At 45.2% G+C, this 1,153,433-nt stretch overlaps 8 protein-coding genes and 3 long non-coding RNA genes across 26 annotated transcripts; 5 read left to right on the top strand and 6 right to left on the bottom strand.

Moving 5' to 3' along the window:
- Positions 1-24,934: 24,934 nt before the first annotated feature.
- LOC142819202 (uncharacterized) lies at positions 24,935-34,978 on the bottom strand. The gene is made up of 3 exons (XR_012897006.2): positions 34,908-34,978; positions 33,625-33,947; positions 24,935-25,294 (listed from the first exon to the last, which is right to left on the bottom strand). It is a non-coding gene; the product is annotated as an uncharacterized LOC142819202 (long non-coding RNA).
- Positions 34,979-227,032: 192,054 nt separating this feature from the next.
- LOC142819265 (uncharacterized) lies at positions 227,033-254,471 on the top strand. Its single transcript, XR_012897091.2, has 4 exons — positions 227,033-227,103; positions 239,799-239,885; positions 247,703-247,834; positions 249,084-254,471. It is a non-coding gene; the product is annotated as an uncharacterized LOC142819265 (long non-coding RNA).
- Positions 254,472-382,538: 128,067 nt separating this feature from the next.
- Positions 382,539-431,128, top strand: LOC142819266 (uncharacterized). 2 transcript variants are annotated; one of them, XR_016347680.1, is made up of 2 exons: positions 382,539-382,821; positions 429,900-431,128. It is a non-coding gene; the product is annotated as an uncharacterized LOC142819266 (long non-coding RNA). The 2 variants fall into 2 exon arrangements; XR_012897094.2 differs by lacking the exon at positions 382,539-382,821 and adding an exon at positions 383,247-383,846.
- Positions 431,129-468,162: 37,034 nt separating this feature from the next.
- FBXO39 (F-box protein 39) lies at positions 468,163-474,665 on the bottom strand. Of its 4 annotated transcripts, none has more exons than XM_006130024.4 (4): positions 474,573-474,665; positions 471,942-473,178; positions 469,836-470,012; positions 468,163-468,348 (listed from the first exon to the last, which is right to left on the bottom strand). In XM_006130024.4, the coding sequence occupies exons 2-4, from the start codon at positions 472,953-472,955 to the stop codon at positions 468,220-468,222; spliced, it is 1,320 nt and encodes a 439-aa protein (XP_006130086.1). In that variant the 5' UTR covers positions 472,956-473,178; positions 474,573-474,665; the 3' UTR covers positions 468,163-468,219. The 4 variants fall into 4 exon arrangements, with proteins under 4 accessions (XP_006130086.1, XP_075760535.1, XP_075760534.1 ...); XM_075904420.2 differs by lacking the exon at positions 474,573-474,665 and adding an exon at positions 473,811-473,946; XM_075904419.2 differs by lacking the exon at positions 474,573-474,665 and adding an exon at positions 473,676-473,742.
- Positions 474,666-482,466: 7,801 nt separating this feature from the next.
- On the top strand, positions 482,467-498,642 carry PIMREG (PICALM interacting mitotic regulator). 4 transcript variants are annotated; one of them, XM_089772167.1, is made up of 7 exons: positions 482,467-482,760; positions 489,181-489,518; positions 492,002-492,142; positions 492,693-493,045; positions 493,914-494,009; positions 495,657-495,703; positions 498,226-498,362. In XM_089772167.1, exons 2-6 carry the CDS (start codon positions 489,231-489,233, stop codon positions 495,685-495,687), a joined length of 909 nt encoding a protein of 302 aa, XP_089628293.1. In that variant the 5' UTR covers positions 482,467-482,760; positions 489,181-489,230; the 3' UTR covers positions 495,688-495,703; positions 498,226-498,362. The 4 variants fall into 4 exon arrangements, with proteins under 4 accessions (XP_089628293.1, XP_075760999.2, XP_075760998.2 ...); XM_075904884.2 differs by lacking the exon at positions 495,657-495,703 and having other exon boundaries at positions 482,467-482,764; positions 498,226-498,642; XM_075904883.2 differs by lacking the exon at positions 495,657-495,703 and having other exon boundaries at positions 482,468-482,760; positions 498,226-498,642.
- A 3,048-nt stretch (positions 498,643-501,690) lies between these two features.
- On the bottom strand, positions 501,691-1,028,624 carry PITPNM3 (PITPNM family member 3). Of its 4 annotated transcripts, none has more exons than XM_075904888.2 (21): positions 1,027,778-1,028,623; positions 862,497-862,592; positions 800,899-801,006; positions 728,141-728,188; positions 654,405-654,481; positions 647,244-647,479; positions 597,262-597,451; positions 592,558-592,677; positions 573,321-573,502; positions 569,177-569,349; positions 561,033-561,203; positions 545,345-545,539; positions 543,053-543,201; positions 534,361-534,477; positions 532,922-533,038; positions 517,574-517,722; positions 513,731-513,880; positions 512,638-512,821; positions 510,508-510,636; positions 505,424-508,800; positions 501,691-504,982 (listed from the first exon to the last, which is right to left on the bottom strand). In XM_075904888.2, exons 1-20 carry the CDS (start codon positions 1,027,797-1,027,799, stop codon positions 508,492-508,494), a joined length of 2,922 nt encoding a protein of 973 aa, XP_075761003.1. In that variant the 5' UTR covers positions 1,027,800-1,028,623; the 3' UTR covers positions 501,691-504,982; positions 505,424-508,491. The 4 variants fall into 4 exon arrangements, with proteins under 4 accessions (XP_075761003.1, XP_075761002.1, XP_075761006.1 ...); XM_075904887.2 differs by having other exon boundaries at positions 728,141-728,191; positions 1,027,778-1,028,622; XM_075904891.2 differs by lacking the exon at positions 1,027,778-1,028,623 and adding an exon at positions 1,016,504-1,017,045 and having other exon boundaries at positions 728,141-728,191.
- On the bottom strand, positions 600,910-602,595 carry LOC149521915 (uncharacterized). The gene is made up of 2 exons (XM_089772166.1): positions 601,836-602,595; positions 600,910-601,640 (listed from the first exon to the last, which is right to left on the bottom strand). The coding sequence occupies exons 1-2, from the start codon at positions 602,383-602,385 to the stop codon at positions 601,015-601,017; spliced, it is 1,176 nt and encodes a 391-aa protein (XP_089628292.1). The 5' UTR covers positions 602,386-602,595; the 3' UTR covers positions 600,910-601,014.
- Positions 1,028,625-1,069,277: 40,653 nt separating the features above from the next.
- Positions 1,069,278-1,118,551, bottom strand: KIAA0753 (KIAA0753 ortholog). Of its 6 annotated transcripts, none has more exons than XM_075904894.2 (18): positions 1,118,423-1,118,551; positions 1,116,490-1,116,638; positions 1,115,178-1,115,775; positions 1,113,143-1,113,249; positions 1,112,811-1,112,873; positions 1,109,768-1,109,983; positions 1,108,388-1,108,574; positions 1,106,609-1,106,835; positions 1,102,963-1,103,132; positions 1,097,910-1,098,026; positions 1,089,397-1,089,486; positions 1,089,160-1,089,247; positions 1,088,654-1,088,737; positions 1,087,521-1,087,691; positions 1,086,298-1,086,379; positions 1,077,453-1,077,573; positions 1,076,105-1,076,332; positions 1,069,278-1,071,662 (listed from the first exon to the last, which is right to left on the bottom strand). In XM_075904894.2, the coding sequence occupies exons 2-18, from the start codon at positions 1,116,577-1,116,579 to the stop codon at positions 1,071,545-1,071,547; spliced, it is 2,757 nt and encodes a 918-aa protein (XP_075761009.2). In that variant the 5' UTR covers positions 1,116,580-1,116,638; positions 1,118,423-1,118,551; the 3' UTR covers positions 1,069,278-1,071,544. The 6 variants fall into 6 exon arrangements, with proteins under 6 accessions (XP_075761009.2, XP_075761012.2, XP_075761010.2 ...); XM_075904897.2 differs by having other exon boundaries at positions 1,116,490-1,116,635; positions 1,118,423-1,118,506; XM_075904895.2 differs by having other exon boundaries at positions 1,118,380-1,118,436.
- Positions 1,118,516-1,122,885, top strand: TXNDC17 (thioredoxin domain containing 17). The gene is made up of 4 exons (XM_075904901.2): positions 1,118,516-1,118,765; positions 1,119,749-1,119,830; positions 1,120,442-1,120,517; positions 1,122,593-1,122,885. The coding sequence occupies exons 1-4, from the start codon at positions 1,118,624-1,118,626 to the stop codon at positions 1,122,659-1,122,661; spliced, it is 369 nt and encodes a 122-aa protein (XP_075761016.1). The 5' UTR covers positions 1,118,516-1,118,623; the 3' UTR covers positions 1,122,662-1,122,885.
- Positions 1,122,886-1,126,759: 3,874 nt separating this feature from the next.
- On the bottom strand, positions 1,126,760-1,136,886 carry MED31 (mediator complex subunit 31). The gene is made up of 4 exons (XM_075904900.2): positions 1,136,683-1,136,886; positions 1,132,557-1,132,634; positions 1,130,126-1,130,222; positions 1,126,760-1,128,163 (listed from the first exon to the last, which is right to left on the bottom strand). The coding sequence occupies exons 1-4, from the start codon at positions 1,136,690-1,136,692 to the stop codon at positions 1,127,971-1,127,973; spliced, it is 378 nt and encodes a 125-aa protein (XP_075761015.1). The 5' UTR covers positions 1,136,693-1,136,886; the 3' UTR covers positions 1,126,760-1,127,970.
- Positions 1,136,887-1,139,681: 2,795 nt separating this feature from the next.
- LOC149521914 (uncharacterized) lies at positions 1,139,682-1,151,763 on the top strand. The gene is made up of 3 exons (XM_089772182.1): positions 1,139,682-1,140,106; positions 1,148,837-1,148,945; positions 1,149,748-1,151,763. Exons 1-3 carry the CDS (start codon positions 1,139,942-1,139,944, stop codon positions 1,150,017-1,150,019), a joined length of 546 nt encoding a protein of 181 aa, XP_089628308.1. The 5' UTR covers positions 1,139,682-1,139,941; the 3' UTR covers positions 1,150,020-1,151,763.
- The last annotated feature ends 1,670 nt before the right edge of the window (positions 1,151,764-1,153,433 follow it).

Genomic DNA, 1,153,433 nt, shown 5'->3' with positions numbered 1-1,153,433 from the left:
GGCGGTACAATTTTACATAGCGTATGAGATTCTCTCTCACTGCTTTTCAGGAGAGTTTTGCTATCATGTTAGAGAGAACCACCATCGCTTTGGTCCACTTCTGGTACTCTCAGATTCCAGAACACATCTCCTACTTTAAATACCAGCTAATCTGTCATTTTAGATAGATTTTTGCCACTTTTGGCCACGTTAAGTAGTATTATTGCAAATAGTCCAGTGACATTCAGCGGAACGGCTTGCTGAGGGTATGTCTATATTGCAGAGTTTTTCCAGGAAAACTACACTTCAAAAGAATGGAGCGGTTTTTCCGACAGCAGTAATCCTCTTTCTACAAGGAAGAAGCCTTTTCCCAAAAACACCGCCTGGGGAAGGGGGCTTCTCCCACCACAACCACCCACCCCCTTTCCCAAGGGTTCCCGTTTCTAGCACTTCACCCCTGCTTGGACTTCAGCCTGAGAGCACCATACTTGCATGACAAGGGCCCCTACGATTGAGTTCCCCACGCCAAACTGGTTCCTGACGGATCGGTAACTCTCCAGAATGGCAAGCTTCCAGGGGTATGGCGGCTCTCATCTGTATGTCCCATTGCATGAGGGCAGGGGTGAGCCAGGCACACAGCTACAGAAAGGTCTCCTTCCTCCTATGGAAATTCTGGAGCCACCACTGGTCATCCCACCAGTTGGAAATGGTATCCAGCCACCAGAAGTGGCGGTGCACAGGGTCTACACTACGGAGTTATTTTGAAATCACCCCCCTTATTTCAAAATAAGCGGAGCATCCACACTACCACGCCCATTATTTTGAAATTATGGGCTAGTTATTTTGAAATCTGTACTCCTGCTTCCCTCGGGAAATAACACTTATATTGAAATAATTACTCCCTAGTGCTTCCCAGAGCTTTAAGTCGAGATAGTGTGTCAACAATAACAAAGCCTGCCATGGATTAATTTCGAGACTTCCCCGTCATAGTGACCTGCTATTTTGAGTTTATTATTTCAGATTTATTCATTCAAATTTGGTTATTTTGAAATAATTCCCTCATGTAGACATGCCCGGGGGGTGGGTAGGAGTTGGCTTTGACTTCAAATTTCCAACCCTCATCTTTAGGTATTCCCCATTCATGTGTATTGGCATTACGGCAATTCTGTGTTGGGCCTTGATTCAGTGAGACAAGGTAGGTGAAGGAAGGTCTGTTGTTGCACCAGCTTCTGTTGGTGAGAGACAGGCTATTGAGCCATACAGAGCTCTTCTTCAGGTCTGGGAAAGGTACTCCCAGTATCATGTCAAAGTGATTGTTTAGCACAAGTAGTTAGCACAAGTTATAAGAGATCATGTACAGTAGAATAGACTTAATATCATAGGCACATTTACTATGGGTGCATAGGGGCAGTGTGTGTGAGCGCCCTGTAGCACCTTGGGCTCCTGGCTTAGTGCACAGGGTCCCTACTGCCTCCCCATGCTCTGGGAGGGGGGAGGAGGAGGTGTGCTGCTGGCTACACACCTCAGTTCTGGCTGCTGGCCCTGCAGGCTGGAAGGCTCTGCTTAGTCCTCACACACTGGGAGCTCCACTGCTGGGCTACTGGCCCCACAAACCAGGACTTTGCTCCTGGCCTCATCTGGGGGAGGGGAAGGTGGAGAACAGGGGCAAAGGAGGGATGTCAGCACCCCTCCTCTTCAAATATCCCCGTGCCACCGGTTAACACTCCTGCAGTCACAACACAAGTGGAATATCCTTGCTAGCAGCCACTTTCCCAGAGCTGGAGAAGAGCTCTGCAGGGCTTGGAAGCTTTTCTCTCTCTCACCAACAAACATTGGTCCAATGAAAGCTATTAATTCACCTGCCTCGTCTCTGATATCCTGGGCCCAAGATGGCCACAGCTACACAGGGCTCAGCAAGGAATTTAAACCTCTGCTTCACATTAGTATTCTCAAGGACGTCAGAGGACCAACTCAAGCATACGCCTGGCTTCAAGCCCTTAAGTCCTTGCTGAATCGGGAGCTCAGCTCATGCGTTATAGGGTGGGAGGGTTTTTTCAGAATTAATTAATAAATTGAGAACGAAAATCCCAACCAGAAACTCCTTCCCCCCCCCCCCTTCCTTTCCAGTCGCAAAGACAATGCATCCTCCCTCCACATCCTTATTCGCTGTGGCAAGGCAATTTCCTCTGGGGTGCTTATTCACTATTCAATTCGTGTCTTATGAACTATATAAATCTAATGTGAAAATAATTCCTTGTTTCCCTGAAGATAGCAACATAATGAGAAAATAGCACACCCTGTCCAAGAGCTAGTCTCAATAAATGTTTAAAATGATTTTTTTAGTTTCTGTGCGTGTCTCTTTTCAGGGGATGTGGTGTGTTAATTCTGTAACGGCGTAGGTGCAGTCATGCACAACGCTACCCGTCTACTTCATTTCTGTGGAAAGGACACCACAGGGAAATGGGACTTCTGTTCTGGACCCATAAAGGTTTCTTCTAGGCTGAATGGGCCCAATTCCACAGTCCCTTTCTAGTCAGGAAGGCACTTGTGCTCATGCCTGAAAAGCTAAGCAAGAGCTCAATCTGGGGACATGTAGTTAAGCAACAGCAAAAGTGCTTCTGTGATGGCCACCATTTTGGCTGACCCCAGGGACTGATCTAAAAGTACCAGTCTCTACAGCTTCAATAGAGACCCCAGGTCTTTAAGCCAAAAGCTGCAATTGACCCATATTCATAGGTAGAGAGTTGTATGGGTCCTGGGTGCCCAGGCTCTACCAATGTGAGGGCCCTGGGAACCCGGCTCCACCATTTCAGGGCTGAGATTCTCCCCTGACCCCTGTGCGTTTCTTCTGAGCACCCCTGCTGGCTGCCTGAGGTGATAAACCTGATCTGGGCATTTCTGCAGCCTGCAGCAAACAGGGTGTTGCAAGTGCTTTCCCTCTGCAACCTGGCTAGAGAGAGCAACCCTGGCAGCAGGCTGACGGCTGCATCTGCCAAAGGAGGAGGAGAGGAGACACATGGCAGTCCTCCCCCCCACCCTGCAGGTAACTCCAAGTGGAGTCCTTCCTGCCTGGGCCTTGGGTGACTTTTTGTGGTGCCCAAGTGGGTGGAAGAGAGGAAGGTGGGTGCAGGGGAGAAGGGGAAATGGGGATACTAGCTTAGAGCCTGCACCCCAGCCCTGAGCCTCACCCACACCCAAAATCCCCCAGCCCTGCCCCCAAAGCCAGAGTTCTCACCTCCTCACACACACAATTTTACAAGACAGGTGTTGGGGGGGGGGATGGGACTCGGACCCACTTTGGGCAACACCAAAAATTATACAAAGCAGCTGCCTCTGCCCATATTCTCTATGGATTGGGTAAACAAAGGAACACAACATACTTGGCAAACTGCAACTCACTGGTCAGTGTAAGGATGGACTCAGGCATGTGCCCAAGTGTTTTGTTGAATTAAGGCTTAAAGAAATCCAGATGGAAAGCAATCAATCAGACCCTGCAGGCCCCTTTAATGCAAAAATCTCTGAGAGTCAATAAAAGCTTTTCTAGGTAGATTACATGATGTAGCTTGCTGTTTGCTCAAAATCAATTGCATTGATAGTGCAAAAAAAGTGTTGGGTTTAATTTTTTTTTTTTAGCAGTACGGTTTCAGCCTTGTACTGCTGCTCACCTGCAGGAAGCAGAGGGACGCACCTTGGAGCTGGGGAGCAAAGTCACTCCACTTCCCACATCCATTGGGGAGTGCAGGTGAGCCTGACCTTCTACCAATGACAGTCCCCCAGGCTGCATTGCTGGAGGGTAGGGCTGGCCCCAGCCATTTCTGCGCCCCAGACTCCAGGCGCCTGGCACATGCACGGCCCCACTCTAAGCGTCCAGCGCATGCGTGGCCCTGCCCCCGCCCGGTCTGGCAGTCTTGCGCAACACCCCCTACAATGGGGCACCCCGGGTGGTAGCCCAGTCAGCCCGTAGCTTGGGCCGGCTCTGCTGGAGGGAGCAGTGGTGGATATAGGGCAAGGTGAATGGGCGGCCACCCTGGGTCCCGCGCTTCAAGAAGCCCCGCGCATGTGCCGTGGCACCATGGCACATGCAGTGTCAAAAGGGGGGGCCCCCACAAAATGGTGCTGCCCTGGGCCCCAGAAAATCCTCATCCACCCCTGGGAGGGAGACAGCTTGGGGTGGGGAGGGGAAAAGCAGGGGAGGGGTCTACAGTGGAGGGGACATTCTCCTAGCCCTTCCCTAGATGGCGCTAGGAGTCACATGTAGAGGGCAGTCACATGACTGGTGCTCCCCTCCCTCCCTGCTCTATCGTGTCCTTCACCACTCACCTCTGCCAGTCTGGGTTCAAGCCTCTCTCCCATTCAGTAAGGGTACGTCTACACTGCAAACTTCTTTCGGAATAAGCTTTTCTGGAAGTTATCTTCTGGAAAAGTTTAGTTCAAAAGAGAGCGTCCATACTACAGGGAAGCCTCAAAATGAGTCCAAGGCAGGCTCCCCTAATGTGGACGTGCTATCTTGACTTAGAGCTTCAGAAGGCACTGGGGAGGAGCAGCTTCAGAATGGCTCGTGAGGAGCTTTGACGACATAGCAGCAGTGGAGCGTCTACACACCCTCTTCCGAAAAAGCTTTTTCAGAAAACGGCTTATTCCTCGTGGAATGAGGCTTACTGCCATTGGAAAAAGCCGTCCATTATTTCAACTTTGTCAAATTAACATAAATACAGTGTGGACGCTGGTATTGTTTTTCCGGAATAATGGCCGTCATTCTGGAAATACGGTGCAGTGTAAATGCACCCTTAGATGTTTCCAGCAGCCATCTTGGGTGGGGTAGCCAGAGGAAACTGACAACCTGGATTGGCATTCACCCTTTCTCTTCACCCTTAAAGGATTGGCATAAGGTGGGAGTCCATTGTTTCAGTTTGATCCCCTCTCAACTTCATGGAAAAGCATATGATTTAAGATAGATTCCAGTATCAGGTGACATTGTCCCATGTCTCTGCAAGACCCTCTTTCTCCAAGCTGACCAACACACCTGAAGGAAGGCTAAGCACATTGTCTCTCTGCTGATGTGCCACTATAGCCCTGAAGTAGTCATACTAAGTGAGGGCCATTAAAGTACCATTAATAAGACAAGTTCATACTCCATATTCCTAACAAAGATGCTGCATGCATAGACATGGGCAGGGCTCAACAAATCACTGAATCTACTCACCCGTGGCGAGTAGATTTCAGCCGGTCACCCCGTTCACCGGCAGTGCACGCATGCGCAGTGTGGGTCTCACGCATGCGCAGTGCGGGATTGGCGAATAGGTTTCGCCGCCGTTTGTCAAGCCCTGGACATGGGGAAATCATATTCCTTAGAGTATAACACTTTTGCAGTCATCTTACATGTGGTATTTTGCATAGAGCATATTCCAGTTGTCATTCATATTCATGAGCATATTTCCATAAAGCATATGGAATGTTCCATCATAGTTCACACTTTTTTCCTTAGGTGGAGGCTGATGCTTACAGTTATGTTAACTGAAGGTTGAGTTCACACCTACTAATCTCAATAGAGATTTAACTCAACCGGTAACAAGGTTTCACCCAGCTCATAACAGTAACATACTCCAGTGAATCAAGCCTTGGCTGCTTCCAAGTTACACTAAAAGCCAATTCCAACCCTCCCTTTGTAGAGACGCTGTGAGAAATGGCTCCGATTATGTTATAAGTCACAACATCAATGACGAGGGCATGAAGAAAAGCAATAATAATTCAAGGATGGGTAAGTGGCAATTTGAAATATGCTCTGGTCTTTTCATTTATGGGGAGCGCTCTTGCTATTATTTCATAAATAAGCCACCACACACCCAGTTCAGATTGAGATAGATGCCGTAGCAAAATAACACTCTCTGCTATACTTTAAGAGTGTGCCACATAATGTTCTTTTGGCTGATGTTTTATGGAGCAACGGTGGCACTGACTGAACGGTTTGTAAGCATTCATTATGGAGATTCAGGGGAAGGAGGCTAAAGAGAGCTATGTGAGTGCTAAGGTTCTTTTAAACCTTTAGATCATCGTTGGCCATATTGTATCACTGCAGCGGAGTTTATAGGAAACTTTTGCTTGTAAACTTTAGCATAGTCTCAAAGGCTATCAGAAGGTATTAAATACAAATTCAAATGGGCATACGGATTTCAGTAAAAAAAAGGCTTTGCTTGAGTTTAATTTAGGCACTGTCTACATGGAATAAAGTTTTAGTATAATGTAAGATAGCAATGTAAACAGGAGAGTTATATTAGATTATGTAAATATTCTAGACAGGAGCCACCTATTACATGCAATCATTTGTAATGGGGGGAAAGCACTCCAAGATTTTGGTAAGTGCTCAAGAGCCGCAATTCTGTGCAGAGTGTGGAGTCTGGTATGGCAGGTGGGATGTAGAAGGGAGCTTGGAATAGAGGATAGGATGCAGGAGGGAATGTGGGGTCTCAGAGGGAGTTTGGATGAAGAAGGGGGTTATGATCTGGGGCAGAGGCTAGGGTGAAGGGTTTAGGAGGGGTTATGGGTGTAGGGGAGGATTTTGGCTTGGAGGGTGGGTGTAGGATGGGGTGCAGGATCTGGGAGGGAGTTGTGATCTGAGAGAAGGGATAAAGGGGGTACAGAGGGCTTGGGTGGTGATATACATAAGAACATAAGAACGGACGTACTGGGTCAGACCAAAGGTCCATCTAGCCCAGTAGCCTTTCTGCCAACAGTGGCCAGCATCAGGTGCCCCAGAGGGGATGGACTGAAGACAACGATCAAGCGATTTGTCTCGTGCCATCCTTCTCCAGCCTCTGACAAACAGACCATTTCTATCCCCTGGCTAATAGCCTTTTATGGACCCAACCTCCATGAAACCACCCAGCTTCTCTTTAAACTCTGTTATAGTCCTAGCCTTCACAGCCTCTCCTGGCAAGGAGTTCCACAGGTTGACTACCTGCTGTGTAAAGAAGAACTTTCTCCGATTAGTTTAAAATGGGGCAGGGGAATGGGATGCTGGCTTAGGGAGGAGTATGGATACAGGAAAAGATTGTGGCCTGGGGGGGCGGGGATGTGTGTAGGAGGGGTGCAGGGTCTGGGAGAGTGTGACCTGGAGGAGGCAGGGAGAGGGGATACAAAGGATTTGGGTGGTAGCCTGGGACAGGTAGTTGGGGGGGAGAGAGGAGGTGGGTGCCAGGGCAGGCTCTTGCTGGGAGGCACTTACCTAGGTGGCTCCCTGCCTGTGGGGGAGGGGCAGGGAGGAGAAGGTGGTGCTGTTCCATGTGGCTCTGCCCCAGCACAGGAAGGGATGGAGGGAGGAGGCTTCATTTGCTGACTCTGCCTTCAGCAAAATTTCTCAGCTCCTATTGGCTGGAAACTTGTAGGAAGGGTGCTAGCAAGGTGGCCGCAGGCCTGATCCAGTGTTTTGGCTAGCTAGCTGCTTCCTGCCCACCCCTGGATTGGTATAAGTGCTGGCTAACGGGAGCCCCATTTTTGGTTAGCCTTTACACCAGGGGTCTAAAACTCACAGCCCATGATCTATCCCCAGTTGGAGCAGTTTTACAATCCAGCCCAGGTGTACTGGTGGACCAGGGGAGATGGGAACAGACAACCGCCCCACCCCCCCATCACCCAAGACTCACCCTGTCCGCTGATACGGGTTGGCAGCAGCAGTGCGGGGGGAAGGGAGCGCATGCCTCACAGCTCCAAAGCAGAGCAAAGTGGAGTACACTCCATTTCCCCACAGCTCCAGCAGAGTTTGAAACCCTGCTTCCAACCAAACATGACTGTTAATAATCACCATTACTGTTTGTATTGCACTCACATCATGGAGCAGGATCCTGTTGTGTAGGGGTGTTGTACAAACACACAAGAGAAAGCCTGACTGTGTGCCGAAGCTTAGCCTTTAGAGTGTATTACAACCCTTGTGGGACACTTGAATTCTAGCGTAAGAGCAGCATCCCTCCCTGTTCCCCCCACCCATTTAGCTTATGAAGCTAGCTAAGGAGTAAAAGCTAAATAGAAAACCCCACTTATCTCAGAATAAGAGTGCCCACATGTGAGACTACGAGGACATGTGTGTTGGCATAAGGGTCAAACTTCCAGGCTGTGTCTACACTGGCATCCTTTCCGGAAAAGGGATGCTAATGTAGCACTTTGGAATAGGCAAATCCGGGGGGTATTTAAATATCCCCCGCGGTATTTGCATTAACATGGCTGCCGCTTTTTTCTGGCTTGGAGATAAGCTGGAGAAAAGCGCCAGTCTAGACGTTATTCTCTGGAAAATAAAGCCTTTTCCAGAGGATCTCTTATTCCTACTTGAAAGCCTTTTCCGGAAGAGATGCCAGTGTAGACGTAGCCTGGGAGATTTAAGGAGTATTTTGATTCCTTTGCCACTTTGTCCTTAGCCTCCTGCCTTTCTACAAAGATTGTGGTGGTCTTGAACACACGGTTTTGTACCTGCAAAACAATAGTCACCAGTAAAGACTTTTCCAAAGTTGTAGGAACTGCTTTGAGATCAGTTCCCTCCCCATCCATCCTCTTGAAGGAAATAGAAGGATCATGATAGAAGGCCCACTGCTCAGTGAGGAGGGAAAAGCAGTAACAGGAAATTTGGAAATGGCGGAGATGCTCAATGACTTCTTTGTTTCCGTCTTCACTGAGAAGTCTGGAGGTGTGCCTAATGTAGTGAATACAAGCAGAGAGAGGGTAAGTTTAGAAGATAGGATACACAAAGAACAAGTTAAAAATCACTTAGGAAAGTTAGATGTCAGCAAGTCACCAGGTCCTGATGAAATGCATCCCAGGATACTCAAAGAGCTGATAGAGGAGGTATCTGAGTCTTTAGCTTTGATCTTTGAAAAATCATGGAAGACAGGGGAGATTCCAGAAGACTGGAAAAGGGCAAATATTGTGCCCATCTATAAAAAGGGGAATAAGAACAACCCAGGAAACTACAGACCGGTCAGTTTAACGTCTGTCCCAGGGAAGATAATGGAGCAGGTAATTAAGGGAATCATATGCAAACACTTGGAAGGTAATAAAGTGATAGGGAATAGCCAGCAAGGGTTTGTGAAGAACAAGTCATGCCAAACTAATCTGATAGCTTTCTTTGATAGGATAACGAGCCTTGTGGATAAGGGAGAAGCGGTGGATTAGACTTTAGTAAGGCATTTGATACGGTCTCGCATGATATTCTTACTGATAAACTAGGCAAATATAACTTAGATAGGGCCACGATAAGGTGGGTGCATAATTGGCTGGATAACCGTAGTCAGAGAGTTGTTGTTAACGGTGCTAAATCCTGCTGGAAAGGGATAACAAGTGGAGTTCCACAAGGGTCTGTTCTGGGACCCGTACTGTTCAATATCTTCATCAATGATGTAGATATTGGGATAGAGAGTACGCTTATTAAGTTTGCAGATAATACCAAACTGGGTGGGGTTGCAACTTCTTTGGAGGATAGGGACATAATTCAAAATGACCTTAGCAAGTTAGAGAAATGGTCAGAGGTAAACAGGATGAAGTTTATTAAAGAGAAATGCAAAGTGCTCCACTTAGGAAGGAACAATCAGTTCCATACATACAAGATGGGAAGCGACTGTCTAGGAAGGAGCATGGCGGAAAGGGATCTAGGGGTCATAGTGGACCACAAGTTGAATATGAGTCGACAGTGTGATGCTGTTGCAAAAAAAGCAAATATGATTCTAGGTTGTATCAACAGGTGTGTTGTAAGCAAAACTCGTGAAGTCATTCTGCCGCTCTACTCTGCACTAGTTAGGCCTCAGCTGGAGTACTGTGTCCAGTTCTGGGCGCCACATTTCAAGAAAGATGTGGAGAAATTGGAAAGGGTACAGAGAAGAGTGACAAGAATGATTAAAGGTCTAGAGAACATGACCTATGAAGCCAGGCTTCATGAACTGGGCTTGTTTAGTTTGGAAAAAAGAAGATTAAGGGGGGACATGATAGCGGTTTTCAAATATCTAAAAGGGTGTCACAAGGAGGAAGGAGAAAATTTGTTCCTCTTGGTTTCTGAGGACAGGACAAGGAGTAATGGGCTTAAAGTGCAGCAAGGGAGGTTTAGATAGGAATTTTTTCCTAATGTCCAAACTGTCAGGGTGGTCAAATATTGGAATAAATTGCCAAGGGAGGGTGGAATCTCCCTCTCTGGAGATATTTAAGAACAGGTTAGATAGACATCTGTCAGGGATGGTGTAGACAGAGCTTGGTCCTGCCTTGAGGGCGGGGGGCTGGACTCGATGACCTCTCGAGGTCCCTTCCAGTCCTATGATTCTATGATGCATTCAAGCTGAGCCTGCTACAGACATTGCCAATAAGGAGGCCAATTATAGTGCTAGGTTTTGACCAAAAGTGGTTACAATGTGTTGGATGAATGTGAAGGTTTCACTGTGTAAAGCTGGCAGACCCTGACTGTCCGCATATGGACTTGAACCTTGAATGTCTGCAGAGCAAGTCTTAGGGGCGGGTGCCTTGGGCCGCCTTTTTCAAGGGGCCGCCGACAGAGCCAGTCTTAGGGGCGGGCCATGACCGTATTTCGGCCCAAATCCTCCCCCAATTTGCTGGACAATTTTTGTCCATTTTTTTACCCTACAGGTGAGCCGGGTGGTTGTCCAGGGCTGCCAATTGGTAAGGACCAGCCCTGAATGTCTGGACCTTAGAACAGGAGCCTCTACCTCATGAGCTAAAAGCCAGCTGGCTTTGTAAAAATACACAAATCATCGGCCTGGATTTAATGCATCCAAGGGTACTGAGGGAGTTGGCAAATGTCATTGTGGAGCCCTTGGCCATTATCTTTGAAAACTCGTGGAAATCGGGAGAGGTCCCAGATGATTAGAAAAAGCAAATGTAGTGCCCCTTTTTTTTTTTAAAGGGAAGGAGGACAATCCAGGGAACTACAGACCAGTCAGCCTAACCTCAGTCCCCAGAAAAATCATGGAGGGGATCCTCAAGGAAGCCACTTTAAAGCATTGGAAGAGGGGAAACTGATCAGGAATACTCAACATGGATTCACCAAGGGCAAGTCGTGCCTGACCAATCTGATTAGCTTCTATGATGAGGTAACAGGCTCTGGGGACATGGGAAAGTCAGTGTATGAGATATACCTTGAGTTTAGCAAAGCTTTTGATACGGTCTCCCACAATATTCTTGCCAGTTAAGGGAATATGGATTGGATAAATGGACTGTAAGATGGATAGAAAGCTGGCTAGACTGTCGGGCCCAGTGGGTAGTGATCAATAGTTCAATGTCAGGCTGGCGGTAGGTTTCTAGCCGAGTGCCTCAAGAATCTGTTCTTGGACCAGTTTTGTTCAATATCTTTATTAATGACCTGGATGAGGGGATAGATAGCACCCTCAGCAAGTTCACAGATGACACTAAGCTAGGGATAAGGGGAGGGCAGGGGAGGGAAACCCCGGTCCCGGACCCGTTTCTCAGCCTTTTGGCTGGGATGGAGTGTAGTTTATAGTAGGTCTGTCTGTCCCGGCCTCAGGGTAGGCTTCTTTCCTTCTCCTTTACTGTCGCTGTCGCCGCGGCATTGCTCCGCGTCTCCCTGATCTTCTGGGGGGCTCCCCCTGGTCTGCGGCTTTTCTCACCACGGCTTTGCTCTGTGCCTCCCTTGTCTCCTGGGGGAGGTTTTTTCAAAGGCAGCGTTAGCAAGCTGCTGCTTTTTTTCATTAAATTTTATGTTTATTTTTTTTTAAAATCAAGAAAGGGAGTGCTTGGAAGAGCGGAGGCAGAGACAGAAAGACTGTGGGCAAGCAGTCTGCGGGGCATCAGCCTTGCCAGCGAGCTGTTGACGAGCCCCATTCACACCTGCCGCTCCTGCCTGCGGGGTGGGGCGGGGCGTCAGACCTGCGAGCGGGGCTGTCAGGGAGCAGTTGACAAGCCCCGTTGAACACTAGACTAGCCGGCTCTTCAGGCGAGGCGAGGCTGGTCGGAGCGAGCGAGCGGGCCAGCCAGCAGGCGGGGTAAGTGAGGGGAAGAGTGGGCGGAGCCCGCATGCAGATGAGTCCGGGGGCTGGCGGAGGCTGCCGGGGATGGAAGAAGGAAGGCGAGAGGGCCCCCGGTGCCCCACCACCACCCGGGCCTCCCTGCTGCGAGGGAGGGGAGGCCGGAGGAGGCGCGCGGGGTGGGTGAGTCGGTCGCCCTCGGTGCAGTCGTTGTGAGTGAGGAGAGGGCAGCGGGCGGTGAGCGAGCGGGCGGGACTTAGAAAAATTCTATTCCCCCACGCTGGGGGACGTCTTGGGAGGGGGACAGTATGTCTGTGTGCTCCGTGAGGTGAGGCAAGGTAGGCCTTTTTCCAGGGGAGGGGAAGGAGTCCCTGGCTCCGGTCCTGGCCCCAGCCCCAGCACCGTTTCTCAGCCTTTTGGCTGGGATGGAGTGTAGTATATAGTAGGTCTGTCTGTCCCGGCTTTAGGGTAGGCTTCTTTCCTTCTACTTTACCGTCGCCGTTGCCACGGCATTGCTCCGCGTCGCCCTGGTCTGCTGGGGGAGGTTTTTTCAAAGGCAGCGTTGGCAAGCCGCCGCTTTTTTTCATTGTAATTTTATGGTTTTTTTAAAATCAAGAAAGGGAGTGAGTGCTCAGAAGAGCAGAGGCAGAAAGACTGCGGGCAAGCAGTCTGCGGGGCGTCGGCCTTGCCAGCGAGCTGTTGATGAGCCCCATTCACACCTGCCGCTCCTGCCTGCGGGGCAGGGCGAGGCGTCGGACCTGCGAGCCGGGCTGTCAGGGAGCAGTTGACGAGCCCCGTTGAACACTAGACTAGCCACTTCTGCAGGCGAGGCGAGTCGGAGCGAGCGAGGTAGATATGTTGGAGGGCAGGGATAGGGTCCAGAGTGACCTGGACAGATTAGAGGATTGGGCCAAAAGAAATCTGATGAGGTTCAACAAGGACAAGTGCAGAGTCCTGCACTTGGGATGGAAGAATCCAGAGCACTGTTACAGGCTGGGGACTGAATAGCTAATTAGCAGTTCAGCAGAAAAGGACCTGGGGATTACAGTGGATGAGAAGCTGGATATGAGTCAATGTGCCCTTGTAGCCAAGAAGGCCAGTGGCATATTAGGGTGCATTAGGATGAGCATTGCCAGCAGATCCAGAGAAGTGATTATTCCCCTTTATTCGGCTCTGGTGAGGCTACATCTGGAATATTGTGTCCAGTTCTGGGCCCCCCACTACAAAAAGGATGTCGACACATTGGAGAGGGTCCAGCAGAGGATGACCAAAATTATTAGGAGGCTGGAGCACATGACCTATGAGGAGAAACTGAGGGATTTGGGTTTGTTTAGTCTGCAGAAGAGAAGAGTAAGGGGGGGATTTGATAGCAGCCATCAACTTCCTCAAATTCCCGTGAGGAATAACTCCTTTTTGCGCAAGAGATCTTGAGCAAAAAGGCAAGTGTGGATGCTCCGAAAAAGCACAAGTGCTCTGATGGCCATTCTGTGACTGGCCATCAGAGCTTTCTTGCGCAAAAGCATCCATGCAGTGTGGACGCTCTCTTGCACAAGAGCACATCACTTTTGTGATGCACTTTGAGATCTGGATGCACTTGTGTGCAAGAACTCTTCCGTAAAATGCTTCTTGCGCAAAAACCCTGCAGTGTAGATAAAGCCTTAGGGGTAAATTAGAGCTAACAGCACAGAACACTGAGAGCCAGGACTGGTGGCTGTAAACAAACTTTATGGGACTACACAATACTTGGTCACACCCATGAAAAGTGGACATCTGGCTAACTAAAATCATTCTGGATGATGGATGTTTCCAGACCAGATGTTTCCAGACCAGAGATTTCTGGACTAGAGAAGTTAAACCTGTATTATCCCACATGTGTGAATTGCACCCTAAATAACCACTGAAGCATAGTCTACCACTAGTAGATTTGCTTATTTAGACTCATAGCTTTGTAGTAAGACACTTTCCAACCCAGCCAATACCTGTTTCCTCCTTTGTATGCTGCACAAATGCCAATATTTGACTTTTATTAAAACAAGCTCTGCAGCACTTGCAGTCCTGGTTGGCACCCACAGAGACAGATTCAATCAGCTCTGTAAATGATGGATGTGTCATTTCCATGCAGACACTTCTCCATTCCAGCTATATTAGGAATACACTTTTATAGCTATCATTTGCATAAATAAAACAAATAGGATTGTTATTACTGAAGGACAGTATATCAAGAAGCCATCCATTTAAGAGAATGAGACAACAGGCAGGATGGGGATCATTTATTCAGAGGTATGGGTAATTTAACAAATGATCTTAAAGCCCTCGTTTTATTTGTTGCCAGAAAGTTTGTGGAAAAAAAAAGGTACTAGAAGAAGTTTTCTGGTCTCGGATCTTAGGATATTCTGGACTAACAGGCTAATTGAAAGAATGGTTTCATATTATGGTTCATATCTTCACGGGTGTAAATTATCAAAGCTCTGTTGACCCCCTAGGAACCTACATCACTGTGAATCTGCCCCTATATTTTCAATCTTTTATAATATACAGTATTTCCCAAGCCAGAATTTCTTTTCCTACACCACTCATTCTGTGTCACTAACATTATCAATGGACATCATTCTCCTTCCTCCTTCCCTCCTCCCCCCCCCCCCAGTTTCAGAACACTTCCCACTTGCGCCTCCCAACCACTTGCGCCTCCCAACCACATTTCACATTGTTGGCTGTATATTCAGATGCCAAAGTCGAGGGATTTCTTGCATCCAGGGACATGCTCATTGGCTTTGACATGATGAGTTGCTGTGGAACTATTTGCAATCATTTCCTCATAAAATATATTGTCACTATGATTTTTTTAGTCAATTTACACCCTATGAAAAAGCAGAATTGATGCCTGGTGCCAAATAATTTCTACCTTCACTTTAATTGAAAAAAAAGCTTGTTGAGCAAATTCAGCACTGAAGGAATTACACAATTGATATGTCCACTGAAGAAGAAACCAAGATACTTAACAAGTTAGTCTGACTGTGCTGTCATTCCATATAGATACCATTGTACACTAGTATCAGAGAGGTAGCCGTGTTTGTTTTTGCAGATACAGACTATGAGGAGTCCTGTGGCACCTTAATGACAAACGAATTTATTTTGGCATAAACTTTCGTGGGCAAAGACCCACTTCTGACAGCTGACAAAGTAGGTCTCCACCCATGCTAGCGTATGCCCAAATAAATCTGCTAGTCTTTAAGGTGCCACAGGACTCCTCGTTTGTGGGAAGTGCTTTTCACAGTACAAATGCTACAAGCGAACCTACATGCTAGAGTGGAACACATTGACTCGCAAGTTAAAGCATCTATTTGGATACCTGCTTTTTTTATTAGATGAATGGCTGCCTAGTTCCTGTCAACAATAGATGGGCTAAATTCGGATGACTGCAGTTACAGACATGAAGCTAAAGAACCAAAAACATTGATCAGCTTGCCTCGTGACACAGCCATCTCAAGAAATGAGCCACACAGTTAAATGCTCAGGCCAACTTTGGGACAACCATGGGACTTCTGAGGACCCATTCATGTTTCATAAACTCACATGCACGTAGAGTCTTCAGTTTGTATCAAAAAATCACAGGATGGCCCCCAGTGAGTCTCTCACCCTGCGGGTAGAAGTCATATTCACTGCAGGTGACCGTCACTACCACCGTGTTTCATTATAATATTCTAACACGTCATTGCCTGTTGTGCTATTGACAAGCCCTGATTAGTGCCTCCCTAAAACTTCTGGGGTGAGGGGGAAAAGTATTAACAGCAGGCAGCTCTGTCTCCCTTTCTTGCCCCAGCTTAAACAAAAAGACAGGACTATGTAGCACTTTAAAGAACAAGATGCTTTATTAGGCAATGAGGCTTCGTGGGCCAGACCCTCTTCCTCAGATCAATTTGTGAAAGAAAATTGGCACGACCATATATACCAAAGTGATACAATCAAAAAAAGTGAACACATAACATTGACTAATCAGATTTTAGAATGGGGGTGGGGGGGTGGGGGGAAGGTTAATGTCTGTGAAGTAATGATATTAAGGGTGATAATTGGGGAAGCTATCTTTGTAATGGGTGAGAATTAGCATCTTTAAGGCTCATACGTAAAGCTTCCCCAATTGTCATCCCTAATATCGTTACCTCACAGACACTAACCTTCCCCCCTCACCCGCTCTCTATTCTAAAATCTGATTAGTCAATGTTATGTGTTCACTTTTTTGATTGTATCACTTTGGTATATATGGTCGTGCCAATTTTTTCACAAATTGATCTGAGGAAGAGGGTCTGGCCCACGAAGCCTCATTGCCTAATAAACCATCTTGTTCTTTAAAGTGCTGCATAGTCCTGTCTTTTGTTTCAGCTACACCAGACTAACACGGCTGCATCTCTATTACTATTTCTTGCCCCAGGACTTCCTTCCTCTCCATTTATCTTCTCCCAGCTGCTAGGATTGCTTCTCTCTCCAATTAGTTCTTTAGCATTGCCTCTTGTTAAACTGGGTCTCTATTTAGGTCCCAATGAACCCATGTTGGTGTGGATTTGAGTGACAGTACACTGCTTCCACACATGCCTATAGGCCATGTGCAGATGGTGCTCTTCCCACACCAGCCAAGTCAATTTTGGATACCGAGCTCCCATGCTGCCTCACACACTTGCAGATGTTCCCCATCAATACCCTCAAAGCTAATGCTTTATCCACCTTCAAGTTCCTCCACAATAAACTCTCCTTTGCTCTGATGCCAACAAAAAACAAAACTGGCCAGCAGCCTGACCATTGTCAAATCAAGTCAGACTGGATTGTCTCATTGTTTCCTTGTGCAGCCTTGTTTGTATCCTTCTATTGTCCTATATTTAGCTGGTAAGCTCCTTAAGGCAGGGACTGACTTCTTGTTCTGTAGATCTCTATGCCTAGCAAACTGAGGTCCTGGTTTACCATGGGGTGCTATGGAAATACAAGAAATAGTAATGATTATTCCTAGTCACTTCAATGGGGGTTGGAAATCAAAAGTCTTTACACGGCTTTGAGAATCTGAAAAATTGTAACCATGTCTATGTCTACACTGCAGCGCTATTTTGGAATATCAGAGTATCCCAAAATAGCTATCCCGTGTCTTCACAGCAAGTCTGTTATTTTGGGCTCACTTTTCTGACATCACTGTAAACCTCATTCCACGAGGAGTAAGGGACGTTTCGGAATAGCGGGTAATTTTGAAACTTGACGCTGTGTAGACAGGGCCAAGTTACAAATTAAGCTATTTCAAAATGGAGATTGAAATAAGATACACAATTTGCATAGCTCAAATTGCATATCTTATTTTGAGCTACGGTACAGTGTAGATGTAGCCTGTGATAATCTGGAGGGCTGACCAGCAGCCTAGTGACGGTAGCAGATATTCTCCAAAATTCAGGTATTAGGATTTTTGGGGAAAGTTTTTGTACCAAAGTCTGTAGACATCAGGTTACTGGGTGCTTTTGTGGGCCCTCACTTATGCATTTGTCATGCCAAAGCGGGGAACAGCCTTGACAAGGCCATCTGCCCTGGTCTGTGTGAGGTTATGTCTACACTTGCAGCCTCTTTGGAGAGAGGGATGCAAATGCAGCTGAGCAAAATTGCAAATGAAGTGCGGATTTGAATTTCCTGCGCTTCATTTGCATAATCAATGACGGCCGCTATTTCAAAATACCCTATTTCAAAGTAACAAATGCTGTGTAGACACGGTTATTTCAAGAGAAAACCCTTCTTGAGGGTTTTCTTCCTCATACAACAAGGTTTACCGATTTCGGAAAAAGGGTTCTCTCCTGAAATAACTGCGTCTACACAGCATTTGTTATTTTGAAATAGCGGCAGTCCGCAATTATGCAAATGAAGTGCGGGAAATTCAAATCCACACTTCATTTGCAATTTTGCTCAGCTGCATTTGCATCCCTCTCTCAAAAGAGGGTGCAAGTGTAGACATAGTGGCACTTTAACACTCAGGGTATTTCAAAATAACTACTCCCCAATGCTTCCTAGAGCTCCAAGTCCAGTTAGCATGTCCACAGTAATGGAGCCTGCCTCGGACTAATTTTGAGGCTTTCTTGTAGTGAGGACACACTATTTCGATTGTTGTTTTGGGAGTTATTAAATTGATTTTCATTATTTTGAAATGATTTCCTAGTGTTGACATATCCTCAGTGAACAGGTGCCTACCTGGATGCATCCCTAATTAAACACAGCAAACTTACTTGAGAGTCTTGATGAAATAATATTTTTCTATTAATTTACTTGCTTCTACAATACCAGGCAGGATGGAAGTGGAATGGAAAGCATTGCAATGTAGTAAAAAGGCTGTTCTCCCTGTATTTCTAGCTGGGACAAGAGAGAAAAATGCCAGAAATCCCATAAAATAGCATGTCTTGTAACAACTGCAGCTCAATTTTGTAGACTTGCAGTTCTGGCTACTCAGTCTGGCTGTGCTAATTCAGTGTGAAAGAAATAGCATGCTCAAGTGTTTTACAGCTAGATGTTTTGGCTGGAGTTTTTGAAAGTGTCTAAGAGTAAGATGCCAATTTTTCATTGACTTTTAATAGCATTTGAGTGCCTAACTCCAAGAGGTCCCTTTGGAAGTCCAAGCCTTTCCATATAATTGCATCTGTAAATGCCACACTATTCCAGACTTTAGAAAATGACCCTGGGCAAGAAAAATCACAATAATTCTCAGTCTCAACACTCAGTATCTCAGATGAAACAATAGTGCAGTACAATACTGGCTCCAAGGCAGGGCTCTGTACATGCAGTGGCATGCTTGCTCACCACTTTCATTTCCATTACAGCACTTTTCTGAATAGTAACTGCACCACTGAAGTGACATCAGGGGCCATGCATAGGAAGCCTGCTTCCTTTAGCATTGCTCACAGTGCACAATGACAATAACAATCCTGACCTGAGTTCCAACAGTCAAACAAAATAGGCAGGAAGAAAAGTCCCCTGAACTTAATATAAGAGGCGATTGCAGATCATATCTTCAAATGAGTCTGCAAATAGCACTAATCTGAGCAAAGGAAAACATGTGGTTACACATGTCTGGTGAGGCAAGTTGTATCTGGAAACAAACGGCCAAACTGCTCCACTGATGTGTTAATCTGAGTCATCAAAATGGTCAAGGCCCAATCTTGTAATTGCATCTGCATGGATTGATCCCTGTGCCCTAATGACAGCCGCACAATTTAAGGATCAGAGACTGAGATTTTTCTCTTTAGTTTAGCTTATCACAATGTAAGAAGATCCGAAACCTCCAAGGTTGATAGACAGAGATTTTGCAGATTTGAGTTATACAGCATGGCTCTTAGAAATTCAATGGTTTATATAGATTGGACCTCCCTGTACTGGGCCCCTTGGGACTTGACAGGTCTTGAATGAGGGAATTTACTGAACTAGGGGAGGTCCCTTGCCACCGGTTTTCTAGCCCTCCACCTCTGTGCTCACAACTCCACTATTGCCCCCTACTGCTGGCCCCTACTACCACTGTCCCCAGCCTGGCTGCTGGCCTAACTGCCTCTAATTCCTGCTCTGGCCCCAGGCCCCCTAAACCATAGGCAGCTGCAGGCTCCAGCCGTGGCCCCTGCTGCTGGCCCTCCTGCCACTCGGCTCTGATCCAGTAACCTGGACCTGATGGACCACAGATGTTGGATAGAGGATATAGGTCTATAAAATCATGACTGGTACGGAAAAAGTGAACAAGAAAAAGTTATTTACTTGTTCCCATAACATAAGAACTAGGGGTCAAATGAAATTAATAGGTAGCAGGGTTAAAAAAACAAAAGGAAGTTTTTTTTCATGCAACACAGTCAACCTGTGGAACTCCTTGCCAGAGGATGCTGTGAAGACCAGGACTTTAACGAGGTTCAAAAAATAACTAGATAAATTCATGGACTAGATCAATTCATAAATTCTTACCGGATTGGCAAGATTATTGTGGCCTTTTTTGTAACACAGTAACCAGTGACCGAGGACTGAAGCTTTATTAAAGCTGGCAAATTCTCAAACACATTAGGAGCACATAAAAGCATCCAGACAGAAAATTAATGTGATACACAACAGCCAGGTTGGCTACATCATGGTGCAAAACTGATTTTGTTCTGGGATTAACAGAGCTAAAACAAGGAGTCTCCCCAGTGCTGATATTGGGAGTGAGCATGACCTAAGGAAAATCATCAAGCCAAAGTTCAGAAGAATCAAGTTTGATTTTGAAAGACTGAAGCATTGCAAAATCATTCCAAGCAATGATCTGTGGAAATGTTGCCATACTGCTTACTATAGAGGAAGGCATAGAAACAAACAATGGCCAAAAATTCCAATGTTGTATTAAACAAGGCAACAATGGGCATCCTTGGGAAACCCAGTAAGAAGACAAAACCTTGGGTCACAAATGAAATACTGCAAAGATGTGACATTAGAAGAGAACTTGAGAGACAAGAATACCAATGAGGTTGCTGATAAGTAATGAGCAGCTGGCAGAAAGACCAGGAAAGAATTGAAGGTGGCCAAAGAGCTATGGATCAAAACCAATGCTCTGAAATTGAGGAGCGTTATCAAAAATAGCAAATGAGCCTTCCAGATTGTACAAGATCTGATGAAGGAAGGATGAATTTAGGACAATGCAATTCAAGACAAAGAAGGGAAATATTTTACAGCAGAAAGGGACATCAATAAGTGAACAAACTACTGCTCTGATTTATACAATCACCAGACAAAGGGATATCCTAAGCATGTCTACACTAGGGCTATGTCTAGACTGCAGAGCTTTTCCGGAATCTGGTATCCCAGAAAAGCTATGCCACATCCAAGGAATCCATCTGCTTTTTTGGAACAATTTCCAAAAAAGCAGACATGTTCTTTCACCATCTCTGTAAACCTCATTGTACAAGGAAGAAGGGATGCGTCGAAAGAGGAGGTTTTTCCAAAATTTGGCCCGTGTAGACAGACCAAATTTTGGGAAAGCCTCTTTTGAAAGAAAAGCGGAAAAAGATACAAATTGTGGTTTCTTTTTCCGGCTTTTCTTTGTAGTGTAGACCTAGCTTAGGACATTTTTGAAATAACTAAAATCTATTTAATAAATCCTGAAATAAAAAAATGAAACAGTGTGTCCACACTATGGGAGAGCCTCAAAATTAGTCTGAAGCAGACTCCATTAATGTGGATGCGCTACCTCGAATTAGAGCCCCAGGAAGCAGTAATTAGTTTGAACTGCTCTGGGGAGTAGTTATTTCAAAATAGCAGCACCAGAATGTCCACAACCACCATTATTTCAAAATAACCATTACTCCTTGAGAATAATGTGTGCAGATTTCAAAATAAGCAGCCCATTATTTCAAAATAACAGGCTTGGTAATGTGGATGCTCTGCTTATTGCTTTGACCTAAGGGGAGGATATTTAAAAACAAAGCCCTAGTAAAGACCAAGACTTAGATAGCTTAGAGTCAACCGAGGGAGAGGACTTTCCAAAGAAAGAAGTGGCGACAGCGATTAAATCACTTTAGAATGGAAAGGCTCCAGGTATTAACCACATGTCAGCCAAACCAAACAAATTCAAAGGAGAAATAGTAATAGATATACTCACCAAGATCTGCAACAAGATCTGGTAGTCCAGTGAGTGGCCCTCCACACAGACTGTCATTAATGATCACTTTGCTAAAGAAAAGCAATCTGCAATTGTGTCAAAATGACTGGCCCATGGGCTTAATTAGCCATCCCAGACAGTGATTTTGAAAGACTTTTGGACAGACTGAGGCCACAAGCAGAGAATGTCACCACTGAAGAACAGGCTGCTTTTTGTGCTGGAGAAAGTAGCATAGGACATATTTTCAGCCTTTGTGTTCTATGTGAGAGGTACTTACAACAGCAGCAGGACATCTGCCACATCTCTGTTGACTTTAAGAAGGCGTTTGACAGTGTATGGCACAAAGCTCTCTGGGCAACTATGAAGAAGTACAACGTTGGTTCTAAGCTTATTCTTACAATTAGACAACTTTATGCCAAGGCCAACAATGCAGTTCTCAGTGGCACAAAAGGAGCATGGTTTCACACCACTGGTGGTGTCTTTTCCGCCCCTCCGCACGATTTAACATCTACGTTGAGTGCACGATAACTGATGTTTAACCGAGAAGGTCTCACATCTTAGGTTCACTGATGACACTGACAGCCTGGAGGAAGCTAAGATGATTTTGCCAATCTTGAGAAACAATTGTTTGAAATTTCTGCAAACAAACCTCCCAAAACAAATACCCCAAAACAAAAAACCAGTAGTCCTGTGGCACGTCAGAGACTAATCCAAATATATAGAATCATGACCTTTTATGGTAAAACCCATGAAAAAAAGACACGGAAATCAGAGCACAAAATACCAAGCCGATGACAAAACAATGTAGTCTAGACATACCCTGGGAGGACAAAAACTGGAGACAGTAAAAGAGTCCAATCTGGGGGCAAACATCACAGATGAAGGAACAAAGGAAGAAGTTCTGGCAAGAATTGCACAAACAGCGGCAGTGGTGGCAAAACTAATGCCATTTTGGAGTAACAAGAACATCTCCCTGGAATCCAAACGGAAAGTGCTACATGCACTGGTTATCTCAATGTTTGTGTATGTGAGAGAGACATGGACCCTTACTGCAGAACTTGAACAGAAATACAAGTAGTAGAGATGAGATAGGAGATTTCCATAAAATCCAGGGTATGTCAACCATGTCACCAAAGAAGAGGTCTGCAACATCACCATCCAATGCACTAGGTCATATAAAGACCTCCTGACAACAGTGAAGAAGCCCAAGCTTAAGTGGTACAGCCATACAACAAGATCTGACCTATCCAAGATCATCCTCCAAGGGACAGTAGAGAGGCAGAGAAGACGTAGACAGAAGAAGAGATGGATTGACAACATAAGAGAGCGAACAGACTCAAGCACTGGCACAGTTGTCAGCAGTGGAGACAATTGGCTGACTGGGGCACCATCATTGATAAGCAATGACTAATGTGGCTATGGGAGTGATGAAGATGAAAAGTATGGTAATTCCAGCAAGGTGATGCAGGAAAATCAACATGGATTCATGCACCAGGTCAAAAACTACTGCTTTCTTTTACAGGTGAGTGAAGTCCACGGTACCACAAACCTTATAGTACCCACACCCAGCAGAAAAAAAAAAACATGTGCATTAATTACTCCATGTCAAAAGCAGAAGTGTTTCATTGGGAGCCATGCACTGAACAATTGCTCTGGTGGTATGCCCATTTCTCCATGGATCATAACCACTTCTGAATAAACTACATGGCTGCTTTCTATGCCACAACCACAGTTGCTGACCACCCTTGGAGGTGTCTTTCTGGTGGCATTTAGGCCAGCACAAGTCCCATGGACTACTTAAGTCTCCCCTAAAGCCTTGTGTGAGGGCTCAACTGAGACGTAAGTGGTCATCAGCAGATGGATGCAATTTGTCCTCTATTCTTCCCTATTTCAGGGAAAGGGAGTTCCGATTATGACTGTCATAGGAACAGATCTAGGCTCTAACAATTATCCATTGTATGCATTTGATGGGAGCAGACTCTCTGCCATTAATCGGAAATTAAACTGCAGTCACACTTGTTTTTAATGCATCTTCCTAATCTACTTTCCGCTTCTTTTTTTTCCTATTTAGCCTTGTAGATACAAACCTAATTAGAAAAGTCTCATGGGAGGCTTGGGATTGGGGAGGAACAGGAGAAGGCAATATTAAAAACCTTTTGAATATTCATTCAACAATGAAATCCTCACCCTGTCTAGTATTGTGGATGGATATTTCAAAATGAATTCGAGCATCAACATAAACATTAATTATATTGATGATGTTTTATCTATAAACAGAGCTAATTTCTAAGTCATCCCATGATTTACAAATCCATGTACATCACTGTTAAGTTATTTCCTGGTGTAGCCAAGGCAATAATTTAGGTGAGCTTTGTATGGCTTGTAGTATCTTCTAAAGATGGTTCAAGTGTCAGGTATAAGTACAATTTACTTACAGCCTTCCATCTTTAGAAGTACAGTACACTGGTGCATACAAGCCCCTAGTGGTTTCAAGGAGAATGGCAGGCACTTAGCACATCTCAGGATTTGGCCCACTAATAACATGGGGTGAAGCACAATAAGGATAAATTCTCAGCTTGGCTACTACAAATCCCTCCTCCTTTCCTGTTTCCTGACCCCTTGAATGGCTGCTGCTAGGACACGACTGTTTTCTTCCCCCTTTCTCAAAGAATTGTTTTGCCCGCTCCCTTCTTCCATCTTAAATCCCTTACTAGCTTTCCCTCTGCCTTTTCATACTTCCTCCTCACTTTTTAAAAGTATCTCACCACCCCCCTCCAGCAAACATCTCTGACTTTCTTCCCAACCCTCATCAGTAGGGCTACACTGCAGCTGGGAACTGAGAGTCCCTTCACAGAGACAATCTTGCATTTGCTCATCTCCAACTAGCACCCTAAATATAGCAGCATAGATGCTGTGACCCAGCTGGCTGCTCAGCGTAGCCACCTAAGACCAACTCCCTGGGCCACAACAGGATTGGACGTGGGTGTCTCATCCAAGTCTCTGCCAGGGCCGTCAAGGCCACGTTGCTATTTTTAGCTCGGGCATGTCTGAATCACACCTCCCAGCTGCAGTGTAGATGTCCCCTATGTCCTGCCCCAGCTACTCTGGACTGCTCCTTTGTCCCCATTATTGTTTCTTGTTTCTGCACCTTTTTCAGACTGGTCGCCCCTTTACATTTTCAATAGCTTCCTGATAGAGATGCCCACAGTACTTCCCTTCTGCCAGGGCCAGATTATCCATTAGGCACAGTTGGCATAGTGCCGAGGGCCTACAAAAAATTTAGGGGCCAAAAAAAAAAAAAAAAAAAAAAAAAAAAATCATAATTGACTTAAAAATAAGAAAACTGTTAAATCTTGATAATTTGTTTTTATTAGCATACGTATGCAAATATTGAAGATCAATTAAATGCAGGTGTATTACATCTTTGGTGAACCAACAACATGCAGGCATAACATACAGTTAAATCTTTACTTTGCAACGCTATTTGTTAGCAAAATCACAGATTACATCATCAAATGTCATTTCTCAAAAGCTCCCTTGAAAGTAGTGCAAGGGAAGAGTCACCACCTAATTACCAAGGTTCCCTCTAAGCTGGGCAGCAGTGTGGCCTTGCAGCTGCTTAATGAACTCTGCCCAGGAGCTCAGCAACTGTTTCTCAGGGAGCTGCTTTACAGAGGGTGTTGCACTTTTCCCTCAGCAGTTCCATGCTGGAGACAGAGTTTGCCTCTTCCATCTGGTAGGGAGGAGACAAAAGGAGAAGGGGGCAATAAGTGGATGCAGGGGGGAGGATTAAAGGGGAGGTTGGGGCATCCTGTGTGGGCTGGGAGAGGAGAGGATTGGTGTGATTACAACAACTGGGTTTGGCTGACGTTCCATGTGAAAAACCCAGTGCTCTCCAGCTTGCTGGGCTGGGAGGGGAGCAGACTGCATGGGGTAGGTAGGTGGGTGAAAGAGGGGGCAGGTGGGTGCTGGCATCTGTGTGGTGAGGTAAGGGGAGTTTTTGGGTGTCCTGACTCACTCCTGTCTGGTCTGCAACTGCTGGTGCAAGGGAGAGACAGAGGACTCTCTCCTGGGGTGGAGGAGGGGTGAGGAAGCAGGCTGCATGGGGGGGAGGGTGATATGCTGGGGTATGGGAGCAGGTGGCTATATGGGACATAGGAATGCTGCTGTGGAAATTTCATTGTCTTGTTAATGCATCAGAGGGAGGTTGGTCTTCCCTTTTCTTTTTGTGGCTGAAGTGAAGAGGGGTTGATATTGAACAACTGATTGGCAACATAATTACACTATCTTAAATATGCCAGGAAAATATGATGGGGGAAAGAATGTCACACCCACTGTTAGACTTGTAGAGCAAACACAAAACAGGGACTCCTCAGCAGTTCTAGACCAAAACATTTTTCACCTAGTGTAGCCAGACAGGAACTCCCCCTCCCCATTATATCCATCTTGCTTGCCCCTCTAAGGTGCCTCAGAGCACACAGGACACAGAGAGCAATATAATCAGCATAGTCTTTGATGCCTTAACAGAAGGCCCGGATATGCTGGCTCATTGTGACCCTGGACAACTGCAAACATAGATAAGAGGACCATCAAGCCAATCGTTGACCAAGAGGCTGCAGAAACTGCCCTTGACTAGTGCCGATATTGATATGATCACACAACTATCCCGGGAGAGGAATCTCCCGCTGAGTAAAAAATGTCCAGTACTCCCAATTTAGTTCTCTTACAAGTGTAAATTACGTTTGAAACTGCCTTGTAAGAACTGGCATCACAAAGATGAACCAGCACAATTTGGCACCTTAGATAAGAAAGAGAATACGTGACCCCATCGGTATAAAGATGACCCCAGCAACGCACTCACTTTGAGTATCAATCTATCGACTACCTGCTGGTCAGGTTAGGTGATTGACTCCCGAGGTCCACTCGGGGACACCCAGCCTCGTATTCGTCTTTCTGAGGAATTAAGTGACTGATCTTGGCCTGACTACGCTGGAATCGAGAGACGCAGAAGGGGGTAAAAATCGTACCTGTATGTGTCTTTGTACCTGTATGTGTCTTTGTCTTTGTGCACACATAGTCTTATAGAGCTCTATAAGACTAAGTTGTTGTTGTACCACCATTATTTTGGTGAACTTATACAACCAGTGTGTGTTTTCCTGTAACCATTTAAACCCTGTATTTGCTAGCAGTTAAGAAGTAGAGCAATAGCCACTGTAACCGTATGTTTATAAGTTTCTTTAATAAACCTGTAACTGTTTAAGCACCAGCCTGACTATTACTGTAACTCAGCTGGCACAATCAAAAGAATTTCCTGAGCTGATTTGACTGAGGAATTTCCTGGTCATCAGCGGACACCTAGTATCAGGAAGGAAAGATAAAGAGCTTGCTTTTGGCCATGTTGAGTTTGTTAATAGGAGGCACTCTGCCTGGAAATGTTAGCCTGAGCTAAAAATTAGTTTGGAGGGAGACAGATCCAGAGCAGACAGATCCAGAGCAGACAAAGAGAGTGGAAAGATTCATAGAATCTTAGGGCTGGAAGAAACCTCAGAAGATCATCAAGTCCTGCCCTCTGCCCAAAGCAGGACTAACCTGACCTAAACCATCTCAGCCAGGGCTTTGTCAAGATTTTACATTACAGATCTTAATACAGATCTGAGTTCTCTTGAATTGATGTTTTTCTATTGTAAAGCAGTTAGGTTGCTTTTGTAGATAAGGATTATGTGGATAGGCCTTGCTCAGTGCTCACCAACTGGTCGATCGCGATTGACTGGTCGATCACAGTGCCCCTAGGAGTTGATTGCCATGGCCAGCTGGCTAGGTTGCTGCGTCTCTGATTCAGCCCATCTGAACTGTTTAATATATAGATTTATATCTAGGTTGGTTTGTGCTGGTGGTGCGCATAAGAGTTCAACCCACCCAAGCATGAAAAATGTTAGCAGGAGCACTGCTTATTACTAGAGTGTTTGCACTTCACAGTTGCGTTTCAGAAACCCTGGGATACAGTACTACTAAATACTGTTTCTAGAGTATTGTGCCCAGTTCTGGGCACCGCATTTCAAGAAAGATGTGGAGAAATTGGAGAGGGTCCAGAGAAGAGCAACAAGAATGATTAAAGGTCTAGAGAACATGACCTATGAAGGAAGGCTGAAAGAATTGGGTGTGTTTAGTTTAGAAAAGAGAAGATTGAGGGGGGACATGATAGCCATTTTCAGGTATCTAAAAGGGTGTCATAAGGAGGAGGAAGAAAACTTGTTCATCTTGGTCTCTGAGGATAGAAGCAGCAGTAATGGGCTTAACCTGCAGCAGGGGAGGTTTAGGTTGGACATTAGGAAAAAGTTCCTAACTGTCAGGGTAGTTAAACACTGGAATAAGTTGCCCAGGGAGGTTGTGGAATCCCCATCTCTGGAGATATTTAAGAGTAGGTGAGATAAATGTCTATCAGGGATGGTCTAGACAGTATTTGGTCCTGCCGTGGGGGCAGGGGACTGGACTCTATGACCTCTTGAGGTCTCTTCCAGTCCTAGTATTCTATGATTCTATGGTGGAAGTGTATGGCCAGTATCAGCCAAAGTACTGTTATTTCGTAAATGACGTTGAACAATTGAGAACTTTGCACCATTATATCAGCTCTGAGGCACAACACATTAGTCTGTAGATTTTACACTCCTAGTGGCGTTAACATTGCCAGTGTATAATAGTACACAACAAAATGGCTGTTATTTTACAATGAAGTACCATGAATTTCTTACACAGTTCGCCACTTTCAAGAACAAAATTTAAAAAGGGTGATAAGTGTCTAGGGCATATCTCCCTAATATATAATCTAATTTAAGGGTCTACAATTATGAGTGTGTGTTGGGCCTATGAAGAGCTTAATCTGGGCTTGCCTGCTGCTTCTTCCTATCATTCCTAACACTGATTTATGGAACTGTAATGGGGCAGCATTCATATCACACGAACGCTCCTGTCTACTCAGCCCAAGCGACAAATCATACAGCCTTATGTGCAGTCACAAGCCCCTTCCAGGGTACATACTTTACCCACAACCCATCCTGATGCCCCCTGTAGTCTCTCAATTTAGTCCATAGCCCCATGCAATATCAGCGTGGTGCCTCAAAGACTTTTCCTGGAGACAATGTTCTAAACACCTCTCCACTCTGAGTTGTCCTTCCAGCCAGCCACCCTTGATCTCCTAACCTTCTCCCTTCCAGATCTAGGCTGCAATTGAGTTACCTCTAGTACCACAGCTCCTTATATAGTCCCTCCTGGCCCTTGACTGGCTGGTTTCTTCCTAGCCTCTTGGAGGATGTCTTTATGGCTCTTTTGGCCTTAGGGCCTAGCCCCATTACAGGAACCTACTATGGATATTATGGTCATGGTTGCTACAGTATTGTACACTGCTGCTAATATCTATATAGCACAAGATATTGATGTTCTGTTATTTGAGCTATATTTGCTCAAGGCTTTGGATTGTAAGCTGAGCAGGAAATTCATTTACTATCTATATTTGGGCAACTAATTCCTTAATCAAGTATGTAAGGAAGTGGTCTGTTTTGCTCAGCACAGCACACCACTCCCACAGCAAAAAGAGCGGAGAATGCTCAGGACCTCTTAAAAATGTCAGACAACCTTGGCATTTCATATTGGGCACCTGAGCGTGAAAATATTTCCACCTATATTGGACATCACTATAGGGCTAATCCAATGCCCACTGAAGTCAGTGTAAAGACTCCTATGAACTTCATGGCCTTTGGGCCAGGGAATAAATTAGTATATCTTGATAATTTACCTTTCATTTTAGGATGTCAGGGTTCAAGGTCTGCTTAAGTCACATGTGACTTTCACATCTCTAGTGCTATTTCATTTGTCTTGAACACAGAATAACTTCAGTCTAATACTACACAACCAGACAGTCTGCCCTGTGGGGGCTTCCAATTGGAAAAACAAAAGTATTGCTAGTCAGGATTGACTCAAGGGGCTTAGGGAAGTTTGTTCGATCCCTTCCAACATTGTCACTAGCTTATGCCAACACAATCAGTACCTCAAACTCAGGAGCATTTGGTTACAAAATGGTTAGAAAATACAAAGGTGAACACACACTGGAAGTCATTAATCCTAATCAAGGACTGTCATTTAAAATGAGAATTGCAGACAGCTGTTTGCCTATGATTCAAAATCCAAACAAACAAACTCCTGTGGGATCATAAGGAAATCACAGTCTTATTCCTTCCATTGTCCATTAGGCATATGTTTGGCTTGCACTGCGATATTAGAGGTGAACAGAACTGAAACATTTGGATCCAGTCCAGGACTTCAAGTTTCCATTAATGTTCATCTGTTGCAGCTTTGTTTTGGGCAATGATAAAGTTAACAGCCAGACACCATATTACCAGACCCAGTGACTGAAAAGGGGGCAGTTGCCCTGATCCCTTTAAATTGCTGCTGGAGTGCCACATGGTGCTGAGGGCTGGCAAGAGAGGGCTGGCTGATCTGGGTGGCACTGATGGCTGCCTAGCCCTAGCCCCACCCCTGCTGCCTTAGGCTGTGGCCCCTGCTGGGGGTGCAGAGTGGGCCCCCCCCACACACACACCCCTTACCGAGGGCAGACGGAGACCGCCAGCCCTCCTGCATTTTATAATTTGGATTCATGTTCCGTCACACCCACCAATACCAACAACATTTAGGAATGTTCTGGGTTTGGTTCAGACCAAGCTCTTCTCCCAGCGTGGCATTATAGCAGACAGCTGGCATAAAACAGTACTTCTTACAACAACTGACTATCCAGAGCCAGATTTTCAAAGTTGCAGATTGGTGTCAAGTTGGTTTTCCAAGAGTGCCAAAACAAATTAGCACATAAATCCCATTAAAAAAAAATCACCAATCCACTCAGGTGTCCATGTAAAACCCACTAAGTGCCTCTCTACACCATTAGATACCAAAGTACCTTTGTAAAGGCAACTGCAGGTATTAAACTACCTCCAGGTTTTTTCTGAAAGAAATTCAGGAGAATGATCACAGCACCAATCCAAAAATTTGAAAAAATTAATGCAGATTTGGGGTTTCCTAGAACAGTCTCAAGCACTTCCTTAACAATGGAGGGTGGCTAAATTTACACCAAGGCCCTTTTGTGTACAGAAGAGGGATGGCAGATATACACAGTAGGTAACTGGTTTCGATTCATCTAGACGAGGAAGATAAATACAGCAAAGTATCATTGCTAGCAATTTGTGTCTTTCAGCTTTCATCAACAAGCCTAATGTCTTAGAGAAGAGACTATTTAACAGTGTCAGAATAATAAGGTATTTAAAAAAATAAAACTGCCTCGAACTCTGTCCTCTGTCACAAGGGCAGACAGCTATTTATTTCCTGATGAAGAGGTTTCTTAAGCTCTTTACTTAAAAGTAGTCCTCTGTTTTCCATACCAGGCCAGGAGCCAGACCACAACTGTTTTCCATACCCAGACCACAAATGTTAGGCATGAATTGTAACATACATGTACATAAAAAAATCTGTTTATGGATTGGCTGCTGTAGGGTTTTGATCCCAAATGATCATCTTCAATTTTAATAAGATCAAAAGGAAATTTTATTACATTATAAATTAAATGAAAGGCTCTTTGCTCCTAAGACACCAAAAGCAATAGCATGAAAACTGCTTGGAGCTATGGTATTCATCCACATGTCTTCCCAATGTTATCTATGTGCAAGTATGCAGCTTCATTTCTTTTTCTAGCACAGGACACAGCTCATGAAACACAGACGTTTACCAAAGGCTATACAAACTTTCCTAAAGGCACAGGCTTTCTTTAATGTTGGAAAATGCTGAAAGCACAAAAAAAAAAAAAAAAAAAAGCTAAAAAATGATTTGAGGGCTGTACAAAATGCCTTACAGTCAGAGACTTCAAGAGCTCAATCTTTTTAACTTATTGAAAAGACGACAGAAGTGACTGGATTACTGCATAGAAGTACTCAATGAGGAAAAAAATACAGGTAATAAATAGTATTTTAATCTAGTGGAGAAAAGCATAAAAGAAACAATGAATGGCAATTAAAGCCAATAAATTCAAATTAGATATGCACAGTCCATTTTTAGCAGAGTAATTAATCGTTGGAACAAAGTACTAAGGGAAGTGATGGATTCTAGTAAAGACCCACTAAATCGAATGCTGAGGACACCCACATCAACTGTGGTACTCCTCGTAGTTGCAAGGAGTAAGGGAAGTCAACCTCCCACTGTGGGACTGCCTCAGAAAAATCGATGTAAGGTATGCAATTGTCATAGCTGGAATTGCAAATATTACATCAGTTTTTGTCTATTACATCAATTTGTGTATATTACATCAGTTTTCTCCTCCAGTGTAGACCTGGCCATAGTCTTTTCTTATCAAGACTGGAAGCCTTTCTCCAAGCTATGATTTGGTGAAACAAGTTAATGGGCTCAATACAGGGGTGAATGGTTGGAATTCTATGGTCTCTGTTAAACAAGAGGCCAGACTAAATGATCTAATGGTTCCTTCTGACCTTAGTCTGTGAACAAGTATAGGGAACTAACTCAAAAGCAGAGGCTGAAGGAAGGAAAAAAGAGCATGTAAAGTAATGTCAATGACTGTCAATATTGTCAGTCAAGATGAATTCTTAAGCATTGCAGTATCCCTGGCATGGCTATCAAATGCTAAATCACACTGGTGAAATAGAAGAATATATTTCAGAGGCTCAGATCCTGGAACCCTCCTGAATAAAGCCTCATTTCTCACGTAATCCCAGTTTACATGGGACTGATTATGCAAGGACTAGCTCATGCTACTAAGTATTACATAGCATCAGGTAAGCTTGCAAAATATGTCCCACGGTAAGCACAGAAGCTGACAGAGGTGTCATTAGGATAGTATCAGACACTGAAAACTTGATTTGATCATTGGACAAAAGAAGTAGGTGGAGCAGTCTCCATTGCCAGGTGATTGCTTAGCCTCTCCCAAAAGGCACCAAGAGATCCAATAGTTCCCAATGTAGACACTGAAACTTGTTCAAATGAAACTGAATTAAGATCATTTCAGCTTACTCTGGCCACAAAACCACCATCCACGGCACACGATACTTTTCCATAGATTCTCTTGGTGACAAAGCAGCTGCTACAGAGTTCACAGGAATGAACAGCAAAATCTTAGAATTATATAAGGAAGGGAGGAGTGTATAAAATATAAATGTATTGGAGTACACTGATTTCCTAGAAAACAAGCATTCTTTCCTGAAAGAAATCAGTTTTAAATCAACTGGACTACATTAATACAAATGCTCTTATGTGCAGCCAGGTATGTGGCTGTATTACAAATACATACAGAGCTCATCACAGAGTAGCAGGCAGTTCAAGACCAAAGGGGCCTACCCATCCCTCCCAGATGGATAGATAAACCCAGCATCATCACTGCCTTCCGATCTCTGCAGCATCCCACTTCTACAGGTTATTTACTTCCAAGAAACATTTCTTTTTATATGGCTATCCAAGCAGAGCAGCAGAGGGAGGTGAATTTTTTTTAATGGAATGCACTGCTAGCATTCACTAAAGTAGATGCAATTGCCCAGAATTTCCAGAGGGGGGGAAAAAAAATCAACACGGCAGCAGCATGAGCACTCCTTGTCAAGAGCACTAATGATTCTATCCTGTGCACACTTCTAATAGAAAGACAACTTATTAGCAAGGCTTTCAGTCCACTCTGTAATTTAAAGCTGAGAGCCTATCATAATAAAAATAACTGTCAGCCTTGAATGATACTGCATATGGCTAGTGTGCTGGTTTTCTGGCTGTTAGTCACATTTCAGTGGGATGCCAGTTTTATAAATCTGCCTCTGTTTTTTAATGCTTCATTATGGTGTGCCTTGCCTTTCACATATTTCTGGCAACAAGCTTCTGATAACTGGAATTTTTTTTTAACATGCTTTGACAACGTAGGGAAGTTCTCACTTCTCCCCTCATTCATTCATATGACTTGACTTTCATTTACACTATAGCTGTTTTACCCCATGTTGGCAGTGTAAAGCCACCTTGAAGTGGGTTAGACAGACTCACCATCCTGGACCACCCCTTTTCTGCTTCACTCTGTGTTGTGGAACTTCTGCATCTTCTCCTCTGGGCTCTGGTCTGGTGACTTGGTCCTCCATCCAGATCACACTATAGTTCACCTCTTCCAGCATGCAGAGCAAAACACCACTTAGCCACCAGCTCATTTGGGGCTTAATTTTCTACGTTTCTGAATTCTCTCCAGCTTCCTGCTCTTCTTTAGGAGCATCAGCCTCCAGGCTATTTCCTTTGGGTCTTGGCCATTTAACAAGCTCTGTCACATTAGTTCACTCCACTTGTGTTGTTTTTTGGTCTTTTCTGTCCTCTGTTCCCTTTGTCAAGAGAGGATACCAAGGACTAAACTCACTGTAAGCTTCTTCCTGCCTTTGTCTCTTCATAAAGGCTATGTCTAGACTGCAAGCCTCTTTTGAAAGAGGCTTTTTCAAAAGATACTTTCGAAAAAGCCTCTTTTGAAAGACAGCGTCTAGACTTGAAGCCGCTTTTTCAAAAGAGAGCACCCAGGCAGTCTGGATGCTCTCTTTCGAAAAACCCCTGTTTGCATTCAAGAACACCTTTTTTCGAAAGAGCACTTTCAAAAAAAGGCGTTCTTCCTCGTGAAATTAGGTTTACCGCCGTCGAAAGAAAAGCCGCGTTCTTTCGATTTAATTTCGAAAGAACACGGCTGCAGTCTAGACGCAGGGGAAGTTTTTTTTTAAAAAAAGGCTACTTTTTTCAGAAAAAAACCCTGAGACTGGACACAGCCAAAGGGAGGCTCTCCGAGCAATGAAGAAGGCCCAGCTCCTTGCCAGCTGGGTCTGCGAGGGAGCTGTACTTTAACACAGCTTCTAGGTCTAATTCATTCCTCAGGCTTCTGTTCACTCTTTGGTTGCCAGACTTCCCATCACAGGAGTGACAAAGCTCTTCCTCAACCTTGGTGGGTCCCCCAGTTTCAGGCAGATTACTTGCCTCTGAGACTCACAGCAACCCTCCATTTAGACTCTGGCTTGCTGTTTGTTGAGCAACTCTCATCACTGGACAGCATGCAACAAAAGAGGGGAAACCAAATTTCATAGTCTCTCATAGCCCCTCTGGGGTGGTGTAGGGTAAGACAAACACTTGTACCAAAGCCAGTCTTTTTCTAGTACTGAAATGGGGGAGGAACCCAGATCTGCCCTCTACTCCGGGTTCCAGCTCAGGGACCCTGTAATAGCAGCTGTCTATAATGTTTCAGGTAACAGCTATAAATCCATGGGCCACAGGAATTCAACAGCCTTCCCCAGCACCATCCTTACCACACGATCCTCCTTTTGGAACCAGCATGTGCTTGTTTCTTTCAGATTCCCCACATCTCCTTTTCTCCTCAAACTCCTCACCACACTGAGCTACCAGAAAGGGAGCCTTTTAACTGGTCTCAGCTGGTTCTTCATTGGCCCCATGTGTTCTGATTAGTCTAACTCACTAGACTGTGGAAACCTCCTAATTGGTTCCAGGGGCCTTACTTGCCCTGATTGGTTCTGGCAAGTTCCTGCTTGTTCTGGATTAGCCCTTGTTAGTTTACCCTGGAAACAGACTTACTCAATCTAGGGTTACCATCCTTCCCATTGACCACTCTCCTGTAACCCTCTGGCTTGACCATGTCACACAGGTTAGTCATATTTTTACTCTCTAATATTCTTCTACACTGCCAAAGAGATTTAAACTAACATTTTCCGGTATTGAAATCTATGGAACAGATTCTCATTTCTGAAGAAACTATTGTCCTTCTCTAGCATCACAGACAATTTCACCCAATAATTCCTGCATGAAGTCTAATAATTTGTGGCTGAACAGGTGCATCTTCTTTAGTAGGACATCCAATCTTGATTTAAAGACACATGGGCTATGTCTACTCTCCCGGCTTCTTGTGCAAGTACGGCCGTTCTTGCGCAAGAATCCGCAGAGCGTCCACACTGCCCGCCTGCTCTTGCGCAAGGAAATTTATAGTACGGCGTGGTAAGAGAGGGCTTCTTGTGGAAGAGCTACGCTCTTTTATAACCGATGTAAGCCCTCTTGCGCAGGAGCTCTTGTGCAAGAGGGCACTGTGGACGCTCGGCAGGGATTTCTTGGGCAAGAAAGCCCTATGGCTAAAATGGCCATCAGAGCTTTCTTGTGCAAGAGAGCATCCATACTGCCATGGGCGCTCTTGCACAAAAGCACAGCTCACACATGGCAGTGTGGACATTTTCTTGCACAAGACTTCTTGCACAAGAACCCTTGCGCAAGAAGCCACCAGTGTAGACATAGCCGTAGTGATGAAGAATCTGCTATGACCTTCAGCAAGCTGTTTCAGTACTTACTTCATCTCACAATTAAAAATGTCTTGCCTTTTCTTCTGTCTTCCTGACAGTCACAGCTTTAAACAATTTAATAAATCCAGAGGACAGTGCTCAGTACTTTTAAATTTGCCAGTGAATGTTCACAGCTTGCATGAACTTGCACAAACATTTTGTACTGATTTTGGACCATTTTTCCATTTTGACTACTGAATGTCTGATCACTTGGGCCCAGATGTTTAAATGGATTTAGGCGACACTGCATTCCACGGTGCTATGTCTAATGTATTTAAGAGTCTAAAACTTATTTTCCAAATGGATTTAGGCCCCCTAGGATCCTAAATCCCATTGTTAGGCTCATAGGTGTCTTTTGGAAATGTGAATATAAGCTCTTAAATTAATTGGGCATTGCAACGCTCAGCACAGCATCTCCTACCCACCCTTCTAAATCTGAGCCTTGCTTTGTCAATTGTAAGTGTCTTTAAATTTCTCGTGATTAGTTCTGCTGCTGTCACTGCATTTTTACCTCCTCATCAACTTATCCCTGGAATTATTTTGTTTGGAAATCATTTGAAATTATTTTGTTTTGAGGAATGCAGACGTCACTACCTCTATTTTCTGCATACAGCATATATTATTTTTCAGTACAGGTTGAACCTCTCTAGTCTGGCACCCTCAGGACATAACCGATTCTGAACCGGAGAATTTTGCAGACCATGGGAGGTCATTGTTTAGCGGCATTACCAACAGTTCCACTGCTTACTGAACTGTTAAGAGGACATTTAAGGGTAAGTTAGAGCTAAATAACAGCACAGAACACTGAGAGCTAGCTTTGGTGGCTTTAAACAAACTTTGTGGGACAGTGGGAAACTTGGCTATACCCATGATAACTGGATATCCGGCTAAGTAAAATCATGCCAGACCATGGATGTTGCTGGACCAGAGAGTTCTGGACTACAGAAGTTCAACCTATAGTGCATACTGAGTGCAGAAAAGGCCTGTGCTGCTCCAACACTGAGGAAATTCTTTCAAGAGCCAGGTCCATGTCCCAAAATGACCCTTCCATGCCACTGGAATGACTGTAATGAAAACTCCACATCCACTTACTTCCCTTGCATCTCACTCCAATCTTAGCCCCCTTTTTCCCATCCCAAGCTCACCATGTTTTTATGGGGTCATTCTGTATATTTACTAGTAGTGGGAGAAAGTTACTTAAGTACCTTGAAGTTGGAGATTGATATATTTAGGAGCAAGTTGATATGATGAGATTCCTGACAATAGTAGGGGACTGGACATAATGACTCAGGAGGTCCCTTCCACTCTCCTGTTCCTACACAGCCCTGTGTATGAAATTGTACTATACTGATAAGAACACCCCATCCTTCCTTCATGCCATGCAACGACTTCCTCTGAACGAAAACACCTCTGAAATAATTTCCCTCTTTAGATCATGACAGATTCCCTTGGGAAAGCAACATGCAACACTTGGTAAGAAAAGCTCCATGCAAAAAGTAGTTTGACATTTTTTGGGGGGGCGTGGGATTCTGGTTCCAAGAACAAGGCCATAATGTAGTTTCTGATCTTGCTTGTTGGCTAGTTAACCCACTTTAATAGAGAAAAATACTCATGAGTGACCTCACCTGGTTGTTGAGGAGGGCTGAGTGTGTGTGCAAGTGTACAGAACTTGGCAGTTCTGCTAGAGAAGTCAGCCATTTCTCTCTCCCTTAGCTCATCCATTTTGGGATTTTTATTCTCATTTTTTGTCCTTTTTACTCTATCAGTTTTATTAGTAGTAAATTATGTTTAATATATGTATCTAAATCAAAAGCTGTGGTTTTTAGATTTGGCTTAATCTGCGGGATATACCCAACCTATTTTAATCCTGCCTCAGGCATCGCCATGAGAGCTGACAATTGTAGTCATTTCTGGATGGCAATTAGGCAATGCTACTGTACTAGCAGACTGAGAAAATTCAGGATTCATGGGAAAAGATAAAGCATGTGGAGAAAGAGAGAGAGCAAGAGGGAAGATGGCAGTTATTTTTGTGAGAAACTTCAGAACTCTCTCTCTCTCTCTCTCTCTCTCTCTCTCTAGCTGTGATTTTTGGGAAGGGGGTTGCAATGAAAAACTCAAAGAAATAGTGAAAAAATCTTCACTGTCAAAAACAAAAAAATGGAATTTACCAAAACGTTTTGTACAACTAAATTTTGACCAAACTCAACCTTTTCTGCAAAGACTTGAGCAAATTAACCCCATAACTGGCACGTCTGTTGGATGCAATTATCTAGGGTTTTTTAGCAATATTTATTCAATTCACAATAGGAGAAATTAGACAAAAACCACTATATGCCAGTGGGGGTCTGGCTTTTCTAATATTATGCAGAAGTCGCCATCCATAGCCTGTGCCTAGCTTGAGCAAAATAATTTCTCAGGGATTTTGAAGAATAAAAAACAAAGCCTACTCATCTATTGTGTTCTTTATGTTTATCTGGTTAGTGATCTCTTAATGTAAGTATCTCACAAATGTAATGAGAAACAGGTGTGGCGTTCCCACTACATAAGCCAGACACGGTAGAAGCAGCACTAGAACATTTCGTAAGTGTGCAGGGATGATTTGAGAGATTAGCTGCATACATCTGTCATGCTTTAATTAATGAAAGGGTGATTCAGTTAATGATCTGCTTGCTAATCTGAAAATATAGCAGTGGAAAGAGAATTAGCCAGTGGAACCTGCCTTTAAATACAATGGGACATGTTTACTGTTCTCACCAATATGTGGGAAAATGTTCCTGGGTACAGAGCCAGAATGGCCTCTCAGACCCAGAGGCTGAATGAGTGAATCCAAACCAATCTTGCCCTGCCTCTGGGAAGTGGAGGGGCAGAGCAGGAAGTAGAGAAGATGGGGCCCTTAGCTCAGTCTGGACAGCACCAGGGAAGGAGGCAGTTGTGCCCTACTCATTGCTGCCGACCCGACCCTGCTGCCGAACCAAGTGCCGTCCTGGACCTGTAGATGCCTGTGGCCAAGAAGGAGCTGGACCTGCTGGGACTGCCGCTGACTGACTACCCAGAAGAGTCGGAGGAACCAGAGCTGGTGGGGCTACCAGCGACCATGTACCTGTATGAGGAACCTGACCTGGAGCTCAGGCGGGAAGTAGCCCAAGGCAGGGGGGTTGGTTGACACTTTGGTGGCTTAGCAGGTCAGTGTGTTAAAGGAAGATCCCTACTGACGGGACACCGCACCGCCATTAGGGCCCTGGCCTGGAACACAGGAGAGTCGAGTGGGCTTGTATTCTCCCACACCTTCCCACCCCACCTATGGGGGAGTAGCCTCCCTCCATAGGTCTCAAGACCACTGCTTACCAGCACTCCCCCCCCACCTCCTGCACTGCCTCCCAGTCCCATCAGACCCAGCCCTTCCCCTCCCCACCCCCCGCCAGCCTCTTCTGCCTCCCAGCCCTGTTGGACCCAATCCTCTCTCCCTCCACCCCCTGCCCTGCCTCCCAGACCACAGCTCCAACTGGCTGTGCCACTCAATCTTCCTGCTCTCACACCAGCCTCCCTACCTTCCTTCTACCCTCCCTCCAGCTCCTGCCCCCACAGTTCTGAGCATAACTCCACTCCATGGAGTGACTGCCCCCATCCCAGCAGGGGATGGATGGTTCAGGTGCTCAGGCTGCATAGGGCACCAAAAATCTTAAGGACGGCCGTGGATAGATTGACAGCCTCTTCCTCCATTTTGGCATCCATAGGCTTTCATTTATGTATTACATGTTACTAACTAGTTGTCCTCAGCTTCATCCGTGGCAATGGCATGTAAAACTAAATGGAGTTAGTGCAGTCTGCAGGAATCATTTCATCCGCAAGTCACGGAGGCTGATTGCAAATATTAAGTGATCAATTCATCTCAAGTTTCCACAGAAATGTTTCATGAGATGCCAACTAGCCCAAAGCTACAGCAGATGCTGCTCTCACTCGCACAGGATTAAATCATATGCATAACTTTTTAGCATTACTACAGGTTTACATAGAGATAGGAGCAGAATTTACCTTAAATGCACCATGCCTTGCTGGGTCTGTTAAGTTACTCTTAACGAACTGTGCTAGGGATGTGAAGGGTGACAAGAAAGGTGTCTACAGGCATGTTAGCAATAAGAGGGTGTGGAGCCCTTACTGTATGAGGGAGGTAAACTAGTGACAGATGATATGAGAAAAGCTGAAGTACTCAATGCTCTTCTTTCCTCTGTCTTCACAGACAAGGTCAGCTCCCAGACTACTGCACTAGGCAACGCAGTATGGGAAGGAGGTGGGCAGCTCTCAGTGGAAAAAGAACAGGTTAAGAACTATTTCGAAAAGCTAGACATACACAAATCCACGGGGCCAGATCTAATGCATTCAAGGGTACTGAGGGAGTTGGCAAATGTCAATGCAGAGCCTTTGGCCATTACCTCTGAAAACACGTGGAGATCGGGAAAGATGCCGGATAATTAGAAAAAGGCAAATGTTGTGCCCATCTTTTAAAAAAGGAAGAAGGACAATCCAGGAAACCACAGACCAGTCAGCCTTATCTCAGTCCCCAGAAAAATCATGGAGGGGATCCTCAAGGAATCCATTCTGAACCACTAGGAAGAGAGGAATGTGATCAGGAGTAGTCAACATGGATTCACCAAGGGCAAGTCATGGCTGACCAATCTGATTAGCTTCTATGATGAGGTAACTGGCTCTGTGGACATGGGGGAATCAGTGGATGTAATATACCTTGACTTTAACAAAGCTTTTGATAAGGTCTCCCACAATATTCTTGCTTGCAAGTTAAGGAAATATGGATTGGATAAATGGACTGTGAGGTGGATAGAAAGCTGGCTAGATTGTCAGGCCCAACAGGTAGTGATCAATGGCTCCATGTCTGGTGGGCAGTCGGTTTCAAGTGGAATGTCCCAAGGTTCGGATCTAGGGACAGTTTTATTCAACATCTTCATTAATGACCTGGGTGAGGGATGAATTGCACCCTCAGCAAATTTGCAGATGACACTAAGCTAGGGGGAAGAGATAGATATGTTGGAGGGCAGGGATAGGGTCGAGAGTGACCTAGACAAATTGGAGGATTGGGCCACAAGAAATCTGATGAGGTTCAACAAGGACAAGTACAGAGTTCTCCACTTGGGATGGAAGAATCCCAAGCATTGTTACAGGCTGGGACTGACTGGCTAGGTAGCAGTTCAGCAGAAAAGGACCTAGGGATTACAGTGGATGAGAAGCTGGATATGAGTCAACAGTGTGCCCTTGTAGCCAAGAAGGCTAATGGCATATTAGGGTGGATTAGAAGGATCATTGCCAGCAGATCTAGAGAAGTGATTATTCCCCTTTATTCTGTACTGGTGAGGCCACATCTGTAGCATTGCATCCAATTCTGCCCCCCCCCCCACAGAAAGGATGTGGACACATTGGAGAAGGTCCAGTGGAGGGCGACCAAAATGATTAGGGGGCTGAAGCACTTGACCTAAGAGGAGCGTCTGAGGGATTTGGGCTTATTTAGTCTGCAGAAGTGAAGAGGAAGGGGTGATTTAATATCAGCCTTCAACTTCTTGAAGGAATGTTCCATAGAGGATGGAGAGAGGATGTTCTCAGTAGCGATGGATGGCGGAACAAGGAGCAATGGTGTCAAGTTACAACTGGGGAGGTCTAGGTTGGATATTAGGAAAAACAATCACCCTAGGAGGGTGGTGAAGCACTGGAATGGGTTACCTAGGGAGGTGGTGGACTCTGTATCCCTAGAAGTTTTTAATCTCATCTTGACAAAGCTCTGGCTGGGATGATTTAGTTGGGGTTGGTCCTGCTTTGGGTAGGGGGCTGAACTTGACCTCCTGAGGTCTCTTCCAGCCCTATGGTTCTATGATAGATGTCAGAGAGGGGATGTAAGAATTGTACCAAAGAGCCACTAATGCTTTCATAAAGCTTTGCTAAAGAATGAACTGGCATGCAGGCTGAAACTAATACTATACTAACTGCACTGTGTTCAGTACTTCCCTAACTTAAGCAGTTTGGGTCCATAGCTTCTCAAGCAGCAACCGCTATCTACTTAGTCTGCCAGGCAGGTAGATAAGAGCTATAGATCCCCCTCAATGTTCATTTAACTGTGTTAAACTTGAAAATGCAGCCATTTTCTAGATGACCGGATTTCTAAACACAGATCGAGAAAGCCAAGTTTCCAATTAATATGCCAAAATTTTGGAAACAGTCCAGAAAAGATGTAAAATGCTTTATGCAAACAGTAGCAGAGAGACTATGCATGATAACTGCCAATATTCTGTCAACGTTGATCTTGTAATCACTCAGATTGGGCTTCAGTGATTGAAAGGCTATTGTATGATTGCCTTGTTCTACTAACTCTCTGTGCATCAGGAGATGGTTCACCTAACACACACAATGCACACTCAAAACAAAGACGACACAATTTTATAAATAAAGGGCTGGGCCCTCCATGAAGATTTGGTCCATAAACACCAGATTAGGAGCAGAAGTGAAATCAAGAATTTTTCCATCATACAGAAAATACAGTTAGCCACAGAGGTGCACAGGTTTATATGGCAATTATATGGACGACTAGATCTGTGACTTCCCTCATTAGATGGAATGGTGCATGGGCAAGAAGAGGGGGACATCCTGAAGGTTACCCATACTGTTTTTAACCTAGCTATTAAAACAGAAAGAGTTGGTATGGCCCAGTGAACTGTAGCATTAGGCAGGGAATTGAGAACTTGGCTTTTCTGTTCTAGGCTCTGCTGTATCTGGGTGTATTTGCAGTGTCCAGAATATGGCTACTTTATGGCCTCACAAAAGTCATTAAAACTCTCAGTGTCTCAGTTTCTCATGTTGTCCTGCTTTTCATAGTAATCAAACATCTTTGATTACTCCCTCGTTTGATCCGCTCCCTTGTGCTCCCTTGTTTGTTTCTCATACACTTAGGCCATATCTATACTTACTCGCTGATTGATGCTCTAGAGGTCGATCTTTTGGTATTCTATTTAGCAGGTCTAGTAAGGACCCACTAAGTCAATCACTGAGGATGCCCAGGTTGACGCTGGCACTCCTACTCCTCATATGGAGTAAGGGAAGTCAACGGGAGTATTTCTTCCATTGACCTTCTGCTGTGGGGAATGTTGCCAAAATTTGAATTAAGATACGCTGACTCCAACTATGCAATTAATGTAGCTGGAGTTGGGTCTATGAATTCAAACATATTCCCTATGTAGACCTGGCCTTAGGCTCTGACTCAGTACAGAGTTACACACATACCGGTAGTTACATGGTCAATAGGACCACTGAACATGTAAAGATAAACCTTTGTGTAAGTCATTGCTGGATCGGGCCCTTAAATGTAAGCTCTTTGGGGTAGAATCCATCTTTTCAACGTGTGTGTGTGTGCTGTGCCTAGCACATGAGATCCTGAGCCCTAACTAGGGCCTCAAAACGTAATACAATGAAAGTTGTGTCTTTAGAGTTCTTGTGCATGTGTTACAGGTCATGGAAATAAGACACAGCACCTTCACTTGTAAGTTGCATGCACTTGATGCCGATGAAAGTCAAGAACTGGGAGTATTAATTAGAGTCGGATTTAATATGGGCAGCAGCAGTTTCCCACAAGTATTTCATATCCTTTCGGTTTAAACTCTTGTAACTTTGATAGGCACTTTTCAAACTCATCACAATGTCACTGCCAGCTTCATTATTTTCCATGGATTCATCACAGCATGTTTTCTAAACTACTGGGAACTGAATTTCCTCAGGGACTTTAAGATGTGCTGATACTGCATGAAAAAAACTTTCAAAAAAACCTCTCTCTGAAAACAATTCTGCTCATATAGCAATTATCCTCTGCAGATAACATGCCTTGTTCTTTCTTTAATGAGTCTATTTGCATGAAAACCAGATCTTTGCATCCCACAAGTCCATCAGCTCTTGCTGTTTGCCTCTTCCCCAGTTTCTGAAATCATAATCCTTTGGTTTGGATCAACATAATTTCTAGGTCACTATGATGTCACAAACAGAATTATGAATTCTGTCAGGAGAATAAGCAAAGGGAGGTCATTAGCTCTTGACACACAAAGGTCCTATTTTATGAAACTCACTTAGTAATGAAGAATGGAAAATATGGAAAATATTGCTTACAGTAACTGCATGTAGTTCCATCGAAGTAAACAAACATACTAGATGGAGGTCCTTCCCCATGGTATATAAGCAACATAGTTCCTCTCAGTTTTCCAGGAAGCAGGTGTTACCTTTGTTATCATCAATGAGCGTTCAGGGAGATTAGAGATGTACAAAAGCACTTAATGTCACACAGAGATGTTACCCCACATGTCCATGTGGGCAAAGTTGGCTCTTACATGATTGTAGGAAAAGGATTGCTAGGAGACACTTTTCTTCTGACATCACTCATTTTGGTTCACGAATTAATTCCAAAAAAAATAGATGCAAGCATGATGCAAACAAATCACTCGTCCCTCTCACAGTGCTTACCTTAATGCTCTTCCCTCATGACATTCACTCCTGATTACCCACAACGAATAACAAACCTGAAAATTGTGCCTATACAATAGGACGTTATTTGATTTATGACAGTTACTGTGCACTTAATGTTAACCATAGAAAAGAAAAATGGCTGAGTCATAAGCACTTTTCCATGCTCCCCCTCATGCCAACTGCCTTCTGACTCATTTTGTGCATAGCACATTTCCAAAGAAAGGTTAAAGCAGCAGAATATTATCTGAAAGCCAGCCCTTGACATATGCCTTTGCTCTGCAGTTGAACACTTTGTTTTCAGAAGGGGAAAATCTACTTACCTGTCTCTTCATCTAAGTACTCATCTGGCTGCCATCTCCACAGTATCGGAGAGCTTCCCAAACAGTTAAATACACGAAAAACAGTAGTAATCTGACTCTGACAGTCTCTTTCAGCCCTCACATCAAAAGCTTTCTCTCATCCTTCCTCAGTGCAGTGGCTGGGCTGTATGTGAAGAACTCATTTGGGGGAAGCTAAGGTATAGAAAAGTTTTGCCTTGCATTCTGAAAGAGGTGAGATACATGGTCAATCATGGTCAATTCTTACCTTTTGCAAGAACGAGTTCCATGTTCTAAGTTTCTAAGTTGAAACATTCCCTCATCTCTCTCCTTTTACACACACACACACACACACACACACACGCTGTTCCCATCCCTCATGATCATACACCTGAGCATCTCGCACAAACACATACATACACTCTTCTCCCACAAACACACGCTCTTCCCATTCCAGCATGGGATTTTGTGTAGGGTTAATGAGCTGATTCCTGGGATACACCCCAAATTTAAATGACTTATTTTACACTTGGAACTAAAAAAACTATGTTTCCAAAAGGGCTCTCACAAGTCCCAGTAAGTCCCCTCTAGCTCCTTTGTGCTTGGTTTATTTTTAGGGTACCACCAGCTGCAGCTAATTTGTCTTATCTGACATTAGACCATGTATATCCATTCACCTTTTGTGCAGGTCAGCTGAATACTATAATTAATAAGTGAATAAATATAGTTAGGGCCAGCAGCACTTATTAATTACAGGATTTAGAACATTATACATAAGTACAAGAACAGTGTTTTGATGAAAATATGAAAAATGGAGAAAGCACTCAAGGCCAGGCTCCTCACTCCCATTAAAAGGAAACCTCCGAAGTGACCTCTAGCACTACTTCCTTCATACACAAGAAAACTCTGGCCTCAATTCTGCAAAGCACTTAAACACATGCTGATCTGTAACTACAAACGTAGTCCCATTGAAGGCACTGCAATGAGCATCTTCTCCCTTGAGTCATATTAAAATGGCTATTTTACATCAGTGAGAAAGGTCTCTCATCAAGAGGAGAACTAGTATACTCAAAATTAAGCACATGTTCTATGTTTTGGGGGTTCAGGGCCAGCTGCTCGACACCATGCAAGATGAAGGCTTACAAAGAATAAGTGAAGAATATCAGGGGAATTGACCATAGGGAAATGTAGGTGCCCAAATAGGAACCATCTTTAAAATACACTGTGGGATCTTTCATGTTCAGAACTGTTTGGAAGCTCAGGTTCACATCTCCTCTGAAAGCCCAATGACCCCTAATGAACTGACCTAGCCAAGAAAGCAGCTTCTTAAAAACAAATCTGATAAAATATAGCTACCTCTGAGGAGGCATTGCATGGGACTACTCCCTCTGGTCTAAAAATAGCGGCCATTTTAATATGCTCCCAGAGAAAGAGGTTTATGGATGATCATGACTAAACATCTCATCAGACACAGTCTACATTCACAGCAGCTCTAGTCGCTGTATCTCTGACTTCCTCCCTTACTCCTAAGGTTCCTACTGAGCACCACAGAAAGAAGTGAATGTACACCACTGCTTTCTTCACAGCCAAAAAGTGCACAGAAAAGAATGCGGTAATAAGATGCATATTTTTAACAGTGAGAATAATTCACCTCTGGAACAGATTACCAGGGGATGTGGCAAATTCATTGTTTTAAGTCCAGTGGAGAATGGATGTTTTTCTAAATAAAAGATTATCTATTTCAACCACAAATTGCTTGGATTACGTATAGAAATAACTAGATGAAATTCAAGTATCTGAATTATGCACAAGGTAAGACTAAAGGACTGTAATAATCCCTTCTGACTCTAAAATCTTCACAAATACGGACATTTATTTTCAGTGTTACTGTTTTTGTAACCCACATACCTAAGCTACATCACACTGCAGAGTTTTTTTGCAAAACCAGCCATTTTTGCACAAAAATGTGTGGCGCGTTCACACTACAAGCACATTTCTGTGCAAGAAAAAGTACAATAGATTGTCAGAAGAGAGGGCTTTTTGCGCAAGAGTTATCCCTTTTTCTATGAGGAATAAGACTTTTGGCACAAAAACTCTTGCACAAAAAACCGTGTGTGTATGGACAACAGGGAAAAAGCACAGATGCTCTAATGGCCATTCTGTGAATGGCCATCAGAGCTTTCTTGTGCAAGAGCGTCCATGGCAGTGTGGATGTTCTCTTGTGCAAAATCACATCTCTTGTGCAAAAGCACATGGCAGTGTGGACGCAATCTTGCACAAGAGCTTTTTGCAGAAGATCTCTTCTGCACAAAGTTATTGCATAAGAAACCTGCAGTGTAGACGTAGCCCTAGTGTGGTTCACTGTCGCACATAGCGGCACTTAGACCACTTAACAGCAACAGATAAGAACAAAGGAGCTCTACAGCCTAAGGCGAGAGGCAGCTGGCTTTATAGCTTAAGCTGTAGTGGCTCCTACACTAAACTCCAGAAATCCTAAATTCAAATCTGCCTGGTGGCAGTTACAAGTAGGGGAGGATCTCAACTGATCCCTGAAGCTCAGAATGTGCTTCTTCAGTGATCAATGGCTCAATGTCTGGTTGGCAGTCGATAGGGATAGGGTCCAGAGTGACCTAGACAAATGGGAGGATTGGGCCAAGAGAAATCTGATGAGGTTCAACAAGAACAAGTGCAGAGTTCTGCACTTGGGACGGAAGAATCCCAAGCACTGTTACAGGCTGGGACTGACTGGCTAGGTAGCAGTTCAGCAGAAAAGGACCTAGGGATTACAGTGGATGAGAAGCTGGATATGAGTCAACAGTGTGCCCTTGTAGCCAAAAAGGTTAATGGCATCTTAGGGTGCATTAGGAGGAGCATTGCCAGCAGATCTAGATAAGTGATTATTCCCCTTTATTTGGCACTGGTGAGGCTACATCTGAATTATTGTGTCCAGTTCTAGGCCCTTCACTATAGAAAGGATGTGGATGCGTTGGAGAGGGTCCAGTGGAGGGCAACAAAAATGATTAGGGGACTGGAGCACATGACCTATGAGTAGAGGCTGGGGGATTTGGGTTTATTTAGTCTGCAGAAGAGAAAATTGAAAGGGGATTTGATAGCAGCCTTCAACTTCCTGAAGGGAGGTTCCAAAGAGGAAGGGGAGAAGCTGTTCTCAGTAGTGACATATGGAGCAATGGTCTTACGTAACAGTAGGGGAGGTCTAAGTTGGATATTAGGAAAAACTATTTCACTGGGAGGGTGGTGAAGCACTGGAATGGGGTCCATACGGATGTGGTGGAATCTCTATCCCTAAAGATTTTTATGTCCCGGTTTGACAAAGCCCTGGCTGGGATGATTTAATTGGGGTTGGTCCTGCTTTGGGCAGAGGGTTGGACTTGATGACCTCCTGAGGTCTGTTCCAGCCCTGGGATTCTATAAATCTAACAAAAAGGATTAAAGGTCTGGAAAACATGACCTCTAAGGGAAGACTGAAAGAACTGCATTTGCTTAGTTTGGAAAAGAGAAAACTGAGAGGGGACATGATAACCACTTTCAAGTACCTAAAAGGGTGTTACAAAGACGAGGGAGAAAAATATTCTCCTTAACATTTGACGATGGGACAAGAAGCAATGGGCTTAAATTGCAGCAAGGGAGGTTTATGTCAGGATTGTTAAGCACTGGAATAAACTGCGTAGGGAGGTATGGAATTTCAATCATTGAAGGTATTTAAGAGCAGGTTACATAAACATCTGTCAGGGATGATCTGCATGGTCCTGCCGTGAGGGCAGGGGACTGGACATGATGACATCTCAGGTCCCTTCCAGTTCCAGTATTCTATTATTCTGATTATGCTGATGGGATAAGACAGCAAAAGATCATTCTGAAAGAAAAGCCAATTTAATGACAAAATTTGTTAAAATTTGACTAAGTTCAAAGTCTCTCCCCAAACTTTCTCTTTTTTTTAGCACAATGGTGTCAAGAATACAGGCTGTACAGTACATGAAAACTGGCTTTCATAATAGGTTGCAGTGTCACATCTTGCATACTAAAACCTATTCTCTAGGAATAACACAGAGGACAAAAATTGAAGACACAGATGATCTAATTTTCTAAAGTAGTGAACAACCCCAGCTCTCATTGATCTCACTGGGAGCTTCAGTCGCTCAGCTTTCTTGGAAATGAAGCTATTACTGGATAGAACATGTTAAAGCGACACTACATAGAAGCATATAAATGTAGTATTCTCTCTCCGCATGGCTGCCATGACTTTGGAAGCAGCTAATTTGCAAAGGCCAGCTACTGATCATTGCTACTCAAACAGGATTTCTACAGAATCAGTAGACTAGAAAAATGGGGAAGGGCAAATTCTGGTCTCACCTTCATATAAATTCATAATAATTCCATTGATTATTCACATCTGACCTCTACCATAATCCCACTAGTCAACTTTCATAACAGCATAAGGTAGCTTATTCCATGCATACCAAAGGTTTTGGGGATTCATTTCTCATAGGTATTTCTCTATACATTTTAGATGCATCTGTCTGTCTGTGAGTCTGTTAGTATGTGTGCGAGTCCGTTTGCTCAAGAACTCTTCCTAAATGGTAAGAACTGGGGCCACCAAATTTAGTATGCAGCTTCCTTTTATCCTAACTTAAAGCAAGGTTGTTCCAGGAAAATGGAAAGTTCTTGGAATGGGACTGTTTTCCATAACATGAAAAGGGAGAGGGCAGAGAGGATGTGATACTTACAGTAGTCACTGGGGGCAGTGGGTGTAAGAGAGAGCTTACAGTGACCTCTGGCAGTAGCCATACTACCAAGGGAGTCGTTAGCTGGGGCTGGAGCTCACTATCTTGCCTACCACCAGACCAGGTAAGCCTTATGCCTCAAACCCCTCTGCCCCAGCCCTTGGTCACAGCACCCGAGTGAGGAAGGAGAAAGCCCTGCAACATGGGGGCAAAAGGCCCCTGGCCGAGTGTGAAGCTGGGGGAAGAAAGGAACTGCAGGGAGAAAGAAGGTCCTGCCAACTGAGTGGGAGGCCCCTGCCCGCTTGGAGGTGCAGGGGGAAAGAGAATGCCCCGGCTGGTCAAAGGAGTTGGGAAGGAGAGAAGGTCCCTGTCAGCCAGTGGGGAGAGAAAAGGCCCTGCTGGCCAGGGGGAGGAGAGAAAGCCCCACAAGATGGAACCCCCTGCCCTAAGTCCCTCCCAATCCCCAATCCTCACTCTTGCACCCACACCGTACCCAGCTACCTGCCCTGAGCCCCTCCTCAACCCCAAACCGTCCTGCACCCCCATGTCTCCAGAATCCTGCTTCAGTTCCCCACATCTCCAAGGCTCTGCCCTGACTCCGGCACCTCACCTCTCCGCCATACCAGCCAGCCCCCTACTCTGAAATACCCAGGCAATACTGAGTAAGTCTTCTAGGACCTAATAAAACAAGCTCACAGTAATATAAAAGGCCACCACTTGATCAGTTTGTACCAATGGAGTACATCAAAGAGGGCTTAATGTAATACTTGGGGATTATAGAGCACTTTCTTGCTCTAAACTGATCCTTGGGACCAGAGTAGTAAGCTGAGGTTCTACACCACCGGCAGAAAAGGATCTGGCTCAACACTTTGTAAGAGTTACCGCAAGGTATCTGAGATACACCAGTCCCCTTGCCCCATACTTGGATTAGGAAATAGCTGTAGTGGCAGATGTAAACTTTTGAATGCCAGAAAAGCATAGATGGGAATGAAGCTAAACCCCATAGCATACATCACTGTTGCTTCATGCCATCTTAAGTAATGTTATAAGAAAACCTCAGAATTAAAATACACTACACCGTCTGAACTTCAGGTTTGAGTGATTTGGATTTACTCAGACTCCAAGAGCTATTCCTGGGGACCTGTTTTATAGAGCAAGCTAAACCCATTTGTTATTCAGTTTAGTAAAATGGAGCAGCAGCATACTGGCTTCACTGGCATTAGATTTCAAAATACATCAAACTGGTGGCATGCAAATAAACAGTGCTCTGGAGTCGCATTGCCAACCACTGATTCCAGAGAGAGAATTGCTCAGTTGTCCTGCTCTCCCAATGACAGTGACCAATTGGAGGGACAGAAAGGAGAGAATGTGAAAAAGTGGAAAGAAATTGTTAAGAGGATTTATCCCTTTTGTCTCTATAAGAACTTTTTTGAGTCGGGGGACAAATCAGTTGGGGGATGCACACAAGTGAAAAGCAAAATACTCCCTCACGGATGTGGCACCCTGAGAAGGAGAAAGACACTCCCCACATTCCCCTCATACACCAGTGCTTAGGAAGGGCCCAGCCTCGTAGTTTTTGTGTGTTCCAGCTCCGTGGCAGGGCAGCAGGGGGGCTGGAGTGCCAGAGCAGGCTCCCCAGTGTGCGGAGAGGGCTGAGCATCAGGAGCCAAATTCTGGAAAGCTCTGAGGTTCCCCATCTCTGGTCTATAGAATCCTAGGGTATGTCTACACTACGCCGCTAGTTCGAACTAGCGGGGTAATGTAGGCATACCGCAATTGCAAATGAAGCCCGGGATTTGAATTTCCTGGGCTTCATTTGCATAAGCGGGGCTCCGCCATTTTTAAATCCCCGCTCGTTCGAACCCCGTGCGAATTCCACGAGGAGTAACGGTAGTTTGAACTAGGAAGCCTAGTTCGAACTACCTAGTTCGTGCCGCGTGTAGCCGCGCGGCACGGGGTTCGAACGAGCGGGGATTTAAAAATGGCAGCGCCCCGCTTATGCAAATGAAGCCCGGGAAATTCAAATCCCGGGCTTCATTTGCAATTGCGGTATGCCTACATTACCCCGCTAGTTCGAACTAGCGGGGTAGTGTAGACATACCCCTAGAGATGAAAGACCAAACCTCAAAAAAACCACAAGAGCCCCAAAAGCATGTATACGTGTTGCAAAAGAATGGATCAAGTCTTAATTAACTCAACGTAGTGTCAGAATAATGATATATGATGCCATGAAAGCAAGAAAATGTTTTCCATCGCCTGCCTGTGACTTCTACCGGGGAAGATAGTTCACTCCTTGCATTTTCATGTAAGCATCCATCATTGTGAGATTTTTACACTTACCTTCTTACACTGGCAATTATGGCTTAACAGGACCCTGGTGCTGAGTCTGGGATAATCCTATTTGCTTTTCATATAACAATACACACAGAAGCCTCTTAAGAATTTGTTCTTAATTCAAGATTTCTGCTTGCCATTTATTTCTGCCACACACAATGTTTATATTGATCAGTCATTACTAGCTGTCTACCACTGGACGCATCAGATAGCTAAAAATACCTCACCTACAACAGACAATTGCTGTATCCTTTCAATAAGGAAAGTTATGGGCCAAATTCTTTGCTGGCAGAACTCCACCAAAGCCAAAAGAGTTGCACTAGCATTTGATCAGTATGAATTCTCAGTCATACTATAGGCATAAATGAGTAACGAGGGCATAAGTTAATGTTTCTGCCCATTTTAATACCCCTTTACACAGCTAGGCTACGTCTACACTGGCATGATTTTCCGGAAATGCTTTTAACGGAAAAGTTTTCCGTTAAAAGCATTTTCGGAAAAGCACGTCTAGATTGGCAGGACGCTTTTCCGCAAAAGCACTTTTTTGCGGAAAAGTGTCCGTGGCCAATCTAGACGCGCTTTTCCGCAAAAAAGCCCCGATCACCATTTTTGCAATCGGGGCTTTTTTGCAGAAAATAAATCTCTGCTGTCTACACTGTCCCTTTTGCACAAAAGTTTTTCGGAAAAAGACTTTTGCCCGAACGGGAGCAGCATAGTATTTCCGCAAAAGCACTGACAATCTTACATTTTTGTGGAAATTCAAGCGGCCAGTGTAGACAGCTGGCAAGTTTTTTCAGAAAAGCAGCTGCTTTTCCAGAAAAAGTAGCCAGTCTAGACACAGCCCTAGAGCTGTATAAAGGACCTTCATATAACTGACAGTTCAAGCTGATATCTTAGGTCCAGATGTAAATGTAACTGAACCACCAGAGGTCCAGTTGTTCCTTACATGCACCCAAGTAGTATCTTTTCTGTGATGCCGTGTAACTCACACCTACTGGGTGCGTTCACTGTCTCGTGTTGTGGCACTTACACCACATACAGAGAGGAAAGAATGCACTTCCTCTGTGGCTTTAGCTGAAAAGCAGCGGGCTTTTAGCTCAAGCTGTAGAGGCTCATGCACTAAGCTCCAGAAGTTCAAAGTTTGGTTCCACCTGTCGGTGTTACACAGGTACTTACTGGGGTGAGGTATTATTACAGGAGAGAAAAAATGGTAGAAGTCTCTGTCAAAAGGCCGGTAGAAAATAGAGCTTGTAGGCCAGGAGTGGGGAACTTTTTTTGGGTCAGGGGCCACTGACCCACAGGAAAATCAGTCATGGGCTGCCCAGAAGTGAAAAACAAAAAATTCCATCCCTCACCAGTGTGGGCTCCACAGTGCTGAGGGGAAGCTCCAAGCCTCAGGAGTCAGATCCAGGCAAGCCGATGGCAGAATCCAGCCCTTGGGCCTTTGGCTCCCCCTCCTCCAATTGTAGGCAAAGGAGCTGAGCATTTGCTTCTTTGGATTGTATATTAGACATACTCGGACAGATGGTAAACTTAAGTGCCCCAGTAAGTGTAACCAACGGGTGTAACTCTGGACTTACAACAGTGCAACTAATATTACTGTTTGGACCATTTTTGCCATGTTCAAAGGTGCCAGGTACCTTGAATTTTGTACCCAAAGTGGTTGAGCAAAGATTCCGTGTTTTTTCATTTTAGATACGTACCAAGAATGTCTTGGGATGATATATCCAGTATGGTAACTTAACTAAGCAAAATACAGATATATTTCAAAGGTCTCTTTGAAGCAGCACACTGGCCAATTTCCTTGCTGCTTGCAAATTCTGATTTGGCCTTATCTTTGCCACAAAGGAGCAAGATAGCGCATGTATGTTTCACATTTAATTTCTATCCTTTTTTAATAAAGAAAATCTGAAGAACAGCTTTGTTCAAGGGACTGTCTTCCCTGGGATATAACGAATGGGGCATCTGTGCTAAGAATCTCTATCAAACAAGATTTTGCTGGACTGCAGGGACAATAATGCAGCATATGAAGAAATTCTATGAAATCAATGGAAGTCAGGATGCAAGCCATGGTGCCACCAATTTATGTTATTTATATACGGCATATCTGCATATATACATGTATAGCATGTGAAAGCTCTATTATCAAAGATCATGGGTCTGAGGCCAACCTACTGTCTGCCCCCAGTAAGTTGATAGAACTCTTCCAATTTACACCATCTAAGCTTCTGGCCCATTATAAGTATGGGATCATAAGTTCAAATGGACTTTTACAAACCTGGAGTAAGATATGTTACCTGTCCCATAAGGCAGGGCTACTCAACACATGGCCTGTGGGCTGCATGAGGCCCATGGCCCGTTTGTTTGTGGCCCATGGGAGGGAGCCAAAACAAAAAAGTAGTCCATGTAATGGTCTTCTGTTGATATGCATTTTAGTAGTTAAATTCCTGCACTGAAGTGCGATCATATGGGTGGAAATCAGGTAAATATTGCATTTTATTAATATCAACAGAACTAACTTAAATTGGGCCTGTGTGTTGTGTAGCCTTGCCTTAATCTTTGTATTCATGCCCGTCAGTGTGAAAAGCTATTTGCATATATATTTGCATGTATATGTAACCATACTTAAGTTGCGGCCCTTGGCATGTGCTGAGAGTATCACTGTGGCCCCTGGGGCTTCCAAAGTTGAGTAGCTCTCCCATAAGGCTTGTCTGCTCTGCAGTGTAAACCCGGCTTCAGACTCAGATTTGAGCGTAGGTCCACTCCCACAAATTCAGTCTTATTAGGGAGGGTCAAGCCATGTCATTTTGTAGTGTGGCGGCTACTCAAGGCAAAAACCCAACTCAGTCTTTGCATCTGTGTTTATTACATTTCATCTTGTTGATTTCAGACTAATTCTACAATGTGTCGAGATAATTTTGGATTCTAATCCTGTTTTCCTAGGTATTTGCAACCTCTCCTAGGTTGGTATCAACTGTAAATTTCATGTGCATGAGCTCTGTTCCATATCCAAGTCATTAATAACACTCTTGACTAGTACTGAGTTCAGAACTGACCCCTGCAGCTTCTCTCCTGATATGCCTTCTTCGGTGACAGCAAACCAGGGATAGCTACTCTTTAAACACATAATTTCAACCAGCTGAGCACCCCACTTTTTGTTTCCACTGTTCAGATAATTCTTTTTTTACACTTTTTATGTCATTAAACAGCTTTTGATGGAACCTTATCGGCATCTTACAGTTTTTCTCATCTTTTCCTCAGATTTCAGTTGCATATGTAATGCCATCTCTTTGAGAAACTGCCAACTCTTGCTCTCCTCCCTTCCCCTTCAGATTTTCATTCCATGGGTCACTGCGTATCCATTCTATGAGTTTGTTAAAGTCAAAGCCCATTTTCCTTATTTTGCTGCTCTTACTCTTGCTTCCCTTAAAACTGTGAAATCTGTCATTTCATGATCACTTTCACCCAAACGGAATTCCTCTTTCAGATTCCTTCCCAATTCATTCTTGCTGGTCAGAATTAAGTCTAAAATGGCTGCCTTCTGGTTACTTCCTCCACTTTCTGAAATGAAAAGTTGTCCCTGGTACATTCCCAGAAGTTATTGGACACACTGTACCTTGCCATATTACTTTTTTAATAGATGTCTGGATAAAGGAAGTCCCCAGTCTTGTGTTTTGGATGTATCTGTTATTTGTTCTAGAAATATCTTATTCACCACCTCCTCCTGATTTGGTGTCTAGTCATGGTAAGGATCTACATCACCCTATTCCCCCCCCACCCCACACACACACCCCTTTTGTCTTCACCTTAGACTTTTAATTTGTCTGCCTCTCACCTCATTCTGATGAGATGGAGAGCAAATAAACATATTTTTACTGTATAATGCAACACTGCCTCTTTTTTCCTTGCCTGTCCTTCCTGAATAAGTTCTACCATTCTGTACAAATATTTCAGTCATGAGATTTATCCCAGCAAGTTTGTGTGATGTCAATTAAGCACTAATATAATTTATATGCTAATACTTCCAATCATTCCCATTTATTCCCCATACTCTTTGCGTTTGTTTATGGACATCTAAACTGTTGAGTAGATTCCCTCTTTTTTTACCTCTTGCTGTTCCTACAACCCTCTTGTAATTTTCCATTTTGCCCTAACATCTAGCTCTGTTAAGATTGTCTTTAGGGCTACCAATTGGCTTTTGTCACATGCCCTTTCAGAGCATTGGTAAATCAGTCCATGAAAATGTTCTTCTCCTTCTTGGGCAGGTGGACTCCATGCCTTCCCAACGGTCCTTGATTCTGAAGCAACATCCCATGGCTGAAGAAGCCAAAGCCCTCATTTTAATTCTATCTGCATAGCAGTTCTTTGCATAGTGTTCTAGCACTGCTGAAATACTACTTTATTGTTACCCAGGATACCTTTTTCTAATTGATCTCATTCTTTTATCTGTCTCCTTTGTTTGACATTGTGCCACTGATTCATATGACTTATAATCAGCACAAGGCCATTAGAGAATTCTTAAAATGATAAGCACAAGCATTTAATGTTGGACGTTATTTGAGGTAGTTAACAAGCAAACTGGTTTGGAAATGGGCTGCATTAGAATAAACAGTGAATATATCAAGACCCTGTTAAATTCCAGATTCTGTCAATCTAGTTATGTACACAAATCTAGGCAAATAATAAGGTAAATTGCATACTAGCAGACAGTATTAACACCTACTATGTATTTGGGTAAGAAAATGTTAAGAGCATCCTCAGAAGAGAAAGGCATGTGGTTTTATTTCTTGCCAACAACCTTCACTTCTAGCTAATTTGTTCGTTTAGCCATTCTAATTAATGAGAAAATATTATTTGAAAAACAATGTTTAAATATGTTAAGTTTAATTTATTCCAATTTTTAATAGCCCTGTAATTAATCTTCTCGCTGTTAATGAGTTGAATGATGGCTCTCCTGCAGTTTGATTTATATTGTCAACTTGACTCTAGAAAGTAAACTATCCAGCACTTAATTCTGCATTTATGCATTTTACATATGCATTCAAATGTAAGCCAATTCTTTGCCACCATATAGGCCAAAATTAGACATGTAAATGAATGCAACTCCATTAACTTTACCCTTGAGCCTACCCGGGCATACACCGATACTTAGAACATATTGTCTACAATGCTTCTCATGTACAAAGCAATGTTCAGTGATTAAGGGCTGGGGTTCTGGCAGTCTTTCTTAAACTGAGCTGGATTAGTATATGGCAGCAATGGGCAACCTAGGCTAGTGGCCCTCCTTCTTCTCAGTGGCCCACAAGTTTGTTGTCCCCAAGACAGTCTCCTGGAATAAGGTAGTTTTGCTAACTGCACTTGTGTACCTAGAATGTGCAAGGTGCACCAATTGAACAATATCAGCACTTTGATTGGCTGCAGAGGGAGCGCGTGGCTCTCACAGTCAATGTGGTGTGCAATCAGCATGCACCTCACTTCACGAGCCCTCACTTTACATGTGTGTTACTGTGCTAACACCGGTAGGAAAAAGGTTACACGGACTGGAGCGCTGTCATGGAAGGGTATAGACTGTTCAGGAAGAACAGGCAGGGGAGAAAAGAAGGAGGAGTTGTGCTATATGTAAGAGAGCACTACGATTGCTCTGAACTCCAGTATAAAGAGGGAGAAAAACCTGTTGAGAGTCTATGGGTTAAGTTTAAAGGAGCAAACAACAGCAGTGATGTTGTGGTTGGTGTCTGCTATAGGCCACCGAATCAGGTGGATGAGGTAGATGAGGTTTTCTTTGGACAACTGAGCGAAGCTGCCAGATCGCAGGCCCTGGTTCTTGTGGGGGACTTTAATCACCCTGACATCTGTTGGGAAACCAATACGGCAGTACACAGGCAATCCAGGAAGTTTTTGGAGAATGTTGGGGATAACTTCTTGACACAAGTGCTGAAGGATCCGACCAGGGGCCATGCGCAGCTTGACCTTCTGCTCAGAAACAGGGAGGGACTAATAGGGGAAGTAGAGGTGGGTGACAACCTGGGAAGCAGTGATCATGAGATGGTAGATTTCAGGATCCTGACCAAAGGAAGAAAAGAGAGTAGTAAAATACACACCTTGGACTTCAGAAAAGCAGATTTTGACTCCCTCCGAGATCTGATGGGCAGAATCCCCTGGGATGTTAACATGAAGGGGAAAGGAGTCCAAGACAGCTGGCAGTATTTTAAAGAAGCCTTATTGAAGGCACAGAAAGAAACCATCCCGACGCGTAGCAAGAGAGGCAAACATGGTAGGAGACCGGATTGGCTTACAGGGGAAACCCTTGGTGAACTTAAGCACAAAAAGGAAGCTTACAAAAAGTGGAAACTTGGACAAATGACCAGGGAAGAGTTTAAAGGTATAGCTTGAGAATGCAGGGGGTTATCAGGAAGGCGAAAGCGCAAATGGAATTGCGACTGGCTAAGGATGTGAAGGATAACAAGAAAGGTTTCTACAGGCATGTTAACAAGAAGGTGATCAGAGAGGGTGTGCAGCCCCTACTGGATGAAGGAGGTAACCTAGTCACAGATGATGTGGGGAAAGCTGAAGTACTCAATGCTTTCTTTGCCTCTGTATTCATGGACAAGGTCGGCTCCTGGACTTCTGCACTAAGTGACGCAAGATGGGATGAAGATGGACAGCCCGTGGTGGGTAAAGAACAGGTTAGGAACTATTTAGAAAAGCTAAACGTACATAAATCCATGGGTCTGGACTTAGTGCATCCGAGGGTACTGAGGGAGTTGGCAAATGTCATTGAGGAGCCTTTGGCTATTATCTTTGAAAAGTCATGGAGATCGGGAGAAATCCCGGAGGATTGGAAAAAGGCAAATGTAGTGCCCATCTTCAAAAAAGGGAAGAAGGATGATCCAGGGAACTATAGGCCAGTAAGTCTTACCTTGGTTCCTGGAAAAATCATGGAAGGGATCCTTAAGGAATCCATTTTGAGGCACTTGGATGAGAGGAAAGTGATTAGGAATAGTCAGCATGGATTCACAAAGGGAAAATCATGCCTGACCAATCTGATTAGCTTCTATGATGAGGTAATTGGCTCGGTGGACATGGGGAAGTCAGTGGATGTTATATACCTTGACTTTAGCAAGGCTTTTGATACGGTCTCCCACAATATTCTTGCCAGCAAGTTAAGGGAATGTGGATTGGATAAATGGACGGTAAGATGGATAGAAAGATGGCTAGAAGGCCGGGCCCAGCAGGTAGTGATCAATGGCTCGATGTCAGGATGGCGGTCGGTTTCTAGTGGAGTGCCCCAAGGTTCGGTTCTAGGACCGGTTTTGTTCAATCTCTTTATTAATGATCTGGATGAGGGGATGGATTGCACCCTCAGCAAGTTTGCGGATGACACTAAGCTGGGGGGAGAGGTAGATACGCTTAAGGGCAGAGATAGGGTCCGGAGTGACTTAGACAAATTGGAGGATTGGGACACAAGAAATCTGATGAGGTTCAACAAGGACAAGTGTAGAGTTCTGCACTTGGGACGGAAGAATCCCAAGCATAGTTACAAGCTGGGGACCAACCAGCTAAGTAGTAGTTCTGCAGAAAAGGACCTGGGGGTTACAGTGGATGAGAAGCTGGATATAAGTCAACAGTGTGCCCTTGTAGCCAAGAAGGCTAATGACATATTAGGTTGCATTAAGAGGAGCATTGCCAGCAGATCCAGAGATGTCATCATTCCCCTTTATTCGGCATTGGTGAGGCCACATCTGGAGTACTGTGTCCAGTTCTGGGCCCCCCACTACAAAAAGGATGTGGACGCATTGGAGAGGGTCCAGCGGAGGGCAACCAAAATGATTAGGGTGCTGGCGCATATGACTTATGAGGAGAGGCTGAGGGAGTTGGATCTGTTTAGTCTGGAGAAGCGAAGAGTGAGGGGGGATATGATAGCAGCCTTCAACTTCCTGAAGGGAGGTTCTAAAGAGGATGGAGAGAGGCTGTTCTCAGTAGTGACAGATGGCAGAACAAGGAGCAATGGTCTCAAGTTATGGTGGGAGAGGTCCAGGTTGGATATTAGGAAAAACTATTTCACTAAGAGGGTGGTGAAGCACTGGAAGGGTTACCTAGGGAAGTAGTGGAGTCTCCATCCCTAGAGGTGTTTAAGTCCCGGCTTGACAAAGCCCTGGCCGGGTTGATTATGATGGGATTGGTCCTGCCTAGAGCAGGGGGCTGGACTTGATGACCTTCTGATGTCTCTTCCATTTCTATGATAAGGGGATGGTTTGAGAACATGATCTTGGTAACTAATTGACCATTCATTATCAGTGGGAAATAGGTCAATGGAGTTAATATAGAGAACTTTCTGGGTGTCTGGCTGGTGAATCTTGCCCACATGCTCAGGGTTTAGCTGATCACCATATTTGGGGTCGGGAAGGAATTTTCCTCCAGGGTAGATTGGCAGAGACTCTGGAGGTTTTTCGCCTTCCTCTGTAGCATGGGGCACTGATCACAGCTGAAGGATTCTCTGCATCTTGGGGCCTTCAAAGTATTTGAAGGCTTCAATATCTGAGACATAGGTGAGAGGATTATTCTAAGAGGGGTGGGTGAGATTCTGTGGCCTGCACTGTGCAGGGGGTCAGACTAGATGATCATAATGGTCCCTTCTGACCTTAAAGTCTATGAGTCTGTGCATGGCAATGGTAAACAAAATGTCTTGTGGGCCACAGATAGACCCCTGAAAGGAGGCATGCAGTCCACAGGCCACAAGTTGTCCATGCCTGGCTCCAGTGAGGACATTGAATAGCTGAATGGCTCCTGAAGCAAGACTGGGTCCTGAGAGCCATAATTTATGTTTAATCCCTGATTTCCCCTTGCTCCATGGGTGAGAAAGCATCACTTACCAGACACAGTTTACTTCTGCACCAGCTCATGAACACGCTGGGGTGAGGGTCAGTGCCTACGGTCTGTCCACTGCCTGTGCTTACTGTCCATTCACCATCGATCCACAGAGGAGGGGAAAGACAAGGAGAGAGCTTCTGTCTAGCTCTCAGGACTGGTGACACAAATAGCGCCTGTGGGGTCCTCAGTCTGCTAGGCTTACATCTGAGCCCAGTGTAGAGCAGTCCCATTACAGGACATCAATGAAACCACTTGTGAAGTGATGTATTATTCGCTATGAGCCATGGGGTCAGAACCTGACCCTAAACAACGAATACACATGCCTCCCCTGAGATACAGGTGGATCTTATATCACACAGACTCACACAAGACACATCAATTATTAAAACAGTTTCTGTGATACAGGAGTGAGATTTTCAAAAAGCTACGGAAAGGAAACGGTGAGGTCACTGTCTCATTATTTCCACGTTCTCTGCCATCTGACTGTAGCCAACCTGTTGCCTCTTGTGTAGTACTCAAAGGCTGTGTTTAGACTGGCCAGTTTTTCTGGAAAATCAGCCACTTTTCTGGAAAAACTTGCCAGCTGTCTACACTGGTTGCTTGAATTTCCGCAAAAGCACTGACTTCCTATGGTAAGAAATCAGTGCTTTTTGCGGAAATACTATGCTGCTATTTTGCGCAAAAGGGCCAGTGTAGACAGCTCAGCTTTGTTTTCCGCAAAAAAACCCCGATTGTGAAAATGGTGATTGGGGCTTTTTTGTGGAAAAGCGCGTCTAGATTGGCACCGACCCTTTTTCGCAAAAAGTGCTTTTGCAGAAAAGCGTCCGTGCCAATCTAGACGCTCTGTTCCGAAAATGCTTTTAACAGAAAACTTTTCCGTTAAAAGCATTTCTGGAAAATCATGCCAATCTAGACGCAGCCTTTAAATTGTGAACTCATTGGAGCTGCAACTCTTTGTTCTGTGTTTGTACGGTGCCATTGATTCAGGAATGAACCCTCAGCTGCTGCCATAATGCAAACAAACAACACAAATAAGTAAACAATATGATTCTGGGTTAAAATGTTCCTGCATCTCAGTGTCATGCTTATTTCTTCATACTGCTATTGTTCCCACCAGGTCTGAATGTAACCCCATGTGCCTACCACCTATCCTCTTTTGAGATCTTTAGTACTAATATAAAGAAATATAATGTGTCTAACATAAGGAATTATTTTGCTCTCACAAAAAATATCCCTGATGTTTATGATTGGATTATATTTGGAAATAAGCAGGGAATATAATTTGCACATCTGTTGTGTAAATCTATCCACATGTTTTGCCCTTGCTCCAGAAAGAAGCAAACTGAATTGCATTACAACTGTCATGATACATTCTTATGCACAAATGGTTCTAAAACTAAGCATGGACATCAGATGGTGCGCCCCTCCTGCCAACATCTGTATGGTAATGCAACAGTTGCTTTTAGTGCTGTTTCTATGGGTGATGGAGTTGGATTGAACACTTCCAGAAATCTAGCACCTGAGAGGCAAGTCAGAGACAGAGGACCTAACTTACCCTCAATACTTAGAGTGTTCTTCAGATGTTTGTGTCAGGAAATTTGAGTCTGTGAGGATATGCCTAGACTGCAAGCTTCTTTCGAAAGAGAGTGTTCACACTCAATGGACGGTCTCTCGCATGTAAGCTGTGATTACTATGGACGGAGTGGCCACCAGGGCACCAGTGCTTTTTGCTGAAGGCCTCCTCTTTTGAAAAAAATCCCTCTTCTGCATCCACACATGCTTTTTCCTGAAAGAGCTCTTTTGGAAAAGGCGTTCTTCCTTGTAGAATGAGGTTTACCAATGTTGGAAAAACCCCTGTGTTCTTTCGATTTTCTTTTGAAAGAATGCAATAGCAGTGTAGATGTAAGTGAAGTTTTTTCAGAAAAATGGTCATTTTTCTGAAAAACCCCTGCAGTCTAGACACACTCTTAGTAATTGAGTAGACTCACTTGGTACACCAAAACCGGCAGCAGCAAGACAGAATTTTTCTTGATAACGTCAAGCAAAAGGCAAACTATAAATGAAGCATTAAGTGTATTAGGGTACGTCTACACTTGCACCCTAGTTGGAACTAGGGATGCAAATGTAGGCGACTGAAATTGCTAATGAAGCGGGGATTTAAATATCCCGTGCTTCATTAGCATGATCTCGCCGGTGTGTTACTCTGCTCAACAGCTGTTTCAAATGTGAAAGTGCATGCCGGGTCATGTTAGTTCAAACCAAACCCCTTGGTTTGAACTAATGTTACTCCTCAAAAAATGACCTGCCACCAGCCCTGAAGAGCTGAATGCCACGGCTAATTCCCTGAGAGACTGAGCAGGGGGCAGTGGGACGGATTGGCTGCCCACTGACCCCGAGGGGGAGGTACCCCTCCCCAAGCCCTACAGACTTACAGGCAGAAAACTTTTTTAAAACCCTGAAAGATCAAATATAATTAAAGACAGACATGACAAAATTACACTGGCATGTTTTTTTCCCTTATCCATAATGTTGTGACAAGAAAATGGCTACACTGCATTCCGTGCTCTTCTTTGTGACTCAGATGTTTATCTCTCCATTGCTAACATTATCACAGCTAATAACAACAAGTAGTGCTGTATGCTGATAAGCCCCAGGGGGAGAAATGTCTGTTGACTTTCTGAATTAACAACTTTTTAATCCTACTTAAAAGAAGCCATTTGGACAAACTGATGTGTAAGATTATTTGTCATGCACAACAGTGCTATGCAATGCGCTTCTACTTCTCTTTTATGTATTGTTTCCTAAAATAAGGTACCAATAATATAATATAAAAGCAAGCCTGATCCTCCACTGGTATAAATTGTGATAGGTTCATTGAAGTACGCGAAGCTACGCCAGTTTATACCAGATGAGGCCAGTTTAGCCCAGGGGTGGACAATAATTTTCACAGCGGGGGGCACTTCACAAATATTTGTACGTGATTGTGAGCTGGCTTCAGACTCCCCATAAGGGGCAAGACCTGAGGTGGAAGGGGTGGGGGGGGGGGAAGAGAGAAAGATAAAGAGAGGGAGAGTGTATGTGTATGGGAGATAATTTGTGTGTGACAGACTTTGTGGCAAAGATTGAGGCTATGTCTAGACTGCAGAGTTTTTTTGGAACAGTTTCTGAAAAAGCAGACGTGTTCTTTCTGCATCTCTGTATTCCTCATTTTATGAGGAATAAGGGATCATCCAAAAGAGGAGGTTTTCCCCCACATTTGGCTCTGTGTAGACGGACCAAATGGCAGAAAAGCCTCTTCCAGAAAAACAAGAGGAAAAAGGTGCACAAATTGCGCTTCGCAATTTGCGTATCTTTTTCTGGAAAAAAAATGCAGTGTAGACATAGCCTGAGTGTGTGTGGCACAGAGACTGTGGCAGTGTGTATGTGACAGTGTGTGTGTGGCACAGACCAGGTGTGTGTGTAGGTGATACAGAGAGTGTGTGTGGGTTGCTGCTGGCTATGTTTCTGAGAGAAGCCATGTGCTGCCTTTAAGGGAAATCTGTCCTGCTCTGTTCTCTCTCTCTCTCTCTCTTTCTCTCTCTCTTTCTCTCTCTCTCTCTCCTTTTCTCTGAGTCACATGCTTCAGATTGGAGTAGCTCAGCTGACTGTGTCTCCCTCTGTGACCCCTGCTCTGCAGAGATGGGGTACAGGAGGAAATGACTTCAGCACTTCCCTCTCCCCACACCCCATGCTGCACAGCTAGCAGGAGAATCCTGGGAGCAACTCCGCTGCAGGATAGAGCGAGGAGGGGGGAAGGGCTGCTGAACACAGGCTGTCTGCTGTAAGCACGTACCTCTGCTAATCAGCTGGGAGGGCCAAGGAGAAATGTTTGGAGGGCTGGATCTGGCCCCTGGGCCTGAGTTTGCCCACCCCTGCTCTAGAGCTCCTCATTTCAATAATGCAATACATTAATATCTCAAAAACATGATACATCTCAGTGCATACCATTGCTATTTGCATTACCAGATCACCTAAGACAACCCTTCGGGAGCAGAACCCCATTGTTCTAGACACTGTGCAAACATAGAACAAAGAGCTTGGAATCTAACATTTTCATTTTTTCCACCAAGCTCACTTTCTCTGGTGTCCTGAGAAACCACCATGTACAAAGAAACTGACTGTGCCACATAGTTCGCGCCCCTCCCCGTGTTATATAAAATACCAGTTGAGTTAAAGTAATGAAGAACAAGCCCTGCAATTCTGAGCTTTCTGGGAGAATTCAAGTCTGACACATCGAGAATGAAAGCCTGAGGGTTATTTCCAAAGTGCAAAGCAATCTACTGTATACCTGCTACATCCTAATGTATTTTTCAAAATTCCTGTGGTAAGAGGCTCTTTTTGCTGCTGTCAGCTATTAACATATGAAGATCGCTCAGGTACTTAAGTCATTTTTCTAGATGCTTGGGCTGAAGCCTTCAGAGCCCCAGCAATTTGTTATATGGTATGTCAGCCTTGTTCTACAAGAGCAGAATCAATCAGCCGGCAGTTAATAATGCACAGTGTTCTTTTTCCAGCGTGACGTGCTGCTTCTGCATCTTTGTATCGTGTCTTTATGGGCTGATTTTCCCCTATTATTGGCACACAGGAACGGCCCTAGACGAGCTGCTGGCAACTGGTACCCTAGGCGAAACGCACGATTGGCACACGATCGACGCCCCCACCTCCAAAGCCCTCAACAGCCGTTTATCTTGGCACCCTAGGCAACTGCCTAGGGCACCTGTATTGACAGGCGGCTACTGATGGCACACTGTGCTCGACGGTTAGTCTACTAAAGTCTACTGCTGCTGATGGATAAGGCTGGGAGTTTGTCACTGAGACCATGCAAGTCACAGATCCCATTAATTTCTGGGACCTCTGTGACTTCTGCAGTGGCTGGTGCAGCTGATCTGGAGGCTACCTGAACAGTTCAGGCAGCCCCTGAGCCATCCACACTGACCACTGTAGAGGCAGACTTGCCCCCACCTCTACCCCTCCAGCAGCAGCAGGAGTTTGGCTGTGGGAGGAGGCTCAGGGCTGGAGCAGGGGGTTTAGGTGCTGAAAGAGTTGAGGAATCTGGGGGTATGTCTAGACTGCATCCCTCTGTCGGCAAAGGGATGCAGATTAGGCAGGTCGACATTGCAAATGAAGCGGGGATTTAAATATCCCGTGCTTCAGTTGCATAAAAATGGCCACCGCTTTTTGCCGACGTGGCACTTTGTTGGCAAAAAGCGGCATTCTGGAGGGGGATCTGTCGAGAAAGAAAGCCTTTTTTGACAGATCCCTTAAGCCTCCTGCAAGGAGGTTTACAGGGTCAGTCGAAAAAGGCTTTCTTTCTCGACAGATCCCCCCTCTAGGCTGTCGCGTTTTGCTGACAAAGTGCCACATTGGCAAAAAGCGGTGGCCATTTTTATGCAAATGAAGCACGGGATATTTAAATCTCCTCTTCATTTGCAATGTCGACCTGCCTAATCTGCATCCCTTTGCCGACAGAGGGATGCAGTCTAGACATACCCTGGGTGACGCCTACCTTGGGGGGAGGAGGAGAGTGGCAACATCCCCAGAATTAATTTTCCCCATTTATGATGATGGACAATCATAGAAACATAGGATTGGAAGGGACCTCATAAGTCATCTCATTCAGCCCCCTGCACTGAGGCAGAACTAAGACAGGTCTACACTAAAGGGGCAGGTTGAATCAAGATATACAACTCCAGTTACATTAGTTACCTAGCAAGAGTTGACGTACCTTGATTCGAGTTTCCCTGCAATCCCATATTCCTAGCAGGAGCACAGGCCACCGATGCGAGTGCCCTTTGGGTTTGATTTAGTGGGTCTTTACTAGACCCACCACACTGAACTCCAGAAGATTGATTGCAGCAGCATCGATCTTCCCTGGAGTGAAGATATGGCCAAAGCATTATCCAGACTATGCCTGACAGGTTTGTCTAACCTGTGCTTAAAAATGTCCACTGGCAGAGATTCCACAAGGTAATTTCCACTAGGTAATTTTTTCTAGTGTTTACTACTCAGGACATTTTTCCTAACATCTAGCCTAAATCTCCCTTGATACAATTTAAGTCCATTACTTCTTGTCCTGCTCTGAGCGCATATGAAATAAATGTATCCCCTATCTCTTTATAAGAACCTTTTAGATCCTTGAAGACTGATTTGTCCCCTATTTTCTAATATTTTTGTTGCTCTTCTCTGGACTTTCACCAATATGTCCTCATCTCATGTCAGAAATCTTGTGCCCAGAACTTGACACAATAGTCTACTCCGCTTAACGATACTGAGTAGAGCAGAAGAATTACTTCTCATGTCTCAATCCTGCTAATATGGCCCAAAATGATGGTTGCTTTTTTCTTTTGGGAGAGTGTTACATTGTTGATTCATACTTAGTTTGTGATCCACTATAATCCCCAGATCCTTTTCAGCAGTGCTCTTTGCTAATCTCTGGCACTCACAAGACTAGAGACAATGAGTCTATCAGTAGCTGACAGACCACCTGAGGTTCCACCATTAATTAATTTTGCACTACCAGTTAAACCTCTCTAGACCAGCACTCTCTGGCCCGACAATATAAATGGTCCGGCATGATTTTAGTGAGCCAGATACCCACTTATCATGGGTGTGACCAAGTTTCCCATGGTCCCATAAAATTTGTTTACAGTCACCAGTCCTGGCTCTCAGTGTTCTGTGCTGTTATTTAGCTCTAATTTATCCTTAAATGTCTTCTAAGAGCAGTGGAAGTGTTGGTAATGCTGCTAGACAATGTTGACCTCCATGGTTTGGCAAATTCTCTGGTTCAGCAGTGGTCAGATCTCAAGAGTGCTGGACTAGAGAGGTTCAACCTGTATAACAAAAAAATTAATTGTATTACAAGTAAAAAAAAATACCTTGAATATAGTAGTAAAAGGTACATGACAGAACCAGTCTCGACCTTCTAAGCACTTTGTCCATCACACTTTCCTAATGATGAGTAAGGCAACTGCTTAAGAGTGAACTATTTCCTATCTTTTTTGTTCACATGTGAACAAAAAGAACTGTGAAATCATTTAGCAGGGACTAGCTATTCTATGTTTGTATAGCACCTAGTACAATGAAATCCTGGGGCTCTTACATGCTACAAGATATTCAGCAGAATTTTGAGCAAATTTGGTCTGGATTATGGTCCTGTGGAAAAAAAGAACCTTCATTTTTCAGGCTTTGCATGATAGCATTGGTGGTCATTGGAGCTGAGTTGCATTGAGTACTCCGCATTACATTCAGGTTTTTCTTTATCTGTCTTGATTTTCCCATCATTTTTCACTAGCCTGACAGTTATCACAGTTATAGCTCCATTAGCTTTCATGATAGGTACAAGTCTAGAAGCCTTACAATCAGCATAATCAACAATAAATTGTGGGATTAGTTGACTTGTACACAAAAGTATAAAAGTTGATGTAAGACAGCAAAATTTAACAATGAGATATACTTCACCATGTATTATTTATCCCTACGCCACTGGCTTGTTACATTAGCGATGCACAAAGTAGTCACTGCTCAGTAACAAAGTCAAATTAATACATACTTAATTAAAATACAGAACAAGACTTTGAGTAATTCCATTTAATCTCCCTGTTTACAAATGAGACTGTTACAAGGGGAGGTGAATTCCAGTCTGCCTGGGAGGCATGATCACTAAATCTCCTCCCACAATACTTGTCACTCTAGGCAGTCTGGATTCCATAGCTCCATATGCATGGGAAAGTAAACTCTTGCTGCTCCCAATGATTAGCACCTCAACCCTGACTTCTCAGAACCAGTGAACAACTTGACCTGTCCAGAAGTAAGAGTAGTAGTAAGAATCGGTTCATATGTAGGCTTTCACACTTTTAAAAATAATTTAAAGTAATATGTAGCTGCCATAAAAAATTCAAGGAAGTCTCTCTCTTTTGGGGCCTAATCCAAAACCAACTGAAAGACATACTGATTTCAACAGGTTTTGGTTCTGGCCCTTGCGGTAGCCTGCCAACATACATACCAGTATGTAAGAAGTTGCATGCTTTTCATGTGCCATCAATACCCCTCTGCTGTGTACATTGGGCAAACCAGACTGTCACTACACAAGAGACAAAATGGACACAAACCAGACATCCAGAATGGCAATATATAAAAACCAATGGGAGAACATTTTAACCTCTCTGGACACACAGTTAGGCTATGTCTACACAGCAGCATTATTTTGGAATAACTGATTTTATTCCAAAATAACAAAGAGCACGTCTATACTGTAAGCCATTATTTCAAAATAATCTCGAGCTGGAGGATGTCTTACTCCAAGTCCTGTAACCCTCATTTTACAAGGAGTAAGGGAAGTCAAAGGAAGAGTGTTCTTCCTTTGACTTCCTGTTGTGTAGACAGCGCCAAAAGCCGAATTAAACTATATCGACTTAAGCTACAGAACTGACGTAGCCCAAGTTGCATAGTATAATTCGACTGTAGCCCTGCTTTGTAGTCGTACCCATACAGACTTTAAAGTTGCCATTCTCAAGCAACAAAAATTCAAAACCAGGCTGTAATGGGAAACTGTTCAGCTGGGATTCATATGCAAATTTGACACCATCAGAATGAGTCTGAATAGAAACTAGGAGTTGCTTGCTCATTACAGTAAGTAATTTTCCACTTTAGATAATTTTCCACATCCTCACAGATTGAAATAGCTCTGATGTAACACTCCCCTCTCTGCATTCCTACCATATTTTGTTTTCTTTCACTAAGTGCACCTGATGAAGTGAGTTGCAACTCACAAAAGCTTATGCCATAATACAATTGGTAGTCTTTAAGGTGCCACTGAACTTCTTGTTATTTTCTGTTGAAACAGACTAACACAGCTACCTCTGAAACATGAATAAGTTGTTATATTGCCTACCATGCCATCTCTAAAGTTTCCCCCAGATAGCGTTCTCCACTCCATCTACCAAAAGGGTGCATGAATACCCTGCAAATTTGGAACAGTTCTAATCTGAAACAAGTTTACTTACCTGTCATTTTTTTATAATATATTTGGCAAATGTTCGAGTCCTTCACTGATATTGTACTTCCATTCCTAATCTTTCCCTCACCTAATTCCAAGAGATAGCAAAGAGATTTGCTACATTTCTTGCTGCCATAAAAGGAAAGCTAAAGCAAAGAAATGGTGTAGGCCTTGTTGGAATTCTTGGCTTAACTAACAATGTGAGCCAAAGGCTGGAAACTAGAGTAGGCCTGGCAAATTAGTAACACACCAGGGACTGGCTAACATCAAATAAGCACATTCCTGACCTAAAAGAATGGTACGGAAACACCGAGGCTACGGCTACACTGCCAATTTTTTGCAGAAGAGGATATGCAAATCGCGCTTGTATTTACATATCTTCTTCTGATTCTTTTTGCAGAAGAGGTTTTACCAATAAAAAGTCCTGTATAGATGGTGTTATTTGTCGAAAAAAACCCTCTTTCACAAGATCCCTTATTCCTCAAAAATCGAGGTGTATAGGATCTTGCGAAAGAGCGGAACATCAGTGCATGAGCACAGAGGGCACAGAGTTGTGTGGGGGGGACACTGACGTGCAAATGAGGCTAATGTTATAGCACAAGCCATAATATGAATGCATTGGGTGTAAAGTCACCGTCAGCCAAAGGGTTGTCGTTTTCTCTGTTGCTGGAAATATCACTGAGCATCAATGCTCTGTTTGCTATTTTTGTGAATGGACCTGCATAATCATTTCACTTCCTAATTATGTAAATCCTTCCACGTCTTCTCTTACACACAGATATCAAATAAGAGGACTTTGGACAAATCAGACAACAGATTTGGATATCAGTTGAAAACGTACCAAATCTTTTAAGACTGTTCTGGGATCTTTTCATGAAATGACACTGAGGAAAAGGGAGAGAGTGGGATTATGATAATGCAGTATTTTAACGGAATGATTCAAGGCTACTTGGAGACAGCTGTTTTGATATAATGAGAAGGGGATGATGACCTGTTCACAAGTGGGAAATATTACCAGCCAGGTCAAGCAAATTTCACTGGCTTTGCAATGACATATCAGCATTGTGTGCTGCTGCAGTTCTGCAAAGAAGCACTTTTTGAATGGCTGAGTTTGTTTACGACAGTAATGATCTGAAATGTGGTGAGAAACAAATCTGTGAATGCAAACAAGTGGGAAGATGTCCAGTTGCTAGGACTCTAGCCAAGGACTTGGTAGAGCTGGACTCAAGTCTCTGCTCGTGCACTGATGTCCTGTGTGACCCTCCCAAGTCTCAGCTACTCATCTGTAAAATGGGGATGGTAGTACTTTCCTACCACACTTGGGTGTTATGAAGATAAATGCATTAACAATTATGACTGCTATTAGGGGCCCTAGAAGAATATTAGAGAGACATTAGATGGAAATTAAATTTATTAATACAATGGTAAACAGTAGACAAATATCAAGCCTCAGATTCTGAGGTAAACTAGGATAGCTCCATTAACTAGAATGGGGTCACACCAATTTACATCATCCACAAATCTAAGGCCTCCTGATAGGTCATCATGGCAAATCCTAGCTCTTTAGATTTATCCATTGTGCTAATTAATTCATTGTCACACAATGAAACTTCTCGGTATTGTTTTTGAACATATTCCTTACCTCCAAACCACCCATTTTATTCATTATTTTGTTTCATTATCAATCAATAATCATTCAGGAATTTTTTTTCCCTCTGAACTAAGCTTCTCTGCTCTCCAGAAGACAAGCTACTGAAAGGCTCACGCTATAATGGGCAAAGGCCATTATAAATAACTAATGGGATTGTAAACACCAAGACAGGCTATCAGTCTTTCAGCAAGAGGAAAGCTGCACCTGCTTTTTTAGCAGTTGCGATTTCCCCTCCAGTTCTCATGGAAGTAGCATATAAATATAAAATACTGCAGCTATCTCCCTTTATTTGGGTAATCAATTTGGTTCTCAGGTGGTTTTCATGGTTTGCAAAAATGGAACTTTAAACAGTTCTCTCTGCTAAGCATAATCTGAAAAAAGATGCATTGTTGCAAACAGCATGGTAAGCAGGTCAGGTAATGGAGGTATTTACAAATTAGTTAAGTGAATGTGGTTTCTTCAGAAAGACACACACATTTGCATTAGAGTTTTTAACTTCTGCAAATATTTGTAGCGGTATTTTCTAAACATTCATTAAACCTGGCTAATCTTTAACTTGTGTATTGTTACATCTAACCAGCTACACAATCAATTTTTATGGAGTCTAGAAGCAGCATGAAATGTATTGAAAGAAATGTATTGGTTATGTTTTTTTAATTCTTCCTTCTTGGTAAATAGTAGTGGAAATAAAGGCAGATTTATCAGACTTACAAGCAAACACCAAAATAAAGATTCATACTTCCCCCATGTGAGTATTATAGAACAGTATTTCTCAACCTTTTTTTATAAAGTACCCCTTTAAAAAAAATTTAAGTACCACCAGTACCTACAGTTTTCATCAAGCAATTTTTTTCTACAATTGCAACATATTTGTTTAAACAACTTAATCATAGCTGGGTAGGCAATGAAATTTTTGGGTGTAAAAAGTACAAAAATAATAAAGTAAAAAAATAACAAAAATAATAATTCGGTTTTCTCCAAATTTCAGTTGTGTTGACGTACCCCCCGGACTTCTCTCGAACACCCCTAAGGGTACTCGTACCACTGATTGAGAAACACTGCTATAGAGCATTAGAGTTCTGGTAGCAAAACATTTTGAGCATCTCCATTTGTGTTTTTGGGCTTTATGATTCCGTTTGTATAGGTTAATATGACAAAGCAACCTGGCACAAAGCTCATTAATATCACTGGGATCTGTCCCATAAACGTAGGATCAAGTCCCTAGAGAAGTGTGGACAGTTGATTTCAGGGAAGGTTTAAAAAGGCACAGATAGATGCTCGACTTCTTTTGGCTTTTTGTGGAATCAGAATTTTGTGTGGAAGAGCAACTTACTATTCTTTTTGTCTTTGAAAACATCCCCACATGCTAATCTGACAAAACAGACATGAGAAATTTTACAAAGGAGGCATAAAAGCCCTGCCCTCTTGTGGTTAAGCTAAAGGGGTACGTCTACACTACAGCGCTAATTCGAACTAACTTAGTTCAAATTAGTTAATTTGAACTAAGCTAATTCGAACTAACGGATCCAGACTAAAAAACTAGTTCGAATTAGCGTTTTGCTAATTCGAACTAGCATGTCCACCTTAAGTGGATCCTGAACCGGGGTTAAGGATGGCCGGAAGCAGTGCCGGCAGGGCATCAGATGAGGACTTAGAGCGTGGAGCTGCTGTCTCAGGCTAGCCGAGGGCTGTGCTTAAAGGGACCCGACCCGCACCCCGGACAGACAGTTCTCAGGGGTGCCCCGCTTGCAAAGCAGTCCTGGCTTGGAGTGTCCTGAGTGCCCACACTGGGCACATCACAGCACTCGGCCATCAGACCGGCTGCACTTACCGCAGGCTGCCATCTGAGGAGAGGGGGCAATTGGGGGGCTGCAGGAGAGCTTCCACCCCCAGAAGCCCGCAGAGCCAGCCCAGTCCTCCCCATCGGGGGCTCGTACCCCATTCCTCCCTCACCTCCTTCCACTTACCCTTCCCTAGCCCCCCTTCCTCATGTACAAAATAAAGAAAACGTGTGGTCAAAAATAGAATCTCTCCTTATTGAACAAAACTCGGGGAGACTGGGAAAAGGAGGTGGGAGAGGGGAACAGAGAGGGTGAGAGAGGGGAGGGCAACTAAAATGATCAGAGGTTTTGAACAGGTCCCATATGAAGAGAGGCTAAAGAGACTGGGACTTTTCAGTTTAGAAAAGAGGAGACTGAGGGGGGATAGGATAGAGGTCTATAAAAGCATGAGTGGCGTAGAGAGGGTGCATAAAAAAACGTTCTTCATTAGTTCCCATAATAGAAGGACTAGTGGACACCAAAGGAAAGGAATGGGTAGCAGGCTTCAAACTAGTAACAGAAAGTTGTTCTTCACAAAGCAAAGAGTCAACCTGTGGAACTCCTTGCTGCAGGAGGCTGTGAAGGCTACAACTAGAACAGAGTTTAAACGGAAGTGAGATCAAGTCATGGATGTTGGGTCCATGGAGTGGTATTAGCCAGGGGGTAGGAGTGGTGTCCCTGCCCAAGGTTTGTGGAAGGCTGGAGAGGGATGGCACGAGACAAATGGCTTGTTCACTGTCTTCGGTCCATCCCCTCCAGGGTCCCTAGGGTTGGCCACTGTCGGCAGACAGGCTACTGGGCTAGATGGACCTTTGGTCTGACCCAGGACGGCCATTGTAAGCTCAGGGCTCAGGGTCGGGGGTCTCACTGGACCCCCTTGATTTTCATGCACACCTGCTCCTGGGTGGCCAGGCTGGCAGCTCTCCTGCCCTAGCTGGCCACTTTCATGTGCCTAGTGCAGAGATCGTGGACGAGGGCCACAATGCCTGCACTAGCCCAGGCGGGTGCCTGCCTCTTGCGGTACCGGGCAAGCTCCCGGGAGCCACCAGCCTGGTCCCGGGAAGAGGGGGAGGGCTGGGGGGGCATCGGGTGGGTGGCTCGATCCGTGCCAGGTGCAGGGTCTGCTGGCTGGGTGCTGGCAGGCTTGCACCTGACACGGGCACCGTAGCCAGCCCGTGCCCCTTTAAGGGGTCCGGGGCCGGGAGGGGGGCAGACGAGTTTCCCTGGTGTTGGCCAGAGTGGCCACCAGGGAAACCTGGGGAGGGCTAGCCTCCCACTAGTTCGAACTAGGCGTTAGTCCTCGTAAAATGAGGTTTACCTAGTTCGAAGTAAGCGCTCCGCTAGTTCGAATTGAGTTCGAACTAGCGGAGCGCTAGTGTAGCGCCTATGAAAGTTAATTCGAACTAACGTCTGTTAGTTCGAATTAACTTTGTAGTGTAGACATACCCAAGGTGAATAGACACAGGCTCTATTAGCTGAGGTGAACATTTCTCCCAGAAAAAAACCCTCATGTTAACTATTCCATATGCTACATAGCCAAAGGCCAGAGTATGTATTTTTATCATGCAGATTAATTTTGTGTGTGCGCCTTGAGGTGGTTTCCCATCTGTCCTGCCTGCTTAGGCTGTCCAGCTCTAGATCCCTCACAGCTGTTTACATTCTCCACCCCTTGGTATGCCATTGGAGAACACCTGCTAACAGGTGCCTTCCATCTGCCTTAAGTTGGTTTCTTTCAGCATATTCCTCAAAACATAGCTGTCATGGCAAATATCGTTGTTCTTTTAGCCATTTTAATTAATATGTGCAGTTGTGATCATCTCAATTTATACCAATCCCAGCTCTGTGCATGCAGTAAGGATAGATGGTTGTCAACCATCACAGTGCAGCAGCAAACAGTAAGGCAAACTCTCTTCCTCTCATCAGACTAATAGAAATATAAATTAATAAGGTATGTTTTGGGGAAACAAAGTAAAGTAATAGTGCACCATAAAGTAGTTCACGTACTGAAACTAGTAAAACAAAAATGTAATAGGTCATGAAATGTCATGGTAAAACCAACTTCATCAGATGAGTTGGGCTGTGTCTACATTGGCATGATTTTGCACAAAAGAATTCGCTTTTGTGCAAAAACTTGCTGCCTGTCTACATTGGCCGCGAGTTCTTGTGCAAGAACACTGATGTTCTAATGTATGAAGTCAGTGTTTCTTGCGCAAGAACTATGATGCTCCCACTCAGGAATAAGCCCTCTTGCGCAACTGTTCTTGCGCAAGAGGCCAGTGTAGACAGGCAACATGAATTTCTTGCGCAAGAAATCCCGATGGCTAAAATGGCCATCGGAGCTTTCTTGCGCAAGAGAGCATCTACACTGGCACAGATGCTCTTGCACAAAAGCACATCTCTTGTGCAAAGGCACATGACAGTGTAGACGCCCTCTTGCTCAAATACTTTGACGCAAGAACTCTTGCATTAAAGAGTATTTGCGCAAGATCATGCCAATGTAGACATAAACTTGGAGTTTAAATTACAGAATCCAGGGAGTATATAAAAGCAAAAGCAGTTACCTGTCAATTGTAGGATCCGTATTAATGGGCTGCATCTAGACTTGCCAGCTGTCTACACTGGCGGCTTGAATTTCCGCAAGAACACTGACTTCCTACTGTCTGAAATCAGCGCTTCTTGAGGAAATACTATGCTCCTCCCGTTCGGGCAAAAGTCCTTTTGCAAAGCTTTTTGCACAAAAGGACCAGTATAGAGAGCTCAGATTTGTTTTGCGCAAAAAAAGCCCCGATCGCGAAAATGGCCATCGGCGCTATTTTGCGGAAAAGCGTCCAGGCCAATCTAGACGCTCTTTTCCGCAAATGCTTTTAACAGAAAATTTTTCCGTTAAAAGCAATTTGTGGAAAATCATGCCAATCTAGACATAGCCGTGAAGTCAGGCTGGATGTGTCTCATGTATAGCATTTAATGTTAAAATGCTACTATCAAAGGCAGGGAAATTGCAATTAGATTTGCAGACCACTACCTTTCTTGGCTTGACTATGAACAGTTTCCTTTATCCATAAGGAAAAAATTTTTTGAACTCAATCATGAATAGAACCACCTGGGAATTTTCCAACAAAACTTTTGGTAAAAAAAAAATTTATTGATCATGTTTATATTCACAAAACAATTTGAAAAAAAAGTGGTTTTGAAAAATATAACTGAAAATTTTTTGAAATTGACCAACTCCTGTTTTAGAGAGGAAAAGGTTGGTAAAGTAATATCTTTGGGCCACCGTCTATTGTAGAGAGAGAGAGAGAGAGAGAGAGAGAGAAGCTTTCAAGCTTACACAGACCTCTTATTGAGGTCTGTGAAAAATACACAGACTGTCACAGCTAAGATATTACCTTAATAATCTTGTCTCTCTACTACCCTGGGACCGACATAGCTACAACACTGCTTACAATGTTGTGTGGCATTTTAAATGATTTCATTTTAAAAACAATGACTGGTTCCAAAATGTTAGCTATCCATACTAGAACAGGTTATATTTTCTAAGATGTCAAAATCAAAGTGAAATGTTGCAAAATTATCAAAACAGAGTTTGACTAGTCCCATCTGAAAAAAAATCAGTCATGACTGAAAAGGGGAAGTTACTCACCTGGTGTAGTAACGATCGTTCTTCGAGATGTGTCCCCGTGGGTGCTCCACTGTAGGTGTCGGGCTCGTCCCGGCGCCGCTGATCAGAGGCTTTTCGTAGCTGTAGTTGGCCGGACTGCGCATGCGTGGCAGGCTCCGCACGCCGTTTCTCCAGTCACGCGGTCCGGCCCCTTCGCCAGTTCCTGTCACCGTCCAGAATCTGTAATGAGATAAGGAGACAGACCCGGAGTGGGGAAGAGGGCGGGACGTGGAGCACCCACGGGGACACATCTCGAAGAATGATCGTTACTACACCAGGTGAGTAACTTCCCCTTCTTCTTCGAGTGGTCCCCGTGGGTGCTCCACTCTAGGTGACTACAAAGCAGTAGTCAAGGTGCGCACCAGGTCAATGACGTTGTGCAGAGGCTAGAACCGCGGACGTTACTGCTGCGTCCGGGACCCAGTGCCTCACTATAGCATAATGATGAACGAAAGAAGTGCTAGAGGACCAGGTGGCTGCCCAGCAAATGTCGCTGAGAGGGCCGCCTCGGGCAAAGGCAGTGGAGGTGGCCACCACTCTAGTGGAATGAGCAATAGGTTGAGAAACGAGAGACCTTCCTTTGAGTGAATGGCATGTGGAGATGCAATCTGTAATCAGTCTAGCTATACGTTGACTTGAAAGAGGATTGCCTTTGGAACATTGCACTATGGATACAAGCAGCTTGTCCGTACGTCTCCATGAACGGGTTCTTTCTATGTAAAAAGCGAGAGCTCGTTGCACGTCGAGTGTGTGAAGCAAGGCCTCTGATGGAGAAGAATGTGGCTTAGGATAAAAGGCATTTAAAACTATAGGCTCATTGATATGGAAAGAGGTATTGACCTTGGGGATGAACGCTGGATGCAGGCACAGTATCACTGTGTCCTTTGAAAAGGATGTGTAAGGAGGACTTGCCATTAACGCTCCTAGCTCGCTGACTCTGCGTGCCGAGGTAATCACCAATAGGAATACAACTTTCATTGTTAACATTCGCAGCGATATTGATGCCAAATGCTCAAAGGGGGGGTGCACTATTGTATGCAGGACCAAATCCAGGCTCCAGGCTGGTGGAGGAGGTCTGTGAGGTGGATGCAGGCTCATCAGACCCTTTAAAAACCTTTTTGTAGTTTGATGGGAAAAAATCGAGGAACCCTGTAGTGGCTCATGAAAGGCACTGATCGCTGCTATATGAACTTTCAGAGTAGACAAGGAGAGACCAGAGTCGTGAAGCTGTAGGACATAATCTAGGATCTGTTGCAAAGGAGAAACAAGGGGTTCCACGTTTTGAGTCTGACACCATTGAGCAAATCTCCGCCACTTCGCCAGGTAAGCTCTCCGAGTGGAATCTTTCCTACTACTCATCAAAATTGTCTTGACTCGTTGTGAGCAAAGGTGCTCATCCTGTTTGAACCAGTTATCAGCCATGCTGTGAGGTGAAGTGAGTCGAGTCTAGGATGCAGGAGAGCTCCGTTCTGCTGTGATAACAGGTCTGGACAAAGAGGGAGTGGCCATGGTGGGTATATTGACAGCCTGTACAAGAGTGGGTACCAAGGCTGTCTTGGCCATCTCGGAGCTATCAATATGACTGTTGTGCGTTCGAGCATTATTTTCTCTAGAGTCCTGGCCACCAGGACAGTCGGGGGAAATGCATAGAGAAGTGATGCACGCCAAGTGGTAAGAAGAGCGTCGCCCAGAGATCTGCTCCCCATCCCCGCTCTGGAACAGAACTGGGGACACTTGGCATTCTGAACTGTGGCAAATAGGTCCACTCTCGGCATACCCCACCTGCGAAAGATGCGATGTAGAATATCTGATCTTATCTCCCACTCGTGATCTACCAGGAAACGTCTGCTCAACGAGTCTGCAATGACATTGCTGATGCCAGGTAAGTACGATGCTGTGATGGTTACGCCGTTCTTTATGCACCAGTTCCACAACCGTATTGCTTCCACACAGAGGGAACGAGATCTGGCGCCCACCTGTCGTTTTACATAGTACATTGCTGCCACGTTGTCTGTGAATATCCTGACAGTGGTGTGTCGTATGTGTGGGAGAAAATGCTTGCATGCTAGGGAAATGGCACGTAACTCCAAGAGATTGATGTGATAAGTCTTCTCTATGGAGGACCATTTGCCCTGAACATGATCGTTGCCCATATGTGCACCCCAGCCTATGAGAGACGCATCTGTCGTTATAAGCACAAAGGGCTGAGGACGACGGAATGGGATTCCGGAAAGGATGTTTCCTGTGTATTTCCACCAACGCAGGGAGTCGCGAACGTGAGGTGGCACAGTGACCGTCCTGTGACTGCTGTGTTTTTGTGGTAAGTATACCCTTCCTAACCAGTGTTGAAGATCTCTGAAGTGAAGCCTTGCATGAGGAACCACGAATGTGATGGATGCCATGTGGCCCAGGAGGCGCAGACAAGTATGTATGGACACAGTTGGAGTGATGTCGAGTACCTTTACTAGTTCCTGTATCGCTTGGAACCTGTCTAGAGGTAAGTATGCCCTTGCCGTCATCAAATCTAGGACTGCACCAATGAACTTTATATTTTGTGTTGGAGCGGTGGTCGAATTCTGTTCGTTTATTATCAAGCCGAGAGAATCGAACGTGCTTCTGGCTAACGAGATCATCTGCATGGCCTCTTGATGCGTTGGGGCCTTTATGAGGCAATCGTCTAAATAAGGGAATATGAGGACGTGCTGGCGCCGCAGATATGCCGCCACTACCGCTAGAGTCTTTGAGAAAACTCTGGGAGCTGCTGCCAAGCCAAAGGGGAGGACCCTGTATTGGAAATGGTCGTTGTTTATCACGAAGCGCAGAAAACGTCTGTGCGCCGGGTGGATTGTAATGTGAAAATACGCGTCCTGCAAGTTGAGGGCCGCAAACCAATCGTTGTGATTTAGAGCTGGAATTATAGTGGCTAAAGTCACCATCTTGAAACACCTTTTCTGCAGATAACGGTTGAGATGGCGCAGATCGAGAATTGGTCTCCATCCTCCTGTCTTCTTTTCCATCAGAAAGTAACGGGAATAAAAACCTTTCCCTCTGAACTCTTTCAGGACTTTTTCTATGGCTCCAATGGCCAGTAGAGCCTCCTGTCGCAAAAGAGTGTCGTGAGAGGGGTCCCTGAAAAGAGACAGGGTTGGTGGATGGGTGGGGGGTATAGAAGCAAAGGGGATGGTGAAACCTAATGTTACTATTTCCAATACCCATTTGTCGGTGGTTATTTCAGCCCAACGATTGTAATAAGGCCAAAGACGATGATGGAAGATGGGTGTGGTCTTGGTAGTGATGGCGACGACGATTGGTATGACTGTGCACTCGACAGAGGAGTCAAACCTGTTGTTTGGTGTGCGGTACGTTAGTCGCCCTAGATGGCTGTGGGTCTTTGTTTAGAGCGATTGTGATCAAACGGACGAGGTTGTTGCCTTTGGAATTGAAAGTCATATCGCCTCTGATACGGGAAGTATCTCCGGCGGTGGAACGGTGGTACGTATATGCCAAGAGTATGAAGGGTCGTACGCGAGTCTTTTCCCGTGTGCAGCACCTCATCAGTTTTGTCTGCAAATAATTTCAATTTGTTGAAGGGCAGGTCTTCAACTTTCGCCTGCAAATCTCTAGGGGCCCCAGCAGCGGCCAACCATGATGCTCTACACATGGATATCGCGGTGGCTATTGATCTCGCTGCTGTGTCCGCAACATCCATGGCTATCTGCAGACTGGCCCTGGAGCAAGCATACCCCTCCTGTACCACGGCACGGAGTATGGTTTTATCCTCTTCGGAGGCTTTCTGGGCAAGCCCCGCCAACTTGGCAATGTTATCAAACCCGTTGTTGGACAGAAGTGCCGCGTAATTGGCAATGCGAAGAAGGAGGGCAGACAAAGAATAAACCTTCCTTCCGAAGATGTCTAATTTTTTGGCTTCTTTTTCCGCTGCCGCATTCTTTACCTGCGGATTCTTGGCACAATTAAGGGCTGCATCTACTACTAGGGAATTCAGCTGGGGGTGCGTAAAAAGAAACTCCAAGCCCTTGGAAGGAACGAAATACCTCTTTTCCGCCCGCTTTGACGTAGGTGGGGCGGAGGCCGGGGTGTGCCAGATCTCCGAGGCCGGTTCGAGAATAGCCTCGTCAATTGGGAGTGCTGGTCTTGACTGTTGTCTCGGGTGTAAGTTCTTCAGCAACTTGTATTGTTTGGTGTGCATGTCCGTCATCTGAACGTTCTGCATGTGTGCTACCCATTTAAAAAGGTCTTAGAATTCTCGACCGTCGTCAGGAGGTGAACTGTCTCCTTGAAACACAGCCTCGTCCGGAGAGGATAAAGAAATATCAGCTGGAGATACTGTGCGCGGAGGAACATCCTCATCTGAAATTTGACCCTCCTCAGGTTCTGACATCTGAGGGGGAGACGAAGAAGCAACTGCTGGAATGTTTGGCGATGGGACTGGCTGCCTTAATGACCCCACCGGGGATTGGTGTCTATGCCGCGAGACATGGCAATTACAGGAGTGAGGAGGAGAACAAGACCTTGTGTAGGGATGAGAAGAATAGTCTCTCTCTCCATGTAGATAGGAGCCGTCGGAAGATGGTCTCCTAGATAAATAGGCAGTACTGTATCTGCTGACATAAGACCTCGAGGGTGAACGAGTTGGTGAGCGAGACCTAGAAGTATGCATCCCAAAATATGGTATGGGGTGCCTGTAAACGTAAGTGTAATGCGGCCTCGAGTGGCGGTGCGGAGAGCGGGAGCTGCGATGATAATGAGGCCCCCTTGGAGAATGGTATCGCGGGGGCAAGGGAGACGGTGCCGGCGAAAAAATCAGTGATGGAGAAGGAGACGCTCTTCTAGGAACCGACTTCCTTTGAGCTTTTGTAGGTACGGTCGAAGGCATGGCGCAGGGCTCGCTGACGGAGGAACGCTTGGAGACCTGATCCTCATCGTCTACCAGTATTGGGGAGTGCCTCACCGATGAAGCTGGGGAGGCTAACTCTCCTACCAGTGCCGTAGGCGGAACCGAGCTGCGATGGTCTGCCGGTGCCGTGCTCGTTTTCTTTATAATTTGCGGTGCCGCTCCCGGCACCGTAGTGTGACTGCCACTCGGCGCCGTATCAGGTGCCGTGGGCGTTCGGTGCCCCGGTGCCGCCTGCTCTGTCGGTGCCGCTGGTTGAAGCGGTGCCGGCTGCGGTGCCGTATCATGCCTCCCGTGCTTCTGCGCCGGCGGTGCCGAGGTTGTAGGGTCAGGCACTCTCATAGGCTGTCGCCCTTGAATCAGCGGTGCAGATTTCTTTCCCGCCTTAACGGCGGTCGACGACACCGGCACGGAAGAGGAATGCCCCACAGACTTATGACTGTGTGATTTTTGTTTCGCGGGCTGATAACCCGTTCCGGAGGTACCCGGCTGGTCACCCTCACTGATTCTAGATATAGGGGCCGTGGTCAGGGATCGCGCCGGGGAGACTTCTTTCCCTTTCTTTTGAGCCGACCCGCTCAGCGGTGAAGACCTCCTCTTGCACTCCATAGAGGGACCTCCTTGAGGCATTTCAGAAGGCTGCAGAGCCTTATCAAATAGGATGAGCTTCAGCCTCATGTCCCTGTCCCTACGTGCCCTGGCCGTTAATTTGGAACAGTGTGCACATTTGCTCGGCACATGGGACTCCCCCAAGCAGCGTATGCATGCGTCGTTGCCGTCGGACGCCGGCATGGGGTCTTTGCACAAAGAACATTTCTTAAAACCCGGTGAACTGGGCATTTTGAATGTTTAAAACAGTAGATAAAACTAGAAATAACAGTATCCTTAACTAACTACATCAACCTTTAAAAAAATTTTTTAAACAGATAACTAACTACTTAACTAATGCTAACTATAACCTGAGGAAAACTAATGAAAATTTTTAACTTTTCTATTGAAAGGAGCTGCCTCTGAGGAGAGACTGAGATCTCCGTCAGCAACCTAAGACGGTTGAAAGGAACTGGCGAAGGGGCCGGACCGCGTGACTGGAGAAACGACGTGCGGAGCCTGCCGCGCATGCGCGGTCTGGCCGACTACAGCTACGAAAAGCCTCCGATCAGCGGCGCCGGGATGAGCCTGACACCTAGAGTGGAGCACCCACGGGGACCACTCGAAGAAGAAAAATGGTTTTTTCCCCTGCTTTTATCTAGTTTCAGGATGGGAAAACATTTCAATATATTAAAACTCTATTTTCCACCATCTCTAACTGTGAATGGCTGATATCTGAGTTCATCTTTTTATTTGTCCATTGTACACATTGGATGTGTTTAGACTACAGGGATTTTTTAAAAAGTGGCCTTTTTCAAAAAAAATCCCCGCGTCTAGACAGCTGCCGCGTTCTTTCAAAAATAAATAAAAAAACGCGGCAGTTTTTTCAACCGTGGCAAAACTCGTTTTACGAGGAAGAACACCTTTTTTCGAAAGTACTCTTTCAAAAAAAGGCGCTATGTAATGCAAACTGTGTTTTTTCAAAAGAGAGCACCAGACTGCCTGGGTGTTCTCTTTCAAAAAAGCGGCTTGCTTTTTCAAAAGTACTGGTTGTAGTCTAGATGCTCTTTTTTGAAAGAGGCTTGCAGTCTAGACATAGCCATTATTACTACTGGGGCTGAGACTAGAGAAAAACCAATGTGTTTGCAGGCTGCCAAAATGTTGTGGTTTTGATTTGTACTTTTGTAAACTTGAACGTATTTGCAGCACGCACCAGCATACATAATCAGATGGCAGATTATATCCACTATAGTCATGATTCTATCATGCAACATGTCCTCTGTCTGTTACCTGCTATCTTTGCTTATTCTCGTCTCTTTCAATGTAGGATTACTTTCATTTGGAGAGGACAGTTTTAATTTATAATTGCTAATGCACTGATTGACATCAAATCTCCTTGTTCTGAAAAGGACATTCTACAGAAAAATTTACAGAGATAAATACAACTTTATTTTTAAAAAACTACTAGGTTTTAAGCACTAAATATCAGCCAAGTTTTGAAAGAGTTCTCAGAGTGATTTTTTTTTCCTGACTTCCTCCTCACACTGATCATTTTTTCTCCTTTTAAGTGTGACAGAATACAAGCATAAGCCATGAATTCTTAGAATCATGACTGGATAGAGCATGCAACATTTTTCATGAATAACTCATCGATAACTGTGCAGTGGAATCTTTATGCAAAGGTGATTCCCCTTCCCCCGCCCGCCAACTTGTTTGAACACTTGAACCTTTTCAAATTTCAGTGCTATCTCTCAAATATTGCATATAACTTGCTGATTCAGATACAGCTGCTGACATAACCATTCCTAAGGGCCTAATAGAAGTCTGAATATACACTGCACATCAATGAGGATGCAGCATGAAGATGAGTAGGGTGGCATATTGTTTCATGAGGATGTGCAGGGTAATAGCATCGATCATTTCAAGTGTCTTTGCAATTTTTTATAGGCTAATTTACTTTTATTCGAGTATTTATTCTTAAGAGCCGGATGAAAAGCCCATAGATGGAAAGATTCTTATTTGACTTCTAATGACTTCAACAGCCTTTGGAATAGGATTTTCTATGCATATTTAGTTATGAAAGATAAGAGTGATATATCCATCAGAAGTCCAGAAAGATACCTGTCAGCTGCAGCTTCTTTACAGGACTGATCCTTTGAAGTCAATGGCTATGTCTAGATTGGCATGATTTTCCGCAAATGCTTTTAACGGAAAAGTTTTCCGTTAAACGCATTTGCAGAAAAGAGCGTCTAGATTGGCACGGACACTTTTCCGCAAAAGCACTTTTTGCAGAAAAGCGTCTGTGCCAATCTAGACGCGCTTTTCCGCAAAAAAGCCCCGATCACCATTTTCGCGATCAGGGCTTTTTTGCGCAAAACAAATCTGAGCTGTCTACACTGGCCCTTTTTTTGCAAAAGGACTTTTGCCCGAATGGGAGCAGCATAGTATTTCCACAAGAAGCACTGATTTCTTACATGAGATCGTCAGTGTTCTTGCGGAAATTCAAGCGGCCAGTGTAGACAGCTGGCAAGTTTTTCCGCAAAAGCAGCTGCTTTTGCGGAAAAACTTGCCAGTCTAGACACAGCCAATGAGAAAACAGTCATGGATTTCTGCAGTTCAAAATTAAGTTGTAGGAGAGAAGATTGCATAGCTACCATGAACCATGGGGTCATCATTACATACTTCCGAAAACACACCAGACCTATTGGTCTGCTTTTCAGAGATGTCAAGCATCCATACATAGGAGGTAGAGGTGACTGGCACTTAAGTCAACCGTAGAGAGGCAGCAAAGAGGAGTGGAGGAATAAAGAATGTTTGGGAACTCCCAGAAACAACCCAAACAATTAAGACTTATTTCCCTAACTGTTACCCTAGTTATAATTTTTTATTCCATCAACTCACTCGTCATAGTGTTTGCTACATATGTGGCTTTGGGTCACAGCTGTCAAATATTACATGGGGTGAGATGTTGCTTTGAAAGCTTCTGCAGGTGTCTCTCATCTGACAACCTCCAGAGCTATGCAGATTGTCCAACAGCCATCCTGCAACATTGTACCAGTGAGAGGCTGCTTGCAATGAAACAGCATTTCCTGGGGCTTGTCAGCTCCCAAAAATTACACTCGATCTTTCATCTCCATCAGAGGAGAATAGAAGATTGTAGCTATTCAAAACCAGCTGAATGGTATATACAGTTCCTTGATCTTTTTATAAAAAGCAAGAGAGAGTGACTGATGAGAAAAAGAAACCATTTTACAAGAAACATGGCTTTCTTTTTGCTTTTCCATATTAAGCTCCATAACAGATAGTGGGTTGGTGTGAGGAAATGGGCCCGCCCAAGTTTATTTTGCTGTTCCTGCCTGTTTTCTACATTAGCCCCTGCTCTTACATGTCCTCTTTACTTCCCGACTCTTGCAATAATGAATTGAGTATCCGCAGTGTATCATGTTGTCTGTCCAGAGTTGTCAGATAATTGAATAAGTTATCCAGGTAGATGAGAATACCAGTAACAATAGCAAGTTTCACCAAGCACGAGAAAGAGCACCACTCTTTTTGCTGGCAGCCCCAGAAACGTCTCATTCACAATGTTTACACAAAGGATAACAAATATATAGCTATATATGTTCAGAGATGCCAAGAATCCATAAATACTGCTAAAGGCAATATGAGGTAGAGGTGATTGGCCCTTAAGTCAACCATAGAGAGGCAACCAAGAGGAGTGGAGGAATAAAGAATATTTGGGAACTCCCAGAAACAACCCAAACAGTAAACCCACTTCTTCAGATGAGATGCCTCCACTCAAGATCATCTCCTCTAAAGATGAAATATATATAATCTGTTAGGCTGTGTCTAGACTGGCAAGTTTTTCTGTAAAATCATTTGATTTTGCGGAAAAACTTGCCAGCTGTCTACACTGGCCGTTTGAATTTCCGCAAGAACACTGATGATCTCATGTAAGATTGTCAGTTTTCTTGCAGAAATACTGTGCTGCTCCCGTTCGGGCAAAAGCCCTCTTGAGCAAATCATTTGCACAAGAGGGCCAGTGTAAACAGCACAGTACTGTTTTCCGCAAAAAAGCCCCGATCGCGAAAATGGCGATCGGGGCTTTTTTGCAGAAAACCGCGTCTAGATTGGCCACGGACACTTTTCTGCAAAAAGAGCTTTGCGGAAAAGCATCCTGCCAATCTAGAAGTGATTTTCCAAAAATGCTTTTAATGGAAAACTTTTCCCTTAAAAGCATTTCCGGAAAATCATGCCAGTGTAGACGTAGCCTTAGTCTCTAAAGTGTTGCGAGACTTCTCGTTGTTTTTAAAGTTACAAACTCATACGGCTACCCCTCTGAGATTTCTACAGGACGTCATTCAAGAGCACAATGATGTCATCCTCATTAGCAGAGCAGTTAAGCCCTGATGCAGCAAGGTACTGAGCAAGTGCCTGCACGTCAGCCTGGGTGCAGTTCCACTGTCATCAAGGAGACTATTCCCATGCATGATGTAAGCCATGTTCCTTGCTGAATGGAGGGCTTTGAGGGCAGAAGGCTCTGGGCTGATATTGTTCAAGGCTTTCTTTAAAGCAAGGTTCTGCTCTAAAGAGTGTCTTTGTTCATGTAACATGTTCCTACCCAATGGAGCTGCTGTGCGCAATTGGCCCCATTGGTTTCTCCCCCAGACTCCCAGCAGTTCCCACTTGCATAACAAAACTGGTAAAGCCTGACCCTTCATTCATGGAGATCAGTGGCAGCACTCCCATGGGGCTATGTCTACACTCGCAGCTTCTTGCGCAAGTACAGCCGTTTTTGCGCAAGAACCCGCAGAGCATCCACACTGCCCGCCTGCTCTTGTGCAAGGAAATTTACAGTACGGCATGGTAGGAGAGGGCTTCTTGTGCAAGAGCTACGCTCTTTTCTAACAGATGTAAGCCCTCTTGTGCAGGAGCTCTTGCACAAGAGGGCAGTGTGGATGCTCAGCAGGGATTTCTTGCGCAAGAAAGCCTTATGGCTAAAATGGCCATCAGAGCTTTCTTGCGCAAGAGAGCGTCCACACTGCCATGGGCACTCTTGTGCAAAAGCACAGCTCACACATGACAGTGTGGACATGTTCTTGCGTAAGACTTCTTGCACAAGAACCCTTGCGCAAGTTGTTCTTGTGCAAGAAACCGCCAGTGTAGACATAGCCCCATTGAACTTATGTGTCAGTATAAGAAGCCCTAACCAGGCTTGAAAAGAAATCCTCTGAGAAAGCAAGTTCTCCTGCTCAAAGTCAGGCTCAAGGGATAGCTCCCATGAATCCTGACTAAGCACCCAAACTTTTGGCTGTTGAATTAAACAGAACCAATTGAGGTCCACTCATCATGGCACCTCATCTTTGTGGTGCTTCCAACCCTCTGACATAATGCATCTGAAGGATTCACCCCCACCTCCCAAGCAAGGTCAGCACAAAGCTTAATTCCCTCCTAAATTTCAGTCCAAACCCTGATTCAACAAAGCCCTTAAGCCCCCTTCATTTTGATGGCATCACCCGGCAGTTAAGCACATGCACAGGGGATTCATTTCATGAGGTACAGTACTTAAACTTGGGCCTACATTGAAGTCTTGGCAACAATTTGTGGTTACTACTGACTTGAGCTAGATTTGAATCCCTGTATCCTACTACCACTCACTTTGGCTTAGCCCTTCTCCCTCATAGTCAATAGGACCATGTCATAAGAACATAACAACATAAGAATGGCCATACTGAGTCAGACTGAAGGTCCATCCAGCCTAGTACCCTGTCTGCCGACAGTGGCCAATGCCAGGTGTCCTAGAGGGAGTGAACAGAACAAGTAATGATCAAGCGATCTCTCTCCTGCCATCCATCTCCATCCTTTGACAAACAGAGGCTAGGGACACCATTCCTAATAGCCATTTATGGACTTAACCTCCATGAATTTATCTAGTTCTCTTTTAAACTCTGTTATAATCCTAGCCCTCACAACCTCCTCAGGCAAGGAGTTCCACAGATTGACTATGTGCTGTGTGAAAAGTGTCTACACTATGTAGAAGATTGTTGGTGCTGCAGTCAATCTTTTGAGGTTTGATTTAACGGGTCTAGTGAAGACCTGCTAATTTGAACAGAGAGGACACTCCCACTGGCACTGGTACTCCTGCTCCTCATGAGCATTTGCTCCCATAGACCTTCCACTGTGTAGACAGTGATTTAAGATATGTCAGCTCCAGCTACATAATTAATATAGCTGGAGTTGCGTGACTTAGATCGATTTTCCCCTTTAGTGTAGTCATGCCCTGGAATGACTAAGGCTTATGTACCTTACTGTGTCAAAGCCTAGTGTTTGATTTTAACAGGGATTTACATGTTGTGCTGAGGTAAGTGAATATATCATATACTGACTTTTGGCGGGGGTGGGGGGGAGGGAAGGGAGCGGGCAAAAATTTCATCCCAAATGTTCAAAATCATGAAAGAAGATTCTGTTTTTACAGAAAGTGTAGATTTTGGGTGGGTGGAAAAAATGCCTGGCTTCCACTGAAAATATTTTCAACTCTTATCTCTGCAGAGATAAGAGTCCCTAAAATATTTATATGAAGAATTTCATGCTTCACTGTGAATCCTATTGTAACACCCACAAGGAAAGTATTCCCCTCTCCCATTTCTGTATCTCCATACACACAAAATAAACTGATAATATCCAGCTAAGCAGAATAAATTTAAAGCTACTGAGCTGAAGAATTACAATTGCCCAGAGAAAAGCACAGAGTGAAACAACTTTTTTCTTTACAATGTAGAATGAGTAATGGAGCATAAATATGGGACTTATGTTACTTGGACCAGTAAAGGAGCTCAGGCACACATCTCCCCAAAGATACCGTTTGGATTTGAGGATGAATGAGTATATGTGTTAAGCCTTAGGAAACAATATAATTATCAGATGGCAAAAATAACACAATCATAATATGGACCTATCATACAGCATAAAGAAATCAAATTATTGTAAGAGATACATATTTCATATAATACATACTAAGTGCTGTCAAGACCATAGAGATGTTAAGTTCACTCCAAAAATTGAATATAGGTCACAATAGACTGAAATCACACAAGGTCTAGATTCTGCTCCCTGTACATTATTTGGGTAAGGTAATACAGGTTGAACCTCCCTAGTCCAGCACTTTCTGGTCTGGAAACATCCGTCATCTCAAATGATTTTACTTAGCTGGATGTCTACTTTTCATGGATTTGGCCAAGTTTCCCCTAGTGCCATAAAGTTTGTTTACAAGTTGTAGTTCTCAGCATTCCGTGCTGTTATTTAGCTCTAAAATTTACCCCTAAATGTCATCTAACAGCCCAATAGGCAGTGGAAGTGTTGGTAATGCTGTTAAATAATATTGACCTCCCGTGGTCCAGAAAATTCCATTTTTCGGAACTGGTCAGATCTTGAGGGTGCCGGACTAGAGAGGTACAACCTTGTAGTTTATTCTGCAAGTACATCCATGCAAATCAAGATGATGGAGTGTGGCCCTAGAACTCTAGTCTTTCTCTAGTGCACATAGAATAAAGATCTTTATTTATTATTCCATCTGTCTGCTTTTTAATGCATTTCTAATTAATGGGGATAGTCATGGCAAAAGCTGGATGGACAGAATGGAGCTATCATGTGCTACTGCTATAAAACAAGTCCAGCACAGGCAATGGTAACGCAAGCTTGATATAGTACTGCTCTGCCAATGTGTCACTGACAGGGGGCTGCCCTCTGGAGACAGGTCTCTATAGCCATTCCATACTCATTTTTTCTGAGGGCGCTGCAAATGAGTTCACTAATTAATGCCTCTTGCAGCAGTGGGTTTGCAATATTCAACTAAAAACACAATCTGATTCCACACAAGCCAATAAACCAACTATGGCGCTGAATTAGACACTCTTGACCGGACGGCTGCAAATATTCCACTAATTTTGTCCTTCAGGGACCGCTCCCTGGTCTCCTCATTTTAACCCATGGTTAATTTTTTCATTCCCCAATTTGTTTTGCTTGTTTTATTATAATGTACTAGCAGATTTAGCTGGCATTGCCCGGTAGTGCCAAAAACAGAGGGCTACTTCAAATTTCTCCATTTTATCTCTTTTCTGTAAGGTTCATTGAGAAGCAATCCTATTGCAGGTTCATCCTATTTTTCTGACTCACTGGTTCAGTCCATTTAATCATTTGCTCAGTTAGGTCAATTGTGAGGACTGTACTCGCTTTGGTGATTCTGTCTCTTTTGTTTGGTTTTATAAGAAGCAATCCCATTCCAGGCACATCCCATTTTCCTGGCACAGCCAAACCCTTGCAGTGCTTTAAGTTATGATAAGAGGAAGCTGCCTACCAAATTTGGTGGTCCTAGCTCTTACAGTTTAGGAGGAGTTCTTGATCAAAAAGACAAACAGATAAACTCTCTAAGGGTACATCTACACTGCAACTCTATTCCAAAATAACTTTGTTCACACCTACACAGCTGGCAGTTATTTCAAAATAGTGTCAAAATACTGTCAAGCTGGAGGACTTCTTACTCCCACTCCTGTAACCCTCATTGTACGAGGAAAAAGGGAAGTCAGAAAAAAAGTGCTCTATTTCGAAATAAGTGCTGTATAGACACTCCCTATTTCAAATTAAACTATTTAAAAATAAGATACTCACTTGACATAGCTCAATTTGCGTCGCTTATTTCGAGTTAAGCCCTGCAGAGAAGACACACCCTAAAATATATAGTAGATTCTTTGCTATTAAACATTTTATATTGTTCTAATGGCTCCCAGACATCCAGATCAAAGCTTTGTTGTTCTACATGCTGTATAAGCCAGGTCAAGCACAAAGAATGTCAAAAGGTACTAGGCACAGGTACCAGGTACAGGCGGTAAGCACATTTCAGAGGGGTCGTAACACAACACTTCACTGAGAAACATCTTGGTACCAACCCCCTCTCCACAAATAACAGACATACCAACCTACGTTCAGGACCGAGTCGAAGTTGACAGCGTGATAAATAGTAAGTAAACCCCCCTTCCGTGAGGTAAGGGGCAGTAACCAGGTAACAGAGATGGCAACCTGAAACATCAGGAGTGACATGTAACTTGTTTGTACCTATGTATAAAAGTGCACTCCAAATTGTGATCACTGGCTGACGGTGGGTGGGGGGCACTGGAAATCCAAGGCACCTAGTGGATGTCAGTCCATTGCCACGGCTTACACTTGGGCTGTGTCTACATTGGTGCGATCTTGCGCAAAAGCACCCGCTTTTGTGCCAAAACTTGCTGCCTGTCTACGCTGGCTGCGAGTTTCTTGCACAAGAACACTGACGTTCTAATGTATGAAATCAGTGCTTCTTGCGCAAGAACTATGATACTCCCACTCAGGAATAAGCCCTCTTGCACAACTGTTCTTGCGCAAGAGGCCAGTGTAGACAGGCAACATGAATTTCTTGTGCAAGAAAGCCCTATGGTTAAAACGGCCATCAGAGCTTTCTTGCGCCAGAGAGTGTCTACACTGGCATGGATGCTCTTGCATAAAAGCACATCTCTTGCACAAAGGCACATGCCAGTGTAGACGCTCTCTTCTGGAAGAGTTTTTGCACAAGAACTCTTCCACAAAAGAGTTCTTGTGCAAAATCATGTCAGTGTAGACGTAGCCAAGGTGTAGTGGTGCAGCGGTGAGTCTGTTTGCTGACAACTATTATTGTATGTAGTTTGGCAATAAACCTGCTTGGGTGAATTAGATCCTTATCTGATTTGTGGTCTTTGGGGGCTCTCTTGGGAGTCTGTTGTGGTAACTAATTATACATGGTTAACACACTAGATAGGGGAGCAAACGCATGCATGCACACAGCTGAAAGTTTATCATCCTAGATGGAGTAGTGTTCTTCCCTTGTTCCCCTGCCACCCCAATAAAGGATAGTGTTTCTTGCACTGACTCTTGCTTACTCCTGGATCTCCTTTAATGGTGATGGGTGCTACAGCATGGAGAAGTAAGGCAGAGAAGCAGGTGGTTCTACTAAGTTTTTAAGCATGCATCCCCTGGGGTAGGATACGGCATAATGCACATAATGCCCCTGTCTTCTCCAGCCCTGGCCCACACCTTGCCCCCTTCTTCCGTGCATATCCCCAGCTCCCTGAGAGGCAGCACAGGGCAATCAGAGGGAAGAGGTTGCTGCAGGTGCAGCTAACTCTCCTTTGCAGGTGGAAAAGGGGAAAATCAGAATCACACAAAAGGACGTCTCTGTGCACAAGTCTGGGAAGCACACTGTAGCCTCTAATGGCCAGATTTGCAATTGCTACTCATTTTCAAGAGGGAATTAGGAGTCAAAATTGCATCACACTTTGTGCCTAAATACCATTTGTGCTGTACCCTGGCTTTCCAGGTAGGGAAGCAAAACGGGGTAATACAGGTTAGACCTCTCTGGTCCAGCAACCTCAGGGCCTGACCAGTCCTGAATGAGGAAATTTACTGGCCCAGGGGAGGTCAATTCCAGCCCCTTTGCCACTGGCCCCCTAGTCCAGCTCTACTTCTAGCATGGCTGCCAGCCCCTGAAATGCCCTCCGGCCCAAGCACATCCCTCTGCCACCATATAGACTTGGCTCCTGGCCCTGGCAGGACTGTCAGACCCGCTGCCAGCCACTGGGGCTCCAAGCCCTGTTGGGGCTGCCAGCCGCCAGCCCTGCTTCTCCCTGCTCCCTTGCCACCAGTCTGGCCAGATTTTCAGTCCCAGCAGGGCTCCCTGCTGCCACACCTATACCAGGGCTCTCTGGTCCAGAAACATCCGTGGTCTGATATGGACCAGAGAGTCCCAATTTATAAAGGTCCAACCTGTAGTTCCCTTATTCTCAGGCTTATGGTGAAGATGACACTTGGCTGCTCTTCTCACGTGGTCGTAAGGGATTTTATCATTTACATGCTCCTCCTGGGCCCACAGGCAAAAGGAAAACCCATTCAGCCCGGCGTGTGAGCACATGAGAATTATAGAGCCCAATTGGTTGGGTTAGGCAAATTCCCATTAATTGTAAGAGCACTCATGTCACATGACCAGCCCTTTGGCTACAGCACATTGGAATTGCTTATTTTCCATTTCCAAGAAATTACTCACCAAAAAAATGTAATTTAAAACAGTTCCATGTTGATACACAATTTATTTAATGAGTGCTTTGTACAGCAAGTCAGCAGCACTCAGCACACTAAATTGAAGCTATTTCTGGAGATAAAATAAAAAACCCAGGAGGAGAGTTCTGGGATTATTATAACACATGGCACTTTGTTAGGCTACGATTAGACTGCAGGCTTCTTGCGCAAGAAGCTTTTATCGGAAGAGATCTTCCATAAAACTTCTTGTGCAAGAGTGCGTCCACACTGCAAAAGCGCATCGAAAAAGTGATGGGCTTTTGCGAAAGAGAGAGCCCAGACTGCATGGATGCTCTCTCGAAAGTAAGCACTAATTGGTACGCACAGAATGGCCACCAGGGCACCTGTGCTTTTTCCTCTTTCCTCTTTTTGTGCGAAAACGCCCTCTTCCCCATCCACACACACCTTTTTGCAACAGAACTCTTTTGCAAAAAGGCATTCTTCTTTGTAGAATGAGGAATACCTACGCTGGAAAAACCACTCTGTTCTTTCAATTTTTTTGCGCAAAAACGCGCTTGAGATGTGGACGCGCCGCGAGTTTTTGAGGAAAAACCGCCATTTTTTCTGCAAAAGCTCTGTAGTTTAGACATAGCTACATTGTGGTGAGACACGGTACAGATCTCAATAAACAAAAACAACAGCCAGCTCCTTACAAAGGACTGGCATCTAAAATTAAATGGAGAACTCTGAGGCCATGGCTCTGCAAAGCATTTAAGTACATGCTTAAGATTATTCCTATAGTTAAGTTCTACTAACTTCAATGAGACATAAGAATTGATTAGATGTAAGTATGAAGTTAAGGTCCCAGATCAGAACAGGCCTTAACCATTTGTGTAAGCCACTGGCCAACTCACTGACTAGTAAACAAATCTCTCCACATTGGCAGAATATCTGTCTCTTTCTTCAGGGTTGTCTTTATTCAACAAAACAGTTCAATGCCAATTCAACACAACACAAATCTTCCAAAGACTTTATAGTTCCTTCCTGAGCCTAGGACTGGCTGCCTGGCCTTTCCTACAGCCTCTGCCTATTAAGACTACTATCCTGCTCTCAGCAAATATCTCCCAGTAGGCTTTCCGTCTGACTGGGGCAGACACTAGCTGACCTTTCATTGCCCTCTGATTAAGCAGGCTCCCTCAAGAGGAAGTGTCACCTCCAAGCAGATATATGATCCTTGGTCACCTAGTTTAGCTAGTGAGGCAAAGCTCTAAAACAGGACATTGTGCCCTGATCCAGTGGCAATAAGTTCATTCCTGTTCAGGAAACCATTTAACTTCTAGGGATCACCAAATGAAATTAGTAGGTAGCAGGTTTAAAACAAGCAAAAGGAAGGTTTTCTTCATGCAGCACATAGTCAACTTGTGGAACTCCTTGCCAAAGGATCTTTTGAAGAACAGGACTTTAACAGGGTTCAAAAAAGAACTAGATACATTCATGGAAGTTAGGTCCATCAATACTTATTAGCTAGGATGGGTAGGAATGGCAGGAGCGGCCCGAGGCCGGCTGTGGCAGCTGGCACCCTAGGCGGAAGGTGTGATCGGCGCCCAAGCCTTCATGGCCATCAATGGCCGTGATGTAATCATGGGGTGCCCCGGTGCCCCATGATATCATCATCAGGCGCCTAGGCCAGCAGCGCCCTAGGCAACTGCCTAGTTTGCCTAGGTTCACAGGCCGCCCATGAGGAATGGTGTTCCTCTGTTTGTCAGAGACTGGAAATGGGTAACAGGAGAGGAATCACTTGATGATTACCTATTCTAGGGCAGCTGGCATTGACCACTGTTGGAAGACAGGATACTGGTCTCGATGAACCATTGGTCTGACCCAGTATAGCTGTTCTCGTGTTCTTATCTGTTTAGCTCTCATTAACTCCCTCAGTTTTCCCCAGAATGTTTTGACTTCAAAGTTCCCTGTAAGCTGGGTGCTTGTGCAACCACTGAGAAGAAATTCAAATGCTGCCCAATTGATTAGCAGAGCACTCACGGCTAGGTGTTATGTTTCTATTGGTGGTGCACATTCGCACATGCCTTGGTACACATAATTTATTCTGCACATGGAAGGAAAGAGGTCATACATGGATGAAAAAGATTAGATGGAACTTTGGTTGACTGTAGTGGGACTTATGCACATGATTGCATGTTTTACTGAACAAGGATGCTTTTCTGAATTGAGACCTAACTGCTTTACCAATTAGGGATGGATGAATCTGCAAGGCTATCATGATGATCGATATAAGTATATGCTTGAGTGCTTTGCTTAATCAGAAACAGCCCAAGAGATGATAATTTGTGGGGATTATTTAATCATTTGACTACTGCTAACCCCAGCTCCTAGTACTACTCCCTGCTCTTTCATTGTTTGATTTAGCAGGTATGCCCAAATGTCCCAATGGCACCAATGGAATTGAACATAACTTTGCAAAATTGTCATGAATCTTTTCCATCTTAGACACAATCTACAAGTACCCCAATCACCATCCCCGAGATAGTAAAAAACAAATGTTATTTTATCAGCCTATCAAAAAAATCCACCTTGAATAAACAGACAAATAGAATTTTGCAAGTTTGTTTTAAAGGTGAGCAAAAGGATGGGGAGGTAGGAGCAATAGCAAAGGCAGTAGGGCCACACCAAGTATTCTAGTGTTCAGAGAGAGAGGGATGATGAAGAATTCATTTCTCTGATATCATCACTGCCTTTACTCCCTCCCCTTTCCATTAAAGGAATATATACACTTAGGATAAGAACACCAGGCAGCCAAACTGGGAATGCAGCCATTACCCTATCCTCCCATTACCCATTATGATGAACTGATCATTTGTATCTAGTTATTGCAGACAGCTGAAAAGTTTGATTCATTTCTTAGGTGACAGCAGACAGAGAAATGTCATTGTGTTTGGTTATTTAATAGCATGTGCCCAACTTTTTCTATAAAGTTTATAAAGGCTCTCCAAATTTTCCCTGCATATCTGCCCATGGAGGAAAATACATAAGCTTTTCTATCAGTGTCAGAACCCTCATGAGTCCCTGCCATCTCCTCATAGGGAGGCATTCACAGTGAATGTTACTTTATGCCCCCAAGTGGTCCCACTAAAATCAACTGTATGTGATTCAATGCAAATAAGCATGTTGCAGTTTGGCCCTAAAGTATCTCCCCCTGTTATGGGGTGCACTCACCTCTCATGAGTAACCCCTAGTCAAGCATGTGCGTGCCTGCAATTTTTCCACAGGTTCCTCTCATCATAGTGCCCCCTGTTGGCCGCTGCACTTATGAGGCAGGTCTTCAGTGACTCAGCCCTCTGGCCTAGTCACACTCTGTCCATGTGAGAAATAAATCAATTCCTTCAAGTGTACAAAATCCAAAATGTCCTGGTGTCCTGCAGCCATCTTCTGGTTCAGTCATCTAAAACAGTCCAACACTCTAGACTGTTTGGAGGACCTCTCGTCTTCTCCTTTCCTGGTCAGATGTAGCAGGACACTGAGGGTACATCTACACAGCAGGGCTAAAGTCGAATTAAGCTATGCAACTTCACGCATGTCAATTGCGTAGCTTAAGTCGAAATAGCTTAATTCGGCTTTTGTCGCTGTCTACACAGCAGGAAGTCAAAGGAAGAACACTCATCCTCAGACTTCCCTTACTCCTCATGAAATGAGGGTAACCATGAGTAAGAAGTAAGAAGTCCTCCAGCTTGACATTATTTCGAAATAAAGGCTTGTAGTGTAGAGGCGCACTGTTATTTTGGAATAATGCTATTCCAAAATAACGCTGTTGTCTAGACATACCCTGAGAGGCCTTCAGCAGGGGGCATAATCCACCCTGTCACATTCTCAGTGACTCCAATAGCTTTATCTTAATGCCTCATCTGGTTGTATTCTGCAGCTGTTGGAAGAAGCATATTGTTGGTATTCTGTTCTAGAGTAATCAAGAGTATTACCTGGGCATCCACTGGCTATTATTAAATATTTTTGTTGTTATTAGGTAAATGCCTGCATTGCTATTAATGCTCATCCTCTGGCATCAGGCTTATATTGAAAAATCTAAGACCTCAGTAGTGAAGGTGAAACTGCTGCCAGCAGTTTTACCAGTTGGCTCAGAAGCAAAGGAAAACTTTGGTTACGTTCCAGGAAGATGCAGGGCCAATGGACCAGCAATGCCTCACTAGGTGCTCCACCTCTGCAACTTATTTCTACAAATTGTACAATGACTGGGTGTGGCTGTGCATAGGAATCCCCGTCCATGTGTAATCATCCAGATGTCACCCCCTCTTCCAAGTCTTACTCAGAACGTGCCTCCATGGCAGAACTGGCACAGTGGCCTTGGCGGCTTGTAGTAAGATAAGGTCCTGAAACATAACCCCACGTATCACAGGCTGGGTGTGAGTTGGGTTGCCAGATGGTTTCAACAAAAATACCGGACACGCTTGACATCACAATCTACATTATATCTTATTTAGAAAATACCGGATATTTATATTTTCTCAATTTGTTTCATGAACAGAAAGTTCAAATACTGGACTGTCCAGTTCAAAACCGAACACCTGGCAATGCTAGGTATGAGGCCTGAGGCCTACGAGCAATAGTCAAGACTTTGCTCAGATCAAACAAAGTCCAGTTGTGAGAAGGAAGGAAGTTTCGTTAATAAGATTAAGAATAAATAAGAGGCTGCCAGGTACAGATTGGAAGAACATTTCAGCAGGATGGTAACAGAACACTTTATTGAGAGACATCTCAGTACCAAGCTCCTCTCCAGCCTATTGACTCAGGTTCATGACCAGGTCTAACCTGACAGCATGATAAATGGTGATCAATGCCCCTTGTATGAGGTAAGGGGAGGTAACTAAGCAACAGGAGGTGGAAACTTGATACGCCAGGAGTGACGTGTGACTTGCTTGTACCTGTGTATAAAAGTGAACCCCAATGGCTTCATCTACACTGCAGGGTTTTTGCGCAAGAAGCTTTTTGCGGAAGAGATCTTCCACAAAAACTTCTTGCGCAAAAGTGCATCAACACCTCAAGAGCACATCTCAAAAGCGATGTTCTTTTGCGCAAGAGAGCATCCATACTGCATGGATGCTCTTGCGCAAGAAAGTTCTGATTGCTATTCACAGAATGGCCATCACAGCACCTGTGCTTTTCTCGATAGGCTCTTTTTGCACAAGAAACCCCTGTTGAGCGTCCACACACACCTTTTTGTGCAAGAACTCTTGTGCAAAAAGGAGTTATTCTTCATGGGGAGAGAAATAATTCTACTGGCAAAAGCCCTCTCTCCTGTTGATTTACTGTATTTTTTATTTTTTTTGCACAAAAACACGCTTGAGGTGTAGACACTCTGTGGCTCTTTTTGTGCAAAACCCCCGTAATGTAGACATAGACAAAGGGTTGCCTTTGTCTGACTGGGGGCAATAGTGAAACCCACATACTATTGATTGATTCTGTCCATTGTCAGGGGGTACATATGCATAGAGGCTCAGTGATGAGTCTGTCTACTGACAACTATTACTGAACTTCACTTGACAATAAACCTGGCCTGGAGCCTTCGATCCTTATCTGATTTTATGGCCTGTGGGGCTCTCTCAGAGTCTGTTGTGTTGACTAATTGCACATGGTTATCACGGTAGATGGGGAGCACATGCACACATGCAGCCCAAAATTTATCATTGACAAAGCAGAAAATCTGTCATACCACCAGTGACGCCGGACTGCTACACAGGTGTATTTGAGGAAACTGGAACAGTGGCAGACAAATTCCACTTTAGCATATCCAATGTTGTCCAATGTGGAGCACTGGCTAGAATTTGGCTTTCATTAGTATCCATTTCAAAAACAAGTTTGTAAAGTCTTTTTATGTGAAAGGGTTTTCCTTGATGGAAAGGTCTTATAGAAAGTAATAGGAATGAAACCAAGAGATTGCTATAGAAATTACTCTAAAATGTACAAAGTATGATTGGGAATGATGGCCTTTTGGTGGGTTATGTTTAATACTCTTATAGAATTCTATCTAGCAAGGATAATATCCTGTAGTAAGACCCATAAAGCCTATAGAAAAGATAATAGCCAGATCCTAAACTGATGTAAATCAATTTCATCAGCAAAGAATTTGGTCCATCACATACTAAGAGGACTTTTCCTTCAGGGATTGGTAAGTGCAGAAATAAAGAGCCATACATCTGTAAATAAACAGAAAATACAATTTCGGCTTGCAGGAGTATATAAAAAAAAGTCCTTAAAAGAGTTTCAACATGAACAAATATGCTTTTGAGTCTGATGCTGCAGCCCAATTGGGTTATAAAGCCTGGGAATAATGGAAGTAACTCCACAGCCTGAAGTATGGTGATGGCTATAATTTTACATTGCAGATTTCTTATGCTGTTTATCTCCTTAGAATGGATGCTTTAAAACAACTGGAATGGATGAAGATAAACAGGGTGATTGTTCGCCCTTGCCACAGAATCTCCATTCTAATGCTATAAATTGTGATCTCTCTAGGACTAGAAGGAGCCTGCTTTTCAAAGAATTACTCTTGAGTTTTGTAAAAGCCACACTCTGCAATATATTTAATATAATATCATTTTTATAACACATCACTGCAAGACCTTAAGCATTTAGTAATAAACCGAGAGTAACTGCTGATTTGCCATCGCTGAAGCTGTGCTCATACCAACATTTAAAGTACCATATTCAATAATGGCTTTTCCTCGCCACACATTGATTTGTGGTATCTTTTCAAAACAGCTACCTGGCTTCTTAATGTCAGTAGCATAAAAGTTGAGAACCATTTGAACATGTCTTCCCTTTTGCTTTCATTAGCTTGCCCCTGTTCTCTATAGCTATGTCTAGACTGCACAGGTTTTTTTAGAAAAAAGAAGACTTTTTTCGAAAAAACTTCATCTGTATCTAGACTGCCGTCACATTCTTACGAAATTAAATCGAAAGAACACGGCAGTTTTTTCGACAGCGGTAAACCTCATTTTACGAGGAAGAACGCCTTTTTTCGAAAGAGCTTTTTTGAAAAAAGGCGTTCTTGAACGCAAACGGGGCTGTTTCAAAAGACAGCCTCCAGATTTCCTGGGTGCTCTCTTTCAAAAAAGCGGATTGCTTTTTCAAAAATGCTGTTGCTGTCTCTTTCGAAAGAGGCTTGTAATCTAGACATACCCTATCTGAGCATTTATCTAGGCAGGCTCATGGTGCAACAGAACAGAGTTTTTTCAAAAAGCAGCTCTTTCTACTGGTGCTGGAACAATGTTTATAGTGTGGGTGCTGAGAGTTGTTGAACCAAACTAGAAAACCTGTATATAATGAAACCACTTCAAGCCAGGGATGCAGAAGCACCCACACACACACCTCTACCATCCTCATTTCACTACCGTTTCTACCTGGGACCCACACGTAGGTCTGTTTGATCTCTCAACTGGAGTACTTTGGTTTTAATGAACATTAGCCCTCACATTAGCCCTCACATTTACCTAAGGAATTTTTGCCTGTTGGCTTTGCATAGCAATGGTGCCTTTAAAAAACAAATACACTCAATCCATCAGTTGAACACTGAGCCAGCATGGAGGTAGGTTGCTGGAACAATTTGTATAGTGAGAGTGCATAAAGCCATTGAACCACATTGTAAGGCCTGTAGATGGTGTAAACCACTTCATAGGGTTATCACATTGGCCTAGGAACAGCATTATGGAAGAAGAACTGGAATGACTCATTGGTACTTAATATGGGTGATGTGCCCACTGTTTTAGTATAATGCATCAAACTCTACCTTTGATTTCTATGACCCCCATTACCAAAGTAGACGAGCACCTCACAATTGTTTCTGTATCTATCCTCACAACACCCTTGTGAGTTAGGGAAATACTGTTATCCCCATTTTACAGGTAGGGACCTGAGGCATAGTGGGACTAAATGACTTGCCTAAGGTCATGCAACTGGACTGTGGCAGAGGCTGGTCTCCCATGTTCAAGACTAGTTCCCTAGCCACTAGGCCATCCTTCCTCTCTAGACTGACAAATTTATGCCATGCAGAGGGCCAATGCTAAGTCTATGAACCACTTAAGCTCTCTAATGGGGGCTTAAGTTGGCTTTAAATGGTACATAGTCCTGTGCTGGCTCCCAACACAGGAGAGAATTTTAAACAGAAGCAGAAAGTCCTAGCAACCGCTCCAAGGGGGAATTCCTAGTTAGTCTTCCCAGCCATTCCCCCTTTGCCTGGTCAGGAAACCAAAATAAATCTTTCCCTAGCCATGGAGGAAAAGCTTCCCACTATATAGTTGATTTGTAAGAGAATGCTCATCTTGTTGCACAAAGAGGCCTTCTACTGAAGACCTGGGATCCCATCTAGTGGCCCTGATGTTCCCTATAAGCCAGGGGATTTCTGATGTCTGCTCAACAACTCAGCCTGGCAGGGCAAGAATCTCTCACTGCACCTGTAATTAGAAGGCTGTGGTATAGGAGTGGGAATGCTGCTCAGCAGAGTCACAGCACATGCCCACGAGGGAGGGGAAATCTTTACACATCATGACACTGGCATGCCAGGATAATTGGACTGGATACTTCACATTACTTTTTACAAGTCTCCTCTGTCATAAAAAGGGTGGAATGACCTGATTTCTGGATGTGTGATTAAGATGTAAGCCCTGATTTCTGCCCATGGCAGGGCATCCTGGCTAAGACTCTGTGACAAGCTCTCATTTTTCAGATCAATGCTTGTTATTAGCTTGCATGGTTAGTTTTGTTCTTCTATTCAGAAGGGACGTTTGATGTATCCTGACAGCTTTATCCATATTTAAACGTTACTGTTGGCAGATACATGGGTATAGGTTTACGCCTATTTCATCTGGCTTGTCAGATGCCGAAAACTGATTGACAAATACCTATTAATAACCTGACAGCCAGAAGAAAACATATCCTCAGCAAAAAGGAAGGCGTGCAGTACAATCTGAGGGGCCTTCCACAACACAATATTATTACCCGCCCTCTAGTTTTAGTCCAAAGTTTACAGGCATAGGTAACCTCCGAGATGCTCAACACATATGAAAATCAGCCCAGTAATTTAAAACCAAGATATTCAAAGGGATTTTTGTGCCTTACTCCCAGGGGAGCCCAACCAGCATTTCCCCAATGAACGTTAGCCATATAGTGGAAGCTTTTCAAATAAGCTTTTCTGACTGCCATTAACTTTTAAAAGTAACTTCAATTTTCTGATTTTTAGTGGTCTTTGGGAATCTAACATCCATTTTTGCCTTTGAAAATATCTATCACAAATGCTAACTTGGTGAAGCAGTAAAAGAGAGGTTAATGTTTTAACTGGAATCAAAGCATGTGTTAAAAACATTGGGTTTTAAACTGGTGTAAATGGCTCAAGCACCATTTGATTTCAATGGAACATGAAATCAGAGTTTGGCCGATGGGGTCGAATTCATCCCTGGTGTAACTCACTGAGGCTACGTCTACACTGCAGGCTTCTTGCGCAAGAAGTCTTTTGTGCAAGAGTTTTTCTTGCACAAGAGCACGTCCACACCTCAAAGTGCATTGCAAAAGTGATGTGCTGTTGCACAAGAGAGCATCCGCACTGCATGGACACTCTTGCACAAGAAAGCTCTGATGGCCATTCACAGAATGGCCAACAGAGCACCTGTACTTTTTCTTGCGCAAGAAACCCCTCTGGAGCATCCACACCTGCCTTTTTGTGCAATAGCTGTAGCGCAAAAGGGAGTTATGCCTCACAGAAGGAGGTTTACCTAAACCGGCAAAAGCCCTCTGTTCTGCCGTTTTACTGCTGATTTACTTGTGCAAAAGCGCATTTGAGGTGTGGACGTTCCGCAGGTTTTTGGGCAAAAACGTTGCAGTGTAGACGTAGCCAGAAATTGATTCAAAGACTTTATGCTCTCATATTACCCCTTTTTCCATGATGAGCTGGTTACTTACTCTTCCAAACGTTAGTGGCATGACTCACACAGACTTGTAGGAGATCCAGGTGTTCTCCTTGACCATCCTTGCACATGTTTCCTTTTTTTATTTCCCTATCCTCTGCTGCAGCTAGAATGGAGGTTTTTTAATATTTTTTTTTAAATAAATGGAGATTGCCTACCTCCTAGAACTGGAAGGGACCTTAAAAGGTCATCAAGTTCCCTACCTTCACAGCAGTATCAAGTACCATCCCTGACAAATTTTTGCCCCCAAATGGCCTCCACAAGGATTGAGTTTTCAACCCTGGGTTTAGCAGGCCAATGCTCAAACCACTAAGCTATACCTCCTCCCTTACTAGCTATACTTCATCTTGACCATGGTGTCACTGCAGCCAGCTTCTGATGCGCCTGCTGTCAAGTATCTAATAGGAATAGTGACTATGAACCAATGGTCCATTTTCTCCAGTGTGCAGTTACAAGCAGTTGCCCTGAGGCCCAGCAATTCAAAGGGGTCTGGGGCTCCGGCCGCCACTGCTACCACACTAGTAGTGTGCTCTGGGTAACTTGTAGGTCGGGGGGGCATTGCCACGGTCCAGGCAGCATTGAGAATTGGCTGCTCCAGTCCTACCCCTTCTGTCTGAGGCTTCACTTGTCCCTGGTTGCAGAGAGCCCCCCACACACACCTTGTCTCGGGGCCCACAGAAGCTGTCAGCCCCCCTGTTTACGAGGCATTTGCACTGTAATGAACTTTTTTCTATTTATTAGTATTTGAGCAAAGGCATTTGGGGACACCGCTGTAGGAAAAACCCCATAAAATACGAAGGGTTATCCTGGTTGACTCGGTCACGAGCCATTTGCAGAGTGAACAGCAGCTGAATTTTCCTTAGCTCCACATACCCTAAACCTGTCAGTTAGCTGTTGATATCAGACAATATGTCTAGGTGGTTTGCTGTCCCGATGAAGATTTTCTCCAGTAAGAATGACTTCCTCAGACCATGCAGCCTTAAAGCTATAGGGAGGGGCTATGAAGCAGTCTTGATGCACAGAGGCACTGGAACAAACCTTATACAATTTCTTAACAGAGTGTTTGATTGTTTTAACATCAGCAAAACTAACCCCAAGTGAAACAAATGTGTGCACCTTAGAGTGATGCTTACTAGACGAATTACCTTGTTCTGTTATGAGCATCTCAAGAGAGCTGACCTCTTCATGGAGGATCTATTTGTTGGGGGAGAAATACATTTTAAAAAAGAGTGTTTTTTAGGTCTAGCTGTAGTGATGATCAAATAGCAGCAGCACCAGAAGGTAAAAAACCCAGCAATAATAGTTTGAAAGGGTTTGTAAATCTACTGCCTGGTGTATTGTTCATATGTTATACACAGTAATGGTCAATAGTGACTAATAACTGAAAATCAGCTATAGCAGTACCACTAATTAAACTTCAACTCAATAAAGAATATAGCTCTAAGAGGTTACCTTACATGCGGTCTATAAAGCTGCCTCATATGTAATCTGAAACACTTCATTTTCTGGCTATAGATAAAAATACCATCATTTACCATCCGGAAAACTGGTCACAGACTATATGTAAATAAAGGAAATGAATCATACTCAAAACAGAACAGAACACCAACTTTTGCATGCAGTCAATATGGTTGTGTGCCTGAAGCCAGGATGACCAGGGAAGCCCATGAATCTATAAAGACATGGTGTGTGTTTTTTGGGGGGAGGGGGAGAATGGGATAAGTACTCTCCATTAATGGGTTCAAATATCAGTTTCATTTATAAAAATCATATGACAAATGGCCCATTGATTTCATAGCACACTATCTGCAACTCAGCATCACATAAATGTAGTCTATAATATGTCCATAGGGATATTTAACCACCTGATAGGAGAGACATCCTAAAGCATTTCAGAGATTACATTTAGAATACTTAGGTTGGAATTGTGATGATGAATTTTGACAACTGTAACTTCTGAATGGTTATCATTTGAATAAATATATTTGGATATTTTCTAACAATTCCTGTACTTTGCTTACAAGAATTGAGTTTCATATAAGCCCTACGATATCAAAAGCAGCATTCAAGAGAGGTTGTGGAATCTCCATCTCTGGAGATATTTAAGAGCAGGTTAGACAAACATCTATCAGGGATGATCTAGATGGTGCTTGATCCTACCATGAGGGCAGGAGACTGAACTTGATGACCTCTCGAGATCTTTTCCAGTTTTAGCATTTTATGATTCTGGCAGCTGTATACCTTAACCATAGATTCATAGCCAACAAATTTAAAAAAATAGACCTATTGCCACTTACTGTAGAATGTTTCTTTCCAAGTTAGACACTGGTGTTATTTAATAAGGCATAGATTCAATGCAATTTAGCTCTTTAATAGGATGCAAACATTTTGTAGAGTTGCACTGGTTTCTGAAGAATTGTGTGATATGCAGGCTAGTTTCATAAAGTCTCTCAGAGAAGTTGAGACTGAAGTTCCAGACACCTAACTTCAGGCATAGTCAAATAAAAACAAGTATAGTAAAGCTATAGTATATTATCTTTCATATAAAATCTGAGGGAAATGTAAACATGGAGGCTAACTAGATAGTGCCATCTGCTGAAACGTAGGGGAAACTCATGAAAATGTTTGTAAGCATTTGAGAGAAGATGTCAGTTTTCAGTAGGAATTCATCTGAACCTTAATTTGCACAAGTTTTCATCTCAGCTACGATTATTTCCAAAGACTGGAGCTGTGCTTAAATATTTCCTGGGCACCACCTCACTCAGTGCACTGAAAATTTAAATAAATGCCTGGGGAAAAAACCCACTCTTACTCTACACCAAACATGGCCACATGGGTGCTCTGTTTCCATGAAATGTTTCCATCTTAATCCCTCTTATGGTTTTTGCTGTGCCTACAATCTAATGGTTATTTCATAGGAAGTTTAATTCATTTTTCTTCTCTTCTTGTCACCAAACCGACTGACCATTGCACACTAATGTTCTTCGGAAAGGATGCATACAGAGGTCAGCCTGTGGACTGGTACTGATTTGTTTTTGCAAGCGATACCACTGTCATCATAATGCAATATTATATTCAGTATGTTTTCTTGCTTCTGGAAAATGGAACTATTGACAGGTTAAACAATTTGAATGAAAGGTAAAACAGGCAAAAAAAATCAGAGCAATAGCAAATGTGGATGCAGCATAAAAGTTTGCAGCTTATGCATTGAATTAATTTTTAAAGTTACATATACTCTAAAACACACATAAAAAAAAGAGAATGAGATAACAAGAGGATCCAATGCTGCTGTGATGGGCTCTCCTATATAGACAGAAAAAAAAAGAGGAAAATGTTACAAAACCTGTGAATTTTTCATTATTTAGATGGCAGTAACCCCTGTGGATCCCCAAACCCCATTCTTTATATAGAGTGTAGCACATAGTAAGATAGAGTCTGCAGCCTGAGACATATGCAGTCTAAACACATAATGGTATGTCTGCTCTACAGGATAAGGTTGAATTAAGATACGCAATTTCAGCTATGTTAATTGCATTTTGCGTAGCTGAAGCTGAAGTACCTTAACTTGACTTTTGGCGCTGTCTGCACAGCAGGAAGTCGAAGGGAGAACGCTCTCCCTTTGACTTCCCTTACTCTTTGTGGATGCAAGACTACCAGCATCGACCGGAGCAACCCTCTCAGTTTGAATTAGCTGTCTTAACTAGACCTGCTAATTTGAACCCTGGAAGATCAAATGTGGCAACTTGGATCTTCTCTGTGGTGTAGACATAACCTAAGAGAGGAAGGGTAGAAAAAAGATAATATTATTTCTATGTTAAGAATGGGAAACAGACAGAACTCTAAGCTTAGAATTTTGCAAACACTTATGCATGTGCTTAACTTTATGCCCAAGAATAGTCAAATTGTTCTCAGTGAGTCTCCTAATGTGTATAAGTATTTGCAAAACCGGGGCTCAACTGAGTCATCCAAAGTCAATGTCTGTGGCAGAGCAAGGAAGCTAGGGTACGTCTACACTACAACGTTAATTTGAATTAACTTAGTTCGAATTAGTTAATTCGAACTAAGCTAATTCGCACCAACTCGTCTAGAACTAAAAACTAGTTCGAATTAGCATTTTGCTAATTTGAACTAGCAAGTCCACATTGAGTAGACCCTGAACAGGGCTTAAGGATGGCTGGAAGCAGTGCCGGCAGGGCATCAGAGGAGGACTTAAGAGCGTGGAGATGCTGTCTCAGGCTAGCCGAGGGCTACGCTTAAAGGGTCCCGACCCCCACCCCGGACAGACAGTTCTAAGGGGTGCCCCGCTTGCAAAGCAGTCCTGGCTTGGATTGCCCGGAGTACCCACACTGGGCACATCACACCACTCGGCCATCAGCCCGGCTGCACTTGCCGCAGGCTGCCATCTGGGGAGAGGGGGCAATCGGGGGGCATCCACCCCCAGAAGCCCGCAGAGCCAGCCCAGTCCTCCCCATCGGGGGCTCGTACCCCATTCCTCCCTCACCTCCTTCCACTTACCCTTCCCTAGCCCCCCTTCTTATTGATGTACAAAATAAAGATAACGTTTCTTCCAACATTGACTCTGTCTTTATTGAACAAAACTGGGGGAGACTGGGAAAAGGAGGTGGGAGAGGGGAAGAGAAAGGCTGGGAGAGGGGAGGGCAACTAACATGATCAGAGGTTGGGAACAGGTCCCATATGAAGAGAGGCTAAAGAGACTGGGACTTTTCAGATTAGAAAAGAGGAGACGGAGGGGGGACAGGATAGAGGTCTCTAAAAGCAGGGGTTGGGTGGAGAGGGTGCATTCAGAAAAGTTCTTCATGAGTTCCCATAAAGAAGGACTAGAGGACACCAAAGGAAAGGAATGGGTAGCAGGCTTCAAACTAGTAAGAGAAAGTTGTTCTTCTTCACAAAGCAAAGAGTTAACCTGTGGAACTCCTTGTTGCAGGAGGCTGTGAAGGCTACAACTAGAACAGAGTTTAAAGGGAAGTGAGATCAAGTCATGGAGGTTGGGTCCATGGAGTAGTCTTAGCCAGGTGGTAGGAGTGGTGTCCCTGCCCAAAGTTTGTGGAAGGCTGGAGAGGGATGGCACGAGACAAATGGCTTGGTCACTGTCTTCGGTCCATCCCCTCCAGGGTCTCTAGGGTTGGCCGCTGTCAGCAGACAGGCTACTGGGCTAGATGGACCTTTGGTCTGACCCAGGACGGCCATTGTAAGTTCAGGGCTCAGGGTCGGGGATCTCAGTGGACCACCTTGATTTTCATGCACACCTGCTCCTGGGTGGCCAGGCTGGCAGCTCTCCTGCCCTAGACGGCCACTTTCCTGTGCCTAGTGCGGAGATCGTGGACGAGGTCCACGATGTCCGCACTAGCCCAGGAAGGTGCCCGCCTCTTGCGGTCCAGGGCAAGCTCCCGGGAGCCGCCAGCCTGGTCCCGGGAAGAGGGGGTGGGCTGGGGGACATCGGGTGGGTGGCTCTGTGCCGTGCCAGGTGCAGGGTCTGCTGGCTGGGTGCTGGCAGGCTTGCACCTGGCACGGGCACCGTAGCCAGCCCTTGCCCCTTTAAGGGGTCCGGGGCCGGGAGGGGGGCATAGAGTTTCCCTGGTGTTGGCCAGAGTGGCCACCAGGGAAACCTGGGGAGGGCTAGCCTCCCACTAGTTCGAATTAAGGGGCTACACACCCCTTAATTCGAACCAGTAAGTTCGAACTAGGCTTAATCCTCGTAAAATGAGGTTTTCCTAGTTCAAACTAAGCGCTCCGCTAGTTCGATTCAAATTCGAACTAGCGGAGCGCTAGTGTAGCGGCTATGAATGTTAGTTCGAACTAACGTCCGTTAGTTCGAACTAACATTGTAGTGTAGACATACCCCTAGTGACTTAGCCGCAAAGCCATCTCCAGAGGAGGCACTCTAGAAATGGATCTCAAATACTCTCACATAAGTCTTCATTAGTCTGATTTTGTAAATTCAGTTCTCTCAAAGGGACCGGTCTCTCTCAAAGACACTGACCACATTCAAGACTGGGCTGCCCATAGAAGTCAAGTGGCTAATGTTCACTTTCACCAGTGGTGAATCTGGACTATTAACGAGTCTGCTGGGGAAGTTTTCAAATATCCAGCATTGGTATTATTGCCTTTATATTCCAGATGAGTAAGGGATTTACATTTCCTCTATGTATTGCTTTAAACGTAATTGACAAGACACAGTAAAATTTTTATCATCACATTTTATATTTGCTCATTGAAGTGGGTGGATGGGTGGGTTTTGTCAACTTGTTCTTTCAATTCAGGTGATTTTTCTTGACCCCTTGCCCTAGCTTTCATCAAGCTCTATTTTCTTTTCAGCTTTTTTGCCTGCCCTGAAAATAGTAAAAAGGACCCTTTTAGCAGGTTAAAGCAGGTTTGATGCCTTCTGAAAACTTCCCTTTGACTTGATGATTTCTTCACAAATATTCTCTTGGCTACATTTAAATGGAATCTTTGTGCATTTATAATCTAAGGAACTGTGCACAGAATTACAAGTGGAAACATTCTCATGTCTTATGCTACTGGCATGCATTTAGGATGCAGAAGCATCACTCTGAGGTACTGAGGGATAAGATAGGGAAGAGCTGTTTAGAATGTAAGTGATGAAGGGCTAATTATCTGGAACATATAAAATTTCTTGGCAAATTTTTTGAAAATGGATGGGAAAATATAACTGGTCCATAGCTTTCACATTCTCCATTCACCCAAAAATAGTTTTAACATTTATTTGGATTAATAGTGCAGTTCTCTCTGGTTCTAAGTATTTGAAAAGCCTTAAAAATAAGTCCACACAAATCAAATTCAGCCTACACCGCAAAATAATATGACTCCAACCGCCCCCCCCCCCAAATTCTATCCCTTGATCTGCTTTCTCCCCACTCTTGCCCCAATACAGAATAATAATCAATTATGCGCATCTCTCTAACCACAGAAATAGTCCAGTTAGTAGTTCAGGCATGGAACTTATTGCAGGATTTGGGCAATAGGCCAAGTCTACACTAAAAAGTTAGGTCAACTCCTCTGTGTCATTTAAGGGTGGAAAATCCACACCCCTGAGAGACATTGTTGAGCCAAACTAATTCCCAGTGTAGACAGTGCTAAGATGATGGAAAGAGTTCTTCCTTCAAATTAGTTACAGACTCTCAGGGAGGAGGATTAACTACAGCAATGGGAAAACCCTCCCATAGCAGTACATAGTGTCTATATTCAAGCACTTACGGTATGTCTACACTACAAAGTTAGTTCGAACAAACGGATGTTAGTTCTAACTAACTTTCATAGGCGCTACACTAGCGCTCCATTAGTTCGAACTTAATTCGAACTAACGGAGCGCTTAGTTCGAACTAGGTAATCCTCATTCCACGAGGATTAAGCCTAGTTCGAACTAGCTAGTTCGAATTAAGGGGTGTGTAGCCCCTTAATTCGAACTAGTGCGAGGCTAGCCCTCCCCAGCTTTCCCTGGTGGTCACTCTGGCCAACACCAGGGAAACTCGTCTGCCCCCCTCCTGGCCCTGGACCCCTTAAAGGGGCACGGGCTGGCTAAGGGCTGGCACCCAGCCAGCAGACCCTGCACCTGGCACGGATCGAGCCACCCACCCGATGTCCCCCAGCCCACCCCCTCTTCCCAGGACCAGGCTGGCGGCTCCCGGGAGCTTGCCCGGGACCGCAAGAGGCGGGCACCCGCCTGGGCTAGTGCGGACATCGTGGACCTCGTCCACGATCTCCGCACTAGGCACAGGAAAGTGGCCGGCTTGGGCAGGATAGCTGCCAGCCTGGCCACCCAGGAGCAGGTGTGCAAGAGAATCAAGGGGGTCCACTGAGACCCCCGACCCTGAGCCCTGAGCTTACAATGTCCGTCCTGGGTCAGACCAAAGGTCCATCTAGCCCAGTAGCCTGTCTGCCGACAGTGGCCAACCCTAGGGACCCTGGAGGGGATGGACCGAAGACAGTGACCAAGCCATTTGTCTCGTGCCATCCCTCTCCAGCCTTCCACAAACCTTGGGCAGGGACACCACTCCTACCCCCTGGCTAATACCACTCCATGGACCCAACCTCTATGACTTGATCTCACTTCCCTTTAAACTGTATTCTAGTTCTAGCCTTCACAGCCTCCTGCAGCAAGGAGTTCCACAGGTTGACTCTTTGCTTTGTGAAGAACAACTTTTTCTTACTAGTTTGAAGCCTGCTACCCATTCCTTTCCTTTGGTGTCCTCTAGTCCTTCTTTATGGGAACTAATGAAGAACTTTTCTGAATGCACCCTCTCCACCCAACTACTGCTTTTAGAGACCTCTATCCTGTCCCCCCTCCGTCTCCTCTTTTCTAAGCTGAAAAGTCCCAGTCTCTTTAGCCTCTCTTCATATGGGACCTGTTCCCAACCTCTGATCATTTTAGTTGCCCTCACCTCTCCCAGCCTCTCTCTTCCCCTCTCCCACTTCCTTTTCCCAGTCTCCCCCAGTTTTGTTCAATAAAGACAGATTCCACTTTGGAAGACACGTTATCTTTATTTTGTACATCAATAAGAAGGGGGGCTAGGGAAGGGTAAGTGGAAGGAGGTGAGGGAGGAATGGGGCACGAGCCCCCGATGGGGAGGACTGGGCTGGCTCTGCAGGCTTCTGGGGGTGGAAGCTCTCCTGCAGCTCCCCAATTTCCCCCTCTCCCCAGATGGCAGCCTGCGGCAAGTGCAGCCGGGCTGATGGCCGAGTGGTGTGATGTGCCCAGTGTGGGCACTCAGGGCACTCCAAGCCAGGACTGCTTTGCAAGCGGGGCACCCCTGAGAACTGTCTGTCTGGGGTGGGGGTTGGGACCCTTTAAGCACAGCCCTCGGCTAGCCTGAGGCAGCAGCTCCACGCTCTAAGTCCTCCTCTGATGCCCTGCCGGCACTGCTTCCAGCCATCCTTAACCCCGGTTCAGGGTCCACTTAATGTGGACATGCTAGTTCGAATTAGCAAAACGCTAATTCGAACTAGATTTTTAGTCTGGATCCGTTAGTTCGAATTAGCTTAGTTCAAATTAACTAATTCGAACTAAGTTAGTTCGAATTAACGTTGTATTGTAGACATACCCTTACAGTGGCACTGCTAAGCACTGCAGGGTCTAGCCCAGAATTAGCTTGCATTCAAAGATTCTAGGAGGAAAGGGACTGGTGACTGTGGGCCAGAAGAAGAATGAATAAAGATAAACATGACCTGGAAAATCAAAACCCCGAGTTCTTTATCTAAACTCATTCTCTTCCCTGCAGTCGTTCAATTTCTTTCTTCTAAGTCTTCCAAAGGCCTTGCTGTACTCTCAGAACACAGCTGTTTTTATGTCCTTCATAGGCTGGTCAGCAGCATTGTCTACAACAGGGGGCGGGGGCAATAATTTGATACCAGGGACCACTTCAGAAATTTGTGAAGTGGCCCTGGGCCATGCCAGAAGTAGCAGAAACAGCAGGACCAGGACACTTCCCTGCTTCCCCACCCACAGACTATGATGGGTCTAGTGGTGGGGGAGCAAGTGAAGTCTCTGCCCCCCCCAAGAGGTTCTCCCTAGATGCCCATGCCCCTAGCTGTGGGAGGAGACTTCTCTCACTCCCCTTCTGCCCCCAGATCAATCCGGGTTTGGGGGTGGGGGCGCACAAAGTCTCCTCCCGCTCTGCCAGAAGTGTGGCACTTCTAAACTCAGGGTGCTCCTTGCAGGGTGGGGCAGCGAGGAGGAAACTTACCATGCTCAGCCCCTCCCCCAGGCCAATCAGGGCTTGAGGATGGGAGTGCACCAACTCTCCTCCCTTCCTGCTAGGTGCATGTGGCACTTTTAAGCACCATGCACTGCTGGCAGGGTGTGGGCAAGGCGGAGGAAACTTCACTATTGGCCTGGGGCGTGGGAGCGGCAGGGCCTCCGTAGGCCAGATCAACCCACTTGGAGGGCTGGATGCAGCCCGCTGAGGCCCTTTTGCTCACCCCGGTCTAGAATGCTCTACTAGGAGAGTAGATAAGACAGTGGTTCTCAACTCGTTTCAGTCCATGGACCACCAGGCCAATCAAAACATTTTCGTGGACCACCTCCAGCACGTGTCGCATGGGACGAACGACACAGCAACCGCTCAGCACAATGGCAGCAGCTACACTTAGGCTCAGAGACTCAGACGGAAGTTACTGGCAACACAACGCGATTGCGTCCTAGGTGATGCTATGGATGACATGCCGCATGCTTGTGAACATGGCGTAAAACAGCCTAACGGCGGCGCTTGCTCACACTGTGTGACTTTGGACAATGTTCCTATGGACCACCGAAAAAGTCACCATGGACCACCAGTTGAGAACCACAGAGATAAGAGATGGAAGATTGACCACACATTCACAAAACAAAAATAGGGTCGGTATTTCTTTTAGCCCAAACATTTTTTTTAAGTCTGGTGGGCTTATCAGCATCTCCATAAGATGGGGTGGAGCTCAGTCTAGGATGTATTTATTTTATTTCTGTCCTGCTGCCTCTAAGCAAGCAAACTAAGTTAACCTGCATATCTGGTGACTATACCAGCCCTCCTCAGCTATAACTCTCCTCCCCATGAAAAAGTATTGTAATTCTGTCATAGGAAACGCCCTGCTACAACTCGAGACCACAGCTATACAAAACAACCCCCCAAATCCCTAACTAGGAGTATTCATTCTGCTACACAAGATCCATGAACCTGGAAATCCCGAATGTTCCATCATCTCAGGCATCAGCACACTCATAGCAGAATTATCCAGTTATGTTAACTCTCTCCTCAGACCCTATGCTACCAGCACTCCTAGCTATCTTTGAGACACCATTGACTTCCTGAGGAAACTACAGCACATCAGTAAAATTCCTGAAAACACCATCCTGGTCACCATGGATGCAGAAGCTCATTACCCCAACATTCCACATGATGATGGATTACTGGCCGTCAGGAACACTACCCCCCATGATGCCACAGCACACATGGTAGCTGAGCTATGTGACTTTGTCCTCACTCACAACTATGTCCAATTTGGAGGCCATTTATACCTTCATGCCAACATTTTTATGGCTGACCTCAAACAACATTTCCTCAGCTCTTGTCTCCTGGCATCCTTTCTCTGCTTATGCTACATTGCTGACCCCCTTTTTCATATTGATACACAGGAAGGAGACCCTTGAAGAATTCAACAATTTCCACCCTACCATCAACCTTAGCCTGGACCAGTTCACGCAAGAAATCCACTTCCTTGACACTACAGTACAATTAAATGATGGCCCCATTAACACCACTCTATACTGGAAACGTACTAACCACCATTCTTACTTACATGCCTCTAGCTTCCATCCAGGACACATCACATGATCAATTGTTTACAGCCAGGCCCTAAGATACAGACAGATTTGCTCCAATCCCACAGACAGAGACAAATGCCTACAGGATCTTTATCTGGCATTCATAAAACTTAAATACCCACTCTGGGAAGTGAAGGAACAGATTCACAGAGCCAGATGTGAATCTGCTTCTTCAAAACAGACCCAACAAGGAAAATAACAGTACACCACTGGTCATCACTTACTGCCTCCAGCTCACACTCCTCCAGTGCATCATTGACAATCTACAATCTAACTTAGAAAATGATCACACACTCTCATAAGCAGGGCTCGACAAATAATGTAATCTACTCGCTCGTGGCGAGTAGATTACAACCTGGAAGAGCCAGCGCAGCGCAATCTGTGCATGCGCAGTGCGCAGAACTGCGCAGCTGGTGAGTGGGGCTCGCCGCTGCTTGGCGAGCCCTGCTCATAAGCCTGGGGAGACAGGCCAATCCTCACCTACAGACAACCCCCTAACCTGAAGCAAATTTTTTCCAGCAGCTACACACCTCACACCTCCATCACACTCACCCAGGAACCTACCCCGGCAATAAACCTTGTTGCCAACTCTCTCCACACATCTATACTACTGACACCATCACCGGGCCTAACCATGTAAGCCACAACATCAGAGGCTCATACAACTTCTCATCCTCTAATGTGATCTATGCCATTAAGTGTCAGCAATGCCCCTCTGGCATATATATTGGCCAAACTGGACAGTCTCCATGATAAAGGATAAATGGACACAAGTTAGATAACAGAAATGGGGACAGTCATAAACTCGTAGGTGAACATTTTAACCTGGGCACTTATTTGTGGATTTAAAAGTAGCCATTCTTCTCCAAAAGGAATTTCACAAGCCAATTTCAGAGAGAGAGGGTGGAATGGATCTTCATATGCAAATTTGATACTGTTTCCCTTGCCCTTAACAAAAACATTAACTGGATATCCCATTATAAAACCTGCTTTCCCTAACAGCTCATTGACATCAAAAGCTAAGTATGGGACACTTCCAGTCCACTCAATTACCCACATTAGCACTAGCATTACTAGGGTATGTCTACACTACAAAGTTAATTCGAACTAACAGACATTAGTTCGAATTAACTTTGATAGGCGCTACACTAGCAAACCGCTAGTTCGAACTTAATTTGAACTAGCGAAGTGCTTAATTCGAACTAGGTAAACCTCATTCTACGAGGACTAACGCCTAGTTCGAATTAATTAGTTCGAATTAAGGACTGTGTAGCCACTTAATTCGAACTAGTGGGAGGCTAGCCCTCCCCAGCTTTCCCTGGTGGCCACTCTGGGCACCAACAGGGAAATTCGTCTGCCCCCCCTCCCAGCCCCAGAGCCGTTAAAGGGGCACGGGTTGGCTACGGTGCCCGTGCCAGGTGCAAGCCTGCCAGCACCCAGCCAGCAGACCCTGCACCTACCACAGCTCGAGCCAGCCACCCGCTGCCACCCAGCCTTCCGCCTCTTCCCGGGACCAGGCTGGCGGCTCCCGGGAGCCTGCCCAGGTTCGCAAGAGGCGGGCGCCCGCCTGGTCTAGTGCGGACATCGTGGACCTCATCCACGACCTCCGCACTAGGCACAGAAAAGTGGCCGTCTAGGGCAGGATAGCTGCCAGCCTGGCCACCCAGGAGCAGGTTTGCATGAAAATCAAGGTGGTGCAGTGAGACCCCTGACCCTGAGCTTAGAATGGCCGTACTGGGTCAGACCAAAGGTCCATCTAGCCCAGTAGCCTGTCTGCCGATAGCGGCCCACACTAGGTACCCTGGAGGGGATGGACCGAAGACAATGACCAAGCCATTTGTCTCGTGCCATCCATCTCCAGCATTCCACAAACAGAGGCCAGGGTCACCATTTCTACCCCCTGGCTAATACCACTCCATGGACACAACCTCCATGACTTTATCTCACTTCCCTTTAAACTCTGTTATAGTTCTAGCATTCACAGTCTCCTGTGGCAAGGAGTTCCACAGGTTGACTATTTGCTTTGTGAAGAAGAACTTTCTGTTGTTAGTTTGAAGCCTGCTACCCATTCATTTCATTTGGTGTCCTCTAGTCCTTCTTTATGGGAACTAATGAAGAACTTTTCTTTATGCACCCTCTCCACACCACTCATGCTTTTATAAACCTCTATCATATCCCCCCTCAGTCTCCTCTTTTCTAAGCTGAGAAGTCCCAGTCTCTTTAGCCTCACCTGTTCCAAACCCCTGATCATTTTAGTTGCCCTCCCCTCTCCCACCCTCTCTCTTCCCCTCTCCCACCTCCTTTTCCCAGTCTCTCCGAGTTTTGTTCAATAAAGAGAGTTTCTATTTTTGAACACAGGTGTCCTTTATTTTGTAAATTAGGAAGGGGGGCTAGGGAGGGGTAAGTGGAAGGAGGTGAGGGAGGAATGGGGCACGAGCCCCCGATGGGGTGGACTGGGCTGGCTCTGCGGGCTCCTCGGGGTGGAAGCTCTCCTGCAGCCCCCCCAATTGACCCCCCTCTCCGGATGGCAACCTGCGGCAAGTGCAGTCGGTCTGATGGTCGAGTGGTGTGATGTGCCGAGTGTGGGCATTCAGGGCACTCCAAGCCAGGACTGCTTTGCTGTCCCTCATCGAGTTAGATAAGTGAGTGGGGAACCCCTGAGAACTGTCTGTCCGGGGTGGGGGTCGGGTCTCTTTAAGCACAGCCCTCGGCTAGCCTGAGACAGCAGCTCCACGCTCTAAGTCCTAATCTGATGCCCTGCCGGCACTGCTTCCAGCCAGCCTTAACCCCGGTTCAGGGTCCACTCAATGTGGACATGCTAGTTCAAATTAGCAAAACGCTAATTCGAACTAGTTTTTAGGTCTAGATGCACTAGTTCGAATTAGCTTAAGTTAGTTCGAATTAGCGCTGTAGTGTAGACATTGATGGATAGTTTTTCTTCCTCTTCCTACTTTTTCTGTTATAAATTCTGGGTCCCCCTTTTTTTCCCACTCAAGCTCATTTGAAGATGTGAGTTTTGCCCATATATTTATTGGTTAGTCTCCCAGGTGCTACAGGACTACTCATTGTTTTTAAAGTTACAGACTAACATGGCTACCCCTCTGAGGCTTTGTCCACACTGCACCATAGTTCGAAATAAGATATGCAATTTGAGCAATGGAAATTGTGTATCTTCTTTTGATCTTATTTTGAAATAGCTTATTTCGTATTTCGAAATAACTCGCTGTTCCATAATGTCTCTTACTCCTTGTGGAATGAGGTTTACAGGGACGTCAGAATAGCTGGTCCATTATATTTCGAAATTATGGGCTTGCTGTGAAGACACGGGATACGTATTTCAGGATACTCCAGTAACCCAAAATAGCGTTGCAGTGTAGACATAGCCTCAGACTGGAAAACTAAGATCACCTCATGCATGCAAGTATCCCAAGTGACAAGAGTCAATGGAGAAATTCCCAAAAGTAAGCAAAGGAAGATGTGTACTCATGGATTTTGGGTTCTGGAATCCTGATTCATAGCAAGGATTCCTAGACGTTACCACAACACAAATAATGTGTCTCATCCAAGAATGTCAGAGCCCTTTAACTTTAAACTTTTTAATTGATTTTAAGGGCAAGCCACATGCAAGTGAAACTACAAATTGGAAGAGGCTTGACATGTTTTCTTAAAGATCAACCAAGTTACATGTGGCTATTGGCAGGGCTTGACAAATGGTGGCGAAATCTACTCGCCAGTCCTGCACTGCGCGTGCGCAAGACCCACATTGCGCATGCGCGCGCCACCAGTGAACGGGGCGGCCGGCTGAAATCTGCTTGCCACAGGCAAGTAGAAACAGCAATTTGTCAAGCCCTGGCTATTGGTATATGATATATTTTCACTAATGGAGCACGTGCTGGGCTAATAAACATAAAAAGCTAGATTCACCAGTATATACTCATTGCATTACTCTGCTTATGCACATTAACTGCAAACCCATTTTTCACCAACCAGTTAGCCCCTAATTTTAAATCTTTTTCATATGACTATTTTCCTTTCAAGACTCACACCACCCTACCTTTTATCACCTCTCCCCCCATTTCATAGATGGGAAAACAGAGGCAGAAAAAGATTAAATGATTTTCCTAAGATCACAAGACAAGAAATTAAACCTATTCCTCCACCATATCATGTGCTCTGACCACTTGGTTGTACACTCCCCCATAGATTATGCTCCTGCCCCCTGCTATAGATAGGTAAGTGAAAGAGAATTCTAGATGAAAGTGACTAAGGCTTTGTCTGTACTTACGCAAAAAGTGATGCTCCAGAGATCAATCTTCCGGGGTTCAATTTAGAGGGTATGGTAAGGACCAACTAAATCAAATACTGATGGTGTCTCCATTGACCCAGTACTGCTCAGAGTCATGAGAAGTAAGGGAAATTGAGGGGAGCATTTCTCCCCTGGACTTCCTGCAGTGGAGGATGCCCGAGAAAATCGATTTAAGGTATGTTGATACCAGCTAAGCAATTCTTGTAGCTGGAGTTGTATATCTTACATTGAGTTTCTCATGTAGTATAGACCTGGCCTCAGTCAAACCAGGAGCTGCTGTTTCTGGCTGCTGGTCTTCAATCTGAATATTCGTTCTTGAAATTCCTCCTGCAGCCCAACCTGGGTCATCTGGCAGGCTCACAGAAGTCTTGCATGAAAATCAAGACTTGTGAACTATTTCGGCAGATGCACTCAGTCATTTTATATACAAAAAAGGAGGGAGGAAAAAGGAAAAAATGATTAAAGGAAAAAAATACAAATTGCTCAGCTGTCCTTGCACAAGGGGAACAAGTCTGAAAAATGACAATGAGAAAAATGATTCTTTCTATAAAGCCAACAGACGAAAGCAAAATCTTAAGAATTTTCCCTTCTTTGTCCTTTGTATAAATGATCTGGTAACATCTCCTGGACCACAGTACAAGGAACATTGGACTTAAAACTGGATTTAACTCCCACCAACTCAGTGGGAGCTGGATTGCTGTAATACCAACCATAAGAGTTCAAAAATCATGAGTCAGGCCTCAAAAACTTATGAGGTTGGCTTAACATTCATGAGAGTTTTAAAAAAATAGTAATGCAGTTGATCTGGTCTCTGTGACGGTGAGGTGCATTTGCACCCTGTTTTCATACTTTTCTCTGCAACTGTGTGGGCTAGCAAGTTGTATTTAAAAAATGATAGTGGAGATTCTCATCTAATCACATGCCTGCTGGAGCTGAAACTTTACTCTTATGAAACTTGTGTCCAGGTCACACCCTTGGGAAGACACATCACTTATCTCACTTCCTAGGCAACAGCAGTCCTGTGGTATAGTCTATAGCCCTCTAACTGTACCTCGTAGCAAGTACAACGCTAGCAGGGGGATATAAAACAGTCCAAATACAAAGGAAGATTGTTTCATATCTACAAGGGGCCAGCCCCCCTCCCTTACACAAAGCAGAGGAAACAGAGTTTCAGAACAAACTAAATGAATTCTTTGCTTCTGTCTTCTCAGCTGAGGATGTTAGGGAGATTCCCAAACCTGAGCCATTCCTTTTAGATGACAAATCCGAGGAATTGTCCTACATTGAAGTGTCATTAGAGGAGGTTTTGGGACAAACTGTTAAGAGTAACAAGTCATCGGGACTAGATGGCATTCACCCAAAAGTTCTGAAAGAACTCAAATGGGAAACTATTAACTGTGGTTTGTAAATCAGCTTCTGTACCTAATGACTGGAAGATAGGTAATGTGATGCTAATATTTACATTGGGCTCTAGAGTCGATCCTGGCAATTACAGACCAGCAAGTCTAATGTCAGTACCGGGAAAATTAGTTGAAACTATAGTAAAGAATAAAATTGTCAGACACGTAGATAAACATAATTTGTTGAGGAAAAGACAACAAAGATTCTGTAAAGGGACATCATGCCCCACTAATCTGAATAAAAGGGAAATCATGTCTCAGTGATAACTGGTTAAAAGACAGGAAACAAAGGGTAGGAATAAATTGCAAGTTTTCAGAATGGAGAGAGGTAAATAGTGGGGCCCCTCAAAGGTCAGTCCTAGGACCAATCCTATTCAACCTATTTATAAACGATCCAGAGAAAGGGGTAAATAGTGAGGTACTGGGACTTTCCGCCAGGTGATTCTTGCCTGATGCTCACTGTTCATGACCATCTGTCGTCCTGCTGCAAGCTGCACTACCCTGCCATTTACGTTCCAGCCCTCTCCCCCTCTCAGACCCGCGGTGGACCCAGTCCTTATTTTTCTTTTCCCTTTCCTCCTAGAATCTTTTCCTCCATGCCTGCAAACACTGCATGAGGATAAAAAGTCCCAGCGTACCAACAGATTGCCCTGCTGGGCTGGGAAGTGACCTTGGGAAGTGCTGTGGACTCTGCTGTACTCTGCTGGGACATTTGTTAGCTTGCAGAGTCTGAGTTTGTTTGCTTGTAGGCACGGAGCCTCTATACTCCCACTGACTGCGAACAGCAGCCAATGGGAGCTGAGAAGCTCCGGGCCCTGCAGTCTGCACATGCCTCAGCCCACGCTGAAGCTGGCAAGCTGCGACTGTCCTCTGGAGTCGGCTTACAAATGAGTCGGTCACTTTTTACCATTTTTTCTCTTTTTGAAACAGTTGTGTTATGTGAATACGTCACCCTGCTCCAACCATTCAAAAGCTATTAGAGGGGCGGGAAGGGTCTAGTTGGGGCGCTGGCAAAAATGGATCGGTGGATCCAACAAAATGTTATTCAATAAAAATATATGGCACCTCAAAGTTGTTATTTCTCAATACTACTATGTTTGTTTATATAACATGAACTATTACACATTTCAAATGATTATCACGTAATGGAATGTTTGAAAACATCTACCTTGTTTGGGGGAATCTGTAACATTTTAATAGATGAAAGGGTATGCTCGAAAAGGTTGGGAACCACTGAACTAGATTCATTCATGGAGGTTAGGTCCATCAGTAGCTAGTAGCCAGGATGGGTAGGAATGGCATCCCTGGCCACTGTTTGTCAGAGGTTGGACATGGATGACAGGAGAAGGATCACTTGATGATTCCCTATTCTGTTCACTCCTTTTAGGGCAGCTGGCATTGGCCATTGTCGGCAGACAGGATACTGGGCTGGATGGACCTTTGGTCTGACCCTGTATGGCCATTCTTATGTACAGCTTCCACAAGAAGTCTCAGCTCCTACCCATCACAGTTAAAGGCCAAGAGTGAAATGCCAGGGAGGGTAACACAAGAAACAAAGCAGTCATTTTTTAATGAAATAGCTCAGACTGGCCACTCTTCAGCATATAACCCAATGCCCCTACCTGGGAGCATTGATTCTGTTTGTTTCAGTGTGCCACCACAACTAAACTGGATGTCAGCCTTGATAAGAGTCTGCCCCCATGTTTGACAACCCCCATAGGTCCTATAGGTTGGGGCTGATTTTGACCCTATGCATTCTTTAACCATTTCCTTAATGGTGGTTGTAGGGTTATCTGTTCCACGAGGTGTACCGGTAGTTCGGAATAGGAATCCTAGTTCGAACTACCTAGTTCGAGCCCCGTGTAGCCCCGTGTATTCCTGAGTGGGAGCATCATAGTTCTTGTGCAAGAAGCACTGATTTCACACATTAGAATGTCAGTGTTCTTGTGCAAGAACTCCCCGCCAGTGTAGATAGGCAGCATGTTTTTGCACAAAATGTTTTAAACCCACTTCCTACTAATTTCATTTGATGACCCCTAGTTCCTGTGTTATGGGAAGGAGTAAATAACTCTTCTTTATTCACTTTTCCCAGACCAGTCATGATTTTATAGACCTCTATCATATCCCTCCTGAGTCATCTCTTCTCCAAGCTAAAAAGTCCCAGACTTATTAATTTCTTCATTTATGGCAACCATTCCATACCCCTAATCATTTTTGTTGTCCTTCTCTGAACTTTTTTCCATGCCAAGATATCATTTTTTAGATGAGGCAATGACATTTGTATGCAGTATTCAAGATGTGGGCATACCATAGATTTATATATGTCTTATTCTCAATCCCTTTCTTAATTATTCATAACATTGTTTGCTTTTTTGCCTGTTGCTGCACATTAAGTGGATGTTTTCAGAGAACTATCCACAATGATTCCAAGATCTCTCTCTTGAGTAGTAACCACTAATTTACCCCCCATCATTTTATACGTATAGTTGGAGTGATGTTTTCCTACCTGCATTACTTGGTCTACCTAAGAGATTTCCCACTCAATCAGATTTCACTCAAGCTGAACCTCAGGTAAATGAAGCTTTCATTATTAATAGCAATGAGCTTGCTTGGTTATCATCATGCTTTTGACCAGCTTGTCAAAGCAATGAGATAATATCTGGTTTTGCATGAGTGCTTCTGTTAACAGCAAACACAGGATGAAGAAGGTCTGTCTGGTGTCAGGCCTCTGATCTGAAAGACAGTGAATGCTGAGCTCTGGGCATGGTTGATTGGACCTATGAAAAACCTCACAACTTTCAAGATAAGTTAAACCACATCCAAAATGTGGGCTGCAAATATCATTCAGTTCTAAAGACTGAGCAAGTTAACATTGCTCCTTTATCAGTGAAATTTCTTGAATGTTGTGAGCTGACATTAGCTTGTTTAAGTAAATGGAAGAAAGGCCTGAGAGAAACGATAACCCATGTGGAGAAAAATGCTCCAGTGGCTGGGTTTGGGGTACATTTAGAGGAGTTCAAATGAGGCAGAAAGGTGGGAATCAAATGCTCTGAGCTTAAGGCCTGTGCTACCACCGTTACTCAAAAACAACAGGTCATAAATCTGGACTTATTCACTTATGTCTATCAAAGCATTTCTTTTAGCTGTGGTCTCTTTATAAGCATTAAAACCAGAAACAAAATCAGCAGATATCATGAGTGGGATCTGAAGAAGTGAGTTGTGCCCATGAAATGTACCATCTACACTTTTTGTTAGTCTCTATGGGTATGTCTACACTACCCCGCTAGTTCGAACTAGCGGGGTAGTGTAGACATACCCTATGATTCTGCAGGACTGCTTACAGTTTTTTAGATTTTTTCAGTTACAAACTAACAGGGCTATCCCTCTGAAACTGTTAATCACAAATGTCAGAGAGTCAGGAAATCAACAACATATCAGGAAAGGTCAGAAGGGCTTTGTGCAGTAATAAATAGCCTGATTTGCATTTATACTCAAGACTAGCAGTGTAGAGGTTTCAAAGGGGGGTGTAAATTACATTTACACTGAGTTTGCATCCCCATTACACTGCTAAAACAATGGAAAGCATCATTCTTGTAAACTACCAAGCAGACCCCAAACATCTCAGGCAAAGGAAACTATTCCAACCCACTCCACAACTCTTCCGTTAAGACTATTCCACTGTCTAATACATTTTCACTAAGATTGGAGAATCCAATCCAATCCACCAGTCTGGGCTTTGGTTCATCCCTTTCCCCCAGAGATATTACTAAAGCATTATTATCCATCATAAACATTGTTGATGTCTTTATAGCATTGCTCGTCTTTCATGCTGTGACAGGGTATCAGGACCCCGAGCGGCAGAGCCTTCTGAACCCCGTGCTGATGGAGGGTGGAAGGGGGAACGGAGGCACTCCACGTCTAGGCAGTGGCTCCCCTGTGGTGTTGCAGGGGTTGTTCACGGGCCACTGCTGGTATATGCGCAGAAGTGCCCGGCATCGGCCTGCAGCCCAGGAGGACTGCACCCGCGCGGGCATCCTGGGGCAGGGCTCCAGGTTTGAAAAGGCTGCTCCAGCAGCCTTGAAGGGAGGAGGGCGTCAGAGCCAAGGTGAGGAGAAGACCCACTGAAGGCGGGGCTCTCGGCTTAGGGAGTGTTATCGTCCGGAACAGAGACAGTTACGCTGTGTCGGATCCCGCTGTGGGGGACTGTCATTGGGATGAGCCATTATCAAGGAAGCGAGCGGAGGGTAGGAAGCGGCTTAGGATGGGGTGAAACGGACTGCGAGCAGTGTGGAGAGCCCTGTTCAAACCCGCAGGTTGGTGAGTTGCAGGCTACATCCCCACCAACCTAGCAGAGGATCAGTGTCTCTTCTCTTAGGGTCCTGGGTCGAGATCTGGAGTGGGGGAGGGCCAGGTCTCCCTACCCTCCTCAAGCTGGGGAGATAAGCCTCCGGAGTGTTTAATCGGTGTCGGGACCAAAGGCCTAGCCATGTCAGCAAGTGACTTTTTAGTGGATAGTTAAGGACACGGGTAGAGGGCCCACGGTGGAAGGAGCTTGGGGCAAACTCTTGCCCGCTCATGATGAGAGCTCGGGGCTTCTGAATGAGTGCGTATTGAGGAGTGTCCCCCCTCCTTTAGACTGGGATACATGCTAAAGCCTTTAGCCAGAGTCCTCCGTCTTCCATTGTAAACTGGAAACTGGATTGGCTACACTCATGGTCTCACTGACCATATCACTCAGTTAATCTTATAGGGCCTGTTGTCTTTAATGGCACTGCTGATGGTTTTCTTTGCCAGCCGCCTGCCAGCTCTGAGATAGCGTCCATGACTTCTTGATTGATTAATACTGATGATCGTCTTCAGGTAGAGATTTAATAGTACAAAGCAGTGTCTTTTTCTGACATAATAGGAGGTTTGAACACAGCAAAGTGCATCCCTGTATCCAAGCTGATAGTGCTGTAGGGTATGCCACTCTGTGAAATACAGCAATAGCTGTTAGCTGATCCACCTATGCATTTATTTTAAAATGCAGTAAATTACAGTGCTATAAGTAGCTTTGCATTTTTTAGATATACCAAAAATTTAGACTATACATTTTTTAGATATCCATTACCAATAGGAACTGCTGCACTTTGATGGAACAAGTTTGAGTAAAAATAGGCAGCAATATTAGCAAATGGTCCATGCAGTAAAATAGAGGTTAACCCTGGTTCAACTCACCCATAATTTAGAAGTAGATCAATGCAGACCTATTTCTAATTCAAATAAAATGCAATGGATTGGATAGTTTGCTGATGTAAAATGACATAATTCTATTAAAACTATTGATATGCCAATTTACACCAGCGGCAGATATGGCCCAGTTAATGTAAGGGTTTGCTTTGATAAATTCCTTAAGACAATCCTAATGAAAATCCACAAATGAATGTCTCTCACTAGCAATTAAATGTATCATGCATTCGCACAAAAGCACACTTTAGCATCGGTGTAAACCTTTTAGCACCCATTTATATTTGGAAATGAGAGTCCCACTCTTTGACATGATACCATGGGGCAGTTGTACAATGCTCTACGGGGGATGCTCTAATCATTCTTGTTTGAATCACATGCATGAAAAAACCTTTATTTGTTGCTGTAAATTGATAGAATGCTGCTATCGTCTCTTGTTTATAGACCATTTCTGCCAGGGGTACTCATGCTGCACCTTACAATGCAAAAAGCTGTCCCCGTGAAATAAATGGAGCTAGTTCCCAAGTAAGATGCTGCTCAATTGGAAGTTGGCTTCTATAGACAGGCCTGCCGATGGGATGGGCAAGGGGAGCAAATAGGGTTCGTGGCTCTGAGGGCTGACTGTGGGCAGGGCACCATGCAGTGGGCACTGTGTGGTGCATGCTGTGCAGCACTGAGTGCTAGGTCCTCCAGCCCTGCCCCTTCCGCTCAAGGCCCATTCCTTCCAGAAGCACAGAGCACCACCCCCCACCTTGCTCGGAGGCCTAGCAAATCTGTCTGCCCCCTGCCTACAGATTTCACTAGCCTCCATTGAGAATACATAATGTAATCAAACTCACACAGGTACATGTTTCCTTAAAGACTAAATTGCGTCTCACCATGACATGGAAGTACAGGAAGGATGGAACGTCTTTTAAACCTCTTTTACCCTGGCCCGCCCCATAAAAATATCCAATGGAACACAACAGTTGTCTCTGCATTTAAGAGAGCAGAAGGCTCTTCCTGGGGTCTCCTGGTCATGCAAAAAAAAAATCACTCCATATGGGCATAAAGAGGGCAGTGCAGAACAAAGAAGAAAACTGACACAATGTAACCTCCAGGAGAAGAAAGCCAGCTCAGGTATCCCCAATTCCAGGAGAGGTAAGTAACCACTTTTAGGCTCTCTGCATAACCATTACGATGGAGAATGCTTTGGCAGAGACACCTCTGAGAAGGGATCAGAAGAAGACCCCATCGACCGGAAGGCATGGGATGTATAGACCTTGGGATGGGGGTTCCATGACCACAAACCCCAAAAAAAGAAGACGGGTGGTAGTAGTCGGGGACTCCCTCTTAAGAGGGACAGAGTCATGCAGCTGCTGTCCAGACCTGGAATCTAGGAAGCACTGGGGACTAATTAGTATAAATTAGGTTGGGGAGTAGTTATTTTGAAATAGTGGTATCGGAGCGTCCACACTACCGCTATTTCAAAATAACTATTTCCAAATAGCGTTATTGCTCGTGGAAAACAAGAATACAGATTTCAAAATAAGCAGCCTGTTATTTCGGTTTGGTAATGTGGACACTCCGCTTATTATTTCAACCTAAGGGGGGTTATTTCAAAATAAAGCCGTAGTGTAGCCCAGAGCTTTGACAGTAACAAAAATATATATAGTATCATGAGCTTTCATGGGCACAACCCACTTTCTAGATCATCTCATGTGAAGAAGTGGGTTTTTCCCACAAGAGCTCTTGATACTCTACGTACATTTTTGTTAGTCTCTAAGGGTATGTCTACACTACAACGTTAATTCGAACTAACTTAGTTCGAATTAGTTAATTCGAACTAAGCTAATTTGAACTAACGGATCCAGACTAAAAAACTAGTTCGAATTAGCATTTTGCTAATTCAAACTAGCATGTCCACATTAAGTGGACCCTGAACCAGGCTTAAGGATGCGCCGGAAGCAGTGCCGGCAGGGCATCAGAGGAGGACTTAGAGCGTGGAGATGCTGTCTCAGGCTAGCCGAGGGCTGTGCTTAAAGGGTCCCGACCCCCACCCAGGACAGACAGTTCTCAGGGGTGCCCCGCTTGCAAAGCAGTCCTGGCTTGGAGTGCCCGGAGTACCCACACTGGGCACATCACAGCACTCGGCCATCAGACCGGCTGCACTTGCCGCAGGCTGTCATCTGGGGAGAGGGGGCAATTGGGGGGCTGCAGGAGAGCTTCCACCCCCAGAAGCCCGCAGAGCCAGCCCAGTCCTCCCCATCGGGGGCTCGTGCCCCATTCATCCCTCACCTCCTTCCACTTACCCTTCCCTAGCCCCTCTTCTTGATGTACAAAATAAAGATAACGTGTCTTCCAAAATGGAATCTGTCTTTATTGAACAAAACTGGGGGAGACTGGGAAAAGGAGGTGGGAGAGGGGAAGAGAGAGGCTGGGAGAGGAGAGGGCATCTAAAATGATCAGGGGTTGGGAACAGGTCCCATATGAAGAGAGGCTAAAGAGACTGGGACTTTTCAGCTTAGAAAAGAGGAGACGGAGGGGGGACAGGATAGAGGTCTCTAAAAGCAGGAGTGGGGTGGAGAGGGTGCATACAGAAAAGTTCTTCATTAGTTCCCATAAAGAAGGACTAGAGGACACCAAAGGAAAGGAATGGGTAGCAGGCTTCAAAGTAGTAACAGAAAGTTGTTCTTCACAAAGCAAAGACTCAACCTGTGGAACTCCTTGCTGCAGGAGACTGTGAAGGCTAGAACTAGAACAGAGTTTAAAGGGAAGTTAGATCAAGTCATGGAGGTTGGGTCCATGGAGTGCTATTAGCCAGGGGGTAGGAATGGTGTCCCTGCCCAAGGTTTGTGGAAGGCTGGAGATGGATGGCACGAGACAAATGGCTTGGTCACTGTCTTCGGTCCATCCCCTCCAGGGTCCCCAGGATTGGTCGCTGTCGGCAGACAGGCTACTGGGCTAGCTGGACCTTTGGTCTGACCCAGGACGGCCATTGTAAACTCAGGGCTCAGGGTCGGGGGTCTCAGTGGACCCCCTTGATTCTCTTGCACACCTGCTCCTGAATGGCCAGGCTGGCAGCTCTCCTGCCCTAGCCGGCCACTTTCCTGTGCCTAGTGCGGAGATCGTGGATGAGGTCCACGATGTCTGCACTAGCCCAGGCGGGTGCCCGCCTCTTGCGGTCCAGGGCAAGCTCCCGGGAGCCGCCAGCCTGGTCCCGGAAAGAGGGGGAGAGCTGGGGGGCATTGGGTGGGTGGCTCGATCCGTGCCAAGTGCAGGGTCTGCTGGCTGGGTGTTGGCAGGCTTGCACCTGGCACGGGCACCGTAGCCAGCCCGTGCCCCTTTAAGGGGTCCGGGGCTGGGAGGGGGGCAGACGAGTTTCCCTGGTGTTGGCCAGAGTGGCCACCAGAGAAAGCTGGGGAGGGCTAGCCTCCCACTAGTTCGAATTAAGGGGCTACACACCCCTTAATTCGAACTAGCTAGTTCGAACTAGGCTTAATCCTTGTAAAATGAGGTTTTCCTAGTTCGAACTAAGCGCTCCTCTAGTTCGAATTAAGTTCGAACTACCGGAGTGCTAGTGTAGCGCCTATGAAAGTTAGTTCGAACTAACATCCGTTAGTTTGAACTAACTTTGTAGTGTAGACATACCCTAAGATGCCACAGGACTACTTGTTTTGGGTTGTTTTTTTTTTAAGGTACAGACTAACATGGTTACCCCTCTGAGACTTACAGATGTAAAAAAAAGAGTCTATATTGAAACAAAATTTAAAAGGGAACGGTGTGTCCAAATCCCTTAGGTTGGCTTTGAAAATCTCAGCTTTATATTTAAAGATGGAGGTGCTGAGCTCCCGTGTTTCCCACCGACTCAAAAGGGATTTGTGGGTTCTCAGAACCTCTGAAAATCAGACCATAAGAAATGGTATTCTATTCTTTGTGCTAGGTTGTCAGCTGCCATTCCGTGCAATGTTGTTCCAGATGACACACACTGAGGATGCAGCTCAGTATGGTAACACACTGTGGATTTTGTATTATGATAACTCTGACTGAAAATCTTCACACCATAGTTTGCATTATGTACAATTTTGATTCAGCTAACCAGAAACACCATATATGACTTGTGCATTTGCCCTGCTTTCTTTAAAGTATCTTTGAAAAATACTTACCATGCTGCCTAGGCCATAGTGCAGTGTGAAAGGTTTTTAATTTCTAATACAGGTTGAACCTCTCTTGTCTGTCACTCGCTAGTCCGGCAACATCCATAGACTGGTATGATTATAGTTAGCCTGATGTCCACTTATCATGGGTGTGACCAACTTTCCCGTGGTCCCATAAAGTTTGTTTACAGCCACCAGTCCTGGCTCTCAGTGTTCTTTGTTGTTAGTTAGCTCTAATACACCCCTAAATATCTTCTAAGAGCCCAGTAAGCAGTGGAAGTATTGGTAATGCTGTTAGGGTACGTCTAGACTACAGGCTTCTGTCGACAGAAGTTTTGTCAACAGATACTGTCGACAAAACTTCTGTCGACAAAGAGCGTCTACACTACATTCAGTTCTGTTGACAAAACAAGCTGCTTTGTTGACATGGTAGTGTATACGCAAAGGACAGTTTACATGCAATAACGCCTTCTGTCGACAGAAACTCTGTTGACAGAAGGCGTTATGCCTCGTAAAATGAGGTTTACCAGCGTCGACAAAACTGCTGAGTTCTGTTGACGTTATGTCGACAGATCTCAGCAGTAGTGTGGACGCAGGTATAGTTTTGTCGACAAAAGTCCACTTTTGTCGACAAAACCCTGTAATCTAGACACACCCTTAGACAACATTGATCTCCCATGAAACAGCTAATTTTCTGGTTTGACATCAGTCTGGTCCCGAGGATGCTGGATTAAACGGATGAACCTGTACAAGCAGATGACACAGATTCTGTTTCATTTTAATCTTGAATGTTCAGACATCATGAAACATAGCAGCGTTCATTCTGGACAAGCTGTGTTTCTGAAAGTAGTAATACACCCATGAATATTTTAATACCTTAGGATTTGCAAGAAGCCCAGGCCTATTGGTAAATATCCCTTTTCAGATCTTCCATTCCACTCGTTGTTTTCCATGATGACGCCAATCCACTAGATGAACTTTATTGCTTCACAAAGCGCTGACAGATTCAATTTAAATGTGACCTTCTTCTGCATATACTGTACATTACAATGCATGCTCAGTGGCAATATTAAAGGATGAAGATGTCTTTTATGAGTCCTTTTCAGTTTTAGATTGGTTTGGCTTTGCTTTTCCTTGCACATTTCTCCTCTTTCTGCTTTAACAATTTATTCAGCAAGCTTTAGCTTACTGGCTGGAAATAGCACACAAGCACACATAGCAAAGGGCCAGATTCTGATCTGCTTAACCATCCTTATCTCACTGCACAAGTTGTCCCATTGATTTCCATGAGACTACTGAAATGCATAAAGACAGGCATTTGCTTAAGAGTTTTGCTGGATGAGGTTGTAAAGACTGTGTCTTTACTGCAAAATAAGGAGTGTTTTTACAGCAATATAGCTAACCCAGGATAAGTCTCTTAGGGCATGTCTACACTAGGAAATTATATAGAAATAATTTATTTCAAAATAGTAACTCCCGAAATAGCTATTTCAAAATAAGAATTATTCCTCCTGATAAGCAGGAGTTATTGTGAAATAATCATCCTGTTATTTTGAAATAATGGAGTTGGTAATGTGGACGCTCCTCTTGTTATTTTGAACTAAGGGGAGCTATTTTGAAATAATGCCCAAGCGTAGACCAGGGCTAAGTGTAAATCCTAAGTAGCTACAATGCAGTGTAGTTTTTAGCTAGATGTAGCCAGCCAAAGTTAACCTTGGGTGGAGTACAGCCTTATCTCAGTTAACTACTTTGAGCTAAGAATGATTTTCACCTTGTCTCTACAAGGACTGTGCACCAAGATCTCTATCTTGATGAAAAAACCCATATCTTGTGAGACACACGCACCGTCACTTGTAGTGTAGACATACACAGAGTGTCAACAGCACTGCAGTTCTGTCTGCTTAGTTCATAAATTCAGAAAAATGGACTTATATATGAACCAAACAAAGGTGCAGGAAGGAAATATAGGAGAGCAAATAAGAAATATGTCTTTGTAAACCTGGAATATTTACAAAGCTCAGAGTCATGGGCTTGATTCAGAAAGATTTTTTGGCCGGACTATAGAAGCATGAAGTTTTTCAAGCTTAAAGTATGAATCTGAGGGTATGGCTAGACTGCGGGGGGGGTTGGGAAAAAACTCCACCGAATCCAGGGAACTCATTTACTTTTCCTTTTTTTTTTTTTTTTTTTGCGGAAGAGCAAATGTGCTCTTTCAGAAGCCCTGGTAGTCCTCATTCTACGAAGAAGAAGGGGGCTTTTCAAAAGAGGGTTTTTTTCTGACATTTGGCCCAGTCTAGATAGGCCAAATGTTGGAAAAGCTTCTTCCAACAAAAGAATCGGAAAAAGAAACACAAAATGCGTAGCACATTTTGCATACCTTTTTTAGACAAAAACTTGTAGTCTAGCCATTCCCTAGGTTTTGCTAACTAGAAAAGTTTAATTATGCTTATAAGAAAAGGCATAAAATTATAAATCCAGTCAATTGCAAAAAGGGAAATGCTGGGTTTGCAAAAAGCAGATTTCATGAGGACAACAGCGTTGAGTAAAAATTGATCAGAATCAAAAGCCAAGGGATTTATTTTAAATTTAAAAGCATCTGGCTATTACAGTAGCCTAATCAAATTCATGGGCAATACGAGTGTCAAGTGTAATGAAAAGAGCCAGCATTACTTAGGAATACATGCCACATCCAGGAAACACAAAGCATTGAAAAAGTACACAGGGAAAGCATTTAAAAATGGGAAATACTTCAACAAAAATACCAAGATGCCATAATGAAAAATGATCCCAATGTATTTCTTGACACTGTACCCCAGCTAACAGGGCAAAGCTTCTTAAGTGCACATATAATATGGATAGTGCGTTTGACTAATCATATTTGCAAGTATACCCTTCTAAAGAATGACAAGAGGAAATTAAAGATAAAGGATAAGGACACAGCAGGGAAGTGGTTATTAGCTATAGTCTGGTTATTAGCTATAGTTGATGTGTGAAGACAAATAATAAAACATTTATCCAAAATGCAGACTCAGGTTCTTACCTGCCCATTCTATCCCCTTTATGCCAGGTCAGAGACTGTGGGTACCATAAAAAGTCGTAAAAGCGCTGTATCCAGTTGGGGGGAGGATTTCCCTAGTACTATGGTAGGATACATCTGCACAGCAGGGCTTAACTCGAAATAAGTTACGCAAATTGAGCTACGTCAATTGCGTAGCTTATTTCAAAATTAGGATCATCTATGTGGCTTTTATTTTGAAATAGAGCACTCTTCCTCCAACCTCCCTTACTCCTCGTACAATGAGGGTTACAGGTGTTGGAGTAAGAAGTCCTCCAGCTTGACAGCATTTCAGCACTATTTTGAAATAACTGCCTGCTGTGTAGATGCAGACTAAGGGTATGTCTACACTACAAAGTTAATTCGAACTAACAGATGTTAGTTCGAATTAACTTTGATAGGCGCTACACACACAAACCGCTAGTTCGAACTTAAATCGAACCAGCGGAGCGCTTAATTCGAACTAGGTAAACCTCATTCTACGAGGACTAACGCCTAGTTCGAATTAAGCAGTTCGAATTAAGGGCTGTGCAACCACTTAATTCGAACTAGTGGGAGGCTAGCTCTCCCCAGCTTTCCCTGGTGGCCACTCTGGGCACCACCAGGGAAACTCGTCTGCCCCCTTCCCGGCCCCGGAGCTCTTAAAGGGGCACGGTCTGGCTACGGTGCCCATGCCAGGTGCAAGCCTGCCAGCACCCAGCCAGCAAACCCTGCACCTGGCACGGCACGAACCAGCCACCCGCTGCCACCCAGCCCTCCACCTCTTCCCGGGACCAGGCTGGCGGCTACCGGGAGCCTGCCCAGGTCCGCAAGAAGCGGGCGCCCACCTGGTCTAGTGCGGGCTCCTCGGGGTGGAAGCTCTCCTGCAGCCCCCCGATTGACTCTCCCTCCCCCCCCGGATGGCAGCCTGCGGCAAGTGCAGCCGGGCTGATGGCCGAGTGCTGTGATGTGCCGAGTGTGGGCACTCAGGGCACTCCAAGCCAGGACTGCTTTGCAGGCAGGGAACCCCTGAGAACTGTCTGTCCGAGGTGGGGGTCAGGACCCTTTAAGCACAGCCCTCGGCTAGCCTGAGACAGCATCTCCACGCTCTAAGTCCTCCTCTGATGCCCTGCCGGCACTGCTTCCGGCCATCCTTAACCTCGGTTCAGGATCGACTCAATGTGGACATGCTAGTTCAAATTAGCAAAATGCTAATTCAAACTAGTTTTTAGGTCTAGATGCACTAGTTCGAATTAGCTTAGTTCGAATTAACTAATTAGAATTAAGTTAGTTCGAATTAGTGCTGTAGTGTAGACATACCCTAAGTTATTTCAAAATAACGCTCCCCAGGGCACAAAAGGTGGCTTAAAGTCACGCTGGCAGACCCCTCCTGCTGGGCTATGAATTCTGTGCTGTGCCTCTTGAGAATTTCACCCTAAAGTGTTAGAGATGGTGCATGAGGGAATGTAGCACTGGATTAACATTTTAAAAAGTTAGCATAAAAACACAGACAGTAGCTAATGCATCAGACCCCCGATGCCCTGACACACGCGAGCACTCAAGAAAGCAGTGACGGGAATCAAACTGCCTAAGTGGGTAATTTTACAAGCTCAGAGCACAACCCGAAGCCTGGAATGAAGCCAACAGAGTTAAGTCTGCTCTCCAGTCTATACAAGGAGGAAATGTTCTCGATGATTTTGAGGGATTGATGGGACCTCATAATCCTGGCAAATTCCACAGCTAACCTTTGCGCAGCTGTTAAAGAAAAAGAGGATTATTGTGTTTCCCATGGGACCTGACCTAGCACCCACTGAAGTTAATAGAAGACGGCAAGAAACGCGAATGGTCATACAATACACAACACCCTAATCACCTCTACTGAACTGACAGAGATAATCCCATGTTTGGTTTTTCTGGGACCGGTATTCTTTGTGTCCGACAGTGGCCATTTCAGATGGTGGTGAAAAGACTCTCAAAAACACTGTACTGGCACAAGATGAATCTGTGTTACTTCACAGCAATTGCAGCATGACATTTCTGCTGAATACTTCATAGGCATGCAAGAATTCAACAAATTCATAGACTCTATGCTTCTATGATTCTATGAATTTGTTGTGGCCATGATGGCCAAAAGGGATAGGACCTGTTCTATGTAGTTAGATGTTCAGAAAGTATTGACACAATTCCAAATCTGGGATTAATGTGTGCTGAGGTTATAAAGCACTATTACAAAAGTAAGACACTGGGTCATAGATACAAAAAGGGAAAGGGTAACATTTTTTTAAGCCAGAAAGATCAGCAATTGGTTACTACCTATCAGGTATCAAAATTATGATTTATGGTAAATTTAATTAGCCAGATTCTCTGCCGTTTTAAATTGTGAAAGGCATTGGAGCTACACTGTGTTAACGGACAATCCAACCCAATAGGTTACACTGCACGTTTCACCCTGTAAGATTTCAGCATTCTTCACAAATAATACTCCAAAATGCAGCCACTTTTGGGATGGAGATGAGAGCCAAGCGATTAATACATTCCCTGCATACTGCTCAAACATGGAGCATTGCAGCTGTCCTAGTGATTCTTACAAGTTCTTTGGAGGGGGTGAGAAATCAAGCCATGTATGCTCGAGGCCTATAAACAATGCTCCCTCTAATCTTTTCCATTCATATGTGAAATAAATTTTATGTACATCGAGGCATGTGAGAATGTGCACCATGAGTAAAAACAAAAGACCTAGCTGTGGCAGGTCTTTACTAATGCTAATCAGCTGGGCAGCATTTGAATCTCTTCAGAGGGGCTGCACAAACACATAGCTTACAGGTAACACTAGCTGTGTCAGTTGAAATCAGGAATGGTAATGTCTTCTGAAAACGAAATCCCATCTTCAAATGGAAGAAAAATCTCAATATGATTTTTGACTGAGCTCACCAAAACAACAACAAACTTGGACAATTTTTATCTCCGGTACAAAAATTATAGTTGTGAACTGTATTGCTTACTGGAAACCATTTTTTCCCTGTCATCTCACTGACTGAGGACTCCACCCCATCCTCCCCAAAGCACAATGTATATTTCAACATGAGTAGGCAGAGGAGGGACAGTTGTAACAGCTTATTTGCATACTTCAGAGGATGAGAAAGTGACCTTAGTTGCATTCTAGGAAAGACTTAGAAATCTGAAATTGACTGTAACAATTATCCTGTGCTCTCCTCTCAGTCCAGTGTACCATCTGATTGTATATATGTAGCATGAGACAACATCAGTGTTTGCAGTGTCTGACACCATCCACGGTCCAGCATGATTTTAGTTATCCAGTTGTCCCCTTATTGTGAATGTGGCCGAGTTTCCTATGATCCCATAAAGTTTGTTAACAGCTACCAGTCCTGGCTCTCAGTGTTCTGTGCTGTTATGTAGCTCTAATTTACCCCACATGTCTTCTAAGAGCCCAGTCAGCAGTGGACATGCTGATAAAGCATAAGCATGTTTTTTATGCTTTATCTGCTTATTTTCTTGTAGCAATACAATTAAATTGTGCAACAACACTACCACTTTGTTATGAAGAGAGCTGGGAAGCCATGGTGTATCACTACAGTCATACATTATTGAGCAGCATTGCAAGTGCTGTTCCATTTTTTTGCATCTGTGTTTCTCAGACAAGAACAAAACGAGAGGCTTTCTCTTTGCACTCACTCACTACACTATGGACCGCCTGAGGTTTGGCAAATTCTCTGGTTTGGTGTAGGTCAAGTCCCGAGGATGCTGGACTAGAGAGTTTCAACCTGGACTAAATTTCACTTCATCCCTGTCCCTAAGCAAGGTCTTAATCTAAAGCCCCAAGAAACTATGGACAGTTTTTCCATAAAGAAAAGGCTTTGGTTGAGGCCCCATATTCATAGTCATTCACTGTCGCTCAGCTTCTATCTCCTGTTTTAATACATACCTGCTACAAGGATTCAAAGTGGCGTTCAGATTTCTTTATTACAGGCTGCCCCCGACTTGCGATGCGATCAGCTCTGGTGATAGCGTCGCAAGTCGGGGGCGTCGTAACTTGAGCCTGCATTTACAACAGGTGTCGTATCCATCAAAAATGCAGGGCTGAGGATGTAAGTCGGGGGATTTTGCCCCTTCTGCACTTACGGAAAAGGTCATAAGTGCGGGGGGGGGGGGGGGGGCGGGGAAGGTCGTAAATCAGGCTGTCGTAAAGTGGGGGGGGAGGCTCCTGTACAGCTTTAACATTTTGCTGGTGCATAGGAAGGCTCTCTCAGCCTCATGGGACATTCTCATTTCCATGTGGAAGGCATTGATTTCCATTTTCCAGAGCGGGAAACCGAGGCACAAAGCAGTTCCATGCCATTTCCACACACATACAGGGTACATTTAGATTACATGCCTCTGCCAACAGAGGCATGCAAAATAGGCTACCTGACATAGTCAATGAAGCGGGGATTTAAATATCCCCAGCTTCCTTAAAATAAAAATGGCCACGCTGCACTGTGCTGGCTCAGCTGATAGTCGGCACAGCGCGCGAGTTAAGATGCGGATCGGTTGACAAGGGAAGCCTTTGTCAACCACTCCCGTATGCCTTGTGAAACGAGGTTTACAGGAGTGATAGACAAAGGCTTCCCTTGTCGACTGATCTGCGTCCTGACTCGCACACTGTGCCGATGATCAGCTGAGCCAGCCCAGCGTGGCAGCCATTTTTATTTTAATGAAGCCGGGGATATTTAAGTCCCTGCTTCATTGACTATGTCAGGTAGCCTATTTTACATGCCTCTGTTGGCAGAGGCATGTAATCTAGACATACTCAAAGAGAACATCTCAGTAGCTGGCCATAGTAACAATAATATTCAACTCTTTGTTCAGAGTTCTGGGCAAATAAGAAGTGATCCTCACAGCCCCTCTCATGCTGACAGGGGAGCCTTATTAGCCCCATTTTACAGATGGGGAAAAGAAATCAGAGATGTGAAGTGGCTGGCATGAGGCCAGCAGGAGGAACCTAGTGATCTTGACCCCATGTTCGCTGCTCAGTTTAGCAAGGCACATTCCCTTCATGCTTATTTTGTCTTACAGGACATTTTCCAAACCAGCCTCTGATTTCACATGCCTGTGTCTTGGGTGACTCACCCCGTGTCTGAGAGTCCGCAGCTCCATTTGGATAAAAAGCTACTGAAAAAAAAAGAGGTTGAGTATCAGGCAAAGCAACATGAAAGGCACCTTTTCCCCACTGTCACCCAGCGATTCCTTTATTTATCTACTTCTAATAAACCATTGTACTTCAGTGACTGATCCTCAGCTAGTGTAAATCAGAGTAGTCATGCTGCCTTAGTGATGCTACACTGACTTACACCCCCTGAGGATTTGGCCCTGAGCATTTTCTATAATAAATACTCATATTCAAACATAGAAAACTATAGAAAGATTTTCATGGCATCTTTTCCCTGTGCTCCAAGATTACAGATCTGCGAGCTCTTCCCAGGCCTGTCATCTTATCTCATGTTCTGCCTTCGTGGATATTTTGATGCACGCCGTAACATTAGGATTGCCTTCGGTGGCAATGAGATTTCTCTGAGAATACTTAGCTGCTTGCTTTTACATACTTAGTGAGGGATAAAGGAGGGCTCTCATTATAGATTCAATGTGTAAAGGGAATATTTGTAGTACAGTATTAATGCACATGATCCCGTATGGCTCACAAGATGAAGATAGTCATGACTGGGACTGCTTGCAAAAAAAAAAAACCATCATTAGCTCTCCCGGCGCAGTGCACTGACTGACAAAGGCTTTTGATTATTTCCTCTCAGAAATATGAAGAATATCCAAAAGGTCCCAGAAGATGTAACCGTGCCCCACTTTTCAAAAGCTGAATTGGCTTAAGACTCCCATAGGGTCTAAAATAGGATTGAGAAAGGCTTTTGATTTGTCTTAAAGAAGGAACTGCTAGATTCTAGCTCCACAGAAGAATCTCTCTGCTGCTTGTGTGATGTGCTTTTCGGGTGGTTTTAGCATCCTCTCTACCCTTACCCCTTCTCTGGATCAAATAACCTAGCTGAGAGAGCTCTGTTTTAAAACAGAATAAAAGCTCAGCTTAGTCAAGCAGCAACAAAGAGAATTAAAGCACCTTTTCATGTGGTGACCCACCGACCCTACTGTACTTTCTAAAGGATTCACATATTCATAATGTATGATGCTTTAAGTGCTTCCTCATCTGATTTCCCCTGATTCATTTCCTTGCTCCCAAAATAGCATGCGCCTAACTCTTTCCTCTTCCCTACAGCTCCTCATCTGTCCTCTGGCTTGCTGCTGTGTTTCTCTGTCTGAAGTTAATAGAGCACATTGTTCTCACGTCGTTTGTGCAGCAGAAATAATACTGCTGCAAAGAGAAAGCCTCTCGTTTTGTTCTTAGCTAAGGAATACAAGAAGCAATCTGTACGATATTCTGAAAAACAAAGTTGTACATGTCTAAAGTGAGGATAAAATGTTTCCTCTTTCGCTGAGTTCACGTGGCCAATGCTCACGCTTTTATTGAAAGTCTCATTGTATTTAGTGTTTTTCCTTAAAACCTCAGCTTCTTCCATAAGTGATAATGTGAAACTCACTTTACAATTAAAATAAGAAAGTTTCTACCCTCCTAGTGAGTGGGGGGAGGCAGGGCGGGGAGAGTAAAGCTTGAAAATGGGAAGCGTAAAAACGTATAACTCCAAAAGCAAATAAAAATGCCTTGGTTCGGCCGTGAGTGCAGGGGGCTGGACTTGATGAGCTCTCAAGGGCCCTTCCAGTTCTAGTATTTCATGATTCTATGACCTCCAATGATTTTGGGTGCCCGACTCATGATTTTTTAAAATTTTGCTTGGGCAATACCACTTCCATTTTGAGAAACTTTTTTGCTTGAATCGTCATGATTTTCAGAGTTTACATAGAAGTAACTAGAAAATGTACCCAGCGTTGCTCAGGTCTTTCACTCAGTTAGTTTCTCTTTTTGGAAAATAAAATGAAAAGCTATGTGCTGCATGGGAATTGTTGCTCCTGGGTGGGGCTAAGGAGGAGGGTGTCAGTATGCAGGCTACCTCAGGGAAAGAGGACTACTCCAGGCATCTCCCAACACAACAGCTTAGAGCCAGCTAGAAGAGCCTCTCCATGGCTGCTAGAGCTCCAGTGGGCACAGCCAGGGGAAGGGTGCATGTTCCCCTGCTAGGGCAGGTCTTGGTTCGTCTGCCTCTTGCGCTCCCAAGCCAGAATGAGGAATGCAGCAAACTGTGCACTTTCCCCCTCGCTCTCTAGTCAGTAATGTTCCCATACAAATGGGGGAAGGGCTTTAGCCCATCTAGACTTCCTAAAGGGCACTTGGGGGTGGGAAGGTCAGGGCTGGGGCAGCCAGACCCTTTCACCTGCCTGGTGATTCTGTCTCTTATCTGTACGGTTTGATGAGAAGCAATCCCATTCCAGACACATCCCATTGTCCTGGCCCAGCCAAACCCTGACCTTGCTTTAAGTTATAAGAAGAAGCTGCCTACCAAATTGGTGGTCCTTGCTCTTACCATTCAGGAGGAGTTCTTGAACAAACAGAGGGACAAACATGCAGACAGACAAAGTCGCTCAAATATTTAGCAGATTACTGTGGAATCAGGCAGCTTAGCAAGATTCTGGTTACATAAAAAACAACACATTTTAAGAACCACCATGGCTTGTTCTGTGTCAATATCCCATTCACAGATCTCATTATGGGGCTAAATCCTAAAGCCTTTACTCAGTCTTTGAGGTAACAGTTGGCAATACAGTGAGCAATCCTCTTTGTAAATACCCTGCCTGATTTGTTACACACTTACCAGAAGTATATTCCAATGCTACCCATAATACTGACATTGCCTTCATGGACTGTGTTTACTATGGCAATACTACCAATAGGTATTGAATCTACATTTACCAAATGGAGATGCATTTAGTTCCGACACTGCCGTCTGTCTGTTCCTATAATATGCTGCTGCACTACAATAGATTATAGTCATATCATTGATTAAGGCAAAGATTTTATCCATGAGTCTGAAAGAACTGAGTACTATTCCCCCATGATGAGTTCAACCTCCAAAGAAACTTTTATTGCTTCATAATTGCTCTCCTATTGTAGCCAAATGGAATGCAGAATATTAATTTAGAGGGTGTTTGGAGGGAAAATATGTCCATTGATCTACAATCCTGAAGAGTAATGAACTGTAATGAGTTGTGAGATGAAATTATGCCTGGGGCAGATGAATTCTCTGTAACGAATTTGTTCAGGAAGCTGTAAGAACATTGAATTTGTAGCATTGCTATTAAATAAAAAAAAGCTCTGATTTTAGAGAATTCCCCTCCTCCCCTCGGGGGGGGGGGAGAGGGCAATCAGAAATTGTTCCCATTCCCAACATGCTGGGGAAAAACAGTGTATGATGGGAAGCTGATCAATAGCTAGTTAGTCTCTGGCCTGCCCCTTGCCTCTGTTTCTATGCGGAAACATAACAAGGGGGCTCTCTAGGATGCCATTCCCAAAGCATTAGCTACTGCAGTATCCGTCTGAGGGGTCATCCAGCAGTTACTACACTCCCTTTCTGAGGGGTAATTTTCCATCCCCTGGTTCTCCCCCTTCCATGGGAAAAGGGACGGCTCCAACTGCCTCTGCAACTGCCTACTGCCTCTGCCTTTCCCCACCTGGCAGCCCTTAAGTATCACCTCCACACAGGCTTCTCTGTGACTTCCAGGTATAGGTGGAGGGACGGGTCTGAGAAGGAAGTGAAGCAGATGACCATGGCATGAGGATGCTGAGGAAACACATACACCTACCAGCACCACACAGCACAGTTGGAGAGGATAATTCACTTTATGCGGCATTGCCTTTCCCATCCATTGCTTCAGCTCCTCTCTCTCTGCCCAACCTCTTCCCCCCATTCCCTCCGCCCCCCCCCCCCGCCTACCAGGGTCATCCTTAGGATTTATGGGCCCCTCCACAGTACTATTAAACTGATACCCCTATGCCTGATGGCGGGGAGGATGATTTTTGGGAGCTGTGATTTTATAATCTTCAGCAACAAACAGTAATGAAAGATTTTTAAAGCCAATGTTTAAACAAAGGCCCTGTTGACTAACAGTATATTCAGAAACTGACGGTATATACCAAGCATTAGCAACTGCCTGTTAAATGGCTTCATTACCACTTGAATGGCTTTTCACTGGTTCTGTGTTCTGCTAATAGCTCTGGTAGGCGTTGTCACTTTTAAGTTAACCAGCTCCTCTTTGGAGGAAGCAGAGCCACAGAATAGGATAGGAAGAGGCAGGTGGATGGACATTAAGACCCACTGGTGCCCCAAATTCTCAATTGCCATATGCAGTTGCATATTCTGTGTGGCTGAAAAGGGGTCCAGTGTAGACACAGCCTGTAAGTGTAAGGATGGCCCTGATTCCCTGGACTAGCCACAAGCCACATAAGCACCTAACATAGCTCCAGTGAAGCCAGACTGGCAAGGGAGCTGGCTAGGATGCTGTCCAAAGCGTGCTGTCTTGTTTCCCTCTGCCCTTCTCATGATGTTACAAAAGGATCATCTGAGCGTAGCTCCAGCAGAACCGTCTCCCACTGTCCTTGGTGATGGTGGGTCATGCCAGGTTTTTTAACCTTTTGTTCTTCTCCCTCTCCCCCCAACCAGGACTGCATAAGCCCTGATACTTCAGAGAGCCCAGTTTTTGCTTGTCCAAGATAGACAAATCTGTCATGGACTTCCACACCCAGCTACTTGTTGGCATGGTTTGAATAATTGTCAAGGCTTTGCCCAATAGCCTGCATCCAATGAAAGGAAGCTTTTAGAAGTCAGGGTCAGCATTTTTCTTATTTGCTAGATAGAATCTACATTAATACAATTTGCAATAGTGACTTGGGCACCTGCTTAAGGAGCACATTATTGTATTAAGAAAATTCATTAGCACTACCATTTGAGGGAGTGCTGTGGTTTGCAATCCATGAGAAGATGTCCTGTTGGGCAAAACGGTATTGCCTGTTCCAACGGCTGTGAGATTACAAGATGAGTGATTATATAACTGTCTTTATTTTTATTGCAGTTGTTCGGATAGGGCTCCAATCAAGATCAGGGCCCCATTTTGCTAGATGCTTTACAAATGTGTTGCAATGGACAGCCTCTGTCCTAAAAAGTTTCCAATCTTAATTGAAAAGACAGACAAAAAGCCAGGAAAAACAAAGGACATAGAAGTGATTTGCCCAAGGACATGCAGTAGATCAGTGGCAGCACCAGGAGTAGTCTCCAAGGATGAAATTTTGGCTCTATTGAAGCCAGTGGTAAAACTTTCATTAAATTCAGAGAGGCCAGAATTTTATACCATGTCTTCTGATTCCCACCCCAGCAACCTACTCCCTGGCTCATCTGCCTTTTCCAGAGAGCCACCATTTCTATTCATTTGTTTCTGTGCAATCACTGCCATGTGATCTGCTCATAGGCCCAGTAATTTTATTCATACTGCCTAGCTCTGCCTTGCTTCAAAAGCTTGGGCTGGAAGGCAACTGCTAGGTCAAATAGTCCAGTCTAGCGCAAATGCAGAACTGCCTCCACCTCGTTCCTTAATGTAACATCTCATTTTTCTCTTGAGCACTACTTGGAGAGCAGAATTGCCTGGGTAAATTATTCTATTGCCCTGTTGACCTCACAGTGAGAGTTCTTAATATCAAACTTGGATCTTCCTTGTTTTCTGTCACACCACTATTCTTATTCTTACCCTTTTAGCTACCCTGAATAATTCCTCCCCTTATTTTTATTTGCAGCCCCCACGGGTATTTGTAGATCATCATCATCATCTCTCCTTTGAGAAGCTGCATCTATCCAGATTCATCTGTTTCTCTCATGCCCTCTAGCCTTTTTATCATTTCGGCTGCTTGTCATAGGATTCTTTCATTTTCATCCATTTTCCTTCTTTTTGATGAGCCTGGACGAGGTCATGATACTCCAGTGAAATTACTGCCTTCCTTGTCTCACAAGTGATGTCCTTCCATGTATATACCTGAGAACTGAATTTGTATTTTCTTTCTCTCATTATAGCATCATTGCTGTGTCTTGATGGAGTCGGTTGACACCTCCACCCTTCCCATGGGCTCTGCTAAGAAACGTTAATATATTTTTGAAGTTTTAGGGGTTGAGTGGCAGTATGCATGAAGCACTTATTCCTCCCCCACATAAAATAAAGGCCACATCTTCAGCTTTATAACTCAGCATAACTCCAAAATCCTGCCTCTGATCTACAAGCATATCTAATTCACATAGTGCTATTCTATAGCGTGGTGATAGACTGTCAATTTCATATGAACTTGATATCAATTTTGATGGCACCAGGATTTTACTCTTCATTTCTGGGACTCCGTTTCCTTATACGCACATTAAGAATGATCACCCTTATCTACTTTACAGAAGAATTGTGAGGTTTACATAAGGAATGTAAACTTCTGAGAGGTTCTGGAGTAGTGCAAATAATTACTTCTTATTCATTATTGTTATGAGGTATTAAACCTAACCTCTCTCTGCAAGATAGCTGATTTATTTTGACTTTGTGTGCTTTTTTCAAATGTTTTAGCACAAAGAAAAATGCATTGCTGAATCTTCCTTACAAATAGACAAGTGATTGTGATAGACAAACAACACAAAAAAAGGCAAATTTTTAGACCCTCCCTGACCTTTCTCTCAATTCCCTTACAGTGAACATTCAAGAGATTACCTAAAACTGTAGGCATATAAATCCTGACCCAAGGCCCAATGCAGGAAATTGGGGTATGTCTACACTACCCCGCTAGTTCGAACTAGCGGGGTAATGTAGGCATACCGCACTTGCAAATGAAGCCCGGGATTTGAATTTCCCGGGCTTCATTTGCATAAACTGGGCGCCGCCATTTTTAAATCCCTGCTCGTTCGAACCCCGTGCCTCGCGGCTACACGCGGCACGAACTAGGTAGTTCGGACTAGGCTTCCTAGTCCGAACTACCTAGTTTGTGCCGCGTGTAGCCGCGAGGCACGGGGTTCGAACAAGCAGGGATTTAAAAATGGCGGCGCCCAGTTTATGCAAATGAAGCCCGGGAAATTCAAATCCCGGGCTTCATTTGCAAGTGCGGTATGCCTACATTACCCTCCTAGTTCGAACTAGGAGGGTAGTGTAGACATACCCTTGGAGACTTTCCACTGACTTCAGTGGATTTTGCATATATACCATGCTGATAAATACCTTAGAGGTATCACTATAGATTAAACAGATAGATGAGATGAGAAGTCATTTACTCCAAGGATAAACCAAATTGTATTGACTCATTCACCACAAAATAGCCTCTACACAAGATGGAATAACCCTGATTGGTTTCTAATTGAGAAAGAATGCCTTATACTGATCATTATCAACTGGCATTGTGTATTAAGATATTTTAACCCTTTCTTGATACTGTAAAATATCCAGAAAGAACATTAAGCATGGGACTTAATGTTTAAATACTTTCATGAATCTTACTTCATCTATCATCAGTCTGCAATGCCCCTCTATGAAAATGGAAAATGAGATTTACTGGAAAACTAGATCCAGAATAATATCCTGGAAGTAAGACAATTATTTTCAGATGAGTCATTATTGGCGTCTCTCCAGCTGAATCTCCTGGTTAATCATTCATTACACTGGAAATATTACAGCTGAGAAGCTCAACAGAACAGTCAATAAGGCTAAAATAGATAATGAAATGGTATCACGGAGGCTCTATCAGTTCTGAAGTATGTAAACATTTGGAGCTATATAAAACATAAACCAGTTTTTCTATATTGGGACAAATCCCACGCCAGCATAAATAAGCATCACTCCATTGATTTCAGTGAAGCTACACTGATTTGCACCCAGTAGAGAGAAGGCCCAGGATCTTCATGAACACTGATACCAACCTTGGAACTGGAAAAAGAAGGGAGAATGCTATGGTTGGAGGGATCCATGGGAAAGAAAATGGATGTTCAATTACATGAAACTAAATATGCGGGCTGGAATTCAGTTCTCTTCTATTTGAAATCACTCTCATTAACATCCAAATCCAAACATGCATTTACCTCTTACATATTACCAAGGAGAGGTAAAGAATTCTGCTCAACAGGAACATTAATTTTTCCATAGCCTTCCCCAGGGGGCAAAAAACCTAATTAGCTTAGAGACAGAGCTTGAGTTTATGGAGGTGATATGATGAGACTGCCTAGAAAGACATGTTGCTGACCTGTGATTGCTAGAAGCAAATATCTCCAATGCCAGGTAATGTGACACAAAATGGGGAGACCTATGAGTTATTACCAAGAATTCTGGCTAGTGAGTCTTGCCCACATGCTCTGGGTCTGTCTGATTGCCATAATTGGCAGAGTGAAGAAATATTCCCCAGGTCACATTGGCAGAGATCTTGGATGTTTTCCACCTTCTGCAGCACGGGACACCTGCAGATTTTAACTAGCATAAATGGTGGATACTCTCACTGGAAGTGTTTAAATCATGATTTGAGGTAGGGATTTAAGCGAGTAGTTCCGTAATAGAGTCAAATACTCAACTACTTGCATTCCTTCCCCTCCCTTGCTGCCTCTGTAGCAGAGGCAGCAAGGAGTGGGAGCAGGAGCTGGCGCTCAGGGGAGCTGTCTTAAAAGGTGATTCCCCCAGCACCATCTCTGCAGTACAGACGGCCCACCCAGGGCCGGATTAAGGGGGGGGCTAGCTGGGCAGCTGCCAGGGGCTCCAACCTATGGGGGGCACCTGATTGAAGTGGTAAGGGGTGCCGCGCACCCAGCGGTGGGACCGCGCATACGCCATGCACCTAGGCATGCCACTTCCCTTACCACTTCAATCAGGCACCCCTCATAGGTTGGCACCTGGGGGCAGGGCTGCGCATGCACCATGTGCCCGGGGGCGCGGCGCCCCTTACCATGTCAATCAGGCAGCTCAGCTCCCTCTACATTTAAACTACAGAGCCACAGTGGGGGTGGGGGGGAGCGCTCAGAGACTTCCTCCCTTATTGACTAATCGTGTCCTCGATAGAAGTTCTATCGACCACATGATTAGCTATTTACTCACTTGCTAACATCCCTAATTTGAGATCTTCAGACCCCAACCTCTGGCTGAGTTACTATTACAGGTGTGGGTGGGTGGGTGAAGTTCTGTGGCCTGCAATGTGCGTGAGTCAGACCGATTTATCATGATGGTCCCTTTTGACCTTTAAGTCGAGGAGAGTGGAATCTTGGCTAGCATGCTGAGCTTTCTGTAATCCGATTGGATTTTTGTTTATTTCCCTACCCCCATTCTTTAGGTTTAGCTCCTCAAATGATTATATTAGCATCATTTTCAGATTTGAACCAGAAATAGTTCAGGGAACAGGGAATGGTACATCTTGAAAAGGCCCAAAGGAACAAAAGCATACGTATTTCACAGTCTTCACTGTATGTTCGCAGTCTCATACCACCATTAAAAAAAAAGCAGGGTTGCCAAGGGATACCGGATCATGACTTTGGCCTAATTTAGAGGCAAAGCTGTAGCCGATGGAGATTTAACAGCATTCATTTGCATGCAGTTTATGGATAGAACCAGATTTACACAAGGGTTGCGTCATTATTCTGTGCTTTGGTTACCTGTCTGCAGGCTCCTATCAGTAATAAACCTGCTGCCCCTCTTCATTTATCAAACTGGTTCAACGTGACACAGGTTTACATATCACATGTAGCATTAACCCTCTCGCTTGACACTGAAGCTGAAAAAAGGATTACTAGCTTGCTCTGATGAAGAAATCTGCCATGGCCATGCGAAAGCTTTTGCTGATCTTGGTAGTAATCAAGAGAGGTGCGGCTGTAGCTTGCTGCTATTTCAGAGGAACGATTAACAGCAGATTACTGTTGGAGCGATTAACTGTGATTTAGAGTGCAGAAGTTATGATGACTCATGGTGCCTTCTGTCTGGGGCACATGTCGAGCCACGGTTACTGTATGTTTGGGACAAAGAATTTCGAAGAGACATAGTGTGAGAGGAGGCGTTTGTGTTGGTGGAGCAGCACTCTTGTGAAAAGAATTCTCCCCCTTCATAAGTCCTTCATGCTTTGAAAGGGGAGGATCCAATAAAAGACACACATCCTGTTTTTGTGGTGTTAAAAAAAACCTTGCAAGGGCACAAAATCAGGTTCTGTCTGCTAGGGTTGGATATTTGTTAATCTTATTGACAACAATCCTAAATTCGGTCTCTTTGGGTGCAACTACACAGCACCGTTGTTTTGAAAGAACAGTGCGAGCATCTACAAAGTAATTCCATAATTTAAAAATAATTTCAGAATAACGGACGGCTTATTCCAACTTCTGTAAACCTCATTCCACAAGGAATAACACCTATTCCTAAACAGCTATTCGGAATAGAGCACATGTAGATGCGGCAGCTGGAGTTATTTAAAAATAAGGGACCTCTAGGAAATCCCACAGGTGCCCTGCTGGCCACTCCATACACACTCCTCAGGACTCTATAGTTCCTCTTCCCCTGCAGCCTTTAAAGCTGCAGCCATAGGGGAAAGGCCTTGTGGCGGGAAAGCCGGCCCTCACAGCCTCCAGCCACACTGCTGCTGCCACAACCACTCCAAGGGCCATCATGAGTGACCCAAAAGCCCTCCTCCACTCCCAGGGAGCAATCTGACAGCTCCCAGGAACCTGCCAGGTGCCGCAAGAAGTGTGTAAACAACAAGAAGTCCTGTGGCACCTTATAGACTAACAGATTTATTGGAGCATAAGCTTTCGTGGGCAAAGACCCACTTCATCAGATGCATGTAGTGGAAATTCCAGAGGCAGGTATAAATATACAGGCACATGAAAAGAAGGGAGTACCAATCAAGAGGAAGGCCAGACATAATGAGGTTAATTCAGTAAGGGAGGATGTGGCCTACTTCTAGCAGCTGATGTGGATGTGTGAACACCGAGAGAGGAGAAATTGCCTTTGTAGTTGGCTAGCCATTCACAGTCTTAGTTTAATCTTAAATTGATCATGTCAAATGGTGGATCATAGAATCTACATTGGTAGATGTGCAGGTGAAGGGGAAAAAATGCACTTTCTGGTTTGAAAAGATTTTGTTTTGAAATTTAAACCAATTACTTTAAAAATATGGTCAAAACAAAAATACTAAAATTATGAAAATGAAAAATTTTGATTGACTCAAACTTTTTTTGGCTCCAGCTGTTCAGGTTGTGAAAAAAATTTAGGGTTTCATGTTGTTCCAATTTGAGCTGGGGGGGAAAACACTGAAATCTCAATTTTTCCTAGGACAAGAAAGCCTGTTTCCTGCTCTGTTTTAATTTGTAGTACTTAGAATGATGAGGCCCTGAATTGGATTGGGTCCTCTACAGGTACTGCATATACAATAAATGGAAAGGCCTTTCCATATCATGTAAGTAAGAGCCAGGATAGCATCCTAATCCTGATTCTGCTACTCACTTGTGCTTTGATTTAGGCAAATTACCCAACCCCCTCCCAGAACAAAACATGGTATTGCACACACAATTCTCTCCTGGGGAAAGCATCAGAAGTTAGGTCAGGTCTACACTGGTGGAGAAATTTTATGCAAGATACACAACTACACCATACCTTGCACCAATTTTCTGGGGCAGCCCCACAGCGGGAGGTTGATGGGGAAAATGCTCCCATAGACTTCCCTTGTGAGGACTACCCGTGGCAATAGGGGTGACCTCAGCATTCGATTTAGTGGGACTTTACTAGACCTCCTAAATCAAGCCCCAGAAGATTGATCACCACAGCAATTGATCCATCCTCCAGCAGCTGGAGACATGGCCTTAGTCACATCACTTAATGCACTCCTGGAATGTGCTCAGATGCTACATAGGTTCTTATGTTGCCCTCACCACTAGAGAATCACTTTGTGCCTCACCTTCCAAATCTATAAGACTGGAGATGGAAACTCAGGCAAGCATTCTACCTTAAAGCATTTTGAAACACAAAGTGCTAAGTATTATGGTTATAGAATGCACATATTGAATCTCTTAGCAAACTTAACTAAAGAAAAAAGATTTCAATGTTTGTTATTTTTCAAATAAGACCTATAGACACATTAAAAACCAGTATCAGAGAGGTAGCCGTGTTAGTCTGAAGCTGCAAAAGCGGCGAGCAGTCCTGTGGCACCTTATAGACTAACCAAAGTGTTGGAGCATAAGCTTTTATGGGCAAAGACCCACTTCATCAGATGCATGTAGTGGAAATTTTCAGAGGCAGGTATAAATATGCAGGCCAGAATCAGACTAGAGATGATGAGGTGGATCCAATCAGGGAGGATGAGACCCACTTCTAGTAGCTGATCTGGAGGTGTGAATAGCAAGAGAGAAGAAGTTGCTTTTGTAGTTAGCTAGCCATTCACAATCATTGTTTAATCCTGAGCTGATGTTGTCAAACTTGCAGATGAACTGTAGCTCGGCAGTTTCTCTTTGGAGTCTGGTCTTTAAGTTTTTTCCCTGCAGGATGGCTACCTTTAGATCTGCAATTGTGTGTCCAAGAGATTGAAGTGTTCCCCTACAGGTTTTTGTATATTGCCATTCCTAATATCTGATTTATGTGCATTTATTCTTTTACATAGGGACTGTCCAGTTTGGCCGATGTATATAGCAGAGGGGCATTGTTGGCACATGATGACATATATTACGTTAGTAGATGTTCAGGAGAATGAACCAGTGATGTTTCATTCTCCTGCACATTAAAAACCAGGACATTAAACAAATCAGGAAGTATTTATCATCATGAATTTCTTCTCCAGCTCTTTGTGTGAATTACTTTTCACTGCAAAATACAGAAAGTAGGTCTCACCTCTAACCCATCTCATTTCCGGAGTGCCATCTTAGGTTTGCAACTAAGCTTGAGAAACTTTTTATTGTGCACTATATTGAAAATTCTTTAATAAAAAGTTAATGATAAATGTCTTTTCTTATGCAAATTCCAAAGATAAAAAAACCAAACCGGTGGAAAAAATAGTTTAGACTCTCTGATTTTATTCAAAGAATGTGTTTTTTTTTCATATTGCTTTCAGCATCAATAAAAAAAATCAGATGTACCTTGAACGCATTTCATGACTACAGGGAATGTTATCTAATTTAGTGATGACTGAGACAGTGTCAATAGAACTCTGAAGTAAACCAGACGAAATGGAGATTTCAGAAAGATAGAGAAAAGGATATTTTGATAAATGGTATTATTTGTGATTGAATCCTACTACGAGTTCCAGGTGGGAATGATGAAGGTCACCTCTTACTCAGGCAGGTAGCAGGGTTTCTAATATGATATTTATTTGCTGCTGAGAGACAGAGCAAAGCATTTCTAAATGTAAATTTGGTGGGCTAGATCCCCAACTGGCATGCCCTAGGCTATGTCTAGACTGCAGGCTTCTTTCAGAAGCGTCCATACTGCCAAAAGTGCATCGAAAAAGCGATCTGCTTTTTTGAAAGATAGCGTTCACACTGTATGGACGCTATCTCACATTTCAGCTGTGATTACTATGGATGGAGTGTCCACCAGGGCACCTGAGCTTTTTCCTCTTTCCTCTTCTTTCGAAAGAACTCCCTCTTCCCCGTCCACAGACGCCTTTCGGAAAAAGGCTTCTTCCTCATAGAATGAGGATTACCAATGTTGGAAAAACCCCTCTGTTCTTTCGATTTACTTTTGGAAGAACACGATTGCAGTGTGGACGTAACTGAATTTTTTTTTCAGAAAAACAGCCGTTTTTCCGAAAAAACTCAGTAGTATAGGCATACCCTAGTTTCAATGGAGCCACATCAGTTTAGACTAGCAGGGGATCTAGCCCAGTGTTTTTCAGGATAAACCCCAAGGTCCTTTTCAGTTTTTACTCAGAGAAACAGCCATGGAAGTTAATGGGGAATTTGCCCAAAGAAGGAAGGTATGTAAAGCCATGTAGCAGAGAACAGTGCTGCACTGGTGGGCAGCAAACTCCCCATTCTACTCCAAACCCTACTCAAAATAGGGTTTATGTGGTGCATAGGGCTCTGGCTAGTGCTGAATGTTACCCAGATATCAGCTCTCCAGATATCATCACAGCTTGCTCTGCTCTCTACAACTGGCCAAGCAGACAGGCCAGGTGATCTATTCCAGTATATGGCTGCATCTAGACTGGCAAGTTTTTCCACAAAAGCAGCTGCTTTTGCGGAAAAACTTGCCAGCTGTCTACACTGGCCGCTTGAATTTCCGCAAGAACACTGACGATCTCATGTAAGATTGTCAGTGTTCTTGCGGAAATGCTATGCTGCTCCCGTTTGGGCAAAAGCCCTCTTGCGCAAATGCTTTTGCGCAAGAGGGCCAGTGTAAACAATGCGGTATTGTTTTGCGCAAAAAAGCCCCGATGGCAAAAATAGCGATCAGGGCTTCGTTGCGCAAAACTGCGTCTAGATTGGCACAGACGCTTTTCCGCAAAAAGTGCTTTTGTGGAAAAGCGTCCGTACCAATCTAAACGCTCTTTTCCACAAATGCTTTTAACAGAAAAACTATTCCATTAAAAGCATTTGCGGAAAATCATGCCAGTCTAGATGTAGCCATACTATTTACGGTGCATACAGTGAAGATAAAGGGTTGCAAGAAAAGGAGACACACTGCAGGGAAAAGGGGACATATCACAGAGAAATGCAATAACAATTGCTAATCAAGGCTCTTAATTAAAGCATGCCATGTATGAAATCTAGTCCTGAACCCTGTATACTAAGGTTCCTTTATACCACTGTGGAAAGTAGTTATATTTATACCTATTATAAAGCCATTTACACCCCCGGGGTGACGTAAAGGGACCTTACTCTAAAGGAGAACCAGCCCTTGTGACTTTTCACAAAAGAGACCAAAACAGCATGAGGACAGGCACCTTTCAAGCAGCAATCTTTTCCTTCTTACCCTGCCAGCTGCAATCAGCCTTTACACAATTAAAATGCATTACTGGAAGGAGTTTTTTAGCCCAGTTGAAACATTTTGCTGCCTGTTTCTCCCTGGAAAATAGTTACAGGAGTTATTGTATCATTTGGCCAAGTGGGGGAAAAAACAACCAAAAAAACAAATGACTTAATTTATAACGAGGTAGAGGCTTTGATGCAGCAAATAGGAGGACTGTACATGTTAATATTTGATATTATTTTTTGCATTACTTTGCATCCTGCCTAGATGGAGACTTGAATACTTTGAATTCAAAACTTTCCATTAAAAATTCAGCAGAACACACAGTGTGAAATAATTTAAGACTCCAGCCCAGCTTCATGAGGGCTAATGTGTGGGGGAGGGGTGAATGACACCTGTGGGCCAGCAAATCTCTGTGTGCCCCATCCAAGGAAGAACACACAGTATTGTGGTCCCTGTCTGTCTCAGAATGTCAATCAGTAGGAGAACTCCATAGAAAGATTGATGCTGGAGACTCTGCACCGAAGGCTTTTGAGGCCAGAGGAGACCATCATGAGCTTCTAATCTGATCATCTGCACATTCAGGGCACAGAATCTCATCTACCTTCTCCTGTCAGAGACCTCTGGCTGAGTTACTGAAGAAGTCCTTAAATCACAGGCTAAAGTCACAGATAATCCACCTTTGACGACTGGCCAATACTGCAGAGGAAGGTGAAACCCTCCCAGGGTATCTGTCAATCTGGTCTGGGTACGGGGGAGGAGGGGGATCCCTTCCTCTGATCAGCCTGGATGGACTATGTCATAGTTCCCCTCCATCCCCTTGTGAAGCAGCCCTATCATGGGAGTCCTTTGTGCAGGGGTGGGGAACATACGGGCCAGATCCAGCCACCGTCTTACCTGGATATGGCCTGAGGCTCTGGTACCTTCCCTCCCTCCTGCCCTCCCACACACAGAACACCTCATTTTTCACACACACACCCCCTGCAGAGCCTGGGAGGCCCACAAAATGTACTAGCCAGTCCCGTCCCCCTGGATCTGGTATGCAAGGGGAATGTAGGGGAGCGTCTTTCTGCTTCTCAGTCGGGAGGCATGTCAGTGACTTTTTTTTTCTTTTTTGCTTCTCACTTGTGTGGCCCCCAACTGATTTTTCTGTGGGTCAGCAGCCCCAATCCAGAAAAGGTTCCCCACTCCTGGCCTAGTGCAGAATGGAAATTAGTGAGCAGCTATGGAGCGTACCTCAGAAAAGCACAAGCAGCAGGTAGCTGGAGGGATAGCTCAATGGTTTGAGCATTAGCCTGCTAAACCCAGGGTTGTGAGTTCAATTCTTGAGGGGGGACATTTAGGGATTTGTGGCAAATCTGTCAGGGATGGTACTTGATCCTGCTGTGAGGGCAGCATGCTGGATTCAAGGTCTCTTCCAGTTCTATGAGGTAGATAGGTATAGCTCCATATATAACTACCTCTCTCATGATTGCCAAGTATGGGTTCTCTTGGCCAGGCCTTGTGTGCATAGCTGAGATCTACACAGGCAGCAACAGACTATCTACCAGTAAAATGGAGCTTATCAAAGCCAACACCCTATATGAGCATCACACTGCGCACAAGCAACACCAAATATGGTAATAGAAAAACAACAAAAGCATAAAAACCCTTGTGCCCTAAGCTCAGGGAGGACTCCTGAATATTGGAAGATGGAATCCAAGTCTGGCTTAGGACTGATCACCCAAGGCCCACCTGCTGAATCAAGAAAGGGGTGCACAAAACTTGAGCATGCTCCAATTTCTTGTGTGTCCTTGCTGGATTTGTGAGTATTTAATTTACCTTACTGTATGTCAAGCGTGTTTAAAGAAACAGTTCTTGAAGTGTATATGTATGTGACTTTAGTTGTGACTTTGGTAGAGTTTCAAAAATTGTTGTGGTCCAATTGTCTTGCAACAAACATTGGGCAATTACTCATTTAAGTTATTCAGTTTAATAAATCATTCTATTTTGATAAAATCTGTTGTCTTACCATCATCCGGTATTTGGCCCTTCTTCCTCAAAGTTTAAAGGGTGCGTCTGCTCTTCCAAAATAAAATTCAGAAGAGCCGACACATTCCCTGGATGTGGCAGAGTTTTTCCTTTGATACCTCTGGTATCCTGGAAAAAAAAACTCCATAGTGTAGACATAGCCTGACAGATTCTATAGCTGTAGTCTGCTAGTAGCAAAATGTTGCTATGTATGTGTTTTCAGTTCACATTCCGATGCACAGGTGTACACATTAATCTTGCCCCAATCTAGTTCATAGCCCTCCTCACCATAGTAATGAAACATTTCACGCTAGCCCAATTTTTTAACATATGGGGAGCTCATGCACAAAGTGATCAAGTGACTTGCCTTATGTCACCAAGGAAACTAGAGCCATGAAACTGGGAATTGAGGCCAGATCTCCCGAGTCTCATACCAGTGCCTTAATCACAAGATTATCTTGATGCCGCAATTCACGAGAGAGGTGAGGAGCACTAAATGGACATGGAAAATGAATGGTCCTATTAGCTGTAGTGATTCGCAAGGACAATAATCTAGTCCAGGTTATAGACGTGACATTTTGAGATAGCTTGCCATCTTGTTCTCTGTAGTATCTGTTCTGTAATTGTATAGAGGAGGGTGTCAGTCAACCTGGCATCTTTCATGAGCCCTACATAAATGTCTGAGTGCTTGAAGAGGGAATTGTTTGTCCTGAGACCTTCATTAGAAATATATATTCTGTTTAAAAATAAATTAGATCACTGATGGAACCCTGCACAGGGTGCTCTGGGCAGCTCTGAGGGCTGCTTGGGGAAGGCTAGTCACAGGCCTGCCTCTTCCACCAAAGGCCACACCACTTCCGCCGGGCCTCCACACCAGGGGCCCAGCAATTCTGTCAGCCTCAACCAAGCAAATGTCACAATGGCTTCACTTTGCAATGCTTGTAGGGTAGACATGATAGAATGAGGGGAGGGGAAGTCACGTTCAGTGGACACAGCTCACCTGAAGGCATTGGTACACTGCTAAGTGGTTATGAAAGATGACCGATTCATGTTCTTGAAAACATTGGAATTATGCTGATTTTACATCAGCTAATGATCTTGTCTGTTTTTAATGGATGCTCCTGTTCAAGTATTTATCTCTTTGGTAATTTCAGTGCTTATATATTGTATTATAGAAATAGTTGTCTGTAACAGTGGTATCTCTATTGCTTTTTTTTTTCTAGCCAAGCAAGGGGTTTTTTTTTAATGGAAAGTGATACATAAGTATTTTCTCATCATTTCCTTTATGGACATTATGGACAATCTCTCTCAATGCAATTTTGCAGGCGAGGTCACTGAAAATTGCTTTGAATAAATATAAATTCAAGGGATGGAATCCATCAGATATCAAAAGGGTTAGGGGCAAGCTTGTTTCCCATCTTATCTACCTGTGCAGAGGATGAAATGGATGTAAAACACCAATAATCCAAGGTGCAGATTAATTGCAGTGTAGACATACCTAAAGTTTAGTCTTCAGTTCCCTTCTTTCACAAGAACACTATGAGCGACCTGCAGCTGGCGCATGCCAGCTGACTCAAGCTCATGGGTTTTAGCTGCAGTGTGGACAGTCGGTGTACGTCCACACAGCAGTGTTATTTCAGAAAAACTGATGTTATAGTCTGTGTCTACTCTATCAAGCAGTTGTTTTGACAATGTCAAAATAATGTTGAGCTGGAGGACTTCTTACTTGTACTCCTGTAACCCTCATTATACGAGGAGTAAGGGAAGTCAGAGGAAGAGTGCTCTCTCTCAGACTTCCTGCTGTGCAGTTCCAAAAGCTGAAATAAGCTATTTTGACTTGCGTTGCATCAACTGCGTAGCTTAAGTTGTGTAGTTTATTTCAGCTTTAGCCTTGGGCCCTAGCTGCAATGCTGCTCTAGAACCCTCTTACCTTGAAGGGCCCTCATGTCAGGCTCCACCCTGAGCCTAAGCATCTGTACCACAGACAAACAGACATACTGACCTTTAGCTGAAGCCCCATGAGACCTAGTAAGCTGGCATGGCATGGGCCAGTTCCAGAATTTTAATTGCAGTGTACACATAACCAGAAAGTCACAATTCTCTCCCTTGTCTGCTCCGTGGGCAGCACAATTACACACCATGCCCCACATAGGGCAGACTATAAAGTGACTAGCCTCCCTGTCATGACCATGAGGTATGGGCAGCAGCCTGGGGACTAAAGGGTTAACTGTACCTAAGCCAGGTAGCAGGCAGCCAATAGAAATGTAAGTAGGAATTTCAAACTGGGACAAACAACCTCAGCCTGGACCAGTCTACACGGGAGGTCCACTTCCTGGACACCATGGTGACACTAATTGACGGTCACATAAACACCACCCTATACCGAAAACCTACCGACCGCTATGCCTACCTTCATGCCTTCAGCTTCCATCCTGGACACACCACATGATCCATTGTCTACAGCCAAGCACTGAGGTACAACCATATTTGCTCCAACCCCTCAGACAGAGACCAATGCCTACAAGATCTTCACCAAGCATTTTTGAAACTACGATACCCACACAAGGAAGTAAGGAAACAGATTAACAGAGCCAGACGTGTACCCAGAAGCCTCCTGCTGTGGGACAAGCCCAAGAAAGAAACCAACAGAATACCACTGGCCATCACCTACAGTCCTCAGCTAAAACCTCTCCAACGCATCATCAGTGATCTACAACCCATCCTGGACAATGATCCCTCACTTTCACAGGCCTAGGGAGGGAAGCCAGTCCTCGCCCAGAGACAACCCGCCAACCTGAGGCATATTCTCACCAGCAACTACACACCGCACCATAGTAACTCTAACTCAGGAACCAATCCATGCAACAAACCTCGGTGCCAACACTGCCCACATATCTACACCAGCAACACCATCACAGGACCTAACCAGATCAGCCATACCATCACTGTCTCATCCACCTGCACATCTACCAATGTAATACACACTATCATGTGCCAACAATGCCCCTCTGCTATGTACATCGGCCAAACTGGACAGTCCCTACGTAAAAGAATTAATGTACACAAATCAGATATTAGGAATGGCAATATACAAAAACTTGTAGGAGAACACTTCAGTCTCCCTGGACACACAATAGCAGATCTAAAGGTAGCCATTTTGCAGCAAAAAAACTTAAAGACCAGACTCCAAAAAGAAACTGCTGAGCTACAGTTCATCTGCAAGTTTGACAACATCAGCTCAGGATTAAACAATGATTGTGAATGGCTAGCTAACTACAAAAGCAGCTTCTCCTCTCTTGGTATTCATACCTCCAGATCAGCTGCTAGAAGTGGACCTCGTTATCTGTAGCCTGATTCTGGCCTGCATATTTATACCTGCCTCTGGATACTTCCACTACATGCATCTGACGAAGTGGATCTTTGCCCACGAATGCTTATGCTCCAATACATCTGTTAGGGTATGTCTACACTAGTCCCCTAGTTTGAACTAGGGAGGCTAATGAGGGTGACCGAAATTGCAAATGAAGCACGGGATTTAAATATCCCGCACTTCATTAGCATGTTCCCAGGCAGTTGCTATTTTGGAAATTGACTAGCCCGGAGTAATTGCCCGCGTCTATACGCGGCAGTGAAACGGGAGTTTGAAGTAACCCCTTAACTCCAATTAGCTGTTACTCCTCCTGGAATGAGGTTTAACATATAATTCGAGTTAAGGGGTTACTTCGAACTCCCGTTTCACTGCCGCATGTAGAAGTGGGCAGTTACTCCCGGCTAGTCAATTTCCAAAATGGCGACCGCCTGGGAACATGCTAATGAAACGTGGGATATTTAAATTCCAAGCTTCATTTGCAATTTTGGTTGCCCTCATTAGCCTCCCTAGTAGACGTACCCTATGTCTATAAGGTGCTACAGGACTCCTTGAAACTGGGACAAAGGAATTTTGGGGGATTTTCCCTCCTTTGTCTCTAAGCAGTTTCTCTCCAGACACTGAGGGAGGCAGACATGTCTCTCTCTCTCCAAGAAAAGACTCTTCACTATCTGTAAGCAGGGCAAAGAGTAGGTAAATCCGTTAGGCTTTATTGTTTTATGGTTTGGGAATGGGAATCTGATGTCTGTGCATTTAAAAATGGGTTTTCCTCTCCTTTGTAACTAAGCTTTTGGCCCATGGTGGTCCCCCATAAGTATATTAATTGGCGACTTTTTCATCTAGTCATTATGTTTTTAACAGGAGTATTGTGGTGACAATAAAAGTTCTTTCTCTTTTTTTATTATTAACCTGGTATTGGTTAATTTTTTTGTGTCCTGGTTTTACTTTAGGGCTGCGATTTCCCAAGTGATCTCTTCCCTGGTTTTCTTACTATTACTTGGGTGGTGGCAGTGGACTTTTATCCCCCAAATCTAGGTTTTTAAGATTTTGGGGCTTTATACCAAAGCCTGGGTATAAGGTACAAAAGTACCCCAATACCTTATCTTCCCAGGCTGCATTCATTGTGCCAGAGTGGGGATTTAGTCTTCTGCACTCATTGTGCCAGAGTGGAGATTTAGCCTTGATATTCCCTTTTACCTGATGCCATATCTGAAGGTGCTGCATGCTATTTTCAATGGAGATGGACCTATTCACCCAGCCCCCACAGTGTGCTTCAGTGACTTTGGAGTTGGTAACTCCAGTAGGTTCTGTTAAAAAGCAAGGATGTACCATCTGCTCAGGAATATGTCAATGTGAGAACTTAGTAGGATTTATGAACATCCAACAGGTAGATGGGAGATATCTACAGCAAACAGTTATCAGTTTTGGGCTTCAATCTGCTCATCTCTCCAAAACTGTAAAGAGTCACAAGGAAAACATGCTTGGGAGAGTCCTGCAAGGTAAATTCTCACTGGAGAATTTCAGTAGTAGCAGCAAAAAAGGGCTCATCTGAGAATGCCTGACTACTTACATTTGAAGGGCAGGGATTTGGCTGGAAGACTTCCAAGGGTTTTCAAAGATGGACCGTGATAAGCTTGAAATAGTTGTGCTTCATCTTCCTTTGATATCTTTCATACTGAAGAAGGGACATGTTTTTTGAATACCAGCTGGATCCTCTTTTGACTTCCAATGCAGTGGTTAAGTATTAAGATTTGACAACATATTCAGAGGTATTTTGATTTTTTTTAAATGGCTTTTAAAAATTCATGTTAATGAAGAGAATTGTTAAATAAAACATCAGAAATTGACTTTTGAAAAGACTGAGGGTATATTATAGAAAATTTGTGCAGCTTTCTTCAGTCCATTGTTGCTGAAATATAAAAAGCAAACCTATACACAGATATATAAGCAGAAGGAAACATCCTCCTCTCCCCCCAAGAAAGATTAAAAATGACTAACACTTGTAAGAGCGCATCTGAATAACTGTCAGTGTTAATATTATCACCATGGAGAGGGTGGGCTGTGGGCCACCTGAGAGGAATCTGACTTCAAGAATATTTATGTAGAAAGTCTCCAAAAGTAGTGCATTATTAATTGGAAGAAAGAAGATTTCAAGGTGACCTAAGGGAAGTATTCAACATTTTTGAAGGTATGTAATATAAGCTCTTCATGTGGCTCAGGTACTGAAGAACTAAGGATACAATGCATTTAAGTGAAAAAGCTCACATCTGAAATGACTATTTAATAGAATGTTTTAACAAGTTTTCTTCAGTTATTCTAAAACGTTGAAAAAAAATTGCAATCCAAAGACAATCACACAGTTTTGTTCATAAAAACAGTTTGTTCTTTTACAGTCTGATGGCCAGCTCCTCAGCTTGTGTAGCTCCAAAGATGTCACTGGAATGACAACAATTTCCACCTAAGAATCTGACCCAACAGGTTCATAATGGCCATGATTCAGCAAGGTGCTTTAACAGGTACTTAAATTCACACACCTAAAGTTAGGTGTGCACTTATGTATCTTGCTGAAGTCAGAACAAAATCATGTTGTTAATTAATTTTCACTCCTTAAAAATAGCTGACGGGGGACAAAAAGAGGGAAATTAAATGCAAAGGAACAGCCTCTTCCATCTTAAAAGTGGATTATTTGAGAAACACCCTGGAGCCATCCCCTGGGGGAAAGTGTGTATAGTCAAATTTAGTCTCTGGTAATGTACAACCATGTAAAGCTTTTATTTTGCCTTCTGACTCTTAAGTGAGAGCTGGAGGGTGAAATATTTTCTGCTAGTAAAAATGAACATGAGCCTGAACTGATTGGAATTCAAGTAGAAAATTGTGCACATACAATAAATCCTTTCCCAAATTACACTGAGATGAGTTATAATCCTTTGGAAATACGAGTTTCATTTTCCTGGATCAAGTTTATAAAATGGCTTTCTCAAGTTATTTCCATGTTTTGTGGCCCAAAGTATCACTTTTAAGCAGCCTATAACTTCCTATAATATTTTAGATGCTGCTGCTAACCATTACTCACAAGTCTTTAAAGCGCACACACAGAAAATGTAAGGATCTATTCATACAGAAGTGCTCTAGATGACCTGCGTGTCTTAATTCTGCAGTTTGTACTTCATGGATTTTGGGGCGCATAAGCTGTCAGTTGGGGACAGGCCATCAGGACACTTGGCTTCTATTTCTAGCCCAGCAAGACATTGTCAAAGCAAGTTGTTTAACATTCTTGACCACCTGAGAAATTAGTGAGAATATTACCTGGCTCAGATGGATAATGTGCAGCTTAATTAATGCAGGTTTGTAAAACCCTCAGTGTACAGCTGAATTCTATTATTCCCTGATCAATTCCCTCTCACCCTCTTTACCATTTTCTCTCCATAACTAAATATTGATTTTGTTTTCTAAATGAGAAAATGGCAGAAGATTTAATGATTTCAAACGTCAGGATTTAATCAAAAGGATCTATTCGGACAGAGTGAAATTCAAATACCCTGCACAACATGGCTCTCTGTAGGGACGGTGGTGATTGAATATATTTTTTTTTTATTTGGTGCCCACCACTGCCTGAAATCCACAATGGAAGTAGCCATCAGACGAAGGATTGGGACATGCTGGTGATGTCAGAACAATGGGATGTGCCTGGAATGGGATTGTGTCTTAGAAAATCATACAGAAAAGAGACAGACTCACCAGGCAGGTGAAAAGGCCTGGCGGGGGGCATGCCCCTCCTTCCCCCTGACCAGGACTGCCACAGCCCCGAGCCTCCCATCCCACAGGCACCTTTAGGGAGGGCAGGGAGCAGTGGCTGAAGCTCCCCTCTCCCCTTGCCAGATTCATACAGAGACATTCCTGGCTGTTCCCCTTCGTAACTGTCAGAGAGCAAAGGGAAGTGCACAAACTTCATTAAGGACCCACGCAAGAGTGGGGAAATGTGCCAGTTGTCTATATATAGAGTCACTGATGTAACCCTGCATGGAGGTGCAGGGTAATTATTGCTGAGTTAGAATGTCAGGTGAATCTTCATGCCAATCAGAAGAGATAAGGGGGTTGGGGTATTTCTCACCAAAAAAGCTGGAAAGCTTGGGCAGAGGAGATACTGTAGGGACAGGGTGAACAGTAGTCAGGTGCAAACTTAGACTGAAACGCGAATCTTTCATCAACTTGCTAATAAAGCTACTACCAGGGAAAGGAGCAAATATGGATCATATATACATGACTGCGCCAGACTCCCAGCCAGTGTATGTTGGCAAAGAACCACTGAAAAGCTACACCAGCTAGAGATCTTGCCCATTTTGCATATAGGCTTCTCCCAACCTGCATTGAAGTCTGAGTGCTTACAGATGTAATTGAATGGCATATGTAAATATTGCTAAGTAACATCCCGTGTGCTATGGATAGTTCATAATCAACATCAATCGACCTAATTCTGTTGTCAAAGGGGATCACTTTTATACTGATATAGTTCTACTGAGGTCACTGTAGTTCTTCATGACTACACCTACTCTAAAAAGAGAGTAGAAATAGAACCCAGAGCTTGTGTGCATTCAAGTGGATCACATCTGGCCTCACATAAATTGCATGCAATGCCCTGGATCATGTTGCTAAGGAAGGAAGGGGTATGATTTCCAACAGCAGCGATGTTTCTGAAGCTAGCCTGAAAGTCCCGGTTCAATTTATCAGCAGGTGGCAGCCACACTCAGAAGCAATAATCTCTCACTTCACCCTTGGATGGGCATTTATAAGTAATTTCCCCTGAAACCTGCAGCATCAGGGGCATCAGGGGTATCCCTCTTATGGCTGTTGGCCTGCTTTGGTTAATACCATTACCAAAGGCTCTATCCCACTTTTCCGGGAACACCTTCAGATACCAGAAAATCAAATCAGTGTTTCACTCTGTAGCAAGCAACGTTTTAAGAGGGCTACCTTCAAAATCAGTGGAGGAAAACCTGCTGAATTAGCTGCAAGCTGAGGGAGCATGGACCAGAGACACCTCTACCAGAGCAGGCCTGCATATAGCTTAGGCGGCAATAACCATTGTGATAGGGTAAAATCACAGAAGTCCCCTTAGGGTGGGTCCCTGGTGTGCTGATCATGCCACTGATGCACATGTTCCTGCTCTCTGGGGCTCCCCACCATCCTGTCCTGCTGGACCAGACCCTCTGGTTTCCCCCAAGAAGGCACAGAGTTGGGGTTACTACCCCTCTGCAGAACCTAGACACTGAATCAGTTCAGCTCTGAGAGGACTCAGCTATAAGGGCTTGGCACCCAGGAAACAACCCCCCAAAATGGACCAAAAGCCCAAATAAATCCATCCTACCCTGTGTAAAAGTTTTACATGGAGAAATCTCATAAAGTCAGCCTTTATAAAAAAAATGCACAGTGGTTGCTTCCCCCCCTTGTAAAAATTATTTATAATGGGCTTGATAATAAACAAAAGTGTTGTTATTAAGTATAAAAGGCAGGATTTGAGTGGTTGCAAGTAAAAACAGTCAGATCAAATTAAGTTACTAAATTGAACAAAAAATTAATAAATTAAAATGACCAAAAATGCTTAGCTAATTCTAATCTACTAAGGAACTTGTTACATACAGATTTTTACCCTAAACAGCTGTTCTTACTTCAGGTAAAAGTTTCAAATCAAAGTTGATTTTTACACTTACTTGGTGTACAGCTTCTTCAAAGTTCTTTGTTGACAGATACCCTCTTAAGGTGGACCAAGCAGTTTCAAAGAACAGCTGAAGACAAAGGACTGATGGCATCCCATTGCTTAAACAGACTTTCCCCCAGGGCAAGAACCCTTTGTTCAATATCCTGCAACTCCATGGAAAAATGCCAGATTCAAGATGGATTCCAATACTGGCTGACTTGTTCACCTGTCTTTCTAGACACAACCACAATTTGGGCTTACACGAGAAACACAACCATTCACAAGTTGGTTTGAGAACTAAAGTGTCACTAAGGCATGTCTACATAGCAGTATTATTTCTAAATAACTACGCGAGCATCTTCACACCAAGCCCATTATTTCAGAATCTGTAACCCTCATGCTATGAGGAATAACACCTATTCTGAAATAGCTGCTTTGGAATAGGGTGTATGTAGACAGCGCAGCTGGAGTTATTTTGAAATAAGGGACCTCCAACCCTTCTCACAGGTATTCTGCTGGCCACTCTGTCCACTCTCAACAAAACTCTATAGTATCTCTTCCCCTGTCGGCCTTAAAGGCGCAGCCTCAGGGGAAAGAGCTTGTGGCACATGGCAGGCTCTGACAGCCTTGAGCCACAGAGCAGCAGCCTGCTCAGCTGTCCCTGCTGACATGAGCCAATCCCATGCTCTGTCCGAGCCTTCCAGGCAGCTGCCTGCTCGGCTGCAAACTGCCAGATCCTGCTGGGGGCAAAAGAGGCACGTGCACCTTCCTGGTCTGGTGAGGAGATCGTGGACCTTATTGAGGTCTGGGGCAAGGAGGAAAAACCTCTAGGATCTCTGCACCAGGCGCAAGAATGCCGACATCTATGGCTGGATGGCTGAGAGCCTGGGCACCAAGAGCCATATCCGCACCCAGGAGCGGGTGTAGATGAAGGTTAAGGAGCTCAGGTGGCATCCCCAAACCAGCCCCTACTTTAAGGAGATCCACAACATGCTAGGGGGCTGGAGACATCCACTGTCACCCTCTCGGGGGGCAGAGGCAGTGAGGAGGAGGAGCCAGATGAGGCCTGCACCAGCTCCATGCCTGCTGGCCAGGACATCATGCTCATCCTGGAGCTGATACCCACTCCCAGGATGTCACCTGGGCATCATCCAAAGCCAGGGAACACTCCTCAGATGAGGGCCTGCTGGACCATTGAAAAGTTCCTCTTGCGGTTGATGGATACAGATGCCTGGTGGTGGAGAGCCTGGATGGGGATGAGGGTGCCATCAATAGCTTCCCCTACAGTTGGGGAAGCCCCATGATGGCAAAGCCAGAGATGATGGGGTCTATGTCGCCAAAGCTGATGATTCTGTGCAGCAGGATGATGTTGACGGCCTGCACCACCTGTAGAAGGAGACAAACAAACAGAGAATCACAGGCTTGTCAGGACCCTCGGGAGGTCCACAAGCCCACCCCACCTCCCCTCCACACACCAGGAGCAACCCTCATCTTGCCCCATCTCCCATCAGGACTTTATGAAGACGGGACTGAAAAACATCCCGGGGAGGGGCCTTCCACAACCACCACCCCCTTCCCTGGGGAACCCCATTGCAGAAGTTATCCCCACTCCTGAGACAATAGAACGAGAGCACCATACCTGCATGACTCCAGCCCCAACAGTCCATCTCCCCACTCTGAACTGGTTCCCGACAGATTGGTAGCTGTCCAGCGTGGCAAGCTTTCAGGTGGCGATGGCGACCCACTTGTGGAGGGAGATGGCGGGTCTCACGTGTGTGTCCCATCACCTGAGGGCAGGGGCAAGCCACTCACACAGCTCCAGAAAGGTGTCTTTCTGCATGCGAAAATTCTGGAATCACTGCTGTTCCTCCCACCGTTCCATAATGAACCAGTCCCACCCGTCAGAACTGGTGAGCAGATGCCAGAAGCGGTGGTGAGGAAGTTCCCCGTAATGAGCCGGGGGTTGTGTTCCTGCAGAGTCAGGAAGGCAGCCCACTGAAAGAGCTGCAGGAGGTGCAGCACAACCTGTAAGAGCCATCGATTGCTCAGAGGCAGCTCTGGCTCCATGGCTAAAGAGCTGAGGCGTCTGCAAGGGCAACCACCCCAGACAGTGAAAAGGCTTTGCTGTCCTTCAGTAAGATAGGCAAAGGAGACAAGCCTGAGACACGGCTATATAGGCAAATCCCTGTAAGCAGGAGCCTCAGCTAGCCTCAGGCAGCAGCTCCAGGAAGTAACTGCTGTCCTGGGGTATGTCTAGACTACATGGTTCTATTGACGGAGCCATGTAAACCAGTTTACCTGGCATAGTCAAAGAAGCGGGGATTTAAATAATCCCTGCTTCATTAAAATAAACTTGGCCGCCGCGCTGTGCCGACAATCAGCTGATCCAGCACAGCACGGCAGTCTAGATACAGCATGGTCGACAAAGGAAGCTTTTGTCGACTGCTCCAGTACGAGGCTTCCTTTGTCAACTGTGCCGTGTCTAGACTGCTGCGTTGTGCCGGATCAGCTGATCGTTGCCACAGCACGGCAGCCATTTTTATTTTAATGAAGCGGGGATTATTTAAATCCCCGCTTCTTTGACTATGCCAGGTAAACAAGTTTACATGGCTCCATCAACGGAGCCATGTAATTTAGACATACCCCTGATGTCCTGCCTGAAGTGCTTCTGGATGGCCTTAAATGCAATTCAGTGTCCAATGAGTGTGGACACTCTATTTCAAAATAGCTCCGTGCTATTTTGATTGGCATGTGCTGTGTAGACGCTATATTTTGAAATAAGCTATTTCGGAGTATTTCTCCCAGAATAGCTTATTCCGAAATAAGCATGCAGTGTAGATGCACCCTAATAGTCTTCATTAGCACATTTAGAACTATGAACAAAGGAGACTCACACTTCATATTTTAACCTCACATAGAAGATACCTGCACAAAAGAGGATACTTTCAGCAGATTGTAACTGTAAAATTGATAAGTTACATGACCTGTTTTGCATAAAGCATCTTCAAATTATGCATATTCATAAGCCGATTTTCAAAAAGCATGGGGGGGGGGGGTGCACAACAACCAGGCAGAGAATCACTCTGAGATCAGGCAGGAAAGGGGCATTTGGCCACCTATTCTGAAGGCACAACATGCGTGCTCAGGTAGGAGATGGGCACGGACAGTGAAGCTGCTGGACACGTGCCCACAAGCAAAGGTTTAGGTACCAAGTAAGTCTAAACACCTACCAGCTTAGTCAGCAGCTGCCTGGGAGTTGTGTCAATTGTAGTGGTGCCTGAGAAATGGGACATAGGCACCTAAGTACTACGCCTCAGTTTCCCCCCAGGAGGGAAGTTATTTTATGGAGCTTGCTGGTATATTGGAGTAGTTTAGAGAGAGAGAGAGAGAAAGCAAGCAAAACTTAGATGTTCTTTGGGTCAACACTGACTCCATTAGATTGTTGATGAAATTTTTAAAGAAAAGCACTTCACTGAAACGTCAGACACCTGCTTGCTTGAAAATGCTAGATTGCTTTACCAAGGCAAAGAGGCACTTGAAGATCAAGGACGGAAATTGTAAGAGCATTGTTTTCTTTCTGAAAAGGCAGTATGCCCACTAGATGGGTGCTACAGCCTGCACTGCTGGGGTAGAGAATTCCCACATAGTTCTCTCTGCTGGAGAAGTCCTATTGTGACCAATGAGGCCATAAAGGTTACAGCTGCAGCAGCAAAGTGTTTACAGTGATGAGCTCACTACATATACAAGCTAGCGAAATTAGACAGTGAATGAACCTTGAAGTGGCATCATGCACACCTACTGAGAGTCTGGAATGGCTTGTGTATTACACTGTGATAGCGCCACATTTGCCTTATGTCCCCAAACTTCCCTGCAATTATGCACAAGTTGTTCGTGTCTGTGTGGAGAAAGGCTAGATGGACCTTTGGCCTGATCCAGTGTGGCCATTCTTATGTTCTAGCTTTTGGAACCTGATATAGTAGGCTTTGGATCAATCCTCCAAAGCCTCATTTCTCCATTCCTGCTTCCTTCAGGGATTAAAGGGACTTTCTGTAATGCAAAATCCCTGCATTTGATGTAACATTTTAAGACAACCGCACATAGCTTTATGGTCAATCACTCAATAGAAAAATAGTTGCCCCCGTCGTCCCTCATTACATGGTCAATATATTGTGTTTAGCTTTCTGGGCAAACATTTTCAATTCTAGTTCCATTCCCAAAGTTTTAAAAGTTCATATTGCCTGAGAATTCCATTTCCATTATGATGAGTTCTGTGACTCAAGCTATGTTGAAAAAGACCAGAAATGAACCTTCAGCCTCTCCCAGGAGAGGCTGCTTTTCAGGCGGTACAATTAGATGAAATGCCTTTTATGTAGCACAAGGCAAGAGACCTTTGGTGTCAGAAATCTTTGGGTTTTATTCTCCAGAAAGAACCTGTCATGTAATTTCCAGTCCCCATGGAGATACTGGAAAATAAGTGCCAGGTTTCCATTTTTTAGTTTATTCTTAAGAGGTTTGTATCACTATTCCAAGGATGCAAAGGAACATAGATAGGCACACTCTGTACGTTAGCCACAAACAACTAAGCAATTAAGATTTTTTTTGTTTTGAGATGCCTTCAGAGCCTTCACTTCATCTGTTAGAGCTGAGGTCCAAATGAAACCAAAATAAAAAACAAAGAACCTTCAGTTACAACTCTGTATCTGCCAGCATCCAAAAATAGCAGAAATTCTGGTTTTGCTTTGTATTTTTCCTTCTTTCTTAATGACTGTCAATTGCATGTTAAAAGTACCATCCACAACAACCCCTAATCTTTGCCATTTTTTATTTAAATGGATATGCTAATGTCTCCTTGCAAGTCAGGCTCACAATAGACAAATTCAGTAACTGGCATCGTCAAGATATGAAGGAAAAACAGCCTTGTTAAATAAACAATGCATAATGGCACCTAATGCACAGGCTACAAACATTTATCATTAGTAATTTCACTCTTAGCCTGGTACTGGTGCACCAAGATGCATTTTTACGTACACAATGAGAACCTAACAACAGCTGATGCAATCTTCTCAGACAGCACATTGCTGTTTTCAGGCACTGGTGAGACACATTATAAAGAAAAGGGAGAGGAAAACATAGAAACATGGTTAATTTAAATATTTTCTATTCATGCTGTATAGAAGTTGCAGAATATGGGGCATTCGAAGCCTCTCCAGTCCAGCTTAGGAGCCATAGGAAACTCAGATGTTCCACTGCTTATAATAGGAACAATTTTATATTTCCCTGTTTCAATGCTCATATTTCCTGGATTCATGCTAGTTGGCAAACAATCAATAAAATAAAAATGACATTTTTCCAAGTAAAGTTTTATGACAGGAATTCTGGATTAATCCAAACCTGAGAGAGTAAGAAAAGCCACTATCTCTAATCCTTAGAAGCAGATTGAGGGGAGCCCCATTCTCGGTTCTGCAAGTGAAACCCTACTTTTTCCAAGCTGAGCACAAACAGCTTCCTCTGACCTTTATTTGCGCCAAGCTGTAGGTACCCCTAGCCCCTGACTCAAGCTTGGTGGTTAATTCCCAGACCATTGCCTGGCTCAACAAAGCCTCCTCCTAGGTAAGCAGGTAGGGTGAGGCAGAGCTTCAGAAACACCCCTCTACGTAGCCCCAGAAGATCTGAACAGCTCAATACCCAATAATTTACACTTTTCTCCTAGTGCATTATGTTCTGATGGATGGGAGTAGGTGGAATTAGACACACGATTTTCCCTTTAAGTGACACACACAGGGTATGTCTAGACTACATCCCTCTGTCGCCAGAGGGATATAAATTGGACATACCAAAATTGAAGCGGGAATTTAAATCTCCCATGCTTCATTAGCATAAAAATGGGTGCCACTTTTTGTCACCACGGAGCTTTGGCGACGAAAAGTGGCAATCTAGCCACAGTTCTATCACTCACTAAAGCCTTTGGCTACAGATCCCTTATGCCTCGTAAATCAAGGCATACAGGATCTGTCGCCAAAGGCTTTAGTGAGCGATAGAACCGTGGCTAGACTACTGCTTTTCGTCGCCAAAGCTTCGTGGCAACAGAAAGTGGCAGCCATTTTTATGCTAATGAAACGTGGGAGATTTAAATCCCCACTTCATTAGCAATTTCGGTATGTCTAATTTACATCCCTCTGGCAACAGAGGGATGTAGTCTAGACATACCTTCAGAGAAACAGACAGCCTGTGTGAGATCCTGGGCAAGGTGGGGGGAGGGGCTGGATGCTGCACTCCCAGAAGAGGTGGGGCCAGGACCAGACCGCCCTCCCTGCTGCCCCAAGCACAGTGCGTGCCCCCCCTCCGAGCCACACGAAATGTGCAGCACGATGCTCCAGTGGCAATTTAAAGGATCAAGGGCAGCCAGAATCAGTAGCGTATCCAGCCTTCCTTTGCCCTTCCCCCCATCCGTGAGCCTGGAAGCACTATACAGAAGCTGGAATGAGCCAATCCTTCTTATGAGGGGGAAATAATTAAAAAATCTTCTTAATAGGATGCACACTGAAATGATGTAATATTGTCTCAAATGATCTTCTTGGACATCTCACTTTTGGTCATATTTCCTTTCATGTGACTACTACAAGAAGCCACAGCAAACACAGTCCCCAATAACTTTCAGTTATATTTCTCATTAAACATCTCCTCACCTTTTTGGGGCAGGAAAACTCAAATTAGCTGGTAAACCTCATTCCAGGAGGAGTAACAGCTAATTCAAGTTAAGGGGTTACTTCAAACTCCCGTTTCACTGCCGCGTGTAGATGCGGGCAGTTACTCCAGGCTAGTCAACTTCCAAAATGGCGACCGCCCAGGAATATGCTAATGAAGCATGGGATATTTAAATCCCGTGCTTCATTTGCAGTTTCGGTCACACTCATTAGCCTCCCTAGTTCGAACTAGGGGGCTAGTGTAGACATAGTAGGGGGCTAGTGTAGACCTTAGAGAATAGTGTGTAGAGAGAGACATTATACACATACATATATACGGCTTGAAAAACTATATTGTATTATATAAATGGGTTGGAAAATGTAATCCACCTTACAGCAGTTGTCTTCTCCAGAGGAAAAAGACCATTTTGGGCACCTTTGGTTGCCAATGAGGATATTTTCCTTTACCAGACTAATGAACACACCAGCCTTTCCCTCAGAAGTGATAAAGGGGAAGGGTTATCTTGTGATCAAGGCACTTCTGAATTGGGACATCTCGGTTCAATTCTCTGATCTGCCACAGAGTCCTGCGTGACTTCAGAAAATCATTCCATCTCTGTGCCTCTATTCCATTCTTGCAAATATGATGATAAAATAATTTCCCTCCCCCAGTCATGCATATTTAGATTGTCGAGTGCTTGGAGAAGAGATTGTCTCATACTGTGTGTTTGTACTGCTCCTCATTTGTACTGCACCTAATAGAGGCGTGACCATAATACAAAAAATATTAAAAATACAAACTTGTTGAATGATATGTCCTAATGTGGGAGAACAAAAGGCATTAGCCAGATTAGATTGGTATTTTTCAAGTTATTTTTGCTGTATATTTAGCGAGCCTACTGTATTTCTGGCAGTTTCCTTGCTTTCTTTCTGATACTCTAATTATGACTAGCCAATTAGCCCATCATAAAACAGGATTTTCAGGTCTCTCCTCCACGTCCTATTCCCTTTCTATCTCGGTCTTCTTTCCTGAGCCTTCAGTTTCTCGCTCCATCTCTATCTCTTTCCCCTCCTCCTACTGCCTCCCCCCCTCTCTCTCTCAGCTCTCTTCCATCTCCTGCCTCTCTCTCCATCTCTCTCTTCTCCTCCTCCTGCCTCTCACTCTCTTTCTCTTCTCCTCCCCCTCCTGCATGGGGAGCATGGAGCCGAAACGGCTGTTTGCGCCGCTTGCTCCCATGCGGCAGCCTGGCTGAGCAGCTGCCTATGAGCTCCAGCTGCCCCCTGCACTGTTTCCCTTCACCCCAGAACTGTCCTCCACCTCCACCTCCCCCTCGTTCCTCCATCCTCCCCCCGGCCAGGGTCTGTTCCCGGCCAGGAGGCAGAGCCCGGAGCCACTGTCACACCGCACGTCACTGTCCTGCCCCCCTTCACCCAGCGCCATGGCGGGAAGCGAAGGACGTGACTCAGGCAACAGCGGCACCAAAGGCAACAGTCAGCATTTCAGCGTTACAGAGTCACAGACATTGGGCTATATTCTAATTATGATGATTATTGATTGATTCGTATTACATTGTCAACACAGGGCTCTAGTCATGGCCAGGAACCTCTTTGTGCTAGATGCTGTACAAACACAGAACAAAAAGGCAGTCCCCACCCCCAAAAACTTATAATGAAGTATGGAAACATTTCCTGCCTTTTAAAAGGCCAGGTGAATATCGTGAGTTAGCAGATATACACCTTTAATTTGTATATTTACAGAAGATTATTTAAAATTATACTATCACATGTTCACACAAATCTATTGAAGCATCTACTTATGAAGGGCTTTAAAAAGTTACTGCACCATATGTCCATTTCTTATGTTGATGCCAATGCTTTCCTTTTATTTGGAGTTTCCTGAGATTTACAGTTCTCCTGCTGTCAGCCTGTCCAAGAAAACACCTCATGGAATCCCTAACAGCCTTTCCTCCAATGAGTTTTTAAAGTGATACAGCCACAAAGGATAGAAGAAACTTTTGAAAGTGAAATTCACCAGCATTCCTCCCTTCCACAAGCCCTGATCCTACACAGATGAATCTATACGATAAATTTCATTGTTTGCTAGCTGAGCCAACTTGGAGCTTCATTTGGGGCTGTCTGCAGTGGTTTTAACTCCTTGACGGGTGATTTCTTCCCATCTTATATATAGTTGGTTTTATTACATTTGATTTTTTGCCTTTAGGAAAATGAAAACGTTGCACAAACTTTAACAAATTCATCATTCTCATGCTCCTGTGAAGTAAAGGTATTATTCTCCCAAAGAAAGGGAACTGAGGCATACAGCATGTAAGCAGCTTGCCCAACATTGTCCAAACAATTTCACAGTTGGCATTAGAGAGCTGAAGTTTTTGGTTCCCAGTCTCTGTTCAGTTCATCAGCTCTTGCTGTCTCTGTAGAAACTTGCTCACATAATGCTTGTGGCAAAATGCAAATGCCTTTCTCCTCTTAAAACCCAAACCTTGCTTCCCTTACAAATGCAGAACTCAGACTTCTCGTGTGTTGGCTTGAATAAAATCTGCTTTTAAAAAAATATTCATACCGTATGCATATTTTTCTCTTTCTACTGTTTTGTTAATTCTCATTCTCCCTACTGTCCAACATGCAATATTTCTCCTTCATAAAGCCGAATGTTATACAACTTAAATCCCATTGAGAGGCATTGGGGGAAAAATTAGGATTATGATAACTTTCAAGCAAGGAATTCAGATAACTATGCATGGTATCACTGGTCCCCAAACTTTTTAATTAATTTTCCACCCTAAACCATGCCTGCAGCCAGTGTTCCCTTAAGCGGAATGCTAAGATAGCCACTCAAGAGATTTGGATGATCCTCAACTAATTAACAGAACATCCACACCCAAGCAGCATGTGTTTCTACTGGTGGTGCACAACCACACACAACTTGGTGCACACAACAAAATTTATTTTAGGGATGTAAGTAAGTAGTCGACTACCTGATAAGCCTAGGCTTATCAGATAGTCAGTCAACTACTCACATTCCCCACCCCCTCTTGCTACCTCTACATCAGAGACAGCAAAGGTGGGGGAAGTAGGAGCAATGCTGGGGGGAACTGGTTAAAAAACCAGTTCCACCCTGGACCATCTCTGTGGTGCCGCCTGCCCCCACTCCCCTTGCTGCTGAAGAGGCAGCAGCATGGGGGGGTGCAGGGGAGGCTGCTCTAGCAGCAGCCCCTGTCCGGGGGGGGGGGGAAGTTGAGACCCCCCCCACAGACAGGGGCTGCTACCAGCTGGGCAAGCAGCCCAGCTCAGTCCCTGCTCACGCTGGGTCCAGGACCAAACACTGCTGCGACTCTTCAATTTAAAATGCAGTGGGAGCTGGGAGGCAGGCTGCTTGGCTCCTACTGCGTTTTAAATTGCAGACAGCAGTGGAGTTTGGACCCAGCTCAAGCCGGGACTGAGTCGTCTGCCTTCCCCTATTGACTAATCAAGTAGTCGATAAAAAGTCTATCAGGGTATGTCTACACTACAAAGTTAATTCGAACTAATGGACGTTAGTTCAAATTAACTTTGATAGGCGCTACACTAGCGCTCCGCTAGTTCGAACTTAATTCGAACTAGCGGAGTGCTTAGTTCGAACTAGGTAAACGTCATTGTACAAGGACTAAGCCTAGTTCGAACTTACTGGTTTGAATTAAGGGGTGTGTAGCCCCTTAATTCGAACTAGTGGGAGGCTAGCCCTCCCCAGGTTTCCCTGGTGGCCACTCTGGCCAACACCAGGGAAACTCGTCTGCCCCCCTCCCGGCCCCGGAGCCCTTAAAGGGGCACGGGCTGGCTACGGTGCCCATGCCAGGTGCAAGCCTGCCAGCACCCAGCTAGCAGACCCTGCACCTGGCACGGCTCGAGCCAGCCACCCGCTGCCCCCCAGCCCTCCCCCTCTTCCCGGGACCGCAAGAGGCGGGCACCCGCCTGGGCTAGTGCGGACATCGTGGACCTCATCCACAACCTCCGCACTAGGCACAGGAAGTGGCCGTCTAGGGCAGGAGAGCTGCCAGCCTGGCCACCCAGGAGCAGGTGTGCATGAAAATCAAGGTGGTCCACTGAGACCCCCGACTCTGAGCCCTAAGCTTACAATGGCCGTCCTGGGTCAGACCAAAGGTCCATCTAGCCCAGTAGCCTGTCTGCCGACAGCGGCCAACCCTAGGGACCCTGGAGGGGATGGACCGAAGACAGTGACCAAGCCATTTGTCTTGTGCCATCCCTCTCCAGCCTTCCACAAACTTTGGGCAGGGACACCACTCCTACCCCCTGGCTAAGACCACTCCATGGACCCAACCTCCATGACTTTATCTCACTTCTCTTTAAACTCTGTTCTAGTTGTAGCCTTCACAGCCTCCTGCAGCAAGGAGTTCCACAGGTTGACTCTTTGCTTTGTGAAGAACAACTTTCTGTTACTAGTTTGAAGCCTGCTACCCATTCCTTTCCTTTGGTATCCTCTAGTCCTTCTATTATGGGAACTAATGAAGAACTTTTCTTGATGCACCCTCTCCACCCCACATGCTTTTATAGACCTCTATCCTATCCCCCCTCAGGGTATGTCTACACTACAAAGTTAGTTCGAACTAACTTAGTTCGAATTAGTTAATTCGAACTAAGCTAGTTCGAACTAACGCGTCTAGAACTAAAAACTAGTTCGAACTAGCGTTTTGCTAGTTCGAACTAGCAAGTCCACATTGAGTGGACTCTGAACAGGGCTTAAGGATGGCCGGAAGCAGTGCCGGCAGGGCATAAAAGGAGGACTTAGAGCATGGAGATGCTGTCTCAGGCTAGCCGAGGGCTGCGCTTAAAGGGTCCCGACCCCCACCCCGGACACACAGTTCTAAGGGGTGCCCCGCTTGCAAAGAAGTTCTGGCTTGGAGTGCCCTGAGTGCCCACACTGGGCACATCACACCACTCGGCCATCAGCCCAGCTGCACTTGCCGCAGGCTGCCATCTGGGGAGAGGGAGTAATTGGGGGGCTGCAGGAGAGCTTCCACCCCCAGAAGCCCGCAGAGCCAGCCCAGTCCTCCCCATCGGGGGACTCGTGCCCCATTCCTCCCTCACCTCCTTCCACTTACCCTTCCCTAGCCCCTCTTCTTGATGTACAAAATAAAGATCACGTGTCTTCCAAAATGGAATCTGTCTTTATTGAACAAAACTGGGGGAGACTGGGAAAAGGAGGTGGGAGAGGGGAAGAGAGAGGCCGGGAGAGGGGAGGGCAACTAAAATGATCAGGGGTTGGGAACAGGTCCCATATGAAGAGAGGCTAAAGAGACTGGGACTTTTCAGCATAGAAAAGAGGAGACGGAGGGGGGACAGGATAGAGGTCTCTAAAAGCATGAGTGGGGTGCAGAGGGATCATACAGAAAAGTTCTTCATTAGTTCCCATAAAGAAGGACTAGAGGACACCAAAGGAAAGGAATGGGTAGCAGGCTTCAAACTAGTAAGAGAAAGTTGTTCTTCTTCACAAAGCAAATAGTTAACCTGTGGAACTCCTTGCTGCAGGAGGCTGTGAAGGCTACAACTAGAACAGAGTTTAAAGGGAAGTGAGATCAAGTCATGGAGGTTGGGTCCATGGAGTCCTATTAGCCAGAGGGTAGGAGTGGTGTCCCTGCCCAAAGTTTGTGGAAGGCTGGAGAGGGATGGCACGAGACAAATGGCTTGGTCATTGTCTTCGGTCCATCCCCTCCAGGGTCCCTAGGGTTGGCCTCTGTCGGCAGACAGGCTACTGGGCTAGATGGACCTTTGGTCTGACCCAGTACGGCCATTGTAAGCTCAGGGCTCAGTGTCGGGGGTCTCAGTGGACCCCCTTGATTTTCATGCACACCTGGTCCTGGGTGGCCAGGCTGGCAGCTCTCCTGCCCTAGACGGCCACTTTCCTGTGCCTAGTGCGGAGATCGTGGACGAGGTCCACGATGTCCGCACTAGCCCAGGAAGGTGCCCGCCTCTTGCGGTCCAGGGCAAGCTCCCGGGAGCCGCCAGCCTGGTCCCGGCAAGAGGGGGTGGGCTGGGGGGCATCGGGTGGGTGGCTCTGTGCCGTGCCAGGTGCAGGGTCTGCTAGCTGGGTGCTGGCAGGCTTGCACCTGGCACGGGCACCGTAGCCAGCCCGTGCCCCTTTAAGGGGTCCGGGGCCGGGAGGGGGGCATAGAGTTTCCCTGGTGTTGGCCAGAGTGGCCACCAGGGAAACCTGGGGAGGGCTAGCCTCCCACTAGTTCGAACTAAAGGGCTACACAGCCCTTAGTTCGAACTAGCTAGTTCGAACTAGGCGTTAGTCCTCGTAAAATGAGGTTTTCCTAGTTCGAACTAAGTGCTCCGCTAGTTCGATTCAAATTCGAACTAGGGAGCGCTAGTGTAGCACCTATTAAAGTTAGTTCGAACTAACGTCCGTTAGTTCGAACTAACTTTGTAGTGTAGACATACCCTCAGTCTCCTCTTTTCTAAACTGAAAAGTCCCAGTCTCTTTAGCCTCTCTTCATATGGGACCTCTTCCAAACCTCTGATCATTTTAGTTGCCCTCCCCTCTCCCACCCTCTCTCTTCCCCTCTCCCACCTCCTTTTCCGAGTCTCCCCGAGTTTTGTTCAATAAAGAGAGATTCTATTTTTGACCACACATTTTCTTTATTTTGTACATCAGGAAGGGGGGCTAGGGAAGGGTAAGTGGAAGGAGGTGAGGGAAGAATGGGGTACGAGCCCCCGATGGGGAGGACTGGGCTGGCTCGGCGGGCTTCTGGGGGTGGAAGCTCTCCTGCAGCCCCCCAATTGCCCCCTCTCCCCAGATGGCAGCCTGTGGCAAGTGCAGCCGGTCTGATGGCCGAGTGCTGTGATGTGCCCAGTGTGGGTACTCCGGGCAATCTAAGCCAGGACTGCTTTGCAAGCAGGGCACCCCTGAGAACTGTCTGTCCGGGGTGGGGGTCAGGTCCCTTTAAGCGCAGCCCTCGGCTAGCCTGAGACAGCAGCTCCACGCTCTAAGTCCTCATCTGATGCCCTGCCGGCACTGCTTCCGGCCATCCTTAACCTCTGTTCAGGGTCCACTTAATGTGGACATGCTAGTTCGAATTAGCAAAATGCTAATTCGAACTAGTTTTTTAGTCTGGATGCGTTAGTTCGAATTAGCTTAGTTAGGCCTCAGCTGTAGTACTGTGTCCAGTTCTGGGCGCCACATTTCGAGAAAGATGTGGAGAAATTGGAAAGGGTACAGAGAAGAGCGACAAGAATGATTAAAGGTTTAGAGAACCTATGAAGCCAGGCTTCATGAACTGGGCTTGTTTAGTTTGGAAAAAAGAAGATTAAGGGGGGACATGATAGCGTTTTCAAATATCTAAAAGGGTGTCACAAGGAGGAAGGAGAAAATTTGTTCCTCTTGGTTTTGAGGACAGGACAAGGAGTAATGGGCTTAAAGTGCAGCAGGGGAGGTTTAGATGGACATTAGGAAAAAATTCCTAACTGTCAGGGTGGTCAAGTATTGGAATAAATTGCCAAGGGAGGTGGTGGAATCTCCCTCTCTGGAGATATTTAAGAACAGGTTAGATAGACATCTGTCAGGGATGGTGTAGACGGAGCTTGATCCTGCCTTGAGGGCGGGGGGCTGGACTCGATGACCTCTTGAGGTCCCTTCCAGTCCTATTATTCTATGATTCTATGATTCTATGAATTAGTGCTGTAGTGTAGACATACCCTTAGCTACTTGATTAGTAAAATGACCACATTTTAACATCCCTAATTTATTCCTCACATGAGAGGGAATGTTGCCTACATGACCCCTTGGAGCAGGGTCATGGGTCCAGGAAAGGGACTGTGGACAGGAATAAGGAGTCCAAGGCTGAAATCACAGTTGAGGATGGGGCTCGGAGTAGACCCCCCCCCCCGAATGGTCCTCTGTAGTCCCCTATAGGGCACACCTCCACATTTTTAGGACCTTTGCATTATATCTAAAAACTGATACAAACGTAGGGAGACACTGTGTGGGTACTCTGAGGGCATATCTACACAAGGAAACTATTTCAAAATAAATAAAATCGATTTAATAACTCCTCAAATAACAAAATCGAAACAGCGTGTCCTTGCTTTGGGGAAGCCTCAAAATTAGTCCAGATTCTGTTAACGTGGATGCACTACCTCGACTTAGAGTCCCAGCAAGCACCAGGGAGTCATTAGTTTGAATGACTCTGGGGAGTATTTATTCTGAAATAGCCACACCAGAGCATCCACACTACTGCTATTTCAAAATAACTATTTTAAAATTAGCATTATTCCTCAAGAAAAGCAGAAGTACGGATTTCGAAATAAGCAGCCCACAATTTTGAAATAACAGTCTTGATAGTGTGGATGCTCCACTTATTAATTCAACCTAAGGGAGGTTATTTCAAAATAAAGCTCTAGTGTAGACCAAGGCTGAGTGTGGGACACAGGCTTCATATAACTGCAAACTATAGATAACTGTTCTAAACCGAAGAGGGGACACTGTGGGAGTGCAGAACACGAGCTTCAGAAGAGACAACTGAAAATGTTACCTTGGTATGCACATGTCTCTGGAGAACTCTCAGTTTCCTTTAAACAAAAAAACAACAACAACAACAAAAGGATAAACTTAGAAGTTGTGCGCATTATTGATGACATTTCACCAGATCCCTGTCAGAAACGAGTAAACATCAGACATTTAAAGACTGAGTTAAGTATCTAAAAATTCAGTTGTCTACCTAAAGTTTATCAGACCAATAGCAACCTGTGGTTAGGAAATATTGTGAATCCAAATTAAATGTAGTTTTTTCCCCCCATTAGCTACATGGACCCAGCAATTATTAACACTTGTTCTGCTCTGAACAACTCAAGGGTATTGTTCATAAACTCCTGCATCCTTAATTAAGAATATTCAGCTGCTTTTAGAATGAAGTCCTGTTCATTATATCAGAGGTGATTTGATGATGCATCTCCCAACCAGTGGAAGTTTTACTTCTACTGAGTGCATGAATTAGCACCTTTGCACAGCTGTTACACAGAAGTGAACTGTCATCATCTGGATGCTAAATCTCACAAATCATTAATTAAAACCTCTTGGATACACTTTAATTGGTGATACAGGCCATTTAATGAATGTTGTGGGTGAGTATAGCAGAAGGCAGGTTTATACATTTACGTTTCCTGCTTGTTGTCAAAGTCTTTTAGGTGTTTGACCTCTACAAAGGGCACATCTGTTGATTCCAGAGAAACAGGAACAGAATTCCGTAGCGTGTGTACATGCTCTGTTAATGGATTCATACATGCATCTAACGCAAGTGTGTGAATAGTGTAAACAATGAGTGCGCAGAGCTGCCAGGCTAGGAGGAGGTGAGAGTGAGGCACCCTCTCCTGTAGTTTCAGCAGAGAACTGCCAGAGCTGTAGGGGAGGCACACCAAATGCACCCTGTGGGCAGAGGGGCACTCCGCACACCCGCCCTGAGCCCATCCCTGAGCACTTTTTCAATATTCCCACAGTTGTGTCAGCTTTGAAGACTGTACTTGATTTGGTGATTCTGTCTCTTTTCTGTTTGGTTTGATGAGAAGCAATCCCATTCCAGGCACATCCCATTATCCTGGCATGACCAAACCCTGACATTGCTTTAAGTTATGATAAGAGAAAGCTGTATACACAATTTGGTGGTCCTAGCTCTTACTGTTTAGGAAGGGTATGTCTACATTTCAGCATTATTTCAAAATATCTAATTTTGAAATAGTTAATTCGAAATAGTTTATTTCAAAGCAACGCATCTACACACAAAACGCATTTTAAAATAGCGTTTTTCTATTTTGAAATAGCGCGTCCACACTGAGTGGATTTTGAATCGCATTAAGGCTGGTTGGAACCAGTTCCGGCAGAGCATCAGGTCAGAAGTTACCTTGTGGCCAGGGCGGCCAGCAGGGCACCCTGGGAAGGGCTGGAGGCCCCGTATTTTGAAATAAGCTACACAGCGCTTATTTTGAAATAGCAATTTCGAAATTGGCACTATTCCTCGTGGATTGAGGTTTATCAATTTCGAAATAAGCCCTTCGCTATTTCGAATTAATTTTGAAATAACGGAATGGCTGTGTAAATGCTAGGAAAGTAGTGCTGCGTAGATATACCCGAAAAGTTCTTGAACAAACACACTGACAGACAAACTCTCCCAAATATGCAGAAGACAGTACATAATCTTGCATTGAGACCAGGGGTGAGTGTTTTCCATCCCTGCTAAAGCAGCTAAGTTTTTTTCCTATTATTCTCTCTCTCTCCCCTCCCCTCCTATCTAATTTACTATAGGAACTTCAAACATTATATGCCAAAAATATGCCTCAACAAACAATTGCTGCAGGGCCAAAAGTTGTTTTTGTACTTGATAAAGATTTCTAAAGAGAAGCTTGGTAGGAAAGGTGTGGGGTTTTTGTATGTTTGTTTACCTGTTTTCCAAAAAATAGAGATTTTGGATATTTTTTTCAATTCCAAATTGTGACAAAAAGTCAAAAATCTCAATTTTTTCATAGATTGATAATTGTGAAAAAGATAATTGTGAAAAAGAATGAGATCAGGTAATTGAATACTTTTTATTTCCCTTTTTAAGTATACAATTGTAATTTCAAAATAAAATATCTTTTTGAACCAATAACTGAAATGTTGCACTTGAGAATGTCAAAATATCTCATTTGGTTTTGATGCAACACCATTTTCTGATAGAAAAAAAATATTCAATTGGAACATTTCTGAGCAGCTTTTGTTTAAACTAATGGTAGAGGTTCAATAGGCAGTCTAAGGCAGCAAGTATTTCTAGCTCCTTTGAGTGGGTGGCTGAGAATTTATTTTCAAGACAAAAATACAGATTTACCTTGTCCCCCAAGCTCAGTGGGGATAGCAGAAGTGGGCACTGAAAAATTCTGCATGTTTTTAAAATGGGTCTTCTGCAACTCTGACAAGTATTTCCTCGGTTTGTTGCTTGGATTTTTCCATTATGAGTCACTGCAACTTAGATAAATGAGGTCGCTGGGTTTGAAATGCCAGGCTTCATTATCTCTTCACACTCAAGCAGTTCTACTGACTCCTGTGTCAGTAACTGGTTCCCTGATATTAATAATGAGCTTGCTGCCATATAACCAATCTATTCAGACAATATTCATGACAGAAAGGAGAAAGGAGACAAAGAACTATGTAGGTAAACAAATTATGAGGTTGCATAGCCAGTGCCCATCAAGTGCTGAAAAACAATTTACCAAGTATTTTGCAAAGGCAATTAAGAAACTTTTTTTCTGGTATATGAAGCAATACAAAACCTTAGGTAAATTTTATATGCCAAGAATAATAATAATAATAATATATTATGATGTTGATAAGGAGCCTTCTCTGAATTGCTCAAACATGGCTACTTTCTGAATAATTACCTGTTGCAATCAGCTAAACAAAGAAATTAAAGGGATCCTGTCAGGTTATGAAATAATTTGTTCCTTAAAAATATCTGCCCCTATACCTAATGGCTATGTCTAGACTGGCCCCTTCTCCGGAAGAGGCATGCAAAGCAGAATAGGGAAATCCGCGGGGAATTTAAATAAACATGTCCGCCGCCTTTTTTCCGGCTTGGGGAAAAGCCAGAAAAGAGCGTCTAGACTGGCGCGATCCTCCGGAATAAAGCCCTTTTCCGGAGGATCTCTTATTCCTACTTTCAGGTAGCCAATCACTTGGATGGCTAAAAACTGAAAGAGATTTACAAACACTGAGATACGTCAATTGCGTGGCTTATTTAGAAATAGCTTATTTCAAAATTGGAAATGTCTACACAGCACGTATTTAGAAATAGAGCACTCTTCCTCTGAATTCCCTTACTCCTCGTACAATGAGGGTTACAGGAGTTGGAGTAAGAAGTCCTCAAGCTTGACAGTATTTTGACATTATTTCAAAATAACTGCCTGCTGTGTAGATGTGGACTGAGTTATTTTGAAATAATGCTAGTTATTTCGAAGTAATGTTGCTGTGTAGACGTACCCCTGGTTGGCTTGATTTTTTGCAATTAGATTTCTTTTTGAATTGCACTCAATAAGGAAATTGAAATGAGGCGGTTTCTTATTTTTTATTCTCCCAGCAATAGTAAAAAGCTGTTGTGAAGGAGTTAATGTAAAAAACGGGAAGAGGGATTTTCAAAAGCATTTAGCATTGGATTAGCTCTGCTCTCATTGGAGTTAGTGAGAGTTTTAGCATTGACATTGATGAGAAAAGTTACGCCAATGCTGAGTGGTTTTGAAAATCCCAACCTGAAGGAAGTTACTCATGTGCTTAAGAGCTTCTCATTGCTAATTAAGCATGTTTATAACTTTCCTAACATAAGATGTCGTATTGAAGTCAATGGCACTGATCATAGCATAAGTATAAAGACTTAAATATTTGAAGTTTTAAGCTCTAAGGCTTCGTCTACACTGCCAGTTTTTTCGGCAGAAAATATGCTAATGAGAGACTCATAAATTGTGATCTCATTAGCATATTTAATGCCGTTTCTTTTTGCACAAGGGATTTTTGTGCAAAAAGAAGCAGTGTGGATGTTTGGGGTTTTTTGCGCAAAAAGTCCACACGGCTTATTTTTGCACAAAAACGCCTTGCGCAAAAAGAAACAGCAGAAAATATGCTAATGAGATTACAATTTATGCTAATGAGTCCCTCATTAGCATATTTTGTGCCAAAAAATCTGGCAATGTAGACGAAGCTTAAAAGTAAAATTTTCAGAAGTGCCTAAGTGACTGAAACCTGATTTTAATGTTTTTCAAAAGTCACTTATGCATGTAGGTGCCTAAATGACACACACTTTCAATGAGACTTAGACTCCTAAGTACTGAAGGGTTTGTTTACCTAGCCAATCACGGCATGGCAGGCTGCTGTATGGTAGATTCACACCCTGACTTGCTGCACAATAACTTACCATCTTACTTCTGAAAATGGAATTAGGATCATAAGTCAAATGGACACATTTGAAAATTTACGCCTAAGTGCTTATACTGTAAATCCACAAGAGGAATGCCAAATAACCTTTATCAGAACCACTGCAAAAGATGTTTAATGTGGGCAGAAAGCATGATTATACAGAATGTATTTGTAAAACAGCAAAACCCCACAACCCAGCTATATTTTAAACAAAATATTAAAATACTTATTCTCTACCCCTCAAATCCACAGGTTTTTTAAAGAATGGTTAATTCTAATCCAATACTGTTAGTATATACCTGTGATGGGCAACCTGAGGCCCGCAAGCGGCATGCAACCCATCAGGTTTCTATGCATGGCCCACAAGACATTTTATTTACCATTGCCCATGTGCAAGGTTGCCAAATTCTGCTTGTTTCTATACGCTGGGGCTACGTCTACACTGGCCCCTTTTCCGGAAGGAGCATGTAAATTTCATGAGTCGTAGTAGGGAAATGCGCGGGGGATTTAAATATCCCCCGCGGCATTTAAATAAAAATGTCCGCCGCTTTTTTCCGGCTTTTAAAAAAGCCGGAAAAGAGCGTCTACACTGGCCCCGATCCTCCGGAAAAAGCGCTCTTTTCCGGAGGCTCTTATTCCTACTTTGAAGTAGGAATAAGAGCCTCCGGAAAAGGGCGCTTTTTCCGGAGGATCGGAGCCAGTGTAGACGCTCTTTTCCGGCTTTTTTAAAAGCCGGAAAAAAGCGGCGGACATTTTTATTTAAATGCCGCGGGGGATATTTAAATCCCCCGCGCATTTCCCTACTACGACTCATGAAATTTACATGCCCCTTCCGGAAAAGGGGCCAGTGTAGACGAGCCCATAGGGTTTTTTTCCCTACTAGTATTAAAAATGTGACTCATATTTAAAGAAAGGGCATCTAAGGTGAGGTGGGTGCTGATTACACACAGCATTTACTGTGAAAGCCGTGCGCTCCCTCTGCAGCCAATCAAAGTGCTGCTACAGTTCAGTCGGCACACCCCACAAATTCTAGGTACACGAGCGCAGTTAGCAAACCTACCCTATCCTGGGAGACCATCTTGGTTATGAAAATCTTGTGTCCCTCTGGCACGAAGGTGAGCCACTCCCGTGGCCCACTCACTAGCCTGGGTTGCCCATCACTGGTATACACGAACCATAAATTTAGTTCATGCTCATCATAATCTGCTCACTACCTCGTGCTCTTCCCTCTGTTAGCTCTATATCTTTTCTTTCCATTGTACATAGAGCTCCACTCCTGCACTGTGGTCCAGCTCCTTAGCCCACCCCCATTGATTGTTAATGGGCAGCAGCCCACCTATACAGGTCAGAATGCTAGTTTGCAAACTGAGATTGTAAGATCTTTTGATTATGTGTGTGCAGGGAGCTGGGCAAGTGTGTGGGGGAACAGCACCCGCTGGAAGGGGCTGGAAGGGGTGTGGCCTGGCCTCTGGTGGAAAAGGCAGGGCCAAGGAAGCCAGTCCGCAGTGCCTCCTGGAGGGCGACACTGCACTCCTCCCCCACAGCCCTCAGAGCTGTGTGTGGCCTGGCACTCCGGCAGCAATTGAAAGGGGCCTGGATGCCTTTCTGGAAGATACACTTTAGCCAAATACAAGTCATGGTGCTCAATGCAGAGGTCATTAGGTGAACCGTCATGGCTGGTGATATACAGGAATTCAGATTATATGAGCTAATGCTACCTTTGGGACGTACACTCTATGAATCTATGAATAAACTCTGACTGGGGCTCCTACCTATTATTTCAATACAAATAATAAATAATGCATCCATCAAGAGTCTGGGTTTTATATAGGGATATTTCAGGTCACTTTCCTGTGGGTCAAAAAAGTTACTACAATATGATAATCCAGCACTTCCAGATGCTTAAAACAATTTTCATGACAATGTTTGTAGCAATTGTATTGAAATACAGACTGGCTGGTGGCAGGGCTTAGCAAAAATTTCAGGTTTATGATTAAATACTCCTTGAAATCCGGGTTGTGTTAAAGAGACTATATCAGAATCTAATTTCCTCTAATTTAGGGAGCTAGCTGAAACATCAATTCATCCTCTAAGGTTCAACAGAAAAATGTGGGATGAAATCCAAGGTTGGTGGCCTAATCACTAAATAAAAAACTATACTGCAGCTTGTCACTTCATGTGGAAACAGTGTTCCAGATTTTTTTTCCCCAAAAGTTAGCGCTTAAATGGTCTTTAACAAGCTGCACAGAGAATGAGTGGTAAAATAGCCATACACTGAAATTTATCTTAATAAATAATAACACATAAGGTAAAAGTAAATTTCTGAATGTATCTCAGGGTAAAAGTACACACATCTAAAGATAGCTGGAAGGTCAATTACCTATATACCTCTGTGAAGAAAGTATCCCATCATCTAAAAGGGCTCACTGCGCAGGAATATTTTTTGTGATATCCAACTAATTTTTGCTTTTGCTCAGTTTCATCTATTTCCTCTTTGTCATTTCTAATACCCCAATTGCAGTGCAATTTTCAACAGCATCACAATTTTTATAACGTTTTTTGGTCCCAGCAGCTGGAATCACAATTTTGCGGGCATGTTTCAACTTTTATTCTATACAGACTAGACTAACTCAGTTACCTCTCTGAAGCTTTTAATAGCAATCATCTATACCCCGTGGGTACAGAGAAAACCCCTGAAAGATATGAGTGCAGAAAAGATACTGGCAGAAAAGTCAGAAAGCAAGCAAAAAACTGCAGCATTTATTAGGGTTTTTTTAAACCACATGATTTCTAAGCCAAGCCATGAGGCCAGGGGCCTGACTCTCCATGTTTGAACATTTGGGATTGACAATACTGCTACTATTTCATCAGCAATAAGTGATGATGCAGAATTATAGGAAAGAGATTTTTGTTGCATGTGCACAGGTGCCAATATTCCATTCTGAGAGGCCTTCATTTGCATGGTAGTAGCATGGCTACCAACTTGCATTTCGGAGAGCTAGGTGTTAACACCAAAATAGCTCCCTCCTGAAAGCTGGCCTTCTTCCTTTGGTTCAACCCATTATGCCACATCTCCTCCATTTTGTAGACAAATGAACAACAAAATTAACTAACTTCCAACCCTGCTAAACACCAACAGACCAGATGCTACCAGCACTTAGCCTAATCAGAGTTTTGTCTATACCATAGATAGGTAGTCCCTGAGATAATGGGGTTTCCTCAGTGGTCAACTGAACTTTGATTGCACTAATTCTATCTTCCTTCACCTATTTCCAAACCTGGCTACTTGCCTCTCTCTCTAGAGCAGGGGCGGAGAACTCTTTTGGGGTCAGGGACCTCTGACCCACAGAAATATCAGTCAAGGGCTGCACACAAGTGAGAAGCAAAAAAACCCAACCACACCCTCACTGACGTGGCCTCAACTGAGAAGGAGAAAGATACTCCTCACAGTCCCCTTGCACACTGGGGGCAGGCTAGTAGATTTTGTGTGTTAAGGTGAACAGCGGGAACTGGAGCACCAGCACAGGCTCCCCAATGCTGAGGATGGAGCCTTGAGCTTTGGAGACTGGAACCAGACAAGACAGGGGCTGCATCTGGCCTCCAGGCCTTAGGTTCCCTACTCCTGCTCTAGAATCTCTTTGAAGCCTCAGAGGGTATGTCTACACTACAGCGCTAATTCGAACTAACTTAGTTTGAATTAGTTAATTTGAACTAAGCTCATTCGAATTAGCGCAGCTAGACTTAAAAACTAGTTTGAATTAGCGTTTTGCTAATTCCAACTAGCGCGTCCACACTGATTGGACGCTGGGGCGCACTTAAGGGCATCTGAAACCGGTTCTGGCAGGGCATCAGGTCAGTAGTTGCTTTGTGTGGCTGCTGTCTGAGGCTATCTGAGGCTCGTGCTTAAAGGGACCCCCCTGGACAGCCGGTTCTCAGCTTTTCCGCTTGCTTGCCTACCTCGCCGAGGGACAGCAAAGCGTTTTTCTCTGTGACCGTCTGTGTCGGTGGTTACCTTCGGGGATGCCGCCGCAGGTGGCAACATGGAGCCAGAGCTCGCCCTGCAGTTTCTGGTGCAGTTTGTGGACTTGCTGCTGCAAGCCTGCCAGCAATGGCTGGAGGCTGCCTGGCATCACCTGGTGCACGTCAGCCCCCTGCCTCTCTGCCTGGCCTCCCAGCACCAACTGGTGGGACCGCATCGTCCTGGAGAGCTGGGGAGACAGACAGTGGACCCAGAACTTCAGGATGAAGAGGGACACTTTCCTGGAGCTCTGCGAGTGGCTCGCCCCTGCTCTGTGGAGAAGGGACACTCGCATGAGGCCCGCCATCTCCCTCCAGAAGCGTGTGGCCATCGCCCTCTGGAAGCTCTCCACGCCAGACAGCTACCGATCCATCAGGAACCAGTTCGGCGTGGGGAGATCCACCGTCGGAGCAGTGCTCATGCAGGTATGGCACACGCCGGCTACTGGGCCAGGAAGGAGGGGGGTTGCAAGCAGGGGATGGGCCGCCCCAGGGAAAATAGAGGGAGTGGGGGGGAGGAGGCGAAAGTGTCCGACACCGGAGGGGTCAGTATGTCCCGGCCGTACTACACGCTGCCCGGGAGGGTTGCTTCCGGGAGGCGTGGGGCACTGCCAGGGCACGAACACTCCCAGCCACCCGGGCGACCCAGTGATTCGCGCTTTGCTGTGTCTCTCTGCAGGTGGTCAAGGCCATCAACCGGGTGCTGCTCCGCAGGGTAATCTGCCTCGCCGACCCAGACGCCATCATCCAGGGGTTCGGCGCCCTCGGCTTCCCCAACTGCAGGAGGGCCATCGATGGGATGTACATCTCCATCCGTGCCCCGGAACACCAGGCCTCCCAGTACGTCAACCGCAAGGGGTACTTCTCCGTGCTCCTGCAGGCCGTGTCTGACCACCGGGGACAGCTCATGGACATTAATGTGGGCTGGTCCAGCAAGGCACACGACGCCAGGGTGTACCGGAACTCCTCCATGTGCCAGAGGCTGCAGGCCGGGACCTTCTTCCCCGACCGCCAAATCAGGGTCGGGGACGTGGACATGCCCGTGTGCCTGGTGGGGGATGCAGCCCCTACAGCCCTGGCTCATGAAGCCCTACATGGGGCATCTCAACCCATCCCACCAGGCCTTCAATACCAGGCTGACCAGGGCCCGCATCATCATTGAGGGGGCCTTCTGATGACTGAAATCCCGATTTAGATGCCTCCTCACCTGTCTCGACCTCGCAGAGCACAATATCCCTCCTGTGGTGGCAGCATGTTGTGTGCTGCACAATTTGTGTGAAAGGAGGGGGAGGCTTTTCTGCCAGCCTGGATGGCTGAGGCTGAGCGCATGGCTGGACACTACGCTCACCCCTGCACCGCCGCTGTCCGGGAAGCCCAGCGGGGGGGCCATCCAGATCTGGGAAGCCCTGCGGGAGAGCTTCCATGTGGAGGAGGAGGATTGAACTCTCCCTGCATGCCCCATTGGGGCCTTCTTCCACCCTCCCCCCTTTCCCCTGCCTAACCCCCCTTCTTAATGTCAAATAAAGACACCTTTTTGCCAACAAAATTCTCTTTTTATTTTACATAACTGGCTGCGGTGGGGGGAGGGAGGAATGAGGGTGGGAGAGGGGAGGGGGAAACCTGGGAGGAAGGAGCTGGAAGGGGAGGAAGGGGAGGAAGGGAAGGGAAAGCTCAGGCTTGGGGGTCCGGCTGGCTCTCACGTCTTGCAGCACTGCGGGTGCAGAGACGTTGGGGGGGAATGGGTGTGGAGGGTGGGGCAGGAGGGACGGAGGGTGCAGAGGAAGTGGGAGGGGGAGCAGGGGCAGCAGGGGCAGCAGGGGCAGGAGGAGCAGGGGTGGGAGGAGGAGCGAGAGCTGGGGCAGCCGCAGGAGCCAGAGCAGGAGGAGGCAAGAACCTGTCCACCAGGGTCTGGAGTGGCCTCTGAGGGCACGGCCCTGCTCCTCCAGTACCTCCAAGCTCTGCTGGCACAGCCGAAGGTCCTCCCGGACCCAGTGGTCCTGGGTGTGGAGCTGGTGATCCAGGAACTGCAGGTGCCACTGCTGGTACTCCTCCTCATTCCTGGCACGCCTGCTGGCCCAGGTGCAGGTGGTTGTTGCAGGCGGGGTGGTGCGCCCTGCAGTCCCAGGTGCTGCAGCTGTGGTGAAACAAGAGCAGCGGTCAATTCTCCCTGGGGACAAGGTGGGTGAAACCCAGCCCCCCTCTGCAAGGCCAGGGCCCCTGCATGACACTCAGCTGCTGCTCCATGGCAGGCAAGGCCCAGGTGCACAGTCCCTGGGCTCCCTCTCCCCCCGCAACCCTCCATACACATAAGGGGAGCATGATGGTACTCACATGTGGAGGCCTCCCCGGCCTCGGACGACACAGGCGTTGTGCTCGAGGCGGGGTGCCTCGAGGGTCCTGGGTCCTGGGCAGGCTCCTGGCAGGCTCCTGGCTCTCGGCATCCTCCTGCTCCTCCTCCTCCATGTCTGGGACGGGTCCCTCTGCCCCGGGATCGATCACCACCCAGGGGGCATGGACGGCGTGAGCCCCCAGGATACGGTCCAGGGCCTCAAAGTGGGGGCAGGCCTCCAGGTCGGCCCGTGGCTGGCAGGCCCGGGAGTAGGACTGCCGCAGGTCCTTAATTTTACAGCGGGCCTGATCCCGGCTCCGCTAGTGGCCTCTGGCAGCCATGCGGCTGTACATGGCCGCATTCCTGTTGCTAGTGCGGAGATCGTGGACATTGGAGGCTTCCCCCCAAACCTCGATGAGGTCCACAATCTCCGCACTTGACCAAGCGGGCGCCCGCCTCTTGCAGCCCTGGGCAGGCTCCTGTGAGCCGCCAGCCTGGTCCCGGGAAGAGGGGGAGGGCTGGGGGACAGAGCTCATCAGGTGGCAGGTGCAGGGTCTGCTGGCTGGGTGCAGGCAGACTTGCAACTGGCACAAACACTGTAGCCAGACCGTGGCCCTTTAAGGGCTCCGAGGCCGGGAGGGGGGCAGAAGAGTTTCCCTGGTGTTGGCCAGAGTGGCCACCAGGGCAAGCTGGGAAGGGCTAGCCTCCCACTAGTTCAAATTAAGTGGCTACACAGACCTTAATTCGAACTAGTTAATTCGAACTAGGCGTTAGTGCTCGTGGAATGAGGTTTACCTAGTTTGAATTAAGCGCTCCGCTAGTTCGAATTAAGTTCGAACTAGCGGTTTGCGTGTGTAGCACCTATCAAAATTAATTTGAACTAACGTCTGTTAGTTCGAATTAACTTTGTAGTGTAGACATACCCAGAATTACTTCATCTGTATGCTTTGCAGAAATCTTCCCATTTCACAGGAATCGCATGGGCTGGTTTCCCATTCTTCCCTACGTCCTGTCGCTCTTGAAACCTGGCCCTCTTTCTCCTTTCCCACTTCTAATACTACTCTACTTTGCAACACAAAAAGCATCCTGATATATGGCAGAGTTCTATGTCTGTAATTAATTCAGCTCAGGTAGCAGGTGGCCTGGAGTCCTTGAAATAATGCAAGCTAAAAGTAATGGCTCAAATACTTCCTTTTAATTTAAATAGTTGTGTGATCTGGATACTATAACAAGATAAAACAGGCCTTTCTGCTACTATGCTCAGTATTTCACATTCCCTGCTAAACTGGCACCCCCTACACAATGACAGCCTGGATCTACTATACTGTATTTACACAATGAACCTATTATTATTACGCTTACCTCTGGCTACAGTAAGACCTTCATTTGCATTTGGTATAATGCTGTATGTCTGGAGTCTTTGTAACAAATTGAAAGTTACAAGACAAGTTTCTCTCCAACCAAGACAAATCCACTGTTAACTGGTGGGTTGTCTTGGAGATCAGATGGGTTAAGGAAAGGATGAGCAGTTTCGAATGAAGATGAGATGATGTATAGCGCTTGGCCCACAAAGGATACTTGCAGACACCACCAAAATTTTTCAGAGTAACGTGACAAATTTTACCTGTGGATTACATGTTGGAACTCCAAATAAACAATGACTAAAAAATACAATCTTGTTCTTGGATCAAAAATTAGTTTCTCTGCATTCAAATCCAAATTGAAGACCCCACATGGTCTTTTCACAGATATTAGTGATGACACCAGCAGTGGAGAAAGCAGTGGAGAATCTGGCTCCTTCTCTTTATTTATATCTATTCATTCCCAATTGTGATGTTGACTTTGATTTGACTCCCAAATGATGCCACATCTGCGATGCAATTGGGTGAATTTGGAATGTTTTCTACCAGAGCTAGATATACGTAAGGGATTATTTATTGATGGAACTTAGACAATTAGTTATAAAAGCTGATATCAGATGAATCACAGAATGACATTTGGATTGTTCCATTTACACCTGCCCTCAATGAGGGCTCTGGTTTTCCTACAGTTGTACTCTCCTAGGGTGATACTCTGGCCCCACGTACATCAATGAGAGTTATGCCATTCACAGCAATGTAGCCAAGATTTCACCCCAGGTTTTCACATCTCTCCATTTTCTGTATTAGAATAAACTTCCTAAGCCTTCCTACTCCTGCGTGTGAACATTTGGAGGCTAACTGAGCAATGCAACATAATCATACTTTACAGATACCTGCCAAATGGACAATACATCTACACTTACACCCTTGCCACAATAATTGAGGGAAGAAACAAATCGAGATGCAGATGGTATATGATCCAGTTGCAAGCCATTTAGGAATTACTACCAATTGTAAGAGTAGAGATCTAATACCTAGCGGCTACATCATTAAAACCAGGTGTCAGGGCGAGCTCTCATTTATTGTGAAAACAACATTAGTGGATACTGCTGAAAAGATGTTGGTGGCAAAGCTAATGAAAGCCCTAAGGTACCCTTAGTTCAAGTGCACACTTCTTCACTGTTTCAAGACATTTGCAGTGATTCATTGAAAGGAACAGAGATCCAGAGTGGCACTAAATATAGAAATAGCCCTGCACATTTCCCAAGCAGATACTTTACGGTATGGTGAAATTGATGTCTTTTTTTTTCTGATGCCCAAGTAGTACTTCACTGTGTCTTGATGCACACTATCTTGGGGTCCTTTTATTTTCCTTTCAATATGTTTACACCTAAATAGAATTATGCACTTCATTGACAAAAGCATTTCAGTCCATATGCTGCATAATTGATTCCGGTTATTCTGGAGCACAGAAGTTATACAAGAAGAAGCTGAACTTATTTAAAATGCATGCAAGATGGTATTTGATTTCCGGTTCTCAGCTCTGGGCCATTGAGTCATACCAACATGACTCAATCAGCTGAGGATCAACATCAGCTGAGGATCAGCACTATACATGTTGTTTCCACCAATTATTAAACCTTGTTTCCATTGGTTATTAAAAACTGGCTCTTAAGACCTGCTATCAATTACTGCATGCAATTCCAAAGGAGCTAAGGACAGATTTAAAATGGTCTCTGGACACCTAAAAATGCAAGTAGATGCTTATAAATTCCACTATAGGTATCACTGTAGGTTGAATGTTTATCTTGTGCTGCAATGGGAGATAGACTTAACCGGCCAAGGCATTTTTGAGAATTCCATTAGGGTGTGTCTAAACTACACCCCTCTACCGACAGAGGGATGTACATTAGGCACATGGCTATTGCAAATGAAGCTGGGATTTAAATATCCCATGCTTCATTTGAGTAAAAATGGCTGTTGCTTTTTGCCGAAGCAGCACTTTGCTGGTAAAAAGCAGAGTCTAGACGGGGATCGGTTGACAAGGAAAGCCTTTTCTGACTGATCCCTTATGCCTCATGCAACGAGGTTTACAGGATCGGTCAGAAAAGGCTTTCCTTGTCGACCAATCCCCGTCTAGACTGCCGCTTTTTGCTGGCAAAGTGCCGCGTCGGGAAAAAGCAGCGGCCATTTTTATTCAAATGAAGTGCGGGATATTTAAATTCCTGCTTTGTTTGCAATAGCGATGTGCCTAATCGATATCCCTCTGTTGGCAGAGGGGTGTAGTTTAGACACACCCTTAGATACTTATCTGCATCTTTAGATACCTAACTACTTCTGCAAGTCTGATCCCTGGTGATTAAATGAATCAGATCCTGTTTTTGTTTGTGTGTGTGTAGTACAGGTCACTAGAAATGTGGCACATTCAGACATTTAAGTGATATTAATTGGTACACATTTCAGCCTCCCTGTCTAGTACAGACTGCCCCTTTCAAACATGACAAGTCACTAGGAGGGAAACAGGATTTGTTAACAGAAAATTCATTCTGGTCTTCATATTGCACTTGACAATGAGATATAAGCTCTGCATTTGTAATCAATTGGTGACTGGGGGTGGGGGCAATGAGTCACTGTGACAAGGCAGGCTATCAGGGAGAACCACAAAAAGGTCTTAGTGAGAGCAGGTCATTGCTTGTTAACAAGCTTATCTTGTCCCACCCTGTGTTTTATTAGTGTCCCAAGTTCAGAGCTCTGAAAGAAGGGTGGATCAGAGTTTCCCTTTCCCTCCTACCTTCCAGCATAAGGAGGCTGGGGGATTCCATAGCATGAACAAGCCTTAGGACTGGAGGTCATCTCCTGGATATAATGCAATCAAATCCTGTGTTTGCATATGCTAACTGACAGCCAGGCAGGCAAACAGCCTTTCTTATTTTCATGCCATTTCCCATGCCCACGTGCTGCATTAGGGCATTCAATTACAGTTCTAAAAATGCTGCTTTGCAAGTTTAATGCTGCCTTTTGTGTCCATATCTATTTTGCTTCACATGCCAGTAAAATGATGCTCTTTCTCAATGTCAGTACCAGAAAAGAAGTTTGAGACCTGGCTTCGTGGAGCACTATCCCTTCCTAAACATCTGGATGCCTTGTACAAAAGGCCAACCCTCAGCAAAATAATAATGAGAATAGTGCCAGAAATAACTATTCTGCATTTGGAGTTCAGTTAACATGGTTGTTGATGATTCACACAGAATCTTGCTTCTCCATAGTTACTGTCTCTACTGCAAGCTGGAATAAAAATCGTATTTCTGGTCCTGATCCTCTTCTTGCACCAGTTTTACACTAGTGCAGGGATTATCAAACTCCCCTGGGTAAGGCGGTCGGGGGCCCAAACCCCAGCACCAAGGCCACCTTATTCATTTGCAAAATACACAGTTGTGTTGGACAACTGAAAATTTGGGACACCACTGGGTTTTAATGTCCATCCACCCGCCGCCTCCTATCCCTGTTTTGTGGCTTCACTTCCTCCAAGGAGGATCTAGTGAACTGAAAAGTGGAAAAGCCTGCCAGAGCTATTAGCAACACACGGAATCTGTGAAAGGGCCATTCAAATGGCAATGAAGCCATTGAACAGGCATTTGCCAACCCCAGGTATATGCTGTCAGTTTCTGAATTGACTCTGTTAGTCAACAGGACCTAAGTTTAAAATTTGCTTTACAATATTTCATTAATGTGTTGCTGAAGATTATAAAAAACACATTTCTAATAAATCACGGCACTTTCCCCTCCTGCTGCCATCAAACATAGGGGCCCCAGTTTATTAGTACTGTGTAGGGCCCCATTAATCCTAAGAACAGCCCTGCCCAGCACCCTGGATGCACTTTTGCTGAAGTAGGGACCTGGAACACATACAAAGGACAGATTTGATGAATAAGACTGTGCTGGTTTTTACCAAGTCATTTTGCTGACCATACCAGCAAGTTACATTTGAAAGGGGGGATTTGCATCCCTGGAAAGCAACTGACATTTTGCCTCTGTATTTAGTGGAAGCAGCAGCAAATAAATGAGATTCCCATGTAGAATCTTTTAATAGGAGCCTCAATCTGAAATAATACATGTCAGAAGCTATAGGATAATGGGGGTCTATCTTGCTGCCTTCCAAGACCTCTTTCATGCACAGCAGCAGACTCATGGCCATTCTCATAGCAGACTTTTGCCCCATTTTTCCCCCCACAGACCAACCTACAAAACATACAAGGAGATGTCTGATAAGAATCTCTCAAGACACTTATTGAAAAATACAGTAAAACTCCAATAGTCCGGCATCCAATTGTACAGCACTCCCGATAGTCTGGCATCAAAATGGCAAGAGCCTAGTGAGTAAGATTTGGCAAAAAACGAGTCACAAGGCAGCAGTAGCATCAGCTGAACCGAGCAAAAAGGGTAAAAAAGGGTTAAAAAAACTAAAACATTACAGTATACTGTATACAGTATGTACAATAAAAAGAGTTAAAACACTTTATCTACAGTATATATGTATCCAGTTTATAGTACCTCCTGATAGTCCGGCATATTTGATAATCCGGCACCATCGAGGTCCCAAAGGTTCTGGATTATTGGAAGTCTACTGTAATGTGTGTATTGAGGTTTTGCTCCTAGGATATATGCTACTGGGCCTAATATGATTTGCTTACATTCCTTTTGGAGGCAGTGCTTTTGGAAATGCATCTTGGAAGTGGGGAGAAGCCAACTCCCTTTGAACTCAGTGGAAGATGCATGGTCTGTCCCTCTCTGGATCAATGGAGTGGAGTGAATGTCCAATTACTTAGGTCCCACAAATGTCATGTGTTGAACCCTCATGCAAAGAGGCCTCCAGAAACAACATATTTCCCATCTTGAGGAAAGCATAGAGAAAGGAGAAAAATGCCAGCAAAGGCAACCAAGGAGAGGGATGAAAATACAGCAATGGCAACAAGAAAATGAAAAAAATTTCTTGGGAGGGGAAGAAACCTCCTTCTTCCTTAGCGGTGCTGTCTGTGGCTCTTCATACATGTGTGAAACGATGCTAAAACTCGTTCTCTCAGTGATGCTTGGACAAATGGCTTTCCCTTATCTCTGCTTGAGCTCTTCCATGTTTTGTTAGTAGCCATTGTCAGGTATCAGCACGAGCCATCATTATGAACCTAACCGATCTCCCCTGCAAGGACAGGAAAATCTACCCTGAAAATTAACCCCAAAAGATCAACTCCAGAACTGGGGAGCATTCCTTGACTCTGGGCTGCCCTATCCTCTACCTACTGTTTGCAGAGATAATTTTAAAAGGCTTTCTTCCCTTTGAATTTTCAAAAAAGAGTCTGCATCAAACAAAAGGACAGAGTGGTAACGTCTCTTCACAACTGGTCTGTGGTAGCAAGAGGAGTAAGAATGACATCAAACATGGAAAGGGGAACTTTCTTACTTTCTCAGAAGAGCAACTTCAGAGAGTCGAGTTGTAGCAATTTTTGTGCGCCTAAGAAAAATATAAAACATGGCAGGGGACACAAAATGAGATCAGAAAAAATTCACGCAATTCTTCTTTGTGCCACGTATCACGGTCAAGACTCTAACCTAACCTAACATGTTTCATTGTATCTTAGTCTCTGGCTGGTTCTGTTGGCTTCATTGAGACCACCCAAGGAATAATGTTCCATACTAAGTGGGTTATAGTATGACCATCTGGCGCCAAGAGTTTAGAAGGTTTTTTACCTTCCAGACTTAGGTTTTCCATCCATAGTGTTGAGCTAATGGCTTTTCATGGATGTTACATATTTCTCGCCTTCTTTCTCAATGGCCCTGCTAAAATTAACAGCCTTTTATTGTACATTTGCTTTTTTTTACCCAATAGTTAAGATCCAGCTTAAAGCTGAAGACATTACGGATGTTAACCAGTTACATGCCAGTAAGCATGAGACTTACCAGTATGCTTGCCAGTTAACTGCCCTTGCCTATTAATGCTGGCAATGGCCAGCCATATTGGGCTGGAGGAACCCTGGCCACTGAGGGGCTGGCGGGCTGGGCAGTGGAACCCCACAGTTGCTACAGGATCTTATGGCAGCAGCTGGACCCCTTAACCACAGCTGCAGCAGAGCCAGATGACAAGACCTAGGTTAAATTGGCTAACTGATTAAGTGTTACCATTTAACTGTTTAACCATATTAACCTCCCTAGATTATATAAATTGATGAGAAATGTGTTCCCCATTATTTCCAGTCTGACAAACAAGTTGTGCTTCTATAAACTTTTTCTCAACTTCGTAAGCCATTGGCAAATTCCAGGACAGAAGTCCATACACTGAAGAAAGGCAAACCTGATGGATATAAATCTGCTAAGAATTAACATGTTAATGAATTTTCTAAAGTAATTGAATTTAACATTACAATCCATGGCACTGATTGCCTTTGTGATAGGAAATGGCAATAGGACAATTAGAATTGTTTCTCCAAACCCAAATCCTTTGTTATTAATTAAGGTAAAGATTAGCTGTCAGTCACATATACTATCAGCAAGTACAGATTTAGCAGATAATGGTCTAATATACATTGCCTTGCTGCTGAATAGGGATATTGAGCCAAGATCATGATCTGAAATGCTTTAATGCAAAATACAATGGAAATCTGATTTGGACATTGTGAAAACATCATCCCAGTTATAGACTACAAAGTACCCTCCAATCCCAAGTAAAAGAGCAACAGGCACATAGGAATTTACAAACCCAGCTTGTCACATCATTTTTCAAAAATGCAAATTAATTAGGAAACAGATCATCCAACGTATACTTTTTGGTTTCCTGGCCAATGTCACAATGTTGTCAGAGTTCATATTTCTTTACAAGAAATCTGAGAAAATCGAGCAGTTATTGCAACTAAAACCACTTCCAGCTCTAGGATCACATGTCCCTATCTGTCATGGGTCGTTTCTTATTTATTGAATGCACTCACTGAGAGTGGCAGTGTATAAGAAGCAGGAGACTTATTTGGAATGCACATTCCATTACTCACAAAAGAGCTGACTGTTACATCAGAACCCCTTTTGGTAAATAATCTTTCTGGGTCAGCCATTAACATTGCACTTTGGTTAATTATATCAGTGGGAGAATATTAATAGTGATTCTCACTTCATAACTATTCATTTCAGACTGTGAGCTTTCACTCCACCAATTTATCCAGCTGCCAGCCTTGAACTTGCTATTTATCTTAGTCTGAGGGCATTATAGAAGTTTAACAAGTCAAGGGCCCAACCCTCATTATCTGTGTCTTAGTAAAGCACAGCTTGCTTAGTGCAAAGTCAATGAAATCTATTACTGTTAATGACATTGCCTACAGTTAGATACTCTTTGGGTAAAGAAAATTGAAATCAGTGATATAGAATGTCGCAGGGTCCCAAAACAGTTCCAATTTTAAAAGACAACAGACTAGGAATTAAAATCTTGCTTGTAAGTTGTTGGTTTCATTCTCTATTGGCTTATATTGAATCTAAGGGACTGTCCTTTCCCAAGACTTTAACTATATCGAATCTTGTAAGATAGGACCCACACATGACGCAAACAGAGCAGGGAAGTAAGACTAGATAGAATCATAGAATACTAGAACTGGAAGGGACCTGGAGAGGTCATCAAGTCCCAGTCCCCTGCACTGATGGTAGGACCAAGCACCATCTACAACATCCCCAAGAGATGTTTGTCTAGCCCACTCTTAAATATCTTCCCATTTTGTATGTGTGAAACTGATTCTTCCTGCGTAAGTAGAGTACTTTGCATTTGTCCTCATTGAATTTCATCTTATGTACCTCAGAGCATTTGAAATTATAATCCTGTCCTCCAAATCCCTTCCAGTTTGGTATCATCAGCAAACTTTTTATAAGTGTACTCTCCATGAGATCTTCACTGATAAAGATATTGAAAAGAAGTGGTCCCAAAACTGATCATTGCAGAACCCCATGTGTTATGCCCTTCCAGCATGTAAATGTCTAAATGGGGACTGAGGCGCAGAACCTCAAAGGTACATAAGCTCCTAACTCCCATTGGATTTCAGCAGAAGTTAGGAACCTGAATACTTTTGAAAAATGGTCTTGAATTCCTTATAAAAACTGGTCTGCTACTGCATCAAAACAACGACCACGCAAAGGATCCAAGATTCTGTTTAGTGTCTGTTTCTTTCTTGAGACTTAAAAATGATGTCCAGGCAAGGCAGTAGAGAAATGACAAGCATTTTAGGTGAGGTTTATTCAATCTTTAAAATAGTCATACATGAGACAACTATCCAGGTTTCTTGTAGGGGTGAGCTGACAAATTCTACATATGCCTCACTGATGATCCTGATACTAAAGCCTAGTAATGGTTTTAAAAGATAGCTAATTAAGAGTCATTTTATTTATTGATAGTAACAAGCTACAGAGTTTGGATCCCAGTGTAAACAGCCCTAAATGTTGGTCTTACTAAATATTCCCTATCTCAGATAACAAGTGCTCAGTCTTGTAAACACTCACTTAAATCATCCCGTTGACTTTAATGGGACCAGTCACAGGATTAAGGAATACAGTACCCATGTGAAAAATGGCTGGAGGGATTAGAGGGATACAGGTTGAATCTCTAGTTCAAAACTCTGGTCCAGAAACATCCATTGTGCAGAATGATTTCTTAGCTAGATGTCCACTTGTCATGTCTGTGGCCAAGTTTCCTGCAGTCCCATAAAGTTTACAGGCCTTAGTCCTGGTTCTCAGTGTTCTGTACTGTTATTTAGCTCTAATTTACCTCTAAATGTTCTCAAACAGCCCAGTAAGCAATGGACGTGATGGTAATGCTGCTAGACAATATTGACCTCCCATGGCCTGGAAAATTCTTTGATTCAGAACCAGTCAAGTCCCAAGAGTACCATGTCTAGATTGGCATGATTTTCCAGAAATGCTTTTAACAGGTGCTCAGAAAAATACAGTGTCTCACCCAAGGTCATACATAGACCAGTATGAGCTTGAAGCTGCAATCGTGGTTTCTCATTTCCCACTCTCCTGGTCTTTCCACTACACCACCCTGCTTCTCATATAGTACACCAGGAGAGAGTAATAGATACATATTTCATGCTTTCAAAAGAAACTTGCTTAATAGACTTAAGCTTAGAGTCCTGGCAAGGTCTGAATTATTATCCCGCAGTGGCCATCTAAACCACATAATGGTACACACTAGGTACTATGTAATGATAATACTCACATTGCAGAGCCTTCTTCTGACAATAAAAAGGACATAATGTTCAAATTAGTAGTTATGAGCCTGTTATTATTCACTCAGATCATTAGGAATTTTAATCTAAGAAGCAAAACGAGTAAGGAGATACCCCCTCTAACAGTCTTTTAGTCAGTATGTAGGATTTATTGCTCTGCATGGCATGTCTTAGGCATGAGACATATTGGAGCAAGTATTTGCTGATTGGACCATACAACAGTATAACGTGTCTCCCCTTGAAAGACCAGTTTGTAAAACAAAATGCAGCTGCAAGGAGCATTTCTTAGGCCAGGTCAACACTAGGGGGTGAAGTCAAACTGAGATACACAACTCCAGCTCCATGAATAGCATAGTTGGACTCACGGTATCTTAGTTTGAATTTCTGTAGCATCCCCACTGTGGTAGCTCGATGGGAGTCATTCTCCCATCAACTTCCCTTACTCCTCACAACCTAGTGGACTACTGGAGTTGATGGGGTATGATCAGCAGTTGATTTAGTGGATCCTTACTAGACCTGCTAAATTGAACCCTGGGAGAGTGATCTATATAGCGCAGATCTCCTGGTATGTGGAGGCAACCCTTATTCACATCTGCCTATAACTCTGCAAGGTAGTAAAGATGATTTCAAACCTACATCAAAGGACAATTTCAATAGCCTTTTTGGTATTTAAGAGAACTAATCCCAGTGGCTTCCAATAGGAGTTGTGCTGCTAAGTTTCTTAAGCTATTTGGAAACCCCAACTCCAGAGACACTGTGCTCCTGATGTAACAGCAGTGGCACTGGAACCATTTTTGGGGTGGGAGTGCTGAACTGCATCCCTCCTTTAGACCTGTTGAGATCAGGTTGCCAACTCTCCCCGACTGGAGTGACTGGACTTTGCTGCTGCAAATGTTGTCAGAGCCATACTGTCCCTTGATCACCATCCGTCCACTTGTAAACTGCCTTAAATTACTCAGCAGGACAATGAGTAAGCTCGGGATAAATCCCAGGGTTTCTGATTCCCAGACTTTTGATCAATTCCCATATTTATGGTCTGTGTCTGTACAGCACCCTAAAACGATGGAGTCCTAGTAAGTGGAGGGCTGGTAAGTGCTATAGTAATACAAATAATAACTAATACTATTAGGCCATGTCTTCAGTACACGGAAGAGCAACACTGCCATGGTCGATCTTCCAGGGTTCAATTTAGCAGGTCTAAATTGACCCACTAAATCAAATTCAGAGATAGGGTGCTCCTTTCAACGCCGGTACTCCTGCTCCTCATGAGGAGTAAGGGAAGCCAATGGGAGTATTTGCTTCCATCAGCCTTCTGCAGTATGGATCATGCAGAAATGTGATTTAAGATAAGTCAACTCCAGTTATGTAATTAACATGGCTGGAGTTGTGTGTCTTAATTTGACCTTCCGCTGTACTGTAGACCAGGCCCTAGAGTCATATTGGGGTCAATAAGTTTGCTACTTCATAAAGCTATCATCAAATTGCCAGTCCTGTTATTGCCTCCAAAGAACCATGCATAAATTTAGAATGACTGGAAAAACCACTACATCTTCTTTTGCATTTAGAACCAACAACATATTTTGTATTGTCCTACTTCAGGTCAGCCAGGAGTTTTGCAGACTAGCTTCCCTGTCAAGCCTTGATTAGAAAGAAAATGAAACAAGGAGTTAGAGCCCACTTTTGGACAGAGGAAGTACATTTTTAAATGTAAGATGTGCATTCTAAATAGAAACATTTTTCCTAACATTTAATAAATAAACAACATTTAGATATTGGCTATTTTATAGACAGGAAATAAGATCTGTGAATGTGCAATCAGGCACACCTTCATTCAGACAAAATTCATTCCAAAATAGCAATTATTTAATCAGATAAATGGGGTTCATTGGTTTAATATACTTCCTGAACTACTCACTGGGAAAAAATGAAAGAACTGTTCAAAAGATAGATTCTGAAACTCTTTCGAAAAGGTTAAGGGTAATTATTGTAACCTCTTCTTTGCTTCTGCATCAGAGAAATAAAGCTGCTTATGAAGCTACATGACCTACTGTTCCATTTGTCTTAATTTGTAGCTGCTTAGGAAATACTCTCCATGCGAAAGGTTCATTTTCTAGATTCTTCAACCCAAATCACCTTGGTGTTAAATTTGCCTTAAAAATGATTCATACTCAACTGAAACTCTCTTGCACAGCATGTTTTTTAAAATCTGTGCATTGACAGAGAAGGAGCACATCTCTAGAACAGTGTATGACATTTTAGGCATAGAATTCTCCTTAATGCTACTGAAAGTTGTACACCCAAGACGCCATGCTTTGGGCTGAATTTTTACCTTATTATGATAGGAAGGAAGCAAGCAAGCAAGGAAAGATTCTGTTAGGAGAGAAGTCAATGTTCCAAGTTAATATCTTTAACTCCTTGCTGTTTATTGCAAATTATGGGTATGCAACATGTGATTCACACACATACACATAAACCCCATTTCTCCAACTCACTCCATTCCCTGAAAAAAAGAGGAATAATCATTCTTTAGTTTTCAAGTATGGAAGAGGCTGCAGTCCAATCAGAAGCTAGCTACAAAATCCCCTCCATTTCACCCTTACGGCTGCACAGCTGATCAAGATTAATGACTTACTATATTCTTTCTAATGACTGTCTATTTCACAACTGACATTTTGTTAAACTACAGCAACTGACATATCCTCAGGGACAGTGTAATGATCAATTAAATGTGTAAGCTTTGGTTACTTATTCTAGGAAGGCTGGCAGAGGAAGATCATCAAGAAAACAAGGAACACAGACGTTAAAAACAATAATCTCAGCACTGGAGGTGTTCAAGACTGCAAAGGAACATTGAATACCAATTTAGCTCAGGGACTGAGGAATACTACAGAGGAAGATATTCTAGGTCCAGATTCTGATACTTACACCGATGCTGAGTAGTTCTATACTCAAATCAGTGGGTCTACTTGTAAAGTAAATTACTACTACGGGTACGTATAGGTATCAACACATGGCCCTTATAAAGTAGAATGTAGTTACTCATATTGTCATTGGACCAGGAATCTGGGGTTAAATCCCAATTTAGAAAATATGTCATCATTAATGGTCCATCACTCAAGGTATGTAAAATTATACAGTGAACCATGTTGTTAAAATTTCCATGATACTTAGGGGACGTCTACATTGCATGCTTATTTCAAAATATGCTACTCCGGAATAGTTATTCTGAAATAATTTATTTCAAAATAGCATGTCTATACTTCAGGGAAGCCTCAAAATTAGTCTGAGGCAGGGTTCTCTAATGTAGACATGATATCTCGATTTAGAGCCCCAGGAGGCACTGGGGAGGAATAACGTAGAATGGCCCCGGTGAGGGGATATTTCAAACCAGCAGAAATGTGGCATCTACACATGTCTTATTTTGAAATAGCTATTTCAGAATCGGCATTATTCCTCATAGAACGAAATTTACAGATTTCAGAATAAGACGTCCCTTATTTTGAAATTATTTTGAAATAAGGGAATGGCTGTGTAGATGCTCATGTTGTCATTCTGAAATAACGCTAGTTATCTCAAAATAATGGTGCAGTGTAGACACACCTTTATATAACACATGCTGACTAGTTCTATGCAATGTTCCCTCTAATTTTTCCATTTGTGTGCAGAATACATTTTGTTACATGCATCAAAAACATGTGCAGATGTTCACCACAAATAGAAACACATGCTGCCAGCCATGGCACTCTGCTAATCAGTGAGGCAGCACCTGAATCTCTCCTGGCTGGCCAAGCACTCAACTTACAGGGAACACCAGTTCTATGGTATGTAAATTGATATATGTAAGGCCACAAGGTTTAGCTACTGTTCATGTACTTAACAATGCCCACAGTAATTTCACAAGTATAAAATGTGATTAATAAACTATGGTTCCACGTAAGCCACTCACTGTGCTGATAAATTCTATGCCCTACCTTTTCTCTGTGGCTGTGTCTAGACTGCATCCCTGTTCCGTAAAAGGGATGCAAATTAGACACATCGCAATTGCAAATGAAGCGGGGATTTAAATCCCCCCCGCTTCATTTGCATAAACATGGCTGCCACTTTTTCCGGCTCGGAGCTTTGCCGGAAAAAAGCGCCAGTCTAGACGGGGATCTTTCGGAAAATAAAGCCTTTTCCGAAAGATCCCATATTCCTTATTAGGGATTAGAGGAATAAGGGATCTTTTGGAAAAGGCTTTATTTTCTGAAAGATCCCCGTCTAGACTGGCGCTTTTTTCCGGCAAAGCTCCGAGCCGGAAAAAAGCGGCAGCCATGTTTATGCAAATGAAGCGGGGGGGATTTAAATCCCCGCTTCATTTGCAGTTGCAATGTGTCTAATTTGCATCCCTTTTACGGAAAAGGGATGCAATCTAGACACAGCCTGTGTGTTTTGCACGATATTGTGTAATGGGTTTCCTGGAAGATCTTGCAATGAGCCACATTACCTTGAGCCATTGCCACAAGTAAACGCAGTTACCTACAATAACAGCATCAAGCTGCTCCAAGCAATGACATTTCTGGAAGACCAGGCTAGGTCTGAGTTCTTTGGCCATCCTCCCTTTGGTAGGTGAATAGATCATTATCCCATTAATCGACGGAAGTGGTTGACTTCATTTGCCCCGGTGCAAAAAAGAAATGAGCTGCTCATTAGGGACCTGGGTTGAAAGAGACGCACCTTATGAAATATTCCTTCATAAAGATGAGGTTTCTAATTTTGAGATGCAGAGTAACAGAACTGCTACTGTGAGATATGCAGAGGCCTGGCATCGACTGGAGCCTGCTGCTGCTGATCCTGCTGTGCCAAATGTTCTACAAGAACATGCGCCTGCTGTGAAAGCAGTTTTCTGGCAGGCACGCACGACTGAACTTCCAGGATGAGCCTGATTTTATGGTGTGTGTTTGTATCGCTAGCCACATGGTAGCTATGAGGTCTTGATTCATGGATCCCAGAATGTCATAACAATAAAGCATCCTGAGCCATCCTATTTAACTTTCCAGTCAATCATTTTTGAACAAGCCGTTTCAGTTCTGGCAACACTTCCCTAACCAAGACAATACTTTGAAATACCAGATGCAGCTTAGGAGATTCCATGTGCTGTCCTTGCCTGTAGACACCGCTCCTGCAGCTCCCATTGATCAATAATGAAGAACTGTGGCCAATGGAGGCTGTGGAGTCTGGTCCTGGGGATAGGGAGTAGTGCATGGGGCCTCTGCTGTACATGCCAGCTGCTTTCAGGAGTGGTGAGGGGTCAGGGCAGGAGCTTCCACGAGGAGTAACGGTAGTTCGGAATAGTAAGCCTAGTCCGAACTACTTAGTTCGTGCCGCATGTAGCCACGGGCACGGAGTCTGAACTAGCGGACATTTAAAAATGGCGGTGCCTGGCAATATGCAAATGAAGCCCGGGAAATTCAAATCCTGGGCTACAGTGCAACTCCGGTTGCCTACATTAACCACCCTAGTTCGAACGAGGGTGGTAGTGTAGACATACCCTAAGTTTTAAAGAGATATTTGAAAGAGAACAGTGTTTGTCCTCACTACTATTTATTTGAGAGTATTTGTCTGTGGATCTGTGCAACTATCTGTGGGTATGTCTAGACTACATGCCTCTGTCGCCAGAGACATGTAAATTAGACTACCTGACATAGTCAATAAAGCCGGAGAGTCTCGGAGGGTGGGAGGCCAGGCGCTGAGTGTTTCTAGGGTTGTCAGGTGCCAGGCATTTTCGCCTCCTGGCCGGAGAAAAAATCAGAAAATACCAGACTTCTCAGGTGTCTGGTATTCTCTGAATTTTTTTACCAGACAGGAGGTGAAAATGCCAGAGAGTTCAGGTGAATACCGGACACCTGGCAACCCTAAATACTGGACACCTGGCAACCTTAGGCAGGAAGGGGGCATCCTACCTGGGATTTCCACACGATGTAGGCGGAGGGGTGGCTGATGACTGGGTCCAGGCTGCGGGTCTGGCGGGGCAGAGTGGAGCCTCTGCTTGGAGTGTAAAGGCTCTTGGAGGAGGCAGAGGCCACCAGGGAGGAGCAGGACTCAGGAGACAGGGCCGGCCAGCAGGCTCCGGGGCCAGATGCATATGGTTCCAGTGCTGGCTGTGCAGCCACGGCATCTCCTGTGGCCCTTTAAAATCTGTGGGGTGGGGCTGGGCATTGCCGTGAGTGGCGCCGGCTGCTTAGCGATTGCTGGGGAGGGGAGGAGCAGGAGAGGAGACAGGGGAGGCCAGCAGGCTCCGGGTGCACATTGGTGCCAGCTGGCTGTGGCTTACCTGAAATGCCGCGCCTAGCAAAGTGTGGCCCCAAGCACCTGCCTGATTTGCTGATGCCTAGAACCAGCCCTGGTAGGGTATGTCTACACTAACTTGTTAATTCGAGCTAGGTAGGCAAATCAGGCAACTGGTGTTGCAAATGAAGCCTGGGATTTAAATATCCCGAGCTTTATTTGCATGTTCCCGTCTGGCCACCATTTTTAAATCCCCCTTAGTTCGAACGAACTGCCTGCGGCTACACGCGGCAGTTTAAAGTTAATCCGAACTAAGTCCTTAGTTCAGATTAACTGTTACTCCTTGTGGAATGAGTTGTAACAGTTAATCCGAACTAAGAATTTAGTTCGGATTAACATTAAACCGCCGCGTGTAGCCGCGGGCAGTTCGTTCGAACTAAGGGGGAATTTAAAAATGGCAGCCGGATGGGAACATGCAAATAAAGCCTGGGATATTTAAATCCTGGGCTTCATTTGCAACTCCAGTTGCCTGATTTGTCTACCTAGCTCGAATTAACGAGCTAGTGTAGACATACCCGTACAGATGCCCGGTGTAAAGTCTGATGAATTAAGTAGCCATTGTCTTTGATTTAGATGGAAGAAAAAAATGTTACTAAATCTATTAAAAATGTAGGTGAACTCTGTGCTGAAAACAGATGACTACTTAAGATGTACCACTAGGTCACTGAACCACAAGGAAGGAGAAAGAACAAACACAAATGACAAAATAAGATGACGTTTTATTTTATTTTATTTGTATTGCAGTAGTGCCCAAAATCTCCATTCGTGGACTAGGGCCCTGTTGTACCCGGCACTGTACAAACACATGGAACTGCTGTTGAGGGAGAAGTATCCTTCCCCCAGTAAGGTAGCTCCCTGCCCAGTAGCCCCTGAGCTCCTGGGTAGGTCTCATTAAGTAGCTACCAGGCCATGCTACTTCCGCACTTACAGGGAACTTTGGTAATCAGGTGGTGACTCTCTTCCCTTGCCCTACTTTCAAGTGAGATGATGTAATCTGTGATTTTGCTAACAACGAGTCGCAAAGTAAATATTTAATTGTATGTTGTACTTATATGCTGTTTGTTGATTAAGGATTTAATACACCTGCATTTAATTGATCTTCAACATTTGCACATGCATGCTAATAAAAATATCAAACTATTAAGTATGATTTAGTAGTTTTCTTATTTTTTAGTCAATTTTGATTTTTTTTAGGACCTAAATTTTTCATAGGCCATAGACCTAATGTGCCTAATGGATAATCTGGTCCTGATCATGCTGTTTTTATTTATGCATGAACTGTTAACTCATTAGCAGAGCTACCTAGAAGAATGACAGGCCAGGGGTTAGGGTGATAAGATAGGACTCCTGAGACCAACCTTGAAATCTTTCTTCTACTTCATACTTCTTATGTGATGTTTGGCTTCTGTTCCCCATAGATGAAGTGAGAATAATTGTACCTTCTTAATCTGGTACTCAGAAATCAAGAAGGATGTTGATAAATAAGAAAGGGTTCAAAGAGCCATGAAAATGATTGAAGGATTATAAAAACATGCCGTATAGTGATAAACTCCAATATCTCAGTCTATTTAGTTTAACAAAGAGGAGGACAAAAGGTGACTTCCTTGAAGTCTATTAGTATTTACACGTGGAACAATCATTTAATAATTGGTTCTTCAATCTAGTCAGGAAAGGTATAACATAAGCCAATGGCTGGAAGTTGAAGCTAGAAAAAAATCAGACAGGAAATAAGATAGATAGATAGATGGATAGACAGACAGACAGACAGACAGACAGATAGATAGATAAGTTTGGAATTGGGGGGAGGGTTAAATAAAAGAAAAATGTACATGCTGCATTTAAATGATTATATGTTTTCAAAAAAATACAGCATTATTTTAATGAGATTAATTTTTATTTCAAATTTCTTTAAAAAGGGATTTTTTTTCTAATTCTACAAATCTGGGGGATGAGCTTCAGCCTCCTCCCCCCCCCCCCCCCGTCATCCATCCATGGGACAACTGGGGGATGGCAGTCTCCGTTCTGGAGTAGTTACGTTTAAGGGGCCAGGGTGTACCCCCAGGCACCTACCCCGTGGTTTGTTTCTTTGCTGTCTGGTTTTATGAGAAGCAATCCCTTTCCAGGCACATCCCATTTTCCTGGCACAACCAAACCATTCCCTTGCTTTAAATTGTATATACCGAATTTGGTGGTCCTAGCTTTTACCATTTAGGAGAAGTTCTTGAACAAACAGACAGACAGACAGACAGACTCTCTAAAATATATAATAGACTAGAAGACCTACTTGGTGTTGTCTAGCTTCTTCAGGGCAGGGAGCTAGTGGTGTGAGGTGTGCAACAGTCAAAGCAGGGCCTTGGAGATGTGGGGGGCTCAGGGCAAGAATTGGGGTAGCCACTAGCTTCTCCCGGGACCAGGTAGGGGTGGGGTGGGCGTGCACTTTACTCGCTGGCTTGACCCTGGTGTGGAAGGGCACACGCCCTGCCCAACAGCTTGTTCCCGGGCAGGGAGGGGGCTGTGCACCCTGATAGATGGCTCGTCCCCAGAGAAGCCAGACTTGAGTGGCAGAGGCCCAGTGCAGAGGAGGCCAAGTAGGCTGACCCCACTAGTGCTCCACAGTCCCATTCTGGGGGATAGAAGGGAGAAGCATGTAGGAGGAGTTCTTGAACAAATGGACTCACAGAGAGATGGACAGAAAGATAGACATTTTTTAAATATATAGCTATACAATGAAAGTAATAACCATTGGAACAATTTACCAAAGGTTGTGGTGGATTCTCTATTATTGACAATTTTTTAAATCTAGCTTGGATGTTTTTTCTAAAAGATCTGCTCTACATCTGGTTTGGGGGATGTTCTATGTCCTTTCTTCTTTAAGAGGTCAGAGTTGATGGTCATGCTGGTACCTCCTGGAATCCAGGCAAAAAAACCCAACCTCTCAAGCATGTTGGGAAAATAAACCTATTACACATTATGACGTGCTCAGATACTATATTAATGGATGACAGATAAATATCTGAGATAGATTAATTCTTGTAACCAAATGTAGCTTGTACCTACATAGCTTACAAAATCAAGATGTAATTGACATATGCGGTATCGACGGGTGTCCGTAAATAGCACTATCGTTTGTTTCTATGGGTTTACATGCAAAAAGAAGAGAATTACATGTGAAGTGTCTGCAAGCTGGGGTAGCTTAAATATTTCAGTATGCAATGCCACGCCAAGCCTTTGCGATAAGGTGTTTGGTCCTAAACTTGTTATTAATAGAGAAGTCTCCAGAGGGCAGGAAGGTTCGGATAATGTGGCAGGTTAATCGACAAAGGGCAATTGATGACTTGCACCAGAGAAGCTCTCTAGGCAGCTGAAAGAAGTGCAGAGTGAGAGAAGGAAATGGGACACAGAAAAGAGATTGTTACAAAGGAGCAACTTAGCTGTAGTTTGAGCAATTCCTTTATTTCTATGTTGTTGTCTTTTACTAAGTGGGAAGTAGGATTAAAGCCAATTTAACTCCTGATAAACAATAGAGAAGAAAATGTTCTCTCTGTGAAAAAGACTTTTGTGTATGGACAACGTTGTCTGAACTTGTCTTCCAACAGATCGCACTCTTCACAGGCCTGGCTTGTTTGGTCGTATTGGGATTTGTCCACTGCATTTTAACAAGCAACTAAAATAGGTGCAGATAATTAGCCTTGAGCAAAAGCTGTTTTAAATACTTGTAAGGAATCAAAAAACAGCATAGATGCAAAAGGGGACATTTTAAGAAGATTTATAATGTAACCCTCCTGCCGGTAGCCGTTAGCAGCCAGGTTTTAGTATATAGTGAAGTCCTTTCAACAAGGTAACCAAGCTGGCTCGAACCCCCATCCAGTAAACCGGGGAAATTCCAACGTACTCACTGGGCGCCTTTAGAGGCAATTCTTCCCCTCTTGCAAACACTGAGTTGGAGATAGAAACAGTCTGTTAAATAACAGTAATCTAGTATCAACCTACACAAAGAAAACCCGTAAGCAAGGCACCATCCCCAGAGTCCACAGAGCACAGTCTTTTACTTAAAGATCTTTAGTCCAATCAGTGCAGACTCAGAGTCTATAGGTACATCATCATGATGTCTCCACTCATTCAGCATGTGGCAATGCCATCTACATGCTGCTCCTGCCAGAAGCCTTGGTGGATGCCTGCCACTGCTCCCACCGGCTGCCTGCTGGCTGCTCCCACTGGCCGCTCCCACCGGCTGCCTGCTGCTCACTGCTGCTCCCACCAGCCACCCTGCTTGCCGCCTACTGCTGTTCCCACAAGCCACTGCTCCTGCCAGCTAGACTTGTGATGTATTTTGCTCTAGGCCAAACCTAGTGATTTCAGCTTCTCAATCATTTCAGCTCTTGGCTCACAGCATAGTCCAACCAAAAGATTCCAGCACCTACTGGAATAACATTTTAAAATAATCAAGAGACTTCTTATGGAGTCTGTTTTACTTTTATCATTAGAACGGGATGGGAGGGGGCAGAGAAACAGGTTGAACCAGTCTTAAAGCTCATGCCTGGAGGGCATGTAGTCTGCCAGTTCAGAGCTCTGCCCTTCCCCCCCAATTGACTTCACAGAGTTTGGACAAGAAAGCCTTGTCCATCTGAGATTCTTTTTACATACAGAATGGGAAGCGACTGTCTAGTAAGGAGTACTGCTGAAAAGGATTTAGGAGTCATAATGGACCACAAGTTAAACAAGAGTCAACAGTGTGAGACTGTTGCATAAAAAGCAAACATGATTCTGGGATGCATTAATAGGAGAGTTGTGAGCAAGACATGAGAAGTCATTCTTCTGTGCTACTCTGCTCTGATTAGGCCTCAATTGGAGTATTGTGTTCAGTTCCAGGCACCACATTTTAAGAAAGATGTGGAAAAATTGGAGAGGGTCCAGAGAAGAGCAACAAAAATGATTAAAGATCTAGAAAATATCAGCTATGATGGAAGACTGAAAGAATTGGGATTGATTAATTTAGAAAAGACTGGGGGGAGGGACATGAATCTAAAAGGGTGTTACAAGGAGGAGGGAGAAAAATTGTTCTCTTTTGCCTCTGATAATAGGACAAGAAGCAATGGGCTTAAATTGCAGCAAGGGAGGTTTAAGTTGGATATTAGGAAAAACTTCCTGTCAGAGTGGTTAAACACTGAAATAAATTGCCTGGGAAGACTGTGGAATCTCCGTCACTGGAGATATTTAAAACAGGTTGGATAGACATCTATCAGGGATGAGCTAGACAGTGCTTGGTCCTGCCATAAGGGCAGGGGATTGGACTCGATGACCTATCAAGGTCCCTTCCAGTTCTATGGTTCTATGATTCTATAATGACAGTGTCTCTCTTTTGAACTGAATTAAACAAAATCGGTTTTTCTGCATTCCCAATAACTGCAAACACTGGTGGTCATATTTTACAATTCCTACCTTTAGGGTTTACATGGTTTGTGACACCCACAAAAGCCAAATTGGTTACAATAAGCAAAATACCATTCTAACAATTAAATATCTAGTAGGCCTAAGCAACTGAGTGAACTGTATTTATATAACCACACCCAGAATTTCTTTCCCATACTAGGATCAAATGTATTTACATAACAAAGTTGAATACCTAGCAGCTCTAAGCAACAGAGTGAACATAACCACAGCCAGGATTCCTTTCCTATTCTAGCTGGCTGTAAAGGGAGCATTGATTCAGACCCTGCTTACAATAAAAACGGGTTGGAATGGTTTAGTTATTACTTAACCATGCTTTCAGAGCAGGGGACTGGATTAGATGACTGATTGAGGTCCCTTTTATTCTTATACTTGGATGATTATTCAAAGGTGCCATCTCTTCCTGTTTTTACAACATTTCCTCAGTTGTCAGTGATTATAATCACAGAAGAAAGATCAAGAGAGTTATAGCCATACATTAGCTACAACACTAGGCTTTGTATTAATATGCCAAATGTTTTATTATTTTACTGTATGGACCAGAAACTACATGATCCAAGGTGCTCCCACATACACAACGAAAGAGCTGCCTTTATCCCAAAGACCTTGTGTACTATACATGTGATAAGACAACAATAGTTGGATACAACAAATAAATGAAGGAAAGAACAAGAAAACAACTTAAGTTGGTAAGAGGAAAAATCATGAATATTTTCTTCTAAACAGTTACTTGGCTCTCTAAAAATTCAAAATCAGAAATGTCAACATGTTAAAAAAAGATGGTAAAAACCCCAGGGGGTGAGTAGATACTTGACTGAATTTTTTTTTAGGCTATTTTTGTCAATCTTTGAAAAATTGTCAAATCTGAAATAAAAATTCAAACCACTTTTAGAAATTATCCCATTTAATGGAAGTAGCATCAGCACACCCACTAGACATTAGTTCTGACGGGTAAGCTTCATAGTGGAAGTAAGTTTTAAAGAGATATTTGAAAGAGGACAGTGTTTCTCTCCATTACTATATATTTAGAGTATTTGTCTGAGAATCTATGCACCTGTCTGTCTGTCTGTCTGTCTGTCCATCTGTGAGTCTGTTTCAGTATGTCTACACTGCCACCCTAGTTTGAACTAGGGTGGCTAATGTAGGCATTTGAACTTGCAAATGAAGCCCGGGATTTAAATAACCCGGGCTTCATTTGCATGTTCCCGGGCAGGCACCATTTTTAAATGCCCGTAGTTCGAACTACCTGCCTGTGGCTACACGCGGCACGGACTAGGTGGTTCAAATTAAAGCTCTTAATTCGAACTACCATAATTCCTCCTGCAAGGAGAATACAGAATGGCTAACCTTGCAAGAATGGCTATAAAATTACATTCAATGGAGGCAGGAGTCAAAAACCCACAGGTCAATCCAGAGTAGGAGAATCTTGGTGAAAGAATGGAATTTGGAGGATGGAGGGACATGGGTAATCATAGCGGGTGAAAGGGACAAACAAGAGGCAACATGAAAGGGAAATCTAATGAACACTTAGTTATCTATAGACTAATGCAAGAAGTATGGGTAAAAAGAGGAAAAACTAGAAATATCGGTGCTTAATCACAATTGCAACATCATTGGCATCTGATAGTAATATTGATATAGAAGGGTACAGCTTGCTCAGGAATGAGAGGCACCAAAAAGAGGGAGAAGGTGTTGCCTTGTATATCAAAGGCAATATACCTTTGCACTGAGGTCAGATAGAAGTGGGAGGCAGACCTATCGAAAGTCTCTGGGTAAAGATAAAAGGGCTAAAAAACAAGAGTGATATGGTAGAAGTCTACTACAGACCATCCTGCCAGGAAGACGAGGGGCCAAGGCATTTTTAAACAACTAATAAAATAATCCAATATATAGGACTTCATGGAAATCAGTCACTTTAGCTACCCAGACATCTGTTAGGAAAATAATACAGCAGGGCACAGATTATCCAACATGTTCTTAGAATGCATTGGAGACAACTTTTTATTACAGAAGTTGGAGAATGCGATTGGGAGGAAAGGTTGCTCTGATTTGATTCTGACAAATAGGATGAGAAGCTGGTTGAAAATTTGAAGGCAGGTGGCAGCTCAGGTGAAAGTGATCATTAAATGAATGAGGTCAAGATTCTAAGCAATGTTAAAAGGGAAAATAGAAGAACAAAGACAATGGAATCCAAAAAGGCAGACTGAGAGAATTGGTAGGTAAGGTCCCATGGGAAGCAAATCTAAGGGAGGGAAGAGTTCAAGGGATTTGGCAGATTTTTTTAGACAGACATTCCTAGGAGCACAAAAGCAAAATGTCCCAATACATAAGGAAGGCTAAGTAGTATGGTAGAACATCACCTGGGCCTCACCTGGAGGTCTTCAGCAACCTGAAACTCAAAAAAGAGCCATACAGAAAAAGAGGAAATTTGGTCAAATTACAAAAGCTGCATATTGTTTTAAAATGTATATAAGCATTAAAGAACAAAATTAGAAAGGTCATGGCATAAAACAAGATTAAACTGCTCAGGGACATAAAAGTAAAAAAAAATGTTTTACAATGCATTAGAAGCAAGAGGAAAGCTAGGGAACAGGGTAGGTCCATTACTCAGTGAAGAGGGAAAGACAAAAATAGAAAACTCAGCAATGGCTCAACAGCGTTTAATGTCTTTGTTGTTTCACTTTTCACAAAAAGTGTCAGCAATGATTAGACAGCTAACAGTGAACCTCAGCATACATGGGGCAGGATCTGAGGCTACAATAGGGATAGAATAAGTTAAGAATGACTTAAAAACTTTCAAAACTATCAGTTTAGGCTTGAATAAAGATCTTAACAGGTTAACACACTACAAAGGCAATTTTCCTGCCTTCGATATTTGCATGTCCACATCAAATGCTGTGAATAAAGCACATGCATCCTGACTTAATTAACTTCATTAGCACTTGTCCTACAATTGACAGGTAACTTCTTTTTTGTTATATGCACCCCAGATTCTGTAATTTCCACTCCAACTCATCTGATGAAGTGGGTTTTACCCATGAAAGTCCATGATCTAATGAATGAGTTCATCTCAAAGGTGCCACAGGACTTCTCATTGTTTAAATGACTTAGATATCTTCAAGTCAGTAGAGCCTGATGAAATACATCCTAGAATAATTTACTAACGTTCTGAAGAGATTTTTGAATCATTAGTGATTATCTTGGAGAACTTGTGGAGGACAAGAGAGAAAAGGGAAAATACAGTATCTATCTATAAAAAGGGGAATAGGGACAATCCAAGGAATTACAGACCAGTGAGCTTCCCTTCAATGCCCAGAAAGATAATTGAGCAAATAATTAATTTGTAAACACCTAGAAAATAATGAGATAAGTAACAGTCAATATAGATTTGTCAAGAAAAAAATCACATCAAACCTAATATCCTTCATTGTCTAACAAGCTTGGTGGATAAGGGAGAAGCAGTAAATATGATATAGCTTGACTGAAGTAAGCTTTTCATACTACAATGCATAGGTGATCTTCCAGAAAACACCATCCTAGCCACCATGGATGTAGAGGCTCTCTACACAAACATCCCACATGCAGATGGAGTACAAGCTGTCAGGAACAGTATTCCTGATGATGCCACAGCACAACTGGTGGCTGAACTCTGTGAATTTATCCTCACATACAACTATTTCAGATTTGGTGACAACATATACCTCCAGACCAGTGGCACTGCTATGGGCACCCGCATGGCCCCACAATACGCCAACATTTTTATGGCTGACCTGGAACAACGCTTCCTCAGCTCTCGTCCACTTACACCCCTTCTCTACCTACGCTACATCGATGACATCTTCATCATCTGGACCCATGGGAAGGAGACTCTGGAAGAATTTCACCATGATTTCAACAGCTTCCACCCCACCATCAACCTCAGCATGGACCAATCTACACGGGAGGTCCATTTCCTGGACACCACGATACAAATAAGTGACGGTCATATCAATACCACCCTATACAGAAAACCTACCGACCGCTATACTTACCTGCATGCCTCCAGTTTCCATCCCGGACACACCACACGATCCATTGTTTACAGCCAAGCACTGAGGTACAACCGCATATGCTCCAACCCCTCAGACAGAGACCTACACCTACAAGACCTTCAACAAGCATTCTGTAAACTGTGATACCCACACGAGGAAGTGAGGAGACAGATTGACAGAGCCAGACGTGTACCCAGAAGCCTCCTGCTACGGGACAAGCCCAAGAAAGAAACCAACAGAACACCACTGGCCATCACCTATAGTCCCCAGCTAAAACCTCTCCAATGCATCATTAGTGATCTTCAGCCCATCCTGGACAATGATCCCTCGCTCTCACAGGCCTTGGGAGGTAGGCCGGTCCTTGCCCACAGACAACCCGCCAACCTGAAGCATATTCTCACCAGCAACTACACACCGCACCATAATAACTCGAACTCAGGAACCAATCCTTGCAACAAACCTCGGTGCCAACTCTGCCCACATATATACACCAGCAACACCATCACAGGACCTAACCAGATCAGCCATACTATCACTGGTACATTCTCCTGCACATCCACCAACGTAATATATGCCATCATGTGCCAACAATGCCCCACTGCTATATACATCGGCCAAACAGGACAGTCCCTACGTAAAAGAATCAATGGACACAAATCTGATATTAGGAATGGCAACATACAAAAACCTGTAGGGGAACACTTCAATCTTCCTGGACACACAATTGCAGATCTAAAAGTAGCCATCCTGCAGCAAAAAAACTTCAGGACCAGACTTCAAAGAGAAACTGCTGAGCTACAGTTCATCTTTAAGTTTGACACAATCAACTCTGGATTAAACAAAGACTGTGAATGGCTTGCTAACTACAAAAGCAGCTTCTATTCTCTTGGAATTCACACCTCCAGATCAGCTGCTAGAAGTGGGCCTCATCCTCCTTGATTGGATCCACCTGGTCATCTCCAGCCTGATCCTGGCCTGCATATTTATTCCTGCTTCTGGAAATTTCCACTACATGCATCTGACGAAGTGGGTCTTTGCCCACGAAAGCTTATGCTCCTACACTTCAGTTAGTCTATAAGGTGCCACAGGACTCCTCGTCGCTTTTCATACTGTTTTATATGACCTCATAAGCAAACTAGAAAAATACAGTGTAGATGTACCTATTATAAGGAGGGTGCACAGATGTTTGGAAAACTATTCTCAGAGAGTAGTTATCAATAGTTCACAATCAACCTTGAAGGACATATCAATTGGGGTGCTTCAGGGATCTCTCTTGGGTCCAATTCTATTCAATATCTTCAGAAATTAATTGGATAATAACATAGGGGATGTCTACAGTTGCCTTCTAGTTTGAACTAGGGAGGCAAATGAAGCATACCAAAGTTGCAAATCAAGTGCGGGATTTAAATATCCCGCACTTGATTAGCATAATCGTGGACAGTCATTTTAATCGCCATTTTAAAATGCCAGTCGCCTTATTTAACTTGCTGCATGTAGACGCGGTAGTCCGATTTAAAACCCTTCCCTCGAATTAACTGTTACTCAATTCAGGGTGGCCCGTGAGCCTAGGCGAGCTAGGCAGCTGCCTAGGGCGCCGCTGGCCTGGGCACCCGATGATGACGTCACGGCCATTGATGGCAGTTCAGGCAGGAGCGCCGATTGCTCCACCCTGCCTAGGGCACCAGCTGCTGCAGCCGGCCTTGGGCCACTCCTGCTCCCATTGCAATGAAATGAGGAGTAACAGTTAATTTGAGGGAAGGGTTTTAAATTGGACTACACGCTGCAAGTTAAATCGGGCGACCGGCATTTTAAAAAGGCAACCGGTCACGATTATGCTAATCAAGCGCAGGATATTTAAATCCCGCGCTTGATTTGCAACTTCGGTATGCTTCATTTGCCTCCCTAGTTTGAACTAGGGGACATGTATAGACATATCTATAGAGAATACACTTGTAAATTTTGTGGATGGTACCCAGCAGGGAGTGGTTGCAAATGTGCAGGAAAAACAGAACAAAAAGTGATTTGAAATAAACTGGATGAAATCCCAATAAAGAAAAATGCAAAATACTAAACTAAATAGTCAAAGGCACAAATACAAAATGGGAAATGACTGCCTAGAAAGAAGTACTGTAGAAAAAGATTAAATGTTTATAGTGAATCACAAACTAAATATGAATCAACAATGCAATACTGTTGAAAAAATGACAAACATCGTGGAATGTATATGCAGAAGGGTCAATAGTTTTAGAGAGAGGAATTTTTAAATCGATTTAACAATATACACACATGGAGGTAGAACTGACATAACAAATCAGTTCTTAAATCCATTAATTTAAGTTGGTAAACTTCCATATATGGTCAAGGACTTAATCCATATTACATTCCTCTTCCTCATCCTTTTTGTTCAATTAAATCACGACACATGCCAAAGGAATAAAGTGGAAGAAATACCAGTGTTGTAAAACTTCACCAGCTCTCTGAATTGGAAGTCAAACAAATGACTCCTATTGAATATATGTTTTAGAAATCAAGGAAGAACTACTTCAATTGTGAAGTTTTGGATCTGTTTGCTCTGTGTTTGTACAGTGCCAGGCACAATAGGGCCCTGGTCCATGAATGGAGATTTTGGGCACTACTGCAACACAAATTAAAATAAAATAAAATAAAAAATAAAAATGTCATCTAGCTTTGTCATTTGTGTTTGTTCTTTCTCCTTCCTTGTTGTTCAGTGACCTAGTGGAACATCCTAAGTAGTCACCTGCTTTCAGCACAGAGTTCATCTACTTAATAGATTTAGTAACATTGTTTCTTCCATCTAAATCAAAGACAATGGCTAACTTAATTTATCACACTTGGCTCCAGGCATCTCTACTTTACGTTAGGAAGACATCCTCCATAGGTATATTTTTTGTTGAACAGAAGTGTACCATTCCAGGTTAGAATTTGCCATAGTCCTACACCTGGTGTAGTCGTTTAATAGTCAATGCAAAACACCAGCAGTGTGAGTTTGTAGTATTTTCTACTTATTTTGTGTAGTCATTTACTCCAGTACAAGATACATGGCAAAAAAGAATTGGAATAAGTGAGTTTACGCTATTTTTTCCCCTTATGAACTCCCCAAATATAAAACATATATAAAACTTCCCCTCTTGTTTTTCTCTCTCAATATCATTTCCATTAGGGTAAAATTGAACATCCACCGTTTTTTCTTTAAAAGCGTCTACTGAGGTCATCAGACATAAATAATAACTAATAAAAAGAGAAGCTGAATCATATATAGAAACTAACTATCCAATCATACATGGAAGCTAATTATCTAACAAGCATGAATCAAACCCTCTTGACTAGCAAGCTGACTCCAAAATCTGGGAGACTCTAAGCTGGGGCATTTCTGGGAGGAAGGAGAGCATTCCCAGCTAATCCCTTTTACCTGCCTGGTGATTCTGTCTCTTTTCTATATGATTTTAATATAAGCAATCCCATTCCAGGCACATCCCATAGTCCTGGCACAGCTAAACTCTTCCCTTGCTTTAAGTAATGATTAAAGGAAGCTGCATACCGAATTTGGTAGCCCTAGTTGCTAGGCTCTGTTTACACTGTTTGTTTTTTGAGGAAGAGGAAATGCAAATGAAGCACTCATTTGCAAATCTCATACTCTCATTTGCATATTCTCTTCCGATCCTTTTCGCAAAAGAGGTTTTTGCGCAAAAAAGCCCTGTGCAGACAGGGCCATTTTCCAGAAAAAACCTCTTTCGTGCAAGAACCCTTATTCCTCTGTTTTTTGAGGAATGTGTTTTTGCGCAAAAGGGTTTTTTTTTCCCGAAAAATGGCCCCATCTACAGAAGGCATTTTTTGTGCAAAAACCTCTTCCGCAGAAAGGATCAGAAGAGAATATGCAAATGAGAGCATAAGATTTGCAAATGAGCACTTAATTTGCATTTCCTCTTCCGCAAAAAACAAACCGTATAGATGGAGCCCCTCTGTTTAGGAGGAGTTCTTAAACAGACAGACATACAAACTCTCTCAAATACATGGTAGACTAGAAGACTTACCTGGCATTGCCCGAATTTAGCCCCGGGACGCAGGGGGGAGGGAGAGATTCACAGACCTCCCGCTGGTTCACACAATACGCACCCTGAGGCCAGGGGAGGGTGGCCCAGGCCACATCCAAGGGGCAGGGGATGATGACACAGAGGCCTTCTGCTGGTGTTTCCTGGGCCTGGACTAGGGCCAATGGGTGGAGGGAGGTGCAGCAGAAGGCTCCCACTGGTGCTTCCCAAGTCTAGCCCACAGCTGGGAGAGCATCGTGGAAGCCTCCTGCCACTGCTGCCTGGCCCCAGTAGTGCTCCAGGAGAGCCATGGCAGTTCTTCCCTGATCTGGCACTGGGGCTGAGAGCCTGGAGGGTAATGGTTTGGGGCAGAGAGGCCACTTACCTGGGTCAGTAGCCAGAAAGATGGCAAGCCCCATCACCAGCTGGTCACTCCCTTCCTGGTGCGGCTGCTCACAGTGGTCACTCTGCAGTACAGCTGCCCCCCGTGCTTGCCGCCCCCACTGATGACTGTGCAATAACCCATCCCGCCAATCTGTACCCTCCCTTCTCATGTTACGGAAAACAATCAGATTCCAGGCACATCCTGTTTCCCTGCCACAACCAAACCCTGACCTTTCTTTAAGCTAGGATGAGGAAGCTGCATACCAAATGTGGTGGTCCTTGACTCTTCTACTACTACTTCGAAGCAGATACACATCCAGTCTCACAGTCCACTCAGTTTCACCAAAATAAGACTAATAAACATTGACTTCACTGTGGATAAAACTCCGTAGTTTACAATTTTAAATCTTTATCTATATGCTGCAAATTACTTCTACGTCTCAGGACAATTCTGCTAACAAACACTAATGATCTAACCTTTGTAGCTGAATTGTTATAACTATTACAACTATGCAATAATTTTCCAACCTAAATACACCTGGAAAAATGTCTTTTTTGCTTTTGTTAAACAGTCTCGTGCACATGTACATATGCATTGTCTTGCTTATTATGTCTAATTGGGAAATGATCTGTATGGCAGGCTCCTCTCCCATCTAAATTCCCCTCAAGTAGCAAACTGTGGCTTGTTGCCTTGTGCCTTTCCCATCCTCCCTGCCACATCATCTTTTCCACAATGCCCGGCAGCAGTGCAGGTGCAAACAAACTCATCAACAGGCAGATTGTTAAATGCAGGCCACCTTCCAGGATGACGGTCTGAATCCAAGACATCTGTTCTGCTAATATCCTCACAGTCTGTCACATGACAGGGACAGTTTGTATTCCAGATAGGACTGTTTTCTTTCATTTGCCTTTCATTTTCAGGTCCCCTTCTATGCAAATCACTTATATCACTTCTACCAGTTCTGCTAACTGGGTCTATACAGCACCAAATTTCGAAATAACTCACTATTCCGAAATGCTCCTTAACTGTTGTGGAACGAGGGTTACCAGGACATTGGAATAAGTTGCCCATTATTTCTAAATCTATTTCAAAATAACGGGCTCCTTCCATAGACGCAGAATACCTATTTCGGGGTACGCTGTGTTTTTTTTTTAAAGGTGCAGGTACTCCAGGGGAAAAGTTGTTGAGCTCTGACTGGAGGTGCTGGTACTGCATCTAGAGATGCCAGTACTGCGTACCAGGCAGTACCATCGCAAAAAAAGCACTGGACGTACCCTTACTGAACTTCAGTTTTCTGACTCAGAGATGTGAAAACCACACACACACACACTCACACCCCAGTGCAGCAAGTTAAAGCACTGTAAAGCACTTGTGTACACTGGGTTACAGCACAGCACAATTAGTTAGTCCCCTCATGGAGGTTGTTTACCTAAAGCACTGGGAGAGCTCTTTCCCAGAGTGCCTGCCCTGGCCACACTGCCACGTTAACGAATTGCCAAAGGTGCACTTTAAACTTTTAAGTGCACACAAAGCCTGAGATGACAAGTTCTGCTGAATTGAGCTAACCTATTATATCAAAAGGTAAGTGTGGGACACTTTCCAGCCCTCTCAGCCTCATTAGCACTGGTCCTACAATTGATAGGTACCTTCCCCCCCCCCCTCCTTCTTTTTCTGTTGTAAATTCTGAGCTCCTGTTATTTCTATTACAGCTCATCTGAAGAAGTGGGTGTTCCCATGAAAGCACATGAAACTATATATAGTTTTATTAGTCTCTAAGGTGCCTCCAGGACTACTCATTGTCTTCAATATTACACACCAAATCCCCTCTGAGATTTGGTCACATGAGTAAGGGTATGTCTACACTACAGCGCTAATTCGAACTAACTTAGTTCGAATTAGTTAATTCGAACTAAGCTAATTCGAACTAACGCGTCTAGAACTAAAAACTAGTTCGAATTAGCATTTTGCTAATTCGAACTAGCATGTCCACATTAAGTGGACCCTGAACCGGGCTTAAGGATGGCCGGAAGCAGTGCTGGCAGGGCATCAGAGGAGGACTTAGAGCGTGGAGATGCTGTCTCAGGCTAGCCGAGGGCTGCGCTTAAAGGGACCCGACCCCCACCCCAGACAGACAGTTCTCAGGGGTGCCCCGCTTGCAAAGCAGTCCTGGCTTGGAGTGCCCGGAGTGCTCACACTGGGCACATCACAGCACTCGGCCATCAGACCGGCTGCACTTGCCGCAGGCTGCCATCTGGAGAGAGGGGGCAATTGGGGGGCTGCAGGAGAGCTTCCACCCCCAGAAGCCCGCAGAGCCAGCCCAGTCCTCCCCATTGGGGGCTCGTGCCCCATTCCTCCCTCACCTCCTTCCACTTACCCTTCCCTAGCCCCTTTTCTTGATGTACAAAATAAAGGACAATTGTGTTCAAAAATGGAATCTGTCTATATTGAACAAAACTGGGGGAGACTGGGAAAAGGAGGTGGGAGAGGGGAAGAGAGAAGCTGGGAGAGGGGAGGGCAACTACAATGATCAGGGGTTGGGAACAGGTCCCATATGAAGAGAGGCTAAAGAGACTGGGACTTTTCAGCTTAGAAAAGAGGAGATGGAGGGGGGACAGGATAGAGGTCTCTAAAAGCAGGAGTTGGGTGGAGAGGGTGCATACAGAAAAGTTCTTCATTGGTTCCCATAAAGAAGGACTAGAGGACACCAAAAGAAAGGAATGGGTAGCAGGCTTCAAACTAGTAACAGAAAGTTGTTCTTCACAAAGCAAAGAGTCAACCTGTGGAACTCCTTGCTGCAGGAGGCTGTGAAGGCTAGAACTAGAACAGAGTTTAAAGGGACGTGAGATCAAGTCATGGAGGTTGGGTCCATGGAGTGCTATTAGCCAGGGGGTAGGAGTGGTGTCCCTGCCCAAGGTTTGTGGGAGGCTGGAGAGGGATGGCATGAGACAAATGGCTTGGTCACTGTCTTCGGTCCATCCCCTCCAAGGTCCCTAGGGTTGGCCGCTGTCGGCAGACAGGCTACTGGGCTAGATGGACCTTTGGTCTGACCCAGGACAGCCATTGTAAGCTCAGGGCTCAGGGTCGGGGGTCTCAGTGGACCCCCTTGATTTTCATGCACACCTGCTCCTGGGTGGCCAGGCTGGCAGCTCTCCTGCCCTAGACGGCCACTTTTCTGTGCCTAGTGCGGAGATCGGGGACGAGGTCCACGATGTCCGCACTAGCCCAGGCGGGTGCCCGCCTCTTGCGGTCCCGGGCAAGCTCCCGGGAGCCGCCAGCCTGGTCCCAGGAAGAGGGGGCATCGGGTGGCTGGCTCGAGCCGTGCCAGGTGCAGGGTCTGCTGGCTGGGTGCTGGCAGGCTTGCACCTGGCACGGGCACCGTAGCCAGCCCGTGCCCCTTTAAGGGGTCCGGGGCTGGGAGGGGGGCAATAGAGTTTCCCTGGTGTTGGCCAGAGTGGCCACCAGGGAAACCTGGGGAGGGCTAGCCTCCCACTAGTTGGAATTAAGGGGCTAGGTAAAATGAGGATTACCTAGTTCGAACTAAGCGCTCCGCTAATTCGAATTAAGTTCGAACTAACGGAGCGCTAGTGTAGCACCTATGAAAGTTAGTTTGAACTAACGTCCGTTAGTTCGAACTAACTCTGTAGTGTAGACATACCCTAATATAGTAGAAATACTATTTGGCTTATGCCCATGCCACATATCTAAATAGTTAAATCCTGTAGAATAAAAATAAAAATCTTTCCAAAGGGTTTTTCAGCTCACCTATACAATTTTGTAAAACAGGCTGCTCTGGTTTGTTTACTTACTGTCTCCATAACCATGGAACCATGCAGCTCCCATTGGTTGCAAATGGCAAACTAGGGCCAATGGGAGCCATGAGGCTCTATGGCTGCAGAGCCGGTAAGTAAACAAACTGGAGCGGCCCATTAGCAGCTTTCTCAGAGTGAGCCCGTGGCCCACTTTGACAAGCACTGTATTAGAAAATTATAGCCCTGCTATGTTCTTCTATAGACTGGTTTAATGTCCCATCATGCTTTGCTTTTGAGAGGAAGTCAAAAAGGACCTTTCTTGAGGCTAGTGACATTGTGACTGGCTCTGCATTACCTTCATTCAGGCCCACAGTACACTGAAGGGCCCTGGGCACACGGGAATAAATTGGGGGTGCTGAAAACCACTTTAAGAGAGGCGTACACTTCCAGCCACATTGTAACTAGCATGTAACACAGGGCATGCCTTTTTCCATGATGATTGCTGCCACTTCACCTGGATTTCCATTTACTGTTTTTAGGTAGAATCATGCCAACATGCAGCCACACTCTCTCTTTACCAGATTCAAATCTAACAGGCAAACAATAGTAATCATTAGAGGTTCATCAGTGGCATTATTGCCAACACTATAGTCACCATTCAGAATGTACAGCCACATTAGAGGACATATGCTGCCCACATGAAGTGTTTTAGCAGCACTGATTAAATTGCAAACACTGTGTTACGAGGAGGCAGAAGTGTCCTGAAATATGTATGTTAAGCCATTACCTGCACTTACAAATAACTGCTAGTACTAGTGAGGGACCTTGAGAGTCATCAAATCCAGTCCCCTGCCTTCCTTCCATATCTGGATCCAAATCCATAGTTAATAGATTTGGCCCTATCTCCAGTTCAAGTGAAAACCATGAACATTCATCCAACGTGAACCAATGTTTCTATATCAATGTTTCTGGTTGTGGCGGGGCCTAGAAGCATAAGTATTTCAAATCTCATGAGAGAGCTTGGAAGATTTCCAGGGCAAGTTTTTTTCTAATGTCAAGTGGTTGAGATTATTTGGAGACAGCTCAGAGAATCATCTGGGTGTGAATCCGGTCCCCAGTAAAGTAAATGAGAGTTCTGTCATTATGTTCACTGGGGCCAAGATTTTATCTCTGGATTTTGGTGGGGTGTATCTGAACTGAACTTGTAGGCAGTTTATCCAAACATATATTCTGAGTTAACTTCCTGCACAAGTTAATATGCATTGAGTTCCAGGGAATATATTCTGCAGTTACACTACCTTAAACTAAAAATAATACCAAGCTGGTAAAATGATGACACCTTTAAACTGCCTACTTCATTTTATAAATATTTTAACATCCTGTGCTTTCCACTGAAATGTTTGAATATTATGGAATATCCATTTTAATATTCTCCTGGCTGATACTGAAACACAGACTTTTGTGGAAGTAGCAGCTCGCAGCATGATGTGACTACACAATTTTCATTTAATTGAGTATAAATGTTTAATTACATTAGGGATAGCCAGGAGAACCCCTTAGGTCTGTGAAGGCAGCCAAAGGCAATTTAGCACCTGGTTCATAATAAGGTATGAAATGGAACCAGACATCTGTGCATAATGAAATAGGCAAAACTAAGAATGTTCAATGTCCAATTCAGTCTAACTGATTATTGACTGAAGCTCAGGAAAGAGTGTAAAATGAAGTCTCTTCTTTTTGATGTCAGAAAATGGGAGATCCTTAAGTTTTGAGAATTTTCAGTTTGGGAAAGTTTCAGCTTCTTTCTTTCTTCCTTTCTTTCTTTTGAAATTCAAACTTTCTTCTGTAAAATTTATAGAAAATTTGTTGCCAAAGTCTTACAGTCTCTCAGAAAGATCAAATGTAACGGACTCATGCAGAACAAACACAAACTGCATCTGATGATAGGTTGGCTAACAAACCCTATCATCAGGGGTTGTTAATAACCACTTTCACAACACCACAAAGGACAAAGGAAGATTGCCAGCATAGAACACAGAACTGGCAATGGAATATAGAACCTGTTGTCCCTAAAATAACTGTTCTGAATCAACCAAATGGCCGATCCTGATCTTGATCGTACTCACACCAGTGTAAATCTGTTGGTTTCATTGGGGTTGCATCTGATTTACACGGAAGCAAGGTGAAAAATCTTTCACCGACTATCCATCCATCACCACTGTGCAGAAATATCCAAGGGTAGGGACTGAATGACTCATGCAACACAAGAGGCATCCTCTTCACAGCAGGGTTGAGGCATTGCCACTGTTTTCAAAGCCCTTCTTGCCCTGGGAAGACCAGCTGGTCTGGTGGAGTCAGGAATCCAGGATTCTACTGAGGTTCTGTCACTGAACAGCTATATGCATTTGCTGTATCGGCACCATGTGGATAATAATGCTCCCGACACACATGAAGCCCTCTTAAGGTGCATCTGCACAGTGGGGCTTAACTCAAAATTAGCTACTCAAATTGAGCAACATCAATTGCGTAATTGGGAGCATCAACACAGCACTTATTTCAAAACAAAGAGCACTCTTCCTCCAACTTCCCTTACTCCTCATACAATGAGGGTTACAGGAGTCGCAGTAAGAAGCCCTCCAGTTTGACATTTCAACATTATTTCAAAGTAAGTACCTGCTGTGTAGATGCAGACTAAGTTATTTTGAAATAATATTGCTATGTAGATGTACCCTCAGACTTAGAGATAAATATTAAGTATAGTTATTTATTATTATTTTCAATCTTCCTGGCTCCAACAATGATACCTTTCAGTTGCAATAAATTTGCATTAAGAGAAAGACAATCCAATAGCTTTTTTCGGGCATCATATTCCTGGTGGTGGTGGGAAGAAAGCCTAAATGAATGTGTCTGCTTCACAGCTGGAGGGATAGTACAGGTTGAACCTCTTTATTCTGGCACCTTCGGGACCTGACTGGTACCAGACCAGAGAATTTACTGAATCACAGGAGGTCAATATTGTACTCAGTGGGTCTCTTTATTTTTGTTTCACTAAAGCGAATAAATGGAACAATGCTTGCAATGCTTCTTAATAATGTATGGCTGTACTGATACTCTCTATAGAACCCTACACCTAGCCAAAGCTTATCAGCTTTCTTCACAAGAAAGTGTTAATGTTTTCATACAATTTTATTGTATCAGCACAAGGAAAAAAAGTAGATAAAGTCATAAAAACATACTTACGCTTAGCAGTATTTCCAGCACTTCCACTGCTTGTTGGGCTCTTAGAAGATATTTATGGGTAAATTAGAGCTACATAACACAGAGATCACTGAGAGCCAGGACTGGTGTCTGTAAACAAACTTTAGGGAACTGCGAAAAACTTGGCCACACTCACAATAAGCAGACAACCAGCTAGCTAAAATCACGGCAGGCCATGGATGTTGCCAGACCAGCGAGTGCCGGATTAGAGAGGTTCAACCTATAGCCATCTAAGTATTCCTGTGCTGTTAGATGTCCTAGGACTCTAGAAACTCTACCATGTCCAGCTTTTTCCATACCAATCTAAGAGCAAAAATTCATAAAAAAAAACATAGGCAATGAGCCCACCTTTTCACCTATATTCAACCCTTTCTACTGAGAACCTCTGTGGATTTCTGCAGAAATTCAAAACTCTAAATATTACAATAGGCCTTTCTGGGTGATCAGTATTGGTGAATTTTAATGGTCCATGGCTTCTTAGCGCAATTGTCACTTATTATAGACACAAACCGTGGTACTATTGGCGTCAATGGGAAAGCTCCAAATGAATTCAGGATTTGTCCCTTATTGAAGTCAAAGGGGATCATTCCTGTCTCTTTAATAGAAGGTCTTTAGTAAACCAGGAGTTAAATCCTGAATTCACTTTTGAATAGCCTCCCAAAGTTCTAATTGATAACATGCAGATAGGAAGATCCTAGCAATTATGAGACAATTCCTTCCTAGAGCCTGGCATGCTTTCTCTCAGATTACAGAAATACCTGCTGAATGAATAATTTAGATTTCTCATTTTATGTTAAATATGAACTCCACAGACAAATTAACTTTAGTGATCACGTGCTCATGTGGCCTACGTTTCTAAAGCAGCACTTATAACAGACAGCTCCACTCCATTTACCCTGCCATTTACTCTACCATTCAGCCAGCTGGAGGATTCGAGGGTCCGATACATTGCTCCAATCCAATGCAATGATGCTAATGGAACAAGGGCATTATGAATCAGCCTTCAGTCTGCATTCTTCAAGCAAATAATTGGCTTGTGCGCACAAAGTGACGACTCATTTGCAATAGCCCCACTTCTGCCAGCTGTATAAACTCACCCAGAGCATAGTTTGTCTCCCTTTCATTTTTACCAGAGTTAGTGTCTAATTGCCTATGTTAGGCAGCCATTTACCATTGTGAAGGGTAAGGACAAAGTAAGTAAGAGCTACCTCATTTGGTAGCCTTTCCTACCCATTTTGCACACGAGAAAATGACAAGGTGAAGGGCAATGTAGAGTTAGTCCACCAAGGGGGAAACAGTAGTTCCTCATGGACTGAACTGGGAAAACTGAGTTCCATTGAAAGTTCTGCCACTGATCTACTTGGTGACCTTGGGCAAGTCACTTCACTGCTCTATGCCTCAGTTTCCTCTTCTATAAAATGGGGATACGGATGCTGATCTCGCTTTGAGATCTACGGATGAAAAGTGCTAGCTATTATTTTGATTAAAGGTCAACTTCTTTAAGAGCTTCTCTCTGCCTAAGTGATGTTTGTTCACACCAGATAGCCACATTAGCATAGATGACGAAGGCAACAGCAGCAATCTTTTTGTTAGTCATAATTAGCCTAGCAGGCAAATGGCAAGAAGATTGGCTAACCTGAAAGGGCTATGCACACCAGAGTTCAATCCCCTGCCAAAGAGAATGCCTCTCCAGCTTCTGCATACATACAGCTTCATTAAGGGAAGCAGCTGGCAATAGCATTTACACAGCAAGTTTCTAAACCGGAGTTTATCGGAAAGAGTAAACATTTTTAAAGTAAAAAAAAAATTAACTAATTCCAGCCCATGCAGGTTTATAGCAGGCTTCTCTATTTATAGTGTAATAGTGTAGGGCAGTAGAGTCTAATCCTATGAAAGAGTAGGGTCAGTAGCTGCTGGACCTTGCAAAATATAGGTACATGCAGTAACACAGGTTGCTTGTTTTAGTCTAATAGAGCAAAGCAGCAATAATCCAGATGTCAGATTTGAACCTTGTTCCATTCAATGTTTTTTTTTTTTCATTTAAATACATGATGCCATATGCAGGGAAAGTATCCAGTATTGCCTGTAAGCTGTACACTTGTGTGTTCACTTAGGAGAGATTCCAATGCCATCCAGCTGATTAGCAGAAGGCCCACAACTAGGCTTTTTTCCTACATTCACAAGCGCCTCAGTGCGCATACAAATTATTCCACACGTGGATGTAAAAGTTTAGCGGGAACATTGAAGGGATCCTGATCCTGCATTGTTCGGTGAGACAGTTGATAATAAACTTGCCACATTGATATGAGTGTTTGGTCCTCAGTAAGCTGCACATTCTGTTTGTTTGCTTCCTTCCCTCCCCCTCAAAAAAGATTTCCAATCTTAGCATAACAAATAAAGAGAAGTGAAATACTGGAAGGTGCAGTCAGTTGCCAGACATTGCCCTGCCTAACTATAATAGGCTGGTTACAGTCAAAGTTCTGTTAATCATAAAAAGGTTCAGAGAAGGGCAACTAAAATGATTAGATGTTTGGAACAGGTCCCATATGAGGCAAGATTAAAGAGACTAGGACTTTTCAGCTTGGAAAACAGAAGACTAAGGAGGGATATGATAGAGGTCTATAAAATCATGAGTGTTGTAGAGAAAGTGAATAAGGAAAAGTTATTTCCTTATTCCCATAATATAAGAACTAGGGGCCACCAAATGCAATTAATGGGCAGCAGGTTTACAACAAATAAAAGGAAGTTCTTCTTCACACAGAGCACAGTCAACCTGTGGAACTCCTTGCCTGAGGAGGTTATGAAGGCTAAGACTATAACAAGGTTTAAAAGGGTATGTCTACACTACCCCGCTAGTTCGAACTAGCGGGGTAATGTATGCATACCGAACTTGCTAATGAAGCCCGGGATTTGAATTTCCCGGGCTTCATTAGCATAAAGCTGGCGCCGCCATTTTTAAAAGCCGGCTAGTGCGAACCCCGTGCCGCGCGGCTACATTTTCTGATCAATGAAAATAATGGAAGAGTTGATCTTCTTCATCCAGTCTCCAAAGATACAGAGAAAACTAAATAAGGTTAACCCATATATCTGAAACCACAAAAAAAGTCAAGTTTTGGGACAAGGCTTGGAGGGGGGGTTGTCCTTATTTCATCAGAATTGGTTTTACAACTCACTACATCTTCCAAAGGCCATGGGGAGGTGTAAATTCTCTTGTAATTAGAAATTTCTAGTTCAAAGGAGGTGTTCAAAATACAGTACCTATTTAGTGGATGTTGTTAAATATGGAGTATATAGCACAACACAAAATCTCGCATAAGCTCCCAAGGAGACTGGCATTTCTATCTATCAATCTATAAACACACACAAACAGACAAAAAACAAATTCATTGGGCACAATGAAGCATTCATGTGACTTTATCAGCACATAGAATGCTTTTCTTTCTAGTGTTCCTTTGACGTCAATGAATCCAAGTAGGTTAATCTCATGGGAAGGGTTCATTATCTTATTTACAGTATTAATTATAATCAGCACTTTCCAGATAGAGCTAGCTGCAGCTATGTAAAAACAATTTGCTGGGGTTTGAAAAGGTTGAGGGGGTGTTATATTAGCAAATCATATCTGTGCTTTGAAAAATGGATGGAATTACTAATCAGAGCGCTGTAATCCAAAATCAGTGGCAGAGGGAAAAGAGGGGGAAATTAAAAAATTAACAAGCTGTTACAACAAGACCTCCTGGGAAACTTATACATTTCAAAAATGGAACTAATGATGTTTTCCTGTCATGTGAAAATATGAGTCACAGTTTAGGCTCGTAGCAGATAAACAGATTTAGTGAATTGCAGTAACACATTTCCATTTCCCATCTCTTTCAACACTGCCAACAAGTCACATCTCTCAACCCCCTCCTTTTCGAGTAGTTGAATATGCTGTCTGTCCTCCTCTTCACTCTTACAATGAGTTAAGAGAGGGGGTTTTGTTATTGTTGTTAAGTCAGGTGGGAACCGGTTGAAATAAGTTAGGGTATGTCTATACTAGCTCATTAATTTGAGTTAGGTAGGCAAATCAGGCAACCAGAGTTGCAAATGAAGCCTGGAATTTAAATATTCCAGGCTTTATTTGCATGGTCCTGTCCAGCCGCCATTTTTAAATCCCCCTTAGTTCGAATGAACTGCCCACGGCTACACGCGGCAGTTTAAAGTTTATCCGAACTAATTCCTTAGTTCGGATTAACTGTTACTCCTCGTGGCATTACTCAAATTAACGAGCTAGTGTAGCCGCGGGCAGTTCGTTCAAACTAAGGGGGATTTAAAAATGGCGGCTGGACGGGAACATGCAAATAAAGCCCGGGATATTTAAATCCCGGGCTTCATTTGCAACTCTGGTTGCCTGATTTGCCCACCTAGCTCCAATTATTGTGCTAGTGTAGACATACCCTTACTTTTATACTGAAACGACAGTGTTCATCCATGTTTGCACCACTTTAAATCAGTATAAAAAAACAATTAAGGCCACATCTCCCAGACAAAGTTTATTGGCATTTCTATGTTGGTCAGGCATGGTGGAAAAACAACAACAAAAGCCATATCTCAACCAACCAAGTTATCGTAGCAAAAAAAAACCCCAAACACTAAAAAACTAAAACAGAATAGACACAATGATGCTGACAGTGGCATACCTAATGTTGTTCAGAGACTTTGTGTTACTATACTACCAAAAATTCATTGTTGATATCTGCTGCATCTACAGAAGTAGTCTTTGGCAGTGGAGCTATCATAGTATAGGCATAGAGGCAAAATGTTTGTAGTGTAGGCAAGGCGTAAATTAAACCAGTGCAACTTTCCCATGTAGACAAGAGCTTAGGCAATGTCTACACTGCATCCCTCTTGTTCAAAAGCGTATGCAAATGAAGCATGGATTAGCATATTGCCACACTTCATTTACATAATTAATTAGGGGGTGTTGTTGCGCAAGAGGATTTTGGGCAAAAATGAGCCGTCTAAAAAGCTCCTTTTGTGTGCAAAACACCCTCTTGTGAAAGAGCCGTTCTTCCTCATTTTCTCAGGAAGAATGGCTCTTGTGCTAGAAGGTATTTTTGTGCAAAAAGGAGCCATGTAGACGGTTCCTTTTTGCGCAAAAGCCTCTTGCACAAAAACGGCCCCTCATTAATTATGCAAATGAAGCATGACAATATGCTGATCTGCACTTCATTTGCATAGGCTTTTGTACAAGAGGGATGCTGTGTAGATGTAGCGTAGAGAAAGGGATGAGCTGCAACATCTGAGTTTGGATCTAACCATTCTCACAGTTTCAGGGAGGACACATCTTATGTTTATAGTTGGGGGTCAGCCACATATTTAAAATCTGATCAAGATATGAACTTTCCCTGAAGTTCAGTTATTAAGGCCAGGTCTACACTACTGGAGAAAGGTGACCTCTACGCAACTCCTGCTATGAGAATAGCATAGCTGGAGTCGATGTACCTTAGGCTGAATTTCTGTGGTGTTCTCACTGTGGGAGGTGGACAGACGAAACTCTCCTGTTGACTTCCCTTACTCCTCGCATCTACCAGAGTTCACAGGGTACCATCAGTGGTCAATTTAGAGGCTCCTTACTAGACTCGCTAAATCGAACCGAGGAAGATTAATCTCCAGGGCGTTGATTTTGGGATAAGTGAAAACAAGCCCTTTAATGGAAGATTTTGTCACAGGCTCCTCACTAAACACTTTTTTCCCACCACTTGATTCTGCAATGTGCTGAATAACTCCAAAGAGTGCTGAGCACTCTTCAATGTCTTTGACTTTAGTAGGCATTGTCATGATCATGAGGGATGGCTATCAGCCTGGGGATTAGGGGGTTAACTATGTCCCTATACCTAACCAGCTAGCTGGCAGCCAATAAAAATGCAGGTAGGAATTTCAAACTGGGACAAAGGAAAAACTCTTCACTATCTGTAAGTAGGGTAAAGTTTAGATAAATCTGTTTTATTGTTTTATGGTTTGGGAATGGGAATCTGATGTCTGTGCATTTAAAAATGGGTTTTCCTCTCCTTTTTAACTAAGTTTTTGGTCCATGGGGGTCCCCCAGGAGCATATTAATTGGTGACTTTTTCCATCTAGTCATTATGCTTGTAACAGGAGTATTGTGGTGATAATAAAAGTTCTCTCTCTTTTTTATTAACCTGGTATTGGTTAATTTTTTTGTGTCCTGGTTTTACTTTGGGCTGAGATTTCCCAAATGATCTTTTCCCTGGTTTTCTTACCATGACTTGGGTGGTGGCAGCAGATTTTTATCCCAAAATCTAGGTTTTTAAGATTTTTGGGGGAAGTTTTATACCAAAGCCTGGAAAGATAAGGTTTTGGGGTACTTTTGCGGGCCCCCACTTCTGCATTCATCGTGCCAGACTGGGGATTATCCACTGCCACTACCCAAGTAGGAAGAACTGGAATTGCTAACCAATAAATACAACTATGATATCATTGGTATTACAGAAACCTGGTGGGATGGGACGCATGATTGGAATGTTGGTATGGAAGGGTGCGGCTTGCTCAGGCAGGACAGACAGGGAAAAAAGGGAGGAGGGGTTGCCTTGTATATTAAAAATGTACACACTTGGACTGAAGTGGAGATGAACGTAGGAGATAGCTGTGTAGAAAGTCTCTGGGTTAAGCTAAAAGGGGTAAAAAACGAGGGTGATATCATGCTAGGAGTCTCCTACAGGCCACCTAGCCAGGTGGAAGAGGTGGATGAGGCCTTTTTTAAACAATTAACAAAACTATCCAAAGCCCAAGATTTGGTGGTGATGGGGGACTTCAACTATCCAGACATATGTTGGGAAACGAACACAGCGGGCCTATTTGAAATCATGGGAAGGTGGGCGGGCAAAGCCCGCCCACATTCTAAAAGCCCCTCCCCAACCTTATGGGAGGGACACTGAACCGCACAGGCTATCCAATAAGTTTCTGGACTGCATTGGAGACAACTTTCTGTTTCAGAAGGTTGAAAAAGCTACCAGAGGAGAAGCTGTTCTGGATTTGGTTTTAATAAATAGGAAGGAACTAGTTGAGAACTTGAAAGTGGAAGACAGTATAGGGGACAGTGATCATGAAATAATAGAGTTCATGATCTTAAGGAAAGGTAGAAGGGAGACCAGCACAATTGAGGTAATGGATTTCAGGAAGGCAGATTTTGATAAGCTCAGAGAACTTCTAGGTAAGGTCCCATGGGAAGCAAGACTGAAGGGAAAAACAACTGAGGAGAGTTGGAAGTATTTCAAAGGGACGTTGTTAAGGGCCCAAAAGCAAACAATTCCGCCGTGTAGGAAAGACAGAAAATATGGGAAAAGACCAGCTTGGCTTAACAGGGAGATCTTGCATGATCTCAAAATAAAAAAGGAGTCCTATAAAAAATGGAAACTAGGACAAATAACAAAGGATGAATATAGGCAAGCAACATGGGAATGCAGGGGCAAGATTAGAAAGGCAAAGGCACAAAATGAGATCAAACTAGCTACAGGCATAAAGAGAAACAAGAAGACCTTTTATAAATACATTAAAAGCAAGAGGAAGACCAAGGACAGGGTAGGCCCACTGCTTAGTGAGGAGGGAGAAGCAGTAACAGGAAACTTGGAAATGGCAGAGATGCTCAATGACTTCTTTGTTTCGGTCTTCACCGAGAAGTCTGGAGGTGTGCCTAACGTAGTGAATACAAGCAGAGAGAGGGTAAGTTTAGAAGACAGGATACACAAAGAATAAGTTAAAAATCACTTAGGAAAGTTAGATGTCAGCAAGTCACCAGGTCCTGATGAAATGCATCCCAGGGTACTCAAGGAGCTGATAGAGGAGGTATCTGAGCCTTTAGCTATGATCTTTGAAAAATCATGGCAGACAGGGGAGATTCCAGAAGACTGGAAAAGGGCAAATATTGTGCCCATCTATAAAAAGGGGAATAAGAACAACCCAGGAAACTACAGACCGGTCAGTTTAACGTCTGTCCCAGGGAAGATAATGGAGCAGGTAATTAAGGAAATCGTATGCAAACACTTGGAAGGTAATAAAGTGATAGGGAATAGCCAGCATGGGTTCGTGAAGAACAAGTCATGCCAAACTAATCTGATAGCTTTCTTTAATAAGATAACGAGCCTTGTGGATAAGGGAGAAGCGGTGGATGTCATATACCTAGACTTTAGTAAGGCATTTGATACGGTCTCGCATGATATTCTTATTGATAAACTAGGCAAATATAACTTAGATAGGGCCACGATAAGGTGGGTGCATAATTGGCTGGATAACCATAGTCAGAGAGTTGTTGTTAATGGTTCTAAATCCTGCTGGAAAGGGATAACAAGTGGAGTTCCTCAAGGGTCTGTTTTGGGACCCCGTACTGTTCAATATCTTCATCAATGATGTAGATATTGGGATAGAGAGTACGCTTATTAAGTTTGCAGATGATACCAAACTGGGTGGGGTTGCGACTTCTTTGGAGGATAGGGACATAATTCAAAATGACCTTAGCAAGTTAGAGAAATGGTCAGAGGTAAACAGGATGAGGTTTAATAAAGAGAAATGCAAAGTGCTCCACTTAGGAAGGAACAATCAGTTCCATACATACAAGATGGGAAGCGACTGTCTAGGAAGGAGCATGGCGGAAAGGGATCTAGGGGTCATAGTGGACCACAAGTTGAATATGAGTCAACAGTGTGATGCTGTTGCAAAAAAAGCAAATATGATTCTAGGTTGTATCAACAGGTATGTTGTAAGCAAAACTCGTGAAGTCATTCTGCCGCTCTACTCTGCACTAGTTAGGCCTCAGCTGGAGTACTGTGTCCAGTTCTGGGCGCCACATTTCAAGAAAGATGTGGAGAAATTGGAAAGGGTACAGAGAAGAGCGACAAGAATGATTAAAGGTTTAGAGAACATGACCTATGAAGCCAGGCTTCATGAACTGGGCTTGTTTAGTTTGGAAAAAAGAAGATTAAGGGGGGACATGATAGCAGTTTTCAAATATCTAAAAGGATGGAGGAAGGAGAAAGGAGGAAGGAGAAAATTTGTTCCTCTTGGTTTCTGAGGACAGGACAAGGAGTAATGGGCTTAAAGTGCAGCAGGGGAGGTTTAGATTGGACATTAGGAAAAAATTCCTAACTGTCAGGGTGGTCAAATATTGGAATAAATTGCCAAGGGAGGTGGTGGAATCTCCCTCTCTGGAGATATTTAAGAACGGGTTAGATAGACATCTGTCAGGGATGATGTGGACGGAGCTTGGTCCTGCCTTGAGGATGGGGGGGCTGGACTCGATGACCTCTCAAGGTCCCTTCCAGTCCTATTATTCTATGATTCTATGATTCTAAGTAATGGTAAGAAAACCCGACTTACAGATAGTGAAGAGTTTTTTCTTGGAAAGAGACATGTCTGTCTCCCTCAGTATCTGGAGAGAACTGCACAGGGACAAAGGAGGGAAAAACCAAAAATTCCTTAGTCCCAATTTGAAATTCCTCCCTGCATTTCTATTGGCTGCCAGCTACCTGGTTATGTATAGGGACATAGTTAATGCCCTAGTCCCCAAGCTGCTGGCCATCCCTCATGATCATGACAAACAATAGTAAATATCTCGCAAGAGTGAACCCATGGGGAGGGATTAAACATGTCCAACAAACTGAGCCAAGTCCATTGACTTCAATATAATTTAGATCAGGAATGAGGTGGGACACTTTTGGGATGTTATTTTCTTCTTTTTCAGGAGGCTTTGTCCTTCTTTCAAAAATTTCAGATTCAGGTAACAAAATAAATGGCCTTCTCTGCCTATAGCCACTTCATATGCGCTTCATAGCCACAGACAGTGGAGCAGATACCCACACAGAGCTTCCCTCCACCCCAGCCTGGTGGCGAGAAAGGGCACAGGATAGGCTCCTGTATTGCCAACAGGGAAAAAAAGCAACAAACTCTGTCCAAAATCTCCCTGCAGGAGGGGCTGAGTGCCAGTCCTGTTCAGCCCCCTCCTCCCACTCCTGCCTGGTGGATACTGGCTTGTGGAACCCTGACCCTGGGTCCTTGTTGCTCTTACCCCCAATCCTTGCTGCCCTTTACCCCCAATCCCTGCTTTCATACTGCCTGCCTCTTCCCTATAAGACCCTGCCCCCTCCTCACTCATATGTGCTCCATCCACCTTCCCCTCCAGATGGTTTGCTGTATAGATGCAAGTAAAATCCAGAACATGAATTGTGGATCGGTCAGCCTGGCGGATGAGGATCAGATGCAGATCCACATTTTTGTAGTGTCCTATAGATCATCAAAAGAGCCAACCACCACATGGGTGCTGAGCACCTTTTACAAATCTGACCTTTATTTAGATGCCTGATTGGGAGGAGAGTTTTTTTGCATACCCAGCCCTCACTGTGGTCAGGGAGTTCTTTTGAAATCTGACCCCAGGTCATGCCAAGTGTAAAGACAAACACATTTTTCCTTGACTAGTAGTGCATCCAAATAGACTTCCAAGAACAATTGCTATACATGCATCAAGTTGGATCCCTGATTGTGACCAAGATGATAGACATCACACTAGTCCTCTCTACAGGGATAAATTTCCCTATGTGTGTGTGACAATATGACTCAAAACTAAAAGGCTAAGTATGGGACAACAATGCTGGAAACAATAGACAGCACTGTAAAGAGGTCTAGGGGGGGATTTCAGAGCAGTAACAATTAATATTCTGAAGTAACCTCATTATCTCTAGCCTTATTCTGGCCTGCATATTTATACCTGCTATGGAAATTTCCACTGCATGCATCTGACAAAGTGGGTCTTTGCCCACAAAAACTTATGCTCCAATACATCTGTTAGTCTATAAAGTGCCACAGGACTCCTTGTCACTTTTGCAGATCCAGACTAACACAGCTGCCCTTCTGATAATTAATATTCTCAATATGAATCATACTTTCTTAAAGCACACATATATATATAAACAGTAGGGGAATTAATGGACCAACCTTACTAGGAAGATTCCTCCTTCCTTGCTGCAATCTAAACAAATATGTGAAATAACAAGTTTCTTTAATGAAGGAAAGATTTTGATAGGAGATGTGTTTGTAGGTGGCTTCTGCTTGTATTTTCTAATTGCAATGAAGGTTTTAGGGGTTTTTTTCTCAAAGAAAAATAGGTGATATTAAGATACACTTGGCTCTAGACAATTATTAAAAAAACAACCATAGGTCACTTTAGGTTTAAAAAAATTGGTCCAAAAGACATGTACCATAAAAAGTAATCAAAATACAGCAACCACTTCAGCTCCTAATTAGTTAATCTATACTAATATGATTGATTCATTGATACAATTAGTATCTCTGATTATTGTTGTTATTTATGGGTCTGATTCACTTCCCATTGAAATCAATGCTAGTCTTCCCATTAACTTTTCTGGCTCCCAGAGGATGTTGCCAACTTTCACAATTCTATTACCATCTTGTGATATTTGGTGGTTTTCTTAAAGCCTCGTCTCCTGGAGTTATGTGAATACATCAAAAGCTCAGAAAAAGAAATATTTTAGCACTAATTGTTATAAAGAAAAGCGTGAAAATGTGAACTCTAAAGGATCAAAACCCAGGAAGCAAATATAAAAGGGAAACATTTATTATTTTTAAAATCTCATGCTTTTTTTAAAGGAATTTCACTATTTGAGGCCCTGACCCTTGGGAATGCTCAGGGTTGACACTCTGGACTCATCCCTTTATGAATTCATTACTATAGACCCAAATAATTCATTTCATTTGCAATGGGAAAGAAGCTGGATCATGAATGGCCATGGAAGGATGGAGCGGTGTCTCTCTGGTATCACCCTTCTTTCTTTTCACTCTGGGGAAGTTACTCATTGGGGTCTCCATGTAGGCTGGGATCAAGTACTGGAGAGGGTTTGAACCCCAGGACCCATCCATCTTAGGTCCTCACTGTGGTATCACTGTGGTATCTGAGCGCTTTACAATCTTTAATGTATTGAGTCTCAGGGCTTGTCTTCACTTCACAGTGGATCAATGCTGTAGCAATTGACCCACTGGTGGTCGATTTGTCATGTGTGCTTAAATGCGATAAATTGACCTCTAAGCACTCTCTTATAGACACCAGTACTCCACCAAGATGAGAAGAGTGGCTAGAGTTGACAGGAGAGTAGCATCCGCTGACCTTATTGCATGGACGATACTGTGGTATGTTGACTTCAGCCATGTTATTCACGTAGCTGCAGTTGCATAGATTGGTTCGATGAGGGGGACTTATATTTCCTCCTGGAGGGAGGGCAGTGTAATTCTCCCCATTTTACAGTGGGGAACTGAGGCAGAGAAGTGTGTGACTTGCTTGAAGTCATGCAGGATGTCGGTGAAGAAGGAAGGATTTGAACCAGCTCTCTCAAAACCTACAATAGTGCCATAGCCATTACATCATCTCCCTCACCCATGACATGGTGAACACTAGCCAAAGTTATGCCTGATACATAAAAGCTACTTGTTTTTAAACCTTAGCTTCCAACCATGTTGCCTTTGGGATTGAGATACCAAGGAAATGGCTCAAAGATAGCTACACGTTAATGCTTATTACTGAGCTGCGGGGCTTTCCTGGTGTTCGGTGGTGTAACTCTATTACATTCTGGTCTATCATCATCTGTTAATTGTCTCTGCCGGCATCAAGCCCAGTTCTTGCATGCCAGGTTATAACCTGTGAGGTTAGAAACGGTTATAAGTCTGAGCAGGTGGTGTAACATTTCAAATCCTTAACAGCAGTAGCCAAGGGCTCCATTTTGGGAGGGCGGGGGGGTTTGTGAGTGAGAGGCATGCACAGAAGCCATGTACTTTCCATGTACTGATAGGGGAACGGAAAGAAAAGCAAGCAGCAACCCAGTACTCATAGCTTCTGCCCCTCCTGCCGTCCCAAAATGGCACCCTCAGTAACAGCATGGGCATGGTGTAAGCTGTAATCAGGAGGCCCCGTCAATTGGTTTGTAAGGTGACAGTGCTGAGCAGCGCCACAAAATGTCATGGTGTCTGACTGCATTTCAGACAGCAGAATGTTACGGTTTCAGACGGAGGTTTATCAATTGCAAATATTCCCCTTAAAAAACTGTTAGACCCTGAGAATCACATTAGGTACGTGTAGCAAGGGTGGGGAAGGCGCATGAATCTAGAACGTTACCCTGTTGCTAAGCAACCCTGTGCTGTGCAAACAACTTGCTGGTATCTTACAAACGTCATGAAAATAAACCCACAAAAACACGTATAAAGCAATAACGAAGATCTGACCTAAACCCAAAGACGCTAAATCACAGTTCATAGCTCAGCTCCGAAACGGAGCCCAAGGGACCTAAATACTGCAGGTTCTGCAAACAGTGAGTGAAATGTACAGTACAAGGGGTCACAGGCCTTGTATTTCTCTGGTTTTGGAGATGAAAGTCAAACTCTTAGCACTGTTTGAACACAGCTTCATCAGGCCTAATATCCCTCCCAGTGCCCTGAAAATGACTGATTCATAAGAAATTAGGACACAGAAGATGTCTTGTGTTGCACCTTTACAGTATTTCATAAATAGAATTTGATATAATATTACAATTCACAGGAGCACACGGGACAGCTCTGAGGAAACTATGTACTACTCAGGAGATATAGGATGATAGCTGCCAAATTCAATGTCTTAACAATTATTAATACAAGGTGGAATCAGGTTGTAACTGTCGTCATCAATGCTTGTGAGAACCCCTGTACACTTTATCCAATATAAAGTCCTGGCTTTGTGGAGTTATTGTCTATCTTCTGATTGCTTACACAGGGTCTTTTTAATGTATGGCTTTGTCATAGCTCCTTTCCCACTCTGGCACAATAAATGCAGGAGTGGGGGCCAGCAAAAGTACCCAAAAACTTTATCTACCAGGCTTTGGTATAAAACTTCCCCCCAAAATCTTAACAACCTAGATATTGGTGATAAAAAACTCCACTGCCACCACCCAAGTATTGATACGAAAGATCACTTGGGAAATCTCATCCTTAATGTACAAATCAGGACACAACCATTAACCAATACCAGGTTAATAAAAAGCAAAGAGAAAGAACTTTTATTATCACCACAATATTCCTGTTGCAAGCACAATGACTAGATGGAAAAGTAATAAAGTAATACTCATGGGCGATGTCTAGACTGCAGGCTTCTTTCGAAAGAGGTTCTTTCGAAAGCATCTTTCGAAAGAGCCTCTTTCGAAAGATCGCGTCTAGACTGCAGGCGGATCTTTCGAAAGAGAAATCCGCTTTTTCGAAAGAGAGCACCCAGCGAGTCTGGATGCTCTCTTTCGAAGACGGCCTCTTTACATTGAAGAACGCCTTCTTTTGAAAGAGGAACTTTCGAAAGAAGGCATTCTTCCTCGTGAAATGAGGTTTACCGCCATCGAAAGAAAAGCCGCGTTCTTTCGAAATAATTTCGAAAGAACGCGGCTTGAGTCTGGACGCAGGGGAAGTTTTTTCGGGAAAAGGCTACTTTTCCCGAAAAAACCCCTGAGTCTGGACACGGCCATGGAGAAACTCCACCATGGGCCTAGAACTTAGTTACAAAGGAAAGCCAAAACATTTTTTAAAAGTACACAGACATCAAATCCCATTTTCCAAACCATAAAACCTAATGGATCTATCTAAATTTTACCCTACTTACAGAAGAGTGAAGAATTGTGTCTTGGAGAGAGAGACTTGTCTGTCTTCTTCAGTAGCTGGAGGGAACTGCCCTGGACAAAGGAAAGGGAAAAACCAAAAATTCCTTTGTCCCAGTTTGAAATTCCTACCTACATTCCTATTGGCTAAATCCACTTGACTTAGGTAAGATTAACTCATTAATTCCCAGACTGCTGGCTAACCCTCATGATCATGACAGGCTTATTGACTCAGTCAAACAAAGTGGGTCCAGAGGTGTTGTATTTGCAAGTCTACCTAGAGACTTTTCAGACTGCAGGTTTGGAGCAGGTGGAATTTTGACAGGATAAACCATGAATCTGAGGTAATGAGGTTAAGCCAAGCTGCACACACTTAGCACATAATATTTCTCTTTTTAATTCCATTGCAACCATTAAGGAGTTGCATATGGGCACTAATATAATGTATTGAAAATCCTGATGGAGGGATTGGTAGTGGGATATAGAACCATTTTGCTTCTAGGTCAGTGTTTCTCAATGAGTACCCTTAGGGGTACTTGAGAGAAGTCTGGGGGGTATGTCAATACCACTGAAATTTGGAGAAAACTGAATTTTTGTTTTAAGTTTTACAGCGCTTTCTTATTTTTGTACTTTTTACACCCAAAATTTTATCACCTGCCCGGCTACGATTAAGTTGTTTAAACTGTAGGTACTGGGGGTACTTACAATTTTTTTAAAGGGGTACTTTATAAAAAAAAGAGGTTGAGAAACACTGTTCTAGATCACTAGTTCAAATGCTGACCAACACTCTAAAGAAATGGTCACCAACCAGCAGATCAGGATCTATTGGAAGATTTTGGATCCTCTGGCAGGGGATCCTGACAGGTTTGGCCAAGAGGCTATCAAGTGCTAACATTTCAGCCTCCCCTCCCCTCACTGCTGCTTCTCTCCTGCCCTTTGCCTTGGAGATGCTCCTCCCCTTCATGAGCCTCCTGCTTTCCATGTAGGGCAGGGAAGGGAGAGGAGGGTGCTGATGTCAAGGTGCCCCCTCCCACTCTGTATCCTTTCTCCACAAAGCACAGAGGGGACACAACAGGACTTGGGATGGAGGGAGTTTGCTGGCTGCATTAGGGAGTGGTGCAGGGCCAGAGCAAGGGTGAGCCTGCCTTAGCCCCACTGCACCACCACCCAGGAGACACCTGAGGTAAGCAGGGCCCAGCTGGAGCTTGCATCCTGAAACCCTACTCCAGTCATGAACCCCCTCTTGCACCTCTAGCCCTAGCCCTGAGCATCCCTGCATCCAAACACCATCCCAAAGTCTGCACCTGGAACCCCCTCCAGCACCCCAACTGCCTGCCCCAAGCTCAGCTCAGAGCCCCTCTCACACTCCAGATCCCTTAATCCAAGACCAGAGCCTGCATCCCAACCCTCTGCCCCAGCCTGATGAAAGTGAGTGAGGATGGACAAGAGAGGGAGGATGGCGTGAGCAGAGGTGGGGCTCTGGAGAAGGGGAGAGAAGGAGGTGGGTGTCAGCCAATGGTCAGGGCAGTGTGTGTGTGTGTGTTTTCGAGAAAAGGTTTAACGTCTGTGTCTTTACTGCTAGGACCGGGGTCCTGTCGCAGAGGGTAGCCAGCAGGCCAACAGACGCCCCTTTATTGGAAGAGCTTATTACACCTCAGATTTTAGCTGCTAGAATGCAAGATTCCTTCGCAGCGGGCAGCCTTAGGGAAAGACTGAAAGGTGCCCCAACGGACCTGTCACCTGGGAGTGACACAGATCCAAACGCCCAAGCTCTTCCTATACCTGTCCCTTATGACCGGCTGAAGTTCTTTTAAATTGTGCTTGGTTCTGTTACAGCAACTGAAGGAGTAAGGTTAAAAACTTAAACAGTTACAGGTTTATTAAAAAGACTTATAAAAGCATATGGTTACAATGGCTATTGCTCTCTTTCTTAACTGTTAGCAAATACAGATTTTAAAAATAGTTACAAAGAAAATAAAGATAGAAAATAGAAATAATGGTACCAAGTGACAGCTTAATCTTTAAAGAGCTCTAAGTCTATGTGTACACTTAAGACAAAGGACCACATCCAGGTACAATTTTTACCCCTTTCTGTGCCTCTCGAATCCAGCGTGTCAGGCCAGGGCCGGTCTCTCAATTCCCAGGAAAGACGAATACGAGGTGGGCGTCCCCTCTGGAACCTCGGGAGATCAAACACCTAACCCGACCAGCAGATAGATGGTAGATTGACACTCAGAGTAAATGTGCTGCTGGACCCATCTTTATACCCCTGGGGGCCCGTATCCTCTTTCTTATCTTAAGATGCCAAATTGTACTGGTGCCAGTACAAATTTTGTGGTGCCAGTTCTTACAAGCAAGTTTCAAGTTAATTTACACTTGCAAGAGAGATAACTAAATTGTGAGTACTAGACATTTTTTACTGGGCGAGAGATTCCTCCTCCCGCGGACGGCTGTGTGTTCGTATCAATATGGGTTAAGTCAAAAGCACTCTTTGGCAGCCACTTGGTCAGCAATTGGCATATCTCTGTTTACAGCCATTCATGGTCACACAGCCTGGGCCTTCTGCTCTGTGTGCCCTGTATGCTCCAGGCAAGCAAAAATGGATGTTACAGGGGGGTTCCTGTCTGGCTACAGCGGGGCAAGGATAATTATATTTGAGGTAAATCTTGGACTGCACTTAAATTCAAAAAGTGATCTCGTGCTTAAAAAGTTTGGAGAGCCCTGCTCTAAAGCAATCACCTTTTCATTGGCTTATATAAAGCTAGATTTTTTTCCAGTCTAGCTTTCGATGACAGATGACCCCATCATTCACAACATTGCTCCACAGTTGATAGCAATTCACCAGCCTGATCACAGGGTAGAACTGAAAAGAATCTAGAGTGGCTTACTTTGTAAAATATCTGGGACTTCATGGGTGGGAAGGATTTTAATAACTGTCACCTTCTCGGGTGTGTGGGAACCTTGAATTAATACACTGTGAGTCAAATGCTGGACAGGTTGTACCCAGCGGCGGATTTAGGGCAGGGCGAGTAGGGCGACTACCCCGGGCCCCGCGCTTCCCGAGGCCCCACGCATGCGCCTTGGCACCACAGCGCATGCGCTGTTTCAAAGGGGGGGCCCCCGCGAACCAGGGAACGTGATGGAGCGGTGGAGGTCAATGTAAGCCCTTCTTTTGCTGTTGACTGAGAGGCTTTGCTATGGCCACATCGGCGGGGCTGGCATTGATAGAGTGGGAACAGGGGGTGCTCGGAAGAAGAGGTAAGGCACCTTTGGAGCCCTGTAACAGGGGCCCAGGGATATAGCTCCATGGCTAGCAGTGTCGAACTGTGGCTGCGGGGCTGCGCTCCGGGCTCCCGCCACCGACTGTAGGGCTCCACCATCAATTGTGGGGCTCTACTCCTAGCTGCAAGGCTGCACTCTGCCTCCTTCCCACCTATCACATCTAAAGATACTTCCAGTCCACTCAATTTGTCTCATTGGAACTACAATTGACAGGTATCTTCCCTCCCCTCCACCCAGCTCCTTCTTTTTCTGTTACATATTGAGAGCTTCCCCTTTTTATCTCCACTCTCCTCATCTGAGGAAGTGGGTTTTGCCCAAGAAAGCTCATGATACTATACCGACATACTTTTGTTAGTTTCTAAGGTTCTACAGGCTACTCATTTTTTAGAAGTTACAGACTAACGTGGCTATCGTTCTGAGACTAACTACCAGGCAGTATGCTAAAAAGATTGCCATTCTACAGCAGAACACAAAACTTAAACAACCATGTTTTAAAATGGCTTGTCTTCTAAGCTCTAATACAGCCACTTAACAGCAGGAGCAAGTGTTCTGCTCCTCAGAAAATGTATTATAAAATATACCACTGCCTAATTTCCCTAGAAAATCAGAATTCCACTTTTTTTTTAATCTGTTAAACTAGTGAAGCACTCAATAATTTACTGAAAAGAAATGCAATTATCTTCCTTGGAGAAAATTCCCCAGTGGATCATCCAATTAATTGGAAAAATATTAACCTTTGAGGGTCAAGCTTTAGTATATCTAATCACAGAACACCTTTTTTTATTATTTTGGCTGATCACTTAAAACAATTCTTAGAGTGCCTGTATGTGTGTTTATGTACTGTTGGTAATGGAAGCTGTATGTGGAGAATAAGAGGATCACAGTAAAACAGGCATATATTTCAGAATTATTTTAAAACCTGCAATTCTTAAATCTTATCAGTTCATACAAATATATGGTGCTGACTGCCAATCATTTTAATAACATGTATTCACTGATAAAACCAGCGGGACGTGTTAAGAATTTTTTCAGTGTTCTCTAATTTAGTGTGTAATGCTGTTTCTCAGGCTTGCACAAACTTCCGTGAGAATTTTAAGGGAGACAGACCAGAACCTTTTATCTACTAGGCCAGTGGCCATAAATCTCTGCACAAAAGTTGCAAGTCCTGTGCCCTCACATGGACATACGAATCATAACTGTGGCAAAACAACAGATCTGCCCTGGACCTTGGAGGGTGGAACTTACATCCCCCAACACACACTTCTAAAACACTTACACTTCCCCAGGCAACTACATTTGGCTCTGTCGAGAAGGAAGGGAAGGTTACTCATGTGGTGCAGTAACTGGAGTTCTTCAAGATGATTGTCTCCATACATACTTTTGTTAGTTTAGATGGTGGGTGCTCCACCTTGAGGTGCGTCAGTGCCACTGTGCCTCTAGTTGGAGACTTTTTACAGCCGTGCTCCACAACCCGGATCGACTGTGCATGCGGAACGCCAGCACATAACATTTGAAATGGCTATCCCACACAGCACAGCCAACTGCTTCCTCAGTTCCTTCTCTGACGTAGATGTAGTTGGATCCGAAGCAGAGGGCAGGAGGTTGGGTGGTGGAGCACCCATGGAGACAACCATTTCAAAGAACTCCAGTTACTGCACAGGGCGAGTAACCTTCCCTTCTCCTTCGAGGTGTGTTCCTGTGGGTGCTCCACCTTGAGGTGACTACAAAGCAGTGTTCATGCTCGGGGACGGGTGCTTCAGTGAATTTGACTTGGTAACTGCCAGTATTGCTCGGCCGAAATGCATATCAGCACCCACAAACGACTGGATGGCGTAGTGATGTGTGAAGGTATGTGCTGAACCCCATGTGGCAACCTTGCAGATTTCTTCTGTTGGTACATTGCTGAGGAAGGCTGTTGATGTTGCCATAGCTCTTGTGGAGTGACCTGTATTGATGCCGGGGCCTCCTTTTGGAATATGTTGTAAGCTAGATGTATGCAGCTTGATATCCATTTAGACAGTCTTTGTTTGGATATGGGTAACCCTTTTGATCTCTCTGTAGAGGACACAAAGAGTCGCGGAGATTTGCGAAAGGATTCTGTACGTTGAAAGTAGAAGGTGACTGCCCTGCGGACATCGAGGGTGTATAGCACTCCTTCTCTGTGGTCTTTGCAAGGTTTAGGGAAGAAGACATGTAAGTACCATAAATTAGCGCATATAACCCGCGGGCTATATATGTTTTTACAAACCCCGCCCCCTCCCCCCACAGGGTATACTTGTCTGAGGGTTTGCACATTTATTTTTACTCACCTGTGGGTGAGTGCGGCTCCCCTCCTGCAGGCTGGCCAGTGCACCAGTGCTGCGCTTTCTGCTCCCTCACCCGGAGTGTGTGCCTTGCTGCGGCTGCACAGGACCTGGGGGTGAGTGTGGCTCCCCTCCCACAGGCTCACGTTTGGCAGTGGGATAAGACTTCTTGTGAAGCCCCGTAAATGTGGCTGGTTTGCCTCCTGCTCCTGCCCCCTTCTCAACAGGGCTTTAAAAAGTTTAAAATACAAGTTAAAACCACTGAAGGAATAAATGAATGGAAAAGCATTGTGGTTCAAAGGGGTATATACCAGCAATAAGGGTTGTAGCCTACGGCATTATCAGCTGCGGCTCATTAACACTTGATTACAGGTGCTTTGCATTAACATTACCCGTGGTTCATCTCCCACGGGCTATACATGTGCGTGGGATATACAAGACATTTTTTACTCAATCAGGGAAAACCGCAGGTTATACACAGGTGCGGGTAATACTCATGCGCAGGTTATATGCGCTAATTTTGATATATAGGTTCATTACAGTGGAATGAGGTAAGTATTTGGGGGAGAAATTTTGGGTGAGTACAGATGACCTCTTTGTCCTTATGAAATACTGAATGCTCCTATTTCACCCATCCTTCTTGCAGAGGTAATTGCAGCCAAAAAGGCGACCTTCATTGACAGATGTAGAAAGGAAAAAGTAGCTAATGGTTCAAAGGGCTTGTCTATGAGTGTCCTGAGGATGAGGATGAGGTTCCATGCCGGAATTGGGCCACTTTGTGGTGGAAACCCTTTATAAGGGATCTTTCGGAATGGCTTTATTTTCCAAAAGATCCGCGTCTAGACTGGCGCTTTTTTCCGGCAAAGCTCCGAGCCAGAAAAAAGCGGCAGCCATTTTTATGCTAATGAACCGGGGGAGATTTAAATTCCCGCTTCATTTGCAATTGCAATATGTCTAATTTGCATCCCTTTTACGGAAAAGGGATGCAGTCTAGACACAGCCTTAGGGTATGTCTACACTACCCCGCTAGTTCGAACTAGCGGGGTAGTGTAGACATACCCATAGTGTCTTGGCTGTTGGTTAAACAGTGTTGGTTTATATCTGTGTGCGAAAGATCTTCCGTTTTCTCTTATTCACAGGTATGTGGATGCCTAGGGTCTTTAGTGTGGCTCATGAGTCCTTCAATGTATGGAGCAAGGTGTTGGTGGATTCAGCAAAAAGCTTCATGCCCTTTAACAGTAGATCCTCAACCGTAGACTGGACCGGCCTTGGAAAGCTGGAAAGTTGGAGCCATGATGCATGCCTCATGACGACTGCTGATGCTAGGCACCTTGAGGCCGTGTCTGCTGAATCTAAAGTGGCCTGTAGGGCTGTTCTGGAGATCAATGCACCTTTGTTGATGTTTGCTTAGAATTACTCTTTTTTATTGTCAGGAAGATTTTCATTAAAATTTGCGAGTTGACAATATGTGGTATCTATATGTTGCAAGGAGGACCACATAATTTGCAATTCAGAGGACTGGCTGACAAGTAAGCCTTCCTGCCCATTAGGTCCAGACATTTGCAGTCCTTCTCATAGGGGACCGTGCACATGGCCTGCTGTTTGCCCCTCTAGTTGACTACCTCAATCACTAGGGAGTTTGGCGTGGGATGCGAGAATAGGAAGTCCACACCTTTCTGGGCCATGTAGTACTTGCAGTCAGATCTTTTGCAAGTTGGCAGAATAGTTGCCGGTATCTGCCATATTGTTTTGGCAGGATCCATAAGTATTTCATTCAGGGGAATTGCCAGCTTGGCACGTGGTGAAGCGTGCAGGATATTCGTCAGCTTGCGTTGGGTCACAAGCATAGATGACAGTGCTATTTCCAGTGTGCCTGCCACCCGTTTAAAAAGTTCCTGAAAAGATTTAAAATCATCCCCTGCATTTGGGGGTGGGGGCATGATAGTGTCATCGGATAACAAGGATGAGAGGTGTGTAGGTGGGGATAGCTGCGGCTGCTGAGGCTGTTGAACTCTGTATGCCGCCCACGGGTCCCAGTACGGCCAGTTGGCTGGTATGGGCAGTGGAAGCCTTTGTGGTTGTTGCCACTGCTGCACTTGCTGTATTGGTTTGGGTGATTAACTTCTAGGAGTGTGTGTCTGTATAGGTTCATTGTCATCAATTGTTATAGGTGGTGCCAAAGCCAGTGTTGAAGAAAACCCTAAATCTAGAGGTATTTGGGTGCCATCGGTCCCAAAGAGTGGCATCCCCAGTACCGACCCCACCGTCAACTCTGCTCTGGTGGTAAACTGAGGCAGAGGAGGTGGGGGAGCGGGATGGGTACCAGAGGCATTTGTAGTATTGGCACTGGCATTAAAGCTTGAGGCAGTGCCGGCTGCTTGCTAAGAGTGTTTGCCTGTTTAGCTGGTGCCTGTGCTATAGGCACTTGTATTGAAGTGCTTGGTGCTCTTGCTGATCGCAATCTTGTTGGTGCTGGCACCTTCGCTGGTGCCAGTGTGGAGCTCCTCTGTTTCGGCTCTGCACTCGACTTCAGGGAGGAAGATCGGACCTTCTCTTTGGGGTCCCGGCTTTTATGGGAGCCAGTCCCATTCCCAGGCTGGCTTTTCACCATGAAGTGGCCCAGTAGCCAACCATCTCCAAAGATGGAATCATAAAAGTATTAATGCTGAAAAATTGCAAATGCCCAATGAAAAGGGCAGCAACTGTTCATGCTGATATGCAAGACTGAGTCAGGTTATGAAGCAGAAATATAGCATGTGAGTGCTTGTGTCACCCTGATTGACAGGAATACAAATTGCTCACTGGCTCTTAAGTGATTATAAGGACAGTCTTGTCATTTTCTCATTCATCTGCAGAACCAAATGCAGCAAATTAGCATCTTGAGTAAGTTATTATATCTAATTGCCAAAGGAATTCCACCTTCCCCATCAAACCCCTAGTTAGGCACATGGAGAAACTGTATTAATATGGAGAACAGGACGCTCTTCAATACTCAAAAGAGATTCCGGTACATTACAACAGGTGAAACATTCAAACAATTTTTGGCTGCTTCCAATGCAGACCATTCTATCTATGGATTGCAGGTATTATCAGAACAGTGGTAATTATAATGTATACTATAGAGTATGAAGGTAATAAAAGGGGGGAGTTCATCATTATATATTGAATGTGCATGGCAATGTACAAATATATAGAAGACACTTTTCTTTGCTGCCCTGCCAACCCAAGGGTTTAAAACCCCACTCATTTGAAAGTCAGTGGGGCTCTACATGTCCACTCATGTGCATCACATTACAGGACTGGGTCTAAACTGGACAGGCAACAGAATGCTAATATAGATGGCCACGCAATGAGGATTGTACCCGAAGAAGGACTTCAGGTTCAAACACAAAGTCAAATTTTCATGGAAAAAATTACCAGAAATAGCTTTCAGTGGCTCAATCATCTCAGCAGGGCACTCTTTATCTGTATATCAGTCATAAGCAGGATAATGTCAGTAACTAATTATAAAACATAATTGGTCTTGGTTGGGTCTAATCAGCTGCAAGAGACACATGGTATTGTGCTTTTCCTTTGTACTTTTCCTTTATTGGATTACTGTTTCTCAACCTTTTCTCCATCCGAAAAAAAAATTATTGACACACCCTGCCTCAGAGAAAAGAGCAGAAGATTGGTCCTCCAGGCAAGCTAGAGTGGCTGCTTCTGCTGCAGCCAATCAGGAGCCTGCAAGCCAGTATAAAGAAGCTGCTGGGCCAGGGCATGGCAGTTCTTTGCTGGGGCTCATGCCAGACATACCCGGGGACTGACTGTGAAGACAGTGCCGAGTGTCACTAGATTGCAGACCCAGCTAAGACTGGTGGCTGAAGACTGGGTGTAGTGGATTATGGTGAACTGCAGAACACTGGATAGGGTGCTGTGAGAAATCGTTATCAAAGCCCTAAAAGAAAGGGCTGGATGGAGCAGCTTTGTGGGGAAATGGCCCAAGTTGTGAGTCAGCAGTGAAGAGTAAGGACCCTCAGGTTATGTCTACACAGCAGGGCTAAAGTCAAATCAAGCTACACCCCTTCAGCTATGTCAATTGAGTATCTTAAGTCATGTGATGGGGTATATCAACATCGCACTGGCCTGGAAGGGGTTAACCAGGCCTGTTTGTTCTGCTCTCCCCCACAGCCTTCCTGGGCATGCTCCGACTACAGGCCCAATATAAAAGGCAGGGGAGCAGCTCACTCAGGGCTGACCATGCAAAGGGAAGGAGCTCATGCTACAGCCCAGAAGTAACTGCAGCCACAACAACCACAGCCACAACAGCACGTTGGGGCGGAGGCCCACCAGCAAGGACCCCTGGGGGGAGCAACTAGCCCAGAGGACACAGGTGGTGAAGACCCCGGCCATCGGGCATGATAGGAAGTAGCCCAGGGCGAGAAGCCAGAAGAGCTGTGCAACCTCAGCTTGTTTTGGGTGGATTCCCTGTTGTGCTAGTCAGGAGTCAGAGCAAGAAGTCCTCCATCTTGACATTATTTTGAAATAGAGGCTTCTAGTGTAGATGCGCACTATGTTATTTCAGAATAATGTACCCTTAGTGGGCAACTGCTACTACGAGATGACCCAGAATGGTGGGTGGGCCTGAGTCCCCTGGCAACCCCCAGCTTCTATAAAAAGGGGGTAGGAAAGAAGCCTGGTCCCAGGTGCCCCAGAGGAAAGGGCATCTGGGATATCTCCACTCCCCGAGCCAGTCGGGACAGAGGAGCTTGTGGAAACTAGGAGGGTGGACTGGGGGAATTCCCAGGGGACCTGGCACCCCTGTGAATCTCTGTTTGTCTCCTTCTGCAGTTGGTGAGGGCCATCAACACCATCCTGCTGGACAGAGTCATCTGCCTAGGAGACATGGATGCCATCATCACCAGGTTTGCCGACATGGGCTTCCCCAACTGCAGGGGTGGGGAATATTGATGGCACCCGCATCCCCATTCAGGCCCTCAACCACCAAGTATCTCTCTACAGTAAGCAGAAGTGATAGGTTTCAATGGCTTCTACAGCTCCAGTGCACATCCCCCAATGGGGGCAGGTCCAGATTCATCTGCTCCCTCCACTCTCGAGCCAGAGTGAAGAATGCAGCAAACTGTGCACTTTCCTCTTACTCCATGATGAAGGGGAACAGCCAGCAATGTTCCCATACAAATCGGGGGGAGGGTGCTTCAGCCCCCCCCCCCCACGCACACCTTCCCTAAAGGGTGTCTGTCGGATGGGATACCCAGGGCTGCGGCAGTCACCTGTCTGGTGATTCTGTCTCTTTTTTGTATGGTTTTCTGAGAAGCAATCCCATTCCAGGCACATCCCATTGTCCTAGCACAACTAAACCTGGACTTTGCTTTATGTAATAATAAGAGGGAGTTCTATACTGAATACTCTATACTCTATACTGAATGTGGTGGTCCTAGCTTTTACTGTTTAGGAGGAGTTCTTGAACAAAAAGACAGAAAGAGACACACTCATAGACAAACTCAAATATGAAGTAGAAGAAAGCTTCTAAAAGCAAACAGCCAACGGATGGCATAAGAAGGATTACCAATGTGCAGCTTCTCCATCAGATAGAGAAGTACAGAGTATGATCAAACAATTAGCTATTCATTGAAATTATTACAGGATTCACTGTGGTGCAAATAATTTAAAACGGTGATTTAAATTATCTGGAACTAAGGTATTAAGAAGAGAACAACTAAGATACCTGTTGTTGCACCAGGAGCTCTACTGTATTCAACATAGTTATGCCCACTTACACTGAATAGACACTGTCACTTTTATAGTTACTGGCAAGTCATTTGAGGGCTGTGAATAATGACTGCAAGCGAGTCAATTAAGAACAAATGGGGGCAGCTCCTTCTATACTGTCTTGAGCCTTATATAATCATTTACTGTTCTGCAAAGTAAGTCCAAAGCAGGTATACAATGCTACCACTCTCAATCCAATTTGTACATCACAAGCTACCACACAAGACAGGCAGTGGAACAATCAGACCCATTAAATTTAACAGTGCCGTGGGAGTCTCCACTTATTGAAAAGTTAAAGGCCTGGTCCTCCACTGACATCAATGGGATTATTCACATGAATAAAATATTCAGGTACAGATTGGGCCCAGAGATTTCACTTAGGAACAGACTAACCTAAAAGGAATTAGAAGGCAGACTTAGATCTGAGGTTCCATTTCTCCCATGGAAGCTAAGGGACCCATCCTGGAAACCTGCACTCACATGAGTAGTCTTTTTGCCCACAAGCAGTTCCACTGACTTCCAAGTGTCAATTTGCATGAGTCAGGGTTGCCAGCATCAATCCCTGATTAATTACCATTCTCTTTCTTCAAAGAGAAGTTGCCATTACAGGGACTTGTTGTTAGGTTACTTGCTGCTAAATCCTCTCATGTCTTGAGCATATCTGAATCTGTATTTCAGACTTACTTTGAAAAGTGATTTCAAATGCATGTGAGGACATACTACTCTGCAGGTTGTCTATATCCCCTGGGCTATGTCTACACTCACGTCCTTTTGCGCGAATAATATGCAAATGAGGCTAAGCGTTGAATATTGCCGAGCCTCATTTGCATAACTAATGAGCTGCCATTTTGCGGAACAGGATCTTGTGCAAGACAGAGCTGTCTACACTGCCCCTTCTTGCGCAAGAAAAACCCTCTTGCGCAATGCCGTTCTTCCTCTCAAGTAATAGGTGTAACGGCATTGCGCAAGAGGGTTTTTCATGCGCAAGAAGGGGCAGTGTAGACAGCTCTGTCTTGTGCAAGAACTTCTTCCGCAAAATGGCGGCTCACTAGTTATGCAACTGAGGCTCGGCGATATTCAACACAGCCTCATTTGCATATTACTCGCGCAAGAAGACACGAGTGTAGACATGGCCCTGGTGTGCCCCCCGGCTTAACCATTGCTCCTTTGTCTTCTCAGCTAAGCGATTTCCTGTCCATTTCGGTTTGCTCATGAAGTTGCCTAGCAGCTGTTTATAGAAACTTTTAAGTGTGTGTCTTTTCTTTGCCTGCTTCCCTCCAAAAGTATCCTGTCACAATTATACTTACTGCTTCTGAGTTGGCGTTCAGTTGTCTAGGATGCTTGAACTTTGCAATTCAGCTGGACGACTGAGTTAGAAGAGATCCGGAATCAGAAACAAGCAGTCAGCTGGAGGCACTGGAGGTGAAGACAGTGGTCAGATCCTGGATTCATTCAAGGGGGTGCTGCAAGAGTGATTGAGCCCCATCACACCCATGCTTCAGGGAATATAAAGGAATAACCCATGGCAGGATTGACAAGTGTAACCAGAGACTCCAAAAAGCCCATGGCTACTATTGCATATAATACAATAGTGATAGACAAAAGCAATTCAGCTGATATTAGGAACTTGCCCACCCTTTTATTGAACCTTCACCTAATTTTCAAATTCAACTAAAAAAACTTCAAAGCCAGACTGCAAAGAGAAACTGAGCTGGAATTCATATGCAAATGTGACAAAACAGCTTTAAATAGCCACATGGAATGACTCTCATATTGCAATAGGTAATTTCCCCTTGATGTATGCTCACTTTCTCATCACTGTTGGGGCCAGCCACATCCACTCTGATTTAATTAGCACTGATGTCACACACCCTTATTTTTTCTTTTCTTTTCTTTTCTTTTCTTTTCTTTTCTTTTCAGCATCTGAACAAGTGAGTTGTCTCATGAAAGCTTATGCCCTAATAAATTTGTTAAGTCATTAAAGTGTCTCTGGACTCCTTGTTGTTTTTGCTGAAACGGACTAACAGGACTACCCCTCTGAAGCCTATGCAGCTCAGAAAGTCTATTCATAAATCTTATTGTAATGGATGGTTTGTCCTCAAATGCGTCTGAAGAGTGGATGGGTGTTTCCTGTAAAAAGCTAGACCAGGGCTACTCAATTTTGGAAGCCCCGGGGACCACAATGATATCGCAGCACAAGCTGAGAGCCGCAACTTAAGTGTGGTTGCATATATATGTAAATATATGAAAATAGCTTCTTTCACATTGATGGGCATGAATACAAAGCACTTCCCACAATGCCCTGGTGCTCCCAGCACCTCCTTCCTGGGGGCTAGAAACGAAGATACCCTGTGCCCATCTGTTCCAGCCAGCCCATCCGCTTGCGTCTTTCAATGCTCACCCTGCCTGGAGATGCCTCACCACTGTGGAGCGTGTTCCCAGTGGAGGCCATATTGAAAGGATCCCAGGTGTGGGCTGTATGTTGAGCCCCATGTAAACCCAAACCATGCCACGGGGTGTAAACAAACCGGCCACATGATGAGTACCCCTGAGCAAGACTATCATTAAGGAAGAAGGAAGCATCAGCAAGAAAGGAAATAATTCAGGGCTGGGCAAAATACAGCCTGGGGGCCAGATCTGGCCCACAGACCCCCGTGGGTACCCTCAGGCACGCAGCTGCCCTGGGTTTAAAGTGCAGTTCAGCAGCTGGTTGCTCTGGAGGGCAGGGGAGGCTGTTTAATCTCCCCGCCCCCAACCCAGTTCTCAGCTCCTATTGGCCAGATACTACTGGCCAATTGGAATTGACCCCAGCCAATCTCTCAGCTTTTATGGCTGAAAACAACCTCCAATAGGAGCTGAGAGATTGGCCTGGGGGATGGGGGCAGCAAGCTGGGAGCCACAGGGAGGGTGCAGCCTGCAGCTCTAAGTGGACTGGGGCTGCAGGGCTGCTGGCTTAGGTAAGTGCCTCCCAGCCATAGCCTGTCTCTGGCATCCTGCCCCTCCTGCATCCCAACTCCCTCCGCCAGGTCACCATCCAAACCCTCTGCATCCCCCTACCCCTGGTCACAATTCCCTCCCAGACCCTGTGTCCCCTCCGACACCCCTCCCCCAGGCCAGAATCCTCTCCTGCATCCATACCCTACCAGACCCTGCACCCCAATCCCCTGCACCAGGTCACAAACACCCTCTCAGACCTCACACCGTCTCCTGCACCCCAGTCCCTTACCCCGTGCTCCCATCTGTACCCAGCCTCCATCCTAGACCCTGCACCCCCAACACAGAAATGTGCAGCCTTTGACCACTTTAGAAAATCTTGAAGTGGCTCCCCCCACCAAAAAGTATTGCCCATCCCTGGACTAGTTGTTTCCTCAGAGAGGCTACTCATGACATTTGGGAGGGAAGGCAGCGGAAACCTTCTGGGGAAAAGGAGACCTCCAGAGAGAAAGCCCTTGGAGACAGTGCTCCACCACCAGAGCAAAGAAGAACCCTGCAAAGCCCATGGAGTAGGGACAGTACAAGTAAAAAGATTTGATTTTTAGTCTGTTGGACATGGGCAGGTTTGACTCTGAGAATTACATATGCTTAGGCTTGAAGGACTTAATATTTTGTCTTAATAAATGAGCCTAACACAAAGAGTGTCATTGAAACAAGGACTCTGAAGTCCCTTGTCAAGAGCCTGACTGGGGAAAACTGAGGCAAGATGCTGCAGTGCTGGGTTTTGCCACTAAGGGTACTAGCTGATGTAATGTCATGTGTCACTTTCAGATTTCTGAATACAAAACATCTCAGAGAAGAAGTATTTGCCTACTCTGTTAGAGAAACATGAATAAAAAAGCAAACAATGGATAGCAATTTGGGGTGATGAGGAAGGTTGATTTTGCAGTTAAGATATTAGAGTGGGATTTAGGAGATGTGGGTTCAATTCCTGGCTCTGACACAGACACACTCTGTGTCCTGTGGCAAGTCACTTATCCTGTTTGTGCTTCAATTCCCCATGTGTAAAATAGGGATCCTTTTGTCTATTTATATTGTAAGCTCCTCAGGTCAGATGTTTGTATCCTATTCTGTGTTTGTACAATACCTAGATGTTATTGTAATGATTATGACAAAAATAAGAACATTGATAACTATTAAGCCTAGTGTCAAGATTATGTAGAAATCTGACTTTGTATTTTGATATGAGGATTTGTATTCATTGAGGAGTACAAAAGGAGGAATAATAGAATGGAAGTAACAAGCTTGGCCAATGTATATACTTGAAATGTGGGCTGGTTCTAATTTAGAAATAAAATAGCTGGGAGCATGTTACATTTCTCCATTTTGGATGCCAATTCAATTGTTGTTTCATCAGTGTAACTTTGGGTAGAAGAAAGAAGGGAAATTCATCTTGGATGGCTGGAGGACAGCAATTTGCCACAAGAATAATGCAGTATCATGTTCAGATGATCAAAAGATTTTTGCACTCACAGTTTACTAGCATCAATTTCTGGGGTTGTTTTCTCCTGTTGTTATCTTTGTACAGTCTGGTATAACATTTCCAAGTGGCCTTAACTGTGTCTGGAATTTTGCAAGTATAAAAGGGAGACTTAATGAAGACTGGAGTAAAAATTTGACACTTAACAAAGTTTGATCAGTGAAGAGGTTTTCACTCTCAAGTTCCATGAAGCCATGGCATCATTAGACATGAGAAGTAATTCTCCTGCTCTACTCTGCACTTATTAGGCCTCAACTGAGTTTTGTGTCCAGTTCTGGGCACCACATTTCAGGAAATATAGAGATACACTGGAGAAGGTTCAGAGAAGAGCAACAAAAATTATTAAAGGTCTAGAAAATGTGACCTGTGAGGGACGATTGAAAGAACTGGGTTTGTTTAGTCTGGAAAAGAGAAGACTGAGAGGGGATATGACAACAGCTTTCAAGTACCTAAAAGGGTGTTAAAAAGAGGAGGGAGAAAAAATATTCTCCTTAACCTCTGAGGATATGACAAGAAGCAATGGGCTTAAATGGGAGGTTTAGGTTGGACATTAGGAAAAACTTCCTGTCAGGGTGGTTAAACACTGGAATAAATTGCCTAGAGAGGTTGTGGAATCTCCATCGCTGGAGATTTTTAAGAGCAGGTTAGACAAACATCTATCAGAGATGATCTAGATGTCACTTGGTCCTACCATGAGTGCAAGAGACTGGACTTGATGACCTCTCGAGGTTCCTTCCAGTTCTACTGTTTGTCTTAGATTCCCCAGTGCCCAAATTCAATCTTCTCTGCTTTGGGCATTAAGGGCACAGTGTGTATCCTGTAACACCAGGCATCATGTTTTCAATTACTAGTGAAGTCTGAGAGAGTCTGGCTTGAGCCCATCACGAATCTAGCAACATAAGTCAAGGAGAAGGAGGATTTGTCTAAACCTGAACAAAGCCCCAGGCTCAGTTTGGAGGTATGAAGGGATATGACGGCCATACTGTTCACTCCCATCAGATTTGCCATGACAATTATTATTCTTGTGCCCTCTTCACAATCACTGTAGGTCCAGACTTAATTGCCTGACTCGACTCAGATGATGGATTACATCCAAGAGTAGCTTTGGACATGGGGTAGTGCCAGGGTGGGAGGGAATCGATTTAATAAGCAAGGATTTACACATCCAGTGCTAGGGAATGATTCTCCCTGCAACCATTTTACTTCCATGCAGCTCCAACAATTGAAGTAAGATGAGAGGAGAAGCTTGCCTGCTGTGCTGGTAGTTAAGGGGCAGAACGTTTGTGTTGTGGCTTGGCACCTGCCTATCTGTACAAATGAGATGCTTCAGAGATGGTGCACTTGGCATCATGGCAAAAGGAAAGCATGGATGCTTTGCTACTCTGTGCAGAGAGTCGTATGTTAATATTCACAAGTAGTGATGCCAAGAACTAACAGATGCTACAATCTGTTAACTCTCAGCCTGCCAAGGATAACAAGGCCCCGATTCTTTGCTCACCCAATGCCAACTTTGTACCAATGTGTCTCTCTGACTGCAGTGGCATTGCCTCTGATTTACACCAGAGACAGTGGAAAGAAGGATCAGATCCCTAGCATTTCTCCTCCCCAAGTAGAAGACTGTGCATAACCATGTATATAATGGACTCAGAGCCACTGCATGTGAGAATCAAATACATATGAACGCTGTGGGGACTTGTCTGAGCATGAGGAGGAGAGATTTTTTCACATCCTGTGAACCAACAGATGGACTCACCCTTCTTGTTACTGGCTTTTAAAAAGAAATGGAGTCTGTTAATCATGATTAGACTGCAGAGATCAAGCTTCTTGCTTTCCAAATCAGTCCAGTGATGGCAGACCAGTTACACTCACCCATATGGAGCAATTTCTCCATTTGGAATGGCCACCTCTCTATTCTATCTTGATCAGCCCAAATCCAGAAAGCACTGAGTCACATCCCTGTTCAACAAAGGTACGTCTACTTAGGAGTTAAACAACCCTGGCTGGCTTGTGTCCATTGACTCAGGTTTGTGGGGCTTGGACTATGGAGCTGTTTAATTACAGGGTAGATGTTCGGGCTCAGGTTGGAGCCTGGGACCCTGCAAGTGCCAGAGCCTGGGTGCCACAGTGTGGTCCCAGATCCTGGACACCAAAATTTAACATGTAGCTAGAGCCTCATGACATCTCAAATACGTAAAAGTGGGTAGTATTAAAGGTAGGACCATAAATCACCGATTCAGGTCACATGAATGAGCAAACAGAAAAGTAAGACCATAGCACCTGCCTTCTCTTGAAAGCTGTCGAATTATCTAACATCAGCACAGGTACTTATGCATCCTCACAGTATCAGACCACCTCACAACCTCCCTTTGAGATGGGGGAGTGGGATTTGCCTTTTTTACGGGTTTGGGAATGGAAGCATAGAGAAGCCAAGGGTATGTCTACACCACATTGTGAGCCCAGGTCTGTGGGATCTGGGCTTGTGGCTCCAGTGCAGACTCGGAAACTTTCACACTGTATTGTAACCTGAGTTTACAGCCCTGGGAGGGTCTCAGCCATGCTAATGCATCCATACTGTGCTACACAGGCCTTCTGACTCAGCTCTGCAGCGTGATCTGTGCCCACAGTGCAAAATGAGCAGATTTGGACCAGAGTCTCAGCAGGACAGAGGCTCTGGCCCACTCCCTCGTAGGGTCCCATTTTTGAGTGCTTGCTGACCTGAGTCAGGCTGATTTTTTGGGGCATGTGTGTGGACAGAACTGGGGTTTGGGCTTAAACATGAATCAGGGTCCCAGCTTAGTGTGCCAGTGTAGACCTAAGTCCCAGATCCTCAGGTATCACCAGGTTGCTATGTACCTTTGAGGTTCCAGGCTCATGTGACGTGCCCTAAGTCTTACAGGGAGTCTAGGATAGGGCAGGGAACGGAGTCTGAGATTCCCAAGTCCAAAGAGTGCCCACTGGACCATTTTTCCTCTCTATGGGGAGGGAGTGTTGGGAACAGCTCCTCTGTGGTGTAAATAACTGTTACAGTTCTGTTTCTACATACTTCACCGTTACACTTTGGCTGTGTCTAGACTGCAGGGTTTTTTTCGAAAAAAAGTAGCCTTTTTTCGAAAAAACTTCTCCTGCGTCTAGACTACAGCTGCGTTCTTTCGAAATTAAATCGAAAGAACGCGGCTTTTCTTTCAACGGCGGTACTCCTCATTTCACGAGGAAGAACGCCTTTTTTCGAAAGTGCTCTTTCGAAAAAAGGCGTTCTTAAATGCAAACAGGGCTTTTTCGAAAGAGAGCATCCAGACTGCCTGGGTGCTCTCTTTCGAAAAAGCAGCTCACTTTTTCGAAAGAAGAGATTGCAGTCTAGATGCTCTTTTTCGAAAGAAGCTTTTTCGAAAGTATCTTTCGAAAAAGCCTCTTTCGAAAGAGGCTTGCAGTCTAGACGTAGCCTTTTAGGAGTCTGATCTTTGAGGCAACTGGTGTTTTGTGAGGCTTGGCGATAGCGCATGTTACTGAGACATATGCAGGGGAGCCAGCAGCCACACCAGGGGAAATTCCATGCTCCCGGAAGGGGTAGGGGCTCAGGTGGAAGGGCTGGGGCCAGGGCAGCCAGCCCTCAGTACCATCCAGACCGCAACGCTTCCCCCTGCCAGTCATCAGTGATGCCTGGAGCATGCAGCGTGGAATTCCAGTGGTGATTTAAAGGGCCTAGGGCTCCAGGCGCTACCACTGCCACAGTACTGCCAGCGGTGCCTGGGATCCCCAGACCCTTTTGAATAGCTGGGCCCCGGGCCACTGACACCTTTGCTCCCCCCTTCAGTGGGCCTCAACATGTGTTATGTTCTCTGTTAGGGCATGTCTACACTGGGGAGTTATTTCGAAATAACTCCCCTTATTTCAAAATAACAAGCAGAGCATCCACACGACCAAGCCTGTTATTTTGAAAGAGGGGGCTGCTTATTTTGGAATAATAACTCCTGCTTGTGAAGAGGAATCAGCTCATTTCAAAATAATTATTTTGGGAATTGTTACAGCTTATTTCGAAATAATCTGGTAGTGTAGACATAGCCTTACAGACCTTACTGTTTGTTCTTCTTCTGGTTTTTCTTAATCTGGAAGTAAAAAGGGGAGTGTGTTGTTTTTAAATGAAAGCAAGGGGTTCGGTGAGGAAGGGTAGGGAATGATGGGGCAAGGCTCCATCCCCTCCCCACATACATGCTGGCCACATACATCTGTAGCAGATTATTTACCTCATAGATGCACTCGGTTTGTGACACAGTGCAGCTACATACCAGCTTCAATATAGGGCTTAGCCTAAAGGATCAGCACAGCCCTTTTATATACATCCATTTTTCAGGATTTGCTTTGCAGAAATGGACTCTGACACTCCTGGCTCTGTGTGTGCGTGTGCGTGTGACTGAATCATTAAAAGGTTTTGATAGCATATATATGTGAAACAAACACGGACAGCTTAGCCATAAATAGAAACATGCTGCATTTTAAAGAAATCAGTGGAAAATTAGTTTTGACATGAGACGCTTGGGTCACAGTCATTCCAAAAATGGGAATTTGAAGATAAACTCTTGTAACAAGGAATTGTCTTTCAGAAGAGCCGGTTGATGATGAAAAATATTATATGAACTGATTATTTCAAGATGCAAAATCTGCCCCTATCTGGCAGTGCTCTGCATTCCTCCTCAAAAGGCTTCAAGGTTGGTTTTTTTTGTCAGAGAACATTATTTCAGCACAGAAGGTCAATATATAAAAAGCTTATGCAATTGCTTACTATGAGATGTCATAGGCTGTTGCACTATTTTCCTCTGTGTAGCAAGTGAGACAATCTGGCAGCCTGGTCTTTTTGAAGTACCCAACACATCTCGCAAAATGCACTACAGAATACCCTCAACTTCCACTGAAGTCAATGGCAGCTGTGGGCATTCTGTGTCCTGCAAAGGTGCTCAGTACATTGCAGGATCGGGCCCAAATTTTACCAAGAAAAGTGATACACGGAGCACCTAAGCCATGGTCACTGAGACAGTAAGGCTATGTCTACACTGCCAGTTTTTTCCGGCAGAAATTATGCTAATGAGGGACTCATTAGCATATGTTATGATCTCATTAGCATATGTTATGCTATTTTCCGCCATTTCTTTTTGTGCAAGTGGTTTTTGCACAAAAAGAAGCAGTGTGTGTGTGTATGTGTCTGTGTCTGTGTGTGTGTGTGTGTGTGTGTGTGTGCACACGCGCGCAACCCCATTATCCTTATGCTTGTCCTGGAGAGGCAAAAACTCCTTGCGCAAAAAGAAATGGTAGAAAATATGCTAATGAGATCGTGACTTATGCTAATGAGCCCCATCATTAGCATAATTTCTGCCAAAAAAACTGGCAGTGCAGACGAAACCTAAGAGTCCTTTTATTGGCAGCAATGGATATTGGATTCCTAATGCACACAACAAATAAAGTTTAGGAACTTTCCTTACTGTACATATCTCCTTAAAGCACCTACCTGCTCATTGGCACTAATTAATGTCCTAGAGATTAAAATCCTCTAGCATGAAGCGGTGGAGAGGTGGAAACTCTCTGAATGCATCTGTGGTGAGGAAGGGGAGCTGGTGAAATGGCCCAGGTCTCATTTGCATTTCAGTTATGACAGTTATGAGTTAAGTTGTGAGGTGGGGGCTAAAAATGCTATGGATCCTGATAGGAAACAATGGGAGATGAGAGAGACACTAAATGTGGCTGGGGTCACTCTAAGGCACCAGTCAGGCACAGGGGAGTAAGCACCTGGACATAGCTGACATGGGGTAGGGAAGAAGAGGAAAGCTAGGGAAAGGCTCCTATGTTCCACTGGGAGCACAGCTCTGGTAAGGATGAAGGATGTTAGGGGGCCTACTTGGCACAGATCCTCTAGAAGAGCTGAGCTGAGCTGAGCCAGCCAGAGTACAGCACGTGGCGAGTGCCGTGTTGAAGCAGCAGACAGACAACCTGGAGCTGAGGCGGCTGTGGGGCCCGGCTTCATAGGCACAGAGATCAGAACCTTACCAGAGGTGCACCAGGGCTGGCCTCCCTGCCCAGCAATTAAAGCTAAAATCACTTCAGCTGGGGCAGGTGGCAGAGCCCCTGGAGCAGCTCAGGCCGTGCTGACTTGTCAGAGATTCTCTGGAATCTTCCAAACCAGGGCAACAAATTGTGAGAGGAGAGCTGGGAAGGAAGGAGGTGGCTAGAATATCTCAGCCCCTCACAATGGCCAGCAGAAGACTGAGGTTGGGGCAAATGCAGGGGGGAGAGAGGGCTCAGACCTCATATTATGACTTTACAAAGTGCTGTTTTCCCAAGTTTCTTTTGTAGCTGCCCTCTGCCTTTGCCAAAAAAATGATGCCAGGACTTAGTGTATCCCAGTGCGGAAGTGTTGCCTATCAAGGGTGTTGAGGGTAATTGATATATGCATATTGTTTCCCTGCTTTCTGGGGTGGGCCTTGAACCCATGTTTAAGTCTTTAAAAAATAATCCTTACTTAAATTGAAGCTGGCCCTTTTTGCTGCCAAAGAACACCTGGCAAAAGAGTTTCAGAGCGGTACTGTCACAGCGGCTACACTACTATAAATGTGCATGTCACTTTACAATTTAAAAAACGAGCCCTTTTTTAAAATAAGAAAAGTCCTTGCCTTTCCCTGGCACATACTAGGAATGTAAAATCCCTTTTAATTGGTTAATCAGTTAAACATAATGTTTAGATAGTTAACTGACTAAAGGGAAGGCAGGCGAGGGGGGCTGCTTCAGCCCAGTTAGGTTGGAACACCCCCTCCCCAATGCAAATGAGTGGGGTCACAGGGGGAGGAACGCTTCTCGGTGACCAAATGCCCCTACGCTACCATAGGAATGTTGAGGCAGCAGACAGACAATATGGCACCGCGGCAACTGTGGGGCCAGGGTTCAGAGGCTGAGTGGGCGGACGCTTACCAGAGGTGCTCCAAGGCAGGCCTCTCAGCAATTAAAGCTGAAATCACTTCAGCTGCGGCACATGGCAGAGCCCCTGGAGCAGCTCAGGCCGTGCTGACTTGCCAGAGATTCTCTGGACTCCTGGAAGCCAGGGCAATAAATGGTGAGAGGAGACCCAGGAAGAAACAAAGTGGCTAAATTGTCTCAGCCCTTCACATTGGCCAACAGACGACTGAGGTTGGGACAAATGGGGAGAGGGGGACTCTTACCTAGTACTGTGAATCTACAAAATGCGGGTTATTCCACACTGCTTCTGTTGTTGCCCTCTGTCCCTCCTGAAAAATAAACCTGGACTTAGTATATCCCAGTGCGGAAGTGTTGCCTATCAAGGATGTTGAGGGTAATTTGATGTACGTATATTGTTTCCCTACTTTCTGGGTTGGGCCTTGAGCCCATATTTAAGTCTTTAGAAAGAATCCTTTAAAAAATTGAAGCTAATTGCCCTTTTTGCTGCCAGGAACACCTATAGAAGAGTTTCAGAGAGGTACTGTCACAGTGGCTACACCAGCATAAATGTGCATGTCACTTTAAGTAGCATATGATATTATGTAATGTATGTTTCATGAGCTGCCAGGGAAAGGCAGACCTTTCTAGTGTGTCCTGGCATGGTGCCGTTATGTCTTCTGCCCCTTACTCAGGGCAAACTAGCCCCAAAAAATAATTGTTTAAGGTGTGCCCATATTTTAATTAGATTTGGCTTTGTAACAATGTATTTGTGCAGCTAACATGACTCTTGGTTTACAAGCATCCAACAGCAATGTCCAGGTTCTGAGTCACAGACAGATGAAATTATCCTTTTCAGGACTTTTAAAGTGTCTGTTGCAGTTTAACAGTAGATGACTGTAAATATGGAAAGTTCCAGAATTTTGAAGCTAACAATAATGACAAGTATTCTGTCTTCCACAGGCTTTACATCACAATCCTATGAAAGGGAAATTTCCCAATCAGGTCTGCTTAAGATTTCTCCCATACAATTTTTGTAATTGGACATGCGTTCATTTTTATTGTATATAGTTGAGCCAGTATTGTGTTCAGCGATGCAAAAGAGGTTGGTGGCCATTGTGTATCAAATATGCTTCTATCATGGATTACAGTTACCCTAGACCAGGGGTTCCCAACCTGGGGTACGCGTACCCCCAGGCGGTACGAGAAGCTTGTCAAGGGGGTCTGGGGAATATTTGGTAAACAACTAGATTATCCTAATTGAAATATTCCAAAAGTAGTAGTGTTAGTGAAGAAAAGTTGTGGATTCTAGAGTCTAGAATTTATTTCCTTTCATATTGAATCGGGGGTACAGGAAGGTTTATTAAAAGCCAGGGGTGTATGGGGACCAAGAAAGGTTGGGAACCCCTGCCCTAGACAAACAGTTCAACCTGTGGAACTCCTTGCCAGAGGGTGTTGTGACGATCAAGATTCCAACAGCATTCAAAAAAGAACTAGATATGTCTATGGAGGATAGGTCCATCAATATCTATTAGCCTGGCTGGGCAGGTATGGTGTCCCTAACCTCTGCTTGCCAGAAGTTGGAAATGGATGATAGGGGATGGATCACTTGGTCATTTACTTTTCTGTTCATTCCATCTGGGGCACTTGACATTGGCCACCATTGGAAGACAGAATACGAGGCTCTATGGACCTCTCATCTGACCCAGTATGGCTATTCTTATATTATGTTCACCAACACTCTTCTGAGAAATGTATTAACATCTAGGGTTGATTGTGAGGTCAAATAGAGGGCATTCGTTGACCTGTGCCTGGGCTATTATGGCAACTACAAAGAAACTATAGCTCTTGTCGTTTCTGATGTGTCCAGTTCCTAATAACAGTTCAGATATATGGTTTATTTGCTTCAGGGCACCAGTTAGCAATCAGCAAGGGACTGAGGGAATCTGGGACTCTTCGTTATACCCTTTTTCTAGAAAAGGAGATCTTCCATTGATTTCTGTAGTGACGTCCTGCAATTTGTACTCTTTGGCATTTGTAACTGAGGCCAGAGGAGTCTGGTACTTTAATACTTGAAAAACATGTGTGAGGTTTGGTAAGGAGAAAGTTCTGTAGGAAAATTTAGGGCTTTATCCTTCTAGGAGCTCAATTCCTCCTCATAAGGTGCTAAGCGTCCTAAGCCGGGCCCTTTAGAATTGCCGTCAGAATGCCACATGGCACATTCTAGAGCTCTGGCATGTCCCGTCCGGCTCTGAGGGCTGGCAACGGAGGGGGGCATCTGGATGTTGCTGTACCACTTGAGAAGGTGGATTGCCTACACTGATGGAAGAATCTCTCCAACTGGCACTACTGTTGCATTTTAAGTAGAGACCAGTGTTTCTTAAACTGCGTTCCGCAGCACACTGGTGTGTGACAAGGCAGTCAGGGGTGTGCCGTGGAGAACAACAGAGTTCAAAATGGCCACCCTTAAAGGGGCAGGTGACTTTTTTTCTTAATAACTCCTCCCCCCTCTTTTTTTGGCTCAACAAAAAATCCTTGGTGTTCCTCATAAAAAAATTATTGTTTGGTGTTCCTCGGTCTTAAGAAGTTTAAAAAACACTGGTATAGACAACCCCTTTAACACTCAATTCACTTCATTTATCCATTCCTGATTTGCTAGTTGTAAGATTTGAATCACGTCTCCAGGGTGCTGGATTTGGCCAATTCCCTGGGCAGCGGAAAGCAAATCACAACTGGAACAGAACAATAGAGGAAACAAAATTGATTTTTTTGTTCATATCCTTGGATCCCAACTGCACTAATCCAATCTTTATTGACTTCACAATACTCTTCATCTATTGACATAACAACACATCTCCAAAACCAATACAGGCTGTAAGAGTTAGTCACTCATATGTTTGATTTAGAGATGACCCAAGGAGACAGTGCTTTTGGTTCTGGATATGTAAAAATGGTTCAAGTTGCAGTTTTTGCAAAGCCAAAATTAAAACCAGAAGGAAGTTCAGATCAGATTCTGTGTCATGAAAACTGCTGAAGAGAAGTCTCTGCCACTCTTACTCTTGCTGAGTAGTGCTTTTACTCTAGAAATAATTCCACATAAGTCAGTGGGACTATTGAGGAGTAAGGTGGCATGCAAAGACCCCACTCCAGCAAAGCACTTACGCAGATGCTTAACTTTAAGTGTGTGAATTGTCTCACTGACTTCAGTGGGATTATTCACATGCTTAAAATTAAGCGTGCATGTGATATGGCTTTCTGAATTGGGTGAGTACAAGAAACATTATCTGGTTTCAGGGTTCCTGCCAATTATCAACTGAGTGATCTCAATTCTCAAGTGATCCCAAAGATTTCAGTGAAGCTACTCCAAGAATAAAGCTACTCCAAGAATAAAGTATTACACATAGGGAGGATCTGGATTTTGCCCTAAATTTTGAGTTGGATTAAGTAAAACTTCCCTGATTTGATGTTTTTTCACTTGGAAGAGGTTACACTTATCCCAAGATCAACGCTTTGGAACCCAATCTTCTGGATTCCCTCGTTATGGATGGGCACTATATTTGCCCTTGTCCAGTCTTCTGAAATCTCTCCAAACTTCCATGATTTTTCAAAGATGATAGCTAAAGGCTTAGATACCTGCTCTATCAGCTACTTGAGTATTCTAGGATGCATTTCACCAGGCCTGGGTGACTTGAAGACATCTAGCTTTTCAAAGTAATTTTAACTTGTTCTTTTTTTTATTTTTATCTTCTCAACCTATTCCATTTCCACTAGCATTCACTATGTTAGGCATCCCTTCATCATCAGACTTCTTGGTGAAGACTGAAACAAAGAAGTCATTCAGCACTTTAAATTTATACATTTCTAATATATAAAGCAACACCTCCTCCCTTTCTCTCCCTCCTTCCCCCGCCTATTCTTCCTGAGTAAGCTGTACTTTTCTCTAGCAATATTCCAATCGTATGTATTATACCACCAAGTCTCTGTTTTGCCAACATTGTCATAGTTGTGTTTATTTAATAGTACTTCAAGTTCTTCCTGCTTATTACCCATACTTCTTGCATTTGTATACAGGCATCTAAGATACTGATTTGATTTTTGCCTCCCAGTTTTGCCTTGTCCCTCCTTTATCTCTATTATATCCCACACTCTCTCCCATTTCTGACCCATCTTCCAGGTCTCCATGTTTTTCCCTTACCTGTGGGCTTTGGTCACCTGCCCCATCGAACATAGTTTAAAGCCCTCCTCACTAGGTTAGCCAGTTTGCATTCAAAATACGGTCTTCATCTTCCTCAAAAGGTGAACCCCATCCTTGCTTAGCAGTGCTGGGAACAGCATCCTGTGATCAAGGAAGCCTGGTGACACCATCTTCACAGGCAGGTGTTCACCTCCAGGATGCACTTGTCTCTGCCTGGGCCCCTACCTTAGACAGGAAGGACTGATGAGAACACCACCCGTGCTGCAAACTCCTTCACCCATACCCCCAGAGCCCTGTAGTCACTCTTGATCTGCTCAAGGTCACACCTTGCAGTATCATTAGTGCCCACATGGATGAGTAGTATGGAGTAGTGATCAGAGGGCCGAATAATCCTTGATGGGAGAGTTTCCCCATCAACCTCCCACAGTGGGGATGCTTCAGAAATTTGATTTAAGGTTATGTCAACTTCATCTATGTTATTATAGTGGTTGGAGTTGTGTATCTTGGGTTGACTGACTCAGGCCAGGTCTACACTATGTGAGAATGTGAAAACATTAATCAGGTTGACAGCTTACATTGTTGAGAAATCCGAAGGTGACTTTAGCATCAGGACATTTAAGCTTTCTATTCATAACTTGATGTGAGGCCTTGATGGGTCATATGTTCTCCACACTAACTTTCTGTGCAAGGGTTGAGATGAGAGGTCAGTGAAAATAAAGGGAACTAAAATTAACTTTGGATGAGCACTACAGGGGAGACCTATGTCCTGTGGTTAGTTGTTCATGTTAATGATATCACACCAGCTTTTTGAATCTATGCTATTTATCTCCAGTGTCTGTTTGACAAATTACTATGAACAGGATGGCAGGGGGCTCTATTAGATTTCCAAGTCGTGCCACAATCTCAAATTCCATTTATATTTTTGTCTCTATGCATCTCCAATTTCCTCCCTATAGTCTATTTATTCACTTAGCAGCATTTATCATTTATACACTGAGGCTAGATTTACACACACAAGTTATGTCACTCAGGGGCATGTCTACACTGAATTGCTGCAGTGGTGCATCCTGTACCAACATCATCGTAGAGTATCGATGTTGACACTCACTACAACTATTCAAGTGGTTCTCCTGTTAGTGTAGTTAATCTACCTCCCTCAGGGCAGTAGCTATGTGACTAGTAGCTAGGGAAGAATTCTTCCATTGTCTTAGCACACACTACACCAGAGGCTACTCAACTTTGGAAGCCCCGGGGGCCACAGTGATACTCATAGCACATGCTGAGGGCCTCAGCTTAAGTGGATTCCCTGCTGAGCTGATAGTGGGAAGCAGCCACCACTGATGGGGCCCCGGGCTGGGTCCTGGTGGAAGGAGGGCAACGGTCCCCAACTCCACCCTCCTTATACTCAAAAGGGACGCTACCGCTGGGATTATTGACTTTGGCTACCAGGCCTGACTGCCCTGCAAACTGGGGGCTGTTATAGATTTGGGCCGCTGGGCCCTGTTGTTCTATGAGAAGGGGATTGTTATTGACTTGGGCCGCCAGGCCTCGGGGGCTGTTATAGACTTAGGCTGCCAGGCTCTATTGACCCATGCATAGGGGTCTGCTATTGACCCAGGCCAGAGGGCCCTAATGCCTGATGAACTGGGACTAACTATTGATTTAGGCCACCAGTCCCTGCTACTGACTTTGGCCACTAACGTGGATACTTACATGGGGTACCTGGGTTTGGTACCACTCACTGGGTGGAGCACATATTGAGGGACCTGATAGGCTCAGCACCCTGCCTCAGAGAGGGATATGCATACCACCCCGTGAAACGGGGGTACATCAACTCACCCAGATATTTGCCTAGTTGTACAACAGGCTACATAGAAAGCATTAGTATAGGCAGTACAAGCTAAAATTTCATGCAATGACTTGTTTATAGCGCTCTGAATAATGTATTCTGAAATGTCAGTACAATATTTATATTCCAGATGATTTATTTTATAATTAGATGGTAAAAATGAGAAAGTCAGCATTAGTGTGTGTGCTGTGACACTTTTGTAATTTTATGTCTGACTTTTGTAAGCAAGTAGTTTCTATGTGAGGTGAAACTTGGTGGGTACCAAAGACAACAAATCATATTCTTGAAACGGGTACAGGAGTCTGGAAAGTTTGAGAGCCAGTGCCTCCACAGTGCCTTCAGAATAGAATTTAAGGATGTGGTTTATGAGCAGATAACATGATCTCTCTAATTAACACCTACTAAAATCTAGTCAGGACCAAGTAATTATACTGTGGCATGTGCTAAACTGGTTGAGTTAAAAGTCTAGATTTTAAGTGGGCCAATTTAGCACTTAGCAAGGTACAATTGCTTTGTTTTGACTGAAGTTTTAAAAGGTGTTAATTTGATCATCTTAGAATAAAGTATGAATAAAACTAAATCCAAAGCCATTGTTACTAAGGGCCAGAACATCAACTGACATAAATCAAACTCTATTGAATTGAATGGAACAATGCTAATTTACATTAGCTGAAAATCTGGCCTTAAATTTTTGTTCCAGTGGTGGCCAGTTACACAGTAACGGGAACAACTCCTGTGCATCCACCTCCATCCTTCTCAGGGAAACAGGTTGAACTATGCCTTCCTTAAATAGGAATTCACTAAATGAACTCAAACAGGCTCCAAAACAAACCATATACTAGCTGACTAAAAATGAATCCAAGCAATTATATGTTTCATTTGTTTTTTATTAATTCCATAGCAACATAATTTGACAAGGAAAGTGCTTTGAATCATTGTTATTCAGCTGCTATCTGACCTGTTTGGAAGTGCTTTGTGGTTTGTCCAGAAGACTTAAGTCAGAAGTCTAGCATTATTTTAAGGAGTGAGGATGTTCGTTTATTTAATGTAGCTCCTGTTCTTGTATCTGAGCTCAAAACCATCTAGGGTCAAGAGAAAATTATAGTTAGAGTACCATTTGCAAGGGGGAAGCTAAGTGTTTAACTTTCTCGAAGATGTCTATGTAGACTTTCAATTAAATTCTCTTCATATTCGTGAGCACAAAGCTTAAGGTGAAAAAAAGTTTGTTTTCATATAGGGATTTTCAATATTTCAGAGTACAACTACAGTCATGTTTATAGTGTTGTTTCTTCCGTTGCCCATAATTAGTGCTTTATTGGATTCCCTGATTACTCATTGCAGAGCACTTGCAATCAATAGCAACACAGTCAGTTTCATACATCTGAACCAGACTCATCGATCCCAGTGCACAAGACTCTGTTGTCATTGGGCGCAACCAAACCAACCTTAGATCAAGGAGTGGTGAGCAACAATATGAACAATATGCTGCCAACAGGTGTAGGTAGCTAGCCAGCATATGTAATGCACTTCTAACAGAAATGACTGTGAGCAGGTGCCATCAGATCATGTAATTTGACCTTCTGTGTATCACAAACCATTAAACACCAACCACCCTCCACCCCCCAGCCTCAACAACAAGCATTAAACCATAATATTACAACTCTCACAGAGCTGCTGTAGGCCTGAAGTGGCAGGGAGTTAAGTGAGATACACTCAATGCTATGGAATCCAGTAATGTGTTTTATCCTCGCAACACCCCTTGTGGATTTGGGTACTACTGGCCCCATTTTACAGGTAGAATAGATTATGTGACATGCCACTATCCCATGAGAAATCTGTGGCTAAACCACAACTTTAATTCATGCATCAAGAAAGAGGTTTCCTTTTTTCTCCTACTAACCCCCACTTTTCAGGAGGGCCTTTCAGAACGGTCATGACTAGAAAATGATGCTTCAGAGGAGTAATGGTACAGATTTTTCATTCCCTGAGTATGTCAGTTAGGACCTGATCAAAAGCCTGTTGAAATAAATGGGAATTTTGCCAGTGATCTCATTGTGCTTTGGATCAGGCCCTTAATGGCATTGTGACTATGTTTTGGGCCATTGTGTTTATATAATTCTACATTGCAAATTGAAACTATTATTAATGACAGCTCTTTTGTGACAATATCAGCAAGGTGATGTCGATATGACATTTCTACACGGTTCTTCCACCAGTTTCAATAAGATTCCAAAAGGAAGCTGACCTTTTCCACAGCCAAATTATAAATGTCAAAATTGCATGAATCCATCTTTCAATTACTGTCACCTTGGAAGAGAAAAATGCTGGAGGCATTGCACTTAAATATTACCAATCACAGATATATTTCAAACACAGTCTCTCCTTGTGAGATGTAGTCTTCACGTTGAATTGCAATGAATTCTTCTGTGACTTTTTGCCCAAAGTGACAATGTTCCACTTTAAGTTTAATCTTTAAAAGAATAGGGGACCTCCATTGGTGGTAAAGACTTATCTGGAGTATTATATCAAGATGGCATAGCCTTCCTAGTCTAATAAATGAGAGATTATATCTATTTCGACTCTGATCCTTCAACTGGATCCATTAGACCTGGCCTCTACACCTAGGTGGAAACTCATAGAATCCTAGGTATGGAAGAGACCTCAGGAGGTCATTGAGTCCAAACTCCTGCTAAAAGTAGAACCAATCCCAACTAAATCATCACAGCCAGAGCTTTGTCAAGCTGGGACTTAAAAACCTCTAGGAACAGAGATTCCACCACCTCCCTAGATAACCAGGACTTTACCACCCGCCTAGTGAAACAGGAAAAACTTTAAAAACAACAAATAGTCTAGCAGCACCATAAAGACCAACAAAACTAGTTATAGATGGGTAGTTCTGTTAGTCTTTAAGGTGCTGCTAGACCATTCGTTGTTTTTTAAGTTTTTCCAGTCATAGACTAACTCGGCTACCTCTCTGGAACTAGTGAAATAGTGTTTTTTTCTAATATCCAACCTAGACCTTCCTCACTGCAACTTGAGACCATTGCTCCTCATTCTGTCATCTGTCACTACTGAGACCAGTCTCTCTCAATGCTCTTCGAAACCTTCCTTCCTCTCCCCTCCCCCACTTTAGGTAGTTGAAGACTGGTGTAATACCACTTCTCTCTTCTCTTCTGTAGACTAAATAAGCCTGAATCCCTCAGCCTCTCCTCGTAGGTCATGTGCTCCAGCCCCTTAATAATTTTTGTTGCCTCTGCTGGTCTCTCCAATGCATTCACATTCTTTCTGTAATGGGGAGCCCAGAATTGGAAACAATACTCCAGTTGTGGCCTCACCAGTGTCGAATAACAGTGAATAATCAATTCTCTAGATCTTCTGGCAATGCTCCTACTACTGTATCCCAATTTGTCTTTAGCCTTCTTGGCTACAAGGGCACACTGTTGAACATGGGGCCATGTATAATTCTGTGGCAAGCCCTGTGTATGAGACAGCATATACAGCTGGTCCCCGACTTACAAATGCATTGACATATGACCAACCGCACTTATGACCAGCCTCCCATTAAGCGTGTCCCCAACTTATGAACAGCGATCCATGCTTACAAACAGCACGGTTCCATTGAAATGAATGGGGTCCAGCTTACGAACACATCGGGTTACGACCAAGTGCTTGGAACATAACTCATTTCTAAGTCGGGGACCAGCTGTAAATCCCTTTACACTGAGCTGTGTTATTCTTTGCGCCCCCCTCTCCCTTCCATCCCCCGTGAAACCAGTCATACTAATTCAGAGATGAAAGAAACATGGCTTGAGGGCAATAAGAGGAAAAAAGTAATTAGAAATCTGAGTGCTAATGTAACAATGCATTATTTATCACAAATATATTGAATTAGCAACTGCATACAAATGTAAGATAATTTTTCTTTCAAAGACTCTTCCATAACAAGTATTTATAGTATTGTTTCTTCCTTTGCCCATAATTAAGAAAGGGGCTTTATTGGATTCTCAGCTTAGTTATTACAGAGCTTATGCAATCAATATAAGCATATGGTCAGAGTTAGACAGCTGAAGAAGACACAATTGACATCAGTTGACAAGCCTGCATTTTCACAGAACATAAAAACGGCCATACTGGGTCAGATTAAAGGTCTGCCCAGTATCCTGTCTTCCAACAGTGGCCTATGGTAGGTGCCCTCAGAGAGAATGAATAAAATAGGTATTCATCACGTGATCCCATCCCTGTTGTCCATTCCCAGCTTCTGACAAACAGAGGCAAGGGACACCATTCCTAATCATCCTGGCTAATAGTCATGGATGGATCTATCCTCCATGAATTTATCTTGCTCTTTTTTGAACCCTGTTAAAGTCCTCATCTTCACAACATCCTCTGGCAAGGAGTTCCACAGGTTGACTGTGTTGCATGAAGAAGTACTTCCTTTTGTTTGTTTTAAATCTGCTACCTATAGAATACAATCAAACTAGCCTTACATCAGTAGGAACTTTATCTGGGCAGTGACATGGAGCCACTAGTTCTAGCACACTATAATTTAGGCTATGTCTACACTACAAAGAAAAGTCGGAAAAAGAGACGCAAATTGTGAACCGCAATTTGCATATCTTTTTCCGCTTTTCTTCTGAAAGAGGCTTTTCTGACATTTTCCTCATGTACACAGGGACAAATGTTGGAAAAAACACTCTTTCGGAACATCCCTTCTTCCTTGTAAAACAAGGTTTACAGCGATGCTGGAAAAACGCATCTGCTTTTCTGAAAAAATGTTCAGAAAAGCAGGTGCATTCCTTGGACGTGGCAGAGCTTTTCCAGGATACCTCTGTAGCCTAAATGTACTTTTATTCATAAGCACCCCATTGCTGTGCTGCTTTAGTGTTTCACAATCATTAATAGACTTTATCCTCATAACACTCCTTACAGATGGGGAACTTGAGCACAAAAAAAAAAAATTCTGTCTGAAATAGAAATTGAACTTTTCTTGACTCCTCATCCAGTGTCCCAGCTGCTAGAACATCCTTCCCTCGTAATCAAAAAATGGCTGTCAGAAAGAGATTTCCTTTTTCCTTATGCTAAACCCTAATATTAGGGAAAATGGAGAGTTATGGAGACTAGGGAACTGAAGACATCTGAATTCACGGGGTTTTTTTTTTCTTTAAATGGGGTTTCATAAACATAAGCATGCACTGGATCAACACTACCCAGCACGCAAATTTAACTTGAGGGCACTTACTAGAACATGCTGATGGGCTAGATTCTCAGCTGGTGTACATCTATGGAGTTCCATTGCTTTTAGCATAACTAAGCCTACATATACCCAGAAAGGATCCAAACACATATTTTGTTACTGAAAAGAGTGCTCATCTTGTGCAATATGAAGTGAGTTTATGCTCTTCAGAATTATTTCTGTGTACCCCCGGAGTCAGTCATGACCGTCTGGGTTTATTTAACAGTATTCAGAGATGAGTAAGGGCTTTTACCACAAGTAGGGAAGTCACCTAACCTCTTCCTTCAGCTGCTGGCTGAATTTTAATAAAATGTTTCTGTGAGTGCCAGTGTCTCTGCTGAGTAAGTATTGCAGGTTCTGTCCATGAAATATGATTGTAATAGAGAAACAGGATGATACCTTTATTCCATGCAGAACCATTATTCCATGCAAAATGGATTAATCAAATCAAATGACTTACACTGAGCATCCTAGACATATGCAGCCTTGCCCAAGACCAATGTAAGAAAAAAGGCAACTGATGGACTTTTGTGCTTTGGATCAGGTGCATGTGCACTCTTGAAACCCTCAATTTCCTCCCAAGCTGAAGGTGGGGAGTGTCTTTGCTACAAGAAGTTCATTTTATTAAGCAGGACTCAGCCTGCAGAATAGAACTTCTTCCCCAGGAGATCTGGAATTAATTCACGCCAAGATGAGAACCAATACCGAGGTGAGCAGATGCCTGATCATATGTGAAAGTGGAACAACCATTTCCAATGGTAATTGAGTCCTGAAGTAAAACAAAGGTCTAATGCTAACCACCCCGAAAATGCACATTTCACAGATAGAAAAGTCATCATCTGCAGAAGCAAAGATAACACCCAGACCTCCTTTAACAACCTCTGTCTTAAAGAATACTTATTTCTATAGAAGGTCATACTAAGACCTTCTCTCCGTTGCCAAACAAACTGAGAAGGATGAATGAAAAGATGGTTCAAGGGATGGAAGCACATTATTTTTAATATTTAATAAACATAATCTGGCAGCGTTGGCATTGTGTTATTGAAATGTATGGGACTACGATTCCTTAAAATCTTGCATGTATTGGATAGAGCATTGCACAAACTCCACATACGTGTTTTTTATTATCAATTTGATAATTGCCTTTCATGCAATGGAGGCTAATGTTGAATACATGCTTGTTGTTTTTCTAAAGACAGGACTCTCTCTGCCTTCTAGCTGTGAGAACGTTAATACTCTCTGCCCGCACACAAATGAAGCACATTCTCAAAAGCCATATAAACTGTCACCCTCCACTCTGTCAATCAGATGGGATAAAGTACAGAATTGAGAACTCTTCCCGATCTAAACCTCTACCTTTCGATTCCGTTCCTTGCCATTGTCTAAATGAGTGAGACACTCATGTCCAGGAAATATGAAAGAGGTAAAAAAAACTTTGACTAAAAGTCATGAGATTCTAAATGTACTTCTCAAGAATACTCTATACTTCAGGATTTTAATCAGGAAGCAAAATTAGCCTGACATTTCACTGAGCTCTTCTCTCTAATCAAATCACCCAGTGGACACTTTTTTTTTTCTTATTCCCACATTGGGGCTGACAACTTTAATCTGTCTCATACTTTCTCCTGAACAAAGACAATTTCTTTTTATCCCTTGAACTTGAAAGATACTTATTTTCTAACTGCTGCTCAGCTAGAAAGTATTGCCTTTAGCTTTTCAAATGTCTTCATTTATTTATAGTTGAACCTCGAGTTCCTGCCCAAAAATGAGGCTTTGTTGTTCTATAAATGCAGAGTAAGACTCCTATTCCTGATCCAAAGAGCTTTTAAGTCTAAATAGACAAGAGATAAATGAAGTATCAATGCAGCCCAACTTTTTTATAGATAGGAAACTAAGGCACAGAATGATTTGCCCATTGCCAGGCACAAAGCCCATGGCACAGCCAGGAACAAAACTTAACCTGAGCCCCAGTCCAGCCCCTTAATCAGAAGACTATATACCTTTCTTCTGTGTTCAGTGGGGCCACTCAATTTATCACACAGTAGCAAATTAAATAGGATTTTTAAAAATATAATGAAACCATGGCCGTGTCCAGACTCAGGGGTTTTTTCGGGAAAAGTAGCCTTTTCCCGAAAAAACTTCCCCTGCGTCCAGACTCAAGCCGCGTTCTTTCGAAATTATTTTGAAAGAACGCGGCTTTTCTTTCGATGGCGGTAAACCTCATTTCACGAGGAAGAACGCCTTCTTTCGAAAGTTCCTCTTTCGAAGGAAGGCGTTCTTCAATGTAAATAGGGCTTCCTCGAAAGAGAGCATCCAGACTCGCTGGGTGCTCTCTTTCGAAAAAGCGGATTTTTCTTTCGAAAGATCCGCCTGCAGTCTAGACGCGATCTTTCGAAAGATGCTTTCGAAAGAGCATCTTTCGAAAGAAGCCTGCAGTCTAGACATAGCCCATGAGATTTGCCTGTATTGTCTCCTCTATGGCATAGTATAGAAAGAATTAAAAGAAAAGAAAAAAACACTTCAGAACTATGGAAGAGAGTCTCTGGGAAGCTTCTGGCATCTGCCACTGTCAGAAGTTGGGTTAGTTGGACCATTTTCTATCCCTCTTCTAACATTTCATAGGCTTTTTTGATAGACTGGCTTCAGTGATGAGTGCTGAACAGTTGAAAATCAGGCCTTGAGCTCTTCTGAAAATACAGCTTCCATGCAAGGAAGATGCTACCATAAATGAACTTTTCAGCTATAACTTATACCTAAATCATTTTAAAAAATACAAACCAAAAGTAATGCAAAGAGCAAGATGAAAAATCTAACCAAATTTGTTTAAAAAACCTCCCGACTGTTCCAATGTTCAGTAGTGTAAATGTTGTGATAAAAGTGCAGTTTGTGTTGAAGTGCCATATTACATGTTAAACATGAAAAACTTTAATTTTTTTAACTCACTAGCTAATGCATTCAACTTTTTGTGAGGACTTTGATGGGCTGAGAGCTGAAAGTAGCATCCATTGTTGAAGACGGCCTCATTAAGCCTCTAGGAAAGGCAAAAAACCACATAAAAATAGCAAATTCTAAGGACCAAATCCTGCCAAGATGGAAGAGAGGAGGAGGGAAAGAAAGATGCATTGGGGTCAGATATTTTAATCCCCTCCAAAGCAGTGGCTGCTTTATCATGGGAATTGTCCACCCCAGGCAAAATTAACGTAAGAATGTCCATACTGGGTCAAACCAAAGGTCCACCTAGCCCAATATCCTGGAACAGAACAAAATCCATTCCCTATCTCCCATTCCCAGCTTCTGACAGTCTAGGGACACTATTTCTACCAATCCAAGCTAATGGCCATTGGTGGCTGTATCCTCCATGACTTTAACAGGGTTCAAAAAAGAATTAGCTAAAGTCCTGGCCTTCACAACATCCTCTGGCAAGGAGTTCCATGGGTTGACTATGTGCTACGTGAAGAAGTACTTCCTTTTGTTTGTTTTAAATGTGCTAATTATTAATTCTACGGACCAGATTTAATTTGCTGCCTTCTAGTTCCTCTATTATGGGAAGGAGTGAATAACTCTTCTTTATTCACTTTTTCCACACCAGCCATTATTTTATAGACCTCTATCATATCCCCCTTAGTCATCTTTTCAAAGATGAAAAATCCAAGTGTTATTAATCTCTCCTATTATGGCAGCTGTTCCATACCCCTAATCATTTTTGTTGCCCTTTTCTGAACTTTTTCCATTGCCAAGATTTGTTTTTGAGATGAGACAACCACATCGGCATGCAGTATTCAAGATGTGGACGTAACATGGATTTATACAGAAGCAATAATATATTCTCTATCCCTTTTTTAATGATTCTAACATTCTTTTTGCTTTTTTGACTTCTGCTGCATATTGAGTGGCTGTTTTCAGAGAATTATTCACAATCACTACACAATCTCTCTTGAGTGGTAACAGATAATTTAGTCCCCATCATTTTAAACATATAGTTGGGATTATGTTTTCCAATGTGCATTACTTTGAATTCATCAGCATTAAAATTCACCTGCCATTTTGTTGCCCAGTCATCTAGTTTTGTGAGCTCTTTTGGAAGCTCCTCAGTCTGCTTGGGACTTAACTAGTTTGAGCAGTTTAGTATCATCTGCAAATTTTGCCATTTCACTAATTACCCTTTCTTATTTATGAATAAGTTGAAAAGGATTCATCCCAGTATGGACCCCTGGGAGACACCACTAGTTACCTCTCTCCAATCTATGGTTCTGTGATTCTATAATAAGGAACATAAAGGCCGGGATGCCTTTAGAGCATCCTTATTTACATTATAGTGATGGGCAGTAGTGTAAAACAGATGACTATATGTTAATTTTTATCTGTCCAGAAGTCCTTGGCTAGGTCTATCCTACAATTAAATTATATTTTATGAATTATGAGTACAATTCCTTGATCTAGAATTTTATGGATAATCTGAAGGTGATTTTGTAAATCACCAAAATGTAAGAAACATAATTTCTTCTTTCTCTTCTCATTATAGCCTCTCTCTTCTGTTTCTTTTCCTTTCCTTCTGTGGTAGCAAAGCTGAATACTAATGAGATATATTCAACTAAATGTGCTCAGTCATTTCCATGCTAATTAATTCAGGTTCCAATGCCCACATTTTGTGAAGGTTAGATAAATCCTCCATTATTTTGGTAATTTAGCCCAAATCTTCTCCCATTGCATATAGGATATTTCCACTCCTGCCAACCCTGCTTAAAGTGTCCATGCAAAGATTATTTTAATTAAAGTGCCAGGTACAAAAATAACCCATCGCCCATGGATGGGATATAGATAGGATTCTAATCCAATTTATGAAGCTTTCAAGACAATAGAACAATTAATTAAAAAAAAGTATTTTAGTTGAGATGAAAAACTGGGAAAGGTATCTAAATCTCCAGGCTGACTAAACCACAGAAGACAATCAATGTGTTTTCTTTTTAATATATTAAACATCTGAGTGGAGCAATTATTCCTTCAGTGAGATTAATCGAAGGTTAGCCTAGCTGTGCATGTGCAATTCTAGAATTAGTTTTCTGATTGTGTGTATAAAGACTTAGTTTTGTTACAAAACTATGTTTGCCTGCTGTTAATTGTTTTCATTTAAATACTTCCCATGTCACAAAGTCTCACAGAGGACTGTATCACTATCTCAAAGCAGTGCTACAAACTAGAGAGTCTATCCCGCTTCTGTTGAAGTCAATAGGGGTATATCTAAACTACATGGCTCCGTCAATGGAGCCAGAAATGCAGATCCCCATCTAGACTACTGCACTGAGCCAACAATCAGCTGATTGGCACAGTGCAGCGGCCATTTTTATTTAAATGAAGCCACGATTATTTAAATTGCGGCTTCATTTCCCTTTGCTGTCCTGACTAATCTACATGGCTCTGTCGACGGAGTCATATAGTTTAGACACACCCTAGGAGAAGGATCAGGGGCTAGTGGGTTTTTTTTGTGGGGGGGAGTGTTGGAAGGGAGAAGGTTATCCTCTGTGGTTACACAGTGCGCTATATGTTGCATATAGCATAACTCTAAAGTAGCATAATGTTAACATAGGGATTAGGGCTTTACCTGAACACCCAATGCTCCACTTATTATATCAGTTGTATTGTGTTCTAAATCTGGCTTTTTACATTTTATCAAGGGGTTAAATATGTGCTGCTGTGTTCCATACCAGTGGTGGCTGCCCTCAGTGATTGTGAAGCGATTTCTGTATGCTCAAAAATAATTTACATTTTTAAATACTCCTACACAATTTAACACTAAAAACAAGGAAATACTTTTTGTTATAAAACTGCTTTGTGGAACAGATTGCCTTAAAACACCCAATAGCATTGTTTTTATAAAGGATATTTTATATAAGAACATCAAGCAGTAAGTGTTAACAATCAAGAGTTTTTGGAAGAAATGTATATCCTCCCCTTTATGCTGGAGGCATAAACCAGCTTTGATTAAAATGGGTTAAAAAGAAGTTCACCTATGGCAGATTATTCCATAATTGGGCTGTAAAGCATTTTCCATCCTTTCCTCTATAGCATCTAGTACTGGTAACTGTTCCAGAGTAGATGGACCTTGGGTCTGATTCAGTTTGGAAGTCCAGTGCTTCTGCTCTGGGATTCTTTTTCCTTTGTGGGCCAAAGGCTACATTTATGATATTAAAAATGATAAAAAGAGAAAGATAACATTTTACTAGAAAGCTGTCACAGCCTTCTGCCTGCTTCCAGTAAATCCTCAGTTACAGTATGTCAAGGCGCCCACGCAACTTCATATTCATGCCCTACCAAATACAATGCCATTCTCTTCAAGATGTAATTGACTTTACCAACAACCACACTTTGTCTTCCTGATCTTTGGCCTTAATGCTGCGTATTTCTTATTAAGAAAAGAGCTACAAAAATATATTCATAGACTGGAAAAAAACGCCTTGCAGGGAGAAATTTAGGGTGCTGAATTGGTTCGATTATCAAAAAGAAGAGCAAGAAATTGGTTGATTAGGGAAAACATACAGTCAAGGGCTATTTAGCTTCCCAGAAACAGGAATAACAAGAACCCCCATGATTGGGCATTAAAGCTGGACAAATTCCAATTAAGAATAAGGTACTCATTTTTAACAGTAACCATTGAAACAAACTACCAAGGGAAGAGATGGAGAATCCATCTAGTGAAGTCTTCAGATGCTTTTCTGGAAGATGCGGTGTTGCACAGCGGTGATCATGAACCCGTTTTAATGGGATTGCCAGAGCCGGCATAAAACTGGCCAGGGCTGACATCCAAGCCCTGTTGCGTTGGATGGCAGGGCTCAGGTTTCAGCTTTCTGCCTTGGGCCCCAGCAAGTCATAGATGATCATAATGGTCCCTTCTGACCTTAAAGTCTATGGCTGTGTCTAGACTGGCAAGTTTTTTCGCAAAAGCAGGTGCTTTTGCGGAAAAACTTGCCAGCTGTCTACACTGGCCGCTTGAATTTCCACAAGAACACTGACTTCCTACTGTCTGAAATCAGTGTTTCTTGCAGAAATACTATGCTGCTCCTGTTCGGGCAAAAGTCCTTTTGCACAAAAGCTTTTGCGCAAAAGGACCAGTGTAGACAGCTCAGATTTGTTTTGCGCAAAAAAGCCCCGATTGCCATTTTCGCAAACGGGGCTTTTTTGCGTAAAAGCGCATCTAGATTGGCACGGACGCTTTTCCACAAAAAGTGCTTTTGCGGAAAAGTGTCCATGCCAATCTAGACGCACTTTTCCACAAATGCTTTTTAACGGAAAAACTTTTCAGGTAAAAGCATTTGCGCAAAATCATGCCAGTCTAGACATAGCCCATGAGTAAGTCTAATGCTGGCCTTGCTGAACCCTGAGCCTGCTTTGTGGCACTGATGCAGAAGAAGTTTGGTTTCATGGGGTTCCCCACGGTGTGGGCCCCAGGCAATTCCCTACTTGCCACTCCCTAACTCCAGCCCTGATGTCTCAAGGGGGTTAGGGTGCAATGAAGTTTGAGAGCTGCTGCTTTTAGTCAAGCACAGTTATCAGGGCTCAGCATGGGAGAAACCAGATGGAACTCTGAAGCCTGTATGTTATACAAGAGGTCAGATGAGATTCTCTCTTTTGGCCTTAGAATCTATGAATCATCACTAACCACCTCCTCAACAATTGTCTGATGCTAGCCGAAGTAGGTTATTTACTCAAATAAAAAATAGGTACATTTTATCTTTTCATTGTGACTCATATCCAATTACCACAGATTAGAAGTAATATTCTGAATCTGTTTATCCTGTCTCCCAAGTTCCCAACATTAAACTACGGAAATCTGGATAAAAGGAGACCTGAACCTAAGACGACGACGGGTGGTGGTGGTCGGGGACTCCCTCCTAAGTGGGATGGAGTAATCCATCTACTCTCTGGACCTGGAAACTCGAGAAGCGTGCTGCTTACCAGGAGCTTGAATGCAGGATGTGACCGGGAGTCTTCCAAAAATGATCAAACCTTTGGATTGCTACCCGTTCCTGCTTCTTCATGTAGGAACTAACAATACAGCCAAGAATGACCTTGAGCAGGTCACTGCAGATTATGTATCACTGGGAAGAAGAATCAAGGAATTTGAAGTGCAGGTGGTGTTCTCCTCCCCGTTGAAGGAAAACGTCCAGGTAGGGATTGTTAAATTGTGGAAATAAATGCATGGTTGCACAGGTGCTGTTGGAGAGGGCTTTGTTTTTTTTTACCATGGGACTCTGTTCTGGACACAAGGATTGCTAGAAAGAGATGAGATCCACTTAATGAAGAGAGGAAAGAGCATCTTTGCGGGTAGGCTTGCAAACCTAGTGAGGAGGGCTTTAAACTAGGTTTGTCGGGGGATGGTGATCTAAGCGCTGAGATAAGTGGCATATGACAGGAGGAGGAGCAATGGTCTCAAGTTATAGTGGGGCAAGTCTAGTTTGGATATTAGGAAAAACTATTTCACTAGGAGGGTGGTGAAGTGCTGGAATGAGTTACCAAGGGAGGTGGTGGAATCTCCATCCCTAGAGGTTTTTAAGTCTCGGCTTGACAAAGCCGTGGCTGGGATGGTTTGGTTGGGATTGGTCTTGCCTGGGCAAGGGGCTGGACTTGATGACCTCCTGAGGTCTCTTCCAGTGCTATGATTCTATGAACCTAAACCTGCTCCAGGTTTTGGATTTGATTTTGCAAAACCAACATTTTAACTAATGAGATTTACAAATCCAAACCCACTTCAGGGTTTACCGATCTCTAAAGAGACAGACCCAAATTAAATGGTTATCTAAATCCTCCTGAATTTCAGGGTTTCAGTAAACTGGGACTTAATTCTAACCTAGCCATAGTTTTGAATTTGAAAAACCAAGCTCAAATGGATGATGCAAAACCAACATATTTTGCCTCCTTTTTAATAGGATGGATTGTTTCTTTTCTTTTAAGTCACCAATGTCTGCTAAAGGTTACTCTAAGCATGTAATGCACAATATGTAATTTGATTCCAAGTGATCCTCCTTCAAGTATGTTTGCAACAGATGTTAAAATAAAAAAAACTTGGACATTCATTCCAGGATAGTAATGAACCTGCCGTCTGGTGCAAGTTAACTGAAGACATCAATCACTAAGAGCCGACTAGCCTTTCTGAGTCCATTACCTCTGATAAGAAGCATTGTGGAGTTGTCACATCACCTAGTTGAGCAATACAACCAATTCAAAGAAAGAAAATGTTTCTGCAAAACACTGTAACATCTTTCCAATAAAATGCTGCCCATCAATTATGAAGAGGGGGAAAAGTGGCTGATAGTTGTTGACACCCGGTGTGAGCTATAGCGTGATGATTTTTTTACTCACTTTCTCTCCTTTCACCCATATTTTCATTTAATTACAAGTAAATTACATAATTGATTGGTTTTCAAAATAGGTCAGTCCACTGTGGGAAGTAAAATGCCAACGTTTTTTAACCCAAACAGCTGTCTCAAATTAGCTTTCACATTTTTGCAGGAAAAAAATGACTTGGAAACAAAATATTCAAAATCCTGCCCTTATTAGGACCATCTTTAAGCTGTGGATTGGTGTCAATAACATGAGACATCATAGAATAACAGAGCTGGAAGAGATCTTGAGAGGCCATCAAGTCCAGTACCATGTCATCACAGCAAGACCAAGCACTGTTTAGATCATCCCTGATAGATGTCTATCCAATCTGCTCTTAAATATCTCCAGTGATGGAGATTCCACAACCCTTCTAAGCAATTTATTCTGGTGTCTAACCACCCTGAGAGTTGGGAAATTTTTCTTAATATCCAACCTAAACCTCCCTGCTGCAATTTAAGCCCATTGTTTCTTGTTCTATCATCACAGGCCATGGAGAACAATTTTTCTTATTCCTCCTTGTAACACCTTTTTAGATACTCAAAACCAGCTATCATATCCCCTCTCAGTTTTCTCTTTTCAAACTAAACAAGCCCAATTCCTTCAGTTTTTCCTCACAGGTCATGTTTTCTAAACCTTTAATCATTCTTGTTACTCTTCTCTGGACCTTCTCCAATTTCTCCACATCTTTCTTGAAATGTGGTGCCCAGAATTGGACACAATACTCCAACTGAGGCCTAATCAGTGCAGAGTAGAGAAGAAGAATGACTTCTCATGTCTTGCTCACAACACTCTTGTTAATGCATCCCAGAATCATGTTTGCTTTTTTTGCAATAGCGTCACACTCTTGACTTATATTTAGTTTGTGGTCCACCATGACCCTTTCAGCAGTACTCCTTCCCAGAAGGTCGCTTCCCATTCTGTATGTTTGAAACTGATTGTTCCTTCCTAAGTGGAATCCTTTGCATTTGTTTTTTTTATTCATCCTAATTACCTCAAACTATTTCTCCATTTTGTCCAGATCATTTTGAATTATGACCCTATCCTCTGAAGCACTTGCAACCCTTCCCAGCTTGGTATCATCTGAAGACTTAATAAGCATACTCTCTATGCCAATATCTAAATTGTTGGTGAAGACATGGAACAGAACTGGTCCCAAAACAGACTCCTATGGAACCCTACTTGTTATGCCCTTCCAGCATGACTGTGAACCATTAATACCTACTCTCTGAAAATGATTGTCCAGCCAATTATGCACCCACCTTACAGCAGCCCCATCCCTAGTTTATTGATAAGAAGGTCATGCAAAACCATATTTAAAAAGTCCACTGCTTCTCCCTTATCCACAAAAGTTGTTATCCTATCAAAGAAAGCGATCAGATTGGTTTGACATGATTTGTTCTTTACAAATCCAAATTTGTGAGCCCTTGCAAAGGTTTTGGTATCCCACAAATATCAGCATCCTTAAGAAGGTTGATTTGATATCTAGCTGTGCTTGAGGTTTAAGTGTGAGAACCTCAAATAAGACAGAGGTTCATACAACTGCACATTCTCTATCCTGCACATCTATGCCAGCAAGTGCCAGAAGTGCCCCTCTGCCTTGTATGTTAGCCAAATGTATCTTGGACAGTCTCTATGACAAAGGATTAATGGACACAAATCAGATATTCAAAATGGCAACGTGCAAAAACCTGCAGGGGAACATTGCACTGTTGGTGGTTGTTATTGATTTTAAGTGAATGTAGGCTCCAATCCAACTCCCACTGAAATCAAAGAAAAGCATCACATTGACTTCATTGGGAATTGGATCAGGATTACACAGGAAGGAACTAGCTCTCCATTTCACAGAACTGCTACAGCACAGGCAATAACAGTCAAGCTTTGCTCTGTACTGCCCCCACTTAACATGCTTCCGTATTGCCAAATAGAATGACAGTACATTTGCCATGTTCACTCCTTCCTTATTCCCTCTGCTGGAACTTCCAACCAAGGTCCCAGTTAGTGACAAATCAGTGGTAGTTTCCTTTAGGTAATGTGGTTTGTTTTCCTTTAAAAACTGAAATGAGATTCACAACTAAAACATAAAGGACACTGCACAGCCATAAAACTGAACTTTAAGTCACCATTAGCCTACAGCTGAACTCATGCCAATGACCTAGAAGTGACCAGCTCTGTATACTTTTGACACACACCATGATCAGTCTCATCATGGCTAGAAATAGTTATTTTGCCATAGACAATTTACTCAGTCAAACCCAACATACTCAATCTTCTCATTAAAGGCTTTGCCCGACTTTGTAGAAGCCATTTGGGTTTTTTCATTGATTTCAATAGGTCATGGGCTTACTCCTACTTTCTCCATTTGAAACTGGACAAAGAATCATTCTTTTTGAAAGTGGAGGAAGGTGGCGACAATGACAGATGTAATTCTCTATAATAAAACTCCAATGATTTTTGTAAAAGCAGCGAGGAGTCCTGTGGCACCTTATAGACTAACTGAAGTGTTGGAGCATAAGCTTTCGTGGGCAAAGACACACTTAATCAGATGCATGATTTTTGTGTTTGTTATAGCTATCCATACAGCCTGTTAGTAGGTATAAGATTTTTAAAAGAAAGAAAGCTGAGGGTTTGGGAGCTATGGTCTTGTCTCAAAAGTAGCAACCTTACCTGCCTTTCCACATTAGAACTAAAAAATCAAAGTGCAGTGTTAAAACAAGGACCCATTGCCAACCACAAAGTTGAATCAAATCAATATTGTTCAGGGCTACTTTTATACATAATGTCAGCTTGTTAAAAAAAAAGTGGAGGGTATGTGCTGAGCATCAGAATGACTCCATTAATCCTAGCAAAGCGACAACAACTGAGCTTTTTTATTAGTGTTTCATTCATTAGGAAGAGTCAGAACTAAGCTGATCAATATTTGTGATGTCAAACAAATTGCTGAATGCTTAGCACATTTGATTTGTATGGGGTAAAAACTGTCAGAGATTATCAGGTGAGACTCAAAAAGCTGCAGCACTTTGGTGTAGACACTACAGTGACAAGAGAGGTCTCCTGTCACTGTTAATCCACCTCTCTGAGAAGTGGCAGCTAGGTCAATGGAGGAATTATTTGGTTGACCTAGCACTGTCTACATTAGGGGTTAGGTTGACATACCTACATCTCTCAGGTGTGGATTTGCCCTCGAGACACAAATGGTGTCTATGTGTGGCCATGTCTCCACTTACTGGAGGAACAACACTCTGGTAATTGATCTTTCGGGGTTCAATTTAGCATGTCTAATAAAGACCTACTATATTGAACACTAAGGATGCCCCAGTCAACTGCAATGCTGTTGTGAGGAGTAAGGGACATTGACAGGAGAGTTTCTCCCCTCAACTTCTCACTGTGGGGCCACCCCAGAAAATCAATACAGGGTATGTTGACTCCAGCTATGCAATTCACGTAGCTGGAGTTGCATATCTTGCATCAATTTTCTCTGCCAGTGTAGACCTGGCCTCAGTTTTCAGTATACACCAGCCCATGATAACCCAAAGTTCTCTATACCCAATGGAATGTCATTTCCAAATGCCCTCTGAATCTGTCAGTAATACTTACATAGACAGAGGTGAGTATTTGCCTACCTAAATGTACATTTGGGGACATCACAGTTACCCATTTTGCACATGCAACTGAAGTTTCTGTGGGTGCATATGCATGTGATCACTCCACAAATATTGCAAGGTGCAGTTTAGTTAGCCATTTCAAAATGTGCCCCAAACTATCCTTGATCAATATACACTTATTTAAATAGTTTCTCATTCTTATGGCTTATTTCAGGGTTCATTATCTCTAGGACAGCTGCAAGTCTTGGCTTATAGACACAGATTTCCAAACAAAACATTATTAGTAAAAGTTTAATCAAATATCAGAATAGCCCAGTTCCCATTTAGGAATTCGATTAAGGGTTACATTTTAAAACTGTTCACTATCCACCTCCCATTATGAAATTCATGGGCAGGTCCTCAAAAGAGTTAATCTAAATTTGGCTACTTATTAGGGCCCTAAATAGGGGAGGAGGGAAATCTAACCCATTATAGATGTTGAGTCCTGTTGAAAATTCCAGCCATACTGTATGTTGATCACTGCTTATAAGACAATGTTTGGTCACACCTCTCTGAAAGCCAAGCACCAATGATTTATGTTTAGGGTTAGATTCTATGCTCATTGAAATCAATGGCAAAGCTTCCATTGACGTAACCTGTGTGAATACATTGAAAAATCAATGGGAACTCAAGGTGAATGGCAACTATCAAGTCTTAAATTAGGGAAGTACAGAATGGTCTAGTGGATAGAACCACTAGAGTGGATAGTGGGACTGAGGCCTGGTCTACATGTAAAAATTAAATCAACCTAGCTACATCAATCAGGCTGTGAAAAAGTGTGCACGCTGAACACCACAGTTAGGTCGATTTAATCATCCGTGTTGATGCAGCTAGGATGATGAAAGAGTTCTTCCATTAACTCAGGTACTACCTCTTGGAGAGGTGGATTGACTATATTTATGGGCGGGGGAGGATCCTTCTATCACTGTAGGAGACATTTACATTATAGCTATACTGGTGCAACTATGCTGGTATAGTGTAGACATAATCTGCAACTCAGAAGAGCTGGGTTCTATTCGTGACTCTGTCACTGCTGAATAACTTGTTCAATGTCACCCAATAGTGGCTGAGTCAGGAATAGAACCTACCTTTCATTGCCTCAGTTTTCTCATCTGTAAAATGGGATAATGAGTTTGGGGATGAAGCACTTAGTTATCTATGGGCAGAAGCACTATTATTATTATTATGATTATTATTGAGAGCATCAAGGGAACTATGACAGGGCCATGGAATATTTCGTCCATCAGTGGCAGTTAGCCAAGACAGTTAAGAATGCAACCCTATGCTCTGGGTGTCTCTAAGCCTCTGACTGCAAGATGCTGGGACTTAATGACAGGGGATGGATCATTTGAGAATTGCCCTCTTTTGTTCATACACTTTCAAACATCTGGTTTGTTGGAAGGCAGAGTATTGGTCTAGATAAACCACGGGTCTGATCCAGTAAGGCCGTTCTTATGTTATGTTTTGTGTCTTCCCAATTCGGGCTTTTAGACTGCTCCAATATACTGAAAGAAGATATTGATTGCCAAAGAAAAGTCATTGCCATGGTTAGATATTGGTTAGCCAAGATGCAAATAAACACCACAAAATTATCATACATTATGTACTTCACTGGCCTCAAGATTATAATTATAATGTCAGGTGCATTTTTAAACCTTAAAAAAGAGACAGCATGAAATAGCAACAAAATCCAGTTATGACATGGTATAAAATACAAGTATTGAAAAACTGGGTAACGTGTAATTAGACATAAAGTGTATCCAAGCATATATTCAGTGTTCATTACAATGCGGGATAACAAGTCACAAGAGATAAAAATAAGCTCCAAATATAATAAAAGTCACCATCAATTTTGCATGCCTTAGGAACTCTTAAAAATAACTAGGTAAGTTGGTTCCATTTTGCAAATAAACTTCACATTCAAAGTAGCAATTTTCCGAAAGCACCTCATGTGGTACTTGCCAAATACTTTAAGAAAACTGCTTTCCTTGATTGGAGATGAATTTTGTTCGTTTGGGTTTTTTGTTTTGCTTTTCAGAGAGGGAAAGAGGTCCCTACTTTTTTTTTTTTAACCAATCATAATATATCAGAAGAGATCAGAAATGAGAGAAAAAACTGAAACATATTTTTTGGTCACAGTGAGATAATGGGGGAGGGAATGCTTAAGATCCAATTGAATTCATAGCCTCCATTTCAGTACAAATGTAGTAGTCATTAAAAAGAAATATAGTGTGGCAGGGCTGGATTTATTGCTGGAGTTTGCTCACTGCCGTAAAGAATGTCCTCTATTAATGACAACAGCTGTTGGTTTAATAACCCTGGAAAAGATCATTAAATTCCTTCACATTTCCCAGAAACAGATGGAAGAAATGCAAAAGTGTTAAAACATATGGGGGAACATATTGAAATCCAGCAACCTCCTGCGGTGTCTAGAAATCCTATTACTATAATCTCTCATTTTACATCAGTTTACTCTTGGGTGCTTAAGGTGTGTGTTGTGAAGATTATTTAAACACTAAAAGGAGAAAGAGGAAATATGATGTTCTGTAGGTGGCATTTGCTTTGACATTTTACCATAACTAACTGTATGTTCACAGTCAATTATTTCTCCTCTCTCTATATTCCTATTAACAGATTATTTCAGCTTCACATTTTTACAGAAAGTTCTTGACATAGAAGAAAATCTGTTCATGAAACAGTGACTGATATAATTGCAAAGGAATGAATAAAATGTATTTACTATCCCACTACTAACAGAGAGTGCACAGAAGCCAATGGAAGTTCTGCCAGAGACATCAACTGGAGTCACATCAGAATGTCACCTAACTTCCTTATTTAAGTAACGGGAGTTTTCTCTTGGTAACAAATCAGACCCACATCCAAAACTAAATAAACTCAGTGAGGCTATGTCTACACTGCAGTGCTATTTTGGGATACTGGAGGTATCCTGAAATACCTATTCCGTGTCTTTTGAGTGCACCCATTATTTCAAAATATAACAGGCTCACTATTCCAATATAGCTCAAATTGTGTAGCTTATTTTGAGTTACCGGTGCAATGTAGACACACCCTGAGAGTCTTTCCATTGATATCATTGGACTGTGGATCAGGCCCTGAGAACATAAGAATGGCCATACTGGGTCAGACCAAAGGTCCATCTAGCCCAGTAGCCTGTCTGCCGACAGTGGCCAGCACCAGGTGCCCCAGAGGGGGTGGACCGAAGACAATGATCAAATGATTTGTCTCCTGCCATCCTTCTCCAGCCTCTGACAAACAGAGGCCAAGGACACCATTTCTATCCCCTGGCTAATAGCCATGTATGGACCTAACCTCTATGAAATTATCTAGCTTCTCTTTAAACTCTGTTATAGTCCTAGTCTTCACAGCCTCCTCTGGCAGAGTTTCACAGGTTGACTACACACTATGTGAAGAAGAACTTTCTTTTATTAGTTTTAAACCTGCTACCCATTAACTTCATTTGGGGTATGTCTACACTACCCCGCTATTTCGAAATAGCGGGGTAATGTAGGCATACCGCAATTGCAAATGAAGCCCGGGATTTGAATTTCCCGGGCTTCATTTGCATAAGCCGGGCGCCGCCATTTTTAAATCCCGGCTGGTTCGAACCCCGTGCCGCGCGGCTACACGCGGCACGAACTAGGTAGTTCGAACTAGGCTTCCTAGTTTGAACTACCGTTACTCCTCATTCCACGAGGAGTAACGGTAGTTCAAACTAGGAAGCCTAGTTCGAACTACCTAGTTCGTGCCGCGTGTAGCCGCGCGGCACGGGGTTCGAACCAGCCGGGATTTAAAAATGGCGGCGCCCGGCTTATGCAAATGAAGCCCGGGAAATTCAAATCCCGGGCTTCATTTGCAATTGCGGTATGCCTACATTACCCTCCTATTTTGAAATAGGAGGGTAGTGTAGACATACCCTTGGTGTCCTCTAGTTCTTCTATTATGGGAACTAATGAATAACTTTTCTTTATTCACCCTCTCCACACCACTCATGATTTTATAGACTTCTATCATATCCCCCCTTCGTCTCCTCTTTTCTAAACTGAAAAGCCTCAGTCGCTTTAACCTCTCTTCATATGGGACCCGTTCCAAACCCTTAATCATTTTAGTTGCCCTTTTCTGAATCCTTTCTAAGGCTAAAATATCTTTTTTGAGGTGAGGAGACCACATCTGTACACAGTATTCAAGATGTGGGCGTACCATATCTTTAAAACCCTTCTATATCCCCTTAAATAGCACCCCTGTTTTTCACCAGTCTGTATATTTTCAGAAGTCCCTGCTCCTGCATTTCATTTCACAGTGTACCCATCCTTATTTTCTAGGCACAGCTCTTCACCTGTGCAGATTAGAGAGCAGAGCCTCCAGCACTGTCATTTGTACTGCTGGCTCTGCTTTGTTTCAAATGTGACCCAAGAAGCTGTGAGGCAAAAAAATCCCCAGCAAGTGTAAACAATGGAATCAGATGCGGGTCCAGCCTTTTAATTCCTTTTTAGTAGCTCTACAGATAACCAAATTTTCTTCAACGAAAAGCACTACACTACTTTTTCTACTTTGTCCTTCATCAGTTAATTTATTCATGAAGATAATTTCATTGTTCATCCAGCTTTAGTTTCCAGTTTCCTTTCTCTTGTGAAAATCCTATTCTTCACTGAGCTCGTGGAGAATAGTAGGGTATCTAATTAAACTGAGTTCTAATTAAACTCACTGAGGGCTAAGCTCTGGGCTGACCTGCCTGGCATTCCTAGCACGGCATCCTTGCCATGTAGTTTCGGATGCCCAAATTATCAGAATAAGAGTATGTGCTCCGACAAGCATGACATGGACCAGGTTAGCTTCTCAGGCAAATTTCTCTTAGGCTGCATCTAGACTGGCATGATTTTACACAAAAGCGCCTGCTTTTGTGCAAAATCTTGCCGCTTGTCTACACTGGCCATGAGTATTTGCGCAAGAACACTGACTTTGTAATGTACAAAATCAGTGGTTCTTGCGCAAATACTCTGACGCTCCCACTCAGGGATAAGCCCTCTTGCGCAAGTATTCTTGTGCAAGAGGGCCAATGTAGACAGCAACGTTAATTTCTTGCGCAAGAAAGCCCAATGGCTAAAATGGCCATCAGAGCTTTTTTGCGCAAGAGAGCATCTACCGTGGCATGGGTGCTTTTGAACAAAAGCAAATCTTTTGCGCAAAGGCACATGCCAGTATAGATGCTCTCTTGCACAAATACTTTTAACGGAAAAACTTTTCCGTTGAAAGTATTTGTGCAAAATCATGCCAGTGTGGACACAGCCCTAGGGCTTGGGATTCATGTGCGTTCATAACCCAGGGGAGCTGAGAGGATTGTTGGGATCCTGGGCAACATATGTGGGGGAAGCATGTGTGGTTGTTATGAGTCTGTAGCCCCACTCCCTGAAGTTTGAACCTCTCAATTTTATACTTGAGGCCTGCTTAAAGTGCATGCCCCAGCCCAGACACAGCTCTTAACTGTAACAGAGCTTGTGCTACTCCCAGCTTTGCCTTCTGAACAGGGAGTTTGTTTATAAACAGTCGGAGGCATGGTGATTAAGGTAACAAAAGGAATTGAAGTATCCTGAGATCATGAAAACATTGCTAGGTACTCCACTTAAAAGATAGGAAACAAAGAGTAGGAATAAATAGCAGTGTGGGTCAGGGGTTCTACACTGGTGGTGCGTCTACACAGCAAAGTTATTTTGGAATAACAGCCGTTATTCCGAAATAACTATGCGAGCATCTACACAGCAATTCCATTATTTTGAAATAATTTGGAAATAATGGATGGCTTATTCCGACTTCTGTAAACCTCATTCTACAAAGAATAACGCCTATTCCGAAATCGCTATTTTGAAATAAGGCATGTGTAGATGCTCCACTTCTGCTATTTCAAAATAGCCCCTCACCAGGGCCATTCTAAGTTATTCCTCCTGGGGCTCTAAATCGAGATAGCAAGTCTACATTAGGGAAGTCTGCCTCAAACTAATTTTGAGGCTTCCCTGCAGTGTAGACGTGCTATTTTGAAATAAGCTATTTTGGAATAACTATTCCGGAATAGCTTATTCTGAAATAACTGTGCAGTGTAGACGTAGCCTGGGACTAGTGCTGTTCAACTGATTCGTTAATGATCTTGAAAAAGGGGTAAACAGTCAGGTGGCAAAATTTGGAGATAATATGAAACAGCTCAAGAGAGCTCAGTCCAAAGCTGAATGCAAAGCATTAGAAATCTCACAAAACTGGGCGACAGGGCAATGAATGGCACATAGCATTCTATGTTGATAAAAGCAAAGTAGTGCACATGGAAAAATATAATCCCAGCTGTACATACAAGATGATGGGGGGAGGGCGTCTAAATTAGCTATTAGCATACAAGAAAAATCTTGGAATCATTGCAGATTTTTCTCTGAAAACATCTGCTCATTGTGTAGTGGCAAGCTAAAAACATAACATTATTGGGAATCATTAGGAAAGGAATGGACAGAAAATATCATATTGCCTCTGTATACAGTCATGGTATGACCACATCTTGAATACTGCATGAAGACCTGGTCACCTCATCTAAAAAAAAGATATATTGGATTTGGAAAAGGTACACAGAAGGGCAACAGAAATGACTAAAGGATGGGGGATATTTTAGAGGTTTAGAAAATTACGAATGGCATTGAAAAATTGAATAAGGAAATGTTATTTACTCCTTCACTAACACAAGAAGGTCACCCAATGAAATGTATCGGCCCACATTATAACAAGATTCCAATAGGAATAAAATAAGTTCAAGAAAGATAGATCCATCAATGGCAAGTAGCCAGAATGGGCAGGGATGGTGTCCCGAGCTTCAGTTTGCCAGAAACTGAGAATGGGCAACAGGGGATGGATCACTTGATGATTCTCTGTTTTGGTCATTTCTTCTGAGGTACTTGGCATTGGCCACTGTTGGAAGACAAGATATTGGGCTAGCTGGACCTCTGTTCTGACCCAGTTTGACCAGTCTGTTTTTATATAGAACCCAGATGTATCTGCCCCCTGCTGTAACCCACTAGCTTCCACCCCTCTCCTAGAACAGAAATAAAACCCAGGAGTCCTGGCAATCTCTCTCTCTCTCCCCAGAGTTTGTAAAAAAACAAGAATTTACATCAGCAATTTAAGTCTTATCACTGTCCCTTAAGTGACTTGCTACAGGATGTCAAAATATGCTAGTTATAGAGCTGAGTGGATCTAATATTTATTTAATTTTCTTTCTTTTATATAGTGATAGCACACAACGATCCTGCTGGCTAATTGCTAAGTTATCTGCCAAAAAAAACCCTAGGCTATGTCTACCCTACAAGGTTTTTGCGCAGAAACGGGCGGAGCGTCCACACCTCAAGCATATTTTTGCACAAGTAAATAAACAGAACAGAGGGCTTTTGCTGGTAGAGTTATTCCTCTCCCCTTGAGGAATAACTCCTTTTTGCACTACAGCTCTTGCACAAAAAGGCAGGTGTGGACACTCTGGTGGGGTTTTTGTGTAAGAAACCCCTGTAGGAAAAAGCACAGGTGCTCTGATGGGCATTCTGTGAATGGCCATCAGAGCTTTCTTGCGCAAGAGCATCCATGCAGTATGGATGCTCTCTTGTGCAAAAGCACATCACTTTTGCGATGCGCTTTTGAGGTGTGGATGTGCTTTTGCACAAGAAGTTTTTGCACAAGATCTCTTGTGCTAAAGGCTTCTTGCACAAAAACCCTGCAGTGTAGACAAAGCCCTAGGGTTTAATCGCCTTAGTAGCCCCTAAAAAAAGGAGATATATGTGGGGGCGATAGACAGATTATATCCGCTTGCCCCCTGATCTGCTGCTTGGCTTCAACTGAGCATGCTCAGTCATACTGAGCATGAAGCTGTTGTCCTAAGTCTGCCTTCCCCCTTCCCCCCTCCCCCCTCGCACCCCATGCCTTCACTTGCCCCTCTCTGCTATTGTGGCATGCACAGCTGCCCTCCTACACATTCAATCTACCTACATTTGAAATGATGTCCCTGGTTGAAAACCAGGAAAGTATATTCAGGTGAAATTTCAGAATTCTTTTTCAGTCAGCCTCAGTAGTCATCAAGGGTATGTCTACACTACAGCACTAATTCGAACTAACTTAATTCGAATTAGTTAATTCGAATTAAGCTAATTTGAACTAGTGCATCTAGACCTAAAAACTAGTTCGAATTAGCATTTTGCTAATTCGAACTAGCATGTCCACATTGAGTGGACCCTGAACCGAGGAACCGAGGTTAAGGATGGCTGGAAGCAGTGCCGGCAGGGCATCAGGTTAGGACTTAGAGCGTGGAGCTGCTGTCTCAGGCTAGCCGAGGGCTGTGCTTAAAGGGACCCGACCCCCCACTCCGGACAGACAGTTCTCAGGGGTTCCCCGCTCGCTTGTCTAACTGGATGAGGGATAGCAAAGCAGTCCTGGCTTGGAGTGCCCTGAATGCCCACACTCGGCACATCACAGCACTTGGCCATCAGCCCGGCTGCACTTGCTACAGGCTGCCATCCGGGGCGGGGGGGGGGGTAAATCAGGAGGCTGCAGAAGAGCTTCCACCCCGAGGAGCCCGCAGAGCCACCCCAGTCCTCCCCATTGGGGGCTCGTACCCCATTCCTCCCTCACCTTCTTCCACTTACCCCTCCCTAGCCCCCCTTCCTGATGTAAAACATAAAGGACACGTGTGTTCAAAAATATAAACTCTCTTTATTAAACAAAACTTGGGATGGAGGGGGGGGGGGTTAACCTCTGGGGAGACTGGGAAAAGGAGGTGGGAGAGGGGAAGACAGAGGGTGGGAGAGGAGAGGGCAACTAAAATGATCAGGGGTTTGGAACAGGACCCATATGAAGAGAGGCTCAAGAGACTGGGACTTTTCAGTTTAGAAAAGAGCAGACTGAGGGAGGATATGATAGAGGTCTATAAAAGCATGAGTGATGTGCAGAGGGTGCATAAAGAAAAGTTCTTCACTAGTTCCCATAATAGAAGGACTAGAGGACACCAAATGAAATGAATGGGTAGCAGGCTTCAAACTAATAACAGAAAGTTCTTCACAAAGCAGATAGTCAACCTGTGGATCTCCTTGCTGCAGGAGGCTGTGAAGGCTAGAACTAGAACAGAGTTTAAAGAGAAGTGAGATAAAGTCATGGAGGTTGGGTCCATGGAGTGGTATTAGCCAGGGGGTAGAAATGGTGTCCCTGGCCTCTGTTTGTGGAAGGCTGGAGATGGATGGCACGAGACAAATGGCTTGGTCATTGTCTTCGGTCCATCCCCTCCAGGGTACCTAGGGTGGGCCGCTGTCGGCAGACAGGCTACTGGGCTAGATAGACCTTTGGTCTGACCCAGTACGGCCGTTCTTATGTTTTTTTGTTCTAAGCTCAGGGCTCAGGGTCGGGGGTCTCACTGGACCCCCTTGATTTTCATGCAAACCTGCTCCTGGGTGGCCAGGCTGGCAGCTATCCTGCCCTAGACGGCCACTTTCCTGTGCCTAGTTCAGAGGTCGTGGACGTTGGAGGCTTCTCCCCAAACCTGGATGAGGTCCCTGATCTCCGCACTAGACCAGGTGGGCGCCTGCCTACTGCAGCCCCGGGCAGGCTCCTGGGAGCCACCAGCCTGGTCCCCGGAAGAGGCGGAGGGCTGGGTGGCAGCGGGTGGCTGGCTCATGCCATGCCAGGTGCAGGGTCTGCTGGCTGGGTGCTGGCAGGCTTGCACCTGGCACAGGCACCGTAGCCAGCCCGTGCCCCTTTAAGGGCTCCGGGGCCGGGAGGGGGGCAGACAAGTTTCACTGGTGTTGGCCAGAGTGGCCACCAGGGAAAGCTGGGGAGGGCTAGCCTCCCACTAGTTCGAATTAAGTGGCTACACAGCCCTTAATTCGAACTACTTAATTCAAACTAGGCGTTAGTCCTCGTAGAATGAGGTTTACCTAGTTCGAATTAAGCGCTCCGCTAGTTCGAATTTAATTCGAACTAGCGGTTTGTATGTGTAGCGCCTATCAAAGTTAATTCGAACTAACGTCTGTTAGTTCGAATTAACTTTGTAGTGTAGACATACCCCAAGTTGCAGTGTGGGTGGTCTAAGTTGGATATTAGGAAAAACTATTTCACTAGGAGAGTGGTGAAGCACTGGAATGGGAGATGGTAGAATCTCTATTCCTAAATGTTTTTAAGTCCCGGTTTGACAAAGCCCTGGCTGGAATAATTTAGTTGGAGTTGGTCCTGCTTTGGGTAGGGGGCTGGACTCGATGACCTCCTGAGGTCTCTTCCAGCCCTGTTATGCTATAATTCTATGATTTATGTACGTCTACTAGGTATTTAGGAGCATGGAAGAAAGATGGACTTATGGTTAATGTACTAGGCTGAAATTGAGGAGATCTGGGCTTCATCCCTCGTGTCCTTGGGCAACAAATGTATTGTCTCTGTGCTTGAGTTCTCTGTTTTTGAAATAGGAATGATAATATTGCCCTGCTTCAAAGGGGTGTTGTGAGGATAGGAAGGCCATTAAGCCCAACGGAGCTGTTGACACCAAATGGTGGGAGGGGGGATAGAAGCAGCTAGATCCAGGCTTCAAAAATCCTTGGGAAAAAATATGCAATTTATAGCATCTTCACAGGATGAATTATTGAGGTGTGCCCAGCAATGTATGGGTTAATGCAATAGAGTACCTAAAAGTTGGCTCTCTGTAGTGCCATGCAATATATTTTAAGTGCTCACTTTTAATCTGCAAATACTTTTAGGAGGAAATATTCAAGCTTCATAACCTGCTTGGATTTCATTTTCATTTGCATCCTATAATGTTTAAACATCCCTTTTTTCATTTTGCTTTTGAAACATTAGTAAAACTTTTTGAGACTCATTTAGTGCAGCAGATGTTCATTCCTTTTGAGGAATAATGTTGCTTCCTTTTCTTCCCCCTGACATTTCACCCTCATTATCATAGGTTTCTTCAGAGAATTTAGATTCAAACCTGTTATTTGTGGCTTCAAAGACTCAGGCTGGGACTGAAAAATGCTGTTCAGATGTTTTATACAAATATATGGTAATTATGAAAAGATTAAGTTTATGCCAGGATTCTGTGGAGCATGTGTGCAGCAGCAACAGAATCATACACCTTACGCAAAGCAAAGAGTAAGCCAAAACAGTTGGCATAATTAATTAATTACTGAACTATGTCAAATCTGTCACTTTGCCTTGTTTGCTTTTTTTTTAAGTTCTCAGTTGTGTTACATTTTCTAACTGCTTCCTAGTTTGCAAACACTGGCTGTGTTTTCTGTCTTCACGTCTTTCAAATCCATCTAGTCAGCAGACATCAGACTGGGTTTTCCATTTATTCATGCTGGTTTTCCACTGTGGATATTCAGTTGGAGGTAGAATGGTCCATGATTAGGGTGCTAGTAATAATAGTTAAATTCCATAATTCCTTTAAAAATTTAGCCCTGGATCTCCCTAGCCCAGATCCACAAAGATATTTCGGCTCTATTGAAATCCAATGGAAATGAAGAGGCTAAATACCTTTGTGGATCTGGGCCCTTATGACTCAGTTTCCCCTCGGTAAAATGACGGCAAAAGCCCTGCCCTCCCTGACAGGGGTGTTGTGAGAATAAATAATGTAAACAGTGTGAGGTGCTCAGATATGCAGTAATGGAGGCCATTAGGCAGTCAGGGTATGTCTCCACTACCCTCCTAGTTCGAACTAGGAGGGTAATGTAGGCATACCGCACTTGCAAATGAAGCCCGGGATTTGAATTTCCCGGGCTTCATTTGCATAAGCGGGGAGCCGCCATTTTTAAAACCCCGGAACGAGGTGTACCGGTAGTTCGGAATAGGAATCCTAGTTCGAACTACCTAGTTCGAGCCCCGTGTAGCCGCGCTGCACGGGGTTCGAACCAGCGGGGTTTTAAAAATGGCGGCTCCCCGCATATGCAAATGAAGCCCGGGAAATTCAAATCCCGGGCTTCATTTGCAAGTGCGGTATGCCTACATTACCCTCCTAGTTCGAACTAGGAGGGTAGTGTAGACATACCCTCAGAAGGGAGCTACTCAGCATGGGCAGACTCGCACTCAAGCTAGCCAGGCCATGCTTAGGATTTATGGGACCTTAGACAAGATTATAAAACTGGAGCAGCTGGTGGGGGATGATGATTTGTTAGAGCTGTGATTTTATAATCTTCAGCAGTGCATTAATGAAATATTATTAAAATAAATGTTTCGTTAAGGCCCTGTCGACTAACACAGTAAATTCAGAAACTGACAGTATGTACCTGGCAGGGCCGGCCTTAGGCCGATTCGCCCAATTCCCCTGAATTGGGCTCCATGCCTTAAGGGGCCCCACGCCCTGAACCCGGACGTGTGGCCGGGAGCACTGCGGGAGGGGGCGTCAGCCCCGGAGGAGGATTGCAGCGGCTGCCTGCGCTGCAAGAGGTGTGAGTTTAGCGCAGGTTTTCCCTGCGCCACGGGAGGGTGTGTGTGTGTGTGTTGGCGGGGGGGGGGGGGTTGTGAGCCTTTTGGGGGGGTGAGGGGGTTTCCTAGGGCCCCCCCATTGAAACTTTTGTGTGCCTTTTTTTTTGTGTGCAACCAAAATGTGCTGTGGGGCCCCGTCGAAATTGTTTGAGCTGGGCCCCACACTTCCTAAAGCTGGACCTGGTACCTGGGGTTGGCAAATGACTGTTAAATGGCTTCATTACCACTTGAATGGGTTCAGTGTTCTGCTAATAGGTCTGGCAGGCTTTTTCACTTTTACTAGATCCTCTTGGGAGGAAGCAGAGCCACAGAGGAGGGATAGGAAGAGGCAGGTGGGTGGACATTAAGACCCAGTGGTGCCCCAAGTTTTTGGGTGCCCTACACAACTGCATATTCTGCCTATAGGTAAAGATAGGTCTGGGAGCTAGAATGCTAAAAATAGCTGCATAGACATTGTGGCTCTTGTGACAGTCCTCCCATCCTCTGGGTCAGAGCCTGGGTATAGGCCAAAGCCAGTTTCCAAACAGCTGTTTTTAGCATGCTAGTTTGAGTACCTGATAACATTCTGTCCTGGGAGGGTCTCAAGATGATGGACTTATCCTCCATTAATTTATCTATCTCTCTTTTTGAACTCTGTTATAGTCTTGTACTTCACAATATCCTCTGGCAAGGAGTTCCCCAGGTTGACTTTGCATTGTGTGAAGAAGTACTTTACTTTTAAACCTGCTACCGTTAATTTCATTTGGTATGGGAAGGAGTAAGTAACTCTTCTTTATTTACTTTTTCCACACCAATCATCATTTTATAGATCTCTATCGTATCCTCTGTTAGTCATCTATTTTCCAGGCTGAAAAGACCCAGTCTTATTAATCTTTCCTTGTATGGCAGTCATTGCATACCCCAGATCATTTTGTTTCCCTTTTCTGCATTTTTTCCAATGTCAAAATAATAACAAATACTAACAGAACCCCTTCATCTGCACATCCATAATGACAAAATTTGGTAGTAGAGGGAAACAGTGCAATTTAAATAGTAGGAAATGACATGTAAATATCTCTATCATAACAATCCATCCTCAAATTGTATCCTGAGGTTGAGTCATGGAATAGTATTCTACAGCTTCTTCTTGGCTGTTTTCCTTTGGGAGGAAACAAGCTTATGAAAAGGTCACCCGGTTTTCAAGCTGTGTGTGTCTTTCTTGGGAAAGAAACAGTGATAAAAATATAAAAGCTCTGAGAGCTTGGGAGGAATTGGTGTTTTAAAATCCCTCTTAAATCCACAGGAAAAATAATCAAACCTGCTGTAATACAATTGCAATTTATACAAATACTTAATCTCCAATTGTAATTCTATCAAAAGAGTATCTGTTTTCTGTCCGTGGCAGTTGCAAGTTCTTTGGGGTTTTTTGGGAGGGAAAAATACATGCTCAGGTGCTTAAGATGGAGGGCCCAAAATTAGACACTCCTTTTGAAAATGAAGATGTTTTATTTTTGCCAGTTTAAGAAAGCTTGTCTGTCTGTCTCAACAGAGCTCTTGGTAATACAGATGCAGGTTTTAAATAGCAAACTCTTCGAATGAACCACTTGGATGATAATGTGAAAACACAATAAATCTATCGCTACTAGATCTTCATTATAATCAAATTACTTTGCCTGCAAACAGCTAACAAATAATGCTGACTTGTATTGATGAGCGCCTAGAGCTCTCTAAAGTGAATTCTAACTTCATAATTCAATTAGCCATTAGAACTAATGTGATTATGGACTCAACTATGCTGTTATAATTTTTCTACTGTGCTTTTCCTGGGTGGTCTATTGTGTTCTTTTTTTAAAGTTTTGTAGACAATTTATGGCAGAGTGTCCCTGCAGAAACGGTGCTTCTTATTTTTATTGTGCTCTTCCATCTAATCAATACAACCCCTTTTATTGCTACTTTCCCCGGCTACGTCTACATTGGCCCCTTTTCCGAAAGGGGCATGCTAATTTGACAGGTCGTAATAGGGAAATCCGCGGGGGATTTAAATATCCCCCGCGGCATTTAAATAAAAATGTCCGCCGCTTTTTTCCGGCTTTTAGAAAAGCCGGAAAAGAGCGTCTACATTGGCCCCGATCCTCCGGAAAAAAGCCCTTTTCCGGAGATCTCTTATTCCTACTTTGGGCTTTTTTCCGGAGGATCGGGGCCAGTGTAGACGCTCTTTTCCGGCTTTTCTAAAAGCCGGAAAAAAGCGGCGGACATTTTTATTTAAATGCCGCGGGGGATATTTAAATCCCCCGCGGATTTCCCTATTGCGACCTGTCAAATTAGCATGCCCCTTTCGGAAAAGGGGCCAATGTAGACGTAGCCCCCATGAACAGTGGATGGCAACCATGCTTCCCCCTCAGAACATAATAGTTCTTTTGCACATGTGAATTCCAGCTGAACAATAAGTTGTGTGTACGGCAAGAAGTACCATATTTGTTCCTCTTTCCAAATATAGGCTGCCAGAAAGTCCTTGAGAAACGCTATGTATAGTTAAAAACAAGAAGCAGTCCTGTGACACCTTAGGGTATGTCTACACTACAGTGTTATTTCAGAATAGCTTATTTCGAAATAGCGCATCCACACTGAGTGGACTCTGAATCGCATTTAAGGCTGGCTGGAACCAGTTCCGGCAGGGCAACAGATCAGGACTTACTGTGTGGGTCTGCTGCCTGAGGCTATCTGAGGTCTGTGATTAAAGGGACCCTCCTGGACAGCCAGTTCTCAGGTTTCTCTGCTTTCCTGTCTACTTCGATGAGGTACAGCAAAGCATTTTGTCTCTGCGTGTTCTGGTTGCCCTCCCTCAGGACACCACAGCACTCTGTAACATGGAGCCAGAGCTGCCCCTGGGCACTCTGGTGCTTCTCTTGGACGCATTGCTGTGAGCCTGGCTGCACTTTCTGCAGGCTGCCATCCGGGAGGTCCGTCAGGAGGCTGTCAGTATCCAGTACGCCCTGCGGGAGAGCTTCCACCCTGAGGAGCACTAAGAGCCTCCCTGGTCTGCCCCACTGGGGGCTTGTGCCTCATTCCTCCCTCACATCGTTCTGCTTACCCCTCCCTAACTTCCCTTCCTGATGTCAAATAAAATACACGTATTTTCATGAACATAAACTCTCTTTATTTAACAAAACTGCAGGGAAGGGAATGAAACTCTGGTGAGACTGGGGAAAGGAAGTGGGAGAGGGGAGGGGGAAACCTGAGAGAAGGGAACTAGAAGGGAGAAGCGAAGGGAAGAAGGGGGAAGCTCAGGGCTCAGGGTTGGGGGGTCTCGCCGGACCAACTTGATTTTCATGCAAACCTGCTCCTGGGTTCGCATGTGGCCTTTGGTGGCCGGGCTGGCAGCTATCCTGCCATAGACAGCCACATTTCTCTGTCTAGTGCGGAGATCATGGACGTTGGGGGCATCCCCCCCAACCTGAATAAGATCCATGATCTCCACCCCGGACCAGGAAGGCGCTCGCCTTCTCCAGGCCCTGTCAGGTTCCTGGGAACTGGCAGACTGCTCCTGGGGAGTGGTGAAGGGCTGGCTGCGAGTGGCTTGCTCGTGTTTTGGGGCCACTGGGTCAGGGGCAGTGACTGCTGGCTCTGGGCTGGCAGACTTGGAGCTGGCTCAGGCACTGTGGCCAGAGTCAACCCCTTTAAGGGCTCCGGGGAGGTGGGAAGGGAGTGGAGTGTTCTTGGTTGAGGCTGGAGTGGCCACCAGGGCACCCTGGGAAGGCTGGAGGCCCCTATTTTGAAATAAGTGTCTACACAGCACTTATTTCAAAATAGCTATTTCACATTTGGCATTATTCCTCATAGAATGAGGTTTACCAAATTCAAAATAAGCACAGTTTGGCTGTGTAGATGCTAGGGAAGGGTATGTCTACACTACAAAGTTAATTCGAACTAACAGCCGTTAATTCGAATTAACTTTGATAGGCGCTACACATACAAACCGCTAGTTCGAACTTAATTCGAACTAGCGGAGCGCTTAATTCGAACTAGGTAAACCTCATTCTACGAGGACTAATGCCTAGTTCGAATTAAGCAGTTCGAATTAAGGGCTGTGTAGCCACTTAATTCGAACTACTGAGAGGCTAGCCCTCCCCAGCTTTCCCTGGTGGCCACTCTGGCCAACACCAGGGAAACTCGTCTGCCCCCCCCTCCCGGCCCCAGAGCCCTTAAAGGGGCACGGGCTGGCTACGGTGCCTGTGCCAGGTACAAACCTGCCGGCACCCAGCCAGCAGACCCTGCACCTCGCACGGCACGAACCAGCTACCCGCTGCCACCCAGCCCTCCGCCTCTTCCTGGGACCAGGCTGGCAGCTCCCGGGAGCCTGTCCGGGTCCGCAAGAGGCGGGCACCCGCCTGGTCTAGTGCGGAGATTGTGGACCTCATCCACGACCTCCGCACTAGGCACAGGAAAGTGGCCGTCAAGGGCAGGATAGCTGCCAGCCTGGCCACCCGGGAGCAGGTTTGCATGAAAATCAAGGTGGTCCACTAAGACCCCCGACCCTGAGCCCTGAGCTTAGAATGTCCGTCCTGGGTCAGACCAAAGGTCCATCTAGCCCAGTAGCCTGTCTGCCGACAGCGGCAAACCCTAGGGACCCTGGAGGGGATGGACCGAAACAATGACCAAGCCATTTGTCTCGTGCCATCCCTCTCCAGCCTTCCACAAACAGAGGCCAGGGACACCATTTCTACGCCCTAGTTAATACCACTCCATGGACCCAACCTCCATGACTTTATCTAACTTCTCTTTAAACTCTGTTATAGTTCTAGCCTTCACAGCCTCCTGCAGCGAGGAGTTCCACAGGCTGACTATTTGCTTTGTGAAGAAGAACTTTCTGTTATTAGTTTGAAGCCTGCTACCCATTCATTTCGTTTGGTGTCCTCTAGTCCTTCTATTATGGGAACTAATGAAGAACTTTTCTTGATGCACCCTCTCCACACCACTCATGCTTTTATAGACCTCTATCATATCCCCCCTCAGTCTCCTTTTTTCTAAGCTGAAAAGTCCCAGTCTCTTGAGCCTCTCTTCATATGGGACCTGTTCCAAACCCCTGATCATTTTAGTTGCCCAGTTTCCCCGAGTTTTGTTCAATAAAGAGAGTTTCTATTTTTGAACACACGTGTCCTTTATTTTGTACATCAGGAAGGGGGGCTAGGGAGGGGTAAGTGTAAGGAGATGAGGTAGGAACGGGGTACGAGCCCCTGATGGGGAGGACTGGGGTGGCTCTGTGGGCTTCTCGGGGTGGAAGCTCTCCTGAAGCCCCTTGATTGACCCCCCCCCCTCCGGATGGCAGCCTGCGGCAAGTGCAGCCGGGCTGATGGCCAAGTGCTGTGATGTGCCCAGTGTGGGCACTCAGGGCACTCCAAGCCAGGACTGCTTTGCAAGCAGGGAACCCCTGAGAACTGTCTGTCCGGGGTGGGGGTCAGGTCCCTTTAAGCACAGCCCTCGGCTAGCCTGGGACAGCAGCTCCATGCTCTAAGTCCTAACCTGATGCCCTGCCGGCACTGCTTCCGGCCATCCTTAGCCTCGGTTCAGGGTCCACTCAGTGTGGACATGCTAGTTCGAATTAGCAAAATGCTAATTCGAACTAGTTTTTAGGTCTAGATGCACTAATTTGAATTAGCTTAGTTCGAATTAACTAATTCGAATTAAGTTAGTTCGAATTAGTGCTGTAGTGTAGACATACCCGAAGTTATTTTGAAATAGGGGCTGTTATTTTGAAATAACTTTGCTGTGTAGACATACCCTTAGGGGTTCGAACTAGCGGGGTAATGTAGGCATACCGCACTTGCAAATGAAGCCCGGGATTTGAATTTCCCGGGCTTCATTTGCATAAGCGGGGAGCCGCCATTTTTAAATCCCCGCTGCTTCGAACCCCATGCAGCGCGGCTACACGGGGCTCGAACTAGGTAGTTCGGACTAGGGTGCCTATTCCGAACTACCGGTACACCTCATGTCATGCAAATGAAGCTCGGGAAATTCAAATCCCGGGCTTCATTTGCAAGTGAGGTATGCCTACATTACCCTCCTAGTTCGAACTAGGAGGGTAGTGTAGACATACACTTAGAGATTAACAAACGTATTATGTTATGAGCTTTCATGGGTAAAGCCCACTTCATCAAATGAGTTGGAGTGGGTTTTATCAACGAAAGCTCATGACATAATATATTTGTTAGTCTCTAAGCCCTGGTCTACGCACTAGGGAGTTATTTCAAAGTAACTCCCCTTATTTAAAAATAATAAGCGGAGTATCCACACTACCAAGCCTGATATTTTGAAATAACAGACTGGTTATTTCAGAATCTGTACTTCTGCTTTCCTCAGGGAATAAGCTATTATTTCAAATTTACTTATTTGAAAATAATTTCCTAGTGTAGATATGTCCTAAGGTGCCACAGGACTGCTCATTGTTTTTGAAGTTACAGACACACATGGCTACCCCTTTAAGACTATTTGTAGTTATAATTTCATAATTGGAACTTCTTGTTTTCAAATTCAAGTTAGCCATTTCAGAGCAAGGGAAGCATATTTCCAATAAGTTAAAATGCTAAAATATACACTATTGTTTTCTCCCTACATGCTTTTAGGAGTGTGCTTTTAGGACCATCACATGGGCAAGTGATAATTTCAGATCACAAAGGTGGTTCATAAAGTGCAATAGCCACAGCTGAAGAACTTTCACTAAATTCCATTAATAAAAATGCCCTACCTGCTGGCACAGTTTTGAGACAGACAGCTGCTTGGTTCTTCCTAACATCAATGCAAAGTGCCCCATGAATGATAAAGAATTACATCTAGGACAATGAAGATGGAAATGATCTGGTTCGAGTTCATAGCCACATACACATCAATGTCGCTGTTTCAAACTGAGGGTGTTTTATAAATGAAGCAAAAATATCCTAAGGCCTGATCTTGTGCCTACTGAAACAATGTCAATGTTCCCATTGACTGCCCAATTATGTACTTGTTTTGCCTTGGGCCTCTTTCTTTTCCTAATGGTGACATAACCCAAGATGTTGGAGTGATTCCTCCAGTCATTTAGGCACTTAGTATATATTTGAACAAATTGCCTAACTGTATATATGAAGCCCCCACTTTGTGACAGCCCGATTTACGACCCCTTGCACTTACAACCTTTTCCGTAAGTGTGGAAGGGGCAGAAATCCCCCAACTTACGTCCTCGGCCCCGTATTTACGACAGTGTCTGACGCCTGTCGTAAATGCAAACTCGAGTTACAACACCCCTGACTTGCGACACTATCTCTGGAACCGATCGCGTCAGGGGGCAGCCTGTAATTCATCAGCTGCACCGAACTATTTGCTGCTTTGAGTCACACCCACTGCTGACACATTTGGTACCACAATGGAAAAGCCAGACAGCTAGAAAAATGAACTGTGATTGGACTTGGCTTTCCAGATGTCCCTCCACACTGCTACTGGCTCAGAGATGCTAGAGAGTCAGATGAGCTGGTTACCTGATTTTACCCTCCATCTTGGACTCCTGAACTGTTTCACAGGGTGGAGGAGAAATCAAACAAAAGTTTCCCAACTTATGGAAATTCTATACAAGGCAGTGAAGGGAAACAATGATTTGTCTTCAGCTGGTTTTTACCTCTGCCTCCCCAATCCTAATAGGATCCTTTGAAAACATCTGAGAACAAAGGACTGGACTGAGAGAGGGAAGAGCTGCTAACCTAGGCTGGCAAGATTTGTCTGGTACATGAAAGAACCTGCCTGTAACAATATTTAGGGAGAAATGTTAATTGTAGCCAATTTCTATACTGTACTAAGGGTAGCAAGTGTGTTTTGTTTATTTACCAAAGTGACCTTTGTTCTGTTTACCACTTATAACCACTTAAAATCTACCTTTTTTTATTTAATAATTTTTTCTAGATTATAACCAAGTTTCTAAGTCTCAGAGGGGTAGCCGCGTTAGTCTGTAACTTAAACAAACAAACAAAAACAAAAAACAAGTGGTCCTGTAGCGCCTTAATCCTGGTCTGCACTAGAGCTTTATTTTGAAATATTCCCCCATGTCAAATTAATAAACAGAGCATCCACACTGCCAAGCCCATTATTTCGAAATAACGGGCTACTTATTTCAAAATCTGTACTCTTGTTTTCCTCAAGGAATAACGCTAATTTCAGAATAGTTATTTCGAAATAGTGGTAGTGTCGATGATCTGGTGCCACTATTTCGAAATAACTATTCACCAAAGTAATTCAAACTAATTACTCCCCAGTGCTTCCTGGGGCTCTAAGGAGCCTGCCTCAAACTAATTTCTAATGGGAACACACTATTTTAAGTATGTTATTTTGGGTGATATTAATTCAATTTTAGTTATTTAGAAATAGTTTCCTAGTGTAGACATGGCCTTAGTGTAGACGTAGCCTTAACCAAAAAAATTATATAGTATCAATATAGAGATTATATAGATTTCTGTTCCTCTCTGTGTCTCATCCTCCACTCATCTGAAGATGTGGGCTATGTCCACGAAAGCTCATGATACTATATCAACATTTGTGTTAGTCTCTAAGGCTATGTCTAGATTACATCCCTCTGTAAATGTGCTTCATTTGTTATGGTGCTGTTTTGAACAAGCGCCATTTCGAAAGTGAAACCACGGTCTAGACAGGATCCTGTGAAAACCGAGGTCCTGTGAAAACCAAGGTCTTTACAGGATCTTTCAAAAAAGCCTGCCATTTTCAAAAGAACTGCGACTAGACCACGGTTTCACTTTCGAAATGGTGCTTGTTCGAAAGAGCACCCTAACGTGATTATGCAAATGAAGCGCCCGTTATTTAAATCCCTGCTTCATTTGCACTTTCGAAGTGCCTCATTTACATCCCTCTGTCGACAGAGAGATGTAATCTAGACATAGCCTAAGGTGCTACAGGACCACTCATTTCTAAACAATTTTTAACCAAGTTTCAGTCATTTCTAACTGCACCGAGGGGGAGCGGTATATACCTTGCTTCACATCAAAGAAGGAGGCAAACTTCATATAACTTTGGGTTTGTACCGCTAGGAAGGGTGAGCAACTGAGTGCTGGGAGAACTCCCTTAAGCTGAGTCTTCCTAGAAGTAATTTCAGTGTCTGTTTTCTTCTGCAGCTGAGTGTTTTGCTAGAAGAGACTGCCTATGTGTGGTTTAGCAAGACCATGTAAAAGGGGGCTCAGGCTGTCAGAGACGGGGAACTCAAGTGGTGTCTAAGCACTTAATTTGGCACTCCAGGGGTCCTGACCCATCACAATATTTGTTTACATGGCTAGTTCTTTGGCATTTGGATCATCATTTTCTTCTGTGTTTGTACAACATCTTGTACAATAAAGTCCTGATCACAACAGGGGATTATAAGCACTTCTGTAACTATCCATACCACAACTTTCTTTCTCCTTTGCAGGCTTTATAAATCTACTAGAGTATGTCTACACTACCACCCTAGTTCGAACTAGGGTGGTTAATGTAGGCATTCGAACTTGCAAACGAAGCCCGGGATTTGAATTTTCCGGGCTTCATTTGCATGTTGCCGGGCGCCGCCATTTTTAAATGTCCGCTAGTTTGCACTCCGTGCCCGCGGCTACATGCGGCTACTCCTCGTGGAACAAGGTGTACGGATAGTTCGGAATAGGAAGCCTAATCCGAACTACCTAGTCCGTGCCGCGTGTAGCCGCGGGCACGGAGTCCGAACTAGCGGACATTTAAAAATGGCAGTGCCCAGCAACATGCAAATGAAGCCCGGGAAATTCAAATCCCGGGCTTCATTTGCAAGTTCGAATGCCTACATTAGCCACCCTAGTTTGAACTAGGGTGGTAGTGTAGACATACCCCTATCTATTTGAGAGAGTTTTTCAGTCTGCACATCTGTCTGTCTGTTGAAGAATACCTCCTAAATGGAAAGAGCTAGGACTACTTATTTGGCATGCAGCTTCCTCTTATCATAGCTTAAAGCAAGGTCTGGGTTTGGTTGTACCTGGAAAGTGGGTTGTGCCTGGAGCAGGCAGGCCCTATCAGAGGGAAGGCCAGGAGGGCCATTTGGCTCAGACCTCAGGAGACAGAGGGGGCCTCGATTTTTAACATTTTTCTACCAAGTCATTTCCATTTATTATACACCTTGCAGTTATAACAGAGACAGCAAAAGACGCTATATATACCTGCAAAAAATTGATTTAAATCTTGGTGGAGCTCAGGCCTTTGCCAATTTTTTGGTCACATCTGAGTTTTCATCTGGAGACTGGAGTAGCTTCTACATGATGAAACGCTGTTTAGTGTCTTTACATAGTTTAGAGGTTTTGAAAATTGTAATACATTCTGTTACTGTAAAGTGATTTTTCTTGGTCTAACCTTTAAATTAGAGGTGGTTTATCCCTGCATAGGAGATTTTCATATTTCTGTTTTTACTTCTGTGTCTTTGTATACAATAACCATATCAGGCTCAGCTGTAAGCTACCTCTTTGTCCAGTTTTAGATTCACCTTTAACTTAACCGCTAATTCGGACCCTGGAAGATCAACAGTGGCAGCTTTGATCTTCCTCTGTAGTGTAGACATACCCTCAGAGAGCAAGGGGAAGTGTAGTTTGCTGCATTCCTCACTCTGTCTGGGGAGCACAGGGGGAAGACAAACCTGGACCAGCCCCAGCTGGGGGGCATGCACCCCTCCCCCGGCTGTGCCTTCTGGAGATACAGTGCTTCTCACCTGGCCTCAAGCTGCCGCGGGAGACAGGACTACCTCAGTCCTCTCTCACTAGTCAGCCTACATACTGAACCCCTCATCCCCACCCGAGAGCAATGATTTCAGTGAAGCATGGACATTTTCATTTTATTGTCTAAAAAACAAAAATTAATTGAGTTAAGGACTGAAGCAACACTGGGTAAATCTTCTAGTGTATATCTATATCTATACACGCACACACTAAAATAGCAAAGTAATAAAATATGCTAGAATTTTCACAAGTCTAAAGGAATTAGTTGATCAAATCATATTGTAGTGGGAGTTGGGTCCTGTCCCCCCATTTCTCCTGCCAAAACCCCAGCATGAAGTCTTGATCCAACTTCCTTTGATGTAAATGCCAGAGTTTCCATGGACTTACATTGGGAATTGGACTGGACCCTATGGGTACGTCTAGACTACAGGTTTTTGTCGACAGAAGTTTTGTCGACAGATACTGTCAACTAAGCTTCTGTCGACAAAGAGCATCTAGATTACATCCAGTTCTGTCGACAAAGTAAGCCACTTTGTTGACATAACAGCGTAGACGCAAAGGACAGTGTAGATGCAATAACGCCTTCTGTCAACAGAACTCAGTGGCAGTGTAGACGCAGGTATAGTTTTGTCGACAAAAGTCCACCTGTAGTCTAGACACACCCTAACAGAAAATTGGTCATTAAATATTAAGTTTGGGCCTCATCATGACAAAAATCCAATTTTGGCTAGCACCTTGGGAAAAAAACTATCCCAGATACGCTGGGAAAGAAGCTTGACTGTGTGTCTGAACCATGGCCTGAAGCCCCCAACCAAAAGCTCTCATGCATTACATTATGCAATAATCTGCCCTGAGCCTGGGACATACATGCAAGCAGGGTTTACATCTACAGGTGGTGTAATTCAGCATATCTTCACTGACATCCTAATATTTACACTAGCTGAGGATATGACTATAGCTGAGGACACTGTAGCCCTCCAAACCATAAAATCTATCTTTAATGTACCTTATCAGGGATGGTCTAGACAGTATTGGGTCCTGCCATGAGGGCAGGGGACTGGACTCGATGACCTCTCGAGGTCCTTCCAGTCCTACTATTCTATGATTCTATGATTCTAAGAGGTAACTAATCAAGTAGTCTTAGTAACATGCATCAAGGAGGAAATTAGGGTTAGCAAACTTCTTATCTGAACTCCCACTTCTAGCAATTAGTTCTCATATGTTCTACCATGCAGAGCCAGCCAAAACTTGGCCTATGGCTGTAACCCACTCTTCATTCTTACGAGAGAGCCATTTTGCACCATTAATAGTATGGGTCAACTTATGTTATTTAAAGGATATCATTGGGTAACTTCTTCTCTTGAACAATATAGTGCTAAGATAGCATTATTTCCTGCCGCAGGCATCAGTAGGTGTCTCAGAATTTAGCCTATATATGATCACGACAAGGATTGTTAGCTAGAAGTGCAAATCCTATAGATCAGGTGAGCTGTCATTTCAGTCAGAGCCCGTGTTTGTTCTATTATATGGCATCTATAAAATCACAACGAGAGCCACGTGTGAGAGAACTGGTCCCCAAGTGATTTACAGCACTTGCTCATAGAAAAGCCAAATGCTGTGTTACATATTATAATGGAGTGACTGTTTTCTGAGCTAACATACCTCCATTATATGGGATAGAAAGAGATCAGGGCCTTGATTGCATGCAACATGGTTGTAATAATTAGCATACACAAGCTAAAAAGTCATGCACAGGGAACACTGAAGGGTGGGGCTGAAATTGTTTCTGCATTAATGAGAGTGCCACTGCCTGCCAATCAAGTTACCTCTGCTTGTGGTGGTAGAGGGTGTAAGGCCAATGAGAAGAGTATGAAGTTGAAAATGTCATAGCATGATGCAAATCACATTCAGTGTGTGTTTCTTCCTCATTTTCCAATGAGAACCCAGCACTTTTTCATCCCGCACTTTTGCTGTTAACTTCATTAAAACTTACTCAGAATAGAGAACTCCCTTTTGTGTCCAAACCTAGATTCCCTTCTCTCAGGCTGTGTCCAGACTCCATGCCTCCGTCGACGGAGGCATGTAGATTAGCCAGCTCGGAAGAGGGAAATGAAGCCGCGATTAAAATAATCGCGGCTTCATTTAAATTTAAATGGCTGCCCCGATCTGCCGATCAGCTGTTTGTCGGCAGATCGGGAGAGTCTGGACGCGATGCCCCGACAAAGAAGCCTTTCTTCATCGACACAGGTAAGCCTCGTGAAACCAGGTTTACCTGTGTCGATGAAGAAAGGCTTCTTTGTCGGGGCATCGCGTCCAGACTCTCCCGATCTGCCGACAAACAGCTGATCGGCAGATCGGGGCAGCCATTTAAATTTAAATGAAGCCGCGATTATTTTAATCGCGGCTTCATTTCCCTCTTCCGAGCTGGCTAATCTACATGCCTCCGTCGACGGAGGCATGGAGTCTGGACACAGCCTCAGAGTGGAGCACAACTGTGAGCTCCATGCCATTTGCAATGCAAAGACATGCATTCGATAGTGAGCAGGAAGTGAAAGCCTACATGTACCTTCATAAATGATTTATATAATAGTAGAGTACACTTTTGAAGTTTGAGGATGAATCCAGTCCTGAGAGATGTTGCAAGTCCCTGGGAGAGCAGGATTAGAATTCAAAATGATCTTGAGAAACTGGAGGCATAGCTTGAAATAAACAGGATGAAATTCAATAAGGGCAAATGCAAAGTATTCTACTTAGGAAGGAATAATACTTTACTCATATACCAAATGGGAAATGACCGCCTAACAGGAGTACTGCACAAAAGGATCTGAGGGTGACAGTGGGTCACAAATTAAAATCAACGATGTAATTCTGGCTTGGGAGGGGTTGCTTTACTTTTTGTTTGTTTGTTTTTGTAAAACGTTATTCTGGGATATATTAGCAGGATTGTTGTTAGCAAGATGTGAGAATTAATTCACCCACTCTCTTCAGCTGGAATGCTATGTCTAGTTCTGGACACCACACATCTGGAAAGATGTGGATAAAGGGAGAAAGTCCAGAGGAGAGCAACAAAATGATTCAAGTTCTAGAAAACATGATTTATGAGGAAAGACTAAAAAACTGAGTTTATTTAGTCTTAAGAGAAGACTGAGGCGGGGGGACGTGATACAAATATTCAAGGACACCGGAAGTTGTTATAAAAAAGAGGGTGATAAGGAGAACAATATATCCTCTGAGGACAGGACAAGAGGTAACCGGCTTAAATTGCTGCAAAGGAGATTTTAGGTTACACATTAGAGAAAACTGCTTAACTAGAAGGGCAGTGCAACAGTCTACAACTCACCACTGTGATACCTCCAGTAACTAGCTCAGTCCAGTCTCAGAGCACCCTCCCCTGGCAGTGTCTTGCCAGCTGTTACCTTTATGTCCATCCTCCACCACTCATCCAGGTCCGTGTACCTCCGAGACCCTGGCGCCCTTCTCTCAGGGTACTTCCCCACAGCAAAGCGCCACACTCTGGGGTCCTGCCCCCCAGGGAACCCCAACTTCTTATACTCACCTTACCTCAGTGACCCACTGTAAGTCATTATCTAACCCTGCCTCAGGGACTAACTGCAGTCTGAAATGGCCATTCATCATTGGCAAGGAGGTGTGGACCTGCTGCCTTCTGCCCTGGCTGCTCGTTTCCAGCCCTAGTACCTCCCTGGGCCCCTATCACTGGGCCTCAGCCTGGGGTTTATTCAGATCTGAGCTCCCCTGGCTCTCTCTGCCTTCCCCCAGAACTGCTACAGCCAAGGTATTCTGCTAGCAGGCCGCTGGGTCTACCTGGCCAGCCATCTCTTTTATGCAGCCCTGCTGGGCTCTGATTAGCAGCCACAAACCCTCCCTCAATTATTTCCCTGCCTCAGCCCTCTCTCAGGGCTGTTTTGACCCTTTTCCATCCAGTGAGGGGCAACCGCACCATCACAGGCAGTTAATCACTGGAACAAATCACATAGGGTATGTCTACACTGCAAAGTTAATTCGAACTAATGGACGTTAGTTCGAATTAACTTTGATAGGCGCTACACTAGCGCTACACTAGTTCGAACTTAATTCGAACTAGCGGAGCGCTTAGCTCGAACTAGGTAAAACTCATTCTACGAGGACTAAGCCTAGTTTGAACTTACTAGTTCGAATTAAGGGGTGTGTAGCCCCTTAATTCGAACTAGTGGGAGGCTAGCCCTCCCTAGCTTTCCCTGGTGGCCACTCTGGCCAACACCAGGGAAACTCGTCTGCCCCCCTCCCGGCCCCGGACCCCTTAAAGGGGCACGGGCTGGCTACGGTGCCCGTGCCAGGTGCAAGCCTGCCAGCACCCAGCTAGCAGACCCTGCACCTGGCACGGCTTGAGCCAGCCACCCGATGCCCCCCAGCCCTCCCTCTCTTCCCGGGACCAGGCTGGCGGCTCCCGGGAGCTTGCCCGGGACCGCAAGAGGCGGGCACCCGCCTGGTCTAGTGCGGACATCGTGGACCTCATCCCCGACCTCCGCACTAGGCACAGGAAAGTGGCCGTCTAGGGCAGGAGAGCTACCAGCCTGGCCACCCAGGAGCAGGTGTGCATGAAAATCAAGGGGGTCCACAGAGACCCCCGACCCTGAGCCCTGAGCTTACAATGGCCGTACTGAGTCAGACCAAAGGTCCATCTAGCCCAGTAGCCTGTCTGCCGACAGCGGCCAACCCTAGGGACCCTGGAGGGGATGGACCGAAGACAGTGACCAAGCCATTTGTCTCGTGCCATCCCTCTCCAGCCTTCCACAAACTTTGGGCAGGGACACCACTCCTACCCCCTGGCTAATACCACTCCATGGACCCAACCTCCATGACTTTATCTCACTTCTCTTTAAACTCTGTTCTAGTTGTAGCCTTCACAGCCTCCTGCAGCAAGGAGTTCCACAGGTTGACTCTTTGCTTTGTGAAGAACAACTTTCTGTTACTAGTTTGAAGCCTGCTATCCATTCCTTTCTTTTGGTGTCCTCTAGTCCTTCTATTATGGGAACTAATGAAGAACTTTTCTTGATGCACCCTCTCCACCCCACTCATGCTTTTATAGACCTCTATCCTATCCCCCCTCCGTCTCCTCTTTTCTAAACTGAAAAGTCCCAGTCTCTTTAGCCTCTCTTCATATGGGACCTGTTCCAAACCTCTGATCATTGTAGTTGCCCTCTCCTCTCCCACCCTCTCTCTTCCCCTCTCCCACCTCCTTTTCCCAGTCTCCCCGAGTTTTGTTCAATAAAGAGAGATTCTATTTTTGACCACACGTTTTCTTTATTTTGTACATCAGGAAGGGGGGCTAGGGAAGGGTAAGTGGAAGGAGGTGAGGGAGGAATGGGGTACGAGCCCCCGCTGGGGAGGACTGGGCTGGCTCTGCGGGCTTCTGGGGGTGGAAGCTCTCCTGCAGCCCCCCAATTGCCCCCTCTCCTCAGCCTGCGGCAAGTGCAGCCGGTCTGATGGCCGAGTGCTGTGATGTGCCCAGTGTGGGTACTCCAGGCAATCCAAGCCAGGACTGCTTTGCAAGCGGGGCGCCCCTGAGAACTGTCTGTCCGGGGTGGGGGTCGGGTCCCTTTAAGCACAGCCCTCGGCTAGCCTGAGGCAGCAGCTCCATGCTCTAAGTCCTCCTCTGATGCCCTGCCAGCACTGCTTCCGGCCATCCTTAACCACGGTTCAGGGTCCACTTAATGTGGACATGCTAGTTCGAATTAGCAAAATGCTAATTCGAACTAGTTTTTTAGTCTGGATCCGTTAGTTCGAATTAACTAATTCAAACTAAGTTAGTTCTAATTAGCGCTGTAGTGTAGACATACCCATAGTGAGGCTGTGGAACAGGTTAGGCAAACCCCAATCAGGGATGGTCTAGAATAATACTTAGTCCTGCCTCAGTGCAGGGGACAGGACTAGATGACCTACCAAGTACATTTCAGCAAGTCTTATTGCCCATGCAAAGCGAGTGGCGGTACATGCAAATAACCTACACAAGCGATAATAACTCAGTTTGTACAGTCAAGGTAACTCATAGGGTTGCTGGCCCTTCAAAGGGAGTGGGACCCACAGCTCTGACTGAACACCTGCCTCCTTGCTCAAGTCTGCTCCTTGAGCAAAGGCTCAGGTGCTCGTGAGAGCTGCAGGAGAATCCTGTTTAAATGTGACTCATGGGTTTGTGGCCTGCACAGTGCGATCCTGTGGTGTGCAGTCTAGGAAGGAGAAGGAAGCAGAGGCTTGCTTTGACTCTCAGGTGGATGGTGTGCAGACTGCACTCTGCTAGAGAACAGCTAGGCCCCTGAAGAGGCCCTGGGTCAGGGGAAAAGACATGATTGGCATGTTAACTCACATGAAATAGGTTTATTTTGAAGGTCCGTCAATGGCTATTAGGCAGGAATGGTGTCCCTTGCCTGTCCGAGGCTGGAAAGGAGTGACAGGAGAGGGATCACTTGATGTTTGCCTGTTCTGCTCATTTCATCAGGAACACCTGGCATTGGCCACTGTCAGAAGACAGGATACTGGGCTAGATGGACCTTTGGTCTGACCCAGTGTGGCCGTTCTGATGTTCTTAAATAAAATGGAAGCTCTGGAGTAAAGCGAAATCCTTTGGGCGGTGGTGAAAGTAAAACACAACTTATTATCGGTATGAGGGGGAGGACACCAGCTAAAAGGGGCTACATGACCTCCCCAAATGACTTTGCCCTGCCCCCAGCCTAGGACTCCCTACTTTGTTCCCTTTCTTTCCCCATCCCTCAATACCTGGGGGAGGAGGCAGGGGTGGTACAGCAGCCACAGGAGCTGCTGGCAGTTCTGCTCTTTTTCCCAGCTGCCCCTTCCAACAGGGAAAGGAGCAGAACTGTCTCCCCCACCCACCCTTATACATAGAGACAGGGCAGGAGGGAAGGCTGGGAGTGCTGCTCCATTCCCTGCTGGGAGGGGCATCGTGGAAAGGAACAGAACTGCCAGTACCTTCTTCGGCTGCCATACCACCTCCAGCCCCGCCCCCCAGGCACCAGCCTGTACACAGAGACGTGGCAGCCCGTAGACGGTCTAGGCAGGGAGCCTTTCCAGCTAAAAATAATTTGCAGGTGCAACATACCAGACCACGTGCCCACTTGCACCACTGTGGCTGGGGCACGCTCTTACGGCTAGAGAGAGAACTCAGGGTATGTCTACACTACCCTCCTAGTTTGAACTAGGAGGGTAATGTAGGCATACCGCACTTGCAGATGAAGCCCGGGATTTGAATTTCCCGGGCTTCATTTGCATAAGCGGGGAGCCGCCATTTTTAAAACCCCGCTGGTTCGAACCCCGTGCAGCGCGGCTACACTGGGCACGAACTAGGTAGTTCGAACTAGGCTTCCTAGTTCGAACTACCGTTACTCCTCATTCCACGAGTTCGAACCAGCGGGGTTTTAAAAATGGTGGCACCCCGCTTATGCAAATGAAGCCCGGGAAATTCAAATCCCGGGCTTCATTTGCAAGTGCGGTATGCCTACATTACCCCGCTAGTTCGAACTAGCGGGGTAGTGTAGACTTACCCTCAGTGATGTGCTCTGCACAGTGGGTTTACATGGTACATGTGAACATACTCCTTTTACACAAGCAGTAACCCATTTTGTGTGTGGAATCATGGGCTACTTTGTGAGTATTAATTTGCATGTAGACATGGATGCAGTGTCTAAATGTCTATCAGGGATGGCCTAGAAAGTACTTGGTCCTGCCATGAGGGCAGGGGACTGGACTCGATGACCTCTCGAGGTTCCTTCCAGTCCTAATATTCTATGATTCTGTGGATCTCAGGGAGGGGAGTGCCCTTAAGAGGAGTTTAGACCCTTGCTGGAGGACCATGTGTGTTACAGTAGAGATGAGCTCTCCTTTTCACCAACATTTGTCATTGGTTAAATTAGGGATATTGGTGCCCCATTTTCTGACACTTTCTAGACTATTATTCACGAGGCGCACCATGAAGTAAACCCACCGTTGTTGAAGGTTTTTGATGCAATGACCCAGCATATTAACATGAACAAATTGTACCTACAGTTACAGAAACAGGGATTTATTACCCATCAGAAAAAATGTAAGTAAGTGGATGGTAAAAACTGTCCTAGGGTATTAGTAAATCTATACTGCTTATAACAATCACAGTGCACATGTTGCTCAATTATAAATTCTGTCGAGAAATACGAACTCTACGCTGACATGAAATGAAACTTTTATCTATTTTCTCAAGTTCACTTACCCTGTGACCTTTCCTTGCTCTTCCAGGTCCCTTTAGAAGAGCCAGATAAAACCCAAATCAATAAAGCAATTTCTTTTTGTGAGCAAAAACACAGTCATTTTAATCAGGCATGACTGACTCTTCAAAGCTGTTTGTAGAACTGTTGCTTCCGTTTTTTGCCCCAATTCATCAGGGAGAATCATTGTTAGAGGAAAAAAGTCCAGTCTTGCAGAGATATGTATGCTGGGCCAAATTCATCTCCGATGTAAATCAGTGGTCTTCAGTGCAGTTACAGTAGGAATCACTTTTGTCCACTGTGTTTTTCACTCTGATTATGATCCCAGTTTTTTGCTAATTATACTTTGCAGTAATAACCTGAACAATGAATGTTCACACTTCTTGAACAGGGAACAGTTCCACTCCACTCTTCCTGCTCCAAAACATTGTATACTGTCATTTTCTCTGTAATTAGCCCCCGTTTGAAATGTCACCTTAAAAAGAATATAAGAAATACAAGATTTTTTATCATTATATTTCTTTAAACTACTCCCATTTTCAAGGTAAGACAGGCAGAAGTTTGAGGCTCACAAGGGTGGACTTATGGTGTCAATCAGTGAAGTCAATAGAGCTATATAGAATTTCATCAGGGTCCGGCCAACAAATCGCAAATGGCTTTCAAAAATTAAATACTTTGCTGCGCATATTTTCCTCTTTTCTAGTACAGGTTGAACCTAGCCCAGAACTCTCTGGTCCAAACACATCGTTGGTCCAACATAGTTTTAGTTAGCCGAGTGTCCACTTTTCAAGGTTGTGGCCATGTTTCCTGCTGTCCCATAAAGTCTGTTTACAGCCATCAGTCCTGGCTCTCCATGTTGGTAAGTGGAAGTGTTGATAATGTTGCTAGACAATATTGACCTCCTGCGGTCCAGAAAATTCTCTGTTTCGGAACCGGTCAGGTCCGAGGCTGCCGTAATAGAGAGGGTCAGCCTGTACTTTCTGCTTCTGAATGACCACATCAGATACTTGGATGCATGACTATTGCATTCCCTATTGTACCAACAAGTTTAATTTCATCTGGAAATATCCCCACAACTCAGACAAATTTCAGGTGTTCTGCTTATTAACAATGGCAATTAGTTTGTAGAATAAGCATGCCCAGAGTCATGAATCAAGATCAGGGGACCAGTTTCCTGAGTTCTGTACCAATGCAAAATATATATAGTTGATGTTATATTTGTTTGTATATTTGTGTAGAGTAAACAGTGGTGACTGGATCTAAAAGCCTGGATGGATAAAGTGCATCAAATTAGAGGCAATATTAGACTCAAAGTTGCTATACAAGATGTTACTAGAAGGACAGAGTCACCCTGTGCTAGTCTGGGTTACTCTCTTTCCATTGGTCAGAAAGCTCATCCTGAGTTTCTGAAGTCCACAGCAGTTCAAATGTCTACATGGGCGATCACTTTTAATAATATCCATGGAGGAGTAACAGGCAAGGTTCAAACTAAGGACCTCTATCTCTAATGGTACGTCCAGACTGTAGGGATTTTCCAGGATTCCGGAGGTATCCAAGGAAAGCATCCGCTTTTCTGAAAAAAATGTCGGCAAAGCGGACGCGTTTTGTCAGCATCCCTGTAAACCTCATTTTATGAGGAAGAAGGGATGTTCTGAAAGAAGGTTTTTTTCTGAAATTTGGCCTCATGTAGATGGACCAAATTTTGGAGAAGCCTATTTGGGAAGTAAATCGGAAAAAGATAACACAATTTGCGTAGAGTAAGTTGTGTTTCTTTTTCTGATTTATCTTGTAGTGTAGACATAGCCTAAAAGCAGGATCTCATGTTCCTCTGTCATTTGTATGCAAAAAAAAAAAATTTAAAAAGCACACCAGAAAGGTTCAAAAGACTTGTATATCCTGTTAAAGGTAACCAGCTCTCCAAAACAGAAACTGAGTTATAGAATTATAAATCCGTTCATAAATCATTTCTAGCTTGATCTGATTTTTCTGTAGTTTTTTTTTATTGCAAAACCCATACCTTTCTGGCACAACAAAAAGGAAGCAAGAATCTGCCTTATTTTTTAAAAATAACAATGGATCTGCAATCATTTCATAATCAAGGTGGAAGATCCAATGGCCAGATGGATGGATAAGTTTGTACTTTGCTAAAAAAAGAAGGACTGGTTTGAAGAAATGGCATTTGACATGCTAGAAGCATTGTGTAGGAGTATTTTACCTGTTCTTCCCCAATTGGAATATGATGACAAAGCTTGAGATGCAAAGACTCCAAAGACAGAAATTTGATTTATAGAAAACACGAGCCTGCATGCTTTTCCATTCCAATAACATTTTTTGTTTGGATGCTAGTTTTACAGCTAATTTGAAGATTACAGTTTGCAACTCAGCTGGGAACCAGTTGGCAGAGGAGAGGATGAAAATCATCCAGGGACAGTCTCAATGGTTCTTTTTAAAAGTGTTGCCTGGGAGCATATGTGGGCAGAATTTTCAGAAGAGACATGGATTTTCCTCCCTCACACACAATTCACCCAAGATCTGACCCATGACTAGTCCGAAAGAGTGAGAGCCTCCTTAGGTTATACGAGGTGGGGACAGATTCTACTGCCAGTAACACTAGTGTAAATTTGGAGTAACTTCAATTTCATTGCATTGACATTGATGTCTGATTTCAGCACAGCTGCTCTGAGTCTAGAGTAGTGGAATTCAGATTGGTCCAAAATTCCTTTTTAAAAAGTTTTTTTTTTTAAGCCATATAGGTTTAGGGTAAGATTTCCACAGGCATGTGGAGCAGTCAGGCAGCTAACTCCCTTAAGAATTCAACTCCCAGTGAAAGTCAAATCCCCACTTGTATATTTTTAAAATCTCACACTTCTATATTAATAATGAGCCCAGACTCAGAGCAATCCAAGAAAGATCAAATCATGGAAAAGTAAGATTTATCAGAAACTGAATTTTCCTTGGTATGTGATGCAGAATAAGATGTGTATCTCTTTAGGGAATGTCTTCTCTGAAATTGGAAGTATGATTGTCTACATGTGCATAACTCAAGTACCTGTAGCAGTAAAGCAGCAGTAGCGGCATGGACTTCAATGCAGCTAGCTGCTAGAGCAGTGGTTCCCAAACTTTTTCAGATGGGGACCCATTTTGACAATTCAGGAAGACTTGGTGACCCTAGGCAATTCAAAAATGGGGGGAGGAGGAGGGGCAGAGCCACCTGGGGAGAAACTTGGTGACCCTTTTGAAATGTAATGGCGACCCATATTTGGATGCATAGGTTGGGAACCCCTGTGCTAGAGTATGTACCCAGGATCCCAGAAGATGTTATACGGCCCATACAGAAGTCCAAGATGCTTTGACTTCATTGCTATTGTTAGCTGAGCTAATTCTCTTCTTCAGGAACACTTTGAAAATTCATTCAAAATTAGAGACTGAAGTCTTGTTAAAAGAGTGGAAGACCCAAAAATGAAGAAGGAACATAGAGGTGCCTAAAAGCCACAACTACAAGGACAATTGGTTTTTGGAAGTTTTCCATCTAATTTATAATTATACCTGAAAATGGATGAACTAACAGAGCCACAAGTCACTGTCGTGGGGTCTGAATATATAGTTTGGAGACAATGAACCATGTCCTCAGAAGGTCCCATGCCTGTTAAAGCTGCGAATGACTGTATACATGGGGTGTGTCTAGACTACATGGCTCCGTCGAGCCACTTAAATCAAAATGACCGCCGCGCTGTGCCAATCAGCTGTTTGTCGGCACAGTGTGGCAGTCTAGACGGGGATCTGCCTACCCCAGAACCCTTTGTCAGCAGATCCTGTATGCCTCGTGAAATGTACCCATGGGGAAGGGGCAGTAGTGTGTTTACAGGACAGCCTCTCAGAGCCCCTAATGCAGTGCCTGAAACTTGTTCGCTAGCCCCACGTGATAAGGAAGGATTCACTGGGTGGAATTTTATGGTAACACAAGAGGGAAAACCATATTACCATAGTGGTCCCTTTTGGCTTCATATTCTATGGCTCAGTTGGGGGTCATTACTACTGATTGTTGTTTGCACTGGTCCTGTGACATTTCCTGGAAGCCTTGTTCACTGGAGATCTTTTTCTTGCCTTGCCCCAGTCTCATTCCTGAGGGCAGACACTGATGCCATTCATTTAGGATATGACTACACTGTGTGGCTACCCCACGTCTTAACAAGCCGCCCATTATTTCAAAATATTTTTCGAAATAATGGGCACTCTATTTCAGCATCCCTGTAATCCTCGTTCCACAAGGGCTAAGGGATGTCTAAAAATAGCATGTTATTTCAAAATTTGATGCTGTGTAGACACGCCAAATTTCAAAATAAGCAATTTCGAAATAGAATTGAAATAAGATATGCAATTTGAGTAGCGCAAATTGTGCATCTTATTTCAAATTTAGGGTGCTGTGTAGATGCACCCTGAGGGTATGTCTACACTTGCACCCTAGTTCGAACTAGGGATGCAAATGTAGGTGACTGAAATTGCTAATGAAGCGGGGATTTAAATATCCCACGCTTCATTAGCATAATCTCGCCAACATGCTATTCCGATCGTCAGCTGATTCGAACCAGGAAGTGCACTCCGGGCCACGTTAGTTCTAATCAAAACCCTTGGTTCAAACTAACGTTACTCCTCAAAAAATGCAAGTGTAGATGTACCCTTAGAGAAGTAGCAAACAGGCCACCCCCTAAAGTAAGAGCAGTAGCCTAGCAGTGGGAAAAGCAAGTGCTGCTGCAGACATAACTCCTCCCAGTTCTTCATCAGGTGTTTTCCTTTTTAAAATGAAGCATTGCAAAGTTCTGGTTTCTTTTTAATTCCTCTTCCAATCCTGATTCACCTCTTTGTTCCTGGCTCCATTGCCCTACTGTGGGGCTGTGATGCTTCTTTCATACCAGCACCTGTTTTCTTTCTTTGAGGCAACAAAAAGAACAAAATGTCTGCTTTTGACAACATTTTCTATTACACAAGAAGATGGTAAGTGGCAGCTGCCTTTTATTTACTGTTTTCTTCCAATGGTTTCCTAAACTGCTCAGTCTGTCTCTTACTTTCCAACAGCTCCCCTTTCTTTTGGCCATGAGCAAGAGTGACTTACTTGAAAGATTATTCTTTGTTTGCTACAAAGGCTTCTGATGAGCATACAGGGCCAAATCCTGAGACCCATGGATCATCCATTCTTGCCTTCTGAGGGTCTCAGCTGCTCTTACCTTTCTTTGCACTCTGGGCCTGATACAATGTAAGTTAATACAAGGCTGTTTATTATTTCAATGGATATTGGGAAGAAGCAGTGCTAGGGAAGGAATAAACAGACCAGAGGCAGAGGCAGGGCCAGGTCACATGGCTTCCCCATACTGGCCCTGTGGATTGAAGAGGTATCAAGGAAAAAGCCATTCCCTCATATGTGGGCTGGGTCTCAGAGGCTGATCCCGACTATGTAACCCTGGATGCCATGGTGCCAGAGCCTTGAGACATGATAATTGATCTCCCTTGCACTTCCATCTTAGCAGCTGCCACTCTATTATGTCTACACTGCAAGCTTCTTCTGCAAGAACCTTTTTGAGGAAGAGATCCTCTGCAAAAAGTTCTTGCACAAGAAAAAGTCAACACTGCATGGGCACTCTTGTGTAAGAAAGCTTTGATTGGCATTAACAGAATGGCCATCAGAGCACCTGTGCTTTTTCTGATAGGCTGTTTTTGCGTACACCTTTTTGCTCAAGAGCTCTTGCACAAAGAGGCTTATTCCTCATAGAAAGAGGAATAACTCTTGTGCAAAAAGCCCCCTCTTCTTACAAAGTACTGTAAATTTTATTGGGCAAAAATTTGCTTGTAGTGTGGATGCCCCACTACACTAGTAGTTTTTGTGCAAAAACTCTGCAGTGAAGATGTAGCCTGTGTGTGCAATGACCACCATCTTGGAAATAGTAGCGATATCCAGAGCCAGAAGAAACATTAACCGCAATAGGTGGAGCCAAAGTTTGCTGGGTCATGTTATAATTGTCTTGTATTCTCCATGGATCAGTCACTGAGGGAGACACTCACCAGTGGCTTGTGTGATTTTTCTCACTAACAACTGTCTGAACTGATTATGGAAAAGGGCCAATGGGACCTCGTTTGATGGCATACTTGGAGGACATCTCTCCTTACCAAATCAACTTTCTAGAATCAAAGGAATGATGGGAGAGGGGAGAGGTGATTACACCCTTCCCAGTCTAGAGATGAAATGGTTGCCAAAATGGCACAATCTCATTGAATTAGGAAACATCTCAGGAAATTTCAACCACTGTCGCAACAAATAGCAGCAGATTCTTAATTGTAAGTGGTATGAAAATATTTAGCAAGATTAGTCAGGTGAGATGGTCAGGCTAGTAGATAACCTATTGAGATCACTTTCTGCCCTACATTTCTATATAGGAGATGGGCCTCTGAATTGTGGGACGGAGAAGGGAAACACTATCACTGTACAAATGAGCAAAGACAGTGAATTTCAAGTAGGAATTTTCATCTTTCCATTTCTGTGTATCCCAGTAGGAACCAGTCACTAGACTTCAGGTGTTCTAAGTGATTCATTTAACCTCCACAGTTTAATCCTAACTCTTTTACTTACTTGTTTTATTCTAGAAACTGAAGATCACTATATTTATTACACCACAGTTGCTTGTCCTCTCAACAGAAGAACTCAAATTACAGCAAACTGAAAAGCATATATTTTCCCTCTAGGTGCTAGCTGAGCGTTTTCAAATAACCTTGGTAATATATAGTGACCCCTAGCCTGTAATAGCTTTTGTACAGCCATCATCCATTAGCTTTAAGAAAAGGGTTTTAAATAGTTTTGGGGGGATTTTTAAGGACATTTTCAAAGTCATTTTTGATGAGTCTTTACTATGGGGTTGATAGACATGTGTAAAGGGTGTCTTGATCTATATACACTGTGTCATAAATCATGCATAATATAGATCTCGCAAATCCTTACCCTTCCAAATAGCCTCTGTTCATACAGGTAACCTTGTTGAGGCCAGCCACAATATTTCTATATGCATGAGTTAGTAGAATCAGGTCTCATTAATTTTCTCAAAGCAGCTGAAGATGTTTGCATAACTATCATTGGTTCTGTGAATATTCCTGCCATCAATGCCATCAATGTGTATAAATGAAGCCTTTATCCAAGATTTCAAAAGTGGGTAGTTCTTAAACTATTTGACAGGGGAAACTGAGGCACAAGAGGCTAAGGGACTTAACGAGGGTCCACAATGAGGCAAAGCTAAGAAGATAAACATTATCCAAATAAGAATGAAGTGAAGTAGGTCATTTTTGTTATATTTACCAAAACTAGAACCTAGATATAAAAGTTTATCATTATTCACGTCACAGTAAGGCCTAGAGACCTCAATGTATTAGGCACTCTATATACAAATAATAAAACCACTTTTGTTTTCAGCTAGGCCCAGTGTAAATAATTGCTGGAGAGGCGAGCAACCACAGTGCATATTTCTCTTTCATTGATAAAAGGAGCTTACCTGATAAGCTTTCCGGGTGTAAAACTTTTACACAGAGAAAGATGGATTTATTTGGGTTTGGGGGGGTTGGTTTCCAGGGTGCTGTGCCCTAGAACTACATCCTCCCAGAGCTCAAGTGGTTTAGTGTCTGCACTGCTCTACAGAGGGGTGGTTACCCCAACTCTGTGCATTGTCTGGGGGAGACCAGATGATCTGACCCAGCAGGATATGGTGGGGGGGGGGGACCAAGAGAGCAGGAAGTTGGGCATCAGTGACATAAGTACACCAGAGAACTTCTGTGACTGCACGCCATCACATATGCACCTAACTCCCATGGGCATTCAACCTACTTAGGTGCTTTTTAAAATGGCGGGAGTCCCAGACGCTTAAGGCCAAATACAAAGTGAAAACAGGGAATGATGGCAAGACAAGTTTTAACAAAGAAGGAATGATTTATTAAACTGAACAACTTAAAATGAGCAATTACCCAATATTTGCCACAAAACAAGTGAACCACAACAATTTTTAAAACTCTATCTAAGTTACAGCTAAGTCAAATATATACACATTTCAAAAACTGTTTCTTTAAACACACTGACAATAGCAAAGGTAAAAGTTATAACTGAGCAATATATTTTCCAACCTGTCTCTTTTAAACCACTTAACAAACAGTGAGGGTAAATTAAATACTTACCAACTCAGCAACAACACAACACAAAGATATACAAGGACACAAAGATATACAAGGAATCGGAGCATGAGATTCCTACACCCCTTTTTAGATTCATTCACCCCTTTTGAGATTCTTACACCCCTTTTTAGATTCATTTGGTGGGTGGGAGGCAACCTTTGGGTGATCAGTCCTAAGCCAGACTCAGTTTCTGTCTTCCAGTATTCCAGAGTCCTCCAGAGCTTAGGGCTCAGGAGTTTTTATGTTATTGCCTATTACCATATTTGGTATTGTTTGTGCTGTGGGAGTGGCATGGGTGTGGTCTGGGTGCGGTGTGATGCCCATATATGGTATTGAGTGCTGGACTCTGGCAAGCTCCATTTTATTGGCAGATAAGCCTTGTTGCTATCCATGTGACCTAGTGAGGTTGCTGAGGCAGATCTGGGCTATGGGCGGAGGCCTGGCCAAAAGAACCCATAAGGTGATCTACATGTTTTGTTAGTCTTTAAAGTGCTCTCAGAGTATTTGTTGTTTCTTTAAGTTTATCTTGTACAGACTAACTCGGCTACCCCCTGAAGCTTCACTCCAATTGATTCACATTGAAACTTAGGTGCCTACTGTGCACTGTTGAAAAATGTAGCCCAAGTGACTTGCCCAGGATCATTTAGGAAACCTTTGAAAAAGTCAGAAACTGACTTCATATCTCCCATATCTTAGTCCAGTATCTTAGGCTGCTTCTCTCAAGCAATTTTGCAAGTTATGAATTTACCTTTATATTTGTCGGTCTAGAACTAGTGACCAAAATTAGCTGTATAATTATTCTTATTTGCAATAGCTTAGTGATTTTAGTTTTCACTCATGATGGCTTCCCTTATGAGCAGAAGCAAGTGATCCATGATGTGGTTTAAACAATTTGCACTCTGCAAGACCTCATTTTTAAGTGCAAACAGTAGGTGACATGAGATGGGAGTCAGCTGAAACTTATATGTGACACACTGAACTCTGCAATTATCAGGCATAATAATCTCTCCAAAGATGATGATGTATTCTTAATTAAAGCAGGAGACAAAATGAACCATAAAATCTTGAGAGAATACAACATCAGTTGATGTGAACAAAACAACCACAGCAGCTAATGAAATTAACAGCAAAATACACAACCTGGACTTCAGAAAAGCAGACTTTGATTCCCTCAGGGAACTGATGGGCAGGATCCCCTGGGATGCTAACGTGAAGGGGAAAGGAGTGCAGGAGAGCTGGCAGTTTTTAAAAGAATCCTTATTTAATGGAGGCACAGGAGCAAAACATGCCGCTGCACAGTAAGAAAAGCAAATATGGTAGGCAACCAGCTTGGCTTAGCAATGAAATCCTTGGCAAGCTTAAACACAAAAAGGAAGCTGACAAGAAGGCCGTGTCCAGACTCAGGGGTTTTTTCGGGAAAAGTAGCCTTTTCCCGAAAAAACTTCCCCTGCGTCCAGACTCAAGCCGCGTTCTTTCGAAATTATTTCGAAAGAACGCGGCTTTTCTTTCGATGGTGGTAAACCTCGTTTCACGAGGAAGAACGCCTTCCTTCGAAAGTTCCTCTTTCGAAGGAAGGCGTTCTTCAATGTAAAGAGGCCGTCTTCGAAAGAGAGCATCCAGACTCGCTGGGTGCTCTCTTTCGAAAAAGCGGATTTCCTCTATCGAAAGATCCGCCTGCTGTCTAGACGCGATCTTTCTAAAGAGGCTCTTTCGAAAGATGCTTTCGAAAGAGCCTCTTTCGAAAGAAGCCTGCAGTCTAGACATAGCCGAAGTGAAAATTTGGACAGGTGACTAGGGAGGAGTATAAATATATTGCTCTGCTCAAGCTTACAGGGATGTAATCAGGAAGGCCACAGCTCAGTTGGAATTGCAGCTAGCAAGGGATGTGAAGCGAAATCAGAAAAGTTTCTACAGGCATGTTAGCAATAAGAAAGTGATCAGGGAAAGTGTGGGACCTTTACTGGAGAAGGAGACAATCTAGTGTCAGGTGATGTGGGAAAAGCTAAAGTACTCAATGCTTTTTTTTTGTCTCTGTTTTCAAAGACAAGGTCAGCTCCCAGATGACTGCACTAGGCAACATGGTATGGGAATGAGGTGGACAGCCCTCGGTGAAGAAAGAACAGGCTATGAACTGTTTAGAAATATTAGATATATACAAATTCTTGGGGGCAGATTTAATGCATCCAAGGGTGCTGAGGGAGTTGGCAGATTTCATTGCAGAGCCATTGGCCATTATCTTTGAAAACTCATGAAGATCAGGGGAGGTCTCAGATGATTGGAAAAAAGTAAATATAGTACCCATCTTTTTAAAAGGGAAGAAGGACAATCCAGGGAACTACAGACCGGTCAGCCTCACCTCGGTCCCCAGAAAAATCATGGAGTGGATCCTCAAGGAATCCATTTTGAAGCACTTAGAAGGAAGAGAAGAAAGTGATCAGGAATAGTCAACATGGATTCACCAAGGCCAAGTCATGCCTGACCAACCTGATTTGACTCTGTGGACATGGGGAAGTCAATGGATATGCTATATCCTGACTTTAGCAAAGCATTTGATATGTCCTCCCACAGTATTCTTGCCAGCAAGTTAAGGAAGTATGGATTGGAGAAATGGACTGTAGGGTGGATAGAAAATTGGCTAGATTGTCAGGCTCAACAGGTAGTGACCAATGGCTCAATGTCTGGTTGGAGGTCGGTTTCAAGTAAAGTGCCCCAAAGATGAGTTCTAGGGCCAGTTTTGTTCAACATCTTTATGTTGACCTGGATGAGGGAATGGATTGCACCTTCAGCAAGTTTGTGGATGACACTAAGCTATGGGGAGAGGTAGATACGTTGGAGGGTAGAGATAGGGTCCAGAATGACCTAGACAAATTGGAGGTTTGGGTCAAAAGGAGTCTGATGAGGTTCAACAAGGACAAATGCAGAGTCCTGCACTTGGGATAAAAGAATCCCAAGCACAGTTTCAGGTTTGGGACTCACTGGCTAGGCAGCAGTTTGGCAGAAAAGGACCTAGGTATTAAAATGGATGAGAAGGTGGCTACAGGCGGCCCCTGACTTGTGACATGATTGGTTACTGGGGAAGCATCGCAAGTCAGGGGCATTGTAACTCGAACCCTCATTTACGATAGGCACTGTGCACTGTGGTAAATGCAGGCCAAGGACATAAGTCGGGGGTTTTCAGCCCCTTCCACACTTACAAAAATGGTTGTAAGTACAGGGGATTGTAACTCGGGCGGTCGGGCGGGGGTTTCCTGTATGAGTCAACAGTGGGCCCTTATAGCCAAGAAGGGTAATGGCATATTAGGATGCATTAGGAGGAGCATTGCCAGCAGATCTAGAGAAATGATTATTCCCTTTATTCAGCACTGGTGAGGCCACATCTGTATCCAATTCTGGGCCCCACATTACAGAAAGGATGTGAACACATTGGAGAGGGACCAATGGAGGGCAATGAAGATGATTAGGAGTCTGAAGCACATGACCTACAAGGAGAGGCTGAGTGATTTTGACCTTGTTTAGTCTGCAGAAGAGAAGAGTGAGGGGGGATTCAATAGCAGCCTTTAACTACCAGAAGAGAGGTTCCAAAGAGGATGGAGAGAGGCTGTTCTCAGTGGTGACGGATGACAGAATGAGGAGCAGAGGTCTCAAGTTATAGTGGGAGAGGTCTAGGTTGGATATTAGGAAAAACTATTTTACCAGGAGACGGGTTGAAGCTCTGGAATGGGTTACCTAGGGAGGTGGAAGAATCTCTATCGCTAGATGTTTTTAAGTCCCAGCTTGAAAAAGCCCTGGCTGGTGTGATTTAGCTGGGGTTGGTCCTGTTTTGGGCAGGGGGTTGGACTTGGTGACCTCCTGAGGTCTCTTCCAGCCCTATGGTTCTAGTTTGCAGATTACTTATATATAACACCTATATTTTGACAGACTACTTTGTCTGTAGGCCTTTATTGCAGGGGGAAAAGATGATCTTGATCATGGGTGTAGAATCTCTTTACGCCAGCGTAGGGATGTAAACAACTAGTCAACTATCTGATAAGCAAACGCTTACTTGACACTGGTCAACCAGTTGCTCCCCCACCCCCGCTGCCTCTATCAGAAAGAGGCAGTGGGGGGAGAGGGAGAAAAAAGAGGGTGCTTCAGAGTGGCACCCCACATGGAGCCTGATGACCCCAGGCTTTGTGCAGCGCTGCCATTTTGAAATGCCATGTAGAGCCTGACGCCGGGCTCCCCGTGGTGTTTTAAAGCGGCAGCACTGCAGGGAGTCTGAAGTACATGACCTACAAGGAGAGGCCTAATTAATCAATTAACCTATTGATTAATGAAAGATGTAGGGACTCAGCTGACCCTGGGCTCCATGCAGCATTGCCACTTTGAAATGCCGCAGGAAGCACGGGGCTAGTGGGGGACTGCCAGTGGGGAAAAATGATGCCACTGCACACCTGGCTACAGAGCTCTGTGACTTTGTCCTCACCCACAATTATTTCCAATTTGGGAACAATTAAGTGAAGGCCAGATTTCCACTTTACACTGGAAACCCACACAAAAAATAACAGAACTCAACTAGTCATCACCTAGAGCCCCCATCTTAAGACCCTCCAGTGCATCATTAACAATCTACAACCTATCCTGGAAAATGATCACTCACTCTCACAGGCCTTGGGAGATAGGTCAAGCCTCGCCTACAAACATACTCAACCAGGAAACCATCCCTGCAATAAACTCTGTTGCCAACTCTGGCTATGTCTAGACTGCAGGCTTCTTTCGGAAGAAGCTTTTCTAGAAGAGATCTTCCGAAAGAGTGTCCACACTGCAAAAGCACATCGAAAAAGCAATCTGCTTTTTTGAAAGATAGCATCTGAACGGATGCTATCTCACATTTAAGCTGTGATTACTATGGATGGAGTGGCTACCAGGGCACCTGTGCTTTTTCCTCTTTCCTCTTCTTTCAAAAGAACTCCCTCTTCCCCATCCACACACGCCTTCTTCCAAAAGAGCTCTTTCAGAAAAAGGCTTCTTCCTCATAGAATGAGGATTACCAATGTCGGAAAAACCCCATCTGAAGAGGTGGGTTATGCCCATGAACACTCATGATACTGTATATTTTTTTGTTAGTCTCTAAGGTGATACAGGACCATTCATTATTTTTTAAGGTTTTTGGCCATTTAAAAGTTAGGGCGAGGAGTTAGTATTTCTGGGTTCTATCCTTTGCTTTTACCTTTGTCTAGTTGTATTGCTTTGGGGAAGCAGCTTAGAGACAAATTGTCAGGCTCAGGCAAATGTGGCCTGTTGTGTCATCATGGGTATGTCTACACTGCCACCCTAGTTCGAACTAGGGTGGCTAATGTAGGCAATCGAAGTTCCATGAGGAGTAATGGTAGTTCGAATTAGAAAGCCTAATTCGAACTACCTACTCTGTGCCGCATGTAGCTGCGGGCACGGAGTCCGCACTAACGGGGATTTAAAAATGGCGGCGTCCGGCAAGACGCAAATGAAGCCCGGGATATTTAAATCCTGGGCTTCATTTGCAACTTTGATTGCCTACATTAGCCACCCTAGTTTGAACTAGGGTGGCAGTGTAGACATACCCCTAGTGTCATACTCAGTCATCTTATGCCCATCTGGTACTGTTCCACCATATTCCCGGAAGCAGCTTCATTAGGACCACTCAGGCCTATTGATTAATTAAAGATGCAGGCATTTGGAAGGCACAAGTGTCAGAAAGCCACAGCTATCCTTTCCTGAGCTACCTTGTTACCTATGCCTGATGATTGCAGAGTTCATTGTGTCAAATACCAATTTCAGCTGACTCCCACCTCATGTCTCCTGTTTGCACTTAAAAGTGAAGTCTTGCAGAATTCAATTTGTTTAAACCACATCATGAATCACTATAGGCACCTAAGTTCCAATGCAAATCAATTGGAGTGAGGCACCTAAATCACTTTGGGTCAGATTTACAAAGGCATTTAGGAACCTAAAGATGCAGATGGGCACCTAGTGGGAGTTACAAAAGCACCTAAGCAGGTTGAATGTCCATAGAGTTAGGTGCATACTATAATGGGGTGCAGTCACAGAAGACAAAATCATGGTACAAACCAAGCCCTAATGCTTGGATAGAAGGTACTGCATGTGTAAGTACAAAGTATCAGTATGACATTATTATTGGTGCAGGACTGATTTTCAGAAGTTCTAAGCACCCAAATCTCCAACTGAAGTCAATGGGGACTGCTTGTGTTCCGCCTCGTTGGAAATCAACCCCATAGTGCTTTCCATTTATGGTCTGCTAACTTACCATTTGAGTTGCTACAGCACCAGAAACGATGCTGTGTCAACAGGGTTCAAACAGACAACTGGACCCTCTTACATCAAAACAGAGCAGGCACTGATTCCACCCTGAAGTCAAGATGAGGGACACTTTGTTATTTGCTGTCATTTCTAAATTACAAGTCCCCAAACACCAGGGCTGTGTCTACACTGGGCCACTTATTCCGGAAATTCAGCCGCTTTTCCGGAATAAGCTATGAGCTGTCTACACTGGCCCTTGAATTTCCGGAAAAGCAACGACGCTCTACTGTACAAAATCAGCTGCTATTCCGGAAAAGCTACGCTGCTCCCGCTCGGGCATAAGTCCTTATTCCGGAACACTGTTCCAGAAAAGGGCCAGTGTGGACAGCCCAGTATTCTTTTCCGGAAAAAAAGCCCCGATCGCGAAAATGACAATCGGGGCTCTTTTCCGGAAAAATGCGTCTACATTGGCCACAGATGCTTTTCCGGAAAAAGGGCTTTTCCAGAAAAGCAGCCTGCCAATATAGACGCTATTTTTCCGGAAATACTTATAACGAAAACTATTCTGTTTTAAGCATTTCCGGAAATTCATGCCAGTGTAGACAAAGCCCAGGAAAGTGAGGGTGGGATTTTTATTACAGAGCAAACAATTTATTGCAAATTATTCCCTTATTAACATTCATAAAGGACGAATTTCAATAAGAAAGGCTCTAACCTTGCCATTCATCTTAGTCACAGCTTGCACCCTATTTGTCTGATTCTTGCTTTCATTAACTTCCCAGCAGGCTGTTGTTGCACAGAAATCTAGGAAGAAGGAGATGTAAAGAACTGTGACAGGAATGCTTGTAGTGGACACTAACTCTTCCTGGCATGTTACAAAATAAGATCACATATTCTGTTCAGCAAGATGAATTGTACATGTTTCTTGCTGAATCTAGCATAAAGCAACTTACCAAAGACTGAAACGCTCATTGTCCATTTTAACACCTCACTGGCATGGGTGGCAGACGGAAACTGGTACCCGCTCAATTAAAATAATCACTGAAGTGTACCAGAAGTATGGAACCAAATGAATGCACTAAAACAAAATTAAGATTTTAGCAGGGTTAACTGTGGTCTCACTTTATCATTGTGTTTCATCTAGAGCTTCCCATGCATTTAAGAAAGGAGAAAGAGAGAACTCTTCAAATTTAAAGATGGCCACTGGTTCTTTTCCAGCCAGAAGGCTAATCCTACTGCAATGCCAGAGAAACAGTGTGAAATTAAAATTAAATCACCATGGCTACGTCTACACTGGCCCCTTTTCCGAAAGGGGCATGCTAATTTCACAGGTCATAATAGGGAAATCCGCGGGGGATTTAAATATCCCCCGCGGCATTTAAATAAAAATGTCCGCCGCTTTTTTCCGGCTTTTAGAAAAGCCGGAAAAGAACGTCTACACTGGCCCCGATCCTCCGGAAAAAAGCCCTTTTCCAGAGGATCTCTTATTCCTACTTATTCCTACTTCAAAGTAGGAATAAGAGATCCTCCGGAAAAGGGCTTTTTTCCGGAGGATCGGGGCCAGTGTAGACGCTCTTTTCCGGCTTTTCTAAAAGCCGGAAAAAAGCGGCGGACATTTTTATTTAAATGCCGCGGGGGATATTTAAATCCCCCGCGGATTTCCCTATTATGACCTGTGAAATTAGCATGCCCCTTTCGGAAAAGGGGCCAGTGTAGATGAGCCCCATATGATTATTTTATAGTTACAGCTATGAATACCCTTTTGTTTAGTCTCTGGAACACTTGGGTCTTCTTTCATGACAAAAGAGTTTTCTCTGAAAATCCTGAAGGTGTATCTCATGCTTCTATTTCTTGGCAAACACTGGGGACAATCGTGATTTAGAAGCGAGAACACAAATCTACTGGAGTGGCTGCAGTAAACAGACTACAACCTGACTAAATGACTACAACTTCTGGTCCTTGGATCCCAGTGTCGATTCCTGCTGATTCTTGCTTGCAAGGCAACGGGTGTGTGCAAGGAAAGGGATGTGGAGGGGGGGGGGTGCACGTGCGCATGCACCCCTACCGTTGGTGCACATGGAGAACAATTGATCACTGTCCTCTTTATAACAACACTAGAAAGATTTATTCAATGTTGCTCAGGTCCTTAACTCAATTAAATGTTATTTTTTTTCTTCATTTTCATTGCTCTGGGGTGGAGCTGAGATGAGGGGTTTAGTATACAAACTGCCCCAGGGAGAGAGGACTACCCCAGCTCTCTCTCACCACAGTAAATTGAAGGAAGGGTAGGTCCATGTTCATCTTCCCCCATGCGTTCTCTAGCCAGAGTGAGAAATACAGCAAACTGTGTACTTTCCCCTCACTCCCTGAGAAAGGGGAAGAGTCAGCAATGTTCTCCTATGAACTGGGGGGCGCTTCAACCCTCCATACTCTCCCTAAAGGGCATCTGCTTTCCAACCCATATCTCCTGCTGCCCCCTGTGGTCATTATACAGCAGATCCCTCCCTTTTAGTTTTCTGAGAAAAGCAATCCCATTCCAGGAACATACCATTTTCCTAGCACAACCAAACTCTGACCTTGCTTTTAAGTTATGATAAGAGGAAGCTGTATACCCAAATTGATAGTCCTAGTTCTTACCATTTAGGAGGAGTTCTTGAACAGCGAGACAGACATAAACTCTCTCAAATATATAGTAGATTTTATGTATTTGAAGACTGTTATCATGCTTACCTTTTAGTCTTCTTTTCTCCGGACTAAACATGCACATCTTTAATAATGGTACAATATAGATACTAGTTCACTTCATAGTCCTGGTTCTAATATATAAAACCGTTAGCAGATGTAGATCTAGATACTGCCAGTCCAGCTATTGTCCACAAGAATGATACAGCTACAAAGAACTAGGTTTAGGTTTTTAGGCTCTAGGTTCTAGGGGCAGAATGATCCCAACTGTGGAACTCCCTGTGAGAAGAGACCAGGTTTACCTACCCCCCTCCCCAGTCTGACATTTCAGATTCAAGCATGAGGCATTCCTCTGCAGGCAGGGGAGCCAACAGCCCATAGGCAAGGTGGGGGGGGGGTCACCTGTCTCTGCACTCCCAGAAGAGGTGGGTCTCTCAGGCATAAGGGAGTGGAGCCAGGGTCAGCCAACTCTAGGCATGACCCAGACCATGACATGCCCTCCCTCCCCCCGACAACCCTCAGCGCTGCATGGAGCAAACTGTGTGTTGCTATCGCAGCAATTTAAAGGGCCTAGGGCACTTTCCACTGCTGCAATAGCAGCAGCCTGGAACCCCAAGCCCTTTTGAATTGCTGTAACTTGGAGTAGTTGGCCCCTTTGCCCACCCCTGTCAATGAGCCTGGCTGCAGGAAAGCCGGCTGCTAGGAATGATGTCTGTAAATCACACCACTGCACAAAAGAGAACAGAGGGCCAGTTAACATAACTCCCCTTATTTCAAAAAAACAAAGCGAGAGTCCACACTTAGGGTGTGTCTACACAGCACCATAACTCAATAAAAGATACGCAATTTGAGCTACACGAATTATGTATCTTATTTCGATGCTATTTTGAAATAGCTTATTTCGTAATTTGGCACTGCCTACACAGCACCGAATTTTGAAATAAACTGCTATTCCGAAATGTCCCTTATTCCTCGTAGAATGAGGTTTACAGGGATGTTGGAATAGCGAGTCCAAAATAACAGGCTTACTGTAAAGATGTGGTATAGCTATTTCGGGATACACTGGTATCCCAAAATAGCGTTGCAGTGTAGATGTAGCCTCACAAACCTGTTATTTCAAAATAATGGGCTTGCTATTTTGAAATAATAACCCCTGCTTGTGAAGAGGAATACACTTATTTTGAAATAATCATTTTGGGAGTTATTATTTTGAAATAACTTGTTTCGAAATAACCTGGTAGTGTAGACATAGCCTAAGATACAAACACCATTTTTTTATAATTATGGTTCATATTTATAAGGCATCTATATCCAAATATCCTCCTAATATCCAAAGATAAACAGACTAAACAAGATGGGAGGGAAAATGTATGCGGTGGTAGGGAGACAGAGATTGAATCCTCTATCCCCACAGAAAAGGGATCAGGATTCCTTTTATATTGCAAAGATCTTGTCTTGTCATTTTGGTCCTCACAGATTTTCATTTAATCAAAGATGAAAATCCAGTTGTCTCAACCCTAAATTCCCATCCTCCTGTAATCTGATAAAGTCCTAATCCCCAAGACACAAGTAAAAGGTCAAAATGAAAGCAAAATATAATAGTTGCTCTTGTAGATTTATACTTGCTTTCACTAATGGCTAGTTCATTGATAGACCATAGGCAGAAGCAAAATCCAGAACTACAGCACAGAAGAGTTACTGTAGCAGCATTTGGACAGAGGTATAAAACTTGGTGTGATATTAGGAAAGGGAACAGGGAGTCTTTGTGAAATGCTTTTGTTTAACAAAGATATAAACATAATGCATGGAGCCATGGAAATCTGCAGATATCCATGGACCATGTTAGTGATTCGCATGAGCATACAGATTTTGTGTCCACACATGGCTCTAATAATGGATTAAACTAGATTCAGTGTCTATGTTCACTGACTGTGAACTGACTGGCTATGTCTACGCTGGCATGATTTTCCGGAAATGCTTTTAACGGAAAAGTTTTCCGTTAAAAGCATTTTTGGAAAAGCGCGTCTAGATTGGCAGGACGCTTTTCCGGAAAAGCACTTTTTCCGGAAATTGTCCGTGGCCAATGTAGACACGCTTTTCCGCAAAAAAGCCCCGATCGTCATTTTCGCGATCGGGGCTTTTTTGCGGAAAACACTACTGTGCTGTCTACACTGGCCCTTTTCTGGAACAGTTTTCTGGAAAAAGACTTTTGCCCGAATGGCATAGTTTTGCCCGAATGGCATAGTTTTTCCGGAAAAGCACTGATGATTTTACATTAGATCGTCAGTGCTTTTCCGGAAATTCAAGCGGCCAGTGTAGACAGCTGGCAAGTTTTTCCGGAAAAGCGGCTGATTTTCCGGAATAACTTGCCATTGTAGAGACAGCCCCGATGTTCAGTGTCTTTGACAATATTCATTCAGAGAACATTGTCTCCAAGTGTCTCGCTAGCCTACTTTCTTTTCTGTGCCTTTTGTGTCTATTACAGGTATGTGATCTTCCTCCATTACATTCAATCTGTGGAGGATTTTTGCTTGTGTGCTGAAGCAGTTTTGGAAAAATGAAAATGGGCTTTTTAAAAACAGTTTCCATTTTTTGTCTTCATTTAAGCAAACAATACCACCTGTTCATCTAACTCAGCTTTTTCAATTTGTACTGCAGCAAAATACTAAATGTAATGAATTTCAAAAAATTATTAATCATAGATGAATAGTCTTAAAAGTAAATATTAATCTTTGTTTTGGAATTTTATTTTTCTTCTCCGATAGAGGATTAGAAGCAGCCTAGATATTAATGGCCCAAATAATTTATGTTTTGCTTAAATGAAATAAACAATGCATTGGCACTTAGTGGAAACATTAGATTCTCACGGTGTGAGGAAATGTTTTAATTAGCAAATAGATACGTGATAATTAAAACATTAAATTAAATAAATATGTCTGTCAACATTGTCTTTTTCTTCTGAATTCCCAGGTGCTTTCAGTAGCACATCACCATGTTTATTTAAACTACAGGCAGTCCCCGGGTTACATGGATCCGACTTACATCGGATCCCTACTTACAAACGGGGTGAGGCAACCCCGCACTAGCTGCTTCCCCCCCAGCAGACCAGGGAGACGCAAAGCTAGCGCCCCCCCCCCCCCCCCCTCCAGCAGACCAGGGAGACGTGGAGCGGCTTTTCTCAGCAGACACCTCAGCTTGAGAATAAAGGACTGAGGGAAGTGAGGTGTGGGAGAATAAAACTGAGCTCTGGAGAAATGTTTGGCTAGAGTTTCCCCTACAATATGTACCAGTTCCGACTTACATACAAATTCAACTTAAGAACAAACCTATAGTCCCTATCTTGTACGTAACCCGGGGACTGCCTGTATATCTGACAAAGTGATTGCTACCATTTCTGTAGGTTGCAGACTACCATGCACTTATCTAAGCCTCTGTGTTCATTGGGCCAGATCTTCAGTTGGGATAAATCAGTATAAAGTTCCACTGCTTTCAATTTACATTGTCTGATGGTCTGACCACATCGCTACAATGCACTCAACAGGGAAGTTTCAGGTGGCACAGAATGATATGCCCTCTTGCTTGACAGGGTTAGTCATAGATAGTGTATCGTGCCAGTTCTCCAACAATTGCACCCTAATTCCACATGCAATTAAGGACATTTTTGTTGACTTATAAAGCTCTACACGGTTTGGGTCCTGACTGAGAGACTGTTTCCTCTTGTCTAAGCCAGCATGACAGTTCACATCAGCTGTATCATTTGTGATATCACTTAAACTCTCAGGAGTCTCTGCTTTATAGCGTTCCAGACAAGTTGAGGTCTTGGCAAACAAGGGAGACAAAGCTGGAACTCAATCTGATGGGACATCCCTTTCTGTATGTGGAGCTATAACTTTTATTGTTGTTGAATATAAATGCCCCTTGTTGTGACTCGATATATCATGATACAAGGGGCAAAGTATTCTTAGTTAAAGGCCTTCAGTAGTTCTAGAATTTGCTTCTCCCTGTAGGGAATAATTCTCATGTAACTGAGATCAGAATCTGTTCCCCATGTCTAGCAAGCTTTTGAACGAGGGTGAGCACGTCTATTTTTGTTATGCTGATGAGTGTGGAAATGAGAGAGAAAATAAGATTATCCACTATGGCTATAAGCAGAAGGACTGTGGTTTGAACCAAGATTTTCATATATAACTAGTAATTTTGGATACCTTAGTTTTTGGATGCCCACTTCTGACATCTTTATGGGATCTGAATTTTCAGGGGTTTAATGCCCAACACTTTTTGACACCGGAACTCTTTAAAGTATCTTACATTTGGCATGAAAAACTGAGGCACCCAAAATTACTAGGTATTTTAAAAATATTGAGTCAACTGATGTTTATTTGGTTATAGGGGTAAGCCTTTTTTATTTTATTCTTACATCATCTGACTATGGTTTTAGAAATATTACATATCTCTGGACAGGTTGGCTGTATTTCATAAACAAGTGTGTTGGAGGCAGACTGAGATAGCATTTTGCAGACACACAGCATGTTATTTCTGTACAAAAGCAATTATAAGCTGACTCTCAAAAGATTTTTGTTTTCCTTTAGTGAAAACCCAATTACAACATTAAGCCATAAATCTAGAAATCTTTTTTCGTTGTTTATGTATGATAATTTCCATAAACAAATGGCTGCTGTCTTACCTAAATTGATAGTGCAAGAGACCAAATTTATCAAAGTCAGCTAAACTACATTTAAGAAAATATCTTGTCTTAGGGTAAATCTAGCTCAGCGTATTCCATTAGCGCAAATGACATTTGCTGCATTGCTCTCTTGGGCAGAATTCTGTGTCAGTGAAATTCTGGCAAATGTTCGATTTGCTTGAAAATGATTATTTTATTTCACTGTAAGATGCAGAAGAAGAGTCTCTTTGCAATGGCACCTTTATATATATTCTTTATCCTTTGTTTTTCTTCGTATTCAGTCCAATGAGAACACTCAATATCTAGAATTAACAGAAAGGAAAGTTTTGAAAGGCAAAAAATGGGGAGGGAGATTTACAAAGGCAAATCGGACAATGAAGTGCCCAACTCCCATGCAAAGCCAATGGGATTTAGGCACCTGACTGTCATTTATGCCTTTGAAAATCTCCTGCTATACCGTCAGTATTCTAAAGGAGCTCTATTCCTATATGCTGAGGATAGGATTTTCAGTGACATTGGATGCTAACTTCCTTAGGCTCCTTTGAAAATTCCATTGTAAAGACATAAAGAATTCTCAGCTCAAACTTATCTAAAAGAGTAGTGCATGTGCACACAGTGTGATAGGTTGGACAGTGTCACCTGATGTTCTAACCTTGCCTTTTCTACCAGCGTGGACAGCCTTTGACCCTGTCTTGCTCTGCCATTTTCGGAAGCCTCCTCCAGCACACACACAGGTAGGGCCACACCCAACTGCAGAATGATACAGACACTAAGATCAGTTCTGGGAAGCTAACTATAAGGGACGTGTCACTGTACCCAAGTGCCCACCTCCCTAGGAGTGCAAACCCAAAATTATATGAAATTCACCTCCTCCCTCAGCGCAGAGGAAGGTATGCACAATTTCCGCCATCACAGTTAGAAATTACACAAATTGGGTTATATTTTAAACAAGAAAAATGCATGTTACTAAAAAATAAAACAAAGCACACAAACTAAGCTTGATTTACTAAAGAAACTGGTTACAAATAATAATTCCTTACCCTAGATATTGTTTTCGGTAGAGTCCTTCACAGGCCAGATATCTTTACAGCCCGAGCCCAGAAGTTCTTCCATTCCTCCTCCCTCAGGCTTTGTCTACATTATGAGATTAGGTTGGATTTATTAAGGATGATTTTTTAGCACCCAATTTTGTAAAGTTGAAGAAGCACATCCCCACTGTGCACAGGAGTTAAACGTATTGCATCCCTGGCATGGTGGCTACCATCGACTTTGAGAGCAATGTACTGTGGGTAGCTAGCCCACAGTTCCTGCTGCCTCTTTGCATTCTGGGTTAGGATCCCAGTGCCTGATGGGACAAAGGCAGTGCAGCGGGTAGTCCTGGGGAGAGTGCTAATAGCTTCCCTATCTCTTTCATCCAGATTGCCATGTAAGGTATCACTCGTCTCTGAATCACATACAATAATAGCGAGTGGCTGACTGAATGTGGCCTTATGCTGCAGTGCTTTGTACGGCAACGATACCAGACCACTTATTACTGGTTTGGCATGGGAAGGTGGCCTACCGTGGAGAACGGAATAAGGCAAGCCTCTCCAGAAACCTTGTGAGAAGGATTAAAGAGTTCCTGTATGAGAGCTTAAGGGAGCTATACAGGAAGGATTCCTGCTCTGCCTCTAGTTAACAAATTGTCCTGTGGAGCACCTGCTGTGTAGGCAGAGTGAGCATCACCTTAACCCACTGGGATCATGATTTAAAATGTGAATTCACCAGAAGTGCCCTCCCCAGTATCAGGGCCTGGCAGCAAGACATCTTGGGAGGAAGTGATTGTCTCCAGTGTTATAAAAAAGCTCCTGACTGTCAGTGCCACTCGCTTGGTGATCAGTCTCCTTTTCCTCCTCTACCTCATCCACAACATCCTCCCTGATGTTGCTGTCAGCTGTTGCCTGAAGAGTCTCTTGGGAGGAAAGCATGGACTGAATTGGGACACTAGTCATGTCCCTCCCATCCCCAGAATCCCATGCATCTGCTCGTAAAAGTGGCATGTTTGCCGCAATAACCCCCATTGTCCACTTGCCTCATTTGTCTTCTGGTACGACTGCCTGATCTCTTTATTTTGACAAATAAAGCACTGCTGGACATCCCTGCCATATTCTTTTTCCACCATAACCTGTGCAACCTTGGCATAGATATCAGTGTTTCTTTTGCTGCTTCATAGTTCCGTCTGGAGCTTGTTTCTGACCATCAGCATTCATAGTCAGGTGTGCTGCTGAGCTGAGGTCTGCTTGCCACGCTGGCCAAACCGGAAATGAAATTCAAATTTTTCTGGTCTATTCTTGTGCACTTAGAGAGCAACAGAGTTGAAAGTCCTGGGCAGAATGAACCAAGAATGTCAACTTCCATAGCATTGCCCTGAAGTGGACATGAAAGTCGAATTTACCATTACTCCTCGTGAAAAGCAGGTTTACCTAAATCAATTCTAATGGCACTTAAAGTCAGAGGAACAGGCTTGGTGGTGTGGATTTATTGTTTAGAAAATCGACCTAATGTGGCTATGTTTGATCTAAACTTGTAGTGCATACTAGGCCTCCATTCCAGTCCTTTTGTTTCCAGGTGTTTTCAAGAATCTCTTTGGGTTGGGAAGCAGAGGAGAAGCAAACTAAAGACCTTGATTGTTTTCCTCCCCTGCAATATATAGGGTTTCCATAAAAGGGGAAATCTTTTATTTGATTTTTCCTCATCCTTGTGGAAAAGTTCCGCAATCCAAGATGGTGTTTAATACGAGGTGACCAAGTCACTTGACTCTAGTATCACAGCATTCATGGCAATATACAGCATCCACTGGAAGGACAAGCCTTTTTACAGTTCATTGTCCTCACTGATGGACTATCAGCCCTTTCTGGCTTTTCCATTGTTGCACCTGAAGTGTTAGCAGTGGCTGTCACCCAAATTAGCAGGGTTTAAATACAGATACACAGTCAATATTCCTAACTTCTAATACAAAAATGACACATGCATACAAATAAGATAATCATAGTCATCAGCAACCTTAGAGGCAAAAGCCATGTGCCTCTACTGCATGAGGTAGAAGCCAACTGACTCTTAGCCAAGCCTGTAGAGCAGACTTCGCCCTCCCATCTCAGTGGTCTCAGTGCCTCAGGGATACAGTGCATAGAGCATATCTTAGTTATGCCATATTCCTATCATAAGCACATTTTCATAAAGCATATTGTATGTAATGTCACACATACATTTTAAATATCCTACATCTATGTGTCTGTCCTTCCACACTGTTTAGCTTGCCTGGATCTGGGGATCTGTCCCAGACATACTTAATTCAATCACAAATAAATCCTGCGGGGATAATGTTTGCCTTGTCTGACTCAATTTTTGGCCACTTGCTGAATAAGAATCTGGGATTTTTATCACTGTTTTCATAGTGAAGTTATGTGCTGGAATGTGTTAGCAGATGATGAGCTGGAGTAGATGAGGAAATGGGTTTTGCCTGTGTCGAGGGGTGCTGCCCCTCACTCGGGACCTCCCTCATCCTGGCCTTTTCTTTGAAAGCCCCTCCTCCCCCGGGGTAAATACAGCCTTCTGGCTCAGTCCTTGAAAGTTCCCCCTCTTGGGGTAAATACGGCCTTCTGGCCTAGTCCTTATGCCGGCGGGCCCTTCTGGACTCTGGGGCGCTGCAGAGCGGGAGGATAGGGGGACCCAGGCCCTCCGACTCCACCGGGTCCCAGCCCAGGGCCCTGTTGGCAGTCACTCGGTCCACTGCCTGCTCGGCGAGGGGTTCCTCACCTCAACCCGCTGAGCACTCGGGGCAGCCCTGGGCTGCTTCCTACCTCCCTGCCGTTCCCCTGCGGTCGTACCTCTCCACGGTCTCCGGGGCCGTGGTTGGCGCCGCGGCTGGGGCTGTGGCATTGGTTCCGGCTGCATGGAATCCTCTGGGTCAGGAGCTGGCCTTTTCGGTCCTTCCCCTTCGGCTAACAGCCCCAAGTGAGCTGGCTCAGGGCCTTTTATAGTGTGGCTCACCAGTGAGCATGCCCAGCACGGCCATGGGGGAGGGGCATTCTCCGCCAGCTGGACCCTCTCAGCCAGCTAGGCCCTGCCCGCAGGTTCATTTATAGTGTGGGGCGGGGCTCCCCCGTCACAGCCTATGAAAGCTCATGATACTATGTATTTCTGTTAGACACTAAGGTGCAACAGGACCATTCGTTTTTAAAGTTACAGACTAAAAGGGCTACCCCTCTGAGACTTCAATGAAGGGCCCATCTCTGGAGGTAAGAAGGGAGTTCATGCTGTATCCTTTCGTACCCTGGCTTCTCCTTAGACAGTGCCAGAATGGGTGTTAGCTATGGCCCCATGTTATGAGATGGGAGCTATCAAGATTAGGACATCATACCGTTGTGAGGCGTAAACTTTCTGAATCACACTTCACCATGATTGGCTGATTCACACTGGTAAATTAGAGAGCAGTGATTGTCTGTATTACAGTCTCAGCTATAAACCCACGTCGATACTAAGACCATGTTTGCCCCCAAACAATTTACAACGTAGACAAGGAAGAGGAGAGGAAGCTGAGGCCCAGAGACTTACAAAACATTACCCAACAGGACTGGCAGTGCTAGGACTAGAACTCAAGGTACGGAGCCTGAGTTACTGGACCAGTAATTCTCAATCTGTGGGTTGGGACCCCAAAGTAGATAGTATGGTCGCCAGATCTCACTTTAACTTGCTGGGGCCCATGGCTGAAAGAGAAGCTCAAACAAGGGCCTTTAGGGCTATGTCAACACTATAGAGTTTTTTCGGAAAAACAGCTGTTTTTCTGAAAAAAATTCACTTACCTCCACACTGCAATCGCGTTCTTTTGAAAAAAATGTGAAAGAACAGAGGGGGTTTTCCAACATTGATAAACCTCTTTCTATGAGGAAGAAGCCTTTTTCCAAGAGCTCTTTAGGAAAAAGGCGTATGTGGATGGGGAAGAGGGAGTACTTTTGAAAGAAGAGGAAAGAGGAAAAAGCACAGGTGCCCTGGTGGCCACTCCATCCATAATAATCACAGCTTAAATGCGAGATAGCGTCCATTCAGTATGGACGCTCTTTTTAAAAAAAGCATGTCACTTTTTCGATGCGCTTTGGCAGTGTGGACGCTCTCTTCCGGAAGAAGTTTTTTCAGATCTCTTCTAGAAAAGCTTCTTCCAAAAGAAGCCTGCCATCTAAACATGGCCTTGCTCAGGTTACGGACCCCCTGCCTGGACTTTGCCCCTCTCCCATTGTGGGTGGATAGGTTCAGGCTTCAGTCCCCCATCTTGGGATCATGTCATAATTTTTGGTGTTAGAAGGCGATCGTGGTGCAGTGACCCCATCCTGTCTCTCCTAGCTGTCTTTTGTAATCCTCTGAGCTACTCAGTCCCCAACAACTCTCTTTTTGTAATGATGACTACACATTTTCAAGCCAGTTTTCTTGACATAATTGCCTATTGGAAACATTGAAGTCTTTTCAAAAAGCATATTTTCAGCGTAATGATAAATAAAGTTTACTGGCATGTGCAAAAGGCAATTTTAGAAGGGAAAGAAGCAATTTAATTGTCAGGAGCAGAATACATTTGCATAGAGCAATGAGGGAACACCACATTTTATTATTGGCACCTAATAGCATAACAGACGATCTCCCGAGATGTATCTTTGATCTGCACTTATTAATGCCAATCTGTTCTGGTGCATTATGTGTTATTAATACAGACAAGGCTCTGTGCATGCCCATAGCTATCAGTTTCAAATTCACGACATGCTTTGGTGTTGGAGATGAGGCCCTGATGAACATTCATCAAATAGTAAGCAGGCTAGCCTCTTCCAGGCCAGTGTCCCTTCTGCACAGTAAGCCTGCCTCTTGCAAAAGGTTGGAATGATAAGTAGCTTTAAGCCATTTCCCTTTGGATACCAATAAATACTGAATTAAAGCTTTGGTGTCTCACCTATGACACTTTGGAAAGAAGCTCGTATGCCATCATTTTGTTTCTCTAATTTTCTAAAGGCCTAATTCTGAATTCACTCCCAGTCAATGGGAGTTTTGCAATTCACTTTAATGAAAACTGAATCAGGGCATTAAAAATTAATACATAAATCCTTCCCCCATCTAATAAATATAATTGGCTCACCATTCCCACTGGAAAAAAAAGAAGACTGATGTCTACCACTCAGCACAATTCATAAGAAAAAATTGGAAGGAAAAACACTGTCAAGAAACGCGGATTCTGTAAAACAAGTCGCCGAGCCCACTTAGAAATAGCCCCAAAACACACATAACTAGTGACTGTGAGCTTAAGCGTATCACCTGATCTCAGAAAGGCTGACTCTGAAATACTCACATTATAAAGCAGGCCTGGGCAAAATACCCTCCATGGGCCAGATCTGGCCTCTGGGTATATCAAGGAGCCTCAGGCAGAGTCCCCTACTTGCCCCAACCCTACACACTGCTCAGAAATGCAGCTGGGGGGCAGACTGTGAGCAGAGGGGAGGGGGAAATGATGCTTCACGGGCTGCTCTCACCCCCAGCACAATCCTATTGGCTGGTTTCTAGCTAATGGGCGTTTCCTATTTCAAGAACAGGAAGTGCGCAACGCACCAGTCACCCTCCCCCCAAGCTCTTATTCACAGAGCACATAGCCCTACCGTCTGTGCAGGGGCAGGGCAGGCTCCTGCCTGAGAAGCTGCTGAACTGCTTGGCTGGGAGTTTCACTGATAAGTCTCCTGGCCAGAGCCTGCCTCCGGCACCCCTGCTTCTCCCCGCCCTCCAGCCCACTGCCCTCCTGCTCCACATAACCCAAACCCTCTGCCCTCCTCCTAAACCTGCCCTCCAGTCCCCTGCCCCAGATCACAATCCCCTCCTGCCATAGGTCATAGCCCAATCCCCTGCATTGTAATCCCCTGCCCTAGGTCACAATTCAAACCCTGCATGCCAGTCACGTGCCCCAGGTCAAAACTGCTTCCTTCGCCCAAACTCCCTCCCAGATCATACAGGCCCTCCTGCACCCGAATCCCCTACCCCAAGCTCTCTCCTGCACCCATCCTCCACCCCAGGCCCCACACCTCCTCCATACATATAATTGAAGAGTGTGGCCTTGGACCACGTTCCAAAATCTTTGAGTGGGCTCCCATCAAAAATTATTGCCCTCCTATGTCATAAAGGCACTTTTCCAAAGCTAATACCATAAAATGCACCCATTTATTGCATTCATTAATCTGGTGGCATATCATAGAATCATAAGATTGGAAGGGACCTTGAGAGGTCATCGAGTCCAGCCCCCCGCCCTCAAGGCAGGACCAAGCTCCGTCTACACCATCCCTGACAGATGTCTATCTTACCTGTTCTTAAATATCTCCAGAGAGGGAGATTCCACCACCTCCCTTGGCAATTTATTCCAATATTTGACCACCCTGACAGTTAGGAATTTTTTCCTAATGTCCAATCTAAACCTCCCCTGCTGCACTTTAAGCCCATTACTCCTTGTCCTGTCCTCAGAAACCAAGAGGAACAAATTTTCTCCTTCCTCCTTGTGACACCCTTTTAGATATTTGAAAACTGCTATCATGTCCCCCCTTAATCTTCTTTTTTCCAAACTAAACAAGCCCAGTTCATGAAGCCTGGCTTCATAGGTCATGTTCTCTAAACCTTTAATCCCGTGGTCCCCAATGCGCCCGCCAGCTGCTCGGGGCTGGCCTGGCCCCGGGCACATGGCGCACGAGCGCTTGCAGGGGGAGCGCGCTTGGCGGAAGGAGCGCCAGGCGCGCGGCACTTGGCGGGATGGGGGGAGTGCCGGCCCCGGGCGCGTGGCACTCGGCGGGGGGGGGGAGCGCCGGGCGCACGGCACTTGGCGGGTGGGGCGAGTGCCGGCCCCAGGCGCGCGGCACTCGGCGGGAAGGGGGGAGCGCTGGGCGCGCGGCACTCGGTGGGGAGTGCCGGCCCCGGGCGCGTGGCACTCGGCGGGAGGGGGGGGGGGAGCGCTGGCCCCAGGCGCGCGGCCCTTGGAGGGGGCCCCGCCCCCGGGCGCGCGGCTATGGGGGGGCCCCGCCCCCGGGCAAGCGGCAAGGGGGGGCCCGCCCCCGGGCGCGCGGCAAGGGGGGGGTCCGCCACCGGGCAGGCGGCAAGGGGGGGGCCCGCCCCCGGGAATGCGGCAAGGGGGGGGCCCGCCCCCGGGAATGCGGCAAGGGGGGGGCCCGCCCCCGGGCGCGCTAGTGTCCCCGCCCCCTGGTGCCCGGCGGGCAAACGGCCACGCCCCCTGGCGCCCGACAACCTCAAAAGGTTGGGGACCACTGCTTTAATCATTCTTGTCGCTCTTCTCTGTACCCTTTCCAATTTCTCCACATCTTTCTTGAAATGTGGCGCCCAGAACTGGACATAGTACTCCAGCTGACGCCTAACTAGTGCAGAGTAGAGCGGCAGAATGACTTCACGAGTTTTGCTTACAACACACCTGTTGATACAACCTAGAATCATATTTGCTTTTTTTGCAACAGCATCACACTGTTGACTCATATTCAACTTGTGGTCCACTATGACCCCTAGATCCCTTTCCGTCATGCTCCTTCCTAGACAGTCGCTTCCCATCTTGTATGTATGGAACTGATTGTTCCTTCCTAAGTGGAGCACTTTGCATTTCTCTTTATTAAACTTCATCCTGTTTACCTCTGACCATTTCTCTAACTTGCTAAGGTCATTTTGAATTATGTCTCTATCCTCCAAAGAAGTTGCAACCCCACCCAGTTTGGTATCATCTGCAAACTTAATAAGCGTACTCTCTATCCCAATATCTACATCATTGATGAAGATATTGAACAGTACGGGTCCCAAAACAGACCCTTGCGGAACTCCACTTGTTATCCCTTTCCAGCAGGATTTAGCACCATTAACAACAACTCTCTGACTACGGTTATCCAGCCAATTATGCACCCACCTTATCGTGGCCCTATCTAAGTTATATTTGCCTAGTTTATCAATAAGAATATCATGCGAGACCGTATCAAATGCCTTACTAAAGTCTAGGTATATGACATCCACCGCTTCTCCCTTATCCACAAGGCTCGTTATCCTATCAAAGAAAGCTATCAGATTAGTTTGGCATGACTTGTTCTTCACAAACCCATGCTGGCTATTCCCTATCACTTTATTACCTTCCAAGTGTTTGCATATGATTTCCTTAATTACCTGCTCCATTATCTTCCCTGGGACAGACGTTAAACTGACCGGTCTGTAGTTTCCTGGGTTGTTCTTATTCCCCTTTTTATAGATGGGCACAATATTTGCCCTTTTCCAGTCTTCTGGTATCTCCCCTGTCTTCCATGATTTTTCAAAGATCATAGCTAAAGGCTCAGATACCTCCTCTATCAGCTCCTTGAGTATCCTGGGATGTATTTCATCAGGACCTGGTGACTTGTTTCCTAAGTTATTTTTAACTTGTTCTTTGTGTATCCTATCTTCTAAACTTACCCTCTCTCTGCTTGTATTCACTACGTTAGGCACACCTCCAGATTCTCGGTGAAGACCGAAACAAAGAAGTCATTGAGCATCTCCGCCATTTCCAAGTTTCCTGTTACTGCTTCTCCCTCCTCACTGAGCAGTGGGCCTACCCTGTCCTTGGCCTTCCTCTTGCTTTTAATGTATTTATAAAAGGTCTTCTTGTTTCCCTTTATGCCTGTAGCTAGTTTGATCTCATTTTGTGCCTTTGCCTTTCTAATCTTGCCCCTGCATTCCCGTGTTGCTTGCCTATATTCATCCTTTGTTATTTGTCCTAGTTTCCATTTTTATATGACTCCTTTTTTATTTTGAGATCATGCAAGATCTCCTTGTTAAGCCAAGCTGGTCTTTTGCCATATTTTCTATCTTTCCTACACAGCAGAATTGTTTGCTTTTGGGCCCTTAACAACGTCCCTTTGAAATACTTCCAACTCTCCTCAGTTGTTTTTCCCCTCAGTCTTGCTTCCCATGGGACCTTACCTACAAGTTCTCTGAGCTTATCAAAATCTGCCTTCCTGAAATCCATTACCTCAATTGTGCTGGTCTCCCTTCTACCTTTCCTTAAGATCATGAATTCTATTTTTTCATGATCACTGTCCCCCATGCTGTCTTCCACTTTCAAGTTCTCAACTAGTTTCTCCCTATTTGTTAAAATCAAATCCAGAACAGCTTCTCCTCTGGTAGCTTTTTCAACCTTCTGAAACAGAAAGGTGTCTCCAATGCAGTCCAGAAACTTATTGGATAGCCTGTGCCCCGCTGTGTTAGTTTCCCAACGTATGTCTGGATAGTTGAAGTCCCCCATCACCACCAAATCTTGGGCTTTGGATAGTTTTGTTAATTGTTTAAAAAAGGCCTCATCCACCTCTTCCACCTGGCTAGGTGGCCTGTAGTAGACTCCTAGCATGACATCACCCTCATTTTTTAGCCCTTTTAGCTTAACCCAGAGACTCTCTATACAGCTATCTCCTACATTCATCTCCACTTCAGTCCAAATGTGTACATTTTTAATATACAAGGCAACCCCTCCTCCCTTTTTTCCCTGTCTGTCCTTCCTGAGCAAGCCGTACCCTTCCATACCAACATTCCAATCATGCATCCCATCCCACCAGGTTTCTGTAATACCAATGGGTATGTCTACACTACAGTGCTAATTCGAACTAACGCATCTAGAACTAAAAACTAGTTCGAATTAGCGTTTTGCTAATTCGAACTAGCATGTCCACATTAAGTGGACCCTGAACCGAGTTTAAGGATGGCCGGAAGCAGTGCCGGCAGGGCATCAGATGAGGACTTAGAGCGTGGAGCTGCTGTCTCAGGATAGCCGAGGGCTGTGCTTAAAGGGACCCAACCCCCACCCCGGACAGACAGTTCTCAGGGGTGCCCCGCTTGCAAAGCAGTCCTGGCTTGGAGTACCCTGAGTGCCCACACTGGGCACATCACAGCACTCGGCCATCAGACCGGCTGCACTTGCCACAGGCTGCCATTGGTGGAGAGAGGGCAATTGGGGGGCTGCAGGAGAGCTTCCACCCCCAGAAGCCCGCAGAGCCAGCCCAGTCCTCCCCATCAGGGGCTCGTACCCCATTCCTCCCTCACCTCCTTCCACTTACCCTTCCCTAGCCCCCCTTCCTGATGTACAAAATAAAGAAAACGTGTGGTCAAAAATGGAATCTCTCTTTATTGAACAAAACTCGGGGAGACTGGGAAAAGGAGGTGGGAGAGGGGAAGAGAGAGGGTGGGAGAGGGGAGGGCAACTACAATGATCAGAGGTTTGGAAAAAGTTCCATATGAAGAGAGGCTAAAGAGACTGGGACTTTTCAGTTTAGAAAAGAGGAGACAGAGGGGGGATAGGATAGAGGTCTATAAAAGCATGAGTGGGGTGGAGAGGGTGCATACAGAAAAGTTCTTCATTAGTTCCCATAATAGAAGGACTAGAGGACACGAAAGGAAAGGAATGGGTAGCAGGCTTGAAACTAGTAAGAGAAAGTTGTTCTTCACAAAGCAAAGAGTCAACCTGTGGAACTCCTTGCTGCAGGAGGCTGTGAAGGCTACAACTAGAACAGAGTTTAAAGAGAAGTGAGATCAAGTGATGGTGGTTGTGTCCATAGAGTGGTATTAGCCAGGGGGTAGGAGTGGTGTCCCCGCCCAAGGTTTGTGGAAGGCTGGAGAGGGATGGCACGAGACAAATGGCTTGGTCACTGTCATCGGTCCATCCCCTCCAGGGTCCCTAGGGTTGGCCACTGTCGGCAGACAGGCTACTGGGCTAGATGGACCTTTGGTCTGACCCAGTGTGGCCATTGTAAGCTCAGGGCTCAGGGTCGGGGGTCTCAGTGGACCACCTTGATTTTCATGCACACCTGCTCCTGGGTGGCCAGGCTGGCAGCTCTCCTGCCCTAGACGGCCACTTTCCTGTGCCTAGTGCAGAGGTCGTGGACGAGGTCCGCACTAGACGAGGCGGGTGCCCGCCTCTTGCGGTCCTGGGCAAGCTCCCGGGAGCCGCCAGCCTGGTCTCGGGAAGAGGGGGAGGGCTGGGGGTCATCGGGTGGCTGGCTCGAGCCATGCCAGGTGCAGGGTCTGCTAGCTGGGTGCTGGCAGGCTTGCACCTGGCACGGGCATTGTAGCCAGCCCGTGCCCCTTTAAGGGGTCCGGGGCCGGGAGGGGGGCGTACGAGTTTCCCTGGTGTTGGCCAGAGTGGCCACCAGGAAAAGCTGGGGAGGGCTAGCCTCCCACTAGTTCGAATTAAGGGGCTACACACCTCTTAATTCAAACTAGTAAGTTCGAACTAGGCTTAGTCCTCGTAGAATGAGGTTTACCTTGTTCAAACTAAGCGCTCCGCTAGTTCGAATTAAGTTCGAATTAGCAGAGCGCTAGTGTAGTGCCTATCAAAGTTAATTCGAACTAATGTCCGTTAGTTCGAATTAACTTTGTAGTGTAGACATACCCAATGATATCATAGTTGTATTTATTTGTTAGCAATTCCAGTTCTTCCTGCTTATTACCCATACTTCTCGCATTTGTATATAGTTTGGGTATATGGTGTGGGTTACAGAGCAGGCACAGGCACATCACAGTGTGCTGCAATGAAACATCATTTGTATCTAGTTCTAGGAGAATCACTGTTATTTAGGATATTTAATACTGACACATCCACCAGCTCCAGATGTGGCCCAGGACTCTGCTATACAGTGCCTAGCACAAGTACAAAACTAAGACAGTCAGTGATCACAAGGGCTGTGTCTAGACTGGCCACTTTTTCTAGAAAAGCAGCCGCTTTTCCGGAAAAACTTGCCAGCTGCCTACACTGACCGCTTGAATTTCCGCAAAAGCACTTACGATCTCATGTAAGATTGTCAGTACTTTTGCGGAAATACTATGGTGCTCCCGTTCGGGCAAAAGTCTTTTTCCGAAAAACTTGCGCAAAAGGGCTAGTGTAGACGGTAGAGATCTGTTTTCCACAAAAAAAGCCCCGATCGTGAAAATGGCGATCGGGGCTTTTTTGCGGAAAAGCGCGTCTAGATTGGCCATGGACGCTTTTCCGCAAAAAGTGGTTTTGCGGAAAAGCATCCTGCCAATCTAGACGCACTTTTCCGAAAATGCTTTTAATGGAAAACTTTTCCGTTAAAAGCATTTCCGGAAAATCATCCCATTGTAGACGTAGCCAAGATGTTTTGCAGTCCTCCTGTTCCACTCTAAGGCTATGTCTACACTGCCGGCTTTTGCCGGCAGAGGGTATGCTAATGAAGCACTCATTAGCAACTTCTCACACTTCAACTGCATAATCTCTTCCTGAGACTTTTTGCGCAAGAGGTTTTTGCGCAAAAACTAGCAGTGGAGACAGATCCGTTTTGCGCAAAAACCTCCCTTTTGCGCAAGATCCTTATGCCTCACAAAAGAAGGTATACAGATCTTGCGCCAAAGGTTTTTTTTATGCAAAACAGCTCCATCTACACTGCTAGTTTTTTGCACAAAACAGATCCATCTACACTGCTAGTTTTTGCACAAAAACCTCTTGTGCAAAAAGCCTTCGGCAGAAATTATGCAAATGAAGCATGAGAAGTTGCTAATGAGTGCTGAGTAGACATAGCCTAAGGGACAGTTGTAGTCAGGGCAGAGTTTGTTGCAGAAAAATCCCCATAATGTCACAGCTGAAGTAATGGCAAATATCTGATCAATTGACAGATTCGAATCACTGTGTATTGCAGTAAGATGAAGACCTAAAACATAAGCCCATGCAGCATAGGCCTGGCCTTAGGCCTAGCTAACAGTAGACAAAACATGACTAACGTAAAGCAAACCTAAGCTGTGAGTAAGAGGCAGGCACCTGCTCACAGAACTTGGCACAAACAGTGCTGAGAGTACAAAACACTAATTGGTAATAGGCCCAGGTGCAGAACAGTAATTGGTACTGGGCATAAGTTGAAAACACATGGTACCTCTAGCTCATTAAAAAAGACCTTGGTACCCACTCCTCACAGATACAGACCCAGGTTCAGGAAAGGGTCTAAAATGACAGCATGATGGATAGAGATGATCAAATCAAACGTCGAGGTGCAGGGTTATGGGTGGTATCTAAGTAGTGTCAGAGGGTGGTAACCTGACAGCATCAGAGGGTGGCAACATGATACGTCAGCAGTGAGGTATGATTTGTTGTACCTGTGTATAAAGTGGTGTCTTGGGGGGACAGTCTTTGGATGACCTAGTAGGCAGTGGAAATTTTCCAGTGACAGAGTCATTCCATTGCTACGGGGTACATATGCATAGTGGTTCAGTAGAGTCTACTGACAACTATTACTGTACTTTGCTTAACAATAAACCTGGCCTGGCACCTTCGATCCTTATCTGGTTTGTGCTCTTTGGGAGCTCTCTTGGGGTCCACTGTGCAGACTAAGTGCACAAAGTCGACTCGGCACACATCATTGGGTATTCACACAAGCAGCCTTATGGTGATCATCATCAACGGAGCCAGAGACCTTGACAGTAAATCCTGACAGCCTCCGGAATAACTGCATGTATGACTCACCATTAGGGTGTTTGTTTGTTTTTAATTTTTTTCTGCCCAGCTTCATTCCACCATTTCTCTTCCTCTAGCAGCGATTATCCACAGAGTAACAGTTCCTCTTCCAACTCACACATATCCCATTATAGAGTAGAACCCTTGACAACATGCGCTCATGAATGTCCTAGACCAGCGTTTCCCAAACTATGGGCTGCGGCCCTGTACCGGGCTGTGGGAAAAAAATACCGGGCCTCAGCATGCCTGGTGGCTGCCGGCCCTTAGGCCGATTCAACCAATTCAGTTGAATTGGGCTCCGCGCCCCTGAACCCGGAAGTGCCAGCGAGTCACAGAACCAGGGCCCTGCTCCACCAATATGTGGAGCTGGGTCTCTCCCCCGACTCTGCCTGGAGCGGGCCCCAGACCCCCAGCGCATTCTCCCACCCCGCCCCCAGAGCGTCCCCCTCAGCCCCGGACCATCCCTGCCATGCGCAGCTCCTCCTCGCCACCTTGGCCTTGCACAGCGGTGTTGCATGTGGGCAGGGAGGACGCCCAGGCGTGACATGACGTCACGGCCCGGGATTTTAAAACTCTTCGGAGGCACGTTGCAGGGCCACGCTGGCTCCGGGTTCGGCCTCCGGGGCCTCAGTGCGGCCTCCGGCCCCGCAATGTGGAAGGCAGAAGGTAGGGAATGGGCTTGTGCGGCGGCGGTAGCAGGGGGCTTGGGCTTGGGGGGAGGAGAGGAGAGGAGGCGGCGGGGGGGGGGGAGGAAGGAGAAGGGGCTTGGGTAGGGGGAGGGGAAGGCACCAAGGGACAGGGTGCAGGAGAGAGACAAATGCCAGGGGGCCAAGTGCATACAATGGAAAGGGCAGGAGGGGAGGTGTCAGTGGGAGAGGGGACAGAGTGATGCTGGGAGAGGAGAGGAGAGGAGAAGGGCTTTGGGGGCTGGAGGAGGTGCTGGGAGAAGGCTTGAAAGAAGGGGTGGGCCAGGATGGAGCAAGTCATGTGTGAGGGCACAGAGGGGCAAAAGGGGAATGGGGCAGAGAGTGGTGAGGGGGTGGGTATCAGGGAAAAAGAGGGCAAAGAGGGAAGGGGCAGTGTGGGAATGGGAAGGCACCAGAAGGGTGCAGGGCTAAGGGAAGGTGCAGGTGCCAGGGGATTCTGGGGGTGAAGCAGAAGGGCAGACACCTGCAAGGGAGGGACCAGCACCAGAGGAGAGAGACAGGGCAAGTGTGTAGAACAGTGGTCCCCAACGTTTTGGGGTTGCCAGGCGCTTGGGGACGGGGTCGCTCACGCGCTGCACGTACGGGGGCGGGGCCGTTCACAGGCCACGTGACTGGGGGCAGGGCCAAGAATGCGCCGCACGCCCAAGGTCGGCACCGGCATGTGCCGCGATCCAGGGCAGGGGCTGCCCAGGTTCCCCTGGGCCAGCGCAGGCATGCGCGGCGCCCCCGGGGCCGGGGCCAAGGCCAGCGCCAGGGCCAGCAAGGGCACGCATGGCACACCCGAGGGCGGGGGTCAGGGTCGGCACCGGCACACGTGTCGCACCCGGGGCCGGCCATGCGCCCGGGGCTGGCACCTGCCGCATGCCCGGGGGCGGGGCCAGCCCAGATTGCTCCGCAGGCACATGGAAAGGGCCCAGCGGGCGCCATGGCGCCCGTGGGCACCAGGTTGGGGACCAAGGGTATAGAGGGAGGTGTTAGCAGAGAGGATGAGGAGGGGTAGCTCACATGATCAGAGTGGGGCTACTGGAGGAGTGGGTACAGGGGGGAGAGAAGGGCTGGTGGAGGGGGGCAGGTCGCAGGAGGGCTGAGGGCAGTGAGAAGGGCAGGAGTCAGGATAGCAGAGGAGGGTAAGGAGTTGGAGGGCAGCAGGCACCAGGGGAGATGATGGAGCAAGGAGAGGAGACATGGCAGCAGAGAGAAAAGGTAAAGGGTTATAAAATATTTATTAATAACTTGGTATGCTGCACACGGCCAATTTGTACCCGTGGTGCAGTTTGGGTTTATGTGGGGATCAACACGTGGCCGGCGAGTGGAAGCCAAAACAAAAAAGTAGTTAGTGTAATGATCTTCTGTTGATATGTGTTTTAGTAGTTAAATTCTTGGACAGCTCATGAAAAGAGCTGTCACATGGGTAAATATTGGGTAAATATTGCATTTTATTAATATCAGCAGAACTGACTTAAATGGGGCCTGTGTGTTGTGTAGTCTTGCCTTAATCTTTGTATTCATGTGAGAGAAGCTATTTGTTTATATTTGCTTGCATATGTAACCACACTTAAGTTGAGGCCCTCAGCATGTTCTGTAGGTATCAGTGTGGCCCCTGGGGCTTCCAAAGTTGAGTTGCCCTAGCTCATCCCTGACAGATGTCTGTCTAACCTGGTCTTAAATATCTCCAGTGATGGAGATTCCGCAATCTCACTAGGCCAGCGTTTCCCAAACTATGGGCTGCAGCCTGGTACCGGGCCGCAGGAAAAAACTATCAGGCCTCAGAGTGGTTGCCGGGGTGTTCTGCATTCCTGGAGTGCCCGCGGGGTGCGGGATCCCCCAAGCCCTCTGCCGGCCTGGGGCGAGTCTGCAGCCGGGTGTTCTGGCTCCTGGCAGAGTCTAACCAGCTTTCTGTCTGTCTTACAGTCCATTTATCCAATCCATATTCCTTAACTTGCTGGCAAGAATATTGTGGGTGACCATATCAAAAGCTTTGCTAAAGCTGGCACTGGAGGTTTTGAGAGGACCAGTAACAACTTATTTGAATATTTATCATTTGTTTAATGAATATGCAAATAGGCAAATGAACGTTACCGGTCCTCCAAAAGTTTGTGAATGGATTTACTGGTCCCCGTGTCAAAATGTTTGGGAACCCCTGTCCTAGACAAAAAATGTTGGAAGTCACAGAATCCACAATGCCAATGACAAACTAACTACCCTCTTTAGAAGACCTGATCTACCCCTAAAGCTTAGGATGAGCTAGCTATGCCACTCAGGACTGTTAAAAAAAATCACATCCCTGTGAAACATAGTTAAGCCAACCTGTACTGCAAGGTAGACAGTGCTAGATTGACAGAAGATTCTGCTGCTGCAAACTACACATCTGCTGGGTGTGGCATACGGTCCAATCTAGTGGCACCGAGACTACTTAAGAGAGAATAAAGAGCCTTAGCCAGGGCTGGCCTACAACATTTTGGCTCCTGAGGCGGGGAGCTCAAATGATGCCCCCATGTCCCCTCGCTTGGGCCAAAACTTTGAAAGGTCTCAATTTTCTGGGTCCTAATGGCATCCCTGCCCCCACAGTCTGGCACCCGAGGCGGCCACCTCAGTTGGCCTCATGGTAAGGCCAGCCCCGGCCTTAGCTAACAAGCAGCTAACTGGCTTTTAGCTCACGCACTAAGCTCCAGAGGTTCTAGGTTCGATTCTGCCTGTCAGCATTACACTGCTGTTATAGCATTTTAAGTGTAGACGAGCCCTAGGACAGTAAAGCATTCCCTGTGCACCAGACTAATAGCTGAAACAAATGTAGTCATATATAGAAAATTTCAAACACAACTACAACTCGCACCTCTCTGATCCGGGACTCTCTAGTCCGGCAACATGTATGGTGCAGCAACACCACGGATACTTCCGGACTAGAGAGCACCAGCTATAGAGATTGCCAGTGGCTGGGAACTCAGCCAGTCCAGTAGCAGGCAGACTGCAGGGCTAATTGCTTGGGCAGCAGGGAGCTCAGCCAGTGGTCGAACAGCCAAAGTGAGACTGGTGATTAGGGACAGAGAGTTCTGCCAGTGAAACCCACTGAGTGTATGTGGCAGGGCAGACCAAGCCCTGAGGCCAGAGAAGGACCATAGAGAAGTCCTCCCAATAGGCTGGAGTGGCTGTGGAGGAACCAGCCAATCATGGGCCAGGAAGGCCTACAAAAGGAGCTGCAGGACTAAAGGCAGCTCAGTAGCAGCCTGGACCTGGAAAGGAGAAGGTCAGGGGCTGGCTGAAGGAGCGGCAACACCTCTGATAGCTCAGAGTGGAGAGCTGTTGAGAGACTGACAAAGTGCAGAAACCCACACTTGCATGAGGTGAGTCCTGACCCCATTACAGTGCCTCAAAAGGGGGGCTGTAATTTTAGATTCCCATAAAAGCAAGCAGCACCACAGAGGAACAGGTGAGGGTAAAATCCTCTGTGAAGCAAATCCAGAGTTATCCGAGATCAACAGCACGTTCTCGTGGGAATACCAAAAGCACTAAGCAAACAGCCAGCCAAAATCTCTCTCTCTCTCTCTCTCTCTCTCTTTCTCACCATCACAGGCCCTTGTTAGAGCAAGCGCCTTTTTGCATTGTAGAAGAGCTCGTTTCTGGTCAGACCAGGAGGTTACCTCCCTGTTCCTGTTTTTGAAACACTCCTCCCATGCCAAGCTAATAGGCATGTTAAACACTGTGTCCCCACTGGGCCAATAGGCTGCTGCATCCTGAAAGCTCCTTCAAACTCTTTATTGCTTCCTGCTGGGAGAATAGGCTGCCTCCCTGTGATACTGTTCTCCTTCAGGATGGAAAAGGCTGTCTTCCCTGGAACACCATGGCACTAGCGTTCTGGGCTTGAGGATGTTCACATGTGGAAGCAGTCTAGAGGCTAATTTGTCAAGTGTTGCTTCCCTGCTGATCTAATAGGCTGCTTTCCTGTGGTGACCCTAAGCTGAAATGATACCTTGAGTCTTCTATATGCTGCACCCCCACTGTGCTGATTAATTCCCAAGTCTGTCTTTACGAAGTGTGCTCAAGCCATAAAGCTTTATAATTACACCCTGGTATGTTCTAAATAGCACCTCTCAGTAGTCAAACTAAAATGCAGTGAATGGCAAATAAACTATGCTGCTCAAATCATGTCAGCTCTGGTTATGGGAAGAAAGAATTTAAATTTTCACCCTCATAAAAAATGTGCTGGTACCAGGATTTTTAAACTTTTTATCTCTCTCTGATGAGAGAACTTAGTGTTTTGTGTCATGTCACCTTCTACCAAAGGAAGATACAATACTAATTAAATCCATCTGTCCTAGCTAGGTTCAGTTTGCCTCTCACTGTTTTATGTTTTTTGGCAATGTTATTGTGAAATGGCCAGGACTGACAGCTTTCGAGTGACACCCTCAGCTGGTGTAAATTGGCATTGCTTTGTTGAAGTCAAAAGAGCTACACTCTTGTACACGGAGAACTCGGCTCCAAAGGTCTCTATTTAGATGCTAGACTATTATGGCAGCTCACAGACTGCCCAGTATAATCCACACCCTGATGCAGAGGTACCGCTCCTTGGCTTGGTGTGTTGTGGCTGCCACACCTATTTAACAAGGGTGATATTTATAACTTTAGATTTCTGTGATAAGGACAGCTATCTATTGGAAACTGGACTGAAATGTCTAACTCACTTTATACTGAGCACTGACAAGCTATCACATGTCCATTATAAAACCAGCCTTCCCTACATTTAACACTTTATTTACATCACAAACCAAGTATGGGACACTTCCAGCTTACTCAGTGAGCCTCATTAGCACCGGTACTACAACTGACAGGTATCTTCTCTCTCCTTTTTCTGTTATAAATTCTGGGTTCCCATTATTTCCATTCCAACTCATCTGAAGAAGTGGGTTTTGCCCATGAAAGCTGATGACACTATATATAAACACTATGGCTACGTCTACACGGGCATGAATTTCCAAAAATGCTTTTAACGGAAAAGCTTTCCGTTAAAAGCATTTTCGGAAAAGCACATCTAGATTGTCAGGATGCTTTTCCGCAAAAGCACTTTTTGCGGAAAAGCATCTGTGTCCAATCTAGACGCGGTTTTCCTAAAAAAAGCCCCGATCGCCATTTTCACGATCGGGGCTTTTTTGCGGAAAACAGTACTATCCTGTCTACACTGGCCCTTTTGGGCAAAAGTCTTTCGGAAAAAGACTTTTGCCCGAACGGGAGCAGCATAGGTTTTCTGGAAAAGCACTGATGATTTTACATGAGATCGTCAGTGCTTTTCCGGAAATTCAAGTGGCCAGTGTAGATAGCTGGCAAGTTTTTCCGGAAAAGCTGCTGATTTTCCGGAAAAACTTGCCAGTCTAGACACAGCCTATAGGTTTTTGCTAGTCTCTAAGGGCAAGTCTACATTAGGAAATTATTTTGAAGTAACTCCTGAAATAACTATTTTGAAAATAGCAAGTCCATACTACAGGGAAGCCTCAAAACTAGTTTGAGGTAGGCTCCCTTAGGGTATGTCTACACATCAAAGTTATTTTGGAATAACAGCCGTTACTCTGAAATAACTGTGAGTGCCTACGCAGCAATAGCGTTATTTCAATAATGAGTGGCTTATTCTGAAATCTGTGAACCTCATTCTATGAAGAATAATGTGTTTTCTGAAATAGTTGTTTCAAAATGGGGCTGTGTAGACAGGGCAGCTGCAGTTATTTCGAAGTAAGAGGCCTCCAGCCCTTCCCAAGGTGCACTGCTGGCCACTCTGTCCACACTCAGCCAAACTCTGTATCCCACCCCTCTTCCCCTGGAGCCCTTAAACCTGACAGCCCAGAGCCATCTGCAACTGCCACTGCCTCGTGCTTCTCCCGTAATGAGCCAGTCTGCTACTTCCACCAAGTGCTCCACTGCTCCCAGGGAGCCGTCAGATAGCTCCTAGGAGCCTTCCAGGGGCCAGAAGAGGTGTGCGCCTTCCTGGTCTGGTGGGGAGATCATGGACCTTATTGAGGTTTGGGATGATGAGACCAACCTCCGGGATTTCCTGCGTCTGGTGCGGAGTGTGGATCTCGATGGCCGAGAGCACATCGACACATACAATGCACATGGAAATAGTGGTTTGCTATTTCAAAATAGAGCATCCACACTGGACGCTAACTCACATTTAAGGCCACCCGGAACCACTTCAGGCAGGGCATCGGGTCAGCAGTTACTTCATGCGGCTGCTGCTTGAGGCTATCTGAGGTCCCTTTAAGCAAGAGCCTCATGCTTGAGGTTATCTGAGCGCTCAGGCTTTTTGTCTTTGCCTACCTCCTCGAGGGACAGCAAAGCCTTTTCTTCTGCCTGCTGCGGTTGCCCTTGTGGACACCTCAGCTTGCCAGACTTGGAGCCAGAGCTGCCTCTGGGAAGTCTTTGGCTATTGCAGCTTGTGCTGCAACTCATGCAGCAGTTTCTGCAGGCTGTCTCCCAGGCCTTACAGGAACCAAGCCCCAACATATCATGCGTGTGTCTTACATATATACTCTGAATAGGTAGGATTCTGTTTCTTGTGAAACACCAGAATACCTTCCCCAGTAGTATGCAGAGCTGTTGTAGCCATGTTGTTCCCTGGATTTTAGAGGTTATTGGACCAATGTCAATGAGCGAGAGAGACAAGCACACAAGGCTCTTCTTCGGGTTATTCAGAAATCACTCCCTGTGTAGACCAACCCCAAGGCCTCCATCCTACATGGAACTCCATGCAGATGGTCTGCTGTGCACGTGCAAGTCTAGTGACTCTAGTCTGTCCCTTTGCTGTTTGTGGGCAAAGGATGTATTTTACATCTTTGAAGCAGTTATTTATTATTTAGGACAATGTTATTCCTGCTGGGTGTACTCTGAAAAGGCAGTCTGGACCAGTGGTTTGGGCATTGGCTAGAGAATGAGATGACCTCGGTTCTATCTCTGATGCCTTGCTTACAGCAAGACTTTTGATAATTTGGAGGGAGAGGGATTTTCCAAGCTTGAGAACTCATTTGCAAACCTTTTCCTGAAGCAGATTTAAATGGTTGAATTATAACTCCCTGAATGATTGTAGATGCATCTAGTCCAATGGCTGAACTTAGCTTGAAGGACTCTGCTAAGCACCTTGCATAGGAAATGTCCCCTTTATTTTTCAGTTCTACATATACAGTATCCAATTGAAATTGTTTCTGCCTCAGTCTTAAATAGGGTTGCCAGGTGTCCGGTATTGCTCCGGACAGTCCGGTATTTTCATCTCCTGTCAGATAAAAAAAAATCACAAAATACTGGACACCTAAAATGTCCGGTATTTTCTGACTTGTTTTTTCCTGGCCAGGAGGCAAAAACACTGTGTGCTTATCTGGTTCTGCAGGAGAGCTTTCTGGCCCGGAGCAGGAAAACAAGATGTTAGGTCCGAAAAGCCTCAAAAGCATTTCTTAAAGGGGCTACACTGTTTTTTACATTTATTTATGTATTTGTTTGTTTATGGCTCAACAACTTTGGTCTCCTTCCCTCCCGCCCCCCACAGAATTTTTTCCCAGTGGTGTGGGTTTTTGTGGGGAGGGATGGAGGAGTGTTCAGTATTTTTGGTTAAACCATCCGGCAACCCTAGTCTTAAAGAGCATGTGGCACAGAATAATATTGTTAGTTAATGATATTCTCTTCTGTTAGCAAATAAAAGCCTGTTACCCATTAGGATCTTATGCTATTTGTGCACCTCTGAAAACTCTGGGTGTAATTTCCATGGAAGAGTTCACACTGCATCATCGGTTAAGATGCAGCTCCCCTCTCAGCAGCTAGTCTGTGTGGCAGGGAGGAGCACTGTAAAGAATCTCGCCCTGGTGGATATTAGTAGGACTCTGTTCCTTTATTGGGCAGCACAGAAATTACAGCTGTCCCTACATTCCTGTGGCCTCACCCCTTCTTTTTCACAAACATTCAGGGGCCAGTTACAGTCTGGCCCTAACTAGCCAGGCTGTTCTTTTTAGCCATATTTAGAAGGAAGTAGGATTGCCAGGTCTCCAGTATTGACCCAGACAATCCGGCATTTTCTCCTCCTGTCCAGTAAAAAAATTCAGAAAATACCGGACACCTAACATGTCCAGTATTTTTTGGGTTTTTTCTCTGCCAGGAGGCGAAAATACCAGACACCTGGCAACCCTACGACACACTCAGCAACTGGGCCCAGTCCCTGGACCCCCGGATCCCCTGCTTACCTGGTTCCGCAGGGAAGCTGCCTTCTGGCTTGATCAAAAAAACAAGATGGCTGCCGGCAAAATGCCTAAAGACCTGAAGCAAGGGGAAGCAATGCCTTCCCTGGGTCTTAGTGCTCAACCTGTCTGCTCTTCCTATCCCTGTTCTGACTCTGCACGCACTTAAAGGGCTATGTTTTTAATGCTGGGTTGTTGTTTTTTTGCTCAACAACTTTGGTCGCCTCCCCCCCCCCCCCCCCCCCCCCCCGCCTCCTTACAGAATTTTTTCCCCTGGTTTTTTTGTTTGCGGGGGTGTTCGGTATTTTTGGTTAAACCATCTGGCAACCTAGAAGGAAGCAAAAGACCCAGATCTTCAAAGATATGCAAGTACTTAACATTCATTGACTTCAACTGACTTTAGTTTTAACAGGAGTAAGTGGGGCTTGACAAACTACGTAATCTCCTTTCCCATGGTGAGTAGATTACAACCCGGAAGAGCTGGGTTCGAGCGATCTGCGCATGCGCAGATCACCGGACAGTGCGGCTGGCGAGCAGGGCTCGCCGAAGACAACTAAGTCCTGAGGATCTGGGCCCTCCCATTGAAGTGTCAAGGTCAAAGTTATCTTTTCCTTCAGCAAACTATTTTATTATAAAACTGGCTGAGAACTCCCCCATAAGGCAAGTACATCAGTCTTTTAAAGCAAACCCATAAAACCGCAATGGGATGCAGTAACTAGTGCATAATGAGTGACATTATTCTTGTGTTCCAAGCATGGGATGATAGTATAGCTTGCATGGATGTTTCAAGCCTCACCTTATTCACAAAGAAATCGAAGCATGTTAATTACCTCAATACTGTTTATGCCTGGCAATAAAACGGGTCTGTTAAAGCTGAGCCATTAATCATCTGAGAAAAATCAATAAATAATTATACATATTATAGTGCTGTGCTCGTAAACAGAGTTTTCAAACCCTAGATACACTGGACTACCAATAACTAAACAGACACACACAAACACAACCAGTTATATAGTATAAACACTGCATTGGTTGGCCGTGTTTCTGTTGTCACTTTAAAAAGTGCCCAAGTGAGTTAGAAATTGATTTGTGCTCCTAACCCAGTAAGAGGGTTTTGAAAATCCCATTAAATCTATAATACATTTTTAAAAGCACACATGAAGATTTTTTTAAATATTGATCAGACACGCAACACTGATGGAAGGAACAGAGCAGGCCAATATTTTTTAAAGCATCCTTTAAATTTAGGTGCTCCTCTTAGATGCCTAATAGAGCTGGTCAAAAATATCCAATTTTATTTTTGGGAAAAAGATTGAGAGACTAACTTGTTGAAATTTTACACATATAACATTTAACTTTTCATTGAAAATTAACAATTTATTTGAAATGTTTTCATGAAATATTTTGATTTTGACAAAATGGCATTTTTCAGCAAACACAAAAAATCATTAAAATAATTGCAACTAGTTCTAGTGCGTAGCTTTGGAAACCTGAGACAGGAATGTCAGAGGTGCAAACACCATAAAATGTGGGGCTTTGTTTTTGTGTGGGAATGAGAGAAGGGAAACTGTTGACCTAAAATAGATAGAATAACTGTTCAAGAGACATTGGGTGTTAGAGGTTACTAGACCAATATTCCTTTATACTCACAAAAGACTGGGTTCATTTCATTCACTTAAAGGATGCAGATATTTCTGGGGTAAATCATTCACAGGGCACTTAAAGAACTTACCAAAAGCCACTGATTAAGTCAGTTCCTTTAGTAAGAGACAAAGGGATACCATGTATCCAATCACTAAAGCAAAGAACTGGAAGTCTAGACTCCTAAATTCCACTTGCAACTCTGCCACTGATGCACAGTGTGGTCTTTGTCAAGTCACTTAACTTTCCCAGACCCCAATTTGTTTGTTGAAAAGGCAGAATAATAATTGAATCATAATCCTGCAAGGGACCTCAAAAGTCACTTAGTTCAGTCCTCTACACTTATGGTAGGACTAAATATTATATTGACCAGCCCCAACTGATGTGCGTCTAACCTGCTCTTTAAAATCTTCCTATACAATTTATTCCAGTGTTTAACTAACCTGACAGGAAGTTTTTCCTAAAGTGACCTAAGCCATCCTTGCTGCAATTTAAGCCCATTGCTTCATGCCTTATCCAGAGAGGTGAACAAATATTCTGCCTCTTCCTTGTGACTCCTTTTTAGGTACTTGAAAGCTGTTATGTCCCCCCTCACTCTTCTCTTCTCCACAAACACAAACATCAGTAATTGCCATGGGAACACTTTCCCTTATGGATTAACAAGGCTCAAGTCACAATTTAGAAGTCTTTGTGGCAAATGAAATACCATAGTCATAGTTGTCCTTTAAATAGTAATTGCTGCTTTGTAAATGTCCAGCACTCAGCTTTTTTGTGAGTCCAGGAGAAGTCCCTGACCTTTTGTAGGAAGCCTTTAAGATTATACAAACACACTTCTGTGCCTTTATTGGACATTTCTCCATTGGTTTGCATTCAGGAAACTGGAGACAGAAAATACCCATCACATCTCTGACTTCCTCCTTTTCACGGGTGCAGAACGCAATCCACCAGTATAAGCTTTTAAGTGGACAGTAGTTTGATATAATATTGTCAGTTGAGGTTCACAGTTCTCAAAGAGCCAAATGGGTACTTGGTGAAAAATCATATGTCAACATTTGTTCTTTGAAGTATATATCCCCTTAGTATCTGAATACAGTAAAACCTGTGTCAACCTGAATGCCCTAATTCCAGAGCATGCTGGATATCTAAAAATTCACGTTATCTGAGGGTCCCATCAACCTAGGAAAAACCAATGGACGATAATAGTAAAACTCAGGTTTTTATTATTGGTAGTTTTGTAGTGCGAGGCAGTTGGTCTCACATTTCTAGTTTGAGTTAAAGATGATTAGTACTTGTTAAATAAAAAAATCAAGTCAATCATGGTGAACCAAGCCAGGCCTGTGCTCCTGAAAATGTGACCTAACCAGCATTGCCCCCAGCCACAATACTAAGTTTTCTGGTTAACAGAGTGCTGGGTAACAAATGTTTCACTGTACATGAGTTCCAATTCTGAAGAGTTCAGGATCAGGATGGATGTGATGGAGGTGATTTAAAATTCTTTGTATTCCCTGCCTTGCTACTGAGAACTTTCAGTGGGCTGCTCTACCTTGCACTGTTTCATCATGGAAGGCAAGTAGAGAATACCTGTAGTCCGAGATGCAAAGCCCCAGGCTCGTTCCCACATGCTCCCTACAACAGATGTTTGTAGCAGTGATGGCATAGAACTACTCTGGCCATGTTCTGCAGGCATGGGTGTTCTCTTTTTCAGAGACATTCCATAAAGGTCAGTTTCCACTTCTTACCGGCTGCCACTAGGGAGAGCACTGTAAATGGATGTCACTGCAACAGAGAATTGGTCCCGCTATCTTCTTTTAAGGAGTTAGACATGGCCCGTTAGAATTGCAGCAAGAGATAGCAATTTAACCCTCTGTCCCTCTTTGAAATGAGCAAGAATGGCTCTTAGCTCATCCAACAAGAGAACTTTCAAGTTCCCTGTCACATCTTAGTAACCCCAAAGTATCGTCCTCTTCTGGGAGGGAATCTAAACATGCCCATCCTAGTTACAGCAACATTTCAGAATACAGGGTCCATCTAATTCCAGGTCCATCTAATTATCTCTTATTGGAGACTGTGCTGTGCTTTCCCTTTCAGTGCTTGTCTCTTGGTTTGAATATTTTCAATGTTGCACCTTCTGTTATTTGTCTGCACATTAATTATCCTCTGCCTTTGATTACACTTTGAAGGCACAGTGTAATCAAAGAACTACTGGTTCAGTGTTTCTACTTTCTTCTAATAATGCCTGTGTGGCTACGTCTACACTGGCCCCTTTTCCGGAAGGGGCATGTTAATTTCAGAAGCCGTAATAGGGAAATCCGCGGGGGATTTAAATATCCCCCGCGGCATTTAAATAAAAATGTCCGCCGCTTTTTTCCGGCTTTTAAAAAAGCCGGAAAAAAGCGTCGGACATTTTTATTTAAATGCCGCGGGGGATATTTAAATCCCCCGCGGATTTCCCTATTATGGCTTCTGAAATTAACATGCCCCTTCCGGAAAAGGGGCCAGTGTAGACGTAGCCTGAGTGTTTTAACTGAGAATCTCAAAGCTCATTATTATTAACTAGCCAATTAGCCCATCATAAGATGGGATTTTTTTAGGTCTCTCCTCCACATCGGTCTTCTCTCCTGAGCCTCCAGTCTCTTGCTCTCCCCCCTCTCTCTTTCCTCCTACTGCCTCCTCCCCCCTCTCTTCTCCTACTGCCTCGCCCCCTCTCTCAGCTCTCGTCCACCTCCTGCCTCTTTTTCCTTCTCTCTCTTTCTCTTCTCCCCTGCCTGCCTCTCACTCTGTGTTTCTCTTCTCCTCCTCCTACTGCATCTCTTTCACTTTTTCTCGCTCTCCTTCGCCTCCTCCGTTCTCCTCTGTCTCCTCCTCCATCCTCTGTCTGCTCCGCTTTCCTCCGCACACTTGTCCAGGACCCACCCCCTGGCTGTTCCTTCTGGGCAGCACTGTTGCCTCCCGCTGTGGCGCTCGGCTGACTTCTGCGCCACTCAGCCGGGCCACCATGCAGGAACAAGCAGCTGTTTGGGCCCTGCACTCTCCATGCAGCACCCCTGTGCTGCATGGGGAGTGCGGACACCAAACAGCCGCTTGCGCTGCTTGCTCCCACGCGGCGGTCCGGTTGAGCAGCACAGAAGTCAGCTGAGCACCATGGCAGGAGGCAACAGCGCCGCCCAGAGGCAACAGCCAGCATTTCAGCATTAGTCACAGACATTGGGCTACTATATAGATGATGCCATTTTGTTCCTCATTTTATTAAGAGCAGGTTAGACAAACTCAAGTCAGGAATAGTCATTCAGTCCTGCACTGAGTGCAGGGGACTGCACTATGTGACCTCTTGAGGTCCCTACACTTCTATGATTCTATAAACTGTTGAGAAGGAGTTTTGTCTAATGGTTAGAACAATAGGATACCAATTGCTAAAACTCCTGGGTTCTAATCCATGCTCTGCCACTGATTCATCCTGTGACCTTGCATAAGACATTTAACCTTTCCATGCTTCTGTTTTTCCATATCTGTAAAATGGTTATATAATTGACACTGAATAAATTGAAGTGACCTGGTTTTTCAAAGGTGAAAAATGGGGACAACTGCAATGGGAGAGGAGGGGGCAGCAAATAAAGGTGTTCAGGGGGGAGAACTGGTACCAGGTTGTGGGATGCCACTGGCTGATCTGGGGAAATGGGCAAATTGTACATGTTAAACCAGTGCTGCTCAACTTTGGAAGCCCTGGGTGCCACAGCGATACAGCATATCCTGAGGGCCACAACTTAAGTGTGGTGGCATATGCATGCAAATATATGCAAATAGCTTACTTCACACTGACAAGCATGAATACAAAGATTAAGCTGCAGTGCCGGACCCAAACGTGGCCAGTGTAAGCCAGGCAGCACCTTTCAGATTCTGCCCACAAGGTGAGCAGCCAGTACTTCCCACAATGCCGTGGTGCTCCCACTATCTCTTCCCTCAGGGCTAGAAATGTCAACACCCTGTACCTGTCTGCTCTAGTCAGCCTGTCCGCTGGCATCTTTCAATGCTCACCCCTCCTGGGAGACGTCTCACTGTTGTGGAGTGCGTACCCAGTGGAGGCCGTGTTCAAAGGATCCTACCCACGGTCCATGTGTTGAGCCCCACGTAAACCCAAACCACACTGCGGGCTGCAAACAAATAGGCCATGGGCTGCAAGTGGCCTGTGGGCCACGTGTTGAGTAGCCCTGAGTTAAACCAATGGTGGACAAACTTTTTTGCCTGAGGGCCCCTTGAGGGTTCAGAAATTGTATGGAAGGCTGGGGGAGTCTGTCCCTAACCAAAGCCCACAATATGACACTCTGCATTACACTCCCCATGTACCTTCACCCCCATCCAATCTCCCTGCCCCTGGGAACCTCTGCCTCCTATCCATCCCTCTGTCCTCCATCCAGTCCTCTTGCTGCCTGTCCCCCCAACTGTGCCCAGGAGCATGAGAGCTGGCAGCGCTACAGTTGTACCACCCGGCCAGAGCTGCAGTCATGGTGCACCACCTAGGCATTGGAAGGAGCTGGAACTGTGGGGGAGGGGGACAGGCTGGGAGAGGACAGGGATTAGCCTCCCCAGGCATGAGCTCAGGGCCAGACACAAGGATCTGATGGGAAACTTACCAACCATCACAACGGGGCCCATCTTTCCCATCACTTATTTAGGCACATGAAAAAGTGCAATAAGGCATAAGTGGCCAACCTATTCAAAAGAGCTCAGCATGTTGGATGCATGTTTAAAAATCTGGCCCTAAATGTCCCCTGGGGTACTGCATGGTGCTGAGCAGTTGTGAAAAACTGGCCCTTGTGTGGTGACCTAAATGGGAGCCAACTCTTCTGAAAAGGAACATCAAATCTCAGTATAACTAAAAACATTCAATAATCACGAACGAGACCCTTGTCCAAGGCAGGAAACTAGCTTAAAAATCATCGGGAAGTGAGGTGGTGTTCTAAGGACTAAAAGATTTATTTGGGCATCAGCTTTGGAGGGTAAAAACCACTTTGTCAGATGCATGAAGTGGAAATGCATCCATCCAAGTGCTTTTTAAGGTGTCACCGGACTCCTCCTTGCCTTTGCAGATACAGACTAGGGGACTGTCTAGACTGGCAAGTTTTCGGCAAAAGCAGCTGCTTTTGTGGAAAAACTTGCCAGCTGTCTACACTGGCCACTTGAATTTGTGCAAGAACACTGACGATCTCATGTAAGATTGTCAGTGTTCTTGCGGAAATACTATGCTGCTCCCGTTCGGGCAAAAGCCCTCTTGCGCAAATGCTCCGATGGCGAAAATGGCGATCGAGGCTTTCTTGCCCGGAACCGCATCTAGATTGGCATGGATGCTTTTCCGCAAAAAGTGCTTTTGCGGAAAAGCGTCCGTGCCAATCTAGACGCGGTTCTGGGCAAGAAAGCCCCGATCGCCATTTTCTCCAATCTAGATGCTCTTTTCTGCAAATGCTTTTAATGGGAAAAACTTTTCCGTTAAAAGCCTTTGCGGAAAATCATGCCAGTCTAAACATAGCCGGGGTGTGTCTATACAGCAGCAGTATTTCGGAATAACGGCCATTATTCCAAAATAACAATACGAGCATCTATGCAGCAATTCTGTTATTTCAAAATAAATTTGAAATAATGGAAGGCTTATTCTGACTTCTGGAAACCTCATTCCACACAGAATAACGCCTATTCCAAAACTACTGCTATTCCGAAATAGCAGTAGTGTGGACGCTGTTATTTCAAAACAGCTCCTTCCCAGGGCCATTCAAAATTATTACTCCCCAGTGCCTCCTAGGGCTGTAACTTGAGGTAGCACATTCACGTTAGGGAAGCCTGCCTTTTGAGGCGTCCCTGTAGTGTAGATGCGCTATTTCAAAATAGGATACGTCTACACTGCACGCTTAACATGGCAACCCCATGGTAACAGATTTGGTATATTTTTATGTGCCTTCTAATTCTGGATACTGTAGGTGTCACATTTTCAAGTGTTCCTCTGCTACCATGACTAGAAACAGAGCACTTATTTTTGTGTTTTTTAAATGGGGAGTTCATATAATCGCATGACTTCAGGAGCTGGGATTTTGCAAAAAATCATGACTAAAAATGGCACGAGCTTGCATTGTTGGGCTTTAATGTCTTTTGGGGATTTTAGGGATTTTTTTTCCCAGCCCTGAGAATTCAGTGCATCCTCCATGATTCTATTCATCCTTTGGACAGGCAATCACCATCAAACACTAGTTTCTAAGCTCTTATAAAAATCATCTTTGCATTTTAACCTGTTTCAGTCTCAGGAGACAAGTCAGCCTGTCACAAGTACGCATGATCCTTTTTTAAAAGATGTTTCTAAAAGATTAATTCCATGCAGGAATTAAAAAATTAGAGAAACATTGCTCTTCAAGTAAACCTATGTAAAATAATTAGCGGCACAGCCATGGGTACACGCATGGCCCCACAGTATGCTAACATCTTTATGGCTGACTTAGAACAACGTTTCCTCAACTCCCGTCCCCTTTCACCCCTCCTCTACCTACGGTACATCGATGACATCTTTATGATCTGGACACATGGCCAAGAAACACTGGAGATATTCCACAGAGATTTCAACAACCTACACCCCACCATCAACCTCAGCCTGGACCATTCTACACGAGAGATCCACTTCCTGGACACCACCGTACAAATCAACAATGGAAAATTAGACACTACTCTCTACAGAAAACCCACTGACTCATACAGTTACCTACATGCATCCAGCTCCCATCCAGAACACACCACACGATCCATCGTCTATAGCCAAGCCCTTCGATACAACCGCATCTGCTCTAACCCCACTGACAGAGACCAGAAGCTTCAGGATCTCTACCAAGCATTTATAAATCTCAACTACCCACCCAGAGAAACAAAAAAGCAAATTGAAAGAGCCAGACGAATACCTAGAAACCATCTACTTCAAGACAGACCCAAGAAAACCAACAATAGAACACCACTTGTCATCACCTACAACCCCCAATTTAAACCTGTCCAACACATTATCAATAAACTATAGCCTATATTGGAACAGGATACCATACTCAAAGAGGCTCTGGGAGACAGACCCATAGTCTCCTATAGACAACCACCTAACCTCAAGATGATTCTTACCAACCACCACAGGACATACCACACTAATACCAACCCTGGTACCTTCCCTTGCAACAAACCCCGTTGCCAGCTTTGTCCACATATTCATTCTGCTGATACCATTATTGGACCTAACCAAGTGAGTTATAAGATCAAGAACACATATTCCTGCGCATCCAGAAATATAATCTACGCTATCATGTGCCAAAAGTGTCCGTCTGCTATGTACATTGGACAAACATCTCAGACACTTCGCCAAAGGATTAATGCCCACAAAACAGATATCAGACAAGATCACAAAGAGAAAACAGTTTCTTGCCACTTTAACCAGAAAGGACACTCTCTAAATGACTTAGCCACCTGCATTCTGCTACAAAGACCTTTTACATCTGCACTTGAAAGGGAATCCTCTGAACTGTCATTCATGTTAAAATTCGACACTTACCAACAAGGACTTAACAAGTCTTTGAACTTTCTCACCCATTACCAAGACAGTTTCCCCAATTATCACCTGTAATACCATTAACTCACAAACATCCCACTCTCCCTACCTTTAATATCAGCAATTCACAGACACTTACCTTCCTTCCTCCCCCTTCCCACCCCCCCGCATCCCCCTTCTGTTCTGCAATGTGATTTGTCCTTTTCATATTTGTTCATTTTTTTAAATTGTATCCTTTGGTATATATGGTTGTGACTACTTTCTTCCACTATTTGATCTGAGGAAGTGGGTCTGGCCCACGAAAGCTCATCATCTAATAAACCATCTTGTTAGTCTTTAAAGTGCTACATTGTCCTGCATTTTGCTTCAACTACCCCAGACTAACACGGCTACATTTCTATCACTATACTTTTCATAGTATGTGATGGTAATGATAAAGATAAAAGCTCTTGTATAAATTAGTGAATCTATCCCCCTTCAAGTGCCTTCAAATACCTCTATACAAACAATATTTCTCTGGACTAATATAATATATTGAATTGAAAAACTTAGCTTCAATATAATTGCACGGATAGACCAGTTATATTGCTCCAAACAGCCACTCTGAAGATGAGATTTTAAAGCATGGCTCATAAATATAGGAGCAGAACAAAATAGCTTTTTTTATATAATTAAGCAGTTAGCAGCTAAATTGCATTGTAATTGATTAGAAAATTGCTTTTTTAATGAGATTTAGTCACTAGGAAATGGTTTTTCTTCAATATGCCCATTGTGCATTGGGTCATTTAAAGAGCAAATTGTTTTACTGGCCTCCTATTTAGACATTCTGGATTCAACTTTCCGTAAGAGAAGAAGCACCTTACAATATGAGTCTCAGTGCTGAAGGTAAAATTCTCCTTTCCAGTGCTCAGAGGACCACAGCTACAACCACTGTGTTCATTGTTGCCATACACCAAGCTTCCGGTGAAGGCCATGGAAGATCTGCTCGTTATGGAAGAGCAGGTTATTGGACTACATTTTAATTTTGAAAGAGGATGTGCAAATTCCCCGGGAATTTGCATCTCTTCTTCTGCTTTCGAAAAAACAATTGGATGTTTCAAAAGTGAAAGTTTTTCCCGGGGGGGGGGGAACCTTTTTCAAAAAAACCACTCTTTCTATAAAAAGGAAGTTTATGTGGTTTTTCGAAAAAGGGTTTTTTCCAAAGAACCCCCATCCAGACTATTTCACTTTCGAAAGACCCGCTTTTGAAAAAGCAATTGGAAGAAGATATGCAAATTCCCACAATTTGCATATCCTTTCAAAATTAAAATGTAGTCTACAGGCAGTCCCCGGGTTACGTACAAGATAGGGACTGTAGGTTTGTTCTTAAGTTGAATCTGTATGTAAGTCGGAACTGGCGTCCAGATTCAGACACTGCTGAAACTGACCGCCAGTTCTGACTTACATACAGAATCAACTTAAGAACCCCAGGCGTCCCCAAGTCAGCTGCTGCTGAAACTGATCAGCAGCTGATTCCAGGAAGCCCGGGGCAGAGCAACTCTGCCTGGGGCTTCCTGTAGTCAGCGCTGGTCAGTTTCAGCAGAAGCTGACTTGGGGACGCCTGGGGCAGAGCAGCTGGGGTGCTACTGGACCAACCCAGCAGCACCCCATCTGCTCTGCCCCAGACGTCCTGATTCAGCCGCTGCTGAAACTGACCAGCAGCGGCTGAATCAGGACCTGGGGCAGAGCAGCTGGGGTGCTGCCGGGTTGGTCCAGTAGTGCCCACGGGCGCTGCAGGACCAATCGGCAGCGCCCCAGCTGCTCTGCCCCAGAGTCCAAAACAAAAGCCTGGTCTGCTGGGGGGGGGGAGCACACTAGCTGCGCCCCCCCCCCAGCAGACCAGGGACACGGGGAGCAGAGCTGCAGTGGCAGCGGGGTGCCGCGCCTCTGAGGCTTTGCTCTGGCAAAGCCTCAGAGGCGCGGGGAACCGCCGCTGCTGCCACTCCAGTCAGGGTGCCTGTGGTCTGCTGGGGACCGTCCCCAGCAGACCACAGGCACCCGGACTGAAGCCGCAGCCGCGGGGGGTCCCGCGCCTCTGAGGCTTTGCCAGAGCAAAGCCTCAGAGGCGCGGGGAACCGCCGCGGCTGCGGCTTCAGTCCGGGTGCCTGTGGTCTGCTGGGGACCGTCCCCAGCAGACCACAGGCACCGGGTCTCATGCGGCAGCAGCGGGGGTTCCCGCGCTTCTGAGGCTTTGCTCTGGCAAAGCCTCAGAAGCGCAGGAACCCGCCCGCTGCTGCCGCTTGGGTCCCGGTGCCTGTGGTCTGCTGGGGACGGTCCCCAGCAGACCACAGGCACCGGCACCCAAGTGGCAGCAGCAGCGGTTCCCGCGCTTCCGAGGCTTTGCTCTGGCAAAGCGTCAGAAGCGCGGGAACCCGCCCGGTGCCCCTGGTCTGCTGGAGACGGTCTCCAGCAGACCAGGGGCACCGGAGCAGCTTACGAACGGGGCTTTCTCGCCCCGACTTCCGGGGCGAGAAAGCTCCGTTCGTAAGTGCAGATCCGACGTAAGTCGGATCCGCGTAAGTCGGGGACTGCCTATATATGAAAAGCAACTTCAGATTGAAATCTGTTTAAAGTGGGAGGGGGAAGGTGGGGTTTGGTCCAAAATCCACTGAAAATTAATGGAAAGATGACTTTTGACTTTATTGGGCTTTGGTTCAGACCCTGGGTAAGGAATCAGAGTAGCCTCAAGTCACGACAGGTCAGGTTCTATTTTCCCTATATAGATATATCCCCAATATTGGGGGGGCCAAGAATATGGAAGCATAAAGCTGCAACGCTCCATCTACCCCTCTGAGTGTTCCTTATACACAAGCTGCATAAGGCAGCCATCTTCCAGGGAACAATCAGGGTCTACATTTAATAATAGTGTTACAGTGATGGGAGCAATAGCTGTAGATTTTTATTTTTATTATAAAGGGCCGACTGCTGTACAGATGCCAGTGTGTGGATAGATGGGCTTAGGAGCATTACAACTGTGTGAATATCAGATTTTTCTGTCTGTTGGCAATTCTGAAACTGGAGGGGAAAAACAGTTTGGATTAAACCAAAAATAAATGAATTAATTGAAATGTCATCATTGTAGGTTAAACAGAATGTCTTGTGTTGATCATTTTAAAAGACATTTTATTTTAATAGTTCAGGAAATGAAAAGTCTTGTTCCTTTTTTCCCGTTAAAAATATTTTTATTTTCTTTGTGGGTTTTTTATGGAGAGGGGAGATGTCTGAAATAATCAGATGAAACTGATGTGAATTTACAAAATATTTTGGCCTCAGTGAAACTGCATTTTTTTGGTCAAAATGTTTGAGCCAATTGTCAATACCATCTTTTTCCTATATAGATATACTTCCTTTATTGGGGACCATGATATGGAGGCATAGAGTCTACTCCATCTGTGGATTTTCCTTATATACATGCTACATAAAGCAGCCAACTTGTAGGGAACAATCAGTCTGTATTTTGTAATCAGTGCTACAGCGACTGAAGCATTGGTGTGGATTTTTGGGATGGCTGCAGTATGGATGTGAAAGTTTTTTCCTTTAATGAAAGATCCAGGTGAGTAAATTCTAATCCATAGTGATGAAAGAACCTGCAAAGTTTTAAAGACTCTGATTTGAAGCATAATTGAACTCCATTCGCCTGAAAGAAAGGCTGGAAATCTCATGAACAGACTGACTTGAAATATTTCTGGTTCCAACTGGGCATTTACAAATGACTTTACATATCATTGGCATTTAAAAAACAAGAAGAATCCCTAATATGATAACGATAACTGTTTTTAAAGGTAGCTATTTTAAAGGTGTTCATTGTTGGTCTATTTGCTCACACGGAAGTGAACAATAAAACTTTGTTGACTTTAATAGGATCAATTATTAGACCAATGCTGAGACTTATTGAAAATTCCACCTTGAGAGATCATGGTTTAGTGCATCAATTCTTGATGTTCCAGTAGGAAAAAGAAATGCAAAGACAGTAAGACCAACAACAGACACCTCAACTTTTGATCTAAAAAATAAGGTTCCTTTGTGTTTGGACTCTGCTTAGATCCATTCTAACTGCAGACTATAAAATAGGTTATTTCAATGTCTTCGCTCTGTGCATCCCATAATTAGTGGAGTATGACAGATCTCATACATTAGTGCTATAAATGATCTGAGGGTGGGGTTTAACATATTCCTCCATGTGAATAGAAGTGCAGGATCTAGCCCTGACATTGTAATTTACATTACTTTTCTGTAGGCAGCAGTTAACAAGTTGTTAATATTCTGCAGTCAACACATGGGCATTGTATGTTGTGAATTCTTTTAAGTAATAACCTGTTCTAAGGGGATGCAGCAAGGGAAAAATCTTGCAGGTTAAAGAATCATGGAATCTTGAAATGAATAGGATTTCAAACCACTCAATGTCTCACCCCCTTTTGTAGCCTAATATGTTAATTGTCCCATTTGCCATAAGTTAGCCCCTTCAGGGCAAGTGTGGGCAGCAGACCCCATCAGAAAAACCTCATACAGGGTAGTGTAGACATACCCTGAGAGAGTGGTGCAGCTAGGGCAGTGAATTTAACAACTGCCTGGGACAGTGTGGCTCCCCAGAAGGGAAGGACAGCTCTAACGTGGCTGGAGGGGTAAGCCATGAAGATGAAGCATACCCACTTCTATGGAGCCAAAGATGGGCTGCAGAGTGAGATGCTGGGCCACGAAAAAATGAGGAGAAATGTCAAGCTGGCAGAGTTTATGCCCAGATGCTGTCAAAAGAAGGTGCTTCAAGTGGAAGCAAACTTTCCTGTGACCGCTTTATACATAAACAAGACAATCCATTTTTACTTCCATGGTAATAGTATCTGAGCAAAGAAAAGTGGGAGAAAATATTGTTGTCCCCTCTTACAGACAAGACACTCTAGGGCTAGGCATACATCTAGTCTCTACAATGTTGCAGTAATTAGTATAGTGTAAAAAATTAGAATAGATACTTCGTAGCAATTGTTTGCACAGCTTTCATAACTATTAAAAATACAGTTCAAAAGAAATATGTATTGTCCTGTTCTGTGAAAAGCTGAGATTGAAAGTGTATTGAAACCAAATAATCCTCTGAAAATGCTATAGCATTAAGTGATTTTCAAAATAGTTTGTATTGGGAACAAAGGATTTTGATTAATCTTGATTCTCATAAATAACCTATTATGAAAAACAATGAATGTCGTGTGCAGAACTCCAATTTTTATTGTTCAGTTTCCAAAACATGTATTGATGTGACTTAGCTTTCAACATAAACACTAGTGATTGCAATTAATTGCTGCTACCATAGTAACAGACAAAATTAAAAGGGCAAACTACAAAAGCTAAAATTTTCTGAGTGGTGGATTCTAACTGTATGACAGTGCAGTGTTATAATGTAGATCTGTAAATCAGGTTTAGTTATAGTAATCAGGGTGATGTACTATAAGTTCAGAAATCTACAAATATAATAGTGTGGGCTCTTACACTTTCAAAAGTTGTCATGTCCTTCTTGCTATTTCTCTGGGATTGTGTGGGTATCTCTTTTTTTTTCTTTTTTTTTTCTTTTTTTTTCTTTTTAGCCTCAAGTGCAAATTTTTATGAGTTACTGCACTCTTTTCCAGAGGTTTGAATTCTGAGTTCAGAAACAATGAGGAGTCCTGTGGCACCTCAGGGCCTACACTAAAATTATTTCAAAATAACTTACTTTGAAATAACTCCCAAAATAACTATTTCAAAATAGCGTGTCAAAACCACAGGGAAGCCTCAAAACTAGTCCGAAGCAGGCTCCCTTAATGTGGATGCGTTACCTTGGCTTAGAGCCCCAGGAAACACTGAGGAGCAATTACTCTGAATAAGTCTTGGGAATAGTTATTTCAAAATAGCAGCAGTGGATCGTCCACACTACCTCTATTTTGAAATAACTATTTTGAAATAAGCATTATTCCTAATGGAAAGCAGGAGTTAGTTAAAAATAACCTGCCCCTTATTTCAAAATTAGACTTGGTAGTGTGGATGCTCCACTTGTTTCGAAATGAGGGGAGTTATTTTGAAACAACACCCTAGTGTGGACCAGGGCTCAGACTAACAGATTTATTAGGGCACAAGCTTTCATGGGTAAAAACTACTTCATCAGATGAATTGGAGTGGAAGTTACAGAAGCAGGGGTGTATATAAGGAAGAAGCTGCTTGTATTAATGAAGCTAATCTAGTCAGGGTGGAAGTGGGTCACTCTCAGCATTTGGTGAGGAGATCTGACTAGACAGAGAGGGGAAATGGCCTTTGTAATGCATTAACTATTTGAGATCCTTATTTAATCCTAAATTGATAGTACAGGTTGGATCTCCCTGGTCCTGCACCCTCGGGACCTGAGCTGTCTTGGACCAGAGAGTTTGCCGGACCAGGGGAGGTCAGTGCTACCTTGCTGGCTGCCCTACTCCAGGGCTCCTCTCCTGAGACTCCCTGCCCTGCTGCTGGTTCTGCTAAAGCTGGCCTGGCACGACTCCCCAGCTGCTGCCTGCCTGCTTCCCCAGGGTCTACCAAGGTTCCTGGCAGGGACCACTTGGCTGCTGCAGGTCCCAGTGCTGGAGATGGTTCCCCAGCAGGGGCTGCCCGGCCACTCCGCCCTGTTACTAGGGCTGCCCTGCTCCACTGGGGATTCTGGCCACCTGCCTCCGCCAGCCCCCCTTCAGCTGGGAGTTCCCTGGTGGAGGTTGCCCAGTCACCCCAACCCTGCTGCCACCGGGGGTTTCTCTGGGTTCCTAGCAGAAGCCACTCAGCCTCTGGAAGCTCTACCGTCTGGCCCTGTTGATGTTGGGGTTCCAGGCCAGGGCTAGGGCTCCCCAGATGCTGCCTGACCCACCTGGGACTCCCCAGCCCCTGCATTGCTCCAGCGCTCTTTGGTACAGCAACATCCCTGACCTTGCTGGACCACGGATGTTGCCGGACCAGAGAGTTCTGGATTTGAGGGTGTGACGGACCCAGGCGGGTCTGCACTTACCCCGGGGTAGGGAGCGCCCCCCCCCCAATGACGCCGGGTGGACCGGCAGGCAGCCCAGGAGACGGGGGAGACCTGAACCGGGGGGAAACCCACCCCGGGAAGGAGCGGCCTGCCCCGCGCCGGGGAAGGAGGGGCCAGGAACGGCCGCGGCAGGTGGGCGGGGAGCCCGAACGGCGCACCGCTCAAACAGAGCCGCGCAAGGCCAGCGTGGGGGTGGCACGCCCCGGCCTTGACGGCAGGGTGCGTCGGGACGCCCGGGGGGCGGAGTTGACGTTCCCGGCGTCCTTGCCCGGGCCGCTTGAAAAGCGGCCGGGCAGAACAGCAAGGGGCGGCACTCGGAGCCGCCGCCGACCCTGCTACCAGGTGGAGACCCCCCCCCCCCGTTGGAGGAGAGGAAGGCCAGCCCCCAAACCCTCACGACGGCAGCTGGACGGGACCGACGCTTCAGGCAGGGTAAGCGCCCCTGGCGGACACGCCGACGGGGCTAAGGGGAGCAGGGAGTGGAAGGAGCCCGGGGCGGGGTCCTTTTGGCGCCCGTGGACAGGTGCGTTACGGGGATAGTCCCTACCTGTCGTGGGAGGAACATCCCCGTTGTTCCCCCCCACTTAGGGCCCCGGGCTGGGACCCGGTGGAGAGGGTGGGCCTGGGTCCCCCACGTCCCACTCCCTGCAACGAACCTCTGACCTCCGCACCCCCCCCTCCCGTCAGGGGTACGAACAACTCGAGGTACAGTGGATGACGGGAACTGTGCCATAAGACCCTAAGTAACCGAAACCCCCCCCCCTCCTTTCGCCCCGGCAAGGACCTTGTCTCCGTACAGGCCGCTGGGGGCGGCCCCGTCCCCTTGCCCATAGCACCCGTTCGGATTAGGACCCCGGGGCCTCCAGAGGAGAGCGGGGTAACGAGTCCGCTGAACCCTGGGCCGGACTCCTGGCCGGGTGATCGCACTCGAACCGCAGGCCATAGCACAGGGAACTATAAACGGCGGGTCCGCTGAATCCCTCCTCCCCCACCAGGAGGGGGCGTTTGCACCCACACAAGCCGTCACAGAGGGGTTCAACCTATATTGAATTTGCAAATCTTCACACCAAATGCTGTGAATGACCCACTTCCACTCTGACTTGATTAGCAACTTCTTCCTTGTATAGATTCCTGCTTCTGTAACTTCCACTCTCATTCATCTGATGAAGTGTGTTTTACCCTCAAAAACTTATGCCCTAATAAATCTATAATCTGTAATCTCTAAAGTGCCAGAGGACCCTTAGTTGTTTTTGCAGATACAGGCTAACATGTCCACCCCTCCGAGTTCAGATAGCCCATGATGACTTTTTGGTTCAGCTTAGTTCAAAACAAAGACCCCCTTTTTGGAAAAGCGGAGTAAGGAACAGAAGAAGCCTTCAGAAGAAGGCATCAAGCGAGCTTTCATGGCTGTATGTGACAGTTGAAGACAAACCCAGGACCTTCATCTCATTCTGCAGGTACTTCTCCATCCTATTGCTGCATCCACTTCAAGTATTTTGAAATCAAGGGAATTATAGCTCAAGCAGAGGCTAGCAAGACTACAGGGCACTCACTTACCGCTAACCATCAGGGCCTTGTAAACTAGAACAAAACTAAGCTGTCGCTCTAAGCAAAAATAGATAGCGATGAGACCGCTCTTCAAGAATGTGTTTGAGGCTGGGCTTAAAGGCAACTAACTTGTAGCTTAGTCACTTTGAATATCAGGACAATCCCCTGAGATGCTGAGCATATATAACTCATGCTGCTATCAATGGAATTACCAGTGCTCTGGATCACACTGATACTCCTTCTTGTAATTGGCAAAATCATTTTGGGTCCCTTGCTACTAAAAGTCAGCTACTGCTATGAAATATAAAGCCCAGGGTTTGAATTTACCGTATACCCTGTACATGAACCAGAGCTTTAACTGACACACACACATAACTCAGCGAGGATTCAATTGTGCATTCCTAGAAAAGCCAGGGAAAGTTTGTGAGTGACCAGAAGAAATGTGATGCATGAGAATGTGATAAAATAAAATAACATCCAGGTGCACAATTTTTAGCAACAGTGAGAAGCCAATTCCTTCAAGATGCCCGAAATAGATCATATTTTAAGTATCTGTACTTAAAATCAATATTATATAAGAAATGCAAGATTTCAGTGGGAGTTCTGAATGCACTTGAAATGTAGGCTGCAGTTCTTGATGTGCACAACACCAGAGCAGATGTTCATGGGTTACAACTCATTGTGAATAATTCATTTTACGTTTGCTTCCTGATTGCAGGGAACCAAGATGATTTAGCTGTTTCAGCTGAGGTTATGATGGGAAAAGATTTGAGATGGGTTGGCTACCAAAGGTTGGGTGTGCAGTCATTTTTCATCAGCGTGTCTTTGCCAGCCTGTGAAACTCTCCAGGCTGTTGCAGTGTCCTTTGAGATGTTCACGGATTATTGCCAGAAGTAATATGTCCCATGAGATAGTGGGAAGGTTAGGAGAGGTGACTGAAGTTTTTAGTGACAGCAAAAAGAAGCTGGTTTCTACAAAATGGCCCAAATTTGGTCCTAGTTGTACTTAAATTACCCCAAAATAATTACAGGTTGAACCTATCTAGTCCAGCACCCTTGGGATGTGACTGATGCTGAACCAGAAACTTTGCCAGACCACAGGAGGTCAATATTGTCTAGAAGCTTTACCAACACTTCCACTGCTTATTGGGCTCTTTGAAGACATTTAAAAGTAAATTGGCACGAAGTAATAACACAGAACACTGAGAGCCAGCACTGGTGGCTGTAAATGACTGCAGGAAACTTGGCCACACCCATGATAAGTGGACATCTGGCTCACTAAAATCATGCCAGACCACAGATGTGCCAGACTGGAACATGACAGGTTAGAGAGGCTCAACCTGTAGTAATGAGCATTGAAGATAAAACAGGAATCTACATGATTTCTGCTTATTGATTTGTTAGGCTAAATTAATATATCGTGGGTGCAAGGAATGTTGCTTACAATTTATTCTCTGCTCAGACTTGGCTAAGGATATATTTGAAATCAGGTGTCTGGATCATCTGTTCTCGTAAAGCTTCAGGGGGCTAGCCGAGTTAGTCTGTTAGGGTATGTCTACACTGCCACCCTAGTTCGAACTAGAGTGGCTAATGTATGCATTCGAAGTTGCAAATGAAATCCCGGGCTTCATTTGCATCTTGCCGGGTGCTGCCATTTTTAAATCCCCCTTTAGTGCGGACTCCATGCCCGCGGCTACACGCGGCACGGAGAAGGTAGTTCGAATTAGGCTCTCTAATTCAAACTACCATTACTCCTCATGGGTCATCTGAAGAAGTGGGCTGTGCCCACAAGATCTCATGAAACCATCTACATGTTTTGTTAGTCTATAAAGTGCTACCAGACTATTTGTTGTTTTTGTTCTTATGAAGCAATTCAGCCCTAATAGAATCAATAGCACTCCTCCTATGTACATCACACAGGGATGCTACTCTCAGTAAGGCCACATCTTGGCTGTGATTGTTTCCCATCTTTAGCATGTGCATAGTATGTTGGTTTTAGATAAGGATTTTTTTTTAATTTTTTTCAAACAGCCCAGCTCTCATCATAATTGTATTTTGCTACCTTTATGCAAATTGGGAAGACAGTGGAGAAGAGCAAACAATTTCAGTGACCAAGGCATCATGGTCACTCAGATTTAGGTTTAATGAAGCTGTGACGTAGTGGGGGCGTCCTGTCTGCTCTATAACCCAGTGTGGTGTGGTGGTGCCTTGCTGGTTGCTGGCCTTGGGCAGTGGGTGACCTCCACTAGTGGCTACTTGTAGCACAGCCCAACAAGACAGCAGATGAGTCACTAGGCAAGGGTCTCTCAACCTGTCGGACAGGTTGCCTGCCAGGGAGAGAGACAAAGAGAAGAAGGCAGAGACCAACCCCTGTCTGGGGGAACAGGGCTGGAGGAGCGAGTCAGTTTCTGTCTGGTATCATGGAGGAAGCAGCCTAAGCAAGGGGTTGGGATTTAGGGGCCCAGTCTCCCCCATCTCAAGGGGGGCTGAGGCATCCTACGCCTGCCCCGTAACCAGATTACATCTATGCTGTGCTGTATCCTGGAGGAGCAATAAGCTCCCTCTTTTCTACTGGCTGGTGGAGTCTGTTCGTGCCATTACGGTGGTGCAGGAGTCGGGGTAACCCTGACGTGCCATTACAGAAGCATTTAGCCAATATCTGGGGTCTTGCAAGTTTCCAAGAGGAGGAGAAAATGAGCCAGGAATTGCTTTGGTTCAAGCCTGTTTATTAACAGTGAATGCACCGTGAATGAACACAGTAAAAATTAATCAGCAGCAGCCAGTTTCTTTGCTCGGTGTTCCAAGCCTGTTTGAACCACTATTGAATGCAGAAAGCTCTTTCTTTAGGCTTTTTCATAGACACATACAAAGCACTTGTGCTGCCTGGCTGGTGTTTGCTGCTGCTGTTCTGTCAGCTTCTCTGGGGTTTTTACTGCTTCTCTCCACACACCAGTACAGCTTACTAAACTAGAACCCGTGCCCCCTGCATTTCCATTCAGTCTGACTCTTCAATTGACTTCAGCTTGAATTGTGAGCACTTTAGTAATCAGATCTCTTTGTAGCACCTGTAATATTCTAGAGGGCATAGCTTTTTTTTTTTTAATGTTGTTGACCTCTGGAGAGTGGCAGGATATGGCAGGGTATATGCGCTGTGCTAAGAGGAACAATTGTAAAATGTACTTTTAAACTTCCTTTAATTAATTTAATTGGCAATTTCCCCATATCTGATACTCTAGGGAGAAAATGAGGGTCAAAGGTTGAGCTGACTTGATCTAGTAGAACTCCTGTTTTCACAGAAAGGCAAGGCACTTAGTTGTTATTGCATCTGTTTTAGTCTATCCCCAATTAATTTTGTCATGCTTTGCCAGCTATCAGAGCTTAGTCAGTGAGTCCAGAAATTGTAATGTTGTCTGCTTTAAGAAAACTGACCCATGAAACACATTGTGTTCAAGCTTAGCAACTAAATCCTTTGCCTGTGTAAATGGATGCAGCATCATTGACTTCAGGTGAGTGGTGTCTATTCATGCCAGCAGAGGATTTGCCTTTTTTATCTTCAAAGATTAAAAAAAAATTCCTAAAGCAAATTAAAGTGCTAAGGGAAGGCCATGGTTTGACAGCCAAAACAAACAAAAGGAAATATTTCTTCACACATTGTGCAGTCAACCTGTTCAACTCCTTGACAGAGGATGTTGTACGAAGGCTTCTGCTCTCCACCACTTTTCTGGATAAACTCTTCTTCCAGGGCCTGGAGCCTCAAGATTTTTTGATCCCCACCAGGTTTCCTCTTTTCCCTTTCTCATGCCTACAGAATGACTGTAAGCTTCCTCTCTGCAGCCCTTTTCTGCCATCAGCTTCCTGACATTACACTAGTCCAAGCTTGTTTCTTCTCAGCTGGACTCCATCGTCCTTCAGTGGTTGCTTAGATCATCTAACTCCCCTGAGGATTGACCTGTCTGGTTAATGAACCCTAGTCCAATGTGAACACCCCATCACAAATTCAATGAACGGGCATCAGATAAATACCATAAATTGTTAGGTACTACTGATGGAGGCCTGTTGAACCTATGACTCAGAGACAAGACACTAAGAAACTTGTTAACAATCCTGTGAGCCATCTCTTTGTTTTCATTACAAAAAAAAAAAAAAATTCAGTCAGAAGTAGATGTAGTGAAGTGTTTCTTTGATCCAAGGTCTTTTAGCTTTGCAGTGATATTGACAGAAGAGCAGAGTGTTCCACTTCCTAAAACAACTCAACAGCATTGAAAGTTATATGACAAATGATATCATCTGAAATGGAACTTCAGAGCTTCCAATTTCAGCTCCCCTCTTTTCACTAGCCCTTTGTTACACTTATAATGGGGAGGAAAATAATGCCCCTAAAGCTATTTCGCCCATGAGTGGCAGCCAATGCAGCAACGTTCACAATTACAATATTCATAAGTAAATTTTCATGATAATTAACAAAGACAATTGTCATCTTTTGTTCTGATTACCTACAGATATGTTAAAAGTAAGGTTGCATAATTAATTTCCAAATGTAAGGTTCCTTGGAAATCCATCGAGGTTATTTTAGGGAGCTTGTTCAAGGGAGTCATCACCATAATAAACATTACCTGTCACTTCTCAGCTTATGAATTCATTATTATGGGAAAGGAAAAAATACAGCTTGAGCAGAAAGTGAAAGATAAAGCCATAGAATTATTAATAAGAAAAATACAAATCGACAGGAACGTGATGTGCTTCCTTGCCAATTTAGGGGATTTGTCTCTCTAAAATTACATTTCTTTTTTTAATGTAAATTATTAGAAGCTAGTTAGGTGTTTGGAAGTTCCTGCTCATCCAGACTATAAGGGGAGAATGGGCAAAGAGGGATGCTCGTAAGATGTCCAATACTTGTCCTGCTAACTTTTCTATATGGTCAAATGGATCACAGAGTTTCTGTATCTCCTGAAAAATGTGCTGCATATTAATGTGCCTAGTCCTTTCCTGACTGAGAATTATGCAAGGTGATAAGCTCCTGGAGGTAAGGACTGCTGTCTTTTGCTCTTTAGAAAAGCAAACGGGGAGCAGTGGGGCCAAAAAATCTAAGTGAATTCAAGACTGAGCTTGGTACAGTTATAGAGGGGGTGGTAGGATGAGATTGCATGTGATAGTAGTTGCAGATCAGCTACATGCCAGCAGCACATTTCTCCAATGGCTGGGAATGGTACACTAGATGGGGGGGAGGGGTCTAAGTTATTACAGAGAATTCTTTCCCAAGTGTTTTGCCCACATGCTCAGGGTGCAACCGAGGGTGTAGCTAGACTACGGAGGGGTTTGGATTTTTTGGTCTTTTTTTCAAAAAAACTTCACCTTCTAGACTGCCATCACTTTCTCTTGAAATTAAACCAAAAGAACGTGGCAGTTTTTTCAATACTGGTAAACCTACTTTTATGAGGAAGAACGCTTTTTTTCGAAAGAGCTCTTCCGAAAAAAGGCGTTCTTGAACGCAAACAGGGCTTTTTCAGAAGAGAGCGTCCAGATTGCCTGGGTGCTCTTTCGAAAAAGCGGATCGCTTTTTTTGAAACTCCTGTGGCTGTCTAGATCTCTTTCAAAAGAGGCTTGTAGTCTAAACATACCCTGAGTGGAAGAAATTTGCCCTAGGTTAGATTGACAGAGACCTTGCAGGAGGGTTCACCTTCCTCTACAGCATGGGTCATGGGTCAGTTGCCATTTTAAACTAGTGTCGGTGGTGGACTTTCTGCAACATGAAGTCTTTAAACCAGTGAGGGGCATCCTAGGCTGGTGAGTGGGTCGCACAAAGGGCCCTTTTTCATCGTAGTGGGCTGCAAGATTCTCCTAACTGAGACGGTCTCCCGGGATAGGGTAGTTTCGCTCTCTGCACTGGCATACTCTGCACTAGTTAGGCCTCAGCTGGAGTACTGTGTCCAGTTCTGGGCGCCACATTTCGAGAAAGATGTGGAGAAATTGGAAAGGGTACAGAGAAGAGCGACAAGAATGATTAAAGGTTTAGAGAACATGACCTATGAAGCCAGGCTTCATGAACTGGGCTTGTTTAGTTTGGAAAAAAGAAGATTAAGGGGGGACATGATAGCGGTTTTCAAATATCTAAAAGGGTGTCACAAGGAGGAAGGAGAAAATTTGTTCCTCTTGGTTTCTGAGGACAGGACAAGGAGTAATGGGCTTGAAGTGCAGCAGGGGAGGTTTAGATTGGACATTAGGAAAAAATTCCTAACTGTCAGGGTGGTCAAATATTGGAATAAATTGCCAAGGGAGGTGGTGGAATCTCCCTCTCTGGAGATATTTAAGAACAGGTTAGATAGACATCTGTCAGGGATGGTGTAGACGGAGCTTGGTCCTGCCTTGAGGGCGGGGGGCTGGACTCGATGACCTCTTGAGGTCCCTTCCAGTCCTATGATTCTATACCTAGAATGTGCAAGGTGGGCTGACTGAACAGTAGCAGCGCTGTGATTGGCTGCAGCAGGAGTACACAGCTTTTACAGTCAATGTGGTGCGCAATCAGCACGCACCTCACGTCACAGGCCCTTGCTTTGTGTGTGTCACTTTGGTAATCCCAGTAGGATTACCTGCATGGAAGGTAACTAGCCAAATCTGGCATCCTTGTTCATGGGTAATGGTAAACAAAATGTCTTGCAGGCTGCATGCAGAACCAGGGCCACAGGTTTAAACTACGCACTGCTTTAAACCATGTTTTGAGGACTTTACAACTCAGCCAGAGGTCAGGGGTCTGTTACAAGAATGGGTGGGTGATGGTCTGTGACCTGAAGCGTGTAGGTCAGACTAGATGATCACAACGGTCCCTTCTGATTAGAGTCTGAGTCCATGAGCATTTAGGAAATGTGGCCCTAGCCTCTGTCAGAAGCTGGGAATAGGCAACAAGGGATGGATTACTTGGTGAGTCCCTGTTCTGGGGGCACCTGGCGTTGGCCACTGTCAGAAGACAGGATACTGAGTGAAATGGAGATTTGGTCTGACCCAGTGTGGCCATTCTTACATTACATTAGTACAAAGAGGTTCTAGTCCACAATGGGGGGGGGGGAGGGTGGTAGTTCCACAGCAATACAAACAATAAATAAGAGAATAATCAATGGACAGCATTCAGAAGTTAAAATCCGTGTCCCCCAAACCCTGCAAATACTGTCCAAAATTTGGGGCTTATGGTACACTTTTCAGAAGCACCTTAGTCCCCTTTTCAAACGGGTGACCACTGAATTTCAATAGGGTCTAAGTAACTGTTGAAAATGTGACTCAGAGGCCCATATTAAAGCTCCTAATTCGAACTACTGTTACTCATTGCAGGAGGAGTAATGGTAGTTCAAATTAGGAGCTTTAATTCGAACTACCTAGCCCATGCCACGTGTAGCCGCGGGCAGGGAGTTCAAACTATCGGGCATTTAAAAATGGCGGCGCCTGGCAACATGCAAATAAAGCCTGAGATATTTTAATCCCGGGCTTCATTTGCAAGTTCGAAGGACTACATTAGCCACCCTAGTTCGAACTAGGGTGGCTAGTGTAGACATACCCTTAGGTACTTCAGAAAATTTTATCCTGAATCTTCTTTTCACTCTGGCTGTTCTAAATCCGTGTGAAAGAGGCATTGCGACATCAGCCCTTTGGCACAACAGTGGCCTCCTTTGCTCCAATTCCCTTGTAGCTTCCTCCATAAGCCTTTATCTATAACTTGACATTTCTGTAGGCCCCTGTCCCTTCTGGTGACTATCAAACCAGCCCATGCCGAGGTTCACACACTTGGTCATGCTGCCACCACCTTTGTGGAGGTGGAGGGAAGCTGCACCTGCTAGATGGAGATGCAAGAGAGTACTGCCCTGAGGGGAAGGGAGCCCTGTAGGGTGGTTCTGCCCCCTGGAGTGGGGGAGTTGGAGTCCCCGAGAAGAGAATTGCAAAGAGAACCCACCCTGCACTCAGAAGTCGTTTGTCCTGCAGAACTGGCTGCAGTCAGTTCCCTGCTCTGGGCGGTGAGACTCAAGCCATTTGGTGCATGGGATCATGGTGCAGCCCCGCTCAGGTCTGGCCTGGCCCTCCTCCTCTTCACAATATCTTGTGACCTTGCCAGTGCTACCATTGCCATTGGGGTCCAACCCTACCATTTAGGAAACACTGAAGGGATTTCTATCATTCCAGTCACTGTTTTAGCAAGGTGTTGGGTTCCCAAATGGAGACTGCTTTCCACACCATTTCAGGAGTAAAGAGAAGAACTAGGAAATAAGGAGCATTTGGGTATCTCCCCTTGTGTGAATTCTCTGCAGTCCAAAGACGATAGGCATCAATAAAACAGAGCACCCCCATCTTTTCCTTCAGTGGTTCGCTCCAGTCACTATACTCTTTCTGAATCGGGAGCACCAGTTAACAAGCTGTGCATGTTTCCCCCCCTTTGCTGCCCAGGTCCGCTGTAGCGACTTAGCTGCAATAAGCTATGTCTAGACTGCAGGCTTTTTTCAGAAGCTTTTCTGGAAGAGATCTTCCGAAAAAATTTCTTCCAAAAGAGAGCGTCCATGCTGCCAAAGCGCCTCGATAAAGCATCTGCTTTTTTGAAAAATAGCATCCCTTCAGTCTGGATTCTCTCTCACATATAAGCTGTGATTACTATGGGCAGAAAGGTTCCCTGGTGGCCAGTGTTTTTTTTCCTCTTGTCTCTTCTTGTGAAAGAATTCCCTCTTCCTTGTCCACACACACCTTGTTCCGAAAGAGCACTTTTGGAAAAAGGCTTCTTCTCATAGAAAGAGGTTTACCAATGTCGGGAAAAACTCCTCTTTTCTTTCGAAAGAACGCGATTGCAGTGTGGATGTAATTGAAGTTTTTTCAGAAAAACTGCCATTTTTCTGAAAACTCTGTAGTGTAGACATACCCGTAATTTTTCTGAACACCAGCATTCCACTGAAACATCGGCACTGCGAAGGTGACACACCAGGGCCTCCTCTCAGCAGCTCATCCCTATTCAGCAAAGCCTTTAAGCATGGGTACAGTACAATAAAAAGCACATGCCTAAATCCCATGTACTTCGAGGGACATTCTTAAAATTAAGTCCATCCTTATTCTGCAGAGCCCTGAAGCACATGCTTAAACCTAAATATGTATTTAAATGCTTGGCTGACTTGGGCCTCATGCTCAGAGGACGCACCTGGCAGTAGATTTAGCTCTTTGGACGTGGTGTGTTAAATAGTCCTGCTGTGGTTAAGGCTGAAACAAAGATGAAATCCTTTTCTTTGCATAACATTCTAAGCAGGCACTGTAGCCTGGTGGGAGTGTAGTGTGTGAATCTTAAAATACTGAAATAGTCTGTTAACATGACACCCACAGGTGAACATGCCGGGTTGGTGATGCAGTGGAGTGACAGCTGAAAAGACAGGAATAAGCAGCTGCTTCTTAATTTCCTCTCAGCAAAGTCCAGGCTGGTGAATGCTGTCTTTCATAACCATGTGAGATTTTTATTGTGTTCTCCTGACAGTGTTGAGATTTGTCAATTGTACAGCTGTAAATTCACCCAACCAAATGTATCTCTGGGCATATTTACTTTTAAACAGAGGGGATGGAAACAGCAGCCAATATGTCTGTAAAATGGATGCCTCCAAACTCTAACTTATTCACCTGCTGCTGTGCTCTCAAAACTGTCATGGAAATACCTAGTCTCCATTTAATGGAAGTTACACTAAAAGAAGCATCAAGAACTTAAGTCCTCCTTAAGTCTTTTATTTAAGGTGATTCATAGTCCTTTTTCTTAACCCTCTGTCCAGAAAAAGGCCAGAAAGTACCGTATATTCCGGCGTACAAGACGACCTCTGAAGTTAAAAAACATCCCCCAAAAATCGGGGGTCGTCTTGTACGCCGGATACCCCGCCGCCGGAGCCCCTCCGTGGCTTTGAAAGCCTCGGGGGAAGCCGGCGGCGGGGCATCCCAGGCGCGCATGGGCTGCCCCCCCGCCGGAGCCCCTCTGCGGCTTTGAAAGCCTCGGGGGAAGCCGGCGGGGGGGGGCATCCCAGGCGCGCATGGGCTGCCCCCCCGCCGGAGCCCCTCCGCGGCTTTGAAAGCCTCGGGGGAAGCCGGCGGCGGGGCATCCCAGGCGCGCATGGGCTGCCCCCCCTCCGGAGCCCCTCCGCGCCGCCGCGGAGGGGCTCCGGAGGGGGGGCAGCCCATGCGCGCCTGGGATGCCCCGCCGCCGGCTTCCCCCAAGGCTTTCAAAGCCGCGGAGGGGCTCCGGCGGGGGGGGAGGGGGGGGGAAGCCCAGGCGCTCCCGGCGCTCCCGGCGGCTTTGCTCCCGGTGCCTCTGGTCTGCTGGGGACCATCTCCAGCAGACCAGGGACACCGGGAGCAAAGGAGGCGGAGGGGCGCGGGGGTATAAGATGAAACCCTATCTTTTAATTAAAAAGATAGGGGGTCGTCTTATATGCCCAGTCGCCCTATACGCCGGAAAATATGGTATGGTCTGAATTTTGGCCTGAAAGTATGATATTCACATTCTTGTGTTGAAAGCACTTTGCTGTTGTAAATGAGTAGTTCTGTTTTAAGTTTCCACTTTTTTAAAAGGGATATGAAGATTCAACCAGTGGGGCCGGAGCAGCTCCCCTCTCCCGACCACTTCTGCTCATCCTCGTTAAACGGTAAACAATATGTTTAACTGATCAGCCAATTAAGCGGTATTTTACATCCCTATTTTTAGCTCATTACAAAATATAAAGCAACTTTCAAAACGCAGTGTAATCCAGTGGCAAAAGCATTGTAATGGCTTTTAGAAGACTTGGATTCTATTCCTGGCTCTGCTGCTCACTTGCTGGATGACAACAGGCAATTTTACTTTGCCTCTGCACCTCGGTTTCCCCATCTGTAAAAAGGGGCTAATGCGACCGACCTCTTTTCTAAAGTACTTTGAGCTCTGTGGCTGAAAAGTGGGAGAAAAGAGCGAGGTGGTGGTGGTGATATATTGAACTGGAGGACAGAGGGGCCAGGAATTTCAAAGTGACTTGTGATTTATGGGGTGCCTCCAGGTTTTGGGGTGCTCAATCTGACACCTTAAAAAGGAGCATGATTCTCAATGCTGATTTCCTGCCCTCTGAAAACTAGACCCCTGGAAAGTGCTTTGTGGTCTGTCCATTAGATTCAACTTCTCTCTCTGGCTAGGTCTTCACTGCAAAGTAAAGTTGGAAAAAGAAACTCAATTCGCAATATACAAATTGCGTACCTTTTTCCAATTTACTTTCGAAAGAGGCTTTTCCAAAATTTGGTACGTCTACACAGTGCCAAACTTCAGAAAAAAGGTTCTCTTTTGAGCTATCCCTTATTCCTTGTACAATGACGTTTAGAGGGATGGCGAAAGAGCGTCCTCTTTTCTGAAGACATTTTCAGAAAAGCGGACACGTTCCTTGTATGCGGCATTGCTTTTCCGGGATACCTCTGGTATCCCGGAAAAGCATTGCAGTCTAGATGTCTGTCTGTCTGTCTGTCTGTCTGTCATATATATCATGTAGGGAGCTATCAGCCTTAATTCCTTCCAGTAGCACTGGCGCAATCCCTCCCCCAACACAGATTAGGTAACATTGCAAACAAAGATGGACTTTATTAATCCCATCACTAATACTTCTCTGAGCATTGCTTCCGTTGCTGTGGCTAACAGTGAAATCAACTTCCTAAAACTTAGGGTTATCCACTTCCAACAGGCAGGTTGCCCTTATAGAAACAGCCAGCACAGCAACAAGTATTAGAAAGATGGTGTGTCTCTCAGCTCTCCTCTCAGAATGATTCTCCTGGAAGTACAGTGAATAGAGGATGAAGCCTTGTTTGTAGTAATATACGCAGAAAATAATGCAAGGAAGGATGGTCTAGTCAGTGGATAGAATGTTCCACCCCAACTTGGGAGATCTGAATTCAACTCCTTGCTCTGCCACAGTCTTTCTGGTGACCTTGGCAAGTCATTTAATCTCTGTGCCTCAGCTCCCCATTTTACAAAGGGCGATAATAGCCTTTCTCCCCACTCACAGGCAAATTGCAAAAACAAATGCCCTAATGATTGTGAGATGCTGAGATTCTACAATAGTGGGTTCCATAAAAATACATAGTAGGCAGAATGAAGCCCTGTGTCTTAACTAAAAGAGAACCAAACAGCTTTAATAGTTACAGACCTTTCATTATAAAAAAGTTGATTCCTAGGCAGCCTTTCATTGAATAGGACAAAGGGACAGTAAAACTTCCCATCTAGTTGTTTTTCTTACTTGAAAATAACTAAACTGTATGTCTTCATACATATCTAGCAGCCAGGTCTTTGGAAAAGGAACACTGAGCATTTAATACATCATAACACTGTGGTCTTGGACAGGCAATTGGAAATTTTATTACAGTACACAATTGTCACTCTTTCTCCTGATTCTCCATTAGAAATGGAAAGGCCCTGCTGAAAATATGGCCCTGTTCCTGAAAATATTTGGAAAAACCTCCTGCAGCTTTTCGCAGAGCTTCAGAGGGAATGGGAAATGACTCTCTGACCAGGATACTAATGTTTTAACAGTGCTTAGGGGCCAGGGGTTTACATCTGCTGGCGATGTTGCACATTGTCTGGAGCTTGTAGCTTTAAAAGGTAAAATGATGTGTACAGAAAGGATCTCCTAGTGATCTGGAGAATATTCAGTTCTGTTCTCTCTTTCTCCAGCAAACATCTGACCAAGCATGTTGCTCCAAAGCAGGACTCTGTCCCAAAAACAGTGAAACATTTGATAAAAGAAAACAGCCCTGTGGATGATATTCAGTAGTGCACAGACCTCATGCTAACTCTAGACTTTAAAAATAGGCCTTCATCTTTATGCCTAAAGGGGGATTTAAATGGCTCATAGACCTTGAGCAGATCACTTTGCACACAGGTGAATTCCACCCTGAGTCTATGTGGCTTAAACTGTCAAGTTAAAAATCTTGTTCTCAAATCACTGACCTCATGACAGCAAGTAGTTGATCTAATCTGAGTTCTCCATAATCTTCTGATGAAAAAACCATCCAGATATCCGACTAAGGCTTCAATTCACCTTTGTTTTTATTCAAACCAAATTCTCTTGAGAATCAGTGGGAATCTTTCTCTGCGCAAGGACTGAATAATGGCTGCATAAGAAATTCAGAACTTAGCTGTTTGTTTCTATCGCTCATAGGGATGGAAGCGACTAGTAGTTGAGTAGGAACTTGACTCGTCGCTTCTCCACTCCCCACCTTGCTGACTCTAACAGAGGCAGCAAGGAGGGGAGAGCAGAAGCCGGTGTTGAGGGACAGTGTTCCCTTAAGGTTTTCCATCGATAAGCAGAGCGAGTTTTGTCTTGTGCAACAATATTGAGGCCATGTACCATTTAGGGTTAGAGTTAGGACTAGGGTTAGGTCTACACTTGCACCCTCTTTCGAGAGAGGGATGCAAATGAAGACCTTCAAAATTGCAAATGAAGCTGGGATTTAAATATCCTGCGCTTCATTTGCATATTCGCATTTTATTTTGAAATAACAGATGCTGTTAAGATGCGGTTATTTCAAGAGAAAACCCTTCTCTCGAAATAACCTTTATTCCTCATGCAATGAGGATTACCAGTGATTTAGAGAGAAGGGTTTTCTCTCAAAATAACCACGTCTGTTATTTCGAAATAGCACCATACCGTGAATATGGAAATGAAGCATGCAGTATTTAAGTCCCGGCTTCATTTGCAATTTTGAATGTCTTAATTTGCATCCCTCTCCTGAAAGAGGGTGCAAGTGTAGACACATCCTAGGGTTATGTTTAGAGTTGCGATTGAGGTTAGCGTTAGAGCTAAGGTTAGGGTTAGGGCTAAAGGTAGGGTTAGGGTTGTGGTCAGGGGTTGGGTAGGATTAGGTTTACAGCTAGGGTTAGGGTTAGGATTAAGGTTAGGGTTATGGCTAGTCCTAGGGTTAGGTTTAGGCCTTGGGCTAGGGTATGGTTAGAGTTAGCATTAGGGTTAGGGCTAAAGGTAGTGTCGAAGCAAAAATACGCTCCTCTGTGTTTAGGCAGCTAACAAACAGCTTTATTAATTAATAAAGCACAGCATGAGCCAAACGTGGTCACAGCAGAGCCAGACCCAGAAAGGCTGCTAATACAATCAATCCTAGTATCTTTATACCCTTAGCCAAACAGTCTGACGTCAGGGCATCCAATTACAGAAATCCTCAATTAAATTTGGAAAAACCAAACCTTATCAACAAGATGGCGGACAGGTGCGAGGGAGTACATCTCCTGTCCCAACCAGCCCAATTAACACATACCAATAGCCCAGTGGTGGGCAACCTTTTTTTTCAACTGAGCCAAATCTCGCCAAAACCACGATTAAAATTTATTTTGAGAGCCATATTTTTAAACCCGAAAATACATAGGATGGTACACTGTTTTTAGTTTCAATAAGTTTTTATTGAGACTATTCTGCATGCAAGTATGCCTTTTCACCACTCTTGGGTATGTCTACATAAAAAAAGTATGCTTAACTCAAGGGTAGCTAATTTAGGACAAAACAGTGAAGATACAGCAACACAGCATTTAACTCTTATTAGTATACTGTTAAAGTCTATAGGGCAGCCTCAGATGAGCTAGCACTGCTAACCCAAGTTTAAAGCTAAATTGCTGTGCCTTAGTGAGCATGAGTTAAAACCCTTTTCCTCAGCAGTGAACTGTTCTCTTCTGATTCCCCTACATCTCTAATCCTCCATCAATAGGTCTTTCTGAAAATCCTCATCCCCACTCCATCTTTCTGTGGAAGTTGTATAGGGCTCTTCATCTATACCTTATAGCCAAGTAAACTAAATTGCAAAGAAGTTCAACTACCATCTCTATGCTGCCAGCTCAGTATTTCAGATCAGTCTCCCTCTGTCCAAATTCACATCTCAAGCTTGAAATTCCTAACTATAAGGTCACAGAAAGCAAATAAAACCTTAAAATATTCAGGCTACAGTTACACATCACAAAGCAGCACAAAAGGAACAACCCCCTCCCAGCAGGTCAGTTTTAAATAAACAAAGCTTCCCCAGCAGTATCTGCAATCCAAACATGAGGAAGTGCATTAACTCACTGGAACAATTACAGAAAGGCTACAATAAAAAAAACCAAATCCTGCAACCCAATCGCCCTATTTTCATTGTTCAATTGCAAGAAGTGAGTAACCTCAAGGGTGAAGACTGCACTGGATTTTTAGAGAGCTTCCAGTTTCCAGAATCCCGGCTGTTCTTGTTAACACTTCTTAGAGGTATCTGTGTGTTGTCGGGTCTCTGGCTATCATGATAAGGGACCTTCTGCACTGAGTATCTTTGCACAGGCCCCTCCGAGTGATTACGATAAGAAAGAACTAGTATTTTACAGACTGTTTAATTCACACAGAAAGAAACTTCTTCTCTCATTTCAGACCAAGCAAAAATTCAGAATGAAGCATCGCTAAAATCCACCCAGCTAGCAGACCCTGCACCTGGCACGGCACAGAGCCACCCACCCAATGCCCCCCAGCGCACCCCCTCTTGCCGGGACCAGGCTGGCGGCTCCCGGGAGTTTGCCCTGGACCGCAAGAGGCGGGCACCTTCCTGGGCTAGTGCGGACATCGTGGACCTCGTCCACGATCTCCGCACTAGGCACAGGAAAGTGGCCATCTAGGGCAGGAGAGCTGCCAGCCTGGCCACCCAGGACCAGGTGTGCATGAAAATCAAGGGGGTCCACTGAGACCCCCGACACTGAGCCCTGAGCTTACAATGGCCGTACTGGGTCAGACCAAAGGTCCATCTAGCCCAGTAGCCTGTCTGCCAACAGCGGCCAACCCTAGGGACCCTGGAGGGGATGGACCGAAGACAGTGACCAAGCCATTTGTCTCGTGCCATCCCTCTCCAGCCTTCCACAAACCTTGGGCAGGGACACCACTCCTACCCTCTGGCTAATAGGACTCCATGGACCCAACCTCCATGACTTGATCTCACTTCCCTTTAAACTCTGTTCTAGTTGTAGCCTTCACAGCCTCCTGCAGCAAGGAGTTCCACAGGTTAACTATTTGCTTTGCCAAGAACAACAACTTTCTCTTACTAGTTTCAAGCCTGCTACCCATTCCTTTCCTTTGGTGTCCTCTAGTCCTTCTTTATGGGAACTAAGGAAGAACTTTTCTGTATGCACCCTCTCCACCCCACTCATGCTTTTAGAGACCTCTATCCTGTCCCCCCTCCGTCTCCTCTTTTCTAAGCTGAACAGTCCCAGTCTCTGTAGCCTCTCTTCATCTGGGACCTGTTCCCAACCCCTGATCATGTTAGTTGCCCTCCCCTCTCCCAGCCTTTCTCTTCCCCTCTCCCACCTCCTTTTCCCAGTCTCCCCCAGTTTTTGTTCAATAAAGACAGAGTCAATGTTGGAAGAAACGTTATCTTTATTTTGTACATCAATAAGAAGGGGGGCTAAGGAAGGGTAAGTGGAAGGAGGTGAGGGAGGAATGGGGTACGAGCCCCCGATGGGGAGGACTGGGCTGGCTCTGCAGGCTTCTGGGGGTGGAAGTTCTCCTGCAGCCCCCCAATTACTCCCTCTCCCCAGATGGCAGCCTGCGGCAAGTGCAGCTGGGCTGATGGCCGAGTGGTGTGATGTGCCCAGTGTGGGCACTCAGGGCACTCCAAGCCAGAACTTCTTTGCAAGTGGGGCACCCCTTAGAACTGTGTGTCCGGGGTGGGGGTCGGGACCCTTTAAGCACAGCCCTCGGCTAGCCTGAGACAGCATCTCCATGCTCTAAGTCCTCCTTTTATGCCCTGCCGGCACTGCTTCCGGCCATCCTTAAGCCCTGTTCAGAGTCCACTCAATGTGGACTTGCTAGTTCGAACTAGTTTTTAGTTCTAGACGCGTTAGTTCGAACTAGCTTAGTTCAAATTAACTAATTCGAACTAAGTTAGTTCGAACTAGCGCTGTAGTGTAGACGTACCCTTAGAGAAAGCTGGGGGTGCTGGGTCTTGGGGAGGGGGAAGAAGTGAGGGATTGGGGAGGGGTCTGGGCATGAGGGGGGACCTTACCTGACTTAAAAGCCAGTTCCCCCCAACCCCATCTCCCGGGTGGGCAGGGGAGGCAGAGATGCAGCGGAGGACCCGGCACAAGCCAAGACTGAGCAATCAGGCTTTCTTACTACATTTAAAGAGCAGAACCGCAGCCATCCCAGAACTGGTGTGAGCTGGGACTGCTCAGTTCTGACTCACGCTGCCGCAAGCAGTAACCCCCTGATTGACTAATCGAGTAGTCAATGGAAATTCCATCGATTACTCAATTACCTTATTAACTGCTACTTAACATTCCTAGTGCAGAATTACTCCTAAAGACTCAGTTTGCACTCTAACCCTAGCCTGTAAGCAGGACCAGAGAACACCTTACAATTAATGGGAGAGCTTGTTGTTTTAATAGTTTTCAATATCCCACATTCACAACCTTCAGTGTATTTCTCCACCCAACAGCCCTCTGAGGTAACAAAGTGCTCTTATCCAGCCCCACTTTAAAGATGAAGAATGGAGACACAGAGTATGTCTACACAGCAGGGCTATTTTAGGATACCAGAAGTATTCTGAAGTAGCTACCTCGTGTCTTTTGAACGCACCTTCTATTTTGAGATCGGTCTCAAAATAGCGCACGCGTTATTTTGGCATCCCTGTAACCCTTGTTCCATGAGGGTTAAGGGATGTCTCGAAATAGCATGTTGTTTTGAAATTTGGCACTGTAGATGCCCCAAATTTTGAAATACGCCATTTCAAAATTCAATCAAAATAAGATACGCAATTTGCAGAGCACAAATTACGTATCTTATTTTGAGTTTAGGGTGCTGTGTAGATGCACCCTGAGAGACCAAGTGACTTTCAGTGGAAAAAAAAAAATTCAGTGAAAAAATAGGGAACAGAAAGTGCCTTGTACATATCTAACCACTATACCATCCTTTCTCTTCGAGCTCAAAGAGTCCTGTTATTCAGAGGGTGAGTGGTAAGAAGAAAAACTTTTTTAAAAAACAAATTCAATAACACCTCACCCATATGGGAAACTACTTACAACGGGGAGGAATATAATATTTGTTCCAGAACCATTTTTTAAGTGTACCACTCTGAAGTTTCTTTAGACACAACTTGCGTGTGCATTTATATGAATACATAAATAATTTCCCGTTCGGTTAATTTAGGGAACTTGTTTTTTGTAACAAATAATTCCATTGCGTATTTGAGCAATGCTCAGCAGCAGTTTCAGTCTCTCCAAACTCTCAAGTGTAAATTATTTATCTCGGAGCCCCGGTAACTTCTCCTGTGACAGGATTTCTTTGGTGCCTTGTAGGCTTCTTGGTTATGACTCATTTAGTTCACTCTAACTGGCATCTTCATAATTCACTGTCCAGTGTTAGCAAAGACTACTGGACAAATCACTGCAAGGAGTATCTGGGTCTGTTAGTGGTAGGCAATTCCTTACGATAACTCTAATATTAAACAGCATAGTCTTACTCCTCATAGACTAAGACTGGCCAACTCCACTCTTGGTTATAAACTAGAATTGAGTGTCCAATTCCTGTTCTCAAATTAGCTGGTTAGGAAGAGCTGCAGGTATTGTGCCCATATTAAAAACCAGATGTACGAAGAGCTGGGGAAGAATCTACACTAACAATCTGAAATGCCAAGTTAGTTCTTTCTTAGTTTGCAGATGAAATACGATGGAGGCAAATGAGAGGGAATGTCATGTTCAATCTGCATTATCCCTGCTAGTGAGCCTTGATGATGCAGGGTAGATTACCTTGGATTCCATTGTGTCAAAGGCAAGTGTCATCTGGATGTAAGTTGTCTGGCTCTACTTTATATCAGTGTTAAAAGTGAATGAAAACAAGCCGTGAACCTCGGCCGCTGTGGCATTTTCAACTGGGTGAGTTGAACATCTAATATTGTTGTCCTGCAGCGGAGCGGGAGAAGAACAATAATATCAGCACACCAAAGAAAAGAAATGACAGTCAATGTTATTCAATCACACTGTGTTACACGGCTCCTTAAGGCCCCAATCCAGCAAACCCTTTAAGCACATGCCTAATTTTTAAGCACGTGAGTGACTGTGTTAATAGCTATGTGCTTTGACTCCTAGGGTTCTTTCAATGGTACTACTGCTGGAGCATGCCATGCCCTCTGGGAGCCAATGTATCCATCCACAATTGTGCCTCCTGACTTTGGTATAGAAGCCTTCAAAGGCTCCCAGGAGGAGGAAGGAGTGTGTCGAGGGCAATATTTTCCCATTCTGATTTCATTTTGGGATTCCCTCCCATGTTATCTCTGTTACTACCCACAGCACATTGAGTCTTTTGCAAGACTCCTAGAATCAGGGCTGGATGGAACCATTCCGGCACCCCGGGGAGACAGTTTAATTGTGCCCCAGGTTGGGGGAGGGCGCATGCGTGGCCCCACGCCAGCGCGAAGGAGAGGGCGCGTGCACGCCCCACCCAGGGCGTGGGGGAGGGCATGTGGAGCTGGCAGCAGCAGGAGCTGGCAACACGTGCTGTGTCCGGCCCGGCCCAGCTACTGCTACCGCCACTGGCGCACAGCCCAGGGCCACCCAGAGCAGGCCGAGCCTGGCTGTGCAGGGCCCCGCGGCTACGGGGGGAAGTGCGGTGCTGGCTGGCGCTGTAGGGGTTAACACAGCCCTAGTCCCGGGTGGCCGCTGGGAGCTGCTGCAGCCCACAATCCGGGAACCGGGTGCGCAGCACCTGATGGCAGCTATAAGGGGCGCTGTGCACCCCTTACAGCTGCCATCAGGCGCCCCGTATAGGTTGGCGCCCTGTGCAGCTGCCCAGCTAGCCCATGCCTTAATCCGGCCCTGCCTAGAACCCCTTCAGTTGAAAGGCCTCTCACGAGTTCTTGCCTAGTCACACAATCAGGCCTTTCCCTACCTTCCCTGACTGCTTGTCGCATCCTTGAGCATTTCTTCCAGAGGCTGGGTTTTTCTGTCACTTTAAGTCAAGACTTGATCTCTTTCCAGAAACTATGCTGTAGCTCAAAGGAAAGTTATGGGCTTGATGTAGAAATTACTGGGTAAAGTGCTTGGGCCTCTGTAATGCAGGAGGTCAGATGAACACAGAGGTTCCTTCTGGCTGTAAAAATCTATGAAGTCTAGTGATGAGTCTTTCCCTGTTCTGTCCTGTTCTCGGATGTGCAGAAATAATATACTAATATTTGTCTTTCTGCACCAGTAATTGTTGATGATAAAACACAGTATTATGCTAGTTTGTATTTACAAAAGATCAGCCTGACACTGTCAGCGCGGCTAGGGATATTTTTAAAGTTCTCATGTCCAAACAGAAAATGTCAGCTGTTTCTTTCTAACCCCTTTTGGTCCGAGGCATTATTTCTTGTGTTTAATGTGGTCTAAAATAAACAGTGCAGGCATTCATTTCTGACATGGAGCACGCTTAGCCAAGCGAGAAGACATGAAAGAAGAATGCTCTTATCATGAGAATTACAATGATGGGACTTGGTCTGTAATCCCCAGGGGTGTGATTATTTTATGATAATAAGCAAAATCCTAAAACTGACTTTTTTATGAATTTTTAAAAACCCTCTGAGGGAAAACAAGAGGGTGTGTTGACAGACAATGACAGTGACAGTTTAGGTTGCAGCGGGTTAGTATACACTGAACTATCTAATTCACCAGCCAACTAGAATATCCCCTGTACCTTCCAAATGTGAAACAATTTCATATGTCATGTGGTGGTTTCAGGCAGAATTCAATGCAGAACATGGTCTCTCTCTGCTGACTACTGTGTATTGGAACATGGAGATACAATGAGGTGGTTGCCATTTGTTTGTCTAAGGATATTGCACCTTTAATTGCATGTATAGAGAACAACTGTACCAATGGGTGCTCTCAACAATTTGTCTGTCTTTGATGGAATTCTACTCACAGTTGTAAAATCTATTTTAGGGGCTTGATCCACTGACTGGAAAATTGCCATTGACTTGTTTGCACGATAGGCCTAGGTGGACAGGGAAATCAACAGAATCTCTTACACCCTCTAGGAAGTATGGTCTAGTGGTTAGGGGAATCAGACTCTAGAGAGCCGGGTTCAATTCCCTGCTCTATTTCCTGGGTAGCCTCTTTCTCTGACTGTGTTTGCTGCCTGTAAACAGGGGAGATGACAGCCACACCAGGCCCCTGGGAAAATTAGGGGAATGACTCTGTGATCCTGGAAGGGGCAGTGGTGCCTGCAGCTCTGAAAGTATTTTAAAGGGCCTGGGGCTAGCACAGTGGTGGCCGGAGCCCTGGACCCCAGAGCAGTTGCCCCCTTTGCTCTGTGTCAGTTGGCCTGCCTGCACCGTTCTGTCATAGTGATTTTTGTAAAAATAAATACATTAAAGTTTGTGGGGTACGTTGCTGATGGCGGGGCTTTGAACATTTAGATTTCTAGAGAGAAAAATGAAAATTTTAAAAAGGAAATACCGTGAACACACAGTTTAGGACTACAGGGGACTTAATTCCACAGCCTGGGAATTTAAACAGCTGTTCTGACCCAGAACTAAGTCTCTTCCCTGGACAGATAATATATCAGTGCTTTTATCCCTAGAAATCTGTCGCAGAAGAAAAGTTTTTCCCATAGCTTTATTGACTCACTCTGCATTTGCACCCAAGCATCAATGGAGTTCTCTCTGTGTCACCCATGGAATGCATCGGACACTTCCAAACAGGATAAGGGCAGTGTGAGCTATCTTATAGCTCATACTCAACCCTTCCTTTTGGGATGGAATTTGGGTAAAAGATTCACTTCTCTGTGCCATCTGTAAAGCAGGAATGATACCTGACCATCTTTGTGCAGTATTTTGTGATCTAGGGATCAAAACTGCTATATAGGCGGTATGAGGTTTGACTCTTCATTTATTTGCTAGAACTATAGCTTGAGTAGTTTTCAAGTGGCAAGGAATAAAGCATTAGAATTAAACTATGTCAAATTCACTCCTGTGCAGGAAGCCAGCACAGCTAAGCAACCATTATGTTCCCGTTAAATCTTCAAAGTAGGGCCGGGGCTACTCAACACGCGGCCCGTGGTTCGTATGCAGCCCACACTGTGTTTGTATGCAGCCTGTGGCCCGTTTGTATGCTCCCCGTGGCACCTTGAGCCGCTTCCCGGGCCACCTGCCTGCCTCGTCACTGTGGGCTCCAGTGGCAGCGCCTCCCTGCAAGCCAAGCTGCATGGCGCCGCATTGAGCCAGGACATGTGCACAGGAGCTGCTGGCCAGCAGAGGGTCAGCAAGAGGTGGTGGCACAAGCGCAGGAGCTGCCGGGGGCATCGGGCAGTGTGGCACATGGCAGAGCTGGACAGTGGGAGATGTGGCCAGGCGGCAGCGGAGCGAGGCCAGGATGAGAGGTGTCTGCGCAGGGGCTTGGAGAGGGTTACCATACGTCCAGTTTTTCCCAGACATGTCCTTTTTTTCACATGTTAAATCGCTATCTGGACGTGTTTTTTAAAAGGCAAAAAATGTCTGGGATTTTTTGCCCTGCAAAGGGGATCAGGGAGGGGGCAGAAGCACGTGCTTTCAATGGAACATTCAGAGGCATGTCCGGACTGTTCACGGCCGCTCTGAACTTGGGTCCCAGCGTTACCCTCCACCCCACTAAATTTATGTCCCTGGCTCTTCAGGAGGGAAAGGGCATTGAGTTAGAGCAGGGAGGCTGAGGTTGCCTGGCTCTGGGGGAGGAGAGGGGCATTGGGTTGGAGTGGGAGGGCTGGAGGGTGCCTAGCTCTGGGGGAGGGGTGTGTACAGTGGGTTAGAGCAAGGAACTGGGCGTTAAAACTTCTGACTTCTTTCCTTCCCTGTATGTGGACAGTGGGTCTGTTGGTTAGATTTGTGGGTTCCAGTCTCTGTTCTGTGAAGACTGTGGGAGATGGTGCTTGGTGGGGTTGGCAGGGGGAAGGAAGGGATTCGGGGAAGCAGAATTCCTTGGTTCCTTTTCTCACCATGCCACTTCTCCCCTCAGTGCCTTTAACTTCACTTTGATTGTACTTATATTTCAGTAAATATTGTATTGGCAGTTTTTGTTTGATTTGGTAAAATTGTGAAGCCAAAACAAAAAAATAGTCAATATAATGGTCTTCTGGACTGTCATTGCTCATTAAAAGTGCTGTCATGTGGGTGGAAATCCATGTCAATATTGCATTTTATTAATATCAGCAGAACTAACTTAAATGGGGCCTGCACATTGTGTAGTCTTGCCTTAATCTTTGTATTCATGCCTGTCAGTATGAAAGAAGCTATTTGCATATATATGCAACCACACGTAAGTTGCTGCCCTCAGCGTGTGCTGTGGGTATCATTGTGGCCCCCAGGGCTTCCAAAATTGAGTAGCCCTGTTTTAGGCAGTCCTGCGATCTGAAGAATAATATTGATATATGATAAAGGGAATCATTTTTCCTTGTAAGTTTAACCATTTCTCCATTTACATAGACGTATGGGACATAGGAAAAAGTTCATTTGTAAAGTTAAGCAGTGTAAATGAGTAATCATATATAGCCTAATTCACACACACACACAGCCAGTGTATATGTACAGACAACACAGTCTATCAACAAAGCAGTTGACAGTAATATAAAGAAGATAGTATGTTATTTCTTTGTGCCTTTCAGACTGTGTGTAAGTATTTCTCTGCACTTGGTTATGGTTGATCAATCCGAGAAGGTTTATAAGTTTCTGCAAGAAGCCTACTGTGTAAAAATTATTCATTGTTCCTCAATTCAGAAATTCTGCATAGATCTATTGAATGCTAAGAAACTGACTAGCTGGAACATTACCTTTCAGTGACAGAGTGATAACCAGTGGCATTTGGGAAATTAATCCTGTCTCCTACAGAAGTAACAAGAAAATGTGTCTGATAAATAATTTGAAACCTCAGACTTGAAGTTAGCTTCCTGTCCTGAATCTAATATGTTTCGCCAAACGAATATATACTGGATCTTAGGAGCCTGTTAGGCGTACATAGCTTTGACGGTAGGTTGTGTGTGTCCAGCACCCCCATCACGTGTATTTTTTGGTGTATTGTTTCTTTGCATATGTAACACACCACCTAAATGTACTGTGTCTCATTTGACTGGCTAACTCACATAGCACATAACTGCTTACTACTGGAGTTATCACTTGGCGTGACAGAGGCCTATTGTTCTGGGAAAGTCCAGATTTCAAGGCTTGTTGATAATCCCATGTTGCAGAGGGAAGTCATTAAAAATCTTCCCTGTCATTAGGTTGAAGGGCAACATTATAAGAAGAGTTTAGCCTAGGTTGCCCATTGCTGGTTCAGCATCTTTCAGGTACTCTAGTCTTCCACTGGTGTATATAAGTAACTGGGATCACTGAAGTCTCCTGAGCTGGGAGAATCAGTCCATGAATCCCCTCAGTTACTGACATGGAGACTGTAAGCACAGGCCTGGATCATCCTTTTGTTCTGCGTTTGTACAGCACCTTTCACGGAGGGCCTGGTTTATGACTGGGGCTTCTAGGCACTGCCATAAAACTAATCATAAATAATAGTCATGTAACTGAGCGTATTAAAGTGGTACTAATTGCACAAGTAAAGAAATATGTGTGTGAGCACATGTGTATACATGGCAAGTAATGGGTGGAGGCAAAGAAAGCAGCTGACACAGGCCTAGGGCTCTTACTGCTGTAGTGGGCCCTTTAAATTGCCACCAGAGCCCTGCATGGTGCACTCCAGGTGGCTTTGAGGGCTGGCCGGGAGGGGGGGATGGATGCATAGCACAGTCCAGGCAGCTCTGAGACTGGGCTGCCCCACCTGTTCCTCCCAATGCCCTCCCCCTTCTGAGACCACAGAGATGGCCCCTTCCCACTTGACCAGGAGCCTGGAACTTCTGTTGGCCCCCCTGTGTTTGTATATGTACACTTATATCCACAGAGCTATAGATATGTGTATATTTCTATATTTTAAAACTACATTTCTTTACCTGAACTGTTCATGTATGTGTATTAATTTAAATATGAGAGCACTTCTTTTGTTTTCAGAAGGGGTACATGGAATTTCTGCATGTGCACGACTTTTAACTAGACGGTGTCACTTTGAAAGCAGTGCTGTAATATGTATTGCAGTTGCCCTTTCAATACGATTTTCACAGCTTTCCTTTTTCTTTTAATTTCAATTTAGCTCCTTCTAAATTGGCAAAATTGGGAACATGGCTTACTGTGGAAATCTGAATGTGCAAATAAAATAATTCATCTCAAGCACAAGGGCAGTCAGTTATAAAATTGTCTAGAGTGGGCTAATCAAGTGTACCAAAGAACAAAGAGCAGCGCCAGAGAAATATTTTTACATCATTAGACTTTTTCAGGCTACGCTCAGCGTGTTCATCTAACTACTTGGGCTGATTATTCACTCATGGTGACTCCATTTTTAGACAGCCAAGTATTGTGGTTTTCCTCCTTCGGCTAAAGAGGTTGCAAACACTTGAAGTTCTCAAGTTTCGAGATGTGCAATTTTCCCCCACCCTGTGATTTTTCACTTCAGTTTGTGTGTTGTGCCATGATTAGATATTACTCTAAGTGGCACCTTACTCCACAAGCTGTCCTCTTGACTGGGGACTTACTGTTCAGTGTGTCAGGGGACTGTAGTCTGACCCACTGGGATTAGCAGGACATATGGTCATTCCCAAACATGGCCCAGAAAGATACCAGCAAGAGATAACAAGGAAGCATCAAACATGTATTCCCTATGGCTACGTCTAGACTGGCATGATTTTCCGCAAATGCTTTTAACGGAAAAGTTTTCCGTTAAAAGCATTTTCGGAAAAGCGCGTCTAGATTGGCATGGACGCTTTTCCGCAAAAGCGTCGATGGCCAATCTAGACGTGCTTTTGCGCAAAAAAGCCCCGATCGCCATTTTCACGATCGGGGCTTTTTTGCGGAAAACAAATCTCAGCTGTCTACACTGGCCTTTTTGCGCAAAAGTTTTGCGCAAAAGGGGCTTTTGCCCGAACGGGAGCAGCATAGTATTTCCGCAAAAAGCACTGATTTCTTACAGTAGGAAGTCAGTGCTTTTGCGGAAATTCAAGCGGCCAGTGTAGACAGCTGGCAAGTTTTTCCAGAAAAGCGGCTGATTTTCCGGAAAAACTGGCCAGTGTAGACACAGCCCATGTGTTTGGTGAGAGGATTTTAAACTGTGTAAATCTTGCCAGAACTGCTGCCAACAGAGTGAAATTCATTCCTATGTAAAGAGCCAGCATGAACATGTCCCACTGAAAATCAGTGAAACTTGGGCTCCTAAATCACTTGAGCGTAAGCATGCAGGCTTTTCTCTAAAGCAAAGTGACATAACTCACCCCACCTTTCTTCTGGGTGGCTTTTTGAAGGCTGACTGCTGAAAACCCTGGGGGTGGAGGGGGACATGCTTCCCTACTGAGCCTCCCAGCTTGCAAACAGGATCAGAAAATCCCATAAGAATTAAAATGATAGCTTGCAATTTTCAGTATACCCCAGTTCTCATTGATGATAGGGCCCAAAGTCTGTGTAGAGGCTTAAGGCTACATTGTGCACAACTGGATGCAAAGACAATATCTGCTTGGAGGGGTTTCAGATCCAGGATACATACTGAAAAAAGAGGAGGCAGAAGACTGTGCTGGGAGAAGGAAAAGGACAGGATCCATTTTGGGAGAACATAAAAGTGAGGCTAGAAAATGCTAAAAAAAAAAATCTGCCCCTGGGGTGTCAAAGCCATGACAGCACCAGTTCTCTGCAGTCTTGAAACAGAACAAGCTTTGCTGATATGAAACACACTTGTACAGAGAATGAACTTGCATAAATGAGAGGAAAAAACAGTCAGTGTAGACTTGTTTTCTGCTGCCCTCTCCTGGACCTTTAAAGGAAAGGACACTTTCTTTGTTAGTCATTGTACTTCAATGTATAGTGATCTATAGAGTGATCTGTGACTTAATCAGGTGCCACAGACTTGATGAGCTGATGAAATGAGTTCAATGTTTAATTAGACCCTGACTCAGAAACATTTTTCAGAACAGCAGGTTAGGCATATGCTTAATTTTAAGTACTAGCATAAATGCAGTCCTGAATAGTCATTGACTTACACACATGCTGATGTGTTTCCCTGAATCAGGGCCTTCATGCTTGCTGCTATGTCAGTGAGCATCTAAGCAACTTAAGAAATAAGACACCGAGATTTAATGTATCTGAATGACTACAATGAAAAATGGGTATGATGTGCTGTCCCGTGCAGAGTCACTTGGACTGCTTACAGAAAGTAGACGTGAACTCTACAGCCTTATTGGAGAGCCAGCTGGCTTTTAACTCAAGTGGTAAAGGCTCCGATGCTAAGCTCAAGAGATCCCAGGTTCAGAGATCCCTGTTGACAATTACACTTGTCACTTTCCCAAGAGCTCCTGGACTGATAGGTTCTTGAAGCTATTGGGAAACGTGTGCACTGAAAGAGTTTATTCGAGTAGAAGTAGGAAACCTGACAGAGTGAGGGGTGTTGTGTCATTGCCAGGAATGTGTTCTCCCTGCAGAATTATATATGGGAATCAAGTTACAGTGAATGATTTGGTGTACCCTTCACTAAGCTGAGTGTGGTGGAAAATAGGATTGCAGCAATCCCTGGCTGTTTTTTCTGTATGCATCTGGGATGCTGAATTCATTAATGCGTGCGTGCACACACACACACACACACACACACACACAGAGAGAGCTTTGCTGTGCATGTAGAGCTGAGTTCTGGCAGAATCCACTGCAGTTGGCATTGAGGTGGGTGGGAGGTATCTGGGATTTCAGCTCTGCAGGAGCGTGAGTTCCAAGCGAGCAGGTATTATTTACAGAGCAGGGTAGGAAATGGCGGGTTTTCTGAGGAGACAGAGGAAGCCAGATGTGGAGGTGTGGAAAAACTGAGGATATGTCACACCCAAAAAGAGTGTGTCATTTTGTTCCAGATGACTTCACACCCTCAAATGTCATTGTCGACATCCGCTATAATGGAGATGGCCAGTTAGAACTACAAATGCCACAATATAGGCCAGATTCTTAAATTGGCATAACTGACTATAATAGAGCTACAATGCTTTACAATAGTGGAGAATCTGGCCCTATATCTTTCGATATATGGTCAGCTAGGACTTTACAACTGGCATTATGCCTCATCCCAGGCCCACTCTCAACTTCCACATGCAGGTACTTTAAACACACAGACACAGGCTACATGAGCTAAAAGGGAATCTCTGTTGGCGATAGGGATCCTGTAAAACAGAGTTCTCATTCCATCCAACAGAAGACAGCGGTACATATGCTGCACATCAACCAGTTCATTACATGATATTCAGGTTTAGAATCAGCTTCATCCAAATATAAACATTTATCTTCAGGCTGTTTCCATGGCAAATATTTCTTACTATATTTTTGACATTTCATGAAAAGTTTGAGCATTGAAAATGAATACAGTACTATACATTACTTATAGGCAGTTTCTTTTCAACACAATACTTGATATGGTTTAAGTGTTCTTGGGTTTTGGTTAATTTATATAACAAACTTCAGGACTTGGTTGAACAAATTGCTTACTAGTGCAATAAATAAATAAGTCACCTCCAAATGGTTTGCTAACACATTTAAACATTTTCTGGTAAATAAAAGACCCCCAAAATGCCATCGTTTCTTGTACACAGGGACTACGTCTACACTGGTGGCTTCTTGTGCAAGAACTGTTTTGCAGAAGAGTACTTGCACAAAAAGTCTTCCACAAGAGCTCATCTACACTGCCATGTGCTTTTGCACAAGAGCGTCCATGGCAGTGTGGATGCTGTCTTGTGCAAGAAAGCTCTGATGGCCATTTTAGCCATAGGGCTTTCTTGCGCAAGAAATTCATGTTGCCTGTCTACACTGCCCTCTTCCACAAGAGCTCTTGCGCAAGAGGGCTTATTCCTCGTGGGGAGAGGAATAACTCTTCCAGAAGAAGCCCTGTTTTCCAACTCTGTTCTTGCGCAAGAATCTGCCAGTGTAGACATAGCCAGGTATTTTAACATGAAATTGTTTACTAAGAATAAATGAAAAGTATGTTTGAAGCATGAACCACTCTGTTACCATCTATTAATGATGTCGCTGTTATTATCTGGGTTTTTTCCTCTTCAGTCTTTTCTGGAGTACTACTGTCAGGGATCCTCAGTTTCTTTTACTCTGCTTGACTCATGCCAGCATCTATCTCCATGGCTTTTAGAAGATGTACTTTTCCTTTGACATCCATCTGCACTTACCAGCAGGCTTTGCCCTGAATTTAATATGCTTTTCACATGACCTTTTTGAGGAGGACACAGAGCTGTGCGGGAACCTTTTAAAAATACATAGTATATAAACTTTCTCTATGTGGGGTGGACTGTGAGCTGAGGTGATCTGTTATAGCTCTCTTAAAGCTAATGGAGCAGTGACCACTTATGTGAACAAAGAATCTTCCCCCACACATCTAGGAACAAATGTAGTCATGAGGCCTATATGAACCTTAATGTTGACGATACAGTTGCTTGCATAGGGTGGCAAGAAAGCAATTTGGTTAGGGAAATCTATCTTCTGTAACTTGTCAGCTAGTTGCACTCATCATTTGGAACAAAAGCTAACAAATTTTTTCATCAAAATATGTCAACTCGTCAACCCTCAAACTTTTCACTGTAAAGGAGCAGTTTCAACAAATCTTTTGACTTGCAATTTTTTTTGAAAATAAAGTTTTGAAACTGTCGAAACATTTCATTTTGATATTTCTGAAACAAAAAGTTCAGTTATCAAATTCAAAATGATTTTTATTGTGAGATGTTAAGCTAATCATGGTATCATTAACCAAAACAATGGCTGAAATGGCAACAAAATGTTCTCATTGACCTGAACTAATATTTTTTTTTGTTTTGACTTTGTGAAAATGTTAATATTTTTGACTGTCCCAGTGAAGAATAGGGGGATGAGAGGGTAGAGGGAAATCTGAAATCTTGACATTTTTCCTGGGGAAAAAATTCTCACCCAGTTCTGTTCAGGATCCAGTTTTCCACCTTTATAATACTTATGTGGAGTATTACTTTACTCCTTGAGAAGTTTCAGTAATATTAACAGGGCTTTAGAGGAGTAGCCATGTTAGTCTGTAACTGGGAAAACTTAAACAACGAATTGTCTACCAGCACCTTAAAGACTAATAAAACATGTAGATGGTATCATGAGCTTTTGTGCACACAACCCACTTCAGATGGGGAGTTGTTAAAAGTCCAGTTCCAAACGTCTAGTTCCAAAAATAGCTGATGGGATGGGGGAGAAGGGAAAACGGGGAAAGAAACAGTCAATTAGAGTGTTCATGCCACATGAAGCTGATAGAGAAGGTGCAAATTGTTCTTAAGTATCCACTGTTTGTTTTTTAAGTCATTAGGATGTGGAAGGTAATGTGCTACCCAGGTAATGTCTTTGTTCATACCTATGTGATGGGTCCCAAACCTGTAAATGAACTTAAGTTTCAAGGCTTCCCTGTGTATTTGGATTGTGCTTGGGCAAGTTAAAATGTTCACCAACAGGTTTCTGTGTGTTGCCTTTTGGGATATTTGATTTGTGTCCATTAATTCTTTCCCATAGAGACTGTCCAGTTTGGCTAATATACATGGCAGAGGGGCATTGCTGGCATTTGATGGCATAGATCATATTGGTGGATGTGCCGTTAAATGAGCCTCTGATATGGTGGCTGATGTATTTGGGGCCAGTGTTGCTATCTCTTGTATAGATGTGTTGTACAGAATTGGCAGCAAGGCTGATTGCAGGGATGAGTTTCTGGATGATTATGATGGAGGTGTGCTGTATGGTTGCTGGAAAGTATTTGTTTGAGGTTAGAGGGTTGTCTGTAGCAAGGGCGACATTTTGAGCATGTAGGAGGGGCAGCAAATGTGTACTCCAAGACACAGCTAGTTTTTCATCCTGTTCCCCGGATACTAAGGGAGCGAGGGGAAAGTGCTTGCATTCCATGCATTCCTCTCACACTTGGCTGGTGAGCTCCCTTCACCGTACCTAGGGACGGTTTTGTTCAACATCTTTATTAATTAACTGGATAAAGGGATGGGATGACAAGTCTGCGGATGATGTTAAGCTAAGAGGAGAGGTAGATACGTTGAAGGGCAGGAATAGGGTCCAGAATGACCTAGACAGATTATAGGATTGGGCCAAAAGAAATTTGATGAGGTTCAACAAGGACAAGTGTAGAGTCCTGCACTTGGGATGGAAGAATCCCAAGCATTGTTACAGGCCGGGGACCGACTGGCTAGGTAGCAGTTCAGCAGAAAAGGACCTGGGGATTACAGTGGATGAGAAGCTGGATATGAATCAAAAGTGTGCCCTTGTAGCCAAGAAGGCTAATGACATATTAGGGTACATTAAGAGGAACATTTCCAGCCAATCTAGAGAGGTGGTTATTCTCCTTTATTTGGCACTGGTGAGGACACATTTGGAGTATTGTGTCCAATTCTGGAGTATTGCGCCCCCCCCCCCCCTCCCATTACAGAAAGGATGTGGATGCATTGGAGAGGGTCCAGTGGAGGGCAACCAAAATGATTAGGAGGCTGGAGCACATGACCTACGAGGATAGGCTGAGGGACTTGGGCTTATTTAGTATGCAGAAGAGAAGAGTGAGAGGGGATTTGATAGCAGCCTTTAACTTCCTGAAGGGAGGTTCCAAAGAGGATGGAGAAAGGCTGTTGTCAGTAGCAATGGATGGCAGAACAAAGAACAATGGTCTCAAGTTACAGCAGGGGTGATGTAGGTTGGATATTAGGAAAAACTATTTCACCAGGAGGATGGTGAAGTACTAGAATGGTTAACGTAGGGAGGTGGTGGAATCTCCATGCCTAGAGGTTTCTAACTCTCAGCTTGACAAAGCCCTGGCTGGGATGATTTAATTTCGGTTGATCTTGCTTTGGGCAGGAGGCTGGACTCAGTTACCTCCTGAGGTCTCTTCTACCCTATGATTCTATTATTTTGTATGCAGGGGCCATGCCAATAGGGCTGTTTGCCATGTAAGGTGCTACTCGGCGTAAATAATGGAGGCAAAATCAGGGTCTTGGAGACAGAGCAGATCTATTGGATTTTATGGAACCATGACCATTTAAATCAACTGAGAATCCGCCTTGGAGACACTGAGAAGACAAATGGCTTTCTGTCCCACCTACATCTTCCATCTTGGCCAAGATTTTGCTATCCTTATAATGAATTGCCCTTTGCTCTGTAAGAAGCCCCACTGAAATGAAAGACACTGTTGGTTGTGCTGATTAAACATGTGCTTTAAGTGCTTTGTTGAAATCAGGGATTGACCAGCTCAGCACCTTGTAAGATCGAGCTGTAGGGAGAAACCACCATTATTATGTATGTAGAGACACATGTGCAAATTGTAGGACATATAGACTGGCAAAATACGAGTAGAGCTAGTCAGAAATTTTCTGCTAGAATGATTTTAATAGAAAACTGACTTTCAGCAACATTGAAATTTCAATATTGCTGAAATTTTTTTAGTTTTTTCTATTAAATTGTTCACAGCTCCCTCATGCCTTGTCAGTCCACCAGGGTTTCTAAGGCTTCCTGACTTTTGGCTCCTTGGCAGCCTGCTTGCCCTAGGAAACCCAGCTCCCAGGCCTTCCAAATAGCCCATCTCCACCACTGATGGGTTGCTAGAGCTCTGGGCAGTTCAGAAAGCCTCAAACATTTTTTTTTTAAATTAGACAGTATGATTTCCAGGTTTTTTAATGAAATGTCAGAATTGCCCCTCCACAGCGAATTTCAATGTTTTAATTTTTGTTTTCATTCCGATTCTCAAGTTTGTTCTGCTGAAATTTTGGAATGTCCCACAGAACAAAAATTCAAGCATCCAATCAGCTTCAGCAGTTAGTGAGATTGTACTAAAGGTAGCCTGCGCTGAGAAGCAGTCAGTCATTCCTTGGGGAACTAATCATCCTTAGGTAAAAGTTCCTGTGGAGATGTTTTGTGCAACCTTTGACACCAATGCCGTAACTAGCTAATTTTGCGCCCGAGGCAAGAATATAAAATTGCCCCCCCTCATGTTTATAATATTGCACCCCTTCAGCTATGCTTCCGAGGCAAGTGCCTCACTTTCCTCACCCTTGTTACGGTCCTGTTCGACACAAAAGTCTGTCATCTTCAGTTTAACTCGTTTCTTTGTCCCTTTTCATGGAGCTGTGTAAAGTGTTCAGTGATGACTCCACTACACTATTAAAAATTAAATACATAAGGAACAGCGAAAGCAGAGGGTGGGTCACAGAGATAATCCTCTCAACAGGCATTTATTTTGATGCATAAAAAGCTCAGGCTCTCGCTAGGGAAGAGGAATAAAAGCTCAGGCTTCTGAAGAATTAAATCTGTTCACTATATGCTTCTGTTGGCCATATTATATATGTTTTAATATTGCCCACAATATTAATGCAAAAAATCTCCATGCAGGACAAGCAACTTGATATTATTCATTTCATTTTAATGCCCTGGCAAATTTATTTGCACACTTCATATATATTTTTCTGTTTATGCCGAAAAAAAGAAATGCTTAAATAATAATAATGTATTTGTCCCACATTAGTTTTTAGTGTAGTTTATTGCTCTTGCAATGAAATATTCAATATGGGATTCATTTTTATGTGTTACGAGAGGTATTTACACATATCAGGTTTCAATTGCAAGAAAACATTTGCAGCCTTTTCTGTTAAAAATCCTATTTTGCCACATTTCAAAACCTGGAGGTTTTGATAAATTAGAAAAGGGGGAGGTTATATATAATCATAGAATACTAGAACTGGAAGAGACCTCAAGAGGTCATCGAGTCCAGTCCCCTACCCTCATGGGAGGACCAAGTATGGCCTAGACCATACCTGATAGACATTTATCTAACCTACTCTTAAATATCTCCAGAGATGGAGGTTCCACAACCTCCCTGGACAATTTATTCCAGTGTTTGACCACCCTAACAGTTAGGAACTTTTTCCTAATGTCCAACCTAAACCTCCCTTGCTGCAGTTTAAGCCCATTACTTCTTGTTCTATCCTCAGAGGCCAAGATGAACAAGTTTTGACACCCTTTTAGATACAGGAAGTCCCCGGGTTACGTACAAGATAGGGACTGTAGGTTTGTTCTTAAGTTGAATTTGTATGTAAGTCGGAACTGGTACATATTGTAGGGGAAACTCTAGCCAAACATTTCTCCAGAGCTCAGTTTATTCTCTCACACCTCACTTCCCTCAGTCCTTTATTCTCAAGCTGAGGTGTCTGCTGAGAAAAGCCGCTCCGCATCTCCCTGGTCTGCTGGCGGGGGGGAGGGGGGGCGGCGCTAGCTTTGCGTCTCCCTGGTCTGCTGGGGGGAAGCAGCTAGTGCGGGGTTGCCTCACCCCATTTGTAAGTAGGGATTCGATGTAAGTCGGATCCATGTAACCCGGGGACTGCCTGTATCTGAAAACTGTTATCATGTCCCCCCCCCAATCTTCTCTTTTCTAAACTAAACAAACCCAATTTTTTCAGCCTTCCTTCATAGGTCATGTTCTCTAGACCTTTAATCATTCTCATTGCTTTTCTCTGGGCCCTCTCCAATTTCTCCACATCTTTCTTGAAATGAGGAGCCCAGAACTGGACATGATACTCCAACTGAGGCCTAGCCAGCGCAGAGTAGAACGGAAGAATGACTTCTCGTGTCTTGCTCACAATACACCTGTTAATGCATCCCAGAATCATGTTTGCTTTTTTTGCAACAGCATCACACTGTTGACTCATATTTAGCTTGTGGTCCACTATAACCCCTAGATCCTTTTCTGCCGTACTCCTTCCTAGACAGCCGCTTCCCATTCTGTATGTATGAAACTGATTGTTCCTTCCTAAGTGGAGCACTTTGCATTTGTCCTTATTAAACTTCATCCTGTTTACCTCAGACCATTTCTCCAATTTGTCCAGATCATTTTGAATTATGACCCTATCCTCCAAAGCAGTTGCAATCCCTCCCAGGTTGGTATCATCTGCAAACTTAATAAGCGTACTTTCTATGCCTATATCTAAATCATTGATGAAGATATTGAACAGAGCTGGTCCCAAAACAGACCTCTGCGGAACCCCACTTGTTATACCTTTCCAGCAGGATTGAGAACTTATATATACACTATGTATGAAAATGGTGAAAATTAACTTGACTCATTCGTGTTTTAAATATATAAAAACAAGAGGAGAAAAGGTCCTCTGAACTTATATTGTTGATAAAATATGAAAATATTGGACAAGCTCTTTTAGTTGAAACTGTCATTTTCAACATCATTTACATTAGTCTCAGAGGTTTAGTAGGTAGATGATGATTTCTCAATATTAAGTTGTTGCTGTTTCTTATTGGTCCATTTTGAACAAACTTTATTTCCTTCATCAAGTAAAATAGCTATAACTATCATTGGAGATTCCTCCTAACCATTAGATTGTGACTTGATCTCTTCTCAAGAGAATACAAACTCCTTATGTGGCCTACCCTGGGTTTTGTAGCCAGATACCGGATGAATAACCCTGTTATTTTCTGTCTCCTTCTTCATGACAGATGAGCAGGGAATAAGTTGTACCTGCATACTCATCCATTCATTAACAAGCTAGAGAAATGCAACCTAGATGGGGCTACTATAAGGTGGGTGCATAATTGGTGAGATAACTTTTCTTAGGCTATGTCTAGATTGCAGGCTTCTTTTGGAAGATGCTTTTCCGGAAGAGATCTTCCGAAAAAACTTATTCTGAAAGAGAGCATCTACACTGCCAAAGTGCATCAAAAAAATTATCTGCTTTTTCGAAAGATAGTGTCCACACCGAATGGACACTATCTTGCATTTAAGCTGTGATTACTATGGATAGAGTGGCCACCAGGGCACCTGTGCTTTTTCCTCTTATTTCTTCTTCTGAAAGAACTCCCTCTTCCCCGCCCACACATGCCATTTTGCAAAAGAACTCTTTAGGAAAAAGGCTTCTTCCTCATAGAATGAGGTTTACCAATGTAGGTAAACCTCTCTGTTCTTTTTTTTTTTTTTTTTTTTTTTTTGAAAGAACGTGATTGCAGTGTGGATTTAAGTGAATTTTTTTTTGGTAAAACGGCCTCTTTTCCGAAAAAGCTCTGCAGTTTAGACATACCCTTAGAGAATGGGTATCAATGGGTCATCGTAATGCTGGAGGATTTCCACAGCGATCAGTCCTGGATCTGGTTCTGTTCAATATCTTCATCAGTGAATTTGATAATGGTATAAAGAGCATGCTTATAAAATCTGCAGATGATACTAAGCTGGGAGGGATTGCAAGTGCTTTGGGGGATAGGATTAAAATTCAAAATGATCTAGGCAAAGTAGAGAAATTACAAGAGGTAAATAGGATGAAATTCAATTAGGGCAAATGCATAGTACTCCACTTAGGAAGGGAACAATTGCACACATACAAAATTGGAAATAACTACATAAGGAGAACTGCTGAAAGGGATCTAGGGGTTACTCATAGTAGACCTCAAGCTAAATATAAGTGAACAGTCAGTGTATCACTGTTGCAAAAACTCAAACATCATTCTGGGATGTAGTAACAGGAGTGTTTGTAGCAATACACAAGAAGTAATTCTTCCATTCTACTCCACGCTAATTAGGCCTCAACTGGAGTATTGTTCTGCATGCCACAGGTCAGGAAAGATGTGAACAAACTGGAGAAGGTCCAGAGAAGAGCAACAAAAATGATAAAAGGTCTAGAAAGCATGACCTATGGGAGAAGATTGAAAGAACTGAGCTTGTTTAGTTCAAAAAAGAGGGCTGAGAAGGGACATAACAGCTCTCAAATAGCTAAAAGATTGTTACAGGGAGGAAGGAGAAAAATTATTGTGATAGGATGTCATAACCATGAGGGTTAGCCAGCAGCCTGGTGACTAAGGGGTTAACTGTACCTAGCCAGGTAGCAGTCAGCCAATAGAAATGCAGATAGGAATTTCAAACAGACAAAGGAATTTTTCGGTTTTCCCTCCTTTCTCCCTGAGCAGTTTACTCTCCAGATACTGAGGGGGGCAGACAAAATGTGTCTCTCCAAGAAAAGACTCTTTTCTATCTGTAAGTAGAATAAAGTTTAGATAAATCTGTTTTATTGTTTTATGGTGTGGTAATGGGAATCTGATGTCTATGCATTTAAAAATGGTGTTTCCTCTCCTTTTTAACTAAGTTTTTGGCCCATGGGAGTCCCCCATGTGTATATTAATTGATGACTTTTCCATCTAGTCATTGTGCTTGTAACAGGAGTATTGTGGTGATAATAAAAGTTCTTTCTTTTTTATTAACCTGGTATTGGTTAATTTTTGTGGCCTGGTTTCACTTTAGGGCTGATATTTCCCACGTGATCTCTTCCCTAGTTTTCTCACCATTTCTTGGGTGGTGGCAGCAGATTTTTATCCCCTAAAATCTAGGTTTTTAAGATTTTGGGAGGAAGCTTTATACCACAGCCTGGAAAGATAAGGTTTTGGGGTATGTTTGCAGGCCCCCACATCTGCATTCATTGTGCCGGAGTGGGGAATCAGCCTTGACATAGGACAAGAAGCAAAGGGCTTAAATTGTTAGACCTTAAGGAAAACTTCCTAACTGTCAGTGTGATTAAGGTAATCACTAGAGATTTTTAAGAGCATGTTAGACAGTCATCAGTCAGGGATGGTTCTGATGGTACTTGGTCCTGACATGAGTGCAGGGAACTGGACTTGATGACCTCTTGAGGTTCCTTCCAGTTCTATGATTCTATGATTCAGCTACATTAGCCAAAGAAAGAGGTGGCATGATTTTCTACTTCTGTAGGTTCTGGGGGCAGGGGAGAAAATGTGACTCTCTGCTGGCTTCTAAGGCCAATGTGAGAGAATAATTGGGACATAAATGCAAGTGAGCAAATCAAAAGAAGTTCTGTAGTGGCTGTGGAAACATCAAACACATTGGATATGTCTATACTTGCACCCTAGTTCGAACTAGGGATGCCAATGTAAGCATTCGAAATAGTCAACGAAGCAGAGATTTAAATATCCCACGCTTCATTAGCATGATCTCGCCGGTGTGTTACTCCGATCAACAGCTGTTTCACAAGTGAAAGTGCATGCCGGGATGCGTTAGTTCGAACCAAACCCCCTAACGCTGCTACTCAAAAAAAAAAAAGGGGGGGGGGAGGCTTTGGTTCGAACTAACGGGTCCCAGTGCGCGCTTTCACTTTCAAAACAGCTGTTAATTGGAGTAACGCGCTGGCAAGATCATGCTAATGAAGTGCTGGATATTTAAATCCCCGCTTCATTGACTATTCCGAATGCCTACATTTGCATCCCTAGTTCGAACTAGGGCGCAAGTGTAGGCATACCCATTGCGTGTAAGCCAGGGGAGAGCAGGTAGCCTATCTCTGCCTTGTCAACCCTCTGTCAATCTTCCTAACCCCATCTGAGCATACCCTGGCATACCTTGTCTACAGAGAAGGAGATAAGAGATACTTGTGAATGCAATGGTTCCTTATCAGCTTAAGAAGTGAGAAGCACAAAGGAAGGCTCTTGAGAGAGTGTGAAGCTTTGTCAGCGTACAGCAAGTGTCACTGTCATTTGCTATGTCTACACTGCAGTTTGACTCCAGGACTGGCCTGTGTCTGCCACATGAGGGCTCATGGGGCTCCCATCTGACAAATCATGAAGCTGTTTAATTGCATTTTACACTAGTACCCTGGGAGACGAAGTCCCAGAGCAAAGAAGCCTACTTTGCAATTAAACAGCCCTGCAGCCCCAGCACTGTGAGCTCAAGTTGACTCCCAAGGGCCAACCACAGGTTTTTAACTGCAGTGTAGACTAGGGATGTGAATGGTTAACAGGATAACCAACAGACTGGCTGGGCCAGAGCAGCTCCCACCACCTACGGGCCCAGCGTAGCCCAAGCAACCCTGACCTGCATCAGGGCCTGGCCTGACCAGAGCAGCCTGTCTCACTAGAGCTTGGCTTGGAGCAGCACCTGCCCATGGTGGGCCCAACCTGGCCGGAGCAGCTCTCCTCCCCACAGTGGGGGGGGGGGGACACTCCAGCCCAGCCAGTACCCCTCCCCTGCTACCCAACCCTAATTTAAGCAGTTACCCTGTTAAACCAGTGGTCCCCCAAACGGTGCTCATGGGTGTCTTGGCGCCCGCCAGGGCATTTATGTGTGCCCGCCAAGTGACCAGAGCCAGCCCAAGCCATTCTTGCGCCCCAGCCACGGGCATGTGCGGCCCCGCCCCTGGTCGCACGGCGCATGCGCAGCCCCATTCCCGGCCACACGGCACATGAGCTGCCCCGTCCCCGGGCACCCAGCAGCCCCAAAAGGTTGGAGGCCACTGCATTAAACTGATTAAACAGGATCTTACATTCTTAATGTTGATATAGTCATTATGGCATACTCTTTAATAGGTGGATAGTTCAGGAATAATAATTAATAAAAAACAGTTAGAAATACAGAGCTCCTCTGAGCCTTAGCTTCTTTTGAGTCAATCTAGGTCATCTCTTCCTTTGGGCAAAATAACATGGGTGAAATAGAACACTTGAGAGGTCTGCGCCTTGTCTTCGTATTTTGGATTCATGTGCACCATCCTTCAAAGTTGTTCAGTCCCTCTGATGTGAACATCTGCTGGCATCTTAAGAAAGATCAGTCAACACACCTAACTGAGAAATTTTCAGGTGGATGGGATTTAATGCACCACCAATCTGTTTTCCAAAGGCACTAGAACAGAGTTTCTCAACCAATGGTGCAAGTACCCTTGGGGTACTTGAGAGAAGTACGTCAACACAACTGAAATTTGGAGAAAACTGAATTTTTGTTTAAGTTTTACAGCACTTTATTATTATTGTACTTTTTACACCCAAAAATTTCATCACCCACCCAACTACGATGAAGTTGTTTAAACAAATATGTTGCAATGGTAGAAAAAAATTGTGTCTGAAAACTGTAGGTACTGGGGCTACTTAAAATTTTTTTTAAAGGGGGAATTTTATAAAAGTTCATTAGAACATGGTGATTTGGACCATTTGTTTCATCCACTCTGATCTTCTGCTAACAGCTTATGTAAACAGTTTCTGAATATCTGATATAAAATCTTTAGTCTAGCAGGCAACCATCTAACTAGACTAGACATTGAGCTACTTGACATCAATGTTCCCTCTAATCTTTTTCATCCATGTGTGGATTTTTCCCTTCCATGTGCAGAATAATTGTATATGCACCGAAACGTGCAAATGTGCACCACCCACAAAGAAACAAAGAACTCTGTGGGCACTCTGCCAATCAACATTTGAGTCTCTCCTGAGTGGCTGCACAAGCATACAGCTTATAAGAAACATTGCTGAAATGCAAGACAATCTAAAAAAAACAGTACCCAATCACACTCAATCCCTTTCTGAAAGATGTCTCAGTTAAGACGGGGATAAATAAGAGAAACAGAAGTCTTTAGTCCCTAATATAGGCATGTCTGTGACTCACTGAAATTGAAGTTTCCTCACTGGTATCTCAGAATGACAGAAAGCTGAAATGCAAAATACCTCACCGACTATAGTTAGGTTATAAGGAAAGAAAAACTCGGCTCACTGAGGCTTGGGGAATTCTAAGAACCAGAGGAAAAAAGCAGAGGAAATTGCATAGCTTTTGAAATGACCATTTAGAGCACACTTGACTGCAAGTAAGGCTTTTAGTGCAATAAAACAGTGAAATTTTATATTAATATTGTTTTTGCCCAGATTAAAGATCAGAACATTGTCAAAAAATAACATCAGTTCTTCTCTGCTGATACTCCCTTTGTGTGATTTCCCCCAGCAGCACAGCTAGGCTTTCACTCCGAAATCCTATTCATTGTAGGTAGATTGCTGCGGCATGGGTAATTCCAGTGCTATTTAGTTATTAGGATTTCTTAACTGTTGCAGAGGTCGGCTTTTTACTATAAGGTCTGGCACCCTTGGGACCTCACCAGTCCCGAGCTAGTGAATTTGTTGGACATGAGAAGTCCCCTGCCACCGCCCCGTCCCAGACCACCTCACCTTCCTGCTACTGGCTCTACTTCAGCCCCAGCTGGTCCCCACTACCTCTATCCCTGGCCAGCCTCCCAGCCCGACTGGGCTGCCAGATGGCCCTGACTCTGCTGCTGCCAGCCGGCTCTGTCCCCAGCCAGGCTGCAGGACGCTGGCTCTGGACCCACTGCCGCTGCCCAGTTCAGGCTCTGGCTGAGCTGCCAGGCCATGGCCTTTTGCTCCACTCCAGCTCCAGCCAGGCTGCCAGACACTGGCCCCATCCCTGCTACTGCAGGATCTCCTGTAACTAGGCTTCTGGCCTGGGGCTATCAGGTCTGGAAACATTCGTAGTCCAGCACCAGAAAGTCCTGGATTTGGGAGGTGCAACCTGCATTCCAGAAAGGCTGCTTTTTCCAGGAGCTTGCGCCACTAGCTTGGTGTTTGTTTAAAGATTGAAGAAAAGAACTTTTTGGTCAAGTGACCAGGTCATGCAGATGATAATGGCTCTCAGAACAAAAACATTGGCTTGTGGTAGAAGATGAGTTCAGCACTGAGACTCTAGCAATCTGAATTTTTTAATTTTGAGCACCCTATTTTGTATCAATAACTCTTAGGCTACGTCTAGCCTGGCATGATTTTCTGCAAATGCTTTTAACGGAAAAGTTTTCTGTTAAAAGCATTTTCGGAACAGAGGGTATGTCTACACTGAAAAGTTAGTTCGAACTAACAGACGTTAGTTCGAACTAACTTTCCTAGGCGCTACATTAGCGCTCCGTTAGTTCGAACTAGGTAAACCTCATTTTACGAGGACTAACGCCTAGTTCGAACTAGCTAGTTCTAATTAAGGGCTGTGTAGACCCTTAATGCGAACTAGTGGAAGGCTAAGGCTTCCCAGGTTTCCCTGGTGGCCACTCTGGCCAACACCAGGGAAACTCTATTGCCCCCCTCCCGGCCCCGGAGCCCTTAAAGGGCCACGGGCTGGCTACTCACTTTGTGCCAGTTGCAAGGCTGCCAGCACCCGTGCCTGCACAGCCTGCACCTGCCACAGGATGAGCCAGCCATCCGAGGGCTCCCAGCTCTCCACTGCTCCCCAGGACCAGCCTGGCGGCTCCCAGGAGCCTGCCCGGGGGCGCAAAAGGCGGGCGCCCGCCTGGTCTAGTGCGGAGATCGTGGACCTCATCGAGGTTTGGGGGGAAGCCTCCAATGTCCACGATCTCCACACTAGCCACTGGAACGCGGCCGTCTACGGACGCATGGCTGCCAGCCTGGCCGCCAGGGGCCACCAGCGCAGCCGGGAGCAGGTGCGCTGCAAAATTAAGGACTTGCGGCAGTCCTACTCCCGGGCCTGCCTGCCAGGGGCCGACCCGGAGGCCTGCCCCCACTTCCACGCCCTGGACCACATCCTGGGGCCTCATGCCGTCCCTGCCCCCCGGGACGTGATTGACCCTGGGGCAGAGGGACTGCTCCTGGACACAGAGGAGGAGGAAGAGGGCTCTGAGAGCCAGGAGCCTGCCGCCAGCCTGCCCAGGACCCGGGACCTCCGAGGCACGCCACAGAGCCGCTCGCCTGCATCGTCTGAGGCCGGGGAGGCGTCCACCTGTGAGTACCCTCGTGTTCCCCTTATGTGTACGGGGGGCTGGGGCGAGAGGGAGCCCCGGGACCGTGCGCCTGGGCCTTGCCCACCACGGAGCAGCAGCTGGGGATCCTGCAGGGGCCCTGGCCTTGCAGAGGGGAGCTGGGTTTCACACACCTGAGCCCCTGGGGTAATTGACCGCTGGTCTTCTTGCACCACAGCTGCAGCACCTGGGCCTGCAGGGCGCACCACCCCACCTGCAGCAGCCGCCTGCGCCCGGGCAAGCAGGACAGCCAGGAACCAGGAGGACTACCAGAGGCGGCACCTCCAGTTCCTGGATCGACAGCTCCGTGTCCAGGACCACTGGGTCCAGGAGGACCTCAGGCTGCGCCGGAGGAGTCTGGAGGCCCTGGAGGAGCAGGGCCATGCTCTGCGAGGCCACCTTCAGAGCCTGCTGGACCGCTTCCCATTTCCTCCTCCCCCTGCTCCCCCTCTTGCTCCCCCTGCTCCTCCTGCTTCCGCTCCTGCTTCTGCTCCTGCTTCCTCCACACCCCCCGTCCCTCCTGCCCCACCCTCCACAACCATTCCCCACCAACGCCCCCGGACCCGCAGTGTGGCGAGATGGGAGAGGCAGCCGGACTCCCACCCCTGAGCTTTCCTTTCCCTTCCTCCCTTCCCTCCCCTCCCCTCCCCTTCCAGCTCCCTCGTCCCAGGTTTCCCCCTCCCTTCTCCCACCTTCATTCCTCCCTCCCCCCCACTCCAGTTCTGTGAAATAAACAGACGTTTTTGTTTGAAAAACAGGTGTCTTTATTTGACAGTAGGTAGGGAGGGGAAAGGGGAAGGAGGGGGGGGAGGGTGGAAGAAGGCCCCAGTGGGGCATGCAAGGGAGAGGTCAGTCCTCCTCCTTCTCCACCTGGAAGCTCTCCCGCAGGGCTTCCCTGATCCGGACGGCCCCCCGCTGGGCTTCCCGGACGGCGGCGGTGCGGGGCTGACCGTAGTGTCCAGCCATGCGGTCAGCCTCAGCCATCCAGGCTGGCAGGAAAGCCTCCCCCTTCCGCTCACACAAATTGTGGAGCACACAACATGCCGCCACCACGGGAGGGATGTTGTGCTCGGCCAGGTCCAGACGGGTGAGGAGGCATCGAAAGCGGGCTTTCAGTCGTCCGAAGGCCCCCTCCACCATGATGCGGGCCCTGGTCAGCCTGGCATTGAAGGCCTGGCGGGAGGGATTGAGGTGCCCCGTGTAGGGCTTCATGAGCCAGGGCTGCAGTGGGTAGGCGGCATCCCCCACCAGGCAGATGGGCATGTCCACTTCCCCGACCCTGATGTGGCGGTCGGGGAAGAAGGTCCCGTCCTGCAGCCGCTGGCACATGGAGGAGTTGCGGTACACCCGGGCGTCGTGTGCTTTGCCGGACCAGCCCACATTTATGTCCGTGAACTGTCCCCGGTGGTCACACACAGCCTGCAGGATGACGGAGAAGTACCCCTTGCGGTTCACGTAACGGGACGCCTGGTGTTCCGGGGCACGGATGGGGATGTGCGTCCCGTCGATGCCCCCCCCGCAGTTGGGGAAGCCGAGGGCACCGAATCCCCGGATGACTGCATCCGGGTCGGCGAGGCGGACCACCCTGCAGAGCAGTACCCGGTTGATGGCCTTGACCACCTGCGGAGAGAGACACAGCAAAGCGCCAATCAGTGGGGCGCCCGGGTGGCTGGGAGCGTGCGTGTCCTGGCAGTGCCCCACGCCCCACTCCCGGAAGCAACCCCCCTGGCGGCGTGTAGTACGGCCGGGACAGCCCGACCCCTCCGGTGTGGGGCGCTTTCGCCTCCTCCCGCCCCCCCCCCCTTTGTCCCTGGGGCGGCCCATCCCCTCCTCGCAGCCCCCCTTCCCCCCCGGCTCGGTGGCCGACGAGCGCCTTACCTGCATGAGCACCGCTCCGACGGTGGATCTCCCCACGCCGAACTGGTTCCCGACGGATCGGTAGCTGTCCGGCGTGGAGAGCTTCCAGAGGGTGATGGCCACCCGCTTCTGGAGGGGGATGGCGGGTCTCATGCGAGTGTCCCTTCTTTGCAGGGCAGGGGCGAGCCACTCGCAGAGCTCCAGGAAGGTGTCCCTCCTCATCCTAAAGTTCTGGGTCCACTGTCGGTCGTCCCAGCGCTCCAGGACGATGCGGTCCCACCAGTCGCTGCTGGTGTCCAGACACCAGACGCGGCGGGGCACGCCAGTGCCGGGGCGCCACCGCGGCTCCTCCACGGCCCCCAGGGCGGCCAGGCGGAGAGGCAGGGGGCTGACGTTCCCCAGGTGGTGCCAGGCAGCCTCGAGCCATTGGTGGCAGGCTTGCAGCAGCAAGTCCAGAACGTGCACCAGAAGGTGCAGGGCGAGCCGTGGCTCCATGTTGCCACCTGCGGCAGCCCCCCCCCCCCCCCCCGAAGGGAAGCACCGACACAGACGGGCACAGAGACCGACGCTTTGCTGTCCCTCGGCGAGGTTGGCAAGCAAGCAGGAAAAGCTGAGAACCGGCTATCCAGGGGGGTCCCTTTAAGCACAAGCCTCAGATAGCCTCAGACAGCAGCCACACAAAGCAACTGCTGACCTGATGCCCTGCCAGAACCGGTTTCAGCTGCCCTTAAATGCCCCCCTGCGTCCAATCAGTGTGGACGCGCTAGTTCGAATTAGCAAAACGCTAATTCGAACTAGTTTTTAGTTCTAGACGCGTTAGTTCGAATTAGCTTAGTTCGAATTAACTAATTCGAACTAAGTTAGTTCGAATTAACGTTGTAGTGTAGACATACCCAGAGTGTCTAGATTGGCACGGATGCTTTTCTGCAAAAGCACTTTTTGCGGAAAAGCTTCCGTGCCAATCTAGACGCACTTTTCCGCAAAAAAGCCCCGATCACCATTTTCGTGATCGGGGCTTTTTTGCGGAAAATAAATCTGAACTGTCTACACTGGCCCTTTTGCGCAAAAGGGACTTTTGCCTGAATGGGAGCAGAATAGTATTTCCGCAAGAAGCACTGATTTCTTACAGTAGGAAGTCAGTGCTTTTGCGGAAATTCAAGCGGCCAGTGTAGACAGCTGGCAAGTTTTTCCGGAAAAGCCGCTGATTTTCTGGAAAAACTGGCCAGTCTAGACACAGCCTTAGAGTACATCTACCCTGCAAGCTTCTTTCAGAATAAGTTTATCCGGAAGCCCCGTCCCCGGGGGGTTCGGCAGTCCCACCTTCACAGCCCTGTGGTGGGGGGAGCAGACTTCATAGGGAGTGGCTCCTGGGGTGCTTATTGTGGAGAGAGGGTCATGGCTCGGACGTCCCAAGGGCTCAGGCACCCCTTTTGATTCTCTGTTTTGTTTCTTTGTTTGTCTCCTTCTGCAGGTGGTGAGGGCCATTAACACCGTCCTGCTGCACAAGGTCATTTGCCTGAGTGCCCTGGACCCTATTGTTGCCAGATTTGCCACCCTGGGCTTCCCCAACTGCGGGGGAGCTATTGATGGCACATACATCCCCATCTGGACCCCCGACCACCAAGCAGCACAGTACAACAACTGGAAGGGATACTTCTCATAGACTCATAGACTTTAAGGTCTGAAGGGACCATTATGATCATCTAGTATGACCCCCTGCACAGTGCAGGCCACAAAATCTCACCCACCCCTCCTAGAATAATCCTCTCACCTATATCTCAGATATTGAAGCCTTCAAATACTTTGAAGACCGCAAGATGCAGAGAATCCTCCAGCTGTGATCTGTACCCCATGCTACAGAGGAAGGCGAAAAACCATCCAGGACCTCTGCCGATCTACCCTGGAGGAAAATTCCTTCCTGACCCCAAATATGGCAATCAGCTAAACCCTGAGCATGTGGGAAAGACTCATCAGCCAGACACCCAGAAAGTTCTCTATAGTAACTCCTATCATCCCTCCATTGATCTATTTCCCACTGATAATGAATGGTCAATTAGTTACCAAGATCATGTTATCTCATCAAACCACCCCCTTCATAAACCCATCTAGTTTAATCTTGAAACCAGATAGATCTTTTGCCCCCACTACTTCCCTTGGAAGGCCGTTCCAGAACCTCACTCCTCTAATGGTTAGAAACCTTCGTCTAATCTCAAGTCTAAACTTCCTACTAGCTAGCTTACGTCCATTTGTTCTTGTGTCCACATTAGTATTAAACTTAAATAATTCCTCTCCCTCCCTGGTATTCTCGATGGTCCTGTAGGCAGTGGTTGACCACCATGGCCAGTTTACGAACATCTTCGTAGGCTGGTCGGGGAAGGTGCATGGTGATGCCCATATCTTCCGCAACTCCAGCAATTGCAGTATGGACACTAGTATTGTTTTTTCGGAATAATGGCTGTTTTTCCGGAAAAACAGTGCAGTGTAGACACACCCTTATACACAGGGCTAGACAAGCCCTGGCTAGAGCCACTCGCCAGCCCCATACTGCGCATGCGCAAGACTGGCACTGCACATGCACGAAGTGCCGGTGAATGGGGCTCGCAGTGCATCTGGCTGAAATCTACTCACCATGGGCGAGTAGATTCAGCGGATTGTCGATCCCTGCTTATACAAAAGCATGCTTAAGTCCCCTTTTAGTTTCTTCATACAGCCTAAATAATGTAGTACAGCTCTTTAAACAAGGTAGGAACCCCTCTGCAAATGTAAAATGACCCTACTGTTGAGTGCCTGATGTATGCAGTTATTGCTTGCCCAAATCAGGTAATTGCACATGCAAATTAGCCTAATTATCCATCTGCATGCTGGAGTGATGGAATGACATGTACAAATTGAGTATGCAATGATGCATTTAGTTGGTTTAATAATCTGGCTTTTATCCATAATGCTCCTGAAAACATCTACCTCTGATGTTTAAAAGTCTCAGAGGAGTAGGCATATTAGACTATAACTGAAAAAACTTTAAAAAGCAACAAATAGTCTCTACAGTGCAGCAGAACTATTTGTTGCTATTTTTACATTTTTACCTCTGTTTTCATCTTGGATTTTCAGACTGTACACACTACACTGTTTTGTCATGTTGTGTGTCATATTTTGTTTTATGCTGTTAGATGCCTACCTCAGAGGCTGATGGGTACCAAGTCTCATAGCTACTCAAGATTGTGCCAAGTTGTAACAGCTCCTAAAGGTCCAAAAATTGGGCAGATCCTGTAGTTCCTCAACCATTCCCTCTTTTTCACCTCCCACGTTTCCTAAGCCGGGGATTGATAGGTATAGACTGGCACTGAGTCCCCCACTCACCAAAGGAATCCTCAGGAGTCCAGATATACTGCAGCAGACAAAATGGGCAAAAAGGAGACTCTGATACGGCCAATGGGTTGTTAAGTCCTGAGCAGCCCTTCAGGAAGGAAGTCTCTATTAGGACTAGTTGGGAAATATCCTCTGAAACTGATTTTGTGTGAAATTTGGGTTTTTAACAAAATATTTTTTTCATGACACACTTGTCAGCTTTCTGTGGAAAAAATTGGGGGGGGGGGCTAAAATTTTCAGCTAAAAACTGAAACATTTGGGTCAAAAACAATTTAATTATTGAAAATGTGAAAACTTCTATAAGAATGTAGTTCAAATTAGACCTAGTTATATAAATATTTGAGGTTTGCCTTATTTTCACTTAAATGTAAGTGTAAAAGATAAAGGCTCGTTTGTTGTTCACCCAGGCCCTCTGACTTAATTATATTAATCATTATCAGCATGATAATAGCATCTGGAGTCCATAATTGAGACTAGCATCCCATTGTGCTAAGCAACATACCAATACTTGAGTCCCTGTTCCCAAAATTGCTTACTATCTCAGGCCAGGTCTACACTCTGTGAGAAAGTCAACCTAAAATATGCAACTCCGGCTATGAGAATAGCATAATTGGAGTCAATATATCTTAAGTTGAATGCAATTATCACCTCTAATATCACTATATCATAGACATTAACCTCCCCCCTTCATCCCCCCTCTGTTCTAAAATCTGATTTGTCTATTTTATGTGTTCACTTTTTTTTGATTGTATCCCTTTGGTATATATGGTCATGCCAATTTTCTTCCACAATTTGATCTGAGGAAATGGGTCTGGCCCACAAAAGCTCATCACCTAATAAACCATCTTGTTAGTCTTTAAAGTGCTGAATAGTCCTGTCTTTTGTTTCAGCAAGATCAGACTTAACACAGCTACATCTCTATTACTATTTTATATTATTCACTGCAGGAGGTTGACAGGAGAAATTCTCCCATCAACTTCCCATATTCCTCATGACCCCATTAAGTACTAGGGTCGACAGGGGTACCATCAGCAGTTGATTTAGTGGGTTCTTACTAGACCTACTAAATCAAGCCCCAGAAGATCAATCTCCAAAGCCTTAATCTTTGGGTAAGTGTAGACCTAGCCTAAGGATACACCTACACTAGGGGAAATAAAGACCCCATGGAAGTGAGTCTCATACCTCAGGTCACCTGATTGTGGCTCATGCCATGGGACTAAAAATAGCAGCGGTAGTCATTGCTACTTGAGCTGGAGCCTGATTCTGAAACCTGACAGTGCAGAAGAGTCTTAGAAACTACACTTCAGCTGAAACAGGAACAGCTATGTTTTTATTTTTAGGCAAGTACTGCAAAACCAAGTCACTGACCCAGACCGGGGACTTGCTACTGCAGGGTGTTTTGGTTTTTTTTAAGTGTAGTCATGTCCTAAGGCAGACAGAGTGAGGGGGAAAATAAAGATGTAAACTGACTTGCTCAATCTCATGTAGCAGAACCAGGAACACAATCCGTGGTCCTCTCCCCTAGACCACACTGCTAATATACGGCAGGGCAGTATATTAGCCATGTCTAAGTTGTGCCCAGACCAGCTGGCTGGATGTTTCCACTTTGCAAACCAACACAGAGGTTTTGAAGCAATATGATACAAATCTATATGCTAGAGAAATAAGTGGTGGGTTTTTCTACAATAGAAATGTATTCGCTCTTTGGAAGGAAGAGATGCAGATGAATTCCAGAGGCTTTAAGTGGAATTGAGGTTTCGTATGTAAACCATCAGTCATATAACAGCAGTATACCAAAGGAAACATGACCAACTGAGAATTAAGTGACATTTTTATATTAATTATCTGAGTGTTTATTGGTGATCAAAATGAACAGCATCTACATTTTCTTGTTTCTCTTTTAAATAAAAGAAGCATACGGAACTGCTTAGCGGCAATATTGAGAACAGAACTTGGGTAGAAAGATTGCCAGAAGCTAATGATTTGTACATCAGCTAACAGTAATGATTCAAGCAGTTCTACACCATTACTTTCCACAGAAAAAAGGAAAGGCATCTGGAGTTACAAGCAATATGGCCTCATCTCTTTAACAAATGCAAAGCAAAACATGGGAGCAGCTGATGTTTTGATTTTTTTTTTAAATAGACCTGACTGCCCCATGTACTGTCTCTTGTTCTTGCTCTCGTGTGCGCGCATGCACTCTCTCTACGTGCATACACATGCCATCTTTGCAGTATCTTCTAAATGTGCTGCTGGTAGAATGGCATCTGATCTTACTGCTGCTTTCCACATCAACAGTTATCAGCACATTTCTTTTTAAAATAAAAAACAAATAACAATGCTCCTGAAATCCATTTTGAGGGAATGTAAGGAGAGGGTGTAGCGACATCCAATTCACTGGCCATGCTGGAAGTGTTTTGGTGGAGTCCAGCTAACACTCGACAAACAATATAACACTTTCTCTACCTAATTCAACACCACTAAATTCAGCAACCTACTTTCTATGGCCCCTGGTATCTGAGCACCTCATCCACAGCATGTTAACTTCACAACACCCTGATGAGGCAGGGCAGAGCAATTACCCCCTATTACTGATGGGAAATTGAGGCTTTGTGAGACTAAATGACTTGCCCAAGGTCTCACTAGATATCTGTGACAGGTCAGAGATATGAATCCAGTTTCCCAATTTCTAGGCTAATGCCCTAACCATTGGACCATTCTTCCCCACATGCTGAAAATCTGGAAATGAATACGTAAATGGTCCAATCATTTCCTTTCCATTGTGCAATTCTTTATCATTTATCACCCCTCCTGACTTACATTGCTTATTGGACATTGCTTCCCAGTACAAATATGCAAAGGTCAAAATAATAATTATGAAAAGGGAAGCTAGACTCATGCGAGTCTTTACAGAATGAGAAGGAAGATTCATCTCAGTGAATTTCTCAGACTAACAGCCATACCTGTTAGACATCTGGAAAAGAAAAACCAATAGGTCTATGTGAAGGAAGGGAACATACCGGCTACGTCTACACTGACCCCTTTTCCGGAAGGGGCATGTAAATTTCATGAGTCGTAGTAGGGAAATGCGCGGGGGATTTAAATATCCCCCGCGGCATTTAAATAAAAATGTCCGCCGCTTTTTTCCGGCTTTTAAAAAAGCCGGAAAAGAGCGTCTACACTGGCCCCGATCCTCCGGAAAAAGCGCCCTTTTCCGGAGGCTCTTATTCCTACTTTGAAAGGAATAAGAGCCTCCGGAAAAGGGCGCTTTTTCCGGAGGATCGGGGCCAGTGTAGACGCTCTTTTCCGGCTTTTTTAAAAGCCGGAAAAAAGCGGCGGACATTTTTATTTAAATGCCGCGGGGGATATTTAAATCCCCCGCGCATTTCCCTACTACGACTCATGAAATTTACATGCCCCTTCCGGAAAAGGGGCCAGTGTAGACGTAGCCACCATGTATACATTGAGACCATATGTACATGATCTTAACTTTACATACTGACTAGTCCAATTGACTTTAATGCTTAGAGTTAGGCAGGTGCTTTTATGCTTTGCTTTTCTAGAGTGTGGGCTGTAAAGAGTTTGTGTTAGCTCTAGAGATTTTACTATTATACCAGAACTCCCCATTTGAAGTACATGAAATATTGCTGGTTCCTGAGATTTCTCTATAGCCAGAATAAACGCTTTAATTGCCTCATTTTCTTACTTTGTCAATCTGGGAGAAAGAATCAGGGTATGTCTACACTGCCACCCTAGTTCGAACTAGGGTGGCTAATGTAGGCATTCGAACTTGCAAATGAAGCCTGGGATTTAAATATTCATTTGCATGTTCCTGGGCGGGTGCCATTTTTAAATGCCCATAGTTCAAACTACCTACCAGCGGCTACACGCAGCATGGACTAGGTAGTTCAAATTAAAGCTCCTAATTCAAACTACTGTTAAACCTCCTGCAGGAGGAATAATGGGCTTCATGTGCAAGTTCAAATGCCTGTATTAGCCACCCTAGTTCGAACTAGGGTGGCAGTGTAGTCATACCCTCACTGACAGGGCTGCTGTTTGCCAGTTCTGAATTCTAATCTTTGGGGGTACAAGATAACTTAGCATGTTATATCCAGCCTCTAGCTCCACGAGGGAACAGCCTGGAGGAGAGAGTCATGCAAATAGCTAAGAGAATTCTCCCACAAAAGACCTTGCATTTGCTCTACTTTAGTGGTCACCAACCAGTAGATCAGGATCTACCCATAGATCTTGGAGCCTCTGACAGGTGATCCTGACTGGTTTGGCTGGGAAGCTATCAAGAGTTGGCACTTCAGTTGCCCCTCCACCCACTGTCATGCTTCTCCTGCCCTCTGCCTTGGAGCTGTCCCCTTAGGAGTTTCCTGCTTGCGGTGCAGGTTGTTTGAGGGAGAAGAGGGAGGGATGCTTATGTCTCAGTGTTGCCCTTGCCGCCACTCCTGTACCTCATCTCCATACAGAGAGAAGGGGATGGAGGGAGCTTGGCAATGCAAATCTCTGTCACTCTCACACTGTGTGTTTCTGTCACTCACACACACACACTGTCCTTCACTCATCCCCATATGTGGGTCGTTGGTTTTGCTTCTACTGCTTGCAAAGTATGTTAGTTTTGGTTTTTGACTGGTCTGTGCATTTCATTGTTTTCGTTTCTCATACACTTAAATTTAATTATTTGCACAGTGAGTTTTAATGCCTCACATTTCATGTCTGGAGTCATTATCCCTGTGGTAATTGCTGCTCCTGGAAGTGGCTGGCCTGTCCCTGCAGCCCCTGAGAGAGGCAGAGCAGGGGGTCTCCACATGCCGTCCTTGCCTGCAGACACCTCTCCTGAAGCTCCAACTGATCAGAAATGGGCAACCATGTCCAGTAGAATCTGTGGGATCAGTGCCTGTGGATGAGGGGCAGCACATGGCACCATGGAGCCATTGCTGTGCATGCCAGCTGCCTTCAGGAGTAGTGCAGGGCCAGGGCAGGAGTAAGCCTGCCTTAACCCTGCTGCTCCACCACCTGGAAGCCATCTCAGTTAAATGGTGCCCAGCCAGAGCCTGCATCCTGAACCATTTTCCCAGCCCTGAACCTCCTCCTGCACCCAAACTCCTCCTCAGAGCTTGCACCCTGAAACCCCTCCTGGACCCCAATCCCCCATCCTGGGCCAAGCCTGGAGCCCCTCCCACACTCCAAACTCCTTTGCTCGGGACCAGAGCCTGCACCCCAACCCCTTACCTCAGCCTGGTGCAAGTGAGTGAGGGTGGGGGAGGGAGGTGGATGGAGTGAGCAGGGTGAGGCCTTTAAGAAGGGGAGGAGCAGGGGCGTGGCCTTAAAAAAGGGGCAATTACCCTGGGGCCCTGCGATTCAAAAGGGCCCAGGCTATTGCAAAAGTGGTGGCAGACAGAGCCTTGGGCTTGCACTGCAGAGCCCGAGGTGACACTGGGGGGTGGCTGCCCCAGCCTGCCCCTTCTGCCTAAAGCCCTACCTCTTCTGAAAATGCAGTTCTGCCCCTGCCCTCCCTCTTGCCCAGGTGCCCAACAAGTCTGTCCCCTCCCATCCCGTGCTTAGATCTTGGTATTGTCATAGACTATCCTGACCAAAGCGTATGAATGTGTGGATTAACTATGAAGTTCGGCAGAGGTACAGCTTTTTCAGTGATCTTTAAAACTACAGGCAGGAGGAGATGAGTTATAATTACATGAATCTATTGTTAAACCACCTGGGACTGAGCGTGTAATTCTAGAAATTCCTCTCCTGGAGGACAAGTCCACTGGTGGGGTGAGATTCTGAAGGAGGTTTGTGTGGAAATGGGATTATAAAAACAGCAGTCAGTTTTTACAATTTGCATCAATTCAATTAAGTCCAGTGGCACGTCATGGTGGAAAAAATATTACAAGCTACTGAGATATTAAAAACCAGAGGCTGTAGCTAGCACAAGCTACTTATTTCATCATTGGCCAGCTGTAGGATTGTGCTATAAAATCAGGAGTGGACCATGGTGGAGCACAGGTGCTGAAACATTTTGTAGAGAGGCAGATGCTCAGAATCATTGGACCAAATCATAAATTCTGTATATGATAGGAAACCACTTCAAGTCAGGGGTGCAGCAGCATTCTCCTCGCCCACTAATTCGAGCATCCATGCGGTAGGGATGGAAGGACCCCATTTTATCATTTCAGGGGATGATTGATTAGAGTTAATGACAAGTTCCCACTGGCAGCAGAATGGGATATTACATATGTCCCATGACTGCAAAGACCAATATTTCATGACTGCACAAGTGCTAAATAATCCAGTTTTCTAGCTCCATGGCAGGAAGGGGCAGAATCTACAGCAACATGCATTTTTTTTTAATCCACACACTTCTATCAATGTTCCCTCTAAATTTTTCCATTTATGTACAGATTTTTTCCATCCATGTGCAGAATAAATGTTTATGTGCACCAAGCATGTGCAAATGTGCACCACCAGTAGAAATAAAACCTTTACTGTGGGTGCTCTGCTAATCAGCGGCATGTCACATGAATCTCTCCCTGGTGGCTGCAGAAGAGCACAGCTTACAGAGATCACTGTGTTCTAGACACCTGATATCTGAAATCACCAAAGTGTTCAACAAAACAACAAATGGCATTTAAACATTGTTAGAGGCAGAGTAAGGTCTCATGCCTTGGAAATGACCAAAGACCATACAGGACAGGAGTTATGTTATGCTGTAATAAACAAAAGTCACACACTGTGACCTAATGATCCCTGGATACTTCTATGTTTCCCTGCAAAGGGGGACATAAAAGAAAAGTGAATGAACCTGGTGATAGCACAATGATATGCTAGGAGCCCTGTGTTGAAATTCCACTACCAAACTGGAGGAAAGGTTGAGATGATTTCCCTGGTTCTGAGTTCACCCCATCGTTATCTGCCATAAATGCCTCATTCTTGAGCCTCTTAAGATTTTTTTTAAGAAAGCAAATTGCCTATTTAATGGAATAAATTACACAAAACAGCAAGAAATTTTCCCAAGGAAGTATCCCTCTGGTGCACAAGTTGAAGCCCTGTGCCAGACTATCGATATATTAAATATCATTGCCAGGCACTAGAAATAAACCTTTCTAGTGAAATGGGATCTATATAAACTTATTGTCCTAGTGACTTTCTTTCCTTCCCTAGTTGTGTTGCCTAGTTTTATTTCAATAGGTAAGCAGGGCACATAGTCTGACTACATGGAAGATTTATCACCTGCTTGGGAAAAACACTTCTGTGGGATTCCTCTGTGAAAATATTGGCAGTGTGTCTCTGTAGCAGCAAGGTGTGTGATGACTTTAGCATGGAAATTGATAGCTGCCATTGAAACTTTGGGTTGTGTTTGGAACAGCCAGACTTCAGGAATAATAAGGTGGATGAAATAGAAGTATGCGAGTTGACTTCAGGAATAATAAGTTGGATGAAATAGAAGTATGCGAGTTAGCTTGCAACACATCTCTCCTAACACCAAACATATTATAACAGGCAATCCGGCTCACTTCTCTCGTGGGGAGATGAAGCCTTGAAATGCAGAGGAGCTGTCATAGACAGGTCATGCTGTGGGAATCTATTGCCCTGTTTGCTTCAGAATGCTGATCTATGGAAATACCCTCTGGCCACATTTAGGGACTGGGGCATGAATAACATCAAGGAACCACATGGCTGCATTCAGACCATGTCTATACTTACTGCACCGAAGAATGATCTTCTGGGGTTCGATGTAGTGGGTCTCATTAAGACCCACTAAATCAAACATTGAGGGCTCCTCCAGCTGGTGCCAATGCTCCTGGAAGTCACAAAGGAGTAAGAGAAACCAATAGGAGCATTTGCCCCTGTTGGTCTCCCTTTGTGAAGATGGTGCCAAGCTCGGCTTAAGATATGCTGACTCCAGTTATGTATTGTATGTAGCTGGAGTTCTGTACTGTACCCCTAACTTCCTGGTCCAGTGTAGACCTAGCCTAACTGGTTCTGCAGAAGCAGCTGTTCTGTAACTTAGGCAGCAGTTAAGGAGGGGAAAATCCAGACCTTCCCCTCTTGCCACCAATAACTCCCATGTGGGTCTCCACTCCAGCGTCACATCTGCTTGACGTGGCCTTTTGCAGAGAACACCAATGTGGTTCTTATGTTAAATAATAATAATAGAGGGGGAGATGATTACTGTCAGCTGGGGTTCCCATATAGTCACAGACCTCATTTTAGCATGAAAGAAATCGAGCCCCTGCTCATAGACTAACTTCCCATTTCGCTGGGCTGATTTTTGCAAAACAAAGACTTGACAAACATTATACAAAATATTCACAGGGGTAGCCGAGTTAGTCTGTAACAGGAAAAACTTAAAAAACAACAAATAGTCTAGTTACCTAGTAGCACCTTAAAGACTAACCAAACATGTAGATGGTATCATGAGCTTTCATGGGTGCAACCCAAATAGAGACAGCAATGTCTTTCAGTTAAGACTTCTCACCCTTGAATCTCAGAATGCGTGGACACAGAAGCGGATTGAGACTAATAGCTCTCAGGTGCTAAATATTTGTTATGCATATGTGCATTGTGGGGAAAAACAAACCAGCCCATGCATTCAATTTGCAGACCTCAACCATTATTTTGTATTCTATCACACACAATCATTACTTTTGTAGTATGTCCCTTAAATGAATGGGAAAGCTACTCATGACAGACCAGCATTCTGTGCTTTTAAAAAAGCAGTGTGGCATATGGAAAGGGGAAATGAATGCCGTTCAGATGCATTCACTGATTGCCTCTTGAGGGCAGGGAGTGTTGTCATCCTATGTGTGTGAATAGCACCTAGCACTAGAATCCCAATAACAATCATTGCCAAGGAAGCTTCCCCTCAGATTGGCTGTAGATACAGCACAAATCTCTGGTACAGTCTCTGACCTTTCCACTTGTGGCATGCATGTGAATTGCTGTGCTACTGAAGTCGGTGGGGCTTATCTGGGTGCAGCAATCCACCTGCACAATCTTTTTTGCAAAATCTGGACCATGATATCAGTCTCTCAGGGCTGTAGTGAGACTTCGTATTTGTAAAGTGCTCTGCGATCCTCAAATGGAAAATCCTAGAGGGAAAGCAAAGATCAGTAACTCCAGCTCTTCTGATGACATCACCCCAGAATCCCAGCTGCCTGTCTTATTCTGCCAGATGCAAGCGCCATTCCCCAGCCTTCCAGTTCAAACATGTTTCCAATAAAGATCTCCAGGGGGCTTGCCAATTCTTTTGCCATCATCAGTCACCTTTTGGTGGTCATAGCACTTCATGGTGCGGCAATGTCACCTTTTCGCCAAGCCAAGGAAAGTGTTCTTAAATTATGTTTTTAAATCGGCTGCTGGTATCAATGACAAGCATATTTATTAAACAGCTCACCTACCACAGCTCTGCCAGGGATCTTCATGAAACAGCTCTCATTATATCTGTAGAGGAATGTGTCAGCAATGTTTCAAAAGCTAAATGGCATGATGTAAGTGTATGCAAGTGTAAATATCAGTAGCTTTTTTAACATGTTCTGCTGTCTTGGAGGAAACAAGATTATTCTTGCCAGCATGAATGACTCTTCACAACCAAGAAAACCCTTAACAGCCAAGAAATTTGTAGAGTTACTCCACAGAACTAGACTAAGTCAACAATAGGCCCATGGACCAAACTGACTTGTGATAGGAACTGTGGGTAAAAATGCCTTTTTGAATTCAGGAAATGTCTCTAAAATCATCTGTAACCATTCAGAGGTATATATTTTTAATCATGAAACTTCTCTTTATCCTTTTGTTTCTTTCTCTTTTATGTAGTTCATTTAGAATCCATTTTGTTTACAAGGTTGTTAATTAAGTTCTTCATTGTGGGGAAAAAAACAGGCTGTGTAGGAGACATTTTAATTGACATAGGATCATAGATTACCAGTGCCTTAGTCTCATGGTTGCAACAGCTGTAGTCATCTGGGACTAGTCAAATGTTTGTGTGTTCTGAGCCATAAAAACACTCACAGCAAAATTCCCTCTTCATCCATCTACAATATTTTTAAAATCAAATTTTGCAGAGGGGCTCATCCTTATGCTAAGTTTTATCCTGATATGACTTTAAAACAGGCATCCTCTAAAACCAAACAGCTGACCATTAATCAGAAGGACACACCACATTATAGGCCGTGCCAGGTGCTCCATGTGGATTTTAGGGCTGGAGTGGGGAGGCTAGTACCACGATTCGGGCTGGCCGCCCTTGATATCACGCCCTTCAGCCTGACCCCACTCCTTCAGGGGATGCAGAGGTGCCCCCCTACCAACTTGCCCCAAAACCCACAGTGGCTGTCAGCCTTTCTGATCCTTTCTGTTTATTTTACTTACGCAATGATTTTCCACTTTAGGAAATTACCACTAGTCCTGTTTTTAAGACTGGGACAATACCACAGTAATAGAAGCACCCATTACAAAGCAGAACAAGTGGCAACTTAATTTGATCATTTTCAGAATCTCTTGGCTTTTCCTTCTCAGGTGAATCACCAATCACTCAAACTTTTCATGCAGCATGTGGTGATTTTATTGGTTCTTAGCTCCATCTAGAGACTGAAAGAGATTTCTACACCCACCACCATGTGGATTTCTAATTGGAAGACTTCCCCAGAACATAGGTTGCAACCCACAGTAGAAGGAAGAAGGAGGGTATGGCTGCTGACCTTAATATTCTTTCCATCTCATTAGTCCCTATCAATCCATCTGTAGGGTAAGCACTCCTGGTCCCCTTCCCTGCCAATTGTATGCATGCATTAGTCTGCTGTTGTATACAATATTCTATATACAGAAGAGTTGTTTTGACTGATTAGTTGATGCTGGCCTTCACTTGATAAAATAGAATTTTTGTTTCCCTTTGGTTATAAATGGCAGAATATTTAACTTCACATGGAGAAACAACTTTTAAAAAACAACTAGTAGTCCTGTGGCGTCTTAGAAACTAACAAATATATATAGTATCATGAGCTTTCGTGGGCAAAAGCCACTTCAGATGAGATGATCTTGAAGTGTCCCTGAGACTTTTATTCCCCAGGGTGTAGTAGCAGGAAAGAGGCTGTTACCACTGTGTTAATTGTGAGGGTCCAAAGTTAGGTCTTTATTATCATGTATATTTGTGATTTGATCCAAAATAACATTGAGTGCAGAGAGCATCTGATGCTGTAGAAGTCGGATGCAGATTTCAAACTCTCTGAGCATATTTTGGATTTGTGGCTTTCATTTGGTCCGCTGAAATGACAGGAGATATTTCCAACAGTTGAAGTCATGTCTCAGATTCCAAATATCAGATAAGTTTGGTTTTTTTAGAAGGAGGATTTTGCCTGAGGATTGTTTTCTGGTATTTCTACTTGCCATAAAAATATTGCTGGTCTGTAGGCATGTGACGGGGCGAAGCAGCCCCATACTGAACTCACAGCCAAGGTAACCTGGCTGCAGAGGCCCTACCCCCGCAGCCTTTCCGGGCATGCCCAGACTGCAGCACAGCTATAAAAGCCCAGGGAGAGGCTCAGTTTGGTCTGACTGCCAGAGAGGAAGGACCTAGGAAGGGAGCTCCTGATCCACATCAGCCAGAGGCCCCAGGAGCAGCCAGTGAAGACGCCGAGGCCAGTTGGAATGTCTCCATGGCTGTCTACAGAGGAGGAGTTGCCCCTGAGAATGTGGAGGACCCCACGAGTATGTGGGAAGAGACCCCATCAGACCAGGTAGGAAGTGGCCCAGGGAGGGTGCAGAAGCAGCCTCTCCCACCCTGGGAACCTCACCAAGTTGGATTCCCCTGCCGTGGAAGTGGTGGGCCATCCTGCCACTCACAGGACCCTGGGCCGGAACCCGGTGGAGTGGGGTGGGCCTGGGTCCCTCTACCAGGGGTGCAGCCCCACCCCACCCCTTGACCTGCCTTAAAGGGCCATCCAGTGGCTGTGCATAGAGACTCAGGCCAGTGGGCCCCGTGTTAAAGAGGCAGTCACAGACTTTGCATAAAGACTCTGGCCAGTGGCCAACCAGCCCTGCCTTAAAGGGCCAACCCGGTGACTTTGTGTAGACACTCAGGATGGTGGTCCCTGTGTTGAAGTGACTTGATATAGAGACTCGAGGTCCTACCCCTGCCCTCCATAGGAGGCAGGAGAGGCATCCCCGTGACAAGGTATCTGCATGCTGTGTATCATTTAACTATCTGGCTACATCTACACTGCATCGTTATTTCGGGATACTGGAGTATCCCAAAATAGCTATCCCGCATCTTCACAGCAAGCCCATTAATTTGGGCTTGTTATTCCAACATCCCTGTAAACCTCATTCTATGAGGAGTAAGGGATGTTTCGGAATAGCGCTTTATTTCGAAATCTGGCACTGTGTAGATGAAATAAGCTATTTTGAAATTGCGTATCTTATTTCTGGTTACAGTGCAATGTACATATATTTGAGCCCTAATGCATTCACTAGAGCCCTAATGTATTCACTAGAAAGAGAATAAAAATATTATACTTTGTGTGTATTCTAACATGTGGCCCATAATTATAGTTTTTTAGGGGGGATTAATTTTTGATTGTTTAAAAGAAATTATCTAGCATAGTGAGTAGAATGAAAAACATCAGTAAACTACTGATGACAGATGTACATGCCCCATTAGAATAAACAAATGAGAAAATGATATAACTGTCCCCAAAATCACACAATCTGACAAATAACCATTTATAACTGCCCATGGAGATTGCTTATTATTCTCTTATCTCCACGAGAAAAAATACAATTTAAAGCTCATTAGCATTGTTTTCCAAGGAAAGCAGGAAATCTAAACTGTTCTTAGGGGTTTTTTTAACTGTTACAAAAACTAAATAACATATATATCCTAATCTTCAGATGTGCATATCCAGAATATATGCTAGATCCTTTGAGTACTTGGCTCTATCTTGCCACCTAGGTAAACTTGTCTATATGGGTATGTCTACACTACAAAGTTAGTTCGAACTAACAGACGTTAGTTCGAACTAACTTTCATAGGCGCTTCACTAGCGCTTCGCTAGTTCAAACTTAATTCGAACTAGCGGAGAGCTTAGTTCGAACTAGGAAAACCTCATTTTACGAGGATTAAGCCTAGTTCGAACTAGCTAGTTCGAATTAAGGGGTGTGTAGCCCCTTAATTCGAACTAGTGGGAGGCTAGCCCTCCCCAGGTTTCCCTGGTGGCCACTCTGGCCAACACCAGGGAAACTCGTCTGCCCCCCTCCCGGCCCCGGACCCCTTAAAGGGGCATGGGCTGGCTACGGTGCCCGTGCCAGGTGCAAGCCTGCCAGCACCCAGCCAGCAGACCCTGCACCTGGCACGGCTCGAGCCACCCACCCGATGCCCCCCAGCCCTTCCCCTCTTCCCGGGACTAGGCTGGCGGCTCCCGGGAGCTTGCCCGGGACCGCAAGAGGCGGGCACCCGCCTGGGCTAGTGCGGACATCGTGGACCTCGTCCACGATCTCCGCACTAGGCACAGGAAAGTAGCCATCTAGGGCAGGAGAGCTGCCAGCCTGGCCACCCAGGAGCAGGTGTGCATGAAAATCAAGGGGGTCCACTGAGACCCCTGACCCTGAGCCCTGAGCTTACAATGGCCGTCCTGGGTCAGACCAAAGGTCCATCTAGCCCAGTAGCCTGTCTGTCAACAGTGGCCAACCCTAGGGACCTTGGAGGGGATGGACCAAAGACAGTGACCAAGCCATTTGTCTCGTGCCATCCCTCTCCAGCTTTCCACAAACCTTGGGCAGGGACACCACTCCTACCCCCTGGCTAATAGCACTCCATGGACCCAACCTCCATGACTTGATCTCACGTCCCTTTAAACTCTGTTCTAGTTCTAGCCTTCACAGCCTCCTGCAGCAAGGAGTTCCACAGGTTGACTCTTTGCTTTGTGAAAAACAACTTTCTGTTACTAGTTTGAAGCCTGCTACCCATTCCTTTCCTTTGGTGTCCTCTAGTCCTTCTTTATGGGAACTCATGAAGAACTTTTCAGTATGCACCCTCTCCACCTCACTCCTGCTTTTAGAGACCTCTATCCTGTCCCCCCTCCGTCTCCTCTTTTCTAAGCAGAAAAGTCCCAGTCTCTTTAGCCTCTCTTCATATGGGACCTGTTCCCAACCCCTGATCATTGTAGTTGTCCTCCCCTCTCCCACCCTCTCTCTTCCCCTCTCCCACCTCCTTTTCCCAGTCTCCCCCAGTTTTGTTCAATAAAGACAGATTCCATTTTTGAACACAATTGTCCTTTATTTTGTACATCAAGAAAAGGGGCTAGGGAAGGGTAAGTGGAAGGAGGTGAGGGAGGAATGGGGCACGAGCCCCCGATGGGGAGGACTGGGCTGGCTCTGCGGGCTTCTGGGGGTGGAAGCTCTCCTGCAGCCCCCCAATTGCCCCGTCTCCCCAGATGGCAGCTTGCGGCAAGTGCAGCCGGGCTGATGGCCGAGTGCTGTGATGTGCCCAGTGTGGGCACTCCGGGCACTCCAAGCCAGGACTGGTTTGCAAGCGGGGCACCCCTGAGAACTGTCTGTCCAGGGTTGGGTTTGGGTCCCCCCTTTAAGTGCAGCCCTCGGCTAGCCTGAGGCAGCAGCTCCACGCTCTAAGTCCTCCTCTGATGCCCTGCTGGCACTGCTTCCGGCCATCCTTAAGCCCGGTTCAGGGTCCACTTAATGTGGACATGCTAGTTCGAATTAGCAAAACGCTAATTAAAACTAGTTTTTGGTTCTAGACGCATTAGTTCGAATTAGCTTAGTTCGAATTAACGTTGTAGTGTAGACGTACCCTATGAGAGATGGTCTTTTACACCAAAAATCGCAATAATATTCAGGTTACCCCCATCCAAAAAGACTAGTCACAAACTTCAGTCAAATGTATCTAAGATCGCTCACCAAAGACAATGTTTCTAGCCAATCCTACATTAAACTAACTAAAGGTTATTAGCTAAACAAAAAAAATGTTATTTGCAAAGTCTATTGTATGTTATATGAAATGGTATTTACAAAGACCTCCATGGGGGAGGTTTAGGTTAGATATTAGGAAAAACTATTTCACTGGGAGGGTGGGGAAGCACTGGAATGGGTTACCTAGGGAGGTGGTGGAATCTCCATCCTAGAGGTTTTTAAATCCTGGCTTGACAAAGCCCTGGCTGGGATGATTTAATTGAAGTTGGTCCTGCTTTGGGCAGGGGTTTGGACTAATGGCCTCCTGAAGTCTCTTTCAACCTTAGGAGTCTATGAACGTGCATACACAAATGCGCTAGAGTCTTAAGTTTCAAAGGTATATAATAACATAACATAAGAACAGCCATACTAGTCAGACTAAAGGCCCATCCACACCCGTATCCTGTCTTCTGACAATGGTCAGTGCCACAAGCTCTAGAGGGAATGAACAGAACAGGGTAATCATCAAGTGATCCAATCCTTTGTTGCCCATTTTCAGCTTCTGACAAACAGAGGCTAGGAACACTATTCCTTCCCATGCTGGCTAATAACCATTGATGAACCTAATCTCCTTGAATTTATCTAGCTCATTTTTGAACCCTGTTATAGTCTTGGACTTCACAACATCCTCTGGCAAGGAGTTCCCCAGGTTGACTGTGTTGTCTAAAGAAATACTTCCTTTTGTTTGTTTTAAACCTGCTACTATTGATTTCATTTGGTGTTCCTCTAGCTCTTGTGTGATTGGAAGGAAGATAATAGAAACTACTATAATATGTAAGGGCTATATATTCTTTAGCAGTAACCAAAGCTACGGTACATGGGAATCCCTTGCATATGCTTAAAATACTGCCCTCTCCAAGTTCTAAGCACCATAGTGATACAGTTCCCCCTGGTCAGGTATTTTTATTCCCTCCTCCTAGAGTTCAAACTGATGAAGCAAGTGTCAGCTCCTCTCTCCTCTTTAGGGATGTAGGGAGAGCAATCAACAAAATCTTTGTCCTTTGATGTTTACAACCGCTCATTTGGTTTCAATGGGTTTCCTGTGGGCACCACCCACACTTTTCATTATTACTAATGCCTTCCTATTTGGTGAATTACACAGTTACAAAAGCTTCAGGCAAAACAGTGCCTCCAATACCCAACTCCGCCAGGCATCCCAGAAGGATATCATGGTCAATGGTATCAAAAACCGCTGAGAGGTCTAAGAGAATCAACAGGGATGCACTCCCCCTGTCTATCGCCTGGTGTAAATCGTCTACCAGGGCGACCAAGGCTGTTTCAGTTCCAAAACCAGGCCTAAAGCCAGACTGAAATGGATCTAAGAAGTCTGTTTCTTCCAAGAAAGCTTGGAGTTGCAACACCACAGCCCACACAAGTACCTTGCCCAAGAAGGGAATATTAGCAATTGGGAGATGGTTATTTAAGTCAAGTGGGTCCAGGGAAGTCTTCTTGAGTAACTGTTTTATCACTGCCTCTTTCAAGGCAGCAGGAACCACACCTGATCTAAAAGACGCGTTGATAATCCCCTGGACCCAGCCAGTCATCCTTTCCCAGCTAGATTTTTATAAGCCATGAAGGGCAGGGGTCAAGTGAGCACATGGTCGGTCGCACTCCTCCAAGCACTTTGTCCACATTCTCAGTCTGCAATAGCTGAAATTGATCCACAGAAAAAAGACTGGATGGTGCACTCAACACATTCTGTGCTCCACTTACAGAGCAACCAGAATCCAAATCCAAATGGATGCGGGAGATCTTATTTGCAAAATGCTTTGCAAACGGATCACAGCAGGGGGCCAAAGGCTCCTCTGTTTTGTCATGAGTGCCAGACCACAACAGGCCCCGCACTACTCGAAACAATTCCACTGGACGGCATTGTGCGGACGCGATACGGGTAGAAAAGTAGCTTTTCTTCACTGTCAGCACCACCACAGAGTAAGCTCACAGTTCAGCTCTAACCTGCAGTCGATTGGATTCAGCTCTAGTTCTCCTCCAGAAGCGGTCTAGCCATCGCACAGACTTTTTGCTGCCATCAGCTCCCCAGAAAACCAGGGCACAGACTTGGCTCAACTGGTCGGAAGAGGGCACTTAGGAGCAATCATATCAACTGCCCGGGCTACCTCGATGTTCCATGTATCGACTAGGGCATCTACAGGACCATTTGCCATAATGGCTGAACAATTCCTCAGGAAACCCCCCTGATCCATCAGCCTCCAAGGGCGGATCATCTTAATTGGTCCTCCACCTCTGTGGAGGGGAAGGTCAGCAGATAGTCTAAATTTGACCAGGTAGTGATCAGTCCATAACAAAGGGAGTGTAGCCACATCCCTTACCCAAGAAGTCTATCACCTTAGTCCAAAAAAACAAATCGACCATATGACCTGCAACATGTGTTGGGTCAGTTATTTCTTGGGATAGTTCTAGGGTGGTCAGGGTATCCATAAAATCTCGGGCTGGACCAGACAGAACAGCCTCGGTGTGGATATTAAAGTCCCCCAGGACCAAAAGCCTCAGTGTCCTCAATGCCATGTCCGAGACCACGTCGGCCAGCTTGAGCAGAGCATCTGATGTATAGCAAGGTGGGCGGTACACAAGCAGCATACCCAACCTATCCTGGCCACCCAACATCAAATACAGACACTCGAATCTGACACTTTGTTGGACCAAAATCCTAGCCAGGGAGATAGTATCTTGATAGACAATTGCCACCCCCCCTCCCCGACCATGAAGCCGTGGCTGATGCTGTACTGAGAACCCAGCCGGGCACAATTGTATTCCTCCTTTTAGTAAATGAGGGTATAAAATTATGACATGGTTCCAAGTCTGAATTGAGGAGTTAAAAGCTATTCAGGGAGTGTCTGGTTTCATTAAAATCTTATTATTTAACAATTATATCAAGATCGTGTATGCAATCAGTTTCAATATCTCTCCCAGAAAATCCGTAAACTCAAGAGTATGTCTACACTGTATTCCTCTTTTGAGAGAGGAATGCAAATGCAGACAAACGAAATTGCAAATGTAGCGCGGAATTGAATTTCTCACGCTTCATTTGAATAATCGCGGCCAGCCACTTTTTCAAAATACCCTATTTCAAGATTAAAAAAAGCTATTTAGATACGGTTATTTCAAGGAAAAAACCCTTCTTTCAAAGCAACCCTTAAACCTCATAAGGAGTAAGGGTTATTTCAAAAGAAGGGTGTTTTCTCGAAATAACCGCATCTAAACAGCATTGTTTGTCTCTAAATAGGGTATTTTGAAAAAGCTTCATTTGCCATTTTAGTTGTCTGCATTTGCATTCCTTTCTCGAAAGAGGAATGCAGTGTAGACATACCCAGAGTCTTTCTCCTGACTACTTTCTATTAAAAAAACCAACAAATTTTCTTGTAGCACTTTATAGACTAACAAAACATACTGGATGTGTCTACACTGGCATGAATTTCCGGAAATGCTTAAAATGGAATACTATTCCGTTTTCAGTTTTTCCGGAAAAGGAGCGTCTACATTGGCAGGCTGCTTTTCCGGAAAAGCCCTTTTTCCGGAAAAGCATCTGTGGCCAATGTAGCATCCTAGCCAGTGAGATAGTATCTTGATAGACAATTGCCACCTCCCCTCCCCGACCATGAAGCCGTGGCTGATGCTGTACTGAGAACCCAGCTTTTCCGGAAAAGAGCCCCGATCACCATTTTCGCGATCGGGGCTTTTTTCTGGAAAAGACTACTGGGCTGTCTACACTGGCCCTTTTCCGGAACAGTGTTCCGGAATAAGGACTTATGCCCGAGCGGGAGCAGAATAGTTTTTCCGGAATAGCGGCTGATTTTGTACAGTAGAGCATCGTTGCTTTTCTGGAAATTCAAGGGCCAGTGTAGACAGCTCGCAGCTTATTCCGGAAAAGCGGCTGATTTTCCAGAATAAGTGGCCCAGTGTAGACACAGCCGTAGATGGTATCATGAGCTTTTGTGGTCACAACCTACTTCTTCAGATGACTGGAGTTATGAGTTTAGGATGTGCACACCCAAAATAAATAGGAGAGGGGAAGAGGAGGGGAAGGGGGAAAAGGAAGGGGGGTGGGAGTCAGAGCAGAGGGAATCAGTAAGTATCTGAAGATTGGGTAGTTAAAATGAAGCAGATAAGAATCAAAGTTAATAGATAGTATCCTTCTGAGCTGTTTCCACCTTCAATGGCTGTTAAGTTGGTAGTGTCCCAACCAACTTTCATCACGATTGAGTCCATTAGCATGTGAATTGAATTTGTGGATGAACTGTAATTCCCATGCTTCCCTGTGGATCTGGCTTGTAGAACTGGTTTGTGACAAGACAGCTACCTGGAGATCTTTTAAAGAGTGATGCAGAAGATTGAAGTGTTCTCCAATAGGTTTCTGAATGTTGCCTTTATGTATATCTGATTTGTGTTCATTGATTCTTTCCCACAGGGACTGTCCAGTTTGTCCAATATATATAGCAGTGGGGCACTGCTGGCATTTGATGGCATAGACCAAATTACTGGATGTTCAGTCAAATGACCTTTTGATTTGGTGGCTTATGTTGTTGGCTGCAGTGATGAATCTGCCAGTTTAGATATGTGGGCAGAGTTGGCTTCCACAAGGTGGCACTGTGTCAAAAGGTCCCAAAATTTGTTCTCTTTAAAAAAAATATTATTGCCAGCTACAGTCTGAAGCAATGGAGAGTAAGGTGTAAAGCTGTTACACGAGGAGAAGGGCTCATGCATCTGACTTTACTTCATAGTTGGCCCTAGATTTGTTTGTTTCAATCCATTTTATATTCTAAATAACTGTGTCTCTTCAACAACCTGATCCTACTCTTGAGAAAGCAGCACAATAAGGGTGCATCTACACAGCACCCTTAGCTCAAAAAATTGCATCACTTATTTCAAGGTAATTTTGAAATAAAGCGCTATTCCAAAATGTCCTTTAACCCTCATGCTCTTAAGCCGTGGAAGAGCTATTGGGATACTGGAAGTATCCCAAAATAGCTCTGCAGTGTAGACATAGCCTTATTGAGTGGTAGTTCATGGAACCATCGTTCTCCTAGTTTTGAGCTCTCCTGGCTAAAGGGAATATATTTATACAGCACACAGAGCAATGAGAACTCTGATCCTTGACTTGGACCTCTAGGCATTAGTATAATACAAATCATTACTTGTTGTACAAGGCAGCATTATCAATAATAGGCAGCTCACAGATAGCTAACGGTCTGTGTTCTAAATCCTGTTATACATAAGTTGACCCCCCCCCCCCCCCAGGCCTGGCCTTAGGGCAGGCATGTCCAAAGTCCGGCCCGCGGGCCAATTGCGGCCCGTGTTCCGGTTTAATACGGCCCCACAGGTAATTTGGCAATATCTATCTTTTATGGCCCCCAACGAATCCATATGTATTGAGATAAATACATTGTAAAATCTCAGTTAATGTCAGTTGGTCTAAATCAGTTATAAATATATTTGGACACAACATGTATACTTGGTGTTATGTTCCTGTTCATATTTTTTGAACTTAAAAGTTGACAGACAACCTTTATTACCAATAATATGTAATGTACTTTACAATGTTCCTGACATATATTTCAGCTTCCTGGACTTTTTTTTCATCTGGCCTTCAGATATGAAAGGCAGAGTGATTTAACACCTGTTTAGATTTGTCATCCATGTGACGAAATGAAAAGTATGCCGTTTGCAATAAACTTTGCATAAAATAGTTAATTTGCATTTAATTTTAATGGTTCAAAGAATGTCAGGCAAAATGGTCAGCCCTCACGCATGTTCACTTCATCAAATCTGGCCCTCTTTGAAAAAAGTTTGGACACCCCTGCTTTAGGGCAAGGTGAGCAAGGCAGTTAACTTGGGCCCCATGCCTTCAAGGCCCCACACTGCTCAGCACTCACCCGTCCAGCTGCTCGCTCACTGCCCTGGCTGGGAGCCGCCCAGAACAGCCAACCAGAGACTAACTTTGCCATCCTCCTCACTCCCCCTCCTGCCGGTACTTGGGCGAGGCACTGGGCTCTGACCCCCGCCCCCATAAAGGGGAGGAGACAGCCACCAACCCATCCTGTGACTGTTCGCAACAGACCCCCCGACTCACACCCAGAGCCTGCCCTGTGGAGGGGATGCCCTGGCCAGGCAGAAGAGATTCCCAGTCTGGGATCATCTCTGCCTAGGGGGATGCCCTGGTCAGAGTGAAGGGAAGAGAAACCCTGCTCCACTGAGAGATTTCCCCCCTTGTCCCCATATCCTGTAATGCGATGGGGGGGGAGGGTCTTCCATGTAAGTGACAGAAACAGGAGAGAGGGACCCCTGGGTCTTACACATGGGGTAAACTTACAACAGCTCACTGAAACACGGAGTTGACGCAATCATCTTCAACCATATTGAAAATGGTCCCACGTCACAGAAAATCATATGTTATCCTGGGAACGAATACATTCACCTTCACTAAGAGTCTAGGAAGCCTAGTCCGAACTACCTAGTTCATGCCGTGTGTAGCCACGCGGCACAAGGTTCGAACGAGCCGGGATTTAAAAATGGCGGCGCCCGGCTTATGCAAATGAAGCCCGGGAAATTCAAATCCCGGGCTTCATTTGCAAGTGCGGTATGCCTACATTACCCTCCTAGTTCGAACTAGCGGGGTAGTGTAGACATACCCTTACTCTGTTAGATGGCAGCAGGACTGACCCAATGTTTTAATAGATGCCCGGGTGTGTCAAATAAACACCGAGTCTCTAATACAAGCCGGGGGGCAGGGAGGAGTTCAGACAGTTTGTACTAATAGATGCTGGGGGCTTCTATTGGAAGTTTTACAGTAGCGTATAATGACATCATAGCGAACAGTAAAAGCATGACACTGAAATAGACACCAATTGACATTTTTCTTACATCTAGGCTGTGTCTAGACTGGCAAGTTTTTCCACAAAATCAGATGATTTTCCGCAAAATCAGACCGTCTACACTGGCCGTTTGAATTTCTGCAGGAACACTGACGATCTCATGTAAGATCGTCAGTGTTCTTGTGGAAATACTGTGCTGCTCCCATTCGGGCAAAAGCCCTCTTGCGCAAATGATTTGCGCAAGAGGGCCAGTGTAAACAGCACAGTACTGTTTTCTGCTAAAAAGCCCTGATCGCGAAAATGGCAATCGGGGCTTTTTTGCGGAAAACTGCATCTAGATTGTCCACAGACGCTTTTCCACAAAAAGTACTTTTGTGGAAAAGTGTCCTGCCAATCTAGACGCGATTTTTCCGAAAATGCTTTTAACGGAAAACTTTTCCGTTAAAAGCATTTTCGAAAAATCATGCCAGTGTAGACGTAGCCCTAGAGGCATTGTGGAATACATGCAGCAAGCGACTTGTGCTGCCCAGACTGGATTCTGTCACCCCTCAACTGGATTTGACTTAAACTAGAGCATCCACTGTCTGGTTCCCACTGTCAGTATGCCACCCAGTACACATCCCACTGCCATCTTTTGGTGGGACCACCATTAGAGCAGTATTGCAGTGGCTTAGTGCACCAGTTAATTCAGTCATGGGTCATGCTGATGAAATTGCCAATAAGGACAGAAGTGCAAATCTGACCGCCTCGCCATTCTCCCCCAACACATTCCAAAAAGGCCATCAAATAGCAGACAGACAGGAATGGCTTCCATTCTTTACCTATGATTCCTCTTCATGTCCCCCATGCACACGTGTAGGCAGGGGTGGGGAGCAGCCATCCCTTTATGTCCCTAACTTGTCCTTCATTTATTCTCTCCCCACCAGCTGGCTAATGCATGCTCACCTGTATGAGCAACAGGTCCTTATCATGCCTATCCTACTAACCACACAAAATCCCAGGCTGGGGTAAACCTGGCTAGAAGTTTCTCTTCCTCTCCACCATTACCACCAGTAATAGTGCAATAGGGGCCGTACACATTCTGCTTCTATGTCCACTGCCTGTGGCTCCGAGAAGACTTCCCAGAAACAGAGAACGATGTGGTTTTCCAGTGGCAGAAGAGGGCAGGGATTTTGGTGCTCCACTGTCTATTTTACAGAGTCTTTGTTCCCCACGGTGCTGCTACAAGGTTGTGAACCAGTGGCCCAGAGATGAGGCTCTTTATCCAGTTTTGAGACACATTCTTGACAATGGAAACAGAAGAGCTAGTTTGGAAACGAAACTATTTGGTGCAGAGATGCCATGATATTAGTTGGCATCCTTTATGGCAGGGGTGGGGAACCTATGGCCCGGGGGCTGGATCCAGTCCTCAACTTACCTGGATCCGGCCCTTGAGGATCAATCCTGCACCCCCTCTTGCTCAGACCCCACACTCCCACTCCACTCTTGCATCCTACCTCCCTTCCCCAGCCCACTCCTGCACTGTACCACCCTCCCACCCACACCAACGCCTAACCCATTTCTGCTTCCTTCCTCACAGCCAGACCCCAACTCCAAGCCCACTTCCCATTCGACCCCTCCGACACACTGAATCCCTTGTTTTTGCCCCTCCCCCCTCCAGAACCTCACGCAAGCAATGTGGGTTTTGAGGGTATGTTTTTGGTTCCCACTTTTCTGACTGATTTTTCTGTGGGTCAATGGCCCCCAACCCAAAAAAGGTTTCCTACCCCTGCTTTATGGTGAGACAATGTGAGAGTTGCACTGAGAGAACTGTTAGCCTGTTTTGCAGCTTTTGCCTGGCAGACTTTTCATCAACTTCAAAGTTACATGGACCCCTTCAAAATTAAACACACTTGGGAGTACCTATTTCCTCATTTTTTCTTCTACTTAAATACAGGCATGTGAAACCGCCTGCTTCCATTGCTATGTGCAAACATTAATAAATAAAAAGCAGGGATTGCTCACCTTTCAACAGTTCCTGTTAGAATTCGCATAACTCTCACTGGTGATTAGTCATTACTATGCCTGGGGAAATGAACAGCTTTGGATCTGCTCAGAAGTTTCCCTGGTTAGCAACCCTGACACTTGCAGGGGGTGTTCTTAATGTGTGATGCAAACAGACAGCAAAGCATTTTCCATTTCCTCAGGAAAGATGTTCAGTAAATTCATGGCGAAATATAGAGACAGCTGGTAGATTCTGCCACTGGCGGAGAACAACTATTTGGGTCTGATCTTCGTCAGATTACGAGGCAAAAATTATATGTAAACAATAAGAAGATTCTTAGGGGTTTTTAAATACTGGAGATGTTTTGAAAGATCCAGATCAGATGATGTCAGGGCTGTTCCCCACTCTGGCATTCCGAGTGCAGAAGGGGAGGACCTGCAAAAGAGCTTAAAAACCTTGCCTCCACTGGCACTGGTTACAAAAACTTCCCCCCAAGAATCATAATCCACAGACTTTGGGGAATCGTTGCCACCATCAAGTGCTTTTTATCCCTAGAAACCAGGGGTGAACACTCGAAATTACCCCAGTGGTACCCCCAAGCTCTTTTGTCCCAAAAGAGCTTGAAAAGAGGAAAAACAAGCTGCAGTCTCTGGGGTCAGAGGCCTGCAGACACACAGGCTACCTCCAGACTGTATCCCTCTGTCAGCAGAGGGATGCAAATAAAGCACTTCGAAAGTGCAAATGAGCCCGGGATTTAAATATCCCAGGCTTCATTTGCATCCTCACGTTCCGGCGCTGTGCCGATCACGCGCCATTTGTGAAGTGAAGTGCTGTGTAGCTGCAGTTCTGCCGACAGCGGGGAGCTTTTTCGACAGATCCCGAGGAGTCAAAAATGAGGAAATGAGGAGTACAGGATCTGTCGTAAAAGCTCCCCGCTGTCGGCAGTACCCCGGCTACATAGCACTTCACTTCACTTACAAAATGGCGCGTGATCGGCACAGCACCAGAACGTGAGTATGCAAATGAAGCCCAGGATATTTAAATCCCGGGCTCATTTGCACTTTCAAAGTGCTTTATTTGCATCCCTCTGCTGACAAAGGGATGCAGTCTGGAGGTAGCCACACAGACATACCTTCTAGGACACAAGAATCAAACACATTAAAAATTTATTTTTATTACAAAACAAAAGAGAAGCTTGATAAAGTATAGTTGGTTGCTAGATGTTACAGAGCTCTAAGGAAAACAAATTTAAAAAACAGAGAAAAGTCTCTGGGAGCAATGCAAGGTAGTAAATGGGGAAGGAAGGCAAACCACAAGATAAAGAAAATTACCCTGAATGCGACTGGATCACTTTCCCCTTTTACTTACTTCTACTTTTCTCTTTTTCTCCTCCCATGCAGGAGAGGTGTGGGGTCTGGGTGTGCGTATGTGGGAGGGGTCAGGAGATTGGGATGCTGACTGGCACAGTTCCTGTTTTGCAGAAGGAACAGATGGTTCCATAGTGCCCTGCACTTGCAGGCACCACCCACTCGCTGTTCCCATTGGCCACGATTCCTGGCCAATGGAAGGGCTGGGAGCAAAGCCTACAGGCAAGTACAGGGACAGAGCAACACATGCAACTCCAGTCATGTGGGGGGGGGAATGGAAGCACGTGGAGCCGCCTCCTCCCCACTGCCAGGCAGACCCAGCCCACAATGCAGCATGCAGGGGCTTTAGTGGCTTCCCCCAGAGCACCAGGCTAAGGGAGCTTCCTCCTACAGCCCAAAGCTCTCATCTTAGCCCCACTCTGGAGCCCACACTCCCGCCAAATTATGCTGGGTTGCGGGCATCAACCATTTTGTTCGACTAGGTCATGAGAAAAAAAAGTTTGAAAACCTCTGGTTGCTTTGCCTAGACCAGGGTTTCCCAACCTCTGGGTCAGGACCCAAAGGTGGGTCATCATTACATTTCAAAAGGGTCACCAGGTGTCACCCCAGATGGCTCTTAAGGAGCCATTCACACATTTTTTGAATTGCCCTGGATCACCAAGTCTTCCTGAATTGTCAAAATGGGTCCCCATCTGGAAAAGGTTGGGAACTGCTGGCCTAGACTAACAAAATAACATTCAATTCTAGCCTTTGATTTATATAAGTATCTTCTTAGGTTGTTTGGGGCTTTTTGTGTGACATTACCTCAGACTGAATTTATAAGGTGAATCATGTCAAGCCAAGTACACTTTTTAACGAAATTCTGGTGGGAAATGGAACATTATGGCTACGTCTAGATTGCATCCCTTTTCCGTAAAAGGGATGCAAATTAGACGTATCGCAATTGCTAATGAAGCGGTGATTTAAATCTCCCTGCTTCATTAGCATAAAAATGGCTGCCACTTTTTTTCGGCACGGAGCTTTGCCGGAAAAAAGCGCCAGTCTAGACGCGGATCTTTCGGAAAATAAAGCCTTTTCCGAAAGATCCCTTATCCCTCTTAAAATAAGGCTTTAATTGTAATACATCTAATTTGCATCCCTTTTACGAAAAAGGGATGCAATCTAGACGTAGCCTATTGGTGTTGGGGAAAGTCTAGGAAAAAATCAAACAGGATTTAGAGCAGGTCAACATTTTTCTTAAAAAAATGGAAAATGCCGTCAGAAAATTTTCAGTTCTCCCCTTTTCCCCCAGTGGACACTTAGGATTAGGTGGTGGAACTAGAGAGGCGGGGGAGGGGTGGTGCTGCTGCACCCCCTGACTTGAAGTGGTGTCCTTTATACACAGGGTTTACAGTCTGGGTCAATAATGCTGCCTTGTACAAGCAATGATTTATATTATACTCATTCTTAGAGCAGGGGTGGGGAACCTCAGGCCCGGGGGCCGCATGTAACCCCTGGCTTGTCTGGATCTGGGCCTGTGGAGCTCAGGGACCCCCCCCCCCCCGCCCTCAGCCCACCCTGGTGCTCCAGCTCCCCCACCCCGCTACCCCTCCTGGGTTAGTGGAGCACACAACACCTAGTACCCTCCCCCCCTCACCCCCAGTCTCTTGTACGCAAGGGCAATGTGGGGAAAGTCTTTCTCCTCAGTCAGGGGCCATGTCAGTGAGGGGGTTTTTCTTTTTGTTGTTTTTGTTTTGCTTTTCACTTTGTGTGCAGCCCCCCACTAATTTTTCTGTGGGTCAGCAGCCCCTGACCCAAAAAAGGTTCCCCAGCCCTAGGCCCAAGTCAAGGATCAGGGTTCTCATCTGTGTGCTGTATAAATACATCCCGCCACTATAAAAATTGTTCCTGCACCCCTGGCCTTCTGAAGCAATTGGGATTAGCAAGGCAGGATGCTGGCTGAGAATGGACCTTGGTTTTCTCTGGTATGGCAGAATTGGGTGGAAGTTATTCAACACCTGCCTGCTCCCGCATAAAATATCCATGGTGACAGTGCAGTCACTTATAATCTTCGCCATGAGCAGGTGCATTTGAAGACCACTATGGTCCAGAATGTCATTACCAAGGTTAATATAGTGCATCGTTAACATTATCTGAACAATTAAGAAAATGCCATTAGATGCAGGTACTGAGCCACTACGCCATTAATGCAAACATGTCTACTGCTGTCCAAAACTTCCCCTGTGCTGTTGTGAATGCAGCATCATTGTGCCCTGGTGGATGTAGCCATAAGAGCGGAAAGAGCAGGGGATGTCTGGGCTAAGCAGAACTAAAGTGCTTGTGCATGAGTCATTTGTGCCTCTTCACTCGAAGGAACAAGATACTTCTGTTTAAATTCATATCTGTGGCATTCAGAAGAAACACAGAGAAGCAGGTTATTTAGCAAATGTATGAAGGCGACTGGAATAGTTCCAGTGAGCACTTGAAGAACAGAGACTCTGCGTGTGTGGGAGATGGCAAGAATCTTGTAGGAGCTACCAGAATACAAATATTTGAGTATGGGGGGTTGTTCTATCTTTATTCCTTTCATGAGAAGTCCATGCCATGTCTGGAGTGGGTGGCAAAGTTCCCTCTAATCTTTTCCATCTATGTGTGCATTTTTTCCATCTACGTGCAGAGTAAAATTTTCTGCGCACCAAGGTGTGTGTCTGTGCACCACCAGTAGAAACAACAACAACAAAACTGCTGTGGATGCTCTGCTAATCAGTTGGGCAGCATTTGAATCTCTCCTGAATGGCTGCATTTAAGCACACAGCTTACAGAGAACACTGGTGGTGAGTCAAAGGTGCTGGAGCTAACCTCGCCAATAATCAGGTGATTATACTCAAGTGTCAGCTATGCAAGGCTCTCTCAAGCTATGGGGTAGAGCTGTTCAAAACTTTGAATGGGAACAGCTGGGGGACATGCAAGCACCCCTTGATATCCTATTTCCCTTGACTGTCTTTCCCTTGTAGCATGTGCTACTTGGGAGGAGGACTCACAGACACTTTGGCTTCAGGCTGGATCAATCTCTCTTTACAGGTAGAACCTCTCTGGTCCAGCAGCATGTATAGTCCATCATGATTGTAGTTAGCCAGATGTCCGCTTATCATGGGTATGGCCAAGTTTCCCGCAGTCCCATATGTCTACACTACAAAGTTAATTTGAACTAACAGCCATTAGTTCGAATTAACTTTCATAGGCGCTACACATACAAACCACTAGTTCGAACTTAATTTGAACTAGCGGAGCGCTTAATTTGCACTAAACCTCATTCTACGAGGACTAACGCCTAGTTCGAATTAAGGGCTGTGTAGCCACTTAATTCGAACTAGTGGGAGGCTAGCCCACCCCAGCTTGCCCTGGTGGCAACTCTAGGCCAAACCAGGGAAACTCTTCTGCCCCTCTCACAGCCCCGGAGCCCTTAAAGGGGCACGGGCTGGCTACGGTGCTTGTGCCAGGTGAAAGCCTGCCAGCACCTAGCCAGCAGACCCTGAACCTGGCATGGCATGAGCCAGCCACCCGCTGCCACCCAGCCCTCCTCCTCTGGCCGGGACCAGGCTGGCAGCTCCCAGGAGCCTGCCTGAGGCCGCAAGAGGCGGGCGCCCACCTGGTCTAGTGCAGAGATCGTGGACCTCATCCAGGTTTGCGGGGAGGCCTCCAACATCCACAACCTCCACAGTAGGCACAGGAATGTGGCCGTCTAGGGCAGGATAGCTGCCAGCCTGGCCACCAAAGGTCACACGCGAACCCAGGAGCAGGTTTGCATGAAAATCAAGGTGGTCCAGTGAGGCCCCCGACCCTGAGCCCTGAGTTTAGAACATAAGAACGGCCGTACTGGGTCAGACCAAAGGTCCATCGAGCCCAGTAGCCTGTCTGCCGACAGCAGCCAACACCAGCTACCCTGGAGGGGATGGACCAAAGACAATGACCAAGCCATTTGTCTCATGCCATCCATCTCCAGCCTTCCACAAACAGAGGCCAGGGACACCGTTCCTACCTCCTGGATAAGCACTCCATGGACCCAACCTCCATGACTTTATCTAACTTCCCTTTAAACTCTGTTACAGTTCTAGCCTTCACAGCCTCCTGTGGCAAGGAGTTCCACAGGTTGATGATTTCCTTTGTGAAGAAGAACTTTCTTTTATTAGTTTGAAGCCTGCTACCCATTCATTTCATTTGGTGTCCTCTAGTCCTTCTATTATGGGAACTAATGAAGAACTTTTCTTGATGCACCCTCTCCACACCACTCATGGTTTTATAGACCTCAATCATATCCCCCCTCAGTCTCCTCTTTTCTAAGCTGAAAAGTCCCAGTCTTTTTAGCCTCTCTTCATATGGGACCTGTTCCAAACCCCTAATCATTTTAGTTGCCCTTTTCTGAACCCTTTCCAAGGCCAAAACATCTCTTTTGAGGTGAGGAGACCACATCTGTACACAGTACTGAAGATATGGTGTACCATAGTTTGATACTTCTCCTCCTCCTTCTCCTGACTTCCCCCTTCCAGTTCCCTCCTCCCAGGTTTCCCCCTCCCCTCTCCCACCCTTTCTCTTCCCCTCTCCCACCTCCTTTTCCCAGTCTCCCCAGAGGTTAATCCCCCCCCCCCAGTTTTGTTAAATAAAAAGAGTTTCTATTTTTGAACACACATGTCCTTTATTTTGTACATCAGGAAGGGGGGCTAGGGAGGGGTAAATGGAAGGAGGTGAGGGAGGAATGGGGTACGAGCCCCCGATCGGGAGGACTGGGGTGGCTCTGCGGGCTCCTCAGGGTGGAAGCTCTCCTGCAGGGTCTCCTGGATCCTGACAGCCCCCCAATTGACCCCCCCTCCCGGATGGCAGCCTGCAGCAAGTGCAGCCGGGCTGATGGCCGAGTGCTGTGATGTGCCGAGTGCGAGCACTCAGGGCACTCCAAGACAGGACTGCTTTGCTGTCCCTCATCGAGGTAGACAAGCAAGCGGGGAACCCTGAGAACTGTCTGTCCGGGGTGGGGGTTGGGTCCCTTTAAGCACAGCCCTCGGCTAGCCTGAGGCAGCAGCTCCACACTCAAGTCCTAACCTGATGCCCTGCCGGCACTGGTTCCGGCCAGCCTTAACTTTGGTTCAGGGTCCACTCAATGTGGACATGCTAGTTCGAATTAGCAAAACGCTAATTCGAATTAGTTTTTAAGTCTAGATGCACTAGTTCGAATTAACTAATTTGAATTAAGTTAGTTCAAATTAGTGCTGTAGTGTAGACATACCCATAAAGTTTATTTACAGCGACCCGTCCAGGCTGTCAGTATTCTGTGTCCTCTTATTTAGCAATAATTATGTGCTGTTTTTAGCAATAATTTATCCCTGGATGTCTTCTAAGACATTGCAACCTGTCATGACTAAGGCTGCTCTAGCTTTACCTAGTTCTGTATTCTAGCATTTAGTTCGTGGTTGATCACACAAACATTGCATTTTGTATTTTATTTGTATGCAGCTTATTTGAATTGATGGTAAAGGCTTGAGAGAAATAAGTTATCCTATAAATACTGTAGTATGTATGCTGCATGGATGCCTGCCACACTGCATAGAAACAACACAAGAAAATGTTCTGTAGGACCGAACCCTGTACCAGCAGGGAGATTGGAAGATTTAACTGGTCTCCTCCATCTTTTGTTCGTATATTCCATGTACCAGGTTAACCCAGATTCCTCTCCGTGATGGAATTGCGATGCCAGCTAAACCCACATGATGGCAGCACAGGATAGATGTACTGAAGAGATAAGGTAGGGCGGAAGTAATACATTTGAATTTCTTTAATCTAGCAATTTTGGGAAATAGGCTACGCTGGATTATGGAATTTTCCAGACTATGGGTGTTTGCCATAATGAAAGGTAAACGAAGTCTACTGCTAAAGCTTTGGTAGATACAAACCATTACAGAGCACTGTACGTGTATGACATATCACAAGATGAATCCTTACAAAGTGGTTTGCACCCACGAAAACACATGATACTCTCTACGTGTTTTGTTAGTCTTTAAGGTGCTGCTAGACTATGCGTTGTTTTTTCAGTTACAGACTAACTCGGCTACCCCTCTGAACCTTTTGTATTTAAACTGTCATTGGGAGAAGGAGTGTGGGGTCTGGGAGGGAGGAAGGGGGCAGGAGAGGGATGAGGATGGGGATATGGGGTCCAGGCATGAAGGGGATGGGATGGGATGGGGTGGGGCATTTACCTGGTGCCTTGCTCCCAGGGCACATGTGGTTCCATGCTCCCCTCCCCCCTGCTGTTCCCCAGGTACCCCCTGCCACTCATAGCAGGGGAAAAGTCTCCAGAGAAGTACTTCACTGCATGGCCATTCCCTCAGCTGAGGGTGGGGGGAGAGAAAGCAGCAGCGTGCAGAGCCATTTTCTTCTCCCCCTGCCAGGCAGAGCCCATGGACCAAATCCAGCCTGCGGTTTGCCTGGATCCAGCTTGCAAGGTTCAGGGCTCTGCCCTCAGAGCAGGGAGCCAGTGCTGGTGCTCCAGCCACATAGGGGTCCAAAGTGCGGGTGTTCATGGCTCACAAACACCTGGGCTGTGTCTAGGCTGATCACTTTTTCCGGAAAAGCAGCTGCTTTTCTGGAAACTTGCCAGCTGTCTACACTGGCTGCTTGAATTTCCGCAAAAGCACTGACGATCTCATGTAAGATTGTCAGTGCTTTTGCGGAAATACTATGCTGCTCCCGTTCGGGCAAAAGTCTTTTTCCGAAAAGCTTTTGCGCAAAAGGGCCAGTGTAGAGAGCAGAGATTTGTTTTCCGCAAAAAGCTCCGATCGCGAAAATGGCAATCGGGGCTTTTTGCGGAAAAGCGCGTCTAGATTGGCAGGACGCTTTTCCGCAAAATCTAGACGCGCTTTTCCTAAAATGTTTTTAACGGAAAACTTTTCCGTTAAAAACATTTCCAGAAAATCATGCCAGTGTAGACATAGCCCTGGATAAAGGCTATTCAAGTGTATTGTTTATGGGACCAATTTCTACTGGTGAAAGAGACAAGCTTGTCTCTTCTGCTAATAGAAGTTGGTTCCATGGGAGACATTGCCTCACCCGCCTTGTCACTCTAAAATCCTGATGCCAACACAGCTACAACAGCATCGCAAACATAACTATATTGAAATGAATCCTGCCAACTTTAACTCGGCTGAAGAAACCTCCCTTCGTCATGCTGGTTTCTTCAAAGCAGACTAAGGTTAAAATAGTTATTTTATGAGAGAACTCTTTTATTTCTAGCCAAAAGATTGAATCTTTTGAATTCATTTTTCCCCCTCTACAGTAAAGATAAACTAATTATCTGTCCTGATCTTAGAGAGAGCATGTGACAAGCAGGGCCAGATTGTGCTCTCTGACATACACTTGAACGAAACGGAAATTTAACCAGGCAGCTACAGATTTTCAAAGTTATGCCTCACAGCAGAAATAAGCTTATTAGTGTGTATTAATTAAAACTGACTTAACGGGCTCAACAGCAGTGTCTGTTGCAGGTCTCTCTGTAAGCTTTCCATTTAACAATAGAGACATGATTATTTTTTATTCCAGCAAGCCAAACGTGTCTATTGTTGCATGCCAATCCACATCACTGTTTTTTATTGTGACAGATTTATATGGGCTAGTACAGATGCTACCATACAATTGGTTATTTGTACACTTGGTAATAACCGTCATCCGTTGGGGAAATCTGGGCATTGTCCCCGATTTTGGTGAGAACTCCCATAGATACTCAATCATAAGCCTGTTCCTTCATAAGCCTCCCTAGTTTAAAAAAATTTGTAAAAATCACAGTGACCCATTCATAAGCCAACTCTATAGCGGTGGTTTGCAAACTTCCAGTCCAAGCTTGTCAGCGTAAGTCACTGGCACATTGGGAAGTTTTATTTACACCCTGGGAGTGTGTGAAGAAATTCGGGGGAGAGCGGGGGGTGAGGTGACCCAGGTCTCCCTCTCCATCAATCGCCCCCCTCCCCAAGTTTTGCTGCTATTTTAGTTTTTCAGCCCCGGTTCCTCAAAAATCAAAAGAGGTGTGATGCCAAAAAGTTTGAGAACCACTGATCTATCGGCACAGAGCCTCTCAGCTCCCATTGTCTGCTGTTTGCTGTTCCCAGACAATGGGAGCTGCAGGAAGTAGTGTAGGTACCAGGACGTGCTGCTGCCACTTCCCACCACTCCCGTTGACCTGGAACAGCAAACAGCAGCCACAGGGAGCTAAGGGGCTCTGTGCCTGCAGATACTCCAGGTACATAAAAACGTCCCAGCATGACAGTGGTTTGCCCTGCGGGGCTGGGAACTAAAGTTTGCTGATCACCTCTCAAGTTAGAAAAATGGTAAAATGCTGTGACCTATTTATAAGGCAACCCCCACTCTTTACTGTGTCATTCTTTTGCTAAAATATTAGGCTTATGATCAAGTATATAAGATAACTTGTTCTTGAGCTCAGTATTAATTCCACTTTCTGAACAGAGTACTATAGAGCAGAGTTTCCCAAACTGTGATCCGTGGCCCAGTACCGGTTCTTAGGAAAAAAATACCGGGCCTCAGAACAATTTTTGAGAGAGCCTGCCTCGCTGCCCGCATCCCCTAAGATAAACACTGTGCTGAACTCCCAGTGTCAACGGAGGTAGCGCAGGCTTCCCTTGGGGTCAGAGGGCAGTTCTGCAGCTGTGTGCCAGGTCCTGGAAGTGCACGGGCTGCTCTTCCCCCAGCCCCAACAGCCGGCGCAATACCTAAAATGCCGGTCCATCGCACGCTGGGAACTTTGTTCCCTTGCTGCCTTCCTGCACTCGGGGGAGAGGGTGGGAATCCGGGACTCTGCTGGCTCCAGCTGCTCGGGCGGCACGTGCAGCTGTGGGGAACAGAGGAGCAAGGCGCGCGCTGCCCAAGTGGTTGGAGCTGGCGTAGTCCGGGACTCTCCCTCCCCCTGCACAGGAAGGCATCAGGCATACAATGGACCAGCGTGTTAGGTACCGCACCGCTGTTTGGGGGACGGGGGAGCAGCCCACGCACTTCCTGGGCCTTGGCAGCTACAGGATCCCCAGGTATCAGTCCCTGTCCCCTCCCCTGCCCCCAGCCCCACAAGTACCCTGCCCCAGCACCCACAAGCACCCTGTCCCCTGCCCCAGCACAAACTGGCACCCTTCCTCAGAACTCTGTCCCAGCACCCACAAGCACAGTTGGGGCCACATTAGTGAGGTTTGAGGAGTCTGGAGGGATTGTGTTTTTGTATCTCACTTGTGTGGCCCCGACTGACTTTTCTGTTGGCACTGGGGGCTTTGGGAGAACCAGAAACAATTTATTTGCATATTCATCATTTGCTTAATGAATATGCAAATATGCAAATAAATGTTACTGGTCCTCCAAAAGCTCATGAATGGATTTACTGGTCCCCAGTATCAAAAAGTTTGGGAACCCCTGCTATAGAGTAATAACTATTTTCCTGACCTTACATGCTAGTGCAAGTTTTGTAATTCCCTTTAACACACACAGCCTCTTTCATTGTTATTTCGCACAACAATGCTTCAGACCAGATTTATTCATAAGGAGCTATTGGTCCCAGTGATTATACTGTATAGTAAATTCAAGTCCTATGAAGATTAGCAGGACCAATCGGCAGCCTAAGAAATGTCATTGCCACAAAAAATCAAAATGGCCAGTAAAAGAAGAGCTGTTAATCATCCTCCAGCCAAAGAAATAATACATCTCTCCCCATAATGGGAGAGCTCTTTTCCTGCATTGGCTCTGTACTAAGGATGATTATGTCCATGAGAAACAAAAATATTGAATGGAAGTTGCAGTGTTAAATATTATTTTCCTTATATTTAGATCAGTGGTTCCCAAACTTTTTGGCATCACGCCCCCCCCTTTTTTGATTTTTGAAAAACCCTCGTGCCCCCCTTCCAATTAGCAGTAAAATTTGTTGAGCAAAAAAAAAAAGGAACTGAACAGGGTAGCAAAACTTGATGGGCAGGGAGGCTGGGTTGCCTCGCACCTCCCCCTCCCCTGGAATTTCTTCACTCCTCCTAGTTTGAGAATCCATGATTTAGATTGTCAGTTGTCTGAGGCTGGTTCGGTCTTTTTGCTCGTGTTTGTACAGCACCAAGTATAATGAGGTCTGGTCCATAACTGTGTCTCTTAGACATGGATTCTATACAAATGCTAAATAAACCTTTACACCAGGTTTAGCTTCCCCTGGCCAGTTTACTGGTGTTCTCTAGGATACATAGGCTGAATCTTCATTCATTTACCTCAGCACTTCAACCAGACTTTCTGCTTTTTTGTACATCTTTGGGCAGGATGTTTTGAGCCTTGGATTTATCCATTAAATTTAATTTGACAGGATTAAAGGCAGGGAAAGCTTCCCATCATGAGTTTAGCGGGACTCAGGAGTGGCCTGGAGGGAGAGACAAGCTTTAGAGGTGAAATAGTACAGTCACTGGCGGTAAGGACAGAAACTAAAGACCAGACAGGCAGCAATGGTGCCAGTCAGAGCCAGCCCCGGCTGTGATCTTTGTGAGGAGGACATGTAGCACTTGAAACCCGAATAGAGAATAAGAGATCCTTCGGAAAAGAGCGGATTTGCTTCTTCCAAAGTGCTACATTTGCATCCCTATTACGGAATAGGGGCCAATGTAGACACAGCCTTGGAGTTTTCAGCTTAGAAAAGAGGAGACTAAGGAGGGATATGATAGAAGTCTATAAAATCATGAGTGGTGTGGAAAAAAAGAATAAGGAAAAGTCATTTACTTATTCCCACAATATAAGAACTAGAAGTCACCAAATGAAAATTAATGGGCAGCAAGTTTAAAACAAACAAAAGGAAGTTTTTCTTCACTCAGCACACAGTCAAACTGTGGAACTCCTTGCCAGAGGATGTGGTGAAGACTAGGAATTTCACACACCTCAAAAAAGAGTTAGCTAGACTGATGGAGGGTAGCTCCATCAATGGCTATTAGCCAGGAATGGTAGGAATGGTGTTGTTAGCCTTTGTTTGTCTAGAAATGGATGACAGGAGAGGGATCACGTGAAGATTACGTGTTGTGTTCCCTCCCTCTGGGACATCTGGTATTGGACACTGTCAGCAGACAGGATGCTGGGCTAGATGGACCTTTACTCTGAGCCACTGTGGTTGTTCTTATGGTCTTATGTTCAGGAACACTGCTCATAACATTCAACTCCCCCAGAGACTTCCTCCTCCAAAGGTTGAATTTGGGCATTTCCAGATGGGACTGATTTTATTTTTTTGTCTCACAGATCACATAACTCTCACATCATTGGGTAGGCAATGACAAAATAATTAAGTTCTGAGTTAATCAGGTCTCGGTATCTCCTGAAAATATCTCGCAGCATTCGATCTTCTTCATTGGTTTCGTAGCGATTTGTGTAAATCCTCACCTGTGTGGAGGAAGCGAAATCATAGTGGTGAGAAGTGCATTACCTGGCCAAAATTAAGCTCCAATGGCCATGTGGCTACTGAGATTCCTAGATAAGCCTAATATCTACATAAGAACATAAGACCATTAGAATGGCCATACTGGGTCAGACCAAAGGTCCATCTAGCCCAGTAGCCTGTCTGCCGACAGTGGGCAGCACCAGGTGCCCCAGAGAGGGTGGACCGAAGATAATGATCAATCGATTTGTCTCATGTCATCCATCTCCAGCCTCTGACAAACAGAGGCCAGGGACACCATTTACATCCCCTGACTAATAGCCTTTTATGGACCTAACCTCCATGAAATTATCTAGCTCAGGCATGTCCAAAGTCCGGCCCGTGGGCCAATTGCGGCCCGTGTTCCGATTTAATACGGCCCCCACTTCCTCCCCCCCTCCTGGCTCCCCGGCGCTCTTTTGAACTGGCACGCCCAGCGCACCGCTTCTGGCCGCGCCGCTGCCGCCGCCCATGGCCTCCACGGTCCTAGAGCCTGCCCCGTAGGGCACGTCTGCAGCCCCGCTCCCCCGCTTGGCTGCGGGTTCGCCCTGCCCCCGGGCCGCTGTGAGGCCGGCGTGCCCTGCGCTCTCCGCCCTCCTCTGACCCTGCGGGCCCTCCGCCTTGGGGCTTAGAGTGTGGGGACAGCCCTCACGCATGTTCACTTCTTCAAATCTGGCCCTCTTTGAAAAAAGTTTGGACATCCCTGATCTAGCTTCTCTTTAAACTCTTTTATAGTTCTAGCCTTCACAGCCTCCTTTGGCAAGGAGTTCCACAGGTTGATTACATGCTGTGTGAAGAACTTTCTTTTATTAGTTTTAAACATCTAATATAAGAGGTCAAATCCTGAAGACCTCACTTTGTTTTTGCTTAGGCAAGACTCCCAGGCCTGCCACTGAAAGTTGTGCCTCATGAGTCTGAGAGAAAACAGACTCTCACTAACCCATTTTTGGGGTGTGTCAATAGTAGAACATACTGGTGGAAGGAAAGACTCAGGACTTCTCCAGAATCCATAAATTCCTGGGACCTGCACCTATCTGGAGGGATCTAGAAAAAGCACAAACCAGCTTTGCTCATCCTAGGACCTTGCTGGTTCTCAGGTAGCGTGGTTCATTTAGACCAGTCTGAACCCTGTTTTCCTTGGCTGCAGTTTGTCGCAGGAGTGTGCTTTGCATGGGGTTCCCCAGCCATTGTAAAAGAGGTAAGGTCAGGGCTGTGTTATTCTGGAGTAGATTTCATGGACCTGGTCGGGTCCAGGGAAATACATTCCTGAATGGTCCTACATCTTGGAAATACATATTTGGTTCTGGCACTTCCTCACAATCCTTTCCTCTTAGGTGTGGCCAGGACCCTTAAACCCACATTCAGAGGAGGGGACTGCATTACCCTATTCGTAAATCGATGCTTCTACTTGGGGTTCTTTGGATGGGATGCAACTTTTGAGACGGGATGTTACCTTCATGGTCCGCAAGGTACATTTCCCTTCTGCTTGATTTTGCAGCAGCCTCTCCACAAATGCAACACTGAGGAAGGCCCAAACTTTGAGGAAGAACAGCTTCTTGCATGATAACACGAGCTGCAACAGCTCCTCATCCAGTGACTCATGACTGTTGTTGAATTCGAGCGTTAATTTCTAGGAAAGACAAATAGTAAATTTCTATCTCAGTGGGTCAGGCATGCTGTTATGGCGTTGCCAAGGGATTCAATCAGCAAGTCTCTCTTTCAGCTGCTGATTAGGTTGATTTACAGGCAGGTCACCTTTTGTATTTTAGATCTTATGTAACTTAGAATTCTAGCATAACAGCACCCAAAAGTATCCAATCAGAATTGAGCTCCATTGTGCTAATCATTGTATGTTATGTATGTGGCAGCTTGAGGCCTGCAAGACATTTTGTTTACCATTGCTCATGCACATGGTTGCCAGGTTCTGCTAGTTTCCATCTGTCATTTTTTTCGTACCAGCATTATGCATGTGATACACATGTAAAGCCAGGGCATGTAAAGTGAAGTGTGTGCTGATTGCACATAACATTCACTGTGAGAGCCGTGCGCTCCCTCTGCATCCAATCACAGCACTGCTACAGTCCAATCAGCACATCCTACAAATTCTAAGTACCCAACCGCAGTTAGCAAAAGGACTCTATCTTAGGAGACCATCTTGTGGCTCATTGAGATGAAGGACTCACTAGCCTAGAACGCCCATTGCTGATATTGGAAGTTCTTTGTGGAAGGCCTTATAGGCTATGTCTACACTACAGAGTTTTTGTGGGAAAAACAGCTATTTTTCTGCAAAAAACTCATGAAGTGTCCACAACTCAAGTGCATTTTTGCGCAAGAGAATCAAAAGAACAGAGGGTTTTTTGTGATATTCCTCTTTCTACAAGGAAGAAGCCTTTTTGCGAAAGAGTTCTTTTGCAAAAAGATGTGTGTGGATGGGGAAGAGGGAGGGTTTGCGCAAAAAGAAGAAAAAGCACAGGTGCCCTGGTGGTCATTCTGTGCATACTAATCAGTGCTTACTTTCGAGAGAGTGTCTGCAGTCTGGATGCTCTGTTTCGCAAAAGCCCATTGCTTTTTTGATGCGCTTTTGCAGTGTGGACATGCTCTTGAACAAAAAGTTTTTGCAGAAAATCTCTTCCAATAAAAGCTTCTTATGCAAGAAGCTTTCAGTCTAGACATAGCCACAGTGACACAAGATGCATTAACTAATGCTCAGAGTCCCTGTCATAGATCAGTCTATGAGGTTCTTATATGTATTTCCAGAGACCAAGTCTGAAGAGTTTATTTTGATCCCCCAACACATTTGTGAAAGGGAATAATTATAATTCAAAGGAGCCAATGTAGATTAAAGGAACACTATGCTGTAACAGTGATTGAGGTACTAGAGAAAGTTAACAGAAATCACCAATCACAGATGCAAATGACCTTTTCAGTTGTTAGCCGCAAAATATGTCTGGCAAGGGACATACTATGTATCATTTTTTCTTTTCCTATACATTGTTTTACATATTAAGCCTAGTATAGTAAACGCAACACTACAAAGTAATAATTTACACCAATGCATATACTTATGTCTGGGAAGATCTCAAAGCACCTTACCATCTTGTGTACCAATTGTTTGAAAGGAACACTGTATCTTCAGTCCTCCACTAACACACATCCACATCTGTGGTACAAGGTTGCAACTGTTGAAGGAGGCGCAGCAGTTTATGGAGAGGAAGTAATCTTTTTGTGGAGGGGACCATCATTTCTTTGTGTGTGTACAGCACATGGTTGAGTGGGCCCAGTTGGGATCCCTAGGTACTAGCTCTGTAAAGCTAATACTTAAGAAGAAGTAGAAATAATGTGTCCAACTGAAGCTGATGGAGGAATTTAGATAGGCAAAATGTAATTAGCTAATTTGGACTTTAGTTGGGAAGCTAGTACCCATATCTCTTGTGGAAAAAATTGCTCTAGTGACCTTATGGGTCAGGATTTCACTTTTACACCAACCGTTTGGTACCACGCTCATGGAGCCATGGTGAGATTAGTGACAAAACAGTAACATGTTGCTGACTCACCATACCTGCAGAATGTGATTGTAAGCTGGTAAGAGATTGGTGAGGGTCGGCCTCATCGACCAATCCGGGTCACTGAAATAGCAGCTCCGTAGACTGATGCTCCTGAGCGGGATCTCCGCTAAGAGTATTCTGGCTAGACTGTCGTGCTTCATGACTCTTTCAAAGAAGAAGTTCACTTTCAGGTTGGGTGCCCTCTTGGCTAGGTTGGCCCAGGACATCCCCCAAATCACCTGCCCGTGCGGGTCATGGATGTGGCACTTGATGTTTATTGTCCAGAGAGAATGGGCGTTGTGCTCACACAGGATGTCCAGCAATTCATCGGAGATGCAGTTGTAATTAAGAGTCAGGGTGACCAGGTTGCGGAACATGGACATAGTCTGGAGGAACAAGGGGCTGCTGTAGATGGAAAGATGGTGGCTGAAGAAGTCTTCTATGTTGATTTCAGAGGCAAAACTTCTGGTTTTCAAATAGCTCAAAGAGTTCAAAAGCTCACAGCCTTCTTCCAGCGTCACTCTGGCTCCTTTCAAGCTGAGATGAACAAGGTGTGTCCCCATTCTTTTGAGAAAAAGAATTAAGTTCTTGATAAACTGATTCCTAATTATGTTTCTCCAGACCAAGCGGTCCAATTCCAGGTGCTGAATAGACAGAGACACCAGACGGCTGTTACATTTACCCAAGCGTGAGAGAAGCCCCCTCATGGTCACTTGAAATTTTCGGGTCAAGACAGCATTGTAAGGATTCAGGAACTTGATCTCTAGCTGTTCCAAGTACTTGCCGAATCTCTTGACGTACCATAGCGCAGATTCAAACTCGGATGTGTTTGACCTGGACGGCCGCCCACTGAAGGTGATGGTTCTGGTTCTCCAGAGAGAGCCTGAGTACATGGCTTGATTCCATCTCTTACAGACGAGGGCAGCCCGAGATCTGTCCCTGTCATCTAGCCACCAGAACACATGGCTCAGGCAAACGCTGGGCAAATAGGCCCAGCAACTCTGCTCGGGTTTGCTGTCATCCTCCATCTAGGAGACAAACAGTTCCTATTGGATGCAAAACCAAAGCTTAGCTGACCAGATCAGGAAGGCTGTGGCTAGTTTGTTTAATGTTACCGGACAGATCAAAAACTTCCAAGTGAATTGCAAAACTCCTGCCTCTTTACATTCAAAAGCAACCATCCATCCTTTGCTTCTTTAACATCCAAATGCTGGTGACCACATGAGCTCTTGGGTCTAACCTGTGATCTAACTGAATTCAAAAGAGAAAAGCAATGAGAAGAGTACAGTCACACCAATTGCAAAGGGTACAACTTGAATTCCTTGGCCTCAATAAAACTTAAATGTTAAACGGTATATTAAGAACATAAGAATGTCCATACTGCATCAGACCAAAGATCCATCCAGCCCAGTATCCTGTCTTCCAACAGTGGCCAATACCAGGTGTCCCAGAGGAAATGAACAGAACAAGTAATCATCAAACGATCCATACTCTGTCACCCATTCCCAACTTCTGACAAACAGTGGCTAGGGACACCATTCCTGCCCACCCTGGCTAATAGTCATTGATGGACCTGTCCTCCATTAATTTATCTATCCCTTTTTTGAACTCTGTTAAAGTCCTGGCCTTTACAATATCCTCTGGCAAGGAGTTCCGCAGGTTGACTGTGTTGTGTTTGTTTTAAACCTGCTACCTATTAATTTATTTTGGCAATGCCTAGTCCTTCTGTTATGGGAACAAGTAAATACCTTTTCCTTATTTACTTTCTCCACACTGGTCCGTGATATTATAGACCTCGATCATATCTCCCCTTATGCTTCTCCTTTCTAAGATGAAAGGTCCCAGTTTTATTAATCCCTCCACATACGGCAGTTGTTCCCTACCCCAATCATGTTTGTTGCCCTTTCTGGAACTTTTTCCATTGCCAAGATATCATTTTTGAGATGAGGTGATCACATCTGCATGATATAGAGATTTCCATGTCAATCAGAGTTCCCTCAAAGCGGTGCGCATATGCGACCATGCAGGAGAGGTTCAAAGAGTTGATTTCCTTTGCACTGCAAAGATTAACAGCACTCACTGTCTGAATCAGCGGAAGGGAACCTCTGGGCACTGGCCCAATGTGCTTTATCCCAGTTAGCCACTGGCGGGCTGCCAGACAGTTTGTTTACCTGTGTGTCTGCAGGCGTGGCCACTCACAGCTCTGAGTAGCCTTGGTTTGCCATTCCCAGACCATGGGGACTACAGAAAGCAGTGCAGGCCGGGCCATTCCTTACTGCAGCTCCCTTTGGCCGGGAATGGTGAACCACGGCCAGTGAGAGCTGCAACCGGCCATGCCTGCAGTTATTTGGGTAAACAAACCATCTGGCAGCCCACCCGCCACTAAGCCTGATGAACTGCATGTGGCCAGTGCGAGGAGGTTCCCACCCCGACCTAAAAGAACTGTCAGACTCTGCTGCTCTTAGCTCTTCTGAGTGAACATCCCAACCCATTTCAGCTGACCCTCTAAAAACTGCTGAAGATTTTCAAAATCTTTTTGGACCTGGGCTAGCTCCAGGCGTGGTTGTGGGAGGCAGGAGGATTGGGTGGGGAGTGATGAAAGAAAGAAACAAGAAACACTTGGGATGCAAGAAGAGGTAAGTTACCTGTTCTGTTTAGGAGGCATCCAGACCCCAGCCTTGCTCCCTGCAGGGTTCAATGATCACCCTCCTTGTTCCCCCACCCTAGGGAGGACAGCCATTGTCAGGGAGCAAGAGGTAGCCTTTGTGATGTCATGGGCACTGGCTGGGATGCATTGCAAGTGGGAGCAGTGCAGCCAGCTGGGCAGTGTTGCACACTGGGAAGGCAAATGGGAGGGATAAATTTGTTCCTTGGGGGTTCAGTGTGAAAAGAGAATCTAAGGCCTGGCTGCAGGACATAAAAGGCAGAAAGTAGGACTTCCTGCACAGCTTTGGACCTGGGAACTGCAAACCTCATGTGTGATGATTTGGAGAATCTATGTACAACTTACTTCAGTTCGGGGGTGAGACCTTGGGAAGGAAAGGGCTCTCCCTCACTCAGCCCTCATTGCCACCTGGACCATGCCCCAAAGGGCTCCAATGCAATTTTAAAGGCCAGAGCTCCTGCTATTGCTGTAGCAACAGCAGCAGCCCGGAGGCTCAGGCCCTTTTAAATCATCAGGCCTAACAGAAACTACACTTTACCACCTTCCGCGTCAGTGGCCTTGGGCATCTGTCTATAAATAGGCTGGTCATTAAAGATGATCAGCCCTTGATTAGCTCTTCCCTGGGAAGAATAAAGAATATTTTATCTATGTGCTAGATGAAATGTTTTCCATCTTCTCTGCAGAAGGGGTTTGAAGGAATGGAATTTCCTTTGAATCAGGACAATTAAAAACCCAGAGGGACTCAAGGAGGCTTAGGGAAAGAGAGAGGCATGCTTTTGTGGAAGGAGGGTGCTTTTTGATTGAGTGACCCCTCTGAATGAGAACGAAGCTGGCTGCCAGGGAGATAGGGAGAAATAGTCTGTGAATCAGAGGGAAACCCCTCAACTCAGCGGTAGTGTAGACGCTGGTATAATTTGGTCGACAAAAGTCCACTTTTGTCGACAAAACTCAGTAGTCTAGACACACCCTTAGAGACTATCGAATATATAAGATCATGAACTTTTGTGGATAAAACCCACTTTTTCAGATGAGTTGGAGTGGAAATTACAGAATCCAGGATATCTATCTATGTATCTATTTGCAAAAGCAGTTACCTGTCAATTGTAGGACCTGTGTTAATGAAGCTAATTAAGTAAGCTGGATGTGTCCCGTTCATAGTTTTTGATTTGAAAATGCTAGTGTCAAAGGCAGGATAAATTGCCTTTGTAGTGCCGTAACCAGTTAATATCTTGATTCAAGCCCAGGTTCACAGTCAGATTTCTAAATGAATTCTAGTTCAGCATTCTCCCTCTGTAATTGAGTGGTATAATTCCTTTGTAGAAGTATGGACATTCAATAATGGATTTAAAAGTAGTGAGGTAGGTTAAAATGTTCCTCTACAGCAGGGGTCACCAGCCAGTCGATCGGGATCTACTGGTAGATCTTGGAGCCTCTGAGAGGTGATCTTGACTGGTTTGGCCAAGAAGCTATTAAGTGCTGGCACTTCAGCTGCCCCTCCCCTGCACTGCCTCACCACTCCTTACCTTTGCCTTGGAGCTGCCTCCCCCACCCCAGGAGCCTCCTGCTTTCTGTGCAGGGCAGGGAAGGGAGGAGAGAGGCGCTGATGTCAAGGTGTCCCCTCTCCCACCCTGTGTCCTATCACCACAGAGCAGAGAGGGGGCATATTGGGACTTGGGATGGAGAGTGCTGGCTGCTTTGGGGAGTGATGCAGGGCCAGGACAGGGAGCCTGCCCCAGCCTCACTGCACTACCACCCAGCAGCCACCTAAGGTAAGCAGGGCCCAGTCAGAGCCCACATCCTGAAACCCTGCCCCAGTCATGAACTCCTTCCTGCACCCCAGGCTCCTGCCCCAAGCACCCCTGCACCCAAACAGCCACCCAGAGCCTGCACCTAGAACCCCTCCTACATCCCAACTGTCGGCCCCAAGGTCAGCTCAGAGCCTCTCTCACGCTCCAAATCCCTTCATCCAAGACCAGAGCCAGCACCCCCACTCATTGCCCCTGCCTGGTGAAAAGGAGGGAGGATGGGGGAGGGAGGGAGAATGGAGAGAGCAGGGGCAGGGTCTCGGAGAAGGGGTAGAAAGGAGGCGGGGCAAAGGTATTTGGGTTTGAGGTAGCTCTTGGATTGCGCTTAAATTAAAAAAGTGATCTCCTGCTTAAAAAGGTTGGAGACCCCTGCTCGACAGGTATCTCTGTTTGTTACCATTCCTGACGTCTGACTTGGGTCAATTTCTCTTTTGTCAGCTTGGCCAATATATATGGCATAGGGGCATTGCTGGCACTTGATGGCACACATCACAGTAGTGGATGTGCAGGTGTATGAGTCCCTGATGGTAAGGCTTATTTGGTTAGGTCTTGTGATGGTGTTGCTTGGCCAGAGTTGGCAATAAGGTTTGTTGCAAGGGTAGGTTCCTAGGTGACTGTATCTAAGGTGTGGTGTGTGGCTACTGGTAAGTATTTGCTTCAGGCTGGGAAGCTTTCTGTAGGTCAGACTGGCCTGTCTCAAATAGAAATAGAGCTGTCGCACTCAAAGGCTGATTGGAGCAACGCAGAGGCAGGTTCCCTGCCTCTTTCCTGTAGAGAAAATTCCCTCTAGGAGAAAAAATCAGTGTGCAGAAATCTGAAGCCAAGGAACACAAAGGGACAGAGAGAAGTTTGAAACACTGCATGTGGGGGTTTTTCTGTAAGGGATTGGATATTAAAGGAAACATTTAAGCAGCTTTCTGGACAGAAATGAATTACACTACAGGATAGTCTCCTGATAGGAAGCAGCGGACGCTCCATCGCTTTGGACTTTTTAAAAATCAGAGCACAGAAAACACTAGACCAGTGGTCTCCAATCTTTTTAAGCACGAGATCACTTTTTTGAATTTAAGTGCATCCAGGAGCTACCTTAAACCCAAATACCCTTGTTCCGTCTCCTTTGTGCTCCTTCTCCAAGGCCCTGCCCCTGCTCACTCAATCCTCTCTCCCTCCCCCATCCTTCCTCCTTTTCATCAGGCAGGGGCAGAGGATTGTGGTGCAGGCTCTGGTCTTGGGTTAAGGGATATGGAGTATGAGGAGCTCTGAGCTGAGCTGGGGGAGGAGCTTGGGGTGTAGGAGGGGGTTAATGACTGGGGCAGGGGTTCAGAACGCAGGCTCCAGTTGGACACTGCTTACCACAGGTGATGCAGTGGGTCTAAGGCAGGCTCACATCACCCCTGCTCTGGCCCTGCACCACTCCCAAAAGCAGCCAGCAAACTCCCTCCCCCTTCCATTCTGTGGAGATAGAATACAGGGTGGGAAAGGGGGCACCCTGACATCAGTGCCCTCTTCTCGTCCTTTCCTGCCCTGCACAGCAAACAGGGGTGGAGGGATGGGGGTGGGGAGGACAGCTCCAAGACAAAGGGCAGGAGGTATGCAGCAGTAGGGGGAGGGGCAGCTGAAGTGCCCATTGATAGCTTCCTGGCCAAACCAGTCAGGATCACCTGTCAGAGGCTCCAAGATCTACCAGAAGAACCTGATAAACTGGTTGGTGACCACTGCCCTAGGACATTTCTTCACAGCCTATTCCCTGCATGGGCAAGGGGCTTTTCCATCCCAAACATTTGTGGCTCAAGTCATTGCATGAGCCAGGTGCGAGACAGAGGGTGTTGCTGTGCTGTGCAGCATCACCAGATGTCAGCACTGAGTTTAGCAAAGAGAGCAGCGGTGCAAAATGTAGTTTGGAGTTGAGGGGTGAAGAGCTAGCTTCCCACCGCAATTCACCTTCCTTTCCAAAAGGAGGATACAATTAGAAACATATCTAGTGGGAAAATGGCTTAAGAATGAGTCTTTTGGACATGAATTATTTTCCTCTGCAGTGATGTAAATAGACTGATTCTATGCATGTGTTTGCTGTGCATTAAGCCCTGGTATTATAGCACATACTGTACTGTGTATGTATTAGGCTACATCTAGATTAAACAGTTTTTCCAGGATACTGGAGGTATCCCGGAAAAACTGTTCCTCATTCAGGGGACATGTTTACTCTTCTACTTTTTTAGTGGAAGAGCAAAGATGCTCTTTCGGAAGCTTCTGTATTCCTTGTTCCATGAGGAAGAAGGGGGCTTCCTAAAGAGGGTTGTTTTCTGACATTTGGCCCAGTCTAGACAGGATAAATGTCGGAATAGCCTCTTCCGACAAAAGCATCAGGAAAAGCGGCACTGTAGACCTAGCTTCAGAGGGGAAGCTGTGTTAGTCTGTACCCGCAAAAACAACGAGGAGTCCTGTGGCACCTTAGAGACTCACAGATTTATTTGGACATTTTGATTCCAAACTTCATCAGCAGTGGAAGATGATGTTAAAATGGGATCATTCCCCCCCTCCCCCCTTTTCAGTTCATTACAATGTAAAATAGACATGTGGATTAAAACTCATTCTGAACAACAAATCCAGCTGTTCTCATGCAAACAAAGCTCTTATGAAGCCAGTGGGAACTCTGTCTGAGGAGAGAGAGTACTGGCCCAGGGTACAAGCAGTAACAACTGTGGCTGGGATTTTCAAAGGGCAGCCTAAGGATGCCCATTGAATTTCAGTGTGATCCATGTGCCTAACTCACTCCGGGAGCAAATACTTGAGGAGGTCCAGAGGTGCTGCTTGTGGTTAAACTGAGATCACTGTATTCCTCAAAGTGCATATAAACCTACCACTGGGTTATGTCACTGTCAACCACTAAACCACATTTGTGGTTTTGGATTGCTAAGAAGTTACAGCATCCTCACACTTTGTTGCGAATATGTAATTTTAATTTGTGGCTTACTGTTCCCACTGCAAGATTTAAGTGTCACTCTTTGTCCCCTGCCTTGCTCCATTTCAAAAGCCCACACAGTGGAGATAAATAACACAAAATGTTCCCCACATCCCTTGTATCTCAAGCACAGGTCAGATGCGACTCTTGTCTGCAGCACTACTGGTCTCTGCATAGAGGATGTTTGGGGAAGATGAAGATGGTTGTGGTCTTACGTGTTTGTAGGATGAAAAATTCTGAGGCAGGCTATGATATTTTGTTAAGAACATCTATTCTAAATTGGAGTTTGGGACTAGCACACACACACACAGTACTTAATGACTACCCCCCCCCCCACACACACACCTAGCCCAGGGTGGAAGACAGGACATGACACATTCAATGCTGCTAGGCACAACTGTGCCATTGTCAAGTACTCCTAGGCTACGTCTAGACTGGCATGATTTTCTGCAAATGCTTGTAACGGAAGTTTTTCTGTTGCAGTTTTGTGCAAGAAAGCCCTGATTGCCATTTTCGCCATTGGGGCTTTTTTGCGCAAAACAGTTTTTAGCTGTCTACACTGGCCCGCTTGCATGAAAACATTTCTGGAAAAGGGCTTTTGCCCGAACAGGAACGTCAAAGCATTTGCGCAAGAAGCACTGATTTCGGACAGTAGAACGTCAGTGCTTTTGCGCAAAATCAAGCGGCCAGTGTAGACACCTGGCAAGTTTTTGCACAAAAGCAGCCGCTTTTGCGGAAGAACTTGCCAGTCTAGACGCACCCCTAATGTCTCTGCTTTAATCCCCACTTAACTGATAATTGATGTCTGCTTTGTTTAAATACTTGTTTTACTGGAAACACTATGTACCTTTATATTATTGCTCTTATCTTGCCTTACTATTAGCATCTATCCAGGGGGTCCGGGATCTTTTCCCCTCCCCCATCACTTTCATCTGCCTATTGAGCATCCTGTATAACTAGTTGTAACCTATTGTTTGGTAGTTTAGTGTTCACTGAGCTCAAGCAAGTGACATGACACTCCACCCAACGCTGTGTGTAATAAACTTCTGCTTCCTTCACATATGATGTCCAGTTTCTACAAACACCTTTCAGCCTGATAAATCCCAGTTGTGCATTGCAAGCTGCAAACAGAGAAGATCACCTCCTCCAGCCCTCCAGCATAGCTTCCTCCAGGGGTGGGGAGGACAGAGCAGTTATTCAACAGTGCACAGCAATGCTGCATAATAGACAGTACAGGGTGCCTGGGGAGGGGGGAAGCAGGCAAAGAGTTAATTCAGTGTTCAAATCTTCTGCAGATATAAAAAGGTGACTAATTAGGAGGCCTGGCAAGATGGCAATGCAAAATCCCATTTAAAATGTTAACTGGTTAAACTAGATGTTTAACTGGTTAACTGGCCTACAGTGGCATGCCTCTCTGCAGGAGAAGCACTCACCCATGGCGCAGTGTGGTGGGCCTGCCCAGGGTGCAGCAGCCCCCACATCCACAGCACACTGAGGACAGAGCCAGGCCAGGAGCCAATTAACCAGCTAAGCATGCCAGTAAGACCAGTGTGTCCCACTTTTATTTGGCCACGGAACCCTTTTAAACTTGAAAGAATTTTGCAGAACCCCTAATAACGGTCTTATATATGGAGCTGAAAAAGTAGACCACAAATAAGTAAGGTTAATAATAAACAAATGCTAAACAAGGCCATGAGATCAACATTTAGTTTAATTGCACATAGATGAATCTAGCATAGTCAATTTATATTTGTCACGGTTACATTTTTAAATACACGAAATCATGCGACTATTTTGAAGTAAAGTATTTGTGAGAACACTGCATGGCATTCCCATGCAAGCAACTGGTTTGACAGCTGAAGCTTTGACTTTGTCTGACGCAGCGCTAGCATGTTCGTGTTCCGTCACCCACGTGATCCATGCTCCCTGAGAGTGAGTATGGGGATTTATGGTGGTATATAACAGGTGATTGCACCACTGATTGACTGCACGTAGTGACATCGTTGTCCCCACTCCGTGGCTAAGCTGGCATTGCACAGGGACACTTATCGTGGCAAACACAAATGAAAATTGTTTTCAATAAAATTCAAAAATGTATAAATATTAATTTATTTTTTAAAAATCATAAACTGTTACTGTGTCTACACTGGCAAGTTATTCCGGAAAATCAGCTGCTTTTCCAGAAAAACTTGCCAGCTGTCTACACTGGCCGCTTGAATTTCCGGAAAAGCACTGACAATCTAATGTAAAATAATCAGTGCTTTTCCGGAAAAACTATGCTGCTCCCATTCGGGCAAAAGTCTTTTTCCGGAAAACTGTTCCAGAAAAGGGCCAGTGTAGACAGCACAGTAATGTTTTCCGCAAAAATGCCCCGATCGCAAAAATGACGATCGGGGCTTTTTTGCGGAAAAGCGCGTCTAGATTGGCCATGGACGCTTTTCTGCAAAAAGTGCTTTTCCGGAAAAGCATCTTGCCAATCTAGACACACTTTTCCGAAAATGCTTTTAACGGAAAGCTTTTCCGTTAAAAGCATTTCCGGAAAATCATGTAAGAACACTGCGGGTTCTTGCGCCAGAAATATGCAAATGAGGCTAAGTGTGGAATATTGCGGAGCCTCATTTGAATATCTGAGCCGCCATTTTGCGGCAGAGGCTCTTGTGCCAGAAAGAGCGTCTACACTGCCCCTTCTTGCACAAGAAAAACCCTCTTGCGCAATGCAGCTATGCTGATTATTTTCAGGAATAACGCAAAAATGGTGGCTCATTAGATATGCAAATGAGGTTCCTTGATATTCCACGCTTAGCTTCATTTGCATATTAATGGCACAAGAATTCGCCAGTGTAGACATAGCCTTATTGTCATGGACTTTTCTCACGGAACCCTTATTTTCACTTTGCAGAACGCTGGGTTCCGCGGAACACCCTTTGGGAAACGCTGCGCTAGTGCTATTTGGGGGGGAAAAAAAAAAACCAGGCTGTGACTCCCCATTCAGTTGGCTCGGGCAATGTGCCAAGGGCTGCAGTTACAGCCTACCGGGGCGGAAGGGGCAGTCCTCCTTTCACAGGGTTCCCTGTGTCTTTTTACGGGCTTGGCCTGTTTCAAACAGGGAGGGGAGGGGAATATCCAATGCAAGGCGGGATCCCTGCACAAACAACCCCGTCGGGCTTGCAAATGCAAACCCACCGGGCAGGGAGGGTGGGGCGGCTACATCAGACGCCTGGAGCCCTGCTGCGCGCTCGTCCCGCCTGCCCTGCAGCCTCTCGCAGGGGCTGTGCGCCTTCTCCCCCCGCCCAAGGGCTGGGCCAGGCCGGGAGCGGGCCAATCCGCGAGGAGGGGGCAACCGCGCGCAGTTTAAATCCGAAGGCGACTGCAGACGCTGGCCAGGCGGGTCCCGGCCGGAGGTGGGTGAGTCCGGTGCGGGAGGGAAACTTGCTGCGGGAGCCGTGGAAGCCAGCGCGGCTACAGTGTTGCAAGCTCGGGGCCCGGTGGGAACAAAGGCAGGGGACGAGCAGCTCGGTCCCAGGGCGTGGGAATGGCCCCGGGGCTCCAGCCAGGGCACCGGGTTCTGCACCATGCGCTCTGCCCCCCCCCCCTTGCTCCAGTCCCCTCCCAGCCCCGGCTCTTGCAGCCTCCGGCACGTTCAGGAGCAGCGCAGCCACTTTGCTCGGCCCTGGGGACAGAGGGGCGAGGCCTGGGCTGGGTTACAGAGCCGTTTGGGGGGGGGGGAGAGGTCTGTGAGCCCTGCCTATGTTGGAAATCACTTCAGACTGGGGCGGCACCCCTGGTCCTAGCACCTAGGCTGGGGTCTGTTCCTGCACCTGGGTGATTTCCCTGCTTCGTGCCTCAGTTTCCTTCCCGATTTATAAAATGGGGGAGAACAATGTAGCCCTATTTGTCATTTATAGATGTCTAGGGCAGTGTTTCCCAATTTTATTTGGCCGTGGAACCCTTTTAAACTTGAAAGAATTTTGCGGAACCCCTAACAACAAACAGTCTAATATATGGAGCTGAAAAATAAGTAAGGGTAATAATAACCAAATAAGTAAGGGTAATAATAACCAAATGCTCAACAAGGTCCTGAGACCAACATTTAGTTTAATTGCACATATTTTTAAAAAATAACAAATATTAATTTTATCATAATGGAATTTTCTCACTGAACCCTTATTTTTACTTTGTGGATCCATGTGGTTCCTCGGAACACCAATTGGGAAACACTGGTCTAGGGGCTACCTCAAAACTAGGAAGTGAGGGTGAAATCTGTGAGCTCCCTCCCCATTACTTTGCCTTGTCCATATTTGATCTTCACTTATGAGCTCAGAGAGTGTGTGTGTGTGTGTTTGTGTTTGTGTATAATGTTAAAATGCATTTATTTAGGTACGTTTTCAGCAGTTACACATTTAAGTGGTTACACATTTACATGCTGGGGGGGGGGAGGCTGCTCTTAAGGAGCCAGTGTGTGTGGGGTGCCAGCTTTTAAGCATCTGAGGCAGAGGCAGCAATGGGGAGAGAGGTGGGCAGGTGACTGCCCCGGAGCTGGTGTTTGTGGGGAGCCCGCTTAAAAGCTGGATCCTGCCTGCTCTCCCCTTATGCTGCTGCCTCTGTATCAGAGGCAGCAGCATGGGGAGGGTGCCTGCATGTAATAGTGAAGGTTAACTGATGAGCCTTGTACACACTTACACGTTCACATCCCTAATATATACATAAAAATAAATGGCCTAGAACAAATTGTGAGGGAGTTTATGGAGGTACATGTGAACCTCAAGATTACAAACGCCTTGGCAGAGGTGGTTGTTTATAACTGAACAAAAGTTTGTGTTCTTTCAAAAGTTTGCAATGGAACATGGATTTAATACAGCTTTAAAACTATACTCTATGGCAGAAAAATGCTGCTTTAAACCATAGTAATTTAAAAGAAACAAGCACCAAAACAATTTTCTTTATCTTGTCAAATCTTTTATTAAACGTACCTTAACAAAAAAATTACTAAAATTAACATAGTACTGTGTTTGCTGCTTTTTTTTTTCATTTGTTTTGGGTTATTTTGGTTGCTGCTGCTTAATTCCATACTTCCAGTTCCAAATGAGGTGTATGGTTGTCAGTTTACAATACTGGTATTCTCTGATATTCTGCTGTAAATGGTGTAAAGCAACATAGGTTAACCAGAGGTAGATTATGCCAGACTAACCTGATTTCCTTCTTTGAGGAAAATAACCGATTCCTTTAAAAGTGCAGTAGATGTCATAAACTTGGACTTCAGTAAGTGATTTACATAGAACCACATGAGAAGTACCAAATTAAACTAGGTGGTATTAGCATAAACATTGTAAGGTGGTTAAGGAACTGGCTAAATTGGAGAAAGCTATAGATCATGGTGAAAGATGAATTCTTCTTAGCCATAGCATTGCCCAAGGATGGGCTTGGGGCCAGGGTTTCAGGCAGCCACAGGAAGGAATTATCTCCTTTTCCCTTCATCCCCCCACTAGGGATGTGAATAGTCGAGTACTCACTTCCCCCCACCCCTTACTGACTGGCTACGTCTACACTGGCCCCTTTTCCGGAAGGGGCATGTAAATTTCACTAGTCGTCGTAGGGAAATCCGCGGGGGATTTAAATATCCCCCGCGGCATTTAAATAAAAATGTCCGCCGCTTTTCCGGCTTTTAAAAAAGCCGGAAAAGAGCGTCTAGACTGGCCCCGATCCTCCGGAAAAAGTGCCCTTTTCCGGAGGATCGGGGCCAGTCTAGACGCTCTTTTCCGGCTTTTTTAAAAGCCGGAAAAAAGCGGCGGACATTTTTATTTGAATGCCGCGGGGGATATTTAAATCCCCCGCGGATTTCCCTACGACGACTGCTGAAATTTACATGCCCCTTCCGGAAGAGGGGCCAGTGTAGACGTAGCCACTCTGTATCAGTGGCAGCAATGGGAGGAGAAAAAGGAGCATGTGCTTAGCGTAGCCAGTTTAAAGGGGGGTAAGCTGGCTCTCTGCTCCTGGAAGGGGTGGAGTCTCAGGTAGAATGTGCCTGGCCAGTTAGCCAGTCTTCTCTGCCATATGGAGCAGGGTGCTCTGGTGGCAGCTGCAGCCCTGTGCCCTTTAAATTGCCAAGAGCCCCATGTCCCTTTGAATCACCAGGCCCCAGGAAAACTGCTCCCTTCTCACCACCTCCTGGTTAGCAGGCCTGTCTTTAACTATGTGATAGTAGGCTTTGGAGGTGTGTGGTGGATCTTTTTTTCTTCCACACTAACTAATATAAACAGTAAACAACTGAAATTATGGAGGAACTGAACATGTAAGAACACAGAGAACGTAGCTATGTGTTTTTTTTTTTTTTTTTTTTTTTTTATTGCCTACATCCAGTGGTGTTATATAGGGTAGGAGAACCCCAGTAAAAAGAAACCTGAGATGGATGTTTGCCCTGCTTATATTCACTGTGCTTCCTAAAGGCTGTTCATTTTAAGCTGCTCATAGAACAGGAGCAGAAGGACTGAGGCACAGGGCCACAGCTGTATTAAGCAGCGTTGGGTACAGAAGTGTATATCCTGCAGGAGAAGAGGTCTTGAACTTAACAGAAGTACATAAAGCTACTGTCAGGGAAAATCAAAGTTAGGTTTTTATCAAGTGACTTGAAACTGTGTATTATTGTCTCTGCTACTCAGAAACTGCACATTTTAGAAGCTGAAGACACTTTATTAGTAGCAAGCTATAATTATAGCTGAACTTGCTACTTTATCAAGTGACTGTGCCAAGAATGTAGTGTGCACTATCCAGTGGGACAATGACTCTTCTGTCCCTCTAGAGAATCCAACAGGAGAGGCCCTTTGAACTGCACTTCACTCATCTTCGCACTCCACTGTGTGAATGCACACGATAAATTGGTTTCTCACCACTTCTCCACGCAGATTTAAAGGCTTGCTAAAGCGAGGTCTCTAAGGCATGGGTTATCAGCAGGTTCCCGGGGAGCTGATTGACATGGTGCCTGTGCAGTCTCATTCCCATGTGCAAAATGGTGTTTAAAGAAGCTAAAAATATATAGTGTTTTTTTTCTACTTTTTAGGGATGTTAAAATATGGCTAATTGTATAAACTTGTAACCGCTGAGTTTTTTAGTGGTTATACACATCTGCAGCTGGCTCCCTGGAAGCAGGTTGGGAGCCTTTGTGTAACCATGAACATTAACCGATAAGCCCAGGCTTATCGGTTAACCTTTTACATGGTTATATATTCACATCCCTACTACTGTCACCGTTGCACATAATCTAGTGCTGCGACTAATAATGATGTGTTAGCTGGAGGGGGCCCAGGAGGTTGTGTTTGGGTAGCAAGGTATCTACAAGAAACTTTAGGATGTGCAGCACATTTAAAAAAAAAAAAAAAAAGGAAAATCTCTTGAATTGAGATCTCATTATACTTTCACCTCACACTGCATTTATTAATATGTGATAAGGTGTTGAGGAAGCTAGTTGAGTCTTATCTCTGATCACATTTGGATGCCATCACCTGGATTTTTTCAAACAGCATGCTTATGAATTGACCCAGCTGGGTAACTCGCCCCTGGTGGCTTACTTATTAGCAAGAGTAAGTAACTTCAAGATTACTGGGGGCTGTGCCCCCTGCTTGCTACACTCACCGACCCCCTCCGGCTGCCTGGGAGGGCCAGGCTGAGGTGTGGCTGCTCTGGGCTGCCCCAGAGCTGCTCCCAGGCCAGTCCCATCTACCCCCTCCCCCCTTCCAGCCACCCGCGGGATTGGGCTGGGTTGAGGCTCTTCCCTGTGCCCCTGAGGCCGCCCCAGCTTTTACTCTGCCCCTTCTCCTCCCCCACTGCAGCCCTGGCTCCCATCCCTTCAAGGAAGGGTCAGAGGTCACGCCTAGCTCTCCCTGGCTGCCAGGGCGGAGTGGGGCTGCGTCTGAGCCTCACTATGCCCCTCACTCTCCCCTCAGCCACTGGGGAAGCAGGTGGAGGGAGGCCTCAGCATGGCAGCCAAACGCTGGGGCGGGGAAGAGAATCAGGCGGGACGCAGAGTGATGTGATGACGTCACTCTCTTGTCCCGCAGGAAACGTGTTTATTTTTATTTATTTATATTTATATATAATGAGAGATTTCCCAAATAATTTTGAGCGTGCCTGATAGCAATCAGGAATGCATTGTTTAACTATAACCTGGAGCAGACCTCTTGGCTACATCTAGACTGGCATGATTTTCCGCAAATGCTTTTAACAGAAAAGTTTTCCGTTAAAAGCATTTGCGGAAAAGAGTGTCTAGATTGGCACGGATGCTTTTCCGCAAAAAGTGCTTTTGCGGAAAAGCGTCCGTGCCAATCTAGACGTGCTTTTCTGCAAAAAGCCCCGATCGCCATTTTTGCTATCGGGGCTTTTTTGCCGAAAACAAATCTGAGCTGTCTACATTGGCCCTTTTGCGCAAAAGGACTTTTGCCCGAATGGGAGCAGCATAGTATTTCCGCAAGAAGCACTGATTTCAGACAGTAGGAAGTCAGTGTTCTTGTGGAAATTCAAGGGGCCAGTGTAGACAGCTGGCAAGTTTTTCCGCAAAAGCAATTGCTTTTGCAGAAAAACTTGCCGGTCTAGACACAGCCCTTGTGTGTGAGACTTCAGTGGCCAGCCCAAAAGGGAGCTTATGGTAGTTGTGCTAAACGTTACAAAACATTGTACTCCTCTAATCGAGGACAGCTTTGGTCTGATGATTCACTGGGCCTGATGTCCGAAGCAAGCAATGGGAAATAGACAGGCCCACCAACAAGGAGGAAGATGCAGAAGAGGGCAATTGCCCCAGAGGCCAGCGAATCAAAGGCACTGGGCTTTTAAAATTGCCACAGGATCATTGCACTGCACACTCTGTGCGAGGCTCTGAGGGCTGGAGAGAAGGGCTTGTCGTGCTCCAGACAGAGCAAAGGGCTAGCAGCCTAGTCCCACTTACTCCAGGAGTATGAAGCCAGGGCCCCCCAATCTTGCCCAGGAGCCCACAGAAGCTGTTAGCTCACTTGCAGTGGGCTAATGGGAGTGGGGGAGGAATAATGTAAAATCAAAGTGATGTGAAAGACTGGAAACTTTACTGAATAGAAATTGAAGCCCAAAATATTGTTTGACTAGTAATTAATCACTTCTGTTGGCTGTCATAATAGGGATGTTAAAATGTGTGTGATTTGCTAACCATTTAACGGCTGAAAATTTCACCTGTTACTGGTGGCAGCCAGCTCCCTGGAAGCCAGTGCCTGCCAGGAGCTGACTTTTAAGCTCGCTCCCGGCATGCACCAGCTGTATCAGAAGCAGCAGCGTGGAGTGGCAGGCAGCTCCCTGAGAGCTGACTTAAAAGGCAGCTCCCAGTGAATTCTGTCTCCCGTCTGCTCCCTGGGAGCTGGCTGCTGTCCCGATACAGAGGCAGCAGCATGAAGTGGCAGTTGGCTTCCCGGGAGCTGGGTTGGGAACTGTGTGTAACAGTTTAGGTAACTGACAAGCTCATGTTTATTGGCTGCCTGTTTAAATGGTTACACTCTGCATCCCTTGTCATTGTATCCAGTTTCCTTCTTTAGTTGCCATCTTGCGCAGAATACTTTGGGGAAGGAGAGGAGGTGTTTCTGATTGCAGCTTTTTTCCCCCTCAAAAACACACGAGAGCTTACTGAAACAGACACCATCTCCTTTTAAGTCAACATAAGATGCTCTGCCTGGGCCTTGCTGGTTTCATATTTTGGAGAGGATTTGGGAAATGAGGGCAGGTCCTTTCAAACATAGCCTGTTGAATGAGCTGTTTGGTGTGTTTCTCCTTTATTATCTGGATTGATTCATTTGGTGCATCATTTCTCACAGTTTTGTCTGATCCTCTGACAAGTGAGAATACTCCCAAGAAGTGAAGCGTGATGGCATCTGTGTTCCATAGTGTCGGAGCTACAATTGGCTGGAGGAATCACCAGCCCCTGGCTGACTTTGAGAATGAGAGCCCAGTGCCTGACAAGTTTAGAAAGAAGCCTTCGTCAAGCGCTCTCAATACCCTACGCATGTCTCTGAGGAAACGAATGCCCTTAAAGCAAGTCGAGATGAACTTTGGGGAGCATCCAACTTGGGAAAGTCTGGAAGCAAAAGAGAAGCACCAAACCTTCCGGGCTATCACAAGAAGTGCAAAAAATGCCTTTGGAACAGTGTCCCAGGTACTGCGGGTGACAATTCAGTTCATTACTTGGTATCCTGTCTTGTTTCAGAACTAACAATACCTAGCTGTGCTTTATTGCTGGACATAATATCTGAATTTTATAAATAGGAAACAATGTACCATGTCTCACTGGCTGGCTGCCAGAGCACAAAGCGAAAGTGGTGCATAAAAAAAATATGCGGGTCTTGATTTTTGCTCAAAACAACAATCCCCACCCACTCCAGGCTGCATTATGTGGAACACCCCCTGTCTCCCTGATGTCGCTCTCCCTCCAACTGCAGGGAGCCAGCTGCAGAGCTTGCACTGAAGCCTCCCTAGGAGTGGGACCAGCAGCAACTATTTGAAATCCCTAGGGGGCAGGCGTGAGCCCGCCCACTTCTAAAAGCCCGTCCCCCAGCCTTGCGGGAGGGACTTCTGGACCTAGCGCTCCACTGATTCCTGGAGACAAATAACAAAAAGCAGGGTCAAGGGTTGCGGCCGCCTTTGCCGACCCCCCCCCCCCCCCCTTCCTTGTGGGATCTGCAGTATCAAGCTGCAGAGCCCTCAGCGCATGTAACCGCTATGAAAATTTCAGAAGTTGCATTTTTACATATTGGCTACGTCTACATTGCGCTTTCTTGCGCAAGTACATATGCAAATGAGGTGTGGCACTGAATATTGCTGCGCCTCATTTGCAAACTTAATGAGCCGTCATTTTTGCGCAAGAGCTGTTCTGCCTGAAAATAAGTGGCAGAACAGCTCTTGCGCAAGAGGGGGGTTTGCGCAAGAAGGAGCAGTGTAGACTGCTCCTTGTGCAAAAGCCCCTTGCATAAAAATGGCAGCTCACTTGCATATGTTCTTGTGCACGAAAGTGCAATGTAGACATAGCCCTCTAGTCTTGATTATCTGAATGGATTTGCTGGGCTATCAGTGACCATGTTTTATGGAAACTTTGTAAGTGAGTGACTTTAGTTGTAGTGTATTTGGAGGCGAAATCGGTACAATATCGGCCACTTACTTATGGTCTGGATTTGGACTGGCTGTGTTCACAAAGGCAGCCAGTCCACAAAGATCAGGGCAGTTAAAGATGTACAGCCATAGTTAGACTGTACCTGGAGACGAGGTCTAACTTTTAAAGCTTGCTCTAAAACCAATGAAACAATTGCTGACCCAAGCCCTAGTGTCGACTCCATTTAAGTCCCACCCCTGAACTTGTGTCAGTGCCACTGTCACCTTGGCCTTGGGGCTCAGCCTGGTGGGGTGGCTTTATGCTCCAGCTGTCTTCTGCTTGTTGGGTCCACGTGGCAGTGGCTGCCTGCCCCTCTCCTTCCGGCCAACGCTGCCTTGCTGCACTCTGTGTACTGCAGAGTGAAGGGGCCTGCAACTGGCTAGGGATGTTAACTGGTACTCAAGGAGAAGTTCCTCTCCAGTGGCCCGCTGGCTGGGAACTGGCAGCCCCACAAGAGGCTGGAAGCAGCTGGGCTGTCTGCAATAGGGAGGGGTGCATGTGGAGATTCTGCAGCCCCTGCCCACAACAGGCAGTGGGCCACCTCTGTTTAATCAGTTAACTGGCTAAACTTAACATTTAACTGGGTAACTAATTAAAATGGGACTTGACATCCTTACAACTCATCAGCACCTGGCTCCTTAGTGCACACAGCACCACGAGGCAGCAGCGGCCCATGGAAATGGAGTGTTCAGTTACCATCCTCCCAGCCATACCGGCAGACATGGCTCTGAGAGTAGTAGCCTGTTTCCTGACTGGATTCAGATACGAGCAGTCGGGTCCCTTTACCTTTTAGATAAGGTGGCAGGGTTCTAGGGTCAAGTGGGGAGGAAAAATATCAGAGTAGCATCCCTGAAGATCCTGCTGCAATTTGGTCCTTCCTCTGCCAAGGTTCTTCACACTCATAAGCTCTAGATAGAGAAGACTTCTCCAGCATCTCTCTTGCAGCTCCTAGTCTTTACACCCACTTAAATTCACCGAAGCAAAGAGAAGCAGTGAAAATTCTAGGACTAGCTTTAGAAGTAGCAAAACACCAGTCCCCCCACATGTTAAACAGATGGCATGACTGTGGTATTCTCCCTACCTCTGAATTGTTTCAATAACAGTGTGTGCATAGAGGGAAGAACGTGGAATAAGTGCTTCCTCCAATAAGCTTATTTCTACAGTCGAAATGCCAAGCCATGGCAGTAGGGCTTTTTGCCTGTGTAAAGGCTGCCAAATCAGGTCTGAGCATTTGTCTCTCAGGGGACCAACAAGTAGTCAGACCATTGGGGAGTTTGGTTGAATATTTCATGCTGCTTATGCTAGGCTGCACAAGCTATTTTAGGAAATGCTGCTAGCGAGGAGCACAACCCGCTTACTGCTGTGACTCATAGCTTGAAAGTAGATTTGAAGCCCAGGAGACAGCCCTGTAGGTTGAGGTATGTTAGCCAGGCAGCAAAGGGAAGCTTGTTTGTGCTGCTCTTCCCGTCTAAATGAAGGCTTTCCTTTTAAAGGCATCTGTAACAGATTCTGAAGCCACCAGCTTGATCTTGCACCACGTGAAATCAGCGACAGCTTTGTCAAGGGCTTGTGTGGGTGTAGGATCGTTCCCAAAGACTAACTGGCCAAATGAGACATGCTGCTCTATTTTAGTTGTAAGTAGATACCTGCAAATCAGTGGATCGCAGTTTTATATCTGCAGGTATCCCACATCTGTGGACATAGATAGCTGCAGCTCACTTTTTGTAGATGTGAATGTGGATATAAATGTTGTATCTAGAACCCTGCACACTTGCAGCGATCTGTTTTATATCCACGTGTATCTGTATCCACAGGTGTCAGTGTGGATATCCGCGGCTCACTTGCAGATAATGATGCGCAGGGCTTGACAAATAATGTAATCTACTTGCCCATGGCGAGTAAATTACAACCTGGAAGAGCTGGGGCAGAATGCAGAGCCATGCGAAACCGCATGGCTGGCGAGTGGGGTTCGCCGCCGCTTGGCGAGCCCTGATAATGCGGATACATGTTTTGTGTCACACAGTGCTCTAGTTATAAGAAGCTGTGGCAGCAATGACAGCCATGCATCTGCTGTAGTCTAAGCCTGGCTCTAAGAGCTGCAAGGGGCGATGTTGATGTGCTGGGATTTTGTTCAACTGAGGTATCATACAGCAGTTGTTAATCCAAGCTATGTCTGCCTTGCAGAAATTACAGAAGTCCTGTCAAAGTCACACACAATGTCTAGTCACCTCTCCAGCGAAAGCCCCTGCAAGGAGAAGTGTCATCCCTAGCTCTGCAAAGAGAAGCACTTCACCTCGAACTCCTCATCGGAAGACTAGGTTGGCCACGGTGACCACTCCACCGTCTGGTCCCAGATGTACCCCCCGGTCCAGCAAGAGAGCCTCCCTTTCATCCAGATCTGCAAAGAGCTTGGTGGAGAAAGAACGGAGGAGTTTCGCTCACTGGCTTGGAAAAGATGCTGTCCCTCTCCGGAGATCAAGGAGAGCAGCAGCTCTAAAGAGCCCATATTCATCACCTCTGCCTGCCAGCAGAAAGAGGCAAGTTGCAATCACTTGTATTTCTGATGACTGTGTTGTTATTGTAGCCAGATCCTGGTCACATGTGAGGCAGCAGCTAAGCACTGCTCATCTTTTCCACCAAAACAGCGTGCTGCTATAATCGCTTGGAAGTATAGTTAAAACATGCCCCTACTTACCGAGGGTGTGGCATGAAATTTGGCTGTGGGAACTTAATTTTGCTTAATGACAGAACACCGAGCACTCCTACACCTTCCCCCTTCCCTTCTAGTGGGAGGGTGATACTAGGTTTACATCTTCTAATTATGCTGGATCCAGACTTGCTTGAGTGAAAGACATTTTAACTCTCTAAAGTCTGCATTGATGTTTGTTTGATAAATCAATTCATCTTATTCAGTAATTCTGAGAAACATCAGAGCAGATTTGCACTGTGGTATCTAGGGTCCTCATCCATGATCGGCACTTCTTTTGTGTTAGGTGCTGTACAAACAGCAAAATGGCCCCTGCCCTGGAGAGCTGACAAAAGGGTGTGGGGAGAAAACTAACTTCATGAACCATAGAGATTGGCTTCCCTAGGTCATAGGTGAAGACTGTCAGAATAAGGAGTTAAGCACATGCCTCCTGGATCCCAGTGCAGTGTCTGAACTATGAACATCACCCTTTCTAGATGAGATGCAATGGAGTTAAGGCGTGATTAAGGCTGCACACTAGGAGGGGGAGATGTACTGAGCTTTGGATTTGATCGAACCCTGTGGCTAGAGGCTTAAAATTCTATGGGACAGAGCATTAGTGTACATATGGTAGAGAGACTTCTGCTGCGTGAGGAGGTGTACTAGATCACTTATGCAACGTTTCAACCCTCTAACTTCATGCTTCCTTCTCCCATCAGAGAGTTTGACTGTGAGTTAGAATCCGTCTCTATGGGAATTCGCCAGCTGAGCCGTCTTTCTCAGGTGTTCGATGATGTCATTGTGAGAGAGGAGAGGTAAGCAAGATTGAGATCAGGGAAGAGGTTTATCTCCCCTCTCTAAAGCTGCCTGTGCAGCAGAGGATGGTCTCTCCAAAGACTTGCCCTTCCCATCCTGAATCAATGCTACTGCTCAGATAGAAATTAAAAGATCCCTCCAACTCCTAATGAAGATGTGCAAAAGTAATAGAAATTCTTTAACTGTAGCAAAGCCTTTCTGCTTTAAGCCTCTGTAGTTAGGAGTCTGCAGAGCGGCTCTCAACGCTACGGAAGCCTGTAACCCAAATTTCTCCTTAAATACGTGCTGTAAAATCAAAATCCTCCCCACCATACTCAGCCCGTGATACCGTCTCCTGCAAGCTAACCCCTTGCAGTAGTTCTAGCTGGGTTAATAGTCCAGAACGTGGCCAAGAGAGGCTTCCTAGAATCTCATCACAGATGCTTGACTTACATTTCAATAAGATTCGTTGTTAACTGAAAGCTTGGTTCAGAGCAAGGTAACACCTACGATAAGTTTGGCTTGTGCATTTGATAACAGTGTTTTATAGGCCATTTTCATAGTCTTCCTTTCCTAGTTGAGTCTTCTGCCCACATTTGTAGGAAAGGAAAACCCTATTAAAAAATAAAATAACTGTAGAAGTGGCAGGGTGACTTGGAGGCTGGTGTATTCACTGATGCTGTTCCTAACTCTGACATTAACTAGATTTCAAGTTGAAATCTAGATTTCTGACGGTCAAACTTGTTTCACAAGATCATCAAAATTGTAACAAGATAAGAAAATTACTATGTAATATTGCCCAAACCCAGTAAAAAAATCTTGGTGGTAGAGCCTTTCTGTTGCAAGAGAATCACTGCACGAAATTTAGTTTAAGTTTAGAAGTTCTGCAGTGGGGTGAGTTTTTTGTTTTAGTTATCTCTTCTCGAATGAGCATCTTTGAAGTGCATTGTAATAAGTGTTTTCAAATGGAAAAAGTTTTGGTGCCCCAGTAATCTCCTACACCTTCTTAATTTAAACCTAATTCTTGCTACTTAATTCTACTTGGATCTGGTTACAAATTAGGCAATAGTAGGAACTCTCTCTGGACATGGTCCTGCCTTGCAAATAATAATGTCTGGATGTAGCTTAGCACATCATCATCTAGATCAGGGGCTCTCAACCCGTTTTCTTTCAGCAGACTCCCCTAATAGGCAATAAATTCCATATCCCACCTCTGCCTTAGCTCTTTTTCTGCTTATAAAAGCCAGACCTGGGATCAGGGGTTAGCATGCAGGAAAATTGCCCACTGCCCCATGCCACAGGGGGCCCTGCAAAGCTAAGTTGCTCAGGCTTTGGCTTCAGCCTGCATGGTGAGGCTCTGGTTTTCTACCCTAGACAACAGCAGATCTAATGTCAGCCATGCTCCCCAAAACCTGCTTGTGGCCCCCAATGGGGCTCTGGAGACCTGGTTGAGAACCACTGTTCTAGGTAACTTGCCCCAGAAAAAGGTTGGTGGAAATCCTGCAGAATTCCAACTATTTCTAATTACCTCAAGCCTATTTTTTTCACATGGGTCACTGGGCACAAGCTGTCAGCATCCTAATAGACAAGAGCCATGTGTCATTGAAATGCTCATAACTACTTAAAGTTCACTAAAGCCTCATTCCTAATATTCTTCCATCTGTTAGTGATATGACAGTTTCTCTCATTCGTAACTGAAGATAGTACCAGTCAGGTAAAGTTGTTGTTCTTAAGCTTGCATTGAATATGCTTCACCTGCATGTGGCTGAAATGGAGAGAAACTGCTATTTGGGGAAAACGAGTACGTAGAAAACTTTGAGTATCTTTTCTTTCTTTAAAAAAAGAATACTAATGTACAAAACCACCACAGACTGTTTTCTGAATCACTAGTGCTGCGTGTGCTCGTCTTGACTATAGGCTGCATTGACAGGCAGGGATTGATCTAGCGGGGCTTGATTTATCATATCTAGTACAGATGCAATAAATCAACTGCTGGGTACTCTCCCATCTGACAACAGTATTCCAGCAAAATAAGACGAGTAAGTGGAGCTGATGGGAGAACGTCAGTTCTTGACTTACCTAAATATGTCGACTTTAGCTACTTCATTCGCATAGCTGAAGTTGTGTAATGGCCTGGGGGAGTGTAGACATGGCCTTTTCTGCAGTTGTAATACAGTGCCGCCATCCAAACCCAGCTTCAACTGGTGGATTATAAGTCACTTTTGCCCCTGGTGGGTTTGCATTGAAACAATCATTTGACTTTTCTGCAAATAGCTGTTTTTCCTCATTCCAGACCAGAAAACTTCTGGTACTAATGTTTTGTCACTTGAGTTCTTACTGGTTACTCACTAACAATGTAAAGCATGTCAGAAGAGTGTTACTCCAACTTGCCTGATTGTGTGTTACTATTCTTAATGTCTTACTGTTAAGACAATGCTGCCTTGAGTAGGAGTTGACACATTTCTCAGTGATGCTTAAATATGACAATTGGATAGAATTTGGCTCTGGAACAAGCAAGGTTCTTCACTGTAAATTTCTGAACATTATGTCTTCAGCATCACTTCTCCAAGCCTTCCCATTAGCAGCTGCACTGTGACATCTCTAAATGCCCATAGCATTGTGTTGGAAGCTTTGTCCTAGGGATGTAAAATTTGGTTAACTGGTTTAACGGGGGAGGAGGGCAGGGCTGGAGCATGGTAAAGAGTGGGAGAACTGCAACCAATTCACCCAGTAAAGTTACTTTAATTGGTAATGCATGCTACTTACACACTAGCAATTCACTTTTACTGCATACAGTACTTAGATCCACCCCTTCATTCTAACACTTGCTGGTTTGAAGATCTTCTCTATTCTGTAGGAAAAGCACATCACTTTTATAACTTACTAAGTATGGTACCCTCTAATGCAGGGCTGGGCAAAATATGGCCTGGGGGCTGGATCTCGCCCCCCCCAAGCCACCAGATACATCCTGCAGACCCGCCCGCCGGGACCCTCAGGAACGCAGCTCCCTTGGTTTAAAACACAGTTCCTGTGGCTCTCTACTCTGCAGGGAGGGGGAGGCTTCATGCAATCTTCCTGCCCCAGCCCAACCCTCAGATCCTACTGGCCAAAAATAATCGGCCAATAAGAACTGACCTCAGCCAATCTCTCAGCTCCGATTGGCTGGAAACAGCCAACCAATCGGAGCTAAGAGATTGGCCTGAGTGACTGGGGTAGCGCAACCCTCTTCCCTCCACCCGGATTTCAGAGTCCCATGCATGCATATTTTCAAGCATGCTGGGGCTGAGACCAGCTTGCCTTGGGGATGCTGAAGCCTGCTGGTCAGGAGACACTTAGGTTAACTTTTCCCATGCTGGGCCTGCCTCTGGAACCCTAGACCCTCCTGCACCCCAACTCTCTCCCCTAGATCACATCCAAATCCTCTGCACCCCCTGCCCCAGTGACAACTCCCTCCCTTGCCTTGTACCCCCTCTTACACCACTCCCCAAAGCCAGAACCCTCCCCTGCAGCCATACTCCCTCCCTGATCCTACACCCCAATCTCCTGACCTAGGTCACAACCCCCTTTCTTCCATCCAAACACACTCTCAGACCCCACACTGTCTCCTACACCCCAGTCCCTTACTCTATGCATCCTTCTGCACCCAACCTAAACCCTGCACCCCCGCCACAGAAAAGTACACCCCTTGACCACTTACCAAAACTCTTAAGTGCTGCGCCTCCCCCAACCAAAAATTAGTGCCCACCCCTGGTCTAATGGTATCTCTACATCTGCTTTCTGGTTGCCACTAGGTCATGAGCTGGAGTCTGACAGTTTTCCTCCTAATAGGCCTTGTGCAGGTAAACTTAAATAGACAATGGCTATTGGGGGAGGACGGGCGGGTTAAAATGTTTTTCCTCGCCCTTCACAAAACTGCTGATGTAAAAGCTACATTAGATGTAGACAGTCTCTTGTTCATATTTAAGCAAAATTAAACTACCCCCTACTAATGTTGTTATCTAATGTATCATGTTGTTTAATCTGTTTGATGGCACACATGATGGCAGTATAAAAAATTTCTTCAATCGGGTTTTATGGCCTTCATAAAATCTCCTCCGTATACCAGGCATGCAGTTTGCTGACTTCTGTCTTGTTCTCTTCTGCCAACATTCCAACAGCTTGTGAATACTGGATGACCGGTTACTTAACCTTGCCCATTACTCTGTTGTATTCATTGCATTCCTTTATTCTTCACAGAGAACACGCGATATCAAATTATCAGCATCTAATGGCGCAAAACTTGCGATCTGTGCATTGGTCTCGGAAACTCTCCCAACCCTCTTTCAGGCGGCATGTGAAAAGGCTCCAGCGTGCAGTTGGCACTTGGACTGAGATGGCCTTAGCTAGTATTAACAATGTGTGAGCAAATGAAGGATTAACCATATATGGGAATTCTAGGGGGCGTATTTTGTTTGTTTGGATGTAAGTGATTGTGCTTTGCATAAGCTGTTAAACCATTTTTAGAATACTACCTTTCACTTTAGTTCAGGTCTCTTCCTTCTATAGATTTCTCCTTCCAAGGGTGCAGGAATTGTATTAAAAAGTATATCACATGACAACCCCCAGCAATGGTAAAATAAATTGAACTCCCTTAACTAACATTTTCAAATGAGACCAGCATTGTCTAGTGTATTCATTTTTTGGAGTGGGGCCAAATCGTGCTGAATGATTTTAAGGAAAGACTTTCCTGAATGTGCCTATATAGATAAGCTTTGGGTTATTGAAGTCACAGGGTTTAACTAAAAAGTCTCACGGGGTAGCCATGCTAGTCTGTAACTTTAAAAACAGCAAGGAGTCCTGTGGCACCTGAGGTCTGGTCTACACTAAACGGGAGGGTTGACTTAATTAACGTAGCTGGAATTGCATATCTTATGTAGCTGGAGTCTATGTATCTTAAATCACCGTTCATACAGTGCGGGGGGTTGCTCCTGTCAGCTTCCCTTACTGCTTGTGAGGAGCAGGAATACCAGTGCCTACAGGTGCACCCTCAGTTTGAATTAGAGGGTCTCCACAGATCCACTAAATCGAACCCTGGACGATTGACTCTGGCAGCGTCGATCTTTTGCATAGTGTAGTCATGGCCTTAGACACTAACAAAAATATATCTCAAATCATGAGCTTTGGGGAGTAAAACCCACATCATCAGTTGAGCTGGAGTGACAGAGTTGGCAACAGGGTTGGTTGCCTGGATAGAATCCTAATCTGAAGTGTGTTGGGTGGGCAGGCCTCTGCTGCGAAGTATTTGCTTCAGGTTGAGGTGGATGTCTGTGGGTGAGGATTGGCTTGTTGCCCGAGGCCTGTTGTTTCTACTCCAACTCAGCTGATGAAGTGGGTTTTACCCATGAAAGCTCATGATTTGAGATATATTTTTGTTAGTCTCTAAAAACCCTGGTTTACACTAGGCTTCTAGCTTGAAATAACCCCCCCTTCAGTCGAATTTCTAAGCAGAGCATCCATACTGCTAAGCCCATTATTTCAAAATAAGGGGCCACTTATTTCAAAATCCTGTACTCCTCCTTTTCAAAATAGCAGTAGTGTGGACGTTCCAGTGCTGCTAATGTCAAAGTAACTACTCCCCAGAGTAATTCAGGCTAATTACTCCCCAGTGCTTCCTCAGGCTCTAAGTCAAGGTAGTGCATTCACATTAACCAAGCCTGCCTTGGAGTAATTTTGAGGCTTCCCCATTGTGGGGACATGCTATTGATTTTGTAAAATTGGGAGTCAAGTTGAATTTGGTTATTTCAAAATAGTTTCCTAATGTAGATATAGCCTAAGGTGCCACAGACTACTCGGGGGTTGACTAATATCTAGTCCATCTTAACCTGCTAACAGCCGGGGCTTCATTTCTCTTTCATGCTACTGCTCCAAGACCTTTCAACAGCTGAGGAAAATATTGCTCTTGGAACCTGTACACACAACTGAAGACACTAACAGTCAATGTACTGAAGTTGGAATTGATGCTTGTTGCTTAACATTGTTCTTTGTGTAATGGCACTAGTATTAGTGTTTCTAATAGCTTTTGAGGCAACAGTTTTATACCAAATGTCAGACTCTGTAATACAGGCAATTTTAGTTCAATGAAGTATGGAAAACCGGACTCCTTCAGACTTCTATCATTCATCACCAAGGCCAAGCCAAAGCAATGTTGGGCAATAGGCAACCCATGGGCCAGATCCAGTGTGCTAGAATTAGCTCCTTGCAGGACGCTGCTGCTGTATTTATCTGTGCCTCCCCAGGTACGGGTGTTTGCAGCTCCTGTTGGCTGCAGATCACTGTTCCTGGCCAATGGGACACCACTTCCCGCAGCTCCTGGCCCTCACTGTTTCCCACAGCTCCCATTGGCCACAGATTGCTGTTCCCGACCAATGGGAGCTACGATCACCCATACCTGCAGAGGCGTAGGTAAATATAGTGAACTGCCACCACCGTATTGCCCATCCCTGCTCTAAAGAGAACAGGTAAACAAAAGGGTGTTTGCCTTTTAAAGAAATCTGAGCTTTAAATCTACAAAACACTGACATATAAAATGTTTAAACTTAAACCTGTTTGTGGCCGCTTAATGGTAAACTCAGACTACAATATTGCCCAGTTTCATTTTCACTAAAATACTCTAGAGTTCTCTAAATCTTGTGCACAATTACTTAGAAATGTCTGAATGCTGTTCCTGTCTACATGTATAGCAAGATTAACTTTTTATCTTTTGCCTGCTGACAAGCCAGACTGTTTAAAAGATTAAACAAACTTAACAATGGGCTGGAACCCCTTCCAGTTTGAATTTAAAAAGTAGAGATGGCTTATTCTTTTAAAGACTCTCAGCCAGTGGAGAGCTTTTTATTGGAAGTTTTACTTGTATGAGCTGATCCTTCATAAAAAGAAATCAATAACAATTCTGGTTTGTTTTTATTTTCAGATTCTCAGCTACTACTTTTTCTTAAAAAAAAAAAAAAAAAAAACCCTCAATTCCCATTCACTGCTTAAGTGGTCCAATTGTTTATTCCTGTCACTTCCTACTCAGTGCACACAAAGCATTTGTAGATTGCTTCAAATACCAGACTTGGCCCTTATTAGTTTTGACCAGTTAAAATCAAGGGGACTGTCTGGATGTGTAGTTAAAGGACAGGATTTGACTCTGTATTCCAAAATGTGGGTTCTTCACCCATCACACTAGGGAAAAATAGGAATCAACAAATGAAATTAATAGGCATGTTTAAGACAAAGTATTTCTTCACACAACACATTGTCAGCTTGTGGAACTCCTTGCCAGAGGATGCTGTGAAGGCCAGGATTTTAACAGGGTTCAACTAGGAGCTAGATAAATTCATGTAGAATAGATTCCTCAATGGCTATTAGCCTCTAATTGTCGGGGCTGGTGATAGGCCACTTGATGGCAACCTGTTCAGGATATTATGCTAGATAGCCCTTTGGTTTGACTCAGTCTGGCCTTTGTTATGTTCATCTCCTTTTTCTTGAAGGCAACCAAGCAATGTGGGCTAACAGATGAGGCTCCATTTCCCTATTTTGACTATTGCAAGGTAGATACCAAATGGCACCATCACTTTTGACAGCTGTATGTCTTTGGTATTGTACCCATTTTCAGCAGGTGTATAATGCTTGGGAGCTTTACCTTGGTTTGCGAAAGAAATACCCACAACACTGTCCATGTAAAGGCAGAGAAGGTATTTATTTGACTAGCTTTTTATAAGACTCTTAAAAACCAGCTCACATCAAAATCTAGACCAGTTGTAAAAATCTTACTCCTTAGTTCATAGTTTAAGAAATTCATTATTGTACATGTTTTAAATTTTTACAAGGCAGCCATAAGAAATATAAACATTTGTCACCATAGATAGAACCTTTCCACTGACACACTGATTAAAAGTATACACTTAGGAAAACCGTAGGCTCAAAGACAATGTACAATTTCAAGTCTCCTCACAGGGATTCAGTTATAAGTAGACATTTTGTCTTCCCATGTAAATAGAAAAATAAGAAAGGGTTGGGGTTCTGCCACACAACTGCCATTTCTGACCCTTCTAGACAGAAGTATCGTCCAATACTTGCCATTTTTCCTAATTCTTCTTAATCTCTACAGCTTTAGCTTGTTGGTGTTCCACTCTACACAGAAACCTGCCTGTGTTCAGCCTGCCTCCCCTTACCCTGCAAAGCACTGGATTGATGGTAAATCTGCTCTGAGACTTTAACTCAAATTTTTCCACCTCTTCCCAGAAGCAGTTTTATACTGTCCAGTTGAAAATCACAGGCAGATAGAGCCCCCACCCCCTTTTTCATGGATCTGAGACAGAAGGAGGGACTGTCAGCTCTGTATCATGCAGCGCTACACAGCCTGGGACATAAGTAAGGTTGTCATATTCAGCTCAGTCTGTATCATGCCTATGCTCCAAGGGATCAATCTCCTGTGTAGGATTACCATATCTGAACTTTCAAAAAAGAGGACACTCCTATATGTAGATATCAACTCATGATGTATTAATGTTGTTCGTGTTATATTTTATTTATACATATAAATGCTCAGGAGTGTCTTTTTTTTTTTCTTTTGAAAGTTCAGATATGGTAACCCTACTCCTGTGGAGCAGCTTTGCTTTCTGGGCAAGTAGGGTCAGACATATCAGAAAGCAGTTCAGAAACTCACAACTTTGTATTAAGGAGACTCAAGCCTGTATCAGTTCCAGGCACGGTGAAAAGGGGCCACACTTCTAATTTCTCCACTCCCCCAGAGGAAATAGCCAGATGGAAATTCTATGACTCCACAGTCAGTTTTCAGTCCCTGAAATCAGAAAAAGCTGGCAGATAAGCTGATCCTACATAATATAAGCACATGAGCACAAAGGTGGTTTTATCGTAACAAAATAATTTATTCTCTTCGGATTTGGATAGAGGAAAACCTGGGGGTTTTTTTTAGTGTTGTACTCCAATAGAGTGTTGGTTTTTTACCATTTTACTTTCAGACTTTTAAAAATTATTTTTGTGCTCAGATCTTTTTTTTGAAAGAAAAGATTCTAAACACTGGCCACATGTAAGCAGGCTGTTTCAGAAACAAAGGGAGTATAAATTTCTCACACTTTTCCTACTTGAGGCCCTATTAATAAGAGAAGAGTGCTCTTGGCTCTTTGCATACAATCTGCTTTTAAAAGCATGTGACTTGACTTGTTTCAATAGGCCCGTGGGCATTTGCACTGTGCAGAAAACTTTTGCAAAGTGGAAGCAGGACATCCTGTTTGTTAGTTACACTTCCATTTTAATGGGTCTATCTTGGCTCATACTGCTTAATGAAATCTAACTTTTTGACAAATAAAGCTTTCTTAGCGGATGGCTTGCTCTGTCTCCTCCTCACTCCTGAAATACGCCTTAGCTACTTTGAAAATAGTAGCAAATAAGAGGAGGCAGCCCTATATTTTCACTAATACCATCTTCTAGAGTCTGAATGCTCTCTACTGTGTGTTTAAAAAAAAGAAAAGAAAAGGGCTGCTAGGTGTATTGACTAGAACGTGATTAATGTTTTGCTTCCCATCGAACAATATCAAAATGGCAGCTGACTGTCCGGAACCCCAATAAGCGAGGAGGGACAATGGATGTTGTGTCGTTCTCACATCTAACAAAATAGTATGCTGGCTAGATATAAAACATGCCACAGGATAAACAAGAATACTTTGGTCAAGCAAGAAGATTTTGTTCCAACAGCACTAGTGTAGGCAAATGTGTACTTGAACATTTCTTAGCGACATACTCATCAAATTTGGATTACCATTGCGATGCATGTCTGTGGAATATTCTGCAGTCTTTACAATGCTACTTTTTTCAAACTTACCTAACAGGACAACAAACAGCAATTGTAAAAAAGGCATATTAATTACAAATTTGCTGTGAAAGCTTTACCAAAACTTCACATTGGGTGCTTATTAAATCAGTAAATTTACACACACGCTTACACAACAAACACTACAGCTACAAAGGTGTCTTTTCATAATAGCTCAGATAACAGTCCACCACTGCTAGTTAATCACACTCTTTTTTTACAGTAATAAACTGGGTCCATAAACATGGCAGAGAAATAAGTGTTCCTAGTTGTAGCCTGCCTTACTTTTTCATTAAATTTTGCCTGCTATGACTCTGTTACAGTATATTTCCAATTATTCCCTTGGGCTACCTGGGCAGAAGACTGTGCTTTTCCATATCAAGCAGTCAGGAGGCACTAAGGTTCAGAAATTATTTATGTGCCCAACCTGGGTTCTGTGAGCACTTGCAACTTCCTTTTGATGTCTTAATTCACAACCATGCTAGTTTTGAGTGTGTAAGGACATCTGGTAGTAACTTGATACAAACAGAAAATGATACTCAATCTGATAATGAATTAGCTTTTGAAGACACACTGCTAATCCCCTTAGTGAAAGTTTAAGAAAAACTGAATGAAGACGTAAATTGATTTTGAAATTGAACTTTACTCAAAGGGCTCTGAATTAGGAAAGTCTGCACCTATGAATGTAAACAACCTGGCAAGAAGCAAACATTTTAGGAGATGACAGGGTTTGACAATTTAACATGATTGGGCCTAAATCAGCTTCTAAAAAAGAGCTACCTGTAGTTAGTATAAATTAGGTGTGAGTTTTAATATGCTCTAATCTACAGCTAGGTTCCAATTACATAAAACATTGTCACTCAGCCCCACTGACATGATGACTCTATTTTAGTGACTAATACATTTAGAGCAACAAAACAAAAACCCAAATGCTTTCATCATCTGAAATACCCAGGTTCCAGTGGGTATGAAACATTAACTGCTAACATAACTATGTTGGGAGAGTATTTACAAGCGTGCTTAATTGGAGGACCAGTGAGTAGAAGAGAAAAACATTCAATCCCTGAGCAATAAGCAAGATTGGAATAATACTAAGGCCATATGAGTTCCAGTATCTCATGAAACCAAGTAGGGGTATGTCTACGCTACCCCGCTAGTTCAAACTAGCGGGGTAATGTATGCATACCGCACTTGCAAATGAAGCCCGGGATTTGAATTTCCCGGGCTTCATTTGCATAAGCGGGGAGCCGCCATTTTTAAAACCCCGCTGGTTCGAACCCCGTGCAGCGCGGCTACACGGGGCACGAACTAGGTAGTTCGAACTAGGCTTCCTAGTTCGAACTACCGTTACTCCTCATTTCACGAGGAGTAACGGTAGTTCGAACTAGGAAGCCTAGTTCGAACTGCCTAGTTCGTGCCCCGTGTAGCCGCGCTGCACGGGGTTCGAACCAGCGGGGTTTTAAAAATGGCGGCTCCCCGCTTATGCAAATGAAGCCCGGGAAATTCAAATCCAGGGCTTCATTTGCAAGTGCGGTATGCCTACATTACCCCGCTAGTTTGAACTAGCGGGGTAGTGTAGACATACCCTAGGAGAGTTGTTTAGTCTCAGTTGAATGCTAATACTGGCTGTAGTAACAGTTAAAATACTGACATTCTATTCATGTACACAGACTAGCACTTATTTCACTGCTTAAATAATTATATTGTTATGAGAAGCCAGCACAAAGGCTGCATGTCAAGAGACCCAGGTATTAATGAAAAATTCCAGTTAAAAACCAAAGAGCTTTCAGGCTCAGTTCTGTTAATGATGGACACGTGATTTCAGCTAGCTCTTATGCTGGAAAGAAAAAAAGAAAGAAATATAAGAGGAGAATTGAATAAATATATAGGAAAGGAATATATATATATAAGAGGAGCATTAGATAAATATTAGGACAATTGGTTTTGGAGCCTTGTGGCTGGTAGAGGTAGACATTAGCTAAAGCAACAATAGCTTTGAATTGTACGCCAGGCACAATAATTACCAGCAGTGTACATGCTGTAACATAGCGCTGCTTTAAAAATGTAATTTCAAGCTAAACAATCAAGGTCATCGAGAGCTGCCCATCAGATTATAGGGAGGGCCAGAGACAACTCTGAAAAGTGTATGCTCCCTGGCCCTTTAAATGTGGAGCAAGTTGAAAAATATTGTTTCCCAGCGGTTCTGCAGTGAAGGGAGCCTAAAATAATTGGCCAGTCACCACAGCCCCCAAGCAAATCAAACTGCTCCAGGGACGATAAAGCAGTGAATCTGCTGAATATATAAAACCATTAGTGGTCAGATGTAAATCAAGGTAACAAGCTTGTGACTGTATGTTCTGAGGGCATTATTGTGTTGGTACCTATTAGTCAGAAGAGATGCATCAATAGGGACCGAGTGTGGAATAAGTACCAACCACTCATCTTTATTACTTGCTTTTCCTTTCCCCTAGAGCAGCAGCAGAAAGCCGAATTCATCACTGGGCTAAGCAGCCATGGCTCCTAAAGTCTGTGGAGCCATGCATGCTTTTCATACGAGTAGTTAGTGTGGCACAGAGAGCTAGTTTCTGTCCTGCTTTACAGGCTGTAGTTGCAGAGCGTGGAAGAGGAGGACACACAGTAGACTATCTGATAAGAATAGCACACAGGGCAAGGACAGAACTCTTAATAACCATTTAAAGTGCAGTGTGTTAGAGGACTTGTGACATTCTTCAGGAAAAAAAGTTATTTGAAATCCTAACAACTATTTTGTTCTTGGGGCTCTTACAATTAGCTTTTATAGCCACGTGACCTGGCACCACAGAGCAAAGGACATAAATAGAACAGTTACCTTTTTAAAGTGCCTATTCCTAACCAATATGAGCTTACAAAACACTGTGTCTTAATTTCAACCTCAAAACTCCAGTTTAATAGAAGAGAAAGTATTTCACACTAAAATTAGTATCTGATCTTTTAGGAAATGTGAAGCTACATTTTTTTTCATGTGGACTGATTACAAGTGTAATACGAAAAGCGCAGGTAACTTTGGCATTCCTCCCACAGAATAAGATACAGAAATATATCTACGATACTCCACCAGGAGAGCTAATTTGCTGCTTTCTTGTAGCTCTCTGGAAATGTGGGGTCTACAACGAATACAGCATTAAGATTTGCCTCGTAGTATTTCCCCATAGCATTCTTTGTACTTGCTATATCTCAGTAACCAACAGGCATAGTCAAACCTGCTTTCAAAATGAAAAGACTTGAAAAATGGGTAACTCATTAAACCTCTCCTAGGCTCACAAACCAGTTTTTAATCTTTAAGGACGTGGTTTCCTTGCGCACTTACAACTTTGATGCAGACTGGAAAACATGCTTACGTTAGGGCCCAATCCTGAAAAGTTTTAGTAGTTCCTCTCAGTTCAGTGGGAATTATCACTGCGTAAGAATTTGCAGGATCTGGTTCTCTGCTTCTATCCTAAAATGACTACAGTAGTTACCTCTTAAATACGAACATTTAGGATGATTCCTCCAGTAGACCTTTTTAACTGAGCTGAGAAAATCTAAATAGCATTTTTGATAATCAGAAAATAAGCTTTTAACTGGCACCTACAATTTCAGAGCATTTCATTTCTATGAAGCTTAAATGTGAGTATTTTAAATACAGTAAGATTGTTTTCACAGAAACTGCACCTGCACTTTCATAGCATATAGGTTTTTTAAAAACAGCTGTGATAAGGGAAAAATTACCAATATAAAATCTTATGATTTTATCAGTCATTTTCATCCATTGTAAAACTCTGGAGAAGTTATCAAAGAGAGGTTTCTTTAGCTTACCAATGTAGGATCCATGTCTTACATAGAATAGACTAAACCCCTCTTGTTGCTTGAAGCAATTGAAATATTTGTAGTGTCACCAAATGCCACAAAAAGCATGGGATCTTTGTATATAGCAACACTATCTGTGCTTCAGACTTAAAAAAAACAAACCATGAAGCATTTATGATTTGGTTCACAAGTAGATTTCTCCAGTGGGTATTTTAAGTCTCACTACCTCACTTACAAGCTATTGATTAGAACTTGAATGGGTGCACATTCATCAAAACCATAAGCCAAAGGAAATTTTCTTGGGCTTAAGGCATCCAAAGAGTTTGTCTTTCACAGACCATGCCACCTGCACTTCCCTGCTTTGTATAACACTTTCTCAGGAATACTGCAACAACTGTTACAGCCATTACTGTTTTAAAATATAAGCCTTCCCTTTAACTCATTTTACCCACTTATGGCATTTTTAAATGTACTCCTAATTAGCTGACGTCGCCCCCTTAAGCATCTTCCATTGAGTAAAATCAACCAGTTACTGTTTTTCTCTTATTGCACATTTTATACTGTCTTGTAAAAAAATTCTGAGACATATTTTGCAATTTTGATGTTAAGCACTTGCGATAGTTTTAGATCTGGATTTTAAGTTTCATAACAGGTATGTTAAGAGGAACAAAGGTTCCTACTTGGATAAGAAGCAGATTCCAGAGCAAGGAAACCTCTGGTTATGTGTTCTCCCCCCTACCTATGTTGAAGCTGCCTGATACACTTTTCAAGGCATGCCTACAGGTTGATTGGCTGGCACCCAAGACTTACACCTCATATGCTTCCTAAGGTACAGACTCAAACTTATGGACCCCACCTCGAACCCAGCTGATAGGGGGCAGATGCCTGTCATGATCTTTATCTGATTCAGGCTGGCTCTGAGCACGCTCTGGTTTGGGGTTCGATGACGGCGGGTCAGGCTGTTGCACAGACATAGTCCTACGCAGGTGAGTCCTTTTCCGCAGAAACTCCGGCTGGGAATGCAGCCCAAAGCTTCCTTTCCTCAAGATCATCCGGGAGTTGTTCTTCTTGGGCCTTGAATGGAGACTGAACTCCAGCGCAGCTAAGTGCGCCGCATAACCTTCACTGAGGAACTGGGGGGGGAGAGAGGGGGAGAGAAATACTGGGCATTACTAACCATTCATGATCCGTGTGAGTGGGCCTCACATCACTGAGCAAACGGCCTGGTTAGAATGGTCCGAGAGAGCCCCAGTCAGCACTGCTCTTGGGTGCTGCTGAAGCACTGCTCTCATGTCAGCTAATGTCTAGACTGGCATGATTTTCCGGAAATGCTTTTAACGGAAAAGTTTTCCGTTAAAAGCATTTTTGGAAAAGAGCGTCTAGATTGGCAGGACACTTTTGCGCAAAAGCACTTTTTGTGGAAAAGCGTCTGTGCCAATCTAGATGCGCTTTTCTGCAAAAAAGCCCCGATCGCCATTTTCGTGATCGGGGCTTTTTTGCGGAAAACAAGTCTGGGCTGTCTACACTGGCCCTTTTGTGCAAAAGTTTTGCGCAGAAGGACTTTTGCCCGAACGGGAGCAGCATAGTATTTCCGCAAAAACACTGACAATCTTACATGAGATCGTCAGTGTTCTTGCGGAAATTCAAGCGGCCAGTGTAGACAGCTGGCAAGTTTTTCCGGAAAAGCAGGTGATTTTCCGGAAAAACTGGCCAGTCTAGACACAGCCAAAATATATGGACTAGGTACAGCAAGGGGTTCCTTCGCAGCAGCTGCCTTTCTGGAGTGATGCTTCCCACTTCACTGTAACTAGTTAGGTCAAAGGCATGAGAGGCCATACTCCCTGAGATGGAGGGTACAAAATGGCCTTTCTAGCACTCGCACTTATCTCCTCATGCTTGGCTGCAGTACTGTAACGAGAATGTGAGCGGGTCCCGCTCGGGGGGGGGGGGGGGGGGACAGGAGTTGAGCAGCAGAGTTGTATGACAATCAATTAGTGGAAAATAACAGCCCGTGTAGTGAAAATACACTCCTGCTTTAAAAAAAAAAAAAAGAACACGAATGACTAATTTTAGACCGTTATACCTGGAAAATGCTAATAGTTAGGATGTTATAACTATGTCTTTTAGGCTATGGCTACACTGCTGGTTTTTTGTGGAAGAGGATATGCAAATTGCTCTCATTTGCATATCTACATCCGTTTCTTTTGGCAGAAGAGGTTTTGCTGCTTAATAGCCCTGTGCAGACGGGGCCAAATGTCGGGAAAAAACCCCTTTTTCGCAAGATCCTGTAAACCTCCATTTTTGAGGAATAAGGGATCTTGCGAAAAAGGGTTTTTTTTCCCGACAAATGGCCCCGTCTACACGGGGCTTTTTAGTGACAAAAACCTCTTCCACAAAAAGAATCGGAAGAAGATATGCAAATGAGAGCGCCATTTGCATATCTTCTTCCTCAAAAAAAAAAAAAAAAAAAGGTAGTGTAGCCGTAGCTTTAATTTGGTATTTTCATTTGATCATTCAACCATATGTACAGGTGTTACACAGACATAGTCCTGCGCAGGTGAGTCCTTTTCTGCAGAAACTCTGGCTGGGAATGCAGCCGAAAGCTTCCTTTCCTCAAGATCATCCAGGAGTTGTTCTTCTTGGGCCTTGAATGGAGACTGAACTCCAGCGCGGCTAAGTGCGCCTCACTAAAAAATTTTTCATAACGTTTGCCCCATTCGCCTTCACTCCTGCATGAAAATGCCCCCTCTAGGACCTAAGCTGCTCTGGACATACACAACGGGTGAGGAGAATTCTTGTGCATGTCCCAAAAGACATTGACTTTAGCAAGAGTTACATACCTGACACTGAGCTTGGTATTTCTTTGTGGGACGTCCCACTATGTAGATCTGGGAAGGAGACAGCCCCAAAACATTGTACACGGAAATATCCTTCATTGAGCCATAGGCAGCGCAAATTTTGATGTAGCACTGAAAGAACCAAGGCAAATATGGTTTTAATTGCAGGTGCTCGAAAGGGCTGGTCTACGTATCTTACAGCAGGGATTTTCTTTGTGATAAAGTCTCAAGGGGGTAGCTGCATTAGTCTGTCTTTTTAAAAACAACGAGTAGTCCAGGGACACCTTAGGGCAGGGGTCGGCAACCTTTTCAAACCAAAGAGCCAACCTACATCAAAATTCAGAACAAGTGGTCAACAAAGAGCCGTATAAGAATGCCCATTTTCATGACTGAAAATATACAACTTAATATGATTGATGATTAACATGATGATTAATAATAGCATAAATGAAGCATTGTACTCACAGACTTTATTTAATGAGACTTCTGCTGTTGCATCTTTTCACGCATTTCAGTTTCATGCACACATTCAGGCTGTCTTCTGTCAATCTTATGACAGGGGGTTGGGAATGTGGGGGGTGCAGGAAAGTGGGTTGGAGTGTATGGGGGCTCAGGGCAGGGGGTTTGGGTGTATGATGGGCTCAGAGCACAGGACTGGGGTATTTGTGGGTGCTAGAGTATTATGGCAGGGGGCTGGAGATGTGGGGGGTGCAGGCATCTGGGTTGGGCTGTATGAGGGGCTCAGGGCAGGGGACTCAGGTATATGATGGGCTCAGGGTTGGTGTGTGTGAGGGGGTGCAGGAGTGGTATGACGCTGTGGCCATATGGGGGCTGTGCCCCAATTGGGGGCTTGTTGGCCAGGCTTCATTTTTAAATAAAATAAAATATTATGTCCAACATAAAAGTTCTCAACATTGTCTTTATTTATGGCAGAAGTGGGGAACCTTTTTTGGGCCAGGGGGCACTGAGTTTGGTTGAAGGAGGCAGCTGTGATCTGAGGCACGGGATTGGGGTGCAGGAGTTTGGGCTGTGACCTAGGATAGGAGGGGGCAGTGACCTAGGGCAGAGGATTGGAGTGTGGGGGAGGAGGGAGAGGTTTGGGCTGTGACTTCAGGCAGGGGCTGGGGTGCAGGGGTTTGGCTTGTGAAGGGCAGGAGGGGATTGTAATCTGGGGCAGGAGATTGGGGTGCAGGGTCTCGGTAGGGGTACGGGCCCAGGAGGGGGGGCAGACGGTTTTGTTATGTGGGGTGGGAGCAGAGGGCTGGGGGGGAAGGCGAGGCAGGGGTGTCAGAGGCTCCAGAGACTCCAGAGCCACAGCTGAGTACATGTCTCAGGTGCCTGCCCTGCCCTGCCCTGCACAGGCTGCAGAGCCATGTGCTCTGTGAATAAGAGCCAGCGGTGGTGAGGGGCGGAAAGTGATGCTTTGCACACTGCCTGTTCAAGAAACAAGCAGCTTCCATTGGCCAGAATTCGGCCAATGGGATTGCGCTGGGGGCGGGAGCAGCCATGAGGCACCACTTCCCCGTCCCCTCCCAGCTCGCTGTTTGTGAAAAACAAATGGCCCAGCAGCCACTTTTCTGAGTGGAGTGTGGGGGTGGGGCAAGCAGGGCAGTCTGCCTGGGGGCTCCCTGCTGTGTCTGTGGGCAGGATTGTTTTGCCCAGGCCTGCTGTAGCACCAGCGCGGGCTCCCTTCTATGGGGGGAGCAAGCAGGGACTGGACTCGAGCTTCAAAAGACCCATATCTAGCTCCCTAGTGAGCCACAGGTGGCCAGCCCCTGCCTTAGGGCATGTTTACCCCAGGGAGTTATTTTGAAATAATAAGGGAGTGTCCACACTACTGAGCCTGTTATTTCAAAATGATAACTCCTGCGTGTGAAGAGGAATAAGCTTATTTCGAAATAGTTATTTTGGGAGTTCCTGTTTTGAAATAACTTACCCTCAAAAGGCAGAGGAGCCTTCTTTGCATCTGTGAATGCTGGGAATGAAACCAAGACACAGCACAATGCCCAGTACTGGATAATTGTGTTTTCCTCCCAAGGGGGAGAGACCCTCCGCTCTGACAATGCTAACAGAAATCTGACTTTCCAGCAACTGATCATTCCATTTCAAGATGTACACCGTAGCCTCTATTACCTCTTGCATTAGATTCCGGAGGAAAATCGTCTTTTGTCGTAGAGGGTCATGAACAAGACCATCCGAGAAGAAAATCATTCCTTGGGGAAAGTTGTGCTGAGATAACCATGAGACAACTCTCTGCTTTTGCATATCAGGACGGCCAGTGATATAGATGATCAGATATCCCAGATCCTGCCAGTGTCTGCCAGAAGCAAAAGCAGCAAGGGTGTGAGAAGGGAGAAGTCACTATCCTCTTTAATCTTAACATCTTTGAGGAACATGCAGACAATGTAAGAAAAGCCAGGCGTAATCGTTCAACAAGTAAAAGGCTTGCTGGGATGGGTTTCTGATTTTACTAGCTAACATCCTGTTGCATTCACGCAATAATTGAAATAACACTAAGTGAATAATAAGAATTGAAATAATAAGCCTTGAGAGAAATTGGGAAGAGCCATAAGCAGTCTGATCCCCAATATTTTATACAACGGTATTTGTATATTTCAAAATGTTTTTATCTTAAATGTTCTGCACACTGTGGATTCTGCCCCACTGTCCTAGAAATGGATGAGAATTTTGTCTTTGACTCCAATAAGAGCAGAATCACACCCTAGGAAGCGGGGAGACTCATGACAGGGGCACTGAGTTTAAAATGACAGACGCCACCTCTTTTCCCAGCACAGTTTTAAAACTTATTCTCGCAGTGCTTTACATCCAGAAGGGACAGCATGATTCCAGATTAAAATTCAGTATAGCACTAAATCCTGCTATAATTTACCACCCTGTTTGATAATCAGAGTAATAAATGGAAAAATTATCCATTGACTCCGCTTTTAGACCATGTTTCCCAGAGGCAGCCTTTTAACTTTGATACAATTTATCATGCAAATCATGAAGTTAAACATCTAAGTGCTATATAATGTGGAAATTTCCATGCAGATCAGATATAACTGGATGTCTGAATGGTACAAAAATGCATCTGCAAAGAACTCTGGGCCTTAAAATCCATAAAAATTGTGAACGCTCCATAATTTCTTGCTTCCCGTTATAGCCCCTTTGTTAAAAAGGGATGAGGCAGGGACTCAAAAACCACAAATGTGTACATGTCCCTCACCTGACAACGTCAACCGCCCCAGCTCGGACTTTGGGGTCACTCCCCATGATAGAGACACTTGCTGCAAAGGACCCATCAATGCTGAACACCACACACTCCATTCCCCGGGGTAACACAGTCAGGTAACTCATTGCACTGCTTTGATCGCCCCTAGAGGAGAGAAACAAAGCAAAGGATCAAAACTGAAATGCAGAAATGAAAACCAGAAATGACGTCTGTCTGGAACAAGGCATTTAGGGCTCCACAAATCTAATGGGACTTAACAATTGTGTTTCCAGTTGGCTCCACAAAGTAAAGATGTTGGAACCCTTTACGAAGCTAATTTTCCAAGTGCACTGGGCTAAACCTGGGCGAGCTGTATACATCCAATTAAAACATTACAAGACAAAAAACAAAAAAACACCAACCCTGACAATCCAGTGACCTCCTGTAGGCTTTGTCCTTTTTTGCAACTTAGAAATAGAAATTAGGTTTTTTAAAGCAGACTAAAAATACTGCGCATTCCCAATTATATGGAGAAAAGCAATGCACACCAGTTTTCCCTGTAAACTGGGTGCTTGTGTGGCCATTCAGGAGAAATTCAAATGTTGCTGATTAGTGGAGTGCCCACACCTAGGTTTTTGTTTCTACTAGTGGTGCAATTTTACACATGCTTCAGTGCACATACAAATTTATTCCACACATAGATGAAAAATATTAGAGGGAATATTGGTGCATAATAAGATTTCATGCATGCCTCAGCGTACATAGAAATTGTATCGAGCACATGGATGAAAAAATCAGGGATGTTAAGTAGCGGTTAAGAAGCTAATTGAGTAGTCGATGGAATTTCCGGCTTGTGCTGGGTCCCCCACTGCCTCCCCCCACGGAAATGGTGCTGGGGGGGACTGGCTTTTAAACTGGCTCCCCCCAGCATCATCTCCTGCTTCCCCCTTGCTGCCTCTGATACAATGGGGGGGGAGAGCGAGTAGTCAAGTAATGACTTGACTAGTCGACTAGTCATTTATATCCCTAGAAAAAATGAGAGGGAACTTGGCTTACAATGCATGTCTGCAAAAAATCAACCTTACAGTGCAACAGAAATGGACAGGAGTTGACCACCCCTCTGTCCCTGTTTATTGTGCGGATAATGCTGCTCCCCTCCCCCAAAGAGTTGAATAAATTCACAACAGAGGAGGGATTCAAACACTAGGTGCCTATGCCCCTGCATGGCTTTTCTCATGCAGAACTTTGGCAGCTGCAAGCTTCTACTCGCAGCATATTCTTTGATTGGTGTTCAGAGCTTAGCTCACCCTTCGCTTCTCCTGCCATTTGAATCATGTTGCTCTGCAGATCTGACCCAAGCTCTGCTCTCTTGGTAACAGTGGATATATAGCTGGTGTTACAGGCAACATCTTACAGGATGGATTTCTGCTTGGAAATGCTCCTGCATCACATGTCAGGCCCAGCCATGATAATTTAAGGGTAAGGAGGGGAAAAAACTACTTCCATTCTTGGATGAAGCATATTAAACCTGCAATCTAAGGCCCAGGGTGGCAGCTAGCTTGGCTCAAAACTGCAGACTTCCCTGAATGGACCTTAATTGGTTTTTAAGAAGCCCTATCTTCTCAAATTGATTGCCTGCTCCTGTACAGTGGAATTATTACTGATTAGGAAAATATATGACATTGCAGAACTGATATTCCATTTGATTAGCTGCGAGGATGCCTTTTGTTCATTTTTTTTTCTTTTAGAGGAGATATTTAGTGGAATCTGCAAGTTATTTCCCAAGTGGGCATGAAGTTTAGTAGTGGAGGATTAAACTAAAACTTTATGTCAAAGCATTTTGCGGTTTTCTTCGTAGACATAAAAAAGCGTGAGAAGCACAGCTGCCCCCATCCATGCACTTAGGCAGATTAATTTTTATTTCATACATTTTTCCCCTTTATGCTTGACTCAGCAGAGGGCTTTTCATGAAACTCTTGAGAGCGAGGAGAGAGTCAATTGATTTCACTTCACTGAATTGTTGCTTTAAGGCTGAGTTTTTTCAATTTAAAATAAGCATGGCACTGAGTACAGAATGAAAGTGATGCCTTCAGCTGGCCTGACATCAACAGATGAACTGAGCTACAGATGCAGAACAAGGCAATACGTTCGCTGCTCGTTTCCACTGGACAAACTGGTCGCTTCCAGTGTTCCCTGTAAGCTGGGCACTTGGGCGGCCACTCAGGAGAGATTCAAATGCCACCCAGCTGATTTAGCAGTGTGCCCCCAGCTGTTTTTTTGTTTGTACTGGTGGTGCACATTCACACATGCCTCAATGTGCATAAAAATTGTTCTGCACACGGATGGAAAAGATTGGACACTGGTCACCAAGGTCAGGATTGCCGATCATCCCTTCACCACCCCCCGTCCTCACCCACATGCAGGCTCTGTATTATCCAACTACACATTTAATAGAGCCTGCAAATGGACCAGAAAACTACAAGCTGTCAAACCTGATCCCCTGCATTTACAAGACTAAACAGTCATTTATGGATTCCCACTGGCTATTTTTAATTGTATTACTGATTTATCTATATATTGCAGCCAAGATCAGGGCCCCATTGGGCTGGGTGTTGTACAAAGACAGTAAGAGACACTCACTGCCTCAAAACACTTAAAATAAAAACAGGCAAAGCATGCACAAGATTGGGGAGGGAAGTACTGGGAAACTGGGGCACAAAAAGAGATGAAGTGACTTGCCCAAGGTTGCACAGGAAGTCTGTAGCAGAACTACACCCTCCCCATCCACAAAACCATTCTGTCTCCAGCGTCTTCATCAAATGCACAGTGATGGCTCACATGAGGTGAATGATATTTACAAAATCCAGAGGAGGCTTTGCTGCTAGTGCAGGCTTTGTGGTACAGGTTGGATCTCCCAGGTCTGGCACCCTCGGGACCTAAGCGGTTCTGAATCAGGGAGTTTTATGCAAAAACCCACAGGCTACGTCTACACTGGCACCCTTGTCCGGAAATGCTTAAAACGGAACAGTTTTCCATTATAAGTATTTCCGGAAAAAGCGCATCTACATTGGCAGGATGCTTTTCTGGAAAAGCACTTTTTCTGGAAAAGCGTCCGTGGCCAATGTAGACGTACTTTTCCGGAAAAAAGCCCCGATCGTCATTTTTGCGATTGGGGTTTTTTTGCGGAAAACACTATTGTGCTGTCCACACTAGCCCTTTTGCGGAACAATTTTTCTGGAAAAGGTCTTTTGCCCGAATGGGAGCAGCATAGTTTTTCCGGAAAAACACTGACAATTTTACAGTAGATCGTCATTGCTTTTCCAGAAAAGCAAGTGGCCCAGTGTAGACACAGCCACAGAGCATCCACACTACAAGCGCGTTCTTGCTCAAGAAAAAGTACAGTAGAGCATCAGGAGACAGGGCTTTTTGCGCAAGAGTTATTCCTCTTTCTGCGAGGAATAAGCCTTTTTGCGTAAGAGCTTTCTTTTTGCGCAAAAGCACATGGCAGCGTGGACATGCTCTTATGCAAAAAGTTCTTATGCAAGAGGCCTGCAGTGTAGACGTAGCTTGACTGTCTACACAGCAGCACCCATTTTCACAGCTGGAAGAGGCATGTGACTGAGCTCGGGATGCCCTCTCCCTCCAAACAAGGGCCACCATTTGCTCTTTTTCTACCTATTGAACCCATGAGGGTGGAATAAATGTCTCCAGAGCTATACCTTTGCTCATCATTGTGGACAAATAATACATGGCTTTGCTCCCTTTGATGATAAATGCAATTTTGGGGGGGGTCCTGCTGTTATGGCATAACTCTCTTCATACTATGGAATCTCGCACCTTCAAATCTGAAAGTATTACCTGACCACCATTCTGATGGGATACACGCCAACTCTAAGCCTCTTCTCTTTGGGTATGTTGTAGGATATCCTGCCACTGCTATTGGTGAGCTCCGTGTCGAAATACACCCACCTGCCTGAAGAAGGTTCAGTCATAATAAAAATATCAACCTGTAAAAGAATACAATGCACATCAGACTCATAACAAATGCCACAGAGAAAGTTGCAAGAAACCCTACAGTAAACAGTTATGGGATACTCTACTCATAGGCCAGTTTCCTACTAACCCCTCCCTAGTTAGAGGGTGGTCTATATACTAAAGCATGAGGGTCTATTATTTACCACTTTTAAATTACTGAGTGCGTTAGATTCCATCTTGCACTGCACTTATGCATACGAGTGCCTCTGTTCATGTCACTAGGAGTTACTCTTACACGGAGGCTACTGTCTACATTGCATCCCTCTTGTGCAAAAGCCTATGCAAATGAAATGTAGATTAGCATATTGTCGTGCTTCATTTGCATAATTAATTAGGGGCTGTTTTTCCCCTAATTAGGCTTTTTCAGGAAGAACTGCTCTTGCACAAGAGGGGGGGGGGGATTGCGCAAAAAGGAGCTGTGTAGATGGCTCCTTTTTGTGCAAAAGCCTCTTGTGCAAAAATGGCCCCTAATTCATTATGCAAATGAAGCACGGCAATATGATAATCTGCACTTCATTTGCATAGGCTTATGAAGGAATAGGCTTAGCACAAGGAAGGAATAGGGAAAACAGTTTGCTAACACTAAAGTTAAAAGAATAATTTCTCTACAGACAATCTTCAAAGGAGGAGTGCATTTATAAAGAACGCAGAGATGCATTTTCTTTAGTGAATTACAGCTTGAACTTTCTTTTATTCAGTGATTCAGTTCCTACCTCTTCTTTTATAAAGATGAGAAAAAAATGTCCGTGGTATTACAGTAAGAAGCAATTCCACAGAAAAAGCAAACATGCAAAATCTTTGGCTTGCATCACCCACTCTCAAAGAAGACTCCTCAGTTATATCCATTCCAGATCAAGGACTTTCAGATGGGAACATAAAATGTTACTGTCTGCTATTTCTATTGCAATGTGGTCAAGTCATGGTGCCTCGGTTTCCCCATATAAAATGGCAATAACAATGCTTGCCCTCCTTTGCAAAATGCTTTGAGATCCTTAAATGAAAGGCATCGTGTATAAGGGCTGAGGAGCATGTTTCCATTGTGAGAGCTGAGAGCCCGCAAACTGGAATATTAACTATGCTTGCAACAGTGAACAGTCCACAGCCCAAATGAATTCTTCTAGGGAGCCACACTTTCTTCTGACCCACTAAAGCCATGTGATTCTAAGGAGTCTCTCACTATTGCGTACCTTGCTTTTCCCATTGCTGGAATGCATCTTTTTCTGGGCAGGAACACAGAAGCAATCCAACACACACAATAATGCAGGGAAGGGAAACGTTGCCAAACATTCCCTTACCGGGAAAAAAAATCAAACACCGGGCCTAACCTCTGCTTGAGTAAATTGGCATCGATCCACCAGCATCAAAAGAGTCAGGCTGATTTGTACCACCTCAGAATCTGGCCCCGCTTTCACACAGAGCAGCTGAGGACTTTCTAAAGTTTTCATTTGAAAGTCCAACAAAGGGCATAAAATAGATACTAGGGTGGCATGAATTAAAAGCTTAGGCCTGGTTCAACAAAGCCCTTGAATTAGGGCCTTGGATATTAGCATGATGAGCATTCTAGATAGGGTGACCATATTTCCCTCTGCCAAATACGGGACCCTGGTAAAATTGCTCTGAGTTGAACAGCAGTCAATCAGGGCTATTCAGCACAGATGTTCAAAATAAGTTGACCAAGCCTCCATTACATGACATTCTGCATTACTACCTGTCTCTATATCTTATGTAACCTCCTTTTTCCTCCCCGGGTTACTGGGGAGCAGGTCACACTCTCAGGTATGCCTGGGCGCCTGGAGTTTTAACCCAAAAGAGATCCTGAGCACCCCAGTGGTGATGGGGTTTAGTTGGGGAAAGCCCTATCCACCCCCTTGCTGCTGTCCCTTGCTGGCCGTGAATATAAAATGACGGTGCCTCCACCTGACTAGCCTTGTACACACACTCGTGTGCCTTGAGAGCCTCCAGGAATATACTCATTCCAACATAAATCTGGATCTAATTCCAGAACAACTACAAATCCTAGACATCTAATACAATACTTTAAAATAAACAATCTTTACTTAATTTAAATAAACAGGGATTAACAGATTAGCAAGGAATAGCATTAACAAAACACATAACAATAACTGAAGCTTATATAGCTAGACAACAGTGACCCCACCCCAGAGTGTGCACACCCCTAGACTCAGTCCCAGACGCTTGCGTTGGCGCCCTGATGTTGCAGCTGTAGTGAGGATTTGGTCCAGGCTAAACAGCAGCTCTGTCCCAGGCAGCACTTTTCCAACAAGGCTCAAAACTTGCTGTGCCTATAGGAAGCAGCCTGCTAACTCCCAGTTCCAACAGGCATCTAGTAGCTGCATCCAACAGCCGCTGCACTAGGTCAATGTCCTTGACAGCAGCCTGGCTCCCCCTTTGGTTCCAAACTCCAAGGCAGAGTCCCAGACTGCTAGGACTCTTTCTTCAAGCACATGGAGAGAGCCGTCCTCTCTCCCACAAGAATCCTTCTGTCCTGTTTTTTTCCCAAGGGCTCATGGGAATTGTAGTCTGGATTGTAGCACACAGGTTTGTCTCAGAATAAAACAGAGGCCGCTTTAGTAAGGGGACGACACTTAGTAATGTGCTTGTCTGTCTTTCTGCTCAGGAGTTTATTTCTTCATGAACTCCTAAACCCAGGGTGGGCAGTAAAATGGTGGCAGTTCTCCAGGGTTAGCCCCGGGGGAAATGCTGCCACGATAGTTACCTGCATCTCTACAAGTATGGGCAATCACAGCTCACATTGGCCAGGAATGGAGATGGAGGTAAATATGGTGGGGTAAGGGCCCCTCAAGGGCTAACCCTGGCAGACTGGATCTGCCCTGTGGGCTGGTATTTGCCCACCCCTGCCCTAAATGGTAACAGCCACCAGCCCTGCCAGACACCCGCTCCAGAGCTGGGACCCCCTTGGGACCAGCCCCAGGGCTGGACAAAGCAAGCCCATCTCCCAAGGAGAGTAGAGGCTGGGAGGGCTGTTGGGGGGCAGGCATGCTGGCCAATTGGGCGACGTCTGCTCTGCACATTTAGTTCGGAATAAGCAGTTTCGGAAGAAATACTCCGAAATAGCTGATTTCGAAATAGCACGTCTCCACATCAAAAGTGCTGAGCTATTTCGAAGTAGAGCGTCCACGCTACTGAGCGCTCACTCGCATTTAAGGCCACCCGGAACCACTTCAGGCAGGGCATCAGGGTGCAGTTACTTCCTGGAGCTGCTGCCTGAGGCTTGCTGAGGCTCATGCTTAAAGGGACTGCCCCCCACACTGCAGTGTCTCAGTCTTTGTGTCTTTGCCTACCTCCTCGAGGGACAGCAAAGCCTTTTCTTTTGCCTGCTGCAGTTGCCCTTGCGGACACCTCAGCTTGCGAGTCATGGAACTGGAGTTTGTTTCCTTGTACAGGTGGTGAGGGCCGTCAACACCATTTTGCTGCACAGGGTCGTCCACTTCCGTGACATGGGCTTTCCCAACTGCAGAGGGCTATTGACGGCACCCACATCCCCATCCGGGCCCCCGACCATCGGGCTTCTGTCTACATCAACCAGAAGGGGTTCTTCTCAAGGGTCCTGCAGACCATCACGGCCAGTTTACAGGCATGTACGTCGGGTGGTCGGGAAAGGCGCACGACGCCCACAACTCCAGCGTGGACGTGCCAATGTGCATGGTGGGGGACATAGCACCAGTCCCACAGTGCCGGAAAACAGCGCCCTTGCCCCTACGGCTGTGGGGCCCGGCGCATGCACTAGCAGTGCTGGCCAGGCCGGGCAGCACACAAGCTGTGCGCCTCGGAGCGGGCCCGCGCACCCTGGGAGGAGAGGGGCCTGGGCCTAACGGGCGGGCCTGCGCATGCGCCCTGCGCCCGGCGCCGCACGCCCGGGCCCAGGGCGCCAAAAGGGCTTGGGCCAGCCCTCACCCCAGTAATATTCTCCCCTGGGCCTCCCCATTAGGGGCCTGTGCCTTGCCCCTCTCTGCCTTTCCCCCAACACCCTCCCTTTCCCACCTTCTCCCATTCTCACTTTCCTCCCTCCCTTGCAGAGATTAAAAAACAGACTTTTTGTGTGTGGGGGGTTAAACTCACTGTTGTTTTTTTTTGCAGTAGAAGTAACTGGGGAGGGACTGGGAAAGAACCTTGGAAGGGAGAGAAGGGAGGGGGAAGTGGGATGAGGAGAGGCTCAGGCCTGGGGTTGGGAGTGGCGCCTGGCTCTGAGGATCCCACTGCCATGGGTGCAGGGGCCTTGGCGGCCATGGGCAGAGGTTGAGGGAGAAGCAGGAGCAGAAGTAGGAGTTGGAGCAGGCGCAGGCGCAGGCAGCATGCTGGAGACCAGGGATTGCACGGCCATGCACGTGTTGCGGCCCTGATGCAGCATCTCCCACCAGGTGTCGCTGCTGCTGGATGTCTTCCTGCAGTCTGTGGTCCAGGGTCTGCTCCAGGGATCGGAGTGCCACAAGGTGCTTCCTCTGGAATTCATCCATGGGTCTCCGGCGCCTGCGGGTCCCTTGGTTTGGGAGACTGCCCTAGGCGGTGTCAACTGTCCCCCTCTTGCAGCTGGTCCAGCTGTGAAGAATAAAGAGACAGTCAGTCATCCCTGGCGATGCTGCACCTGAAGCCTTGCCCTCATCTGTGGGTCAGGAGCGAGAGTTCTCAGCTCAGACGAAGGCAATGTACTTGGAACAACGCCATGTGCACTCTAGCAAGTGGGCCATTGCCTGCAAGGGCACAGATATCTCCGGGTGGGAGGGAAGGAAGCATCACTACCACCCCCACCCTCCATCCTGGGGACAAGCAGGCATGGGAAGGTGCAGGCCAGACTGGGATCCTACGGGCGGGAGGGGGGCCATGAGGTGCCATGTGCCCATCGGGTCTGGCAGGGAGAGGATTTGTATCCCTGCCTGCTTGGAAAGAGCGGGACAGTGTACTGGGGGAGGGAGGTGTGTGTGAGCGGCAGAGGCTCCTGTACCTCGGTGGTAGACTTTTTGTGTGTAGGGGGGAGGGCGGGTTAAACTCACTGTTGTTTTTATTTGCAGTAGAAGTAACTGGGGAGGGACTGGGAAAAGAACCTTGGAAGGGAGAGAAGGGAGGAGGAAGTGGGGTGAGGAGAGGCTCAGGCCTGGGGCTGGGAGTGGCACCTGGCTCTGGGGATCCCACCGCCATGGGTGCGGGGGCCTCGGTGCACTGTCCCTGGGAATGGGTGTGGCCCCAAGTGTGCAGGCATGTACAGCACTGTTGGGTGTGTGTGTGTGTAAGTGTCCAGACTGCTTCTCGTGGTGGCTTGTGGTGGGAGGGGAGGGTGTCCCAACCCGGTGTCATGAATACGGCAGGCCTCTCCAGACACCCCTGGCCTCCTGCCCCCGGTGTGAAGGGAACGTGATGGCGCTCACCTGATGTGGATTCCCCAGCCTCGGACGCTGCCTAGGACATGTCCAGGGTGTGGGGTACTGGCTCCAGGCTCAGGAGGGTGACAGAGCTCGCCTCGTCCAGCTCCTCCTCTTCCTCTTCCTCCTCTATGTCTCTGTCCCCCGGGGGAAGGGGGAGGATGACGACGGGTGTCTCGAGCCCTGAGTCCACTACCGGGGGAGGAGGGAGGGATTGCCCCACCTCCCCAAGAGGCAGTCCAGGTCCTCGTCGTAAGGGCAGGTATGAGGTTCTGCTCTGGAGTGGGAGCTGCACTCTCAGGGTACGTCTAAACTACATGGCTCCGTCGACGGAGCCATGTAGATTTGTTGTTTTGGCAAAGGCAAATGAAGCCGCAATTTAAATGATCGCGGCTTCATTTACATTTACATGGCTGCCACGCTGAGCCGACAAACAGCTGATCAGCTGTTTGTCCGCTCAGCGCGCTAGTCTGGACGCTCCCCTGCCGACATCAAAGCCCTTTGTCAGCAGCCCCGTTATTCATCATGGGACGAGGTTTACCGGGGCTGCCGACAAAGGGCTTTGATGTCGGCAGGGGAGCGTCCAGACTAGCGCGCTGAGCGGACAAACAGTTGATCAGCTGTTTGTCGGCTCAGCACGGCAGCCATGTAAATGTAAATGAAGCCTCAATCATTTAAATCGCGGCTTCATTTGCCTTTGCCTGTGTCTAATCTACATGCCTCTGACGACAGAGGCATGTAGTCTAGACACAGCCTCAGGATCTAGCATACGCTTGGCAGAGCTCCTTCACTTTCATCCGCACCTGCTCCTGGGTGTGCATGAGCTCCATGCTGAGGCTCGGGGCTTCCGCCTGGGTGCTGCTGGGAATTCCGTGTGGGAGAGGCCTTTGGGGATGAAGATTTCAAGCCCCGCAGCAGGTGCCAGGGATCATGGCGTCAGTCCTGCAGTCTGAAAAGTCCGACTGAGCCCGTTCCCCTCCCCCGCCGGGGAAACCCTGCTTTAGGGTGCACATGAGGAGGGGTGACACACCCCGCACTCACTCACTCCTATACCCTTACCCTCTATCACACACAGGCTGCCTCTTGTCCTACGGCCGGATGGGCAAATACCATCCTGTGGGCTGGTTCCAGTCCTTCAGGGTTATCCCCCAGTGGGCCCCCGCAGGTGCAGGCAATCACAGCTCCCATGGGCCACAGACCACCATTCCTAGCCCATGGGAGCTGTGATCCCCCGTACCTGCGGACATGCAAGTAAATAGAGTGGAAGCGGCCCACCAGCGGCTAACCCTGATGAACCGCTGACATTTGACTGCCCACCCCTCTCCTGCTGGCTGCCTGCCTCTCCGCCTGAGCGGGCCACTTGCCGGCCATTGCTTGCCGTATTCACCCACCAGCCACACAAAGGAGGCTGCTGCGGTTGTGCTGATGGCGAGTGACCAGCAGGAGGAGCATGACTCATCTTTAAAAAAAAGTCAGGACAGCTGAAATGGTTTAAATATAGGACGGTCCTGTTAAAAATGGGACGGATGGTTACCCTGATTCTACAACAGTGGCTCTCGATCAGGGTACATGTACGCCGAGGTCTTCTAGGAGGTACTTCAACTCATCAAGATATTGCCTAGTTTTATAAACAGGCTACATAAAAAGCACCAGTGAAGTCTACACTACAATTTCATACGACTTTTTTAATCCTGCTTGAGATACTATCTACTAAAATGTAAGTACAATACTTAGATTCCAAGGTTTTTTTGTAATAATTCTGTGGTAAAAAGGAGAGACAGCAATTTTTTGTGGCATTTTTGTATTTTTCTGTTTGATTTTGTAAGCAAGTTGTTTTCAAGTGAGGCGAAACTTGGAGGTACACAAGGCAAATCAGACACCTGAAAGGGGTACAGTCAGTGCTTTTTTTTTGTGATGGTACTGCCCGGCTGGACAGTAGTCTGGAAAGGTTGAGCACCATTGCTCTAGAAAACATTAGCTTTGATAGAACAGATGTGGAAGTCCACTTATCTTCCTCAGAACCAAGACTGAATTTACCTAAATAGGAATGCATGACAAATCAAGGCATTTCATGGCTGAAATCCTGGAACCTCCCGGGTAGGATAAAATAATGGGATTTTGGGTTGCTTTTACCAGAAGGAAAAACTCCAATATTATCCAAAAATAGAGTTATATGTTGTGTGGTCAGCCTGAAACTATGTTACACTGTCCCTCCACATAGGACACGGAGCATGAAGAAAAATGCATAATGGAAGAGACACTGGAAACAAATAAAATATTAATAAAGCTTGTGAAATGCCTTTGAACTATCCAAATTAAACATCTGACTGTGATCACTCGTCATTCCTGCATGACTTATTTTCCATACACATCTTTATAGCTTAAAAAGTAATGTCCCTCCAAGTTAGTCTTTTTATTTCCTTCTGCCAGCATTGTATTTTGGGTTATACCAGAGACTTGTGTTTAAATGGCAGTATTGGGCCTGCAATCTGAAAGAGGAATGAAGTGGAATACATTTTCAATCCAGTTAGTTTCATGCTTGTACCTTTTAAAAGCCAAATGTGTTCACTGTTACTGAGATGACAGAAAGTCAATGGGAATACAAATGAGCCATCTGAAGAAATCCTAAATGGACTCTTTTGAAGAATTTCTTGGAAGACACGTGTAAGCTTCATCACTGTAGCTGACAGCAGCAAAGATAATCTTAATCTTTTCAAGCATCTCAATCCCAGAGTGGGGTCGGGAAATATCCACCCCCATTTTACAGATGGGGAAACCGAGGCACAAAGCAATTACATGACTTGCCCCCAAGGTGGCTTAGCACTGAGCCAGTGGCAGGGTGAAGTTTAGACTCTTGGCCTCCCTGTTCCATGCTTTAGCTAGGAGGCCACCCCTTGCTACCATCCCACACTGATTCTTTTAGTGTAGTTTTACACAAGAGGCTGAAAGCAATCGTAACTCAAAGAGAATTTTCTGCTTACTGATGAGAGCAACTGAAAGTGAAGCTAACTACATCTGACTCCCCAGTCATGCATAAAGAGTTGCTTATGGAGTGCCCACATTCACACAGGATCCAGCTAATTTAAGAGTTGCCCTCCCACCCACAGCTCTTTCATGTCTCAATCATCAAAACCAGAATGGATTTCAAGTGACCTTCTTGCATCCTCTGCTTCCCCCAGCTATGAGCTATTAAAAGCAGAGGGGTAACTGGCCACAATAGTATCTCAGCATCAATTCTGTTTGGATATGGTCTGCTTTGCTCTCTTGCATTGCTAGCAGAACCACCCCAACTCCAGAGTTAGGAGCAGGAAGAGGGGGAAGATCAAACACTTTGGCTAGACTCTAACTGCTGCTACAAAAGTGCACCCGGGAGAGGGAGTAGATGGCGCAGAGAGCAGACATCGTGCCAGGCAGTCAGTTCTCTAAGCACAAGCAAGGGGACCTCCGGCATTACACACCAGAAGGGGTCCAGAGCCAGGCTCACCCTGCCAGCACAGCTGCAGCGTTTTAATGTGACCTGCCTGCCTCCGCGCTGCGCAGGCAGAAGAATGCAACCTGAGTGGCGCATGTCCCCCACCTGTAGTGGCGTAACAAGGGGGGGGTCGGAAGGAGCAGTTGGCCCCTTGGTGCCATGCTATGGGGGGTACCAATTTAGTCCCCCTCCGCTCTTCCTGTCATCCCTCGGCTCATCTGCTCCTCTTCCGCCCGCCACCATCAACGGGAGCCTGCTCCCCACTTCTCCACCCCCAGCCCAACCCTCCTCCATCTCCGCTGGCGGGTTAGTGTGTGCAGGAGCCTGGCCCCAAACTGGAGGGGGTGGGGGAAGACGCGATACAAGCTCCGCCCCTCCCGGGTTGTGCCACGCAGCCATGGGGACGGGGGGAGGGCGCAAGTTTTTCCTTTGCCCCCGGGTACACAACACTCTCACTACGCTTCTGCCCACCTGAAAACTTGAGCATAAGTGCAAATGCCACAATCTAGTCCTGCAACAGCTCGAGAGGCAGTGCGGTCCAATGGACGGGGCATCGAAGAGGGACTCATAAGACCCACGTGTTATTTCGGACACTAACTGACCTGCTATGTAGTGCTGAGCAAGTCACTTCACTTCTCTGCCTCCTGTTCCCTCTCACCCTGTCACCAACTTGCCTATTTACACTTTTAAGCTTATTGGGACAGGCAATGTATCTCTCTGTACAGCACCTAGCACAACGGTGGTCCCTGTCTTGGAGTTGCTAGATGCTACTGCAGGCTACTCAACGTGTGGCCTACAGGCCGCATGCGGCCCCTTTGTTTGCGGCCCCCGGTGCAGTTTGGATTTACGTGGGGCTCAGCTCACGGCCTGTGGGTGGGAGCCAAAACAAAAAAGGAATCAATATAAATGGTCTTCTGTTGAGATGCGTTTTAGTAGTTAAATTCCTGGACTGTCATTGCTCATTAAAAGTGCTGTCATATGGGTGGAAATCGGGTAAATATTGCATTTTATTAATATCAGCAGAACTGACTTACATGGGGCCTGTATGCTGGGTACTCTTGCCATGTGTATTCATGCCCCTCAGTGTGAAAGAAGCTATTTGCATATATATGTATGTACATGCAACCACTCTTAAGTTGCGCACCTCGGCATATGCTATGAGTATCACTGTGGCCCCCGTGGCTTCCAAAGTTGAGTAGCCCTGTGCTACGGTAATATAAATTAATAAATTATGTGGAGGGTGGTTACTTCATGAGTGGCTGGGAGCTGTAATCTTCCTGAATGCATAATTGAAGCCTTTTAACGCAAAGCGAATTTGCTCTTTGAGACTGCATTGCTCCCTCGTATCCAGATAGGTTCACAATGTCAGTTAATTCTGCATTTGGGGAATGGTACGCATGAGAAGTCATCATGTTCTGGAGCAATGCAGCTTATGTGCGTCTCAGAATGCCAGCCTTGATGTCCCCTCCCAGCTTCCTATTCACTCTACCAAAAGAACCCCCCTTTTATTTTATATATCTAAAACGTGATCAGAATGAAGAGTGGTTGAAAATCTAATAAAAGGGCTCTGATAAAAATCTGCAATAAAGTTTGAGCAAATCTGGGATCTTATCCCCTATGTCATCTCAAGTAATAGGGCTGTTTGAGTTCTTACAAACCAAGAGACCAGCTTGAAACAGTGATCTTAACTAAAGTGCAACCTCACCCCACTCAGACAATTAAATTTATATTGACACAGGCACGGCTGGATCGTGCAATGACATTGTAGCAGCAGCACATTCTTATGAATTGTAGGGCAGAACAACAGGCACCGTTTATGACAGAGAAACACCATGACATGCACTTTTACTGGATCTGGAGTCAACATAAGGAGACAAATTCATCCCCTGCTGTAGTGTAATTGAATTCAGTAATGTTACTTCCAGGATACATTTATAGAATCATAGAACACTACAACTGGAAGGGACCTTGAGAGGTCATCAAGTCCAGTCCCCTGCCCTCATGGCAGGACTCAGTACCGTCTAAACCATCTCTGGTAGACGTCTATCTAACCTGTTCTTAAGTATCTCCAGAGATGGAGATTCCACAACCTTCCTAGAAAACTTACTCCAGTGTTTAACCAGCCTAACAGTTAGGAAGTTTTTCCTAATGTCCAACCTAAACCTCCCTTGCTGCAGTTTAAACCCATTGCTTCTTGACTTATCCTCAGAAGCTAAGAAGAACAATTTGTCTCCCTCCTTCTTGTGACACCCTTTTAGATACCTGAAAACCGTTATCATGTCCCCTCTCAGTCTTTTCCTCTCTAAATTAAACAAGCCCAATTCTTACAGTCTTCCTTTGTAGGTCATGTTCTCTAAACCTTTTACTCAACGTCCACCATGTCACGCAACCAAGAGCTCTCTATGGATGTGTTAGGAATAGCCGGGCCATTTCTGCCTTTTACACTAATTCAGTTGGAAGAGACTGTGCTGTTACATTAAAGGCAGAGATGCACTGAGGTTCCCTAAACTGTGTTTCCAAACACAGTGGAATGGGGAACTAGCCTGCCTTAGCAAGGAGACCTCTCTCTCTTACACACACACACACACACACACACACACACACACACACACACACACACACACACACTCTGCACCATCTCAGGCAATAAAGATAACTGCATGTGAGGGGAGGTTGACTACTGCACCTGCACACCTCTTGAAATTAAATTTTAATACTTTAATCTCCAGACATTTCACCTTTAAGGAGCACTATGTTAACCAGTCCAGAGATAGCAGAAGAAATTCAAGCTTCCTCCTTCTACCTCTGCAATGATATCTGAGGGGACAACCTTGAGGACAGGCCTGCACTAACCAGAGGTTTGGCACTGTGGTGATCGATACCCCAGAGGTCAATTTAGTGGATCTAGTAAAGACCTACTAAATTGAGTGCCAATCGTGCTCTGATCAATGCCAGTACTCCGCTGGAATGAGAAGCATAAGGACATTTCTCCCATCAACCCTAACAGTAAAGATCCTGTGACAACTTAGCCCAAGGTACGTCCACTGCAGCTATGCTGAAGTTGGGTACCTTATGTTGACATTGCCTTGTAGTGTAGACCTGCTGTTCTATACGCATATCCAGCTCCAAGCAAGCCTTAGCCAGTCTGTTAAGTTTTCAAGGAGGCAGCCAATTCAGGGTGAGAATCCAAATACTTACAAGGGCAAAGGAGCCACTTCCAGCTCAGAGCATGGGGGGAAAAGCCAATGTCTCTGAAGTACAGTAGTAAAGCTGCCAAAGGGAAGTGACACGGTGACTTAAACAAACAGCTCTGGTACATGCAACGAGTGCCTCCCCCAGCCCCATTCACTACACTTGTGTGACTGCCAGGGTTCTAGGCACCTCCATCACAGCCAGGTTGCCACAACGAAGGCACCAGGACCCCCATCCTCTTCCCATTTAGCAACCTGAAAAAGACAGGGCTGTGTGACCGCTAGTTGTAACGTGGAAAACCGTTGTTGTGACCAACTCCCTAGCCAAGGTCACATGAAATAATGGCTATTTCAGACGACGGGAACTCCAAGCAAGACTTCTTTTACACTCTATTAGGAGTCTCACTGTTCTGTAAGGAAGTCATAATATGGACTGATTAGAGCTTAGAGCTGGTAGTTAATCACTGTTGGCTTCTTTAGCTCACTTTCCCCCAGCTTAGCAGGTGTAGTGCACTGCATCAGTTACAGGAAAAAGAAATCTGTCCCACATCTGCATTCCATGAAACAACGAGGAGCATGGATTTCCTGGCAGTGGTGGTGTGTTAAACAGCAATAAGAGCACAAAGCAGGCTTCCTTTATGAAAACTGGTTATTAAGAATGATTATTTAAATGCAGATGGTTTCCAAAGCAAGATGCCCGAGGTTAGAGTGCAAGCAGTAGATTGTACACAGACCCCATCATTTCATTTCTAGTCTGTGATTACATTCAGCTCAGTTGAGTCACAACCCTGCCGGCAGTGACAGGCAGAGGGATACTATCTGTTGCTTTTCAATAAATTCAGCTACCAACATCACCTTCATTTTCCTGAGACAAACCAGTGATATTTATGCGATCACATATTGTCAATGAAGGCTGATAACTCATTTAAGGAAACAGCTGCAAGCCATTCTTTTAAGGCTGTTTTTTGTGGCATTAAATGGCATGCATCTAGAGGGGACACATTTTGGTTCATACAAGCTGATGATATAAGTGTAGCAATGTTGAACCTTGCAATTATTCACATTTGTTACTAAATAAAACTGCACTGAACATGAAATCTAAATATGCCAGAGTGCCTGTCCTGGCAACTCAAATGAAGCAAAAAAAATTTCACCATTACAGTTTGCAAAGAATTTGTATAATAATAATAATTAATAATAATAATAATAATAAGTACTAGTCTAATGTTCCACCTAAGCAGATCTCGAAGCTCTATGCCAGGGAGGTCTCAAACCCGGCCAGAGCAATTATGCAATCCTACCTAGGACTCATAGACTCATAGACTTTAAGGTCAGAAGGGACCATTATGATCATCTAGTCTGACCCCCTGCACAGTGCAGGCCACAAAATCTCACCCACCCACTGCTAGAATAATCCTCTCACCTCCTCACTCCTGGCAGGCTGGAGGAGAAGCGGCATGCACTGGGCAGGTTCACTCACTCTGCTTTACTGCAGCTCCTGCCACCATGGGGCATACAGGGGGGTCCAACCATGACTGCTGTGTGGCACCTGCTTCCCCCCACCCAGAGATACCCAAAGCTGCATCCAGGGTGATGGTGGGAAGGGGCAGGGCTTGGGAGACAGGAACAGACAGCCTCCCACCCCATCCCCAGCCCACTGGGAGTACCGGGCCGGATTGTGAAATCACTCCAGCTAGGGAAGGCCAGCAGACCGGGAGGCTATGTCTACACTGCAGGTATCCCGGAAAAGCTATGCCTTCTCCAAGGAATGCATCTGCTTTTTCGGAATAGATTCCAAAAAAGCAGATGGGTTCTTTCGGCTTTCCTGTGGTCCTCATTGTATGAAGATGGAGGGATGTTCCGAAAGAGGAGGGTTTTCCGAAATTTGGACACGTGTAGACAAGCCAAATTTCGGAAAAGCCTCTTCTGGAAAAAAAAAAGCAGAAAAAGATACGCAAATTGTGGTTCTCTATTTGCGTACCTTTTTCTGGCTTTTCTTTTCAGTCTAGACAAAGCCTGAGACTCCTGCTCTATACAAAGGACAGGATAAGCATCACTATTTCTGGGTGCCAGATGAGAAAACACACAGAAAGGTGAATTGTTTTACTTTACTCAAAACCACTGAGCAAGTCTGTGGCTAAGCTGAGTACCGAACCCTGGTCTCTTGACACCCAGCCACATAGCCTGTCCATGCACTCCTAAATGCCTCAGGCTTCATCTACACTGCAAGACCTTCCGGCAAAAAATATGCTAATGTGGGACTCATTTGCATGAGTTGCAATCCATTAGCATAAGGATCTTGCCCAAACGGGGGTTTTGCGCAACACCCCCCCCCCCCACGTCCACACTGCTTCTTTTTGAGCAAAAAGACCCTGCGCAAAAAGAAACAGCAGAAAATATGCTAATGAGATCGTGACTCATGCAAATCAGTCCCGTATTAGCATATTTTTTGCTGGACGATCTTGCACTGTAGACGAAGCTTCACGGCAAAATTCACTTCCTGGTCAACAGTGGGATGGGGGGAGGTATACTGGTAAGGTGAGAACTTCTGCCCAAAATGCACAGCCCTGCCACTTGAGCTAAAGGAGAATCTACATGAGGTTAAGAGCCGTGTTATATTCTCTGCATATCCCTCCCCAATGGGCATCACACAAATTAGTCACAAGGTTAGTGGGCTGGATGTCCGGTGACACCAGTGGGACTCTGCCCAGTTCCCTTAACCTGAATGTCTCCTCTGGGGGGATAGACATTTCCCTTCCATGATTTGCCGCTGTTACAGGATTCTTTTCTTTAATTCTCATTCAGTAAGTTAATCCTGTCTCCAGTAGGTGGTGCGATAGGATGGGATCCTTTGTAACCACTTCACAGCAGGTTCAGCGTCAACCTGCTGCGATGGCCAGGAGCGCATAAGAAAGGTGATGGCTGGAAAAGGTCAGACAGGAGAAGGGCTCCATATCAGCACATTTTTGCCAGGGTGACAGGCGATAATAAACAGCCCCACCACTGTAGCATCATCTATAACAATATAGACAGTTAAGTGTTGTTGTGCTTGATGAATGTCACCGCTAACATTAATGTGGGGGGAAATGAGCCACCAAAAGTCTTGTTTTACCTTTTCTCCTGTTAAAGCTACCATATCCAGGGGCCCGTACATAAACCGCCCCACCAGTATGTGAGGGCCGTCTTCTGCTGCAATAACATCATTCGCTCTGTGATTGGCAGTTACATTCTGAAAGGAAAGCAGAAGATTAGTATTTTATGCCTTTGATAGTATAATTATTATGCTATTTGCATGATATTTGTCAAAGTCAGAGCCTATATGTCAAAGGAAGTCTCTATTCCAAAGAGGTTGATTACAGTCTAAACAGATGAAACAGACAAAGAATGGGAAGAAGGAAATATTATCCCCATTTTACAGATGGGGGAACTGAGGAACAGAGAGATCAAGACTGGAATTTTCAAAAATACATGAATTACTGTGGAGGAGCTCAAGTCCCACTGGAATATCAATGGAATGCGTGCTCTTCCTGAATGGCTTAAGGTGGCCTTTTCAAAAGCCAAGGAAATCGTTCAAGGTCCCACAAGGAGCATGGCAGAACTAAGAACTGAATCCATCTTTCCTGCATCTCAGTGCAGTACCTGAATCACAAGGCCATCCTTCTTTTTTAATGTGCTAGCATTGTTTATTGTTGATGTTCTATCCCAAGGCCATAGCAAGCTGGGTGTTGCATGATCCAGACAACCCTGCATTTCATTTAACATCCACACTGTTCCCGGAGGTTGAAATTCTGCCCCAAACCTTACAGAGAGCTAAGGCGAGGCACATGAACCACTTAAGTTTTTGTCTTTGGACAGTAGAGAATCAAACCCTGCTGTCACAATTCCTAACCCTCCCAGATTTCATCAGTAGACCCCTTTGGTCTTAAAGCAAGATTATGACAGAGTACTTGAATCATAGTCCATATGTCCTCTGATTTCATGACAGGGTTGGGATATTTTTGTGGAAGGCACGCAAGCCAGGAGTCAGGACGTTCATGCTCTCGACTCTGCCTAGTATGCAGCTGCCAATCTACCTTTGTGTTTATTCACTCTGAAAAACAGAGCGGATGACCTTGTGCTGAAGAGCTCTGGCCTGTGAATCTCTGTCTCTCTAAGAACTGAAGCTAAGCAAGGGCACAATGTTATGTAAGCGCTATCCCCAACTCACCTGAAGATGCTTTACGTTTACAGATCAAACTAATGTGCTTGGATTAATGTTGCTTTAATTTTAACACCATTTGTGTTCTTTTATAGCACTTAAGTTTGTGGGGTTGTCGAAGCCTCAGAATTCCATTTAGGTCTCACTTCCGCACTCTCACTGTCAATACAATACACACACACACACACACACACACTTTTCCTCCCCCGCCTCAGAGATATATAATGCCTTTCAATTCGTTACTAATCTGTAGTTATGCAACAATCACATTTCAGGGGGGAGAACTGCATTCCATTTATACTGCTGTAAGGAAAGACCTCTGTATCTGCACTGGGATGATACATGATACGTACCCTCAGCTTGACGTGTGTCCTCTTGCGTAGCCACTTCTCTCGTGGATTGGACGGGCTTAGTGTTGCAGGGTCCAAGCTGTCATTTTCCTTCACAGTCACATTTTCATACCTCATCACCTGCAATCAGATTGATTTTTAATGCTACCACAAATTCGGGGCAGCCACCAGATTCATCATCACTGTGCTGGGGGCGCGTGGACACAGTGGTGCAATGGTTTAGTTGTGTTCCCCATCATATGGTACGAGTGTGCTAAAAATGGGTAATCTGTTCAGGAACTTTAATGTATCTGCAGTTCATTCAAACTAAGTGTTAAGCAAGCAAAGGGTGTCATTGTATCGTCACAATGCGTGTCAGCAGCATATTGTGTTGCTTCCCATTCACTATGAAGCAAAACTCTTCCTGCTTCAGATCCAGATCCTCCCAACCCACAAAAGTGATTAGAAGCAGTTGCCTCCTCTCCTCCTGGGCCGTGAAGCCATTTCCAAAGCAGTAGCATGAAAATTCATTCGCTGCTACCTTCCCCTTCCCTTTATGGCTCTGACAGCCACCTCGTAGAATCATAGAATCCCAGGGCTGGAAGAGACCTCAGAAGGTCATCAAGTCCAACCCCCTACCCAAAGCAGGACCAACCCCAACTAAACCATCCCATCCAGGGCTTTGTCAAGCTGGGACTTCAAAAGTCCTAGGGATGGAGATTCCACCACCTCCCTTGGTAACCCATTCCAGTTTTTCCTAATATCCAACCTAGACCTCCCTCCTTGTAATTTGAGACCATTGTTCCTTGTTCTGCCATCCGTCACTACTGAGAACAGCTTCTCTCCATCCTCTTTGGAACCTCCCTTCAGGAAGTTGAAGGCTGCTCTCAAATCCCCCCTCACTCGTTTCTTCTCCAGATTAAACAAGAACAAAACCTTCGGCCTCTCCTCGTAGGTCATGTGTTCCAGCTCCTAATCATTGTCGTTTCCCTCCGCTGCACCCTCTCTACATCCTTTCTATAGTTAGCTTGCCAGATGCTTTCACCAAAATACCCGCAGAGGAGACCAAACTTGTTGAGAAAAAAACAAACAAACCAGGAGACGAAAGTTGTTGAGCCAAAAAAAAAAAGAACAAAAAAAAGTTGCCTTTAAGAATCCCCACGCTCCTCGCTTCCCCCTGCCTATGCCAGGCACAGTAGGGGAACAATGTCGCCGCCGGCATTCTGTCCAAGAAAAACATGTCCAGTATTTTCTGGGTTTTTTTTTTACCAGATAGGGGCCAGAAATAACAGACTGCCTGGGCAAAAACCGGACACCTGGCAACCCTCTCTGTAGGGGGGCGGTCCCAGAACTGGACGCAATACTCCAGATGTGACCTCACCAGTGCTGAAAAAAGGGGAATAATCCCTTCCCTAGATCTGCTGGAAATGCTTCTCCTAATGCACCCTCATATGCCATTAACCTTTTTGGCTACAAGGACACACTGTTGACTCATATCCAGCTTCTCATCCACTGTAACCCCCAGGTCCTTTTCTGCTGAATAGCTACTTAGCCAGTCAGTCCCCAACCACGCTTGCTCTGACTTTTTGCATCTACTCCCAGGCCTGCCAACATGGGCGGGAAGGAAGGGAAGGGACAGTTGCCATGGGGCTTATTGATTCAAAGTGGCCTAGGACTCCCAGCTGCTGCAGCTGGTACTGTGGCAGCAGTAGAAGCAGCCAGAGCCCCGACCCTTTAAATCATTGCTGAAGGGCTACTCCATGGATAGGGGCGGGGGGGAGGAAGGCAGGGATGAAGCACTGCACTCTGGGAGACACTGAGGGTTTTCTGATCCCAGCCCCGCCCCTACTGCCCTAGGCCCCGCCGCTTCTGGAACCACCCCCACGCACCTTGCCCAGGGGTTTGTGGAGGCCCATGCGAGTGGTATGATGGCTTCAGAGTTCTCATGCATCAATGTGATTGGTTGCAGGAAACGGGAGACAGCATCTGGAATTAAATCTAGGGCTCCTCATCTCCGATTTGGCGCTCATCACAAAGCCAGCATTCCCTTCCAATCCTGGCTAAGCAGCTATTTACCTGTAAGGTGACTCTGCCACGGCTCCAATGGATTGAGAAGAACCATCTTTAGTTACTGGAACCATTGATTAACTAATTCATTGGCTGCTGGTTTGACCTCATCTGATTATCAAACACAGGGCCTATTTTCAGAAGAGACAGGAAGAGTCCCAGAGAGACGAGGTAGGTGACATAATGCTTTTATTGGACCAACTTCTGTTGGTGAGAGAAACAAGCCTTTGAGCTCACACAAGTTAATTTTGGAAATAATGTTGACCGACTCTGCTATCTCCCTCTCAGGATAGAGCTTTAATGGAACCATGGACTAGACCTCGGTCTTGACATTTATAAATACAGTGTGTCAGGCATGGAGACCATGGAACTGCAAAGGGGAAGGCAGAGGGTAAGGGGTGTTTGCCCTCTAATACTCAGAGGTACGAGGCAAAAGAAAATACCTTTTAATAAAAATTGACATGGCAACACTCAGCCCACAATGATTTTTCTCTTCACATAAATGCAGCCAAGTCCTGCTGACTTTCTTGATGTGGGTATACCCACTGGAGTTACAAGGTCTAATTGTATGAGTCAAGACCGGCCTGGCCTGGGAAGCCTTTCATGTGAAGTTTACATCTGTTCTATTTGTTGTCTCTGCTTTAAAAAAAAAAAAATCCTACGGGGGGGGGGACTAACAGCAAAATCAAATTTGCTAATGGAAAGTGAAGTACATTTCTAACACAAAGGAAGCTGACCTGGGTAACCGATGATTGGCCTTACTTTATAAGCGTGACTGTCAACAGACAGGGAGAACTCTGGGGTTTTAGCTTAGATGAGTATTTATTCACTATCACAAATCCCATTCACCATGGGCATTGCTCAATGACAATTTGGTCCTATGAATGCTTGTTAACCTGATCTATATAGAGACAGAGTGAGCTAGTTGTACATTTATTACTTAGTCATGGGGGGTATGTCTAGACTCCATCCCTCTGTCGGCAGAGGGATGCAGATTAGGCAGGTCGACATTGCAAATGAGGCAGAGATTTAAATATCCCGTGCCTAATTTGCATAAAAATGGCCACCGCATTTTGCCGACGCAGCACTTTGTCGGCAAAAAGTGGCAGTCTAGAGGGGGGGTCTGTTGAGAAAGAAAGCCTTTTTCGACAGATCCTGTAAACCTTCTTGCAGGAGGCATAAGAGATCTGTTGAAAAAGGCTTTCTTTCTCGACAGATCCCCCTCTAGACTGCTGCTTTTTGCTGACAAAGTGTTGAGTTGGCAAATTGCGGCAGCCATTTTTATGCAAATTAATCACGGGATATTTAAAACTCTGCCGACAGAGGGATGCAGTCTAGACATACCCTTATACAGTGCCATAAATCTACACAGTATTTCAGAGGCATGTTCCCTGCCCCTGAAAAGCTTATAATAAAATTATACAGGGCGAGATACAGCACAACGACGTGGTTAAGACGCTCGTGGGGGTGGGGGAGCTCAAGAGGAGAAGGCAAGAAGAATTTCTGAGAGAGAAGTAGGAGTAGGGAGGGATGAGGAAGAGGGAGCTTGATGCAGGAGGGAAGAACATGCTGTGATAAAATGGCATGAAGTCCAAAGCTAGAGAAGGGAGCAGTAAGACAAGAGCACTGGAAAAGAGAAAGTGTGTGGATGTCTCTCTGCATCTACCTGCCTGAAAATCCCGTATCTGAATTCTATTACTTGAAGGATCATCTCCTGAGAATAAAATTCTAAACGTGACCACATCTCCTCTGCTTTAATGGGAGCAGCAGATTATGATTTGTTTGGTTTAAAGGGTAAACTTTGCTTTTAATTGACTGTGATAATTTTATTTCTTGCAAAGTTTACTTAAACTGGCCTTTAGAATTCCACAGTGGACAGAGCCTCTGGCCATTTATTGCCAAGTTTGTTCTGATGTCCTGAGAAAGATGTCTGTTTGATCTCTTAAATCTGTCTACCTTAGGTATTTCTGAGGGACCTGTTACCTTCATCTCCAAGCACCGAAAAGGGAGGGTATGTACACTGGAGCTGAGTACTGGATTCTAAGAGCAGAGGGTGACTGACGGTTTTGTGAGTGACCTGGGTTCAAGCCATGTCCTACAGTAAAATCCACAGATGAAGACTGAGGTATGAAGAGTAGACACTGGACAGAACCATCCAGCTGGCTTTCAGAACTTTTCTCTGGCTCTCCAGCCAGCAGGGTGGGCAGTTGGGAGAGTCAGCCATTGAAACACAATTTTCAGGAACTGAGGATAGCAAACATTCTGTGGTAGGTCAGATTAGGGGATATGTCTACACTACAGAGTTTTTTTCAGAAAATTCTCAGAAGTTTTTCCAGAAACACTTCATTTACATCAACACTGCAATTGCGTTATTCCAAAAGAAAATCGAAAGAACAGAGGGTTTTTTCCAACATTAGCAATCCTCATTCTATGAGGAAGAAATCTTTTTCTGAAAGAGCTCTTTTGGAAAAAGGCATGTGTGGATGGGGAAAAGGGAGTTCTTTCGAAAGAAGAGGAAAGAGGAAAAAGCACAGGAGCCCTGGTGGCCATTCCACCCATAGCAATCACAACTAAAATGCAAGATAGTGTCCATTTGGTGTGGACGCTATCTTTCAAAAAAGCAGATTGCTTTTTCGATGCACTTTGGCAGTGTGGACACTCTCTTTCAGAAGACGTTTTTTCAGAAGATCTCTACCGGAAAAGCTTCTTCTGAAAGAAGCCTGCAGTCTAGACATAGCCAGGGACACTTAGCTATCTGAGGAGAAGCAAAAGACTCCAGTGACACTAGCTCAGAGCAGGAGAGGAAAGGAGATCCCTGGGGAGCTAAGGTAAGCAGGGATCTTCTAGACAAACTCATCCAGGAAAGTCACTATGAGGCTCCCTCCATTACTTCTTCTGCCACTTGTCAAGCAGCAGCTGATTATCTTTCACTGTATGTTCAGCATAACCTCTGCTTATTCCAAATTAAACAGCATTAGGATCCTTGTTGGAGAATTTTTGCAGTCTTACACGACTAACCTGCACCAGGACAAATGGGAGAAGCCAGTTCTAACAGCTTTAAATATTACCTCATGGTTTTAGGAAAGACTACCAAGAAATTCTTCTTCCTCAACTTTAATTTTGGTTTTCTTACTCCCTCCGTTGCTTGTGGCACTTTCTTAGAAAACTGGGAAACAACATTTACAATGCTGGTATTTAGAAAAATTGTCTGAATTTGCAAATACAAACAAGCCCCTACTAAGGCCCTGATTCAGGAAAGCACTTAAGTACGTGCTTTGCATCCGAGTACTCTAGACTTCAATGGGCTTTAAAGCACATATTTGCACTTAAGCACATATTTAAGTGCTATCCTGAATATGGCCCTCATCCTTAATACCAGCTTTGTTCAATGAAGCTAGTGAGGTGTCACTGTCATTTTTTATTACCTGTGTATAAAACTTGCCATCCACAAATTGCAAGAAGTTGACTCATATATTTGAGCTGGAGATGCCTGCAAACCCAGTTCTGAACTGAGATTCTTATTCATGTTAAATGGAAATTGAATATACGAATGGCTTAGGCTGCTTTGAAAGTCTCAGACCTTGGTGGAATTCATCCAAGAGGTCACAGTGGTACAGAGCCACACAATCTTTCCTTGACTTCTATTGCTCTCTAAAATTTTTAATTGGTCTTCGCTGTGTTATTACCATGCCCTTGGTGCCTATCTGAGTTTCAGCAGGGAAATAGGTAACACTTAAAAAACAATGTTCTCCTCCATAGAGAGGATAAAATGGGTATAGCATATATGGTACATCATGGTAACTCACTAGTATTCAGAACTCTGCAGCTTAATTATGATGCAACTAAGAGTACTGATATAACTGACAAGTTATTTGAAGATTTGCTGACATGTTTTGGCACAGGGATTGACCTACACAGCCCTAAAAGTACATGGACCACAGCAGCAAGGACCTAGGAAGTCTGATGTTAAATTACTATGAGAAGGAGCAGTTATGTAGAGCCGTGTTTCTCAACCTTTTTTTATAAAGTACCCCTTTAAAAAAATTATAAGTACCCCCTTTTTTAAAAAACAATTTAAGTACCCCCAGCACCTACATGTTTCAGACACACACAATTTTTTTTTTTACCATTGCAACACATTTGTTTAAACAACTTAATCGTAGCCGGGCAAGCAATGAATTTTTGGGTGTAAAAAGTACAAAAATAATAAAGTGCTGAAATACTTAAAACAAAAATTCAGCTTCCTCCAAATTTCAGTTGTGTTGACGTACCCCTTAGACTTCTCTCGAGTGCCCCTGAGGGTACTTGTACCACTGGTTGAGAAACACTGATGTAAAGGTTTTGCTTTTTTTCACCATGGCTCCTGGTAAGGATTTCTTCCCTGCTGTTGAGTTTCCAGCACTCATTCAGGCTAGATAAAGGAGAGTGGTTCGGGCTCATCTTGTATAGCAGCAGGAAAAAGGCAAAGGAATATATTTTAATGGGATAATGTCTTGCCTTTCCCTGAATCATATATAAAGGTCTTTGAGTGGCAGAGAAGCTAAATGTTGATAAATGTATCAATGAATCTACTCTGGAAGACTTGGAAACATATAGACTTTCAAAATATTAGATGGCAATCTACAGCGTATAGAAAAGGAAAGACTGGAAGCATAAAAGTCAAAGAGACATTTTAAAATTCCAACTGTTAATGTGGATAGTTTATTTGACAGCTTCCCTAGAGCCAGTGGATGTCTTGAAATGAAGATTTCACATTGTTTTTTGAATATTTCTTTCCATCAAGGTATTTCTTAGATCTGTGTGGGAACCACTGTTCCCTCTCATTTTTTCTATCCAGGTGTGGAATATTTTTTTGTGTGCACCAAGTTGTGTGCAGATGTTCACCAACAGTAGAAACACATGTTGCTGGCTGGGGCACTCAGCTATTCAGCTGTGTGCATCTGAAACTCTCCAGGATGGCCACCCAAATGTTTGTCTTACAGGGCACACAGGTGGGACCTGGAATTCCTATTCCACAGAAAAATGTACCCTTCCAAAAGATTTTTTATTCCAAACATGATTGAAAAAGTTCATATATGCACAATTTTTCGTGCAATGGAAGTTTTAAAAAAATCCTAGAACTGAATGGAAGTTTTCAACATGTCTGCCTGGGCAGCTGGAGATCTAGAGCTTTGAGTGGGCAAGTCGGCTAAGGAGCTGCTGGGTAGCCTAATAGGTGGGTAGTGGCCAGTCCAGGGAGCCAGATATGCTGGCAGGAAACTGGGCAGGCAGACTCTGTATCAGCTGAATTGACACATCCCCATGGAAAATTTTGGTTCCTTCGAATCAGTATTTTTCAGATGCCGTATTTCTCCATCAGAAAAAGTTGCATTTAAACCACCAGTGGGCAATAACTGGCGTGCAAACCAGACACAGTTCACCAGGGCTAGCCCCATGGTGGGCTGCCACTGCTGTATTTACTTGCGCTCCCATAGGTATGGCTGCTTGCAGCTCCCGTTGGCTGAGAATCACCACTCCCAGCCAATGGGAGCTGTGGGCAGCAGTGTCCTGATCCACTCTGCTTCCCACAGCTCCTATTGGCTGGGAATGGTGATCCAGGGCCAATGGGAGCTACAATCACCCATACTTGTGGAGGCACAGATAAATAAAGTGGCAGGGGCCTGTAGGGCTAACCTTGGTGAACTGCCGCCCACACACATACACACACACTTATTGTCACCTCTGAGATCTACATTGCTGATCACCATGCAATGGGCACCTACTCTTAGTTTGCACTTCTGAGTAAACAGAAATCAAATGTCTCTTGACAAATAAAATTAAAAATACAGATGCAAGCCGTGGGATCACACAGAAAGGCCAGACTCCTCCACACCCTCCAGACAATACAGTATAAAATTAGACCAACCTATTCTTTTATCCAAAGTACATCAGTGCTGCTGGAGAGCAACAGCATATTCTGCTATCAAAGGTTAGAGACATTACAGTGCCATTTTGACTATGTAGACAGGCACATCTGATACAAAAATACCATCCTTATTGAAGACCTGTAACTTGCACATTAAATTACTATTTTTACCTCTTGTGACTATTTTTAAAGGCCAGCTTATGAGAATTCATCATTCATTTAATATTGTGCTTTTCATCTTCAAAGAGATTTTAGATATCTACTCAGCTCTCACTGCTGCTTGTGAGATTCTGCCTCCCCTCCCCACTCTTTGAGCGATACTCATGGGGAAGACAAGCAGAAAGGGCTAATATCTTCTCAAATATCAAGGAGGATCCAACAGAAACTGGGACTGTAACCCACATCGTCTCCGGTCCTGTGCTCTAGCTATGAAAACACCCTTCTCTTATCATATAGAAGAAGCACACCTCACCTGGACACTACAGAGGTGACTGCACCTGAGTCAATAGCAAGACTGAAAACAAAAGAGACCAAATGTGACGTGCCCTTGGGAACAGTAATGGAAAAATAGATATTCCTGACTCCCACCCACATGCCTAAACTAAGCCTGTTCCTTAGAAAGGATGAATAACTTTTCACCAAACTCTACCGTTGCTGTACAGCTTAATATTCGGAGGGATCTAAGATAGATTATTACTGAATCACACTGAGTTTTCCTTTAGAGAGACATCAAGATAAAATTACCTGTCTTAAAATGAATGCCACTACATCAGTTGATTCCCAGTAGCTGGCATGGAAGAGATGTGGCAGGGCCACTGTTGGGAATGCTGTTAGAACATCTGGGCAGTACAAGGCATAATCTATTCGCTTTGTTCCCCACCATTTGGCAGTAACTGCAAAACAACAAACAAGCAATATGGCACCATGTTTCTGACAGATACCCTGTTAGTAATCTGAGGCGACTTGTTTAAAAAGATTCTCTCAGGCTGCTCAGACCCAAAATTTAGGTTCCTGTAAAAGACATTACAAAGCCTAACACTAATCATTATGCTTTCATTAATCAAAAACAGTCTAGTATTTGGTTTCAAGCAGTTACTCAACTGTTTCCAGCGCAAATTGTACCCTTGGTTGAACACTGATTAGGCCAGGGAGAATCTCTACAGCTCTCAGCATTGTGGGGCCTTGATTCTAACGGCGGTCTTTTGCATGCTGCCATCATAGAAATGAAGATAAATTACAGTGCCTGAAGACCATACACAATGAAAATCACTAGCTTAATGTTGTCACTTTTATATTAAGAATTCCCTCACATACAGTTCTTAAAGGGTTAATCTGTGAATAATACATGTTCTCAAAAAGGGTTAATCAATCAGTTAGGGTATGTCTACACTAGCCCCCTAGTTCGAACTAGGGAGGACTAATGTAGGCATTTGAAGTTGAAAATCAAGCCCGGGATATAAGTCTACACGCGGCAGGGACCTGGTAGTTCGAATTAAAGCCCTAGTTCACACTATCTGTTATCCTGGAATGAGGTTTAACAGGTAATTCAAACTAGGGCTTTAATTTGAACTAGCGGGTCCCTGCCATGTGTAGACGCGGGTAGTTAGTCCGGACTTGTAAATTTCAAAAATGGCGACCGGCCGGGAAGATGCAAATCAAGCGTGGGATATTTAAATCCTGGGCTTGATTTGCAACTTCAAATGCCTACATTAGCCTCCCTAGTTCGAACTAGGGGGCTAGTGTAGACATACCCTTATAGATTAGTATTGCTCATCAGGCCAATGCGGTGCTGATAAATATCAATAGCACTTCTTCTGATTTGCTTATCATCACCTATAACACATACTACTGTTACGAGTTGGGCCAAACTTTGTTATGGGTTGAGCAAAAATCCCTTTGAGATTGATAGGTGTGAACTCAATGTTCAATTAATATAACTTTAAGCCAACCCCCCCCCCCCCAAGATAAAAGGTGTATGTGAACCCACCCACAAGCTTTTGACTCTGTATTATTTTGGGTGGAGTAGGGGGAAGAAGAGAGATCACAAAAACTGAGGTCAGCCAAGAATAGACTAAGACTGTGTCTACACTAGAGACTTGTATCAGTACAACTGTGTTGTTCATTGAGTGAAAAATCCAACCTACATGAGCCATGTAGTGAAACCGACCTAACCCCATCCATGAGAAAAGCTCTCCCACTGGCATAGGACTTGTGACAGGATAGATCACAGAAGTGCTCCTCTGAAGGGAGGCGGTTAGCCCAACTCTATACCTTTTCTAGAGAAGACTAGAGTACCTGGCCCAGGACAGGGTACAGGGGAGCCCCACAGAGCAAGAAGGTGGGCATCGGTGGCATGTACAGCAAACCAGGGGACAACTCCAAGGGGACTTCTGTGATTGTATCTTCACTAAAGTGCTAAAGTGGGCAGCGGCTGTAGTATTGTATATGAAGACAAACCCGCACAGAGGGGGGGGGGGAGGAGGTGGAAGCCTGTAGGAGCAGCTGAAAGCACAAAGTCTGACTCGAAGACAGTTGGTGAAGGCAGAAAAGAGAGCTCTTGGTGCTTTGAACCATTTCCTGCCATTTGATTCCTTCTGCGTTCAAAGACATGGGAAGTGTGTACAGTCTTTGCAAATAAATAACCTAATTCTATCCCCATGAAACCCCACAGTTTGACTAATTGCTGGGTTAAAAAAATTCAACAACATTCATGACCAGAACATGCTTATAACACCTATTAAAATTTACTCCTTATAAATGGCATATAAAATACCCTTAATAAAAAGCATGACCTTAATTTAAAGACTTTACCTGAACAAAATGCAAAGAAAACCACTCCCAAAAACAAATACCCCCCCTCAACGTTATAAATTGGGAAAATGAACCTGGATTAGTTAACTTTCCAACTGCTTAGACCCCTTCAAAGCAATTCCAGTATTTTGGGAAAGGGCCAATTTCCTTTTCAAAATAAACCTCCTGAAGCAGCTGGAAGGATTGACACTGTATCACAAATAAACACGGCGAAGCCCCACTCACTACTGGAGATGTTTGTGGATGGCAAGCTCTCTGTCGACCCTGAGGTTTCACTGTTCATGCTGACCAAGCTTGTCCTCCTTGTCTTTCCTTGTGCTTGGCTCAGTGTGTCTAGAGATTCTGGAGTCTCTGGAGAGGAGGGTGGGATCCTGGAGCTGGTCTCAAGAAGCAGGGCGCTCTGGCTGTGGAGCGTGTCCGCTGCATGTTTTAAAAAAGAAAAGCAAAAGGAAGAAGAGCCTTGTTTGTAACAATTTCATTGAAGTCAGTGGGCTCTGGGCCCTTTCGATTGGCACTAGAGCCCTGCATAACATAGTCCAGGCAATGCTGAGAGCTGGCTGCCCTGAGACTGTCCTGGGACCCGCCCCTTCACCCGTGGCCTGGAGCCAAGCCTTCAGTCTGTTGCCAGCCCTGGGCATTTGCCTGTGTAACCCAAAGACACTGAGAAGGGCAAGTGAAGTCGGCTCTAAAAGGCTTTTAGCTCGTGCAGTAGAGGCACATAGTTTTAGCCCCTAACTATGCCAAGTTCAGTCCCACCTGCTGACAACCCGGGTCCATCGGCTTTACACCTGAAGAAAGACTACGGGTGAGGTTCTTTCAAGAGCGAGCCAGCATAAGCAAAGGAGCCTATATGAATGAGGCTACCAGCTCCCACTGAAAACCAACGAGAATTAGCTGCCTTAGGCCTCAATTGTCAAAAGTGACTAATGATCTTGGAGGCTTCCATTTTAGTGACCAATTACATTTGAAACGGGCCTGATTTTCAGACAGTGGGTGCTTAGCTCTTAGATAAACTGGCTCCTCTAAGGCAGGTAGTTCTCAACCTTTTTCTTTCTGAGCTCCCCCAATGCTATAACAATTCCAAGGCCCACCTGTGCCACAACAACTGTTTTTCAGTAGATTAAAAGCCGGGGCCAGCGTAAAGAAGGTAGCAAGCACGGCTAGTGCCCCAGACTCCAGGGGTACATCTAGATCACATCCTTTTTCATAAAAGGGATGCAAATTAGACGTATCGCAATTGCTAATAAAGCATTTAAATCTCCCCCGCTTCATTATCATAAAAATGGCTGTCGCTTTTTTTTGGCTCGGAGCTTTGCCGGAAAAAAGCGCCAATCTAGACGCAGATCTTTTGGAAAATAAAGCCTTTTCCGAAAGATCCCTTATCCCTCTTAAAATAAGGAATAAGGGATCTTTCGGAAAAGGCCTTATTTTCCGAAAGATCCGCGTCTAGACTGGCGCTTTTTTCCGGCAAAGCTCCGAGCCGAAAAAAAGCGGCAGCCATTTTTATGCTAATGAAGCGGGGGAGATTTAAATCCCTGCTTCATTAGTAATTGCTATACGTCTAATTTGCATTCCGCATCCCCAGTCAGAGCCCTCACACCTTCCTGCACTCAGCTCCCTCCCACACTCTGAAACCCCTAATTAAAATAGCCCCAGAAAGCGAATCTGCCCCTTGTCATATGGTGCATAGGTCTAACGCTGGCCCATTCCACAGGGGTAAATTTCATTCTGTTGGATGTGGCACATCGTTAATCCAACAGTTTAAGTGCTGTATGCCATTAAGGCCAGATCTACACAAGGAAGCAATGTCAAATTAAGGTACCCAACTCCAGCAACCTGAATAGCATAACTGGAGTCGACATTCCTTAATTCGCATTACCACAGCATCTCCAGAAGAAACTCTCCCATTGACTCCCCTTACTTTTCTCACTTCATTGGAGTACCACAGTCAATGGGTACACAATCAGCAGTCAAATTAGTGGGTCTTTACTAGACCTGTTAAATCAATCCCTGCGAGATCAATCCCCATACCACTGATCTCCCAGTTAGGGTGTGTCTAGACTACAGGGTTTTGTCGACAAAAGTGGACTTTTGTCGACAAAACTATACCTGCGTCCATACTGCCTTTGAGTTATGTCGACATAACGTCAACAAAACTCAGCAGTTTTGTCGACGTATGTAACCCTCATTCTACGAGGAATAACGCCTTTTATCGACAGAGTTCTGTTGATAGAAGGCATTAGTGAATCTACACTGTCCTTTGCGTTCACACTGTTATGTCGACAAAGCGGCTTGCTTTGTCAACAGAACTGGATGTAGTCTAGATGCTGTATGTCGACATAAGTTTTGTCGACAGATTCTGTCAACAAAACTTATGTCGACGTAAGCCTGTAGTCTAGACATACCCTTAGTGTAGACAAGGCCTTAGACAATGGTACATTATTTGTATTGCTACACATGATTCCCTGTAGTTCAGAAAGTAGTAACATTCTCACACTCGGTGAATTTGGAGTGTTTTCCTCCTCCTGTGTTTTCCACTCCAATTTTAGTTTTAAAATTTATTAAATCACAAAAATGCCTTTTTTCCAATGGAAAAAATGAAATCCTTGTTATTAAATTAAAGGAATTCTGAGGTCATTCACTGACTGTGAAAGGTTCATATGAACATCTTTCTTTGAGAGTGAATTTTCTGACTTATCTCATACGCTCCAACTTACTGCATTACCATCCATTACCTTTGCCCAACATACTGCCTGCTCTTCCACTAAAAAATAAATTATTGCAAATAAAAGGAAGTGTGACAGAAGTAAACAGATTTAAGGAATCCGCTCTGGATGCGATAAAAGATCATGACCAAGTGGTTTTACTGCTGACCTATTCTAACTGAGAAAAAAAGTTACATTTGCAGCTAATACAATAATAGCAAAATGTCTGAGACCAGAATTGTTACCTTAAAATAAAACAGGTTTATTTTTACATATCTCATTGCTCTTCTTGATTGCTGCAGAGTGCACATGTTAATAGTCCCAGTTGGGAAGCTAAATACAAAGTTGCCAAAATTGGGGAAGTCTATTAAACATCTGCTTCCCTAACTTTTCCATTTCTGCGCCCACAGACAAGTTTTTGCACAAATTGTTACAGGGCTAATTACAGCGCAATAGGACTCCTTTGAAAATGATGACATATGTTCTATTGAAGTCAATGGGAGTTTTATTGTTGAGTTCATTTGGGCAAGGATTTCACCCTCATTTTACCTAGGCAGTACAAATACGTGGAGAAGTAGGAGACTGACATTATTCCTGTGATGTTGCTTTCTTTATTCCCCTGATACTATCAAACCAAGTCTGTAATGGTTTGACAGTGATGCTTTGGAGACTGCTAGCATGTCTTGTTATCTACAGAATTCTTGCTTCTTTGTGACTCATATAAAAGGACTGGCCGACTACCAATGGACAGCATAACTGGGCATAGTTAAATGTGGATTTATTTGAATGTATATTTATTTTATACAATAGATCAACTTTCTTCCCATCTCCCCCACACATGAACAAATAATGTAAATGAAATTAAACAAATTCTGATGATATGCATCTCCCCCATCCTTCATATGCTGAGTGTCCCTTTAGATTGCAAGCTGCTTGGAATGGATACCATGTAGGCAGTGCTTAATATTGTAGGCATGACCAGAATGTGAGTGAGTGCTCACAGTCACGCTTTAAATTAAGGATACATTTATAAGTAGCTTATAAAGACAAAATTTATTCAAACATCTGCTAATCATGTGTTAAGGATAGATAGGGTCAACAGTTCAATAGGTTGCTCATCACAATGGCTTATCACCTTGGACAGCACCCTGTAGTGATGTGCTTGTAACCATCTATAACACTACCTATGTACATGACATTATCAGCCACTTACAAATATGTCATTAATATCAAGTGTGACCAATAACACATTGGCTAAAGTGGCTTATCCACCCTAAATACACAGTTGAAGGGCAGGAAGTTACAATAACAGCGACAGAGTGTTAAAGCACAACTGGTAACCAGATGGATGGGAATGTATGATAAGAGAGGAATGCTAATCAAGAGCAGACAAGTGGGCAGAACATTCCATGTTTTTCACTGAACATCACAAAGCCCTAATATATTGGCAAGAGCAGAAAATGGGACCCAGTTCAGAGAGTAGAGCAATGAAAGCAGAATGGTCTATTGCAGTGGATCTTAACCTCCTTAACATCGTGGATGGCATGGGCAACTCTCCATGTATTATGTGGGCTGCATCCACATAATATATATACTACCACTATGGCCCTGAGGTGGACATATGGACCAGAGCTCTGTGCTGGTTGGTTGCAACTGATCCATGGGCTGTGGGTTGAGAACCACTGGGTCTACTGCAAAGGGAACTTAACAGACATTCAGGACAACTGAGTTCTGTTCCTGTCTCTGACTTGTTATGTGTGCTTGGGCAAGTTATTGTTTTCCCCACTTGGACCTGTCAATTTAGATTCTTTTATCACATGTGGAGTGTTTAGCATGGTGGGGCCCTGATCCCATTAAGGTCATAGAAATAACATAACACGCTGGGTTTGCCTTCCCACATCCAGGTGTCAGCAGCTTCCTTTGTATTGAACTGCACAACTATTTCACCACACCACATTCACACAGAGAGGAATGCGATGGAGCTTGCCCACATAGTCATGATAAGCCCCAGTTTTTAGGGGCATAATTAAAATCTCCCTCTAAAAAATACATCTGAAGCTTAAACTATCTGCACATTATTGGAACTGTTAAAACTTGACAGCATTAACAGGGAAATAAAAACAGCATAACGGGTTATCCGTGAACACACATTGAAACCGTCTAAAGGAGTCTGAACATCTCAACCAGAAAAGACAGCACTAGAACTCTGTCTCAGTTGAGCCTGGCAAAGCAGTGAGGGTATGTCTACACTACAAAGTTAGTTCGAACTAACATCCGTTAGTTCGAACTAACTTTCATAGGCGCTACACTAGCGCTCCGTTAGTTCGAATTTAATTCGAACTAACGAAGCACTTAGTTCAAACTAGGTAATCCTCATTCCACGAGGATTAAGCCTAGTTCGAACTTACTAGTTCGAATTAAGGGCTATGTAGCCCCTTAATTCGAACTAGTGGGAGGCTAGCCCTCCCCAGCTTTCCCTGGTGGCCACTCTGGCCAAAACCAGGGAAACTCATCTGCCCCCCTCCCGGCCCCGGACCCCTTAAAGGGGCACGGGCTGGCTACGGTGCCCATGCCAGGTGCAAGCCTGCCAGCACCCAGCTAGCAGACCCTGCACCTGGCACGGCTCGAGCCACCCACCCGATGCCCCCCAGCCCTTCTCCTCTTCCCGGGACCAGGCTGGTGGCTCCCGGGAGCTTGCCTGGGACCGCAAGAGGCGAGCACCTGCCTGGGCTAGTGTGGACATCGTGGACCTTGTCCACGACCTCCGCACTAGGCACAGGAAGGTGGCTGGCTAGGGCAGGAGAGCTGCCAGCCTGGCCACCCAGGAGCAGGTGTGCATGAAAATCAAGGGTGTCCAGTGAGACCCCTGACCCTGAGCCCTGAGCTTACAATAGCCGTACTGGGTCAGACCAAAGGTCCATCTAGCCCAGTAGCCTGTCTGCCAACAGCGGCCAACCCTAGGGACCCTGGAGGGGATGGACCGAAGACAGTGACCAAGCCATTTGTCTCGTGCCATCCCTCTCCAGCCTTCCACAAACCTTGGGCAGGGACACCACTCCTACCCCCTGGCTAATACCACTCCATGGACCCAACCTCCATGACTTGATCTCACGTCCCTTTCAACTCTGTTCTAGTTGTAGCCTTCACAGCCTCCTGCAGCAAGAAGTTCCACAGGTTGACTCTCTGCTTTGTGAAGAACAACTTTCTGTTATTAGTTTGAAGCCTGCTACCCATTCCTTTCTTTTGGTGTCCTCTAGTCCTTCTTTATGGGAACTAATGAAGAACTTTTCTGTATGCACCCTCTCCACCCAACTCCTGCTTTTAGAGACCTCTATCCTGTCCCCCCTCCGTCTCCTCTTTTCTAAGCTGAGAAGTCCCAGTCTCTTTAGCCTCTCTTCATATGGGACCTGTTCCCAACCCCTGATCATTGTAGTTGGCCTCCCCTCTCCCAGCCACTCTCTTCCCCTCTCCCACCTCCTTTTCCCAGTCTCCCCCAGTTTTGTTCAATAAAGACAGATTCCATTTTTGAACACAATTGTCCTTTATTTTGTACTTCAAGAAAAGGGGCTAGGGAAGGGTAAGTGGAAGGAGGTGAGGGAGGAATGGGGTACGCACCCCTGATGGGGAGGACTGGGCTGGCTCTGCGGGCTTTTGGGGTGGAACCTCTCCTGCAGCCCCCCAATTGCCACCTCTCCCCAAATGGCAGCCTGCGGCAAGTGCAGCCGGTCTGATGGCCGAGTGCTATGATGTGCCCAGTGTGGGTACTCCGGGCGCTCCAAACCAGGACTGCTTTGCAAGCGGGGCACCCCTGAGAACTGTCTGTCCGGGGTGGGGGTCGGGACCCTTTAAAGCGCAGCCCTCGGCTAGCCTGAGACAGCATCTCCACGCTCTAAGTCCTCCTCTGATGCCCTGCCGGCACTGTTTCCGGCCATCCTTAAGCTTGGTTCAGGGTCCACTCTGTGTGGACATGCTAGTTCAAATTAGCAAAACGCTAATTCGAACTAGTTTTTTAGTCTAGATCCGTTAATTTGAATTATCTTAGTTCGAATTAACTAATTCGAACTAAGTTAGTTCGAATTAACGTTGTAGTGTAGACGTACCCTTAGAGACTAGCACCAAATAATGGGAGATGTGGTTTGGAGAGAATATGCGGAATTTTGGTTTCCATGGGAACACGCAGTGTTTTGAGTATTCTCAAACCACAGTGAATATTGTCTCACAAAAGAATCGCGTTAAAGCAGAAAAGCAGGGCAATCTCTCTGTGGCTAAGGGGAGGTTAGAGAATAAAAAAAGACAAAAGAAGGGCTTTCTTGCTGCTTCTTCCCCAGTGAGCTATCCTGGTGAACCAGATATAAAGTATGACATCTAATGGAACGTCTCCATAAAAGGAGCTCACAAGAAAAGAACAAACATTATTTTATGCAGCATTCCTGTATTGGTTCCAGGACATTAGAGAAACAGGGTGGATCAGGCAGAATCTTTACCACTAAGGTCTTGTCTACACTGGCATGTTTTGTCACCAAAACCAGCTTTTTGGCAACAAAACAATGAGAGCATTTGCACTACAGTGCTACTTTTGTTGGAAAAAACATCTAATGCTGGTGACAAAAGACCTCCAGCCCCCCAAGAGACTTTTGTCTTTTCTCCTCCCTTTATTGGTGGCAAAGAGCCAGTGTGGAATCTGATGTTTGTTCTGTTGAGAGAACTGGCTTCCGCCAACATCCCAGAATGCCTGCCTGATGGCAGTACTCGGTGTTTTGTGATCTCTGCTGCCCTGCAGGCATGTGCCTCCCCCCCCCCCTTTAAAAACTCAGGGAAGTATCTGACAGCTGAGTGGGCTGCTTTCTTTGGGGAACAAACAAAGAATAAGTTAGAATGTTCCTGTTCTGCCCTGCTTGGCATACAGAGGCAGGCAGACTGCTGCTGCAAATAGAAGGCTGGAGAGACTGCTGTGCTGCTTTGGCATTCTTCAGAATAAAGAGTTCACAGAGCTACTCCTGATGTGGCTCCCCACAGCTGAGGCTGTGGGAGAACTCTAAGGGTATGTCTAGACTGCATCCCTCTGTCAGCAGAGGGATGCAGATTAGGCAGGTCGACATTGCAAATGAGGCAGGGATTTAAATATCCCATGGCTAATTTGCATAAAAATGGCCACCGCGTTTTGCTGACTCAGAACTTTGTCAGCAAAAAGCAGCAGTCTAGAGGGGGATCTGTCAAGAAAAAAGCCCTCCTGTAAGTAACATCATAAAGTTCCTTTTCTGGTGGTAGCCACTTTAACTGGGTTTCCAGATTCATTACTTTGTCACATAAAGGCCCCTGTAAAGAATGCTAAGCACACCATTACAATAGAACCACTCTCATTTTGAACGATACCCCATTTATTCTGAAACAGAGGACCTGGAGAAGATTCTCCTTTCCAGTATAAACTGTTATGAGGAAAAGAAGTTTTGGACAGCAGCATAACCACTATGAAATATATGGGTTTCGGCAATGGGCTGCAGATCTCTACCCCTTCCTATGTCTCCATGTAGGAACTAACGATACTCCCTAGAACAGGGGTGGGCAATAATTTTTGGCCGAGGGCCACTTCAAAAATTTCTGAAGTGGCTCCAGGCTGCCTCAGAAGGGGCAGGGCCTAAACCAGAAGGGGTGGGGCCAGGGTGGGGCCAGAAGGGTTGGATCTGTGCGTAGAGGAGCCCCTTTGTCCCCCTTCCTACTAGGTACCCATGCCCCTGCCAGGGCAGGAAGAGGCTTCACGCACTCCTCCACCCCCAGGCCAATCAGGGCTGTGGATGGGGTAGCCCAGAAGCATCCTGGCCCCTTCCTTCCTTCCAAACCTCCTCCCGCCCTAACCTCATCCTGAAATGACATGAACTCCTCACAGGGCGGGGAGGGGGGGGGGAAGTGGAGGAAACTTCGCATGCTCCTCCTGTCCCCAGGCCAAGCTGTGCTTGGGGTCGGGGGAGCACATGACATCTCCTCCTGCCCTGTGAGGAGCGAGGAAGGGAGGGAGGAAGCCCTTACTTGACTTGGGGGCGGGGGAGTGGCAAGGCCTCCGTGGGCCATATTAACCTGCGTGGCGGGCCAGATCCTGCCCATGGAGGCCGTTTTGCGCACCCCTGGCCTAAAATGACCTTTAGCGGGTCACTGCAGATTATGTAGCACTGGGAAGAATTATCAGGAAGTTTGAGGTACAAGTGGTGTTCTCGTCCATCCTCCCTGTTGTAGGAAAAGGTCCAGGTTGGGATTTGTCGAATCTTGGAAGTAAATGAATGGTTGCGCAGGTGGTGTCAGGGCAACAAGAAAGTTTTCTACAGGCACGTTAGCAATAAGAGGCTGATAAGAGAGGGTGTGGGGCCTTTACTGGATGAGGGAGGTAACCTAGTGACAGATGATGTTGGAAAAGCTGAAGTATTCAATGCCTTTTTGCCTCTCTCCTCACATACAAAGTCAGCACCCAGATTACTGCACTAGGCAACGCAGCATGGGAAGGAAGTGAGCAGCCCTTGGTGGAGAAAGCATAGGTTTAAAAACTATTCAGAATAGCTAAACATACACAAATCCATAGGTCTGGGGCAAATGTCAATGCAGAGCCTTTGGCTGTTATCTTTGAAAACTCATGGAAATCGGGGGAGGTCCCAGACGATTGAAAAAAGGCAAACATAGTGCCCATCTTTAAAAAAGGGAAGAAGGACAATCTGAGGAACTATAGACCAGTCAACCTCACTGCAGCCCCCGGAAAAATCATGGAAGGGATCCTCAAGGAATCCATTCTGAAGTACTTGGAAGAGGGGATAGTGATCAGGAACAGTCAACATGGATTCACCAAGCGCAAGTCATCCCTGACCAACCTGATTGCCTTCTATGATAAGGTAACTGGCTCTGTGGACATGGGGAAGTCGGTGGATGTTATATACCTTTACTTTAGCAATGCTTTTGATACCGTCTCCCACAATATTCTTGCCAGCAAGTTAAGGAAGTATGGATTGAATAAATGGACAGTAAGGTAGATAGAAAGCTGGCTAGATTGTCAGGCTCAGCATGTAGTGTTCTACAGTTCAATGTGTGGCTGGCGGTCAGTATCAAATGGGGTGCCACAAGGATCGGTTCTAGTGCTGGTTTTGTTCAGCATCTTTATTAATGACCTGGATGAGGGGATGGATTGCACCCTCAGCAAGCTTGTGGATGACACTAAGATGGGAGGAGAGGTAGATACAATGGAGGGCAGGGGTAGGGTCCAGAGTGACCTAGACAAATTGGAGAATTGGGCCAAAAGAAATCTGACAAGGTTCAACAAAGACAAGTGCAGAGTACTGCACTTGGGATGGAAAAATCCCAAGAACTGTTCCAGGCTGGGGACCGACTGGCTAAGCAGCAGTTCAGCAGAAAAGGACCTGAGAATTACAGTGGATGAGAAGCTGGATATGAGTCAACAGTTCTTGTAGCCAAGAAGGTTAATGACATATTAAGTTGCATTAGGAGGAGCGTTTCCAACAGATTTAGAGAAGTGATTATTCCCTTTTATTCAGCACTGGTGAAGCCACATCTGGAGTACTGCATCCAGTTCTGGGCCTCACATTACAGAAAGAATGTGGACGCATTCGAATGGGTCCAGCAGAGGGCAACAAAAATGATTAGGGAGCTGGAGCACTTGACCTACGAGGAGAGGCTGAGGGATTTGGGCTTGTTTAGTCTGCAGAAGAGAAGAGTGAGGAGGGATTTGATAGCAGCCTTTAACTACGTGAAGGGAGGTTTCAAAGAGGATGGAAAAAGGCTGTTCTCAGTAGTGACAGAAGGCAGAACAAGGAGCAATGGTCTCAAGTTACAGTGGGGGAGGTCTAGACTGGATATTATGGAAAATGTTTCACAAGGAGGGTGGTGGAGCACTGGTATGGGTTACCTATGAGGGTGGTAGAATCTCCTTCCCTAGAGGTTTTTAGGTCCCGGCTTGACAAAGCCCTGGCTGGGTTGATTTAGTTGGGGTTGGTCCTGATTTAGACAGGGGGTTGTATTCGATGACTGCATAGATTCTATGAAAACTTGGCAATGACATAAGTCTACATAAATTTAAAGCCAAGAGGCAAAATTGGAGTCTCCAATTATAGGAAGCCCTCAACTTCTGAATGGATCATATTCCAAAGGTTAATTTATAAGTCAGTTGTTTGTTATGCATTGTCCCATAGAAACAATGTTATATATGTTGATTAGGTTCCCACATTAGCCCACAAAAACCTATTTAACCCATGATGTTGCTGAAATACTCTATATATGCAATGCAAAATAGCAGGAAGTAATAAAGTTGCAATGCTGAAAATTAAACAAAACAAAATAAAAGTCTAATTTCACTTCAAAACTTGTGGCTTTCCTTTTACTTGATACAAGGAATCACTACCACCACTCATTCACTTACCAGCTATGATTAGGGTTTGTTTGTGTTTGCTCACAAATGGAATGAATGCACACTCCTTTCACTTTGAAGGCAGTGAACAAGCCACATACGTACGCAGTACGCTGCTGCAAATATTTCCGAGGGCAATGACTTGTTCACATGTGCAGATTGGCGTTCGTAAGTCTGAATTATTAAAATCATGTTAGGGAGCTTTGTTTGTATGTACAGATGTGGGTAAGTCAGATATTTACAACTCGGGGAGTGTCTATCCTGGCATTAATACAAAATCTGTTACAAGCTGTTACAATCACAAGAGGTCACAGACTCTGTTTTATAATTCAGACCCCCTGCATGTTGGCCTTGAGATGTGGGTTCAACCGAATTTCAAAGAAATCAATTGCTACTCAAGCAGCAACAAACCGAACACCTGCAAGGTCTCCCCCTTTCAAGTATATATTCTGAATCTGCTTGGCTTGAGAGTGCAAACGGGACTACCACAAAAGAGAACAAGACTGAACTAGTGCAGTGATTTTTCAAACTTTTTTTCTCATGACCCAGTTGAAGAAAATAGTTGAAGAAAATTGAAGAAAATTATTGATGCCTCCAACCCAACATAATTTTACTAGAGTGTGGGGTCGGGGGTAGGGCTGAGGATGAGAGCTTTGGGGTGTAGAAGGAGGCTTTGGATTTGTGAGTGGAGGTCAGTGCTGGGGCAGGAGGGGCTTACCTTCAGCGGCTCCCAATCAGTGGTGTAGCAGGGGGGCTAACGCAGCTTCCTGCCTGTCCTGGCACCATGGACCATGTTGCATCTCAGAAGCAACCAGCAGCAGGTCCCCACCAACTGGATGTGAAGCTAGTGCTCAGGGTAGGGGTCATGCACAGATCCTGTCGACAGCTGCTTCTGGGGCACAGGCAGGGAGCCTGCCTTAGCACACCCACCTGATCCCTCAACAGCAACAAGAGCCAGTGCCTGACATACCATGACCCAGTACTGGATCACAGTCCATAGTCTGAAAACCACTGCACTCATGTAGCTTTCTGTATTTTTGCTCCCATCCCTACAATAGTATTCTATGGGCCAGTTATTTAAAGGGGTCTTGACATGGTCTCCTTTTTTGGAAGGCACAAGTCCTGACATTTAGATGGCTAGGTATGCGATTTGCTAGGTCATTTATGCAGAAAGGTGTCTAAATGGTAGCATGTGCAGAATGCGTTGGTGCAGAAACATGATTATAATAAAGGCGTCTGCACTGAGGGCTTGACTATACTTACCAGAGGATTGGCGCTTTCTCTAGTAAAGATCCACTAAATCAAATGTTGAGGGTGCCCTCATCAACCACAGTACTCTTCGCAGTTGCAAGGAGTAAGGGAAGTTGATGGGAGAGTTTCTCCAGTCAAGGGGCTGCCCCAGAAAATCAATATAAAGTACGTTGACTCCAGCTATGCAATTTGAATTGTGTCTCTGATATCCATTTTCTCCGTCAGAGAGGTTGGCCCTATTTACTAGCCAGGGTAGTACTTCGGCATTAGCAAATACAGGCTGTAGACATACTAGATGAGTCTAGAACAGCTTCCAGGGAAGACCAAAAGATATCAATAGAGATGAAATGATGAATAAGTGAAAATGAAGAGAGATGCGCCTTTGAAAAGGGAAGTGGATGGGTGAGACAATATTAAAAAGCAACTCAAATTATTTGCAGTCTTCTGCACTAGGCAGTGAAATAAAACCAACTGATCACAGCAGGGAAGTGTCTGCAGATGAACCTATAGTCACTGAAAAGCCCCTCAGAAGGCTGCATAATTCATACTCTTGCCCATTGAGCATAGGAATGCTTTAGATGCAATTTGTGTTATATTTTATACTGGAGCGAGACAACAGTTGGCTAACACAGATTGCCAAAAACCCAAACACACACACATCACACATATCCTACGAGGCACAGCCAACAGACTTTGAAACATTCTCTGGCACACAGAGTGATGGGATATATGATTTCATGCCATTCACAAGGATGTATGTTCCTCAGCTTTGGGATTGCTAATGTTTGTCTAAGTACTTTAAAATAATATGAGTCCAGAGAAGAACCACACCAAGACAATCGATGACAGAGAAATTACTTTCTACATGCAAAATATTTGTGAATCTGCTTTTTCTTCCACCACTATACCGGACCGTTCCTATCTTATTTCCACTTGACCCATCTCAGCATAGTTAGGGAAATGAATAAAAATATATAATAATGTCGTGGCGGATGAGCGCCAATAATTAGCCTTCTTCCAAATGGTAAAATTATTCCATTTGGTTTCTCATTATAATTTCTTTTTCTCCAAGTACACTTATGTAGGCATCATTTAACTGTGATGAAAAATGTGGCCCAGGCTGACCTTGTTGCTGAAAAGAAATCTATCATTTCATACGGAAAAACGCTGTAGGGATTTAACCGAGTTTCTCCATGAAATTATTGAAAATTGACATTAAGCAGGTTGTCAAAGCTGCACATTATGTATTGTTAGCAGAATCGATATTTTAACTACCATAAAAAGGTTGACATTAAATCTAGTAATATTTGACTGATACTAGATTTAAGCATTAACCTCTGTGTTATTCATTTAAGTCTTTGTGTATCTTAAATAACTAATAATGGATAAATGGTAGAGCCCAGAGTTAGTACAGTACTGTTATTCTGTGTTAATGGATAGAAGTCAGTTCATCTGAATTTTTGTTAAACATATGATTGTTTTCATTGTGAAATGACATAACTTCAGATTTGATGTAGCTTCTTAACCATTATGTTAATCAGCCTCAAATGTATCATAGCTTATTTACATGTTGGGCCCAGCACATGGTTTAGTAAAGAAGACTGATGTTGGATGTATAGCTATATTATTGAATGAGGAAAACAGATTTGCACTGATTTGTGTTCTCATTAATCCAACAGATACAAACTCTGCCATTTCTCTCCATTACTTTCCAAGCTCCGAGTCTCAAAGGGCCTTTGAAATATTCTTCTGAGGCTTGGATTTATGTCTAGGATTTGTAACCAAAAAAAAAAAAGGAGAATAAATTGTGGGCAATTAATACAGTTTTTGCACCATGTTATCAGTCAGGACGCTTCATTGCTGAGTTTTTTTCCAATTTTGTTTTCTATATGAAGACTTCAAAAAGTCAAATATGGCAAAATCCTTGCTCTCTGCTTTTCTTTTGCTCTGGATTCAGATATACAAAAAAGAGATGGATATCTATGCATCCTGGTTACATCATGGCAAACTATTGAAGAAAAGAGCAATTGCACACATATAGGCTTTGTTCTTTAAACAAACAAAAAAAATTAGATGGAAAATAGATAATCTCTTAGGAGAACGGTGGGATGAGTCAGATACAAATGATATAGCACAATGACATCTGGAACACACATGTACATCTAGATAAGTGTAACTAGGTATCTCTTCTGCCTATTTAGGATTAGAGTTTTAAAAATTATTTTTCTTCTGTTTTCAGTACCCAGCCCATTTGATAAAACTGGTATGGGGGGACTCTTTTATCATAGACAAGATGTATTGTTCCCGTGGTATAAAATATAGGTGTTCATTCGTAGACTATTCATCCTAGGATGAACCTGAATCTCCGTTGTATTTACTGTAGCCATTAGCACTAGAAAGAGGGCTTTGTCAAAAACTTCCAGTGCGAATATTTTCCACGATACAAAATTGGGTTTTTAACAAAAAGAAACAAAAACTGTTAAAAGTATCTACTGTCCTCAAGAAATGGATTTTTCATCAAAAACCCAAAATATGTAGTTTAATTTTTTTTTTTTACATTTTTTCTGTCAGCACTTTCCACTCTCTTACAGATACTTAAGTTGCAGTAAGAGCACATTAAAGAGGTGTGAGGAGGTACAAAGAGCAGAAAAGCATACATTTAGGAAGCCTATTTCACGACTTTGAGCTTATAACTATGGTCTAAAACAGGGCTACTCAAATGTGGCCCGTGGCCCATTTGCTTGTGGCCCATGGTGCGGTTTGGGTTTACGCAGGGCTCAACATGTAGCCCGTAGGTGGGATCCTTCGAACGTGGCCTCCACTAAGAGCATGCTCCACAATGGCAAGTCAATATAATGGTCTTCTGTTGCTCTGTGTTTTAGTAGTTACATTCCTGGACTGTCATTGCTCATTAAAAGTTCTGTCATATGGGTGGAAATCAGGTAAATATTGCATTTTATCAATATCAGCAGAACTGACTTAAATAGGGCCTGCGTGTTGCATAGTCTTGCCTTAATATTTATATTCATGCCCATCAGTGTGAAAGAAGCTATTTGCATATATTTGCATGTATATGCAATCACACTTAAGCTGCAGCCCTCAGCATGTGCTATGAGTATTATTGTGGCCCCCAGGGCTTCCAACGTCGAGTATCACTGGTGTAAAACAATACTCCTCCTGCCTTAAAGTTATCCGACTCTATCAGTATGCCAACTGTATCCGTATCTAAAATCCTCTTGAACAAAGCAGCTGAAGAGACTCATGGGCTATAGCTATATTGCGCTTTCTTGCGCAAGAACATATGCAAATGAGCCGCCATTTTGCGCAACGGGCTTTTGCCCAAGAGTCGTTCTGCTGCTTATTTTTAGGCAGAACAGCTCTTGCGCAAAAGCCCCCTGCACAAAAATGGTGGCTCATTAAGTATGCCAATGAGGCGCAGCGATATTCATCGCCGTGCCTAATTTGCATATGTTCTTGCGCAAGAAAGTGAAATGTAGACGTAGCCATGCAGTAGGAGAAGTGAAATCCAAACAGTACAATACGAAATCTTTTGTCATACCTAACTGGTGCGATCTTCCGTCTCCCAGTGGAAATCTCTGGTACCTTGGGACATTAAATGGAGGCAAGAGGTGGAATTTTTTCTCCAACAATGGCTCAAGCCTGGAGGCAGAAGGATCAGCAGAGTGAAAGAAACTGTACACTTGGCTGCAGGCAGGACGGACTTGGCACACTGGAATATGAGAGAGAGAGAGAGAGATGGATCAGCATTGCATATATGGGTCATTCATTGCTCAAGTCTCTTTCGAAGTCGAGTAGAGGGTGAGATCACATACACAGACTCCTCACAAACATCGACGAACAATAGCCCAACCTATACAAACTGTCAAAAGGTAGGAGAGTCTTCAACTAAATCCTATCAAACTCCCTCAGTGATGAAATAAGCTTCGCTGAAAGGTAGTTTTGCACAGAGATAACAGTCTGAGAAGTTTAGGCAGCCTGCTGAAGCTAAGCCCGGCCTTTGAAACCAACAGAAGCCAGGAAGTCAATAAAGTTTTAAAACCTTCTAAATATAATCTTGAACATCGCACCTACAAAACTACTAGGCATCCCGTGCTTGGAATATTTGAAGGCAAAACTATTTGATGGGAACATTAAATCAGGACGATTGAAATGGAGATGAAAGCTGGAGCAGGTATGTGAAGCAAGGGAGCTTCAGAAGTCAATTTATTGAAGTTAATGCATAAAAATGAAACAGCACACGTTAAAACAGGAGAGCACGGCTTGTAATATTTGCCGGAGAGAGGCAGCCACTGAGAAATTCAGACAGCAATTGTAAATGGATGTTTGAAAATCACCCACTCGCTCAGCTAATGAGGCACTCTTTCAATCTGATGTACTGTGTTGAGACAGAGACTTCTCTTGTATTCAAATAGGTGATCATAGAAGGCTGCTGGGGTCTATAAACCAGCAGGTGTAGTCACTTTGCAACTAACCAAACTGCATTTGGATCACTGTGAACCTCTCCAGTGCTAGCAGATCAATCCATTATGGACTAATTATGCTAATAGACTTAGTATATTACAGCAGCACAAACATGCTACAACAGTCAATTCATTAACTGTAGGAGTAAAGAACTGATTAAAGTATTTATAAACAGATGTTTGGGAATATTATGCCTGCTCTCCTTAAACTTCATATAAGCAGGATCAGTCCCTTCATGTTTTCCAACCCGCTGTGAAACATAATAATCTCTAAAATCTTTTCTGTTACAGTTTATGACTGTTCTCTTGCACTGATCCTATAAAACCGAAAAGCATCATGCATGTCATCTTCCAGGCTCATTTGTTTGTGCAACATTTATTTTGTGGGCACTCCACCAACCACCCCCTACCTTTAATGTATTTGTCCTCACAACCCACTTGGAAAGTAGGGAAGGGCCATTACCTCCATTTGATAGATGGGGAAGGGCTTTCTAAAGGCCTGGATCCTAGATCCTCAAAAGTATTCAGGCCCTTAACTCCCTGAGTGATTTTCCCTACCCCAAGGTGTCTGTGGTGGAGCAGGTACTTAAATCCAGGTAACATACTTATCACCAGTGGAGCCGACAGCCAGCACTGACCATGGGGTAACGTGGGGGGGGGGGGCGTCTGAACCCACAGAAGGGGTGGGACTGAGGGCAGATGGGGCACGGCTGAGGGCAGTCAGCTCTTAGCGCTGCCTGGACCATGGCGCTGGGCTCGCGCCCACAGCCTTCAGAGCCATGTAGAGCAGCACGCCAGTGGCAATTCAAATGGGCCCGGGGCTCCAGCCCCCGCCACTGCCGCAGTAGCAGCAGCAGCCAGAAGTTGTAGGCCTCAGAATCTCCAGGCCCTGGGGCAATTGTCCCCTCTCCCAGCCTGCTTATCACTAGACCATCCTTACCTCGCTGTCTGTCACTTTTAAGATGAAAGACTCCCACGCCCTCCCCCTACTTTCTGAAAGGATTCCTAACGGAACAGGGCCGTGGTTCTCAGCCTTCTCTGAACTGACTCCATCTGACAGCAGGATATTGTTTGTGTATCTCCCCGCAGTCTGGGATGCTTCTTCCAGCTGTCCGGAAAGTGAATGGAATTAGGGCTGAGAATCTAGCCCCGTTTCAGAAACAGGCCGTAGGCTGCTTTTACCTGGAGGGGGAAACCCATACGCCAGACAGATTGTTAACTTGAGAACTGCTCTGAAAGAATCCATTTGGCTACGTCTATACTGCTTCCTTCTTGCGCAAAAGTCTATGCAAATGAAGCACGGATTAGCATATTGCCACGCTTCATTTGCATGATTAATTAGGGGCCGTTTTTGCGCAAGAGGCTTTTGCGCAAAAAGGAGCTGTCTACACAGCTCCTTTTTGCACAAAAAAACCCCCTTTTGCTCAAGAACTGTTCTTCCTCATTTTTTCAGGGCAAAAAACACCCCCTAATTAATTATGCAAATGAAGCGCGGCAATATGCTGATCCATGCTTCATTTGCATAGGCTTTTGAGCAAGACGGAAACAGTATATACATAGCCTTTGTGTCACAAAGTTTTCTTAGGAGCCCTCTCCTTGGGATAACAGGCTCAAATCAGAGAAGGAAATGAACACAGCACATATGTTCATTGGCATTCTCAAACGTTTCATAGGGGGTTAGCTGGCATATTCAGCCAGCTGCTGGATAAAACATGAGGTACTTTTGGCACATTCCTCAACCACATGTGCTCTTTGGGAGAGGAATCAAAGAGTTAAGCTGGAAAACACTTCAGCTTGACTGGCTTTCTAAACGCCTCCTGCTGAAACACGGGCTGTGAAAATCCATGCCATATAAGCTGCAAATGTTATTGGCATTTAGGACTAAATGATGGTGCCAGTGAAGACAAGGGCACCATGATCTGACCTTAACGAACCCCCCTGGCAATCAGTGTGATGGCACTGCCACAGGCAGACGGTAGCAATAGCTTACCGTAATATTCACTTTATACCAGCAGGATGCTGTGCGGGGAACAGCAGGGCAGAATGTTCAGACATACTCAGTGGTCTAATCATCAGTTCTCAGGGTAAGGAGGAAATACATTTTTTAAGTGTTCTTATCAAGGACAGGCTATTAAAAATAATCACTCATGAAAGTTTCAGTTCACGAAGGCGTCTAAGCAGAAGCATGTCAGTTGCTAGGCATTTATATCCCAGAGGTGGGGCCCAAGTTCTGAAACTATGTCTGAAGTGCACTGAGCACCTAGCAATGGTACTTCCTAAATTAGACCACATTCAACTTTAAAATCAGATTTCTGTTCCATCAGAGCTAACCTGAATTAAACAGCCAAGTCACAGGTACGGCATCCAAGAACCTTCTTTTCAGTTAGCCTCTGTCTAGACAGATGCAGTTAATGGCACATATACAGCCTGCAGCTTTTGCATGCAAGGCTGGTAGGTGCCACCGAGGATAGAGCTGCCCCTGCATTTGGAATTCACAGAAAATGGGTAAGCATCTACTTTTATAGGTGAATCCACTGCATGTGCAGAAGCTGGCAGGCAACAATGACGATTGCACTGCTGGACCATGGCTGTTCTCGAGAGCCCTAGAGCAGAGGTGGCCAACCCCACAGCTCGTGAGCCACATGCGGCTCTTCACCCCTGAAAGTGTGGCTCACGAAGCCTCTCCCGTGCATCATAAAGCTGCCCCATGCGCCCCTACAAACAGCCCCTGGCTCCCTGTGCTCACCAGCATGGCAAAATGGTGTCAGCAAGATGGTGTCGGCTGGCGGGAGCTTGATGTGGCTTGAAAAGCTACCCATAAAGCTCTGGGGCCAGGATCTACATGCTCAGAAGAGTGTGAGTGCTAGAGAATATCAAGCTTTGACGGACTGGAAAACCATAAATGAGGAATGTAGGAGGGGGAAGAGTGTGAAAGAAAATTGAACTGTTTAGTGATTTAGAGCAGGGGTTCCCAAACCTTTTGATACTGGGGACCAGTAAATCTATTCACGAGCTTTTGGAGGACCGGTAACATTTATTTGCATATTTGCATATTCATTAAGCAAACGATGAATATGCAAATAAATTGTTTCTGGTTCTCCCAAAGCCCCCAGTGCCAACAGAAAAGTCAGTCGGGGCCACACAAGTGAGATACAAAAACACAACCCCTCCAGACTCCTCAAACCTCACTAATGTGGCCCCAACTGTGCTTGTGGGTGTTGGGACAGAGTTCTGAGGAAGGGTGCCAGTTTGTGCTGGGGCAGGGGACAGGGTGCTTGTGGGTGCTGGGGCAGGGTACTTGTGGGGGTCGGGGGCAGGGGAGGGGACAGGGACCGATACCTGGGGATCCTGTGGCTGCCAAGGCCCAGGAAGTGCATGGGCTGCTCTCCCATCCCCCAAACAGCGGTGCGGTACCTGACATGCTGGTTCATTGTATGCCTGATGCCTTCCTGTGCAGGGGGAGAGGGAGTCCCGGACTGCACCAGCCTCAGCCACTTGGGCAGCGTGCGCCTTGCTCCTCTGCTCCCCATGGCTGCACGTGCCGCCCGAGCAGCTGAAGCCGGCGTAGTACTGGATTCCCACCCTCTCCCCCGAGCACAGGAAGGCAGCAGGGGAACAAAGTTCCCAGCACGTGATGGACCAGCGTTTTAGGTATTGCGCCGGCTGTTGGGGCGGGGGAAGAGCAGCCCGTGCACTTCCAGGACCTGGCGCACAGCTGCAGAACTGCCCCCTGCCTCCAGAGGAAGCCCGCACTACCTCCGTTGACACTGGGAGTTCAGGACGGCGTTTATCTTGGGGGTTGCGGGCAGCGAGGCAGGCTCTCTCAAAAATTGTTCTGAGGCCTGGTATTTTTTTCCTAAGGACTGGTACCGGGCCATGGATCACAGTTTGGGAAACTCTGATTTAGAGGATGAGAATTGTGACTTGACAATTGGAATGGCAAAGAAAGAATTAATGGCATGAAAGAACATTACAACTGCCATGGGGGGGCCAAAGGAATGTTGGATAAGAGAGGAGGGGAAATGGAACAGCAAAACTGGAACCAAAGTTTAGCTAGATTCCTGCTACCACATCAGAAAAATCTACATTCCAAGCTATGATGCCTAAGCACGACAGATCTCCCTAGATATATATAAAAAATGTCCTTCAGGACAACAGAGACACATCATCATGCCACTCTGTGTCCTGCAGCTGCCCTGCCTGGTGGTGAGGTGGGGGCGCCGGAGCTGGCCAGAGGAGGGCAAGAGCCAGGGCCAGCCAGGGGAGGAATATCAGGAGCCTGCTAGGGAAGGGGAAGAGCAGGGGTTGGCCAGCCGGGGGGCAAGAGCCGTGGCCCTCTCTGGCCGACAGGGGGTTGGCAAGTGTAGCAAGCAGGGAGTGCAGTTCCTAAGTATTATATAAATTCTGTATGTATGCATTTACAGCATCCCTGCATGCGATCGATTTCTACAGCAGGAAATACACAGTCCACTGGGCAAATTTTCCTTTGCCCATGGACTTATAAAACATTTTATTGTATTAATTAGCAAAAGCCTGATTCCTCATGTTTTCTGTTTTCTACCAAGTGATCCTGTTTCTACCACCTTACTAATGTCAGCTACATGCATGACAAGGGTCTCCCAGTCATGTATTTTCCTTGGCAGCACAACGACTCACCTTTTCCCCCCTGCCTCTCTTCTTATCTTAAACTGCGAACTGTACAGGGCAGTAAATAACAAAACCACAATTCTATGTCTGTAAAACAGACCTGTGTAACATAAACATTTATAAAACAAACAGTCCCAGGTAAACAGAAGCAAAATGCAGGACAATGCAGCACTTTAAAGACTAACAAGATGGTTTATTAGATGATGAGCTTTCGTGGGCCAGACCCACTTCCTCAGATCAAATAGTGGAAGAAAATAGTCACAACCATATATACCAAAGGATACAATTAAAAAAATGAACACATCATCTAATAAACCATCTTGTTAGTCTTTAAAGTGCTACATTGTCCTGCATTTTGCTTCAGCTACCCCAGACTAGCACGGCTACATTTCTATCACTATCCCAGGTAAACAGCAATTAAAAAAAATCGTTAAGACACAAAACCAAATTCCACTGCCATTACCCATTTAATTTCTTTTTGTCTCACTGACAGCCTTCTGGAATCATCAGTAAGTCTTGACTGTGGGAGTGTGTATATAAAAACTTCTCTCAATCTGGTGTTTTGTAACCAAACTCAACACTGCAAATGTGAGGGAAGAAATGTAGCTATTACAACAGTGTGTGCGCGCACGTGTGTGTGTTTCATTATCCTTCCCTCTAATGTTTTAACATTGAGTTTCATCGAAAGACTACCACAGACTTTATATCAGACCTAGAAATGACAGTGGGGGAAGATAACGCAGATCGCTTGTCTGCATTACAATCTCTAACCTTATCATGGAAATCATGCTTCTTTATAGTTCAAGATTTTGCAAGTGACATATTTGAAGAAGTGTGCAATGGACCCTCCAACAAAAGAAAAAGGGAGGAGAGGTTGCATTTCTGGTCCTTTCAGGGTTACATCACATTTCTCACCTGCCACATCACAGCATATAGGTGGTAGACTAACAAAGCCTGTCACGGTGTGAGGATTCAAACGATACAACTCGTCTCTTAGAAGAACGGGCTGAGCCACAAGAAATTGTGTAAATATCCAGGTGTGCATTTAAAAAAAATTACTTCACTGGGCATTGGACCATCACTAAAGTGTTTGTGACCATACAAATAAGACCTAGATTTATACAAATGCAACCTGGAGCAAGGGGTGCAAATCACATGGAAGTCTCTAGGCCAAATTCAGAGGTGATTTTTTGGTACGTTTTCAGAACTGTCCCCACAATTACATTTACATTTATGCTTGTAGCAGGGATGAGGTGTGAATGGGTCAGAAAACAGGTATAAGTGATGCCTCAGTTTGGCATGACTGGTGTAGAAAATGAGTGCAGCTTACATGCCAAGAAAACAAAACCAGGTGTGTACAATCTGAAAAGCAAATTGAGAGGAGTGTGTAAGATTAAGTAAGGTGGTGACCATTTACACTTGCACCATTCCTCAATTCCTTTGAGCCCAATCAGTTTGGGTGCATCTAGACTGGCAAGATTTTGCGCAAAAGCAAGTGCTTTTGTGCAAAAACTTGCCAGCTGTCTACACTGGCCACTTGAATTTGCGCAAGAGCACTGACTTGGTAATGTACAAAATCAGTGCTGCTTGCGCAAATACTTTCATGCTCCTGCTCGGGAAAAAGCCCTCTTGCGCAAGAATACTTGCGCAAGAGGGCAAGTGTAGACAGGGAAGAACTGTTTTGCGCAAAAAAGCCCTGATGGCTAAAATGGCGATTGGGGCTTTCTTCCGCAAAATCGCGTCTAGACTGGCCACGGATGCTTTTGTGCAAAGGCACTTGCCAATCTAGACGCGCTTTTGCGGAAATACTTTTAACGGAAAAACTTTTCCGTTAAAAGTATTTCCGCATAATCATGCCAGTCTAGATGCAGCCTTTGAGCCTTCTATACTAAGGGCTCTCTATAAAAAACTAAAATGATGCAAGTTTCCCTTTAAAGCCACATTCTGCTTAGTTGTACTGGCTTCATTCAAATTACTCTGGATTTACATTAATATGCAGGAAAGCAGGAGTTGGACCATTGTGTGCAAATAACATAAGAACATAAGAATGGCCATACTGGGTCGGACAAAAGGTCCATCTAGCCAAGTATCCTGTGTTCTGACAGTGGCCAATGCCAGGTACCCCATAGGGAATGAACGCAACAGGTAATCATCAAGTGATCCTTCCCCATCACCCGTTCCCAACCTCTGACAAATGGGCAACGTACACCATTCCTACCTGTCCTGGCTAATAAGCATTGATGGGATCTAACCTCCATGAATGTATCTCATTCTTTTTCTGAATCCTGTTAAAATCCTGGTCTTCACAACATCCTCTGACAGGGAGTTCCACAGGTTGACTGTGCATATACCAAAAGAGTGTAAATTTCACTGCTTTTCAACTTACATTACAGCATGAGCAATTTAAGCCAGCATTTACATCGCTGCTGGAATGGGACCTTCAGCATGATGGTTCCATTACAGATGGGAATTCATCTGTGGTTTCATGTTTTGATTAATGGCACAGTGTATACCTCCTTGGCCCATAGTGGTCATTAAGCAGCCCATAGTCTAACCTTGTAGAGAGAGAACTTACCATCCAGTCCAGGCAGAACAGTGGTCCTCATGGCCAGTACTAAACCAAGCGGTGATCCAAAGAGGAAGAAATCTGAAACTTCAAAATCAAACCTTCCCAGGTTCACTTCCGAGAAACTGGAGCTGCTCACAGGTGGAAAATCTGCATCGTTCTTCAGAACACTGGAATGGATACTGAACAAGGAAAATGAACTGACTTAACAATAAACCAGAGGTTGCTTTATATCTTGCTGGACAAATGTTCTACTACCAATAGGGGCTGCTTGGAATATTCCAGTCTGAAGGTCCACATTTTTTGCTTTCATAACAAGACACTCATACAAAATAGCCCCACCCTAACCACAATAGCCTCCTATACTCTCTGTTATGGTCATTTGGAACATTTTTTTATGTGAACACTAGTCAATATCCTAGCTTCAAAGACCACTCATTCCCTGCAGTTAAAACACATAGGCTGTGTCTAGAATGGCAAGTTTTTCCGCAAAAGCTGCTGCTTTTGCGGAAAAACTTGCCAGCTGTCTACACTGGCCGCTTTGAATTTGCGCAAGAACACTGATGATCTAATGTAAGATTGTCAGTGTTCTTCCGCAAATACAATGACTCTCCCGTTTGGGAAAAAGCCCTCTTGTGCAAATGCTTTTGCACAAGAGGGCCAGTATAGACAGCTGAGAACCGTTTTGTGCAAAAAAGCCCCGATGGCGAAAATGGCGATCGGGGCTTTCTTGCGCAAAACCGTGTCTAGATTGGCATGGACGCTTTTCTGCAAAAAGTGCTTTCGCGCGAAAGCGTCCATGCCAATCTAGACGCTCTTTTCCACAAATGCTTTTAATGGAAAAACTTTTCCGTTAAAAGCATTTGCGGGAAATCATGCCAGTCTAGACGCAGCCATAGATTAGAAGACAGCTGTGTGGCATAGAAGGATGCAGGGTTACTTTTCCCCTCCCAAATAATTAAAGACACATATAGGATTTCATTGTGTTTGCTGCAAAAATTAATAGACTAAATTTGTGTATGCAGGGGGGCCAATAGCCACACAGGGCTCCTGGGCAAGGTGTGTGTGGGCGGGGGAGGGGGGCTCTGTACTCCCAGAAGGGGCAGGGCCTCTGGTGGAAGAGCTATGGTTGAGGGCAATGAGCGGACAACACCAGCCCCCACATCCCTCAGCTTCACCTAGAGCATGGTGCATACCGCAAAACCAGATCTACCTGGAGCACTCTGTGCGGGTGGTGGTTTATAGGGCCCGGGGCTCCAGGTGCTGCCACTGCTGCAGTAGCAGCCCCGGGTCCTTTAGAATTGCCGGGTTCCAATTGCCATCTTGTTGGCAAAGTGATTTACACACTTTATATTAACCCTTTAACGACCAATAGTTGAGGTAGGCATCATTATTGTCTTTTTAGAGAAAACTGATTCTCTGGTAACTAGCATCTTATTTTGCTATTCAGGTCTCTGCAAAGCTGGTATAAAATGCTCCCACATCAGAATGGTGGTGTGCCCGGCCCAGAGAGGTTAGAGAGGTTTGATTTTAAGAGGGGCAGGGCATTCTGACTTCCAACCAAGCTGTGGGTGCTTATCAATGTTTGAAAATCAGGCCTCAGAAAATTTAGCATCGCCCAGGCAGGACGTCAAAGGCTCAGCTGGGATTAGAAATCAGGAGTTCCTGGCGCGAAGTCCTGTGTTCAGAGCAAAAGACCGGGCTTTTCTTTCAACATGAGAAGTTGATGGCACTGTTGTGAGCCCATCAATGTTATATCTGAGCTTCTCATAGATGAAGGAGATGAGACAGGACACTCTGAACGCAAACTGGTAGGGACAGAGTTTAGCACCCCTGCTGCACGCCAGAGTTTAGTCAGGTGGAATAGCCTGAATCCAGGAGTCAAACTAATCTTCTCCTTGAGCAGTGCAGTTACCATTCCATCCCCACATTGCATTATTGGTCTCATGTGGCATCACTGCCATACCACAAGGTAAGAGAAGTTAGCACAAAGTAGCCACATCAAACATGTCAAAGTATACAGAAGGAGAAAGTTTCCATGCTTAGGAGGTATCCTGGCCATCTCATTATCCAAACTGGGATACCATCTCTAAATTAAAAAACAACCACAATTTTAATAATCCTACTGGGAATTGATATGTAGAAAACAAACATTTTAAGATAACTATATGTACGGGGGAAGGCACAGATTTTTTTAAACATATCTCAGAATATGTTTCACTCTTAGTCTGTGCATTTCCAGCTACTTCTAAGCTACCTTCCAATAGATTAATTCAAACCTGGTGGTTAAAGAGTCAGAAATCTGAGTGGGATGTAAAATTATCAGGGGAGGGAGGGGTAAGAATAGGCAAAAGTGTCCTTGTAAGTTTAGCAATTTTCAATTTAAAACAACAGTAGATATCTAGAAATTGAAAAGCTGAAATCTTAAGAAGGGTGGTTTTATTGCTTTTTAATTATCTTATCTCCAGGAGTATGAAATACATTTCTGTAAAGAACCCTTATCTTTACTACTCTTCTGCCACTACCCACCTCTCCACCCAAGCTAAAATATGTCTCTATTCTACTATTTAAATCAGCCAAATTAGGCAAAAAATATACCAAAAAGAAAATTTAGAGCTACTTGGTCACTTACTATTATTAATGATAATCGAATGAGTCTCTATATTCATACTTCAAGTTCTATTATGTTCCTTTTTTATATTTCTCTGAACTAATAAATCTCTAGGAGTGTAGCATGTCATTGTCTGCTTTTGATGACTGAAGATGGAAGATCAAGTGCTTGTCATTAGAACATAGGCACACACTGTTATTTCTATCCTACTGGGCGGGGGGAAAGGGGAGCTCTGGCAATAAAAAGATGAGCTTTTCTTTTGTGAAAAAGTAAGTAATGTATTTGGGGGGATTTTCTTTTTTATATTTATTTTGCTGCCAACATGTAACTGTATTCATAGGTATTGGGAAAGGAAGAGTGCCAATATCATGATGTTTCAATTTGTAAGCAAGAAGATGAGCAGTCAAAACCTGATACATTAGTTCAGTTGAACCAGATTCTATTATAAATGGATTTACTGAAGAGTTCAGATTAGATAGCCTGGGAGTTTCTTTCTACAACACAGGGAGCTAAAAGCGATGGACTAGAATTCTTGACAAATTCTCTGTCACAGACAAATGGAAAAAGACACATTGTTTTGTTGAAGTGGGAAGGTACTTTACATTTTAAAGACCTAGTATCCAGAAAGGAACAGATGTGAAAACCGAACAGAATAATCAAAGAACCCAAAGCAAAGAATGCATTGACGGCGGCCAAAGAGATAGAATAAAATTACCTTGAGCTATTACTGACAAAACAGGCAGGGTGGAGTATAGCACTGTGGCAAGTCTGCACTGTACCTGAGCTCTCAGAGAACTGAAACTTGGGAGCACACAATGGGGCTTTTCTCTCTATCGGCATCACCCCAACGAAATAAAGGAAGAAAGAACAAACAGAAAGAAAAAATAAAGCACAAGGGATACAGATACTAAGCAAGCAGTCAACTAGGTAGGTAAAGGCAGAGAGACAGACAGACAAAGGAAATGATGAACCTCCCATGCTAGATATATTGTTAAAAAGTTTATTTTTTAGGATTCAGGGAAGCAAATTAAGTTTTCTTTAAAGATTACTTTTATATTAATTTTAAGTGAAGATATATGGAGGTTTTAAAAAAAGCCTGAATAGTTTGTAGATAGCTTAGGAACATCAAAAATCAATTTCTTCATTCTCCGGAGAATAATGCAAAGCTGCTAATGAAAGTAAGATGGGGCTAAACTACAACAATAATAATAAAGAAAACTTTCCAAAATCCCAAATCTTTCTTTGTTTTGACTTGTGAGTGGTGCATTATACAAAGTGGGATTTTTTGCATTCATTTCTGTATTCAAAATTCACAACAGTCAACAAAAATTGAATTAAAAAAATACAGGTTCAGAGCAATGCCCCACCCCCAAAAATCAAGTATCTACATTTTTCTGGAATAGCTTGCAAGGGCTTAAGATAAGTCCTTATCAACAAACTATGTGGTTATATACATATTGCCATTACTCCGGCACGGACTGTATTAATACTCCACATTCAATTGCAAACCTATTGCTTTTACGGAATCAAAGAACTGGTTACCTAGATAGGAAAGCATGGTGTTGGGATATAGTATCACAGTCATAAGTGGATGAGTCGCTCTGTTTCCGTGGCAACGGTTGCCTTGGCTCCTCATCCTCCATGATTCCCGAAATGTCAATATTACTTTTGCTTAGGCGTTTGCTGCCACCCAGACTGGAATCCTCTCCTAAGAGGGGATTATCCTTCAAAGAATGAACAAAGCAAATGGGAGATTAAAAAAGTGACCAAAATAAAACACAGCTAATATGAAAGCAGTTCCCTTTGTATAGTTGCCTTGCATTATCCAAAAGACGGTGGGATTGGTAGCTGTTATCTCTACCAAGGGAAACGTAAGGAGGCTCAGAAAGGATCTGATGTCTGTCTTGACTGTGCCTCATGCAAAGTAGGGTCACTTGTATGAGGGCTTTAACGATGGTAACCCCCTTGTTGGGTTGGAGGCCTGATCCAAAGTCTAGATCCCATTGACTTCAGTGGCCCTTTGAGCACTTTTTAAATAACAAACATAAAGGGTCTTGGTCCAAGTGTACAGATTGCATTGAAATACATGAATGGAATAGCCCTCAATGCTCCATGGATATGAGGCCTGATTTTCAAAGATATTAAACACGTGCTGCTTGCAGCAAGTCCAGTGATGACTATGTATTGTAGAGACCACTTTAAATAAGGCTGAGCCTTAATTGGAAATAGGCATGCCCCTATGCCGTGTATATTGGCCAAACCAGAAAGCCTCCTCACCAAAGGATAAATGTGCACAACTCAGATATCAAGAAAGTTAATATACATAAACCAGCAGGAGAATACTTTAACTTCTCTGCACATGAAGTAATGGATTTAAAAATAGCCATTCTTTTCCCCCCTCTCCCCCTCAAAAATCCCTTCCAAACCAAATTACAAAGAAAAACAGCAGAATTGCAAATGTAACATGATCAGATTAGGACGAATAAGGATTTAGAGGGGTTATCGCACTACAAAGGCAATTTTCCCTCTCTTGGTATTCACACCTTCCCATCAGCTGCTGGGAGTGAGCCACTTCCACTCTGACTGAATTGGCCTCTTTAATGCTGGTTTGATGATAGATAGATAGATAGATAGATAGATAGATAGATAGATAGATAGATAGATAGATAGATAGATAGATAGATAGATAGATAGATAGATAAACTCCTTTCTTTTTATATAAGTACATGTGTGTCTATATCTATATCTCCCAGCCTCTGCAATTTCCAATCCAGTGCATCTGATGAAGTCCCAGCTTGACAAAGCCCCTGGCTAGGATGAATTAGTTGCGGTTGGTCCTGCTTTTGTGCAGGGGGTTGGACTCGATGACCTCTTGAGGATTCTTCCAACCCTATGATTCTAAGAGGGTGTGACAGGGCATCTGCCCATCTCTGGCCCTTTAAGGGTTAAAACCCAGCCCACACTGGAGGCAGAGACAGCCAATTAGGACCCAGCTGCATAAATAAAGGCTCCTGGTTGGAAGGAGGAGACACACACTCTTGCTCTTGCTGGGTAGCAGGAGGGACCCGGCTGCCAGGGAAGCTGGAGGCTTCCTGAGACAGAGCAGTGCTGGGGAAAGGCAGGCAGAGCTGAGGAGTTCTGGCCTAACCTCACTCCTAGGCTGCAGCGCCTCAGTCAAGGTCTGAGTGTACTAAGCCTGCAGAGAGGGTAGGCAAAGGCAGCAGGTCTGCACCTCTTGCAAATGATGAGTGGCCACTGCAGGCTGCAGTTGGCCCTTGAGGTAAGGGGCTAGACGAAGACTGGCAGTGGGTCACTGAGGCAAGGTGGGTATAGAAGATTGGAGTTCCCTGGGAGGGGAGGTCCTTAGAGCGCAAGGGCACTGACCTAATATGGTTCTAGCAAGTGTGACACCAGCTGAAGTAGGGCGCTCCAGGGCTAATGAGCTAATTCCCAAAGCGACCAGCATGAGATGCCGTGGGGAGCGAGTGCCTGCCCCCGTGACTGTGGATTTTACTCACAAAAGCTTATGACCAAATAAATCTGTTAGTTTTTAAGGTGCCACAAGACTCCTTATGGTGAATCAGACTTTTCATTTTACCAGCTTGTTTAAGAACCATCTCTTCCCTGAAATCCTACTCTGATGCTGTATCAGTTTCAACAGGCAATATACTCCACGCAAGCAAAGCCATGTTTGTTGAAGCAAATTCCAGTGCATTGGCTGCTACAGAGAACCCATACGATTCACTTGCGTAAGACCTTCCATTTTAATCTTTTTTAAAACTTGGTTTCAACAAAGAAGAACAGGTGAAAATACCCAAAATTTATTTTAACAGACTTCTAAGCATGTGAAAATTGGCATGCTGCATCGACAAAACCTTCTGATACAAGAATCACTTCTAATTGTGTAATTATCAGCTTTCACCCAAATCTTATTAGCTTATCTTGTGCAGTATTAGCATTCATAGGCTGATATGGCATAGTCAACATTATCATCTTAATGAATTTTGCAAAGATTAGTTTTGTACCAGCCTCTTCATAGAAACAGTCCTGTGATGCAACAACTGAAAAATCATCAATGGTACATCTAGACAGCAGTGCTATTTCGGGATACTTCTGGTATCCCAAAATAGCTATTCCGCATCTTGACGGCATGCCATTATTTCGAAATATCTTTTGAAATAATGGGCGTGCTATTCTGATACCACTGTACATCTTGTTCCATGAGGATTAAGGGATGTTTTGGAATAGCACTCTATTTTGAAATTTGAAATAGCTTATTTCAAATTTCAAGTAGCTATTTCAAAATTAACTCAAAATAAGTTATGCAAGTTGCATAGCTCAAATTGTGTAGTTTATTTCAAGCTAAGGGTGCAGTGTAGCTGTACCCTAATAGTCAGATATAACATGTCGTTGGAAGTTTTGGAAAGTTTTTCTATGAACTACATCTCACAGTAATCTGCAGCAAAATTCAGGCCGTGCCAAGTCCATTTTCAAAATCCTTCAGGACCTACAACATTTCTGGCTTAATACTGCAGCTATCTATAATGCCATAGCTATCCCATACCTTAGTTCAGGAGTGAGGAACCTTCTTTGTATGAAGGACCGCTGACCATAGAAAAATCAGTCGGGCCACACACAAGTGAAAAGCCAAAAAAGCCAAAAAAAAGCCAAACCCTCACAGACCCGGACTGAGAAGCAGAAAGACACTCCCCACATTCCCCTCAAGCACCAGAGCCTAGGGCAGTGGTCTCCAAATTTTTAGAGGATTAGTTTGCTTTTTGAATTTAAGTGCAACCCAGGATCTACCTCAAACCCAAATACCTTTGCCCCACCTCCTTTGTGTCCCTTCTCCAAGGCCCCACCCTGCTAACTCCATCCTTCTTCCCTCCCCCATCCTTCCTCCCTTTCATCAGGAAGGGACAGAGTGCTAGGGTGCAGGCTCTGGTCTTGGGCTAAGGGATTTGGAGTGTGAGAAGGGCTCTGAACTGAGCTGAGGGCAGGAGTTGGGGTGCTGAAGGAGGTTCAGAGTAAGGCTCTGTAAAGGAGTTTGGGTCTAGAGGCGGCTCAGGGTTAGGGCAGAGGCTTTGGGTGCAGGAGGGGATACATGACTGGGACAGGGATTCAGGATGTAGCCTCCAGCTGCACACTGTTTACCACTGGTGGCTCCTGTGTGGTGGTGCAGTGGGGCTAAGGCAGGCTCACCCCTGCCCTGGCCCTGCACCACTCCCAAAAGCAGCCAGCAAACTCCCTCCATCCCAAACCCTATTTTGCCTCCCACCCCCGTTCTGTGGAGATAGACTACATGGTAGGACAGGGGGACGGCTCCAAAGCAAAGGGCAGGACGTATGCAGCAGTGGGGAAAGGGGCAGCTGAAGTGCTGCGCTTGATAGCCTCTTGGCCAAACCAGTCAAGATCACCTGTCAGAGGCTCCAAGATCTACCAGTAGACCACGATCTGCTAGTTGGTGACCACTGGCCTAGGGGGACCCAGGCTAGTAGATTTTGTGTGCTCTAACCCTATGGGTTGAGTGCCAGTGTGGGCTCCCCAAACCTAGCTCCAGGCAAGCCAGAGGCTGCATCCAGCCCCCGGGCCTTAGGTTCCCCACCTTTGCCTTAGTTCCTGTGTTGCAGTGGGAGGGGTTTCAACCAAAAGCATTTCAAAGCATCACTCTTTACAGAGGAATTTGGGCCCTGAATATTGATCAGAATAGAGAGCAGCCTACTGCAGCTTGGAGTGGGCTCCATGGCTATGTCTAGACCGGAGATATCCCGGAAAAACTCTGCCACGTCTAGGGAACGCACCTGCTCTTCCGCTTTTTTTTGTGGAAGAGCAGACGCAATCTTTTGGAAGCCCTGTCTTCCTCCTCCCGTAAGGAAGAAGAGCTCTTCAGAAAGAGGGTTTTTTTCCCCCCAAAATTTGGCCTAGTGTAGATGGGCCAAATTTAGGAAAAGCCTCTTCCAAAAAAATTATTGGAAAATGGTACGCAAATTGCAGAGCTCAATTTGCGTACCTTTTCCCGATAAAGCCCCGTAGTGTAGACATTCCCATAGTCATGCGATAGGAAGATAAAGTTAAAATAAAGCATTATTTGCTTAATATGAATTTTCACATGCTAAATGTGTGTTTCTGCTCAATTTTTATTATGCAACTCATCTTATTTTTAAAATTTGCCTTTGAATCTCTTACAAAGAGCAGCAAATCAACACACAATCTTATGCTGAAACTCATGGTACCATAAGTATTATTAACAAACTTAACATAGCTTCCACAAAAACAGAACTCCAAATCCAAATGCCTTTTGCCAAAATGCTTCCTGGTTGGATTTCTTTCACAGCCCTCCTTTGCAGTACTTTTTAACAAAGCAGCAATCTTGAATAGCAAAGACATTATTGCTGTGAGCAGCTCCTGAATTCTCAGCTCTGGTGTAGACAAGGTAGTCTGAAATACCACCCTGTCCCCCCAAGTTCAAATTTGTAAGTGCTGCATTTGTAACCACCAGCAGTCAGATTTGAACCTAGGATCTCTAGAGATGAATATAGGAGCCTCTACCCTCTGAGCTAAAAGCCTGATGCCTCCCAGCCCATCTTGTGGAGGTCTCTTGATCTTAGGTGTTGCTGTGCTCTAGGTGCCACCACATTGGTCAGTGAACCACACTTGGGCTATGTCTACACTGGCAGGTTGTTGCGCCAGAAGTATGCAAATGAGGCTAAGCATGGAATATCGTTGTGCCTCATTTGCATACCTAATGAGCCGCCATTTTTGCAGAAGAGGCTCTTGCGCTAGAAGGAGCTGTCTACACTGCCCCTTCTTGTGCAAGAAAAACCCTCTTGGCCAATGCCGCCACGCTGATTATTTTCAAGAATAATGGCATTGCGCAAGAGGGAACGTGTAGACATGCTTAGCCTCATTTGCATACTTCTGGCGCAACAACCCGCCAGTGTAGACATAGCCCAAGTGTGGTTCACTGACCAATGTGGTGGCACCTAGAGCACAGCAACACATCCACACTACCAAGCCTGTTATTTCAGAATAATGGGTCATGAAATTCAAACTCTGTACTCCAGCTTTTCATGAGGAATAATGCTTATTCCAAATTTGTACGTTCGAAATAATGTTAGTATAGACTCTCCAGTGATGCGAATTCAAAATAATTGGCTTGGGGGGAAGCCTTCCGCAGCCCCCCCGGTTTGCTTCTTGGGGCTCTGAATCCGAGGTAGCTCTTCCACATTAATGGAGACTGCCTTGGACTAATTTTGATGATTCTCTATAGTGAGGACAAGCAAGTTCAAATTTGTTAAATCGGGAGTTCTTGAGTCAAATTTAGTAATTTTGAAATAATTTCCTACTGTAGACATGGCTTTAGTAACTCTCTCATAGAATCATAGAACTGGAAGAGACCTCAGTAGGTCATCAAGTCCAGCCCCCTGCTCTAGGCAGGACCAATTCCAACTAAATCAACCTGGCCTGGGCTTTGTCAAGCTGAGACTTAAACACCTCTAGGGATGGAGACTCCACTACTTCCCTAGGTAACCCATTCCAGTGCTTCACCACCCTCCTAGTGAAATAGTTTTTCCTAATATCCAACCTGGACCTCTCCCACCACAACTTGAGACCATTGCTCCTTGTTCTGCCATCTGTCACTACTGAGAACAGCCTCTCTCCATCCTCTTTGGAACCTCCCTTCAGGAAGTTGAAGGCTGCTATCAAATCCCCCCTCACTCTTCGCTTCTGCAGACTAAACAGACCCAAGTCCCTCAGCCTCTCCTCATAAGTCATATGCTCCAGCCCCCTAATCATTTTGGTTGCCCTCCGCTGGACCCTCTCCAATGCGTCCACATCCTTTTTGTAGTGGGGGGCCCAGAACTGGACACAATACTCCAGATGTGGCCTCACCAAAGCCGAATAAAGGGGAATGATGACATCTCTGGATCTGCTGGCAATGCTCCTCTTAATGCAACCTAATATGCCATTAGCCTTCTTGGTTACAAGAGCACACTGTTGACTCATATCCAGCTTCTCATCCACTGTAACCCCCAGGTCCTTTTCTGCAGAACTACTACTTAACCGGTTGGTCCCCAGCTTGTAACTATGCTTGGGATTCTTCCGTCCCAAGTGCAGGACTCTACACTTGTCCTTGTTGAACCTCATCAGATTTCTTGTGGCCCAATCGTCCAATTTGTCTAAGTCATTCTGTACCCTATCTCTGCCCTTAAGCGTATCTACATCTTCCCCCAGCTTAGTGTCATCCGCAAACTTGCTGAGGGTGCAATCCATCCCCTCATCCAGATCATTAATAAAAATATTGAACAAAACCGGTCCTAGAACCGAACCTTGGGGCACTCCGCTAGAAACCGACCACCATCCTGACATCGAGCCATTGATCACTACCCGCTGGGCCCGGCCTTCTAGCCATCTTTCTATCCATCTTACCGTCCATTTATCCAATCCACAATCCCTTAACTGTCTGGCAAGAATATTGTGGGAGACCGTATCAAAAGCCTTGCTAAAGTCAAGGTATATAACATCCACTGACTTCCCCATGTCCACCGAGCCAGTTACCTCATCATAGAAGCTAATCCGATTGGTCAGGCATGACTTGCCCTTTGTGAATCCATGCTGACTATTCCTAATCACTTTCCTCTCATCCAAGTGCCTCAATATGGATTCCTTAAGGATCCCTTCCATGATTTTTCCAGGAACCGAGGTAAGACTGACCGGCCTATAGTTCCCTGGATCATCCTTCTTCCCTTTTTTGAAGATGGGCACTGCATTTGCCTTTTTCCAGTCATCTGGGATTTCTCCCGATCTCCACGACTTTTCAAAGATAATAGCCAAAGGCTCCACAATGACATTTGTCAACTCCCTCAGTACCCTCGGATGCACTAAGTCCGGATCCATGGATTTATGTACGTTTAGCTTTTCTAAATAGTTCCTAACCTGTTCTTTACCCACCACGGGCTGTCCATCTTCATCCCATCTTGCGTCACTTGGCGCAGAAATCCAGGAGCCGACCTTGTCCGTGAATACAGAGGCAAAGAAAGCATTGAGTACTTCAGCTTTCCCCACATCATCTGTCACTAGGTTACCTCCTTCATCCACTAGGGGCCGCACACCCTCTCTGATCACCTTCTTCTTGTTAACATGCCTGTAGAAACCTTTCTTGTTATCCTTCACATCCTTAGCCAGTCGCAATTCCATTTGCGCTTTCGCCTTCCTGATAACCCCCCAGCATTCTCGAGCTATACCTTTAAACTCCTCCCTGGTCATTTGTCCAAGTTTCCACTCTTTGTAAGCTTCCTTTTTGTGCTTAAGTTCACCAAGGATTTCCCCTGTAAGCCAGTCCGGTCTCCTACCATGTTTGCCTCTCTTGCTACGCGTCAGGATGGTTTCTTTCTGTGCCTTCAATAAGGCTTCTTTAAAATACTGCCAGCTGTCCTGGACTCCTTTCCCCTTCATGTTAACATCCCAGGGGATTCTGCCCATCAGATCTCGGAGGGAGTCAAAATCTGCTTTTTTGAAGTCCAAGGTGTGTATTTTACTACTCTTTTCTTCCTTTGGTCAGGATCCTGAAATCTACCATCTCATGATCACTGCTTCCCAGGTTGTCACCCACCTCCACTTCCCCTATTAGTTCCTCCCTGTGGGTGTGTCTAGACTACATGCCTCCTTCGACGGAGGCATGTAGATTAGCCAGATCGGAAGAGGGAAATGAAGCCGCGATTAAAATAATCGCGGCTTCATTTACATTTAAATGGCTGCCCCGATCTGCCGATCAGCTGTTTGTCGGCAGATCGGGGGAGTCTGGACGCGATGCCCCGACAAAGAAGCCTTTCTTCATCGACACAGGTAAGCCTGGTTTCACGAGGCTTACCTGTGTCGATGAAGAAAGGCTTCTTTGTCAGGGCATCGCGTCCAGACTCCCCCGATCTGCCGACAAACAGCTGATCGGCAGATCGGGGCAGCCATTTAAATTTAAATGAAGCCGCGATTATTTTAATCGCGGCTTCATTTCCCTCTTCCGATCTGGCTAATCTACATGCCTCCATCGAAGGAGGCATGTAGTCTAGACACACCCTGTTTGTGAGCAGAAGGTCAAGCTGCGCACGGCCCCTGGTCGGATCCTTCAGCACTTGTGTCAAGACGTTATCCCCAACATTCTCCAAAAACTTCCTGGATTGCCTGTGTAATGCCGTATAGGTTTCCCAGCAGATGTCAGGGTGATTAAAGTCCCCCAAGAGAACCAGGGCCTGCGATCTGGAAGCTTCGCTCAATTGTCCGAAGAAAGCCTCATCTACCTCATCCACCTGATTCGGTGGCCTGTAGCAAACACCAACCACAATATCAATGCTGTTGTTTGTTCCTTTAAACTTAACCCATAGACTCTCAACACATTTTTCTCCCTCTTTATACTGGAGTTCAGAGCAATCGTAGTGCTCTCTTACATATAGTGCAACTCCTCCTCCTTTTCTCCCCTGCCTGTTGTTCCTGAACAGTCTATACTCTTCCATGACAGTGCTCCAGTCATGCGAGTCATCCCACCAAGTCTCTGTTATCCCAATTAAATCATATTTCTTGGTCTGGGCCAGGGCCTCCAGTTCTTCCTGTTTGTTGCCCAGGCTTCTCGCATTAGTGTACAAACACTTCAGGTAACCAGTTGATCGTCCTATCTTCTCCATTTGAAACATGGGTCCTCCTTTCTTGCCCCTTCCTCTCTGCATTTCTTCCCGGTATCCGACTTTCCCACTCCCCTCAGAGTTTTGGTCACCGTCCCCCAACGAACCTAGTTTAAAGCCCTCCTCACTAGGTTTGCAAACCTGCCCGCGAAGATGCTCCTTCCTCTCTTCGTTAGGTGGATCCCATCTCTTCCTAACAATCCTTGCGCCTGGAACAGAGTCCCATGGTCAAAGAAACCAAAGCCCTCTCTGCGACACCATCTGCGCAACCACATATTTACATCCTCAATTCGACGATCCCTGCCCAGTCCTTTCCCTTCAACAGGGAGGATGGAGGAGAATACCACTTGTGCTCCAAATTCTTGGATCCTTCTTCCTAGTGCTACATAATCCGCAGTAACATGCTCAAGATCATTCTTGGCTGTATCAGTAGTTCCCACGTGGAGAAGCAGGAAGGGGTAGCGATCCGAAGGTTTGATCAGCTTGGTAAGCCTCTCAGTGACATCCTGAATGCGAGCTCCCGGTAAGCAGCACACCTCTCAAGATTCCAGGTCTGGACGGCAGAGGGATGGCTCAGTCCCTCTTAGGAGGGAGTCCCCGACCACCACCACCCGTCGTTTCCTTTTGGGGGTGGTGGTCGTGGAACCCCCATCCGTAGGACTACGCATCCCATGCCTTCCAGTAGATGGTGTTCCCTTCTGGTTTCTTCCTTGTGAGGTCCCTTCCAGAGCTCTCTTCTATTCCTGTTCATAATTTTTTTTTTTTGAACAGAACACCATTATCTCATATAATTATTCAAAACTGACTGCGTAATAACTTCTGTGAAGTCATCTGCTTTGTAGCTTGTCCACAAGCAACTGTGTTGTGAATAGACAACAGATTTGTCTAGCTATATATTTTAGAAATGTGCGTCTGTCTGTCTGTGAATCTGTTCGAGAACTCCTCCTAAACAGTAAAAACTAGGGCCACTACATGTGATATTCAGTTTCCTCTTCTATGAACTACTTAAAGCAGAGAGGTTTGAAATTTGCAGCTTTAAGGCAATATATATATATAAAACCAGAAGGCCTATCAATCCTTTTTTTTAATCTCATTACTTTTATGCCAATAAGCCATTTTTCTAAGGGGCTAGCTTCAATTTTTGTATACATGGAGTTGGCAAAACTACAAAACAAAACGCCTATTTCTATTTAATCCCACATTGGCCCGGTTCTGAGCAAAATGTAGACTGTCCCTTGAGCTCCTATGGAAATAGCTCAATGGAGTGCTCAGTAAAAGAATGACCAGTGGCACTGGAAGTTCTAGGTCTCTTCAGTCTGTTGGAAATTGGAAGCAGCTTCACACCTGCCGACTGACCTTCATTAATGCCTGTGCCCAGGCGCCTGTTGGGTCACCAGGCAATCATGGCAGGCTTACTATTTGCACAGTTTGGTGGTCTAAGGACAATACTGAGGGGAGAAGATCTAGTCTCCCGCTGCAGGGCTGTCACCACCACAGTTAACCTGGCATTTCTATTGTGCATGTTTATTTACTGGATATGATCCTGTTTGAGGGCATGTCTACACTTGCACCCTCTTTCAAGAGAGGGATGCAAATGAAGACTTTCAAAATTGCAAATGAAGCCGGGATTTAAATATCCTGTGCTTCATTTGCATATTTGTATTATGGCACTATTTCGAAATAACAGATGATGTTAAGATGCGGTTATTTCGGGAGAAAACCGTTCTCTCGAAATAACCCTTATTCCTCATACAATGAGGTTTACTAGTTATTTCGAGAGAAGGGTTTTCTCTCGAAATAACCGCGTCTTAACAGCATCTGTTATTTTGAAATAGCGCCATAATGCGAATATGCAAATGAAGCTCAGGATATTTAAATCCTGGCTTCATTTGCAATTTCGAATGTCTTCATTTGCATCCCTCTCTTGAAAGAGGGTACAAGTGTAGACATACCCCGAGTCACTTTTCTTAGTGACAAACACTAACGTACGTTAACAGATTACTGCTTTTTTTTTTTTTTTTTTTTTGGTTACTCTGAAGAATAGGAGGAAACCCTATTATCACCAACTTTTTAGATTATTTTTTATGCAGCTTCTAAAGCCCATGCATTTTAGATGAGGTTTTGAGGAGGTTGCGTGGAAAGAATGAACAAGTCTGGATGGAAAAGGGATTAACTATTTACAGCAAAACCTGCGCTATCCCAAACTTAAGCATCCGGCAAACTGTAGAAACAGTCAAATTTCTCCTTTCTCCATCTTCCACATCTCTGTTCACAGTGAAGTAAGTGGGAGTTTTTACTACTGACTTAATTGAGGCTAGAATCCAACCTCCTGCCTCTACACAACACTCACCTGCACCTGCTTTCCATTCTCTGTTACACCCCCTCAACTGTCTCTTGAGGACATTCTGGCATAATGTGGAAATGTTTTGAAAATCAGTTTATGGTTTACTATAGAGACTGCAGAGGAGAACATTGCTGCATTGCGCTGGGTGCGGTACATATGCAGTAGTCCTTCCGCAAAGCATTTACAATCTAAATAGACAAGACAGACAATGGCTGGGAGAAAGGAAGTGCTACTATCTCCATTCTCCAGATGCAAAACTGAGGCTCAGGGAGGATTACGAGACTTGCCCAAGGTCACACAGGAAGTCTGTGGCAGAACTGGGAATTGGTACTCAAGAGTTCTTGAACCACAACAAGAAAGAAAGTCTGAGGTTCATAGCACTGAAGTCAGTGCTTCTCTGATAAGGTGCTGCAGCCAAAATAACCCCCAAATCTGAATCAAGAAAGAAAATGCTTCTCAGCAAGCATATGGACAGGCCTGTTATTGTTTCAAATCTGCATGTGAAGCTATGGCTGGTGAATTATGCCAGATGCACAACCGCACTGTGAACTCCTGTGTTTATGCACAGAAAATATACAGCCTGGGCAGCTTCAGTGTAAACTTCCCCTGGCTCTCTAGAAAAGAGGCCACTCTGCCCTGGAGTGACCATTAAGAAGCCAACTTTGCCTGTGTGTGCATTCAATAACTGGTCCATCTGCTGAGATGGGCAAGCAAGGGAGCCAAGTAATACCCATTGGAAGGCTGGCTTTTGTCATATGGACAATGGGATTTAAATTGGAGCCAAATTCAATTCACAGATGTTATGAAACTGCTATAGATAGGAAAGGCCTTTTGGGTCCTATTGACCAAAGCTAGATAGGTTGGTGTTTTTATTTAAAACAACATGCACTCATGTCACTGAAGGTCAGCTGCAAAGCTTTGCTGGATCTCAAATCTCATTGGTTTAATTACTTGAGGTCAGATTCATGGCCATTTGTCTCTTTTACACTGCAGGGGAATATTGTCTCAGTTTGCTATATTTCCCAACTACACTTGGAAACTGTTCTGCAAAACAAATTAAATTGTTGTCTCGGGACCTGTGGAGGAGGGGGTGAATCACAAAACAAACTCTGTTAGGGTATGTCTACACTACAGCGTTTTGTCAGAAAAATGGCCGTTTTGCTGACAAAACTTGAGGAACATCCACCCTGCAATCGCGTTCTTCTGCAAGAAAATCGAAAGAACAGAGGCGTTTTTCCGGCATTGGTAATCCTCATTCTACGAGGAAGAAGCCTTTCTTGCAAGAGCTCTTTTGCAAAAAGGTGTGTGTGGATGGGGAAGAGGGAGTTCTTTCGGAAGAAGAGGAAAGAGGAAAACGCACACGTGCCCTGGTGGCCATTCCACTTGTAGCAATCACACATTACATGTAAGAGAGTGTCCATTCAATCTGGATGCTCTCTTTCAAATAAGCAGATCACTTTTTCGATGCACTTTTGCAGTGTAGACACTCCCTTTTGGAAGAAATTTATTGGGAAGATCTCTTCTGAAAAAAGATTCTTCCAAAAAAAGCCTGTAGTCTAGACGTAGCCTTGGAAGAAAGACAAGATGATTGCTGGAGAGACTATTGAGTTATTTCAACTTAATTAATAACTTAATTATTAACTTAATTATTTCAACTTAATAACATGCTGGTAATACAATTAAATCTCAGCAGCATTTAAATAATCACTTCAACAGAAGCGCAATCAATCACCTACAAAATCTCTTCCCACCCCTAAAACAAAAGACAGAACTATGTAGCACTTTAAAGACTAACAAGATGGATTATTAGGTGATGAGCTTTCGTGGGCCAGACCCACTTCCTCAGATCCATTTGTGGAAGAAAACTGGCACGACCATATATACCAAAGTGATACAATCAAAAAGAATTGTATCACTTTGGTATATATGGTCATGCCAATTTTCTTCCACAAATTGATCTGAGGAAGTGGGTCTGACCCACGAAAGCTCATCACCTAATAAACCATCTTGTTAGTCTTTAAAGTGCTACATAGTTCTGTCTTTTGTTTTAGCTAGACCAGACTAACACAGCTGCGTCTCTATCACTATTCTTCCCAGCCCTATTACTAATGGAAGCAAACCCTCACTCTCCTCCAAAAACTGTCACCCAAATATCCTCCAATAAGACCCTGAATGCTGCAGAATGCTATTTTAACCGCAGCAGCGAGAGAACAGAATTCTCCTTTTGTGCACTAATGAGGGGAGAAGGGATCCTGGCATGGAACTCTGCATAATTGGGCTGTATTCACAGTTCTGCCACGGGTCTGAGTCACTTCCCTGCTCTGTGCCTCGGTTTCCCTATAAAATGGGGATAATGATACAGACCTTCATTGTAAAGATCTGATATTTGGAAAGGTACAAACTATAAGAATTACATATTACTGTATAACTACCATAAATCTGATCAAAACAGAATGCAACCTATCACTATTTCCCTATACTTCCGTAAAGTTAGGGATGTAAAATCCTATTTAATTGGTTAACCAGTTAAAAGTAGTGTTTAATGGTTAACCAATTAAAGGGGGAATCAAAGGGGAGCTGCTCCAGTCTGGACACCATGGGTAGGGAGGCTCTGCCAGACCCCACTTCCTTCCCTGCGGGGGCTGCCGGCTTAACAGGTGATGCTTGCAGCAAGGGCGATTTAGGCTGGACATTAGGAATAACGTCCAGTCAGGGAGGTCAGCCACTGAAATAAATTGCCTAGGGAGGCTGTGGACTCTCCATCATTTGAGATTTTTAGGAGCTGGTTAAATAAACACCTATCAGAGCTTGCCTGGAAAATTCTTAATTCTGCCGTGAGGGCAGGGGACTGGACTAGATGACCTCTCTCGAGGTCCCTTCCAGGTTATCCATTCGCATCCCTACTTAAAATGTAAAATGAACTCCTCAAATACTCCCCTATGTAATTCTCTCTGTTTATCATGAGATCTTATATTGTAATTCTCAATTGGTTATTCTAGACATATTGGAAACCAAAACACAGGAGAGAAATTACACTGGCACATTCCAATGCAAGTCCAGATGAAGTTTGATTGGCATTTCTGTTATACTTTCATATTTGCATTACCATAACATATTAACCATTTCATACACACAAAAGGGAAATGACAGCCCAGGAAGGAGTACTACGGAAAGTGGATCACAAGCTAAATATGTAACAGCGCGGCACAAAAGTGAACTTGATTCTGGGATGTATTAGCAACTGTGTTGTAAGCAAGACATGAGAAGTCATTCCTCTATTGTACTCGGTGCAGATTCGGCCTTAACTGGAGTAGTGTGTCCAGTTCTGCGTGTTACATTTCAGGAAAAATGTGGACAAGTTGGAAAAAGTCTAGAGAAGAGCAACAAAAATGATTAAAGGTCTAGAAAACAAGATCTGCGACAACAGATTGACAAAAAAAAATTGGTTTGTTCAGTCTGAAAAAGAGAAGCCTGAGAGGGGACACAACAGCTTTCAAGTGCATAAAAGGTTGTTACAAGGAGGAGAGAGAAAAATTGTTCTTCTTAATCTCTGAGGATAGGACAGGAAGCAATGGGCTTAAATTGCAGCAAGGGCAATTTAGACTGGACATTAGGAAAAACATGCTGTCAGGGAGGTCAACCACTGAAATAAATTGCCTAGGGAGGCAGTGGACTCTCCATCATTTGAGATTTTTAGAAGCCGGTTAAACAAACACCTATCAGAGCTTATCTGGAAAATTCTTAATTCTGTCATGAGGGCAGGGGACTGGACGAGATGACCTCTCTCGAGGTCCCTTCCAATTCTATGATTTCATGATTAACATATCCTCCCCTAGCACAAGTTTCTAATGCTTACGGCTGTGTGCTACTCAGAGAATATAATGGTATCTGCAGTACTCTGTCTCTTACTTATTGTTATAAGGCACTTTGAAATAACTGTAGTATGAAGGGAGCTATATAAACCTAATTTTACTCTATTTTCAAGGCTCATAATCAGGCCATACATTTTTTTCCCAGGTTACAGTTCAGAGCCTAGGATTCCCATCCTCATACTCAATTAATTTTATTTCACAAATGCCCTTGGGATTGGCAAAACAAACACATATATTTCCTCTCCCACCCCACACCAAAACACTTCTACTGAAACTCCACTTAATTGCTAAATAGGGGCAGCAGAGAGTTGGCAGTTACTCAAAAGGAGGAATATCTGGAATTCACGTTGCATCTGCTCTACTTGACCATCTGTTTGCCACATGTCTGATTGGCCTGTCAGCTCTCAAGGGGCAAGGACTGCATCCGGTTTTGTGTTTGGACAGCACCTAACACACTGTGAGAAATGCCGCAATACAAATCGTTAGGCAAGTTTAGTGTTGCAAAGGGCATCACAAGAACCCAAGAAATCAACACCTATGTAGCCCAAGAAGAACTAAAACCACAGGTATTATCATCAGTTAACATGTATTTAAAGGTTTTGTGGGTTGTGCCCACAAAAGCTCAAGATACCATCTACATTTTTTGTTAGTCTTTAAGGTGCTGCAGGACCATTCGTTGTTTTTTAAGTTTTTTTTTTATAAAGGAAACACCCAAAGGTATCAGTGGGATGGAGAGCTAGTGCAATACAAACATGGAGAAGGGACAATTCCTGCCCTGGAGATCTTACAAAAGCATTGTGTGAATCAGTGTTTCTTAAACTTTTTAAGACTGAGGAACAACAAACAATTTTTTTTATGAGGAACTCCAAAGACTGGGGGTCGAAATGCACCATGACCCCCCAGGAAAACTGCCCTAATAACAGTCTGAAAATGTAGAGCACAAAAAAGTAAAGATAATAATAAACAAATGGTAAATAAGGTCATGTGTCTGGCCAGGAGCGAGGGTAGAGGAGGGGTCTTGGAGCAGAATGTCTGGCCAGGAGCAGTTATTGGGGCAAGGTGTCTGGTCAGGAGGGAGGATGCAGGGGGGCGGGAGACCAAAGTTGTTGTTAAAGACCCTGAGAGTTATTAAGGAAAAAAAAATTAAAACAGCATTAAAACATCATAGCCTCTTTAAGAAAAATCTTTAGCTTTTTGCCGGTGGCTATCTTGTTTTCTTGATCTGAGCCAGAAGGCAGCAAGGTAAGCGGGGTGGCCAGGGAGAGGGGTTGGGGGTTGGGGGTTGGGGCTGGGCCCGGTTGCTGGGTGTGTGTAGGGTTGCCAGGTTCTCCTGTTTACCAGACAGGAGGCAAAAATACCGGACACCTGGCAACCCTAAACGCCACAGCTGTTTGAGCCTTGGCCCCTCTTCTGAGCTCCGATCTGGACTAGTCCTCAGGTTAATTGGTTACTCGTGGGGGCTGCAGGTAGGGGGCTGCTCCAGCCCCACAGGGATCCCACCGTGTCCAGAGCAGTTTCTGTCCATGGGGAGTCCAGGCCCGCTGTGGACAGAGGCTCCTTCAGCAGGAGCTGGGAGCTGAGAGCCAGCAGCCAGCCCCAGCCCCAGCACAGGGTAGGGGACGGGAAACCTGTCGGCTGTAGGCCTGTATCCCACTTTGGTCAGTTAAACAGTTAAACATTAAGGCAATCAACCAGTTAACTGATTAACCGGGATTTTACATCCCTAATAGAGGTAGCAGATGGTATGAATGTTAATGGTTGTTTTTATGATGGAGATTAAGAGCCACAAAACTCATATTCTGCCTAGGCCAGCAAACCACCATCACTACCAAACTTCTGGTTGCAAGCAACAGAGATTTCATTTACACCTATCCCCTCTTCACCTGCCTCCGTCCTGAGAGGCTCTGAAGCACCTGCAACTGCTTCTGCACATCTTTCAGGAACCGGTACTAAATCTAACTAAACCACTCAAACGGTACCTCACAATTGCTTTCAGTTGACCTGTCTGCTTGCAGTTGAAAAATAATACAAATAAAGGCTACAAAGATAAAGCAGCATCCTTTCCTTTCACATAAGGACTCTCTGCTTCTCCCAGCATTGCTCAGATGGCTAACAGCCAGACAAATGCTATATCCCTTTGCTTCTAGCCTTACGGTTTTGCTCAGCTGTACTCTACAGACAGCAAAGTTGCTTTGAACTTTTACTCCAGGAAACAAGTAAGATCGTGTTTAAGTGCTTTCAATCTGTCTGTGTAAGAGAAGGGAAAAGATGAAAGCACCCGAAGTCACTCATAAAGCATGGATGGATGTATAGAGCAGGCACAAGCTGAAATCAGTGATGATAGTATGCCAAAGACAAAACTGCTTTTGACTTCAATGCAGCCAGGATTTCACCCCAACTAGTTGGTTGGTTGCTTGGTTTAGGTTGGTTGCTTGGTCGGGTTGGGTTGGGTTAGATGGGTCAATACCGTGCAGTGAAGGGAAATAGATGAACAGGTGATGAGAGAGGATGAAAAGGAAAGGGTTGGGGGAAACAAGTGTTGGAAGGGGGAGAGGAAAATGGGGATCATGACAAGAAGTAAATAGTCAAGAGAGAGAAAATAAAGGAGGAGAGGAGGAAAAACGGGGAACAATGGAAAGATCAAAGTGAAGGGAATGATGAAATCCAAGCTAGGTGGCCAAGCCAAAAAGGCAATTGTTATGCTGAAAATACATCCATGTTTAAAAGAGCATCAATCATTTGCACTTCCAAGATCCGATCCTGCAGTGGGGTTCATGATGGCTTTTGCAAAATCCCATTGAAGCTCTTGGGGATCCAATGGCAGGATTCGGACCTAAGATTTGCATTTCTTAATTATGTTGAGTGAATGCAGCGGAGTCAATGTATCTTAAATCGCACTTCCAGCCTGACACAATAGGAGATAGATGGGAGCAAATGCTCCCAGAGGCTTCCCTTACTCCTCATGAGGAGCAAGAGTATCGGGTGCCAATGGGGGCACTTTCTGAGTTCGATTTAGCGGGTCTATATTAGACCCGCTAAATCAAACCCTGGAAGATTGACTGCAGAAGCACCAATCTTCCATGTCGTAATAACTTGCTGTGACTGATTTGTGTATGGATGGAAGGAGGAGCTTGAAACCTAATTCAGAACCCAGGCTTAGTCTGCAGTGGAGACTTACTGCCTCTTAAAGCCCGAGAAAATTTGTTCAAACTTACATCAGATTAGTTAAATTTATCTTTGATCTTTTTTCTTCAGTGGCACATCAACAATGCAACTTGAACCTTAAAATAATAGTAATAAAAAAACTAATTCTGCTTTTTTAAACACAAACTCCTTTCTAAAGCAGATTTACGTCTCAAAAAATTATCTGAATTGAGAGTTTCTCATTAGAAGAGAATCCACATAGAGACTCTGGAGTGTGCTTAGGGGTCTGTGCACATGATCCTCAGGTTGGCTGGCATTCCCCAGTGCAACCAAAATGTGTTTTCCATGAGCTATTAAAATACACTCCCAAGAATGTCTAAATGCAACAGTAGCTTCTAGAAGCAGCATTAAGACTTCCAGACAGTATGGGGAAAAATTGAAAAAAAAGCCCAGCAGATTTTAGCAATAGATAGAAGCTGACTGAGATTATTGGAACACAATTCAGAATACAATGACACTCCATGACCCCACCCCTGTGGATTTGCCAATAGAAAGTTTGTCAATAACTTGCAAGTATCATGAACCTGGAGTTGAAAATGTTCCCTATATAGTAACGAATATTTACTTGAAAATAACAGCTGAAATATTCAGCACTACTGCAATCTACCAGCCCTTTCTATTAGTTCTTACGGACAGCTGCTTCCTAGTGTCTGTCCAGGGAATTAACTAACCCTTGGGAGTTTTACCTGTATGCTGCCGAGGCTCCCTCTCCTGCTACTGTTCTGACTCTCACCCATGGTGCCAGCACTGTAGCAGATGGCATCAAACCCCAAAATTCCTCCAACGCAGTCCCCAATGAGGCACACCTGCAGGAATAAGAGATTGTTATTGATGCTTATCCAGCCAGAGTCACTGACTCAAAACAAGAGGCCGGGGAGTGGCATCACAGAGCCTGGTTACAGCTCCCTGATCCTGGGGACTAGTCGGAAGCAGCAATAGTGACAAAGTGAGCAAGTTTCCAGTAGAGAACTCATTGCAGAGCGAGATAGGTATAACTATAGACATTTTGCCATTCTTCTTCTCTCCACCAACATGTCCCCTATATCAAAAGCTGGCACAGCAGCTGCCTCCACCAGCTTTGCACCACAAGGGAATACCCCAGCCTCAGTCAAAATCCCTGTTGGCTTCTCAAAACCAGAATCCAGAACAAGGGGTCTGGATCCCTAAAGAACCTGTCTGATTGTGCTTCCATCCATTTAATGCACCCCCCACACACATATGAGTTGTTCATTTCTTCGCAGCAATCTAGAGGGCTCAACTGAATTTCTAGCAAAGATTTACAAGCACAAATACACTATCATTCACTGGTCAAAGCAAGTGAGCCAAACTGGGAAATGAGGTGCCAAGTGGACAGATTTCACACAGATATATAATTTCTTATGATTCAGATTGTAGCATGAGGGTGAGGTTGCAACATTCAGGGAAACTGAGGACATGTCTATTCTAGACTTGGAAGATCAGCTTAAGGAACACAACTCTGGCTACGTAAATAATGTAGCTAGAGTCAACACACCTTAAACTGGGCTTGGCACCGTCTCTACAGAAGGATGTCGATGTCAGTTTCCTTTACTCCTCGCAACTCCTTAGCATTTGATTTAGTGGGTCTTTACCAGACCTGCTAAATGGAATACCAGAAGACTGATCTCCAGCACAGCAAGTGGAGACGTGGCCTGAATTTGCTAGAGCAGTGTTAGAGATTTTAATTTTTTCTTATATTTCTTAATCCCACACAAAATACTTAATAAACAGATTTCCCCACAACACTGCAACATAAGCAATAGTCACACCCAACACAATCCCCACCTCAAGGCATTAATTTCCCCACTATGGTCATGACTGAGCTGTTCAGTGATTTTTCAGCAAAACTTTTTGGTCAAAAAATGCAGATGCATCAAAACCACAACCGGGTGTACAAACATATGAGATTTGTTTTAACTTTTGTTGGGAAGGTCCAGAAAGCAGAACAAGAAATGTTTTTGACATTTCAAATATATTTTATGCAAAAACCTTCACCTGCCCATCACTTGGTTCATCAACACACTAATCTTTCTACTGCACTGACTTTCAGTTTAATAATTACATCCTCCTCGATGCACATAACATAGGACTGAAAATCCACCTGGATACACAGAACCTTAACGTTACATTAACTGCATATTTTCTTGGGGGATTAATGACATTATATTACACTTACCATGAGAATTATCCTCTTGATTATTACTATTAGTGTTAGAGTAGCATCTACACTTGGAGCTGGGGGTATGATTCCCACCTCAAAGGCCACGTTACACTAGGAAACTATTTCAAAATTACTAAATTCAACATAATAATTCCCATTTAACAAATTTGAAATAGCGTGTCCTCACTATGGGAAAGCATTGACATTAGTCTGAGGCAGGCTCCATTAATGTGAACATGCTACCTCGACTTAGAGCCCCAGGAAGCACCATAGAGTAATTACTTCTAATTACTCTGGCAAGGAGTTATTTCAAAATAGTGGTGCTGGAGCATCTACACTAACGTTATTTTGAAATAACTATTTTGGAATTAGAGTTATTCCTGATGAAAAGCAGAAGTAAAGGTTTCAAATTAAGCAGTGAGTTATTTCAAAATAATGGGCTTGACAGCATGGTCGCTCCGCTCATAAATTTGACCTAAGGGGGTTATTTCAAAATAAAGTCCTAGCGTACCCCAGGGCAAAGAGACACACCTGCACTGGCTTGATAAGAGCTAACGTGGTAAAAATAGAATATTACTATGGTGACATGAGTGGCAGGTAGGACTAGCTACCCTAAGTACATGCCCGTGGTCTCAGATAGGCACATCGTCTGGATAGGGTTACCAGGTGGCTTAAAAAAAATACCAGACACACCTGATCTCAGATGGGGAGGGGGGAATAGGGCTGGCGGGGGGGGGAGGGGGGCGGGAACTGGCCAGTGAGCAGCGGGGGAGGTCGGAGGCAGTGGGGCTGGCTGGGGGAGACTGGACGGGGGAGGTGGACCAGCTGGCAGGAAGCAGGGCTGGCCAGGAGGGGGTCGGGGGGAGCAGTGCTGGCCGGGGGAGATTGGGAGGGAGGTGGAGAACCAGCTGTCGGGAAGCAGGGCTGGTCGGGGGCAGCGGGGCTGGCCGGGGGAGATCGGGGTGGGGACCAACCGGCGGGAAGCAGGGCTTGCCAGGAGGATGTGGTTGGGGGAGCGGGGCTGGCTGGGGATGGAGCGGAGGGATAGAATCAGCTGGCAGGGAGCGGGACTGACCCAGGTGCATGCAGATGCCGGGGCGCTGCCAGTCCCGCGCACGGTCCCAGCGAAACACAAGCGATTTCCTCCCGCCCTGGCCCCGCCCCTCCCCTTGTGTAGTTCCGTATTGCCTGGCTGGTAGACATGCTCATGCAGCATGAGTGTGTCTACCAGCCAGGCAGTACGCAACTACGTACTGATACTCCTAATAATAATAAAACTTACCTAATTAGAAAATACTGGACATTTTATATGTCTGGTATTTTCTCAATTTGTTTCCCGGACAGAACCCTCAAATACCGGACCGTCCAGTTCAAAACCGGACACCTGGCAACCCTGCCTCTGGATGGTTAACCCTTCTGGTTGCAAGAGTAAGAGACAGTCCTTTGCCCCAGAGAGTTTGCAAAATAAGTCAACAAGAGATGCAAAGCTAGGAGAGGAAGTCGAGGCACAGACACATTAAGTGACTTGTTTAGTTCACAAAGGAGATCAGCGGCAGAGCTAGGAAAACTGAAGACCTGGCTCCCAGTCCCATTTGCTGCCCCCTGAACTATACTGTGTATATTTTATAACTGTAGGCATATCTGTTTAGAAGTAAAAACAAACCTTTTAACACTCAATTTTTACTGGAAGAGATCTGTTTTTATAATTATCTCTGTAATCGGCATAATTTTTCTTAGTATAATCTCACCTTTCAAAATGTTCTGTCATTTTAGCTGGGGTTTTTTTGTTGTTTAAAAAAAAAAAAAAAAAAAGCTCCAAGCAAGAACATTTTTACGAGGGATGTTAAATTGGCTCCAAATCAAATTTTAGCTTAAAAAACTGATATGCCGCAGTATAATCCTATTATTGTTATGAAAAAATAATTTGTGTAATAAGACTCATGCTTTCCTCAGAGGATTACACTGTTCCTTCAGATTAAAAATCTCTTCTTCTTCCAGAGCCTTTAAAATCTCACTGTAGTTTAAACAACTGTATCTATCTAGAACTTCAAAGCTGCCTCTCCCTCATCACAAATGTATCTAAGGATGTCAACACACAGTCTTAAAGGTACCTCAATATGGTAGAGCAGTACGAGTAATCCCTTTCTAGACCGGATAGCTACAGGAGAGGGGTGATCTTAAACTTGCTGAACTCCAGGCATGTCTTTCTGATGATTTAATTGGGATTTGTGTCAGGCCCAGAGAGAATGAGTGACTTGCTAATGGTCATGCAAGGGAGTCTGTAGCAGAGCCAAAATCTGAATCCAGATCTCCTGAGTCCTCTATCGCAAAATGATGCTTTCTCTCAGTGGTTTTACTGACACTGTGACCAGAGAGGGGTTACCTACTTAAAAGTTCAATTCCCTATAGCCTAATCAGAGATGTGCTGAGTTCCTTCAACTCCCATCAGCTTCAGAGATGTTGATGAATTTAGGAATTGTATTGTCTGGGAGAGAAGGTACAGTAAGAGCAGAGCAAACTTTTCAAATGAAATGTTTTCTGGTGAGAAATGGAGATTCAGTCACACCAAAACATTTCATGAATTTGTGTTGGTTTGGTCTAATTGTTCATTTTGAAGTGGTGCTGGTGATGAAAATGCATCAGAAAAAAATAATCAGAACATTTGGTTTTGATAATTGCAACACCAAGTGCTTCAAATTTTTTTCAACCCCAAACAAAAGTTTTTTTAACTTTCCAATATGCTGAATTTTTTTGGTCCAATCCTCACATTTTTAAAAAACTTTTTAAAACTGACAATGAATCAAAAATTCATTTTCTCTGACCTTCAGGTCTGGTGCTTACTATTAATTGCATGAGTTGCCAACTCACACTAGCACTGCTCAGCTTTTAGGAAGCTCCTTGTTCACCCGGAGCATGTTCAGAGGCTTAACACAGAGACAATGTGGGTGAAAGAATATTTTTTATTGGATCAACTTCTGTTGGTGAAAGAGCTTTTGAGCTTACACTGAGCTCTTCTTCAGGTCTGAGAAAGGCACACAGAGGCTTAACAGGCATTTTGCACTTCCATGCTAACACTGCTTTATGTCATTTGCTGTGTCACCCTGGTACTATTAGTAACTTGATGTACTTGTCTCTACAATGTGTCCTAAAGAAATGGAAACTCATCCTTGACCGAAGCATTTTTCTTTGACGTAAGAAGACATGGTCCTACCTGTCCATTAAAACCAGCCCCATCTGGCGACTTGAGAAATTCATTGTAAACTTGGTTGGCTCTGCTAATCACCATGGCAACGGCATCCTGGTACTGAGGGGAAGAAATGGCCAGCAGGGGCAAGGCAGCCAGTGGGATGTGGTCTTCACTACTGCTGAGGCAGTTCTCATCATAACTGTAGGGATTCAGGCTGAAGAAGAAGATATTTTCATCAGAAAAATGTTAAAAAAGAAGCTCACAGTATTACAGCCCCAGTATCAGTGTATTAAACTGAAGTGATCTTGGGCTAGCCAGGTTTGTTACAAAACACTGTCCCCTTAAAAAGCAACTATTTAAAAGCGAGGCTTTCCCGATCTGTGTTACATACTGACACTGCTTTAGAAACAGTAGTTAAATCGGAAGGAGTCTGTATAAATCTGATTTATTCTTCACCGTTTATGCGCCTCATTTTTACCCCAAAAGTTGAGACAAATGTCAGAAGAAAACAGATTCAGTTGCTGGTTTTCAGACATTAACACAATAAAACAATGGATGGGATGCAGCTGCCGCACTGAAATATGATTGTCTTACAAATGAATGGCTCCCATTTACATTATTTTTAAAAATACAGGAACATTTCTATCAATGAGATTTTTGTAAATGGTTGTATACATTTTAGAGAGAATTGGACCTGACAACATCCTTTCCAAAAGGACAGAACAAGATCAGCCTGTGTTCTGATTGATTATGTAAAACTGGTTTTAAAACTTATGGCCCTAAATAACATTTAAGCACTCACCTATTAGCATTATACAAAAGCATTTGACTGGCTTGAAAACTGATGTTTAGATTTACTAAGCTACCAGCTTTATCTGAGGGCTTGTCTACATGGTGAGGTAATTGCTCTATAAAGGCATGATGTCTAATGTGCATTAACATATGTAATTGGCCTGTGCATTAATTGGCCTGCTGTTATGCATCAACAGTGCACTTTCACATAGTACTCTATGTTTCCCAGTATCTGTCAGTCATGCCTTTTAATGAGTTTTAAAAGTGAAAGTGAAAAATAATTCCTAGCAAGCATAAACATCAAGTCTATCACCTCATGCTCTCAGAACATATTTATGCACCTTTAAGTTATGTCTACACTACCGGGTTATTTTGAAATAAGTTATTTTGAAATAATAACTCCCAAAATAACCTTATTCTTCATCAGAAGCAGCAGTTATTATTTTGAAATAACTCCCCAGTGTAGACCTGTCCCTAGAGACTAAAATACGGTTCAAAAGTATTTTCAAAATTAGGCTGGATTTTCAGCCAAGGTTGTAGAGGAAGGAAACAAAGACTTAATAAATAATAGCATTTTGCACTTCCTATCCAAAGATCTCAGAGCTCTTTATTTAAACCTCACAACAAGGCAGGTAAACATCACTATTTCACACATGGAAAAACAAGCACAGATAGGCATGGGGTCTCATTTTGAAGTAAATGAGTTTAGTCATTAAAAATAACCAGTATTTGTGATGTAGACAGTCAATCCCTAAAGTCTGCTAGGATTAATTAACAAAAAACTAAGAGGAAGGGAGCAAAACAAGTCCTGCATCTGTGAAACAGAAGACTACAGTACTTGGATAATCTACATCTGGCAATCAGAGGGTACGTCTACACTACAGCGCTAGTTCGAACTAACTTAGTTCGAATTAGTTAATTCGAACTAAGCTAGTTCGAACTAGCGCATCTAGAACTAAAAACTAGTTCGAACTAGCGTTTTGCTAGTTCGAACTAGCGCGTCCACACTGATTGGACGCAGGGGGGCATTTAAGGGCAGCTGAAACCGGTTCTGGCAGGGCATCAGGTCAGCAGTTGCTTTGTGTGGCTGCTGTCTGAGGCTATCTGAGGCTCGTGCTTAAAGGGACCCCCCCTGGACAGCCGGTTCTCAGCTTTTCCTGCTTGCTTGCCAACCTCGCCGAGGGACAGCAAAGCGTCGGTCTCTGTGCCCGTCTGTGTCGGTGCTTCCCTTCGGGGGGGCCGCCGCAGGTGGCAACATGGAGCCACGGCTCGCCCTGCACCTTCTGGTGCACGTTCTGGACTTGCTGCTGCAAGCCTGCCAGCAATGGCTCGAGGCTGCCTGGCACCACCTGGGGAACGTCAGCCCCCTGCCTCTCCGCCTGGCCGCCCTGGGGGCCGTGGAGGAGCCGCGGCGGCGCCCCGGCACCGGCGTGCCCCGCCGCATCTGGCGTCTGGACACCAGCAGCGACTGGTGGGACCGCATCGTCCTGGAGCACTGGGACGACCGACAGTGGACCCAGAACTTTAGGATGAGGAGGGACACCTTCCTGGAGCTCTGCGAGTGGCTCGCCCCTGCCCTGCAAAGAAGGGACACTCGCATGAGGCCCGCCATCCCCCTCCAGAAGCGGGTGGCCATCGCCCTCTGGAAGCTCTCCACGCCGGACAGCTACCGATCCGTCGGGAACCAGTTCGGCGTGGGGAGATCCACTGTCGGAGCAGTGCTCATGCAGGTACGGCGCTCGTCGGCCACCGAGCCGGGGGGGAGGGGGGCTGCGAGGAGGGGATGGGCCGCCCCAGGGACAAAGGGGGGGGCGGGAGGAGGCGAAAGCGCCCCGCACCGGAGGGGTCGGGCTGTCCCGGCCGTACTACACGCCGCCAGGGGGGTTGCTTCCGGGAGTGGGGCGCGGGGCACTGCCAGGGCACGCACGCTCCCAGCCACCCGGGCGCCCCACTGATTGACGCTTTGCTGTGTCTCTCTCCGCAGGTGGTCAAGGCCATCAACCGGGTGCTGCTCCGCAGGGTGGTCCGCCTCGCCGACCCGGATGCCGTCATCCGGGGATTCGGCGCCCTCGGCTTCCCCAACTGCGGGGGGGCCATCGACGGGACGCACATCCCCATCCGTGCCCCGGAACACCAGGCGTCCCGGTACGTGAACCGCAAGGGGTACTTCTCCGTCATCCTGCAGGCCGTATGTGACCACCGGGGACAGTTGACGGACATAAATGTGGGCTGGTCCGGCAAAGCACACGACGCCCGGGTGTACCGGAACTCCTCCGTGTGCCAGCGGCTGCAGGACGGGACCTTCTTCCCCGACCGCCACATCAGGGTCGGGGACGTGGACATGCCCGTCTGCCTGGTGGGGGATGCCGCCTACCCACTGCAGCCCTGGCTCATGAAGCCCTACACGGGGCACCTCAATCCCTCCCGCCAGGCCTTCAATAACAGGCTGAGCAGGGCCCGCATCGTGGTGGAGGGGGCCTTCGGGCGACTGAAAGCCCGCTTTCGATGCCTCCTCACCCGTCTGGACCTGGCCGAGCACAACATCCCTCCCGTGGTGGCGGCATGTTGTGTGCTCCACAATTTGTGTGAGCGGAAGGGGGAGGCTTTCTTGCCAGCCTGGATGGCTGAGGCTGACCGCATGGCTGGACACTACGGTCAGCCCCGCACCGCCGCCGTCCGGGAAGCCCAGCGGGGGGCCGTCCGGATCCGGGAAGCCCTGCGGGAGAGCTTCCAGGTGGAGGAGGAGGAGGACTGACCTCTCCCTGCATGCCCCACCGGGGCCTTCTTCCACCCTACCCCCCCCTTCCCCTTTCCCCTCCCTACCTACTGTCAAATAAAGACACCTGTTTTTCCAACAAAAACGTCTGTTTATTTCACAGAACTGGGGTGGGGGAGGGAGGAATGAAGGTGGGAGAAGGGAGGGGGAAACCTGGGACGAGGGAGCTGGAAGGGGAGGGGAGGGAAGGGAGGAAGGGAAAGGAAAGCTCAGGGGTGGGAGTCTGGGTGCCTCTCCCGTCTCGCCACACTGCGGGTCCGGGGGCGTCGGTGGGGAATGGTTGTGGAGGGGGGGGCAGAGAGGACAGGGGGTGTGGAGGAAGCAGGAGCGGAAGCAGGAGGAGCAGGAGGAGCAGGGGGAGCAAGAGGGGGAGCAAGAGGGGGAGCAGGGGGAGCAAGAGGGGGAGCAGGGGGAGCAAGAGGGGGAGCAAGAGGGGGAGCAGGGGGAGCAAGAGGGGGAGCAAGAGGGGGAGCAGGGGGAGCAAGAGGGGGAGCAAGAGGGGGAGCAGGGGGAGCAAGAGGGGGAGCAAGAGGGGGAGCAGGGGGAGCAAGAGGGGGAGCAAGAGGGGGAGCAGGGGGAGGAGGAAATGGAAAGCGGTCTAGCAGGCTCTGGAGGTGGCCTCGCAGGGCACGGCCCTGCTCCTCCAGGGCCTCCAGACTCCTCTGGCGCAGCCTGAGGTCCTCCTGGACCCAGTGGTCCTGGAGACGGAGCTGTCGGTCCAGGAACCGGAGATGCCGCCTCTGGTAGTCCTCCTGGTTCCTGGCTGTCCTGCTTGCCCGGGCGCGGGCGGCTGCTGCAGGCGGGGTGGTGCGCCCTGCAGTCCCCGGTGCTGCAGCTGTGGTGCAAGAAGACCAGCGGTCAATTACCCCAGGGGCCCAGGTGTGTGAAACCCAGCTCCCCTCTGCAAGGCCAGGGCCCCTGCAGGATCCCCAGCTGCTGCTCCGTAGTGGGCAAGGCCCAGGCGCACGGTCCCGGGGCTCCCTCTCGCCCCAGCCCCCCGTACACATAAGGGGAACACGAGGGTACTCACAGGTGGATGCCTCCCCGGCCTCTGATGATGCAGGCGAGCGGCTCTGTGGGGTGCCTCGGGGGTCCCGGGTCCTGGGAAGGCTGGCGGCAGGCTCCTGGCTCTCAGAGCCCTCTTCCTCCTCCTCGGTGTCCAGGAGCGGTCCCTCTGCCCCGGGGTCAATCACGTCCCGGGGGGCAGGGACGGCATGAGGCCCCAGGATGCGGTCCAGGGCATGGAAGTGGGGGCAGGCCTCCGGGTCGGCCCCTGGCAGGCAGGCCCGGGAGTAGGACTGCCGCAAGTCTTTAATCTTGCAGCGCACCTGCTCCCGGCTGCGCTGGTGGCCCCTGGCGGCCAGGCTGGCAGCCATGCGTCCATAGACGGCCGCGTTCCAGTGGCTAGTGCGGAGATCGTGGACATTTGAGGCTTCCCCCCAAACCTCGATGAGGTCCACGATCTCCGCACTTGACCAGGCGGGCGCCCGCCTTTTGCGCCCCCGGGCAGGCTCCCGGGAGCCGCCAGGCTGGTCGTGGGGAGCAGTGGAGGGCTGGGAGCCCTCGGATGGCTGGCTCATAGTGTGGCAGGTGCAGGCTGTGCAGGCACGGGTGCTTGCAGCCTTGCAACTGGCACAAAGTGAGTAGCCAGCCCGTGGCCCTTTAAGGGCTCCGGGGCCGGGAGGGGGGCAATAGAGTTTCCCTGGTGTTGGCCAGAGTGGCCACCAGGGAAACCTGGGAAGCCTTAGCCTCCCACTAGTTCGAACTAAAGGGCTACACAGCCCTTAGTTCGAACTAGCTAGTTCGAACTAGGCGTTAGTCCTCGTAAAATGAGGTTTACCTAGTTCGAACTAAGCGCTCCGTTAGTTCGAATTAAGTTCGAACTAACGGAGCGCTAGTGTAGCGCATAGGAAAGTTAGTTCGAACTAACGTCCGTTAGTTCGAACTAACTTTCTAGTGTAGACATACCCAGAGAGAAAAAGCAACCAGGGCTCTGAGAAGAGAGATATGAAGAAGATGCTTCAGGCTACATCTACATTGCATTTCTCTTGCGCAAAAGCTTATGCAAACAAAGCATGGATTAGTATATTGCCGCACTTCATTAGCATAATTAATTAGGGGCTGTTTTTGTGCAAGAGGCTTTTGCTCAATAGCCATTCTTCCTGAAAAAATGAGGAAGAACAGCCCAAGAGGGCTTTTGCACAAGAGGGGTGTTTTCTGCAAAAATGACCCCTAATTAATTATGTAAATGAAGTGTAGCAATACAGTGAACCCTCGTTTATCGCGGTAGATAGGTTCCAAACCCGACCGCGATAGTTGAAAATCCGCGAAGTAGGGACACCATATTTAACATGTATACAGCGAGCCCTCGCTACTTCGCGGTTCGACCATCGCGGATTCACGTATATACATAATGTAATGAAAAAAGTCCGCGAAGTCGTGAATCCGCGATGGTCGAACCGCGAAGTAGCGAGGGCTCACTGTATGCTAATCCGTGCTTCATTTGCACAGGCTTTTGCACAAGAGGGATGCAATGTAGACATAGCCAAAATTACCTGGAGTCTTTCCCAATAACCAAAGTATAACACACTAAATGGCCAAGATTACTGGGGCTACTTCAGTATGGTAGTTTTCGGGTTGTTGTGTGTGTCTAAAGCCAAGTCACTTCACAGCACTGTAATTTTCTGGCTCTGGCATATGAAAAAACACTCCCTAAGCTCTGTAAAGGGCCACTGTGAACCAGGCTATAGTGCTGGCTCCCAGTGCTGTTAGCTACTCCCGTCATGGAAATGGTTCATACAGAGCAGCCGCGGCAGCGCTTTAAACTGTTAAGTGTAGACAAAGCCTAAGTGATAGAAAGATAGCACAAAACAAAATGAAGTCCTCTGAAAAACAAAAGCATAAAAGCAAACAAAAAAAAACCATTTAATTTCCTGTATACATTTCAAATGATGCCATTAATTCTGCCATTCTTGTACGGAGTGTAGTCACAACCATGTCCGTCCCAGGGTATGAGAGAGAGAAGGGGGATGAGATAATATCTTTTATTGGACCCACTTCTGTTGGTGAGTGAGACAAGCTCTCTAGCTTACCTAGAGCTCTTCAGGTCTGGGCAATGTACTAGGAGTGTCTCAACTAACAAAAAGGTGGACGAGCTTGTGAGGCCGGGTTTTGACACGTATTTCAAGGGACCATGCAAGGTCAAGTGATCAAATAGCCATCCCCCTGCTCTGACATGTTCATAATGGACAGCTTCACCTTGAGTGGCCCCTTGAAATGAGATGATACTGAGGCTGAGATTTTCAAAGACGTCTACGGGTTTTAGACATACCTCTTCCATTAACTTTAATTGACACGTGTGTGTAAATCTCCTAGACTTTGGAAGCTTCAATCCTTCAGTCCTACAATAAACTCTCTATCTCCCTGAGATTGGGTTGATCTATGTTATGGAATTCTTTTTAACCTGCACTTATAATAATATCATAGCACTTCTGCAGTACCTACCCTTTCACCGGCAGATCTCAAAGGGCTTGACCCCCATTAATCTGCCTTGCACCACACTTGTGAATTCAATACATCTGTACCCCCTTTTTAGCTACTGGGACACAGAATCACAGTCCCCTTGGATGGAGGCTACACATCATATAAGTGCCATAGCTTAAACAGGTAGAGAGAGCTGCCAGCGACACAGAAACATGATTGTACTGAGCTAAGTGGCTAACAATGCATGGAAATACTGCGAAAGAGCCTATAGGCTGAATGAATGAATGCTGGAGTGGGTCAGCTGTACAGGAACAGCCAAACTGGATCAGACTCAGGGTCCATCTAGTCCAATATCCTTTCTCTCCCAGTTGCCAGGACCAGATGCTTTGGGAGAGAGTATAAAACCCTACAGCAGGCAGATGGGGATGATTTGCTGAAGTTGGTCTCCTTCTAATCTCTCATAGTAAGAGATTGCCTTAAGCTCAGAAACAATGAGTTTCAATATCCTTCCAAGCTTGTTAGCATTATCTATTTTAACTCTGCATATTTATCCATATAAATGTCCAATCCCATTTTTGACTCTTCATCTCAAAGACCACCTGCAGCAATGAGTTCCACAGCCCAATTATGCATTGTGTGGAAAAATATTTTGCTTTGTCACTCTGTATCATGGGCTCTATTTGAGGGGGGAGGGGGAGAAGGCTGTCTTTCACTGCACCACCCAAAGCCCATAGCGTGGGGATTGAGTCCATAGAGTGGGAGTGAAGGTGAAGTACATTTTACTCAGAGATGGTAAAGTATGTCAGCTGCTGAGTTAGTCAAAGAACCTAGGAGTCCCTGGCTTGAAATCTTTTGCTCCAGCCATTAGCCATCACAAACTGGAGGTAGCAAACATCTGGGTTTTCTTTCACTGCTAGTATTCATTTTTATTGTGTCAGTGCCTGTGAGCCATAGCAGTCATCTGGGATCTGATTGTGCTAGGCGCTGTACAGCTAACAAAACTGTTCCTGCCTCAACGAATTTACAGCTGAAGTGACTGGTGGGTGGTTGTATGTTCTGTTTCTGAAATGCAAAGACCATAGCAAATACATAATGCTGTATTTTGTTTATGTCCCTTTCCCCCATACTGGTCCTTTCATTCTGTGGGCAAAAAAACCCCACCACCACATACGCAAAGGAACTACACTCAGATGTGATGCAAGATCTACTGGTTCATTTGGCTTTATGTAGCACCCTCCTTCTATGTTCCTTCCCGGGATTTAGTACGACAGGTTTCAGATTCTGATAGGTACCTCTGTATTACAATATTAAAGTGTGCAGTCTGAGATGGGATTAGATCTTTGGATCTTTTAGCACCATAGATAAAACCAGTTTAAGAAGAACGAAACTACTCACAGCCCGGAAATGCAGTCATTGGTCTGGATTTTGCACTGAGCCTCACTGCCAATTTCCATGTTTAGCCTGTGCTAAAGCACTCAAGTGACAGATATTTTGCATCTTAAGAAATTCAACATATTTTATAACCTGGAGTTCAGTTGCTCTGCCAGGCAGCATCAAGTTATCAATTAATATGACTTCACTCTGCCAGCGGATTAGACTATCCAAATGCAAAGCAGACAGATTGCTGAATACCACAGCCAAAGTAAAATAAAACCAAATTTTTAAAATATAAAATAAAATACCTCCCCAGCCATATAACACTCATTTTAAAAATGCACAAAATATTTCTTTGTAATGGGAATTTTTGAAAGAGCAAAAATGATCCCATTGGCATAATAAAAACAAATTACAAAAGGAAATCCACAAGAGAAATATACAGGAGAGGGGGAAATAATAGCCAGCTACATTTCCCATGAGTGAGCAAAGGAATCTGGATCAAGCCCCAGTTCAGCATTTAATTCCTGGTAAATTTATTAGAAATAATTACCTGGCTGGAAAATAACGTTTATTTTTCTTTTACTGCAAAGGTCATGGAAGGAGAGATTTTATTGTTCTTGTCATAAACACAATGAAAACAAAAAATTGGCGCTGGAAAAAGACGCTGTTTAAAAGAAGAAGCGCACAAGAGATAGGCAGGATGTCAGAGACAAACACAAAGGCATTAGCTTGGTGCATTGACAGAGCACTGCAGGAGCATCTTGCAAGCATCAGTTTGGAAGAGCTGCATTCACAAAGCTGGGGGAAGGGAGGGGAGGCTATCAGGAGGCAGGTGAACCCATTGATTGTACAGGTTGTACCTCCAAAATTTGGGACTCTCTGGTCCGTCTGCTGGACCACTGATGCTCCTCGAGCACAGAGCCATAGGAAGCTGCACGGCCAAGCTGGGGCTGTGCGGGAATGTGGCTTCACCCAGCTGTGCAGGGCCAGAGCCCCACGTCTTTCCCCAGCTGGGTGGGGCCTGACTCAGAGCCCCAGCCCCGTGGCTACTCCTGGCTGCACAGGAATGGAGCCCCGCAGCAGGAACTGAAGTCTGTGCCGCCCAGGGAGCCAGCAGTAGCTGGGCAAGCAGCCCAGCCAGGTTCAGGGGGGAGGCAGGGTTGCCTGCTGGGGGCCAGTGATGAACTTGGGGGCTGGTGAGAGGAGCTCTGCCCTGGTCCAGCAAACTCTCTTGTTTGGGAAGAGTCAGGTCCCAATGATGCTAGATCAGAGAGGGCCAACCTGTAATACTATTGCAGATGCAAACAGTATCCCCTTCGTTTCCAGTGCTGAATCCAAAACAGATCTAGGGCCCTGAAGAGTGAGGCTTTAGTTGGAGAAAGATGCTGGTGGGTGGGATGGAGGAGTCCCTTCCTGGTCATCATGAACAAGTGGTACCCGTTCACTGAGTGCAACTCACACACCTGCTAGGTGTGGTTCACTGTCCCATGTAGTGGCACTTAGACCATTTACAGAGAGAGAGAGAGAGAGAGAGAGAGAGAGAGAGAGAGAGAGAGAGCTCTACAGCCTTAGCTGAGCTAACTCGCTTTTAACTCGAGCTGTAGAGGCTCATGCACTAAACTCCAGGGGTCCCAGGTTTGGTTTCACCTGTCAGCATTACATGAGCACAAGTGATACAATGTCATAGAGACAGATGCTTGCCAGGGTAATTGAGATTTTAAGGGGTGGCAAGAGAGAATTTTCAAGAGCCCTGGTCTACACTAGGGCTGTGTCTACATTGGCACCCTTTTCCGGAAAAGGGATGCTAATGAGACAAATCAGAATTGCAAATGCCGCGGGGGATTTAAATATCCCCCGCGGCATTTGCATGAACATGGCTGCCGCTTTTTTCCGGCTCGGGGCTTTGCCAGAGAAAAGCGCCAGTCTAGACAGGATCTTTCAGAAAATAAAGTCTTTTCCAGAAGATCTCTTATTCCTGATTTTAAGAGGACTAAGGGATCTTCTGGAAAAGGCTTTATTTTCTGAAAGATCCCGTCTAGACTGGCGCTTTTCTCCGGCAAAGCCCCGAGCCGGAAAAAAGCGGCAGCCATGTTCATGCAAATGCCGCGGGGGATATTTAAATCCCCCGCGGCATTTGCAATTCTGACTTGTCTCATTAGCATCCCTTTTCCGGAAAAGGGTGCCAATGTAGACACAGCCTAGGACTTTATTTTGAAATAACCCCCCTTAGGTTGAATTTATAAGTGGAGCGTTCACACGACCAAGCCTGTTATTTTGCAATAAGGTGCTGCTTATTTTGAAATCTGTACTTCTGCTTTTCATTAGGAATAACACGAATTCTGAAATAGTTATTTCGAAATAGCGGTTATGTGGACACTCCAGTGCTGCTAATTCGAAATAGCTACCCCGGAGTAACTGAAACTAATTACTCCCCAGTGCTTCCTGAGCTCTAAGTCCGAGGTAGCATATCCATATTAATGGAGCCTGCCTCGAACTGATTTTGATGCTTCCCTGTAGTGAGAACATGCTATTTCGAATTGGTTAAATTGGGAGTCATTAAGTTGAATTTAGTACTTTCAAAATAGTTTCCTAGTGTAGACATGGCCAGAGGGAGTTAGCAAAACTGTTTCCAAATACTAGTAGATGCAGGTCACAACCACATGGCTGGTACCTTTTAATTGACTTCTCTGGGAAGGAGTCATCAGTCTCCCCAGAGGAGAGAACTTCTCTTGACACTTGGGAAAGGAAAAGGCAGATTTAAGCCTAAGAGAGAGGAGGATTAGTCCATTAGACAAGAGTTCAAATAGGGGACCCAGATTCTCAGCTGGTGTAAAATGACGCAGTTACACTGATCTGACCCACGTTCGGCCAAATATCTGAAAGTAACACTATGTTTTTCCTAATGCAGACACTTCACAACAGTTTCCACATCAACATTAGCATGTGAGAGAGAAGGGCGGTATTCAGTAAATGGATGCAATGCAAAGGAAAATTGGAAAGCAAAGACCAATAATCAGTCAACTTCCATGCAACACACAAATACTGTTGACCACAGATGTTTGGGGCTTTCTTAGATAAAAATTAGGGTGTAGACTGGTTGTCAACTTCTACAAGGAGAAACTGAGGTGCTGAAAATATGCAAGTCAGTTACCACTGCATACAACCCCATAACCAGGGAAACGCAGAAGCCTGTTGTAAACTGGTACAATTAAACTCAATGGAAGTTTTTTTGTTCGTCAATTATACGACCAGATTTCAGCTGGTGTAAATGAGGTATGTCCATTTTATACATACAAAGATCCAGCCTTCAATATAGGAAGTAAAAAAGTAAAGCACCAACTTTTGAGAGAGAGAGAGAGAGAGAGAGAAAGAGAGAGAGAGAGAAAGCATGGAGGACTTTTAGACTGATGATTAGGAAAGAAATAACACCTTTTGTCATTTAGTATCTTCTCGACAAAATGGGGAAATGAGAAAATGCATCCCAGATACTCTGAAAATTAAATTAATTACTTTACTTAACATCTATGGCTCTTCAAAATGTCAGACACGGTCCATTAGGTACACTGTCATTTCACGAAGTGCTGTGTTATGCTTTTTCTCCCCTTTTGTATTCATTGTTTCTCAAGAATGCTAGTCCCCTTTACCCAGGTTAATTTGGACAGCATCCCATCCACTATAGTAGTTGTTTTCATAAGTAAAAAAAGTTTATATTTTTCAGCCACTACTTTTCAGTGGACAACTTCATCTTGAACTGGCTTGTGACCAGTGCTTCTTCTGACTGACTGGGCGGGGCTGATTAATCACCTGTTAAGCTGTGCTGCCACTAAGTTTAGAGGGAACACTGCTTGTGACTTAAATCAATGCCACTAAGGTTCTTCTGCACATGACTCCTTATGCTTAGTGTAAGGCCTACTCTACAGAATGCCTGCTCTTGACCTAATCTATGTTACTTCAGCTTCACAGAGAGCAAAACTAAAGTAGATGTACTTACCGCGGCGTCTTGCCTGCAGTAAGGTCGGTGAGGGTGTTCTCCCAACAACAGCGGCCACTCTTGGTGGAGTACCGGCATCGACTGGAGAATGCTCAGAGATTGATTTATCATGTCTAAGCAGACACAATAAATAGACAGTTGGTGGATCGATCACTGCAGTGTCGAGCCCCGGGGTAGTGGAGACAAGCCCTAAGACACCAAATCTAACAGCATTTTAAAAAGTTCCCATAAACAACATTCTGCGGTTGTTAGCCACGTGAGTAAACCAATGGAACCAGTTTCCTCAGAGGTAGATTCCGCACTATTAAAGGTTTTGCCCAGACCTCATCAGACATTTTTATTTGTTTTAAAATATGAAAATTGAATATGAAATATGAATTTATGAAATCAGAGCTGATGCATGTTTGTGCCTAGCATTTGTTTGTGCCTTATAGGTACTCGCAGGGGCGGATATAGGGCAGGGCGAGCGGGGCGGCTGCCCCGGGCCCCGCGCTTCAGAAAGCCCCGCGCATGTGCCGTGGCACCACTGCGCATGCGCATGGTGTCACTGCGCATGCGCCGTGGCAAAGGGGGGGGGCCCCGCAGAATTATGCTGCCCGGGGCCCCGAAAAACGGTCATCTGCCCCTGGGTACTCGATGCCTGCAGCCTCTCCTCTCATCCTTCTCAGGGCAGCCCTGCAACCCAAAAATCACAATCAGACTATGTCATGAACTGCAACATCCCCATCAGAAGGCTTGGACTCTGATGCTATGTCTACACAGCAGTACTATTTCGGAATAAAAACGTTATTCTGAAATAACAAAGAGTATGCACTACAAGCCTTTATATGGAAATAATGGCAAGCTGGTGGACTTCTTACTCCAACTCATGGTAACCCTCAATTCACGAGGAGTAAGGGAAGTCTAAGGAAGAGTGTTTTTCCTTCGACTTCCTGCTGTGTAGAAAGTGCCAAAAGCCGAATCAAGCTATTTTGACTTCAGCTACACAACTGATGTAGCTGAAATTGCATAGCTTATGCCGACATCAGCCCTGCTGTGTAGACATGCCCCTAGTGATCACGTTTTTGACATGAGATGTGATGATGCCAAGTATCAAAATGTGCCTGGGGAGGGTTGAATAGCATTTGATTCTCCACACAACCTTACTGAAATCAGAATTGGGCCCTGGGTAATTGGCAGGGACATATCTCTGTCCAGATGTCATAGAATCATAGAACACTAGAACTGAAAGGGACCTTGAGAGGTCATCAAGTCCAGTCCCCTGCCCTCATGGCAGGACCAAGCACCATTCTAGATCATCCCTGACAGATGTCTATGAAACCTGCTCTTAAAGATGCCTATGTAATCTGCTCTTATGGCCTCCACTATGCAATTAGACTGTACAATAGATTCCTGGATTTTGTGGTATTATTCAAGTTGGTCTGTATTTTATTTGAATCTGTTTGTACCTGTGAAGTGTATCAGCATTAATATCCACTAGTTACTCATTCCTCCCCCCCCTCCCAATTTATCATATTTTCATAAAGGAAGAAAAACAGGATGTTTTCCCCTTAAGTTCTACAGGCATCTTACTTCAAACACCGTGTGATATAAAAAGAAAATGAGGGAGATTGGTGGAAATAGCTCTAAAAGCACCCTGATGGAAGGCTAAAACATCACAGAGACAAATGAAAAGCAAAGACTCTTTCACCTCAATCAGAAAAGGATTTTCTCTCATATCTTCTCTAAATAACTCAAGATGTAGGGAAAGGGCAGGCTTCAAAGTTGGCAGCAATAGCCCGTCAATAATTTTCTGCATTTTCCAGATCTCTGCAAAGCCTCATTTCACTTTGATATAAAAAAATTAAACCTATTCATAAAATACTGCATCTGCCATCTATTACAAAACTAATGCAGGACTGCACATCAGTGGCAAACTACCATTTAAATTTCTAGGCTAAAGGGGATATTTTGGATATTTGGAGAGGCAGGACTAAAAGGGTGCATTTACACAGGAGGGCTTACCTCGAAATAAGCTATGCAAATTGAGGTACGTCAATTGCGTAGCTTATTTCAAAATAGCTTATTTTTAAATTGGGAGTGTCTCCACGGCACTTATTTCCAAATGGAGCACTCTTCCTCTGACTTCCCTTACTCCTCATACAATGAGGCTACGTCTAGACTGGCCCCTTCTCCGGAAGAGGCATGCAAAGCAGGCAAGTCAGAATAGGGAAATCCGCGGGGGATTTAAATAAACATGGCCGCCGCTTTTTTTCCGGCTTGGGGAAAAGCCGGAAAAGAGCGTCTAGACTGGCGCGATCCTCCAGAATAAAGCCCTTTTCCGGAGGATCTCTTATTCCTACTTGGAAAAAAAGCGGCGGCCATGTTTATTTAAATCCCGCGGAGGATATTTAAATCCGCCGCAGATTTCCCTATTCTGACTTGCCTGCTTTGCATGCCTCTTCTGGAGAAGGGGCCAGTCTAGACGTAGCCTGAGTGTCACAGTAGTCAGAGTAAGAATCCTCCAGCTTGACAGTATTTTGACATTATTTCAAAATAACTGCCTGCTGTATATACGCGGACTAAGTTATTTTGCTGTGGAGACATACCCAAAGACTAGGGTTCAATCTCTGCTCGGCCACAGTCTTCCTGTCTGACCTTGGGTAAATCGTTTAACCGTGTGTGTGCGTGTATGTGTGTGTGTTTGTATTTATATAGCCACTTTCTGATTTACGACAACCTTAAGTGAATAATGTATATAGGACCAGACTATTCTAAACAACGTTGAGCATTTAACACCTTGTGGGGCTTTGCAATGTTAAGTTCTCAATTCCCTTCCCCTGCATCAGCAGCCACGCTCACCCGTGAGCCAGGCATTTCAGGATCAGAACCATTTGTGTATGTTAAACAATCGAAGTATAATTGTTCAGGTGCAAATACATAGTAGATGCGCTTACAAAAGACGACCCCTCTTCTGATTTCATTGCCAGTATGTTAGGACAATTCTTCTGCTGACCTGGCTACTTATTTTCCCTCCACATTCAGAAAATGCAGGGTAACTGTGTTTTAAAAAAAATCAGATCTAATGCTGCTGGTAGATCAGTCGTCTGGCACCTCATGACTCCAATACCACAGTAATCAAAACACACCTCCTCCTCTACAATTTACTAAATAAGATGTTTATCCACAAGTTATGCTGCATAATTGCATCCTGGAGTTCTAAGCCCAGAATATTCCAGGTGCAAAGCTGCACAAACTCAAGACAAATCTGTCACTGACAGCCCGAAATGTGCACATGACAGGCTACTTGATGCTACAAAGCATCAAGGCAGTGTTGGTGTCATGCCAGGCACTGAAATGAGCTGCAGGAAGTCACTCAGACTTCTAGTTCAGCTCTTTTGGATATGGCAAAACATTTCCGGTGCCCTCTGCTTTGGTTAAGGGAAGGCAAAACAGGAAACTGCAGGAGCTCAAATTATTTGCAGCTTCCTTCCACTGCCAATATACTGGTCTTCCCTGCAGCCACGGGCATGGCTTTTCCTTACACTTCAGATGGCTGAGCGTGGAACAGACATCGGGGCATGACTAGAGAGAAAGAGGAATGGGCCATGTTATCTCATGTTTAGTGTCCTTGCTGCTGGCTTGAATGTGTGACTAACCAGGCAAAATGAGCAAGCAACAACTTTGATGAGTTGTCGATTCCTCCCCTCTTCTTCCCTAGGAAAGTACTACATTGTCCACACACTCTTGGTCCCCCTTGCAAACCCATCTCCTCCTGTCCAATAACCATCGTTCAGATCACCTCCCAAAAACGTCATGTCTCTATTTCCGCCATTGCAACCTCACCATAGCACAGTGAGGGGCAGCCTAGGCAAGGGAGTGGGCCACGTGAATGGCCCTCTTTAATCTCAGTGGGCGGAAGACTGTTGCCACCAAGACAATCACCCAGGAGCATTCAGAAAAAGGCCTCATCCCCTCTAGGGTTTTCTGCTCTGTTGACAAGTCCATGCATGCTGTCATGCTTACCCCATTCATGACCAAGGGGACTATTCCAATCTCAGGGTACGTCTATAGTACGGAGTTTTTTTGGAAAAAAACGCCATTTTTTCGAAAAATAAAAACAAATAAACCCACTTCACTTATGTCCACACTGCAATCACGTTCTTTCAAAAAAAAATTGAAAGAATAGAGGGGGTTTTCTGACATTGGTAAACCTCTTTCTATGAGGAAGCAAAGGCGTAGCAAGGGTGTTATGCGCCCGGGAACAAAAGCAAAATTTGTGCCACTTATCTCCACCCCCCCTCCCCCCGCCACCATGCAGCAGGGTCCCGAACCTGGCACACAGCTGAGCCCGATGCTGAGAGGACGAGGGAGCTTGTATCATGTCTTCCTCCACCCCCTCCAGTGTGGGGCAGGCCCCCCACACACTATCCCGCTGTCAAAGATGGAGGAGGGTCGGGCTGGGGGCGGAGAGGAGGCTCCAGCCAGAAGTAGTGGGCAGAGGAGGAGCAGGAGAATCGAGGGATGACAGGAAGAGTGGAGGGGGACTAAATTAGTGCCCCCCTACTGTGGTGCCCGAGGACAACTACCCCCCCCCCCACTGCTTTTTCTATGTCAGTGAATGTAAGAGATTAACTTACCTGTTAAAACAACACTCAGAAAAACTTTTAAATAAAACTAACACACAACATGAGAATTGTCCTCACTTCCTTGAAGGTACTTGAAGCAATAAGTAGCCTAATGCCGAGGTTACACTGCAAACATGGCTTTCTGTCTGCCACGAGAACTTTTTCCTTTAGGCTGCCATGAGATTCTATCCTTAAGTAAAGGAGAGAGGTCTCTCTGAGCTGCTCTTCCAAATTTCACACAAGCCATTCAACTGAAGCCATAGATTCAAGGCCAGCCTTGCCTCTGGCAGACTGCCTCACCAGGTGTTCACAGTCTCAACATCCAAACACATATAAGACTTTTTGCTGAGAAAGCCATGTTACTCCCAACTCTCTACTATGACTGGGTGATGTGGGTGACCTATAGAAAACACCAGCGTTTTCTTTGGAAAATCCACAACAAAACATGGAGGGAATCGATCACCTCAGTAACGCTAACTCCTTTAAAATTGAGGCCCGGATTATCCAGCACGAGTTGAGGTAGAGTGGGCACTGTGTGCACATGTCTGATATATTTTTACCAAAACTGCTACCTGCCCAACTTGTTAAAGGAGAAAGGAAACAGAGAGGCCAAAATGAATGGTTTAGAGCAGTGTTTCTCAATCTATTTTTATAAAATACCCCCTTTAAAAAAAAATTATAAGTACCCCCATTAGCTACAGTTTTCAGACACACAATTTTTTTTTTCTACGATTGCAACACATTTGTTCAAACAACTTAATCGTAGCCGGGTGGGTGATGAAATTTTGGGGTGTAAAAAGTACAAAAATAATAAAACGCTGTAAAACTTAAAACAAAAATTCAGTGTTCTCCCAATTTCAGTTGCGTTGACTTACTACCCGGACTTCTCTCAAGTGTGCCTAAGTATATTCATACCACTAGTTGAGAAATACTGCTCTAGAGCAGTGGTGCGCAACCTTTTTTCCACCATGACCCCGCACGGCGCAGGGCTCAGATCTGGACGGCTGAGGGCTGGGCCTGGCCATTGGCAGCCGCACAGCATGGTGACCTCGCTTGGGGGTCGCGACCCATGAGTTGCGCAGCACAGCTTTAGAGGTCCGAGGTTCAACTCTGTCCAGTGGTTGTTACATCTTGCTTACAACACTCCTGTTAATACATCCCAGAATGATGTTTGCTTTTTCACTGCAACAATATCATTATTGATTCATACTGATCTTGCATCCCGCTATTACCCCCAGATCCCTTTCTGCAGTATTCCTTCCAAAGAAGTCACTTCTCAATTTTTATGTGTGCAACTAATTGTTCCTACCTAAGTGGAACACTTTGCATTTGTTGTTATTGTATTTCATTCTATTTACTTCAGACCATTTCTCCAGTTTTTCCAGATCATTTTGAATTCTAATTCAGTTCTCTATGGGTATGTCTACACTACAGCATTAATTCGAACTAACTTAATTTGAATTAGTGCATCTAGACCTAAAAACGAATTTGAATTAGAGTTTTGCTAATTCGAACTAGCATGTCCACATTGAGTGGACCCTGAACCGAAGTTAAGGCTGGCCGAAAGCTGTGCCGGCAGGGCATCAGGTTAGGACTTAGAGTGTGGAGCTGCTGTCTCAGGCTAGCCGAGGGCTGTGCTTAAAGGGACCCGACCCCCAACCTGGACAGACAGTTCTCAGGGTTCCCCGCTTGCTTGTCTACCTCGATGAGGGACAGCAAAGCAGTCCTGTCTTGGAGTGCCCTGAGTGCCCACACATGGCACATCACAGCACTCGACCATCAACTCAGCTGCACTTGCCACAGGCTGCCATCCGGGGCGGGGGGAAGTCATTTGGGGGGCTGTCAGGATCCAGGAGGCCCTGCAGGAGAGCTTCCACCCCAAGGAGCCCGCAGAGCCACCCCACCATCAGGGGCTTCTGCCCCATTCCCCCCCCCACCTCCTTCCACTTACCCCTTCCTAGCCCCCCTTCCCGATGTAAAAAATAAAGGACACGTGTGTTCAAAAATAGAAACTCTCTTTATTTAACAAAACTGGGGTGGGGGTTAACCTCTAGGGAGACTAGGAAAAGGAGGTGGGAGAGGGGAAGAGAGAGGGTGGGAGAGGGGAGGGGGAAACCTGGGAGGAGGGAGCTGGAAGGGGGAAGCCAGGGGAAGAAGGAGAAGGGGAAATATAAAACTATGGTACGCCCACATCTTGAGTACTGTGTACAGATGTGGTCTCCTCACCTCAAAAAAGAGATTTTGGCCTTGGAACAGGTTAAGAAAAGTGCAACTAAAATGATTAGGGGTTTGGAACAGGTCCCATATGAAGAGAGGCTAAAGCGACTGGGACTTTTCAATTCGGAAAAGAAGAGACTGAGGGGGGGTATGATAGAGGTAAATAAAATCATGAGTGGTGTGGAGAGGGTGAATAAAGAAAAGTTATTCATTAGTTCCCATATTTCAAGGACTAGAAGACACCAAATTAAATTAATGGGTAGCAGGTTTAAAACTAATAAAAGAAAGTTCTTCTTCACAAACCAAATAGTCAACCTGTGGAACTCCTTGCCACAGGGGGCTGTGAAGGCTAGAACTATAACAGAGTTTAAAGAGAAGTTAGATAAAGTCATGGAGGTTGGGTCCATGGAGTGCTATTAGTCAGGGGGTAGGAATGGTGTCCCTGGCCTCTGTTTGTGGAAGGCTGGAGATGGATGGCATGAGATAAATCACTTGGTCATTGTCTTTGGTCCATCCCCTCCGGGCTGCTGTCGGCAGACAAGCTACTGAGCTAGATGGACCTTTGGTCTGACCCAGTACGGCCATTCTTATGTTCTTATGTTCTAAGCTCAGGGCTCAGGGTCGGGGGTCTCACTGGACCAACTTGATTTTCATGCAAACCTGCTCCTGGGTTCGCATGTGGCCTTTGGTGGCCAGGCTGGCAGCTATCCTGCCCTAGATGGCCGCTTTCCTGTGCCTAGTGCGGAGACTGTGGACATTGGAGGCCTCCCCCCAAACCTTGATGAGGTCCACGATCTCCGCACTAGACCAGGCGGGTGCCCACCTCTTGTGGCCCCGGGCAGGCTCCTGGGAGCCACCAGCCTGGTCATGGGAAGAGGCGGAGGGCTGGGTAGCAGCGCGTGGTTGGCTCATGCTGTGCTAGGTGCAGGGTCTGCTGGCTGGGTGCTGGCAGGCTTACAACTGGCACAAGCACTGTAGCCAGACCGTGCCCTTTTAAGGGCTCCGGGGCCGGGAGGGGGGCAGAAGAGTTTCCCTGGTTTGGCCCAGAGTGGCCACAAGGGCAAGCTGGGAAGGGCTAGCCTCCCACTAGTTCAAATTAAGTGGCTACACAGCCCTTAATTCGAACTACTTAATTCAAACTAGGCGTTAGTCCTCGTAGAATGAGGTTTATCTAGTTCAAATTAAGCGCTCCGCTATTTTGAATTAAATTCGAAATAGCAGTTTGCATGTGTAGCCCCTATGAAAGTTAATTTGAACTAACAGCTGTTAGTTCGAATTAACTTTGTAGTGTAGACATACCCTATCATCTTTAGAGGCACAGTTTGGAGTAACATACTGTATTACGGTTTATAGCAACAAAAAGGCCAAATGTGTAAAAGCAACCAGCTCTTAAATTGGAGTGATAAAGGAAACCAACGTAAATGAGTTCTCCAACTTTGCTGAGATACAGGAAAAAAGAAACAAACCCAAGTGTGATTCTCCTCTCTTTAGTGCTGGTGTAACTCCATTTAATACAATGTAGTTATGCCAGATTTATGTAAATGAGAGAGGTGAACCAGGCTCATAGCATGTGTCCATCTTCCACTCTTGCAATCTTAAATGCATTACTGCACTGCTGTTTCAAATATCAGGGAATATACTGTGAAGAAGAGAAATAAATGTTTACTACCAGATAAGAATGGCATGGTTAACACAGAGACAGCCTGCCATTGAAATTTCGAATGGGAAAGGCAAACATATGCTTCCCAGCAAGGGAAGATGATTTCATTAACCAAAGTCAGTCTCTTGAGAGGCAAGGGATAATACTGAAGTAACTCTGTTAGGAGGAAGTCTATCATGGCCTTAGATGCCTTGCTAATTTCTCATTAATGTTGGCAGTAATGACGTCTACAGCCCATGAAGCAGCCCACCCCCACCTTCAACTTAAAGTGGTTTCCATTATACATACGGTTTATAGTTTGGTTCAGTGGCTCTCAGCACCCCCACTATAAAAATTGTTCCAGCCCCTACTAAGGACGTTATGTCAATTAAAAACGGTCTGCAGCTCACTTTGTATGACAAGAAAGTCGACTTCTCAGTTGGATTCTCTCCATTGCTCTCTCTCCAAGTTGAGTTCTGTGTTTAGAGAGGCAATAATTGAAGCCTGGGAGTGCTAATTTTGGTTGTCCACAGACGTGCTAGATGCCTCAGAAAATTGCTGGCGATACAATGCCCAAGGGTGCCACTGAGGTGATCCTAAAGGAAACAGGAGAAGCATCCAAGACTAGCCATGCCAGGTACATCCAACTCATCAAAATCGTGGAGGCTGTGACGTGTTTGTGTGCTGGATAATTTCATGGGGGTCTGAAGAGCTCTACTTTATGGCTTTATGGCGAAAACTGCAGGGTTTTTTTGCAAGAAGCTTTTCGCGGAAGAGATCATCTGCAAAAACTTCTTGTGCAAAAGCATGTTCTCACCTCAAAAGTGCTTCGCAAAAGCAATGTGCTTTTGCACAAGACAGCATCCATACTGCATGGACGCTCTTGCGCAAGAAAGCTCTGATGGCCATTCACAGAATGGCCATCAGAGCACCTGTGCTTTTTCTGATAGGCTCTTTTTGCACAACAAACCCCTGCGGAGTGTCCACACATGCCTTTGTGTGCAAGAGCTGTAGCACAAAAAGGAGTTATTCCTCGGGGGGAGAGGAATAACTCTACTGGAAAAAGCCCTCTGTCCTGTCGAGTTACTATATTTTTTGTGTACAAAAACGCACTTGAGGTGTGGTTGCTCCACTGTTTTTTGCTCAAAAACCTTGTAGTGTAGACATAACCTATAGGATGTTTACACTACAGAGCTTTTTTCTGAAAAATGGCAGTTTTCCCGAAAAATCTTCACTTATGTCCACATTGCAGTCGTGTTCTTTTGAAAGAAAATCGAAAGAACTGAGGGGTTTTTCTGACATTGGTAAACCTCTTTCTATGAGGAAGAAGCCTTTTTCCGAAAGAGCTCTTTCGGAAAAAGGTGTGTATGGATGGGGAGGAAGGAGTTCTTTCGAAAGAAGAGGAAAGAGTCCACTCCATCCATAGTAATCACAGCTTACATGCGAGATAGGAGTCCATTCAGCGTGGATGCTATCTGTCGAAAAAGCAGATGGCTGTTTCTATATGCTTTGACAGTGTGGATGCTCTCTTTCAGAAGACGTTTTTTCTGAAGATCGCTTCCGGAAAAGCTTCTTCCGAAAGAAGCCTGAAATCTAGACATAGCCTATATAATGGTGGAACAGATGTTGGATCTGTCTCTCTGACTTGGGAACCATACAGTGCCACTGCTAACGTAGGCTGGGGTACCAGGAGTCTAACTGAACTCAATAAAGGAGACTCAGGCTCATCAGAGGAAAATATGTCAGATTCCTGGAGAATATGAACTCCTGTGGTACTAGGTGGGCTCATGCATAGACCAGAGGGGCTCCAGATGAAGAAGGCTAGATACCAAGAGTGTCACCAACATCAGATGCAACGTCCATGTAGGAAGTACTGGCTTCTTAAGAGCAGTGTCTTTATCTCTAGTATTTGGTTCATGTTTTGATGCTACCGGGCAGGGAGCACTTTGGTACTGAGGAATGGATACCCTGTGACTTTTTGAGACATGGAAGAACTTTGTTCACCAAGGGTTTAGCTACACTGCACCCATAGCAAATTGCATCGCTTATTTTGAGTCCATTTCAAAACAGCATATTTTGAAATTTGGCACTGTCTACTCAGCATTTATTTCAAAATAAATCACTACTCCGAAACATCCCTTACTCCTTGTGGAATGAGGTTTACAGGGACATCAGAATAGCGAGCCCGTTCTATTTGGAAATAACGGGCGCAATCAAAAGACGTGGAGTAGCTATTTCATAGCGCTGCAGTGTAGAGGTAGCCCAAGTCTCCATGGAAAGCTTTGAAGGGTGTGGAGGTGTCTGATGTGGTCGATAAGGGCATCTCCTAGATGATATCTCCTTGAGTCAGTAAGCTCTTCATCTCTAGAGGGTGAGCAAGCTGTGGAAAATAACAGAGTGCTCCGGTCGCTATGGTACCAGGGAGAGGATGAATGTATAAGTGAGGATGTGAAGATGGATAACTAGTTGCTCCATTACTATCAGACAGAGTTTTATCTCCCTGTCCCTCTCCTACAGTGGCTTTTGAAACATCTGTAGATCTAGTACTTAATGGGCACGTCTATCCCCAAGGCAGTGGATACAGTGTGAATGGTGGTCACTGATTGGGAAGGACTCCTGGAAGTGAGTCTATGTGTGAAGCCTGAAGACTTCATCATGCCTCAGTGACAAAGCAGAATTCAAGTATCACCCTGTAATGGGAGCTGGAGGAGCGGGAAGTGAAAGCCTTGACCAATGGAAAAAAGAAACTTCCCAGAAAAAAGGCTCTGCATTAAATAAAGACATAAAAAGTATAACCATAAAATAATAAAATGGGATAAAAATTAGCTAAAGTACAACTGTAAGCAAATGCTGCTGCACATGCCATCTGAGCCACGGCAGTCGAGAATGTATTCAGGGGCTGTGTCTACACTGGCCACTTATTCCGGAAAATCAGCCACTTTTCTGGAATAACTTGCCAGCTGTCTACACTGACCCCTTGAATTTCCGGAAAAGCACTGACGATCTAATGTCAAATCGTCAGTGTTTTTCCGGAAAAACTATGCTGCTCCCGTTCGGGCAAAAGTCCTTTTCTGGAAAACTGTTCCGGAAAAGGGCCATTGTAGACAGCCCAGATTTCTTTTCCGCAAAAAAGTCCCTATCATGAAAATGGCAATTGGGGTTTTTTTGCAGAAAAGCACGTCTACATTGACACGGACGCTTTTCCGCAAAAAGTGCTTTTCCGGAAAAGCATCCTGCCGATGTGGACGCGCTTTTTCCAAAAATGCTTATAATGGAAAAGTTTTCCATTTTAAGCATTTCCGGAAAAGGGTGCCAGTGTAGACGTAGCCAGGATGATTTGTCTGTTCCAGTCTCATATACCCTCTGTACCTCGGGGAATGAGACTAGCCTGGGTACATGCACAGATCTATGAGACGCTGCTGTCAAAATCTCCAGTCAGAAAGCACCCGAAGTGAAGCACACACGGGGACACTACTCAAAGAAGAGTGACTTTTCCCTTTTTAAAAACCGATTTTCTATTATGCAAACTGAGGGTCCGATCCTGCAAACGTTCGGGCAAAAATGTTTGCAGGAACAGGGCTTAGCACAATATCACCAAAAGCTGCTTCAGCAAAATACTATCACCACTAAGCTTCCCCCAACCAATCTGCTGAGAAAATCCCCACAGGTCAGCCACTTTCATTGAAAATCCTGAATCTCAAGACTCATCTCTTGGTAATAAAATAAAACATAATAATATGGTAGAAAAGTGCTAGGTAAGGGCGTAATCCAGCTCCCACTGACGTCAGTGGGAGTCTTTCCATAGATTTAAATGTGTGGCAAATTGAATTATACGTGCAAAGAGCATCAGCTCCTACAGCTCTCCATACACATCAAAACTGCCCCTACGCAATGAGACGCAGCCAGCAGAGCAAGCAATTCCCTCCCTTTCCCCAGCAAACAATGGCACTCACTCCTACAGTGAAACAGGCCAGGGACTTCCCCAGTGGCAGCTGATGAACTTTGGGGAAAGTGGGGCATAGCTAGAAAAATAAACAGAACAAAACAACCAAGCTCACTTGCTCGCCTGGACCACCTGTAAACCAGGAGAAGGGGAGGATCTGCTCTAGAAAAGAGACATTCCTATGCCAAGTAGGGCTCTTCATTACCATGGCCAGTCCTGGGTCTAAACCTGCTTCCCCGGATCCTGCTGTTCTTCCACTATCATGCTCCCTCTCGCTACCTCTTCCTCCTGTCCTGCTAGGCCAGACCTCCTCCAACAGCTCTCCTGCCTTTACTGCAGCACAAAAGCACACAGCCCTAGCCAGTGCCACCCCAGGGAGGGAGGGAAAACCTGCTGCCGAAGCTGATGGAGTGTCTGGCACTTCCCTGACTCTCCACTGGGGGCATTCTACTTCTACAGTCCCCATACAAGCCCCATTGAACATTGCCTCGACTTCACCTCTTGTCAGACCTTGGCTTCACGGTCTGCACATGCAACAGGGGCTGAGGCAAATACCCCGCAACTAAACACAAATTGCGAACACAGCAAATCTCCAGCAGCCTGCTACAGACTGGCTGTGTGTGTGATATGTAGGCAGTCTTTCTGACACACACATTAAGGTGATGCCTTTATCCCCTTTCTACATGAGCCACCCCTAGACTTTACCACTGTCCGAATTCAGATTTCCATTCAGTATAGCACTTAAGCTCAGGCGTAAGTGCCATTGACTTCAATGGGCTTTGGCTCAGGCCCTTATTTTTTCAAACCTACAAGGACACTGGACAGAGTGACCTGCACAACTCAAACTAACCATGTAAACTAATCAAGCTATGTGGAGGGAAAATTTTGTTTTTTGTGTTTTTGAAGTCGAAGGATGGACTTACATATACCTGATTTGGGGGGCTATGTGGCTAGTTAATTAGGGTATGTCTACACTACAGCGCTAATTCAAACTAACTTAGTTCGAATTAGTTAATTCGAACTAAGCTAATTCGAACTAACGCATCTAGAACTAAAAACTAGTTCGAATTAGCGTTTTGCTAATTCGAACTAGCGCGTCCACATTAAGTGGACCCTGAACCGGGGTTAAGGCTGGCCGGAAGCAGTGCCGGCAGGGCATCAGAGGAGGACTGAGAGCATGGAGATGCTGTCTCAGGCTAGCCGAGGGCTGTGCTTAAAGGGTCCCGACCCCCACCCCGGACACTCAGGGGTGCCCCGCTTGCAAAGCAGTCCTGGCTTGGAGTGCCCTGAGTGCCCACACTCGGCACATCACAGCACTCGGCCATCAGCCCGGCTGCACTTGCCGCAGGCTGCCATCTGGGGAAAGGGGACAATTGGGGGGCTGCAGGAGAGCTCCCGGGAGCCGCCAGCCTGGTCCCGGGAAGAGGGGGAGGGCTGGGGGGCATCGGGTGGTTGGCTCGATCCGTGCCAGGTGCAGGGTCTGCTGGCTGGGTGCTGGCAGGCTTGCACCTGGCACGGGCACCGTAGCCAGCCTGTGCCCCTTTAAGGGCAGTAGAGTTTCCCTGGTGTTGGCCAGAGTGGCCACCAGGGAAATCTGGGGAGGGCTAGCCTCCCACTAGTTTGAATTAAGGGGCTACACACCCCTTAATTCGAACTAGCTAGTTCGAACTAGGCTTAATCCTCATGAAATGAGGATTACCTAGTTTGAACTAAGCGCTCCGTTAGTTCGAATTAAATTTGAACTAACGGAGCGCTAGTGTAGCGCCTATGAAAGTGTAGTGTAGACATACCCTTAGAGAGATTCCCTCGGCAGACTGCATTTAATTTTGATAGCTACCATGTGCAACAGGAATAGCTTGGCTCACAGTGTATATTTGAGAGTTACGGGACAAGAAAATTTGACCTTCACCTGAAAATAGAACTGCCATAAAATAGTAGGTTTGAAGAAGGCAATTGTAGCATGAGTCATTAGTTGCTCTGTTACATGAACCGCCTTATTTGCACCTTTCATTTAAAAGTATACATTTTGGTTCACATCTTCAAGTGTGGGGAATTCAAGTGATACACACTGATGGAGGGCAAGGACTCTGTGGGAATAAGTGTATTACATATTATCCCCCCTACTGAATTTAAAGCAAAGCTAAGGGCTATTGATTGACAAGTAAGAACAGGTGTTCTCAATTCAGTTGTCACTTTCTCTCACTGTTAGTTATTTAAAAGGCTTCCAGACATTTTAAACCGTGACAATACTGAATATTAGAAAACAAGTCTATTTTTTAGATAGGCTACTATACTTCTAGGCTATGTCTACACTACAAGTTTTTTCGGTAGAAAATATGCTAATGAGGGACTCATTAGCATGAGTCGTGACTTCATTAGCATATTTTCTGCCATTTCTTTTTGTGCAAGGTTCTTTTGTGCAAAAAGCAACAATGTGGACATTTCCTTTTTGCACAAAAACCCTGTTTTGCGCAAGATCCTTATGCCTCTCTAGGACATAATTAGAATATGCTGTATCAGAATGACTGAGGGTGAGATATATAACCAGATTCATATTGTTTTATGCTCACGTGCTTATGCATTTTGTTTTATTTTGTTTAGTAACCTACATTGTTCCATCTGCTGTCTTTTATGACCACTTAAAAATGTTTTATACTTAATAAAAACACTTGTGTTTATTAATAAACCCAGTGTAAGTAATTGTTACCTGAGGTGACAAGGGCGTGTCTAGACTACATGGCTCCGTCGATGGAGCCATGTAAATTAGTTTATTCGGCATAGTCAAAGAAGTGGGGATTTAAATAATCCCAGCTTCATTAAAATAAACATGGTTGTCGCGCTGTGCCGATGATCAGCTGATCCGGCACAACAGGGCAGTCTAGACATGGCGCGGTCGACAAGGGAAGCCTTTGTCGACCGCTCCGGTATGCCTCGTGAAACAATGGCTTCCTTTGTCGACCGCACCATGTCTAGACTGCCCCGCTGTGCCGGATCAGCTGATCGTTGGCACAGCGCGGCGGCCATGTTTATTTTAATGAAGCAGGGATTATTTAAATCCCCGCTTCTTTGACTATGCTGAATAAACTAATTTACATGGCTCCTTCATCGGAACCATGTAGTCTAGACACACCCAAGGAGTCTATGCCTATCTCTCTTTTCCCTGAGAAAGAGGGCAAACATCATGAACTTACCTGAGGTAAGACTTTACACACAGTAAGATGGATTTATCCGGGGGCTCAGGTCCCACTGAGCCTGTGCGTTTGGGTGCTAGGTTTCAGAGGGGTAGTCATGTTAGTAATTTTCAGCAAAAACAACGAGGAGTCCTAGGGCACCTTAACGACTAACAGATTTATTTAGGCATACGTTTTCTTGGACTGTAGCTCACTCGATCAGCTGCATTTGGGTGGTGAGGCAAGTCCCTTTTGGCCAACCCTTCCAAGGGTTGATCTGATCTCAGTGTCTGTATCGTACTGCAAAGGGCAGTGATCCTAGCTCTGTGTTTGTAATGGAGGAGGCCTGGCTCAGCAGGACAGAATTGAGGGGTTCCCAGGAGGGCAAGAAACTAGTCTCAGTGGTATTTCAGTACAGCTTGAACCTCTTAGGTCTGTGACTCTGTGGTCTAGCAACATCCATGGTCTGGCTGGGAATCCGGTGGCAGAAGGGCTGGCAGCTGGAGCCCAGTCAGAGCTGGGAGCTGAACTAATCCTGTGGCCAGCGGAGGAGCCAGGCCAGCAGCTGAGAGCCCAGCCAGGGCCAGGAGCAGAGCAGAGCCTGGCTAGGGGGGCAGCAGCAGGGGGAACTGGCAGCTAGAATCCAGCTGGCGATAAGAGCAGAGCTAGACTGGCAGCCTGAGGACCAAGAATCATAGAATCCTAGAGCTGGAAGAGACTCAGAAAGTCATCAAGTCTAGTCCCTTGACCAAAGTAGGACCAACCCCAACTAAATCATCACAGCCAGGACTTTGTCAAGCTGAGACTTAAAAACCTCTAAGGATGGAGATTCCACCACCTCCCTAGGGAACCCATCCCAGTGCTTCACCACCCTCCTAGGGAAATAGTTTTTCCTAGTATCCAACCTAGACCTCCCCCACTCAGGGGCAGCCCAAGGCGGGCTGTGGCAGCTGGAGCCCCAGGCGAAACGCACAATCAGCGTCCCCGCCTGCACAGCCGTCGATGGCGTGACGTCATAATTGGGCACCCAGGGTGCCCCATGACGTCATCATCGGGCGCCCCACGCAAGGCGGCGCCCTACACTCACGGGCTGCCCCTACCTATACTGTAACTTGAGACCATTGCTCCTTGTTCTGCCATCCGTCACTTCTGAAAACAGCCTCTCTCCATCCTCTTTGGAACCTCCCTTCAGAGAGCTGAAGGCTGCTATCAAATCCACCCCTCCCCACACACACTCTTCTCTTCTGCAGTCTAAATAAACCCAGATCCCTCAGTTTCTCCTTGTAGGTCATGTGTTTCTGCCCCCTAATCATTGTGGTTGCCCTCTGCTGGACCCTCTCCAATGCATCCACATCCTTTCTATACTGGGGGACCCAGAATTGGACTCAATACTGCAGGACTACGTCTACACTGGCATGATTTTCCGGAAATGCTTTTAACGGAAAAGTTTTCCGTTAAAAGCATTTTCAGAAAAATCGCATCTAGATTGGCAGGATGATTTTCCGCAAAAGCACTTTTTGCGGAAAAGCGTCCGTGGCCGATGTAGACGTGGTTTTCCGCAAAAAAGCCCCGATCGCCATTTTCGCGATCGGGGCTTATTTGCGGAAAAGACTACTGTGCTGTCTACACTGGCCCTTTTCCAGAACAGTTTTCCGGAAAAAGACTGTTGCCCGAATGGGAGCAGCTTAGTATTTCCGGAAAAGCACTGATGATTTTACATGAGATCGTCAGTGCTTTTCTGGAAATTCAAGCGGCCAGTGTAGACAGCTGGCAAAACTTGCCAGTCTAGACACAGCCCAGATGTGGCTTTGCCGGACAAAGGGGAATAATGACTTTTCTAGATCTGCTGGCAATGATCCTCCTAATGCACATTAATATGCCATTAGCCTTCTTGGCTACAAGGGCACACTTTTGACGCATATCCAGCTTCTCATCCACTGTAATCCCCAGGTCCTTTTCTGCTGGACTGCTACTTAGCCAGTCAGTCCCCAGCCTATAACAATGCTTGGGATTCTTCCGTCCCAAGTGCTTTACTCTGCGCTTGTTTGTGTTGAACCTCATCAGATTTCTTTTGGTCCAATCCTCCAATTTGTCTGGGTCACTCTGGACCCTATCCCTGCCCTTCCACATATCTAAGAATCCATTGGGCTGGCAGTGAAGCCCAGTGGCCAGAGACAGCAGCAGGGACAGGAGCCAGGAGGGCAGCCCAGTGAGGAGGCTGGGTCAGCCCACAGGTTGGAGCTCTAGCAAACTCCCTTTTTCAGGACTGGTCAGACTCCAAAGGTTCTGGACCAACGCGGTCCAACCTGTGCATCAAGTGACAATTCCAAAGGGGGTGTCTTATGTATGTGACCAAACCCATCACATGCAGAACCAATAAAAAAGAGATCCCTGTGGGCAGCGAGCTAAGATTGATGGATTATATTTACAGGAGAAAATTAACTGGTATAAAGCAACATCATTTGTTTGAAAGGCACCATAGAAACATAGCATTGTATCAGATCCCTGATTGCATGCACTGAGCCTAGACTAAATTGGCCAGCCTGGTATCAAACAATAACCATTCAGCATAGATTGCAATATCTAAAAACCCCTAGGCAGTCTAGGTCCTTGGCAGTGCCAATTGAAAACAGGACAAAAATCTTTGGAAGGTTTATCATTTCCTGAGGCCACATCTACCTGTCCAGGAAGAGTGACACTCCAGAGGTTGATCTTCCAGTGTTCGAATTAGGAAGTCTGGTAAGAACCCGCTAAATTGAAGGCTGAGGGCACCCCTCTCAACCCTGGAACTCCTCATGGTCACAAGGAGTAATGGAAGTCAATGGGAGAGTTTCTCCCAGGGACCTCCCGCTGGGGGCCACCCCAGAAAATTGATGCAAGGTACGTCGATTCTAGCTACGCAGTTCATGTAGCTGGAGCTGTGCATCTTGCATTGATTTTCTCCATCAGCGTAAGCTTAGAGTATGTCCTAAATCATCTGGCTGAGTAGTTACCAACCATCTGCTCCTTGTATATAATATGCAATGTTGCTTTGGACATCTTTCTCCTGGGATATTAGAGAGACAAGGGGGGTGGGATACCACCTTTTATTGGATCAGTGTCTATTGTGAGAGAGACAAGCTTTCAAGCTTAGGCAGAGCTCTCCTTCAGGTCAGAGATGTAATGTCAGGAGTCATATTTCATAATGTACAGTTTACCTGGAATGCATGAGGGAACCAAATGGGCCATCGTTTTGCAAAACAATTATTATATTATTTGTTGAGAGCATCAAGTTAAAATATGTTGCAATAACAATGCCTTGCTATTTTTATTGGGTCTTTCATTAACAGGGCATAACATGGCCACATCCTTCTTAGCAGAACGGCTACCAAGGCTTGAGTTATGAAAACCTTTGATAGCTTGGGATACCAACTGCAGCACTGTTGTGGAATCTCAGAACAGTGGCTATTTATACAAAGCACCCTATCACCATGCAGAAAAATATTACTCCTTATGATGCAGTCAAGGGCTTGAAGTGTTTCTCTTTACTGCGTTACTGGCTGCTGTACTAATATAGCACACGTCTCAACTAAGAGTGTTAAAAATGTTATCCCCATAATAAACCTCAGGGAACTTTTACAAGACCTGAAAAAAGACATCCTAGATCCTAAATATATTGGTCATCTATAAGAAAGTCTCTGTATCTTATTAAAGGGTATACATTGGGACAGGAAAATCGGGGGGAGGGGGGAGAGGGGGAGAACAGATCTAGCACTCAATGGGGAATCTTTCACCTGGGGAAAAAAATTAACATCTTGATTTGGTTGAAAGAAGAAAGAGAAATGTCTTGAAACTAAAGTGAGTTAGTAATTTGAAGTTATTAATGCACATCATGGATTTTGGCATTCAACCTTATGGTTCACTGCACTACATTGTACTTACCTGTAATCACTGGACTAGTGGCTTTTTTGAATGTGTACCTCCTGCTGGATGTAGTTTGCATTGTGCCTATAGTTTGGGTCGCCCTTCTAACAGGGAGGATAACTCAGGGCACTGGACTGCTCGAGAGAAAAGAGTTCACATTAAACGCTAAATGTGCTTGAGTGCAGAGCCCTCATTAGAGGACCTCAAAGGGCTTTTAAAAATACAATCAAACCTCAGAGTTTTATTTTTAGGACCCATCATTGTAGCATGTAAGTGCTGCACCAGTAAATTACCTCTGCATCGTGATCTCTATGGTGGACTTCATAGAACATTGGGCTCTTGGCTCTCTTTTTGTAATCATTCCAGTTATGGTGGGTAATCTTTATTAAAGAATGGGGCCTGCAGCTAGCTTAAAATGGCTAGATGCTGGATCACTCTAATCTATTCTTCTCTGGAGCCCTCTCAACCAAGAAAGCTTTTTCTCTGCTTCATGTGGTTTGTCCTGAGTTTTAGTAGTAACACAGTCCTACAGCACTGCAGCCTTATATAGAGTCTTGTCTCCACTTCCCAGGCAATTAGCACTGCAGAACTCGATCTCTTGGGGTTCGATTTAGCGGGTCTAATAAAGACCTGCTAAATCTACCGCTGATGGTGCTCCAGTTGACTCCAGTACTCCACTGTGTCATGAGGAATAAGGGAAGTTGGTGGGAGAGTTACTCCTGTCGACCTCCCACAGTGGGGATGCTGCAGATGATTTAGTTGGGGTTGGTTGGACTCGATGACCTCCTGAGGTCTGTTCCAGATCTAGGATTCTAAGATTCTATTATTCTAACCTAAGGTACATTGACTCCAGCTATGCTATTCACGTGCTGGAGTTGCATATCTTAGGTTGACTTTCTCCCTTAGTGTAGACTGGACATACTTGGAGGGCATGGAGAGAGGTAGAATTAGTGGGCCTTTTATGCAACAGACACTCTGAAAGCTACTCCCTGCATTTCGGAGGGCATTTCCAATTTTTCAATTTAGTGTTCACTCTATGAGTAAAGTGGTGGACTCAATTTTGACTCTGCTGATAAATTACACACTTTGGGTATGTCTAGACTACATCCCTCTGTTGCCAGAGGGATGTAAATTAGACATACCAAAATTGCTAATAAAGCAGGGATTTAAATATCCCACGCTTCATTAGAATAAAAATGGACGCCGCTTTTTGCCGACGTGGCAATTTGCCGGCAAAAAGCAGCAGACTATACGGGGAATGGTTGGCAAGGAAAGCCTTTTCCAACTGATCCCTTATGCCTCATGCAACATGGTTTACAGGATCAGTTGGAAAAGGCTTTCCTTGCCAACCAATCTCCGTCTAGACTGCCGCTTTTTGCCAGCAAATTGCCACATTGGCAAAAAGCGGCGTCCATTTTTATTCTAATGAAGCGTGGGATATTTAAGTCTCCGCTTTATTAGCAATTTCGGTATATCTAATCATGCTTGGTTCAATAGCAATAAGTGATACTGAAGTCAGTGGTCAGAATTTCAGAACAGAGATCTTCACTGAACATGCATAGAGGTCGGTGCTCCATGCTGTTTAGCCACCAACTCTCATTCCTGAGCTCCACCTATCACACCTAACTAGGTCTGTCCTGAAATCTGATCTCTTTTTCCAGTCCCTCTTATCACAATAACCATAAGTCCCACGACAAAAGTACAAATGTGCCTCTCAACTTGCCAAGGCCTATATGTGGGTGCAAAGTTTGACAGACCCAAAGTGAGGGGCTCAAAAAACTGAGTCATGAAGGAAACCAAAGATGCTGTGGGACCCATTGCTTTAGTTTAAATTACTCTTTCTATAGCCTAGTTGCATGAACCTTTATTTTTTAAGTAAATAATTTGCAGTAATAAAAATGAAGGGATATCAAATGTGCATATATAACAACAACAGGCAGAAATGAACCTGGGACCTCTGGAGCTTAGTGCATGAGCCTCTAACTCTTGAGCCAAAAGCCAGCTGCCTCTCAGCTAAGACTGTGGAGCACACTCAGGCTATGTCTACACTGCGGGTTTTTTTGCGGAAGAGGCTATGCAAATGGCGCACTCATTTGCATATCTTCTTCTGATTCTTTTTGTGGAAGAGGTTTTGCCATTAAAAAGCCCCAGGTAGATGGGGGCATTTGTCGGGAAAAAAACCCTGATTTCTCAAAAATCGAGTTTTACAGGATCTTGCGAAAAAGGGTTTTTTTCCCCCAACAAATGGCCCCGTGTACACGGGGCTTTTTATCAGCAAAACCTCTTCTGCAAAAAGAATCAGAAGAAGATATGCAAATAAGTACACCATTTGCATATCCTCTTCCGCAAAAAAACTGCAGCGTAGACATAGTCTCATGCTTTCTCTCCATAAGTGGTCTAAGTGCCACTACATGGGACAGTGAACCATACCCAGCAGGTGTATGGGTTACACATGGAACACTGATAACTCCAGGTATGTCTACACTACCACCCTAGTTCGAACTAGGATGGTTAATGTAGGCAACCAGAGTTGCAAATGAAGCCTGGGATTTGAATTTCCCGGGCTTCATTTGCATGTTGCTGGGTGCCACCATTTTTAAATGTCCGCTAGTTCGGACTCTGTGCCCGCGGCTACACGCGGCATGAACGAGGTAGTTCGGATTAGGCTTCCTATTCCGATCTACCTGTACTTCTTGTGGAACGAGGGGTGGTAGTGTAGACATACCCTTTGGGAGTTAAAATGAGTATCACCTCTTGCAATGAGCTAGGACAGTGGAGAGGTACGATTGTGAAGTCCTCTCAGGAAATAACACCTTAAACTGAAAAGAAAAACTAGTTTGTCATTTCTACAGATTAGCAGCCATATTCTACAGATGATCAGCAGGAAGGAGACTAATTTTTGAAAAAGAAAGATACTGGAGACCAAATCTGGCTGCTAATACTGCACTGATCATTCTGTTGCTATGGACTTTGGCCTTAGCAATGGTATTACCAACAACACGCTTAGGGATGTGCAGAATACGTGTAGTTTTCCCCAGCTGACTGATCTTTAATGAGTTTTAGGGCCATAATGCAGACAGTTGATTACCGAAAAGTAATCCACCATCCATCTCAGTCACCATTTAAATTCAGATGTGTTTTATTAGTATCACTCAAGTTGAGTGGTTCTATATGGCCAGCATCAAAATGGAATGTCCATTTGACATCAAGTTGTCAGGTGCTCTGTTAGTTTGAAGACAAATGTGCTATAGTTAAAGAGGCAATACAACAGATTGATTCAATACACTCAGGAGCAAATAGACCGAGAAACACCAGAGGCTAAAAGAACCACCTGCCTTTACAATGCAGTGAATGCCTTCAGCCAGTATCATACCTCTAATAACACAGCAACAATTAAATAATCTACAGCTGGTATTCTATCTAAATAGCCTCCAACAGCTACAGTGGTAAGGTTACAAAATCAGTCAAGGAAAAGCCCCGTAGAGAGGTGCCTGTACTATTTTAATTCTTCCCCCTTTGTTAACATACATTAGGATACCATTGTTAATGTGACATGCAGAGAAAAATCAAAATGGCTACCATGTACAAGTCCTTTATTTGCTTGAAAGCAAAAACTATTTTACTTCCAATTCAACAGCTTAATGGGGACTGTTCTCTTATTAATGGTAATTGTTAAAACTGGAAGAACTTTGCCATGGAACCCATTTATTTGTTTAGCCTTTTAATTAGAGTTGGATTCAGGACAAGTGATTTCCATTAAATTTTAGAATTTGTTTGGGTAGGAGCATTAAGGCCAGATCTTTCCTGAGTCAATGGGCATACTAGGTGTGATGCTAGGTGTGTTATAGAATGGAGATCATATTTGCAAGCTCTTTAAAAATGGATCTGTCTGCAAACTCTGAAGCCACATGTTAAAATGCTGCTTTGGAGCTTCTACTTTTGAATTGGTGGCCCATACAATATGAAAGTTTCAAACAAGGATAACTTTTATCTGTGTTGACAGGTCACAGTTTCACTTGCAGAATGAACCTACACATTCATTTAAAATACCCATCACCAGCCACCTAATATTTTACTTCCCTTCCTATTTTCGCATTTGTGGCTTTATTTGCTTTCTGTGTTGGTTTATTACTTATTTTACTGTTCTATGTTTGTGCACTATTAATCAAATTAAGAGTTGAACATCCCAGAGAAACTGTATAAGCCTGAACATGTGCCTTTTTCTCTCCTTTCCAGTGTAAGTAAATATTGTATTAATATTTGCAAGGAGATCATAGCTATTTCCAGTTGACTCAGATTGGTTTAGCATCTTAAAGCTGATTTGTGTGTGGATAATATGCATTTTGGTGTGTTTACTAGCTTCAGTTGCTAGAAAGGATGATAAAATACATGTAGTCTCAGGGTAGTTTTAATTTTCTTTTTATTTTCTATTAAATAAACATTGTCAGCATTGCTTCTTGTTAATGATCCCTTGTTTTAATTTTTTTGTCTTCCATACCTACGAGCTGTTTAAAATATATATTTATAGCTAAGTTTTTTGATTGTGCTGGTGGTGAACATAGAAAAATCTTAGAGCACTTAGAATCTTAGAACACTGCTTATTACTACAGTTCACGGTTGTGTTTCAGAAACCCTAGGCTACTATTAAAAATTATTTCTGGCAAAAATGTATGGCCAGCATCAGCTAACGTACTGTTATTTTTTAAATTATGTTGAACTATCTTGTGACACAACATTGACAAGTTATCAGCTCTCCAGTGCAATGCATTGCGCTGTGGATTTTACAGTCATAACACAGCAACATCGCCTCACTTTTCTCCTTATCAGCTGATTAACTATCAGGTGAATCCTAAGTATAATTGTAGTATACAACAAAATGGCTGTTATTTTAGAATGAAGTGCCATGAATTTCTCACACCGTGCACCACTTTCAAGAGTGAAAATTAAAGTGGGTGATATCAAGTGTCAAGGCATGTCTCCCTTGTATATTTCTATATAGTCTAATTTAAGTTCCTACAATTATAAGTGCGCCAGACTAGCCGTATCTCTACTAGGGATGTAATAGTCTAGTTGATTAATCCTGGCAGCTGCTGTCATTATTTGAGCTGGAACCCTGCCTCCTTTAAATTTCTGTTGGAGGCCCACGCAGCATACTCCAGGTGGCACTAAGGGCAGGCAAGGGGTGGAGTGCAGCACTGAGGGCTGACTGCCTCAGCCTTACCCCATCCATTCAAGGCTCTGCCCCTTCAGGGAGCATGGCGCCGCCCCCACACCTTGCCTCAGGGTGTGCCAAGTCCATCAGTCCATCCCCCTGCCCTTGCAGATGTCCGATAAACCAAGCTTCAGAATGGATCACTGTTCTTGATAGTGCTGCACTTAAAATAAAAATGTTGACTAGGAGAAGATGTTTTGTTATAACTGTGTTAATCCCAAGCCGTTATAGAGACATGATAGGTGAAGCAATATCTTTCTTTGGGCCGGCTCTGCTGGTAGTGAGAGAGAAGCTTTCAGGCTTCCACAGAGTGTCTTCTCTCAGATGTGAAAGGAAGCATTTGAATGACAGATGAGAATGTGAAAGCAATACAAAATGAAATCAAGAAGCACAACTAACCTTCCATTTGCTTCCCTTCATTTAAACCTATTCCTCATGGTTTCATATTTCAAGATCTTAAGAACAAGCCATTTTTTCCTATCCAAGACTCACAACCTTTATTAATTCAGATACTTTGGTGTCTGTATCCATCTGTTGTCTCTTGTCTTATGCTTAAACTGTATGCTCTTGGGAGCAGAGATAGTCTTGTACTCAATAAAGCTGAGGAAGATTTTTGACAATCAAAATTAATTTTTAGTGGAACATCTCTGCTGTGATAACATTGTGTTGGTTTCTGGCTTTTAACAGGGAAAGTTTTTACAAAGTAAGAACACAGCTTAATATGAGATTGTGGCATACACTGCCCACTTCAACCAGGAAAGTATATATGCTTCCCTTTAGGCTGTGTCTAGACTGGCATGATTTTCCAGAAATGCTTTTAATGGAAAAGTTTTTCCATTAAAAGCATTTTTGGAACAGAGCATCTAGATTGGCACGGACGCTTTTGCGCAAAAGCACTTTTTGCGGAAAAGCGTCCGTACCAATCTAGACGTGGTTTTGCGCAAGAAAGCCCCGATCGCCATTTTCGTGATTGTGGCTTTTTTGCGGAAAACAAATCTGAGCTGTCTACACTGGCCCTTTTGCGCAAAAGTTTTGCGCAAAAGGACTTTTGCCCGAACAGGAGCAGCTTAGTATTTCCCAAGAACACTGACAATCTTACATGAGATTGTCTGTGCTATTGAGGAAATTCAAGCGGCCAGTATAGACAGCTGGCAAGTTTTTCCGGAAAAGCGGCTGATTTTCCAGAAAAACTGGCCAGTCAAGACACAGCCTTTTAGAGTTCATTGACATTTTTTCAGTGGAACTCTTTTCTGGTCAAAATACATCTATTTTTGTCAAAACTGAAATATATTGTGCGAATGTGTTGATTCTAGAAAAAATGTTAAAGGGAGAAATGTTAAAAGGAAAGAATGTGCTTCAATAAGTTTGAAACATTCCATTTTGATGTATATTTATATTAATTATATTATATTATATCATATCATTTTGTCATGATCAAAACAAAACATTCTGATGATTCGGAATCAGCAATTATGGGAGCAGCTGTTCCCCAAGAAATTTCACCTTTTCATTCTGATTCAGAGTAAAAATCAGTTTCTACATGTCAGAATATCCTGTGGGATAGAAGTTCCACGTTCCAACCAGCTCTCGTTCCCATTTCATCTTTCCAAAAGAACAATGGGACTCATGATTTGCTGACACCACCATGGGACAGTTACTCACTGTGGGTTGCTAACTAGTGACGAGAATCTATTCAAACAAAGGTCTGTAAGAGTAAGGTCAAAAGCCTGACTGGGCCCCTGGGCAAGGTGGGGGTGAGGGGGAGGAGAGGTGGAGAGGTGGAGAGGCCCTGCTCTGTGCACCCCAGAGGGTGCATGGCCACGAACAGAAGGGTTGGAGCTGGGGCTAGGAAGTGTTCAGAGCCCCCCCAGAGAGCAGCACCTTTCCCAGGCAGCTGTCGAGCGCGCCGCCACGTGGAGCTGCCACAGCGATTTAAAGAGCTCAGGACTCCAGTCGCCACCGCTGAGGCAGTAGCAACAGCAGTGGCCAGGAGCACCAGGTCCTTTTGTATTAGCGGGCTGGGCCTCAGGGCAGTTGCCCCCTTCTCTAAGCATTAATGCCTTAAACTGGCCCAGAACATGCCCTTAACTTTACTCACGCAAGCAGTCACACTGATTTCAAGCAGAGTAGTTGTACACAGAAAACTAATCATATGCGTGTGTGTTTTTGCAGAATGGAAACCTAAACCTAAACCTAAATGGGGGATAGCTCAGTGGTTTGAGCATTGGCCTGCTAAACCCAGAGTTGTGAGTTCAATCCTTGTGGAGGCCATTTGGGGTAAAATTCATCGGGGTGGTACTTGGTCCTGCTGTATAGGCAGGGGACTGGACTTGATGACCTTTCAAGGTCCCTTCTAGTTCTAGGAGATAGGCAATCTCCATTTATCTTAACCTGGATTTACAGATGGCTCAATTAGATAACAGCTACTCCTCATTTAGGGCTGATTTTTCAAAGACACAAATGACAGCTTGGCATCCAATTCCTAATGGCTCTCCCTTTATTCTTACAATGACAATGGCACATGTCTTTAATACCAATATAGCCCCTAGGTACAGAGTTCTATTAGCTACTGTTTTCGTACACAATCTATTAATTGTTGCCTATGACAATGCTCCTCCCCAGTAATACACAAAGGAAAATATATTTTCCACAACAAGACAGGTCTCAAAATTATTAAAGTTCATTAAAAATTAAATTAACATCTCAAGAACAGGTTCCAATATGCAGTCAGCTGAATACATAATTAACTGTTCTGGCAAGCTAAATATCGCTGTTTTTAATACAAGTAAATGATAAAAAAAGCAACTTTCATCCTTTGCTCATTTATAACATATGGTATAAACTTCTGTGACATTGGTTATCTTGTACGGATAGAATATGGCCCATTCGTTAAGTTGACTGCTGACACAGGGCATAGCAATAATCAGAAACAAACTCTAAAACTGTGGTCACCAACCAGTAGATCGGGAGCCTCTGACAGGTGATCCTGACTGGTTTGGCCAAGAGGCTATCAAGCACTGGCACGTCAGCTGGCCCTACCCCCACTGCTGTGCATCTCCTGCCCTTTGCCTTGGAGTGGTCCAGCTTTCTGCACAGGACAGGGGAGGGCGAGGGGTGCTCATGCAAAGGTGTCCTCTCTCCCACCCTGTATCCTATCTCCAAAGAGCAGAGAGGGTGCAACAACAGGACTTGGGATGGAGTTACTGGTTGCTTTAGGGAGTGGGCCAGGGCCAGGGCCAAGGCAGGGGTAAGCCTGCCTCCACTGCACCACCAACCAGGAGCCACCTGATATAAATAGTGCCCAGCTGGAGCCCACATCCAAAAAGCCTATCCTAGTCATGAACCCCCTCCTGCACTCCAAACCTCTGCCCCATCCCTGAGCACCCCTGCATCCAAACACACACACCCCCCAGAACCTGCACCTGGAATCCCCTGCCTGCCCCAGGCTCAGCTCAGAGCCCCTCACACTCCAGATCCCTTAATCAAAAGCCAGATCCTGCACCCCAACCCGCTGCCTGGTGAAAAGGAGGGAGGTTGGAGGAAGGAGTGAGCAGGGGCGGGTCCTCAGATAAGGGGCATGAAGGAGGAGGAGTAAAGGTGTTTGTGTTTGAGGTAGATCTCGCATTGCACTTAAATTCACAACGTGATCTTGTGCTTAAAAAGGTTGGAGAGCACCGCTCTAAAAGAGATTTAAATAATTACATTTTGCTTTCTTATGGTCTAATGCCCTTTTGCTGTCAGTAGAAAAACTCCACTGGACTTCAAAGGGCATTGGACCAGGTCCTTAGTTGCTAAAGATTGACAGGTAAGTTTCTGGACCGTTGTATTCCCCTGGTACCACTGCACAAGTATCAGGGATTCAGGTGGGTCTTAAGCAGAGCTGGTTTTGTGGCTGTGAATGATGATGCCCCCTCATGTCTAGCTAACATCACGAATAAGAGATTACCACTTTGCTGTGTGGGGAATTTATATAGAAACAGCATCTGTGTGATGCAGGCGTATTACATCATACACCTTTAAAAAAGGCTTTTCTGCCTCTCTTGCTGCTCTGATTCTGGGGTCAGGCAGTCCGGCCTCCAACATAAGTTAGAGTAGCCTCCGGAGCTACACTATCTTGCACCCGTGCCTATGATCTGAAAGGGCTCTTCCAGCACTAGTGAATAGACTTGCAGCCCTGCTCCAAAAGTAGCACAAAGGCAAAGTCGCACAAAGCCGCTATCTCAGCTGCCAGGGTCGCACCTTAGATTTTCCCAGGATCATCCCTTTTTTGAAGTAACTGTCCCAAGAAATCTATAAGGATGGTGCCAGCTGTCTAGTTGCATGAGCTCAGGATCATCTTGAATCCCCCCTGCTTTAGATACCCCAGAAGTGGCAACTATATGTACTTATTTCACCCCAGGATTCACCCTTTGCAAGGGTATTTCCCAGCTGGCCTGCTACCCTGGCGTTCTAGCCATTGTGTCCTGCACAGCAGAGACAACTGGTGAAGGAGGGCAGGGAGGCACTGGTCATGTGATATCCCTCCTCACCTAGGGAAGGGCTGGGGCAACCCCTTGTACCCTCAACCCTGCCCCGCCCATCCCTGCCCTGCTTCTTCCCCCTCCCACAGCAATGCAGCCTGGGGACTAGTGGGGTCACAGGCCAGCAACAGAAGTCCCCCCTACACACACCGGCAGCAGTGGGGGGAGAGGAGCAATGGCCCCAGCTCACTTTGCTCTGCTTCTCGCTGGGGCGATCCTTCCTCTCCCTCAAGCAAGGTGTGTGTGCTGCTCCACTTGTCTCATTGCTACTGGCACGTGGGGGGGAGGGCTCTGCTGCAGGCACCAGAGCCCCAACCTACTAATCTCCCCATCCACTGCTGGCTGGCCCCTCCCATCCATGGCATTATGGGCACACGACCTTTTGTGCCCCCCTTGTGTCACCTATGCTGCAGAATGGCACAAAAGGGCTGCAGCAGCATGAGCGGTGAGTATCCGAAGCAAAGGAGAAAATGCCTTTCCGAATGGCCTGCGTGACCCCGCCTCCACTCTGCCCCCAGCCTCCCCATTCAGTTCCTGGGCATCACTGAACTGCCAGCCCTCCCCATGCTCCAGGGCTGAAGAGGCTGGGGAAGGGAAGGGAAGGGTACCCAGCTGCCTGCGTGCCTCGTTCATGCTCCTGGAGAGCTGAGACCATGTGCTGCCTGCCCACCCTGTGCTGGGAGTAGGGGTCTGGGCTGTGAGCTGCCTGTGCTGGGGAGGGTGGCTCCTTTGGAGGGGGGTTGGTTCCCATGGGGACCATTGGCAGTGGGGCGGAGTCTCGGGCAGAAGGGGCAGGGATAGGGGCTTGCCTCCCCCAGCCCTAGCTTCACCCACTGTCCATGTGCATCAGAATAAAGAATTAGGCTCATGATTTGCACCTGTGATTTAATATTATGGGTGGAGCTTTTCATGTATCATCTATGTAAGCAGGGTCAGGGTAAACTCTATCCTGACATCTAGTGGCGAACTGTGGCAAGTGGTGCAAAGAGACTTCAGGGGCTGAGCCCAATTTGCATAGACACACCCACCCTGTCTAGTATGTGCCACAGCAGCCCAAATTGTCACTTTGGCCACTGTGGGAGCCCCAGTCTCTCTCTTATTGAGGCAGAGGGGATAAAAGTGTTGTTACCCTGATTATGCGAATCAAGGACAATGGAATGGTGGAACTGTTTATGACAGAGGGATTCGCCATAAACTAAGTAGCACTCGCTAGACAAGGGGCATGGGTTCCAAACCCAGTCAAATTGAGAGAGGTTGGGGATAGGTCTTGGTACCTGGTGGTGGGGCCCTGTCTGAGGGCCTAAACAACACTGATTGCACTCTCTCCACTGTGGAATATCAGAGTTAATTTAGATTCCATTAGGAGTCTAGTTGTGAGCTGTGGAGCTAACTTTGCTGTGGGCCAGCGCTGAAATCACTGTTGCTGAGGGGAGCCTGGCGCTGTGCTGTGGACAAGAGCTGAAATCACTGTTGCTGAGGGGAGCCTGGCACTGTGCTGCTAGCAGAGCAGTTTGCAACGGGCAACCAGCAAGCGCAGGCGGACAGTAGATGCAGCTGGCGGGGCGACCTGAGGGCAGACAGCGGAGCGGCTGACGGCGGCCAGCGGCTAGTAAGAGTGGCAGCTGGCGGAGCAGTGGCAGGAGCAACCAGCTGGCAGCAGCCCGGAGCGTGGACCGAGATGGTTGGCGGATTTGCGGAGCCGGACAGTGGAGGCGGCTTACCTGACGACAAGTGGAGTGTGGCGACTCGTGTTGACGGCGGCGGCACGGAGAGGCGGAGCCACCGCCGGGCCACGTAAGGTGCATCGATCCCCCACCCCTCCAGGTTGGGATGGTGAAACCCTGCCGGGTGGACTTTTGAACCCTGGGACGACACTGACCCAGGGCTGAGACTCTTGGGGTGTTGGACTTTTGGGACGTTGGGGAGATTTGTGGTTGGGGGGAGGGCCTTTGCTCATTGTTTGTTTGGTAAATCCGAGTTGTGGTGTTTCCCCAATTTAATGCAGATGTCGGTTACCTCATGTTATTAAAGGTTTGCTACTACACTGAGGCTCTGTGCTTGCCAGAGGGGAAGAATTGCCTCTTTTGAGGCACCCAGAGGTGTATGTAAGATTTCCCAGGTCACTGGGTGGGGGCTCGAGCCGGTGTTGTATTACCTCGTTGGGAGGAGACCCCTAGATACTGAACACGGCCCTTGCTGCTGCTATTTACTCGGCCTGGCAGAAGGGTTACATCTATTTTCCCGCTGCGCTCATACTGATACTGGATTAACCCATCATGAAAAAGGCCAGATTTTCCCCACTGCCAATTTACATTCCTTTTTATCTTGCATCAAACACAGATTTCCTTTACTTAAAGGGAATAAACCGTGGTTCTCAGTCAAATTGGCCTAGAACTTAATGTGTATTGGCTACAAAAGCTATGAACGCTGAAGAGCTCAAGACCGCAGAAAAACCTAATTATTTACTTGAAAAGTTTCTGTCATTTAATAAATGAATAACAGTGCTGCAAAAATAATAGGCAAAAGAGAGCAATTAGGGAAGTGGCTATGTTTTGACAAGTCCCAGACCAATAACTGCAAAATGATTTTGTGGATAAAAACAAAGAAAAGTCATATCAGTTATTTCTGAATTCATTTCACCAGACCATGAAAAGAAAAAAAAAAAAACAGTGAAGAGGTTGTTAAAGGTTTTAATTATACCCATTACTGAACATTCTATATTTATACAGCTAGCCTACTTTTTGAAATGCTGCCTCGTCTAATGTCATAGACAGGCAGAATTTCATTAATAGATTCGGGGAGAAAATAATCAATTACCATTACAATGATATGACAGACAACCTTACTAAAGTCAACAGCAGGTTTTCTACCAGATGGTAAGGAGGCAAAATTGGTCCCCATAACCTTAGTCTGTTGGTGTGGGCATGTCACATGGGAGGATAGTTTCTGGAGGGAGGGAAAGGAAAATCAAATGTTACTTGGTTGCTATTGGGGACAATTACTCCTTCAACAAGTCCTTTTAACTTCCCTTTGCAGAATCATGGCTCAAGGTCAGGCTCCAAAGTCCACTGAAATCTTTCTGTTGAGTTCTGTAGGCTTTATCTCATGCCTAAGTGAATAGTAAATAGCCCCTTTTCTAATTCATGTAGCTGTTAATTTTGTGGTGAGAGAGACTTGCCCAAGGCCTTTCCAGGAGTTCTTGGCGGAACTAGAAAGTTAGCCCAGATCATCTGAATCGCAGGCCAATGCCTTAACCACAGAGGCCAGCTTTCCTCTCCAGAAGGAGCTGCTGTGTGTCTTCTCTCATGTCACACTGCATTGCTGAATATGAATATGGAATGATTGCAACTATAATGGTGATAAGTGCTAGAGTCAATAGTCACCATAAACTAATTCAAGGGGAAGACATTCTTATACAAGCACACAGAATGGGCACTTCAGGATGTGTCTATTTTTAATGTCTAGTTAGCATCTTAACATTCTGAAGATTAGTTTTTGCTGTAAGAGCACAATAAATATTAAACTAAGCCTGTCTCTGAGGTGTAATGGCTGAATATCATCTCACTGAAAGTTGCATTTAATTTTTCATGGTGACTTGTTTTTCTTCTGAGATGTTATGCTAGTGTTTTATAGCACAATAATTTTCATCGCACAGAAGAATTCCCACCAGAAATCTCAGAAAGCTTTAGCAATATGAATTGAGAGATTAACTGTACAGACCACAGGTATAATATAAAGCCCTGCAGAAAGATGGCCAGGAACTAAACTAACAGTGTGAAATTTTTTTTAAATACAGGCTAATGTTTTACTACAGTCACTTTATAAACTGAAAGCAGTGTCATTGTTAGCTATAGTGTCTCAGACTGGCCCTAGCAGCTAGAAATGTAAGAGAGTAACAAAATGTGCTCTGCTTTACACGCAGTCTTTACAATGGACACTACTTTATGTCATGCGATATGCACAAGCAATTTGCGTTTGTGCATAGCTTATATGGACAGGTGACTGTGTGGCATATGTCAGGCTGAAGTTAAGCTAAACATTATCTACTTTTAAGATACAAGTTGCCTAATCTATGTTCCTAATAACATTTGATCAAATTCATTTTCTTTACTGGGGCTTTTTGTTGAATCGTTGGGTATGTCTAGACTACATCCCTCTGTCGCCAGAGGGATGTAAATTAGACATACCAAAATTGCTAATGAAATGGGGATTTAAATATCCTGTGCTTCAGTGAAATAAAAATGGCCACTGTTTTTTGCAGATGCGGCAATTTGCCGGCAAAAAGCGGCAGTCTAAATGGGGATTGGTCGACAGGGAAAGCCTTTTCCGACCAACCCTGTAAACCCCGTTGCACAAGGCATAAGGGATTGGTCGGAAAAGGCTTTCCTTGTCAATCGATCCCCGTCTAGACTGCCGCTTTTTGCCAGCAAATTGCCGCATCAGCAAAAAGCAGCGACCGTATTTAGTCTAATGAAGCACGGGATATTTAAATCACCGCTTCATTAGCAATTTCGGTATATCTAATTTACATCCCTCTGGCGACAGAGGGATGTAGTCTAGACATACCCTTTGTGTTTTTCTCAATATAAACAATGAACAAAAGAACCTGACATTGAAAGTGACTAGAAGCGAAAGTGCAAGTGGCTAGTCCAGCTGTCCATCACTTGCTTGAGTAGAGAGAACTCATTCCTAAAGTCTGCTTAAACTTCATTAAGTGCAGCCTCTCCTTGACATGCCCATTCCTGTTATCTCCTCCAACATGCCCCCTATGCACAGGATCAAGTGAACAGATGGGCAGGATTCTGGTAGCACAATAGCCATCCACGGGAGCAAGAATCCCACCCACATGTTCTGGCATAGTAAAAATATGGTAGCATGTCTGGAATGGGGTTTTACAAAACGTTCCTACAGGTCACAGAAATAAACCAGCTCAAGACTTCAAGCATACTGTGCTCACATATACCCAATTTGAATATCCTAATGCTATGCCAATGGAAGCTTTGCTACCTTGTCTTCCTCTTTAGTACTGTGATGGACTGGGCCAGGTCTGGGCACCACCAAGGGCGTCAGCTCAGGGTGAATTGCTCCAAACCAGGGCTACTTACAGCCCTCGACTGGAGACCTTTCCCGAATAGGCCACAAACCAGTCACACAGAGCGCTTCCACTGCCAATCTGGTCAGCATAAAGCCTCACGAGCAAAACCCCTCAGGCACCCCAGCTCTCCCTGTGCCACAATCAGCCCCGGACCTTACACACAGGTGAGAGGTTATAAAACCCGATCTCACCAACTCCAAACAGATCCTCCCGGTCCCAAAGAGCCAGCAGCAGACCCAGGCCAATTTACACTTTAGATCTCACCCACAAAGGCACACTGGGCCAATCCTTTAGAATCTAAAGGTTTATTAATCAAATGAAATAAAAGGTTGAGAGTGAGATTGTTAAAGAGGATACATTACATACATTAATCACCAAGTTGTTGATGCAAGCTCTTAGCAAAGATGTTACAAACTGCTAGCCTAGAAGTCTCTGGTGTACATCCTGTATCAGGATGGGTCAGCAATCCTTCCCGGCTCTCTGTCTCTAGCAAGGATCCATCTGGAATCAGTAGCAAGACTGAAGACCAGATGGAGACAGCCTCATGGGATTTTTATGTTCCTGGTGTCTCCCAAACTGGAGCTGGTCACATTATTAAGTGACCTCTCTCTGTCTCACATGCAAGTAGCCATTATGCACTGGCTAGTCTGCAGGCTTCCAGATGCATTCCTCAGGTATATATTGGCCACTCTGAGAGCCATTGTCCATGGAGCACTGCTAGTTCGCACAGCTATTCACTGGACAATCCTTCCTCACAACAGGCAGTCCAGGCCCACTGCTCCCTCCTAGACCGAGAACATTTAAAATACAAGATCAGAGCCCATATTCATAACTTTACACACAGACATTGTATAAGTACACGAGTAGCAGTCAGAGAATCAGCAGAACATAAGCTTCCATTTGATACCTCACATAGCCCACTTGGTACAGAATTGGGGGCAAACACCACCCACGGGTGCAACAGTGATCTGTCTGCTCGCTTTACAATCCAATAATGTGACAAATACATTCTTGTTCAATGAAATAATGGGCACTACAGGCTGGGTTCAGTATCCATTGAAATCAGCAGGAGTCTTTCGCTATGGTTCTCAGTGAGTGCTGCATTAGGCTCTCCATGCCTTCTGTTAACTAAAAATCAACTGAGAGAGAACCTCCTTCCTTTGAGCACACTGATTTCTTTCAAAACAAGGAAATAATCCACCGAAAAGCCTAAAATCTCCAAAGCCATGGCCTTTTCATCACACCACTCCATCAGGACTAGATCCAAACAAGGAAGAAGTAGAGATCAAAAGCAGATTTTGGTTCTATAAACAATTAAGTGACTTTAGAATCAATTACCCTGATATTCAAAAGCTTCAGGGGGTAGCCGAGTTATTCGTCTAAGAGTGGAGCTTCATATTAATAATCAGGAATCTGAAACCCCTTACTGCAGATTCATAGCTAAACAGACTGAGACACTATCAACATGGTACATACCCTAATATAAATACAGGTAATCTCCCAAGCACCATACCTATTTATATCTGCTAGCCCAATGTTTCTTAAACTTTTTAAGACCGAGGAGCACCAAACAGTTTTTTTAATGAGGAAAACCAAGACTTTGTTAAGAAAAAAACCAGTGCACACTGATGTGCCACAGATCACGATTTAAGAAACACTGCTCTAGCAAGAGAATCTGTTAAAAAAAAATCTACCAGTCCTGAGTCCTAATGTACCTCTCACATCCTTTTATGGCCAGCAGCTTTAATCATCCAAAGTCAATAGGTGTTCTAAAAAGCACCTTAATAACTCTTTCAAACCCTTTCTTTATCTTGCAGTCTCACATGTTAATTATGATAAATGAACGCTGTACTGCAAAACACTGCAGCATTTTGAGGTTTTATTAATTACCTTTAGCAGAAGAATAGCCACTATCATGCTTGTACTTTAGTTGTATGAGGATTAAAATAATTAGATTTAAAAATTCGACCCCAGCAACAAAGCTAATCACAAGCCACCAGTATGTGTTAAAGTCTTCTACCTTCCTGTTTTTCCAGTGCTAAGAAGAGTTCATTGGAGTTCTGTTTTTAACTCTTCAGAATTTTCCTTCCAATTTATTCTTAAAAAAATGTCAACAATAAGTCATCTTTGTTGTTTAAACGATGAAAATTATCTACTAAATTCTACTGTGTCCAGTACATCAGCATCAACAATGAATATGCGAGATTAGATTTGTCAATGCCAGTTGAGACAGTGGCATGCAGATCTAGCTGTCATAGCTTTTAAAACAAGATACATGGTTGACTGTGGATTTTTTGAGCTAGTCTCAGCTATTAGAGAAAAGGAACATCAATACTCATCCAGACTCAGTTTTCTTTCCATTTGTGGGATGTGGGAATTTTTTTAAAAGCAATTTGTACATCTTAGTTTTCAGGGTACATTATATTTCTGGACACAGGAGCCCAGGTAAATAATAGTTTTTATTCATATCATTGAATATAAAGGATATTTTCAAAATCACCTAAGGGATTTATGAGCACAATTCCTGTTAAAAGTCAATGGTATTTGTGCACTTTAATTGTCAAATGTTTTCAAAAAAATCTCCCCTCCTCACGCTGACATATATTACGGATACAGAACTACTGGAGTTCTTTTTTGAGCCTCTTTAAGACTTCAGGATTGGGCTCTGTGGGTCTGAAACTGACCATGATGTAATCCAGATGCAGGTGTAAACACAGCAAGCAATAATCCTTTGTTCACATTGTAAATACCAGTCACACAATGAGCTGAATCACAATCTAAATCCCAGGAGTTGAACGCATATTGAAGGTGTGAGGTGGGAACACATCAATCATTGGAATTATCTTGCCAAACCAGGGCAGGATGCATTCAGGCAGCCAGAGGGTAAGGAGACCCTACATTAAGGTGTACTTAATGATACCTGCACATCACAGCCCATGTATTAAGGCCAAGGACCTTACCAACTTCTTGAGTCAACCGTGTGCACCCTCCCCTGGGAACCATGGTATTTCAGCACCAGTGGAAAGCTGCAATTACCACTGAGTGCTGAATAGGAAAGTAGAGTCACCTTACAACCCTCTTTTCTACGGCTGTATCCATCCAGAAAAGGACAGGACAGGATCACATCCTTACTAATTAAATGGGTAAGAGCAAGAAAGATTTGCAATATTCCATGCCTGGCCGATGAAAGGAATTTAACCATGTAAAAATGCTTGTGATTAGCACAGACCTTTGAGGGCCACACTTTGCAAAGCTGTGCCTTCAAATGCAGATTAACTTACTTGGAAACAAGAGAGAAAGCCTCCAAGCAGATGGCTGGGCAGGGGACAAGCCTGATTAAGATGTGGCCCAGTGCAGCCGGGAAATGGGCCCGGGTCACCTTCTCAAATACGGAACTGAAGGTGTTGATGTCAGCCATCTTGCAGTTCTGGTCTCCTCCTCCTGTATCTAAGATGTTGCCCCCATGTAGGACAAGAATAAGGACATGAGTTTTACAGTTCCTGGGCTGAGCTCCTTCCTGAAGAAAAGAAACAATCATTTGAACAGGCTTTTGTTAGAACAGGCTTTGCAAGAGCAATGTTGGTGCACTTGATGTCAACTTCCACTGACAATTAGTGTCTTTTTTTTTAGGCTCAGAGTGATCTTTTGTATATTTTATTTTGGGAAAAAAAATCAATTTCATTCAAGTATCTCCAAGTTAGATACAGCACACTGCACAGGAGCATAAAAGCTTTTATGCCTTTGGCTAAGATGTAGGAGTCAGATCCAAAGAAGATTATGAATGGTTTTATGCACAACAAATGCTATTGGCAGTACATGCAGACAGAAAGATGTCCAAAATCTCAAGGCAGTTTAAAGGTCTAGGTTTCAAGAGCTAAACTAATCTTGTTTCTATTGGATTTGTCAGAAAAGTTTTAACTGAAATCCTCACATTTTCTACAGAAGAAAAAGACTTCTGTGTCAACAACACTCTACCTCAGCAGGGGTTGACTGTGGTGTTTGTTAATCTTTTCAAGCTAGGGATTTCTTGTTCAAAGACAAAATACTTCATGACACTGTTCCATTTACTGGAAAGGAATGAAAGCCTTATCAATGGAACAGCTATGGACCTATATGTTGATGTGTCTGTTTTGAGAAGTTGACAGAGAATGCTTTATTTTAGAACATAAGAATGGACATACTGGGTCAGACCAAAGGTCCATCTAGTCTCTTCCAACAGTGACCAATGGCAGGTGCCCCAGAGGGAATGAGCAGAACAGGGAATCAAGTGATCCAAACTGTTGCTCATTCCCAGTTTCTGGAAAACAGAGGCTAGGGACACCATTCCTACAAATCATGGCTATCAGTCATTGGTGGACCGATCCTCTATCAACTTATCTAGTTTTTTAAAAATCATTTTGTAATCTTGGCCTTCACAACCTCTTGCAAGGAATTCCACAGGTTGGCTGTGTGTTGATTGTTTTCAATTTGCTGCTGATTAATTTCATTTGGTGACTCCTAATTCTTGTATTAGGACAAGGAGTAAACAACACTTATTTACTTTCTCCACATGAGTCATGATTTTATACACTTCTATCATATTCCTCAGTTATCTATTTTACAGGCTGAAAAATCCCAGATATATTAATCTCTCTTTAGGGTTATGGAATAGCTGCCATATAATCATTTTGCTACCCTTTTCTGAACCTTTAATAATATATATTTTTTTAGATGGGGCAACCACATCTGCTTGCAATATTCAAGATATGGGCATTGTATGGATTTCTAAAATTCTGTTCACTTTCTTGACTGTTGTTACCCATTGAGCGGAGGTTTTCAGAGAACTATTCACAATGACACCCAGATCTTTCTTGAGTTGTAACAACTAATTTAGACCCCATCTTTTTATATGTATAATTGAGATTATGTTTTCCAGTGTGCGTTACTTTGCATTTTTCAACATTAAATTTCATCTGCCATTTTGTTGCCCAGTCACCCAATTTTGTAAGATCCTTTTGGAACTCTTTATAGTCTGTTTGGGACTCAACTATCTTGCTTAGTCTTATAGCATCTATAAATGTTGCCACCACACCATTTACCCCTTTTTTTCCCAGATCATTTATAAATATCATGAATAAGACTGGTCTCAGTATAAACTCACATAGGACACCACTATTTATCTCTCTCCATTGATCACTGACCATTTAACTTACTCTTTTTTTTTTAAACCAACCATGAGAGGACCTTCCTTATCCCATGACAGCTTATTTTGTTTAACACCCTTTGGTGAGGGACTTTGTCAAAGGCTTTCTGAAAGTTTAAATTCACTATATCCACTAGATCCCCTTTGTTCACAGGTCTGTTGACCCCCTTGAAGAATTCTAGTAGTTTGGTGAGGCATCATTTCCCTTTACAAAAACCATATTGATTCTTCCCAACAAATTATGTTCATCTGTATGTCTGACTATCTTACTCTTTACTATAGTTTCAACCAGTCTGCCCAGTCCTGAAGTCAGCCTTATTAGCCTGTAATCGGCATCACATTAACTATCCTTCAATCATTTGATACATACGTTGAATTAAATGATAGGATACAAACTATAGCTAGAAGTTCTGCAATTTCACATTTGAGTTCCTACAGAACTCTTAGGAATACCATCTGGTCCTAGTGATTCATTGCTGTTTAGTTTCTCAATTACCCTTGAAGGGTAATGGGGTACAGAGAGCGGGGGAATAGGAGTTTCCTTGCTTTTGATTATAATATAATGTTCAGCGCCTTATGACTCCTCAATTGCCTTTCATGATTGTCCTGAAGGGTAGTGCATCACCAGTTGAATAACTCAGAACAACAGAAAAGCAGGTTGGAATCTTCTTGTCTGGAATCCCACTTGAAATTTGACTTTGGCACATATGGTCCCTAAAGCCTTAGAGAAACTATATAAACCAATTTAAATAATGAGCAGAGACAATGGCAGTAAAACATGGATCACTTTTTACAAAAAACTGGGGAGAGCCATTGTGGATTACCAGAATTGTGTCAATTGATGAGACTGAACAGAGTTTTTAAAGCAAAATATCAAGAATACTGCAATCTCAAATATATGGTGTTTAGTTTAACGAGGCTTCATTGATAAGATTTCTTGTTATATGTTACCACTTCTTACATTGCTGATCATAATAATCTTAGTGATGTGCTCCTCCATTTGTCTGTACCCATCTGTTGTCTCTTGTTCTATACTAGACTGTAAGCGCTGTGGGACAGTGTTTAGCAGAATGGGCCCTAACAAGATTTTTCTGTAAGGTATCGCTTGTGCAACCACTCAGGAGAGATTCAAATGCTGCCCAACTGACTGGAAGAGTGCTCAACTAGTTTTTTTGTTTCTACTTACTGGTGGTGCACAAAGTTATTAGAGGGAACGCTGGCCTTGACCTGTGATTGCAGACTCTGTCGAAGAGGATAAGAACAGCCATACTGGATCAAACAAGTGGTCCATCTAGCCCAGTCTGAGATGCTTCTGAGGGAATGAACACTACACAGTAATTATCCAGTGATACATCCCCTGTTGTACAGTGCCAGCTTCTGGAAGTCAGAAGCTTAGGAACTCTCAGAACATGGGGCTGACTATCTTAGCTCATTCATGGTCATTCCTGCATGAATTTATCTTATTCTTTTTTGACCCCCGCTATACTTCTGGCCATCACAACATTCCCTAGGCATTTCTGCAATACAAACAACACTGCTAAATGTAGTACAGTCTATTAAGTAAAAAGTAATGAGGGCTTAGAAATGACAGACCCTATTATAATGCTCGGCTGAAGAATTTTGCTGAGAAGCAGAGCAATTACTGCCACATTTGTCGTATGAATTTTGCAGATCAGCAAAGTGAACATTAATATGGTTCTATCCTTTTTTCTAATTCTCAGGTTCCCTTCCGCAATGCTCTTTATGCAATTGACTAATATAGACACTCAATTTTGAGCAAAGGACAGGATTATCCCCTGCCACAGCCAACACTAAATTCTTTCTCTTTGATCAGCTGGCATTGCAGAAGGCTGTTCTGGAGGATTAGATGATTCAAAGAATAAGAAATGAGACACAGCATCTAGGTTACCAGTAAAAATTCAAGCCAGGTCAGCAATCCACTGTCATCGGATGGAGTATGGGGAGTGAGTTAACGGAGTCAATCCCGTTCCTGTCATCACAAAAGCAACTTACAAGCCTATGTAAATTGGCATTGTTCTTGGCAGTTTCAGCAAATGAATGAACTGCCTTCATGCCTATAGGTGGGTTAGAGAGACAACAAAGACACACTGAAATCAGTGTGGTGAATGACTTCCATGTGTTTTGGACCTGGCTGGGTAAGAGTGGGAAAGCTTGCACTACAGATGCTATAAGGTGGATAGAAAGCTGGCTAGATCGTCAGGCTCAATGGATAGTGCCTAACAGCTTGATGTCTGGTTGGCAGTTGGTATCAAGTGTAGTGCCCTAAGGGTTGGCTCTGGGGCTGGTTTTGTTCAACATCTTTATTAATAACCTGGCTGAGCGGATGGATTGCACCCTCAGCAAGTTCTCAGAGGACACTAAGCTACAGGGAGAGGTGGACACACTGGAGGATTGGGGATAGGGCCCAGAGTGACCTAGACAAATTGGAGGATTGGGCCAAGAGAAATCTGATGAGGTTCAACAAGAACAAGTGCAGAGTCCTGCACTTGGGATGGAAGAATCCCAAGCATTGTTACAGGCTAGAGACGGACTGGCTAAGCAGCAGTTCTGCAGAAAAGGACCTGAGGATTACAATGGATGAGAAGCTGGATATGAGTCAACAGTGTGCCCTGGCAGCCAAGAAGGCTAACGACATATTAGGGAGCATTAGTAGAAGCATTGCCAGCAGATCTAGAGAAGTGATTATTCCCTTTTATTCAGCACTGGTGAGACTACATCTGGAGTATTGCATTACAGAAAGGAGGTGGAAGCATTGGAGAAAGTCCAGTGGAGCTGGAGTACATGACTTACGAGGAGAGGCTGAGGGATTTGGGCTTATTAAGTCTATAGAAGAGAAGAGTGAGGGATTAGATAACAGCCTGCAACTATCTGAAGGGAGGTTCCAAAGAGGGTGGAGAGAAGCTGTTCTCAGTAGTGACAGATGGCAGAATGAGGAGCAATGGTCTAAAGTTACAGTGGGAAAGGTCTAATTGGATATAGGAAAAACTATTTCACTAGGAGGGTTGTGAAGCACTGGGATGGGTTTCCTAGGGAGGTGATAGAATCTCCATCCCCAGAGATTTTTAAATCCCGGTTTGACAAAGTCCTTGATGGGATGGCTTAGTTCCAGATTGGTCCTGCTTTTAGCAGGGGGCTGGACTCGATGATCTGCCGATATATTTCTTCTAGCCCTATGATTCTATACCCATATTTTAACTACTGTGTGGACAAATAGAAGACTCTTGGCTAGCTAAATGCAGCTACAGAGAGTTGTGCCTTGGCTCCTTTCTTCTAGAAAACAAATTTCTGATCTATTACTGCTAATGAGACTGCTTTACTAAATCTGCAATCAACATAGGCCTTCACATTGTGGCATTAAATAGACTTGGTAATCTCTCTTTGGATAATGTGTCTGGTTTTCAGCCAAGCTAATTAAGCAACACCTTTGAAAGGCCACTAATGACTTCCAGCAACTGCACGTGTACCTGTTAGGGGAAAGGATGCACTGAGACATCAAAAGTGCTTTTAACTCCACTGAGATGTCCTCAGAGCTAAGACAGTTTGGAACTTTGGGGTAGGTTTGGAGTTTGAAAATAGAATTGTCTTAAAGGACTCATAGTCCTAGAAAGAGGAGCTGATACAAGTAGCAGAACCCTAGAATTACAGGGGGCTAGATTGGTATCTTTATTCGTGTTCGGTGGTAACCTCATAGCAGGCCTCTTAGCAGCAAGTCTACTTGTAGAATAAAGAGCTACCTACTATTAGTAGAGGTGACAGAGTTTGACCTGTGCACTGTTCAACCAACTCAATATACTGTACTCTATATCAAGATGCAGTTTGGAAATAGAAAACCAAAGACATTATATCACCTTTACAGAGTCCCAGCTGGCCTAAGGACCTGCCCTCTTGAAAGAATCTCCCCCTACCCACCATTCAATTGTGTTGTAGCTGCAAGAGCAGAAGCATGTGCTCTGAACCACATTTGCTTTTTAAACCAAACTGCAGGTCATTGTCCATGAAGGTCCCTCGCCTTTGAGGATCACTCCCTTTTCTTCCCAAATAACCTGGACCCACTGATGTTCATGGCATGTTGCAAAGCAGACAGACTTTGGGAGAAGACAATGTGACATGTGGGAAAGATTGGTTGGTATCAGTAGTTGTAGAGATGGGTACAGGTGGCTGCATTTGGAGTGCTGATGGGTTTTATATTTGTGCTAAAAGCGAAGCGCTCCTAGGGTGTGTCTAGACTACATGGCTCCATCGATGGAGCCATGTAGATTAGACAGATCGACAAAGGGAAATGAAGCCGTGATTTAAATAATCATGGCTTCATTTAAATTTACATGGCTGCCGTGCTGAGCCGACAAACAGCTGATCAGCTGTTTGTCGGCTCAGCGCGCTAGTCTAGCCGCTCCGCGCCGACCTGAAAGCCTTTTATCGACATCCCCATTATGCCTCGTAGGATGTGGTTTACCGGGGATGTCGATAAAAGGCTTTCATTTCGACAGGGGAACGTCCAGACTAGCGCACTGAGCCGACAAACAGCTGATCAGCTGTTTGTCAGCTCAGCGCGGCAGCTATGTAAATGTAAATGAAGCCGCGATTATTTAAATCGTGGCTTCATTTCCCTTTGCCAAACTGGAGCCATGTAGGTTTGTTTGTTTGGCAAAGGGAAATGAAGCGATTTAAATAATCGCGGCTTCATTTACATTTACATAGCTGCCGCGCTGAGCTGACAAACAGCTGATCAGCTGTTTGTCGGCTCAGTGCGCTAGTCTGGACGTTCCCCTGTCGAAATGAAAGCCTTTTATCGACATCCCCGGTAAACCACATCCTACGAGGCATAATGGGGATGTCGATAAAAGGCTTTCAGGTCGGCGCGGAGCGGCTAGACTAGCGCGCTGAGCCGACAAACAGCTGATCAGCTGTTTGTCGGCTCAGCACGGCAGCCATGTAAATTTAAATGAAGCCATGATTATTTAAATCACGGCTTCATTTCCCTTTGCTGATCTGTCTAATCTACATGGCTCCATCGACAGAGCCATGTAGTTTAGACGTACTCCTAGAGGCTGTGGAGAGGCACCTTTAGTGAATGTATAAAGTGTAATAACAAAAAAATAGATGTCACGCCTGTACAATCTGGTTCTCAAGAACATTAAGGAAACTGGGTTAGAGAGACTTTCATAATCAACACTTACTTTTGCATCTAGTCTTCAAATTCAGGAAATCAACAGAGCTATATTGGAGGAAAACATCTCACCTCATTGTCCTCATGTATTTCAATGCTGCTTTGGGCAGGAAATCTTTGTTTTCTCAAAGATGCTCTATATAATTCACCTGCAGTAGAGGGGAAAAAAAAGAAAAGAAAAAAGACAGAAACTTAATACTTGAGCATTTGGCTGGTGGCCTAAAGAGATCTGTAGAGATGAGTCACTATTGCTGCACTTAGAAGTTAATTCACATTAAAGCACAATAGCTGTTCCTGAGTAGTTCCATGTGGGGTGTGTCTACACAGCAGTTATTTCGGAATAACGGCTGTTATTCCGAAATAACTGCGAGCGTCTACACAGCAATTCCATTATTTTGAAATAACGGATGACTTATTCCAACATCTGTAAACCTCATTCTATGATGAATCATTCCTATTCCAAAATAGCTATTTCGGAAAAGGGGTTGTTAGACGCTCCACTTCTGCTGTTTTGAAATAGCCCCTTACCAGGGCCATTCTAAGTTATTCCTCCTGGGGCTCTAAATTGAGATAGTACGTCTACATTAGGGAAGCCTGCCGTGGATTAATTGTGAGGCTTCCCTGCAGTATAGGCGCGCTATTTTGAAATAAGCTATTTCAGAATAACTGATCGAGAAAAGCTTATTCCAAAATACCTGTGCAGTGTAGACGTAGCCATGTAGACCAGCCATTTAGTCTGGTTTTAAATTAGAAATATTTCTGTTGGAAATCCTGTGATCACCCAGAAGCAAGGACCAAGTGTCTTGCAGTTTTACGCTTAGAGGAATGCTTAGCTCTTATACAGGGCATGATCCAATACTCTTTGAAGTCAGAGAACATAGGTGTGAGAATTAGAAGGATATACTGTGCTGCAGCACACCAGTTTTGCATTTGGCTCCTCCAGCCCCAGGTCCCAGCCTCTGGGCAGCCCACGTAAGGTCCTGCTGGTTTCATGTGCTTTGCAAGCCGCACAGGGTCCTGCAACCTGCCAGCCCCACAATCATTTCTGTAGGAGAAGAAAGAGCCTAAAGCACGGGCCTGGTGCTTGAACCAAAGTAAGCAAGAGTTATAGTATGAGGGTATCTCTAGACTGTATCCCTCTGTCGGCAGAGGGATGCAGTTTAGGCAGGTTGACATTGCAAATGAGGCAGGGATTTAAATATCCTGCACCTAATTTGCATAAAAATGGCCAACACGTTTTGCTGACAGCTCTTTGTCGGCAAAAAGCAGCAGTCTAGAGGGGGGTCTGTGGAGAAAGAAAGCCTTTTTTGACAGAAAGCGTTATGCTTTCTGCAAGGAGGTTTGCAGGATCTGTCGAAAAAGTGGACATACCCCCTCCCCCAGACTACCACTTTTTGCCGACAAAGTGCTGAGTTGGCAAAATGCAGCAGCCATTTTTATGCAAATTAAGCACCGGATATTTAAATCCCTGCCTCATTTGCAATGTTGACTTGCCTAATCTGTATCCCTCTGCCAACAGAGGGATGCAGTCTAGACATGCGGCCTATTACTCAGGGTATCAAAAGCAGATGTTTAGCCAGCGTTTCTTGGCACTAGAACTGCTAGCACTGATAAAAGCACATGAAGTACGTAAATAGATTCCGTTAAGACAATTCTTTGGCCGGCCTAAAAAGCAATCGTGAAATCCATACTATTGGCTGAGCTGCATCCATTGTCATGGGTACAAATACGTAGGGGCTCAAAAGCCATCTGGCTACCAACAACTATTAATGTACTTTATTCAACAATAAACCCAGCTTGGGTGGCCTTTGTATCTGATCTGAGTTTGTGGTCTTTGAGAGCTCTCGTGAAGTCTATCATGTTAGCTACCTGAGTAGAGCCAGCATGATATACTAAGGAAGCATACTAAAACACGTGCAGCTGAACATTTATCAGCACTGATGGTGCAGAAAATCAGTCAGGATGCCACACCAGTGAATCCTGAAGTTACTGTATCGCTGTCCTGAACTACTTAAATTCCTAAATAAGATCTGAACCCTGAGGATTGCTCCAGTTGGCACTGGTACTCCTTGCAGTTGCAAGGAGTAAAGGAAGCTGACAGAAGCATTTGCTCCCATCAGCCTCCCTCTGTGAAGATGGCACCGAGCTCATCTCAAGATACAAAGCTGGAATCAGCCTATTTTATGTAGCTGGAGTTGTGTACCTTAACCCGACCTTCCTGGTCTAGTGTAGACCTGGCCTAATAACAGGAAGCCTCTCCACTGGCTTGAGAAGTGGGCCATAGTACCACTGACTTCAACAAGCAGATTACTGATACCAACACTGGCATGTTTTATAGAAGAGAGTTTCTCTTATATCTTCTTTAACCTACAGGGGTAAAGACAATTATTTATAGTAAAAGCACTTGTCACATTTGTTAGCAAAGGGGTTGAAGTCTAGCTATGGCATCCCTGGAATATTGTTCCCATAATTTGCAGAAATGTACAGCTCTAACACTCACTAGGTAACAAACTACAGAAGAGCAATGAATCCAGTTATAGTCTAGTTTCAGAGTTAGATATTCAAAAAACCCATACCCATTAGAGGGAAAGCCAACACTATTTTTGACATGGTTGCACAATATATAAAAGTATCTGAATGGAATTAGGAATCTGGAGGTTTAAGAATAGATATTCATTTAAATACTTATTCACCCATCAATTTATAAAAAAGTGAAAATCCAAAGTTTTCCGGTTTGTTTTAAATGTAAACCTTTAAACTACAGGGCATAAGCCAATCACTAATTTGCTCTGGACAGAAAGAAGCTCCCCCGTGTCAAGTTATTCAATAAATGCCGATTACTGGATTTCTAGTAGCTTTCTCTAACGCCTCCTGCTTTCAAAGAAAAAGAACAAATAGTGTGCTCTTACACTGCAACACTTTTGTTCATAAATTCCAAGACTGACAGACAAGTAAGTATGCTGCATTATACAATATATCCTCCCTACATGCCCGAATGCTCACATCTGCTGCAGATGCTCAGAAATGATTATTGAAACAGTGCTGATGTTTTGCAGCAAAGTTACACTATACTAGATAAAAGTCACTATATCTTTTCATCATCTTTTCTCAGAAATTGAGACTAGTAAATCTCCAGGTTCAAAATGTGTTCTCTGAAAATGTAAATGGGCAATATTTGATGGGTCTCCTAGAACGATTCTGTCATCTTGCTATACTGCAGCCAGATAGATTATGACACTAGCATGGGTAAGTCTACATTTAATCTTCATGTGTCTATCCATCCCACTCCTCTGTAATACAGGAAAGCCTTGCAGACCATGTGCAAATGAATTTCTTGCTTAGCTTAATAAAACCCTTCAGGTTACCAAACAGATCTCAGAAGCTACATTAACAGACTCTGTGCTTTAATCAAATGAACTGAGAGTACAAAAGTCTATGGAAAAAAGATTTTCTGCATATTATTGACTCAACCCAAGGTTAAAACAATATTCCAGTCTTAGAGGGGCCCTGTCATGGGGCAGACTCACCGAAAATGGGAATTAGCTCACCAGCTCACTGGATGCCTCCCTCTAGCTGGTGTCTCCCCATGTTCTCGCTCTTCCATCTAGTCTAGACCCATGTCACTCTTTGACTGCGGCATCCTCTTCAGGACACTGCCCTCCAACTGTGCCCACTCCAGTCTCTCTGAGCCCCCCTTCCTAGGGGATGTTTACCCAACTGCACACTCCAGGGTCCTCCCCTCCAAGGGGCACCCAGGTCTTCTCCCAGGGAACACCCAGTTCCCCTGTTCTCACCGTGCCTCAGTGACCCACTGCCAGTCTTCATCTAGCCCCTGCCTCAGGGGCAAACTGCAGTCTGTAATGGCCACTCATCACTGGCAAAAGGGTGTGGACCTGCTACCCCTGCCTACCGTGACTGCCCCTAGCAACCCCAGTTGCTTCAGGCCTTGCAGCCTGGCTTGCTTGCTCACCCGCCCACCAGGAAGTTTCTTACTTCTCAGGCAGCCAAATCCCTCCTCTCCCTCAAGGAGCACTTCTTTATATAGCCCCCAGCTAGGCCCTCATTAGCCAAAACTGCCTCAGCTGGGGCTTCTCTTGCAGCCCTCCCTGGGTTTTTGCCCTTAAAAGTCAAGTGCAGGGCAAGTATGATCTAAAAGGAAAGGAACCTGTTTTGGTAAGCAGGCAGGCAGGACACACATCTGCAGATGCCTACAATTTCACATCTTGGCTGAGTTGATCAGTTTCTACTGTCCCCATGGCTAAGGAAAGAGAGAGTTTCTCCCCTCTGAACAATTCTGAGGGACAAAAAAACCACCACTCAGACTGTAAAGCCTTGCAGAGGAAGAGAAAAAAACATCACACACACTGCTCAGAGCATCAAGAAATTCCTTTCCATCTAGCAATCACAATGGAAGAAGGAAAAGGAGAGAAAAGGCAGGCAAATATCCACCAAGAGCCTCAGTGAGTTTAACATTCATCCTTCCCTTCTGAAGGACCCACAACTGGCTCTGTCACACACAGGTAGCAATATACTAAGGATGGCAGAACTTTTGTGACAGTGTTGATTTTTGTTGACTTATGAAGGAAGGCTGAAAGAATTGGGTTTGTTTAGTTTAAAAAAGAGAAGATTGAGGGGGGACATGATAGCAGTTTTCAGGTATCTAAAAGGGTGTCATAAGGAGGAGGGAGAAAACTTGTTCATCTTGGCCTCTGAAGATAGAACAAGAAGCAATGCGCTTAAACTGCAACAAGGAAGGTTTGGGTTGTGACATTAGGAAAAAGTTCCTAACCATCCGGGTAGTCAAGCACTGGAATAAATTGCCCAGGGAGATTATGGAATCTCCATCTCCGGAGATATTTAAGAGTAGGTTAGATAAATGTCTAGACAGTATTTGGTCCTGCCATGAGGGCAGGGGACTGGACTCGATGACCTCTTGAGGTCCCTTCCAGTCCTAGTATTCTATGATTCTATGATTGGTGGATAGGAATAGGTGTCTACTAAGCCTGAGGGAACAAACCCTTCAAGCCTTACGTGAAAAAGAGTGTGTCTCATATTAAGAATTCCTTCCCCGTGGACAAGGCTTACAAGCGTAAATGGAGCATCATACTGTCCATTTTCAGAGGCTGTTTTTCAGCAGTATTCTTAAAAACATTTAAAAGGAGACCTGTCAAGACTCTCTGGTGTCTGCACATTGCCGTCAGTGCTTTTTCTCTCGCTGTGTGTGTTACCAAGGAAACAGTTGTAGGATGAGATTTGATTAGCTCTGTTATCAGCTTGATTGTCACATTTACACACGGGGCCAACCACTTGCTGACAATTAAGGGCTACTCCACCCTATTGCGTTTTATGGCCACGATGAGACATCTGGATCAGAAGGGATCAGTCAAGCTTTGTGCAGAAAAGACCTTCTGTTCTGCTCCTTCTCCTTCTCCTCCTCCCCCCCACAAACAGTGGTATCTCACATCCAGGTGGTGCCTTCCCTTCCCCTCTGCCTTGGGATGCAACAGCAGAGAGCAACCAGCCAGAGACTCCAGCTGCTAAGCTGCAGCTGCAGAGGTAGCCAAAGCAGGGACCTTCAGACATTCAGAAAACTTTCCATAGTTCTGACTAGACTTTCTCTGTCCTGAGTTAATTGGCTGTTTGCTCCAAAGGAAAGAACGGAAAAAAACAGCACCCCCCCTTTTTTAAAGTACTTTGCGGCACAAATAATTAAATTAGCTTGCCTCACTATTGCAGCTACTTGGAGTGCATCTACACAGCAGGGTTTAACTCGAAATAAGCTACGCAGATTGAGCTACGTCAATTGTGTAGCTTAATTTTGAAATTAGGAGCATCTACACAGCACTTATTGTGAAATAGAGCACTCTTCCTCTGGCTTCCCTTACTCCTCATAAAATGAGGGTTATAGGATTTGGAGTAAGAAGTCCTCCAACTTGACAGAATTTTGACATTATTTTGAAATAACTACCTGGTGGGTAGATGCAGACTAAATTATTTCAAAATAATGTTGCTCTATAGATGTACCCTAGGTGAATTCTGCTGGCTGTTTGCCCCAACATTAATATAGTGGGACATACTCTACAGGTTTATATTGTATAACAGTCTATTCTCATGAAAGTATACAGGGATTATCACACTCTGAAAGTCCATTTTATGTCAATATCTGCTACTGTGCTCTTAGGCTATGGAACAAAGGAAGCTTCAGAAGTTATTAAAACAGCACTTGAACACCTAACACAAAATTTTGTAGAAGACTATTTAAAAGCAGCTAGAGGACAGAAAGACAGAAACTAAGGCTGGATGGTATTCTATGTAGATTTTAAAGCGCTTGGAAGGTGGTCCCGTTTTATTAGTGAAGAGTGACGCTGAATACAGCTCAAGTTGAGCCAGTGGAACTATTGCAACCTGCGCATTCCCATCCATGTGGGTGGAGTTACTTCCAGCCCAATCCTGTTTTCCTAGCTTCAATAACACTCCCATCAGGAAACATGGGCCCAGTCACTCCTCTGATCCTGATACATCTTCCCTATTTTTAATATAAACATTACAAACAAATAATTGATGCCCAGACCCCCCACATCCCTTTAGCCAGAGTCTCTTGCACAGTCGAGTTGGCGTCTCACCTTTACCACACGCCAGCCCCAGACAGGAGAGAGGAGGGGCAAAGGAGGTGACTGTCTCAGGGCTTGGCAATTCCACAGAAGCAACAGTAGCCAGATCCCACCACCAGAGCACCACCCGACTCTCAGGGCTGGCAGGAGGGTGGGGAAGACAGCTCAGCACATTCCAGGCCATGCTGAGGGCTGGCTGCCCTCGGCCCCACCCTCTCTGCTCAAGGTCCTGCCCCTTTGGGGAGTGCAGAGCTGTGCCCCCTCACCTTGCCTAGAGACCCAGCAAGGCTGTCAGCTCCACTGCCACAGACTCAGGTGGTTACATAGCCTTTGAGTCAGTTCAGTCTCTTGAACAGGCAGCCCTATCAAGAATGACCTATTTCTGTCTCTGAGTCTAGAAAATGATCTGACACAGCCCCTTCCCCTGCCTGTTCACACTTTTCCAGCACTAGCTTCTCACCTGACTAGAAAGACAAATAATCCAAACAATGAAAAAATGAATTTAACCTTTAAGACCTGAAACCTCAACAAGTAGAATTTGCTATTTGTCTAGCGTAGGGGTGGGCAATAAAAAAACCCGGCAGTGCACAGGGTTAGTCCCTGCCAGGCCACTGCCGCTATGTTTACCTGCACCTCTGCAAGTATTAGAGGATTGCAGCTCTGGCTGGCTGCGAATCGCTGTTTGCAGCCAATGCAAGCGGCGGAAAGCGGCGTGGACCAGAACCCTGCTTCCTGCCACTTAACCAGAGCAGGGATCCTCTAATACTTGTGGATGTGCAGGTAAACATGGAGGTGGAAGCCTGTGGCCTAGATCTGGCCTGCAGGCTGGAATTTGCCAGCCCCCGGTCTAGTGACTCAACGATCTATAGAACCAACCAGATGGTGAACTTCCCATTTCCTTTGGAATATGTCTGGGCAGAACATAAGCTTCGGAGAACTCTGGTCCAGACACAGAGCCATCTGCTTTATCTCCTTAACCTGCTCATTTCCTCCAACAGTCTACTCCTCTCATGAGCCTTGCTTCTATTCTCCAGTCTCTCATTACTCTCCAGCACTGCCCAGGATGGCTGTTCCATATCTTCCTAGTCCAGAGCTGGGCAAGATGCCACCCAGGGGGCAGATCCGGTCCACTTACCACTTTGATCCGGCCCACAGACTGCATCTGGCCACTTTCTGTTTATATCCTGTTGCCCATGGCACTGAATTCCCAGGCTGCGACTCAGGCAGCAGGATCCTATCCTAAATGGCTCACGGCTCACAGTCATGGCACTACCGCATTGCCTGGGAGCCCCCTGGGGTTCCTGTGGCTATTTAAAGGGTTCCTGGTTGTAGAGCAACCCTGGCAGAGACCAGAGTCATGAGCCCTTTAAATAGCCACCGCAATCTGGGGCAGCTGCCAGGCAATGTGGTAGTAGGGTTGCCAGATGGTTGAAACAAAAATACAGAACACCCCCACAACACCCCAAAAAAAACACCAGAAAAAAATTCGGTTGAAGGGGGAATAAAGGGGTGGGGGGACCAAAGTTGTTGAGGGGGAAAAAAAGGACTCATTAAGCCAAAAAAAATTAAAATAAAAATAAAACAGCATTAAAACAGCATGTCCCCTTTACGTGCAGGCATAGGAACAGGGAAACGGTTGAGCACTAAGATCCCATTGCTTCCCCTAGGTCTTTTGGTCGGCAGCCATTTTGTGCCAGCAGCCTTGGGGAATCAGGTAAGCATGGGGGCTGGGGTCGGGGATGTTAGGGGCAGGGGAGGATGCGGGGGAGGGGGAGAGGCCGGGCACTGAGTGTTTGTAGGGTTGCCAGGTGCCCAGCATTTTCGCCTCCTGGCCGGGGAAAAATTCAGAAAATACTGGACATTTTAGGTGTCCGGTATTCTCTGAATTTTTTTCCGGACAGGAGCCGAAAATACCGGACTGTCCAGGTGAATATCGGACACCTGGCAACCCTATATAGTGGTTGGGCCGGGAACTACAAGCCCTTTGCTCTGTTTTTATTTCAAAGCCTGTATATATTTGGGTTAGTCTATAAGGGTATGTCTATACTACCACCCTAGTTCGAACTAGGGTGGTTAATGTAGTCATACGGAGTTGCAAATGAAGCCCGGGATTTGAATTTTCCGGGCTTCATTTGCATGATGCTGGGCGGCACCATTTTTAAATGTCCGCTAGTGCGGACTCCGTGCCGTGGCACGAACTAGCTAGTTCGGACTAGGCTTCCTAATCCGAACTAGCTGTACACCTCGTTCCACTAGTCCGAACTACCTAGTTCGTACCGCGTGTAGCCGCGGGCATGGAATCCGCACTAGCGGACATTTAAAAATGGCGCCGCCCGGCATCATGCAAATGAAGCCCGGGAAATTCAAATCCCGGGCTTCATTTGCAACTCTGTATGACTACATTAACCACCCTAGTTCGAACTAGGGTGGCTAGTGTAGACATACCCTAACATGCCACAGGACTACTCGTCTTACTAGACTCAGTAAGGAGAAGAGTTAGATTCTAATTTTTCTGTGGGTCTGCAGACCTGACTCTAAAAAGGTTCCCCACCCCTGCTGTAAACTATAGCAGACTTGTGATTAAAATAACCCTGTTAGAATACAATAAAAAAACAATAGAGTTAATAGACTATTGGACGCCAACATGACACCTTTCATTTCAAGTTCTCATGAGACTTTATAAACTAATTAAGCACACAACCCCTATGGGGGGAGGATTACCTCAGCTGGAGATGGGGGTACTCAGCATCCCTAGGGGAAAAAACTCCACAACAACAGCAGGAGCTGACACTGTCACATTCTTTTTCTTGCACAGAAAGCCTTAAATCCTCCGAGAGCAGAAATGAATCATCTCTAGTCTCTAACACTTTCTGCTCTGCCTCAGAGGGAAAGCAGACAATGAAAGTCAATGATAGAAAATGTGTATTTTATCACTTCAGACATTGCACAGTCTTGCAGCCTCACTTGTTTTGCAGGGATTTGCTGTTTTGAAAGGTGAGCCGAGGTTCCTTCCTTTAAAACAGGTAGAAGTTCCGAATACAAGAGTGTTTGGGAGTAATATTAAAAAAAACATAAGCAAATCCATAGGCTTCTGGTATTATTGAGTAAGTAGCAAACCTAGTCACTGTTTAATGTAGGTTCTTACATTTTCTGCTGCTTCTGCTGCTGCCACTATAGGTGTCTGGTGGTGGTTCTAATGTCGTTGGCATTTAAGAGGAAATCGCTTTAGGCAGGGGGAGCAGCTGTTGGCAGCATGTGTGCCCGCTTCCTTCCCAAGCATGTCTTGTGCCCCCATAGGTGGGGGGGGAAGCATGGAGCCCCAGCTGGGCCGCCATCTTACCTTGGTGAGAGGGGAGAGGAGGGAGGATGGTGCCTCCTGTTCCGCCTCCTCCTACCGCTGCCTCAGCCCCAGAGCTGCCTCCGGGCAAAATCTCTGGCAGCTGCCTCAGCTTGGCAGCCAGCGGTTTGCCGACTGGCACTAGTCCATGGACCAGCATTTGGAAAGTGCTGCTGTAAGACATTAGCTTCAGCAAGTTAGTACAAATCTTGAGACTTATATGTTTTGTACAGACTACCAACCCAATGGAAAACTCCCAGTTTTGGGGGAGTAGATAGAGATTAAGTACTTCTGGAGAAGTAATATGTTTGAGATGGCACTCTTCTCTGTGGACTACAGAGAGAGGAGTTAGGGAACACGTAATCATCATCGTGCCTAGTGAAGTGAAAATGGAAGACTTTGGTTACCTATGTTAGCCTCTGGCCAATTTTACGTGGTAACCAATCAATAGAGTACCAGTGTGTAACCAATATAAGCAACCAATACCGGCACAAATGTGTCCCCCCTGGAGTGTCTTGTCTCAAATCCAAATTTCTGTTTTACTTGAAAGTATCCGACATTGATGGGAAACCAAGCAATTTCCCTAAGATTATAGTCAGCATCATTTGTTAGCTCATACAGAGACACACTTCATAGAAATTACTACAAATCTGGATAAAGCAAAACAGGCTATTCCCCAATTAATGAAGAAAGGTAATAAGTCTGGTGTGGATGTTGGATTATAAAGGTAGAGATGTAGCCGTGTTAGTCTGGTGTAGCTGAAACAAAATACAGGACTAACAAGATGGTTTATTAGGTGATGAGCTTTTGTGGGCCAGACCCACTTCCTCAGATCAAATAATGGAAGAAAATAGTCACAACCATATATATCAAAGGATACAATTTTAAAAAAATGAACACACATGAAAAGGACAAATCACATTACAGAACAGAAGGGGAATGTAGGGGGGAGGGAAGGAAGGTGAATGCCAGTGAGTTAATGATATTAGAGGTGGGGAAGGGGAAATTATCACCTCTAATACTATTAACTCACAGACATTTTCCCTTCCCCACCTCTAATATCATTAACTCACTGGCATTCACCTTCCTTCCCCCCCCCCCCACATCCCCCTTCTGTTCTGTAATGTGATTTGTCCTTTTCATGTGTGTTCATTTTTTTTTAAATTGTATCCTTTGGTATATATGGTTGTGACTATTTTCTTCCATTATTTGATCTGAGGAAGTGGGTCTGGCCCACGAAAGCTCATCATCTAATAAACCATCTTGTTAGTCTTTAAAGTGCTACATAGTCCTGTATTTTGTTTCGGATTATAAAGGATGAGTTGTAAATCAGGGATTATTGAGATTATTTTTATTATTCTAGGATACAAATCTAATAGGTATACGCAAAGACGTAAACAGGTACCAAATACTGATAACAGCAAATATATACATGTATGGTGCACATCCCAGAAATATATCAGAAATATCATCTTTATGATAGTCTTCCTCCACCCCAAGTTGTGAAAAATAGCATTGAAACTATTCCTACCGACATCTGACTATTCACATCTGTACCTGTGTGGCAGGGTTCATTTTCATTGTTTCACCCCATAAAAGGAGAGAGGGGGGGCATGTAGTCTATAGGGATAACCTTCTTGCTTGCCAATAGATATACAGATTATAATAAATTACAATAGCTTTATATTGGCATCTTAGCTTATAGGCCACATCCTGAATGTTGAGTTCAGGCAAAACTAGTAAGTACATGTTCGGGATTTTTCACCCAGATAGCAAAACCAGTGTGCATATATTTGGGACCTTTCCCCCAGGGTCTTCCAAGAATGCCCTCAGGCTTAGCAGATCCATTGTTACCTGGAAAACCCCAAAACAACCAGTTAAGACCAGACTGAGTAACTGGGTAAGACAGAAATAACTAATATGATAGACAGCCACCAAAGGCCCGTGGTAACAAATTGACATATATGACGGAGTTGTTGACTCGAGTCCCATGACTCGAATTCAAGTCCGACTTAAGTCGCCTAGGTGACTCGACTTGAGACTTGACTTAAGAGAAAACTTTTCCGTTAAAAGCATTTCCGGAAAATCATGCCAATCTAGATGCAGCCCTTGACTCAGTTGGCTTCAATGGGAGTTGCAAGTGATTATCATTTGGCACCAATCTGAAGAATTATCCCATTCCTGTCAATTAATGCCATTACTGTATACTAGATGACCTCCTGAGGTATCTTTCAAAACCCTAATCTTCTATGATTCTGTCTACATTGCTATTTTTAGACCCATAGTGTAAGCCTGAGTCAGTTAGCCCAGGCTCTTAGGCTTGCTGCTGTGGGTTGGGTTTGTGTTTGTTCGCTTTTTCACAGCATAGATATACCCATTCAAGTCTTCTGCCTGACCTGCTTGCTAGCCAAAGAGGCAAGAAGTCCAAAATGCAGTTTCCTATTGGGCATCCGATTAGCAGCATGCATGGGAACTGAAAATTACAGACTGAAAGGGACCAAAGATCATAATGGACCACTAAGAGGTACACGTATAATGCAAGGCTCAGTATCCTCAGTAAGTCCATTTTCTGTGTGTTTGCACTTTCCTAAAAACAACTTTCTTTCTCCCCTGACCCCACGAGTGACAAAATATTACTGGTCAATTAACAGAATTTTATATACAGGCACAGTTTTGAGCTTTGGATTCTACTTCATCTTTTATTCTTCAATAGCAGCTGCTGGATGCAATGTTCTTTTGAAAATCCAGAACACAAAATACAATGTTTCAATGGGATGGAAAACATTCAGGCTTTAATTAAGAGGCACAGATGCTTATTTGCAGCATTGATGATGATTTTAGATGGAGCTGGGTGGATTTGTTTTTCAAACAGTAATTTTGCTGAAAAATGCATTTTTTAAACTATTCACAAATTTGTATTGAATTCAATTAAGCGGGTTTGGGGAAGTGAAGGAAATTTTTTCTTGAAAAACTTGAAACACTTGGACCATTTACAAGTGAAACATTTTAATTTTTCATGACAGTTCATTAAGAAATTTAATTTTTCTTTTAAGCTTTTCCTTTCCTCATTGAATAAAACACACCTGAAAATAACCCTACAGAAAAAAACAACAACAAAAGTTTTTTGGGGGTCTATTGAGACACTTGTTTTGACCTAAAACTAAATCTTTTGGAAGGCTTCAAGTTGGGTCTTTGAATTGGAAAAAAAATCAATTCTTCATGCAGCTATCATTCTAGCAGATAAATATTACACATTTTACTACCCAAACAAGTACATAAATGAATCCAAATACTCCTATTTTCCTTTCCTCTAGAAAGAAGGGGGTTAAAAACTGGCATATTGTAAGAGACTTTTTGTTCATGAGTTCTGAAAGAGCGCCAGTTCTCAGGACCACACTGGTTTTATTGTGAAGGCTGCATTATGGAGGTTTCCATAATAGAAGGCCTTCTTTGTCATGATGGCAATGTAACAAAATAGTACCTCCGAAGAGTTATAGCTCTGTGGAAGACAGGATTGTACAGCATGACCTACTAGAGAAAATGACAGAGAAATTTCATTAGCCATTGAAATGAAACTGATTACGGGGAAATTGTGTGTTTTATTATTTACTAGAAGTGTTTTAATGAGGTAAAATAATAACAAGGCTTAGCGGGACTGAACCTCACTGAGATACCAACGTTTTACAGATTTTTTTCTGGCAGTCTTTATTTATACCATCATTATAGCAATTTATGCTAATTACATCATTATGTAAATTACAGTAACAAAAAAGATAATCAGATCCCATACAGAGGCAGAAACCAATGAACTGTAATGGCTTATAGTCTAATAGCAAGTAATGGGGGGGAAGTTAGAGATGAGATTACATTAAACAATGATTTTTTAAAAATTTAAACCTGAAAAAGAACTTGCTACAGACTGCCCATAGGCCTCTCAAATCTTCGAATAAGCAGAGAAGTCACAGGGATGGGAGAAGAACCTGAAAAACAGATTTTTCAGGAAATCTCAGCTCCTATTTTGGCATCTATAGAAGTGGCCACTTTTTTCAAGTGATCATGAACTAGCAGTTGCCACTGTGACCTTTCAGCATGAAATATGTTGAACTCTTTTAAAAACCTAGCTATGGATTTTGGTGCCTAACTGAGAGTTGTTCTCTTGAAAATTTGGGCCCCATGGATGCTGATTCCAGAGCCCGAAGTTCAGTGAAGTCAATGGAAAATCTACCACTGACTTCTGAGGGTGTTACACCAGATCCTACCTCACACTGGTGAGATACCTTGTCATCCACGCTCTTCACTGGCTTCCCACAGAAACTCTAATCACCTTCAAGATCTCTGTCTTCATCTCCAAGGTGCACCCAAGATATCTAGAAGATGACCTGAAGCACCAGACTGAGGGACATGCGCAAGAACTCCTCAGGCACAACGGAACTATCTACCATCAGGTACAACTCCTCTATACCGGAAGCAGAGCTTTTTCTAGAAGCTGGGTCTGGGAGTGTGGAACGAACTCCCAAAGCGAGAAAAGACCACTGGAAGCCTCACTACTGTCTGTCTGCCTCCTCTAACAAATACAGAGCAACTCCAGAGTAAGAAAACGAGAGCAAATCTCATAACAGACATTAGTCACATCGCTTAGAGGCTCATCTCTAATGGAGATTAGGGTTATGTAAGAATCTACAGAGAACAGAGTAATGATAGAGAAAGGAGGAGGCCAATGGTTAGGGCACTAGCTTGGGACACAGGGAAATTGGGCCGGTCACTTAGGCTATGTCTACACAGCAGTGTCAAGCTGGAGGACTTCTTACTCCAACTCCTGTAACCTTCATTTTACAAGGAGTAAGGGAAGTCGGAGGAAGAGTGCTCTAACTCGGGCTTCCTGCTGTGCTGACAGCACCAAAAGCCAAAATAATCTATTTCGATTTAAGTGACACAATTGACATAGCTCACATTGCGTAGCTTATTTTGGCTTTAGCCCTGCTGTGTAGACATGCCCTTAGATTCTCTATGCTTCAGTTCTCTGTGTGTAAAATGGGCACGATAGCACGGCCTCTCTTCACGGGGGAATTCTGACAATTAAGTACATTATAAAATTGTGAGGCTCTCAGATTCTCTGCATTATGTAGGCCACAGGAGTACTTCAGATGACTAGATCACCAACCCATTGAGAATCACTGAATTCTGAGAATCAGCAAAGAAGAGAACAAGTAATAAGAAGAGCAAAAATACAGCAGTGTAAAAATGTACCTGAGCACTTGTTTCACCAACTGTAGATCAATGCATCTTTCTAATAATTCAGTGGGTTGGGCTGGAGGGGGTGGGGGAAAGGCTCCAGCTAGGGGTCAGGGCTTTGGGATGGGACCAGGGTTAAGAAGTTTGCAGTGCAGCAGCAGACTCGTGGCTGGAACTGGGGGGTGGAAATTGGGGCAGAGTGTGAGGGGTGCAGGCTCTAGAAGGAGGCTTGGCACTGGGTCAAATGTGTGGGCTCCAGGACAGAGTTTGGGTGCTGGAGGGGGATCAGGGCTGGGGCAGGGATTTAAGGTATGGGAGGGAGATCAGGATTGGGGCAAAGGGCTGGGGTGTAGGCCCTGGGAGGGAGTTAAGGTGCAGGTGGGGGTCCCGACGTGGTACAGGGTTGGGGTGCAGGAGAGGGATAGGGATGTGGGCACCAGACGAGTGGCTCTTACCTCACACATCTCCAGGTCAGTTGCACAGCAGAGCTAAGGCGGGGTCCCTGCCAGCCCTGGCACCACGTGGCTCCCAAAAACATCCAGCATGTCCAGCTCTTTGGCAGAGGGATTAGGGGACTCTGAGCATTGCTCAGAGTCCTGCCTTTGCAGCTCCCATTGGTTGCAGTTCATAGTGGGGACATAGAGGCAGTGGGACAGGGCAGCCACTTCTGAAAACTGCACAGTGCCAGGGGAGGCAAAGAACCTGCTTTAGTTCTGCTGTGCCACGGACCTCACTTTCAATGGCCCTGTCAATGGCTACGTCTAGAATGAAAGCTTCTTCCGAAAGAGAGTGTCCACACTGCCAAAGCACATTGAAAAAGTGACCTGCTTTTTTGAAAGAGAGTATCCACACTGAATGCCTGTTTTTCCAAAAAAAAAAAAAAAAAAAAACAAACCACACCCTCTGTAGTGTAGACATACCCACAGGTACTGAGCAGAGCTGCCAGGATCCCTTTTCAACTGGGCATTCCTGTCAAAAAACAGACGTCTGCCCACCCTAGCAGAAGTCCATTTGCAAATTTAAGATCCAGGTTTAGGCAATACTTAAGTTCAGAAGTAATTGGATTTAGTGTGGCAGGTTGGGGTCATTTCAAGTAGGAATAAGAAATCCTCCGGAAAAGGCTTTATTTTCCGGAAAATAACGTCTAGACTGGCGCTTTTCTCCGGCTTTTCCCCAAGCCGGAAAAAAGCGGCAGCCATGTTAATGCAAATGCCGCGGGGGATATTTAAATCCCCCGCAGATTTGCCTATTCCAACGTGCTACATTAGCATCCCTTTTCTGGAAGGGATGCCAGTGTAGACACAGCCCTCTAGTTTACACAACATTATACCTCTCATACAGAACTGGAAGGGACCTCGAGAGGTCATCAAGTCCAGTCCCCTGTCCCCACAGCAGGACCAAGTACTATCCCTGACCGATTTGCCCTAAATCCGCCCCCCAAGGACTGAGCTCACAACCCTAGGTTTTACAGGCCAAAGCTCAAACCACTTAGCTATTCCTCCCTTCTGTAACATTAATCATCAATTATGATGTACAGTACCCTCATACATACCCATTTCCAACCTACGTTACTGCTATGAAGAACAAGAATTAATCCCACCTATTCACTATATTAGAATAGAACAGGGCCAGGCAATAAGCAGCCAGTAGGCCGGATGCGTTACATTGGGGTTAGCCCACGGTGGGCCGCCAGGCACTTTATTTACCTCAGCATCCGCAGGACATGGATAATGAAACTGCCAGAGGTTTTAGCTCTGCAATGTCAATAACTTATATACTCCAGTCAAACAAAGTTAAGTTGTTCCATGATTCATTGGTATCAGGATATTTCTGGAATAAACAGCACACAGGAGCCTCCTCAGATGGGAAGTCAATAGTTTAAAGGCCTTCCTGGAATTTTGTACATTTTTTTCCAGCCAACATAGAGATCAGAGGCCAGAAAAAAATTCTCCCTGTGGTCTAGTTTAGTATATTTAGAAGAATTGTATGGCTTGCCCTCCAGCATCCACCTAGAGAACATATTGGGTTAGTTGGGCCATTAGTCTGTTCTGATACAGCAACTGTTCAACTCATATACTGTAACTGCAAGAACCACCACACACTCTTAAAGTGGTTTTGCAATATTAACTACTATCTATTTGAGAGAGTTTGTTTGTCTGTGAGCGAGCAAATGAGTCTGTCCTGCCGACTGTGTGTTCAAGAACTCCTCCTAAGTGGAAAGGGCAAGGACTCCCAGATTTGGTATTCAGCTTCCTCTTATCACAACTTAAAGCAAAGTCCAGGTCTGGGAGGGCTGAAGCTCTACCTTCCCCCAATTCATATGGGGACACATAAAAAGAACTCCCTGGTAAGAGCTAGGGCCACCCCATTTGGTACACAGCTTCTTGTCGTAACTTAAAGCAAGGCCAGAGTTTGGTTTTCTGTGGGAGCTGGGAGGGCTGAAGCTCCCCTCTGCTCCCTGACATGTACGGAGAGGCATAAAACTAAAAAGAAAACAGATGGAATCACCAGACGGGTGAAAGGAGCGGGCACCGCCACTTCCTCCCATCTGGGGCTGGGGCAGCCCCAAGCCTGCCACCTCCCATGTGCCCTTTAGGGAAGGTAGGGGGGGGCTGAAGCTCTCCTCCCCCCATTCATATGGGGACATTGCTGGCTGTTCCCCTTCATCAGGGAGAGAGGGAAAAGTGCACAGTTTGCTGTATTCCTCAATCTGGCTGGGGAACATAGGGGGCAAACGAACCTAGACCTGCCCCTCTCCTGGCTGTGCCCATTGTAGCTGCAGCAGCCATGGAGAGGTACTTCTCACCTGGCCCCAAGCTGCCGCAGTGAGAGAGGGCTGCAGTCCTCTCTTCCCAGGGCAGCCTGCAGACTGAATCCCTCATCCCCAGCCCCACCCCAAACAACGATTTAAATGAAGAAAAACAAAAACTGATTGAGTTAAGGACCTGAATCAGTAAATCTTCTCATTCATTATATATTATTTGTAATATGTTTGGTTTCCAGGGGCCAATCACAGAACTCACTCTCTGTCCCCAAAGAGCTAATAATCTAAGTATATATTAAGGTTGTCATGAAGTAAGTCATATACTAGGGAGACTAGGAGTACTTTAAAAATATGTACAACACGTATTTTGTGAGGTTTTTTTTATCTATATCTATTTCTCTCCCCCACATATAAAACTAGTTGCCTCTACTACCAACTGTACAGGCTTCAAAGACAGCAAGATGAATTTCTAAAAATGCTCTAAGAAACTTTCCTGTCCCTGAAAATGTCACAACTGGAGAGTAAAGTCATTTATTGGGCCCTTCCAGAGTTACAAATGAGTTCTGGGTTCTGTTATAAAGATGGAATCAACCCATTTTCCAGTGGCAGAAAGCTCATTTGTATTTCCGCAGGGCTATGATACACCGAAGTTTAAAGCTGTGTGAAGTCTTGTAAAGCAGTATAAAGCATATGGCTGCATGCTACCCTTCATGTTGGCCCGTGGAGGGGCCAAGGGGAGTTTCCACATTTGAAAGGATGACAGATTTTGTAAAAAACAAAAAATAGTAAATGGTGCAGTTTTGAATTAAACTACTCCAAGTTGTAAATGTCAGAGTACGTGCCAGAATGATGGATAAGTGGGCAGAGAGCTGGTAAGAATGTCAAAAGTGACAAATGACAAATTACCACATCATTCTGTATCATACAGTTCCATAATTGATCACAAGAACATAAGAACATAAAAAGAGCCAGACTGGGTCAGACCAGTGGCCAATGCAAGATCATGCAGAGGAGTAAAGAGAAACAAGCAATTATCAAGTGATCCCTCTCCTGTCATCTATTTCCAGCCCCTGACAAACAGAGGCAAGGGACACCTTTACTATGCATTCTGTCTAATAAGTATTAATGGACCTAACCTCCATGAATTTATCTAGTTCTTTTTTGAACCCTCTTAAAGTCCTAGACTTCACAACATCCTCTAGCAAGGAGTTCCACAGGTTGAACATATGCTATGGGAAGAAAATCTTCTTTTTGTTTGTTTTTAACCTGCTATCTATTAAATTCTTTTGGTGACCCCTAGTTCTTATGTTATGGGAACAAGTAAATAATTTTTCCTTATTCATTTTCTCAGTGCTTGTCTTTATTTTATAGACCTCTATCATATCCCCTCCCTTAGTCTCCTTTTTTCTAAACTGAAAAGTCCCAGTCTTTTTATTTGGCTCTGCAATTTATCACATCTCTCTCTCTCTATCTCTGACACACACACACACAATTTTTCCATCTCCACAAATGTAATTTTAAGATTCTAGCTGGAATAATTCGGTGTAAATAACTAATGCAGATTAGAAATATTCTCCGTTACATTTAACAATTTCTCCATCATATTTCTGGATAGAAAACAGCAAAACAAATTACTTAGAAAAGAATGAGGGGACATGACCATTTCTTGATACGTAGAATAGCTTTGTCAAGTGAATGGCCTATCATGTTTTAGTTGGTCTATTTAGGTATGTCACTGTCCTGAGCCACTTTATGCCTTTCACCTGAGAAACAGGGTACAGATTACAAAGTGCTGCAAGCCAGTCTGTAAAGCACTGAAAAGATAATATGTTAGGGTACATATAGACAGCAGGGCTATTTTGGGATACTGGAAGAATCCCAAACTAGCTACCCTGCAACTTTTAAACATGTCCGCTATTTTGAGATAGGTTTCTTATTTTGGCCTTCCTTTGACCCTCATTCCACAAGGGTTAAGGGATTTTTAAAGATAGTGCGTTATTTCAAAATTTGGCACAGTATAGATGCTCCAAATTTTGAAATATGCTATTTTGAAAGTCAGTTGAAATAAGATACACAATTTGCATAGCACAAATTGCCTATCTTATTGCGAGTTTAGAGTACTGTGTAGATGCACCCTAAGGGTGTGTCTAAACTACATGGCTCCATCGATGGAGCCATGTAGAATAGGCTGATCAGCAGAGGGAAATGAAGCCACGATTTAAATAATCGCGGCTTCATTTAAATTTAAATGGCTGCTGCGCTGAGCCGACAAACAGCTGATCAGCTGTTTGTCGACTCAGCGTGCTAGCCTGGATGCTCCCGCGCCGACCTGAAAGCCCTTTATCAACCTCCCCGTTATGCCTCGTAGGATGAGGTTTACCGGGGACATCGATAAAGGACTTTCATGTCGACAGGGGAGTGTCCAGACTGCCCCGATCTGCTGACAAACAGCTGATCGGCAGAGCGGGGCAGCCATTTCAATTTAAATGAAGTCGCGATTATTTAAATCACGGCTTCATTTCCCTTTGCCGAACAAACAAATCTACATGGCTCCGTCGACGGAGCCATGTAGTCTAGACATACCCTAACTGATCATGTATATTGCTCAACTGTATTCCCATTTGTGATTGAAAGAGTCATGCAGGATATAACAGTGGGATGTTTTATATTAGCACTAAATAAATACATTCTTTCTGATCATATGTTCATACATAGTCAGAGTCACTTAACCAGCATGGCTACGTCTACACTGGCCCCTCTTCCGGAAGGGGCATGTAAATTTCAGCAGTCGTCGTAGGGAAATCCGCGGGGGATTTAAATATCCCCCGCGGCATTTAAATAAAAATGTCCGCCGCTTTTTTCCGGCTTTTAAAAAAGCCGGAAAAGAGCGTCTAGACTGGCCCCGATCCTCCGGAAAAACTGCCCTTTTCCGGAGGCTCTTATTCTTACTTTGAAGTAAGAATAAGAGCCTCCGGAAAAGGGCACTTTTTCCGGAGGATCGGGGCCAGTCTAGACGCTCTTTTCCGGCTTTTTTAAAAGCCGGAAAAAAGCGGCGGACATTTTTATTTAAATGCCGCGGGGGATATTTAAATCCCCCGCGGATTTCCCTACGACGACTAGTGAAATTTACATGCCCCTTCCGGAAGAGGGGCCAGTGTAGACGTAGCCCATCTGTATGTTGTTTTGCTCATCCCTGTGAGCAAAGAGGTTTTAGGTATTCAGTTTAGCATGATATGATAAATTCACTGAATCTCAGTCATTGTTCTGGTCTAAATTCTGCTGTATATAAGTGGCAAGGAAACCTGGGCTGTATTAAAAAGACAGAACAAGCCATGTAGAAGCCCAAAGGGGCCAGATTCCATGGAGTTTTGGTGAGTCACCCCTGGGATAACTTGGCCCAAGATGCACAGATACATTCCTATGACCAGAAAAGCATAAGCAGAATTCTAGCCATATTTGGCAGGAGTACAGCCTTGGAAACCCTAACCCACCAGTTAATACAATTTTGCCAGTACAAAATTCACAGCTTACAGCAACACCATTTTCAACTATTCCTATGCTCTTTAAAGACGAAGGTAAGCAAGCTCTAAAAAAGCATTCCCTGCTTCCCAAGTGCAAGTTCTAAAAACTGCTGTGTTGCAGGGTTATTCTTTGACCACTTAACATGATCTTAATGACATCCGTACTGTCACTTTCATTTCATGTCTCGCCTCTAGGTGAAACCCAAGATAAAAAGAGAAAACAGGATTCTAATAGACTGCTATGGATTCGTTTTCTTCTAAAATATTTTGGAAACACCCCCCATCTTTCATGCCAGCTCATGGCTTGAATCACCATAGTCTCTTCTAACCCAATTTCTTTTATGTTGAAAATCACTGAGAATAAATCAGTTTTAGAATCATAGAATCATAGGACTGGAAGGGACCTCGAGAGGTCATCGAGTCCAGCCCCCTGCCCTCAAGGCAGGACCAAGCTCTATCTACACCATCCCTGACAGATGTCTATCTAACCTGTTCTTAAATATCTCCAGAGAGGGAGATTCCACCACCTCCCTTGGCAATTTATTCCAATATTTGACCACCCTGACAGTCAGGAATTTTTTCCTAATGTCCAATCTAAACCTCCCCTGCTGCACTTTAAGCCCATTACTCCTTGTCCTGTCCTCAGTAACCAAGAGGAACAAATTTTCTCCTTTCTCCTTGTGACACCCTTTTAGATATTTGAAAACCGCTATCATGTCCCCCCTTAATCTTCTTTTTTCCAAATTAAACAAGCCCAGTTCATGAAGCCTGGCTTCATAGGTCATGTTCTCTAAACCTTTAATCATTCTTGTCGCTCTTCTCTGTACCCTTTCCAATTTCTCCACATCTTTCTTGAAATGTGGCGCCCAGAACTGGACACAGTACTCCAGCTGAGGCCTAACTAGTGCAGAGTAGAGCGGCAGAATGACTTCACGAGTTTTGCTTACAACACACCTGTTGATACAACCTAGAATCATATTCGCTTTTTTTGCAACAGCATCACACTGTTGATGCATATTCAACTTGTGGTCCACTTTAAGAGCTGTTTTTAGAAAGCAGAGCATTGGTCTTAGAGATGTATCAGAGGTGAGACAGTCTGGAGACATTCAGGGAACAAGCTTTCAAGCATTCATTGTAAAGGAGAATTGGTGACTGACACTCACGTTCCATCTGCTATCTCTCCAATGTCAGAGGCAGCTATATTGAGGCTGTATATGCTCCTAGACCACAGAAGGTTTGGAAGGCTACTAGCACTACTGGTAGTGTTACAGGGGGCAGTTAGGGCTGCTTCTACTCACCATGCTCCAGCAAGCTCTTGGAGGCTGGTGGCTAGTGTGGGAAGGGATGTGTGTATACAGTTTTCCTCTGGTGTCATTAAATCTGCCCCTATCCTCTGCAGATGCAAAAACTCCAGATATGGCCAGTCATAAGAACAGCCATACTGGATCAAACCAAAGGTCCATCTAGCCCAGTATCCTGTCTGCTGACAGTGGCCAATACCAGATGCCCCAGAGGGAGGAAACACAACAGATAATCCTTATGTGATCCCTCCCCTGTGTCCCACTTTCAGAGAAACAGAGGCTAAGGACGTCATTTCTACCCATCCTGGCTAATAGCCATTGATGGACCTACCCTCCTTGAATATATCTAGCTCTTTTTTGAACCCTATTAAAGTTCTAGCCTTCACCGCATCCTCTGGCAAGGAGTTCCACAGGTTGACTGTGCACTGAGTGAAGAAAAACATCCTTTTGTTTGTTTTAAACCTTCTGCCTATTCATTTCATTTTGTGTCCCCTAGTTCTTATATGGTGGGAATAAGTAAATAACTTTTCCTTATTCGCTTTTTCCACACCAGTCATGATTTTATAGACCTCTGTCATATCCCTCCTTAGTCTCCTTTTTTCTAAGCTGAAAAGTCTAAGCCTTTTAAATCTCTCTTCATATGGGACCCATCCCAAACCTCTAATAATTTTTGTTGCCCTTTTCTGAACCTTCTGAGTCAAGTTGGGCACCCTCTCTTCACTCCACTATAGGCCAAATTGTTGCAGCTTTAATTTGGTCCTCAGCCATCTTGCCTGCATTAGAGGCAAACCTCCTTCTCTTCTTGCAATACTTTGCAACCTTTAAGAGAACAAGGAGTAACTAAAGCCCTGAAGAACATAACCATGTGCTTATCTTTAAGCATGTCAGTAAAGCCTATTGAAGTGACTGTTTTTACTCTTAAAACTAAGCCCATGCTTAAGTGTCAGTGCCAGTAAGCCATAGTGTCACCAGAACATTTTGACCTATACTAGACGGAGCCAGTGGAAGCACTGACACAGAGGTTTTATATTCAGAATTATCTCAGTCCTCGTCTCATTCTGTAAAAGCATTTTTAGAGAAGTAGGGTAGGAAAATCTGAGACGTGCCCTTTCTTTCATTGGTAATGCTCACAATGCAATGTTCTGATGTGGAGTGATCTTCACAGCTCAGAGCTCTTTTAAGTGCTTGATTAGCTTCAGTGAACCAGGTGAACAGGATCTGGCTTCCCCCCTCTCCCTATGAATGTCTTTCTTTTAGAATAAAAGCTTCTCAAGACCTGTGAACTACACAACTGTTTTCTCTTTTTACATGTACCTGGCTTTCTCAAAATGTCTTCCTGACTCTCCATGGCACGGGCCTGAAAATATTGGCATAGGCAACACTGAAGATGGTCCAAGCCTCAGAGGGGAAGATGTGGCTTACCACAGTTGCTGAATTATGCATTTCACTGGTAGCAATCACAAAGGCTATGTCTGCACTACCAGGTTATTTTGAAATAATAACACCCAAAATAACTATTTTGAAATAAGCTTATTCCTCTTCACAAGCAGGAGTTGTTATTTTGAAATAACAGGCTTGGTTGCGTGGATGCTTGCCTTCTTATTTTGAAATAACTCCCCAGTGTAGACATGCCTAAAAAGAGGCCTATAGAAATACACAACATGGCTGTGTCTACACTGGCAAGTTTTTCCGGAAAATCATCTGATTTTCCAGAAACACTTGCCAGCTGTCTACACTGGCCGCTTGAATTTCCGGAAAAGCACTGATGATCTAGTGTAAAATCATCAGTGCTTTTCTGGAAAAACTATGCTGCTCCCGTTCGGGAAAAAGTCTTTTTCCGAAAAACTTTTGCCCAAAGGGCCAGTGTAGACAGCATAGTTCTGTTTTCCGCAAAAAAGCCCCGATCGCGAAAATGGCGATCGGGGCTTTTTTGCGGAAAAACGCATCTAGATTGGCCACGGACGCTTTTCCGCAAAAAGTGCTTTTCCAGAAAAGTGTCCTGCCAATCTAGACGCACTTTTCCGAAAATGCTTTTAACGGAAAACTTTTCCATTAAAAGCAGTTCCGGAAAATCATGCCAGTCTAGACATAGCCCATAAGTTGTCATAAAATGCACTGTATTTTCCAAACTCCACCAATAGTTCAGTCCATTCATCTTGCTGGTAACTGATTTATCTACTATATATTTTAGAAACTTTGCCTCTCTGTCTGTGTGTCTGCCTGTCCTTCTATGAGTCCATTTGTTCAAGAATTCCTCCTAAACAGTAAGAGCTAGGGCCACCAAATTTGGTATGCAACTTCCTCTTATCATAACTTAAAGTAACGCCAGAGTATAGTAGTATGACAATAATGGGGCATGCCTGAAATTCAATTGTTTCTCATAAAATGGAAAGGAAGAGGTCTGGTAGGAGGGAACGTTATACTGTTGAATGACCACAGAGTGCAGCAAGGGTCCAGATATGGGGTGTGGCCCAGCTATGACTCTATTGGGCCAAGAGGGGGCAGGGACGGAGAATAGGACAGTTATGTACTTTGTATTTCAGAGAGTTTGTCTGTTTGTGTGTCTATTTGTCTGTGTGTTTCTCTATCCTCCAGCTGTGGGATATGCACCCCTTCCTTGGCTGTGCCCACTGCAGTGGCCATGAGAGGCTCTTCCTTCCCATCTGGTCCCAAGCTGCTGCAGTGAGAGAGGGCTGGAGTTGTCCTCGCTCCCAGAGGAAACCTGCATACTGAACCCTTCATCCCCAGCCCCACCCCAGAATCGTGATTTTAATGAAGAAAAACAAAATGTATTTGAGTTAAGGACCCGAGCAATACCGGGTAAAGCTTCTAGTTCTATTAATATTTCAAGAATCAATACAGTAATTCAGACGTTCAAACAAAACAAATCATTGACCAGACAAAGTATTCCAGGAATGTGGCTGAAGTTGTCAACCCCACTTAAAGGATTTGAATGCCTAATTCTCATTAAACTGAAAGGGAATCTGGTGCCTAAATCCCCTAAGTAGCTTTGAAAGTCTTAGCCAATAAGATCCAGAAGGACACTAACAGGAACAAAAGGAACTCAAAATAGTAGGGCAAAGCCTACAAAAAAAGCATGACCAAACCACATCCCCTTTAAGAGTTACCAAAGAAAATAAAGAAACATTTTTAAAACCCAAATCACAGCATAGACCCAAATCCAGCAAAATACTTAAGCATGGACAGTACTTACCTTTCAACACATGAGTACTTCCATGAGTGACCATTCATTAGCCCACACTTCTCTGGGAAGTATATAACTGCTTCAGAGGTAATAAGATAAAAGACATTCTAGTGAAAAGTCACCAGTGGGACTACTCAAGTCCTAAAAGTTAAACACTGAGGCTACGTCTACACTGGCCCCTTTTCCGGAAGGGGCATGTAAATTTCACCAGTCGTCGTAGGGAAATCCGCGGGGGATTTAAATATCCCCCGCGGCATTTAAATAAAAATGTCCGCCGCTTTTTTCCGGCTTTTAAAAAAGCCGGAAAAGAGCGTCTAGACTGGCCCCGATCCTCCGGAAAAAGTGCCCTTTTCCGGAGGGTCTTATTCCTGCTTTGAAGGATCGGGGCCAGTGTAGACGCTTTTTTAAAAGCCGGAAAAAAGCGGCGGACATTTTTATTTAAATGCCGCGGGGGATATTTAAATCCCCCGCGGATTTCCCTACGACGACTGGTGAAATTTACATGCCCCTTCCGGAAAAGGGGCCAGTGTAGACGTAGCCTGAGGCACTCGGCTGGATCAAGGTCTCAAAAGTTCCCATAAGAGACCAAGTAAGAGAAACAAAGGAAGAAAGCCAAATTCAGACCAGAAATAGGGCATACACGTTCTCCAGTGAGGGTAATTAATCACTAGAACAATTTACCAAGGGTTGTTGTGGCAGATTTTTCATCACAAACATTTTTAAAATTGAGATTGGCTGTTGTTCTAAAAGATCGGCTGCAGTTCCAATGAGAGTTATATCTGAGCAGGTCTCTGATATATGTTACACAGGAGGTTGGACTAGATGATCACAGTGTTTTCTTCTAGTCTTAGAAGCTATGAATGTGATGGCAATGCATTTAGCCTTATCTATTGTATTTCATGAGGTGCTCAAAAGCTTTAGGCAAAATTTCACATAATACATGGCAGGTCCCTTTTCTTTTCTGTAAACAGCTTTTAAAGAACACATAACAAACCTTCTATTTTGTTTGTCGTTAGCTTTCTTTAGACAAGGTCTCCTCCTCTGGTGGATAGAACATTTTGTTCCCACTTTCTCAAAGGCTGCCCCCTCCTGGCATTGTCACAAAATGAAAACATTCTGATTTGCGATACTGGAAACTTCGTCTCCCCTCCAAAGTCCTGTCACTTCTCCCAGCTCCTGACATTTGCAGCAGTGGTCAAGGACACAAGCAGAGGGGTTCATGTGGTGATTAGAACAGTGCTACATCCATGCACAGCAGCAGTGGATCTGACCCCATTCCTTTTTCCCACACGCTCCATCCTGCTGATATGTTCATGTTTTTAACCTGATCTATTCATTCATACCCATTGAAATAACACAAAAGATGATTATGCAAAGCTTTAAGTGCCCTAAATCACACCATTAACAATACAATGTAAATTCCCTGCACCGTTAAAGTAATCAATTCAATAGGAGCTGAGCCAGCCAGCTGCCCACTGAAAGTCCTTTTCACCCCTTGTTGTTTAGGAATCATTGAATCCTAGGGCTGGAAGAGACCTCAGGAGGCTACCGAGTCCAGCCCCAGCTAAACCATCCCAACCAGGGCTTTGTTAAGCCAGGACTTAAAAGCCTCTAGGCAAGGAGATTCCACAATACAGGAAAATCTGCCACTATGTCAAATATCAAGACTGTCAAGTGGTCGATATAGGGCTCGATCCCATCACCTAGCAGAACCACAATCTAAGCAGCTGAGCTAGCCAGCCTACAGCTAGCTCACCCTCCTTAGCCCTCTCCAAAACCCCTAGTGTAGCATGCCCAAGAGTCTCCAAACGTGCAGTATAGTAAACCAAAAGGGGAGCAAGTTCCAGAGTCTTAGAATCAGAGAATACTAGGACTGGAAGGGACCTCGAGAGGTCATTGAGTCTTAAAGCAGTGGTCACCAACCAGTCTATCGGGATCGACTGGTAGATCTTGGAGCCTCAGACAAGTGATCCTGACTGGTTTGGCCAAGAGTCTATCAAGTGCCCACACTTCATCTGCACATCTCCTGCCCTTTGCTTTGGAGCTGTCCCCTCAGGAGCCTCCTGCTTGCTAGGCAGGGCAGGGCAGGGGAGGAAGAAGAGGGAGTGCTGATGTCAAAGTGCCCCCTCTCCTACGCTGTATCCTGTCTCCACAGAGCAGAGAGGGGGCACAAGAGGGCTTGGGAGGAAGTTTGCTGGCTGCTTTTGGGAGTGGTGCAGGGCCAGTGCAGGGGTGAGCCTGCCTTAGCCCCACTGCACCACCACATAGAAGCCACCTGAGGTAAGCAGTGTCCAGCTGGAGCCCACATCCCAAAACCCTACCCCAGTCATGAACCCCCTCCTACACCCCAAGCCCCTGCCCTAGCCCTGAGCACCCCTGCATAAAAATGCCCTCTGTCACATTACTGAATTTGAGGGAAGCAGCCAGAGCACTGCTGCACCCATAGGTGGGGGTGTTGGCCCCAAAAATGGTATAAAAGGGGGCCATGCGGGCTGTTGAATAGAAACTTACTGTCTGCTAATCCTACGTACGCTAGTCATGTGATTGTATAATGTCTGTGTGTGTAGTTAGGAATCTGTAATTTGTGTGGATACTGAATATTTCTCTGCATGTGGTTGAACTATGGGCAAAGCAGCTCAGCCTAAGGACATGCTAACAAGCAAAGCTCTGGAACAATAGCCCTCTATAGGCCAAGGACACACCTCAAGAGTGATGACTCATACCTAGGGGCTACCAGCAGAGAACACAGGGATAGGCCATGGGCCAGATGACCTGCTGTAGCCAAGAAGAGACCAGGAAGGATGTATAAAGAGGCCATGTGGTGGACTCCATCTTGGTACTCGGCTCAGCACTTCATCCCAGAGGCAGCAGTGCAGGGATCGAAGAGCCAGGAAGAACTGTGGACCCATCCTGATCCTAGGATGCGCAACAAGGACTTTTAAGCCAGCAGCTGTAACATCTCTGCTAGAGCCTGCATCAAGAACTGGGAGATTCGATGCATGTAACGTACTATCCTTTAACAACCTTACTCTCACGCTTTTCTTTATTGTAGTACAGTAAAACTCCAATGATCCGGCATCTGACGGTCCGGCACTCCTGATGGTCCAGCACCATCAGGAACCCGGAAGTGCTCCGGGCAGCCGGACCATTGGAGTTGCTCTGCCCCCAGCTTCCCCTATTCAGCTGCTGCAAAAACTGACCAGCGGCTGAATCGGGGAAGCCGGAGGCAGAGCAGCTGGGGCGCTGCCAGGTAGGTTCCTTAGCGCTGCCCCTTGGGGCTACGGGACCAACCGGGCAGCACCCCAGCTGTTCCCAAGTCAGCCGCTGCTGAAACTGACCAGCGGCTGACTCCAGGAAGCCCGAGGCAGAACTGCTCTGCCCCAGGTTTCCTGGAATCAGCCGCTAATCAGTTTCAGCAGCAGCTGACTTGGGGACACCTGGGGTAGAGCAGTTGGGGTGCTGCCAGGTGGGTCCCTGCAGCGCCGACGTGCGGCGCTACTGGACCAACCCAGCAGCGCCCCAGCTGCTCTGCCCCAGGTGTCCCTGATTCAGCCGCTGCTGAAACTGACCAGCAGCGGCTGAATCGGAGACGCCTGGGACAGAACAGCTGGAGTGCTGCCGGCTTGGTCCGGTAGCGCCAACCCTTGGCACGGCGAGACCAACGGGGCAGCACCCCAGCTGCTCTTGGGGACGCCTGGGGCAGAGCAGCTGGGGTGCTGCTGGGTTGGTCCTGCAGCGCCGCTCCTCTGCGCTACTGGACCAACCCGGCAGCACCCCCGCTGCTCTGCCCCAGGTATCCCGAAGTCAGACGCTGCTGATACTGATCAGCGGCTAACTCCGGGAAGCCCGAGGCAGAGCTGCTCTGCCTCGGGCTTCCTGGAGTCAGCCGCTGGTCAGTTTCAGCAGCGGCTGAATCACGACGCCTGGGATAGAGCAGCGGGGGGGCTGCCTGGTTGGTCCCACAGCGCCGAGGTTGGTCCCACAGAGCCGGACTATCAGAAGGGGGGGCTATGAGTGGTCTGGGCTGGCATCCCCCCCCCCCACCGCAGACCCCTCATAGCCCCTCCTTCTGATAGTCTGGCATATCTGGTAATCCGGCACCCCCTGGGTCCCAAAGGTGCCGGATTATTGGAAGTTTACTGTAATAAACCTTTAGATGTTAGATGCTAAAGAATTGGCTCAGCGTGATTTGTGGGTAAGGTCCAGATGGTAAATTGACCGGGGATCTGTGGCTGGTTTCTTGGAACCAGACAGAACTTGTTCGGGATAGGTGGGATTGGGTTCTAAGACCCCCCACCTGTGTATGAGGCCCGGGGCCATCTGGGGCACGGATATTGCTGGGGTGTCGAAGGGGTTTTGCTCGTGAGGCTTCAGGCAGGCTGCTGAAGTGCTCTGTGGGACTGATTTGTGGCCTGTTTGGGGAGGTCACCAGTCCGGGGGCTGTAAGGAGCCCCGAATTTAAGCAATTCGCCCTGAGTGGACGCCCTCAGCTGTGCCCAGACACGGCCCGGTCCGTCACACCCTCCCAAAGCCTGCACCTAGAACCCCCTCCTGAACCCCAACTGCCTACTCCAAGCTCAGCTCAGAGTCCCTCTCACACTCCAAACCCTTAATCCAAGATCAGAGCCTGCACCCCAACCCTCTATCCCAGCCTGGTGAAAGTGAGGGAGGATAGAGGAAGGAGGGATTATGGAGTGAGCAGGGGTGGGACCTCAGAGAAGGGGCATGAAGAAGGTGGGGCTAAGGTGTTTGGGTTTGAGGTAGATCTTGAATTCCACTTACATTCAAAAAGTGATCTCGTGCTTAAAAAGGTTGGAGACCCTTGTCTTGGAGCAGGCCACAGAGAAAGCCCTGCCTGGCACCTCCTCTCTCTATTACAGTGGTTCCCAAACTTTTCGACATCATGCCCTCCCCCCAATAGCAGCAAAAAAAGGGGGAACTGAACAGGGCCGAAAAACAAAAATAGCAGCAAAACTTGGGGGCGGGGGGATTGATGGGGGAGAGGCTGGGTCGCCTCACGCCCCCCCCCCCCCCCGGAATTTCTTCACGCCTCCCCGCAAGGGAGCATGCCCCCCAGTTTGGAAACCCATGGCCTAGTCTATTAGGAGGAGGTTTCAGGGCAAGCATCCCTGCTGATTGCAGCTGTGGCAGCACTGCAGGAGGTGAGAGGTGATCCATCCTCCAGACCAGTTAAGAACTGACATTTGCATAAGAACAGATATTTGTGTGGACTGTTTACCAACAAAGGATTGCTTCTTTCTGAATAGGCTCTGTTTCTTTCATTGCCAGGCAAGGGAGCAGCCAGTCTCACTGGGCTCCTGGATAAGGTGGGTGGAGGTGGCTCCGTGCTCCCAGAAAGAGAGGGGCTTCAGGCAGCAGGAGCGGGGCCAGGGCAGCTGGAACTCAAGTGCCGCTGGGTATCGTGGTGGGCTGCCCTGCCCGGGGTGCATCCTACCACACCCTCGCCTTTCCAAGCAGCCCTAAGAGTTGCTGGGAGCATGCCGTGGGGCACTCCAGCAGCAATTTAAAGGGCATAGGGCTCCCTGCACTGCCACAGTAGTGTTGACTGGAAGCCCCAAGCCCTTTTGAAATGCCAGACCCTTGCGTCATTGCCCCCTTTGCTCCCTTCCATCAACAGGCCTGTTGCCGACACAAGAGACTAGAGGGCATATAGCGGTGCTAGTAATGAAGTATCAGCTCCCCTCTAAACAGTTGGAAAGGTCACCTGCAAGGGTTTGCTTTCAAAATAATAAAGCAACTAGGCTGGCTAATTAAGCTTTCTGAATTGCTGGGATGTGGGATAAGGATTCTTCAGACTACAGTGCAAAGGACACCAACAACCTGAGGCAACAGCCAGGTTCTTTAACCAACAGAGACTGATGTTTAATCAATACTAGTTGCTCTTTAATAAGGTTCCGTGTCATCTTACTGAAAAGAACGCAGATGTTTAGGTCTTCAAGTGAAAGAGCGTTTTATCTGAAACAGCGGCTGGTGTTATTTTGGTCTCCGCCAAAACGGGTTTTATGTATTTTCCTACAGTGCCTGTATGAATGCTTTTGTGAATACATCATTTTTTATATCCACTGCTTTGGTTTCCTGCATGCATTCAAAAGGGGGCATCAGAAAAGTTTATCTTCACACACTTTTTGAGCCTATGTTTTATTGTGTTCATTCACATCATAAAAACACACAGTAGAGCACTGAATATTTACCCAATATTCTCTTAGACCAAGAAGGACATTTTGAAGAATGACTCTTGAGCCTAGTGTTAGATTTCTCCAACCAAGTATCAGATGTGAACCCTGAAGCACTACAACAGCCTAACTATGGAGTCATATTGAGGACCTAGGGGGAATTGTATGTATCCTAGCACCCAGCGCTTTTTTTGTAAGAAAAAAGGTGCCAGTACTCTGGGAGAAAGTTGTTGAGAATAAGTGACGTGTTTGGGCAACATAATTTGTTGGACAAAAGTCAACATGGTTGCTGTAAAGGGAAATCCTGTTTTACTAATCTATTAGGGTATGTCTACACTACCCCGCTAGATCGAACTAGCGGGGGTAATGTAGTCATCCCCAGTTGCAAATGAAGCCCAGGATTTGAATTTCCCGGGCTTCATTTGCATGAAGCCGGCCGGCGCCATTTTTAAATGCCGGCTAGTTCGAACCCCGTGCCGCGCGGCTAGACGCGGCACGGACTAGCTAGTTCGGATTAGGCTTCTAATCCAAACTAGCTGTACACCTCGTCGAACGAGGTTCGAACTAGCCAGCATTTAAAAATGGCGCCGGCCGGCTTCATGCAAATGAAGCCCGGGAAATTCAAATCCCGGGCTTCATTTGCAACTGCGGATGACTACATTACCCCCGCTAGTTCGAACTAGCGGGGTAGTGTAGACATACCCTCAGAGTTCTTTGAAGGGGTTAACAAACATGCGGACAAGGGGGATCCAGTAGATATAGTATACTTAGATTTTCAGAAAGCCTTTGACAAGGTCTCTCACCAAAGGCTCTTGTGTAAATTACATGGCCATGGGATAAGAGGGAAGGTCCTTTCTTGGATTGAGAACTGGTTAAAAGACAGGAAACAAAGGGTAGGAATAAATGGTAAATTTTCAGAATGGAGAGGGGTAACTAATGGTGTCCCCCAAGGGTCAGTCCTGGGACCAATCCTTTTCAACTTATTCATAAATGATCTGAAGAAAGGGGTAAGCAGTGAGGTGGTAAAGTTTGAAGATGATACCAAACTGTTTAGGATAGTCAAGACAGAAGCAGACTGTGAGGGACTCCAAGAAGATCTCACCAAACTGAGTGACTGGGCAACAAAATGGCAAATGAAATTTAATGAGGATAAGTGTAAATTAATGCACATTGGGAAAAATAACCCCAATTATACGTACAGTATGGTGGGGGCTAATTTGCCTACGACAAATCAGGAAAGAGATCTTGGAGTTATCGTGGACAGTTCTCTGAAAACTTCCACACAGTGTGCAGCAGTGGTCAAAAAGGCAAATAGGATGCTAGGAATTATTAAGAAAGGGATAGAAAATAAGACCCAGAATATCTTACTGCCCCTGTATAAAACTATGGTATGCCCACATCTTGAATACTGTGTACAGATGTGGTCTCCTCACCTCAAAAAAGATATTTTGGCCTTGGAAAGGGTTCAGAAAAGGGCAACTAAAATGATTAGGGATTTGGAACGGGTCCCATATGAGGAGAGGTTAAAGCAACTGGGACTTTTCAGTTTAGAAAAAAGGAGACTGAGGGGGGATATGATAGAGGTATATAAAATCATGAGTAGTGTGAAGAGGGTGGATAAAGAAAAGTTATTTATTAGTTCCCTAAATAGAAGAACTAGAGGACACCAAATGAAATTAATGGGTAGCAGGTTTAAAACTAATAAAAGAAAGTTCTTCTTCACACAGCGTGTAGTCAACCTATGGAACTCCTTGCCAGAGGAGCCTGTGAAGGCTAGGACTATAATAGAGTTTAAAGAGAAGCTAGATAATTTCATGGAGGTTAGGTCCATAAAAGGCTATTAGCCAGGGGATAAAATGGTGTCCTTGGCCTCTGTTTGTCAGAGGCTGGAGAGGGATGGCAGGAGACAAATCGCTTGATCATTGTCTTCGGTCCACCCTCTCTGGGACACCTGGTGCTGGCCACTGTCAGCAGACAGGATACTGGGCTAGATGGACCTTTGGCCTGACTCAGTACGGCCATTCTTATGTTCATGTCCCGAGCAGGCTTCCATCAAAGAGGGGCTGGTATGCCCGAGGGGAATACAATTCATTTAAGTTATGCAGGGAAAATAGGTGCCAGTTCACCATCCTGGGGTGTATTGTCACAAAAAAAGCACTGCTAGCACCCAAACTAACTTGCCTGATGGCCCCTTACTTCCAAAATCATGATAATATTCAGGTTACTCCCAGTCATTTACCCCCAGTCACTTGTACTTTAGCTCTCTTACCAAAGATAATGCTCACAGCCATTCCTATATTAAACTAACTCAAGGTTTATTAACTAGGAAAAAGAAATTAGAGTTATTTGCAAGGTTAAAATGGGTTAACATCTATGCACAAATGAGTTGCAGTCTTAGGTTTTAAAATGTAATAAAAATTGCTGTAATGTCCTTTAGGGCTAACCCAAACTAAGCATTTGGGGATTCCTTGCTTATGCTTAGAAATACTGCCCTCTCCAAATTCCAAGCAGCATAGTGACACAGGACTTTCTGGTTAGGGATTTTTATTTTATCCTCCAGAGTTCAAACTGTGATGGGATGAGGGTTTGTGTACATCCATTCTTCACAGATGTTGGGGGAGCAATCGACAAAGCCTTTTGTTCACTAATGTTCCACAATGTGTTCGTCTGATGTCTCTAGGCCTTCTTTTGGTGGGCAGATAGCTCTTGTGGTAAACTAGTATTTCACACTGGGTAATGCTTATTTCCTGAATGTGGAAGTTTCCAGTTACACAGCAAACACTCTTATAGTTACTAAGCAAACCCTTTGATATTACTCTATACAGCATGGCTACTTAACATGCGGCCCGTGGGCCCCATGTGGCCTGCAGTCTATGGCTGTGTCTAGACTGGCCGCTTGAATTTCCGGAAAAGCACTGACGATCTCCTGTAAAATCATCAGTGCTTTTCCGGAAATACTATGCTGCTCCCGTTCGGGCAAAAGTCTTTTCCCGAAAGACTTTTGCACAAAAGGGCCAGTGTAGACAGCATAGTACTGTTTTCCACAAAAAAGCCTCGATTGCGAAAATGGCAATCGGGGCTTTTTTTAGGAAAACCGCGTCTAGATTGGCCATGGATGCTTTTCCGCAAAAAGTGCTTTTGCAGAAAAGCATCCTGCCAATCTAGACGTGATTTTTCCAAAAATGCTTTTAACAGAAAGCCTCGTAGTTTTATGCAAATTAAGCCCGGGAAATTCAAATCCCGGGCTTCATTTGTAACTCCGTATGACTACATTACCCTCCCTAGTTCGAACTAGGGGGGTAGTGTAGACATACCCCCGAACAATAGAGCAAATCATGAAGATCTTCCTCAAAATTCCCACTGGAGTTTTACCTGAGTAAGGATTATGAGAGGAGAGAAATTGAATTACACCCCCATATACACACAAGATATGGACTTTATTTTTATTATAAAATTGATTTTTTTTTCTATAGCACAGTGTGCAGCACAACAACTAGCTGGACAGATGGGTTCAGAGAGACAACGTCTGAGTTCTGCGAATCCACCAGAAGATAACTCAGGTACAATGTGTGTGGTTCTGCAATACTACAGATATTTCATCAGCTCACACTGCTCTCTTCCATAAAGAAGAATAGTTTTTGGTGACTTCCTGAGATTTTAATCATGTGATCCTAACATAACTGGACTATTGGATGAAATGGCACAGATGTACCTGACAAAAATGGACTTTTCCTAGTCACAGTGACAACGTAAAGTGCTTAGCCAAATTTTCAGTTGAAACATTTATCATGGCCCAGATCAATACACCACAACTGCATTAGTCATTTAGGTGCTTTTCTTTGATGATTAGACCCTGGTTCTGTGATTAAATTTTTCTTGGGATAAGACATCATGACTGAAGAAATACATTTCTAAAGAGAAAAATGGTCTCTCTTCCATCTTCTCCAGTTACAGATGCCTTTCAGTGGCCCTGCTTTTCACGGCAGTACATAGCTACACTGTCACCAGCGTGGACAAGACCTCAGACGGTATCCTTTAATGTTGTTACTGAGGCTATGCCTAGATTGTAGGCTTCTTTCAGCAAATTGTTACAAATGAGCAAGCTGGCCACACTTGCCATACAAAACACCACACCGAAGGGCATGGGCAGCGGGTGAAGTCACAGCAATGGATGGCAAGTCCAAGCCCTGCCCCTTCTGCCTGAGACCCCGCCCCTGCAGCAACTGCCCCCTCCCCACAAGGAACCAACCCTCACCTAACCGCAGCCTTGAAGCCCGATCCTTCCTGGCCATCCAGAGGGCCGGGGCTGCTGTGCCGGAGGCCCACCCCTCCTGGCAACCAGGGAGCCGGGCTGCTATATCGCAGCCTCAACTCTCACAGGCAGCTGTAGTGTGGGCAGTTTTGAGAAGGCAATTGCCTTCCCTTGCCTATGTTACCCACCATGCAAGCTGAAGGGTAAGGATGTAAAATCCCATTTATTTAGTTAACTGGTTAAACATTATGTTTAACCAGTTACCTGATTAAATGAAGGGTGGGCCACTCCAGCCCAGCCAAGCTGGAGTTCCCTCTGCCCACAGCGGGACTGGAGCAGCCCTTACTCACAGCAGGGGGGCGTTGCTCTGGCCCCCACTGGGTAGATGGTTAACCATTCACATCCTGAGTAAGAGTGCCATTTCGGGAGAGCGGGGGAGGGGAACACCAGCTGTGCATAGCAGGATGCGTCTGGCTTTTCTTCCAATTCCCCTGAGCAAGGAGACAGTACCGTGAATTACTCCCCCCCCCCCCCCCCCCGCACCTTCACCAGCCAGGAGTAAGAGGCATGCATGGAATCCAAGTGCTTTTCCCTCGCTCCCTGATAGGGGAATGTGAAGAAAAGTGACCCACGTCCCAGTATGCCCTGCTTTTCCAAAAGGGTACCCATGCAGAAGCAGGAGGGAAATATCTCGTGTAGTCCCCATTGCAAGTAAACACCTGGTAATATAGCCTGCTGGAGACTACCGCATAAGAAGGGGCAGAAAGTTGGCAAAGGAAAAAAACAGCTTTCAGCCAACCTTAGCATTAAAAACAGAGGGTGAACTTCTCAAATTCGTCCAAGGCCTGGGCTACACACAGGTTTTGTACCAGGCATGATTTATTTATTTATTATTAAAATAGTTAGACCAGTACCACCCATAATTAGGGTTGCCAGGTGTCCGATATTGACCCAGACAGTCTGGTATTTTCGCCTCCTGTAGGGTAAAAAAATTCAGAAAATACCAGATATCTAAAATGTCTGGTATTTTCTGATTTTTTCCTGGCCAGGAGGCAAAAATCCCGGATGTTTACCTGGTTCCGCAGGGGAGCTGTCTGTCCCAGAGCAGGGAGACAAGATGGTGGATGGCCACCGACAGCCTGTTAGGGCCATAAAGCCTCAAAAGTGTTTCTTAAAGGGGCCACGCTGGTTGTGGGGTTCCCCCTTCCCCCTCCTTTTTTTTGCTCCACAACTTTGGTCTCCACTTTTTTTCTCTCAACAGAATTATTTCCCCAGTGTTTTTTGGGGGGGTAGGGGTGGGGGGGAAGAGGGTTGTTCGGTATTTTTGGTTAAACCATCTGGCTACCCTACCCATAATGTGGGCACAGATATCCCAATATAAAAGCACTAATTTAGACTGGTACAAATGCATCTGCAATAGAAGGGAGTTGTACCAGTCTAGGCATAATTACAATGGTGAAATTTGTGAGTGCAGACCTAACAAATATAGATGCTAGTTAAATATGAATGGGCACTGTGTGTTCAAATTCCCATAGGCAGCTAAGGAAATCTCATCCACAACTGCTATGTTCACTTCTCATAATATTTTAAGTGACCTGAAAAACTGAAAAGAGATTTTGATAGCATTGCATTTTTCTCTTTGGACTAAAATAGTCATCAATTCTGAAGCCAGAATCATTTTGTCTCTGTTCCCTACAGCCCAGCTATCTACCAAGAATCCAGAATCCGAGTTATTTTTTAAAAGAACGTATTTATTCCATAGAATTGGATTCGGTGTAGATCAGCCTGCAGTAGATGTAGAAAATAAAAAGGAATTATACCTCTCCCAGTCCTCTGGGCTATAAATTGCTGTGTAATGGCCTCTGAGAAGAAGAAGTCTTGCTGACAAAGAGGGTGTGATGACACCAGCTTTTATGTAACTGAAATTTACAGTTTGATAATGGGGAGGAACAGATAAAGCAGTGATGTTAATAAAAATGTAAATGAAATAGAACCTCCATATCCAGTGCTCCAATTTTTTTCATGCCATTTGAGCCAGAGTGTGTCCTGAAACTCATCCATGCTTTGCTTTAAAATTTAACACTGAACCAGAAATGCTTCATTGGTCAATGAACACATTGTGCACTGTGAATGTCATCAAGCATGCTACAGGTCAGTGTGTATGCGACACACAGGAGCACAAAGCCAGCTGCTGATGGGCACCGGGGCAGGGAAGAAATTAACAAAAATAACGGGATTTTAATGCTAGGACATTACTGCCACAATCAGCATCAAGGGAAGTTACTTTCTGTATTCTGATTGTCATCACCTCCTCCCTTTATCAGTTAGGCATTTGGAATAGCCCTAGGAAGCAAAAAGTTGAGCCCCTATAGAGGTAATGCAAGGTTTGTACGTGGAGTCACGTGGGATTACGTGCCACACCTTCTCCTGGATTTGCTGCTTGGCTTGTACTGAGCATGCTCACATGAACTGCACGTGCTCAGTAACATCTGTTAAAGCCACTACCCTCCTGATCACACATCCCCTCCCCCCATCCCACTATTGGCAGGTCTGGTTTGTCGCTGCATGGTTATCTGTATCAGCAGGGTTTGACAAACGGCGGCAAAACCTACTTGCCAGCCCCGCACTGCGCATGCGCAAGACCTGCATTGCGCATGCACGCGCCGCTGGTGAACAGGGCGACTGACTGAAATCTACTCGCCTGATTCAGTGATCTGTCGAGCCCTGTGTATCTGTAAAATCAGGTCCTCTCTTCTCTTGCAGAGCTACAGACAGAGAAGCAAGGTTGAGAGCAAAAGGATGAACAGGGTAGCAGTGTCACCCTGTTGCAGAAGTGAAATAGGTGGGAATATGGGGCGGGCGCAGTAGATCACAGCAGTCACTAGTGAGTTTCAGGGTTGAAAGCTGCTTCTTAGAACACAGCCTGGGGTGGCCAGGTCCTGAGCAAAGTATGTGTGTGTGTGGGGCGGGTGGCTCTGAGCCCCTGGAAAGGGTGGGGCTAGGAACCAGAATCCCCCAGCCAGCCCTTCATGGGCTGAGACTGCAGCGGCCAGGTGCCCCAAGCTCCAGTGGCAATTTGAAGAGACTGGCTCCAGCCGCTGCTCTGGGCCCCTTTAAATTGCTGGGCTATAGGGCAGCTGCCCCTTTCGATTCCCCCTTTGTTGGCAGCACTGCCAGATCCTACCAGCAGGGCAGCTAATGGGGAGAAGCAAAAGGGGCACTGTTAACATTGGCTGGGTACTGGCTAGTACTGGCAGCTGGTTCTTGCTGGTACCCCGTGCTGGCCCTCTTTCACCTCTGCTTGTTAGACTTCTCCAGGCCTGCCGATGTAGGGGGAGGCAAAAGGGGCAGTTGCCCCAGGTCCTGATGATTCAAAGGGGCCCAGGGCTCCTGGCTGCTGCCGCTACTACTGCAGCAGCGATAGCGACTGAAGCCCTGAACCCTTTAAATTGCCGCCAGAGTGCTGCACTGCATGCTCTAGGCAGCTTTGAGGGCTGGGAAAGGGGAGGGTGCTCTAGCAGCACAAAGAGCTGGCTGCCCCTGGTTCTGCCCCTTTTGCCTGAGACCCCACCTCCTCCACACCTTGCCCATGGGCCCACAGAGGCTTTCAACTCCCCTCTACTTCTCTCTTCTCTCATCCTCTACCAGGCAGTCTGGAAAGGCAACACACATACCAAATTGCCTTGGAAGTTCTATTACAGGAAGGACTCTGTACCCAGAGGTGCTGTAAGATGCAGAAAAGTCCAGCTGGTAGTAGGTATGATGGTGGCAGAAGATTACCAGGCCACATCCCCTTACACTCAGAGATGGACGCTTTGGTTTTGCTACCCACAGACTGAAAGCCCTGCCTTATCAGAGGAGCTATTCAACAGCTTGGGGGCCCACGAGCCTTACTGTAAACTACAGGTGTGTAGCCAACTAGTCATGGTAGACTTTGACGACTCCTCTTTATCTTCACTACAACTCTCACAATACATAAACTAATGTTGTTTTCCTAAACTCTGGAGAGCAATGCAGCTCCAACATCAAAACTTCTTATCTTGGGGGTATATCAAGCTAGAGCTAAACAGAAGTAAAGTATTAGTCTCATGGGCTATGTCTAGACTGCAGGCTTCTTTCGAAAGATGCTCTTTCGAAAGCATCTTTCGAAAGAGCATCTTTCGAAAGATCGCGTCTAGACTGCAGGCGGATCTTTCGAAAGAAAAATCCGCTTTTTCGAAAGAGAGCACCCAGTGAGTCTGGATGCTCTCTTTCGAAGACGGCCTCTTTACATTGAAGAACGCCTTCCTTCGAAAGAGGAACTTTCGAAGGAAGGCGTTCTTCCTCGTGAAACGAGGTTTACCGCCATCGAAAGAAAAGCCGCGTTCTTTCGAAATAATTTCGAAAGAACGCGGCTTGAGTCTGGACGCAGGGGAAGTTTTTTCGGGAAAAGGCTACTTTTCCCGAAAAAACCCCTGAGTCTAGACACGGCCATGGAAAAGAGACTTTGTGGGCATCTTGAGAATTGTGTCTGACGAGGGAGGGATACAAAGCCAGCTTCTCAAGGGGAAAAAAAATATATGACATGGTAGAGATAGGACTACAGATCTCACTTAACCAACCCCAACAAAAGTGATGGCAACTGAGAGTGCTCTTTTAGCCATGGTCTACACAAGGGCTTTACATCGAAATAACCCCCCTTAGGTCGAGTTAATAAGCAGCGTGTCCACACTACCACGCCCGTTATTTCAAAATCTGCACTCCTGCTTTCCACGAGGAATCATGCTCATTTCAAAATAGTTATTCTGAAATAGTGGTAGTGTGGACACTCCAGTGACGCTATTTTGAAATAACTACTCCCCAGAGTAACTCAAACTAATTACTCCTCAGTGCTTCCAGGGGCTCCAAATCAAGGCAGCATGTCCACATTAACAGAGCCTGCCGTGGACTAATTTTGGGGCTTCCCCGTAGTGAGGACACACTATTTCGATTCTGTTATTTCAGGCATTTATTAGATCAATTTTAGTTATTTTGAAATAGTTTCCTAGTATAAACATGCTCTTAGAAGAAAAGTCATGAAGGAAGGTCACATTAGGACCTGAAGAATGAAGGATAGAGCCTTCTATGGGATTGTCAAATAAATAGAAGGCCTCAGCAATACATATTAAAGAAAGAGCCTCTTGATTTAGGAATTCTCAACCTTTCCAGACAACCATACCCCTTTCAAGTGTGTGATCTGATTGGTATAACTCCTCTCCCCAGTTTTACCTCATTTAAAACTACTTGCTTACAAAAATCATACATAAAATACAACTACCACTGAAAAATTACTTACTTTTTCATTGTTACATTCTAATTGCAAAATAAGTCTACTGGAATATAAATATTGTATTTACATTTTAGCAAATAGTATGTAGAGCAGAATAAATAAAACTTTGTCCCTACGAAATTTTAGTTTTTACTGACTTTGCTAGTCATTTTCATGGAGCCTGTTGTAATTCTAGGCAAATATCTAGGGCCAGGCCTACATTGGACCTGGAAGGTTGGCTTAAGGTACACAACTCCAACTATGCAAAATCCTGAGCTGTGCCATGGCAGTGTGCAGACTGCAGGAGGCCAATGGGAGCAAATACTTGCAAAAGGAGTATCAGACACCGACAGAGGCTGCCCTAAGCATTCAATTTATGGGTCTATACCAGACCTACTAAAATAAACTCTAGAAAATTGACCTCTAAAGCGTCCATCTTGCAGCAAATATAGATGTGCCCCAGATGACTTCATATGCTGTCTTGAAGACCTTTGTATATGTGTATCCCTGGTTAAATACCACTGCTCTAAATGTCCCAACCCCCAAATTCTCCTTCAACTGTAGAAGTAGCAAATGCATCTGCCTTAAGCATGCTGCCTTTAATGCTCTTTTTACATCTCACTGGTAGAAAGTACAAAATATTTTGGAGTGTTCAGGGAAGGTATTTCTGGCAGTGTGATATCTGGCCAAGAGCTTCAAAAGATTCAACTTCACAAGTGTGAAGTTGACTGTTTCTTGCTGCTGGTGAGCACCTCGGCTGAACCTCACTTTTACTTTGACACTCTTCTGTTCAGCTTCCAAGCAGCCAACTTACAGGGGTGAAGATGACTGCAGAACATGTAACTCTGGGGCAGACCACTACCTCAGGAACATTAATAATTTTTGTCTCTTGATACTCCTGCAAAGCAGGAACTGGTGAGCACTGTCATCTCTGATTTAGAGACATGAACTGAGACAGAAAGTGATTTGCCCAAAGTCACACAGGAAGTGTGTGGGAAAAAACAAAAATTAAAAACAGATCGACAGAGTCAAAGTCCAGGGCCTTAAGATACTCCTCCCAAGTGCCCTGCTTTGAGCATTAAACTACCTGGACACTACTTCTGCAAACAGTACACCTTAACTGTCTGAAAGAACCCCAAACATTCCCATTGCAGAGGGTATCAACAGGTAGAAAACACTTAAGAGAAAATAAAATCAGTTCAGAAAATATTTCCAATTTTAGAATTAATTTGATTCAGTTATTTTAGTTCTTTTCAACTCCCCAGGGCAACTCTGTTTTCCAAGAGCTGAAGTAATTGAATCAAATGTATTCACCTATCCATCATTCATCCTAGTCTATTCAAAGACACCAAATAGATTAAGTATCAGAGGGGTAGCCGTGTTAGTCCAAATCTGCAAAAGCGGCGAGGAGTCCTGTGGCACCTTATAGACTATAAAAAGTGTTGGAGCATAAGCTTTTGTGGGCAAAGACCCACTTCGTCAGATGCATGGATTATATGACAGCATCTAGCACTTTACACCAGTCGGATGTGAAATGCTTTACAAAGGGTATCAGTACCATTATCTCCATTTTACAGATGGAGAAACTGAGGCAAAGAGACTTGCTTAAGCTCACTCCATAGGCCAACAGCCTAACTGGGATGAGAACCCATGACTCCCACTCCAGTGCTCCATCCACTAGACCACACTGTCTCTTCAGCCCCTATTTTAGTATTTTGCCCCTGCACATTCGCTTTACACAATAGTCCTAACTGACTGACCTCCAGTTGCAAAGCAAGCTGTTTTTTCCTCCCTTACTGCGAGGGATTAGGAGGAAGTTAACAGGAAATGTTACACATGGTTTTGGCTAGGTTACTACCTAGGTTAATGATTTGTCAGAGGAGGTTAGTGGGGGAGCCTATCATTATAAGTGTTTTTACTCCGCATCAGGAGCATGCAAAGCAAATGGAAAGAGCTCCTCTGCACTGAATGAGTGCAAAAATCAATATCAATAACTAGTTAAATACAGGATAAACTTAGTTTATAATACAGTTATGTTATTTTTAATGGAAACTGATAGGGTATGTCTACACTACCACCCTAGTTCGAACTAGGGTGGTAATGTAGGCAACCGGAGTTGCAAATGAAGCCCGGGATTTGAATTTCCCAGGCTTCATTTGCATGTTACCGAGCGCCGCCATTTTTAAATGTCTGCTAGTTCGGACTCCGTGCCCGTGGCTACACACGGCACAAACTAGGTAGTTCGGATTAGGCTTCCTATTCCAAACTACCTGTACACGGAGTCCGAACTAGCGGACATTTAAAAATGGCGGCGCCCGGCAATATGCAAATGAAGTCCGGGAAATTCAAATCCCGGGCTTCATTTGCAACTCCGGTTGCCTACTTTACCACCCTAGTTCGAACTAGGGTGGTAGTGTAGACATACCCATATACAGGCAGTCCCCGAGTTACGCGGATCCGACTTACGTCGGGGGGTTTGCTGCCCGTCTCCCTGGTCTGCTGGAGACCAGCAGACCAGGGAGACGGGAAGCAAAGCCTCTGCGGACGCCGGCAGCGGAACAGCCGCGGCGCGTCTGGGCTGTCCGCTGCCCGCGTGCTCCACGGCTTTGCTCCATGTCTCCCCAGACCAGGTACAGCAGCTGGGGCGCTGCCGGTTGGTCCCGTAGTGCCGCTCTGGGCGCTACTGGACCAACCCGGCCGCACCCCAGCTGCTCTGCCTCAGGCGTCCTGATTCAGCCACTGCTGGTCAGTTTCAGCAGCGGCTGAATCAGGATGCCTGGGGCAGAGCAGCTTGGGTGCTGCTGGGTTGGTCCAGTAGCGCCGCTCCTCGGCGCTACTGGAGCAACCCAGCAGCACCCAAACTGCTCTGCCCCAGGCGTCCCCAAGTCAGCCGCTGCTGAAACTGACCAGCGCTGACTACAGGAAGCCCGAGACAGAGTTGCTCTGCCCCGGGCTTCCTGGAATCAGCCGCTGATCAGTTTCAGCAGCAGCTGACTTGGGGACGCCTGGGGTTCTTAAGTTGAATCTGTATGTAAGAACTGGCGTCCAGATTCAGCCTGTTGAAACTGATCAGCGGCTGATTCCAGGAACCCGGGGCAGAGCAACTCTGCCTCGGGCTTCCTGTAGTCAGCTGCTGGTAAGTTTCAGCGGCGGCTGAATCTGGATGCCAGTTCCGACTTACATACAGATTCAACTTAAGAACAAACCTACAGTCCCTATCTTGTACGTAACCCAGGGACTGCCTGTATAGGAATTACACTATTTCTGACCTCTTTGTGAGACAAGGTGAATGAGGTGTAAAAGCTTGTCTCTCTCACCAACAGCAGTCAGTCCAATACAAGATATTATCTCATCCACTTTGTCTCTCTAACACACTATAGTGTTCTTTTAGCTATGACTTTTAGCACTGACATAGGTAAAAGAACACTACAAATCCTCCTTGTGTCATTTCTACATACTTTATTCCCCAGGACTGAGTCACCCACAGTACAGTAAAGCAAGCTGATGTATTACAAACACGTTTAAACAGATATGCATATTTCCAAAATCTCTTTCCACATTCAGGCATGTCAGATATCTGTGCCTTCCCTCCAAAAAATGCAATTCATAATAACAGAACTTTTTGGCAGGCAAATCCTGGGGAACAGATATTGGTGCTGATTCATCAGCTGGATATTTCTGTCTTCCCTACCATCAGTACAATACTAAATGTGTGTGAGATTCTGTGTAGCCAGCAGTTTGATCTATGGGCCCAGATTGCAATCATATATCATCATATAAACTACTCAAGTTCAGAAAGTGAGCTACACTGCAATAGTATAAATATTCACAGACACTAGGGCTATGTCTACACTAGCAGGTTATTTCGAAATAAGGTATTCTAAATAATAACTCCCAAAATAACTATTTTGAAATAAGCGCATTCCTCTTCACAAGAAAGAGTTATTATTTCAAAATAACAAGCCCGTTATTTCAAAATAACAGGCTTGGTAGGGTACATCTACACCATAAGCTTATTTCGAAATAAAGCGTCCACACTACAGGGAAGCCTCAAAATTAGCCCGAGGCAGGCTCCCCTAATGTGAACGTGTTATCTCAGTTTAGAGGCCCAGCAGGTACTGGGGAGGAATAACTTAGAATGGCCCTGGTGAGGAGCAATTTCGACATAGAAGCAGTGGAGCGTCCACACACACCCTCTTTCAAAAGCTTTTTTTGGAATGAGGTTTACCAACGTAGGAAAAAGCCGTTCATTATTTCCATTTTTTTCAAAATAACGCAATTGCTGTGTGGACGCTAGTATTGTTTTTCTATAATAACGGCCGTTATTCCAGAATAACGGTGCAGTGTAGACACAACCATAGTGTGGACACTCTCCTTGTTATTTCGAAGTAAGGCGAGTTATTTCAAAATAACTCCCCAATGTAGACATGCCGTAGGTAACACGTTATAACAATGTTAAACAAGTTGTACGGGTGATAATGACCCTGACTGAGTGCTCATAGAATCATAGAATACTAGGACTGGAAGGAACCTCAAGAGGTCATTGAGTCCAGTCCTCTGCCTTCATGGCAAGACCCAGTACTGTCTAGACCAGGGGTTCCCAAACTTTTTGACACAGACCAGTAACTCCATTCACGAGCTTTTGGAGGACTGGTAACATTCATTTGCATATTTTCATATTCATTAAGCAAATGATGAATATTCAAATAAGTTGTTTCTGGTCCTCCCAAAGCCCCCAGTGCCAGCTTTAGCTAAGCTTTTGATATAGTTACCTACAATATTCTGCCAGCAAGTTAAAGGAATATGGATTGGATGTAAGACGGACAGAAAGCTGCCTAGACCAGGGTTTCCCAAACTTTTTACTTTAGTTGGAACCCGTTTTTTTTTCAGAACTGTTTTTTGAAGCCCAAAAATATAAACGCATATTAAATAAGAATGAAAAATGAATAAATGTTCACTGTTTCACCTGGCTGCATCCTCCACCCAGCCCGGGCCAGGGCTTGGGGGACCCGGCGCTGCACAGGCACTCCGGGAGGCGGGAGCAGGAGCAGTCTCGGGGTAGGATATCTGGCTAGGAAGGAGGGTGCAAGGAGGGTTAGGGTTGCCAGGTGTCCGGTTTGGTACTAGACAGTCCGGTTTTGTACCGGACAGTCCGGTATTTGCGGCTTCTGTCCAGGAAACAAATTGAGAAAATACCGGACATATAAAATGTCTGTTATTTTCTCATTAGGTAAGTTTTTATTATTATTAGATGTATCAGTTTCTAGTTGAGAACTGCGTAGCTGGTAGACGTGCTCAGACTGCGTAAGTGTGTCTACCAGTCAGACAGTTCGCAACTACTCGAGGAGGCATGTGGGGAGGGGGGAGAATGGAATCCCTTGGGCTGGATTCACTCGTGCTTCACCGGGACGGTGCGCAGGACGGACAGTGCCCCGAGATCTGCATGCGCCCAGGTCAGTCCCACTCCTCACCGGCCAATTTGCTCCCCCCCACTGTCCCTCCAGCCAGCCTCACTTCCCCCAACCCCCTCCCAGTCAGCTGGTTCTCCCCCACTTCTCCTCCCAATCTCCCCCAGCCAGCCACGCTGCCCCCGACCTCGCGCCTCTAGGCAGCCCTGCTTCCGCAGGCCCCCAATCTCCTCCAGCCAGCCCTGCTGCCCCTGTCCAGCCCTGCTTCCGGTGGCCAGTTCTCCCCATCCCCCGCATCTTCCCCAGCCAGCCCCCTTTCTCCCGACCTTGCTTCCCCTGGCAGCCCTGCTTCCACAGGCCCCCCGATCTCCCTTCGCCAGACCTGCTGCCCCCAACAACTCTCCCCCCAACTAACCCTGCTCCCCCCGACACCCTCCCAGCAGATTGGTTTTCCCCCACTTCTCCTCCTGATCTCCCCCGGCTAGCCCTCTGCCCCAGTCCAGCCCTGTTTCTGGCGGCCTATTCTCCCCTCCTCCTCCACCCCCCAATCTCCGCCTGCCAGTCCCCTACCCCGAACCCTGCCCAGCCCCGGCCAGCCCTGTTCCTCCCCTCCCCCCCCCCCATGTTCCCAGCCAGCCCCACTGCCTCCATCCAGCGCTGCTTCCGGTGACTGATTCTCCCCTCCTCTGCCTCCTGACCTCCCCCAGCCAGCCACACTGTCCCCAACCCCCTCCCCCCCAACCTGCCTTTCCGGTGGCCGGGTTTTTTTTTAACTCACCTGGTAACCCTAGCTACGCTTCTGCCGAGAGTCCCGAACATCCGGTTGCAGACTCCGCCCACCCTGGCCGAGGGCTTGGGGGACCCAGCACCACAGGGGCACTCTGGGAGCCCAGAACACCCCGGCAGCCACACTGAGGCCCGGTATTTTTTTCCCGCAGCCCGGTACCGGGCCACAGCCCATAATTTGGGAAACGCTAGTCTAGACCATCCATGATAGACGTTTATCTAACCTGATCTTAAATATCTCCAGAGATGGAGATTCCACAACCTCCCTGGGCAATTTGTTCCAGTGTCTGACTACCCTGACAGTTAGGAACTGTCCAACCTAAACCCCTCTTGCTGCAGTTTAAGCCTATTGCTTCTTGTTCTACCCTCAGAGGCCAGGAAGAACAATTTTTCTCACTCCTTCTTGTGACACCCTTTTAGATACCTGAAAACCGCTCTCATGTTCCCTCTCAGTCGTCTCTTTTCCAATCTAAACAGGCCCAATTCTTTGTCTTCCTAAATAATGGGAATTAATGGAAGGACTCCCACTGGAATCCATGGGTAATGGATTTGTCCCATTTTGCATTATTATGAAGGGACTTGTATATTAAACGGAAGGTATTTAAAGAACCAAATGTGCCACATTCTGCCATGAAAAGTGTTCCAGATAGGCCTGCATTCTGTCTCACAAAGAAATGCGCAAACAGGGCCAGATGCTCATCTGACGTAAATCATTCTAGTTCCACTGAAGTCAATGGAGCCACACAAATTTGCACCAGTCAATGATCCAGCTTTCTACAGGCATCTCTGAACATGATAGAGTAGTACATCAACAACACAAAGCCTGACTGACAAGGGGAAGACCTCCTGGCCTCAGTCCTCCAACTCATCTGTCATTAGCCATCAAGGAAATAAATGGATCAATTGAGCAGCCATCTACTGAACTGCGATTAGTCTGTTAATCTGAAATGGCCAACCTAATTTTCAATTCCATGCAACCAGAGTCAAATGGTTTCTCATACCCTGACTGATACATAAAAGTGGTTTGTCAGCTTCAGTTTATCGGAAATGGCACACGTTGCCAGCGTCAATTCATCCTATGCTGTTTCTGTCAAAAGACAACAGCGTTGCCTTTTAATCTCTCATCACTCAAAAGGCCCTCCTGCATTGAACCCGATGAAGCTGTTTAATACACACAATGGTATTTCTGCACCAATGAGCCCTACTTTTATACACTGTGAAGGAAAAAAAGCAGAGATAATAATGCACAAGGAAAATCAGGAATAGGTGATAGACTGCAGCTACCTAATTTAACACGCTTCAGTTTTTCTGCAAGTGCCTGAAATAATAAAGCAAATACTAGTGATTAAGAATGGATTTGTGGGATACACAGCATTGTCCCTATCAAAATATTTATACAAAACAAGTCTAGAGGGATGCAATGACTTTCTCCTACCCATAGCGTTCTGAGGGGCAGACTAATTTACTGCTCCTCTGGAGATGTGAAAGCTTTAATACAGAAGGCTGCTAGTTTCTCTTAGAAAATTAGATTATCCGGGGTATTTCACACAATAAGCCACTTAGATATTATTTATTAATCAGGTTGTATCAGTTCTACTGATTAAAAACACCGACAAAGAACTTTAAAATTTCTTCTTTTGAAGTATTGATAAAATAAACTCATTAAGAACTAGGGAGAGTTTTTATAGCAATTAGCATGGCAATTACAGACCTCCTGCTGCCCCCCCCCCCCCCCCGGGGGGGGTTAGAGAGCACAAAATCCACTAGGCTGGGGCCCTCCTAAGCTCTAGTGTGAGAGGGAAATGTTCTCGTTCTCAATAGGGGGCCACAATGAGGATTTTTTTACCCACTTCTCACCTGTGTGCGGCCCCTGACTGATTTTTCTGTGTGTAAGGGGACTGTTAGCCCCTTACTAAAAGTCAGGGGGAGTTTTCGGTTGGCCAGCTCCCAGTACCAAAAGGGGAAGGGTTCAATGAAAAATCAGGGCCCTGAGACTGACAGACACAGGGACAATGGGAAGAAGACAACACTCCAGGTCAGCCTGATTGACAGGTTGGACAGGCCAGTGGGGGAATTAGGAGGCCAGGTCCTGTCCTCCGTGTGTGCTGGGATTTTCTGGGTCTGAATCAAAGGGGGAGAGAGTTAAGAAGAGTAGCAAGGGGTCCAGGCTGTACTGAGGAGCAGACCTGCAGTGACAGAAGGTACGTCTAGACTACATGCCTCTGTCGCCAGAGGCATGTAGCTTAGGCTACCAGACATAGTAAAATAAAGGGGCGATTTAAATAATCGCCGCTTCATTTAAATTTACATGGCTGCCGCGCTGAGCCGACAAACAGCTGATTAGCTGTTTGTCGGCTCAGCACTGTAGTCTGGACGTGCGAGTGTCGACATCAAAGGTATTTGTCGACCACCCAGGTAAGCCTCCTGGGATGAGGTTTACCTGGGTGGTTGACAAATTCCTTTGATGTCGACACCCGCGCGTCCAGACTATCGCGCTGAGCCGACAAACAGCTGATCCGACAAACAGCTGATCAGCTGTTTGTCGGCTCAGCACGGCAGCCATGTAAATTTAAATGAAGCGGCGATTATTTAAATCGCTGCTTCATTTTACTATGTCTGGTAGCCTAATCTACATGCCTCTGGCGACAGAGGCATGTAGTCTAGACGTACCCAGAGCCAGACACACAGGGTATGTCTAGACTATATGCCTCTGCCAACAGAGGCATGTCAAATAGGCTACCCGACATAGTCAATGAAGCGGGGATTTAAATATCCCCAGCTTCATTAAAATAAAAATGGCTGCCACTCTGTGCTGGCTCAGCTGATCATTGGCTCAGCGCGCGAGTTAAGACGCAGATCTGTTGACAGGAGAAGCCTTTGTCGACCGCTCCCTTATGCCTCAAGAAACGAGGTTTACAGGAGCGGTCGACAAAGGCTTCCCCGATGTCTTGACTCGCGTGCTGTGCCGACGATCAGCTGAGCCGGCACAGCGTGGCGACCATTTTTATTTTAATGAAGCCGGGGATAGTTAAATCCCCGCTTCATTGACTAGGTCAGGTAGCCTATTTTACATGCCTCTGTCAGCAGAGACATGTAGTCTAGACATACCCATACAGCCCAAGGAGAGCAAGCTGCGCTGAGGGGCAGACCTACAGTGACCAGAGCCAAAAGGGTCAGAGGAGCAACGCTAGAAGCTGGAGGCTGGCAAAGCAACATAGTTTGCTGCTGGGTGTGGTGAGCAGCTGAGACCAGCAAAGGGGGGAAGAGAGGCTCTGGGGGCAGGGAGACGCCACCAGCCAAGAGGCCCTGCAGGCCAGACTTGAAGAGGGATTGTAACTCCAACTGGGAGACGGGTCCTGCCACCTAGAGCCTGAAGTCGTGTGGTCACTGCCAGAGCAAGCGTATTCAACCTGCAGCCCCCCTGCAGCACAGCCAGGGCCTGAGAGAGCCCTGGGATGTATAAGGAACAGACTGTGAATGGTCCTTACACTCTGCAAACTGCTGTTTGTGATGCCCCCATGCTATAGAGTGGGGCTATGTTCTCTTTTAACCTTTTTCATTTTTTCCTTATTCTTTTCTTTTTAATCAGTTGCTGTTTAATAAATTGTATTTCTTTTGAACTGTATGTAATGATCAGTGGGTCAAGAAAGCATCCAGTGTGAAGAGAGCACCCCGCAGTGGGGACACTCTAGCCCCTGCTCCTAGTAACTACAAGGTCGGGGATTAAGCCCCAGAAAACTTGGGCCCAGCCTTGTTGGGATTTCGAGGACTCTGCTACTCAGGAGAGTGGAAGGAGAGTCCTCAGGATCAGGGAGGCCTTTGGGTAAAAGAAGTGGAAGCGGGGACTCAGATCCTTTCGCTGGTCCATTTCACTGGGGTAGTATAGAAGCCAGGAAAGTTCCCCACTATAGCGGGACCATTCCCCAGCTAACATGTGGGTCAGTGGCCCCCAACCCAAAAAAGGTTCCGTGCCTTATCTGAAGGGTTTTTTGGGGGAACCATTGTAACCACACACCTTCAGGGTGGTGGTGACCTGTTCCATCTAGTGGCATTGAGACCACTTACAGTGAGAATAATGTGTCTTCTCTACACTACAGCCAGCTGGCATTTAGTTCACGTGAAAGAGACTCATGCGCTAAGCTTCAGATGCCCCAGGTTCAATTCCACCTGCAGATGACTTGGGCCTGCCAGTGTTACATGACAGCAGTTAAAGCTACTCTGTGCCTCTCCCCAGTGCAAACTGTTGATGGCAGAGGAAACCTGGGCAGCCCTTTACTCGGGTGAACCCCTACCTCCAGCTCAGAGGGTTGGTGCAGTGCTGTGGACAGAGCCCTGAGCCTCTGTCTGGGTGAGGCTGGGTGAAGCTGTGCTGCCATGCAGCTTAGAGAAGGGCTTCTCAACAGTCCACAGCCCACTTGTTTGCGGCCCGTGGCGCAATTTGGGTTTATGTGGTGGGAGCCAAAACCCAAAAGTAGTCAATATAATTGTCTTCTGTTGATATGCATTTTAGCAGTTAAATTCCTGGACTGTCATTGCTCATTAAAAGTGCTGTCATCTGGATGGAAATTGGGTAACTATTGCATTTTATTAATATCAGCAGAACTGACTTAAATGGGGCCTGTGTGTTGTGTAGTCATGCCTTAATCTTTGGATTCATGCCCATAGGTGTGAAAGAAACTATTTGCATGTATATATAACCGCACTTAAGTTGCAGCCCTTCACTTGTGCTGTATCATTGTGGCCCCCAGGGCTTCCAAAGGTGAGTAGTGTTGGCTTAGAACAGTGGTCCCCAACCTTTCGGGGCTACCAGGCATCCGGGGGTGCGGCCACTCACACGCCAGGCACCTGGGAGCGGGGCTGCACATGCGTCCGGGGGCAGGGCCTCACACATGCCCGGGGGCTGGCCGCGCACATGCCCGGGGGTGGGACCACCCATACGCCGTGTGCCCGGTGCCGGCGCCACCCATGTGCCGCACTCCTGGGGCCGGCGCTGGTCCTGTGCCGCACGCCCAGGGTGGGGCTGCCCATACGCCATGCTCCTGGGGCCGCTCCTGTGCTGCGCGCCCAGGGGCGGGGCCGGAACAGCCGTGCGACCAGGGCCGGAACAGCCCATGCGCTGCATGCCCAGGGATGGCACCATGGCACCCGCGGGCACCACGTTGGGGACCACTGGCTTAGAAAGAACACTGGGGGCAAGTCTTATACCTTGTCTACACTGACTTGTTTTGTTGCCAAAAACTGCCTTTTGTTGACAAACAGTGGGAGTGTTTGCTTCACAATGCAACTTTTGTGGGGGGAGAAGGAGCACCCAGTTTTGGCTACAATAAACTTCTGTCTTTTCCCCTCCCTTTATTGTTGACAAAGAGCCAGTGTGGACTCTACTGTTCAGAGAATGGGCTTCCACCAGTATCCCACAATGCCTATCCTGATGGCAGTGTTCAGTGTTCTGTGATTTCTGCCAGGTGTTTTTTGAGCCGAGGATGTGTCCCTCCCCTTTCAAAGTTCCGGGAAGTATCTGACAGCTGAGTGAGCTGCTCCATTTGGGGAACAAACAAAAAGCAAATCACTGCAATGCTCCTGTTCTGCCCTGCTAGGCACACAGCAGCAGGCAGACTGCTGCTGCAGGGGGAGGGCTGGAAAGACTGCTCTCCTGTTTTGACATTCCTCAGCACAGAGAGCTCACAGAGCTGCTCCTGAAGCAGCTCCCAGCAGCGGAGGAGGCTGTGGGAGAACTCGGAGAGAATCACAAGAAGGGCAGGGATCAGCTCTGCCTTCCCACAACACTGCCCTGTGGATGCTTACTACATGGCTTTGCTTTCTTTGTCCTCAGGGTTCTAGCAAGTGGCCATGAAATGTCGACAATGGGAGGCAGAAAAAACAAGTTTGACCAGTTTTTACTTTTGCATGTCAACAGCACTTTCATCTCCAAACCTTCCCAGCATGGACATAGCTTTTGAGAGGCAATTTGTATTGAAATGCTGTTTGGATTGGGAGAACCATGCCAGTGGAAAATGACAAAGGGGCAAAAAGCCATTTCTAGAAAAGATGAAAGCGAAGATTATGAAGATCAGAAAAGTGTCTGGCCTTTCAAGGGAAGGAAAGACAGTCAAACGGTGGAAACAATGATCTGGTAAAAGCTTTCAATAGCAGCTTTCCAGAGGAGTGAGATACTTTGCATTAGCCCCCAGCTGACTCTGTTCAAGGCTGACCTAAATATAAATAGGGTTTGTCTGCCACCAGCAGCTAGACAGTGACCAAGTGTAATATTATACCTGTAAAAACACGTCAAATGCAGCTTTATTAAAGGATAAAGTACAGACACTTGCAAGGCAGCAAAATCTCACATTCTTTTTTGTTTAACACCACCAAAGTGTGAATCTTTCAATCATTGGGATGGAAGCTATTTATTTATTTATTTTATATTCATTCCTCCAAAGCAAATAACTTTTACTTTAATTTTACCCATCTTAGGTGCCTCAGTGGCTCCCCATTAATATAGTACCTAAGCACCTCACAGTCTTGTAATATACTTACCCTCAAGAACACTCCTGTGAGCTAGAGTAGTGCTGTTATCCCAGCTTACAATTAGGGAACCGACAGATTAAGACCTTGTTTTCACAAGGGGGATAAAGAAGGGGTATTTTTAACTCATGTTACCTATCACATTTAATGAGGCAAAATCCTAGTGAAGACAAGGCAGTTTGGAGTTTTAACATGAGTCAGTAGGGCAAGGGAAAATCTATTGGAGGAGCCGAGTGTTTACCTCAGCCTGCTAACATATGAAAATGACAAACTGTCTGCACTTGGACTGTACCTTCTGTTAGTCACCAAAAGTTGAACGCACACACTCCTTTCTTACTGAAGATCATAGAATCATAGAAATGGAAGAGACCTTGAGAGGTCATCAAGTCTAATCCCCTACACTCATGGCAGGACCAAGCACAATCCAGACCATCGTTGATGGGAGTTTGTCTAACCCACTCTTAAAAATCTCCAGAGACAGCGATTCCACAACATCCCTAGGCAGTTTATTCCAATGTTTAACCACCCTGACAGTTAGAAAGTTTTTCCTAATGTCCAATTGAAACCCATGGCTTCTTATCCTATCCTTGGAGGTTAATAAGAACAGTTTTTCTTCCTTCACCTTACAACAACCTTTATGTACTGTACTTGAAAACAGTTATATTCTCTTTTCTAGACTTAACAAATCCAGTTCTTTCAATCTTCCCTCACAGGTCATGTTTTCTAGACCTTTAATCATTTTTTATTGCTTTTCTCTGGACTTTCTCCACATCTTTTCTGAAATGTGGCGCCCAGAACTGGACACAATACTCCAGTGGAGGTCTAATCAGGGTAGAGCAAAGTAGAAGAGTTACTTCTTGTATCTTGCTTGCAACACTCCTTTTAATACATCCCAGAACAAAGTTTGCTGCTTCTTTTTTTTTTTTTTTCGCAACAGTGTCACATTGTTGACTCATATTTAGCTTGTGGCCCACTATGACTCCTAGATCCCTTTCTGAACTCCTTCCTAGGCAATCATTTCCCACACAGCCCTTAATTCGAACTACTTAATTCAAACTAGGCGTTAGTCCTCATGGAATGAGGTTTACCTAGTTCGAATTAAGCGCTCCGCTAGTTCGAATTAAGTTTGAACTAGTGGTTTGCATGTGTAGCGCCTATCAAAGTTAAGTCGAACTAACATCTGTTAGTTCGAATTAACTTTGTAGTGTAGACATACCTAAGTGAATTATGCTTTCTTACTGTATTATAGTAGATTTTCTATTAATTGCTTTTGCATTGCTTTGCGCTGTATTAATTGCTTTAGAGTATATAGTATTTAAGTTTCAAATCATATAGTAATTGTTTTTAAGGCTTGTAAAACTTAAACAACTATATTAACTGCTTAAAGCTTGCAATAAATACAATAAATGGTTAAGTAGCCCTGGAGTGTGCTGGTTTCCCTTGGATCTAAAATAAATCGAACCATATGATAAGTTTTTCATGAAAATGAATTTTACTGAGTATTGATCTTTTTTAAAAAAAAATTTCACATTTTTGGAAAAAGAACCATCTAAACTAATTCACCCTAGCCCTATGTTCAGCAAATAAAACACCATGTTTTCAGTTCAAAACCAAGAACATTTTTGGATACTAAAATTAAATATGTAAGGTTTTTCAATAAAATGGATTTTTGTATAAACTTCTTCCTGTGAAAAACCTTTTTTCATTAAAAATATTGGGGAAAAGGTCTTAACAAGCTTTAACTGTATAGACAGTATGGGCACGACTCCTTTCAGCTTCCTATGAGGCCTGGTCTACACTAAATGGAAAGATTGAATTATGATACACAACCCCAGCTACGTTAATAATGTTGTTAGAATAGACTTATCTTGTTTTGAGTTCCCCACCATACTTCCATAGGCTTCCCTCATTCTTTGAAAGAGTATGATTATGGTCACCGATGGGGGTGCTCTCTGAGTTTCATTTAGAGAGTCTTAACTAGACCCGCTAAATCAAACTCCAGAAGATCGATCACAGCAGCATCAATCTTCCAAACACTGAAGCCATGGCCTGAGTCAGTGGACTTATATTAATTCACTTGATGCTAATGGGCAGGGCTTGACAAACCCCGGCGAGAGCCACTTGCCAGCCCCGCCCCGCACTGAGCATGAAGAAGATCGGCACTTCGCATGCGCAAAGCGCCAGTGAATGGGGCTCACGGAGCGACCGGCTGAAATCTACTCACCACGGGCGAGTAGATTCAGGGGTTTGTTGAGCCCTGCTAATGGAGACCTCCGAAAATACAAGAAAAAGCCATTTTAGTTAATATTTAAGCAATTTTGCATCAACGACATCTCCCACGAGCAACTGAATCAAACTGGGGATTCAGAGAAATAGAATATGTTCAGCCTTTTATAAATGTTACATCTGTTACTATGGGATTTTTTTTCTTTTTGCAATTGACTTTGCTGATCATTAGTTATTTTCCCTCACTTGTTTCTATTTAAGTCAAAATAGCAATAGCCCATTTACTCCCTCGTTGGTAGCACTGATATGTGAATGAGTGAAGGTAAAAGTGAGCCGCTCCTCTGGCCATTTCCTTATATCATTTTCAGGGATGATTTTTCTGTCTGTTTTTGCTCCAATGTTACAGTCTTTTCTCCGGAGAGCTTTATATTACCAGGGAAGAATACTGCTGCAGGCTAGTAACCTGTTGACTCAAACTCGCACTCCATTGCTTATTACTACAGAAAACAATATAAAGAATTGACAAGGAGTTCTGTGGCACCTTATAGACAGATGTATTGGCACATAAGCTTTCGTGGGCAAAGACCCACTTTGTCAGATGCATGTAGTGTTGAATTGATTATTTTATTAACATCAGCAACAAATTGTGAGCTCTCAAAGATGCCCTTTCTCCACTAGCCTTAAGAGAATTCTGTAAATTCAAGTAACAATACCAAAATAAAAGCCCTCCCATTCACTACTGTGGATAATGATTCTGCATTACTGACTCACATGATACTTGTATACATGTCAGAAAAAAACCCGTCTGGCTGCACAGATGCCCCAGGTTTCTCAGATCTGATCTGCCAGATGGAATAAAGCCAGTAAACCTACCTATGCCTGTCTAATAGAAGATCTGATATGCTAATTATGATCAGGGTTTTTAGCCTTGAAAGATGGCTCCAATGGTTTCAAACTGCCAATTTTCAATCTGTGTGCTAGACTCTCATACCAAGCAGAGAATCAATAGCAGACCAATAAGCAGGAAAAACAAATGAACTGGCAGGACAGCACATACCAGCTATTACACAATTATGTGCAAAACCAATGATGCCTCCTCTGGCATCTCAAAGTCTAACAGATTTATTTGTGCATAAGCTTTCGTGCGGAGAAACCACATCATTGGATGATAGAGTGGAAATCACAGAGGTAGAAATTTACAACAGGCTGCACCACTGTAAGCCGGAACTCTCTGGTCTGGCAACTCAAGTGGGGTGGAAGGACCTGGGAGGTTCCAGGATCTGAGAGCCCTGGTAGGTGGAGAGGTCAGCAGCCTGGCGTTATGCGGGAGGGAAGGGGATGGTGACATGCAGCCCAGATTGGCTGCAGGGTGGGAGAGGGGAAAGCTGGGAAGCAAGGTGTGCAGCTCACCTGGGCTGCAGGGGATGGAGGGCCCAGGAGCCAGCGTGTGGCTCAGCTGGGCAGCGGTAGGGCGGGGACCAGGATCCAGAGTAAAGATCAGCTGGGCTGCGGGGAGTAGGCACATAGCTCAGCTGGACTGCAGAGGGGAGTTAGAAAGCCCAGTTGGGTGGCAGCGCATTTTTTGAGGAGTAATGTTTGTTCGAACCAAGGGGTTTGATTTGAACTAACGTGTCCCGGAGCGCACTTCCTGGTTCGAATCAGCTGTTGAGTGGAATAATGCAAGATTATGCTAATGAACAGGGGCAGATATGGGGTGGGGCGAGCCCTGGGCCCCACAAAATCATCATCTGCCCCTACTAATGAAGCGCAGGATATTTAAATCCCCGCTTCATTAGCAATTTCGGTCGGCTACATTTGCATCCCTAGCTCGAACTAGGGAGCAAGTATAGACATATCCTTAGTCTTTAAAGTGCCACAGGACTCCTTGTTTTTGCAGAAACAGACTAACACCGCAACCCCTCTGAGACTTGCTACAATGATGTAGGTTTCTCATCTCATCTACAATGCTGGAATGACAAGTGTGCTGAGGGCTTGATAACTTTTTTCATTGTAGTGTTAGGGCAGGAATACACTGGAGGGAAAGATGCATTGTAACACATTTACCATTCTAGCCCAGACAGGGAAAACTGCACTTTTCATACATATTAGCTGTTCAAGGTTCACTGACTTCCAGGCCGAAGGGACCAGCAAAGTCTGACCTCCTGTATAACACAGGCTATGCAACTTCTCCTCCAGTAATTCCTAGAGCGCATCTCTTAGACAGAAACAGCCAATCTTGATTTAAGAATTGTCAGTGATGGAGAATCCACCACAATCATTGGTAAACTGTTCCAATGGTTAATTACCCTCACTGTTAAAAATATAGGTCTTTTTTCCCATCTGAATTGATCTAGCTTCAAATTCCAGCCACTGAACTGTGTTGTACATTTCTCCACTAGACTGAAGAGCCTATTATTAAACATTTATTCCCCCATGTATATACTTGCACACTGTAATCAAGTCAACACTTAGCCTCATTTTTTGTTAAGCCAAATAAATTTGTGTCTATCACTATAAGGCATTATTTCTCAGGGCACCTTTTTTCCCTAATGTAGATTGATCCTTAAAACTCAATGTGTCTTGCATAACCTCAGATTATTTGCCAACCACCATTATCACGTGCTACAATAACTGCTATACATGCCAAGATAATAACCATCTAGCTTTATAAAACGTTACCAGTTTCTTCATCTAACTAGGGCCTGGCAAGTAAAATGGGTTAGAACACAGCTAATGAGCCACTTTCAGGGACCATATATTCTTGTATATTCTCCCACCCACAAACGTGCAAAGCTTAGTTCCTGTTCTTTGCTTCATGACAAAAAGAATATCGAAAGATGTGTGTTGGGCACAAGGGGTTCTGCTCTCAATTCCACTAGGGCAGCTTCACTGAAGACCTCGGTGATGAATTCATGTAATCGCAATGAGAGCAAAGACTGTAGTCACACAGAACCACCACTATGCACTGAGCAGTAGCCTGATAGATTGCATGGAAGAGTTTAGCTGTGCAGTGTGAGCCGAGCAGAGGTGAAAGTAAGTGGGTGCACCCTGGTGCGCAGCTCCAGGTAGAGTAGGCTGAGCTGAGGCAAAAGCCATCAGGGACCTATTTAAAGAACTGGCAGGGATCCAGGTTGCCATAGGACAGTTCCTGTAAGAAATTTGAAGTTATTTTCACCTGTGGAGCTAAAGACCATACAGCTACAACCTCTGGGATACAACTGGTTGAAAAATGGGACTGGGTTTCACTAAAACTTTCATGAAACATTTGTCTTCCTTTCTGCCTGATGGAAAATGTTTGAAATTAGATATTTTTCAACCAGCTCTACTCAAGCTATAATCCAAGCTCTGTAGCTTCCTGGCCACTGCTGCCCAATCATAAAAAGGAGGACAATTATACTTATCTGATTCAAAGGGCTGTTGAAAAGCTGAAGTAGTGTTCATGAGGATCAAGTGCTATGCAAGCAATAGGAGTTATTACTGAGGCCATTTTGACGGGGGAGAGGGGAGTATAGGATTATTCCTGTTATTCACCTTAAAGTGTGCCATGGGATTGTAAACTTCCATGTGGACAGACAAAACAGATGAGCAGGAGGGGCATTGGTATGCAGCTCACCAAAAAGGATGGCACACTGTCCGTGCACACTGCCCAAACTCCAGCACAAACAGACTAATGGGCAGGACCATTGCTCTATCTGGATTTAGGGTAGGGGTGGGCAATAATTTTTGATGGTGGGGTCCAAAGGTCCCACTCTTTTATGAGAAAGGTGCGGGATCTGAGACAGAGGTTGGGTACAGAAGATAGTTTTGGGTAGGGAACTGGGGCGCAGGAGAGAGAGTGGGAGTCTGAGAGGGAGTTAGGGTGAAGGAACAGCCTCTCTCCTTCCCCTTTGGAACCTCCCTTCAGGAAGTTGAAAGCTGCTGTCAAATCCTCCCTCACTCTTCTCTTCTGCAAACTAAATAAACCCAAATTCCTCAGCCTCTCCTCATAAGTCATATGCTCCAGTCATTTTGGTTGCCCTCTGCTGGTTCCTTTCCAACGTGTCCACATCCTTTCTGTAATGCGGTGGGGGGGGGGGGGAGGGCGTGGCCAGAACTAGACACAATAGTCCAGATGTGGCCTCACCAGTTCCGGACAAAGGAGAATAACGACGTCTCTTCATCAGCTGTAAATGCTTCTCCTATGCACCCTAATATGCCATTAGCTTTCCTGGTTATCAGGGCACACTGTTGATTCGTATTCAGCTTCTCACCCATTGTTATCCCCAGCTCTTTTTCTGCTGAACTGCTGATTAGCCAGTCAGTCTCCAGCCTGTAACAGTGCTTGGGATTCTTCCGTCCCAAATGTAGGACTGTGCATTTGTCCTTGTTGAACCTCATCAAATTTCTTTTGGCCCAATCCTCCAATTTGTCTAGGTCACTCTGGACCCTATCCCTACCCTCCATCGTATCTACCTCTCCCCTTGGCTTAGTGTCATCTGGAGGGTTGCTGAGGATGCAATCCATCCCCTCATCCAGGTCATTAATAAAGATTCAGAGGGGTAGCTGAGTTAGTCTGTAACTGGAAAAACTTTAAAACAACTTAATAGTCTCTAGCAGCACCTTAAAGACAAACAAAACATGTAAATGGTACCATGAGCTTTTGTGGGCACAACCCACTTCTTCAGAAGTGGGTTGTGCCCACGAAAGCTCATGATACCATTAATAAAGATGTTGAACAAAACCAGCCCTAGAACTGACCCTTGGGGCATGCCGCTTGATACCAACCGCCAACCAGATATTGAGCTGTTGATCACTACCCGTTGGGCCCAACAATCTAGCCAGCTTTCCAGCCACCTTACAATCCATTATCCAATCCATACTTCCTTAACTTGCTGGCAAGAATACCATGGGAGACTGTATCAAAAGCTTTGCTAAAGCCAAGGCACATTATGTCCATCGCCTTCCCCATGTCCACGGAGCCAGTTACCTCATCATAGATGGCAATCAGGTTGGTCAGGCATGACCTGCCCTTGGTGAATCCATGTTGACTATTCCTGATCACTTTCCTCTCTTCCTAGTGCTTCAAAATGGACTCCGTGAGGATCCCCTCCATGATTTTTCGAGGGACTGAGATGAGACTGACTGGTCCATAGTTCTCTAGATTGTCCTTCTTCCCTTTTTTAAAGATGGGCACTACATATGCCTTTTTCCAATTGTTGGAGACCTCCCTTGAGCGCCATGAATTTTCAAAGGTAGTGGCCAATGGCTTTGTAATGACATCTGACAACTCCCTCAGCACTCTCGGATGCATTAGATCAGGGGTGGGGAACCTTTTTTGGGTCAGGAGCCGCTAACCTGCAGAAATCCAAACACTAACACGCACACACAAAGATTCCACAAAACGCCTTGATGTGGTATGATGATGTTCTTCTTTTTTTAAAAGTAGTTTGCTTTTTGCAGGGAAGAGGATGGGGGGCTTCTCTTCCCTCCCACTCCTGCAAGGGATTCCCCCCTCCCTGGTCCTGCATGCTTCTTTAACTGATAAGGAGACATTTCTGGCAGCATGTGTCTCCAGCCTGCCAAATGCTGTTCCCTGCTGCAGGGAAGGGGATGAGGGAGAGATGACCCAGTGTGGGCCCCCCTCCCTCCCAAAAGGTGTCCCATGAAGGGAAGGGGCTTCCCTTCCCTCCCACTCTGGGAACGGTTCCCCCCAGTCCTGCATGCCTCCTTGTCATCAGAGTGTTTTGCTGGCAGTCTCTACAGCTGCCGGAGGCTGGAAAGCAGCTCCAGCCTCTCTTTCACTGATGCCTTGTGGAAACGCCACAGGTTCTTGGACCCCCCGAGGGCTGGATGAAATTGTTTGGTGGGCCGAATCCAGCCCATGGGCTGGAACTCCCTGCATAAGATCCGGCCCCATGGATTTGTGTATGTCCAACTTCTTTAAATAGTTCTTAACCTGTTCTTTTTCCATGAAGGGCCAGCCCCCTCCTTCCCATACTGTCAAAGCAGCACGCAGGTTGTCCCCTTTCTCCTGGAACAGCAGCCTGCCTGCCACTATGTTCCAAGTGCAGGGCAGAATAGGAACAGTCCAATGATTTGCTCTTTGGTCTCCAAACAACTGTCAGATACTGTCTGTAGTTTGAAAGGGGAGGGATGCAGAGAGCAAAACTCTGGGCAGAGCCAACAAACAGAGCAGGCATTGTGGGATACTGGCAGAAGCCAATTCTGTTGACAAAAAAACCAGCAGTGTCTGCACTGGCTCTTTGTCGACAATAAAGGGAGGGGAAAAGAAAAAACCCTCTCTCTGTAAGCAAAATGCAGGACAATGTAGCACTTTAAAGACTAACAAGATGGTTTATTAGATGATGAGCTTTCGTGGGCCAGACCCACTTCCTCAGATCAAATAGTGGAAGAAAATAGTCACAACCATATATACCAAAGGATACAATTTAAAAAATGAACACATATGAAAAGGACAAATCACATTGCAGAACAGGAGGGGAATGCGGGGGGGGGGGGGGGGGGGAGAGGAAGGAAGGTAAGTGTCTGTGAATTGATGATATTAGAGGTGGGGAGAGTGGGATGTTTGTGAGTTAATGGTATTAGAGGTGATAATTGGGGAAGCTATCTTGGTAATGGGTAAGATAGTTCAAGTGTTTGTTCATTCCTTTTTGGAGAGTGTCGAATTTTAACATGAATGACAGTTCAGAGGATTCCCTTTCAAGTGCAGATGTAAAAGGTCTTTGTAGCAGAATGCAGGTGGTTAAGTCATTGAGAGAGTGTCCTTTCTGGTTAAAATGGCAAGAAACTGTTTTTTCTTTGTGATCTTGTCTGATATCTGTTTTGTGGGCATTAATCCTTTGGCGAAGTGTCTGAGTTAGTCTTTAAAGTGCTACATTGTCCTGCATTTTGCTTCAGCTACCCCAGACTAACACGGCTACATTTCTATCACTATTCTCTCTGTAAGGGCATTTTTCCTGACAAAAGCCACATTGCAGGGCAGATGCGCTCACTGTTTTGTCACCAAAAGGAAGTTTTTGGCAACAAAACTTGGTAGTAGAGACATAGCCTAAGTGGAGTATGTGTTATCCTGGAACAGCAGCAAGATTCAGTTGAAAACTTAAATGTGGAAGACAAATATACAACTATGGCAACTCAAGACCTGCACGTTCCAAGTGCTGTTTTATTTTGTTTTGACCAATTCTGCATTTATATCACGTTTCAGAGTCACAACTTTTGTCCAATGTATTCGCTAGCATCATTGTCCCTTCCACCTACACTAGAGCCTTTTATTCGCTTGTTTACTGGTTTTACATCTGTTTCTGTTCGCTTCCTTACTGACACCGACTGGGGAATCAGAGCCATCATCTTAAAAATGAAGGTTATACAGGTTGTACTTCCCAAATCTGGGCCCCTCTGGTCCAGAAACATCCATGGCCTGGCAGGTCTAATCACAGGTGCTCCTGGAGCAAAGAGCCCAGGAGTCTAAGAGCAAGACGGCCAGACAAGAGGGACATCAGAGTCAGCAGCCTGGCTGGGGGTAGTGCAGGACCAGAGCGGGAGCCCTCCAGAAGCTCCCAGGAGCACTTCAGGTGGAAGGGGCGGGATCAGGGCAGCCAGCTCTCAGCTCTTCCTGGAGCATGGTGCATCTTTCCCCCTGCCCCCCGAGCCCTTAAAGCCGCCTGGAGTGTGCAATGTTCCAGTGGCAAATCAACTGGGCCCAGGGCTCCAGTCACTGCCACTGCCACAGTAGCAGCAGTGGCAGTCAGGAGCCACAGCTCCCTTTGCTCCCTCCTTCCTCCTTCCCCCCCATTGGCGGAGGCCTGCTTGTTGCAGTAACTAAGTTTTATTTCAAGATATGCATAGGGATTGCAATTGCTGCTTTGGCGTCAAGCTGCATTGGAAAAATCAAGCTGATTTCAAGCTGCACCTATCGTATGATCTTCGCGAGGCTTTGATAAAATTAGTCGTTTCTGCTTTGAAAGCAGAACTTAATGATCAATGTATCTGAGGAACATTGAAAGACTTGCCGCATAGGTCCTTAGAGGTTGAACTGGAGCCATTCGGAAAAGACTTCTACCATTTGAGTGGAAGAAGTAACTCTATTGGGGTATGTCTACACTACCCCGCTAGTTCGAACTAGGAGGGTAATGTAGGCATACCGCGCTTGCAAATGAAGCCCGGGATTTGAATTTCCCGGGCTTCATTTGCATAAACTAGGCGCCACCATTTTTAAATCCCTGCTCGTTCGAACCCCGTGCCGCGCGGCTACATGTGGCACGAACTAGGTAGTTTGGACTAGGCTTCCTAGTCCGAACTACCGTTACTCCTCATTCCACGAGGAGTAACGGTAGTTCGCCCTAGGAAGCCTAGTCCGAACTACCTAGTTCGTGCTGCGTGTAGCCGCGCGGCACGGGGTTCGAACGAGCAGGGATTTAAAAACGGCGACGCCCAGTTTATGCAAATGAAGCCCGGGAAATTCAAATCCCGGGCTTCATTTGCAAGTGCGGTATGCCTACATTACCCTCCTAGTTCGAACTAGGAGGGTAGTGTAGACATACCCTGGGTTAAGAGCATTAGTAGAGTGTCACCGCCCTGTATTCATGGTAAGCATTCTATGGAAGAAGAGAGCGGATACATATTGAGGCCATAATTCTGCAAGGACTGAATGGTAAAAAGGGTACTTACATGCATGAAGTTAACCACACATCTTTGCAGAACTGTGGCCCTCCATAGTTTCTGAAGGTGAAATAAGGTATATAGGCACCTATTCAGAATCGTTCCCTTGGCTGAGATATAAGTGTGTGTTTAAATAGCTTGCTGAATCAGGGTCATAGATTATCAGATAATTGTATTAACAGCAGCAAATTAAAAGAAGTTCAATCAGTCTTAAGATAAAAAGGTTTTCTTGTTTAAGCGATATAAGGTCTCATTATGAAAATCAGCAGGAACTAGTAAGCATCATTTGGCAGGACAGCTGCTGGACTGCACATCAGCTCATTAAAAAATATGTTAATACCTCGGCAATTGTTAGCAAAAGTCATGACTGACAGCAATTAAGATGAAGTAGCGCTGACACAAAAGTACCAAACAGTTAACACATCTGAGAAAAAGAATTGGCAAATTATAGAAGTTGTCAGTTCAAAGAAGTCCCAAAGCAGTAGCCGTGTTAGTCTGTAACTGAAAAAAATAAAAAACAACAAATAGTCCTGCGGCACCTTAGAGACTAACAAAAAATGTAGATAGTAACTCAAAGAAGTACATTGAATGTGATGTGATAAATAACTCTTGAGAAACTGGAAAATCTTAAAAAACAATGCACAGTCAAGCAACACTTTAAAGACTAATCAAATATGTAGAATGTATCATGAGCTTTTGGTACAACCCACTTCTTCAGATGACCTGAGTATTAGAAGTCCAGATCCAAGAATAAATAAGGGAAGGCGGGGGGTGAGGGAAGGAGGGGGAAGGGGAAGAGGAAAAAAAAATAGTGAACTGGACTGTTCAAGTTACAAGAGGCAAAGTATTATACTTTGTAGCCTAAGTCAGTATTAAGGCTAGATGGCCACCAACTTGGCCAACATACTACAGACTGAACTGAGGACTTCCAAAGATAAAAGCATGAGATACTATTGATGAAGCTAAGAGGCTCAGGCTGCTGCTATAAAAGGTTCATATTCTCCGTAGCTAGGAGACAGAAAGAGGAACCTGTACTACCTTCACCAGTGGTTTACAAAGGTCTCTGAGAAGGAGTTTCAATGTCAGGCTGGGGATACTCTCAAACTGATCACTGCACTTGCAGTGCATCAGATTGGAAGAGCATCTTGGAGCGTGGTTTTTTGTTTGTTTGTTTTTTAAAAAGGATCCGAAAGGGAAGTAGAATAAGTATTTACACAGCAAGGTCAAAATTTTCAAAGCCATTTTAAGAATTTGAAGAACTGGGCATACAAAGCCCATAGAGAGCTTTGAAAGACCAGCTCAAGTTTTAACAAGCATAAATGATAACCCACAAGGGATTGTGGCTTAACTTTGTAAAGGTCAGAATCAGTTCAAGTTTAAATCAAGTTTTAGGTCAACTCTTATTTTATCCAGACCAATCCTAATTTTTTTATATGTTTATTCACGAGGAATTTAGAATAAAACTGTCAAAGAGAAAACTAAAATAATGAGGAGTGCACTTCATAGGTAAAAACACTTCATCAGATGCAACTTTCATCTGACAAAGTGGTCTTGACCCACAAAAGCTTATGCCCAAATAAATCTGCTAAGTCTTTAAGGTGCCACAGGATTACTTCTTGTTTTTGCAGATACAGACTAACATGACTGCCTCTCGGAGGGCATGTCTACACTAGAGAGTTTTTTTCAAAATAACTGCCATTATTTCAAAATAACAAGGTGAGCATCCACACAGCAAGCCCATTATTTTGAGATTATTTCTAAGTAACAGGCTTAATAATAACTCCTCATTCTACAAGGAATAACACCTATTTCAAAATTGCTATTTCGAAATAGGGTTAGTGTGACACTCAGCTGGTGTTATTTAGAAACAACTACTCTGCAGAGTCATTCAAAATAATTACTTCCCAGTGTTTCCTGAGGCTCTAAATTGAGGTGGCACGTCCACATTAAGGGAGCCTACTTCGGACCAATCTCAAGGCTTTCCTGTAGTATGAATGCGCTATTTCAAAATAGTCATTTCAGGAGTTATTTCGAAATAACTTTTTTGAAATAATTTGGTAGTGCAGATATAGCCTGAGAGAAAACTAACTTGAAGTAAAAAAAGCATAAAATGGTCTGAATCCCCAAAGAAACATTTATTGCCACCCTCCCATAAGAAACCACACTTTTCTTTGCCATCTGCTGCACTGTTATGAGCTGCTTATAACAACAAATCTGTCAAGAGAAATATGGTCACACAAAACTGCTAACATATGCTTTCTATTAACCAATGATAAAGGATATTTTAATATACCGGAGATTAAGTTCCTTGCAGACTACAATGTTTACAAGAAATTAATGAAACAAAATGGGCCAGATCCTTTGTAGGATGTCTCAGAATGGCAGATTTGTTACCATTGTCACAAATCTGTCTCTAGCAGAAACCCACATCTAGAACAGCAGCGTGTCTTGCAGGTCTGTGAGGTGACCTGGGATATAACAGTCAGCAGAGCCTGGAATACTGAATAGGGATCCTTTTGAGCTGTATGATCATTCTGAACAGAATTACGTGTTGTCATCCCAATAAAAACGTGCCTTGAAGCACATCAACACCCTGGCTGTGTCTACACTGGCATGAATTTCTGGAAATGCTTAAAACAGAATACTATTCCGTTTTCAGTTTTTCTGGAAAAGGAGCGTCTACATTGGCAGGCTGCTTTTCCGGAAAAGCCCTTTTTCCGGAAAAGTGTCTGTGGCCAATGTAGATGCGCTTTTCCGGAAAAGAGCCCCGATCGCCATTTTTGCGATCGGGGCTTTTTTCCGGAAAAGACTACTGGGCTGTCTACACTGGCCCTTTTCTGGAACAGTGTTCCGGAATAAGGACTTATGCCCGAGCGGGAGCAGAATAGTTTTTCCGGAATAGCGGCTGATTTTGTACAGTAGAGCATCGTTGCTTTTCCGGAAATTCAAGGGCCAGTGTAGACAGCTCGTAGCTTATTCCAGAAAAGCGGCTGATTTTCCGGAATAAGTGGCCCAGTGTAGACACAGCCCCTGAGGGTATGTCTACAAAGCAAAGTTATTTCGGAATAACGGCGGTTATTCCAAAATAACTATGCGAGCATCTACACAGCAAGGGTATGTCTACACTACAATGTTAGTTCGAACTAACGGACGTTAGTTCAAACTAACATTCATAGCCGCTACACTGCGCTCCGCTAGTTCGAATTTGAATCGAACTAGCGGAGCGCTTAGTTCGAACTAGGAAAACCTCATTTTACGAGGATTAAGCCTAGTTCAAACTTACTAGTTCGAATTAAGGGGTGTGTAGCCCCTTAATTCGAACTAGTGGGAGGCTAGCCCGCCCCAGGTTTCCCTGGTGGCCACTCTGGCCAACACCAGGGAAACTCTATGCCCCCCTCCCGGCCCCGGACCCCTTAAAGGGGCACGGGCTGGCTACAGTGCCCGTGCCAGGTGCAAGCCTGCCAGCACCCAGCCAGCAGACTCTGCACCTGGCACGGCACAGAGCCAGCCACCCACCCGATGTCCCCCAGCCCACCCCCTCTTCCCGGGACCAGGCTGGCGGCTCCCGGGAGCTTGCCCTGGACCGCAAGAGGCGGGCACCTTCCTGGGCTAGTGCGGACATTGTGGACCTCGTCCACGATCTCCGCACTAGGCACAGAAAAGTGGCCGTCTAGGGCAGGAGAGCTGCCAGCCTGGCCACCCAGGAGCAGGTGTGCATGAAAATCAAGGGGGTCCACTGAGACCCCGGACCCTGAGCCCTGAGCTTACAATGGCCGTACTGGGTCAGACCAAAGGTCCATCTAGCCCAGTAGCCTGTCTGCCAACAGCGGCCAACCCTAGGGACCCTGGAGGGGATGGACCGAAGACAGTGACCGAGCCATTTGTCTCGTGCCATCCCTCTCCAGCCTTCCACAAACTTTGGGCAGGGACACCACTCCTACCCCCTGGCTAAGACTACTCCATGGACTCAACCTCCATGACTTGATCTCACTTCCCTTTAAACTCTGTTCTAGTTCTAGCCTTCACAGCCTCCTGCAGCAAGGAGTTCCACAGGTTAACTATTTGCTTTGTCAAGAACAACAACTTTCTCTTACTAGTTTCAAGCCTGCTACCCAGTCCTTTCCTTTGGTGTCCTCTAGTCCTTCTTTATGGGAACTCAGGAAGAACTTTTCTGAATGCACCCTCTCCACCCAACCCCTGCTTTTAGAGACCTCTATCCTGTCCCCCCTCCGTCTCCTCTTTTCTAAGCTGAACAGTCCCAGTCTCTGTAGCCTCTCTTCATCTGGGACCTGTTCCCAACCCCTGATCATGTTAGTTGCCCTCCCCTCTCCCAGCCTTTCTCTTCCCCTCTCCCACCTCCTTTTCCCAGTCTCCCCCAGTTTTGTTCAATAAAGACAGAGTCAATGTTGGAAGAAACGTTATCTTTATTTTGTACATCAATAAGAAGGGGGGCTAGGGAAGGGTAAGTGGAAGGAGGTGAGGGAGGAATGGGGTACGAGCCCCCGATGGGGAGGACTGGGGTGGCTCTGCGGGCTTCTGGGGGTGGAAGCTCTCCTGCAGTCCCCCGATTGCCCCCTCTCCCCAGATGGCAGCCTGCGGCAAGTGCAGCCGGGCTGATGGCCGAGTGCTGTGATGTGCCCAGTGTGGGTACTCCGGGCAATCCAAGCCAGGACTGGTTTTCAAGCGGGGCACCCCTTAGAACTGTCTGTCCGGGGTGGGGGTCGGGACCCTTTAAGCACAGCTCTCGGAGAGCCTGAGACAGCATCTCCACGCTCTAAGTCCTCCTCTGATGCCCTGCCAGCACTGCTTCCGGCCATCCTTAAGCCCGGTTCAGAGTCCACTCAATGTGGACTTGCTAGTTCGAATTAGCAAAATGCTAATTCGAACTAGTTTTTAGTTCTAGACGCGTTAGTTCGAATTAGCTTAGTTCAAATTAACTAATTAACTAAGTTAGTTCGAATTAGCGCTGTAGTGTAGACATACCCCAAGGGAGTTATTTTGAAATAATTGTGAAATAACAGGCGGCTTAGTCTGAAATCTATGAACCTCATTCTGCAAGGAATAACGCATCTTCCATAATAGTTACTTCAAAATAGGGGCTGTGTAGACAGGGCAGCTGCAGTTATTGCAAAATAAGGGGCCTCCAGCCCTTCCCACGGTGGCCTGCTGGCTGTTCTCTCCACACTCAGCCAAACTATATTCCGCCCCCCTTCTCCTGGAGCCCTTAAAGCTGCTGCCTCAGCAGAAAGGCCTTGTGGCCAGCAGGAGGCCCTGACAGCCCAGAGCCACCCTGCAACTGCCCCTGCCTCGCTTTTTAAAAAAAAAAAATGAGCCAGTTTGTTGCTTCCACCCAGTGCTCCACTGCTCCCAGGAGCCTGTCAGGGGCCAAAAGAGGCGTGCGGCCTTCTTGGTCTGGGGTGAAGATCCTGGACCTTACTGAGGACCAACCTCCAGGATCTCTGCACCAGATGCAGGAATGTGGATGTCTATGGTTGAATGGCTGAGAGCCTGGCCAACAAGGGGCACCACCAGGCATATGCCCGGGCGGGCAGCTCCCGCTCTGGGAAAGAACCCCACACCTGCCCCTACTTCAAAGAACTGGGCCGTATCCTGGGGGCAGGGTGGTCCCTTCACCCCCTGGTTGTGGACTCTGGGCTCGAGAGGCCCGTCATTGTACCCACTGGGGAGAGAGACGAGGAGTAGCTGGATGAGGCTAGCACCAGCAGCCTCCTGACTCTGGAACCAGTACTCTTCCCTGTAGACGTGTCCCAGGCATCGTCCGAGGCCGGGGAAGGAACATCATGTGAGTGCCATCACGTTCCCTTCACACAGAGGCTGGTGGCAAGGAGTAGCTGGGTGCTCCTCGCTCAGCCCTTGCAGACCGTGGATCGCACAGCAGCCTATGCACGTGGTAGCACATGCCGAGCCTCTCCTGGCCACCCAGCCCCAGGAGGCTGCCACAGAGGACCCTTGTATTATCGGCGACAGGGTGTCTGGAGAGGCCTGCTATGCTCATGACCCAGGGTGGGACACCTTCCCTCCACAAGCCACCTCTAGGAGGAGGCTGGGGGCATTCACGCACACACACTCACTCAGCAGTTCCGCACACGGCCCACATGTATGCCCATGCTCTTAGGGCAACACTGGCAACGATGGAGTCCATGTCGCCACAGTGGATGACCCTATGCAGCAGGATGGTGTTGATGGCCTACACTACCTATAGAAGGAGACAAACAAACAGAGATTCACAGGGGTGCCATGGCCCCTGGGAGTTCTTCTAGTCCCCCGCCCCCTCGTTCCCGCTTCCCCCTACACATCAGGAGCAACCCCCCCCCCACACACACACACTCACCCCAACCTCCGGCAGGACTTTGTGAGGGCAGGACTGAAAAACCCTCTCAGGGAGAGGGACTGCACCATCACTCCCCTTCTCTAGGGAACCCCATTCCTGTAGTCCACCCGCTTGGGAACAACAGCCCGAGAATGCCATACCTGCATGAGCACAGCCCCGACAGTTGATCTCCCCACGCCAAAGTGGTTCCCAATGGATTAGTAGCTGGCTGGCATGGTGAGCTTCCAGAGGGTGATGGTGGCACACTTCTGGGGGGGGGAGTTGGCAGGTCTCATGTGAGTGTCCTGAGGGCAGGCGCGAGCCACTCACAGAGCTCCAGAAATGTGTCCTTCCTCATCCTGAAATTCTGGAGCCATTGCTGGTCTCCCTGCTGCTCCATGATGGTCAAATCCCACTAGTCTGCACTGGTGTCCAGATGCCAGAGACAGCAGGGCACAGTGGGCAGGGGAAGATGGGCAGGATCCAGCTGGATGAGCTGCACCCGCAGAGATCTGAGGAGGAGCTGAGGGTTGGGTTCCTGCAGAGCCTGGGCTGCAGCCTGCAGAAACTGCTGCGTGAGTTGCAGCACAAGCTGCAATAGCCGTAGACCGCTGAGAGGCAGCTCCAGCTCCAAGTTTGGCAAGCTGAGGTGTCCGCAAGGGTATCCGCAGCAGGCAGAAGAAAAGGCTTTGCTGTCCCTCGAGGAGGTAGGCAAAGACAAAAAGCCTAAGACACTGCTGTATAGGGGGGTCCCTTTAAGCAAGGGCCTCAGAGGGTATGTCTACACTTGCACCGTAGTTCGAACTAGGGATGCAAATGTAGGCATTCGAAATAGTCAATGAAGCGGGGATTTAAATATCCTGTGATTCATTAGCATGATCTCACAGGTGCACGAGTTCGATTCACAGCTGATTTGAACCAGGAAGTGCATGCCGGCACGCGTTAGTTTGAACCAAACCCCTTGGTTCGAACTAACGTTACTCAAAAAATGAGGAGTAACATTAGTCCGAACCAAGGGATTTGATTCGAACTAACATGTCCTGGCGCACACTTTCACATTCGAAACAGCTGGAGAGATCCTCCTGCGCTTCATTAGCATAGTTAAATCCCTGCTTCATTGACTATTTCGAATCCCTGCATGTGCATCCCTACTTCCAACGAGGGTGCAAGTGTAGACATACTCAGGTAGCCTCAAGCAGAAGCCACACGAAGTAACTGCATCCTGATGCCCTGCCTGAAGTGGTTCCAGGTGGCCTTACATGCAAGTTAGCATCCAATCAGTGTGGACACTCTATTTCAAAATAGCTCCGCGCTATTTCGATGCACATTTTGTGTGTAGACATGCTATTTCAAAATAAGCTGTTGTGAAAGTAGAAAGAATGATACTGTAAGAGAAAGATGAATTATGCTGTAATAATTGAATAAGTTAAAGGAATACTGTTTGTCTTTTAAAAGGAAGAAGAAAAGTATGTTAATGTTGTTTGTAGGTATGCAGATCAGAGTGCTAGCCAGGTGGGCCTGAGTTAATAGGAAAAGGAACATTAGGTGTTAGGCAGAAAGCAATTGAGATAACCAGGGAGATATGGACAGGAGATTGCTGTGTGCTTGATGTGGAAATGAAGATACTTGACTAGCCTCACACTAATCGTGCAAAGTTTTGCCCCTCTTTTTAATCCTGTTAACTTGGCTTTCTTTTGACTGTATAAATCAAGGAGTTTGAAGCTAGTGGGGTGCTCACATTTTCTGGGTGCATTTAGCAGAGCGGCTTTGGTAATAAACAGAGCGGTCTGACAAATCTGTGAGTCCTGTCTGACTTTGACACTGTTTTGGAAGATATCTTCGAAATTCCTTAGTTTGAAATAAACGTGCAGTGTAGACACAGTCTGACTGTCCAATTACTTTATAGCCCCTCAACTCTAACCATAACTATAAAACATTGCTTAACTCATTAAAAATTAAATTAAAAGCTACAGCAACATGATTAATACATTTTATCATTCTTGTTAAAGGTCAGACAAAAATAACTGTGATTTTCTCAGACATAAAATTTCAAAAGAGTATAAAAACAGACTTAAAACTGGCCAATGATTAATTCAGCCCTGATTTCTGCTGTTACCGCTAGCTTGTTGCACAGCATAGAATAATAACAAAAAAGTAAAGAACCTTGACTCACGTTGCTTTTCCTGGAGAAAGCCAGATGAGCAAACCGCAGACTCTTCACCTGCTAAGGAAACAAGAAAAAGTGAAATGAGCCTTGTTTACATGAGTCAAGCTCTTTTACTTTTTTCTTGCATGCTGTGGTGTGCATATTACAAAGGACCACAACTGACCACTGATTTATAAAGTTCCCATTGACTTCAATGGGATTAGCCCAGCATGCAGAATGATGCTGGGAAATGAATCTAGCTTTCATCAAATACTACTCCATTTGCGATAGAGATGTAGCCGTTAGTCTGGTGTAGCTGAAACAAAATACAGAACTATGTAGCACTTTAAAGACTAACAAGATGGTTTATTAGGTAATGAGCTTTCGTGGGCCAGACCCACTTCCTCAGATCAAATAGTGGAAGAAAACTGTCACAGTTTTCTTGTGTTCACAGTGTTAATGCTACTTTGTTAATTGGGCTCCTTTGCTAACTGCCTGGCTGTGTCTACATTGGCATCCCTTTCCGGAAAAGGGATGCTAATGAGACACTTCGGAATTGCAAATCCGTGGGGGATTTAAATATCCCCCGCGGAATTTGCATTTACATGGCTGCCGCTTTTTTCCGGCTCGGGGTTTTTGCCGGAGAAAAGCGCCAGTGTAGACGCGATTCTCCGGAAAATAAGCCCTTTTCCGGAAGATCTCTTATTCCTACTTCCTACTGTCCAGCAGGTCGTCTTCTTCAGCCAACAGATTTTAAATAGATTTTGCTGTTGCATAACAGGTTTCCACTACAGATTACACCTCCCTTGTCCGGCACCCTCGGAACCTGACCAGTCCTGAATGAAGGAATTTGCTGTACCAGAGGAGGTCCCTTTCCTTCTGGCCCTTGCTGCCCCATTCCTACCACTGAACTAGGGCTCCAGCCTGGCCCCGCTGTTGCCCCAGCCCCCTGGAGCGTTCTAGCTGCCACCAGCCCTGTTACTGCTAGGGCCAGAGTGGCACAGCCAGAGCTCCACAGCCGGGACGCCGCGGCTGGGGCCAGAGCTCTGCAGCCGCTTGGCTCCACAGCCAGGACTCAGAGGCCCCAGCTGGGACTGGGGCCAGAACTGCAAGGCAGCTGCTGGGGTCACAGCTCCCTGGCTGCAGCCGGAGCTCCATGGCTGCCACTGGGGTTTCAACTCCCCAGCCGCTTGGGCTAGAACTATGCCACGCCCACCCTCCCTCCCCCAACACTGACCTTCCGGTTGAGTCTCCAGTGCCCCATACCGCACTCTTACCCCACCACCAGACCTCTCTGTTCCTGGGCTCTGTGGCCCAGGAATATCTGTGGTCGTGCTGGACCATGGATTTTGCGAGACCAGAGAGTCCCAGTTAAGGGAGGGACTGTAGCACAATTAGAAAGCCAAAGAGAGTGAACGGCTTGAGGCCGGCCCCATCATGAAAAGGAATAAATGCATTTTACCACTGACGGATGGACTAGTTGAGACTAGCAGCTCAGACACAGCTTTCGTTTCTGTCACAGGTCCTCAAGTTATCACAGCCAGCAGCTCAGCTTTTAAATAGCCCTGCAGCACAGAGCACACCAAGAAGAGCAAGTGACAGGCCCTCTAATTTACAGCAACAAAAAGCTGCCACTCTCCATTTTTCATGCTGAAATGGCAAGCAATGAAGTCTCTTGGCATCTGACATTTGAGGCAAGAAAACTCTTTGAATTAACCTCTTCTCAATCTTCATATTCAATCTCTCTCACTTATCAGCACCTCGACGGGGTATTCTGTGGATTGCAGCACACCGCCAAAGAGCGTGGTCAGAAATGTTATCTCCTTTTAGCTGATTGGGGAGAAAATGCTCTCTGCAGTAGCTGGTAGGCAGAAGAATAATTGCTGAGGTGCGCATCGGTCACTATCCATGGAAGGGCTTCTGAAGTCTTCAGGAATATGTCTGTTAAAAATGAGGTCACTGCACGCTTTGTGACTTGCATAAGCCTAGCATTTGTCTCACACCAGAGGCTCCTTAAGTAGCTCCATCCCTTCTCAGATCCTTATGTGCCATACTCCCATCCCCCTGTGTTTCAGGGACTCCCTACAACTCTCCCCAGCCAAGGGTTGTGTGCACCACCCATTCTCCTCCCCATACTAATGGCACTGTGGGCATCGCATTCGCACTTCCCCTGTGCCCTCATTCCCTCTAAGGCAAGGCCTCCTTGTGTTCCCTGTTCCCCATCCCATCAATCCAAGTCCCTCCGTCCAAGGCAGAGATTTTGTCTGTCTCCCAATGGGGGTCACCATGGCAATGGTTCCTCATACCTCCCCCCATGACATAAGAGGAAGGGACCAGAGAGCTCAGGGGTTATGTGGACTCTATTCACGTAATAGCAAACTCTCCCATTCTTCACCCCACACCATGTCCCCATTTCATTACCCTTCTCTGCCCACCATCATTATTTTTGTCTGGAAGATGCCAATATGTTAGGGTATGTCTAAACTATGGGGGGGTTTTTTTGAAAGAGGATATGCACATTCCGTGGAAAGTTAAGTCATTCGAGATGCCAATATGTTAGGATACGTCTAAACTACGTTTTCAAAAAAAGACAAATTTGCATCTCTTCTTCCGACCTCACTTTCAAAAGAGGATCATTCGAAAGTGAAAGTAGTCTGGATGTATTTTTTTCAGGGAAAAAAAACCCTTTCGAAAAAAACGCTCTTCCTTAAAAAATGAGGTTTACACGGTTCAAAAAAACCCACGTCCAGACTACTTTCACTTTCGAAAGATCCTCTTTTGAAAGTGAGATCGGAAGAAGAGATGCAAATTTTTCTTTTTCGGAAAACGTAGTTTAGACGTATCCTAACATATTGGCATCTCGAATGACTTAACTTCCCGCGGAATTTGCATATCCTCTTTTGAAAGAAAATCATAGTCTAGACATAGCCTCAAGCTCCAGGGCTACATCTACACTGCAACACTATTTCGGGATACTGGACTATCCCAAAATAGCTATCCTGCACCTTCACAGCAAGCCCGTTAGTTTGGGCTCGCTATTCCAACGTCCCTGTAAACCTCATTCCTTGAGGAGTAACATGTTTTAGAAGAGCAGGTGATTTCAAAATTTGGTGCTGTGTACCTAGCACCAGATTAAGAAATAAGCTTTTTTTTTTTTTTGCATAGCTCAAATTGTGTATCTTATTTTGAACTACAGTGCAGTGTAGACATAGCTTAGGAGAAGAGGCAGAAGTGAGATGGAGTATTGTTATGAAGGAAGGCATCCGTGGACACCATCCCCCAGTTTTTTTCTCTACATACAACGGAAGAGGTGTTTGAGGCTGAGGCTGTGGTTGTCTTAAAGAGCTAGCAAAGGCTTCATCTGTTACACCCGCCCCCCTTTCAGTTCCCCAACTTCCCTAAAAATCAACAGGGTTCTTGCCATTGCTGTCTAGAACATCTCCTGAACATTTGGAATCAATCAGCTACAGTGTTCTGAAGTTGTCACATTACAGAGGAATCAAGTCGAGTTGAGTGTAACGACTATGCCTCTGTATCATGAGCAAATGTTAAATGTTTCAAAGGACTCGGGCCCAAAAAGTAGCAAAAATACAAGAAAGATAAGGAGATGAGGTAATATAATTAATTGAGGAGAGAATATTTTTATTGGATCAGCTTCTGTTGGTGAGAAAAGCAGGCTTGTGAAATTGGTCCAGGAAAAATATATTATCTCACCCCCGTCTCTCTAATATCCTGGGATCCAACATGGCCACAACAACACTGCATACAAAAATACAAGACATCCATTAAACAATGAATGAATAGAACTTGCTTGTAAATGCTACAGCTCAGTGTGTGTGTCTCTCTGCTCACCAGGTATTTACATTCCCAAGTATTGGTTTACTAAATATTAATTATGGACAGAGGATAAAGATGTCTTAAAATTACACTGAATATAATAAGTTGTCCAATCCTGCACAATGAAGCTGGCTGAAAAATAGAAAATAGCTTTCAGTAAGGCTTTCAAATTCATTTTTGTTCTGCAGATTTCAAAAAGAAACTTTTTTAATTCCAAATTTGTATAACATTTTTCACTGTTGAAAAGATTTTGTTCTTTAAAAAGATGAATACTTTTGTTTTCCTTTCTCCTGCTTTTTAAAAAACTACATTCATTTCACTGGTGAACGGGAGGGGGGAGAGATAAGGAAAAAGAGGGAGAAAATTACAAATTGAAAACTGAAAAACAGACTAAAAATAGGCTGCTCACTCCAATGGTGCTGGAACAATTTGTACAGTGGGGGTGCTGAGAGTCACTGAACCAACTGCAACTGGTGTATATAATGGAAGCCATTTGAAACCAGGGGTGCAGCCACGCCTTCCCCACTCCTAATTTCAGCACCTATGGCTCACTCTCAAGTCACTAGATTTAATTACCTCTACCATCAAAACCTGTATCATGTTTCCATTTGGTGGTGTTTCTTGACAGGGGTGTCCTCAGCGTTCCTACATAAAAGTATGAAACTGACTGAAAATCACTTTGTAAGCTTAGTAACAATGGAAGCACCAGAAATAGAAGAGAGACTACTAGATGATGGTAGGAAAATTGGGTTTATGTAGCTGAATTGGGATGAAGCTACAATCAGAATGACAAATCATCTCCTTAGAGGTGAACTGATTTTTCTTTTTTCTTTTCTTTTCCTTTTCTTTTCCTTTTCTTTTCCTTTTCTTTTCCTTTTCTAGATTTTTCACATGATCTCAGGAGTCACTAATTTTGCTTCAAGTTACAGTATCATCTGCTATGAAGACAAATGCTGAAAATTTATCACATTACATCTTCCATTCCCAAAGTTCCAATCAATGCCTACTCTACTCTACCACAGATTCCAGACATGTCCGTAAGTTTAATCTTTTCTTAGGGGGAGGAGAGGTGAGACGGGTTCTGTATCAGAAGCCTTTCACACATTCCCCTGTGCTGTGAATATCTTTAAGCATCATTTTTCTCACTTAGAGCAAACTATTTGACAAGAGCGGTGACATGTTTACGGAGTCACACATTCCAACAGCAGTGATCTATGTACATTATCCCTGATATGGAGATGCTCACCAGTGAGTTACATGTGCAGGGCCAGACTAAGGGGTGGGCTAGCCAGGCAGCTGCCCAGGGCACCAACCTACGGGGGGCGCCCGGCTCCCGGCAGGCTGCAGCGGCCGCCTGGGGCAGGAGCCGTGTTAACCCCCCATAGCACCGGCCAGCAGCACCCTTCCCCCTGCGGCCGCAGGGCCCTGCACGGCCAGGTGCAGCCCGCCCCGGGCGGCTTTGTGCTATGCACCATCGGCAGTGGCCGGGCCGACCGGGCAGCGCATGCGCCGTGCGTCCGCCCACGCATCCCGGGGATGAGCCTGCGCATGCATCATATGCCCAGAGGCGGGGCCGCATGTCCCGGGGGCGGGCCCGCCCATGTGTCATGCGCCTGGAGGCAGGGCTGCGCGTCCTGTGGGTGGGCCCGCGCATGTGCTGTGCACCCGGAGGAGGGGCCGTATGTCCCGGGGGTGGTGCCGCTCGCCTGGTGCCTGAGGCACCAAAATGGCTTGGTCCGGCTCTGTACATGTGCATGTGAATGTGTGAGAGAGAGCGAGAGAACAGGATTCCCTTAGGCTACGTCTAGACTGCAGGCTTCATTCGGAAGAAGCTTTTTGGAAAGAGATCTTCCGGAAAAATTTTTTTTGAAAGAGAACATCTACACAGCAAAAGCACAACAAAAAAGTGATTTGCTTTTTTTGAAAGATAGCGTCCACATTTATTGGCTGCTATCTCGCATTTCAGTTGTGATTACTATGGATGGAGTGACCACTAGGGCCTGTGCTTTTTTCTGGAGGCCATTTCTTTTGAAAAAACATTCTCTTCCGCGTCCACACACGCCTTATTCTGAAAAAACTTTTTTGGAAAAAGTCTTCTTCCTCATAGAAAGAGGTTTACTGCTGTTGGAAAACCCCTCTGTTTTCGACTTTCTGTTGAAAGAACGCAATAGCAGTGTGGACATAAGTGTAGTTTTTCCAGAAAAACAGTTGTTTTTCTAGAAAAACTCTGCAGTGTAGACATACTCTTAGTGGGAGCACAATTCTATTTCCTCTAAAGGAAATCAGGAGACCTGGAATATTTAACTTTTCATTTCACTTCACAGTCTTTGATCAAACATCTACATAATTTATAAATCTAATTTAAAAATAATTACATTTACATAAAAAATAATACAACAGGCTTCACTTCATGGTGGTTGAAGGAATTTAATTTATGCTGATTGGGGTCTGTTTAAAATTCTAAAAGCTCATCATGTCACTTGACATGGTGGAAGGGAGGGGAGGGGGGCAAACACGTGTATTACAATGGCAAAAACCGACCATGCACAAATTTGCTACTGGGTAACACAAGCTGAGTATCATTTGTCTTCCCTGGGGTCTGAACAGCTACAATGGAAGCTGCTGGCTGCTGAACGCTTTGAAAAGTTTGGCCATATCCAGGTGCCTACAAGAGAGCTGGCATCTTTAGAAAACTTGGACCATGATTATGGGTGCTGAGCTCTTGCAAATCTGGCTCACCAGCCATTTGAAAATTTGGTCCTAGAGCTTTAGGGCCCAATCCGAAACCTACTTAAACCACCAATAGGTTTCTTATCTTTGGGTCTGTGGAACAGGACCTCTGGTCTTCTCTACACTGAAGACTTAACCACAGGATTTCACAAGCACATGCTTCTGTCAGTGCTGTGCAGTGGGGCAGTCACCACACCCTGAGCAGACTCCAAGTTATAATGCAGACTCCAAGTTAGCTCTAGTGAAAATGTGCAGCCACTGGCAATAACAACAATCAAGATGAAACGGTCCGCCAAATCTCTTCCCCTTAGCCCTCTGGACACACATTCCCTAGCTTGCCATCTGCCTGTGTTCTGATCCCTGACTGAAAATAGATCATAAGTCTCTCTCTGCTCAGCACCTGCCTGAACTCTTGATTTTGCCTGCTTGAAGTTGCTTCAGCCTCATATATCTCCTGTGTTTGATACAGCAGAACAAAGCCCACAGGGAAACTCACAGGTAAGCCTACCCCATGTTACCATTAGGGCTGTCAAGCAATTTAAAAAATGTAATTGCACTGTTAAACAATAACAGTGGTTATATACTGGTTATTTAAATATTTTTGGAAGTTTCTACATTTTCAAATTAAGACACAGAATACAAAATGCACAGGGCTCATTTTATATTTATTACAAATGTGTACACAATTTCAATTGATAAGTCTATTTAACAGTGCAACTAAAATGAACTAATCACAATGTTTAGTTAATCGTGAGAGTTAATGAAGATTAATCAACAGCCTTATTACAATCGCACCCTCATTTGCTACAAAAATATGCTCCCACTTTATATTTCAGCCCCTGCCCTCCAAGTCCTGCTCCCTCCTCTCCCTAGGGTTGCCAATGGACAGTCCAGTATTTTCGCCTCCTATCTGGTAAAAAAAAATTCAGAAAACACCGGACATCTAAAGTTTTTTCCTGACCAGGAGGTGAAAATACTGGGTGCTTATCGGGTTTTGCAGGGGAGCTGTTTGGCCCGGAGCAGGAAGACAAGATGGCGGATGGCTGCCAGCAGCATGTTAGGACCAAAAAGCCTCAAAGGCATTTCTTAAAGGGGCTTTTTTTTTTTTGGCTTAATAACTCTCGGGGTCTTTTTTTTTTCTCTCAACTTTGGTCTCCCCCTTTTTGTTACTCAACAGAATTTTTTCCTCAATGGGTTTTGTTTTGTTTTTTGGGGGGAGAAGGGAGGGGGTTTGGTTAAACCATCTGGCAACCCTACCTTTCCCCTCTCATTTTACTGTCAGGATGCATTTATACTACCAATTTATGCTGCTATAACATCCTAGGGATGCAGTTGTGCTGACTAAACTCCCAGCTCAGAAAGTGCTATTTAGACAAGACCTACCACTGACCTAGCTATTGCCCCTCAGCCCTGGTCTGCACGGGGGAGTTATTTGGAAATAATCCCCCTTAAGTTGAAATAATAAGCGGCGGATCCACATTACCAATCCCATTATTTCCAAATCAGTACTCCTGCTTTCCTCAGGGAATAACGCTTATTTTGAAATTGTTATTTTGAAATAGCATTAGTGCAGACGATCTGCTGCTGCTTCGAAATAATTGGCCTCCAGGGGCCTCTCTCAGCTGCAGTTCTGACCGCTCTAGCCGTACTGGTCTCCACTGCTCCCCTTCTCCTGTCTCCTGAAGAGCTTAAAACTCAGGCAGCAGGAGAAGGGCTTGTCCCACGTGGTGACGTTAAAGCCCTGTGGGACACAGCAGCATCTGAGGGAGGCATGGCTGACCCCAACGCTCCCTCGGAGCTTCCCACGGCTGCCAGCACTCCCGCTGCTCTCTCCGCTGCTACTGGCCAATAATGCAGGAGAGCTCCAGCCTGGACTGGCGCAGAGATCCTGGACCTCATCAAGGTCTGGAGGGAGGAGACCAACCTCCAGGATCTCCACACCAGAAAGCGAGATACCAACATCTACAGCTGGATTTGCTGCCAGCCTGGCCAACAAAGGCCACCACTGGATCCTGGACCAGGACCAGATGAAGATCAAGGAGCTCCAGCAGGCCAACCACAAGGCCAGGGAGCAGAGCAGACACTCTGGGGCAGCACTGCACAGCTGCTGCTACTATGAGCAGCTGGATACCATCCTGGGAGGGGAGCTTTCACCTCGCCCGCTGCCCCCATCATTAACTCCAGCCAGCACATGCCTGCACGAGGGCGGGGTTGCAGACAAGAAGGTGGAGGAGGCCTGCCAGGTGACCATACTCACCAACCAGGACCTGCTCCTCTCCTTGGAGCCAGTTCCCCCTCCCAGGATGTCTCCCAGGCTTTCGATGACCCTGGGGAAGGCACTTCAGGTGAGTTCTATAATTTTGCCTATATACATGTGAGGTCAGGCGATGGACTGTGAGGGCTATGCACTCCTCTCTCAGTCTACTCGGCCTGGGGGCCACACAACGACCTGTGCACATGGGGTACCAGTTCAGAGCACTCAGCCCCACGATGCTCTCTCACAGGAGCCCCTCGCTCCTTCTCACAAGGTTCCTGGAGAGGCCTGCCTTACCCCGTCCTCTGTGGTGAGACACCTTCCCACACCAAGTCAGCACTAAGGAGTCTGGGATCGTGGAACCACACAGCAGTGCCACACATGACCCAGGGTCATGCCCGTACTCAGGCAGCATCCGCTCCTGGTCAAATGCAGTAATGTGGAGGAGACTGAGCCTGTGAATGGGAACCTGCCGGGGGAGGGGAGAAGAGGAGGAGGGGAACCCAGTAGTACTCTCTCCAGCAAGTGGCATCTGCCCCTCACACACACACTGCCCCCAACATCCCCCCCCCCTCCAGTGGCCAGGGATAGAAGTTCTCTGCAGGATGCTGCGTGTGCTGGACCCAGTGTGTGCGGGACACAGTAGGAGGAAAACCGCCTCATCCCCTCCTCCCACCCACAGGGTCCTGGCCTGACTGGCACCTTCCCATGCTCTGCTCCTGAGGCGGGGGAGGGGTTGTCCCAGGCTCTGTTCTTCCCTAGGGATAGCCCTGCTGGAATGCACTTAGTCATGAGGCATAAAGCACGGCCAATTGTTCACAACTCCCTGGTTCAGTTATATCACACAAAGCTGCCATTACTCAGGGTTATTGTGATCATAAAGTAACAAAAGGCAATTGGTAAAGTCTAGATGTTCCTAACAGATTTATACATCTCAAAAACATCATTAGGTTTCACCACAGAGCTGGCAATTTTATCCAGGTAAAGTTTGGGCCCAAAGGAATACGGCAACATAAAAATCTTACAACAGAAAGCCAGCGCTACCATAGTTACCATCTTACCCAGAGCTTTGCTGTGAGATGCTTCACAAGAAAGTGAACCAAGATCTATAGGCTTACTCAGCTCTGGTCCGTCATTGACTCATAGGGCTCAGTTGTATAACCCATACTTTAGGGAATATCCACAAAAGCAAAGTACTCAACAACATGCACCAGGGTTGCACAATATATCCCACAGACAGTGACTACAAAACTAATAGGTCGCATAGTCCTTCCCCCTCCACTTTGTTTCAAAGAACTCAAGGAAAATCACTGCTGGTCTTTTCTGGTTTATGTCTTATGTTCCTGAAATCTCTTGCCTCAAGGCTTCAGCTGGTCATCTGCAGGAGTCAGAAAGGGATCCCCCCCACCCCCCAGTGCATTCTGAGGAGGAGGTGAGTTGGGTGTTTGTTTGGGGGGGTTTTCCTCCTCCACCTGAAGCATCAGAGGCTAGGTCTACATTACACTGTTCTTCTGGAAAAAACTACGCAAATTGTGAACTGCAATTTGCGTAGCTTTTTCCACTTCTTTTTTCGGAAGAGGCTTTTCCAACATTTGGCCCATCTATGCTGGGCCAAATATTGGGAAAAAAAACCTCTCTCAGAATATCCTTTCTTCCTTGAAAAGTGAGTTTTACAGGGATGCCGAAAAAGTGCATCTGCTCTTCTGAAAAATATCTCCTGTATCCCAGAAAAACTCTGTCGTGTAGACATAGCCAAGTATGGCCACAGCTGGAGATGGGACACTGGAGAGGAGGGCTGGTTCTTACTGAGACTCTCAGGGTACGTCTAAACTACATGCCTCCGTCGACGGAGGCATGTAGAGATCGGCAGAGGGAAATGAAGCCGCGATTAAAATAATCGCGGCTTCATTTAAATTTAAATGGCTGCCCCGCTCTGCCGATCAGCTGTTTGTCGGCAGATCGGGGCAGTCTGAACGCGCCGCGCCGACAAAGAAGCCTTTCTTGATCGGCGCAGGTATGCCTCGTGAAACCAGGTTTACCTGTGCCGATCAAGAAAGGCTTCTTTGTCGGCACGGCGCGTCCAGACTGCCCCAATCTGCCGACAAACAGCTGATCGGCAGAGCGGGGCAGCCATTTAAATTGAAATGAAGCCACAATTATTTTAATCGCGGCTTCATTTCCCTCTGCCGATCTGGCTAATCTACATGCCTCCGTCGACGGAGGCATGTAGTCTAGACACACCCTTAGGGTCTACAACCAATTGCCATACGTGGGGTCAAGAAGGAATTTCCCCCACCTCAGATGGGCAGTGACTATGGGGAGAAGGAGTGACAGGGTGTGATCAGAGAAGTCCCCTTGCAATTGTTCCCAAGAGTGCTGATCATGCCACTGATGCTGGCTTTATTACTCCCTGGAGCTGCCCCTTACCACCACACCCTGTCTAGCTGGGCCAGATCTTCTGATACCACCCAGACAGGCCAGAGGTGGGATTGCTGCCCCTGTGGAGTGCAATACAGACACTAAACCGCTTCAGCTCTCGGAGGACACAGTTCCACAGCTCAGCACTCAGGAACCCAAAAGTGATCAAAGCCACAAATAAATCCATCTTTCTCTGTGTACAAGTTTTACACATGAGGATGCTCCACCCTCTTTAGCAATGAAAGAGCAATATACATAGTGGTTGCTCCCCCCCAAGTAACAATTATTTGCACTAGGGGTACATTAATCAACTAATAGAACTGTCAACACAATTTGCACTGATGATCGATTAGTCAATAAAGATACCTCTGCCATTTCAAAGGCAGAAGTGCTGCGGGGAGCATGGGGCCCATAGGGGACTTCCCCACTGCATGCTTTGCTTTTGAAATGTACAAGAGCTCCCTCTGGGGCTCTTGTACATGTCAAAAGGAGGGAGCGGGGGAGGGGAGGATTGTACATTTCAAAACCAAAGTGCACGCGGAGATCATGGGGGCAGTGGGGGACCACATGAGTCCCCTGCTTGCCCCCTGCTCCCATGGCACTTCTGTTTTTGAAAAGTAGCTATATTTCCAAGGTGGAAGCACCACCAGTTACCCACTGTGCCCTGCTAAGTGCATCCTGGCTAAGGATGGGAAGGTAACAAGAAAGGTTTCTACAGGCATGTTAACAAGAAGAAGGTGATCAGAGAGGGTGTGCAGCCCCTACTGGATGAAGGAGGTAAACTAGTGACAGATGATGTGGGGAAAGCTGAAGTACCCAATGCTTTCTTTGCCTCTGTATTCACGGACAAGGTGGGCTCCCAGACTAATGCGCTAAGTGACGCAAGATGGGATGAAGATGGACAGCCCTTGGTGGGTAAAGAACAGGTTAGGAACTATTTAGAAAAGCTAAACGTACACAAATCCATAGGTCCGGACTTAATGCATCCGAGGGTACTGAGGGAGTTGGCAAATGTCATTGAAGAGCCTTTGGCCATTGTCTTTGGAAAGTCGTGGAGATCGGGAGAAATCCCAGATGATTGGAAAAAGGCAAATGTAGTGCCCATCTTCAAAAAAGGGAAGAAGGACAATCCAGGGAACTATAGGCCGGTCAGTCTTACTCGGTTCCTGGAAAAATTATGGAAGGGATCCTTAAGGAATCCATTTTGAGGCACTTGGAAGAGAGGAAAGTGATTAGGAATAGTCAGCATTGATTCACAAAGGGAAAGTCGTGCCTAACCAATATGATTAGCTTCTATGATGAGGTAACTGGCTCTGTGGACGTGGGAAAGTCAGTGGATGTGATATACCTAGACTTTAGCAAGGCTTTTGATACGGTCTCCCACAATATACTTGCCAGCAAGTTAAGGGAATGTGGATTGGATAAATGGACAGTAAGATGGATAGAAAGATGGCTAGAAGGCCGGGCCCAGCAGGTAGTGATTAATGGCCGATGTCAGGATGGCGGTCGGTTTCTAGTGGAGTGCCCCAAGGTTCAGTTCTAGGACCAATTTTGTTCAATATCTTTATTAATGACCTGGACGAGGGGATGGACTGAACCCTCAGCAAGTTTGCAGATGACACGAAGCTAGGGGGAGAAGTAGATTCGCTTGAGGGCAGAGATAGAATCCAGAGTGACTTAGACAAATTGGAGAATTGGGCCACAAGAAATCTGATGAGGTTCAACAAGGACAAGTGCAGAGTCCTGCACTTGGGACGGAAGAATCCCAAGCACTGTTACAAGCTGGGGACCAACCAGTTTAGTAGTTCTGCAGAAAAGGACCTGGGGGTTACAGTGGATGAGAAGCTGGATATGAGTCAACAGTGTGCTCTTCTAGCCAAGAAGGCTAATGTCATATTAGGTTGCATTAAGAGGAGCATTGCCAGCAGATCCAGAGATGTCATTATTCCCCTTTATTAGGATCTGGTAAGGCCACATCTGGAGTATTGTGTCCAGTTCTGGGCCCCCCACTACAATAAGGATGTGGATGTATTGGAGAGGGTCCAGCGGAGGGCAACCAAAATGATTAGGGGACTGGAGCATATGACTTAGGAGGAGAGGCTGAAGGAGTTGGGTCTGTTTAGTCTGCAGAAACAAAGAGTGAGAGGGGATTTGATAGCAGCCTTCAACTTCCTGAATGGAGGTTCCAAAAAGGTTGGAAAAAGGCTGTTCTCAGTAGTGACAGAGGGCAGAACAAGGAGCAATGGTCTCAAGTTGTGGTGGGAGAAGTCCAGGTTGGATATTAGGAAAAACTATTTCACTAGGAGGGTGGTGAAGCACTGGAATGGGTTACCTAGGGAAGTAGTGGAGTCTCCATCCCTAGCGGTGTTTAAGTCTCGACTTGACAAAGCCCTGGCCGGGTTGATTTAGTTGGGATTGACCCTGCCTAGAGCAGGGGGCTGGACTTGATGACCTTCTGAGGTCTCTTCCAGCTCTATGGTTCTATGATTCTCTGACTTAGGGGTTGTCAGGCAGTTTCATAGACCAGCTGAAGACAAAAGGTGATTGCTTCCCATTGCTTAAATAGACTTTCCCCCAGAGTGTAGAGCAACACAACCAGGGCGGCAAAGTGAGCTGGGGCTGTATTCAGGGGCGACCCGCACGTATAGGCCGACATGGCCATCACCTAGGGCGCTGCATTAAACGGGGCGCCCAATGATGACGTCACACCATTGAGGGCTATGGAGGCGGGGGCGCCGATTGCGCATTCCGCCTGGGGCGCCAGCTGCCAGTAGCCCGCCTCGGGCCGCCCTTGGCTGTATTGCTGCCCAGTGGGTGTGGAGGAGTGCCAGCATCGCGAGCCGCACTGGTTGGAGGAAGCGGTGGGGTGGGAGCAGGTATGGGGTGTGGAAGAGGAGTGAGGGCAGAGCAATGGTAGGGGGGAGGGGTCAGAGCAGGGGCAAGAAGAGGTGGAGGGGGATTGTCCTGACACAGACTAGACAAGTGAAGTGACTGACATTTATGCTACATGAAAAAAGCCTGATTCTGGAAGCTACTTTATCAAAAAATTAATCTCACTGATGTCAATGGGACTGTTCACTTGGTGCGTAAGCACTTTCCTAAGTCAAGGCCCACATGAGATTTCTGCTCTGAAAAGTACCTAAAAATGGCATCCTGGGGCCCCATGTTTGTTTTTCTGGCACCAATTTCCACAGTATGTCTGGTAGTTCTGCCTCCCGAGATGAGCTGGGATCTTTCTGGGTCACACATCACCAGACACAGAAATTCTGCGGTCAATACTTAGTCAACATAAACATACCTCACCCTCCCAGATCTGCATTGGCTTTGCAGTGCTGGCAGAGGTAAAAGCAAGCAGGCAGGACTCAAAATACACAGGGGAAGGGTACAATTTATACAGTGACTTTTCACAGCAGAGTTACGTTTAATATGTGCATGCGGCAACCTTTGCAGAAACTGTTCACCAGAGTCGTCATTGGGCGTTCAGCACAAAAATTCTGGTCTCCTGTGCTTACATTTTGCTATTCCTTGAGTAATCAGTTTTGCAGTCTTGTTTGTTCTAGTGATCTGCCTCTAGTTTTCATTTTAAATCTGTCGACAGAAGGTGTTATTGCATGTAGGGTTGTGTCTAGACTTTGTCAACAGAACAGAATGAAGTCTAGACGCTCTTTGTCGACAGAAGCTTTGTCGACAGTATCTGTCGACAAAACTTCTGTCGACAAAACCCTGTAGTCTGGACGTACCATTAGATAATGAATAGGGGAGGGAAGGCATGGATTCACACAGAGAAGTTTAAACCAAACAATCAGAATAAAGCACAAATACCCTGAACATGACTAGATACACTTTTCCTTCTGCTCACAATCCAGGCTGATCTATATTTTCACGTCCAGTTTACTCCCATGTCCCATATTTCTTATAGACATGGTAATTCTGATAACTGCATCTACTCCCTCCAGCCCTTAACTTAGAATCCAGACAAAGGAAGAGCAGACGAGGTATTTCTATCTAATTCAAATTCCAGCACTGTAACCTCATTGGTTCTTTTGGCCCCCTGCCAACACCCTTGCTAGTTACCTGAATTTAACCCCTTAGTCACTGGGTGCTGGCCAGCACTTCTATCCATCACAGTATCTTTCTAGGGGTATGTCTACATTACAAAGTTAGTTCGAACTAACGGTCGTTAGTTCGAACTAACTTTCATAGGCGCTACACTAGCGCTCCGTTAGATCGAATTTAATTCGAACTAACGGAGCGCTTAGTTCGAACTAGGTAATCCTCATTCCACGAGGATTAAGCCTAGTTCGAACTAGCTAGTTCGAATTAAGGGGTGTGTAGCCCCTTAATTCGAACTAGTGGGAGGCTAGCCCTCCCCAAATTTCCCTGGTGGCCACTCTGGCCAACACCAGGGAAACTCTATTGCCCCCCTCCCGGCCCCGGACCCCTTAAAGGGGCACGGGCTGGCTACGGTACCCGTGCCAGGTGCAAGCCTGCCAGCACCCAGCCAGCAGACCCTGCACCTGGCACTGATCGAGCCACCCACCCGATACCCCCCAGCCCTCCCCCTCTTCCCGGGACCAGGCTGGCGGCTCCTGGGAGCTTGCCCGGGACCACAAGAGGCGGGCACCTGCCTGGGCTAGTGCGGACATCGTGGACCTCGTCTTGCAGGTGTGCAAGAGAATCAAGGGGGTCCACTGAGACCCCCGACCCTGAGCCCTGAGCTTACAATGGCCGTCCTGGGTCAGACCAAAGGTCCATCTAGCCCAGTAGCCTGTCTGCCGACAGCGGCCAACCCTAGGGACCCTGGAGGGGATGGACCGAAGACAGTGACCAAGCCATTTGTCTCGTGCCATCCCTCTCCAGCCTTCCACAAACCTTGGGCAGGGACACCACTCCTACCCCCTGGCTAATAGCACTCCATGGACCCAAACTCCATGACTTGATCTCACTTCCCTTTAAACTCTGTTCCAGTTCTAGCCTTCACAGCCTCCTGCAGCAAGGAGTTCCACAGGTTGACTCTTTGCTTTGTGAAGAACAACTTTCTGTTACTAGTTTGAAGCCTGCTACCCATTCCTTTCCTTTGGTGTCCTCTAGTCCTTCTTTATGGGAACTAATGAAGAACTTTTCTGTCTGCACCCTCTCCACCCAACTCCTGCTTTTAGAGACCTCTATCCTGTCCCCCCACCGTCTCCTCTTTTCTAAGCTGAAAAGTCCCAGTCTCTTTAGCCTCTCTTCATATGGGACCTGTTCCAAACCCCTGATCATTTTAGTTGCCCTCCCCTCTCCCAGCCTCTCTCTTCCCCTCTCCCACCTCCTTTTCCCAGTCTCCCCCAGTTTTGTTCAATAAAGACAGATTCCATTTTGGAAGACACGTTATCTTTATTTTGTACATCAAGAAGAGGGGCTAGAGAAGGGTAAGTGGAAGGAGGTGAGGGAGGAATGGGGCACGAGCCCCCGATGGTGAGGACTGGGCTGGCTCTGCGGGTTTCTGGGGATGGAAGCTCTCCTGCAGCCCCCCAATTGCCCCCTCTCCCCAGATGGCAGCCTGCGGCAAGTGCAGCCGGGCTGATGGCCGAGTGCTGTGATGTTCCCAGTGTGGGCACTCAGGGCACTCCAAGCCAGGACTGCTTTGCAAGCGGGGCACCCCTGAGAACTGTCTGTCCGGGGTGGGGGTCGGGACCCTTTAAGCACAGTTCTCGGCTAGCCTGAGACAGCATCTCCACGCTCTAAGTCCTCCTCTGATGCCCTGCCGGCACTGCTTCCGGCCATCCTTAACCCCGGTTTAGGGTCCACTTAATGTGGACGCGCTAGTTCGAAATAGCAAAACGCTAATTCGAACTAGTTTTTAGTTCTAGATGCGTTAGTTCGAATTAGCGCTGTAGTGTAGACATACCCAGGGATATTCCCCACTCTGGCACTCCGAGTACAAAAGGAGGGGGCCTGCAAAGACTTTAGACATACCTTGCTTGGTTTAAAAAAAACTGGTTACAAAACTTCCCCCAGGATCACAATACACAGATTTTGGGGGGTCGAGCCACCATCCAGTGATTTTTATCCCTAAAATTGGGGGTGAACACTTGAACCCACCCCAACCCCAGTATACCCTCAAGCTCTTCTGCCACAAGAGAGCTTGAAAAAAGCAAAGAGAAGAACAAGCTGCCGTCTCTAATAGCTGACCCCTCAGTCTGAGACACACACACACACACACACCCCTTTCTTGTACCTTCCAGCACACAAGAATCAAATCATCACTTGAAAGTGTTTTTTATTACAAAACAAAAGATATTCTTGATAAAGCATACTTGGTTGCTAGATGTTACCAAGCAACTAAGGAGAACAAAATAAAAACACTAAGAAAATCTCTGGAAACAATGCTTAGATGGTAAATGGGGAGGGGAGGGATAGATCCACACAGAGCTGTTCAAACCAAACCACAAAAGAAAGAAAATACCCTGGTCACAACTAGATTCACTTTTTCCCTTTACTTACTTCCAGTATTTTCTTGGTTCAGTCCACTTCCATGCCCCAAATTCCCTGGAAGTCATGGTAGTCCTGCCCGGGTTTAAATCATATCTCTCAACTCCTGGTTTAACTCTCCCACACAAAGAAAGCAGGCAAAGAATCTTATACAATTCAAATTTCAGCAGTGTATGCCCATTGGTTCTTCTGGCTACCTGAGTTTAACCCCTTAGTCACCAGGTGCTGGTTAGCACCCCATTATTCCGAAATAATATATGGCCGTTATTCCGAAATAACTTTGCTGTGTAGACATACCCCATGGTGACACAGGACCATTCTTTATTTTTAAGGTCTAAATTTTGTTTTCTCATCTGTCCATGATAAATGTTAAATAGATAGGAATAGAATGATATCAAAGCATAAAGGAGAACAGAGAAACGAATCTAAGTGTGGAAGAAGTATGGTCTCTAGGACATAGGAAACGAAGCTGGCAGTCAAGGGAACCTAGAGCCTATTCCAAGCTCTGCAACTGATGGGTTATGTGACCTGGGGCAAATCAGTTCTGTGCTTCCATTTCCCGTTCTATGATATCAGGGTAATAATACTGACTTTCCTTGGCGAAGCCCTTTGATCTCTGCCCATGAAAAACACTATAAGGAACCAATTTCAGTGGGTGCTGCATTGGCCTTTATCAGAGCAGCAAGAAGGGGAAAACCAGTTGAGGGATTCATTGCAGGATCAGGGCCTGAGGGCGTATTTTCAAAATCATGTGCCAATCAATTTAAGCCCTCGACATTTCCTCTGTTTTTGCTGATCTGTATTTTAGAAGATAAATAAACCAAAATTTAAGAAATGAGAAGGCAGCAGTTGCAGAAGAGGGCCTGTTATCTACATCAAGGTAAGCTGCCATCGACGGTCTGCAAGTAAAGTATGGCAGGAATCCAATTCATTGTTTATCCCTAAAACCTGCTGGTATAAGTAAGTCTGTTGTTTACATCAGCCATCTGATACATTTTGGAATGCTGCTGAGTATTAAATCATCTGTCCTTTCCCTTCCCTGCTTGCTGCACTAAGCCAAGTATTCTGTTTGCTGTTCTTCACATCATTCGGCAACGGCAGATGCTATGGCAATACAATTACTAGCAGCATAAACTGCACAGTCAGTTATATACAAACACCCTTTAATTATTTGACTCCAGGAAGGGGGGGGGGGGGGAGTCATGTATCGACTGAAAAAAAGTAACTGGCTTGTTTACATCAAATACACTGTAGATACCATGGATGTGAAAAAGGAGGTATGTGAGGAAAGGGAGAAATAAGCAAAAGCTATTATGCTAAAAATAGAAACCCATAAAGCTGCAGAGACTTGAGTCGGTTCTGCCATAAAAACATACATCAGTATAACTGCATAGCTTGGGGTGTGAAAAATCTACCTTCTGAGCAACATAGTTATATCGACCTAATTCCTGATATAAACAGCGCTATCAGCAGGGCAGCCTCTCCTGGTGGCTACTTTGGCAGGAGTGGATTAATGACACTGTTGGAAGAAAATCATAAGCCCCTGAAGAATTCTTAATGTACTGACTGACCCAGTAGTTACAGCAAGAGGCGTAACATCTGATGAACAAGTCTGCAAAAGCAGGCCCTTGCCCAGGGCGCTCCAGAAAAAGACCGGGGCATGAACTGTAACAATGGGGGAAATGTGTTTGTTTTAAATAATTTGCCTAAGGAACAGAGGGCAAGTCTACACGACAAGGCGACATGGGCCTGGGCCCCCCATCAGCATAACTACTCCACATTGGCAAGAAGCAGAAGCTATGTCAGCGGGAGAGCACCTCCCATGAACATAACACAGTACGGACAGCTCAAAATTTGCGTTGTTAGGCTGTAGTGTAGACCTGCCCTCAGTGGCTCCCATCCATTGTAGGGTGAGGAGTGACCAAAATTAACCAGCGTCAAATGGCTTCCCTCTGGCCTATGTGAAATGAGACAGGGATTTGGCTTCAGGTCCTGCTGGGCTAATGTTTATACTGCAGCTGATGTGGGTTTTAGCAGAGACTGTGCTACTCCACCCTTGAGATGATCGCCCCCAGAAAGGCTATACTGACAATTCAGTGCAGAGGAAGCACAGAATGCTGGAGTTTACAGACAGAAGGAACAACCAGATCTTCTAGTCCCGTGGTCACCGAGTCCATCGGGATCTACCAGTAGATCTTGGAGCCTCTGACAGGTGATCCTGACTGATTTGGCCAGGAAGCTCTCAAGCGCAGGCACTTCAGTTGCCCCTCCACCCACTGTCATGCTGCTCCTGCCCTCTGCCTTACAGCTGCCCCCCTAGGAGCCTCCTGCTTGCTGTGCAGGGTGTGAGAGAGAGAAGAAGGGGTGCTGATGTTAGGGTGTCCATCCTCCCTTTACTTCTATACCCGGTCTCCACACAGAGAGAAGAGGCTGGAGGGAGCTTGGCAATGCAGCAGACCAGGGAGACGAGGAGCAGCTTTTCTCGCCCCGGAGGAGGCGGGCGGCGGCACCAGGCGTCCCGCCGCTCCAGTCCTTCGGGGCGAGAAAATCCCCGTTCGTAACTGCGGATCCGACATAAGTCGGATCCGCGTAACTCGGGGACTGCCTGTATCCTCAGAGATTAAAAAGAACAATTCTTCTCCCTCCTCCTCGTAACTCCCTTTTATGTACTTGAAAACAATTACATCCCCTCCAGTGTTCTCTTTTCCAGACTAAACAAACCCCCCATTTTTTCCATTTTCCCTCATTGGTCATGTTTTTAGACCTTTAATCATTTTTGTTGCTCTTTTCTGGGCCTTCTCGAATTTCTACACATCTTTCCTGAAATGTGGTGCCCAGAACTGGACACAATACTCCAGCTGAGATCTCACCAGTTCAGAGTAGAGCAGAAAAATTACTTCTCGTGTCTTGCTTATAACCCTCCTGCTAACACATCCCAGAATTATGTTTTCTTTTTCCTGCACTGGAACACTATTGATTCATATTTAGCTTATGACCTACTATGACCCTTAGATTCTTTTCCACGGTGCTTCTTCCTAGGCATTAGGCAGTCGCTTTCTATTTTGTATGTGTGCAACTGATTGTTCCTTCCTAAACAGAGTACTTTGCATTTGTCTTTGTTGAATTTCATCCCATTTACTTCAGACCATTTCTCCAATTTGTCCAGATCATTTGAATTTTATCCTGTCCTCCAAAGAACTTGCATCCCCTCCCAGCTTGATATCATCTGCACACTTTATAAGTAAAAACTTAAACAACAAATAGTCTAGAAGCACCTTAAAGATTAGCAACATATTTTGTTAGTCTTTAAGGTGCTACTAGATTATTTGTTGTTGTTTAAGTTTTTCCTGTTACAGACTAACTCAGCCACCTTTCTGACATTTTATAAGTGTGTTCTCTTTGCCAGTAGATACATTACTGATTAAAATATTGACCAGAAAGCGCCCTGAAAAATTTTCCCTGCAGAACCCCACTTGTTATACTCTTCCCGCATGATTGTGAACTACTGATACCTATCCTCTGGGAATAGTTTTCCAATTAGTTTTGCACCCACTTATAGCATCTCCATCTAGGTTGCATTTCCCTAGTATGTTTATAAGACGGTCGTGTGAAATAGAATCAAAAGCTTTACTAAAGTCAAAATCAGGGAATGACAAAATTTTTTGATGGGGGTGCCATTTCAAGATTTTGGTAAGTAGTCAAGGACTGCATTTTTCTATCAAAGAAGTATGGGGCATGGAACAAAGGTTGGATGCAGAAGAGAGCTCAGGGTAGAGGGTTGGAGTGCAGGAAAGGGTCTGAGAGGGAGTTTAGGTGAGGGAGGGGAGTTGTGACCTGGGTAGGGGATTGGGATTGTCAGGGCTGATCCCCACTGTGGCACTTCGAGTGCAGAACATTGGGGCCCGCAAAGACCTTAAATACCTTGGTCTCTAGGCTCTGCTTACAATAACAACAACAAAAAAGGAGTAACTGTAGTTCGAATTAGAGAGCCTAATTCGAACTACCTACTCCATGCCGCGTGTAGCTGCGGGCATGGAGTCCACACTAATGTGAATTTAAAAATGGCGGCACCCGGCAAGATGCAAATGAAGCCAGGGATATTTAAATCCCGGGCTTCATTTGCAACTTCGAATGCCTACATTAGCCACCCTAATTCGAACTAGGGAGGCAGTGTAGACATACCCAGAGGGATAAAGGAGTGTGTACAGGGTCTAGGAGGGAGTTGTGACCTGGAGAAACTGGCCAATGGGAGTTGAGAAACTGTGCTTAACTGCCCCATCCCCAGCAAAATCTCCTAGATCCTATTGGCTGGAAACCAGCCAATGAGATCTGAGCGATTTTGTTGTGCATGAGAACAATGCATGAAGCCTGCCCCCCTTCTCCCCCCCCCCCCCCACACACCAAAAAGAGCCACAGAAAGCAGCATGCCACTTTGAGTGGCACTGCTTTGTGCTGCAGGGGCAGGCCACGGATTAAAAGGCTTGGAGGGCTGATTCCAGCCTGTGGGCCATACCTTACCCACCCCTGGTCAAGATATATCACTTTTACACTTCCCACCATCCACATAATTTACCTCTGTATAAAGGGCAAACCCTACCTAGATGCACCACTTAAACAAGTATGTAGGCCTTATTCTGGTCCTTAAGTACAGCTGAATTTCATCCCCAAGAAACACAGTAGAAGGTTTAGTTATTAAAAGAAGCTTCCTCTTTGTCTTTAGAGTAGCCCAGTCAGGGACTATTTTACATAAACTCCCCAGAGGCATACTTCAGATTCATATTTAATAGCAATCTGGTTGAAAGGCTGATAAACACCTAGAGAGGCCAGTATGCAAAGATCCCCTGCAGCCTCCTCCTCCTACCCTCTTATTCTTTTAAAAACACCTAATTGGATAAGTTCTTGATTAGGTGGAAAGCAAAAGCACAATTGCCACGCAGCAGACAATTAAAAAGTGCTGATGTTCAATGAACAACCAAATATTCAATATTCTCTCTCGTGTCTCCACTAATGCACCTTCGCCTAGAGGGAGAAATGAATGTTTCCCAACAGAATCAATTAACACTAGGAATGGAAGTGAGTAGTCGAGTGCTCGACTACCCGATACGGCCAAGCTTATTGGAGAATCGAGTTGAGTACTCAACTACTTGCTTCTCCCCAACCCTTTGCTGCCTCTCTGTATGAGAGGCAGCAATGGGGTGTGGGACAGGTGGAGGAGGAGGTAGGGAAGGCTGCCACGAAGCAGCCTCTGCCTGCAGTGGACCAAGGCTCGCCTGCTCTGGGAGTCACCCACGCTGCGGCTCTGCATTTTAAATGTAGTACAAGCTTGGGGGCTCTCACTACACAAAAAATGCAGAGCTTCAGTGGTGCGAAGCCAGCATAAGCTGGGACTGCTCAGTCCTGGCTCTTACTGGCTCCAGAAGCTACCCTTGCTGCATCTCTGCAGAGCGGCTCTCCTGATCAACCAATCATATAGTTGATACAGATCATATTAACTACACAATTAGCCAAATAACCGCTCTTTAAGATCTTTAGTTAACACCTCAGTCACTTACCTTGTAGCATATTCCCCTCCCCTTGCCTGATGCCATCTCTCCCTAATCGTCCCACAGAAGAGAAAACTGAAATCCTAATCTAGAAGTTTGTAGCAATTTTTTTGTAATGACCACATCCTGCATCACCCTAAACCAGGATTCTCTGGTCCAGCACAATCTGAGGTCTGGGATCACAGATGTTCCTGGGCTAGAGAGTCCTAGTGGCTGGGAGTCAGGCAGCAGAAGGGCTAGCAGCTGGGAACCCTGCCCAGCAGGGCTTGGAGCAGCCTGGAACAGGAGCCAGGGCCAGAGCCATGTGGCAGCCTGGCATGGAAGCTGGGGTTGGGGCTGCACAGCAGCTGAGCTAGGACCAGTGGCAGGCAGTCTGGCCATGGCTGGTGGCAGGGTGACTGTTTGGGGCTGGAAATGTAGCCAGCAGTAGCTGGAAGGCCACTGGTGGGGACCTGGTCCAGCAAGTCCCCTCATTCAGGACTCATCAGGTCCTGCGGGTATCAGACCAGGGAGGTCCAACCTATAGCAGGGCTACTCAACACGCGGCCCATTTGTTTGAAGCCTGCAGTGTGGTTTGGGTGACGTGGGGCTCGACATGCGGCCTGTGGGTGGGAGCCAAAACAAAAAAGCAGTGAATATAATGGTCTTCTGTTGAGATGCGTTTTAGTAGTTAAATTCCTGGTCTGTCATTGCTCGTGAAAAGTGCTGTCATATGGGTGGAAATTGGGAAAATGTTATATTAATATCAGCAGAACTGACTTAAATGGGGCTTGTGTGTTGTCTAGTCTTGCCTTAATCTTTACATTCGTGCCCATCAGTTTGAAAGAAGCTATTTGCATATATATATGCAACCGCACTTAAGTTACAGCCCTCGGCACGTGCTATGAGTATCATTGTGGCCCCCGGGGCTTCCAAAGTTGAGTAGCTCTGCCCTGTAGTGATTTTGGACATCTGACATGAAACAACTTAAAGGGGACTAATTCTTTCAGGGTGCTCAGCACTATGAAAATCAAGGCCCTGAAACAGGTCTCCAACTGGGCACTCCAAAGCTGTAGCATCTAAAATCCCAAATCACTTTTGAAACCTCGCTGCCCTTTTCTTCACTCATTCTGTAATATGCTATGTGCACGCATGACACCATGGACAACGTGAATTCCAAATATTATAACAAACACCCTCCCAAATCGCAGTGCTATTAGGCTGCAATTTAATTAGTGAACAGAAGCTTGTGAATGTTACCCTTTTGCAAGTGTACTGAATGTATTTTCACTTCCACAGAATCTAGTGTCCCAAATTCTGCCTTGGTTTAACAACCTATACAACTCTACTGAAGTCAGTAAGCCAGATTACAGTCCTGTAAATACAGTGACTTCAGTGGGCCAACTCCAAATTCACACTGGTACAAGAAAGACCAGAATTTGCCCCATTGGTAGGAAGAGTCAGGACCACAGAGTATGTGCTGCAAATGCAAGCAGATTGCTTTTGCTGGAGGCTTATATAAAACAGTCTTGTTTTGAACTGGAGGGAAATAAAAAAAGTCTAATTAGCTCACTCCACAGATGCAATTCAAAATCAATCTTGCTCAAGGAAAATTATTTTAGTCTTCTGATTTTGTTCAGTGCCTTGCAGATATCATCCCTGGCAGGGAACCAGATGCGGCAGCTCGGCGAGTCAATTGGAAATTGTCCCTGTCATCACTTATAACTGCACCAGGCCACACATAAAACAGGCTCTTTTTATACAGCCGTGGAAAAAACCCGAGAACCAAAGACAGGGAATGGAGGGAAAGAAATCACAAATCAATGGAACCATCATACTTTTGACCAAAATGCATGCAAAGGAAGGGTGGGCTGGTGGAAGGGGGTGTTTACAAAGATCACCCTTTTGTAAAATCACAGCCTATGGCAGGGATCCAGCACAATTTTATTTTTCCACCTGCCATAATGCCTGTCCTTGGAGAGCAATCCCTCTACAACACTTTATTTACAAGAGCCTGATGGAATTTGTTATCTAAAAGTCAGTGGAAACTGCACAGCGGAGGCTCCATCTCTGTTCTGGGTGCCACGGCTGTGCCATCATTCCATAAACATTCCCTACAGCGATATACGGAGCTTTTCCATTGCTGTAGGAGCCCAGCCTCCCATAACAGCAGCAACTAGGTTTACGTGCACCCGTAATGACTCAAATATACAGGACAGAGCACTGATCGCACGCTAGCCCCACTCTATTGTATTAAGGTAAATGAAGCCAGGAACCCACTGCCCTAGGAGTTGTACAAACCTTAGGAACACTCTCTCTCTTCAAGAGATTTTAATCTGAGGAGAGGAGCTATGCCAGGGTACAAAAGGGAATGCCATTACTTTATAGACAGGGAAGGAAAGCTCTGAGATTTGGGCTTGTGTCCTCACGGCCCTGTGGTTTGGACCATGGCAGGTAAACAGCAGTGGGTACCTAAGTGCTGTGCTGTATCTCCCTCCTCTGGACTTCGCATGTGCAGGCCCAGCAACGGGGGCAGCTGTCCCAAGGCCCAGCGATTTAAAAGGGCCTGGGGCTGCTGGCTCCCACCACTACTGCTACTGTGATGGCAGCCGGAGCTCTGAGCCCTTTAAATCATTGCTGGAGCCCCTGGCCGTGCGGTCTGGGCAGTGCAGAACAGCCGGTGGGGGAAGGCTAGCACCCAACCCACTCCTCCCACCTGAGGCCCCACGCCTTCTGGCAGGGCCCAGAGCTGCCCTCCCCCTCACCAACACCTTTCACAGAGCTCAGTACTTTGATCCTCAGCCCTGTACATGGGAGAACTATAGGGTTTCTAGTTGGCATAACGTAATTCTGTTGGAAGAGGATTAAACTAATGAGAACTAGGCAGGGAAGCCAACAAGATTAACAGTCCTCTGGGAAAAAGGTTGGGGAAGGCAGCTTCGCAGTCCCAGAAGGCAGAACGGGTGGGGCTGTGGCAGCCAGCCCTCAGCACTGCCTCCCTGCCCCTCCCTGCCACTGGCCCTCATAGCTGTCTGGACTGCACAGTGTGGTGCTCTGGAGTGCATGGCACTCCAATGGTGATTCTAAAGGGCCCAGGCCTCCAGCCACCGCAATAGCAACACCAATGGCTAGAAACCTTGGGCCCTTTAGAACTGCTGGGCCCCAGGGCAATTGCTCCTCCTGTTGACAGGCCTGGAACTAGGAGTCTTTTGTCTACAGTTACATCAGAGTTTTCAGCAGCACAGCTACACCACTGCAGACTCGCTAATGTAGCCAAACGAAGTCGATGGAAGAACGCTAATCCCGCAAACACGGGTCTTCAATAGCACAGAGATGGGCATATAAAAAAGGTAGAGACATACTGTTAAAGAGTACAGTGAATTACCTGATCAGACCCCACCAACTGCTTACGGCCTTCTCAATAATGCTGTAAATTAATGGAGAGAAGCCTGATCATTCTTTTTGTCACCAGATCAAATATTCTCCAGAAAATTCCACAATGCATTAAGACTTAAAGATTTCAGCAGAATTTATTGTATGCCCTTATCTAGTTTCTTCTCCAGTGCAGCCAGTTTTATTTCATGTTATTTCAAATAGGGATGTTAAATTTAGATTAATTAACTAATCTAATAGTCAATGGGATGTCCATTGATTAATCTATAAGGCACCTCCACCTTATAGCGGAAGCCCCGCAGGGAGCTCTTGTACATTTTAAAGGCTGAGGCACCTCAGGGAGCCCCAGTGGGGCTCTTGTACATTTGAAAAGCAGAATCGCAGCAGAAGCGGTGCAAGCAGAGTCTGCTTCAGTACCCACTCGCACCATTTCTCGTTGTGCCTCTACCCTCCTGCTCCCCACAGAGACAGTGCTGGGGGGAACCGGCTTTTAAGCCAGCTCCCCCCCAGCACTGGCTCCTCCTCCTCCCCTTGCTCATAGAGGCAGCAAGGGGGGGAATGATTAGTTCGCATCACTAGTTGACTATCCGATAAGCTTCTACTTATTGGATAGTTGACTAGTCACTTACATCCCTAATTTCAAAGCCACTAGCTCAGAGAACCACCAGATTTCAGAGTTCTGCTTCAACAGTCATGGTGGGGAAAAAAAATCAGGATGATAAGCAGACAGCATTTAAGGGGTCTTGACGCAAAGCTGACAGAATGATAGATGTCTCCATTAATAGGCACCTAGGGACGTGACAGGTTAGAGAAGCTCACACATACAGACTTCACATAAGAATTTCTTAAATTAGACCTTCAGACTAAAAATATAAATTAGTTCTATTGACTTTTCAAAAACGCAGTCATAATAAAATCATTGTGAAAATTTAAGATGACAGGTTTTCCAATTTATCTAGAGGTTTTGCTTAGTCATATTACAAAAAAAACAGTCAGCTAATATACAGCCCAAAGGATTGATCGATTACACCACACACTAATGAAAATAATGTGGGTTGGGTGCAATATAAAAGACTTGAGTATGAGCCCAGGGGTTTTGGAGTGTCGTTATCATATATTAATTCCAATGCCTTTAATTTCAGGGTGCAGTATTGAGCAGCCCAGAGTGCCTGAATAATCCGCTTTGAAGGTCACGAAAGAATGAACAGCTTTAGTCAAAGACTGTGGTTTAACTAATGTCTGGCAGCTTGCCTACCTACAGATATAACAATACCATCCAAGCATCCCAGTGGAGACACACAGTACAGCTTAGGTCAATATCTCTTTGATAGAGCCCAGCAGAATTACCAGCTCAAACCACGAGGAATACAGATAATTCGGAATAGGAAGCCTATTCTGAACTATCTAGTTCGTGCCGCATGTAGCCGCGGGCACGGAGTCTGCACTAGCGGACATTTAAAAATGGCAGCGCCCGGCAACATGCAAATGAAGCCCAGGAAATTCAAATCCCGGGCTTCATTTGCAAGTTCGTATGACTACATTAACCACCCTAGTTCGAACTAGGGTGGTAGTGTAGACATACCCTCACATACATGCTAATAGAAATCAAAGAAATATTAAAAGGTCATACAGCCAATTCACATGTTAGGCCTTGTCTACACTGGCCAGTTTTGGCAACAAAACCTGGAGAGCATTCACATTGCAACACGACAAAAGTCATGACAAATGCTCAGTTTTAGCAACAAAAATCTTCCACCACTTTGGTCTCTCCCTCTCCCTTTATTGTCAAGAATCACATAGTGTGGAACAAAGGGGGATGTTATCACATTACATGGAGATGGCAAATGCCAGCCATTAAAGCTTGAAAACAAATGAAATACTAGTGTTAGTGTCTCCACTCATCTGAAACTAGTTAATTTACATTGTACTTATTTAGCCTTTCATCAAAAAGTTTGTTAGCATTAGGATGAGAATGTATTTAATATATGAGTGCACAAAAACTAATGAATGATTGTTTCTGATTATCTCTTTGTTCCTGTAAACTAAAGAAAGACTCTCTGAGTGGCTGTAACTAAACCCATTCTCTCCAAATTGCCCATTAAACAGGATGGAAGCCGCACAACTATAAATGAAGTAGCATGTTATCTTTGCATTCAACAATACAGAATCAACAAACTCTGTCTGATTAGTAAACAAGGCAGGAGCCCATGCTGTGTGCTGAAAACTCTTGCCAGACTGTTTTCAACAATGAACTCTGGGAACAGTTCTGCATCTCTGAACTGATGAATAGATCTGCATCTCTGAGCCAATGGATAGAGGTCTCCAAAGTCAATTTTAGTAACCTTGAGAGACTATGGGAACTAGCCAACAGCTCATCTCTGCTATCAATTGGCTTGACAAACTCTGACTCACCTGTTATATATTTTATCAGCTTTAACATCTCAATAACTCTCATTTCTCTTCTTAGCGAAAGAATCTTCAGTTTATTTCACTAAAGACATCAGCTGTCAGCATTAATTTGGTGTGGGTTCCAAGATATCCATTCGCCTGGGGTCAGTGACTGATCCCTTGCGGTTGGAAGAGCTGAATGTCAGGTGATTTTTTGATTTAATAACCCATTTTGTCTGAGTGGCAAGTTGTGCTGGACCAGAGAGCCAATGGGAGACTATCTAGGACTCCATGGTGAGGCTAACGTAGTACCCAGAAGTGCTTGCTTGTTCCTGGTTTGGTAAAATCTAATTATAGAACATATCACACGTTTGTGGTTTCTGCCCTGTTCTCTGACAGTCTTCGGCACTCTCCATTATGAGTCACATATCAGACAATGTGACAATAATTTATGTCACTCATGGATGTGAAGAAGCCAGCACCTTGAGGGACATAAGCTATGCCAACTTAAGCACTGGGGTAGACACAGGTCCTGCACTGTTGGCTGTGGATTAATTAAATCAATGGGAGACCTCTCTTCCACTGTTTTACAGCATTTCCACTAGTACTGATGAAGCTGTAAACTCTCTAGTGTAGCTTTAGCCACAGCATATGTTTGCCAAAGGAATTGTTCTGCTGCTGGCATAGCTACACCATCTACCCAAATGACAGCAAATGCTTTGACAAAAACCCCTTTTCTATCACTACAGATGCATCTACACTAGAGGTTTTTCCACGGTAACTATGTCAGAGTATGTGATTTTTTTTCCCTCCACACTCCTGCCTCACATAGCTATGACAGCAAATCTTTGTAGAGTAGACCAAGCCGGCCAGGTCTACACTAGGGGGCAATGTCAAACTGAGGTGTACAACTCCAGCTAAGTGAATAGCCAGTTGAAGTCTGCGTACTTTAGTTCAAGTTACCATGTCCACTGTCAGGGTGTCAATGGAAGAAACAATCCCGTCAACTCCCCTTACTTTTCTCACTCAAGGGGTATAGTAGTCGACAAGAGTGCAATCAGTGATTGATTTAGCAGGTCTCTACTAGATCTGCTAAAATCAATCCCTGGAAGATCGAACTGCACAGCGCTGATCTCCCAGGAGTATAGACAATGTCCCTGGATATTCCAGAAGAAAAAATGCTAGATGGAGAAACGGGGCAGGTAGGCACCAGGTTTAACTGAGGGTGTGAGGCAGAGGAGAGCCTCAATGGAAATGAGGAAAGATGCAGGACCTAGTGTCTCTCGACTGCTGAACATGGTATAAATATAGGGTGTAAAGCGGTGCCTGCTAGCCCCTCCAAAACCTTCCTTCTTCCCCTTTGGCTATGTCTAGAATACATCCCTCTGTTGGCAGAGGGATGTAAATGAAGCACTTCGAAAGTGCAAATGAAACCGGGATTTAAATATCCTGCACTTCATTTGCATAATCACATAATGGCGCTCTTTCAAAAAAGCGCTATTTTGAAATTGAAAGCGCAGTCTAGATGCGGTTCTTTCGAAAACGGGGTGCTTTTTCAAAAGATCCTGTAAACCTTAGATCGGATCGGATTGGACCGAGGTTTACACGATCTTTCGAAAAAGTGCCCCGTTTTCAAAAGAACCGCATCTAGACTGCGGTTTCAATTTCGAAAGAGCACTTTTTCGAAAGAGTGCATTACATGATTATGCAAATAAAGTGTGGGATATTTAAATCACTGCTTCATTTGAACTTTCGAAGTGATTCATTTACATCCCTCTGCCAACAGAGGGATGTAGTCTAGACGTAGCCTTTCTGTTCTCACAAGAATAAGAATAACCACAGGAGACTGGGCCATCTCTAATCTAGCAGCCTGTGTCCAAGAGTGGCTAACCCAAGACACTTCAGAGTAGGAAGGCATCAGTCCCATGTGATGTGCATGTGACTAAAAGGACTGAACATTCTGTTTTCTCTGTGCCAAAGCACCACACGGCTTCCTGGTCACCAGCATGGAAGAGCCACCGAGGAAAGCAAATTGGAAGAGTAAGAAACAGAAATCAAAAGGTGACATTAGGAAACCATATTAATGGAGCTTGATGAGATTTCTGTCCCTGTCCTGTAACACTCAGTGGAGCTCCCCCATGTGAATACCAGATTGCATATAATTTGAAAGAAAAGGAAAGGCAGAAATATGTTTTTGCTTGAACAATGTTCAACTGCAGGTACAGTGTATTACTGGTTGTGAGAGTGCCAATGACAGCTAAGTATGATTTGGCTAACCCGCCTTTGTATTCAATACTTAACATATAATTTGCTGCCCTGGAGAGATGGAAATTTTGCTTCTATTTTCATGTCTTCCCTTCTAGATACCATTGACCATAATGACCACAAAAATGTTAACATTGATAATTTCGGTATATTCCACCCACACCACATTTATCAGTGGACTCCAACCATCTATTACATCTCTCTATTTTTCCCTAATTACACAAACACCTTGGGCTCTATCCTGACAGGCAAAATTCCCCAAACAGTCAGAAGTAGCTTTGCTTGAGCACCCATAATCAGGACTGATTTTCAAAGGAGCTCACGGCATTGGGTGCTGACCTGAAATCTTGTGTCAGTTTTGGGGCTCTGAGCACAGGAAGATGAAGCCCTGAGCTGTCAAAAAAATCTTGCCCCACCAGAATGATGAAACTTCCAACGTGCCAAAGTCAGGAATGAATCTGAGAAGTCCCCTGTATGGTTAAAGGCACCTGGGTCTCTGAATGACTCAAACAGCAAAGCTTTTTCAGCTTTGTCATTTTTAATTATTTTTAACCCACTATAATTATTGGGATTCTTTAAAATCCTGGGGTCAGACTAACTCATCCTTCCTTAATGTGCTAAAGCTTTGGTACACATTTAGATGGAAGTGGTGTGTGGTTGCAATTTAAAGCAGTTGGAGCTGATCTGGAATAAATCAACTGGTGCAGTGAGATAAGGCCAAGTGCTTCACTCAGATGGTGTGAAAATTGTCAGTAGCAGCAGCCGGACACCTAAGCCTGTCTTACTGTCTTTGAGAAGACAACACATCTGTCAGCACTGGTGGCATATGGAGCACAGAAAAGGTGAATTTCACAGGCATTTTACAGTTAGTTATACCTTAAATTACTAATAATTACATCTTGTCAATTACCTAGCTGAGAATTCATCATCCTCTGCAGAATTTCAATTGAATTAGCTACAATATTCTGAGTAAAATTTTAGTGTATTGCTGGCAAAATTGACTAATGACTCTTCAAGTAGAATTAAGGTAAATTGAATCAATAGGCAACCTCAGTGACAGGATGCATTGCAGAAATCAAATTGTCATTTGTTTGCTTGCCTGTTTACTTTTTGTATTTCCAAAATGATAGTGAAGCCTCTGTTTTGAGACGTCATACAGTAACAATGATTAGGTTAAACTTAAAAAAGAACAAATAGTCTAGTAGCACCTTCAAGACTAACAAAACATGTAGACGGTATCATGCACTTTTATGGGCACAACCCACTTCTTCAGATGACTGGAGTGTTGGAAGTCCACATCCAAGAATAAATAAGGGAAGATGTGGAGGGGGGAGGAAAAAAAGAAGGGGGGAAGGGGAAAAAAGAAACAATGAGTAGATAGCTTCACAGGGATAGCCCAGTTAGTCTGTAACAGGAAAAACTTTAAAAACAACAAATAGTCTAATAGCACCTTAAAGACTAGCTACATGAGACTGATAAGAACCATTAGTTTGCACTTGGAAATGAAGATGACCAACACCAGATTCTACACAAGACAGAACTATGTAGCACTTTAAAGACTAACAAGATGGTTTATTAGGTGATGAGCTTTCATGGGCCAGACCCACTTTCTCAGATCAATATGTGGAAGAAAATTGGCACAACCATATATACCAAAGTGATACAATCAAAAAAAAGTGAACACATGTAAAATTGACAAATCAAAGTTTGGAAAAAAGAGTGGGGGTGAGGGGGGAAGGTAAGTTTCTGTAAGGTAGTGACATAGGGGTGATAATAGGGGAAGTTTCTGTGAGGTAATGACATTAGGGGAGATAATTGGGGAAGCTATCTTTGTAATGGGAGAGATAGTCTTTGTTTAAACCCATACATAAAGTGTCAAATTTAAGCATGAATGACAATTCTGAAGCTTCTCGTTGAAGTCTGGCTTTAAAGTCTCTTTGAAGCAATATGCATGTTTTAAGGTCATTAAGTGAATGATCAGTCTGGCTGAAATGGCAGGCAACAGCTTTCTCTCTGAGAGAGTCTTATGTCTGTTTTAGAAATGTAGCCGTGTTAGTCTGCTGTAGCTGAAACAAAATACAGGACTATGTAGCACTTTAAAGACTAACAAGATGGTTTATTAGGTGATGAGCTTTCGTCGGCCAGACCCACTTCCTCAGATCAAATAGTGGAAGAAAATTGTGATTCTAGATTCTACACAGACTTCAAGAACCGTTAGCACCTTCATTGGTTGGTTGGTTGGTTAAGTCATTAAGATGTGGAAGATAATGTGGAACCATCCCATATCTGGGTTCTTACTATTTGCATAAGAATTAAACTTGGGAATGAAGTTAAGTTCCAACCCTTCTATGATTAGGTTACAGTCTCATCTGATTCTGTGGCCTTTAGAATGTATTCCTTTTATTATGAGCACGGGAAGCATATTTGAAACCCCTCCACCTACCCTATCATAGAATCATAGAATCATAGGACTGGAAGGGACCTCGAGAGGTCATCGAGTCCAGCCCCCCGCCCTCAAGGAAGGACCAAGCTCCGTCTACACCATCCGTCTACACCACCTCCCTTGGCAATTTATTCCAATATTTGACCACCCTGACAGTTAGGAATTTTTTCCTAATGTCCAATCTAAACCTCCCCTGCTGCACTTTAAGCCCATTACTCCTTGTCCTGTCCTCAGAAACCAAGAGGAACAAATTTTCTCCTTCCTCCTTGTGACACCCTTTTAGATATTTGAAAACCGCTATCATGTCCCCCCTTAATCTTCTTTTTTCCATATTAAACAAGCCCAGTTCATGAAGCCTGGCTTCATAGGTCATGTTCTCTAAACCTTTAATCATTCTTGTCGCTCTTCTCTGTACCCTTTCCAATTTCTCCACATCTTTCTTGAAATGTGGCGCCCAGAACTGGACACAGTACTCCAGCTGAGGCCTAACTAGGGCAGAGTAGAGCGGCAGAACGACTTCATGAGTTTTGCTTACAACACACCTGTTGATACAACCTAGAATTATATTTGCTTTTTTTGCAACAGCATCACACTGTTGACTCATATTCAACTTGTGGTCCACTATGACCCCTAGATCCCTTTCCGCCATGCTCCTTCCTAGACAGTCGCTTCCCATCTTGTATGTATGGAACTGATTGTTCCTTCCTAAGTGGAGCACTTTGCATTTCTCTTTATTAAACTTCAGCCTGTTTACCTCAGACCATTTCTCTAACTTGCTAAGGTCATTTTGAATTATGTCCCTATCCTCCAAAGAAGTTGCAACCCCACCCAGTTTGGTATCATCTGCAAACTTAATAAGCGTACTCTCTATCCCAATATCTACATCATTGATGAAGATATTGAACAGTACGGGTCCCAAAACAGACCCTTGAGGAACTCCACTTGTTATCCCTTTCCAGCAGGATTTAGCACCGTTAACAACAACTCTCTGATTACGGTTATCCAACCAATTATGCACCCATCTTATCGTGGCCCTATCTAAGTTATATTTGCCTAGTTTATCAATAAGAATATCATGCGAGACCGTATCAAATGCCTTACTAAAGTCTAGGTATATGACATCCAACCACTTCTCCCTTATCCACAAGGCTCGTTATCCTATCAAAGAAAGCTATCAGATTAGTTTGGCATGACTTGTTCTTCACAAACTCATGCTGGCTGTTCCCTATTACTTTATTACCTTCCAAGTGTTTGCATATGATTTCCTTAATTACCTGCTCCATTATCTTCCCTGGGACAGATGTTAAACTGACCGGTCTGTAGTTTCCTGGGTTGTTCTTATTCCCCTTTTATAGATGGGCACAATATTTGCCCTTTTCCAGTCTTCTGGAATCTCCCCTGTCTTCCATGATTTTTCAAAGATCATAGCTAAAGGCTCAGATACCTCCTCTATCAGCTCCTTGAGTATCCTGGGATGCATTTCATCAGGACCTGGTGACTTGCTGACATCTAACTTTCCTAAGGGTATGTCTACAATACCCTCCTAGTTCGAACTAGGCGGGTAATGTAGGCATACTGCACTTGCAAATGAAGCCCGGGATTTGAATTTCCTGGGCTTCATTTGCATAAGCGGGGAGCCGCCATTTTTAAAACCCCGCTGGTTCGAACCCCGTGCAGCGCGGCTACACGGGGCATGAACTAGGTAGTTTGAACTAGGCTTCCTAGTTCGAACTACCGTTACTCCTCGTGCACGGGGTTCGAACCAGCGGGGTTTTAAAAATGGCGGCTTCCCGCTTATGCAAATGAAGCCCGGGAAACTCAAATCCCGGGCTTCATTTGCAAGTGCGGTATGCCTACATTACCCCGCTAGTTCGAACTAGCGGGGTAGTGTAGACATACCTTAAGTGATTTTTAACTTGTTCTTTGTGTATCCTATCTTCTAAACTTACCCTCTCTCTGCTTGTATTCACTAAGTTAGGCACACCTTCAGACTTCCCGGTGAAGACCGAAACAAAGAAGTCATTGAGCATCTCTGCCATTTCTAAGTTTCCTGTTACTGCTTCTCCCTCCTCACTGAGCAGTGGGCCTACCCTGTCCTTGGTCTTCCTCTTGCTTTTAATGTATTTATAAAAGGTCTTCTTGTTTCCCTTTATGCCTGTAGCTAGTTTGATCTCATTTTGTGCCTTTGCCTTTCTAATCTTGCCCCTGCATTCCCATGTTGCTTGCCTATATTCATCCTTTGTTATTTGTCCTAGTTTCCATTTTTTATAGGACTCCTTTTTTATTTTGAGATCATGCAAGATCTCCTTGTTAAGCCAAGCTGGTCTTTTGCCATATTTTCTATCTTTCCTACACAGCGGCATTGTTTGCTTTTGGGCCCTTAACAACTTCCCTTTGAAATACTTCCAACTCTCCTCAGTTGTTTTTCCCTTCAGTCTTGCTTCCCATGGGACCTTACCTACAACTTCTCTGAGCTTATCAAAATCTGCCTTCCTGAAATCCATTACCTCAATTGTGCTGGTCTCCCTTCTACCTTTCCTTAAGATCATGAACTCTATTATTTCATGATCACTGTCCCCCATACTGTCTTCCACTTTCAAGTTCTCAACTAGTTCCTCCCTATTTGTTAAAATCAAATCCAGAACAGCTTCTCCTCTGGTAGCTTTTTCAACCTTCTGAAACAGAAAGTTGTCTCCAATGCAGTCCAGAAACTTATTAGATAGCCTGTGCCTCGCTGTGTTAGTTTCCCAACATATGTCTGGATAGTTGAAGTCCCCCATCACCACCAAATCTTGGGCTTTGGATAGTTTTGTTAATTGTTTAAAAAAGGCCTCCTCCACCTCTTCCACTTGGCTAGGTGGCCTGTAGTAGACTCCTAGCATGACATCACCCTCATTTTTTACCCCTTTTAGCTTAACCCAGAGACTCTCCACACAGCTATCTCCTACGTTCATCTCCACTTCAGTCCAAGTGTGTACATTTTTAATATACAAGGCAACCCCTCCTCCCTTTTTTCCCTGTCTGTCCTTCCTGAGCAAGCCGTACCCTTCCATACCAACATTCCAATCATGCATCAACTGTTTCAACTGTTAAAGAACCACAAGTGACTACCTGAAAGCCATAGAAATTGGCTTCAGTTAGATAAATTGCTTGGAAAAGTGTGCTGTGCTGGACATGAGGGCTCTAGCCTCTAAGCCAGGAGTGGGGAACCTTTTTTGGGTTGGGGGCTGCTGACACACAATAAAATCAGTCAGGGGCTGCACAAAATCATAGACTCTTAGAATACTAGAACTAGAAGGGACCTCGAGAGGTCATCGAGTCCAGTCCCCTGCCCTCATGACAGGACCAAATACTGTCTAGACCATCCCTGATAGACATTGATCTAACCTACTCTTAAATATCTCCAGAGATGGGGATTCCACAACCTCCCTGGGCAATTTATTCCAGTGTTTGACTACCCTGACAGTTAGGAACTTTTTCCTAATGTCCAGCCTAAACCTCCCTTGCTGCAGCTTAAGCCCATTGCTTCTTGTTCTATCCTCAGAGGCCAAGATGAACAAGTTTTCTCCCTCCTCCTTGTGACACCCTTTTAGATATCTGAAAACTGCTATCATGTCCCCCCTCAATCTTCTCCTTTCTAAACTAAACAAAACCCAATTCCTTCAGCCTTCCCTCATAGGACATGTTCTCTAGACCTTTAATCATTCTCGTTGCTCTTCTCTGGACCCTCTCCAAATTCTCCACATCTTTCTTGAAATGCATTGCCCTGAACTGAACACAATACTCCAATTGAGGCCTAACCAGTGAAGCAAAAAAGTGAGAAGCAAAAGTCTGGCCCCAGACAGAGAAGCAGAAAAACACTCCCCATATTCTCTTCACAGACAAGAGCGGGGGCGGAGGGGAAGAGATCTAGTAGAATTTTGGGGCCCCTCAATGAGGGGTTCAGTGAGAGGGTGCCAGGAAGCAGGCTTTGGGTATGGGGTCTGGGTGAGAGGGAGGGTGCAGGAACGGGTTGGGGGTGGTGGGCTTGGGAGGGTGATAAGGTGCAGGAGCGGGCTGGGGATTGGGAATGAGGGTCCGGGTGGGAGGTAGGGTACAGGAGCGAAATGGGAGTGTGGGGACTGAGTGGGAGGGGACTGCAGGAGTGGGCTGGGGGTAGGAGGACTGGGTGGGAGGCAGGTGCAGGACCAGGGTCTGGGTGATGGGGGCACTTATCTGGCGCAGCTCCTTGAGGATGCATATGACTCCGTGTCCCCCACCCCTCCTAGGCACCACTCTCTGCTGTGATTACACCAATTGGAGTGGTGAGGGGAAATCCTTCAGCCCGCACTGCCATTTCCCCAGCTGCCCAGGAGCGGCAGCACACAGGTCAGATCAGGCCCTGGCTCTTCTGACTCCGGCCCAGGAGGTTAAGGTTCCCCCCCCCCCCCGCCCTTAGAAGGAAGCTGACACTCCAGCCTCACAGAGGGAGAGCCGCAGTGCAGGTGTGCCTGAGCTGGCTCCTTGATGCTGTGAACAGGACACCTTAGCAGCAGTAACCTCCTGTGCCCTCATCAAGCTTTTTGAAAAGTGACTAGTGATTTTGCACACTCAACCTGACATATCTTAAAGGGGCCTGATTTTCATCAGGAGGATGCTTAGCACATTGAGAAAAAAAACAGCCAAGCCCCTTTAAGATATGGCAAGACACCCACAAATGGACACACGTGATTGTTAGCCGGTTTTGAAAGCATTGGCCTGTGATCAAGATTTGCTCGAGGAACCACACGCAAAGGCTGAATAAGCCGGGTTTCAACCTTTGGTCTCTAAACAGGGTTAAATGTGAACGCAGGGAATCACAACTGAAAACTGTATTACGTAAAGCAACAGGAGGCAGAGCAGTCTAATAGACAAAGCCTGGAGTAGAAGCCAGAAAACCTGCTAACTGCAAAATTTTTAATGGAGTAAGAATGGAGGCACCTACGTTCTTGAAAATCCCCTGCTTAATTACAATCTCCTTATGCTTTTAAAACCTGTTCTAATTCACCTTGAATAAGAGATGAGTGCCTGTCTGCCACTGACAATGGGAGAAGCATACCTAACACCCTTTGGACTCTTTAAAAATATCAGCCGATACTTTAAAAAAAAATTCTTAACTCTCCTGGTTTTAATTACTCATAGAAATGTAAAAAAAAAAAATCAAAATGTAGAGGTCAGAGCAAAGAAATAATGGTCAATGATTAAATGGAGCACATGAAGCATCAAGACTATAATTATAGAGGACTCCAGATTCATTTTTCTGAGCCAGAGGAGCCTGGCAAGAAAATACCATACTAAAAGGATGACAATGATAAATAGACTTAATGGCAGTTTCCTGACCTAGCATGGCAGAAATCCATCCAAACATAATGTGCGTCTAGACTGAGACCTAATCAGCTCTTTGATGAATTGCAGTACCACAATTTTCAAGGAACAAAACTTGGTTACATTCAAGGGGATCTTAAAATATCGATTGATAATAACTGTATGCTTCAGATAACCCATTTTATAGGCAAAGGATAATGACTAAAAAACTGGACTAGACCTATGTAACCCAGAGAAAACTTAATTGAGAGAAGATTATTTAAAAGCAGAGTTAATTATCACCCAATCTGGAAAACTCTATCTTCAAACAAGAAATGGATTTAAGACAAACTCATTATCTTCACTAAAGAGGATGAAAAGCTGAATGCAATTAAATGCCAAAGTAAAATGAAATTTACAAAAATCTGTTTGACGTTTTAGAAAGTAAAATTTGTGAAGTGTAAGTGAGAGAACAAAAACCACACATAATGAGTCAGAGCACGGCAAATTAATGGAGGTGTTTATCTAACAGCAACTAAGTCTATTATGCACTGAAAGATAAAAATAAGAAAAATAAATGTGCTACCTTCAACCTGGAACAGTGAGCAAAATCAATGAAATTTGTCACTATTCAGTACAAATTATAATGTGTGGTAATGTGCGGGGGAGGGGTTTGCCGTTACTGAAAGATCCTATAGGGCAGGTTTCTGCACATTGACTGAGACCTTGTCTACACTAACCACTGCCATCAACCTACTTCAGCTACACTCCCTTTGACACCAGCTACTCTTCTCATCCTGATGGAGTACCAGAATCAATGGGAGCGTGCTCAGAGATTGATTTATCGCATATAAGCAGATACGATAAATCGACAGCTGACGAATCGATCACTGCAGCTTCAATCCACTGTGTGCTGTAGACAAGGCCTCAGTGGCCTGCAGATCTTATTGCTTATGTCTACACCGCAATAAACAACTGTGCCACCAAGTTTCAGAGTGGGTCAATTGTCTCGGGTTTGTCTTAGACTGCGAGCTACAAATGCAATTTAGGCATTCAGAGACCTAAGCTTAGGCCCAGGCTCTGAAACCCTCCCTTAATGAGAACGGCACTCTCCGGGGGGGGGGGGGGGGGGGGGGGGGGGGGGGGGGGGGGGGGGGGGGGGGGGGGGGTGAACAAAGACACCAACTACCTTACCCATTACAAAGATAGCTTCCCCAATTATCACCTCTAATACCATTAGCTCACAGACATTTACCTTCCTTCCCTTCCCCCCCACCTGCATCCCTCTTCTGTTCTGAAATGTGATTTGTTCTTTTCATGTGTGTTCATTTTTTTTAATTGTATCCTTTGGTATATATGGTTGTGACTATTTTCTTCCACTATTTGATCTGAGGAAGTTGGTCTGGCCCACGAAAGCTCATCACCGAATAAACCATCTTGTTAGTCTTTAAAGTGCTACATAGTCCTGCATTTTGCTTCATCCATCTACACTGTGATTTCTAGCACCACAGCCCAAATCCACATCAGCTAGCCTGGGCCAGCAGCAGCCATGCTACAAGTTGTTAATTGCCATGGAGACATACCCATTGTAACTAGGTTTTCCAAATAGCTCAGCATGAAACATCCTACGCTCGTCTCAGAATCTGGCCCCCAACTGTAGAGCTCATGCAGAGATCTTTTGAAAATCTGTCTGTAAGTACACATATAAAAACCCATCATCAGCTCTAGGTAAAGATGCAGGGTGAAAAGGTGCCAGGACTTTTCAAAAACAGAAGAGCTATCTTGAAAAAGCTGGTTCAAAGAAAAAAGATTCACTCTGCTGAGTGTGTTAGGGGTCAGTCTCATTCCTAGCAGGATCCTGGGTTCCACGGGACCAAACCTCCAGATTATCCAGAAGTGCCTCCTAAAAGTGGTCCAACGAGCCTCAGTAGCATCCTGTCAAAGTCACTGCTGACAACATTGCTTAATGCTATGCAAGATCATACTGAATGCTGGCTCTGGGCTTTACTTCCAAACAGGTTTGTACAATGCACTTCCTGCACCCAGACACCACATTGAAATAACCTAGCTCTTAAGGTTAGGTCACATCCATTGGGAAATGTATTTCCATTGGAAGCCACTCATCTTGTTGCCTAAAGATTGATTCCCACTGTTCAGTTTAATTGGAAACTGCCCCAGCTTGTTTTAAAATTAGATTTCTTTGGATGGGAACCCTTCCAACATAGTTTCATTCTGCCCAGTTCTGGTCTTGAGCTGATTTAGTAAAACCAACAGCCTAAAAAAAACCCAGATGGCAGCAGTGCAATGTAGAGACACAGGTGCCATGGGAAGAAAAGTGCTGCTACGAAAAAGGCATCAAAAGGGGAAAGGCACCATTAAAAAAGAAGCAGGCCCATTCCTCTGCTAAGTGTTTGAGTGCCTCTTCACTACAACTTAACATTTATGGAGCAAGTCTCTACAGAGTCTGACTGTATTTTAGGACTCTAATTGATGGATTGGCACCATCTGTTTAAGTGTGCGTGGAGATGCATGTTGGAAGGAAAGGAATGACTGTATATGAGGCTACAATACCGCACTGCAAGGCAGGAGAGTTGGGTATTGCTGGCTCCTTAGCATACTTTCCACATCTCTAACATGGGAATACTAATAGATACATACCTCTCAAAAAGGCCTGGATGCTTCATTCATTTGTGTTTGTAAAGCTCTCAAATGATTACATGGAAAGTGCAAAATCAGAGATTCAGAGATGAGAAAGACAGCATGGATCCTCCTGCATAACACAGGCCACAGGAATTCACAGAATTAGTTTTTATTTGAACTAGAGAATATCATTGTGTGGATCCTCCATCACTGACAATTCCAATGCATTCCAACTAGGGATGTTAAATTTTGATTAATCAACTAATCAAGTAGTCGATGGAATTTCGATAATGCTCTCTGCACCTCTCCCTTTGAAATGTACAAGAGCCAGCCAGGGCTCCTGTACATTTCAAAGGGAGAGACCCAGAAGATTCCTGCTACCTCGCCCCATTTCAAATTCACAAGACCCGGAGCTCTTGTATATCTCAAAGGGAGAGACACAATGCTTTTTCCCATACGGGTTTCTTGCGCAAGAAATCTGTGTTTTCCGTCCACACACCTTTTTGCGCAAGAACTCCTGCCAAAAAGGCTTATTCCTTGTAGAAAGAGGAACAACACTTGCACAAAAAGCCCTGTCTTCTGACGATCTACTGTACTTTTTCTTGTGCAAAAATGCACTTGTAGTGTGGATGCTCTGTGAGTTTTGGGGCAAAAACAGGCATTTTTGCACAAAATCTCCGCATTGTAGATGTAGCCTGATAGAGGCAGCAAGGGGTGGGGAAGCAACTAGTTGAGTTCCTACTTGACTACCTGATAAGCATTTGTTTATCGGGTAGCTGACTAGTCACTTACACCCCTAATTCCAACTACCCCCAGTATTAAAAAGTTGAATAATTTCTGAATTTGTTTAGGGATGGGGAAACTTTTTTTGGCGGGAGCCACTGATCCACAGAAAAATCAATCAGGGGCTGCACACAATTGAGAAGAAAAAAAACCCTCATGTGGCCACTGACTGAGGAGAAAGACACTCCCCACATTCTCCTCACAAAGCAGAGCCTTGGGGAAAGGGGGCAGGCTAGTAGATTTTGTGTGCTCCAGACACCTCAATACTGGGCAGGGAGCCCTGAAACTCAGGGTCTGGATCCAGGCAAGCCAGGGGTCACATCCAACCCGTCGGCCAGAGGTTCCGCACCCCTAAACCAACTGAGCTCCTTGACTCTTCACTATTCATGTGACTCTTGAGAAGAACTGGAATGACTAGTTCAACTCTATTGCTGGGCCGGTATATCCCGATATCCTTTCCCCTAGTGGTCTATAAGGATGGAAGTGATCCAGCTCCACCCAAGTTTGGAATCCATATGGGGTTTAGAAGGAACAAGCACCAGTGGATTGTAGGAGGAAGAGCCTGAGAGAAGGACGTGCTGGGGAAAGTGTAGGAAGTAGCCCTGGGGGTTTGTAGCTGTCTCGCAACAGGTGTTGGAGACTCTTACAGGCAGCTGCCATTGCAGAACCCCAGGCTAGAACCCGAAGTAGAGGGTAGGCCTGTGTTCCCCTCAACACTCACCTCCCCATTTCCACTCATAGGAAAAGACTGGCTAGGGGAAAGAAAGGGGTTTATCCAGTGATGCATCATTTGGGGATCCACTGACACTGTGGAGTTTGGTTTCCCTCTATACCTTGTGCTGGCTAATGATGAGAGTAGCCCAACCATCAGCAAGCTGATGCTAGAGGTGTGGTGCCTAAGTAATGGCTGCTCTGAGCCTGTGAGGCAAGCAAATCTGCCTGGACGTGCAGGACCCACCAAGTTTGAGTAGGAGCTTAGTCACAATATGTATAAGTTGAAAATGCTTTGGGCAAAATACCTAGGGTTACCAAATGGGTTTCAAAAAAATACCAGACACACGTGATCTCGGGAGAAGGACGACCAGCTGGGAGGGGAGCGGGACTGGCTGGGAGGAGGTTGCGGGGAGTGGGTCTGACTGGGAGAGATCGGGGGTAGGGAGGACTGGCCGGCGGAAAGCAGGGCTGGCCGGGAGAGGACTGGGGGGAACCGGCTGGTGGAAAGCAGGGCTGGCTGGGAGGAGGTCGGAGGGAGCAGGGCTGGCTGGGGAAGATCAGGGGAAGGAACCAGCCATTGGGAAGCAGGGCTGGACAGGAGGGGGTCGAGGGGAAGTGGGGCTAGCCGGGGGAGAACTGGCCGGTGGGGAGCGGGGCGCATAGGCGGGTCCAGACCCTAGGTTCTATCTCGCCCCACTCCCACCCCCACTCCCCTCCTCTCTACTGCGTAGCTGCATACTGCCAGGCTGGTAGACACACACACAGCGAGAGCACATCTACCAGCCAGGCAGTACACATCTACATACTGATACTCATGATAATAATAAAACGTACTTAATTAGAAAATACCAGACATTCATATGTCCGGTATTTTCTCAGTTTGTTTCCTGGACAGAAAACTCAAATACCAGACTATCTGGTTCAAAACCGGGCACCTGGCAACCCTAAAAATACCACATGTAACCTATCAATTTTAATGTTACAACCGGCTGGCTCTGCATATCTTATTTGGGAGCACATATCATTCTTGTATGAAAAGTTAGAAAGATGAAGTATAAAATAGTTTATGGTTTTAAATATGCAAATGTAAGCCCTCAATGGCCAGAAGCCTTAATGACTGGGTGATCAACTTACCAACTTGAGAATACCCTTGTTTGTCCTTTAAGTCTAAGTTGCGCCACCGGGAAGGGGGGTACCAGTTTGACCAGATAATTTTCCATGGAAGGTGGGGGTAGAGAACAAAACATTCCCACCCAAAGAGAAGCTATATAAACAATTTGAGACTATCTGTCCTTTTGTCTCTGGCTGGCCTGGGAAAATGCCTGACAGCTAAGAATCAAGAGAAACAAAGAGAACCATGGGAGACCAAGTCAGAGCAAATGATCATCTAGACTTGAAGACAGGCCTGAAATAAGAAGAAACTCTTATTCTCGATGTCTATGTAGACTCTCGTGTTGGTCATCTTCCTTTCCAAGTGCAAACTAACCGCTCTTATCAGCCTCTTGTAACTATTTAGTCTTCAAGGTGCTAATAGACTATTTGTTGTTTTTTAAGTTTTTCCTGTTACAGACTGGCTCCGCCTAATCCTTTAAAACTCCAGTCATCTGAAGAAGTGGGCTGTGCCCATGAAAGCTCACTATACCATCTACGTGTTTTGTTAGTCTATAAAGTACTACCAGACTATTTGTTGTTTTTTAAATTTATCCTATAAAAACTTATCTACCCAATGTCCTCTCCCCCTCCCCCCCATCCTTCCCTTATTTATTCTTGGTTCTGGCCCTCCAACACTCCAGTCATCTGAAGAAGTGGGTTGTGCCCACGAAAGCTCATGATACCATCTACACATTTTGTTAGTCTTTAAAGTGCTATCAGGCCATTTGTTGTTTTTTAAGTTTTCCTGTTACAGACTAACTTAGCTACCCCTGTGAAGCTCGTCAGGGTAAGAGACTGTGTGTAATAAGGTTTTTTTTTTTAGTATATTAGAATTAGCTATGTTTTTTCTTTTAAGTTTAATTCTGTAACTTACTTTGCAATGTCCATTTTCACTTGCAACCATTTAAATTCTACTGTTTGTACAGTAAAACTCCAATAGTCCGGCATCCAATTGTACGGCACTCCCGATAGTCCGGCATCAAAATGGCAAGAGCCTAGTGAATGAGCTTCGGCAAAAAACGAGTCACAAGGCAGCAGTGGCATCAGCTGAACCGAGTGAAAAGGGTAAAAAAAGGTTAAAAAATGAAAACATTACAGTATACTGTATACAGTATATACTGTATATCAAATGTTTTTGACCCTTTTTATTGTACATACTGTATACAGTAGATATAGATATAGATATAGATATAGATTAGATATAGATATAGATAACTGTCTTACAGTACCTCCTGATAGTCTGGCATATCCGATAATCCGGTACCACCTAGGTCCCAAAGGTTCCGGATTATCAGAAGTCTACTGTACTTAATAAAGTGTTTGTTTACTATCAAGCCCAGCGCACCTGAGGGGAGAAATTAGTGTGAATATTCCCTCTTTCATTGATAAAGAAGGCAAACATCCTCATAAGCGTTGTTTGTGTAAAACTTTTGCTGGGAGAAAGACAGATTTATCTGGGGTTTTGATCCCCTTTGGAAGTAGGTTTCCTGGGTGCTATGCCCTAGAACTGCATTCTCCAAGATCGGAAATGATTCAGTCTCTGCTTTGCTCATTGCAGGGGGTGGTTACCTCAACTCTGTGCCCTTTCTGGGAGAGACCAGAAAATCTGTCCCAGAAAGACAGGGTGATGGAGAGCCACAGAGAACAAGAAGGCAATTGTCAGTAGGGATGTAATAGTATAGTCCATTAACCAATTAACCAATAAACAAAAGCTTATAGGTTAATGCTATAGACTACGTGCACCTCTCCCCACCAGTAAATTTTTTAGCAAGCTGGCCAGCAGCCCACCTCAGTCCCAGCTTGCACTGAGTCCCTGGACCTACCCTGCCGTGGCAAGTGAATTAGGAGCCAGGTGGGCAGGTAGCCCGGCTCAGTTCTGGCTTGTGCCAGATCCAGGAGCTCAGACTCCTCCCTCCCGGACAGGGGCTGCCCGGGGACTATGGAATAGTCGACTAACCAATAAGAATTCATGAGATTAATCGACTATTCAATTAACCAGTACTTAACATCCTTAATTGTCTGTGGCATAATCAGCACACCAAAAAACAATCCCAAGGGGTCATCTGTGACTGCACCCTGTCATATTCTCCAATAAAATACAGGACTATGTGCTACACCAGACTAACACGGCTACATTTCTATCAACATTCTCCAATAAAAATTCTGCCAGACAGACCACTGGCTAGTTTCTCACTGATCTCTTAACAGCCTCAGACAGCAATGATCTGTCAGAACTCACATGGCCTTTTTTTGAATTGGCAATCTAGAGGTTAAATTCTCCACACCTTGTCACCAATCCTCTGACCTATCCAGGCCCCTTGGGTATTATTAAATAAATACATTTTCATTTCAAGCTGCCATGAAGTCCCATTTGTCAGCAGATTCTTCCAGATATGTCAGCAAGTTCTTTGCAAACAAGAATAAGGCATTAACATGAATGCTTTCCAGATGAGCTGTTAATTAACTTCTGCTATTTAAACAGCAGAGGTCAATGAACCTTCTGTCATAGAACATGGCCTTTTGAGACAAGGGCACGAAAACAGACGGCTTTTCTTTTGTGTGTCACACTAGGGTCAAACATTCATTTCTGTTGCTCCTGAGTGCTTTAGGTAAACAGTTTCATTGCCTCCTTGCGATAATAATATACCGTGGGGAACATTCAGAATGAAGGGGGGAAAAGACACCTATCACCACTTTAATCCACATTAAAATCACAACCTAGTGCACCTCCTTCCCCTTCAACTTTAGTCCATCTTCAGCTAAAACATGCCCAAAAAGAGAGAGAGAGAGAGAGAGAGAGAGAAAGCGTGTGTGTTTTCACAAGAAGCAGGAGAAACAAAAGAGAGAGCAGCTGGTGTAAATAAACAAATTAAACCTGCAGAAATGGTTCATAGCCATCCTGAGATGCCAATTTCTTTCTACATCTTTCAAGGGTCCACATGAAAGTGAAACTGCTTCCATAGGAAACAATCTCAAAACATAAACATCACAGCTAGTTATAGCCTAGGAACTGTTTCAGGAATTTGTGTCCCCTCTGTATACTGTGTGGTTCATATAACCTGCAATAAAGCTACCCTAAACCAGTTCTCAGACTCCTTTTCTCTCTCTGGGGATGAATCTAGACAGCATATTGTCCTATGGGAGAAAAATACTAGGTGACTGTGCAATTATAGATTGTATCATCTATCTATATATTTGAGTTTCTCTGTCTGTCTGTCCCTGTTTGTTCTAGAGCTCATCCTACGTGGTAAGAGCTAGGACCACTGAATTCGCTATACAGCTTCCTCTTTATGATAACTTAAAGCAAGGTCAGAGTTTGGCTGTGCCAGGACAATGGGCTGTGCCTAGAATGAGACTGCGTTCCAGAAAACCCGTCACAGTGACAAACGCTCCAAATAAATCCATTAGTCTTGAAGGTGCCACAGGACTCCTCATTGTTTCAATAAACAGAGTCCATTCCAGACAACAAAACACAGTTGCTTCTCTCTTGTCCTGGTGTGATGAGCCAGCCCTGTTCAGGGGAGGTGACTGTGCTGGGCTCTTGAAGAACAAGGACTGACAAATTGGGGGCTCAGTTTTCTCAACTATGGATGACTTTATGAAATTGTATCATGAAATTATGGTGCCTGTAACATGTGAGGACCCCCTGCCAAAGTTAGCAGGGTTGTGTCATGTCTCTCCCAGACCAGAGTGACCAACACTCAGCAACGCTCTATTAAAAGACCACCATTTTAGGACAATAGGTTTGCTGCAGCTAGAAGACACCTCTTCCTCCTCCTATCTGCAAGGAAGCTTGGAATATAACGGGAAGTTTTCAGGGGCGAACCGAAGAAGCAGGTAAGCCAGCAGGAGTTTTTAAATGTGCTTGTGGAAGGGGAAGTAGAGAGATGAGAAGCCACACAATGGCAAATTAAGATGAGGAAAACTGCCGAAGGAGTAAGGGGTGCAAGAAGGATGGGTCCCAGCCTGATCCACTCAATGCAGATGATCTCCCAAAGGAAGGATGAGCTGGTGAGAGCCACTGCTCATGTAACTGTATTTTCTATATTCTGATGTGCTTTACTTGGTAAAAGAACGTAACATTGCAACGTGTGTGTGCTGACAGCTTCACAACTACTGCATGCCCATCAAAGGTGAAACTGTCAATCAGAACCTACGGCTACGTCTAGACTGCAAGCCTCTTTCGAAAAAGAGCGTCTAGACTACAACCAGTACTTTCAAAAAAGCAAGCTGCTTTTTCGAAAGAGAGCACGCAGGCAGTCTGGATGCGCTCTTTCGAAAAAGCACAGTTCGCGATACATAGAGCCTTTTTTCGAAAGAGCATTTTCGAAAAAAGGTGTTATTCCTTGTAAAACGAGGTTTTCCACGGTCGAAAACTTACTTTCGAAAGAACGCGGCAGCAGTCTAGACGCAGGGGAAGGTTTTTTCAAAAAAAGGCCACTTTTTTCAAAAAAAACCCTGTAGTCTAGACACACCCTACATGCCTTTGCAGCAGAGTTCTGGGAGAGCAGGGTATTCAATTGTTGGGGGACTTGAAGGGCACACAGCAGCCGGACAGGTGGGCAGGAAGCAGGTTCCAACATTCCAGGAGGGTGCCAGATAGAAGGTCCATGCCCAGAGTGTGTGCCTAAGGACCCTAAGATTAGGCCAGTGGTTGGAGTCCAGTTAGGCTCCAGAATCTTAAACACACCCCAGAGGATCCACAGCACAGAGGCTTGGATTCCCCTCACAGCCATACAAATGAGTGGCCAGAAAGGGATGCTTGCTAGGATCTGTGACACAGGGCAGTCTCCCCTCGGCTGTGCCTGCTGCAGCTGCAGTGGCCATGGACAGGCACGACTCACCAGGCCCCAAGCCACTGCAGTGAGAGGGCTGAGGCTGTCCTCTCTCCCTGGGGCAGCCCCACACTGAACCTCTTGTCCCCAGCCCCACCCCAAAGCAATGATTTAAATGAAGAAAAAAAACCAAAACTTGTTTGAGTTAAAGACCAGACCAACGCCGGGTAAATCTGTGTGTGAGTGTGTGCGTGTGTGTATCGGGTATGTGCATAGCTCTTTTTTGTACATGTTATCACAACTATTTCATATATTTACTTGTTGGAAAAATAAGATTGGGCCACAGTATTGGGCTGACCCTAGCATTTTCTGATTAGTGTGAATAAATTCTCCCTAAACTCAGTCCAAAGTGTGTTCTGATCTCATCCTGCCTCTTGCCTACCTGATGAGAAGGGTCTCACCAGGTCTCTGCTGCAGCTATAAATAGGGTTGCCAGATGGTTGAAACAAAAATACTGCCCCCCCCCCAAAAAAAAAACACTGGGAAAAAATTCTGCTGAAGGGGAGAAAAAAGTGGGGGAACAAAGTTGCTGAGCAAAAAGAAAAAGAAAAAGGACTCCAAGGACTTAAGCCAAAAAAAATTAAAATAAAACAGCATTAAAACAGCATGTCCACTTTAAGAGTGAGTACAGGGATTGAAACAGGGGAGCGGCTGAGCACTGAGACCCAGGGGAGTCATTGCTTCCCCCAGGTCTTTTGGCTGGCAGCCATTTTGTGCTAGCAGCCTTGGGGAGCCAGGTAAGCATGGGGGGGTGGTAGCATTCGGGAGGGGGGAAGACTGGGTGCTGAATGTTTCTAGGGTTGCCAGGTGCCCGGCATTTTCACCTCCTGGCCGGGGAAAAATTCAGTAAATACCGGACATCTCAGGTGTCCGGTATTCTCTGGATTTTTTTACTGGACAGGAGGCAAAAATACTGGACTGTCCAGGTGAATACCCGACACCTGCAATCCTAGTTATAAACAATGACACTTGAATTATATTCAGCTTAACAGGGAAGAGAAACCATGTAAAGTGGGGAAAAGAAAAACCTTTTTAATGTTATAGGACAATAGGTTACTCTGGGGAGAAGTTGGTTGGATTGTGGAGCATTCATGAAGCAGCAACAACTGGAGAAGAATAACAAAATGGCAGAGACAATATAAGGACACCACATCCTCCATCCAGCAAAGCATTTACACCATGCATATGTTTAAGCATAAAGGTCCTGTGAATGGGACTATTCTCCAGCTTAAAGTTATGCATGAGTGTTCACATGCTTTGCTGGATTTGTGCCCAAGATCAAGGTCTACATAGACAAAGTTAGCCCCTGCATGTGGCTATGGGTGAAACTGCAGCCATTGCTGGCCGACCATGCCTACCAACTAGCATGGGGATGACAAAGCATCCCTCAAGGTTAATTAAATAGCAGAAGACCTAGCTGGGTTTGGGGCTGTTTGGTTTAAAAGGGTGGGAATGTAATGGGGATGTCATCAGCCTTTGATTTTTGCAGTTTGATGTGGGTGAAACTGGTTCTGGCTTCCGGCTCTGTCTCATCAGGGGTGGCCCATCCATACAGGCGAACTAGGCGGTTGCCTAGGGCGCCAAGTTAAATTGGGCGCCAAATGGTGGTGCAATATCATTGAGGAGTTTGGAGGTGGGGGGTGCCGATTGCACGGTTCGCCTAGGGCGCCAGTTGCTGGCAGCTAGTCTAGGGCCGCCCCTGTGTCTCATATCGGTTAGCTAGCAACGTTGAGTTATGCTGGGGTGTGTTGTGCAGGCCAGTCACTCCCCCCTCACCAGGGGATTTCTGCACCAGTTGGTGGAGTTGAGAGACTCCAAGGTCTCTCACTCTTGGAAACTGGAAAAAGGTGTTTCCAAACCACAGAACAAGGAACTCCATCCCCTGCAGAGCCTGGATCCCAGCATGATTCCTAATTGCTAAAGGAAATGGCAATTATTTATTATCTCCCCACGGAGCTCTGTGTTTCTTTATCCTGCTCCAGATGTTTCTAGAATCCCTGCTACTTTAATTTGTGCAGGAGAGGAAAAGGGACGTAATGCCATGTTAAGCTCTCCCATTACGCTTTCCAGCTTGTGAGTACACATTTAATTTAAAGTTGATCTCTAATGACTGCCTTATTTGAATAGCTGGACAAGAAAATGCCTGCTCTTTGGGGGAGCTTCCATAGAAGGAGCTATTAACACACAGAGCTAGAATAAAATCAGCATAGCTCTGCTGGAGATACTGAGCTATACAAACCTACACATACAGATTATCCAGCCCGCTTACAGCAGAGTCTTGCTGACATGCATTGATTACTGGGAGCCCTACTGCTAATTAGCAAGCAAGGACCCAGTGTTCTGCTCCTAATGAAGCCAATGAGAGTTTGTCATTTGACTCCTCGTGTCAACTTACGTGAACCACTTTAAAAGTGAAAATGGAGTGCGATGTGATGTGAGGACACTCACTCTGACAAGCAGAGTTACATTTCAATACTATAATAACTGGCTTGTCCTCAGTGAAGTGTTTGGGAAAATAATTAAGTCTGAGCAATAGGAGAGCAAGCCAGGTTTATGCCCGATCAACCATGGAGCAGATGTTTGCCATTAGACAAATTACTGTAAAAGCTCAGGAGTTTCAACATGGGAAGAATGAGGTATAGATATAGCCTTTGTGGATTTAAAAGCTGCTTTTGACTCTGTTCATTGTTGCTGCCTTTGGCTCAGCTTGCAAACTACTGGTGTGACAGGCCAGCTCCACTACCATTTCACAGAAGTGCTTTGCTAAAGTGAGAACTGTTTCCCTTTAGATAGCGGGATGTCTAACCAGCCAGAGTACAACAGTGGCATCTGTCTCAGACAATGTCTCCACTTACCGGAGGATCGATGCTCTGGCGATTGATCTTCTGGGGTTCAATTTAGTGGATCTAGTAAAGACCCATTAAATCAAACACTGAGGCCAGGAGTAAGCAAAATTGCTGTGAAGGTGGTGCCAAGTGCAGTTTAAGGTATGTGAACTCCAGCTACATTATTTACATAGCTGGAGTTGTGTGCCTTAATCTGACCATCCCCTTGCAGTGTAGATCTGGCCTAGGGTACATGGCTACACCTGATCTTTCTGTTCTGTTACTTAGCAAATTATAGAAACTGTCACTTGCCATGTACCTGGGGTGATGTTTCATGGCTTTTGCATCACTGACCTGCAGTATGCAAATAACAGGACCTATAGTCATGTCCTCAGAAACTAACCTCATCAATGCCATGAATGTGTGTGTGGAAAAGCAGTAAACTTGCTTTTCAAGTCAACAGGAAACCCAAACCGATGTACGTGGGTTATGAACCTCTGCCCTCGCCCATCATAATCATTTATTCATTTCAGTACCCTAGCTCTGTTGTCACCAAGGAGGGAGGTTGCCTTGTTAACATGAAACATCAGTTCAACCAGACTATAGCATTTTGCATGTTCTTGGGAAGCCTTATGTGGCACTGACACCACAAACTCAGGTAAAGATGTCTCAGAGGGGTAGCTGTATTAGTCTGTAACTTTGAAAACGCGTAATCCCATGGCAACCTTAGAGACCAATATAAATATATATAGTCTCATGAGTGATCGTGGGCAAAACCCACTTGTGTGTCTATCAAGCAGTTGCAGTTTTTGTCCTTTTGTATGGCCCTGAAACCTGGGCTAACCCAGAGATGCAAACATCTCAGCTGGACACTGACATGACATTGCAATGTCTTATTGATGGTAAATCGTGTGTTGCATCACATTGTAAATAAGATGATTAGGCATCAGACCAGTCAACTTCCAACGTTTTCCAAGAGACTCAACACTCTCTCGGATTGCTTGGCTATCTATTCCATATGCCAGAGTCCATACCAACTTTGACTCAACAATAACTGGCTGGAGAAGACCTCACCTCATACATATTGTAGGGGTGTTGTGGCTTTTGACCTCAACTGCCTCAGCCTTAATATAGAGCAAGACTCCACATTGGCAGGAAATTGCACTTTCTGGATGCAGGTGACCCAAAGTGTTCGCTCTACTTTCAACGAGAAAGAGAATTAATGGATACAGTGACTAGGAAAGCTTGTTACAGGACTCAAATGTTCCATTTTTCCTTGGTGAATGTTTGCACCAAGAATGGGGAGGGGTTATAACAAGATGTGTGGACGTATAACTAGAAATAACAGAATGAGCTTAAGAAGAGAAATAAATAGGTTTAATATCAGAGAAGACCTCACCATTCATCTGTGCACTGTAATCCCTGATACATAAGACATTTTCTGCAGTCTAGTTTTAAAAAGGCAGAAAATGTTTTGTAGGGCCATAGTCCTGCATTGGCTGAGACACAGACTGGATAATCTAGCAGGTCTCTTCCAACTCTAACTTTAGGGATTCTCCTATGAAGTAAGGAAACTGTCATTTCCTAATGCAAATTATGAGTGTAAATCAACAGAGAGTAGAAGGCCATTTTATACTGTATAAGGGCTGAGATTCACACGCCTCAAGCATTAACTGATCCCCAAGCTTCAGCCAGGAAAAATTTCCCACCATGACAGAGCACTGCAAAGATAAATGCAATAGGTGAGAAGGATTAAAGAAGTTATACAGGCAGTCCCCAGGTTACGTACAAGATAGGGACTGTAGGTTTGTTCTTAAGTTGAATTTGTATGTAAGTCGGAACTGATACATATTGTAGGGGAAACTCTAGCCAAACATTTCTCCAGAGCTCAGTTTTATTCTGCCACACCTCACTTCCCTCAGTCCTTTATTCTCAAGCTAAGGTGTCTGCTGAGAAAAGCCGCTCCACGTCTCCCTGGTCTGCTGGGGGGGGGGGCGCGCTAGGTTCGCGTCTCCCTGGTCTGCTGGGGGGAAGCAGCTAGTGCGGGGTTGCCTCACCCCGTTTGTAAGTAGGGATCCGATGTAAGTCGGATCCATGTAACCCGGGAACTGCCTGTACTTTCTTCTGGAGTACCGTGTATTAGCTACCATTTATGCAATGGTACTGTATTTGCTGACATGGGGCAGAGCTTATAAATATTTAGGGTAGTGGGGCAATGAGGTTGTCAGTTTTCCTGGCAGTAAATATATTCCTCGTTTGGTCAGGCTGGTCACTACACAACTGTGGTTCAGGATTTGTAACAATAAAGTCTGGTTTGTGCCTCAGGCTACGCCTACACTGACAATTGAATGTTTTGTCATTTAGAGGTACTAACTCCTATCCCCAACCACCTCCAAAAGACAAAAGTTTGGTTGCGGCAAGTGGCTATGCAACCCGACTTTTAGCAACACAATTGGGTCAACATGACCATGTGGCTAAAAATTGTGCTGTGTACACAAAGTCTCTGTCTCAGCTCAATTCCCCAACCTGGCACTTTGAGTGCTGACTAGCAGAATAAACTCTGTAAGAACCTGCCTCTAACTCCCAGACAAACAGTCTGATCGCTGCCACCACCAAGTGTAGCTAAAAATATAAAATAAACCCTTTTCCAATGAAAAGGGCACTTGGAATTCCCTCCCCCTGCTTCAACCTTTGTTTTGCTTGGAGTTATGAAAACAAACAGAGATAACTGACAGAGAACAATGGGGCTCTGTTTCTCCCAGGTAACTTAGGCAGATAGGTTTAAGATCACAAAAATCAACCAATACTGGTTAACCAAAACAAAAAGAAAACACTTTTATTATTAAAGCAAGACTACAGTTGTAAACATAGTAAATGACTGGGTGTTAAAAGCCATGGACTGAAATAGACTCAGGGAGAATCCCTGGGCAGCAAACCTTAGTTACAAAAGAGAAAAACAATTAACCATCTCAGACATGATTTCCAAACCCCCAAATAAGAAAAACAGTAAAACCCGATGGACTATATAAAGTTTTCCATATGTACACATTTCAATGAATTTAAGAAGTCTGTTCCGAGGAGAGTCTGTCTCTCCTGCTACCTGGGGAAAAACTGCTGCTGACCCCCAAAAAAGGGGGAAAACCCCTCTCTCAGTTTGAAATTTTTTATCTGCATTTCATTGGCTGAATGCCCAAAGCCCCCTCCTTCAGGTACATCTCCAAAATTACTTAACTCTTTCCTTACTCTCCAGGTAAATCAGACTCTCTTTCGCAGCTCCTATTCTGATTTAGATTCTCCTTTGCAGCCTCTGAAATCTCTCTGCACCAGATATATTATATTGGATAGTCATGATCACTAGGCATCTCAAGGCAAAATTTGAATACATGTATCATGCTCTGCAGACACTTTAAACGAGCTCCACTTTGATTTCATGATAACTAAACTGTTGAAGACAAGTTGAGAGTCACATGCAATATCTCATTTGAGTCACTCCCTGCCATTTTAGTTCAGCTTCACCTTTTGAGTGATTGAACCTGAAAAGAATCTGATAAAGAATAACTGCTGTCAGATTTGTGTATCAAACTTTGCAAGAAACTTCATTTTAATGGTGAAGGCATTGTGTAGTTGAGATAATTCCATGGCCCAAAAATTGCAGTAACGGGAGCTACATTGTACTACATAAAATATTTTAAAGGGTAAAAAACATAAATCACTTGTATTTCACTGTGTCATCCATCTCTGTCACTTGTGGGTGGAATGAGAAGTTATCCGTGGCTCAGGCTAAGGCAGAACTAGCAGATAGTAACATGTTGTAGCCTACTTACACCCACCATGCGTCTTTCCATTGCTCTTTGGGTGATTTGCGGCTTTAATTCTTCTGTAAGCATTTTGTTCCAGGATTTGCAGCCATAGAGCATTACCAGAAGGATACTGGTGTTAAAGAAATGAGCTTTTGCGGTGGTGGAATGTTTAGGATCGACAAAAACACTATGCAGCCTCCCAAAGGCAATCCAGCCCGACCTCCTCCTTGTCCATCTGCAACACTTGTCCAAGATATACATATTGATCTACCAGATCGACAGTCTGTCCATCCAATTGCATGACGTATTCTGAACAATATGCATTTTTCATGCATTTCGTTTTTCCAGTATGGATGGCCAGGCCAATCTCCTTCACATTCTTACCGATGTCATTACTGATACAATGTTGTGGGTTTTGAAGCAATAAGGACAACGTCATCTGCAAAAAAGGGCATCTGAAGAACCTTGTGATCAATCAGAAATCCATCTTTCATTTTGATCTTCTGTAGGATGTCTTCCAGGATGCTGGCAAACAACTTCAGTGAACAAATGTCCCTCTACTTTACCCCTCACTTAACTTCGATGATCAAGGGATCATCAAAAAGCACGATTTCAGTAGTTACATCCATCATGGAATCTTGTATAATTCTAACATACACAGGGGAAACACCCTGAGAAAGGAGAGCACTTAAAACTGCATTTGTTCTACTGAGTCAAAAGCTTTTTTAAGTCAATGAATAACAAGCATAGTGGGATCTTGTAGTTGCTACACCTTTTGTCCACAAAAATATGGTTCACTCTGGAGAATCCCCTACGAAAGCCTGCCTGTTCCCTTCTCATGTGTTCCTCAAGGACACCCTCAATACGGGCATAGATCGTTCTCATAAAGACCTTATAAATATGAGAAAGCAGACAGATGGGTCGATAGTTGCAAATTCCTTCTCTGTCACATTTTTCAGCAGAAAATAGTTCAGTGGTCTGACTGTACACAGATGACCGATTCTGAAACATGTTAGAGAAAAGAAACTGCCCCCCCAGTAAAAAAGTTTGGCCAGGCCGCTCTTGCTATAGTGGGCTGCAGTACTCCTTGAGAGAAACTGGCCGCACCCTTCCTGCATACCATTGCCTTTAAAAAAAGGGAAGGTGTGAAAAGGGGAAAATAGCCTCAGACTCTCCCACCCGTCACCTTGGCGTGAGAACTGCGGGGTTTACCTGGTCGCATGAAACCTGCACAGTTTCGGCCCAACCCATGGGACACAGACTCCCCCACTTGGTGACCGTTGGGCCATATATGGTAATATGCAAGTGCGGAAAACCGATGTGCAGATTTGGGGATAAATACCCATCGCTCAGTTCGCTCTAGGAGGTCTTCGCAACACACGTACCACCGTGCGCGTGCCTTCTCGTATACTTCAAAGCGCTGCCAGCCTGACCAACCGACCAGCCACCTCCCCCGACTCTCGGGAATAACCAAGGCCTTCGCAACCAAACCGATATCTGTGAAATGTTCCGTGTGCTGTGTAAGTTGGTATGTATGATTTGATTTTTTCTTGTATAAGCTTAGTGTTGTAGTAGCTTAGTGTTGTAGTTGTTTTTGGGTAGTACATAGAGTTTGTAGTTATCACTGTTATTTAATTAGTGTAGCTGGATATTTTAAGATTAGAGACTATTCCCCTTCCCATTCCCATCCTTATATCTGACACGTTTAACTAGAAATCATAGAATAAATATAATAAATACTGTAAATTCATTATTAACACGGTCTATTAAAAATCTTAGAATAAATAATAATAATAGAGTTCATGCTCTTAAGGAAAGGTAGAAGGGAGACCAGCACAATTGAGGTAATGGATTTCAGGAAGGCAGATTTTGATAAGCTCAGAGAACTTGTAGGTAAGGTCCCATGGGAAGCAAGACTGAAGGGAAAAACAACTGAGGAGAGTTGGAAGTATTTCAAAGGGACGTTGTTAAGGGCCCAAAAGCAAACAATTCCGCTGTGTAGGAAAGATAGAAAATATGGCAAAAGACCAGCTTGGCTTAACTGGGAGATCTTGCATGATCTCAAAATAAAAAAGGAGTCGTATAAAAAATGGAAACTAGGACAAATAACAAAGGATGAATACAGGCAAGCAACACGGGACTGCAGGAGCAAGATTAGAAAGGCAAAGGCACAAAATGAGATCAAACTAGCTACAGGCATAAAGGGAAACAAGAAGACCTTTTATAAATACATTAAAAGCAAGAGGAAGACCAAGGACAGGGTAGGCCCACTGCTTAGTGAGGAGGGAGAAGCAGTAACAGGAAACTTGGAAATGGCAGAGGTCCTGATGAAATGCATCCCAGGATACTCAAGGAGCTGATAGAGGAGGTATCTGAGCCTTTAGCTATGATCTTTGAAAAATCATGGCAGACGGGAGATTCCAGAAGACTGGAAAAGGGCAAATATTGTGCCCATCTATAAAAGGGGAATAAGAACAACCCAGGAAATTACAGACCGGTCAGTTTAACGTCTGTCCCAGGGAAGATAATGGAGCAGGTAATCAAGGAAATCATATGCAAACACTTGGAAGGTAATAAAGTGATAGGGAATAGCCAGCAAGGGTTTGTGAAGAACAAGTCATGCCAAACTAATCTGATAGCTTTCTTTGATAGGATAACGAGCCTTGTGGATAAGGGAGAAGCGGTGGATGTCATATACCTAGACTTTAGTAAGGCATTTGATACGGTCTCACATGATATTCTTATTGATAAACTAGGCAAATATAACTTAGATAGGGCCACGATAAGGTGGGTGCATAATTTGTTGGATAACCGTAATCAGAGAGTTGTTGTTAACGGTTCTAAATCCTGCTGGAAAGGGATAACAAGTGGAGTTCCTCAAGGGTCTGTTTTGGGACCCGTACTGTTCAATATCTTCATCAATGATGTAGATATTGGGATAGAGAGTATGCTTATTAAGTTTGCAGATGATACCAAACTGGGTGGGGTTGCAACTTCTTTGGAGGATAGGGACATAATTCAAAATGACCTTAGGAAGTTAGAGAAATGGTCAGAGGTAAACAGGATGAGGTTTAATAAAGAGAAATGCAAAGTGCTCCACTTAGGAAGGAACAATCAGTTCCATACATACAAGATGGGAAGCGACTGTCTAGGAAGGAGCATGGCGGAAAGGGATCTAGGGATCATAGTGGACCACAAGTTGAATATGAGTCAACAGTGTGATGCTGTTGCAAAAAAAGCAAATATGATTCTAGGTTGTATCAACAGGTGTGTTGTAAGCAAAACTCGTGAAGTCATTCTGCCGCTCTACTCTGCACTAGTTAGGCCTCAGCTGGAGTACTGTGTCCAGTTCTGGGCGCCACATTTCAAGAAAGATGTGGAGAAATTGGAAAGGGTACAGAGAAGAGCGACAAGAATGATTAAAGGTTTAGAGAACATGACCTATGAAGCCAGGCTTCATGAACTGGGCTTGTTTAGTTTGGAAAAAAGAAGATTAAGGGGGGACATGATAGCGGTTTTCAAATATCTAAAAGGGTGTCACAAGGAGGAAGGAGAAAATTTGTTCCTCTTGGTTTCTGAGGACAGGACAAGGAGTAATGGGCTTAAAGTGCAGCAGGGGAGGTTTAGATTGGACATTAGGAAAAAATTCCTAACTGTCAGGGTGGTCAAATATTGGAATAAATTGCCAAGGGAGGTGGTGGAATCTCCCTCTCTGGAGATATTTAAGAACAGGTTAGATAGACATCTGTCAGGGATGGTGTAGACGGAGCTTGGTCCTGCCTTGAGGGCGGGGGGCTGGACTCGATGACCTCTTGAGGTCCCTTCCAGTCCTATTATTCTATGATTCTATGATTCTATGAAATACTATAAATTCACCACTGTCATAAATAAATATTTTTTATTTGATAAAACTGTCCACCTGATTCTGTCCTTTCTCCCTTGGGTATTCATCATCGGACCTGTGATTCTCACGACAAAACAACTTCCTTTTTCCTTCTGGTTTCTTTTATGGTAAGAATATCAATGTGAATACGATGCAGTTCTTCCAGCAATATATCAACCTGCTCATCACTTGAGATCGCACATTAAGTGTGCCAACATATAAATTAGTACAAATTTATGGTCTCAGTACTAAGAGGTTCTTGGCCTCTTCTTCCTCTATGTCCACCATTCCACCACCATCACTGCTGAAGGGAGGAGGGACTGTGCAGGACTGAAGGTCATGCTGTATTATTGTGTTCATAGTGCATGGAATAAGAACCACTTACTACTGGTTGCACTTCTATAAACCGGGACACTTTGGTCCAGCAACATCCATGGTCCACCAGTCTCAGTGCACTGCGAGGGCTGAAGAGGAGCCTAGTGCGATGCCGAGGGGGAGTTGGGAGCCCGGCACAATGGATGGGTGGGAAGCCCAGTGCACAGCCCAGCTGGGCTGGGAGCTGGAAATCTGCCATGCTGCTGGGGGAACGAGGTGTACCGGTAGTTCGGAATAGGAATCCTAGTTCGAACTACCTAGTTCGAACCAGCGGGGTTTTAAAAATGGCGGCTCCCCACTTATGCAAATGAAGCCCGGGAAATTCAAATCCCGGGCTTCATGTGCAAGTGCGGTATGCCTACATTACCCTCCTAGTTCGAACTAGGAGGGTAGTGCAGACATACCCTGAGTGAAGAACTTTTGCAAAAATGTTGGCAGTTTCCCCATGTTTATGGCTGGCTGTTTTCACTCCCATTCTTTACAACTGGGTTTCAGGTCTTGTAAAGACCTGGAAATCCAGAAGTATCACCATGATTATAAATGCCAACCAACGTTCCTGCTAATCTTTTCCAATCATGTGTGGGGGTTTTTTCCATCCATGTGTGGAATTCATTCTTTTATGTGCACCGAGGCATGTGTGACACTACACCACCAGGAAAAACAAAAAAAAACCAGCGGGGGGGGGGGGGGTTGCTCTGCTAATCAGCTGGGCAGGATTTCAATCTCTCCTGAGCAGCCACTTAAGCATACAGCTTACAGGGAATGCAAAACAGCTTCTTAAACCTTCAGACAACATGGGGGCTCGCAAAAATCATATATTGCTTTCAGTACTAATTACAGACTTTGAGCCATTCTGCTCACAAGGGATTTAGGGGTCCAAAAGATCATGGTTGTCCTGTGCTGAATTTTTTCCCCACCCGCTGCTGCCACTTTTCTGCCAAAGCACAGTTGGACCAATTGCTGCCTTTTGCACAAATCACCAGGTATTTGTCTCTCTCAAGTTAGTGCTGACAGTTTCACCATGCAAGCTAAGCTATGATCTGACCCCTAAGAGGCTGCTGCTTAGACACCTTACCTGCCATGTAAAGCACAAGGAAAATGAGTTTCTTTCCAGTTGAGAAGTCTCAATTGGAGTCAACGGGCTAACCAATATTTATCTTGGTGGTGCAATTTATGAAGTTTCATATTTTGAACCTTTGTGCTTACTGCAAGGGGCATATATGTACTGCTCTGTCTCTCCCCAAAAGCTATGCATGGTAGTTGCACTGTTGTCTAACTTAAAGAAATGTCTTTCTCCAGAGCTTCTTACAAAGCAGAGTTACATTGCTCTCTAGGTAATAAGTGAACAGTAATGGCATGTGTACGCAATGTATTCTGTGTTCAAAACCACGACACGAACACCACTGCCATGTCTATCATCATATGTCTAGCATAGGCATAGAGAAAAAAAATTAATGGAGATCTATCTCCTAGAACCGGAAGGGACCTTGAATGGTCATGGAGTCCAGTTCCCTGCCTTCACAGCAGGACCAAGTACTATCCCTGACAAATTTTTGCCCCAAATGGCCTCCACAAGGATTGAACTCATAACCCTGGGTTTAGTAGGCCAATGCTCAAACCACTGAGCTAGCCCTCCGCCAACAGAAAACATAGAACAGCTATGTGTGATGGCAGGCCCCAACAGAAATGGCCCCAATTTGCTAGATGCTGTACAAAACTGAAGCAAAAGACTAAGGCTACGTCTAGACTACAGAATCTTCTGAAAAAACTTCTTCCGAAAAAGAACGTCCACACTGCAAAAGTGCATCGAAAAAGCAATCTGCTTTTTCAAAAGACAGCATCCACACTGAATGGACGCTCTCTCGCATGTAAGCTGTGATTACTATGGACGGAATGGCCACCAGGGCACCTATGCTTTTTCCTGCAGGCCTCTTCTTCAGAAAGAACTCCCTCTTGCCCGTCGACACATGCCTTTTTGTGAAAGAGCTCTTTGGCAAAAAGGCTTCTTCCTCGTAGAATGAGAATTACCAATGCCAGAAAAAACCCTCTGTTCTTTCAATTTTCTTGTGGAAGAACGCAATTGCAGTGTGGACATTCCTCAAGTTTTGTTGGAAAAACAGCCATTTTTCTGACAAAACTCTGTAGTATAGACATATCCTTAATGCACAAGACAGACGGGGGGAGGGGGAGAGGGACAGAGGCTTGCTCAAGGTCACACAGAAGATTGGTGGCAGAACCAGGAAAAGAAAGTGGACACTGACTCCTAGACCTGGGCCCTATCCACTAATAGGCACTGCTTTTCATCACACAGAATAACCCAAGAAATGCCACAGAAATCATTGGTAGGTTTCTATGACAAGACATATACTTTGACTTTCAATTATATCTGTCCTAATCAACATTAAGACACAACCTTAAATCTGTAACTTCGCATTGGTAAAACTGGAGGAGGGCATATATTCTCTATAAAAATTACCAGTTTGATTTGCTATAAAGTTAAAAAATGAGACATGGTATGCATGGATCTATAGTAAACAAAATCAAATTCTAAATCAAGCATCTATGTAAAGAGACTATAATCGCATTGGAAATAAAAGTATCTGGACTCAATACCTTTGGGGGGGTCAAAAATTTTATTTTACTATATCTCATCAAAGGTATCTCTATTCTGAAATGGACACCAGGTCTGCACCAGACCTGACACCTTGGCTTAAGGTATACAACTTCAGCAATGTAGAATATGTAGCTGGAATTGGCTTACTTTAAGCCGAGCGTGGCAGTGTCCACGTAGCAAAAGGCCGACAGGAGCATTTGTTCCCATTAGCTTCCCTTACACCTGGAAGGAGCAGGAGAACCAGATGCTAATGGAGGCGCTCTCTGAGATTGATTTAGCGAGTCTTAACTAGACTCACTAACTTGAACTCTGGAAGATCGATCATGGCTACAACGATCTGGCTACGGTGATCTTCCATGGAGTGAAGATGTGGCCTGTATTTTTAACCACAGCAAAAAACTGTAAGATAGTTTCCATCCAGCCACCATGCTTTATGAAATTGACTTTTGGATACAAATATGCATCACTCAAAGATGCTTTGGACAAAATACTTCATGTAACCTATCAATCTTAATTTCACAATCTGCTGGATCTATATATCTTATTTTGGTCTATGTATCACTCTTGTATGTGAAGTTAGAGATATGGAGCATGGAATGGTTTATGGTTTTAAATGTGCAAATGAAAGCCATCAAGGGTGCTTCCCTCAATGTCTGGATGATCACCTGTAAACAGCCTCTTTTAAGTCTATGGAAGTCATGTGATCCCTACCTCCTAACTGGTAGAGGGTCTGACCAGGTAATTTTCCATGGAAGGGTAGAATGTAGAGACAAAGAATTCCCGCCCCAACAAGGAGGCTATTCAGGATGCAACATTTTCAGGCCCTTGGTTTTTGGCCGGCATGTGACTCCCAAGAGAATGAACCAGAAACCCCAGGAGGAAAAGATCTTCCCTGGCTTAGAGATTTAGCTGAAATAAGAAAAGTTTTTGGGTAATTTTGAGCTTTTAGTGTTAACAGAAAACGTATAGCTAATTCTATTTTAAATTTATAATCTACTGGCTCTGCCTGTTTTCAGTTGCAGCCACTTAAATCCTACTATTTATACTTAATAAAATCACTTTTATTCATCATCAAGCCCCGTGTAAATAATCGTTACCTGGGGGAGCAATCAGAGTGTGCATCCTCCTTCCATTGTTAAATGGGGCTTAACTGAATGATTTATTTGGGACTCTGATCCCATTTGGGGGTTGGGTTCCTGGAAGCTGGGCCCAAAACTGAATTCTCCTCAGACCTGAAAAGATTAAATGTCTGTCTTGCTCTTTGGGTGGGGACGGTGATCTCAGCTCGGTGGCTTGGCTGGGGGAAACCAGGAGGACAGGGTGGTGAGAAGTCCCAGAGAGCAACGAGGAGAGTGTCACTAGCTTTGTCAGCACACCAAGAAGCATCCCCAAGGGGTCTTCTGTGACCACACCCCATCATAAGCTGCACTCTACCTTCCTCCTGTGAATGCAGCAGTACCTGGTTTGTGTTAACATAGTCCTCTTTCAACCCTTTTAGTTCATTCCAGCAGTTCGCATCCTATGTTGCCTGCACTGCAGCACAGTGTACAAAAAGCCCCCAAACCAGAGCACGAATAAAATCCTACAAACACTTACATGGCTGTTTACACATGCACTATAAGCACTCACAGGATCAGGACCAAAGGCAGTGGTGACGAAGGGACAGAAAAAAAACTAATATTTAATAGGCCACATTAATTCCTGGTGTTAAGCAAGTCCAATTCCACTGATATCTGCTTAGCACCAGTCATGAATTTGGCCTTGGGAACATATTCATACAGGGCTTTGATTCTGCCACTGGAAAAGCAACTCCATCAAGATAATTTATGCAGCTCTACAGGTTTTTAATTCAGCTTGATTGCTGTTTGTGTTATTCTCTGTTTAAATGATTAAATTGGCATTACTGGATTCCAGATTTTCCCCCAAAGAAGTATTTATAGCACTGATGGAGAAGTCTGTTGGTCAAGTGCTCTCAGGTGTACTTAGTGAGAATCAGTGATTGAATTAATTTATATACATGCTATTTATAAGGGTACTAATAAGCTTGTGTCTCTCTCAGTGGAACTGTGGCAGGGCTGTTTCTTAAAGGAGCAGTGAGTGCCCAATGTGCCTCTAATTCTGCCCAGAGCATATCGCAGCTTCCCATACATCTTCATTTATTGAAACAGCTCTTAATTGTGTGCTTTATTAGTCAATCTATTAAGCCATTAAAAAACAAATGCACGCAGACTTCAAAATTGCTGGACAGGCAAATAGCAGAATCACAGGTCCTGGAAGCAGGATTCACTATAGGCAGTCCCCGGGTTACATGGATCCAACTTACATCGGATCCCTACTTACAAACGGGGTGAGGCAACCCCGCACTAGCTGCTTCCCCCCAGCAGACCAGGGAGACACAAAGCTAGCGCCCCTCCCCTCCCCCCCAGCAGACCAGGGAGATGCGGAGCGGCTTTTCTCAGCAGACACCTCAGCTTGAGAATAAAGGACTGAGGGAAGTGAGGTGTGGGAAAATAAAACTGAGCTCTGGAGAAATGTTTGGCTAGAGTTTCCCCTACAATATGTACCAGTTCCGACTTACATACAAATTCAACTTAAGAACAAACCTACAGTCCCTATCTTGTACGTAACCCGGGGACTGCCTGTACAACAAAGTGCAGCACGAAGGGCTGGATTATACTAATAAGGCTGTAGCTTTCAGCTCTCCTGTTGTTTAGGCCCCACTGGTCAGGCAGGGGCCAGGGCCAGATGAGGGAAAAGGAGCAAGCTTACTCATGGAGCCCTACTGGAGCACTCTTGCCAGCAGGAAAGACAAAGCAACCTCCAGTAGCTTAGTACAGGGGCAAGAAAAATATGGCCCGTGGGCTGGATTTGGCCTGCCAAGTTGCCAGACGCTACTCAAAGTAGCCGCATGCAGAGGCCTTTGCATGCCATGTGCTGGGGTGGGGTGGGGGACTTCACATGCTGCCCGTGCCCCTCACAATCTCATAGCTCCCATTGACTGGAAACAGACAATGGAAGCTGCCTAGGCTGTGTTTATGGCAGCACACAAAGTACTCCCCAGGGGGTTATGGGGCTTAGAGAAGCACATGGGCCCATGTGGCTGGTTGCTTTGAACAGCATGCAGGGGCACAGAGTCTTCCTAAGGGACCTGCTGGGCTGCTGACCAAGAGCTGTCTAGGTAAGTGCCTGCTGGCCAGAGCCTACTTCTGGTACCCCAGCCTCTCCCTCTCCCCAACTCCCTGCCCCCCTCCCTCTCCCCAACTCTCTGCCCCCCTCCTGTATTCCTTCCCCAACTCAAAACCCAAACCTTCTCCATCCTTGCCCCTGCACCCATATCTCCTCCTAGACCCTGAGCCTCAATTCCCTGCCCCACATCAGAACCCTCGCCTGCCCAAGGTTACAACCCAATGCCCCTGCACTCCCTCTTGAATCCCTGTGTGACGTGGCAGACAAGCTCCGCACTCCGGCAGAAAGCCGGGTGAAACCGTGGTGGCTGGAGGACACAGCTGCAGGTGTCCCGGGTTGCCAGGGAATGCCGCCCCGCTCTCCGGCAGAAAGCTGGGAGAACCCCGGGCAGCTGGAGGGCACAGGCGCGGGTGTCCTGGGTCGCCAGGGAATGCTGCTAGGGGAAACCCGGTGGGAACGGGAGGAGCCAGACGCCACAGGGGACGCACAATGGCCGCATAGGCGGTGCAGCGCGCACTTTAAAAATGGCATGCTACATGCCCAGTGCGGGGAGGCAAGCCTTGGAGGAAGAGCTTCTAAGGAACGAGGGGGGATGGCCGTGAGGGTCCAGGAGCCGGACAGGACCAGGAGCACTGCAGGATAGGTCACTGGGAAGGCACCGAAGCGGATCAGGACTGACGACAACCCCTGAATGGCGAGCCTGAGATAGAATCAGTGGGACCCGCCGGGGAGAGGGACGAGCTGACGACAGACTCAGTGCACGGGTAAGGGAAGGTGTCGGTAGGGTAGGAAGTGGCCCAGAGCAGGGCTTTGGTGCCCGCGGGTTGACGTGTTATGCGTGGGAACCCTGTCACCCAATAGGGAAGGGGTAGCAGCTCAATCCCTTTTCAGGCTCCGGGCCGGGACCCAGTGGAGAGGGCGGGCCCGGGTCTCCCTACCCCCACCCTGAAGTCAGAGGACAACAAAAGGGGTTCTCTTGACTCTACTGTATGGTGGGATTGGAGTTAGATTTCATTGCATGGAGGGATTGGAGGCAAAGAGGGTTAAAGATGTAACCTCCCCCCACCTTGAAGTCTTTTTGCATCACTTGCCACAGTTCATCCCCAGATGTCAGGGTAGGGCTTATCCTGACCCTGCTTACATGAGAATAATGCAGTAGAGGGGGACATGGCAAATTGGAGCCTGGATTTTTCAAAGCCTGAGGGGACTTATGCACTGAGGTCCCAGTAAAAGTCACCTAACTCACTTGGGCTCCTCTGAAAATCCCAGTTTAGGGAATAATTTAACATCCATTGGCATCAATGGAAAGACTGCCATTGACTTCAATGGGCACTGGATCATAAGAATGGCCATACATCAATCCCAGTTTCCTGTCTTCTGACAATGGCCAATGCCAAATCCCTCCTGAAACATGAAGGCTGTGTCTACACTGGCCACTTATTCTGGAAAATCAACCGCTTTTCCGGAATAACTTGCCAGCTGTCTACACTGGCCCCTTGAATTTCCGGAAAAGCACTGACGATCTAATGTAAAATCGTCAGTGCTTTTCTGGAAAAACTATGCTGCCCCCGTTCAGGCAAAAGTCCTTTTCTGGAAAACTGTTCCAGAAAAGGGCCAGTGTAGACAGCACAGGAGTGTTTTCCGCAAAAAAGTCCCGATCGCAAAAATGACGATCAGGGCTTTTTTGCGGAAAAGCGCATCTACATTGGCATGGACGCTTTTCCGGAAAAAGTGCTTTTCCGGAAAAGCATCCTGCCAATGTAGACATGCTTTTTCCGGAAATACTTATAATGGAAAACTTTTCCGTTTTAAGCATTTCCGGAAAATCATGCCAGTGTAGACGTAGCCGAATAGAACAGGCAATCATTGAGTGATCCATGAAGAAGCGTTTAGCCAGTTGATTTCAACAATGAGAGTAGTTTGTACACATGTCAGCCAAAAGGATACAATTAAACAAGGCGCCAATCCTAGACGTAGTTTGTGTCATGTAGTTTGGACTGAGACCAGCTATTTCTCATAAACCACTGTATGGTTCTCTATACACATCTGGGCTGGAGTCAACAGAAAAATTCTGGAGGTAAGCTATGAACTATCATGTTCCCTCTGGTCATGTCTTGTCTGAATGAATATACATGGGCTTTCCAAATGCAACCTTATTTTGGCAAACATTGATGAGTTCTGCACACTCTGGAAAGGTAATAAATCAATGCAACTTTTTAAAAAGAGATTAAGAAGGAAGAATGGGCCTGATTCCACAGTTAAGCAGAAGCTTATTCCACAAAAAACTCCACTGACTTCAAGGGACTACTCATTCAAAGCTAGAAAAGGTATGGAACTCGAGGCCTCTATTTTTAAATATGAAATTATTCAGTCAAAAAAATGCCAACTTTTTTTGAGTAATGCTTTGAATGCAAATGGTTGTCTTAACACTGAAATGCTTTCTGACTGCAGCTAATTCAGAACATGATATAGTCCTCCATCAAATATATTTTGTGTGCACTTTACCTTCATTATTTGTGTTTTGCAGTTGCTAATTTCAGAGGGGATTTCTAGCATTCCCTAACACTATTCATTCTCTAACAGAAGTACTGCATAATTAGCTGCAGGAAAAACACAATGATAGGATCTATACGCATTTGGCAGGTAATTTCACAGCAGGAAAAAATCAATGGGTAGCTAATCAATACAACTGAACATTACAGTATAATGTGGCAGAGTTCAAGAGGAGAAGATGCATTGAAATGCGTGGTCTAGTTTGATCAGATGAATGTAGCAGGAGGCCAATCAAGGAAGACTCTTAACCGCAAAATATGCATTACAGCTGTTGCTCTATTTTCTTCTGCATTATTGAGATAATGAAACATGAACTGTCCATTCTGCCATGAGCTGCCTTGTGTGGATGTGGCATAAAGTCGGGTTTTCTGAAATGCTTACTGCCCACAGCTCCTATTGACGTCAGCTGGAGTTACAGTTGCTCAGCACCTCTGAAAATAGGCCCAATTGTGTGCAACATCATATACCCCAGCATGGTGAACAATGACTTGATGTAGGCTACCGTGTTGCAAAAAGCCATTCACATGTAACCAGATGATGTATGTAAGCCCATTCTCAAACTAGGGTCCACCTAGAGCAGTAGCCCTGTAAGCTCTGCCTAGTATTCTCCAACAGAAAACAAGGTGAGCACCACACAATGCAAGGTAAGAGGGCTAGGAACCAGTGGGGCCGACAGACTCACCAGGTCCCTGGGCAATGCGGGGGGAGTGTGGGGGCAAGGCCTTGGGTGGAAGGGGCAGAGCTGGGGCTAGCTTCCCCCAGGCAGCCCATAGCGCACCTGCAGATAGACCTTTAGCCTGACCTAGTATGGCCCTCTTATGTTCTTATATCTTCTATGCATGGGGCATCAGCTGTGAATTAAAGGGCCCAGGGCTTTGACCGCCGCTGCTGCTGCTGTAGTACGAGTGCCTGGGAGCCACAGGCCATTTTGAATTGTAGTGGCCACCAGGTACCCTGTGTCCTTTCGAATCGCCAAGCACAAAGGCAGTTGTCCTTTTCCCCATTTCCCTCCATAGGCAAACCTGCTAGGAAGTGACCAAAGCAGTTCTCTATTTACAAAGCAGTCTTCAGAACAAAAAAAAAGTTCAGATACCATTGAATTAAGGGAGGGAGTGTCTCATGGTTAAGACTCTGGGCCGGGATTCAGGGTTCATCTCCAGGATTTGAGCCACACCCTTCCTGCATAGCTTTGGGTAGGTCACTTATGTTCTCTGGGCATCTACTCCTATCTGTAACATAGAGCAGTGAGGGACAATCTAAGCTAGTGAGTGGGCCACATGAGTGGCCTCCTTCATCTCAAGACTGTCATAACCAAGACAGTCTCCTGGGACAGGGTAGTTTTGCTAACTGTGCGTGTGTACCTAGAACTTGTGGGTGTGCCGACTGAACTATAACAGCACTTTGATTGGATGCAAAGGGAGCACATGGCTCTCACAGAGACTGTTGGGTAAAATCAGCATGCACCTCACTTCACGTGCCCTTGCTTTATGTAGGAAATAAACTACACTGACAGAAACCAACAGAATCTGGCAACCCTATGCGTGAGCAGTGGTAAAATGTGCCATGGGCCTGATGGGCTGCAAGTTGCCCGCGACTGAGACAGAGAGAGGAAGAAGAATCCTCCCTTTTTCTGTCTTGCCTGCTTCATTTGGAAGCTCTTGGGGCAGGGACTCTCCCTGGGGGGTTTTGTGCCTTGAGCAATGGTGCTGTGATCTTATTGCCAACTCTAGGAACTATCAAAACTATCTAACATCGTAATGTTGAAGTAAATGTATTAAAAACTTTGCAGTCAGGGAAGAAAGTCCAGGAATTCTGGCAAATAGCCCAGACTGGCTTGCCTTTATGTGGTCATTTTACAAAAAAGTTACCTTACTTGTGGAGCAACATTGGATCAATTTCTCTCAAGAGTCTTACGGGAGAGAGATGAGGCACATTTACAATTCAGTAAGCATCTCTTACGACAATCCCATTGAATGCCTGACTCCAATCGAAATAAATTACCAAGCAACATGAGGGAGCACTTTATGCCTCTGTCAAGGCCAGATGTAAGACATAAACATCTTCCCTCTCTAATTATCCACTTAATAATGTTGAACAACATGCCATTTGGATTGGTTGGTCAACATGCAACTTAACCACTAGCAAAGGAAATACCCAGAAGATAAAGAGAAAAGGGTCACTAAACAAAGATCATTAATAAATGAATTCCCTTCACAAGAGATGGCTGAAATTACAATCTGTTATAGAAAAATATTCCTTTCTAACACACTCCAGTCCAGTCACAACAGCTATGTGTGGTAAGAAATGGGGAAATTCTTTTTAAAACAAACAGTCTAAAAGCACAAACCCTCATGGCTCAAAATACATTAAATATTTTCTCTGGTTTCCCCCTGACCATAGGCGACTGGTGTAATTGGAGGCATGGCATACAGGGAGGACCACACAGAAAGAACAGGGAGAAGGCACCGCATTTAGCAATTAAAATTTTGCCCAGGATGAGGTGCCCATACCCGCCCCCCAAGGACAAATACCATTTAATTAACAATAACAATGTTTTAAATGATTTAATAACATTCAACTAATCATATGAAACCCCCATACTTCAATGGACAAATCTATCAAGTTATTTAAAAAAAGAGATGAACACTCCTGTTTACATTGAATCATAGTAGCTTATGGTGGGATTTTGCCTGCTGAAGATATGTGCTCAACTCCTGTTTAAAGTCACTGGGAACTTGGGGGTAACATTTTCAAAAACCCGTGTAATGTGGGACTCTAAGTCTCATTGAAATGAAAGCTTCTAAGTTACTTCAACAGATTTGAAAATTCTATCTGGGAGGCCTAGGGCTACAGGTGTCCAGTTTTGAACTGGACAGTCCAGTATTTGAGCTTTCTGTTCGGGAAACAAATTGAGAACATAGAAATGTCGGGTATTTTCTAAATCAGATGTGCTGTAGATCGTGATGTATTGTCAAGTGTGTCCGGTATTTTTGTTGAAACCAACTGGCAACCCGAGGGGCCTAACACCTTTGTGTCCCTTTGAGAACCCACAGCCTTATTACACAAATGGCTCCACTCGTGTCAGCAGAGCAACTGGCCCTGAGTAGTGAGCTGACTTGGGCAACAATGACCCATAAGTCCATGACGTGTGTCACAGCCACGACAGATCTACCATCTCAGGCAGGGAGGGGCTCGGCTCTGCACTCCCAGAAGGGAGGAAGGGGTGGAACTGAGGGCTAGCCTTCCTCTGCCAGTCCAGAGCATGCTACTTAGGGCTCCAGCCGCAGTGGCGGCTCGGAGCCCCGGGCCCTTTTGAATCGCTGGGTCCTTGGGCGGCTGCTGCATTTCCCCCCCACACACCCACCCTTACAGCAGGCCTGACCCTAGATCTTGGGCATGCAAGCTGTTTTGTGTGGATGGAGCCTCGGGTTACCAGGTAGCTTCAGAAAAAATACTGGACACACTTGATCAGGAGGAGGGGGGACAGGAAGCAGGGCTGCGGGGGGGGCAGGGGTGGCTGGTGGGAACCAGGGCTGGTTAGGGGGAGGGGGAGGGCGCAGCGGGGCTGGCTGGGGAAGATCGGGGGAGCCAGAGGTAGCAGGGATGGCTGGGGGAGATCAGGAGGAGAAGAACCGGCCAGCAGGAAGCAGAGCTTGCTGGGAGGGTGTCGGGGGGAGGAGGGCCAGTCAAAAGGGGGTCGGAGGGAGCAGGGCTGGCCGGGGGAGTGAGGCAGGAGAGAATTGTCCGGCAGGGAGCGGGGCTGACTCAGTCACATGCAGATCCCAGGCCGCTGCCTGTCCCGCGCACAGTCCCGGTGAAGCATGAGCGAGTCCGGCTACGGTTCCACAATGCACTTGAACAGTGTTCAGGAGCAGGGCTTCTCCTCCTCCCCAATGCATCACTCCTACGTCAAACACAACCAGAGGCTTCCAGCGCCGATCACGCCCCACCTCCCAACCACTCTCACTGCCCCCGCCTGGCTTCCATCGGGCACCCAGCCAGAAAACCAGAAAATACCAGACATTGCACATGTCCAGTATTTTCTGATTTTTTTTACCACAGGGCCCAAAAACCAGACTGCCCGGTTGAATACCAGACACCTGGCAACCCTAATTGAGCCTTGCACTCAAGCAGCACCTCAGGTCTGAGTAGGCGGTCTGCCCACAGGGTGTATCTTGCAAAAACAGGACTTGAATTACTTTAATACTGGGACACAGTTAACTGTTGCATATCAATGTTATCTATAATACCAGTTATGCTTTGACACACTGGAAATGCCATTTGTACCAAGTGTCGCACCAAAATCAGACCTCTGACAGTCTAAGTACAGAGGTTTTCTTGTTAATCTAAATATACACATAGAGCAAATTAAATGTTACCTTGATTTTCCTCCAGCTTCCCAATTGTTTCGATCTGCTCTACCAGGTCATTTGAATTCCACTGGCTCATTCCTATGAGAATGGCACTTTTTCCTTCCACCACCTCCTCTGCAACAAGAAAACAGAAAAGAGAGTAAACTGCAATCACAGACAGGAGAACAAAGAAAGGATTAGGTTGTTACTAACTATCAGAAAAATATGTGGCTTGTTATGATCCCTAAAGGGAATACACTCCACATGATTTGACTCTCTGAGAGGGCTTCCTGCTTACACGTTCACAGTGGTATGTGTTTGCATGCCAAATCCATTGCACAATGCAAAAAAACAAAGGGGAAGGGAATTCAGCAAATCTTTGTTATTCACTTCTGCAGAATTATTAAAATAAAATTGATTGAAATAAATATTCATGAGAGGTAGAAAAACAGATAGAACTTTATACATGAAAAGCCCTTTATAAATATTGATTGATTTACACTGATTATCTAATTAACAGATATGATTGGAAATATTTTCCCTCTCCCATGAAGCAGCTGACTAGGAACTTTTTCATTTTTGCCAGAAATTTTCAATAAGTTAGATGAACATTAAAAAAAAAAAAACCCAAACAATTATACCATCTAGGTGAAAAAAAAGTTGCTAAAAACTGAAACTTTTTATAGTTTTGAAGAAAACCTATAAAAGATTGTGGTGTTCTTTTCCCAAGGAAATATCTATTTTCACAAAATTGCATTTTTTTCTGTCAGTCAACCATCACCACAGCCCTGTAATGTAGTTATGAAGGTTATGAGCTTTTTCAAAAAATGAGGTTTACATGATCTTTCAAAAAAGGTTTGCATTTTAGAAAGAACAGCATCTAGACCGCAACTAGGGAGGACAGGGTCGCGGGTTCGAGTCCCGCCTCCCCCACGTTGGGGTGGGGTGGGGGAACAGCCGGGTGGCCCTGGGGCAGGTGGGATAAAGGGCCTACCCATAGTAAGGTGGTGGGTTGGGTTCCCGCATGGCCTAGGGGATAGGGTGCTCTTTTTTGAAAGAACACCATGGTGCAAATATGCAAATGAAGTGTGGGAAATTCAAATCTCGGCTTCATTTGCAATTTCAAAGTGTCTAATTTACATCCCTCTGTCAAAAGAGGGATCTAATTTAGAAGTACCCTTAGTTTGGAAACTCCTTCTCCCACTCTGATGTTCACCTGCCTTGCGTATTTATACAAGCAATCCTATCTCTTCTCAGCCTTCATTTTGCCAGGTTTAACAAGACAAGCTCCTCTGATCTTCCCAGTAGCCAGACTAAGTTCCTCTTTCTTGAGCATGAATTGTCCATTGTAGATGATGTTTCACCAGTATCCTTTACAAAGGCATTAATCCTTCCCCGTGGCTACTGGAAACACCGCACTTGACACATCCTAGGTTCACATTTGTTCAAGGCCACAGCATCAGTCAGTGGGAAAACAATATTAAAACTCTTGTCTTTCTGCTTCCGTACCCTGGATTCACTGCTCTAGACCATGATGTATGCCTTGGCAGACTTTTTAACTCAACTTCGATTGCTGGATGAGATTTAATTGTACTCCTTTGGGCAGGCAATGTGTTTTATTCTGTATTTGTAAAGGGCCATGTAAAATTATGGTGTCACATAAGCAATAATAGAAATAATTTATGTAGGTCCATAAAGTATGCCACAGCATTTTGTAGCTGCTCTTCATGCTTATACAAAAGAACATAATCCCTGCTCCAAGGAGAGCATGAGATGATGATAGGAGTGGGAATAGAACATGTGAGCGAGCCTTACAGAAAGTGTCTAGTTATTATACCTGAAATGCTTCAAAATTAGGTGGGTTTTTGGGAGCTCATTGAAAAGAGAAGGATCTGCAAACCTAGCCAAGTACAAGGAAAAACCTGAAAAAGTACAAGTGGGTGAGCGATAAGAGACAATCAGGATGGAGGTTTGCACAGACCCAAGGGAACAGGAGGCGGGGTAAAGGAATCATTCAGAGCAACTGAGAAGTAAACAGAACCTCGGATTTAATGAAGTAAGAGGGGGAGACAATGCTGGTATTGGGGGTAAGAGGGGAGGCAGACCTGGGCAGAGTTGTGATTAGGGATGTAAAATCCCAGTTAATAGATAACTAGTTAAACATTAGGTTAATCTACAAAGTTTTTCTGCTTTAATTACACTGGCACAGGTAAAGCAGAACATAGCTCTCAAGTGTGGATGCAGTTATACAGGTATATTATTACTATTTATGGTATAAAAGCCTTATTCTGGTATAAGCTTATTCCAATTCAAGAAAGAAAATAGTTACACTGGTATAATACCTTTCATTCAGATATAACTGAATCCACACCAGGGTTTATACTTGTTTGATTTTATTATGCCACTAATTAATATTATAAACTTTTCTAGTGTAGAAAAATCCTAAGTAAAATACTCTTTCTGAATAGATTTTTAATTCAGCATGAAAAATCAGGCATTTCAATGCTAGCACCCCCCCCCCCCCCCCACACACACACACACACACAAACTATCCTTTAGATTTCACTGTTCTTGAATTTTGATGTCAGAACATTAATTTCTGGGAAAAAAATGGAGGGGGGGAGGACCAGTTCTCATACAAATTTCAAGCATGTTTTATCTTTTCATCAAATACCATCTGTGCTACACGAGCTATTAAACTTTTATCTGACAGCACAGAAGAGATTATGGAATCGCACAGCCCTGCCGCACAGCGAATCAGTTCCGTTAGAGGATTTGTTCTTTTATCAGCAGCTCATCTCAAAAGGGGGCTGGGAAGCACAGACAAAAATGGAATGTTGCAGATGTTCTCCTTTAGAAGCCAGAAATCTGTATGAAAACATTTCCATTCGGTTTACCAGCTGTTGAGGAAGTGAGGTGCATTAGTCCCTTCTGAATGAACTTATTTAAAAGCATTTCCATGTGGATTTAGACAGGCTGTCACTGTATACTACGTGCTTAGTAGAAGTATAGCAGAATGCAAATGCAAAATGGGGGATTGGGAGTTCTTTATTTATTGAGATGATGATTCAGATAATGGACCTTGAGCAGTACTGTGGATTGCAAATAGGGACTCAGCAAGAGGAGCCAGAACTGGGCCAGGAGATTTCAGGATACATTGTCTAAATTTAGTCTCAGATGGGGAGCCATGTTAGTCCATATCTGCAAAAACAATGAGGAGTCCTATGCATATTGTAGACAAACAGATTTATTTGGGCATCCGTTTTCATGGGTAAAACCTTGAAAGTGGGTTTTATCCACGAAAGCTTATGCCCAAATAAATCTGGACAGGTGCGTCTACACTGCACCCAGAACTCGAAACAAGCAGTGCAATTTGAGCTATGCAATTTGCGTAGCTTATTTTGAGTCAATTTCGAAATAGCTGATTTCAAAATTTACTGCTGTCTACACAGCACTTCTCTCACAATAAATCACTGTTCCAAAACACCACTTATTCTTTGTGGAATGAGGTTTACAGGGATGTCAGACTAGTGAGCCTGTTATATTTTGAAATATAACCTCTGGTGTCCTGAAATAGTGCTGCCATGTAGACATAGCCTTAGTCTTGAAGGTGTCACAGGACTCTTCATTGTTTTATCCGAATTTAGATCAACTTCAGTTTACCTTTAAAACATTTTTAAAAGGAAATAAGTTTCTGGCTCTTCAAATGCAAATATCTTGTAACTGGTCTATTTGACAGCGGTAGGTCTATCTGGAAGTAAAGCATTTAAAAAAAAAAGAAATTTTGGGAACACTGAAGCAAAAAAAATCTCCATCTATTAAAGATGTCAAATTGCCAATCATCACCATAGGATCTGATCTGTTAAGTGAGAGGTCATCCAGACGGCGCCTCTTTGTACAGGCTGACGGCGACTCTTCAAACCGCAGCAGAACTTATACCAGTCTGAAGTCTTCAGTGAACTTCATGGATTTTCTGGCACTCTTTAGGGGTACAAATTCCCACTTGGGTAGTTTTTGGTTTTGTTTTTTTTCAATTTTATTAAAATTACTGTTTGCTCTAACTGTTGTTTTGTTTCGGGTGTTTTTGTTTAGTTGTTCATTTGGGGGGGTTAGGGTGGTCAGAGTTGGAAGGGGGTAGAAAGGGCTGTTAACTTTGCAAGTTTCAAATATTTTGGTTGTAGATCTGTTGGACCCAGAACAGTAGTGAGACAAGGTGGGTAAAGTAATACCTTTTATGGGACCAACTTCTGTTGGTGAGAGAGACAAGCTTTTGAGTTTTCATAGCTTACTCTGTGTATGCTTGAAAGTGTGTGATACTGGACCCTTAGGCTAACCAGCAGAGGTGAAAGTGGGGCATGCCCCATACCTGTCTGGGACTGTCCCAGCCTTGGTCCCCCACAGGCTGCCTTTAGAGAGTGGAGGGAGAGCTGAAGCCCCCTCATTCCCACTAGTGCTGCATGTTGTTTGCTGTACCCCTTTAAATTAATGGAGATTGCCTATCACCTAGAACTGGAAGGGACCTTGAAAGGTCATCAAGTCCACTCCCGTGCCTTCACAGCAGGACCAAGTACCATCCCTGACACATTTTTGCCCCAAATCCCTAAATGGCCTCCACAAGGATTGAACTCACAACCCTGGGTTTAGCAGGCCAATGCTTAAGCCACTGAGCTATCCCTCCCCCCATTGCTGTCATGAAGTGAGGAAAGCACACAGTGGGCAGAGGAGTGAGTGACCCACAGTGTACACTTCCCCCTCTCTCCCTGAAAGTGACACCCCCATCCCTGACTCCTGCAGCCCAACCCTCTGCCCTGAGCAGCCCAATGTCCCCAGTTCCGATTCTTACACCCTTCCACACACTCCAACCCCCTGCCCTGCGCTCTTCCTCACACACCCCAGCCCTGACGTGTGCACTGCGCACAGGCCTCGTCCCTTACCCTGACTCCTGCACCTCCCACATTCCCAACTCCCTGCCATGAGCCCTCCACGCTCTACCCCACAATTCAATTTCTTACAGGCACGGTCATATCGCACCCCCCATCCCCTGCAATACAACAGCACCTGTAAGAAATGTAAGCTATTTTTACTCTTGCAGACTAGAGCTATCTAAGTCAAGAGAGTCAGATTCTAAAGAATGACCACATGGGTCAGACCAAAGGTCCATCTAGCTCAGGCTCCTGTGTTCCAATAGTGGCCAACCCCAGGTGCTTTAGAGCAGGGGTCTCCAACCTTTTAAAGTAATGAGATCACTTTTTGAATTTAAGTGCACGCCAGGATCTCTCTCAAACTCCAACACCCTGGCTCCGCCTCCTTCATGCCCCTTCTCCAAGGCCCCACCCCTGCTCACTCCATCCTCCTGCCCTCTCCCATCTTCCTCCCTTTCACCAGCAGGGGCAGAGGGTTGGGGCGAAGGCCGGTCTTGGGCTAAGGGATTTGGAGTGTGAGGGGGCTCTGAGCTGAGCCTGGGGCAGGGAGTTGGGATGCAGGAAGGGGTTCAGGGTACAGGCTCTGTAAGGGAGTTTGGGTCCAGGGAGCTCAGGGCTAGGGCAGGGGCTTGGGGTTCATGACTGTGGCAGGGAATCAGAGCTGGACACTGCTTATCTCAGGTGGCTCCTGGGTGGTGGTGCAGTGGGGCTAAGGCAGACTCACCTCTGCTTTGGCCCTGCACAACTCTCAAAAGCAGCCAGCAAACTCCCTCCATCCTAGGCCCTGTTGTGCCCCCCCTCTGTTCTGTGGAGATCGGATACAGGGTCGGAGAGGGGCATCCTGACATCTGCACCTCCTCTTCTCCCTTCCCTTCCCTGCTCTGCTCTGCACAGCAAGCAGGAGGCCCCTGGGGAGGGGCAGCTCCAAGGCAAAGGACAGGAGGCACGCAGCAGTGGGGGAGGGGCAACTGAAGAGCCGGCACTGGGTAGCCCGCTTGGCCCCACCAGTCAGGATCCCCTGTCAGAGACTCCAAGATCTACCGGTAGATCCCATCTGCTGGTTGGTGACCCCTGCTTTAGAGAGAATGAACAGAACAGGCAATCAGCAAATGATCCATCCCCTCTCCCCAGTTTCTGGCAAACAGTGGCCAGGGAAACGATCACTGCCAATCCTTAGGTGAGGTTTTGAATGGCTGGAAGCTACCCACAGCTTCAAATGTCTAGGGATTATGAAAAAATTTCTCAGCCGTGGTGGGTCCCGCACTTTTAATCGGATTACTTGCTTCAGAAGCTCATCGCAGCCCTCAATTTAGACCCCAGCTTGCTGTTTGTTGTGCTACTCACACCCTTGGCCAGTATGGGGAAAAGAAAGGAACTAAACTTCATGGTCTCTGTGGTCCCTCCTAGTGCTACAGGGTAAGACAAACCTTGTACCAAAACCTTTCTACTACACCCCTAGGCTATGTCTACACTGCCGGGTTCTTGCGCAAGAACACCTTGCGCAAGAAAACGTCCATACCACCACGTGCGAGCTGTGCTTTTGCGCAAGAGCGCCCATGGCAGCGTGGACGCTCTCTTGCACAAGAAAGCCCTGATGGCCATTTTAGCCATAGGGCTTTCTTATGCAAGAAATCCCTGTTGAGCGTCCACAGTGCCCTCTTCGGCAAAAGCTCCTGCGCAAGAGGGCTTACACCTGTTAAAAAGGGCTCTGGCACAAGAAGCCCTCTCTTACCACCCCGTACTGTAAATTTCCTTGCACAAGAGCAGGCGGGGAGCATGGACGCTCTGCGGATTCTTGCGCAAGAACGGCTATACTTACGCAAGAAGCCACGACTGTAGACATAGCCCTGGGGAGCTGGGAGAAGGAGAGGAAACCAGGCCCACCCTTCAGCCTAGGGACCTATGAGAGCTGCTGTCTGTAATGTCTCTGGTAACAACTGCATGACAGCTACAAATCCCTGGGCCACTTCAGCATTCCCCAGCACCTTCCTTACTACAGGTTCTTCCTCCTGGTACCTGCACGCTCTTGTTCCTCCCCGATTCTCCACAGCTGGCAGCTCTGCACCAGCTGAGGAATTCCCTTCATAGGGACAGTCCACAAGTGTCCCATTAAGCTGGGTTTATATCCTGCTTTGCAGTGCCTGAGCTGGGATTAGCATTAGCATTTCAGAAATGTGTCAAGAAGAATGCTAAGAAAATGTGTGCTGAAGAGAAAATAGAGCTGTAAAACTGTTTGAGCATTAGATCTAACATTATTGTATCATTCTCTCCGTTACATAAGCCACTAAGCCAACCATTCCAGATGGCCAGAATGCTTAATATTGAGAGAAAATAAGATGAAGCGATCACAGACTTTCATGCTTGTTTTTATTGGCTTTGGCTTTGAGACAGCATTGAATACTGTCTGGAATGTGATGGAATTCCAGCAAGATGCACTGGCTCTCAGCACAAACCATACTGTGAGCCTGTGTCATAGCACAAAGTAGTTTTGAGACACATGCCCTTCCACACGTTTTCAAACCGGGCCTCCTCTCTAGCTGGAAAGGAACGGGGAAGGCATGCCTTCTGAAAGATACTTCCAAGCCCTAGGTTGAAAGTTCATGAACTGATGGAATGCCACTATAAATATTCATTCCTTTTTCCAACCCAGAGTCCTGCCGGCCTTGCTACTCAACTGGGATTTTTTTGCTGACACACATTCAGAATGGAAAATGCCCTGAACTGGGATATATTTCAGTCATGGCTCAACTCTTTTCATCCCATTTGCTCTTGGGGTGTATCTAGACTACAGGGTTTTTTCGAAAAAAAGTGGCCTTTTTTCAAAAAAACTTCCCCTGCGTCTAGACTGCTGCTGTGTTCTTTGGAAAGTAAATCGAAAGAACGCAGCAGTTTTTTTGGAAAACCTTGTTTTATGAGGAATAACACCTTTTTTCGAAATGTAATGTAAACTGTGCTTTTTTGAAAGAACGCATCCAGACTGCCTTGAGGCTCTCTTTCAAAAAAGCGGCTTGCTTTTTCGAAAGTACTGGTTGTAGTCTAGACGCTCTTTTTTGAAAGAAGCTTTTTAGAAAGTATTTTTCGAAAAAGCCTCTTTCGAAAGAGGCTTGCAGTCTCGACATAGCCTTGATGAACAATATCATAGAGAACAGAGAGGGGACAAGCACAGGGGAAGAGGAAAAAGGGAACATTCTCTACAGCCACAATTGCAACAAATCCATGGGCCCAATTCACCACTCACATCACTTTTCTACTGATGCAATTCCACTGATTCCAATGGAGTTACCCATCTCACATTCACACTGTAAGCTGGGGTGTAATCCCAGCTCCAGATGATATGTCTCTGGTACGAAGCATATCCATGGCAGCACAAACAGTGTGAGGGATCAGTCAGCCCAACTGTGTACCCATCCCAGATTCCAGGCATGTACTCTGGGCAGCTAGCCAGGCCTGACACTTAAGTTATACCATATGGCTATGCTCTATTTCTAGCATGCTAGCTCAATCAAAGCCAGCAGGGGTATGTTTTCTTGAGCTGGGAATCAAAGTGTAGGCACAACCATGAACACAAGTGAGAAAAAAGCCTTTCCTGTTTGTACAGTAATTCCTCATTTAACACTATAGATATGTTTCAGAAAATGATTGTGTTAAGTGAAAACGTGTTATATGGGGTCAATTTTCCCATTGAAAATAATGGAAAGGGTGGGGGTTGCTTTTCAAGCGGTGGTGTCTGTTGGGATGGGGACATAAGATTGGGGGAGAAAGGGGACTGGGTTACAGCAGGGAGGGGAGGTGTTTGGCTCTGGGGAAGGGAAGAGGAAGAGAGGGGAGGGGGATTGGGTTGGGAGTATGTCCCTGTAATGGGTCTCCTGGGACCCACACTGCGTCCGGTGTGGGGAGGTCGCCGGGGAACAGCGCGGAGAGCGGCGAACCCTCCGCCGCTTTGCAGGGAGGCGGGGGAAGCCCCGCACAGCCGCCGGCAACAGGCCAGCTGGGGAAATCATGTTATTCAGGGGACGGTCAGGTAATTCAAAAAATGTCCCCCCCCCCAAAAAAAAATCGTGCTATCACAAAAACGTGTTAAGTGGGCACATGTTAAATGAGGAATTGCTGAACCACTGAATAGCAATGAAGGGCCATCTTCACACTCCTCAGCAAGAGCATGCCCTCCCTGTCTGAAAATATTAAAATAGGCCATAGAAAGTGAAGACTGCAAGCTGATTTAGAGCATCTTCATCTCAAAGAGGCTGTCTAGGTCTCTTCAGGCACAGTCAATCTGTGGAACTCCTTGCCAGAGGATGGTGCAAAAACCAATACTTTAATGGGGTTCAAAAAAGAACTAGGTAAATTCATGGAGGATGGCTCTATCACTGGCTAGTCTCCAAAATGGGCAGGGATGGTGTCCTTAGTCTTTGTGAGAAGCTTGGAATGGGTAACAGGGGATGAATAACTTGATGCTTGCTTGTTCTGTACGTTCCCTCCTGGGCACCTGGCACTGGCCACTGTCGGCAGACAGGATACTGGGCTAGATGGACCTTTGGTCTGACCTAGTATGGCTGTTCTTATGCTATAATCCAAGGTGGGACTGTTGCTTGGGTAAATACACCCCTGCTAGTGTCACCCACACCAGCATGACTAAAAATAGCTGGACTGACGTGACAGTGCAGGCTTCAGCATGGACTGTACCTGCGCTTGGGACCCTAGGCACACACATTACTAGCATGTGCTGAAGCTTGTGCCACTGCACCAACGTCGCTGGTTTTAGCAATGCTAGCATGGGTGAAGCTTGTGCAAATATATCCGCCCAAACTGCATTTGCACCTCTGATTGCAGTACAGACCTATCCGAAGGGGCTTTGGCCCACTTTTCAAAGGTTATTGAGCAGCAGCAAGCACCGTCCATGTTAGGGCATGGTTCCTGTTTGGCACATTCAAAAACCAAACCACTCATCTTTCCCCCTTGCCTTCTCCTGGCACTTTGGACCAAAAGGTATTCAGGGTGAAGATTTACCAAGGTGGCACAGTGCTGCTCACTGCAGAAATATAAAGATATATTCTCTTCTCTGCCGATCCAATAAAACTTGGAACTGCATAAACAATGACCTAATTCACAACACTGGTTTGGTTTCACTGCATAGGAGCTTGCTGTTTATAACCACATCCCCCGGCCAGTGAACTATGGGCAGCAGGTCCAGGGCGTAAAGGGGGAATGTCTGTGCAGGACATGATGAACACGTGATAACACATTTCTGCCTCCTCCATAAGATTCAATGTGTCCTTCTGTTTTCATTGTTCCTTCGAACGGCTTCTCAGATTCCTTGAACATTCATTCTTCTTGTGAGGCACTTTCTCAATGATCCACAGCAGGGACAAAGCAGCAGATGGCTATGCACTATCCTAATGCTATGCATAAGAAGTTCATTGCAGGTTCAGTAATGGTGGTTTAATAATATGCATATGAAAAGATTTGTCGAAATAGACATCTATATGGAAAGCATACGCCACATGTGGAACAAATTGGATACAAGCAAGGTAGGTACACAAAATAAATTATTGCAAAATGAGACAAGAAAGTAGAATTCAGCTACCCCTTTGTGCTGTGTTGCAAGGAGCTGGAATATCATTTCACACAGTGTGAGAAGAATACGGGTCATGATGACCTGACTTGAATGTAACATCAGGAATACAAAGGAAAAGCATACCAGGGTGCCTGTTACTTGCTACGGTTAGGATCCAAACTCAGTTCCCAGCTCAGAAGTCCATCTCTATTCAGCAAACCATTTCGCCATATGCTTAAATTAAAAAAAACAACAAATAGTCTGATAGCACTTTATAGACTAACGAAACATGTAGCTGGTATCATGAGCTTTCTTGGGCACAGCCCACTTCTTCAGATGACCAGAGTTTTGAGTTTAGGATGTACAGACCCAAAATAATTAGGAGTGAAAGGAGATGGGAGATGGAGGGAAAAAAAGGGGGGCAGGAAACAAGGAGCATGAAATATTAAAGGGAAAAACAAACAGACCGAACTTGCAATCTATAAACACCTGAAGATTGGATAGTTAAAAAGAAGCCAATAAGGATCAAAGCATAAACTCCGGTCATCTAAAGAAGTGGGCTATGCCAATGAAAGCTCATGATACCAACTACATGTTTCGTTAGTCTATAAGGGTATGTCTACACTACCCCGCTAGTTCAAACTAGCGGGGTAATGTAGGCATACCGCACTTGCAAATGAAGCCCGGGATTTGAATTTCCCGGGCTTCATTTGCATAAGCGGGGAGCCGCCATTTTTAAAACCCCGCTGGTTCGAACCCCGTGCAGCGCAGCTACACGGGGCACGAACTAGTTAGTTCGAACTAGGCTTCCTAGTTCAAACTACCGTTACTCCTCGTGAAATGAGGAGTAACGGTAGTTCGAACTAGGAAGCCTAGTTCGAACTACCTAGTTCGTGCCCCGTGTAGCCGCACGGCACGGGGTTCGAACCAGCGGGGTTTTAAAAATGGCGGCTCCCCGCTTCTACAAATGAAGCCCGGGAAATTCAAATCCCGGGCTTCATTTGCAAGTGCGGTATGCCTACATTACCCTCCTAGTTCGAACTAGCGGGGTAGTGTAGACATACCCTAAAGTGCTACCAGACCATTTGTTGTTTTTTCAATTGATCCTGTACGGACTAACTCGGCTTAAATGTTAGGCACGTGCTGATTTGCTGAACAGGGATGAACAAAACCACAGGCTTCAATGTTTTGCTGAATTTGGAGCCTTCAATGTGCTTCTCCTACCTCCTAGTTCTGTTAACTTCACTGGGAGTTGCAGGGCACAGCATCTCTAAGGGCCTGATCAAAACCCTTCGGAAACACAGCAACAGGGGAGTTGGACTAAGCACTTTGTGAGGCTTTTCAAGCATATGTCTATGGAAGCCAGAAAAGCAATGCAATTACCCATTGATATTACACAATGGTGAAAGATTTCATTACATGCTCTAAAAGGACATTTGTTCACAGAGTTGGGAATTGAAGTATCAAAGAGATGCAGTGTGCTTAGATGTATTCCAGGAAATCTTCAAATAATAATAAAAAAAAATCCATCATACAGCAGGTGTTCCAAAAAAACTTCCCAAGTACCATTCCTCCAGAGGAAACATTTCAAAAAGTAGCAGTCAAATATTTATAGCAGCACAGGACCAGAAAAAGGAAGGTAAATTTTTATCCAAGTTTTGTTCACAGAATTGAAACATTCCTGTAGGCTGATAAACCAGAGTCTAGAGACTGCTGTAATCACTCTTTAGCCTACAGGGATTTATAATCTTGCTTCTGAAAAGGTTATTTTGTTACGAGGGAGTTTTGCACCATCAAATTAGTCTCACTCATTATGACAGTCCATCTAAAAGCATGGTTGTCAGTGAATTATAACTCTGCTGGAAAAGGACAGTCTCTTTGAACCTCTTCTCCTCGTCTGCAAAATGGGAAAGGGTATGTCTATACTAGCCCCCTAGTTCGAACTAGGGTGGCTAATGTAGGCATTCGAACTTGCAAATGAAGCCCGGGATTCAAATATCCCGGGCTTCATTTGCATGTTCCCAGACGGGCGCCATTTTTAAATCCCCTTAGTTTGAACGGACTGCCGCGGCTACACGCAGCACTCAGAAGTTAATCTGAACTATGTCCTTAGTTCGGATTAACTGTTACTCCTCCTGCAATGAGATGTAACAGCTAATCCGAACTAAGGACTTAGTTCAGATTAACTTCTGACTGCCGCGTGTAGCCGCGGGCAGTCAGTTTGAACTAAGGGGATTTAAAAATGGCGCCCGCCCGGGAATATGCAAATGAAGCCTGGGATATTTAAATCCCGGGCTTCATTTGCAAGTTCAAATGCCTACATTAGCCACACTAGTTCGAACTAGGGGTAGACATACCCTAACATTCCTGTCCTTCAGGGGTGGGGGGAACCTAAGGCTCAAGGGCCAGATGTGGCCCCCAGCTTGCCTGGATCCGGCACCCAAGGCTCAGGGGTACCCCCCAACACTGGGGAACCTGCACTGATGCTCCAGCTCCCCTGCCTTCCTCCCATGGGGCTGGAGCACACAAACTAGTAGCCTGGGTCCCAAGGTTCCAGTGTGCAAGGCGAATGTTTTCCCCTTCTACATCAGAGGCCACGCCAGTGAGGGGGTTTTGCCATTGACTTCCTTGGGGCCAGGACTTCACCTTTGACTTTTCTTTTTAATCCCTCATCCTGCAAACCCTTAAAGCATGTGCATGACTTTAAGCCCGTGACTATTTATGTCAGACTCAATGGCATGACTCACATGAGTGAAGACACACGCACACACACACTTGAGTGTACAAAGGCTCAAATCTTTTGACGTCAAGCTCTTCAAGGTTGTCTCTGACTAGGCACATGTATGTCTACACGTTGGGGTCCTGATCACATCTGGGATTTCTAAACACTATCATAGCACAACATCACAACACTAAAGTAGTTTCTCATTAACTAGTTATTGTAAGAAACTCTTTATTTTGCTGATAAATCATCACCATCCCAAAAGCTATGGCTGAAGCCCTTTATTTATCTGAAGAGTGACCCACAAGTTCTGAAGTTCATGGTTTTAACTGCAAAAAATCCATATTTAAAACTGAGTTGCTGGTAATGTTTGAAACTGAAATCTGAGTTGCTCAGAAAAAGCAAACGCCCCTCCCCTTCCCAAAAATACGCAACATATTTTTCATTTTATTGCCGATGTTCTTCCCAGTCCTTTTAGATCCCATGTGGAAATGCAAAAATCTCGGCCATAATTCTGCATTCTTGTAAATCCAGAGAAAATCCATTGAGTCAACTGATCTAGTACCTCATCGTGCAATGTCTATGCCTCCCAAGGAAACCTTTTGCATAAGATTTAGTTTTGGGGTAGGAGGGGAAAAAGTTCTCAGAAGCAAACCTGTTAGACCCAAACCTGTAAATACATAAGCATACATACAGAACTGCTTACACCAGCAATCTCCACCTGATTATGTGCTGCAGGCATAGTGCTGTTCAGAGCAGAAGTTGCTAGACAGAAAACTCTTGCCTCCATAACTTGCTTCTGTCACCTAAGTTTTGAACACAGAACTGCTTACATCTGAGCAGCTGGTCTTGAAGCAACTCGGCATACACAAATATGAGCAAAGAAAGAGATAATTATATACAGGCAGTCCCTGGGTTACGTACAAGAAAGGGACTGTAGGTTTGTTCTTAAATTGAATTTGTATGTAAGTTGGAACTGGCGTCCAGATTCAGCTGCTGCTGAAACTGACCAGCGGCTGACTAAAGGAAACCCGAGGCAGAGCTGCTCTGCCCCGGGCTTCCTGGAATCAGCCGCTGATCAGTTTCAACAGCGGCTGAATCTGGACGCCTGGAACAGAGCAGCTGGGGCGCTGCTGGGTAGGTCCCCGCAGCGCCGCACCTCAGCGCTGCGGGGACCAACCCGGCAGCACCCCAACAGCTCTACCCCAGGTGTCCCCAAGTCAGCCGCTGCTGAAACTGATCAGCGGCTGATTCCAGGAAGCCCGGGGCAGAGCAACTCTGCCTGGGGCTTCCTGTAGTCAGCGCTGGTCAGTTTCAGCAGAAGCTGACTTGGGGACACCTGGGGCAGAGCAGCTGGGGTGCTACTGGACCAACCCAGCAGCACCCCATCTGCTCTGCCCCAGACGTCCTGATTCAGCCGCTGCTGAAACTGACCAGCAGCGGCTGAATCAGGACCTGGGGCAGAGCAGCTGGGGTGCTGCCGGGTTGGTCCAGTAGTGCCCACGGGCGCTGCAGGACCAATCGGCAGCGCCCCAGCTGCTCTGCCCCAGAGTCCAAAACAAAAGCCTGGTCTGCTGGGGGGGGGGAGCACACTAGCTGCGCCCCCCCCCCCCCCAGCAGACCAGGGACACGGGGAGCAGAGCCGCAGCGGCAGCGGGGTGCCGCGCCTCTGAGGCTTTGCTCTGGCAAAGCCTCTGAGGCGCGGGACCCCCCGCGGCTGCGGCTTCAGTCAGGGTGCCTGTGGTCTGCTGGGGACCGTCCCCAGCAGACCACAGGCACCCTGACTGAAGCCGCAGCCGCGGGAGGGTCCCGCGCCTCTGAGGCTTTGCCAGAGCAAAGCCTCAGAGGCGCGGGGAACCGCCGCTGCTGCCGCTCCAGTCTGGGTGCCTGTGGTCTGCTGGGGACGGTCCCCAGTAGACCACAGGCACCCTGACTGAAGCCGCAGCCACGGGGGGGTCCCGCGCCTCTGAGGCTTTGCCAGAGCAAAGCCTCAGAGGCGCGGGGAACCGCCGCTGCTGCCGCTTTGACTGAAGCGGCAGCAGCGGCGGTTCCCCGCGCCTCTGAGGCTTTGCTCTGGCAAAGCCTCAGAGGCGCGGGACCCCCCCTCGGCTGCGGCTGCGGCTTCAGTCCGGGTGCCTGTGGTCTGCTGGGGACCGTCCCCAGCAGACCACAGGCACCGGGTCTCATGCGGCAGCAGCGGGGGTTCCCGCGCTTCTGAGGCTTTGCTCTGGCAAAGCCTCAGAAGCGCAGGAACCCGCCCGCTGCTGCCGCTTGGGTCCCGGTGCCTGTGGTCTGCTGGGGACGGTCCCCAGCAGACCACAGGCACCGGCACCCAAGTGGCAGCAGCAGCGGTTCCGCGCTTCCGAGGCTTTGCTCTGGCAAAGCCTCAGAAGCGCGGGAACCCGCCCGGTGCCCCTGGTCTGCTGGAGACGGTCTCCAGCAGACCAGGGGCACCAGAGCAGCTTACGAACGGGGCTTTCTCGCCCCGACTTCCGGGGCGAGAAAGCTCCGTTCGTAAGTGCGGATCCGACGTAAGTCGGATCCGCGTAAGTCGGGGACTGCCTGTATATAGAATTGTGAACTGTGTTAAAAAAAAATCACAAGTAAGGCCTTAAGATCATGAGATTTCTTTTTAAAAAATACATTTCAGGTTTGTTTTATTTACCTTCTCGTTTCTGAGCCCTTATGTTTAGAGCCAGGTGAATAACTGCTATTTTGGTTCACTGGAAATTTTGAAAAGTAGAAAAAAACATTTCAGGTTGGACAAAAAATTGTGATTTTCAGCAGATAGAAAATCAGGAGCAAATTAAGTTTGCATCAAATTACACATTTTTATTTCAATGTCAAGCATCTTTTATGTATTTTATTTTAGAAAAATAAACTAAAAGAAATTTCAAATAAAAAAATGGCATTTTGAATCAAAAAATGAAATATATTGATTTTTGTTTAAAATGTCTCTCTTTTTGAGGACAAAAATAACAACAACAAAACTGGCACAAATTCACATAACACTAAATGTATCACCAAATCTTCAGGTGTCTCTGCAGAAGAGTTTTGTTCAAAATACTTCACCCAGCTCTATCTAAGATGCACTTGGGGTTACCTCTTACAGCTTTTCACTGGATTCAGAAGGGAAGGAAACTTACTTTTTTAAATATTAAAGCCAAGATTCTCTTCTAATCAGGTGAGTCCAGGAGCATAGGCTTTAAGGCCATTTTTTCCACTCAGCAGAAGATCGACACTGCTGTAATCGATCTTCCAGTGTTCGCATTAGCGGATCTAGTTACAACCCGCTAAACTGAACTCAGAGGATGGTATACCTGCCCCTGCTGTGGGATGGTGAAGAAACTCAAATCAAGTTATGTCGACTCCAGCTACATAATTAACATAGCTGGAGTTGCATTTATTGACTTGACCTTCCCCGTTAATGTAGACTTAGCCTAAGAAAAATACTAACTATCATGAGACTCTCAATTAATCTATGAGGTATGGAAATACTGGATACAAGAAAGTCTCACACATTATGATTTAGTTGTGCTCATGACTTACAAACTGTATGAGGATTAAAAAGATTTATATATTAGCAACAACAAAATGAAAGGTTATGATATCACAAAACGTATTTTGTTCACCTGACAAGTTTAGTTCTGATTCCTTTATAAGTCTTCATAGTACTTCCAGGATTTTGTAGGAGTAATGAACTCGCAGATGACATGTATACTGCACTCAGGGGGTGTGACTGTAGCTCACATAGAGATGCCAGAGCTAGCTTTGATCTAGCTAGCTCCAGTACTGACAGCAGGGAAGCTGCTCTGCCTAGAATTTCAGCCAAGTAGTCCACTTGGAAAGCCGTATGTGCTAACAGCATCACTGCTATTGACAGCCGAGCTAGCAAAAATGAAGCTAGCTCAGGTATGTCTACACCAATTGCAACACAGACATTCCCTCAATAACTACTGTACTAGGCTATTAAAATTGGATTTCGGTAACTATCTGCAGCTTTGCAAAAGCGAGATTAATGTTTTTTATAGTCATTTGATTTTTGACATCAAAGGACACCAAATAATCTCAAGAGAAGAAGAATGAAAATGGTCATGCAGCCACAGTATTTCTGATTTTAGTAATTTTCATCATTGTCTGCCCCCAATCTCCCTCCCCCGCAAAATTTTCAAAGAGTACCCCACTCAAACTATATCGCTGTGAAGGAATACTAAAAATAACTGAGTATTTTGGTGAGCAGTACATTGGCTGCATAGGATACAACTCCTTCCTGTTTTAGGAATCTATCTATTGACTTTGATTTTTATTTGCTTTGGAGAATGGGTACTTAAACCTGATACTTAATGATGCTCTGTCTCCCACTCCCCTCCCTTTTTTCTTTCTCTCCCCTCTCCTATTTATTTCGAGTTTTCATATCCCCAACTCATAACTCCGGTCATCTGAAGAAGTGGGCTGTGCCCACGAAAGCTCATGATACCATCTACATGTTTCATTAGTCTATAAAGTGCTAGCAGACTATTTACTGTGAACAGAGTTACTTAAAAGATCCCTGTTTTATTAATCAATGTTGCCCAAGTTCAACTGCAAACAGCACAATGTTCCAGCTCTCTAAGACAAACTGGTCAATGCTTTTTTCTGCCTTACAATAACATTCCACAAAGTATTTCACAACACAATTAACATGCTAAAAATAGATTTTAATCCCATGCAAGTGGAAAGGTGGCCGTGTTGAGCTCTAGCTGTCCGCTGTCTCCCCATTCTAGAATTACAGCCTTGCCTTTGTTTGAAAAGGCAGCTTTGTACAGCTGCCTGCTTGCTGTCTGTTCCTGGAAAAAAGCTCCAGGAATCTGTCCATAATTTAGATTTGATGCAGAGGAGAATACAGCTAAAAGGGAATGATGAGAAAACAAGCGCCCAGTTAAAGGCAGATAGTGTAGGAGAGTTAAGAGTGCAGCAGAGTAAAACTGGGAATTCCCACCTTGGAATTTCTTACATTTTATCATTTGTTTTTGCCCCCAAATCAAGACAGAGAGTTAAAATGTTGAAAACGTTCATGGAATAAAGTGAATGGGGGGCACGTTAGGATATTATGACGTTCGGGAAATGGGGGGCACGTTCGGGGAATGGGGGGCACGTTAGGATATTATGAACATCAATATTGTAAAATTGCAATGAGTGGTAATTTGCCAAATCGGTTTGAATTTTGGGTTGTGGCTATGTATGAATCTCTGTTTTACCAAACTTGTTCTAGGCTTCTGAGTGGCACCCACAGACCGTTTGGTAATACACTGCCTAGCCTGCTTGATGGCCCATCAAAAACCATCAGCTATTCAATTGATTCACTGAAGTCACCTCTCCAGTGCTGGAGATCAATCTTTTGGCTTTCGATTTAGTGGGTCTACTAAGGGCCTGCTAAATCAAACCCCAAAGGTGACCCCGGTCAGCACTGGCACGCCTAGATTTGTAAGGAGTAAGGGAAGCCGGTGGGAACATTTGCTCCTGTCAACCTCCTGCTGTGAATGAGGCACCACGCTCTGTTTAAGGTACGTGAACTCCAGCTACATTATTTATGTAGCTGGTATTGCATATCTTAAGCCAAATTTCTGGATCTACTATAGACCTGGCCTGAGAGAAGGCAAGGAATATGCCTATGACTCAACAAGGCATGTAGGGGGATGTCTATGGATAGAATTCTATGGTATCCAGGCCACATGCTGGGTAGCTTGTGTTTGGGACAATGTAAGAAGAAGCCACATAGCAAAATAAATAAAAAGAGGAAGCTGCATCATCTGAATCTTATCTTCAGCCCTGCTTCTTATCCAGGGCTGTGGACAGAATTGCCAGGTCCCTGGGCAATGTGCGGGGAACAGGATCTGGGTCACCAGAAGGGGCAAGGGCTCAGGCGAGGTTAGGGCTAGCCTTCCCCTAGCCAGCCCATCAATGCTGCCCAGCCTGCATTGCCCAGGGCTCCCATGGTGATCTAAAGCAGCATTTTTCAAACTTGTATTGTGAGGCCATCAAGGTAAGTCCTTGGCAGCAGCGGCAGTTTTAGGGCAGGGCGAGCGGGGCGGCTGCCCCGGGCCCCGCTCTTCCCGAGGCCCCGCTCATGCTCTGTGTTAAAGGGGGGGCCCACAAAATTTTGCTGCCCGGGCCCCGCAGCACTCTCATCCGCCCCTGCTTGGCAGGCCTGCACCACTTGGTTTATTTAATGTGGCTGTAGCACGGAGCCTCACCGTTCCCCATTGGCTGCAGTTTGTCGCCATTTCCAGCCAAAGGGAGCTGCAAACTGCAGCCATGTAACCTTTATAAAAGCTCTGAACAAAAAACTGAATGATCCGTCCGAGCTGCGGGTGAGTTCTAGAGCAATTTTCAAGCCAACAAACTCACCAGTACTGCTAAGAATCTGATACATGCACTTTGAACTTTTGTGTGTCTGTGACTATCATTTAACATCCATCTCTCCTTCTCTTCCTTTCTCTCTCTCTCACCTTTAGGCTATGCCTAGACTGCATTCCTCTCTCGAAAAGGAATGCAAATGAAGCAGATCGAAAATTCAAATGAAGCACGGTTTTGAAAAAAATGAGGAGTACGCGTTCTTTTCAAAAAGGTTTTTTTTTTTTTTTTCCCAAAACAACCCCATCTAGACTACGGGGATTTTTTCGAAAAACCATTTTTAAAAAAGCACTCTCACTATTATGCAAATGAAGCATGAGATTTTCAAATCCACACTTCATTTGAATTTTCAGTCTGCTTCATTTGTATTCCTCTTTCGAGAGAGGAATGCAGTCTAGATGAGCCCTTCATTTTAGACATTAAAGGATGAGCTGGCAGCATATTTCAAGTAAGAGCCAAACCTATATTGACCTGATGATGTGGCTGACCCTTTTTGGTCAGAAGAACATTTTGTATATGTGAGCAGAGTTTTGTTTCGGAGACAGAGAACTGGAAAGCTATAAATGGGCGGTATGGTTCCTTTTTTTTTGCTTCTCGATAATTGGTGTGGGGATCAGAAGCACAGTTTGTAACTCAGTGGTCTCCAAACTTTTCAACCAGAAGATAACCTTTTCAATGTAAGTGCAATGTAAGATCTACCTCAAACCCAGATACCCCTGCCCCATTTCCTTCCTGCCCCTTCTTCTCCAAGGCCTCACCCTGCCCACTCCATCCCTCTTTCTCCCACATCCTCACTCACTTTCACCAGGCTGGGGTAGGAGGTTCGGGTGCAGGCTCTGGTCTTGGGCCAAGGGGTTTGGAGCATGGGAGAGGCTCTGGGCTTAGCCAAGGTGGGAGATTGGGGTCTAGGAGACATTTCATGGTGCAAGCTCTGGGAAGGAGTTCAGGTGCAGGGGGACTCATATCTGGGGAAGGAGGTTGGGTTCAGGAGGAGGTTCAGAGCTGGGACAGAGGTTCAGGAAGCAAGCTCTGACTAGACATCATTTAACTGAGATGGCTTCCAGGTGGTGGAGCAGCAGGGTTAAGGCAGGCTTACTCCTGCCTTGGCCCTGCACCACTCCTGAAAGCAGCTGGCATGTGCAGCAATGGCTCCATGGCACCATGTGCTGCCCCTCATCTACAGGCACTGAGCCCACAGCTTCTACTGGACACAGTTCCCAGTTATTGATCAATGGGAGCTGGAGGAGCGGTGTCTGCAGGCAAGAACAGCATGCTTGTCCTTTCTCAGGGGCTACAGGAACATGCCAGCCACTTCTAGGAGCCGCAATTACCACAGAGTTAATTACTCAGCCACGACAGGTTAGGCATTTTAGAACTCACTGCTCAAATAATTAAATTTAAGCCTAAGAGAGGGTATGTCTACACTTGCCCCCTAGTTCGAATTAGGGAGGCAAATGAAGCATACCGAAGTTGCTAATGAAGCGCGGGATTTAAATATCCAGCGCTTGATTAGCATATTCACGGCCGGTCACCATTTTAAAAAGCCGGTAGCCCGAATTAACTCCCAATCCAAAACCCTTCCCTCAAATTAACTGTTACTCCTTGGGCAATGAGAAGTAACAGTTAATTCAAGGGAAGGATTTTGGATCGGACTATTGCGTCTACACATGGTGAGTTAATTCGGGCTACTGGCTTTTTAAAATGGTGACCGGCAGCGAATATGTTAATCAAGCATGGGATATTTAAATCCCGTACTTCATTAGCAACTTCGTTATGCTTCATTTGCCTCCCTAGTTCAAACTAGGGAGCAAGTGTAGACATAGCCACAGAAATGAAAATGAAGAAATGCACAGACCATTCAAAAAACAAAAATAACCCACTGTAGAAATCATTTCATATTTAGCTAGAAGCCATTCTGTATAACAAAAGCCATTTCAGTTTCTTGTGTCTGCACGTATACTAGAGGGAGTGAACTGGCCTTCACTGAGGTGGGGAGAGGCCAGAAGGATGCGCTGTTGGAATGTGTTAATGAACTATTTTGAGCTGAAGCTCGAAACTCCCTCTAAACCTGTTTCTTTCTCTGCTGATAATAATTCCTCTTTGAAGTTCGCTTTGATTTCTTGCCCTGACGTCAGACTTGTTTGGTTAAGGGTATAAAATACTAGAATTGATTGTATTAGCCAGCCTCACTCGGCCCGGCTTTGCTTGGACCATGTTTAGCTCACTGTTTAGCCGCATAAACTGAGTGAAGTCTTCACTTCTACACCACTTTGCAAGCAGTAACAGAAGTAACAGCCACCCGCCATGTCTGAGTTGGGTTGGTAGATGAATGACGGATAGTGTGTGGTTGTGAGAATAACAGAGACACACAGTGTGTGAGAGTGACAAAGATTGCCATTGCCAAGCTCCCTCCCCCTTCCCTTTTCTGTGTGGAAATAGGGTACAGAATTGGGGGAAGGAGGGACACCCTGACATCAAGACCCCCACTTCTCCCTTCCACACCTTGCACAGGAAGCAAGAGGCTCCCAGGGGGCAACTCCAAGGCAGAGGACAGGAGCAGCGTGACAGTGGGTGGAGGGGCAACCGAAGTGCTAGTACTTGAGAGCTTCCTGGCCAAACCAGTCAAGATCACCTGTCAGAGGCTCCAAGATCTGCCAGTAGATCCAGATCTACTGGTTGGTGACCACTGTTGTAACTGATTGGGGAGTTTAACTTCAGTGGTACCCTCTAGTCTTGGGAGTATCTGCTCTGCCTTTTGCAGCCTGCCCTGATCTTTGCATTTCCAGCAAGGGCTGCCTGAGCTATCCCTGGTCACAAATAATAATTCTAGACATGTCAAAATGTTTGTTTCGGCATTTTTAATGAAACATTTTAATATTCGCAAAATCATAACTACTGATTTTATCAGGTCATTAACCTGATCCAAAACACTTCATTTTGGGTTAGTTCAGTAGTGAATTTCATTGTCCCTTAACTGCCACCCGAGAATGGTTTCATTTCAAAATTGTTATTTAAAATAGTTTCAAACTAAATTAAAATGTAAGAAAAATGATTGCTAGATTTCAAAAAGGTTTATTTTTAAAAAATTGAGGAAAAAGAGACATGGATTTATATGCCATCCTCAACACAAGCTGATACAGGCAGTCCCCGGGTTACGTACAAGATAAGAACAAGGTAGGTTTGTTCTTAAGTTGAATCTGTATGTAAGTCGGAACTGGCGTCAGCCGCTGCTGAAACTGATCAGCAGTTCTGACTTACATACAGATTCAACTTAAGAAATCCAGGCGTCCCCAAGTCAGCTGCTGCTGAAACTGATCAGCGGCTGATTCCAGGAAGCCTGGGGCAGAGCAACTCTGCCTTGGGCTTCCTGTAGTCAGCCGCTGGTCAGTTTCAGCAGAAGCTGACTTGGGGACGCCTGTGGGAGAGCAGCTGGGGTGCTGCTGGGTTGCTCCAGTAGCGCGGCTCCTCAGCGCTACTGGAGCAACCCAGCAGCACCCCAGCTGCTCTGCCCCAGGCGTCCTGATTCAGCCACTGCTGAAACTGACCAGCAGCGGCTGAATCAGGACGCCTGGGGCAAAGCAGCTGGGGTGCTGCCGGGTTGGTCCGGAGCGGCGCTGTGGGACCAACCCGGCAGCCCCCAGCTGCTCTACCCCAGGGGTAGGTCTGCTAGTTGCACCCCCCCCAGCAGACCAGGGAGACGGGGGTGGCGGGACTGCCCAAGTCCTCCACAGCTTTGCTCCGTCTCCCTGGTCTGCTGACCTGGGAGACGTGGAGCAAAGCCGCAGAGCACGCGGGCAGCGGGACAGTCCAGGCACGCCGCGGCTGTCCCACTGCTGGCGTGCTCCGAGGCTTTGCTCCCCATCTCCCTGGTCTGCTGGTCAAGAGACGGGGAGCAAAGCCGCGGAGCACGCCCGCAGGAGGACAGTTCAAGCGCCCCCGGGTTGTCCCGCTGCGGGCGTGCTCCAAGGCTTTGCTCCCCGTCTCCCTGCAGACCAGGGAGACAGGGAGCAGCTTTTCTCGCCCCGGAGGACGGGGGTGGCGGACCACGGCGCATCTGGGCGTCCTGCCGCTCCCGTCCTCCGGGGCGAGAAAAGCCCCGTTTGTAACTGCGGATCCGACATAAGTCGGATCCGCGTAACTCGGGGACTGCCTGTATTAGAATTCCACTAGGTGACTTTTTTCAGACAACACTTTTTTTCTGAAAAAATTAGAGATTTGAAATTTGTGTTTAGCTTTTGCCAAATTGCTTTAGTTTAAAAAAAAAACCCTTAAAATGTATAATATTTCATTTTGACATTTTCAACTGAAACATTTTGACTTTTCAGTCAAAAGAACTTTTTATTGGTAAGTATAAAAAATTCTGAAATAGAAACCCACCAAAATATTTTAAATTGTCAATACCAAAATGTTTTGTTCTACTCAAAACATTTTTTTGGAACTGCCAGCAAACTGAAAAATCCATTATTTGTATAGCTCTATTTCCACCCTATAATCAGAGCAGATACCAAAAGGAAACCAATGAAAACACACAAAATTGCATATAATGCATTCAGCTGAAGTTAGAATAGATAAAAAGCCATCTGAGCGAAAATCAATTCTCTTTCAGCATTACTTTAATATACACCTCCTTCATTGCCAAATAGGATATTTTTTATGAAAGCCAAGGTCACTGCTATAGATTGTGTGCAAAATGGATTAAACATAAAACTAATTAAGATAAAATTATGACTCACGCCAGAAGCTTTCAGCATCAACTTACTCAATGCTGCCATGGCTTGATGCAGAATTCTAGCATCCCTCACCTGTTCCAAGTACAATACCCAGAGTTCTCCAGGGCAATAAAGATAGCTACCAAACTGAGAGCTTTGTCTATAATGGACTTAAATCCAATGCTTTTTGACGTTAATAAAAAGATTCTCCTATTAACTTCAAGGGGCATTTGATAAAGTAAAAATAACATTTGGTGTCTTAATTTTTTAAGTCCATCATTGCCGCTTCAACTACAACAAAAATCAGAAAGAAAAAGCCAACCAGTGGTTTCAATTCCATGTTAGTGATTAACATGTAACAAAATTATTACAGGGTAAATGTCTCTCATCCGGCACTCTCTGGTCCGGCAACATCCATGGTCAGGCATGATTTTAATTAGTTGGATGTCTACTTATCAAGGATGTGACCAAGTTCCCCATAGTCCCATAAAGTTTTTTTTACACCCACCAGTCATGGCTGTCACTGTTCTGTGCTGTTAGTTAGCTCTAATTTACTCCTAAATGTCTTCTAGAAGCCCAGTAAGCAGTGGAAGTGTTGGTAATGCTGCTAGACAAGATTTACCTCCCATGGTTTGGCAAAATCTTTGGTTTGGCACCAGTCAGGTCCTGAAGATGCCACATTAGAGAGGTTCAACCTGTCCCAGGAATCACCATCCCACCCAGCAGGCATAACATAACATGTGCTAAAGGAGAAAGTTGGATAGAGGTTCAAGTTCAGATTCTGTGTAAATAACAAGCGCACATTGTACTATGATCTGGGAAATTCTGGGTTTGCCGAAGTAGCTATATGCACACCACATGTTGCCGTGCCTGAACCAGAAAGACACTCTGGCATTCAAATGCTAACACTCTAGGGACATGTTTTTTTCCAAAAGACGCTTCTGTTTCGGGTTCTCAGACTTCCAATCTACTCATAAGCTTAACATCACTTAATTAAAACGATCTAATGGAGAAATATTGCTTCTTTGTGACAGCAATTATCATCTTTTAGGAAATATGGGTGTACTCCGGTATGGCAGTTTAAAGTAAACATGTAACAAGATATTATACAGTATCCACACATGTGTGTTGATCACTATTTTGATTGCAATTGCTCATAGTTATTCAATAGGAACTGAACTGAGTTAAAAAATTATATTGTGATAAAAAAGGTGTGACATTGTACCAAGTATCCATAGTGTCACTCCGTTATGTTATAAACCACTCATTGAAAGAATCAAAGTAAGTTAGGTAATCCATCTTGTATCGGACCAACCTGAACACTCTGTGCAGCTTGAAACCAATAGGGAACATACAGAAACCTTTTGTAGAACACTTCAATCTACCTAATCACTCTTTAAAAGATCTCCAGGTGGCTGTCTTGTCACAAACCAGTTCTATAAGCCAAATACACAGAGAGGTGCTGGAATTACAATTCATCCACAAATTCGATTCTCACACTGATAAACCTCAATCGAGATAACGGATGGCTGGGACATTATCAACCTAACATTCAATGAAGGTGCTAACTGCTCTTTGTCTACGTAGATTCTTGCATTAGTACCCTTCTTATTTAATTGCTATCCTATGATCCTTATCTGCTTCTTTTAACTATCCAGTCTTTAGGTGCTTATAAGTTACCAATTCTGCCTATTTGTTTTTCCCTTTGATATTTTCATACCTTCTGCTCCTTGTTTCCCACACCCTTCCTTTTTTTTTCCTTCCCCTCTCACCCTTCTCCTCTATTTATTTTGGGTCTGCACATCGTATACTCAAAACTCCGGTCATCTGAAGAAGTGGGCTGTGCCCATGAAAGCTCATGATACCTTCTACATGTTTTGTTAGTCTATAAAGTGCTACCAGACCATTTGTTGTTTTTTAAGTTTATCCTATACAGACTAACTCAGCTGCCTGCTGAACCAATAGAAATTAGTTCAGTAAAAGATATTACCTTACCTAACTTAACTCTTTCCTATCCTGGGACCAACGTGACTACAAAATACTGCAAATAAACCACCCATTGTTAACATTAAGCATTCAAAACTGACAAGACTCAGCCTCTTCCATCACACCTGAAATTACGAGATTTTAAAAATAAAGGTTGACCCTCTCTAGTCCGGCACCTTCGGGACCTGACTGGAATCAAACCGGAGAATTTGTCAGAGCACAAGTAGTCAATATTTTCAATCAGCAATACCAACACTTCCACCGCTTACTGCGAGGTTAAAAGACATTTAGGAGTAAATTAAAGCTAAATAACAGCACAGAACACTGAGACTTAGGACTGGTGGCTGTGTAAACAAATTTTATGAGACCGCGGAAAACTTATCTGGGTATGGCCAAGTGGGCATTTGTCTAGTAAAATCATGCCAGACCATGGATGTTGCCATACCAGAGAATGCGGGATTGGAGGGGTTCAACCTGTACTGGTATGGAGGTTGGATATTATTCATTGAAGTTGGTGGGTGTGATAGTTGCTCCTTGATTTAGAATAAAAGATGCAGGTGAACCAATTTTTTTTGGAGTAAGATGGGAACAACAACCCAAAAACACAGGCCACACACTAGCGATGTAATAGTGTAGTCCAGTGTTTCCCAAATGGTGTTCCGTGGAACCCCAGAGTTCCGTGAAGTGAAAATAAGGGTTCTGTGAGAAAATTCCATTACAATAAAATTTTATGATTTAAAAAAAATAATGACTATTTAAACATTTATTAATTTTATTGAAAACAATTTTCATTTGTGTTTGTCACGATAAGTGTCCCTGTGTAATGCCAGCTTAGCCAGAGTGGGGACGATGATGTCACTACTCAGCGCTGATGTCCATATATCAGACTGTTATTAGGAGTTCCACAAAATTCTTTCAGGTTTAAAAGGGTTCCGTGGCCAAATAAAATTGGGAAACACTGGTGTAATCGATAAACCAATAAGCAAAAGCTCCCCCTCAGTACATTTTTTAGCAAGCTGGCCAGCAGCCCAGCTCAGGCAAGTCTTGGGCCAGGGCTAGGACCTACCCCTGCTATGGCTCTGCATTTAAAGTGTATTAGCAGCCAGCCCAGTTCGGTTCTGGCTCTCACTGGGTCCAGGAGCTCAGACCCTTCCCCCAGGCAGGGGCTGCTGCCACCCTGGTGTGAGGTGATAGGCATCCAGTCTGCAAGGGGAGCTGGTTTTTAAACTGGCTCCCCTCACGACCAGCTCCTGCCTGGCACCCCATGCTGCTGCCTCTGATGCAGAGGCAGCAGCCTGGAGTGGCAGAGGGCTCCTCAAGAGTGTGGCTGGAGCATACTGGCTGCTGGCCCCACTCCTGGGGGCTATAGAATAATCAAGTAACTGATAAGAATTCATGAGGTTAATCGACTATTCAGTTAACCAATATTTAACATCTCTCCCACACACAAGGTTGGTCAGAAGCTGGACTTTGTGAGAAGTGAGGTTTTTCTGGGGGCTGGCTGGCTACTCTTTTGTTTGGTGGAAGTGTATGTCTGTGAGCATACCAAGCCACTAAGAAAAGCATGAGGAACATAGATAGCCCTTGGAAAAAGCCAAGAGGGAGAGTATTTCTGAGCCCCAGTTCTGGCTGGTTTATACTAATAGGCATGTAAGTATGAGCAAAGAAACAGCCTGCTGTTTAATTCTGTTGTGCTCAAGGAAACAGGATTTTCTGTCCATTCTTTGTAAATAAACCAGATGTTACTGAAGGAATATCTGAGTCCATCAATTTCTACTCTTAACAGGAGCAACTCACAGATATTGGGTAGCTACTCATGTTTAAAGATGCAACAAAACATTTTCTATTCTTTTTATTTGCTTTCTGGTTTTTGAGCCTTCAGGGTTTATATTTTCTGGCTTATCTCCTCAACCACGAGAGTCAGAACCTTACTTGATTTTTCTTTAACACGTTTTTATGCTGGGAAAAATACATAACAACATGACTCCAGAGCTAGGGCTTTAGGAAAACTAAATATTGTGACACTCGTGACAGAAGTCTAAGAATTAGCAACACTCATATCTTACAAGTGATAACACTTCACAAGAGTCGCATTGCACGAGAAACAATCTGAAAGGCTGCTAATCTACAACAGATTTTTTTTTTACTTCAATGTACATATTCTACAAGCTGCCAGGGGGGGAAATGAACACACTCTCCAGCCCACATCTCACAGAAGAGCGTGCTTGCTGCTGCAGGGTGCTGTTTCTTTCATACCATTACCTCCAGCACATGCATTCTCTCCCTTTCTTTCTCTTTTTAGTTCTAGGGCTTACTGGTGGGCAGCTTTTGTCTGGATGCTTCTGCCTCCATAGCTCTCAGGTTATGTCTACACTGCGAAGTTTTTCTGCAGGTATCCCAGAAAAACTCCGCCGCGTCCCGGGAACACGTTTGCTCTTCTGCTTTTTTTGGCAGGAGAGCAAAAGCGCTCTTTCGGGTAGCCCTGTATTCCTCGTAGCCCTGTATTCCTCGTTCCACGAGGGATAAGGGCTCTGCCAAAAGAGGAGGCTTTTCTGCCATTTGGCTCCATCTAGACTGGGCCAAATGGCAGAAAAGACTCTTCCAAAAAAGCAATTGTAAAAAGCTACACAAATTTCGGAGCACAATTTGCGGAGCTTTTTCCGACAAAGAACTGTAGTGTAGACCTAGCCTCAGGGGCTGCTTTTTCAGTGGCAATTTGCACATCAGTTTTCATTTGTTGTCATTCCATCTATCTTTTATGCACCCTCTCATTCTCATCTCTTTGGAGCCTATGCAGTTCCAATTTCTCTGTGACCCGACTCACACTCATCTTGCTGATTTCCTGCCTCTATTTCCCTTACCCAAAATAAGCAAAATGAAAATAAAGCAGGGACCACTTGGTTCCCCAGCCCCCACACTTAGAAGTCACTTACAATCACCACCAGCATTCCAGTGCCACAAACTGGGCACACTCCCTTGCTTGACAATGCCACTGACGGGTTTGGTCACAGAGATCTCCTTGTGACTGTCACTTGACATGCTGAAATACCACTGAGCCAACCACCCTGACTTCCTGGGCACCCCCTTTACTTAATCTTGCTGAGCCAAGTCCTCTGGCTTCCTCCAGCACTGACACAGAGATGGAGTTACAAGCCTCAGCAGTATACTATAGACAATCAGGTCAGCTCAGCTCTGGGGAGGCTCAGTTAAAGGGGTTCACTTCAGCATCCAGGTGCATAGGATCAATGGGACCTGAACCCCAAATAAATCTGTCTTACTCTGTAAGAAGTTCTATACAGGCCAAGCTCATATTGTTCATTCCCTTTCTTGCTGCTTACCCCCCAGGAAACAATTCTTTACACTGGGATTTTTAATAAACCAAAGTAAATTTTATTACATATAAACAAGTAGGATTTAAGTGGTTATAAATAATAGCACAGAGAACAGTGGTGCTGACAGACTCGCCAGCAAAGCAGGGGGTGGCTCTGCACCTCCAGAAGGCAGTACCTCAGGCAGAAGGGACAGGCTGGGGACAGGTTCTCCCAGGCAGCCTCAGTGCTGCCCAGGGCACACTGTGCCCAAGCCCTCCCTCAATGCTGCCTGGAGCATGCCAGACAGAGCTCCAGCGGCAATTTAAAGGGACGGGGCTTCAGCTGCCACCATCGCTGCTACAGTGGCAAGAGCAGCGCTGGGAATCTCTGAGCATCTTTGCTCATGCCCCCCCCGCAACATACCTGAGACAGAAAGTAGTAAGTTACTAAGCAAAATAAAACAAAACACCCCAGCTAGGATTAACAAACTAAGACACTTGTTACGTGTAATGCCTTCCCCTAACTGCAGCTCTAATAATCTTCTTTCCCAAACTGGGAAGCCTCCAGTCTGGGCTCGATCCGGTCACATGCCTCCCAAATGCTGTTGGCAGGAGGAACCAGCCAGGCAGCTGCGAAGAGGCTGGAACTGTTAAGGATGCATGCAGGGACGGTGAAGGAAAGACCCTGAGCTCCCTTTCCTGCATGGGGGAGGGCCACAGCAGGGCCAGTTTCACCCACCCCTCACCCCCAATATCTTCCCTGCATAGGGTGGCCACACGCTGCCAGCTGTGCTCCCCTAACAGTTAAAGAGAATTTGGGAGAAGGGGGAATCCCTTGCAGGAGTGGGAGGGAAGGGAAATCCCCTCCCCATGGCCTTCCCTGCACGGGGTTCCTTTAGGGAGGAAGGGGCGGCCACAGCTGGGCAAGGAAAAGCAAACTCAGCTATCATACTGAAATCTATAATATATGAAGGAGAATGTTTGTAGGTTCATGTGCTAATAACTTGGTCACTATAAGAGCCACCGCAACCAAACTTTCCATGGGATAACCTTTCATCCAGGAGAAGGTTTTAAGGGACTGTGGGAGGGAAGAGATGAGAGACCGACACCTCTCCAGGGGGCTGCACAGAGCTTGGCAATGCAGGGAGAAGCAGCTTCCTGGAGGAAGCGGCAGGGACAGTCACTCACTAGGCCGGCAGAGGGACAATGAAGCAGAGGGCAGGCTCAGGCGCTGGCGGCAGGTGCACGGCTCACTTCCCCCTCCCTCCTCTCAGGCTCCTCACCTCAGTTATATCAACTTTCCCGAGCAACGCTGGATAACTCCAGCTAGTTCTAAATAAAAAAAATAAAGAAAATCACACCACATCAAGAGCTGGTATCTCTGTGGGTTAGTGGCCCCTGAACCAAAAAAGGTTCCCCACCTCTAGAGTAGATCTTCAAAACACAATCCTTCCCTCTCCTTTCTTACATGCTACAACAAGCCGTGAAATAGTTAAACCATATCAAGCATCATTTTCATCCACTAAGGTAAATAGAGTTATTCCCATCTCATTCCACGAGGAGAAACGGTAGTTTGGAATAGGAAGCCTAATCCGAACTACCTACTCCGTGTCGCGTGTAGCCATGGGCATGGAGTCCGAACTAGCAGGGATTTAAAAATGGCAGCACCCAGCAAGATGCAAATGAAGCCCGGGAAATTCAAATCCCGGGCTTCATTTGCAACTTCGGTTGCCTACATTAACCACCCTAGTTTGAACTAGGGTGGTAGTGTAGACATACCCAGAGTTATTGTTTCAGACTCTTTTCCAACTCAGGCATATTCTGCTGCCTTGGTTAAACTCAGGCAGGTTTCCAAGGTTTTCTTTGGAGTAGTAAAGGCTTTATTCTGTTCTTATTTGTAATGTACCTACTGAAAGTTCTGAAATAAAACTAAGAGTCTGGTATGTGAATTCTTATTTAGCCATTCATAATCCATGAATATTCTATGCTTCAGGAAACACTGGTATAGTGTTTATAATTAGAGCTATGGGAATAATGAATTTTCAGTTTACTGGCTTAACCAAAGAAAATAATGTTTTGAGTTGCCTCCCAAAAATATTTGTGCACATTTTGGGCAAACTGAAAGTTTTTTTAAAAAAGTTTTTTTGGTCAAATTAAATATTTAGCTTTATTTTTGAGAGTTTAGAGTTGGGTGCTTTGTTTTTTCTATATAAAAACTGAAGTAAAATTGGAAATGTAAAGTCTGTTCAAATAGAAAATTTAAAGTATTTTTTTGAAGATGTCAAAAGTGGGCGCTTGGATTTTTTTTTTTTTTTTTTTGCTTTGTTTGACAGAAATAATTCAGCAAATTCAATACAAATTCACAAAATGCTTTTATAAACCTGAAGCTGAATTTTTTTCTTGAAAAATGCTTCAGCCAAAACTTTTCATCCAGGTCTATTTATATCACCAAAATAACAATTTGTAATAGTTTACAAGACAAGCAGGCCATTTTAAAAATGGGTTTCATTTTTGTATGAAAAACAAAGCAAACATATCTTGAAACCCTGCCGGGTTTATCTACAAGCAATAAAATCTGTATAAAGGTTCCTTTGGTTTAAAAAATTTTAAATCCTAGGCAACTCACTGAGTTCAATCAGCACAATCCTCAGAAAGCATTCAGAGCAGCCAACCAATTAAAATGGTCATGGAAAGCATTTCAAGAAGACACAGAAGTATCAAAAGTCTGCCAGCAGGATCAGATTAAAAAAAATATAAATGAAAGTTACAGCCACAAGAAAATAATTACAGAGCAAGGTAAAAATCATATGTAAAATAATCTGGATGTAAAACAATAAATATATACGGTTATGATTGATACTGCTATTGAAAGGCATGAGTTTACAACATCAGACAATTTGAACTGCTAGGTGAGCATATGAATTACAATTTCAGGGAGGGAAACGGGTTAACAGCAGGATAGTTTTATACAGTCATAATTACCAAGAAGCTGATGTTCACCAGACTGAAAAATGTAGCTCAAATTCTGTTCCATTGTTCAAGTGTTAATTTGTCTTCGTGCAAAACATCATTTTTTTTGTGCTTAGAATATAAATATGTGATTTTCCTAATTTGTAAGACACGGAGCAATTTTTTTTCCTCTCTCACAGTTATCATGGACTTATCTGCCTCATGAATACTGAGCATGTGCGCTTTCCATTTAAATGCTTAGAAGAGATTAAGGGGGTAAATTTTAAATCAAGTCAGATGAATTTTAGCGAATGATTAACACAGCTTGCTTTGTCTCATGTTTATTGCAAACACCAGGGCTGTGTCTACATTGGCACCCCTTTCCGGAAAAGGGATGCTAATGTAGACTTCGGAATTGCAAATTCCGCGGGGGATTTAAATATCCCCCGCGGCATTTGCATTTACATGGCTGCCGCTTTTTTCCGGCTTGGGGATAAGCCGGAGAAAAGCGCCAGTCTAGACGTGATTCTCCGGAAAATAAGCCCTTTTCCAGAGGATCTCTTATTCCTACTTGAATACTTATTTTCCGGAGAATCACATCTAGACTGGCGCTTTTCTCTGGCTTATCCCCAAGCCGGAAAAAAGCGGCAGCCATGTAAATGCAAATGCCACAGGGGATATTTAAATCCCCCGCGGAATTTGCAATTCCGAAGTCTACATTAGCATCCCTTTTCCGGAAAGGGGTGCCAATGTAGACACAGCCCAGCATTTTTGCTGAAGAGGTAGTACAATTGGCCTGCCATTGACTGGGACATCTGAATTCAAGTCACCACCACCTAAGGACAATGACACTCAGATAATGCTAGGGAGACCTTGCCTCTGCAAATAGTCCCTATTGAAATCAGTGGGACGAAGAACTCAACAAAGTAACACGCTACTCAAATCAGGACAGCAGAATCTGCTTCTGTTTCAAATAACTGTCTTGCTTATCTTTCAAGTCACTTTACAAATAACGCTTGGAACTTCCAGGTGGGTTCTAGGCTTGCCAGATGCTTTCACCAAAAATCCTGATCACTCCCTGGCCCCCACCAGATGCAGCAGGGGAAGAATGTCCTGTAGAAACTGTAGAAACCATTTCATATTTAGCTAGAAGCCATCTTGCATAATATAAACCATTTCAGCTTTTTGCTTTTGCACGAAGGCCAGAGTGAACTTTCTATCACCCCATGTGCCAGGCCAAGACAGATGTGCTATTGGAATGTGTTAATTGGGCTGATTCAGACAGGAGAGGTACTCCCTCGTACCCGTCCATCATCTTGTTGATAAGGCTTTGTTTTTCCTAGTTTAATGGATAATTTCTGTAATTGGATGCCCTGACGTCAGACTGTTTGGTTAAAGGTATAAAGATACTAGGATTGATTGTATTAGCCAGCCTTGCTGGGCTGGGCTCTGCCGGGACCACGTCTGGCTCACTTTGCTTTACTGATCAATAAAGCTGTCTGCTTAGCCGTGTAAACTGAGTGAAATCTTTGCTTTGACAGTCGCCACTGGCCTTCCATCTGAGAGAAACAGAAAATACTGGACATTTTACATGGCCAGTATTTTCTGGTTTTTTTGTTTGCTTGTTTGTTTGTTTGTTTGTTTGTTTGTTTGTTTTTAAACCAGATGGGGGCCAGAAATAATGGACTGTCTGGGCAAAAACCGGACCTCTGGCAGAGGGCTCCCCTCCTGGCTGCTGGCCCGGCAGCACCGCTGGCCTCACCCACTGCTGGCCCTGCCTGCCTGCTGATGCCGCCATCAGCCCCACCCACTGGCAAGGTCCACACTCTCCGCGGGGGCGGGGGGGGCTGAACAAAGACCCCCAACTACTTTACCCATTACAAAGATAGCTTCCCCAATTATCACCTCTAATACCATTAGCTCACAGACATCTACCTTTCCTCACCTCTAATATCATTAACTCACAGACATTTACCTTCCTCCCCCCCCCCCCCCCGTATTCCCCTTCTGTTCTGAAATGTGATTTGTCCTTTTCATATTGTTCATTATTTTTAATTGTATCCTTTGGTATATATGGTTGTGACTATTTTCTTCCACTATTTGATCTGAGGAAGTGGGTCTGGCCCACGAAAGCTCATCATCTAATAAACCATCTTGTTAGTCTTTAAAGTACTACATAGTCCTGTATTTTGGTAGATCCTGGAGCCTCTGACAGGGGGTCCTGACTGATTTGGCCAGGAGGCTCTCAAGTGCCAGCATTTCAGCTGCCCCTCCCCCCCCCACCTTTGTTCTGCTCCTGCCCTCTGCCTTGGAGCTGAGCGATTGCTGTGCAGGGTAGGAGAAGCAGATCAGGGTGACATTGTCAGGGTCTCCCCCTCGTTCTGCCCCTCTACCCCCCTCTCCACCAAATGAGCAGGAAAGGTCTTCAGAAAAGGGGTGGGGCCTTGAAGAAGTAGGGTTGCCAAATGGTTTAACAAAAAATATTGAACACCTGCCTTCCCTCCCTCCCCCAAAAAAAACCACACTGGGGGGAGGAAGGGAGGGAGGGAACTGACCGGGGTTGAAAAACAATCGTGGTCCCAGGACCAGTGTAAAAAAAAAAGTGCCGGTATTCCAGGGGAAAAATTGTTGAGTGCCCCGCCCCCTCCAAAACTTAGTTTCACATGTCCGGTATTTTCTAAAAAATTTTGCCGGACGGAAGGCCCAAATACTGGGCTGTCCAGTTCAATACCGGACACCTGGCAATCCTATGAAGAAGGGATGGGGAAGGAGACAGGGTATTTGGCTTGAAGGTAGCTCCTGGATTGACTTAAATTCAAAAAGTGATCTTGTGCTTAAAAAGTTTGGCCTAGAGAATAGCACAGCCCAGATGTTACCCTTGGTTTTCTTGGGTCTGTCTTGAAGTAGATGGTTTCTAGGTATTCGTCTGGCTCTTTCAATTTGCTTTTTTATTTCTCCGAGTGGGTAGTTGAGGTTTATAAATGCTTGATAGAGATCCTGAAGTTTCTGGTCTCTGTCAGTGTCTGTCTGTCAGACAGACCCAAGAAAACCAACAATAGAACACCACTTGTCATCACCTACAGCCCCCAACTTAAACCTGTCCAACACATTATCAATAAACTGCAGCCTATACTGGAACAGGATACTAAACTCCGAGAGGCTCTGGGAGACAGACCCATAGTCCCCTATAGACAACCACCTAACCTCAAGATGATTCTTACCAACAACCACAGGACATACCACACTAATACCAACCCTGGTACCTTCCCTTGCAACAAACCCCATTGCCAGCTTTGTGCACATATTCACTCTGCTGATACCATTATTGGACCTAACCAAGTGAGTTATAAGATCAAGAACACATATTCCTGCGCATCCAGAAATATAATTTATGCTATCATGTGCCAAAAGTGTCCGTCTGCTTTGTACATTGGACAGACGTCTCAGACACTTCGCCAAAGGATCAATGCCCACAAAACAGATATTAGACAGGATCACAAAGAAAAAACAGTTTCTTGCCATTTCAACCAGAAAGGACACTGTCTCAACGACTTAATTACCTGCATCCTGCCTCAGAAGCCTTTTAAATTTGCACTTGAAAGGGAATCCTCTGAACTGTCATTCATGCTAAAATTCGACACTCTGTGTGTCGGTCTCAACAAAGACACTAACTATCTTACCCATTACAAAGATAGCTTCCCCAATTATCACCTCTAATACCATTAGCTCACAGACATTTACTCTCCCCTTCTGTTCTGAAATGTGATTTGTCCTTTTCATATGTGTTCACTTTTTTTTTTTAATTGTATCCTTTGGTATACGGTTGTGACTATTTTCTTCCACAATTTGATCTGAGGAAGTGGGTCTGGCCCACGAAAGCTCATCATCTAACAAACCATCTTGTTAGTCTTTAAAGTGTTACATAGTCCTGTATTTTGTTTCAGCTACACCAGACTAACATGGCTACATTTCTATCCCCAAATAATTAGTTTTGCAAAGCAAGAAACAGAGATTTTATTCAGCATTAGACCTTTGTCTGAGGAAGTCAAACCATAATTAGCTGAGGTTATTCAAAAATATTTGAATAAAAGGGGTCTTTGTAGGTTTAACATGGTACATAAATACACAAATCATTAAAGCAAAGTGAAGTAGTAAGAGAGAACTCTCTGGTGAAAGCAGAAAATAAATTGATTTAAGAACCTCTGGTCACCCCATTCTGTCCAATACACATAACCGCCTCCTTCATGCTCTAAGAAAGGTTAAGCCCGGGACCAAAGATCATCCTGCAGGTCCTTATGTGGCTTATCTGGTTATCAAACAACATCTATGTCCAGCTGGCCAACAGTCTATACGTACACTCATCTGCCATTCCCCTTTCTGGAAATATGGCTACTCCATTGCCATTTCAGAATCAAACCCTAGCAGTTTGTGTATGGCCAGAATTACCGCTGGGATGCAGTACGGTCAAGTGGATGGGGAAATGGACTGGAACTGAGGCAATCTAGGTGCTACTCCTAGCTCTGCCACCGATCAGCTGTGTGACCTTGGGCACACCCTTTTTCAGTTTCAGTTACTGTGGCAATTGGGATTGTGTGTCTGGGAGAGTTTGATCCTTTGCTCCCTTGATTGCCTTTGATCAGACTCAGGATCAGCCTTCCCCTGTGTGGATAACAAGGGGGTAGGCCTGACCTAGGTGAGCACATTTTAAAGCCAGAGGATAAGCGACCAAGGGGCTGCAAAGAGGGAAGTTTAAGAGGGAGTCCAGTCCTACTATGGTTAGGAAGACATGCAACACCTGCCAGCAGAGAGTACGTTTATTAAGTCTGCAGATGATAGGAAGCTGGGAGGGGTTGCAACTGCTTTGGAGGGTAGGGTCATAATTCAAAATGATCTGGACAAACTAGAAAAATGGTCTGAGGTAAATAGGACAACGTTTAATAAGGACAAATGCAAAATACTTCACTTAGGAAGGAACAATCTATCTCACTCATACAGAATGGGAAGCGACTATCTAGGGAGGGGTACAGCAGAAAAGGATATAGGGGTTAAAGTGGACCACAAGCTAAGTATGAGTCAACTGTGTGATGCTGCTGCAAAAAAAGCAAACATGATTCTGGGATGCATTAACAGGAGTGTTGTGAGCAAGACATGAGAAGTCATTCTTCCACTCTACTCTGCACTGATTAGCCCACAATTAGAGTACTGCGTCCAGTTCTGGGCACCACATTTCAAGAAAGATGTGGAGAAATTGGAGAAGCTCCAGAGAAGAGCAACAAGAATAATTAAAAGTCTAGAGAACATGACCTATGAAGGAAGACTCAAAGAATTGGGCTTGTTTAGTTTGGAAGGTAGAAGACTGAGAATGGACATGATAGTGGTTTTCCAAATTCTAAAAGGGTGTCACAAGGAGGAAGGAGAAAAATTGTTATCTTGGGCCTCTAAGATTAGTACAAAAAGCAATGGGCTTAAATAGCAGCAAGGGAGAGTTAGGTTGGATATTAGGAAAAACTTCCTACCTGTCAGAGTGGTTAAACACTGGAATAAGTTGCCTAAGGAGGTTATGAATCTTATTCTCTGTAGATATTTAAGAGCAGGGTAGATAGACATCTATCTGGGATGGAGATGGTATTGGGTCCTGCCGTGAGGGCAGGGGACTAGACTCGATAATCTCTTGAGGTCCCTTCCAGTTCTAGTGTTCTATGATTCTATGACTGTCTGTAAAGTCTTAAGTGCAAGGGCTGTCTCGTCTCCTACCCTATGTATATACAGACCTCGTGTTGTGAGACCCTCATCTTGATTGCAGCTGCCAGGTGCAACTGCAGTGGAGTTAACATCATACCTGAAGCTTCAAAGTGTTGGCAATCTTTTTTATTTCAATAGAGCAGTGAAACCTTCCATAGCAATCAGTGAGTAAAGTAGAATAAAAAAAGCATTTTTGAAACCTACAGGCAAAAATGTCATACTAACAAATCACTCTGGTGGATTAACCCCCTTTTCAAGATTTCAGTCTTACCACATGTAATTTTATGTTGGTTTAGTATTTCAGGCTAAAGTGTTACAGAAAATCACGTTTCTCTCTCTCCAGGCACTGTTTCTCCTTTCCTTGCTTTACAATCAGTGCCTTGACAGCTCAAAACAAAAAACACACAATTGCTATGCTGACCTTTAAAGTGTTCTTTGCGCAATAAACTCAGACAGAGCACAAGTTATTCCCCAGTTAAATACAGTTCCTGGTCATATTCCCAAAGCCGGTGTCTAATAATAGCACGCTGCTTCTCACAGAAACTACCTCAACCATATGTTAGAATCACGAGGTCACTTTTAATCCTCTTTTTAGATGGAAATTTCCTTGTAGCAGCAATTCAAACTTTCTACAGAATTTGGAAACATTTAGCAACCTACACCCCACCATCAATCTCAGCCTGGACCATTCAACACGAGAGATCCATTTCCTGGACACCACAGTACAAATCACTAATGGAAAATTAAATACCACTCTCTACAGAAAACCCACTGACTGCTACACTTACCTACATACCTCCAGCTTCTATCCAGGACACACCATACGATCCATCATCTATAGTCAAACCCTTAGGTACAACCGCATCTGCTCTAATCCCACTGACAGAGACCAGAAACTTCAACATCTCTACCAAGCATTTGTAAATCTCAATTACCCACTGGGAGAAATAAAAAAACAAATTGAAAGAGCCAGACGAATACCCAGAAACCATCTACTTCAAGATAGGCCCAAGAAAACCAACAATAGAACACCACTTGTCATCACTTATAGCCCCCAACTTAAACCCCTCCAACACATTATCAGTAACCTACAACCTATACTGGAACAGGATACTACACTCCGAGAGGCTCTGAGGGACAGACCCAAAGTCTCCTATAGACAACCACGTAATTTCAGGAAGATTCTTACCAACCACCACAGGACATACCACACTAATACCAGCCTAGGAACTTTCCCTTGCAACAAACCCCGTTGCCAACTTTGTCCACATATTTACTCTGGTGACACCAGCACTGGACCTAACCATGTCAGTTATATGTTCAAGAACACATATTCCTGTTCATCCAGAAATATAATTTATGACATCATGTGCCAACAGTGTCCTTCTGCTATGTATCTTGGACAGACTTCTCAGACACTTCGCCAAAGAATTAATACCCACAGATCAGACATCTTCACAAGGAAAAACCAGTTGCTTTTCATTTCAACTTACCTGGAGATAGTCTTAACGACCTTACTACATGCATCTTACTTCAAAGAGACTTTAACACCAGATTACAGAGGGAAACTTCAGAACTTTCTTTCATGCTTAAATTTGACACTTTACGAATGGGTCTTAACAAAGATGCTAATTACCTTAAAGATTACAAAGATAGCTTTCCCACTTATCACCCCTGATTAGCCATTCATTGATTCATAAATAGTTATTCCCTCCCTCTCTCTCCCTCACCCCACCTTCTGTACTAAATCTGATTTATCAGTTTAATAATGTGCTCGCTTTTTTCATTGTATTCCTTTGGTATATATGGTCATGCCAATTCTCTTCCAGAATATGATCTGAGGAAGTGGGTCTGGCCCACGAAAGCTCATCGCCTATTTAACCATCTTGTTAGTCTTTAAAGTGCTACATAGATTTTCCTTTTGTTTTAGCAAGATCAGACTAACACAGGAACCTCTCTATTACTATTCAAGAAACAATGAGAGTTTGGCTGCTAGCACCCATTTATTCATTTAGGAAAATGTCCCCTTCAAGTAAGGTTGAGATTTCAAAGGCCCCTACATAAGTTGGACACCAAATTCCCATTACATTTCAATAGGAATTCAGCAACTAATTCCTATATACGTTTCTTGGGAAATTCCAGTATAAAATATCATAATTAATTTTGATTCATAAGAAGCAGTTTACTAAATATTAATTAAATTATAACCTCTTATTACAAGCCTATTAGAGGATTAACAACTATGTGACAGATGTCATCAATTAGCCATATACTACAGAAGCATTTTATTTCAGATTATGAAAAAGAACGTTTTATTAAAGGCTTGTTCAGAAGACGTACCTAAAGCAGATTACTCCCAATATTAAACAATATTTTATTAAAAAGCAGCTCCTGATTAATAGCTCTGTGAAAGCAACACACTCGATAAATAGTTGCCAGCCTGCAATAGATGGGTGTATTATGGAATTCCCCTCCTCTATTATAATTAATACATAGCTATGTAAAACATGAACACATCTCCCAACTATTTAAAATTTCTCATGTGACTTTAGCACTTCTGAAAGATACTGAATTCATTAACTTTGAAGAATAAGTGCCTTTACATAGTCATGTAACAAAACACTTTGATATTCACTTTGACTTCAATGGAGCTACGATTTCACCCATGTTGTTCAACCTAAATGTTATAGAAGAAACCCTTGTCTCAAAGTAATGTAACAATTAAAAAAATAAGTTAGCCTCTACTGCAAGAGTATGTCTACACTACGGAGTTTTGTCGGGAAAATGGTCATTTTTCCAATAAAACCTGAGTTACGTCCACACTGCAATTGTGTTCTTCCAAAAGTAAAACGAAAGAACAGAGGAGTTTTTCTGGTGTCGGTAATCTTCTTTCTACAAGGAAGCAGCCTTTTTCCGAAAGAGCTCTTTCGGAAAAAGGCATATGTGGACGGAGAAGAAGGAGTTCTTTCAAAAGAAGAGGAAAGAGGAAAAAGCACAGGTGCCCTTGTGGCCATTCCATCCATAGTAATCACAGCTGAAATTCAAGATAGTGTCCACACTGAATGGATGCTATCTTTTAAAAAAGCAGATCGCTTTTTTGATGCGCTTTTGCCATGTGTACACTCTCTTTTGGAAGACTTTTTTTGGAAGATTTCTTTCAGAAAAGCTTCTTCCGAAAGAAGCATGAGGTCTAGATGTAGGCTAATTTAGCTATAACCATTCAAGATGATGATTTTGGAGTCATTTTGGATAGTTCTCTGAAAACATCTACTCAATGTGCAGCAGCAGTCAAAAAGGCAAACAGAATGTTAGGAATCATTAAAAATGTATTGAGAATAAGACAACCTTATTGTCTCTATATAAATCAATGGAGCACCTACATCTTGAATACTGTGTGCAGAAGTGGTCACCTAATCTCAAAAACAGTTTGGAAGGGGTGCCATATGAAGAGAGATTAAAGAGACTGGGAATATTCAGTTTAGAAAAGAGGAGACTATGGCGGTATATGATAGAAGTCTATGAAATCATGACAGGTATGGAGAAAGTGAATAAGGAAAAGTTCCCATAACAGAAGAACTAGGGAAGTGAGCTAGTCTGTTGGAGCCTGGGATAGACTGAAACAAATGTTCAAAAATCAACTGGGAGATTTTTGATGCCTCTGCTTTTCAGTAGGGTTGCCAGGTGTCCGGTTTTGAACTGGACAGTCCATTATTTGAGCTTTCTGTTGGGAAACAAATTGAAAAAATCTAAATGAGAAAATATAAATATCCAGCATTTTCTGAATAAGATGTAACGTAGATTGTAATGTAATGTCAAGTGTGTCCGGTATTTTTGCTGAAGCCATCTGGCAACCCTACTTTTCAGATGCCCATCTAGGAGCGTGGCTTTCAAAAGGCCGGGGCTCCGCATGGGCTGAAAACCAGGCAGTTTAAAAAGATGCCTTCAGTTGGGCACCCAAAAGGTTAGGCCTTTCCCCATCACTTGCAGCTTTCCAAAATGTAGATTTCTTCCCATTGGGTTGACTGGGTCGTTTTGCCCCCAATCAGCGGTAGATTTGTGGCGGGGCGGCTGCCCCAGGCCCCGCACTTGCAGAAGCCCCGCGCATGTAGCATGGCGACACGGCGCATGCGCCGTGTGAAAGGGGGGGCCCCGCGAAATTGTGCTGCATGGGGTCCTGCGGCACTCTCATCTGCCTCTGCCCCCAATAGTCTAAGGTAGCTCCAGTTAGTCACCAGGGTCTTTTCAGTAATTGTGAGCCCTTCAGGGCAGGGTATGCATCTGCCCCACAGGTTGGGGATGCACTTTGTAGGCCAGTGGTGGGAAACCTCTGGCCCATCAGGGGTCTGTCTGCAGCCCGCAACACATTTCGTTTGCCATTGCTCATGCACAGGGTTGCCAGATTCCACTAGTTTCTATCCACGTCTTTTTTTCCTACCAGTATTACTAAAGTGACACACACATGAAGTGAGCTGCGTGCTGATTACATACAACATTGACTATAAAAGCCACCTGCTCCCTCTGCATCCAATCAAAGTGCTGCTACGGTTCAATTGGCACACCCTGCACATTCTAGCTATGCAAGCGCAGGTAGCAAAACTTCTCTATTCCAGGAGAACATCTTGGTTATGACAGTCTTGTGGTCCATTGAGATGGTGGGCACCTCACCAGTCTGGGTTGCCCATCACCGATATAGATTGACAGTGCTATAAGTTATTAATACCTTAACATTATCTGCACTAACTAGAATGGGATGTAGCGTTACGCCATCTACGAATAGATAAAGCAACTATTGTCTGTGTAAACTCACTGCGCTGCTCACTGATGAACTGTAAAAATATTTTTAATTTCAAGTCTTCTGGCATCAAAATATTGAAACTGTTATTGTCACAGTGTATTTTGGTTGCTATGGAGTAACTCCGCTCCAGTATAAAGCCACTGTCTGATGGAAGATTCTGTATTGGCTTTCATTTATAATGATGGGAGACAAGAAACAGCTGCTATTCATTTTTAAGCAACAGCTCAAAAGATTTATGAACAGGAAGCACTTGAACCTCTCAGATGCATTTTGCACAGAAATATCCAGAAAGTGTAATCACGACACATCTCCTGCAATAGAAAAATCCATTAAGCAAAGAGGGCGAGAGGGAAATGAAAGACAGAAACAGGGCAGAGATTCTTCTCCATGGATTTATTATATCCCAAAACACAATTCAAATTAAGGGATAAAACAATGCCACACTTTAGAATGCACCTGATAAACACAAATCCTATGTCCATGTATTTCCTGGAAGTGTATGATAAAGATACGTTAGGATTCTTAGCAAATTCTTCTTAAGACTTAAGAACTAACATGTAAAATTGAAATAAAATGTATTTATAGAAATGAGTTCCAATAATACAAAGAAACTCATTAACTGAAAAAAATAACAGCAGTCCAGGAAAATGAAGCTTTATCTCTCGGTATTAAGAGGTTGGCACAGCTGCAATATAACCTATTGACATTTTGGAAAAAAAGTCTGACTAAAGTGGATGCGATCTTTAGACATGACAGGATTCCATATTGGGGCTTATAGCAGCTAACCCATTCCATCTCTACCTTAAGAATACAAACATGCAGATCTCTTAAAATTAGAGAAGGCCATAAGGGGATTCTCTCCCCTCCACCAACAAGCAAAATATAAATGATACCTTGGAACTGGATTTCAAATGTTGCCTGTAAGCACTACCACAATACAAAAAAGAATCATTCTGCTACCTAAAACTACTTTCTGGAATATGAACACCAAGGGGTTCTTTAACTGAGGTTCATGAAAATGTGAAAATTGTCAACTTGAAATGTTAATGAAATGGATAGTTACCCCTAAGGAGAAGAGCTGTTGAGTCAAATTTCACACCCACTTTAACATTATAGGCTGGGAATTTTATTGCTTGAGTGTCAAGTAGGATTGCCAGATGGTTTAACCAAAAATACCAAGCATCCCCCTCCCCAAAAAAAGGGAAAAAATTCTGTTGAGAAAAAAAAGGGGAGACTTTTTTTCTGTTAAGCAAAAAAAAAAAATATTAAATTACAAAATTTAAAAAACAGCATGGCCCTTTAAGAAGAGGCTTTTATGCTGGCAGCCATCTTGTTTTTCTGCTCCAGCCACAAGACAGCTCCCTTGCGGAACCAGGTAAGCGGGGAGGGAGCTCCGGGGACTGTGCCCAGTTGCTGAATGTGTCATAGGGTTGCAAGGTGTCTGGTATTTTTGTCTCCTGGCAAGGGGGAGAAAATCAGAAAATACCAGACATTTTAGGTGTCCGGTATTTTCTGAATTTTTTTTTCACTGGACAGGAGGCAAAAATACCGGACTCTCCGGGTCAATACCAGACACCTGGCAACCCTAGTGTCACATGCCGTCCCATTAAGGCAGAGGTGGGGAACTTTAGGTCCATGGGCAGAATGCAGCCCCCAGCTTGCCTGGAACTGGGCTCTGAAGCTCAGAACTCCCCACCCCCAGCATTGGGGAGTCCGTGCTGGTGCTCCACTCTCCCCCTCTGAGGGGCTGGAGTACACAAAATCTGCTAGCCTGGGCCCCCAAGGCTCTGGTGTGCGAGGGGACTGTGAGGAATTTCAGAATCTCCTTCTCCTTCTCCGTCAGGAAAAGCTAGCAAACCAGGTACTTTAGAAGTCCTAAGAATTTTTTCTGTAGTTAATATAAAAACTTATTAATGAATGTATTGACATGAAAATAACCTAGTTGTTTAGGAATCTAGGCTAAGTTTTTTTTCTAAGGAACTTATTCCTTTAGATTGCTTTGGAAATCCTAGTCTGAGTCTTTGTAATAGCACACCCATGTTAGTATCTCGATATCAATAATATTTTAAAGTAAATAGTTTTATTGTCAATCAGAAGCCCCTTGAAGTCAGTGGGTATCTTTTCATTGACTTACTGGCATCAGCTCGGGCCCCAAACACACACCACTGTGAAAATGCTCTGAACAAAAGGAGCAGATATGTTAAAGATGTGTAACCAAGGAAACTATTACCGAGATATTGATATGAATCTGGAGCCTGATGCTACCTCAGTAAGGTGTATATAATGCCATTTTTCTCAATGGGACCTGTGCTTTCACATCAGACAAATAAGTTAGTCTCGAAGTCTATAGCCTGTGGATAGTACTGAAGAGGTAAAAGTTAGGGTTGCAACTTGAAATATTACTATACAGAGATATGTCCGGCCACTGACACAGTACTGTATCTTCATGGAAAGGAAGCTATTGAGGGACATATGAGAAAGTGTCAAAAAAATCATGTAGGCTACGTCTACATTGCGCATTCTTGGGCAAGAAGATAAGCAAATGAGGTGTGGCGATGACTATCGCCGCACCTCAATTGCATACCTAATTGTTCACCATTTTTGGGCAAGGGGCTTTTGCGCAAGAAGGAGCAGTCTACACTGCTCCTTCTTGTGCAAAACCCCCCTCTTGTGCAAGAGCTGTTCTACCTGAAAATAAGCGGCAGAACGGCTCTTGCGCAAGAGGGGGTTTTTGTGAAAGAAGGAGCAGTGTAGACTGCTCCTTGTGCATAATGGCGGCTCATTAGGTATGCAAATGAGGCACAGTCATATTAATTGCCACGCCTCATTTGCATATCTTCTTACACAAGAATGCGCAAGGTAGACGTAGCCTAAAGGTTCTGAGATTACCAAATGGGAGTTACTAATGGAAGGCAATGGGTTTTGATCCCAAGCCTCTTATAAAAATAGATCATGAGAGAAGGCTAAGAGCTGGCTTTTTCATTTTGAGGGGGGGATGCCATGAGTTAGGGGGGAGAAACCCATTCTGAAATGGAACAAAAGCAAAAAGGATGATGCCCACTAAATGACACTTCATTTTAGTTTTGGGTGGATTGAAATGTTTCATTTGTATAAAATCCAAGGTGCTTCCTTCCAGTTGTGACTCTAGTATATTGTATAATAACATTTTTAAAAATTGAAATGAAAAATTGTGTTCAAAGGAAAGACTGGTTTTTTTTTAACCTTATTGAAATGCTTCCCTCCTCCTCCAACTTTTCTATCCAAACAACAAACTTTAGACAAACACTGCACGTTTCTGTAAAAATATGACAAACTGGCATTTTCGAATGGAAAAAGTCCACTCAGAAAATTTCCAGCCAGCTCTTCAGGTCATTTTGGAGGCTTCTTGCAACTATTGAAATTGATTTTCAGTAAGGCAGGGAACATGCTGGAGGTGCCAGTGGAAGGAAGCTAATGTGGTGCCAGTATTTTTGAAAGGGTACATGGGATGGCTCAGATAATTACAGGTCTGTCAGCCTATCAATAATTCAGGGCAAAATAATGGCACACTGATATGTTAAAGAATGAAACAAGACTAATACCTTATGCCATCAGTGTGGGTTTATAGAAAATAGATCTTGTCAAACTACATAACATCTTAATTAGTAAACTAGAATGATACAAAATCAATGTATTAACTAAATTAAACACTAGGAAACTCATAGGCCTAAAAAATGTAGTTATAAATGGGGATTCATAATCGAGCAGGTATGTTTCTAGTGGGTCCTATTCTAAGAACATAAGAACGGCCACACTGGGTCAGGCCAAAAGTCCATTTAGCCCAGTGTCCTGTCTTCTGACAGTAGCCAATGCCAGGTACCCCAGAGGGAATGAACAGAACAGGGAATCAAGTGATCCCTCCCCTGTCACCCATTTCTAACTTCTGACAAACAGCGGGTAGGGACACCATTCCTGCCCACGTTGGCTAAAAGCCATTGATGGATCTAACCTCCATGATTTTGTCTAGTTGTTTTTTGAACCCTGCTAAAGAACTGATCCTCATATATCCTCTGGCACTAGTTAACATTTTTTATCAATGACTTGGAAAAAAACAAAATCATTATTGATAGTTTACTGGTAACACAAAGACTGGAGGAGTGACAAGTAACACATTGGACTGGTCATAGATACAGAGTGATCTCTGCATTGTGTGGTAAGGTGGGCACAAGCAAATAATAGGCACATCAATACGGTCAAGTCATGTCGTACTACAGAATACTAACAGGGTGGAGAATTCAATCCTGGGAAGCAGAGACCCTCAAAAGATTTGGGAGTCATGGCGTCCCACGTGGACACTGCTACAGCACACTGAAAGTTCTGGAGAGCAGCTGGAGCACTACCCACATGGGACATGGACTGCAGCAAGTTGGTGCAGTCATAACCTGGCTTCCCATCCTCTACATCAGGGCTACTCAACTTTGGAAGCCCTGGGGGCCACAATGATACTTACAGCACATGCTGAGGGCTGCAACTTAAGTGTGGTTGCATATACATGCACATATATGCAAACAGCTTCTTTCACACAGATGGGCATGAATACAAACCACTTCCCACAATGTCCCAGTGCTCTCGGCACCTCCTTGGGGGCTAGACATGCCAACACCCTGTACCAGTCTGTTCCAGCCAGTACGTCTCCTTGTGTCTTTCGATACTCACCCCGCCTCGCCGTTGTGGACCGTGTTCCCAGTGGAGGCCATGTTCAAAGGATCCCACCTACAGACTGCGTGTTGAGCCCTGCTTAAATCCAAACTGCACCACGGGCCACAAACAAATGGGCCGTGGGCTGCATGTGGCCCACGGGCCACGTGTTGAGTAGCCCCACTCTACATTTTGAGACTGTGAGCAGACTCTTGGTCATTCTCTTAAATCTGAGCTTTCCTCATAAAAACTTTATCTGCACTTATTTTTCAAACTATTCTTTTGTTTTCAACAGAGCTCACTTGCTTGGGGATACACATTTCTATTTCAAACTATCCAAGGACACCAGCACAAACTACTGTATTGTCAGCACATTCTACAAGTGTTCTAAATATTTCAAGGTACTTGAAAATGGATTTACTCTTTTGGAGATCTATGACTAATTGCCTGAGGTACAGCTTGAAAACTGGAACAAACTGAATTATACCCTCCCATAAAAGACTTTTCTTGTTTTCTAAATTACAAAGCTTGATTTCCAACTAACCAGGATTATTTTGCAGCAGGGAAGAAAGAAAAAAAAAACCCTAAACAGTCAGTATCAAATAAGATTCTGAAAGTAATTTAATCAGCTTCTACAAAAGTATGATGATAATATAGCATTACTGTTAGATGCTCAGTGGAATAATTAGCTCCACATTTATCCCTTTGTTCCATCATCCTATGAGTTCTTTTTGAAATTTAATAACAAGATATTACTTAAAAGGTTTGCATAAAATTACTTGCTTTGAACCATCTCCTGGTTAAAAATAATTTTAGAGAAATCTACACTGCTGTCAGAATAGTAGTACGAAATAATGTATGGGAGTCTGATCTGTTCAGATGAACTCACATTGACTCCACTGGGCACTTCATATTCAGAATTGGCAAAGTCAGATAATCTCTTATATGCAAACAAGTCTAGGTGTTAATTCCCGGGTTCATGCTCATAATTCACATGCTCCTTTCTGCAGCAAGCTTATTTCTTGCATATAAAGAGTGCTAGCAACTTCCATAATTATTTGTTTCAGAGGCAATTCCAGGGGTACCGTGTTGACCAATTTTCTATCATTCCAATGGTTAGATCTTCAAGGGGAAAGGTCAAAATATGCTTTTGCTATGATTTAATCTGAGCGTATTATAAAACTGTAGAGAATTTAGAGGGATAAATGTGTCACACTTTAATCAATAGGTTCAAATGGCAATGATCACCAGTCATCATGGGATCTGTGGAACATTTGTTATTACTGCACTCATCATTGCAGGATTTTTAATTCTCGGTGTTAGTAGTTATCAGGAAGAAAGAAGAGTCACAATGACGACCATCATCTAAAGAGGATTTCTAGGATTAAGGCATCCGAGGAAAGCTTGTTTATTTATGTTGGCTCTTATCCCATGCTCATGACTACTGCAGTATCTGAGTGCCTCCCAGTAGTGTATTAAACAATGTGACCACGCAGCTATCTCATGGTGTTGATTTTCTCATCTTACATATTTTATTGCCAGATTTCCCCTATTTTTGAATATTAAAATAGTGTATAAGTGCTTTTCCCCCAGCCATCTCTTCTATCTATTCCAGTAAGAAAGTAATAGCCCTAGGCACATGATAGCACTTGTGTGATCACAGATCACTGCAGTGGCAAGTTTGCCATTACGGCCTCCATTCAGTAAAGCATTGAAGCGCATGCTTAAACCCACTTCTGCTTAAGAACCTGTGACATCACTGGAACTTCAGCATATGCTTAAATGTTTCCCCAAGTAGGAATGGGTTTAAGAATAGGCTTATGTGCTTTCTTTCATCTCTCCACAGCTTACTGACTATGCTGCCCGGACAATCCAGAAATTGTGTCTTCTGTCCAGTAAAAAAAAACAAAAACCTGAAAATACCCGGTATTTTCTGTTTCTCTTGGACAAAAGGCCGGTGGGGGACCATTTTTCCCCTGCCGTATCTGGCTGGTGCGGGGGGAGCAGGCAAGAATTTAAAGGCACAGTGTCCTTTTTTCGTTGTTTTGCTCAACAAGTCTCCAGGGTTTGTTTTATTTTTTGCTTAACAAGTTTGGTTGGTCAACCAATTTTTTCCACCGCCATGTTCAGAATTTTTTGTGAAGGTATCTGGCAAGCCTATGCTGAACTCTGGCTCTGCCAGTGTCTGCCCTTGCCTACCTATTCTCCATATACAAGAGGCTGATTGTTGCTTTCCACCCTGCCGTCTCTGGCAACATGGATAGCCCATGCAGGATTCGTACTCCCTTAAATGCCAGAGGCTTTATAACCAAGGCCAATGTAGACTATTAAAAGGATTTCCAACTCAATTCAGTCTCTGTCCCACTAATAAAACACCCCCTGCCCAAAAGTGGGCAAGTAGCTTTATATAGTTTTCTTCTCTTTTTGTTGTGTGGTTGCTACTTTGTTGTATATAAATCATTTGGTTCTTTTAACAGAACTGCATGAGGCAAATATCTTATGGTGCTGCCCTAAGGCAAAACCAGTATGCTATGCATACACCTCCCTGTACCACTGAGCAGCAAGTGCCAGACAGCTCCAGGTTTAGCAGCGTTCTTCAAAAGCTTGTGTTCTCCCCTTGCTGTCCAACCCTAGAGTGAGGCGAGGCTCAATGCAGTTTTTCCAACCCATGAGGAAATGGGTAATTTAGAACCGTTTCTTTGTGTACAACTCAAAGCACGGCCATGCACTCGTGTAGCAAGGAGCACAGAGGAAACGTACGAGTGAGTTAAACAATGGCAAATTATGGACAGTAAATTTGTCCTTCGTGATACCCTTCAGAAGTTGCTACTCATGGGAATGAAATATAATTTATCCATTGCACTTTTGCTTCCTGTGTCTGCCCAAGCTATAATTATCCTAAGATAACTATTCAGCTTTGGGTAAAAATCCCAGAGTGGGAAGGAAAAGCAGAAAAAGAACAAGAAAATACAATATGCAGGATACCGATTAACACTTTTTTAGCCTCTCTCTGCATTAGCACCTTTAACTCCCATGATATTTGACTATAACTATCTAGTTTGAAGCCATTCTGCCAAGATTACAGGCCTCTTATAAAATTCTGTGTTGCATTGGGAAGGTCTAAATATAGACTGACTTTGTTTTAAAAAAAAAATCTGATCTATGTGTGTGGTGGGGGGGGGGGATTAATTGGCACCATCTCTTTAGCTAAGAGATAGTACCAAAGCCTTGAAATTATCATTCAGACTGTGGCATTGTTGAAGGGAACATCCAGAATTTCTCTAAGGTAGCCATCCTATTGCAGTCTGCTGCTTGGAAGGCTTATATTGTATATCAATGGTGCATAGGATCTGAGCTGGCTCTGCCCACAGAAGAAAAATTTCATTCTCTGTGACTAAGTCACGTATCCCTCGATGTTTAAAGCTACCTACATATGCAGATAAGTGCCTAGTGGGATTTTCAGAAATGCCTAACTCACGCTGCACCAAGGTGCTTTGGAAAATCCTGCTAGGTACTCATGTACATTTTTATGTGCCCAAGTACCTCTAGAAATCTGGTTCATAGTTACTTTCCACTTACTCTATGAACAGACCGTGCCACTTCCTGCTCCCTAGACTTCCCCCACACTGGTTGTACAGCAAGTGCAAAGTAAGATGCAACCTGTAGCAGGTCAGGAATCACAAATCAGCATGCATCAGAGCTCCAGCCTGGCTCCTTGTTCTAGTAGCAAAGCAGCAACGTGCACCCAGACCACCTGTGCTGACAAGGGCATTGGGAGAGACAGAGCCAAAGTTCTACCAACCACCCATGCAGGAAGGTGAGAAGCAGCTCCGTGAAGGTTGCTCTCCTGCCACCCTACTCCCCTGTGACTGATGAAGATGACACCGGCATGTAACAGCAGCCATACGTCACCATACTCACCCGTGCCACCCTGAAGTCAGCTGCTGATGAGAGCTGTGCAAAAGAAACTCCCCCACAAAACCCAGTCACTGTGGGGGAGAGGGATTTTGAAAGTTCACAGCAACGTGTGACCAGTGCCTTTCATGCTGACCACTTGAGTCTCATCGTTATCTCATGCTACCCCATATGTATGTCATACTCATTGGTTGTATCACCTTAGACATTAAGCTCGTTGGGGTAGGGGCTGTCTGTCTCTTTGCTATGGTGTTTGTGCAAGTCCTATCCCAACCATCGTCTGATCTATACAAACAGCACTTATATTTCTTCTTTTTCTTTTTTTTAAATACTCACTGGAATATGTGTCTGGAAATAAGAGGCAATCACCAGAAGTGCAGAAGTGAACAGCTGTCTTTTAGTGCAAAATATGTTCTTGCTGTTTCTGCAACCTTTCCATACACACACAATTGCTTTAGCTGTGTCACAACAGTGTTTGAAAGCACACTTCATTTGTTCACTACTCTGCCTCTCTACCCTGTACCAAGGCCAAAAGATTGAAAAATAGGTTTCTGCCTCTCCCAGCCATAATAAATGAGATGGAATGCCGCTCCCAGCTAAAAAGGTATGTTCTATACATGAGCAATTCTAACTACTTCTTTACCCCTCTAGAATCTCACTTCAACGTATTCCTTTGTCATCTCTTTCACAGGAAATTTATCAGCTGCCAGTATTATTGCAAGAAGCATTCAAGGCAAAGAACACGAATAGTCACTTTTGAGGATGGCAAAAAGAGAAATTCAAGACATTCAAGGAATTTTTTTCTTTAAAAAAAACCTATGCAACTCATTACTATCCTTTGAGTCATAAAAAGTTATTGAAGCTGAAGGCATGTCTAAACTTGCCATTTAAAGTGGCGAAGTCCCTTTTTCCACAGGAGCACCTACTCTTGCCAAGGACTTTTTGTGGTGCAACAGACGTTTCACTGCAAAAGAACACCTCCCAGGTATACAGTTCTTGCTGGTGATGCTTTTGCAGTCGCTGTATACAAAGCTTTTAGCCTCTACAGTAGTGGTTCCCTACTGGAAAACCCATTCACAAACTTTTGGCAGACCGGTAACATTTTATTTATTCATTTGCATATTCATTATGCATTATTTGTTACTGGTCCATCAAATGCCCCAGCCCCCAAAGCGCCCCAGTCCCAACCTTGACCCCTAGACTCCCCCAGCCACTGACCCCAGTCACCTGCACCCAACCCCCCAGTGCCAGCCTGCCACCCTCAGAGCTCCCCAGTGCCAGTCCCTTACCCCAAACGCCTCAGTGCCAGCCCTTCACCCTTTAGAGCCCACCACCTCCACACTCCAGTGCCAGCCTCCTGTTTCCAGGACCCCACTGCACCCAAACTACCAAGAGCACCCCCGTGAGAGTCCTCACTGCTCAGTGTGAGCCCTGTTCCCCAGAGTCCCCCATAAACTCCACCACTACTAGCCCTGTTCCCATAGCCCCCTAGTGCCAGCTCCCTACCCCAGATGTCCCAGTGCCTCCCACTGTCAGCATCCTGCCTCAGAGTTCCCCACCTCTTGGAGCTCCCTAGTACTAGCCCTGCCCCCAGAAGTCCCCCCAGCACTAGCCTCACCTCCAGAGTCCCCCCCAGTACCTGCCTCACCCCTCTCACCTAGCCCTGCGTTGCCTCCCAGCCGTGCCCCGCTGCCTGGGTCACGGCTGCTCTACGCAGCCCTCCCACTGTGCAGCAAAGTGCTCATCCCCGGCTGGGAGGAGACCCCGTGCCAGGCAGGCAGGATGGCAGAGAGGCGGGCTAGGACATGCCTCTCCCAACAGTCGCAGCAGGAGCAGATCCCAGCTCTGGTCCCCAGAGCCTCTGTGGTCCAGCCGCCAGAGGCCACGGACCAGCGGTTAAGAATCACTGCTCTCCAGGGGTATGTCTAGACTGCATCCCTCTGTCAGCGGAGGGATGCAGATTAGGCAGATCAACATTGCAAATGAGGCAGGGATGTAAATATCCCATGCCTAATTTGCATAAAAATGGCCACCGCGTTTTGCTGACTCAGCACTTTGTCGGCAAAAAGCGGCAGTCTAGAGCAGAGTGTTGAGAAAGAAAGCCTTTTTCGGCAGATCCTGTAAACCTCCTTGCAGGAGGCATAAGGGATCTGTTGAAAAAGGCTTTCTTTCTCCACAGATCTCCCTCTAGACTGCCGCTTTTTGCCAACAAAGTGCTGAGCCGGCAAAACGCGGCAGCCATATTATGCAAATTAGGCATGGGATATTTAAATCCCTGTCTCATTTGCAATGTCAACCTGCCTAATTTGCATCCCTCTGCCGGCAGAGGGATGCAGTCTAGACATACCCCAGGATATCCCCCCAGTCGTCATTCTAGCAACCAGCTCAGCTGCTCTGACACCAGCTCAACTGATGTCTGCTCCTCCTCCCCCGAAAACCCTCAAAAAGCTTGAAATTCCCCTATCTGTTTACCCGGCAGGTGACAATGCCGGCTCCACAGCGCAAACATCCCTGCTTGCAGCCATGCTGAGCTACTGGCATTGTCTCACCTAGACTACGTAGAATTTTTGAAAGAGGATATGCAAATTCCCCAAGAATTTGCATATCTTCTTCAGATCTCACTTTCAAAAGAGGATCTTTTGAAAGTGAAAGTAGTCTGGACACGGGGGAGGGGAGGTTTGGAAAAAAAAACCTCTCTCGAAAAAAACGCTCTTCCTTAAAAAAGGAGGTTTACGTGGTTTTTTTTTTCCCGAAAATGGAGTTTTTTCACTGAAAAAAATGTGTCCAGACTACTTTCGCTTTCAAAAGATACTCTTTCGAAAGTGAGATCGGAAGAAGATATGCGAATTCCTCAGGAATTTGCATATCCTCTTTCGGGGAAAAAAAAACATAGTTGACACATGCCCCTAGAGAGCAGTTCGGGGTGACCACCCCAGGTCCCATGCTTTGAGGGCCCCCAGGATGGCACCTCAACTGTTCTATGGATAAGTCCCATGGCTTCCTGGGAAATTACCTGGGGGGCCCGGCGAGGGGCAGCAGCCGACATTGGGACCCCCCACACTCACCATGGCAACCACAGGAAGCAGAGCGACCCAACAGCCTGCTCCGGTCCGCTGCCCATCTCCCAGCCACGTTGCTCCGCTTCACCATGACAGGGGCACGTGGAGCAACCTAGCTTCAGCCTGAAAGATGCAGAGCCCAGGGGAGCAGAGCGCGGTGACTCCAGGCCAGGGCACTCTGCTTCCAGCCACTGCAGTGAGTGCCATGGCCTGAGTCCTGCTGCCACCCCATGCCAGAGCCCTTGGTAATCCTCCAACTCACGTCACTCCAGGGAAGGGATGCGACTGGCGAGGGAGAGAGGGAGAGGGTGGGAGGGGTGAAGCAAGGGCTGGGCTTGGAGGAAGGGGTGAAGGGAGGAGTGAGACGAGGCGGAGGGGCCTGGGGCAGCGGGAGCTGCCAAGGGCCCTTCACTTGGAGCTAGGGTGGGTTGCCTCCAAACTCGGCTGACTAGCTGCAGGCCGTCCCCGCCACTTAGCCTGAAAGAGGTAGAACACCCTGGGTATGTCTACACTACCCCGCTAGTTCGAACTAGCGGGGTAATGTAGGCATACCGCACTTGCAAATGAAGCCCGGGATTTGAATTTCCCGGGCTTCATTTGCATAAGCGGGGAGCCGCCATTTTTAAAACCCCGCTGGTTCGAGCCCCGTGTAGCCGCACTGCACAGGGTTCGAACCACCGGGGTTTTAAAAATGGCAGCTCCCCGCTTATGCAAATGAAGCCCGGGAAATTCAAATCCCGGGCTTCATTTGCAAGTGCGGTATGCCTACATTACCCCGCTAGTTCGAACTAGGAGGGTAGTGTAGACATACCCCCTGTTACAAGAGGCCACTGCCTCAAAGCAGATCTACTTATTGTCTCCAACCTTTTGAACTGATTGTTCCTGGCATTTGTAGTGAAGACATGGCCTGAAAGGTCTGGGTTTGTTTTGTTTCCTCTCCCCTCTCCCACTGCGGCGGGGCCCTAAACCTGGTGCACAACTGAGCCCAACACTGGGAGAAGGGGGGGAGCTTGTACCGCATCTTCCCCTGCCCCCTCCAGTTTGGGGCCGGGTCCCCACACACAGTAACCCGCTGGTGGAGATGGAGTAGGATCGGGCTGGGGGCAGAGAGGCAAGGAGGAGACTCCAGCCAGTGGCAGCAGGCAGATGAGAAGCAGGTGAGTCGAGGGATGACAGGGGAAGCGGAGGGGGACTAAATTGGTGCCCCCCTAGTGTGGCGCCCGGGGGCAACTGCCCCTGCCCACACACACCCCTCGCTTTGCCACTGCCACTGCCAACATTACCTGCTGCCCATGCAATATGACTTTTTTAATTGATTTTAACAGGCTCTGGGTGGATTCTATGAAATTGTGCATTCAAATTTCTGCATACTTGGTTGTTGCTTTTTAGCTAACACTGTCCTCTCCTAGCTGTCTAAACAAGACTGGGAAAGATGGAATGCATAGCAGTGAGTCGTAAGTCCACTTTTGTAGACAAAACCCTGTAGTCTAGACAAACCCTAGTTGTGCAGCTAAAGCAAAGCTCCAAGTCAGGAGATCTGGTTCTAGCCGCAATTCCAGCAGAAATGTAGTATGTGATTTCAGGCAAGTCACGTAATCACTCTGCGGCTTGGTTAACCCATAGATATAAGAGAATAGATAGTATTTATCCACCTTTGAGAGGCATTGTGGCACTTAATTCATTAATTTGTAAACTATTTGAGGATTTTCAAATGGAAGGCCCTATGGAATAGCCAAGTAATATTTTAAATCTAATTTACAGAAGCACAGAGGAAACCTCTGCAACTCTAAGCATTTTTCTGGGAGTCAGGAAAGACCCCAAACAGTGGAGCTCTCATTAGCACACAATAATATTAGTATTACAACAGAGAGGTCAGGGATACAAAAAAAAATTGTTCCAGAGACTGCACTCTGAATAAAATGAAGGGAGAGGACATATGTATCCGTCTGGATGAAATTGCAAATAGCATTATCAACAGCTTGTCTGAGCTTCAGCTGTAAGTTATTTGTACTACTAAGGGGCCATTTCTATCTTCAGTAATTACTTATGGTGTGAACAAGTTTCATTTGAGAATTAGGGAAACAGATTCCCCAGTCAGTTTCAGTCAGCCCAATAACTTACTCCAGAAAAGCATCCTAAGAAGAAGGCTATATAAGCTCCAAAGTTTGTGTCTCTCACCCACAGAAGATGATCCACTAAAAGATATTTTGGATGAAGGTATGAATGAAGCCCAAAGGCCCCCTGCTGGAGACCTCAGGGCTCTGCCACACCCAGTCCAGGAAGGGAGCACTGGAGAGGTCCTCCAAGCAGGCTAGAGTAGATTCACAGGAAGCAACCAATCAGGGTCATATAAAAAGGAGTGGCAGAACAGAGCAGGAAGGAGAAGAATTGGCTAGAGTTGTTGGGATGGGATGGGATGGTAGTAAGAAGTGGAGGAGAAGAGCTGCATGTCCAGCTGCCTGAAGGAACTGCAATACAACAGCAGCTAACTGGGGACAGGGACTGGGGGAGTGAGAATATATTGGATGTCTGTTTGGAGCATACAGAAAAAAAAAAAGAGAGACAATCACCAGGCAGGTGAAATGAGCTGGCTGGAGACACGTCTCTCCTTCCAGCTTAGGACTGCCCTACCCCCTGAAACTTGCACCTCCCCAGGTGCCCTTTAGGGAAGGTGGGGGAGGCCTGAAACTCTCTCTCCTCCCTCCCCCACCATCCACATGGGAATATTGCTGGCTTTTCCCCTTCCTCAAGGAACAAAGGAAAAGTGCACATTTTGCTGCATTCCTCACTATGGCTGGGACACTCAAGGGGCAGACAAGCTGTACACTTTGCTCTCACTTCCTGACATGAACAGAAAGGAAAAAAGCAAGCAGCCCTCCTATGAATTTCGGAGGTGGGAGGATTCTCCACCCACCCCCCCGCTACCTCTTTCTACAGACACACACACACACGCACACACTGGCTCCGCTGTCAAGAGCATCTCCTCATTTCCCAACCTTAACTCCTCCCCGATAGGGTTGCCAGATGGTTTAACCAAAAATACCGAATACCCCTCCCCCTGCAAAAAAAACCCACCAGGGAAAAATTCTGTTGAGGGGAAAGGAAGAGGGGAGTTTTTTTTTTGGGGGGGGGGGGAAGGATCCCAAGAATTATCACGCAAAAAAATAAATAAATAAAATAAAACAGCATTAAAACAGCATGGACCCTTTAAATTAATGCAGAGTAAGAATAGGGATAGGAAGATGACAGATTGAGCACTAAGATCCAGGGAAGGCATTGCTTCCCCTTGCTCAGGCCTTTAGGCTTTTTGTTGGTGGACATCTTGTTTTCTTGGTTGAGCTAGAAGGTAGCTTCCCTGCAGAACCAGGTAAGCAGAGGATCTGGGGGCGGGCCCAGTTGCTGAGTGTATCGTAGGATTGCCAGGTCTGGTATGTTTGCCTCCTGGCAGGGAAAAAAAAACAGAAAATACCAGACACCTAAAATGTCCGGTATTTTCTGGGTTTTTTTTACCGGACAGGAGGCGAAAATACCAGACTGTCCAGGTCAATACCGGACACCTGCAACACCGGGTAAGTGTGTGTGTGTGTGTGTGTGTGTGTGTAAATAAAAATAATGAAACAACAAATGGTAGGGAGAATTATATTCCTGATTTATGTTGACATAACTGAGATCACAATAGCTCCCCTGCTCAGCTTCTCTGGATTAACCACCAGTGTAACTGGGATCAGAGTCTAATACAGGGTGGGTCTACACAGCAGGCTTAACTCAAAATACGCTACACAAATTGAGCGATGTCAATTGCGTAGCAATTTTCTAAATAGATTAGAGCACTCTTCCTCCAGCTTCCCTTACTCCTTGTACAATGAAGTTACAGGAGTTGGAGTAAGAAGTCCTCCAACTTGTCAATATTTTGACATTATGTTGAACTGCCTGCTGTGTAGACGTGGACTAAATTATTTTGAAATAATGCTAGTTATTTTGAAATAATGTTGTTGTGTAGACATACCCACAGGGAAGATACCCTACTGATCATTCAAAAAAAAAAGTGCCTGGATTTTCCTTTTCCTAAATTTGCCAAACTGCCTACCCCATTTAACTACTCTACAGCACCCAAGTTTATGGCAGATTTTCATATTTTGCACTATCATCTTCTTTGCAACAGCTTTTTCATTTTCTCTCTCCCTTACATTTTGCAAACAACCAAAAAAAACCTGACAAAATGTCTCCTTCATACTGGCTTTCAGCTCAAACATATGTCAATTGTAAACCCACCAGGTGGCTCTCTATTGAATACAGGCTGGTTCTCCAATAATCCCACCAAGGAAAAGAAAACCCATTTTAAACTATGGTATTTTCTAGCAAGACAGCACACAAAGCAGTTAAACATGCATGCATGGGTACTACCCCAAACACCTATTAACTTTTGCAGCACCACCAGGCATCTATAGACATTCAACAGTCACACAATAATGAGGCTAGAACCCTGAAAGTTAAGAAGATTAATTCTATTTGCTGAAAAGAAGCCACGTTCAAGCTGAGAGTGGAAGCATTTGAAATATGTCAGCTCCATACTATACATATTAACAGATGGGGAAATTTAACAATCTCAGCCATTAGAAATAAAATATCCATTTTCTTCATTAAGCATTGAATGTTTTTGCAAAAAGAAGCCATCAAAAGAAGCCTGCTGAATATATCATTGCCCAAAGCAATCACATAGAAAAATGTTTGTGCTTTCAAAACCAGTCCTTGGATATTTTAGCTTTGTCCTGTAGGGTTGTTGTTGTTTCTTCATTATTTCAAACATGCTTTGACAGGGTGTGCATACCACGCACTGGGACTGAAGGGCTTAAAACCCTGTGGCTGTCTATACTGCAGGCCTCTTGCACAATAACTGTTTTGCACAAGAGTTCTTGCGCAAAAGGTCTAGCACAAGAGCGTGTCCACACTGCCATGTGCTTTTGCGCAAGAGTGTCCATGGCAGTGTGGACGCTCTCTTGCGCAAGAAACCTCTGATGGCCATCTTAGCCACAGGGGTTTCTTGTGCAAGAAAGCCCTGTTGCCCGTCCACATTGCCTTCTTGCGCAAGAGCTCTTGCACAAGAGGGCTTATACCTCATGAGGAGAGGAATAACTCTTGCACAAGAAGCTCTCTGTTCTGATGCTTTAATGTAAATTTACTTGCACAAGAACACGCATGAAATGTAGACGCTCCGCAAGTTTTTGTGCAAGAACAGCTGTTCTTGCACAAGAAGCCTACAGTGTAGACATAGCCTGTGAATAGAGGAATTCCCACCCCTCCGGCCAACTGAGCGTGCTCCAAGTGCAGGGGCAGTATAAAAGGGAGCAGATCTGGGCTGGATGCTGTAGAGGACAGATCTGCTGCAGAAGCTCCATGGGTAACCCAGACATGGGAGCCAGAGACCTGTGAGACCACATCAGGCCTCCAGAGCCAGTGGAGCCTCAGGGGAAGACTGGTTCTACAGAACCAGAGGACCCTGAAACCACATGGATCACCCTAACACCAGAATTGGAAGGAAGTGATCCAGGGAGGGCATTGCAATGGGATTTCCTGCTCAGCGTGTGGTGGATCATTTCTCCACAGATAGGACCCTGGGTTGGGGCCCCCTACTGGAGCTGTGGCCCCAAACACTTGAGACTCAAGCCATGAGGCTGTGCTGCCCTGTTCCCCAAGGCTGTGTTATTGACTCTAGCCATTAGGCCACACTGCCCAGCACCCAGGGGCTACTAGACAGACCCAGGTCAATAGGCCACACTGCCTCAGAGCGATGAACCATTGTAGATTGCCTATGAACCAAGAGATGAGCTGGCAGCATCCACACCTCTCTGTGCCCGCATCCCATAGGACAGGGTGTGCATATACCATGACACATTCACATTCTCGTGTAACCCAGAAGGGGGAAGGGAAACAAGGGAAGCCTGCAGTTTAGTTGTTACAGCTTTCAGTTTCCTGTAGACAAGCCAAATTTGGCTCAACCCAAAAATTCCCTAGCATGGTATGGAAGACAGCCCAGTATTCCATAGCAAAAATGGTTCCAGGTCTTTTTAAGAGCCCCAGGAGGTTGCAGGAAGAAGGTAGCACTTCAGGTTAACCAGTTGAGCACATTCATTTAGGCTCAGATCCTGAAGCTCTATTTGTGCAGTTTTCATTCATTCACAAAACTCTAATTGACTTCAGTGGAAGTTTTGCTAGAGTAAAGATGGAGGATCTGATTTTTCAGAGATGCTGAGTACTTGTGGCTCCCATGGACTTCATTAGGAGCTGTGTGTGCAGTGATGCTCTGTAGATAGGTGCACTATGAATAGATAATTAGCTGATAAGCTAGATCAGTGTTTCCTAATTTTATTTGGCCACAAAACCCTTTTCAGCTTGAAAGAATTTCAAGGGACCCTTAGGGTTGCCAGGGTAATATTTGTCGAGAAAAAAACAAAAACAAAAAAACGCCGAGTCCCACTGCAAAGGCTCTGTCTCTTTAAGAGGGGGTGAAGGAGTGCCAAGTTCTCACGGAACCCTTACTTTCGCTTCGTGGAACCCCAGGATTCCGAGGATTACCAGTCAGGAAACACTGAGCTAGATAATCAGGGCCCTCAGGATTTGGCTTTTAGGTTCCAATCCCGCAAGTTTTCATATACATGCTTTACTTTACACACAACCATAAGTGGCCTCATTGATATCAATAGGAATACATGAAGTGTGTAATTTAAGCACCTACGTAAGATCCTCTCTCCTGCAAAGTCGTAATAAGTCTATAAAAACTGACCTAGCAGGTAGGAGATTAAAAAGCAAATCCAAATGTAGTTACTTATATTAGTACTATAAAATTTTGGGGGTGGAGAGGGTGGGAGGGAGGAGGAAGGATAGCTGTACATACCTCTTGCATCGAAGAATTCATCGTCTGAGCTCTCCACGGAGTCATTAATGATGTTCTGCATATGCCACTGAGTGCCACTGAATCTGCGTGAACCAGCTGGAAATAAAGACAAACTCACATGAACAAAATGGAATGATGATCTGCACATCATGCTGAAAAAAAAAGTCTAAGTCCTCGTAAATTGTGAGAGAGACTCATTTTGGCCAATTCACATTTTTTTAATCTAGCGAGAGGGCCACTCAAAATGCGTAGGATGGCAGCAAAAATTATACTTTTGGCAAAATCATCTGAATTAGAACAATTAAAGCAAACACTGTGTTCAAGCTCAACGTACGTCTACACAGCAACATTATTTAAAAATAATTAGTGTTATTTCGAAATAACTTAGTCCGCATCTACACAACAGGCAGGTATTTCAAAATAATGTCAAGCTGGAGGACTTCTTACTCTGACTCTTGTAACCCTCATTGTACGAGGAATAAGGGAAGTCGGAGGAAGAGTGCTCTATTTCGAAATAAGCACTGTGTAGATGCTGACAATTTCAAAATAAGCTACGCAACTCACGTTGCTCAATTTGCGTAGTTTATTTTGAGTTAAGCCCTGCTGTGCAGATGCATCCTCAGTGTGCAATGCTATCACTGCATGGAGTGAGTTAAGAGACAAAGAAAAATTCCACTCAGTTGAACTTGTCAGACCATGTGATAGAAATGTAGCCGTGTTAGTCTGGTGTAGCTGAAACAAAATACAGGACTATGTAGCACTTTAAAGACTAACAAGATGGTTTATTAGATGATGAGCTTTCATGGGCCAGACCCACTTCCTCAGATCAAATAGTGGAAGAAAATAGTCACAACCATATATACCAAAGGATATACCCACTCTCCCCACCTCTAATATCATCAATTCACAGACACTTACCTTCCTTCCTTTCCCCCCTCCCCTGCATCCCCCTCCTGTTCTGAAATGTGATTTGTCCTTTTCATATGTGTTCATTTTTTAAATTGTATCCTTTGGTATATATGGTTGTGACTATTTTCTTCCACTATTTGATCTGAGGAAGTGGGTCTGGCCCACGAAAGCTCATCATCTAATAAACCATCTTGTTAGTCTTTAAAGTGCTACATTGTCCTGCTTTTTGTCAGACCATTACATTCCAACTTGCCCACAAGCTGTGCCAATACTGCTAAAGGCAGAAAGAAACATTTCCTAGGGACAGCGGAGCAGCTCACATTAGAAATGAATTTCATCCATAGTTCTTACGGAGATGCACCATTCTGTTTGGCTTGCAGATTTGCAACATTAACTACTGAATTTCCCACTCACCGAGTGCCTTCCTCAAATGAACATCAAAGAGCTTTGTTTTCTTTGTTGTTAACAAATGTTCTTGTAGCTTTTGACAGAAGCTTGTCATTTGAAGATAAGAAGGCCAAAGTATTCCGGGAGAGCTAAATAACAGTGTCACATCCATCTAGCTCGGACCAAACACATTGTACAACCTTACACTGTTATGAAAACATGAAGCTATATGCGCAGTTTGTGTCATATGACGGTGTGTGGTACGTGTTTATGACAAAATTACATAACACTTTAGGAAAGCATGTAAAAAATGTTTATAAAAGAACTGAACCATGCATTAATCAACCAATGGGAGGGCCAATGGGAAATGGGTCATGATCATTTTAAAACTAAATTAATCTTTTCATGAGAATCTACTTGAGAATAAAACAGCTCCTTAAGTTTTATTCACCTAGTAAGTACAAAAAATAGGTGGATTCAAACTTTGCTGGCAAATGCCAACTGGCCCATCTTAATTGGGGGCCTTCTGGCAAACCTTATCATTACCTAATAATAATACTTCCCTCTTGTAATAAGAGATTTTCATCCACAGATCTTGAAGTGTGTTCCAAAGGAGTCAGTATCACAATCTCCATTTTACAAATAGCAAGATGAAGGCACAAACTGGCAAATCAACTCAACCAAAATCACCCCACTAGTCAATGTCAGACCTTGGAAAAGAGCCCACCCTCGTGTTCAGTAACATGGTGGGAATGTAAAAGCCAAACCAAGTCCTTTTCCCTTCTCGCATCTTGGTATGGCCTTTGATAGAGAGATTGGGCCAATCAAGCATTTGGCTTTTGATCTGAACTCTGTTCATCTTTAGTTGATTGGTTGATTGACATCACTTTTCTGGTACTCATTAGCGACAACTGACATATCTCGTTGATGGTGAAGACTGGACTCCTCAGAGAAATCCACAGTCATCACAGATATGTGATATCATGGGATAATGTAAGAGCAGAGCTACCCACTTAGCCAATGCCTAAGCAGCTAAAAAGCTTAAAATGCTTAGTTGTTATCTTCATTTCTGTGTGGCCAGAATCAATAAGCCTCCGTGCTGTTATCAAATCCTCCCAGAAAAGGCCTTTGTCCTTTTCACTTTAATGTAAGTCAATGACATTATTGCCACTGATCTGACAGAAGCGTTTCAAAGCAAGAGGCGTGACTTAGTGCTGTAGTCTGATTGTAGGACTTTTGCTGAGAATTTACTTCATGAATAGTATGATGATAGTTCAATTTTTTAACCCCCTTTCCACCTTTTTCTTCACTCACACGGGGTGGAACCCATATTTTACATACTGAGTACTGAGGGATTCATAAACATTGAAAAGTTCATATAATTGAGCATCTCAAAATTACAGTGGGAACAGTGCAAAGGTAGTAATATGGTGCACTGCTTCACTGTCTCTATAACCTTCAAACCACTGCATTAGGATGTGCCAGGATGAGAACTTGTTATTCATGAGTTACTCTTCGGAGCATAATGCACCTCAGAGCTTTAATGGTTCCCTCCATCCCTGTTAGGGAAGTTGGTCATTCAACAGGGCTACGTCTACACTGGCATGATTTTCCGGAAATGCTTTTAACGGAAAAGTTTTCCGTTAAAAGCATTTTCAGAAAAGAGCATCTAAATTGGAAGGACACTTTTCCGCAAAAGCACTTTTTGCGGAAAAGCGTCCATGGCCAATCTAGACGCGCTTTTGTGCAAAAAAGCCCCGATCACCATTTTAGCCGTCGGGGCTTTTTTGCGCAAAACAGCACTGTGCTGTCTACACTGGCCCTCTTGCACAAATTATTTGTGCAAGGAGGACTTTTGCCCGAACGGGAGCAACACAATATTTCCGCAAGAACACTGACGATCTTACATGAGATCGTTAGTGTTCTTGCAGAAATTCAAGTGGCCAGTGTAGACAGCTGGCAAGTTTTTCCGCAAAAGCAGATGATTTTGCGGAAAAACTTGAGAGTCTAGACACAGCACAGCAGTTTAACAATCACACTTAGGCTTGGTTTAGGCCATCTACTTACTTTGGTGTAACTGTATCAGGGTACGTCTACACTACAGCGCTAGTTCGAACTAACTTAGTTCGAATTAGTTAATTCGAACTAGCTAGTTCGAACTAACGCATCTAGAACTAAAAACTAGTTCGAACTAGCATTTTGCTAGTTCGAACTAGTAAGTCCACATTGAGTGGACTCTGAACAGGGCTGGCCGGAAGCAGTGCCGGCAGGGCATAAAAGGAGGACTTAGAGCGTGGAGATACTGTCTCAGGCTAGCCGAGGGCTGCGCTTAAAGGGTCCCACCCCCACCCCGGACACACAGTTCTAAGGGGTGCCCCGCTTGCAAAGAAGTTCTGGCTTGGAGTGCCCTGAGTGCCCACACTGGGCACATCACACCACTCGGCCATCAGCCCGGCTGCACTTGCCGCAGGCTGCCATCTGGGGAGAGGGAGTAATTGGGGGGCTGCAGGAGAGCTTCCACCCCCAGAAGCCCGCAGAGCCAGCCCAGTCCTCCCCATCGGGGGCTCGTGCCCCATTCCTCCCTCACCTTCTTCCACTTGCCCTTCCCTAGCCCCCCTTCTTATTGATGTACAAAATAAAGCTAATGTTTCTTCCAACATTGACTCTGTCTTTATTGAAAAAAACTGGGGGAGACTGGGAAAAGGAGGTGGGAGAGGGGAAGAGAAAGGCTGGGAGAGGGGAGGGCAACTAACATGATCAGGGGTTGGGAACAGGTCCCAGATGAAGAGAGGCTACAGAGACTGGGACTGTTCAGCTTAGAAAAGAGGAGACGGAGGGGGGACAGGATAGAGGTCTCTAAAAGCAGGGGTTGGGTGGAGAGGGTGCATTCAGAAAAGTTCTTCCTGAGTTCCCATAAAGAAGGACTAGAGGACACCAAAGGAAAGGAATGGGTAGCAGGCTTGAAACTAGTAAGAGAAAGTTGTTGTTCTTGACAAAGCAAATAGTTAACCTGTGGAACTCCTTGCTGCAGGAGGCTGTGAAGGCTAGAACTAGAACAGAGTTTAAAGGGAAGTGAGATCAAGTGATGGAGGTTGGGTCCATGGAGTCCTATTAGCCAGAGGGTAGGAGTGGTGTCCCTGCCCAAAGTTTGTGGAAGGCTGGAGAGGGATGGCACGAGACAAATGGCTTGGTCATTGTCTTCGGTCCATCCCCTCCAGGGTCCCTAGGGTTGGCCGCTGTTGGCAGAGAGGCTACTGGGCTAGATGGACCTTTGGTCTGACCCAGGACGGCCATTGTAAGCTCAGGGCTCAGGGTCGGGGGTCTCAGTGGACCCCCTTGATTTTCATGCACACCTGCTCCTGGGTGGCCAGGCTGGCAGCTCTCCTGCCCTAGACGGCCACTTTCCTGTGCCTAGTGCGGAGATCGTGGACGAGGTCCACGATGTCCGCACTAGCCCAGGAAGGTGCCCGCCTCTTGCGGTCCAGGGCAAGCTCCCGGGAGCCGCCAGCCTGGTCCCGGCAAGAGGGGGTGGGCTGGGAGGCATCGGGTGGGTGGCTCTGTGCCGTGCCAGGTGCAGGGTCTGCTAGCTGGGTGCTGGCAGGCTTGCACCTGGCACGGGCACCGTAGCCAGCCCGTGCCCCTTTAAGGGGTCCGGGGCCGGGAGGGGGGCATAGAGTTTCCCTGGTGTTGGCCAGAGTGGCCACCAGGGAAACCTGGGGAGGGCTAGCCTCCCACTAGTTCGAACTAAAGGGCTACACAGCCCTTAGTTCGAACTAGCTAGTTCGAACTAGGCGTTAGTCCTCGTAAAATGAGGTTTTCCTAGTTCGAACTAAGCGCTCCGCTAGTTCGATTCAAATTCGAACTAGCGGAGCGCTAGTGTAGCGCATAGGAAAGTTAGTTCGAACTAACGTCCGTTAGTTCGAACTAACTTTCTAGTGTAGACATACCCTCACTCAGGCCAGATCTACACTACAGGGGGCAGGCCAGCTTTTAGTACACAACTCCAGCTACATAAATAACGTAGCTGAAGTCGAGGTAATTTAAGGCAAGTTTCAGCGCTTTCCCCACAGTAAGAGGTTGAGAGGAGAAACTCACAACAACTTCCCTAACTCCTCGTAACTCTGAGTACTGTGGTTGACAGGGGGTGCCCTTAACATTCAATTTAGCAAGTGTTTACTGTAAGAATAATAAAATGTGTATTGGTGATAACAATGATAAGCCTATAATTGTGTATTTCAAAAGACTGACAGAACACTTCACCTTAAAAGATGGGGACTGACTGTGGGAAATGAGATTTTCTTTGCATTCAATTGTAATAAGATTTGCAGCACCTCACAACCCCCGATTACCTTTAATGCCATTCCCTGAAGGATGTAATCTACCTGTTGAGATACACTCCCTTATATTATCAAAAGTAGATATAAGTATACTTCATGCTGTATGTGCCATCTGCAGCTATTTTTGTATCTCTATAAAGTTGGAAAAGGGAAATAGATGAATCTGAAGTCGCTCAAGACTTTGGTTACTATCACTGAGGGAGAAAGTCTATTTGTTTTTCAATTACTGTTCCCAGTGGAATATAAATAAATTATTGGAATATTTCTAAAAGGCTTAGTCTTTGGAAAACTTGTTCTTTAAAACCAAGGGCCAGATTTTGATTCCCTTATGTGTACTGAGTAGTAGCGCTGGGCAAAACTTTTTGGTTCAGTGATTTTATGCATTGAAAAATGCGGTTTCAGGTTGATTAAAATGATCCACAAACTTGAAGAGAATTCACTGGATAGTTTTGAACATACACCCCTTTTCAGGCCAGATTTACAAGGGCACTAGAGTGGTACCACAAAAACAAAGGAGAAGGAGATGGTGGTAACCTGGGGAACTGAAAGCCCTTGCTGTTTCATGGGTGTAATTTGTAAATTCATTTACATAAAAAAGCCAAAGGTGGCTGAGAACTTAAACACTGTTCAGTAACAGACATGAAACCCTCTGATGATTCAGCCTGGTGTTATTCCAAGCAAAGATCTCTCATCATTCTTGCACCTGCTTCCTTTGCTTCACGCTGACCCAACAGCAATTGTAGACTTCACAGTGAGATGCCAAGTGACATTCTTAGACTCTTATTATATAGCTAGCTCAGGGATTAGGGTGCCAACCTGTGGTGTTAAAGTCTCAGATTCATATCCGTGCTCTGGCACAAGGATTTGAACCTGAGTCTCCCACCTGCCAGGTGAGTGTGCTGACATGTAGGCTATGGGATGAAAAGGGGACACTGCCCATTCATTTCCCTAAAAAAAATTAACTTTTTTTTTCAATTTGTTAAAAAATTCTGTTTTTTTTTTTCTATTTTGGTTTAGGTCCAAGTGATTTTTGTTAGTTTTCAGAACTGCCTGCAAACTGGAAAATCAACTATTTGCTCAGCTCTAGAGAAAAGCACCTTACTGTCCAGAAGTCTAAGAGGGGTAGCCATGTCACATCACTCTGCATCCACAGGAGCCAAACCCAACCCACTCCCAGCCTGGGCACTGGGGAGGGCTATGTGGAGAGCTGGGGCTGCCTACGGCCCTGGCCTGGCCCTCCCCTCCCCAGCAACTGGGGCCTTGGCCTGGCCCTTCCAGACGGCCAGGGATGGGGACGAAGAGATGGGAGCTGGCATGCTACAGCCCAGCCCTACCCAGTGGCCGGGGGAGAACCGGGATCAGCCAGGGCGGGGGGGAGTGCCAACCGGAGAAAGCTTGGAAGGGAAAAGCTGGGGCTACATTGAGACTGCATCCCTCTGTCGACAGAGGGATGCAAATCAAGCACATCGAAATTGCTAATGAAGCAGAGATTTAAATATCCTGCGCTTCATTAGCATAAACATGGACGCTGCTTTTCTCGAAACAGAGGGGTTTTTTTCTGAAAAAAACGGCAGTCTAGACACAGATCTGTTGAAAATAAAGCCTTTTTTGACAGATCCTGTATTCCTCAAAAAATGAGGTTTACAGGATCTGTCGAAAAAGGGTTTATTTTAGACAGATCCGCATCTACACTGCTGGTTTTTTCTCGAAAAAACTCCGTTTCGAAAAAAGCAGCGGCCATGTTTATGCTAATGAAGCGCGGGATATTTAAATCCCTGCTTCATTAGCAATTTCGATGTGGCTAATCTACATCTCTCTGTCGACAGAGAGATGTACTCTAGACACACCCTGGGAGGAGAGAAGAGCCAGGGGAGCCAGGGCTGCTTGCCAAGCCCCATTACTTACCTCTTCCACTGAGACCTTGCACCCATATCCCACTCCTGTCCCCTCCCCCTGCCCAGACACTCTGCCCTCAGCCTGCTCCTGTCCCCTCCCACCAGCCCAGACACCTACCCCCAGAGCGAGGGGGGGGTTGCACTAGTATAGTATCATGAGCTTTTCTGGGCAAAACCCACTTCATCAGATGAGCTGGAGAGGAATAACAAGAAACCAAAATTTATAACGGAAAAGAAGGGGAAAGGAAAAAAAAGTAACCGTCAATTGCAGGACCAATGCTAATGAGGCTAATTAAGTGGACAAAGTGCCCCATAGTTCGCTTTTGACATAAAAATGAAGTATAAAATGCAGAGAAGGTTGGCTTTATAAAGCTAATTATGGGACAATTCCAGCCCACTTAATCAGCCTCTTTAGTACCCATCCTATAATTGACAGATACCTTTTTTTTTTTTCTTTCCCTTTCTTTTTCTGTTATAAATTCTGGGTTCCTGTTACCCTTCTCCAGCTCATCGGAGGCAGTGGGTTTTGCCCACGAAACTCATGGTACTGTATGTACTTTTGTTAATCTCTAACGTGCTACAGCACTACTTACTGTTCAGGTGAGCCCACTGGTTTCAACGCTATTGCTTGTGAAGGAATTAGCAGAATCTGGCCCAAATATGTGACCTGACCACTCCTGGTTTAAACAAAGGAGCTTCCCATGTACATTTCTGCTCTGATGACAGAATCTGGTCTGGCAAGGAGAGCTCTAAAGATGTTTTACTTTCTGCTTTCCTCTTTAGCTCAGTCTGAACAGGCTGAATTGGAAGAAATATTGTGATGAATTTCCTAGAAAGTAGCAAGTCTTCTTTCTGCAACCCAAATGGAAAACAAACCAAAACCAAGGTTGTACCAAGGGGATGTGCTGATGTTATCTCAGCTGCCTAATAGCCATGTGAACCTCTCATTGAGGTCTACACAGCGATTAGGAGTGCTAAAAGATTTGCTTTAAATTAAAACGTTTATTATAGTAGTTCCTTTGCACCTGGTGTCAGCACTCTCTTTATAAGCCTTTATCTACAGGAGGTTTATATCTTGGCTCTAACAAGTCTCTCTGGGCTGAATCTTGGCATAAAAGGCTTTTTGAACTTGAATTTCAACAATATTGGCCTGGCCTTTTCACTAGAACAAAGGTTTTAATGTACATTTTACTGAGTCTGGGAAACACCTGTGACTATCAAATAGCCACGTATAACTCAACAATCCCGTCCTCCCTTGGGCAACACAGCACAGATTCATACATTCTGGACTACGAGGTCTCTGTGCCTGGCTTTGTATTATGCATTCACACACTGCTTAGTACCACAGGTCTGGGATCCTTGTGCGGGATCTCTACACACAACTGCAATGAAAATACAAAAATGGAAGGAACCGCAGCATTGTACAGGCTGGTATTTATGACGACCGACCCCTGAGATGGGCTGGGTTTTCGAACTGAGTGAAGTCACTAACTTTCCTCACTGGTGAGAATTTTCCAAAAACATTTTAAATTGGTGACAAAAAAGTATCAGGAAACAAAAGTGAAATTTCGCTCTTGTAGACAGACCTCTTAGGCCTGTATCAACTTACACAGGGCAGTGTTTCTCAGCCAGTGGGTCACAATCCCCAGATAAAGATCACCAAGGCTGTGAGCAGTGTTCCCTCTAAGGTCCCCGCGCAGGTGCACACCAACAATTTGCCTCCCTCCCACCTCCTCAGCTGAGCCACACAGTGGCTGCTCATGGCAGAGCCTCGTGGCGGTCGGCTGCCCCACCCCAGGAGCAGCAGGGCAGCTACCACCTGGCCTTGGCCCTAGCTTCTTGGGCTGGAGTTGTGAGCTGTGTGGTAAGCGGCGGCTACTGCTGTGGCCCCAGCCCAAGCCACATGGCGGGCAGTAGCTGCTGCCACAGCCCTGGCCAAGGCGAGAGCCATGTAGTGGGTGGCGAGCGATGGGCCCAAACCACATGGCGGACGGCCGTTGCTGCTGAGGCCCAAACCAGGGCCAGAGCCATGTGGCAGTGGTGGCTGCTGCCAGGGCCGAAGCTGCATGGTGGGCAGCGGCTGCAGCTGCACAACCGGGGCCAGAGCCATGTAGTGGGTGACGGCTGCTGCCGCAGGCCCAGACAGGGCTGGAGCCATGCAATGGCTGCTCTGGCAGGGCCCATCCCTGAATTCAGTTTCAACACAAAGGCCCCGAGCTTGATGCTGCAGGATACCTTGGAGAGTCCAGACGTCTGCCCCGTGCTCCATCGAAGAGTCCAGCGGAGAGGGAGGAAAATTGTCTCTAATGAGCCCTGGTAGCCCCATTACATGTACCAATCACAGGCAGGCCTGCCAACAACAATTCCAGACCCAGGGCAGCGCAGTCAATGCCTCCCCCCCCCCCCACACACACACACGGAGATGGCTCCACTTGGGTGGGCTGGCTGATGCCCAGCAAACTGCCAGCTGCGGTGTTGGGCATTCTCTTCCAGCACAAACAGGGCTTCCGCATGCCCACCCGGTTGAGTTGCAACTGTCTAACCGGGCAATTCCAAAGACCCTTGCCCTGTTCCTTCCTTCCCTGAGGCCACTCACCTGTCCCACCCCTTCTCTGAGGCCTCCACTCACTTCATCCCCCTCCCCCTTCATTCTTGCTCTCCCGCACCCTCACTCACTTTCACCAGGCTGGAGTAGGGGATTGGGGGTGTGAGGTGCAGGCTCTGCGCGAGAGTGTAGGTGCCAGAGGGGGTGGGGTTGCAGAGTGCAGATTCTGCTTACCTTGGGTGGCTCCCAAAAGCAATGTGCACACACTCTGGCTAGGGTTGCCAGGTGTCCGGTTTTCTACTGGACAGGCTGGTATTTGCGTCCTCTGTTCAGTAAAAAAATTCAGACAATACCGGACATGTGCAATGTCTGGTATTTTCTGAATTGCCAGCTAGGTGCCAAACGGAAGCCTGGCGGGGGTAGGGGAGCGACTGGAGGGCGGGCCACGATTGGCACTGGGAGCCCTGTAGTCTCATGCAAAATCCGGGCGGGGTGGGGGCAGTGGCTAGGACTCCCAGCCACTCCGCCTCACCCGGCTTCTGCACACAGCCAAAGGCTCCCAGCACCAATTGTGGCCCCGCCTCCCAGCTGGGAGCCTCTGGTTGCGTGCAGAAGCCGGGTAAAGGGAGGGGCTCCCAGCTACTCCTCCCGCCCCCGACTGGCTTCTACTATAAACTAGAGGGAGTGTCTGCCCTGGGCACAGCCTGTTGGACTCCAGCTGCGGCCAGTGGCTGTACCCCACCCCCCGCCAGCTCTGCTTCCTGCCCCCCCTCCTCCTGTCCAGCCCCCCGGCCTCTGATCTCCCCCCAGCTCTGCTTCCCACCCCCCTTCCTCCCGGCCAGCCCCGCGGCCCCTGACGCCCTCCCCCGCCAGCCCCGCCTCCCACCCCCTTTCCTTCCAGCCAGCCCCACCCCTCTCCTGGCCGGTCTCTCCCCCCTCCCACGATCAAGTGTGTCCGGTATTTTGGGGAGGCTTGTAGGCGGAGGAGTCGGGTAGCGTTCCCTCCAAGGGTGCCTAGGCAGGTGCGCACCAACAATTTGCCTCCCATCCACCTCCTCAGCAGAGCTGCACAATGACTGCGAAAGGTGGTGGTTGGCACAGTGGCACACATCCGAACAAGCACACATGACCTCGGTATTGGCGTACAAGGCAAAACTCACTCTGCTCACAGATGGAAAATCTTAGAGGGGATGCTGGTTGTGAGTATCAATTGTATGACAGTCTAAAGCAGGGCTACTCAATTTTGGAAGCCCTGGGGGCCACAATGATACTCTCAGCACATGCCAAGGGCCGCAACTTAACTGTGGCTGTATATACATGCAAATATATATGCAAATATATGCAAATAGCTTCTTTCACACTGATGGGCATGAATACAAAGCCTTAAGCAGGAGCGCTGGACCCAAATGTGGCTAGTGTGAGCCAGTCAGCACCTCTCAGGCTCTGCCACAAGGCTAAGCAGCCAGCACTTCCCACAATGCCCCGGTGCTTCCGGCACCTCCTCCCTCGGGGCTAGAAATGCCGACACCCCGTATTTGTCTGTTCTAGCCAGCCCGTCCACTTGCATCTTTCAGTGCTCACCCCGCCTAGGAGATGTCTCGCTGTTGTGGAGCGTATTCCCAGTGGAGGCCATGTTCAAAGGATCCCACCCACTGGCCATGTGTTGAATAGCCCTGCTCTAAAGCAAAGAAATCCTCACTCCGTCATTCCTACCCCATGCCCTTACCCTGTAAGTGTAAGGACTCTGTCAATATTTCAATACATATGTGCATACCATATACATTAGAGAGATCTAATATTGCTCTCATTGAAATTTTTTTACTGATTTTTTTATACTCCTCCATTTAAACTACACATAAAAGAGCCATCAAAAAAATATCCAGACTAAGGGGTCTCCAGCCTGCAAAGTCTGAGAAATACTGAGCTAAGCTGTTGCTGAGTTATGCATCCAGCCAGCAAGGTTAGACTGGCTGGGTCACAGGCCAGGCTGTTATTGGATAAGCACACTGTGGATATGATATGCATAATCAAAATAATGAACTTTTAACATCTGACACATTGCAAGGCATGAAAGCTAGTATTAAACTGGTCCAACATCACTGGAACTTGGGGGCGGTCAGCTTTCTGCTAGCATACAGCTTTCAGATCTGTCCAGACTGTTTTGTGTTTGGAATCCTGCATGGGAAGTCCTCCTGCAGCCTAGAGCAATCACAGCAGTTCCTCGGACATCCCCACCTATCTTCCTTTGTAGAGGCCGTAGCTGGGGGGAAAAGAAGTGTCCTTCCAACTCATCTGTGGGGGCTGGAATTTGGGCTCTGCTTAGGACATTGCCCATAGTTTCTAACCTGGGTGATTCTCAGAATATCGCCCTTCGAAACAGTCACTTGTCCTTGAGCATTTGCAAAAAGAGACGGCTGTTTATTCTAGGTAAGGTTACTTTCAACATGCTAAAGGTCATGTACCACTATGACCCGAAAATATGGCACTTTAAAGAAGACTCATAACAAGAAAGTGTTCCAGAGACTCCTTCAGCCTACTCTGCTACTGTAACCTCTGCTAGGCAGTATTTGAACCTAAAATCTGTGGAGGTTAATATAGGAGCCTCTACAGCTTGAGCTATAAAGCCAACTGATTCTCAGCTTAGGCGGTAGAGCTCCCTTGTCCCTATCTCTTGCTGTAAGTGGTCTAAATGCCACTACATGGTACAGTGAACCACACTAGGGGTACGTCTACACAGCATGCTTATATCGAAATAAGCTATTTCGGAATTCATTTTCCAAAATAGCTGATTTTGAAATAGCATGTCTATACACGAAAAGCACATCAAAATAGCGCTTTGCTATTTCGAAAGAGAGTGTCCACACTCGCATTTAAAGCCACCTGGAACCACTTCAGGCAGGCCATCAGGATGCAGTTATTTCCTGGAGCTGCTGCTCTCTGAGACTCGTGCTCATACAGATGTTTCTCAGGTTCTTCTCCTACTTGCCTACCTCTCTGAGGGACAGCAAAGCCTTTTCTCTGACTGCTGTGGTTCTCCTGGTGGACACATTGTTATTTCAAAATTACCGTATTTTCCGGCGTATAGGGCGACTGGGCGTATAAGACGACCCCCTATCTTTTTAATTAAAAGATAGGGTTTCATCTTATACCCCAGCGCCCCTCCGCCTCCTTTGCTCCCGGTGTCCCTGGTCTGCTGGAGATGGTCCCCAGCAGACCAGAGGCACCAGGAGCAAAGCCGCAGCAGCTTTGAAAGCCTCGGGGGAAGCCGCGCCTGGGATGCCCCGCCGCCGGCTTCCCCCGAGGCTTTCAAAGCCGCGGAGGGGCTCCGGCGGCGGGGCATCCCAGGCGCGCCTGGGATGTATACCGGCGTACAAGACGACCCCCGATTTTTGGGGGATTTTTTTTTAACATCAGAGGTCATCTTGTACGCCAGAATATACGGTACTGTGCTGTGTAGACACACCCTTGGCGTGTGGGTTACATACTTCCCCTAGCTGAGGGAGCATATCCCGAGCTTCAGAGACCCAGCTGAGATCCCAGCGAAGCCCCCACCTGTAACCACCACCGGGCGAATTTGAATCTGGACCCTCTGGAGCTTAACATAGGAGCCTCTACAACTTGAGCAATAAAGCCAAATGGCTCTCAGCTTAGACCAGGGTTGGGCAATAATTTCTGACCTGGGGCCACTCCAAGGTTTTGGAAAGTGGTTGAGGGCTGCACTCTTCCATGGTATTTATGGAGATGTGGGGTCTGGGGTGGAGGCTGGGGGCAGGGGGAGCTTGGGGTAAGTGATTGGGGTGCAGGAAGGAGACTGGAGTTTGGGAGGGAGTTTGAGTGAAGAAGGGGGTTGTGACCTAGGGTAGGGGAGTGGATTGCAGGGGTTTGGGATGTGACCTAGGTTAGGAGGGGATTGTGATCTGGGGCAGGAGATTGGGTTGCCAGATCTGGGAAGGGGTATGGGTATAAGAGGGGGACAGAGGGTTTGGGTATGTTGGGGGGGGGAGAGATGGGGCAGGAAAGGGCTGGGGTGCCAGAAGCAGGCTGTGGCCAAGAGACTTACTTGCTAGCTGCCAAACTAGCCTGCCTGCTGAGCTTAAAAATTATGGTTGCCAGATGGTTGAACCAAAAATACAAAAACCCCTCCCCCCCCAAAAAAAAACACCGGGGAAAAAATTCTGTTGAGGGGGAAAAAAGGGTGAGGCGGAGAGACCAAAGCAGCTGAGCAAAAAAAAAAAAAAGTTTTTTAAATAATAAAACAGCATTAAAAGAGCCTGGCCCCTTTCAGAGTGAGTGCAGAGTTAGAATAGGGATAGAATGATAGGAACAGGAGAGCGGGTGAGCACTAAGACCCAGGGAAGGCACAGCTTCCCCTTGGACTTCAGGCATTTTGCCGGTGGCCATTTTGTGTTCTTCTTCAAGTCAGATCTTAGCTTCCCTGCGGAACCAGGTAAGCATGGGGTCCAGAGGTGGGGGGCTGGGAGTGTTGGGGCCCGGGGAGGGGTTGGCGGGGGCTGGGCCCAGGCCCGGGCGCTAGGGTTGCGAGGTGTCCGGTATTTTCGCCTCTTGGCTGGGAGGGGAGGGGGAAATCAGAAAATACCGAACATTTTAGGGGTCCGGTATTTTCTGAAATTTTTTTACTGCACAGGAAGCAAAAATACCGAACTATCCGAGTCGATACCGGACACCTGGCAACCCTACTTAAAACGTTTCCCTGCCAGCCAGCTTGCCTGACCATGTGCTTTATGAATAACTGAGCTGAGGAGAGGGGGCGTGGTTCTTCTTGGCTGCCTGTTACTCCAACAAACAGCTCGCATTGGCTGGGGCCTCCCAGAAACCGGCCAGTGGGAATGAGCTAGGGGCAGGGCGGCTACTAAAACGTCCCTCCTCCCCTCCAGTTTTAAAACAGAAACAGCCCACAGCCGCATTTCTGCCCAGCACACAGAGCTGCAGGACAAGCTGGGGAGCCTGCCTGGGGCTCCCCACTGCCTCCGCGGGCTGGATCTGATGGCTTGGTGGGCCGGATGCGGCCCGCAGGCCATATTTTGCCCAGGCCTGGTTTGGCTGTAGAACTCCCTTGTTTTTAATCTCTTGCAGTAAGTGATATAAGGACCACAAGATGGGATGGTGAACCACACTAGGGCTACGTCTATACTGCAGCCTTCTTCTGCTAAAGCTTATACAAATGAAGCACGAAGTAAAATATCACAGCGCTTCATTTGCATAATTAATTAGCAGCTGTTTTTGCGCAAGAGGCTTTTGCGCCGAAAGGAGCTGTGTAGATGGGTCCTTTTTGCACAAAAACACCCTCTTGCAGAAGAGCCATTCTTCCTCTTTTTTTCAGGAAGAACAGCTCTTGCACACGAGGGGGTTTTTGCACAAAAAGGAGCCAACTACACAGCTCCTTTTTGCGCAAAAGCTTCTTGAGCAAAAACGGTTGCTAATTAATTATGCAAATGGAGCGTGGCGATATTCTACTCCGCACTTCATTTGCATAAGCTTTTGTGGAAGAAGGCTGCAGTACAGATGTAACCTAGGGGTGTGGGTTACACTACCTTCTGACAAAACAGGAGAAAAGACAACCTCTATGGAAGTGCAGATCTTGAAGGAATGGATGATCTAACAAAAAAAAGTCACAGAAATTAGACACAGAAGAGACCAAGATATTTCCTATGATTCACCTTGTTGATGTGGCAAAACACAGAAATGGTAAGGCAAATTTAACCTTGTAGCTAAACAATATTCATTCTGTCACTGTTCAATGGTACTACTATTACTTTAATCAATCCCATTTGATCAGCACAACAGGCTGGGTTCTTAATGTAATGTGCATAAACATATTGTGTCCCGTTATTGCTAATGAAAATGGCACCCATGGAGTAACACCTTGATTATTTAGACTAATATGGAAGAACAGAAGGAATTCGAATGTGGTTTCTTATTAAATAGCACCCACTTATGCTGAAGTGCTTCCAGACTCCCAGTGCTCCCTTTAAATTAAACTGGAAAACCTCCAGCACAGGAGTTAATTGAGTGCTGTGTCTGATTAGTATAAATGTTTATGACTCTCTTTGAGTCCCTCTGCAGAGTATAGCAAGATGCCTCAAGGACAAGTAATTTTCCATCTTCATTTCAGGGTAAGGACTCTTTAAATTCTTTACATTTAAAATGTGAAAAAAGTGTTATAACTCTGACACCACAATCTAACATCACTACCACAGTTTATTTTATTACCTATATGGGAATGTTCTGTGTTGATTTATGAAACACATAAGGAATAAGTAAATCCTAAGCCCATCGGAAGATCCAACCAACTATGTCCAAAATTTGAATCGTCACATTACACTTCTTTTCAGTGCATCCACAAATCACAACTGCTTCACAAAGAGAATTTCCATCCCTCCAAAAGCCCTCTGATTTTAAAAAAGTCACTACAAACAAGAATGAAAAGTCAAAATATCAAAATTTTGCACAGGACAGAAAATTCAGCAATAAAAAAAGTCAGAAACACTTTGTACATTTCCAGTTACATTACAGCATTCCCACATTTTAATAGTTTGTTTAATGTATTGAACTAATTGAAATATTGCATTTTGGTTTGGGTTAACATTTATCTCAGTCTTCCTCATGGAGCACCTCATGACAATAAGATAGGGCCAAAAAGCACCAAACCTACAACTTAATGGGCAGGACTCTCTTGACCCACTACATTTCCCAACATGCACCATGATCACATGGCACCCATGATGCATTACATCAGTTCAACTAGGGGTGGTCTACACTGTAGAGTTTTTCCAGAAAAACAACCTTGCGTCCACTCTGCCACTGACTTCTTTTGACAGAAAGTTGAAAGAATAGAGAGGTGGATGCTTTCGAAAAGGCACATCAATTTTTTGTTGCGCTTTTGCTGTGTGGACGCTCTCTTTCGAAATAAGCTTTTCCGGAAGATCTCTTCCAGGAAAGCTTCTTCCAAAAGAAGCTTGCAGTCTAGATGGGAAACTGCATTGCTTCCTAGGAGATGTAGTCCATGGACCGAGCCTGGTCCATACAGGAGAATGCGGGGGGGGGGGGGGGGGAGAGGCACCCTGTGATGGATGGGAGGAGTGCTCTCCTTTTTTATCTCGGCATTCAGTAACTAAAGGGTTAACTTGAGAGAATCCCTGAAAAAAATCTAGGACATGTTGAACGTTGAGATTTAAACTGAAGGGGAATCTGCCTGCTTTTCTTTCTTTGTGGAAGTTTTAAACGAGGAGCTGGGGAAGAAAGATTAATTGAAGCACAGGGATAACCATGCCCAGAAAAGGAATACGCATGACTAGAAATGGACTAGACCTTGAAGATATGGATATGCAAGTGATAGGGAATGTTTATTTAGGTGTTATCAGGTTATTTTCTTTGTTTTCTTGTTTGGTTAAACTCCTCTGAGCTGAGTCCATGACCCTCTTCCTCCTCCCTACACTGTACTTAAAGCTGAATCCCAGGGAAGCAATTCTCTGTGCTTTAATCTGTTTCTAAGCTGCTCTATAACACCAAGCAACTAATTATGCTTTACCAATTATATCTTTTTGTTTTTTAATAAAATCACCTTTTTAAGACTACTAAGGGCTGCGCCCCCTGCTCGCTAAGCTCGCCAACCCCCTCTCTCTGGGGATAGGCAGCCCCACATCTCCCCCCAGCCACGGGGGAGAGCCAGGCCAAGTCACAGCAGCCCCGGCTTGCACCCTCTCCCTCTCTGGCTGCCTGGTTGAGGCCACACCCCGGTTTTTCCCCCCTCCCCTGGATATCAGGCAGGACCAAGGCTGCACCAGCCCCAGCTCTTCCCCACTCCAGCCATCAGGCAAGGCCAAGGATGGGTCAGCCATGACCACCCCCATCCCCAGATACTGGGCAGGACGAAGGCCGCACTAACCCCGGTTCTCCCCCATCCCACTCCATCCCCTCAACTGTCAGGCAGGGCTGTGGCGGTGCCAGCTCTGACTCTACCCCCACCGGCCATTAGGCAGGACCAAGGCTGCACCAGCCCTGGCTCTCCAACACTCCAGCCATTGGACAAGGCCAAGCCTGGGCAGGCCCCAGCTTCCCCCACCCCAGCCATCAGGCAAGGCCAAGGATGGGTCAGCCATGACTCTTTCCCCCCTCACCCCCCACCCCTAGCCGTCAGGCAGCCCCAAGGCCACACTGACCCCAGTTCTCCCCCATCCCACCCCACCTCCCCAACTGTCAGGCAGGGCTGTAGCGGTGTCAGCCCTGACTCTATCCCCTTTCCCCTCTGGCTGTGCCACCCCCGGCTCTCTCCCCACTGGCCATCAGGCAGGGCGGAGGGCGCACTAACCCCGGTTCTCCCACTTTTAACTAAGTCTGAGAAGTTCTGTCCAGACTACAGTTTAGCTCAGCATAATTTATGTCTCAGAAGGGTGCACCTTCTCGAGCAATATAAGTTACACTGACAAATGCTGGTGTGGACAGCACTGTGTCAGTGGGAGAGCTTCTCCTGATGACATAACCACTGCTATTTGTGGGGGATGGGGGGGCAGGAAGAGTTAAGCTGCCAAGAGAACTCTCTCCCTTCAATTAAGATCTGCTACATTGGAGAGCTTGAAGCTGCACCACAGTAAACTAGTGCAGCCGTGCACGCAAATAACCCCTCCATACCCTTCCTTCTCCTAAACTAGTGCTCCATGTTTTGTCTGGTTTACCCAGGGGAGCCGACAGCTATATCATGGTGGGAGAGTGGCACGCACGCACACCGCCAGTCCTTAGAGCCACCCAGAACACTTCTATTGGCGATTTAAAGGGCTTGAGGCTCTGGGTGCTGCAGTAGCAGCCGTGGCTGGGAGCACTGGGCCCTGGGATCCTTTGGCTCCTGCCCATCGGCAGGCCTGTATCTAGCATATCCTCGGCTCTTTCTATAGTTATTACACCTGAATCTAGGTTTCCAGTCCTACAACTACCTATCACCAGGTGCAAGTATGTAATAGAAGCCTTTAAAAGAGTAAGAGCATAATTCATAGTGGGTCAATTTCTCTGCTGGTGGAAACTGGCACATCTCCACTGAAGTCAGTGGAGCTGCACCCATTTACCCCAGGAGATGATTTGACCTCCTGTCAGGTTCTTAGGGTTGCCAGATATTTCCACAAAAAATCCCAAACATGGCAGAAAAAAAATTGGTTGGGAAGGGAGGGGAGAAACCACAGGGAGCCAAAGTAGTTGAGACAAAAAAAAAAGTCACTGCACCTTTAAATATCTCCTCGCTCCCTGCACCCACACCAGACCCATCTGAGAGAAACAGAAAATACCAGACATTTTACTTTTTTTTTTTTTTAAACCAGGCAGGGGCCAGAAATAATCATAGAATCATAGAATACTAGGACAGGAAGGGACCTCGAGAGGTCATCGAGTCCAGTCCCCTGCCCTCATGGCAGGACCAAATACTGTCTAGACTCTAGACCATCCCTAATGGACTTCCCGGGCGAAAACCAGACACCTGGCAATCCTACAAGTTGCAAACACTTGCAAGATCAGGCCTTGCATTTATCAGGGTTAGGTTCTGTGTCAAGAGCTCTGCAAATTGATAGTTCTGTATTGAGATTAAAAGACCAGTCATTCATTTTACTTACATTATGCTCTTGCATTGCAGGGTAACACTGCATCAGAGGAGAACATTACCTTTTATACAAGCAACAAATTAAAAAGTATCCAATCCCGGTTTCTCATTGACTCATTAAATTCCTCTCCTGCCTCTCTCAACATTTCCCTGGCTTCAGAGCAAAAATATTTACCAACATGAAAATGCCCAGCTGGGAACAGGATTCAAAACAGTCTATTTCTCAACTTCCAACCTTTGCACAATCAAAGGGTATCTTGTCATTCCACAGACACAAGCCCCATAGTATAATGAGGTGTTGGCTTAGCCACTCAGAAATAGAAATAAGACAGAAAATTCCCCCCTTACTGTCCCCCCAGGTTCTTTTCTGTGCATTTCTGCAACTCATCCTGTTAATTGCTGCCAGAGCCACCCATCTGGCTCATCAACATTAACAGTATGCAGCAATAACCCTTTCTCCTACTATAAATAGGAGGACAGTGTGACAAGTGTGGGACCAGAGGAGAAAGCCTGGGATATATAATCAATTGCTCATATGTTAAAGCAGCAGTGAGTCACTTTCAATACTGTACTGTATTGTTTACAGATAGAGACCTGTGATAAAAATCTAATTTTTGTCTTTAGCCCTCTTGGGGTTCTTTCCCATGCCATGTTGTCCCCTGCTTTTGAAAGGGGCTGAAATGGATTCATATCAATATGTTTTTCACAGCAGCAAAGCTCAGCCTTCCAATACAAATTAACAGGTTTTCAGTAAACATGGCCCGTTTCTGATTTCCCCTCATTATTCTGAAAGCTATCCCCTCCTTCCCACCATATCATTTCGGTTATTTAGAGCACCAACAGGATCGGTGTTGGAGGATCAATTTAAGTTGCCTGTGCTGTAGTAAATATAATGATCACCAGTAAAAAGTCAGCATTTGCCCACCACAAGGTTACCATAGTTACTGATATAGAGAGGATAGTGGAAACATGGTACCTCAAACACCTTGTGCAGTAATTCTTAAATGGTGGCTCCTTTTTCCTAGTTTCATATTGAAGAATATCCACTTGCACCTACATTATGCCTAATTCCAATTAATAGAAATCTCCTGATAAGGCATCCTTCTGTTCTGGATTCCATTAGCAATCCATCCTTCTGATCTGGATTCCATTAGGATGAAAATAATCTTTCCATCCAAATATCCCCACTAGATTAATTTAGCGAATTTTAAGTAATTCTGTAAATGAATCAACAACTAGTTAGCGCTAAATATTAACTACATGAGAAATAAATATTAATTATGGCAACAGGAGAAGTCCTTTAGTAACTCTAATTTCTCTAATTGGATACAATGTTTTAGCCTTTATATTCACTTCCTGACTGAAATGTTTGCACTTGTGCCTGTCTGATGTAAATAGAAGCCCATTGTCCTTACAATTCATTCTAGAAATAAGCCGGAAGCAACGGCTTAGCTCTGAACTCACCCCAAACCCCGTGGGAGGTGTAGGAGGAGAGAAAGGGGGAGGCATTTGACCCCAGCTCCAGGATTTGCTGCTTTGGTCCCATCTCTAATTTGCTCTGTTTTTCTAGCTTTAAAGGGAAATTTAGAAAGAAAAGACTTGATTAAGTCTGTCCTTTAAGAGCACAGAGGAAAGTGTGGCTGAATTTCTATTCTTTCTGCATAGTGACACCAATCAATGGAAAAATGGTGTCCTGTAAGATAGAGGACTCCTCTGTTTATTTCTGCTTTGCACGGAGAAAGATGTGGGCTAAATCAATTGGCAACAGTAACAGGGAAACATTCACTTCCCGCAAGTGCCCCCTTTCTGGCCAAGTGCCTCTTCAGCGATCCAGCTCTTTGGCTGAGTCTCATACACTGCCTGTGTTGATCAAACAAACCCCTTGCAAAGAACACATTTAATAGGGGCCCATCTTGGTGCCCTCTCTAGTGTCCGTCTTCAGTCTGGCAGAGAGTAATACCCCCAGGGCTTCCCTCAGGAAAGTATCTTCGCCCTTACCTCAGGGCTTCATCTCAAAGTCCCAGCATAGTCCAACAGCCTCCACTAAGCTCACCACAATGAGCTATCCAGTGCTACCGTTCTCTCAGCCAGCCAGTCACCTGGGCCGCACACCTTAAAGTCTGAAGAGGAACTGTGGACTACATTGGCCTGCAGCTCCTTTTATATGGCCTTTTTGGCCCCTGATTGGCAGTGTCCCTTGCAACTACTCTAGGCTGCTTAGAGAACTTCTCTACTGTTTCTTTAGAGTAGACAGTGTGACAGAACCACATGGCCTCCAGCCAGGGGGCCTCAGGGCTCTGAATCTCATCACAGCAACAATAGAAAGACAAGTGTAAATTTTCACCTCTTATGAGAAAAGAGGCAAAATACCTTCATTTATAAAAGCAATTTCTTATAAGAGCTGTTACAGCACTGCTTCCTCACAAGAACTGCAGTGCTCTATTGCTCACAAACTGCACTCCCAGATGCTAAGTATGATAAATGGTTCTACGATGACACTACAGTGGACTTAAGGAGGAAAATTAAAGTCCAGAATTTTTGAACATCCTACATTTCAAGTATGTTGGATTCAGGATTTTGATTCAGACCATTTGGAAGATCCAGTCCAGTTGCTAAATGTAGACTACAGTTTCAAAGATCTAAGGGTTTGTACCATGCACATCTATAGGACACTTCAGTTCACTGAAAGAAATAAAAGTTGGTCAAGATAGTTAAGTAGAGCTGACTGAAAAAGGAGGTAATTTTCCCCTGGAAGAAAATTGACAAAAAAAAAGAAATTTCCATAGAAGAATTGAACTAGTTGATAAAAAAAATGAAAACCTGAAATATTCCAATTCAGAAATGTTGCTACAATATCACATGGGAGTTGTAGTTTGGGATGTTTCTGTTCTCCTTTATAGGCTGGACTCCCTGACTGAACTATGCCATCTATGATGAAAACAGTAACCCCTCACGGCTATAGCAGGTGTTTTCATCCTGAGAATCCCTGGCTGTGTTTCATCATAGGAAACTGGTGCAGTTGGCAAACCCCTGAACAATAGAAACATGAAGAAAGCAAATCACAACTCCCACAACATACTGCAGAGATATGTCCAAATCAAAACATTTTTACACATTTTGGTTTTTGATTAAAAAAGGCAAAAATCTCCATAAGAAGCTGATTAAAGTGTGTATCTCTCAAAAAGAGAGAGAGAGAAAATGGAATTGATCATTTGAGGGGGCAACACAAATCAGTTTCAACACAACACTTTTTTGACTGGCCTTACATTTCAGAGCCAAGAAACTAAGCACTAGCACCAAGAGCTTGCTATATAGTTAGCAATGAATTAAGTTGTGCTAATCAATGAAATATAGCAAATCTCAGGTATCTGACTGCAGAGATATAAATTCAGGCATCAGCTACTTGTCCATTTGCACAATGCTGAGGAAAAAAATACATGCAAGCTGAATTTTTAAAAAAATAGTGGCATGCTTACAACTCTACTGCACACCCCAACAATGGGTGCAGTCTAGCAGCAAATTACATAATAAGCACCTGTTTAGCAATGTTAAATAGAATACTTATGGTGTAAAAAGTTTTATATTTGAAGATGTGCCCTTTTTTGATCAATACTACATTAAAAACCAGTAGTGGTAAAACCTTGTTGGTACTCAGTCTGAAGTCATACTTTAGTAACAACTCTGCAGTAGTGCTGCATCTTCTTCAAGGTGTCATGGGCTCTGAACCCCAATGAGGCCATAGACTTCAGAATATTCAGCACCTGACAGAAAAGGCCCTTACTGAGGGAACTAATGAAGATGGAAAATGCACTGTGGAGTCATTCACATCTAGTTCCATGACCGGCAGTTATCAGGGGAGGAGCTGAAACAAACTGATGATGATCTCTATCCCTAAATCACCATCCACAACTGGCACTGGCTGGCCAAGTGCAAAGACTGAGGGTATGTCTACACTAGCCCCCTAGTTCAAACTAGGGAGGCTAATGTAGGCATTCGAAATTGCAAATCAAACCCGGCATTTAAATATCCCGCACTGGATTTGCATCTTCCCGGCTGGTCGCCCTTTTTTGAAATTTATAAGTCCGGACTAATTGCCTGCGTCTACACGCGGCAGAGACCTGGTAGTTCGAAATAAAGCCCTAAGTCGAACTACTTGTTATTCCTGCTGGAATTAGGTTTAACAGGTAGTTTGATTAAGGCCTTTATTTTGAACTACCAGGTCCCTGCCGCGTGTAAACGCGGGCAGTTAGTCCAGACTTATAAATTTCAAAAAATGGCGACCGGCTGGGAAGATGCAAATCAAGCGCGGGATATTTAAATCCCGGGCTTGATTTGCAATTTCGAATGCCTACATTAGCCTCCCTAGTTCGAACTAGGGGGCTTGTGTAGACATACCCTGAGTGTCCCTTGAAGGCAGAACTGCCTTCTAGCCCACACAGCTGCTCTCTTCAGAGGCAAGTTGAGAGGATGATATTTAAAAAAGCTGCAGGTGCTAATCCTACCTCATGGAGGAGTTGTGGGCCAGATCCATACCAGGCACCAACTCAGATGACTTCAGTCAAGCTGTACTGATTTACACCAGCAGAGTATCTTCAGGGGTGTCAATCATAACCTCCCTCTAATCCTACATATTTAAAAATCTGAGACCAGTCCCTTGGGAGTTTAGTTCAGAAGGCTGGAATACGTATCCATACATTAAAAGTTCAGTTCTACAGGCTCAGGCATGTCCCACAGTCTTGAAAATGGGGCTTTAAAAAGATTATAATTTCTGGCTCCGCCATAGGCTTTTCCAGACTAAACAACCACAGCAGATGGAGTAAGAGCAGATCATAAGGGACAGGAATTAAACCATTCATCACTTCTTCCATCCCTTTCTCAACCATTGGCCAAGCTTCTGTAGGCAGTACATGCCTTTTATTTCATTAGCTCATATTGACATTCACACATGTTCAGCTGCCATGTTTCAGACACTTGGAAGGAAGAAATACTCTCATACAAAAACATTAAGGTTGTGTCTATACATGAATTGATCAACAAAACTTTTGTTCTTCAGGGTGCTAACCCTCCCTTCCCCGAATGAGAGAAGTTTTACCATGCAAAGAACAAGCATTCTCCTGCCAACAAAGTGAAAGCCATTCGGGGGTGAGGGAGAGGAGAAAAGAATTTTGTCCGCAAAAGTGCCAACAAACAGTGTTCACGCCCGCTGACTCTTAGTGACAGGGCTGTGTTGACATATCCTTGTCACTAAAAGCTGCATCAACACATTTGTAAAATCCTCCCTCTTGTGCTGAAAGATTCTGCTTTGTATGTTTTACAAAGAGATTTCAAGTCTCACTCAGGTTTCAGCAATCTCCCCATTCATATGGTCCCCGCTCAACAACAGAGTGAACAAATCACTCCTGGCATTCAAAAAAAAAAACCCCAAAACCAAACCAAAAAATAGCATTTACCATCACTTGTTAAGCATGCCACTTTGGGGCCTAATTTATAAATACAATAGGTACTCCTGCAGCCAAATGCATCACAGGATACTGAGAATGATTAGACATTTAGATGGGTAATGAGACCCTCCACAGCAAGGTTCCCTCTAAGTTTTCCCATCCTTGGATGGAATACATTTTGTTATATGCACTGAGGAATGTGCAGAGGTGCACCACGAATTGAAATCCATGCTGTCCTCTTTGAGTACAGGCAGTCCCCGGGTTACATACAAAATAGGGACTGTAGGTTTGTTCTTAAGTTGAATCTGTATGTAAGTCGGAACTGGCATCAGCTGCTGCTGAAACTGATCAGTTTCAACCGCGGCTGAATCTGGACGCCAGTTCTTACATACAGATTCAACTTAAAAACCCAGGCATCCCCAAGTCAGCTGCTGCTGAAACTGATCAGCGGCTGATTCCAGGAAGCCTGGGGCAGAGCAACTCTGCCTCAGGCTTCCTGTAGTCAGTTGCTGGTCAGTTTCAGCAGGCTGACTTGGGGACGCCTGGGGCAGAGCAGCTGGGGTGCTGCCGGGTTGGTCCGGAGCGGCGCTGCGGGACCAACCCGGCAGCCCCCAGCTGCTCTGCCCCAGGGGTAGGCAAGAAAAGCCTGGTCTGCTGGGGGAGGGGGCACTAGCTGCTCCGCCTCCCCCCCCAGCAGACCAGGGAGATGGGGGTGGCGGGACCTCCCAAGTCCTCCACGGCTTTGCTCCGTCTCCCTGGTCTGCTGACCTGGGAGACGCAGAGCAAAGCCGCAGAGCACGCGGGCAGCGGGACAGTCCAGGTGCGCCGCGGCTGTCCCACTGCTGGCGTGCTCTGAGGCTTTGCTCCCCATCTCCCTGGTCTGCTGGTCAGACCAGGGAGACGGGGAGCAAAGCCGCGGAGCACGCCCGCAGCGGGATAGCAGCGGGATAGCATCTGGGCGTCCTGCCGCTCCCGTCCTCCGGGGCGAGAAAAGACCCGTTCGTAACTGCGGATCCGACATAAGTCGGATCCGCGTAACTCGGGGACTGCCTGTAGTTGTGGGTGCTCTACTAATCAGATAGGCGGCACATGAATCTCTGCTGGGCAGCTGTCCAAGTGCTCAGCTTACAGGGATCACTCCTCCACAGGTATCTAATAAAGGATAACTGATAAACCAATCAGTATGTGCTTGGAATCAGAAGAAATGTAGCTTATGGGAAGGATATTCCACAGCTCTAGGATTTCCTGCATTGTTCTCTGGAGCCTCTGGTCATTGTTAGAGAAAGGCCACCTCACTTATATGAGTCATTGTGTAGCAATTCCCGTATTCCTAATTATTCATAGAAAAGTTATATACTGAACACAGTAAACACCCTTTCTGAACATCATGCATTACTGGTCAAAATAAGTGTCATTTATTCTGTGGTCTTCATATCAGTTTTCTGCTGGATAAATGACAGACAGAGCATGAGTTACGTAGATGATTAATGGCTGTCTCTTCCTCTCTCTTGCAGGAATGCTATAATTTCTCATGTGACAAATTGCTTTCTTCCTTGCTTTTGATCTCAGCCTCAATAAGGAACAGCAAGGTCTGCACTCAGCCAACATCAAGCCCCCTCTGATCTGGGTGAACCAAGGGAACATAATACTCTGATGTCAGGATTCAAGCTATCAGAGAACACAGTAGAAATGGTAACTTGTGCTGTCTGCAGAAGGGCTTCATGGGTTTTGTGATCTTGCTGTTCTAATGGGCAGGAGATTTTATAGGGGACTCAGCCATTCAATTTAGGCCATCTTTAGAGATGTAGATGTTGCCATCTAATATAAAAACAATCATTGTATTATTTACAGATCTAATAATACCTATATATTGTGTAGCCCCTAATACAGTCTCACTCTTATGTAACAAGGGTTTGCAAGAAAATGGAAGGCATGTTGCTGAAGCCAACGGGAGGGAAGGGCCTCTCTGTTGTTTTGCTTCACTGCCTGGCTGAGTTAAGCACATGCTTAACGTTAAATATGTGCTTAAGTCCCACTGACTTCTAAATTAACTTGGTCCAAGTTCAACATGTACTTAAAATGCTTTGCTTAAACTGGCCCCATTTTACTGGAAGTTTTATTAAGAGTTAACTCTTTTAATGACATTTTTATTATTTAAATCTGAGGAACAAACAACATACTATGATATAAGTATATACACAATCAATAGAAATAGGCAAGTAAACTTAACTACAGATATTACCCAGCAGCTGTATTTGTAACAGTAATCTTATTTCTTTTCTAATGGCTATTCATCCAGGAATTTTGCCCTGGCTCCTATAAAATCAGAAAGGACTCTTGCATAGTATGCAAGCATTGGATTTCACTTGTTGAGCTCAGAAACTTCTTGCTTTAAAGACTAATTGCATGACTTTCTGCCTGGCCCTCCCGATCCAGGAAAAATTTAGCCCACAGACTTTCGGTGCATTTAGAAAGAACATGACAGAAGACGGCTAGCACTCACATTAATGTCGGAAATTTTACAGCTTCCAAAATTCACTTGGAGTTGGGTGCTACAGCAAGTGGCTTCCCAAGTTAGGTGTCCAGTAATCACAGCAAAAGACAACAAAGAAGGCATGAAAAATATTGAACTCTTCACACGCCACCACCTACGATAATGGTTCTTATGTCTGTGAATGAATGTCAGTTTCATTAAGAATCCTCCTGGACTGGAGCTTTGGTTTAAACAGACCCTAAAAGAGCTAGTTTGGGGGACAGGACACCCCCGTGCCTCAAGTAACTGCACTGGCAATTCAATAGGCTCTTCTCTTCCTTCGGAGTCAGTACTGAAGCGACGTCCTAGAGTGGTGGTCATGAGCACAGCACTGCCGCAGGTGCAATCTGTTGAATGAGATGTAGAACATATCTGCCCTCCTTCATTTAGTGAAGCTTCCTCATCTTATAAAGGAGCAAGGTATTATCTACAGACCCTGTCTGAGCCCCAGTCACATCCAGGACTACCTACAATTTCCCTGCAGTTGATTGGATACAATATTTTCACCCCTCTTATGCTTCCTGTCCCAAGTCATTATGTGGTGAGGGCAGGGGGCTGGAGGTGGGGGGAAAAGGGCAGGACTCAGGAATCAGGGCGGGGGCATTGTTGTTCAGCAGCTCCTCAGTTCAGTTCTAAAGGTATCTGGATTCCAGCACGCAGGAAAGAGGCAATATTCTCTCGGTGCTTTGTAAAGCTCTTTGGGGTCCTTCAAAATGAAGCAGATTACAAATGTAGATTAAGATCATCTTTAAAAAAAAACGGGCAAATTGCCCCGTATGTTTAACAGCAGGGGCCAGCTGGGGCAGGCGCTTTAAACAGAGCCCCTGTGCTGGGCAACCTACATGCTGTCTCTGTTGTGCGCTGCTGCCAGCAGCACCTGGGAAGAAGCCAGTTTCTCAGCAGCCGTACCCCCCCCCCCCCAACAGTCGGCTCACAGCTCCTTTATGGCAGCAGGTAAGGAAAGCAACCCAGCCCCTGGGCTACCAAACCCTCACTTCCCTGCCTTGATTCCTGAATCCTGCCCCTCCTCCTCAGGCCCGCAGCTTGTCCTGACCCCTGAATCTCCACTCCTCACATTTTCCTGCCCTGATTCCTGCACTCCCACCTAGGGTTGCCAGATATTTTCACACAAAATACAGAACATGGCAGAAAAAAATTGGTTGAGCAAAAAAAAAAAAAAAAACCCCAAAAAGGGGAACCAAAGTTGTTGAACAAAAGAAAAAGAGGCTCTGCGTCTTTAAATATCCCTTCTCCCCCGCCAGATGCGGCAGAGGAAGGCTGTCCCTGCTGGCCTTCTGTCCGAGAAAAATACTGGACATTTTACATATCCGATTTTTTTTTTAAACCGGACAGAGGCCACAAATACCAGACTGTCTGGGCGAAAACTGAACACCTGGCAACCCTACCCCCACCCCTGACTCCTGCACCCCCATCCTAGCCTCCTGCCATCCCTCATGCACTCCCAGCCCTGACTCCTGAAGCTTGACTAACACCTCTAGCCCTCACACACACACACACACACACACACACACACACACACACACACACACACACACACACACAGCCCTGACTCATGCAGCTCCCCCTCACACTACCAGTGCTCACACTACGATCTCACACACACACACACACAGCCCTGACTCATGCAGCTCCCCCTCACACTACCAGTGCTCACACTACGATCTCACACTGTGGAGGATATCAAGATGAGGACAAGGCAGGCACTTCTAATGAGCAGTAACCACTTAACTGTAAGTATATATTTTTAATATTTTTTACCTATTTTAGTTATAATGCAGTATGTCTTTTTAATGGGAGCTCAGGGTACATCTACACTGCATCCCTAGTTCGAACTAGGGATGCAAATGGAGACAACCGAAGTAGTTAACGAAGCGGGGATTTCAATATCCCGCGCTCCATTAACATGATCTCGCCGACGCGCTAGTTCGAATCACAGCTGATTCGAACCAGGAAGTGTGCGCCGGGACGCGTTAGTTCGGACTAAAGCCCTTAGTCCGAACTAATGTTACTCCTCAAAAAATGAGGAGTAACATTAGTTCGGACTAAGGGCTTTAGTCCGAACTAACGCGTCCCGGCGTGCACTTCCTGGTTCGAATCAGCTGTGATTCGAACTAGCGCGTCGGCGAGATCATGTTAATGGAGCGCGGGATATTGAAATCCCCGCTTCGTTAACTACTTTGGTTGTCTCCATTTGCATTCCTAGTTCGAACTAGGGATGCAGTGTAGACGTACCCTCTGTCAACATAATGTTATTTCGAACATTTGTACTGCATAGTTCCAATTGATTGCCATTGCACTTGGTTAAATCCAAGCAATTTTACCAGGTGTGCCATCTTCAGCATAGGGAAATCAAGGCATCTCAAAGTTAGACACCCAAAATGGCTAGTTTCTTTTGCAAATGTAGGCAATTAGCTTTTCTGGTACTTTAAGGTGCTCAACACTTCTGAAAAATCAGGTTCCTTTAGGCTTGCCACCCATTTAGATTCTTTGGCTTCTATGTCCAGCACCATTACTTATTTTTCAGTCCACAGTTAGGCATCTAACTTTAAGAATCTTGACTGGGACTTCTCAGTGTGAAATGCATTTGTGCCAAATGTGGGAGAGCATGACAGGCTGATGGTACAATGTCAGTGTGCAAACAACACGCCTGTCTGAATGAATGCTATAGCTCTTTTATAAATAGCTGTAGCACAGACATTGAACTTCTGTCCTAGTTATTTGATACCCAGTTGAATCATGGACTGGTGCTTACTATGAAGAAACCTATAGAAAATACCGAGATTGTCTGGGCTGAGTCACTGGCCTTTTTGTGACATTTCTCTTTCTGGTCTCTAATGCCCCTATGGGCTTAGCTGTCACTTGACATGCTAAATGTACTTCCCCACTCCTTTTACCTTTTCACTCTGCCTATTCAGAAGCTGTGAAGGCCAGAAGGAACCATTTTGAACATCTGGTTTGCATACCATCAGCCAGAGAACTCTGCCCAATAATTCCTGCATCAAAACCAATAACATAACATTACTATTTTTTCTCCTCTGCCCTCCTGTCTCATCACCATCTCCAATGAGGGGACAGATTTTCCCCTTTTCCCCCCACCTTTTTTTGAAAGATAGCTCTGCTATAACGAAAGGAAACATTTTGTCATACGTCCCAAAGCAACTGTAACCATTTTCCTCTTGTCACTATTGAAAACTTCATCAGCCTTCCTATTCACTCTTTCCGCTTGAAATACACCACTTTCATTCATGCTCTCCTCCCCTTTGGTCTATATGTCCTTGCCAAATGCTGCTTTCCCTACAGCATTAACAACATTTTCTCTCCTCCATGTGAGGACTCTTGGCGTGTAGGTATTCTGGGAGTCACATCAGCCTGACCAGTTTCCTTTCATTAGCTTGATGTGCTAGTAAACACAATGATCACTCCTGCATTTTGGTAGCAGCAGAAAGTTCCCTGGCTACTTTCCCAATACACACTGTAGTGTAGAAATGTTCACTGGCTTATTGATAACAGTAAGGTTTTTTTTAATTATTATAGTGCTTAGCTAAACTTTCTGTACATCCCATTAAAATCTGCTTCCTCTTTTTACCTTCTTCCATTCATATTTTTTATTCATCTATAAATAGCTCATAAGAACAACAAAAGGATGTATTTTTTTCTCCACAGGATACTCTTAAGTTCTTTCTGACTGCTCCTTATATTATTGGTGAAAACAAGATGCTATTGTGGCCTGGGACTCAGAACATGTTGCCAATGGGCCTTAATTTAGATGATAATTACCTTACACATTACAAAGACAGCCTCCTCACCTTTTGATATTTCTAGTAACTTCAGATAAGCCACTTAATTGATGCTTACAGTAAGCAAATTCCTCCTTCCTTGTCACCCCCCCCCATCGCCCTCACCTTCTATGCTACGTATCTGATTCGTTACTGTATATTTTGTTTAGTTTTTCATTGTATCCCTCTGTTATATAATGGTCATGCCTATTCACTTTCAGAATATGATCTGAAGAAGTGGGTCTTCCCCACGAAAGTTCATCACCTAATAAACCATCTTGTTAGTCTTTAAAGTGCTACATTACTTTTTTTTTTTCGTTTTGTTTTACCAAGATCAGACTAACATGGCTACTTCTCTGTTACTTACTTCAGAGTGTTGTTGTCTTAGGTCTTATCTATGCCAGAAAAATTGTACTGATTAAACTAAACCCTTTTAGTTACATTAATCAAGCTACTTGTATGGACGTCTGTGGAGAGAAATGGGAACACAAAGGAGTTACCACCTGATTTAGTGAAATCGGTTTCTGTATTGATTTAGTTTAATCTGTACAATTTTTTCAAGTTAGACAAAGTCTTGGAAATCATGGAAATAGGGCTAATTACCAAATCCCAGCACCTCCCGTAAAACAATTAAAACTTTGTTCAAGTATATATGGCACTCAACTTCGTTAGAGCATGATTCTGCCACCTTTACTCACATTGAGTAGTTCATGCTATGAGAGTGGTTCCATTTAATGCAAAGTTACCTGAAACCAGTAGGATTATTTATGGAGGGAGGCATCACTTGTGAGTAATTGGTGGCAGAACCTGCTCATTAGAAATATAAATCAATTGCTGAAAAGCAGAGGACAGCTGGCCTCAAATGCACTCCTGTTCCCTTTCAAAGAGCTATGATTGGATTTCTCAGAATAACTTATGAAGGCGAGTTAAACAAAAGCTTGCCCTTGAGATGCACGTTAAAAGTCATGTAAAACTACAGATATGTGAGCACAGAATGCCAGCCAAGTTGAGACAGGTTCCACACTTCATAAATAATTTATATATTCAGCTCCAAGTTATGAGGTAACCTAGTGCATTTAAGGTCAGGAAGTATTGTGTCTTAGTGTTGTCAACATTTCTGGGCTGTGACTGTTAATTTCACATGAAAGGCTTGGCATCCATCATTTTGAAAGCACATGGGGACAGTCAAAATAAGAGGAGAAAGGAGTGTTATTTTTCTCTACTTTGAATAATAAATCACTGATTTGAAATAAACATGTACCTCGTATGGCCTTGGATTCTGAGCTGTCTGGAAGTATGGCAGCCTGCTAGCTGCTAAGCAAGTAACTCTCTCAGAATGGATGTTGAAAGAAGCCTAGGACGCAGAGTAAAAACAAGTATAGGATTGGGGGAAGGGAACCCTTGAGTTTTAAGAAACATTGTGAGCTTCTAAGTCAAGTGTTTTCCCATTCCTTGGGATTTATTGGGCCCTACGCAGTGCTATTAAACCGGTGACCCTATCCTCAACAACAGCCTGGAGGAAAGGGTGATGATTTTTTAGGGATGTGATTTTATGATCTTCAGCAACACACTAATGAAATAGTGTAAAGTTTGCTTTAAAACTAAGGTCCTATCAACTAACACAGTAAATTCAGAAACTGACAGTATAAGAACGTAAGAACGTCCGTACTGGGTCAGACCAAAGGTCCATCTAGCCCAGTAGCCTGCCTGCCAACAGTGGCCAGCACAAGGTGCCCCAGAGAGGGTGGACCGAAGACAATGATCAAGCGATTTGTCTCCTGCCATCCCTCTGCAGCCTGTGACAAACAGAGAGGCCAGGGACACCATTTCTACCCCCTGGCTAATAGCCTCTTATGGACCTAACCTCCATGAAATTATCTAGCTTCTCTTTAAACTTTGTTATAGTCCTAGCCTTCACAGCCTCCTCTGGCAAGGAGTTCCACAGGTTGGCTACACGCTGTGTGAAGAACTTTCTTTTATTAGTTTTAAACCTGCTACCCATTAACTTCATTTGGTGTCCTCTAGTTCTTCTATTATGGGAACTAATAAATAACTTTTCTTTATTCACCCTCTCCATATACCTCTATCTTTTATATACCTTTATCATATCTATCATATGTACCTGGAATTGGAAAATGGCTTCATTACCATAAAATCATAGAGCTGGAAGAGACCTCAGGAGGTCATCAAGTCCAGCCCCTTCCCAAGGCAGGACCAATCCCAACTAAATCAACCCAGCCAGGGCTTTGTCAAGCCGAGACTTAAACACCTCTAGGGATGGAGATTCCACTACTTCCCTAGGTAACCCATTCCAGTGCTTCACCACCCTCCTAGTGAAATGTTTTTTCCTAATATCCAACTCAGACCTCCCCGCTGTAACTTGAGACCACTGTTCCTTGTTCTGCCCTCTGTCACTACTGTGAACAGCCTCTCTCCATTCTCTTTGGAACCTCCCTTCAGGAAGTTGAAGGCTGCTATCAAATCCCTCCTCACTCTTCTCTTCTTCAGTTTCAGTCTCAACTCATAGATAATGTTCTCCAGCCCCCTAATCGTTTTGGTTGCCCCCTGCTGGACCCTCTCCAATGCATCCACATCCTTTCTATAGTGGGGGAGCCCAGAACTGGACACAATACTCCAGATGTGGCCTTACCAGAACCAAATAAAGGGGAATAATCACTTCTTTAGATCTGCTGACAGTGTTCCTCCTAATGCAACCTAATAGGCCATTAGACTTCTTGACTGCAAGGGCACACTGTTGACTCATAGCCAACTTCTCATCCACTGTAATCCCCAGGTCCTTTGCTGCAGAACTGCTACTTAGCCATTTGGTCTCTAGCCTGTAACTATGCTTGGGATTCTTCCATCCCAAGTTCAGGACTCTATACTTGTCTTCATTGAACCTTATCAAATTTCTTTTGGCCCAATCCTCTAATCTGTTTAGATCACTCTGGACCCTATCTCTACCCTCAAGCGTATCTCTCTCTCCCCTAGCTTAGTGTCATCCGCAAACTTGCTGAGGGTACAATCCATCCCCTCATCCAGGTCATTCATAAAGATGTTGAACAAACAGGCCCTAGAACCAATCCTTTTGCTCCCCCCCCCCCCCCCCCGCCTCCTACTAGGCACCCATGTTCCTGGCAGGGCAGGAAGAGGCTTTGCATGCTCCTCCACCCCCAAGCCAATCAGGGCCTGGGGGCAGGGGAGCAACTGAGGCCACAGAGGCCCTGCTGCCAGGCCACAGAGGCCCTGCTGCTCCCCCGCCCCAGGCCAATTGGGGCCTGGGGGAAGCGGAGTGCGCAAAACTTCCTCCCGCACTGCGAGGAGCACATGGTACTTCAAAGTGCCATGTGCTCCTTGCAGGGCGGGAAGAGACGTCATGTGCTCCCTCATCCCCAAGCCCTGATTGGCCTGGGGGTGAGGGGAGCGCCCGAAGCCTCCTCCCGCCCTACCCCCAACCCTGCGAGGAGCACACAGCACTCGCAGGGTGGGAGGAGGCTTCACGTGCTCCACCCACCCCCAAGCCAGTCAGGGCCTGGAGTTGGGGGAGCTGCGCAAAGCTTCCTTCGCCCTGCCCCCACACTGCACAAGCATACAGCACTTTGAAGTTCCATGCGCTACTCGTGGGGGGGGGGGGAAGCAGAGGAAATTTCACACACTCCTCCCACCCCCAGGCCAATCAGAGCTTGGGGATGAGGGACCACGTGACGTTTCCTCCCGCCCTGCAAGGAGCACGTGGCACTTTGAAGTGTGACGTGCTCCTCGCAGGGTGGGAGGAAGTTTTGTGTACTCCCCTGCCCCTAGGCCCCAATAGTCCTGGGGGCGGGGGAGCAGCAGGGCCTCTATGGCCTGGATCAACCTGCTTAGCGAGCTGGATCTGACCCGCGGAGGCTCTTTTGCCCACCCCTGCGTTAATCACTACCTGCTGGGCCCATCAGTCTAGCCAGCTTTCTGTTCATCTATGACGAGGCGAGAGAGCCCTGGACTGAACTCACAGGCTGTGTCTACATTGGCATCCCTTTCCGGAAAAGGGATGCTAATGAGACACTTTGGAATTGCAAATTCGCGGGGGATTTAAATATCCCCGCGGCATTTGCATTTACATGGCTGCTGCTTTTTTCCGGATCGGGGTTTTTGCCGGAGAAAAGTGCCAGTGTAGACGCGATTCTCCGGAAAATAAGCCCTTTTCCGGAGGATCCCTTATTTCTATTTTCAAGTAGGAATAAGGGATCCTCCGGAAAAGGGCTTATTTTCCGGAGAATCGCGTCTAGACTGGTGCTTTTCTCCAGCAAAAACCCCGAGCCGGAAAAAAGCGGCAGCCATGTAAATGCAAATGCCGCGGGGGATATTTAAATCCCCCACAGATTTGCAATTCTGAAGTGTCTCATTAGCATCCCTTTTCCGGAAAGGGATGCCAATGTAGACACAGCCATAGGGTTTAGCCAGGCTACGCTGGCTAAAGAAGCCCTGCCCCCGCAGCCCTGCTGGGCATGCTCAACTGCAGCCCAGCTATAAAAGCCTGGGGAGAGGCTTGGTTTGGGCTGACTGCCGGAGGGGAAGGATCTAGGAAGGGAGCTCCTGACCCGCATCAGCCAGCGGCCTCAGGAGAAGCCAGTGAAGACCCTGGGGCCAGTGGGGACGTCTCCATGGGTATCTACAGAGGAGAAGCCACCCCCGGGAATGGGGAGGACCCTGCGAGCTCGTGGGAAGAGCCTCCGTCAGACCAGGTAGGAAGTGGCCTAGGGAGGGTGCAGGAGCAGCCTCTCCCACACCAGGACCCTCGGTGCGTTTCGGTTGGATTCCCCGCCGCGGGAGTGGTGGGCCATCCTGCCACTCACAGGGCCTTGGGCCAGGACCCGGTGGAGTAGGGTGGGCCCGGGTTCCCCTACCAGGGGTGCAGCCCCACCCCATCAGTGACCTGCTACCACAGCCCCTGTAGCCCCATCGTAAAGGGCCTCCCAGTGACTGCACAGAGACTTGAGCCAGTGAGCCCTGTGTTAACGTGACTTTATATAGAGACTCAGGGTCCTACCCCTTCCCTCCAGAAGGGGCAGGAAAGGCAGCCCCATGACACCATCTTACAGTCCATTTATCTAACCCATACTTCTTTAATTTGCTGGCAAGAATATTATGGTACACCGTATCAAAAGCTTTGCTAAAAGTTAAGGTACATCACATCCACTGACTTTCCCATATCCACAGAGCCAGTTACCTCATCACAGAAGCTAATCAGATTGGTCAGCCATGACTTGCCCTTGGTGAATGGCTCTTTCACAGGTTTGATGCTCTGCTAATTGCTCTGGCAGGGATTTTCACTTTTAAGTTAACAAGAGCCACAGACCAGGAAGAGCGGGTGGGTGGATATTAAGATGCAGTGTTGCCACCCAGAACCACTTCAGGCAGGACATCAGGACAGCAGTTACTTCCTGAGGCTCATGCTTAAAGGGACCCAGGCTGTACATGGCGTTTCAAAGCAGCAGACCCTGGGTTCCACACAGTGCTGCCGCTTTGAAGCGCCCCCTCCTCTTTCTCCCCCTTGCTACTTCTTTCTGATAGATGGAGCAAGCCGGAGGGGGCGGGGAGGAGGAGCGACTAGACAACTAGCGTGTCGACTCGTCGTTCACATCCTTAGTTTCCATTTCAGAGCTTCTGAAGAGATTCTGTTTCACGTGCTACAAACATGGAGTTCCACGTTCTGTTGGAGAGACAGCAGCTATCTCCAGGATGGGCCTATTTCACATCGCTTTCACACCGGTGAAACTACCGAATTGAGGCCTAATGCGCTTTTTGGTTTTGCCAGTGTAGTTCGACCGGCTCCACTGGCCTAGGAATGGCATGGGCTACAATGAACCCCTCATTTCAGCAAGGCTAGTCTAACTCTCCCTGCCAGAGCTGGAGCATCCCCTTTGTATATCCACAGGACCCCTGGTCCCCTCCCTGAGTGCCAGGTAGACCCGACTGAGACAGACAGCCCATGTTTTCTGAAATGGCCTTATTGACACAAGTCTGCATAACTCCAAGATGCTTTGGACACATTGCTTCATGTCCCATATCCATCTGAATGTCTTGATCCACTGGATCTGGTTATCTTATTTTGGTCTATGTATCATACTTGTGTGTAAAATTAGACATATGGAGTATGAAATGCTTTATGCTTTTACATGTAAGAATGAAAGTCATCGTGTGTGTGTCCAATGCTGGGATGCCTCAATGTTTGGGCAATCGTACGTAAATAGTTTTTGTCCTTGAGTCTTAGCAGTGGTTGGTCTTAGGAAGTCACATGACCTCCCTAACTGGTAGGGGCTGGCCAGCTAACTTCCATGCAAAAATGGAATCCTTAAAACTATGGGAAGCTTAGCAGGTCTTGGTCTTTGGGCTGGCTGGTATGACACACCCAGAGGAGTAAACCAAAGACCCCATGGAAAAGCAGATGTCCCTGGTTTGAAGGCTCAGCTGGAAAAGAAACAGTTTTAGGGTGAGTTTGTAATGAGTTTGCACTGAGATTTCAGTTAGTTATCTAAGCATTTTCTGTTATTTTTAATTTGTAATCTACCTTGTTCTGCCTGTTCTCACTTATAACCACGTAAATCCTATAGCTTGTACTACTGCTGAAGTACTGAATGCTTTTTTTGCTTCTCTCTTCACAGCCAAGGTCAGCTCCCAGACTACTGCACTAGGCAATGCACTATGGGAAGGAGGTGGGCAGCCCTCAGTAGAGAAAGAACAGTTTAAGAACTATTTAGAAAAGTTGGACATACTCAAATCCATGGGGATGGATTTAAAGCATCCGAGGGTACTGAAGGAGTTGACAAATGTCATTGCAAAGCCTTTGGCCATTATCTTCGAAAACTCGTTGGGCTCGTCTACACTGGCCCATTTTCCGGAAGGGGCATGTAAATTTCATGAGTCGTAGTAGGGAAATGCGCGGGGGATTTAAATATCCCCCACGGCATTTAAATAAAAATGTCCGCCGCTTTTTTCCGGCTTTTAAAAAAGCCGGAAAAGAGCGTCTACACTGGCCCCGATCCTCCGGAAAAAGCGCCCTTTTCCGGAGGCTCTTATTCCTAATTCAAAGTAGGAATAAGAGCCTCCGGAAAAGGGCGCTTTTTCCGGAGGATCGGGGCCAGTGTAGACGCTCTTTTCCGGCTTTTTTAAAAGCCGGAAAAAAGCGGCGGACATTTTTATTTAAATGCCGCGGGGGATATTTAAATCCCCCGCGCATTTCCCTACTACGACTCATGAAATTTACATGCCCCTTCCGGAAAAGGGGCCAGTGTAGACGTAGCCATGGAGATTGAGTCCCAGATGATTGGAAAAAGGCAAATGTAGTGCCCATCTTTAAAAAAACGAAAGTAGTACAATCCAGGTAACTACAAACCAGTCAGCCTCACATCAGTCCCCGGAAAAATTATGGAGGGGATCCTCAAGAAATCCATTTTGAAGATCTCAGAAGAGGGGAAAGTGAACAAGAATAGTCAACATGGAGTCACCAAGGGCAAGTCATGCCTGACCAACCTGATTGCCTTCTATGACGACATGGGGAAGGCAATAGACCTTAAAAATGAGGTTTACAGGATCTGTTGAAAAAGGGTTTATTTTCGACAGATCCACATCTAGACTGCTGGGTTGGTGGTGTGTGGTTTTTTTGTTGTTCTTGTTGTTGTTTTTCGAAAAAACTCCGTTTTGAAAAAAAGTGGTGGCCATGTTTATGCTAATGAGGAGCGGGATATTTAAATCCCGGCTTCATTAGCAATTTTGATGTGCTTGATTTGTATCCCTCTGTCTACAGAGGGATGCAGTTTAGACGTAGCCTAAGCTAGGCGGAGAGGCAGGTGAGTTGGAAGGCAGGAATGAAGTCCCGAGTGACTAAAAAAAATTGGGAGAACTGGGCCAAAAGAAATCTGAGGTTCAGCAAGGACAAGTGCAGAGTCCTGCACTTGGGACGGAAGAATCCGAAGCACTGTAACAGGCTGAGGACCGACTGGCTAAGCAGCAGTTCGGCAGCAAAGGACCTGGGGATTACAGTGGATGAGAAGATGGCTATGAGTCAACAGTGTGCCCTTGTAGTCAAGAAGGCTTATGGCATATTATTAGCGTGCAACAGAAGGAGCATTTCCAACAGATCTAGAGAAGGGATTATTCCCCTTTATTTGGCACTGGTGAGGCCACATCTGGAGTTTTACGTCCAGTTCTGAGCCCCCCTACTACAGAAAGGATGTGGACGCATTCAAGAGGATCCAGTGGAGGGCAACAAAAATGATTAGGGGGCTGAAGAACATAACCTAATAGGAGAAGCTGAGGGATTTGGGCTTATTTAGTCTGCAGAAGAGAGGAGCGAGGGGGGATTTGATAGCAGCCTTCAACTTCCTGAAGGGAGGTTCCAAAGAGGATGGAGAGAGGCTGTTCTCAGTAGTGACTGATGGCAGAATGAGGAGCAATGGTCTCAAGTTACAGTGGGGGAGGCCTAAGTTGGATATTAGGAAAAACCATTTCACTAGGAGAGTGGTGGAGCACTGGGATGGGTTCCCTAGGGAGGTGGTGGAATCTCCATCCCTAGAGGCTTTTACGTCCTGGCTTCACAACGCCCTGGTTGGGATGGTTTAGTTGGCATAAGTCCTGCTTTGGGTAGGGGGCTGGACACAGTGAGGCCCTGAGTTCTCTTCCAGTTCTAGGATTCTATGACTTAATAAAAATCACTTTGACTTTCTATCAAGCCCAGTGTAAATAATTATTACCTGGGAGAGCAATCAATGTGTACATCCCCCTTTCATTGCTCAAGGGGGCTTACCTAAATAATTCATTTGGGGTTCTGATTCCATTTGGGGAGCGGTATCCCAGGAAGCTGGGCCCAAAACTGCATTTGCCTTAGCCCTGAAGAGATTCAGTGTCTGTACTGCTTCTGCAGCGGGGGGCAGTAACCTCAGCTTGGTGGCCTGGCTAGGGGAGACCAGGGAGCTGGCCTGGAAGGACTGAGTAGTGAGAAGCCCCAAAGAGCAGGAAGGCGAGTGGCGGTGGCTTTGTCAGCACTCCAGGAAGCACCCCCAAGGGCTCTTTTGTGACTGCACCCGGTCACACCAATTTCACACAATCCCCTCCCCATTGCCTGCTGAGCCCCTGCTGGCTTTAGGTACAAGGTGAGGGAAGGCAGGCAAGGCCTTGGGGTACAACGTGGGCAGGGCTACAGCCTTGGTCAAGGGAAGCTTTGCCTCCCCTGGCCTTGGATCCTCACCGCCCACGTGAAACACAGAGTCCCACCCTGGCACTTCCTGGAAATTCCATCTTGGTTCGCCTTCTGTTGTTTTCTGAATCTGAAATGAAAAGCCGTCCAAGACTGAGCGACACACAGCTTCGCTCCTTGTGCGCAGGAAAGCCAGACTGAACGGAGCTAAATATAGAACATGCTTCTCAATGAAGCCTCCTGGCAACACAGCAAAGAAATCAATGTTCCATTCAAGAAATCAGGCGGTGGTGTTCACAGAAGTAATCGGAGTTGCATTTTATTGGAGGAACTAAAGTAAAAGAAGCCAAAAGTTGCTACCAGCTGTCAAAGGCTTTTCCCCCCCTAAATACTGAAGCCAGACAGCCACTTTCTCCCTGAAACACAACAATGGCCTGCAAAATGCTCAGGGCCATTGAGTCCAATTGATCATTTAAAATATTAGCTGCTCCACTGCTGGGTAATATGCCATGTCTGCTTCTGGCTCCCATTACCATACACAGTGGCTTATGGAAATGTGAGGCACATCTCTGAGCCAGACATCTTTTATGGATTTACCCACACAGAGCTGGGAGGCAGAGTAGTGCTGTCATTTTCATGGTACAGATGGGAAACTGAGGCACGGAGAGTCTATTTGGCTTGCCCAAGCACTCAGGAGCAGAGACTTGACTCCAAGTCTTTCAAATCCCGCATCCCTTGCCCACTTCCACCCCACTTCTGCACCCTCATCCCCACCCCAATCCTGCACTGTACCTCCCACCTAGACCCCACGCCCCTACCCCCAAGCTCACTCCCCAGCAGCACCCTCCCATACGCTGTGGCTGGAGCTCAAGGGGAGTGAGGGCAGCACCTTTTTTTTCCTGCTTCTCAGAGGGGGACCACATTAGTGAGGGTTTCCCCCCCCCACACACACACACACTTCTCACTTGGGGTCCAGGTCAGGGTGAAGGTTGTTTATTTTTCTTTTTTAATATCGTGTCTCACTTGCATGTGGCCCCTGATTTTTTTGGTGGGTCAGTGGAACTCGACCCAAATGAGGTTTCCCACCCCTGCCCTGATCCATCCTTCCTTTCTACTTAAACTGATTTGCATAGAAAAAGAACCATAGTATTTTCTAGCTAAAAATCTGTCCATAGAATCATACAGGGTTGCCAGATGGTTTCAACAAAAATACCAGATACACTTGACATGACATCACAATCTACATTACATCTTATTTAGAAAATACCGGACATTTCTATTTTCTCATTTAAATTTTCTCAATTTGTTTCCCAAACAGAAAGCTCAAATACTGGACTATCCGGTTCAAAACCTGATACCTGGTAACCCTAGAATCACAGGGCTGGAAGAGACCTCAGGAAGTCATCAAGTCCAGCCCCCTGCCCAAAGCAGGACCAATCCCAACTAAATCAACCCAGCCACGGTTTTGTCAAGCCAAGACTTAAAGACTACAAACCATTTAGCTGCAGTATTCTACACAGACAGAAAAAATGGTTTCAGAGGGGTAGCCAAGTTAGTCTGTAACTGGAAAAACTTAAAGAACAATGATTTAAAAAAAAAATCATTGTTTAAGTTTTTCCAAAAACAAAGGTGTTTGATGGAGGACGGATAATGTTTTATTACTTTTAATATCTGAAGTTCAACAATGATTCTTGGGAACAATTTGATACCAAATCAATAATCTGCATCATGTGCTGCTATACAATTATAGCACACAAAAGTGTCAATACTGGAGAGAAATATAGGAACCGTAGTTTTTTCAGTGAAGCAGCTTTTCCATCTTTTCAGCCCCAGCAAACAGTAGTTAAGGGTGGCAAGGAGAGATATCAGTTTCCCTGGTGCCTTTGTGGTTCTCCAATTTTGCTAATTAAATGATGAAAAAAATCAATGGTCAAAAATCAGCTCATGCAGAGGCCTTACCAGGATGGGACCTTGGTCTTCTGTTTGTTTACTGTCCAGTTAACTGCTCATTCATTTGGAGAGAAGGGCTGGACTGTGAGAAGTAGGGGAAGGACACAGCTGAGATTGGGAGCTGGTGCAGAGAGATGCTGTTATATCTTTTGTTCTTCAGACAGCATACTGCTGCTCTGATTGATTTCTGAAAGCGTCAGAGAAAGCACTACTAGCAGGCTCCCAAACTATTTAAAGGGATACTACCCTAGTCCCACATACTGCAGCCGGCGTTGAAGGGTACAAACGGGTCTGATCCACCAAAAAGCAAAACTAAAAGATACCCAGGACACGATAGCCAACATGTTCCACACAGAAGATGCGGTTAAAAGCAAAACCATTAAACAAGACAAAGCCTACAATGTGTCCAAATTCCCTGCTGTAATAAGGACATTCCTGGTTTTTTCCATACTCAGAAAGCTAATACTACTGTCAGCCTGTCTAATGTAGCTTATTTTAGGGTACGGAGAAACACCAGAAAGAAAGGATAAAAATAAAGCTTCAAGGGGAGCTCTCGCGCTCGCTCTCTAAGCTAAATGGCAGCTTTCTCTACACAGAAAGCATTCTTAAGATTTGTAAAAGGTTTAGTAAATAGAAAACGGAATGGCACATCAGCTTTACAGTTATATACCCCAAGCAGACCCATCCCAGATGACCGATCATCACAGGCATTGGCACACTTGCAGCAGGATTATCTAGTTATATTGACTCTCTCCTCAGACCCTACGCTACCAGCACTCCTAGCTATCTTCAAGACACCATCGACTTCCTAAGGAAGCTACAGAACATCAGTCATCTCCCTGAAAGCACCATCCTGGCCACCATGGACATAGAAGCTCTTTACACCGACATTCCACACAATGATGGATTACTGGCCGTCAGGAACACTACTCCCAATGAACTCACTGCACACCTGTGACCTTGTCCTCATGCACAACCATTTCCAATCTGGGGACAATTTGTATCTTGAAGTCAGCAGCACAACCATGGGCACCCACATGGCCCCACAATATGCCAACGTCTTTATGGCTGACCTTGAACAACGTTTCCTCAGCTCTCACCCCCTATCGCCCTTACTCTACTTACCTTACATTGATCACACTTAAAAAATATGGACACACAGGAAGGAGACCTTTGAAGGATTCCACTGGGATTTCAACAACTTCCACCCCACCATCAACCTCAGCCTGGATCAGTCCACACAAGAGATCCACTTCCTTGACACTACAGTACAATTACACAACGGTCACATTTCCACCACCTCATATCGGAAACCTACCAACCGTTACACTTACCTACATGCCTCTAGCTTCCATCCTAAACACATTTCCCAATCAATTGTTTATAGCCAGGCCCTAAGATAAAACTGGATTTGCTCCAGTCCCACAGACAGAGACAAACACCTACAGGATCTCTATAAAACAATCTTAAAACTAAAATACCTGCCCGAAGAGGTGAAAAAACAGATTGACAGAGCCAGACGAGCACCCAGACATCAGCTTCTTCAAGGTAGGCCCAACAAAGAAAACAACAGAACACCACTAATCATCACCTGCAGCCCCCCACTTAACCCCCCCTTCCAGCGCATTATCAACAATCTACAACCTATCCTGGAAAATGTCCCCTCACTCTCATAGGCCTTGGGGAACAGGCCAATCCTCACCTACAGACAACCCCCTAACTTCAAATTCTTTCCAGCAGCCATGCAGCAACTCCTCCACCATACTCACCCAGGAGCCCCCCCACAATCAACCCTGGTGCCAACTCTGTCTACACATCTATACAAGCGACATCATCACAGGACCTAACCACATAAACCACCACCTCAGAGGTTCATATAACTGCACATCCACCAATGTGATCTATGCCATCAAGTGCCAGCAATGCCCTTCTGCCATGTATATTGGCCAAACTGGACAGTCTCTATGACAAAGGATTAAAGGACACAAATCAGATATTCGAAATGGTAACACACAGAAACCCGTTGGGGAACATTTCAACTTGCCCAGACAATCATTAATGGATCTCAAAGTGACAATATTATTACAAGGCAATTTCAAAATGCAGCTGGAGAGAGAAGCTGCAGAACTTGATTTCATTTATAAGTTTGACACCGGCAATAGAGGTTTAAATAAAGACCTTTGCTGGATGGCCTGTTACATTCTACACCCTAATGACATAAAAAGCCAAGCACCACCTACTTAGGATACTTAGAACCAACTCTATCAGCCTCATTTCCCATGGACACTCTATTCATTATATTTTTTTCCTTCTTGTTCCCTTCCTATCCCCTTTTTTCCTGCTATTTATTTGTCCACTGGACTTCGTAACTCTATTTATCTGAAGAGGTGGGCTGTGCCCACGAAAGCTCACGATACCATTTACATGTTTTGTTAGTCTCTAAGAGTATGTCTACACTGCCACCCTAGTTTGAACTAGGGAGGCTAATGTAGGCATTCGAACTTGCAAATGAAACCCGGGATTTAAATATCCCTGGCTTTATTTGCATGTTCCCGGGCGCTACCATTTTTAAATGCCCCGTAGTTCAAACTTCCTGCCTGTAGCTACACGCGGCACGGACTAGGTAGTTCAAATTAAAGCTCCTAATTCGAACTACCATTATTCCTCCTGCAAGGAGGTTTAACGGTAGTTCAAATTAGGAGCTTTAATTCGAACTGCCTAGTCTGTGCCATGTGTAGCTACGGGCAGGTAGTTTGAACTACGGGGCATTTAAAAATGGCGGCGCCCGGGAACATGCAAATAAAGCCAGGGATATTTAAATCTGGGGATTCATTTGCAAGTTCGAATGCCTACATTAGCCACCCTAGTTCAAACTAGGGTGGCCGTGTAGACATACCCTAAGGTGCTGCAAGACTATTTGTTGTTTTTTAAGTTTATTCAGTTATAGAGTAAAGTAGCTACCAGTGTTCCAGCTAAGGTGCATGCCTGCATGGCCACGCACAAAAAATTCTTCTCCTGCCTACCTCCTCTGGAGAGCAGGCGGCTGCTCCAGCAGGCGGAGCCAGCTGAGATGGCATAGCGAGGGAGCCACTGGGGCGGGGTGCCGCCGCAGCTAGCGACGGGGAGGCTGCTCCAGTGGCCGGGGCTTCCATGTGGCAGGGCGGGGGGGGAGGGACTGTTCTGGCAGCTGGGACTGGGAACAGGACCTGCCACATGGGGGGCTGAGGGGGATCTGCTCCAGAAGCCAGGAACAGGACATGGCCGGGGAGGGTGTGGGAGCAGGGTCTGCTCTTGCAGCTAGGAAGGGGACCTGCCACATGGCGGGGGAGGGGGTCTGCTCTCGTGGCTGGGAATGTGTGTGTGTTAATAAATTGGGTGGCACGATGGCACACCTCTAAACCAGCGCACATGACCTCAATATCAGTGCATGAGCCGCAACTCACTCCTCTCCTAGTTGGAAAATCTTAGAGGGAACACTGGTGGCTACCCCTCTGGAGCTTACACGCCAAGAAGGTTAGAGTACTTTAAAAACAAAACAAAACAAGAGAACACCTTAGGGTAGAACTATCAATAGCTATTATTAAAAGAGCATCTCAAGGTGCTTTGAAGAAAGAGAGAACTTAAACACTCAATGCGATTTCAAAACATTGCTTTGAGTAAAATGCATCCTTTTGGCTATCCTTGCAAAAATACAGTCTCTGTGTATATCTATATGTTTTGCTGGATTAGCACCAACTTTTCCAAGTATTAGAGAAGGATTTAACTGGAGATTACCACAGACATCTCCTTTGAAAGCTAACCCCTTGGGTTGCACTGTGTAACTGTTTCCTGATCCCACAGCCATGAGTTTGGGAAAAATCAGAACATTGTGGCTAGTTGCAAAATAGTTTCAAGTAATTGGAATGTGGCTTTTGTTGTCAATTAAGTGTGGTGGTAGTGATACAACCAATGGGGGGGGGGGGGGGGGGGAATCACACAGACTGGCAAAGAGGAAATTAAAATGTAGGTAATAAAACAGGAGAAACCACTGAGGTAGAAAGCCAGGAGGCATTTAAGAAGATATCTATATTTAGCAACAAATAAACTAAAAAGATACACATGCCTACAGTCTTAAGTGTCTCATGGTGTTGGGTGCCCAATTTAAAATATGTCCAATTTTCAGAACATGCCATCTACTCAAGTCTTGAAAAATCAGGCCTCTTTGACTATGTCACCAGATTAGAGAAACACAAAATTGCAGCCAGAATTCCTAGTCCCTACTGAAATTGTAGGCCACAGTGTACAAGAATTAAATAGGTTGGAAATGGGATACAGCAGAAATGTCTATTACCTGTTTTTTATGCATTTGCATTTTTCCTTCCTCGGCGACATCAATATTTTGTCTTCCTAAATCAGTGCCCCAGACTTCAAAGCACACTGACCTGGAAATAAACTTAATACCACCACCCTCTAGCTCTCACAAAGGGTTCTTCATCAGGAGATCTCAAAGCACTTTTAAAAGGAGAGATGTAGTCTCACTATCTTTTCACAAACCTGGAAAATGAAACTGGGAGTTGAAGAGACCTGCCAAAGGTCACCCAACAGGAGTGCAGAAGAACTCAGACCTCCTGGGTCCCAGTTTAGTGCTCTATTCACTGACTCACGCTGCCTCAAACTATATTTAAAATGTTTAATTTTTAATGCAGATTTTTTTAAAAGTCCCAGGAGGGTTGCATACCTTTCAAAATTAACCTGTTGTCTTAGGTTTTCACATTGAAATGATAATCTAGCCAAGCCAGAAAATTTATGGTAAAGCTTTTATACACTCAATTCATCCAGATTGATAGAGAGCACAATCAACCTTAAATGTGTGGCTTGCAGTTGTAAAAACCAGGTCCTTTGCTGTGTGATGCCTCATGCAAAAAAGGGTTACAGTCTGCTGGATAGCAGATACTGCTGGAGAGATTCACGTCTGTAGATAGAATGAGAACAAGCAGCACATGGCATACATCTTACTGCTGATAACTGGCCCTTTCAATTCCTCGTCACTGCAATTATATTAAATATTCTGACGAGGACAAAAACATCAGTCACCGACGCACTCTGTGAAAGAGGTTTCACTATTTTATAATTATTAAGGAGGCTACGGGTGGAGGGGAAGAACAGATGATTTTATTCATCTCTTGCAGATATTCAATATAAATATACGGGAAAATATTATGTTTAAATTCACACAGTTATAAACAATGGCACGTTGACAGATTATTTTTTTTAATCACTCAGAACCCAGGCTGGCTTCATTTCCAAGCACCAAAACACACATCCACCACAGCCTATTAATTCATTGAAATTAATCAGCTGCAAAAGACCTTTTAAAAAAAGAAAAAGACAGTGGAAACAGGCTCTGATTTTAATTAAGCCTGAGAAACTGTTTCACTGGGAAGAAGAGAGAGATAAAAGGGAGGGCTAAATATATATATTTTTAAGTGTAAGGAAATAGAGAATGGAGGGCAAGGGGCATTAAAGCAAACCATTTAAAGGGCATGAGGAAATGAAAAGAGTGAAGAATAGTACAGAGGAGGGAGGGGAATTCCCTAAAGAAGACATACTAAGAAAAACTTCCTGCATGCCCAGATTAAAATCCTTCGTGCATTGGTGCTCTGAGGAGCTCTATGCAGTGAGGAGAGGCAGAACACTGTGCCCACGAAAGCTCCTGATACCACCGACGTTTTTTGTTAGTCTCTAAGGTGCTGCAAGACTATTTTGTGGTTAAGTTTTTCCAGTTACAGACTAACATGGCTGCCCCTCTGGAACAACAAACAGAGGTTCACCTAGCAGAATGGAAAGTTTTAGATAGCCAGGGGAAGCAGAGCCATCCACAGATTGTATCAGAGCAAGAAGAGGTTTAACATGACAAACAACATTTGGGGTAGAGTGGGGGAAAAGACTGATTGGTTCTTTAACAATTAAGCACTAAAAATATATAGCTTTCATCAGTAGGGTTGCCAGATGGTTTCAACAAAAATACCGGACACACTTGACATGACATCACAATCTACATGACATCTTATTTAGAAAATACCGGACTTTTATATTTTCTTATTTATATTTTCTCAATTTGTTTCCCGAACAGAACCAGACACCTGACAACTCTATTCATCAGGAGCATAAGATGGGGGGAAAATCAATGCAAATCCAGGAAAGTTGGGTTGAAGGGCAAGCCAAACTAGTGGTGTAAGCTTTCAATTGGAAAGGCGCTTCATTGATCGATTTCTACCGCCATCTTCACTGGAGGGAATTCTCAGGTAGCTGCAATCTCTTGCTATAATGCTGGTGGAGGGAAAGAAGTAGGAATTCCAGGTGGCATTTTCTGAGCTACCTTGCACTCTCCCCGAGTCATGTCTACCACCAGAAGCAGCATAAAAACCACAATTTGCCAGATGTCATTTTCTCCGAGAAAGGTGCACTTGATTCCATCACAAGAAGCTTTGATCATCTAATTAGGAGCCTACCAACAAGGATGGGCAAAACTACTATTCACCTCAATAGGCTTTGGGATCAGAGCTGAAAGCATTTTGGCACTATTTCTTCTTTCCCTGGAGCAGAGAAGGTTTTGAGAATGCTCATGAAAGACCCATTGCTTTATGAGATTTTTCCCCTTTATTTAGTTTTTGAAGATGAAAGGAAAGCTATCATAGGGAAAGCTGGGAGCAACACACAAAGATAAGGTTGCTTAATGCTTTCCATTATAAGACCCTGTTTTCAATTGCTTATAAAGTTATCAAGTTTAAGTTTTTGTCTGAAATTTTCCATGATGGGTGTCATCCCCTGATGTTACTCTAAGGTTAAAGTTACAGGTGCAAACTTAACTCTGGCCATTCTTAACTTTTAAAGCTTGGCTTGGAAACCTTGATACTTTTTTAATGCAATATTTTCATAAGCAGTATTTTTATTAAAGGCATACTTGGAAGTTTCAGTCAAGAGGAGATCCCTTTGTGCTAAATCTGAACTTCCATATCGACATAGACACCAAATGGTTTATAATTTGCAGGATTACTGATTGCCTGAATTGGATCCATGCAGGCACACCTTTATAACTGCACAATTACCCTCTGCAAGAGTATACTGCACTGAGCAATTATGGAGACACATGAAAACTAGGAGAGCACTTAAGCCTCCCTGGACAAAATGTTACAAGATATGAAAGCTGCCATTCTTGAGCAAAAAAAACTTCAAAAACAGACTGCAGTGTGCAACTGGTGAGCTGGAATTCCTATGCAAATTTGACACCATCAAACTGGGAATGGCTAGTTCATTACAATAAAAAACAACAAATAGTCTAGTAGCACCTTAAAGACTAACGAAACATATAGATGGTATCATGAGCTCTCGTGGGCACAACCCACTTTTTTTCTGAGGACCCCTCTGAAGCTTCATTACAATAAGTAATTTTCTCCTTAAGGTATTATCACCTTCTTATCACTGTTGGAAATGGGCGACATCTACCCTGATTGAATTAGCCTCATTAATACTGTTATAACATTCCTATCTCTGTCTGTATGTATAGACCCCTGCCACCGGATTCTTTCATTTCATGCATTTGATTAACTGAGCTGCAGATCACCACACGTATGCGCTAATAAATGTGTTAGTCTTTAAGGTGCCACCAGACTCCTTGTTGTTATTTTTAGCACATTCAATCAAAGCAGCCATGGGTAGGTTCACTCATGCTGGAAATTACATCTTCAGCTTTAGTGCAGACAAACTTTAACATGGCCAACAGCAAAGGAATCCAAATGGAGCCCATGGAGGATTTCCAGAAAGGATTTGCCATAGCAACTTAGGAGCTTCAGGGGATAGCCGAGTTAGTCTGTTACAGAAAAAAACAACAAATGGTCTGGTAGCACTTTGTAGACTAACAAAATATGTAGATGACTTAAAATACAGGACGATGTAGCACTTTAAAGACACTTTAAAGATGGTTTATTAGGTGATGAGCTTTCGTGGGCCAGACCCACTTCCTCAGATCAAATAGTGGAAGAAAATAGTCACAACCATATATACCAAAGGATACAATATAAAAAAATGAACACATATGAAAAGGACAAATCAAATTTCAGAACAGAAGCGGGATGGGGGGGAAGGTGAATGTCTGTGGTCTAATGATATTAGAGGTGATAATTAGGGAAGCTATCTTTGTAATGGGTAAGATAACTAGATCCTTTGTTTAGACTCAGATGTAAAGTATTGAATGTTAGCATGAATGACAGTTCAGAGGATTCCCTTTCAAGTGCAGATTTAAAAGGTCTTTGTAGCAGGATGCAGATAGTTAAGTCGTTGAGACAGTGTCCTTTCTGGTTGAAATGGCAAGAAACTGTTTTTTCTTTGTGATCCTGTCTAATATCTGTTTTGTGGGCATTGATCCTTTGGCGAAGTGTCTGAGACGTTTGTCCAATGTACATAGCAGATGGACACTTTCGGCACATGATAGCATAAATTATATTTCTGGATGCGCAGGAATATGTGTTCTTGATCTTATAACTCACTTGGTTAGGTCCAATAATGGTATCAGCAGAGTGAATATGTGGACAAAGCTGGCAATGGGGTTTGTTGCAAGGGAAGGTACCAGGGTTGGTATTAGTGTGGTATATCCTGTGGTACCCCTTCTCTACTTACGCTACATCGATGACATCTTTATGATCTGGACGCATGGCCAAGAAACACTGGAGACATTCCACAGAGATTTCAACAACCTACACCCCACCATCAACCTCAGCCTGGACCATTCTACACGAGAGGTCCATTTTCTGGACACCACAGTACAAATCAACAATGGAAAATTAGACACCACTCTCTACAGAAAACCCACCGACTCATACAGTTACCTACATGCTCCAGCTCCCATCCAGAACACACCATCTTGTTAGTCTTTAAAGTGCTACATAGTCCTGTATTTTGCTTCAGCTACACCAGACTAACACGGCTACATTTCTATTACTATTCTAGATGACTTAGGTACTCAGAAAGGTTACAGTCAGACAATGTGTTTACACAATCAGCCACTTAGCCGTTCTCTCTATAGCAGGGCTACTCAACTTTTTGGAAGCCCCATGGGGCCACAGTGATACTCGCAGCACATGCTGAGGGCTGCAACATAAGTGTGGTTGCATATACATGCAAATATACATGCAAATATATGCAAATGGCCATGAATACAAAGATTACACAACACACAGGCCCCATTTAAGTCAGTTCTGCTGATATTAATAAAATGCAATATTTACCCGATTTCCACATATATGACAGCACTTTTAATGAGCAATGACAGTCCAGGAATTTAACTACAGGCAGTCCCCGACTTACGCGGATCCGACTTATGTCGGATCCGCACTTATGAACGGGGCTTTCTCGCCCCGGAGGTCAAGGTAGCGGATTGCTACCTGCGAGCTCCGGGGCGAGAAAGCCCCGTTCGTAAGCTGCTCCAGTGCCCCAGGTCTGCTGGAGACCGTCTCCAGCAGACCAGGGGCACTGGGCGGGTTCCAGCGCTTCTGAGGCTTTGCCAGAGCAAAGCCTCAGAAGCGCGGGAACCGCTGCTGCTGCCGCTTGAGACCCGGTGCCTGTGGTCTGCTGGGGACGGTCCCCAGCAGACCACAGGCACCGGGACTGAAGCCGCAGCCACGGGGGGCGGGGGTGTCCCGCGCCTCTGAGACTTTGCCAGAGCAAAGCCTCAGAGGCGCAGCACCCTGCTGCCGCTGCTGCTCTGCTCCCCGTGTTCCTGGTCTGCTGGGGGGGGGGGCGCGGATAGTGTGCCCCCCCCAGCCGACCAGGCTTTTGTTTTGGACCCTGGAGCAGAGCAGCTGGGGCGCTGCGGATTGGTCCTGCAGCACCCGCTCTGGGCACTACTGGACCAACCCGGCAGCACCCCAGCTGCTCTGCCCCAGGTCCTGATTCAGCCGCTGCCAGCGCTGACTACAGGAAGCCCGAGGCAGAGTCGCTCTGCCCCAGGCTTCCTGGAATCAGCGCTCATCAGTTTCAGCAGCAGCTGACTTGGGGAAGCTTGGGGTTCTTAAGTTGAATCTGTATGTAAGTCAGAACTGGCGGTCAGTTTCAGCAGCAGCTGAATCTGGACGCCAGTTCCGACTTACATACAGATTCAACTTAAGAACAAACCTACAGTCCCTATCTTGTACGTAACCCGGGGACTGCCTGTACTAAAATGAATATCAACAGAAGACCATTATATTGACTACTTTTTTGTTTTGGCTCCCACCCGTGGGCCGTGTGTTGAGGCCCACATAAACCCGCAGGCCATGTGTTGAGTAGCCCTGCTCTATAGAATATGGAAAAGAAAAGGGGAACAAAAGCCTCCTCTGTCAAGGCTGACAAGCACAGATGTGGCTGATGGGCAGTTTGTTTCTTTACTCCTGCAGGTACAACTACCAAAAAGGGAGTGCTTGGGTGGCAAGGAGTAGTGATAAATGGACGTCAACAAACCATGTTTATAGGGGAAGCTATGACTCAGGCTGGTTGAAATGTTTCCATCAAATCATGCTGCCAATCCCAGGAGAAAACTAAATTTTGACCCCACAAAAATGTAAAGTCTCTGCTGGCTTTGAATTTTTTTAATATCTCATTGGAAGGAAAAGACCTGTTTTTTCGTCGAGAATTTTCACTTGTAAAAATAGGCCAAAGAGATGTGTGAGACAGGGGACTGCACACATCAAACATTCCCATGAGCAGGTGGGAACCTAACCATCGTAAAACCAGCTCTAACAATGACTCCTGTTACTGGCCAGAATCATTACACTGGATCCTCAGTCACACTCAACACCAGTGCAGCAGGAAAGCAAAACAAGGTAACTACAGGCTCAGGAACTGGGAGGGGGAGGGGTGCTTCAGCACCCTGGGCTCCCAGCTGCATCCCCCATGCCAGCTCTACTGGACTCCACACCCCTACCACCACCCCTCCCCCCCGAGTACTGGGATTCCAGCAGCTGGCCCCCCACACCAGGGAGCTCTGCTTCCAGCCCTGAGCCCAGTATCCCAGCTGCCAGCCCCATGGGCCACGGCTTTGCTCCTGGCCTCAGCTGGGAGCAAAGGGTGGGCAAGGTTAATGAGGCTGGATTTCAGCACCTTGCTCTTCAAAATGCTTCCATGCCACTGATGGCAAGATTTAAAGGTTGGGTCCCATGCTGATCCCTCCGATTCTTCTCTCGCTTTGAAATGCATTAGGAAAACAAGTCAGCAATTACCAGACTGTAACTAATCAACAGGGACATTTGCCCACCTTGCCTTGCGGCAGTCGCTCCTGAAAGCAGCCTTCACTAGTACGGTTTGAATCTCACCAGCGTCAAACAGCATGGGTTAGCGCCTCAGCAGGTATAAATCAGTGACTTCAGCAGAGCTGGGCCACTTTATGCCCGAAGAAAACCTGGCCCTTTGGCCTTAGAAATGAAAAAGCTGTATCCCTCGGCTGAGTGCAAAATCCAATTTAAAAAAAAAAAATTAAGCTGACCTGCTAGTTCCAAGTTTATTCTCGAACCACAAGGAGTTTGCTCCTGCCCATGCATTTCCTCTAGGAAATCTGGTAAAGTCTGCCACACAGTCCCTGGGGGAAAACTGCCCTCAGAATAGCAGACTGCAATAAACAGAATTTGTATCTTCATTCAGGAAGCAAGGAGTCCTTTAAACCTCCAGACCTTCAACATCAAAATGGTGAAAATAAAAAATAAAAGGCATCTTGTTACCATGTCTATTACACCCTTGGAACTTCACTTTGCAAAGCCATGTACATGTTCTGGGTCTGATATTCAGCGGGTATAAGTCAGCATAGAGCCAATGCAGATGCGTCATTTCACCAACTTTATTTCTGAAGGCCATTCCCCTGTCCACACTGGGTGTTGTCCCTCCCATTTTTGAACATGGTATGTCTGATGTGCCTAGCCCTCTACAAGCCAGCTCAATGCTTTTTCAAGCAGTGAACTCAAAGGAGGCTTGTGGTCAAATTCCATATCTTCACTACTGCCTTCTGGTTCTCGAGTGTTCAGAAGGAATACAGATCATCTCATTTTCTGATCCTTGGTCTTAGGCAGATTGCAACAATCTAAGAAGAGCCAGAAACAACAAAAAGCACCTTTCAAATCTTCAGAGTACTCTTTCCATTCAGAGTACTCTTTCCATTCAGAGTACTCTTTCCATGTTTTCCCTTTGAATAATTCATCTACGTTGCCTTGCTTCCTTACTCTGGAGGCAAGAAAACTCCTGCTGGGATAGACAGAGGAGGACACACAGGCATTGCTCTCGCTCCTCTATCTTAACTAGTCTTATCATTTCTTCCATCCGAGCACTGCAGTCACCATATTCGGATTCGCAAAACAATCAAATCATGGGGCTCATGTAGTGTCTCAACTCTCCTGGCTCAGTGATTCACCTTCAATTGCACTTATTCTAGATACTGCCGAGCTTATCACTAGGGTTCACTTGAAGTTGGATAGCCCAGTGGCATTTGCTATCCCAAACAGCTTGCAGTAGTAAGTCCTACTCCAGGGGTTGGCAAAAGTGCATACTTGGGCTGGATTTGGCCTGCCAAGCGGGTTGATCCAGCCCGCAGAGGCCGTGCTGCTCCCCCGCCCCCAAGTCAATTAGGGCCTGGGGGCAGGCGGAAGCATACAAGGATTCCTCTGCCCTGCCTGGACCATGCGGCGCCTTGAAGCGCCATGTGCTCCTGGCAGGGTGGGAGGAGGCTTCACGTGCTCCCCCGCCCCCAGCCCCTGATTGGCCTGAGGGTGGGAGAGCACGGGAGGTCTCTTCCATTCACCAGGGGCATGGGTGCTTTGTGGGAAACAGGAGAAGGAGCTCCCTCACCCCCAGACCAATCATGATCTGGGGGAGGGGAAGCTCGAAGGATCCTGGCCCCACCTCTTCCTTTTGAGGCCCCACCTCTTCTGGTGCAGCCCGGAATTTTTGAAGTGTCCCCCGTCAAAAAAGTATTGCCCACCCCTGTCCTACTCCCTACATGAACGTGGAGGCATGATTTTCATACCAAAAAGGTTTGCTCTCTTCATGATCAGGCCCCTGGGGTCTGGCCACTGCCACAGGAGCAGGGACTAGAGCCCCACGGCCCTTTTAATGGCTGCAGGAAAAGAGGCAGGCAGGAAAAAAAGAGGTGTTAAAAGAAAAGACACGTTTTTTCATTAAAAATAATGAAACAGATTCAAAGAAAAAATCATTGGGTTTCATTTCAGTTGTCTTCATTGAAAAATGTCAGGAACACTAAAGCTGTTTCTGCTGAACAGGATTTCAAAGGAACTCTGGTTTTTTACACTATAAAATTTTCAGTCCAAAAGCTTCAGCAACAACTATTATTGTCCCATCAGTTTGACATTTGGTTTTCTAGCAGGTTTCATTTCCCTGTTTCTGTGCACTAATGGTATGGGGGTTCCCAAAACTCTATGGAAATCTCTAGTAAAAGGAATTGTACTTATCAAATCATACATAATCACACACACCACAATAGTTCTAATCATGCTATAATAGATTTTATTGAATACGGGGCGGCCCATGAGCCTAGGCGAGCTAGGCAGCTGCCTCGGGCGCTGCTGACCCAGGCGCCCGATGATGACATCATGGCCATTGACGGCTGTTCAGGCAGGGGCGCCGATTGCACCGCCCCACCTAGGGCTCCAGCTGCTGCAGCCGACCTCAGGCCGCTCCTGACTGAATAAAATCTAAGCATCTGGCATTGAACTACTTGTCAAAATCCCTTCATCTGTGTAGGCTGCAATGACATCATAGATTATTCCAGAGATAGAATGTTTAACCTAATAAAAGAATGTTCTTCACACAGCACACAGTCAACCTGTGGAACTCCTTGCCAGAGGAGGCTAGGACTATAACCGTTTAAAAAAGAGCTAGATACATTCATGGAGGTTAGGTCCATAAAAGGCTATTAGCCAGGGGATAAGGAATGGTGCCCCTGGCCTCTGTTTGTCAAAGGCTGGAGAAGGATGGCAGGAGACAAACTGCTTGACCATTGTCTTTGGTTCACCCCCTCTGGGGCACATGGCACTGGCTACTGTCAGCAGACAGGCTACTGGGCTAGATGGATCTTTGGGTCTGACCCAGTATGGCCATTCTTATGTTCTTATGTTTATTTTGTCCAGTTGGTATCTGCTTTGGGAACACAACTTTACACAGTCTTCAAAAGGAATTGCCACATATACTACGGAGCGATGAAACCCCATCTAGACCAGTGTTTCTCAGTGTGGTCCATATTTGAGAACCACTTTGAGAAAGCTGCTAACTGGCCACACCGGTATGTTTATTTACTGGCTCCATAGCCATGGAGCCTGTTGGCTCTCATTGGCTCCGCTTTGCCGTTTGTAGGCTAGGGGAACCACGGGAAGCGGCATGGGCCTGGCCGCCATTTCCAGCAGCTCCCCTTGGGTGCAAATGGCGAACCGCAGCCAATGGGAGTCGCGAGGCTCTGTTGTCGCAGCGCCGGCAAATAAACACACCAGTGCGGTCAGTTAGCAGCTTTCTCAAGGTGGTTTCGCAGACAACTCTGAGAAACACTGATCTAGATGGACCAGGTCATGTGGTTTTAAGAGTCTTTTTAAAATAGTTTTCGATTCACTTAAAATTTAAATTAAAGGAAATTTTGAAGTAAAAAGTAATTAAAACTGAAAAAAAAAAAAAAAAAAAAAAAACACAGCACTTTGTTGTGAAAATGTCAGGCCAAAAAACACATTTCAACTTTTCAGGCTTTCCCCCGCCTCCAAAATGAACAATTTGGAAAAATAATCCTGAACTCACAAAAATGGCCAGTGTTGCCACATATGCATTTAAAAAAAAAAAATCAGCCAAAAAATTTCATGCAGCTCTACCAGTGAACAACGCTGTATAATCTTGAGTGCCATCTACTGGCAAATTATCTCTAGACGTCTGTTTTGTAGACCACCTTCCAACACACTTCATTTTAATAAAGACAAGCTATTCTAGTCAAATGCATCCCTGCTGTAACTCCATAGAGGTTGGTGGAGTTATACTACAGATAAGTGCCAGAAGGACAGCCAAATTAGTCTGTAACTGGAAAAACTTGAAAAAATAATTAATAGTGTAGCAGCACCTTAAAGACTAACAAAACATGTAGATGGTATCATGAGCTTTTGCAGGCATAACCCACTTCTTCAGATGACTGGAGTATTAAAAGTCCAGTCATCTGAAGAAGTAGGCTGTGCCCACAAAAGCTCATGATACTATCTACATGTTTTGTTACTTTCTAAGGTGCTGCAAGACTATTCGTTGTTTAAGTTACTACAGACAGGGCTTATTTTGTACTGCCTGCCAGGAAGCACCTCGCTTTATGGAATCATGAGTCAGATTAATTCAAAAGCTCTGTAATTGAGGAATGAGCAGCCAGAACCCAAACTTGCAAGGCATGGAGTGTACCCCACTCAGTATCCATAGACTTCAAATGGGAGTTGAGGACCTTTGGTTCCACTCAGGATCCGGTTCTGTATGCCCCTACAATCCACTAATCAGCATGTATTAAACATCTCACTCTGTGACTGATCCACCGAGAAGAAGGGTCCATTACAACACTTAGGCTAGCTACACAGTCTAAGTCTTTAGCTGATACAGTAGAACAGGGGTGGGCAAACCTTTTGGCTCAAGGGCCACATGAGGGTATGAAAATTGTATGGAGAGCCACAAATGCTCCCAAAAGTGGGGGTGGGGTACAGGAGGGGTGAGGGATTTGAGGTGCGGGGGGAGTTCAGAGCTGGGACTAAGAGATTCAGAGGGAAGGAGGGGGATCGGGCCTGGGGCAGGAGGTTAGGGCATGGAGGAGAAGGCAACTCAGGGATGCAGGCTTTGAGCTATGCTTCGTTCCTCAAGCAGTTCCCAGAAGCAGCAGCAGCAGCAGCATGTCCCCCTTCTGGACAGCTCCTATGTGTCTGGTGGCTCTATGTACTGCTCCCCTGTCTGCAGGTACCACCCCAGTAGCTCCAATGGACTGCAATTCCCAGCCAACGGCACTCACGGAGCCCTCTGGCAGCCCCTAAGCACGCTGCTGCTTCCACAACCCACAGGGAGCAGGGCAAGCCCCAGATCCTACTCCCCGGCAGGCACTTGAGGGCCAGATGAAAATGGCCGACAGGCTGGATGTGACCTGCGGGCTGTAGTGTGCCTGCTGTGGCTGTAGAGACTCATGCATCTCGCCCCGCTGGTGCCCTTGTTTCAGTCCCCAGTGTTGGCCAAGATGGTGGCCACCAGACTCCGTTTGCTCATTTGGGCTCCGTGACACTCTCAGATCCTGCTGAGGTGTCTCCCTGTTCGATGCCCATCTACCATACCTACATGCAAAGCATAGTACAGACACCAGCTCACAGGTCCAGCCTGCTTAATTACAGTGAGCCTGCTGCCTTAGGAAGGGTACATCCCTGTCAAGTCTGTGCAGCCAAGGATCCCTCTCCAACCAGGGCACTCTCTGGCAGAGGCTTTAGGGTATTATGGTGCCAGGATCCCACATTCTGTACAGTAAGCAACCTGAAAGTTGCTCTCCTGTTCCCTATGAAGAGCCTGATCCAAAGCCCATTTCCATTGACTCCTGTGGACAGGGCAGTCTACGGGATTGATGGGGCCTTATGCCGTACTATTAAACTGAGATGCCCCTTCTGGGTTGGTGTGTGTGTGTGTGTGTGTGTGTGTGTGTGTGTGTGTGTGTGTGTGTGTAGATGTCATTTCAGTGTGTGTGTGTGTGTGTGTGTGTGTGGATGTCATTTTATAATCTTCAGGAACACACTGACGAAAAGCACATTTTAAACCAGGGTCCCGTATACAACACAGTAAATGCAGAAACTGGCAGTATATGCGTGTTAAATGGCTTCATTTCCAATCTTCCACAGGTTCAATGTTCTACTATTAGGCCTGCTAGAAGGATATTTCACTTTCATTACAACTAACTCCTCTCCAGATGAAGACTCACCAGGCTGCAGCAGTCATAAAACAGGGATAGGAAGAGTCTGATGGGTGTATTTTTGGGTGCACTACGCCGCTGCATATTCTGAATATGGGGAAGGACAATCTTGCCTGTGGGCTTAGGAACAGCCCTAAGATACCATGATACTGTACTAAAAGGGAAATACACTTGTGATTCCTGTGCACAAGAAAGCATTATATGGGAACTTAGTAGTAACAGGCATCAAAGGGACTACGTTGGGTAGATGGCAATATAATAGCACAATTGATATGAAGAAACTCCAGGAGTGAGATCTCAGTTATTGTTAAGACTGGGTAGCATTTTTCATCCATACAACACTTTAGAAAGGAGAAGGAAACGGATTAGGTAACTCAACTAAAATCATACACTAAGTCAATAAGCGGCTGAAGGAATAGAACCCAGGTCTTCCGACTCACACTCTAGTGCCCTACTCACTTGCTCATGTGTCAACAGCCTGACATACATTTCATCACACTTGCTATTTTGCACAATACCATAGTGCAATGCATCTTCCAGTAGTCAGTAGGCATTAGTGCATCTCTATTGCATTTAATATGAACTTCACTTGCACAATACCCTGCTAAACAAAATGCTTCTTTCCCATTATATCAAAACTGACAGCGACCATGGTGATTTCAGCACTGAAAACCCCTGCAATTATATGCTACATATAATTAGCAACCATGCTATTTTTTCCCAGCTAAGCTTCTCTCTTTCCGACTCCTCTATGTTGCCATCGTATCTCCTAATATCACATGTTAATTTACATTTTCAAATTATGGAGCCACCAACAGAATTTCAAGGGCTCATTTGCATTTTTAGGTAGCAATTTTCTAAGGAGGAAAAAACAGTTTTTCTAGTTAATTGTTTTGCAACAGACGCTGTTCACAAATTTTAACTTTCAGCTCACCTTGCTGAAAGCTCTTCTTTATGCTTCTACACCAGCTTTGCACAGCCTCAGTAGCAACTCTCCTAGAAATCCCTGAAAGGAACGTGGAATAGGAATTCTGGCCACTGGCGCAGGGCACAATTACTCATGATTGTTGTAGAAAGGGTTAAGCATTGTTTGCAGTTTGCCGCTGCATCATTCAGAGTTTGAACCTAAGAACAGCCAGACTAGGTCAGACTAGCCATCCATCTAGCCCCGTATCCTGTCTTCTGACACCGGCCAGTGACACATGCTTCGGAGGGAATGATCAGAACATGGCAATTGTTGATTGATCCATTCTCTGTCATCAACTCCCATCTTCTGGCTGTTAGAGTTTTAAAGACACCCAGAGCATAGTGTTACATCAATGACCTCTTGGCTCCAGGCCCATCCCTAGGCATATGCAAAATACATGGCTGCCTAGGGCACCTGAAAATTTGGGGCACCAAATTTTTGGGTGCCCTCTGCAGCCACATATATTTGCATACCTTACGTATTGCCCTATCACCTCCTCTGCAGCTTTCTTGGCTCCTCTCTGCCCCCTTCCTCCAGCTGCTCTCTTTTGCCAACAGCAGCAGAGCTCCCTTAGAATCATAGAGCTGGAAGAGACCTCAGGAGGTCGTCAAGTTCAGCCTCCTGCCCAAGGCAGGGCCAATCCCAACTAAATCAACCCAGCCAAGGCTTTGTCAAGCCCTGCCACCTTCCGATCCCCACGTGCTCCTCTCAGCCAGCCACTAGTTGGGGTCTCTCCAGCAAGGCTGGCAGTGGAGAGGAGCCCTCAGCCTCTACAGCTCAGCTCTGGCCCCAGGCAAGCCCTCTGAACACAAGTAGAATTCGGGGAGATCCCTGAGACCCAGGCCCCAGGCAGAAGTTGTACAGTGGGGCACAGGGGGGGAAAGCTCAAGGCCACTGGCACAGTCTGCACGGGGGAGGGGAAGGAAGCCATGAGCCCCAAAAGAAGGGCCTTAGTGCACATAACAAAACTTGTTCCACACATGGATGGAAAAAATGAGAGGGAACGTTGTTCCCAGTTAAACAGGAAGTCCCATTTTTTCAAAGATACATGGATCCACACCCTGCACTTGAAAGTCTACAATTAAGTCCAGGTTAAAGTGTTTTACTGTACTTAGGGTTGCCAGATGGTTTCACCAAAAATATTGAACAGCCTTTCTTTCCGCCCACAAAAAAAAAACACCAGAGAAAAAAAGGGGGGAGACCAAAGTTGTTAAGCAAAAAAAAAAAGGACCCCAAGAGTTATTAAGCGAAAAAAAACAAACTAGCATGGCCCCTTTAAGAACAGGATGGGCTATGCCTCTCCTAACAGGCAGCCATCTTGTCTCCCTGCTCCAGACAGCCAGATAGCTCCCCTGAAGAACCAGGTAAGCAGGAGGTGGGGGGGGCTGGGCCGAGTTGCTGAGTGTGTGTAGGGTTGCTAGGTGTCCAGTATGGATACGGACGGTCTGGTATTTTTGCCTCCTGGCTGGGGGAAAAAAAAAAATCAGAAAACACCAGACATTTTAGGTGTCTGGTATTTTCTGATTTTTTTTTTTTAAACCGGACAGGAGGCAAAACTACCGAACTGCCCAGGTCAATACCGGACATCTGGCAACCCTAACTGTACTGGGCCCTTAGGTGTGGGAGATAAGGCCTCACTGAGCATAATCATCTTTCATGTTTCTCCCGCTGTTATGTGCCACGTGACCTGCAAGAGACACCACTGGAGCTGCTGCCTTCTGCCACTGGGAGCTAAAACCAGAACAAGAATGTGTTCAACTGTAAATATGAATGCAAGCCCCTGTAGAGAATCCTGGAGTAGATAACCAGAGTCACATGAAATGTCTCTGGATTGTTCACCCATCTCTATTGACTTCTTAGCATCTTCCCACTGCTCCAGGGCAAGACAGCAGCACATTAGTCAGCTGCAGATGCCCATAAATGAGAGCCTGCATGGCTGATATCTATTATTAAATTTGCTAGATGCCACAAGTATACTTGTCTTCACAAAGCAGAGAACAGCCTTCCTCCCTGAATGACGCAGAACTCCAAGGCCACCCTACTCAGAGTAATTATAGAATACGGATGGTTGCACTTCAATCCCTGCAGGGTACGCATAATGCAGGGTCTACATTGTTGTTAGAGAAGTCATGTTTGACAGTCTGAAAGAAGCTACATGTGAGCAAAAGCCCAAGAATTATGGCTCTTGTAACTGAGGTGATGGTATTTAGAAAGTGTTTATTTCAATTATTAATCCGTTATCCATTTTTCTGTGCACAAAGGAGAGAGCTTTCTTTGCATTATGTATTTTTTTCAATTTACATCCGTGTAGCAGTCTAAAATCATTTTAAAAGTCTCATGTTTTTGAGTCGGTGTCACTGTGGGAGAAGAGTTATTTCAAGCTTTAAAGATAACACAATGAAGTATGGCGTTATCTGTCAAGAAAATGAAGACTTGGTTTACCAGTTCAAAATGTTATACACTGAAGATGAGTATCTGCTGAAAAGGGCACTTTATAACAAAATATTCTCACATAGCTGCTTTGAGAGAGACTTTCATGTGAATATTCAGTATCGGTGCATCCGCCTCCTCCACTGTAATTAATGGCAATATGCCCATTGATCTGAGTGGGCCAGGAGCAAACCTGCTATCAGTGCATTATAACTGAGCTTGATCATTATGATACCAGTCAGACAAAAATAAACAGAATATTTTTACAAATGCATTTCAGATTTTTTGGGGGGGGAAATTTACCATGAAGAATCTAATCCCTCCACCAGTGTTCCCAGTAAGCTGAACACTTGGGTGGCTACCCAAGAGAGATTCAAGTGCTGCCCAGCTGATTAGCAGAGTGCCTGCATCTAGCAGCACGTGTTTCTACTGGTGGTGCACATTCACATGTACCTTGGTGCATATAACAAAAATTATTCCACACCTGAACAGAAAATTGGAGGGAATATTGACCACCGCTGTGTATGGCCTGTTGTCTTCACTCCCTTTCTTTAAGTGTGTGAGTTACAATGATCATCACAAAGACCTGACAGTGCAAAGTTCAGATATTATTATTAATCTGTCCTAACCTTATCAAACCCGTGGGGAGAGGAGGAAATTATTTAGATTGTAAGCTCTTTGGGGCAGGGACTGTGTGTTTGTTCTGTGATTGTAGAGCACCTAGCACAATGGGGTCCTGGGCTATGATTAAGGCTCCTTGGTGCTACTCCAAAGCAAAAACACATATATAAAAATTCTGCAGATCAACTGAAATCAATGAAAAAAGTCAAGGTCGTCCCAATTGAACCACAGAGCCTGGGCCAACCCCTCTGCATCATAGGCCCCACCTCTCCTCCCCCAAGCTCCACCCCTCGCCTGAGCAATGCAACATGGGGAATTATAGGGGCTTGGCACGGCAGCAGCAGGGTTTGCCTCCCCCAACTCACCAGGTGGGCAGCAGGAGCCAGAGCAGCCAGCAGCACCCTGTTGTGCCACCCTTCCATCCCTCTGCACCTTGCTTCTCCGCATCAACAGGAACCTGAGTGCCCTGGGGCAGGGAGCTCCGCTTCCCTTTGCCACGAAGAAGCCATGCACAGCAGGCCGGGAGAAGGTGGAGTAGAGCAGGATGCTGAGCTGCTCCAGCTCCCACTGTGTGGTGAGTCGAGGGGAGATGGAGGGGGGGGAGACAGCAAGGCAACCCCTGCTGCCACCACCGCACCAGACACCCATAATTTCCCAGTCCCAGGATAGTTGGGGACAGTGTTCCCTCTAAGCTGGGCAGCGGCTTACTTCTTGAATACTGAGTACAGATGTGGTCTCCTCATCTCAAAAAAGATATACCAGCATTAGAAAAGGTTCCGAGAAGGGCAACTAAAACGATTAGGGGTTTGGAACGGGTCCCATATGAGGGAGATTAAAGAGACCAGGCCTTTTCAGCTTGGAAAAGAGGCGACGAAAGAGGGATATGATAGAGGTCTATAAAATCATGACTGGTGAGGAGAAATTGAATAAGGAAAAGTTATTTACTTGTTCCCATAACATAAGAAATTAATGGGCAGCAGATTTAAAACCAAAAAAAAAAAAATGAAGTTCTTCTTCACACAGCACATAGCCTACCTGTGGAACTCCTTGCCTGAGGAGGTTGTGAAGGCTAGGACTAGAACAGAGTTTAAAAGAGAACTCGATACATTCATGGAGGTTAAGTCCATTAACGGCTATTCATCAGGATGGGTGAGGAATGGTGTCCCGAGCCTCTGTTTGTCAGAGGGTGGAGATGGATGGCAGGAGAGAGATCACTTGCTCAGTTCACTCCCTCTGGGGCACTTGGCATTGGCCACTGTCGGCAGACAGGGTACCGGGCTGGATGGACCTTTGATCTGACTCAGTATGGCCATTCTTATGTTCTTCCATTCCCAAGTGATTAATCAGCCCCACCCAGTCAGAGGCTCAGGGCTCTGTGCAAGGAGCTGACTGATTAAGCGGGGCTGATTAGTCACCTAGGAAGTTGTGCTGCCACACGGCTTAGAGGGAACACTGGTTGGAGAAGCTGCCACAGGGCCCCCAAAAGCTCAAGGATGGAGGCAGCTTCCCCAATTCATCCTGTGGAATGGACAGCTCTGAGTAAAGTGCTACGTCAAATGTTTAAACATAATTCTGAATTTAGGATCTTCATCACACTGAGGGCGGGTAAGGGAACTGAACAGGATGCTACATTCCACAAGTGACAGCTGCATTTCAAAGCCTGACAACTAGATAGGCCAAAAAGCCCTACTCCATCAGGGCCATTCTCTGCTCACCAGATCCTGAATCTTTCCCGCATATTTTGTCAAGCATCTACTTGAATTAATTGCCCAATTATTCATTCACCCCAATACAACAGGTGTGATTCACTGAGGATTCATTCTTGATTATAGTGATCATTCACTTGCCATGATCCACTGATACAGTAAATAAAGCACTTTTAAGACTTCCTAACTGCTAGTATTTCTTCCCTTCTCCCCATCCCCATAGGAGGCAAGCCTAGCCTTCTTCAGGAGCTGGAACCTCTCTCTACTCAGCTGGACCCCTTCCTCTTCTAGTAGCCTATTTTCCTGGAACAGCAACTCAGTCAAGGAAGCGATGCATTCATCTCCAGGATGCACATGTCCTTAACCCCAAACAGGAAAGTGGACACAAAACCAGTCTCTGACCCACAATTAGTTTGCGCAACCTCTTGTAGTAGAGCCATCAAAGAAGCAGCTGTGTAACTGCCATTTCAAGATTATATACAAATTGAAGTCACCGGGAAGTCCTGTGCTGCTTCCTGATGCAACCCCAGGGCACAGATAGACAGAATTTAATTCACTTTCCTCTGGAGAGGAGCCTGAGCCAAAGCTTGAGTCTGAAGTTCACAATTTAAACCTCCCTCCATAACAGGCTGAGTTAGACACCGTAGGGCAGTGGTCACCAACCAGCAGATTGTGTTCTACTGGTAGATCTTGGCGCCTCTGACAGGTGATCTTGACTAGTTTGGCCAAGAGGCTATCAAGTGCCAGCACTTCAGCTGCCCCTCCCCTGCCCTTTGCCTTGGAGCTGTCTCCTCCATCCCTAGGAACCTCCTGCTTGCTGTGCAGGGCAGGGGAGGGAGAAGAGGGGGGCATTGACATCAAGGTGCCCCCTCTCCCACCCTGTATCCTATCTCCACAGAGTAGAGAGGAGGCACAACAGGACTTGGGATGGAGTTTGCTGGCTGCTTTTGGGAGTGGTGCAGGAGGTGAGCAGGGCCCTGTTGGAGCCTGCATCCTGAAACCCTCTCTCAGTCATGAACCCCCTCCTGCATCCTGCCCTAGCCCCAAGCACGCCTACCTCCAAATGCCCTCCCAGAACCTGCATGTAGAACCCCCTCTGGCACCCAAACTGCCTGCTCCAAGCTCAGCTCAGAGCCTCCCTTGCATTCCAAATACCTTAATCCAAGACCAGAGCCTGCACCCCAACATGCTGCCCCTGCCTGGTGAAAGTGAGGGAGGATGGAGTGAGCAGGGGCGGTGCCTTGGATAAGGGGCACAAAGGAGGCGGAGCAAAGGTATTTGGGTTTGAGGTAGATCTTGGATTGCACTTAAATTCAAAAAGTGATCTCATGCTTAAAAAGGTTGGAGACCCCTGTCATAGGGATTTGGGAAACCTAGGTCAGCTGGCAAAGTCAGTGGGACTCCACAAGGGATCTGTCTGCACACATCAAGTTGCAGGATATATTCATAAATGATCTGGAAGAAGAGGTAATCAGTGAAGCAGCCAAGGTTTGCAGATGATACACAATTATTCAAGAAAGTTATGTCCAAAACTGACTGCGAAGAGTTACAAATGGATCTCATTAAACTGGGTAACTGGGCAACAAAATAAAAGATGAAACTGAATGATGGTAAATGCAAAGAAATATGTGTAGTTCCCAGGCATTGAAAAAACAATCTCAACTATACACACAAAATGGTGGGATCTAAATTAGCTGTTGCCACTTAAAGATCCCAGAGTCATTGTGGATAGTTCTCAATATAAAACATGTAGAAGATAATAAAAGAATAACAGATAATAGGAGATAAGGAACAATCAGCATGGATTTGCCAAGAACAAATCATGTCATACCAACCTAGTAGCTTTCTTTGATAGAATCATAGAACAGTAGAACTGGAAGAGAACTCACTGAGTCCAGTCCCCTGCCCTCACGGCAGGACCCAGTACCATCTACCAGTTGTTCCCAAACGTTTCGGCACGCCCCCCTTCTTGATTTTTGAGAAACCCTCATGCCCCTCCCCCCCTCAAATATCAGCAAAACGTGTTGAGCAGAGCAAAGCAAAAAAAGTAACTGACTGGGGTCAAAAAACAAAAAGCACAACCTGGGAGGGAGGGAATTGATGAAGGGGAGTTGCCTCGCGCCCCCCCCCTGGAATTTCTTCATGCCCCCCAGTTTGGGAACCCATGGTAGACCATCCCTGATAGATGTCTGTCTAACCTGCTCTTAAATCTCTCCAGTGATGGAGATTCTACAACCTCCAGTGTTTAACCACCCTGACAGTTGGGAAGTTTTTCCTAATGTCCAGCCTAAACCTACTTTGTTGCAGTTTAAGCCCATTGCTTCTTGTCCTATCTTCAGAAGCCAATGAGAAACAGGTAACAAGATGCGGTACATCTTGACTTTAGCATGGCTTTTGACATCTTGCATGATCTTCCCATAAACAAACTAAAGAAATTCAATCTAAATGAAACTACCGTATGCTGAGTGCAGAACTGGCTGGAAAACTGTTCCCAGCAAGTATTTTATCAGTGGTTCACAGTCGAACTGGAAGGGCCTAATGAGTGGGGTTTCACAGGGATCAGTTCTGGATCTGGTGGGAAGAACGGCCATAAACTGTAGTTTCCCCACCTCTAGTCTAGATAGTACTTAGTCCTTCCATGAGTTCAGGAGATTGGACTAGATGACCTCTCAAGGTCCCTTCCAGTCCAAGATTCTATGTTTCTATGAAAACACTCATTCAATGTGCAGCGGCAATGAAAAATGCTAACAGAATGTTAGGAACCTCCTGGGAAAGGGATAAATAATATAAGACTGTAAATATCATACAGCCCCTATATAAATCCATAGTACTTCCACATCTTGAATACTGCACACAGCTCTGGTTGCCCCATCTCAAAAAAAGAAGATACATTCAAAATGGAAAAAGTACAGAAGAGAGCAACAAATATTATTAAGATTATGAAACCGCTCCCATGTGAAGAGAGAGTAAAATGACTTGGATTATTCCATTTGGATAAGAGGTTACTAAGGAGAAATAGGACAGAGGTCTACAAAACCCACAAATGAGTGGAGAAAGTGTTATTATCAGTGTTCCCTCTCATTTTTAGGTCTATATGCAGAATGAATTTCGTTATGTGCACCAATATGAAAATAATGTGCGAGACATATTGGTGCACTCAACAACTGGTATGTTCTCTGCATGTTCATTTCCTCTCAAGCATCAGGTACTGACCATGGTTCAAAGACAGAATACGGGGGCTAACCGAACCATTTGCCTGACTTCAGGGACTGTTAGCACTCAGTGGATCCACCACAGGAGACAAGAACCAGGCCAAGGAGTGGGACTTTGAGGCGTCATGGGTCTTCACAAACATGGTGGCACCCTCCTCAGGACTGACAGCAGGGCCCACGGCTCCTGTCAGCTGAACAGTCTCAGGATCCGGAATGACAGCTCGGCATGGTGGGCTGGTCCCAATATTCTTGCTGGGAGACACGTACCTCTATGGGTCTGTGTCAGGCAACCGGTGAGGTCCCCCTTGACTTCCACTGTGGGCAACCAGGGTCTGGAGACTGAAAAGGGCTTCAGTGCAACTGCCTCCCAAGAGCAGAGGGATGTCAGCTGCCAGCAGGTGACTGATGCCAGGAAGTACCTGACATGACTCTAGGAGCTGAAGAGCTTCGGGCATCAATGTCACCTGTGTCTTGTATTGGCCTGGACACTCAGGTATTTGCGGCTTCTTTCCAGTAAAAAAAAAAAAAAAAAAAAATCAGAAAATACTGGACATGCAAAATGTCCGGTATTTTCTGTCTTTATCGGATGGAAGGCTGCTTTGGACATTCTTTCTCTGCCGCGTCTGGCGGGGGCAGGAGGAGTGGGGGGATTTAAAGGCGCAGTGTCTCTTTTTTTTTTTTTTTTTGCGCTCAACAACTTTGATTGCCTATTTATTTTTTTTGCTCAACCAACTTTTTTCCTGCCACGTTGAGTATTTTTTGTGAAAGTATCTGGCAACCCTAGGCATCTGAAGCTGATGGAAGCCCACTTTGGTGTCTGGGGGTCCAAACAATGAAAGGGATGGGCTGCTCCACTCAACACAGGCTGAGGCCCGACTTCCCAAATGGGGAGATGAACTGCCCGATGCAGATCTTAGCTCAACCCCAGCCCTAGATTTTCCTTCATGAGGACTAGAAGATTGACACCACCAGCCTTCTTCAGCTTCTTGGCCAGGACAGCAGCAGGGTTGGTGCCAGCTCATTGACTGCACCATCAGGATACTGTGAACCAATGCCACGGAGCTGGGTGCCAAGTTGGACATTTGCTCCCGGGCCAGGGAGAGCACCAACTCCATCAGGAGCACTTTGAGCCTGACCGTGTACTCCTTTTTAGTCCTGGGTTTAAAGTCCTCACAGACATGCCACTTGTCATGTATATGATTTTTGCCAAGGCACCTGGTCAAGTGCTATGTGGATCGTTGACAGATGTAGGGCATTTGCAGCAATCACAGGGCTTAGAGCCTGAGGACCAGGGCACTCCGCATGCCCTGGCTGAGTCCCAGAGGAGATGAACAAAACCAAATACTGCGAAGGGCTAACTCACTCTGTCAGAGCTACAGACGCTTTACAAAGTACAAAAGATTCGATGAAGGAAGCCTAAGCAACACTGGAAAGAGCAGCGAAGGTTCCATGCACTGTCACTGGCAGCAAGACGGAACCAAGAGTGAGGGGAGCAGATGACACCTTTTATATCACGCTATGTGGGCGCCACTCCTCTAGGGATACCACTAAGGGAAAAATGTCCACCATCGCTGCATGTGGCAAGCACACACTGAATGTGGAATGGACTTGAGTAATCACTCCAAGAAGAACGAGGGGTCTAGAGACTAGATCAGTGGTTCCCAACCTTTTCCAGATGGGGAACCATTTTGACAATTCAGGAAGACTTGATGACCCAAGACAATTCAAAAATGGGGAGAGGAGGGAGGGCAGAGCCACCTGGGGAGACACTTGGCGACCCTTTTGAAATGCAATGGCGATCCATATGTGGGTCCCAACCCATAGGTTGGGAGACCCGGGTCTAGATCCAAATAATAGTCCAATGCCTCAGCCACAAGGCCATCCTTTCTTTTCCATTTAATTCTCTCATAAGGAAGCTGCAGCACATTTAGCTCCACTGTAAATCGAGAAGTTAAACAGGATTTTCAAAGCAGAAGGGTAAAAATTAGCTATTGCGTATAAATGCAGACCAAAGTTTCACAGCACACATTGTCTGGCTGCTCCTTCCAGTTTTAATACTTGTTAGTCCCCTGATCAGAAACAGATGCAAGTCACTTTCAGATTGTAAGAGGAGACAGCATTATTTTCTAACGACGTATTTTAAAGCTGCACCTGGAAATACATGACAGAGGAGAGGCTGGCACATGGGCAACACAGACAAGTTACTGAAACAGCAGCATCTTAACCTTAGATTTTCAAAGCAGCTAAGAAATTTGGATGCCCAAGTCTCATTACTGGGGGATAGTGTCTAAATCCCCTCATCAGCTTTGAGAAATCACATCCTTAAGCTGTACATGCAAAATTTACAAACATGAGTCAAAGAAGAAAAAAAGAGTCACAGTGTGATTCTAAATGTGTCTCTGATAAGAACACAAGCTGTAAATCTCAGGGTCTGGCAGCTATAGAAGGAGTAAAAGGACATGCACACTGCATCCCAGCAGGCATCAAAGTGATAGACTGCTCAGGGAACACATGCGTGCCTTCCATTCTCAAGGCTCTTTGGCAAAGGAGAAAGGCACAGCTCTTAGAGATTTGTCTGAAAACCTGTCACAGCTTGGACAGATTGCTTACGCTGTGCGGATGTACAATATTTCAGCCATTCAGAGTGCAAATTACATTGTGGTCTACAAGACGACCCTTCAGCCCCGTGGTCTCCAACCTTTTTACACCCAAGATCACTTTTTAAATGTCAGAACAAGCCAAGATCTACCGCCCCATGCCTTCCCCCAAGAACTCACCCCTTCCTTGAAGCCCCACCCCTTCCTTCAAGCCCCAGCCCTCTCTATTCTCCTCCTCTCCATCACTTGCTATCCCCAGCCCTTATACACTCTACACTGCCGCTTTTTTTTCTATTCTTCTGCAGGAAGAGGTTTTTCCAACATTTCGCCTGTCTAGACTGGACCAAATGCCGGAAAAAAACCTTCTTTTGGAAGCCCCCTTATTCCTCGTGGAATGAGAAATACAGGGGTTACCGAAAGAGTATGTTTGCTCTTCTACTAAAAAAAGCGGAAGAACAAACATGTCCCTCGATGCGGAAGAGTTTTTCCAGGATACCTCTGGAATCCTGGAAAAAATCCTGCAGTCTAGCCGTACCCTCACTGGGTTGAAACAGGATGTGTGCACTCTGGGGTGGGAATGTGGGGGTGGGAAGGGGTGAGAGGTGCAAGCTCTGGGAGGAAATTTGGATGTAGGAGGAAATGAAGAAGGGGACGCTGGATCGGGGAGGGGGCTCCAGGCTGGGGAGTGTTGGGGTCAGATGGAGGATTGGGGTACTAAGCAAGTCACAGGCTTGTGGATGTGAGGGTGCAGGAATTTGGGTTGGGGTCAGGGTTGCCAGGTGTCCGGTATTGTACCGGACAGTCCGGTATTTGCGCACTCTGGCCGGTAAAAAAAAAATCAGACAATACCGGATGTGTGCAATGTCTGGTATTTTCTGATTTTTCCGGCTGCGCACCGGACGGAAGCCTGGCATGGGCAGGGGGACTGGCTGGGAGTCCCGGCTGGGAGGCGGGGCTGCGATTGCCGCCGGGAGCCCTCAGTTGGTTGAGGAGGTGGGGAAGCCTCCTTGCTCGTGCGTCACCGGGAGCCTGTGCGGGACAGGCAGCGCCCCAGGATCTGCAAGTGCCTAGGTCAGTCCCACTTCACGCCGGTGGATTTGCTTACCCCGCCCCCCTCCCTTCCTGGCCAGCCAGTTCTCCCCTACTTCCCCTCCTGATCTTCCCAGATCAGGCCCCCTGCACCGCCCCCCCCCCCCCCCCAGCTCTGCTTCCCACCGGCCCGTTCCCTCTTCCTGATCTCCCCTGGCCAGCGCCGCTGCATCCCTCCCACTGCCAGCTCTGCTTCCCATCCTCCCTTCCTCCCAGCCAGCCCCGCAGCCCCCTAACCCTCCCAGCTGTGCTTCCCCCCCCCCTCCTCCCGGCCAGCCTCATGGCTCCCAACCCCAGCTCTGCTTCCTGCCCTCCTTTTCCCTTCCTGGCCGGTCCCCCTCCCCGATATCCCGCGGCCAGCCCTGTTCCGCCTGACCCCCCGCATGACCAGCCCTGCTTCTTGTTGCCCTCCATATCCCCCAGCCAGCCCTGTTGCCCCCCCCCCCGTTATCTGTTTCCAGCTTCCCCCCCCCCCTTCCCAGCCAGCACCACTCCCCTCCTGGCCGGGCCTTCTCCCCGCCTCCTCCCATGAAGCGTGTCCTTTCTTTTTTTTTTTTAAATGACTACATGGTAACCCCTAGCAGTGATTCTATCCCTGTGATTACCACAGAGATTTAATCTGAGAAGCAACTTGCTTTCCCCCCACCCCCGGCTCCCAACACCCTAGCCCCCCGACCCCAGGTTCTGCAAGGCTACTGGCACAAAATGGTCTTGGAGTCTTTTTTTTTCCCCCCTCAACAACTTTGGTCCCCCCCTTTTTTTTCCCTTCAACAGAATTTTTCTCAGTGGGTTTTTTTTGGGGGGGGGGGGTCAGTATTTTTGTTTCAACCATCTGGCAACCCTAGTTGGGGTATGTGAGGGGCTCAGGGCAGGGGGGTCCAGTGTAGGATAGGCTCAGATCTAGGGTATGGGGGGGGGAGGGTGCAGGAGTGTTATGATGCTGTGGCCAGATGGGGGCTTGGCCCCAATTGGGGGTTTGTTGGCCAGCCTTCATTTTTAAATAAAATACTATTTCAAACACAAAAAGTTTCTGTATTGTCTTTACTTATGAGAAGGGCGGGGAACCTTGTTTTGAGTCAGGGGTCACTGACCCACAAAAAAGTCAGTTGGGGCCACACAAGTGAGATGCAAAAAAATAACTCCTCCAAAAACCCCCCAAGCTTCACTAATGTGGCTCCAGCTGCGCTGGTGGGAGTAGTGGATATGGTACTGGGGAAGAGTGCTAGTGGGTGCTGGGGCAAGAGACAGGGTGCCAGTGGGGGCAGAGGACAGGATGCGGGGGTAGAGACAGGGTTCCAGTGAGGGACAGGGGAGAGGGGACAGGGTGCCGGGGGGGGCAGGTTCCAGTGGGAACAGGGGACAGGGTGTTGCTGGGGGCAGGGAGTCCCCTGCACCCGCCTCCTCCTGGGACTCCTATCTTCTCTCCCTCACAGACCAGGGAAACTCTGGAACATGCCTCCTCCAGGGCCAACTCCCCCCTCCTGCAGAGCAGGGAAGCCCCAGCACACACCTCCTCTGGGGACTCCCCCCACGCCCAGCAAATTCCTGGTACACCACAGACCTGGGCGAGGGGAACAGCCAGCGCACTTCCAGAACCCCCGGAAGTGGCGCGCAGCTGCAGGACTTCCGTCCACCTCGCAGAAAGGCAGCACTACCTCCATTGTCGCTGGAGGTAGGTTGTAGGGCTTGTTGGGAGTGGGGGAAAAATGGAGGGCCCCGAACACCTCGCGATCGACTGGTCGAGCCCTCGCAATTGACTGGTCGATTTGAAATGAGTTGCTATTCAGGGTTGTGCCAGGTGTCACAGAAAGAACAAAGTGAAACTTCTAAGGCTACATCCACATTACTGCCCAGACTGATGCACTGAGACCGATCCACCAGAGGTTGATTTAGCAGGTCTAGCAAAGACCTGCCAAGTCAACTGCAGATCACCGTCCCATTCACCCTGTTACTCTACCCCAGATGAGAAGAGTAAGAGAAGTCGACAAAGAACTTCACCCATCAACCCCCACTCCCCTCACAGTAACTTAAATTTAGTTACTTAAATTAAGTCTTGCTAGGCCAGATCCTCTGGTATCCCCTAAACAAGGCTCAGAGTTGGGGTTACTGGCTCCCTACAGAGCAATACAGATGCTGAACCAGTTCAGCTTTAGGAGGACTAAGCTCTTAAGGGCTCAGCATGCAGGAACCCAACACTCAGGTTTTGGAACCAAAATCCCAAATAAATCTGTGTAAAATTTTTACATAGAGAAAGCTTATAAGAATGTTTGTCTCCTTTATCAATGAAAGAGAGATATGCACAGTGGTTGCTCCCTCTCCCCTCTCTCTTCCCTCCCCCCTCCCCCACCGTAACAGATATTTACACTGTGCTTGATAATACACACAATGCTTTTATTACATAGAAAAGTAGGATTTAAGTGGCTGCAAGTGAAAACAGGTCAAAGTAAGTTACTAAAATAAACAAAATCCACTCTGTTAATGCAAATTCTTACTCTAAAGAGCTGTTCTTATATTAAGTAAAGAGGTTCACATCAGAGTTTATCTTTACACTGGCCCAGGTCTACAGCTTCTTCAAAATTCTTTGTATCCTGTTAGGGCTGGCCCAGCAGTTTCAAAAGCCAGCTGATGACAAAGGCTGATTATTTGAGCAATGGAAGCAGACTTTCCGCCAATCCTTTGTTTGGCACCCCCATCACCATAGAGAAATATCAGGTTCAAGGTGGATTCCAGTAAAAGATGGCATGATTACATGTCTTTCTAGGACCAACCACAGTTTGGACTTACAGGACAAACAAGATTATTCACAGGACATTGGTTTGAATAGTGAGTCACTAAGTACCTGAAGTATCCTCATTAGCACATTTAGAACTATAAACAGATTCACACTTCATATTTCTAACTTCACACACAAGAATGATACATGCACAAAAATAGGATATACATTCAGCAGATTGTAACTGTAAAACTGATGTTACATGACATGTTTTGCAGAAAGCATCTTCAAGTTATGTATATTCACAAGCCAATTCTCATAAGGTAAAAGGAGGATGATAGGTACATCAACTCCTGCTACTTGATTGACATAGATGGAGTTACATAGCTTAAGTCGACTTTCTACTGTAATGTAGATGTAGCCTCAACGATAATTACTTCTGACTCATGTTCTCTGCCCTTCCCTCATTGACTGGGGCAAGGAGCTGGGAGCAACAGCCCAGTCAGAACAACGGACGGGGAATCAAGGAGATGTGGGTCAAACATCTAGTAGTAAGTATTAAGAACTGATCCAAAGCCCAGGGAAGTCAGGGGGAGTTTTACCATTGACTTCAATGGGCTCTGGATCAGACACTAAACAGGTAAAACAGACCAAAAGTGGGAGCAAGAATGTATTATCCACTCCATTCCATAGGTGGGAATTTCAAGACAAAGAAACGAGATGGCATGTCCAAAATGTCATACGGAGTATGGCCAAGAGAGGAACCAATCCTAGAACAGACTACTAGTCCACCACCGTAGCCACAAGGCCACCCTTTCTCTTCCAAATTGCTCTGACAACTCGTACCTTCTAGAGCTAGGCACAAACATCCCTGGACCCCTGGCTAAGAAGCAAATTTCAAGGCCTGGACAGGCAGATGCAAGATTCCATACAAAACTAAACACACACACATACACACACCCCATTACCATGACTTAGTGTGCTATATTTTTAAGAAACTGCTGTGGATCACAGAAAGACCCACATGTCAGCACAGAGAAGCAGGTAGTTTCAAATGTTAGGCATATTTGGTGCCTGTTAATGAAGAGAATAAGATCCAGACTAGGGCAACGGAAAAGGAATGGGAGCACAACCCATCTATGGACCATGCTAGCATCAACCAGAATTTGTCCTTCTGCACTAGGCAAAGCCAAAGGGCACAGCTTCATGCTGCTTGCATCATCAGCTGATGCAACAGATGCAGCTGGTCTGCAGAGAAAATCTGCTATCTTCACAGGCAGCTAACCCATTCCCTCGCACCCTGCTTTACTGAGCTCCAGTATCACCAGTGCCTGCATTCCTGGCAAACAGGGAGGCCAGAGACTGAAGGAGTGGCTATACATAGGTGTGTCAGAAAAGTCCAGTGCAGACTTTCCCATGAAGGAAGGGACGGACAGGACAGGGGAAGGGATAGAGAGGACACTTTGTGACTACATCATTATATGCAGTGTCTAGAGATTTTAAGAAGAGGTTTTACTTCATTACTACCACTAAAGCAATTTAAGCAATTTGAAAACCCTCTTAAACTCTGTGGTGGATATTTTCAAAGATGCCTAAAGGATCTGGATGCCCAAGTGCCATCCAGATCCAGGCATGTGGCGCCTGAGGGAGAGGAGAATTATTGTCTGAACAAAAGGTGAGTCAGGAGTCAGGGTAGAACAGCGATTAGCGTAATGGGAAAAGCTCTTCAGAGCAGCAAGTGAAAGTGCTTTGGGAGAAAAAAACCTACCACTGCCGTAAAGAGATAGAAAGCGTGTGTGTGTGTACGTGATGTGTGTGTGTGTGTGACACGTATGTGCATATGACACGTATGTGTGTGCGTGCACATGTACCTGAGAGAGAGAGAGAGAGAGAGAAAGAGATGCTCATAGTATGCTCAGATATGCTTAAAATGGACCCTGGTGGGTAGCACACATTTATAAAGATCAAGAGGATTAAGAACTACAGCAGGATAACTTGTGTTTGCAGTGTCCCAATGCTGGTACAGGTTAAAACTCTCTTAACCAAGATTCCTTGGTCTGGCAACATCCATGGTTTGGCTGGATCTCTGCGGGGCTGGCAGGGCAGTGGGCTGCCCACAGCAAGTCTGCGGACAGCACATGGCAACAGGTCTTCCTAGAGGGGTTTGGAGACACACACATGGCTGCCTGGTGGGGCTAGGAGCTGCGACAGCTCCGTGGGGTAGGAATCCACAGTGCGCAGCTGCCCAGGGGGTCCTGCATTCCCAGTGCAGGGCATGCGGCTGCCTGCGGGACCTGGATCCCCAGTGTGGTGCACACAGCTACCCAGAGCCAGGGCAGCAATGGCTGCCCAGCGGGGTCAACAGGCCAGCAGGAGAGAAGGAGCTGGCCAGAAGGCCAGTGGGCTGGATGGAGGGGCCAGCAGCAGGAGGCCCAGAAATGACCTCCCCTGGTCCAGCAAAATCCCTCATCTGTAGGGTTGCCATGTGTCGAGTATTGAACCGGACAGTTCAGTAGTTTCGCCTCCTGTCCGGTAAAAAAATTTCAGAAAATACCCGACACCTAAAATGTCCAGTATTTTCTGATTTTTTCCCGGCCAGGAGGTGAAAATCCCAGGCTGTCCGGCTCAATACGGAGGCAGCCTGGCAACCCTAGTGCTTATCCAGTTCTGCAGGGGAGCTGTCTGGCCCTGCGCAGGGAGACAAGATAGCGGGTGGCTACCGGGAGCCTGTTAGGGCCAAAAAGCCTCACCATGCTTCACAACTCTCGGGGTCCTTTTTTTCGGTATTTTTTCTGAAACCATCTGGCAATCCTACTCATCTGGGACTGCTCAGGTCCCGAGGGTGCCAGACCAGAGAGGTCCAAAATGTATTTAAGCAAATTCTAGATGAGTCCTGAATATGGGCAAGGGTGAGTTGACAGTGCAGGAGGAGAAGCACAATCACTGCTCCATATCCAAATAGTTTATAGCAGTATAAAAAACCATCTCCTACAACAGACCCAGTGCACATCAACGACACTGCTAAAAGCTTCCCAAAACATTCTAATTACCCACACTCTTCACCCTGGGATTTCTCAAAGCTGGCACTTATAATTGCTTACAGTCTGTGCTGCTTTACGGGGAGAGACAGCAAATTTCACTTAGGCCATTCCTGATTTTCTGATCCCTTTGGATTTTATGCACCTCGATATTCAGATATCTGAACCTACCTTTTGCAAAAGGTCTTATAAAACCCCTTCAAATACAAGTCACCTCTTAGATATACCCTGAGTGAGACAAAAAACTCAGCCGATCTAGCATATTGAAAGTTTAAAATCCCCTTTGAGATGAAGTCTCCTCAGGGACAGTTGCAAAGAAAAATTACAGGTGGAGATTTTTCCAAGTTGCCTAGGGGATTAACTTCAAACCCCTTCAGCAACTTTGAAAATGCTTGGGTTAAAGGTATTCAGGATTGTAAAATGAATGGAATCCAGAGAGATGAGTCAAACCATCTGGCTCCAATAAAGGCCATGTTGTGACCCTGTAATTCAAAGAAGCAGGCCAAAATACAGACAAATACAATCGTAAAGCTAAATCATAAATTCTAAATCTACAAGTTTGCACATGCAAGTGAGCAAGAGATTGCCACAACCTAGGCAGTAAATCTTAAGGAATACCAAAAGGAATAGGTCTTATTCCAGTGCTACCACCGTGTGAAATAATTAAAGCTGTCACTACTAAAGAGGTCCCTGGCCTGTCCACCGATATGCCCAACCTGAAAAAAGCATTTATATATTATACATAAACACCTGCCATGATCTTAGTGGGCAGGAATCCTGGGATGCAGCAGCCGCAGAGAGAGAGAATATATGTCAAGGAAATCAAAGTTGCAACTTCCTTCTTGCTGTCAGGCAGAAAAGTTAAAACCTTTTCCCGCTCTGGACAGACATATAATATGCTATTTTGCTGCTTTTCAGGGCCTTCTTCTGGGGGAAAAGAAAGAGGCACGGAGATGAACTGCTGCAAGAGTGCAGAAGGACTTTGTCTGCAAGTTGGATCCAGTTCTTGAAAGCGCAGAGATTGATGCTGGAGCAGGAACAGCAGAACACAAGCTACAGCAATGCCATGCTGGAGAAAAAGGAGGCGGCAGCCGACACTATGCACAATGAGACAGTGGAGGACCTGGACCACCAGCAGCAGAGAAAACAGTTGGGACAGCTCCTTCACATGATAGCTAGCAGGGCATGCCAGGCCTGACTCCAGATCCTGACCTAGCCCTGGTGCAACCTACTCCACGGCCTCCCTCCTCCCACTCAACTACATCCTGCAGACACTAAACAATTCCAGTGGATAATGAGCCAATCGATTTGGGCCATGAATAGAAATGCCTATGGGCAGATGGACCCTACTGCTGTGCACCCATGGGGGAAGGAGAAGAGGCGCACCAATGCTATGCAATTCCCTTACATGGGACACTGCATGTTAGCTTCATGTTTTTGTTTGATTTCTTGGCCCGTCAGTTTTGTTTGCACTTTCTTTGTGGTGATTGACTGTCAAAACATTCCTGTCCGATCTGTTGGCATGGAGTGCTTGGGAAATGAGGTGGGGGAGGGGAGCAGGAGAGAGAGAGAGAAATGAATTTGAAAGCAAAAGCTTTTCATAAGGTCTCCAATTAACAACACATAAAATCCATTATCTCACCGGTAAATGAATACAGAGCATGGAGCTGCTCAAACCACCCATCATCACAACCCCATTAATTGGACTCAAGGAGGATGAGGAAATGGATGCCAGGAGTGGAGGCCTACTGATTGGAGATCAACTTTCAGGATGCCTGTTCCAGGGCCAGCGTAGGTATTGACCCACTGCTGGTCCAGGATGCTCTCTTACCCTTCGGGCTGCTGTGCAGTATGCACCATGGCCCAGTAATCCAAATGACCCTGGGCAAAGCTGTGCCTACATGGCTTTACAGGCAGTACCACCTTCCCTTCAGTTGTCAAAAGTTTATTCTACCACCAGTCAGTACCCAATTACATCCATCTCTCTCCCCTGCTCTCCTCGCAGGACACAGCCAAGGTAGTAACAGATATTTTAGGGGATCCAGACTAACTGAGGGTACAGACAGAGCTAATGGAGAGTGGGGACAAAGTCGCAGCTTGGCCCAATTTGAAAACATTGGATCTCCAGAACAGGCATCGTGCAGCCCACACCGGTGCCCTCTCGTGGCTCATGCCCCATCTCTGCCTCCTCAGTCAGAAATGGTCATCTTCCTGAGGAGGATTCATGAGGATAGGGAAGAATTTTTTTTTTTTTTTTTAACAGAACATGTCCCATTCCCAGCCAGCTCTGGTGTCCCTCCATTTTTTGTTTTTTAAATAAGGGAGCCATTACAGCTGGTCCCACTGTTTATAAAGTCTGAATCATGCACCAGTTTTCACACTATGGTATTGTAGAGGATTATTTGTACTAATGTAGCTCCAAATCAAGGAGCAGACCCATTGTGCCAGGTGCCGTGTACGCACACAGGATATAACTGCACAGCTGCTTCCCAGACAGGTATGCAAATAGCTTCCACAGGCTCCTGTGCGGGGGGAGCTCCATACTCCTGGAAGGGGCGGGGCTTCAGGCAGAAGGGGCGGGGCCAAGACAGCTAGCCCTCAGAGCCACATAGCTGCGGTGTAGTGCTCCAGCAGCTATTTAAAGGGCCTGGGGCTCCAGCCACTGTCTTCAAACCACCTAGAACCAGGGCAATTGCCTCTCCCACCCCCTTCACCCCATCAACAGGCCTGTTCTCAGCACAGGTAAACAGACATGGGGTTAGCACATGTTACCAAAACTAAAAACAGCAACGTGTCTCGGGCAGCATAGGCAGCAGTTTGGGCTAGCAACCCAAGGCCATACAGGGAGTGTGGACCAGGTTTGTCTTCGGACAGCTAGTCCAAGGTGACACAGCCACATTTCTCTTTTCAGCATGCTGCCTACCCACACTGGAAAGTGTTGTCCCAGCTGCAGTGTAGACAGACAGACCAGACGTCATAAGAACAGCCATGCTTTGGGTCAGACCAAAGGTTCGTCTAGCCCAGTATCCTGTCTGCCGACAGTGGCCAATACAGATGCCCCAGAGGGAGGAAACACAACAGGTAATCCTCACATGATCCCTCTCCTGTCACTCATTTCCAGACAAACAGGCTTGGGGCACCGTGCCTATCCATCCTGGCTAATAGCCATTGATGGACTAACCCTCTATGAATTTGTCTAGCCCTTTTATGAACCCTGTTAAAGTCCTAGTCTTCACAACATCCTCTGGCAAGGAGTTCCACAGGTTGACTGTGCGCTGCATGAAGAAAAACTTTTTGTTTTAAACCTGTCTACCCACGTTGGGAAGGTTGCCTCCAGTTACAGTGTAGACACACTCAGAAAGACTTGATGACTTGCACATGGTTACACAACAGGTCTGGGACACAGCCAAGAACCAAAACCAGACCAATTTCTTCCCCACAACAGCAGCTTTCTTTTCTATACTATTCATGTTAGATACAGGTCCCTTTTTAAATCTGTTTTTGGTCTGAGTGTGTTCATTTATTCATGCCCAGCACCAAACCTGATTGGTTTCATCATCAGCCCAATGAGAAGCCATAAAGGGCAGAAATTGAATTAAATTACGCCATGCTTTGAAAGCATTGGGAAGATCATGCTCCGCCACCCCGACACACACACACACACACTCACTCTAGAAAATGACAATTTCACTGATCACTGTATATTCAATTATATTCAATTATCAGCCCTCCTGATTAAGTTAGACTCATTATTTAGGCAACCATGCAGATCTCTTGTTATTCATCACTTGGAATACTAGCTCTTCATAACAAAAGGCTTTAATGTTGCTACATCATCTCAGTTTCACTACAGGATTGGATTAGGAGGCATCTAATAGAGAACAGTAAGAGCAGCTGAAATACACTAAAATCAAGGAGAACAGACTCTTTTCCCCCACATAAATCAACATTCATGTCATCAGTCAAGCAGGGCCTACATTTGTTTTGGAAAACAAGGCTTTGCCCATGTGCAGCAGATAGACAATTGGTGATGTAAAAGCAGGGACTCTACCATGGACGCTCTTCTTGTCTAGTGCTTCATTTAGCAACAGGAGTATATGCCACAAGGAGACAGTTCAGAAGCAAACACTTCCTTGGACTCATTGGCTTTAGAGACAGGATCCATATATGCTAATATTCCAAATTCAAATTATGCACAGGAAGCACACCATCTTGAGAAGACTGTCATACAACAGATTGGGGAATTGAGCTGAGAGCCAATAGACCGGGGTCGGCAACCTACGGCACGCAAGCCACTTGCCAATTTTCATAGGCACGTGAGGCAGGAGCTCAGCCCTGCCCCTCCTGCCCCATGCAGCCAGGAGCCTGCACCAGTGTTCCCTTAACGTGTGCACCTAGCCGGCGACGTACGGAAAAAGTCTCATCTACACCCGCCCACCTCCACGGCAGCACTCACTTCCTCCTTCTCCTGGAAGGGCGTGTTGTGGCTGCTCCCCCTGGGAGGGACGGAGACAGCCCTGGCTGCATTGGGGGTGGCTGCTTCGATGACCACTCTGGCAGCCTGGGCCATGTTGGGGGTCCGGCTGCCACTGAAGCTGCATTGTGGGGTGGCTGCTGCCAGTGTTTCAGGCTTACAACACGTGGCGGGCGTGTTGATGCCTGGGTGGGAGGTTGAAGCCGTGGGCACGTTACTGCCAGTTGGGGGGAGGCTGAAGCCACGGACGGGCGGGTTGCTGCCAGGAGATGTTGGAGCTGTGGGAGGGAGGGTTGGGGACTGGGATGGGTCCGGCGCCACGTAGGGGGGTGGCTGCTTGGGCAGCCAGGGCCATGTTGGGAGTGAGCTGCTGCTGGGGCTGAGGCCACATAGTGGGGGTGGGTGCCACTGGCATTTCAGGCCTAGAACACATGGCAGGTGAGTGGGTTGCTGCCACAGCATGCTGAAGCTGCGTGCACGTGGGTGGGTTGCTGCCAGGGGCGAGGTGGGTGGGGATTAAGGTTTGCATGGGTGGGTTGCTGCCGGGGGGAGGAGCAGGATTGGAGCCACGGGCACGTGGGTTGGAGATGGGGATGGGTCTGCAGCAGCACTGGGGTGGGGAGGGGCTGCTCGGGTGGCCACCCTGGCGTGCCATCGGTTGCCAGACCCTGGCTCAGGGGCTTGTGTGCTGCTCCAAGTATCAAACTACGAACCTGAGAACTCAGCAAGGCAAAGCAAGGCCAAGGATCACACAAACAGTACGATCAGCATCTTAATTTATTTATTAGCCACGCTTCTGTAAGTAGGACTATTATTTACTTTAAAAAGTAGCACCAGCATGCTGACCCGTAAGTAGAAGTGAATAAGTTAATTCTCAGCACGCCACTTCTGAAAGGTTGCTGACCCTCGACCATCATTCCATTAAGGACTCTGCTCCTGAGGCTCTGTCTACACGTCACAGTTTAAGGCACCGCTGCAGCTATCAGGGGAGTAGCTAATAGCTCTGGGACCTGTTTTTTCACATCCTGAGCCAGAAAGTTGACAGTGCCGTGAAGTACCAGTGTAGACTTGGCCAGACTCATTGTGTGACATTGGGCAAGTCCTAGCCACTCTGTGGCTCACAGGAGCAAAGCCATAACAATCAAGAGATACGTTGATAGATTAGAAATAGAAAACCCATGAGAGAAAAAGCAGGGCAGTCTCAAATGTTGCATTAAACACCAACAAGCTCCTGGGACTGGATGTACCCATTCAGAAGCACTGCAGGCCCTACACCTGAGGGACCAGAGAGGCTGCCCAGACAGAGTTACTAGATGGTTTAAAAAAAAAAAAAATACTACACACATTTGATCTCAGATCAGGGGAGGGGGAGGGAGGACCAGCCGGGAGGAGGTTGGGGAGAGCGGGGCTAGCTGGGGAGAAGAAGGGGGGGGGGACTGACCAGCGGGGAGCGAGGCTGGCCCGGGCGTACGCAGATCCTGGGGTGCTGCTGTCCCGTGCATGGTCCTGGCAGGGCGCACAGTCAAGTCTGGCCCCGGGGTGGGACATTTCAAAAGCAAATGGCACGTGGAACTAAACATTGCTAAAATACAGAAGTTATCAAAGCCCAGGCAAAAGAGATCTCAGCTGGAAAAAAACCCAACTCTGGTCACAGCTTAAGGGTTAGAAATGTAGGCAACTTACATGAGTCATTTGTTCAGAACTTGCAATTTACACACATGCCCCCCAAAGCTCTTTGAAAGTCCAAAATCCTTTTAAAAACAAAAAAAAGTTCAAAAATTCAGGTAGTAAAAGGTAAGCCAAAAAAGTTTAAAATATTTAGTCTCTCATAATAAACATAGCAAGGGACCTCAAATTTTCAAATATATACAGGCAGTCCCCGACTTGCGCGGATCCGACTTATGTCGGATCCGCACTTACGAACGGGGCATTTCTCTCCCCGGAGCTCACGGGCGGCGGGTCGCCACCCGTGTCCTCTGGGGCAAGAAAAGCTTCTCCCGGTCTCCCTGGTCTGCTGGGGGGGGTTCCAGCAAAGCCGCTGGTCCCCCCCCCCAGCACACCAGGGACACCCGAGCAAAGCTGCCCAGGCGGCGGGAGTCCCGCTGCCTGGGCGGCTTTGCTCGTTTTCCCCGGAGCAAAGCCGCCCAGGCAGCGGGACTCCCGCCACCTGGGGGGCTTTGCTCCTGTCCCCCTGGTCTGCTGGGGGGGTCCAGCAAAGCCGCTGGACCCCCCCAGCAGACCAGGGACACCCGAGCAAAGCCACTATCTGGGCGGCTTTGCTCCTGGGCAAACGAGCAAAGCCGCCCAGGCGGCAGCTTTGCTCTGGTGTCCCTGGTCTGCTGGGGGGGTCCAGCGGCTTTGCTGGACCCCCCCAGCAGACCAGGGAGACGGGGAGCAAAGCCTTGGAGCACGCCCACAGCGGGACAGCCCAGGCGCACTTGGGCTGTCCCGCTGCGGGCGTGCTCCAAGGCTTTGCTCTCCGTCTCCCTGGTCTGCTGGGGGGGGGGGGGGGTGCAGCTAGTGCCTCCCACCCCAGCAGACCAGGCTTTTCTTGCCTACCCCTGGGGTAGAGCAGCTGGGGGCTGCTGGGTTGGTCCCGCAGCACCCCAGCTGCTCTGCCCCAGGCGTCCTGATTCAGCCGCTGCTGGTCAGTTTCAGCAGCGGCTGAATCAGCACCTGGGGCAGAGCAGCTGGGGTGCTGCTGGGTTGCTCCAGTAGCGCCGAGGAGCCACTACTGGAGCAACCCAGCAGCACCCCAGCTGCTCTGCCCCAGGCGTCCCCAAGTCAGCCGTTGCTGAAACTGACCAGCGGCTGACTACAGGAAGCCCGAGGCAGAGTTGCTCTGACCCAGGCTTCCTGGAATCAGCTGCTGATCAGTTTCAGCAGCAGCTGACTTGGGGACGCCTGGGTTTCTTAAGTTGAATCTGTATGCAAGTCAGAACTGGCATCCAGATTCAGCCGCGGTTGAAACTGATCAGTTTCAGCAGCAGCTGACGCCAGTTCCGACTTACATACAGATTCAACTTAAGAACAAACCTACAGTCCCTATCTTATACGTAACCCGGGGACTGCCTGTATATCAGCTTTTTTAAAATGTCACTAAAAATCAATTCAAATATTTTATTCAAGGTTGCAAAACTGAGAGCTACTTTTTATCTGGCAGTGAGCATCTACTGACTGCCTTAAGAAGTGGGCTGTGCCCACGAAAACTCACGATACCATCTACATGTTCTGTTAGTCTTTAAAGTGCTTCCAGTTGTTTTTTTTAAGTTTAGCCTTAACTTTGTTAGTTAACTCTTCAGGTGTCCTGATGCTCTCGCAACATTTTTCCTTATGTGATTAATATTAAACATAAAGTAAGTGAAAATAAAAAGAGAAACCCAAAATAAACACCCTAAATCCCTTTGTCAATAATAAAGCAATAAAACAATACAAATTATCATTAAAGTAAAAATTTAAAAATAACTATAGGTATTCCTATAAAATACAAAATAGAACACTTCTTACTTAAAATCTTTTAAAAGCTCAAAAAAGGCCACCAGCTGCGTGGTTTAAAAACAAAAACCAATCTAGCACGTGTGCGTGCGTGCACAAACACACACACAAGCAATATAAAGCAATAAAGCCCAACTGTCTATTAAACTCTTTTTCAAAATAGGGATGTGAATGGTTATCATCACCCTTACTGGGTGATGCTTACTACTTACAGTCAACCAACAGGCTTGCTCCAGCTCTGTGAGGTCTGGCAGGATCCGCTCACTGCCTGTCACGCGGCCTCCAGTTCTGGTCCTGGCCAGAGCCACTGGACAAGCAGCCACCCGCAATGCAGCTCTGGCTGGGACCGCGGGAGCAGTGGCCACCTGCCACATGGCTGCATGCACCACTCCAGCTCTGGCCCCCACAGGGCCTCCAGAGAAGTGGCCACCAGCTGCCCACAATGCAGCTCCGGTTCTAGCCCTGGCTGGGGCTGCAGAAGGAGCTGCTGCCCCCTACCCGGCCTACAGCTCCAGCCCTGGGGAAGGGCTGAAGCCAGGGTTGCATGGTGGCTGCCCTGCTGCTCCTGGGGTAGGGCAGCTGCCCACCATGCAGCCCCGCCCCACAGCAGCTGAGCGGCCATTTTGCAACTGTTCTGAGGAGGTGGGCAGGAGGCAAATTTTTGGTGTGCAAATGCGCACGTTGGAGGGAACCCTGGTCCTTACTGGGCCCACTAAATTGAACCCAAGGTGATCTATCTCCAGAACGTCGATCAGAGGGTAAGGGAAGACAAGCCCCGAGTGACACAAGGCTGAAATTCCATCTCTAACTCTACCACCCTTACTGTAGGAGCCAGGAACAGTCACTTTACTTCTCCATGCTTCAACTGGTGTAAAATGGAGATATTGGAAATACTGTTGTAAGACACTTTGCTATGTATAAATGTGAAGTTGTCTTTAAATGCAGGGTGTTATCAGATATTAGTATTATAATAGAAGATCATAATCCATTAAAATGCTACTAGCATAATTCTACTTGGGATTTGTTAGCTTTTGGGGGAGGGTCATTAAGATCATAGAAATTAAAGTATTAATGCTATTCTAATCAAGTCCATAGCCAGTTTTCATTCCTGCATCTCCAGTGAAGATTAAAAAGCACACAAGCTAATAATTTTATTGAAAACAATCTTCCTTTATTATAACGTGCCCCTTCCTCCACACACACCCCCACGCACCTACCCACCCACATATATATGAATCATAAACAGAGATAAGAGCTTTAAAAAAAAAGTCACTGCCAGGTTTAAAATAGGTTCCCTGGAACACAGGAGCTCACCAGAGACAATCAATCAAGATTAAGACTAATCTGATAGACTAAGATTGCTATATGATTATTATATACATCACGTAGGAACACCAGACAAACCTCGTTTTGCAAAGACAAGCAACCAAGATGATTGTCCCTGCCCTAGGGATCTCACAATCTGTAGGATATAACAGTAGTGAAAGAGAAACTGCATGGAGATGGGTTGGAACAGAATCAGACTGAACACAATATGTGGAGAAACCGTTTTGCTATGCTTTTAAGCTTAAATCAGTCATATTAGCATCAGATAGGTCTTTGTCCCCTCCTGGCTCATATAAGAGGATAAAAGTCTACTACAGCTGGCAGCTAGTGGAATTACTCCTTTGGCTCATGCAATCCAAGCTCAAGGTCTGAATTTAAACATCACTGACAGCCCAATTGGGACAGTCATACTTCTAATCCAGAACTTTTAGATTCAACTGCTAATTCTTTGCTTCAGGTGTTTCAGAAACTGCAAGTACATACAGCAAAGTGGGATTACAATGACCTTCTGAAAACCCTTTTTCATGGAAGGACTAGTGTAACCATAGACATTCCCTCGTGGCAAACTAACTGAGGCACAGAAGTGAGTCAGCATTTAAAAAGGTTTCAATTGCAAAAGTGAGCGTCTCGTTGATGGAATTTATAATGCAATCAGCTTCATCCTATTCACGTTAGCACTTATTGAAAAAAAAAATCTACAGAGCAACAAGATTAGGGACTCTCTTATTACATCAGTTTCCCCACAATCCATCATTTTATACTTCACTCTACTTACAACTTTACATCGGAAGTTTAACTTGCAGAAAATGTGAATGATCACAAAGCTTTTTTAAAAATCTCTACAGTGAACAGAAAAGATACGTGCTACCTTCCTAGGCAATTAGCATGCCGGGGGTGAAGATTAACTAGACACTGGCAATGGAGTGGTCCTCAGAAAAAGTCTAGGGTTCAGCTGGAACACTTACTTGAATCTCTTGGGGTCTGCAAACACTGGCCAGTAACACACAAGAAACGTTTGTCAGCCGGTTAGATTCTCAAAGCTGTCACTTGTACATCCCTGTGGAGGACAGTTCCTTTAAGTGACACAGGATTGGACAGCTTTGGGGTGTGATTTGGGAACATAGAAGAACGGAGGATGAAGCTTCCTTTCATCTGTAGTGAGGCCTTGTCTACACTAACAGGATTTTGCTAGGTAGTTATCCTGGTGTAGTTAAACCTGCAAATCCCTCTAGTGTGGACCCGTATATATTGGTATGCGTGATGGGGAGTGCATACCCCGCACTGAAGAGGAGGGGAGGACTAAGACTATGTGGGTAGAGGCAGTCCCAACCCTTCACCCAGACTGGGCATGCTCTAAGTGCTGGCACAGTATAAAAGGCAGCAGAGCTGCTCAGTCTGGACTAACCAGCAAAGGCGAAGAACCTCCTGCCGGAGCTCCTGAATTGCTGCTGCCAGCTACCCCAGCAGCGAGAACCAGAGGCCCGGGAGACAGCCACAACCCAAACCCCGCAGAATCCCAGGGAGAAGCGATTGATGGAGAGCTGGAAGACTCAGTTACCACATGGGACACTGATCCAAACAAAGTGATAGGAAGTAACCCAGGGAGGGTGCAGGAGCGGCCTCTCCCACCTCTGTATCCTCAGCATGTTTTGGCTGGATTCCCCACTGAGGGAGTGGCAGACCGTGCTGCTACTCACAGGGCCCTGGGTTGGCACCCGGTGGAGCAGGGTGGACCCAGATCCCCTTACCAGGGCATGAGCCCCAACCATATTGACACTGGCCAGTAGACCATACTGCCCTGAACTAAGGGCTATTTATTGACTCTAACCAGTAAGTCATACTGCCCTGAACTGAAGCATATATATTGACTCTGGCCATTGGGCCACACTGACTGGTGAGCCGGGCCACTTATGAACTTGGGGTTACCCGGAGACTAGTGAAGTGTGCCAGATTAGAGTGATGGCCAATCCCCTTGTGGCCAAGGAGGCAGCGTCTGCACCCTGGAAGGCGGTCACCCCAGTGACGGGGAATTCTTACGCCGCCATATGAAAGACCTATCGGAATAGCTAACCCAAACACCTACTGGGTGTGGTGTACTGTCCCATGTAGACTTGCGTAGACCCGACCACATCAGGTCTAGTGTAGTCTACATATTTTATATAGCTGGAGTTGCGTACTAACCTTCCAGATCAAGCATGGTCTAGGTGTAGGCTAGCATAGACCCGACTTGATGTGGTTCGCCATTTGCAGCCAACAGGAGCTGCAGGAAGCAGCATCCCGGCCCATACCGCTTTCTGCAGCTCCCTTTGGCTCCAAACAGCAAACCAGAGCCAATGGAAGCCACAAGGCTCCATGGCTGTGGAGCCAGTCAGTAAACAAACCAAAGCAGCCTTCTCTAAGTAGGTCCGTGGACCACTCTGAGAAACACTGTTGTAGAGGCTCCTGCACTAAGCTCCAGAGAACCCAGGCCTGTCAGTGTTACAAATGCACATACTAGGGATGTGAACGACTAGTCGATTATCCAATAAACCTATTGCTTCAATATGGGTCAATACTTAGAAGCTTTCAGAACAAATATATTTGTTGGCACTTGAATCACATCTCTGCTCCTTATCTTTCTTGGAATATATTGCCTAGGAAGAATTATCCTAAGGAAAAAAAAAAAAAATTTAAAAATGACTCAATGGGACAAAATTAATCTGTGGTGTAACATCCCTAGAATCAATGGTATATCACCTCCAAGGATTCATCTGTATGCAGGGGGGGTCAGTTTAAAAAACAAGCCAAAGGCCAGGTTTTGAAGTCTTCAGCAGTTCTCACAGGGATGTTTATGGCCATTTATTAAGTTGCTGTAAAAGGCATTTGAAAATCTGGTGCTGAGCACTTCTGAAAAAGTGGCCGTAAATGGGAACATATGGCAAGCTTTTTGATACAGTCACTGAGTCTCAGAAATCCTCCCCAGGACCTGTTCCTTCGCTTCCTAACCCCTGCCAGGAAAACAAACTGGTCAGCCTGGCTCTTTGCCTTTTCAACAAGAGCAAATTCTCCTAAACATTTTGCAGTCGAAAGGACAGACATGAAATAATATGATCATTAACCAAGATCAAGCCTGGATCCGAAGCGATCTGCTAGCTCAGTCACCCATATGTTCACAGCAGGTTTATGTTAGCTTCATAAGGCTCCATGGAAGCTCCGGGATAACAAAGGGACAGCCAGGGTAAATCCTAATTAAATTCCAGCAACGTGTTTTTAAAAAAAAACAAAAAAAACCCCACCAATAACACTTCATCTGTTTCCATCCAAGGGGGAGAGTAGCAGAGCCACAGTGCCCCTCTGAGCAATGAAATTTTGCTATTTAGCTTGCCATATAGGAGCCAATTAAAAATTATTCATCAACAGCCTTTGTTTCCTAGATGTCCAACCTAAATGCAACTGGTATTTTTAAAAGGGGAGGGTACAAAAAATAATCATCACGATGGAGACGCATAATTCTGCTAAAACTTGAAAGATAAAAATACCCACTGAAGTGACACATGGTGCATGTTGATCAGGGGGAACGCATAGAAGAGAATGCCAATAAGCTGCTATTGACGCAATTGAGCAGACTGCATTTCTAAGCAGGCCAAGTTTCTGCGTGACGTCAGTCTCTAATTTAATGGCAGCACATGTAACTTCACTTCATCTCAGGAACGGGCTGAGAAGGTCACGAGAGACTGATGCAGAGTGAAGAGAGGGTACAAGAAAAGAAATGTGCATAGGAGAGGTAGAAAGCACTAATCCTCCTTCACAGGAAAGATAATACACTCCAGATCCCTGCTTCTGGATTCCAAACAGTATCTGCATGTAAGTTAACCCTTTTGTACAGGCGTCAAAGAAGTTTATAATAAACGGGAACCAGCGAGGAGCTTGACAGTCTACAATAGTGGGGTACATTTCCTATTCCATTTCTCAGTGGACCAAACATTTTAACTCAAGGACAAGTCATTTTAAACCCCCAGCAAGGTGCATGGATCTGAGGGGAAAGCCGCAAGAGGGAGAGCTCTCTGTTAGGTTGGCTTCTGTACACAGGATACAGGATAATTGCTGTGTGGGCACAGGCGGTCCCGTGGGGAAGTAAAGCCATTTCAAAATTAACTGCACCGCAGGAGGAAAAGAAAAGTATGTCTGCTGGACGCTAAAGCTGCCTAACCAAATCGTTAACATTTTGTTGTGCCCATTTCCATTTTTCACTTTTGTTTCCACTTGGAATGTATTCTTTAAAAGAAACTGCATTTTCTCCACTTCCTGCCAGTTTATTGTTAGGTTTCTAAAGCTGGAACATGCAGCAGTCATGCCAAGTTCTAAGACACTTAGGCCAGGTCTACACTAGATCTGGAAGGCCGGCTTAACGTATGCAACTCCGGCTATATAGAATATGTAGCTGGAGTTGGTTTACCTTAAGCTGAGCCTGGCAGCATCCACACAGCAGGAGGCTAACAGGTTCAAACACTCCTGTTGGCTTCCCTTACTCCTCACGATTGTGGGGAGTACTGGCACGAGATGCAGCCGCCCTCAGCTTTCGATTGAGGGGTCTATATTAGACCTGTTACATTGAACACCAGAATGTCAATCTCCAGCACAACAAGTGAAGAAGTACCCTCAGGGTATGTCCACACTGCAATTAAACACCTGTAGCTGGCCCATGTCAGCTGACTAGGGCTATAGGGCTAGGAAACTACAATGTAGACGTTCTGGCTTTGGCTAGAGACCAAGCTCTGGGACCTTTCCTATCCCAGGGGTCCAGAGCCCAGGTTCTAATGTGAGTCCAAATGTTTGCATTACACTTCTATAGCCCTGTAGCCTGAACCCAAGTCACGTGCACAGGCCTGTTGTAGATGTTTAACTGCAATGTGGACATACCGTCAGCCTGTCAGGACATCCCAGCTGACTAACCCATCACATATGGAGGCAAAGTGAAGGTTAAATTCATTATTCTGCCTGTATTGTTACTCGCAAAGCAATCTGCATTGTCTGGAACATCAGAGGAGGAAGCCCAGAGATGCAGAACTGTCACATTGAAACCAAAGACCTGGGCAAATGCTTAAATATGACACAATACAGCCAGAGTTGTACACAGCCTCACCATTACATGGAAAACTCCCCTTAACAATAACAGGAATGAAATGTGTATGGTGTCCCTAATTCCACAGCTCAAAACCAACCTTCCTCTTGACTCCCATATCTGCTTCCTCTGGCAAACCAGTTTAAGCTTTGTCTACATTATACAGTTTTGTTGACAAAACAGTTGGAGGAACACACATTTCAATGCTACTTCTACCATCCAACCAAATTCTCCCACATAAGGAAAGAATGATTAGCTTGAGCCAGTGGGGGGGACTAAGGGGAGGATCCACAAACATTTGCATCAAGAAAGTGAAAAATAGTTTCTAGGGAACCATGTTTTACTATAATATTAACTGAAGCTTAGCCAGCCTGTTCTTAGGAAAATAAACGAGCTTTGCAAAAGAATAAAGGTTCTCATCAACATCAAGCTTCCGGAGATTGATGGTGAGTGTAAAAAAGGTGTGAACCATAAAGACCCTTTTACAAAGCAGTATAAGAGGGTCTGAGTCTCATTTCCAGACAATGCGGATTACCCTTCTCTTTTAAAACATTTTATTTATATAGATGCCTCAATTCAGATCTCTGGCTGCCTAATCATTGCCCTTGTTTTCAGAAATGTTGCTGAAGACTTTTCCTTGCCTGCCATTTAACTGGTTGCCATTGAGTGACACTGCTTCTTTGTGCCAGTGGCACTAAAGGAATTGGTTTAGGCTGAGTTCCCTCCTTGATTTGTGGGGGGGGGGTTTCATGGAAACAAACAAGCACAAAAGGAGTATTCCAGAACTCGGCAGCAACACTGAAAGAGACTTCAAATTACAGTAGGTGTAACTGTAAACCATTCTTGACCTTGCTCAGTAATTAGAGGAGAGGTTTCTTAATGCAAATGATAGAATTGGAACTTCTTTGCTGAATATATGGCTTAAAATACATTTCATCCTTTTGTTTGAGAAGTCTCTTCCCAGGGTTCCAAATATTGCTGTTTCAGGGTACGTCTACACTACAGAGGAAGATTGAAGCTGCTGCTGTAGATCTTCCATGGTTCAAATTAGTGGTCCAGTTAAAACAGCTAATTCAAAGTGAGAGAGGCTCTCCAGTCAATGCTGGTAACTCTGCTTTCATGAGGTGAAAGGGAAGTTGAACGTCCTATAGTGTAGATGGTGCCAAAAGCCCAGTTAAGCTACTTTGACTTCTGCTACACAATTAATATAGCTGAAGTTGCATATCTTAATTCAATTTTATCCTATAGTATAAACGCACCCTTAGGCAGGACTTTGAAATTTGGTTTGGATTTTCCATAATAGCATCAGGAAAAAAATATCTCTAACAGAATATCACATTTCATCTTTACTTGTAGAGGATGTGATGGAAATGCATAAAATCAAAGCCTGGCTGATTTAAAGTAGATTACAAAGGGGATAACTAAACATGGCTTTGCATCTGCTCCTTTACTGAAGCTACACCACCAAACATATGGAATAAAGAATTAGGAGGGATGCGCAGTGTTGTTGTAGCCATATTGGTCACAAGACATTAAGAAAAAAAACAAGGTCCGATATCTTGTATTGCACCAACTTTGCTGGTGAAAGACAAGCCTTCAGGATTACATAGAGTTCTTCTTCACATTGTTAAGAGAGAGTTTACAGCACACCTGCAATGGTGGAAATTCACACAAGAGGGGCAGAGTTAAGACTCGGATGCACGCACTGTCAACTCTTGCTCAAACTTCATCAGAACTACAGTTTTCAGTTGAAAAGCTGTTTTGACTATTATAACTCATGTGTCTGTGTGCTCTGGAAGCCATTGTTATCTGCCACAATAGCTCTTATGTATCATAGCACCCCTTCACGTTACCCTGGAAGTGTAAAAAGGAGCTAACCATGGGTGGAAATGTAATGTAATGGCAGTTTTGCACTGCTAGAGAGGTGGGAATAAGAATCAGGTCTGACTTTAAACAAGGCAACAACAACAACAAAAAACCCAACATCCTCTGATTTCAGGTTCCACTGCACAGTAACTGTTGGCAAATGTAGGTTTCTTTTAACATGTATATTTTCTGAGCTGCTGCTCCATGAAAAAAAATAATTATGGGAAAGTGAATTCATTATGTTTAATAGGTCTCTATTGTGTTGCATTTTACCTGGGGTAAAAAGAAAATGTTGCTTTTCCTATCTGATGCAGATGTTAATTGAGGACACTCACAATGCCCATCCATAAATAGAATGGAAAAATCCTTTTTCACTTGAACACCTCCTTTTGTGGTGTCATTCTTTGCTCTGGACATAATTGGGAAATAGAATTGTTCCATTTCAAACAGCTGCTACCAATGTTCAGTGAGATATATATTTAACAAAAGATCGTCATTCAATATGTGATCTAAAACAGACTTTTATTACACTGGTTGTTACTCTAAGATGCTTCATAAGCTAGTATGGAAACTAAAAACTAAAACAAACCCCTTTACCTATGGATAAGACTAAATATCGTTCATTGAATGTTTTCATTTATTTTTCTTGGTAGCTGTTGTGGAAATTCAAATGATAAAGTGATTGTTACAAAGTGCTAAGGATTTAATCTTGATCTTTTAAAACAGGGAGTTGACTGTAGGATGTTGGACTTTGTGTGTCATGTACTTAAGACTTCAATTCAGCACATCTCTAATTCAGGGAAACACTTAAGCATGTGCTTAACTGCTTTGCTAAATTTGGCCTCAGAGGAGCATATTTCAATATCTAAATGCCTCTCTGAACATTCTGAATCCTGTTTTCTCTAAGGCTAGGATAATACACTGTTTGAGTCAGTCAGTTCCTAACATTAGTCAGGGATAAATATTTACATAGTTAACTTTAATTTGTACAGAGATTTGAATGAAGGAGCCTCTAAATGGCATGGGTGCTAAGAGAGAGAGAACCACTAGCCTGGCTCCAAATCTAAGATTAAAGTAATCCAATTATCTGTGCAGCAAACTTTTTGTCACACTTATTATTTCAGTACAGGGCATCCCCACTATAAGTTGCCCCAGTATACATCGGTTCTGCACTAACGTTGTTGATGTTTGTAGGAATTGATGCATTATAAGTCCTCCCATTCTCCGCTTATACGTCTCACACACAAACACACACACACACAAAAAGCAATTTGCGCAAATGGAAGTCAGATGTGGGGGAAAGTTCCCTGCTTTACATTTTTTGAACATATCTTGGATGTATATCAGGGATGCCCTGTATCACCAAGAGGCCCCAGACACGGTTGTGCTCTGCATTGTAAATACACACAATACAGTTGTGCTAAAAAGATAAGAGCCAAGGAAATAAGCCACCTAACAATATATCCCCTCTACTCCTCCACCTCTGGGCATGCTCCTCACCATAACCATACACAGTACTGCCAATTTTCCACAGAAAAAAAAGGCTTTTCATAGACCCCGTCCACAACCCAAAATGTTAAAACCAAAATATATCAGCTGATAACCAACACTTTTTGCATCTTGGAAAAGCTGCTGGGATTTCCCCGGCAGCTATACTTCATCAACCTCGTGTTCCCATTCCCCTCTCTGAGTTGGGTGCCCCAGCAGGAGATTTCCCATAATGCCCCACAGCCAACGTCTCCCAGGGTGCATTGCTTCCCCTCCCCAAAGGAGAGATGGTGATGTCTCGTGGAAGATGTACGTGACAGTTTCACTCCCCCATGCTTTATGAAACTGACTTATGGACACAAATATGCACAACTCAAAAATGCTTTGGACAATCTTATCAATCTTAATGTCACAATCTGCTGGATCTGTATATCTTATTTTGGTGTATGCATCATGCTTGTATGTAAAGTTAGAGATGTGGAATATGGAATGGTTTATAATTTTAAATGTGCAAATGAAAGACATCAAGAGTATTTCCCTCAATGTCTGGGTGATCACTTGTGAATAGCATCTTCTCTCCTATAAGTCTTAGCAATGGTTAGTCTTAGGAATTCATGTGGCCACCTAAGCTGGTAGGGTCTGACCAGATAATTTTCTATGTAAGGGTGGAATGTAGAGACTAAGAATTCCTGCCCCAAAAAGGAGGCTATTTAGGATGCAATGTCACCTTCCAAGAGAATAAACCAGAAACCCCTGGGGAAAAAAAGATCTTCCCTGGCTTACGATACATCTAGACAGCGGCACTATTTCGGGATACCGGAAGTATCCCGAAATAGCAACGCCACGTCTTTAAAGGCTCCAGCTATTTCCCAAAACAATAGGCGTGCTATTCCGGCATTCCTGTAGCCCTCTTTCCACTAGGGTTAAGGGATTTGTCAGATTAGAGCCTTATTTTGAGACTTGGTGCTGTCTGTCTTCACAGCGCCAAATTTCAAAATAAGCTCTTTCGAGCTAGACTCGGAATAAGCTACGTAATTTGCGTAGTGCAAATTGCGTAGCTTATTCCGACAGATTGGTGCTGCCTAGATGCACCATTGGAGGTTCATCTGAAATAAGAACAGTTTTAGGGTAAGTTTGTACTAAGCTTTTAGTGTTAGAACTAGCTATGCCATTTTCTGTTATTTTAATTTTTCAATCTACTTTGCCTATTTTCACTTGCAACCACTTAAATCCTACTGCTTGTACTTAATAAAATCACTTTCATTTACCATCAAGCCCAGTGTAAATAATTGTTACCTGGGGAAGCAATCTGTGTGTACATCCTCCTTTCATTGTTAAAAGTGGCTTACTTGAATGATTTATTTGGGGTTCTGAGCCCATTTGGGGAGGGGTTTCCCTGGAAGCTGGGCCCAAAACTGCATTTTCCTTGAACCTGAAGAGTTTCAGGGTCTATATTGCTCCTCAGGGGCAGGACGGGGTACAGTGGTCTCAGCTCTGCTATGCCTTGGCTGGGGGAGACCAGGAGATCTGGCCCAGCATGACTGGGTGGTAAGACGCCCCAGAGAACGAGGAGGTGAGTGTCAGTGGCTGTGTCAGCACTCTGGGAAGAACCCCTGACCGGTCTTCTGTGACCACAGCCCGTCACTATGTAATCCAACCAAGGGCTATCAGGTATATAGGGGTCAGCACCACCACCATCACATCCTCCTCAGTTTTGTCCTCTTGGGAATCTAGCCCTTATTCTAACATTTCCCTTCTTTGCTTTATTTTTTTTAAATAAAACCATCAGGTAAAAACACCTGACATTGATACTAAAATATTGACAAACACAGAAAAAAATTTGCTTTGGGTTGACCCAAAATGATTCTCCTCCACACTCACAATTTTGCAGAACTGCCAATGACCTGGGGGGAAAGTTATTTGCATGATGTTGCTTAAACTTGCTGCTTAATTTAAAATCATTCCATGCCTATAAATAGTAAACTGCACATCACTAAGTCTGCCCAACATCTGCCTGCATTAATAAGCTTCTTCTTCCCTTAGATTTTTCTGTGGACGTCTGTTCTTTTTGGCAGTAATGAGGGGGCAGTGTCTAGGTTTCATCTGATCTTATTACCCATGTTTTTTTGGGACTTGACTGTGGTGGTATTTTCTCCCTGATGCTGCAAAAGCTGAACTCACGGATGAGATTTGAAAATGGTTATATAAATAGCTGCTTAAATCATGCAAACCTCAAAGTAAATTAATCCAGACATGAAGAAAATATGCCTTTGTATCAATGGCTTTGTGCAACAGTGATATATTCGCTCATTTTCTCCTACTCTGTAAGAGCCAAATATAGCACCAAAGGGTGTCGCACTTATATATCTGGAAGGCAAAGTTGGTCCCTGATGCCTTGATTCAGCCCAGCATCTGAGTACATGGTTAAATCCACCCCTATTTCAGCAGGGCTCTGAAGCAGATGTTTCTATGCTTGCTTGAATTGGGGGTAAGAGTGGAGGTGCTGTCTTAGTGGCTGGATGCCTCCTGCAAAGGTATGTCTAGACTACAAGCCTCTTTTGAAAGAGATCGTCTAGACAGCCACAAGAGTTTCGAAAAAGCGATCTGCTGGTAAAAGTAGGTTTGACGATTTCGAAAAAAGCCACCACGTTCTTTCAATTTAATTTCTTAAGAAATTAAGACAGATGCAGGTGAAGTTTTTTTGAAAAAAAGCAGCCTTTTTTGAAAAAACTCCATAGTCGAGATACACCCCAAGAGTCTCATTCTTTGCTGCAAAGCTCTCATTGGGAGTCAAGAAAAAGACTGTACTGAGCCCACCTTAGCTGGAAGTTGCTTTCTCCAGATCTTCCTGCTGAAGTAACACTAGTGACTGCCTTGCAATCCGCCTGGCCTTTCTAATTCTGGTACCTGGGGGTGTCATCTGAAGTCAAACTGTATTGACTTCAGTGAGCTTTGAATCAATCTATGAAGGGCTCCGGGCCAGCACAGTCGTCGCCCTATGAGGCTACACAGCAGACAAGAGTTGTGAGTTAATGGCTATGGTGATTCTTTATTTGCCTTCAGAAACAAAAATAGTTTCTTTATTAGACTGCTTGAAGATTTATCGTCCAGTGCTGCTTGGGTCCTTAACTCAATTTTTGGAAAATAAAATGAAAATGTCCATGCTTCATTTGAATCATTGCTCTGGGGTGGGGCTGGGGATGAGGGGGTCAGTGTGCAGGCTGCTTTGGGGAGAGAGGACAACCCTAGGTGAGAAGCACCTCTGCATGCCAACTGTAGCTCCAGCAGGTATAGCCGGGGTAGAGGTGCATGTCCCCCCTGGCTGGGGCAGATCCAGGTTCATCTGTTTCCTGTGCTCCCAGACAGAAATAAAGAACGAATCAACCTGTGCACTTTCCCCAGCAGCCAGCAATGTCCCCATATGAATTGGGGTGGTGGAGCTTCACTCCCTGCTGCCCTTCCTAAAAGGCACCTGTAGGGTGGGAGGCTCAGGCAGTCCCAGCTGGGGGAAGTGCCCTCCCCAACCAGCCCCTTTCACCTGCCTGGTGATTCTGTATCTTTTCTGTATGGTTTTCTGAGCAGCAATCCCATTCCAGGCACATCCCATTGTCCTGGCACAACCAAACCCTGACCTTGCTTTAAGTTAGAAGAGGAAGCTGTATACCGAAATTTGGTGGTACTAACTCTTACTGTTAAGGAGGAGTTCTTGAATAAATAGAATGACAAACTTTCTCAAATATTTAATAGGTAACATACCCACATGTAGAACAAGTGCTAACAAAACAGAGAGAAAGGAGTAGAAATGTAATGTCTATGGCTAGTATTCGGGTTACACTTAGCTAAGGACTTGAGAGTTAACAAAAAAAACTTTAATATTTATATCACTAAACCAAAAAAAAAGGGAAGAATTTCTAGACATCTTAGTATTGCTTGACTAAGCTTAATCAAAATTCCCAGTTTCTATTTGCATTGTCATTATAGCCTAATTGACTTAAACTTAGCTTAAAATCTACATGTTCAGTTGTATGGTAAGCACTCTGTCTTATGACCAGTGATTTAATCAATGTAGATAACTTAGGATTTTAAGCGTCCATTCCCTCTATTACCATGTCTGATCCGAGACAACCTAAAGTTTGTATTTGTAATTACTATTAATATTTATTGTATGATCAAGTCTTTTTTAAAGCTACCCAAGGTCAACATTTCAAAAACAATTAAGCGACTTATGAGCCTAAGTCTCATTCTCAAAAGCAATTCAGGGCCAGATTGTTCAAAGGTATTTAGGCTCCTGGAGATGAAGAAAGGTTCCTAGAGAATTTTCAGAAGTGCCTAAGAAGCAGGTCAACTCTTCAAGTAAGCTAGGTGATTAGCCTCTTTAGGAAGTACTAAAAATTCCACTAGGTGTCTGCTGGGTTAATTGGGCCTATGAACTTACCATAATTATGAGTTCAACTACAAACGCATGCAAAAAGTTCATAAGATGTCATCATAACCTGTGTCAACAAATGTTGATAAGAAAAGGTATGAAAGGGAGACAGAAAGACTCACTTAGTCCAAGCCCAAGTGCCCTCCTGCTATAACCCGAGGACTGTGTTCAGATCATGCTTGGTAAACAAGAAAACGAAACAAAAGCATAGAATCAGAAGTCAGTAAACCAAAATTGGTGTGTTGGAAACGAGGCCTAATTGGTGGATAATGTAAGGAGGTCTGGGCTATTCTGAGCACTACTGCTTTGTCGATTTTTAAAGAAAGACTTTAGAGAGAAATATTGGCTACTGGAGTAAGTTTCACCAACATGGCTTATACTCCCACCATCTCCTGGAACCCCAGCTTTCTTCATCTGGATCTTGACCCATGGGATGGATCAGGCTGGTCCAACATGGGAGGAAACCAAAGGACATCGGCAGGGCTCACCGAGTCGCAGCTGGCCCCGCTCGCCAGCCGCGCTGACGGCGTTCTGCGCATGCGAAGATTGCTGGAACCCGGCTCTTCCGGGTTGTAATCTGCTCGCCATGGGAGAGTAGATTACAAAGACTGTCGAGCCCTGGACATTGCCACCATCATCTGGGATGCAAGACTCGCTCTCTCTTTCCCCTCACTGCCTACAGTGCCTTTTCCTTCTGTCCCTTGTTTCTTTTCTTTCCTGTCCCTCTCCTAGCTCCTTCTGTCATATCAGAGTCTGCAATTGACAGCCAAGACTGCTGTAAAATTGTGACTAGAAAAAGGAAGCTAAAAGCCGTGCGCTATAAAGCTCTGTGCTAGAATGAGATTGCCAGGTCTCAAAATGGCAGATAAGAATATGTTCTCCCTGTGTTTTTTCCAGCTTCAAGACTGCAATAATAACCACTCTGGCTATGTCTACACTACGAGTTCTCAGTAAAAAATATGCTAATGAGGGACTCATTTGCATGAATCGTGATCTCATTTGCATATTTTCTGCCGATCTGTTTTTGCGCGGGGTTTTTACACAAAAACAAGCAGTGTGGATGTTTTCTTTTTGAACAAAAACCCCTTTTCCCGCAAGATCATTATTCCTCAAAAAAGGAGGTATACTGATCTTGCGGAAAAAGGGGTTTTTGCACAAAAAGAAAGAAAACATCCACACTGCTTGTTTTTGTGCAAAAACGGATCAGCAGAAAATATGCAAATGAGATCACGACTCGTGCATATTTTTTGCCGAGATCTCGTAGTGTAGACATAGGCTCTGTCGCTGCTCCAGGGCTGAAGCACCCACAGAAAAAAAATTAGCCTCCCTCCAGCCCCCTCTCGCCCATCAGCAGCCCTCCAATCAACTCCTCCGCCTCACCGGTAGGTCTGCCTCCTGCATGCTGCAGAGCAGCTGTTTTGCAGCATAAAAGAGGTACTGGGAGGGAGAGGGGGAGTGGGGATGTAGCACTCAGGAGAGAGATCAAGAAGAGAGAGAGTGAGGTAATGAAGCACCCCCTGTATACAGGACCAGATTATCCATTAGGCACAGTAGAGAGAGAGTAGGGCCTACGGAAAAAATTAGGACCTTAAAAAAAAAGTGTCATAATTGACTCTAAGAAAACTGCTAAACTTAGTAATTTGCTTTTTTTATTAAATACATATGCAAATGTTGAAGATCAATTAAATGCAAATGTACTACATTTTAGTCAAACAACATACAGGTATAACATACAATTAAATATTTACTTTGCGACTCTTTTTGTTAGCAAAAGCACAGATTACATCATCAAATGACTTTTATTTTTTCCTCAAAAGTTCACTCTCCCTTGAAAGTAGTGCAAGGGAAGAGGCACCACCTAATTACCAAGGTTCCCTCTAAATTGGGCAGCAGTGTGGCCTTGCAGCTGTTTCATGAGCCCTGCCCAGGAGCTCAAGGGCTGCTTGGTAGGGAGCTGCCTTACTGGGGGAGGAGCACTTCTCCCTCAGCAGCAGTTCCATGCTGGAGACAGTTTGCCTCTTCCAACTGGTAGGGAGGGGACATGAGGAGGAGGCGGGCAATACGTGGCTATGAGGTGGAGGAGGATTAGAAAGGGGGAGTTTGGGGCATCCTGACTGGGCCGGGCAAGGAGAAGATGGATGGGATTATGGCAACTGGGTCCCGTCCCGTGCATAGTCCCGGCAGGATGTATGAGTGAGTCTGGCCCCAGGGATTCCATCCCACCCCAGCCCCAGCCCCAGCCTCGCCCCCCTCCCCTCTACTGCATAGTTGCATACTGCCTGGCTGGTAGACACGCTCACGCAGCGTGTGCATGTCTACCAGCCAGGCAGTATGCAACTACGTACCGATACTCCTAATAATAATAATAAAATTTAATTAGAAAATACCGAACATTTATATTTCTGGTATTTTCTCAATTTGTGTACCGGACAAAGCTCAAATACCGGACTGTCCAGTTCAAAACCGGACACCTGGCAACCCTATGAGCTGATGTACTATTATTTTGTAAATGATGCTGAATGATCTTGAGACACAATGTTGCCAAGTTATCAGTTCTGTGGTGCAATGCTTTTCTCTGTGGATTTTACAGTCGTAGCAGCAGCAACATCACCTTATTTTTCTCCTTATCAGTGGATTAACTATCAGGTGAATTCTAAGTATAATTGTAGTACACAATAAAATGGCTGTTATTTTAGAATGAAGTACCATGAATTTCTCACACCATGCGCCACTTTCAAGAATGAAAATTAAATACACAGAGAAGCCCTGGAATCCCAGTTCATCCACAAATTCAATTCACATGCTAATGGACTCAATCATGATATGGGCTGGTGGGGACTCTACCTACTTAATAACCACTGAAGGTGCTAACCGCTCCCTGAGTGGTATCCTTCCTGTTTTAGGAATCTATCTATTGACTTTGATTTTTATCTGCTTAGGTTTAAGTACCCATTCTCCAGATACTTAATGATGCTCTGTCTTCCACTCCCTCCCATTTTCTTTCTCTGCCCCCTCCCCTATTTATTTCCAGTTTTCATATCTCCAACTCATAACTCCGATCATCTGAAGAAGTGGGCTGTGCCCACGAAAGCTCATGATACCATCTACATATTTCTATAAAGTGCTACCAGACCATTTGTTGTTTTTTATTAAGTGTATAGGTGATAAATTAGACTGTATAGAAATATCTTAAGGGCCTACAATTATCAGAGTGCCTACGGCCTACAAAGAGCTTAATCCGACCCTGCCTGTACAGGTAGTCCCCGGGTTACGTACAAGATAGGGACTGTAGGTTTGTTCTTAAGTTGAATCTGTATGTAAGTCGGAACTGGCGTCCAGATTCAGCCGCTGCTGAAACTGATCAGTTTCAACAGTGGCTGAATCTGGACGCCAGTTCCGACTTACATACAGATTCAACTTAAGAACCCCAGGCATCCCCAAGTCAGCCGCTGCTGAAACTGATCAGCGGCTGATTCCAGGAAGCCCGGGGCAGGGGCTTCCTGTAGTCAGCCGCTGGTCAGTTTCAGCAGCGGCTGACTTGGGGACGCCTGGGGCAGAGCAGCTGGGGTGCTGCAGGGTTGCTCCAGTAGCGCCGCCGCTCCTCGGCGCTACTGGACCAACCCAGCAGCACCCCAGCTGCTCTGCCCCAGGTGTCCTGATTCAGCCGCTGCTGAAACTGATCGGAATCCAGGAGACAGGTTGCTTCCTGCCACTTCTGCTGACTCCTGGTGACCTGAAGAAGTCACCTTGATCAGAGAGGATGAAGACTTCCTCGATAGAAGGCAGCAATTGATCCTTCAAGCACGGCAGGCAGAGGAGCCAGTGAGGGCAGTACGCGACCAAGAGGAGAACTGGCAGCATGTAACTTCTAGAAGGGGAAAAAGGCCAGCACGGGATTCCCCCGATGCTATAGAGGTAAGCAATCGCTTTCAAGCTCTCTCCACAGGCTCTGCAGTGCTGAATGCTCTGGAAGGGACCTCACAAGGTAGAAACCAGAAGGGAGCACCATCTACTGAAAGGCATGGGATGCGTAGTCCTAGGGATGGGGGTTCCGCGGCCACCACCCCCAAAAGGAAACGACGGGTGGTGGTGGTCGGGGACTCCCTCCTAAGAGGGACTGAGCCATCCCTCTGCCGTCCGGACCTGGAATCTCGAGAGGTGTGCTGCTTACCGGGAGCTCGCATTCGGGATGTCACTGAGAGGCTTAGCAAGCTGATCAAACCTTCAGATCGCTACCCCTTCCTGCTTCTCCATGTAGGAACGAATGATACAGCCAAGAATGACCTTGAGCGGGTTGCTGCGGATTATGTAGCACTGGGAAGAAGGATCCAAGACTTTGGAGCGCAAGTGGTGTTCTCGTCCATCCTCCCTGTTGAAGGGAAAGGACTGGGCAGGGATCTTCGAATTGAAGACGTAAATGCGTGGTTGCGCAGGTGGTGTCGCAGAGAGGGCTTTGGTTTCTTTGCCCATGGGACTCTGTTCCGGGCGGAAGGATTGTTAGGAAGAGAGATCCACCTAACGAAGAGAGGAAGGAGCATCTTCGCGGGCAGGCTTGCGAACCTAGTGAGGAGGGCTTTAAACTAGGTTCGTCGGGGGACGGTGACCAAAACCCTGAGGGGAGTGGGAAAGTCAGATACCGGGAAGAAATGCATAGAGCAAGGAGCGAGAAAGGAGGACCCCAGTTTCGAATGGAGAAGATAGTGCAATCAACTGGTTACCTGAAGTGTTTGTACACTAATGCGAGAAGCCTGGGCAACAAGCAGGAAGAACTGGAGGCCCTGGCCCAGGCCAAGAAATATGATTTAATTGGGATAACAGAGACTTGGTGGGATGACTCGCATGACTGGAGCGCTGTCATGGAAGGGTATAGATTGTTCAGGAAGAATAGGCAGGGGAGAAAAGGAGGAGGAGTTGCACTATATGTAAGAGAGCACTATGATTGCTCTGAACTCCAGTATAAAGAGGGAGAAAAACTTGTTGAAAGTCTATGGGTCAGGTTTAAAGGAGCAAACAGCAGTGATGTTGTGGTTGGTGTCTGCTACAGGCCACCGAACCAGGTGGATGAGGTAGATGAGGCTTTCTTCGAACAACTGAGCGAAGCTTCCAGATCGCAGGCCCTGGTTCTCATGGGGGACTTTAATCACCCTGACATCTGTTGGGAAACCAATACGGCAGTACACAGGCAATCCAGGAAGTTTTTGGAGAATGTTGGGGATAACTTCTTGGTACAAGTGCTGAAGGATCCGACCAGGGGCCGTGCACAGCTTGACCTTCTCCTCACAAACAGGGAGGAACTAATAGGGGACGTAGAGGTGGGTGACAACCTGGGAAGCAGTGATCATGAGATGGTAGATTTCAGGATCCTGACCAAAGGAAGAAAAGAGAGTAGTAAAATACACACCTTGGACTTCAAAAAAGCAGATTTTGACTCCCTCCGAGATCTGATGGAAAGAATCCCCTGGGATGTTAACATGAAGGGGAAAGGAGTCCAGGACAGCTGGCAGTATTTTAAAGAAGCCTTATTGAAGGCACAGAAAGAAACCATCCTGACGCGTAGCAAGAGAGGCAAACCTGGTAGGAGACCGGATTGGCTTACAGGGGAAATCCTTGGTGTACTTAAGCACAAAAAGGAAGCTTACAGAAAGTGGAAACTTGGACAAATGACTAGGGAGGAGCTTAAATGTATAGTTCGAGAATGCCGGGGGTTATCAGGAAGGCGAAAGCGCAAATGGAGTTGCGACTGGCTAAGGATGTGAAGGATAACAAAAAGGTTTCTACAGGCATGTCAACAAAAAGAAGGTGATCAGAGAGGGTGTGCAGTCCCTAATGGATGAAGGAGGTAACCTAGTGACAGAGGATGTGGGGAAAGCTGAAGTACTCAATGCTTTCTTTGCCTCTGTATTCACGGACAAGGTCGGCTCCTGGACTCCTGTGCTAAGCGACGCAAGATGGGAAGAAGATGGACAGCCCTTGGTGGGTAAAGAACAGGTTAGGAACTATTTAGAAAAACTAAACGTACACAAATCCATGGGTCCAGACTTAATGCACCCAAGGGTACTGAAGGAGTTGGCAAATGTCATTGAGGAGCCTTTGGCCATTATCTTTGAAAAGTCGTGGAGATCGGGCGAAATCCCGGATGATTGGAAAAAGGCAAATGTAGTGCCCATCTTCAAAAAAGGGAAGAAGGACGATCCAGGGAACTATAGGCCGGTCAGTCTTACCTCGGTTCCTGGAAAAATCATGGAAGGGATCCTAAAGGAATCCATTTTGAGACACTTGAATGAGAGGAAAGTGATCAGGAATAGTCAGCATGGATTCACAAAGGGCAAGTCGTGCTTGACCAATCTGATTAGCTTCTATGATGAGGTAACTGGCTCAGTGGACATGGGAAAGTCAGTGGATGTTATATACCTTGACTTTAGCAAGGCTTTTGATACGGTCTCCCACAATATTCTTGCCAGCAAGTTAAGGGAATGCGGATTGGATAAATGGACGGTAAGATGGATAGAAAGATGGCTAGAAGGCCGGGCCCAGCGGGTAGTGATCAACGGTTCGATGTCAGGATGGCGGTCGGTTTCTAGTGGAGTGCCCCAAGGTTCGGTTCTAGGACCGGTTTTGTTCAATATCTTTATTAATGACCTGGATGAGGGGATAGATTGCACCCTCAGCAAGTTTGCAGATGACACTAAGCTAGGGGGAGAGGTAGATACGCTTAAGGGCAGAGATAGGGTCCAGAGTGACTTAGACAAATTGGAGGATTGGGCCACTAGAAATCTCATGAGATTCAACAAAGACAAGTGTAGAGTCCTGCACTTGGGACGGAAGAATCCCAAGCATAGTTACAGGCTGGGGACCAACCAGTTAAGTAGTAGTTCTGCAGAAAAGGACCTGGGGGTTACAGTGGATGAGAAGCTAGATATGAGTCAACAGTGTGCCCTTGTAGCCAAGAAGGCTAATGGCATATTAGGATGCATTAAGAGGAGCATTGCCAGCAGATCCAGAGATGTCATTATTCCCCTTTATTCGGCTTTGGTGAGGCCACATCTGGAGTACTGTGTCCAGTTCTGGGCCCCCCACTACAAAAAGGATGCGGACGCATTGGAGAGGGTCCAGAGGAGGGCAACCAAAATGATTAGGGGTCTGGAGCATATGACCTACGAGGAGAGGCTGAGGGACTTGGGTCTGTTTAGTCTGCAGAAGCGAAGAGTGAGGGGGGACTTGATAGCAGCCTTCAACTTCCTGAAGGGAGGTTCCAAAGAGGATGGAGAGAGGCTGTTCTCAGTAGTGACAGATGGCAGAACAAGGAGCAATGGGCTCAAGTTGTGGTGGGAGAGGTCCAGATTGGATATTAGGAAAAACTATTTTACTAGGAGGGTAGTGAAGCACTGGAATGGGTTACCTAGGGAAGTAGTGGAGTCTCCATCCCTAGAGGTGTTTAAGTCTCGGCTTGACAAAGCCCTGGCCGGGTTGATTTAGATGGGATTGGTCCTGCCTAGAGCGGAGGGCTGGACTTGATGACCTTCTGAGGTCTCTTCCAGTTCTGATTCTATGATAAGGGGATGGTTGGATGAAATAACATGATCTTGGTAACTAATTGACCATTCATTTCCAGTTGGAAATAGGTCAATGGAGGGATGATAGGAGTTGCTATAGGGAACTTTCTGGGTGTCTGGCTGGTGAGTCTTGCCCACATGCTCAGGGTTTAGCTGATCGCCATATTTGGGGTCAGGAAGGAATTTTCCTCCAGGGTAGATTGGCAGAGGCCCTGGAGGTTTTTCGCCTTCCTCTGTAGCATTGGGCACAGATCACAGCTGAAGGACTCTCTGCATGTTGGGGCCTTCAAAGTATTGGAAGGCTTCAATATCTGAGACATAGGTGAGAGGATTATTCTAAGAGGGGTGGGTGAGATTCTGTGGCCTGCACTGTGCAGGGGGTCAGACTAGATGATCATAATGGTCCCTTCTGACCTTAAAGTCTATGAGTCTACATCCCCTCCCTCTCTGTGCCTCAGTTTTCCATTCTAGGAAGTTATTCCAACCTTCCTTTGTAAATCACTTTGAAAATCTACCATTGAGCAGCCCCATGTACCCTAGGGCTTTTGCAACATTTCAAAGGCGAAAGTGCTGTGTGGAGCCTGGGGTCAGCTGGGGATACGTTGACCCCAGGCTCAGTGTGGTGCTGCCACTTCGAAATGCCACGAGGAGCCTGACGCTGGGTTTGTCATGGCATTTCAAAGTGACTGTGCTGCTCAGAGCCTGGGGTCAGCTGGGGAGTCCTCAGCTGATCCTGGGCTCCACTTGTTGCTGCCGCTTTTAAGTACCTTTTCTTATTTCCCCCACTTGCTGCCTCTAACTGATAGAGGCAGCGGGAGGGAGGGTGGAGGGAACGCCTAGTCGACTATCCTGTCGACTATCCGATAAGCTTTTCCTTATTGGCTAATCGACTAGTTCGCAACTGTCCACTGTAGAAAGAGCTTCTTCATAGGGACTGTAAGATGCTTTCTTGTTGTCCTACTGCACCTGCTCATCTTCAGGGTGGTGCTTGGAATTTTCAAATTTCCTGAATTTATTTTGTGGCGTTTAAATTCAGTTTTAAGAAACAGCATTCCATTCACAGCAGCAGCACTAGGGATGAATATGTTTTGGAGAGTTAGAGTGAGCCAAGTGTCTGCCTGTGCTAGGCTACAGCACGCTATTGGCATACGTTAGCTAACAAGGGTTAGCACCACACCTTTTTTTATCCTAGTCTCGACAGGATGCTGACGTGTATAAACAAAAACAGGGTCCACTTGCAATCATGGTCTCATTTTGCTGGGTGTTGTACACATGCTGAGAATTTGTCTACATGCAGGCCTGCCACCAGGCAGGGAGGAGGGGGATGAATGGCAGTTGCCCTGGGACCTAGCAAAAGGTCCCAGCCATCAGAGGAGTGATCGTGGCCAGAGCCTCAGGCACTTTAAATCACCACCAGAGCCCCATGTGGCAAGTTGCGGCTGGCTCGGAGGGCTGGGGGGCAGTGTGCTGCACCCTGGGCAGCGTGGAGGCTGCCTGGCTGCCCAAGGCTCTGCCCCCTACAAATTCAGAATTCACCTTCCCAGGGGACCAGCAAATCTGTCACACACACACCCCTTCCTCCTCTGTCTACAAGCAAAGCTGCACCAATATAAACCGAGTTTAATTAAACCAGCACAAAATGCTCTGTTGAAGTTCTTATTGTGCTTCAACTCAGGCTCATTTCAGTTTAACTTCAGTCAGTTAGGTTCTGGTTTTTGAATACCTGGAGATGGCAATGCTGTAGTGTAGGTATATGGATAATATTAAAAAAAAAAACAGTATTATGTTACTCCCCCCCCAAAAAAAAGAAAGATTCGACCACAAACTAGGCCATTTCCAAATTCTGGGATAGGAATGGGTAAGGAAACAAAGCGTATCTAGAAAGCAGGAAGCCATTACATTGAAGGACGAAGATTCTCACTTTCTAGAGCTGGGAACAGAAACTTAGGACATGTGGGCCGAATCCAACCCCCCCGCTTCATTTTATCTGGCCCACAATTCTGGCCAGAAGCCCCGAACCTCAGCACCTCTCCCTGACTCCGTGGGCTTGGCGCACACGTGTGCTAGCTCACTCAGCAGTGGGGGAAGCCTAGATTTCTCCCACACTGGAGGGCTGAATCACAGCTTGCACAGAGTGAAAGGAGTGGAAATTGGGGGGGTTGCCTTCCCCCCTCAGGAGCAGGGGAGTAGTGGAATACATGATTGGTTTTTCCACTTGTATGTGCCCCCCCCCCCCCCGACTGATTTTTCTGTGAGTCATTGGCTGAAAAGAGTTCCTCATCCCTGTTCTAGAACTTTGGAAATGCTCATTACAGCCAGAAGCGATCAAGCGAGAGGTTTGCCGGGCCCCTCGCAATTAGAACAAATACACAGGACTAACCTCATAACAGGAAGCAGCAGTAACAAATGGGTAGTGAAGCTTTATTGAATGGTTACATAATACACCATTTATATAAAAATAGATACGCTAACTGTGTGTAATTGAGCTACATATTTTACGCCTGGAAACGATTAAATAAGGAGTCTGGAGGGCCCAGGGGAACTAGGAATGAGTCTCAAACTCTCATACTGGCCTAGGTTAGCAGTTGCTGAAAATAAATTGCCATCTACCCAGAGAATCAGTTTATGTTCATAAAACACCAAACAAAACCTCAGTATTATCTGCACTCAGCCATTCACAAGCATAGGTGAAGCAAGCAGGTAGAAACCAGTACAGCTAATAGCTAAACTGAGCCTGTATTATAATTTCTATCCATCCAAGCAAGCCTTAGGGGCCCAATTCCCCCACCTTTTTTGCTAGACATCAGCTGCACTGATCGTAACCAAGGTGTGTCCACACAAAGTTAAAGGCTCAATGATTTCTTTGTGAATTGGTGAGACTGCCACCTTGGAAACTGACAAGAGAAGAGGAACCATTTGTTTGGCCATGTAACAGAAAGAACGTTTGTTCTCTCAATTATGAAAGGAGCCAGCCTACTGAATTATTGAAGAAAAAGACAAAATGAACCCATGTCTGGAGGGTGTGAAATATTCATGAGATTACACCAAACAAAAAGGACTAAAATTATTACAACCAGTATTGAAAGCAACCAAGATTCAGACATGTTGGTTTACAGATAGTAATAACAATGAGGAGCCCTGTAGCACCTTAAAGGCTAACCAATTTATTTGGGAACAAGTTTTTTGTGGGCTGGAACTCACTTCGAAAGATGCATGAAGTGGAAACTTCAGATTGGCAGGGATAGATACACATTCAAAGATGGGTGAATCATATTACCACATGGAGGATCAGTGGTAACAAGTTCAGTTTCAATCAAGATGGATCATTCTCCCAAGTCAAACAGCGAGGGGGGATTTGATAGCAGCCTTCAACTACCTGAAAAGGGGTTCCAAAGAGGATGGAGAGAGGCTGTTCTCATTAGAGACAGATGACAAAATGAGGAGCAATGGTCTCAAGTTACAGGAGGGGAGACCTAGGTTGGATATTGGGAAAAACTGTTTCACTAGGAGGGTGGTGAAGCACTGGAATGGGTTCTCTAAGGAGGTGGTGGAATCTCTATCCCTAGAGGTTTTTAAGTCTCGCTTTGACAAAGTCCTGGCTGGGATGATTTAGTTGGGATTGGTCCAGCTTTGGACAGGGGGCTGGACTCGATGACCTCCTGAGGTCTCTTCCAACCGGATGATTCTATGATCCTTCTATGATCCTCTCTGAAACAAACAGTAATGCTGACTAACTGCATCTGGCTGTGTCACACATTTGGCATTACATGAAATCAGCATGATGGATTCTGCGGCCTGAAGCAAAAGTTCACACTGAAAAGACAGGAGACATTTTAGGAAAGCGACATTGTCAAAAGAGTCTCTCCTTTGGGGAAAGGGCAGTGATGCTTTGCCTGGGAAGTTATTAAAGTTGCCTCTGGTCCATCTAATTCATTAGCTGTTTAATACTGGCCGCCAATAAAAAATCCCTGATGATCACATGCATTAGATTCACTGCTTTGCCTTGCTGTCTTAACAGAAGTTTACATATCTACATATAAAGGTGTAGGTGCACATGAAAGTTGCTTTGTGCCGAGCTTTCAAACTCTTTGCTAACAAATTTTGATGACTCGATTCAGCAAAGCATTTAAACATGTGACAAGGAATGGATTGAAGTTACCAGCTGTCATACCAAATTTAAAAACCAGCCATATACAACCCCATTGCAAATTCCCACCCTTTAACCCGCAGCTGCAACAAGTCTAAGAACTTGTGAGCCAGAGCATACATACCATTGGCCACCTGGAAGAATATTCTCCTTTGTATCTATAAACACTAATGAGACATTCAGTAGTTCAAAGCTTTCATTTAGCTCCATTGAAACCTTGTAAATATTAATAAACATTAAAATTGATGGGCTGTACTGGAAGAACAAAGAAGACTGATAATTTCATATTTACTCTGTTTGGATACAACAGCACAAAAAGAACCTAGACAGTATTACACAGAGGCCTCTACAATTGAAAGTTTCTCTGTTTTAACTAGTATTGATAGAATTCAAGTGGTACAGCACCTCAAAAGTGGACACTATTATATCCATGTAGGAGTGACTTGTACCAGAACTACTTATTCCCACACAGAAGAGGAAAGACGATATACAATAACATATACTAGTGTAAAAGGCATCCAAACAAGGGACTGTAGAAACATAAAATAAATCCTTAACTAAGAGTTATACTGACATAGTATTAAAGGGAAAACACATAAGAACAATCATACTGGGTCAGATGAGAGGTCCACCTAGCCCAGTATCCTGTCTTCCAATAGTGGCCAATTCCAGATGCCCCAGAGGAAGTGAACAGATCAAGTGATCCCTCTACTGTCATCCATTTCCAGCCTACATGAAAAACCAAAGGCTAGGGCCACCATTCTTACCCATCCTGGCTAATAGCCATTGATGGACCTAACCTCCATGAATTTATCTAGTTCTTTTTTGAATCCTGCTAAAGCGCTGGTCTTCACAACATCCTCCGGCAAGGAGTTCCACAGGTTGACTGTGTGCTATGTGAAGAAAAACTGCCTTTTGTTTGTTTTAAACCTGCTACCTATTAACTTCATTTGGTGACCCCTAGTTCTTATGTTATGGGAACAAGTAAATAACTTCTTTATTCATTTTCTCCTTACCTGTCCTGATTTTCTAAATCTCTGTCATATTCCCCCTTAATTGCCTCTAAGATGAAATGTCACAGTCTTTTTAAATTTCTCTTAATATGACACCCGTTCCAAACCCCTAATCATTTTTGTTGCCCCTTTCTGAACCTTTTCCAAAGCCAAGGTATCTCTTTAGAGATGAGGCAACCACATATGTACGCATAATTCAAGATTAGGGACGTAAGCAACTAGTCGACTATTTGATAAGCAAATGCTTATCGGATAGTCGAGTAGTGACTCGACTAGTCACTTCCCCACCCCGCCCCTGATGCTGCCTCTATCAGAGGGAAGCAGCAAGGTAGGGGAGGAGGAGCCGGTGCAGCGGAGGCAGAGGCACAGCGGGAAATGGTGTAAGTAGGGACTGCTGCACTCCTCTGTATGCTGCTCCCCTCTATGTCCCCTCCTTGCTTCCGCCAGTTCCCTGTGGGGCTTGTGTACATTTCAAAAGTAGAAGTACAACAAGGAACGAGCAGGGACTCAAGCAGTCCTCCCTCACCCAGTGCTTTCTGCGGTGCCCCTCCCCCTCGCTGCCTCTATGAGACACAGCAAGGAGGGGACAGGTAGTGTTGCCAGTTGTCCAGTTTTCTACCGGACAGTCCGGTATTTGCGCCCTCTGTCTGGTAGAAAAATTCAGAAAATACCGGACACGTGCAATGTCCGGTATTTTCTGAATTCCCGGCTGGGCGCCGGATGGAAGCCTGGCAGGGGCGGGGGAGCGACTGGGAGGTGGGGTGCGATCGGCGCTGGGAGCCCTGTGGTCGTGTGCAAAAGGCGGGTGGGGCGGAGTCAGTCGCTGGGACTTCCAGACACTCCCCCCCCCCCCCCCTCGGCCCGGCTTCTACTAGCAACTAGAGGGAGTACCTGTCGGGGGCGTGGCCTGTTGGACTCCGGCTGCTGCCAGTGGCTGCACCCCACCCCCCGCCAACTCTGCTTCCCACCCCCCTTCCTCCGGCCCCCCTCCTCCTGTCCAGCCCCCCCGGCTCCCAACCTCCCCCAGCTCTGCTTTCCACCCCCCCTTCCTCCCAGCCAGCCCCATGGCCCCTGACCCCCCCCCCCACCAGCCCTACCTCCCGCGGCCCCCGACACTCCCACCTCCAGCCCCGCCTCCTGCCCCCCTTCCTCCCAGCCAGCCCCCGCCCCCCAGCAGGTCCCTCTGCCCCGCCCACAATCAAGTGTGTCCAGTATTTGGGGGGGGTCTACTTGGTAACCCTAGGAATAGGAGCCGGTGCTGGGGGGAGCTTGCTTAAAAGACGGTTTATATCGATGATATGATTAGCCAAATAATCGCATTTTAACCTCCTTATTCAAGATGTGGGCATACCATGGATTTATACAGAAGCAAGAAAATATTCTCGGTCTTATTCTCTATCCCTTTTTTAATGATTCCTAACATTCTGTTTGCTCTTTTGACTGCCACTGCACACTGAGTGGATGTTTTCAGAGAACTATCCACATGGACTCCAAGATCTCTCTTGAGTGGTTAGATCTCTCTCTTCATTCCACCATGAAGGAATGTTGATTCATTGCTTCCTTGATTATACTATATTTCCCCCCATCTTTTGGGCTCCATTCAGCACTATTTAAACTGAGGCTAAACTTTGCCCTGAAATACAGTTTACAACAAAGGGGATTTTTCCCTGAGCAAGAACTTTGGCTATTATGACCTGATCCAAAGTCCAATGAACTCAATGGGAGTCTTTCCACAGACTTTAGCGGGCTTTGGATCAGACTCTGAAAAACAAACCTCTTACTGTGGCTAACAACTCTCCGAATGTGCTCTAAATAAGTGTTTCTCAACCAGTGGTACGAGTTCCCTTAGGGGTACCTAAGAAAAGTCTGGGGGGTACATCAACACAACTGAAATTTGGAGAAAACTGAATTTTTGTTTTAAGGTTTACATTGCTTTATTATTTGTGTACTTTTACACCCCAAAATTTCATCTCCCGCCCGGCTACAATTAAGTTGTTTAAACAAATGTGTTGCAATGGTAGAAAAAAGTTGTGTGTGTCTGAAAACTGTAGGTACTAGGGGTACTTGTAATTTTTTTTTAAAGAGGTACTTTATAAAAAAAAAGGTTGAGAAACACTTCCCTAAATGACACCAGACCAGCTAAGAATAATGTAATGGTTCCCTTAGGAAGCAATGCCATTAGAAGTGCTGGAAAGGAGTAAGAACACTGGTACAAAATGACTGAGTTGGCACATCTAGCTGCACTGGAATTCCGAGACAGGAACTGGGTGGGAAAAATTATTAAACCCCTTGTGGAAATTCTTATGGATGAAATTTGACTTCTTTTCCATAATAAGAATGGCCAAAAAAGCCCTTGGGAGCATCACTTATATTATATTCCATTACAAATGATACTGGTTTTAGAAATAGTTTCAACAAAGTCACAATCTGCAGAACAAATCCATCTAAACTAGTTGCAGCAGTTCATAAGGTCAGTGGCTGAGTTTGCAGTACCCCCTCTATGCATTTCTTTGTTCCATTCCATACCAATGGTTATTTCCCCTAACACAGTTCTATCAAACAGTGGAATTGTCTGGATTCCCTGATTCAATTTAGAGTGTCGACTGGCTCATATTTTATTTCATTTGTAAGATCAAAAGACCAGATTTTCACAAAATGTGGGCAAACCCCATAGAAATCACATCTGCTGATGGTCATAAATCAGGGAGCTCTCCTTTAACATTATCAGATTTGCTGACCAGTGAGCAATCAGGTTCTAGCAAAAAAGTTCCCAAGTCTGACACTAACATTTCTCTCGATTTATTCAAAATAATGGCCAATGGGGGTATTTTCAATGTGTGACCTGTAGGTGCATCAGTATCTTTGTAGTTGGATCTCATATCACTTGTATGACACTAGCAAAAGTTAGGAGTATGCAAAGGTGAAAGTAAGCCAGTGCGCACTGGAAAGAGTGTGGCCGGCTGAGGGCAGGGCTCAGAATGCTGCCGGCAGCAGCAGATTTAGTGCAGGGTGAGCGGGGCGGCTGCCCCGGGCCCCACGCTTACCAAGGCCCCGTGCATGCGCCGTGTCAAAGGGGGGGCCCCGCGAAATTTCGTTGCCCGGGGCCCCGCGGCGCTGCCCCGGGGCCTGCAGCACTCTCATCCGCCCCTGGCTGCCGGCACTATACACCGTAGGCTGGTGTGGGCCACTTCAAGAATTTGGATAGTGGTCAAAGGCAGCACTCTTCCATGTTAATGGAGAAAGTGCAGGGTCTGGGATGGAGGTTGGGTGCAGAAGGAAGCTTGCAGTAAGGGATTGGGCTTGCAGAAGGTGTGGGGTCTGGGAGGGAGTTTGGGTGAAGGAGGCAGCTGTGTCCTGGGTTAGGGGACTAGGGTGCAGGGGTTTGGGTTGTGAGCTGGGGCAGGGGATTGGGGTGCAGGATCTGGGAGGGAACATGGGGGCAGAGGGTTTATGTTATGTGGGGTGGGGGGCAGAGGGCAGGAGTGCCAGAGGCAGGCTCTGGCTGGGAGATTACTTGCTTGACTTCCAGCCAGCATCCTTCCCAACTAGACTCCCAGCCTACCCACCCCCATACTGGCTGCAGTAGCCATGTGGTTCCTGAACAACTAGGAGCCTGATGGGCGGAGGGGAGGAAGCTTCCCAAGCTGCCTATTGACAACAGGCAGCTCCCATTGGCCAGATACCTGCCAATGGGATTGTTGTTGGGGTGGGAGCAGCACACAAACCCTTTCCTCCCACCACAGTAACAGCGGCAGCCACGAGCCCCAAGCCAGGAGTCCACAGGCCGGATCCGATGGCTTGGCAGGCCGCATCTGGCCCGCAGAGGATATTTTGTCCAGGCCTGCCATAGGCCCAAGACAGCACCCTCAGCCACGGGGTGGTACGGCCACAGAGCAGCCAGGCTCCACTCGCAGGAGATCCAGTGGCCAAGCAGCACAGTCCCTTTCACCCCAGAGCACCCCCCATGCCCTGTCGTGACACCTGCACCTCCCTACAACCTAACCCCTTTGTCTGAGCACTGCGCACACTCTCACACCAGCCTCCCTGCTCTTAGTCCCCCCTCCTTCCTACAGAACGGTTGCAATACAACAGTTCCTGTAAGAAATTTAAGTTACTTTCACCCCCTCTGAGTACATTTCAATTTCATAGAGCAAAACTATTGCTGATACATAGATTCTCAAAACTGGATATAAGAGCACCGGTAACTCTCATTAAAGTATGAATGTTTGGCCCAGGTTGGAATCAGTTTCAAAACTTCTGGGGTAAAAATCTTTGCTCCACAGAGATCAATGGGTGTTTTGCCATTGACGTCGATGGAGCCAGAATTTCACCCGTGGGTTTTTTTGGGGGGAGAAATCTCTCCTTTTCATTTCTTCCTTCCTAAAAGCAGTAGCTCTGGGTGGGCAGATGGGCCAGTGCAATGCATCTTATTTAACTGCAGATAAATTCCAGTTTGGCCTGAACATTACAAGATTTGCATTCTGCTTAGGAGAGACTTGAGGAAAATGGAAGGTAAGGAAGAAACAGAGGGAAAGAATACAGAAAGAGAAAGGGGGAGGAGCAGAGAATGAGCAGCAAAAAACCAGAAAGAACACAGGAAAAAGGAGGCAAAACAGGGAAAGAAATATTGCAATGAACTAACTAGCACAATACTGCATAGAGGGCATCCACCCACTGTACCCACCTAGCACATCTGTTCAGTGGCTGGTACAATGGGGCCCCAGTGCTCAAATGGTGTAACTGCTCTACATATCAATACAACATACGAACGGCCATAAGGCCATAAGGTCAGACCAAAGGTCCATCTAGCCCAGCATCCTGTCTTCTGACAGTGACCAATGCCAGGTGTCCCAGAGGGAAGGAACAGAACAGGGAATTATCAAGTGATCTCTCCCCTGTCACCCATTCCCAGCTTCTGATAGACTAGGGACACCATTCCTACCCATCCTAGCTAATAGCCTTTGACGGACCTAACCTCCATGAATTTGTCTAGCTCTTTTTTGAACCCTATTAAAGTTCTGACATTTACAGCATCCTCTGGCAAGCAGTTCCACAGGTTGACTGTGCACTGCATGTAGAAGTACTTCCTTTTGTTTGTTTTAAACCTGCTACCTATGACTAGGCAGTCTGTAAGCCTACCAGTTCCAATAGGGAGGCTATAAGCATGGTATCTTCTAATACATTCCCATAAGCTTTAATTTTAAAAAAAATTAATTTGAGGATTTAAATGACATTTTAAAACAGATGTGTGACCTCAGAGGAGTTGGTATGAATCCTGCTAACTGGGGTACCAATCCTCCAAGTCCTCATGCACAGGCTTAGCTTTATGCACACACAAAGTGTCACAGATATCAAATTGCTTGCGTGTGTATCAGGGCTTGCAGCACCAGGGTCCTAATATGTTCAATATAATTCATGAGTTTACAAACCCTTGGGTGTGTCTAAACTACATGGCTCCATCGATGGAGCCATGTAGATTAGGCTGATTGGCAAAGGGAAATGAAGCCGCGATTTAAATAACCTCGTAGGATGAGGTTTACTGGGGAGGTCGATAAAGGGCTTTCATGTCGATGCGGGAGCGTCCAGACTAGCACGCTGAGCCGACAAACAGCTGATCAGCTGTTTGTCAGCTCACTGCGGCAGCCATTTAAATTTAAATGAAGCCACAATTATTTAAATCGCGGCTTCATTTCCCTTTACCGAACAAACAAATCTACATGGCTCTGTCAACAGAGCCATGGAGTTTAGACATACCCCTTCAGTCCTATTCATTCCATCTATCCCTAGAATAGTTTGAGTGATGTTGACAAAATACACACACCCTCATATTTGAACAGCAAATTTATGTGTGAAATGTGAGGGGTAATTAGAGCTTTCATAAATGCTAGGCCATTAGTTAACTATTCAAGCTAAACAATCTATTGGGTAGATGAACTATAGTAAGTTTTTTTTTCATGGGGGGAGGGTATTTGGTGTTACTATTTTCTTGGCTCCATCACTCAAATTAAAGCTTTCTGCTTAGTGATTTATTAGCAAGAGTCCAAGCAAAGGAACACATTAGGCTTAAGTAAATAATTTAATCACAATATATTAAGCTAAGAATATTGCAAGCCACGGGGGGGAAACTTCCTCGCTGGATAGCTTTTAAAGATTTTAAAATTAAAGAAGAGAGTTTTCAAAAGAAAAATCTCTGTAAATTCCCTCACCTCCAACAAGCAAACCATCACGGTTAACACTTCCCTTGCATGCAAGAGGAAGAAAGTCTAGAGGTCTGGACTCCCTGCTACAAAAAAGCACATGGTCATTTTGCTGCAACCTGTACGCCAATTCCATATGCATTCATAGCAAGGGAGTGAGCACGGGAGATTTCCTGGATACAGAATCTGCCTGGGGCAGCTGTTCCATCACTACAAACTATTCAATCCGAGTTCCAGTAGAGGGCTCCAGAACAGCAGCATCGAGGCTACTGCACAGCTTGACAGTCACAGCAAAGGCACTTTCCAGTCGGGCTGGCCGGCAGTCAAGAAATCTGTTTTACATAAGGATTTCGAGGTCTCGGCATTTGGTTTTGTTCCCTATCAGGATGATGTTCCTGAAAAACACTGCAGGAGCTGGGGCAAAGCCTTGAATTTGGGTCTCCGATGTGCCAGGTGAGTGCTTTAACCACCAGGTTATGTGTTATTCTGGGGTGCACCTCTCTCTCATCCCTTCCTTCTCATCCTGGTCCAGACAGAGCTCTTGCAAGCATATCATCAAAACCTGAAAAGTTTCCACAAAGTATTCTGAGGGATTACTTTTAAGTGTCCCTGCTGCAGAAACAATTTACAGGGCCCCATCTAAGTTAAAGCTTGTGGGTCACAGTCCTTTGCTTTTGGCATTATAAAGGGAGCTGAAGTCACCCTCAACTCCCTCTTAAATGTAAGTCCTGCACTTACGCAGGGAGGCTGGCACTTACTACTAGAGACAGATGCAGCATGCAAAGGAGTGGAACAAGCAGCACAGGGAAAGGAGGCAGGTGGAAATTGGGCATGGAGAGGAAGCAAGGAACTGCACCAATGGGTGCACATAAGCAGAATTTAATTCGGTCATTTCTCCCATTTGAAAGCAACTAAAACTATCAAATAAACTAGTCTGCGTCAACCATTCATACGGTTTTCCTAATGCTTTTCCCAGCCACCATTATCTGACCACCAGCCACTGACACCTAACCAAAGCCAGACAGAGCTCATCATGCTGGAAAAGGATGGTGTAGACGGAGCTTGGTCCTGCCTTGAGGGCGGGGGGCTGGACTCAATGACCTCTCGAGGTCCCTTCCAGTCCTATGATTCTATGATCTACCCTGGCTGGGTTATCACATGGATGTAAAACCAGCAAGCATGGTCAGGCTGAAGCTGTGCACTGAAGCTATGTAGGTATCGGGTGGAGGAAGAGACACAGTGGAAGAGGAGACCAATAAGCAATATTCCCTCTAATCTTTTCCAGCCATGTGTGGATTTTTTCCATCCAGGTGCAGAATAAATGTTATGTGCTCCGAGAAATGTGCACCACCAGTAGAAACCAAAAATCTAGCTGCAGGCACCCTGCTAATCCGCTGGATAGCATCTGAATCTCTCCTGAGTGGCTGCACAAGGCACAGCTTGCAGGGAACGCTGCCAATGAGTGGAGTGATGGTGAGTTTTCGGATAACCTAACCACTTGCTTCTTAAGTGGACTGTAAGCTCTTTGGGGCAGGGACTGGCTTCATGTCCTGTGTTTATACAGCACCTAGCACAATGGAGTCCTGGCCAATAAATGGAGCTCCTAATGTAACCACCACCAAGGCAGATTTGAACCTGGGACCTCAGAAGTTGACTATAGGAGCCTCTGTTCTCTGAGCTAAAAGCCATCTGGCTCCTAGCCCCTGCTATAGAGGTCTCTTGATCTTAACTGTTGCAGTGGTCCAGGTGCCACTTGCATTACTCAGTAAGCACACTAGGGCTATGTCTACACTAGCGGCTTCTTGCGCGAGTAATATGCAAATGAGGCTAAGCGTGGAATATTGCCAAGACTCATTTGCATACCTAATGAGCCACCATTTTTTTCAGAAGAGGCTCTTGCGCAAGAAGGAGTGTCTACACTGCCCCTTCTTGCACAAGAAAAACCCTCTTACGCAATGCCGTTACACCTATTACTTTTCAAGAAGAACAGCATTGGGGAAGAGGGTTTTCCTTGCGCAAGAAGGGGCAGTGTAGACGCTCCTTCTTGCGCAAGAGCCTCTTCTGAAAAAAAGGGTGGCTCATTAGGTATGCAAATGAGGCTCGGCAATATTCCACGCTTAGCTCATTTGCATATTACTCATGCAAGAAGCCGCGAGTATAGACATAGCCTAGGTGTGTGGGTTAGACTAGCACTACTACAGCACAAATCAAATGCTATGCTGTGTACAGTGGTGGGCTACACCATTTAACAACTTTACCTAAAATGCTAAGGAAGTCACTCTGTGCAGGAATACAAGTTAATGGTGGGCACTGGTACCAATAGCTCAGGATAGCTTTCGCTGCCAAGTCAGAGAAAGAGCAGTAAACCATGAGAAAGTTCTTACCATCCCTTCCCAAAGCAACTGAAAATATTTGTCTGCGAGCCAAAGAAAAGAAATGTTTTCATTATCAATGGATTGTTGTTGCAGTACAGGCAGTCCCCGGGTTACGTACAAGATAGGGACTGTAGGTTTGTTCTTAAGTTGAATCTGTATGTAAGTCGGAACTGGCGTCAGCCACTGCTGAAACTGATCAGTTTCAACTGCGGCTGAATCTGGACGCCAGTTCTGACTTACTTACAGATTCAACTTAAGAAACCCAGGCGTCCCCAAGTCAGCTGCTGCTGAAACTGATCAGCGGCTGATTCCAGGAAGCCTGGGGCAGAGCAACTCTGCCTGGGGCTTCCTGTAGTCAGCCGCTGGTCAGTTTCAGCAGCGGCTGACTTGGGGACGCCTGGGGCAGAGCAGCTAGGGTGGTGCTGGGTTGCTCCAGTAGCACGGCTCCTCGGCACTTCTGGGGCAACCCAGCAGCACCCCAGCTGCTCTGCCTCAGGCGTCCTGATTCAGCCGCTGCTGAAACTGACCAGCAGCGGCTGAATCAGGACTCCTGGGGCAGAGCAGCTGGGGTGCTGCCGGGTTGGTCCGGAGCAGTGCTGCGGGACCAACCCAGCAGCCCCCAGCTGCTCTACCCCAGGGGTAGGCAAGAAAAGCCTGGTTTGCTGGGGGGGGGCACTAGCTGCACACCCCCTCCCCCCCCAGCAGACCAGGGAGACGGGGGTGGGGACGCCCAAGTCCTCCACGGCTTTGTTCCGTCTCCCTGACCTGCTGACCTGGGAGACACGGAGCAAAGCCGCAGAGCACGTGGGCAGCGGGACAGTCCAGGCGCGCCGCGCTGTCCCACTGCTGGCGTGCTCCGAGGCTTTGCTCCCCATCTCTCTGGTCTGCTGGTCAGACCAGGGAGACGGGAAGCAAAGCCTTGGAGCACGCCCGCAGCGGGACAGCCCGGGTGCGCATGAGCTGTCCCCCTGCGGGCGTGCTCCAAGGCTTTGCTCCCTGTCTTCCTGGTCTGCAGGGAGACGGGGAGCAAAGTCTTGGAGCACGCCTGCAGCGGGACAGCCCAGGCACGCCTGGGCTGTCCCGCCGCCAGCTTCCCCCGCGGCTTTGCAAAGCCTTGGAGGGGCTGGCAGCCCCAGCCCCTCCAAGGCTTTGCTCCGCGTCTTCCTGGTCTACAGACCAGGGAGACGCGGAGCAGCTTTTCTCGCCCCAGAGGACACGGGCGGCAGGACCGCGAGGTCCCGCAGTCCGTGTCCTCTGGGGCGAGAAAAGCCACGTTCGTAACTGTGGATCCGACGTAAGTCAGATTCGCGTAAGTCGGGGACTGCCTGTACTTGCAATCGATGCTCTTCAATACACTCTTACTTGCCTGAACAGCACAGGAACGATCCCACAGAATCTGCCAACAGATCTAGAAATGGTGACAGTTCTGCTTGCAACCACTGGGTCATTCCAGAGACACTCTGTCTCTCTTCTGGATTTTGTATGTTATAAGGCAGTGGTTCCCAAAGTTTTCGACATCATGCCCCCTTTTTGATTTTTGAGAAACCCTCATGCCCCCTCTCCGCCAATAGCAGCAAAACTTGTTGAGCAGGAAAAAAAAAACCTGACCGGGGCCGAAAAACAAAAATAGCAGCAAAACTTTGGGGGGGGGGGGTGGAGATCGCCTCGTGCCCCCCCTGGAATTTCTTCATACCCCCCCAGGGGGGCACGCCCCCCCCAGTTTGGAAACCCATGCTATAAGGAATTAAACATATGATGGGATTCTCTTCCACCTCCGTTTTCCCCTCCCCCTTCAAAAAACAACCACCTTACCACTTTCAGGTACTATGACAAGCCTTAATTGGATTAGATCTACACTAGCACTGAATAATTTAGAATAACTCTGTCAGAGGAAAACGTTGTACAGTTTAACATGAAATGAAAATACACAATTATTTCCACTCCATTATTAAAAACAGACAAATCTGAATGTGAAATCTGCCATTTACAAAAAGTAGAGCTAGCTAACATTGCTCATCCTAATGAATTACAAAAAGACTTCTGACTCAAAGGCAGGCTCACATGGTTTCTCAAAGAGAAATGCTGACATGTGTATGATTGAAATTTACTTCCCACAGAATCCCAGAGCCAAACCAACCAAAGCTTTTGCAGAGTTTGGCTCCCAACTCTGTGGCACAAGTCCATCTCATGTCTTCAGGTACAGCATGGAGATCTTTCAAAGCAGCAGGAAAGAGTTAGGTGCCTAAGCACCACTGAAAATTCCAGCCAAACATGGAATATTAAGTTGATTTAATTCGGAATATTATACTAGTGGCAATGACAGGGAAAGGCCCAGGACATTTCCGGGATCCAAGCAAAAGAAACAGATAAATGGAAGATCTGTGGATTCTAAAATGAATGCTCAATGGGCACAGACCTACTTATATCAATAGTTACTCAGATATGCACTAGCTCAGGCTTGGCCTCAGTAATTCTAGAAGGGACAACATAAGATATTTTAGGAGCATGCGAGTGCTTGAAGTTCAAGGTAGACTGGAGCCCAGTGAGCATGGAAAGGTCACTCAGGTCAGAAAGGTCTCCTAAAGCAGCATGCCAAAATGTCTGAGGAACCACCAGAAGCTTGCTTGCAGGTTTAAGATTCTGAGCTTAAAATACACAAATCAGTCTTTTAAAAAAAAAAAAAACCACACACACATTTTCTCTTCTCCCACTTCTGGGATAGATACCAAAACTCTGATTGATGTAAAAATTTACTGCCCTCATTTTTCAAGTGGCGAAATGCTGGATCCATTTTTTAATGAAGTGGAATCTGTCAGTTCAAAGAATTAGATAATTAAAAAGATTGGCAGCAAAACAAAAAATATAGTTAATTAAAAAAAATCTAACTTGCATTGTCAAAGTGATTAGATGGAGGTAACTAGGCACACATATGCCAAGGATAAGTTGAGAGGAAGAGGTGGAGGTCACATTGTACAGGGACTTGAAGCAGTAGTTCAAACACTCCTTCGATCTACCCCTTATGAAATCCAAGTAACTTGCTCTTTTGGTTAGTGCTCCTTAGTCTTAAAACACAGTAGGACAGTCTCTGCCTTTGCATAAGGCAGTGTCTTTCAACCAGTGGTACGAGTACCCTTAGGGATACTTAGAGAAGTCTGGGGGGTACATCAAGACAACTGAAATTTGGAGAAAACTGAATTTTGGTTTTAAGTTTTACAGCGCTTTATTATTTTTGTACTTTTTACTCCCAAAAATGTCATCGCCCACCCGGCTACAATTAAGTTGTTTCAAGAAATGTGTTGCAATGGTAGAAAAAAAATTGTGTCTGAAAACTGTAGGTACTGGGGGTACTTACAAAAGGGCGTGTTGTTGTTGTTTTTTGAAAAAGGGGTATTTTATAAAAACAGATTGAGAAACACTGGCATAAGACCATGCAGTTCTCAGTTCCTTGCAGCAACCTACATACAACTTGAAGAGAGAACGTAGATTGCAAGAGGGATGACTTTGGAGTGGGACCCAGGAAGTCAGAGTGCGCACATAGCTGGACTCTGGCTGCAGCACTTCTGTACTCACTGGCTTGAATAAAGAGCCAACTTAGTTTTAAGAGCATGGAGATACATGGAGCATATATGAAATACGATTCTTTTTTGTTTGTTTGTTTTTAAACAAAGGCCACAAACTAGGGTGACCATATGTCCCATTTTAGCCAGCAGAGTCCCGTTTTCTAAAACCCGGTTGTGGCTGCAGGGGAGCTGACAGGGCCACCAGGACTCTGTTCAACGTGTGTGTGTGTGGGGGGGGGGCATGCTTCCAAAAGGAGCAGACATGGAAGGGATGGGGCTGGGACAGCCGGCCTTTAGCACTCCCTGGATGGCCCAGCCCCCCCCCTCCCCCCCCCCCCCAACCTTCAGACCTGCTCAGCACTCTGGCAGCATTTCTAAAGGGCCCTGGCCGCCACCGCTGCCATGGTAACAGCAGCAGCCAGGACCCCCAGGCCATTTAGAATCACTAGGCCCTGTGACAACTGCCCCCCTTTGCTCCCACCCCGCCGGCAGCCCTGCCTGGCTGTCCCAGCGTTTTGGCAGAAGTGGGCATTTGTCCCGTCTGCTCTTGCTGACTCGATCAGTTGGCAGGAGCAAATGGGACAAATGCCCCATTTTGTAAAAAACGTGGCGTGCAGAGGAATGCGTGGAGGGAGTCCAGGCCCTTGTGGGAGGAAAGCAGGGCTTGTTGCAGGGTTAGGGAGGCAAGATAGGCTTCCAAGGCTGCACACAAATTCTTCCCCCACCCACCTCTTCTGGGGAGGTGCACCCAGGAGGCCAGCTGAGACATCATGGTGAGGGAGCCGCTGGGTCAGGGGGAGGCCTGCTCCAGTGGCGGGGGCTGCCACATGAAAGGGCAGCTGGGGCCAGTTCTGGTGGCTGGGGCCAGGAACAGGACCGGCCACATGGCAGGGGGGGAGGGAGGAGCAGGGTCTGCTCTCGAAGCTGGAAATGGGACTTGCCACATGGCCGGGAGGGGGTCTGCTCCAGCAGTTGGAAATTAAATTAATGGAGAATGCCTATCTCCTAGAACTGGAAGGGACCTTGAAAGGTCATCAAGTCTAATCCGCTGCCTTCACAGCAGGACCAAGTACCATCCCTACAAATTTTTGCCCCAAATCCCTAAACGGGCTCTGATAGGATTGAACTCACAACTCTCAGTTTAACAAGCCAATGCTTAAACCACTGAGCTATCCCTCCCCCACACGTGTGCGTGTGTGTGTGTCTGTGTCTGTGTGTTTATAAACTGGGTGGCACACATTCAAACCAGCACATATGCCCTCAATATTGGCGCCCAAGCCAAAACTCACTCCACTCATGGTTAGAAAATCTTAGAGGGAACACTGGTTCCAGCACTCAAAGACCCCAATCTAGCACGGGGGGCAAGCAGAGTTCTGGCAACCCCAACTGTGCCAGAGGATGAGGGAAGGCAGGCGAGCTCAAAGCAGCCTGGGGCTATGTCCTATTTTCTGCTTTGGGAAATAGGTTCACCCTGCCTCAAACTGACCCTGAGAAATCAGGAGTTTGGTAAGCACAGACACTAATTAAAGTCCCTAATGCTACAAACTCTTAGCCCCCTGCTTGCCTTCACCATGGCAGTCTTCAACCACGATGCGCAAACTGAGGTGAGGAATGAGCATTTGCAGTATCAGGACCAACAATGTACCATACAAACTTAATGTAATGCCTCAGCTCAGCAGGTGACCGCTAACTCCTAGGCTATATCTACACTGGCGCGATCTTGCACCAGAAGTATGCAAATGAAGCTAAGCGTGGAATGTCGGCGAGCCTCATTTGCATATCTAATGAGCCGCCATTTTGCAGAAGACACTCTTGCACCAGAAGGAGCTGTTTACACTGCCCCTTCTTGTACAAGAAAAACCCTCTTGCACAATGCCATAATTCCTGAAAATAATCAGCGTAGCAGCATTGCGCAAGAGGGTTTTTCTTGCGCAAGAAGGGGCAGTGTAGACAGCTCCTTCTAACGCAAGAGCCTCTTCTGCAAAAATGGTGGCTCATTAGATATGCAAATGAGGCCCAGCGATATTCCACGCTTAGCCTTATTTGCATACATCTGGCACAAGATCGCACCAATGTAGACATAGCCCTAGAGGTGGGAATCATCACTGCAGTGAGGAGGCTTCTGAGTGGCAGGGAAATTCATCAGTGCAGGGCAGCTATACCTTTGAAAAGTATCTTTAAGCAGTCATCTGTATAATACGCCATTATATTGAATGGTGTTTCTATCATAATTTGGTGCAACCAGTAAAATGTCAGTTTCCCACCTCCTGTGTAGAACCTCACGCTAGGAGGTGGACATGTGTCTCAGGCCTTGTATATACTAATCTCCTGCCATTGAGCTAACCTATGTGACTTCAGCTCCACAAATAGTGTAGCTGAAGTCAATGCACTTACCGCGGCATTTTGTGCGAGATAAGGTCAGTGGGTACTGCTCTCCCGCTGACACCAGCTACACTTCTCATTCTGGTGGAGTACCAGATGCGATAAATCGACGGCTGGCGAATTGATCGCTGCAGCATCAATCCCCAGCATAGCAGAGACAATCCTTAGGGTGCACTTTTAACATTGTATTAAAATAGATCTGCAGGCAAGACCCAGGAAATTTGCTTAACTACAGAAAAGAATGTGCTAAAATTCCTTCCTTTCCATCAAATAGATCGTTTATTAAAAAGAAATTATTGGGGCCTGGGAGTGGTAAAGAAATTAAAATGAATTTAAATACACGGTCATAAGACGGATTACTTTTGGACATGTATAGTTTGCAACTGAATATTAAACAAGTAGGGCTTTTTAAATAAAAACTTTACTCATTTTAAACTTAGGAATCTATCTCTACATTTTAAAAACGTGCATCTACCTGTCTGTCCATCTGTGAATCTATTTGTTCAAGGATTCCTCCAAAATGGTAAGAGCTAGGACCATGGAGGTTAGGTCCATCGATAGCAATTAGCCAAGATGGTAGGAATGGTGTCCCTAGCCTCTGTCAGAGATGGGAGAGAGGTTGCTTGAAGATTCCCTGTTCTGTTCACTCCCTTCTGGGGCATCTGGCATTGGCCACTGTCAACAGACAGGATATTGGGCTAGATGGGCCTGTGGTCTGACCCAGGATGGCCTTTCTTATGGCCATCAAATTTGGCCTGTGGGATGGGAGAAAGTCCCACCAGACGGGGGGGGAGGGAGAAATCTCCGCCGGCCGCAGAGGAAGGGCTTAAGGGAGAAAGCCCTTCCAGCCCCCCTGTCCTGGGTCTCCCCTTACCTGGGGGACAAGCCAGCAGGTGGGGTGCACAGCCTGCCCCCCTCACCTTGGGGAAAGCCTCCCCCACCCCGTGCCCTGCTTCCTGTACCCCCCCCCCCCCCATGTTCTACCTTGAGCACTTCCTCACCCTCTGGCCTGGCTCCTGCATCCCTGCACACCTGCCCTGAAGGACTTAGACAATGTTAGGTAAGTCTTCCAGTGTTACCATAACATAGAAAAGCTTCTAATATAATAGACAAATTTATTTCTGGTTATTTGGGCCTGAAGCCTGCACCGTACACATCAATGGGAGTTTTCCCATTGACTTCAATGGATACGGGATTAGGTACTTGGATGCTAGAAGCTTGGATAAAAATGTCAAGACACACACAAAAACAGAATTGGGGGCACTGTTTGTTTTGCAGAGGTGTTTTTCCTTGTCTGTGTCAGAAGCAGCAAGATTTTGTTATGGGTTAACAATTCCACGCAACTCCCATTATAAATCCCTGTTTTAGCACAGCTATAACTGAGTCAGAATATTTATTTGGCCTGAAAACTGCCAGATTTGTTCTGAAGGCCAAAAGAGTGTTTCTGCAAAATGCATCACCCGAGATTTGTACTATAGCATGCCAGGTCCTAAGTAAGAAAATGGTCAATTTAATAAGTTAAAGCAGGTCAAATTTGGGTCTGAAACTTGGTAGGCCATCAGACTGATTTACTTAGCTCTTTGATGCCAAGAAAACAACATTATTGCACGCACTGTGACGTGAGACACACGACAGTTCTATTGCCATAAAAATATATCACCACCTTGAATAGCTCTGTATGCCTTTCCAAGCATACTAGGGAGGCAATTACTTTAGTTATGCTGTATTTCAAAGCACAGTTCCCCAGAAGCATGAGATTCTGGAAGTCTAGCATGGCCGGTCACTCTTCTATAACCAACTTCAGACTGCAGGATCCCTCTACCACTGCATATCAAGTGGCCAAACCCAGTGCTGGTATGCCAAAGCCCAGTATTTACAAAGAAACACTTACTTCAGTGACAATCCAGCACCCTGCTCCCCTGAATATACAGCCATATCCCTTTGTTTCCAGAAGGTTGTTGTGTTGCATTACCTCTGCTTAATGATAAGCATCACACTACCAAGATGGGAGTGTCTATGCTAATGTGGGGGCACTTATGATAATACTTGTGTTAAGCTTCCAGCCTTGCTACCTGAAAAAAGCCAGACTGATGCAGCCAATAGGAGAGCTTTGGTTTCAAAGTTTAGTAGGTTGATCACTGGATTTCAAATTTATATTTATGCATGCCTGTGTGCGCACACACACAAACTCTGAACCTGACTTGAAAACAGACATGAATCTTCTGAGGGAGATGGTGGAGGAGGGTAGGAGGGAGACAATCTCTTTTGCTGGACCAGCTTCTGTTGCTGACACAGAAGTTGGTCCAGTAAAGGTTATTACCTCACTCGCTTTATCTCTATAGTATTCTGGGACCAACACAGTTACAACTATACTACATACATGAAACATTTCAGTCAAGCAGAGAAAGGACAGGAGACAAGAGCAGAAATCACCCAACAGACACCAGCAGTCATGGAGGACATGGGAGCAGGGAGGCATGAAGGGTCATGTGCTCCCCTAAATGCCATAGAGGGAGGGGCAATAGGCCAGCCACCAACAGAGCCATGGCAACTGCCCCAGGCCCCACACTGTGGGGCCCAGAGCAACCTGGGGGGCTTGGCCCCAGGAGGATGATGTGGGCCTGCCCCTGCATTCACCAGAGATAGTGGGAAGCAGAGCGGCCCAGCCCCAACCTGCTCCATTCCTCTGCTTCCAGTTGTACTGCTCCTGGGAGAGGGCTTGGGAAAAGGGGTGGAACTGCCCCCAAACTCACCGGGAAGTGGTGGCAGGAAGTGGAGTGACATGGCTGGGAGGCAGGGACCAGTCTCCCTGGCTGCGTCGCTCAGTGTGCGTGGGAAGAGGGTGGGGGGCAGAGCTTGGGGCACTGTCCTGGGCCCTGCGCCTTCCTAAGAACAGTCCTACCCCTAGCTAGAGGTGGCACAGGGAGGAGACATGAGAGGGGGCTATTATGTAGCCAGTACCCCCCATTGTATCCCTCCCCAGTCTCTAGCAGCAGTCAATATTCCCTCTAATTTTTTCCATCCATGGAATAAATTTTGTCTGTACTGAGGCATGTGCACGCGTGCACCACCAATAGAAACACATGCTGCCAGCTGTGGCATGTTCCCAGTCAGCTGGGTGGCACCTAAATCTCTCCTGAGTGGCTACCCGAATCTCTCCTGGGTGGCTACCCAAGCACTCCGCTTCCAGGGAATAGTGGCAGCAGTCAACAGTAAAGCATCAAGAAAGGAAGAATTCAGTCAGCAAGCATTCTAGGAGAAGCATCGAAACATCTTTCCAGGCTAGGGCCGCACCTTTGTTACCTGCATACCACATCCATCACTCACACTCTATTTCATACAGAAGGACCTTTCTTCCCCTCCCACACACATCCACGCTTCAGCCAGCCCAGAATCAGAGCGAGAAGTGCAGCCAAGAGAGACGCATTTCAAAACCACTGGGCAGGGCTACTCTGCCGCTGGCCATGTTACTCCGAGCTGGGGCTAGAAGGAGGAAGGAATGAAGTTTGCAAACAGAAGTGATGTGCAACAGACTATCCACTCCCAATGCTTTTCTGTAGTCAGCTGGGTCTTATTTCAAAAGGCTCTTTGTCCCAGGAGAAAAAGCATTGGGACTTAACTTTATCAGCCACCACTTATTCTTTTGGGTGTGAGTGTAAGCACCACCTGGAAGATTTGAACATGGAATCTCAGTGTAGGAGTCTTTCCAGCTTGAGCTATAAAGCCAGCTGGCTCTCAGCTTGGGCGGTAGAGCGCCCTTATTCTTGCTGTAAGTGGTCCAAGTGCCACTACACTGGACAATGAACCTGTGGGTTACACAAGCAAATGGAAGATAGTATGCATGATCCTGGCTTGGCTTTGGAGCTCCAGTGTCATTTTCAGAAGCTCTTAAGTGACTTAGGAGCCTGTCAAGGAAGTCAACAGGACTTAGAAGCCTTTGAAAGTTTTACCCCAAGTCTCTTTCCAGTTGTTTCTACATAGGACTCATTACATGTAAGCCTTCCCTCCACCTCCCCCCCACAGAGACCAGACTGAGGGATTCGTTCCCTTTCTAACCGCTAATAGGAAACTAAGAGGTTTCAAGTAAGCAAAGATTGCACAGTAGTTTCAGGCTCCTATTAGAGGCCAGACTGAAGGTATGAAACGGTACTACTAGTGCAGTTTATTGGTACTCATTCAACACATACACACTCCTCCTATCTTGACTACAGTAGCAGTAGGTTGATCCACAAAACTGGTGACACAAAAAGCAAGTGTTAAAGACAGAGAGCTCTTTAGTTCTCACAGCCCAAGCCAAGTGTCCAAATTCAAGTCATCCCATCCACCCACTACCCTCCCAGGAACTGTTTGGGGGGCAAGAGAACCAAAAGGCAACAACCCAACTCTCTCAGTGGTAGTCGTATGCCCACCACCACAAATACTGCAGTGTGAGCACCTCACAGTCTGATGAATTTATCCTCACATCACCACTGTGAAGGCAGACCTGACACAGCTCCATTCACCACACTGGCACCTCCTGCTGGACATCTTGGGAGTTAGCTCTGCACAGCAGCATGGCTTCTCCCAAAGTGCCTCACCTCCTATCACTTCTGCTATTGGACTCATGTGACTTCAAGGACCACAGCATCCTCTGCATGACACAGCCCTCTGGCTCAGTCACAACCTGGGTTTCCTCATTCTGGGGACAAGTGCTGAAGTCCAACTGTTCCACCACTTCCCCAGTGGCAAATGGGAGGGGGAACCCAGGCCTTCCTACTACTCACACTCCCAACCCAGGGACCCTGTAAGATAGCAGTCATGTGTTGTGTCCCCTCTAACTCTGCAGTTACTCTTGTTGGGCCACTTCCCTATGGTCCCAACACCTTCTTTGCCATTACCTCAGGGCCTCCACCTGCAAATCCCAGCAGCCAATCAGGAGTTTTTTCTAGCTCCCCCAGGCCTTGCTAGCAACACCGCTAGGTCCAGGGTGCTAGCCTTCTTCTGCCTGCCAGGCACCCAGTTCTCCCTCTTTGAACTCTAGGGCAGCGATGAGCAACCTAGGCTAGTGAGTGGCCTTCTCTCTCAGGCTACGTCTGCACAGCAGAGGTTTTTTTTCCGCAAAAACTCGGAGCGTCCCACACCTCAAACATGTTTTTGCACAAGAAAATGTACAGTGAATAGACAGAAGAGAGGGGTTTTTGCAGTATAGGTATTCCTCTTTTTGCAAGAGCTCTTATGCAAAAAGGTGTGTGGGGACGGGAAACAGGGGGGATTTTGCGCAAAAACAGCCTATCAAAAGAAGCACAGGTACCCTGATGGCCATTCTGTTCATGGCAATCAGAGCTTTCTTGCGAGATAGCATCCATGCAGTCTGGATGCTCTCTTGTGCATCACTTTTCTGCTGTGCTTTTGCAGCATGGACGCTCTCTTGCACAAGAAGTTTTTGTGGAAGATCTCTTCTGCAAAAAGCTTCTTGTGCAAGAAGCCTGAAGTGTAGACATAGCCTCAGTGAACTGCAAGACTGTCATAACAAAGACTGTTTCCCGGGACAGGGTAGTTTTTGCTAACGGCGCTTGTGTACTTAGAATTTGTGGGGCACGCTGACTGAACTGTAGCAGCCCTTTGATTGGATTCAGAGGGCGCACAAGGCTCTCGCAGTCAGTGTTGTGTGCAATCAGCATGCACCTCACTTTGCATGCCCTTTCTTTGTGCATGTGTCACTTCAGTAATACTGGTAGGAAAAAAAACCTACACCCATGGCAACCAGCAGAATCTGACAACCCTGCATATGGGCAACGGTAAACAAAACGTCTCAAGGGCCACACGTAGAACCCCAATGGACTGCAAGTGGCCCACAGACCGCAGATTGCCCACCACTATTTAGCAAGTAATACTGCTGCTTATATGGGCCTCCTGGGATCTGATTGGCTGTTCCTCTCAGCTCCTTTACAATTGTCTGACTCCTACACAGTCTCCCTAGAGCTCTATTAACCCTTTCGAAGCCAATGTGGGGCCAATGTCCCCTGACAGTAGGGAAGTGTTGTTATCCCCATTGTACAGATGGGGAAGATGAGGCACAGCTCAATTAAGCGGTTTGCCTGCAGTCCCAGAAGTATGTTGGCAGAGCCAGAAACAACCCAGATTCCCTACATGAAGGGCGTAAATCCAAAATTGTCATTCCTTTCTAATTCATCTACAAGACGACTAGCATTTAGGTTGTAACTTTATCTTAATTCCAAATTAGATATAAACTGATTAATATTGAAAAACAAATCAATATGGCGCAAAACGCATCCTCCTCCTTTCTTGTAAGGCTGACATGCATAAAGCTGGTAAATCTAGGTTTTCTACAACACACTCCACAGAGCTACCATATCTGCCCATACCACCCAACACACCAAGAGAACCGCCATCAACTTTGGAACTCTAATCCTGAACACCGCTTCCTCCAGCATGCTTCAACTGCGCTTTCCACGGGGGAGCTGTAGAAAGCTTCCCTTCAAACGAGTGAGGCTTTGGACAGCACTTTGAAATATGTAACACAACTTTTGCTGCAGTCCTGAAGATTTTATTATACCAGGATTTGGAAAAAACAAGCAGCTTTTGACTTGACATTTGTTTGCCAAGGTTCAGCCTATGGCAAGTTTCCAGTGGTTTGTTATACACCCCTGAAGAGAAGGGTTTAGTGACAGAAGTCTAGGCAGAAGAAAAAAAAACCACACACACACACACACACCCTTTTCCTCCCTCCCCCTCTTCATCTTGATGACATTTAAGTCAACAGCAAAATGCTCCACTTGCCTCAGAGGGAACAGGATTGTGTTACAGAAATAAAGAACATTTAAATTGAGGGTGAGGACTAGTTATCAAATCGGCAGCATATTCCTAATCCTCACTGAACACCATCTTCAGCATTATACAGTACACAGCTTGGGAGCCCAGCAAGTCCCATCACTTAGCAGGGAGCAGCCATATTGTGAAACTGGTTCAAATTTCTGTTGTATCAAGCCCTAAAGCTGTTGCACATTCCTTGCATAATTGATCTGAAGTAACTTGTGGAGAAACTTCACAAGTTTGTACAGGTCCCTGAATGAAACGAATTTGAAAACAACAACAACAAAAAACTCCTTTCCCCCCTTTTTAAGTAAATCAAGGTTCCCTTTGCAGACAACATTAATAGTAGGAATGTGTTAGCCAGCTTGCAGGGAGAGAAATAGCTTGAAAATGTTATAGTATAACATTGATAGCTAATAAACGAATACACTGATATCTGTACAAACTTTTAAAAAAAACTACTTGCAACACATTAGAGATTAACAAAAAATGTAGATGGTATCACAAGCTTTTCACCTTCTCAAACTTTTGATATATGTGCATTTATTCTTACAAATAAGAACTACATTCCCCAGAAGAGAAAGATACAGAGATTTCCCTCTCCCCACTAAACTTTTGGGCTTTTGACACAGCGTGTCTAGTCAATTTCTCCCACTGCAGCCAATTTCCCCTGTTTGTGTCTCTACCATAGTTGCAGAGCAAAGAAACATTTAGAATAGATAGGGAAAACTTGTTTGTATAAACCACAAACACAGCTGGGAGAAGGGGCTCAAAGACATAATGTAGCATTAGGGACTACTTCTTTCTTCTTTATTGCTTCTGTCATTTTGGAGTTGACTGGACTTCATGTTGATTCATGATCATTTACAGTTTTATGACAGTATTTGAAAGTTTCTGACAAAAGTTACACCTTGAGAAGTTAGGTGAATAAAGAAAATACCAATTATGTCATGGGCTTGATTTCACACTGTGCAATCTAACAGGGTTAAAGGGATAGGCTTTCATCCTTTGGGGAGAGAGGAAATAAACAGACATGAACAAACTTTTGACTTCCCCCCCTCTTCCATGTTCCAGTCTCTTCATCTGTACCAGAAGTTTAATGTTTGCTTCCTATGCCTGCTAGATAACTTTGTAACTCAGCAAAGGCCAAAACCCAATCCTTTCTTTTATTATGAAGATACCTTTGGGTTTTTATGTAAATAGATTTGACTTCATGCTATTGATGATCAGATTCCATTCAAGGTTATCTTTAGAGCATTAGGGGGGAACTAAATCCATTTTACTATAGTGTACCTTTTGCATTATAAAAACAGCTTTGAAGATTCAAAGGGTGCTTTTACTAATTTAATCCTCACAACCCTCCAAAACATATAAAATGTGCAGTTTCCATTATCCCATCACACTACTTTCTTCTTTTACCAGAATACATTGGGGATTTTGATTAAAAAAACAGATGATTGAAGCCAGTATTTTTATGAGGTACATCTATCTCCTTTAGAACTGTTTAGGGTTGTTTAGACCTCTGTAGCCACAGCTGTGGAGAACAGATACAAAAAGAGTACAGATACAAAATAGACACAAATAGATACAAAGCCTTTGCTTTCCAGTTATAAAAAGAAGAAAAAAGGAGAGGAAGGGAAATGGAACCTGATAAATCAACAACTATTGGAAGCAATGAGTGACACCAATATAAAATGAGTCCATAAGGTTATTATATATATAACACTCACCCCACCTTCAAGCCAGACATAGAAGGTCAGAACAATAATATGTTTGAATTTGGCTCAAAAATCAAGAAACCAATACAAGAAACCAAATAGACAAAATGCAGAGAGGTCATGATGATTTATGAAATATGAAAAAAGCTTACAGATCAAGTTAGTGTAGCTTTGGCAAATGTAGATGATCAGCTTTCAGACTCCTCTAGATACAACTGTGTGGAAAAATAAAAAGCCCACATCATTCTTTCTTCTGACTCTTTTCAGAATATTCTTTATATCTCAAAGATTTTCAGAAAAGGGACAAGTTGTTTCAGGATCCACAATATTTGGAGCTTGTTTTGAGATGCTTTGAAAGGGCCCAATTTTCAAAAAGCACCACTCATACATCCTCCAGGGTTGGAAACACAACTGGCCTCTTAGGGTACGACTAAACTACATGCCTCCGTCGACGGAGGCATGTAGATTAGCCAGATCGGCAGAGGGAAATGAAGCCGTGATTAAAATAATCGCGGCTTCATTTAAATTTAAATGGCTGCCCCGCTCTGCCGATCAGCTGTTTGTCGGCAGATCGGGGCAGTCTGGACGCGCCGCGTCGACAAAGAAGCCTTTCTTGATCCGCACATGTAAACCTGGTTTCACGAGGCATACCTGTGCCGATCAAGAAAGGCTTCTTTGTCGACGCGGCGCATCCAGACTGCCCCGATCTGCCGACAAACAGCTGATCGGCAGAGCGGGGCAGCCATTTAAATTTAAATGAAGCCGCGATTATTTTAATCGCGGCTTCATTTCCCTCTGCCGATCTGGCTAATCTACATGCCTCCATCAACGGAGGCATGTAGTCTAGACACACCCTTAGTGGATCTTGTAACTGAGACACCCAAAATAACCAAATTACTTATGAAAATCTGAGCCAATAGCTATCTTACTGCCTGCTGAGTCAATACAGCATTGGATTTTCTCAAACGCTTTTGAATAGCTGCTAATTGCTCTACAGAGACCCAAAATGGATTGATTTTTAAGCCACCTATTGTTGGATTGAACGGAAAACAAAAGCTTCTAAAACATATTTGTGATAGCAGCTAAAACAGCTAATGAAAGCAGTCTAAGGAAAGTTAGCTAGTGCTGGTATTTAAGCACATCAAAAGTGAACTTCCTATCTGTCCACTGCTAACTTTCTAGGCCTCAACTTGATTATTGGATACCTGCATCCATGCTGTTTCTGTATGTCCACAGCCAGCTCTCTCTATAACTGCACTTTTGGTAGTTACCTCCCAGCACCTTCATCTGCTATACCAGTGGTCCCCAACGCAGTGCCCATGGGCGCCATGGCGCCCGCCGGGGCATTCGTGGGTGCCCGCCGACAACCTGGGTGCCTGCCGACAACCGCTGGGTGCGCGGCACTCGGGCGACCTCAGCCCTGGGTCACATGCGGGTGCTCGGGCGCGTGGTGCTCGAGCGGCGCCAGTGCCGGCCCCAGGCACGTGGCTCGGGCGGCAGCGCCGGCCCCGGGCCTACGGCACAAGGCACTGGGCGGCTCCAGCCCTGGCCCTAGGGCACACGCCTGCGCCGGGTGCAAGGGCATCCCAGTCACCTGGCGTGCCCCCGGACACACGGCCCCGCCCCTGGGCGCCCGGCACGTCAGTGGCCCCCACCTCCCGGGCGCCCGGGAGCCTCTAAAGGTTGGGGACCACTGTGCTATACTAATGCCCATTTGGTGGCAGATCATCCTGCAATCACATCTCCTCTGAGCTTTAAAATATTTGAAACACAAAATGGGTGAGATAATATCTCTAACCAGATCAAATTCTATTGGTGAAGGAGACACACTTTTGAGTGACAAGGCACAGTTCCTCTTCAGGTCTGTTACCTCTTGTTGTCTCTCAATCTGCTGCATTATTCAACTGCTCTGCTTCTTGCATAGAAAGCAATGTAAAGGAGATGAATTGGGGGGATACTTCTTGGATCAGAGAAGTTTATAGTTCCACTAGGTCTCCCCAGCACTTTAATTTTTCACTAATTAAATAGTAGCGCTTGATTTTTAAGTAAGTTCACACAGAGTCAAGCTATATTTTCATTTAAATCGTTGGGAACCAGTCCTCAGTTGCTGTAAATCAATGTAACTATTCAACAACTTCGATTTATACCAGCTGAGGATCCAGTCCTCATAAAGCATTTCTGCTGCAGCACAAAACTTTTACCACACAGAATGCGATTATTTATTTTCTGGTCTCTGCCTATGCATGTTTATTTTATCACGCAAAAGCAATTCAGAGAACAGAAATTTTGATGGGAGTCAGCCCTGTTCTCTCAATTGGAGACAATTAGATGTTTGGTGAGTCAATTATTGAATCCAGAAGGGTCGAAAATCATCTATCAGGTATGACAGACACCAAAGGCTTGAAAATTTAAGACAATTCTCAAGGACAGTAACATGAGTAAAAACTACTAAAATCAACTGGCACATGAAATCTCTGCATACATTAAAATAAGCAAACAGACAGATGGATGCCTTACTTTTAGGCAATCAGATTCCATGTGCACCCAATATCTGCTGCTTTTCAAATCTACTTTATTCACTCAATATCCCCCAGTTTATAGAGCTATGAGAACATCATACTTTGGAGGATCTTGGGGCATAGAATCATGGGGTATGTCTACACTGCAATGAAAGGCATGGCTGCAGCTCATGCACACATATCTCAGCTAGCTTTGATCAAGCTTGCTTGAACAACAGTTGTGACACATGGCACTACTGGCTATCACTGCAAGTGCAAACCCAGCGAGTCAGACTGCCCTTCCCGCTGTGACTGCATTGTTTTAGTTATGAGCTAGTGAAAGCAAAACCAAGATACAGGCTGCCCCACTGGAAGGAGGGATATAGGGCGCCCTGAAGGTGGGCTGGGTTCCAGTGTGGCCTAGCTGATAGGGCCCAAGGGCAAGGTGGCAGGCTCAAGTCCCCCCTCTCCACCCAGGGAGAGGTGGAATAAAGGGCACCCTGAAGGAGAGGTCATGCATCCTTTTGCAATGTAGGCTGAACCTATGTGGTATGGTTCAAGGACTCAGATTTTTTTTTTTTTTTTTTTTTTTTTTTGCAGTTTAAAATTTAAAAGTATAACATTTCAACCAAAAGAGATGCTAATTTACAAATTCTTAGAGGACATCAAATGATGACACACTTCCTTTGTAAAAGCACCTTGTGATCTATAGATAAAACATGCTAGAAGAACTAGGCATGGTAGAGAAGTGATTATTCCCCTTTATTCGGCTCTGGTGAGGCCACATTTGGAGTATTGCATCCAGTTCTGGGCCCCCCTCTATAGGAAGGATGTGGATGCATTGGGGAGGGTCTAGCAGAGGCCAACCAAAATGATTAGGGGGCTGGAGCGCATGACCTAGGAGGAGAAACTGAGGGAGTTGGGCTTATTTAGTCCGCAAAAGAGAAGAATAAGGGGGGGGACTTGATAGCAACCTTCAACTTCCTGGAGGGAGGTTCCAAAGAGAATAGAGAGAAACTGTTCTCAGTAGCGACAGATGGCAGAACAAGGAGCAATGGTCTCAAGTTACAGTGAGTGAGATCTAGGCTGGATATTAGGAAAAACTATTTCACTAGGAGGGAAGCAAAATACCGGGTTGGGTTGGTTACCTAGGGAGGTGGTGGAATCTCCATCCTTAGAGGTTTTTAAGTCTGGACTTGACAAAGCCCTGGCTGGGTTGATTGAGTTGGGATTGGTCCTGTTTTGGGAAGGGGGCTGCACTTGATGATCTCCTGAGGTGTCTTCCAGCCCTAGGATTCTATTATTTTAAAACTAGAAGATTTACCTGGCTTTGCTTGGGTTCTTAACTCAATTTTTGTTGTTCTTCATTTAAATCATTGCCCTGGAGTGGGGCTGGGGATGAAGGGCTCAGTATGCAGGCTACCTCGGGGACTACCCCAGTCTTCTCTCACCGTAGCAGCTTGGGTCCAGGTGAGAAGTGCCTCTCCATGGCTGCTGCAGCTCCAGAGGGCACAGCTGGGGATGGGTGTATATCCCCTGGCTGAGGCAGGTCCAAGTTCGTCATCCCCCTGCACTCCCCTGCCAAAGTGGGGAATGCAACAAATCGCATGCTTTTCCATTACTCTAACAAAGAGGAACAGCCAGCAATGTCCCTGCATGAATTAGGAGGATGGGACTTCAGCCCCAAAAAAGGCACCTGGGTGTAGATATGCCAAAAAAAAATCAGCTTTATTAATTTAGAAGTATTTGGAGCAGCAGTGGTCTGAGTCATTTTGCTGACCATAGCAGAAAACGTTTTCCCCATGACGATCTCCTTCGCGGCCGAACAGAGCCAGCCAATAGAGTGGAGCAAAAAATCCCCCAAACCCACGGCTAAGCAGCATAGCACACAGGGCCACTCCTAGAACTGGCCCTGCATTAGAGACTAACGCTTCCTAAAGTAAATGCTTTGTAAGTATTGAAACCCAGGCTAAACTGCAAATCTGCATATCTTTGTTAATGCAGGGAGGGGATGTAGCAGTGATATTCTATTATGTACTATAAAGAGATTTACAAACTCATGAGAAGCCTGACCCCCTTAGTCCTCAGTTAAAACTGAGTAGGAGACTCCAGTTATCAACTTTAAATCAGGCCCTCAATGTTTGGCTTTTTGATTGGCAATCTGATATGTCCCCCAAAATGCTAGTGTTGATTTCATATCCTTAATGTTGCATGAACTCAAGGATGAGAATAAACAAAGCTGGAATTTCAGCTTTAATAATGTTCCTGTCTCCTTACATGAAGTCTTTTTATACAATTAGAAAAAATGAACTAATATACTTTCTGCAAAACTCAAATACATTAAGCTGCAGTTCTCAGTCTTAAGTTTGATTTTCAGAACTGATCCAAATCTACAAATAAGTTGCAAGAAGGAAATTCCTTAGAGAGAATTTTAAATGTGCATCATCTTTTAGTGAAACAAAGCAGAATTAAAGTTTCCTACTGATGCTCAGGAGCAGCCCTAAATGAGCTGCCGGCAACCGGCGCCCTAGGCGAAATGCGCGATTGGCGCACGATTGGCGCCCCCGCCTCCAAAGCCCTCAATGGCCATTTATCTTGGTGCCCTAGGCAACCGCCTAGTTCTCCTGTACTGACAGGTCGCCACTGCTGATGCTCAGCTAACGGAACCTCCTTCCTAAGAAATACACCTAGCTAATTCTCCTTGGAACTAGCCAATTAGCCCATCATAAGACAGGATTTTCGGGTCTTCTCTCCTGAGCTCTCTCGCTCTGTCTCTCTCTTCCTACTGCCTACCCCACCCCCTCCTCCTCCTCCCTCTCCGTCTCTTTCTTTCTCTTTTCCCCCTCCTGCCTCTCACTCTCCCTTTCTCTTCTCCTCCTCCTCCTGCCTCTCTCTCCCCTCGGTCTCTCCCCGCCCCCCTTCTCCTTCCCCTTCCCTCCCGCTGTGGCACTTGGCTGAGTGCTGCCTGCTCATCCGGGCTGCCGCGAGGGAGGGGGGCAGGGCGGTGACGTACACGGCTGGGGGCAGGGCCAGGTACATCACCGCCTTCCCTTCCCCTCCCACCCTGGCGGAGCCCAAACAGCCCCTTGCGCTGTTGGCTCCCCCGGCGGCCCGGCTGAGGGGCGCAGCACTTGGCTGAGTGCCACAGCGGGAGGGGAAGGAGGGCGGTGACATACACGACCCCGCCCCCGGCTGTGTACGTCACCGCCCTGCCCCCTTCCCCTCCCGTCCGTGGCAGCTCGGCTGAGTGTTGAGCGCTCAGCCGGGCCGCCACAGGGGAGGAGGGGCGGGGCTGGGCTGTCTATGTCACTGCCCCCCCCTCTCGTGGCAGCCCGGCAGAGAGAGGAGGGGGGGGCAGTGATGTACATGGCCCTGCCCCCTGGCTGTGTACATCACCGCCCCGCCCTCCTTCCTGTCCCACCGGGACCACCTGAGCGGCACTCAGCTGGGTCCCGGCGGGGGAGCAAGCTGCGGCAAGCGGCCATTTGGGGTCCAGCTGCGGACAGTGGCTGCACCGCCCCCCGCCAGGTCTGCTTCCCGCCCCCTCCTCCCGTCCAGCCCCATAGCCCCTGATCCCCCGATCCCCCTCCAGCTCTGCTTCCCACCCCCCTCTTCCTGCCGGCCAGCTCCACGGCCCCCCAGACACCTCTCCGCCAGTGCTGCTTCCCTCCCCCGTTCCTCCATGCCCCCCCATCCTCCCCTACAGCCCCCGATTACCCCCCCACCTCTGCTTCCCACTCCCCTTCCAGGCAACCCCGCCCCCCTTCCCATCCCTCCATGGCAGTTTGGCCAGCCCCACGGCTCCCCGGACACCCCCCCCCCGCCAGCACTGCTGCCCTCCCCCCTTCCTCCGGGCCCCCCATCCTCCCCTGCAGCCCCACAGCCTCCATTTCCCCCCCAGTTCTGCTTTCCACCCCCCTTCCGGCCAGCCCCACCTCCTTCCCCTCCCTCTGTGGCGCGCTGTGCTGCTCCCAGCTGAAAGGCACTGCTGCCGGGCTCCGGCAGGGATCAAGAGGTGGCAAGTGACCTTTTAGGGTCCGCACTCCCCACGCGTGGGGAGAGCAGACCCCAAACGGCCGCTTGCCACCCTGTGCCCAGCTGAGCGGCGCTCCTGGCAGGGGAGCAAGCAGCCCTTTGGGGGGGATGTCCGGGGGGCCGTGGGGCTGGCCGAACCACCACAGAGGGAGGGGAAGGGGGGCAGGGTGCTGACATACATGGCCAGGGGGTGTGGCCGTGTACGTCAGCGTTACAGACACACTGGGCTACTATATATATGATAGGACACATAGGTCTGTCTCCTTAGAATTAAGTAGCAAACCACGGAGACCAATTTTAAATGACAAAATTTTCTCTCCATAATGCAGTGTTTGAGAGGAAAATGTTAAACACTGATGTCAAGTTTTCCTTATGCTGTATTGTGTGGATTTGCAAGAGAGGGGTTTCATTCAAGCTAGATTTATGCACTTTTCTTTTCATTTTAAAACACTTCATGATAATCAAGACTGCAGTCAGCTATTTTTTCTTGTTAACAAAATTTCAGTTGTCACTTCAAAACACACTCATGTCAGGCTTTTCCTCAATTAGAATTCTACTGCATACATGTTCTATTGTTGACATTAAAATGCTGTTCCCCAGAAGCGCACTCCACCGTGCCACATGCCTTCATGAACACAACTCTTTCAGGAATGAAACCAGGTTATTACACTTTAGCTACATTGGATAATGGCGTCCACACAGTAAAATAATAGAAATCTTAAGATCTTAAAGATGAAAATATGGCTACATTTCTTGCTTATCCTCAGTTTTCCTTCTTCTGAACAAACCATGAATGAATGTGTCATTCAGGATTTTAAACTAGAAATGTATAATGGTGACTCCTCAATTCCCCAGCATTTAAATGTGCTTCTAAACTTTTAAAAACATGAGTAGTCCTGTGGCACTTAGAGATGAACAAAAATATATAATATCATAAGCTCCCATGGACAAAACCCACTTCATCAGCTGGGCAGCTCACACCCAAATCAGAAATGATCAGACCAATTTTAGTAATAAAACTTATATTGCTATCCAAAATACTGAAATTGCCTAACTTTATTACGAGCTCCCTCGAAGGAACACCAATCATAGCCAGGAATGGTCAGTTTCTATAGGTCTAGCCTAAACAGAACAACTTTTGAGTATACCCTGAAACCATCCATCTACTCACACAAATCTAGTGTTCCTTCTGGAACCATCGTTTCCCTACAAAAATCCTACCCATGCTCAAGTAAAGTTTTCTGATTCCTGGATATATTGGGACTTCATCTTCTCCTCACTGATTGTGCTGAGGGCTTGGCTCTGCCGGTCTCCAACACTCTGGACCCCACACTATCAACACCATCTGGGACCCCCGATCAGTTCAAGCTTCATGGGATGATGAGATCCACCCCCCTTCCTACCCAGGTGTAGCCTCCTGACCCTGCTTTAGAGGAGCAGTAAGGGTTTGCTAGCCCTAATGTTCTTAAATCAGATTTAAGTTAGATTTAATGCTATAATTGTTTTGTTTGCCCCCCTCCCCTGGTATAGTTACTACCTAGAAATAAATAACTTTGGGTATGTCTAGACTACATGCCTCTGCCGACGGAGGCATGTAAAATAGACATACCGACATAGTCAATGAAGCGGAGATTTAAATATCCCCCGCTTCATTAGAATAAAAATGGCCGCCACATTGTGTCGGCTCAGCTGTTTGTCGGCACAAACTGGCAGTCACGACGGGGGATCGGTTAACAAGGAAAGCCTTTGCCAACTGATCCTGTAAACCTCATTTCACGAGGCATAAGGGATCAGTCGGCAAAGGCTTTCCTCGTCAACCGATCCCCGTCTTGACTGCTGGTTTGTGCCGACAAACAGCTGAGCTGGCACAACGTGGCGGCCATTTTTATTCTAATGAAGTCTAGACATACCCTTTCACTGTTAAGGTGGTTGCTTTTCCTTCACCCCCCCCCCCCCCCTCTTCCCCCTAACCCTTGGGTGGTTGTTTTGGCTTCTCCATTCACTCTGCAATAATGTTCCTTGTACCTAAGCTAAAGATCCCTGTAGCATCCACAAATCTTTGTGGGGTTTGCTCATCAAGGGGGATACTAGCAGAACGGTTGTGGTGTGAAAGTGGGAAGAGAGGGCGTATGACCCTGGGGGGCATGAGGGTGGCAGCTTAAAGTGTTATTTAAACTAGTCCACATAAAGAGCACAGCTTGGCACTGCTCTGCAACTAGCCTGCTGAGTCCAGAGACATATAAGTGGTCAGCTTGTGAGTGCTGATTAACCCGTCCTCTCAGACGTGCTCTGGTCGTGGGTGTGAGTGCGCATCTGATTATAGGGTAGGATGAACGTGGTCCTGGGGAACCTAGATCCTATAGGAGAGCTCCACTGGAAGGGAATTGACAGACGGGAGAAGGAAAACTCCATATGAGAATGCAAGTAACACAGGCAGCACACTGATAGAATTATTTACAGCCTCCTGCAGCCCTTAAAGAGTAACCCTCATAAGTGAGCATATTCCAAGGCAATGAGCAGCTCTGGTAACAGGGTGGGGAGCGGGGGGGGGGAAGATCTGACCTGTACTCTTTGTGCAGATAGTGTAGGTGTCAATTAGATCAAGGGTTAAATTGGCTAAGGAAGCCCTCCCTTATTATGTAAAAGGCATGTGTGCAAACTCAAGGAGGCCCAATTAGGTAGGTCAAAACACACCTGTCAAACAAAGGCCCATGTGTTTACTTTACATTTTATATGCAAATGGAATCGAGTCCTCAGCCAGCCAAAACCAGAAGAGAGAAGAGAAAGGAAATCTGCCTTTCAGCGTACCTAGGGAAAAGGAAACATGTGGTCTCCTGCTCTGGGTCCCTTTGCTCTCAGCTGGAAAGAGGGATGCTTTTCAAACTGACTGAACAGTTAGTACTCTCCCTTTCCTAGTGCAAACTAATGGTTCTTATCAGCTTTTTAACTATTTAGTCTTTAAAGGTGCTAATGGTTGTTTAAGTTTTTCCTGTTACAGACTGGCTCTGCTCTCCCTTTGAAACTTATCTACCCACTGCCTTTCCGCTCCCCCCCGCCCCCCCACACCCAATGTTTTTCCTTCTCTTCCCCTCTCCCCTTTCACTTATTTATTCTTGGTTCTGGGCTTCCAACACTCCGGTTATCTGAAGAATTGGGCTGTGCCCACAAAAGCTGATGTTTTGCTAGTCTTTAAAGTGCTACTAAACTATTTGTTGTTTAAGTTTTTGAACTATTTAAGTGAGGGGCAAAACCCCTCAGGGTAGCTTTCCCTAACCATCTTTCTTTTAGGGCACGTCTAGACTACATGCCTCCGGCGATAGAGGCATGTAGATTAGACTACCCGGCATAGGAAAATGAAGCGGCGATTTAAATAATTTAAAGTCATTTAAATTTAAATGACTGCCACGCTGAGCTGATCAGCTGTTTGTCGGCTCAGCGCGGTAGTCTGGACGCTCTGCTGTCGACATCAAAGGCATTTGTCAACCTCCCAGGTATGCCTCCTGGGATGCCTCCTGGCATACCTGGGAGGTCGACAAATACCTGCTGAGCTGACAAACAGCTGATTGGCTCAGCACGGCAGCCATTTAAATTTAAATGAAGCGGCGATTATTTAAATTGCCGCTTCATTTTCCTATGCCGGGTAATCTAATCTACATGCCTCTGTCACCAGAGGCATGTAGTCTAGATGTACCCTTAGTCTTACAGCACCTTAGAGACTAACAAACATGTCGATGGTATCATGAGCTTTCATGGGCACAACCCACTTCTTTAGATGAATGGAAAAAGTGGGTTGTGTCCATGAAAGCTCATGATACCATCGACATGTTTTGTTAGTCTTTAAGGTGCTGCAGGACTATCTGTTTTTCCAGTTACAGACTAACTCGGCTACCCCCTGAAGCATTTTGTTACCTAAAGTGACAAAAGAAACAGCCGTTGGCGCTTGTTTCAGGTCATGATCTGCTCCTTTGGTCAGCAATGCTGCTAGAATCCCATGGTAAGAATTTCATCTTGAACCAAGTTTAATTTATTAAGTTCAGTACTAGGAAACATTTTATCTTTTGGGGCAGGTAACCATTACTCACTTTAATGCCTTAACAGCAGTATTCAAAATCCTAATTTATTTCGTTAAATAATCTTAGACTAGGTCTTTAATCCAAACTAAGCCAGTGTGGAGGGGTTTGTGGTATCTCCATTTAAGAGAAGCAATTTGTTGTATATTGTAATGCAGTGTTTCTCAAACTGTGCTCCACAACGCCCCAGGGCTCCGCGAGGCATCTCCAGGGGCTCTGCGAGGTTGACAAACTGAAAACATCAATAGGTACAACACATACAATCAGTGGACCTCTGGGGCTCCGCATACATTTTTACGCATGTAAAGGGCTCCGGAGCCCAAAAAGTTTGAGAACTGCTGTTGTAATAGATAGGAACAGTGCTGACCAGCACCCAATGACTAAGAGATTAAACTCAGGCAGCCAGGAGAACCAGTGGCAGTGACTCCGCCCCCCCCCCCCCCCCAAAAAATCTGTATGTTGTTATTCTGGGGGGAGAAGGGGGGGAGTTTTTTTATCCAGTGCCTGTAGAGGCAAGGGCGTGTTTTTTTCCTTTTTAAGATCTTTGTGGACCCTCAACTTCTGCACTCAGAGTGACAGGGTGAGGAACAGCCCTGACAATTGTTCTACCACCTGGACAATGGACAAAAAAAAAAATCTGACTGTCCAGGAGATCGGTGGACAAACCAGAGTAAAATTCCGGGGGGAAAAATTCAAGTTAAGAAAGATGTTGGGGTAACCCTGCAAATAGTAATAATTACTAAGTGTACTAATTCATCATGTTGCCTCCACCCCCACCACACACATTTCACAGCTGCTCTCCTAGTATAAACTGGTAATTAAAAAGAAAGTCACTCCCGATGAAAGGGCCTGATGAAATGCATCCTAGAATACTCAAGGAGCTGATAGAGGAGGGATCTAAGCATCCAGCTATCATCTTTGGAAAATCATGGGAGACAGGAGAGATTCCAGACAACTGGAAAAGGGCAAATATAGTGCCCATTTATAAAAAGGGAAATAAGAACAACCCAGGAAACTACAGACCAGTTAGTTTAACTTCTATGCCAGGGAAGATAATGGAGCAAGTAATTACGGAAATCATCTGTAAACACTTGGAAGGTGGCAAGGTGATAGGGAATAGCCAGCATGGATTTGTAAAGAATAAATCAGGTCAAACCAACCTGATAGCTGTCTTTGATAGGATAACGAGTCTTTTGGATAAGGGAGAAGCAGTGGATGTGGTATGCCGAGACTTTAGTAAGGCGTTTGATGTGGTCTTGAATGATATTCTTAACAATAAACTAGGTAAATACTTAGATGGGGCTACTATAAAGTGGGTGCATAACTGGCTGGATAACCGTACTCAGAGAGTAGTTATTAATGGTTCACAATCCTGCTGGAAAGGTATAACAAGTGGGGTTCCGCAGGGGTCTGTTTTGGGACCGGCTCTGTTCAATATCTTCAGCAACGATTTAGATATTGGCATAGAAAGTACGCTTATTAAGTTTGTAGAGGATACCAAGCTTGGAGGGGTTGCGACTGCTCTGGAGAATGGGGTCATAATTCAAAATGACCTGGACAAATTGGAGAAATGGTCTGAGGTAAACAGGATGAAGTTTAATAAAGACAAATGCAAAATGCTCCACTTAGGAAGGAACAATCAGTTTCACACATACAGAATGGGAAGCGACTGTCTGGGAAGGAGTACGGCAGAAAGGGATCTAGGGGTTATAGTGGACAACAAGCTGAATATGAGTCAGCAGTGGGATGCTGTTGCAAAAAAAGCAAACATGACTCTGGGATGCATTAACAGGTGTGTTGTGAGCAAGACACGAGAAGTCATTCTTCCGCTCTACTCTGCACTGGTTAGGCCTCAGTTGGAGTATTGTGGCCAATTCTGGGCACCGCATTTCAAGAAAGATGTGGAGAAATTGGAGACGGTCCAGAGAAGAGCAACAAGAATGATTAAAGGTCTAGAGAACATGACCTATGAAGGAAGGCTGAAAGAATTGGGCTTGTTTAGTTTAGAAGAGAGAAGACTGAGGGGGGACATGATAGCCATTTTCAGGTATCTAAAGGGGTGTCATGAGGAGGGAGAAAACTTGTTAATCTTGGCTTCAGAGGATAGAAAAAGCAGCAATGGGCTTAAACTGCAGCAAGGGAAGTTTAGGTTGGACATTAGGAAAAACTTCCTAACTGTCAGGGTAGTCAGACACTGGAATACATTGCCCAGGGAGGTTGTGGAATCCCCATCTCTGGAGATATTTAAGAGTAGATTAGATAAATGTCTATCAGGGATGGTCTAGACAGTATTTGGTCCTGCCATGAGGGCAGGGGACTGGACTCGATGACCTCTTGAGGTCCTTCCAGTCCTAGTATTCTATGATTCCATAATTCTGAGCAGTGTAAAATTCAGCTCAAGTAAGATTTCTGGTGTATAATAAGCTCATTAATCAATTTACCTGCACTAAACTTTAATTTCCTTAACATTAAGGTGTTTAAGTTCACAGCTGAATTCTATCACTTATAACCACAAGGCAGAGCATCACACACAGCCCGCTGCATTCTCTCATGTCTCACTGGCAATGAAATGGCTAAACATGGCTCAAGGATACAGAGTCAGTTCCAGTCTTCTTGTTGCTGGAGAATACCGTTGCCCTTGGGTGAGGCAATAGATCCCATTCATTCCTAGTGGAGGCACATAAATGTTTGGCCCAACATCTGAATATCTCCTAATAGTTCAAAAAGACAATTCTTTTGGCTTCATCATTATGTATTTCTCTCTCCTCCCCCCAAGGCATGGGCTGCCAGAGCCCCGAGGAAGATCTCAATTTGATTTCCAACCCTAAAGGAAATAAGCAATGCTCCTGCTTTTGTGCTATTTCTGCATTTTCCTGAGACCAACATTCTCCACAATTTAAAAGCAACTCAGCACCCACCCATAGGAAACCCAACCCCAAACTCGCACCACCATGTTTAGTTTACCATTCCATGCAATTGTTATTCAACTACTATACTTTCTTAGCTAATGACCCTTAGAAATATTGGTTTAATAAGTTACTTGTTATGCAGCACGGTTGTTTATGATGTAAATTAATTCAGGTAATGAAATTCATTCCCCTCAGGTAAGCTATTACTTTCCAACTAGAATAAACAGAGGAGAGAAATGATGGAACCTTACCTTTAAAAAAAAAAAAAAAAAAAAGGAATAAATCTGAGGGGGGATTAAGTTTGTGTTTGGTGCTCAAAAAACTTCTGGCAAAACAGGAAGAATGTTGCCTGTGAAAGCAATGTTACCTAGTGGATAGAGCATTCAACTGCAACTCAGATTGGGCTTTGTTTTTGGCGTTATCACTGGCAAGGGAAGAGTCATTTCTGGTCCTAATGCCTCAGTTTTCTGCATCTGTAAAATGGCAGTGACAATACTTGCTCTACTGTCTAAAGTGCTTGGAGACCAATAGATAGAAAAGGTGGACCTCATTATTTTCTAGCAAGGCTTCTTTTCTTAATCTAAGTGTATTTGATCTCAGTCAAGTTCTTCTATTAGCCTCCCCCTCTCAATCAACAGTCAGACTCCAAACTGAATACTGAAATAATCCTCAAAAAGGCATCACTGGGTGTTTTAAGATAAGGTCTTATGGAAAGGCCTACATGAAAATTGCTTGGTATAGCAGGAAAGACCTACAGGTGCCTAAATTGTTAACACTTTACACACACTCCTCTCTCTAAGAATCACACGCACTGGCTTCTTTGACTACAAAGCGCATGTGCATGCAAACTCAAATTGTATTTTGCCCACCAGACTTGTGCAAGATAGTGACTGGTTTATACATTATGACAGAAAAAAACACTTTTAAAAATGGGATGAGAGCATTTTTGCAGCAGCTCAGAAGAGATTCAGATGTCAGTCTGCCTATATTGGTGGTCCTGGTTTGTTTCTACTGGTGGTGCATGTTCACACATGCGTTGGTGCACATAAAATTATTCCACACAAGCATGGGAAAAATCTGCACATGGATGGAAAAGATTCAAGGGAACAAAGAGTATGGGGGGTGCTCAAAGCTGGGAACCAAGGCACATCTAAAAGCAAATATGGAAAAACTCACAGCACCACATCTCAGTGCCTTGGTCAACTGACTCAGGCTGATGCTAAGGGACTTCAACTAGCAGAGTAGACTTTCCTAGTCTCTGAGACCCACCCTCCACTCTTCCATCAAGATGCTGCGGAACAGTTTCAGTTCTCACACTCCCAGGATGCTACCTCCCCAGCTGAAAAAGCGTCTACAAACCCCACTGGAAAGAGCAAACAACTTACAGCACAGCTGACTGTTACAACGGTATTGTACAAGTTAAGGATGTTAAATATTGGTTAATTGAATAGTCAAGTAACCTCATAAAATTTGATCAGTTAGTCAACTATTCTATAGTCCCCGGGGGTGGGGCCAGCAGCTGCTGTATCAGAGGCAGCAGTGCACAGTGACAGCAGTCCCTGTCTTGGGGGTGTCTAAGCTCCTAGACCCGGTGCAAGCCAGAACTGAGCTGGGCTGCCTGCCTGCTTGGCTCTTAATACACTTGAAATGCATCGCTGAACCAGGGGTAGGCCCCAGACCCACAATAAGCCAGGACTGAGCCGGGCTGCCTACCCGCTCAGCTCCTAATACACTTTAAATGCAAAGCTGCAGCAGGGGTAGGTCCCGGATCCGACGCAAGCCAGGACTGAGCCAAGCTGCTGGCCAGCCTGCTATAAAAATTACTGGCAGGGAGCAGGGGAGAGGGAAATGCGTGTAGTCTATAGAATTAACCTATAAGCTTTTGCTGATCGGTTAATCAGTTAATCAACTGTACTATTACAACCCTAGTACAAGTGACATGAGGGTTGACATAACACTAGTGCAAGGAACACCGTATTTTCACTGCTGTTTATTTTGTATTCTATACTCACCTTGGGAATGACTTAAAATGTGGATTTACACATGTAGGGTAAAAGCTGCACATATGACTGAACTTAAAGCTTACTACAGTGGAACAACCCAATGGCTTGTAGGGCTGGGTGGGACCATGAGAAGTCATCCAGTCCAGCCACCTGCACTGAGGCAAGGTTAAGAATATTTAATATGCATCAAAGTTAATGGAGATACTTGCAGTGACTTCCCAAGGCTCTGGATGATATGGGGCCTTCAGCACATGACCTATGAGGAGAGGCTGAGAGATTTGGGCTTCTTTAGTCTACAGAAGAGAAGAGTGGGGGGGGATTTGATAGCAGTCTTTGACTTCCTGAAGGAGGGGGTGTCCCCAGAAAGGATGGAGAGAAGCTGTTCTCACTGGTGACAGATGACAGAACAAGGAGCAATGGTCTCAAGTTACAGTGGGGGAGGTCTAGGTTTGATATCAGGTAAAACTATTTCACTAGGAAGATGGTGAAGCACTAAAATGGGTTACCTAAAGAGATGGTGGAATCTCCATCCCTAGAGCAGTGCTTCTCAAAGTGGTCCACAAAACCATTTTGAGAAAGCTGCTAACTGGCTGCACTGGTGTATTTACCTGCACTGTGGCCATGAAGCCTGGGGGCTCCCATTGATTTCAGTTCACCGTTTGCAGCCCAGGAGAGCCGTGGGAAGTGGTGTGAGCCGGCCCACGCCACTTCCCACGGTTCCTCTTGGCTGCAAATGGCAAAGTGGAGCCAATGGGAGCTGCAAGGCTCCATGGCCTCAGTGCAGATAAACAAACACACTGGCGGGGCCAGTTAGCAACTTTCTCAAGGTGGTTTTGTGGACCACTTTGAGAAACACTACCCTAGAGATTTGTAAATCCCAGCTTGACAAAGCCCTGGCTTGGATGATTTAGTAGGAGCTGGTCCTGCTCTAAGCAGGAGGGTGGACTGGATGACCTCCTGAGGTCTCCTCCAACCCTCTGATTCTATCAATCAATACTAAATCCTACACTTGGTTGTGTTTGCAGAACTGGGTCCTTATGTAGCTATGTATCACAAGGAGCTGATTACAGAAAATGCAGCGAGACCTTACTTCTTTGCCAAGCTAGATAATGGACGTAACACAACTGGCAATGTTCCTAACACTACTGGAAACACCACATTGTCTGTAACAAATTATTGAAGAGCATGAATTGATCTCAGTAGACATTGACTGAAAATAGATGCCTTTGCACCGATTAAAGCCCTTCTCCTTGTTAGAAATGCAAACAAAACTGATCAGTTTCAATTCAGGAGGGTTTTCCCACTATAAAAAAAAGAGCAACCTGCTTTTTTAGTTGGAAACAGACTCCGGGTGGAAGCAGTGACGTTTGCAGTTGCGACTGAATGCTGCTGCATAATTTTTTTGGTAGTCTGCCTTTCTGAAGCTAGGAAGCCTCCCGGAGAGCTGTCCGCATGGAACTATTACCAGCTATGCGACTGAATCTTAGAGGCCAATGTTATACATTGGCAAACCTTAAACTAAAACTCGCTGGAAAATAACCAATTACATATATAAATACTAACTAGTCACTTAGAATATCTCTTTACACTTGGGAGGCCCTCACGAATTCAAGGCCCCCATTGTGACAGGCGCATACAAACATATAGTACTAGAAGGTTTACCCAGCATTGCTCAGGTCCTTAACTCAAATAAGTTTTGTTTTTCTTCATTTAAATCATTGCTCTGGGGTGGGGCTGGGGAGGAGGGTTCAGTGTGCAGGCTGGCCTGGAGAGAGAGAGGACAACCCTAGCCCCCTCTCACTGCAGCAGCTTGGGGCCAAGTAAGAAGCGCCTCTCCATGGCTGCTGCAGCTGCAGTGGGCACAGCTGTGGGAGGTGTGCCTGTCCCTCAGCTGGGGAGACAGACACACAAACAAACTCTCTGAAATATATAGTAAATAATTGTTCCTTTCTCCACCCCTATCCCCTGCTGACCCAATGGGGTTACAGCTGTCCCAGTCTCCATCTCTGGCCCCTAGCTGTCACCCTGTGATCATTCTACAATACAACTCCCTCCTGTCAGACCCCTCCCTTTCCATTTTAAGAGAAACAATCTAATTCTATGCACATCCCATTATCCTGGCACAACCAAATCCTGATCTTACTTTGTTATGATAAGAGGAAACTGTACACTTTGAGAAACACTGGCTTAGATAAAGCAAAGGGAAAAGATAATATTCTCTCCCTTTTTTGCAGATAAGAAACTGGGACAAAGAGAAATTAAGGGCTCAGTCCAGCCCAGAGTTTCATGCAGGGAGACCTACCGATTTAAGTGCAGCTATGTGGGACGCAGCCATGCAGACCTTCTTGAAGGAGAAGGATTTACAAGACTTGCCAAAGGTCACACAATGAAATCTGTGGCAGCAATGGGGATTACACCCAGCTCTTCCACTTCCCAGTCACAAGGCTAGCTGCCATAATAGCAGCACCAAACGTACCTAAAGAGTTAGGATTTATTTCTCACTTGAGAATATTTCTGATCTAATGCATGTTGTGATGAAAGCAATAAAACACAGGTACAGGTATGTTCTTAAGAGATAACTCTGAGGTCAGGGCAACTCTAAGAAGTTAGGTTGACCTAGCTACGTTGCTCAAGCGTGTGAGAAAAAAAAATCCATACCTGATGTAGTTGAGTGATGTAGTTAAGCCTAACTACGGGTGTAGATGCAGATACATCAACAGAATGTGCCCACCTCTCTGGGAGGGGAGTTAGCTCAACCCACCACTAGCGCGAGGAGACATCTCCACTCCGGAACAGGGATTGCAGCAGTGCCAATCTTCTGTGGAGTCCAATTTAGCAAATCTAGTAAGGACTCGCTAGTTCAAACTCAGAGGCTGCCCCCCACCAGCACTCCTCCTCTTGCCAGCAGTGAGAGAAGCCAACGGGAGGGAGCGTTTGCTCCCATTGACCTCCCACTGTGGAGATGCTGGCAAGCTCGGCTGAAAGTTAACTGACTCCAGCTACGTAGTCTAAGCAACTGGAGTTGCGTACCTAATGCAGACCTGGCCTGTCTACAGTGGCACAGTTGTAGTGCTGACCTGTACCGCTGTGGCATTTCAAGCGAGGACATATCAGCTCTGAGGGTCCATATTTCCCTGTGTGCTTCACGACTAGCACAGGGTGAGCCAGAGCTACTACCAAATACCTCGTCGAGTGCTCGGGCGCTGCAGTTTATTGTGAACGTTGTGTCAGCAGCCTTTCCTTTTGAGTAATTAAAGATCTACTACACTGCAAAGAGCACAAGGGAACTAATTATAAGATACATTGCACAACAGTATTATTTGCTGTCAAAAAAACCCAAAAAAAAACCTCAAGGTCTTGTACAGATCAGAGACATCTGATGCAGCTTTTAGCTGCTAAGCAATAAATCAGCTGGGGTGTTTGTGCACCAAGCAGGGGACGGGCATAGCTCATCTTCACTAAGACAGCTGCAGACCTTCCATTAGTGGCAGCGCTCTGTTCCAGAGAGAGGACTGAAGTGAAATCATAAACCATGCTACAGTTACCTACGTGAGGGAAGGGGAGGGAACCTTCTTCAGAAAACTCTGGTCCTAAAAAGCACAGCTCCCACACTGAGGCACCAGAGAGCACGACCACACTTTCAAAACACTTCAGCACGTTGGGCGAGAGAGTCTAGCCCAGACTAAGGATGTTAAGTATCAGGTAATCGACTAATCGAATAGTCAATGCATTTTTGCATCGATTAGTCGATGGGGCACCTCCGCCTTTGAAGCGTAACAACAGCCCTAGGGCTGTTGCTACACTTCAGAGGTGATCGTGCCGAAGCCCAAGGTCGATTCCCAGCTGACCCCGCGCTCTGTGTACCGATGCCACTTTGAAATGCCATGGGGAGCCTGACGCCAGGCTCCACGCACATTTCAAAGCGGCGGCGCCACATGGAGCCCAGGGTCAGCTGGGGACTCCCCGGGGCTCCACCTAGCATTTCAAAGCAGCAGCGCTGCACAGAGCACAGGATCAGCTGGGGAGTCCCAGCTGATCCTGGGCTCCACATGGCGCTGCCGCTTTGAAATGCCACAAGGAGCCCGATGCCAGGGTCCCCGCGGCAGCGCCACATGGAGCAGCTGAGCCGGGCTCCGTGCAGTGCTGCCGCTTTGAAGTACCCCCCTCTTCTCCCATTTCCTGCCTGCCACTATCTGACAGAGGCAGCAAGGGTGGGGCAGGGAGCAACTAGTCCTTTACATCCCTAGCTCTGACTGACACAATGGGAACTAATGGGTTACTGAGCTCCTGAAAAGCCCGGCCTTTAGTTCAGTGTTTGAATGGAAGCTGAACCCTCTGGAAAAAAACACTTTGGGCGTGGAGTACCTGAAAGCCTGGCCAGGAGCTCTCTAGAAAATCTGACCCCACGGGCTAGAGAAAAAGCACCGTTCTAACTGCGGTTGCTTTCTGTTTTGCTCAGGGTGAAGGTTGCACAGTGAATGGACACTACCTTTGAATAGGGCTTTGTAGCAGGAGGGGCTGGTGACCAGCCTGCCTAGTGGTCAGTTCATGGCCTTACAGTTTTTGCTAGCCTAGCTGTCCTAAAGGGGGCTCTGGCTGCAGCCTCAATCCCTCCTTCATTCTCCGACTGCTCCCCCAGAGACCGGTCACTACCAAGAAGCAGGATAGGTGGTCCCAATCCCTGACCGTAGGCTTATATCAAAGCATCCAACCAAGTGACAGAGCTTCCCCAAATTACGTTTCCCTCAGTTCACTTCCTACCAACCTGGCATGCCTCAGTTTACAGAGATTCTTAAATTCTCAGTGTCCTGTTGGGTCAGTCACTCCCTCAGGCCTTTAGCTCCCAAAGGAAGGGCAGGGGTGAGGAAAGCCAAGTCCCTATTGATCGAGCAGCCTTCACAAAGCTGTTGCCTTTCCTGGCACAGTGCTCAGCCTTGCTTTCTGGGGCCACATGCAGCCCCTGGACTTTCTCCTGGACTACCAGCATCCTTTAGACCAGGGGTCTCCAAACTACGGCCCGCGGGCCGGATGCGGCCCGCGAGGCCCTCTCATCCGGCCCGTGGAGACTGTGACGGGGAAGAAACTCCCCGCACTAACAGCCCCTCCCCTGGAGAAGCGCCGAGCGGCGCAGCGCCGCGGAGCTGGGGCGGGGAAGAAACTCCCCACACTGACAGCCCCTCCCCCAGAGAAGCGCCGAGCGGCGCAGCGCAGCGGAGCCCAGGGGAAAGCCCACGGGGAGGGGAGCGAGGGCGCACAGCCGCAGGCGCGGCAGGCGAGGAAGGCGGCAGGACCCAGGAGGAGAAGGGGCAGGGACGCCAGGGTGAGCGGCACGCCCCGTGCGTGCCGGCTCAAAAGGGGGAGGGGCCGGAAGGACAGGGGCGGCCGGCACTCACTTTCTTTTGGGCAGGCAGCCAGGAGAGGGAAGCCGGAGGAGCCAGCGGGACGGAGGAGGGAATCTGGACCCGCGCAGCCCTTGCCCTGGACAGCGAGACTCCCCGGCCGGGCTGTGGGGGATCGGAGCCGCCAACGGACGGCCACACGCCCTGCGGACCGATGGCCGAGCCCAGGCTCTGCGCGTCCCTCACAGCAAGAGGGGTTGGGACTTGGCGTGGACATTTGCTCCCTATTGGCCAGTGCGTTCTTATCCTATTGGCTAGCTCTCTCATGAGGTCACTAGTGGGCTGGGCTCTATTTTGGCATCCAGGAAACAATTTCACCATTCACACTAATACAGGTGTTCATTTGTAGTGTATCAATGTGTTATTAAATAATAACTGAATAAAATAATATTAAATAAATAATTAAAAACAACATCCATGTTTTGATTGTTTTTTATTTGGACCTCAAGTGTGTAGTCGGCCCCCGAACTGCTGTTTGATAGTTAATGCGGCCCTCGGGCAGAAAAGTTTGGAGACCCCTGCTTTAGACTGTTCCCTCTCAGGAGCATGCCGGGCACCTGCTGAGGGCAGCACCTCCCTAGCCTATTACTGCTTTGCTCCCTGCCTGGTGAGAGGCCTCAGATCCCATCACAGGCTTGATCCTGCACCTCTGAAGTCAATGGAGAACAGGATCACCTGCAAAGAGCAGCGAACAGAACTGGCCAGCTGGACTTGGTACACTGCATGGGCAGGAGCAAAGTAACTGGTGAAGTTTTGATTCAAAACAGTTAACTCTCTTCTGCGTCACATCAATAGGGGGCTGTCTGCTAGCCATGACTCGTTCCCAGGCTAAGAATGAAGGCCGGATTGTGCTTCCAAAGGAGTTCCCGACAGACGGATGCCCACATCACAATCGGTTATCTTGGTGGCAGTCTCTGCCGAGCGAGGCCAAAGATTAAATGGGCACGATGACCCAATTACCCTCCAGCTGCACCTCCCAAAGGAGGCACGATCAGGTTTCAGCACACGAGCTGTGGCTAGAAGGCCTCGCTCTGTGATCAAGTATGAAATTCACATGACCCGTTTAAAAATACTCGTCATTACTCCAAAGCAGCACCCGGCGAGAGTGGTTGCAGCGTCTCCTCATGGTAACAAAGTGTGATTGGCTAGAGCAGGGGACGGGGCAGTGGGACTCCAGGGTTAAATTCCTGGCCCTCTCACCCATATGCAAGCCAGCATTTCAGCTCCCCCTCTAAAAGGGGACAGCATTTACTCCCACACTTCCCTACCTCCTAACTGGCCCCGTTTAGTCGATCAGCACTGCATGATGCTGTGTCCACATGCAGTAATCTCAAGAGCTGATTGACATCACAATTGGATTAGTCACCTGCTGAGCATCACACTGGAAGGAAAACAAAGAAGTGGATCAGTTCATTACACCAGGCAGCGTTAAATTTGCAGCAGATTCTTCCCCTATTTTATTCTTCATTTACATGATCTCCTCTCCGTGTTTTGTGCCGTAACAGTGCTCACAAATAGCCTCCTGTATTTCAAGGACTAGGTGGAAGGAGGAATTTATGCCCAGGGGGGACTATTAGCATACCTAGTGCTGTAAATCTGCACTGCACTTCACAATCAGAGCAACCTCTTCAGGCTGGACAGGAAAGGTATTATTTCAGTAGCACCCTGAGCACTAATCAGGGACTAGGGCCCCATCATACAAGGCACTGGATAAAATACCCCTTGCAAGCCAGTCTGTCAGGCAATGTAAATTAGCCTTTGTCCATGGGCACTGATATGTAGGCTAAGGGACCAAGTCATACAGCAGTGGTTCATAAAAGGGTGAAGAGAGGACCCAAGGAAGGAAGCATCCCCTAGAAGAAAGGACTGACTAAGAAGGACAAAAAACAGGACTATGTAGCACTTTAAAGACTAACAAGATGGTTTATTAAGTAATGAGCTTTGGTGGGCCAGACCATAGTCTCCTAGGGTATGTCTACACTACCACCATAGTTCGAACTAGGGTGGTTAATGCAGGCAACTGGAGTTGCAAATGAAGCCCGGGATTTGAATTTTCCGGGCTTAATTTGCATATTGTTCGGCGCCGCCATTTTTAAATGTCTGCTAGTTCGGACTCGGTGCCGCGCGGCTACACGCGGCACGAACTAGGTAGTTCGAATTAGGCTTCCTATTCCAAACTACCGTTACTCCTCATGGAGTCCGAACTAGCGGACATTTAAAAATGGCGGCGCCCAGCAATATGCAAATGAAGCCTAGGAAATTCAAATCCCGGGCTTCATTTGCAACTCCGGTTGCCTACTTTAACCACCCTAGTTCGAACTAGGGTGGTAGTGTAGACATACCCCTATAGACAACCACCTAACCTCAAGATGATTCTTACCAACAACCACAGGACATACCACACTAATACCAACCCTGGTACCTTCCCTTGCAACAAACCCCGTTGCCAGCTTTGTCCACATATTCACTCTGCTGATACCATTATTGTACCTAACCAAGTGAGTTATAAGATCAAGAACACATATTCCTGCGCATCCAGAAATATAATTTATGCTATCATGTGCCGAAAGTGTCCGTCTGCTATGTACACTGGACAAACGTCTCAGACACTTCGCCAAAGGATCAATGCCCACAAAACAGATATTAGGCAGGATCACAAAGAAAAAAACAGTTTCTTGCCATTTCAACCAGAAAGGACATTGTCTCAACGACTTGATTACCTGCACGAAAGCTCATCACCTAATAAACCATCTTGTTAGTCTTTAAAGTGCTACATAGCTGAAACAAAAAACAGGACTATGTAGCAGGGTCTATATCATCCCTGACAGATGTCTGTCTAACCTGCTCTTAAATATCCCCAGTGATGGAGATTCCACAACCTCTCTAGTCAACTTATTCCAGTGTTTCACCTGCCTGACAGTTAGGAAGTTTTTTTTCTAATGTCCAACCTAACCCTCCCTTGCTGCAGTTTAAGCCCATTGCCCTGCAATCCCATGCAAGGGATTAAAGGTTAGGACAAGGTAACAAAATGACTGACAAATTCAGTGAGGTGATTAGATAGGGCATGGCCACGGTGACCATAACCATGGCAGATAGAGAAGATTGGGAAGGCAGACACAGAAATCCAGCCAAGAGATGGTCAAGGTCCACACAAGGTGTGAAGTGTGGGTTTGGGGGACGCCGAGGCACTTTTTGGAAACAGAGACTGGCGCCACATTTCAAGAAAGATGTGGAGAAATTGGAAAGGGTACAGAGAAGAGCTACAAGAATGATTAAAGGTTTAGAGAACATGACCTATGAAGCCAGGCTTCATGAACTGGGCTTGTTTAGTTTGGAAAAAAGAAGATTAAGGGGGGACATGATAGCGGTTTTCAAATATCTAAAAGGGTGTCACAAGAAGGAAGGAGAAAATTTGTTCCTCTTGGTTTCTGAGGACAGGACAAGGAGTAATGGGCTTAAAGTGCAGCAGGGGAGGTTTAGATTGGACATTAGGAAAAAATTCCTAACTGTCAGGGTGGTCAAATATTGGAATAAATTGCCAAGGGAGGTGGTGGAATCTCCCTCTCTGGAGATATTTAAGAACAGGTTAGATAGACATCTGTCAGGGATGGTGTAGACTGAGCTTGGTCCTGCCTTGAGGGCGGGGGGCTGGACTCGATGACCTCTCGAGGTCCCTTCCAGTCCTATTATTCTATGATTCTATTCTATGATTCTATATTGGCGAGATGGGAGAAGGAGGAAAGAGGGAAAAGTCAAAGAGGACACCAAGTCCAGAAGACAAGCAGATTTGCCATCAGCAAGAGAGAGAAGGCAACCAGAGGGGAGGGGGTTATGAGTTCCCTTTTTGAAAGGCTGAGCTCAACAGGGCCACGAAGACAGAGACATCTGGGGACATGATACCAGACAGAGCAGGATATGTCAGGGATGGGAGTTAACTTTGGAACCTCTCGGCAGAAACAAGGGAGCAGATTAAAAGAATCAAGGAGAAAGCCTTAGCAGCCATCAAATTTGGCAAAGGGAACTGGAGAGCAGCAGCAGCATCTGAACAAACAGTGATCAAACTAAAATGAGACCCAGGGGATAGGGATGTAAAAAACATTAACCGTGTAACTGGTAAGGGGGATGCTTACTGGATAGCTACTAAACTGGTTACCCATTTATATCCATACCAGGGATGGTTGGCTCTGTCAAAGCTAGTAGAGAGCACAAGACATTGTCTTCAAATTCAGATACTCGGCCAGAAAGGCTAATGTATAGAGCAGTGGTTCTCAACCTTTGCAGACTACTCTACCCCTTTCAGGAGTCAGAGGTGTCTTGCATACTCCAAGTTTCCCTTCTCTTAAAAACTACTTGCTAACAAAAAATCAGACATGAAATACAGGTGTCGTGGCACCCTATTGCTGAAAAATTGCTCGCTCTTCCATTTTTACTATACAATTATAAAATAAACCACTAAGAATATAAATATTGTATTTACATTTCAGCATACAGGACACAGAACAGTATAAGCAAGTCAATGTCTGAATGAAACTTTCGTTTGTACAGATTTCGCCTGTGGTAAAAATTAAGCAAATATCTAGGTGAGTTGATGTACACCTGGTTGAGAACCACTGGGAGAGAGGGATGGCCTCAAAAAAAAAAAAAAGAAAAAAAAAGTGCAAGACCCAGCCATTCCTCATTCCCACCAGCCTCAGTATTTTGGGCTATTGCAGTCTTTTCCCCATTGGACTCAATGTTTTCCCTCTAACTGCATTTCAACAATAACATGTCGCTGGTTATCCACCTTACCTCCTTTGAGTGGCAATTTTGCAGCAGATGGTGTAAACAGACTGGCATACATTTGCTGAACAAGTATATAAAACAAAAACAAGAACTCAACCACATGCATGTTTGCGCTACTATTTTAAGCAACCATTGACATTTTTGCTCTTGCATCACATGGTGTCACTGACTAGTGGTACGGGAAGGCGGCGTGGGGGAGGACACGGGCAACAGTCTAAGATGCCCAGCACAGCCGGAGTTGTTCCAAGGTATCTTTCCCAAGTGGCACATGTCCTAGATCTGCCTCTTGAATTCTTAGACACTGACTCCCCCACAGTAGAATTCATTTTACCCTCCTCTCAGCCAGCACCACCGCCTTCTCTGACACGCTCTCCCCAGGTCGATAGGAGATACGAAAAGGTTAAAGAATAGTAACAGCTACCATGGATGGGCTGCCTGCACTGTGTCTAACGTACCCAGGTTTTTTTCCACCAACTATTTGGCTGAGTAGGAGCTAACATTGAAATCACTGCAGCAGATTGTAAAATGATGCGAGGAAGAACAGGCACAGGCAGATAACAGGTAGTATGCCGCAATTGCTGCTGTGCTCTCTGTAGGCATAGGCCCTCATCCTGAAAGCCATAGAGCACATGTTTAAGTACATGCTCCACCAGAGACATATGCATGAGTGTTTGTGGGATCAGGATCATGTTCCAATTGCCTTGCATCTGAAGAGATCAAGTCCAGATCAATACAATAAAAACAAATCACACCTTTTACTTAGGAAGCCTAGGCAAGCAATAGACTGAGTCTGACCCCCCTCCCCCACACTCATTTTCCCTCCCATCATGATTTCACATGTAATTTGATATTCTGATCAAATGCATGAGTGGGTGGACCTGAACCCCTACCATGCTAGGAATTGAAAGCAGCAGCCTTGGAGAGGTCATTTCCCCTGGATCTGCAATGAAGTTTCAGATCTGACATGGCTCGATACCATGAAACAGCAATTGCCAGGCAGGTAAGGTACAAAGAAAGCACACGCAGTTTGGTACATTTGCATAATTCCAGTGCATACTGATATGCTGAAGATGTAGCTCATTCCCATTGCTCCTCACACAGCTGGCTCTGGAAGGGTCCCTGTGGAGAAGCCATTCATTTTTTAATGCTTCTTTAAAATAAAAGGGGCCACAGCCTTTTAAATTTGGCCGTAAAAAGTTATATTTTGTTTAAATTCCAAGGTCAATCGGAAGGCAACCTCCATTTATAATCTTTTAGAATGCCGTGCAAACCTCGCTGAGTTTAAACAAATAAGCAAATCCCTGCAGTACATGCAGCCCAAGATTTTCCTGATTCTCATTGTGCAAAGGGCAAAGAAAAGCAAATCAATGTACGAGAAGGTCAACTGGATTTTTTTTCATTCTTTTAAACAATTATCTCCTTTAGGTTTACAATGTTGGTTTTGTTGACCAGCATGTTTGCATTGGCTTCGTCTAGACTGGCATGATTTTGCGGAAATACTTTTAACGGAAAAACTTTTCCGTTAAAAGTATTTCCGCAAAAGAGTGTCTAGATTGGCACAGGTGCTTTTGCGCAAAAGCATCCGTGCCCCGTATAGACACGCTTTTGCGCAAGAAAGCTCCGATGGCCATTTTAGCCATCGGGCTTTCTTGTGCAAAAAATTAAGGTGCTTGTCTACACTGACCCTCTTGCGCAAGTATTCTTGCACAAGAGGGCTTATCCCTGAGCGGGAGCGTCAAAGTATTTGCGCAAGAAGCACTGAATTCTTACATTAGAACGTCAGTGCTCTTTCACGAATTCAAGTGGCCAGTGTAGACAGCTGGCAAGTTTTTGCGCAAAAGCAGTTGCTTTTGCACAAAATCTTGCCAGTCTAGACACACCCCTAGTGTTTGATTATTACTATTCTCCATTGCAAGAGCACTAGTTCTCAGGGGCTGCCACCAGTTTGCATCTACTCAAGGCAATTTTTCTCCTCCCAGCTAAAGATACTTGATTTTGTCTATAATGCTACAGCGTCCCTTTTAAAATCGGACATGGAGGAAGGTATCCTCCCTGTGTAATGCATCATTTGTCCACAACAATGGACACAAATACCAAACTAGCCTGGCACATCCAGACATTGCTGCATGCCAGGTTGTTAGTCCGAGTCAAGCTTTTGCCTCCAAATACACTGGCCTCTATGTAGGAGCTAGAGGAAATCTTTTGCTGGTAGCCCTAAGAGGTTCCTTATTTTCTCTGCAGGCAAGGCAGCTCCACTCTCCCACACATATGCTCTAGTACATTGCATCACCTGCCTTCTCTCACATCAGTGATCTTTCCCAATTCATGTTCAGCAGCTGGTACCTAGGGGAGTGTTCCTAGACCCACATTCCTGCAACACACAATCCAGTGATAGATGCATGTTTCAAGATCCATTAGAAGGTAATCCAATCTAATCCAATGGGGGGCAGAGGAGAAGAAAGATGAAATTTACAAGATGGACAATAAACAAAAAAAAACAACCAACCAACCAACCAACATTGGTCCCATCTCTTTGACTCTTGGCAGAGAAGGAATCAACACTTTTCCTGCAAACACTTTCTGAACAAATAGGCTAGTTTATTAAGTCTACTCCGGGAAAAGCACCAGTTTCACTGATGAGAAAAATATGATATTCTAAAAAAGCAGGGTTTCCTTCCAGATCTCTTACAAACCCATTAAAAAAGCTGCTTCTGCTTTCTAGTTCATTCATTCTTTCCCCTTATCAGGAAGGGGGTATAAAACAAAGGCAGGAATCTTTTAGGAAGCCACTCTAAAATAAAAACAGGATCTCCAGCGACCTAGCTATTGATCCTTGCACTGCCTCTCAGATTTCCCCCTAACTCTCTTCTCCCCCAAGAGAAGCTGTACTCAAGATTTTCAATAATGAAGTGTAAAGATGAATGAAAACCACATGCAAAGCTTTCAGCTCAACACGACAGGCACCGATCAGGAGAAAACACTCTCTTGGGAGCCTTAAATAAACTTAGCTGGGAGAAAGAGAAGCAAATTAAGCAGCGTTTCCATTCATGGAAAAAAGTTTTCGTTTTTTGTGCACCTTGGAAAAGGGCTGGGCAGCTCGCTACACGCACAAGGGAATGGCGAGGTTAGCTGCCTATGGGAATCATGGCTGGCTAGATGCCAGGAGAAGGGTCAGGCTACCAGAAATCGTGCAAGTTAACGCTGCGTGCCTTGCAAGAGATGTTTCCCCGAGGGAGCAATACGACATGGTGTATGGGGGGGGGGGGTGCTACAAGGGGTGTCAGTTGTGCGGTAAAACTGTGCCCGGACTCCAGGAAAACCCCGGGTGGGAATCAGGTACCCGAGCCCCGCAATTTGGAGACGCGCAATGGGGGGAAATGGGCGCGCAGACCGGTACCTGCACAGGCGGGAGAAATGCGAGCCGCTCCAACGCCCACTTCAGAGGCGAAAACCCGAGCTCCCCTCCAGCCTGGTCCCCGAGCCATGCCCTGCCACAAGCGCCTGTCCGAGCAGGAGCGCAGCCCCACGCCTGGGGAATGCGCTCCGGTCACAGACTCCCGCCCCTCGGGCTGGTCCAGGTGCCTACCGAGCGCCCCATGGAGACAGCGCGCTCTGCGCCCGAGGGACCCCATGCGCCTTGGCGCACGGAGCGCCGCAGCCAGACATTCCCTTAGTTCTGCTGCCTTCCCCCCGCACCTGCCTCAGCTGCGTCTCCCCGGCCGGCCAACCCCCACCGCCGCGGGCAGCTCACCTGGGTGGGAGGCTTTGGCCATCTCCCCGGGCGCCTCGGCTCCTGCAGCCCAGCGACGAACCCCGCACCTGCCCGAGGCAGCCGCTCTCCGAGCCCCCTGCGCCTCAGCGGCTCGCCTGTGGAGCTCTCCTAGCGCGCAGGGAGACGCGGCGTCTTGCGCTCCTTGGCCACATTTGTTTCCTTCGGCTGCCTCTAGCGGCACCTCTCCGGGGCTCAGGCTGCAGCGCCGGGAGTGCGCGGAGAGCCGCAGCCGGGGCACCACGCGCTGCTGCTGCTGCTGCTGCTGCTTCCTGCGGCTCCGCAGCCGGCCGGAGCCACCCAGGAGCCCCAGCTTGGCTTCCCCTCCGTTAAAGGCGCAGCGGGCAATTCCCGCAGCCGTGGACCCCGGAGGGCGAGGCGATGCCCTTGCCAACGCCCGGGACAGTTTGGGAGGAGGGAGACTCGGCGCGTCGCCAAGTGAAAATGATCAAGAAAGGCGCACGGAGAGGAAAAGGCGGGCAACTCTCCCACCCCACCTTCCCGCTCCAGGGGAGGCGGGATCTGCAGAGCCCCCCTCAGACAGCCAGGCCCGCCCCACAGCTTGGGGAAAGGCACTTGCTACTGGCACCGTTTGGAAACATGCGGTTCCCAAAATGTGCCGCCTAGAGCCGCCTTCCCGGGGAGATCGCGCTAGGGTCTGGCAGAGAAACACAGAGAGCAGGAGCCAGGGCAGGCCTTAAGGGGCTCTCCCGAGCATAGAGAGACCTCCCGTCCCCACCCCGAGCCTCGGCGAGCTCTCTCCCACGGCATGTCAGGAGTCCTTGTTTTGGATTCCGTCAGCACAACAAACGGGTTTCTCTCCCGCCTCCTCTTGAAGCACATCTGAGTCCTTCCTTCCTTACGGAACTTAACAGATCTGCGGCGATTCCCTTCCCACCCACTCCCGTCAGAAAATCGACAGTTTCCTCCCCTCCCACACTCCAAAAGACACTCAACCCCTCCGTGGGATTTTAATTCCTTAGTCCCCAGACCGGCATCCCTTCTTCCTCCTCCTCCCCTGGAGTGCTGAGCAGTATATGTGCATGGAAGAGCACATTCAGAGCCTTTGGATCCTCTAGTAATTTTTCTTCGTTACCAACAAAATGAGAGCACAGAAATGACAGGAAGCAGCCAGCCGGTGGTTTGTGGTCCTTTAAAAAAGCTTTCTGAATGATCATTGCTATTCCTCATGATGATTTAGGGAAGGATTATGCACCTGAGTATCTATTACAGAGCCTCAAAGAAGTGGGAACTTTCACATCTTGGTTTGTTTAGGGTTGAAATGGTTTTCCATTTGACCAAGCTCTCAGAGACCCCTAACCTATGTTCGCTCTAATCTTTTCCATCCATGTGCAGAATAATTTTTCTATGTGCACCAGAGTAAGACAAATGTGCACTACCACATAGGTGCAGACCTATTTGGGGGAGCTCTGCTAATCAGCTGGGCAGCTATCCAATCTCTCCTATGTGGCCCCATAAGCACATAGCTTACAGGGAACGCTGCCACTCACTGTCCCCCAGCCACACATAAATACACAATTTACTCTTTACACAATTTTCCATCACCACTGATATATTCTTTCCCCTCTCCTGAATTCATGTGCATCCCTACCTGTCCCTAGGTGAAGGTACCGTTGAGGGTTCCCAAGTCCCATTGTAACCCACACACCTGGGCTATGTCTACACTCCCGGCTTCTTGCATGAGAAATATGCAAATGAGGCTAAGCGTGGAATATCGCCGAGCCTCATTTGCATACCTAATGAGCTGCCATTTTTGCAGAAGAGGCTCTTGCGCCAGAAGACGCTGTCTACACTGCCCCTTCTTCTGCAAGAAAAACCCTCTTGCGCAACGCCGTTATGCTGATTATTTTCAGGAATAACGGCATTGCGCAAGAGGGTTTTTCTTGCGCAAGAAGGGGCAGTGTAGACAGAGTCTTCTGGTGCAAGAGCCTCTTCTGCAAAAATGGCAGCTCATTAGGTATGCAAATGAGGCTCAGCGATATTCCACGCTTAGCCTCATTTGCATATTTCTCATGCAAGAAGCCACAAGTGTAGACATAGCCCTAGTGTGGTTCACTGTCGCATGTAGTGGCACCGAGACCACAACAGATAAGAACAAGAGACCTTTACAGCATGGGCTGGGAGCCAGCTGGCTTTTAGCTCAAACAGTAGAGGCTCCTATGCTAAGCTCCAGAGGTTGCAGGTTCAATTGGTTACATCAGCAAGGAACTTGACTGCCACTATTGCTCTGGGGAGATGACACAAGTCCCTATTTGAAAACCAATAAAGAGGAGACTCAGACAGTATCTTCCAATCTGATGTCAATTGCCATAAGAGAAAACCAGGAAACTCTGACTTATCAAATACAGAAGAAAATAAGAGATCATGAGCTAACCCCTGCCTCTCTGATTCCAGGGAGGGTTTTGCCCTGCTGTGGACTACAGGATTTGGACCAAATATTTATGATCAATAAAAAGAGAGCAAGGCTAAAACTCATTCTGCTACCGCATTAAAAAAAAACACCCTAGCCTAAGAGAAAATGACAAAGCAAGGAGGAGGCAGCATTTTGGAAGAGTGAAGAATATAACAAAGCAGTAAGTCAGATTTTGCCTCTTTGATCACCTTATCATTGAAAGTCTGCAAGTTACGTGGAGCTCCAAAGGCTGTCACTGCTCCTGGGAAGGAAAATGATGCCAGATAAACAAAAGAAAGAAAGCTCTTAAACCCTCCCTGCCCCCGTTGATCTTATTTATATGTGCAATAATACGCACACACAACAATCAATGACCACCTGTGATGGGGTGTACCGACCCCACACTAGTCCGGAAGCAGTCAGCCGGGACTACAGGCAGTCCCCGGGTTACATGGATCCGACTTACATCGGATCCCTACTTACAAATGGGGTGAGGCAACCCCGCACTCGCTGCTGCCCCCCAGCAGACCAGGGAGACGCGAAGCTAGCACCCCCCCCCCCCCAGCAGACCAGGGAGACGCGGAGCGGCTTTTCTCAGCAGACACCTCAGCTTGAGAATAAAGGACTGAGGGAAGTGAGGTGTGGGAGAATAAAACTGAGCTCTGGAGAAATGTTTGGCTAGAGTTTCCCCTACAGTATGTACCAGTTCCGACTTACATACAAATTCAACTTAAGAACAAACCTACAGTCCCTATCTTGTACGTAACCCGGGGACTGCCTGTATCTGGCTGAGAGAGCCCCACCCCGCACAGCTCTACTGGGCATGCTCCAACTGGAGGACCAGTATAGGCCAAATGGAGCAGCTCAGTCAGAGCTGACTACTGCAGAGGAGGGAGCTGGTACCAGAGTACAGGGGGAGCAGCAGATGGATGCTGCAGCAGAAGCCAGCTGGTGGAGACTGTTTAGGGAAACTCCTAGTCTGGAGGAGGCAAATGGGGAAGATGCTGATTCTGTGAGCCAGCCTGGAAGTAGCCTGGGGGGAGTTGGAACTCCTGAGAGCTCAGTGTGTTGTGGGTGGATTCTCTGCTGAGCTAATGGTGGGACACACCCACCACTGACAGGATCCTGGGCTAGGACCTGGTGGAGAGGGAGGGCCTGGGTCCCCTTACCCACCATTAAACCCCAAGGGGCATTGCTGTTGTTGCTATTAACTTTGGCTGCCAGGCCCTATTTCCCTGTGAACAAGGATTTGTTATTGACTTGGGCCACTAAACTGAAATTTGGGGAAAACTGAATTTTTGTTTTAAGCTTTACAGCATTTTTATTATTTTTGTACTTTTTACACTCAAAAATGTCATCGCCTGCCCAATTACAATTAAGTTGTTCAAACAAGTGTGTTGCAATGGTAGAAAAAAATGGTGTCTCTGAAAACTGTAGGTACTGGGGGTACTTATATCTATATTTTTTTAAGGGGTACTTTATTTAAAAAGAGGTTGAGAAACACTGCTCTAGAGGACAGGATTAGAATTCAGAACAACTGAGAAAATGGAACATTGGTAGGAAATTAATCAGACACATTTAAATAAGTAGAGATGCAAAATACTACATTTAGGATGGGAAAAAAACAATTAAAAGCACAACTACAAAGTGAGGAACCACTGCTGAAGAGGTTCTTGGAGTACAAGTCGATCACACTGAATGCGAGTCAGGATTGTGAGTCGTTGCCAGAGGGAGCTCACAATACCAAGCACAGGCAGGCCTGAAGTTGTTTAGAAAGTCTTCCAGTGACTGACAGGGCTAGTATGGGCACAAAGTCTGCCAGTGCAAAGTGAAGCGCATGATCTGCTCTGAGCAGTAGCAAAACGACCAGTCAGGCACAATAAATGTCACTGAGATCAATACTTAAAAGCCCGGAGGGGTAGAATAACTTGTCTACGGTCAGAAGGCAGAGCTGGGGAAAAGACAAACTCCAGGAATTCTGAACCCCAGAGCCACAATTAAGCTAAGACTACAGTTTACCTTCGTTCCCCCCTGGATTAGCACTCAGCTGGCAGGCTGGCCCAGAACAACCACCACCTCCTGGGTAAAAAATCTGACCAAATTATTTCCTGGCGATGTTACAACATCACTGTGCCACAGGCTGAAAGAGTTCTAAAAGATGACTAGACAAGCAGATAGGTCTGTGTAAAGGGGAGACAGGCCTTCAGATAAGCAGCTCCTTACAAGCTCAGTGCACTACACGGGAACCTCCCTACTATGGAACACCCATGATATGGAGAAGGAAGCAGATCTAAGCAGTGCTGATGCCCCTTCCCACCCCCCCTGAGTTGGGGGAATGGAAGTGTGCAGCGTATCTTCCCTTGCAGCAGGGCTACTCAACTTTGGAAGCCCTGGGGGGACACAGTGATACTCACAGCACATGCCCAGAGCCACAACTTAAGTGTGGTTGCCGATACATGCAAATATATATGCAAATATATGCAGATAGCTTCTTTCCCGCTGACTGGCATGAATACAAAACACTTCCCACAATGCCCCAGCGCTCCCGGCACCTCCCCATGGGGGCTAGAAACACCAAAACCCTGTACCTGTCTGTTCGAGCCAGCCCGTCCGCTTGCGTCTTTCAGTGCTCACCCTGCCAGGGAGATGCCTCGCCGTTGTGGAGCGTGTTCCCACTGGAGGCCATGTTCAAAGGATCCCACCACGGGCCACGTATTGAGCCCCGTGTAAACCCAAACCACAATACAGGCTGCATGCGCCCACGGGCCATGTGTTGAGTAGACCGGCCTTGCAGCTTTTCCCACGGCTCCCATAGTGGCGGAGGTGTGGGGGAAGGTGCCTGGGAGTGGCTGGGAGCATGGAGTCAGTCTTGTACCTATCTAAACAAACCACCGCTAGGGAAGAGGGCTTCAGCAACTGAAACTAGCTCTTAGGGATAATATCTATCTGGGAAACGTCCCATTCAGTGGGTACATTTTGCCTTGGTTTCCCCTCCCTACTAGGGACAGAGTACCTCTCCCTCAGCTGCCAGCAGACAGAGCCCCAGGAATCTAGGTCATCTCCTTGGGGGTTACATATCAGAAGAGGTAATACGAGACCAGCACCTTACACAGGGCAAAAATAAAGTGTCGGCACTGGCTGGTTTTAACAAGAGCTTAAAGGCATGAAGCAGCTGAAGGGTAATCGTGCATGACCAGTCTGCTTGCTGGAAGATCTCTCAAAGATCATAAAGGCAGATAGCCAGGGCCAGTCCTAACCAAGTGGTGGCCCCAGACCAAAAAAAAAACAAAAAAAAAAAAGCCAGGGAAAATTAGTTAAGCAAAAAAAAGGGGGGGGCGGGGTCAGGGGAAGGATTCGGTAGATCAGGCCGAAATACAGTCACAGCCCGTCCCTAAGACTAGCTCTGTCAGCAGCCCCTTCAAAGTGGCGGTCCCAGGCGACCACCCAGGTCACCCGCCCCTAAGACCGGCTCTGCAGATAGCAAAACAATATGGGCCCACAGCAAAAGTCCTCTTCCTCTGCTTCACCAAGAGCAGGCATTAATGCCATGCTCTGCATTCTTCTGTGCCCACGCAACCTCTCTGCAGTCGGCAAGGTGGCCTGGGTGGAAGCAAAGGCAGAAGTCGACCTGCTGCTTCCTAGTTTTACCCCACCACTTTTGACCCAGTATGTGACATTCGTCCCTGTGCAGAAGGCCAGCACAAGATCTAGCCTCCACGTAAGCTGTTCTGATTATTAAATTAGAACTTATTTCCATTATTGGCTGAAGTCTGGGGAAGATCCCTCTAAGCAGTGCGCTTGTGCAGTCTCTCAGAAGAGATTCAGATGCCACCCAGCTGATTAGCAGAGCACCCACAGCTAGATTTTTTTTGTTTGTTTCTACTGGTGGTGCACTTTTGTACATCTCAGTGCATATAAATTTATTCCACACATGGATGGGAATGATTAGAGGGAACTTTGATCTCCAGTGCAGGGTAGGCCTTAGTCTGCTTGAATAGCCTTTGATCCTCCCCAAATTCTTGTGATCAGCAGCTTTTTATTGTTCAGTTTTCTCTCTCTCTCTTTTTAAAATCTCTCCTTTGATTCATTTGTGCATCAACTTTTCATTGCACATCAGCATCAGGCATTAAGCAGGCTAGCCTTTTTCCAGCTGAGTCATTCACACAAAGGGTGAAGATAATTTAGTATCCAACACTGGCCAGGTTTTCTTAGCAGTCTTAGAAGGCTCAAAGAAGTCTGTTGAAAAGAAAAATAAAACAGCATTTATCTTCTCTCCCTCTCCACCCTCAGGAAAATGGATCAAAATGATTATTACTCATATATTCCATCAAATGGTCTGGCTGACGTGGTAAAAGTAATAATGCTATTGTTGAATTCACACATTCATTGATTACCTCGAAGGGATTCCCCAGATCCATCCTAACTCCTACACAAGATAATTTGCTGGTTGAACACAATGCATGTATTCCTGAGGAATATTTGAATTTAGATAGAACTTTTCACTTGTAGATCTCAAAGGCAGGTGGGTGAAGCAGGTGTGCAGAGAGGCTACAGTGAATCATTCAAGGTTACACAGTGAGTCAGAGTAGAGGTTTCCTGACTTCCAATCATGTCTGCTATTCACCGGGCCACACCGCCACTCTCTTGATCTATCTATGCTGCTGTTTTTACTTTGTAACCAATTTGCCAGGTCACTGTCTTAAGAGAAGATTTAAGAAGTTCTAGGACTTTGCTGACCACAGAAATTTTAACACTGAACTATTTAAGTTCAGTAGGGAAAAAAGCATATAATGTTCCCATCAACCCTTTGTGTCATTTCAGTTCTGTGTTTATGTAGTGGCATGCATGCCAGCCTATGAGGCTATGTTTAGACTGCAGGCTTCTTTCGGAAGAGTCTTTTTTCAGAAGAGATCTTCCAAAAAAACTTCTTCCAAAAGAGAGCATCCACACACAAAAGCGCATTGAAAAAGCCATCTGCTTTTTCGAAAGAGAGTGTCCACACTGAGTGGACACTATCTCGCATTTAAGCTGATTACCAGGGCTCGACAAATCAGTGAATCTACTCACCTGGGGCTAGTAAATTTCAGTCAGTCGCCCCATTCACCGGCGGCATGCGCATGCGCAATACCGGTCTTGCGTATGCGCAGGGCAGGCGAGTAGATTTTGCTGCTGTTTGTCAAGCCCTGGTGATTACTATGGACAGAATGGCCACCAAGGCACCTGTGCTTTTTCCTCTTCGTCCAAAAGAACTCCCTCTTCCCCGTCCACACACACCTTTTTCCGAAAGAGAAGCTTTGGGGCTCTATGAAGCTCTTCAGCTTTCAGGGAGCTCGAAAGCATCTCTCTTTCACCAATAGAAGTTGGACCACTAAAAGATATTGTGTCACCCACCTTGTCTCTCATTCCAGCTGTATATATTTTGTTACCTGTACTCGCTCGCCACTTACTAATCAGACCAAAACGAAAATGCACCTGACGGTGAAACAAAGTAAGCAGGAAAAAAAAGCCAAGAGTAAGAACGTGCCTAGAAAAGCTTTAAGAGAAATGCAGAGCAGTTTGTGCTCAGACACAAAATAACACATCTGTTTACATAAGAGGTCTACCTAATGTACCTACAAAAAAAGTTGAAACAATGGGACTGTCATTGGGGATGAGCAAGGACGCCATTTTGGGAGGGTGGGGTGGGCAGCAGCCATGTGTTCCTGGACTTGGTTAGATTTTCATCCCTTTCCCCAGACACTAAGGGAGCGAGGGGAAAGTGCTTGCATTCCGTGCATGCCTCTCACACCTGGCTGGGGAACTCCCTTCACCAGCCAGGTGTGAGAGGCATGCCCGGAATGCAAGCACTTTCCCCTCACTCCTTTAGCGTCCAGGAAACAGGATGAACAGTGAGTCCTGTGCTGGAGCACACGGCTGCTGCCCCCACCGCCTCCCGAAATGGTGCCCTTGGGGATGAGATCTCTACAGATTTCCTCTTGGCAAACATTAATGCTGAATTATACTAGCCCTATTCTAAATGAAAAATACCAAAAGTGCCTCTAATTTAGTAGTAACCCCACTTTAGTCTCTGTGAAAGATGCAGGCACTGGGTAAAGTTTTTTAAAGTGCCTAAGCAACGTTGACTTTAATTATATTGTTATATTACTGCCTAGCTCTTTATTGCTTCTCGTCCATAAATCTAAGGGGTTTTATAAAGGGTGTTATGTTTCATTATATCAATTTCACAGATGGGGAAACTAAGGCAAAGTGACTTGAGTCAGAAGAAGAACCCAGCTTTCCTGGGGTCCAACACAGTGCTCTATCCAATATGCCAGTTCTCCTCTTACTGAAGGTCAGTAGGACTTAGCTCTTATTTCACGGAAGCCTTTTTTAAACTCTCCTCTCCCCCGTCTATATTCAAAGTCACACTGGTTTAATTTTAAATCTGTTCTTTATCAAGTTAAACTAAACCAGTATATGCCAGATTTAAATCAAAATCAGAGTGTGTCCACACGGGGTTTTGTAGCAGTTTGTCCTTATTGGCTTAGAAACATACCTTTAATTAAATTGGCTAGTGCCACTTTGAATGTAGACAAGGCCGTAGGGAACTCACTCTGGGTATGTCTAGACTGGCGTGTTTTTCCGGGATAACAGAGGTATCCTTGAAAAAATCCACCACGTCCAGAGAAGAGCAAACGCGCTCTTTCGGGGAAACTGTATGCCTCGTTCTATGAGGAATAAGGGCTCCTCCGAAAGAGAAGGCTTTTCTGCCATTTGGCCCCATCCAGACCTCTTCCGGAAAAGCGATCAGAAAAAGGACTGTAGTCCTTTACTCTGTTAGTAAGATCCCCCATTTGGAAATCCCACCCCATGTAGCACAGTTGTGCATTAATGCTGTATTTTGGAGCACTGGTGGCTTTTACTTTCCCCCACCCTTATGTCCAGTCAATACAAATAAATGCTTGATCAGAAAAAGGTGCCGGATTTTTATGGCATTCTGTAAAAGAGGAAGTAGGAAGGAATAAGTCTTTTGATGGTGCCTATGCAATCCTGGATGAGGAATAGCATAGATCTGACTTCTGCTGTTCACACACAACCCTCCACCCCCAAGACTGTTTCTTGTGACACATATTCATACTTCACAACTATCCAGCTTTGTGCTAGATGCAATGACTGTCAAAAGCCTCACCAATATTAATGCCTGTGTAGCCAGGTTCTCTTCAGACCTGGAGAGGAAAAAAAATAAGTTGTGTTCCATTGAATACTCAAGGCACGAAGCAAATGTCCGTCAGCCTGTGACAACATGACTAAATCATCAAAGCTTCCTATGTTTCAATAGCTGTCTGTTTGAATGCCAGGATGAACTCTAGACATCACAGCTAAATCCTTTCAATAAAAGGATGCATATAGCTTTTCCCACTTTCAAAAATGGTTCAATGAGAAAACAGCCAAGTCCCACTAACCTTCAGTAAGAGGAGCAGTAAGGCATATTGGATAGAGTGCTGTACTGGAATTCAGGAAAGCCTGGTTCTTCTTCTGATGCAAATCACTTTGCCTTAGTTTCCCCATCTGTGAAATGGGTATAATGATACTTACCTCTCTTTATAAAACACCTTAGATTTATGGATGAGAAGCAATAAAGAGCTAGGTAGTAATATAATCCTAGGGTATGTCTACACTACAAAGTTAATTCAAACTAACAGACGTTAGTTCGAATTAACTTTGATAGGCGCTACACAGGCAAATCGCTAGTTCGAACTTAATTCGAATTAGCGGAGTGCTTAATTCGAACTAGGTAAACCTCATTCTACGAGGACTAACGCCTAGTTCGAATTAAGTAGTTCGAATTAAGGGCTGTGTAGCCACTTAATTCAAACTAGTGGGAGACTAGCCCTACCCAGCTTGCCCTGGTGGCCACTCTGGGCACCACCAGGGAAACTCGTCTGCCCCCCTCCTGGCCCCGGAGCCCTTAAAGGGGCACGAGCTGGCTACGGTGCCCGTGCCAGGTGCAAGCCTGCCAGCACCCAGCCAGCAGACCCTGCACCTGGTATGGCACAAACCAGCCACCCGCTGCCACCCAGCCCTCTGCCTCTTCCCGGGACCAGGCTGGCGGCTCCCGGGAGCCTGCCCAGGTCCGCAAGAGGCGGGCGCCCACCTGGTCTAGTGCGGAGATCGTGGACCTCATCCACGACCTCCGCACTAGGCACAGGAAAGTGGCCATCTAGGGCAGGATAGCTGCCAGCCTGGCCACCCAGGAGCAGGTTTGCATGAAAATCAGGGTGGTCCAGTGAGACCCCCGACCCTGAGCTTAGAATAGCCGTACTGGGTCAGACCAAAGGTCCACCTAGCCCAGTAGCCTGTCTGCCAACAGTGGCCAACACTAGGGACCCTGGAGGGGATGGACCGAAGAAAATGACCAAGCCATTTGTCTCGTGCCATCCATCTCCAGCCTTCCACAAACAGAGGCCAGGGACACCATTTCTACCCCCAGGCTAATACCACTCCATGGACCCAGCCTCCATGAATTTATCTAACTTCTCTTTAAACTCTGTTATAGTTCTAGCCTTCACAGCCTCCTGCAGCAAGGAGTTCCACAGGTTGACTATTTGCTTTGTGAAGAAGAACTTTCTGTTATTAGTTTGAAGCCTGCTACCCATTCATTTCATTTGGTGTCCTCTAGTCCTTCTATTATGGGAACTAATGAAGAACTTTTCTTTATGCCCCCTCTGCACACCACTCATGCTTTTATAGACCTCTATCCTATCCCCCCAGTCTCCTCTTTTCTAAGCTGAAAAGTCCCAGTCTCTTTAGCCTCTCTTCATATGGGACCTGTTCCAAACCCCTGATCATTTTAGTTGTCCTCCCCTCTCTCACCCTCTCTCTTCCCCTCTCCCACCTCCTTTTCCCAGTCTCCCCCAGTTTTGTTCAATAAAGAGAGTTTCTATTTTTGAACACACGTGTCCTTTATTTTGTACATCAGGAAGGGGGGCTAGGGAGGAGTAAGTGGAAGGAGGTGAGGGAGGACTGGGGTGGGTCTGGGGACTCCTCGGGGTGGAAGCTCTCCTGCAGCCCCCTGATTGACACCCCCCCCCCCCGGATGGCAGCCTGTGGCAAGTGCAGCCAGGCTGATGGCCGAGTACTGTGATGGGCACTCAGGGTACTCCAAGCCAGGACTGCTTTGCAAGTGGGGAACCCCTGAGAACTGTCTGTCCGGGGTGAGGGTCGGGTCCCTTTAAGCACAGCCCTCGGCTAGCCTGAGACAGCAGCTCCACGCTCTAAGGGTACGTCTAGACTACATGCCTCTGGCGACAGAGGCATGTAGATTAGGGTACCGGACATAGTAAAATGAAGCGGCGATTTAAATAATCGCCGCTTCATTTAAATTGACAAGTCTGCCGCGCTGAGCCGACAAACAGCTGATCAGCTGTTTGTCGGCTCAGCGCGATAGTCTGGACGCGCGGGTGTCGACATCAAAGGTATTTGTCGACCACCCAGATATGCCTCATCCCAGGAGGCATACCTGGGTGGTCGACAAATACCTTTGATGTCGACACCCGCACGTCCAGACTATCGCGCTGAGCCGACAAACAGCTGATCAGCTGTTTGTCGGCTCAGCGCGGCAGCCTTGTCAATTTAAATGAAGCGGCGATTATTTAAATCGCCGCTTCATTTTACTATGTCCGGTACCCTAATCTACATGCCTCTGTCGCCAGAGGCATGTAATCTAGACGTAGCCTAAGTCCTAATCTGATGCCCTGCCGGCACAGCTTCCGGCCAACCTTAACCTCGGTTCAGGGTCCACTCAATGTGGACATTCTAGTTCAAATTAGCAAAATGCTAATTCGAACTAGTTTTTAGGTCTAGATGCACTAGTTCGAATTATCTTAGTTCGAATTAACTAATTCAAATTAAGTTAGTTCGAATTAGTGCTGTAGTGTAGACATACCCCTAGTTATTAACAAGATAAGGGATGAAACAGAGCTGAACAGAAGAGTTAAGGCCAATTAATGTAATAAAAAGAGACCATCTTGGAAGACTTTGCCTTAGGCCAGATAGTTGCTTTTAAAGCTATCATGTCCCAAGGGAATGAGAGGGAGAATGGGACTGGAAGCACATAGTTCCAAACTGGTGACCCAAAAATCTGTCTCCTCCATATATTGAGGAAGCTCCTGTTTAGATAAACTTCTCCGGCAGCCTACGTTCCATGTTGTTACATAGTTTTCTAATGGCACAATGTCAACTCACAGGGGCAGGGCCCAACAGGGTTGTGGATTCGCTTCAAGACAGAGTCGATTAGGCCACTCTCAACGTTCCCGCGGGGCTGAGAAACGAGGTCGTGTTATCCCAGACTCGACTCTCGACTAGCAAACATAGGGAGTTGCGGCTGATGAAGGCTGTCTGATAAAGAACACGTGGTATTTTTGCCAGTAGGGCTCATGGCTGGCCTAGAGGAATACAAAAACCTGCAGGCCTACATATGGCTTGTAATGTGGCACACAAGTGACATGAAAGGAAGGGTTTGCAGCCTTGTCTACATTTGAAGTGGCACTAGCCAGCTTAATTAAAGAATAAGTGATGTTTGGCAGGGCTGGTCTTCCAGAGACGATCTCCAGCCACAGCACCTCCCAGAGCCAAGCGGCTCAGAGGGAAAGTTGCTACCTATTATGATTATTCTAAACAGCACTTCCACTGGCATTTGATTTCTCTGTGCCTGCAGGTCAGCCAACCAATCATGAGTGGATAAACACATTGCCTCAGCTGTTGTGGGAACATTTCAGAAGCCAGCTAAGTGATTCATTCATGAAACCAGACTCAACAGAAGCCTGGCTTCTTTGCTGTTGTGCCTGCCGACACCAAGGCCAAGTTTGGCCCATGACGAAATTCAGGGGCAGCCTTAGACTAGCTGCCAGCAACTGGCGCCCTAGGCGAACCATGCAATCGGCGCCCCCACCTCCAAACCCCTCAATGATATTGCACCACCACTTGGCCCCCTATTTAACTTGGCGCCCGCCTAGTTCGCCTATATGGACGGGCCGCCCCTGACTAAATTGCTTTGGAATCCACTGTGCCCTTTCCCTGAAGTCGAGAATGGTCATTAAAGCAGTAAGCAAACAGCATCAGGCACAGCAAAGGGTAGGGGCTGTGAATTATGTCAGTGACCATGGGATCCAGGCTTGAGCCAAACAGGGCTGCTGCCAGGGACAAGGACAAGCTGACAAAAGAGCCCCTCTTCCTGTAGTTCCAGCCTTCCACGCCTACCCCCAATGTCATCTCCCTCAGACTGGTGTTCCGATCAGCCAACGAGTTTTGATGGCATCTGCAAAAATGAACCACGTGGTTGGGACCCCCTGGATATGAAGTGGATATTTGTGGATTTTCAGGACTCTATCCATCCACCAACCTCCTGCATCTGACATGGCCCTGAGGGACTGCTGGCTCTCAGCAGGAAGAGGAGTTGTGTTTTGGGGCCCTGGAATAAGCTTTAGGCCTGAAAAGGAGCCTGATGAGTAAGCAAGAGGACCTGGAGGCTGCTGCTCAAATTTCCACAACTTCTGTGTAAGGCCAGATGTAAATCCACTACTCACTGGCCTGCTTTCAGCCAATTAAAACACCTCAGCTAGTGGTAGGAAGCGCAGCACAGTCCAATCTTACTTGGAAAGATGGAGAAATTCTCTGGTAGCTAACTCCATTGTGTTAGGAGGCTGGCTCCCCCTCAGGCTTACAGCCCTGTCATCATCGGGGTTGTCCACACCCGCATGCCCATCCACCCGCCCTCACCCCATGGTTCCAACCTGTCCTAGTCCCACGGTCTTTCCGTCCCCAGATCCCCATAAGTCTGGCCCTTAGACAGCAGGGCCTGCCTGGCCCGAAGTTCTGCGGAGAAGGAGGGGGACTTGGGCCCGCTCCCGCTCTGAGTCCCGGCCCAGGACCCTAAAGACAACGAAGCGGGTATGCTGTCTGATTGGTGGGGGGTTACCCATAACTCACCAACCCTCGGGGGTCGGAGCGACTCCTCCTCCTGTCCCCGTCCTGGGCCACTTCCTCCTCCTCGCAACAGTCATCGGCCCAGTATCCGGCCTGCCTCCGGCCTGTCCCGTTCCTCTCCGCCGGCTTTCTCTCCTGGCTCCTTTAATCTGGTCCCTGGGCTCTCCCCTGGCTCTCTTGCCCAGCTCTCCGGGCTCTCCCCCAGCTCTGCCTCCCTGCTCTCCAGAGCCGGGCGCCATTTGAATGGGCCACTGGACCCGGACCCGCCCCACCCTCCTGGGCGCAGGCTGATGATGTCAGCTGACGTCCCCCTTCGGCCGGCCTCCATCCGGCCCCAGACTGCTTCCGAACAGGCTGGACAGGAGCGCCGGGGGGTCGCACAGGTGCCCGGCACTCCCTGGGCTTCCCACCTCATCCGTCGGGCTTCCGGTGGCCCACTTGCTGCCCAGTGCATCCACGGGCGGCTTGGGAGTGAGGGGCGCTGTGTACTCTGCTCGCCCAGAGCCCGGTGCCCCATCACACGCTGGTTTTATGGCCCTTTGTATCAATGGAACGGCCAAAGGGGGTTGCAGAAAACCTAAGGAACAGACCCAGAGGGAGCAGCTTTAGGCAACACGGTGTTAAATGTCCCAAGAGGAGTTTTGTATTTATAGATCACCCATGACCATGCAACAGGACATCAAAAAGCTGAAAATACTACTTAGAGAAAAGCTTTGCCCAGGTCCCAGAGGAGAGCAGCTGCTCTGCCAATAGAAAGGGAATGAAAAATAAACCAGAGAAATGGGGCTGGTGAAAAACAGAAGGTAAAACAGTTAGAGAGGAATTGACCCAAAGACCTTACATACCAAGCCAGCTAGCGTGGCTACTATGGCACAACCACGGGGAGGGAGTGTCCAGAGGAAGCCAGAGGCATGGCCTGGTTGTTACTAGCTCTGGCTATTACCAGCATCTGGAAAAGACTGAGGGAACTGTCAGTTCTGAGGCTGTGCTAACTGATGGCTAGAGTTAAGCAGCCTTGTAAAGCAGGAAGTGTAGTGTGAAATGTGCCCCGCCCCCCAAACACTGTGTGGCCAGCCTGGAGAATCAGGGCCTCTGGTTTAAAATAAATAAAAATAAATAGAGGTTGGTTGGGTTTTTTTAAGCCACAAAAGATCTTCAACACCCCTTATCTAGCCTCCTGCATAACACAGGCCCGTGAATTCTATCCACTGGCACCTCAGTGGAGGAATACAATTGGCCAATCCAGGTGTCCTTCCCCAGGGAAAATGCTCCCCCCCCCATTAACTTCAGCTGAATACAAACTGAATGATAATTTTTAGGAGTCGGGGAGGGTCAGCCTTGAACCAGTTCAGCCCTTTCCGCAAATCCTCACCATGGTGTTCTCCCTCTGCTTTGAGCTGAAGGACGGTGTCTCCAACACATGTTGTCATCTAACAAGAAGAGATAAATAGGCCTTTTAGTCACTGGCTTAACATAACGGGTGTATGCAGGGCAATTCTGTTCCACCACTGAATTAGATGGCAAAGTGCCCGTTGACTGCAATGAGAACAGGAGCAGACTTATGCTGATCAGTAATATGATCAGTCTTAAAGCCGTCTCAAGGTGGATGTTGTATGCAAGAGGAACTGGTACTCATCTTGCTGTAGAGCCCTCCAGTTCTAGTAGGTGCTGCGGGAAGGGGAGAGAAGAAGTGGGGGAAGAGACTGGAAATGTAATGAAAATAGGTGAAGGCAGAGATGTAATAATAATGAAATCGGAGGATTTTAAGTGGGGCCTTGTGAGTCAGTGAGTGTTCCCTCCAGTGGCGTAGCAAGTGTGTTACGGGCCCAGGGGCAAAGGCAAAATTTGCGCCCCCCTTCCCACCACATGGCTGAGCCCGACCCTGAGATGGCGGAGTTTGTACTGCATCTTCTCCCGCCCCCTCTAATTTGGGGCCAGGCCCCCACATGCACTAACCCGCCAGTGGAGGTGGAGAAGGGTTGGGCTGGGGGCAGAGAAGCAGGGAGGAGGCTCCAGCCAGTGGCAGCGGGCGGAGGAGGAGCAGGCGAGCTGAGGGATGACAGAGGGAGCGGAGGGGGACTATATTGGTGCCCCACTAGCATGGTGCCCGGGGACAACTTCCCCCTTTACCCCCCCCTCACTACGCCACTGGTTCCCTCTAAGATTTTCCACCCATGAGTGGAGTGCATTTTGTCTTGTGCACCAATATTGAGTTCATGTGCACTTGTTCGGATGTGGTACCCAAGTTATTAATAAATACTTTATAAATCTCTCCCTTTTCCCTCTGCTGCCATGTCTCCCATCCTCCTGTCCTCCCATCTGCTCCCCTGGTGCTGGCTGCCCTCCATCCCTCACCCTCCTCTGCTGTCCTGGCTCCTGCCCTTCTCACTCCCCTCAAGGCCTTTGGGTCCTGTCCCTCCCTATCTTCCTTGACCCTGGCACTCGCCCTTCCCTTCCCCCTGTGCCTACTCCTCCTCCTCTAGCCCCACTCTGATCATCTGTAGCTGCCCCTCCCCATCCCCTCTCCTAACACCTCCCTCTAACCACCTGCCCTGCCTCTCTCCTCTGGTTCCCATCCCTCCCCTCCACATGTCTGCTCTCCTGCTTCACCCCCACAGTCCCCTGGCACCTGCACCTTCCCTTACCCCTGCACCTTCCTGGTGCCTCCCTCTTCCCTCACTATCTCTGCCCTCCTTGCCCTCTTTCTTCCTGGTGCCCACACCCTGACCACCATCTGCCCCAGTTCTCCTCATGCCCCTCTGTGTCCTCTCACATGACTTGCTCCATCCTCTGTCTTCCTCATGCCCACCCCCCCTTTCAACCCCACTTCTCCTGGCACCCACTCCTTTCCTCTCTTCTACCTCCCTCTTGCCCCCATTGTCCCTCCCCTCTTCTCTCCCAGCATCAACCTTTCCCTTCCCTTCTTCCACCCTCACTGACACATTCCATCCCCTCTCCTGTTCCACCCTATCCCCCCATTGTCTCCTCTTGGCCCCCTGGCATTTGTCTCTCTTCCACCCTGCCCCTTAATGCCTGCCCCTTTCTTCTCCTGCCCTGTCCCCCATCTCCTCTACACAAGCCCCTTCCTCTCCACACCTATCTTCCCCTTAGTTCTCTCCCTGCCCCTTCCCTCACCTTCTGCCCTCCTCAGTTTGTGGGGGCTGGAGCTGGGACCATGGTGCTATTTTTAGCACCACCGCCCCACCCCAGAAGCTCCAGCAGACCTGACTCCAGCTGCTTTTGGGGCAGGACTATGTGATGGAACTGGAACAGAGGCTACCCACAGTGCTATTTTTAGTACCCCGGTCCCGGTCCCCACAGGACCTCGGTACTAAAAATAGCACTGCAGGTGGCCCCTGCTCCAGCTGGTATAAAGCAGCAGCTGCACAAGGCCCTTTCCTGCTGGGGCAGCCTTACCAGAACAGCCTCACCTCACATGCCCCGGCTTCAGGTGGAGCAAAAGGGCAGCCGCATGCAGCCAGGAACCACTAGTCCTGCTGCTGCTGCTGCTGCTGCTGCCACTCACCTTCCATTCCAGCAAGAAGGTGAGCAGTGACTGCTGCTCTTAAAATGATGTGGGAGGACCTAACATTTTTAGTGCATAGGCACACAGCTTAGAGGGAACACTGATGCGAGTTAGTTGCAGAAGCCTTAGGGTATGTCTACACTACCCTCCTAGTTCGAACTAGGAGGGTAATGTAGGCATACCGCACTTGAAAATGAAGCCCGGGATTTGAATTTCCCGGGCTTCATTTGCATAAACTGGGCGCCGCCATTTTTAAATCCCTGCTCATTCGAACCCCGTGCCGCGCGGCTACACGCGGCACGAACTAGGTAGTTCGGACTAGGCTTCCTAGTCCAAACTACCATTACTCCTCATTCCCGAACGAGCAGAGATTTAAAAATGGCGGCGCCCAGTTTGTGCAAATGAAGCCCGGGAAATTCAAATCCTGGGCTTCATTTGCAATTGCGGTATGCCTACATTACCCCGCTAGTTCGAACTAGCGGGGTAGTGTAGACATAACATTATATTTTAAGTCACAATGGTGGTTTTCTTCCACATTTTTTGGAAGTGCACCTCCATCTCTTCTATTCTTTGCCTGTGGCACTTAATAGTTTACAGTTCTGGGGAGTTGTAGTATTCTGGTCTCCCTATAGTTGTTGGGTTTAGCATGCACATGCAGGGGGTCACACTAGATCTAGTGATCCCTTCTAGCCTTCAACTGTATGACTAAATCCTTAATGAAAACAAATAAGGAATTTGCACAATATAAAGAAAAGAATAATCTCTGCTTGTAAAGAAGAGAGAGGAACATGCTCAACTCAGGAAGAGTCACTAGTTCTCAGACACAAATAGGATCATAACACAGTAGGATCTTTGGGGTCAGGGGCTGCTGTCCCACAGAAAAATCTGTCTGGAGCTGCACAAAAGTGGAAAGGAAAACAAAAAACCCACACCACCTCACTGATATGGTCCCCAACTGAGAAGGAGAAAGATCCCCCCTCCATTCTCCTTGCACATCAGAGCATGAGGGCCTGGGATAATAGATTTTGTGGGCCTCCATAGGCTCTGGGGTGGGGCAAAAATGAGGGGCTCAGTGTGTGGGATGGGGCTACTGGAAAGTGGGTTTGAGGTGTGTGGTCTGGGTGGGAGAGAGGGCAGGAGCCGGCAGGGGATGGGAGTGGGGAGTCTGAATAGGAGGGGGTGCAAGAGTTGGCTGGGGGTGGGAGTTCTGGGGGGGGGCACTTACGTGGTGCAGCTCCCCAAGGATGCACATGACTCCATGTCCCCCGCTGCTCCCAGGCTCTCCCCCCTACTGCTTCTATTGGCTGCAATTATGGCCAATCAGAGAGTGGTAGGAAAGCCTCCAGGTGAGGGGAGGCAATAATTTTTGAAGGGGGACGACTTCACAAATTTTGGAAGGGGCGGGGCCTCAGGTGGAAGGGGCGGGGTTAAGAGCTACCCTACCAGGAGCTTTGCCCTATGACATCCCTACCCTATGACTTCTGGCCAACGGAAGGGACCTGGAGCAGAGGGGAAGGTACCAGGGGCTAGTCGCCTCCCTGAGTTGTCTGGGGTGGAGGCTTAGATTTCATACCACAGGGCTCACATCTCCTGGCCCCCACTTCTAACCTGTTATCTGGCAGCTGCCCAGCAGGCACAAACACTTTGAATAGAAGGAGTTGAAAGGGCTTGTGCCTCCGGACAGCTCCCAGGCAACGGGCCTGTGGGGCCGAGTTGTGAGCTCTTGTCAATTGTTTCTGTTTAAAGGGCTCGCACTGCCGGTGACTGCTTGGTGAGCCTTTTAAATAGATGCAGCTGAAAGGGCTCCTGTCTCTGGCTCCCTAGCAACACACTAGAGGTGCTGGGAGCCACAAGCCCTTTTAAGTGCTTCTATTTAAAGGGCTTGCGCCTTCCCTGCAGCTGGTAGGGAAGGGGCGGGGAAGACGCGAGCCCTTTAAATAGAAGCACTTAAAAGGGCTCACGCCCCTCTCCCACTCCAAGGCAACGAGCTAGGAGGTGGGGCCTGGAATTGCCTTGCAGGCCGGATCCAAGCCCTAGGTAGGCCAGATCCAACCCGCTGAGAGGTTTGGCCCACTGTGCTTTGCTGCCCTGCCATTCCCCAGATGAGGGGAGGGAGAGCGGCAGTGCATGGAGCCACTTCTCGCTCCCAGGCAGAGCCCGTGGGAATAATCTGGCCCCAGTTTGCTTAACTCTGGCCTAGGAGGCGCAGGGCTCCCTTCCCTCCTCCTGCAGCAGGGAGCCAGGGCTAGCCTGCTAGCCAGGGGAGCCCCACTCTGCAGGGGACGGATCCAGGCAAATCCCAGACTGTAGGTTCCCCACCCTGCCTTAAAGGAACATACGTGTTTATGGTCATGACTTATGCGGGAGTCCCACAGACAGAGGTTTAAAAGAGTGAGAGGTCCAGTGTTCTGTTCAACTCAGGACAACAAAGGCAACTTAAACAATTTAAGATACAGCTAGAAGAGAAGATCCGTTCTGGGGGTACCTTTAAGAAATGGAAAAAGCTGTAAAGAAAACACACAGCAGAAACTTTGTTATGGACGCTGCTTGCCTACCCTAAGCCTTCAAAAATTCAATCCATCAGGACACCCACTTTCCCCAAAAAACAGCATTTGTTGGGTTGTTTTAAGTCTCAGATTTTTAAACCTAATATTATACTACAGGGTGTCCCCACTATAAGTCGCCCCAGTATACATCCGTTCCACACTAGAGTCATTGATGTCCTCCTGTTCCCCACTATAAGTCATGTGAAACTCCCCCAATTTGCCTAAATGGAAGTCAGCCGTGGGAAAAAAAAATCCCCGCTTTAGGTTGTTTTGCTATAAGTCCAAGTTTTTTGGAACATATCTTGGCTGTATAGCGAGGACAGCCCGTACTTATTTGGTTTTTGAACCTTCCAGGAAGATTAAAAATATCCAGGTTGTTGTGAGTTTTTTTAAATGAAAGCTGAAATGTTCAGTGCAAGAAAATCCCACCTCCTCATCACCAGAGTCATAAACAACAATAAAAACCAAGTGCTGACCACCTTAGTATGAAATCCAAAGGTTTGGTAACACTAAGAAAAAACAAAAAAAAGACATTTGATCACAGATCTAAATTATACTGATGTATAGAAAATCCAGCAGAATCAATCAATACCTCCACCAATTCAAATACAATAAATCAGGGACGATTTACCAGTTTATTTGCTCTTACAGTCACCCAGGTTGATGTTTCTCATCACCTCATTTTTCAGCAAAGAGTTTCCCTTCTCCTCTTGTGATGAAGCATAATCTGGACACTATAGCCTCCAATATTACTACCATTAGTTCTACTTTATCAAGCCCTTCCGACTTCTCTATTACAAGAGAGGTAGACAAATATAAATGTTAGAGCCCCATGATGTCACGTAAGGAACTCAGGGGATCTGTTCTTTCCACCTGGCACAGCTTGACAGCTTCCAAATGTTATTTTCTGAGAAGGCAGCCTGATTTTCCAAAACATTGTTTTAGTGCCTAAAAGTGTTGCTAGGAAGCCCTCTTTCCGGAGCTGGGTGTGTCCATAATAAAATGGTGTGTTGGGGAAGATTGGTGTCAGAATGGATCATAATAAGTGCCTGCAGAGTCATTTAAGAAAAGTGGAGAAATCAATCCTAAATCCTTGTTGTTGATCAGTGGAGGCGAGTTAATATTTAAACAGGCCTTATTACAGGGAAGGAAAGAATGAATGCCAAAGAAATAATCCGGTGGTATGACCTTTCTGGTATTTTATACATTAGTCTATTTTAGTCTTTTAAAATGGATGTGCTGCAAAGAGTTGCAGCTGAGATTTTTCAAAGCACCCAAGTCTTGCGGAGAGTCAATAGTTTTGAAAATCATTCCCCAGATGAATTGTGAACATACAGGATTAGCTCGAAGGAATTAGTCATTCAATTAATTCCACTTCTATTTTTGCAGTCTGTAAATTATCCCCAAATATCTTATGAAATTCTAATCTTCATTCAAATTCGAAAAATGTCTTCAGGAAACATTTCTTGGTTGGGTGATCATTCAGGCTACATCTAGACTACAGGCTTCTTTTGGAAAAAGCTTTTTTTGGAAGAGATCTTCCGAAAAAACTTCTTCCAAAAGAGAGCGTTCACACTGCAAAAGTGCATCGAAAAATCAATCTGCCTTTTCGAAAGAGAGTGTCTACACTGAATGGACGCTATCTCGCATTACTGTGATTACTATGGACAGAGTGGGCACCAGAGCACCTATGCTTTTTCCTCTTTCCTCTTCTTCCGAAAGACCTCCCTCTTCCCCATCCACACATGCCTTTTTGCGAAAGAGCTCTTTTTGTAGTGGGGGGCTTCTTCCTCATAGAATGAGGATTACCAATGCCAGAAAAACCCCTCTGTTCCTCAAGTTTTGCCAGAAAAATGGCCGTTTTTCCAACAAAACTCTGTAGCGTAGATATACCCTCACAGGTTGCAAACATTCACTGTTCATACTGTTTTGATTTCTAACTTATGCTAAAGAATTCAATAGGAAGATTTCCTTCTCATAATTCATTCTCTATTCTGGAGGCAGGGTTAGTTTTTCCATCTGTAAAATGGGTAACGTGATACTTTCCTCCTTCTTAAAGCACTTTGATATCTAAGGATGAAAACTGATAGATAAGAGCCACATAGTATTAATTTCCACAAGATTTTACAGTAATTTTCATAGAACCTTCCTGGTTTTACATTATATTCAAAGGATTTTGTTTGGGTGAGGGAGAAGTTTTTTGTTACCAAAAATGGCTGTATGTCATGACATTCGTCCCATTGTAATGCGAACGTGAGGAGGCTTTTGTCATGAAAACCTGTTTTTGGCAACAAAATGTGTCAGTGTAAACAAGCCCTGAGACTTCAGGAAACAACCCGCTAATACATTTGCACTCTCCTGATAATAGGTCATTATCATTGTAATACTTTGTAGCTGATGAGTGCTGTGGGGGAAGATCACATCTTGAATTTACCTTTGTATCAAGCTGCTCTGATTCCCAGTTTACTTACAGGTTCCTTTCATGTTATCTGGAGGTATTTTAGGCTTACTGGTTATTTTAGATATTTTAGTCTTATTGGTTATTTCAATACTCGTCTTTGGGAAGGGAGTAAAAAATTCATGGCTATAGCTATGAGCAGAAAGAGAGCGGCACAAGGGAGAGAAAAATCTCACCCTTAATTAAAAACTTCCCTGGATGCCAACACTGATGTAACAGACTGTGTGGGTTTTGAGTACGTTAGCATTCTAGCTGCAGAATTCTGGCTAAGAATGCTGTAATTTGTAAAGTAAATTGTCTAGAGGGTCTGTTAAACAAGCTGATGCAATAGTGCAGCAGAGATACAATTAAGACATAATTAATGACTCAGCCTCCTCACAAGACCCCATTGTTTGGAGTTTCACTCTCTTCCAGAGATGACATTCTGATTCTGCAGTGTAGTGCAGGCAGCAGTGACATGGCCGGCAGCATGTCACCCCCATTGAAGAGGAAGTGCAGAGCAAGAAGTGCCATTGAGAAAGAGATGAAAGTGACCAAAGCAGCAGCATTATTTGCTCAGCAAATCATAAGGACATTTCAAAGAAAATCACCTATCAAGCTAACAGTTGCTTTCATGGATATCTAACAAGATGGAGAAGCAAAGCAAAGCAAATAAATTAATTAATTAAATTAAAAATCAAGCCATTGTAACTAAAAGACAATAACACTTAGCATTTGTGTAGCACTTCTACTCTTCCAAGCCCTTTGCAGACATCAGCTAAACCTCATTATATGCCTGTTAAGTAGTTAATGTCATCCTGTGCCCATTTTACAGATAAGGAAATTGGCAAAATGAGACAAAGAGACTCTCTTTTTGTATAGCGCCTAGCATGATGGGGTGCTGGTCCATGACTGAGATGCCTCAGCTCTACACAGGGCCGGCTCGAGCCGTTCATGCGCCCCGGACAGCGCTGCGCACCTTACAGCTGCAATCAGGCACACGGCTCCTGATTGCAGCTCTAAGGGGTGCCACGTGGCCCCAGGCTCTAGGCGTGTGGCACCTGATGACAGCTCTAAGGGGCGCCGAGCGGCCCCCACCCCAGGCACGCAGTGCCCCTTACCGCTGCCATCAGGTGCCCCCCAGTCCTGGCTCTACAATAAGAATTTTCCAAAACCACGGAAAGAAGTAAAAGGTTGGGTTGGCTTCAGGAGTGCCTGGCTACCAGACTTGTGCTCAAAACACTGCACCACGTGGAGAGGCAAGTAATGGAAATGTAGACTGGCATGTAAAGAATTCATCCCAGACAGTCACAGGATGGCAGGTCACATTGAGCCAGAGTGAAATTCAGCCCTGGGCAGGTTGTTAGTACAAGATATTGTGTAAGTCCTCAACATAAGGCTTCCATATTGACTAAACCTCAAGATGGTCTACTGCCCAGTAGCGTATTTCACCCTTAGTGTATTTATAGTGTAAGGCACCCAAAGCACTTTACTGATCAATGCTACAATGCTAGCCAGCTGTAAAACCAGCTATATGACACTGACTATTAGGAATGTTAAATATCGGTTAATTGAATTGTCGATTAACCTCATGAATTCTTATTGGTTATTTGACTGTTCTATAGTCCCCAGGGGTGGGGCCAGCAGCCAGGAAACTTGTCGGTTAATGCTATAGACTACACACATTTCTTCTCCACCACCAGTACACTTTTTAGCAGGCTGGCCAGCAGCTCAGCTCAGTCCCGACTTGCACCTGGTCAACTATTCCATCCCTATTAGGGATGCAAAAATGTGTTTAAAAATGTAACTGTGTAACCACTAAAAATCATAGCAGTTAAATAGTTATACGTGCTGCAGGCTCTGCAGTATAAAGCTTAAATAAGCTTTATATAGCAGATCCTACAGCGAAGTCTCCCCAGGCCATGCTCCCAGGGAGCTAGCGTGTAACCTGACGTGGGGGGGTAGGAGAGGAGGGTCAGGCCCACTAGGGACGGGGACTGTTCTGGTGGGCCCCACGGGGCTGAAGCAGTCCTCTGCCTGGGATAAGCAGGGAGCTGCTCCATCTCTACCAGTTAACTGGAACCTGTAAGTCTCACAATAGTGAGGCTTACCAGTAAACCTTTTACAGTCCTACCGCCAATAAAGCCACTTCTTCACTAGCCACACTGGAGATCAATCTTCTGGTGTTCAATTTAGTGGGTCTAGTAAAGACCCACTAAATTGAATGCTGAGGGCGCCCCAGTTAGCGCCGGTCCTCCTTGCAGTGGGGAGGGGTAAGGGAAGCACTCTCATCGACCTCCCACTGTGAAGACAGCGCCAAGCTCAGCTTAAGGTATGTAGACTCCAGCTATGTTACTTACATAGCTGGAATTGCGTACCTTAAGCTGACCTTCTGGGTCTAGTATAGACCTGGCCTACATCTCACATTAACACTCTAGCATTATCAACCACACACATTCAAAAAACATAAGTAAGTCACCCACCAGGCTCGTGATGTTCGCTTAAAACTTGTGATTTAAAAAAATAAACAAATAAAATGTGCCTGGAGGGGACAACGCTTATGTGCCTCCTTGTTTTTTTTACCCTTTGGGGGTCACGTTGTCACTTTTCTCAAGCCCCCCGCAGGGGCTAATAGATTTGCAAAGGTTGGGATTTTTTTTCTCGCTCGCCTCTAGCCAGAAGCCAGTTTTTTGCTGACTTTCAGCACAGAGTGATACAGTTGGTCAAAATATTGGTTGGACTTTGGAGGGCAGCTATACATTGTCTCCTATGGAGAGTTGGGGCAGGGTAGACGGAAGTCATCTATGCTCTCTTGTGGGCAGCATCACCTATTGATTAATGTATGGGTTACATTGTGATGGGCACATTGAAGAAAGAACTAATTTGTGGCACCTTTCTTACAAAGCTGAGATGTACTGATTGATAAATCCCTGCCACAATCGCATACTGGGTCTGATATTGGAGGGCAGAGCTTCCCTAGTCTCACACTTCTAATTATGCCCAGGCATTGATACATAATCCATCTTGGCAGCAGAGTGCAGAAAACTGTTAGTGCTAGCGTCTCCAGTTCTCACAGTGCTCTTATCAGATGTCCTTCTGGCCAGCCAAGTTCATTTGTTCTCAAGTAATGTATACCGGATTGCCAAAATGAGGCTGTGATCAAAATGGGCCTGACCCCATTGCTATTTGGACACTGAAATTGTATTACAGGAGTGTCTGCCCTCCTCCCTTGCAAAAGACTGCAGCATGAGAATGTTTTATATAGGCATCACATCTGCCTCAGGCTTTGATCCTATTTTTACTTAAATCAAGAGGAGTTTGGCCATGGTCTTCAAAGGGAGGAAGTTGGGGAACACAACATGCTGTGGATTTATTCTCACTGCTCTTTTGTAAATGCCTTGGCCTGCTGATTGCAAATGGACCTGTAGGGTGTTTTCAAGCAGTGCCTCCCTCCCCCTCGTCTTCTCTGCTTCCATAGTAGTATTCCAGGGTGGACCCTAGGAAGAGCCAAGAGCCACCAACTCTCACTGGGACCCAAAAAGCCTGACCCTGCATTTCATGCACACCCAAAATTCACTCCCACCCCCACTGACTTGAATGAGAGTTCACATCAGGACCCACATCCTCATTAATCGTTTCTGATTGTTCTCCTGGCATTTCTGAACCAGGTTCAGTCCTACCCAATATCTTGTTCTAAGCTGTTCTTCCGGATAGCGCTTAGGTGCAAAGATAGGTCCCTTGGATAGTTAGGCTACATCTGCACTGCAACGCCATTTCAAGATACCCAAGTATCCCGAAATAGCTATCCTGCATCTTCACAGCAAGCCCGTTATTTTGAAATAGAATGGGCTCGCTACGCCGATGTCCCTGTAAACCTCATTACACGAGGAGTAAGGGACGTTTCAGAATAGTGAGTTATTGCAAGAATAGCAAGTTATGGTAGACAGCACCACCTTACAAAAGAAGCTACTTCAAAATAAGAAGGACATAAGATACACAATTTGCGTAGCTCAAATGGTGTATCTTATTTTGACCTAAGGTGCACTGCAGACACCCTCCAATTGATTTGTTATACTGGTGCCTAACTGTGCCAAGTGCCTTGTCCAAAAAAACCAAAAGTCCCTAACCTGAAAGAGCTTACAATTTGAGATAGCATACAGATAAGCATTGGAATAACATAAGACACTGCTATGACGAAGTCAAACAAAAGAATCAAGTGGATGCTAATAGCTTGTGCATCATTATGGTTTGCATGGTTCTTTGAAGAGTTTTTATCTCCTTTGACTGGCCTTCATGAACAGATTTTAAGACATCAGGGGTGTGTCTAACCTACATCCCTCTGTTGGCAGCGGGATGTAAATTAGACGTATCGAAAGTGCAAATGAAGCCGGGATTTAAATACATTCATTTACAACTTGATGAATCAACAGATATTTCCAGTTGCGCACAATTATCAGATACATTGACAACAAAGATGAAAAAGGAATAAGCGAGCAAATATACTGCTGTAAAGAATTCAATATTAAAACAACAGGGGAAGAAATTTTTAACTTGTTGCATGAATAGATTTTGAAATATGGATTATCATGGGAATGGTGCATATCTGTGTGTACAGATGGAGCAGCAGCAATGGTAAGTCGACAAGATGGGAGGACCCAGCCCACCACCACCGACTAGCAATGGTAGGTCTCATTGCTCGATTAAAAACTATAAACTCTTCAATAAAGTGAACTCATATCATTTACAGGGAAGCATTGGCTTCAAAACAGCTGAATGAAGATTTAAACTCTGTGCTAGAGACTGCAGTGAAGACAATTAACCCCATAAAGTCGCAGGCTCTAAATTCAAGTCTTTTTCGATCGCTATGCCATGATATGGCATCTGAACATATTATTGTATTACTTCATTCCAATATTCAATGATTGTCATGTGGAAGATTGTTCAACCATCTAGTTAAGCTAAAGGCTGAAGTTGCAGTTTCTCACAGAAATCAAATCCGAGTTAGTACAATATTTTCAAGATGAATTATGGATTTGCAATTAAATTTTGAATGATATTTTCCGAGCTTTGATGAAGCTGAACAGAGGCAGAACCTTTGGATTTTGAATCTGTTTGATGACTATTCTATTGAGAAATCAGGGATTTCAGAAGAAATGAAGGAGCAACTTTTTGAGCTTTCTGCTGCTAGTGTACTAAAGATGCAAGGCATGGGACTTGGCGACGTTGCAATGTTCTGGTAGAAAATGAAAGGTGAATATAAACAACTGAGTAACATGACTCTCACAGAATTCCTCTCATTCGCATCACTAGGTTTTTTTGCAGAAGAGGCAATGCAAATGAGGCGCTCATTAGCATTTTCTTGTGATTCATTTGCATAATCTCTTCCGATGCTTTTTGCGCAAGAGGTTTTTGCGCAAATACTAGCAGTTTTAGACGGATCTGTTTTGCGCAAGATCTGTATACCTTTTTTGAGGCATAAGGATTTTGTGCAAAAAAACCCTTTTGCGCAAAACGGACCCATCTACACTGCTTTTTTTTTTTGCACAAAAACCTCTTCCGCAAAGCAAATCAGAAGAGATTATGCAAATGAAGTCTGAGAAAATGCTAATGAGCGCTTCATTTGCATTGCCTCTTTCGCAAAAAACATAGTGTAGACATAGCCTAAGGGTATAGCTACACCATGCAGCTTTTAGCAACAAGGCTTTGTTGACACAATCCTGTTGCTAAACTCAGCGGCTGTGTCTATACTGGCGCGATCTTGCGCCAGAGCTATGCAAATGAGGCTCAGCATGGAATATCGCCAAGCCTCATTTGCATAACTAATGAGCCGCCATTTTTGCGGAAGAGGCTCTTGCGCAAGACGGAGCTGTCTACACTGCCCCTTCTTGCGCAAGAAAAACCCTCTTGCACAAAGCCATTATACCTGAAAATAATCAGTGATCCCTCCCCTGTCATCCATTCTGTCTCTGAGGCTATGTCTAGACTATGTCGAATTTTCAAAAGAGTATATGCAAATTCTGCGGGAATTTGCATTTCTTCTTCCGATCTCACTCTCAAAAGAGGATCTTTTGAAAGTGAAAGTAGTCTGGACATGTTTTTTTGGGGGAAAAAAAACTTTTTTCGAAAGAACTGCTCTTCCTTAAAAAAGGTTTACATGGTTTTTTTCAAAAATGGGTTCTTTCCCCAAAAAAACTGCATCCAGACTACTTTCACTTCCGAAAGATCCTCTTTTGAAAGTGAGATCGGAAGCAGATATGCAAATTCCCACAGAATTTGCATATCGTCTTTCAAAAAAAACCCATAGTTTAGACATGCCCTGACAGTGGCTAGGAACACCATTCCTACCCATCCTGGCTAATAAGTATTGATGGACCTAAACTCCATGAATTTACCTAGTTCTTTTTTGAACCCTGTGAAAGTCCTGGTCTTCACAACATCCTCTGGCAAGGAGTTCCACAGGCCGACTGTGTGCTGCATCCCTGGCTCTTCTGTCCCTAAATGCATCAGGCTCTGATTGGACAGCAGAAATGGTTTGGAAGTGAATGTTATTTCTGATTCCCAGCCAGATGTGCCATGATAGATCAGTGGCTTCCCAACCAGTTTCCGCTGGAGCTGCAATAGCCATGGAGAGGCGCTTCTCACCTAGCCCAAGCTGCTGCAGCAAGAGAGGGGTGAGTTAGTCCTCTCTCCCCAGAACAACCTGCAGATTGAACCCCTCACTCCCAGCCGTAGCCCCATCCCAGAGCACTGATTCAAATGAAGCATGGACATTTTCATTTTATTTTCCAAAAAACAAAAAGTAATTGACTTAAGGACTTGAGCAATGCCGGCTAGTAGTATAAGTATAAAATAAATCAATTGGAAAATAAATATTGCCCTTACATTTCAGTGTATAGTATATCAGGCAGAATAAACGAGGCATTGTCTACATGAATTTTTCATTTCTACTGACCTCACTAATATTTTTTATGTAGCCTGTCATAAAAATAGGCAAATATGGAGATGAGTTGATGTACCCCCTTGGAAGACCTCTACATACCTGTTTGGACAGCAACTGCTTCCTCACTCCAGCTTCCTAACTCAAAGAGGTACAGCTTGAATCAACGGGAGTGTCATGGAGTGTGGGGGAGTCACCAGGCTCTGTACATGTGACTCTCAGGCAGCAGGTAGAATAGGTGGTTTATTGGCTCACAGGGACACAGCGTAGTTCAGACTTCTTGTTACAGGAACCAGGAGCATTCAGCACGATCCCTGTTGGGAAAGGGGGGCTCAGAGCCCCAGCTCTGGGCCCCTGCTCCAGTCCCCCAGGCGAGCTAGGCTCCCTTCTCCCTCAGCCAGCCGACAACTAACTCACACACCTAGCAACTGCTCACAGCTCTCCAGGCTGCCCTGCCTCCTGCTTCGTTCAGATTCCTGGGCAAAGTGTCACCTGGCTGAATCCTCAGGTGTCAGGCTGGCCTGGGCCATTGCTTATCTGCCTCCCCTCAGGAGTTCTCCCTCAGAGAGCCCATCCCCTGAGGATTGTGCGCATGCGCGCGCACGCACACACACACGCTGCAGGAGCAGCACAGGACGGCAGGAATCACATAAAGCATAACAAAGCAAACAGTGAATGTGGACTATAAAAGTGGACAAACTCCCCACTGCGTCACAGGAAGTCACGCTCCTCGGCCAGTGGACAAACTCCCCAGTGCGTCACAGGGAGTCACGCTCCTTGGCCAGTCACCAGAATCTAGAAGAGAGGACCTGTAAAGGGGCCAAGGTAAGCGGGAGGCCACGCTGACTCCCTAGAGTGCCCCATGAGGGAGCAATTGCAGTGCTGCAGATGCCAACAAGTTTGCTTAGCACATCTTGGCCTAGGGATAGGCCAAGCGACAGTGTATAAGTAAGGTGACCAGATGTCCTCCTTTGAGGAGGACAGTCCTCCTTTTGAGGGGCTTGTCCTCCCCAATAATTATGTCCTTCTTTTGTCCTCTGAAAAAAATTGTCCTTCTTGTCCTACTTTTTTTTTTTTTTTTTTTTTTTGCTTGACCAAAAAATACCGTCCGTCTGGAATTTCTTGGGAGACCATCTGGCAACCCTAATATACAAATATGGTTTTTTTGTCAACTGAGTGTCCTCCTCGCACATTTTCAAATGCTGGTCACCTTAGTATAAGGCCCAGCTGGGGCACAGCCTGGGCTACCAGTTTATAAGGCCCAGCCCTGCATCAAGGCGGGGCAGACAAAAGCAGTTCAACAGTTTAAAGCTCTGGCCAAGTCTCACTGGTTGAGAGCCGACGAGAGCAGGGGTTTTGCCCCACAGGGGGAACCTGCCATCCAAGGGAAGAGGTGGCAGCGGGGACACAGGCCCACCCGCTCCACTGCATCCCAGACCCGGGCCCTGACAGTGGCAGTGCGGCAGCCACTAGGTCGGCAAGGATCTGGACCACAACAGTGGGGATCCAAGCCGCAAGATGCTGTCCACCCAGCCTCCATCTCCTCAACCGTCCTGATGTTGGCTGTCCCTGAGCTGCTTCCCAGTTGCCCCTGGGGGCCTACCAGGCTCTGGCGCTACTCCTCAGGGTCAACTGGGGACAGAGGTGCTGGCAGAGTGCCCATGGGTTCCGGCTCAGGCAGGGGGCCCACGTGGACTAGTCCAGTCATCGGGGCCTTGGAGGGGTCCCAGAGGTCTCAGCATATCTTCAGGCCATGGCAATAGTCTCAGCAGCTCGGGCCAGGCTTCAGGGGCTGGCAGGGGTCCTGGTGGCCCAACCCAGTCTTCCTGTCGAGTGCAGCGCGGCTGAACCCTTCACTGCAGGAGCTGGGGACGAGCATCTGACCTGTTCAGCTCCTGGGCTCTGACGGAGCTCTCAGCTCTTATACTCCTAGTCCCGCCCTCTGGCTTCCTGTGGGTGGGGCTGGGTAAGGCTGGACTCACCCACCAAGTGGTCTTAGAGGGCCCTTCCTCCTCCAGGTCAGAGGGAGGCCATGTTGCTGTCCCAGACCCATTCCAGGACCATAATAGGGCAATTCTGACCAGTTAGTATACACCAGAAAAAAAACGTTATAAAATCCAATGCCTCCTTCCCAAGTTCTGTCAGACCTATAAAAGAATCTTGGATTTATATTTGGAAATAACTTAAATGTAGGAAGCTCTAGCTGACTAGAGGCCAGCCTAGGGAGTTACAAAAAGAGACTATATTGAAGTTCAGGGTAAAGGGTGCAAAGCCAGGCTGTTCAAAGGTGCTGAGGGGATTGGAATAGCTCATCTCTACTGAAGTTAGTGGGAATGCAAAATCTAACAGACAACTTTCAGAGTGTCACATTCATACTCTGCTCCTGGCACCCACAACTCATAAGAACATAAGGCGGCCAGACTGGGTCAGACCAAAGGTCCATTTAGCCCAGTGTCCTCATTGCCAACAGTGGCCATTAGGAACACATCAAGTAATGCTCAGGTGATCCCTCTCCTGTGAGGGAGCAAACTCCAGCAAAGCGACAGGAGTTCAGCACCTCTCAGGATCAGGCCCTTCACACAACAGCTACTTTGCAGTGATGAAAGCATGAGCGTTTCAGAGAGTCTCTCATGAAAAATTAATCTACTCTATTACACGCCCAGTGACATCGCCCCTCTCTGTTAACAGGCTGGCTGTAGGTTTGAGACCAGTTACACTTCTTTTGTACGCTCTTTGCTCACATCCTGCTCCCCTTAATTTACTTTGCAAACAATTTTGAGCCAAGCCTACCTGCAGATACCCACTGGGGGCTTGCCCTTTTCACAAAGTGCTGCTCGATTGATATTTACTGTGGGCTCTATCTCAGCACCGGGATTGTTCATATAACTCTAGCTGTAACTGGCACACACCCTGTTTTTCATATCGGGTCAGACAAGCAGGCAGCTTTCCCAGATCTCAGACAAAACACACAAGAGAAAACAATGGCTTCTGACTGTCAAGTGTTTAAACTGAAAGTGCAAAAGGGGCCCAAGGTCTTCAAACAAAGTTAATCCACAGATGGCCTTTTACAGTCCACATGCTAGTAGTTCATAACGGCACCTATGCCCCAGCTTGCTGTCTTCTCCAAAGAAAGTCTAGCCCCTCCTGCACACTAAACCTCTGAAAGAAACAAATTAACTCCAGCTTAGAGTGACCATATTTCCCTGTGCTGAATACGGAATACCTAATGAAATTATTCATATTCAAGTGAATTCGGTGACAATCAGTCAGAACCATCCAGTACAAACATTTAGCTCTGTTGGACCAGAAGGGGGAGCAGCTGGCCCCACATGCTACAGCCTTTGCCCAAGCACCAACCTCACACACTCACCCCCATCATAAGCCACTGGACTCCCCCACACACATACTCCCCCTCCGCCACTGGTGGGGAGCAGCTGGTGAGCAAGTATCCAGCCAGTAATAGGATCCAGCCATACTGATGGGAAGGAAGAGACAGAAAGTAAGGGACAATTGGCCCCTTTTTGAAAAAAAGTAGGGATATATGTAGAAGCACCTTGGAGTTATGTATATTCATGTCCATGGGGTCCATGAGTCTGTCACAGTGCAGTTATATATGAGCCTCTGATGTGGTGGTTGGCCAGGAGAGATAGGGGAGGTCAGGGGCAGCACGGCTGGCTGGGGGAGATCAAGGAGGTTGGGGACTGCATGGCTGGCCGGGAGAGATAGGGGAGATCGGGGGCATCACGGCTCCCCATGAAGCAGCCAAGCATCTGCTGAGCAGCAGCTGACAGAGAAAATACCTTGGACCCCGCAAGGTATTTTCCGTATTATCCGACATTTCGATTATCCGACCATCCTTCGGTCCCATTTAGGTCGGATAATCGAGACTCTACTGTAGTTCATACTCTTCTGGATCTGTCGATCTGTTTTTTCACTTTTCTGGGTGAGTATTTCAGTTTTAAGAATGCTCTATTTAGATCCTGTAGGTGCTTGTCTCTCTCTGTGGGACTGGAGCAAATCCGGTTGTATCATAGGGGTTGGCTGTAAACAAAAGATTGAGAAATATGTCTAGGACGGAAGCTAGAGGCATGAAGGTAAGTGTGGCGGTCGGTAGGTTTCTGGAATAGGGTGGTGGAAAGTTGTCTGTCATTTAATTGTACGGTAGTGTCAAGGAAGTGGACCGCTCATGTGGATTGATTCAGGATGAGGTTGATGGTGGGGTGGAAGTTGTTGAAATTCCTGTGAAATTCTTCAACGGTCTCTTTCCCGTGGGTCCATACGATGAAGATGTCATCAATGTAGTGTAAGTAGAGTAAGGGTGGTAGGGAGTGAGAGCTGAGGAAACGTTGTTTAACGTCAGTCATAAAGATTTTGGCATATTGTGGGGCCATGCGGGTGCCCATGGTGTGCCACTGACTTGAGGATACAAATTGTCTCCAAATCGGAAGTAGCTGTGGGTGAGGACAAAGTCCCAGAGCTCTGTTACCTGGTGTCATTGGGGATGGTGTTCCTAATGGCCTGAAATCCATCTTCATGTGGAATGTTGGTATAAAGAACTTCTACGTCCATGGTGGCCAGGATGGTGTTTTCAGGGAGATTACCCATGTTTTGTAGTTTCCTCAAGAAGTTAGTGGTGTCTTGAAGATAACTATGAGTCTGGTAGCAAATAAGAGATGAATAAGACAGTGAAGATGAGGTAGAGGAAGTTGCATCATGGACAGCATATACTACAAAGGGATTGGTTCCTGAAAAATAGCCAATCCAATCCCAAACATAGAATGCTATGTACAGGAAATGCAATAAAATGTGAAGTGTATAGAAAGGGATGTATCCTGTATCCACCCTCCCTCTGCCCCCAGTCCGCAGTATTTGAATCTGACCTGCTTGGTATTCCTGTGTGATCAAGGCGGAAGTCCAGCTGCATTCTTGGGAAGCGGAGTGGAAGAGTTGTCAGAGGAAATCCCAACACATGCTGTGACCGGGTCCCTGGCAGCTGTGTAGCCTAGTGGGTGGGTCACTGAGTAAGCAGGGAAAAGGCGGGTGCTACCTCCCTTTCCCTCTTGTGTTCCTGGCCCAGAAACTCTGAGCCACTTCCCATCCAAGTCCTTAAGTTTGGGGTCTGGCCCCAAGAGTCCAGATTCCCCTTAGTTGGGGTTTCTCACTAGGTTCCCCTTTTCCCCGAGGGGTGGGGTTGAGTGCTTACTTGCTCCCCTGGGCTGCCCATTGGACAGGCTCTGGCTCATGCCCTGAGGCTGCTGAACCAGGCTCCTGCCTCCTTGCTAGTCAGTCCCCAAACTGAGCCAGTCTCCTTCCTTTTCTCCTCTCTCCTAGCCTGGCACTGGTTGCAGGTAAAGTAGGGTGGGACTAGCTAGGTCCAGATGCTTTCTTTAACCCCTTCGGCCTTCCCCCCCCATCTCTGCTCTCTCACAGGTGTGTTAGCAGCTATTTCATAGTCTTTGCTTTGAGGGAGTGATATTATGGCTTTACAAGCAGAAGGATAAATCAGACCCCAGTTAATCCCTGGAAGGTCTGGAGCTGTGTTATCCAATGTGCAATTGGGCAGCTGGGAGAGAAGGGGAGCTACAAGCACAGTTCACCTGAAACTGTGACATATATATGGCAGAACTTGCCATTTCCAATTGAATGGTTTAAGTCTTTAGAGTCAGCTCTTCCCCAGAACTCACAGATAAATAAGACGGATAAACATAGGCCAACATTCCTGAAGTCTGGTAGCTCCTTATTATGAGAGAACATAAGACCAGTTGTACTGGGTCAGACCAAAGGTCCATCTAGCTTGGTACCCTGCCTGTCGACAGTGCCCAATACCAGATGCCCCAGAAGCAGTGAACAGAACAGGGAATCATCAAGCAACCCTTCTCCAGTCACCCATTCCCAGCCTCTGACAGAGGCTAAGGACACCATACCTGCCCATCCTGGCTAATAGCCTCCATGAATTTATCTAGCTCTTGAACCCTCAATGTTCTGGTCTTCACAACCTCCTCCAGCAAGGAGTTCCACAGGTCAACCGTGCACTGTGTGAAGAAAAACTTCCTTTTGATTGTTTTAAACCTGCTACCTATTAATTTCATTTGCTGACCCCTAGTTCCTGTGTTATGGAAACAAGTAAATAATTTTTCCTTATTCACTTTTTCCACACCAGTCGTGATTTTATAGACCTCTATCATATCCCCCCTGTCTCCTCTTTTCTAAGCTGAAAAATCCCAATCTTTTTAATCTCTTTTCATATGGGACCTATTCCAAACCTCTAATCATGTTTGTTGCCTTTTTCTGAACCTTTTCCAATGCCAATGTATCTTTTCTGAGCTGAGGTGATCACAGTATTGTATGCAGTATTCAAGATGTGTGTGTACGATGATTTTATAGAGAGACATAAGAGCCCTAGTCATATAGTGGGGGTGGGGAGGGTCCTACTGTGCTAGGCGCTATACCAAAGACAAAGACAGCCACAACACAAAAGGATTTAGAATGTAAGATAACAAGCAGATACAGGGGAGCACAAGGAAACAAGAAGATCCTCCAATATCTGTTGCCCCACACTCAGAATGTAAGTGGAATGTAGTGCTTAGGACTGGGTTTGGACTTTGACTATTCGGTCTCCCCAAGGACTTGTCTAACTATGCTAAAGCAGATTTTCTGTTCAGGTTATATTTTCCCTCATTAACATCTGCAAGGCGTATTGTCAGAACCATGGAAGAAGTACTTGCTTTGGCTACTTAAAGGAAGGCAGTCAGAAGGAGAGAACAAACAGGCAAATAGGCATTATCTTGGAGGAATATAGACAGATCTGTGAACCCAATCTTGCTCCCACAGCTGGCAAGACAATGCTCCCCCTGCCTTTAATGGAAACAGAATTGGATTCAGCATCTCTGGGCAATACTGTCAGAGCTGCAGGATTGCCAGCTTTTCAGGATTCTCCTGGAGTCTAGGAATTACAGATCAATTTTTAATGAAAAATTATATTTTGGGATGACCTCTCCAGTACTACATCCAACCCAAAATGGCAACCCAAAAACACACCCAGTTGCTCCCTAACTCCAGTAAACCCACCAGTTTAGTTTCTACAGCTAAATATTTATGGAGCGAATTGTATTTATTTTCACAGAGGCTATGAGAAAACACAAATTAGTAACATCTTCGGGGCTGCTTTGTAGGTTTCTTGGGAATAGCCCCCTTTGCTCAATTTGAGACATGTCAGCTAGCAAAGTCCCCCGCTCACCCCTCTGCCTGGAGCTGCCACCTGTCCAGATTTTCCTAGGATTGTCCCTTTTTTGAGGTAACTAGGCCAGGAAATCTGAAAGGGAGGTAAATAGACACTGCCAGATGCCCAGTTTTATAGACTCAGGATCATCCTGAGTTTTTTATTTTGTACCTCAGAGATGGCATCTCTACCTTCTCCCTTTGCCACCATGCCATCCAGAGTCTCAAAAACAACCTGGACATTATAATCAAATCAGCTGACAAAGGGGGTGCTATAGTCATTATGAATAAGGCCGACTATAACCAGGAGGCAACCAGACAACTCTTGAATACCACATTTTACAAACCTCTCCCCTCTGATCCCACCTTGGAATACCAAAAGAAACTACACTGTCTCCTTAAAAGCCTCCCCACAGCTGCTCGGGAACAAATCCACACAGAAACACCTTCTGACCCCCGACCAGGATTGTTCTATCTACTTCCCAAGATCCATAAACCTGGGCACCCCGGACGTCCCATCATCTCTGGTATTGGCACGCTCACTACTGGTCTATCCAGCTATGTAGACTCTCTTCTCAAACCCTTCGCAACCAATACCCCCAGCTATCTCCGAGACACTACTGACTTCCTGAGGAAACTACAAAACATCAATAACCTCCCCAATAACACCATCCTTGCCACCATGGATGTAGAAGCTCTATATACCAACATCCCACATGAAGATGGATTACAAGCAATTAGAAACACTATCCCAGAGGACACTACTGCAAACCTGATAGCAGACCTATGTAACTTTGTTCTCACCCACAATTATTTCCAGTTTGAGAACAACTTATACCTCCAGATCAGCGGCACAGCCATGGGTACACGCATGGCCCCACAGTATGCTAACATCTTTATGGCTGACCTAGAACAACGTTTCCTCAACTCCCGTCCCCTTTTACCCCTTCTCTACCTACGGTACATCGATGACATCTTTATGATCTGGACGCATGGCCAAGAAACACTGGAGATATTCCACAGATATTTCAACAACCTACACCCCACCATCAACCTCAGCCTGGACCATTCTACACGAGAAATCCACTTCCTGGACACCACAGTACAAATCAACAATGGAAAATTAGACACCACTCTCTACAGAAAACCCACCGACTCATACAGTTACCTACATGCTTCCAGCTCCCATCCAAAACACACCACACGATCCATCGTCTATAGCCAAGCCCTTCGATACAACCGCATCTGCTCTAATCCCACTGAAAGAGACCAGAAGCTTCAGGATCTCTACCAAGCATTTATAAATCTCAACTACCCACCCGGAGAAATAAAAAAGCAAATTGAAAGAGCCAGACGAATACCTAGAAACCATCTACTTCAAGACAGACCCAAGAAAACCAATAATAGAACACCACTTGTCATCACCTACAACCCCCAACTTAAACCTGTCCAACACATTATCAATAAACTACAGCCTATACTGGAACAGGATACCATATTCCAAGAGGCTCTGGGAGACAGACCCATAGTCTCCTATAGACAACCACCTAACCTCAAGATGATTCTTACCAACAACCACAGGACATACCACACTAATACCAACCCTGGTACCTTCCCTTGCAACAAACCCCGTTGCCAGCTTTGTCCACATATTTATTCTGCTGATACCATTATTGGACCTAACCAAGTGAGTTATAAGATCAAGAACACATATTCCTGCGCATCCAGAAATATAATCTATGCTATCATGTGCCGAAAGTGTCCGTCTGCTATGTACATTGGACAAACATCTCAGACACTTCGCCAAAGGATTAATGCCCACAAAACAGATATCAGACAAGATCACAAAGAAAAAACAGTTTCTTGCCATTTTAACCAGAAAGGACACTCTCTCAATGACTTAACCACCTGCATTCTGCTACAAAGACCTTTTACATCTGCACTTGAAAGGGAATCCTCTGAACTGTCATTCATGTTAAAATTCGACACTCTCCAAAGAGGATTGAACAAACACTTGAACTATCTTACCCATTATCAAGATAGCTTTCCCAATTACCACCTCTAATACCATTAACTCACAAACATCCCACTCTCCCCACCTCTAATATCGTCAATTCACAGACACTTACCTTCCTTCCTCCCCCCCCCCCCCCCGCATCCCCCTCCTGTTCTGAAATGTGATTTGTCCTTTTCATATGTGTTCATTTTTTTTAATTGTATCCTTTGGTATATATGGTTGTGACTATTTTCTTCCACTATTGGATCTGAGGAAGTGGGTCTGGCCCACGAAAGCTCATCACCTAATAAACCATCTTGTTAGTCTTTAAAGTGCTACATTGTCCTGCATTTTGCTTCAGCTACCCCAGACTAACACGGCTACATTTCTATCACTCTCCCTTTGAGTCACTCCTCTAAGGTGCCCATTGCTCTGACATACCTGCAAACCTCAGTTACTAGGTGGTTGCAGGAGGACTACATATTCAATATATGTCAAGGGGTATCCCATTGGTTAGAGTGCCTCCTCCCATCTAGGGGTAAGCAGCTTTTCTATCTGACTTTCGGGAGTTCCCTTCCTCTTCTGACAATGTAGCCCTCTGGGCAGGTCACACACTATGGCTCCCCCTTCAGATTATCAAACTCCTACATCCAAAACAGGTAAATCACCAACCACAGTGACATTGACTTGGGGCCCTCAGGGTCCTGCAGGGTCTTTCCCCGGGATCCCCGCAACATAGACCAGTCAATACTACCTCAGATATTTCTTACTCTGACAGACTCCCCACTTCAGTGTTGTTCTATCGCCTCTTACTTCAGGCTCCTCACATCAAGTCTCTCAGCTCCTGGATGACTCATTTTCAGGCAGTTCCAAGGTTTTCCTCCTGTCACCTCAGGTTTTGTAGGCTTTCCACTAAGTCCAGAGTCCCAGCCATCTACCATAGAGGCCTCCTTGCTTCAGGGCTGGCAGTGGGAATCCCTTACCTTTAGACCTCTTTGCTTCACTCTTCAGCAGTCTGAGGGTTTCTGACACACAAAAAGCAGTTTCATTAACTCTCAACATGGGGGGAGGTCTGTGCTGGTACATACATTTTAAAATGGAACCTTTCAGACACCCCCTGAACACCACTGCTCTTCCACTGGCTTTTGCCTGCATTCTTCTAGCCCTGCCCCTGCAAATATTTATGCACATGCTTAACTTTAAAGGTAGCCTGTGTATTCGCTTGGACACCAGTAGGGCTACTCCCCGGCTGTGTCTACATTGGCATCCCTTTCCGGAAAAGGGATGCTAATGAGACACTTCGGAATTGCAAATCCGCGGGGGATTTAAATATCCCCCACGGCATTTTCATTTACATGGCTGCCGCTTTTTTCCGGCTCGGGGTTTTTGCCGGAGAAAAGCGCCAGTGTAGACGCGATTCTCCGGAAAATAAGCCCTTTTCCAGAGGATCCCTTATTCCTACTTGAAAGTAGGGGATCTCTTGAAAGTAGGAATAAGAGATCCTCCAGAAAAGGGCTTATTTTCCAGAGAATCACGTCTACACTGGAGCTTTTCTCCGGCAAAAACCCCGAACCGGAAAAAAGCGGCAGCCATGTAAATGCAAATGCCGCGGGGGATATTTAAATCCCCCACGGATTTGCAATTCCGAAGTGTCTCATTAGCATCCCTTTTCCGGAAAGGGATGCCAATGTAGACACAGCCCCCATGTATAAAGTTAAGCACATACGTAAGTCTTTGCAGGACTGGGACCTTTACGTTGTCCATTTAGGACCCACCTACATCAATGGGATTTCCTCATGCAGAGTGGCTATGGGCGGAGGCACTTATATTGTGTTTCTCAGAAGGGCCTCTCGAATCGATGTGGTTGGTATGCAAGGAACCATGCAAACAAAAATCATATGGAGCATAACAGCCCTTGTTCTAGAAAAGGCAGGGGAATGCTATCTTTTAAGGCCATATTCCTGTATAGGGCCTAGCTTGGAGGCAGCACTCTGGCACTGGCATACATCCCTCCCATGAGTGGAGCTCAATGAAAGTCTCATTGGATTAAATATACAATCTGTGCATAGGCAGCAGGTAACATAGGCAAGGGAAACTGCCTGTGCTTCTTGGCCACCTGGAAGGGCTGGGGTTGCAGCACAGCAGCCCCGCCACCAAGGAGGGTTGGGGTCGTGGCATAGTAGCCCAGCTCCCCGGCTGCCCAGGAGGTCTGGGGCTGTGGCATGGCAGCCTGGCTCTCCAGGAAGTATTGAGCTTTAGGCTGGGGTTGGACAGGGCTTGTTTGCTCCTGAAGGGGTGGGGTCTCAGGAACAAGGGCCTGCCCCCACTCTTGCACACATACCCTGGCAAATCCCCCTCACACACTCAACCCTCTGCCCAGACTCCTGCACTCCCACACCTTATCAAGCCCTGGGATTTAGATCCAAATTGTTCTAAATTTAAAAATCCTGAAAATCAATATAGTTTATTTGAAAACAATACAAATAGTTGAAAACAGGGTTGCACATATAAATTGCTCTATACATTTTGAAAAAAGGTACCAGTTTGATGTATTTTGTTTTAAATTACAAATCTGCACAGAATCCACCAAATAAAAATTACATTGATACAAATAAATGTTATCAAAACAGATAAGACTGAAAATTCCAGACTTTAATAAAAAAAGGTTTAGGGGTTTTGTTTTTACAAAAATGTATTTTCACTCACACAGAAAATAAAAATCTCAATATATTGGAAATTATGCTACAATGGGTTAAACATTATTGCACAAAAGAAATTTATCACAGTAAATAGCACTTCACATTTCTTTTTACAGATGAATTTAGGAAGCGGTCCCATGTTTTGGCCCATATATTTTCTCATATATCCTTTTTTCTTGTTTATCATTTGTCTTCCCAGACATATATTACCAAAACTCAAGATAGGACATTGATTATTTGAAACTAACAAATGAGCCCAATATAAAAGAACCAGGAATATAGATTATTCTATTTATTTTTTATTTTGCAATAAAAATATGGGGATAAGACACAATTCTGTGCAATAGTGTCCTAACACAAATCAATACAAGGAAGGGAATTTTACAAGTCTCACATTCCATTCCTAACCTGCTACTGAGTCCAAGTATTCAAGTACCTACCATACCCACACAACACTGAGAACAATATGAGAAGGAAGAAGCTGGAATACCCAAGATGGTTTGATGTCATATTTTTTGGATTGAATCCTGCATTCCTTGCTCACCTAGAACTCTTAAAATGCCTATTAAAGTCAGTAAGGGCATGTCTACACTACAGAGTTATTTCAAAATAATCCCCGTTATTGTGAAATAAGATGAGCAGCCACACAGCAAGCACGTTATTTTGAAATTATTTCAAGATAATGGGCTTGTTATTTTGAAATAATAAACCCTGAATTTACAAAACTGCTATTTCAAAATATGGTTAGTGTGGATGTTCAGCTGCTGCTATTTCAAAATAACTACTCCCCAGAGTCATTCAAACTAATTTGTTCCCAGTGCTTCCTGAAGTAGCATGTCCACATTAACGGAGTCTGCCTCAGACTAATTTCAAGGCTTCCCTGCAATGTGAATATGCTATTTCAAAACAGTTACTTCAGGTGTTATTTCAAAATAACCCTGTAGTGTAGACATAGACTAAGTGAGTAAAACATTCAGGGTTGGTTCTTTAAATGGAGCTAGTGCTGGAAGAACTGTATTGTTTAAGGTTAGTATTTTTTGTAAGGGGAAAAAAAATGGTGCTGATAACCTATTTTCTAAAACATCGGGGGTGGGGGGGGAGGAGAGGCTTGTTTGTATTGCCTGTTAAATATTAATGCAGATATGCGTAGTGCTTTAAAAGTATTGAGAAAACAATGTTAGAACCCTAAGATAGCTGCAAGAGTATAGTAACACAATCTTCCCCACAAATACACCAAGCCCCCTCTAGCTATTGTTCAAAATACCCACTTAATGCTGCAATGTCAGGATCACTCCTTTGGATTCTTGCATTCCATCCAAAAACCAGATAATAAAATTGTGAAGTTTTAATGTAGTTGGTCAGACAAAATAAACAGCATCTTTCTTGTGAGACACTGGGCACACTGATAGCAAATCAAAAAGCATTTCTTGTTTGCATCAGCATTTTCAAATTGGGCTTTAGAGGCCTATGAAATAATAATACTTTGTATTTCCAGCACACCTTTCAGAGCGCTAAGTGCTTTATGAATAATAATGCATTGATTAAGTCCCACAACACCCTTGTGAGATAAGTAAGGAGCATTACAAAGGAGGAAAGGAAGACAGGGAGTGGTTAAGTGATTTCCCAAATCAGAAGCACAGCTGGGGATAAAACTCAGCACTCTCACTTCCCAGTACTTTGCTCATTACCACTAGATCACACGAGGAAAAACTAGTCATAGATATAGGGGATTGGCTCTACACCTATGTAAACTTTGCTGTTAAGTGTTTAGTTTTATTATAGTCAGCACCTTTTTCAGAACCTTTATTATACTGAAATCTGAAAAGGAAAAAATCTTTATTAAAATTTTGAAAAACACAAGATGAATCCCTTCTGAATTTCATTCATACATTAGCAGATTCTTCCATATGCTCAGTAAGAACAAAGATACTGTAAAAAACGCCTAAGCACACAGTATGCTGGGTAGGCTGGGATTTGACATTCCATTAGCTGATGGCATAGACTTAAAAGCGTTTACTCTGTGGGCTGCAAGAACTCAGAGGTGAACACAGCTTCTGCATAATCCTCACATAAATCCTGCAGCTCTGCTGCCACATCACATAAGGCTTCTTCTGTCAGTTCTTCTGCAAGGCTAAAGGAGAGAAAAGAAAGTTTAAAAGCCAAAGAGAGAATCCTGGGGTTTGTAGAAATAAACCCAAATATGCACCAGTCATTTCATCCAATGCTCTGACCTCAAAAGAGAAATTATTATTCTATAATAATTAAGGATGTTTGCATATTGTCATGTAAATCAGTGGTTCCCAACCTTTTTTATGCCACGAACTGGCAAATCCATTCACAAACTTGGCAGACTGGTAACATTTTATTTGCATATTCAGTATGCAAATAATGAATATACAAATATGCAAATAAAATGATGCCTGTCCACCAAGCCCCATCCCAGTCCTTTGCTCCCCAATGCCTAATACCATTTGAACCTTACTCTGACCTGTGCCCTTTTACCCTTTAACCTCTGACCCCTACAACCCATGCCAACACCCTCTTACCCCGTGACCCCACCAGACCTCATCCAACACCCTTCTGCCCCCACCCCACCCCTGAACTCTCCAGAGTAAGGCTGCCCCACGTAGGGAGCATGGCTGTTTACTACAACATGGGCAGGGGGAGCAGCCATTGGCAGCATGCGCACTCCCACCTCCTTTGCACCCCTTCCCTCCCCAAGCACTTCCTGCACCCCATGGGTAGAAGGAGGGGGAGTGTGAAGCCCTGTACAGCCACCATTACTAAGGAAGACGGAGGGGACAGACCTTTTGCTCCGCCTCCTTCTGCCACTGCCTCAGTCCCAACGCTGCCACTGGCATTGGTGGCGCGCCCCCTCCCTCTCCAAGCACATCTCCCTGAGGGGTAGGAGGAAGGGAGGTGCCTCTACAGATGCCTGAGCTGAGCTGCTGCGGCTTGAGCCCTGACAGCTAGCAGTTTGTGAACAGGCACCGGTCCATGGACCGGCAGTTGGGAACCACTGGGGTAAATGCTTAACCTATAAACCTTGGCCTATTAGTTAATCCTATAGACTACATGCCCTCCTGTTCCATGGTGCCTCTGGAGGCTGCTCCGCACGAGCACCTGATTCTGCTGAGCCACCTGCCTGTCCCACCCCCATGGTGCTAGAATAGTTATAACCCCCCTGGGCCAGCAGGTGACAGGAGTGGAGAAAGGGAGACTTGTCTACTTTATATTTCAGAGAGTTTGTCTGTGTATCAGTCCCGTAGCTGTGCCCACAGCAGCTGCAGTGGCCATAGAGAGGCACTTCTTTCTCATCTGGCCCCAAAATGCTACAGTAAAAGAGGGCTGAGGTTGTCCTCTCTCCCCAACAGCAGGTTGCATATTGAACTCCTCATTCCCAGCCTCACCCCAGAACAAGGATTTAAATTAAGAAAAACAATACTTATTTGAATTAAACACCAGAGCAATGCTGGCTATATATATTTACCATGGGAAAAAACCTGTACTACAGAACCATCCTGTTTATTTCTAAGTTTCATGGAGAATTGGAAATGTTTGCATCAATCAGCTTTCTGATAAAAGAGATAACCAGGGAGGCCTGGTGAATGTGACCAACCTGCTAACTGGTACATTCTTCACCTTTTAAAAAATATTAAGATGCAAACATTCTGCTTTCTACAGAGAGACTGAACATATTAAAGATCTGATGCAAAACCCACTGAGGTCTATGGAGAGACTCTCACTGATCTGAATGCTCATTGGTTCAGGTCCTTCTGAAAGCCTGGATGTTTACAGGGAAGTGGTGGGATCAGAGCTTTTAACTCAGGTCAAGATAAAACTACATACTGTTTCAGCATTTGAGCAATTCAGTTCTTTGCTGGACTGTTTACAATTTCTCCTTCTCAGTCTTACATTTACTTCACCAATACCAGGAAAATTAATTTTCCTGTGTCTTTAATACAGAGTGAAGTGGTTTCCTCAAAATGTTTACTAATGCATCTAATGGTTGACAAGATTTATAGTGCCCTCTGATGGTAAAACATTCACCAAACAGTACTATGAACTGGATTGCATTTTTAGTTTGATATCAAATAATATGTACAATATATACATAAGCGAAGCTGAAATTCAGCTGCAAGAAGGAAGGACTCATTTTAATTTTGTCAATCATGAGGAGGGACCACTGTCTTTGAGCTACTGAGGTTCACACTAATGCCAATTATGAACACTACTGGGCTGTGTCTACACTGGTGCAATCTTGTGCAAAAATGGCCGCTTTTGCGCAAAAACTTGCTGCCTGTCTACACTAGCCACGAGTTCTTGTGCAAGAACATTGACGTTCTAATGTGTGAAATCAGTGCTTCTTGCACAAGAACTATGATGCTCCCGCTCAGGAATAAGCCCTCTTGCACAACTGTTCTTGCGCAAGAGGCCAGTGTAGAAAGGCAACATGAATTTCTTGTGCAAGAAAGCCCTATGGTTAAAATGGCCATCAGAGCTTTCTTGTGCAAGAGAGCGTCTACACTGGCACGGATGCTCTTGCGCAAAGGCACATGCCAGTGTAGATGCTCTCTTCTGGAAGAGTTTTTGCACAAAGGCACATGCCAATGTAGACACAGCCCTGGAGTTTATAAGGAGAGTGTTGAAACATGATCAGGGATGTTTCAGGGGTGCATTCTAACCTGCCTTAGGTTATAGTGATCTGTCCAAAGTCACACAACTCTTACTCACATAGATCCCACTCCAGAGAAGCACATCTGAACTCTGAGCACATGAGCGGTCCTATTAAAATCAAAGACCCTGATCCGGCAGATACTGTTGTTGATGCTTACATTTTACTACAGCAAATGCACTGATTTCAGTGGGACTAGTCAAGATCATAACATATGTATTTGCTTAAGCATTTGTAGGATCAAGGCCATAGAGACTACACACGTTTAGAAAATTAATTGCATGTGCTTTGTTGGGGTGGTGCCTTAATCACGTGCCAAGACTTACAGGCAGTTGATTTTTGAATGACACCATTCACATGTACTGAAAATAAATAAATGGCACAACTTTATACTGGATACTCACTGAGGCATGCTTGGGAAATGATAACAGAGAACTTTGTTTACTGCTGCACCAGTACCCTTAGCAAACCAAAAAGGCTTGTTACAATGGGCGGCTATTTTTTATTTATACTGTAACCTTTCAGCCTCTACCTCTGTTCTCAGTTTAGCAGACTTGGAGAGAATGAATAAACATTTTTTCTTTGCTAAGGAATGAGCAGCAAATAGACATTTATTATTTTACCTCTTTTGTTTGCATTGCAGAGGACTGACTGGTGACCCAGCTATGCTATATACTATTTACATACCTAGCAACGTACTCTATAAAATATTTCCTTTTTCAAATCTCCTGTTTAAAATGGCAGCTGGCCTTATTGTAAGTATTTATATTGTTATTCCAAAACCCGCAACATCCAGGCCCTCCAAAGAGAAAATTAAAGGTTGCCAATGTGTTCTGTGCTACTTTTAATAAATTAATAAAAAGCTTGTTCCTTCCTTCTGCCCATGTTGGTCTGGTTGTTTTACAGATAGAAGGGCAATGTTTGCTTTTTAATTAAATGGCAAAAGCCAATAATGTTGTTAAATACTCTCAGATGAATCTCCCTGGACAGATTTTCCAGCCTTACCACTGGGATTTGCTAAAGACAGAAGTGGATATGGAAAGCAGAAGGTGTAAATTTCCAAACAATTTTTACAGCATTAAGGGCAGATTTTCACAAAATTACATGAAGTGGAAACTGAGAATTACACACTCCTCTGGCTTTGACTCTCCTCTAGATAGTCTAAACCAATCTATATTTCACACAGATAACTCTATGGTACTGCTGTGAGACATGAAAAATAATTGCTCTTCCAAGATATTCTGCTATCACACCCTGTGGCTACGTCTACACTGGCCCCTTTTCCGAAAGGGGCATGCTAATTTTCAACTTCAGAATAGGGAAATCCGCGGGGGATTTAAATATCCCCCGCGGGATTTAAATAAAGATGTCCGCCGCTCTTTTCCGGCTTGGGGAAAAGCCGGAAAAAAGCGTCTAGACTGGCCCGATCCTCCGGAATAAAGCCCTATTCCGGAGGATCTCTTATTCCTACTTTTAAGTAGGAATAAGAGATCCTCCGGAATAGGGCTTTATTCCGGAGGATCGGGCCAGTCTAGACGCTTTTTTCCGGCTTTTCCCCAAGCCGGAAAAGAGCGGCGGACATCTTTATTTAAATCCCGCGGGGGATATTTAAATCCCCCGCGGATTTCCCTATTCTGAAGTTGAAAATTAGCATGCCCCTTTCGGAAAAGGGGCCAGTGTAGACGTAGCCTGTTAGTTTTACATGAACACTTTAAAGGTCCACAAGCATCAAGGATCATTGAAAAACAACACAGTAACTACTGTCTTTAGTTTTCTGGCTTTCAATTTAGAATTTGAACAGCCCAATTACCCTCTGTGTGTGTAAGTAAGAGCAGAAAGACAGATCTGAAACTGGCACATTTACTTTACAAAATCAAACACATCAATGATTCACGTACCCCTCAGCAATGCACCATGGATTGAAGTGCCCTACTGGCTCATGAGAAATAAGTTTCAGGTGCTGCTCATATCTATTATTATAATCAAGGATGTTCTGGAGCATGTGCTTTGGAACAGAGAGAGAAATGTAGCACTCCTTTTGCTGAGATATATTGCGATTCAAAGGTTGCCGAACATCATTTCCAGTCTCCAATTTCTCTTCCACCTCCCCATCTTCATCAATAGCACTGGAAGCACAAAACATTAAGAACATAAGAACAGCCATACTGGGTCAGTCCAAAAGTCCATCTAGCCTAGTATCCTGTCTTCCAACAGTGGCCAATGCCAGGTGCCCCAGAGGGACTGAATAGAACCGGTAATCATCAAGTGATCCCTCTCCGTCACTCATTTCCAGCCTCTGAAAAAAAGAGGCTAGGGACACCAGTCCTACTCGTCCTGGCTAATAAGTATTGATGGACTTCTCCTCCATGAATTTATCTAATTGTTGTTTGAACCCAGTTAAAGTCCTGGTCTTTACAATCTCCTCTGGCAAGGAGTTCCACAGGTTGACTATGCACTGCACGAAAAAAAACTTCCTTTTGATTGTTTTAAACCTTCTACCTATTAATTTCATTTGGTGACCCATGGTTCTTATATTATGGGAACAAGTAAATAACTTTTCCTTATTCACTTTCTCCACATCAATCATGATTTTATAGACCTCTATCATATCCCCATGTCAGCCATGGAGCTTCCATGCCATTAGGTGCAGGGACCGCAGGATTGGATGGTGAAGCCTGCCGAAGAGCTGCGTGATGAGATCTGGAACCAATGGGAGGGGGATTGGCCTCTTGCAGGACAGACTCCTCTTGCAGGACAGATGTGAACCAGTGTTGCCTGGGCCAGAAAAATGAGGATCAAGGACGCCCTGAATTCCTGAACCTGCAGGAGCACCCTGTGGACCAGCAAGTGGGTCAGGGAAGGAGTCAGCTCAGTTAACTCTCTTGCTATCTCAAAGGTATCCAGAATGGAGGACTCTGGAAAGACCCCTGCTGGGCTGGCATCTCCACGCAGAAATGCCAGAAGCTTATGCCCTGCGGGGACCCTCACGCAGCTTGTCTTAAGTACCTGGGAGAGGCCCACTTGTCTGAGGCCTGTAAGATCTGCAAGGGCTTCAAGCTGCATACCAATCGGGAAAGAAGAACCAGAATTTTGTGGTTTTTATGTCCTTTTCCACATGACCTAAAGCCACAAACCTGATGAAATAATCATCACTACTGCATTTACTCTTAGTGGAAAACATATATTAAATATCCACAGTAAAAGCACATGAGCATTGTAGTTTACAACCACTTTTAGTTTACTCACTTTCCATCAAAAGGTCTTTCAAATACAATATCCACTTCTGGCTCTTTGTGTCCTATCAATCTGGTTATCTGGATTGGGTGAGGAGACATAGGCCTTTGCTCTATTGATGCGCTTTCTCTTTCTAGAAGGAAGAAAAGAACATTTAAAAAGTTTCTTTGGGAGAGAAAATCCAACAATGTAGGGAAGTCCTCACACTAAGTTTAGCTCCCATCCAAAGGTAAGCCCTTTAGAGAAAGGAAGAAAAATATTACCAGTGATGAGCCTTTTTAAGCTATAAATTTAAGGTGGTACTTTCTAAAGAACCAAATGTTTCAAATATGAACACTTTGGAATATTTCATTTTCAGTACAAGTACTCTGTTATCTCATCGGGTATTTCTAAAGAGGTGAGAGGAAACATTACATTACTATGGCAACCAATATATTGAGATTGGCAGTAAATGGGAAGGGGAAATAAAAACTAAAATAACAATTGGGCCCAGATCATTATCTAGTGTAAAATGGCATAGCTCTTATGAAGTCACTATGAGTCTGATCCTCCTCCCAGAAAATTCAATGGCAAATCTCCCATTGTTTTCACTGCTGCAGGATCAACCCCCATAAGGTCAGTTGCTTAGCTGGTAACAATTGGTCTAGCTCCACAGATTTACACCAGCTGAAGAACTGGCCCTATATTGAGACTAACGTGGACAGAGAAATCACAGGCCAAATTCCTCCCTATTTCTACTTGGCAGAGGCAACTAGGGCTACAATCAGGATCAACATGTGTGGGAAATAGAAAGAGTGTTGTCTAGAAAACTGAATGTCATTAGGAAACAGCTGCCTGCTAACATCTAAGGATGTTAAGTATCAGGTAACTGATTAACTGATTAGTCAATGTATTTTGCATCGACTATTCGATTAGTTGATAGGGCACCTTCACCTTTGAAGGCAGTTGCTACACTTCAAAGGCGAAAGCACTGCATGGAGCCTGGGGCCAGCTGTGGACTCCCTCGCTGACCCCAGGGCTCTGTGCGATGTCTCAAAGTGGCAGCACCATATACAACCTGGGGTCAGCAGTCCCCAGCTGATCCTGGGCTCCCCGGGGCACTGCCATTTTGAAACACCACATGCAGCCCGACGCCAGGCCCCCCACGGCATTTCAAAGCAACAGCACTGCACGGAGCCAGGGGTCAGCTGGGTATTCCCTAGCTGATCCCAGCCTCCCCGTGGTGCTGCCACTTTGAAAAGCTGTGTGCAGCCCGATGCCGGGCTCCCCACAGCATTTCACAGTGGCAGCACCGCTTGGAGCCCAGGGTTAGCTGGGGATTCCCCAGGTGATCCCAGGCTCCATGCAGTGCTGCCGCTTTGAAATGCCGCATCAGCCTGGGGACACCCCAGCTGACCCCACTCTATACGTGGCTTTTCAAAGCGGCAGCACCGCATAGAGCCTGGGGTCTGGCCCCAGGCTTCAAGTGGTGCTGCCGCTTCGAAGTACACCTTCTTTCACCCACTCCTGCTGCCTCTATCAGATAGAGGAAGCAAGGGGAGGAAGTAACTAGTCGACTATCCTGTCGACTATCTGATAAGCATTTGTTTATCGGATAGTCAACTAGTCCGTCACATCCCTACTAACATCTCTCAGGTTCTCTCTTCAGCCAGTTAAAAAGCTCTTCTGATATGAAGAGCTACAGCTGAATCTCAGAGTTACAAACTAACCCATCAACCACACCTTATTCAGAACTGGACATATGTAATCAGGCAGCGGAGACCAAAACCAGAACAAATACAGTACAGTACTGTGTAAAATGTAAACTACTAAATATATAAAGGGAAAGCAGCATTTTTCTTTGGCACAATACAATTTCAAAGCGTATTAAGTTGTAAACTTTTAAAAGAACAACAGTAACACTTTGTTTAGTTAGGAATAACCTCCATTCCTGAAATATTTGTAACTGAGGCTCTACTGTACAATACAGTCTAAGCAATTACATGATTTGTCTTTATTTTCTATTACTAAGAAATAAAGAGGATACCATTTGCGAATTCTGAATTAAAATCTTTGAGGAGATTTTTTTTTAAAGTTGAAGAACTCATGATGGAAGCACATGGGGCACTATTGTCTGAGATAAAGAAAACATACCAATTCAAGGATTCAGGGTCTAACCACAGATCTATGAACAAGAACTGAGAATTCACCTTTTTCCCAAACAAATCTAACTCCTTCACTTTAATAATTTTTCCATCATTTGAGTTATATGAAAGAATGAGAGAGCAAAAAACCTCTACACAGAGGGTATGTCTACACTACCCCGCTAGTTCGAACTAGCGGGGTAATGTAGGCATACCGCAATTGCAAATGAAGCCCGGGATTTGAAGTTCCCGGGCTTCATTTGCATAAGCGGGGCGCCGCCATTTTTAAATCCCCGCTCGTTCGAACCCCGTGCCGCGCGGCTACACGCGGCACGAACTAGGTAGTTCGAACTAGGCTTCCTAGTTCGAACTACCTAGTTCGTGCCGCGTGTAGCCGCGCGGCACGGGGTTCGAACGAGCGGGGATTTAAAAATGGCGGCGCCCCGCTTATGCAAATGAAGCCCGGGAACTTCAAATCCCGGGCTTCATTTGCAATTGCGGTATGCCTACATTACCCCGCTAGTTCGAACTAGCGGGGTAGTGTAGACATACCCTTAATGACTAATATAGCAGTGTTTTTTGCACTGATAAAAATCCTAGACCAGTGGTTCTCAAACTTTTTGGCTCGTAGTCCACTCAGATCAATGCAAACTCTTCCGTGGACCAGCAGTTGCTAATGGAAACTCACCGTGAATTACATAATTATGCCTGAGCCATTTTGCTAGTGCTGCAGATAGGGAGACCGGTATAATTTAACCAGTAAGAAAGGAAATATTAAATTATTAAAAAGAGTTTAGGTGCTTTAACTTTCTGATGTTAGTTTATCAAAATTCACTTTAAATAAAGTAAAATATTAATTTATGTCCAACCAAAAGTTTCAATGTTTTCTTTATTTATTGAGGGGTGAGGAACCTTTTTTGGATCGGGGGCCACTGACCCACAAAAAAATCCGTTGAGGAACATAGAAGTGAGAAGCATAAAAACCCCTCCAACCCTCACTGATGTGGCCCCCAACGGAGACACCTCACTTCTCCTGAGTTCCAGCCCCACGGGGGGAGTGAGAGGGACAGAGAGGACCGAGGTTCAGGGTTTCCCGTGGGTTGGATTTACTCTTTTGGGGTTAGTGGATTTCTTCCCCTCCGCCCCTCACAGCGCTAGGGTGGGGATAAAAAATGAGGGATTCAGTGTGAAGGATAGAGCTGCCAGTTAGTGGGATAGAGATGGGGGTGCAAGATCTGTGTAGGAGGTGCGGTGCAGGAAGGGGTATGGGGATGAGGTCTGGGCGGGAGGTAAGGTGCAGAAGAAGGCTGGGAGTAGGGTGTCTGCCCGGGGGGAGGTGACAGCAGCAAGGGGAAGTGCAACGTGTGGCCAGGAGGGAGAGTGCAGAAACAAGGGTAGGTTCAAGAGAAGGGCTGGGGTAGGGTGTCTGAGCAGGGGAGAGGGTGCAGGAGCTAGGGAGGGTGAAGGAGCAGGCTGAGGGAAGGGTGTCTGACCAAGGGGGAGAGTGCAGGAGCAAGTTTGGGGGAGGGTGTCTGGCCAGGGGGAAGGGTGCAGAAGTAGGCTTGGGATAGAGAGTCTGTTAAGGGGGAGAGTGCAGGAGCAAGCTGGAGGTACAGGGGCTTGGAGGGGGGTGGTACAGGAGGAGCGTGGGGGCGCAGGGGCCAGGCATGAGGAGAAGGGTGGCACTTACTTGCTTTCACACTCACAATGCCTGGGAGCAGCATGGTCCCAGGTGCTACCTCCCACTGCTCCCACTGGCTGGATTCAGGACAATGGGAACAGTGGGGAAAGCCTCCAGGGAGCACATCTATGCGCTGCTGTTTCCCCAGCCAGAGGAGGGGGAGTGGCAGTGTGCGAAGCCACTTCTGGCTCTGCTTCTTCACCATGAGCTGCATCCAGAGGGGATGCTTGGGGCTTTCCCCCACACTTCAGAGGGAAGCCAGCACTGGTGCTCCAGCCTCGCAGGAGGTGGGGGTGGGGGAGAGGCTGGAGTGCCAGCATGGGTTCCCTGCTGTGGGAAGAGGGAGGGTGGAAAGCAGGGGGAGCTGAGCTCAAGCCACAGACCACATGGAAGACAGCCACAGATCACTGTCCTAGGCCAACAGCCAACAGATTGTCTTGTTCACTGCTGCATGGACATGACATATATCTAACAGAGCTATGGAATGTGTGCTATTTAAATTGCTTGATTTATTAACAAAAAAAATTGAAGAGAGAAGCCAATATGATAATAAATATTCATGTGTTCTTTTCTAGGGAAGAATCATTAGATACATCTAGTGAGAGTGTTTTGCAGTGTTTTACATTTGCTGGTGTGGAGTGAAAAGGATTATTGTTAGGATATAGAGAGGGAGCTGGATTCCCTTGCAATAGCACAAATGAATGCATGGTCAAATAAACCCATGCTAAATACACTCTCTCTCCAATTTTGGCTTTGTTCTCTAAAGTGTAGGTGGGTTTACAGGCTTTGAAATGGATTTTTCAATCACAGCGGCAACAGATGGGTCTTCAAGATGTGTCAAAGGAAGTTCAGTGAAGTAGTTCTAGTAATTGCTCAGTCTGAGAATGAAGACAACTGTTATTCTACAAATCACTCTAAACAACTGTAGTCTGTGTGCAGCTCTCTCAGAAGTGAATTCCTTTCTCTGTCAAAATCCCACTGGCTTTAATAATCCAAATCAAAGTCAGGGGCTGTATGTGTTCACAAAGTGGGTAGCTCCAGAGACACTCAAGATAAAGTTCATCTACTCAAAGAGTTTGTTGCATAGTATATGGCCTGGCTCAGGATCTCATTCGTCCTCTGGATGTTTGAAACTACAGAAAGACTGAAGTCAAGGATTGACTCAGTAGGAAGTTAAGCATTCTTTGTGAAGGCAAACTAGCTCCTTCTGGAGTATAACTAAGAACGTCTGAGCTAAAACAAGAACTGGAATATTTAACAGGTTTTCTTCTTGGAAGATTACAGAAAACACCAATATTAAAAGATTGCTGAGAACTCTCATTCTTCATCCTCTGAAGTCTTTAAATCAAGACTCGAGTCTCTTTCTACAGAAGTTATGGGCTAGAAACAAGCATGCAGAAGTCAGCAGACATATAGCAGAAAATAGTGGAAGGTGGTCAGTAAATCCTTATCTTTTAAGTTTTGGACAGATCAAATGGAAAACCTGCAAGATTTACATTTATGAGGTCATATACTATACAAAAATGTTGAGAGTAAGGATGTTAAAAGGAGGGTAAATCCACTAATTGTGTAGATGATAAAATTTTATTGACTACATGATTAGTCATCATGGGAAGGCTTCCTTAGTCCCAGCTCACGGTTGATCCAGGAGCTACCCTCACTGTGGCTCTGCAGTTTAAACGTAGTAAGAGCTGGGCTTGCTCCAGGTCCAGCAGCCCCTGTTCGAGGAGGGGATGTCTCAGCGGGGAGCTGGGATCCCCACTGCAAACAGGAGCTGCTGCTGGAGCAGCCTCTGTTTGCGGCAGCCAGGGCTGGTCGTGAACCTGGACCTGCCACAGGTAGAGGTTGCTTTCCAGTAGCCTCCCATCCCCTCTCCTCCTCCTGCAGGAGGGAGGGGGGGAAGTGAGTAGTCAATTACTCGACTACTCTCTTAGGGTATGTCTACACTACAGCACTAATTCCAACTAACTTAATTGGAATTAGTTAATTCGAACTAAGATAATTCTAATTAGTGCATCTAGACCTAAAAACTCATTCGAATTAGCATTTTGCTAATTCGAAATAGCATGTCCACACTGAGTGGACTCTGAACCGAAGTTAAGGCTGACCGGAACCAGTGCTGGCAGGGCATCAGATTAGGACTTAGAGCGTGGAGCTGCTGCCTCAGGTTAGCCGAGGGCTGTGCTTAAAGGGACCCAACCCCCACCCCGGACAGACAGTTCTCAGGGTTCCCTGCTTGCTTGTCTACCTCAATGAGGGACAGCAAAGCAGTCCTGGCTTGGAGTGCCCTGAGTGCTCGCACTCGGCACATCACAGCACTCGGCCATCAGCCCGGCTGCACTTGCCGCAGGCTGCCATCCAGGGAGGTCAATCGAGGGGCTGTCAGGATCCAGGAGGCCTTACAGGAGAGCTTCCACCCCGAGGAGCCCACAGAACCACCCCAGTCCTCCCCATCGGGAGCTCGTGCCCCATTCCTCCCTCACCTCCTTCCACTTACCCCTCCCTAGCCCCCCTTCCTGATGTAAAAAATAAAGGACGCGCATGTTCAAAAATAGAAACTCTCTTTAACAAAACGGGGGGAATTAACCTCTGGGGAGACTGGGAAAAGGAGGTGGGAGAGGGGGAAGAGAGAGGGGGAAGAGAGAAGGTGGAAGAGGGGAGGGGGAAACCGGGGAGGAGGGAGCTGGAAGGGGGAAGCCAGGGGGAGGAGGGGAAGTATAAAACTATGGTATGCCATATCTTCAGTACTGTGAACAGATGTGGTCGCCTCACCTCAAAAAAGATATTTTGGCCTTGGAAAGGGTTCAGAAAAGGGCAACTACAATGATTAGGGGTTTGGAACAGGTCCCATATGAAGAGAGGTTAAAGCGACTGGGACTTTTCAGCTTAGAAAAGAGGAGACTGAGGGGGGATAGGATAGAGGTCTATAAAAGCATGAGTGGTGTGGAGAGGGTGAATAAAGAAAAGTTCTTCATTATTTCCCATAATAGGAGGACTAGAGGACACCAAATGAAATGAATAGAGAGCAGGTTTAAAACTAATAAAAGAAAGTTCTTCTTCATGCAGCACATAGTCAACCTGTGGAACTCCTTGCCACAGGAGGCTGTGAAGGCTAGAACTATAAGAGACTTTAAAGAGAAGTTAGATAAATTCATGGAGGTTGGGTCCATGGAGTGCTATTAGCCACGGGGTAGGAATGGTGTCCCTGGCCTCTGTTTATGGAAGGCTGGAGATGGATGGCACAAAACAAATCGCTTGGTCTTCGGTCCATCCCCTCCGGGGTACCTGGTGCTGGCCACTGTCGGCAGACAGGCTACTGGGCTAGATGGACCTTTGGTCTGACCCAGTATGGCCATTCTTATGTTCTAAGCTCAGGGTCGGGGGTCTCACTGGACCAACTTGATTTTCATGCAAACCTGCTCCTGGGTTTGCATGTGGCCTTTGGTGGCCAGGCTGGAAGCTATCCTGCCCTAGATGGCCGCATTCCTGTGGCTAGTGCGGAGGTTGTGGACGTTGGAGGCCTCCCCCCAAACCTCGATGAGGTCCCACGATCTCCGCACTAGACCAGGCGGATGCCCGCCTCTTGCGGCCCCGGACAGGCTCCCGGGAGCCGCCAGCCTGGTCCTGGGAAGAGGCAGAGGGCAGGGTAGCTGGCTCATGCCATGCCAGGTGCAGGGTCTGCTGGCTGGGTGCTGGCAGGCTTGCAACTGGCACAAGTACTGTAGCCAGACCGTGCCCCTTTAAGGACTCCGGGGTTGGGAGGGGGGCAGAAAAGTTTCCCTGGTTTGGCCCAGAGAGGCCACCAGGGCAAGCTGGGGAGGGCTAGCCTCCAACTAGTTCAAATTAAGTGGCTACACAGCCCTTAATTCGAACTACTTAATTCGAACTAGGCGTTAGTCCTCACAGAATGAGGTTTACCTAGTTCGAATTAAGCGCTCCGCTAGTTCGAATTAAATTCGAACTAGTGGTTTGTATGTATAGCCGCTATTAAAGTTAATTCTAACTAGCGGCTGTTAGTTCGAATTAACTTTGTAATGTAGACATACCCTTACATCCCTAGTTGAGAGCCAACATATAAACACAACTTTCTCTCTGCTTTGAGATTACACAGGAGATATTTTAGGCCTTGTATGTTTCTGCTAAATTAGACGAGAGTCAAAACCAAGGTTTAGAATAGAAAGAATACCTCATTTATGAAGTCATCATCACAAATTTATAATGGAGTAGTGCTAGCTAACCAAGCTTATCTTGATTCCCACATTGCTGCCTCCTCCTCCCCGCCCACCTAGCCTAACTGATATATGCTAGAATACAGTGTAAATTACTATCTTCTATGCCATGTTAGCACAATAGTACCCTGTGAGAGTGGGGCTGGGAAAGAATGCTTGGAGAAGCCATCACATAATGGTTATCTCCGCAGCTTTTACAAACTGCAGATATGGGCTCTGTTCTTGTTCAAATTAGGCTGGAATAGAGCCAGGGCCTGAGGCAACATATTCTACTGTAGCCTATAGATCGTCATTGTTATTGCTAAGCTGGGGAGGACTGGAGGAATCTATTTCCCAAAGTTTTCTACATGATAGATTGCAAGTTTCACCCACAGTGAGAGGAAAAAAGGGGAAGAATATCAGTACTACTAAGAATTATATATATATATATGTCAAAGAATAACTAGAAAAAGAAAGAAGAAACCAAGCTTCACTTAAATGAACTTCAAACATTCCCTTTTAAGACTCATGCCCTAGTCTTGCAACTGGATCACAGAGGCAGACCCTTACATCCAAATGCTGCTTCAGTGACTTCAATCAGATCCATTCAAATCGAGCCAATTGTAGCATTGATACTTCAGCTTACAAGCTTCTCAGTGAGCCTCTCCCTGCTTCCAGATATTAACTTTTAAAGCAAAAGTTTGTAAACATTCCTTTTGAAATAATGTTTGCAACATACTTAAGTCCAAATGGGTGCTATTTGATTAATATTATCAAATCTAATCTATTAATTTTGGTTACAAACTGGAGGGGAAAAAAAGATGCATTAAAAAAGCAACACATACCCTTTTTCTCTTCCTGTGCCCAGAACTCTGCATCAGCATAGACAATCCGATTAAATCTCCTGCGAACCTCTTCTTGATATCTCTTTTAAAAATGTACAAAATTAATCATCGGATATTTAATCAGTTCAAATGTACTGACGTTAACCTGACAGAGAAGCAAACAATGTCCCATTTTGATCGTGATATTACTCTCTCAAATACAACAGTGACAGAATTAAAAATCTTTATACAAATATCTTGACTAAAGTGAAAATAGTACATCTCAAAGAGCATACAGCCAGTATGGCAGACTGATTGCAGTTTGTACATTGCATGGCTCAGATCCTACACACATTTATGCACACGCTTAACTTCAATGCCATTAATAGTCCCACTGAAATCAATGGGATTACTCATAGCAATATATTTAAGCAAGTTGAAAAGTCTTTGCAGGATGAGGGCCTATGGCCAGTCTGTAGGTCCCCTCATCTTTAGTTGTAACGTAGCTGTACTTTTAATGTAGCTATTTTTACAGATATTTTTCTCTCGCTGCTTTGTGTAGCTTCTAGTTCCAGTCTTGTTTCCACTGTCTTGCTATATGAAACGGACCATAACTTGGAAATATAACAATTAAGCTTACACACTATGTTACATCTTGCAATCTCCTTACTCTCACTAATAAGCACTTACTCAGAACAGTGGTTCCATTGACTTCAACAAGTCATCTCATTCTGAAGGCGACACTTGAAGAAACCGTAACACCATTCTTGAACTTTCTCTTATGTTGTTAGATGGCCCCTATATCTGTAGTATCTGACACCTCACAATTATTCAAGTATTATCATCTTCATTGTACAGATAAGAAATTGAGGCACCAACACACAGGACGTAAGATGGATCAGGAAACCCACATCTTCTAATTTCAAAGCTAACCCCCTAATCACTGGATATCCTTTCCTTACTCTTATTCCTTGAGCACTAGTCCAATACTGACTTAGAAGGAAATAGTCACATACAGAATCAGCAGTTCAACACTTTGGCGCATGTCGCACTAAATTGAAAAGAGAGAGTGCCCTCATTGACACCAGTACTCCTACTCCTCGGGAGGAGTAAGGGAAGTTTACGGGAGAGTTTCTCCCGTCAACCTCCTGCTGTGGGGATGACGCCAATTAACATAGCTGGAGTTGCGCATCTTAATTTGAATTTATCCCCTAGTATAGATCTGCCCTTAGACACATGCTTACTTCAATTTCTTCCATTCTTTGCAGCATTGTCTCCAGACTAGGACTGTCATGCATGCCTATAGCCATAGCTTGCATCTTCTTGTGTTGTTCCATATTCCAGAGTTCCTGAGCCGTATCTTCCAAAAGATCATCCAATAACTTCTCACTCAGTATATCGGCATTAGATGCAGCCTACAGATACAAAAAATCCACAATAAACACCATATATATACACATGTATATACCTTGGAAACTGGTTCAAATGTATTGCTTATTAAAATTTCCAAAAGCAGTTATTAGTTTTACTAAATGGCCTGACATTTCTGTCTATTGTTTCCTTTAATGCAAATCTAAATACTTTCTTAATACTTTTCTTTCATACAACAGTAAAACAAGCTAGTAACATTAATCAGCATGTACAGGACACTATATCTAAAAAGTCCTCACTTAAGCCATCTGGAGTTGAGGGAGCTCAGCATGCTGAAAGATAGAGCTTCACATTTAGGACAGTTGGATACCGTCATTCCCCAAATTCAGGGATCCCAAAGGAATCCATAGAACTAGAACTAAAATTTAATCATGCAAACACTTACAGACATGTTTAACTTTATTCACATAAATATTCCCATGGAATTACTCAGGAATATCAGGTTAAACAAGTGTGTGTGTGTGGGTTTACAGCCAAGAAAATACCAATTACATCTTCTTAGCTTGGCCGTTTAAATGGATAACTATGCCCTAACAGCACTAGTTTCCTAGCTATACCTTTCTTTATCTCAATTTTTTTTCTAGCCTGTCCTCAAACTGTGAAATATTTTGGATCAAATACTAAAAAGAGAGAGCAGATTAGCCTACATACATATTGGTCTTATAGAATATATTTGCTCATTCAAAAATATTTACTAATATCTTTTTTATTCATGTTTAATGAATTCACATTATATTTAAAATGATAGCTCTTCAACAGACAAAAACATTGGTATTATCAACATCCTAATCAAAGAGAAATAAAGTCATTCTATTTAGTTTCCACTGGCATAAGCTACAGTTTAGGAAATCAAATCTACTGTTCTATTCTTTTCATGTCATATACAAGAGAAAACATCACCATGCATTTGAACAACTTTACTTCATTACATCCAAACAGAACATACTTTCTGAGCAGCGTGGGATGACACTTTGTTTATAAATGAAGAATCCTTCAAACGAGTGTTTGTTTCTAAAGAAAGATTGACCTTCTAAAGAAAAAGAAATATGTTAATGTATAAAATATTTTTATATTGTATTAACCACATATGCATTCTTTTATTAAGGAAAGCTATCACATGAATTCCTAATATACGCTGATCAACACCAGTAATATTAAACACAGAATGCTTAGGATTATTCAAAACCATGTTCCAGTTTATCTGCTTGGCTACAAGATAACAGGAAAAACATTAATTTACTGCAGATGCGGCAAATTTATTCCAACAGGTAAGAACCATAATAAGAAGGAAATACTCCGCAAATGAATGCCTAAAATTGGATTGGGTAAACAATTTTGGACACGTTTTTCACTAATCAAATTAATGTGACCTGCCATTTGCTTTCCCCATTACACATGTTTTAAAAATTTAAGAGATTCTTCAAATGTCAGCACAGGCTTTGATTGTACTACCTGTGCTTTGTCCAGGAGAGGTTCCAAACGCTCTCGAACTGATTTCTCCACCTTGTCTGCCAGCTGTGTAGGAGAAGCACCTTCTGACCTATTTAAACAAAAACAAAACAGTGAGGATGCATTTTAGTGAAAATCTGATGTGACAAAAGAACATAAAACCACAAAGAAAACAGGCCATATGAGAGATCTGCTATCAAATTTGCTTCTGTGCATCACACATTTAAATTAGATAATTACCTTAATTTTTGTATTTTCTCCATTTCTTCTCTACTGAGTTCCATAAGTTCCTTTGTTCTCCTGGACGTTTCTGCATCAAGCCAAGCTAGTCTTCAGAAATGAAATGGCAAGATGGAGAAGTTAAGAAAATAAAATGCATGTTTGCATAGACTATGTAAGGAAATGGTGTAAACTAAAGGTAAATGAAAGCCTCTACAAAGATTAAACAATGAGAAGTTCAATATGTTAAGTTTAAGGTAAGGAAAATCTTCATTCTGTCTCACAAAACACCTTTACATAACCTTTGTTTCAGAGGCAGAATTCTCTAGTGGATATGTAGTGCCAACAGACAGAACTAAACTTCTGGAGCTTAGTGCATGAGTCTCTACCACTTAAGCTAAAAGCCAGCTGGCTCTCATCTCAGCTAAGTCTGTAGAGCACACTCATTCTTTCTTCCTGTAAGTGATCTGGGCACCACATTTCAAGAAAGATGTGGAGAAACTGGAGAGGAGAAGAGCAACAAAAATGATTAAAGAACTAGAATACATGACCTTTGAGGGAAGACCTAAAGAACTGTGTGTGTTTAGTTTGGAAGAGAAGACTGAGAGGGGACATGATAGCAGTTTTCAAGTACCTCAAAGGGTGTTACAAGGAGAAGGGGGAAAAATGTTCTCCCTGACCTCTAATGATAGGACAAGAAGCAATGGGCCTAAATTGAAGCAAGGGAGGTTTAGATTGGACAACTTTCTAATTGTCAGGGTGGTTAAACACTGGAATACATTCCCTAGGGAGGTTGTGGAATCTCCATTACCTGAGATATTTAAGAGCAGGTTAGATAGGCATCTATCAGGGATGATCTAGATGGTGCTTAGTCCTGCTGTGAGGGCAGGGGACTGGACTTGATAATCTCTTAAGATCACATCCAATTCTAGTATTCTATGATTCTAAGTGCCAATACATGGGACAGTGACAGAAGGTTTGTGGGTTACAGATACAACAGAATTGTGGAAGTTGAAAAATGATGGGCCTCCTTGAATCCCTAGAATTCTTCACCTTTCCTAACACTCCTTTCATTAAATATCATAGTAGGCATAGTACAGAAGATTGTGACACATCTAGCACCAATTAGGCATGTTAAGAACAGATTAGAAAATGTAATTCTTAGGCCAAGATTTTCAAAACAGACAAATGATTCTGCATGCCTAAACTGGTGAGTGCCAAATCTGAGCACTCTTAAAAGCAGCTCTAATGTCAGAAAATGCTAAATACTTGCCCCTTGAAAATCCTTTAAAGGTATCTCAAATCAGGCAACCCCCAAAAAAATCATTTGGCACATTTGAAAATCTTGCCCTTAATTTCCTTATTGTAGAGGGTACTAAATTAATATATTCAGGATTCCTCTTAACCTACCCTGGTATGTTACTGCAAAACCCAGTCTGGATTTTTTCCATATCTATTTAAAGCTAAAAGATGTTTACTGGTGTGTTTGCAAGCTGCAATCTCTGTATGCTAAACAGACCTTGTTTAACACTGTGTAATGTTGGCTTGTGACTAGGGATGTAAGAGTGTAACTCTGTAAATGGGTAACCAGTAAGGACAAGCTTACACATGAGTTTATCATTTACCCACCGGGAGCAGGGTGGCAGGTAGGAGCCAGCTGCTGCTCCACACTGCTGCCACTGATATAGAGGTAGCAGCATGGAGTAGCAGCTGGTTACATGGTTAGCATATTACACTCATTTTAACATCCCTAGTTGTGAATGGATTATATTAAACACACCTTTGGCCCACATTATTCCACCTAACACAACATTTCTGACAATTCAGTGTTGGGTCTAAATGGTTAATACATGCTCTAAAACAGGCATTTTGGAAAACAAGTTAGTTTAAGGTAAATATGAAAAGCAAACTATTAATATTTTAGCTTTAAAAAAAAATTAACCCATCTTTTAAAGTTATTGTTTAATAATTTTTTAACAAATGCTCTCTTTTTTTTCGAGGTTTGCAGTTAGTGAGAGTCAGGGTTCCCTGTAAGGTACGCGCCTGCACGGGCGTACACCAAGAATTTCATTCCCACCCACCCCCTCAGCAGACCCACGGCTGCGTGGCAGATGACTGCCCACACCAGGAGCAGCTGGGTAGCCACCACACAGCATGAGTGGCTGCTGTCAGAGCTGGAGTTTGGGCCACAGTACTAAAAATAGCTCCGTGGCCCGGCTCCAGACCCAGCACACATGGCGGCTGGGGCTGTGACTGCGTAGCAGCTGCTGGAGCTGGGATCACAGTACTAAAAATAGCACCGTGGCCTTGGCTCAAGTTTTCACTCAGGGCAGCTGCCCACCTTGCAGCCCACCTGACAGGTGCAGGTGTCAGGACAGCAGAAGGGAAAGGAAGGGGCAGGAGGATAACTAAGGGGAAGATGAGTGAGGAGAGGAAGGGGCTTGTGATGAGGGGAGACAAGGGGGCCAGGGCAGGAGAAGAAAGGGAAAGGCACCAAGGCGCACGGTGGAGGAAAGACAAAAGCCAGGGTGCCAAGAGGAGACAATGAAGGGAAAGGTCAGGAGGAGCAGGGGTGGAGGTAATGGGAAAGTGTCAGTGAGGGTAGGAGAGTGGAGGGGACAAGGTGATGCGAGGAGAGGGGAGGGGCAATGAGGGCAAGAAGGAGGAAGAGGAGTGGGTGCTGGGAGAAGAGGGGTTGGAAGGAGGGGTGAGCATGAGGAAGGAAGGGGTTAGAACAAGTCATATATGAGGGCGCAGAGGGGCGTGAGGAGAACTCAGGCAGAGGGTGGTGAGATGGTGGGCACCAAAGAGGAAGAGGGCAAGGGGGGAAAGTGTTAGGAGGGCGCAAGGAGGGAAGGGGGAAGCATCAGGAGGGTGCAAGGGGTAAAGGAAGGTGCAGGTGCCAGGGGATTGTGGGGGTAAAGAAGAAGGGCAGACATGGGGAGGTGAGTGGAGGGGAGGGGAAGGAAGGGCATCAGAGGGCAGAGAAGAGAGGCAGGGTGGGTGGGGAGAAGGAGGTGTTAGGAGAGGGAATGGGGAGTTAGAGAAGGGGTGGGCAAGGGAGGAAGGGCAGGTGCAAAGGTCAGAGAGGATGGGGAGGGCTGAGGGGAGTGAGAAGGGCAGGAACTAGGACAACAGAGAAGGTGGGAGAGGGGAGCACCAGCAGGCACCAGGGGAGCAAATGGGACGAGGAGGATGGGAGACATGGCAACAGAGGGGAAAAGGGAGAGGTTTATAATTGGGTGCCACAGTGGCACATATCCAAACAAGCGCACACAACCTCCATGTTGGTGCACAAGACAAAACTCCCTCCTCTCATGGATGAAAAATCTTAGAGGGAACACTGGTGTGAGTAGTAATAATTTTGAAAATTTAATGAAAAGATATACAGTGAAATCTTTGTTATCTGGCACTTTGTTAACCGGCAATGTGGCACTGCTGGCTAATCTTATCAGCAGGTGCTTCCTCCTCTTCAGCCTGCCTTGAACTACCTAACCCTTTGCCTGAGTATCCAGCACCTTCAATTAACCGGCAATCAGCATTCCCCGGGAGAGCCAATAACAAAGCTTTCGCTGTTTTTAAGAAGAAAAAAAAAAACAAAGTAAAATGTTTGAAACTTACGTTGTTACAGCAGATATTTACTGAAATAACATCTTTGATAATCCTCTTATTAACAAAATGCTAGTTTAATTCAGTGCTGCTCCTGCACTATGAATTTTATTTCAAAACACCAGAACCAAGGGCTGCAACACCAAACTCTGTGAGGTTGTTTTGTGGTTTTGCAATGTTTCTCCTCCCCATTGTGTTGTTTTTTGAAGCATTTTTGTTGTTGTTGTTGTTTTAGCAGTTTTCTGGTGATGGTATTATGTATTTTAGCAATTTTTTCCCCCTGTTTTGTTTTTGATGTCAATGTTTTTGTTGTTATTCTCTGCATGTAAGATAGTGCTGTGTTAATGTTAGCTTCATAGAGCTGGAAGAGACCTCAGGAGGTCATCAAGTCTAGCCCCTGCCCAAGGCAGGAGCAATCCCAACTAAATCAACCCAGCCAGGGTTTTGTCAAGCTGAGGCTTAAAAACCTCTAGGGATGGAGATTCCACCACCTCCCTCGGTAACCTATTCCAGTGCTTCACCACTCTCCTAGTGAAATACTTTTTCCTAATATCCAACCTAGACCTCCCCCACTGTAACTTGAGACCAATTGCTCCTTGTTCTGCCATCCATCACTAATGTGAACAGCCTTTCTCTATCCTCTTCGGAACCCCCCTTCAGGAAGTTGAAGGCTGCTATCAAATCCCCCCTAACTCTTCTCTTCTGCAGACTAAACAAACCCAAATTCCTCAGTCTCTCCTCACAGGTCATGCGCTCCAGCCCCTTAATCATTTTGGTCGCCCTCCGCTGGGCCCTCTCCAATGTGTCCACATCCTTTCTATAGTGGGGGGGAGGGAGGGGGCGGGCGGAACTGGACACAATATTCCAGATGTGGCCTCACTAGAGCCAAATAAAGGGGAATAATCACTTCTCTGGATCTGCTGGCAATGCTCCTCCTAATGCACCCTAATATGGCATTAGTCTTCTTGGCTACAAGGGCACACTGTTGACTCATATTCAGCTTCTCATCCACTGTAATCCCCAGGTCCTTTTCTGCTGAACTGCTACTTAGCCATTCAGTCCCCAGCCTGTAATAATGCTTGGGATTCTTCCGTCCCAAGTGCAGGACTCTATACTTGTCCTTGTTGAATCTCATCAGATTTCTTTTGGACCAATCCTCTAATCTGTCCAGCTCACTCTGGACCCTATCCCTGCCCTCTAGCATATCTACCTCTCCCCCTAGCTTAGTGTCATCTGCAAACTTGCTGAAGGTGCAATCCATCCCCTCATCCAGGTCATTAATCAAGATGTTGAACAAAACTGGTCCAGGTTAGACTCCCAGGATGGGTTAAGTTTCCCCAATGAAGTTTCCCCAATGAATGGCATTCTTATTCAGGTTTGTTGCCCTCACAAATATTACTAGTAAAACAGATGAAGAACATCTGTCAACATCCCTATGAATTTTGACAACCCATGTATGTTTTGCAAATGTCTCAGGAATGCAAAAGGGGCTCCAAACAACATATTTTTCTTGCTTCTTCTTAAAGAAGGCAACAAACCTGAATAAGAATGCCATTAGGGCTAAAGTCTTCCTCCTCCCCGAGCAAGCTTAACCACTAGTGGATACAATTTTCATGATGTGTGTAAATGTACAGCTTTAATTGTGTAAATGGCAACAAAGGGGTTTTTTTGCCATGCTTACTCATTGTAGGCCTACAGCCAAAGAAGAGATGGTTTGTTTCTAAACATTTACAAACCTGTAACAGCAGTAGCTTTAAGTTTTCTTTTAGTTACAAATGAAGTGAGTTATAAATTCTTAAGCTTTGTTAATAGCTGAAAGCTCTAATTGTAATTTTTGTAATATCTGATAAAGTAAGATTTGTAAATCCCAATTTTGAGATAAGGAATTTGCAAATTTGAATTATAACCAAGCAAATTTTTCTTTTCTTTTTTTCCTCTATGCTTAAATTAAAATAAGATTTTTTTCTTTGTAACTGTGATTTTATGAACAAGTGTACAATCCTAGATGGAATTGTTTTAATAAAGATAATATTATGTTCTTATAATTAGGCCTACAAATTTACTCTGTGAACTCAACTGTAAAAATTGTGAAAGTTCATAAAATGTCACAATAATCTGTAATATAAATGTTGATAGGAAAAGGTATAAAAGAGGCAGAAGAATTAAATTAGTCCAAAGAAAAAAAGGCTTACTGAGGTAACTCATGGATTGTGTTAAGATCATGCTTGGTAAACAAGAAAATGTGGATCTGGAAATAAATGAATCAATATTGGTATATCAAATATTAGGTCTAATTGGCCAAGGAAATAATGAGTGGACAGGCTATTCAATGCACCACTCCCTTGTTGGGGAAAAGATGGAAGAACAAATTGAAGCTCCTGGAGAAAATTCGCCATTATACCCACCATTCCACCAGCTCCTGGATCATCAGATCTTGTTTGTTCTAACCCCAAGTGATGTCATGATTAGACATGATCAGACATGATCAGACAGAGAGAGGGACCCAGATGACATCACTAGCTCCAGCTGAATCCCAAAAACCAACTGGGATGATATGGAAACAGACATTAACAGCAGCAATGATGTCAGATCCAGGCCATCTTAATTACTGTCTTTTGCTTTCCGCAACAGTATAGTTATTACTATCTTTGTTATAGAATTATAGAACTGGAAGAAACCTCAGGAGGTCATCGAGTCCAGCCCCCTGCCCAAATCAGGACCACCACAACGAAACCATCCTAGCCAGGGCTTTGTCAAGCCGGGACTTAAAAACCTCTAGGGATGGAGATTCCACCACCTCCCTAGGGATCCCATTCTAGTGCTTCACCACCCTCCTAATGAAATACTTTTTCCTAATATGCAACCTAGACCTCCCACATTGTAATTTGAGACCATTGCTCCTCCTCCTGTCATATGCCACTACTGAGAACAGCCTCTCTCCATCCTCTTTGGAACCTCCCTTCAGGAAGTTGAAGGCTGCTATCAAATCCCCCCTCACTCTTCTGCAGACTAAAGAAGCCCAAATCCCTCAGCTCTCCTCGTAGGTCATGTGCTCCAGCCCCTAATTATTTTTGTTGCCCTCCGCTGGATCCTCTCCAATGCGTCCACCTCCTTTCTGCAGTGGGGGGCCCAGAATTAGATGTAATACTCTAGATATAGCCTCACTGGTGCAGAATAAAGTGGAATAATCACTTCTCTAGATCTGCTGGAAATGCTCCTCCTAATGCACCCTAATATGCCATTAGCCTTCTTGGCTACCAGGGCAAACTGTTGACTCATATCTAGCTTCTCATCCACTGTAATCCCTAGGTCCTTTTCTGCAGAACTGCTGCTTAGCCAGTTGGTCCCCAGCCTGTAACAGTGCTTGGGATTCTTCCATTCCAACTGCAGGACTCTGCACTGTCCTTGTTGAACCTCATCAGATTTCTTTTGGCCCAATCCTCCAATTTATCTAGATCACTCTGGACCCAATCTCTACCCTCCATCTATCTACCTCTTGCTGAGGGTGCAATCCATTCCCTCATCTAAGTCATTAATAAAGATGATGAACAAAACCGGCCCTAGAATCAAACCTGGGGGCATTGCGCTTGAAACCAACTGCCAACCTGACATCAAGCCATTGATCACTACCCAGTCTCTTATTATCTAAGGGTATGTCTACACTACCCCGCTAGTTCGAACTAGCGGGGTAATGTATGCATACCGCACTTGCTAATGAAGCCCGGGATTTGAATTTCCCGGGCTTCATTAGCATAAGCGGGGAGCCGCCATTTTTAAATCCCCGCTGCTTCGAACCCCGTGTAGCGCGGCTACACGGGGCTCGAACTAGGTAGTTCGGACTAGGGTCCTATTCCGAACTACCGGTACTCCTCGTGAAACGAGGTGTACCGGTAGTTCGGAATAGGCACCCTAGTCCGAACTACCTAGTTCGAGCCCCGTGTAGCCGCGCTACACGGGGTTCGAAGCAGCGGGGATTTAAAAATGGCGGCTCCCCGCTTATGCTAATGAAGCCCGGGAAATTCAAATCCCGGGCTTCATTAGCAAGTGCGGTATGCATACATTACCCCGCTAGTTCGAACTAGCGGGGTAGTGTAGACATACCCTAAGAGACTGTCAAACAAGGAGGCTCTTTTCCTTCTAAAACCCTCTCCAGCTACAAGTAAAGGGAAGAAGAGATGCTATTAAAATGAAAATCTTACTTACTATTTTATATTTCAAATACTTTAAATATTTTTCCTTCTTTTCTTTATCTTTAAAGAAAGACAAAGATGAGTAATGGTGTTTGTACCATGATGCTAAGCAGGCTGAGGTATCTGTATGCCAAATTCTGGACCTTATCTTATACTGTTTCATGTTGAACAATGACTGAGTTAACAGTTTTGGTCATAGATTCCATCTAACACAAACACTGTCTATTTTGTAACCCTGTACTCAGCCAAAGAGGGCCTAGCGCTGATTACAGAGCAGTCTTCAGAGTGGGACAACTATGGAAGCATTTTGTAGGAATTACCAAGTTCCCTCTATCCTGCAGAGAGGAGGAGGAGAAAAATGAATAATCTGCTGACAGCCAGGTGAGGCTCAAAGGAGAGAGAAGGGGAGTTTAAGAGCTTTTATCAGCAATCAATCAGATGGGGAGTAAGGTGCAAGCCAGATTCCCTCCTGAGGTAGAAGGGGGAAGAGAGCAGAGAGACCCCTCCCATTTCCTCACAAGAAGAAGACTTCATGGCTCCATAGAAAAGCTTAAAAAAGTGGTGTGGTATAGCCCTTCATATGAAGAAGTGCCCTTAATTCAGTTTTTGCCTGACTAAAGAGTGTTAACGGTTTTACCTTCAAAATGTAATCAGTTCTTTAAAGTGAAAAGAAAATATTTATTTAGAAAAATAATATATTATTGTTTGCATTTCTGGATAGCGATATAGGCCTACCTGAGAGCTTCTTTTTCAATGGCTCCTAATCTTCCTTCTTCACTTCTTTCTTTCTGCAAAGCTGACTGTTCTCTGCTTGAAGCTTTGGGACTAGCATTCACGTATCCCCAAGGAGCACTGTGAATTAGGAAAAAAATTATATTACTGAAATCCCTTTCCCACTTTCCTAATGAAAAAATGACTGTTCACAGCAGGCAAAATTACTATACTAAAAACTGATTCAGGCCTTAGTCCTGCAAGAACTTACACAATTTCAATTTATTCATATCAGTTACTCCACTGACATTAAAAGAGGCAGGCATGCTCTTAAACACAAGCATGTGTAAAAGCTTTTGAAGGACCGGGACCGGAGTCTAAAAATATGGACATTAACACAGGAAGCCTGGTAAATCATGAAAAGCTGTGAATTTCCTCCCTTTTGTCAACACAGGGTCTGTAATGGTACTCCATGAAAAAACAGAGTTACACATACATGAAACTCACAGCAGGATTAGGGCACCAGTTACTGTAATGAGTTGTAGCTATTACTGGTTTACAGGAGTCTAGCAAACATTTTTAAATAGTGGTGAAGGGAAATAAATTTAAAGAAACACATTTAAGTTGTAACAGAACTTGCCCTACTATCTTAGGATCTACTTTACAAAAGCTAATTTCATATACTTTGTTATAAATTATTTGAAGTTTAATTCAGAATTAATATCAATTTAAAATATAATGACTAATTAAAAATGTATTTAAAATGTTCTCTATACCAAATCAATTATTCAAGCATTTCTTCCTCGACCTTGCAATGAATTAACAAACATTGCTTGTGAATCCATAACATGTAAGAACATAAATGTCAAAACGATGGTCCACCGAGCCCACTACCCTGTCTTCTGATAATTCCATGCCAGATGCTCCAGAGAGAAAGACAGAAAAGGGCTGTTTTTGAATGATTCATCCTGTTATCCAGTCCCTGCTCCTGGCAGTCAGGTTAAGGGACACCCAGAGCATGGGGCTGCATCCTTGATCATCCTAGCCAATAGCCATTGATGGAACTATCCTCTGTGAACTTGTCTAATTCTTTTTTGAACCCCAAGCCTTTACAATATCCGCTGCCAACGAGTTTCTCGGCCGACTGTGTGTTGTATGAAGTAGTACTTCCTTGTGTTTATTTTAACACATATTTTAAACTTGCTGCCTATTAATTACATTGGGTGGCCCCTGGTTCTTGTGTTATATGAAGGAGAAAATAACACTTTCTAATCAACTTCATTTATAATTTCACAGACCTCCATCATATCCCCCTTTACTCATCTCTTTCTAAGTTGAACAGACCCAGTCTTTTTAAATCTCTCGTACTATAGAGGTTGTTTCATACCCCAATCGCTTTTGCTGCCATTCTCTGTACTTTTTCAATTCTCATGTATCTTTTTTTGAGATAGGAAACCTGAGATTCATTCAGCGTTTAAGGTGCAATGGGTTTATATAGCAACATTCTGATATTTTCTGATTAATTATCTATCCTTTTCCTAATGATTCCTAACATTGTTACATTTTTTTAACTGTCACTATACATCGTGTAGATGTTTTCAGAGAACTATCCACAATGACCCCAAGAGCTCTTACTTGGGATTACATTTTCCAATGTTCATTACTTTGCACTTACAAACATTACATTTCATCTGTCATTTTGACATCTAGTACCCAGTTCTTTCAGATGCCTTTATAACTCTTCACCGTCAGCTTTATTAGATTTAATTACCTTGAATAATTTTATATCATCTGCAACCTGCCACCTCACCAGTTATCTTTTTTCCAGATCAGTTATGAATATGTCGAACACCATTAGTTCCAGTACAGATCTTCAGGGGACCTCACTATTTACATGTGAAAATTGACCATTTCTTCCTGCACCCTTTGTTTACTATCTTTTAATCAGTGTCAGAGGGGTAGCCATGTTAGTCTGTAACTTTAAAAGCAATGAGCAGTCCTGTGGCACCTTAGAGACTAACAAATATGTCATGAGACGAACAAATATATTCATCAGATGAGTTGGGAGTGGAATTACAGAATCCTCATTGATCCATCAGAGGAACCTTCTCTCTTATCCCACAACTACTTACTTTGTTTAAGAGCCATTGATAAGGAACCTCTTCAAAAGCTTTATGAAAGTCTAACTATACTACATCCACTGGATCAATCTTGTCCATGTTCCCTGACCCCCTTCAAAAAATTCTGGTAGCTGGGTGAGACATGATGTTCCTTTATAAAAGCTGTTTTGACTCTTCCCCACCTATGTACTTCGTAATTCTGGGGGAAAAAAAATGCACTGAAGTTAGATTTACCAACTTGTAATTGTAAGGATGGCCTTTGGTGCTTTTTTTTAAAAAAAGTGTCATTACATTAGCTATCCTCTGATACAAAGTGTGATTTAACTGATAAATTACATACCATCGTTTGTAGTTCTGCAATTTTATATTTGAGTTCCTTCAGAACTTTTGGAAGAATATCCTCTGGTCCCGGAGACTTATTATTGTTTAATCAATTAATTTCTTCCTCTACTGACATTTCAATCTGGGGCAATTCCTTAGATCTGTCACCTAAAAAGAACACCTCAGGTACAGAGATTTCTCACATCCTCTACAGTGGCGGTGGATCCTCCGGCCCACAGGCCAGATCCAGCCCACCAAACAATTTAATCCAGTCCTTGTGGGGTCCAGAAACCATGAAAAACTGTGGGGAGTCCCTGAGGTGGTTTTAAAAACTTCCTCCATCCTCTCTGCAGCGTGGGTGGATGCTTCCGATTCCTCTCCTGTACATGGGAGAGATGATCAGGAGACCTGGCTGGAGGGGAAAGCTCCATGTGCTGGAGCTTCTGAGTAAAAAAGAGCTCCAGAGTTTCTGAGCTTGCTGCCCTGCCTCCCCCCACACAAGCAGCTGCGAAGGGTTGGAGCGGTTACGGAGGGAAGGGGGACAAGGGGAGTTGTGTGTGTGTTTTTTCTTTTTTGCTTCTTACTTTTGTTCAGCCCCTGACTGATCTCTCAGTAGGTTAGTGGTCTCCAACCCAAAGAAGGTTCCCCACCCCTGCTGTACAGTGAAAACCAATAGCAAGGATTAATTTGGCTTCTTTGCAACAGTCTTGAAGGTTTCTTTTTAGCACAGGGGTGGGCAAAAGGTCCTCCATGTGCTGGATCGGGCCCATTAAGCAGGCTGATCCAGCCCACAGAGGTCCTGCTGCTCTCCCGCCTCCAGGCCAATCAGGGCCTAGGGATGGGGGAGTATGCGGTGCTTAGAGTCAACCCTGGTGGTTGACTAAGCACTGCGCGCTGGAGGGCAGGGAGTGAGAGACTTCATGCATGCCCCACCCCCAGGTCAATCAGGGTCTGGGGGGTAGGGGAAAGCACATGAAGTCTCCTCCCTCCCTGCCCCTGCCCTGTAAGGAAAGTGCAGAACTCAGAAGCACCATGCGTGCCTTTCAGGACGGGGGCAGGGCAGGAGGAGACTTTGCGCGTTCCTCTCGCCCACAAGCCCTGATTGGCCTGGGAGCGGGGGGAGCACACAAAGTCTCCTCCCACCCTGCATGGGGCTTGGCATATAGAGTCAACTGCCAACCACTGCTCATCTGGCAGGTGACTCTAAGCACAATGCTCCCTTGCAGGGCGGGGGCAGACTTTGCATGCTCCACCCCGCCCCCAGACCCTGACTGACCTGGGGACAGATGGGGAAGGGAGCACACTAAGTCTCCTCCCACTGCCAGGGGCGAGGGCGCCTAGAGGGAACTGCCAGATGTTCAAAACAGCTGGCAGTTCTCTCTGGGTGTCGGGGGCAAAGACTTCACACTACCCCACCCACAGACCAATCAAAAATTTCTGAAGTGACCCCTGGTCAAAAATTATTGCCCACCCCTGCTTTAGCAGATCAATTGTCCAGTGGCACTACTAAGTACTTGGCAGACTTCCTGCTTCTGATGTACTTACATTTTTACTATTAGTTTTTGTGCCTTTTGCTGGTTGCTTTTCAACTTCTTTTTTGATCTTCCTAGTTATATTTTTACACTTGACATGGCAGTTTAGGCTCCTTGCTATTTTCTTCACTAACATTCAACTTCCAAATTGAAAAGGATGCCTTTGTGACTCTGTCTTTTAATTAATTGTTTAGCTGTGCGAGCATTTTTGGACCACTTACTGTTTTTGTTTTTATTTTACTTGGGGTATACAATTAGTCTGAGCCTCTATTATGGTGTTTTAAATAGTCTCCATGAAGCGTGCAGACACTTCATTCATGACTGTTCTTTTTAATTTCTATCTAACTAGCTTCCTCATTGTTTAGTTCCCCCCTTTTAGAAGTTAGTTACTATGGTGGATTTCTTGGCTATGTTCCCTCCACAAAGATGGTAAATTTAATTACATGATGATCCTTATTACTGAGCAGCTCAGTTATATTCACCCCTTGGACAAGATCTTGTGCTTTCTTTAGGATTAAATCAAGAACTGACTCTCCCCATGCAGGTTCATGGGGAGAAATTGTATCGCTGCATCTCATCCTGAGGAGACATCCCAAATCCAAATGGGGATAGTAGAAATACACTATTATTACTGGTGTTCATTTTTTTGGCCCTTCTAATCTTCCTGAGTTTTTCCACAATCACCCTCCCAGTCAGGAAATTGATATTATATTTCTATTGCTATTCTCTTAAAGAGTGTGGAATTTCTACCCACTGAGATTCTATGGTACAGTCTGATTAATTTAAAGATTTTTACTATGTTTAACTCTGCTTTCTTTCACATACAGTGCCATTCCCCCATCAACACAAGCTAGTCTGTCACTTCTACATGTTTAGTACCCTACTATTTCCGTGTCCCATTATCATTGTTCCAGCAAGTTTGTGATGCATATTTCTAATCGATATCATCACTTAATATCAAGTACTGAAATTCACCCATTTTGTAATTAGATTTCTAGTATCTGTATACAAGCACTTATAACATTTTTCAATATTTAGCTATCATTACAACTATATTTATAATTACAAATATAAAAATCATTTCCAGTTTGAATGTTAAAATACCGTTTAGGTGAAGAAGATGGAGATGTAGGATTTGGAGGAACCCAAGGTATTCTATTCTCTTTAACAAGTGGCTTGTTCTCTTTTTGCCTGAAAGCTACGGTGGTCTCTTGAAACCGGGCATGCTTTGCTGGAAGCTGCACAGGTCTTGATCTTGGATGCTTACGGATTCCCTTTAAGAAATGTTAACATTCAAAAAATGTTCAGAATTCTAAAAATATATATTCCACACTCTGCATCAAAATTTCTGTCTTAGGGTCAGATCTAAGGAACTAATTCTGAAGAACGGAAATCAAAGGCGGTTTTAAAACAGACCATAATGAGAGTAGGAACGCACCCAAAGAGAGAGTGGTGGGCCCAATCCTTCATTCTTTAGTCATGAAAATAATCCAACTGTATTCAGTGGCAGAATTCACATGAATATGGGTTTTTTACATGTGGGCTATTTGTAAGACTGGACTTGCTGATGAGTAAAGCTATTTAGAGATTTATTACAACTTCTTCAGAAGAGAGTGGCACAACTCAAAACATGGCTAAGAAACCGGACATAATTGTTCAACAGTGGGTAAATTATGAACACCATTTTCCACTCACAAATACGAACTATTCCAACATCTGGTTGAAGCACAGACTGAGGCACCATGTTATGGATTATTTAAAATGTTTAACGTAGCTGTTCACAGGCTTCAGTGATATTAATATAGTAAGAACGCATCTCTCTCTCTCTCTCTATATATATATATATATATATTTAAAAGATTTCCCTGCGGTACGACAGAGGGCTGGGGCTCCTATGGCTGGGCCCTCCTCCCTTTCCCAGCTGCCAGGGGGAAAGCATTTATGAATATTTTTTAAGATGGACATGTCAGTAACACTCATTCATTCTTTTTGCATTTTCTTGCACCAAGGAGGCCATCTGCTGGTTGGAAATGGCATTTACTAAAACACAAGTGGTTGTATAATTGCAATGAATTATTTTAATAAATACAGTAATTCCTCATTTAACACTATAGATATGTTTCAGAAAGTTACCGTGTAAAGTGAAAACGTGTTATGCGTGGTCAATTTTCCCCATTGAAAATAATGGAAAAGCTGGGGGTTGCATTTCAAGCGGTGGTGTCTGTTGGGCATAAGGTTGGGGGAGAAAGGGGACTGGGTTAAAGCAGGGAGGGGAGGTGTTTGGCTCTGGGGAAGGAAAGGGGAGGAGAGGAGAGGAGAGGGGGATTGGGTTGGGAGTATGCCCTTGTGACGGGTCTGCCGGGATCCGCACTGCGACCGGTGAGGGGGGTAGGGGTGTCACTGGGGAACAGTGTGGCAAGCGGCGAACCCTCTGCTGCTTTGCAGAGAGGCAGGGGAAGCCCTGCACAGCCACTGGCAACGGGCTGGCTGGGGAAATTGTGTTATTCCGGGGATGGTCATGTAATTCAAAAAACGTTCCCTTAAAAAAAAAAAAAAAAAAAATCGTGCTATCACGAAAATGTGTTAAGCAGGCACGTGTTAAATGAGACATCATTAATGTCATAGGAGGAAATATTTCAACTTTAAGTCCAAGATGAAAAAACAGCAGTAGAGATGTCAAATGGGAAACAAATGCCATACAATTATTTTCACGCTAATTTTGTGGAAAATGGTTGTTATTGTCAGAAGCTTCAGGGGGTAGCGAAGTTAGTCTGTACAGGATAAATTTAAAAAACAACAAATAGTCTGGTAGCACTTTATAGACCAAGTCATCTGAAGAAGTGGGCTGTGCCCACGAAAGCTCATGATACCATCTACACGTTTTGTTAGTCTATAAAGTGCTACCAGACCATTTGTTGTTTTTTAAGTTTATTAAATTTTCAGTTATTCAATTCATTTCCAGCTGATGGTAATGATGCTCTTTAGTGACTATTTTTTTTTTTTTTTTTTTTAAGAAACCAAAACAGTGGAAATATCCAAGAAGCAAGGAATGCAGAACACTCAGATTCAGGAATGGCCATTCGGGTCCAGTAGATTATTAAGGACTTTATTTCCAGCATTTGGAGTGAGGAGAGAGCATTTAGGATGTGATCCAATGGGCACATAAGTCAGCAGAAAGCCTCCTGTTGACTCCAACATTCTGAAACATGCTGAGTGTTCTCCATTCCTCCTGAAATGAATGGAAAATTTAAACTAGTGCAGCTGAAAGTAGTTGGCTTTAATTACTTTTAATTGAATGTACCTATCTCAAGAGCAATGTCAAAGCCCTTTGCTTTTTTCCATCACTCCTTATGAACTGTTTGAGGCCTTGTCTACATTAACCTCTGCCCCTTGACTTCAGCTATGCAAATAGCATAGCTGAAGTTGACGTACTTACTGCAGCATCTTGCGTGCGGTAAGGTCAGCGGGGACTGAGCTCCCTTCGACCCCTGCTACTCTTTTAGTCCTAATGGAGCACCAAGTCGACGGGGAGTGCTCAGAAATCGATTTATCGCATCTAAGCAGACTCGATAAATCAATAGTGGTAGGTTGATCCCTGTAGTGTGGATCTCTGGTGTAGTGGAGACAAGCCCTAAGGATGCTAATGGGACACTTCTGTTTGAAAAAAAAAAAAAAAAAAAAGGCAACCATAGTACTGTCTGAAAATGCATTACTATTTCCAACACTGACTACAATTTTTATACATGAAACAGAATTCATTTCCTCCCAATACATTTACTAAAAGCATTTGCTAATACTTTGTGTGTCCAGTAGAGCTGTTATCTGGCACTCAACCAGAAAGTTCAATCAACCGGCACTTCTGATAATGCCCAGTACAAACCTTTAATCTTGTAACCGGGACTAGTATTCTGCCCAGCCCATTATGCAATTGCAAATTTTGCACTCTACTTTTATGTAAAAGAGGCAAAAGAGAAATCAGCAAGCTGAAATCAGGGATTTATTCAAAAAAGCAACTTCCAGGGTGTTTCATAGCATCATTACAGATTCAGCCCGATCTCCTGCACCACCTACAATGATAACTGATGTTGATAATGATAACCCTCAGGCACTACAAGATCCTGAAGTGCCTTCTGAATCAAGGAAAGATTAAGTTATGCTCAGTATAGTTTTAGTGATCTGGATGTAGGCCATGTGCTGTTACAGTAATAGGACATATCCTAATATACCCTACTGTACAGTAAACTTTACCAGCATACACCTAAGTGCTTCAAGAAACCAACCCCTCTGCAGTGCAGTACTACTACTTGACTGGTAACTACCCATGTACTATTTTATACTTTATCCACTTTATTGAATTCTAATTCTCTGAAAATTAATATTCCTTTGGTAAAGAATAACTCTCATTTTACCAGAATATTCGATTAACTAACATTCCCCCTTTCCCCAACATACTGGATAACAGCGCTTCAACTGTAGTCAGTTTCACATTTCTGATAGTCAGCTGTTCCTACACCCATCCGTCTTTCACAATGCAACAGAGGACAAGAAAAAAATTTAAAAACAGGAAAATGTGATTATAAAGTGACAGAATCTGGCAGGGACACTCAGAGGCAAATGTCTGAAACTGCTTTTAACTTAGTATATGTTATTCAGTTTCATGGTGATGGCATCCCTTTAACAGTGCCTTCCATTAAGTTAAAGCTCCCATAAGAGGAGAGAGGATATCTTATTTTAAATGTTACTTTTGTACCTGTTTGGCTGGTAACAATACACCTTTTTTCTTCAAGGGTCCATTTTCAAGCACAAGGGCTTTTTTCGCAGGTCTAGCTCTCATCGATGTATCGTGATTTGTTTTTAAAGCTGCATCTCTGTCTGAAGTGTGTGGGTCATGCTTTTGTTGGAATTCTTGACCTGACCAATCAGCATGGCTGCTTAGCTTCTGTGCCAATGGAATATCTGCAACATGTTCATCCTCATCTACATAAGTAATTAAAAATAAACCTTAGTCCCTACTCCAAAGGGCTTCCAATCTATCTGTTCAGTATTTGTACAAAGACTAGCACAATGGGGTGCTGGTTCATGACAGAGACACCTAAGTCCCACTGCATTAAAAATAAACTACCATGATATTGGTAAATGTCCAACTGTTTCCTTTGCCAAATAATGCACAAGGTGGGTCCCTGCTCTGCTTCAGGAAGCAGTTTATATGCTTTGAAAGATTCATGGCACTCAAGGCCACTTGAGGACTAGAAAGAGACAACAACAAACACTACTAGCAGCAGAAGACATACAACTAAGGAGATAACTAGGGACACGCTTTCACATTAGGTTGATGAGAGACAGAATCATTGCACAAATTATTCTCTTAATAAGTAAGGAAAGGAAATTAGCATATGCTGCTCTAAGAAAAACCCTTTGAGGAAGACGCTAGATATAATTATACTAATGTTATACTTTGGGTGCTTTCAGAACGTATCAAATCGCTTCAACTAAATCTCAAAAATAGAAAGAAAATGTAATTAAGCTTGTTTATAGAGAGATTAAATGATTAGCCCACAAACCAGTGACAAAAACAGAAATAAAACCCAGAACTCCTGATTTCCAGTCCTCTGCTCTACCCATAAGCCAATGCTTGTCTGTGCCTTGAAACTAGGAGGAAGGAAAAGGGTAAAGTTACAGTGCAATTGGAAAATCGCCTAGACTTAAGAGATAGATTCTTGGGATTTTTGCCTCTCTCTCTCAAAAGCACAAAAATCTACACAAAACTAGGAACGTGATAGCATAAAATGGCTCCACGTAGGTCCCCCCTTAGCCTCCATGGCAGCAGCATAGAGGAGCAAGTCAGCTCCCTGGGAGCCACCTCCCCAGACTGCATGTAAACATGTAACCTCTGAAACTTTCAGCGGCTACATTTACCAGAATACAAGAATTTTAACATCCCCACATAAAACCAAAGAAATTCTGAGCTAATGCTTTGACGACATCTTTCATTTAACCCAGCTGTGTACAGACATTGCTGCATCTATGGTGCAGATTCCCCAAAAGTGATTAATCTTATATTTTACTAGAATGCATTCATAAATAGCTATGCAGATAATTAAATTTATTTTATATACATCATTCCAATCAACTAGTAAGGAATTATCACCTCAGGTATATACTGAAATATAGACATGTGTGGGTCTCTTTAGAAGAAAATCCAACTGTGCTCCAACGAGTTACAAATAGTATGGCAAAAATATTTTTAAAAGAAAGTTAAATAATGAGATTATAAATTGGTACATGAAGCTGGAGAACCCTCGTAAGGCAACAAGTTGTCATTTCACATGAAGCATTGAAAGAATTGTGTGCCAAAGCTGCAGGGTTCTGGCAACAATACAGTGAGCTAAAACATCACTTTTGTACCATGAATGGGCTATTCTGCACCTCAGACACAAAAAAAAAATATTATGACACGTCATTGCTGATGACTATGCTGTTTATACATTAACCAATTAAATAATTTTAATTAAGTATTCAGAACACATACCAGTCAGGAGTTTTCTACCTACTGATGGTTTCTGCTGCTCTTGTCCAAGTCGCTCCTTTGAGATGGGTGGTTTCTTCTCCTTTTTGGGAGAAGCAATCTTGCTCACTGGAGATTTACCCTGAGACGCCGAGAGACATTTCTTCACATTTTTGGGTGATCGTTTCTTCTCCAGAAGAGATTCCAAATCCTGCCACAATTTTTTTTTCATTAAGTTAATTCCTCATTAAGCTCGGTTTGTAGAATGATGAGATGATACTAATTATTTTTAAATTATCATTCAAAAAGCTTTGTCATATAAGTAACTTAACAATCATACATGAAAATGCCAGTATAATTTACATAGTTATTTATAATGACTAAAGTGAGTTTTCAAACAACATTTAGTTTATTATTCAAATATTTATTACATTTCGTTTGCACATCAAAAATTATTTTATCAGGTTTTAAAAAGCAGACAAGTCCTAAAAAGGTTTATAAAATGTGCCCAGATACATCTTAGGACAACTACTCAATATTCGATGGTTAGTCCACATGTATAGCAGTTTATATTCCAAAAATGCAACCACATAATTGGCATTAATAACCTTTGTTGGCAAGTAATGAATGGGCGATGGAGACTGAATTACTCTCAATACTACAGATAAACCTTCTAGGGCCATTTGTGGGAACAGTGCACAGGGGAAGCTTGTACTTCTGCTGACATGCTGTGTCCATCTTATTGCTCAAGAAGAGAGAACAAAGCTCCTGGGAGGTCAAGCCAGCAGTTTTCACGAACACTAAAATTACACCCATTGTAATCAGGAGAATACTTTCAGGCGATTAAGATATTTTCTAAAAATCTCTCATGGCTGCAGTGTCAGTTGTTCAACAGCTAAAATAGGTAACAACAAATCCACTTTTTTATATGGCCTACAGAATCTTGATCAATTTAAAAAAATCACTTTGGGTTAAAGGTTAGAACAGTAATGCTAATTCTGAAAGCTTCTGTATTGTATCAACAGAAATAAATAAGTGTTTTAAAAAATAAGTATTTAAAAAAAATTAGAGATGCTCTTTTCCCATCATGCACACAACCCAGTGAGCTTCCTCTTGATAATCATATATATGGAAGAAGCATTTCCAATCAAAGTGATTACGGATCATCGTGATGAAGTAAAATATGCACCTATATCTTTACCTCCTAGCTAAGTTCTTATACTACAACCATTACAGCAACATCTGAAAACCATACAGCCACACACCCCAATAACTGTTGCACTTAAGGCATATTTTTACTAGTAATATTTTATCACCCGTGTGTGACAGTTTACATCCAGAACTTAAATGTTTCACCCAGTCTCTTCTACATCAGCTTGAAGAAAAAGTAAGTACTTTCCACACCTCAATTTGTAGCAGAATGTCTGTGATGATGTCAGGAACAGAAGAATCCATTTCTAATTTTGCAGAACAGAGAGACAGTTGTCGAATGAGATTGCCTAACTCCTTATAATGAGCAGGAATCTGATACTCTGAATGATCAGTAAATTGAGTTGCAAACACCTGCAAGGCACGAATGGCTCCTCTGTGGGCAGCTGCTACTCTGGACATCGCTCGAGACTGTGGCACAAAGGAAAGACACAAGTGCCTAAATATCCAGCACTTTTCAAGTGATGATGTTATTCAGAGAATCATAAGAAGAATTTCACTGGTCATTTAAGTAACGATATTTTGTTCTCTGTTAATTGTGATAGAGACATATTTCCCCTTGTGATGAAATTTGGGAGCTGCTTAAGCAGTACAGAAAAGGATAATACTGAAGATTCTAAGGCCATAAGGCAGCGGTTCCCATCCTTTTTTATACCGCAGACCAGCAAACCCATTCACAAACCTTTGGTGGACTGGTAACATTTTTATGCAAACAATGAACATGCAAATATACAAATAAAATGTTACCAGTCTGTCAAAAGCCCTGGCCCCCAGAGCTGCTGCAAACACCTGGCTTCAGCTCCAGCAGTCACCACGTGGCAGGAGGCTGCCACAGCTGAAGCTGGCTGTTCGTGGTGGCTCTGGGGGCTGGGACTGTGGTACACCCCAGCCCCTGACTCCCTAGTGCCAACCTTAATCCCTAGATCCCCCCCACCCCTACTATGCCCTAGCACCAGCCACTGACCCAAGAGTCCGCTGCACTCAACCCCACGTGCCAACCCTGCATCCCAAATGCCTAAGTGCAAACCCTCTGCCCCTTAGAGCTGCCCACCACCAGAGCCCCCAGTGCCAGCCTCCTGTTTCTAGAGCCCCATTGCACTCAACCCCCCCAACTTCTCCAGTGCTAGCCCCCAGTCTCCAATATTAGCCCCATCTCCAGAGCCCCCAACTACTAGCCCTGTCCCCAGGCCCCTCCAGTGCCAGCTCCCCACACTGGACACTTCAGTGCCACCTCCTGCCTCTTAGAGCCTCCCCACCCCTTAGAGCTCTCCAGTACTAGCCCTACCCCCAAAGCCCCCCCCCCCCCCACACACACACCTAGCCCCACACTGCCTCCCAGCCACCAGCTGAGCACTGCTGCCTGGGTCACAGCTGCTCTAAGGATGTCATGCAGGGCTCTGTGCAGCAAATCACTCTTCCATATCCAGGAGAAGATCCCACCCCTGCCAGGCACTGGTTGGGGCAAGACACAACAGCCACAGTGAGAGGGGAGGCACTGGGCGGTGTACCCCAGTCCCAGCCCCCAGAGCCGCTACAGCCCGGCACCAAGCAGTTTGTGGCCCGGCACTGGTCCACAGACCAGAGGTTGGGAACGAATGCCATAAGGAACCACTGTGATCATAAAGTCTGAGCACCTGTATAACAAATACCAGAGAACTTCCCCCATATAATTCCTAAAACAAATCATTTAGAAAAACAGCCAATTTTGATTTAAAAATTGTCAGTGAGATTCGACCACCACACCACACTACACTGTGCCAATGATTAGTAACTCTCACCGTTACAAATGTATGTCTTATTTCCAGTCTGAATTTGTCTAGCTTCAGCTTTTAGACAATTGAATTTCTCTGCTAGATTGAGAAGCCCATTATCTAATTTGTTCCTCAAGTATATACTGATACAGCGTAATCCAGTCAGTCCTTAATCTTCTCTTTGTTTAACTAAATAAATTGTGCTCCTTGATTCTATCACTATAAAAGGGGATGTTTTCTAATCTTTTAAAAAAAATTCTTGTGGCTCTTTTCTGAACTCTCTCCAATTTATCAACATCCTTCTTGAACTGTGGACACCAAAACCAGGCACAGTATTCCAGAGCAGTCCCACCAGTGCCAAATGAAAAGGTAAAAACACCTCTGTACTCCAGCCCCAGGCTCCTCTGTTTATGTACCCTGGGATCTCATTAGCTCTTTTGTCCATAATATCACACTGGGAGTGCATGGTTCTACTGATTATTCACTGTGACAACAAAATATTTTCCAGAGTCACTGCTTCCCAGGATAAAGTCTCCCAGCCTGTAAGTCTGGGCCTATATTCTTTGCTCATAAATTATACATTTACATTTAGCTGCATTAATGCATATAGTGTGTTTGCTCAGTTTACTGAGCAATCCAGATTACTCTGAATCAGTGGCCCATCCTCATTCTTGGAAACTAGTTTCCAAATTTTTTGTCTCATCTCCAAACTTTAGCAGTGATGATTTTCTAAATCATCGATGAAAATATTAAATAGCATAAGGCCAAGAACTGATCCCTGCAGGACCCTACTCGAGACAGATCTATTCAAGAATGTTTCCTGTTTTAGTTACATTTTTAGATCTGTCAGCCAATTAACCCATTTAATGTCTGCCAAGTTAATTTTATTAGAGATAAAAGGTGGCTGATGTAATATCTTTTATTGACTCAACTTCTGTTAGTGAGAGTGGAAAGCTTTTGAGCTTACACAGAGTTCCAAAAAAGATACTACCTCACTCGCCCTGTCTTTTTAATATCCTGGGACAAACATAGCATACCATATCATTGTATTATTTTAATCAAAATGTCATGTGGCAACAAGTCAAAATGCCTTATAGAAGTCTAAGTATATTATTATATTATGTCAACACTATTACCTTTATCACCCAAGCTTGAAATCTCATTGAAAATAATCAAGTTAGTCTGACAGAACATATTTTCCAAAAACACAGGCTGACTTGCATTAATTAAAACAGCTGCCTGTAGCTTTTTTATTAATCGATGTTATACTGTCAATATGCCAAATATTATGCTAGCCTAAACTAAAGCAGCTGAGTTAAATCCAAAATGGACGTTGTGACATATGAAGTCTGAAAATACCTCTCCAATACCGTTATAATTAAGGAGGCTTTGTAACTGTTACCTAGAAACTGCATTAACCAAAAGATCTTTCAAGATTCCAAACATTTGTTTTCAGAAAGATATGATCCAAGTTCAATACATCTTACCTTCTTAGTGTGTTTGATTTTAAGAGGACTCAGCTTCTGCAAGTCTTCCTGGATTTCTTTTACCTGTTTATTCAGAAAACAAAATCACAGTCAGAACCAGCTATATGTGTGTATACATTAAAGATAGGCCTGTTCTGTAAAGTCTAGGTCCAGATCTCAATTTTCCAATGGCATTTTGGTTAATCCCATTACAATGGTATGGCCCAGCCATGAAATTCAGATCCAAATTAGAACTTCCCTGAATTTCAAAGGCTTTTGTGTCAGTCCAGTTCTTTGCATACAGAATACACAATATTTTATATTCTTCCTTTTAAAACATTATCTGTTAATACCTGTTGCTGGAGGACATACAGCATCCGAGCAGACCGTGCAGCTTGCTCCTGCCTCCTAATGCAGACTCGTCGCTCTTCATCAGGATCCAAGATTTCTTCGCATCTCTCTGAAAAGTGTTATTTTTGCAAAACACAGAGATTTAGGTCTTGGCAACCCAATTAATCTGAGAAAATGCTGATTTAAAGTAAATGTGTGAACTTTACCTACCAAGGAAGCTTCATTCATGTAGAATAAATTCACAATGTATCCTGACTTTGTCAAGGCATTATCTTGAACTATGATTTTATCTACATATTCTGTATAATCTTAGGATGTTTTTACATATTCTTATCCAATATTGATCAAGTAAATCTTGTCAGCATTATTATGATCTCCCAAATCAAATCACAGTTATGGCAGTACTGTAAGGAAAGTCTTTAAACATATTGCTAAAGATTATAAAAGTGTCAATATAGCACCAAACCTAAAAAAAATAATTAATCACTCCACTGCCCAAGTTCCTCAACCCTGATATAAGTGAATCCCTTCCAACAAGCAAGAGTTCCAACAACCATTGGTCTCGTTCCAGTAACTGCTAATAAAGGTTCTAACTGTGATGCTGATTTTTGTAATCTGAAAATCTATTTAAAGGGAACAAGGCTAAAAACATCACCAGTGCATTTCACACACGCAATTAAATGGCAAGGGTTTTTTTCTTTTTTTTTTTTTACTATCAATACGGCTTGGATTTGAAGCTATACTACATACTACCTTCCTAATACCCTGAATGACAAATCCATTTGTCTTAAGAAAAAGAAAAAAAAATCTTTGAAAATGTGTACACACACAAGCACAGCTTCTAGTCCAAGACTAAAAATGGAGAGAAGAACAGAGAAACAAACTACAGGCAGTCCCCGGGTTACGTACAAGATAAGAACAAACCTACAGTCCCTAAGTTGAATCTGTATGTAAGTGGGAACTGGCATCCAGATTCAGCTGCTGAATCTGGACACCAGTTCTGACTTACATACAGATTCAACTTAAGAACCCCAGGCGTCCCCAAGTCAGCTGCTGCTGAAACTGATCAGCAGCTGATTCCAGGAAGCCTGGGGCAGAGCAACTCTGCCTCGGGCTTCCTGTAGTCAGCCGCTGGTCAGTTTCAGCAGCAGCTAACTTGGGGACGCCTGGGGCAGAGCAGCTCGGGTGCTGCTGGGTTGGTCCAGTAGCGCGGCCGCTCCTCGGCGCTACTGGACCAACCCAGCAGCACCCGAGCTGCTCTGCCCCAGGCGTCCTGATTCAGCCACTGCTGAAACTGATCAGCAGCGGCTGAATCAGGACTCCTGGGGCAGAGTAGCTGGGGTGCTGCCGGGTTGGTCCAGTAGCGCCAAGGAGCGGTGCTGTGGGACCAACCGGCAGCGCCTCACCTGCTCTACCACAGGCCCCAGGCTTTGCTCCACATCTCCCTGGTCTGCTGAGGGGGGCACTGGCTGTGTCCCCCCAGCAGACCAGAGAGACGCGGAGCAAAGCGGCGGAGGACCCGGGCCAGACCCGCTGCGCTTCCAGATCAGCTGGAAGCGCCGCAGTCCGGCCCGGGTCCTGCGCGGCTTTGTTCAGCGTCTCCCTGGTCTGCAGACCAGAGAGACCCTGAGCAAAGCAGCGCAGGACCCGGGGCCGGACCTGATCTGGAAGCGCCACGGGTCCGGCCCCGGGTCCTGCGCCGCTTTGCTCCCCGTCTCCCTGGTCTGCTGGCTCCCGCAGCAGACCAGGGAGACGGGGAGCAGCTTTTCTCGCCCCGGAGGCGAGAAAATCCCCGTTCGTATCTGCAGATCCTACATAAGTCGGATCCGCGTAACTCGGGGACTGCCTGTATAGTAACCAGTAGCGGATTTGGGGCAGGGCGAGCGGGGCGGCTGCCCTGGGCCCCGCGCTTGCAGAAGCCCCACGCATGTGCCGGGGCGCCACAGCACATGCACCATGTCAAAGGCGGGGGCCCCGCGGCACTCTCATCTGCCCCTGATAGTAACGCTACATAAAAATAATTGTTGTGTCATTCACCTTTTTTAGTCAGTTCTTCAATTTTCTGGATGCAATGTCTCAGTTCTTTTTGTAGTCGTCTGACTTCCTGTGTACTTTTATCTTCACTTTTTTTCAGGCTTGGCTTGGGCCCTGGTCCTGGGTCATGGGTAGGTGGAGAATCTGAAACAGGTGGCTTTAACTTGCCCTGAGTTGCTGTGTAGAGATACATTTTTGCACCAGAGTTAGTAGTCTCCATTTTGGAAGGTTGACCATGTTGCTGATGATATTTCAAGTATGTCCTAGATTTTGATACACTCCTTTCTTCAGGATTTTCAGATGCTTCATTCTTACATTGCTCAGATGTCTGGAGGAACACTGATTTATTCTCTGCTTCTTTCACCTGCTCTTCTAAGTGTCTTCTTTTTACATCCCTTTTGGCTAGTTGGATGGCCAGTTTCAGTTTGTCTTCAGATATGACGGAAAATGTGACAGAACTTCTTAAATTGGCATCATCACCACCACCTAGATCTCTCTGGCCATCAGGTGGCTTCAGTTTTTCTATTATAATAGGACAAGGGCTGGAGAATCTGACAGCCAAGTTCTCTGGAGCTACAGGAACATTTCTATTAAACTGGAGCTGTTTCACAGATTAAAACAAAAAGTCCATATTATATAGCTTATTGCACAGATGAGGCACCTTGAACATAAAATAATAATGACAAATGTAACTCCCTTCACATTACAATTTATTATATCACCAGGGCTCGACAAATGATTCAATCCACTCGCCCGTGGCGAGTAGATTTTAAGCCGGTGGGGCCGCGCAGCGCAGTATGCACAGCGTGCGCTTCCGCGTGGCTGGCGAGCGAGGCTTGCCACCACTTGGCGAGCCCTGCATATCACTATGCAGGTAATAGTCATTTTAGTCTTACAGCATCCTTCCACTTCACTGGGCCAGATTTTTAAAGGTTGTTAGGTGGAGCAGATGCTTAGTGGGGTTTTCAAAAGCATTTAAATGCCTAATTCCCATTTTCAACATGTAGCTCAAAGAGTTTTAGCACTGCACAATGTCATAATAAATATTTAAAACATAAAAGCAAAATAGTCACAGGTGAGAAGGAAAGGATAAAGACAGATATTACATTTACACATTTTTATCTTTAGAGCTCAAAGCACTTTATAAAGGAAGGGTAAATATGCCAATGGATGTTGGTGACACATGAAAGTAGGCAGGCAAACTTGACACTACAACTGTGCACAGAACCAGTGTCAGGAAGCAGATTAAATGATAAGCTTAACAAAACAGAATAGCAACACTGAGAACTCATCACGAGCAGAAATCAAATAATACCTGTGTCTGAAGATGCCTCACTTCATTCTTTTCTGCTTGGGTTCTGGATGCAAATGGATCATAGATTGTGGCTGGTCTGCTTGGTCCCATCACATTAAAAAGAATATAAGGATGTTGAACATCCACTGTTATCTGTAAACCGGCCTCTGCTAAAATTATAACAAGTTGGGGATTGTGTTTAAAAATAAGACAAAGTCCAACAAATGTAATAGTTTAACAGGCAAAACACTAACTCGTGGAAATAATTTTGAGAACATGCTTTTTTGTAGTGGCATGGGCTGGAAGCAAAGTGGGGGATATGTTCACATTTTCTGATGTACTAGGTACACCTTACATTCTGTGAAGGCCCCAGGGAATGCTCACATTAGCAGCCATAAGGAATGTATAAGGTTAAGGCAGAACTTTTGCAGATGTTATTACTAGGACAAGGAAACTGATCTATGGGAAAAAAGTTAATGAAAACTTGGCCCAAAATGTTAAGACACCAAAGAGACAGTGCATAAAGTGTGGAATATATTGTTGTCAGAATCTAGTAGGCCAATGGAGAGTACACACCTGGATACCTTATATTCTTCAGTGTAAAGGGAAATAAAATAACAAATCATAAAGCCCTGATATATAAACTCACCAGCAATTACTTCTAGGATGGAGCAGAGGGCTCCCGAGAGACCCCTAAATTCAAACAATATCAAGATCAAATATAATGACTCTGCTTCTTTCTCTCCAGCCTAAATTACACACTGCCTAATCCTGCTTCCCAGAAAGTTCTCTCTTCGCTCTATGTCCCAACCATGCAGTTTACCGTTGGAACAAGTGTTGGTTTCTCTGCAGCTCTTGCCAGGATTACTCAGCTACTCTACATCTTTAGATGTAAAGTTTTCACATAATATAAGGATACATCGACGTTTTTCCCTTGTCTGTAAGGCTATGTCTAGACTGCAAGCCTCTTTCGAAAGAGGCTTTTTCGAATGATACTTTCGAAAAAGCCTCTTTCGAAAAAGAGCGTCTAGATTGCAAGCGGAACTTTCGAAAAAGCAAGCCGCTTTTTCCAAAGAGAGCACCCAGGCAGCCTTGATGCTCTCTTTCGAAAAACCCGTTTGCATTCAAGAACGCCTTTTTTCGAAAGAGCACTTTCGAAAAAAGGCGTTCTTCCTCGTGAAATTAGGTTTACCGCCATCGAAAGAAAAGCCGCGTTCTTTTGATTTAATTTCTAAAGAACGCGGCTGCAGTCTAGACGCAGGTGATGTTTTTTCGAAAAAAGGCTACTTTTTTCGATAAAACCCCTGAGTCTGGACACAGCCTAACTGTTAACGCTACTCTACCGCTGCTACCCTTCCATAACTAAACAGAGGCTTCCGAATCCATTTCAATCGGGCTCCTTCTCTATTCCACAGCCTCCCTGCTTCATTTCACAGAATCCTGGAAGGCGCCGGGAAAGGCCATTGAAGGCCTCCCCAGCGCCTACATTCCAGCCCTTCCTAGTCCCTGTTTCCTGCGGGAGTTTCTCCTTTGTTCTCTGACCCCGTCCACTCACGCCCAAGAACGCGGCGTCCTTCCGCTCCCTTGGGAGAGCCTCCCAACCCGCCTTTGCCGAGCAAGCCTCCCTGCCGCCGCTGAAGAGCCCCGGGAGCTACCGTGGCCGCCCCCGTGGGACCGAGTGGGGCCCGCAGCCTGTGGCGAGACTACGGTGCTTATCCCGACAGGGGCAGTCCAGCAGGGCGCTGGGGCGGCGGGAGCTCTGGGCGTGGGGACCCGGGGCCCTAGCGCCGTGGGAGCCCGGGGGGAGAGGCCCCAGGGAAGGAATGAGGGAGCTGAGGTTCCCCCCCTTGCTCCCCACCGCCCCGCTCCGACGCGGGCGCACAAGACCCCACGGGGGAAGGGGGCACCCACCGCCGACCGAGGGCTGACAAAGCGCCGAGGCTCAGAGACTCACCATGACAACCGTCGCGAGGGCTGCTGGGCAAGCTACGGCTAAGGGTGCCCGAGGCGGCCAATCCGGCGGAGGCGGGTGGGGCGAGCGGCGCGTGTCCTCTCCAGGCCGCCGTCGGGCCCCGCCCGTTAGGGCAGGGTTTAGCGGGCCGGGGAGGCACGGCCGGAAGTGGAGCCGCGGGCAGCTGCTATCGGTAGCGGGATCATGGGCTGGCAGGAGCAGGCGGTGCGGGGCTACGGCGAGTTCGTGCAGGCGGCCCAGCAGCACCGCGGCCGGCCCGTCTTCGCCTTGTTCTGCGGCGACAAGGACGCGCGGGGCACGAGCTGGTGCCCGGACTGCGTGACCGGTGAGCCGGGAGGGGCCCCGTCCCGCCATGGCCCTCGGGCTCCTCTTCCGCGTCGCCCCCGAGACTCCCGCTCCCCTAGCCCAGCCCCCTCGGTCGAGTCTTCCACGTCTCTGCTATCCCCGGGGGGCGCGGCAGGAGCCCCGGGCGCGGGGAAAGGCGGCGGCTGTAGCGAGCCTGGCCGCCCCAGGGCTGTTGCGACGCGCCAAAGCGCTGCAGGGAGCAGGGGACTCGAGCGCTCCGCCGTGCTCCCCGCCGCATTTCAAAGGGGCAGCGCTGCAGGGAGCCCCGGGGTCATCGGGGAAGTCCCCCAGCTGCTGCTGCTTTGAAACGCTGTGGGGAACCTGGTGTCAGGCTGCGGGTGGCGTTTCAAAGTGTCAGCGCTGAGTGGGGCTGGAGGTCATTCCTCTGCTTACCCCCAGCTCCACAAGGTATTGCTGCTTAGAAGCACCTTCTCTTCCCCCGCTTGCTGCCCCTTTCTGATACAGGCAAGGGATGATATGATAAGCATTTGCTTATCAGACAGTCAACTAGTTGTTCACATCCCTAGTGGCTGCAGCCCCTGTCCTTGAGATGCGGAGCAGCCTCTGTCTGTGGGGAGCTCAGATCCCTCCCTGTGGATAGAGGCTGCTTCATGGCAGCCACCCCCTGCTGCTCCCTCTGATAGAGGCAGCAGCGCAGAGCCAGTGCTGGGGGGAACCGGCTTTTAAGCCAGCTCCCCCCAGTACTGGCTCCTGCCTGTGTGCTCCTCCCCTACTGTCTCTGTGCTCCCACTGTGCTGTAGTCAACAAGATTGACTGATAAGCCTAGGCTTATTAGTTAGTGGTATAGTTGACTACACATTGATATCTCTAGAGGAAAGCATGGTGACTAATGCATGAAGCAAAATGAGCAAGACAGTCTGAAAGCGTAAGCATTAGAGGCGAGAGATAAGACACTACAGTATTAATACTTAACAATTGTAATCTAACCTTGGTACTCTTTAGCTGAACCAGTTGTGCGGAGTGAACTAAATAGCCTGCCTGATGGAGCTGTATTCATCTACTGCCAAGTTGGAGATCGAGCCTAGTAAGTGCTGAAAAATTATGTATTCTAATGGCTTCTTGTGATATTCATGCTAAAATAATTCTTTAGTTATGTATACTGTCTCAAAACAAATCTGACATATGTTCCAACGGTTCTCATTGAGCTGGCTCAGTGGGAAACTGTTTCAAATGTTTCAATTCTAATTATACTTATCCTCATCTAGAAGACTTGTAAAAACTTGTTACCTTTATGTGTAAGATCATCCCTCATCACAGTAATATAACAGTTGAACTGAACATTTAATCCACTTAATCTAAATGCAGCCATTTTGTGCTTTCTAACTACTGTCTTAGATCTAAAGGTTGGACTTCAAGTGGTAATCAGAGCGTGGAGAATTCACCATCTGAAAGCTGCAGAATAATTAACTGCTAAGGTTGCAGCACTTAATGATAATTTGATCCAAATTCTTTGCAACCATGATTTTGATTTACTTTGGTGGTCACTGTTTGTTTGCATTAAATATGGAATCAGACTTTCCTATTTCCCTTGAGTTTTACTAATGATTATGCAAGAAACAGTAACTGTTATTTTGCCCTCCAAACAGAAGGTAGATATTTTTGCATAAAGTTAACTAACCAATTCTTTTGCAACAGCTGGAAAGACCCCAACAATGAATTCAGAAAGAATCTGAAACTAACTGCAGTGCCAACACTACTTAAATATGGGACAGTAAGTATTTAATTATTTGAACTTGTGTACACTAAAGTCAGAGAAACAAATTTGAGTCTGGCGGAGTGAACAAGGGGCCCTGCACTCCACTGTTCTGCTAACTTCATTCATTCGTGGCTAGTGTAAAACAATCTATTAAAGTACTTAACCCTTTTCACATTAGTTCATTGTTTGGAACTATCTTGAGTGAACCCACTTTATGCAAAACTTGATATTCGTTCTCTGAACTTGGGGTTAGCTTTTCGAAAAGAGCTCTGAACACCGTTGAAGTATTCAGGAAAATGTATTCCTGAACTGCAATAGCATTGAAGTTCCATTCTGGAACCTTCAAAGGCACAAACTATTGGAGGTTGTGTTGAAAATAGAATGAGATTACAAAAGCACAGTATTTAGTATTCTTAACCTTTGTAGTTTGTTTTATTATTTGGGAAAAGGTGAGCAAGGTGAGGGTAGAATAAATCTGAACTGGACAAATTTCTGCAGCTGTTTCAAACACCTAATTCACTTCCGTATAACCCCAAGTCTAGGGGAAAAACCCTACAAAATATCAAGTTTTGCATAAAGAAAGAAAACCAGCTTATTAGTCTCTAGCTCAGTGGTCACCAGTCGGTCATTCGCAGCGCCCCTAGGAGTCGATCGCCATGGCCAGCTAGCCACCCTTCTTAGTGTATGATGCAATCTTGGCAGCTGCCCCCCTCTGTTAACTTTCCAGTTTGGGGCAGGGGTGAGAAGAGGTGTGCGGACACATGCATTGCCAACTCTTGTCTCCTGCTCCAAGAGGGGGTGGGCTGGGCCTGCTCACGTGGTATGCTGGGGACCAGGCTACATTATGCTGTTCTCCGTGGACTGTGCATGGTTGGAGAACCTCTTCCCCAGCACCCCATTGTACCTGGGCTCTGGCTGCCTGCAGGCAAAGGGACCAGGCAGGGAAGAGACACTCCTTCCTCCCCCCCCCCCCCCCCCGCTATCCTTGCCCCTTAGTTACTCCCAGGAGGCTGCAAGTCCCAGCACTGCTGCCCTGCTGGTGTGCACGCTGGGGGCATACGGATGAGGGGGTGAAGGAGGATGGGAGGGGGCAGGGGTTGCACTGAGGAGCATGGGGCAATGAGGGGATCAGGCTGGGGCTGAGGGGAGTGAGGCTGGAGTAGAGGGAAGATGTGAGGGGAGTTACAATTTGCAGAAGCTGCATTTTCCTTTATTCCCCACTTCTTTGCCTCCCTCCACAACCAGCCTTTCTGCATTACTCCCCCAATTCCCTTCTGTTCCCGGACTCCCTCTCGTACTCCCACCCCACACCCTCTCCTGCCACTAAATGCTCTTCCAGATCCTGCCCTCACCTGATCCTGCATCCCTATCCCACTCACTGGCAGTCCTGTCTATTGAGCTCCTCATTTTTGTTCCTGACCCAAAGCTTAAGGGGGTCCACAAAATCGAACAACTCTGGAACCCCAGGAAAGTAAATCTGGCCTAGGGGAAGCCCTGAACCTCAGTCCTCCCTCTCCTATGGGAACTGAAGTCCCAAAGAGTGAGGGGTCTCAGTTTGGGGCCACATCAGTGAGAGTTGGTGGTTTTGGGAGGAGTTTTTTGTTTCTCACTTGGTGGTCCCCAACTGATTTTTTTTTTTCCTGTGGGTCAGGGGCCACTGACCCAAAAAAGGTTCCCCTCCCCTGCCATAAATCAAGAAAACACTGAAATCTTTTGTGTTGGACATAATGTTTTACTTTATTTAAAATGAAGTTTGATAAACTAACATGAAAGTTAAAATGCTTAATCTGTTTAATAATTTAAACTGTTCTCCCCAGCTGCAGCCCTAGCAAAATGGGTCTGGTGTAATTATGTAATTAACAGTGAGTTTCTATTAATGGGTAGTTGACAGGTTTGGAGAGGGTGAGGTCTCAGGGAAGGGATGGGGTAGATCCTGGCTTGCCATGACACTTAAAGTGATCTTAAGTGTAAGAAGATTGGACATGACTGCTCTAGTTAGAGTTCAGTACCATTATGCTGAGCGAGGAACTCCATAAAAAGACCTGACACTTTGAACTAACTTTCTTGCAACTATCTTTGTTTTTTTTTAGCTTCAGAAGTTGGTAGAAGAAGAATGTCTGAACAGAGAGCTCGTGCATATGTTGTTTACTGAAGATTAAGTTTGTTCTCTTCTTTAGTCAATCATTTATCTAGTAAGTAGGTACTCGTCTTCAAGCTGATGATTACACTGACTGTCTCCTTTAAATGAAAGCAAAGTCTGAATGGAGATAGGCGGCCAAAATTAATGCCACTGGTACTGCTTGTACAGAGCATGGGAGGAGAATCTTGTAACATTAAGCAAAGTAACTGATTCTTATGCTGAATTAAACTCAAGTGCAACAAACTGGGTATAGCAATCTTTTTTTAATAGGCTGGACACTCTCTATTGATCAAGGAAGTGAAATGTTTAAGAAACAGGCCAAGTCTGCACAATGTCATTGCACACTCAACAAGTAGATGAACAAAGCTATGTAACTCATTTATTGCAAGAAAATACTTACTTAGGTTAACCCTTAACCTAAACACTTGACTCACCTGTATAAGTAAAGCTCCATGAGAGTTGAGCTACAGCCACGGACAATAGGAGTAAGGGCAGACGGACCATAAATTTTTAACCCAATGGTGATTAAAATTTAATATGCAATAACTATACTTACTGCATTGTACATTCCAATGTCTTTTAATTCTCTGCTTATTGATGCATTTTCTATTTAAAGGAATGTTGTCATAAGGTACAGCAGGCTATTCGTGGGAAATACTGAAACCTTGGCTTTGGAAAGTCATCTTGCTCTAGCAAGGATGCTCCTATGCCAGCTTCCCTTAATCTGCCTCTAACACCTTCCCCACATGGAGATTTTAACTAAAAATGGAAGAATCAGCACTGACTGTCCATCTTGGTATCAACTGCCTCCCCATGAATAACATACAACAGCAATCCTAAGGAAGGGTAGAAGGGAGAACAGCAAAATAGAGACAATGGATTTTGGGAAGGTGGATTTTGGTAAGCTCAGAGAGCTGATGGGTAAGTTCCCATGGGAATCAAGACAGGGGAAAAACTGAGGACAGTTTGAGTTTTTCAAAGGGACATCTTTTGAAAATCATGGGAGACAAGAGATTTCAGAATACTGGAAAAGGGTAAATTGGTACTGGATTTATAAAAAGGGAAATAACAACAACCCAGGAAACTACAGACCAGTTAGTTTAACTTCTGTGCCAGGGAAGATAATGGAGCAAGTAATTAAGGAAATCATCTGTAAACACTTGGAAGGTGGCAAGGTGATAGGGAACAGCCAGCATGGATTTGTAAAGAATAAATCATGTAAAACCAATCTGATAGCTGTCTTTGATAGGATAACGAGTCTTGTGGATAAGGGAGAAGTGGTAGATGTGGTATACCTAGACTTTAGTAAGATGTTTGATACGGTCTCCCATGATATTATCAAACTAGGAAAATACAACTTAGATGGGGCTACTATAAGGTGGGTGCATAACTGGCTGGATAACTGTACTTAGAGTAGTTATTAATGGTTCACAATCCTGCTGGAAAGGTATAACAAGTGGGGTTCTGCAGGGGTCTGTTTTGGGAGAGGCTCTATTCAATATCTTCATCAACGATTTAGATATTGGCATAGAAAGTATGCTTATTAAGTTTGCAGATACCACCAAGCTGGGAGGGGTTGCTACTGCTCTAGAGGATAGGGTCATAATTCAAAATGATCTGGACAAATTGGAGAAATGGTATGAAGTAAACAGGATGAAGTTTAATAAAGACAAATGCAAAGTGCTCCACTTAGGAAGGAACAATCAGTTTCTCACATACAGATTGGGAAGAGACTGCCAAGGAAGGAGTACGGCAGAAAGGGATTTAGGGGTTATAGTGGACCACAAGCTGAATGAGTCAACAGTGTGATGCTGTTGCAAAAAAAGCAAACGATTGTGGGATGCATTAACAGGTGTGTTGTGAGCAAGACACACAAAGTCATTCTTCCGCTCTACTCTGCACTGGTTAGCCCTCAGTTGGAGTATTGTGTCCAGTTCTGGGCACCGCATTTCAAGAAAGATGTGGAGAAATTGGACAGGGTCCAGAGAAGAGCAACAAGAATGATTAAAGGTCTAGAGAACATGACCTATGAAGGAAGGCTGAAAGAATTGGGTTTGTTTAGTTTAGAAAAGAGAAGACTGAGGGGGGACATGATAGCCGTTTTCAGGTATCTAAAAGGGTGTCATAAGGAGGAGGGAGAAAACTTGTTCATCTTGGCCTCTGAGGCTAGAACAAGAAGCAATGCGCTTAAACTGCAGCAAGGGAGGTTTAGGTTGGACATTAGGGAAAAGTTCCTGTCAGGGTAGTCAGACACTGGAATAAATTGCCCAAGGAGGTTGTGGAATCCCCATCTCTGGAGATATTTAAGACGAGGTTAGATAAATGTCTAGTAGGGATGGTTTAGACAGTATTTGGTCCTGCAATGGGGGCAGGGGACTGGACTCCATGACCTCTCGAGGTCCCTTCCCGTCCTAGTATTCTATGACATGATTCTACGATACATACTGACCTAGGTGCAGGCCTGGGTCTTAATTGACAGCATGACACAGAGTAACAAACTCCCCCTTCTGAGAGGCAAGGGGTGGTAATTAGCTAGCAGAGGATGACAACCTGATAAGTCAGGAGCGATGTGTAACTTGTTTGTACCTGTGAATAAAAGTGCACCTCAAAGGGTGGTCATCAACTGACAGTGGTGGGGAATGCTAAAATCCAGCACAGCTGGGTGTCAGTTGTGCACCAGCAAGTCTGTTTGCTGACTGTTAATGAATGTCACTTGACAGTAAACCTAGTCAGATACTTTTGACCCTATCTGATTTGTGGTCTCTGGGGGCACTCTTGGGAGTCTTTCAGGTTGGCTAATGCACTAGACTGGGGAGCACATGCATGCACACAGCTGAAAGTTTGTCACTGACAGAGTAGATAATCTGTCAGGAACCTATTGGGACAACCACATGTGACTGACTACACCAAGCAGGTTGCCTACCCATATTCACTTTTCTTACTGCACATCAGGATGGTTTGTCTTTAATAGATTTTACTTAACATTTAGCCAGAGCAGTTTCATTTAGACAGATTCAATACTAAAAAATTAAATTTTGATTGTAAACTTCTGCTATAAACAACTGACTTAACTCTACCATCTGTAAGTCAGTTACAGTTTCCATGATCTCTCTATTGTTCCTGTCTCACTGTGGTAATGCAGTCACTTCACTACTGTTTACAACTGTAGCCTCATGTTTTGTAAAGAGTGAGCAAGACAAGCTTTTAAAGGGTGTGCACAGACAAAGCTTGATACCAGACAGTATACAGACTTTAAACAGTGACTAACAGTTTAGGGGGCAGTTGCTAAATCTTACTAATTTTCTGAAACTGACGGGCTACGTCTACACTGGCCCCTTTTCCGGAAGGGGCATGTTAATTTCAGCTATCGTAATAGGGAAATCCGCGGGGGATTTAAATATCCCCCGCGGCATTTAAATAAAAATGTCCACCGCTTTTAGAAAAGCCGGAAAAGAGCGTCTACACTGGCCCCGATCCTCCGGAAAAAGCGCCCTTTTCCGGAGGATCTTATTCCTACTTTGAAGGAATAAGATCCTCCAGAAAAGGGCGCTTTTTCCGGAGGATCGGGGCCAGTGTAGATGCTCTTTTCCGGCTTTTCTAAAAGCCGGAAAAAAGCGGCGGACATTTTTATTTAAATGCCGCGGGGGATATTTAAATATCCCCCGCGGATTTCCCTATTGCGATCGCTGAAATTAACATGCCCCTTCCGGAAAAGGGGCCAGTGTAGACGTAGCCAGGAAGAAAAGTCTTTCATGTGGAATAAAGGGAGAACTAAATGAAGCAGTTAAACAGTGGATGGGAAGATGAAATTCAGATGTATCTTAATTTTTCATAAGCTAACTTACCCATTAGTCTAGAAGCCCTTATTAGTAGGAACTTATGATCTAGTGCACAGGCTATAGAAACAGCCCAACTGTCTTTCAGCCTATATCCCTAACTCAAAAGCTGGCTGGTAATATTTGCTGTTCTTATAAACACTTTTCATACAGTTCTTTTGTCTTTCTAAAAGTAAGTATTAGGCTGGCTACTTTCCACAGTAAAAGTCTGTTTGACCTTTCCCAAAGACAGCTCTGTTTCTTCTACAAGATATGAATCCATTAACACTTTAGGCAGGACAAAACTTTGTTACTTTTTATTAAAGGTAGTCTGCACAGCAGTTAGTCTTTCTGAAAAGTAGCATCACAGGCCATGAAGATTAAAACCATTTTCTTCCCTACTTCTAGAGTAGGAATTTTATTCTTTATAACTGACATTCACTTCAATGAACAGGAAGAAAAAGTGTAATCCTTGCCTTTCTTGTACAGTTTGGTTATTACACAGTTGTTTGGTATCCCTGCTGCTTTTTAATTAAGGCTTTAATTGGCATCTGTAGTGGTTGTCACCTTGTTGTAAAGGAAATAGCCATATTAAAGATAAATACTTCACCTATGACCTTTCAATACAAGTCTTAAAAACATTTACAATTGCCTGCAATATACTTATCCCAATAATACCACCCCTGTTAGTTTCTTAGTAGCAAGAGCCTTCCCAAACCTAGGCCAAGCTTGCTGACAGTAAAGAGACAAGATAAAGAAACATTTACTTCAATTGAATGGGCCCTATTATCACAGTGTTCTCTCCCCTTTCTGTGTCTGCACTGGTTATTTCCTATCTCTTCTTCATCACCAGGAAACCCTGTTATTCACACCTCTTTGGTTTATAACCTTTCAAATTTTAGTACCAGCAAATCTGCATTAAATAGATAGCAAGAGCAGTAAACAAAGAATTAACAGACTCAAATAGAAGTGCCATCTCATTAAGGTTTTCTGTAACCTCTCATTTGAATTGTGCACATCTTGCTCTTAAAACAAATAGCTCTTCACATCACATGGGAAATCCTAGATGCACTTTTAGAGCCATCTTAAACCATGCCACTATCCTCCAAATAGTGCAGTTCAGAGCATATGCCTTTGTACAGACTTTTCAACTATAAGTTATTTCAGTGAGATAACCCCATGGTTAGATACCAAGGTAACCTTAGATAACAGCATTTAGTTTTCAAAATAAATACAAGAATGAAGGCCTACAGTCAGCAACGTGAAGAATATTCTTTCTTTTGAAAGACAAAATCACTACTGAAGGTTCAACAAAGTAGGCACCAGCTACATGTCATTAAAGTAGACACTGCTTGTAGATAGGAAAACAGTAACTCAAACCAAAAATGTTCTCTATCTACAGTAGAACATAAAGGTATGTACATCACTGAGGCCAAAGCTATAAGTCAGTCAATTTTTCACTTGCAATTACATGTATTAACATGAAGTAAACATTGGCACTGTGTCAAAACATTCATTTTACAGAAGTACTATTCTGTTGCTGCTGCTCGGCCAGTGCTTGCTGGAGACGCATTCTTTTCCGTGAATAATGCTGCCAGTGAAGGATCTGTTGTTCATCAATAAATTTAGCACACTGAGCATTTACCAGTTCTTTACGGAAGTGTTCATATTGGAGCAGCTCTAACATATGCAAACACTGAGGATACCTGGATTAAAAATGAGTACATTTAAATACAAACTGATATAGGGTTTTATCCAATTTAATATACTACCACTTTCTGTACTAAAAATCCCATATTCTAAGTTTTATTTTACCTTCTTTATATGCAAGATATTCCTGTTTCGTGAAGAACTGATCCTTATTATAATCCAAATAATTAGTTATGGTAATGTATTCTTTAAGATAACATGGAAAATGGCCCCACAATCTAATTGAGGCCTTTTAAGTTATCCATTTATTTAAATGTTCTATATAGAATATGCTCAGATTTCAATCATGTTGCTGATAATTTCAGTTTGAGAAACAAAGAACCAAATCAACAATTTTCCCCTCACCCTTCTCGGAGTCACTTTTCTAAAGTTAAAAGTCTCAGAGGGTTAGCTATGTTCGTCTAACTGAAAAAAAATTAAACAACGAATGGGTCCCGCAGCACCAAAGTTAGTCATAGATTTCCATTAAAGCTTCTGTCTATCAGCTGTAATAGTTATAGGCTTCAGAATAGGGATGTTAAGAACTAGTTGGATAGTCACTCCCCCCTTGCAGCCCAATAGAGGCAGCAAGAGTGGGGGAGAAGAGGGGAGTACTTCAAAGCGGCAGCGCCGTACACTTTGAATGCTGCAGGGAGCCCAGCATCAGGCTCCTTGTGGCATTTCAAAGCAGCAGCTGACCCTGGGCTTCATGCGGCGCTACCACTTTCAAAGGGACAGTGCTGCCTTATCAACTAATCGAATAGTCGATGCAAAAATGCATTGACTATTCCAGTGTTTCTCAACCAGGGGTACTCGAGAGGAGTCTGGGGGGGTACATCAACACAACTGAAATTTGGAGAAAACTGAATTTTTGTTTTAAGTTTTACAGCGCTTTATTATTTTTGTACTTTTTACACCCAAAAATTTTATTGCCTGCCCGGCTACGATTAAGTTGTTTAAACAAATGTGTTACAATGGTAGAAAAAAATGTTGTGCCCTGAAAACTGTAGGTACTGGGGGTACTTATAATTTTTTTTAAAAAGGAGTACTTTATTAAAAAAAGGTTGAGAAACACTGGACTATTCGATTAGTCAATTACATGATACTTCACATCCTTACTTCAGAACTTCATGTGTAAATGTAGAACAAGAAAACTTACACAAAATGTGAAACAAGTCTTCCACATTAAGACGTGTGCATAACCATGCTGTACTTTGTCATTTCTTTTGCCTTGCAAAATGACTCTGCAAGTGCTTGTTCTGTGCCGGGCTCAGGCTTTATAGTATCAGTGCGTTCAAGAATATTAATAGAGCCCTACGCATATAGAAACGTCTATCTGTGAATGCAAATATCTCTGGATAGAAATTGGTGGTATCTGCTGAGCCACAGGGCTGTACTCCCAGGAGACGCTGCAACCAAAGGAGAAGAGACGGCTATCGGGGTCAGTGCCCTGTATTGGCAGCTCCTCCCAGCTGTGTCTGTACCATAGCCAGGGTGCTATACAATCCCAGAAAGGAGGAGAGCTGGAGGGGAGAAGGCAGTATGTCTGAAAGCAGCTGCAGGCAAGGGCTGATGGCTCCTGGTAGCAGTGGCACCATGCTCCTCCTCTGACTGCAGCATCTCCTGGAAGTACAGCCCTGCGGCTCAGCGGATACTGATTTCTATCTGCGGCTATCCACAGGTAGACATTTCTATCTGGGCAAGGCTCTAAATAGTAACTCTCAGCAAACAAGGAAGCTTCTGTGGCAAGCTACCAAACCAAAATTTACTTGCATAATTAAGGAAAGGTAAGTGACACCCACGTATCTATTGTATTAAATACAAGGTCTTCTCATGAGGCCTGGACTGTGGATGTTTCACACTTTATAATCCAAATTAGTGGACTGGAAACAAAGTAAATACTGATGTACTATTATATAACACACATCATAAAGGTACCTATTATAACAATAAAGAACTCAAAATAATTTAACACTTACTTTAGGTATTTCGCATATTCAGGTTCTTTCCAGTAAAGTAAATATTTAAGATAGTTTACAAAAGATTTGTCTTTGAAATACCCTCTCTGTGCAAGAACTGAAACCAACAAACAAGAGCATATCAGGTGAATATGCAAGAAAACAAATGATATTTAAAACTTTAGAAATGCATATACATATGAGAGCTTCTTTCTTTGTGCCTCAGTGTATATTATTAAAGAGCACTTATTTTTAAAAAAATTTTAAACCAACTACTGTTACAAATAATTCCCAAGATTCCTATAACTGAAAGATGAAAAATACTCCTTTTTTCAATAGGTTTATTTTGCATATGATAGCATTCTGTTTATAGCAACTTAGTCACCTTTTGTGTGGGTCTATCACACAGCAACAGATTAGAGAACAGACTTTTAAAAACAGAACATTGTGTCTAACATCATATAACTTGGCAAGAAGGTTGAGGGGCACATTCAGTTAGCATCTGCTCCCTATCACTGTGTGATTTGGAAAAGACTGATATCTCACATAACAACCTGGCTGAAGCAGAAGCAGCAGCTAGCTGATGCTTCAGCTGTAAACCTCCATTTGCTCATCCCCAATTGAAGCATGGCTTGAGCCCAGCCTGCTGCCACACCCAGACTTCCCTCCTCCCACCTGCATGCTCCCATGAGAACCGAAAAGTGCAGTCTCTCGGCAAACAGAAGCCACTCCTGGACCATTCCCCCATTCCACGGGGTTGTGCTCTGGCCTCTCTCTTATTATGCTTGCCACCAAAATTAGTCCCGCTTCTCCCCTAGGTACTCTTATGGTGTACTTGCTGAAAAGTGACCGCCTAAAAGCACAACTGTGGCCTTGTACATAACACATCTCTGTTGTCTTTAGACAGACCTTAATTTTGTTATAACAGATTAGGCTTTACGCTCTACAATAAGGATGTGAACGACTAGTCGACTATCTGATAAGCCAATACTTATCGGATAGTTAACACACTAGTCAATTAGTTGCTCCGCCTCCCTTGCTGCCTATCAGAAAGAGGCAGCGACGGGGGGGGGGGGGGGTGCTTCAAAGCCACAGCACCACATGGAGCCTGGGGCCAGACCCTGGGCTCCATGCAGCACTGCCACTTTGAAATGCCGCATACAGCCCAGGGCCCAGCTGCACACAGCGTTTCAAAGCAGCAGGGCCACATGGAGCATGGGGTCAGCGGGGGACTCAGACTGCTGCTATTGTTAGAATTCAGAGGTGAAGGTGCCCTTATCGAGTAATTGAACAGTCGATGCAAACTGCATCGATTATTCAATTAGTTAATTAATCCAAATTTAACATCCCTACACTACAATGTATGTCCAGTAAAGTTTGCTGTACACTTTTCATTACAGCGGGAATACCAGTCAGCCTACTGTGCACTACCCTTGTATCAGTTGTCTGCCTGATACAAATCTGCAGGCGAATATGGACTAGGGAAGCAAGGAGCAAATGCAATCCGCCAACTTGGATGGGGAACGCGTAAGAAAATGGAGGAATATGCTGCTGGGGAGATACACATGGAGTGTCAGAAAAGGAGACTGTGCAGAGAATGCCATGTGGTCCATGGCGGATGTGATGGACTGCATGGCAGCATTCCAGGACTCCTTCCTGGACAGGCACCCCCTGTTGCCCTTGTGGACCAACGCTCACTCCTCTCCAAAGGGCCCTAGAACATGGGGGGAGAAGGGAGGGGCAGGGTCTACTATGACATCTGTGCAGATAACCAGAAAAGGGAAAAAGGGTGCAAATGGACTATTTACCGTTGTAGGGGGAGAAGGGAGGAAACCAGTGTATTATGGGTCTCTGATGACATGTACCCACAACCACCTGCTGTATGGTTTGGTCCCAGCGTACCCTGAAATCACAACCCAGACTGCAAAGCAGCACAAGCACTGTGGGTTGGCTATCCACAGTGCATCACTCTCAAAGTCAAAAGGCAGCCACTCTACTGGGTGAGGCGCTACTTCTAACTGCACTGAATTCTTGTGCACAGTGGGGACACACCTTCAACCTAACAAAATCAGGTGCTTAAAAAAAACAACACTTCAATAAATTCAACCTTATCTCAAAGTGTAGGCATGGCCTTAGTAATTCCAAATACGGATGTAAAATCCTGTTTGACTAACCGATTAAATGTGATGTTTAACTGATTAAAAAGGGGGCGCTTCAACCCGGACCCACTGTGGACAGAGGATGCACCAGCACATCTGGAGCACCCCTGTCCACAGTGGGCCCGTTGGGACAGGAGCAGTCCCCAGCCACAGCAGGTAGGACACTGCTACAGCTCCCATAGGTTAACTGAAACCTGGGTGATGCTTACCAGTCAATTGTTCACATCCCTAATCCTGAAACAGTAGCTAATATTTATTCCTCAGATCCTAGACATTTCACTTTACGTACTTACAATTGAGGTAATTGGGGTTTGCCAGACACTGAACAAATTCCAACTCCAGTTGGAACCGAAGTCGATTTCCAGTATCATCTGATGTCAGGGGAAAAGGTAGGTCAGTATAAATAAACCTCATTTATTCTATACAGATGAAAGCTAGAAAAACATTAATAAGGGTCTGAACTATTTGAAAGGTTTGCTTCTCAATACGAGCCATATAGACAGAAGCACTTCATCTAAGCAATCTTCCCCCACCCCAATCAAATATATTCATTTGGCAAGATAGTTCTTACCAAACCTGAAGTATTGTGTCAAATGAATCAGTGTTTGGCACATCAGTAAATATAGCATCAAACCCATATTTTTACTAGGCTACCTTATAGAAAGATACACAGGTGATGGGGAATCTACCATATGCCCATGTCAGTTATACCAACAATCAGTTATCTTTACTGTTAAAAATGTGTATCTTATTTCAAGTCTGGATTTGCCTAGCTTCAACCACAGGATGTCATCTCTTTTTTTGCTACATCAAAATGCCATTACTATCAGAAATCTCTTTCCCGTGTAGGTAACTGAAGACTGATCAAGTCACTTAATTGTCTCTTGTATAAATTAGATTATTGTGAGAGACTAGGGAAGTTCAAAAGTGCATCTTTCAGGTCCTGAATTATTTTTACAGCTCTTTTCTGACCTGTTTCCAATGAGGCACCAACACCAAACTGGACACAGCAGTGGTATCACTAATGCTGAATACAGAAGTAATATAACCTTTGTACTCCTGTTTCAATATTGCACTGCATATACAAGGACAATATTTGCCCTCTTAGCCATGACTGGTTATCTACCCTGACCCCACAGTCTTTCAGTATCATTGTATTTCAGATCAGTTCTTCCCCACATCTTATTAGTGCAATATTGGGTGCATGTATTTTGTATATTTGTTGATTTTTAAGAAGTCAGATGGGATTAAATAAAGAATCTTAGAGAAGTCCACCTATGTTAGTTATCTTTATCAACAAAATTTATGAACACACAAAAAAAGATCTATTTTCCAGACATGAATAACGAGTCCTGTGCCATCATAAAGGCTAACACATTTATTTGCGCATAAGATTTTGAGGGCTAGAGCCCACTTCACAATATGTATCTGAGGCTCCGTCCCAGGAAAACTTATGCCCAGATAAATGTTAGTCTTTCATGATCCACAGGACTCCTTGCTTTTGCTGAAAGAGACTAACACAGCTCCCCCTCTGAAACTTGTGTCTAGTAGGGATGTAAGCAACTAATCGAGTAGTCACTTCCTCCCCCCACCCCTTGTTGCCTCCATCAGAAAGAGGAAGTAAGGGGGGAGGGGGAGAGAGAGATTGAGGCTCCGTGGGAGGGGCCAGGGGAACAGCTGCAGCGTTCCTCCTTTGAAATGTACAAAGAGTCCCCACTGGGGCTCTGGTACATTTGAAAGCAAAAGCACCACATGGAGTCTGGAGGCAGTGGGGGGGCTCCCCACTTGCCCTGGGAATCCCCGCGGTGGGGCCAGCGGGCTCCATGCAGTGTTTGTCTTTGAAATGTACAAGAGCTCTTGTGTGGCACTTCTGCCTTTGAAATGTAGCAACAGCAAGGCAGGCTCTTGCTACATTTCAAAGCAGAAGTGCCCTTATCAAATAGTCGATGGAAATTCTATTGACTATTTGATTAGTTGATTAATCTAATTTTAACATCCCTAATTTATAGACATGCTGACTCATTAGTTATGTAACTATAATTTTTTTTTTACTATCTATCTCACATTAGGGATGTTAGCATGTATCCGTGTACACAATTAACCAATAAGAGAAGCAGCAGCAAGGGGATGTGGGGAGGTAGATGGGAGCTGGTAGATGCAGGAAGCTGACTTTCAAGCCAGTTTCCTGTGCATACCAGCTCCTGCAGAACTGCCTGTCCTGTCATAGAGGCAGCAGTGTGGGGGGACAGGTGGGAGCCAGTGCTCGGGGGGGTGCGGGGGAGGTAGCTGGCTTAAAAGCCTACTCCCCAACAAGCACTAGCTACTGCAGAGCCACCTGCCTCCTCACTCTGCTGCCTCTCTTTTAAGCCAGGTCCCCATGAGCGCCACCCTCCTGCCTGCCTCCCTGCATGTAAACATGCAACTACTAAAATTTTCAGCAGTTACACATTTACACAAATAAACAATTTTTAATTTCCCTATCCTGTATCAGCTTTTTGATGATTCTGAGTGATGACTGGCTAGCCTGTAAAATGGGGAATTAGGGTAAAATAGAGTCAAAGCTCTCCAGAGCCAATAGCTCATGGTGCTGAGAGGGTGGTTAATGCACATTGATCAGTTTCATACCCAACAGTATGCATGCAAGTGATGTAGTCCACATAAGTCAGTGGCACCAACCAGTAGATCAGGATCCATCAATAGATCTTGGAGCCTCTGACAGGTGATCCTTAATGGTTTGGCCAGGAAGCTATCAAGTGCTGGCACTTCAATTGCCCCTCCACCCACTGTCACGCTGCTCCTGTCCTCTCCTTTAGAGCTGCCCCCCTGGAAGCCTCCTGCTTGCTGTGCAGGGTGTGGGAGAGAGATCTTGGAACCTTTGCTCTCTAATGGTAGATCCTGATCTACTGGTTGGTGACCACTGTTCTACTGCTTGCAAACTGTGTTAATTTTGGTTTTTGACTGGTCTGTCCATTTCATAACTTTCATTTTTTACGCTTAATTTAATTCTTTCAGTATTGAGTTCTAAAATGCCTAACCTACTGTGGCTGGAGTTTTTATCCCTGTGATAATTGCTGCTCCTGGAAGTGGCTGGTATGTCCCTGCAGCCCCTGAGACAGGAAGAGCAGGGAGGTCTCCACATGCTGTCCTTGCCTGCGGACCTGTCCTGCATGTCCTATTGATCGATAAGAGGGAACCGTGGCCAGTAGAAGCTGTAGGCTCAGTGCTTGTAGATGAGGGGCAGCACATGGCACCATGGAGCCATTGCTGGACATGCCGACTGCTTTCAGAAGTAGTACAGGGCCAGGGCAGAAGTAAGCCTGCCTTAACTCCTGGGCTCCATCGCCCAGAAGCTGTCTCAGTTAAACGGTGCTCAGCCAGAGCCTGCTGAACCCTTGTCCCAGCCCTGAGCCTCCTCCTACACCAGAAGAGAGTCCCCCTGTACCCAAACTCCTTCCCAGAACTTGCACCCTGAAACCCCTCCTGAACCCCAAACCCCCACCCTGGGCTAAGCCTGGATACCCTCCCACATGCCAAATCCCTTGGCCCAACACTAGAGCCTGCGGCCCAACCCCTTAACCCCGTCTGGTGAAAGGGAGAGAGGATGGGGGAGGAAGGGAGATGAAGTGAGTAGGGCGAGGCCTCGAAGAAAGGGTGGAGCATGGGCAGGGCCTCCGAGGGGGCATGAAGGAAGCAGGGCACGGGTATATGGGTTTGAGGTAGAGCTTACAATTCACTTAAATTGAAAAAAGTGATCTTGTGGTGATCTTTTTAAAAGGTTGGCGACCACCCATATAAGTAGAGCCCCGTCAACCTGCGGGGCTACCCGCTTGGCGTCCAACTCTCTCCGACTGCCCCGACCCAATGGATCCGAGCGCCAGTTTGCAGCTTGGGGAACTGGAGGTGGCCTTCCAAGCAGCACCTCCCGACCCCCGGGCTGCAGTCAAGCGCCTTCCCCGCTCGGCCGCGCTAGTCCAGTGTCAGAGACGCGGAGCCCTAGACGAGCCCAGCGAACTGAACCCGGGGGGAGGCTTGAGTCGGAGATGAAACACCCGACACGCAGCCCTCGCCAGGGAACCGAGGCCCCTGCGCTGCTCGCGGGACCGTTTCCTCACGATCGCGCCAACAGGAAGCGCATTGCTTCCAGGCAGCAGCCTTCGACACACCGGGGGCCACGCGGCGGAGCCGGTGCGGGGGGGGTTACAACGCAGGCCCTGCCCCCCTAAGGAGCCAGGGGCGGGGGAGACTCGGCGCCTTCGGGAGGGCAGAAGTGGGGACAAGGCCTGGGGGGAAGCGGCGCCCGCTCCGTTCACCCCCCCCTCCCCCCGGGCCGCGCTCCGAGCCCTTCCCAAGGCGGCCAGCCGGAGCCCTGCGCGGAGGGAGAATCCCCTGAGTAGGGAGGGAGCCGCCCTGGGCGCTCACCTGTTTCCATGGCTGGCGGCTCCACTCGCGCGCCGAGCACAAGATGGCGGCGGCACTGCCCCCTGCCGGCCGGAAGCCTCGCGGAAAGCCGCCCTGGTGCATTCTGGGAAGCCAGGCGGCGCGTGGAGACGGTTACTAGGGTAACGAAGAGGGCGCGCCCTCCAGAGCTGGTGGTGGGGGCGGGGCCTTGACCTGCTCGCCCCGCCTTGTGTGTCCCTTGCTGCCAGGACCTGCCCTTACCGTGCGCAAGTGGGTGACGTCACACCAGAGGGAGGAGCGGTACTGCTTACCACATCACACCGTGTGTGACGTCACCAGGGACTCCCCTGTGACGTCACTGTGCAGCAAGTGTTGGGAGTAGCTGGACAGGGACCACAGGGCGACCAGGACTAGATGGGAGCTGACAGCACCAAAGGGGAATTGTTCAGTGCGGTGTGTAAGGAAATAACGGAAAGAGAGGAGACAAAATCAAGGCCACCTCTTCCCTTGCCAGTGCTGGAGATCAGTCTTCCAGCCTTCAACTGAGCTGGTCTATTTAAGAACTGCTAAATTGAGTGCCTACTCCTTGATTCGCGGGAAGTAAGGGAAGCTAACAGGAGCGTTTGCTCCCATCGGCCTCACTCTGGGAAGATGTCGCCAAGCTCGGCTTACGGCATATTCACACCAGCTACATAGTTCACAGAAATGGAGTTGGGTACCGTAACCCGACCTTTCAGGTCTAGTGTAGATCTGGCCTACGAAGGATAGCTTCTGATACACTTCCTGATAATGGGCCCGTCTACACAGCTGGGCTAAAGCCAAAATAAGCAACGCAAAGAGATCAGACACCCCTAACAATTTTTTCTTCTCTAATTATTGTAACCTAGTGTGCCTGAGGTAACCCTTGCTGAAAAAAAGCTAGGGCAAGCTGCAAAAGGCAGAGAAAATTCTCCCATGATTGATAAGTAACACTGAAAACTTCCCAACCAGTCACCAGCTGTGCTTCTGATTCCCCAGACTGGTTATCAAGAAGCCAAAAAAGAAATCACATTGCCCCATTTCATGCATTCCCGTTCTTTGTCTCCCAATCAGCATTTAGGTCGAGTACAGTGAGAAGTTTTTTAAATAACTCTGCTCTCTATACAAAATATACATCTGAACCCAAAAGGGCCAGCCACATTGTCTGGTCAATATTTGGTTGGGTCTGAAATACCTAAAATACCATGCTGCCAGCCAATCCTGTAGTGTCTAAAGCTAAAAGTTTATATAAAGAAAAAAGAAAGAACAAGAAGAGTATTAAATGATGGAGCAGCAACATTCATGCAAAGACTTCAAAGTCCATACATCAGGGTCAAAGCAGGAGAGTTTGGGGCTTGAAAGCCCCTTTGGAGCACATCCACAGCTTGGATGGCACATTAATTCTTTTTTCAGAGATTCAGCTTTTAAAAAAGTCACTCCAGAGATAACCAGGAGTGAAGAGAAAAAGGAAATGATGCAGTTGCCCTTTATATTCCTCTTGCTTTGTGGCTTGTATTTCATATGTTCCAAATACAAGTTTCACAGCACACGAGCATGGAAAAGATGTAGAGTTCACTGTCCACAGGAATGCCCCAGATGCCTTGGCAAGTCATAAGTTACATCCAAGGGATGGGCAAACTACGCCCCATGGGCAGTGTCCTAGCCATCAGACCTTTTACTCCAGCCCAGATGGAGAGCGGGGTTGGGGACTTCTCCCATTCCATGTGCTGTTGCTGTGCTCGGCTCCCAGAAGCAGAGGCAGTATAACAGCCATGGAGCTCTTAATACTGCCCCTGGACCAAGCAGTAGCTCTGCAGCTCCTATTGGCCGGGAATCAAAGCCATTGGGAGCTGCAGAGAGGGCAGCATCTGCAGGCAGGCTAGTGCACTGAGCTGTGTGTCTCCATGTAGGAGGTAGAGCTAAGACATGCTGCATCCTGCTTCAGAAGCCTTTTAAATCTGCATTTGAAAGGGAATCCTCTGAACTGTCATTCATGCTAAAATTCAACACTCTACGCATGGGTCTCAACAAGGACCGCAGTTATCTTACCCATTACAAAGATAGCTTCCCTAATTATCACCTCTAATACCATTAGCTCACAGACATTTACCTTCCCCCCATCTCCCTACTGTTCTGAAATTTGATTTGTCCTTTTTATATGTGTTCTTTTTTTTTAATTGTATCCTTTGTATATATGGTTGTGACTATTTTCTTCCACTATTTGATCTGAGGAAGTGGGTCTGGCCCACGAAAGCTCATCATCTAATAAACCATCTTGTTAGTCTTTAAAGTGCTACATAGTCCTGTATTTTGTTTCAGCTACACCAGACTAACACGCCTACATTTCTATCACTATTAGACACAATTACAGCACTCACAAGGGAAAATGGTTTCCCTTCAGAAACACAGAAAATAAAGGTAGACCATGATGATGCAGACAAAACAACAGAGGTGGAAACCCAAAATGTGGAGATAAAAGTCTTCATATTCTCCCAATGAAATCAGCAGCAGGGTACAGAACTGGGTCCACAGCCCACCATACTGGTTAAGGTGAAGCATTAATCATGTATTTTAATACTAAATGCAGCTTTATACATAAAAGTAAATACATAAAAACTGCTCTGAAATGGTTCCTACTTTTTTGTATCTAGTCTCATATCTCTTGCTCACTCATAGCTGCCTATAATTTTAAAAGCTTCAGAGGGGTAGCCAAGTTAGTCTGTAACAGGAAAAACTTAAAAAACAAATAAATAGTCTGGTAGCACTTTACAGACTAACAAAACATGTAGATACCAAAAAAAGCTCATGATACCATCTACATGTTTTGTTAGTCTGTAAAGTGCTACCAGACTATTTGTTTTTTTTTTTTATAATTTTAAAGTTTGCATTGGCTGCTAAAGCTGAAGCATAAACTCTGGAATCAAAGTTCACTTTTATATCAGTAACCTCCCTTTCAAACAATGGTCTTTACTTGCACTCTTTTTCAGATGATTGCAAAAAAAGCTTTTGCTTCTTGCAAAACATTTGCTTTGCAGAGCTCAATTATAAGGACAAATGAGAATTTTTACATCTAAATTTTTGAAGTTTGCTCCATAAGAAATCTTTTTGTTTGTTTGTTTTTGACACTAATGTGATTGACTATAAGGGTTAAAATTTTGTCAATATTCCCAAATGAATGCTGGCCATGTGACCTGCTCCCTAGATAAGCAAGTAGGAAAGTTTTAGAGCACATTCTTCACAGTTCTTTATAACGTCAAAGATAATGGCAGCACAATTTCTGCAGGAGATTGGCAATGTAAGTGACTGCAAAGAAATGATGATTTTAGCCATAAAGTGGGTACAGAAGACATTTCCAAATGTGGAATCAGTTACCACAGGGACATTGCATTACTGGATGGAAGAGAAGCCAGAAGAATTAATCATTCTTGTAAGTAATTTATTACCTATGAATTAAGAAAGTACTTTGTAATTAAAATTAGTCTTGGTCTCCTGACTACCCAATTTAAACGGATAACATTTTTCCATGTTCAAGAAATATTTTTTGTGATCTGGATATCCAGGTAGATTTTGTTTTCTTTACTTATGATCTCATGTCAGACCTCTCGTCTCCATTCACTTCACATCTTCTCCACGTTGCATAGGTAAGGCCTTATAAAGCTAGGTGCAATAGGACACTAATAACACTTTGCTCCTTTAAAGCATTGGGTATCCAAGGATCCCAAAGCATGCTGGGTTCAGTCTCTATGCCAACTACCATGCCTTCTACCATTCTTTCTTGACCTGATTTTGATGTATGCATAACTGTGACAAATTAAATATAAAGAAAGTTATAATCAAGCTAACTCATAAGACTGGAGCTTCAGCTGCTGTAAATTGAGGTAGTCCTGTTGAAGTCAGAGGCACTATGCTGATATATGCCAACCGAGGAATTGATTCTGCAGGAAAATTGAAAGCCACAGGTTCACACATAGGATTCTTCAAGAAAATAAACCAAAAGAAGTTCCCATCCCATTATTTATTACCAGGCATTGTTATAGTGAAGGAGGACCTTAAAATCTGGGCTCAGAAGACAAGGCTATCACAATTGTTAGCAAGGTATGAAGCATCAGGTAGCATCAGGTTCCCACATCTGACTTAATTCTAATAACATGGCTGGGGCTTTCCAGAAAAAAAAGCCCACAAATTATCAGGAGGCTTGTGATCAAATCAGGAGAGTTGGCATCATGGATAGCTAGTCACTTTCACAAGATGATTTAATAGTTTCACAGTTTACAACTATGGACAGGATGACTCTGCACACACCTCCCCCAGGCCATAGGAAGGTGCTGGTAGTGGCATAGAGATAACAGCAGGAAGCCCCACCCTAACCCCGCAGCCCTTTGGGTGGTATTGGCAGGGGCCCATGATGGGTTTTAAATCAACCGGGGGGCGGGGGGGGGCAGCAGAGATACTCACCCCACCCAAAGCCCTTCCCAAGGAGGGGTGCCCACTAGCCCATTAGAAAGATCTGAGGCCTGGCACTGGTCCTCAGATAAATTGAGTTTGAGACCCTTGTTATAATGTTTCTGGTAGAATCTGAGCACCAGTTACTTACACTGAAACCCATTTATTCACTGGCTGGACACCAACACTATGACTTTTCACTCTGCCTGTCTAGTATGGCTGCTGCTCCCTACTTAGTATAAGTGGTGCTGTAGCCAGGGTGAAGAGGTGTTTGCAACTGTGCTATCTAACCCTACATTAGTGCTTCTAGCACTGGTGAATCATTAACATCACTTTTTGTAACACCTTGATTTTCCAGTCTGGTCTCCCAACCAGAATCTAGTGTCTGAGATGCACCAATGCCCAGCAAAAGCATATCATGGTACAGGAAAAAGGAATGGGGTACTGGCAGCATGCTCAGTCCCTGGAGAGGCCAGGTAAGAGAGCTCTGTCTGAGGAAGCCGGTATTTTGTGGAGCTCATGGATTGCTGTTTTAGTCCTGGTTCCCCAGGTTGGTTGGTGGGGTGGAGGTGGGGAAGAGAGAGAATGTTAATTTTATCTGCAACACATTGATTCATCACAACTTCATGCTGTACCAGGTGTTCCCAGATTCTAATGGAGGAAACTGAGTGTAGAGAAAAGATAGGGCTCCAGGCAGACTCTCTAAGAAAGAAAGCTGTAGTTATGGTCTTAGACAGGCAGTTTTAATTTTCATTTGAAATCAGTTGCCAATCTCACTTCAAAAACAGCCAAGTTCTTCATCCTTTTCTTAAGGGAACATGAATTCTAAACACAAGTAGTCCTGTGGCACTTTAGGCTATATCTGCAAAGCAACAGTATTACAAAATAACCAGCATTGTTTTGAAATAACACAGTCCACATCTGCACAGCTGGCAGTTATTTCAACAATGTCAAAATACTGCCAAGCTGGAGGACTTCTTACTCTGACTCCTGCAACCCTCATTGTACGGGGAATAAGGCAAGTCAGTGGAAGAGTGCTCTGTTTTGAAGTGCTGTGCAGACAGCATCAAAACTTGAAATAAGGTATTTTGAAATAAGCTACACAATTGACATAAAAAGCTACGCAAATTGTGTTGAGTTAAGTCCTGCTGTGCAGAAATGCCCTCAGAGACTGACAAAAGTGTGTGAGTGTGTATATAGATACTAAACTCCGAGAGACTCTGGGAGACAGACCCATAGTGTCCTATAGACAACCACCTAACCTCAAGATGATTCTTACCAACAACCACAGGACATACCACACTAATACCAACCCTGGTACCTTCCCTTGCAACAAACCCTGTTGCCAGCTGTGTCCACATATTCATTCTGCTGATACCATTATTGTACCTAACCAAGTGAGTTATAAGATCAAGAACACATATTCCTGCGCATCCAGAAATATAATTTATGCTATCATGTGCCGAAAGTGTCCGTCTGCTATGTACATTGGACAGACGTCTCAGACACTTCACCAAAGGATCAATGGCCCACAAAACAGATATTAGACAGGATCACAAAGATAAAACAGTTTCTTGCCATTTCAACCAGAAAGGACATTGTCTCAACGACTTGATTACCTGCATCCTGCTTCAAAGACCTTTTCAGACCACACTTCAAAGAGAATCCTCTGAACTGTCATTCATGCTTAAATTCGACACTTTACACTTAGGTTTAAACAAAGACATTAATTATCTTACCCATTACAAAGATAGCTTCCCCAATTATCACCTCTAATATCATTAGCTCACAGACATTTACCTCCCCCCCCCCGCATCCCCCTTCTGTTCTGAAATTTGATTTGTCCTTTTCACGTGTTCATTTTTTTAAATTGTATCCTTTGGTATATATGGTTGTGACAATTTTCTTCCACTATTTGATCTGAGGAAGTGGGTCTGGCCCACGAAAGCTCATCACCTAATAAACCATCTTGTTAGTCTTTAAAGTGCTACATAGTCCTGTATTTTGTTCCAGCTATACCAGACTAACACGGCTACATTTCTATCTCTATTCTATATATATCTATATATATATCTATATCTATATCTATCTATATATATATATATATAGAGAGAGAGAGAGAGAGAGAGAGAGAGAGTGTCAAGAGCTTTTGTGGACAAAACCCACTTCTTCCAATGAGATGATTATAAAGGCCAGACAAGCTCTCTAGTGAAGTTTCATTCATCCAAGTTTTGTCAGAGTGAGAGCCAGGGCTGGATTTAGGTGCAGGCAACCTAACCAACCACCAGGGGTGCCAGACTCCGGTACTGCAAGTTATTCAACAGTTTAACAAATGGAGAGGGGCACAGATTGCAGAAGATGCTCTTTGCCTGGGGTGACATTTGGTCTACTCGGTCCTGGTAGCAGCAGTTAATTAATGGAACTCTCTGAAAGAGCAGAGCAGAGCAGAGCTGCAGTGTTGCCTCAGCACCTTGGCCAGGTACTTACTTCTGAGGTTGTATATTTATTCCAAATGTTTCCTTTCTGCAAATTCCAGCCTTTCAGATCTAGGCTACAAGAAACCTCTAATGCTGCCAAGTGAGCTAGGTTTCATTTCTCCTGCTGTTGTTACATTGCAGTGACAATCCTACTTACAGATTTACCTGTCACCTGGAATGTGATTATTTTTGTAATTACTTTGCTATTTTTATAAGCTAAAACATTGTTTAAATGTATCAGTTAGGAACTGCCTATAAATGTATTTGTTAAACTAACATGAAGCATGAATTTTTTCTGGGAATTGGGTTATAAAAACATCTAAGAACAGCTTGTTCTTAACTTTTGTTAATATAATAGGGTTGCTTTTTCAGACAGGATCTTAGTGGTTGTGGAATACTACTATTATCATGTTGAAATGTACAAAGTCACTCCCCGGTAAACACAGACTTGAGGCTAAAAGGAGAGATCAAATAGATCCCACGTGTCTGCTTTTCTATTCTGGAATGAGATTTCACTCCCAATAGTGACTTCAGAGGCGAGGACCCTATGGAAAGATTGACTCACAGGAATCAAATTAGCATGTAGGTTTGCCAAAATCAAGTCAAGAATCTCAATTCTCAGCCAGTGTCACAAGGTTCAACTCACCACCACAACACCTCCTGCTGGTCATGCTGTGACTTAGCTCTATCAGCCTCCCAGGGCACTCTCTGCTAGCTCGGTCTCACGGCCATCACTTCTATGCTGTTCTTAGTCCAGACCCACATCAGTCCCTATCCACAGCATCCACCTTAGGGCACAGCCCTCAGGCTAAGCCCCAGTGCTATTGCCCTCCCGCTCCTGGGGGAGCAGCAACGTACTGTCTTGGCACTCACTGAAGAGGTCCACTGTAGAGTTCAGTCTAGCCTTTCACTCCAGAGGCAAACTGAAATCTATCCTGACCACCTTCATCACTGGCAAGTGTAAGTGGAGAACGGGGCAGAGAGAACAGGGAGCCCAACCCAGGGACCCTTTAGTGGCAGCCTCTCACTGCCCCTCCTCCAATCCTAACATCCCCAGTTTCCCTGGGCCACATTCCCACATGCCCATCACCTTTGGCTCCTGCCCCAACCTCTCTCTTCCCAGGGCCCAGTTGTCAGCTGCCCCCGCCTAACCAGGAGCTGTTCGAGAAGCTGAAATGGTAATTTTGGCCTGTCTGATGAGTCAGACACCCCTGCCCGCTGGTCCTCCCTATGGCCCATCTGTGCGCCATCCTCCACTTAGCCATACCCTGCCTGCCCCCCAACCCGAGTACCCACGCGCTGCCTGCCCTCCCAAGTCCCAACACCCACATGTTGCCTGCCCCCCAAATCCCAACACCTAATGCTGCCTGGCCCCCCAAGTCCCAACAGCCACATGCTGCCTCCCCCCCAACACCCAACGCTGCCTGCCCCCCCAAGGCCGAACATCCACACACCCCCTACCCCCCAAGTCTCAACACCCACACTCCACCTGGTCCCTGCAAGTCCCAATGCTGCCTAGCTGCCTAACACCCAACACTGCTTGGCAAATACCAGCCATGGGCAGCCAAACAGAATCTACTGTGAGCCAGGAGCATTTTGTAGGTCTTTCGATTACAGGCAGTCCCTGAGTTACGCGGATCCGACTTATGTCGGATCCGCAGTTACGAACGGGGCCGTCTCCCTGGTCTCCAGCAGACCAGGGAGAGGAAGCAAAGTGGCGGAGCACGCGGGCAGCGGACAGCCCAGATGCGTCTGAGCTGTCCGCTGCCCGCGTGCTCCGCTGCTTTGCTCCCTGTCCCCCTGGTCTGCAGAGCAGGGGGACGGGGAGCAAAGCAGAGCAAAGCCGCGGAGCCCGAGGGCAGCAGGACAGCCACGGCGCGTCTGGGCTGTCCCGCTGCCCCCGTGCTCCGCGGCTTAGCTCCGGACGCCTGTGGTACAGCAGCTGGGGCGCTGCCGGTTGGTCCCGTAGCGCCACTCTGGGCGCTACTGGACCAACCCGGCAGCACCCCAGCTGCTCTGCCCCAGGCGTCCTGATTCAGCCACTGCTGGTCAGTTTCAGCAGCGGCTGAATCAGGACGCCTGGGGCAGAGCAGCTTGGGTGCTGCTGGGTTGGTCCAGTAGCGCCGAGGAGCAGTGGCGCTACTGGACCAACCCAGCAGCACCCCAGCTGCTCTGCCCCAGGCGTCCCCAAGTCAGCCGCTGCTGAAACTGACCAGTGGCTGACTACAGGAAGCCCCTGCCCCGGGCTTCCTGGAATCAGCCGCTGATCAGTTTCAGCAGCAGCTGACTTGGGGATGCCTGGGGTTCTTAAGTTGAATCTGCATGTAAGTCAGAACTGGCGTCCAGTTTCAGCCGCTGTTGAAACTGATCAGTTTCAGCAGCGGCTGAATCTGGACGCCAGTTCCGACTTACATACAGATTCAACTTAAGAACAAACCTACAGTCCCTATCTTGTACGTAACCTGGGGACTGCCTGTATATTGATTGAAAACGACCTGTGTAAAGAAATGGACTTTACTGACATAATTGAAGAATGTGCTGCCAAAAGAGCTAGACAACTATAATAGACTTAAATACAAATTAAAATGTTTAATTATTAATGCAGAATTATGTTTACGAATGAATTACAATAGAATTAAAATAAAAATTATCCAACTAAATTAAGTTTCTATCAAATTTACCCAATTCACATTTAATATGAAAATAGCCTTCGATTTGCGCATTTGATGCATTTTTTCTATTTTCTCTCCAAAGTGAGGCCCATGAAATTGTGCTCCCCTGGGCCCTGCAAAACTCTCATCTGCCCCAGGCTGGGAGCCTCTGGTCCCGTGCAAAAGCCGGGCGGGGGGTGGCTGGGAGTCCTGGACCCCACCCCACCTCACCCCACCAGGCTTTTGCGCACGACCACAGGGCTCCCAAAGCCAATCGCGCTCCGCCTTCCAATCGCTCCCCTGCCCCCGCCTGGCTTCCTTCCGATGCCCCGCCAGAAATTCACAAAATACCAGACATTGCACATGTCTGATATTTTCTGAATTTTTCTACCGGATAGACGGTGCAAATACCGGACACCTGGCAACCCTAGTCACAGTTACTAATATCAGGGACAAATTAAAAATCGATTATAAGAAATAAAGACCAGGAACATTTTCTGGGGAAATATTCTGTTAAAAAGCTGGTGACTTTGTAGGGAAGAGACCTGAACATGTGACTATGAGCACAGAACTCTCAGCTCTGACACTATGGCCTTGAGCAGATGAACTTCCTGTTTCCGTTTCAACTCTAGAACAGGGGTAACTGACAGTACAGACTTACCTACTCTCTCTCAGCTCTTGGGCTGTTTATTAGTTGCGATCCTGTGACCCAATCTCAGCTCCTGTGAGTTCAATGTCACGACTCACGTGAGCTAGGATTGCGAACTTGCAGCCTAATTATTTCTTAAGCACACTGAAGGCATGTAACTATTGTTTGCTCTATATTATTTATGGTTATAAAACTGCATTTGTGCAGATCATATTTAATACAGGTAGGAAGATGAACTCCATGCCATTAAGCCTGTGTACATGAAAACAGTGTTGTAAAAATGACATAGTGCTATTGTAGGTATTGATCACAACACCTAAGTGGCAATAAAGTTAAACTCTTGCATTGTCATTATACCTATTGGCTACGTCTAGACTGGCATGATTTTCCGCAAATGCTTTTAACAGAAAAAGCATGTGCGGAAAAGAGTGTCTATATTGGCACGGACGCTTTTGCGCAAAAGCACTTTTTGCGGAAAAGCGTCCGTGCCAATCTAGATGCCATTTTCGCAATCGGGGCTTTTTTGCGCAAAACAGTCCTGAGCTGTCTACACTGGCCCTTTTGTGCAAAAACATTTCCGGAAAAGGGCTTTTGCCAAAACGGGAACATCAAAGCATTTGCACAAGAAGCACTGATTTCGGACAGTAGAATGTCAATGCTTTTGCGCAAATTCAAGCGGCCAGTGTAGACAGCTGGCAAGTTTTTCCGCAAAAGCAGCTGCTTTTGCGGAAAAACTTGCCAGTCTAGATGCAGCCATTTTGTTCTGTGACAATAGGCAGCAAGAGATCTTGTCAGATCACAAGTGAAAGCGTAGGCCTTCGCCCCCCCAATAAAGAAAATGAGGGTTTTGTGATTGACTTTCAGGGCCAGAATTTCACTGCCTAATTTCATCCACCAAAAATGGATTCAGACTCAATTCATACTGTCAATTTATGTAGCCTCTCTGTTGACTGGAAAAAGGTTTGTGTTTAAAACCTGAGCTATTACACAACATCACACAAACAACTTTACATATTGCTTATGAATTTCAGAATGGTTACTTGGGATTTCTGAGGAATTACAGATAGAAATAACAGCCTTACATCTTATAAAAGCATATTGTATGAGATAGCTGTATCATGTTTTGCACTGGTGTAGTGACAAAAAGTGATAATTTTGTAGTAAGAATTCCATCAAGTGTATATAGAACATTAAAAGCTATTGCTAGATTTTGTTAGTTTCAGATCTCATCTATAAGCTCTTAGCACACTAGAAACTGTTTATTTATCTCAGAATGATAATAGGCTGAAGTGACATTACCCACCAGAGGTTGCAGGAAGTGTTAGTATGTTCCTACCCAATGCTGAGACCCATAGAAGTCATCTTCTTCAGCCTATACACCTTAAACATCTTTCCCACCTACAGGGCAGTTTTGTCCCTAACTCTGTCAGTAGGTCTTGAAAGATTTTATCCATAGTAGGTCAGACAGAACATGTACAGACTGTAGAAGATCCTGTTTCAAATATGGTTAAATAATAGAGAACAGGGTGCACATTATGTTATATTTATAACAAGCCTGTGCAAAGTCTGCAATTTTTTACTCCAACTCTGTAATTGTAACTCAATAGCATAGTTATCGCTGACTGAAATGATTGTTAGAACATGCTTAATTAAAGGCTTAACTGTTTGCTTGAGTTTTATTTTTGAGGTCAAATGACTGGTAGGTAATGTGTATTCACAAAGCTCATCCCATAACAGACTTTGGTGAAACTATCTTCCTCTGGAATTTATTAGACACAGATGAAATTTTAATGAAGCCATAAGTTTAGTTGTTCAAAGACTCAAGTTTCTGTGAACATGAACATATGTCCAGTTCTGACATTAATCATACTGAATATTTATAAAGCATTGTACATCTCATTTTAATGAGTTAAGATTGGTCAATGTTTGGTTCTTAGGACACGCGGAGTGCCGCTGAATTTGAAGTCAGCCATCTGCCAGGGGCAATACTTATTGACCCTCAGAGTGATACACTGCAAGAATTTCTGCAGAAACAGCTCCTTCCAGGTACAGAAGATCTCAGTAGGACACGTTAGTGGTTGTTGCAAACAGCTTTGAAGTGTCTCTCAGGAGAGAATTTTTAAAAGTGCTCAGCAAGCAGATCTGGGGTCAGAGTTTCAGAAGTGCTCTGCCCATCTGGAGAATGTCTTGGCGTACAGTGAGCTGAGATTTAGGGATGTGCAAAAAGGCCACTCTTTCGTCACCGTCAGGAGCTCTTTCTCAGCCACAGCCAAGAATTTGGGCCCTAATATTTTTTAAAAGCCTTACTTGCTTTACTAACACCACCCAGGATTATGAAGACTAAACCCAACAAAAAACCTGATTTACTTTTCATCCAATATTCTAGATTATTATTATTACATTACTCACTGAGTGGCACTCAGCCTATATGGTGTGATTCTCAACCTGTTGCTTGTGAGCTGTTTGCAATGCAATCAGCATACAGCAATGGCCCATGTGACATTCTCAGGGCCACACAAGTGCTATGTGTACACTGAGTTTTGCCAGAAGAGGCAATGTAAATGAAGCACGGATTAGCATTTTCTCACGCTACATTTGCATAATCTCTTCCGGCCTGTTTGCGCAAAAACAAGCAGTGAGAACAGGTCCGTTTTGCGCAAAAAACACTTTTTGCTCAAGATCCTCTCCCTACATTCTAATAGCTTGGAAAGTAAAAGTTGAATAAAATGGACCCCAATTATTTTTTTTAAAACTCATGATTTTTGAGTTTCGGGGAGTTGGCAATAATGGATTGTAGTTATACATAGTTTTTCAAAACTCCATCTTGGTTTATTCTGTTCTATTTCAGAGAGTAAACTACATAAAAACATTGTTTGCTATTGCACCATCGGATACAGGTCTTCCATGACTGCGCAGAAAATAAATGAGTTCTTGTCAAGTGAAGACAGCCAAACTTCCAATGCTTCCCTAAAGGTTTATAATGCAGAAGGAGGACTGGTGAAATGGGCCAATGAAAGAAGGTTGATGATGGACAAGCAGGAGCATCCCACTCACCTCGTTCACCCCTACGGGGTAGTATGGGCAAAACTACTAGAGCCAGAGCTGCAAGCACAGATCTAAAGCATTTCTGCAAGTCTGAGATTGATTGGGGCCTCAAATTAAGAATAATAATTAATGGGGGCCTCAACTGTGTCTTTTAGGCATAAGCATAATGCTATTAATAATAGAGAATTGCAATATGTAGCATAGTTTTAATTGATAGCAGAACAGGTAAACATACTAAGCCAGCTTTTCAGCCAGTCTAATGTGGAGCAGGAAGGTATGACAATTTACACCAGTCAGACTTTGAAATCCAAATTTAATAATTAAAGCACAGGACAAGACTCCCTGAGATCTCTTCCAGCCCTAGGATTCTATGAATACAGAATCCATCTGCAGTCTGGTGTAAAGGGACAAGACCTAGAAAATGTTGGGAACTATTCTGAAACAGACTGTTGTGCAACAACATAAGAAATGTAATAAAATCCCAGCAGTCTTCCTCTTATGCCCAGATGGAAAAGAACATTTTAGCTTTATGCACTTTTTCCTTAAGTCTTCCAGCCTGTCACTCTGTCACCCATCTCAAGCACTGTTAAATAAATAAATAATATCTAATAAAAATACACATAGAATTCCAAGGTCCAAATCATAACAAATAGAACAGCAAAACAATGCATTTCTAGTATCTCTGCTAGGGCATATCTACAGTGGGGAGTTATTTTGAAATAACCCCCTTATTTTAAAACAACAAGGTGAGCACCCATGCTACCAAGCCTGTTATTTTGAAATAATGGGCTTGTTATTTTGAAATAACAACTCCTGCTTGTGAAGAGGCATACGTTTATTTTTAAATCGTTATTTTGGGAGTTATTACTGTGAAATAACTTATTTCAAAATAACTTGGTAGTGTAGACATAGCTTTACTGTTTAAAATTTGCTGCAATCCTGTATTCACCAGATAGCTTGTCTAGATTCATCTCAACTTTCTGGGAACAACATTTGGACCAGTCCTATAGGTCAAGAGAATGCACCAGCTGGAAATGCATAGTAACAGGTAAATAAAAAGTAAGTAAGTGAGGTTATTTTCTCCTAGTGCGTTAGGTACTAAATATACACAAGCTCACCCACCAATGGTGAAAATAACTTTAATTCTTGGTCCTTGCAAAGGTGATGCACAAATAGTTACAGTTTCATGGAGGCCTAAATAAATATTTGGGAAGAAGTACAAACCCTCTAACTGCACTCTAACCAGCCTGCATGTGCTTATTATTTGCTCAATTGCAGTATAATCTTGACTCCAGCTCTGAAATCCTTAGAAAGCATTTCTAAATATACGCACCTTTCAGCTTGGTTACTGGACTTTTTAGGTGAGTGAAAATAGCGCACTACTCTTTGAACCTCTGTCTTTTCCTAGACCACTTTATTTTTAAAATAGCTGTTGACTTATTTTAAATAGTTGTATATGGAATGCTACAGCTAAGAGAAATCTGAAACTGTTATTCTAATTTCTGAGGTGCCTGTTCAGGAAGTTGTACTCTGGCAAAATAATAATAATAATAATAATAATAATGATAATCATCCCAATCTCAAGAATGGTTTGTTGGGGTTTATGTTTTGTTTTATATTTTGCTCTTAACGTTCAAACCTTACAGCTTTAAAGGCCTAATCCAAAGCCCATTAATGTCAACAGGAGTCTTTTCATTTTTTTTCCAATGGGTTTGGGTTAGACCCATCATCACCAGCCCAGCTACAAGACACACGATGAGCACTAAGGCAAGGGATCTGAAGAAGAGCCTTCTGCAGCGCTAGAGATTCTAAAGTAAGTCAAAGATTGAATGACACCTGTCTGACTAGTATCACAGGGGTAGCCTTATTCGTCTATAAGGTGTCACAGGACTTCTCATAGACAAACAGATTTATTGGAGCATAAGCTTTCATGGGCAGAGACCCACTTCGTCAGATGCCTGTCATCTGACGAAGTGGGTCTTTGCCCACAAAAGCTTATGCTCCAATAAATCTGTCAGCCTATAAGGTGTCACAGGACTTTGTCACTTGTCTGACTGTGACTGAAGACAACGTGTGGAATGATCAGATTTATGAAGAGAAAGCACAAGTGAAATATCTAATTAAACCAGGCCAAAGCCACACAACCTGAGCAACCAAGACAACAAGGTTGGCATTTGTTGAATGAGGTATAGAAGACACACAGCTAGAGCCTATTACATAAGGGAGACTTAGAGAGAAGTGCCAGTATTACTGGCACACAGAGAACCAGTTCAGAGTGTGCTGGTACATCCAAGTGGCAGAGGACTCCTCAAAACCATATAACACAGGTGTCTTTCTAAGTGTCAGGTTTCTCTGGAACGCCTAGTCAGCATGACCACCACACTTCAAGCCAGGAACCAGACACACTCTAGAGCTTTCCTGAGGTAGAAGCAATAATATTGGGGCCCAAGCAAACCCCTCTTGGGTTCCCGTTGTCCTGTGGGGCTCCTCCCACCCCATTGTGGAGCAACCCCCCCGCCCTCTCTCAGCCTTTGCCTTGTGATCTTTAGACTGGGACTCAAGAGCTGCTTCCACCCCCTCACCAGGTAGGGGCTCTTTCTTCCCAGATGGAGTGCTCTGGGGTGAGCTGTCCCTTTAATGCCACAGCAGAGTCCCTCACATGGCTGCCTCACAGTCCCCTCTCAGCTCCTCCACCAGAAGCTGGGTGTCACGGGGCACACGCACCACCACAGCATCTCCAGTCCTAGGAATTAGCTCATTTGGCTTGCTGGACACCTCCCTCTAGCTGGTGTCTTCCCGTTTCTCTTTGACCACAGTGTCCTGTTCAGGACACTGCCCTTCAGCACTGCCCACTCTAGTCTCTCTGCGCCCCCTTCGGGGGGGGGGATTATTCACTCCACTGCACACTTCAGGGTCCTCCCCTCCCCATGGGCCCCCACTTCTTCTCCCAGGGAACACCCAGTTCCCTGTACCCACCTTGCCTCAGTGGCCCACTGTCAGTCTTCTTCTAACCCCTGCCTCAGGGATAAACTGCAGCCTGCAATGGTCACTCATCACTGGCAAAGGGATGTGGACCTGCTGCCCTTGCCTACCATGGCTGCCCCTTGCAGCCGCAGTAGCTTCAGGCCCTGAATCCTGGGAACTTGGTTGGCAAGAGTCTCCCCAGCCCTGCTCTACCTCCAGGAAGCCTCCTGTTTCCCTGGCAGTTAGGTGCCTACTGCTGTCTGTGCAGAGCAGCAATCAGTTCTCCCTCTCCTGCCAGGAGTCTTTTATATAGCCCCCAGCTGGGCCCTCATTAGCCAGAACTACCTCAGCTGGGGTTTTGTTCTCAGCCCTTACTCAGGGCTGGGGTTTTGCCCTTAAAGGGCCAGTGCACGGCAAACACCCTGTCACACTGGGAAAAAAAAAAGGGAAAGTTGGACCTGGCTTCCTAGACCTAGTTTCCATTGAAATTCAGCTCAAGTCTCTGACTGCCTTCCGCCCCACCCC

This window comes from Pelodiscus sinensis, chromosome 21 (genome assembly GCF_052426305.1).
Source record: "Pelodiscus sinensis isolate ZL-2025 chromosome 21, ASM5242630v1, whole genome shotgun sequence".
Lineage (NCBI taxonomy): Eukaryota > Metazoa > Chordata > Testudines > Trionychidae > Pelodiscus > Pelodiscus sinensis.
The sequence above is the reverse complement of the archived record's forward strand: the minus strand, read 5'-3'. Positions and strand labels throughout refer to the sequence as shown.

Bases quoted from the DNA above. Each gene is read 5' to 3' on its own strand.
- FBXO39 (XM_006130024.4), bottom strand. From the start codon at position 472,955: ATGGAGGATGACAGCAAACCCGAGCAGAGTTGCTGGGCCTATTTGCCC. The intron at 470,013-471,941 runs GTATGGTGAGTC...TGTCTTTCCTAG, and splicing joins CTTACAATCACATTCTGCAG to AAATTAACGCTCGAATTCAA. The intron at 468,349-469,835 runs GTAACATCCCGT...TCCTCCACACAG, and splicing joins GTACCTTGCGGACCATGAAG to GTGAGGATTTACACAAATCG.
- PIMREG (XM_075904884.2), top strand. From the start codon at position 489,231: ATGGCATCTGTGTTCCATAGTGTCGGAGCTACAATTGGCTGGAGGAAT. The intron at 489,519-492,001 runs GTACTGCGGGTG...TTCCTTTTAAAG, and splicing joins CCTTTGGAACAGTGTCCCAG to GCATCTGTAACAGATTCTGA. The intron at 492,143-492,692 runs GTAAGTAGATAC...TCTGCCTTGCAG, and splicing joins CATGCTGCTCTATTTTAGTT to AAATTACAGAAGTCCTGTCA.
- LOC149521915 (XM_089772166.1), bottom strand. From the start codon at position 602,385: ATGAGCCAGCCATCCGAGGGCTCCCAGCCCTCCACTGCTCCCCACGAC. The intron at 601,641-601,835 runs GTGAGTACCCTC...CTTGCACCACAG, and splicing joins GGCCGGGGAGGCATCCACCT to CTGCAGCACCGGGGACTGCA.
- PITPNM3 (XM_075904887.2), bottom strand. From the start codon at position 1,027,799: ATGGCCAAAGCCTCCCACCCAG. The intron at 545,540-561,032 runs GTATGACAAAAG...TAAAACATGCAG, and splicing joins CGGAAGATCGCACCAGTTAG to CGGACACGCTCCACAGCCAG. The intron at 510,637-512,637 runs GTAATAGAGGCT...TGGTTCTTTCAG, and splicing joins TCCGGAATCTAATGCAAGAG to TGCTACATCAAAATTTGCGC.
- KIAA0753 (XM_075904894.2), bottom strand. From the start codon at position 1,116,579: ATGGGACCAAGCAGACCAGCCACAATCTATGATCCATTTGCATCCAGA. The intron at 1,106,836-1,108,387 runs GTATGTGTTCTG...TTACTTATGTAG, and splicing joins AGGTAGAAAACTCCTGACTG to ATGAGGATGAACATGTTGCA. The intron at 1,103,133-1,106,608 runs GTACAAAAGTAA...CATTTCTTAAAG, and splicing joins TATTGTTACCAGCCAAACAG to GGAATCCGTAAGCATCCAAG.
- TXNDC17 (XM_075904901.2), top strand. From the start codon at position 1,118,624: ATGGGCTGGCAGGAGCAGGCGGTGCGGGGCTACGGCGAGTTCGTGCAG. The intron at 1,119,831-1,120,441 runs GTAAGTGCTGAA...CTTTTGCAACAG, and splicing joins CAAGTTGGAGATCGAGCCTA to CTGGAAAGACCCCAACAATG. The intron at 1,120,518-1,122,592 runs GTAAGTATTTAA...GTTTTTTTTTAG, and splicing joins CACTACTTAAATATGGGACA to CTTCAGAAGTTGGTAGAAGA.
- MED31 (XM_075904900.2), bottom strand. The intron at 1,130,223-1,132,556 runs GTAAGTACGTAA...TGTTGGTTTCAG, and splicing joins AAACCCCAATTACCTCAATT to TTCTTGCACAGAGAGGGTAT. The intron at 1,128,164-1,130,125 runs GTAAGTGTTAAA...TTTTTAATCCAG, and splicing joins GAATATGCGAAATACCTAAA to GTATCCTCAGTGTTTGCATA.
- LOC149521914 (XM_089772182.1), top strand. From the start codon at position 1,139,942: ATGGCAGCACAATTTCTGCAGGAGATTGGCAATGTAAGTGACTGCAAA. The intron at 1,140,107-1,148,836 runs GTAAGTAATTTA...TTTGGTTCTTAG, and splicing joins CAGAAGAATTAATCATTCTT to GACACGCGGAGTGCCGCTGA. The intron at 1,148,946-1,149,747 runs GTACAGAAGATC...GTTCTATTTCAG, and splicing joins GCAGAAACAGCTCCTTCCAG to AGAGTAAACTACATAAAAAC.